The sequence below is a fragment of the Argiope bruennichi genome, chromosome 9 (genome assembly GCF_947563725.1).
Source record: "Argiope bruennichi chromosome 9, qqArgBrue1.1, whole genome shotgun sequence".
Taxonomy (NCBI): domain Eukaryota; kingdom Metazoa; phylum Arthropoda; class Arachnida; order Araneae; family Araneidae; genus Argiope; species Argiope bruennichi.
Genome location: NC_079159.1, coordinates 111,669,031 through 112,822,463, shown reverse-complemented (window position 1 = coordinate 112,822,463; position 1,153,433 = coordinate 111,669,031). Strand labels below are relative to the sequence as shown.

Below are 1,153,433 nucleotides of genomic sequence, written 5' to 3'. Positions count from 1 at the left end.
CAGGTGTTTCTTTTGTATTGCTAGAATGTTGGCAGCATTCTCAAAATTTATTTTAAACTTTGTTTCATGTTTCAAAGTTCGCGGGTTTTTTTTTTTTAAATCAAATTTTCACTTTTTGGTGCACTGCAGTTTTAAAATTTTATCATTTTTATGACAATACATCATTTTGATGTTTTTAGAACCTGAGTATTTGTAAAACGACTAATTTAATAAAATTTTACAAGTGATTCCATAGGACAGACACTACATGACAGCGGTTAAAAAATTTTTTTTAAAAATTTATGATTCCATAATATTCATAATAACGGACGTGTATAAATAAATTAATATTTGTAATAATGGAATTTTGTAAATTAATGAATTGAAGTTAAATTATGAATAAGAAATAATTTAAATGAAAAATCTACTTAAAGTTCATTAATAAAACTGTATTTTTAAAAATTTATTTTATTAAATTTTTTCATTAAATTATGAAAAATAACTTAATTTATTATTATATCGTTTTTTCTATTATTCTTTGGCTTATGTGCAGTCAAAATAATGAACATAGAAGTGATTGAATGACTGAGAATAAATAATGACTTGGTTCGAATTTTATGTAGTCATAAATACAACTAGCAATAATATTCTCCAATAATGATTCTTATTTTTAATTTTTTCAAGAATTTCTTTGATTTGAATTATACTACGATCTATTTTTCAAAGACTTTTTGGTACTTGTTTCGAGAGAACTTATTTAAAAGATCATATATTTGTGTAACTGAACTAGAAGCCATAACTGAAATGGAATGCAAATTCTCAAAATATTAAAAAAAAAAATGTTTAAAAACTGAATCATCAAAAAGTTAGGTTTTTTTTACTCTTTTGATTTTATTAATATAATAAATTTGTAAAATAAATAAATTTATGATTAAATAAATTTTTATTTATTATCAGTTAAGATCAAAAGATAATACTCATTAAATAAAAGAAAGCAAAACCACGTAATATGCACCTTACATACAATAAAAGAATCGTGATGACATTGCGATTGTATTTTCTATGCAATAACGACTCCAAACTAAATGAAAATACATATTTGAATTCTTCATGTGGCAATATATTAAAACAAACAATAGTGCAAAAAACAAATAGGGGAAGGTTGCTCAAGTCATATCACAGTTTCAATCATGCCACTACAAAAAATTTAAATAAAGATACAAAAATAATGACTCTAGCGACAGTGTAATGTGTTATTGAATATGTCGTTTCAACTGTTGTTAACAAAAAAGAATCGCCTGCTTTACCTACAGCTATAAAAGATTTTGGCTTCTAGCTCCATAATTTTTTCTATTTTTATCTTTCTTTCTATTATTGTTAGCTTCTATATTAAGTAGGAGATTTTTTTTGTGTGTAGTTCTTTTGCATTTTCATTCAGTAGTAATTAAGAAAAGCAAAATAGTGTCGGATTGAAATAGCGGCTACGCTCTTCTAGGATTGTTTACATTCATTTGAAAAAAAAAATCATATATAATATCTTAAATCATTCTAACATCAGATTTCTAAATCGTACCTGGTACAAATCAAGATTTGGTTCAGTTTAATTAGTAGTAGAAGTTTTGGCACAAATTAGTTAATGAACGGTATTTTGATGCATTTGGTTCAGGGAAAAATCATGTTTTAATATTTCTATGATAAGTTTCAAATTGTTAAATGAATTTAGAACAGGTGGAAATAAAACGATGTTAGTGAGTAATTCAAATAATATTTAATGAGACTCATAGATAGTATGAAATTCCTAAACCGATTCTTCAACGTCATCTTCAAAAATTAAATTCGCAAGTCAAAATTGACAGATCAAAAAATCGGACAAAAAAAATGGATCAAGAGCTCATTAGGCATATTCTTAGAGTAGAAACTTGTATCTTTGGAATTACATCAACTGATCTAAAGAAGTTATAGTTTGAATTAGCTGAAAAATAACTTCCCCATCGTATTGTTTCGAGAAAATTAATTGGTGTGAAAAAAGGCATTTCCAGTTTATGCCTTCTTGTCTTTATGCAGCCAGTGGCATCTCAGTTACAAAAGACAGAAGTTTTAATAAAGAAGGGGTTTAAGAATTAATTGACAAGTGTAAAACCATACTAGAGGGACATAAGTTTGTTGCTTATCAAATAAACAACGCTGGTGAAACTAGTCTTTTGACAGGCCACAAATCATAAAAAGAAATTCTGAGAAAGATAACATTTGAACAAAAATATTTTTATGCCACGTCTGAATTTAAATGATTAAAATAATAAGATAAAGTTCGGATAATTTTGAGTCAGTTTTTTCTTTAATATGCGATTAAGTGATTACATGCTTACTGTACAAGTCCTCATAGTCGTGCTGATTTTTTTTTTATTTACCACTTTTCATCCAAAATATGTGTATTTTTTAGACTTATTGTACAGAATTTATTAACATGAACTTTTTTACTAAAATTTTGCTAGTAAAAATCATTTCCTTTGTTTTCTTTGCATTGACTTTGATAAACTCGAGATTTTTCTAAAGAGGTACAACTTGTGCAACCTTCTCCTAATTACAAAGGGAGTGTCTTATTTGACATTTCCAAATCTATAAGACGGCATGGCCTTCGATTGTATCACAGAATTAAAAATAAATATCTTGTATTCATCAGAATAGAGAGTAAGTTGTACTTATTACCTTAGCAAAAGCATATGTTCTCCCGAACTATTCTCACTTTTTTATGTGCACTGGAATGCCTGCTCTTTATTATCTTGGTATGAGCTATATGCTGACATTCCATGAAATAACATGACTTAAAAAGAAATATCTACTATTTACTTTGAAAAAATCTACTATCTACTTAAAAGAAATATTACCACTACTATTATTTCTTAGTATCACATGTTAGCAGTGTGAAAGCCCAACTCTTTAGTTGTACATAAAATGTTGTAAATATACTTTATATGTTAATTTATACTTTTATCAATAATGAAGTTCATTTTTTAGTCTATTCTTCAATAATTAGAAAATTTGGTTATTAGTAGCGTAGAAAACTGTTAACACTTAAAACTTTTATCAGTAATGAAATTCATTTTCTAAACTATTCTTCAATAAATAGAAAGTTTGGTCATTAGAAGCGTAGAAAACTGTTAACACTTAAAACTTTTATCAGTAATAAAATTCATTTTCTAAACTATTCTTCAATAAATAGAAAATGTGGTCATTAGTAGCGTAGAAAACTGTTAACACTTAAAACTTTTATCAGTAATGAAATTCATTTTCTAAACTATTCTTCAATAAATAGAAAATTTGGTCATTAGTAGCGCAGAAAACAACACTTAAAATGAAATGGATCTTCACGGATGAAAAAAATGTATAAATGTCATTCCTAATTGATGATTCATCAACAGCTGAAACAATTCTTCAAAACACTGTCTTGATTCATTTTTTACTAATTCCTGCTTGTTATGTAATCAAATAATATATTACCTATGCGGGCATTCAACTGATAATTTAATTTATGCTTGCTGAATGCTTAGTCATGAATATTTGCTGTTAAGATGTCGGACTGCTCATCCATCAGACATGATGAGTTTTAACAATGAAAGAAATAAGAAAACGTTCGTTTCTTAACAAGTTTATTACATTCTTATTCATTGAAGGTGACTCTAAAGATATTGATGTCGGGAACATAATGGAGTGTCGTTGCAGACATTCTAATTACAAAGCAATCAGTTTATGAATATATTATGCACAACGATTTTATGTTTTTGAGCTGTGAGGTTTTCACAATATCGTAATTAGAATCCCATCACCATTTTATGTTAAAGTAAGAAATTTTATGAAAATATAATCTTTTTTAAATTCCTGTAAAACTTGCATAGGTGTATTCATAAGCTCAATTTATTTAGATATATTAGAAATTCAAAATCTTCTTAAATCAAAACTTACCATCTTATTTCAACCACATTTAATTCAGCTTGCCTTGTTTTATGTTCGCAATGATGAATCTCTTGTATATTAATTCATAATGTACTACAGCATTTTAAATTTTGTACACTTGAATAATTGACCGTAAATTATTTTAATATTTTTAAAATTCAGTTATTAGTAAATCAATTAATATAGTTAAGCTTTGAATCTGTAGTATTATTAACAGGTACCGAATTTATATAAAAAATCTAATTTGCTGATTCAATGATTTTTATAATAAAAAAAATTGAATCAAATAAAAAATTCCTATTTTTCATTACTCTAATAAAAGAGTGTCTTTAAGAATTGTATTGATTCTTTTTTTTTCTTGGGTCAAAGCCCTTTGAGTAAACTTCTTATATATGAAGAATAGTAATGCTATACAAATCAATGAAATAGATGAATATAAACTAACATATTAGAATACTAGATGTATTTTTCCAATGTTGTATTTATTATAACAGTTTTGTTGTATTTATTAACAGTTTTCTTAAAGATGTTTTTAACAGTTAACTTTTCTCTATTATTTTGTTGAAGTGCTAACTATATTTTATCATAAGTATTCTCTTCTTTAATAATTTATATAAAAATTATAATTTCAAATGAAACTTCATGATCTGTAGAATGACTTTTTGTATAAAATATGTGGAATTTTAGGTGTATTACATTAGAAATAATAATTCTTATTATTGAAATTAATTTTTTCATTGTTCATCAAATTTCAACTTAATTTGCCCGCAATACTATCGAATTGTTGAATTTAAAAATATTTATGTAGCCATCCAGTTCCTTAACTACGTTTTCGACGAAAATAAAATTTCACCTACTCTACATCTATTCAATTAATTCCACAATATTAATTCATCACTTTAATTAGACGAAAGGTTGCTAAATACGCTGACCAGTGAAACACCTTTCTTTAAAATAGAATTTTTGCGAAAACTCTTTTCTAAATTATCTGAAGAAGAATCTTTTTAAAATAAGAAAGGAAAATATTCAGAGGCATTCTTCAAATATAATTAATTTTATCTCATATAGCTATAAAGAAATTTAAACAGTATGTTGATTTTTCTCTGAAGTAAAAAATTATTAATTATGAAATATTATTTTAAAAGACGTTATTTGGTGATATTATCTGGAATAATCTGCTAAAAAAATAACAATATACGCGTTTATAAATATGTTTTTACATTTTATAATTTGCTAAAGTTCTTACGAAGATTTTCGCGCTTGTAAAGAAAATAAAATACAAATAAATATTAAATATGTGGCTACAAAAAGCAAACAGTTTCAAGATACGTAAACAAAAAGGGCATAATATGTTTGAAAAGAAAAAGGAAGTTGTTGATGCTAATGTTTGGTGTCAGTGAAATAATTTTGGTTTAACAACAGTGAAAAAGTTGTCACTGTTCTTGAAGATTATTTGTTCAAAGAACTGGAATTGTCAAAAAATCTGTCTAAACGGGACTCTAGCTTTGTATTTTGTCCCGTGCAATTTTTGAAAAGAAAGTCAGTGTATGAGGCAAAATATTTATTAGTTTTTCTTTGGACACCTAAATAAAAAGATATCAGATAAGAAGGAGCTCTTCAATTAGAAATAATTTTGAATATGTTGACTCATTAAGGAGAAAAAAAATAGAAATTGAATGGCATTTTTCAAGGTGTTTTCTTTATTTCATTTTTTGTCGATTGATTATTTATTCAAGATTCAATTTGACTTTGATCTTTATTTGGAAACAATCTGGATGGATTGTTTTATGAAACAACATGATTTATTAATTTATAAAGTTATTTCAGAATATTATTTAATAATTTTAGTTAATTCATTATTTAATTTAATATCTGTGACAATTTGAGGAATACAAATTGAAACATCAAAGGTCTGAAAGTTGTGGGAGTTTATATATAGAGAGAGATTCAAAAATATACAAAAAATTATGTTGTTTAAATTTGTCATTTCCTAGTTCATTTTATTTTAACACAAGAAATTCTTTTAATCTTTATAAAATACTAAAATACCACCAATGTGAAACCCAATTTTTAATTGATAAATTGATAATTTTCAAAGATTGAGAAATTTTTCCTTTTCTCAAGAACAGTACAGTAAAGTATTATCGTTTACATTGATGACTATTTTTGAATGGCCATATTTGGAGTTATCGTAATTATCTCCTGGGAAAGTAATTTTTTTCTTTTTTAGTAAACAACAAAATTATATTCTCCTTCAATCTAAGTTGAATCAGTTTCAACTGATTCCAAAAGTTTTGAAAAGGCAGGTCTTTTTTCTTCTGTCATTTTCTGAAACCTGTATTTAAAAAAGACATTTTGCCGTACAATGACGAATATCGCATATCGTAAGAATATATAGCAAATTAAAATTGTGAATCAATAATATTTATGGAAGCTTTCAAAATCTGCAATATTTTAAAAATATTTTTATAACTTTTTTACCAACACTCTAAAGAAATCTTTTAAACGAGCCACATTTCTTAGTAATAATACCGAACAAGAATGTATAGAGCTTTTCAAAACATATCAACATAAATTTGGTTTATAGCATTTTAAGACAAGCCTTAAAAAAATATCAGTGCATTTTAATAATGGTAAGATTTAAAATGTATTTTTTTATCAATTTCAAAATATAAATAACTTTCAATTTTTCAAAGCTTTTCAAGATTTATAGCACTCAAATGAAATCAGCGAAATTTTTTCAGAACAAAATGAAGCTTTCTCATATAGAATCTCCAACCTTAATAAATAAATAAAGCATGATTCAACTATTTTAAAAGATATATTTTCGAGACAACTTTGATGGAATTTCTTTGTTCCATTAGTAGTTTTGTCTTCCACTTTAGGCACACATTGATAAATTGTTTATTCCAAGAATTTATCATTTATATCCAGATATCATTTTGTTCGAGACAAGGATAAAATAATAAAACGCACATAGCTGAACCAAAAAAATGAGATTCTTTATAGGAGTCTATGTGATTATAAAAAAAAGTATTTAATATGACTTTTTAGATATTTTTTATTTGACCATAGCACATGCTAATAAAGTACATTGGAAGAGATAAAGCATGTTTTTTGAAGAAAGAACACTTGTGGAAACAATATAATACCACAAAATCAGAGGAACGACAGTTTTTGATGAATTCAAAAATGAGTGGACAGGTGTGGTCGATTACTTCTACATCTGAGGAGTTTCTCACCAACAAACAGATACAATCTTTTCGACTTTCAGAATGATATGATGAAAAAGATAACTGAGCATTTTGTAAATGAAACCTTATTTTTTTTTCTATATCGTTAAATGTGGAGTATAGTTTTCAGGGGAAATTAAGATTTCTTTGTTAACATCATGAACAATAAGCGTCGCTATTCGTATAGAAAGACAGAAAGCAGAATTTAAAAAAAAGTGTAGACGCCCTTTATTATTTTATATACCTTAGAAAATTTTCCGTAAATTTAATTAAGAAAGCATTTATTTAAGTCCCTGTGGATCGAAGAGCGCTCGAATTCACGCTCACTTCAGAAATCAAAATGATGTTTTACGATTAAAAAATATCTTAATAATTTTGATAAATCAAAATTTTCACCCACATATATGAGACATTAATTAGTAATATAGGTACAATAAGGAAGAGAAAGCAATAATTGCTTATCAGAGAAAGAAATCAATGTGGACTGCGAAAAAAAAAACTTTTCTAAATTTGTATTCTTCTCTTTTTGCTCCCTCACTGTTTATCTCTTGGGTCTTTCTTCTTAACTCCAGCTTACTTTTGTTTTTCTTATTTTTTTGTATTTAATACACTGGTGTGCAACACTTAAGCAACAGTTCCCTTTTTTGCTATAACTCCACGAGAAATCATCTGAGAGACATGAAATTCAGAAATGAGAGACATCATTTTGTACTTAAACGAAGACGAAAGTATAGTTGCGCAAAAATGAATACAATGCTAATAGCATGGAATCAACAAAAAAAGGGACTCGCTTCACATGATTGTCTGTCGAAGAGGAAGGACAACAAGCAGATATTCCTTTGTATGGGATATGCCCTCCCCTTATTGCAATAGTTGCTTTGCACCGTCTCTCCATACTTAGCACCAACAGTTCCTGAGGTAAGAGTGCCCATTTGTTAATCAGCATCTGTTTCAGTTGTTGGGTGTTCCCCGGAGGATGAAATCGTGCCACAAAGCGTCTTCCCAAAGCATCCCATACATATTCTATGGGATTTAAATCGGGAAAGAATCCTGGCCAATCCATTCGAGTGATATCTTTGCTTTTCAGTAGATTCTGAACATCAACAGCCCAGTGCGGCCGCGCATTGTCATCCATAAAAATGAAGTCTGGTCCAATAGTACCTCGGAACAGACGCACATGGGGAAAGATCACCTCCTTATAATAGCAAACTCTTGTTACAGAACCTCTTATCGAAAACGTGGAATTCAGCCCATCCATTCAGCATAATGCCTCCCCGACGACAACTCCAAGACCTTTGTAGCGGTCTCTTTTCGTGAGGTTACTTGGATGAAATCGTGTCTCGACCTCTCTCTAAATCAACTGACGTTGAGAATCACTTGTGGCACTGAAATGATTCTCATCCGTAAAGAGGACACGACTCCATTGATGAGCTGTCCAGTTTTTGTGCCCCTTACATCACTCTAAACAGTTCCACCGATGACCAACTTTCAAAGGGATTCAGGACGATGGGCGAATAGTCCACCTTTTTAAAGGCATCTGGCCACAGTAAACCACGACACTTGTCGCCCTGTTGCTGTACACAGTTGTTGAGCAGTGGCGCTTGCTAACTCATATCGGACACTTTTGCCTGAATGTCGATGTATCGGTCATCTACTGCTGTTGTTTTCTTAGGGCGGCTATCACCAACCTTCTTAACAACTGTATCAATAGTTTGGAAGGCTTTTAAAGCGCGTGAAACGACACTTTTGCTGATTCCGGACTCTTCATCGGGCAAACGACACTTTTGTTGATTCCGGACTCTTCAGCTTCATTTGTCAAACTCCGCCCTTCCTCCAGCTTTCCGATCATTCTGACATTTGCTTACACATCATTTTTCTACTGAATTGCGTGTTCATTGTACTGATCGCAATAACCCCTTTTCTGCAATTTCATGGCTACCTGCTTAAAATTTACATTGTTGCTTAAGTTTTGCACACCAGTGTATTTACCTAGAAACGCTGGCCTTTAATTACATAATTATTTTGTGTGTACGCACAAGATAATGGGTAAAATCCTTTTAAGTCCTCTGAATTCAAAACGGTATCCCGTATAGTTGATGAAATACCGGACACCTGCGGCAAAGTGACTATACTGCATTTATTTAGACAGGTTACAGCACTCCTAGCTATAAAACAAGGAAGTTACAAAATATTTTAATAAATTAAAAAAATCGATCAAAAAACCTAATCAGGAAAGTGTATTCTATACCACATTAAAAACACAGGATATTTGCGATTAAAATTATGAACTTTCTGTGACATGAAAAAAAATTCGACATAAAATCGAAAGAAATATTCTCCGGTATTTTCGTATAATTTTTCTGATTTAAGCAACAGGAATGTGAAATGTAAGCAACGAAGAGTGTAAAGAAAAATAATAATGATAATACAAAAATCAGAATATCGCACTCTGGGGGAGGAAGAGCCTAGAGTTATTGAGGGAATGCTTTAGTGTGAAGCCTTTTTTATTTCACAAAAAGTTCGTATTTTTATTTTTCTGTTAATTTTTCCGCTAATTTTACTGTTAATTCCATGAAATTGTCCTTGTGTTTTTAATATGAATAGTGTATACTTTTCTAACTGGGCATTTTGGCCGATGTCTTTTAAATTTGAGTTATTTTTGTAGCTTCCTTATTTCGTCCACCTGTTTCAATAAATTCACTTTACTGCAGGATCACATTACTTCCTGGTTATATTTCCTGGTTTTGAATTTAAAATTGAGGTGGGAAAAGTCTATTTCACAAATTTAAAGACAATTTTCAAAATTACTTAATCATTACTGATATCTTATTTCATTTCAGTAGAATTTTGTGAAGTAGGTTTCGAGTAATATTGGAATTAATAATGATTCTGTCGTATGATTTACACACAATCTTGTTTAACTTGACTTGTTTCATATCTCTTAAGATGGAATTTTTAAAACTGAATTTCGTGATTTATTATACATGTCTATTAAAGATAACGATACTCTACTTTTATACTATCAGAAATTAGTTATCAATTATCGTGTAGCACCATTTTGTAGTAGAATTTGTGTAAAAATTGATTAAAAAACTCAAATACTAAAAAATTTGTTTTTAAAAATATTGAGCTTATTAACACATTTGAAAAAGTGTGATTTAAAAAAAAAATGTTAATTTAAAAAAATTAATTAAGCTCATTTTTTAAAAAATGTTAACAAATTTTCATTACCGCACAACATTTACACATTTCTAAAAATAAAAAATATTGACCAGTTATCTTTAGAGGAAGCGTGAATTCCATTGCAGAGTGGAAGCGCATTGATCTCAGATAAGTTACTCGAAGGAAACGTAGGTGTAAGTTTACACTTCTGCGATTATGTAATTATATTAGAGAACGGTTCATGACTTCACGCAGCTACATTTTTCTTCACTGAACTTCCGCCAAGAGCGGCGCAAGTGTTGAGTGAAGGACAGAGGAAAAAGACGCGTATGCTCTTGTTCTCCAGAAAGAGGCTCAATTATGCCATGAATCTTAATAAAAAATTTCCCTATTCGTCACGGAAACTAAGTAGTGTGGAAATACTTCCCTACTTCCTTAAATGTATGTACCAGCTTTTGTCTTAATTATAAAGATGCAACCTTTGTATAGTAAGAAATTGTAATTAATACACTGTATGAAGCATCATAAATTGCACTTATCTGAAAGTTTCCAAACTCTATTTGTATTATGTAAACAACCCTAGCGCAATTTTTCCATTATTATAACTAAATATGCAAAGAAAAAATTATTAATGTCGAAAGTTACCTTCTCAAGATTTTAACGAGTTTTAATCCTTCCATAATCCGAAATATCACGGTTTCTATGTTTTTAAATACAATAACTCAAAATTGAATTTGACATGAAGTTTTATATGTGGTTTGTTTAGAAAATTTAAACAAATTTTGTTTCAAAAACTTTTATTATTATTTTTTTTTAGTTTCGCAAAAATTGCACATTGACAACATTTTGATCGAAATTTGCTACCAGCAAATCTGTTTACGCTATAATTGAAAATCAAGAGTTAAAGAAATACAATCATCAGTTTTATCTGCAGAATTGCAGATAAAACTGATTGTTTGTCTGTCTATTCCTGAGCATATGCATACGATATTTGAAAAAAGAAAGCAACTTAAAAAATGTTATTATTTGCATCAGAATTATATATTCCTACAAATTTTGGATCTATTTAGTCAGAAGAAAGGGGTTCAAAATGAACACTCGGTTTTCTTCACTATGTAGCAAAGCCTAATTTAAAATTTCTTGTATCTTTGAAGCATTAAAAAAAGCCGAGGGAAAAGTGCTGTTAGTAAATATCTGTTGAATATATTTAACTCTTTGTATATAAATTGAACTATTTAACTTCTGTAATGAAGATAATGATAAGCATATTTTAAAGAGTAAATACTGAGATTTATGTCAAGTTTATGTATTTGTAAAAAACAATCATGCCAGCGTCATTTCGCTGTGAAATTTGGCTAATGAACTCGAAGAAAAACAGTAAGAATCTACTTTCGAAAACGAGACATTTTCTCAAGGGCATGAGGAAATTAAATGTGCTCATTAAAATAAATTTTTTGAGTTGACTGCTTTGGTTGGTATTAACAACTGCATGTTTTTGAAAAAGTCTCAGAAACACAAATTTTTCCCACCTTTATTTGCTTTATCTTTGTAGTAAGTACATAATGAAATATCTTTGTAGAATGAAGGCGATACCTAAGCTGCCATCCTTGATCAATGTGAGGAAAGCATTTTGCAAGAAGAATGTGATTTTTTTTATCCAAAACACTTTTATTGAAAGATATGATTGCTAAAACGACAAGCTATGTTTTCGTTTTAAAATTATGCGCTTGAATATTATAACTTTTATTCGTATAGAGATTCATTTTTAACATTTTGTATTTATATTATTAAAAACAAATATAACATTTAAAATATTTATGTGGAATGCAAAATATGAAAAAAAAAAAAAAATGCGCAATAGAACATTTTTAAATTGTACGCAGGTCAGTTATTTTAAAATAAAACAGAACTGTGAGATTTTCTTGTATTTAAATTTCACTCAACCACATCGAATGTGTAAGTTCATACCCATTATCAATTGATGGATTATTACATCCTAACCTATTGACGATTTGATCGTCATTCAAGGCCGCGACTAATGTCAAAAACACCTTTTTCTTGACTTCAAAGTGTTTTTTTTTTTTCCCTTCCCCTTTTGTCTTTGTTTGCTCCTATGTGCCGAAGCAGTATTCCACTTTTTCTTCTTTATCGGAAAGAAGCATTAACCTGTTGGCTGATGCCTATTTTAAATTCAGATCAGCGCATCCGAGTGCATAACCTTGAGACAGACAGATCGACGTAATCCGAGCGGCCTTGTCCACAAGAGTTACGCGCGCCGATGAATTCCAGCTGCTCGAATAGGATGCGCGTGGTGAAGGTCCTCTACACTTGTTTATTTTCATTTCGAACAAACCAAAAAAAGAATATATATATAAGCCTTTTTTTCCAAACAATGATGTATTTATCTACCAACGTATTAATCAGTTTGTGTTTAAACAAATGATGTATTCGTCTTTATCTCATGAATCTATTTATGTTAACTGTTAATTTTTTTTAGGAAAATGGATTAGTGCTCCATTAATAAACTTCGGAGGCCATTTGGTTTAAAATTTATTGTCATAATTTTTAAATATTTAATATTCTGAAACTCGACAATAGTACTAAAATTTTCATTTGATTTTTTTTTATTGTTGCAACATCTTTTATGTTAAAAATAACATTTGATTGTGGAAATCGTTTTTGCCCCACCAGATGGCGTTCTCGTGAATTAGACGGTACTATTTTTGCACGTAATATTAGAATTAAAGTTTTTTTTCTTTTTCTTTTTTTTTCTGGGAATACGGATATAGAACTAAGTATTTATATTATATGTAATAATTTTCACGTAGATAAGCATTTGGGTTCTTCAAAAAAATGAAAAGAAATAAATTTCTATCAACTGTGCTGTTATAAAATCCCTGGGAAAAGTAAAATAAGATATAAAAAACAGATAGCACTGGTATTTTTTCAGTGCTAGAAAAGCCTTTTGTTAAATGAATTCTATTAAATTTTCTATATTGATCAGATCTAAATTATCAATATATAATAGTTCGCTAAGATATTATATTTAAAAATAATAATTTTTACATATATTATTAATTTTTAACTAAAGGTCAATATATGAAACTATGTTTCCAAAATGAAAAAAGTTAATGTGTTTTTACTGGACATTTTTATAGAAATCCACTTGCAGTCTAAAAATATGAATGTTGAGAATGATTAAATTGTAATTAATCACATTATACTTTAGAAAGAGTTTTAGGAAAAGAAAAAATTAGGGTTAACGCCAGGTATCATATCGTTAATCTTGTCAAAGCAATTGTAATTTTCGATGAGTATCTGCTATATGTGAAGACAATATTTATTTAAAAAGAATTATGAGATTATAAAATTCTAAAAATATTTTTTATTGTATCATTATCTTTTGTACAATCTCTTTATATATCCAAAATAAACATTTTTTTCACTTTATTTTATAGAATCTCTTTGTTTGATTCTTTGTCATTATTTCATTTAATTTTTACCAAGGATATTAATTTATTATAATATAAACGTATGAATTTAATTTCTTATTCAAAATTCATAATTTATGAATTTCTAAATAAATAATTTTCTCAGCTATTTAAAAGTAGAAAATTATTTAAAAGACAATATTCAATATTTGTCACTTTTCACTAATTTTAATAATATTTTTTATTTAGATGAAAATATTTCAATGAAACAGCATATAACGAAATTGCTAGTTAACAACAGTGTTCATGTTTTTCTAAAACGTTAATTGCCTTTGTAGGGGTTTCAAAAATTTATTCAAGAGAATTATCTCAGTGTCATCAAGAAATGTACATTTATGGGTTGGAATAATGTAATTAACTTGAGAAAACAATGTAATTTAATTACTGAAGTTGGAGCATAATTATCATTGCTAGATTAAACAACAATACGATGTTAATAATTGTTGCTATATTTTCATTACGTCTGAGCGGAAGAAAAATTGCTTTTCTCTTTCTAATGAAGGTTTTGAGTTGTACGAAACAAATGGCTATTATGAGTAATTTTCATCTCTTACGTCTCTGTTGATATTAAAAGAACTGAAATATGATAGCCGAAATTTAGATATCGGATAAAGGTACACGATATATCATACCGACAATGAAATAAATTTTAATTGCGATAGCAATATATCGATAATTAATTTAATCGAAAAGAATTTAATTTTTTGAAAATTTCAAAAACAATTTTTAAATGTATATTTTATTCATTACTCTAAAAAGTAGAATTCGGTTCTATTTCTTTATTATTTCCCTTCATTTTAGTAATTGATATATGATTGTTTATTAAAATTATTATAGAATCCTACGATCAATTTATTCAGTTCGAAAAACAGGGGTGTTTGTGCTCCGGGGAAACCCCGGAATTCCGGGGATTTTGAACTTCGATACCCGGAAATTCCGGGGATCGTCGTTCAAAAGGAAGTAGGAATAATAATGAATTATTTATTTTGATCTGGGTAATTTTGTTTGCTTTGAAAGCAGAAAACGCAATGTCAGTGTGTGTGGTGAAAACTTTTCCTTTCTTTCTCCAAAGGCAGTGATAATGCGTGAAAACGGGGAAAAAACTTCTTTTTTGTACTTTCCTTATTGCGAGTTATGACTCATTCCCCCGGTTCTCGGACATTCTCTTCTGGATTCTTTTCGGCAAGTAGGCGTGGCAGAAAAAAAAGGGAGAGACTTCGTTCGACCAGATGTGCGATCACGTGACCTGGGTTCAAAGGTCTTAATTTTGCAAAATTAATGGTTATTAATTTTGCAAAAAACGTAATTCATTGAACTTTTATAATTAGGTCATTCAATACTTCATAATTGTAATTTTTCATTTCTCCCCCCCCCCGCCCTTCTCGAAACTCCAAAATGTCGGTAGTAAGTCCGTAAAAGTTTCAGGGGATTTTTTGGGGTCCCACAAACACCCCTGGAAAAATAAAAAAATAAAAAAATGTAACATACAATATTATAAACAGGTCTTAAAATGTGCTGGCATGTTAAAATGTACTCAAATACAAAATTTAATTGACCGTCTTCTAAAAAGAAGGGCTCATAATGTGTTCAAGAAATAGTTAAACCCACCACTGGTTCAAATTAAGGAAGAGAACATTTAAAAATGAAATAATGATTTAAACACCGTTAATTTTAGTTTCACAGTCATAAACCCATTTTCCTTAACTTAATAACTATAAACTAATTTCATTAGATCATTGTCATATCGGCTTGTACCAACGTTAAGCCACTATGGCTGTCCCGTTATACGATATTCATGTTCTAGGGCTTGAAAAATGAAATTTGCAAATTTTTGATTTCTGTTTATTAGAAAGTAGACAAATATGTTAGTAAATTAATAAATCTATAAAATTATTTTAATTAATATTAACTTACATAATCACTCAATAAAAAAATTTTTTAATAAGATATCCATAGTGAATTTTGAAATTCTAGCAGAATGAAAAATGGAAATAAAGCTCCCTCATTTTCTAATTTCACGATCTCAAAATACTTCTTATATATGCGTCACATAAAATTTGTATAATTCGCATGATGATTAAATATAATTTGTAATTGGATATATTATTTAGGAATTACCTCAATTTTTAACAGAGTAATTGAATTTACTTATTTATTAATTTGATTAAACCTACCATCCGGTTTTAATAATGTTTCTCAATTTCCATCTCTATAAGTTAAAGTGATGTCACAAGTAAAATAGTTATGACACGAAATTTCCTGACATCAAATTTCAGCATCTACAAGTCACTCAGCTATCAACAAAAGAGTTGAATGAAAATTGCAAAGGATTCCTACATATCTTTTCTATTTATAAATTCTTTTTCGTGCATTTTATCCGTAGATTCTGCCATTGAAAAGGAAAAGCATTAGAAATGCGCCACCACTTTCTGCACTATAATCCACACCAATCATACCGCGTGTATGCAGGCATGTGGATGAATCATGCCAAGGTAAACCATGCAGTCAAGCATGAGGATATGCATTTCACGGTCTTTGAAATATTTTTCTCCAACAACCTGGGAAGGGCCCATAAAAAAGAAAGGAGTTGTACTGAATTTTGATCAGACTTTCCCCTTTCTCCATCCAAATCAGAGTATGCTACAGAGTTATTTTCAAAGCCGGATAGAAACGTATCGAAAAACGCATTTCTTTTCCATGCAGCCCTTTTATCCGAGATTTTTAGCCTTCGGGTACACGAGTTGCAAGGAAAGATGACAGCCTGCTTTCGCTTCCAGAAAAGATTCGCTAGACGAACGGTGACAGGAGATTTTTTGGACAGCCTAGTGCGGATTGATGTTTATCCAATCTTTCTGTCAGTCAAAATTGCGGGGTAGCAACATACCGGGCATTCATGATATGTTTCGTGTCGAATGAGAAACTGAAAAGCAAAATATGCAAGCAATAGATTTTTTTTCTTTGTAGATATGTTTTTATTCCAGGTAAAGAAAATTTTGAGGTGAATCAGTTAGCGAGCAAACGTTTAAGGAAAACGCATTCCCATTTTATGAAATGAATTATTTTCAATTTTAATATATCTGGAATATAATTTTATGCTTGTGGTTAAAAATAAAAAAAAACTTGTGAAAGTTTGTGCATTTGTAAATTTGATGCGTTATCCTTTTATTTACGTAATCAAAAATTATACTGATCATAGTTAAATTATTGTAGAAATTTCGCATTATAATGGATATTTGAATTAATAACATAAATGCACAGTATTAAGTAATCAGTTTCAATATTGGTGTTCATTTATGTGAGGAACGACATTTACTTATAATTATATTGAATTTAAATTTTCATTTGTTACTAGCCGCCTTTGGCAACCAGCCAGTTCGCCAGTATTAATGATCGCTAAAACTTTCAATTAAATATTTATGTAACTTGGTCTCTTAATAGCTTTTTCTGCAAAATATTTTTAAGCTTCAGATTTTGATAGTTATATAATCCAGTCATAGTGTTATTAAGGCCTTAAACATTCACAACGCATTCATTGTACTACGCATCTCCTCTTTAATTCTCTGTCAGTGCCCATAACATTTCAACTTTAAATTAAAACGGAAATGTTAAACTGCAACTACTATAAAAAACATTTTTTAATGAAACGAACCATGTTTTTTTTTTAAATATGAAAATGAAAGCAGTGTCGTTCGGCATTGAAATTGTATGTGCACTACAGAATAATTTTCGTAATTTATATATCTTAAAGAATTATTCAACAAAAATTCCTCTGATTCATCTTGAAATTTTGAAATTTGATGCCCTGACGACTACTTTGTTTTATTTTAATTGCCTTGCAAATTTGGGATATTCATCTATGTATTCTCTGTATTTTAAATATGATTTTAAATCAAAACAACTATGATAATATGTTACCATGTTTTTAAACATAATTCATGTATTTACTAATATGGATCTTTGGAGCTGGCATAAATTTAAGCAGAAAAGGAGACTTAATAATCAAATGTTGAAACGAAAAGTTAGCGTAAATTTTCAATATACAGTACACTCCCGATTATCCGCGGAATTGGGTGGCGCGGCCGCCGCGGATAACAAAAATCGCGGATAATCCGAAAAAAGCTAAAAACAGGTATAACAAAAAAGAAAACAGTCATTCCAACTTTGAAAAATCGTTTTATGTACAATAAAACGTAAAATAAACAGCAGGAAACGTTTAACTAACGCTTAATATTTTAGAATATCACTCAAAACTAACCTAAAATGCATTTTGTTAATGAAAACAGAAAAGTGCTTAGTATTTACGAGAGGCGTCAAGGATACACAGAAAAATTAATACATATGTACTGTTTTAATACTGTAATGTATTATGTAATTACAAAAGCATAACTGTAAAACTGCACCTTTTTGAAAAAATCAGCAAAAAAAAAAAAAACTTTGTGCGGCAGGCGCGGATAACCCGCCCGCGGATAATCGGGAGTCTACTGTATAGCCAAACACAAACTTCTTTTCCATAGCACACTGAAAAGATTTCGATATTTTTACAAAAAGTTATAATTTCCTTTCAAAACTGTAATTTTCAATCTATATCAAAAAGTAATTAGTATTTTGAAGGCTAATTTTTTTTTTAGTAAATGTTTTGAGGAATATATATTTATTGATGCAACACAGCTATGTAATCAATAGAAGGAAAATTTATATGCAATACATGTAATTTTATATTTCGGAAAACATGGTTCACTCTGTGAAAATGAAGATAGAAACTCAAATCTGCTAAATCATATTTAAAATATAAGAATATCATGATAAAACAAAAGGCCTTAAATAAAGTGGAAAAAGAATCTAAATTATCTTCTTATAATATCTTTGTTAGGATGTATCATAGTTATTCAGCAAGAAAGATTTAAAATTTGCTGATTTTATATTTCATTTTCTTAAAATTTAAGCTCTTTTACTTTAATCACTAATTATTACAGTTTCCTTGAAAATAGCATAAAGTAAGATATAATTTTTTAAGTTCTCACATATTCTCTTATTATTATAGCAAGTAACTTAATTTGCTTTTCACGCCACTTCTTTACATCAAATGTAAAATAGTTTTCATGTCATGTTCATTTATTTTTAATGAAACATAAATTTAACTCAATCCATCAAGTACAAATATAAAATTGCAAGAAATAGGATTCAAAAGCATTTAAATCGAATCTCTGTCGAATTTTTTTCATGTCCATGGGTTGATTAATAAACGAAGGAAAAGAAGATTCAAGAAGAAATGAGGCGTAGATCACAATTCCACTTTGTGAGCTCTTCCTCTTTCCGAAACATTCCGTTCGAACTTAAAAAAAATATCGATTTACGATGCTTTCAGCAACATCATCGTTCTATAACTAGAAGAGGTGCGATTCGGTTGTCGGTGCTCATTTCGTTTCCCGCTATTTTTTCCCCCTTGTCATTACCACTCTTTTGTTTGAAAATAAATGTATCATTTTCCCGCTTCTGTTGGTGACACATCGTAATAATTCTTAACAGCAAACAGTTCTTTTCTTTTCTTTTTTTTATTATAAGAGAAAACACGCCATCTTCCGGGGAATAGTAGAAAACAACAATAACAGTGTGTGACAGAATTGAAAAGGATCTGTCTTCGTTTTTGGAAGACAGTGACCCACTTTCAAGAGACAGCGAATACTGCAGATAGAGGAGGGGGTGGGGGTAGTGGAGGGTGCAAAGAAAGGAAGAGATAATAATTTTAAGGCAAGCTGACGAAGCGAATTGAAATATAACGGTTTTCTTCTCCTGTTTTTGTTCCGAAAACTGGCAACTTGATGAGAGTGCCCGGTCAGCGAATCGGAGACATTTCCCAGCGGACGCTGAATATAGAAGTCGTACAATCGAAAAACGGAATAGTTTTGTCGAGGACTTTGTAGTAAACATGTCACAGATTTAACAAATATATGTTCATCCAAAAAAAGGAAGAAATGAGAAGAAAAAAAAAATATGCCATAGGTTAGGTAAAATATTTCAGAATTTTATATAAAAGAAATTTACAAGGAAATTTCACTCGCTTGTTGATGCAAAGATGTTTTAGCACCCTGTGTTTCCCTTACTTGTGATTGACATGCGTCAGAAATCTCCATCAGAATTTTATTAATATATTAGCATTATGAAGAAATATTTGTGTCGCGCTATGGCGCCTTGTCCGCGTCTCTGCTTGTAAATAATTATGCTTTCCCGATGGATTAAAATGAATTTTAAAAATGTAAAATGTCTCATCTATGTCTTCAAACCTGCCTTCTGCTTCAAACAAAATGCTTATATATATATATATATATATATATATATATATATATATATATATATATATATATATATATATATATATATATATATATATATATATATATATAGCGAGTGTCTTTTCAACATCATGATGGCATATATAAGGAACAGGCTTTTCTACGTGTTGCGTCCATCATGTAGCCTTCTTGCTCCAGTCCGCAGCTTCATTTCAGAATGCCCTGCTCTACCGGTAGTGACTTGTGAGAGAAAACTGATTTAACAATTTTATAGTTATAAAAATTAACTAAAAATATAGGATTAAAAAGGCAAAAAAATACAAATAAAAAATTCTACTTCTTAGTACTTTCATGAAATTGCGTTTTCAAAAAACTGTTTATACTGTGTAATAAATCATAATTGATTGAATTCCTGATGCACTAATTAATATTTTGAAATGCGCAATAATGATATATAACACTATTTATATAGATTATTCTTTACCGCTCCTTAAATCATTTTTTATGCCGCGATGGTCCAGTAGTAAAGGCTTGATTTTGGAGCTAGAGGATTTCTGATTCCATGAAATTTCTATTGCATTTGCGGGCCTGATGGGCGTTAAATTTGACGTCGTGGACCAAACGTCATCCGACTGGAATGATATAGAATATTTGTGAGAATGCTAACTGTCATAGCTCATAGTTATCTCTTTGGCCTTGTCATGTGACCAGGACTTAAGGTTATGAGGTCCATCCTAAAATAGCGCCCCCTTTGCTTCCTAAAGGAATATTAATATAGCTAAATTATTTTCGTAAGGGAATGTTCTATGATACGAACTTTTTGAACTGAAGATATTTTTTCGCTGTGTTAGTGTCAAGAGTGTTTTGAATGGCACTGTATTAGAATATTTCGCACATTATGTAAAACAAGTTGAATTTGGAACAGCTAAGACCAATAAGTAAATGACAAATAAAACCAAATAAATAAATGACATATAAAATATGGATTAAAATAAAAAAACCGTGATAATGCATAGTTCGCATTTCGTTTTACACTTTATTGTGTCACCCAGAATGTAATAAACAGCACCATATCCTTTATTTATTCCAGAGTGCAGTTAATATTTTATATGTTTCAAAGGTTAGAGCATTTTGTATTAATAAAACTAAAATGATAATTTTCATTCCGAATAGAAATGTAAATTATTGGATAGGTTTTCTCCAAACCCCACTGACAAATGCTCTAAAATAGAAATAAGGATTTTATTTTAAAACTTATGGTAAACTTCCTATTAATTAAAAATTATGTTTTCAGTTGCGCATTTACCCAATTTCGTAAGCAAACAACTTAGCGAGGCTGAATATTTCGTAGGTTGAATTTAAAATAGCTAAATCATGAGGAAAACAGATTTTTTTTTAAAGTTATTTTACCTTATTGAAGTGGAAAAATGTTTCTTTCGTTTGAGAATTTTTTGAGGTTTCCTGTCATTTAAAAATTGATTCAAAGTTTGACTACTTTTTTTTGAAATTTACCATTGAAAATGGCCGCTTCCATATACTATTTATACTATTTTATAAAAGCATAATTAAATTGTCATTCGCAATATTTAAATAAATTTTTGGAGCTTGGAAAAAACTTGAAACAACAAAAAAATAGCCTTGAAAAAATTGTTTTTCAAAGCTTCTTGAAAATTTCCAGGCAGTCTGTATTTTTTCGAAAAAATATGAATTGTTTGATGTGAAAGATTTTTTTTGTTTCGATCAGAAATGAAGATGCAAATAATAGAAGGGTTTTGTGTATTGCAATATTTTTATAAAAGAATTTTTTGCATTAAATTATATATATACATTAAAAAGCTTTTGTTTACAATAGAATTTATGTTCCAATAAGAATTAAAGGCCGCGGTGGCCTGGTGGTGAGGTTTCGGCTTCGGAACCGGAGGGTTTCAGGTTCGAGACCCGATTCCACCGAAGAACCGTTGTTGCACGTTAAATCCGTCCTGACCCTCTCTGGTGTGGTGTGGTGTGGTGTGGTGTGGAGAGGGGGTTGTCAGCTTAGGTGTCATCTTCGTCATCTGACCGCGGTTCAAAAGTAAGAGGTCCGTCCCAAAAATAGCTCTAGTGTTACTTCAAACGGGACGTTAATATAACTAAACTAAACTAAACCAATAAGAATTAATATTAAATATATTTTTGCTTTTTAACTAATATTTCTTAAATAGTAAGTACTCAAAATTTTATTCAGAAATGCTTAAGTAAAATCAAGATTTCAACGAACGCTTTATAAAAATCACACAGTTAATATTTCATTAGTATAATAATAATGTTATTCTTAGCAATATAATACTAAAGTTATCTTTAGTATATCAGGTGAGAAGGAGTCAATTATGGTCCCTTATTTAGATACTTTACCTAATGAAAGATTTAAAAGATTCCACCTTCATTTTTGTAATTGCAGTTTTAGCAACGAAATTCTAAAGATGATTTAATTTAGCAAAGAAAATGTAAAGATTTTATTGTAACTTCAACTTAATACAACCCTTGCTTTATGTACCTGCATCACATATTTAATCACCCTCGATTTTCGAATATCGCAAGTTCAGAAGTTATTGTTAATATGTTTACAATTGTAAGTTCATGCGTCAAAGATGCGTCATCGCCAGCGTGAATAATTAAATGATTAGATGCGGGGAAATTTAAATTAAAATTCCCAATCGTGAACTCGTGATCGTTCGCTTTTGTGCTCTTTGGCACGGAGATATTAACCTCGTTATTTCATTATCCCTTTCCTAACCACATTGTCCAGAAGCATCAACGTAATTTCCTTCCACATAGCCTGGAGCATGTTAGGTCGCTATCGACGTGGGATAAGAATATCGCTGCAAACATGCATTAGCAACTCATTTCATGGGTTATTAATTTTAAACTGGAGATATGAGCTGCAAATCCTACGTTTTCGGATGTTAATTGGTGTGATGAGAGCTTCCATTCAAATTCTGATGGATCGGCTCCTCATTTGTGCATTCTAATTCCAAGATTCGAATTCGAAATGAATTATTTAAATTGAACACGAGCAAAAGAATGCCATTGACGTATTTAGAGACGAAAGATTATTTATATAATTGAGATGGGGTTGAATTGTTTCTAGTCGTGATTTGGAAACGAATTTAAATGCCGAAGAGTTTATTTTATTAAATTAATTCTTTTGTACCTTTCAGAAAATATGTATTCCATGGCTATCTTACGAGTAAGGCAACATTTTCATAAATTTAACAGATATTATATATACTGTTTTAGAGCTATTTAAAATTATAGTTGGGTAATCTACTAATGTTGAATTTCGCTTTTAAAATATCGTTACATTTCAACTTCAAAAATCTTGTTTATTTTATCTCATAATATTTTATTGTTAACATTGACATGAAACATTATTCTGTTTGTGAGATAAACATATATTATGCCGACATCCTGGCCTAGGGGTAGCGCCCGTGATCTAGGCGTTCCGGGTTCGAGTCCTGGTTCGGGCATGGTTGTTCTCTTCCTTGTGTTCTCTCTGTGAGGTGCGTGAATGAGCCCCGCTGTAAAAAGGGGTTGTGCAAGCGAGTGTGTGTGTGCTATTTTCAATTAAGTTAGAATTCAGACTTCTGCCCTCGGGTGCTCAGGGGTCTTTACCCTCAGAAGCTACTGCGCCAAAATTTGGCTCAAAATAGTCACACGACAAAAGAAAAGAAACCCAGATATTATTGATTAAAGAATCTGATTTGAACATTCAAACAACTCAACTCACTCAAACAAAAAGCGCATCTGAGTAGTACGCATATCCTTAATTATTCTCTTTATTACCATTTAAAGTTGACACCTGACTACAATTTAAAAAACGCCGTTTACGTATATAATTTTAGAATCTAGATTTTTAAAATTCTGAAATGGAGATGGTGATAACAAGTTGAAGAGAATACTGAAAATGTATTTTTTTTAAAGTTGGTTAGTTACCTATATTTTTTCAGAAATCTGAAATCTTGTGCACTCAAACTAAGTACTAGTCTCCGAAACTTGTACCAGGCATAAAGCCCATATCGTTGCTAACACATCTCTAAAATCACCCATAACATAACAAAAATGTTATGATATGGGTAATGTGACAAATTTACATAACTTGGAAGTGGTATTCTTTAAATTTAATCCTAGGTATTCTGTATTTCAAATTTTATTTCTTTTGAATCATGGGCATGAAATAAATGTTAATTATTTTATTGGTGTAAGTCAAAAAACTGACTCTCCGACCCGACACGAAGGCACACGGATTTAAACCATAAGGCTGAATGACCGGAACGCATCAACAGCAATACGGGCGGGAACTGTGGTTGAGTCCTAATTACCATCACCGGCCACGGTGCAACCCTCCCCGAAGGAGGTACGTCCCGTCATCGATAGGTGAAGTCAGATCCCCCACCTATTTGTGTACCCTTCAGGTTGGCGTGATCCATCCACCATGCCGGAAGCATCTCATCCTCATTTCGAGGTGCCCCCGCCGAGGGACATTTTATTGATGTAAAACTCGCCCTGCAGTTTTTTCTGTCTAAAAATAAAGTTTTAAATTAAAGAGAAAAAACGTTAAACTCTTGTGCACCCTGAAACACTCAATTGAATAAAACAACTGAAACTTTCGACTTGAATCTGAAGTTATTGATAAATATGAAAGATTTTATTTTTGTTTGATTTTGCATTGGATTATTGATGCTGGCTTTAGCCATCGATTGGGGCAATATTTAAAGGATTTTAATAAAACTTTATAAGATATTTATAATAACAATTCAAAGAAACATTTTGAAAGAACATCTTTGCATAATCTTCCATAATTTTTATTTATTTTCATTTACGTTAATTTTCCAAACTATTTTTTATTATTTAGATCTTTAGTTTAGTTTTTTTTTTATTATTTGGAACATTTATTATGGCATTTAAACCAAAGCAATCGGGAAAACAAGAAATTTCGCTGGCAGTATGTTATGATTTCTTTTTTGTATCCGGAGTTGATATAAATACTTCAGAAACTGTATTTTACATGTCTCGTCCAATAAAAATTTCAAGAAACTGCCTACAACCCCAAATTATTTCAAAATAGCTGCTGATAGATGCAATTTTACTATATAACCAAATAAAGAAGTGATACTGACATACTTATTTAAAGGCAAAATATAAATAGGAAAATTATATTATTCATTGATTATATTTTGTTGGGAAAATCATATTTTACATATTTTTAAAATGAAAAAAAAAACATGAAGATCTTTGTAATTTCTTTTTTGTTTTTGTTTAATGAGAATATTTATATTCGAAAATGAAGAAAGGAATTTTTCGCCTGTTATAAGAACTGTTACATTTTCCACTGTGCACTTTTTTTTTTTTTTTTTTTTGAATTACAGCTTTACAAATGTAAGTAGCTGAAGTAAAGAGAACTAGGACAAGTAAATGAAAAAAAAAATTCTTTTGAACTTACACACTTAATAATATTTATTGATTTAATTGTAATTTCAGAATGTTTTTATGAGTAAAATTGTTTCCAGAAGAAAATGTAGTAGATAGATTATATTATTAATTAACCACAAAAAAATTCGAATCAGTTCAAGGAAAGGCAACGATGTTGTAAGGTTAAAAGAAAAAGAAACTGGATAGTTTTTTTCACTTTTCGCTCTCGAGGTATATGGATTTCTTTGAATGCTCGAGATGTATACATGTGGGCTCTCGGTCCACTTGTTTCAATTCATTAAAATGTTTTCTTTAACAAGAACAGATTGTGTACATAACGACTTTGCATAAGCCCTGATTTTTCTCAATTTTTTTAAAAATGAAGTAAAGTTTTTCAAACGCAGATCCTTGAATCTAAAAATCAGAAGGATTCTCTGTCTGATAAGATGATGTAAGAAATAAAAAAAGAAATGAAACCATTGCAAACATTATTTCTTGATCATTTGCTTTGTTTATCTTCAGTAGCTTTTACTGCGATTGGAACTGCTATTTTAAGTTCCCATGGCGTTAAATCAAGCTGTTTGTCTTCCAGCCAGCTTTTCACAAGAATAATCGATTTTTTTTTCTATCGAAACATCCATTGCTATGCATTTTTTGTATAGTCAAGTTTATCATATCCTTTGAATTTTTGATATGCTATTGATTGATTGATTTTATTGTATGCATTAAAATTTCTCGTCTTGCTCTTGTTTTTTTCATTGAAATTTAATATACAATCTTTTAATATTTTATTTATGTTCCATGATTGCAATTTTTTATTACAACCTTTCTTTACTCAATAGATTACATATGTTATTTTTAAACCGGTCGTTTGAATTGAATCAAAACATCAGATTAATGCCACTTTCGTTTTATTTATAAGATAATTATTTCTGGCATAAGAATTAAGTTTTAGATAAAGAATATTGGTTTACATTATACTAAAATATATTTTATACTTTTATAGGAAATTCTTTAAGGGTAGTTATAGTTTATTAATAACACAAAACAATTAAAGAAAATATCAGTAATGAATAATTATGACTTATATATATATATAAAGTTCAACGTTTGCTTCTTTTAAAGGATGTTAAAGTTTATTAATAATGCAAAAAAATTAAAGAAAATGTCAGTAGCGTGTCGTAATAATTTATTTTTATATAAAAATCAAAAGTTTGCATCTTTGCATTACTTTCCAATAGAAGGAACACTTTTGATGGAACTTGGCACACCTATAAACACATTATGTTCGCACTAACATATGTTCATAATTGGCTCACTAAAAATTATGTATGGTGTAAATAATTGATAAGTCCATTTCTTTTCTATTTAAAATAGGTCTAAATTGTTTCGGATTATGTTTAATAAATGTACTTATTGTCAAGAAATCTTATATTGCTAGGTTGATTTTGAATAAACTTGATAAACATGTTTCTCATTAACTGATTAAAAATGCTGTCAAAATAAACAAATTGTAACTCAATTCTGAATGGAAGGATTAGGGCGACGAAGAATTATTCAAATGCGTGCGATAAATGGCCGATTGTTATGAGTTGTAATATTTGCATTATTTTGATTAAAGTTGATACTTCCACTTGGCTAACTAGAGACAAATCAGCCAATGTCAATCAGTATTTATCAGCTCAATTAAGTGTGGTATGAGAGGTTCTTAAAATATTCATAACACATGCATTGAATCGATAAATACGATTTTATTGTTTCATGTCGTTGAACTGAAATTACATTCCTCTCTTGCTTCACTGAAAGCAATTTTCGTATCGTATATTCTTTTATTGATATTAAATCCAAGATTTTGATTATGGCATTTATTATTATCCAAAATAAAGATGCCCAACAGCTTGAACAGTTGCTTGACACCTTTTTCATTTAATAACCAAAGATATATTTGAAATTCAGAAAATCTCATCACTTTAGTTTTAAACACTATTTTATTTCTATATTTATATAATATTTGGGCTATAATATCTTTTAGACATATATTCATTTTAGACTCCTTATCTAATATGTTATATACATTGTTATATGATCATAATTACGTATGAGTTATCTAGATTTATCTTCATTAGATATTTTGAATTAAAGGTGTTAAATCATAGAAATTATCTCAAACGAATTGCAGCATCATAAAATTTGTGTAGATTTTGTGCAGGTACTATTCCACTAAAAACAATTGATTAAAAGTTAAAAATTCAGTTCCTCTTTTTTTAATTTTTTTAGAATTAATTTCTTATTTAAAACACCTGGAAGTAACGTTTTAAATTGTAACAGAGTAAATTAAAAGTTGCAAATGTAGCATATAATACGCTAGCGAGAAAAGGGCTTTCTGGCAATTCGGATTTTCATGTTTTACTTTGTAGCCTAGAGATGGCTATAAAGTTCTTTTACGATGAGCGTGTCTATTTTATGTATTTTTCCACGGGTAACGTTCAGCCTAGTTCAGGAGTTTTATAGTGCTCATAAAGTTCTCAATATTCTTTCAAGAAACGGAATATATTTTCTTCTCTTAAGAGAACTATCTCTGCATATCTGCAGTCTTTACAAAATGAAATTCGTTATTCAGTTATGATTGTTGTATTTGAAAACCGGATGGAAACGATTCTTGCTCTTGTGATGATATTACCATTCTATTTCAATTCTAAATCCACAGCGGAGCTTATATTTATAATAAACATTTGTCAACCCATTCTTTATGTTCAGTCAATAATTCTTTCTTTCAAGGTCAGATCCATAGATTTAACGTGCCAGGAAAACTCTATTCGGAGATAGTTCAAATTAAAACATTTTACATAATTGAATGTTTTTCTTAAGAAATATTAAAAATATTAAATTTAATTATTGTGGGAATGATGGCCAAGCAATAATAAGTTCGAATTAGTAGATATTTGAGAATTTAATGCGACAATATAATGAGAAATATAATTACGTTAATGATGATGCACAAATTATGATGAACAAATTGATGATGACAGATTTACAGGATGTGACTGCCATAATCAGGTGCAGCGCTAACATACATGTTCGTCTTTCAAACGACAAGTTGTAATGATTCGTCTTCACGTTGGCCTGTCTCTTCACTCTCGTTTCCACCGCCGGAGGCGCTGCTCAATGACAGGAAGTGAGGTACTTGGCGCCACATTATTTTTGAAACTAATTAATAAGTAGGTACATGATGTAACAATTTTCTAAGATGCCAATGATTTTTACATCGGGCCGTCATTATCAGACCCTTTAAATGCTTCGTTGTAAGGTAAACAAAGTATTTAAAATACTTCTCATAAAGTGTTTCATTATCCTTCATTTTGGACCATCTCCCAAACAAAATCAAATTATTCTTGTTTCTGTTTTAATGATTTGTATAACTTTTGCTAGTTAAAGACTCTTTATCTTATCCTTTACTATGTTTGCTTTCGGTGTCAAATGGTACTACAAAATTTAATTCTTGTTTCGTAACTTTTAGAATTCTCCTTTTTCCACAAGAGGAAAGCTTTTACTGTCAGTTGTGTTTACAATTTGGCCTGACATTCATTCTGCTCTTTAGTGCATCGCGTATAAATGACAAAAATTAGTTGAGCAATCGAACGAAATAAATAAGGTGGGGCATGTGTAAAATAACATCTTGTCAATCATTGGTCGTAACTGTAATGCTCATGATAGTAAGGATGATATGTATATTATCTGATGCAACTTTCTGTCACTTTACAATTTCTTTCAGAACAAAATTCCGGTTCTTATATGAGTATTTCTAATTCTATTGATTACTTTAAATTATTCTAACTTAGTTAATAAGTTTTTTTTTTTAATTTTACCGTCATTTTTGTTCATTAACATTAAAAAATAATTTATATAAATTATACATAAACATCTATCCAGAGTGATATAGATTTCTGTTTTTGTAATATGTTTTGGATTCAATCATAAATATTTCTCTTGATTGAATTATTTGAATAAATAGAACTGCTATCTTGAACTAGAAAATGAATAAGTTATACTGGGAATGGAAAAAACCAAAACATAAAATATAATAAAATTACATTCAAAACTTCAAATATTGGTTCAAAAAGAATAAAAACTATGATGCGATTGTGTGCCAAACTATGATGCGATCATAAGCCAAGAAATGTAAGAAAAAGAAGAAATGACACATTACATAAAATGTCAAACTGGTCTTAAACAATGTGAATTCTCAGAATGAAACAATAATTTTACTCAATTGAGATTCAAGAAATTGATAGGCCAATTTGGGTATCCAGTTTCCTTAACTGTCATATAAATTTTATACCATTTTGTTTTTGTTTGAAAAATGAATACGAAATATTTTTGATTTTTTTTCTCAGTATACTTAAAAAAATCTTGTAATTCATATTTAGTAGCTACTTTTTTTTTGCAAAATATATTTTTGTATAATATTGTAGAATCTGTTTCGAAATCGGCTTCTTTTTTTCAATCGCAAAATATTTTGTTCATTTCAGATTCTTTCGAATTTAATTTAAGTCTTCTCTGTCTTGAAAAACGAAGCTCCGCATTTCGAGAAAATGACTAAGTCTTCCGAGTGTCTTATTGAAAGAAAAAGTATTTTCTGTATTTATGTAGCGACAGTGGGTAGTTATTTTTTTTTTCTCTAAAATGTCTCCTATTTCAAGTTTATCGCATTTGAGCTATAACATTGTAGATGCATTCATAAATTATTTATTTTGTCAAACAACATATGGAGTGAAATAAAATGTCTGAAACATAATTTTGGTTTATGAAGTTGAAGAATAAAATGGCGAAGTAAGGTAATTGATTAAGAAATTATGACTTATTTTTTTACATATGATGAAATTTATTTTTGTCTGAAAAATATCTTTAATATTTTTTTATTTATTTTTCCAGTATAAAAATCTAACTATGTGTTAGTGTTCGTATCTTTATTGGAACATTAAAATTGTTTCATTGCTGATCATTTAGATACCTTTATCAGCACAAGCGAACTGTCATTTCGTCAACCACTTACTCCTTATCTTATTGACTGTTTGTTTAAAAATAAAATAGGGTCAGAGCATATGAATCTTTGTTACATATGAATATATTTTATTTAAACACAAATTTTCCATTTCCGCTATTATATTCATAATAAAAATTATTATTTTTAAAATAAGCCGTTTTTTTCTTTATATATATATTGAAAGATTAGGAAATTTTAAGTTTTATATATAGTTTAAATTTGAAATTGTTTAATAAAAGAAAAGAATATACAATTTTGGAAATTCATAATTTTTGTATTTTACTTTTACACGCATTCTTCAAAGCATACTCATATCATTCCTCGTTCAGAATAAAATGGGCCTTTAAAATAAATTTCAAACCAATTTTTTCATATAATAATTTGCTGCTTTTCTCACGAACAGTAATAGATTTTAAATCATATTTCTAGAGTATTCAGAATTTGCATTTTGATCCAATTCTGTATCAAGATCACTTTCATCAATATCTGACGAATCCGACCTATCATCATTTTAACTATGAATAGGAAACTTGCAGGTAGATCTCGGAATTTCTACTGCTCAAGCTTGTTCGTTACCACAGTCACAACGTTAAAAGAATCTGAAACGGAGGTTCAATTTGACCTCAACCCTCCTCTAAAAAATTAGACATATTGTTTCATTTATTTCTGGTTTTCTATTCTTCTTCTTTAGGTCCCCCCTTGAAGGTATAAAAAGTAACAGGTGCAAAGTTCTATAAAATCCGAGAATTATTAAACAAAAAAGAAAAAAATGAAGACGAAAATACCTCGTGCATGTGCTGACGGGTTAAGTAATACCCAATAGTTACATACATCTAATCAATAATTTACATTTTATAATTTTTCATTATTACTATTATGAAAGTTAAAAAAAAAAGTTTTTTTTTTCCCAAACACATTACCAGTTAGGGCTATGCATATGAAATCAAAAGTTTATTTAACAAATTATTTTCTGTAACGTTTAGTTAATAGACCATTAAAACAATGATTTTTTTCTTCGCATTACACTGATATATGAATTTAATAAACATTAGTGTAAATGAAAGCATGTAAACAATTTATTACCAAAGTATGCTCTAGTCAAATTAAATAAATTTGGATGATAAAAAATAAATCATCATGTTTTAATTTTGAAATTTACTACTCGGCTTCCTAAAAGTTAAATTCATTACCAATCAGATAGTAGAAGATAAAACGATAAGAAAATAAGCAGAATGCGTCTTCTTAAATCTTTCTCAAATATTCTTCTATAAACATGTTATCCCAGCCTTGCCCTTCCGTATAAAATTATGACCTTGTGCAAGACTGTGAGCAGCACGAGTGCTCCGATTTTTATTTTCAGAGTTATATGCTTCGCAGCATAATAAAGAAATCCAGTACTTATGCATTAATTGCATTGCATTAACAAACAACAGGTAGGAAATATTAATATTTTTGATAACTAATTGCTGGCATGCTATTAATGCACAATTATCAGGGAATCGAATATGTGTATTGGAAGCCTTTTCCCCAACCCATTTAAACCAACATTTGGCACAGAATAACATTCACAAGATCACGTAACTGCACTTTCTCCAATAACTGATAATTTTTCAAAGACATTTCGTTTTTGAGTTATTTAAATGCACGTGAAAGTATAGACCGTCATACGATTAACCTTTGGATGGATTTCTTCCAGATTTGATGGATCTACATTTCAGGTTCTAAACTTGTGTGTAAAATTTTATATATCTAATTTTTTAAAGTTTTGTAGTTGCTGTATTCACTTAAAATTATAGCAGAACAGATACATTTTTTCTGAATCATGTTTGTTCAAAATTGATAGAAGTATACAAATTTGGAGTTAAATCCAAGACGTATCAAATTTCATCTAATTCAATGTGTATTTAAGTTATCGCATCTGTCACATACAAAAATACATAAATGTGTTTCCAGCATCAAACTAAGCTTTTTTAACGATTACAATACTTTGTCTTTGTATATTATATATAAGAAGTATTATTTTTATATTTTGAATTTTAAATACTCTTTATATGTTCTAAAAAGTTTAAACTTAAAAGAAAGGAATTCCTTTGCGAATACAAATTGAAAGTTTGTTTGACAGTAAATTCCTTTATTTTTTCTCTTTTATAAATCGCTCCCTGTTACTTAACTATAAATTTCGTGAAATGATAATTATTTAAATGGCTGTACAATAATGAAGGATTATTTTTATTTACCAGGACATTTTCTTTTCTATCTTTAGTAATTCCTTTACCTTTAAAATTTCTGGGAAGAAGTCTTCTAAAATTCCATTTCTATTTAGAGATGTTAAACAATTTTTAAAATTATGTAGCGGGTTTTAATTTAACTTTATTTTGGAGTTGAAAAGTAAATAAATTGATTGAATAAAAACTATTTTTTCAATATGGTATAAGACAAATATTTCATAATGGATTTTTTAAAAAAATTAACTATCAACTAAAAGATTTTTAAGCTAAAGTATTAACATCATTCATATTAAATATGTTGTAACTGTTTAGCAACATGCTCGTAAAAAACATACGATAAATAACTATTTAATATGCAAATTTTATCGGTATTTGATGAATTTACGAAACCCTGACTAGCTGCGTGATGGAAATTAATAATGCTCGTGACCCCTCTGTAACTTTGCGGTTGACCTCCCGTGATTAATCCTTAGCCACCTAGGTGGATACCATAATTCATTTGGAAAACGAAAACATTCCATCAGTCACTTTGTTTCTTGACAGCGGTTAAAGAAATGGTATTTTTCCAATCTAGATGTTGCTTCGCTTTCTGTTTCGGATGAATGAATTTATTACTTATTATTTTAAATGGTCATTAAATTTTGCAGATTGTTTCAGAAAGTTTATGATGGATGTGCAAGAAATAAAATAAATCATTTCTTGTGATGTATTGGAATGCATTTATGAAAGTTATTTAATTTCTCCGTTTCAAAATAATTCTCCTTCAAATTCTTGATACGGAATTAAGTGAATTATGTTTCTTCTTTGTGAAGAAACTGCTTGTTTGATAAATGTATGTTTAAAATATTTCATTTTTATGCGGTTGTTAATTTTTAACCTTTATTAAAAATGAACTCGTGAACAAACATGATAAAAAATTTAATTTTGATGATAAATGTGTTTGTAAATATTACTGAGAAAACTTCGGTGTTTTATTTCAGATTATTGAAGCATTTTCCTATCTTCGGTAATATATGAAATACTGGGATTTTGAATTTATTGTTATATATAATGGACGAAATGGTAAAAGTATGAAAATACTCTACAAGATGTTACATGAAATATTCTAATTTTCAGAAATTACTGAGGAAACTTCGTACTTCTAATTGCTGGGAAAACTTCGGCGTTTTATTTCCTGTGTATTATTTTATTGAAGCATTTTCCTATCTTCGGTAATACATGAAATGCTATTATTTTGAATTTATGGTTGTATATAATTGATATGATGGCAAAAGTATGAAAATATTCTACATACATGAAATATTCCAATGAACCATTTTTTTTACAGGGATGGATGCAATTTTGAGGTTTTTGTGTAGTCAGGAGTCTTTTCTTGTGAAAAAAATTAAATTATCTTAGAATATTTAAAAATTTTAAATACACAAAAAATATTCATAAAATGAGGAATTAAAATTACTCTATAAAAATTAAAATTTACTTAAATAAATATGTTAATATTTTAAGCAACAGAACACTTTTTCAGATAGTTTAATAAGTAACAAAAATTTTTCGATTAAAGACATAATTTGAGCATATATGATAAATTTGTTATATAAATGCCAAATGAAGTGAATTACTTCGTCATATTTTAAGAAAAAATAATTTTTTGGAAGGAAAATATCTTATTATTGTACTTAGTGTTTGAAATGATTCTTCAAATATTAAATAGAATATATTATTCAAGAATGTTTGCCAAAATTTTATATTGAATGGAAATTCTATAAAACCTAGATAATTTTCAAGAGTATTTTAAATATTATTACGAAAATAGGATATCAGTATAATGATTATTTATAAAATATTTACCAGTTTTAAACTCAAATTGCAAATTCAACTACAACAAAAAAATTGCTGCTGTGAAAATAAGCAATATTCGATGAAGAAACGGAAATGTTTCGACTTGCTTCTCGATTTATCATAAATGATATGTCCACTTTTCCTTATTTCATCTTCATCTTGCCATATTATAATTCTTGTCAGACTTGTTGAAAATTTCATGATCATGTAACATCATTTCTTACCACTTGTGTGGTTCACATGACGATCATGGTCAGTCTATTCAAAATATTTTCAGGCGAAATTGGAAATAAAAAGACTTTCTAAAAGTTGATTGCGACATTCAAATTCTGATTGCTACAATATGTTAATTTCTATGGACTAAAGAGGGAAAATAGTTCTTATTCCATCTACTGTACTGTAGAACACGTATTCTCCTTTTACGCTTAACAATCAATGTTCATAAGTTGGCAATTTTTCTGCTGCATATTTTTTTCGGAATATTCAGGATTCTAAAATAAATGGTAAAGATTTTGCGTACTCTAAAACACAAAAGGTTTTTTTGTCATGAGTCACCATTTTGAGGTACATGATTCCGTAATTAAGTCTCACCTTGACTTTATTGTTCAATTTGTACGTAATTTTGTGCTCCAAAAGAAGCTTAAGTACTTATGTGTGGAAATAAAAATGTAGCACCTATTTCTTCTTCTCCTCCCAATTAATGTTGAAGAGAGTAATTTATATTTTAAATTAATTTTCATTTTATAATCCCAAGATTATTTTGCAATTACTGCTTTTTTGCAACTCGTTTTGTTTCGATTTTTTTTTAACTTTTTCGTATAAGAAGTATAGAAAAAAATAATGTAATCGTTAAAAAATTCGAACTCTAGAGTTTGACAAATTTTTACGTTTTAGATCTCCCACAGTTCGAAAAACGCGATTTTGGAAAATATTTATTTGTCTGTCTGTCTATGACAATAACAACTTTAATAACTTAGCTTTGAATAAAATGTGGATATAGATTTTGAACTAAATTTGTAGAATTTTTATCAAAGTTTGAACAAAATCTATTATAAGGAAGCATGTCTGCACGGCTGCTCGAATATAACTTAGCACAATAACTGCAAAATGAGGAGAACTAACAGAATAAAATTTGGCACACAGTTTTTAACAGCTGTGTTATAGACCGTTATCAAATTTTAAGCCAACAAAGGGCCGAGAGTCTGTCTTTTAGAAGCATTTATATGCAAAACCTCAAACATTAAACGAATAAATATATTGGATATTTCAAATTTGGTACTTGAGTTTGTGCCAAATTTTGGTTTCTGTCGTTGGGAAAAATGAAGGCACACATTACTATTATCGGATACTATTAACCGCATACAAGGAATTAATCGCCAAAAAAAAACCGTCGCCAACCACCACACGATAGATTCTGTAAAAATGCTAACTTTTATTCCAGACGTTAATATTTTCTAAATATTGTACGCCAGCGACATGTAGGACATTCTCAAGCTTGCCACTTTTGTTATTTAGATGCATAATTTCTGGGCAGAAAATAAAAAAAATAAAAATCTACTCTCGACTCTTTCATATATTCGCACAGCAGAGTATGGCCATTTTGAATAATTCTGAAAGAAATCGAATATGTTGTTTACCTCATAACTTATTCTTAGTGAGTGGAGTATTTCTTATTAAAAAGGGACCTCCATTCATTTTTTAAGTAGCTTCAAAATGACAAAATGTGCTTAGCTATAACGTCAGTTATAATTAAATGTTTGAAATATTATAGTCTTTTCTCATTCTGTTGTATCGGCATAAACATTAATGTGTTAAAAACTCTCAGGATTTTAGCGTATTTATATTTTTAATGCTTAATACAGTTCATTTTTTGCTTATATAAATGTTTTATAATCGTAGCTACTTCAAAATGTATAATCTAATGAAAAGAATTAGTTAAGAATAATTTTTTATGAAAAAAAAAATTTTTAGTAAGATGCTCTCTCTCTCTCTCTCTACATATATATATGTGTGTGTGTGTATGTGTGTGTGTGTAATGATGTTTTAAACTCTTAATTTCAATTTAATTAATTTCCAAGGTTTTATCTTAATATAGTCCATAATAACTTCATTCTAAAAATATTCTCTTATTTCGTGATCCAATTCCACTTTCTGTACTTAATTAATTCAAGAGTAGCTTTGTAAAATTGCTGAATCGGCTAAAAACCTAACTTTCCCACACTCCGAGTGAAAGGACAAAATAGCACTGACGAAACAAATTCTTTTTTAAAACATCCCTGTGTTTCCTTTGCCTCTTCGACGCATGTAGTGAAAATCCCTATGGAAATTTCATTATATATTAGCACTATGAAGAAATATTTTCCCTATCAAAATCTCGGGTTATATAAGACCAGGGATAAAATGTCCAAGAGCTTTTTCCTCATTCCTGTCTGTGTCGTTCCGTGTTGTGTGTGTGGTCATCGCTTGTACATATGCCTGCTTCTCCAAAATGAAATAAAACGACGTCACGAAATGGAAAGCCTTTTCACTGTCTTCAAAACTACATCCTGTTTCACATAAAATAATGCTTATATATATATATATATATATATATATATATATATATATATATATATATAATATACTCTACATTCGACCTTACTGGTATCTATAACATTAATAATCCTAAAATAATCTATCTGCAATTGTCTTTGTTTTTGGGCATCCATCTTGCATTGATGAATCTCAAACCATCAACGAAAATCGGCCGTAGCATATCTAATATTTCTGCTACTTGCATTTACTTACTGTTGAAATAGAATTTTACAAAATTTCCTAATGTCATCTTGGAAAGACTTAGCTTTCTTTCGATGAAAAAGAACTTACTGTTATGTTTGCACTTTATTTCAAGTCTTTCTAAATGTATTAACATATTGATTACTTTTGTATGGAAACTATACCAAATGCATTAGTAATGAAGCATGGAGTTTAGTTGGAATTGTGTAGATATAGATATACATTTGTATAACTTGACTTGTTAGATGTTTATTTATAGAGCTCTATGATCGATTTTCCACTTGCTTTATAATGTGCAAAAGCTGTGAAAATTCGGGCAGTAAATTATTAAACAAATTTAAATGTGTTGAGAGCTTATTAATCGATTAATTTAAATAAATATTGCGTTCATGCAGGCAGCGCAGTCAGTTGAGGATTTTAAGCAAAAATTAATTGCAAAATTCCATAACATTTATAGCACAGAATTACATTTCAGTTTAATAAAAAGAAATTAATAAATGCAAAATTCTTCTTTTTAGTTCACTATTTATATGTCTCTTCAAAAAATTTGTGTTTATTACATCTAATTACTTTCAAATGTTGGCAAAGGTTCGAACCGAACTTGATGTTTGAATCTTTTAACGTTTTACAAAGTAGAAAAATGTATTTAATAAAATAATTTCAGAAATGAATATATTTAGGAATTACATAAGAAAACGGCAAAATCTCTGAAACCCTGCGCTCAGTTCTTAAATTTAAAAAGATAAAATAATTTACGAAAAATTTAGCTTTTCCAAAGTAACGACACATTTTATTCTTTCCAAAATTAAATATTTCATTTTAATAATTATATAAAACAAATCCGCAGTATATCTAGAAAAAATTAAATTACTAATAAAAACTTAATGTACTAGTACAAATAACAACAATCTGTCACATATTTGAATGTTGTATGTAGAGAAATTTTAAGGAAGTCAGAAAACTTTGTTTTCCTTCTAAATTTAATAAGAAGTTTGGAAGAGAAAAAAAAGATTTCTATCTTGAAAAAAAATTAAAAAAGATTTACGGATCGAATTCTAAGAGTAATTTCTTTCTGAAATAATACGCATATAGCAAAATAAAAATAAAGTTACGAAAAAAAATTTTCTCTTCAATTTCAAGCACTCTCAATGAAAAATAAATGCTTCTACAAATTGTAAGCAATTTCTATATCAAGAGAGAAAAAAATTAATTTATTATAACATTTTTTAGAAAAATTCTTTTAATATTCTCCATTGCAATAGGAATAAAAATGCGTTTCAGAAATTTTCATTAAATTCTATCAGTATATTTGCCTTTTGATGTAATTTATAAATGTATGTTTTGATTGGACGGAGTCGTTCGAATCTAAAATCAATTGATTCAATACTTGACTGACGTCAAATGCACTAAACCAGTTTAATTCCATTATGTTTATTCATTTCATGAAACATCATTTTGCTACATACTTTTTTGTTTTTTTAATATACTTTTTTTTGTCTAGTGCTCAAGTTGAGAAAATTTATTTTTTAAGATTGTTACCTTAATATTTGTAACAATAAATTATTATATATACTAAAGAGAAAAAAGTAGAAAAGGATAAAAATGAGATACATTTTTATAGAGATTCTTTCTTCAGTGTATTAAAGAAAGGAAATAATTAGTTATAAAGATGTGGATATCTACACAAATCATAGAAAACGTGAGAATCACTGAAAAAAATATAATTGTAAGAAAATAATATTCAATAAAATCCATAAAAAGAGAATTCCTAAAATTTAATTTAAAAAAATAATATATTCTAAATGTGATTAAAATTCTAATTTCTTGAAAATTTTGTTCTCATATCATCACATTTTTATGATTTTTGTCTTAACAATGATATTTCCAATAACTTTTTTTCCTTTTCTATACTAATAAAAATATGCTTTCAAAAGCTTTTTTTTTTCTATTTTATTATTTTATTTTCTTTATCTCAAATAATTTACATATTTATGTCTTTAGAGAAAAGAAATTCCAATTTAGGAATGAAATTTACAATCATTTCATCTAAACGTAATACATCGCAATTCTAGCAAAATTAAGTTTGAGATTGAATGCGCATTGTAAGATGTGACAAACTGAGTAAGGAAACACATAAGTAAATATGATACGAAGTTACATTGGTTGTGAGATTATCGCATTTCTCGCCTCTATTCTGCATGTCAATCATTGCGACGAGTGTATGATTTGAGAAGAAATGCCTGATGGAGTGCTTACCTTGTCATGTAAACCCCCGGAGGCCACCTCGAAATGAGGAGGAGATGCTTCCGGCATGGTGGTTGGATCTCGCCACCCTGGAGGGTACACAAATAGGTGGGGGATCTGACTCCTCCCATCGATGACAGGACGTACTTCCTTCGGGGAGGGTTGTACCATGGCCGGGGATGGCCCTTAGGACTAAATCACAGTTCCCGCCAGTGTTGCTGTTGCGGCGGTCCGGTCATTCTGTTTTATGATTTAAATCCTTGCGGCTTCTTAGCGGAACGGAGAATCAGATGGTTGACTTACCTTGTCACTTTCTTGCAATTAAAAACTTCCTGGTTATTTTTAAGCAATCATCACGCATGCACTTGAAGGTATCGGTCCTAAATTGTTTTTACCTCGAACCGGAGTCTCGTTATTATTACTGGGAGTTCGCGGATTCGAGATTACAATTTCGTTATAGATTCGCATAGAATATGACACAGCTTATGTTAACTTTATTGTAGATTCTAATTCCCTCTGGTTGTTATTATGAAGATGAAATTTGGAAAGAATATATTGAATTTGAACTGTGCTTGCTATCTGCCCATGGTTCGAAATTATGAGATCCATTTCAAACTACCTCTTTCCAGTTTCAAAACTGAAACCAAAACTATAAAACTAATATGTATCGTAACTATATGTGAATTAAAATTTCATAAATAGTTATCTGATTAACTATGATTACTTCCACTTTACTAAATCAACTCGTCATTTCATATTATATTTTATCGAATTTTATGTGTGTCAACTTGTTCATACAATTCCAACTATTAGTTCATACTCTCCCTGTATTTATTTATATATCTTGTTCAAATTTTCAATCGTTAATGAAATAATTTTTATTCATCCACTCAAGTTTCAAATATATATTTTTTTTAAACTTGTAGAGAATGACACTTGATGTTAATACAGTTTTTCAATTATTAATTCATTAATTAAATTTAATTAAATTTTAATACTTTAAAGAGAATTTTAGCAGTTTGAAAGGAAAATTGAAATCAACGGGCAGTAGCTCAATCGGTAAAATGCTAGGATTTCAGTATTTTTCCCGTGAAGGTGAAGAATGCGAGTTGAATTCTCTACGAAAATCAATAATTTTTTTATATTTAATAATATTTTTGATAATTATTTAATAAAAAGTAACTAAAACAAAATTCCTCTTTGTTGACCTAAGTAGAAATTGAATTTTAAATTTTTTTATATTACCTGTTTTTTATGAAGATAGCATTTTGAAATCACTTTTTCATTTATTCCCGATGCGCTAAATTAAAAAAAAAAAATCGCGCTTTTACGTTTTTGATAACAAAGCAATTTTTTTTAAATATTTTCAGAAACTTATTATCAGTTAATCAACTATTTCGGTTTATTAGAAAGTTTCTATTTTTAAGTATACTCATAATTATCAGTTTAACAGAACTTTTTCGATTAAATTTATTTATTCCTTTATAAATATTCCGAGTAAATGCATATTTTGAATATTTTGCAATTTTACTATTGACTATTATTATTATTATTATTATTACTACTGCTATTATTATTATTATTACTACTGCTATTATTATTATTATTCACATTATTTTCATTATCGTATCATTGCTGCTTCCTTCTATCGTGGAGGCAGGTTTATTATTGTAATACAGACGTTCCTAGTCTATACCTTGTGTCCGAATTCTGCGTTTCAGTGTAACCGTGTTAATGGCGCTAATCACATTTGTCACGGCTTGCCGGACTGATGGCTTCTCCGGCAGCTGACGATCCGACTTTGCCGGTTTACGCAGACGGAGCGTAATCGGGAAATTAAGCTAAAATCCAGGAGGCGGAAGATTCGCTGTATCTATCTGCGAACTGTGATTTGATGAATATTATGTTACATAATGTACAATGGGAATTTGTTAAAGAGTACCGTGTATTTTGCAGATAAATAAAAGATTGTGATAAAAAATGGACCAAAACAATTTTTATATATGTTCTTTAGTCAATGAATCAAAAATCAGAAATTTATTATGTTATTTATTTTCTAATGGTTAGTTTTTTTATTTATAATCCATCATTATAAAAATTATAGAACCTTGTAATGAACTTTCTCAAGTTCTTTACCTATTGCCGCCATCCATAATATTTAAAAAGCTAACCAATATTAATATTTTATATGATAAATAAATTTTGTAAATAGGAAAGAAATGTATGGTCATCGAGAACATATATATTTCAGAAATCTTGTCCATCAGAGAGTGATAGTGAAATGAATCACAAAAATCTTAAATCGATTACAAAAGATATGTTGGAAAAATCAATTAAATTAAAGTGATAAAAATATGTGAAGTGTTATATTAAGTATTATTCTTCCGTTCATTATACTTGTTGTTTTATCTTTGCTGAAATGTATGTGACAGATTTATCTAACAATGTGAATTAACTGAAAGCTACAAAGACTGCTATATGAATTTAGAATGCCAAAAAGGTTTTATGTGAGTATTATGATACATTTAAATGATGAACACCAATCATTCAACGTTTATGATCGGTGTTCATAATTAACAATAGTATTGTTTCTTTTCATTTTGTTTTGTTTCGGTAGCCAATGTAAAGTCTTTACATTATAAAGTTCCTTGTAACTTGTTACTACAAGTTTATAGTCTTTGTATTATAAAGTTCCATAAATATAATTTGATAAATTCTTTTACTATCGTGATTTTCTGTAATGGGGAATGATATCAGTATTATTCTTAATCCAAATAAAAAAGCTAAGATCTAAGATGACTGCCTATTAAAATTTTATAACTCATGCTTCCAAACACACACGCGCGCATGCACGCACGCACGCACGCACGTGGCTGCATATATATAAACTGCCATTTGATGTTATTTATATCAATCATTTGAAAATGAAATTTTGAATTTCTTTTTAATTAAAATGAAACATCTGAAACCGATATCGGGATTCATTTATACTGGTACGATAAATATTAAACGCATACTTGATAAATTATTAACAAGATAATAACGATAAAACATCCCGTTACTGTATAATCACCAGCTTATTGATTCTTATTAATATCGCATACTGCCGTAAAAATACAATAACATCCTTGTCGCCTAAGTGAATTTGTATCGGATGTAATTACACAAAATCATTGAGCCACATTAAAAATCATTACCTTTCACAATTAGGTCAACGATTTTAATCATTTACGATCATGAAATTAATAGAATCATTTTACTGAGCCAAGTATTAATATCGCATACTGCCGTAAAAATACAATAACATCCTTGTCGCCTAAGTGAATTTGTATCGGATGTAATTACACAAAATCATTGAGCCACATTAAAAATCATTACCTTTCACAATTAGGTCAACGATTTTAATCATTTACGATCATGAAATTAATAGAATCATTTTACTGAGCCAAGTAAATGTAAAAAGATAATTATTTTTCGTTATAATATGATGTTCGATTTCCTCCGCGGCTATTTTCGAACTGAAGAACTATTATCCGGCGACTAAGTATCGGAAATGGAACGCTTAAACTCTTTTACTTACTTTCGTTCTTTTTTGAAATGGTTCTTTTCGGTACCATTATAATCATCGTTATCCCCGATCAATGTTAAGAACGTTCCTTTGTTTCTAGGTTCCTGTAATAACTTCTTCAGATGGCTTCGAAGCAATATTATTCTAACCTGAAACACAATAACGTATCAAGTATATTATGTAATATATTTCTAATTCTCTGAGTTAAGCACTATCTTAATTATCATTTACTCCTGTGAAGTCATTAAGAAGTGAAATTCCAAATTATCATACACTTCGTAAATTATTCGGCGAATTTATCTGGATTTTATTTGCAATAGCATTGAATATTTTGAAAGATTTAATTATATTCTCTAAACATATATGTTTTAAACACATTATCGTTTAAACTGTTTAATGCTGATAATTAAAATGCAAGTTGGAGCAACAAATTCGTTTTAGTTTCATTAACGAATGAATTTTAAAGGTTTTTAATAATTCAGCTGACGAATCCTCAAAATAAATATCCAACTTAGAATTTATTTACATTTCATTACGAGAATTATATCCAGCAAATAACGTTTATATATGTTTTCTTAAACACGGCATTCTCACATAAGAAATCTTAAAAGCCTGACTATAAAAACTCGAATTCGGGGGCGAAAAGATCTAACTTCGAAACTTATAATCTACCATATATGTGTGAACTGGCGGGCATTGAAAATAAAATAAAAATTCAATTATCCTTCTGTATCTTGCAAGTTCTTACTGCTGATACGGTGTGGAATTTTTAAGAGATATGTGCTACTGAGTTGTCATTATCGTAGGCTGGATGCATTTGAAAATGACGAGCTTTTTCACAAAACATCCCTCAAATGACATCGAAATGGATCTTACTGTACGATACGGTACCCCAAAAAATCGTTAAAAACAATCGAATTTTTTTATTGAGTCATATGATAAATTGAACCTTTCTAAATTACGTGTAACACTTCAGAACTGTATCTGTTTCCTTTATTAAGTTATTGAAGAATTTTTGATGCATGAGAAGTGTGTAAACATTGTTTCCATGCTCACTTTCCAGATCATCAGTCAGAAAAGAATCTGATAAAAGAAATGTTTATTTTTTTTTTCTATCGATCGAAAATGTATTGTTAAACTGAAACGAAATGCATCACTTAGTTTAGTTTGCATACGATTTCTTTTATAAGAATATAAGTTTTATAAGTTTTCCATTAGAGTTTTTTTTAATTTCGTTTATAATTTTCGATACACTAAGCCTTTTAAAATTATGGAAATCAAAGTGTTTCTATTTTTATATATGTGTAAATTTATGTTTGTAGCAAAAATAAGCGTTTAATCAAATTTGAAAAATTCATTTGTTTCTTCTAAGCAGTTATGGTTAAAATTTAGAAAATATTGACATTGGTTTTCTTTATTACATAAATATCACAAAAAATTTCAAACTTTTCTGCACTATTTTATTTTAAACAATTTACAATTAGTTAATTATTTTGTAAAAATTACAAGTAAATTGGATGGATTTCGTTATCAGGATTCTGATGAATGAAACTTTTTTAATTTATCTTTATTTATGTGTGTTTTTGCTTACATACTATTTTTCGGAAGCCTAAGTCTTTTAAAAATTGAGTCGGGTGTATGAATTTTTCGGGAATGTTCTGAAATATATGTTTTATGAAACATGCGATGGAATTATCTTAAAGACACGCGGTAATTCATTTAAAAAGTATTGAATTCAAAATTAATACGTATTTCAATTTTTTTTGTTTGTTTTATAATTAAAAATAATAAATAAATATCTTTAGCAAGAGGAAATCCATAGCAAGTTTTATATTGTATATTGATAGTGCACTGGAAAAAATTGTAGAAAATTCTGCAATGTTAAAAAAAAGTTTGGAATTTTTTTTAAAAAAAGCTCATATTTATTTAAAGTTCAAACTTTACAAAAAATTAGAAATAATTCAAAAATTTTTGTGGTGGGGGGGGCAGTCATACAGTACTATTCTACATAAACAAAAATGATTGAAATAAAGGTAAATGCAAGAAATAAATCTTAATTTTAAATTTCAACAAAGATGAAACAAGTTAAAATATGAATACAATGATTATTTTTTCAATAGTTTTTCAATTGTATATAAATAACATGTAAAGTTACAGCAAATCAATCGATAACTTTTAATTCAAATTAGCTGGAACTGCCCGTCATTTTAGGATAGTGAGGCATATTTGTTTAGGGAAATCAGCGATAATATCTAATATAATTTATATGTGATCAAAATTTATATAATTTTCGATTGTTAATATTGACATTGACAGAAGGGGGGAAAAACAGTGTTCACCTATCTTGTTTTCATGTGCTTCAGTCAGTGCAGTAAAACAACCTGTAGGAGTGTTATCGGCTCGACTGTGCCGATTTCCAACTCTAACATAGAGCAATGACACTGCTTATATCATCGCTTTGTGCAAAGGAAATTGTACTGTAGTTTGAGTGCTGCATAAGCAAGAAGCATTAAAACACCGAATGAAATGGTAAAGCTTTATTCTCTGGACTGAAAGAAATGCCCCTGAGAGTGCTGGCTATAACTAATACCTCATTCAATACAACCCTTACGAGATTTGATGCGTAAAATTTTTGCATATATGATATTATATTGATATGATATTTGGTTGACATTTTGTTCCTGTTCAGGTTGTTACAGAAATCCATTTGGCGATAAGCAAATATCACACTGCAGTTTCAGTGCATGGAGTTTCTCGCTCGCTGTTGTTTTTATACGAGTGTCACCTTTTCTAGATATTGCAAGCGAATGATCATAAACAGTGGTTGTATTTTGCAAAATATTTCTTCATCGGAAACGTCACTGCTACCAACTGGTCTTAAAAACTTCTTAAAGTCAGATGAAAGGCATTTCTTTTATTTACTGGTAACGTTAAATTATAGAAACGAGCACACTAAGCGTATTCAAATCTTCATAATGTTATAGCATTTCTGTTAAACTAAGTAAAAAACCTTTATGAACACAACAGTTTAGTGATAAGAATTATCATCTGCTGTTTCATGTTACCATAGTCGATAAGTTCGCTAAACTTTAAAGAATGAGATAGTTAGTGAGCTAATTAACACCATAATTTAATATGTTAGCTAATTTCGTAATGGTCTTGAGTGAAATTTTGGCTGTAGAGATTCTTGAAACTCAAAACTGTAAGCACCAATTCCGCAAACTAGTACTCCCGAATTTAAAAGATATTGTTCTGTATCATAATCAATAGGCTCTTTTCCACATGTATACGTATGTTTAATGTCCAAAAAAAATTTGAAACATTAAAATGTTTTACTATTGTTGTTGCATTTGCCTTTGTTTAGTGGTATCATTTTTTGCCTTAAAATTCCAATTCCAACTTTTTTTCTAAATTTTTTGGCTTGAGAATCATTTGTTCATGAAAAAAACTAAATGTTTCTATTTGAAACGCTTTGCATTTTTATCATTGCAACTCGAACTCTGAGAACTTGGCTATTATTTTTCTATTATGTTTAAGCCCGCAAAATGCCAACATTCTACATTTTATTCTTTGCCGTCTAACCGTGTATTTTCTAAGGCATATTATGTCGATGAAATAAGCCCTTGTAATTAAAAAATTAAAATTTATTTTTGATATATTTATGAAAATGTGATTTTTAAAGCTGTTTTTATTATTCTAATTATATTAGTTTTCAAAGATATTTGAACTATTTGAGAATTGTTTGTTAATTTTTTCCTTTAATGTGTTTTTTATATAAATAATTCATGTTACATTTAAAATTCATAAAAAGTCAGCTCTGCCTCAGTGTAAATTTCTGGATGCTCTCGGTTACATATTCCGATTTCGACGGAAATCTGTCTTCCCGGCTCAGCTGGAGAAACCATTTCATACAGATAATAAGGGGTCGTTAGAATGAGATATTATGATGGTGATACCCTCATCTTCCAATAATTCGTGGAGTCAGTCCATAAGGACTTTCATTCTGGCCCCTCATAAATAAGCAACCAATTCCCTGATGTAAGCTATGGTGACTCGTTCGCATTGTGAGATTCGACGAGGGATAAATGATTCTGAGTGCGATCGATGATGCTTCGGCGAATTATCGGAAATGTGGAAGACAATATTTCATTTGGCGGAGATTTGTTTCAGCACAGACTATGTATTTACTGAAATTACGACAAAAGAGTTTCCGTTCGCATGCCATTCCTGCCTCATCAATCGGGCTTATATTGTACATCGCAAAGGATTTTCGATGATGGATCTAGTCTTGAATAAAAAAGAAAATTCACAAATAAATCTGTACTAGCCATTAAACAATAATTTGCAGTTGCTGTCGAAGCACTTTGTTTTCCCTTTCTTCGCGTACTGAAACAACTGTCATATCAGTTAATCATTATGATTTCCTTTTCTTGCATAACTGGAATCTTCATGTCGAATACATTTTCTTCTTTTCTTTATTACTCCATATGTGACGGCTGCATTGGTTGCTTTTGAGAGTGCAGTGGTAAGGTTCTTCACTCTACTTTAATCCTCTTATTCCTCAGGCCATTTTAATTCAGGTACCTCAGAATATTGGAACACCCTAATTTCTCTTTCAAAGATATAAAAATTTCTATACCCTTTTCAAAAACTGCAATGCCAGCCTGTATTCTTCGGATATTCGTTATACAAACGTAATATCCGCTTAAATGATACTATTAAGCAAATGTATGCTGGGAAATTTTTTAAGTGTTCTTAGAAAACTTTCTTTCCCCACAAACCTGTCTCGGCGAATGTCTTTAACGAATAAAAAAACGCGACATGGGTATTCAATCAAAGAAATGGGGAGAAATTCGGCAAAGATATCCAGGCGACTTAGGAGGGCTCCATTACTTCGTTGAACGGAATTTTGAGACATTTTCCGTGTGGATAGAGTTACCTTCTAGAGAACTTTTCTGCTCTCGGGAACTCTTTTTACTGTGAGACTACAGATGATGAATGGATGTATTGTCTTCATCTTCAATAATCATTCATATCAGCTTCCGTTGTGGAAAGAGCATGAATCTGTGATGGTTACAGCTGACCGTACTACCCATTCTATTATATGTGGTTACTCAATCATTCAATGATTTAGACGCATAAACAGAGTGGAAAATATCTTTTCTCAAAGAGTGGGAAATATTATTAGATAAAACACTACCAACTAAAAACGTTACGCCTTTGAGCGTTTCAGACTTCCCTGAATTCGAACCCCCCATTTTTGGAATTATCACTGTCTGTCTGAGAAAACGATAACTTAAAACGTCCTGGGTTATATTAAAGGAATCTGGTATATGTTCTTTACACCAGATTTATAATTAAATCGAGTTTTAAGCAAACTCCATCCAGAGAAAGCCTACCTATCTAAATGTAAGTGAACACAGTGTTTTCAAAACTTAAAAAGCTAAATTGATAATATTTTGTGCCTATGTTTAGCATATAAAAATATAGATTTTTAATAAATTAATAAATTTAAAGATTTTTAATAAATTTTCAACTAAATCCAGTATAGGAGTTATTGTATTTCCTTCTGTACTTTCGTTGGCACTCAAATACAACTTAGAAAGACACTTACTTAGATAAATAAAATTTAATATCCAGTTCTAGTACTTAAAGTGTGATTTTTTTTTAAATTATAGAATCTGTCAAATATTTGGCCGGGAGGGGGTCCTTTTTCACATTCTACTGCATGCAAATGCGATAACTGAAAATGAAAAGTGAAATTTGGTACATAATCTTATTGCTGAAATTGTAGTTCTGTGTGAAATTGTGGTTTTAATCGGTTAACAATAGAAACTACTAATTCGTTCTTTCGTTGATTTTCTTTGCTATTCTACAAAACGCTCATGTACTTGTCTCTGAAAATAAAAATTTGAGTATCAATGGCATACACATTTTCAGCCAAGACCACAGTTTACATATGGGTGAGAGAGATAACAACTTCGATGGAAGAAGTGGTTCCTGGGATTCCATTCCCATTGATTTTTTTAATTATAATTCATTTCTTGTTAAATGTTATCCTTCCACGTTTGTTTTCAAATTTGGAATAATTAAATTTGTTTCACCGTTGAAAAAAAGTGTTCTTGAAATCTTTAGAAGTGTATTTTTATCAGTTCTTTTTTTCATTCAAATTATATGAAAAAAAATATAATTATGTTTTCTTGCGCATGCAAAAGAAAATTAGGGTTGTATAAAAACAGAGTTCTTTAAGATTAGTTTCCTCTTTTTTGAGAAAGTCTTACATTATCTAGGATAGAAGACATAGTTTACCGTATGTTTCTTCTAAAAACTAAAAAAGGCAAAAAGAAGCTCGGGTTAAATTGTTGGTTTATATATATATATTGCGTGCAAATTTAAATAATTTAATGATTAATAATATCATTAATTATATCCTAAATTATAAATTATATTAATTTTATCATTAATTATAATTTTATCATTAATTATAATTTATATTAATTATATCATTAATTATAAGTTATATTAATTATATCATTAATTATATCCTCAAAAAATGGAGATGTTACAATTAAGCGCGATTAGTGAATTACTAAGATAATATTTAACTAATCCGCAACTCAGATAATATTTATATTTTTGTTTCGCAATCCACTGGTAAAATTTCAGGATCCATTTTTTTTTCGATCTTTTGCTTCATTTTTTGTTTTGTTTTATTCCCACGAGATTTAATTTTCCACTATCCTTTTCAATTAATTTAGAAAAATGTCTCTTTCTTTTCTTCTTTCTTTTGTTACTCTTAAACTATTCTTATTCTTCTTGTTTCATTTTAAATAGCTGGATTTCTTCTTTGTAGATGGCTGTATTATTTTAAGAAGCAGACTGTTTTGTTTCAAGTAAATTGGAAATAATTAATTAACATCAAAAATATTTTGGAAATGAAAGAAGTGTATGGATGTATATTTTTCCATTAAATAAATTGAAATAATTACATTTGGAAAAAGGAATTCAGTTTGCTTTACTTAATAATATGGGATTCTGAATTAAATTCGTTGGAAATATGGAATTCTCTTTTAAAATAACTTTCCTGCTTTCTGTTTCCGAAATTTCAGTGAAAATTAAATGTTACACATCATTTCTTTTACAGATTTTCCGAACCGAAAGTAATCTAATGAATAAATTCAAAATTTGGAGCGTATTTATAATGCTCGAAAAAGCTCTGTTCGCCATAAATGTTTGAACATTCTTGCTCAATTTCACTTACATTGTTTATAATCTAATGAAATGGCTAGAATGTAAAAAAGTTATTGCCTTTCCAAATTTTTCGAGCTGCTGAACTATTTTAGTGCTCGAATTTCTGCCGTAATAGTTTGAAGTGCTCTTTTGACTTAAGATGCATTTGAACTGATCGATGCAAGTGCTTTCTAATATTATTTAAACAATTTTTCAAACATTGTAAATAGATTTTGGTAATTGCATTTGCTTGAAGAAAGATAATAAAGTCTTAGAAATAAATGCTTAGTTCAAAATTTCGTGACATTTATTTTTTCAAAAAAAGGAAGAAATATTTCTTTAAGAATGTACATTTTTGTTTATTTTCCTGTTTTCTGAATACTTTTAATGATATTTCCTTGATAATGTGCAATGGTACATTTCAGAGAATACTTTAACCAATATATTTTTTCCCCTGTGCTTTAGAAATGCTGTTTTCTTTTACGTGTCTTTCTATTTTTTATAACTAACTTGTTCTCTTCTTTAAGGTAGAATAAGTTTTTTTGAATGAATATACTGCAGAAATCCATTTGTTTGTTCCATTGTTTAACCATCGAAAAACAAATGTCAAAATGTGTTGATATTTATTGAGTATGCATTTAAAATCATTTTAGGTCGCTATCTCAGAAAGTCACGTCTTTCAGAAATGTTCCATTCTAAAAGTTGATATATATATATATATATATATATATACATTTTTCCCCACACGCAAGCATGCTTTATTTTCATATCAGTCACATAATAATCACGTACACAAAGTTTTGATTATCGGCGTAAAATTTGATAAATATATATTTTTTTTACATTTTTTTTGTATGCCAGATTTAAAAAAAGATTTTTATTGATTTATTTAATTTATATTAAATTGAACTTTAATTCGAAAATAAAAATTCCAAAAATTATTTTTAAATCAAGAATAAGTTGTTGATAAATATAATAATCCTTTTTTTTTTAGCTTTATATCCATCAAATGTGTTTATTTAAACCTAGATAGACTATAAGATGAAAACATAATATTTAGAGAAAATCAAAAGATTGTTTAGTCATTTCATCTTTTTAGTTGGTTGCTCAAATCTTAATTGATAAATACGGTTACATTTACAATTTTGAGGCTCAATACCAGATTGCAGCTTTTAAAACATAATAGATTTTTAGAATTATGAATATCACATACATTATGAATTAAATGTCCAATCATAAATCATGTTGATAAGGGCTTTATTGATGACAATTTCTTCTCATTTAATCAATTGTTATTTTCATAAATTTTAAAACTCTCGGAAGATTTTAATACACATACCAAAAAAAAAATGCTCTGAATTTGGATTGTTTAATTTTTGTAATTTAACAGGGTCCAAATGAATAGCGATGATCAGATTTTACCAAAACCAAATAGGCCTTGTGAATTTGAAATCCATCGAAATCAAATGAATCGACTCATCGAATCATCGATACTGTATTAAAGTGTTTAAAGTGGTATACTAGTTCAAGTATCATCCTTATTATCAGAGAAATGTTCAAAAGTAACTAGCACATCACCAGTATGCTTGGTACCCTTTTCAATACAAAACGCTATTTTTTCAAACACTGTATTGTAAATGTATTCTGGTAAGATTGGCAAATTTTTAGGAGCCCCCATTTCTCAACGGCCCCTTTCCTAAAACGCCATATTTATATAAGCATATAGATCCTCCTTCTCTCACACGCCGCATTTAATTGTTATTCTGAAAATTAATTACCAATTAAGAAATAAATTTAAAAATATTTTTATGCTTCCTTTATAAACATTACCAGGAGGCCATTTAATATCCAGATTATTTCCCTGAATCATCATAATTATGAATATTCGTATTTCAGTTCTCTAGTTTCAAGCACGAGATACTTGTCGTTCTCTATTTTGATACGAAGCATCAAGAAACAAGTGTATTAAGGTGACTTCAAAAACAGAAACATAAAAATAGCGTTTTATTACCGTTATATTCCATGCATTCCTTTCCTTCTGATCACGTGGTGCATCCGTGTTGATTTCTTAGTTTTGAATCACAGCAATAAAAGAAGTTTCATTTATCCCCGGTTGCCGACCTTCATTGTGAGTGTCATCTGCAGCTGACAGTGCCTACCTAAAAGGACAGCTGCATAGCGTCACGTTTCTGGTCACTCACCCGCACCCTTGTCTGATTCTTATCTCCTCTCCCAGAATGGGAACACAATGGGAACGATTTCCTTTGGCCTGTCCATCACTTATCAAGAAAATCAGCGTCTTCACTTTTAGGATCATATGTCATAATAGATGATGACGAAGCGTCTTTGTGTGTTTATTGGATTTAAATTTTATATTTCAGCGTACGTTTGACAAAATTAAATGCCTCGCATTGATACATATGAAATAAATTTAATTTGAAATAATTATGAATAAATATTTGAATCGAATGCTTATCAATCTTTTAATAGTTGGCACAAGATTCTACAAATCAGTTTCAATCAAATCTACTTCAATTGATTTTGATTAAGAATTGATTGATTAAGAATTTTTGATGTTCTACATATAAATATTTTACATGTCATAAATATGTATTTATTTTTTTAAAGAATGATTACTAATTTTAAATTAATGAGATAAATATTTAATTTTTATTTTTACTTACATAATTCATTTCTTCCGTCGCATAGGAACTGTGGAAAGATAAAGCAATTTGATCGAAAAAAAATAGCTCTCTTGAAATTGCTTTAGTCTAAAATCTTATTCAGCTTTTGTGTCTGAAAAAAGCTATTTTTGGAATGTTTGCCTATTAACCCTTATAATTTATAAATTTAACATGATAGCTGAAATTTAGTAAATGGTGCATCCAAAGAAATCATTGATTTTGATGAAATATTGAACCATACCTATCGGCGGGTCATCAGTCTGTCTATTTGTATTGTGTATGTGAACAAAATTATTTTTAAAAATTCAACTTCTAAGATAAATAATTTTCGTAAATGGTTTTGTATTCCAAATTATAGATGTGTGTCCAGTTGGTCAGAAAAATGCATATTCGGTTTTCTGTATTTAATTATGAAATTTAAAATGCGCTGTATTATGTTTGTATATGAGAGAGTCAAAGTTTCGAAATTAATTCTTATTTAGATTTGTTGCGTTTTGTTTTACTTTTATTTTTATCAAGCATCTGTTTTTCTCCTAACGCATTAAAAATTCAAATCATTGTCTAACTGAAGTAAAGTTATGCATTGTTTTTTCCAAAAATGCTCAAAGAAGAAGATTTTGTTTTTGTACAACGAAATTCGTTTCCGGTTTGCAGTAAAATATGTTTTGGCGAAAAAATATAGCTGGGAAATATAAAAGAAGCCGTATTGCTACTACCTTACTAATGTAAAGAAAGAAAAATGTTAAAATGATTATTATTATGTTCAGATTTATTATGTTAACTCTCTTGCATGCCGTTCTGTGCCATATTTCTTCAGTTTTTATACACCAGGTAAAGTCAATAACATCCATTACATCAACTATTCAACTGTACAGCATTTGTGTTAAACACATACCAATGAACACAGGCACTCCCTATCTTATTTTAAATTATATTCCAACAATACTTTGATTTAGATTATTATGAATTATTCTTCAGAAAGTTAAAAAAGAAAATTGTTATACAATTATTGTTACGTTTTATCTTTTATATAAAATTTACTTTAAATACTAAAGAATTAACTACAGTACACTCTCGGGTATTCGGTTCGTGACTATCCGTATTGTCTGGCCCAATTTTCTTTTATGGTAATTAAATGAGGAAGGCAAGGCGTCTATTAAGACATGGGCTAAAAACTTTTTCAAAACCTAAAAACTTTAAGTTTTGACTCTTAATTTAAGGTTACCTTTTTATAGCTGTGCAATCTTCTATGAAAAAAAAAATCAATTTTAGCCAATTTTCTTAAGAATTATGCCTACGATTTACGTTATTGTTTTGTTTATGTTTCCTGCATTTAAGTTGGGCATTACAGAATTTATGTTAAGATGTGAACAGTTTTTATCCGTTTACTTACTTTTTCTCTAATGAATTTTTGAAACGTGCAGTGCAGTACATAAACACATATAAACAACCAGTACAGAGCCTTTTATTTTAACTCGACGCGTTACCGGCAACTGCTTCTATGATTCACTCGGCAGCGGCTGCGTTCACATTGAGATAAATGGAGGGCTTAATACTCAGTAAGAAATGAGAAAATACGTATTATAACAGTGAGTTTTGATATGAAAACTTTGTCTTATGTTATTGGTGGGCAAAGAAATGAATTCATAGAATTCCGCCCTATCCGACGTTTTTGTTATCCGGCTTACCCTTCCGCCTCATTGAGCCGGATATTCGAGAGTGTACTGCATCATGAAAATGAGGAAATCTATTGTGAAATTAATTTTCTTGCAAGGAAGTTTCTATAGATAAACAAAAAATCTAAAAATAGATTTTCTTCAGTGTCATCCTGATATTATGGATTTTATTACCATTTGCTCTTTATACATTGAAATATATAACAGGGAAATAATATGTAGGCTTTAATCAAATTTTTTCTTCGTCAAAGTTAGATTTTACTTATCAGTCTTTTTATTTTACCCTGTAGCTAATCTAGTATCCTAACTATATTTATTTTCTCCATGTAAATTTGATTTAAGTTACTTTGAAAATGAAGCAGTCTTCTTTCTGTCAATTCTGAAATATATCAACGTAAGCTAAATAGTCTAAAAAAATTTTTATCTCGTTTTTTTCACAAGCGTATTAACAAACTGGTGCATTTTTTCTAAAGGAGCATTATATAACATTGCTATGGCAGCGATTTGACGTTTCTATATTTACAAGAACTAAACCATTAAAGCGCTGCCAATATTTTAATTATCCTCCTTACGCGTATCCTTGAAAGTGATATTTTTGACTTGTACCGCTCGATAGCTGAACAACCTCGCTGCCATGTCTGACGCAGGCGGTCGCTTATTAAACGGCCTTTAGGAAATCGTGTTTCAACCGAGGTTCCGTTGACAAGTGCATTTTATGAGAGCCATTATCGTAAGTTGGTGTCGAAAGGCTCGGCTGTGACTGAAAGGTCCCTCATCGATCCGTGATAGGAAACCCCTTTCCTGCATTTTGTGAAATATTAAATTCCCCGCTCGCCCCATTACTCGACGTGCACCGAAGACACAGTAACTTCGTTTCGTTACATTGATAAACGAGGCTTGGGGAAATCCATTAAAAGCTTAAAAGAGAGCGCAAGTAATGGAAACAAAATTGAATTTCGACGCTTTTGGTGACGCGTGAGCAAGTTTATTGGAGAATTATTCCCTCTATTGCTTTGTTAAGTAAATGCTTTGACTTTTGTTCTTCCCGAGGGCTTTTCAAGAGCACTTAAAGTGGATTGGTTCGCTGTGGGGTTTCAAAGGCAATATAGGAATGGTCGAGGCACAGATGAGACTTGTATCGTATTAGTATTTTTGAAACATTTTGGTATCATTAATGAGAACCATACAGACAGACAAATCCAGTTATTATCTAATCATTTGCGTTTGATTGTTTCTTTTTTAATTTGACAGAGTCATTGATTAATTTATTAGATTAGGCAGTACTTTAGAATGGAGTTTAATATTAGAATAGAACACTATTAGCTTACTACAAACTGATTGTTTAGGAACACTCGTCTTAATTTGAAATCAAGGATAATGACAAGAACTACTACAAGATTTCCAGGTCGTAAGATTGAAAGGATGTCTTGCCCCAAATTATTCATCAAGTCAATTCATGGCAATTGATTTGAGTGGAGTCTCGAATCTGTATGCTTAAGGTCTAAAATTCAGACTCTGTCAGATCTGAACTGAAAAATTCTGACTCTCTCAAAGATTCGTTCTTTCCGCTTCACTGCAATTGTTGGTTAGGTTCTTTTTCGTGACTAAATCCCGTTGTCACGAAACCTTTACTACTGAGTATTTCTAGTTTGTAGTAAAGGTTTAGGACGAGATTGGTTGTCATTGTTTGTTGGGAGGCAGTCGGATATTGGAAGTCAATAAGATCTGCAATTTTTGATTGTTGAGATATTCACAAACGATGTTCATTTTTATGCTGATAAAAAGTGATTTGACACTAAAATCTGCAATTTTGATGCATTTGTTACTGTTTGTATAATTTAGTAAATCAAGTCTTTGGGATTAATGACTTATATGAGCTATTTTATTTCAACGGAACCAACGAAGCATGTATTACGTGTCTAATTTCTTATATGATAGATTCCATTATTTTACATTGCATCATGTTTAAACATCATGTAAGAAATCAGTCACATAATGCATGTGTTTTCGGTTTTTTTAAAAATAAAATATTGCATGCAAGTCACTAATCTCAAATACTTGTTTTACAAAACTATACAAACAATAACAAAATCACCAAAATTCTTTGATTTCGTCAAATCACTTGCTATCAGTCAGCTGGTTCCCCGGGAATATTGGTTACGTTCACTTTTGACAAAAATATTCTATGTATAGCTTGATGCACATGATATTCTGGAAAAAAAAGTTTTAAGTCATTAACTTTGACTGAAATTAAAATCTGTTATATTCATTGTGTACATGAACCATTGTAATGGAGTCAAGTTGCAAGATTTGAGAGCGCCATTAAAAATGTAATTGTCCGATTCATTTTTCTTCTAAATTTTGCAACGCTATAAGTTCAGTTTCTTATTCCGTATGAGAACTATACAGATATTAAACATAAATCATCTCCCTTAGTTTTCCGAGTTTAATTTCAAGATATCTTGGAAGGAAAATTAGAAGAATTGAAAGTGGCTGATCATGATATGTGCATGTTTAAACTTTTGAAAAACTTCTTTCTGCTTTAATGGCAAAAAATGAGATGATAATCTGCTATTTTGATAATAGGAAATTGCACATTTATGGTTGAAACGTGACGAAAACAATAATAGAAGTACAATAAATATTTATCTCAAATCTTTCGAAGAAACTCTATTACAATTTTTTGAAAATGATGATGTTGATGGTTTACATAAAACTGCTTATTTCCTCCTTATTATTTACATAATTTACACCATTATGGAACAGGATGGATGAATCAGGAAAAGGGCAGTATGTTAACTTAAAACGTTTGTAGTCTATTATATTTTCAAAAAAATGACAGGCAGTGCATTAAAAAAAACTGTTTTTAATCTATCATTTTTCAGTTAACTGAGTTTGTATTGCATGCAGCAATCTGCATAAAATAACGTTGATACCAAATTTGAAAAAAGTTACTTTTTGATGAGAGAGTGGGTGCTTATCAGGAAAAACTTCCTGTGAACGGATTTTGCTTAAAATTTGATTGAAATCTACGAAATTTGGTGTAAAGAGCGGATATCAAATTTCATCTGTGTAACCTGAAAGCTTTTTTTAATTATCTTTGTCACAGACAGACGGATATTTTTCAAAAATGTGTTTTTCGAATTCAAAAAGAACAGGGAGATTCGTCTAAATCTCGAGTTCGAATTTTTTTGACGATTTCTATATTTTCTCTATATTGTGGATAAGGGAAAGAAAAAATGAAAATCAAATAAAAAATATAAAAAAATTAAAAAGCGCATGCCATTGTTTAATTTTCCTTTTATTCCTTCTAAATGAAACTGCGTCCTTATTATTATCATTTTTCTTCATCCTTTCCGTCCCATGCTATTCAAATTCCGCTCGCTATGCTAAAAGCCTGATGCAAATTGCAGCCAGCTCTCCGAAGCTTTATCTTTCAATTGCAACTCTGTGTATAGTTATAATTAATGTAGTTAGGGAAAATTAATTACAGCTGGGGAGGCGGGGAAATAACACAATTAAAATGAAATGACTCATAAAGGCTTGCTTGTAAGGGAAAGCTGAAGACCCGAAATAATTGGGTGCTGCGATGGAGCATCTGCCAGAATTTTCATGAGAACTTAAAAGCATTTGCCATCATTCTGAGCAATGTTTAATTATCGGATAGTGTTACTAGTTGTAGAGTGGTTGTTATTATTATTATTATTTTTGCTGGGTTTGCAATTTAGGAGAGAGCATAATTTTATAAAATTCATTTTGTGCCATTTCATATTTTATTTTGATGATAAATTCAATGGAATATTATTGTACATTTTAGAAAGCTTAGGAAGTATTTTCTTTTGTGCAATTCTTCAGACGTTTTTCGAGTAAATTACGGAAAAAATATCATTTTCCGGGCAATTTCATTATTTTTTTTAATGGGAATAATTTTTTTTTCGAAATTGATAATATTTCACTGATTAAATATTTATTTATTGAAACTAAATAAAACGAAGAAATTAAATATTGATGCTTTCTTTACCTCTCATTTTTGGAAACGATAATTAAATTTAGAGCAATTTTAGATTTTACTGAAATCTTGCGATTTCTCCCATATTTCTATGTTATTTATTGATGATGATGGTGTCGTGTCCGCGTTACCACGGAAAGGGGATGCAGTAGCTTCTGAGGGTAAAGACTCCTCAGCACCAGAGGGCAGAAGTCTGACTTCTAGCTCATATGAAGATGACACACACACATTCGCTTTCACAACCTCTTTTTACAAGGGCAGGGAGGGGGGCACATTCACACACCTCACAGATAGAACACAGATGAAGAACAACCATATTTATTGGACCTATTTATTGAATCCATGTATCAAATGAAATTTTATCGTCTGCTCTTCTGTTATTTTGAGGTTTTGGTAACTTAATTTTTTAAAAAATATTTTTAGAATTTTCAATGAAATTCTTAAAATCTTATACCTTCTAGTCTTCTAAAATTATATTTCCAAATTAAAAAAATAAGAATAAGAATTTCTATAGAAAAGAAAATATACTTAAAAAAGCAATATGAGTGAGAATCTTACTTTTTCAAATTCTTCCATCTTCTTATCTGTTTTTTTTCTTGAATGCGAAAAATATGGTGTTTTATTTTTACCAAGATTGTCCCTTTGTACTAAAATGTTCGATCAAATCCTTCGACGGCAAGAAGTATCTTTCCTAAGGACAAACTCGTTTTTTTTTTCTCTATATCATGGGATTATATCGAAAAGAAGTATATTTATAAAAAACATTTTGGCATCAACTGCTCCTTTTCACGTCAGTTGAAGTTATTGTATGAATTTTGAATTATTGCATTACTTACATCGACTTACGTCAAAGAATATTTTTTATAATTTAGTACAGATAGCCGACAGAAACATAAATTACATAGAATTTCATTTTACCTAATGGGGACCTATTATTAAACGTAGCTTCAAAAAATTAAAAATCTGCAAAATACAAATTTTTAAATTGACATAATTTAATTTAAAAAGGTAAAGAAGAAATCTGATAAACTCTCAGGAGAATAAAATAATTCTGGATTACTTTTAATGTATATTTATTAATGCTGTTTTGTTCAATATTTTGGTGCTTAATAAATAATTACAAATGAGTATGCCTGAGTACGTCTGAATGACCGGAATGCTGCGATAGAATAGGCAGGAATTACGCTAATTCTTTTTCTTGGAAACTTCAGATATGAAGATGGAAAGTTTAAAGTAGAGTATTTGGTTGCCACTGCACCAGTGGATAAATGGTGCGGGAGTCGGCTACTTCTTCTTATTTACAGCCACAACTGAACGAAACAGTATTACAGGATTTGTTTTATCCGACTGCTGGGGTCGGCTTCTACTTACTAATGATAGGATGTACCTCCTACAGGAGGAGTTATACCGTGATCAGTGATGGTCCTTAAGACTCAATAATAAAAAAGAAATCTGATAAATTCTCAGGGTAATAAAATAATTCCGGATTCTTTTTGAATATATTTATTAATATTATTCTGCTTAATGTTTTTTTACTTAATGTTTATTACTTAATTATTAACTATTACTCCGACTCCCACAAAGGTACACGAAAAATCAAAATAATCAGAACGCGGCAACAACATACATTTATTTTTTATAATCGAATGTTTAAGGACATCACCGGTACAACTCCTCCTCTAAAAGGCGCGTCTTATCATGGGTAACGGGTAGTCTATCTCGCATCATTTCTGAACAGACCCAGACGGTGAGAATCAACCACCTTAATGGAAGCTTTTCATGTCCATACATGTTGTGGTCGTCCAGTGGGTTCAAATGAATTTAAAAAATTGGTTTGAATGTACAGAATGTAATGTGTGTTACAATAAGAAAATCTGTAATCTTGATTCAAGATTTTATACATTTTTTTTTCTTATTAACAGAAGAAAATAACTTTTTAAATCTTGTTTTTATTAGCATGTTTGTAAAAACGATGTTTTTAAAAATCTATTTTCTATTTCTTTATTATTCGATTTATTATTCCTTATTTAAATATTCTGAAGTATGGAAATACATTTTTTGAAATTCTACATTAGTTGACACATGGAATCAAAATTTAACTAGTTAAAAGTTAATTAATAATTAATTAATGAAAATAAAGAAGTTCTGAATTATCCTTATAATATTCTGTATGAAAAAAAATTTCAAATTTCAATCATATTAAAAAACGAGTAAAGCCTCTATTCTAAAATTTCATTTTTATAAATATGAAGAAAGTTATACTAAATTAAAATATGGAAAAAAATGCAGTGCATATGAGAGAAATTTGATTTTAGATATAAAAAAAACAACATTTCATACACTAATCGAAATGGATCATTGCACTTTTAAAGCAAATTATAAAGTTGTTCGGTAATTAATGTTCAATCATTTAAATAACTTTCTCACTTTATATAAATTATTGATTTCTTGCATACTAAATAAAATATTTAATAAATTTTTATTATTACGCAATAATTACATAATTTTTCATTAAAAGATAGCACCTCAGTGCTAACATATTTTTAATTTGTTTGAATCTTATAATAGTTTTATATTTCTAAATGCTCACTCTTTTACATATTTACGACTAATAACTTAAGCCCAATTCTAACAAAAATGTTCTTATTGCAGGAATTTATAGAAGAATTTGTTTATCTTAAACTCTTAAATAAGAAAATTTATTAATATTGCTAGAGTAAAAATTGCATTGCACTATTAAGACTTTTACCACATATTTAACTTTCAAGTAACTAAGCATAATTAAGTCTTTGCAAAAGTAATTTCTATGGTGAAATTTCTGAAGGAAACTTGGTCAATGCGCTGCAAGTGCGAAATCGGAAGTGGCATTTGGAGAAATGGCGAAGTGTCGTTAGAAGCATTGCGTATGTAAATTTACAGTTTCATTGCTGCTTGTATTTCATTGCTGCTTGTACTGCCCTTTCCAAACAATTGCCAAAAGCCTCCAACTATAACGACGGCAATTTAAATAGAAGACAGAAATTATAGCTCCTTTCGGCGACCGAAATAATTAAAGACTTAGCGTTTATCAGAGATATTAATTATTAATAATATCTTGTGAACATTTTGATTGGAATCTTAGGAATTGAGAATCCAAAATGGCAGGCATTTATTCAATTTCACCTTGAATACAGTGAGAAAGAGTATAATTTGAGGTTATTATAAAAGAAAAATAATATTTAAAAGAATAATTAATTGATTGTTAATGGATTAAGTGCTTCAATAGGATTGGATTAAACACTTCTGTAGAAGCCAGCGTCCTTAAAGTGGATAGAAATGCTATAGAAAATTGGGAATAATGTAATCTTAACTTTTTAAATGGCTTTGTTCAATCTTTATGCCACCCAAATATTTGAAATAAATTTTTTTCCCTGCATTATCAGGTATCAATCCATTAATCCCTGCTTTTTATTGAACAACTGGAAGGATAAAATATAAATATTTTTTTCATTTACATGCTCTTTTTCCATGTTTTCCATATAATAGCCCAGGAAGGATAATTTCAACGTTATTCTATCTAATTCCTATTCACCTTCGAATAATTTGTCCAATCCAAAGTTTTTCATTTATGGTAATAAAATCCCTGCAAAGACAAAAAAAATTCAGCCTTAAAAAATTGAAACACGATACGGATAGCAGCGAATCGAATTGATTGCAATTTAAGAATGAAATGAATTATTATATATTTGATTTTAACTCTGACTTTATGTCAAAGTTAAAATCATGCCGCTTTTGGCCTATAAATAGCAAAAATAGATGACAGGGAAAATATAAATGTTTTTCCAGGAATTTAAAAATCTTTTGGTTCCAAACGGTGCTCAAAATCAGAACATTGCTCACAGATTAGGGAAGAAAAGTGGAAACCACTTTTTTTCTTTTTTGGAAGGCTGACTTTTTGAAAATCTATTTTGATATCCATAAGATTAATTATGAGAGAAAACGGGCAACGATTTAATTCATTTTAATTATATTAAAGCCCCATTTTGAAACAACACATACCTTTTTTGGGTTGGTGACCCCTCATTTTGAATGTTGGTCAGAATATAAGACCAACATATTTTTTTCACTTTCTTTCCAGAATTCAGCAGCACGTCAGCGGTAAGAAATTCGACCCTACGGCGCCGGATTTAGCTTGTATGAAATCCACATATGTGGCAGTTCTGTGGAAGAACTCGGTGTTGAATTTAAAACTTTCTGATCTTGAACTGAGAATCTCATTATTAAGAGATTGTGTTCACAAAGAACGATATACTCTAATGTGTTAAATTTGTCAACGGCGACTCGCCATGTAAACTTAATCCAATCTTCTCAAAATGCAAGAGGAAAAAGTACCTATATAATTTTCGAATATCCAAATAAAAAGTTCTTTATTTTTTTATATTCTATTCTTACCTAATTTTTATATGGTTAAATCTTTGAATTACAATATTGCGTAGAATATCGGGTAAATTTATTTTTAATTTTTAGCTCAAATTTATCACCATTTATCATAAACATAAATTATACTAAAATGCGTATATGAGCTAGAAAAATTAATTTAACCAATTTTTAATATAATGAAATGAAGATATTTCCTCAAAGTTACTTAATAAACCTAAATAATGCGAATAAAAAATAGAAAGAGTTACTTAATAAACCCAAATAAACTTCTAATCAAACCGTAAAGTCTCCGACAAAAACATACAATGTGTACCTTAAGATAAGAAAAGTATCTTAGTTTTTTTTTTCCTGCATGCTCTCACATGCAAGATTGTTCCCATTAGGCAAATTGGATAAAGAGCAGATGGTGATTATCGCAGGCCACTGAGGCACTTTGCACAACAAAATTTCGATGCTAGAGTAGAGTAGTCCAATAGCAGTCCAACGTCCAACTTTATGGAGCTGTCTGCTTTCGAATCTGTCTTTAGATGGTTGAAAGCATTTTCTACGCAACATTTTCCTTAAGCATATATTTATTCTACGTGAAACCAAATTCCATGATGCAGTAAGCGGAATTCATTCCTAGCATTTGTGGTAGCATATATTATACTTCTAAGGAATTAATTTTGCACATAAGAAATTCTCTAAAACTTTGCATTAAATATTAACAAACTGTTTATTTCATATCTTTAATATCAGTGCAACCAGAACGCATCTTTAATACAGCATGAGAATTTACAATTTTACCGAGATACCATTTTCCTAATTAGAAAATGGTATTTTGAAACGACTGCTAGTAATAGTAAATAAAATGATGTTGTATAATCCCTTTATCTTCGTATATACGGTGTAGGTGATACCTAAATGCAAAGAGTTTATTAAGTTTTAACAAAAGGGCATCAGGCATCTCCTGGCAGAATCCATATGATGTTTTCCCGTTAGTTGTTTTAAAAAGTTTTAAAAGTCTTTCATATAAGTGTATGATTTTCTCTACTAATAATAAAAATGAAAATATTTTTGTTGGCTTTCTGCAGGCCAGAACTTTTGATTTGGAACTGCGAAATTTGATATATACTTTGCAGAATGAGAATATATACATCTGAGCAATTTTTTCAAAATTTCAATTAGATGTAGTGTAAGCTTAAGTGAAATATTAATGTTTTTTTTTACTTGAAAACTTTAAAAAATATTATTTCACAAAAATAAATTATACACTATTTTAAAATTTAAAAAAAGGGTCTTTTTAATGATGCCAATTTAATAGTTGTGTAAAATAGTTTTGAATTTCGTCAATTTTTTAAGAATATATTTGCCTTAAAATTTAAACATTTTTATTTTTTCATAAAAAATTAAATAATGTGATTTTTTCCATGGTTTAAAGTTCATGAAAAATGATACTGCTTAATATAAGTTTAGTTTATATCTGGGAAGTTTTAAAAGACAAATTTAAAAAGTGAAGTAGTAACATCGCAATATTTAGAAGAAAGATGAACAGCATATTTATATTTTTAGTAGCGCTGTGAGGTTTACAATTAGATATGTTCATCGAAACAATAAGTCATATCGCTGACTCAACGACACGCCCGAAGGCACACGGATAAAGAATACTGAATGACCGGACCGCCTCAACAGCAACATTGGCGGGAACTGTGGTTGAATCTTAAGGGCCATCACCGGCCACGGTACAACTCTTCCCGAAGGAAGTACGTCTCGTCATCGATGGGAGGAGCCAGATCCCCCACATATTTATGTACCCACCAGGGTAGCGAGATCCAGCCACCAAACCGAAAGCATCTCATCCTCATTTCGAGGTGCACCCCCCATGGGGTTCCATCTAAACTATAAAGAAACTTAAATAAGACAATAAAAAGAACATGATGTTAATGTCTGGCAGTATGGTGGAACCATTGACATGACATTATATTTAAATGCAATAAACCAATTTTAACAATCATTTGATAAAAATCAATCCATACGGATTGATTTGTCACAGAAATCGGCTTACATTGTTCACTGGCAAAGACGTAATCCTTCCAACCGCATATTTTACGAATAATTGCTTGTTTCACATCTTGGCAAAAATTTTTTTAAAAAAAAACCCTTTTTTTCATTTTAAAGAATATATACAAAATGTTTTCCGAAGACTCCAAAGGACGTCTTCTGTTCTTTAAAAAAGTTTTACTCTTAAAAGCTCTTTTTAATATTACTGGTATTGACCACTGCTTGCTTAATTTCTCAGGACTTTTTCTAATAATAAATATTTCAGTCCATCTCTATGGTATATAACTTTTTTTAAATAAAGATCTTTTTCGCCTGATTTAAACAAAAAGTAGAAATGGCTTCTCTTACTTTAAATTTGAGGAGATAGAAACTGAAGTTTATGAAGTCCACAGTGTAAAAGAAACTACCGAAATAAGAAAAGGAACTTAAAATAAAACGAGAAAAAGAGAAAAAGTCTTGAAAAGTTGACGACACCAAATGAGCAGAAAGTTTCCATTGGTCAAACCAACGACGGCCAAAACGACCCAATAAATTCCGACCGAATCATCTCGTTTTTAATCCAACTGAGAGAAAAATCACTTCACTTCCGTTCAATCTCTTTGGGAATTCGATTTATTTGTTTGTTTTCTTCGTCACTAAACCCTAAAAGACAGATCTATTGGGGCCATAAAATTGAACTTCTTTTCACGCCTTCTTTTTTGCGAGAGGGGTCTCTCTCTGTGATTGTAGAGGTGCCACTCCTAATCGGATTAAATTTACTGCTACTCAAGGGATTCCGCGCCAGTGCTAGAAAGTTATCTTTCAAGTGAAACGAATTATAAAAGTAATCTTGAATTTCATTTCAAACGTACTAAAACGCATTTCGAGAATCTATTTTAATTTCTTCTCACTCTCTCTCTTGCTCATTGGGCTCAAATCTTCATCCCCCAAATTCAATCGATTCGACCGATGTTTCTTGTAAAATATTTAATTCTTATCCCTTTTTCTTCCTTTTCATTTAAATGTAACTACACTCGAATTAATTCTCCGAGAATTAAATGAAGTGACAGGAACAGTTTCTGTAAGTATTTTTAATCGTGGTTTTTAATTTGTGCAAAGCGATGCAGGAGAGAGACTGTGACTTATCGCTCGAAAGAAATTAAGTTTTACATTGAAAACGTGTCGGAATTAAATTTTACTCTTTAAAGGAGTATATTTGCAATTTAACTAGTGACATTTCTGATTTCCAATTCATTTTGAAAACACAGTGACAAGAATGAATGATCATTTTAATGAATTTATTTGATTCTTCTGTCAAATGGTATTATGAAAATTATATGGTCGAAATGATTTAAAATAAATAGTCTGAGTTTAAGTTTTATATATATCATGTATGCATCGATGCAATTGTTTAAAAATGATTCTGAGAATTTGTGGTACACGCAAATTATTGTATTTCTGTACGAGTACTTAATGGCTGTCTTTTTTAGAAGTAATATGAACGGTACAGTTTTTCGTTTAAATAAAGAATTCAGCTTTTTTTTTTTTTTCATTTAGCTGATTTGTTTTATGTTTACCGCGAAGGAATTTTACAATCGATTTTTTAATGATTTTGTTTAAACCTCCAAGAGTTTCAGAATATGTTTTTTTCAGAGGAAATTTCAAAAATTTCATATTTTAGGAACTTTATTATTAACTCATTGATTGGCTTTGATTAAATTTTGATTTTTATTAGTGGCGTCATGTAGCAAAGACTTTGAAAAGTAGAATTTATTTTAAGATTGATAATTTATATGATATATAAGAATATAATATATATATATTATTTTGTATATTATTTTGAATATAATGATATTTTAATAATGGATTATGAAATATTCAGTATTGAGGAAAGGAATTAATAAAAAGTTTCTAAAGATATACTTTTATTAATGCATTAAAGCACTGAAATTTATTAAGAAATTAAATCACTATTAAGAAATTAAATCAAAATGAGCACCTTAAGAAGCAAAATTCTTAAGTATTAGTCAAAATTTAAAATTCGATTCCAATATTTGTATCAATGTTTAACATTTATTTGTTTATGTTTTAATGTCCATATTTTTGAGTAAACAAATTATTTATGATGGTTTAATGTAAATGTAAAAAAATGTAATTATTTAAATCTTTTAATTTTTTTAAGTAGCACATACCTTATTAATATTTTATCTGCTGTAAAATAATTAAGATTTTCATCTTTTTAAAATTTGAAACAAATTTGCTATGCTTATTAGCAATTTAATTTAAGAGAAAGAAGTATCTTTTGGAAATATAATATGTTTTAAATATGTAATTCATTGAATAGCACATTTGGAAAGTAAAATTATTTTTAATGTGATAATGTTTATTTTCTTTCCAGGTGAGTTTCTCTGCAAACCATTTTGTTCATTCAAATTGCATTTTCTCTATGTGTAAGTTATTGAAAATAATTTTATTTAAAAATTCATTTGAGTGTTTTTCGAATATAGCATTTTTATAAAATATTTCTATATAATAAATCTTATTCCGAAAATTAGATTGTGTTATACTTTCATCGTTATTTGTTGATAAAATACAGAATTCTTGTCTAATTATTCAAAATGATTCAATCTCACCAATTAAAACAATTGAAAAGTATCCGATAAATTTTTACTTTATAAAAAAATTATTTTATTCGCATGCTCAGATTTTCATAAAATATCATGAATACGGTTTGTTAAAATAACTTCTGCCAGATGTTAGAGATTGCAATTTTTAATGATTCTACAACTACAACAATTCTCTTTCTACAACAATCCTTTAATTATAGTCGAAAGAAATTGGTAATCTTGATTAGTTGGAATTTGATTAATCTTTGTTATTGATGAGACCATGTATAAGCTACTGCTGCATTTTTAAATTAATGAGCCTGCGTAGGAATATAAAGACTTTCGAAACTTAAATGGAAGATGATTAGAATTTGGGATAGTACTAAGCTTCATTCCGTGTTTTTTTTTTTTTTTTTTTTTTTTTTTTGTATCCTTAGTAAAATTATTCATTAATTCGAACTAATTCCAAAACAGCTGGAACGTAAATAATTCTACGTATCATTTTCCTATATTAGTATAAGAAATGATTGCCAAAAATTCATCATAGTTATTCCATTGCAATTAATTTTATGTCACGAATGTAATGCATATAATTAAAAATTCGTATAATAAGAAGTCATTCACAAAAATGTGAAGAACTGTTTAATCGAAACAAATTGTCAAATAAAATTTTAGAAGTCCAAATAGAATAATGCATTTTTACATTATGAAAGATGCAATTGTTTTCCTGCATTAAAATCAGCTGCAAACTTTGCGCATCGCAAACTTACTCAGATTCTTACGTCCAAACAGCATATAAGCTATTTAGACATGCGCAGTCCTGTAATGTCTATAATTCTATGTTTATTCTTATGTCCAAACAACATATAAGCTATTTAGACATGCGCAGTCCTGTAATGTCTATAATTCTATGTTTATTCTTATGTCCAAACAACATATAAGCTATTTAGACATGCGCAGTCCTGTAATGTCTATAATTCTATATTCTTATGTCCAAACAACATATAAGCTATTTAGACATGCGCAGTCCTGTAATGTCTATAATTCTATGTTTATTCTTATGTCTAAACAACATATAAGCTATTTAGACATGCGCAGTCCTGTAATGTCTATAATCCTTAGGTGACAAACCTGAAAAAAGGTAGATATATCAGATTGGCTTCACATCACAAAAAGTGCCAAGTAAGAAATTAATTCTAACAAACATTCTTACGGGTCAGTTGAGTGAATTCGAAAGATAAGATACTGAACCCCTTACTCCTGTTGAAAGGATTCAATATATGACACTAACATCAATGGCAAAATCAAGATGAACTGGTTCAGATGAGTGAACGGTGTTTTAGAAGCTTATTCAAATTGATAAAATTAATTTAATAAAAGGATTATTCAAAATAAAATGAAGTGGTGCATTGAGATATTATATAGAACTATATTACCGTTACAGGCTATTTTTGATTGCACCTTTAACGTTTCGGAAGTCAAAGTAGCCTTAAAAAAACCTTATTGTTAATTTTTTAAGACCTAAAAGAAATAAATGTTCAAAATAGGAAATTTTCCAATGCATTTGTCATAAATTACGTCTTTATATTTCCAGAATTTATCATGAATAATTGTTTTTCATATCTACTTTTGCTTTTCCTTATTCTCTGTTAAATAAACTCCAAAGATAAAATACATTTTTTATAGATGAAATAGATTCTTTTGAATTTTTCTTTAAATAACGTCTTAATCCACTCGATTTCCAAAATGTTTCTAAAGGAGATCAGTCGGATGCTCGTTGTTGAAAATCCCTAAATTTTTATGAAATAAAAAAAAAAAAAAAAAAAAAAAAAAAAAAAAAAAAACTTTATTTAAAGGCGTGAAGGGAGTATGACATCAGCGATTATAATTTTTTTTTTCATTTCAGTTTTTTTTTACTTTTGATTTTATACTTCTGAACTTAATTTGATTTTTACAAGAAAGCATTTATACATGGAGGCCTAATAATCGTTTATTTTTTCAATTAAAAATTTTAAAAAAAATTCTCTCTTTTCGATGCTAATATTTTTTTTCTATTAAAACCTATAATAACTTAATTAGTAAAAATTAATAAGATAATTAACTGACTAGAGATACATTTGCTTCTCTTTATTATTTTTAATAACTTATTAATACTGTTTAGTTTTGTTCTTGATTTCAAGATGTTTGAAAAACATTTAACATGTATTATAGAATATAAACAATTTTTGATTAATTATTCTCGAAATGTTTTGTTACAGATTCGTAAGAGTTATTAATATATTAATTGATGATTTATTAATTGCAATAAACATTAAACGAAATTTAATTTCATTTTATTCCAATGAAGCGGTGCCAAATTGCGCCTGGAATTTCCAACTGTCTATTTCATTGTTTGCTGGATCTTGACATTAATTACTTTGTTGGTAATTTTAAGTGTAAATGCCTTTCATTGTCACGGTATTTCAAGACAGATTCTTTGAAGATACATTTACCTGTCAACTTCACTTCTCCTGCTCGGAATCGTGACACTAATGGCTTATAACATCGAAGTTCTGCTTCTATTAATTTATAATAATACTTTCAGTTTCGGAGAAAAGATCTGAATTAATTAACATTTACTGAAATGGAAGAGTACTTAATTATCAAGAGAGATATTTCTTTGTTTAAGTAAATCTCAAATGGACCCACTTTTAGAAACTGATTTGAAGAGTTCACGTTACTATATATCCCTCAACAAACGCGTAGTGGCATTTTGAATACCAGCTTGTCACTACAGTCAACGAAAGCGTGGAAGCCGAAAGATCGGTATAAGATTTTAATTGTAAACTTGGAATTGCATAAGACATTTTAAATGTAATTGTCTCATAATTGATTCAATAAATAGTTTGCTAATTGCAAATGTAAATTCCCTACAGGAGATTGTTTGGGTAATTCTGCTTATGAACGATTTTCGAAATGACAACTGTTTCCCTTTAGATGAAACTTCTGAAGGTGGTTCCATTGTGGTTTGTCGCTGAACAGGAATTTCACGATTTCTTAATTAGCCAGAAAAATTTAATCAAAACCTTGATTATATCTTTCAGTGTATTGATACTTCCGACATTTTTATGGTGATTGTAAAACATTTATTGATATATTAGTAATCGGAATTAAAATAATATTTAACATCACTCCTTAGCATCTCAAGGAAATATTGACCTTAATATTTAATAAATAAAAAGATAGGATCTTACTTTAATTTTTCTGATTTTTTTTCCAATATTTTGATTGCTATCACCGTAAAAGACTATTCTTATAAGAAAATATAAGGTTCAAATATGTTTCATAAAATTAATAGGTATCAAATTTGCTTAGTCTTGGAACCTTGATTTAATTCATAGAAGAATTTAGTTAAAAATGACTCAAAGCAATGATTATTTATAATTATCATATTAAAAATGGATTTTGCTCTTTAAATAATTATTTAAGGGCAATTTTTAAATAATCATTCCTATATTTAACCCAATTATAAAAAGATAAGCAATTACATTAACAAACAAGATACGTGTTAATAGTGCAACTTCCCCTCCCCTCAGCTTGACTTGTCATATTGATGGCAAAAATTAAGGCACCAAAAAAATTAACCCGGTTACGAACTGTAGAAATCACCGAAAAAATTAGATGGAGATCTATTGGAGAGTCGGAATGTACGACGAGTTTCTGTTATTTTAATTATAAGATTAATACATAAAAAATGATCTGCTTAACATTAGAAAATATTCACAAAAATAAATGTTACCCTTTTTCAAAGTATAGTTTTTTTTTTATTAATATTGATATCAATTTAATACTCGTGCATATTTTTCCTGAATTTTGGCAATTTTTAAAAATAATTTTTTACCTAATTTTTAATAGATGCTATTGTTGCCTTGAAATTCAAATCGTTTCACTTGGTCCATCGAATATTTAATCTTGTAATTCTATTTCTGAGAACAAGAAAAAGTTTTGCTTTAGTGTATGTAGTTTGCAAGACGAATAAAAAATGAAGTTGCGCTACCGCAAAATTTAGAAGAGAGACAAACTGTCTATTTAAGTTTTTAATAGCTCTAATTATGGAAGTAGTTTCTTTTAGAAAATTTAATGCACACAATGAAAAGCGAATGTAAGGTAATTAAAGCAACATCCTTTTAATGCCTGTCAATTTGATGAAATCGTAGGCTTGAAGTCTTATCTAAACAATTGAACTGAAATTAAGTACAACTAGTATCTCTACGAACGAATTAATCACCATAGACGAATAGTATACTATAATAAAAGAGATTTAAGCTTAACTGTTGCTTCGTATATCTATCAATGGAAGGGTCAAATCATCTTAACTATCTTCTATCAATCAAATAGGTTCTCCCTATTTTACCTTTTTCAAGAAAACCTTGAAATTTAACCAATTAGAATTGCTTGTCATTGCACAACAGATAGCTTGCTATACTAAACCAAAACTATGCTTGCTATTCTTTCCACCTTTACAATGTGTTTTCAAATTAAGGTATAAATCCCATTACCATCATGAAGAAATGCCAAATAATGTTGTAAATAATGCAAACCAAATAATGTTCAAAATTTGAGAGAATCATAAATATCAATTCTAATTCGTTTGTCTGCATTATTAAAAACTGTGATTCCACTTCCAAATGTTTGCTATCAGTATGGTTAATTCGGGAAATATCAAAGTGATTCTGCAGACTAGTTGAAAGAGGAGCATTAACCATTTGCAGCACATTAGATAATTTCAATGGATCAGTGGCGTAGCAAAGATAAAAAGCTCATGAGCATAATAGTTTTATTTCATTTGCTGTTCCATTATTTTTATGGAATTCTGACTTCAAAATCTTTCAATCGAAAGATATTTCATCTACAGTCCCTCTAATGCATTACTATTATTAAGGGGTAATGGCATCTCTTTCAGCTATTATTGTGAGTACAATTGTCCATAATAGCATATATATATATATTATTCAATATTCTAAAATATAAAATAATATTCCCAAAATTGTTTAATATTGTTGAATATTGAATAATACAAAACAACAAGTTGTGCTACTTGGATTCAAATTTGAAATGTGTTTTTTATATTGATGTCCTCAATTCATAAATGTTAGATTGCTTTTTCATAAAATATTTTGTCATAACATATTATAATATAGATTTGTACATTTAGTTATGGTGCATTAACAAATTTTTTAAGACTTCAATTATATTTCCTATTTCAAGTAATGAAAAAAAGTAAATAAATTCCATAAAATCGGTTTTAAAACGTCAATTTTTAAGTATTGTAGTCACAAACTTTTAATTTATAAATTAGGATGTTTTTATTTTTAAATAATTTTCTGCTTTTTAGTCTTTAATTTATATTCTATGATTATAAATATTTTCAATCTAGAAATCAATTATTTTATTTAAATTGTCTATAGATGCATCCATTCGTATGGAAACAAATTTTTATTTTATAAAATAATTATTTTATTCCACACACTAATGATTAAGTAAAAATATTCCAAAATATAAGTTGTCATCAAAAATGAAGAAGAATAGGAAATTTGAAACTTTTAGAAAGTGGACTATCCATTATGAAATAAGTGTAAAGTCGATTAAATAATTCCACGTTAACAAACTCGAAATGTCGAACTAAACAAAATTGTGAGGAAACATTTTCGAACACATTTAACGAAGATTTATTCTTTATCGATAAATTCGTAGCTGCAACTTAGATCAATATTGGAAATAATGACCGCTTTAAAAGTATTTATGTAAAAATTTACTTCATGTTTATTCCTATAAAATTTAAGCACTTTTATTTCAAATATGTAATTCTGAAACTTCAGATTTTAATAGGGCTACGAGTGTTCTTTTACAGAGCAAATGAAGAAGTAAATAATACTGTTAGAGCAATTGAAAATGTCTGAAATTATTTTAATTTATTCTTCCACGTGTTCGAAATATAGTTTTTTTTCTCTAATGAAAAAAAGTCATTTAAATTCCTTTTTAATTCATTTTATTCTATTTTTTTGTCACAATGAAACACTAAATGTGGGCATTCAATTTTTTTTAAGCATACGGTTATTAAAGACTCGCTCGCTGTGTGTGTTCTAAACATTTAAAACGTCGAACCAATAATTTCTGCAGCAGGCAGTTAAGAATAAATGATATATTAAGAATAAATGATCAACATATTGATTGAATAATTTACAACTTTCTTGAATAATGCTGAATCCTTCACGCATTTGAGAAGTACGGCACTTACAAGTAAGATATCGATATGATATGGATATCGTTCGGCAACGTTATTATGCGAAAATTAAGTTTATGTCCATAAGCATTTGATTTTGCTGGATTTATGTGAAAAGAAAATGTTTTTATCTTATTACAGTCGTGAGTATTAAACAAATTTATTACTCATGACTATTTATTTAATATTAATTTGGAAAATCAAACAAGACATGCTACGAAAAGGAAAGAAAGAGAAATACATGAAAACGCATATTGTTTTTATAATTATACACGAGACGCCTTTGGCGACTAGTTTGTGAGCTAGGATTGAGGGATTTTGAAATACTCAATTAAACGCTTCGTGTAATTTTCCCTTAATGACATCCTCAGTGAAGTATTTTTAAACTTTCAAATTTCGACAGGTATCTAATCACATTTTTGCATATGTGTTGCTGTATGATGTTCTTGATTCTAAACATTTGTATTATTTTCTATCTATATCGTTTATACTTTCAAAATACCATTAAAAAGGCATCAGTTTACAATAATGGACTCACTTTAATAATATTCATAATTTCTTAGTTTTGAAGTTAATTATAATTGTAATTATAAAAATTTCAATTTATTTTTAAGTGATTGAAACCTACTAATCATGAAAAAAATAAGCTGAATCTTCATTTCTTGATTATCGAAAATAGACCAAAAATTCATGCTGAAATAACTGTGATAACGCTGAAAACGTTTTTTTACTTCAACAATGAAATGTTGATTTATAGCAATGTATTGTTGTATGGTTTACTTGAAAACGTTTTTAAAATTAATTAAAAATCATATGTGAAATATTGATTCCAGTGATAAGATAATTTTTAGAATTTTAAAATGGTGTAAAATTCATTTTTGTGCTATGTTATTTTCAGAAATCAAGATGAAAAACATCAAAACTTCGCTTAATTTTTCATTAATTAAAATTCTAATTAGAATTTCAAAATCGTCGCTCAGAGGTGCTTATTTCCACTTTCTAAAATATAGTATATGTAATGATATAATAATATATCTTAATCTACTTTAAATCCCAATTAATTTCCTAAATTTTATCTTAATTTAGCTCAAATTAATATTATTCTAAAATGTTCTCTTATTTCCTCATCCAATAAGAACTTTTTTTTTTAATTAATTCTACACGCTGTCTATAAAACTATTTACTTCAGCATTTTCTCACGTTCCTAATGCTTATAACATTTTTTAAAAGATACTTAAGATACCCTTTCCTAATTCAACACGTGTCAAAGAAATATCTATCAGAATGTCTTAGTTAAATAAATAAATCAAGGAAAGGAAGAAAATCCTTCACTTTTTCTTTTTTTTTTAAGATGTAGACAGATGCATTATTTAGGGTCATTGGTTTCTTAAAAAATTATGCCTCCTTGGATGAAATAAATCGAAGTTAAAATCTCAAAAGTTTCTTCTTTTCGGGCATCTAAAAATATGTTTACAAATTTATGTTAAATTTGGTGTCTATAGATGAAATAATGTGTTCGTTTGAGCGCCTGCTTTCTCCTTCATTATTAAGAAGAATTTACTTAGCTTAATCAGTAAACGATTTTAATACCTTCAAAAATTAGTTCACAAGTGTGGATTTTAATAACGATCAGAACTTTTCAACTGGTGAACAAATTTCTACGAACAGTCAAATTCACAGATTTGGCAATCAATAGACATCTTAAAAATATATTTCAGAACAATTTTTATTAAATAGAAAAATGAAAGTATTTCATTAAGGATAGTATGTATATATAAGAATAAAAAAATTATTATTTTCTGCATTCCATTAGATCAAAATAAATAAAATTGGCTTAACTTATATGACACGTATTTTGATTGTAAACATTACATCAGTTCTCTATTTCCCCACTTTCGTAAATAAGTACTTTTCTACTTTCTCGCATGCAAAGTGCAGGAAAAAACTGTACTGTGATTTTTAAAATATTGGATCTCGACTGAAATGAATCTATGTACTGCAGACTAGGAATTTAAAAAAAAAAAATGTGAAATTTTTTATTCTTTCTTCACATTAAAACTATAGATAGTATAACGGATTGAAATTCGTGTATGATATGTCTACTTTGCCTTGCGTATACAAACAATGCATAAAACACATATTAAGATATATAAATGAAAGTCTGTACTGATTTTTTCACAATAATAAATATCTTTTAAACTCTGATACAATCTAGGAAATGTCAATTGGTGTATTAATGAGAGTGCTTATCATCACAAAAACTCAAAAATGGAACATTTTCTTTTAACCAACGTATACAGACGTAAGTTAATTGTTAGGCAGATCAGAAAAAGGGGAGAGGTCCAAAACGAATAATCATTATTCTTTCACTTAGCTACAGGGTCGCGATGGCCTGGTGTTAAGGTCTCGGTTTCGGAGGGTTTCAGGTTCGAGATCCGATTCCACCGATGAACCGTCGTGTAAGTGGGTCTGGAGCACATTAAATCCATCGAGGCCAAACGTCCTCCCGTTGGTGTGGTGTGGAAGTTTGGAGAGGGAGATACAAGCACAGTCCTCGTCCTCTGACCACGGTTCAAAATGACGAGGTCCGTCCCAAAATAGCCCGATTGTTGCTTTAGAAATGAGACGTTAATATAACTGAACTAAAAAATCACTAAATTAGAAAACACGTTTTTTTATGTGTATAAGATTATCACTCATTTTTACAGGATAATAATTTAGGCTGACATATTTTGCACAAATTGCGTGATATAAATACCGTTACTTGAAAATAAAATCGAATGAGGTCGATAAAAAAATTGATGAAAGACAAACTGACTTAAGATCTTTCTGTAAATGGCATGATATATAAAAGGTACACACAGAAAACAAACAAAACTGATGAATTTATGACGGACGAATCAAAACTAAGAAATTATCCGGCTGCAATGTTTTGAGCTAGAAGCTCGATTTTTTTTATTATTAGTTTGTTTTTAAAAAATAGCAAGAATGATAAAGTTCTATAAGAATGTGATGGTTAAAATTTCAACCAATGTAAAGTTCTTCTAGTATTTTTGTGGATGAATTAAAGAATTCAAATTAAGAAAGGGCATATAAAACTAAAAGGAAAAAAAACTATTTGCTAGAACAAATATTTGAATATTATTAGGAGCAATGAGGGATAAAAAAATGTTGAAAAAAGTTGTGAACATCTGCGAACGAAACCAGCTTAACTTTTTCTAATGAAAGATGGATCAAAGTAGTACAGGAAATTCATAACAAAGAAGAAGCACACCGAAAAATGACGTTGCTTTTAAACTATTATTTCTGTCGATAATAATTGAAGATTTTATATCAGGCATTGAAAAAAAAATTACCTAAATGATAAAAGAAAATGTATCGCATTATAAATTACTGTATGCAGTGACCTTTTAGGTACTTTTCGATATCATTTATAATTTTATTTGAAATATATTTCTTAATATAGTATGTAAGAAAAAAAGAATTTCAACGTAGTTCCCAATTCCTAGATTATATTTCACCTCAAAATATGGCATGTAAATTAAATTTTATAGTAAAATGCACTGTGAAATCCGTTTTCGATTCGAAAACAACCCATAATGGATTTAATAAATTCGACATATTATTGTATTCGATGTATTTCGTGTACCTTGTTGAGCTAGTAAGTACAAGAACTTGCTTAACTACATATCCTTTAATTGAGGACTGTACATAGCATAATTTATAATTTTGATACACTTTTAAACGTGTTTCATATTTCCATAAACTAAATTTGAAACTGATTTTGAATTTATTTCTTGTTGCTCTTTTTGACATTTTGTGCAAGTACGCATTCTCAGTGACAACATACTATATTTCCTTTCTAGCTATTTTGCTTTTTTTCTTTCTTTAATTAGATATGGCATTCGTTTCAATGATAATTTACGGATTTGCTTAATAATTCATAAAATTCTTAAGAAATTTGTGAATTTATTTAAAATTTCTATAATTTCTGAATAATTTAAATTCAGCTTACATGTTTGAAAATCGATTATTCAATGTCCGTGTCACATACAAGCACGATGGATAAGCGGCTAATATAATTTATAAATCAATTATCGAATAATCGATTCATTTACTTATACATTGCTTTCATTCCGGCAAATGATAGCGATTTGAATAAAATATGGCAAGATTCGATATTATTTATAACAATGAATTACATCTTTTTTGTATACTCGTAAAGGTCTATTTTGTTAAAAACATATTTTTGTAAAAATTTATTTAAAAAGAAAGTTTTTATTTTCTTCATCTTTCCGTATTATATTATCTTATTGCAATGTTTAACTTCTCTCGTGGATAAATATTTAAATAGAATAAGCGATTTTGAAAATCATGAAATGTATGTGTGTGACGTAGTAATGAAATTATTGCCAGCATCAAATGATCAACAAAATTTATACTGGCCCATGCTAACCATGATTTTGGCGGTTTCGAGTTTTAACTTTCATTTTAATAAGTTATCTGCCTCTGTAAATTGAATAGTTTCACTACAAGTCATTACCTGTCCTTCGTTTAATGACCACCTCATGTTTATTATTTCCTTACGAACTTATTTAAATGTTTGCCTTCTGTGCAATTTTTGATCCTTTCTTTGCTAAACATTCTATCAAGAAAAAAAAAAAAAAAAAAAAAAAACGTTTTACAATATGTGTTCCATTATTATAAAGCTGTACAAAATAGTATAGTAGCACTATTCTAGATCATATTGTGCTATTTGGATTCTTTTCTACAGAAGGATTGTGCTTTATTATTTTCCTTTATGTGACAAAAAGAAATTTCGTTTTTAATTTTATTTTAAAAAATAATTGTATTACTTGGTTTTTCTCGTTTTTGTAATCAATATTTATATTTTCATAAAGTAGAGTAACTTCTACTTTGTCTACTATATCCCTAACAGAAGGATTATTGGTTTCAGTATCACAAAGTATTTCTTAGTTCAATTCATCCACTTCAGAAGAGAAAAGGAATTCAGAATAAATCTCTTAGTAAAATGGAGAATTTAAAATTTTCTATCAAATTTAAAATGTTTTTATTTGAAACCTTTTGGAATTACTAGAAACAGAAGAAATCAAAATGTCTTAACAGAACTGCTCGACATCCCATTTCTGGGACGAAAGATTTAAATTTGATTTATTAGGAAAAAATTATTCATTTTCACGATTTTTTCTAGATATATATTGAAGGGATTTGCAAAAGCATATTTAAAAGTAAATATTATTTCTTAAATGGAAAATACTCGGAAAATAAATCAAATGTGATAATATTTCAAAATGGCAATGCTTTCACTTCAAAATCTGACTAATGGAGGGTATATACCATCTGAAACATGTTTAAAGATACAGAAATACATGTTTACTTCTTATGTAACGGAATGCAATAAGACCGAACAAACAATTGAAAGCTTTTGTTTTTGCTTCGGATGTGGAATAATCGGATTTTGGATGCCAGGAGGTTAAAACATGCTGTAATTGATCACCATGAAAAACAAAGACAAATTTACACTTGAATAAAATATTTGACATTCTTACGCTTTCATGTCGTCACTTGACTAAACTTGTTAAAACAGAAATTTTTGTAAACAGAAACATGTCTGAACATTGATGGTAAGCAAATGGTAACTTGCATTCTTTCTAAAAAGAATTTGCTCAAATCCACTATTTATTTTTGCAATAGTGTATCCGAGCAAATTCTTTTGAAATTAGCACTCGTAAACTGCGATTTATCAATTTAACTTTTGCAATTGATTGCTCGGTTTCAGAAAGATAAAAGAACATAGTTAAATTAATAATGAATAATTAAATTCAGCAAGTAAATGTTAACAACAAAAAAGAACTCATTGGAAATGTATTTCTTGTAAATAAAAGAGTTTTTCTTTTCTCAAAACAAATTAAATAAATTTTTCGTCTTTTTTTTCTGAAATTAAAATATTTAACCTGTTTAATTAAACATAATGTGATTATTTCCCTTATTTGATAATTATGTATGTACATATTTTGAAAACTTCTGTTTTACTTACCATCATTTTCAATGTTTATTTAATTTAACAGAGCTTTAATTTTGCTTTAAAATAATCGCAAAATCAATAAACAGTTTCTACAAGAACCTTTTCAGTTTTTTTAGCCATTCATTACTTTATCAAATAATATAATGTGATTTCCACTTTAAATCATTTATTACTATCATTTTTTTAAAAAAATATTTCTTTTGCTGCTCATTAAAATAATCGTCTGCTTAAAGATTAAAAAAATGTAACTTTTAAAACAAAGTACATTTATCACAAGTTCTAAATTCGAAAAGCAGTGTATAAAAGAGAAACGGCATAATTTGATTTAATCAAAGAAAATAAAAGTTTCAAATCTACGAGATGAAGTGGCATTCAAATGAATATTTCTTACTCATTATTTTTCTACTCAATTATTGGGAATTCTTTAGATGCCATTATTTCTCTTTCTTGCTAACGAATAAAGTTTGAGTAGTTCTGTTATCTTAATTTCTTCTTATTATTTGTCTAAAAAAGTGGGGAAATTTGCAATGCTGCAAAAAATGATCTCTTTTTATATGAAATTAACATCTACGTGTGTGTTTAAATTCAATTTTGAACTTTTATGAAGCACTTTACTATTAATTATTATTTATTTCAAACAAGAACTAGGAAATTCATTGTTAAATCCGCATCCAATGGATAATTGATATGTAGATTCAAAAATAAAAATTAATCCGAATCTAATATATCTGTACAGAAATCCAGATTGTGATTGCAATTATCTCTACGGTAGTAATATTTTATAGTGTGATCCAAGTCACTCTTTTTAAGAAGTGGTAAATATGGCAGAAAACATAACTAAAAAAAACTACTATGAACAGATAACATTTTAAGTAGAATCAGTAAAATTAATCCAACGAAACTAGCAGCAGGCTTTCCAAAGAAATTTACTTTAAGTAGTTTAATAAAGAAAAAATAGTAATTAACTATGTATAAATAAATCACTTAATGATTGCTAAGATCTAGGTAATCATATAATGATTTTACTGCATCTTCCTGGTGACGACCTGGAGGCAAAAAGAACAAAAACAAAAAAAAATATTTCATTTATAAAATGAAGGCAGTTGACGACTTGTAAAAAAATTACAAATAAGTTTCTATATGAAACACATTTATTTGTATAGAAATATGAAAGAACTATTATTGGACAAAGCATATTAAACCCTTATGGATGGAACTTTTTAAATTCACATAAAAATAAATGTAGAAAGATTGGGATGAGGATTAATAATTAAAAATTGCTTAGTGAAATCATTTCATGCATTTTTTTTTTTATTTACGAGGGAATGTGCAAGCAGAAGTATAAAAGTTGGTGTCGCCGTAGAAAAGCCAGAGTATACAAAGTTTCAAATACAACAGCAAAAGAGCAAAAACCTACTGCCAAAATTCCGTCCATACAAACATGTCAAATTAAATAGATTTCATAATAAATTAAATTCAGGTAAAAGTAAATTGATCACTATTTTTTCAAACTTATATATTAACAAGTTTTCTTACATATTTTTTTTATTAATTAGCCTCCTTTGCTGATATACTGGTTCGCCTAGATTAACAGTTGTTAAAATTTTTACATAAATACTTTATGGAAATTGCTGTTGATGGCTTTCTCAACAAATGAATGATTTTAAATTTTAAATTTAATCAATATGTACAACATGCTATTTTAAATGCATTGCACCATTCCTTACATAATGCAATTCATCTCACTAGATTTCTGTTTTCTCAACTAAAATGTGAACTGTAATTCGAAAAATGGAGATGTTTAATCTTTATTTAATGCAAAGATTCTCTGGACGAAATTAAGCATTTTTATTTGAGATATAAGGAAAAGACAATAGAATCATTCAGCATTGACATTATGTTTGTAGGCCAGAATGGTATTGATAATTTCTGTAATAACTCAAAAGATTATTTAATAAAAATTTCTCCGATTCAAAAAAAATCACTGCATGAAAATAAGAAATTAGTTTTTAGTCGATAATTACATTAAAGCAATTTTTTAAATTATATTACATTAAAGCATAGCAGTATTTAAAATGCTTCATTCATTAATGTTTTGTTAAGAAGTTAAACCTTAATTGTAAGTATAATAAATTTCAAAAAGTATGTTAAAACCATATTGTAAATAGAAACCTAATGATGAAAAAACAAGCTGTAAATATATACTTTATCAGTAACAATGGAAAAAAATTAGACAAACACTACTTAGCAACATTATCGCTAAAACGTGAAGTAATTCATCCAGCATCCATTCATTATCCATTAAAACTATCTTCCTTACAAGGACACATTCTGAGCAAGAAAACAACTTTACAAACTCGTAATGGATACTATAATGCATTTCTAATCACTAATAATAATGAAGATGAATATATGTGTTTTCTGCGAGTTACGTTGGTACTTTAAGGCTAGAACGCTCAATCTAGAGTTGCAAAACAAAATCGGAGGGTGAGAACGAGCAAGTTGACGCGATTTTTTTAAAATAAATTAGAACTGTAATTAAAAATTAATTATGGCGTTTCTCCTCGATAACTTCCGAGTATATTACCAAAAAAAATTATATTATCTTAAAATTCCAAAAATTATCCTTGCAATGATATCAAATTAGTTTCTGTAATATTCTGTAGCAAGGATTTAATTAACTAGGTTATTAGATATTTTAAATATATTTTACAACTATAATGTAATTGTTTTGAATAAGATTCAAAATCTTTTCCTCGTTGCCAAGTAACATATCTTAAAATATTTTAGGATCTTGCTTAGTGTAGATTTAATTCATTATCGCTGTTTAAATGACGGAGAATCGTAGAGCTTAAGTTATTCCATGTTGTTCTTTTTATCGAAACGAACTTTTAACTTTTTAAATAAGCAAATGAGTTATTAAATTATAGTTATTTAATTATAAATACCGGTATGTTCAACTCTCTATCTTTTAAAATACCGTGGGTCAAAATTATTTTGGAAATTCTATTATATATTTTTGTTGTTTCTATCGTATATTTTTATGGAATCTTGCATTTAATTTGACATGATTTCAAGTTTGTGAAATTTCAAGTTTGTTTCAAGAAAATGAAGTTTTAAGACCTATATTTTCCTCACTTCCAAATGTACAAGATCCAGACGTTTAAAATGTCATACTCTTTTGCGCTTTCGTTGGCAAGGGAGTTTTTAATATTTCTCTTTGACATTTAATATTTCAGAGCCTTATTAGTTAATGTTTTATTTAATTTATTTTCGAATCTTTATTAAAAAAATGTCAACTAGTACTAATATTGAGAAGAAATAATTCCAAGATTCTATAATATTAATGATGATTAATTTTAAATTATACTCTAAAAAGTAAAAAACGGGTTGAAAAATTATTCCGTATTTTAGTATACCAAAAAAAGCGTCATTGTAAAAACTGTTTTTAGTAAATTAAATTTAAATTGCTGATGCATATTTTCCAACACCTCAATATCATTTCTCAATACTTTAAGAATGATTATTTTCCTCATGCTGTTTTATGGCTGCAAAATAAATTGATTAGTATTTGGCATCCCATTCATTTTGGAAAATGTAAGCGTATTCTTTGTTTATGTTTTAAATTCAGTTGAAAAATCTCTTATAATTGCCATATCCGTGCTAAAATAAAAACTGGCATAATTCGGCGACTAATTGTTCACCGATTAACTAAAAACATTGATTTGCTAAATTCAAATGTTATGAACCAACTTCACCTCATTACACCAAGTAATGCACTATTTTAAATTACACTTACATTACAGAATAAACATAGAGCATTCTGATTCGCTGCTATGCAAATAAAGTGCAGAATTTAAATGGCGAAATCTTTCCCTTTGTTGAAACTGGGGTCTGTATCAAGTATTATGTTGACATATCTCTCATAAATGGAGGTGGAAGAGGGTAGATGATCACTGATAGCATATCTACGGAAAGGGCATTCATTTTCAATTCGAATACAAATTATCGAAATTCTTAAGGGGGTAATCGTTTTATCCCCCAAAAAATTAATGAAGTAGCCTTTTTAAGATTTATTGCAAGTAGATGTAAGGATTATTAACTTCAAATCAATGACAACATATCTAAGGGTCAAAACTTTTCATATAAATAAAAACTGTGGAAATTAGATCAATTTTTGTGAATGGAGGAAATTGCTCTTTGATTTTCCATACATATATTTATAGATATATAAATATATACCTAGTGGGGGTCAGGTCATATATTTAAAGATCATAAGCTTTCAAATGAAACCAAATATGACGACATTTGATCAGTGATTCCAGCTGGGGAACTGTGCTTTGTTTATTTACCTTGTTAATTTAAACATATCGAGGATAGGATATTAAATGCTGGAACTATATGTTCAAACACATTTATTGTATTTTCATGTGTGGCTTGCGTTGATTTCATCTAATAATAGCTTCTAATATTTATAAATATCGGAATACCAAGACTCTAACTCAGATTTTTGTCCCAAGAATATTATGTCTTCTATATAAAATACATTTCTGTCGTAAACATTTCGATAAAATGTTGTCATTTCTTATCAGTGATTTCTCCTGAAAAACATTTTACTTCTTTTTATGCTCCACTTGTAGCCATTTTGTTAACAGTCCATGCATTTTCCTATTTTTTAGAAGAAAGGAATATAATCCGACTAAATATATTTTTTTTCTACGAAAGTTTCTACGTCTGAGGAAAAAAATACGTGACACCTTGAGCATCTTAATTATATGATAGTTATTTAAATTTATATTTTTAACAATTTTATATAATATTAAATGCCTTCGAAAATTCATTAAAATATGAAAGTTAATTTGTCAAATTTCAATTCGCATATTTTTATTTAAATAAATAATAAATAACTGTTTGTTTTGCCTGTTTCTGATACAGAAAATTTCAAATAAGTAAATTTTAAAAATGCATTTGAAAGCAAATTAATCTTTTTAAATAATATTATTTCTATTACTTTAAACTTTATTTGACTCGATTTGACTATTATTTGTTTTCTCTGTATTAAAATGATCATCACAATGGGTATATTTTATATTATTGCAATATAATATCATTGTAATAATATAAAATTGCTTATATCATTCTTTTCAAATCTTGCCAAATTGTCATATAATCCTGCTGTGATGTGAAGATTTTATGTCTAGAAGTTGTCTTTCTACACATTTAAAATTATAAGTTTTGCAAATTCTGCAATTTCTAGGTTTGTCGTTTATATATAATAGTACTATCTTAGTATAATGTTGTGAAATTAATTTTATCGAGTTTTAGTTAAATGATTCTGTCATCGTTTCCTTTCCAAACTGATCATTGTGTATTCAAAGCATTTTGACTTCAAACCGAGATGGTATTTGATTTAGTCAAAAGTCCTAAGTTGACTCTGGATATATACATTAATAACTCCTGAATCATGGATTTTAATTTATTTTTAATTAAACTTAATTCACTGAGATGGGGAAACTTTCAGACTGTTTGGTATGTCACGACAATTTTGGGGTTCTAGGCGTCAGTGGGGGGGGGAGGAGAATGTCATATAATAAATACAAAATTTCATAAGCATATCAAAATTTGGACATTAATGTGATTAAATTTAATGACGTATTTAAAAAAAATAAATACTTTAAAAAATAGGTGATTTGTTTAACACTAGAAAAAATAGTTATGTAATATAATATATTTAGTATTATAGTTTCTAGTAATTTCTCAAATAAGCATTAAAAACAATTTTATTCTTAAGACTGTTTTTAAATCATCGAAGATTTTAATCAATCTTTTAAAACAATTTTTGGCCATTCCAGTCCATGATTATTTTTTTTAAACGTGGAGTTGTAATTACCATTGGTCCGCGTAAAATCATAATTTATTGTGATTTTATTATGGAGAATTTGTATAGGGACTAAATTTAAAACTATTTAATTTTACATATTAATATTCCCATTCTTTATTCGGAACTAATAATATCTGGTTCAAATTTTTGAAGAGCAAGAATAAGACCGACAGAATTAGATAATTAATATTATTTTCAGCAGTTCTATTTCCAAAGGGTTTATTAATATTCAGTGTATAAAATAATTATTTGAAGAAACTATTACTAAATATTCATTCCCCTTTAGTTTGCTGTAATTGCGGTTTATTATTGCATTGTTTTTTAATCTTAAAATATTCCATTAGATTTACCATTTATTTCTAATTCCTGCATACTGATGAAATCAGCATTGACAAAGCCTTCAAAACTTCATAAACATCAGAAAAATAATATTCAAAGTTTTAAAATTACATATGAACTTTGTTATCGAGTGATTCAAGAAAGACAGACTCCGGCTAGATCAAATAAAATTATATTTAAGATCTAAGCCTTTGCGCACGTATGGGGCGTACGCGAATAGAATCACCCCACAGGACGGGGTTTTTGCGTCGCTAAGCCTAGCTTTGAAAAAAAAATCATAAAAAGTAAAATTTAAGTCATAACGTCGCCATGTTTCTCCACCTTTTTAGATTATTAGTTCATTCATAATACGAGCACATTCTTCCTCTGACAAATCGCGTTTTTTAACTATAATAAACCGAAACCAAGTCTTTCCATAATAAAAAGGGAAGTCCTCTAAATGTATCCGAAAACTGCGCAAAATACAATAGAACTAACAGTAAAATCCAAAAAAACTAGTTACGGTTACACAGTAATAACAAAAAAAGAAGAAAAAAAAGAATTCGGAGGTCGATCAGAAACGCGAATGATTCTATCATGTAGAAAGTTACACAATTAAGTTCTGTTTATTTACATTACTCTTACCCCCCCCCCCACTCATACTCACCCGCAACAGCTGATGAGTAAAATACCAAAGGCTGAATATGAGCAAACTGAAGGTCAGGATACTAAAACTATGTTTAAAATGCACATATGCATCACCGTCCCATGAGTTCGATTTCTAGAAATGCTTCGGCGACCAACCCAAATGTGAGCGACTTGTGACGACTGAGAGGGCCAATGATTTACAATCACAAACAATTATATATAACACAATTAACAGGTGAAATGGCCGACAAATTAGACGTCTATGATAACCCACGAAGAAATGAGAAGAAAGATCCTACTTCTTCCACTTCTCTGAAAGAGAAAACTTTCGAAATACCAACGGATTGATTCATCCAAGTACAGTCACAAAGAATTAGATACAACACAATTAACACATAAAACAATTTGGAAAAATTGTAACGACGCTCCGTTTCCGACAGTCAGAGATTGCCTGCTTATTTTTCTTTACAGCCACTAAAAAATTATCCTATTTGTTACTACTTAGATTTAACTTAATATGTAAGTTTATTACATTGAACTTACATATTACATACAGATTACAGTTAGAGATTAGATTTGTAATTTAAGTATTTACTTTTAGACAGATTATATATATCTGCTTTCTAACCAATTTATAGCCGGTAAAACCTTTAACAAGTTTATCAAAATGCAGACATATTAGTTCATATACTAATATTTACTTAATTATTAATTAATATTATTAATTTATTTTTAATATTAACTGCCACGATTACTAAATATAAAAACACTAGCAAAATATAAATTACAAAATATTTAATTAAAATTAAGTTAATTATTTTTAATATAATGTTAATGCATCATTAAACGTATGAGAATGAAATTCTAATTATTTAGTGGCATCCTATTTGCATTAGCCATTAAGTAAAATAATAAAAATTACCGGCATTTCATCTGTGTTACTCATAATGGAGAAGGTAATTGCAGTTCTGCATTCAATACGTATATTTTGTTAAAAACGGTTATTAATATCAAAAACGTGAAGTAAACGTATTTTTATTAATAATAATTCTTAATTTACATTGAAATAATTCGATTACCATACTTGTATTTGACGATGACGCATTGACTTGTATTTGACTTCCTCAGAGGGATTGAATTCAAAGCAGAATTATTATTTGTCAATTCTTTTAAGATTAAGTCTTTAATATCATTTGAAAATGACGTCTAAGCTTATATTTTAGTCTTTTTTATAGTATTGTCTTTAAAACCTTATGATGGTTGCTATATTTTGGGCAAAAAAAAATTATTATTTTTTTTGTGTATATTTAAATTATTTATATTTTGTATATTTTTGTATATTTGCATATTTTTTTGTATATTTTTGTATATTTTCGAATCGAATTTCATTATTAATGCATAAGACTAGCAATGCATCATAAATGAACTAATGTTAAACACATAAAACATATATGTTTGTAATAAAAAACATATGTATAGAATAAAAAACATATATGTAAAATAAAATACTTTGTTGTATTGTTGAAATTGTCAAAGAAAAAAATGTAGCTCCTTGTATTTCAATTATTATAAAATACTGAAAGTAGATACATACGAAGATATCAGAAACATTTATTTTAAGATTTGCTGGTAGTTTTGAATATTTTTTGTGCCATTTTATGACTCTAGAGACGTATTTTATGCTTCAATTCGAAAAATTGTTGTATTCCATGAAAGGTGGAATTATATTACCTGATTGAAGACGTAAAGCAAAAACAAACTATTGTAGGCAGTTATTTTAATAAAAGAACAAATAAAAAAGGAAATAATTCTATATTATTTTTAACATTCCTTTTTCAATCTTTGTATAAAGAATGACTTACAGAAAAAAGTCCGTTATAACAACATTTTTACCGCAATTATGCATTGTCGTCATGGCAAATTTTTACTGCATTAGTTATATTTAGATAGAACAGCATTATTTGTCGGAAATATTAAGGCAATAAAACAGAAACAAAAGCATAAATAAATATTACCCATTGAAAAAAATACAGTTAGCTTACTTTTTGAATTTTTCTGAGTAAGTTAACTATAGGTTTTTGAATTAATCTTTTTAGAAATTGGATTGGAGTCAGAAAAAGACATATAGTTGGAATAACAACAGCATCCACAAGAAAGTCTGTTTCATTCTTTTTTGGAAATCATCCAAATATTTTCAGTTCTATTATTTATTTGAAACTTTTCAAAAATTGTTTCGTTTGAAGTCATCATTTCATGAGCGAGTGATTTATAATTTAATCAAAAAAGAAACCACAGCAAAATTCAATAAAGGCCAGTAGAATCTTGTGTTACAAAATGGTGAGTTATTTTTAAAAATTAGCACATTAAAATACATTTAAAGATATTAACTAAATAGTATTTTGTTTTTATTTCAAAAGACACATAAGAAAACAAAAAAGGTATAACTCTTTTTTTTAGAAATTATGTATGAAACTTTTTTTTAATTACGTAAATCCCATTTGCCTGAATCTGAATCAAATAAATAGACAATATCCAGAAACGTCACAAAATATGAAATGTAATTATAACATTCAAACTAAAATAAATTTCACTGATTCTTTCTTTAATTTAATAAATCCCTGAACACCGGTGCAATCAAAACTTTTGTCATTTGTTTCCATTGCTTTTCTGGATGAGGCATTAAAACTTTCAGAAACCATCTGTTCATTTTCGGTAGATTCCATAAAATGGTAATGTTCGGAGGGGAAAAAATATTGTTCTCTGCATCTTTAAATGGTTCTCGAACTTTAATTAGTACCAGTTTCGTTCCTTAATTACTTGTGTTATCATTAATATTTATATTCTGAAATAATCATTAGATATTTGTGAATAATTTTCTTCTGCTGAAAACCACCAATAATTCGCTTAGTTCATGTCTTGATAGTTTCAGAAGTTTGTTTTGTTTCTACAGTTTATGACATAACCTAATTTCGGTGTCAAATTACGTTTCCTTTTCTGTCGCGAATCTGCAAAGATAAACGTTCTTAAATTTTAATTTTCTGGAGTAAACTTCAGTTCCATTCGGAGAACAGAACGGAAGACACATTCCAGGCTTAAGAATGTTAGAATAGAAGAAAAAGAATTCCGGTCCAAATTATATTGCAGGATATTACATGCTTCGCACTCTATATTCGACAATATCGTTTGCTTCAGGTATTATAAAATGCATCTGGAATCGGAATCGCTTAAATATGAGAATGTGTTTGCCGTCAGTTCAAAGCTGATAAATTCTATTACATCTTGCAAAATAAAATCCTAGAGTTATTCTTTTCGTTCCGTTCAAGTAATAAGATTTGTGATGTGATCAATCTTTTTCGGGAAATCGTAATCTTGAAACCGTTTTGTCTTTTCAGTGTGAATTTTCCTGTGTTTGAAACTAAGGCTACATATAACCGTGAAATCGAATACTAAAAATAAAGTATGATAAAATAAGTTTTTCGCTGTCTGGCTCGTAATAATATATAACAATAATTTTATGTAATAACTTTTATATTACATATGATCTAAATCTATAAGTTTAAATGTAGGTTGAAATTTTGGTGTATTTAATAAAAGAAAAATATGAAATAAAAAAGGCGGTCCTTGAAAAGTTAAATTTCTTATAATGTTTCGTTGTTTTATCATCTTAATCTTAAGCAACATTCAGCTTTAAAGGGACTTTCTTCCTTGAAAGCCATTTTAGAGAGTGAACGAATTGAATTCAAAACGACAAAATTATGTTTATTTGATGAAATTCTGCCAAATATTGGTTCAATTATCATTAAAATATGAAATGTAATTGAACATATCATTCTTGGACTGTGTGTGAGACAAAATTTAGTATCTACCTCTCAAATTAAAGGATTTTGATTATTTTATTTGTAAATTCCTAATCTTACACAGTTTGCAATAATTATTATCAAGAATTTCAGAAATCATGCAACTTTTTTATACTAAATATGATGATTTATTATATAATATAATGATGTTAATATAAAAGAAAAGGAAGAAAATAGGATGCTTTAAATGATTCACAGAAAAGTCATATCAATGAACAAAGGCTCATTATTAAAATAAGCTTAATGATATATATATAACTTGGGAATATAAAAGAATGAAATAATTAGAAAAATAATTAAAAAGGAATTAAAAAACTCGATTAAAAATAGAGCACTATATGTCCGAAATAAAATAAAATTAGTTTTTGAGTCATATATATATATATATATATATATATATATATATATATATATATATATATATATATATATATATATATATATGCTTTTAAACAAAGTATACTAGCTGATATATTAAAAAACTAATCTAGTATTTTTTTAAATATGTTCTTTTTCTGTATATTTATGTATATGAAGTATATGTTTCAAAATTAATAGTATAACTTTTATGGTTATTCAAATATTAAAGTAATAAAGTATGTACAAAAAATAATATTAGTAGTTTTGAATATAAACTGTTCTTTTTTATGATTATTTTAAATTATTTTTTCTAATTTATATTTCTACATGTTATATACATTTATGCATATAATATATATTTGATAGATGCTTATCTCAAAATTAAGGGTCGGTAAAAGCGTTAAGAGTTCTAAGTTTCATTTCAACACCACTCCCTAGAAATTGAAGATAGAAAGATTTTATTCTAGATAAGCGTTTAATTGTCAAATCATAAAGAAAGTCTTTAGTACTGAAAGGTTTGCATTATTTGTTTAGAATCAGGATCCGAAAAATGATATTCCAGGCCATTACTTTTTAACGTATTCATATGACACCGCGTTGAAAAGTTGCATTGTCTTCCGCTCGTTTTCATCTTTACTCTTCCATACGAAATTAGAAGAAAATATGCTGAAGACATGAAATTTGTTTTCTCTTCTATCTATGAATGAAATAATTCTACCTTCACATTTGATCTTGCCGATTTGATTATTATTATTATTTGAAAATAAATATAAAAAAATGAAATTTTCTGTTCTTCCAGAAATGAATTCATTAGAATAGAGACCTTTTTTTTCGGGTTCAAAAGCTTATCGTATTCAGCATTTTTTATAAAATGTATCGAAATACCGTCATGCCATGTCATTACTTTTAATTATTTTTGCTGTTTGTATAAGACTATATTACACTTTGATTATAGAAATTGTCTTTGCCATGTAGATAAAATATTTATTTCAACTTATGTATTTAGAAGACGCATTAATTTATTTTTTATGCATACATTAATTAAAAAGAGATGTGCTGTTTATTTTTTTGTAATCTACTAGTAGAAGGTAATCCGAACTTAATTATCATTTAATTCTTATTTCAATGCCCTTATTGAACTATTATTTAATATAATATTTTAAGACCGAAATGTAAAAAAAGTCATTTTTTTAACATCACCAAATATCCACTGCATGCGGTATAACATATGTTTTCTAATAAAAAGAAGCATGAAAAGAAATACTAATTCTAAGTTTGCTATTAAATATCAATTTCAGTTGTTTTTTCTGCAAAATTCAGAAATGAACATGAAATATTATTTTATCAACTTTTCTATTGATTTGAAGTTATTTGGAAGGTTAAATTTAGACTCGAATGAAAAGACTGCAATTTATAAAAGAACATTTATAAGGCAGATTTTGATAATTGAATGAAAACTATGCACATGATATGAACAAGTAAATATAGGCGTAATTATAGGTATACATAAATCTCCATTTTTCGTAATAAACAGAAATATCACTTGATACTGTATAATCTGAAGTTTATAATTTAAATTCTAATAGTCAACTATGAATGTAATTAATACAAGTAATAATATAATATTAAAAACTTAATCAGAAACAAGTTTTCTCTTTAAAAAATACTTTGTATGTGCTTATGAGTATCGCATAATATTCATCGAAAATATTAATACATTTACAAAAACATGTAAGAATTTTTAAATGTGCCCAGAAAAAAATATCGCGAAGCATATTTTATGAAATTTCATTCATTTATCCCTGTTTTGAAGCTTAGTATATTTAAAATTGTTTTATATATTAATGATTAAATGGTTATTTCTTGAAAGATTTGGTTTCGTATCCTGTTATTATTTTCGAATAAAAGATGGAATTTGTATTATACTTAGTGATTATGAAACTTTGCACTCAGCGAAATAAATTAGTTTTTCTAGAAAATAATTTTTTGGACAATTAAACACTTTATACTAATGGAATCCCGTAAAAATAATTGCATGAAATAATTTCAGGAATTTGCTTTATCCGTTATAAATACAGTTTAGGATGGCAAGAATTATTTTTTTAATTTTATTCTGACGGATTCCTATTTCAAAACTATTCTACATCAAACCCATATCCTGAGTTTCTGAATTTAAAAAAAGCATTTAACTATTCGCATAAGCTTAAGTTTTAAAAAGTAACTTTTTTTTCGATTTTTCGAAACAGATCTTTCGTTTGCGAATATGTAAAAATTTCTTTTCACTTTTAATTTTAAGCGCTACAAATCTTTACCATTCGCTGGAAACTCCAAACATTCATTATGCGCAAAAATTAAGCGAAATTTTACTTTCAGTTTAAATCGGAAAAAAAAATCTTGACTGCAAATTTGACAAGAAATCAAAAAGTCCGAAAAAAAACAAAAAACTCTAACTATACTTACTGAAACTCCGTAGCGAGTCAAGTTGAAAAATAAGCTGTCGCTGTGAAAAGTATTTTTATCTTTTATATTTAAGAATAATTTTTTTTCTCCTTGTTCCAAATTTTCCGGTTGGAATGATTTCTCAGTTTTGCAAGATGAAAGTTTGTTGCGATAGATACGCTATTTTAATCTTTTTTCTTACGTTCTTTCTTTCTCTTTACATTTTTTTTTAATGTTAGCATGAGCATTAATATAACATGTGAGACTAGTTTTAATCAGTCTTGTTGTTTAAGTGTTTTTGTTTTATTTCTTTTGACCAGCATTTAAGTTTCATTTTTTTAATGCAAATTCTTCTTAAACAGAAGCGGTCGCTTTTTTATAATGAAAAATTTGCGGCGAGATTTCCCTCCTAAAGTCTCAGCGGACTGGTTTACCAAAGACAATGGCAGTTATTAAGCAGTATATATATATTTTTTTTTGGTTGGGTACTTATTACAATATGTAAAATTCTACTCGAAGTTAATTAAATCCTTGCATACATAAAAAAACTCTTAAAACCTTTTTTTTAGATATTTTGCATACAATATTATTATACTTGTGAATTATGCTAGAAAAGTGTAATAAGTGATAAATATTTTAATCTTTGGTATATGTAGAAAAATTAAATATTTATATTTTACTGATTATAGTTAGATTTAAAATTTGTAATTGGTTAAACAAGATCAAACATATTATCGCCTATTTAACTGATTCTATGCCAACACGCTATCAGATCACATGCAAAAATAATTATTATGATAATCTGAATGAGTTATAGAAGGATTCATTATTTTCAATTTTGTATTATAATGAAATGATTAATGGTTTAAAAGAATTAAATTTATTTTTAATTAAAACTGATTTCCTATTTTATTAATAAGTTTATATTTAATGGGATATTTTTAAATCAGATAGTCCAAAATTTAGGTGTACAAGTCGAAGATGAAAGTTCCACCGCTTTATAGAAATAAATACAAAACAAGTGTTTCACAAAAGATGGCAATAGTAAATAATCTTTAACTATTATGATATTATTAGTATTATGTTTGTAACCTGACTTGAAGAACAAAAAAATTACAGGAGTTTCTTTTTGCAACAATACCAAACTTAAGTAGTTATATTCTTCACTATGCGTTCAGAACTATCTTTATTCTGCAGAAAGTTCAATGTATTATCAATTGTATCAAATCATTCGTAATTTACTGATATGTGGCTGAGTACCAATTACCTTCATGGCAATTGCTACTCTATGAGAAAGGCGATTCACTAGTTTTTGAAAAATCTGAAGGAATTTCAAATCTTTCCTGTAAAAGAAAAGTGGAAAATCTCGTCATTAATGTGAGGCATAGTAGTCTTGCTTTTTAATTTTTTTATTGGACATTTTATTTAATCCCATAAGAGGTATAAGGGATTCAGATCAGGACTCCAAGCAGACCAATAAAATTCTTCATTAACTATGAGGTGAATTAGAGTAGTTAAAATATTAATATTAGCAAAATTATTCTAATAGTCCAATAATAACAATTAAAAAAGACTTTTTCCTTTATTATATTCATTTGCAGTTTCTGCACTTCTAATTTACAAATAACATAGTGAATAAAATAAATCGAATGTTAAAATTCAATTTCATAATTCTGTTTAAAAACTGTTATTAGTACTAATGTCTAAAAGAAGCTAAATTGTACGGTTTCATTGGAAACATTTTCATGCTGCGTTAATTTGTTTGATAAAAATGTAAATATTTAAGAATTGTTATTTTGAGAATAAAAAATGAGAAATGCTCATAATAATAGATTAAAATATCATTCATATTAAAAATTAGTTAGGTTATAAAAAATAATAATACAGGTGAATATGAAATCAGATGCCATTTTTCTTTAAATCTTCAACTTAAAATTAATTAAAATATTCTGTAGACTATGCATTCAAAAATTTAATCAATATGCCAGATTTTTTTTAGAGATTATCAAAAAATAATTATTTATTGTTTCAGAAATATTTTAAATGAATTTTTCCTGGAATTTCAATTTAAAACTAATGAATAAATTTCAAATGATCTAAGAAAAGGGAAAATTCACATTCTCTATTTTTATTGTATTTAATTTATTTTAAGTAATTATTACTTGTACATTAATCAGAAAATTTGACCATCATACCCTAAAGCATCACGAGTCCGCTTCCATAATTTAGGGTTAAAATTAATTCCGTAATATGTAGAACAGGGCTGACCGCGGTTAATATTTCCGCATTCCGTGGACCAAGGCGTTATTACTCCGGAGTTCCGAAACAAGAAAACGGCTCACCATTTCCAACTCCTGCTCTATAGCATATCGCGTTCCTAGTAGAATAATACTTATCTTTTTTCAGCCATAAAGCGTTTATTCTACGAGAAAGAATGCAAATATTTATATTTCTGTACATTTTTCGGGGGGGCTCAACGATCGGATTGGGAGTGAAAGGGCCTTATCCTGTATTCTTTGAATTGTACGTTGTGGCCAAATAACTATTCTATCGAGAAATATAAAGTTGAAAGTGCTCTCTGGCTTCTTGGCTTTATTTTATCGGTTTCTTGGCCGAGTTGGGTGTTTTTGGAATGGATTTTCGGATTTCTTTCCATGTAACGAATGAAGTTGACGCGGTCGAATATCAGCATTGTAGACATTGTATGAATAGAAGACAATTGATAGGGAGGCAGTATTTCTTTTCCTTATCTGTAGTTTGTTGCATGTAGGAATGGTGAAAGCAAAAAGGTATTTTAATGTTTTCGGTGGTCCCGTTTTAGCGATGGGAATCTTCCAAAATAGATGAAAGACACATTTTTTTTGTAAGGAATTTTGTTTTGTTTTTGAGAATTCAAAATATGAGACTGTTTCTGAGCAAATAACTTTTAGAATTTCTTCTTTATTTGGAAATATAATAAAGCACATGTTCTAATTCTACCAATGGTGTATATAGTACGAAACTTTTTCATGTTCTAAATAAAGAGGATTCTAATTCTATCTATTATATATATAGTACAGACATTTTTTCCGCTTTCTGAGAAATCTAAACCTACCCATAATATATATAATACGAACCTTTTTCCATTTTCTAAATAATGCGAAACCCAACTCTGCCCATAATATATATAATACTAAACTTTTCCCACATTCTAAATAATGCGATAATCTAAGCCTACCCATACTATATATAGTACAGAACATTCTTCACATTCTAAATAAGGCGAAACCTGACACTTTCTATGGTATAACCTGAGCGAAACTTTTTCCACATTCTAAATAGCATGAAACCTAACTCTACCCATAATATATATAATACGAACCTTTTTCTATATTCTAAATAATGCGAAACCCAACTCTGCCCATAATATATATAATGCTAAACTTTTCCCACATTCTAAATAATGCGATAATCTAAGCCTACCCATACTATATATAGTACAGAACATTCTTCACATTCTAAATAAGGCGAAACCTGACACTTTCTATGGTATAATCTGAGCGAAACTTTTTCCACATTCTAAATAGCATGAAACCTAACTCTACCCATAATATATATAATACGAACCTTTTTTCATATTCTAAATAATGCGAAACCCAACTCTGCCCATAATATATATAATACGAACCTTTTTCCATTTTCTAAATAATGCGAAACCCAACTCTGCCCATAATATATATAATACTAAACTTTTCCCACATTCTAAATAATGCGATAATCTAAGCCTACCCATACTATATATAGTACAGAACATTCTTCACATTCTAAATAAGACGAAACCTGACACATTCTATGGTATAACCTGTGCGAAACTTTTTCCACATTCTAAATAGTATGAAACCTAACTCTACCCATAATATATATAATACGAAACTTTTTCCACATTCTAAATAAGCGAATCTAACCTTATTCATTGTATAAATGTTACAGAACTCTCACCACATTTTAAATAATGTAAATATAACCCTTTCCATAGTATATACAGTGCAGAACTTTCTTCACCTTTTAAGTAATTCGAAACCTAACCCTACCCATAATATATATAGTACGAAACCTTTTCCACGTTCTAAATAAGGCGAATCTAACCTTATTCATTGTATAAATAATACAGAACTTTCACCGCATTCTAAATAATGTGAATCTAATCCTTTCCATAGTATATACAGCGCAAAACTTTTTTTCACATTCTAAGTAATTCGAAACCTAACCCTACCCATAATATATATAGTACGAAACCTTTTCCACGTTCTAAATAAGGCGAATCTAACCTTATTCATTGTATAAATAATACAGAACTTTCACCGCATTCTAAATAATGTGAATCTAATCCTTTCCATAGTATATACAGCGCAAAACTTTTTTTCACATTCTAAGTAATTCGAAACCTAACCCTACCCATAATATATATAGTACGAAACCTTTTCCACGTTCTAAATAAGGCGAATCTAACCTTATTCATTGTATAAATAATACAGAACTTTCACCGCATTCTAAATAATGTGAATCTAATCCTTTCCATAGTATATACAGCGCAAAACTTTTTTTCACATTCTAAGTTATTCGAAACCTAACCCTACCCATAATATATGTAGTACGAAACCTTTTCCACGTTCTAAATAATACGAAACCTGCCTCTTTCCATGATATATATAGCACACTTTTTTTTACATTTTTAATGATTTGAAACCTTTGAAAATTGAAATAGAATTCGATGACCTAAATAATTCATTCTTGAATAGTAATGTAAATCTCTAGAAGTAATACAAAAATATTGCCATATATTTTTGTGATATTAGGAAATATATTCTATCCAAAAATGATAATCTTTTCTTAAAAAATTATTTAGTTTCTTGTTGGTTGATAATTCAGATTAACTTTATCCCTTACGGGCATTGCATATTTTAGTATGATCTGCTATAGCAGTTTTATCTTTTAACAGTTCTTGGAGTGTGATTCAAAAACTTAAATGGCTCCGTCCATAGGGGGGAATTTAGCCAAAATTAATAATTACTAATGATTTTCTTTTAGCACTAGGCATGATCAATTCAGGCATCTACAGGATTTAAAGTGCAAGTCACTATTCCTTTTTTAATGCAAAACAGTTTAGATTTAGTGTAACACATGATGAAGAAGCAGAAAAGAATTCTTTCTCTTCCTAATGTCTATTTTCTTAACCTTTCTTATTTTGAAAATTTTGTAAATACGAAAATCTATTATTTACCATAAATAATTTAATTAAATTTGAGATAGTTACTATTTGAAAGTGATAAAAATTTTTACAGAAACAAATTTATACTTACCATTTTTATTGCACTTTATGTATTGTGAGCAGCAATTACATTGTTTAATCAGAAAAGCAGACTTTTATTCTGTAAAGCAATGCAAATATCAGTTCCTGTAATTTGTGTCCCAAATCAATTTCAAGCGATATTTTAATGATAAGGCTATAGTTATTATCCACGTATCTTGCATTTTTTTTGATAACACAGTTAATTTACCGCAATTTCAAGGTAAAATAATTGTTAGTAATTCACGTTCTTTTCTATAGATTTTGTATAAATACAAAAATATATCGAAAGTCTTACCATAAATAAGTTAAATAAATTTGTGATACAGTTGTTGTTTAAAAAAGGTTAAAAAATTTTACAGCAGCAAATATATACTTATCGCTTTTATTATACTCCAGGTATTGTAGGTAGCTATTGCATATTGTTTAACCAGAAAACTGATTTTCATTATGCAAAGCAGTGCAGATATCAGTCATATAATTTGGGTTCCAAATCAATTTCAAGCGATATTTTAGTGGCAAGCTATAGTTATTATCCACTCATTTCGTATATCTCCACAGATATACGAAATTTCCGTATATTTATGAATATTTCGTATATCTTCATATAATACGAGATATTTTACCGCAATTCCAAGGCAAAAAAGTGCTCACAATTCACATCCTTTTCTATAGTATATAATCACGTCCTTTTTGTATAAATGCGAAAATGTATTGCAAGTTATGCCATAAATAATTTAAATAAATTTGAGATACAATTTCTGTTTAAAAAGGCTAAATTTTACATCAGCAAATATATACTAATGTAGCTCCTCTTTTTACCCTCGTGCAGAGTGCCCCTCGCCCTTGTGGTGTTTTACAGAAGACAAGCAGTTTAACCGGGGACCTGCATCCTGAGGTTGACTTTTTCCCTATGCGCAGCCCTTGCGCTAACGCCGAATGCTTTCGGTTAGAAACGGTGTAATCCCTCCACCATACTGTTTTTTTAACCTAGTTTTTTATGTGTGTTTGTAAATTTTGAAGTGTAGCTGCGTTTGTGGAAATTAAAAATAGTGTATTTAAAACCGGGCAGTGCCTTAGAAAATCACAACACACCCACTATACTAACCATTTTTATTGCACGTCATGGTACTTTAGACGGCAATTACATATTCTTTAACCAGAAAATTGATTTTCATTCTGCAAGAAATTACAGATTATCAGTTATATAATTTTGGTCCGAAATTATTTTTCCATTGATAATTTAGCGACTGGAATATGGTTATTATCCATACATCTAACATTTTTTGATAACCGAATTATTTTACCGCAATTTCAAGGCAAAAATAATTGTTCGCGATTCATATCGTTTTTTACAGATTGGTAGCAGAAGTGTGAAATCCTCATATAGTGAATCGCCCCTTGTGGCCGTATAACTGTTCTTCTGAGAAATACAAAGGTTCAAGTACCCAGTGGCTTCTTGGCTTTATTTTGTTGACATCTTGGTTGATTTGGATCTTTCTGGGAATGACCTTTTGGATTTCTCTGCCGTGTAACAAATAGAATTGATGCTGGTCAATAACGCCGTTGTGGGGGAGTTTGTGAATGGAAAGCAATAGATGGGAGAAAGTTATTATTTTTTTCATTCACAGTTTGTTTCCCATATAGAAATGGTGTAAATGTTTTCGGTAAGGTATTTGAATCTTTTCAATTCAATGGTGTTTGCATTCAATGGAGATCAGTTTTCAGATGGGAAATCAAAACAAGAAAAGAGAAGATTTGTCTTGTGTGCAATTTTGCTTCTTCACATGAGGATACGATAGAAAAGACTGCATTTGATCAAATGTTTTTCAGAATTCTTTTTTTCATTGTGGAAAAAAAATCAAGTTATTATCTGATCTCTGATCTGGCAAATGTGACACTGACGTCAGTTTTTTTAAATATTGAAAAAAATTAAATTGTTGTAAATATATATAATAATGCTACGCATGGTGGAATTGATAATTTATTATAGAATTCTTTTGAACTGAATTTAACATAAGTTAAAACAAATTAAATTTCTTACAGGTAATGTAACACCTGCAGTTTTTCTCCTTTTCTTTGTTTAGACTGATATAACTGTCATACTTTCTGATCCTTAGAGATTTTATCTCTCCGGATAACTTTTCTGTTCTACTAATCACATTGCAGATAGTCTTACAATGTGAATAGAATCCAATCTGCAATCCAATCATGTCTCAATTTCAGTTGCAATTAACGATAATTTTAAATTTTATGCCATAATTATGTTATTATTTATTAAAGATATATGAAATATTTTAAATTGCTGTCCATTTTTTTACAAGTTCCAAATCAAAAGAAATAAAAAAAAAAAAAACATTTAAAATTATTTTGTTGTTATGGAAAAAAAAAATGAGTAGCAACTTTTCAATCTTCCTTTTCGTTGCTTTCTCTCTAATGCATATTCATAAAAAAGATTCAACATTTTATCATAGACATATCAACTGAATCTAACATGGTGTTTTTATTTGACCTTGGTAGTTTGAGGGGACCAGCTGGTTTGTTGCGAATATTGGTTATATTTCATTTCAGATAAATCATTTTTCATAGTTTCCTTTTCATGATTTCGCCAAATTGCTTTGACACTAAAGTCGTTTTGTTTTAAATGTCTTAGTTGTGTTCTGTTTATTGTGTATAAGAACTTTTCTAATGGAAAGTGTTCTATTATATATTTGCGCTATTAAAAACGTAAATATTTGGTATAATCCAATTTCTAAATTTCTCAATTTTGTAACGATAATACCTTTTTTGTCCTGTAAACTATACAGATATGAAGCCAAATCCTCCTTTTAAATTATCAACAAAGGAACAAAATCACACGAAATAATGGAAATGAAAATTTATGAAATAATGAAAACAGTTTTAATTTCAGGGTAACAATTTAATCTATTGCTGGTCATTAGATAAAAAAAAATTAATGACAAAATTTAGAAAATATTTGAACGAATATTAGATTTGCATCACCAAAGCAATTTCTTTTAAATTTTCAATTGTAAGTCATCTAGGAAAAATGCTGAAATTCAGCTTAAAATTAGAGTTATATTTTTAAAAAATCGTTCCCAGTTGCAAACGCCTAGCCTCTCATGTGTCAAATTTAGTAGCTGTAAATCAAACGATCTGCCTCTAGAGTGTCAACACTCACATTCATCTTTATAATTAATACATATTATGCACTTTCCATTTTTGTTTTATTTCATGTTTTCCCAGCAACTGTGAAATATTGCTTAACCAGAAAAGCTGATCATCATCACTCCAGGCAATATAGCTTTGACTCATATAATTTAGAACCAAAATTAATTCCCTGCTATGCACAACGGTGAGCTTCTTGTTAATATCTGCGCATCTCGCATTCCGTGGATGGCAGCGTTATTGCCAAGAGATTTCAGCGCATGAATTCGCTTTTAATTCCTTGCCGTATTCTGCTGTTATAAGGCATCCTGTGCAAAACCATATTTATTTTTTCCTCGTCCATAAAAATGTTGGCTCTACAAGCAAGCAAAAATAAATATTAAAACTTCCTTTCATTTCTCCGATGGTTTAAAGACCGAATGGGGAGTAAAACGCCACTGAGCTGTTGGTTGTGGCCAAGAAACTATTCTTTTGAGTAATATAAGGCTTGAACTGTTTTTTGGCTTTTTGGCTTTGCTTCCGTCGATTGGTTTTCTTTTTCGGCTGATTTTGGGTACTTTTTGAATGATCTTTTGGATTTCTTTTCGTATAAAAGAGGAGTTGGCATAGACTAATATCGCCTGTGTGGGCAGTTTATGAATGGGAGGCAATTGAAAGAGAGATTGTATTTCTTTCCGTCATCCACAGCTTGTTGCATATCGGAAGGTTTCGGTGAAATATGTGGATCTTTTTTTCCCATTCAGTAGCATTTGAATTGAATGGAGCTTGACCTTTTTGTCGGTAGCCCGCCGTAGCAAAGAAGATATTTTCTCGTTTGCTATTGCATTTCTTCGGATAGGAATGTGAAATAAGAGATTATACGCAATCAAATATCTTTGAGAATTTCCTTTTCATTATTCTGGAAGAAAGCCTAATTAAAATTCGAAAAATACATGTCAAAATTTAAAAATTACTATTCAGTCGCCAGTGTCGAATTTTTTGTGACAATTTCTAACTTAGTATGGTTAAATTGAGAACGTTTCAATATTTCATGTTGACAGACTTTTGACAAGTTCTGGGACAGTTGGCTCGATTTTAGAGTAATTGGTGTTATTCCCAACGCTATTCTTACGTCTTTTCAAATTCAGATTTAGTTTTGGCGTTCAAAATTAATTGGCAGCTTATTATAAAAACATTGAAAGTCGAATCATTAATTACAAATCATTAAGAAAAAGTCAGAGAAATCATCATATATTTCCTATGTATTACTTAATGGAGAAACAAGCAAAATATTGAACCATGACTAATGTACTGAAAGAGGAAGAGTTTTTTCAAATTATGTAAAACGCTAATGTTGGAAATAGTCCAGTTGAAATTACCTAAAAATTTCGATCGTACATTTCCAAAATGAGACATCATAACTTGTGATTTTGGTTATATTTAAACCTCTGTTCTTATGATACGATTGATTTTTAGTATATCAATGTGAAATGACAAATTTCAATAGAAATTTTCTCATTGTAGGTAATTTAGTAGTTACTTTTCTACATTTCTCTGAATTGAGATATTTCCTTAATCATCACAAACCGAATTTTTTCGCGATCCGCTTCCAATAGTACTTCAGATGCAATAACTGTATTGCATGAATTAAAAATTCATCGGTAATTCATTTACGAAGGAAATTAAGAAAATCCTTTGAGACAAATCCTTTCAAAAATAAGAAAAATTTTATCTTATTTAAAAAAAAACATAAAAAATGTATTTAGTTAATATAGTTGTAAGCACTGTATAAAAAGTGTATTTTAAAATTTGATTGTCAAAAAGTTCAGAAAAGAGAGATGTACTGCAAAAGCTTGTCAATTTATTTATACATAAATTATTTTTCTATGAAAAATCGCCCGATTTTCTATGTCATATCACAAAAACATTTTCATTCAAAATCTACTGTTTTAGGAGTTACGCAGCTTTAACATAATTTTTTTTATCTAAGTTAAATAAAAGACCGAGAGAGAAAAAAAAGAAGATATGATTTAGGTATTCTTAGTTCCAGTTTTTCTCTTTTCGTATTTCTTTTTCGTCCAGTGACAGAAAATGATCAAAAATGTCACACCTATCTTCACGTTTTCTAACAATAATCATGTTAGTACGGTGCATTTGACATATATCACGTGATTATGAATTGAATTCATAACGACATCGCATGAGTAATTACATCATGAATGCTGACGAAAGAAGGTAGAAATGAATGTCAAAACAATCTGATGATGCTTTTAATACAAATGAATGTCAAAACAATCTGATGATGCTTTTAATACAAATTAATGTCAAAACAATCTGATGATGCTTTTAATACAAATGAATGTCAAAACAATCTGATGATGCTTTTAATACAAATTTGCCAAAATTGCGTTTTAAAAGGACATTTGCGATTTAATGTTTTTGCATATCAAGATGATACTGTGAGTAACCATGTTTGTTAAAAAATTGGATTTAAAAAAATCATGCTTTGCTTAAAGATTTTTCGAGGCCATTCAAATCATTGACACTGAAAATCAGAGGGAAAATTTTCACACTTATTAAAAGAGAATACTCATGAAGGCAAGAAATGTGACTAAAAAATGGACACATCAATTTTGTTTGCAGATTGCATAGCCTGTCTCTTGTAAGTTCAAAATTATGGCACAAGAATTGAGTGATATCAGAAGAGTCTGTTTTGATAAGTTGTAGACAGAAAGAAATCAAAGATTCAAACATTTGACTACTTGTCACTGTTTCATTACAAGCGAATATCCAGTACGATAAAGAAACCTGACTTCATTCGCGGATCTAAGCGGACACGGGACAGAAGACATATCAGTAATGAAGAATAGGAATTTAATTTCAAAATTATCCCAAACAAACTCTGTTATTTCCCTTCTCGACAAGTTAACCATTTCGTACTTAACCCTCTGGAAGCAAATCCATTCTTCAATCTGTCAGCATTCAACTTGTCAGAACCAGTCTATAAAAGGTCGGCCAATTCGAGTTAGTGTTATAGATTCTCTTAGTCGGATGTCATTGAAATGAGTGACGTTTGACCTGTTGAAGTTATGATTAATATTACATTCTAGACTTGAGCAACTTCTAAATATGCCTATGATTATTAATTTTGAAAAGTTATATAAAATTCTCAATATCTATTTTTTTTATTATCTTTTGTTATTTCTGGATATTACTGCTTGTCATGCTCATCGTTTGAAATAATTGTTTATGTTATTTATTCACTAAGAAATTCCCCTTATAGATGAGATTCCTTCATTAAACACATTTAGAAAATACAGTTAATGTTCTTTGGAACAAATGAAAAAAATTTAATGCATTTCGCTAAAATTATAGCAATGTGTCATAAACGGGATATATTACAGTTTCAGACGATTCAGACAACTTAAATAAAAATCTAAAAGAATGATGAAAGTTAAAATGTATTAATTTTTCTGATTACTAATCTATAAAAACATTGCAATAATATATATTTCAAAAAAAATTCAGACTACTAAATCATAAAAAAGCAGCTACAAAAATTTAAACTATTGCTTTCATGTAACTGTTTGACTTTATTCTGAGAAGTTTTATTCTGGTGTGAACAAAATGGCTTTATTTGCATTTCTTTGCCATTCAAAAATTGCTGAACTTTTCGTTTTACTAACCTCAATTGAATTGTAAACTCGGAAAAGGAAGTAAATGCAAATTCATAAGCCTCTCCTACACATAGTTCGCCTGCATTTTCAATAGCTGCACGCTAGTTTCTAAGTAAAATAAAAGGAGTGTGTTCGTTTTCAGGAATGCAGTTTTAACTTTTTGTTTAAAATGTATGTTCCGTTTCTAGGAATCAGTTTCTTTCTACCTAGAGGTGAGAATCGATTCAATTTGTTTACATGAGAATGCAATTCAGATTCTTCAGAGCAAGAAGAAAGGAAATTTGATCATTCTCTTCGACTTAAATTGAATTCATTTTTATGTAAAATTGCATTCAAGTTCTGGTCTTGTTAAGAAAATATGCATGAATATGTTTTTTGCATGTAACCCTCCATAATAAATTTTAGATACAAATTTCGCAACATTTCATTTCTTATAACCTTTATCTTGTTAAAATTAAAAAGTAAAACATACATGAATAAAATGTTCATAGAAATTTTATGCAAAGCTCAATTTTGATTCACATTTTCAAGGAAATCAATATATATATATATATATATATATATATATATATATATATATATATATATATATATATATATATATATATATATATATATATATATATATATATATATATATATATATATATATATATATATATATATATATGGAGAAAAAGATGTTTTAAAATTAAAGTACTGTTATTCAGACATCTGTAAACAAGGTTATAACGCAAACAATTTTAGTAAAATGAATTCTAGGAAAAACAGGAAGTATCAACATGATTTATATAGAAATCCGCATTCATTACTAAATCAGCGAAAATTATTTTTGAACTTTATAACACCTTTCATCAAATTTTGATAAATAGATTAAAATAAATTATTCATATTTCTTAGATCATAAGCGAACAGAATACCCTTATATCTCTAAAACATTAACTGTAGTATTTAAAATAGGAGAGATGGTGATGCGAAATTAATGAATTCAATATTCAACTCATAGTTCCAAGCTGAAATTTATAAATAAAAATTTACACTTTTACAAAAAAGAACCCTTATGCCATTCATTTTATATCAAACTGACACTGCACATTTAGATGACACCTGATTTAATAATCAGAAGTATCTCTAAAATATGAGGTAGTTTGCATCCTTGTGGAACTTATAAGAGATATTTGCTATACAAATTATTTTTATCTTGGAAGAAAAGGAGAAGGCATGTTAGAGTCTTTCCAACCGTTTTTTCTTCTCGTGTACAGTCGACCATTCCACTATCATTAAACGAAGCAGTATCAACAAAATTTGTTAGTGTTGACTCTGTCTTTAACATCATTCTCTTACATCATTGGCCTATTCTCCGCATTGGAATCCTCGTAAAAGATGTCCAAGCCTCCCTCACCCGACTCCAAGGATGTTGTGTGTGCAAAACAATCCAGTCCTTACAGTTATCTCTCTCTGCAAAGTCGCTTTGTTTTTAGAGGTGGTAGGCCCCAAGCCAAAAAGTGAGCAATCTGATCTTCACCCTCATTTTCTTCTTTCTACAATTGTCATCCTGTTTTATGAGGCATCGCTTGTTCAACCGCTATAAAGAAATAATTTCTGATTCGCATTGATGTACAAGTTTATGTAGAATGCTAGTTGAAGGTACAGCCAGGAGGCAGAATCCATAGCAATCATTTTCAAATCGTTTTCGTAAATTTTAAATAATTGTGCTATCGATGGGGTTGTCTGTATTAATTAGTACGTATAAGTAAAAGCTTTCAAGGTACAGCATCGGGACGTATGTAAGAAAGATAATTCATAACATTTATTATGTATGACCGATTTGATTGCCAGTATTATATTTCGATGATTCTATCATGAATTTACTATAGATTTTGGCTTGTCTCATTCTATTATTCTCTTTGTGGAAAATATTTATTCATCATTTAATTGTACAAGTTTTGAAATGCTCAGAACTGAAATTAGGTACACTCTTGTGATCATTTTTATTCTTCCTTTCTTTGGAAAACTTTGAACATTTCGCTTTCTTGAAATATCTGCGCCACACTTTCGTTTACTTATTTATTTCTTCATCCAAAAATAAAAAAACGAGCAGCTAACTAATCAGTGGAGAAATTTGTTGATAAGATCTTGTGAAACTTTTTAACCGTTATCGAAAGTTTCTATCTTCTGATCTTGAAAGTGGTTGATGATGGTTTAATGCCGTTCTTGTTTATTGGTAAAAAGAAATTAAAAGAGATAAGTTTTATTTTATCAGTAAGTAGTTGTCAAGAAATCTCACGTTTTTGGAGGCTTGAAAGAACCGACTCTTTTTTTATTGATAAAGGAATTGATTGTGTAAATGATATATTATAGATTCGAGATTTATGCAAGTGGAGGAACAATTTTATTTCTAGTTATAATGACTTCATTTTAATATAATTCTTCTACAATTGAAATATTACCTTTTTATAAAACTTAATTTTCCAAATATTCCTTTGATTTTGAATGATACACCAAATCAATAAATTGACTTTTACCCGGCAACTAAGGGATATTCATTATTTCGAATAATTGAATACATATTTTTTTAACTTACTTGCTTATGCTTAGTGGTATCATTTGTAGAAAACTCTTCGTGTTTGTCAAACTTTTCGATTCATCGGTCACAGTTAAATAAATAATGTTGAGAGCCGTACACATTTAAAATTGAAACATATGCAAGCAAGTTAAAAAATAGGAATTATCAAAAATTCAAAAAAAAAACAAAAACAAAATTAAAATATTTTAAATATATAATTTGTATAATAATACAGGATGATATTAATATCTCTGACTTTTGACACAATTGCATGGAATGTCCGCCACTTGAAAAGGCATTTAATTTATAATAAATTCAGTGTATTTATATTGAAATTACTTTATATTATATATTGACAATGTGTAGATAAATATTGTTTGGTAGAATTCCCCGTGCGTTTGTTCTTCTTTACATGATCATCTTTTCACGTGCTTTTTTTTAGTTCATCGCATCGTCTTCGTTTTATTTTTTCCCTTCTTTCTTCATCAACTTTCGTTTTTCTCAATAAATGTTGAAAGTATTTTTTCTCATCAAGAAAGAATAAGATGGAAACAGAATTGACTGCATTCACTCTGGCCAATTTTTCTTCTCTAATATCAACCATCCCCAAATTTGTAAATACTTTACTTTACATTTAATACTTTACTTTTACTTTACATTTAATACTTTACTTTTACTTTACATTTAATACTTTACTTTTACTTTACATTTAATACTTTACTTTTACTTAACTTTTACTTTCACTTTTACTTAATACTTTACTTTTACAATACATACTTTAAAACCGAGGAAATTTCGTAATTCTATTCGCTATTTTCGAATATTGTCAAATTATTGCATATCTTTTAATTCCATTTATCTTTATTTCAGATTAGAATAAATATCCTTATTCCGTTATTTTGATATTTGTGATTACAAGAAATTCTATTTCAAATACAAAAAGATAACTCGTTGAAGCTGTTTTATTTTATTTAAAATATTCTCTAGGGAAAAGAATAATTTGCTTTGCTTTATTTTGTTAGCATCCTATTTAGAAGCTTTACGAAAGTTACACAAAGCCTATTAGTTTACCTATGTTGACAGAAAATATTGATGATATTTAACTCTTTTAACTTCGAAAAGTAAGGAGATGTATCGTTATATGTCACGATAAGTGTAATAAACTGTTGACTGTGTATTTTTACCAGATATTATTCATAATCGCCAAGAAATCGCCAATATTGGCGATTTATGAATAATTGGCGATTATGAATATTGGCGATTATGAATATTGGCGATTTATGAATAATCGCCAATAGTGGTGATTATTCATAAATCTTTGTTGTAATTGGGCTTCAATTACTATATTATAAATGAGCTGGAAGTCTTTCATTAATATGTAACGACTTCACGCTTAATAACATGTTACAGTATATGTTAGGATGTCTTTGGAAAATTAGAACTTAATATTTTTGATTAACACGTAACTAAATTTTACATTTTTACTATCACATTTTTACTTGAATGAGTGTTTAGGGCTGTTGAAAAGGGTCCCATAAAAGCCCGTTCAAAAATATATTTAAAAATATCTTTTGAGACATTGAAAAAAATTGCTCTGCTGTCAATTCGGGATGACATAAAAAATGTTACCATTTAAATAGGTTTTAGTATATTGAACGTTACAAAATGCTTGTTCTATACAGTATCACTTTAACTTATTTTCAAATGCCCAGAACATAGATTTTTTACCAGATACTTAATTGGCGATGTCCTTATGATTTTGTTAAGTTTCTGTTTATAAATTGGTAAATTATGCTTTAATTTATAATAATATCGTTTCCTAGTATGGTCAAATTAGTCTCTTATCTAATCACATTGCAAATTGCTTAGCCCAACGCATCAGAACATTTAAGATGGTTATATTAATTGTTAATGCGTAAAGATAAAAATAAATAGCATCACATGTAGTTGAAAGCTTTTATTCCAATGGTTTGGAAACTTTTTTCCCATGAAAAAATATAAAATTTTATAAGATTAGATTTTTATCTCCCTTATCTAAAAGATAAATGTTGATTACAAAAATAATATTTTATTAAAAATTTATTTAAGCCATTGGAGAATGACTTACTGAAATAAACAATGTGTACAACATTTTAAAATTGGTTTCAAGCAAAACAAAATTTTGATATTGAAATTGAAAAATTCTGACATTGACAATGAAATAATGCAAATATTGAACATATTTCTAATTAGTATGTTTAATAATAATGTTATGATCAAAGACATTCTAAGCTGAGAAAACGTAGAAAGATGTTGAAACTCTGGCGTTGAATTATGTAATATGTTTCGCTTAAAATTCATTCATTTCAAAAATAAAACTAATTCTTGAAAAATATATCAATTTTATTTAAATTTAATATTTCGGAAATTAACAAATATTTAGTTAATGGATTTTATTTTGAGCGAAAATAAAAAATTAAAATTAAATTTTTTAACGAAAAACTTGAAAACATACATAAGTGTTTTGACAAAGCTGTGAAAAAGAAATTTGTTAATCCTAAAGAATATAAGATTTGGAAATTTCACCTTCTGTTAGTCGCGCATTTTTTTCAAACATAGTTAATCCCGTTGCACCTACGAGGTGTTTCTAGATTTTCTTAAAGCCAAGTAAAATAATTAATTTTTACCTAATTAAGATTCTTTGGCAATATGAAATATTAAACAACTTATTTAATTAGTGAAATGTATTCAAAAATAGTAGCAAAACTAATTCAACAAAAATAAGAAAAGAAGCAAATCAGAATAAATTTACGAAAAAACTTGGTGAATTTTATATAAGAACTTCTTATTAACAAGTGCACTGATCTCTGGGTAATCAGAAACTAGGATGATAACATGAAGTCCTTGCCCTAGAAGCGTTTATTGACGGAAGAGGGCGTGAAAATATTGCAGGGATGGACATGGGAGATGCGCGCGACTAACTGAAGGTTAAAAAGTTATTTTGTTTGCTGATGATATATATATATATATATATATATATATATATATATATATATAAGCATTTTCACTTATCGTTCATGTCCACAATTCTAATATCAAGCCTCTTAGAATCATAATGGAATTCTTTATTGAGTTAATACAGGAATTTTCTGTTTTCCATGAGAATATTTTTAATAAGTTTTATGGCATTCGCGAATATTAGTTATGAAATATATTTAATTTGCCTTGAATTTATCATTTTTACATAATTTATCGTAAGAATATACTTTTAGACGATTATTTTTTTCCATCATCAACAACAAAAATTTGACGAGGTACTACAGTTGTAGAAAGAGGATCAAATTTGATTACATTTGAAATATTAAACCTGAGCACCAAATTTTATCTATCTAATTCTTTACAGTTTTTAGTTATAGCATTCACTGGTACTCGAATAACTAGATAAATATACTTTCTTCAAATTCATTTCTTTTAAAATTTGATAAAAAATATACAAATACAAATTGGTTTTTAATTCAATCTAAAACACAGTCGATCTAAACACGGAGGATCTAAAATACGGAGATTCGTTAAAATGTCTCATTCGAATTTTTTGACGATTTCAATATGTCCTTCAAAATTTGTAAAGGACCCTCGAAAAAGAATTATATAAAGACAGATATTTCCATATGTGTTACCTCTCGTATCCAATTAAAAAAAATTTAAAAATTTTTATGGTAAATTTTTAAAAGTGAATTATCAACGTTCTCTATTTATTCAAAAGTCAACGCTCAGATACAGAGATGACTCAAATCTGCTTTACTCTTACCTTTTGGAATTGAAACAATTATTAAAATCTTACACATTTTAACTATTTTCTAGTAAACTAAAATTCAAAATATTATTCTGCAACATTTCCATTACTTCCAACATTCCATTTCTAATGTATCGTGACTTTGTTACTAAGAGTGCGCCATTTTCTTAACGAGTGTTGGAATTTACTAACAACATCACATAATCTACCTTATCTTCAGAATCCAGATGACCTTCGCATAATTTATTCAGCTGTTTTTATTTGCATTCTATATGTGTAAGTCTCAGATAAAACGAAGTAAGCTGCCGCACAATGTTATGATTAATAGTTTGAACAACAATGGGGCTGCTCGGATCGACGTCGAGGGCCATTACAATGACGGAAGTACGCCCTTGCGATTTGGTCCATGCAAATTACACTGCCACTGTGGACGGACTTGAACGTTTTCTTTTGTGAGCGACATTGTATCGCTGCCATGGGTAATTGGACAGCGCTTGAAATATGAACTGCGCACTATGGTTCGTGCTAGAATGGGCAAAGGCCATTCAACTTCGTCAGTATTATAGAGATAATGCTGTTGAAGTTAATATGATATGCAGATTTGTCCGTTGTAATATGTTTGCATACTAGCGGATCATTAGATTTTAAATGGACCTGATGCTGGAAATGAACGTTTGTGATTTATGATAAAGTTATTTATTACATTTTGATTCAGAACTTTTCTGAGCTCTGGAGAATTTTAACACATAATATAGTTTTCCAGCATTTTTATTAATATCTGATTGAGCAGTCTTATATATATAATTTCAGTAAAGCTTTTACTTTTATTGAAAAGAAAGATGTTTCTAAACTAGCTTCATAACAATATATTAAGCATTTTTATCTACTTCCATACTTATTTTATACATATTTAAATAAGATTTATTGAATTCATTTTAGTAGTTTGAGCTTTAACACTCTCATTTGTAAGATCATTTTGAGTTCAAGAGAAACGTCCGATTTTCTCTTTTAAAGATAAGAAAAATTCTCTACCTCCCTTCCTCAACAATCGTGTCATGGCAGCCCGTGTTACTAAAAAATTGATATTTATAAGAATACCCGCTTGATTCAGAGTTGCTTAGAAGTTCTCAGAAAAACTCCCTGCCCTTTAAATCCTTCTTTCCAAGTGAACGTTCTCTAACGAGCAAAGTACGTGATTCAGGTATTCAATTAATCATATTTAGTAGAAGGAGAAGGAAATTTCACAGTTTCAGCCAGAAGTCTCGGGCACCCACCTTAATTTCTTTAAATATATGTTTAAGGTCTTTTAATATTGATAAAAATACTATTTTTTAAAGAAAGCAACAAGAATTACTATACAAAATTATAAAGTTCACTGCATTATAATCCTGAATTATAATGAATCATGATCCTGTATAATTAAATGTATGCTTAATAATGTATAATTCAAGTAGAAAGATTAAATTTAAAAATATTTATTTTTGACATGGCGCCTTTGGCGACCAACTGGTTCACTGGAGGGTCGCATATATTTCAATTGAATATTTTATGTAACTTGGTATTAATGGCTTCTTTACCCAAAGTTTTTAAGCTTCACATTGTGATAGTCACATTACTCATTTCATCACATTAAACTATGTTTATCTTAAATAACGCTGAACTATTTATTGTATTATAATGCAGATAGTTTAAAAATCACGGGAAGTCTTATTCTTGCATCTGTTTTTCTAGAAAATATCGTTTCATATTTATTATATTTCTTAGAGACATGGTCTAAAAATTAAACTTTTCTAGGTTTAATTTGTAGTTAAAATTTACTTCTTAATCTTTTAATTTCAGCTTTGGTGGGCATTTTTTTTCATGCAAGCATAACATGCTCATGCAGGTTAAATTTTATTTTTGTCTGAATTGTTAGGAATTATATTCAAAGTACATATAAAAAGATGTCAAATTATAGCCCAAAATGATACATATCATTGAATATGTATTAATAAGATGTGAAACTTTTTATACTGTAATATTTTTGGAAGTTACGGTTGGGAGATGTCAAATTTGTTTTTTTTTTTTTTTGTAATTAATTTCAAAAAACTTCCTTCTTGGTGGACATTCCCACTCTCCAAAGTATACATTGTACCAAATTTGGTAACTTTAAGTCAAAAGGTCTATTTTGTTGAGTACCAATCCACACATACACACGCACTCAAAAACGCATTCATCTCATCACCATTCATCTATTACAAGCACAAATTCATCAAGCGCTCATTGATAAGTGTAGACAGCGATACAATATTAGATAGACGGAAGTTTTCTCTTGTGCATCTGGATAATCTAGGTAAAAGTGGCATTGTTGTTTTTTTTACAAAAAGAAAAAATAGCGGTGACGCTGCACGAAGAATTTTGTGTTGTATTCTACAATATACAAAGCATAAATTCATTGTTACAGTGCAGAGTGCACTTTGTTGCAAACTCAACAAAACGCTAGCTCGTTGTAAACAGATCTGCAGCTGGTGCAAAAAACGTCTGTAGAATATGATACCATATTCATTAATTGCAGGACTTCCTCTGTACACCAGGTGAAAATCTTGAAAATATTTAAACTGCTTTCAAATGTAGGATACATAAAAGACAGAGTCCTCTATGCCTGCTACTCTTCAAGATCTGCAAGACAGAATTGTTACAATGAGTTGTATATCCAGATACCAATTACTTCCTGTGTGGAAAGAAAAGGACGCACAATTTTAAATTTGTTTCTTTACAAATGGATCTCATGTTGAATGCATAAAATAAGCTTTGAACTTTCCTTTGTCCAACTATTTAACGTAAGTGTCACTTTATTTTCGTTCATTAGAAATTTTATTAAAATCTGCTCCTTCATTTTGAATAGTCCATAATAATTACAATTCAAGAATGGTAACGTTTTGGATGTAATTCATTTCCATGCTCTAATTGAGAAAGAAAAGAAAAAAAGTCAAGTCTTGTAAAATTTTTATTCGTTTCCTTTTCCATTTCGGTTTACTATTTTCATAAATAATAAATTACCTGAAATATAGTTTTAACCAAGCAACTGTGCCTTTCAAGAAATTTTATTGTAGGCATTTAACTGCTTTCTAAACACGTTGTTTGCAATTGTTTCTATTTAATGATATCAAATCATTATAGTAAAAAATTCATTACGCTCATGGTGACTTGTTTTCCTAAAATAAATAGAACAATTATTTTCAAAAGTAATTTAGTAATACATTAATGCTCTTCATTTTTTTAAGTGCATTTGAATGCTGTAAATATATTTAAAAATTTTAACTGAATTATTAAAATTAACAAGTATCTTGATTTTGAAGTTTCAGAGTAATGAAGTCATGTTTTATATCGTGAAAAGTTTGAAAATTTCATTGCAAATGAAGCATTATTTCGAAATATTTAAGATAAAAATATCTTGGGAGAAAAAAGCCCTTTTTTTTACTTATGTTTACGCCATTTATTCTGCCATTACTTGTTATATCGAGTTTAGTTGTTTTGGGAATTGTAGAGGGAAACAAATTTCAAAGTTGTTTTAATCTGATAACAAACTAATGAATAATACTTTTAAGCGTCTTTATTTTCAAATTTAAAAACATCACTATGATTGATGCCCTGCTCTTATTTAAAGTTAGTCATGCATTTGCCTATTTTTTGTTTTATTTTATGCAATCACATAAATCTCTTCAAATCTTTTTCGAAGTTAATTACCATTGTTTCATTGTACCTAAGAAGGTTTTTACAGCATTTTTGTTTCTGTAACGAAGGTTTTTACATCATTTATTTATAACAAAAAATAAAGGTTCTCGGCTGTAAAAGACGTCAAGAGACTTTTAAAATATTGATTGCTATTAAGGATGTTATAAATTATGTAAATCTATTCATTATCTTTCTGTCTTGATGTTTCCTGATTTGAAACTTTTAAATAAATCCTTGCTAGAATGATGACTTCAATGTTAAAATTACTTTTGAATGTCAAGACTGAAAAGTTCAATTGTGGTTTCAAAGAAGCAATTTTTTTTCCTAGACAGGTAATTTTTCTGGGCAATAAGTTTCGAAGTATTGCAGTTTGAAAGTTCATTTATCTTTCTAAGGATGCTGTAGCTAGGAAGGCGTGGCACTTTGGAAAATCCGTAATTTGAATGTCAGTCACTGATCAAAGTTAAAATTGCTTTAATTTGTAATGAGATTTTATGTTAAGACAATAGGTTAAATCAAATTCTGACTGCTTTTCATTTTAGCAAATTACTTTTGCAAATGGAAGAGACTGTGTACTATAAAATGTCTTAAGGTGATTTCAGTATTTAAGCATCACTTTGTCAGAAGTCATAATAATTAGACTATTCAATATTTAATCTATGCCATCAACGACATATCGATACAAAATTGATGTTTAAATTAGCGTCTGGATAAATTAATTTGTCGATTCATATTTGTGTAATACACGTGAAATGCTCTGTTTTATTTTTATTTTCGGATAAATTATACATTCTGCTTCTTGTGTACAGACGACCATCCCGCCACCACAGAACGAAGCAGTATCAACAGGCTATACATTCTACTGGAGGGAAAATGATAAAATAATATGATTTTTGTTTAGGCATGATCAGCTACGTTTATCATATGATTGATGCCATGTAACTGAATGAAGTGATTAGCTGAAGAAAAAAAACATAGCTACCACTCTCTTCAGCATTTAAAGAGAGAATTTGTTTTCGAAGATATATATTTCTACTATTCATTTCTAACTAATTTAAATCGACATAAACCGGTAATTTCATACAAAATATAAAATGAATACTCCTTAGAATTATACTGCAGAATTGAATTATCAATATTGATTAAAAAAAATTTCTGTTCAATTAAGATTCTAAAATACATTTGAGACTTGAATGAAAATCGTCACTCGAATATTCATTGATCCTGTGGGTGTGAGAGGAAAATCGATCATTGTGAACGATTTACTGATTGACAGGTGTTTCTGCAATGGAATGCAATTTTGGTTAATTATAAACCATTTTAAAATTAAATTATTGTAAAAATTTTTTAAATAAAAACATGCCAACTATATTTCTAATAAAAAAATGGAATGATATGTTTTAGATTCTTGAATATTTTGTTTTGGAATCTGTTTTAGTTTATCAGGTTTGCTAGTAATTTAATCTGGTATTTCGGCTAGATTCGAATTCACGAGTGTTCCTTTTCAATGAATAGATTGAGGTTTGACAAATAGATGATTATTCAAATTTACTACGACAAAAAAAGAATAGTGAAATTGTGGAAAGTAGTCGACCGATATTGTTAAAACAATCGGTGTTAGTTAAATGTAAAAAATTTAAACTCCATATGCTCCATAAAGAAATGATGAAACTGTACAAAGAATGAAATGGTCTAAAAATGACTGAAATTTGATTATAAAACCCAATGATTTTGAAACGTCAGTCTACCAATCATTATAATGAATGCATAAGACTGGTTGAAAAGACACAGCTGCTGGATTTAGATACTTGAATATTCAATAAAGGTGCATTTAACTGATATTTTATGATATAAGGAATTAAACGCCTATATTCAATATTTCAATATGTATGTTTTCACTCATGAAACATTTTAAAATGCTTTTTAATCGTTAAAGTAGGTCATAGTTTGTCCTGCGATTAACTACTAGATACTTTTACTGATCCTTTAGATATTATATATTAAATTATGGAAGATAGAATAGAAGCTCTTTTTTTTCCTTCCAAAACTTTCTTTTAAAAGGAAACTTTTTTTTCTCCTTTCTTCGTACTTTTGAAAGAAAGGGCTAACTCATTTAGATACTTTATGGGATTACCTCGTTTTGCTTCTTTCATTGAATAAAATTATCCATCTGCAGGTCATAATACAAAGATTAAAGAAATAATTTTATTTGCAGACTGATTAAATAATCACCGATTAGTGCGAGGAAAAATCATAATGTATTAGTGGCGCACAATTTGCATAGAACATAACAAAAGAAATAATTATAAAATCTCGACTATCAATGACAATTTAAAGATATCTTTAAAATTATATTATGCTTTAACGAATATTATTTTGTGATTTAGATATGTAAAAAGTAAAACGTCCTTCGGTTAGAAAATATTTAAATATAAATTATCAGTTTATTTCTTATTAATTTATAGTAAAATAGATGGCGGATATAGAAATCAACAAGCGGAAGTGGACCGGAAGATAAAATTCAAGTTTAAACAATTTGTATCCAACATTGTAGTTATAAATTAATAAAATAAGATTAAACGGTATTCTTAATTAACTTGATTCGAACAATTAATTCATTAAGTAATAACTATTTATTTTGATTATATTAATAATTGTTTTTAAACTTCAATTTAAATTACATTTTGGATAATAGGGAAAGACGCAATAGAATTCCGAATAAAAAAAAGGGATAACTTTGCCAATTTAGAATTTTGTCTCTTTTTTTTCTTCTTCTTATTCTTGTATACGTTTTTCGAATTATGTTTTCTTGTGTTTATAAGTTTTTCAGAAGCTAACCATATTAAGAGGAAATTGGGAAGTCTCCGATATCAGGATTGGGATTATTGTATATTGCAATTTATTATCTCTTGTTCATAAGGAAGTTATCGGTGGAAAAAAGCATTTAATAGTAAAGATATCCCTTAAAGAACCATTGAGAATAAAAGCCAAGTCTTTCTATTCAAAGAAACCAGGGGTCCGGAATCTATTGAGATGAGATCTTCAAACAAGTCTTCACTTGACTGAATCGGAAAATACCTCTAAAATCGTAAAAATAATAATAATAATAATAATAATTAGGAAATTAGATTCCACAGTTTCACAACTGATTGGTTAAAGACCAATCTCTTCCGAGCAGTTCTGCAGCAAATAAGATTGGAAGCTCATAAGTGGGAGAATACACCGAAGGATCACAATAACAACAGAAATGATCTGATCGGTTATTTTCTTTAACATGATAAATATTGAGAACCAGATGAAATGTTAAAGGTCATTGTGACACAAGAAATTGACGTAATGGCTCTTCAAAACTAAAGTTTGGTCTGGTATAGTAGCAAGGATAAAAGATTTTTAGGGATTTGTGTGTGTGTGTGTGTGAGAGAAAGAGAGAGAGAGAGAAAGAAAGAGAGAGAGAGAGAAAGAAAGAGAGAGAGAGAGAGAAAGAGTTATAGTATAGAGGCAGGTATTAAGAGGTATATCATTTTCGTGAAAACTATCTTCGTATAGCAGAAGGAAAACTTTTTACTCCCCAAAAATACATGCGGAATCTTTGCTGTGCACTTGAAGTGTGTTACAAACATGTTCAAAACATCATGTACGTAATAAAATCTCCTTACAATATAAGCCGTGAAAAGTATCCCTTTCTCATAAAATTGTGAAGAATTTTTAGACTTTGAAGTTTCTTAACTTTTAGCATTCCAATTTGCACATTTCTATTATGTTTACGTTTTTTTTTAACCATAAAAAGGTAATACTACTTTATAGATTGTTTTGATACATTAAAAGTTTTGTATTGCTAGGGGATCTCGACTGATTTTAAAATTGCCTCTTCTACCAGGTAACATTGTTAGCTCTGAATTTTATTTTTTATTATGTACATGTTTACTTAAATTATCATATTTTATAGAATATAGAACTTGCAATCAAGACGAATGGTTTATGAATGCATTGAATTACTATTATACAATACTTGATCCAAAAGCAGTTGGAAAAAAAAAGAAGTAGCAAACATATCCCAGTTTACGAAATTTGTTTAGTTTAAAAGAGTTTTTAGATCTTCGATGTAGTCGTATTTTAATGTATACGTGTACAAAGGTTCATACTTTTAATTCAATAATGAACAAAAAAATTAATAAAATGCACCCATTATTTGAAACTAGCTTATTTGAAAGCTTGATAAAATTGTGATAAAATATGATTAAAACGACAAAATTTGCTGTCATGAAATGAAAAATTGAAAATTGCATATGTTTTTCAATAAAAATATGACTTTTTTATAACCGTTAAAATAATCTTTATAATCATGCAATTGCAATATTTTATTAGTAAAGAATCTTTAATTATAACCATAGAGGAAAAACAAAATATAAAATCGTTATAAAATAAGATAAGGTTTAACAAACTGCATTTGATTTGTTTTAATTGAAATCTTCTTTTACCAGAAATCATTTCATGTTTTAGATTGCATTGAAAAATAACGCAAATGGCGAATATTCCGAATTAAGAAATATTCCGAAGCTTTAAGAATTTCTATTTCATAGTTGATGTGATTTTTTGTGGGGAGAGGGAATGCATAAATATTCTATTTTTCCTCTGTAATGGATTTATTGTAATATTTTGAACGTAAAGTAGTCATAACTTCTTGTTTCGATGATAAATTGAACTTTAAAATTGAATTTGTATTTGTAATCTAAGTTTAAAGAGGATACTGGATTTTATACTACTTGTTTTAGAAAATTTTATTTTTTAAGAAGAAAGATTGGCTTTTGATAAACAGAGTAAGGCTAATGCAGTTACTACTAAAAAGATAGGTTTTTGTAGCATGTTTGTATTCATATGTCCCTAAGTTTTCTATACATTATTTTTATATTAATATTTCGTAAAATATTTCTAAGATGCATACGGTTATAAAGCATATTTTGTATAGGAAATGTTTATAACCGTAATAGATTTTGTATTGCTGTTTATTTTGTAATGAATCTGGAATATATGGGACACGAAATTTGTTTTCTGGATTGAAGACTAGCAAAAAGGGCAGACTGAAGCTTTCCATGGAACAAAGTGATATAAATAGTAATTTTTAAAAAAATATATTTTTTTTTAATTTACTCAACATAAATCTTTCTATATTTATGTTTTAAGTACATTCTAATGTATTTGGTTAGGGGATTCAAGTATATTTTCGAATTAGGTAAATAGGGTTTCCGAAAAGGAATTACCTTATTTCGAACTTTATATTTTTAACGACACAAAAAGTTAAGTAATGCTTAAATGGCAAGAGAATCTGTCCATATATTAATTAATGATTAATAAATAACTTTCATATGATTATTATAAAATTTTTTTGATAATGATTTGGAAACAGTTATAGTGAGGTAAGCAATTTTTATGAACTCTTGTTTATGTCATGAAAATCAAAAATCACCGTTGAGTATACTTCTAAAGAGTAGCTGTGCATTGTTTTGACTATCTTAGATTTGCCGGTAAAAGTTTTTATATACATCTGATTTGTTTTAAACTTCAAAAGCTATCCGTCCTCAAATATAGCGCTTCCCCTCGAGTACTTTAAACTGCATAAACTCTCACTCCTTGTCTTTCGATATTCTTTTTAATTTGACTAACAGATGTGGAAGTAATTATGTCTAAGCGGCTCTTATTCTGTTCATAATAGAAACCTTAGTAGAAAACCTTAGAATTCCTAAGAAATGAAAAAAGTTAGGATGCTTAAGAAATAATATATATATATATATATATATATTATTTGCAATACACTTTAGATTCAAATATGCAATGGCATTAAAAATTTTGTTTCCTTGGATGGGGGTTTTCTCTATCCATAACACTTACGAACACACAAATCAAAACTAATGATTAAATCTTTTTTTTAAATTTATATAGAGGTAAGAGAAAGATATGATTTAAACACCAGCTCTCAATAAAAAAAAATCTGAGTTTCTTAAGATACAAAATGTTGTCAAACATAAGCACCGAGAAGTAAAAAAGAATGATTAAGTGAGCAATAAAATGATTAAATTTATAAAACAAATGTTTGAGATATTCAAAATACAATTGAATTATTCCATAAAAGAAAATCAATCGATCTCAAGAAAAATAAAGTTTGTTTCTGAAAAATTTGGAACTCGCGTTTATGTTTCTGTGGAAATGTAATGTCAAATACAAAATAAAATTAAGGTTAAAAGATACTGGCGGACTGCAGCTCATTAATCTTTACTACAATCCAGCATAAAAGAGTTATAAATAAAATCTGAAGATTGTGATCTCTTAAATTCATAAAGTCTATGAACTCTCATATAAAAACTAATCATTAGAATAAAATTCAAACAAATAATGCTTTACTAACATCAAAAATACATTGCCAAATATGGAATTAAAAAATAAATGGCAGAAAATAAAACTTATTGCTATCCTTATACGCGTTCATAAAAACTTCCAGGTTCTAAAGATAAGTTCTATAATGAAAACAAATTAATATTCAGGCACGTTTTCGTTATTCGCGCACATATGAAAAAAAAAAAATAGATGACAAAATAGAAGCGGCTAAATGTAAAATGAACATTACTAAATTCGTTAGAAGATTTACATTAAGAGACAAATCTCTTTCAGTTTTTTTTTACAAAGTCATGCAGTACCATACCGATTTGTAATTATTATTCTTTTAATTTGTATTCCTTAAAATATCCTTGAATTCCATTTTGGGAAAAGTTAGAAACATATTCACGATTATATGAAATATAATATCGCTCTTTGTTGTTTATTAGAAATTAGTAAATAATGTTTTCGAAGATATCTAATGCAAAGAATTAAGCTTTAAATATGAAATGATGAAAAACTTTCACACAATCGCTTTTAGGCGAAAAAATGGGGAATAATTCTGCAAGTAATTCGTTCTATTTTATCATAAATAACACAAATATGAGTATTTATATTAAAAACGCATAGAAAAGAAATGAACATTTTATCAAATAAAATTCGTCATAGCAAGATGGAATGCAAGAGTAGAGAGTGAAAGATTGCCATGCAACATAACTAAGCCTAAATTAATGAAATAAAAGTACGCATTCATAAACTGTCTCTGAAGTTTCTTTAACCAAATGAAGAATCATCCGAACTCAATCAGCAATGTCAAAGATGCGATGAAGAAAAATAGTCATTTATATTTACAAAATAGTCACTCCCCGCTAAACAATTTTAATTTGAATCTATCTTTGCTGTTTTTTTATTCAAAATCTTTTATTTCAACCTTAAAGTTAAATTTTTTGCTCTTACTGTCTTCTAAACATATCTTTTTAACGTCTCTTCAAGAACTAAGCTGAAATACCTTATACAGCTTAAAATAATCTTCAATTCAATTTCCCAGGTTTTTATATTCTTTTATAAAAACTAAAGTTGAGTAAAAAAGTAATACTAATAATCAATTGAATATCTCAGACTGAAAAAAAACAAATCAAATATGTCAAATTTGCTGTTTTTATCATAAGTTTGAATACTTTTTTTCCATTTTGAGAGAATAAATTTTTCATGTCATATTAGTAAATACTGACTTGCAACATTTGTTCCCAAGTCAACGTTCTCGAAAGTACAAATTTCGTTTCAAGTTTAAATATATATTAATAATCGATAGAATTTATCTTTAGCCAATCTGACTCAAATTTTTTTAAGTCGAAATACAGCTTTTAAAAATTGTGTCAATTTATCTTGTTTGGTATTTCTTGCAGGATAATTGCACTAATAAAAATAAACACTAATAATGAAATTTTGTTGAAAGAAGTAAACAGATGTAAATATTTTTTTTAATTTTTATTCTGCTTTATGTAAACTGGCAAATTCATTTACATAATTCATACATAAATTATGTAAATGTTATTCATTTACAAATTCATTTACATAAATTTATTCACTTATTTCATTCAGTATGATTTTTCAAATGTGTCAAATCATTAATTTTAACTATAAAATATAATTTTATTTCACTGTTCAGAATAAAAAGGATGGAAAATTTATGAAAGAAAAAATAAATTTTCAGTATTTTTCGCATTAAGAAATTTTCTGTTTTGAAAGAAGAACACCAAGAAAAATTAATTAAAATGTTAACAATATTTATATGAAAAAGAAAATAATTTAAATATTTGAATTAATCTTTTTTTCTAAACTTAATATATTTGTAAACATGGTATTTTCAAACGTATTTTTAGTTAATCTATTTTTTTTTTATCAGACTTCCTTTTGTGTTTTGAAATACAGGTAGTCAATTTCATATTTTTAAGAAATATTCTATATTTTACACGTATAACACTTAGAAAATGTTTCTTTTTTAAAAAAGAATAATCTTTAAATTTTGAAGAAAATAATTTCAAAATTATTTCGTGAAATAAGAAAAAAAGATTAAAGTTTATAATTTGATAGTTACTTCGTAAACCACAAATGATACAATATTGGAGTTTTTATTTCTTTAGTAATGGGAATGTTCTCGTACTTTATAAGAAAAATTCTTAAATTTATTTTTCGTCTTTCTTTAGACTACACGTTTAAGTAGTTTACAGAAAATTTAATTTCCCTTTTGAATGAAAACAAGTTTATCTAATTTTAAAACAACTCCTGCATTTGAAACTTTTTTCACACAATCCCTTAAGGCACGTGCTAAAATAGACACAATGTTTAAATACCATTTTTTAATTCGATATACAAAGTATATGAAATTTTATTTATTTGTAATCAAAAGGATGTCGATTTATATAAAAAAAATCATACAATTACTTCGAAAAGTATTTATTTTCTCCTGTCTCGTTTCATAAATTTATTTTAATTCAATTTCGAGCAGTTTTTTCCCCTAGATATCTCAAAATGAATTTTGTAAAAAGACAGAATGAAAACTTCAAAAAAATGAATAGTTAATTTCTTAAATTTAAAAATTTATGACTTTTAAATTAATTCAATCCTTATTTTTGAATCCCAAGTTCTATTTTAAATTAGCATTGCAGTGCTTTTATATTGCAATATAAATTTAAGTAATGTGTTTTAATGTAGACTGATTAAACATATTTACATTAAAATGCCATGAGTTGCATAGTTTTTACATCTATTTTTTAAAAATAAAATGTTTGATAAAATTTTTTGAAATTACGAATTTATTAAAATAGGCTTCTATTAAAAAGAGAATTAAAAGGCAATTTTGCAAATAACATAAAAGCTTCAAAAAGTCCAAATTCAATGCAAGTAATTTCTTTCTTTCTCATAAATATATTAAATGAAAGTGTCGTAAACAAATTAATTTCAAAAGTTTTTATTTAACAAGTTTTACATACATACTATTTTATCTTATTCAAGCTTGTAAACTTTTATTTCAATAATTTTAATTTGCCATAGCAGATATTTGAGAATAGATAAAGAAAAAAAATTGAGAACATCTTTTTAAATAAAATTGTTTTTTATTATAATCCCTAGCGAGTGATATAAAATAAAATTTAAGAAAGAAAGCAATCTGTTCGTAATTCCGTTAATAAATAAAAAAAAATGAAACTCGAAAAAATAATGTTAGAGCACATTTTTATTCTGTATCTCATTAAGTGATAAAAACTCCTTCTTTTGATATGTTTAGGGGAAAGGCTTTGAAATTTTTTGATGATGTGTTTTTGCAATGACCTATTTTTATCATTTTTAAACGCTTTCTCATCGATAAAAAATAAAATAAGTAATGCAGTAAAGTAAAGAAGAAATAAATAAAAGAAATGTATTTTTCGTTGCTTAATTTATTTCATTTCATTTGGAGATCTGTTTCGAAATATGACACTTTTTTTTACTTAATTTATCTACTATTTTAAGAAATTTTATAGAAATTATTTAAATAAATCTGCTAAATATTTTTATTTTATATAAGAATTAAAATATTTGTTAATTGAGTCAACCTAATAATAATTTCTATAGATTTGTTTTCTTACAGATGTTTTAACGCAAAGTATCCGCTGTTACATTTTCTTCAATTAAAATTTGGTATTCTTAACTTAATTATTGTACAGTTGTTGAAATCTATTTAATTCAGAATTTTCGATATATACTCCTCTTATTTCTGCTTGAATAAAAAGTTCCAGACCAATAAAAAATAAAATGGCAGTATACGCTTCCATTTGCATCCATTATATGTATTTATACCAAAACCAATAAAGCGTAACAAATAATTTCATTGCAACAAAGAATGGGTATATATATATATATATATATATATATATATATATATATATATACTTCGCCCAAAATATATGAATATATATATATATATATATATATATATACTTCGCCCAAAATATATGAAAGAAAGATAAAATACAGAATATATTGATTAATGTTCTTATCCTTTCCAACTTCCAATCTGATTTTAGTAAAAACGCGTCGTTATCTGTATTCCTTACATATATCTATAATTAATATTGAAAAAAATGGATAATTATTGATTTGAATGAAATGGATAATTTTAAATAAGAAATATTTCTAAACTGCTTTTCACATTTAATTATTTTTATTAACAAGCAATGGCTTTGTTTGAAGAGGATTAAATAAGATGCAATATTCTGACGTAAAATGATTTGTCAGCAGTTGAAGAGTAGATGAATAATCAGCAATGAAAAGTTTATTTGACATTGTATTTAATCGGTAGAGAATGAGAAAGAACCATTTTAGGATCCGTTTAGGGAATGAATAATTCAGAAATAGCCCTTAATTAACAAGAAATGAATTGGATTGAAAAGGATTAAATAAGATGCGATATTCTGCTGCAAAATTATCTGTCCGCAGTTTACAAGTAAATAAATAAACAGCAATGAAAAAACTGTGTGAAATTGTATTAATCGGTTGTGAAAAGGAAAAAGAACCACTTCACGATCTATTTACGGATTGAATTGTTTGTCATATGATTACGAATGAACGAGTAAGCGGTTCAATTACTCAGCTTTGAATGAGTTGGAAACGAGAAACCAAAAATACATAATTAGGTATTTATGTATGAATAAATGCATTCATATCGAATGTATATACATTTCCTATCGTGATATAAAAAAGTAATGAGTAACTTCCTTGTTTTTACTCATTTGACAAATTTTCGAATGTGTTTTGCAAAAATTATGTCATTTATTCATTTGTTCCGGAAGTGCTTGAATTTTATATGTTCTAAAAAAAATAAATTGGAAGAAACAAATCAATTGATCTTAAAAACTAATCGATTAGTATGTTTCCTGCAAATCAAATTGGAAGGTCTATTAATCAGAATTGCTTCATTATATGTAAAGGTAAGATCCATGCAATCAAAATGTTCTGTTGGAGGGAAAGAAACGTTATTGGTGCACTTTCACCAGATTCTACCGGTATGAAATCCCTTATAAAATATGTTATATTCCGGCTCTTCCTGTGCCCACTTTATGTTGCGGTCACCAAGTGATAAAGTATCGGCTTTTGGACTGAATTGTTTCAGGTTCGCACCCCGATTCCGTCGTAGAACCCCTGTGTAAACGGTACACATTAAAACCGTTGAGGGTCAAATGTCTTGCCAATGGCAGGGATCAGAAGTTTGGAGAGTGGGTGCCGGTTCAGGAGTCATCCTCGTCATCTTTTTTGTTCGATTGATGGATGTTGATTCTTAATTTCTGAAACAGTTCTGCGAAAAAGCCATTTTACATTCACAAATACAATTTTTACATTTACAATCGCCATTTACATTTTGTAAAAACATTGGCGATCATATATTAGTAAACAAGGAGCAATGCATTTTTCTTTCAAAGAGAGTACTGACTTAACGGGTTCTATCTGTCTCCATTCTTCCAAAATAAAAGAAGTTCCAGAAATTCTTAATTATATTTAACGCATTGACTGCCACGCTTCTTACAATGTAATTAATATGGACAATGTACATTAATATTACAATGTAATTAATAATCGGTTCCCAGTGAACCCCAAGACAGTTAAAGAATTAATATTAATGCCTATCCATTCAGGAGTCATCAAACCGCAATGGAAGGTGGCATGTTGTATAAATGATTATCTGCATAAAGATTAATGTTTCGACGTAACAGACAATCTCAGATAGTTGTATTAAATCTAGAAAGAGAACTGTCAATTTTCTTTCGTAAATATGTCATCTTCGAAAGATTCTTTTCTTGAATTTTATCTAGTCAAAAAATAATATGCAAGAAATAGCCTTTCAAACCCAAGGCATACCTTTCAATCTATACTTGCATTTAAATGCATGCAAGTTTGCATTTGTAAATGAAAAATGTTTCCTTTCGGAAATACATTTTACTCAAGTCTTACATAAGTAGGAGAACAAACTTTTTCGCAGTTTCCGTGTCTCCTGCAGCGTTTTCATTTAACCTAAAAGCTTACCAAAGTTCACTGCTCGTGAGATTTAAAAGGAATTTTACTTTACCTGAATGCAAAATAGAAATTCTGAATGCAAAGAAACCCCCTTTTTTTACTTTCTGTTTTGTTAAGACTAACGTTGAATTTTCATCAAAAAAATGTTAACAAAAAATTGGTCCGCATTTGATTATATTCTGATCCTTCCATAACACATACCGAACAATACTCACGTTTTCCGACAAATATTTGCATATTTCTTGCTTATTCAAATATAAAAGTTCACACTTTTTTAACGCTGTGTTGCTTCTACTTATTTTTAAGAAAAACTTTTAGACTTCTTGTAATGTACTTGTTTTTTTATGGCTTATGATGAATCTTCTATAATTTATTTAATATTTTAAGTAACTCTTTCCATTACATTTACTGATCCTGTAAATTAAAATTCACATAATTGTGCACTAACAATATATAAGTACGAAGAATCGAGCTGAAATAAATTAAAATGTATTTAGCAAAGTTTTGCATTCTATGAACACAATTACTGAAATACAAAGAGATAGACATGAAAAGTGCAATGTTTACATAAATATTCTTATATATTTAAGAAAATTTAACGAAGTTCAACAATGAGAAATCTATCTGTCAATAAATTCTCATGTATGTGAATTAAACTTAAGGACCAAATATAGATACGTCATATTATCATATTATTTATCACATATCATTTGAACTAGATATTTATCACATTATTTTATAACTAAAATTATAGAAATGGAGCAAATGCCATAGACTGCATAAGAAAATAGATTCATCCAGCAAATAAAATTTTTTCTGCTTTTTTTTTTTTTTTTTTTTTGAGGGCAGGATAAAAAGAAGAGGCTCTTGTAAAATTATATGTTATATTAAAGGCCTATATTATGGTCCAAGAATTTTTTCAAACTATCTTATAGAATACCCATAAAAACTGTTAGCGTTTTGTGTTCATATTTATTGGGTAAAAAAACAAAATTCAGGGTTTTAAGTTGGAATCAAATAACTGTAAAATGTTTAAAAAAACACGCGCACGTCTATCAAGGGCTGTATATTACTGTTCGATGCTGTTTTTATATTAATAAATATTCTTATGCGATCTAAATGAATATTTTTTCTATCTGAAGATTCTCTCTCTCTCTCTCTCTCTCCCTCTCTCTCTTTATTTTTTCTTTATTTATTTATTTGATTCTTAATATACCATAAAAGAGCTTCTTTTCTTTTAAAACTCTGATAGTTATTTCAAAGTTAACAAATGTAATCTTATTATTGCGGTAATTTTCAAATCGCATATCTTATACTTTTTAATATATAGAGCAGTTAGCAGTTTGACAATATTTCAAGCTGAAATGTGTGGAATGAATGTCATGAAAAACATCGATTTCGAATCGCGATTTTCATTGAAAATAAAGCTCGCGACAAAAAGAAACTAAATGGAAATTTATCGCTGCTTTCAAAAAGCCGGAGCAGGCAATTTATGCGTAACTATTCCAAGAAGGAAATCTTTAAACTGTTTCTAAGCTTTCTATCACTTTTTGAAAGGGCCAAAAATTGTTTTTCATTGCGGAAAACATTCAGACACATCGCAGCAATTCCGTGAATTCGGAGCGCGGGTATAATCCTCATTCACCCCTTCTTTATTTCCACAGGAGAGTGCTTTCCAATAAAAATTTTCCGGAATTTATCATCTGTATTATTTTCTCTTTATTTTATGCCGACATTGTTCCAGATACATCAATACTTGCCCTCTGACTTAAGCAGGAAAGGATTTACTTTCCGGTCACGTGCGATGTCTCATCATCCAAACCCCCCCCCCCCCCTCGTACTTTAGTAAAGATCAAGATTGGGAATTATTTTTTAAGCTAAAAAAGAAAAAGAAGAGTCTTTTTTTTTATTTCTTTTTTCTCAAACGATGGAAGCTTATATGCTTGAAATATTTATCCTTTTTTAAGCTGGATTCTTTAACTTTCAATAAAGATTGAAAAAGTTTTTTTTTTCTTTCATTAAGAAAGTCTGATTTCAACTAGAAAATATTTATAACAAAAATATGCATCCGATATTTCGTTTATAGATTATACAGATCATCAAGAACAAGCACACAAATTTTACACAATATTTTTAAATCTGAACTAAGGAAAGTAAAACTTGGCCTAACACGTAAACAGAACGTGAAAATGTCAAGGCATGACTTCAGATTCCGCTTAACTATGTAAGTTCTAACTAGCTGAACTCTGACATCTGGCTTAAAACTTTTCTTATTATCTTTAATCCAATTGACATAAAGTATTTTGCTACTTGTTCTCGATTTTTTTCATATATTTTGTATAGAGAAAGTATTGTAATAGCCAAAAATTCGAACTCGAGATTTTGTCGAATCTTCCTCTTTCGGCACAACCCTGAATGCAGAAAACGCGTTTCTGCTCGTTTGGGTACACGATACATCAAAAATGCTTACATCTAGACATACGACATTTGGTATATGGGATTCAGAACAAATTTGTTGATTTCTGTCAAATCTGAACGAAATTTAGTCAGAGGAAGTCTGGCTGGCTGTACATCTGTATGGCGGTTCAAGTGCTAGCGAACTAATGGAATTTTAAACCTAAAGAACTAGACATATAAAATTTGGTATATAGGTTAGGTATGCTCAATAACATAGATTATTATCAAATTATGTGCCAAACCTGTCAAGAGATTGACTGTCTATCAGTCTACATTTTCGCACGAATGTAAACTTAATAACTTCCAAACGCAATGCATTAAATCAATGAAATTCGGTATTCTTGTGATTACAACAGTATTTCGGTGTCGGAATCGGTTGGAATAAAGTCTTCCAAAATACATACTTGCATCTCAATTTTATGTGGAGGAGAGAGGATAAGATATGTATTAGAAAATATGCTGGAAAGTTTTGAGGTGAGTACTCCTTTGAATTTATCAAATAACCGGCAATAAAATAAATTCTGACCCAGAGTAATGTGCATATAATGAAATAAAAACTGAATGTAAATCTTACCATAGAGCTAATGATTAACAAAAGGATGAGTTTGAATTTCATTGTAGCATTTAAAAACATTGTTAGGGAGCGTGTATCAAATTGAATTAAAATATTAATAAAATTAGAGGGAATTGTAGGAAATGGAAATGATATAATAAGAAAGATAATTTTTGAGTTTAAGTTAATAAAAAAGCACATTTGTAAGATAATTGTTTTGAAAGATATGAACATCCATTTCAAATTTCATTAATTAGACAAATCATAGCTATTGCTACTCTGGTGGCAGTAAGGGCTATATTTGGACTCAATTAAATTTTCTGTTTGAAATCTTTTTATTTTCTTTTATAGCATCTCTTCTTTGATTGATAGACTTTTTGATGGCACAATGAACCTTCACTAAAAATTTCCTAATAATATTTTGCAACTCTATTTGAAGTGTTGAATTCAATGAAACTGTAAAGACGTCCAACGAAGCTATCTGAAATTCGTACAATGCATTGTTTACATTTGATTCTTGCCATTCGAGAATAAGCAATAAGAGCGATTTCTGTGCCAAGGAAGTTAACAATATTTATATATATGAAATGTTAAGCAGAAAAGGGTATTCATATTTCAATTCTAACTGCATTTCAATTCAAATTCACGTCGAAAAGTAAAAAATGGATTGAAATATCTTAGGGATATTTTTTTAAATTCTCGATACAGCATAGTCTAAACGAAAAACATTTCAGAAAGATATTGTTTGTATTAATTTTAATTTTCTAGACTTACAATTTTCTAAATTTCAAATTTTGTAGTTTTCTATTATATGTTTCCAATTAATATATTTTTATAGATTTAAATCCATTTATTTACACTTTCATCGTTTTAATATGTCTTAATTACTAACACGACTGAATATTAGTATTAATATAATATTTTATAAAATTTTTAGAAATTTTTCTTTAGATGCCATGTTCTGATGCAAAAAAAATAAATAAAAAATAACACAATTTTCATTTTTTAAAATTTATTTCTACATCCATAACAGTTATATGATTATTGCAAACTGTGTTGTATTAACCCTTAGCACTCTGGTGACTTCTCTCGGGCACCCTTCAAGACGGTGCATCACTTTGACGCTTTATTTATTTATTTTTCAGTTTTGATTGTTAAAAATATCTACAAAATGGTAAAAAGAAAAAAAAAACGTAGATTAACTTTTCGGGGAATTCAACTTATAACAGTTATATATATATTTATTTTTTGTGGCAATAGACAAGCCCTTGTATTAAGTGAATGATTATACATCGAATTACATTTCAGAGTGTAAAGTGAGTGTTCCGAGTTTGACTCCTCTGGAAAAGACGGAATTAGTATTAAGTTTAAATTCAAGTAGCTATTAAAAACCCAAAGATTTTCGAATGTATAATAAAAACTTTACACATTTTTTTTAAATTATTGAATTATTTTTACATAAAATAAATACAATTAAGCAAATATCAAAAATATAAATTCCATAAATATTTTTCAATCATTAATAACTGCAGCTCTTTTTATTTCTGTTTTATCTTTATTTGAAAATTGTCTTTAAAAAACCGTTTCGATTGTTTTATAAATTATTATTTAATAGAATTTGATTTTTCCTTCAAGTTAGATTAAGTAATGTGAAAGAACTTCTGTGGTTCAGTGACAATTTTTGGCTGTAAGTTTAGAGAAATACAATTTAAGATTATATTCCATTATTATTTCATACTAGACTTCTGGTAGATTTTAAGCCCATGAAAGTTTACATACAATAATAGAATTTCTTCCTTTAATACAGCGTGAATATTCAGAAAAAGTTTTCGAAAAAGTATAATATCTACGAAACTTAAACAGTGTCTATCCCAAATCATCCTCCGTTTGGTTTCAGAACAGAACTTTAACCCTTTGTACTCGGAAAAGTAATTCGATGCATACTTATTTACCTAATATAAGGACTTATTTATTGCTCCGAAAAATAAATATATATAATTGTTTTAAGTTGAATTTCACTGAAAAATTAATCCACATCTTTTTACCATTCTATAGAATATGATTTACCATTCTATAAATCAAAACTGAAAACTAAATAAATAAAACGTCAAAATGATGCACCTCCTTGAATGGTGAGTGAGAGGCACCATTCGAATGCAAAGGGTTAATTTAAATGAACTAAGTCAGAAATGACTTTTAAAAGCCCTTCTGGTCCCATTAGAAATGGAAATCGTCATTAACTAACGTAAAAATTGTAAAAATTCCCTAAATAATCTGAGTTTTCCGAAATGTCTGATATATTACATTCTGTTTAAAACAATTTTGGAAAATAATATTTTTTTTTCACTTTGGGACATTTTGTGACAGCTCTAATGTCTTATAATAATTCTTCCATGTTCTCACCGCCTTTGTTAAATTCTCCAAAATAAATCTTCCTGAAACATATTATTCAAATTAATTATTCTTCAAAGGATCCAGTACTTATTGAAACAATTCGATGCTCTCCTTCTTCGTTCCCCAGATCGATCGTCTTTTTTCACTTCACGTTACAGTGCATTGATGCCCTTTTTCAAAGCATCAATATCTGAAACAGCTGCTGCATTAACGACATCTTTATGCACAAACCGAAGCAAAATGCCTTGAAAAGAATCATGAAGATATTGATACGTTTTGATTATGGAAATCGTGGGTATCATTCTGAGCTAGGGAATTGCGAAAATGACTGTCTTCTGTTTTGTGCTGGAATATTATTTTAACTATTTTTTTCCACGTACAAAAGGGATTTAGATAAATATTTCTTTTTTTTATTTATGTATTTAATTTAATTCAAAGGATTGACCGAAAGTCGATTAATTCGGATACACATATTGTCTTCTTCAAGCATTAAAACCTTTTTTCTGTATCTCTCAGAGTGTCAGTAATTTTATTTTAATTGAAAAAACGCGTTTCATTATTATGCTGAAAATGGAATACTAGTTTTGGATTAAGGCTGTTTCTTATCCATGCATACATAGTTTCTAATTTTTTTTAACTCCGACGCAACTAGTTACCATTTAGTTCAAACTTTTGAATAATATTTAAAAATAATAATTTTATAGATTGCTTTCTAATTCATCCATGGCTATACATTTTACATTCGTTTAAAAATTGAATCATGCATTTTTATCGAAAATTCATTATTGCTTGGTGATTTGCATACGTCATAAGAATCTTAAATACCCCGAAAATTTTTTCGATTTAAAATTATACAGATTTCTTTTTTATTAATGTGAAAAAAATCAGTTTTGTTGATTTTTAAGTAACAAAACATTAAAAATGAACAACTATGGAATCAAATCTTAAGAAATATAAGAATAAAATGCCAGAAGAAAGATCCGTTGTTTAAAATTCATAATTTTTTAAGAAAAAATAAGTAGCTAAAACTGATATTTAACAGAAATCGATAAAAAAAAATCATGAAAATAGTTTTTAATATTTTTATTTGTGCACGAAAAAGGAGATAATGTATCTCATTTATTATCTACTCTTTTGTTTTGAAATGGTAATTCATAAATATTGCAAGGCAAATGTAATACAGACAGATTAATGCAATAGAATACAATACAGACGGAATTGAAGTCACAATTTAAATCAAACTAATGCCTTATATTAATAAATTATTTCCAGCCATACTTGAGAATTCGCGCATGGCTTTGTATTGTACAGTATTGCAAAACTTTTAACCATTATTGTAGCAAATTACATCATAACTATTATTGTAGCAAATAAACATATTTGTTTTTCTTATTTTGTCTCTTTCATTTTATCTTATGACTTGATTATACCTATGATTATTTGATTTTATACTATCAATAAGCAGTAGTCATTACTTCATTTCTCTTTCTCTTAATTTTTTATCTATAAATTGTTCTAAATTTTCTTTTTTTATATTTTTCAAGTAAATAAATAGCAACTACTTAAAGAAACATAGCATTTGAATAACTTTACAAAGAATCATTCTTGAAATAAAATACGTACATAAAATTCCAACTTAAACAGTTGAATAGGCAGAAATCTGAAATATAAACAAAATGTGCAAACGAGTTCATGATTTTAACTTATTGTGTTTTAGGGTTACTCTTGAATCATAAATCTGAATATGTAAGAAAACAACGAATCTTTCTTAATATTAAATATCTAACAGTCTGTATGAAACAAATGAATTGAAGGAGATCAGCAAAGTAAGGCTTTCGCAACAAGGAGATAGCCCCTCGGATGCTTCGGCCAGTGAAAATCTCTAGAATGCATTCGGTTGCCCACGAAACAGTCAACATCAGCAATGTGATTTCGGACTCCGATGGCATGAAATTTTATATCCTCCTTTTTTATGGTTCTCTTCCTTTCGTTTTGAGCGCAGAATTTCACGCCGCTCTGGGTTTTCATTTAAATGTCTGGAGAGTGGAATGTTTCTGAGCATGTAATAAGGGCTTTTGCTTTTTTAATCTTCACAAATCTATTTGCAGTCCACTGTTGTGTTTTGCCACATTTTGCTATTTATTTCAGCACTAGTCTACACGTATGATAAGAAAGCACAAAAGCAGATTAAGTCGATTAAATTTTTTTTTATGAATGAAAGGACTACACTTTAATAAAATGATAATCTTTGTTATTTATACTTGTGGATACTTGCCAAATTTGAATGGATGTCCAGATTGAACCGGTGGTGTTACCTAGACATTATTAAGTATTTTGATGGTAAAATAGGTAGCTTATATTTGGATTATATATGAATCAGGAAATCTGATTTAGAGAAAACTTTATGTGTTTGAAGTCAGAGAATATTAGATTTATATATCATCAAATAGAGAGACAGACAGATTAAAAGTCTTTGTGCTGTTTTTAAAAGTAGCAAATTAAGTTATTATAATTGAAGGAGAGAACTTGTTAGATTGGATTCCTATTATTAATTTTATCCAAACTGTTTAAAGATAAAAGTGGGCAATGTTTTTATTGCGAAAATGAAATTCGAACAGCTGCCTAAATTGATTGTTTAAATCAGTTTTGAACTAAAGAGAGAAAAAAGTAATGTACACTATCAGTCATCCAATAATTGAATTGAATCATATAAAAGTATAATAACGTGGATTCAAAATTCTATAAACAATTCAAAAGCAATAAAATCAAGATAAAACTCAATATTTTTTAAAAATTTCATTTTAATTATACATTAAAATTTTGAAGGTAATATGTATGGCAACCTTCCGCCTTTACTTCTATACTTCTAATCTTTCTTGTATCTGGTTTAAAAAATATGTTTTTTGAAACCTTGCTGTGTATATGTACATGCAGATTCAAAACTTATAAAATGAAATTATGTTAATTAATCTGCATATAAAGATAAAAATTTATTAATGGTTGTGTGTTGCAGAAATTGAAATATATTTTTCCAATTTTGCTTCCAAATAGTTTACATTTTTAGACATGTTTTAATAAAGAATTCCTAAAATGATATGCTTCTGACTAACCGTAATTTTTAAAAATCACAATTTAGATGCGATATTTTCTAAAAAAGGTACATTTTTTTCAAATAAAGTGAACTGATATTATATGTCATAAGATAATAATATAATAAAAATCTTTAATCGTAAAATTGCGTAAAACGAAGGATGCAACAGAAAATGCCAACATGGGGAAATCACGGGATAAGCAGCTGGAGGATTAATTTCCGAAATCAACTAATTGCTAATATATTAATACACAAATTAATCTCATTTCTTTTCCAAAGCAAAAGCGTATAAGTATTTTATTTTGAACGAGATGGATGGAATTTAGATCCTAAGATCCGAGATCATAATTGATGGAATTTATAGCAATAAACGTGCTGACTGCTGGCAAAAAAAAAATACATCAAAACTGATTTATTTAATTCCTAAGAATTCTCGAAATCTTAATACAAAAATGTCTTTACAGAGAATCTTATCTTTGATTGGAATCACTTAAATAACTCGCATCAAGTAATTTATTCCCTTTGCTCATAGATGGTGCTCTTGGTGTATTTGCTCATACACCAATTTAAAGACTAACCATTTTGAACCCAATTTTAAACTTACCCTATATCTAAGTGCACATGGGAACTTTATATCTTATTTGAAATGATTAAATTTGTCACATATTGATCCATGTTCCCATTCTCGAAACCCAAGATGCCTTGCATTTAATACTAACATGTTCTAAACTCGCTCCTGATAGATGTTCGCTAATGAACAGCATAGCATGTCTTCTCCATTCCTTAATAGAACTACCTTGTCCTGAACAAAACATGCTTTAAGTTGTGCCCATATGAAATATTTCTTGTAGTATTATTTTGACTATAAATATTTTAAGTGTTTGTTTGCTATATTTTAGCATTATTTTTCTTCATTATTTTCAATGAAAATTCATTTATTTTTCTTTGTTAATATTTTCTTTTATTTATTTCATACGTTTGGTTTTGACTCTTTTGTTTAATTTTTTTATCAAAATGTGTACACTTTTGTGCATCTGATTAACAAAATTTTAACTGTGATCATGTTCATTTGCTTTTTTTACCTTGTGTAATTGTTTCTATTTGAACCTTGTATATGTGAGAAACTATTATGTTTTATTTCTTATACGTTTTGTAGCCTGTATCTTTTCCCACTGAAACTGCCTCCCTCAATTGAGTATTTACTTACATCTATTAGCCTTGTGTCGTACTTGTTTATAAAGGAGAATCTTTTTTTTTAATTAAATAAAAAGGAAGATTATTGATATAGCGTCTGCAACTGCATTTCTGACAAATTGCAGGCTGCTTGTAATGATGGCGTTAAGCTACAGTGGCGGCTCCCGAAATTGAGTATACACTATACTCTTTCTTCTTTAACTTTATTCTTTGTGACCTTAACATTCCTATTTATGGCTAATATTAATAAGAACGACAAAATATACATTAACAAAAGTATTAGGCTAAAAAACAAAACGGAGGAATCAATAATATTTTTAATACAGTAATTTTTATGTCAAAGTTGCAAATTTCAAAGTCACAAAATTGAGTATACATCTAGCAAAATCTGTCAACAAAAAGAGAAAAAGATAAATTAATATTTTGTTGCATATCTATTTGCATTTAGAACAGCTTGTGAATAGTGTGGCATTGAGTTGACAAGAGTTTGAATTTTTTCGCCGGATATTTCCGACCATTCTTCTTGTAATACTCTTTTTAAGTGTTCCTTGCCCCTAATATCGTGATTTTGAACTGATTTTCCTAATTATGCCCAGAAACTTTCAATCACATTGAGATCTGGAGATTGAGGAGGGGTGTGCGATTGCATTTTACAATTATACAACAACCATAATTTAACTATTTTAGCTGTATGTTTTGGGTCATTATTTTGAAACTTGACCCTAAACCCAAATTCTGGACACTTTGTTTTAAATTGTTCTTCAACATATCCAAATATTTAATTTTGTTCATCATTCCATCAATGAAAACTAAATTTCCCACTCCTTTTGCAGACATACAGCCCCATACAAGAAGTGAACTACCTCCATGCTTGACAGAAGGATTGGTGTTTTTAGGAAAAAGTTCAGAATTGGGCTTTCTCCAAACATAACATCGACCATCACTACCAAAAATATTGAACTTACTTTCGTCACTGAATATTACTTGATTCCAAAAGTCAGGGGGCTTTTAAATATGACTTTTAGCAAATGAAATTCTTTTCTCTCGATTTACTTTGAAAATGAATGGTTTTGTTCTTTCTACGCTACCATTATAATTTGCTTTTTGGATTACTCTTCGAATTGTTTTTGCAGAAACACACTTTCCAATTGTTCTTGAAGCAGATGTAGCAATTTCTGTTGCACTCACCTTAGGATTGTTTGTTACCTTTCGAATAACTCTTCTCTTGGTCGTTTAACTGAGGATTTCTTTTCTTCCTTTTCCAAGTTTATTAGCAATTGGTCCATACATTTTATACTTCTGGATAATTTTTTGAACGCATCCGTGACTGCTTTGAATTTTCCTTGCAATTTCTCGTAGATATGTACCATCTTCAGACAATCGAATAACAAGTTTCCAAATTTCAACATTTGGTTCATTTCTGGAACTCATTATAAAAACAAAAACGTTTGTTTTCGCTTGGAAATCAATGACTGCCAATTAAAGTAACAAAACTATTTTACTTATTCACTTGAAAAAAATAATGGTAGTCAAGTCGTATATTTTATAAAGTGTATACTCAATTTTGTGACTTAGGAATTTGCAACTTTGACATAAAAATGACTGTAATAAAAATATTATTGATTCCTCCGTTTTGTTTTTTAGCCTAATACATTTGTTAATGTATATTTTGTCATTCTTAAAAATATTAGCCATAAATAGAAATGTTAAGATAAAAAAGAATAAAATTAAAGAAGAAAGAGCATGGTGTATACTCAATTTTGGGAGCCACTGTATATATTAATAAAATCTTCTGATGTAGGTATTCAAAGCTCAGCGGAAACAAATAACTTTTTTAACTGTAAAATCCAACTATCTAACATTTTTATTCAAAACTCTCTTTTTATTATACTTTGTGTTGAGATTTCGAAGCTGTTTATAAGGAGCAGTGGGGTGGGAAAAGAATTTCAGATTTAGGCCCAAGTCAGTGACTTTAGGTTCCGTCAAAGATTTATCGAAAATTATTGCATAGCATATCAAAGTCAATCATCCTCACATACGTGTGGCATAGAAACCTGAAGAGTAGAGTATTGATATGATACTGACAATATTCTGATAATGCACATACTGACGTATCCTATTTCAAAATTGGGTTATTCTATATTTTCTCTGAGGTTTTTCACTGCATTCATAAAGAAACAAGTAGTGTCATTCTCAATAATCCGCTGAAGAAAATTATGATGAAAGTTTCCGAAATTTTAAACCTTTAATAAATCACGCACATTTAAGAATAGCAAGACAAGATCAAATATTGTGATTAACCCTTTGAACTACGAATTTATATAAATTCCTAATTAAAGTCAAAATTTTGGACATTTATTGCTATTACCTTCTTTATAAAAACTAGAAAAAAACCTCCTCAGATATTTAACTTTGTCATTTTAACCAGTTAACTGAGGAATTTATATTTTAAAACCCTTCAAGTCCCCATTTTTAAGGTCAATCGAACGCAATACAAGTGGTTTCATAATAAATTTTGCAAAAAAAAAATCATAATAAAACGAATAAAATTTCATTTTTATTGAATAAAAAATTACACTTATATCACGTCAAAAGTGAGTAACCAAAAGTGAGAACTAACCAGTTAACTTAATTGTAGAATTAAATATCAAACATTTTACAATTTCAGTTGCGATTGATACTCATCATTTTCAGAACAAATCAAGCATATTATTTATATTCAATTTCAAGGACTTTTTTTATCCCCATCAAGTGATGTATGATGAAATTTCAATATTTAATTGAAATTCTAAGCAATGTATTAGCAGAAAGAATCGTTAGTCAGAAACAAATGGTCAGAAATTCTTTTCCATTTTTTCCCCTCAGCTTAACTCCAATCTCAGTGTAGCGTTAAATGACCAGCAAACAGTGAACACCCAAAACTCACAACCCAGTCTATAGAACTTCTGCATCAAATATCTTCAAGCGTGACTTCCTTCACACATTCTTCCCTTCCGCAAGACCGTTATGTAAACACTGGCCACATCACAGGAAGGCATTAGAAAAGAAAACGCGGCTCCATAAACAAAACAGATATAAAAATTTCATCCCATATCTGGACCGAATGGGCAGGACTCAAATTTTCCGCCCTGTAATCAAATAGCCAAAGCAGCGGACCATGCATGCATTTCAGATTCCAAGCTGCGGCTGTCCGGTCTAGGGAAGGAAAGTGTTCCATCCCTGGCAGTGCCCAGAGACTATTACTCACAGCAAATGCGCATTTATGCGGGGGAAGCAGCCGCAAATTGCGCTGTGAGTTTCGACCACGATTAACCTTTTCACGCTACGGCTGTTGTCTTGCAAATGTGTTGCCCTGTGTCAGTCGTGGACGGCTGAGCGGCTGCTGGATATCGGCATTCGGTCCTGGACGCGGAAATGGACTTGGTGGAACATTTCGCAGAGTAAGCACAGGAGAAAGATTTTTGGGTTGTTTAGAACGATTTTTGAAGATGGATGACTAATCGAATTTTTCATTTATTTATTTATTTTGTATTTAAAACAGAATTGAAAAACTTATAAAAGTAAATCCTTATTTGTTTGGTAGATTCTTTGTAAGAAAAGAAAACTTAATTCTTTATTAAAACTTAATCTGGTGTAAGTAAAATGAAGCCTTATGTGAAATGATATCGATATTAAATAAGCTGTTCCATTAATAATTTTTTTTCCGCTGATTAAATAGAAGAAATATTTTTTTTTTGATTAATAGCTGAATAATTACGAAGGGAATTTGTTTACAGTGACGTAAAATATAATTATTTGAGTGACTTTTAATTGATGTGCAAGACCAAAAAAAAGAAAAGAAATGAAAATGAAATATGTACAGAAACTATATACCTGAAGCGAAAAAAGAAGCATTTGCTTACATAATTCCTATAAACAATGTTGTTATAATTGGGAATGTATTAGGAAAATTTGAATAAGGCCTCGAAGTAATCAGCATTTTTTATTACACGAAAAAAAAAGGATAATATACATATTATTTTTGCCATTTTAAAAATATTCACATATAGTAAGCCATTTTATTTTATATGACAAATGTTTTTGTGCAATGTATTTCTAAAGATTCAAAATAATCATAAGTTGCTTGTAAAAATTATTTTTTCATTGTTTTTTCCAGTGTCATAATAGACAGATAATATAAAAGAATTTAAATTTGATTGTGACAAATTATATTAGCGGTTATTTATAATATGTAATTTATTTCAAGCGTGATTTTTAAAGATGTAGCTAGCTTTATTGAAACTACCAACTGTATTGTTTTTGTATCAGATTGCTGGAAACAAGTATTAAAAAAATCTGATAACTATATCAAAGGGCAATAAACCTTAAAAGAAAATTAATAATATGTCGTATCATCTGCAATTGTATTGTTTCCTTTAAATTTTCAACTCTTACTAGTACAAAAGTCAACAATTAAATTTTATTTTATGCATTTTCAGTCAAAGAATAACGAACTTCACTTGCGATAATGTCCGAAACAATTTCCGGCTTCGGCATACAAAACAAAATATTCTTGAAAATTACATGGATCTGTGTTCATCTTATTAATTTTGAAGATAATCTTTGAAATATTTCATCGAAGCTCTTCTTTACAAATAAGTCCTAACAAACCAGCTTCTGTACTTTACATAGCGAAGTTGAACAGAAAGAGTGCTGAAGAATTGCTTCTGCTATTAAATGTCATGAGGGAATTCAAATCTGTATCACGGGATATTTCTAAGTCAACATTCTTCGATAAACCGCCAACAGATCAATGTTTCACGTAATTCGCTCTTTATCCTCGGAGGACTCATCCGGAAATATCAGATAATGACATCGACTGGCTTCGGGGTATTCTGGTATAAATGGCGAACCACATTTCCACTCTGATAAAATATTTATTTTCCTGCATGTAACATTTTCCTCACAGCCACATGGGCACTAAACCAGCAATTTTAAAATTTTCGAATAAAAAGTGCACAGACAGAATATTTTATGGTCAAATAATTCAATTTCGAGATACATTAAAATCTACACGTTTCATTAAAATCTCGCCTTCTTGAATTCCGTGTGTAAGACAATTCAGAAGGGCAATTGGCTAGACAATTAAAATTTAGTATTTATTTTCATGGAAAAAAATCGATTTCCGTCAAATTTTAGATGAATTTTAGCAAAAGGATGTCCATCTGTCCAACGCAGCACGCATGAATACGATAATTAGAATGTGTACGTGGCTAGATTTCTTAAATTCGGCATCTACCAACTGAGTTGTATATCTGGATTAAATTTTATACCAGATGCATCAAAGTGTTAAATGCCTGCTGCATTACTATTCAAGTGCATATGAACGGGATTAATGGCCTTGTCGTCCCAAACATGATCTGTGCCATAAGTTGAAACAAATTGAACTGTATTGCCTGACGGGAAGAAGTACAATTCCATGATTGATTTTCTAAGAAGAGAGTTGACTGAAGTTAAAACTGCTACAATGTTTATGAAATAAATAAGAAAACTACGTTGCATACATCCTGAAATGCTTCGAATAATAGAAATTTGGGAATAAATGGAAAGTACTTTTTAACATAATTTATTATATCATAGCACAATTCTTATTATATCATTATATCATACACAATATTATATCATACTTTATTATATTATTATATCACACAAAATATTATATCATACCTTATTATAGTATTATATCATTCACAATATTATATCATACCTTATTATCTTAATATATATAAATTACGTGTCTTGTTTGTCCGCGATGGACTCCTAAACTATTTAACCGATTTTAATCAAACTTCCACACCGTGTGCAGTTTGATCTAACTTAAAAGATAGGATAGCCCTTTTTTTTGAATTTTTAAATAGAATTTTAATTATTAATTAAAAACTAACTTTCCCGCCAAAAAAATCTTTTCATTTTCCCCACCTCCAAATGAGTACGGCTTCAATTTTTTTTCCCAACAGTCATGAGGCTAGGCTTAAGATTTTTCGGCTGATTATTTGAAACGATTCTATTTATTTTCTTAATGTTTGATGCATTTAAAATTAAACATTGTTAATGAATCGATCTTTCAGATTCATTCTTAAGTACTTTTGAATTAAAATAAAGCAGAATAAAGGAAATTAAAAATTTTTAATCTGCATAGCGTTACCCCAACTGGCGTAGAAAAACTCACGCATTTCCGTTACCGTAACTGGCGTTGAAAATTCACGCATGCGCATTGTGTTCTGATTGTTGACATGACAACCATTATCAATGGATGATTTAAATTATTTTTAGGTTAGTTGCATGTTTTTGTAATTAAATTGTATTTATGTTAGTTATATATTTTTTGTATACGCTAATAGTTTTAAGTACATCGTTTTTTTAAGTAGTTTTTTTTAACCTGTTTTCAACCGATTATTTTAAACGATTCGTTTTATTTTCTTAGTGTTTGATGCATTTAAAATGAAACATTGTTAATTAATTGTTCTGGTCATGATGAATCTGAGAATATTTTGTTGACAAATTCTTGAAATATTACATAAATTAGGAAAGATATTCTTTAGTGCCCATAAAGTTTAAACGCTCAGTGACTGTTTTCAGTAATCATATTACAAAAAAAATACTTTGTTTCAGTAAAAAATATTATTATATTAATTGCAGATTAATCCTTTCCACTTTAATTTATAGTATAAATTCTACGGGAACTAACAGAAAATTAGAGAGATACATATTACGTTATGACTGAAGGCTTTTATAATATTATGAGTGAATTATATGACTATCAAAATTTGAAGTTTTGAAATATTTTGATGAAGAGGCTATTAAGTAAGAATTGCATAAAATATTTAATTATTAAAATTTTAACGAACATTAAGATTGGCGAACCGGCTGGTCGCCAAAGGCGGCTAGTAGTATTATATTATTCACAATAGATATCCTTTTATATCATAGCACAATTCTTGCATTATCTATATGTGTTTAAATCATTTTGCCAGGATGTACATAGAAAAGGAAAGTTTAACAATTTCTGTCACCTCTTTATGCATATAAATATAATATAAGAAAGTTGTAAGGAGAATACCTTCAATAATAATAATTCTAAGCACTAGTTAGTGCAACTGTTATACAGAAACAATACTAACTTAATGAAATATGGACTTTTGATAGTTTTTGATAGTTTTTTTTTCTTTGTTTCTCCAAATATAATTTTAAGGAAATGATTATTCTTGATTAAATAGACAAGAATAGGCATGCCGAAAAAAATCGAAAAAGATGCGCATCTTCTTTTCGAATAGCTTCAACACAAAAATGGAATTTGTCTCGAATTCAAAATATCAGGTTTTTGATAATATTTGATTTGGTTTGTTTAGAGTTTTGAATTAATGGTTGATTCAACCAACTTCAATGTAGACATGAATTTATCTACATTGCATCGAATAAAGTATTAGAATATGTTCAACGTATCAGTAACTTAGTGGTAGAAAGAGAAAATGCAAAATATTTATTAAAATCGAACTATGATTTAAATAAACACATAAAAAATAAAAAATCTTAAAATTTCAGAAAAGCAATGAAACGTGTGTGTTTTTTTTAATCAGATAAGTTGGATTATTCAATTGATATTAATTTTACACATTGTAAACTCTGGGCATTACACTATAGATTTTCCAACAGTACATGAGACCGAAGATATGACAGTTGCATCATATCTTAAATGTTTCTCTTAAGACGAATGGAGTTTAGTAACTCCAGTATGGACAAGATGACAATAGACAAGTTCATAAAACATAATAAATAATCATATAATATAATAATGAATAAATAAGTTAAATAAGTGTAATTTTTCTTGTAGTAGTTTAAAAATTAATAATCGTCTGATAAGTTATTTGTTTTTAATTAAACTAGATATATTATTAAGAACTATTTTATAACAAGTCAACTATTGTATATAGAAATAATCATAAGCTGAAAAATATCATTATTTTTTATGGGAACTTTTATTTTTATGGACTAGAATTTTCAATAACGATTCAAAGTAAACAGCGTAATAAAATTCAACCATTAATGAAAACTGCATCTGGTACCTTGAAGATTTTTCCAACATTAAATCGAGACATAAATCTCTTTCGTATCATTAGAGCTTTATGCCAGCTGTTTGATTTCGTGTTAACTTATGTCATCATTAAGAGAAGTGAATTTGCTTAAAGAAAATGGAATCCAGTGGAAACCGTTGGAAAAATGGCAAGTGAAATAAAATGTTTTTGGTCTCACTGCAAAAGTTGAATTTTGTTTTACGAAATGCCATCTACTCTTTTTATTTCTGGGTGAGAAAATTCAATCTACTTTTTATATAACTTATTCAACTACATTAGCTTCATGTGTATATACGAGGAATTTTGTAACTGGATTTTTCACTCATGTCTTCATATGTTGCAGTTGTGTATTCTTAATAAGAATAATATCTTAATTTTTTTCTGAATTTAATCATATGTTGATAAATTAAATAAATTAAATTTTATTTCGATATTCGGGGTGTTTCCAAACAAATGCATTCCCAATATTAAGCAGAGAAAATAATTCAAATTCTTCTATTTAGTTATTTGTAAAAAAAAATTAACCATCACAAGATGTAAATTTCAATAGCAATAACATCCATACAGATGAAACTGAATGAATTTTCGAAGATCACAACGCTATATTAATAGCATACTTGTCCGTTGACTTGTCAAATAAAACGTGAAAATGCATTTCCTTGAGAACTGCAGTAAATTCTCCAACTTAAATTTTTATTGTTTATACTTGTTTAAGTTTCTGAATGTTATCTTCAAAACATTAAATATTAGGCTGTGAAAATGGATTCTGAATACATTAAATTACATGTTAAACAATTCAGAGAATATGATTCTGAATTAAAGAACTTAAAGAATTACGATTAAGAATTTAAGGAACAAGAAGAAATATAATGAAAAAAAAATCATGCTTCAATATAAATATTATCTTAGTAGAAATTTTGTGTTAGATATGCGATTAAAAAATGAACTAGCAAGAATAGTCTCCCCATTACTTTCTCGCGTCCTCTTTAGTAAAGGTGTTATCCCAGAGAATGCCTTGAATAACATTAGCGACAATAATTACAAAATCTTTGGCGTAAAATCAGCATTTTTACTTAATCTATCGTATCACCCTTGGCGAGTTATTTGGCGATTAAACCCTCTCATGCCTTTATTAGTATCCAAAAGTGGAATTTGTGTTTTAGACGCTTGCTTCCCAATGGATTAAAACAAAAATTTCAACCAAAATTACATTTATAATTACAAAATGCCGCGCCAAAGTTGATACATTTCACTCAGTGAATTTTTGAATTATCGCGTTTGCATATTTTTGAAATTACAGACCGACAGACGGTCAACTCTTTTCTGGATTTGGCCCAAAATAAGATTTGAGTAATAGTAAATTCAATAGTAAAAATTCTACTAATACATCTCGCTTGATATCTAAATAATTAAGTTCAATTATATCAAATCTTATAAAAACTCTGTTATAAATTGAATAATTATACTCTGTTGTAAATTGAAAAATAGAATGATAATATATAACAAATCTAGTTCTCCGCTCTCTGTCAGAGATAGCAGATAATTATTTAGGCACATAAAGTGTCATCTTGTCCTTTCTCTTCCCTGTTCAATTTCCTTTGATGAATGAATCTACAACCACACGTAGTTAAATCAAAAATCCTTTATAATGTCGAATCTGGAAGAAAGTTATCTTATTTTCCCCGTCATCGAACATTCAATTAACCTCGATCTTTGGAGGCGCCTCATTCCTGCCTAATTGAGATTTGAAAAAGCGAAGATTTATTGGCTTTGCGACATCCATTTAGCTAATTCCCTGAGCCCCCCTTGACAGAAAGCAGCATTCTCATTAGCTTGATTCGCCGAATCCGCCAATTAGAGCAGCTTAACGTATAATGGCATCGGATAATATGTGATCCTACAGTTTGTAAGTGTAAACTTTTGCTTTTCTGTCGTTTCAAAGGCATAAACTGATAATCTGTCTTCTGAAACAAAAGAAAATGAACTGTTGGAGTCTGGGGTTAAAAATGTACTTTGAGGTTTGAGAAGTTAATTGAGAAGAAAATTTATTTGTTTGTTTTAATAATTATTGCCCAAGACTTGATACGTTTTATGTTCCATTAATGGAGGATTTTAAAACGTTGTGTTTAAAGAGTTAAGAGAAGTGCACTTTGAGTCCACACAGTTTCCGGATGCAAACCCTACGAATTATCTCATCACAATTCAGGTTATTTTTGAAGTTTTTTTTTATATAGGAATTTCTATAACAATGTCTCTTATTGTTAAATGACAATTGCTAGCTTTAACACTTTGTGCTAGGTGAGTTAAAAACTGTTCAATTTTTTGCTTAACTTTTTATGCATGATGGCATATATTTTAACCCTTTTTGAAAAAATGAAGTTACTCATCATCATACGGTTTAATATTTTGTTTAAATTCAGTTGTCAGTATTGTGTATTAACGGTAAATACGTAAATAAGTAAAAAAAAGATTATACAAATCAATTCGCATTATTAAGTTATGTGTATTGCTGCGATTAAGTTTGGCATGTTGCATAATGTTGTGAATGTTTGTCATTCATAATGATATAAATTGTTTTATTATGAGTGAATAAATTGTATTGTAAAAAGAAAATATTATTTCATATTTTATGCTAATTTTGAAGATGTGAAATGGAGGGATTATATATGCCTTGTAAAAAGAACTTATTGAAATTTTAGAATTATTAGTATTGTTTTATGCTAGATAATCGAAATTAAGGTTTTTATTATAAAATAATTCTGTGCAATTAAGGTTTTTATCCTCATTAAAATCATGCATCTGAAAATTAAATAATCGGCATATTGATGATTAGGAGAAATGGATGGTGAAATTGTTTCATCTTTGATACTATCTTTTACCATCTCTAAGCATTTTGCACCACTTAAATATTCTATTTATAAATAGTTGTCTTTAAAGACTTTTCTTCCTTTCCTTTTGTGGCAGAAATTACATTTCAGAAATACATTTTAATGCACATTGTTGCTGAATTATATTGCTCTTTTAGGAAAATCGATAAAAGTAGAACTATTATTTCATCCAAAACAAATTTGTTTTCAGACGATTATATGAAATCTAAGTGTTACCAAATAAATATTTAAATACTGAAAGAATTTCATAAAAGTTTTCAAACTATTACTTATATACATATGTACTTTTAAGGAATTATTTTTAATAAATTTTCTTTACAATTGATTCCATTCTCTGTATCCATAGTTACCTTTAATATTATTAGGATAAAATTAAATTCTGGTTCAAAATTTCCTTTGGAACATTTATTCTTTTACTTTTTGTTAAAGGCGTCGTATAGATGCGACATTCATATTTTCTTGTCGGGTCATAAAATGTGTGGCATACAATACAATTTATTCTTATTATTCATATATATAATATTTTTCTTAAAATATATCTAATTATTAAAGAAGATTCGGACAACTTATCTGGAACATCGTAACGTTTTTAACACTGGTGTTTGATTCATCTATTCCATTAATTTTTAAATTTACTTTTAAGTACAAATTTATTTAATATCGTTGAAACTCTCGTCATTATAAACATATGCAGTAAAACAATGATATTGTGGTGAAGCTTTATAAGCCATATAACAGAAACGAAACATGAGTAATAACTTTTGTCTTGTGGTCTTGTTACTCGGCTACGAACCCAAACATTGCGAATTCGGTCCTCGCTATCGCCAATCGCTACAGTATTCTGTAAAATTAAAATTTCTTTAATTTATTAAATTCAGCTAAAAAAATTTGGAAACAAAATTAATATCAATGAGAAGCCTATATTGTGAATGCTAAAGTGGAATAAAAGTGATTTTTGAGGACTGATAATAGTAAATGTTTTTTTTTATTTTAAATTATAAGCTTTTATATTACAGAAATTTTCGAATTAAAAATCTTACTCAAATTAATTCTTTTACTACATTAGAAATGGCAATATGTCAAATTTGGTTTGGAACAAAGTCAAACACTTTGTTCTGTGGAAAATCCACACTACCTACATTATTGATAATGAATGGCTGAATGGACAGAAAAATGTAACTTTTGTTACAGATCACAAAAAAAAATTGCTTATTACATTCTTAAGGAATAACAAATGAAAAAAAAATTACAAATGTATAAACACTAATAGCAGCCTTTTCGATGAAAAAAAAACAATAATTTTTTTAAAAAGTGAAAATTATTTTAAAATTTAAAGGGAAATAATAAAAAAGAAAAAATAACAGTAGAAATACTAAAACATAATTGGAAGAAAAGATTATTTGGATTAAGAGAGAAAGAAGAAAAATAAAAACTGTCACAAATATGTATAAATATATACTTAAAAAAGTACTCAAAATCAAGATGCTCAAATGCATTTTGAAAATTCGTCATTTTGAAAAATAGCAAATGAAAAGTTATCCAATCCTGATTCTAAAATCCGTATGAATAAAAAAAGCAGTGAGCTGTCGGAAATGATCAGTTTGCAATCGCATTTCAGGTACTTGGTCTGCTGAGATCGTTTGATTCTAAAAAGCCCTTTTTATATTTTGAAGAGAATTAAGGATTAAAACGATAGAAGTTGAGAGTAATGGATTATTCAAATGTTTGGTTTTAAAGAATGTAATTAAATATTTTGCTTTTTCTTCGCCTGGTTTAGTTACTGGAGGCAATTCTCCTTAGCCATTCTTGCATTAAATTGGGAACAGGATTTATTAGATGCCAAGAACAGAACGAACCAATTTAGTTTTTAAAAGATTTTTCAACATGTTTGTCTTATGACGACGCAATATTTAGATAGTAAACATATTATTATGTTAAAACTAGACGTTGTGTATGCTCCACAAAAAAGGCATATAGCTAATAGGTATTCATTTAAAGATGGGCATTAACTATAGAATTTTCGTGTAGGCAGTGTATGCAAATTATTTACAAGCATTTCACTTTGTAAAACGTTTATTTTTCTTATATAACTTAATGCATTTCTTGAACAGTATGTACGTAGTACTTAAAATACTTGAGCATAAGTGGAGGGTTTCTCTCTCAGGCTCTAATTGCGAACATGTCAATCAACAGGAATCTATCATTCCCATGAAAGAAACAAATCAAGCGAATATCATCTTCGTATTGCAAACTTTTATTCAGATCGATTGTGAAACTAAGAATGAAAATTTAATCCTTACTCTCCAAGGATAGGAATTATATATGAATGTTCAAAGGTCAGTCTAATATCGTAGAAAACTATCCATCATCAGTTGTCAAGAAAAATGAGCAAAACTCAATGTTTCCGATTTCCTATGCCATTGATGTATTGAAGTAAGAAATAAATTCTAATTATTTTCCTCCGCTGACTTTATTAAGAGAAGAAAAAAATATTGACTTCCTAACCCCCTTCCATACCAGAAGTTCGTGAATCCATGGACCTAGCTATGAGCAAATCAAAATAATAGAAACTGATTTATCTACCATATCACGACTTATAAAGGAAAGTATCATTTCTCTCATCCTATTTTGGGTTACAGTGAACAGAAAACAGATCATTTTAATTCTATCATTTACATGTTCATTGGTATTTTTAAGTTAATTGAAAATAATAAACTTCGCTTATGTATTATTATTACCCCTACAGCTACAGTGAGCCACAAAATTGAGTACACACCTCTAAAACTTTTAGACTTCTTCCAATTACAAATTAAATATTGATTTAAAATAGATAATTTTTTTTTATCCTAGATACTTCAACCTCTGCTTTACCATCCTATAATAACACAATTCTATAGTTAACTTATTTATTACGAAAAAAGTTAAGCGATTCGAAGAAAAGATAGAAAACTATGCCACAAAATTGAGTATACACTTCTTATATTTGTAAATTTTGCCACCACTTTTTTTAATTTCAAATTTTCTTTAAAGAGTTTCAGGAGTAGCTGCTGCTTATAACACGTGCTATTGCACTTCCAAGGTTTTAAATAGTATTTTTTCTCATTAAAAAATCGTAAAATGAGCTCTCGTAGAGAAACTACTGAATTTGAAAGTTTATTGGTTGTAAAAGGGTCGAAAGAGGGCGAATCTCTTCGAGAAATCGCTTCATTGATTGGTGTAACTCATGGTTGTATCCAAAAAATACTACAGAAGTATAAAAAAAGCTGGGTCTGTGGCCAATATTCCTGGAAGAGGACGTAAAGAAATACTGAGTACTACAGCGAAAAGGAAGATCATTCACTCAGTAAAGAAAGGTCCGAGGGTGAGTGCCTCTAAACTAGCTTTATCGATGTCCTCTACAATCAGGAAAAAGATCTCAGATGAAACAATTCGACGTACCCTTCACCAATATGGATTTCATGGCCGTACACCAATACGAAAGCCACTCATGAAGTATGTGAATAGACAAAAGAGAGTGATTTTCGCCAAAGAACATCGTTTAAAGCCTATTTATTTCTGGAACACTGTAATATTTTCTGATGAAAGTAAGTTTAATCTTTACGGAAGTGATGGACGATTTAAAATATGGAGAGAAGCTGGGAAAGCACTGGCACCTAAAAACACCATTAAGACAGTCAAGTTCGGAGGTGGATCTGTCCTCGTTTGGGGTTGTATGTCGGCTAGAGGGGTTAGAGAGCTTGCTTTTATTGATGGTGTTATGGACAAACATGTATATTTGGGGATTTTAAATGATGAAAAAAAAATGCCAGTAAGTTGGGGCTTGGGTCAAGCTTCATATTCCAACAGGACAAAGACCCCAAGCATACAGCGAAGATTGTGAAGTTATACTTGCTGTACCATTGCAGGAAGCAATTACACACTCCAGCCCAGTCTCCAGACCTAAACGTCATCGAAAATTTGTGGTCGCAATTAGAGAAATCTGTACATGAGCACGAAATCAAAAGAAAGGAAGTTCTCAATAAGGTTCTGTGAGAAGAATCGGCTAAAATTTCTGTTGAAATCACTAAAACACTAGTAGAATCACTGCCCAGAAGATTACAAGCTGTAATTCAAGCAAAAGGTTATGCAACAAAATATTAATTTGTACGTTAAAAGGAAATTAATAAAGGTGTATACTTATTTTTGTGGTGTTGTTCTTCCTCTCGTCTCAGATCTGTAATTTTTTTTCGTAAAAAATAAATAAACGTAACAATTTTATTAGTATAGTACGGTAAAGTATAGACTAAAGTATCTAAGGTAAAAATTTCAATCATCTTAAAGCAATATTTAATTTGTAATTACAAAAAGTCTCTAAGTTTCTAAGGTGTATACTCAATTTTGTGGCCCACTGTACGTATCCCGTGACTTCCGCGGGTTGGCAATCAGTACATTTTCTATTGCATCCCGCGTTTTTCGTAGTTTAGAGTTTTTATTTTTACAATTACAGATTTTTATTATATTGTATTATTATTGTGTAACATATAGCATCAGTTCACTTTCTTTGAAAAATATTTAAACTTATTTATAAACATCACATCTAAATAATGATTTTAAAGAATGACGCAGCCAGAGGGTTAATTTCAACAAAAATCTAATTAATAAAATTTTATATTACATTTTAGTAAAGTTTCAGGGGCTGTTGTGGTCTGGTGGTAAGTTTGCGACATCGAGAACGGATTATTTCAGTTTCTAAACCTGAATCCACGGAAGAAACATCGTGTAAGCGGGTCTGCTGTTAAATCCGTCAGGGCCAAATATTCTCCTATTGATGTGGTATAAAAGTTTAAAGGTGGATGTGCCAGCTGAGATTTCATTCTCGTCATCTGACCGTGGGTCAAAATTACAAAATCCGGTCCCAACTAGTCTTATTTTTGTTTTAAAATGGAATGTTAATGCAAATATAACTAAACTGGTAATGCATTAAATTTTCTTTTACAATGCTTTTTTTATATGTTTAATAGATCTCTGATGTCTGAGATTGCCCGTAAATTTACTATTTTCGTGTTCTCTTCTCAATAAACAACTCATTATCATATTAAAATAATTACGAATGTACAAGTGTCAGCAACCTTCTATAGAATGATTCAAAATTACTCTAATTAGCCATATTAGACAGAAAAGATTTCATAAGTAATGAGTTGTTATAACCTGTACAAAATGGAAAGAAAAAACATCAACTGCTTAACGAATGCGCGAGATCACACCAATGAGGAATGCAAACGTAGAAGTGGGAATTCTGCAGCTATGTGTGTAAATTTTTGTCTATTTGAATTGTGACAAGAGCCTGTAAATGTTCACCCATAGCATCTAGATTCGAAATTTGTTGATGACTTGCCATCATATAAATGTTTAAGGTTCAATGTGTGTATTATGTAAATGTGTATTGCTAACGCAATTATTATAATTACTTTGCAGTAGCCTGTTAAACATATGAAGCACTTGTTAATGAGAATATTTAAGTACAGAGGATAATGCTCTTTTTTTTCTGTATAATTTTCTGGATCTTAAATTTAAAAAAAAATGTTCTATTTAATTTCAAATGAATAGTAGAATGAATTTCATGCAGTTTAAAAATAAAAATGTTAAAAGATAGAAATGCCTCAAAAAAGTTGTTCTAAAATTTTCACCGCCATGTGTCAAAATGTACAATATTTTGGGATGGGAAGAACTAGAAAATGGCTTGATAATCTTCTAAATAGTTCAAAAGAAAGTACGAAAATTTCTTTGACCCTTTGTAATCGGAAAAGTAATTGGATGCAAAATTATTGACCTAATACAAGAGCTTGTTTATCATTCCGAAAAATAAATATATATAATTGTGTCAAGTTGAATTTCCCCGAAAAAGTAATCTACACCTTTTTACCATTCTATAGGTATTTTAACAATCAAAATTGAAAAACAAATAAAAAAAACATCAAAATGTTGCACCGTCTTGAATGATGACCATGAGTCGCCTGTTGAGGTCAAAGGGTTAATATGACATTCAGTAATTCGAGCAGTTTTTATGCAATTTTCAAGCAGTTTTAATTTTGTGACAAGCGTTTACTACTTTTCTGTAAAAAAAGTCTTTAAGCCGTCTTTCATTTCAAAATTAACAATTTAAAATCTTTTAGAAGCATTTTTATCTTTGAAAGAAATTCAGTATGTGCGTGAAAAATTCGATACGTTTCATTTCTGCAAATCCATCGCGTGCAGTTTAATAAACTAGAAGTTAATAAGTTTTCTTGCGTGATGTTTCTGATTTCCTTCACAACAAGAATTCATTACTCAATGTACAAGAAAACGTGCTTTGTTGTTTTTCTTCTGTAACAACATTTCATCTTTCCTAATTTTTAGTAAAAAGTAAAAATCCTCTTTCACATTAGAAACGTACCAATAATAGTTTGTTTCATTCAGATGCAAAGCATATTGTTAACAGAAAATTGATTCAGACAGCAATTTCTTTTGTTGCAACTAGTATTTAATAAATTTATTTATGGCAACATTTGTTTACATTCTTTTTCTGGAAAGATAATTCGGGCAATTTATGTCTTTAAATAGTGTCGCAGATCTGAATTATCCTTTTACACTCTTTTCATAAAATTTAATGTCCCGGAAAATGCAGGAAGAAAAGAAAATGAAATCGTTAACGTTGTAAATATCTCTTAAGATGAAGAAATATATTAAGGGCTGAAGAACGTAATTTCTCTGTTATATGCTCTGGTGTTTAATAAATTACATTTGCGTGTGCGAAACGCTCGTAATTTCTGCTGAATGCTTAATAGTTTTTTTTCCAGCATGCGTTATTAAATTATTTTACTACGGCTCATTAAGCTTCTAATGTTGAAGTACAGAGCGTTCATTTTCTTACATTCGGTATCATTCATATTGATTACATAATTTGAATCCAAACATTACAGTGAATTGGATTTCATAATATATAAATTTTGAATTAAGAGACAAATTCATGCTGATTGGACGTATTTTTGAACCTCATTTTACTCTCTCACTTTTTCTAAAAGAAAACAAAAAGGCATAAATTTATTTTTATAAATTATGCATGGAAAATGAAAAAAATAAAAACTTTTTATGTTGCTATGGATATATGTACAATTAGAAATGACATAATATTGTAATGGATCATTAATGGATAACAAGATTTTATTGAATATTTCTTTAGAAAAATGTCGCAATCCTTATTACCGGCAAATAATATATTCCATGAACCTATTTTAAGATTACCATCAAAACCCAGATTTCATACAAAATGTTTTGGTTTTGAAGAGATAGATTTGAGTACACTGACGGAAAAAAAATCCCAAAACCTAGAAAAATTATTGTAAAGTAATGAAATTTGGGCAATGCATTTATCTAGTTAACATGTTTAATTGATTAAATTTTCAAGATCACAAGTTAATTTAAGCTCAAGAAAACACATTAAAAATGTGAAATGTTGTTACATTAATAGCCGGAATATAATTACCGCCAGAATTTTGAATGCAAGCCTGCAAGCGTGTATACATTGTGTCATACAGATGTCGAATGTCACTTTGTGGTATGGAGTTCTTTGCTTGTTGTACTTGTTCTGTCTATACTGGGACTGTCAGTGCTGGCTATGGATGATGCTGGAGTTGTTGTCCAATGATATCCCATACGTGCTCAATTGGAGAAAGATCTGGTTATCTCGCAGGCCAAGATAACATGCCTACACTCTGTAAAGCACGTTGCGTTACAACATCGGTAAAAGGGCGAGCGTTATCCTGTTGGAAAACTCTCACTTGAATGTTGTTCATAAATAGCAGCACTGCAGGTTGAATTACCAGACTGACGTATTTGCAGTCAGAATATTTCAATAACCACGAGAGTGCTCCTGCTGTCATAGTAAATTGCTCCCCAGACCATGACTCCAGGTGTAGGTCCAGTGTGTCAAGACCACAGACAGTTTGATTGCAGGCTTTCCTCTGGCCTCCTTTGACCAACACACGTCAATCATTGGCACCAAGGCAGAACTTGCTTTCATCAGAAAACACAACAGATCTCCATTTTGTCCTGCAATAAGCTGTGGCTTGACACCACTGGCGTAGCAAACGGCAATGGCTTGGAGTCAGTGGAATGCACCCAGCAGGGTGCCTGGCTCGAAGCTGTCCTTGAAGTAACCGATGGATAACAGTTCGTTGTGTACCAACTGCAGCTCGAATTTCTGCCGCAGAAGCAGTACAATGCGCTACAACAGTACGCTGAATACGGCGGTCTTCCCTCTCAGTAGTATCACGTGGCCGCTCGCAACCCGGTCTTCTTGAGACAGTACCATCTCTTGATCATTGCTCCCAACAATCATGCACAGTGGACACATTCCGACCATGTCTTTTTGCAATATCGCGGGGAAAGAAAATCCACCTTTTTGTAGCCCTATTACACGATGTCTTTCAAACTCAATGAGCTGTTGATAATGGCTTATTCGTCTTTTTAAAGGCATTCTTGGCCTTTAACTCAATGCGTCGAATTTCAAAGATAAATAATGTTCTCAAATTTTACAGCCTGCATTTAAAGCAAACCTGGTTTGTAAGTTCTGAGTAGCGCTACTAGCGCCACACTTATGCACGAAGCGCGAAATTCGAATCGATGTCATCTTTCAGATGTATAAACACGCCTACCAAATTTTATTTATCAAACATAAGTCTTTCTTGGTGTTGGGAATTTTTTCCGTCAGTCTAGTCAGTCTAGTTAATCCAGCGCACTAGATTTACCAAATTTAGATAGCACTAGATTTACCAAATTTGTTTACCGAAGGCGTAGGTTAAATCGAGTGCTCTGGACACCGCGGCAGCAAGTTACGGTTAAATAGGGTTAGGGGCCAAGTTATGGGCCATCACCGATAATGATACAAGTGTCCCCGTCGACAGGTGGTAATCGACCCCATACGGTTACTAAATCCACCAGGATGGCGAGAAATACCGGATACTATATACTACATCATATCGGAAATCACTATTGGAATGCATACTGTACATCAGTTATGGAGAAGCTTCTCATCACCATCATGAAGTACTCCCTTTAGAATAGCCCTATTAGTATACCTTTTGAAAATACATCAGGTGAATTTTGTTATTATCTTGTATTTTTTATCGGTGCTCTCAGGATACCTAAAAAGCCAGCAATGCATTTGTATCACCATCAGTTAAAGGTCATTTGATGAAATATTGGCAAATTTAACTTCGGCAAACCTTTGGTGATATAATTTTCTGCGAATTTTCCTCTACCTCCAGACTTAGCAGGCGTTTGGTAATAGAGTATAGGCTCTAAACCTTGATGGGCATTGGATTAAAACTCTATTCTATCAGAATTATGTCCTGTGTACAAGCCCAGTTCATTTCAGATCCGATGGAATTTAACATCTTTTGCTGCTTTGGAAGATACATCAGCTGCTTTGGAAGAGAAGTCTTTATTGGTTATGAATAAACTAGGTACTTTTTATCAATTCCAACTTCATCATCTGATATCAGATAGTGACGTCTCACGCATCTTAACCGCGGAGTATGATGCAATATATTAAATTGCGCTGAGGTGTATCTCTACATAGTTTGTTTTCTCTTTTTTTAATTAATTTTAAAGGATTTACTAATTAGTTAATAAAATGAATTACTGATATTTTGTATTTGATGTTGGTAAGTTTTAAAAAATAAAAAGTAACCAAGCAATTACAAATTTTTAATTGAAAATTTAAATTTAGAATGATTTTTTTAAATTATTTTCTTTGTATTGCATATTTTTGTTTGTAAATATATTCGCAAAACATTTTTTGGTGATTGAATAGTAGAAAAAAATATTATTAAGTGAGGATACAATGAGGATAAAATAAAAATATTTTCTCATTCATTTAAAGAAAAATGATATAATGCATTTAGCTTATTATTTATCATATTTTAGGCTTCATCATCTAGATTTCAGCACGTTAAAGATCTTTCGTTGCGGAAAACATAAAACTCTACTTCTAATACATCTGTTTATCACCTTATTACTTATTTCTTTTAAAGCCGTTCGGTTGAAATAATAATAATAATTTTAAAAAAAACTTATCACTGCGCATGAGCAGCGAAAGAATATCGGGACTGCTTGAAATGTAGTGCTTCGAAAAGTTATCTCACGAAGTCCGTTTTTCTCTGCCTTTAGAAAATGAATGCCCTAAGAATGAAAGTTCATATATCATGATTTAATTATTGCAAATAAAGGAAAACAAATGAATGATTAAATTTTTACATTGAAAAAAAATTTGTTTTCTATGCAATAGCGTCCATGGTTGCACATGAATAGCCAATTCATTGTTTCAAAACGAGACTTTAATCTAACTACATAAACTTAGATTTTACAACCTGACCAACACGGCTCTACATACAATTACCATCAGTTATTTCAGAACAATATTTACTTTTCTTTCTATACTATTCCAATAATGAATTTGGATGAGTAATTTCATTCTCATTAAATTATCTTCGAATGAACTCCTGGAATTCAGATAAGACTGAATTAATTTTCATCAGCTTCGCAAACATCCGATCAGGATGATAACTTTCCTTATCAGTTTTCAATCGCCGCACCTGACTCGGTTGTGGGAAAACGATAAAAGCGAATTTTTAGTCGTTTTAGGGGATACAATCGGATTTTTAATTGCTCTTTAAAATCAATACCGAATACCTGAGTATTTAATCATTTCTCATGACAAGGAAATGTTCGAGTTTCCGGAATCGATTCGAGAATAGTTATTTATTCCTCGCAGTCGATGCATCGGTTTCAGTGAGGAGGGATTAGATGAATAATAAGAGAATGGAGAATTATTGATGTTACAGGCGTTGTTACAAAATTATAGTTCTTGTCTAAAGATTTGGGAAAGATGTATCGATATTCTGTAACTAAAGTAAAATTCTGTCATTGAAGTTAAGAAAAAAGTAGTTTTTAGTAACTGTTTTTATTATTGCATTAGAAATACAATTTTTTACTCTGAACGGTTTATCTAATTTTTAGCTTTAAATTTATCATTCGTTTTTATAAATATTATTATTTAAAATCGATTTTTTCATATTCATTATTACTAGCAGAATATTAAATTGTATGAAATAAAATTTAAATTGATATTTATTGATATTGATTATTAATTGATTGATATTTAATTAAATTCATTCTGAAAATAGAAACTCAATATATAATCATCGAAATTACTAGTATGAAAAATAATTCTGAACTCTAGTTAAGAATGTGTATGAAATATTGATTACAGAATGTGTGAACTTCATTAAATTTATGATAAGTTTAATGAAAATTAGTCCCCCCAAGAACAAATAACAGAGCGTCATATGAAAGAGTCATTGCTTTTCCAGAATTTATTTATTTTTACGATTAAGTTTATTTTCCTGATATTATATTATATTATATTTATTTATATATATTATATCATTATTATATTATATTTATTTATATTATTATTATATTTAAGAAGTAATATATCATAATGATAATAGATGATAGTAATAAATTTCATAATGGATGACATGTTTCTAAAAAAAATATTTTACTTAATTTGCTTTATATTTGTGAAGATGGAATTCTGTAATCAATATTTCATACACTTGCTTAACTAAAGTTCAGAATTATTTTTCATACAAGTAATTTCGATGACCATATATTAAGTAAATAATTTTCATTAAACTTTTCTATTCACTTTTAATGTTATTGTTGTTTAATCTGCCTGGACGGAAGTGGTCTGCTTTTTTGAGATAAGTAAATATTTGAGCAACATATATGCTGAGGATGTCTGGCTGATGGATTATAATTTTACACGATAATTACAAAACTACAAGATTACAGGACATAAATTGTGTAGACATCTATCAGCCAAATAAAGCAAGGGTTTGACCGTCTATCTGTATATACTTTCAGAAGTGTGTAAACCCAATAATTTAAAAAAAACAATGACTTAAGTATAACAAAATGGTGTGTGATTTTATGATTAAAAGTGTAGCTGTGTCAAATTTTGGTTTGAAGTGGTTAAGAAAAATATACCCCAAAACACCTTTCGAATTCACCTTTGTTAGAGAGTATGCGACAGTTTTAGGGAGACCATAGCCGCTGATTTCCCCTTCATCAATGTTTTATTGAATGAACTGCAAATTTAATCTAGCCTTCTTTATTTAATAATAATAAGCTTTAGTTTTGCTTCTGACAGTTATTGATCATTATTGAAAGAAAACACTCATGAGAATCGAGCGGATTAATAGATGCACTGATTAGACCCTAAAAGACATGCTGATACAGGAATTTTACAGCTACTATTGAAATACCTTGAGCTTAAAACAATGAGCTTGAGCTTAAAACTTGAGTTTAAAACGGAAACCAAAGTTAGTTATTTTGTCTTCGACTCTCATTTTCAGTTTACTGCCAAATAAATGTAGAGAACTTTTTTTTAAAAAAAATATAGTACATATTTAACATTCTATTACTATGGAAATGAGTAAAAGAATGGATAAAAAAAGAAAGATGCATTTTTAAATGTTTATTTTTATCTTTCACTCATTGTTTATATACAATTAAAAATTCAGCCAAAAGAAACAAAATGACGTTGAGGATTCTTAAGATGTTGGATTTTATTATTCACTTAGTTTCGTAATGAAGATGCGTCTTTTCTTTTCTTCTTTCGACTTATTTCCAATCTTTATGCAATTACCACTCAGTTTACTTAAATGAGAGAAAAGAAAATAAATGTTACAAGGTATTTCAACTAGGCTAAAATAGCCAAAAGAAATTCTCCGACTTGATAAATTAGAGAATAAAAACACATGAATGCAATTTTTTTTTACGACAATTCAATTTCAAGAGGGCCGTTCCGCTCCTTAAAATTAAATTCATCTTGACAAATAGAATTTTTTTCTTATCTTTTGAATACCGAAACCTTTTTTTTTTTTTTTTTTTTTTTTCGTAATACGTTTTTTTGTGTGGTTTCATTTATTACGGAATTCCTCTGCGATTAATTTGTTGATTGCAGTTTAAAAATCGTATTGCATTAGAAATCTAACTAGTGTCTGAATGGTTTTTATTGTTATTTTAATTTGAATTTCATTACATATCCTTCTATTTAAACGAAAGTAATTTCGAGTTTTCTGATAAATACTAATAAAAGAATAATTAACATTCGAAGTCAATTAGTTTGGTTTTTACATTTTAAAAATAATGTTTTAAAATTGTAATTATAAAATAAAAAGTTATTCGAAATCTGATGTGCATATTTATTTAATTCCTTTTGCACGGACACTTTTGGTTTTACTTTCTCGTATTTGAAGCTTATATAAAGCATGGTAATCATCAATTCGAGCTCGAGTTTTGATGAATTTGTACGTTTTAAATCTCCCCGAGTTAAAAACGTATTTTTAACATTATATTTTTCTATGATAAAGATAACTCAAAACACTTTGAATCAGACGGATGAAATTTGGTATATGATCTTTACATTTATATATTACTATCAAATTTTGAGCAAAATCTATTTAAAAGAAATCTGGCTGTTCGAATAGAAGTAAACATAGTAAATACAAAAGGAAATGAGTTAAATGATTAAAATTCGGTACAGTTTTACCATTAACATTATAGACAACTATCAAATTTTTTACCAGATTCAACAAGCGGTTGAAATCTTCCGGTCTGTATTTTCAAAAGCATATTATCCCCGAAAAATCGTTTTTCACTTTATTTGAAAATAACAATAATAATAAATTCTATTATACTAATTTCCTTATAGTAGTATCTTCATTTTTTTATTTTTATATTTTTTTCAAGAGTAATTTTAAATGCAATTTTGAAGCCTTTTTTATACATACAACAACATATGAAAATTGTGAATGATCAGTGCTAATATTTTGGTAGGTCTCGTATACCGAATCAAAAATAAATATTAAATCTTTCAGTTTATTACCTTAAACTAATGATTTAACATTTTTCAAATCATTAAATGTTTTTTTCATATTTTATATCATTTTTCAAACTGGCATTCTTTTTTGTAAATAGCGTGATGTAAAAAATCGTTACGCACAATGGCTGATGAAATCAAGTTATATAAAGAGAATTCAACAAAGATGAACCAAATCTAAAACATTAAGCTACGAAGTTTTGAATTAAAATTTTAAATCTCGTTTATTATTTTTTTTTTGAAATTTAATGAATTTCAAATTTAAATTGGCGCATGCGCATTAGATGTGTCTACGTGAACATGAATGGACTCTATTTATATTATGATTTTAAAATTTTATTTTCAAGTAATGCAATGAAGACATTCTACAAAAATAAATTATCAGAAGAGAAAATAATGATATTTTTACATGCTATCGGTAAGCATTTAAAGGCTAAACTGATCATGTTTAAAATATTACGAATGAATGCAATTATTCCCAGAAGTACCTGAGAATTTCTGTGTTTCAGCTTTCTTTTCACTTTATGTTGTTTGTAAAATACAATAGAAATATTAAAATTAAAGTTACAATTCAATTTTACAAAAATGAATTTAGGTTTATTTCTTGATCTGTATGCAACTGCCTATCGATATGAACAAACGGTTTTAGCTTAAATATTTTTTATTTCATTTTAACTGGATATAAATTCGAACGAAAAGAAGAATGAGCGAATGAATGGTCTTCTAAGTTTCATTGTGTTGATTTTACGTATTATTTTGTAAGTGTTATAAATATTATTCATAATAAATCTGCTAGGGTTAATTACTCGACAATTCTTAATGTCTTTGTCCTTAACTTTGCCAGATAATTCTCAAAGCTTAACATAAGATATTGTTTTAATTATTCATATCCTAAATTTCATATTAATTTAGAAAAGGAAATAATTTTTACTGTCCATGTTAGTCGAAACAAAACACAAATTACAAAATCGAAGATAATTATCATCAAATAAAAAATATTTAAGTATAAAAAAATTCGTATTGAAAATAGAGGTGAAAACAAAATGCGCCAATATACAACGAGAAATAGGCATAATTTCTAAGCATATGATGCGTGAATACATAATTTTATTTTAACCGTGAGTGAATGGTACAGTAGGTCATAGAAGTACCACGTGTAAGTCTAAATTTTTTCATTTCTAAACACGATTTCAATATCATACATAAACAACAATAAAAGCCGACAACCGATAAAAGATACAGCGCTGTAATGTTGCACTCTGTCTTTTATCGGTGTGAATATTTCAAGTAGCTTTCTACATGCTATCTATTTTGTTTATTTCGGATTATAATAACCATAAACAGCTAACCCGGCCCACCTGAAAGCACACGAATCATCTGAATGACCGGGCGCCACTAAAGCATAGGCGGACGCCAAAGTTGATGCCCCCGACAAGATACAATCTTCACGTTGGAGGCACGCCCCTTCATTGGCTTGGGGGTAGCTGACCCCTCACCATTTCTGCACTCAGCAGGTGGTGAGAACCAAACATTTTGCCAGAAGCTTCTCCTCACTATATCTAAGGTACTCCTGTAAGGAAATTCTGATTATAGCAAATAAGATTAAGAATATAGTATATGAGATTATAGTAAATATTAATATAGAAAAATTAATCATTAGATTATTGCAATATGGTAAATGAGAATAAAAATTTGCATTAGTGACACTGGATAGCAATAAAAGATAAAAAAGAAAATAAGCAATGAAAAAAAATCCTACCATTTCCTAGCAGTATTATATTATCAAATAAGTTAACAAAAAATAACATATATTAACTCATAATCTAATATATTTATTTTCAATTGAAATTAAGATGGAACATTTCCTCTGCTAAATAATCTAATACAATGAACTATTCTAAATTCTTTCGGTATTTCTAACCATTTTAAAATTTTCTAATCAATAAGTTTGATAGCGTTTTCTAGTGAACTTTCAATATTGTAACTTTCAGTTAATTCAGATGTTTCCTCCTGCTTTATCCGTAAACTTACATAAAATTGGTTAAAGACTGAAGTAAATAAACAGTGTAAATGAGCAATAAATTCACCGTTGTCTTATTAATACTGCTTTAATGAATAGCTTTGCTTAAGTGGAAATAATTTTTAACGAAATTGGTTCTATATTTTAAAATGAAAGCAACTCTCTTCGATTAAACTTGTGATAATGGAAACATGATGGAAAGTTTTTAAATGGTATTTTCTTCTCAGAATTTCTTTTTTTAAAATTCAGTGAAATTATCCCACTTGTCATCATAAACATATGACAGCACTAACAGCGCATATCTTTTAGAACTTAACTGATCATAATCTTATGCAAAACAGTATCTTGTCCATTTTCAGTCTACAAAATGGTGACATTTTCTGAATCGGGCGTCGCATTTAACATCCGTTGCGTGAACATGAATATATTCCAAAAAGTGCTAGCACATCATATTGTACCACACTGTGAATTTGAAATGTATATACTACACAGAATTTCATTCTTAATATTAAGAAATATTTTTTATTATTATGCATTATTGTCCAACGTTATACAATATTAAATTGTATTATATAGTGTTATAATATAATACATATAGCAATATGATATAATACTAAAAAAATTTAGAAAATTATACAATATTTCAGAATTAAATTTTAATTAATACTATTTTTTTATTTATACTTACGATCTTGATCTGACACTCTAAATAACTGCTGGCACATTTAACTTATACTTCAAATTTGGAGCCTCTTTAACCGCAACCTTGTATTATTGTGTTTTTTTACAAAATCCGTATGTGTTTTTTATACTTTTCATTATGAATAATATATATGTTTTATCAGGTCATTTATGTGTATTGTTATATTTATTTGTATTATTTAGCATATGCCATTCACCCAACATGGACGAAGCATTTTATTTTAAAATATTCTGCATCTTTTGTGTCTCAAATCTGGATGGTTGGGTATCATGCATCTTATTTATTTAGCACATTGGGTGCAGTTTGTATTTCTGAAATATTTCTTCCTGCAAACTAGTGTCAAGCGTAATACCCTTAAGGGAAATTGGATCGGCTTTGAAAATAAAAAATAGAAGCGAAAAACGTATATGAAATGATAATATATGAAGTCAGTCAAATAATGTCTGCAATGGATTGCGGCTGGACTTTAGACTCGAAATATTGCTGGTTTAAGACTACAAAAATCTGCTTTTTCTGTGATAACAGCGATCATATGCCTTCAAATTCGCTAGAACTTTCTTATCTTAGTGTTTCTACATATACCCTCAAAATAAGAATGATTTTGAATTCATAATTTTGAATTATTTGTGAGGCTTTTGTCCATAATATACTCTGATTCAGCGTAATAAAGTATATGTTAGGGATCTACAATTTATCTGCCCTGTCTAATTCAGGAGAGGAATCAACATTGTAACCTTCATTAAAACAGCAAATTTTCCAAGATCATTTCAAGCTTCACATTTAGTATTCAAATAATTCACTCATACTATTATGGAGGCCTTAAGCCTATGCATATTCCTCTAATTTTCTGTCAGTTCCCGTAAAATTTCAACATTAAATTAAAGTGAAAATGATTAAACTGTAATTAATAAAAAAATTTACTGAAACCAAGAACTTTTTAAAATACAAATACTGAAAACAGAGGCGTTCGGTTTTGCCGTCTTATGTGCACTACAGAATAATTTTCATAGTTTATATAATATTTCAAGGAACTATTCAACAAAAGTTTTTCAGATTTCTCATAAAATCCAGTTTTTAGTTTTATTTTCAAAAAGATTTTAAAAAAAAGCACTTAATCAACTGATTGGCATCTATTGTTGTTGTTTGTTTGTTTGTTTCTTATGGCACTTGCCACTGACAAGCCCGCTGTTACGAAGACAGCGATTTAAGCCTGAGGGGAACGTCTCTTATTTTTTATAGCAGCGCCAACTAGGGCCAAGAGTACGACTTTGCCACTCACGCATCACTCATTCGCTTGCACTACCCCTTTTTACAGAAGGGCACATTCACACATCTCACAGATAGAACAACAGAAGAACAACCATGCCCAAACCGGGACTCGAACCCGGGACGCCCAGATCACGGGGAAGACGCGCTACCCCTATGCCAGGACGCCGGCATTGGCATCTATAGATATCGTAGATATCGTTTAATTGAAATTAAAATAGCTTTTAATGCAGCACATAGTAGGTGTTCCTTCCACTATTCATAAAATTTGTATTTTACTGAGTGCTGTACATATATGGGAGTTAGAATATCTAACTTTTTTTAGGAATCAATTATCGTGATTCAGTATGAGTGCAGTCGCAGATTCAACATCAACGAAACGACTTTGTTGTCTAATATGATATTGTCGCGAATTAATTTTCATTCAAGAGGTTCTTAAATGCAAAAAAATAATACTCCAGAAAATGTGATAGAGTAGAGTTACTAAATCTGTTGTGCTTTGAAACATTTAATGAAACTTCGATGCATATACGAGATTGTATATCATTTCAAGATATGATTTTCCATATATGAATATTATTAAATGGTATATAAGTCACATGTTATTATGTCAATGAATTATTTCTTGCCAAAACTATCAATTCTATGATTGTTTCAAAATGATTGTATTATTCTGTCGCCTCTTTTGCTTATAATTATGAAACTTTTCAACTGCCACCAACTACAGTAATTAAAAATTGTTTTCAGCAATTTATCAAGAACTTTCACGCGTGTAGTATTTGTATTTTGTAAGATAAAGAGGTTATTAAATTTCATTTCAGCCGCTTAATTATTGGTTATTTTCACTTTTATAAATATTAGCAATGTTGGTGACGATTTATTGATGAAAATTGGATGTCTCTTCTTGAGTCATTTGCCTTATCAAAAAACAGACTGCGTATTAATCATCTTGTATTTTCTGATGATTGCATCGCTTTGCAACAAAGCCAAGATACGATATTTCTGATAATTAAATTACGTTTAATTATTCTTTTTTTATAATATACATCACTTGGTTGATTTTTTTTCCTTGTTTTACGTGAGAACATAATTCAGAATGTATAAAAAAATTCACATTTTGTACTTTTATTCGGAATATTAACATTTTATTAAATTTTAATTCATTCATTTTGCTGTGCTTGTACTTAGTACCTAAATGTTAATAATCTCATTAAATATAATTATATAATAGTTAATATTCCCATCCCTGTGTTTTAAATTGGTGATAAGCATTCAGTTACAAGCGTGATTAACTGCTAATGGCGAACTGAACTTAATTCCGAAAACATTAAGAGGGATCCATTTATATGAGTGGCTTACTTATTTCGTTGAAATTCTGTATGATATTTGATTCGTTTAATGGATATGACATGATAATTTTAAGGAAACTTCCTTCCGATCAGTTATACTAATATAGAAATGTTAAGATTATCGATGCAATAGTAATATCATGAGCCTGAATTTCCACGCTCATGGATGCCTTCACGATTTTTAAATGTTCGTTATAATTCTTTAAAAAGAATTATAACGAATGGAACTTACTGAAATTATTGTTCTTGCCAAACATCTATATAAATAGACATGAAGCAATACTATCCTTTTGCCTAAATTACTGGAATAGATTAACGGAACTAACAAAATAAGTGGTAGTATGTAAGTAAATATATTAAAAGCATATTATTACATATATTATTAGAAGAAATAATTTCTAATTGTGCATATGTAAAACAAAGCATATTATTTCTGTCATAATTTTGATATTCTGACTACGTTATATAAAAATTCTAAATGCATGCCGTCAAAATGCAGAAAGATATCGCCACTGCAGTGCACGACATTTCAATTGAACTGTGAGGGAATATAAATGACAAGAGATTTTAAATAAATTATTTTTTGTTCTTGAATCTTTAATTAATTTTATAAAATCGCATAGAGATTAGAAATACACTATAAATCTATTTACTAATAAATGAAGCATATGATTTAAACTGCAATAAATTAGACATCATGACTAAAAATATATTTTATTTCGTTATTCTCATTATTTGCGGACATTTTAAAATTGTAACATGATGTAATGATAAACGCTATAAAATAAAAATATCCGGATACTTTTACGTCTTGTTGATGTAACATATACATCAATTACTAATTTGAAATGGAGCCAACTTTTGTTTTAATGACGCTGTTATTCTTTGAGAAATGATATCCAAAAATTTTTCTTGAAATGATTCTTCAGAAATTATATAATATTCTTACAAAAAAAAAAAAAAAAAAAAAAAAAAACCTGGTATTTTCTATCAACAATATGGAGTGTTGTCATCTAACTCGAGTTCGACCTTTCCGTCCCTTCCACAGACATTCTACGGGATTAATATTTAAACTCTAAGATAAGTCAAATTATTCAACATTTATATCAGGAACCATTTCTACACGTCATCTTTTATGGACTAAATTACGATCATGAAGAATGGACCTCAAACTGCTTCAATAATATAAACCATAATGAAGTGTCTAAATGATAAACTGTCTTATTCAGAACTTAAACCCAGGAATGAGTACAATGAATTAAATATCATTAATGATGCCTAATATACTGTAATTTTACATTGTGTATTTAATTAAAAGCGTGCAGGTATATTTAGCATATCTTTATATTTTATACGATTCAATACAATTATTAAAAGATTCAAATACAAAAAAAAGTATCAATTTATTGTAAATCTCTTGAGATCAACTGAAATTTATGTTGGAGATCAACTAAAATTCTTCTCACGACCATCCACTACCGATATTTTTCTTCTTCTTAATGGTATTCAAATATAATTTTATTATTAGCTGTTCTGTATATCTGATTTCAAAATACCGAAAGAAATATTTTAAATGCACAAATACAAATCACTTACAACAGATATTTATAGTTTCTATTAACACAAAATGGCGAAAAAAAAATTATGATATATTTACTTTATTTGCCGGAATTCAGAATCATGGCAAACGTCGGGAAAATATCATACATTATCTTGTGCTAATAGGAGTTAGTTTAATATTCAAAATATTCATTTTGGATTTTGATATCTTCATTTACTGGCTATTTTTTTATATTTATTTAGTTTCTTATGCTACTTTTCATTCTATGAGAATTATTTAGTTTTTATTCTGTAAGTTATGGATGATTTAATTGAAAACTGCACCTTATAAGCAAAGATCGATCTGAAAATTTTGGAATTAAATAAAACTTTTTTATCTTTCCGAATATACCCACTCAACATTTACTCTACAGAAATATGTATAACGAACTGAACTTTGTTATTCAGGATTTTTAATTTAAAATGTAAAAAAAAAAAAAAAAAAATGTAAATATTTTGAATTGCTTGAACCATTATTGATGCAACTTATAAATCATTATCATCTGTGGAACATAGCTAGCCTGAATCAGTTTCTTCTTCATCAGTTTCTCGCCGGACATTTAAACTGCCCTCTTTATAAAATGTGAATACGATCTTATTTTTTACATGTTCGAAGTTCAAAAATAGTTTAAATATTTCGCAACATGCTCCAACATAAAGCATGTAGAGATTTTTAAGTAGAGCAGTCCTGCGGGAAAGTGATCAAAATTTATATTTGACGTATACAGAATCAAGGTCACGCGTCATTTCCTTTGGTGGTGCTCCTTTTTTTTAATCTCTTCTGAGAATTATGATCTATAGGTCATTGTTGTGACAGGCGCACACTCTCTGTGGACAGCAGGAAAAAGGCATTGTCAAGCACATCGAACTGGAAAACACCTGTTATAACTGTGGGGTTATGAACTCTCTGCTCGATTGTGATAACATTTGTAACGCGCACTCCTTTAAATTTTCGACTACTCACCAGCCATGCAACTTCTGTACTAATGAATCATTTTGGGACTGTTTCTTTTTCGAACTAGGATTTCAGGATGTAAAGCGAGGACATTCTTAGTGATAACTTGCTTTACATCCTGCGCACTTCATTTGAAACAGAAAAAGACCCTGTAGTATAGAAATTTTACGTGCTCCAGTACGGGTCGCTTCAGTAGTGAAAGAGTTTAAGGATTATATGCACGAAATCGAACTGCTTTCTGTTAGCATAAGATAATATGCGATATTTTGAATGCCGGACTGTGTCAAGAAGATATCATAATATGTTGTTGAACATTTCCTACTAATAGGGTTTAATTAAGTGCAACGGCCAAATTTGAAACAACTGTCACTAAACACGAGATTTTAGATCAAACGAGTAGACAATCGGACAAACCTCGGACTCTAACTTTCCAAGTTGAAGGTTACTTAGTCTCAGATTTTTTTTTTATTTAACATTATACCGTCCGACGGCATTATGTTGGTATCCAGTGAATTTTTATTGCGTGATTTTATTTTATTTATTTATTATATATTTTATAACATATATTATTTTTTAAATTAATTACTTATTTTATAACAATGAAAATTTATGATTTTCCGAATACCTAAAAACATACCTACTGCTGGAGGAAGTCCTACGAACGCAAATAAAAAAATCCCGATCAGACATGCGGACGGCATAGTGTTAATACTTTGAAACTTGTTGTTGCTTATCATTGTGAATTTTACTTGATCGGATGTAGTTGACCATGCTCAGTCATCGTATTTTAACCTGATATTTAGAGAAAGTAATATTGTTCGATTACAAAGGATTTTTTTTTTCTATATTCACAATAAAAATAAATTATTTATTGGTGATTTTCTAATTGCAAGTACGTATGTAAAGGAAATTTAGTTTCCAGGCACCTCAGTTGGTTTTTGTGATATTTAATCGAACATTTTTTTTTGTATGCTAACAGTCATCAAAATGATTTCGTCTCGAGCAACGTTTGGCATATGAACTAAAATAAATTATTATGTATATTATTATGCCTTATTAGAAATTATTTTTAATATGTTCTTAAAGTATTACCTGCACGTTCAATATGTTGAAAAAGACTCATTAACCACCAAAGAGACATTGCAGTCTAATTTTGTTCAAAAGTAGAATTTATTTTATTTAGAAACATATTATGGCTCCAAAGTTTTCTTATATTCGAATGATTTCGCATTCCATCTTCCAACTTAAATTTTAGTAACTAATGAATTGATACACCTTTTAATGTACGATAACAGAGCTGTATTATGTATTTTTTTTTCTTTCACAGTTACCCCTCATTTGTGTATTCAGCCTGAAATAATTTCAAGCAATATTCCATACCTTTATTTTATCCATTTAAAATTTAATAGTATATTCAGCAGTGTATCTGTATGTATCTTCATCATGGCACGACTAAAATAAAAAATAAAACTTTAATGAGTTATTTTGACACTTTCTATAACTATCACTTTATGCATAATCTTATGATGTAAAAAAAAACGATTTAATTTACTGCTTTTCTATAAGCATAAAAAATAATAATTTTGAATCGAGATGTGTCATTTTTATAGCCATTCTTATATTCGCAACAAACAGCATTAGCCTGTGGTTCCAACAGCAGTTTTCAAACCCCCAAGTATAACATTAGTTTATTTTATGAGTTACTGAACTAACGAATTCCTGAAGAAGACAAGTTGAAATACACTCTTGGGAAGCATTTTATGATCTGCTATGAAATATTGTTTTCTGAAAGCTCTAAAAAAAGTTTTTTTCACTGAACTAGACAAAATGTCTTGAAGAATGCTCTTATTAGAAAGCCAGTAGAAAAGAAATTGAATTTTACGCAAGCAATAAAATAGGATGCTTTGCAAGCTAAAAAATGCGTCTGTTTTTTCATGATGATAAGGAAACTGGATATCTGAAAAACATTTTCCATATTCCAAACATATTTGGAATTGTAGAAACAGTGTTTTATTTAAATGATACTTAACTGAGGTTTATTTTATATTTTTATAACGTCTTAAGATATTTCCAATACTATATTTGTGAAAATCTCTAAAATGTTTTCCAGGAAATGATTAAGAAAAATAAAATACTCATACTAGGAATGATGCATTGCATAAACATTTCAAATGTTCAAAAACTAGGTAATTATATTATTAGCCCATTTTCTTTGAAATCTCAAATTTCGTAGAAAATAGCAATTTCTCTTGCATAAGTCGATTTTCTATTTATTTATTTCGAAAATGTATTCTTATTTGAAAAGTTAAGTGAATACAAAGCCATTCATTTAATTTAAAAAATATTCTGCAAAAAAAAAAAAAAATGTAAAAGCCATGAATAGAAATGTGCATTGAATTTTATGTAATATTTGTCTATATTATTTAATATATATTTAAATTTAGTTATTTAAGAGTATTGTATTATTTATTATAAATCAAAGGCGAAATTTTAAATTTTAAATTATTATTATTATTATATTCTTGATATATCTATATATTCTGATTTATAGAAATATCTAGATGTAATATTTTATGTGATAATATTTTATGTAATATAAAAGAAAAACCAGAACATATACAATTTTAGAGCATACAGTTTTTGAATTTTTATATTGGATCCCTTAAAAGGTTAACAGCAACTATAAACTTTCGCTCTTTTTATCTCTTTACCACTTAAATTTCTTTAACGTTTGCACTAATATGAGGTTATTTGATAATAAAATAATATGAAACTATTAATAAATATCGTTAATTCTTGTAGATAAAAGCACTTTATTCTAGCTTTAAACACTTGCAGAACATGAATAGAAAGACAGTAATCGATCAGGGAAATTAGAGCCATATATTCCCTCTATTTTTTGTAAATAATGGATTTTTTATTCATTTGCTAATATAAAGGAATTTAGTAATTAATTTTTCATTCTTTTTTGGAATGCTAAAGCTGCGAAACCTTGCAGTCTCCTATATTTTGGATAAAAAAATTTTAACCTAATTTTTCAGTGCTTCATTACCAATTTATCAATGAATTTAATCATTTTTTTTTAATTTCACACACGTTATGCCATATAGTCAGGAATTAAATAAAACTGATCTCAAGATTTCATTATATTTAAAGTAATGAATAAAAATAGATAACAGTTATTATTATTATTTATTTTTTTTGTAAATCAATAAAAAGGAATTTAAAGGCCATTTTTATTAAATCTTATCTTGATCTAAAGTAGCAAACCAAGCAGCAAAGAATTTTTTTAAAAAATGTTTCCGTTGTATCTATATTTAAATCACGATCTTTGTTTATCTTTTTCTGCCTGCAGAATTGAATATCTTTTAAGGCGGCGTCTCCATCATAGCTTGATGCTTTCATTAAAGCTGTTTTTTCAGGTGTTAGTATGTTGACGGTGCCTCGCAGGTGGTCACGTGTGACATTTCTACAGTTTTTCCTGAAGGGCGTCATTGAAACATGGATTCCGTCTTTGAAAAAAGAATGATTGATAATCGCATCCAGACAATAACTATAAGGCTCGATATTATTTTTTTACCACTCTCTTATCATATTATAGTCATTAAGAGTACCAAAGAAATGCCAGCTAGCATGACAGAAGAGATAACATTATATTCACATTTCAAAAGAAATAAAAATATTTTTTTAAATGAAAAAGCGGAGATATTATTCACGTGATTAGAATAGAAATTCAGTCGAAGATGTTTGAAGATGGGTTGCTATAGTGAAGAAACTAATTAAATGGACAGGCGTCCTTTTCGGTCCACTTTAAGTTAAATAAGTTATTTCGAATATAAAGGAGGTCAAAAATTAAAATCAAAATTCATTACTTCAAACCAGAAAATATAATTTTAAAAGAGTTTGAATCACATAGATTAAACATCAAATATTAAATACATTACTTTGTGTAAGCCAAACAAATAAAATATAAGTTAATGCAAACCAAAAAGAAGAAAAAGAAATTGTGAGTTGTATCCAAGCGAAAGATTTAACGTTTCTCGGAAGATTATTTTTAAATTACGAATAAATAATCCTTTCAAACTCAGATTCTGAAAGAGAAAACAGAAAGAGGGTTTTCCCCATTTTTCAAATCATTAGAAGATAAAATTTATCTCTTTCGAATGCCTTTGAGAGTTGTATTACTTATTAGCAATAATTTAAACCCTTACATGAGGGACGATGCAGTAAAAAAGGAAGAAAAATTATAACAATGCGATTCTAAAAATGGAAAACAAGCTCTGCCAGGAAAGAAGCGAGAATTTAACTGTTGAATTATAATAATATTTGCATCATCCATGAAGAAAAGTTTAAAAATTAATTGGTTCAACAGCGAAATGATTTTTAGAAAATTCTTACATTTAACATGATATGTTTCATGACTGAAAAAAAAAATGAAATTTTTACTTTTGAAGATTTGAGGCTTCAGTATCCTTGCACCTGTGTATTTTCAACAACAATATATTCTTTTAATATTTTCAGATCTAATTTTTTAGTTATTAAGTTATTAAACTTAATTTCAATATTATAAGAATGGACATCACAAAAAGTGAATTAAAAAAATAGTTTTCACGATTAAAAAGTATTTATTTTTTGCTGTCTATTGCATTTAAAATGTGTGTTTTTTAAAACTGTATTTTTATTTGTATTTGAGAATTTATATTTACCATTTTTTATTTTGTTAGAATTTTATTCATATATGTTTTTTTCTAAGATTAATAAGTTTTATAATTCGGGTTCTTTCAGTTTTTTGCAACATTTATTTTAGGTACAAATTTTATAGATGTTAAAATAATCTCTTACTAAAATGTTCAGAATCTCAAAATCAGTAATTCAATATTTATGAATTTTAAACACGTCAACGTCATTGATAGGACTTTGTTCTCTATTTGGAATCGCATTGGGTAATTATTACTTAAATCTTCTGTCATTAATTGAAAGAGAACAAAGAAAATTGATGTTCTCACATATAAAATTTTCAAATTTCTTACAAATTGCATTTTAAGAGAAAATTTATTTTCCTATATTTTGACAGGAAATAGCATGGCTTAATTTATAAAATGTATAGATAATTTTTTTAAAAAAATGTTAAAATGAAATTCATATAAAGCACTTTGCGGAATTTTATTTTGACTGAATTACAATTTATGTATTGTTCATAACAATTTTCATTAGTCGCTTTCAAAATAAATCCAACTATTTATCAGTATTCAGGTTAAATGCTGCTATCGGAAATAGTTTTTGCATCTTAAATGCTGTATTCCATTGCTAAGTCTCTCATACTAAAGCAAATTACATGAAGTTTGCTTTAGCAATTCTTTAGATACACTTCACTACTTGTACATAACAACAATCTTTTGCTTAACTTTTTCTTTATAAATTTCCGTTTACACTCGCTTTTATCTATTCCCTACATTGATAGATAACATAACACTGGTCAGAAATGTTGAAAATGTCAACATGATTTTCAGAGCATGGAAATATTAAAGCTAAATGACTAAGACAAAAATGTAAAAATATAGAGAATTTTCTTTATCCTGTATATGAACGTGACAAAAAAATTAATGCATTAGCAATTAAGTTGCTGGAGTTATGTTAATGCATTTTAACTTGTCCATTATCTAACTTATATTACTAATACAAAAGTACGATGTGGTGCGTGCGCGCGCAATTGTGCATTTGTATGTGTTCTGACGCCCTATAGGTTGGACCTTTTGATCTATAACACCAAGTTTTGAACATAACTCAAAGGATAGAAATGACACATCGAATCGATTTGTTTTTAAAAATTTTATTAGAAATTTAATTAATTACAAATAAATCGGAATTTGTATCTTTCCCCGCGATCAATTTCATAAAATTTTTTTTACTTGTTCCCAAAACTATATTGTTCTCCTTAAATTTAAAAGCTTTTCATTATTTCGCTAAATATTTAATCGCGTGATTTTCTTCAATTGTTGAAAATTAAAGAAGAAAGATTCTGTTTAGTATCTGTGTTATTTTAAACGGCGAATAAAAAATAAAAGTTATAGTGGTGTGTTGTGGTTTTTCTAAGGAACTGCCTGGTTTTAAATACACTATTTTTAATCTTCACAAACACAGCTACATTAAAAAATTCACAAACACCTATTACTACAGACACACATAGAAAATTAGGTTAATGAACAATATGGCGGAGGGATTCAACGGTTTCCAGCCGAAAGCATTCGGCATTAGCGCAAGGGTTGCGCATGGGAAAAAGTCGACCTCAGGGTGCAGGTCTGCAGTTCAACTGCTTTTCTTCTGTAAAACGTCACAAGGGGGCGCTCTTTGCACAAGAGGAAAAAGAGGTGATACAAGGTGCATTTCCTTTCAATTAGAAAGATAATATGGAACGCTCTTTCATATATTTCAGAACGCTGTAATCAAACTGATCTCCATTGGAAAGATTGTTCACAATGAAAGAAAACATATGTAAAATATTCAAATAATTTGGTTTTAATGCCTGACAATTTGGTGTAATCATGGACATGGAAATATATCTACATGATTTAATTGAAATTAAATATAACCATTCTGCAACTAATAATTTGATCGGCAAAGAAAACTATTCAATATTAAAAAGAAAGTGCGATGTAAAATATTGAAAGAAGGACTTCACTTTCAGAAATATTTTGAACAAATCTAATTATCAATTATACCTCGAAATGACACGAACTTCTTCAATTCAATCCTTCTGAATAAAAATCTAAACTTTTTTTTTACATAGAGAACAATTCATTGTTAGAAAATTGGATAGTTTCCAATTTATTTATAAAGTTGAAATGTTTCAATGTAATTTGTATTGTTGTTGAGAAGAGGGTAAGAACAAATGTCCATCATTGTTAATCAAGGATAAAAAGCAGTCGGCCACAAGAAATCCTGTCGATACTGCTTCGTTCAGTGGTGGTGGGGTGATCAGTGGGCTGTACACAAGAAGAAGTATTAATCAAAACGTCTCATCTGAATCTTTTTTAAAAATATATAAGCATATTTTATTTTTATTTATATTCAACATAATTTCATACAAAATATTATTAAACTAAGCTGTTTTTAAATTTTTTCATTTTAATTTTATTGTGATAATTTCAAATGATACAATGATTGTTGAAGTATATTATAGCGAAAAAGTATTCTGATTAAAAGCTTTATTAATAACAAATTCATTCAAAAAATGAGCATATAATGATTTTCAAAAAAGTCCCGGCCTGTATAGAACATATAAAATGTTGAAATACCTTTTTCTTACCACATTGTTTAAAATAATCCATCGATTAAATATAATTTGATATCTTAGAAAACTTTAAAAAAAAGCGTTTCTGATTAAAGAAAGAGTTCATTTGGATATACTAATTAAAACTATACCAACTACAAGGAGCCGCGGTGGCATGGTGTAAGGTCTCGGCTTCGAAACCGAGGGCTACAGGTTCGAGACCGCCAAACCATGGGGTGCAAACATCCTCCCGCTGATGTGGTGTGGAAGTTTGGAGAGGGGGGGCCATCTCAGGTGTCGTCCTCTTCATCCGACCAATATTCAAAATGACGAGGTCCGTAATTTTGAATTTTTTAGCCCCAGTGCTGCCTTAAAACTGGATGTTAATATAACTAAATTATGCCAAATGCAGCGATTTTTCTTCCACTTCGCGGTTCAGATGAACAGCTAATGAACTGATATAGTAGGTAATAATAGAACTTAAAAAAATTATTTTTTTATTAAAAAATACCAATGGTTTTTTCTGTTCATTATTTGTTCGTTTTTCTTTCTCCTAAAAAATGCAAAAGACGAGTTACATGGTTGTTAACTGGATTAGAAAGTAAATAATTTAAAAGTCCGTGAAGCAAGTTAGATTAAACGCAGAATTAAATCGCATTGCGTGTAATAGATGAGAGCTTTACAAATTTCCACACCAAAACAGTGCGCGTCGTTTATTTTGACACATAAGCGGTTAGCTAAGTTTAAGGATTCTGTTAGTGCACGTTATAAATTCAGGAGACAAATCCTAATGAGCGTTTCATCCGAATGAATGTACTCGAAAATCAATGCTACAAAACGACGATTCAGATTTAACTTGTAGAACATTTGACTATCGAGGTATACGGTCCATAACTGCGAAAGAAACTGAAGTTTCTTTCGAGGAAAAAATACTGCTCATGTTATGAAGAAAAAAAGAACTGTTGATTCATTTATCTGAAAAATAATCCTTTTTTCTGAAAATTAAAAACAAAACTATATACCAATAAAACTAAGCATAGTAAATATGCTGAAAATATTGCAAAAAAAATTAATATTAAAAGCATTTCAATTTTGATATTATATAAACAAGTTATTATATTAAGTAATTATTACAAGTAATTATTCAAGTTAAAATATTACCTGTGTGTAATATTTTAACGTTGGATTCAATATCTTCCCACTGAAGGAAGGTTGCAGTTTAAGAACGAAGACCATTATATATGTGTTTCGCGCCAATTATTTCGCCATATAAATTTATTTCGGGCCAAATAAATGTATACACACTCAAATTAAATGCTTCCTTCAATATAAATTATATATTTTTAAGAAAACAAAGAGGAAGGTTCAAAGCATTAAAATGTATTGTTAAAAAAAACTGTCTATGCTCTAGGTGTTTGGTAAGAATTAAGAAAAGATCATCATTTAGTGGAATTTAATATGTTGTACTTTTAACAATATTGCTGATAAAATTAATATGTGTACATAATAATTTTATTTTATTTTATTTCATTTCATTTTATTTTATTTTTACATAGAGTATATAAACGTTTGAAACGAAAATCCTTGCTTTTTGATGACGTTTTTTATTTTAAAGAAAACTGTTTCATGTGACAGCTTATTTTAAAATATAACAACAGTTTTATTCTGAGGTTTACTCGCATTTTCTTTGAATCCCATTTTACACAACTTTTCAGAAATTTTCTGACTACTTTAGTTCACATCTGGCAGTTACACAGCCATTTACTTAGGCTGAATCCTTGTTTTATGAGGACGAATACAAAACGTACTATATATCTTTTTGAAATAACAACGCGGAGGGGGAAAAAAGCCTGCATTTTTACAATTTCTCAGCTTGGCGTTAAGAATTGGCGACTCATTCATGTTTAAAATTTTGGGAATTATTCCCGGTAAATATCTTGGCATCCGCCAAAGCAACATTCAGTCTTAGTTGCTCTTAGGTATCTCGTGTCTAGATTTTGTTGAAAAACAGGTTAAAACCCGAGACAAAACTTCCAGCATTTCGTAAGAAGAGCGTCTCATTCTTCAAGTGTTAGAAACAAACGACACTGGGACGATGATTCACGAGATGCATCACCCCATCTATCTTCTTCTCGTTGGCGATTCCTTTGAAATATTTATTATCCAGTTTAGAAAACTGCGTCATCAGTCTAAGCGGCGATGACAAATCGTTTGGACGCATTTTGAACTGGTTACAAATTAAATGCTGTCAGAAATATGCCGCAGATATATTGAATTATAAAATGAAAAAAAAAACATAACTATTTTGGATTTTTATTGTTTTACCTTCAATTATCCTGAATAAATTTGTAGATGAAAGTAAATTTAAATAAAGATGAAAAAATCTTAGATAATAGAAAAGGTGAATTATTTGTAATATATGCAAAACATTTATAATATAATAAATATTATATTTGTTTGTATAAAAAATAATTGTCTCCTCTTTTTTACAATGAAATTTCATTTTTTGATTCTTTGGATATTTAATTTGAAAGACAATTTATTTTCCAGAAATTTTAACTGCTGAAAGGTTAATTTTTTCATATACAAAGTGAAGAGAAAGCGTTGTAATCGTTAAAAAATTCCAACTCGAGATTTTAACAATTCTCCACGTTTTAGATCTGAGTTAGAAAAACATATTTTTGGCGTTATGTCTATCTGTTTGCCTTTGAACATAACGTAGACACTCTATGAACTAGAAGGATAAAATTTGGCAAATGAATTTGAGACCAAATTTGTAAGCTTCTGTCAAATTTAGAATGAAATTCATTCACAGGAAGCCTGTTTATCTGTCTAGTCGAGTGCAAGTGAATTCGATAGTTACAAAACGTAAAGTGCTAGATAAATAACATTTGGTACACAGGTTTTACATCGAAAATTTCATATAATCTTGTGACTACAATTGTAGATCCGCCTAAAATGTTGACTCCAATCAGACGGACAAAAGATGTCCAAAATACTTATTTGCCCGATAAATTCAGTTAAAAGGCCTACATTCATATCTAGTATCTATATTTTGTGATTATTGTTCGCCAATGCTATGTAAGGTATTCGTGGCCATATTTAAAGTCCCTAATTGTATACGATTGTGTGTATGGGAAGGGGGTGGATAAGACCTTTATTGGAGAGTGTATTGCAGAGAACACATCTGATGATTGTTACGTTATGCATATTTTATAGACTGTATATTTGATTTCAACATTTTAAATAAAAGATATTATATAATAAAATATAATAAAGATATAATAAAATCTTTATTAAAAGTTTTATATATAATAAAAATATTATATATAAAAGCATTTTATATAGTTACATTATAATCTTCATGAGGCCATATTTAATGGAATTTTGTTAGCTATTTTTTCGTCGCTATCAATATAACTGAGACAAATTCTTTCAGTCTTCTTCCTGCTTTTGCATTCTGAACTATCTCCTTTAAGGTGACGTTACTACTCCATCTGACGGTATAATTGTTTACTAATTATTGAAGTAAATTTGCAATGATTTAAAAGTAAATTAAAATTGAAAGTCTAAAGCGTTAATATCTAACCGTAAAAAACGCCTTATATAAATGCAATATCCAATACATTTACTTCATTGGTATTAACATAATTATACTTTGCTTCAATCTTAATTTGATTTTATTCACTGTTTAATAAGTTTATATTTAAATACAATAAATATTTATTTCAACATTTACCAGTGAAATTCTCATTTATGAATTACTGAAATGTTTCCAATTTAATCAAAACTATTTCTCAATCAAACTGAGGATTTAGACGTCTTTTGTCTTTATTGTCTTTTCATAAGAATGAAAAAAAAGTTGATGAAGCTTCTTTTCATAAATCATCCATTTGTTCATTATATATTTCATATCCTTTTATCAGTATAATCACGCAATACCCATAGCATTAAAAGTACTCATAGAATTTTGAAAAGAAGAAAACATGAATTTTAAATTATGCTGGATTTTCAAATTATTGTCCATTTCGTATGTTTCTTCGTATCTTTTGTTATTGCATTTCCAGCGTATTTGTGTCATACGTGATTGATACAAAGCACCTCAACTTTTGCTTTGTTGTTACGAAATAATATAATAAAATCATTTCGTGAAAGAGAAAGCATTATCTCATAACATATGGGATTGAAGTTAAAAACAAAATGAAGCGAATTAATTTTATTTAAAGTGCATTACAAATTCAAAATTACCCATAGTTCATGGATGGATTACACCATGTTTGTCTTTTTAAGATAAGAAAGATGAAAGTTTTGGGTTTCTCAATTCGTGAGTTTATTAATTTTACCAATGTGCGAACAATTTTTCGGCTTGTAACTCGAAGAAAAAATTCATATATCTTCTTTTATATGAATATTTTTATCTGAAATTATTTTATGCAAATGAATTTTCATTAAAAAAAATCTTTAAATTCCTTCATATTGCTTTTGGCCATCTAGACATAAGGGACATAAATAAAATATTAATTTAAATACAATTGGACAATTATGAAGTTGACAAAACTATTCTTTTTCTTAAATAAATAAAGAATTTTTTTTTTATTTCTTGTGAACAATTTTATTATTCTAAAGAAGGGTTTTAATAAGAGCAATTTCATATAATTTTAAAAAGCATTATCCATTGTTTCCAATTAATAAAATATTCTAAGTAATATTAATAGTATATTTTCCATCTCTTACTTCAGGTTCGCAACAGACCTTTTAAAAGTTAATGCTAATATTTCAATAGTTCTCAATATATACGTACATATATATATCAACTTTCACCAGATCTCACGCCGACACACACACAAAAATAGAATTAGCTCCAATTTATTTTTTCATGGTGGAGCCTGATTTATAAACGAAGCTTACCTTTGAAAAACGATCCCTTCACACGGGGACACTAGAGAGCAAGAAGAAATGACAGAAGTATTTCCCTGTGCCTTTTTTTTGAGAGAGAAAGAGAGAGATAGAGAAATTTTTATAGGGAATTCTTTCACATGTGTCGATTTAAGAAAGGGTATTTTTGGAAGGAATGCCTTCCTTTTATTCCTGTTCTTACACCGTGAGAATTATAGAGTCATCCGGTTTTTTTTTAAAGCGAGTGGTCGAATTTGATTTTAAAAAAGTCGGATCAGAAAACGGGAAAAAATTTTAATATAAAGTAATATTTACTAATTTTATATAAAGAAATATGATATCAATTAGGATATAAATTAGATTAAGATTATATATATATACATGGTTCATTCACAGCTGCGAGACGTACAGGATGAGAGCCAATTAGGTTCCTGAAGGTGTTCACTAGGACATTGAGCCATGCTAACTCAAGTGCCGTGGCTAGCTGTGCTAGGTTACGTGGGTGAGAATCCATGGTGCGAACAACCTGATCAAGGTGGTCCCACAGATACTCGATTGGGTTCAAATCCGGAGAAATTGCTGGTCAAGGGAATACGGCAAACTCATTCCGGTGATCTTCGAACCAAACATGTACATTACGAGCTTTATGACACGTCACATTGTCCTGCCTGTAGATGCCATCATCCTGAGGAAAAACAATTCGCATATAGGAGTGAGCATGGCCCGCAAGGATAGAGGCATCAATACAAGGCATACTTGTGGTGATCCATCGTGCCTTTCGCAATGATAAGTGCACCCAGACAATCCCACGAAAACACTCCTTAGACAATAATGCCCCCTCCTCCAGTTTGGACGCTTCCGGCAATTGTTGCAGGGTGTTTGCTTTCAGACCTTTCAAACCGTATACATCAATATCCATCTGTCCGATGGAGCGTGAAAAGTCATTCATCGGAAAAAAGCCACCTGTCTCCACTCAGTGGAAGTCCAGTTGCGGTACTGGAGTTCAAATTCCAACCTTCGTCGCCGATGAACAGCAGTCAGCATAGGTGCATTAACCAGACGTCTGCTGCGAAGGCCCATACGCAGTAACGTTCGCTGAACCGTTGTGGAGACAATGTTGGTAGCCCTTTGGTTCATATCGGCGGTCCGTTGTTCAACAGTTGCACTTCTATTCGCCCGAATGAATCTTCGCAGCCTTCGTTCATTTTTGTCATCTATGGCCCATTTGCTATGTCGCTGATTCTGGATAGTGCCATTTTGCCATGCATTATATAATTTTACCACGGCAGCCCGCGAACAGTTTACAAAATTAGCCGTTTCGAAAATACTTCCACCCTTGGAACGAACGCCAATGATAATGCCTATTTGAACATCGGATAAATCACTCCGTCCGAATGCCTACAACATATTTTTTATATCCACCAAATTTGCTGATGATAAGTGTCTTCTGCGATTGATTATTTAACGTTGACTTTAAAAGTAGACGGTGGTCATGTATATATATATATATATATATATATATATATATATATATATATATATGATCAAACTGTTAACTTATTTTCGCAAAATAAAAAATAAGATGGGTATGGTAAACAAATTTCAAAGTTGAATAAGTTTTTATTTGTATAGTTGCAAAAAATTTGTTCATAACAGAGTAAACAAATGGATCCGTCATAAGTAGACTTCGATTTTAAGATTAAAAAAATAATAATTTTACTGCACTCTATATTATATCAAGATTTTATTTTATACACACGCACACACAGTTTAAAGGAAATGAAGCCTAAAAAAACTGCCTTGCGAAAAATTTATGTTTCTTTTACTAATCAGAGACACTTAAATTTTGCATTACACTTCTTGCACTTATTTCTTATTATTCTTAAACTTATTTCTTCATCGTATTTACTATTTTTATATTGTTGGTTTTTATAAACTTTTATTTCGACTGCGGTGGACTGGTGGTAAGGTTTAATCTTTAGAGATGGAGGTTTTCAGGCTCGTGGCCCAAATTCACCGAAAAACCGTTGTGAAAGCGGGTCTGGTTCGCGTTAAATCCGTTGGAACCAAACGTGCTCCGGCTGGAGTAGTACGGAAATTTGGAAAGGTGGGACCAGCTCAGGTGTCGTCTTCATCCTTTCACTGCGGTTTAAAATTGCGAGGTATCTCTCAAAATTGTCCTAGTGTTACTTTTAAACAGGACATTAATATAAATAAACTAATTAACTCTTATTTCCATTTGTACTTGTATATTTTTTCATTTGTAACTTCCTTCTCCTATCAATTGAATATTGACTGACTTTTTATTTAAAGTTTAGAGAAAAAAAAATACTTGCATTCTAAACTCCGCATTTCTGTACTTGAAGACAAAAATCTTTTCTCGACATATATATTTTTAAAAAAATTAATTATCTATGTTTTTAACAAAAATGCTTTAATTTTAGGCCGATTTCTATAAATCAAAATATTTTTTTAATTAATTAAAACTTTTGTAGATAAATATGGGACAGCAGGGACACATTTTTTTCCGACTTCAAACTTTGAATTTCAAAGCAAAACCGCATTGTGCTTAATAAATATCACCTAATGCATATATTCAATGTTTTTAAAATATTATTTTTAATGTTTAGGTGTTATCTTTGTTATGATCAGCTTAGTTTCTGGATCTCCACATAAAAAGTGATAGGCAGCAGTTGAAACTCTGTGAACCACCGATGAATCATTCTTTCACATCCCTTAGTGCCATGAATGAAACATTCCTCACATGTAGGAAAGAATGGACCGTACAAAATGACTTTGACATAAGAATGTTTCTGAAATCCTTGCACGACTCTCTATCTTTTAGAAACAATGGCGAATAGATCGATACAAAAATAATAATAAATAAATGAAAGCGTGACACATCACGATTCATCCACTGGAACTTCGGAGGTGATCTCATTATTTTAAATAAATTACCTTAGTTATATTTGCATAAACATTCATAGGTTTCTAATTCTCTGATCAGTACTTATTCGGTTGTTTTTTGTAATATTTTTTGTGATTTTTCAGGGTATATACATATATGGAGTGAATATTTATTATTTAATTTTATTCTTATTCTATAAATATATTTTAATGAAAGAAAACAATTATTATTATTGACAAGCTATGTTTTTTAAAACTAAATCTGGTAAAGAAGAATAGAATTGTTTGTTTTAGAGCTTACAGTTCATCAATTTTATCAAACAGAAAGAAAGCATGTAACATCCCTCGAAGTAACTACTTATCTGATAATTAAATTATCAACGGAGACAAAGGCTATTACTTGTAGCATAGCATGTTACATAGTATTATACTAAATAATGTTTGATAAGCTTTAATGTAATACAGCATTGTACATAGTTATATAGTATTGCTGAAATTGTTAAATACAAACAAAGATGTGTGCAATAGCTTTGCGTAAATAAGGTCAAGAATTCCAACTTTTTAAAACATTGCATTCAAATTTTTGTCGTATTTAATTTTTAGATATTAATAATTAATAGAAAATCTTTCTTTCATTTTTATTTTTGCTTGGTAATATTTGTATTTGGATATTATTCACTTCAATGTAACGTTTTCTAGTTTTATGCACAAAAAAAGGACGCTTCAAAAAAAAAAAACTTCTCTTTGGTTTCAAAAATTTTGTGTGAATTTATTTTTTGGCTTTTGCTTTTGAGCTGCATCAAAATCTCGAAATTTATAGCCTCGGAAGCTGAACTATGTATCTAGATATATTTTACTTCGCAGATATCTCTTCGAATACATTTTTCGAAGTCACCAATGCAGAAGAGTCGCGCTGTATATTTTCCCTTTCAACCATTCGAGATCGTATGATTCCGTTGGTGATATGAGAGATAAGAAAGTCTGTCTTCTGTCATATTTCACTGCACATTAGATTTTATCCCGAATGTTAGACAGATTTCTTTTTCATCTCTCCATCATAAATTAGGGCTAGACATAAAATTTGAGCCGTACCATCGTTAAACTTCCACATTCATTTATTACTAAACACCAAATATGACATGTTAATCGCTGAAAAAAATCAGATTATACGACAGTATCTAACAATTAGGCAACAATTTTCATCCTAATTTAAAATTGCTGCTATTGTAGAGAGTGAATCAAGAGCTCCAATCTTTGAAACATTTTTGTCCATCAAATGGGTTGATCTGAAGGACCCATATTGGTATGAGAATATATAAAAAAATAACATTCTGAATGCCATTAAAGTAAAAGAGTTTGGGAAAATTATAAAGCATAAAGAGACAAAAACTGGACATTCACTGATTGAACAACAATCTTGAATTGAATTCACTGTAATCGTTTATGACAATATCTAACATCTTGGCTATAATTTTAGCCAAGGTATTATAATTAACAAACTAGACATTCACTGACTTAGCATCATTCTTAACTGAGTTCATTGGAATTGTTTCTTATGACAGTATATAACAATTTGGCTATAATTTAGCCATAAGAGCATATAAAATAATTATATTCCGAATTCCGCTTAAGCAAAATAGTTAAGGAAAATGATAAAGCATAAGGAAACAAAAACTAAACATTCACTGATTGAACAACAATCTTGAACTGAATTCACTGGAATCGTTTATGACAATATCTAACATCTTGGCTATAATTTTAGCCACAGTAGTATAATTAACAAACTAGACATTCACTGACTGAGTATCATTGGAATTGTTTCTTATGGCAGTATCTAACAATTTAGCTATAATTTAGCCATAGTAGTATAAGAGCATATAAAATATTTATATTCCGAATCCTGTTAAAGCCAAATGGTTTGGGAAAATAAAAAAGCATAAAGAGATAAAAACAGACATTCACTAATCGAGCACCAATCTCGTACTGAATGATTTCAGATGATTTCATGGCATTATATGCCACCTATATCTCATTTACCGCTTTCTAATATATCTTTGACAATTACGTTTCTGTGCTGCTCATCCAGAATATTAATTTTCTTTTTTCCTGCAATTTTTATGTCCGTTCGCTCGACGAAGAAATGTAAGGAAATATGAAATGTAATGAATGTTAAAATGCTTGTTAAAAACATGCCAAGGGTGGTTTAACAGTTTCTACTAGAAATATTTTATGCACCAACAGTTTCTACTAGAAATATTTTATGCACTAAGAGTTGTAAACTAAGCATCAAATTATGTGTTAATTCATAGTATCTAGCTTCTTTTCAATTTACAACTTATGCCATTTTCGATATATGTACTTAAGCACACGCTCGAGCGCGCGCACACACACACACAAAGAAGCAAACAAATACAACTTCATGAAAATGCAATATCAAGTAAAATCTGGTTTACATGGCATACTAAAGAGTGTATTTTATTAAAGAGTATTATTTTGGATTATGCAGAAAAAAATTAAACTCTTATAGATTGAACTTTTGTATTTTATTGACCTTTTGAATGAAAATATTGTTGTAAAATAAAATTCTCGTTTACCTCCTGTCAATCAGAACGAAATTCTGTTGCAAAGTATGCTTTAACTAATAATAACTACAAGACAATGTACGTCATTTTGATTTATGAATTATATCTTTTACGATATCTTACACACACTCGCACACACACACACACACACAAACTGTAGATACAACATCATGGAAACGTATTTTCAAAGCGCGTTTAAAATTAAACGTACTTTTGTTTCTGGGCATACTAAAGAATACATATTGTATGTCTTTTTTTTCACTGTTCACAAAAAAATTAAGCTCGAATAAACTGAAATTTTTGTTTTTATAGTCTGTTTGAATGAAAGTATTGTTGAAAAATATAATTCCCACTTACTACTTATCACTTCCACCGGGGTGGACTTCAGAAAGAGAGGACGAGAACTTTCCAGCAGATTGATTTGTGGGTACAGAATTAATTGTGTAGGGACAGCTATACCCTATCGACGATGGGATGTACCTACCCGCGGGAGAGATTGTGCCGTGGTCAGTGATGGCCACTACGTGTCAGCCTCAGTTCCCGCTAATGCTGTTGCGGTAGTCCTATCATTCAAATTAAACCGTGTACCTGATGAAGGTCGGAGTAGTTAACGTATGATTGCCACCTGTCAATCAGAATGGAATTATGTTTATGTTTAGAAAAAAAATTAGTTAGTAGGTTACTTAGATTCACTTAGTGAGTTACTTTTAATCAAGATTTTATTTCTTTATTATTGTTGGTTGCAAATGTTGAAGAATGTGATGCAAACGTTTCTGATGGTAAATGAGCTGCGACACTTAGTTTAAAAAATCCCAGACTCGGGACATCCCAGATTGAAGTTTAGAAGATCTGATAACATTTGTATTACTGACCTGGAAATAGCATTGCCTTCATGCTCTGATGACATTTTCTCTTTGAAAGAGAAATCACTCGTAAAGGAAGGAAATAAAAAAGATAATGTCTCTATCTTCAACAGCCTACTTGTTAAATTGCTTTCTAGTGGGCACGCAAGACTTCTCATCGGAATACTAAGAGTTTTTTTTCAGAGCACATATAATGCACATTTGCATTCAACTGTTACAATACAAACCTTTTAGAAGCAACACGAAAATCATGTGAAAGTCTTAATGTCTTTTTTAACTAAAAAAAAAAAAAAACACGACTTTTCTTTTAGACTTTATACGCGAAATGCATTGTGTTGTAACAAAAAGTAATTGCATCTAATATTGATTATGTTGTAAATTGTTTCGATTAAAATATCTCTCATTTTATTAATATGGAATCATGTGTGTTTAATATTTAATGTGGAAGATTATATTAAACTTTTAATTCTGTCAGATAAAACTGTTGTCAATGAAAAATAATGAAGAAGAAAAAAAAACTAAACGTGATTTAATCGAAGCATGTTTATATTTGAGATAAATTTGCCTTATACCAATTTTATTTTTAACTATCTAGGGAATTAACGATTTTCAAATGCATTTATTTCTTTTGAACAAGTCTTGAATTTTTAAAAATTATAGGCACTTTTGATTATGTTATTCTCCGAGCTTTAAAATAATCATTTTTATTGATATTTTATATCTTTTAACTTTTTACCTTTGCAATGCCTTGCACCCTCCCCCCTCCGAAAAAAATACTTTGCAATGGACGCGTTTAACAAAGCAGGTGGGTGAAATATAACTAACTAGCTTGCTTTATGTGCAGATTTGTACGAGTGTATGTTTCAGACAGTATCCAGTTAAATGTATAATTCATATTCAGTATTATTCGTATAAAAAAATTGCTATACGCTTTTGACATTACATTGGTAATCCTAATAATTAAAAGAATATTTTTGCAACCAAGTGTATGCATTTATAATGTTAATAAATTACATAAAAACATGTAACGTACTCTGATATATTTTGCGTTTGCAATCACATAAAAATAAACGCAGATATGTTAACGATTCTGAGTAATTATTATTTAGCACATTCTAAAAATAAATTCAAAATACATTTTAATGATTTTCCCGATTCTCACCAATTCATAGAAAGCAATTTTAAAAAATCTCCACTTTCATTTGGAACATTAGTATGATAAATTATGATTTGTTAGCCTTTAGTCTATCTAAGTGGCTCTTACGATATGATAATACATGCCTTCGTGTTGACAACATCGGTTGATCCATTAAAAATATAATAACCTGCACTTTCCATGCAGTCCGAATCTAGATCCATATGAATTTTTTTTCTGGTTTGAGATTGGAATTAATAAGCAAAAGATTCATTCATATTTATTTAGAAAATGGTAGAAACATCTAAATGATGCTGAAAAGGCTCTAGAATTGGGTAATTTTTAATTAGCCATTTTACTAGTTAACTACAGATGTTAAGCCACGAAAATCAAAGATGGCTAATTCTATGAAATAATATAGATTTTAGCTCGACCTAATACATTTTGTGAGTATTATAAAATGCATGTATATTATCTACATTTATTCTATAAAGAAAAAGAAAAATAAATGTATATTATTTTTATTCTTCTTTTGACTTGTCTTATATATATTTTCTATTCCTTTCAGTGACAGCAGTAATTAAATTATATTCGATCTCAGAATGAAAATAGTAAGATTGAATATCAGTATTTAATATCATTGAATCATTTAATATTTTATTCATTAACTTATCCATTAATGAATATATTAATTACCATATTTTGACCTTCTAGCAATTTAAGAACAATTTTGTCTTTATGGGTGCTCATTGTGTCAGAAACATGTTTTAAGACACAATTTTTAGTATCGAAATAGAATCTTCTAAATAAAGCACTCTGATCGTATGAATGTATGTTTTCTTTTTCAAATCGATAATTTTTCTTTTCGATTTATACGGTTGGCTTGTTACTTGAAACTGTTGTATGCATAGAAACATCATTCCATATTTTGCTCGCTCTATAATCAATTTATGTATTAACATTAGAGCGCCTGAAATAGCTAACAAAAGCATTCAATTTCCTTTTTGAAAGGAAAGAAATTCTTCAGATTATTCTCCGAATGCGTTTCATACGTCGAATCAGCAGTGGAAACTTTGTAAATAACTTCTATCATCTCTTCAGCTCTTTTGAAGCGCATTCACACCTGCCGGATATTTTCCATTAAAATCTAAAAATAAATTCTGAAAGAAAATGACAATAGAAGCGGAAAATTGAAAGAAAAAATTCCCCTATTTCCGCGACAAAAAAGAAAATTGCATAACCCGTGTCTGCTTTTTTTCTTCTTCTTTTCCTTTTTTTTTTTTTTTTTTTTTTTTTTTTGTCTTAGAGAATCATTTACCCGTTTTGTGTTACGAAAAGATTTTTTAAATTATTCTTTAGATAAGTTAGAGAATGTATTTTACTTTTTTGAAATGTGCTTCCTCAAAACACTCACTGAAATGTGTTGCAACAAAAGTGGTTTTCGAATGTAAGAAAAAGGAATCTGTAATAATCTACTGAATTTAGGTGAATTTTTTTCTTTTTCAGCCTAATGGTAAAGCATATTATCCTACAAACGAAATCTAAATTTAAGTAGAAAAAGTTTTCAAGCCCTTTAGATTATTCTGCGAATAAAGGCTGAATAAACTATATATGAAGACAAGTTTATTTCTTGAAATGCGCAGAATATAATGTTGTAATCAACTGCTTATACCGGAGAATAAGTTTAAGAGAGCTGAATGAAAAATGTGCTCGAAAATGGAAAGAATAGTTTAGTTTGAAGTGTAAACTGACTAACCATAGAGTCAAAATCTGTAGATATCACCTTCTTAAATACTGAAAAACCCTCAAACCCCGTTCAGCGGAACTATGGTGGGAACCTGAGACACCTCGATGTCACTGCGAAATTACCCCCTCTTTCATTGAGTACGATTCTCGGAGCGATGCGTATTCCATTTGTTAGATATGCTCCCCTAGAGGGTTTGAAGTGTAAAGAAGTTTTCTAAGAACTCTCAAAAGATGTTTGAATATACATTTGCTTAATACTTCTCAGTTAAGTGGGATTCTCTTTTGTATACTAATCGATTAGGAGCACGATTGTCATTGAGTTCTTAAGGGCATCAGGAGTTAGGGATTTATGTTATCATTGAAAGGGAAATTCAGCAACTCAACGATAAGAGATATTCCCTAACATTTCAGCATTTAAGGAAAGTCCCCTAAAAGTCCCTAATCATTGACCATGAGATACCTGAACTCGAATGAACTTAGGAATGAAAGTGTTAATTATTGTGAAGAATAAGAAATTATATTATTCATTAGGCCTCCTAGAGCTGATTGAAGAACAAATGTTTTTTTTTTTTCATTTGTTAAAATCTCATTGCCAATGGCAGGGCGTATCTCATTGATAGGAGGTTCATGAAACATTCATAATGGTCTCTATAATGCATGTGTCATAGTCCTCGCCCGGTATTTGCAGTTTTTCTGTTACTTACATTTATTTAACTTATGTTCATGTATCATGGAAGGGCTTTCCGATTGTTAATAGTTCAGATAAATTCTTGTTTCCAGATCGATTGAGTAACATAATAAAACATAAAAAAATGATATCAATGAAGAAATTGATCGTTCTCGCATGTCGTATTTGTGTTTATGTAGAGGGAACTATTGATTTCCTGCCGCAAAATATTTACCGACAAAATGATATCCTACAATTTTACATCTTTGCACGTCATTGAGGTGATACATGTATGTTACCGTATATATGATTCGTCTAGTGATTACGTATAATTATCGCTGATTCGTTTGGTTTATTGCAATTATCGTAACATATATATTATTCACGGTGAAAGGAATATTGATTGAAAGGATACAATTTTATTGAAAAATTTATTGAGTGAAATGATAACATGGCAAATTCACCTTTCATAAAAATGAAACTGCAGTATCGGAAATCGAAATAAGTAGAAATAAGACATAGGAATATTATTATTTCCTAAAATGTAAATATAACTACATTTATGACATTTATATTTCTTACACACGGGTGAAATAATAAATAGTGAAATGTATTTTTTATTTTGAACTTTTATTTATCTTCATACTTATATATTTATAAAGATGGGATGCCACGATACGATTATTTATTTATTACGATACGATTATTTATACGATTATTTATTTATTATTCATGTGCTAGAACTCTAAAATTTGGTTCAATATATATTCTTGATAGCAATTTACTATTTCAATGACTCAAAACTTTAATGTCAAATAGTTGATTAGTTAGAGTAAAGTTATATTTATTAAATATGAGTTATGCCATCTCCTAATGAATATGAGAAATGCTTGATTTCAAAATTTATAATAATTGCAAGAGTAAATTACTGATTAAATAATAAAAAAAATGTAAAAAATGCTTTTTAATGCAGTAGAGTTTAGTGTGTTCTTAACATTTGTCTTTATTAAATTTCTTCTTTTTATCCTTTAAATCTTCATATTTGTTTAAATTTATTCAGGAAAAAGTTATTCTTTGAGATAGCGAATTATTATTCTCCATTAGTCATGGGATATTTTAATATAATCGAGAATTAGGTTAAAAACTCAGTTAAAATTTGCATAACATTATTAATTCTAATGAAGAAAAAGCTACTTCTAATCCAAAAAAAAAAAAAATAAATAACATCGCTATTAAATAGGACGATATGAAAGATATATTTGTCACAAGAAAAATCCAACTGACATTTAGCTCATAAAAAGTAACTAAATGTAGTAGATATTAAAAAAAGAAACTCTTTGTTAGATGAAGAACTTGCATCATTTCTTTTTTCATTCTTTTATACTCTTGAAATCATTTGGCATTGTTGCTATTCAGAAATAGCACAAAAACCTTCGTGAATTCTATTATAATTGCTTTATTATTAAAAGATAAATCCCGTGAACTCTCTCATTTATAAACCTCAGAGAAGATCTTTAGATACGAACGGTTTCCAACCTTTAACGATCGCCGATTTCTCTTTTGAATGATCTTTGAAAAGAAGTGAAAGGAAGGAATAAAAAGTTCCGATTCCAACTTTTTGTTGCGTCCAAGGAATTAGCTAAGTAAGACAGAAATTCTTGAATTCTAGAATCTGCCATACGTGTTCATTAAGCATAAACATTTACGAAGAAAGTGATCCAAAACGTTTAGCTTCGGTGTTAAATTTTGAAAAAAAAAGAAAAACTCGCATATCATTTCACCATTACGGTTCAGTGAGTTGTATGTTAGAGTGATTTTTTTTCTCTGAAAGGGGCGGTTTACTTCATTTCTTTTCTAAGGAAAGTTAAATTACATCCATCTAAGACTTTTAGAATACGAGTGCAAGAGGTTTTTTAAATTTTGATTTTTTTTTTAATATTTTGATGAGTAATTTTCTTTAAATCGCACTTTTAACACTGTTTGTTTATTATTAAAATTAATGAACATTCTTTTTATCCTCAGTAAAAACACCTGTATTTATCGTCAAAAAATTTGATATCATTCTTCGCATAAATCTAAACTTTTTACTCATTCTTGATTTTTTTATTTATGTTTTACCCACAATAACTCAAAATTGAGCTTGACAGTGAGCTAGAGGGATAAAATGTGGTATTGAAATTTTATACAAATACTACATTTTATCGAATTTTGTAGAAAATCCGTGTGCAGGGAGAGTGTTTGCCTCTTCGTTCTTGAATATACTGACACGATTATTTAATTAGCAAGAGTGGCTTTTCCATACTCTTTCTCGCATGCTCTAATAAAGGTGAATTTGAGTTTTAGAACGTTTTTTCCTAACTGATTGAAACAAAAATTTGACACAGAACCATAACTGCAGTCACAAACTCACATACTAAATTTGATATACATGATAGTGATTTGTTATATTTTTAAAACACTGCGCTTTGAGTCATCCATTTGCATTCTTCAAAAGTACAGACCGACAGACAGTCAGCCCCTTGTTGAATTTGACTCAAACTTTCATAGGTGTCTACAATATATATATATGTTAAATCTGTGTGCAGAATTTAATCTATCAAGTTCCATTTTTTTTTCATTATTATCATTTTAACTTGTTATCGACAAGCCGTACAGGCAGGCTTCCTTTTAAGAGTTTTTTTTCCAAAATCTGATAGAAATTTGCAAATTTGGTAGAAAGATCATATACCGAATTTCATTCGTCTAGATTAAAGTGTTCTTGAGTTATCTTTGTCCCTTATATACAGAGAAATTGACAAATAGATAGGCATTATGCCAAAATTGTTTCCGAACTGCAGAAAGTTTAAAACGCAGAAATTCGTCAAAAAGCAAGCAAATGCAGACACATCGGCAAAACTATAGATAGTTGCCAAATCTGTTATACAAAAATCAGTAATAAACTCAGTTATCAATAATAATCGTCAAAGCCATAAATAAACTGTTTGACTGAATGTCAATTTGTTTATTTATAGATTTTTGACGGCGAATACTCAAAAATGCAGCTATTTAAATAATTGCAATATAATTTTATCACCTAACCGTAGATTTGAATCAAACTTGGGATTTAGTTGGCTAGCGAGAAGATATCCGAAAACATATTCCATTCTGTCAGCTGTATCAATGCATGACAAAAAATACCAAATTGTGAATTTAACAAAGAACGAGAGAAGAACGTTCGCTTTGGCGAGTAATTTTCTTGGCTTGGCGAGCAATTTTCATTAAGTATGCATTTTCCACACTCTTCATTTTATGTTCATGACAACTTATGAGACCTATCCATACTTCTGCTATTTTTACTGATATAATCAAATTTCTTCTTTGCATGCGGGTTTCGTGACTATGTTATAATGTCAGGTCATTAGAGTTTCATTTCTTCTCAAATCTATTATCTTTCATCTAAATTCCTTTTTGGCCGTTCAACATCCCTACCTTTACATATTACAGCGGTCACTTCAATGTGTGATTCCTAGATAAATACTTTATGAGGTAGAACAAGAGTATCATCTAGTCGATTTTTTCAGATTTACATTCCTGGTTTCTTTCATTCTACAGAGGCCACTGAATGTATGAATTCCTGAATTCATACCTTATAAGATAGGATGGTGATAGAGGGCGAAGTCCCCCGAAAAGTTTCTCTCTGATTCTCTAATAAAGATCTAAAGAACGAAAAAGAAGAAGAAATATCTGGAAAGTAATTCATTTTCAATAATTACGAAATATCAACCGTTTGCGTGAATTTAGCATTATTTCCTGAATTCATCATATGATCTATGACGAGTATTTTAGCGATTAATCCCCGTAATGCGGTTAATATTAAACGAAACTCGAATTTGTAATTTACAAGAGTTTTACTCGCCATGAGTGTACTCGTCATGGAAAAAGTACAACATTTGCATTTTGACAAGTTTATTCGTCCGGAGTAATAAGAAGTGAAAATTCAGGAGCGCATTTTTCCAAAAAGGTCGATTCAGTTAACTAGTTAAGAGCAGCAATAAAAACATTCAATAAATCCGTGTGAAACTTTGGTATAAGGATTTGTTTATATTTAGTTGTTGCCATTCCACTCATTGTAATAACAAGGACCACATCCATTAACGTTTTATATATGTAGAATGTGAATTTTACTCATTTATTTCTTAAGGTCAGAGGGAAGGCAGTAGAATGTGGTAGTATTCTTTTTAACTCTCGGGACACTAACATCTCCGACTATCTATTATTGGAAATCATTCCTTTCTTTCAAGAACCGTTGGCATCCATTAGGAATATCTAATGCTCCTCCATCCTAATGTTATGGTCAATCTAGTCAATGATGTTTGTCATTGGCTGGGCCGATAGAACCGATGGAGAATGATAGAAATAATGACTGTCATTAATAATCTCACCAGAATATAATTTAACTTTTACTTAATATCGTACTAAAAAATAAATTTACGAATAAATATGTATTGGGCATAATTACAGTATATATAAGCATTCGAATGAGTGCCTTCTATATGATGTTTTGCTGTAGTAATAATCATTAAGCAAAGTTAAAACATATTGCTATAAAATAATTTTATTATGAGTAATCTATTTAAATAAAAATGTTAATCACAATGAAAAGTGAATGTTGCAAGGATTATGACTATTTTGCATTCACAATGACTGCAGGTGAATTTTCCTTCATCAAATTTGTAATGTATTTCCACGCATGCATAAAATTATTCCCTTAGATATAAGCTTAATCTATTATATATTGAATAGAGTAACTAAAGCATATTTGAAGGAATCTGTAGAAGTTCGAATAAGTTAAACTCATTTGCAATTGATGCATAATAGATTTTGGGACACATGTATTATCCGTCATAGATATGAGAAATGAAAATGAAGTCATAGAAAGGGAATTTAATAAATACTTCACTTTATTTGTAAGCAATTAATGAAAAGTTAAACAAGAACCGAAATAATAGGAACTAACCAAGGGAAATTTTCTCCAGAAATTAAACTTAGAAATTAAGATTAATTAGAATGCTACATGAAAACATTTAATTGCTTTGTTATTAGAAAACACTTCTATGATATATAATGAATAAATATTAATTTAAAGAGATATCATTGAATAGCGTTATCGAAATGCTAAAAATGTTTTATATATATTGGATTCTAAATGCAAGCTACCAGCCTACACAATCACATACAAATAGTAGTCATAATATTTGATGATGACGTCGTGTCCGCGTTACCACGGAAAGGGGGTGCTGAGGGTAAAGACCCCTGAGGGGCCGAGGGCAGAAGTCTGACTTCTAACTCATATCAAGATGAAACTCACACCTTCGATTGCACAACCCCTTTTTACAGGGGGGCACATTCACACAGTTCACAGATAGAACACAGATCAAGAACTACCGTGCCCGAACCGCGATTTGAACCCGGGACGCCCAGATCATCACACACAAAAAAAAAGAGTTCACTAATATTTGATGCGCAGTATGATTGAACTCTTTTTTTTATATTTCCAATAGTACAGACAATACATTTTTCTTCGAGTATAAGCGAGTGCCCTTAAGTAATAAAAAAAAGAGGGGAATAAAGTGCATAATAATTCGTTAAAAAGAACAAAATAATTGAGTGTTTAACTACGAATAAAAGCTTAAAATGGATTTATTTTAAATGTTTTCTTTCACAGATTCCTTGTTTTGATTCAGTCTGGAAGAAATAAATGTTTGGACCTAGTTCCAATAAAAAGTAATTATTCCGAGAATAAATACTTCGTATTTCTTGTAATAAGAAATGTCTTTTTATTGCTGTAACAATCGGTTTCCTTTTTTTACATGTAAGCAATCTGTTTTAAAACGAAATAAAACAAGAATCAAACGCCAAAGATTCTGATAACAATGGGACTTTTATAATACCGTCCAATATCTTTCTTTAGAATTTATAGTTTCCTTTTGTAGATATGCAGAGATTGGCCAAGATAAAGTGAAAGCAGTCAATAAATGCAAGCAGCATAGAATATCAATGAAAATTCTTACATTTATTTGAAGCAAGAAAATAACAAATTAAAAAAGAATGAAAATATCAGTTTAGGGCTTTGATTATTTTTGGATTGTAACTGCTTTTTTCCAGCATTTATATTCATTGAAAATTCAAATTGATAGTAAGATAAAAAAACAAAATAGAGGAAAAAAATACCATTTAGGATATAAAGCACATTTCAAAGTTTCACTGTACTAAGGTAAAAACGTTTTAAAATCAAGTGGTTCAAATTCTACATATAAAAGCAACTACTGGAATTTGGAACTAATTTTTTTAATAAATTATCATAATATTCACTTTTTGACAAATATCGGCCTGTTCAAAATTAACTTGCTCATTTATTGTCAACTGATTTTCTGTTTACTGTAAAAAATCTCCAGTGCATGTCCATGAGGAACATAATCATGCGATAAGCACTAATAAGAAATAAAGTAGCATAAAAGGGCAGAAATTAAATTTATGATTGCGTCCTTGCAAAAGGAAATAATTTGAATTTTTTTATTTATTTTAAGGAAAAGTCAAAGATGACTTCGTTTTAAATGTATTATAAATATTTTTATATTAATGATTTTTTTTTTAAAAAATGAAAATAAACAAGTTAGATCATTTTTTCAAATAAATGGCTTTTGAGGAATTCTATTTCCCCACATTCTTCTATTGACGGACTCCTCAAATATGAGGTTGAGTAACTTCCGGCATAGTCGTTGGTTCTCGCTACCCGAGTGGTTACAGAAATGGTGCGGGTTCGAATACTCCTTATAGATGACAGACTTACTTCCCATGTGAAGGATTTTGCCATAGCCAGTGACTTTATTTGTTTTATTATTTGTTTCTTTATTAATGTTATTATTGCGTTTTTATTTGCTTGATTTACATTTTGAATGCATTTTATACACTGGATTATCTTTTAATAATTCTATATTTCCATTTTCATCTTTTAAGAAATAGAAAAAAATTGTCATTTCTAGAAAATTTTCAGGTTCAGTTTTCCAGAATAGAATTTCAAGAAATAGAATATATATATAACTTTTATAATTTATGAATATATTATTATTTTGCGACAAAAACAACGTTCTCTCACTGAATAATAAATAAAATGTTTTTCGCTAGACGATATATTAATTTTACCGTGCAACTGAAAATTCTTTGAATTTTAATCTCTAACCAAACAATTAGCAATAATAATAATAATAATAATTAAATAAATACAGTTCCAGTTTTTGAAAGGATTTAGGGATAAAAATTTTGAAATGAATTATAGTACGGTAGAGAGTTATATATTATCTAAGTGAAAACAGTAAGTCAAATGTATTTAGGTTCTCATAATATTATATTCAATTATGAATGTAAATATTTATCGATGCAAATTCTTGGTCCTGTGTTTTCAGTTTCATGTTTCAGTGTAGTTTCAATGACAAAATAAATTTAATAAAAGGTATTTAGATACATCAAAAACTGTGATTTCTTGCTTCGATTTCTTTCTATTCATTATAATACATTATTATAAATATTATAAAATCTTGAGATTTTTCAAATTTAATTGAATCGTTTTGTTTTCAAATTCATCAACATTTCATGTCTATTATAATCAGAATTTTATTATATTCATCGAATAATTGATAATTCAATTCTGAAAATATTAAGGCAGTGTATTATTATCGAAAACGTTTGAGTAAATAAAATTCTGAAAATTCAAGTACATCAGAAGGAGAATGAAAAACCAACAACACTACTTCTTTCAGTTTGGAGAACGTGAAGGATCGGAACTCAGCAATATCAGAGGCTGCAATTGTGATTAGAGCCATCGCCAGCTCCGATACAACCAATCCCGTAGGTGGTAAGTCCTATGAACAGTCGGGTTAACTGATACCACACCATTTCTGCACCTGCCAATGACTCTGCGGGAAGGATCCCGACCTCATTTCTCATATGATCCAAGAAAGAGGGGGGTCAAGTAGAGAAAAATAAAAGAGTTTAAAACTCCATATAAACTCCAGTCATTTATTAGAATATAGTATTTAGAATAGTATTTTCATTCATAAATTACTATGTCATCCGTTGGTAACTGTAAAGGCTGAATTTAAAAAGGAAAGAAAAAATATTTTTGAACTAAGACTACCAAATAGCACCCAAATGAATTGTTTTCATTTACAAAAGATCTCTCTCACAGGATATCTCAACTCTTTGCCTCTAGAGAAAGGTTTAAATTTCGGACTCTTGCCATGAGGATTCACAAATTACAATATGTATTGTTATGCCGATATATATCAATAAGCTGTATTAATTTATGATGCATATCGATTTGTGGTAAACAGTTGTAAAGATATTCTCACATTTCCTGGTACAATTGTAGGCTATAATAGATTGGAATCATTTATAAATTATCAAGTAAAGGTACAATATTGTATAATAGTACACGATTAAATTACTTTAAAGACGCCTATGGCTGAGTGTTGGAACTTTTAGCTTTCTATAGATATGGTTTTAATCGCAGTATCGATGTTATGAGAATCTGACATTCGAACAGGGTTTAAAATTCGTGATAATAATGGCCTCCTATAATGTTGCTAAGGTTGTAGATTGTTTTTATACCTAAAGAAAGCATTGTGTTTCGTGCCAATTTTGCTGATCCCTAAGACAGACTGCATTTAAAAATAATTGAACTAAATTGAAATGATAAGCATATAGGCACTATCAGCATGATAATTAATTAGAGGACTCCAAAAAAATTCCAAAGAAATAAATAAAAGTGACTACAATATTAGAATTTGTCTTCTTGGATTTCTTCATGTAGAATTTAAATATAAATTTAAAATTAATCGTAATAAAACAATTTTCAGAAAAAATGCACTATATTTTATTGTAATTTATTTGACTTCTTAGATTTCGTATAGAATTTAAATGCAAATTTAAAATTATCCATAAAAAATAAAATTCAGAAAAATGCACTATTTATCCTGGTAGTTTATTTGACCTTTTATAATAGCAACACTGTCTAAAGCTTCTGGGGACATAATTGCAGGAGTTAGTAAGAAAAAAATGCAAGTAGCAAAGCTTTCACTTAAATCAATATAATCTCAAAAAATCACATATTAAACACAAAACAAACGTTACTATTAAGTTTTCTTTATTGTTCCGTTATAAATCAGAATGGTAATATACTATATTAATGAAGTCAAGAACATTTCAATGGTCAATAAAGTATATATACATGTTTTGACATTATAATCATTTTCTAATATTATTTTACATTTAAATGAATTGTAAAAAAAAACCCCTTCATTTTAAAATTGTGAATTGTTTTTTATTATATGATTCTCTTGTTATAATCGATTTACTATCAAGTTTAAATTCATATAAACGGAAGTTCTATATATAAATATCAGTACTTGTCTGTGACTTTTATTTATGTGTTGATTACATTCATGCATTATTAACTCCATACGTCTAAATAACAGAATGTTTTTAGCATTTTTCAATGAACAAATCTTACAACAAATCGCTTTTTTGTAATTTGACAACGCCTTTAAATAAGTTTAAATATTTAAATACTTATTTTACATTAATTTATCATTACTTAAATAAAATGATACATATTTTTTTTCTTTTTTATTATTAATATTATTCCTTTCAAATGTAACTGGATTTGTTAAAAAATATCTTAGAAGCATAAGATCTATTTGTAAATATAAAACAACCATATTTAGAATGATATTACAAAATATATTAAATAGAAAGTATATTTATTTCGCATAATATGTTAAGTGCCATCAGATTCAGACGAGGTAAAATTTTATATCAAATATCGGTTTCACATAACCGATATTCAGTCCATTTTATGCCAAATACTCCACCGCGTTAACAGCATAAAAATAATAGTGGTCGCATAATGCATACCACAGAATTGAAAAGAGATACTGCTTTGCATCAAATGTATTTTCCACTAACCGATAGTTAGAACAACTCTATTTCCGATTTGGAATGCAGACACTTTCTCCTTCACCACAAGACGATGCGGCGAAGGAATCCAAATCCAACTAATCGTTAATATCCGTCTTGCTTATCTAACTAGTAAAAAGAGAATGATTCGACGGCTGAATTTAAATTGAGTTGCTTTCTTTTTCTTTGTGTCACTATCTTTCTTTCTGCCTTACGCTTGATTGACTCGAGGGACTTCACCCGGCATGAAACAAACTTGAGTGGAATTAACCAAATAAAAACAGATCCAATCTCGCCCCCTTTCGGCTTCAGAGGAGAATAACAGAACAGGTGGATCGACTAAAAGAAACAAATTTGGCTAACACCCTAATTATTATGCAAAAACTAGCAGACAGAGTTCAGTATCAGGTTTTCCGATCATCTTGGCGTTGTTCTTTTTTTTTAATTTTTTTTTCGTCGATCATCATCATCATCAGCTTTCGTGCTTCATCCAATAACCGGTTATTTACCTGGCCCTCTCAGACGATTCATAAATAAAACTCCCCGCTCTTAACTGCACCGTAAGATGTAGTTAAAGTAGTAACATTGTATCCGGCCAGCCGTGTCTCGTAACGCTGCACTGAGCGTTAATTCCATGTTGTGCCTTTCATTACATGTCATCCGTTTGGAAGATACTTTGGATTGTGTTTGTGGTTGGCTGAAAATGTTTTCGATTTCAAAGCTTCTTTTATCTCTTTTTTAGAACACCGGAAAAGAACCCGAGATTTATTTAATAATTTGTACGATGCAAATTTAGCTGTATAACCCATTTTAATTATCAAGGGTTGCTCTTTAGGATTTTTTTATATTTTTTACACCTTTCGATTCATGGTTTCTTTTCATTGTATATTATTGTTGCCCCAATTTATTAACGAAAAGGTGTGCTTCCATTTTATTTTATTTCTATTAGGGTATTTGTACAATTCATCGACAGCGAGTATTGTTTTTAAGTGGTTATAGTTCCTCAAATAATTTGTTCACCATTTCATTTTATTACACTACTTTCAGTTTTAAATTTTGGATTAGATTATTTTTATTTCTGTGATTTTATATGGTACTGTGCATATAGGAGTCAGAGCCTTGTTTTTCACATTTGCTTTTAAGTACTAACGTTAACCAATTGATTCAATTTTAAGCATTTGTTTGCTTTTGTGATTTTTTTCCATTTGTTTTGTAACTATATTTATCTTTTCATCTTGAAAGATAAAAAAAATATTTGTTTCATCAAAAATTTTTATCTTTAGTAGTGCTTTTTTCGCGCCAATTATTTTCGATTCTCTCTTAAATGACCAGATGTGAGATATTCACTATATTTGAAAAGTTTTGTATAAAATACTTATATTTAATTGAATACATTTGATGAAATTCATCTCGAGATATTATGTATAGTTAATCAATTGAATTTTTCTAATTGAAAATTAGTTAGTTGAATTTTTCCAATTAGTTTGAGATTTTATGGATTAACTTTTAAGAAAATTGTATTCTTGAATCCTTTGCTTGATCTTCATTTTGTGTTTAGAAGGCTTTATGTCAATAAAACCTCCAAAATATATAGACATCAGTATTTAAGTAACAATCTTTGGAAATCCATTTTTAAACATTGATTTTTTGAACAATGTTGAACGATTAATTGTTTACAAATCCCAGGAATATTTAAACAAACTCAATCGATAACTAAAACTGCACTGTTGTGATTCTTATGATTATTGGGATATCAACACCTGAAGGATAATAGACAAATGGATACCTTAAACAAATTCTCCAGCAGGCAGCAAAAGGTATGTTTAACTATGACCTTGTGAAATTTCGCTTTGAAAATTCATTTTTTCTAGTGTTCTGTTATAGTATTATAAAAAAGGTTGTTAAAAACATTGTATAATCTTTATTATGAATACATTTGTAGTCTCATCAGCAGTCTAATTTCAAATATGGCCAGACGCTATGGCACTTTTCTCCCTAGAAAAAAATTAGCAAAATATGGCCAGACGCTATGTTGCTTTTCTCCCTAGCAAAAAATTAGCAAAATAAATAAAGTGGTTAGGGCTGAAAAATTCTATCGTGGGTTTTTCCATAGACAAAGCAAAATATAGTTTTTGTGGTTCATGTTGGAAATGAAGACTGGCATTTATGAAATTGATGATGTATGAGAAAGGCCATAAACTAAAATTTATTCAAAAATTAGCGAAATCAGTACAAAGGCTGGGGCAGAGGAACTGCACCATTGTATTGTTTTCCTTACAGAAAATACAATAAAAAATATTTTTGTTATTTTTCTCTTAAATATTTAATAGAGTTGGTGTTGGAGACAGGTGAACAGTGATGACATATCTAGAAGTTTCCATAAAAAACAAAAAGTAGTGAAATCAAATTAGAGATAAAGACCAAATGTTTTCTAACTATCTATACAAATATTTAGCAAGAATGTGTGTTCGTGTTTTGGCATTCTATACAGCAGACCATTTGACCTACACCTTCCAAATTTGGCACATGTATACCTTGAATCGTGGAAATGTGCAAATTGATTTTTTAAACGTTAATTAATTCAAATTTAAATTGAATTTTGATGTTTATTTGTCAATAATTTACCAAAATATCGTTGCGCAAGCATAAATTTTATATCATTTCAAAATGTTTCATAAAATGTCTTTTAGGTGATATCAATTTAATATTAATATGAATCTTTGCTGAATTTTGGCAATTTTCTAAATATATATATTGGTTCTAATATCCAATAATGGATTGTATTGCTCCCTTTTTTAAAATTTTGCCAATGAAAGTGGCTTGTTCCACTTTCATTGTTTCAAATATTTGGCCCCTTGATTTCCTTTCATTTTTGAAAATTAAGAAGAAAAAGAATCTCTTTTAATATATATGTAGTTTCAAATGTAATTTTTAGAAAAAGTGAAATTATAATATCGCAAAATTTAGAAAATAAAGGAAACTGATATTTAGATTTTTGCAAGCGCTATGATGTAAAGAGAATGTCCTCGTTAGAAAGGTTAATAAAACTTAATAATAATAAAGGTTAATAAAGATAATAAATTTATCTAAGATAAAATAACATGGCGTTGATGTCGGACGTAGCAGAATCATGAGTAGAGAATTATAAAAAAACGATTTATTTGAAATCAAATATAACCAGTACTCCCATGGACCCATCTAGCCGCTTGAGGCAACCAGTTTTAAATATATAAGCATTTTTAATAAGGTATTTTTTAATAAAAAATTAGTTGATAATGAACATGAATTCTGATAACATTATAGAGCAATTAAACACGTAAATATCCGGTCAATTTCTTAATTTCAAGGTATTGTAGCATTTTTTGTATACATCTTGTAAACTACGCAGGAATCGAAAAGAATATTTTTCCTTTAAGTTCCAAAAATTGTAAATGAATCATTCGATTAAATATTTGATGAAACAATGAAAACGGTTTGAATTTCAAAGCAAGAATGTAATCCATCATTGGAAATCAGGGAAAAAATTGCTAATATTCCGGAAAAACTGTACAAGATTGTAGAAATTATATAATTGAAAAGACATTTTTTTTTTTTAATTTAAAACTGTAAAATTCATTTTTGTGAGACAATATTTTCTTAAGTTATCAAGTTAAAATTCTGTTATTGAGCTTAATTTTTAATTAATTAAAAATTTTAAAAATCACTCCATCGTACACATTCCTACTTTTCAAAGCCGAATAAAAGTATAAGCCGAATTTGGTTGTAATAGGTTAAAGGGTTCTGGCTTGTAGAGCTCCAACACACCCGCACATTCATCTTTAATATTAGTACTAGCTACCTTTGGCGACTAGCTAATTAATGATTGCAAAATTAAATATTTTGTGAAACTATCTTAATTATTTCCTCAACAAAATGCTTTTATGTAACTAAACATTTACGACATGAAATTTTCTTATATCATTCTGAGGTACATTTTTAAGTAACTGTGGTATTTCTGCTGTTTATTATTTTTAATTAATTAGTTCTTAAAATATTTAATTAAATACTTTCGAATAATTGGAATTTTTTGATGATTACAAAGTTTTCTCGACATGCAAGAAAATAATAAAAAGGAAATGAACAATTATTTGAGAAAATACTTTTAACATTTGCATTAAATTAATAGACTGTCGGATATGACTATGACACATGAATCCATGAAGATTCAACGCATCACTATTTTGAAATGAAATAATATCGATAAAAGGGTAATTGTTGGTTGTAACAGCGACCAAAAAGCGCCAACAAAAAATTCGTCAATTTGGCGATTTCAGTCGTCACATTATATAGCGTGATATTTGATGAGTATATTTTTATAATTTGTGAAATTTTTTCTTGGAGCTTTTTGGTCGCCATTGTACCGAAAAAATTATTGTTATATTGTTAAAACCCCCCAAAATGTGTTCTTTAAATGTAAACTTATCTCTTCTTGCGAAATCTCTCTATACGTCTTCATGTTTTTGTCTCGTTATTTACTCTTTCCTGCGACCACATCTTCCTAATCTTGTCGGAAGGAGTTGTCTTCACGATCATTAGGACTGAACCCCCGCCGAGATCTTCAATCAAAGATCGCCTTTCATTCGCTTCCGGAGGGCCTCTGGAGATTATTAGTTATTTATTTTGTCTTTTTGCTCCCCGTCTCTGGTTTTTGCGAAATAGAAATAACATTGCTGGAAGTGTGTCTATTCATTGTTCGTTAGTGGATTTTTTCACATAAGTTTCATTCATAAATATATGACGTTTTATAAAAATAAAGATAGATATCGCTTTTTGTCTCAATACCCATTTATTTCCTTTCTTTTCATATTTTAAATTTGCTAAAAATTTAATGTTTTTTCATTTATTGTTCAAAAATGTGCATTTTTTATTTTTTATGTATTCTAATGTCTTTATTTTAAGTGATTATATCATAAAAATTATAATAGAATATTAAAATTTTTTCTCAAATTTATCATCAGTTAAAGCCGCATAAAATGAATCGAAATTAAAGTAAATCAACAGAATATTAAGTTTTGAAAATATTAAATTCGTGTCTGATAATCGAAAGCACACTAGTGAATGAAATTTTTACTCTTTTTCATCAAAAAATGAAAAATCGAATATAAAATAAATTTTTATTAAATTCAGATAAATCGATTTGAATAAAGAAAGCTTTATTGCAGCTTCCAATCTTAGTAACCTTTGATTTAACATGTTTCTTTTAGAACAACGTGTTTTCGTTGGAACTTATGACAGTGTTACAACTCCAAAAACTTTACTGGATGCCGGTACAGATATCCACGTAATAACTGAAACCAATTCATTAAATAATTAATACTTAGAAATTAAAAATTAAGAATATCAAAGAAGGTATGACAACTTGTGATCGTTCTTTTTATCTCCACAGATTTATTTAATTTTTGAAATATTGAAAAATATGCTTAATTGTTCAATTTTTATTTTCAGGTAAATTTATTCTTGAAAACTTCTTTTTTGGTGATGCTTGTATTGTGATGCCCTAAATTACGAAAAATTGGAAATGGACTATTATTGTGGTATGATATATAGTTTATATAAATAATTACTAAAAGATTTAATTATTTTTGAATTAATTTTCTAATGTGATATCTTTTATCATTCATGGTTATTTAATGTGAAAGTGATAAAACGTGTGATATTCTGAAAATTATTTGTAAAATAATGATGTTTTCCTCTATTGATGTTTCGAAATAATGTAATCTATTTTGGAGTTGCTATCGGATAATTGATCTTTACTCGGCACAATGTATATGAGTTCTGGTTTATAAAGGATGAAAAATTTTATTAGTCAATTTCTCCTTTTTTATTTGTTGAATTTATCTGAGTTGGAGTGTCGATATATAGATTGTTAATATTATTTTTCAGGTTTTCACAGTGTTCTTTTATTTAGTATTTTGTTCATTATTTAGTTATATAGTTGTTTTTATATATTATATTATTTACAACTATGTTAGAGATCATAATGCTATTTGATGCTGAATTTTCTTGATGAATTGTATAGCTTTTAACGCCTGAATACTTATACTATTAAATAATGGGAGCATATCTTATACCGCAAAAATAAACTTCTAAATTCGTCATATTTGTTAAGGAAGAATATTAACTTCATTCGAACCTTTATAAGGTGAGATGGGTATTGGATATCGTAAAGAATTAAACATATAGTTTTAATACTTTCTTCTTTAAAAAAAAGTACCAAACATGCAACTAATCATTGCTTGATTTTAAAATTCATCGCTATTTTGAAGATTAGGAAAATTAATAAGTTATTAATAGAGTGCAAGCTGAAGGGGAATGCCACATTTTTTGATGTCCTTCAATCTGTAGCATTAAGACATCTTTTAATTCAAATTATACATCGCAGAACAGAGAAAAGATTCAGAGCATGGCTTGTCTTTATTTTTTTAGATTACGCACTCACAATAGACAACGTGCATGACATACTTTAGGTGATTAGGTCTTTTTTTGTGTAATTTTGCTAAAAAAGTTGAAAATTGATATCATTTACCGATTACCTCTTCCAATCATTGCGTTAGATTTAGCATTTAATGCTCTGAGCTTCTACCTATAATCTTCAAAACACAAACTCCAAGAAAATGTTTTTTTTATTACAATGCTTATTTTCTCTGAGTCCAATTTCCGTCTTGTAACTGCTTATCCCATTGAAAAGAATCACTGCGCCTTCAAATACCTTACGCAGACTGTCTTAAGTGCTTCTTAGGTTTCCTATTGAGATACCCATCGATTACCACAATGAAATATTAACATTTTACAGCACGATTCTTGTGTTGTTGTTTTTTCAGTTTTATTATTAATTTCTCTGGCAGAATTATCGAGAATGTGCCATCATTGCGGCGTTAAATTTTTAAGAAATCTTTTTTGCTGCCTCCTTGGGTACACTTCGGCTGACAGAATATAAAATTGCCGGTTTCGATTATGAATCTCAATTCTCATGCGGCATATTAAAAAGGATAACGGGTTAAGGATAATTTGTCTCATAATAGATCATATTTCTCTGATGTGAGCCAACTATGTGCGAGACACTGCGCAATAATGTCCTATTTTGTATGAATCAAATTTTCTGTCTGTGGCATTTATTTATTTTTACACATTTTTCGTCTAGCATCAAATTAAATCGGAATTTCCTCAATAGCCAGCAAATTGGTTGACTTTTGTGGAGCAATTAACATTGATAATTATAATTTCAAATTATCATATATTTTATCACCCCGCTTTTTCCACAATTCCAGCGAGAAGCCATCTTTTGCTGGTTTCAATCCTGAATGATATTTTTATCTGAACTACTATGCCGAAGAAGAAACTGAAATATGGCGAAGTCCCCCATCCATATCTTCGAATGCAACTCTCTTCTCTATTTTCAGCAATTTCTATATTTTAGTGGCAGCAGAACAATGAAAAAAAAGAATCCTGGATGAAATCTTTCAACTTCTGAATTCTCCTCCTCAATACTTGAATGAGGGGCAGTAACAGATTATATTTCTAAGCATTCTGCCAACCAAATCCTTTGGCATTATAGGCACTTGGTATAAGTTCCAGCTAGACAAATGCCCACTCGTTCAGAGGATGACAACTCCACCCCACCCAATGAAGCATGGATTTTGAAAGCAGATAAATCAAAGGAGTTGTTTAAAAGAGAGCCTTCTACTGGAGATTCTTCCCGGTAATCCCCGGAAATGGATGGTGGGGCCGCCGTATATGAGTGGGGCGCAATAAAAAACATTTCATTTTCTTTCTATTCTTATATATAACCTTAGGACGAAATTTCAGTGTTCTGAATTTGTAACAGGATGAAAGATAGTTTGGTGTGAACTATCTTTAAGCCGCTTTTGCGTTTTTCAATAAAGAACATATTTCCATGCTCGAGTTTTATCGGCCTCATTCGGATGAAGTTCCTGTGCCCACTGCAAGAGATGTGTTTGTTTTGATTTAAAATAAAACCTTGTTTAGGTCCCAGAACATGTCTAAAGCAAGCAATTTATCACGTGGAGAAGAAAGCATGTTATAGAAAAAGCATCGTTATACTAAAGCTCTGCATAACTTAAAATGAAGGAATTTTTTGTATAATAAATTTAGCCATGATATGGCAAGCAGAAAACGGGCAAGGGAGATGAAGCGAGGTACGGATAAGCTGGATACCATTTCTCGGTGTATGGAGACAATTAAATATATATCATTTTTTTTAAATCAAACAGACGAGATCTTCGAAAATCATATTACATTCTACCTTCCCTTTCCTCTCAGGAGGGTGGTGGTCATTATTGAAGATGACAAGCTCTCGTTATGGTGGCTGGTTATCTTCACCCTGTTAGGTACAGAAAAAGGTGGGTGTCTGCTATTTCAATATATGAAGGGACGCATTTCCTTAAGGAAAGGTTGTACCGTGGTCGGTGAAGGCCTTTAGGATTCAAGCACAGTTCCCGCACAAGCACAGCTTTAGGGTCTACCTTCCCCTGCGTGTTTTATAACATTGACATGTGACTGCAAATTATAATTTATAGATATAACTTATGAAAACCACTTTTCAAAATATGAACATATATTCTTAATATTTATATCTATATTTTGTAGTTTCATGAAAATAATGGTGAACAAAGTGAACAGTAAGGGTTTCAATTCGTCTCAACTATTGCGAAATGCGATGTAAATTATTTTATCCATTTAAGTTTTTTTCTGACACATCCCCGTTTATCTGAAGCTAAAATAATAATTAAATAAAATATTCAATGGCAATTATTATACGTAGTGATATAGAAAATAATATTTCGTGCAGTTGTTTTGTATATTTCTCATATCTTTTCATCTCTTATCAAATTTGAATTTTCTTGTCAATGTAACTGTTTACTTTACCAATAATATTAATTGTTTAAATAAATTGTTCCTGATTAAAATTTATCTATTAGAATAGAATGCGTGCAATATAAAAGGGTGGTCATGACTAGTATACATGAAACGGAGCATACAAGTCAATTTTGTTGCGGAAAACCAGTTTCAAACATAAAATATTTAATTCACAATAATCCAATCCCTTCCAATTTGTGCACTGCTGTGCGAGGTAAATTAATATGTGAGCATTATTTCAGTTAGTTTGTACCGCATCAAACTGTTTATCGGCTTAAATGCGCGAGGCCAACTGATGTATCCAGTTGTATTATGGGCCGGATGCAAGAGATTGCTCGTTGATGCATTCAGTTGTAACCGCTAGACAAGCGAACTGTGCACCATTAATATGATTATGCAAGGGATGCACTTCATAATTGAACGAAATATGGAAAATTGGTATCGGATTAAATTGTTGGGATGAAAATTAATTAAAAGCATTATTACAATTCTCGTTTTGAATTTCCCTCGATACGTTTGTCAATTAATTGAAACACATTTTAGGAGTTACATTAATATTGCTATATTGCTTATATTTAAATTAAGTTTTTATCAATCTGTGGCAATTGCATTTTTATACAAATTATTTTTAAATAATGGCTAGAATAAATAATTGAAAACCTAAAAATAATAATTATCAGATAATCCTTTAGAAAATTTTCTAGTGAATTATAGTTTGTGTCTTTCTAGAAATTATATATGTTTTCAATAATGACTTACTGATTATTTAGCTGTTTGCACATTAATACGCATAACGTCTAATATTTCTATATCCAATATTTTTACTTTTTTTTTTACGTAATACCTTAAGAAAAAGTATGTAATACCTTTAAAAGGTGAACTTCGAAGTTTCGACGCAGGTCCATCTCAATTCAAAAATCACATTTCTGAAATACAACACAAATAACACATTTCTGAAATACAACACAAATAACACAATTCTGATCTATACAAGTGAAATTTGAAATTAGGTTTCGGTGTTCTTAATATCAAACATTTCTATTACATTTTTAATTAAATCCAAGAGAAGATTTGTCAATTTGTCTAACCTTGATGCAGGGAAAATGTGTAGCTATTCGTGGTTGCTAAGCACAAAAAGCTAAAATACGATACTTGTATGTTATTTTACATAGATAAATGTAAGCATATAAAATTAGGACAAAAGTACGATATTTGTCATATTGTTTTAGGTGTGTAATAAGTAGGTCCGCAATCAAATTTTAAATAAAATCAGTCTACTGTTTTGTTATTTGTTTGTGTACATGTAAATTCAATAATTCAAAACGCAGCGTATTAGTAAAATGAAATTTGGTATGGGTTTATCATAAAAATTGAAGACACGTATAAAATTTTGGACTCAGTGGGTAAACGTGAAGAAGTGCAAAATTTGTAACTACAAGTAATTAAACTTGTATAAAGTAAACTTGTATGAAATAAGAAATTTCTGTCAAATTTCGAAAAAACTCCACGATAAATAAATATAGCTAAACTTTGGTTCATATTTAGATGACAACAATATCTAAAAACGCATTTTGCTTGAAAGATGATAATAGTCTGTGATTATTATATTGTTAATAATTTTGTAAATTGAAAATACTCTGGCTTCTTGGGAAGATTACTGAAAATTTTCACCATTTGATAATAAACATGGAGATATGTGTGGCGACATGGCATCACAAAATTTGTACATACATAAAAGCTTTGCTGCAATTGCTGACAAGGGAGCTGTTATGTATTTTTCAATACATGTGAGATGCTATCATTGAGGTTTTCACCAATTCTGAATGCCTGAACGTCCACGAATCTGAATATATTTGTCGTGCAGCGTCTTGAGTTTTCTCGTGTATTATGAATAAGTTAACGCTTTGCTATTGCAGCCTGAATTTCTTTTTGCTTAATTAACTGTAAATATTTGTAAATAAATTCTAGAAATATATTTTTGTGCTGTCACAATTAAAGTCTATTTACTCCACAAACTTGTGCAAAATTTTTGGATCAAATCTAAGAAATTATAAATGATCGCTTTGTTTAAATGTTTGTATGTCTAATATTTAAATATCCCTGTGTATATGAACTCAATAATTTGAAAATATGGCTGCAATAAAGGAATGAATTTTATGTATTGTCATGGCGCCAATATTATAAAATGTTATTAAAATTTGCACATCCTGGTCCTAAGGGAAGAAATCCCTGATGCATATTTAATTCTATCAACTGCGCGACGAATTTAACAAAAAAGTTATTTGTATTTTGTTAGATGTTTTCAAGCATATCACCTCATCTAGTTTTATATCTGTTTTTTTTTAATCTTCTATTTATTATTATAATAAAAATTCATTTTTTCAAAGTTATTCCTTATCATGAGAGTTCATATAAATTTTTATTAATTACAGATTCGATTTATTTCTAGCAATCATCGGAATGCTAAAAGCCCTTTGATAAATATTATGCTGGAAAGCTCTAAATGGTTTTAAAACTTTATTATGCGATAAATTTATATTATATTTATTTAAAATATGGTGCGCTTCAAGACACAATGCGGGCTGCGATGGTCTGGTGGTAAGGTCTGAGCTGCGGAACCGAATTGTTTCCGGTTCGAGACCCTATTCCATCGAAGAACCGCTATGTAAGCGGGTCTGGTGCACGTTAAATCCGTCGTTAAACTGGCAGGGTGTGGAAGTTTGGAAAGGAGGTGCCAGCGCAGGTGTCTTCCTCGTCATCTGACCGCGGTTCAATATTACGAGGTGCTTCCCTAAATAGACTTAGTGTTTCTTTAACACGAGACGTTAATATAACTAAACCAAACCAATCAAGAAACAATGCGTTCTATCTTTGAACGCAAGCATCACATATGCTTTTGTATTTTCAGTTGCCTATTTCATGCGTATTAAGCAATTCTTTCCAAATTTCCTTTGCTTGACTCTATTAATGCTGGAAATAAAGGCCTTGTTACTTAATCTCAATGATGAATTGTTTTTTAAGCCTATTGTGGTGAAAAAAGGGGCTCAATAAATCCCACTAAGTAAATCATATGGAGTGCGACTTGGATGAATCTTTTTCTCTATCAGTTGAGCGATAAGTCCAATTATTGATGCTGCAAACATTACTATAATCATACTAGTGTATGATGTTGCAATAATATTTCACTTATAATGATTAGTAATGATTTGAAAGCTCACATCATAGTAATAAAAAAGACTGCAGAAGGGTTGGTAAGAACCGCATTACGAATTTAATGTAAGTTATACAAAAATAGGTATTCACAATGTAAATATTTGAAGGATAGCATGAATATATTATCTCATCTATGTATCTTTCAATGAAATGTAGTAAATAGCAACGCAATGTAAAGCGTCGAAATCAGTATTTTCATGTTTGGTCACATTACTTAAAAATGGCATCCATATGTAGCAGTGTATAATAAACGCAAGGGAGAGAAATTTCCTTTCTTTACTCTGTAAGGCTCTATAAATTATTGTTTCAGTCATGAATGCTTTAAAAAATACATTAAATTGCTACAAAAGGTAAGTTTTACTTACATCTAGCAAAAGAGAAAAAAATGGCAGAAAACGAAATGACGGTTGTTTCCAATCCCACAAAACATACATTGTGAGGGAGAAGAAAAAGTGTCTGGCGCTCGTTCTCTTTGATTAAATCAATGACTCGAGTATTATCGCAAATGTCATTATTCAATTGTTAAGCTCTCAAAAAAGAACATTGTAAGGACTCTCCCGAAATCTCATTTCGCTTTGTACTCACCCAAGAGCATAAGTAATTTCTTACCGAGCTTATGTGTTATTTTGTGCATAATCTTGGCGATGCTTTGGCAATCTTCCCGCCAGGCAATTAGCCACTCGGGCATAAAGAATGAGAAGTTTGCGTTTGGAGCTGATTCAGTTCCATTGATGCCATTACTAATGATAGGTGTTGCTGAAAGTTGCATTTTGGGATCTTCTGTTGTTATCACTTTGTCCAGAAAAAATTGCCTTCAATTTTTTTTCTAGGTTTTTCTCGCATAAGAAGGATGTTGTGAATGGAAAATGATTTTCTGTTTATCAACGATGTTCATTCTTTTAATGTTTCCTAATAATTATTTTGCATAAACGAGTTTTTGACTTTGAAGTTGTAAAGTTTGAACAAGATCCATATCAGATAAGTTATACATTTTAATTTAACAACGCAATTTTTATATCGAGCATAGATATAATATAAGTTAATTTTTCCTAACTGAATCATTGATTTATGCTTTTGTCCTTTTTTAAAAAATATATTCACTCGGCCTTCCGATATATTTGTTGATAGCATACAAAGTGTACTTAACCACTCTACGGTAAACACGAGATTTTTAAAAATTATTGTCTCTTATTTGCTATGAAAATATCAGGAAAAGAAACAAATAAGGAAATAACAATAAAGTGTTCCATGAAAATAGGACGTAATCAAATAATACCCCCAAAGTCGATATCGGTAATAAAATAATACTTTATATAGAGTGTCCCCCAATAAATATGCTGATTAGAATATGAATAGCTGAAATATTTTTTTAAATTGTTAAAATTAATCTATCCAGTTAAAATATGCCTTTCGGATAAAATTATAAATTTTATGACGAGCACATTATTGGCGGTTTACTCTTTAGTAAGCCGCCAATGTGTGATCAATCATGAGTTTGTCAATTTTGCAATCACTTTGGATTAAAAATTGGTTTTCTGAAAGTTTTAATTTGTTGGTTGTATATAATGTTGTTTATATTGGCACTGATTAACCCATGTCGTCTATCACTTCTGTTGAAGATTAAATTTCCTATTCCGGTAATAGGAGCGAAAAGGTTTACATAATAACAGTTTCTTTTGCTATTATGATTTCTTTTTCATTTTCTTTTATGCCTAAAGGTCATATAATTTAAAAATCATTACAGCCATTCTTTTTTCGAAAGGGGAAAAATAGATTCAGACAATATAGTGCTAAGAGAGTCTTTGTCTGCGATAGGTGTCAAAGTGTTTCGACACACCTTTTAGAATTTATATATATGTATATTCCATTTTTTTTTACATTATAAATTTATTGTTGTACAGCTATAAGAATAGCACAAATTTCTTCTACAAATATAGAACACTAATCTCATGCATTTTCCGACATTTCTAAACGATTAAAAACAGCAGCATTATTAACATAGTTTTTTGTTTTAGATTTACTGTATGAACTAATTTACAGATATCATACTTCTGCCAAAGGCAAGGAAAAAAGTGAAAATATACGGAATCATATATTGAATGGCAATAATAATTGCTGAAATCATAAGTTACATATCTATTTCTTTTTATTCAAAGAAGAATTTTGTTTCCTTTTCCTTTTACTTTCCTTTCCTATAAAATTTACACAATTTTTTTATGTTTAAATATTACTGTAAGGATCGCATTATATGTCCGAATAACAGTAAATACAATGAGACGCTCCAAATAGAGAATTTAGAATTTCCCCAAATATTGGATGCTCACAATTCCTTTATATTTTGCTATTTTTTATGCTTTGATCTTGGTTATTGTGTTGGCACATAGTAATTTCCTTTTTTTACTACGGTATTGGTTTGGCTAGAGCTCTAAAAATCTAATAAATTAAGTTATTGACAACTACTAAATATTTTAATATTTTCAGAACTTAATTATTAATTTTTTATTTTAATTATTTTCATTTTATTTTCATTCTATGCGAGAAACACTAATTGATAGCAAATCGGAGAAAGAATTGACTTTAAGATTCAATAATATTGAAAACAATAAATTATGAAATATCTAAAAGCCTAAAGACATAGAAAATAATATTTTTTATCACAGATTTGGATAAGAGATGTGTTACGTACTAAATCAACACTATTATGGAATTATGCCAAAATAAATATCAAGAAAATTCCTAAGAATTGATTAAAAAGTAGAATGTGTTTTAGTATTAATTAAAGTTATGATTTCTTGAAATTAGTATCCGTGCCTCATAAATTTACATTTTCCCTTTAACACAAAAAATTTTGTAGAAAAAAATTATTGCACTTTCTAGTGTACTAGTAGGGAGTAAAATAGTTTCTAGTGTACGATAAAAGCTTATGAATATAAATATATTTATTATGTTCCTTATTATTATATTATTATGTTCCTTATAAAATATTTTAGAAATTTTATTATTAATTTTACAAAATTATAACTGTTATAAGCAATAATCTATTCTAATAAAGAAGCAGTATAAATCAGTCAATTATTACATCCTGTAATAAGAGTGCTTGCATTAGATATTAGCTATTTTATTTCTACTCAGAGAGTGTTTTAATACTTTTAAGAACAATACAGCTATGAAAATATATTTTTTCACACCTATACTGGTCCAATAAATTTCGATTATTTTTCTGATATCTTTAAACTTAATAACAATATGATCCTTAATAAATGAGAAACGCGAAAGCTTCTTCTTTTTTGAAACTCTTCTTCACATTTTTATTTTTAAAGCATTTAATTGATAATGTAATTTTACATGAAATTTATATTTTTAAATTTATTTCTGCAGAGTTCTCTAAATAAGAAGAAAAGTAAACGAATAAATGTATAAAAAGGGATTGGAACTCAAATTATACGTAGTTTCTAGTACTTTCTGTATGCAATTAAGAACACATCATAAAGATATAACCTAACTACTCAATGATCTTAGATATGATATTTTAAAATCTAATTAAAATCCTAATTAATTTCCTAAATTTCATCTTAATTTAGCCCATATTAACTTTATTTTAAAATATTCTCTTATTTCCTACTCCAATTCCCTCTTTTTATTTAATTAAAATTAATTCGATACGCGCTCTATAAAACCGTTGGTATCAGCATTTTAACCCGCTCAAAGAGAAAGGATAAAAATCCATATATTAAAGATATCTAAAATTTCCTTTCCTAAATCGGCACGTGGCAAAGAAATTCCTATAAAAATCTCATAGTAAAATGATCGAAGGGGAAAATTTCTGTCTCTTCTGCTTTTGTATCGCTATGTAGACTGACGCATTTCATACATTTTTACATTAGGCCACACGCGGTGAAATAACTCGAAATTTTAAAATTTCAAAAGTTTCTCCTATTCGACCTCTCAACTACGAAAATATGTTTACATATATACTAAAAAAATTATTCGAAGATAGCAGACTAATTTAAGTACTTTAAAATAAAACTCATACGCAATGGTTGAGAATGTGTCCGATTTGCAAGAAATGAGTCACTAGAATATTGTTATAAAAACAAATCATTTTGACTTTTCAGTCAGATAAAAATCCATTAGTCAGAAAATTTATAGAAAGAAAAAGACTATATAGAAAAAAGATTCATAAAAAGTAGGCCATGCATCGGTAACATACTACTGAATCAAACGCACCGCCACGATATTTGAAACCCAAGCATAATCGCATCAGTTCTCTCTCTAGCAATCGCAACAAACGTGAACTGTGCCGATTCCATCTGCATCTGAGTGGACAGCAATGGCAGATAAGAAAGGGCCATCATTTTTCATCCAATTTCATTTGTTCTGCTGTTTCAGGCGGTAACTTTAATGTTGATATTTTGTGTCTACCTTTCCGATGAGACTGTAATCTTCAATTCAGATGCAGTCAGCTGTAATACAGACGCAAATTAGATGAAGAAGAACAAGCATGATCGAAGACAATGTCGTGTTCCGGTTCCATCATAATCTTCACAAATGGGATATCAGGTCTTCGTGAAGTCATTATTGCAGTCCGTTGACTATTAAACACGATCCACCCTTGGGTTTAATATTTATCTTTTTATCCAGGCACTGTGGAAAATTTATGGAGATTTTGAAATAATTTATGCATTTCGATTTTTTTTTTATTTTTTTATTTTTATTGTACGTGATGGCTTACCTTAGAAAGTAGCAACGAAAACGATTTTTATAGGAATATAAATTTTTGTTTTTACGAAGAAAATTATTGCCAGCTTTTAAGTAGGATTGTACGAGAAAAATAATCAATCATTGATTCAAATATATTTTTGTGTATCGTAAGTTACCGTTAATCGAAAAATTGTGATTTCGAAAACAGAAACTGTTATATATACTTCAATAGTTTTGGATAATTAGAAATTTGATAAAAGAATAAGTAACGGCTGATTCTTTATGCTAGCATCAAAGATTTTAAATCAGAATCATTGATGCTAGCGTATCTACAGTAAAATGACTCTCAGATTTGAATATACAATACTTCTTTATTCATTAAAAATATAAGAATATGATATTAAATTTGAGTTTAAGATTTGAAAGTAAATAAAAGTCGCATTAAGAAAATATTTATATAAGAACAACGGATTGGTAACGTTTTCGTTAAAGTCTTGACCTACAAATTTGCTTAAATTCCGAATTAAATGACACGTCCCATTTGGGACATTTGTTATTATTTTAATTCCTATAATATTATAAGGACATTCGGGATATTGAAACATTTTTAAATTGATTTATTGATTTTTTGCATTTTAAATTGCATATTACTTTCAATTAATTGAAAATTCAGAATATATATATATATATACTATGTTTACAAGAGCTACACGTTTCTTTAGTCATAAAATTGAGACTATTGTAAGTCTAATTCGTAAAAAAGTAAAACAAGTTAATTTAATATTTGTTTGTCAATCAAATTTTAATATCCTTTTTATCAGTGCTGTGTTCTGAACAGATTTCTTTCCCGTTAAAACTACATATTTTCAATGCAATTCATTGATAGGAACTCAAGTGCAGTGTGCGATGATATTCTGTAATTGTATATTAACAATGACTTCACAATTTAGGATATTATTAGTTGTTGTTCTTTTGAAAGACCATCAGTAATGATGCCCCAAAAACTTCCCAGCATTCATTCTAACAAAGGTATTTTTCCAGAGAATGCATTCCACGGTATTGGCGTGCAATAGTTACGAAATATTAAACTTTGGCGCGAGTTTGGTTTTTTACTGAATAAATCATATAATCCCAAGTGAGTGTTTGGCGATTAATTTCCAACATGCGGTTAATAGAATCTGAAAATTGAATGTGGGTTTCGGTTCAACCAATAGATTGAAACAAAATTTGACTTAGAAACACACTTGTAATCATATACCAAATTTCATATATTTAATTTACTGCGTTTTTCAGTTATATCGTTTACTTGTTTCTGGAAGTATAGATCAATGGATGGTCAACATTTCGTTGGATTTGGCTCATATTTTAATAGATGTCCTCACTGCAGAAGTTAAATCCGTGTATTTTATCCATCTAGCCCTTTTCATTTTGTATTTATCGTTTAACTTATATTCAAAAAGCCGGACAGATTTCCTCTGAAGGGACTTTGTTCTAAATTTGAGAGACAACTACCAATTGTGTTTAAAGCTTTTATACCGAATTTCATCCGTACAAAGTGCAGCGGTTTTTGGAATTCTATTTGTCACCAAGAGACAGAAAATAATGCAAAAATGTGTTTTTCGGACTTTGGAATGTCTGACATGCGGAGTTTCTCCAAAATCTCGAATTTGGATATTTTGAACAATTGCAAAATTTTCTCAATACCTCGTATACGAGAACACAATAATATTTGATGCTAAACTTAATATCTGTGTTTTATAAAAAATTCAATATATCCACATACCTCATTTAATCCATTGAGCTAATCTGTAAAAGTTGAATTCTCACTCTATTTCCAGACTTACTATAACGCCCAAGGATTAAGCATCATCCATTCTTGTATGGAAAAGATGATTTGAGGATTGTTTCAGAATTAACTTGAAGTCTAATTAGAATTAGAATTAGACCGAGACTTCAGAATTGGAATTAGACCGAGACTTCAGAATTAGAATTAGACCGAGACTTCAGAATTGGAATTAGAGCGAGACTTCAGAATTAGAATTAGACCGAGACTTCAGAATTAGATGTAGACTGAGACTTCAGAATTAGATGTAGACTGAGACTTCAGAATTAGATTTTGACTGAGACTTCAGAATTAGAATTAGACTGAAACTTCAGAATTAGACTCAGACTTCAAAATTAGAATTAGACTGAAACTTCAGAATTAGAATTAGACTGAGACTTCAGAATTTGAATTAGTCTGACACTTCAGAATTAGAATTAGTCTGAGACTTCAGAATTAGAATTAGTCTGAGACTTCAGAATTAGAATTAGACTGAGACTTCAGAATTAGAATTAGACTGAGACTTCAAAATTAGAATTAGACCGATACTTCAGAATGAGAATTATAATTACAACTGTCATTTTCAAATGTATTAAATTTCGTAATTAACATTTATTTTTGAATATGACATTATAGGCGATTATTTTCTTGTTCTAAAGTATGTTTTAGAAAAAACCAATTCTTTTTTCTCTATTGACTTTTTAAAGAGAGGTTAAGTTTTTGGTTATCGTATTCTTATAATTAGCCTTCTTGAACAAACTTCTAATTCTTTCTGCTACAGACTCATTTTCGGATTTTTTTCGTTTTGATCTAATGATGTTTTTTTTAGTCTTCAAACTAGAATTCTTTCTCTCTCTGTCAAGTTTATTTGTTATTAGTACTGTCCTTCTTTTTTTAATTTTGAATGATTTTTTTTTTACATTTACGTCAAATTAAAGTGCACTTTACAATTTTTCATATGAATTTAATTTTTTAGATATTTCAAGTATTAGTTTCTGAGTGTTAGCATTTGTTTCAATTCTAGAGTTCATTTAAAAATATTCATTAATATTAAAAAAAATGTGTCATTATTAACAAATTTATTATATTAGTTCATTTAAAGAAATATAATGGTATAATGGTGATCAAACTGAGTTTTAATGAATACTCAATTTTGTAACTCTCAAATTTAAGATGTCATTGTCAAAATGTAGATAATTTGGTTATTGCCATCATTTAATATCCATTTCTTTGCATAATACATTCAGTAATGAACATTTAAACATTTTAATATAAAACCAAACTTAAATGAACATTTTAGGATGCTATTTAAAATGTAAAATGAAAAGCAGGAGGGGCTTAATTTTGCTTATGCTTAAATTTGGGAACCATTGTATGTCATGAAATATTGCGTTTCGTCATTTTTACGAATGTGAAAATTTTGCACTTGTAGCCTTTTCAGCTCAATAATTTAAATTATAATATATTTTTTTCATATGACTGAATATTTTTAAAAAATGTATAAATAATGAGGCCGCTTTCAAAAATTCATCTTTGGGATATAATATCTTTAAAGATTGCATGATTATGAACTTTTATCAAAGAAATTCAAGACTAGTACTTTTATATGCCAATAGATAGCAGCACAAAATCGCATTCACATGCATAAAGGAGCATCAATCATTAAACCAAGAAACAGCATATAGTGTATCAGTAAGCTGTGCAGCTTATATAATTATTATCAAATGCATGGCCACTTTTGCGCTCCCGACGTGGATTAAGATTTATTTTGAATATTTGTTTGGCTTAGCTGAGTTCTATTTATGCCTAGGTTCAAAGCAATAAGAAGACTATTTGGGAACGGACCTTGTAATTTTGGTCTCGAGATCCATATAAGGATTCTGATGTTCGTTAAATCTGTCGCAAAGACGTTGCACGTAATGTAGCTTTGTAGTGATGCTACAAACTTGCAAGGTGTTCGTGCAGGGTGATTTCAGTGGTACGTGCATTTCAAGAAACAGACATCATTGAAACATAACGAGAAATTCATTGCAGTTATAGTGGGTCAAAGATTTTGCTGGTATGCTTCGAGGAATGGAATCTCAATACGCATGCCAAAAGTAACGAGAATGTTGTTTGGAGGATCATATGAGTAAGGTGCGTGCGCAGATAAAAGGAAAAGTAGTTCCTTGAAAACAGAGCGAGTTTTGAAATCTTTTTAATATGATCTAATATGGAAACATAAACATTCTTCGCAAACAGAACTTTCTCTATGTATTACAGAACTAACTATGTGTATTTTACAGAACTAACTATGTGTGTACTTTTCAAAATATCAGGTGAAGTACATACTTGTCACGAATTCGAATATATCAGCTAGAAATATTTCGATATACAGGCAAAATCGATGGACTTTTGGCAAAAATAATGGTTATTTAACGTTAAAACTAGGTTATCGGTCCTGTTTTGAACAAAACTTGAAAAAAAAATCAATACATCTAAAATACAGCTAATGTTTATTGTGATACTTAAAGTTACTGTCTTCAAAATTTTGAAAAATATTTAAAAATGTTTACTAGAAAGTATTTTCCAATTACTACGAACTTCAAAGGGTTAATAATTTTTGTGCAAAGAAAAGTGAATATTAATGTGCGAAAGGACATTAATTTTTCCAAAGATACCGGTTATGATAAATACATTATTGACGCTGTATATGTTCGGCCTTGATAATATTTTTTGTTAATATTTTATATGTGATATAGCTTACTTTCCATTGAATTCAGAGTTATTAAATTTGTAACGCAGCAACAACTTAATGAAATTGGGTGAATTTTTCAAAATTTAGGTTTTTGATATTTTAAATTAAAAAAATTTTTTGATATTTTAAAAATCTAAATAAATGAAGTTGTTTGTTTTACCTCATTAACTATAGAATATATTAGTTGCATAAAAGTCATATAAATTGTAAAAGATCAGCTTTTTAGGGATGCCAGTTTTATTTTTAGACGAATTTAATTCTAAATTTTTTTTTTATTTTGTATTTAAGTCATGTCGTTACATTAGTGATAAATGTTTTTTTTTGGAAAATGTTTTAAATACTTGTAATCTGGTGAGAATTTAATAAATAGTAAGGGGGATTTTAGATCGTTTTTATTTTTTTTTATTTATGGCAACTGAAAGTATTCCTTTTGATAATAAATATAAAGAGAAATTCAATTCTAACAACAGGTTTTAAGCAACATTCTTTCCAGGAAATATAAGAGAAGTTAAAAGCAAAAGACTCGGAGTTTTTCTACTATGATGATGAATATTTATTTCAGAATATTTTTTTAAAAAGACATGCAATTTTATAAACCTACTAAAAGGTAAAAAGTTTTTTATTGAAAATAAAGAGATCAAAACCAAAAAATTCAAGCGCTGATAAAAATACGACTGTTTAATCCATTAAGTAAGGAATTTAAATCCTATGTTTGATTTATTTTAATATTTAATGAATGACTGAGAATTTTCGTTATTATGATATTCATGATAACTTCATTTTTTATCATGTTTTCAGCACAAAAATCTTTTATTATTTTTTACTTCTTCTGATTTTTAATAAGATGAATTATTTCTTACTTTGTAGCTTACCAATAAAAAAGTAAGCTTAATTATTTTTATTGGAGTTATTTTCTGAATTTTGGTGTTTAGTATGTTTCATGATTTGTTATTAAGAACATTATGCAATTTTGTTATCAATTAATTGTTCTGGAATTCAATTCCATGCAATGTTATTTATATGTAACCAAAATTTAAAATTAATTTTTTGATTAAATTCCCAATAAAGTTATAAAAGTATAATAGTAGTGCATTGTCATTGAGAACACACTTGGATGCAAAATTTCAGAACTCTTGATCATCACAAATAAGAGTATTAAATTTATCAGCAATTCCATCTATACAAACATGATTTAGTTTGAGAAGTGTGCGTACAAATGAAATCTTTATTTGTTATTTGAATAATTATTTTATGAGCCAAATTAATATTTTGTCTCTATACATAAGAAATAAATAAAATTGAATTTCAAAGCACAATTAAAATTGAAATCTTTTAAGGTATTTATTTTAATAATTTAATGCATGCGATTCTTCAATTTTGAATATTTTACAAATGAAATGTTCTTCTTTAAAAGAAAGATATATTGATCGTCCATTTGTTTTTCATTTATGCATTCAAAATATCTTAGTATAATATTTTATTGCCTCAAAGTCTTGTAAATTTTATGGTAAGTAGTTTAAAATAAATTCATCAGCATTTTTTAAAAAGCTATAGACTAACTAAACTTTGCATTTCATATCGTTCTATTGGAGTAATGAGAACTTTAAATTGTTGTTTCTATATATTGTGTATTTTTTCATGTATTAGAATGGTCTGGATGATACTTTTCTAGATTCTTCATGCTGGCAGAAAGAATTTCATAGAGTCTTTCAATTCCAAAATATCTCTTTATTATCTACTAGCCTCTTTTGACGGTTATAAATGTTTAATGGTCGAAAAAATGTGAATTAAATATTTTGTATAGCTTAGTCATAATGACTTCTATAGAAAAATATTTTTAGATTTAAAATTTTGAAGACGTAAAATTCATGCTATTTTGAAGGCCTTACTTTGCTTTCATCATTATGCTATACATTTCCTTAATTTGCGTCATCATCCTTAAATATTTGTTCGAAACAGAAATGATTAAACTTTAAAAAGTAAAAAAAAAAAAAAATTAATGTTTTGTTGAAAATTTCTTGAAGAAATATATATAGAGATAAACTAGAACCATTCAGTCTTAAAGTCATAGTACTGAATATTTTTTTTATAAATTATACAATATTTCAGAGGACTGTTCAATGAAATATTTTCAAATTCATCATAAAATTCACTTTTTATTTTACTTTCGAACGGATTTAAATGACATAATTAATAATTTTTTGTTTTAATCAATAAATGTATTTCTGAAAATAATTTGAAATCCGAATTTTACACAGTCCTTTGATCCTTCGAATCATATTCTATGAAGTATCCTTGCTAATTTCTTTTGTAAATATGTTTCTATCTTAAAATTTTAAATTCAATTTTCTGCAACCAAATTTGATCGAATTACGAAGCTTAGAACATCATTATTTCAGGCCAATCAGTCTAGAGGAAATTTCGAATCCAGATTGGTGTATTTTTCTCGAGGCGGTCAATGAAGTGATCTAAAATCGAGCGTATTTATAAAATAGTAATTTTCAAATTTTCATAACTTACTCACTTGTATTCGGAACTTGCATTTTATTTAAACTATTAATGTCTCAACAATGTTTTATTACATACGATACATAGAAACAAATATCTGTATAATAATATATAATTCTTAATTCATAATATTTATTGTCTCAAACTACGTAAAATATCTTCTTCACATCATTTAGACCATTTTTCTTGTTAGATGTATATGTTTATTACCAATAATTTAGAAATTAACTATTCGACTCGTATTACAATTTTATTGTATATAGAAACCATACTCACCTTAAACAATACAGAATTGTGGAGTTAATAATATAATTTTAAAAAGTCACCGAAACTTTTTTATACCTATTTTTCTAGAAACTGTCATGTTTCATATTTATTATTACTATTTTATCCTGAGATGCTGAAAGTCACTGCTTTTTAAGTATTGTTTGTATTGAGAATAAATCTATCTTTTAAGCTTGAGTTTTTCGTCAACACGTTTATCAGTTACCCGCATTAACGCACGTTTTCGGAGCACGTACATAATGTGCTCATGAGGATTAAATTTAAATTTTATTTTTTATGAAATATATTTTTGGAAAATATGCTATAAGTAAATTTTTAAAAACCGAATTGAAAAAATGATACAGTATAAAATAATACATATCAGTAAAAATATAATTTTTTTTGAAATTTTAAATGATGTAATATTTTAGAAAATTATCACAGAAAATGTCCTCAAACTTTTGCTTAATTTTTAATTAAGCAAAATTCTAATTAAATTTTTAAAAGAATTGCTCCAAGGGACACATTTTTACCCTCCAAAGTATATATATGAAGTTGTCAATCGAGTCAAACTTTTCAGTCAGTAGAGAGCTAACATGCACACATGCATTAGTTGGGATTGACTGAAATATGAAGAGATTTTACAGTCATTGAAAGTGAAAAATTTTCTCTTTAAAAATGCAACGTCAAAAAAAAAAAAAATACGATCTGTATAATATACTACTCACTTTATAAAATGAAAGGCCGAATAGCTTAATATTTTTTCTTTCAAAAATTACGATTCAACCTGTATAAATCTAAATATAATAGTCTCACTTTTGTTTTTCTGTCCTTCCCAATTTGAAAAAAAAAATTACAAATTTTAAATTTAATTGCGCTATTAGTAAAATTCAAGGAAATATATTTTCGGAGTATAAAAATGGTTTACTCAACTAACATGTCTGCCTAAAGTGATCTTTGTATTCAAAGTAATGCTCTTTCTGTCTAAAGTTTAAAAATAAGTGTACCTAAAATTGGCAAAAAAGTCAATGTCTATACCTAACATGTCTTAATAAATATTGTATATTATTAAATTTTTAACCTTACAAGAAAATTCGATTATAATTTCTAAAAATCTATTTTGAGTATAAACAAAGCTTCCTAAAATTATTTCTTTTAGAATTCCTCAATTTTCTTATAAAACATCTCATTTTTTCCGAAGCCTCTTATACGACTATATATTTTTTCCTTCCATCTTTGCATTGAATTTCCCGTCAATGTCTTTTCTTTATAACTCGCTTCTTATCTTTTAACAACTTATCTAAACAACTTTATCCTCTGTCATCTCAGATTTTCGGATCTGTTTTCTAACACAGATGGTTCTAATCACACCTCCGGATATCGATTTCAAATCCCAGTCGTGAAGCTCAGGCTTTCCCATGAGAGAAGTGAACACTTCAGATTACCGAAACTTAAATCCGACAAGTTACACACAAAGTGTCAACTGAATAATGAGATTTGACTTTTCGAAAAGTATCGGATTAAAATTTGATTTTGGCAATGTATGCTCAATCGATCTGTATAGGCTCGTTATAAAAATCAAAAACTGATATTTCATTATTTCTATATAATTCTGTGGTTTTAATTAATATTTAGACAGCAGTTAAATACATTTTTTATTGCAATTATTTTAGACAACAATTGAACACATTTTTATTGCAATCATTTGAGACAATAATTGAACACATTTTTTTATTGCAATTATTTGAGATAATAATTGAACACATTTTTCATTGCACTTATTTTTAAGGAAAATGAGCATTAAAACATAATGGAAGTATGATAAGGACGCGGCCTGTACAAGGTGAAATATTAGATGTTATTGAATTGATTATTAACGTATAATTATATATATTAATAATATATAATTATATATTAATATTAATAATGATTAATTAATATATAATTATATTAATTAGTTTATGTTAATTATTGTATTAATTATTTCATTATTACATTTTTAACAATCATAAAAGTTTATCGTTAACTTTTTTCCCTCGAATGCTGTAGAAATCTTTTATCAATTATACTATACAGTTTGTCATTCTTTTCAATTATGGGATAAGTTATAAATACCATAGCTGTAGATTAAATAACAGAAGAAAATGTTTAATAAGATGTTAATAATATTGTTGCTTATAATTCACAGTTCATTAATCAAAAAAGTGTTGCTGAGAAGAATTCAAGATTAATTAGTTTATTGGGAAAAGAGGGCCTCTTGGTTGGGAAAATGATGATAAATGGCATGTACTTCTTTGCATAAATACCTTAATTAGATACAATTGTTGCATTTAGGTAGCAATTAGATAAATGACAATAATGTGCCGAAAATGAAAAATATAAAGGAATTTGGAAGGTGCATATTTCTTCTAAAATGTATCAGTAAAGGTATCAGTATCATAAGTATTTCCATCTGACTTAAATTAATTATTTTTCTATGATATATATTAAGAACGAATTTGATTAATGAGAAAATGATTGGCAGATTTTTTTTCAAGAACTGCAATTTGACTGCTAAATATCAGGATTACTAAAAACTTTTCGAAAAAAGTATTTTGCATACATTAACTTTATGCATTTGTAAAATGCTCATACTTTCAAATAAAGATAAATACATTACAACCTAAAAAGCATCCATCTATATATAACTAAAATTTATTCTATAATTGTTGTTCTCGAATCAGAGTGCCTGTAAAATTTTAACATGCAACTTTCATAATTGCACTTCTTTTAAGTTGCTATTCACTTTTAAGTTGCTTGCACTTCTTATAAGTCTTAAAATTCACTTGCTTTTAGAGGTATATTTGTATTTCAATCAAAATGTCGATAGTATCAGATAAATAGTGGAAATATTGCTGAATAATTTTTAATTTCTGCCGACGTATCCCATGCAATCCTTTGTCTTAAGATGGAAGTTGTTCACGAAAATAGGTTCAAGGCTGTTCAAAAAAAATCTGTAGACAAAGGAAGCTCGCGTATGTGTTTTCCAATAACATCCTCCCGCGTAAAATCAAGGATTGATAAATCATTTCAACTTATGACATTTACTTCTACCGTTTCTTATGAAATCGTATCGGAGAATGGACCGTAAAGCGAAGTAATCAATGTATTTATGACTTATTGACTGAGGTTACTGATCTTTCCCACGATTCTGTTTTACGGCCACTGTTTGCTTTGCTCCTACATATGTGGAAACAACACGAATCGGTGTCTCAATTCATATCGGGTGTTTGAAATGAGAACTGATCAATTAATTTAGACAATATTCTATTTTGGTATTCGCTTGATTAGTGTGGTTTGATTCGCACTAGGCAACAAGTCAACAGCATCAGGATTATATTTCATAAAAGGATTGGGCAAACAAGTCTAAACGGGAATTAATTTGAAGACTCCTAGTTTTTTGAAATGCTTTCAGGTAGGATTTATTTTTAAATCCTTATTTGAGATAGAAGTTAATGTTTTGTCAATAATAGGGCTAAAAAATAAGAATAAGAATTTCTAAAGAGGTTTTAAAATATCTCTCTGAAGATGACATTATAATTAATTGTATTCCGTTAATTTTACATTTTATTAATTAAAATTTTATTATTCATCAATAACATTTATTCATTTCTTTGCCGTTAATAATTATAAATACTGAAATAGTTTATATAAACCATTTTAGTACCACTGTGCGCGTGACACATATTTTCCACCTCCCACCATCCCCATTAAAGTATTTAGACTTTTGATGGGTTGTTGAAATAAAAACTCAGCAGAATGTAGGCAAACAAACAAACAAAGATAATGTTTTGCTATTAACATATTTACAATTTGCATTCTTCTTTGGATACAATATTTCGTATAAATAAGTAATCATCTTGATAAATAGTGGAGTTTGTTTTAGTTTGTTATTTTCAGTAAATAGGTTCAAGGCTGTTCAAAATTATTGTTAGATTTAGAAAATAGGTTCTAATCTATTTCCTATTAGATTAGGTTCTAATCTAATAGGAAAATACAGCCTTGAACCTATTAACAATAATTTGGTGCAAAATTATTGTTAGATTTAGTAACTGTTTAGATGACTAAATTATCTCGTATATTGTTATTTTCTAAAACTGAAAAGAATTGTGAGAGCTATGACATCCGTAATGATTATAATATTTGTATAAGTTTCAACAGAAAACGCTTTCCGGTAAATAGCAGTATTTATTATTCATTCTTATTTTCAAAATACCGTAAAAGGTCTGCGTGACTACAGTGTTTCCTTAGTTTCGTTTATCTCTAGTTTGGCCAGTCGCCACAATGCCTCTGATGTATTGTTTTTTTTATTGTCATTTAAATTTTAAAGAAGCAGTAAGTTTTAGCTTCAACTTAGTCTACTATATCAGAATTCAGTAGAAAGTCTTATCATTGATATTTTATTCATCACTGCAATTTTTCTATTTAAGAAAAAAAAAGAGAGTTTAAGGCAGAAATAGTACATAAGTTTTTTTCTACATTAAGTATCATAGTGCAAATAATTCATTTTTTTTCGATTTATTAAAACAATAAAGTTTAAGGTAAAAATAATACATAACTTTTTTTCTCCATTAGTAACATAATGCAAATAATTCAAATAAATACCACATAACTTAAATATCAAATTGCGAAATATTTTGTTAAAATTATTCTAACAAGGGAAATATTTGTACATAATACATTCGCAAATGAAATTTAATGCAATGTTATACACTAAAATAACGAAAAATTGATCTTAGATGATTATTGGACACATCTTTTTGTTAAATTCAAGAAAAACTCTAATGCACGCCAGAATTATATATATAAAAGAGAAATTTAAGAAAAAAATTGTTTAGGTACATAATTTGATGTAATTACTAGAAATAGAAAAATTACTTATTAATATTTAATTTATAAACCTTTCTTGTAAATATTCGGACTTTTAAAATTATTGATTCGCATGCGGTGTTACAACTGATGTAAAATCAAAATGTAACTCATATTAAGCTATCAACTGAAAGTTAAGTTTTAAAAATTTGAAAGTATTTTTTGATGTTGAAAATAAAATGTAATATTTTAATCATCAGTTCATTTTTAATTCTATCGGATAAAGTAATAAAGAAAGTACAGTTATAAAAAAAGTTACAAAAAACCCCAGTTAAGTTTGTATCGTCGCATCATGGAAAACGGCCGCATTAGTCTTAAATTAACTACACATACGATTCGTATTGCAATAAATGCTGCACAATTACCGGCAGATATAATTTCGCGCTACTAGAAGAGGAAGAATGAAACCTTTTCCTCCCATCGCAGGGTATGGCATCGTGTTTCTATGGGTTATTCTCTTTGTCGGTGCTAATCACTGCCATTTAGAACTTTTATCCTTGTAGCTAAAAGGGAACAGTGCTCACTGAATTCGTTTTTTTTCTTTGTTACATTTATCTAAAGGGAGGAGATTACAATATACATAAAAGTGTTCGAGCATTTGTTTCTTGTTTGGGTACATGAAGAGCAAGAAAAACAAAATGAGGTACTTCTATTGGCATCGTTGTCTTTGCATGTTGTACATCTTCTTCTTGATGGACGAGAGGGGAAGAAACACATTTGAATAATTCAGATGTAATAAGCTTTTTTTGGATTGTCAATGTGTTCTTTTTTACCATGGAGGCTTACAAAAGTAAATACGGGTATTGACTATACAAGGTCTAGCCAATATGTCGCCAAATTTTATAGAGAGAAGAAACAAAAAATAATTTTTTTTTTATGTAATAGGGCTAGAATCACCTCAAGGAACTTTTTGATAATTTTAGTTTCTATAGTCTGTATTCAAAAGAACGACCACCTACACTGATAGAACCTTTCCTCCTAAGTATATTCATCTGTGTAAATTTATGCTCCAAGTATTCCCTAAAGTAATAGTTCCCAACATCTTAAGCAACAGGTAGTCTGGACTTGAAATTGTTTTCGGAGCCGTAAGATATTATGCATAGTTTTTTTTTCATTTGAACCACAAAAATAAATTCAAAAAAGGACAAGACTGTTAACTGTGATAGCCAGGAAAATGGTTTATCCCAACATACATTACTGTTCACACCATTTAAGTGATTCAAAACATCAACTTTTAAGTCTATGTAGTAACCTATTGAATGCAATTTCTTCTCCAAATTGAAGTCAAAATCATCATCTTCAAAAATTTCTAACGATTTTTTTTGAGATTTGATATTGTGCATATAGAAGCCAGAGTATTAAGTGAGCAACTCATTGATCTCTGAATGTATACAATGATACACGTAGCAATAATATATATATTGTATTTGCGATCTGACCAGGATCTGACTATTTGTATATTGTATTTACGATCTGACTATTACAGACTATTTTGAGTGTCTGTTTTGAAAATAGGACTTATAAAAACATTTGTTAGCTTTCATTAAGCCTTTCTTTAGCTTTTTCAAAACCAAGTTCCTAAAAAATTCATTGATTTCATCTTTTCTAGATTTTTGTCATTTTTATAAAACGCAAGTCATTTTTATAAAAAACAAGTTAATGTTAAAAATATTTCTTATCCATCTGATCAGGAATGAGACATCTTCAAATTCATACAATTTAATAAAAGAGGGGGAGATCGATGTCATTTCCTCTCTTATCTTTTATAGAAAATCTAGAAATTTTCAAGAACCGTAACATATCGTCTTTTCTTTCAATGCAATCTGAGGATCAGTAGAAATTCTTTTACAATGTCACAAATACAATGTGACAAAACAAGGCTTTTTTACAAATATTTTAAATTGTTCTCGGCCTTAATCCTCTTTGACGTAATCAGAATTTATTGCGAAAAATTTTAATTACCTTGAAATTTCCTAAAATCAAACAAATTAGTCACTTGCAAAAGAAAAATTAGGAATTACGAATACTCTAAGTTTCATTATGGAAAGCTAAAACCAATTGACATTGATTATATTCATATCCTCCATGCATGTTTCTGACGTTTTATATACTACTTATATATCATGATATTTTTTTCTGTTGAGCCAACGATGAATTGTTGATGGAGTGCACAATTTCTGCGGTCCTCAGTCTCTGAGTTCTAACAGTTCCTATTCTTCAGAATCCTGCAATGTTTATGACATAGTGTCACACAAGTGCTTGGCTGAAAATGAAGGATTGGGGATAATTTTTTATGCTGAGAGGGTAAAAGGCATGGGGGAGTAAAAAAGACTAATTAGGTGACTGTCGATAAGAGATTCATGGCACCGTAATTGGATTTCGGGAGCTACAAAATTGAGCAAACATTACAGAACGTTGGTTGGTTGATTCTGACAATGAGTTGAGGACAGTTAATTTTCTTCTTTAAACTTCCCTTTTTTATTTAGTTTTGCTGCTTATACTAGCATTGTGAATTCTCTCAAGAGTGTTTACAGTTCTTGGAATAAGTCTTGGTCTTAACTCAGGATATTTTAAACTGTTATGTTGAGACAGAGTTTTCTCCGAGATTCTTCGTCTTTGCTGTTATCTGTTCTATTACTTGAACGTAGGTTCTTCCTGCTGGTCTTGGCCTAACTGTCTGGTCAACTTGTAAGCTTTCCATCCTTTTTAAGCGACCAGATGCCGTTTCTTTTAGGTTATTTGATCCTTTCCTCTATTTTAGTCACTCTTGAGTTATGTTGACTTCTCCTAATTGATTCTCCTTGGAGTTGAGTGCCATTTATAAGAAAAACGGTGAAATCTTGAAAATGTTCTGGAACACTTGTGACTTCTACATAGCTTCGATAACTCTCAACTTTTGCTTTGATGTAACTGATTAACATTACTAAATTTAAAGATGTTTTTGAGGGTTTATGTCAATTATAAACCGGAGCCTAGTTTCCTATATAATTTTCAATTTGCAGGATTTTTTGAATAATGTAATTGTGGTAATTTATATATATTATTATACTCTCTCATTATATATTCATGTTCTTTTCCTTAAGAATTAGGAAAATTTAGCTGTATTATCTTCCCGTTCCACTTTGTTGATGAAAATCAATTATGTTTCCCATTTTATTCATATACTATCTTCTTATTACTTCCTGCAGCATTTTGGTGCATTTCACAGCGATTTTAAAGTAATGCTTTTCTTCTTTCTTGTTTAATTTGGTGCCAAGTTGGTATTTGTTTTCTGTATCTATTAATCCTATTTTTTTGTTCCAAGTTTTTTTTTTTTTCGTTTTTGCTGCCTTTCTAGGGGAAATGAGTTGAAGGCCATCCTTCTTCTGATCATCAATTTCTGGCATTGATGTCACAGTCATCATTCGCTAAGTTCTGTATAACAAAGCACATATTTGCATCGTTTTCTCCGATTCGAGGTTTTTCATTACAATTTGTATGTAATTTCTCTCTATCGTGATTTGAAAATAACAACACCATTATAGGCATGACATTCTGAAACACGAACTCTCCGTTATATTTCAAATATTCGAGAATAGTATTAATTATATCTATCATGAGAAAAAAAATATTTAGAGAAAATATGCAGTTAATTTTATGTTAATTATGAATGAAATATGTTAGTGTATTTAAGAGTCTATATATACTAGTATACTTCAAATAAAATGCGAATGTAATGGGCTTTAGTTTAAATTACGAAATAGAGGTGGTTTATTCCCTAAATGAAGTTACTTTCGCCGTTTAGAATCTCTGAAAATACGTGAAATCTTCAAAAATGTGCAAATTACAAAACAAAAATTTATGAGAATTTAAGCCAAAAGTTACAATAAAAATGGGATCAACATATTGAACTCCCATGAAGAGTTCTTCCCTGAAACAGTACGCTGTAAATTAATTTTTTCTCATTTTCGGCAGCATCGAAAAACTTTTGTATTTTACCACACATTGATCAATCATATTTAAATCTGTACAGCAATAATATTCTCTCATATTTTCAATATTTTCTTATATTAGGAACAGCCCTAACCAAGTGATTTAAAAGATCATGACGAAAAAACAGCTTGTAATTGAACACTACAATCAATAACTCAGAAAATAGGAATTTATTAATTTGTGTCAACAATGAAAACCATGCTTTATTATTCTGATCATATGGAAAACTAATGACAAGATTATATTCATAAAAGACAGTGAGTTTTGAATTAAATGACTAATTTGTTTAAGTATCGAGCACATGTGGACATATTGTATTAAATATTCAGCACTAATTATTTGCACTGTCCTTTTATAAACAATTATTGAAACAAACAATCCATTATAAGTATATATAGTTAAATAGGGAATACTCAGCTTTGACTAACACTGAAAAGATAATTATAGCCGAAATATTCTGTATAATAAGCTTTCAAGAGTTGTCCCCTTTTCCTTTAGAATACCTTTACTAATTGGTCGCAAATAGAAAACAAATCCATGCATAATACAGAATTACTAGAAAAAGGGTTCTTTGACGATAATTGCCTTTATTTTACTAATGAGCGCAAATCAAATTTGTAGTTGCTAAAATTTTGATTACCATAAACTAAAGATGAAATTATTTCGTTTATTATCCAAACATATTCGAAGAATCTCTAATTATTCTAAGAAGTATCATTTTGAAACATTTTAGAATGTAATGAAGCAAAAAATCGCTATGTATTTATTTTGATTCTTAACAAAAAAAAAAAAAAAGAACCTTTTGAACTCATATCCTTAACTTCAAATCAAAATCAAGTCGCCTTTGGGTCAAGGCAAAATATATTGTTAATTGATTTCCAAAACTTTATATTTTTATTTAAAAATATAAAATGAAAATATAATATATTTTCATTTTAATTTGACAATTATTGACAGTGTTCTCTACAATTTAATTGGAATCATAAAAAAAAATCTAAAGTGAAAATCCTCAGTGAAGTTGCATGTATTAATTGGTGATTATTGTTTAGCTACATTTAGTTTTGTATTTCAATTGCACATTGAGTTGCGAAATAATATTTTTTAAAAAAACTTAATTGTTGAAAACCATAAGAGATTTATGTTTCTTCGACAGGATTTGTTTTTTAAAGATTTTAACTTCTAATTCAAAATAAGAGACATCATTAATCGATTAAAGATATGAGAGAATTATGGACAAGAGGAGAGATTATTGTCCTTTATCCTTTAGTCAAGAGGAAACGATGCAGTGCGTTGCATTTCCACTCCAGATAAGCAGTTTCATACACAGCTAGATAACCCCCCAACTCTTTTATTTCAAGAAGCAAAATTAAATTATGTTTCACTTTTTGACGTACTCTAAAGAGCTAGAAAAATTGTGCACTTGCCTATAAACATGTATAGATCCCATGAGCATGCAAAGAAACTGCAAGAGGACATGGACTCAACTAACGTCTAAAAGTATCCTGAAGACCATATTATGAATTCTGCAGATTAGTCCAAATCCATAGGAATAAACATTACTTTAGGATAGGATCTCAGCATTACAATGTACTGTCCAGATCTCTGCTGAACAATACGTTGTAAGGCATTGCAGATATGTGCATGTCTCCGGATTTAGATGGCCAATGAAAGTTTCAAAAGTCCAAGAATGTTCCTTGAACCATTCTGTTTCACTTTTTGACGTACTCTAAAGAGCTAGAAAAATTGTGCACTTGCCTATAAACATGTATAGATCCCATGAGCATGCAAAGAAACTGCAAGAGGACATGGACTCAACTAACGTCTAAAAGTATCCTGAAGACCAGATTATGAATTCTGCAGGTCAGTCCAAATCCATAGGAATAAACATTACTTTAGGATAGGATCTCAGCATTTCAATGTACTGTCCAGATCTCTGCTGAACAATACGTTGTAAGGCATTGCAGATATGTGCATGTATCCGGATTTAGATGCCCAATGAAAGTTTCAAAAGTCCAAGAATGTTCCTTGAACCATTCTGTAGCTTTTTGATGTGTAGTATGTGTAGGCATTGTCATTCTGGAATCGTCCAAATCCGTCGACATGCTCAACGGACATGAATGGATGTAAGTGAATGAATAAGATGCTTGCATATCTGTCATCTGCCAGAGATGTCTGAACAAATCAGGGGTCCCATATTACATTAACTTGAAATTCAACGCAAGAGACTTCTTCCGAGTCCTTTGTTTTCATATATGTTCCATGGATTCATAAAGTTTTTCTCCTTACCCAAGCATATCCACCCACCAATTATAATTGGAAATGAGATTCGTGAGACCAAGTAAAATTTTCCAGGCTTCAACAGTTCAATAGAGGTGTTGGCGGTTATGAGCAAGTCGTAAAGCTTTGTGTCGTGCAGTTAGCAACGGTCCACGAATGTACATTCGGCTTTGAAAGCTCATATCATTGACTTTTGGTTGATCGGCTGACATCCTGACACTTGTTGAAGCTCTTGTAATGATAACTATTACAATTTAACGAAGGTCTTTTTTTTCGACCCCACCGATGTCAAAAATTTGATGTCTTAACGAATACTTGATATTCATGGTATACCTGATACTCACTTATAAAATTTTCGTACTTGAAAATCCAAAATTCATCACTACCTCGAAGATGCTATATCCCATTTCTTGTGTACCAACCTTAATGCCATTTTGAGAAACATTCAACTCTTGATAACTTACCATTGCAGCAACTGAGACCAATGCAACAGCTTTGCCAGACGCCTGTTTTCTTTTATATGCTCTATCACCTCATTCCTTTGATTGGCTGTATATCTTTATTATTTTCATATGTACACTTGTTTTTTTTTTTTTTTTTGGTAATTCGGTGTATATCATATGAATAAGAAAACAAATCTAACGATTGACTGAAATCTGCAACTAATAAGTTGAGATTATAATTGAGTGCCTTTATTAATTCAAACCGAATTATCAACAAATACCTTTTTATTTAAAAGAATCTACAGATTTAGAGTTCTTTTTGAAAATTTTTTATTACTATTACAAAGAGTAAGAAACTATAAAATTGTGCTTAAATTCAAGGGCATAAATCTTCTGACCAGAGAAAGTCAAGCTTAATATATTCTTATTAAAATATTGGAATTTGTATGCAATGTATTTATATTTAGCAAAAAAATTAAATTTTTAAAATGAGTTATCTTAAGTAATTTCTTCATTTAGAGTATTGAATGAAAGATGAAATATCGTGTCATGTTAGTAAAATATCAATAAATTACATCGAATAATTCTATATACACTATTTACATTTCCTTTTACAAAAAGAATTTTTTCGCATTCTGTAAAGATTCGGATGTCAGATGAAGCTATTTGTATCCATTAGTATAGATAGCTATCCCAATTAACTTTCTTAATATGTTTGTGCTTCAAATTTCTAAAAAGGACAGAAATAACCAAGTTTTCCTGAAATTATTGTCCAATCAAATTACACTTTTGCCTGGCTTAAGTTATTGAGGTGACTATTCAAAACAGACTTTTAAGTTTACGCCTGGGTATGTTGCCAAATAAAGTCTTAACAGATTGGAAATTTTAAAAAAGATTTTTCTGATTTTTCGCGTTTAAACAAAAAACTCTTCACTCTAGAGAAAACAGTTCAAGTTGAGGAATTATTAGTATAAAAAATACATATAAGGTGAATTGTGGAGCCTAATAATTAATCAAGAGTAAATTTTAAATCAATTAAATCAAAAGTAAATTTTAAAAAGTGTAAATTTGGGAAGACATTTTTTTTATTTTTTTATGTGAGAGAAGTTTTTGAAAACCCACGTAGATACATGTTCTATAGAAGAAAATATTTGAATATAATTCCAAATCAATATCCGCATTATGTTTTAAAAAATTCATTTTTTTAAATAATATGATCGTCGAAAAATGCCTATAAATACTTTTCTATCAGTCAGATTTTGGGAATCAAAATACAGTGTTAATTCTAAAAGTGCCATTTTACGATTTCAAACTGTTCATAATGGTTGGTTTTCTAAAAGAAAAAAGAGAGAGAAGAAATTGATGAAAATTCAAATTAGAAAAAAAGTAAATAATAATTTGTAGCGATTGATTCTCAAAAATATTAAAAACAATAGTGTTCGTGAGTATAGCTATCATTGAAAAAGGAATACAGGCTTACAATTTGAGTCAAAATGTTGCCCTAATGTTTATGTTTTTTGAAATTTGACATCTGTTGAAATCATTGAATAATACTTTCAGAAATATTTTTTTTTCGATTCGCGAATTGTGACTAATAAAAAAAATACTTATAGGCTTTTCTCGATGACTCTCTTATTTTCAACGAATATTTCCACAAAAATTCAGATATTGGTCGAAAACGCTTTCTACTAATTTATTTCTATATAACGAGTACCGAAATGTAATTCCAAAAATTTCAAACATTTTTTTAATAAATAACTTTTTTAAATTTTCTATTTTTAGAATGCATTCCTAATTGATTAAGCTATCATTACATTGTATAACTAATTGTAAATTAAACATGAATTCCAAAGTCTATTTGGAAACCTATATTTCAAACATATTTTTCTAAATAGATTTTGATATAAAAAAGAATCAAAGCGAAGAATGTTAAAAAATATGAAAATAATTGCAATACAGAGATTAGGATCTTTTACGTGTCTTTCTCAACCAAAGTTTTTTTTTTTTTTTTTTTTTTTAATTTTTCTCCACTTCCTTTCTATACAAGAAAATAAACACAAAATTCCGTTTGGAAATATCATACTAATGATGAGTGTTTCTATTATTAGACACTTTATAAAGCGTGGCATGTTTCATGTTTGTATAGATTAAATTTTATAACCAATTTCGCTTTCCGGATGACAAAATTTTGTATACTTGTATATTCTCGATGTTGCATGTTTAAGATTCTTAACATTTAGGAAAATCACTTAAAAAGTGTATCTAAGAGGGATAAATTAAATTTAAATAGCGATAATTTTCGTTATAAGAAGTTTAAATTAGAAACTAAAGTAGTAGAACAAAATTAGAACAAAAAAAATCTTTGAATTAAAACAGCTTGAAAAAAAAAACTTTATTATTTCTCACAAAAGAAGACTCTTTTTATGATGCATATTTTAGAAATATTTTAATTAAATTAGAAATTTATCTGTATCTATAATGTATTTTAATTTTTAATGATTGTGTAAAAACTTTCTTTCTTATTAAACATTTTTATGACTTAAATATAGCATTGCTTCCTGCGCTTCGCGCGTTTTCGATTTTGATTTAAAGTCAACATTTTTTATAAAAAAAATTCCTTCTTTTTATTTTTATAATTTTATATCTTTTCATTGTTAAAGTATTTTATAACTAATTATTTTAAAGATTAAAAATTGATTTTTCAATCTTATATTTACTTTTTCTTAAATTTCCTACTAAATGGTTCTTCTGATATAGAATTGAAATCTAATTAGAATTAATTTTTTCAATGAATTATATAATTTCGAAATTCTTAATCATTATAATGTCACTTTGGTCGCACAACTGAACACATTCTTAGAACTTTAACAGGTTGAGAGTGAAAAAACTAACCACAAATTCTCATCTTTACAAACCTGGAGCAAATTAAGTCATCACAATTCGAAAAAAAAGTATTAATAAATTCCCAATAGAATATATTTGATCTTTTATTAGTAGACATTTTTTTAAACCCATTTGTATTTTTTATTGGCAGTTTAATCTCTATCCTCCTAATAAGAATGAATTTTCCAAATAAAATTACTTTTTCCTAAATTAAGGTAATGGTAGTTCTGCAGGTAATTCAAACAAAGTTATATTAAGTACACGCTGCCCAGTGTTGCCGCCAACGAACGCGTGCTCAAAAACATAAAATGCGTGTATCTCGTGCAAACTCGTCGTTTCTCTTATTTCACAAATTGCCTTTCTAGGGCAAAGGAAAAAATTAAACAAAATACTAATTTTATGTCATAATACATCTGTCATTTTCGCACTTAGTGTAACAGTTTTATTATATTGTAGCATAAAAGAAACCGAAATTCTATATTCAAAAGAGGACAATGGAATGAAACATTAAACGCTTCACTCAAGATGCTGCATTCAAAATGTTTTGATTTTTTCTAGGACATACAAATGAAGAATAATACATTATAATTATGAATAATAGAAGGACGTACGAGATTGTCTCGAAAGATATATATTATTTCGTAACAGAAGAAGTCTATCAAATTACATTTACATATTTATGAATAAGAAAATGGCAGCGTGGTAAAGAAACAAACGATTTTAGCCTCAAATTATGAGAAATATTTTTTTTTTCTTTTTAAGTGTAGGCGTTAAACTGGTTATGAAATATCGCAATTCGTGTCGCCTAGAAACATTTCGGTTACTTTTTCAGAGTTATTTGCATTCTAGCTTTTTGAAATGAATTGCTTCCAGCCGTTTTGCAGATGCTTAATGAGAAGATAATTTATTTGCGGTTGAAGCTCTATCCAGTTCAAGTCTTATTGATTTTTTTGTTTTGTTTTTGATATCTTAAGTAATACGGTTATAGTTAAGTAATTACAGAATGAGAACAGTAGAAAAAAATTTAAATGGAACCCGTTTCATTTACAACAATGTATTTTGTATGATCATATCTTATTTTTGTTACATTTTTCAACAGTAGAAAGAAATATATATACAGGAAATATTTCATGTAATTTTAGAAGGAGTGTTTAACATCTAAACACTACCTGATTTAATGTTTTTCTTTATTTTATTTTCTCAAATCCAGATTTTTGAAAAACACACTCCTTATTTTTGAGAAATTTTGTTTCTAATTCATCTACCGCTTACTGAAAAATACAAAATGTAGTATTTATTCGAGCTGTTTTGACCTGCAGAACTGGAATTTGTATTGACAATTGGATTTCGCTATTTTTTTTAAATAAATAAATTTATGTAAATCTTAATATGAAAACAACCCCTGGCATGGTGAAACTTTACCTATACTTATAGAGAACATATTTGAACAGAGATAGGTACTAACAATTTTCCTGTACGATGATTAGATTCGGAATAACAAGCGATGTTAGATACTATTTCAACGAACTATATATTTTATACATAACTTTACTATATGTTACTTCTCTTACAAACCTAATTAATAATATCTGAATGCGTTAGGTCATACGATCCATCAGGTGACTCATAAATATTAATTGACACGTTATTGGAAATTAAAAAGTCGTTTTTTTAAAAAGCAGATGTATTAATTATTAAAAAATAAATATTTAATCTTATCTCAGAAATAATATCTTAAATAAATATTAAACTTAAAATAATCTTAAATATTGCGGAACTTTGAATAATTTTTTTCTACTCAAGTTCGTTTGGTTTCATCATTTCAGTTGTTCTCAGTTATATAAATTCAAAATTTATTTAGTTAATGAATTTAATAATTAAGATAAAAGATTACTATATAGTATTTTGACATCCAGAACGCACAAATACGTAAAATTTCAAATTTATAACCAATATGCGTAAAAAAAAAAAAAAAAAAAAAAAAAAAAAAAAAAAAAAAACGATCACAAAATACTACCTTTACAAAATTGAAATAAATCTAGATAAGTAAAATGAGGTAGAAATCGTCGAATTTAAATGTTTCTTCGTAATCATCCTATTCCTTACATGCGTTTATGTAAAAAGCGATAATATCTTTCTGAATGCATAAACATTAGAAAATAAATTTTGCCTTGGAATAAAAAATATTTTTCTTTCAATACACTATAATCATTCAAAAATAATCAAATTTGAATATAAAAAAATATTTTTTTTGTTAAAAATATAGCTTATTCGCATTTGAATAGACACATCCTTTTTTTTTTTTTAGAATCTCAAAGGATATTTCGTTAGTTCAGCATTCGTAAATAATGTGCCTTTTAAGAGAAATGACCTCATGATATAAATGAGAAAAAAGTAGTAGTTAGATAGTTTGTATTCTTTTATTTCGAAGATAAGCTTCTTTTAAACTGTATCAAAAACTTTTCAGAATTTTTTTTATTGGCTTTTTAACGAATAGATTGAATACATTTCAATTAATACAATAAATGAATATATTTCTATTAATTATTTTCCTTTAATTTACAAATCTTTTAGTCATTATTAGATAAATCTTTAAAAACATTCTTATTTTCATTTATTCTGAATTTAATTTAATTATTTAATTCTTGTAAAAATTGAACATATATAACATATGTAATTCTCACAAATACGAGAAAATTATGGAATTCTGAATTCGGAGATAATGACACTAGTCCCCAGCCACCCTTTTTTTGTATGTATGGAAACAAATGTAAAAAAAAAAAATCAGGTTTATACAATAATACAAATTAGGCAGTTTTAAGATGTTTCCTCTTTTTTTAAAATTATTTACAGCAAATGCTTGACTACTAAAACAAGAAAACAGTTAATTTAGCCATTGTCGCATGACCGCATTAGCCTTAAATTAACTACGCATACGATTCGTGTTGCAATAAATGCTGCACAATTACTGGCAGATGGAATTTTGTGCTACTAGAAGATGAAGAATGAAATCTTTTCCTCTCGTCGCTGGGTATGGCATCGTGTTTCTGTGGATTATTCTCTTTGTCGGTGCTAATCGCTGCCATTTAGAACTTTTATCCTTGTAGCTAAAAGAGAACAGTTCTCACTGAATTCCTTTTTTTTCTTTATTACAATTATCTAAAGGGAGGAGATTACTGAATACATAAAAGTGTCCGGGCATTTGTTTCTTGTTTGGGTACATGAAGAGCAAGAAAAACAAGATGAAACTAAATTTAAAGCAAATTTCATTAGCTCGAAGCCATTTCTATTAAATAGAAATCGAGAACTTTTCCTCATCTTGTGTTTTTCAGCATTTATATAAGTAATATATGCCCCATAATGATTAGCAGATACTTTTACTATATAGGAAATATAATTTTTTTAAAATTAAATTACTTGTTTACAGATTAAACTAAAGGTGGCTTGGATTTGCATCATTGACAAAGAGTTAGATACACTACAATTGAACTTTGAAGAATGAATGTCCGATTTATTAATGACATTCATTCTGATATGAATGATCTGATGAAATGATTCTGAAATATTATATATTTTACTGGTTTTAATCACAAATATTTTATTGGAGGTAATTTCCTGTTTAAAAAAAAAATCCTGATCATATGGATATTTTTCACCTATCGGCCTCCTGATTACAATTCAAACTATGGAATCAGGTATTTAAAATATGCTCTCGTAAATGATGTCATAACAGTTTAACGGAAGCAATTAACGATTTCTGTAAAAAAGGATTCGAAAATTTTAAATAGCAATATTTTTTTAAATGAATGTTATATTCAGGGGAAAAACATTTGTAATTTAAATTATAACGAACAGTAGAATAGTATTTGCAGCACCAAGCATTCGAAAACTTAAAAAATACTCATAAAAGAATTGATATAAAATATGGAGTTCGAAAAATTATGATAAACGAAATACGGTGTAAAAAGAAAAGAATTATTCCAATTATAAATTGTTCCATATAAATTTATTTCATTCATATATGAATTTGCTAAGTTCAGATTTTAAAATGGTCTTCTGGTGCGTTGTTATTTTTATAATTGAAATTAAAATTTGTAAATTTACCATCTAAATATTTTTGGAAAACAAATTTCTTAAAGAAAAAATAAACCGCTATAAAAAATGGAATCTCCTCAAAATTCAAATACAAAAGAGTCCTTTCTAACAAAGGTTTTTGTATTTGATGAATGAAATAATTAACTCTACATATTTATATATAATTTGATTGTTTTTAATGAAGTTATTTTTTTTAAATAGTCCGATAAACTCATGGAAAAAATACTTATTTATTCATGATTCAATCCAGATTTTGGAGCAAAAACTTGTTTCCACTCTAATTTCTCTACAATTTAGGTTAATTATCTAATTGCGAGAAGAAAAACAATCATTTAAAGTTCAATGACCGGACAATTCGAGGAAAGCGTTTTTAATTTTAATCCGAAGAGAATCGGTGGTGTGATTAATTGTGCTCCCCGTTTTCATTTTTCCTCGACAACTTTTGTAATTAATTGTCTGCCTACCATCAGATGCCTTCGAGCTACATCAGTAAATGTCTTTGCTGTGTCAGTATAATAACTAATTTGATATCATCAAAACGATATGTCTTATTTTTTTTAGGCAGAGAAATAAAAGGACAACTAAATATTGCTTTTATTTATTTTCAATACAAGTATATGCAATAAAATGAAAACGCGTATCAGTCCATAATCTAAAAATGTGTTGTAGCGATATACCATACTGGTGTGTTGCGCATTCTGAGGTATGAATGGAAATGAAAAAAAAGAGAGAAAAAATGAATCACGATGGATACCGGACCATTTCTCCGAAATGCAAAATTAATTTGATTCCAAAGGTGACGAGGACAACTTCTTGGCACTTATTACCAGATATTCTAAAATCGATAGACCGCTCCATTCAAACCATCAGTAAAAACTGATACCACTTTAAATATGCTGTGGTTTTCACTTTACTAACAACAGAATGTACATAACTTTAGAGACTACATCGAAGGGCTATAGAATTTTTAAAAATGTATCTATGCTGTATCAGCTATACTTATGTCGGTTTCTTTATTAAACTAACAGACCTTAAACAGGCGACCGTTTTAAAATAATATATTTATTATCAAAATTCATTTCATTAATTTCTTTTTACTAATTTATTTCTTACACATCTAGAAAACAAGACAAATATTTTCTCTCATGTTGTTGTTTCTTATGGCACTTGCCATGGACAAGCCCACTGCTGCGAAGACAGCGATTTAAGCCGGTGGGGGAGCGTCTCTTGTTTTTTTAGTTGTACCAACTAGGGCCAAGAGTACGACTTTGCTACTCACGCATCACTCATTCGCTTGCAAAACCCCTTTTTACAAGAGGGCACATTCACACATCTGAAAGATAGAATAACGGAAGAACAACCATGCCCAAACCGGGACTCGAACCCAGGACCCCCAGATCATGTTGAAGACGAGCTACCCTTGTGCCAGAACGTTGGGATTTTTTTCATTTATGGGGTTGCATTACATCTGTTATATAAATGCGGTTAAAAATTAAAGATATTTTAGAACCCGGATTTCAGATAGATTTACTCTCTATTTCATATTCGAAGGATTCACTTTTTGATAAAGAAAGAATACAGATACAGAAAACCACCAGCTATCAACAGAAAATACCGTTATCTTTCAATGACTGAAGACAATTCTTATTGAAACGGGGAGCCGTAATTTTTATTTTCTACGCCAGGGTTCCAATGTGATGGAATTTAATTTGATTTGTGGCATGCTTTTAATGATTGAATTTTATAATAGTCCTTACATTCAATTCTGATATACCAGGAATCTGAAATTGTATACAGTTATGTTTATTCGATGATAATACAAAGTCTTAATATATTTAGAACTTAACTATCGCTTAACTGAATGATTTTAATTAAATTTGGATTCTACATAAGTGAAATCATTTTTGTGATTTTAAGATAATATGTTTTTACAACTTCGATTATCGAAGATTAAAAAATAGATAATAATAAAAAACACAGAATTAGGAAATTTTTCTACTCTTTACTTAAAAATAAAAATTTATTCTTTATCAAAAGTATGGACTTCAGAACAAAATTGCAGAAATGTCATATGCAAAAAAAAAAAAAAAATGGAGAAATTAAATCATTATGAATTATATAGTAAAAAAAATGAAATCTTACATTAAAAAAAAGAAAATATAACAATGATTAAAATTCTTATTTAATAGAATATATTTGTCAGCACCCTATATTTTTACGAATTTAACTTAATGTTCTTACTATTCATAACTTTTTTTTTCTTTTCAGTAAACTTATGAATGTATATCTTTAAAGGATTTATATTTATTTTTTTCTAAAATATGTTCTGAATTTTCGTTTTGCTGTAAGCTAGAGTAAAAACTTATCTTTTTATAACGAAAGTATATTTATTTTCAACAAATCCTAAAATTAACATATTCTTAAATAATATTCATAGATATTCTTAAACTTGATATAAACATTTTTCGCGTTTTACTATTAAATAAATTATTACTTCATTAAAAAACTTCTATAGAATGTTATAAAAATAGCAAACAAATAATTTTTTTTTTCTAAATTTGCAATGATAGAGAATACAGAAGGAATTCGCTCAAAAATGACCATTGTCAATATGTCGAATAGAATGTTTATTTTATTTTTTTGTACCGAACAGACATTAAACCAAAATAAAGGGTTTCTTCACATAGAAAGCGCCTTGGCAAAAATAAAGGACACTGACTCATAAACAATAGAAACAAGTCTGGCACAAACAACAACATAAAACACACATCGTAAATCAATAGTGTATTTCTAACCAACTGTAATGACCACTGCATTTGTAAGTACCAAGCCATATCAGTAAAGGAGAAAAATAAACAAATAACGCACCAGCCGTAGCAAAAAAGAAAACAAAAAGAATCTGAACAGCATTCACAATGTTACCAGATCTTTGACAACTCCCTTTTCAGAGATTTCGTCGATTTCTTTTAAAAATCCTGTCAGGTCTCTCGACATGACAAAGATGGATGAGATTGTGAAATATCCTCACAGAGTCATGTTTATTTTTCCATAAAAAAAATTCGAATATATTTACATTTTTATCATATGTTCTGGCACGTTATTTGATATCACGGAAGACGAAGTAAACGAGTAACCAGTATGTTATTATTGTCAGTAATAGCTTAAGCTGACAATGTTCAGAATTATGCAAGCAGCTAGATAATCCTTATGTGATTTAATGTGTCTTTTTTGCATAATTTAAGGCTATCGATACAGTTCTAAAAAATTAAGCAATATTCATTATAAATACAAAATTATATACTAGTAAACAATTCGGCTTAATATGCTAAAAAGTACATCAATTAAGAGAAAGAGCTGGATATCCTGACATTCTATAAATGCTGTTTTCTTATTTAACCCAGATCATTACTAACTCCAATTTTGCACCAAAATCTATCATTTCAGTAGCGACCGTTACCTTATAAGCATAGCTCTGTAGTTTTTCAGCCCATGGTGGCCTGGTGGTATGTCCTCGGCTTTGTAACCGGAGGGTTTAAGGTTCGAGACTCGAATTCCACCGTGGAACCGTCGTATAAACTAGATTGGTGCAAAATTGGATTTAAAGATAATAATCGTTAAATCCATTGGGGCTAAAGGTTCTTCCTTTGGTGTGCCATGGACGTTCGGAGAAGGAGTCAGCTCAGGGTTGTCGACCTCATCATCTGACCGCTGTTCAAAATTACGAGGTCCGTCCCAAAATAGTCCTATTTTTGCTTTAAAACGGGACACTAATATAACTAAACTAAACTAAAACTGTGGATTTACAAATTTACATAAAAAGTGAAATCAATGATAAAAATATTGTAGTCATTATTTCTAAAACGAATTTCTTAAAACAATGTATTTAAAGTCTATTATTATCGTTATATTTTTAGAAATCAAAACTGAATCAATAACTAAAATAACTGCTCTTGATAGTCATTTATAACAAGAAAATCACATTATAAAGCAGATAGACATAATTTAACAAATCCTATTTAATTATTTACTTTTAACGCGTTAATTGAAAACATTCTACTCATGATAAACAAAATGTTTTAAACACTATTGCTTCCTTTAATATCAGCAAAACAAATATTTTTCACAGCCTTAATTGATCTACAGCCTAAAAGTAGTAACTCCCACTTTGCTCGTAACTTATCCTTTCAGTAGCGCCTAGTATTTTATAAACATCTCTTATATATGACTTCGCAGATTTAAAAATTTACATAGAAAAGTGGAGTCAATGAATAAAAATATTGCATTCATTCATGTAAATAATGCAGTCAGCATTTCGAAATCGAATTTCTTAAAATTATCTATCAAAATTTATTATTACCATATGCTTTAGAAATCAAAGTTGAAAGCGGCCTGATAGTCATTTATGACTATCAGGTCATTTATGACATTATCAGTCATTTATTACTTACATGAATGACTACATTATTTTTATCAGATAGTTATGATTTAACAAATTCTATTTAATTATTTAGTTTTAATGTTTGAAGTGAAAACAAACTACTCCTTATAGGCAAAGTGCTTTAACCGTTATTCTTTCCTTCAATATCAGCCTAAAAAATTTTCACAGGTTATATTAACTTAAAAAGAATGATTTCCTTTTGCTCGTTCAGCTCTTTTTCTGTAGTCATTCAACCTAGCATTTCCGTACCCCTTTTTTATCTTACTGCCTGTAAGGCATGCATGAAATAATGATATACATTATATTGTTTCACAAAGTATTTGACGCAGCGGCCTGAAAAACTACGATTGTTTCTTCGCGTTCAGGGCTATTAAATACAAAAAAAAGATAATAAGGCGTAAATAATGCCTAACTGTCATAATGTAGTCAGATGATGCATGGTATGCCGCATAAATCCATAGGCTTCAGTGCTCACTTATGCTAATACCAATGAACATCCTGTTTAGATAAGAATGATTTAATAGTAATGTTAGATTGGATTTTTATCACATAGTTGGCTTAGTCGATGTATTATCCAGACCAAAAGGAATTTAACGAAGGATTCTTAAAGATCGAAACAAAAGAAAAGTCAGTTTCTTAGAATTGAGATTAAGTTGTTGTCATCATTTTGGCATTATGTAACCTGTATTAGATAAGTTAAAGCACTTATATTATTTTGCCTTTTGCCAAGTGTGGAAAGTGAAAGTTATAATGATTATGGTATGTGACTACGTTTGGGATGAATTTTTTGAAAAACGTTAGAAAAATTGTTATATTTTTGAATACTTGCATAAAGTAGATTTTAAAAATATGAATGAAACCAAAATATACCAGTTAAGTGTCCAAAGACTTTTTTTATCTAAGAAGAGCATAATCTAAAAAAACAAAAATCTCCTAATTTAGAAGATTATGCAAAAATCTTAGATATAAAGCAGAATCTTCTAGTTTAGTGGTTTATCAAATGATTTGCTTAAAATTTTGCAGATAACTTACGGAATATATTATTTAGTTTGTGAACTAAAAAATAAGCTGTATTTCCGTCCATTCTTTAAATGCTGCTGTTTGACTGATAAGTAACACGTAAGTTCAATTTTTTCTCACATGGTAAAACACTAAAACAACCATACAATATTTCTAAATGAATAGATTACGTATTCTCTTGTTCAGAAACTGCATAACAATACTGAGAAATTATTATACAAAATTTGAACAAAACACACGCATTAGATTTTGATTATGAAGGTTTTCGTAAGAAAATTCTATCATATCACAGTCACTACAGTCATATTACAGTTACAGTCACTACAATCTAAATTTAATTTATTACCTAGTAAATTATTACTTCACAAGCATTCTAATATGCCTGATTCTAAAAAAAGATTTTTTTAATGATCTAAAAACACAAAAAATGAGGGGAATTTTTTTAAGAATTGAAATATTATATCTGTTTATTCCTAGAATAACAGAAATTATGAAATAATTATATAAAATATATAAATATTATATAATATATAAAATAATAATATATATAAAATAAAATAAATATATAAAAATTATTAAATAATAAAATATATAAAATAATATAAAATATATAAAAATATAAAAAATATATAAAAGAAAATATGAAAGAATTATGAAAATTTGCTTAATACTTTAAAAAAATCAAAATTATCGAAAAACATAATTTATTTTATATATGCATACCGAAATTATTACAGCGCGAAACGTATGATAAACTGTTCTAATAAAAACAAATAATCCTTTTATGTTCGAAATTATATGGAATTTGATAAAACCTTCAGTTCAATTTTAAAATGGAGCTTAACCCTTTTTGAAGTTGCTGGAAGACTTTTTTTAACTTTTGATTCGAAGAAAGATCATTGCAACTTTTAAAACGTTCTTTTATCACATGAAATTTGGCCAAACTTGAAATAAAATTGTTGTTTTCAAATTAATATCAACATTTTACTGAGCTTCAAACATTACTATCTAATAATCTCCATTTAATAGGGCATCAGCATATAAATATGAAAAATATCGATGCGCGCGAAAGATTCTAAATTAATTTAGGAAATCTTTATAAAAATTATGTATTATTTATGAATAAAATCTGTCAAATATTTATTAAATTCCAAAGCAGCGCTGCTTTTAAATAGCATTAACAATATGCTAATTTAATATTCACCTTGCTTATTATAATTTTTTCATAAAATATTATTAATAGTTTAATATCTGAGAAAAATTATAAAGATATGTGTAATTCATTAATTCATCCAAACAACCTACTTAATAAACCAAAGCTCGAAACTAATTAAAATAATTTAACTTAGTTGTATAAGAATTAATAGTTTACTCAATGAAAAGAAATAATTTTCTTAAACGAATAATAAAAATTTTTTATGTACAAATATACTTAAGAGAAAAATTTAATATGAATGAATTTTGTGTAAAAAGGACTTGAGATCTTTCATATCTCAGCAATTCGTTATAATAATATTTTCCCCTGGGAGAAAAAGTTCCTATATTCCTTTTATCCTTTAAATATCTATTTATATCTTCTGGAGTGCGTTACCTTGGCAATCGATGAGAGATTTGTAGCAGCCTGTGCCGGCACAAATTGAAGTTGAGTGAGTTAGAAAAAGATACGATATGATTTAGAGATTTATTTTAATCTTTTTGCAATAAAACTCTGTAACATATTGTATTTTGTTCCGAAAAACATGTAAGTTCACCGATTTTATTTCTCTAGATTTTGAAGAAAATATTTCTCAAACTTTTAACGACTGCTTCTGTTTTTAAGATATGTTTTTATCAAAAAAAAAAAAAAATGAAAAATCTGAAAATTAAGCTGTATATCTGCATTGTTTTTGCTTATGTTTACTTTCAATTTGAGAAGACTTTTTTTAATTGTAATTCTGGTATCAAAAAAAAAAAAATTAGAACCATTTGAAGGAGAGACCTGAATAAAGCCAAAAATTTTGAAGGGAAATAGGTTGCATATTATTCAGTAATGCAAATCAAGAATCATTCTCTACATTTAGAACGATTCATCTAATAAAAGGTTTAGAAATTTCACTCGGTATTCTCGATATCGAATTACATATAAAAGAGAGGAACTTGGAAACATATAATAATGGAGTGTGTGTGTGTGTTTTCGCGCTCTGCATCTGGATTGTTAATGTGCATATCGGTGCGAATGCTTTAAAATTTTAATTAATTAAAAATTAAGTGAAATTTTTTATTTCTTAGCGATAACGACCAAAATTGTATTTTAAAATTAAATATATATATATAAGCAAACAAATTTTCGATAATATCTATTATTTTGAGCATATTTTCAAATGTTTGGAGCAAAATGAAGCTAAATCTGCGCGAGGACACACTTACACTTGCATAAGAAATATCATCTTTGATTTAAATGTCGTCATCGCGTTGACAGAAACCTCAGATTAAAAGATTAAGAATTTTTAATAATATTTCATCATTTTTAAAGGAATATATATAAATGAAAAATTGTATTATATAAAGAAAAGAATTCAATTTTACATAATTTGAGTCCATTAATATTCTGAGGAATTATTTTAAATTTGTATCACACCTTCGAGTCATGTTTAATATACTTACTTGACACATTATAATTTTAATTAAAAAAATGTTACACTCATTAAAATACTGAGTAAATTATGAAAATTTGAAAATCATTATTTATGAAAGTGCATGATTTTAGACTATTCCTTCGACCGTTTCGGAGAGGTTGCAACATTTAGCGGTGATTAATTAATTAAAATAGTGATGATCAAAGCTTCATAACTCGATGAGATTTAGTCACAGATGAGATGATAGTGTTTCGTCTTAACATTTTAGTGCCTGCCTGAATGAAATTTGGAACCCATAATTTTTTTTCCGAAGTACATTTATTAACTGAAACAAAATAGTCCCAGTATGAAAGAAAGTTTATTCAATAATTTTTGATATTTTGTATAAACTATAAAAAAATATTCTGTTAACATTCATATTGTAGTTCTGTGTCTAATTTTGTTTCAAGCGGTTAGAAAAAATCGCATATAAAACTCAAATTCGTCTTTATTAAAGAACATGCGAACAAGTTTCGGAGGAGCACTCCCGCAATTTTATCCTATCCATATCCAAACTGATGGAGAAGCTGACAGATGTTTCAAAATCTCTTTTCCTATGAAATTTGATTGATTGTGATGCTGATTTATGATTTAGCAGATTTATGATCTTAAATTAATTTTGATTCGTATAGCTCTGCGCGATTTTTGAGTCATCATATTCACAACCAGAAAATGAGATAGAATGTTTGCAAAACGTTCGTCGAAACCATTTAAATAGTGGATATTCATCATGATAATGAGATCAAATTCTCTGACAATTGTGATATCGCCTCTTTGTAAAAATGAACGTAATGAATGAAATGACGTAAAAATGAATATATATAATAAATATAAAAATAAATATAGTAAAGATAAATACATTTCGAAACGTACTTTTGTACTAATAAACACTATTTTTCTACCTTTTAGTCATTAATAAATCATTAATTAAGAAAATTATGGAATATTGGACAAAAAATTTTGATCATAAAACTGAAATTTCATAAAAACATATTACATGGAATTAAATGTAATTATTTTTGTGAATAAATAATTGGCTAATAGATAATTTATTAAAGAACATATAATATTTTCTTGTTTATTGAAATTACTTTATTTGAGTTGAATGAATGGTGCTAAAGAACAATGCCTCAAATGTCAAATGACAGGAAAAAGAAAATAAATCCTTTAGAATAGAAGAAAATAAATCATTAGCAAGTTCAAAACTTTGGGTGTCAGACACCTGGGAAAGGTGTTGGGCGTTGATAAGATTTATCGCGAAGAACAGATTCTTTTCTTAAGAAATTTGACGATTAACCAGGAAATGAAGAGAACAACGACCCACTTAAAGCGTCCCAACTCGCATACTTTTACAAAGAATTTCGTGTATTTTATAGAATTTTGTTACTTTTATCTGGCAACTTTCCAGTTTGGAATGTTTGCTGGTATCTATCCGCCATCTTTTTGACGTTAAACTTTGAAGAGCCAAGAAATTAAATTCCGACCACTCATCGCCGAACGAGGGATAGATGATTGTTACACACGCACAAGCAGGAAGACTGGAAAAGGTTTAGCTTGATGGTTCTTTATGGCACATGAAAAAATAATGTGGTTTTAGACAGTTTAATTCAAGTATTTTTGACAAAAGAAATATTCTGCAGAGCATTTCTATAGCTTGATACAATGAAACATTCCCTTTACATATTCTGGTTACATCCCTTGAGATATTCTTGCCAGCAAAAATCATCGGAATTTCAACTGTAAATAAAGGAGGTTTTTTTTCCAAATAAATATAATCTCTGTTATAAATCTTAGAATCAGTTGCTTTTACAATAATAAATTGAAAACATATATTGAAGTGATAATCTTAAAGTTCATAATCAAAAATAAATATGCTCAGGAAAATGAATTTGGCACAAAACATTTCAAAATTAGCCTTATTGGTGAGCATTAATTCAAAAATTAAAAGCTATTTTTTTTTTCATTTTTATATGCTTAAAATAAAGATTTATTGATTTACATGTAAATTAAAATTAACATGTAATTCATATGAATGTGTTAAAAAGAATTATATACATGCTTACTAAAATGTGAAAAAAATGTTTTAAGAAAATTGCTAAAAATTTATCATTTTAGCTTAGAAACTCTATTAATTGTTTCTTTAAAAATTAATTACTGAATTTTTAGCTTACAACATATTTTCTTAGTCAATATCATTTATTTTATGACGCTGATGCTGAAAAACATTTTTTTTTAAAGTCTAGTTCCTAATTTCCTAACCATTCATGTATCAAGAAAGTAAAACTGGTTCGTAGTTTGTAATTTCTACAAAAGATTATAAATCACCTTTTCTATAAACTTATATAAGTTCATCATCATAATTTAAAATATAATTGTGCGAGTGTATTATGTTGTTATTTCAGTTTCGCTTGATACTTGTCAGATGTAATGTGTCATTTTAACCCCTTCCGCGGCAGAAGATAAAAATATAATAACATAACGTCTAAAAAGCAGTTGATTGTTAGATGGAAGGCGCAGTTTTATTCGTCATTCGCCTTTAGTTACATATTCGCTGTAAGGAAAGGATCTATTGTCCCTTTCAATTCTTTGGTGGATTTATGATTTTACGTTACTTACTTACGTAATCGCATATTACATCATTTACTTTCGTCATGACATCATATTCGACAGTGCTGATTGGTTCCCTTATCTGTACTTCCAATTGGTTATTTTTCAATCTTTTCTGAAGTTCATGTGCAGGAGTGCTCTTATTTTACCTCCAATGTGCTATTGCTTTTAATTTATATTAGACTCGATGTAAATAAAAGATATTTAATGCTATTCAACAAACTGAAGGATTAATGCGAGCATTTTTTTTTTTTCATTCTGCAACATAAAAATATTAAGAAATTTAGAGGTGTGGATTCTCTGCTTGTATTGTCGAAATATTACTTGTATTGTTATTGTGATAAAATGCGAGTATACTTTTCGGGCAACTTAGCTTTGCTTGATTGGATCCAAATTTCAAAATATATTTATAATTTTGGAGATAAAAACCATATGCAGGATTTCATCTATAGTCCTATCTTTTTTTTTATGTAGGAGGGGCTAAACTTAAGCCTTTAAAAATAAATAATGTGAAAAAATTTCAAAACTGACATAAAATTTAATATAATCTCGATACTATACTATATTTCATTCATCAAATTTAATATATTTGGCTTATAGCATTTTTAAGATATCAACAACTGTAACAGAAAATATATAAACATATTTATAGCGGCACACAGAGAGATAGATTTCCTCCAAGAAATGACAGATGTCCTTTAATGGCGACCATGAACCAAATTCTATTAGTTTGATCTCTTTCTAATTTTTAGTTTTCTTGTCCACAGTCAGACGGGCAGAATTCAAAAACTGTTTTTCACCGTCTAAAACAGGTATGACAGGTATAGATTCAGCACTAATTTGAGGTCGAATTTTTTAAAGATTTAGATATTTTCTTTGAAGACTTTATATGCAAGAAATTAATTTTAAAAATCCTTCTGATCATTTCGCCTTGAGAAGTTTGGCCGGCTACTTCATTATCTCAAAATTCATTTGTGCCAGAAAACAGAGAATATCCTGTTTCACCTAAAATTGAATTAGTAGGAAAGGTTCTACCTATCTCTCTATCCATAAGTCGTTGCATTAGATTTTCAGCTTGAATTTTTCGAAGCCGAAAAAATAATTGGAAGGCAAAATTTTCAAAATTAAAATAAATGAACCCGGATAACCAAAAATTGTTCATTCATAAAATTCCTATACCTGCATCATCTGTGGTTAAAATAAATGGATTGCTTTTCCACTCTATATGAAGAAGTGGAAGCATTTCTGATTCATTCATAATGGACCACATGTACTGATTATTAATGAATAGATGCAATTTTATGTTAAAGTGTTTATCTGCGTTTTCGAAATCTGTGTATTTACGAATAATTTTTGAGGTCTTATTTGCTACCTCAAACTTTCCCATTACAATACCATCAAAATGAAATGCATATTCATAAAAATAAGGACTAAAACGATCCTACCCAAAACCTGTATACCATTACCATACCATAATGTTCAGAATTTACTTCCCCATTTCCCACCAGTATCCTGTATACCACTACCTTTTCTCTAAAAATATACAACTGCTGAAAAAATTTGGAATAACAATGATCCAAGCATAAAATGCCGGCAGAAAACGTAGTAACTCTTTCCGCCGATAGAAATTATGTACCAAACTACAAAACAGTTGTCGATCCTTTTTTTTTTTTTTCCCTTCTGGTCAACAGGCTGCTGCTTGTGTAGAATTATTCCTCATTTTCCACCAATATCTTTTTTTTAGTCTTCCCTGTCTCCGATAAAACTTGTTAAAAAAAGTTTCGCAGAATCTTCGTTAAAAAGGCCATTTAACAGCAGAATAGCGGTCATAAACCGTCACGAGTGTCGTCAGTGTGGGCCATCAATAACACTGCTTATCTGAACTGAGATTCACCCCGCCTTGAAGTTGAAATTATGTAAATGCTGGCTAAAAAAATGACAACATGGAGTTTTCATTTGGCGGTTTGGGCGTGTTTTCCAATAAGGGCTGTTTTGAATTTCCGATGACCCATTTGCTTTTCGATAATTGGCAGAATTCTTTTGCAGTTGTTATATCTTTATGGAAATGGACGTATGACGGAAAATTATAACCTTTTCATTTTTTGTGCATGAATAAAGGCGTGTTTTAGTAGCAATATATTTCCGCTCAATGAATTACAATTTAATCTAATTATTGTGTAGTTTTTATTTAAATTTAACATAAATAAATTCTTATAAAATTCATTTGTCACAATATAAATGAAAAGAAATTTTTTAAAATGCATGTATATTACTATACTAAGAACTTTTTTTTCTTTTATATTTTCATATTTTTTAACTTATAATATAGAATTTATTATTAAAAGTTTATTCAATATTATAATAATTTCTTTCCCAATTTCACGGCAAATGGCATCATAATTATGTAATTATAAATTTTAATTAATAGATTAATTATTAATTAAACTCTGGAAACATTAAAATAATTCAGAGCATTCTAAAATATCCACGTGTACAAAATTGTGAAATTCTAGCGCATGAAAGATTAAATAAAAAAAATATTCAAAAATTCTTTCATTATAAGTAGGAAACTGGTCAAATGAATAAAAGCGTGTTGATAGTATATATTGTCGAGCATATTCCTTTCTGAAATTAACATTTTATTCAGAAATTATACCTTCAAGTTAGGCTTAGAGGTAAAACTTCAGTTTTAGTGATAAAATGATCTTAACATGTTGACTGCTTCGAGCCGCGGTGGCCTGGTGATAAGGTCTCGGATTCGGAACCGGAGAACTCCAGGTTCGTGACTCGATTCCTCCAAAGAACAGTCGTGTAAGCGGGTCTAGTGCATGTTAAATCAGTTGGGGCCAAGGGTCCTCTAGCTGGTATGGTATGGGAGTTTGGAGAGGAGGTGCCAGCTCAGGTGTTACCCACGTCATCAAATTACCAGGTTCGTGATCAAAATAGTCCTAGTGCTGCTTTAAAAGCGGGACGTTAATATAACTAAACTAAACTAAACGTCGACGGATGCTTGATTCATCTGTGGTTCATATCCACTTATTGTACCAAATTAGATTACCATTTCTGTACTAATTACGCGATAGCATTGCAGTTATTATCTAATCAGATAATTGATACGAATATGAGGCATTATAAGTGAAAGCGTTTACGATTCACCATACATTACTATGTTCTGTTATATGGTAAATCGATCGTATTCACTCATCTTATTGCTGGTGTGGTGTAAAAATCGGAAAAAATAATGCCGTATAGAATATTCTCTTCATCATCTGCTAAACGATCATCATCTGCTCTCGTTCCAGAGCCCACAAAATAAACTGCCAATTTTGTTAAATTGACCTTTAAAAGCATTTAAAAATTTCCTAAAAATTTCAGCAGAGTTCTTTCAGACTCGATTCAGATTTTAAAATATTAATATAATAATTGAAAATGATTGAACACTTCTAATGCATGATAAGGGACTTTCAGGAATGAAGTCACGATCGCATTTTTTCTAGTAGTGTTAAACAATTTTTACATTATCTTTTTTTGAATTTTTATAATATATGACATCATCCACCACTTCAGCATTCTATTTAAGCCTGGCTTTTATAAAATGTGCGCATTCTTGTTCTAGCTTGTCCAGTTAAAGACTATCAAAAGATGTCAATTGTCATAAACTGAAATCCCATCCCAATCCCCCCCCCCAAAAAAAACACTATTTCTTTTTGATTAAATTGTGTACGAAAAAATCTAAATTATACTATATCATTATAATGTTTATTTCAGATATGTATAATATCTTATCAAAAATATCTACAGAATTCAAAGCACTGGGATTTTTTTCTGATGATGAATTTTAATTTAAATTATTGGATATTTTTGTATTAAAATGCATGAAACATTAGAGTGACACATTAACTTAAAGAAAGAGAAATCTTTAATACATTTTATAAAATATTGGCAAATATGTTTCAAATAAAAAATGAAATGAAATATTTTCTTATTCTTTTACAAATAATGTTAGAAAGGATATTTTAATTTGAGAATGCGTATTATTCGTAACAATATCAAAATGTCTTTTTATGACAATTGCAAAAATATTATAATCACTTTTACATATTTTGCTGCATTTTTTTTTCAGTATAAAGATATTTTTCAAATTACAGTTAAACACCATTCTTTCTTGCATTTTTGTTTGATATTTTCATTGTCTAGATTTGTAGAACAAACATTTTAATTTGAAGATCAGCTCTAGAATATTTCCATTGAAATCATTTTTACTAAGAAATTTTATCAAAAGTTTTTGGAAAAAATTTTTTTTACAGTTTTTTTTTCTATTTATCTAAATGAGGATTTATTTTAACTCTATTTCTTTTTAAATAGATTCTTTGATTTAAGGAAATTGAACATTTTTATAGATAATTAACTGCTGACCGTTAACACGCATAAAAACTCTTCCGAATTCATTCGTGCTTGAGAAAGAATTAAGAAGAAAAGAACTTCTGTTCTGTAACTTTTATTGAATAAATGAATATATTTTAAGAATAGAATAATCGCCTGAAATTAATTTTTTTAAAAAACTTTACACTAGCCTTTTAAAAATAAATGAATATTTTAAAAGTTTTCTCTTTTATTTTTTAACGTCTGAAATAACGGATGCCACAGAAAACAATTTTCCTTTTTTCAAAAATGTTACTAAAAAAATCTTGCTTTTATTTCTTAGTTCTTATTTTTCAGTGTATTTTACAGACGCTGTTTTTGTTCCGCCTAATGATTGTAGCTAAATTTTATTTTAACCATAAAAATAAGAAGAATAATTTACAATAAAATTAAAAATTTGCCAGGGTTTCCTTACTAATTCCTCTCTTTCAAAATTAATTTTCTTTAACTCCTCTTTGCGGTTAACCGCAAGGTAAAGAAAACAAGAAATCTAACATCTTTCTTACTGCCTTAGAAACTAATAGTCAATAGATTTTCTTAAACCATAAAATCAAAAAACCTTCCCTTCTTATTTTAAATTCTGGATCTTAGTTAATCCCCTTCTTAACCTTTTCATTGGATGTTACCAGGGGGTAACTGATGCTAAACAAAACGTTTAATTGAATCCATTTGGTCATGGTTATCGGAAATAACAGGATTACTGGATTTTCCTCGAGCATATGAATAAAATGAATTCCATGTCATTGTACGACGAATTAAGCCTTTGTATTTGTTAGTTATTAAATTCATCCACTCGGGGGACATTGAAGATTTACTGTAATATTTATTTAAAACTTAATGAATTTTTCTTGAATTAATTGACGTTTTAAAATCGTTGTAATTTTAGCAATACAAAACATGTCGCATGTATGCACTTTGAATAACAATATAATTCTTTTTATTTATAGCTAACATGCTTCGTGCAATTAGAGTAAGTTTTTCAATAAAGTTAAATTCTTTTGGCAAATTAAATTCAACCAGATTTCAGTTTTTAAAAGTTTTTTTTTCATTTCTTTAAATCTTAGTTTAATTTATTTGAATTTATTATAACATTTTATTCAGAATCATTCTATTTCATTATTTCTTTAGTCAGATATATCTGAACTGAATTGCAGGTTTTTCAAATTTACTTGAGTGTTAAATTAATTTAAATGGATTAGAATTTCTGGTTTCAAATGATAATTTTTTTTCAAATAAATTTAATGAATTTCGGCAGAGGAAACAAATTGTTCATTAGTGTTCCTGTTTTGAAAGGTTTATATTACTTATTAAAATTCAGTTTTTGAATAAAAGACGGGATATTTTATATGATTCCATTACTTTTAGTAAAATGCCATGGTAATTTATGAAATAGTTGTTTACAGAATTTGAATTTGGTTGAACAGTCCAAAAATTAAGTAAAAAATTAATTTTCCATTTAATTTTGAGGGATGAAATTTTTATTATAATATCGATAAAACTTGCTAGGTTTTAATAAATTTCTTGTTTTTTTTGGTGAATATATTATTTTATCAACTAATAACAAAACTATTCTTTATTTTTCAAAGATTGTATTGCTGAATTTGATTGTGAGAATTATGATATGCTGTTTTTTATGAAATTTCCCTCTAATTAAATGGCTGTCACACAATTTTATTTCCTACTAGCCGCCTTTGGCGACCAGCCGGTTCGCCAATCTTAATGTTCGTTAAAATTTTAATAATTAAATATTTTATGCAATTCCAACTTTAATAGATTCTTCAGCAAAATATTTTAAAACTTCAAATTTTGATAGTCATATAATTCACTCATCTATACTTATAATAAAGCTCAATGTGTGTGTGTGTGTGTGTGTGTGTGTTGGCGCTCTACAGGCCAGGTCATTTGACCTACAGTTACCAAATTTTGCACGTGTATACCTTGGAGGCCGGGAATGTGCACCTGGGGGTTGTTTTTCGAATTTTTAATTAGAATTTTATTTATTTAAAAATTAAGCGAAATTTTGGCGTGTTTCTGTTATAACTTCCGAAAATATTACCGCACAAAAAAGATTTTTACATGAAGTTAAAGATGAAAAATTTATCTTTTAAATGATACCAATGTTTTAACATTAAAATTAAATTTCTATTTTTAATGAATTTTTAAATAAATATTTTAACTATATTTTTCCAACAATTTTTTTTGTACAAAATAAAAATAAAATTTAAGCCGCACGAGCACGTTTCGCATTCATGGGAAAAAATTAGCTTTTTTCAAAGTGTTGCCATCACATTGATTAAAGTTCCAACTAAAAATAAATTAAATCTTTTTGTAAATGAAATCTGCAAAAATATAATTTTCAGCATGTGTCTGTAGGAAATGAAACTAATATGAAATATTATTTTTTAAAAAAAATAAATTTAAGAAAAATTATTTTATGATCTTTTACACTCGCTATATTATTAATCCAATAAATCAGTTTTATTTTAAGGCAAGTTTTGTTTAATATGAACAGGATATCCATTCAAATCAGGGCCACACAGCTAATTTGTAAACCTTTAGTAAGACACATATCTGCTAAAATGGTCTAAATGGAAAATGATTATATTTTATGTAACTTGATTCAATAAATGCTCTAATAAATAACGAATTTTTGATTTTACATAAAGCTTCTGCTTTGGAAATCACGAATAACAAAATGTTCTTGAAACACTAATATTTTAAATAAAAAGAGTTAATTTCCAATCAACTAAATCAATCACTTAAACTGACTGATTTATGAAAATTTGAATATCACTATTCAATAAAAAAAGGATAATTTTATTAGATTTTACATCGATCGTTTCAAAGAATATATGCCAATCAGCGCACAGGTTTCTCAAGATTAATTGGCCTAAGATTATGAAAATGTTGAGTTTTTCTAAATTTTTAACATTCAAAACTTCATAAATAAGTCTTTGTTGATCGTGGAAAATAGAAACATTCATTCATTTATTTAAAATTTGGTGTGTCCAGAATATTTCTCAGAATCTGATACCTTACTGCATTAAATTTAGACCATAATTTTTGAAATATATTTATAGGCCGGAACAAAATATTTTTATTGATTTCATTTCAATCCTTTTGAAAGCAAAACTAAAAACTGAATTTTATGCTGAATTTGAGAAATTTTTGTGGAAATATTGTTTGAGATATTACATAAATTATGAAAAATATTTTGTAGTTCACATAAGACTTAAATACTGAGCGATTCTGTTTGCAATACTCATATTCAATAATAATAATAAATAAATAAATAACAATAAAAATGATAAATAAAATAAAAAGCTTGGTTTCATTAAAAAATATCTTTATACTAATTGCAATTTCAGCATTTCCACTTTAAATTAAAGTTCAAGTTTTATCGGAAATGACAACACATTAGGAAAATATATATAGTAAATTGAACGAAACGATCTAAACAAAAATATAAGTTTGGTATGCCTATCAAAATTTGAAGATTAAAAATGTTTTGTTTAAGAATCTATTAAGAGACCAGTTACTTAAAATATTTAATTGAAAATTGTAGCGAGCGGTAATACTGGCGAACCGGCTGGTCGCCAAAGGCGGCTAGTAATATTATAAAGGCCTTCAGTCATAACTTGATATGTATCTCTCTAATTTTCTGTTACCCCTCTGTAGAATTTATGCTTTAAATTAAAGTTTAAATGATTCATCTGCAATTAATATAATAATATTTTTTACTGAAACAAAGCATTTTTTTTAATAATATGATTACTGATAATAGAGGCACTGAGCGTTTAAACTTTATGGGCACTAAAGAATATCTTTCTTAATTTATGTAATATCTCAAGAATTTGTCAACAAAATTTTCGCAGATTCATCATGAACAGATCGATTCATGAACAATGTTTACTTTTAAATGCATCAAACACTAAGAAAATAAAATGAATCGTTTAAAATAATCGGTCTAAAACAGGTTTAAAAAAACTACTTAAAAAACCATGTACTTAAAACTATAAGCATATACAAAAAAATATATAACTAACATAAATACAATTTAATTACAAAAGCATGCAACTAACCTAAAAATAATTTAAATCATTGAAAACAGGTTTAAAAAAAAACTACTTAAAAAACGATGTACTTAAAACTATAAGCACATACAAAAAATATATAACTAACATAAATACAATTTACTTACAAAAGCATGTAACTCACCTAAAAATAATTTAAATCGTCTGTTGAAAGTGGTTGTCATGACAACAATCAGAACAATGCGCATGCGTGTATTTTCTTCGGAAACTTCTTTTCCCTTTCCAGCTGTGTTGCCATAGAAACCGGCGCACAGCTGTTTACACGTTTATGTTTATCTATTCAGATTTTATAATATCTAATCAGAGTAACGGTGAATATCAGTGTGTTCGTGTTCGTCAATAAATGTTAATTTTTTTAATAACATGATTAACGAAAACAGAGTCACTGAGCATTTAAACCTTATGGGAACTAAAAAATATCTTTCTTAATTTATGTAATATCTCAAGAATTTGTCGACCAACCGGTTCGCCAATCTTAATGCTCGTTAAAATTTTTATATTTAAATATTTTATGCAATTCCTACTTTAATAGCTTCTTCATCAAAATTTTTTAAAACTTCAAATTTTGATAGTCATATAATTCACTCATAATATTATAAAGGCCTTCAGTCATAACGTAATATGTATCTCTCTAATTTTCTGTTAACACCCGTAGAATTTATGTTTTAAATTAAAGTGGAAAGAATTAATCTGCAATTAATATAATATTTTTTACTGAAACAAAGAATTTTTTTATAATCTGATTAATGAAAATAGAGTCACTCAGCGTTTAAACTTTATGGGCACTAAAGAATATCCTTTTCAATTTACGTATTATCTCAAGAATTTGTCAACAAAATTTTCTTAGATTCATCATGAGCAGATCGATTCATTAACAATGTTTACTTTTAAATGCATCAAACACTAAGAAAATGAAACGAATCGTTTAAAATAGACGGTTTAAAACAGGTTTTAAAAAACTACTTAAAAAACGATGCACTTAAAACTATAAGCATATACAAAAAATATATAACTAACATAAATACATTTTAATTACAAAAACATGCAACGAACCTAAAAAAAATTTAAATCCAGTCCGCATTGGTTGATAATAATTCGTCAACACAATGCGGAATTCAGAATACAAAGCGCATGCGTGAATTTTCAACGCCAGTTACGTAACGCAAATACGTGATTTTTTTTTCTACGCCAGTTGGGGTAACGCTATGAGGATTAGAAATTTTTAATTTCCTTTATTCTGTTTTATTTTTATTCAAAAGTTCTTCAGAATGAATCTGAAGGATCGATTAATTAACAATGTTTAATTTTAAATGCATCAAACATTAAGAAAATAGACAGAATCGTTTGAAATAATCCGCCGAAAAATACTAACCCTAGCCTCATTACTGTTGGGAGAAAAAAACGCCGGAAGTCTTACTCATTTGGCGGTGGTGAAAATGGAAGATTTTTTTGGCGGAAAAGTTGGCGGTGGGGAAAATGGAAGATTTTTTTGGCGGGAAAGTTAGTTTTTAACTAATAATTAAAATTCTAATTAAAATTTCAAAAAAAGGGGAACCCAGGTGCACATTCCCGACCTCTAAGGTATACATGTACCAAATTTGATAGCTGTATGTCAAATGGTCTGGCCTGTAGAGCGCCAACACACACACACACACACACACACACACACACACATTGAGCTTTATTATAAGTATAGATATAGATATAGATATAGATTTAATTCCTTTCTAGTTTTGAGATTTTAATTCGATTGTTTATTTATTTTTGGAAGAAGTAAAATTGCCATAGTTTCCTTTAAATTCTATTTTCTAATATCTCCATATTTCAGATTTGATTTTGTTTTAGCTTCTAGTTATAAATGTTTCAAAATTATAAGTTATCCAATATTCAGAACCAAATTATACTTCCTAATAGTTACACTCATATTTTATTACGGTTACTAAATGAATCTTCCTTTGTATTGTACCTATATAGCTTAACTTTATAGTGCATATTTTGTTTTTTAAATGTAGTTTGTATCTCGAATTTTCAATTTAGTTTATTCCATATATTTTTGAAACTGTATTTAAAATCGCCACATACCACCGATTCTGTATTTAAATATATTTTATTCACTTTTCATGAAAATATATTGAAAATTTAGGGAATTAATATCTCGTTACAAAATTTTACAAAACTCTGCATTGTCTAAATCTACATTCACAAATCTCTATAAACATACATGAATTAAAAATCCTTGAATTGTTAGTTCATCTTGGAGGCTATGCGTTAAATTTTCGGACTTAATTCCTAATTAATTTGCATAAATTGTTGTATTGCTAAAAATTTTTTTAACATTCTTATTCTGCCTTGAAGTCTCATTCGACGCTTAGAATATCATGACGTAGCTTTAGCATTATGATAGCCAACTCTGATTGGCTACCGTGTTTCAAAATGAACCAATGGCAACTGCTATCATGGATGCTAATTAACTTATAGTTGCCATTTTTATAAGAATGTAATGTCTTGTGAATGATACTGAGCTAGAAAGAAAATCAGATTCAAGAAAGAAAAATAAAACTAATCTACAAATTTGATACAACATCGGGAAACAGACAGAAATGGCAGTCAAAGAAAGTTATTTTTTATTAAGATTTTTATTAAATAATAACAATTTTAATATTGCTACTAAATCATTTGGGCCATTTGGGGTTCTTCCAGGCATACAAGGCTGAATGCAATTCTTATAACAAATTATTTACTTTTTTCCTTTGATTTTTCAAAAATGTATTTTTTTTAATTAACACTTTTGTGTGCTTTTTTTTTAAAATTTTACTTGGCTGATGTCCACAAATTTCGTTGAAAGTATACTTTTTATTAATCCTAGATAATTCGTTTCCACAGTATTTTTTATTTATTTGAAGAATATTCATATAAAACTATTCTATTGCGTGAAAAGCCTTAAAGAACTACACTCGGCTACAGAGAGAAGTCATAAAATTACCATTATAGTGGGATCTTTCTTATAGTAACCACCAAAGAAAAATTTTAATGATTGTTTCAAATAATAAATTACTATCCAATGCATTATTTTCCACAAATTTCTTTTATTTTCTGTTCATTGTACTCATTTCATTTGTTCGTTTCTCTCTAATGATGTCTCATGAAACGAGATTTAATATCCTTCTTGAAATTCTTTCACAAAAAGCTGATACTTTCATTTTTTTTTTCAATTTCCCAATGTAATGAACGTTGCCTTTTCATTCGTATATTCAAAAGTTCGAAAAAGTTCTGTCCAAATGTATTTTTTTCCGTAAATATGAAAGCAGAATTTTGTATTATTGTACCGAGACAAAGTAATAACGTAGGATTTGAAGACTTCCGTTGTAAGACGTTTGTTTTCGAACTATTAATCTTGTATCTGGAATTATTTATTTTATGAAGTAAATTTAAAGATATGTCTTATTTATTATATGTATTAATACTATTTTATTCGTTGTCTGGTTTTTATAAATGTTTCATTAAATATTGTTTTGAAAGATGTCACATTAATTAATTTATAATTATTTGAATTAATTTTTTTAATGTGCATCTTTTAGAGCCTCAATTCATATGAGATATAATAGTAAAAGGGTAGGACATTTACTCAAAAGACTTAAGCCTTTTAATATTCGATTTTAAAAAATTTTTAAAGTAATATGACGTATTAATTAGTCATGATGTTTTTATAAATTATCTGCGAAAGTCAAATGTTTCTTGAGTGGCTTCATATTTTCCATACACAAACTCAGATGCAGAAAACTAATGATTGAACTATTTATCAATATTTCTTTTGTCAACCGATTCTTTGGATTCTTACTGATAGCCGCAGCTCAATGGAACACCTTAACAATTGGACCTATGTTGGAGATAAAGCAAGTTTGTCTATTCTTCAGAAGTTGAAGCTGATTTCACTCCAACATGATATTCATTTCCAGTGGATCCCATCTCATGTGGATCTACTTGGTAACGAAACAGCAGACAGGCTTGCAAAGAAAGGAAGCAGCCTAGCGACTCCATCTTCTGCTGAACTCACATACTTAGAACTGTTTTCACAGGCGAAATTCCTAAATAAGAAGAATTGGATGGTACCCCCTACTCATGATTGGTATAGAGCCAATAAGCCGGGCCAGTCCTTAATTTTTCCTCGTGATAGAAAAACCAACACTTGCCTGTCGTGCCTTGCCAGTGGCCACTTTAAATGTCTTTTCTTTTCTCAGGGTGAAAACTATTACCCTCTTTGCCCGAAATGACGCCAATATCGGACCTCCGCTGAACATATTATAAACTGTTCTTTGAGGAGAAATTTATTTTTCTCCCTTCCTCGTTTTTGACTTTCTTCTTGTCAACGGATTTGTGGATTTGGTCTGACTAAGTCAGGCCATGGAGATTAGCAACAACAACAATATTTTTTTCACGACCGTAATATTTTAACATATTTTCCCCCTTTTCTTTGTAGTTCAGTAGTGTAACTAACACTATTTCCATTCATATTTATTTAATTTACATTTAGTAGGAAAGACTGCCGCACCTTGAATCACATTTTATTTTCAACTTTACAAAGCACAGAGAAAGTATTGTAATTGTCGAACATTTCGAATGAGATTTTGATGAACCTGCTCATTTCAGACCTATCTGGTTCTAAAAATGCATTTTTGACATTATGTCTGTCTATGAACAAGATAATTCAAAAACGCTTTATGCCCCTCGAATGAAATTCGGCATATATGTATATTCAAACATTTTGGCATATAGCATATAAACTAAATTCATAAAATCCTGTCGAGACTGTTTCGTTCACTAGTGGCGGGGTGATCGGCTGTACACAACAACAACGGTCTTCTTGTGTTTAGAATCGAATAAATTTTGTACGGAATCCTTTCAAAGTAAATCTGTCTGTCCTGCTCACCGACTGAAAGTGAACTTCATACGTGTTAAACGTGTAGAGCTGGATAGATGAAAGTTTATATACAAATTTGGCATCTAAAATATATGTTGTTTCTTATCAAATTTGGAACCAAATCATGCAAAAGATGACCGTCTGTTGATCTGACCTTTGAAGAGATTAAGGAGCTCAAGAATTTTTTGCAGCAAATTCTAAAGCATATTGTCTATCCGGATTCTTTTGAAAATATACAGAAGGTAACGTTCTATCTATTCTAAGTTGATCTTTGTTTAAGACAAAATTACGAAATTTATATGGGTGTTTATTCACAGTTAAGTTGTTGGCTCGCTGAATTTTTTTAGACAATAATACTGGCCTATCGTTACTGCATTAAATGCATAAATAGTATCTAGATGAAATAAAGCTAGCGAATGAAAAAAACTGCAATGGAGGCTGATTATTCACCTCCATTTTACGGATAATACTATTTTTCCATTCTGTGTTTGTTGTTGTGTAATCACAATTAATTAATCCTACTTAATTATTGCGCATATCATTGACATCCATATATTACATTTGCACTTCGCTATTTCTTTACAGGTTAAATTCAGGTGCATAAAGTGACCCAAATACCCCAAGATCCTCCCTCCTGTGAACATTTTTGTCCCTATTCTATTTTTAAAGATAAAATTATCATTCCTTTTCATATCTTAGTTGAGTTGAATTTTTTCTTATCTTATCATTTAACCTGTCTTTAAAGAAATTACAGCTTATATTTGTATAATGGTGGAATTTCAACTTTTCTCGATTGTTCGAAAATTTAAATGTAATATATGAATTCAAAATTTTTCACATGGTTTGTAAATAATATATATATATATGGTTTTAAATAATATTTTACAGTTAAAATGGTGTATTTAGATATTATTTGAAACCAAAACTGTAGTTTATACAATTTCAGCGTAAAAATAAATTTCAGTTTGTTTTTTTTCTGTCATTTTTACCAACTTTCAAGTCTTTTGAGAGGATTGTATATTTAAATATATTCTTGCCAATATTTTTTCTGTTCCGCTTTTTTTATAAAAAAAATCATATCTTCTGCACTACTAGAATGCGATAAAGTGGACATTACTCATAAAGTTATATCACTAAATTCTATATCACCGTTAATTTTCCGTTAGTGATTAATTAATATAATTTTAATCTTAAAATCATCAGCTTTGATGATTTTATGATTATTTCAAAACACTCCTAATATTTTGTCTATATTTGTTCCATCATGTTAAAAAACTATTGTCAATGAACTTTTTCTTTCAAAGAGCTATAAATACACATGCATCAGTGTCATATTTTATTAGAGTGAGCCTAATATGAATACTGATATGAATTTACATTAGGCTAATATAAGTTCATCACATCGTCATAGGCAGTGCGAATTCTCAAATACATTCTTAAATGTGGATTGTTGTCTTCAGTACGAGATAAGATGTGATTTTATCTTTGGACAAAAGATGTTAATAGCCTATTATTAAAGTGAAATGTTCTTGCTGTTTCGTTTCTTGGAACAAACATTTAATACATCCATGCAATAAAAGTGTATGACCTTTTGACGTAATAAAATAAATTATGTCACAAACATTTAATAAAGTTGTCAAAATATTTTAACTTTATTTTGTGTTCGGACACATATTGTCCAGCTTTTATCTTTCCCTAACGTCTGAAAAATTATTTTTAACAAAGGAAGTCAATCAACTTAAAGAGATACCATTCACTAGTTCATTTATTCTTTTCATTGAATGACTTTCTATTACGACAAACATCAAAATTTTAAACAATAATGCCCTAGATTATTTGAAGGAAGTTAATTATTTATTCATTAACTGTCTGCGACTATATCATGTGACAAGAACATGTCAGCAAAACTACTTTTTAATTAAATACCATTACTATCGTTGTAAGTTGCTTAATGAATTCTTCGATTAATGTTATGCCAGAAAATTATTACAGTGTTATTAAGACTTAATTTATTCTGATGCATAATATAAACATATTCATTAAACTAAAAATTGACGAAACTACAATGCTGTGGAGGCATCTAAAAATTGCTTAGAATCATGATATTGCCCTGAATTCGCATAATAGTTCATTAAATTAACATGCTTTGTCATTAAACAATATATTTCATCCTTCATACAAATAGTAGTTGCTTATTTTTTAATGGATTCTAATATCTTCTTCTGATTTTATAAATATTAAAAGGGAAAAAAGTTTAATAAAAATTAATTGCCTTTAGTGATCAATTGGTTCTTCAGAAATATTGGTTGTATTTCATTTCCATTAATTTTTTTATTCTTAGCTTTAATATCTCTCATTCCTTTAAATGTAATATGTTAAAATATACGCTCTCGAAATAAATATTCATAAGTAGCTCAATTCTCTATAATTTCTAAGCATTATATTGTGAAATACATCGAAAATATATTATTTTAATAGTTTTGCACCGAGTATGTACATTATTTGTGTAAACCATTGCAACAGAGTTAGGACTCATCGATTCATAGTACTATTAAAAATGTAATGATGAATGTCTCGTTCATCATCTAATTTTTATGGTAATGTGACCTCATTTTAGATTATCTTGCAAATTACACAAATATTAAAAGGTTTTGTGTGTGTGTGTGTGTGTGTGTGTGTGATTTCAACAACGGAAAAAAATGACATGATTAAATACTTGATGAAATAACGAAAGCATTTTGAACAACAATGCATCAATAAAATTTATTGTTGAAAACTACGCAAAAATTTACAAAAAAAATTTCTACAACAATTAAATTGATGTCATTAAAATTATATATATATTTTTAAAATTTGAAATGACTTTAGCAATATATATATTGCCAACGTACATGACACAGAAAACTTACCATCGAATGGCAACAGTTAAATGTAAACAAACCGTCGTACGAATTTTAGACTGTTCTATTGAACATTTTTACAGCTGCATTGAATTCAACGCTTCGGTTAGGTAATTTATGGTGGTTTCGGCATGTATGGAAGGTTCGCCGAGTTACCAAAAAGCTCATTAGGAAAGAAGATATAAAAGAAATTGAGAAATAGTTACAGGCAAAAAGCTTGAATCGAGTACAAAAATAGGCTTAACCATCTTCAGATGCTTTGCCTATAGAAATTGTTCATATCTTCCAAAACAATTATTTTACAAACATAAGGTTAGAAACAATTACCTTTTTAATGATATCAGTTTCGTTTTCGTGGAATAATTTCCTTTATTTCATTATTTTTAATTCAGTTTGATGAACAATATGTAATACAATATTTTAAATGCTATGATGGATTTCAAACTCATCCATCAAAATATTCAGTCGCGAGTTTTTACCAAAGTAACTTCACATAGGAATTCCACTTCCACTTTTATTTCGTACTATGTACACTCTTTAACATTTAATAAGTTGATTAAATTAAATCCATGTTTTCATAACAAATTGATTTTTAAATACATTCGATAAATCATTTAAAAGTCTTTAGAATCAATAAACTAGGCGAACAAATTGGCCGTCAAAAGCGGCTAGTTTTAATTAATCTTTACTTTAAAAAACATTTAAGGTACCTATTTCAGGCTTCAAAGCATATATGAGACAAATCTGGCAGCTATAAGTCAAACAATCTATCTTGTAGAGCACTAAAAAGCATAAATCACAATATTCTTATTTTATTAATAAAGATTAAATAATGTTAAACAATACATATAAATTATTAATAATACTTCAATTTGTACGTTTTCCGAAGTATTCTATATTATTTAAACATTTTATGTCTTGTACTATGAAAAATTTCAATTTAATTTACATATGATAGATTTATTTCAATTAATTATTAACCAATAATTCTGAAAATAATGCACTGTCATAGATTTAATAGAAGTTTAAAAAGCAGCACTAACATATCAAGGGATGAATGAACAATCGGTTATAAAATAAATCAGCTTCTCAAAGTCTAGATAAAATTGTCTTAAAAACCTTGGAAAAAGTAAAGAATTTTTTTTTCATTTTAATGTTTCCTAAATAATTATGCTCATTTATTTCCTAAATAATTAACACATCTTTCCATTCTCAGTACATTAATAAAGCCAAGAACTGAAATATTTACCTAATACTTATTATTTCATAAAAATGAAATAATAAATTATAGAAATTGTACTGTAAAGATACTCGGTGTAAAAACTAGTTAGTAATTTTATTTTTCATTTCATTTATTTTTTAAATTAATCTTTATTGTAATGTCCAAATATTTTATTTCGCATTAAATATTTCATTCTTTTCAAAATTTACATCTTGAATTCAAATACTCAACTCATTCATTTATTATATATTAGATACGAATACAATATGAACAGAATAATCAATCAAAATAATCAATTTGTTTAATATATAGAGTGTTTAGTATCCAAAAATGTATTATAATTTTTAGAAATTGTACTGTAAAGATACTCGGTGTAAAAACTAGTTAGTAATTTTATTTTTCATTTCATTTATTTTTTAAATTAATCTTTATTGTAATGTCCAAATATTTTATTTCGCATTAAATATTTCATTCTTTTCAAAATTTACATCTAGAATTCAAATACTCAACTCATTCATTGATTATATATTAGATGCGAATACAATATGAACAGAATAATCAATCAAAATAATCAATTTGTTTAATATATAGAGTGTTTAGTATCCAAAAATGTACTATAATTTTTAGAATAAAATTTTACAAAATTTGCTAGTTTGTTTGATTTTCAAAATATTAAAATAATAGATTAACAGCTATATTGAATCAGCAAAGATTTAAAGCAAATGTTGCAATTTTATGATTCAAGTTTACTTGGGAAAAAAATGAAAATCTTTAAAGTTAAATAAAGTTTGATTCAAATGGGACATCGCAAGTTAAGTGTTATTTTTGCTTCCAGTTTACTTATTAAGTATAAAAATTTAAATCTTGTAATCCGTTTATATGTTTTTCTTTAAAATTATCAACATATCAAGGTATTTAATATTGTTAGATGAGATGAAACGGATATTAATAAGAGTGAAAAAACATTCTTCAAATTTTTTTAAATATATTTATATAAGTATATTTTTGTTTGAAATCTATTGTTTCAAAATTCAGTTTATGTGATTATAACTGCGAGACATTTTTCTAAACAATCTTGTAATTTTTGTTTTCTTTGTTTTAGGTGAGTGAAATGCTAATATTGTTTAAAGAAATGTGAAAGGAATTCCATTGCCCTAATATCGCAGATTTGTAAAAGCTGTTTTAGTATGTATCATATGCATATTATAAATATGTATATACAAATGTTTGATTGTTTTAAATTTAATTAAATAAAAGTTAATAAGATTAAAATACTAATATTTTTAAATTCAATTTATTATGACATGAAGCATAGTTTGCAGGTAACTGCATTTGATTATGAATGTAAAATTAGATATTAATTGTAATATATTTATTTAATGTATGTTATAATTTATTTTTACATACATTATAACACTATTTATATAACATTATTACTCTTATGCATATTTTCTATGATAAAATAAGAATAGTTTTATGCTGGAAAAGCGTTATTAATCATCTGAAGTTAAATTCAGCACATTAGTTCCGAAAGCAAATTTTTGATTCTCTGTAGAAAATTGGTATAATATTTTGTGAACTTTTAAATTAAAAAGATGTATTTCAACATTTTTTTTAGTGCATTAACATGGGATGATTTTTGTTATAATCATACATTCTTTATCGTTTACAATGGAATCAATTCTTACGATTGCACAAGCCACTTGATGCGGAATAACTACATATGTCATCAAACAACTGATTGCAGATAGTTTTACTACATTCTTTTATATCATCTTTTTTTCCTACTCTTTTTCCTCCTCGAGTAGACCAAAAGGAAAATATATATATATATATATATAGTGCGCGTCAAAGGATCGTGAATTGATTTCATTGTATTGTTTTCCTTTCATAGTTTTTACTTCTAGGAAGTATATTACTTCTCCGAAATATTTTGTAAGCTTGTATCTAAATGCAACAGGACTGTTACAACTATAAAAAGTGTTAAAATAGCAGTGCATCTTAAGTATTGTTCTGAATTTTAGAGATTATTATCATAATTTCTTTAAAATACGCTTATTGAAATATTTAGAATTTAAAACTTAAACGAATTATATAAACTTAATTTATCATGCATTTCATTGTTCTGAGTAATTTCAAAAAGTGCGTTGTTTTATTCTTATCAGTTATCCATACCTTTTTGTATCTTCTCCAGAGCTTTGAAATATCCTTTTAGAGATTTTATTTTATAAAGAATTTCACCATGTCACCATGTTACATTTCAGATTACCGACAGTTCAAAGAATATGAGGGATCATGGCTTTTATTACATATAGATTTCTAGGCGCATATTTTTAAATATGATGTTATTTGAAAAAATACTCCATATCCGCGTTAATTTTTATATATGATTTAATGGTTATTTTTGAAAAATGCACATCGTGTTAAAAAAAGTCATTTAAAAAGGATTTTATTAAAAATTGTTATATGTCAGTTTACATTGTACGCACATTTGCAATTCATCAGATAATTATTGTTATAATATTTTGAAATTTGTTCATGATATTGTATTTCATAATTACAGCACTCTCAATAACATTCCGATCCCTTTTTTATGGTAATCTTTCATTACGGCATGTAATATCAGGGCTATTAATCGAAACAGGCAGTAAGCGAGAACGGAGACTGCAACATGCAACGGCAAAGCCTTAGCAAACTGAGAAATGTGCGCTTTCTTTACCCTCTTAATCTATTTGGCCGTATGGCATGCGTGCTTTGATTTTTTACTTTCAAACAACATCCAGTCATTTGTAAACGTTATGATTCAATACACAATTTATGTGGAATATGCAAACATCTCAAGTATTCAGTGAATGTCATCTAATTAAATAGCTGAAAAAATAAACCTGTTAACGTGTCAAAACGCTATAGGAGAAAGAGAAAAATACAGAGTGCCCCTACAAGGTATACAGTGTCTACAGATTTTATACTATTTTTACAGATTCGGATAGAACACGTCACGACGAGTATTTTGATGTATAACATGTGGGGTCCCTGAATATAGCATCATAATCTAATTAAGGTGTGAAGCTTGTGTAATGAAATTTTCAAGAAATGAAAACCAAACCAAGTGAAAATAAATGTTTATTGAAAACTTTCAATAAAATAGATTTTTCGACATATCGGCTGTTCGAACAAATAAAATGGCGAAGTTTGTAATCGAAGTTCTCAATTGTTTTCAGCAAAACATCTGTTCCAATTTCCTTGACCTCGGTTTCAATGGCAGCTCTCAAGTCATCCAATTTTGAGGGCTGTATGACTATGTTTGAAAGACTGTGTCTTCCAAACGTCCTCATAAAAAAAAGTCGCATGGGTTCAGATCCGGGGAGGGATGTGGCCATTCTCTACTAATATTTGTTTCGTAATGGAATCCAACTCGATTACTCTATCGGGGAAATGTTCAGTTAAGAGATCGAAGTTTCGAGAACGCGGTGAGGTCTAGCACTATCTTGCATAAAACAATAATCGCTTATCTTGTCTATGCCATCCAAGAATGGGATGTCACTCTCATTCAAAAATTTTCACTTCCTGAAGATTAGGTTCTGATCTTGCAAGCATCACTTTTTTATTTTCACATTTTCGCTAGCGCATTGTCCAACACAGTGCCGGTTTCCTTAAATCTTTCGTACGTTCTTTTGATCGTCATGCCATTCATATTGTGGTGATTGCCGAATTTTTTCACCTCTCTGTGATATGATTGCAATTCATGATAAGTCAGCACCATGAAAACACGTTCAATCGAATATTTGCTCATTTTAGAAATTTTTGTCAGAATAACTCACACAGAAATTTTTTAGCGAATAACACGCGATTCATTTTCATCAAATCTATTTTCTAGTCTTATATGCCGCTTCAGGAATTTGCATATTCACTTGCAGACAAGCTTCTCCTCTTATTGGGTTGCCACGAATTTGCAAAATCACCTAGGGAAGCTTCCATGTAGGGCAACCTTCGTATGCATCATAATTTGGAATACTAACTGTTAGATTCATAATTTTTTCGTGTTTTGGACTATGATAAGTTTCGATAAGTTGTTAGAGTAATAAGACTATGATAAATTTCGATACTTGTTCGTGTAATTAAACTATGATGCTATATTCGGAGACCGCACAGGTTATATATCAAAATACTAGTCTTAACGTGTTCTATCCGAATCTATAAAACGTTGCATAAGTTATAGAACACCCTGTACTTCCCACTTTCTTTCAATGATATTTTTTAGTTTTTGATTATTTCTGTATATTAAATATATCGTATTATAAATAATGAATCCAAACATTATTTAAGCGTTATTACTCATTTGCTACTTCGGTTATGTTCAAAGAATGTTACCAAATTAAATATTTCTTGAATCTATTGCATTTAAAAATGATCTTACTCATTTTAAAATGCACTTCTAACTCTAAGATGTATAAATTAGTATGATGTATAAATTAGATATGATTTTTATTCAATATTTCATGAAATAGAATATATTTTCATTGTATTTATTGTAAAAAAATATATTCATCGAAAGCGTGAGAAAGAGCGATAAAAATGTATGTAGCAAAGAGCAGAATTTTATTATGATTTTCTTATACATTCTCTTCAAACCATTCCGTTATTAAAGCCAGAAAACAAAATACGTGTTCCTAATTACTCCATAATCTGTGGCATAATTGGGAACATACTGGGGAAATTATGAATATTGTTGTAGTAAAGATTGGTTCATTAATAAATTAATTTGGAAAAAGGACGTTGCTTAATGAATCTTTCAGAATATGATTAGCCACTCGCATAAATTACAGACGTATTTTTAATCTCAAATAATCATTTTAAATCGAAAAAAATGACAAAGTCTACAAAATTTGTTCCCACTTACAATAAATGAACCTATATATTTTATTAATTAAAATTTATTTTATATACGAGATTATGCCTATTTCGTACTGCAGAAACATTAAATTTTCATTTTCCTTGTTAGTACTAGAACGCGAAGCTGTCATTAGCTTATAGATAATTAAACTTGCCAATTTCCTTTTGAATCGAATCATGTGTCATTTCTCAGAAATGAAGAGAGAAATTCGAACAAAGAGCGGATGAAAAATACGATCCATAGATTTTTATGTTTTCAAAATTTTATCATGGGTTCACTTTAAAATAGGGTAAGCCACTTTCTTATTTCTTAGTTAAAATTTATAAAGAATTTACTTTACAATTTTTCTGTGTATATTTGGATATTAGCCATGAATTACAATTGCATGTAGCTTCAGAACATACTCTAAGTGAAAAAAATGCATGACTCTTCTAACTCGCTGGAAGATAATATTTGCAATTCCTTCTTATTCTTAAAACTATTTAGACTTTTCCCAATTAAAACTAAACTATAAAATTACAATGTAATCGAATATTTAAATCTGAGAAAGGTTTCAGAGGGCAACTCAGTTAGAGAAATTCCTATTTTCAAAGATACTTGCATTCATAAAAATATAAATGATTAATCTAATATTTGTAATTAGTTTTATTTCTCAGATGTGATGAAACTAAAATACTATTTTGCAGGTCCTCGTTATAATAATTCTAGTTGAGAAAATTCGTTATACCCATTATCATTCGTGTAAAATTTTTCGTAAGATGTGATGGCTTGCCCTCTCCAGAGAGTCTCTTTCATACGATATTGAATAATGTCGAGAATTCAGCTGAACGATTTGAACATGAACACCATAGGAACATGAACAGCATAATCTATGAATCTTGAGATTTCGCGCATATAAAAAAATCGAATTCGGATGGGGACCGAACTACGAAATTAGGTGCATAAGGTTGTCAATATAAACACTCTCTCATTACATCCCTATTATTACAAAATGCCAGCAACATTGTTGCGATATCTACACAATATTGGCTGGCATTCAGAATATCTTACAGCATAGTGGAGATATCCCACACTATCTTATGCTAATAGGGATTCGATTCATAAAAACTAAATTGGAAGACATGTTTACCATATCACATATTTGAATAGGAAAAGAAAAGATCTTTCTTGATATCACATGGAATTTTAAAGATTCCTTTTTTAGTATATCATTCAGATAGATTCAAAAGTTTTTCTTTTAATTATTTAAAAAATTAGTAATTAAATTCTTAATTAAATATCATTTACAAAAATTTTGCAGATACCTATAGCTTAATACAAATTTAGCAGCAATACATCTGTTATTCTGTTTGAATTCATGGGAATGTGAAGATTCAAAATAATCTTTAGTCAAAAAAATGAATATTTTCAAAACTTTAACAGGAAATATGGACTTTTTTGTATTTGGAAAGTTTGTCTGTAATATCGTAATAATTCGAAAGTAAATATTTAGCTTCATCTGTTTTTGTCCGTTTATGCTATTAGTCATTCCCGGCAATGAAGCAGTTTTTCTCCGAAATGTATATTTTAGTGTTGGCATTGTATTTTTTAAACATTTTTAATATATATTTACCATTATTCTCAAATTATATAGTAAAGAAAAGTGTTAATCAGAAAAAATCGAAGTTGTTTCATTTTTTCTTTGATAATCGCATAAAAATTACTGTCACAGATAAAAATTTACCAAGAAATGTGCCGATCAGTGTGGATTATTACATTCTCATGGGCAACTATACAAATATAATGATCATTTTAATTTATTTCAATAAAAATTGTGTTTGAAATTTAAAAAAAAGATTCCTTTTTGATTTATAATTTTAGTTCGCAGTTTACTTTGAAATTATTTTTTCACAAAGAGAATTTAAAACGTTAAATAAGAGAATGAATTATTATTAAAGCCTCAACTGTGTCATTTATGAGGATTGGGAATTATATACATATAAAAACAATAATTTGTGGTGGAATGAAGATCATTATGATGCGTGCATGAGGACCCATGTTTTCGGGAACATTTCTTTAATGATCACATTCCGCACAAAACACGAATTCAAGACAAGACATTAACGCGCGCACCTTATCAGAACAGCATATCCTCTCATTATAATTACAATCGCAGTGTACCATCTAATTAGGTATCGCCATCTATTATCCAGAAGAGGAGATAGAGTAATGCAACTGCTACAAATTTATTATGTGTATATTACAACAAATTCGAACAAATATAGACAACAAAAGCAAAGGCATGTGCAAAATTTGTAATTTCATATTCTGAGCATAAATTTTATTATTTATCTTTGAAATATATATATATATATATATATATATATATATATATATATATATATATATATATATATATATATATATATATATATATATATATATATATATATATATATATATATATATATATATATATATGTATATGTATCTATGTATATGTATATAATCAAACTTTTACAAGGAAAATGCCCATCTGTTCCTTTTAAAATACACAACCATAAACTATTTTTATTTCCCCAAGTTGCATCAGTGGTGTGGTCTCATCTAAAAGAAGTACTTTAAAACGAAACATACACGCATACCATTTCTCATCCAGGACTATCATTTAAAAGAATAGCATAAACATGACAAAGACATCCACAAACTTTGCATATAAAAGAGAATATGAATTTCCAACAATGTATACGCGTATCTTAAAAGACACGAACATCAAACTTATGGTAATGTAGCAAAAATGTCTCTCAACAAAACTGTGTCGAGACACCGAGATCGATCAATGCGTTTTTCCATATCCGGAATAATGTCTCGGTTCACTTAGTATTTGTTTCACTGGAATTCAGCAACAGAGGAAAGTTGTATCGTATTTCCCAATATTTCTGTATGCTTATGTAGAAGCAATAGTCGAGGCAATTGAAGCGAAAGGCTTTGCTTGTAAATATTTTATTTCCCAATCGGTTATAGTTTAGTTTCGATTTAAAAAAAAGGTTATATATTTACTACAAATTTATGAAATGTTTGAATAAAAAAGAATAAATATTTACACATTTCTTGTTCTCATTTTGGGCTGGTGTAATTAGTATATCTTCAATTTGTTTATTTTAAAATTGGCATAGCTATGTGAGATAATTATTATTAGGTGTGTGTGTGTGTAAAGATATTTTAAAATCTAATTTAAATTCCAGTTAATTTTCTAATTTTTATTTTTAATTTAACCCATGTTAACTTCGTTCTAAATTAAAACTTCGTTCTTCATGTTTTCTTATTTCCTGATACAATTTCCACTTTTTATTTAATTTTTTTAACACTCGCTCTAGAAAGCTGATGACTTATGTATTTTCTAACACTCCTTGCGAAGGGATAAAAACCCCTAACACTTGCACTTATCTTTCAAAAATACCTAAGATTCCCTTCTATAAATCTAGATTGTGGCAAAGAAGCTCCAATCAAAATCTCATAGTAAAATCACTGATGGGAAAATTTTCTGTCACTTCACTAATATATAGTGATGTAAAAAGACATCATTTGATCATTACTTTTCTCTTGTACAAGTTATGACTCCCGTGGTGAAATAAGCGGAAGTTAAAATTTCAAAAGTTTCCTCTTTTCGGCCACGCATCTGCAAAATTATAATTAATGCATGTATGTATAATGTTAGGTAATCTTTTTTATGTTGCTGAATCTTGAAAGAATTTATTCATTGAAAAATAACCAAAACTTTATCTTGAGTGACTAAGATAAAATTTAAATGTGGTTTCCGATAGTATTCTCAATGAATCCGAACCAGATCGAAATAGTGAATAGGGACATAACTTCTTCACTAAGAATATGAAGCAAAAAGAGATTGCAAAGCAAATTCACAGCGTTTTAACAGTTCTGGATGACGATTTTTAGACGTTGGAATTGAAACTAAAGAATTGCTTTAATAGTAGTTTAAGATAAATTACTGGTATTAATTTCTGAGAAGCGTGTGAGTTTCTTGCAATTGAGAAGTCTTTTTAAAATTAAATAGACACAAATAAAAATAAAATTCTTGAATATTTCTATATATCAAAGATTTGGAATATATATTGTACAAATAGATAACATTAATACAGAAAAGAAACAGAAAACACTCCATTCAGGTAATCGGATGGCTTTGTGTCAACGTATATTTTATATTTTGTTCATTAATATTCTAATGCGCATTTAAATTAGAATGACTTTATCAATAATCATTTGATTTGTAAATTTGATCAATAATAATTTTCATACTGTGAAGGACTTTTTCGTAATAATAAAGTTATATTTTCGAATGCAGTTGAAAAATCAGTGTTAATTTTATATTATTATGTAAAATATATTTCCAAACTTTGTGTTCTGCAGGAAATATCTCTCTCCGTTTTGAGTCATTAGTTCGCTGTTGCATTACAATGGTGTTGGCAGTAATAAAGGCAAAAAAGACGTAGTTCACATTAATTTAGCAGGCAGAGAACATTTAGAAAATATCCCATGTCAGATAAAATGTATATGGATAGACCAATTATTAATAAATGAACAGGTATGAAGTGTATTACTCCAATGCATATGATTCGTCTAATTTTAAAACGTTTCTTTTCAAAATAAATAGAATGAGTATTTTCTAGTTCAGACTGCCTTTTAAATGAAAAAAAAAAGTAAACTGACCTTCTATTCTTTCAATTAATACTAATATTTACTTTTTATTCTTGTAAAACCGTTAAACCTTTTTTAATAGGTTTCAGTCTGGAAATGTGAAAGGTCATCTGCGCATTTCTGCTATATTTTTGTCTGCTATTTGTTACTATAACATTTCAGATACATTGCTTAGTAGATATAACTATTTTATTTGGATACACAGAAAAAAGAGCACAACGCCTATATTATATATGAAATTCAGCTATTTTTAGAGACCTTCACTCTTTTAGCCATAAGGACAAAGAATAGCGGCATCGGTATCCTAATTTTTATGCCACAAATTATTTCGTTGCTTTTAGTATCTTAATAAAGTCAGATTTTCTTTGTACGACTGCTAATTTGTGCTGAGTTTCATCCCATAAGGGGGGAGGGCAAAACTCACATAAAGTTTTTTTTTTTAAAGAAATAACTGTCAGTTTGTTAATGATAAAAAAAAAGCATTTTCTCATAAAGATTGAACAAAAGAGAATGTAAATATAAAGCAGGTTTAAGCACATTCGTCAAAAATAAAAAATAAAAATATTTATTACTTCTTCAGGACAAACATATTTTTATATCTTATACTAATAAAAATTAAGTCGCTAAAGTTGTAATAAACTTTCACTAAAATATTTGTTATGCTTTTATAGTATTCTTTATCTATAATATATATATAGCATTCATTTTCCAATCGATTAAAATAGTGCTATGTCATCAAAGTACTCAGAAGAACAACATTTCAAAACTCTATCAAGTCAGGTGTTCGGTAAGAAATAAATTGTAAAATTTCAGCATGAAACAATTAGAGTTAAATAAAAATGTTAATAAACGATGCATTAATTCCATTATTAACTATTTAATTTCAATTATTAGACAATTTCTTCTTTAACCCTGAGATCTAATACAGCATAAAAGGCATAATGATTCATATGGAAAGCATACGTGCCTCCTGAGCATCTACTAATCCTCGAAGAAAACAACCCTCACTCCACTACTAATGCAAATATAAAATATCGCCTGGTCATAACAACAACTGAACAACGTATCACTCTGATTAATACTTTAACATAAGTTCTGAAAAACAGGCTAATTATTTTACTCAATAATTTATGCGCACTGGACAGCCTGGAGAACAGATAAGAAAGAGAATTTGAATGCAATCTTTGTCAAGTGAATTGTTGAATAGCGTCACGTCTACAGCTTCTCACAAGGGACAAACCTCCGAGCACAATTTCAAAAATAATTGCTCGAATGATTAATGCGAATTAATAAAACAAAAAGAAGAGTGTTTTTCCTTTTGTATCATGGCACGTTCTTTAAAGTTAATAACATGTTGTAAAAGAAATAGCGCTCAGTTACCACTCGCCTTAATTCTAGTTTGGATTAAAGTATTTTTTAATTTATTGTAATTGATCATTATATACCTGCAAATGTTTATATCACATCGATAATCAGATAGGTTTAATTAAAACGGCTCCTTCAAATTAGCACCTTTCGTAATAGGGCAGTGTATGTTTAGTTTTACCTTCGTTTCTTAAATCTCTAGACCAGTTTCCATTTTTCCTTTATCAAATATAATTCACTATTAATTACATATATTAGCCGTCTTTCGTTAACAGCTGTTTCGCCAAGAATACTGTTTTTGTTTAATTTTAATTAATCTATGATTTAATTTCATGTTTGATACTTTCAATATGGTTATTTAAGCATCCCATTGTGATACATATTAAGGTCGTATTATCTTAATAACGTTACATCTGTTCTGTTTATTTTGTACATGAACCTTTTGTATATGAACCTGTATTGAATCTCATGATAGCTATTTTTATAACTTTCAAAAATGGAAAGAATTACACAATTAAATTTTTTGAAACAATTAAAACGCTTTGAATTTCATCGCAACAATCAAATCTGTTGTTAAAAATTAAGCAATTTTTTTAATTGAAAATTTAGATAAAATTTTGTTAGGTAACTAAGTTGGTATTATTAAAAATTTAAAATTTTTAAACTTTAAGATGGTGTAAAAATGTTTTTGTGCAATATTATTTTCAGACATTGTTAATTTCTACCATAATACATCGGAAAAACGCTAAAATATCGCTTGTTATTAAGAATCTAAATAAAATAAATTATTAGAAATAAAATTTTAAAAAATCTAAATTAAATAATTTCTTCCAGATATACATTTTCACTCCCCCCCCCCCCCTCCTCAAATTCGATTGTGTAGAATTTCATAGTTCTATGCCAAAAAAAAAAATGTGTCCGTTTGAAAGTAGAGAATACGCATTATCTTTTATTATTAATAGAGATAATAAAAGGCAAAAATATATAGCTGCCTTAAGATAAAGCAGTAGGTTTTAAATATACAGAGAGTCCGACAAATATATTTACATCCTAAATAATTGCTAAAAATAAATAAATATTTGCAAGGAAAAAGAAAACAAAGACATGCGTTTATGAATATTTATATTCAATAAAATAAATTATCAGTTTTTCTCCTTGTACACGGTGAGTCGCGCACAATATGTCGAGCCGATAAGAGAGATACCGGAGGTCAGCCGACGTTCGGTGCATTAGATACTCTAAGGTACCATTGGGTTAGTCAATCTGTTAAGCTTTTCATAAACTGTTGGTTTTTATGGCTACTTCGGATGATGAATAGGTGACGTCAGAACTCAATTAGGAAAAAAAATTAATGATTTTTATCTTCAAGGCTGTTTAGTATAGTCGCTCATAACCATTCATGTAAATAGTAAGCATAATTGCGTGGAGAAATAGAAAGTTATATCTGACTTATATAAATAATAATCCAAATACCAATTAGCCAGTTGAATTATGCTGTTCAAACTTAAATTCAGTAAGTAAAGTCTTAATTTGTGTCACACATCATGACAGCTGTATTAAAAAGAGATTGTCTTTATCAATGACAATTACTATACAGTATAGCAGTTAAAATATAAATATAGCAGTTAAAAACAGCCTTATTTTTTGTTTGCTTAAAAATAAATCAGAAATGTTGGATTTTTTGAAAATTATTTTTTGGAAGTGTAAGAATACTTTTCTAACGTTGAAATGTATGATAGATGAAGTTTGTTCTACCTTTAATCCTGTTTATCATTATAACTAGAATAAATATACATCTAGAGAGGATGTTCTGCTACTGACAATATCCCGGATATAATTGTCACTAGTTAACGATAGAAAATTGCAATAGAAAATCTCATGAACACAGGCAGAATGCTTAAAAGATTAAAAATATAATATTTGCTGTGCACTTTGGATGTAAATATATAATAGAAAAGTTTTGTTTCTTTTCAATGAGATCTTGTATACCCATTATGTTCACGAATACCCAAATCAAAACTAATTACTAAAATCGATTTAAAATATACAGTGGTTCATTACATTGGAATACAAAAAGTTTTACATGAAAAATTAATTCTGTCAAATGTAAACACGGAGAAGTAAATTAAGTATGATTAAATGAGCAATAAAATAAATAAATATATACAAAAAAAAACTTAAGATTTTTAAAACCTTGTAGATTTAATTTAGTTTAGTTATATATTAACTTCCCGTTTTAAAGCAACACTAGGGCTATTTTGGGACGGGCCTCATAATTTTGAACCGCTATCAGATGACGAGGACGACACCTGAGCTGGTACCCCTCTCTCCACACCACACCGCACTAGCGGGAAGACGTTTGGCCCGGACGGATTTAACGGGCACCAGACCCGAATATAAAAACCTTGTGGAACTAAGGCAAAAAAAATGTTGAAATCTGCGTTTTCGAAATAATGCCAAATACAAAATAAAACAATATTGAAGTAAAATAAACAATTAACTTAAAACTGAAATGAGAATTTTATGAATTAACAGACACCTGCTTATTAGTTTGCAATACAATCTAGCATTAAAAAATTAAATTAAATGTGAAGTTCGCTATAACATCACCACATAATATTCATGGACACTCAAGTTGAAACTAATCATTAAAATCTATAGAACCAAATGGACAGAAGCAGAAAAAATATCTAACAAAAAAAATGTTTTCCCAAATACAAAATAAAATTGCAGAATAGAAGAAATAAAGAACTCAGCGTTATCCAAATAAACGTTCATAAACACTTCCGAGTATCAATAAACACACCCGATATTCTTTCATCCCGATATTAAATGGAAGCTTACATAATAAAAACTCTTTATTATTCATGACTTCTGGACGCCAGACATTGGTAGAAAACTATATAAAGAAATAAAGCAGTATTCTTGTACTCTATCTGTTCTATGTAATTGAAGATAGAATCGTCCCCCCCTCCCCGATTTGTGTCTTCTAATTCTGTCATTGGTCATGAAGAAGTAGTGCAGTACTATCTTAACAGACATTAAAAGGACCTGGCCAAAGACGAATCATAGATTTTTTCTTGATAACTAAATGCATGCTTCTTGTTTTGTGATACCATGAACTGTTCTTGTTGCATGCAAAGTCCCCTAATCATTGTTTTTTAATTCTTTCAAACACCGCTGAGATAATATCGGAGAACATTCAGATTATGGAAAAATAAAATATGTGCAGGTAATTATATATTTTGGAAACACGAAACTCCACTTTTTGAAATAGCCGTGCAAATTATCTAATGGAAACCCAGCATTTCTTAACATAATGATATTCGAATGCCTACCTGCTAACATGGTTATCGACGAGGTCTTAAGAATTCACTGCATATGCAACGAAGTGTTTTAATGTTTACTATAAATATAAATGAGTATAATGTCATAGTGGCATACTAATAAGATTATACAATGAAGTGTAATACGAAATGAAGTGTATTTATGAAAATCGGTAATAGTTTTTGTCCTGCGTTGTAAAAATTGTAATGTATTATAATTTGAACTAAAAATAGTAAAAGTACCATATAACCCTAGCCATAATATTTAAATATACCTCTTAATACCTTTTTCCATAATATTTAATATACCTCTAAAATACCTCTTTCTATACAAAATACCTCTAATAATACTTCTCTAATATACCTCTTACCATATTTACAAAATAAAAACTATATCTCTACTATAATATACCTCATACCATACTATCTTAAATATATAAATAAATTCTTAAATATACCATACTATCTTAACTATACCTATTTCCATAATATTTAAAAATAAATGTATTGCAGAACTGTTAAGATCCTGATAATGTTTTACAAATTTTTACATAAGTATTTATTCTCTTACAAACAACACACACTACACTCTCAACTGCTCGGCTTAAATAAATAATCATAATTTTCCAGAATAAAGTGAGAAATTGTATAATTTATATCATAGTAAATGGACATCTCTTACAATCTTTCTGCTTGACATGTGCATAGTATTAGTTGAAGTATCCCAATTAAGGATTTCTACAATCTTAATGTCTAATCTTCACTTTATTTGGAATATATCAACATTAAAAACTGCATAATGCGTTTTATAGTTTTGGTGATAAAGAAGCAAGACTAAATGAATGCACTTAAATTCGAATTTATTGAACACTTTATTAAATTATTTGGAAAACAAATGAGAAGCTGCTTTTAAATTAAATTCGAATGAGAACTGCAGAAACTGAATTCAGATTTTTAAAATTTGTTGGAAATATTAAAATGAAAATAAATTAATAAAATGGTCTTAATGTAATTAATGTTTTCGATATTTAATATTTTTCTACTAGATATCATTTCTCTTAATTTAAAATTTTATTTTACTACTTATATTTGTCATATGATTTATTGAAAAGAATGTATCTCTTTTTTAAATGTATCAGTAAGATCTATGAATATATTATAATGTATTCATCTTAAAATTTTTTACATAAATTTGTCACATTTATGTATATGTGTATCTTATCTCGAATTATCACAAACTCAAACGGAAAAAAGCAGTCACATTTTAAATATAAAACAGATCTAGCAAGTCGCATATAAAGAATTTTTCGCTTTGAAAAATTTTGCACGAATATCCGAAAACGTAGACAGGAAAACTTTTTTTTTTAATTTCATTTTAGATCTCTGCGACTAAATAATACATTTCATTGTTCACTTTAGACATTTATTTCGTTTGGTTATTATATATTCAGTTTTGAAACGTTTCTGCAATATTTCTCTTTGTCTCTCAATTATTCGATATTTCCTTGTAATAAAGTAAACATTCTCTCTGTTAAAATTGTTTACTCAGTTGTTTTACCGTTTTAGTCTCTAATTATCTCTATTTTGAACGAAGACAATGTAATTTAAAAACATTCCGCACGCATTCAAAGAACTTAGGCTGCAAATAATGAGCAGGAAATAATGACGGAAAAGCTACTGTTTTCTTTTTGAGTCAAGCAAATACGACCGCTCTGTCATCGCTAAACATTATCGATCCCCCCAGACGACCTTGACATACTTCCCTCGAACACTGTATAAAAATAGATAAATGTTTTTCAAAAGATAAACGAGACGTAGACAGAAACAGTTTCTGTGCATATCAAATGAGACTTTCTAAGAATGCGATCGGAATGGTTACATTACTTATCATTACTTGGCGAAGTTACGTTTATTGGCTGCGTTAACTATTCATATTTTTGTTTTCGCAACATGAATTGATTTCGGAATGGAGTATTTTTTTTAAAAGAAATGGGAGAAGTTTGAAAGGGAATTGTTGATTATTATTCGCATTTCTGTATGAAATCATTACTGAGTTTCGGTTATTTATTTATTAAAGTATAAATTAAATTTTTTAGTAATATTATTTGCTTATAATAATCAATATTATGTTAAAAGTTATAACTCAATTTTAAAAAGTTTTATAGTTTAAATGGAAAGAATAAAGTAAGGTTTTCAGATAGAGGTGCATTTTTCAAGTAAACAACATTTATTTTTCTCATTTTGAAGGCAATAATAGCTACTTCAGAATGTAATCATTTTTTTTCAATCAGTTAATTGAGAATTTTTTTTTTAAATCCCTCAAGTCTTCTTTTTTAAGATCAAGTGATGATGCACATACACATCGAATGCAATACGAATGGTTGTATTGTAAAATTTGCAAAAAAAAAAAAAAAAAAAAATCATAATAAAGCGAATAAAATTTCATTTTTATTAGATCAAAAATTATATATCGACCTCGCCAAAATAAAGGTTTGGATTAACGTGTATACACGTCGAACGCATTTAACCGGTTGATTTCTGAAAACTGTCAGTATGAATAAGCATAAAAAAATTTAAACCAGATTAAATATAACCACTTTAAAACTTTGCTTACCTCTAAAATAAAAAAAAAATCGATCGATGTATGAAATGTATGAACTGAACTGATGTATCATTTGCGAAATTCTGCTTGGTATTAGATCCAAATTAAGTGAAATATTCGCTTGTGTTTGGTAAGGAAAATTGTGCTAATTTGGGTTTACAGTGCAGTTGAATTCTGCGGGACAATTTGAGCTAAAAATTTTACAAACAAAAAAATAAATAAAAAGTATTAAGTTGAAAAATTTAACAACAATTATTATGAATTTTATTTAGTATATAAAATATGATTTTAATAGAAAAATAATTATGCTGATTATATTTGAACTTACACGCACTAAAATTATGTCGATTGCTATCACATTATTAAAAAATCACCACACAAGAATAATTTTGGACTCTTTTTCCTTTTATTCTGGCCATCATTGCTTAGCAGCACGCTGTCTTGCTACCGCACACATTACTCGCTCACGATACACTGAAGTGTTTTTCCCTTTGCCGCAAGAGGGCAGCACAAGTGACAGGTCGGAACAATATTTACTGTTAAGTATTTGCAGTTTTATTCATATGTTGCAAAAATATCCAAGAATATTTTGTATAGTATTATGTGATATTTTAATTGAAATACTATAACTTATAAAGTAATAATAAGAAAAATTCAATAAATTTAATTTCTGCCTTTCTAAAATCTAAAGTTGAAATTATTGATATAAATTAAATAGCGCCATTAGCATTTTTGCAATTATAAAAATTCTATCTAGGTGTTAATTGGTGATAATCTACATCTTTTTTAATTAAAAAACTTATAAAATAAATAAACATGTAAGATAAATACAAGAAAAATGTGTAAACATTAATGTAATATATAAATATGTTATGTTACAAGAAAACCTTTTCTTTCTAGCCACTTGTTATATTTAAGTACATTTAACATTTTCTAATGCATCTGTTGATTATCTTATAAAATTTATTTATTACAAAATAAAATATCTAAGATTGACTTTAAGAAAGAAATAAAAAAAGATCAATGATATCAGTAATAACCTAGATTAATAACAACCAGTTACCTTTCTTTTTACCAATAAAATTTCATTCGGTTGTCTGCAAACAGCATTGTTTTTATAAATAAATATCTTAATCAAATATTTTCTATTTTTTAATATATTGAAAATATACTGAGAGCCTGTGCAAACTCAAATCTCGAATCACTAACTTTTAATTTCAGAACAACGATAGCCATAGACTTAAAGATGTTAACTCCGTATGACTGCTTCTGTACCACTTTTGATATTATAAGTTTTTATACCGTTACATTGTTGCCACATTTCTTGGGATTCTATAAATGTGTGTTCCATAATGCCTGCGTAGTATATTTTCTCCAAATTCACGATATTATTCTAGATTATCAAGGAAATCCTGCAAAGCTTGACTTTTGCATTTATGACGCAGAGTTCTATATTTAAAATTCTTATGTAAATATGCCTCTTCTTTGTAAAGCTCGTAAGAGATTTTTTTGTTCTATAAACTTTATATTTTTTGAAAAGAAGAAATTAATATTTCTATGCAGTTAGAACTTATAATTACTATTTTAATAGGTCTCGTCGATTTTATGAGGCCTTAGATATTTTTATATCGATTATAGCTTTTTGATAGATTCAGAAACAGGACATCGAAAACATGCTCTAAAAGTACGTATTTTAAATTGATTCTGAGAAAAATATGTTAGTTATTTAAGTTAATAGAAGACTAGTAATTTTTCTTTGTAAATTTGAATACTTTTTTACTTATTATTTTTTTATAAAAGGATATTCTGAATTATCTCAAATATTTAAATAAAATTATATGTATTATATCAATATAATACATTAATTTACCATTTCAATAAAATATTTTTTCGAAAAATTTTGGCAAATTTATGCTTTTGTTTAAGATTTCCATTTTTTTTTTTCGTAAACCAGTTGAATTTTTTCGACTACATCATAATAGATATAGTAGGTATAGTATTTGAAATCATGAATCTAATTTAAGTTTTATGTTATACTAGCCGCCTTTGGCGACCAGCCGGTTCGCCAATCTTAATGTTCGTTAAAATTTTAATAATTAAATATTTTATGCAATTCCAACTTTAATAGATTCTTCAGTAAAATATTTTAAAACTTCAAATTTTGATAGTCATATAATTCACTCATAATATTATAAAGGCCTTCAGTCATAACGTGATATGTATCTCTCTAATTTTCTGTTACCCCTCATTGAATTTATGCTTTAAATTAAAGTGTAAAGGATTAATCTGCAATTAATATAATAATATTTTTTACTGAAACAAAGCATTTTTTTAATAATATGATTACTGATAATAGAGTCACTGAGCGTTTAAACTTTATGGGCACTAAAGAATATCTTTCTTAATTTATATAATATCTCAAGAATTTGTCAACAAAATTTTCTCAGATTCATCATGAACGCATATTCATTAACAATGTTTCATTTTAAATGCATCAAACACTAAGAAAATAAAATGAATCGTTTAAAATAATCGGTCGAAAACAGGTTTAAAAAAACTACTTAAAAAACAATGTACTTAAAACTATAAGCATATATCAAAAAATATATAACTAACATAAATACAATTTAATTACAAAAGCATGCAACTAACCTAAAAGTAATTTAAATCGTCCGTTTGATAATGGTTGCCATGCCAACAATCAGAACACAGTGCGCATGCGTGAATTTTCTTCGCCTTTTACGGTAACGCAAATGCGTGAATTTTTCTACGCCAGTTGGGGTAACGCTATGCAGATTATACATTTTTAATTTCCTTTATTCTGTGTTATTTTAATTCAAAAGTACTTCAGAATGAATCTGAAACATGGATTAATTAACAATGTTTAATTTTAAATGCATAAAACATTAAGAAAATAAACAGAATCGTTTGAAATAATCCGCCGAAAAATCTTAACCCTAATCTCATTACTGTTGGGAGAAAAAAAGAACTAAAGCCTAAATCATTTGGCGTTGGGGAAAATGGAAGATTATTTTGGCGGAAAAGTTGGCGGTGGGGAAAATGGAAGATTTTTTTGGCGGGAAAGTTAGTTTTTAATTAATAATTAAAATTCTAATTAAAATTTCAAAAAAAGGGACCCCAGGTGCACATTCCCGACCTCTAAGGTATACATGTACCAAATTTGGTAGCTGTATGTCAAATGACCTGGCCTGTAGAGCGCCAACACACACACACACACACACATTGAGCTTTATTATAAGTATATAGATGTGAGTTGTTCCCAATAATCGAATACCACGTTTGATGCTATCATTAATCACCAAGATTAATGAATGTTTTCCATAGTTCTATAGTTGATAACCAAGTGAGTGATAAATGATTTTCTATAGGTTTGGTTGCCTGTTCTTTGTAAGGCTATAAGAAATTAGATATTTACAATTATAAAGATATGGCAAACAAAATTGTATTTCTGTGTTCTTTAGTGATCATATTTAAGATAACTATGCTTTATCACTCTACAACATAGAATATGACTCACTTTAAATTTTCATTTTCATTAAAGCCTTTTCATTTTAATGTGGATTTAAAATTCGTTGATCTGCTATTTACATATTCATTAAATTTTTGTTATTGTATAAAAAAAATCTGAATAACTCAGGTCTCATTTTCTTCTTATTATTTTTTTCCTCGTAGGCGACAAAGAACGTGTTGTAATCGTCTAAAAATTCGACCTTCAGATCATAATGAATAATATCTATGTTACAAACTCTTATGTGTCAGAAAAAGTTTGTTCCAAAATTCTGTTTGTTGATTAGTTGGTCGGTCATTCTCTCTGTCCTTGAATAAGATAAATGAAAAATACAGATAGCTAAACATAATAAATTTCATATTTTAGGAAAATAATAAATTTCTGTAAAATAGTGTAATATATCGACCGACAGGTTGTTCATATGACCGGACTATAACTTAGTAGATGAGAAGTAGTGATGGATAGTTTTATCACCAATTGAATTACAGATCTGTTATCAATTGCCAGAAGAAAGTTTGTCGCTCTGTATATTAACATACTTGTGAGATGACATCCTAAAATGCAAGAATAACAACAAAACAAAAAAAATGACTATCGGGTCTTGTTTACCAAGCATGTGGATATGTAGCAAAAAGTAAAGCCAGTCCGGGTGGAGGTCATAACAGGAGGAGGCGTTCAAAATACTTAATTGACTTTCTTCACTATGCACCGAAATATGAAACAACATATACAATAGTATATAAACTCCTCTAAGACTGGATACTCTACTTTCTTTTTTCTGCAGAAAGAGATTAGAGGCGAGAATGTTATCGTTAAATATTTAGTAAAGTTTTTTCATGTTAAGAAAAAATGATATCAGTTGGTCATCGATGGTAAATTTGGGTTTCATGTTTGATTTTTGTGATTCAGTCTACTCTAACAGGAAGATTCGAGAATGTTGTGGAAAATTGCATACCAAATGGATGACAGCGAAACACACTCATGTTCGTGAACTTTGAAAGATCAGAAAAGGAAATGAATATTTAATGACCTTATAATTATCTTTCACAAACTTCTCTAAGTATTTTGTTTTCTTACTTTCACGTATACTAAGTATAGTGGATATATTATAATTGTGAACTCGAGAATTTGACGACTGTCCACGTTTCGCATCTCTCTGAGTTAGAAAAGCTCATTTCTGGCGTTGTGTTTGTCTGGAATACAATATCTCGAAATCGCTTTGAGCTAAAAGAAATTAGGTGGACTTGCGATTAAACTTATAGATTTCAATAAAATGTTACGCGAAACGCATTCAAAGTAAATGTGTCTGTCTATCTGTATAATACAAATGAATTCGATAATAACAAAAAGTAAAGAGCTAGATAGATAAAATTTGGTACACTGGTTTAATATCTAAAATATAGAATTCTTACCTAATATTTCCAAGCAGTTGATCATCTATCGGCCTCTACTTCCACATGCATTTAAACACAATAATTCAGACATACAAAAACCTATATGAATGAAATTTGGTAGTTGATCTGGTGACTACAATTATAGGTTCATGTCAAATTTTATTTTCAATATGTTGGAAGAAAGGTGCCAAAAATGTACATTCGCAAGCTAGAATCAGTAAACAAATGCTAGATTCATGCCAAAGATCTATACTGCGGGATCATTGTTCTCCAATACAATGCAATGCATTTGAAACCTTACCCAAAGCCTACCATTTTATGAGGAAGGGAAATAAGACTTTTATTGGAGAGAATGCGAGAAAATTTCAGGAAGACCGCCTACGATGTCCTTTCAAATATGGTATAAATATATAGAAAGAACTCCCATCACTTTTATCCCTAATAGTTACCTATCTCTTTTACAAGTTTCCATACATGCCTTAAAGAAACATCTTGTGCCCATGGAGGTCATTTAATTACAGACGAAACAGCTGTTCATGAGGATTAGAACTCTAAATAAAGAGCATAGATCTCCATACTCGAAATCTGATTCCACCAAAGGCGCCTTTTACGTGGGGTTATTCCAAGTTAACTGCGATTCCGAGACTTGTCATGTTCCCTTTGATGTGTCTAGATTTGCAGGAGATATTGAATCAGTTTCCATTTTGACTAACTCACGCGCAGCTGCAAAATTTCGTGTTGATCGAAATGCTACCTTTTAGATTATATTTGAATAGGACCTTAATATATCTTTACAAACCATCTTTTCTTGTGATAAAAAAACATAAATACTTAAATTGTAATATTAAAAGTAATATTTTCAATTATTTTTAGAAAGTTAATCAAATATTATACCTGAAAAATAGTAGATGAAATGTTAATCAAATAGGTATATTCTAACATTCAAGGTTCTGTGCGACTGAGTAATTAACCAAACACTAAAAAGTAGCTTCTCTGGTTCTCTCAAAAGCACAAAAAAAATTTTAATGACTGGAACGTCATGAAAGCATTGGCTGGAACTATGGAATCCTAGTAGCCAGTCTGGTCATCCCATTACATGTAGAGGCTAGCCGATCGTCCTCTATTTCTGTGCCCACTAGGGCTGTGAAATCAGAAGCTTTCCATCACTATATCTGAAGAGTCCTATGGAAGGATTGTGTGGCTTAGTATCATAAATGATATATAAGCCCAATAGCAATAAAATTAGCAATCACGCATGGAGTCACACAACAGGATAGAATACTAAAATTGTCTGCAAAGTAATCGGAGATAAACGGATAAGTTTCGCAAGGAAAGTAAAATATGAATGGCTTTGTGGTTTATTGTTTGTTCCGTTGGAGTACATGTATCATTTTAATTATATAGTATTTGATATAATTTACCCATTCATATATATTTTATATAATATATTAATTTATGATATTTTAATTTTATAATATTGTGCAACACAATATAATATTGAATAAACTGCGAAATACTTTGTATCATTTTAATTGTATTATACTTACAAAAAATGATATAAAGATTGTATTATACTTCCTTGAAAACATAAAAAAATATTCCTATACAACATAATTGATACTGTTATTAATGAAATGCATAATTAACGGGACTATTTTGTATATAAACAACATATGAAACACCACACATTACCAACTGCCATTCAAATGCTCTGAATGTAAGCAACCATTGCACTTATATTCAAATTTTTATTATCAAACATAATTTTGGGTTCTTTTAAGGAGTAGTTTTTCTTGCCGCCTCGAATCTAATCTTTTCAAAATAGTTTGTTTAATAATGCATGTTCATCTTTAAAATAGCCATATATCTAACGAATCCCAATTTTACAAATCTTTCTACCGCTCTCATGTTTCTATTTTCAGATGCAACACGTCTAGAGCAATCACTATCCTAATAGAGAAAACGATTCAAAATACCAGTAGAATTTAGCGGTAACCTCGCAACGAAGCTTCACATTCCAGCTCCTCCCCCTGTTATTTGTTAAATTGCCTGCCTCGCATTTCAACCCCTCCACATTTCCACTCACCCTGTACTTCACTTGAGAGCACGCTACTTTGTAGGGGCTCTGATATCTTAATTGCCATTTTACCTACGTGGTAACTGATTATGTTGTTATCCACAGTTAGGTTCATAGATTTCTCCAGTGGATTGGCAGGATTATGCATTTAGCCACTGCCACCAACGATACCATTGAACTCATGTTTACAAATTACCGATGTGCCCAGCGCATGGGCCTAAACCCCTTCTTGCATAATTACTCATATTTCATTGCATTTAATCAAGGGTGGCGTGGTGTGCCGGGTCGCACAATACTTTTCCTAATTATTTATGTATCTGGCGATGTGGTTCATCTCTGCTGTAGCAGTTGCTGAATCCCTAATGCATGTTCTGACGCCCAATTTGGCTTAACTCTGCTCTAACTTTCAGTGGAAGGGGCCGGATCGAGATCTGCTTTTGTGGACAACAATGAATGACCCTGCATAAGCCAGATAATGTCGCCAGGATTTCAGTCGTTCATTAATTTTAGATTCTGGAATTAGCTTTTGAAGTCTTTAGAATCTGTTTTCGTTCCTGGGAAGAGTGGGTGATAAGGAGTGATGAAAAGTTGGGACTTTTGTTGTATTGACTTGGGTCTTTGTATCTGCTTGCGGTATGCTTGGATTCATGATAAAGTTATTTATTTCTTTTAATTCCGAAGTGGAGTAAATTGTGCTTTATTCAGAATTTGGATTTAAAATTTTTCAAGAAAGATTTCTTTAAATGAAATTATTCTTTCTGTTAAGGAATTAAAATGTTTTTGATGTAGAATAGATTTTGATGTGGGGTTATTGGATAGAAAAATTGCTAATATTCTCTTTAAGAGGTAATTTTGATACCAGAGAGTATGGAAAGAAATCGTTTTCCAGTTTCCACAAATTTTTATATTGCTCGATTTATTTCATGGTCATAAAAAATTAATTTTGGAATCAAATTTTTACTCAGTTCCTGAAAAATTAATGCTCTAAATTTTGGAACATTCTTGTGTTTCTGATGCTAATAGAGTGTATTTGTATATATTTAAAACTCAATTATCCATTAACTGAATGCTTTTAATTATTGTTTTTTTCCAAATGAGCAGCGCCATCTGTATTTATGAGCAGAAAATACATTTCTTCATTTTGGGTTATTGGAATATTCAATTATAACCAATAATTTTTTAATGTCATTTCTGAGTTTTAATGCAGTAATAACAGTATGATTTAAAAATTCTGTCCTTCAAAATTCGTTAATAAATTCTAAATGAATGCATCATTAATTTTCTTAGCCACCAATAAATCGTTGATTTTTCACCATCATTAAGAATATTTACTAGGCATGAGTTGATAAAATTGAACGGAAAAGCAAATTAATTTGTCAGATATTTAGGTGATACTGGAAATTTATCCAAGAAGGTAGTAAAGTTTCAATTTCTTAATAGGACAATAGTTTTAACGGAAACAACATCTGTGATATCCAGATAAAGTAGTTTTATAGAATTTTCTGAATATTTATATTTGTTTTATGTTAATTATTGGATTTATGTTTGAAATGGAGTTTTTTTTGCAACACCCTGAGTTAAAATGAAATCATGAAGACACGCATAGTTTATTTTTGTCAGATACATCATTGAATTAATTTTGAAAGCAATATATATTTTAATGAAAATATTTTAATAAAATTTCTAAAAAATATTTCATTTTATATCATGAATGCTTGCTTCATCGGCCAATTCTATAGAGTTAGTTATGTATTTGTACGACGCTGAAGAAACACGTAAAATTCCTTACAAATTTTAAGGAAATAGTCCAATTTTTATTGTCAAGATTTTCTTCAAGCTATGGCGAGCACGTTACAGAAGATCGACTTAGAAGGACAAAACTCAAGAAAAAGAATGCTTAGTCAAATATTTTGAGCTCGTATAGTTTCTGCAAAAAATTTGCTGAAACAGCAATTTAGTTCCGTAGGTAAAACAATTGTCAGCGTAGTTTTGAACTTAAAGTTGCAGTGAAGTGGAATTCAAATGATTAGAAAATTATTTTTACAACATGGATTGATTAAAAATCATTAAATGCATATAAAAGAATGTAGAATGAAAAAATTCAACAACTTTTTCGTTTTAAAAATTTAATATGGAGTAAAAAATTGTGAAGAGACTATATTTTCAAGTGTATAAATATATCTCCTCCCTTTGCGGAGTAAAGAATAGACATTCCTCTTTTATTGTCAAAATGGAAGACAAATTTATTCAAATTACCTTTTTTATAAATCACAAAATGTTACCAATATTCAAGTTAAAAAATTGAATTTTATAATGAAAGATATGTTATTACTATTATTTTGATGTAAGTCAGTCATCAAGCCATATTGGTAAGGTGATTCACTCTCTGGAAAGAGCGGTTTACATTGTAGAAAACAAATACGAATAGTTCAACACATCTCGGTATAGTTCTCTTATTTTCTTGGTTGTTCTTGTAATATTTGACCAAACAAAACTGTTTTATAGAGAAACAAGCTTGGCTTTCCTTCGTCATACTTAGAACGAATCTCTTTCAAATTAATTGTCTGTCCCATTTCCAACCCAAGACCTTTTCCTCTTTCCAAGATCTTTTGTTAAGATCAGATATATATTCCTGATTACTTCCTGATGTTTTCATATCTTCAGTCACACAGGATTGTAAAAATCAATCAGTTTCACTTCTTCGGCAAGAATTCGATGTAAAATCTTTTTTATCTATATTAGCCAGTGATTAAATAATACATTTATGCATTTTTGATATCCATATCGTTTTCTTATAATTTATACAGAGCATAAATTAAAATGTTCAGCTTCCCACTTAAAGTAAAAATTATGAGATATATTGTTGGGTAGAATTTATATGATGAGGATTTCAATCCTTAATGCTTTCGATTCAAGAATTCACGAAGAATTTTCTGCTAATGTCGCACCCTCTTTGTTAAGTATACTGAAATCATTATATTAAATTATCGAAATCATTTTTTCATCTATATTAAATAGATGAAGTTTTCTATTAATTTCCAAAAGCAAATGAAATAAATTTGTTTTCTATAAAATAATGAAAATAAGCTTCCAGCAAAAGCCATTTTTGTAGGCTAAAATTATATCTCTTAATGAGATAAAAATAACAGTTGCTTTTGTTTTAAATAGATGTTTCATATTTTTGGAAGAAATATTAGCGACATCTATATAAAAAGAGCAGAATACATTAGAATTTTATTAAAACGAAAAAATATCGTTGCCTGTATTATTAAATAAACCTTCATTCTGTATACATTTAACAATTGATACAATTGCTCTTTCTGAGCTTAATAAATTTTGTGTTTTTACTGATTTTCCTATTACAATGTTTGTTATACATAATTGTAATGTTTTATAATGATTATTATAAAGCATTATAATGTTCTTTAATGGTATATGCTTTGGCTCTATTATTCAATTACCGAATGTAATAAATATTGGAAAGATAATGTTTAAAATATTTTAAACAATTATAATTTTATAACGGTGATTTTTAAAATGGCTAAGGATTCAGGATATTATTTTTTTATTTATATAGACTTTGTTTAAATTGTATATTTTAATTCTAAAGAATAGAATTAATGAAATCGTAAAGAATAGAAAGGTGTAATTGTATTCTAAACAATAGAATTAAATGGATGCGTAATATACCAGTGAGTATTAATAGTAATGCACATATTTTTAAAAGCAATTATAAACAATGCAATAAATGGCAACATAAAACAAAAATGAAAATGTTACTAATTTATTATAACTGGCATTCATGTTAAACATTTATCCTGACGCTGGATCAGTTTGAAAATCCAGGTCTCATAGAATGTCGTCGGTTGCGAATAGTCTCTGTCATACGGCTCGTCTATTGACTGTCGCCAAAATCAAACTACCAACTGCCGATGAATCTGTTCATGGATTCGAAAAGTTGAAAATCGGAAGACTCCATGTCTGGATTATTTGAAAACCTAAATGTTCCATGTTTCGATCGTTTCCCAGCAAGTCCCGATAATAGTTTAAATCATGTTCATGCAAAACAGCAAAGGTTCGGTTGGGAAATCGTCTACCGAACAGACCGGACTTGGAACCCTCAGATTTCATCTGTTCGAATCTATGAAGAGAATACTTGGCGGTCACCAACTTGACTTTGACAATGACCTCAAACGGGTTGTACGACAGCGACTATACTCACAAACAACGAGGTTCTATGAGACCTGGATTTCAAACTGGTCCAGCACTGGAACAAATGCTTCTGTATTAATTGCAGTTATGTCGAAAAGTAGGTAATTAGCAATGTCTCTATTTCCATTTCATATTGTAATTCATTGTATTTTGTTATTGAATGTTTTGAAATTTCAAGTAAACTTACAACTAAATATTAATGATTTAGCGGTGCTAAGTCCCACCATTAAATGATTGCTCTTTTAAACTGTTTTTGTTGAAATATTTTAATATTGAAAATTTTCATTGCATGTATTCGAGTTTGAACTAAATAATATTGCTATGAATTTAATATGGTTTGTAGCTTTTCAAATATTATGCCTTTTCTTTAAAATTTTAGTTGAATAAGAATATTTTAGAATAATTTGCATAAAAATATTAAGATTTTAAATAAAACGACTATTTTATAATTACTGTATTTATTTCAATTAATATTTCATGCTTAATGACATAGCAATACGAATAAGAAACAGCCAAGAATGATTTTATGACCAAAAGTGATTTTAAGGAAGAAATTAATATAGACATGCTCACCTTTTGATATGCGTGAGAACGACTATTTTCAAATGATTAGTTGAATAAATCGTTCTTTTTTTTTCGAAAATAATGCGATTTTTTTTCCATTTAAAAGTTTTGAAGTTTTGTCTTTCATGAAGCAGCTGTTTTTTATTTTTCAGTTCTTTCCTTTTTTCGTACAAAAATTCTTCATAAAAATCCGTATTTCTATAAATGATCGAGGAAAAAAATAATTTATCACCCTGAGGCAAGATATTAATTGCATGATTAAATGATTTCTGGAAATTTCTTGCAGACGATTATAATGAAATAGTCTTGAAGACAGCAATTTCATGATAAAACGTCAGGGTTTAGCTAATAATTTGCTCGCAGTCTCATAGGAAAAAAGTTTTATTTTTCCTTTTGTCGAAGAATTCTGCATTTCTTAACTAATTATTAGTCTCAAATATTTACAACTAATTAAACATGCCTATACACGCCCAGAAAAACAATTTATCAGAAATAGTTTAAAAGTATGTCGGAACAGAAAAATGTATATTTTCTTTATCTCACTAAAAACTATGTATATTTGTTTTTCCTTTATGCATTTTTTCCTTGATTTGCTTTGTTTTTTTCTGTGTAATACGAATATTAGGGATAATATTAATATCACGATTTTCAAAGATGAACTGAATAAAAAAAGTTTTTACATATTAATAAGAACTGATGAGGAATTATCATTTATTTTATTCATTTCTTTAATCTCCTGAGGCCTTTTCATGTCCAATTCTAAGAACTCCTGACTTTTTGTGTAGTTCCGATTTTTAATGATAAAAGCTTAGTTTTTATATTTTCTGTAATGGAATATATGTAGATATAAAACTCATTCATTTTTTCTTATTTTTAATGGATCATTTTCAAAATATAAAAGATTTCTTTCGTCAAAAGTATTTTATTCGATTTCGGATTAAGCATTTATTTTCATTAAATTTTATTATCATGAATTCAAACATACCGCAAAGCCAAGCAGTATTTATTTATTTACAATTGTATCTTCTGTTCTTATATTCTGTACTTATCTTCTGTTTTAGAAAATAAATAAATTTAAGTGAGTGATAAAAATTTAAAAAAACAATTATGTTGTATTTACAACTGTATCTAATATTTAGTACATTCAATTTAATACTCAGGATACTTAGGAATCATATGTTTCAAGAATTTTTCACTTGTCTGAATACTATGACAAATCTTAAAGAAGCTCACATTAATGATGTTACATGAAAGTTTACAATGTTACTAAGACAAAACTTATCATAAATTCCTGTATTGATATTCTTTTTATTTTCTTATTAGTACTAAAATAAGAATGTTCCATTCTTCCAAATAAGTTCTCAATTGTTCATATTTTAACATAATTGTCATTTTTATCCATTTACATTTTTCATGAACTATTAAAAATTAAACTTTAAATTTCTTCAATGGAAAAATAAAATCCTTTAATTCATTAGGATTTATTATTTTCTATTATTAACATTCTTATGTGTTAGCGATTTAGCATTAAGTTTTTGTATAATACATGAATATAATTGCAAGGGGGAAAAAATCTGATTATTAAGATGGTGCATTGTTAAATACATGATAGCTGATTAAGTATATGAATTAAAAGATTTTCTTAATTTTATTTCTAAACATTTTCAATTGATTCAATTGATTCTTCAACATTAATTGATAGAAGAGTAGGAAGTAATAAAATGAATTCTAAATAATTGAAAATTTAAAAATCAAAAATAAGGAGAAAAGGTAATTATTAAAAAATAGCTGACACGCAGGCATATGTAATAAATTTGATGTAATTTTAACAGTTTTTTTTTTCTTTATTACATTAGAATGATAATATTTTATACATATTTGATATTGGAATAAAAACATTTCAGAAGCACAGTGTTAAAAAAATTAAATGTTGGTTAATTTTTTATCTTGAGTTACATTTATTGATAAATTAAATAAAACAGCACAATCTTGGACAGTTTTCCAATCCGAAACATAAATTGGATGTTTGATCCAATTTATGTTTCCATATATATTGGATGTTTGATCACGTAATGAGGTGATGAGGTGTGCCACATTTCACACCTCATCGAAAATTCAAAATCAATGTTGTAATATATATGGAAACTACCTTTTGTTGCCTTTGAGAAGCAAACAATTTAAGATTAATATATGAAAACTTTATGTACAAAAACTAAAGCATATTGTGTTTTATCCATCTTTAGCTGCTGCATTCTGTTACCTTAATTACTGCCATATATCGATATCTACACATTATTTGCTGTCAGCAAACATAAACGATCTTAACTTTTTCCCCAAGCGTGTGCCTTAACTCTATTTGCATAACCCACTTGCTATTTTTAGAACTTCGGACGGTGGTAGCTCACAAACAAACATCGCAGTTCCTCTCCCAATCTGGTAAATATGTCACTTCAAGGTTTTGATAGAGTAATTTAACCTTGATCTTCTCCAATACCCCTCCTATGGCAAATAATTACCGACGTCTAATGTAATCCGACAGGGTCTGTTGACATGGCACTGTTTGTCATCAGGGAACGAATCTGGGCGATTTTGTGGGTAATGCGTAACACTTTGATGTTTTTCTTCGCCCACGGAAGTCGCCAAATAAAAGCATCCACCAATCATTCTTTTCTAACGTTATCCTTCAGGAATTAATCACGTCCGTTTTAAATTCTTTGCCAACTATTCAAGTCAAAATTTGAACGGAAAGGGATATATTATGTAGTTGCTGACTTCGGCACTTTATAATGTGATATAATTGCGTGGGATGTAATGGATGCTCGTGTCATTGTAATGAGATGAGTATTGTTAAGTTCAAAGTGTCGTGTTCAGATTACTCCTACACAATTTTGATCTCTCCCAACATTAGTTTAAATACTGAAGTGAAGAGTAATTTTGTTAAATTTTGAGGCCTATAATATAATTCATACAATTCATTGTTATATTCAAAAGTACGAATCCAACTGACATGAAGCTCAATGCATGTACAATACAATAAAAGAATTTTAGTTCGGTAAAAAAATAAAAGAAACAAAGTTATATCTTCATATCCATTGAAAACATAAAAAACTTGTGCAATAGAATAAAGGAATTTCGATTAAATAAATAATAAAAAATAATATTATATCCTTAAAACTAAGAAAAAAATAATTTTAAAACAATTTTCACTAAGAACTAGAAAAGCGATTACTCTTTTGATAATATTTCTTCGTCATCAAAATTATGCAACATTAATTAGCATTATCATGTTTTTAGATAAGACATCTGTTGCCACCGATTTCTTAGTCTATTTAGTTTTTTTCTAAGCATTTATTATCTTATATAATTTTCTTCTTAAATGGATCAGTTTTTTTATAAATTTTTTACTTGGAGCTAAATATTTTGCTTTTGATCATTAAACTTGATTCACAAAAAAGAAAAGTGTGAATAAATGTACTCTTTTTGTATCACTTCAACTTCCACTTCTTCCGCTGTTTAAACAAAATGAAAGGGGATACGTCTATTTCACCTGGAGATTTTTTTTTCATTTTTAATGAAATATTTTTGTTTTTGAAAGCATTTTTACAATAGTACTTCTGTGTTAGGCCATATTTGTAACAGACGAATAACGCTTTTAGAAGTGATGTAATAAATGTGTATATTCAAATTAAGCACGTTATAGCATGCATATGCAAATAGTTCGAGATTTCGTGTTTTTAAGCTTAGATGAAATATCATCACTGTTTTTGATTTTTCACTTGACTCATTTCATTTTACTGTCCCCATGTTTTAATTGAATTATACCATTTTTGGCATGACATTTTCTGAAACAGATTCCCATAAATTGTATTTTGATTGCTGTGTAGAACATATGTAACACAAAAAAAAAACCCATCAGAAGTTAAGAAAAATGTGAATTAAGGCATGTTATACCGAAAATTTTTAGCAAAGAAAGAAAAATTAAAAAGTGATTCAAGATTACTCAGAAGATGTACACTGAAGAAATTAATAGTTAAAACATGCATATATATATATATATATATAGCAATAATTATGCATAAGATAAGAATGCAGTCAAACTAACCCAATTCTATGTAAAATAATAGAGTAAAAAAATCCATGTAACAAAATTTCTAAATTTTCCATGTAATATAAAGCAGGTAAAAAGACAGATAAAGACTTAGTTAGTTTTTTCTTACGAAAAATAATCTGGTCGGACAGGTAGGCTTCAGTATTACGGAATGATTTGTTGGAAAAACAGACTTCTTTTCGAGCATTCTCTTTGAAATGAATCAGAATTGATTTAGGAAACCATCAACACACTTGTAGTGTAGGATTGATTTCTGTTGGTAATGACCCAGAAATAAAGTAAAGGAGGGTTGGTAATTAAATAAAAATCCAAACTGGAACTATTTGCTGGACGCATTCTATTACTGTACATTCTTTAACAGAACGATGATTTCCAGCACCAGCATCATTGAAGCTAGACAAGAGACATGGAAAGAGTTTTGATTAAAAGGTAATTGGTACGCATTGCTTATTCCAGCAGCAGTTGTACAATACATTTGTAAATGTGAAATATGCCGTCACTAATGCATGTTTATGCGGTTATCAAATTACATAAAACACCTATTTTAATCGATGAAACACACTAATTAATCAAGTTTATACAACATAAGGATACATTCATAAAAATATTACATGGTATTTAAACTTTAATCATCCGACTTTAATTTTAGGCATGTCTGACATTTTTAGAATGTTGCTTCTATGACCTGAAATTTAAGAATGCCATATTTATAGGCAGGATACCATCTGTACATTGCTTCATGTGACATTCATGATCCAAAATTCCTTCAAAATATTTTATAGAGTAGACCATTGGGCTCAGAGTTATCAATTTTGGTGAATTTAGATTAATTAATTTGATTAATTAAAATAGAGTTTTAATTCAAATTTGAATCCAAATTAAATTTCTTAAATAACTTCGGAGTACATTATTGTATAAAACTCATTATTATAGCATTGAAAAAAATTGTTTTGAATTATACTAATCCTCTATCTGCACAATTTCTTCTCTAATTTGGATAATTTCTTAAAAAATGTCTGTATCTATATTTTTATACAATGCTTTTCATTGTTTCGTTTCCGTGTTTAGACACGCGTATTATTTGATGATGTTAGACATGTTCTTTTATTAATACTATCATTAAAAGTTGCAACAATCAAAATTAAATTTTCAAAAGAATACAAAGCAATCTAAATCGTTGACTTGATAGGAGGATTCTGACTAGAAGTTTGAATCTCATTAATATCTTTCTTATCTTTTTAATTGTTTTATTCCTAAAATTAAACAAAGGGTTATTGACTCTGTTATTTTTTTACCGTATCTTATATTTGTCTTTATCATTTTCCCCCGAAATTTTACGTGTTTTTTTCTTGTCAAATATATTTATAGAATGGCATGAAGCATAAATATACTGCATCACAATGAAGACATTACTACAGTTAAATCCGGATTATTTAAGATGTGTCTGAAATCGCAAATCCATAAAATACGTACTAAATATTACAGGAATAATTAACGCACAGGGGCATGGGAGATGGATGAATGGGTTGTCTCGGAAATTTCGAATGAAATCGTTGACCAAAAAATCGTAGAAACGTTGTTGCAGTTAAATGCTGAGTTGATGAAAAAGTCCGAGGCAGATCCCGAAGAATTCAGAATGACACAGCTAACAATGGTTTTAAAGCTATACTTAATAACTCTTTATAGCATATCATTATTCATTCAAAGAGCTCTGAAAGCATTATGTTTAAGTAACGAATTAAGCTGAAGCCCTTATCAAAACTAAGAATTTATTGTATTTCAATGAGTTACAAAATTATTTAAATATTTTGCTTTTTTTTAATAAGATAATTAAAAACGTTCTTTATATCAGTTGCAACCTACTATATACTGTACATAATACTTTTTGCGTTAACCTCAGCACAGAAACTATTGAGCTTATGTTGTTGTTTTAATTTGCTCTAAATTTTGTTGAATAATGCTGTAAGACCGATTGACATCTTTTTAATTAAGAAAATGGCGAGACATTGCAGCTCAAAAACATTGAGAAAGACCTAAGAAACAAACAAAAATGAAGAAGTTCTTTTAAAAGAGTAATTAATATGTTATGAACAGTTATTGATATGTTAGTATGTTATGAACAGTTATTGATATGTTAGTATGTTATGAACAGTTATTGATATGTTAGTATGTTATGAACAGTTATTGATATGTTAGTATGTTATGAACAGTTATTGATATGTTAGTATGTTATGAACAGTTATAGTTATATATTGAAGTATATATAACTGTATAAAGTATATATAACTAAATCTATATTGAATTACTTATTGTAATCCTTAGAATGTCATTTTAACTTTAATAATCATAATTTATGAAGAGAGTTTTTAATTTGTTTTACATTTCTAACATTTCAAAACTGCATGCTGTAATTATATATGAAAAAATAATATATATTTGGCTTTACCGAAAAAATAGTTATCCGAAAAGACCCCTACCCCTTTCTCTTTAATTCTTTGTACTGCAATTTTACTTTGCTTCATTTGCATATGTTTTTGCTAAGTAAATTTTTATTATATTTCCTTGTTATTGATATTCATTTAGAGAAATGAGACAAAAACTAGTCATTATTAATTTAACATGATTGATTTGAAATGTTTAGGTAAACGTAAGTTGTTAATTGTTAATCTTGCTAATAATTCAGGTACGTAGTGAAATTAGTATTTGTTTTGTAATAAAAAATGTAACTGAGGTTTATGAAAATGCATGCACTAACATTCTTCGCTATAAAATTCAAGGAAGTTACTAATTCTAATTAAAATAATCGGAATAAAAATGATAAAAATAAGCATCATATTTAAAAACTGCGAGTCCAAATGATAATTATGAATTGCAATCAATTAAAATGTCTTAAATCTGTGATTAAGTTCATAGAAATAATGTCACATTTTTATTTGTTTCTTTTTCTCTATAATATAAGCAAGTATCTACGATATTTTAAACGATGGCTTTTGGTATGATTAATAATCTCAGGTCATTGCCTGTCATGTAATCAATAATTTTCCATCCACGTCCTGATTTACCAAGCATCCCGACAAGCCTCCGGAATAATTTAATGAGTTTTTAATTGACGGCATCAAATTCAAACACACTGCGAACCGCTTTAAAACCCGCTGCAACTGATGGTTACAGTTACTTGGAAGATGAATGAGTTTGTTCGCACGAATGAAATTTCCATTTAACGCCAGTTTGTTCAATTCTCATTCATTCACATCAGCATTTTTTTACTGAAAAAAGAATTATAATGAATCTGTACTTATTTTGGAATTGAATTCATGAGATATGTTTTGTGGAGATGTTTTTTTTTTATCAATACATCATTCTTTTCCTTTAGAAAGGTGAATGATTCATCTGAACCGATGGAAGATTTTTATCATCTCTTTTATTCTTAAATCACCAGTTGATATTGCATTTAATTTTATCTCGGCACTTTAAAGAGTAAAATTTAATTGACTTTAAAGAGTAAGCATGCACTTAATTATATACCTAGAAAGTAATGTTTCTGGCAAGGAAAAGGTGGTATCTCAAAAAAGAGATATGCTTTCTAAATTATGAGGCTTAAGTAGTGGAGCAAATATTCATCTCTTATTTATTTTCTTTATCGTTTCAAATTACTTTCAAAATTCTGTAAAACATACATACTGTAAAACTGATAGTAATTTTACGTATTTCATCTGTGGCATTGCAGTGACTAAAGTTCAATCAAGAAATAATTGTATTGACAAAAGTATTTGATTAGCCAAGTGCTTTTCGAAAGTAAAACTTTCAAAAATAAAATGTTGATGCTTATAGTCTGGAGACTTCTACTCGTTGTTGTTATATAATACACTAGCCGCCTCTGCGATCAGCTTGTTTGCCCAGGTTTTTAATATTTTAAGCAGTTAATATGTGAACATTTTTTTTTTTAACTTTTACCGCACTATCTGATAGGATTGAAAAATTTTGATTTTATCAGTTTGATGAAATTACTAAACATGTAAATTCAAATGCATGCAGAATATGAGATAAAAGCAGTAATGGAAGTCCAACTTCGGATTTAATTTTCAAATAAAGCGATATTTTATTATTTTAATTTTAACATTGTCAAAGTGTTGCAGTTGAATATTTTGGAGGATGAATTTGAATTTCTTCATAATATTAAAAACATGGTGTATCAAATTAATTAAAAAATTAAGACAAATAAAAATTGTAACTGAAAGGAAATGTATGTTATTAAAAAGGTAATTTTTCTTTAGTTTTAGGTTAATGCAAAAAGGCTTCTTTTGGGGATGATAGTTTTGGAAAGCATGGCCATCATTTTCCATAAATAAATCATTGCGATTTTCCATTTGCCGATGATTAAGTATATTTTCACACTCGATTAATCTTTCCAATGAAGAACTATTTCTCAATTTATTTACATTTCTTTCCTTGCTATATGTTTTGAAGATACGGCGAACCCTCTCCAAAGAATTTCTAAAAATATTTTGTAACTCCATTTATGAAGCATTGAATCAAGTGCAATCGTAAAAATTTTCATTGAAGCAGTTTGAAAGATTCGTATTGAGATATATGTATATATGACTAGTGCCATTTCGCAATAAGTAATAACAGCTATTTCTGTATCATGTAAGAATTTTAAACATAGAGAGATTTTTTACCTCAATGTGTTTCTAGCTTATTTATTTTAAAGCACGTCAAAAATGATAAAAAATTAAAAACTTCTAAAAGAAGTGTTTCGATTTCCTTTAATAATGCATATGTTTATGAATAAATAATCAAATCGGAAACAAGACAAAAATATTTTTTGTACAATAAATATGAATCCATAATGTTTCTGAATTAATATTTATTTCGAGGAGACTTTCATTTCAATAGCTCTGATGAATATTTTTGTAGGAAATTGAATTTCAGAAATAATCCATTTAAAGTGAAAAATGTTATAAACAGTCTTCTATGCGAAATACGCATCCATCTTAATTCATATCAGCACATTATTTGAAACACTGAATTTATTAGAACTGCTTATTAAATGAATGTTTAACCTCTAATAATCTTGACCTATTTTCTAACAGGTAATTCTTTATCACTTTTGATAGCATTTTGAAATACTCATTGAACATTAAAAATACTCATGGACAACTGGCATTAAACAAGAAATATCGAGATGGTTTTTCTCCTTGCTAATAATTGAAGTTACAAGGTAGCTTAAATAATTTTATAATTAACAAAATAATGGAAAAGTAAATTAATGTTTCACATTCTGACAGTGGATGAATCTATTCGTTCATTATTTGTTTCCACATCATTCAAGCAATATTTTATTAAATTAATGAAGGAAAATATCCCTTCATTATTTTCATTAAATATTTCCTGCGTTTCATAAAATGTTTAATGATCCTGAATTCTAATTGTAATAATGGAAGATTTTAATTTCACTGTCTTACTTTTCAAAGTCTGAAGGAAATAAACAAGCATCCTGCTTTATAACTCTTCAGAAAGAAGAAGAATTCTTCTTTATTTGCTTTTAAAATGGGAGAATATTAAAAAAGATATAATGAATTTTGAAACCATCTTCTTCATCTAATTGACTTTAGTAATTATTATTTAAGTATTATAATTATAATTTAAGTATTTAAAGAAAAACGTATTAACCCAATTATTTAAGATAATAATGCTATTTTAATATTTAAATTGTTATTGTCATTTTTAATTTCTGTCAATATTTAAAATTGTTATTGTCATAAATACTTTGCTAGATTACATTTAAGTGAAATCCAAAATTGCATAGATTGTTGCAGAATTATGAAATTTTGTTTTGATTATGAAAACATATAAATATTACTTTATTAATGCAATGAATATCAGCTGAAACATTTCCTTTTATCTTTTTTTAAGCATTCAGCCATAAGAAGGGTTCACGCGAGGTCTCGCGTTGTCTCAATGAGACAACCATATGCCATTGTCCCGTGGAGGTCACATGATGTTCCTGAGGTAGGCGTGGCTTTCCACTGTTTTGCAGTAGGTGGCCTCGTGTGGACGCTGCTATATTATAGACAGCAGAATAAGAGACGGCGTTTTCACTTAACATCAATGGAATCGATTATCCGGAAAATGCAGCAAAACATTTAATAATCTAGCTATAAGTTTTCTTATGCTGCAATAGGGTCTCCCTATAAGATGCTTAGTAGATTTCAAAACTAAATTGAATATTTATGTGATATACACGGGGAATACTATATTCATTCCACAGTGAGAGGTAACTGACACGCCTCAAGGAGTTTTGAAAGAAATGGGTCCATCTTTAAAAGTCAAAGAGATTTTGCCGATTCTACAAGGCAACTCGATAATTTTGTCCATTTTATGTTTTATTTATTTTATTAAGTTTTATTATGCTCTTTATGTTTTATTTATTTATTTTAATTTCTGATTGCAAATTAATATAATTTGTATTACAAATATTCACATTTTTTTAAACTCGATTGCTATTTTTAAGAATAACTTTATGATTAAAGAGTTTAAAATAAATATTTAAAGCCTTCTCTGCTTTCTTCTACATATTTTGATGGTTCTTATTATAATAGAGATTTATAAAACTTCTTTACTAGCAATTAGCAAAAGACGTGTTTTCAGTCCCCCGCCCCCGTAATATATTAATTTCAAAATTTTATGATTAATAATGAAGCTATTGCGTGCTACTTATCCCTCTAGTAAATAGTGGGACGTCTTAACAAGTTATAGAGAATCATTAGTCTAAGGGAAGAGAAATAACATCTATCGCATGGAACTCTTCAGGCATATCACTAGATACAAGCTTCAGAGACAATTTTCTGGAATATTCCTGTATTTGAAAAGTAATATTTCTATATCTAGTCTAAATGGAATAATAGAAGCAGAATTTAGTTGACAGATCAAAAGCCATGAAATATATCTTAACATCCATTCGGAATATGTTGTAATTGCTGGCTTGACTTTTTTTTAAAAAGGCACATTCAAGCAAAAGAAGGGACTTTTCTATTCAATACTTTTTCTAAAAGATATGATGAATCTTTAAAAATGTCTTCAAAGCCGAGATATAAAATGAAACATGGTTAAAAATGTAGGTCAATGACTATGCTGTAAGATGGCTGAAGATGGATGATTCACCGATAATAGAGTGAACAATATGTGAGTAATGGTTTTTATAATCATGAACAGTATTAACAGTATCGTGTTAATACAATGAATATGGAAAAAAATTGATGTTCTTTTTTCTGCTATAAATTTATCAAGTCACTTTGGCAGTTAATTATTGGAGCTGAAAACTCCGATGTATTAGTGTCTTATCTTTTGAATTTGATAATCAGTGAATAGGTTCTTGTTCTGATTAAATGCCTGATAATCTCAAGAGGTTTTTAGTTGAAAGAAAATTCACATTTTAATTATTATCTTCATTTACAAAATATAATTAGGCTTTTTGAGTTCTAAAAAAAATTTAAAATGGCAATCTTCTTTAAAATATTGCTTTCTGTTTAACATAAGTTAAAGTATTTTCAAATAAAGTTAAAGTATTTCCATCACGGATTTTGTGTCATTTCATAGTGTAATAGTCATTATTGAACACTATGCTTGAAGTGAGAAATGAAGCATTGGATTTAAAATCTTAAAATAAGTCAATAACAGCTCAAAATATTAATCTAAATCGTTAATCATGTCATAATAATCATAATATGTATATATTAACATGAACGCCTGTTTGTAAATTTGTTTCTTTGAAATTTTCTTGAAATTTCGATTCTATCAATTCCACTCGTTTGACAGAATCGAATGATATTTGACGCACATATTCCATAATAACTAGATGGATTCATTGAGCTATTAAAAATATCTCTGGACCCTTTTAGTGGGTGAAATATGGGTCGAAGGATTTTACGTTTTCTCTCAATAACTTTAGTACACATTATTATACAAAAATTATTTTCGCACATTTTTAAACTTTCAAAAAATTGACTTTTTAATAACATTTTGGTAAAAATAATTCTGTAATTTTAATCAATTTTTTTTAAATATTGTGCATTGTTACTGTTTATAGAGTCTAAAATAAAATAGGGTTGTAGGGTCTAAAATTTCTTAAGGAGTTCAAAAACTGTACGACATAAAATTATATGCATTTAATTTTTCTCGAATAAAAGAAGAAATACATAAGAATAGAAGAAAATCTGACAGGATTTGGAAATGTGTAGTCATACTATCAATGTTAAAATTTCTGAAAGAAAATTGCATTGATGGGGAAAGAATTAAAACTTCTCATATTTGTGCTGGTGCCACAGTAATACTAGAACCTGTAATACATAAATTTTATTGTTCGAAAATGCTTTAAAATATGCTTAAATAATGCTTTCCCCAATACTCCGATGTATCCAATACAAGCAGCGGTTTGCTTGCTTCATTAAAATGAATTGTCACTTAGGAAAGTTGTAGCTGTCCTTGACGAATCAGCTTCTGAATCTACTTTTTTTAGAGATACATGAAGAAAATGTTTAAGAAATTCTCAAGATTTGCCTATTATTGAGTACACTTTTCTATTTGTCAAACATATAAGATTGTAAAAATACAAATTCTCTTAATTATAAAATATTAATCTATTATTAATATTTTATCAATATAATTGATTAAGTTATTATATATTTCATTGTGTTCACTTTCTTATTAAAACACTTATAAAGACGGAACATTTATTTCATTAATATTATGCATAAGTGTGGATGCCCGGCATTATGGGATCATAATAGTTGAATTAAAATTGATAAAATAAAAAATTACCTAAAATAAATTATTAACAAGTTAAAAATGCGACGACGTTTGGAACTAAATGGACCATCTTATTAAAAGAGGGATTTCTCAGTCTCACTGCCTAGCACTGTGATGTACCTAATCCTCGCTGAAGAGAAGACAAATTGACTTTGATTAACAAAAATTTAAACAAATTGTAAAAATGGATAAAAATGTCTAACATTTTTTTTTTTTAATGAAGCTTGACATAAAAGAAGACAAATGGACATTTCATAAGAGGCATTTCCACTGATTAACACAAGACTATTTTTTTTTTAAAGTTACATCAGTCATTGTTCCAAGTAGCAGTGACCGGCTGTTTAAAAAAATTAACTGTATTGAGGATTTATTTATTTAGAAATAATACAAAGAGCTTTCAATAAATTTTTTTAAATTTAATTTCAACAATATTTAGGTTTGTTTCAATTGCACTTTCAGAATCCCAACTATATCCAATGCACTTTTTTATCATGAAATATTAACTTGGCGGAAATTAAATGAAGTTCAATTGCGAAACGTGTAAGATTCTAAAGATCCTTGTTCGTCTGGCATCTACTGCGCTTAGGATATCAAATCACCCCATCTCGTTGCAAACGTGCTTCAACTTCTCGAAGCACTTTGCTCTGTAGCAATGGAAGAATGCTTTTCATCCTGCTTTGTAACGATGTCCCAGCTGAAACATTATTGTTTTCCGTCTTTATAATTTATTCATGACGAAGAAAAAATATATATTCATTCTTGCAGCATTCCTCTGAGGAAACTTAAGCATTCCAGTATTGTGCTTACCGAAAAATAACATTTGCTGTCGGTTCCTGGATGTATCACTATTTAGATAATGTTACTTTTCTAGATTGCTTCGAATTTCTTTGGGGGAAATAACACCTTCTATTGTTTTATGAAAGAAGCATTCATGTATTTTGCTTATTAGCTGATTATGAAATGGGGAAAAAACTTTTTCATTATATATATATGAGCAACTCAATAAATGAGTGAATAATATATTTCTAATGAAAATTAATTTTTCGAATAAATTTCATGGCTGTTAGTTATAGAACATTTTAATTAATGTATTAAAATGGTATATTATTTAATTTTCTGTACATTTTAATATACAATATATAATTAGTTATAATAAGTATTTTAAAACCAAAATTTTCTAAAATTCATTGTCATTTGATGTATCAAAATTTATCAACAATTAATTTTGTATTCAAATTTATTTAAATGAATCGATTAATTGATAATTAAGTTCTGAAAATATTAAAGTAATATATTTTCATTGAGAATGCGTTTATGCATATATTTTCCATAGTCAAGTATATTAATAAGCGAGAAATCTCGATTACAGGATTCCATAAATAGAAATATAATACAAGTTTCGTCTTAAAAAAAAGGATGCAAACCAATAATAAAAGAATTTTTTTAAAGTTAATAGGCATAGTTACGTTAAATTCACTTCGCAGTTTGAAATGACTTGAGTTCAGAACTTCACTCAGATAACAACAACAAAAAAAAAAAAGCAAACACCTCTTTTTCCAAGTATTTTAATCTGTAAAAAAACGAATAGCTTCCACTGATTTAAATTTCTCTAAGCCTATGTAAAAGACGATATCAAAAAGTGTCGATGCCAGTTCTCCAGCATGCTAACAGTAACTCTCATACACGGTCGCAAGGAGCATTCTTGTTGACAAGGGTATCAATAAGTCAGTGTGCTTACAGACATCACACTATCTGTGTCGATAACACTGCATTTCGTGCTTTTGTGACCATGTGAGTTACCACTTTCTTATTCCAACATAAACAAATGATGAAATTGAAATTTTGAACGAAACTAAATAAATATGCCATAGCGATGATGCGCTCGATGTAGTAAAGTTGCAGCAATACTGCCATGAGTCTTGCAAGGTGTTTAAAGTGTCCAACATGATTCAAAAGCAGAAAACCATAACATCATTAGAAGCTGAGAAGGGACCCATTTCAGAAATACAATTCGAATTGCAAAGGGTGGTAACATGCGTTTCAAAGTAGCTTTCAGTAGACATTTCAGAAGTAATTAGAATATTAGGAATGCCGTATTGTGGTGCTTGAAGATTACTATGTAAGTGACAATGTGTTCATGTAAATAATTATTCTATGTCAACGGAGCCTTCTAGAATCTTTTTGCTGCATTCTCACATACAATGTATTTCCGATGGAATCTCCGAGCTGCGATCTTTCGATCTAGATGAGTTTAGTTTAGTTTTGTTTAGTTATATTAATGTCCCTTTTTAAAGTATAACTAGGGTTATTTTGAGACGAGAATCGTAATTCTGAACCGCGGTCAGATGACGAGGACGACATCTGAGCTGGTACTCCCCTCTTCAAGCTTTCACACCACACCAGCGAGAAGATATTTGGCAACGACGGATTTAGTGTGCGCTAGACCCACTTACACGATGGTTCCGAAGACGAGACCTTATCACCAGGCCACATCGGCTTCTCTGATCTTGAGGAAGAAACTCTGCTACCCACCACCTATAATTTACTAACTAGGACTTTTAGAAAAAGATATTCAGTGCTATCAGTATGTTTAGTATAGGCATTAAAAAATTAATCCTGATGATGAGCCAAAATAGTGTGATGTTAGAAACAATACTTACCTTTGTACTAAAATACTCGAAATGATTCCGAAGTAAATTATTCTAATTTACTTCCTTGAAGGTGAAATTAACTAAATAACACATACAACTTCCTCATTACATTGTATTTATTTCCACAAAATACTGCACTTTCTATGACATCATTGCTGTTATTATTAAATTTTATTAATTGAATTAATGTTTATTTCGCAGCTGCATCACTAACATGCTATTTATTTTTAAGAATAAATTAATTGCTTTTGAAAAAAATCCATTAGTTCTTTTTACATTTCTTTTAAAAAGGATAGTAAAAAGGCTTAGCATAAAATAATGTTTCCGTTTCTGGGATCTTGAAATTAAAGACTTCAGGAAATCTTCAATGTATTTCAGTTACAAGACAAAAGATTGTCTGCTTTGTATTGAAATTTATTTGACAAGGATTTGCAATGACGGTCTCAGTAAATAAACAGGAAAAAGTGCTGCTTCACTTGGCAATTGCAACAGAATATATGTTCCAATGTAGGAAAAGAATGAAAGCATTTAATTTTTAACTCCAACACAAAACTTGCATTATTTAAAAGTATATCGTAGTTTTCAATGCAATGTACAGGTTCAATAAATGAAAAAAAATATGTTTTGGTTTTTGCAGTTTTAAAACAAAATATATGAAAAGTTTTCGAAACTCAAGATCATAGATTTTATTCCGAGCTTTCAATATGCTATACGTATTTACTTTCAAATAAAATAAAAAGGAACATAATTATATTATTTTCTTTCATTTATTGTTGTATATAAATGAACCACAAAGATATTTTTCAAACGCATTTATGTAGGAAAATATAAAATGAAAAGAAAAGTTTCTTTAAATGTTAAAATTTTCACAATATATATCTGGGCTGTAACACGCTATGCATGCCTGTGCATATGCTTTAGAGAGTCGTGAATGTTGCTGTTGGCGATAAGCGAGGATCGAACTCGCAACCTTTGGGTTCGTAGCCGAGTAACAAGACCACTAGACAAAAGAAATTTCTCATGTCTCGTAGCTGTTATCTGGCTTATAAAGCGTCACCACATTACTCCCCCTTCAGTTCGTCGGAGGTGAGACGAACGATTTTTTTGTCCTGTTTTTGCTGTTATTAATGGTGATATATTGGCTTTTGCGCCTTATCCATTTTTTTTATTGGCTGATTATTTATCAGCTGCATTTTTTTTTTATTGGCTGACTACTACTAGTATTTATCAGCTTCATTTTTTTATTATTTATTTATTTCTGGTAGAGGGCGCCACAACAGTTGTATGAAGTTTGCGTATTTTCGTCATCGAGTCACCAATGTTGCTACTGGCAATAGGCGAGGATCGAACTCGCAACCTTTTGGGTTCGTAGCCGAGTAACAAGACCACTAGACAAAAGAAATTTCTCATGTCTCGTAGCTGTTATCTGGCTTATAAAGCGTCACCACAAATCTAATAAATTCGTATATACTATTATTATATATGTTTGAAAATAATACAATTTTGTTATTAAATATCTTAGTTGATTGCGTCACTCAGAACAGTTTCGATTTGTACAATTCCATTGACTTAAAATATTGCTAGATCAAGATTTATTAATTTTTAATAAAATTTATGCTCTTTTCGTTTGGCGTATTGAAAACTTGATCATTACTCTTGTATTTCCTTGTTTTTTGTGAATACTATAATTGGATTCAATTCGAAGCATCAGTTTTTTTTTCCTATTTTGGACCGCAAGTAAAATTTCTATTTTCAATAGCCGACATAAGAAATATTGAATTGGTATGAAAAATCAGATGCAAGAGAGAGAGAGAGAGAGAGCGAGAGAGAGATTTTATAACCTCATATCGTGACTATAGTGATTTTCAAGCTAGAAGGACAGAAACAGAAGCAAACTTATTAGATATTTACGAACTCGTAAAGAAATTATTGGATTAAAAAAAACGGAAGAAACATGAACTGAATCTGCTCTTACTGAAGGAAAAAAACGAATGATTCGAAAACTTTTAAACTATCTAACCTTCATAAAGTATGTCGTAGATTAAAGATATTATTCAAGATAAGTCACTCATCTTTTACTATTTAAATGCTGTGATTTGATATTAGTAGAGATAAGCAATGTTGTGAGTTTTAAAAATAAATATCTGAATATCTTCTAGATGAAAAAATAGAACAAAAAGGAAGAAGCTTTTATTATTATTTTTTGAAATACAATTTTTGCTTTTTTTCACCATTTTAACTGATTTAATTTAATATTTTAACATTTAATTTATAGCTGGTTCGAAATCTTAATTTATAGTTAATGATGATGATAATTTATAATAGTTATAATGATAATAATTCATTATAGTTAATGATGATTATTTATAAACATCTGTTACTCCTTTTTTCCTACTTTTTAATAGCTATCTCGCATGCACTGTTATAGCAAAGAAAACATTAAATTTGTATGCAGAGAAATAATTAGGGATTTTACAGATTATCTACGTTAAGAATGATAAATTCGAATGATTCTGAAAAACAAAAATATCTATCAACCCCATTTATGGTTGGAAAATATTTACTGATACAGTATTAGTATTGTCTACTGGAATATATTAATCCATAGCAATAATAATAGAAAGCCATATACAACAAATAAAACTCTGCTGATAGAGTATTTAAAATGTCTATAATGTAAGGTTAATGCATAGTTGTAATAGTTTTGTAGATGATTTTGCTTTTCTTTTAATGGATGCTTAATATTGAGAAATTAATATATCTATGTAATACTTCCAAAGGATGCATTTAGATAGGAAATAGTAATCGGAAGCATTTGTAATACATTATAGCCATACATAAAGTACAGTGATCAAATTCTTAAGGAAATGAAAGAATTAAAACTCTGAATGGTACAAGATACAATATGATTAGGTTTTTTTTTTAAATATTTAATTTATTTTTCAATTCTTTTCTTATGAAAGTAATTGAGCTTCAGTATTTTAGTTGATGATTTAAATGATTTGATTTTACTTTGAAATAAGCTATGCACTTTCCAATACAATCGCACTTGCAAGTATTTTAGTCGATTTCAAAAGTAATCATCGTAAAGCCGCCCTTAACACGAACTGATCGGGTATTTTCTGATAGCTTGTCAGAATAACATGTCACACTGAACTGATGTGTTTTAAAAATCGCTTCCAGAGGAATTTGGCATTGGAATTCAAAGTAAACGTTGTTAAACTTATCAGATTTAAATAAAGTTTAAACTCTGGAAGCGTGAGTGTTAGTAACGTGTCAAGGTTACTTAAATTAGAGAGTAAATATTCTAGAAGTTGGTTTTGATGTTTATAATTTACTTCAAAGTTGCAATTCATGGATCTTTATGTATGAATTGTTTTTGAATATTCGTAAAATAAAATTCTTTGTTGCATTCGATTAGCTTCGTAATAGCGGAATTTTCTTTATTTTTAAAAGATGTAATTATTTTAGTCTTTTAGCGTAAATAAAAAATGAAACCGTATGAAATGTGTGCTACAAATGATTATTCCTCGGAAAAAAATCTAGAAATTCAGCAACTCAGTGGGAGCATCAGATTTCGATGATATTGAATATAATATCTTTTAATCTACAATTTGTTCTTGTTCTTTCAAAAGCAATTTTCTGAATGAAGAATGTATTCTGAAAAACTCAATTTTTTTGCATTTTTTACTCTAATCCTGAAAAAAAAAACAGGATTAATGTGAAGAATACAAGAAAACTACTGTCTTAATACCCTATATTTGTTTAATAAAGTTCACAAATAATGAAAGCATCGAAAGCCTAGACAATGCAAATAATTATATTTCTATTTTATCTTAATGATTCCTTTTTTTTTCTTTACACCATGATTCTTCTTCAATTTTCTGACCGCTTCGATTCTATTTATTTGGAAAGAGAGAGATGGATTTCTTGTTACTTTCCTCAAAGCATATTTCGGGAAACGGCTAAGAATTGTGTTTCTATTCCAAATAATTGGAACACATTTATGATATCCAATTAAACGTCCACATTGAATCATATTGTTTCTGTTTATATTCAGTGCTGAATCGTTTTTTAAGACTGAGAAGCTAATAAAATTTGTTTATTTGTTTTTATTCCTGTTCATCTGTTTCTTTTTGAACTTTCATTAGTCATTGAAAATTATAAAAAAAATTAACGAAGAAAAAGAAAATGAATAAAAATAGACAAACACATAACGGGGTTACACACTGATTAGCATTAGAAAGCAGAGAAATTCGATTGTTGCACAAATTTGAGTGGAATGGGGCCAATGAGAAGCGAAATACAATAGTTCTTTTCTTTAAACTTCTCTTTGAGCTGTATTTTGGCAGCTCTGATTTGGAGCTTGATCCATTGATATTTATTTCTTTCTCTAATTCTAGTTCAAGGTAGTTTTCACTCTTTTGATTTATTTTCCCTTTCTCTTTGTTCGTTTTTTAGTTTCCGAAGCGGAATCGAAAAAGAAAAGAAAGAAACTGTCATTATGAAAGCAAAACCCGTTGTCATGATGCCAAGACGGGACTTGCCGGTTTTAATACATATTTTTGGTTTTCTTCTGTTAGAAGTCACTCTTCGAAAAAGTTACATTGGTTATTCTTTAAAGTAAATTTGGCATAGTTACAATGCACTATTTTGACCATTTAAAAAATGAAACTATTAAATGTAAGAAATTATTCTCATTTTAAAAATACAAAATATATCTATAAACGTATTGTATGGAAACATTACTTGAGTCTGTGGTTTTGCAAATAATTTTCTTTTCTTACAAATAAAATGTACTAAATAAAAACCTATGTAAGAAGTAACTAAAGTAAAAAAAAAAAAAATTAAAAATAAAATAGTCGTGCGTTGATAAATAACAAAATGTTGCCAAATTAACAGCTAAAAAATCAAAAAACAATAAAACGTAACATCATTTCAATAGTAATTGAAATGACGTCATTTATTTGCAACAATCTTCCACTTTTTGATTATAACATACATGCCACTTTGGCGAAAATCTGGTTCAATGGGAATATGTTTAATTTTTGTTAAAAGCCTAAAGTTATTTTTTAGAATAAAATTGAGAAAAGACAGTAGAACTGTGTTACTTTAATAGCCTTACACTTCTTCTATTTATTGTGTAAATGAAGCTTTATAATGGAGTCAGATTCCATGACATTAAAGCGTCATTAAAAACGTAATTGTTAGGTTAATCGATTTTTTAACTTATAAAATGTTTTATGCCACTGTAACTTCACTTTATCATCATATAAGTATTTTAGTTAATAAGTAGAATATTAATTTAGCTTTCAACAATAGTTGAAAATCACATTATTAAATATATGATACAACAGTTAAAACGGTTTAAATTTCTTGACAACATTGTTTGAAATTATTTTTAAAAATTTAATTTTCTCTCTATATATATATATAGAATTATATATATATATATATATATATATATATATATATATATATATATATATATATATATATATATATATATATATATATATATATATATATACCCAATAAATAAATTGATACTATTAAAAAACTTTCCTTTAATTAAAGACGGGAAACATTTATTTTTGTGCAATTACGTTTTCAGAAATTAACTCTTGAAAACGCAAAACTTACTTCATTTTTATGTAATTAACTTTCTCATTAAAATTTTAAAAATATCACAAAATATACATTTTTAACCTGAAAGAATATTCGTACCAAATTTAGTAGCAATTGTACAAACTATTTGGCGTACAAAGCACCCACGCTCATAATCTTCTCTATTAGTAAAATAAATAATCCAATTTTTTTATTTCAATAAAAAAAAAGATTTACTTCGAAACGGAATGCATTTATTACACCAGTATTTTAAATTATTATATTATTATTTAAAAATCTGAAGTGAATAGGACAGATCCTCATAGAGACTTCATTTATCATGCTACCGTAGTTTCTCATACTCTAATGTAAACTGTTTTAGAAATGACACAAAAATGCAAAGTTATCGGTCTATTAAAAGAATTAGTTGAACTTTGATCCCAATTAAGCAAATAATTCTAAATTTAAATTTCATTTAAGATATCGATGCATAATTTTTTAATTAAAATATACTATTAAAGTTTTATAGTTTAAAAATGAAAAACTCAGCTTCATCATCTAAAGTCATATTTTACTCTAAAATGATGCATTTAGATCTTAACTGAAATTGAAACTTTAATGTTGTTGATGAAGTAATGGCGGAAAGAGTAAAATTTGACTATATTCTTTCAAAAGTGACAAAGACACTTTTAGTTATTTGACACCGAGTGAGTGGTTTAATTTATTTAGGGCGGCTTGTTTCTTCGATTTGTCGAAACTTACGAAACTTCGTATTTATTATTCATAGATAACTCTGGTTTAAAAGGCAATTGTTTAAAGATGATACACAGCTTAACTTGCAACTCGATATTATTCAAACTGACAATGTGACAGAGACAAGGAGGATCCCCCGCTTTTATCTGTCCGATGCGACCGAACAGGATATCAAAAGTGATTTATTTCTCTCCTTCATTTTGGTGCTTTCCATAGATATTGAATAACTGAATATATTGCTCTCGACATATTTAGTATTGGTGGTTTTGGAAAAAAGATATTTCGTTTCAGGTCTAGCGGAGATAAAGCAGATTAATAACCTCTGGTTTTATCGTTCTTATCTCTTGCTTAAATTTCGTTCTTTGAAGTATTGTGATTTCTTTTGTAATAACAGAGTTACTAAAAATTGCAGGCTGGTTAAAAAAAATCAAGAATCGATATGTCTTTTACACGTGGCTGAAAAGGGCAATGGTTTTTTATAAATAGGAAAAAGAATTTTGAAGAAGAATGATTTACGAAAAATGATCTATTTTCCTCCAATATATAAATGAATTAAAGCAAATATGTGCTCTTTTGCAGAAGTAAACCAACATACTTATTAGCGAGGTTCTATTAGAGAAATTGTGTGACGAACAATGTGAAACTATAAAATTTTGCATTCATTTTACTTTCATGGATCTGTAGTGAAGGTTTATAAGCCAGATAACAGCCTCTGGATATGAGTGATCACTTTTGTCTAGTGGTCGTGTTACGCGCCTACGAACCATAAGGTTACGAGTTCGGTCCTCGCGATTACCAAATTGCTATAGATCAACTATCATGGATTAGTATCAGCATAGAGGGTATAGTATCAACGGAATATCATGTTTTGGCTTATCAACATGAAAACTATTATGTGAAGGAAATGAGAGACTTAACTACACTTATCCGACAAAAATGTACTGATGGTGCATCCATCTGATTGACCAGGAAAATACAAAATATAAATCTTCTTAAGTTAATAATTACTACACAATATTTGGTGAAATAACATAATGAGTGTGCCTCAACCTCCACACAGTTCGAATTTATATACCCACGTTTGAAACAGGAACTATTACTTTTGTCGGAAATAATGACCGCCTGATTAGTGAATTATTTTTATTTAAATGAGACGTTATATCATTTCCTCGAGCATCTGCGCAGGTATATTTTATATGTTCATTAGTAATGGGGTTACGGATAGCTTTCTCCTTGAGTTGCTAATGATCTTAGACTCAAGTCTTAAAAGTTATCTAGAATTTTTTTGTTGTAGCCATTAAATCTTTATTTCTTGCTTGGTTTGCATCAGTAAAATATAAATAAATCATTTGAGAGTAAATGCCAATGCTTGGTTTAATGTAAGCATAATTGAGCTCCCCGCTCCATCCGAGTGCATACAAAATTTAGTAGCTTATCTAGATGCCGTGACAACAATTGATGAGTATTATGGTTGAGACCTAAGGACCATCACCGGTCACTGTATAATACTTCTAGTAGGCGGAACGTCTGGTCATCGGCAGGGGGTAGCTCGACCTCACACGATGAGGGTGGGAAGAGTCCATCACCATCCGGAATCTTATTATTCCCATATTCTGAGATGCCCTCTATTGGAACCTGATTTAGAATAAAATCGTCATGCAATTTTATAATCTTAATGTAAAATGAACCTTCTAAAAATCAAGAAAATCCAGGTAGAAAATAACTCGTGTTCAGTAACAAAAATAATTAATAGTTTGGAATAAAATTTAAGAATATGTTTCGAACGGTTTGTCTAAATTTGAAGTTATAGTTTAAGAAGCCTCCTTCAAATGAAAGAGTCCAGCTATGATTTTCTCAAATTAGAATGGTTTAAATATAAGAAACTATTTGATAGTTGCATTTGGATACGCATATTGTTATTTTCGTGTCCATTTGGGTATATTAACCCTTATTGTGAAAGTGAATTGTTTGCATTCAAATGGCTTTCGAATTGATTGAAGAAGTCCTAGACGAATTCTTGATGCATTCTTCAATTTTTAGATTATTACATATTGTGAAACCTTATTGTGAAAGCGAATTGTTTCCATTAAGATGACTTTCGAATTGATTGAAAAAGCTCCTAGACAAATTCTGGATGTATTCTTCAATTTTTAAAATATTACATATTATGTTATGTTTTTTTTCTCATTTGCAAATGAGTATTTGTAATAAAATAGAAAATTTGATTTCCAATTTCCTTTATATGCGTTTTTACACCATTCCTTGCTTCTTAAAAAATCGGACTGCTAGTATGAAGTATATGATTGTGAGGCAAAATTTTGTATATTAATGACGATGGGAAATATCTGCCGATGAGAATATGATTAAATGAACTTTACTCCAGATTTTTCAGCACTCTAAAGTTATTATTTATTTTAAGAAAAATAAAAGTTCTAAATTGATAACCATCCTTTTTTTTAAATTTTTACCAGAAAATTATCAAATTTGAGAGATTTTTTACCCCATAGACGCCATGAATCAAAGAGTATTTTTTTTTTTAATTATTTATAGGGTGTCCTAAAAAAATTTGCTATGGAAGTTTTATATATCGAAGTATTGCTTCATAAAAATATTGTTAAAATCCTACAAATAACATCGTATTTTACAAACAGTTGAAATTACCTAAAATATAAAAAAATATGTATAGGTATATAAATAGAGGGTTGATTCTCAGAGCATCAGTAATATTTTTTACATGATAAAATATTACAATGTTTTGAATAAAGAATTTAACTCCAATATTTAATCTTCAAATTAATTAAATATCTAAGCTTAAGTATTCAGAATATATTTTGCAACATAAATGTAAAGAAAAGAATTTTAAAGGAATTTTATGGAAATTAATTTGATAAATTATCTATGAAATAAAATATGAACATGAATTATAAATTTATTTTTATGTTTCATTCAAGGAAAAATACATTAGAGGGAGACTCATTTCAATTATTTTATTCAATGTAAGTGGATTTTATTTCGGAGGAAAATTGACAATGAAGAAATATCTGGAAAGCAACTATAACTAAAAATATCACAATATGCAGCTTCTACTAAAATGTATAAGTAAATTCCTTTCATTCATTGTTTCATTTCAAAAGTATCGAGCTAAATAATAAAGCTTAAATAATATTTTATTATTATTTATTATATCCTTTTAGAAGATGCATCTTAATGTTTTTGCATTTTTAAATCTCATTTTTTTTTTTTTTTTTTTGTAAATTACATTATTTTTTTATTCGTCATAATTTAATATTTAATGTATTGGCATATCTTAAACGTTTCATTACGAAATATATTAAACATAAAAATATAAATGTTATTATAGTTTCTAAAACTAAGATTATCCATGACGCTCTAAGAATGATTCTACAAATTTTACATTGAATCCATTTTCCTACTTAGATTTTCAAAAAATCGAATTGAATTATTTCAGCCGATCAGAATTAGTAAATAAAGAACACTGAATATTTTTAAATTGTTCTTTATAGTATTTTAAAATTGCATCAGAAACCAAAGAAGAAACGACAACAGTCTGCTTTTGAAAGCCTACTGTATTCCTTAAATTTAAATCATTTAAGTATTCTAACATATGGTATTGAACATTTTAAGTATTCTAACATATAGTTTAACTCCTATATTCGAAGATCAAATCTTGGAGTTAAATTCTTTATTCAAAATATTGTAATATTTTATCGTGTAAAAAATAATACTTCCCTTCTATTAAAATATAACATACCCTGCTTAGTTGCTACTTTGTCATAAATTCAACCTCTAACATCTGAGCTCTACGTAATATTTGGAGAAGTTGGCTAGAACAAAGGATCAAAGATGTATCATTTCTATAGAAGGGATATTTCAAATGGTCATGAGATATTGCATGGTTGAACTCGAGCCTTCCTTAGGGTTTTAAGAAGTGCAAATAGACACAAATTAGCTAATCTGTAATTTTGAGAAGTGCCCATCCATAAATAACACTTTCTGTTAATGTGATTCTTGAAAATATTTTCAAATTTAATTCCGAATTTATCTTCAATTGTGCTTTATTGTTGCATTTATTCAAAGTGAATGCTTACTTCATGAAAGCGCTTACATTATTTATTTGATAAAGTTGTCGATGTCTTAAAAATGGCTTCAAGTGCAAAAAGTTTTAATATAAAAGTAATATTGCATGTTTTGTTAGGAATTCCGAACCCTTGTGATAAATATCGATAAATCAACAGCTCAAGCAGATTCTCAAAGCGACTGAAAGGAGATTTTCTATAAAAATGATGCACGAATTGTTATAGCAGTTACGTTACGTATGAAGGAATTCTATGTAAGAAAACATAATTTATGTTTTGCTACTGATTTTATTTTGCAGTGTTTCGGATTTGCTGCTATTCGCTGTGAACTCGTATATGTGTTATTATTTTCATTATTACCTGCAGTATGTGGAAGTCGTCATCAATCGCTTAGGACAATAACAGTATACCTGCTTTTCTTGAGAAGAATATAATCCGTTTTTCTTATAATCTACTGGGTCAGGCACCCTTATGTCAAATATTATATTCTCGTGGAATTATTTCTTTTAGGGGAGAGAAAGAATAGGTTGAAACGTTCCGCAAATTGAAATAATAAGTTCAGTCTTGATTAATCTCGTTAAATTTTATATGATGAGATTTAGCTATAGGATTTTTTTTCTTGTTCCGGAATGTATTAAGCAAGATTCGTGTATTCTGACAATGGCATTACAGCAATAATTTGTATTTATTTTTATATTTGTATCGACTATTTGCATTTAAATATGCAAATTACTTAGCAGATGCCATTAGTTAAAGAGCATGCGGTTAAATACGCGCTTGATTTAATAATTACAAGAATCAAATCTTTAGCATCCTTAGCATGATTTCTTTTAAAATTTTCTTTTTAAGTTTTCTTTTTAAAGTATTTTTAAAAATTCCAATTAACATCTGAAAGTTCATAAATTATATAAACCTATTAATATAACTTGTTCATTAAAATCTGCTTTTTTTACCGCTAAAACGATTAATTTTAATTAGAGAAAGAATAACTTACAACTACTAGGGTTTGTTAAAAAATTAATCTCAGAGCCTGATTTTCTTACGTAAAACTTTAAACACAAAAAATTCCAAACCTTATTCACCTAATTCATCTTTACGTCATTTCCAGCTTCATTATTAAGAAATAATTTCGAACGTAATCCATTTTATCGTTAACTCATTCGCTTATTAATTTCCACTTTTAAAATTTCCTCAGCGCTAGTTTCCATCATTCATCATTCCGGACAGCCTTGACGCTGACAGCAACAAAAGACAAAACTTTTTCAGTGTTCCTCTTTGTAGCCGATTTCATCCCGATATCACTGGTGTCAACCGCCAGCGAATACTTCCTCCACTCGATGGCTTTTATATCATCGTTCAGTGTGACTTTCCATTGACGTCTGCGACTCATTTATTACGATGGCAGAGAGCGCTTTCTTAATTGTGTCGGCCGGGCACCCCATCTTCCCCTGAAATATTAATTTGTGTATCATTTATTATGGAATTGTTTGGCCGCGAGCCAGGTCATTATAGCAGACGAGATGGGTATCACTTTCTTGGTGATTGCTTTTTGTAAATACTATGCTTATGGATGTAGTTTTCAATATTGTCGAGAAGAAATTGCTAGAAGTTTAAAGACAAAGCCAGTCCTTGTTGTTCTTTTAATATAAAATACGATACTTCGTGATGCTGACGCTTATAGCATAACTTAAATGGACCCCAAGGGGAGATTATAATTTCCTACACTTTTAAGTGCTTCAACTAAATTGATATAAGGATAAAAGAGATATTTCAAATTAAAAGTGGTGTAAATAGGAAAATATTAATGGTTACATTAAAGTTTAATACTACAAACAAAATATAAAGGTGACAAAATGAGACGAAATAAATTAATTTTAGTTGCGAATCTAATTTTTTTTATATGTATTGGTATTTTGTGCTTTTTAGGGAATACATTTAAATCATTTCTTTAATAGGATTTCTTATATTTTAATACAAACTTATTTCATTACTTTGTTTCATGTTTATAAAATATAATTTTGTATCTCTTTTCACTTATTAACAGACGGGTAAGAGTTTTAAGCCATTATAAATCTGTGTTTTCTCGATGAAAATACACTATTTTAACGGTGAAAATGCATATTAAGAGTTTTAAATGTACCGGAATCAGACATGGTTTTTATATAAAGATTCACTTCTTCTCGATAACAATACATTACATTAGATGATGAAGAAAAAAAGCGATGGAACAAAAAAATTGGGGAAATGGGACTCAAAAGAATTGGGGAAAAAATGTTAAAAAAGGATTGAAAGTATATTGTTTGCTTCTGAGTCTTTTAAAGATTAATGGTTCTATGGTTATGGAAGTTTAACTAATTATTTTTTTTTACTTGAAAATCTTTTTTTTTCTAAGACTATAATTTCAGAATTTAGCGCTAAATTTTTTAAAAAAGTTATTATGGAGTATTCCCTAGTATAATTTACCAATATATTAAAGCACATTTACATCAAATCAAAGTATTGTTATATAGTTAACTTTCAGTTTTAATTTCTATTTTGCTTATAATTTTCAGAAAAAAGTATTATTACATTTTAACGAAGCAATATAATCTAATCTAAATTTGTATCATATTGTATGATTTTTAAAATGCTTTGTTTGGAAATAAAATTATATAACATTTGTGTACATGAGTTATTTAATTACTTTAAAATCCTACATGCAAGCGAAATTCTTACATAGAATTAGTTTGTCTTATATATGTATTTACAATACTGAACATTATTCTACTAACATTAAATTCGTTTTTTAAAAATTCTTATGTTTTACGTAACTAGGTAAAATATTAAGAAAATTCTATATTCGCATTTGGACGTTTGAATCTATAGTCTCTTAACTATAAAAAAACATCATTAATGAAAATGAACTAAATTATCAATTTAAATAAACTCTCTTTTATAGGAATGAAAAAGTTAAGTTATTATAAAATGTTGGTTATTGCGCGTGTTTTGGCAAGCGAAACTATTACAATGTTAATATATTATGTGCAATTCAAAATGCTAGCTCTATTGCATATAATAAACGCTATTTAAAATTAAATTTTTAACTGTGTATTCCATCTATATCCTGTATTATGAAATTTGGATTTATTCTTAGACATTACTTGTAATAATGAACTAAATGCACACAATGATTAAGAAAAAAACATTTGTCGTCGTTAGTAGGTTAACGAAGCTAATATATTTCAGGATCCAATCGAAATCGCATTGAGTTGCGCCAATCACCAAAAATTAATAATTAAATATTATATTCCTCCAAATAAAATTTGATTTTTCAAATAATTAATAATGTCGAAATAACTCTTCAATTAAATATATTTTACAACTTAGACATGAAGCATTTAATTTCTATATTTAAATATTCCACGCTCTAATTTCTTTTAAATAAATTTACAGGCGAAACAAAAAAAATTAAATCTATTTAAAATCAATTTATTTTTCTTTATAACTTTTCTTAATGATATATTTGTTCCAAAATAAAATTTGATAATGAGCCTGAATTTCATAAAACCAGATATATCAGATTTGAAAATGAAAATTATTTGGAATTATCATTACAAACGCAACCAAATCACCTTTGTATTAATTACCATTTGAAATGAAATGATGGATTTTTTTAACTGTGATCTATATTTTATATTAAATATGGAGAATATTTAAACAAATATTTCTTTATCTTGTGAACTACCTTTCTGTTTAATTAAACCAAAATGGAAATAAATTGAGCTGGTCCTCGTTTTATGTTCATTAATAAAATATTTTGTCTAAAATTCTCTCTATAATTCGCTTAAAACTAGTAAAAGTTTTTAATTTATAACTAGAATTAGGTAAATGTACATTGTTTCAAAAAGTATGTGATAAAATTGCTATAATAAGTAGTTTTACTTAGTGTATAAATTGTAATATAACGATTGTCTTAAACATAATTGTGGAAAACTATTAATCCGCTTGAAACAAAAAGATTCTTAAAGCCAGAATGTGTTAATTATCCATGATAAAATTGATAATACTTTTATTAAATAAGGAGACTTTTCCTTTAATCTTATCTCAGCATTTAATTACTGTTTCAAAATTTTTACAGACTGGCATTTTACTATCGTCTTATGTTATTAATAATCTTTGAATATAAGTTACTATGTAAGAAAATATAATTTACTCTTCAGTTACTTTTAATAGAAATTAATGTTTAAAGCAATAATTTTTTATTTGCATTATTCATCAAAATAGACTTGAAATTATTTCAATGATTAATTAATAAATTAATCAATGATTAATTAATTAATATATTTCTGTATTCTACATCCATTATTCAAAATTTGAAATACGTAGCATTTGTTGTTAAAACGTTAACGCATTTTTTTTTCAATGTGATTTTCATCATGGAGAATTTAGTTTGTGAAGTAGAGTTAATTTTTAATTAAAATTATCGTGGTGAACAATAGCACGTCGTCGTATAATGGGGAATTTTTTTTTAATCTTTTGAATGCACAAACTGAATTAAAAAAATGGAGCTAAATATTAGCAAATAAAAAATAAAGAATGTCTATTTATTAACATTCCTGATTTTTCTTCACCGGCAGATCTCATTTTATATAGAATGGATCAATTAAATTAAATAAATTTTCGAAGATTAAATATAGTTATATAAATGTAAATGAAATCATAATTCCTTTTACAGAAATAACATTTTAATTTTATAAATGGATAGTGGATTTTAAAAATACCACTCTTTCGTGGTTCTTTATTCATGCTTTCATCATTCGTTTTTTTTATAATACCTCTTGTGAATAAATTTCCTCTATTGTTGAGTCGTTTACTGAATGCTTCTTGAATATGAATTAATTTTTAACCTATTAGTGCAGCAAATGTTATTCCTTTTTAATATATTAGTTTCACGTTTTCTTAATGGCTTTCAGGAAACGGAAGGCATTTTTAACACTTAAATTATCATTTTTTAGAATTCACCAAGGAACAATTTGAATTTTCATTGTTGTATCAGAATTTTTTTTTCTGTATTTACACCAAAAACAAGTTTAGGAAATCATATTGTTCTGGCATGCAAAGCGATAAAATTGACTTAATTTTTATTTAAATTAATATTAATATTCTTATTCGAAATTTTTTAAAAGAAATTTTTTTCTTTATTCTTAATTAAAATATACCTTAAAAATAAATTTCAAGATAACAGATGGAAGAATAATGTAAGTTATGAAATTATTTTGCCAAAGACAAATTATAAAAGGTCAAAAAGTTGTCGTTTTAGCAAAAAATTTGCATTAAAAAATTATATTTCTAATATTTTGAAAAAAAAATCATGAAAGAAATGAAACAAACACCTTTTGATTGCAACGTAGCGGACAACACCCTATCTCAGTTACAATTTATACTAATAATAAAGATGAACGTGTGTGTGTGTGTGTGTGTGTGTGTGTGTGTGTGTGTGTGTGTGTGTGTGTGTGTGTGTGTGTGTGCGCGCATGTGTTAGCATTATACAGGCCAAACCATTTGACATACACTTGCCAGATTTGGCACTTATATCACTTGGAAAGCAGGAATGACTCCTCGGAGCGAGTTTTTTGAAATTATAATGAGAATTTTAAGAATTTAAAATTAATTTTACATCTCTTCAGAATTTAAAATTGTCTTTTTAATGCTGCCAGTTTAATAAATGTGAGAATTTTTAGTAAATTTTGGCAATTTTTTTGAAAATATTTTTTTGCCAGATTTCCAATAATCAATTACAATGTTTTCCTGAAATTAAAACTTCTTTAAGTTGTTAATCTATGATTTTCTTAAACTTCTCTGTTTAATATATGAGTAGTTTATGAGTTTATAAAAATGAAGTCATAATGCCACGAAATTTAGAAAGTAGGTGAACCTGATTTTCATGTTTTAATAGTGCTATGATGTTATGAGACTATCTCCATTAAAAAAAATTCCCGTACCCAATAAACAGAATTTAGCTAAGACATTTAAAATAACAAGGCTTGAATGTCGAACAGTTTGTCGGAGTCATAAAAAAGGAGTTATAAAAAATGATTTATCTAAAATCAAATATAACAAACACTCTTTGCTCACCCAGCATAGTAAGACCGAAACAAATTGCCTACAAATATTGGAAGAATATTTGAAACAAATATTTCTGCTAAAAATAATAAAATATTATAAGAAAAATAATAGTAAAGGTTTTACTAAATGATAATAAAATATTATAAATTCTAGAGAATCATTTTAAATTATAGAGAAAAATATAACAATGTTGGAAACAGAAATCGTCTTTGCTACTTAGGAAACATCAAATATAAATATAAAAACAAATCTTCAAAAGACTTTAAACATTCAAAAAAAAGTAATTACTTTTTAATTATTTTTCTTTTCTATGCTTTGTGTACAATAAGGTTAAAAATAAAATTACTGTTGATAACATAAATGCAATTTCTTCTTCAGCAAAAAGTAGAAATTCAAATATATATATTTAATTCAATTATATGTATATTTTAATGCATTTGCTTCAACTTACATTCATTTCTCTAAGGGTATTCTTTTCATTCTCGGATCATTAGAAAAGTATCAATGCTTACCAAGTCAATAATATTTGCAAATTAAAGATATAAATTTGCTCTTGCTTCAGTGATACATACACTTCCGGGAGAAATAAAACTCCTAGTCAGTTTAATAACTCAACAAACACTCTGAAATAATTGATTCCACCAGGAAGAAGGTATTTCCATCAAAACTGATTATTTTGGCATTTGAAGATCATTCTTACAAAATACTGAATGTGAAAAGGACGTCATTTGAAACGACTGAGAAATAGAGAAGTATATTAACTGTCTAGCACATTTAAAGAAAGTAAACATTGACTGTCTGTTCTTTATTTTGTGGAGGTCATATTATATAAAGTATTTTATTTTTTTCGCAATGTATCTTACTATGGCTACACATGTTTTTGACGGTTGAGTTTGTAATAATTTGTGTTCCTAGATTCTCTTTTCGACTTTTTCAAACCTACTATTATGCTATGAAAAATGAAACATATATTTTTCATTGTTTGTTTAACAATAGAATGGAAAGCACCTGTCAAATTTTTTAGCTGGAAATATATATTTCTTCTTTATATTATATGAAAACAATTCAATATATTTGTTTTACGTAGGATATTTATTTTTAAGTTATTTATTTTATTTTATTTTATCATTTTTGCCTATAAGTCTTATAAAATTCTCGAATTTCTGAATCTGTGAATAAATTAGAGACCTTAAATGAAAATTTTAAATTAACTAACTTAATTTTATATTAATATTTTGCTGTAATTTACAAAAAAAAACATTATAAAATGTAAAATTATTTTATTTATCAAAAATTATCATTATTATTTATTATAAAATGCAAAATAATTTTATTATTTATTTCTTAGAAAAAGAGAATCAATGAATTCTGAAAGTTGATGCCGTTTGTTGTATTTTTTGCACAAAAATATATCGTGAACTTAGTTTAAGCATTATCATGAAAATATTTCTTGCTTTATTCAACACTGCCATTAGCATGCAGAAAAATCTATCTGACAGAGAAAGAAGTCATTATCGATGCTTAAGAAGAAAAAAAGTACTTTTTTGAAAATTACTTTAAAAAAATTCTTTTTCCATTTTCACTTCTCAGATTCAAAGTTATTCATTGTAATTATTTTTTTTCTCTGCGAGTGCTTTTCACTTTTCAAGGAAATACCTCTTCAATCAAAGCTACTTCAGATCGACGACTTCCACGCCAGAATATAATGAAGTCCTCGAAAAGATCATGATGAATTGATGCATCATAGATCTTGGAATGCTCTGACAGAATGAAGTTTTTTTATTGATAAAAATGTGCTGGTATGTATCGGATTTTTGAAAGAGAATAATAAGTGAATTTGACATATTTCATCCCTTTTTCTCTACTTTACTTCAATCTAATAATTTTTAATATTTTTTAAATACATTTATTCCTTTTTGCTTTGTTTTATGATTTTGACATCTTATTTACGACTCTTTTCTGTTCCCGTTGAATGACCTCGATGAAATGTGAAAGCAAGAGCGATTGCTTTAAAAATATATATAAGATTTTACTATATTTTTATTTAACTTACTTTTGTCTTCGGAATTTTTTCGGTACATCTATCAACATTTTATGAAGAGCACCTACTATTATATTTTTAATATAATGTGTGGCGATTTCTTAGATCGCATGCTGTTTTTATACTTGTAATTTTTATGTCTCTAAATATTTAATTAAATATTAAATTAAATATTAAATTAAATATTTAATTTAATATTTAATTTTGCATCCAAAATATTATAAAATATTTTTCATATTTCTTATAAATATCAGAAAGATTGTATGTTTCAAAAATCTATCATAAATAAAAGAAATAAAAAGTATTAAACTACTCATACCGAAATTAGATTTTAACCCTTCAGCACTCATACCCGTTTTTTTTAACAATAACGCATGCGCAGGGTCATTTTGACCCCAAATTGTCCGGCACTCATTTTATGGACTATTTGAATAAAAATAAAAGATGCCCAGAATATATAAGGGTTTTTTTTATGGAAATACGTTCTTATATAGGATACAAATGCGATTTTTAATAAGAAGAACCAAATTTAATCTTTGCCCCTTTTTTCATACGTTTTCTGTATTCATTTCCATTTTCCCAATTCTATTCATATAGAATTTATTTGTTATAATATAAGTAGTTTTTTATTGTATAAAAGTATTGGAAAAACTAGAAAACTTACATTTTACATATACATTACATACTTACGTTTGATATCTTTTAGAAAAAGAAGCTTAGACATGCCATTTTGAAAATCCATATATTTTGTCTTTCATTTTTACATACATACTCAAAAAATACTTTTATTATTTGTCATTCAGAATAAAAGGAATTGTTATTATAAATTTCAAGATAATTTATTCATATTATGAAAAAATGATTTCATAAAATGATTTGTTACATTTTTTGCGAGCATGAAAGGGATCAGATTGCTTGGAGTATTCAGAATCTGCGTTTTGTGTCGGTTCTATATCATGATCACTTTCCAAAATTTCTTGAGCATAGATGACCAGTCTGAGCTACCATCATTCTGTCTATAAGATGAAAGAGTTACAAGAAGATCTCTGAATCTGCGTTGCTAACTGACTTACTCATAACACTAAAAGAATCAGAAACACTAGCATACTAGAGTTGGGGTCGATTTGACCCCAACTCTCCTGTAAAAGTTAGATATATTGTTTCATTGATTTCTATTGTTCTAATATTCTTCTTCTAGCTCCTCAATGAAGCTATAAGAAGTAACAAGCATAAACTTTTTATAAATTCTTAGAATTTCTAAACAAAAGAGAAGGTGCGAGGTCAAACAGACCCCATACGTGTACTAACGGGTTAAATAACAAATTCGAAAGGAAACACTTTCACCATATTATAATTTGTATTTAACAATCATAGTAGTATACTGTTTGACATACGGTAATAAAATTAAAAAGCTTTCAGAAGAAAATGTACTACTTAGACTTAAAAATACGAAAACTTAAAACTTACGATGTAAAAATCTGAAAGATAGAAATAGTCAGTTTTCTGCTTTTGATAAGCTAAAATTCCATGAATCAAAATTTCGTTATTAATTGCCAAGCAACAAATTCTCAAACAATTATTGTGAGCACACTATTTTTTGAAAGCAAATATGAGTGAAAATGTTTAAAGATAAACGATTAAGCTGTTGAAAGTATACGTGATATTTGTGAGATTTTTTTTATTAAATTACATGTAAACACTGCCAATTAAGCTTTTATGCAGAGTCTTTAGGGACATTGAAACTCATTTCATTGCAAGAAATCTCATAATTATATGGTCCTTTTTTAATGTGAATGAGAATAAATATTTTGGGCCAATAATTTATTTTAGTAACTCTTAATATCAGTTTCTTTAATACAAAAGTTACATTTCTCATTATAACGAAACGAATCAGTCTAATGCTTTGCATTTCGTATAAATATGATTTAAATGTTAATAACAATTAAATTCATTGTAATCAATTCAACTTCATTGTAATCATTCAAGGGAATCAAAATTCACGAAAACAATAATCGATATTAAAAGAAAAAAAAGCGAACTTTTGAAAATGTATGACTTATTTGCTTGAAAAAATTGATAATTTTGAAAATATACTTCATTTGAAATCAGTATTTCTACTCATAAAAATACATCGTAAGTAAATAACTGAAAACGCAGCGGAGATGGAAAAGCTTAGTGTTCGTAATCCATCTGATATATTAAAGATATTCTATCCCTGCTGTTTTATGCATGATATACACATACGTATGCTGTATTTTTACTCGGCTAGGTATTGGGATTTCCGTTTTACTTTCTCATTAGCTATCTGGAAATCGTTCCATCATTATCATAATCGACATCAGTGACTCTTTTCCTGCAACGCTTGTGACATATTTTAGAGAGATTAACGGTTGCAGATAACTGAGAACTAAATCAGAAATGATGGAAAAATAAGTGACTCGAAAAGTGAGAATTTCGATAGTAAAAATCTAGATTTGGAAATGTTTCTTTTAGGTCTGTTTTGAGAAAAAATTCTTCTATGTAAATAAAAAGTGTTCATTACCCGGCATAACATATTTTCACAGAAAAGTAACAATTACTATATATATATCCAGTCAAAAATTTAAAAGGAAATGGCAGTTAAGGGTTAAAGAAGAATGACTGAGTAAAATATGAAACTTGAGGCTACATAAACTCAGAGAGGTTGAGTTTCTGAACGATTGCGGCAGTTTTTTTTTCTCTGTATTGATGAAAATAAAAATCTAGTCTGTGATTTAAAGAAGTAAAATGATTTATCAACTTCTATTAATTTTCGTTGATCATAGAGTGCACACAGGTAACATAGACAGTGATTCTAAACAGTTCAACTAAACGAATTAGATTAAAAAAAAAAAAAATAGAGTTCTATACTTTCTACCAGAGTACTTGTAAGAAGCTCTTTCACTTCTAAATGATCGGAAAAGGTTAGAAGAAGAGGTCTGCATTGTGTTGAACCGATTATTTTATCACCCCTTGGCAGCGGAATTAAAGAGTGCAAAATTCCCCGAGGACATCATGGTGTTCATTAGCGCTAATAGTTAAGTCCCGTGTGACGATGGTAGGATTTGACCTCATTACTGTCACCATGGAATAAAATTAGCGTAATAGGGGGAGAAGGTGTGAGAAATGAATCTCTTGAAATATTCTTTCGTTATAAATGATGCCTGAGATTGTATCATTTGCGAACTTTCATTTCATTGTTCATGTTTTTAGTTAGGACTTCCTTTTTATTTGACAAATGATAAGATTTTCTTTCTTACTTTATTCAAATTATGTAAAGAGGATGCACTGCAATTGTCAAATTTAAAATATTGAAATGTTGATGAAGCTCTACATTTTGGACACTCCATGACAAAACAAAACACCCTTTTATTTTCTTATATACGATGCATATGAGAAAATATATACTTTATATCAAAGTACTGAGTATCAATTACAGGAAAATCTTTCAATAAATTCAATAGGATAAAAAGCAGTTCTGTGATTTGATTTTTTTTAATCTTGTCTAATTCATGCCCATAATGATTTTCATTTCTTTCAAGCTAAATTTTAATCACTTGAATAAATAGTGTTATTTTCAACAAATGGATTTTGATATTGGTATTATGAAAAACTTTTACATTGCAACTGATTGCGTGAAACAAAAACAAAAAATACGATGTTCTTTAATTTTTTTAAAACCGTGCTTTCAATACGACAGAGCACAATTTATTATTTTTAGTATTTTTTATCTTAATTTTAGCTTTAAATAGACAGAGTTTTAGTAATTCTCTATTTTTATTTACTCAAAATACCTGAAAGAGAACAGGATATCATACCTTTCTATTAAATTAACATATGTCCTCTATCTTATGTATAAAGCACATAATATTTAAATATTTGTTTTTTTTAAAAATAAAAGTCCTTTTCAAAGTTTAACTTTTTTAAATCATAGCATTTCTCTTAAATGTTATCTAAGTTTGATAACAGAACATTTTATTGACATAAAATATAATTATTCAAACCTAATTGTTCAGCTTGAAATATAATGAATGAAAACTTATACAACTTGCTTGTTAACATTTAAACTTAAGTATCATACATTAATAATTTAATCTATAATCAGAGTAATATCAATAAAATTCCAACGTTGTTTTCTGCAGTTGGTTTGAAGTCTTTCATTTATTGTTAAATTTCCGGTAAAGGATTAATTTTTCATTTTTTTTTTCATGGGAGTATTCAAATGTATTAGTAGAATTGTTTTTTCAGTGATGGGTCATTGATTTCACTCATACAGATAAAATAATATATTATATATCTATTCTCCCATGCGTGTAAATGTATTTCCATAGATGCCTAATGAGATCTTAAAATTTACTCACAATAAACTTTGAGTAATGTAGATCAGCAGTTTCGTTTTGGTTTTGTGGTGAAAGCCAGTTAACAGCTACGCTACATGAGCAATTGCTTTTGTATTGTGGTCATGTTACTGGCTGCGAACCACAAGGTCCCCGGTTCTATCCTTGCTCAATTCAATCCATTACAGTCTACTATAACCTCTGTTTAAAAAGATTGCAAGCGATATCAAACTTCCATTTTCTGTGAGTTGGGTATTAGAATTTTTATACTTTAGTGCACCATATTCAATATTAAAGGTCATTTTAATGGTTGATACTATTGAATGGATCTATAGATATGTCGAAATTATCGAGAACATTAAGAAAAGTATTGGAATATAAATACTTTCTTCATCTATAGTTTCATTGAACACATTTTTCTTTCACGATTAACCTAGTAATTATCGACAATTCAGACTTGTTTCCAAAGCTTGATTTATTTACTTTTAAGATACTGAAAGACCTCGATCTAATATTTCGGTTTTGTGGATCTTCTCTGTCTCTTTTTCTTGTTAGAATATTTTAATTCCCCTTTTTTTACAAGGCCAGTTATATCTTGGATTTGAAGGGCCTTTTGTTGCACTTATAGTTATCTCATTGCTCTAATCTGGATAGGCCGGGACAATAAAGGTTAATGATTCTTTATTCTGATTCGAAAATATGTCTCAAATTTAACATGGTTTTCAAGAAAAATGTCACTAATTGTCCTTATTGTCCTTTTCCCACCAGTGTTTCTACTCCGACAGAGTAGTGGTTATGGTACAACAGTAAAATACACTTAAGGAATAATCCAGCTACTTTGTTGTACGTTTATGTTACTTGCTAAGGGTACCTTTAGTTACTTTTAGCTAAAGGGTATCTTTAGTTCTGTATTCTATATTTTGATATATGTATAGGAAGTGAAAAATTCAGATTATAATGCCGTCTAATGGATTGTTAAAGAGTGAATGCATATTTCGTTATGACTCTAAGAAGAAAAGTGGGGCAATAAGAAGATTCAATGATTTTTGTATATATAGAATCAGTATTTTTATTTGGAAATTTTGGAAGAAACATTTACATTGCATTTATTAATTATTACATTTTATTAATGACGAAAAAATTGCTAATTAAATGAGCTTATTTTCTATTTTTAATTAAAGAATTCTTTAGTTCAAATATAAAACTTCGTTTTACTCGATCAGTTGGGGCAAAGGAAACTTATCTTCTTCGATGAACTGATTGATCATCTTAATCTTCTTCATCACCGTGTTGCACTTGTGTTCTTAACAATTAGGAAGTTAAGTATGACTATTACTCGAAAGAAATGCGGAAATGGAAGGATTTACCTTCTGACAAATAAAAATTACTTCAAACCAATGTTGACTACTTCTGTAATATCTGATGAGCAAAATGAAATTTTCCAAAATCTTGCCACCTTTGTAAGTATCTAGTGTGTAATGTATATACTACGTAGACACAACAGTAATATTTCTTATTCCAAAATAATCTTATTGTTGTGAAATAAGAAATTTCTTCATAAATGAGAAAAAAATCTTATTTTAAATATTTAGTTTGATAACGCGGTTTTAATAACAATTTAATTCTTATGGGATCATATGCTTGCGCATAAAGTTAATAATTTTGTAATGAATAAAAGTTTCATTCATAAATTTTCATTCAACTTGAAAGGACATTTTGCAGATTTTAAATTATTCGAAAAAGGAATAACTTGACAATCGTTTTATAAATTTACTGCATTAATTAACTATATTAGTATGATGTCCAGCTAATCGTGGATATAACAAGCACATTTTTATAAGACTAATTTACAACATTTTTTTTTAATTTTTAGAAGAGACGTTCTACGATATAAAAATAACTTCATGACCTTTGTTGGTTTGCATTAGATTGTACGTTTTTTTTTTCTATAAGGAACTTTTATTTTAGCTCAACAGAGTAACAACTTATGTGCGCATTAATTTTCCAATAATTGTGCTAAAATAAAAATAAAAAATATTTGAGTTACTTGTCATTTTAGGTTTTAACAGAGTAACGACATATTTACGCGTTGATTTTCCAATAATTGTGCTAAAATAAAGCAACTTTATAGTTACTTGCCATTTTTAAATCTTAACTTATCTGAACGAAATTAACCATTAAATCTATAAGAGTTTAACGGCACTTTGTATTTTCAAACTCAAATTTTGAAAAGAAAGTAATTTTAGAATCTTATGTATAATAGCTTCAAAAATTCATCTGAAAAAATATATCCTAATAATGGGTTTTAAAATTCCATTCGTATTATGTGTTTATGCATTCAATAGCATTGTTGGCATTTATCTCATGCTAGTGACAAAACATAATGAGTCTCAAATTCTGGTTTTATTTTTATCTGCCATTATCTAATTCAAAAGCACCATGTGATTTTTGCCTGTTTCATTATACTCAAACCACAACAGAAATATTTTCCGGTCATTATCTGTTTTTGTTGTTCATGAGCATTCTTGTTCATTTGCAAACGCAATATATCGATTTGTTTATTGTTTTCGAAGTCAACATTTGCCAATAGCATGTTAAATGCTAAGGTGTATGGACATATCAACAGTAACTGACCAGTCTTAGGGCGTATGAAAATATATGAAATGGGATTTTTTTCATGTATATTATTTCATTCATTAGTTATCATTTCATGTAGTTTTATTAAGCAAATGATGATGATTAAATAAATAATTATGTTCAGATATATACTGTATTAATAAATATATTATGACTATATTCAGTAATTTTTAAATAAATGCAAAAACTTCAAAAATAAATTTAAAATCGCGGAACTTTTCATTGCATCAATAATTTTTGTATATTGACTTACATAGGATAACATTATATTGTTTAGGAGGTAATTTTAATGGTTTTAATTGTGATGAGTTTAATTATAAGATCTAGGGTTAAATTTAAAAAATGTTGTAAATCTGCAGCTAATAGTTTAGTTCTACAACAATGCAAATCAAGTATTTGCCCAGTTAGAATAAAAAATGTAAACTGAGTTTCAATCTTTATATCGATCCAAATATCAATTTTCATTTATCTAACCTGTTGAACTCTTGAGTTATAGAATTTATTTATCTGCTGATAGAGAGGTATATCTGCAGAACTATTCTTGTTCTAACTTGATACTCATATATGATGCTAGTAATAAATCTGCATGTCAAATTACGTTCATCTAACTAATCATTCGTGCTTTAAAATTATGAATGAGTAGACAGATAGACAATTCACGTGAATGGATTTCATTCAAACAGAATGACAACTATCCAATGTTTCAAAAATTGATAAAATTGCTTGTTTATGTTGTAGAAACTGCATATCCAGTTTCAACCATTCAGTTCCGTTCATTTTCTAGTTATCGTGTTTATAAATCGGCCTAACTCCAGAAAAGTGTTTTTTTAAACAGATTTATAAAACGAGTATGCTAAATTCCTGAAACGGTGGGCTCGAGAATGATTTTTTTTCAAACGTTTGCAGTACTTTCTCCTTACATAATTCAAACAAAACAAAGAGTGGAAAATAGAAATGCTGCAGCTTACTACCTTATTTCACGCAGTAAGGATTCCAAGTGGTGGTAAAATTATGTCAAAATTTTATTCCGCCAATTTTTTAAAGTACTCAAGCGCTCTCCACCTGTGACTAAATGACTTTGTAGGGGGTGTAGCGGATTGAGATGCGCTAGGATAGAATCTGGGACGTAGAGGTTCACAGCCCAGTAACATGACCATGATACAAAAGCAATTGCTCGTGTAGCGTAGTTGTTAATTGGCTTATAAGCTATTCACTACAGGGGCAGTGGGATAATAAATTTAATAGAGAGTATGCGAGAAAGTTTGAGGAAGACCATAAACACTAGTTGAGTGTTATTTTTCAATAGCTTCTAACAGCTCTCTGTTGTAAAAACCACCTGCTGAAATTAATATTCGAAAAGTAAGAATCCATTCAATGATACCACTTCGAATGTTATTCTACTTTTATAACTTTTTCATGACATGTGAATAACATTGTTTGAAATTATAGTGACATTGTCATTTTCACTAAACAGAAAATGTTCTGTGTATGTAAAAATATGCTATAATTAAAAATAAGTGTACTTTTTTTCTGAAGTTGAGCAGCATCATTCTTGTCAAAAATTATATTACAAAATATAATTTATTTTTATGCAGTTACGTAAAAAAGTGCAGAAAATTGCGTTTTCTCTTTTTTAAGATAATTTTTCTTGACTGATCTTATACAAAATTTAATTCGATACACATTTATGTTCTATTATGACTATAAATCAAATTGTATACAATACAACCATACCATTCCTAATTCACAAAAGTAATTAATAAATGAACAAGAAAAAAATCATAATTCAAAACCGTTTGTTTTTTAAATCAAGAGTGATTGAAGATTATAATACTCTTTTCGTTTGCATAATTCTTATAAGGGACAAAATTATATTAAAATTGTCATAATAACAATAATATTATATAGAAATATAAAATTTAATTTATTATGCAACAAATAGGGCATCTATAAAATGATAGTAATTTTATTTTGCCTGTCAACTAACAAAATAAAGAAAAGTGAAATGAATTTAAAAAAAAAACTTGCTCATATGATCAGTGAAGCGTGTCTTCTTTTTTCACTTTCTTTCTTGAATTTTGCAAAATAATTTCGAATGATTTTTTTTCCGAATTAATTTTAAGTAAACAGACATTATTTACTCTCTCCTTCTCCCATTAAAAGTGCATATTGATTGTTAGCATTTTATTTTTTAATTACAAATTCAGATTTTATTAAATGTCAAACAATTTTAACTCTGTCAAAAAGAGATGTTTCTCTGCGACACTAGATGGCAGGACTTCCTCGGACTTAGAATTATCTGCTAATTTCTCTTTAAAAATAAAGCGTGTATTTAAACTTTGTACGTTGGGTCTTTTAGAAAGACTTCTATTTTAAGTTTCCAAAAAGAAAATATGACCATAGAAATATTTTAAGGAAATTATTATCATTTGTGCAAACTATTTTATAGTATTATTGTTGAGAAATGTATCCTGCAATGTTACGAAAAGGAAAAATTTAGATAAATTCATTTTATTATATATGTGATTGTTTAAATGCTTTAATTTATCCTTATAATTTAATATCGAATCATGATTTTTATTCAATTCAAAATTAATTCTTTTTCTTAGTTCAATCAATTGTGAAATAAGTAAATAAATGTAGGCAATGGAAATTAAAAAAAAATTCTTTTCGTAATATTTTTAATAGTGAGTTTTATAAATTTGAAAGCCATATTTGCAACCCAAGAATAGTTTTGTTTGGTATAAAAAAACACTTAGACAATAGCTTCTTCCTACTCGAATATATTCATTTCCTTTTTATTATTTACACATCTATAAATTATTATTCGGTTATACACAACATTTTCGACAGTATGAATACAATATTGTACAACATTCAGAATAGCCGAGCAACAATGTAGAAAAAATATTTTGTACTACATAGGATATAATAAAAAGAGTAATAATGAAAATCAGATAATTGTCTTTCATATTTAGATCTTAAAGTGGCGATTTATCAGTATATGTACGTCATTTTTTCAATATGATGATTACAGTTCTTTATCATCACATTGAAAAAATTGACGTACATATACTGATAAATCGCCACTTTTAGATCTAAATATGTAAGAATTATCTGATTTTCATTATTATTTTCTCATAATTACTGCCATCATTACCTGGAATTCTGATATGCCTGGAATGTCTGTTTCGATAAATCAAATGCGAAACAAGCTAGGCAAATGAGATTTCATATGCGGATTTTTATTTAATATAATATAAATGTAATAATGCTTAGACAACATATGTCAATCGTATTTTCTATTTTTTTTTTTTTTTTTTTTAGTCTTAATATTAATTCCACCAGAAAGTAAGTTTCTTCTCATGGTTGTTTTATTATTTTCTTCTTTGACTTTCATGTCGTAGCTAACTATCGGTCAAGAACCTTGGCCATCAAAAGAAAATCATCAAAATGTGCTGGGGGCATATGCCAAAGGCCGGAATAATCTATTCTGACAGAAGAAGAAGAGATGGCCGGTAGTTAATGATTCATGTTACAGAACTTGATTACAGGTTACGTGAGGCTGGGAAAGATTTTAATACTCATTATAGCATTTCCTATAGTTACAATGAGATAACTTTAAGGCGAGTTTATTACAGTAAACGTGAAAGTTTCAAATGATAATAAATGTTTCAAACAAAAGTGTTCTGAGAGCTAATCCGAGCTTCAAAAATAAATTTTATCTTATCAGCTTCAAAAAGTGTGAATTTTAGATATCAACAAGTGTTTATATTAAAAAACGTAGTATAAAGCAAATTTTATTCGAAACTAGGCGATCAGTTGGTTCACCGAGCATATTATATATTTGATTTCAGATAAATCCGTTCGATGTAAGGTCATGCCCATAATCCGCAAATTGTCTAACATAAAAGTCATACTACTTTTAATTGCCTTATTTAAGCTCTTTTTATTGTGTGCATGAACTTTTCTAATGGAGACAATCCCATAATATAACAGCGCTATTAAAAACATAAATTTCCGGTTCATTTAACCTCCAAATTACGGGATATTATAATTTAACTTTTTCATTTGCCATGTCGACAACACAAATATTAAAAGAATAGTTATTCTTTAATTCAACAGTGGAAGAAAAATCACGTGATTAAATGTTTGATGAAACAAAAAATAATGTTTTGAACTTCAGGCTAACAATGTTCTTGGGCTATTGTTAAAAATTAGGTAACAAAAATATCTTTAAAAAATTCCAAAATTCAGCAAACGTTCGTACGATTGTTAAATTGTTATCATTAAAAGGCCTTTTTTAAAAATGAATAGCATTTGAAATGGTGGGTTATTCAGTTTTCTGCAATAATATTTTCGGAAGCTATGCGAAGAATTTCAAAATTCAGCTTAATTTTTCTTTTATTAAAATTTCAAAAAATTCACTACGCGATGCACATTCTCTCTTTCCAATTTATATATGTGCCACATTTTGTAGCTTGGGTCAAACAGTCTGGTGTGTAGAGTGTCAACACGCAAAAACAACACACATGCATACACATTCATCTTTATATGTTAGTGATCCAGAGCGTACATTCTGTTTTTCATTGTCATTTCGGAATAGCCAGTTGCATTCGTTTATTGTAACATGTTCGTTTTTTCTGCTGAGTTTATTGACAAACGAGGAAAAGCATTTTTAGATCGCTGATTTATGCGGCGCTTGTTTGGTGATTGTTTAAATTGTTCAAAACAATCTAGCATCCCATCGGATGCGTGATACGGTCGGTCATCCGATCTCTCAACGAGGAACACCAACGCTTGCGTAATTCACTGAAAACTTTGTGAAGTTTATGGACTTAACGCAATAAGCGATTCCATGATCACATGAAAAGAGCATCACTTCAATGAAAGATTTGAACTATTTTGGAATCAACCACATATTGTGCATGATACTCAAAAAGCCTTACAGAATTGCGATGAGAATTTTGGCCAGCCTCCACGTAATCCAGATCTCATACCAAATGACTTTCTTCTTTTTAAGCAACTGATGCCCTTTCTAGCTGGAAAGCAAAAGGACATCAATCGCCCCTTCAACAAATCCCAGAGCCCAAATCGTCTGAATATCGCTACCAAATTCATTTCCCTTTCGTTAAATGTGATTGATTGAATACCTGGGGCGCGTACTTTGTTCGTTTGAGACGCTCGCCTAGATGAGTTAGGGGTAACAAGGTGATTTAGTGAGAGCACTCAAAAGCCGTTCAAGCATGTATTCATATAATAGCTAGGGATTGCAATACCGGACCAAAATTTCAATACCGGTATTTCGTATTTTTTAGATCTTAATACCGGGATACCGGTTTTAATACCGGTATTAGAAATTTTAGAAAAAGAAAGAAAACACAGGTGTTTCTTTGTTTTATTTACCAGTTTTATAAGAGAGTGTAAATATCACAAAAAATAATATGTTACTTATAAATTATAACAGTATATAAAGAATCACAAAAAAGTAAAGGAACAACTTATTTATTTAAATCACAAAAAAAGTGTAAATATCATCATTCAGTCTGTGGTGCTATTGCAAATTTTTGAAAGGTGATCTTAAAAAACATAACGCATCCATTGTACTGTCATTAAGCCTGAAAAGTTATTTTGTGTTAAAATGACCAGCTGTCGAAAACGCTCTTTCGGCATCTACGCTAGTTGGTGGTACTGTTAGCAATGCGCGATATACTTTTTCCAAGTATTTACCTCTAAATCCCTCATTTTCAAATAAACCGATTTCTCGTCGGATGGTTTTGGATATAGCTAATTTCTGTATTGTATTTTGGTTCGTTGAATTTTTTTTTTATTTATAGCTAATTCTAATTTTTTTTTTCAAGGGACAATTCTTTTTCACTATCGACATTAGTGTCATCATAATCTTCGATAGCTGAACCGAATTCTTCTAAATGTGGATAGGGTAAAAAATTTTAAGAAAATTTACTATAAACTTAATCAGATTTGACTTGATTATTTCCTTTTCTTCTTTTTCATTTTCATTTTAAAAATCATTATAATTATGTAAATACCGTAAGACATTTTCTATTTCGGTATGCCTTTCTTCTGTGCGATTTTTCAATGTAATATATAATTCTTCAGATAGTGATGTGTGCTGTTCTTTCATGACTGCAACATGAAATTTATTGTTGCATTAGCTGTTAATAAATTAAAATCTCTCGGACATAATGCCTGTATTGTCAGTTTTATTGGAAGTAGAGCTGATATAGTTCTGGATATTAAGTCGAATTCACTATCTGAAAAATTAATTTACAGGTTTAAGTCTATTATTGCTTTTTGGATTAGATTTCTAAATTTCAAAAATCGTTCCATCATTAGGAGTAAACTGTTCCAAAGTGTCTTAGAATCTATAATTAACATATATTCCGTTTTATTTTCAGTTAGTATATATTTTTGTAATATGGCCTTTTTTTGTAGGGGAACGTTTAAATATCTTTACAATTTTTCGAACTTTATAAATTATAGGAAGCAATTTTTGATGGATTAATATTTCATCCTCATTAGCAATATCTTTTTCAACAATTATATTGTCATTATCTTCATTGTCAATATCACTCTCACTCTTACTGTCTTCAATGTCAGAATCCGAATTTTCTATATCCACAGTATTTGGATTCTTCTGCTCTTTATTTTTTTGGTATAATACATCTATTACTCCTACCTGAATTCCATGAACATAGCACAATTGCTGATTTGCACCAATCAACTTTCCAACTCTTTTCATAACTGTTGCTCCATTAGTCGTTATGGATACAATATCTTCTTTCAGGGATAATCCATGTTTCGCTAATTTAGATTTAAGCAATTAATTAAGCCATTAATTAGCTAATTAATTTCGCCCGTTTGGGATACATAATGACAAAAACGTATACTTTTTTGCTATGTTCGCGATCCCTGAACATATAGTGGAGACCATTTTAAAAATTTCTAGTAAATACCGAAAACCCGGTATTTACACTTGTGAATACCGGTATTACAAAATTGTACAAATGGCTCAAAATACCGGTATTCTGTATCCCGGTATACCGGTATTGCAATCCCTAATAATAGCTATCAACTAAGCACACACATCTCTCTCTCTCTCTTGTCTCTTTAGAACATGGGCTGTTATTGATTTTTTTAAGGGATCTGGGGCTTTTTTTAATCTTTGAAAGAGATACTCGGGCATTTCTTTCAGTTAAGGCACCCGAACTGAAATGATTTTAGGAATGAGGGGGTTAAACCAGAAAAGTTCGATCCCACTTTTCTGCTTCGAAACATAAGATAAATGAAAATAATCCCAAATGCATTAATAAAGGACAAGATATTTTCAGTTGATATAAGTCATAAGATATAAATATCTTAAGATGCCTAATATTTGTAAAGTTACCATCATAATGCACGAAGATGATGTTTTATTGTGATTTCTGTATCAAAAATATTTCTTTTTTAAAATCTGCTTAAATATTTTGAAATGTTTTTCGTACTCAGTAGAATCAAGATTGTATATTTAGCTTTATTTATAATGTGAGTTAATATTTTAGAAATTATTTATCTATTTTTGTGAATAGTTTGTTGTATGAAATTTATTTTTGCATAAAGTATCATGAGCGATTTCAAATGATCTATTCCTGTATTTTAATTAATGCAATCTATAATTTTATTGTGAATTATCTTAATATATATAAATTACATGTCACGTTGTTTGTCCGCGATGGACTCCTAAATTACTAAACCAATTTTAATCAAATTTGCACACCGTGTGCAGTTTGATCTAACTTAAAAGATAGGATAGCCCTGTTTTTGAATTTTTAATTAGAATTTTAATTATTAATTAAAAACTAATTTTCCCGCCAAAATTTTTTTTTTATTTTCCCCACCGCCAAATGAGTACGGCTTCAGTTTTTTTTTTCCCAACAGTCATGAGGCTAGGCTTAAGATTTTTCGGCTGATTATTTGAAACGATTCTATTTATTTTCTTAATGTTTGATGCATTTAAAATTAAACATTGTTAATGAATCGATCTTTCAGATTCATTCTTAAGTACTTTTGAATTAAGATAAAGCAGAATAAAGGAAATTAAAAATTTCTAATCTGCATAGCGTTATCCCAACTGGCGTAGAAAAACTCACGCATTTGCGTTCCGTAACTGGCGTTGAAAATTCACGCATGCGCATTGTGTTCTGATTGTTGACATGACAACCATTATTAACGGATGATTTAAATTATTTTTAGGTTAGTTGCATGTTTTTTGTAATTAAATTGTATTTATGTTAGTTATATATTTTTTGTATACGCTTATAGTTTTAAGTACATCGTTTTTTAAGTAGTTTTTTTAACCTGTTTTCAACCGATTGTTTTAAACGATTCGTTTTATTTTCTTAGTGTTTAATGCATTTAAAATGAAACATTGTTAATTAATCGTTCTGGTCATGATGAATCTGAGAATATTTTGTTGACAAATTCTTGAAATATTACATAAATTAGGAAAGATATTCTTTAGTGCCCATAAAGTTTAAACGCTCAGTGACTGTTTTCAGTAATCATATTACAAAAAAAATACTTTGTTTCAGTAAAAAATGTTATTATATTAATTGCAGATTAATTCTTTCCACTTTAATTTATAGTATAAATTCTACGGCAACTACAAGAAAATTAGAGAGATACATATTACGTTATGACTGAAGGCGTTTATAATATTATGAGTGAATTATATATCAAAATTTGAAGTTTTAAAATATTTTGATGAAGAAGCTATTAAAGTAGGAATTGCATAAAATATTTAATTATTAAAATTTTAACGATCATTAAGATTGGCGAACCGGCTGGTCGCCAAAGGCGGCTAGTACAATTATAAAAGATTTGTTATCTAAAACATTTAACAAAAATCAATTAATAATTCACTTTTTAATCTTGCACATAAAAAATATTTTGGATTTCAGTTCTATTATCCTTCAATAATGTATACTGTTCTTATTTTAAAATGCATTTAAAATTAGAATTTATGTTATAAAAACGGTTACAAAATATTAAAGTTTGCTATAAAAATTATTGTTCAGTTTGTTTGGTTAGGACAAGATGTAGTGAATTCAGTTTTCCAAATCTAGAGGTAACTGCATAACATTCTTCTCACCTCTAAACACTTTTCTTGTTTCTTTCTGGCGTATAATTTCTAAGGCTTGCATAGTTGAACATTGTAAAAGTTATGTTGTCGTATTATTAATACTCTGTATTCAAAACCTTACTTTAATGAGCAAATATTTAAGTAATGCCATGTGCTCATTATCTGGAAGGCAACTTTTAATGATGTCTTTATTCTTGGAAATAAATATTTCGAAACTCTATATGCTACAGTGCTGTCTAAGATAAATGAGAATTTTGAATAATTTGTAAATTGTAATGGATAATCTTTGCAAAAGTTTATGAAAATAAAGCATTTATCATGTATCAGTGACTTAACATAGAAGCATCCTAAAAGATAAAATAATGAAAAAGATATTTACACGTTTAATCTGTGATTTTTTTCATCACTTTATCGTTGCCATTAATTATAAATATTTTTTCGTATTTTCTTTAAAATAAATGTATTCGAATGTAAAGTCATATTGAATTTCATTCAGAACATTTTAAAAAGACATTTTTAATCGAAATAAATTAACATTTATTGCACAAAGTATATTATATTTATGTTCTGTCAAATATATTGTAAGAGAGTATTTTATTGCACTTAAACGAAATAAAATAAGAAATAACAAAAATTAGAAATAATATATTTTAATTCATTGCCTTAATTATTGAGAAATGCTTGTTAATGATATTTTACTTGGAGTTTTATTATATATTTTTAAATATTTTGTTTAATTAAGTATATATTTTTAATTTAGTCATTTTAGATGTTTGCTTCGACTGAATCTGAACAAAACGAAAAATAAAGTTTTTGAAAAGCACGTTTTTATTACTATATTAAAATATACGATATAGCTTATTTTTAAAAAACTCTTAAAGCCGAAGTAAGTATCATGAAAGCATCTGCTTCTAGGAAAAACAATCAAAGTTGAAATTTTAATTACACTCAGAACCAAATTTAATTTTAATGAGTACTTAAGAATTTTCTTCCTTTTCATGTTCATTGTATATTAATTGCTTTAGAATATTATTTTTATGTTCTCACACTTTTACAAATCTTTGTTTTGAACTGCAGACATTTAATCCGAAAAACTATTTTTAGCAATTTAGTACTGTAATAACGTCGTTTTTTTGTGGGTTTTTTATTAATTCTTAATAATTTTTTATAATTCATTTTTAATTACACTGAATTTGAATAAATCTGATTTCTTTATAATTCAATTTTAATTAAAACGAAAATGAAAATTTGAATTTTTTCAAATTCATTCCTAGAAAAAGCATCTCATATAAATTAAAAACTAAATAAAATTGATCAATTATTTGATATTAAGTTCTGAATTTATTAAAATATTGTATTTCCGGGAGGAATATATAACTAAAAAGTATTTCAAGAATTTATAATTTAGGGAATGAGTGGAAAATTGATTACAAAATTTTATTAAAATCCAGTTGAATGAAAGCCAATAAAAAATTGGCTTTTTGGAAATTAAAAAATAGATTTAAACAATGCTTATTTGCTTATTTTTGAAATGTTATTAAAAAAATAATAAAGCGTTTGCTATCTCAAATATTTTTAATCGAAATTTATTGTTTCCTTTTTTATTATAGCTATTATTAGTAGCAAATATATCATCTAAGATTTATGATACCAATTTGTCATGCGTATCATTAAATAAATAAATTTAACGAACTCCAAAAACCTGGACACTACATCATTTGATATTATCTTTAAAATGTATAGAATTTCTAACTTTTCTATTTCAATTATATTATTCTCACTAAATATGTGTTTAAATTCCTCTTTCTCATTCAAAAGGGGTGACAATTTGCATAAATTTCATATCAAAGGCACGCTTAATTGCTGACTAAAATCTGACGAAAGTTGCTTTATGTAACATTATTTCTCCCTCCCTCCCCCCTTTTTTTTGCCTTGGTGACTCCACTTTTTGTAACTCGAGGTTAAGGAAACGAATATAATATTGGGACCCATAATATGGAATAAATAAAAAAAATATTTAATTTTTAAAAAGAAATCAATTTATTCAAAATTTATTCTTTTCTAAATATAAATATTTAACTTCTAATACATTATTATGTGAAGAAAATAAGATTAAACCTTATTTTCTTTTTTTAAATCTCACAATTATAGATAAAGATTGCTTGAAGAATTATTAAATCGGTTTTCCTTTCTGTAATTGTTTGGTGAGTGGTTATTCCTCAATAAAAAATGAAAAATCAAAGCATTTTATCTATAAGAAAAAATTATACGTGCACCAGACGAGTATGAGTATTATGAAAAAGACATAAACAAATAAGTTTAAAATAAGCGTCATTGACGGTTAATAAGGAATTTAAATATATAATGTATTAAATTCCATTGAGAGATTTGTTACAAAATGTAACTTTAATACAGTCTATCACAATTTATTACAGTCTATTACATATTTATTACTATTTCTTCCTTCTTAAAACGTTGCTTTTTTCTTTATATCAACTTGAGAATGCACAAAAACTATTGCGATAAATTTCAAAATCTTATGAAAATATTTTAGGAATAATATACCTAAACACATGATTTCTCACTTAACCCCCCCCCCTTTCCCTTCCTAGAACACGCTTGATAGACTTTAAAAACTCCAATCAACTTTTTTAGATTGCTATTCTTGTTTGATTGCAAATTTCTTAAAAATAATATATGAATTATTTCCCTCAAATTATAACGATTGAATATTTAAATGGAATTACATATTGTATCCTGAAAACTTGCAGCATAACACTGAAATTGAGCTTTATGGTTTCAGAAAGAAATAATTTGTTATTTTCAAGCCATTGCCTTTATCCTTACACGCAAAGTTCAGTACAAGGCGCGGTTTTAAACATAAAAATAACCGAATAAGGATTGAGTGTAATGCATGTAAAATCAAGCCTGAATAGTATGATTCTTTGTTTTGTTCTAGAGATTGGAATTTATAAATTTTTTAATGAGAAATATTTAAACATAAATAAAAGTTTGCCATACCTGTATGCTGGATTTCATAAATATTTGCTACAACCTAATATATATATATTCCTTATCTTAAGATTACACATATGGAAATTATCTAATAACTAGACAAGCAAATATACATTTAAAATATACATTAAATATAGGTGTTTCTTTATATTTTTAGCAATTCTGAAACAAGTTTATAATTTCATTTATTACAAATTCTTTTTATCCCTTTCAACGAGAAACTTTCAATTAAAATGGAAATTTCAAGGATAAGAGAGAAAGTTTACTTCTGTTGCGAAATTTTAAGCAAATATGCTGCTTTGATAATAAGTAAATATGTTGCTTTGTTCGCTCACTTACAAGAAGTTGCTAGACTCCATCAAGGACTTTTTAAACATCTGCTGTAGTGAAATGCACATACAAGGACATGCGTAATTTGCATTTCAAGTTTTTATCTTATTAAGCAGAAAATGAAGTAGTATTTGTAACATTTATTTTTTAGTTACTTTTTAAAAATTTTCATTTGAATTTTATTTTTCATACACTGTAAAAGCGCTTATCATAGACAAAAATTGAAATAAAAACAAATACCATAAAATGGTACAGTTTTGCAATTTCAAAAACCCTTATCTTTTTTTCAAATGGTGCTTTGTCCCCTAAGAAGTTCTTGAACTAAGTATTGTGTATTTTTTTCTTGTATTCCATTGCTTAACAAAGACAGCTAACAGTCGCCTTTTTGCAATTTCAACCCTTATCAGTTGTTCACAAATTTTAATCCGCTCTTTTATTTTCAGCTTGTATGAACAAGTGCTTTTGTTAATCAATTTAAGTAATTCAAGCAACCCATTTATTCTAATGTAAGTAAAAAAAAATACTTGCTTTGTTTAAATAAGCATACACGTACATTTCAGAATAACCTTTAGATTTAAATTTTATGTTACATTTTATTTTAATAATATAATCTAGCAAAGCAGAATTGGAAATCTGCAACAACTTTGCCAACCTGGATTTTATGTTTCCGAAATTGCTGCAAACTTTTTTTTTAAATCGTGTGTTTTCTTTTATTGTAATTTAGATGCATTAGATGAAAATTGGAAAAACACAAATATAATTATGATGATGTAATATTGCTATCTTTACTGTGATTAACAAAGAAATTATCAATGAAAAAGTATTTCCAAGTTATATCATTCTTTGTACAATTATGCCGGGTTTACACTCGGCCGGGTTTATAAGACGGCAAGTAGGCAGCGCATGCGTAGAAAGAGACTAGTTTATGTTTGCCACAATTTTATAAGACAGATTTAAGCATTCCATGCTTGGCTATCAATTGCCGTTTTGGTGCCCTGGATTTTTCTTTTTTACTGCATACCGAATTAAAATGATGGATATTTGCACAAAGAAATATGGTAAAATAAAAAAAGTAAGCATACCTAAAGTTGAAAAAAACTACAGAAAAGAAATGGCAAATAAAATTTAAAAATATACACAACCTCGCATCAGAAAGAATAAGGAGCAAAAAAGTGTCGGAATTAATCTACAAAAAGTGATCAATTTTTTCAAGCCTAAAAAAAAAAAAATTCTTTAAACGCATGCGCAGTAAGAAAAAATACAATTCAGCGGCTTGTAGTTGTCCCGACTGGACAATTACTTGCCATCGACCGAACAGCATTTTTGAGCCTTTCTACGCATGCGCTGCCCACTTGCCGTCTTATAATTGGCCGAATATAAACCCGGCATTAAGGAGAGTATGTCAAGTGCCTGCATTCGAAGAAATCGAGATGTTAGACTTGATTGAGCAATGATTAGAAAAATATGATGCTTCAACAAATATTAACTTGTACAGAGAATGCGTTTTAATATTTTTCTTGGAATATTCTTTAGATTCCTTAGGAAGGTAGATTCCACAATTGCAACAATAAAATACCAATCTTTGCCAAGTACTTTTGCAGATACTCAAATTGGAGATTCGTAACAAAAAAATATAATCAGAGAAAGGAGAATAATAACCTAAATGATCTGGTTGTGCATTTTTTTTACTTGGTACGTCTGACGGTAACAAAAAATAAAACAAAATTGCTCACATACTAAGGAAAATACATGATTGACATTGACAACACATTGTAAAACAGATTATACAATGAAGAAGCAGGATCAAGTAAAAATAAAATATTCAAAATACAAATACATAATAATATGTATTCAAAAACACAGAGTTATAGTCTAATTGTTACGAGAAAAATATTATTAATATGTATAGAAAGGGAAATGAAAGTTTTGTATAAAGGCAGATAAACGAGGGGACCAAGCTATATTGTTATTAATATATAATTCTTAAATTTACGTCTTTCAGGAATAAATTTGATACATTCAAATACCAAATGCTTGGCATCCTGGATTGCACTACTGTAGCACGAGCACATGTCAGTCAGCGACAAACTGAAGAGTTTTAAATAGGCTTTGAAGTTTCCATGTCCTGTCAGAAACTGGATAAACCTAAAATTTGACTGAAAGCGGTTAGCCTTTAAGCATCTCTGAATGGAAAGAATAAATTCCTTATTGAACACGCGTTATTTGATGTTTGTTATAAGGTATTCCACTCAGATACAACTTTATTTTTAATCAAATTTATAAAGTACGATTTCGGAATTTTCATAGGAATTAACTCAATTAATTTTGCGCTTCTTTAGCAAGCCAGTCAGTACTTTCATTGCCAGAGGTTCCTATATGACCTCTAACAAAAGAAAAGAAATCTTGCACACTTCGACTTCGAAGAAAACTCAAATTAAATTGTATTTTAACAATTATTTGGTTTAGAGAATTGGTGTTATTTAAGACAAGTAAAGATGAAAGGGAGCACTGCAAATAATTTATGTATATGTTTGGAATAAATTTTGCATAACTTCTGTGCAATAAATACTGTTAGTTCCATAGTTTAAAGAACCTGTTTATTCTCATGTTTTTCGCGATTTCGTCGAATTTTAACACAAAAGTTGGCAAAGTTGCCCCTTTTCAAAGTTAACTTTTCCAATGTTATTTTTTTTATTTTTGAATGCATAAAAATTTAATTAAATGATCAAGTTTTCATAGAATATCAAATTAGCATTTTAGATATATTTTTATACATTGTTAGTTCACAAAGCAATTGAGAGAAAAGAAAAATGGATCAAAGTTGTTCCAATTTACGGTAACAAGTTTTGATTTTATTTTTATATTTCAGTGAAGGACAATTTTTTAATCAAAATATTATTATTCACTTAACTGAGAAATATTTTAATACTTTTATAATTTAAAAGCACCGGGTATTATTTAACCAAATTTAATAAATAAATATTATATCTAGGATATTTATATATGGAAATACTTAACTAAATTTAATAAATTAATACTATATCCAGGATATTTATATATGGAAATATTAACTGCGCTTGATGAAATGATTTGAAGATATCAATAATGGCAATTAAATAAGGCATTGAGTCTCTTTCTTTTTTTCACGACTTTAGCTGCAGGCTGTTATTGTAACTATCCTAATTCAACCATGAAGGGAAACAACAAATGGAGCAATTGTTACTTATCATTAGATTAAGTAACAAGAATTGATACAGTCTTTGTTTATCACAGGTGTTAGTGTAGTAATAGAAACTAGTATATTAAAGATAATCGTCTCAAATGATATTGCAATGAAAGGCAAGAATGAATCGATAAATTATGGCCAATCGGCCGAATTGTAAGCAAACTGGGTTTTTCCCCCGTTTTAAATCAAACTATTTGTATATGAACGTGTCTACTTTGTGATTTTAATACGATTAGTAAAAATGAAAAGGATACAGACAACTTGAGCTGACACCTTGATGTCTACAAATTGCGCATTAACTTATCTGATTGTATTTTGTTTATTATTTCTTTGATAGAATCAATAATTCTTTTACTTATTTCTGATTGAAACTTCGTCTAAATTTCCATTTAAGCTAATCTTATACATTTTTAATATACAGTCTTCTTATACATTTTTAATTAGTTCGAATTTTTTCCCTGGTTTTAGAGATTTAATTTTCAAATCAATTTTATATCTACTTTTTGATGGGAGAAATATTTTAAATTTTAGGCATAAAAATATTTTTTGACGAAAATGCGCTTCATTAATATTTTTAACAATTTAAATGTAAATTAATCAAATAAGTATTATAATTATGTACGCATTATGAAAGTTGGAGTAAATTTGAGAAGAATATGTTTTTAAGATTTCATAAGATATATAATAATCGGTAATTGCTTAAAAATCAAGGAAGTGAAAAAAATTTAATTAAAAATGTATTTTTTTTTATTTTAACAAACTTATAGAAACTTATACAAACTTATTTTTAACATTTTCGACCTAGTTTAATTATGGAATATTATAACAATAATCTTTGTTTTATAGATGTTAATAAATTAAAGTGCAAATTATTCGCTCGACAATAGTTTTGAACTTAAAGAAATTTAATAATAAATTATAAATCTTAATTATTTATTTTAATAAATCATTACATTAATGATCATATTTCATTTATTTAACTCTAAAATGCATGAATTTTTTTTTAATGTATGTGCTTTTAATAGCTGAATATATCTTTAGAAAATTATTAAAAAGATTTTTGAAGTGTTTTTTGTGATTTTTTTAAAATATTAAAATATATCAAATGGTTACCTTAGATTTACAAAGAATCCTTTATTAGTATGGTGTAGGACCGCCTTTGGCATGTAATACAGCTTGGATTCGGCTAGGAATTGATTCACACAAGTGTTGAATAGCGTTTAGAGGAATATTGTACTGTTCTTCCTGGAGATATTGTGTAAGTTCTGGGAGAAATGCCGATGGAGGATATCTATTCCATATTGAACGCGTTAAAATAGACCATAGCGTTTCCATTATATTGATGTCGGTTGACTGCGCGGGCCAAGGCAAATGTTTAATTTCATCCTCATGTTCATCAAACCGTGATTGGACAAGTATCGCTGCATGGATAGGTGCATTATCATCCTGGAAAATTCCATCTCTTGCAGGAAACAAAGTTTGCATCATAGGATTGACCTGGTCAGCTAAAATCTCTCTATACTTCTCTCCATTGAAACTTCCTTTCAGGGTTACGAATGATCCAGCAGAAAACCACGTTATGGCTGCTCATATTATGGCAGATCCATCTCCATGTTTGATAGTTGGAAGAAGATAATCTCGATCATACGCTTGTGCAGGTGTTCTCCAAACGTGCACCCGTCCAGTTGTAGGGAAACACGATTCGTCAGACCATATTACTTTCTTCCTCCAATCGACCAGGTTTTGTGAGTGTGAAACCACTGTAAACGATGTTTACCGTTAACATCTGTGACAAGTCTCTTGGGAATTGGTGCTCTGCCATAAATGTCCTGTTTCTTCTGTCTTCTAACTGTAATCACTGACACTGGAGTGATTACAGTCTGTTCTGCCTTCACAGATGTCTTCTAACTGTAATCACTGACATTGGAGAATCCACATGGGTATTCAACTCTGCTGTCACTTTTGCTGCAGTTGTTCGCTTTTTAGACATTACAATCCGCTTCAACGTCGACCACGTCAGTCTCTTTCACTGACCTTCTTTTTCTTTTCTGGTCTAAAATTTTAGAGTTAGAAGAATGTAGAGTTTAGATTAGATTATCATTCCAATCTAAACTCTAAAATTTTCAAAATTTTAATTTTTCTCACAATTTAATAGGATTAAAAGTGTTTGTGATAACAAAATGTCTTATATTGAATCAACAAATAATATCATTAAAAACTTAACTTCTAATGAATTTCCCAGAAACTATTGCAATATAGAAGTTTTAATAAGAGAAAGATTGACTTCTTACTAATCTTCTGGCACAACTAAAAATAGACTTTCGGTTACATGTCAACTAACTCAATAGATGGCGCTGAGATCCTCCAATTATTTATTTGTTCGAATGGTCAATGCGTTTTTATGTAGGGGCAGTAAATGACACGGGAAACGGGATACGAGCCTTTTTTTGTAGATATTTTACCTGCTACTGGTATTCTTTTTGTTTCAATAATTGGTTGTAAATGCTCTTTTATAGTTTATATTATGTTATTATAACTTTCACTTAAATTGGACATTGTAATTTATTGTTTTATTTCTCTAAAAAAAATGGTTTATCCCTAAGGCCTCAGTTTCAGGGGATTTTCGGGTCCCAAGGGGTCTATAATGGTGTACAAAAGTCAGACCTCTCACAGAAAAAATCCCTTGTTTGAATCCCTGCCTTAGGGTGACCCTTGAGAAAGTGTTCAGGACGGATTCTTATTTTCTTCCTTTTTGATTCTATTTTTATTCTTTTTGCTAATATTTACTTGGTATTTTTACTAATTTGGTTAAGCTCATCTGTGTTTTAGTAGTAGTAGCATTAGCGCTCTCTAAATACAATTTTATCTTTTTTAGTTTGATTCCGAAATTTTTAATTTTTATAGTTTGTTTTCAGAAATAGATTTTAATTTTAATTGAAATTTCATAATGCATATATTTTTGTTTTTCTTATATATATATATATATATATATATATATATATATATATATATATATATATATATATATATATATATATATATATATATATATATATATATATATATATATATATATATATATATACTATTCATACAATAGCCATCTTGGTATTTTTTGAAGCTTCTAGTTTAAATCTAATTCTAGTACCGCTTTTTCATTTATCGGTGTTTTCTATCAATTCTGATCAAAAAGCATTTAAAAAAGGATTTCCAAACACTCATTGTTACCTTATAGAATTATCACGTAAAACTTATAAATGGAAATAAAAACGTGTAGCCGAATGGCTACTGGATACACTCTATGGTTAATATGAGTTAAAACCATAATGAACGTGACACATGAAGATGAAATGTTAATACATATAAACTGAAGTTTTCATCAATGCGATTAAAACAATAGAGACTAATCACAAGGTGAATGACCTGAAATGAATGCCTTCTATCTCATATTTCCAATATCCGACCCTTAATAAGCTTGTCTCATTACACGAAATCGATGGAAATCGGGGTAATGAAGCGTAGTGGAAATCGAATGAGGAGGCCTTGAGAAAATTGTGCGGGCAACCATCCTGCTCGAAGTCATTAAACATTCATAGGAAAGTCATTAGCACCTGATCTGCACTAAAAGCTTGAAAATGGATTTTACTTTTAAGATCATCCAGTGCATAGTGGTAAAGTTAATTGCATATACAAGGTGTTTATTGATAGATTGATTGTAGGGAAAAAGCAAATGATATATGAATGGTAGAATGATACATTTGATTGTTGCAGTTATCGTTTTGATAGAAAATATTGCCATGAATAGTGCGAAATTTATTTTATTTCAATTAGCTGCTATATAAACGTGATTTATAGGTGTAAATCAATAATTTTATATAATAGTTTTACCAGTTAATAAGCAATATTTTACAGAATAGTATAATTTTTTATACTGGATTTCTGGAATGCCTCGAGAGTCTGGTTTAAAGATTAGTAATTCTATTCGTAATTAATTGGATAAAGTAATTTTGAAAATAGTGTTAGATTTTTTTATAAAGAAATTAATACGTTGCTGCTGTTTTTAAATTAGTTTTAGATTTTGTTACAAAAATTAATACATTGATGTAATTTTGAAAATAGATTTTGTTGCAAAAAATTAATACTTTGATGTCAAGAAGTTTAACCACTAGTCGGGATAAGACACCATATTTTTTTAGATATATTTTAAATTACTTTTTGGACAAATCGCCGTTATTTAGTGTATACGATTCAGGACCCAAAACTGTAAAAAGTAATTATCAGAACTGTACTTGAGCTTGGGAGCCATTTCGATCCCTTCAAGCCGAATCTAACTCCGGATTAGGTTTGAATGCATTAGCTTCTAAAGAACTTTCCCAACATTAAATATACGGGGTGTCCATTCTAATAATGACTCAAAGGCTGATTTTTTACCCATTAGAGATATGTATACGTTTCCAATCGGAAAATTTCTCTAAATGGCTTAAGGAATTAAATATTGTGTTGTTTAAGCCAATAAATGTACTACTGAAAAAAAATCATAAGGCATAAATTTTATATTAAGTGAAATGTTCTTGACACATTAACATTCTAAAAAAACAATCTCGCATCAAAACTGACCGATTCTATGAATTTTTGACTGTCTCTATTTTATATTATTTTAAATCATTTCAATGACCTGCTCAAGGAATACCCGTCATTCAAAACATGACACTTCCTTGAAGCAATCATTGATTAAAATGAATGAAAAAAAATTGAAAGTTCATGACTCGCTTAGTTCCAATCGCAAAAAGTTGAGTTTATTTTGTATGTTAATATGTCAGGGATATTTCCTAAATAATTTTTGCTGCATTAGTTATTGTGATGGCTTGATTGCTCTTCGAACGATTATGGAAAATATTGCTATACACGGTTAAAAAACAACGTAATTCTCCTCTTTCCTTATCCTGGTCAAACTACTTAAAAAAACGTATACATATTAAAAATTTATATACTCACTTATGACTTTATGAAATATGCCTTTCTTAAAATTTTGATCACATTTAGAAAATGATCTTTCTATTGCAAAATAAAAAAAGAGCAAATTCAGAAAAAACAACTCGTTATTACTTTGCCAAAAAGTAAAAGTAAATTTTTATTTTAGTTAATTTCTCTTTTTATCAAATATTATGTATTATAAATATTATAGAACATTAAAATCACTATTGTTTCTCAAAACAGGAATTAAAATTTAATTAAATTGTTCTTCAGCTAATTCTCAAGTTCTGAAAATATGAAACGGGTGAAGTATCATCGGAAGCACGTAAGAGTATAAAATTACAAAACATCAGAAAGTGATTGAAAAATTTATTGCAAATATTAAACAAATCATATTAAATAAATATATAAAAGTGGATTTATTTATTTAAAAATATATTCTAAAAAAAATGCATCTCTTTATCACTGTGCATTTATTTAATGTCTTATTTCTTTGTTACTTTTCTCAAAATCATTCTGCAAATTTAAATATAAGGATATTATTTTTCAGTCAATCAACAAAAACTGTTTTGCGAGTATTAATTTTTAATATGTTTAACTGTATTTAAAAATGTAATGGAAATTTTTCTCAAACGTTAAGTATGGAAGTTTAAACCTTTCAACAATGTTACTTAAGTAAGATTTAATTTAGTTTTTCTAAGCACGTAAAAAACATCTTAAATTCCTTTTACAAATTCCCAGTGGAAAAAAATAAGCAAATGTATCCGCTAAGTAAAGATTCCTTTGAAATATTTCTCTCAATAATTAAATCAACTATAAGTTATTAGATTTTCTTTTTCTCCCAGAAGTTCTCTTATTTCTTTTACACACTTTTTAAAGAAAAAAAAGTAAAATCTTTGTTAATTCAGCTATGATTTAAATTTAAATCGGCAAATATTATAAAAAACGACGTACCTTAAATAAAATAGATATTACTGATTTTTTTTTTATACATTCTGGGAATGTTTCACAGAATTTAAATTTAAGAAATGTAAAGAATACTGTGAAAGTATGGAAGCTAATATGCTTTTTTTAATTACACGATGAATAGTGAATCTATAATATTGCTTTTCAGGTTAGTGAGTCTCTTGGCTTGGAAGATAGTTTTACAGATTCCTCTAATAGAGGCTGAAGGGATGCCGAGTCAATGTCTTCCAGCCTTTGCTACCATTTGGTGACTTGCAGACAAATTTCGGGGCAAAAAGCGAAAGTTTCTGAAACTACTAAAATGTTGGTGATATATCCATTAAGAGTGAAGATACAATATCCTTCTAGAACATTAGAAGCCTTGTCACGGAAACCGTAAAATTCGTGAAATAGACAGATGCAGTCAGTAGTAGAGTAGATAAGCTCTAGTCAATTGTCAGTAGTAGAGGTGATGAACTCAAGCGAGTAGTCAATAGTCGAATCGAGAAAGAAAGTAGATGATTTCTCTGTAGGCGCTTCGGGCTTTTCAGATTATTTAACAGCAACCTGCTGCTTGCATGCTGCAGATCGCTAAATTCGCACAAAAAAACAAACGATTTGATTTCGTGTTTTATGTAGAATACAGCCATCGTTATTTTTTATTTGGTCTTTTGGACCTTTTTAGTCGGAATCTGGTAACTTTCAATTTGGTTCCAGTTTTTCCTTCCACTTCAGTAATTAGATGCGGATGAAGTGCAATCTCGTGTGTAGCAATAAAAGAAAAGAAAAAGAAAAGAGGTTTATGGCATTAAGAAATACTGGATGTGCAGTTGGCCGTTATAATGCTAATAATTTGTTGCTTTTTGTTTGTGCTCTGGGTCTCCAGATCGGCTTTCGATCTTCCTATATGTTTCCTTTCAAGGCATTGCCTACGGGCTGTCATTCTCAGACCGGTGGAATGAATTTTAGAATAGTATTACCTTTTTTATGAGCATTGAGGATACATGTTCTGAAGTCTGTAATAACAATTTTTGTTACAATTGTAACTGTTACATGACTGTAACATAATTTTTGGAACAATTCGGGGAAAAAATTGAACAACTTTTTTTCTTATGAATTTGTTTATTTTTATACTATTTTCTTTATTTTTATAACTTTTTGATTTATCGTAAGTTAAAGCTTGTTGATTATTCTATTATTCGTTATTATTCCGAACACTTATATTTTACTGCAGGAAGATCTCTGATATTTATTTTGCATTTCATGCGAATTATTCGTCTTATTTTTATTATTATATCTTTACATAGTAATTAATCTGGATTTAAGTGTAACTCTTTTCTTACAATATTTTCATATTTATATAATATTATCTGCTGTTTTCATCTCATAGAAAGATAACTGGTAATTGATTGTCCTAGAAATAACTAATTATAAATAAAGGAGAAGACATATTTTATGCCACTTGAAAGATGAATTATGATCATTTTGTAATAGTTATTCAGTTTTCATTCATGCAAATAGAGTTTTGGGCTAACTTATAGCACGCAGCCTTTGGGTGGTACAAATGCAGTTATGCATCATAGATTTAGCACTACCTTTAGCATTAGCATATTAGGCTTCAGTATATTTATTCTCAATTTGTATGTATCATAAATTCATGGCAATTCAAGCATGTATCATAAATTCTACATGTTGAGTTTTATTCTATATTAAATTGATCTAGTGTCTCTATGCGAATATAAAAATTTTGCCTTTCACGACAATTGGTTTCAAGTGGTGCAAGATGGTAATTTACTTGTTACCTGGTAGAAAATTTGGGGGGCTAAAATGAAAGGGATGTTATGCAGTCATTAATAATGCCTAAGTCGCAACGGCCCAGTTTATATGAGATATTTGTTTCACATATGTGAACTGGATTCCAAATTGTCACTTTATTTTCTTCGTGACACTCCGAACTAATAAGTGAGTAATTAACTGTAAAATTCGTTGGCACGTTAAATCCAAAGATTTTACTTTTATTTGTACCGATTAGATCATGTGTATTGCTTAGCAGAATATATCTTTTATTTAGATGCATGATCCTTTTTGGGTGGTACTTCTAGCAAGTGGACGAGAAGCCCTCGAGGAAGTAAATGTGTTCTCATTCCTCCTAAAAGTTTGGAAAGGATATGATGTTTAATTATATACAATTCGATGATCCTTTTAGTAGGTGACAACTATCAAGACTCAAACAACTTGCTCGCGTTCTGCCGTGCCGAACGATCTTTCAGTTTACACCGGATGCTTAGAAAGAGGAGGATAAATTATTTTTGTCTATGTTATAGTTAATTAAATATAATGTTGGCTTGATTTGAAAGTCTTTCAATGATGTTTTTCTCATAAAAATATTTTGAGTGATGATGAAGTTTCCATCCATAAATATAATATACCTAGAAGCTTTGATCTGAAAAAGAGCTTACTTAATACATTTGATGTATTTTGTTAAGAATGACGCGAAGGAATATTATGGGTGTGGTGGCACCGAAATTATCCATCGATGGCACAATTATGGGATCAAAGAATAATGGAGACATTTGTGAGGTATTCTAATATTAAATTCTTTTCATGTAGCTGTGAACAAAACTCTTTCTAAAATGGCATTTTGAAATGTTCAGATTTTCTGCTACTTTTCTTATAAATAAATCAACAAAGCATAATCACTTTCTTTTTCTCAAAATAGCTACATGGTGGTTAGATTAGAGACAAATTCGATTCAAGTATTGTTTAAAGACAAGACTGTTGATAAAAAAATATAAGGTGAGCTCATTCTTTCCCAGTTTTTAAATTCGTTTGAACATAAAATCTCCCTTTCTCTTAGATTCCCCATGACGCTTCTCATTTTTAATCTCAGTACCATTTTTGATTATCTGAGTATCAAGAAATTTATTAAAATCAGATTTTAAAAACATAATTTTAATAGTGTATTAAAAGCACTATTTTTTATATTAATTATTTAAAATATTTGTTTATTACTTGTTTTAATATAGATATACTGGAATCATGAAATCAATTTTTTCCTCAAATTTACAACCAGTTGATTTCCCTAGTACGGAAGAGGCATAGAGGCCTGGTGATAAGGTCTCGGCTTTGCGACAGGAGGGTCTAAGTTCGAGACTCTATTCCATCGAATAACCGTCGTGTAAGTGTACTTTAAATCATTGGGGTCAAACGTCTTCCAGTTGGTGTGGTTCGGAAGTTTGGAGTGGGTTTGGAGTGGGATCAGATGCCGTCCTCGTAATCCTACTGCTGTTCAAAATTGTGAAATCCTTCCCAAAACAGCCCTAGTTTTCCTTTAAAAACAAACCCGATGAATAAAAATGTATATAAATTAGTTCATTAAATGTTAATTAAGTTCTGAAAATATTAAAACAGTGTATTATCGATAATGCTCAAATGTATTGAATTTCAAAACTTTGTCACATCTAAATTGTGCAATAAATTATCTTATTTACAATCTGTAGGCAGGAAACAAATTGATAAAAATGTGTGGAAAATCAAAACAAAATACCTATTTTAATGTAATAAGTCGTTGCTGCTTATATCTTTAATAATCCTACCTGTCGTCTTTTCGCTACAAGAAACCATCGCTCATTGTGAGAAACGCACAGCAGCTATTTCCTGAAAAAAGGAAAAAACTCAGCTCGACGCCAAACAATCCGAAAACTTTCTATCATCGCAATGGGCTCGAAAAAGGAAGTTTTTAACAAATCAACTTCCGCCGATGTGCCGTTATCCAGCCATCTCATCAAAAACCACTTTCCGAAAACCCTGACACTTGTTTATTATTGTTCGCAACACTTCAACCCATAAGAGAGGTAACTTTTGTTTGTAGAAACTCGTTCTTTTTCCCTGTAGGAGACATTTACAAACGACGCAATCTCAGTCCCCCTATTGTCCCCGCGCAAGAGAAAATTCCTCCTCCTTTTCTATGAGCTGAAAAAGCTTCCTAGAGATCCGCCGACGTTTTCTTGGCCAAAGTTTATAATTAGCTGCGGTGCTCTAGTCTCCAGAAAATTATCCATGGCGCGTTTCTGTCAATTGATAGGTTGATTAAATGGATCTCTCACTGATTAGGTTTCCCTTGAAAAATAAATTTCGATAATAGATTTTAATTTGGGACGTCGGGATAGGGCTTCTCCGGCAGATAAGTATCGCCACTTTCTTTGTCAAAGTGGCTACAAAGACAAGAGAAACTGAAACCTTGTGTTATAAATAACTCGGTAATTACTTGTAGAGTTTCGAAAGTTCCCCGGCTGTTGAAATGAAGCTATGCGATATGAAGCTTTTCTATCGGACACGAAAGATATTAATCTAGAAAGTTTTAGTCCAGAATGCAGTTTATTGGGAATCCTGTATGTAGTTTGGAACTCGACTCCGAAGACAATGGCCTATTTGAAAAGCTCGAAATGCCTTGTTCGAATAGAACTTAAAACGCTGATAGTAGGAAAAGGCAGATAAATCGCTCATGAAAGATTTGGGTGCTGTTCCATTTAAGCGCAAAGAGATTATTCTAAAAGATACCTTTGAAGGCAATCTAAAACTCTTTATTTGTTTTTCAATATTTCCGAGTTAAACTTATTTTATTCTATCAATTAAATTAAGTTTACTTTTAAGTTATCTATTCATCAAATATATATAAATATATAATGATATCTCTTAATCTAATTTAAATCTTAATCAATTTTCATTTTTTTCTGAAATTCACCCAAATTACTTTATTCTAAAATTTTCTGTCTTTTTTTCTGATACAAATGCCAATTTTTTTATTTTATTTCTAACACGCTCTGTAAAAAATAGTTGTAATTCTCACACTACAAGTGAAGGAATAAAAATATCTAATTCCTAAGGCTTAACTTCTAAAGATTTTTAAGATTCTCTTTCATAAACTGGCGCATGTCCGAAAAATCCGCACAACAATATGTAAATAAACACTGTAGGGTAAAAGCTTCACACACTTTCCGTTATATATATATATATATATATATATATATATATATATATATATATATATATATATAAAGAATTTGTTAAAATATTCAGTTTACAAAATTCTAAAGCTTTTAAGTTTAGTTGTTATATAAACACCTTATTTGGAGTTATAAGAGAGTTATTTTGAATGGACCTTGTAATTCCAAACTATGATCGGATGACGAGGATTGCCTAAATCAGGTCAGTTAGTCACTTTAACAGCTGATGTTGAATGAAACTATTTTTTTTTCTTGTAGCTTTTATCGATGTTAAAATGAAAGAACGTCAAACCACTTGAAGCAAATTTCCCTTTGAATATTATCAAATCATTGATGAAATTGCAGTAAAATTTGGATGTTATTTTATGCGGAAAAGGACCCTATTTCCTATATATCAATAATCCGTTTTTCCTTCCATTTGAGACGACTGTATTTTAATTGTTCTCTAAGAAAATATTCCTCTAACAAAATCTAGCAAAATTTTTGAGAAATGAGAATTTTAAAGTAATTTTTATTTTACTTGATTTATTTCATGTTAGAAAAATTCAAAATATATAACTGATTTTTCATCCGCTTCCTACTAGACTATACGTTTGAAAATTTATATATCACAATCTTAAGATTTAATAATAAGATCATATATATATATATATTTTTATTAACTAGACTTAATAGATCTGTATTATTATGACGACAATTAAATTGGCTGATTAATAGATAATTAAGTTATGATGAACCAAAATTTTATTATCTGTTAATCCATTCATCTGATTAGGCTTTAATTGTATAGAAGTGGAGGTCACTGTTAGTGATACTCAAAACAAAAATTATTTAATGATTTTATATAATTTGTAATAAAGATTTATGAATAAAAGATTAATAAGTAGAAATTAATTGACGTTACAATAATTTCTATTTTTGAATGCAAAAAGTGGGAATTATTTTTTTTTTCTTCCTCTTATTTTTACGCTATTTTTTTAATTTTTTTTTTTTTTTTACTAAATTTATTTCTTCTGAAAAATTGCAAAGGAAAAAAAATCAATACACTAGATCATCCAGGAAGTGACGTGGCCATTTTCATTTTCGGTCGTAATCAATAAATATAAAATGTGACACGAGGAACGTCATTTTATCTTTGAATTTTCATTCTGAAATATGAAGTAGCTCAAGTGCTGAGATGGTTTTCCTCCCTAAAAAATGATAAAAGACCAGAAATAAAAATCAGGGATCTTTAAGAAGACCTTATATTGACTTCTACAAATGGGGAGTTATAGTTTAGGGAAATGTAAAAATCCCTGATTTCAGTCATGGATGCAGTTATTCTCCGTCTCGGGAATGATAAAAGTAAGAATGAAAGTGAAAGAAATGGAAATGAGGGGAGCGAAAAGAATATTTTGAATTTAACTTGTTTCCAGGGAGAATATGACACCCTGATTAAGTTACGGCACATATGGCGTCGAGGAAAATCTTTTCTCTCGTATGTGAACTGAAAATGATGTGACGCATGAATAATTGATACATTATAACATGTTTTTTAATATAAATATGTATTTTACAGAATGCATTTTTATTATTTTAAGAATGGCTAGTGGTTATTTTATTTGAAAAGTATTAAAAAATCGTTTGATGACAGGTATGTCTACATAGATCCGTATATTTTATATCCTTCGATATGTAAGAAATTGTAGATCAATTTACCCATAAATGCATTGAATAACAGAATCAGTTCTTTCAATCAATCACTTTTGAATCTTTTCTTTAGTCAATGGTTCTTTATCTTCCTTTTTTAATAAGCATCTAATCTCCTTAATTTGACTTTATTTTTGGGTCAATATCTTATTCCGTAGCAAAATATATGCAAAGACAAACTGAAAGGAAACAAAGCATAATTTTATTCTTTCTCCTTCGCAATTTTTTTTTTCTATTTTATTTTTGACACTTTTCATGAGCCACTTCATCAAGAAGTAACCTGTAAATAGATCCCCTTGAAGTCCCTTCAACAACGTACAATTTTTAATTTGAAGAGCCATGCAGAATTTTTAGATGCACGGCATCCACTATTTTGCATACAGCTCAGAAAAAAATGGCCTAGGATCGGGATTGTTCCTCTTCTTCATTAGCCTACCTGTTGCATGTTAGTTACCAACCGCATATACTGAAAGACATAATATTGAAAATTAACAGGGTTTTTTTGCCAAACATTTAAAATTTAAAAGTGTTTGCCTATCTTCTGTTGTGGGACGTACATTTGGAGAAATACAGAGAATTTTGAGAAGGTTTTCACAAAGTTCTGACCTGCTTCTCGTAAAACAATATGACAAATGTAGGGGAGGACGAGGAGAAAGGTCAGAGATTGACCACATGTAGTTTAGCCTCGAAGAGGATGCCAGTTCGAAGAATTTGTCAGTAATATGGATGAATTATATTAAAGACAGCAGTCGGCCACAAGAAATCCTGTCGATACCGCCTCGTTCATTGGTGGCGGAGTGGTCATCTATACACAAGAAGTTACCAAACGCATGTCACTTGGCATCTGAACACAGATTGTTGATTTGGCAATAAGTCTGGCACACGCCTGGCTGATAATAACACCTAAAGTTTGCTTTAATGGTATGGTTAATGTTTTGAAAATTCTGAAGAATTCTCCTCTTTGTTTTAGAAATATGCTATATCCTCTTGTCGATTATGCTGTGTTGAGATTGATAAAAATAACAAACAAGTAGTATAAAATGCTTCGTTGATTAATTCGTTATTGTTGGAATATTTTGAAAGCTGTTATATCTGTGGTAAAATTAAATGAATATAACGCAGCTTGATTTTCAAATTATATTCTAATATTTACAACATATTTACAGATTCCTTGTAATAATCCGCATTCTTATTAATTGTAAGAAACATTTACAATTATTAAGAATGTAGTTAAAGTATACAAAAAATCGTTAAAGAATAAACATAATTCACGTATTACAAGAGTCAATAATTAAAACACAGAAAAAGTTTGAAAACACCAAATGATATTCTCATGATACTTTGTAGCTCGAGATTAATTGATTAAAGGTAAAAAAACGATAAATTAATAACATCATCTGAAGGTGACATGACTTCATGGAACCAACGAACACCTCCCTTTCAATTGATGGCTTGATATGAAAGCCATAATTTGGCCTTGCTGTTCCAAGTTTTTATTTTGCACAGATATAGATCGATTTAACTGTAGTCGATATTTTTGCCATCAATTTAATACCATAATTTTATCCTATTCAATAATCAAATCTGAAATCCCAATGGAATCCAAGAAACTTTGATATACATTTGAAGCTTACAAATTACTTACACTTTTCAAGGAAAACTGCTCTTAAAGTAATTCTAAATCCACCTTCTCTTCTTCCGAATACGCGCATCCGCATTTTTTTTTTTTCCTAAAAACGTCGCCGAATCAACAGATGTTTCGAAAGGAATAAATTAATAGTCAATTGAGTGTATACATTAAATGCTGTTCTAGCGAACAAATATTTACTTCAGAATATCCCAAACACGATTTAGAAATAGTTAAATAAAACGTCACTCAACAATGGATTCTATATCCTCGAACCAACTTGCTTGGAGTCATTGTTCCATTACTTTTTCCTGTAAGGTGAGATAAAAAATATCCTTCTTTCGAAATTAAATCTACTCCAGGCTTCAGAGAAAAACTAAGTGATACTTGCTGCGAGGCCTTTTGTATGTTGAAGTTTCACTCGATGTAAGTGCTTTGTTAAAGTATTTTGGGAATTGATAGCCTTCTTCGAGATTATTGGCTTCTCTTAGAATGTTCAACTACAATAGTATCGGTCGCTATCTCAATTGCTCTACTTTTTTTAACTGCAACTGCTTACTATCCGACACGCTAACTCAAAGATTTTCGAATCGGTTTATTCGTTTCTAATTTTGAAGATTTTTTTCCTCCAGGGAAACGTTTTGTCGACGCTCGAGTTGACACTCGCATTTAAATGTTCTCTATTAAATTGCATTCTGGCATTTCATCGGAGGAATAATTTATTAACCTTTCAAATCTTTCAACTGAAGTTGAATAATTAAACAGAGAGTTGAATTCATTAGATTTTCAAATTGATTGCCTCTGTTGATTAACAATGTCATATGTCTACACTGCAATGAATAGAATTTTATTACCTGTTTAAGAAGCGCTATTGCTGTAGTTTGAAACGAGTCTATATTTTCAGAATAATATTAACTGTGCATTTTAAAATCAGATGAAATATTTGATTCCATAATATAAAAAAATAAGAAAATAATCTAATATATTGTTAAGTTAAATTCAGATTTTAAAAGTCAGTAAATTTCAATTTGATAAAACATTGAAAGTTACCTGAACTGCGTTTTATACATAATGTATACGTTATAATTAATTCCCTTGGGTATACAGTCAGTAAAATTTAAAATTTAAGAACAAATTATGAAGCATGTAAAATATTGAAATTGTCTATTTTCATGCCTCTTCCCAGTTGGTATCTCTATCTTTATTAATAAAGGCGTGCATATGTGTATGTGTATGTCTTGTTGCTCTATAAGACAGACTGTTTGACCTAGAACTACAAAATTTGGCCCAGATAATCTTTGGAGGGCAAGAATATGCAAAATCCTTAATTATTTTGATTTTCAAAAAAAAAAAAAAATGGAAAACTCATGCTTGGCCAAAATAACTGTCTACTTCATGATGACAACATCAAATATCTGTGGGTTCTTATAATTTCCAGTTGGAGATTCGCTGTTCGAATGACTAGAAATGAATAGACTTTTGTTTAATCGTCTGTACATACAATTCCTACAAAGATATTTGATTAAAAAATATGTGCAAAAGTCGTGCCAATATCTTGGATATTCATCGATTTATTGTTCGCAATATATCGCAATGGATTTATCACTATGATGGATCCTTTTCGCATTTCCAGACTTGTCTCCCTGCGATTTTTTTCCGTTTTTGTAATATTAAGTCATGATGCTGAAGCGGCAATAAACAATGTTTGCTAAGAAAATACGGAGACGTCAAGATATAGAATTATTATACAGTCTGAAGCATGAATTTTGAGAATTTCTAGGGAACTTTCGAATGTTGGAAGTAGGATTGGGATAAGCTTCAATAGGGATTTTTTTTAAGAAAAAATGATGGATGAATCAAATATTTTGGAAAATAAAATCATATCTGTATGCTATTTATTAAATAGACCTATTATATTTTGTTTCAACTCGAGTTTTGTTATTGTACCTGATTAATTATCCATTACAGTTAAATTTTCTAAGGAAAATTAATTAAATTATTGAAAGCTATCGACATTTTTACTACATATTTAAAGATATAAATTAATATTTTCTTTAAAAAATATCGATATCATTACTCAATATATATTCCGATTATTTTGGATGTAAAGTACTATCACCATATAGAAGCCAAAAAATGAATTGGGAAACTACAATAATAAAATATCGAACACATTATATGAATTATTATTGACTATTAAATATCATACAATTCCTTGTAGGCCGTTCTTATTAAACGCTAAGAATTTTTTTTTAGAAATCGGAGTTTGCACATTGTAATAAATATCGGAGAATGTTCCATAAATGAAAACAAACTATTGCTGTGTACCATATAAAATGACATAAACGTTTTTTTAAAAATGTAAAAATGCTTGCTTAAAAGCTATACACTGGATTTTCTTTGGATGAAATGTTAATACTATCAGTTATTGGAAATATTGGGAGTGTTAATAAATGGCTTCCAGTAGAGATCATTTTTAGTTAAAATTATATTAGTTTAGTTTAGTTAAGTTAAAATAATATCAGTTTAGTTAAAATTTATATTAGTGGCAGAATAGTTGCTGATGGAATATTCGAGATTTTCTGAATGACACTGAGGGAAACAGGTCTTGGAGTAATATACTAGTAATACAAAGAGAGAAACTCTCCACTGTGTCACACGGGAACTTCTAACAGAACATTTATCGGAAAACTGTAAAATTGATGTGACATTTTGAAATAAAATAACAAACAAAAATCTGAAAACGATTTATTTATTGTTCGAAAAATCGAGTTGTTCGAATAGTTTATGGGAAAATAGGTGGGTGGGAAACAATATAAGAAAAGTGTCGTTATTTGAAAAAAAATATTATTTTAAAATAAAGCAAATAATTTTGAATATCGTCTGACGGAAACGTTAAAAAAACAAAAAGATGTAACCAAAAAAGAATTTGTTATGCCTAATGCTCTCTGGAAGCACGCACTGCTATTGATTAAACGGGAAGTCACGCTTCAAGTCAATGGACTACAACACAACGCTTTGTGGTATAAAGGGAAATCGTATAAATCTATGGAACACTTGCGCCTGTTTCTTATAAATAGCAATAGGATTTCCCATATTAGGCTTAAGATAAAGCTAATATTTTTACATAATGTTGTAAATAAAAGCAAATATACACATTTACGTGTTTTTTATGTGCATATAATAAAGGTAACTTCATAATAAAAACGTCATTTCATTAGTAATACACTTAGTTACAGCTTAGACACTTGTTTGAATTTTATATATCATCCTGTAATTTTATCTCCTGTGTAACAAAATTTCATATTATTCGAGATACCGTTGTATATTATTTTTAAAAACTTTTGTTAGGAATTCTACGTTTAAATTATGGAATAACATACATTCATTTCTAGATTCATGATTTTCCTCGTATTTTTTTACTTCAAAAATCGAAGCATTTTATTCTCAACGTTTTGTTTCAAGGCTTTGACTTGCCCTTTCATTTCACATATTTTCACAACATTTTACTTGGAATCAAATGATCTTGCATGCGTGATAACCGCTGCTAATATATAGCTTTTTTTTTATACATACAACCGCTGCTGATACATAGATCTTTTTCTGTATATACAACCGCTGCTGATATATATATTTTTGTCTGAACTACACGCCGAAAACGCGGCTATGGACTTTTTTCTGTAAAATTCGAACTCTTTTTCAATCAAAGAATTTACTATGAAATTAAAATCGTTCTTTCCTCTCGTTTAAAAAAATTTCAGTATTTGTAATGCCATCTGCTGTAATAATATTTAGAGAAAGAATTCAATCATTTGATAACTGAATATAATAAAATTGAAGAATATTTCCAATATGTAAACCATCTCCAGAAAGAAAAGCAAACGGAAGAGCTGATTTCTGAGCCTGCTATGAATAAGTATGTACTGATAACAATTGAGTGATTTTCTGTACTGTGAAGCGCTGGAATCGAGGCTCGCTCTGAATATGTACTAATAAAGAGCGCGTGAATTTTTCTATGTCGGGAAGCGCTGGAATGGTAGGATCGGGCCTGTCACGGCAACATGTCAGATTTCTGTTTTCTAGATCGTTTTAAATCAATATCCTCAAGAATAGATAAATCGATAAACACTCAACCAATTGATGGATTTAATCATAAATATGATGTATTTGTCATATAAATGCTATTTTGATATATGACAGTGTGGCTAATTACCGATTTCTTCATTTTACTTTAGCTAAAATGCTAGAAATTACAACAACAGCAGGATAGCAATTATATCTAATTTCAAAAACTACAAGATAGCTAGTAGCTGTATGAGTAAAAAACATCCAAGAATTCTTTCGAGAACAGTATAGTTCTCAAAATTGGGTACTTGCCATCTAGCAAATATAAATGAGCATTTACTTGGAAATTGACAGGTTACAGAGAGCAACTTCTCTTATCAACGCATGTCGCTGAATGATTCCCTCAATGAAATGCTGACTTGTGTAAGCGACTTTAAGTACAAAACGTTCGACATTTTAAACTCGTAATCGATGTGATCCATCACTGCCAACTTTTGTTTTTATCTTACTTCATTTCCAGCGTTTAACTCTTATGTTCCGGTTTTCTTAATTTCTTCATGTTTCCCTGCAAAAAAGCACTTTTATCTCGTTCCACAATTCAGAAAGCAAGAAAAAGAAATTACATTCCCAGTTAAGCCTTATCTATTTTTTTGTTTTCTATTTTTACTAGAAATGGGCGAGGTTTGTTTCTATGAAGAATGTTGAACACTTATCATAATTTTTTAGAACTTTAATTCGATATCTTCTTTTATACATTTTTGTCTAACTTAACTTGTTTTACGTTTGTAAAGATAGAACTTTGGAATCGTTTTTTTTTCTTCGTTTCTTATGCTCTAGATTTTTAAATTTTGTAAATATGTATATTCTCGATGGCAATCACTTCCCTTAATGTTTTCTGAATTCGATCTTTCATTATTCTTTAATAAATTAAAATAAAGCTCATATCTTTACTAGCCACCAACTGGTGGGGTGTTTGTTTTAAGATGAAAAATTTAAAGATAGTCAAAACCAAAAATGTTCAGCATTCTAAAAACAACTGAAAAAACAATTTTGAAATTAAATTGATCATTTTTTAAAATGTAAGTGATAAGAGTCAATTGGTGAAAATTGTAATACTTATAATTATATTCCAATAATTATAAAAAGAATTACGATCGATTAAGATAACTTATATTTATATAACACTTTGGAACAATATTAGGTCTGCTTTGGGAAAACCGTGTAATTTTGAATTGTGATTTGATGATTATTAAGCTTGAATATCTTTCAATGTATTCAAAAAATGAATACACAATTACAGAACTGCATTTCAATTTTATTTTACCAACTAATCGCAACCCCCGGGGGGGAGGGCACCTCGAAATGAGGATGAGATGCTTCCGGTATTATAGTTGGATTTCGCCACCCTGGAGAGTATACAAAATGGTGGGGGCTCTGGCTCCTCCCATCGATGACGGGACGTACTTCCTTCGGGAAGGGTTCTACCGTGACCGGTGATGGCCTTAGGACTCACCCACAGTTCCCGCCAGTGTTGCTGTTGCGGCGGTCCGGTCATTCAGTTTTCTTTATCCGTGTGCCTTCGCGCGGGTCGGAGAGTCAGTGATATAACTTACCAACTAATCGTTTTTTTATACCTTAAAATAGATGAGAACATAAACAATCACAAGCAGCTAATCCTTTCACTGACAATTCGAAATCAAAATTTCATATAGATATAAAATTCTGGTCATAAAACTTCAGGGCAAATTTCATGCATTAACTCGTTCCATTTTTTATTAATATGTTTATATCTACTTGAGCGGCCAGATAGACTTTCTTTCAATATATTTCGTCTAAATTTTGATAGAAATCTACGATTGCGGTTTTACGACTACGTAGTTTATGCCATTAATCTAGATTATATAGTATTTAAATTATCGTATTCACACGCAAACCGAATCACAGAAAACCAAACATATTTTCAAGCGAATTTTAAAACTTATTTTTTTAAATACATTTTTACAAATGTACTAAAATTTAGATATATGTATTTTTTAATTTTAACAAATTTCTATTCATTAGTTTCTGTGTTCGTTTATTTAAATGTTGTAATATTTTAAATGTATTTATTCATGCCTTTATTGCTGTATTAGTATGTAATAAAATTTAACTAATTAATTGATTAAATTTACCGATAATAAAGTTTTGAATATATTAAAATGGCGTTTTTTTTATAAAAATACAATAATGATATGTTTTTATGAATCTTTACATCATTAAGAAGAAAGAGAACACAAATTCCCGTTTATAGAAATAGGAAACAAGTTAAATGAAATAAAAAATAAATTAAGACGTCTTTTTTCCGGCTTTAGATTAGAAAGCTCTTAAATGCTAAGATTTATCATAGTCTTAAAAACGATTTTTTTTTTTACTATTATGCTTTTTTTAGCATATTTGTATAAGATTGATTGCCAAACAGGAATAACCTGTCAAAATCGAAATAGAAGCTCTACGATCCAATTAAAGAACCAGATGATTAATAAGTTTATTATTGTTAATAAGTAAACGTTTTCAACATATGAAAGCAAAAAATAAGTTTTGTAGACACGCTAATTGAATGGGTAAGAACTCACTTAACCTTGGTGTCAAATTATTAAAAAAGAAAGCAAATTTGTAAAGTAAATTTGTATCGCAGTTAAAATTATGTCACATAAAAGCTTTCAATGTAGGCATATTTTCAAGTTTATGTAGTAATTTGTCATACGGGATGTAAACCAATTTCTGTCACAATTCGGATAAATTGAAAAATCAATTTTGGGTTTCATTCTTTTCTTTTATTACATCCTAATAATTTTTTGTAATTTTTTATTGCATAGTGGTAATTGTCTGTCCTTTTTTTCTTACTTTAACTTATACTTACATTTTTTTCTATTGTTTATAAGAATTAAATATTTCCATTTCTATAGAAAAAGTAATGTTTGATAAAGAAATATCATATTTTAAATATGAATGTACAAATTTTACCATTTTGAATGTTTTAAAATGACGAATGCCTTATGCTATATCGAGGTTATATATCATAGTTCCTTTTAATTTTTTTCAAAAATTTTTGTTCCAACAAATTTTGCATTTTAGCTTTAGTTATTTTTGGTTTAAAACATAAAACCTTAAATCCTTTTTATCCCGTTTTATAAATTATAACTTCCATTATCATCAACTGTTTGTTGTGACAATCTATGCGAGCTTCTTTAAATATACCGCATCAGCAATTCTTCATCTACTGCATTCCTAAATGCAGGTATTCCTTATATCGAATATTAAGTCCAATCGCCAAACAATTTGATATTCCCAAGGATTTTCTCAAATTCATGTGTTACATTTAAATGATAGTCTGAATGAAATAGTCTGAAAATGAAAAAGAATAAAAAAAAGAAAAAGCGCTCAAAATTATTAAAAAAAAATCTTCTTGCGAAATGAATGGCAATGTATACTAGCATTACGTACATTATTTACAAAATATTCAGTATCGTTTAACTAAAAACAAAAACTATTTTTTAAATTTTTTTTCAGCTATTATTATTTCCTGATAACAGTTTTTTAGAATGAGAAAAATTATAGCAAATAATCTAACAGTGTTAACGGTAGCGTTTGAAATGTTATCAGATAACCAAGTGTAATTACATATAATTTGTAAACATGTTCATTATATGTTTATATATCACGATAATATTTCAGAAATTGACTTAATTATGTACACTTTAAATTTACTTCGAACTAACATTTTTAAAGTTCATTCTGTAAACTTATAGCAATGATAGATATATATCAATGCTTTATATAACAATTTTAAAATGTTTATAAACTTAACTCTGTCAAAGTTCAAACCAGAATTCATTTCAAAATACAATTGAAAAAAAAATATTGAGAGAAAATTTATGAAACAATATTTCAAAAATGAAAAATGGATGCGTGTTTTTGTTTTTTTATAACAAAATCATATTAATTTCTTCTACAACGTTTTGAAGCATAATTTCCATAAGTAAATTTTCAAATAAAAAAAAATGAAACACATTTTCTTTAAAAGGTTTGCCCACTGTCATTAACACGGTAAAATGAATGTAATCTTTTTTCTTACCTGATCCGCATCGTTAGTAATTTAAATTACTTTTCTATCCATCAATGCAACATTGATTTTCAGGATTATAATTATGTCATTTATCACACTTAAATTTCACGAAGTTGATTACGTACACTGTTATTGAAGTTTTGTCACTTGCATGGAAAAAAGTTAGGTATGCAAATAAGTGATTTAAATTATAAATATAAGAATGAATGAATTTTAAAAGGAATCGCATTCTTTAAGCTCATAATTACTTAAATATTTATACTAATATCGTTTTTATTTTGTGTCATTTTAATTAAAGGTAATTTGAGAAGAGGCGTGAAAAGTTATTCATTTAGATTGTATGGCTAATAAATATTTTTTATTAATCTGTTTACTAAAATGCAATTATCATAAAAAGAAAAAAAATGAGGAAAATTCCTTATTAATATTGTTATTATTTCGTAACTTTAAGAAAATAAATTTCTGCCAATGCAATTAAAAATTTGTCAACAAGATCAATTGCAATTTCTTTTCTCGACCTGTTTAAAAAAAAATCATTGTTCATTAATTTTGTTGCGAGATCCTGAAATATTTCAAAAGACTATTTTAAAATGTATAAAAAAAATCATTTCACAATAAAAAAAAGCATTTCCCTTAATGTTTTTTCTAGAAAAGTTCTTAATTAATTAAATTACTTAATTAAATTATTTTTCTCTTATACATAAATCACAACGCAAAGATGTTTCATATCTCAACTCATTTATCATACCAAAAATATTAATAAAAATCATGTAATTTAATTTTTGAATTTACATTCTAAATAATATTTTTCGAATTATTTCAAATGCGAATTAATCATATTCTATATTAATCATATGAAAATTTAATTGCCTATCATAGCAAAATCAAAGATTATTCTATGAATTAATCAATAATAGAAATTATGTGTATTGTAATCTCATACTTTTTTTCATAGAACTAAAGATCCCATTCTTAATGATAATACATATTTTAAGATGAAATTTAATGCTATAAAAAAGAAGAGGAAATTGTTAATGTTTGCTGAATTGTTTAAATAAAATGCTTGTATTTAAATGAAGTGATTTTGAAAGAAATTTCTTTATTTAAAAAAATTTATACCAATTTAATCACAACTGATAACTCCACATATTAATTAATAAATGAAGTAAAGCCACAGCAGAAGTATAAGATAATTTGAGACTGTTTTTTTTAACTTAATCCGAATTTAATTTTATTTTTTCCCATCAAAGAATTTCCTCGTAATTTTTATATAGATATAGTTGATGAATTGATTCATAAATAAGAACTATCATAATTTTGTTTATTTGCTTTAAAAGAAAACTAAGTGCATATCCTGAGATATATACTATTATAATTTAAACAAAAAAATTTTCAATATTTGGCATAAGTCATTCATTTTCTTCGCGATTATCATCGACTTCTTGATCAAAATATCAAATTAAAAAAATTAGCATCATTCGATATAAATTTCAAAAAAAAAAAATTACTAACCTAAATTTTCATTTAAATTCTCAACTAAAACTTTGTCCGAAACTATTAAGTAAGATTTCGAGTAATCTTTCATAAACTTGGCAATAATCACTTGAAAAAAAATTTAATACCATGATTGTAAGAGCAGCGTTTCCCAGTGGCGAAGTTTTCGACATCTTCTCCTGATTTACGATTTAATCACCTTTCTGCCACGAAATGGGTCCACGATTAAATTTAAGTGTCCTTCTTCCGCCATTTTGTGGAATTATGTCCTACTAAAGGATCAAATCTGTTCTGAAGGACAGCGTCGCTTTCGCGGGATTATATGTTTCAGGATGGAAAATTATTCATAAATAAATTATTCATAGAGAGTAAATTGCCTATTAAACAGAGTTTGCCTATCAAGTAGAATTTAGACGGTTTCAGAAGATTATAACTATGTTTCATTTTCTATCTTAAAGTTAGATCTCCAAAATTGCGATGAAGGCCTTTTACTCTTGTGTTTGCTATGTTTTACTGTTTTTGTTTAATTTTTAAAACTTGCAGTGCATCGAATCTTAGAAAGCATACTATGATTTGGTCAGTGAAATAGGAAAGAATTTAAAACTTGCCCTCTTCCATTAAATTTTGAATTTAAAATCATTAATATCCAGCTAATACCAGTGACATATTCCAATTAATAATATTAAGATTTATGTCACATAATTTTATGGCAGATTATTTGAAGGAGGAGTTTTTAGTTTTTCATTCAACATTTTATTATCATTTTTTAAATTTAAATTTAAAATAATTTAATATAATATAATAGGAGTTTTAATATAATAATATAATATAATAAAAGTTTTAATATAATAATTGTTTTAATAATATTATAAAAAATTTAGTTCATATACGCTGATAACGATTGAATTCTTCAAAAACGAATAGAATTCAGGTAAAGGAAGATGAAGAATATTTTATCTGAGAATGCATTGATTGCTTATAGGCAAGTTATTGATGATTTCTGGTTCAGGAAGAAAAGAAAATTGTTTCAGTTTCGAAGTACAAAGGATTTCAACCCAGACAAAGAACGAATAAACCTTTAGATCTATATTTCAGTTTTAAAAATGGTATTCTATTAAATCTAATTTCTATTCTGTTAAATCCAATAAAAAATTATTTAACTTAATTTGTTCATAACTTCACTAAATGATACTTTAAAAATTGTATTCATTAGCATTTTGATTTAAAAGTTTTTAAATGTTTTAAGACTTGTTATTTAATAAATGATGTATTTTCCAAAACTTTCTTCAAACCTCATCGATTTTAATATGGGTGAAAATTATTTCCTCTGAATGCGACCAAAATCGAATCTGTTTCGAAACTGTTCAATCCTTCGCTGTTTATTTATTATAATTATTTAATAAAATAATATCTCGAAAAAAGCTCATTATTAATCTTTTAGCAATTGAGAAAATATTTATAGAAATCGATGGTCTCTCTCGGAGAGTAAAAATTCTTTTTTTTAAAAAATAATTTATTAACATCACAGCTTTATAATTGCACTCATCCATACGACCTTATATAACAAATCCGTTGCGGTGTTTCTAATGCCAAAGCTTTGAACAATCAAAATTGTCGTCGAAAATTGATTCATTACATTTTCTCATTCTATTTATGAACAGCAGGTTTCTTGCAACTTTGAAAATGATCCTTGATGAATCAATGATACTACGAACGTTTATCTGATTCTAAGGACCGTATGTTAAGAAACTTGAAAAAAAAAATATAAATGAACAAAACTTTTTGATTTTTAAATTTGAATATTACAGATACAGTCCATCAAACAAAATATCCGAATACTAGTCTTTACTTATGAGCTAATTATGGTATCAGTAGAAAAAAAATATTTTTAGAAATTGGTTCCTAAATTTTATATGTAATTCGTGCTTATGGTAGGTGTCGTTTCCATATTAAAATTCATGCTTAGGAGAATTCCAATTTGGTCTACAAATTCAAACTCTTCGAATTAAGCTAGTTCAAATACATTTAAAGCTTTGCTATTTCGAAAAAGTGAATGACAACTTATAGATAATTGACATTTGGAGTTTTTGATATTAAATGACTTATAGTTTTTCAACGTATGTCGTGATATAATAAGTCGATTATAAAAAATCCCGCTTTAAATTAAACCGAAATGCAATGTGAATAAAAAAAGAAGATTTGTGTTTTTTAAAAACAATATTAATATTTTGAAATGTTAACTAATTACTTCATATCAAAAAATTATTTAATAAAATCACATTAAAATTTGGATGCAAAGCATAAAAGCAAGAACTTAAATACCGCAATATTTGGCCTGTTGTTCCGAAGAACTATAGCGAGATTTCAAAACTCTAAGAATGTCGTCATTTAACACTTTTCGATGCTTCGTCGCTATTTAACTAATGTACTAGAGAAAAAAACAATATCTATAATGAAATAAAAGATAGAGCACAACTTTCAATATAAACGTTATGTAACTTAATTGCACCGATAAACTTTGTAAATGGTAGAAGATGGACAGCATAAATTACGGTCTCAGCAGAGTAACATACCAGCAACAAAAAAAGGCATTGATTCTCCCAGTTTTGATGGAGACCTTGATCCAGTGATACCTATCAACTGTGGCTTATACTCCAGGACAGTGACAGTTCTTAATAACCAGCGGAAATGGTCTCCCAAAAACGTTCTCGCATACTCTCTAATAAAGGGGTTATCTCAGAGAATGCCTTGCATGATATTGGCGTGCAACGCTTACGAAATATTAACTTTTGGCGAGCATTTAGCATTTTTTCTGAATCTATTGCGTCATCCTTGGCAAATGTTTTGAAGATAAATCCCTGGTATCCGGTAAATAGTATTCGAAAGTCGTGTTGGTTTGTCACAAAACTATACTTATAGTCATAAAATCACATATAATCACACATTGATATATTTAAGCCATAGCGCTTTTGAGGTACTGTGTTTACGTGTTCCTAAAAGTACAGATCAACAGATTGTCAATCCTATTGTTGGATTTGGCTCAAAATTTAATAGATATCTACGTTGTAAATATTTATGTTGTGAATTTTATGCATATAGATTTCTTCATTTTGTATTTATCGAATTAACTTATATTCGAACAGCGAAGCATACAGCTTATGTACGAATTTTGCTCGAAATTTGATAGGAATCAATAAATTGGGTATAAAGAACGGATACTAAATTTCTTCCATCAAAGCTTTTTTCAGTTATCTGTGTCAAAGTTAATTATCCTTATCAAAGACAGACAGACATTTTCCAAAAATGTTACTTTTTGAATTCAGGGTGGTCTAAAATGCGGAGATTCGCCAAAATCTGGACTTTGAATTTTTTTGACTTTTACAATACTTTTTATATATTTTGTAAAAGAGAAAGTAAAAATCTGGCACATTCTCTTGTAAATGAACCGTTTAAATCGTTAGCTAACAACCGGCTGATACCCCATTGACCAGTAATAAATGATACATTATCCTTGTACTGTGTCTCCACGCTTGGCCGAAACGTTGTTTTTTCAAATCTGCCTATAAGAAGGAAGAAAGAAACAGAGTAGCTGCAGCTACTTCGAAGAATCTTTTTTATCGTGGGAAAATGAGTGAAAAGTAAAACCAGAAAAATGAAGAAAAGATAAGGGAGAATGCAAGACAGATCAAGAAACCTCGAAGCATTAAAGCAAGTCTGATCTCATCTCTGTGCCACGAAATGAAACGCAGGCTGAAAATCACTAACGTCCATATCGAGGATTCTCAGATGATCATATATTCCGAATGTTTTCTTTAAAATAAATTGGTGCCGCAGCGGCCTCGTTGTGATGTCTCGGCTTCCAAGTTCGAGATCCATTTCCACGAAGAGCCGCCGCGTAAGCGACCCTCGAACACTGAATCAGTCAGGACCAAATATCCTCCGACTGGTGTTTTGAGAAAGCTTGTAAAAGGAGGAAGCAGCTCAGGATCCGTCCTCATCGTCCAAACGCGGTTCAAACTTACGAAGTCAGATCCAAAATGACCATTATTGTTGCTTAAATAATGGACCGTTAATATAACTAAAGCAAAACAAACTTGATATAGATTGATTAAAGGTAATAACAAAAACAGTTGTCATTTTAAATATGTTCATGTTAAATTATATCAACTAAGAGTGTAAAAATTGAAAAAAATGTGAAGCAAATGTTTTATATTTGATTCAATCCAGGATGGTATGTCTAATATTTTTTTTTAAATAAATGAATATATAGTTACGAGAACTTTAATTGTGAAAACTGTGAATCAAATTTCTTTGTATTAACCACTTGAAGTGAAAAGGCGTGCCCTGCATCGATGCTTTAGTCACAGAATTGCTAAATGACTTATTATAAACGTTAGCAAACAATTATAACAGAAGTAAAAATAATGTTTGCGACTCGTTCGACAGAATTTTCCCGGATCACCGTTTACAGGAGCACAGTCTTAGGTAGAAAATTAATTCATTTAGAAAATATAAATCTTTTTCTGATTTCTATGAGTGTGTACCTCGCTGCGTTACAATGGACTGTTTTGGCATATGCATCTGCGAATTTCTTTTCGTTGCAAGTTGTTAAGTAAGTTCGAAAGGAATAAGTAGAGTTTCAAAAAAAATGAACTTATAAATATTCCTAACTTCGTTTTCCGCAGACCTATTCATATGAAATTGAAAGAGCATCACCTCCGTTAAAGAAAATAGAACCTTAACCATTCAAATTACAAATGTTTGTAAAAATTGATATTTTTCAATTTTAACCCAAAATTTATGAAATTAATCTATTTCATTCATAAGAAATTTTATTGTTCTATCCATAGACAATTTTAAAAACGCAAATGTATATTTGTAAATACAAATTTGTTTCTGCTACCCCTTTAATTTAGCATTTTTAATTTTTTTGTACATTTAACATTATATTGTTATAAATAAAATTGAATGAACAATTTTATATTTACCTCTTAAAAATATATTTAATAAAAAACTTTATCTGAATGTAAACTTTTATGTCCAATTTTGCCTAATTCAATTTGTTGTATAAAAAAATTATCTCTTTCATAAAGTGAATATTTTTTAATATGATAAGAATAAGAACATTTGTGCTAACAAAATAAAAATGCCCGCGGAAAACATATTCCAAAAGTGGAGTTTATTAATAACCTGGGAAAATTATTTCCATTTAGATCTCTCATTAAAAATGAATTATTTAAATAAAGTTAAAATTGTTTTTTATAAAACTCTACTTTGATAAGTGAGTTCAATATAATCATTTCAATAAAACTTGTCAGATAACTAACTCGCAGCTGGAAAATTACTGTAAATGAATCCTATAATTTTGGCATCAATATTTATTTACAATATAAACCTAAAATTAATGAAATAAATCATCTTGATGTTTTTGTTATTATATGTGTTTTAATATCGATACTTTTAAGTATTACAAAAACAAGATTACTCATACGGAATAAAACTTATAAGTCTGAATATCATTATATTGTCTTGGTTCTCGGATATAAAAAATATTGTATCTAATTCATCAGGAAACAGAAAACTAAATTACACTAATTTAATCTCTTCTGATTAATTTAAGTACGATGTACCAATTAATTACATTAGATGTACCTTAAGTAACGCTCAATAAGTGAAACATCTTTTCTAAATTATAACGCTGAAGTAAAAAGCTTTTAAAAATCTTTTCCGGCAGCAAATTTAGTTAAAATATTCTGAGTTGTATAAGTTCATTAAATTCCGCCGCAGAATGGAAAAGGCGTCCCGAGTGTGCAGCGTATTTGTGTGGAAGGTAAAATCAACCTAAATTGTTTAAAAGCTGAAAACTTTTGTGGACCTGCGTCAAAAAAACAGTGCACTTTTTTAAGTTTTCATCAGTAGGTTCTTCTTTGCACCAATTCTGGGATTTTTCTTCTGAACTTTGGAAAGTTTCTTCATATTCTTGTGGTAAAAAAATCAAGTATTAAATAAGTTACGCTGATGGAACTGAATTTTTGTAGAAGTATGGATCAAATTTGGTGTTTGGTTTGATTATGTAAGAATAAATATATATTGTAATTATGCGTGTTTCATTATATTTTACAAGAAAAATATTTATAATTTTCATCTGCGTTATCCGCGCTTATAAGTAGGAGGATTAAATATTTATTCACTTTTATCAAAAGTTTGGCTTTTATTATTTTGAAGAATGACGTCAATGGTTTCCAATCACCTATAAAAAATCTTGTTATTAAAATATTTTTATATAAAAAAATGTTTGTTTTTTAACATTAAACGTTCATTTTTATTTCAAATATTTAATAATATTTTTCCATTTTCTATCAACTTTCATTTAACCTAACTTGTTTCATACTTGTAGAGGTGGAATTTTGTAAATTATTTTTATTTTTTTGACGTGCCAGAGCTTTGGAAGTTTCTTCTTAAAAGTTTCAGAACTCAATAATCAGTTAAATTTTAACTATATTTCTAACGCCACTAAGTGGGAATAACAATGGATATCATGATTTATGTAATATTTTGATAGTTAATTATAAATTAAAATGTTAAAAGTAAAAAATAATTGAAATAAAATTCATACTTTTAGAGCATTAATAAAAATATGTTTCTAAAAATTGGTGTTCTTTGTTTGTTTTTCAAAATATTTAAATAAAATAAGTTTAATGCATTAGCTAATTTATGAGTGAGAGAGATTATGGGACATCATTGTTCCATGATTCACGTATTTACTTATATGTAAAAATGCTTTGCAACAGGTGGCATTGGATGTTGAGATGTCATCTTACTTCATACTATAATCATAATTTTGCGCAAAAATTACAGCCGAAAAATTTAGTTTTTTAATTCTAACCATCATACAGCAAATAAAAAAAAATGTATTTATTTTAAATTTTTATTTAACAATTTGGATTTGTAAAATGCAAAGACAATGAAGACCAAGCAAAGATTGTAAACATGTATCACTCTTAATAATTATTTTAAACGCAATATATACAAGTGTACATTGCAACGCACAAGTGAGAAAATGCATAATCTAATAAGAAATTATAAAAAATATAGCTAAATATATAATACATTCAATAGACTAACCAATAGAATTTATATTAAATGAGCTCTAATGATGTCGATGGATGCTAGTTTGAATAGAAAATGGTAGTAAATACACAGGACAAAATAAGAGAATTAATATAAAAACGTTTAATGAATAACCGTCAATTCTTATATGGATTTTATTATAATAAAGTGTATGCTAAGAAAAAAAATGTCTGTCAGTTTATATTAAAAAAATATTCTTACTGTTCAAAGCAATAAATGCAGTATGCGCAATAAATTTGAAATTTTAATTCGTAGGGAAATTTTTATATAAGTAACGTGAGCAAGTCTCCATTCTAAAATTGTTATGAAAGTAATGTTTTAGGAAAAGTTTTTTTTTTATTTATAGCTTAAGTATTGTTTCTTGTAATCGCACTTTAAATCAAAGGTCAAATAAAAATGCAGCACAAAATCACAAAATTATTGCAATGCTAGTGATAAAGCCATGAGTTAAATGTCATCCTTCGAGTTCATTTTTTCCCAATTTGAGTCGTCTTTAGATACACAGGAATAGTTTAAATTTCACGTTGAAAGATTTCATCTAAATTTCAAGAGATATCTATAATTTCGGTATGTTACATTTTTTAGCTCATTCTGTTCTTTAAATATTATGTTTAAAGATAATTCTAAAAATACATTTTCGGAAAATCAAAATTATGAAATTTCAAAGCCGAATCTTCTGACATTACAACAATTTATTATTGGAAAAAAGTTTAAAAAATAGATATCTTTAGAAAATTTCGAACAATGCTAACAGATTGCCAATGAATTAGAATTTGAGTGATTATTATCAAATTTCATTTCAATATTCTTAAACGTATTAGTTAACTTTATTTTACTTACACCGATTTCAAGCCAGTAAATTTTAGTTTATTAGAGAATATGAGAGCTTTATTGTAAGCGAAACATATTTCGATTTTTTTTAGTATTATTTTGCTACTCGTTCACAATGTTTCTTAGATTTGCATTTTAGATTTCTTCAAAATCAATTTAAAAGGTATAAATAATCCCTGTCAGCAAGACAAAATCTAAACGTTTGTTCTTTATGTTAAATTCAATTTTATTACTCGGATACACGAAGAATCTCGAAATCTGAGTCTCGAGCCCAAACTTCTATCGTCTCGAAACCCAGATTCTACCTTCGAGGCCATCACACTTTCGAAGAACCAAAAACAGCAAAATTGATTGTATATTGTGATATTTTTATCTACGAATTGTTTTATCTTAAATTCGAAAAAATGGCTAACAAAAAGCTTTTGATATAAAACATCAGTGCCAATTTCTTAGCTTGGCTGTCTTTGAAATTGAGAGCCACCGTTTGGCGACACCACCATCTCTTTCTTCTTTCAGAGCACCAGTTCGTTGAATTTACTATCTTTGTGTGTGACCATCATCATGACCAACATTTATTCGCATTTGATATACAAAGCAATAATTTCCTGCCCTAACATGGAAATACAACGAATAATTCAATTATTTTATGTGTATTTCTAACTAAATTCTTTGTTATAGTTAATACAACCTTTATACTGACTAATAAAACGCAAACAAATGTTGTTTAATGTAACGAGGCAGAAATTCATTTAATTTGAGCAATCTCTCTATCTTCGATAGTTACGAAATTCTAAGGAAATGGAAATATGATTATCTCCCATTTTTTTCCAACGCTGCATTGATCTGTAAAAAAATCCGAGTTTTTCAGTCTCCCAGTAGAAAGCTGTTACATAAGAAAATATTTCAGCTTGTTAATTTATTATTATAATTCATTTTAATTTATTAATACGTGCACTTTAATCCTCGATAGTAAAAACAATTTTAAGGAGATAACTTTTTATTCTTAAGCGTAGTATTAATAAATTTGTTGTGTCTGAAAGGCTGGCACTTTAATCGTTATAACCCAAACAAGAATAATTTATGTCATATGTGTTAATAGGAGTTAGTAGGAGGAATAGTGGGTTAGTAGTTTCATAATAAATTTATGTTGAAAACAATATCGATTTTATTATTATTTTCAAAGGTAATTTATTTAAAAAAAATAATTCCTTAAATTGGCAACAAATATGCGGAATATTTTTTTCCGTTGAAATTAGTGTCATATACGGTAAACAGCAGGAACATAATTTAAAAGAGATTCAAAAAACCAGGACAATTATTTAAAAACCGTGCATAATATCTAAATTAGAGCTATGAAGGTATAAAAATAACATTTTTTGTGTGCATATTAAATTTCTGTACTATATTAAAAATAATAATATTTAAATTAATATTTAATTTAAAACAAGCATCTCATCTTTTTTATTACCTAAGCTTCATTATTTTCAATCCCTCAATTCATAAAGTCATAAGAATATGCATTTATGTTTTATAGTAAAATATAAGGTAAAAAACAGTATCGGAAATAGATGAAATGACGAACCAATTAGTCAGTTATTATAAAACATATAATCAATTGTTGTTGTACAATGTTTAAATTTTGCATTTTGGCGAGATTTTTACTACAAATACTCCATTGGTGTGGCCCAAAAAAGCAAAAAATACACTAAGATACACTCCAAGATAGGAGAAAATAAGCAGAAATTTACTGGAAACCGTGTCCTAAGAACCAATAAAATATACTTCCTAAATAAAATCCCCCGGCAAAAAAAATGTTGTTCTTTTCTATGACACAAACTTATAATATGAAATTCCTAAATATTTTGCTGATTAAATTGTATTTTTTTTTTATCTTCAAATTATTACAATATATTATTTTTTTTCTTTTCATGTATGTAAAACATTTCAAGACATTTTGAAATTAAAACCATCCTGATTGCATCTTCAATGAATCTGGATTTACAAATAGAATTTCCTAATGATGATGTATGAATCGGTAATAATGACCAATCATCATCTCTTATTGTAGAAGGTAAATTATACTATTAGTCACTGTAAAATATTAAATTTATGAATTTTGTAAAAATATACTAAATTACTCAAGCTTTTTTTCAATTCTGAATAGAATGATTTTTCCTTATTTTTAATGTGTTATAGTGTTGCTTTGTAAATTAATTTAAAAAAATCATTTGTAAATGACTTCGATAACATGTTAAAAATTGTTTGATTTTACAAAGCTGTAAAAGAAGGTTTAGCCCTTTAGTACCGAATTATTTTAACATCAATTTTTCAAGTTTATTTTTGCATCACTAGATTAGTTTTGGCGCTGAACAAACCCATGAAAGAAAGAAAAAAAAACTAATTAATTAAAATTTAATTAATAATTAAATATCTTTAATTTTTATTCTTATCTGATATCTACTACTTGCCATCGGACCTAAGTCATTCGTGTCTTTTGATACCGTTAGAAGACACAGTCCTATTATGAACACATTAACTTAATTTTAACGATATTTTTAAATACCGTTAGTAAATAAAATGTTAATTCATTAGTGCTTTAGATAAATTCAGTGAAATACTAATAATAAACCTATGAATCTGGCGAAATTTATAATTTGTTAATTATTATTGTTTCGTATTTTTTTATAAAATATTAACATTTCCCAGTTATAAATTGCAATAAATTGTTTCTAAAAATCAGAAAATATATATTTGTATCTGAATACGAATATAATATTTAGAATTGGTTCGTAAAGGGTAAAAAGGAATAAATCTGAGCAAACTGAAGAATTCATTTGTTCAATCAAAGCATAGTCATGAGTTTTGAGGGAACATTTGTGACACCAATTTAGTTTTTTAAAAAAACACTTAGACTCAAACAGAAAAATATCTATATTTTCCCTTGAAAACTTTATTCAACGGATATTTGAAAATTAGATTTGAGATTTTAAGTGACAGCTATGATAAAAGAATAAAAAATATCTAAAAAACGAGGCTTATTTAACGCCTATTATTGAACTAAAACTATGTACGCTTTGCCAGAAACCGTTATGAAACGTTATATTCTCTGATTTTTTATATGTTATTGTAGGCCTTGCATTTGTTAAGAAAAAAAAAGAGACGCAGAAAGAAGAATCAGGTTAATATTTTGCTGTTATTGAAATATGATGAGTAAATTCTTGATAACATAGTGTTTCTCTTAATTTAAGCTAAAGTGGCCGAAGTTCCGATGATATTTCAATTTATCTTGTAACTTAAATCTCATAAAAATTATGTATCAGAAGTCAATGAACGCCACAATAGCATAAGTGGGAATTATGATTGAGTCATTAGGGCTACCACCGACCACGGTACAATTCCTCCTGTCGAAGGCGCGACCCGTCGTTAATGCTGGGTACTATCCCCACACCATTTCTTTACCATCAGGGTGGTGAGAACCAACTATCATACTTGAAGCTACTTATCCTCATATCTGAGGGGGCCCCTTGGGGGTAATTCAGAAGTAAAAAAATGCTGACTCACTAAATTAATAATTATTGATTTACTGATTGCTGTTTGCTTTTAATAGGTAAAGAAACAAGAATGCTGTCAGCAGAAATAATATATACAATTGAAAGTTCAAATGTGAAATCATATAAAAGTATTTTTCAAATGTAAATGGAAAATACAAAAATAAAAAAATATATATCAGTACGCTTTCTATAAATAATAAATATGTCATATTATTAACTTTCTTTTATTGCTACAAAACATTCTGTATAATTTTTAAGATTATTTTATCAATGATTAATGAATGACCAATCCAGAAGCTCATTTTCGAAACATGTAATAAACATGTCAAAGGTTGCCATAATAGAGCGATGAATCTACCATAATATGAAATGTATCTCAAAAAATGGATGCCAGGCAACACAAAAGTTCACCCAACTTGAAGCCTGAGGAGACTCCATCCGAGACAGAAAAAGAAACTTGCAGTGTTCTTCAATCGACTACGAGATGGGCGAGTGCTATTGTGTTTCGAGAAAGTGACGTTTCGAATATTTTATTAATGACAAATATGATAAATGAAGCTCGATGAAAAATGAAAATGATGATAAAGTGTGCCATCTTCTTTGAATAACTGCGACTTTGTCACTCGACTAACTGATTTTTTAACAAAGAAGTGAAAGCGATAATGCTCTGGAAAATACAATTTTCTTTAAAAAATTTGTTTTTGGATATTCTGTCTTCTATGTTTAATTATTTTCTTTGTTTTTGCGTTTTCATTTACCAGTTATGGAATACGTTAGATCCAATCGGATGGAGACAATGATTAATAGTTCTTTTAAGCAGATGCTTCGTTTGGAATTTTACAAAGGAATTAACCGAAGGATATCCTTCATTTGTATGCTGAGCGTCGTTTGACAGTTTTATAGTCTGCTGAAACATAACATATGTTATCTCTAATTTTGATTTATTATATAATAAAAGCTCTCATGATCGATGTGTTTTTTAAACCTTTAATTTTAGGATATAGGGAGGGTCTTATAATTATTTTTTTCAAGAAGAATGCAATTTATTGCTTGGTGATTAAAAAATAAACTAATTTTACAAATATTATGAAATTTGAAAGTTAATTTCTCATCTATAATAAAATCCAGAAATTACCCGATATAAGGTACCGATAAAAAGCGCTTTAAAGCCAAAATCTATAAATTCATACAAATTTTAACTTGAAAAAAGAAACTTGGGAAAATATTTACTCAGAAAAAAAAATGTATATTAAAGAGCATAAAACAGTTAAAAATTTAATGATATAATAATTGATTTTTATATATTAATAATATATAAAAATGTTATAAGTAGACATTGATGGTAATCGTCATGTTTAGCTTACATCACAAATTATCTATTCTGGCTTACATCCTAATTAGCATACTAAACCTATGAGCAGTCGTATTAAATAGATAATATGTATGATATGAGTAGTAAAACATTCGGATGTCATTCAATAACCTATAATTTTGTTGTCACTATAAATCATGTCAATGTGTTGCATATTTTGAAGGAATACTTAGGTATAAGACATTTCGAATCGCAAATGGATGCCGCAACATAGAGAAATGAAAAAAAAAATTATTTCATTCCACATATTTAAAAAAAAAAATTAAAAACGGACCATTTGCTATCGAAATCTAAGAACTGTTCTTAAAGTAGACCGCATCATCCTAATATCGACATAACTGGTACTGTTTCAAGGATTTCCACATCATTGATACTAGGACATATATACTAGGGACTATATCGAAGAACTATAAATATTAAATCAACTACCTATGGTATATATGTATCAGTTTATGGTTGTAAATTTCTATTGCTCTTAGTTTACGTACATATCTTTACTAAATAGTATTTGCCGCTTTAAAATAAAAACCGTACACACGATGAAATAATTTCGAAACCAAAGACATTATAATATAAAAAAAATCGTCAATGTTTTTGTTTTTATTATTATTATTCCTTACCATATAAGAAGAATATGCTCTTCCATCAAAGCTTATTGTTTTTGAAGATTGTAATTCTTTTCATTTGAGAAAAAATCCTCTTCTAATCTTGCAAATTCCATTTAACCTTTCTAATGCGCCTGCAATTTTGGCTTCACCTGAAACAATTTGTTCTTCGATTATCAGCATTTTATTTTGCGATTTCAAAGGCTCATGGGCATTATTGTTACCAGCCTTCAAATGGAATTAATTATCTGACAAGATTGATGACTTCTTCTTTTATTTGAACGACTAAAATAGTTTCTGATGTTTGCTGCTAATTTGTTTTTACTTTTGAATTTTATATTTTTATCATGCTTACAAGAAAAAATATTCGAAGAAAGAAGGGTGAAGTAATAAAACACTATTCAACTGTGATATGAGTCTACACTTTAAGTTATAAAACTATGCACTAAATTTTATCTGTCAAGCTCTGTGCATATTGTAATTACTAAGTTCACTTGTACTCGAAAATACAGACTTCCTGTGAATGAATTTCAATATAATTTGATAAAAATCTACAAATTTGATCTTAAGTCTTTATATCAAATTTAATTTATCCAGCCACCCTTTTTTTTTGTTGTTGTTGTTGTTGTTAACAGACAGATTTAATGCCAAAAATGTGTTTTTTGAGGTCTGAAATGTGGAGAAATTTTTTGACAATTTCAGTATTCTCTCTACACTTCGTATATTAGAAAGTAAAAGTATACAAATAAAACATAGTAAAATTTGTAACTCTTAGTAATCAAGCAAGAACAGGAATTAGCACGCGTACGACGCACCCGCAAAGCACGTGAAATCGCTCAACTGCTTTATTTATTTAAACTTGAAAATTCCTAATGTAAGAGACAAACACACACCCAAAAGTGACATTTTCCCTTCTGAATTTTATTAGATTTTAATCACAGATCTTATGTAGTATTAGGCTAAATATTTTTATTAAGTTATAATGTAAGATATTATTAAAGTTAAAAAAAATCGTGATTGCTTTTTTTAATATTTTATTCATATATTTTTTATATAATGAATTTCTAGGATTTTACGGAATGGTATAGAAAACATTGACGCAGAAAGAATGGAAAGTTGCTTAGTTTTTTTTTAACATCTCATTCCTATATTTTGAGTTGTTTATTAAGAGACTAAAATAAAAAAAAATAGATTAGGGTAAAAGGAAAGATAGTTTCTCCTACTTTTTTCTCTGAAAACTTATACTAAAAGTTTCATAATTCTTAGAACTGTCAAGGGAATAATATAACAATAAATTCATTTTTGAATAATTCATAATATACCACGAATAATAGGAATAATTCATTGCAAAAAAGGTGCAATATGAATTTCCAACGTTGAGACAGTATACAAAATAAAGATTTTAAGGCTATTTCTCTTACTGTTCAGAAATAATGAATTAATATTCAGTCCACCTATTTGGAAATAATTAATCCTGACATGACATGTTTGGTTTTAAATCTTGTTGCATGATTTTTCTAACAATGAAATTGGAAATGAACCATTAAAATTTATTTGATTCGAAATTTAACCATTCGTCTTTTTCAAAAAGAAAAATATAAATAACTGAGTTAAGTTTACTGCATGAGTAATATCCAGCTCATATTTAGACTTTTACATTGACATACACAATAGAATAAAATATAATGGATCGCATAATGTCGAAACCATTTTTAATTCTTAACAACCACAGTAATAAAACATAGTCCATAATAATAAAAATGAAGTTTCAATATGAGACATTTATAAAATAAATAATTAATAAAAATCGTTTTTTGAAAGCACCATTATAGAATGAAGCCCGTTTTGTTAACATGCTAAAAGTAATATTTTTAAAAATTATTTTCTACATTTTATTCTCTACTTTTAATTCACTATGCTATAAACCATGAAATCTTGAGACGAATTTTTTTCACAAAATAAGCTTTTGAAAATATTGAAATAATGCGATTTTGTCGAGAATAAGTGCAAGAAATTTCAGTTGAACTGCTTAAGTGATAGAACTTCTGGGAACCATATAGAACTGTTCAGTTGCTCGTAGTTTTATCACTGGCTACTTTTTTGTAAAACCCTGGTGAGAGCTTTAAAGAAATAACTATGATATAAAAAGCGTTCAATTGGAAAGGAAACTTTTGCTGTAGAGGCTATTTATCTAATAGCGGCAGTTTATATGTTTGTCGGAAGAATAGGAGTGGTGGTATCCCGCATTTCCTCCTCTGTAAAAAGGCTTACTGTGCCATAAAAGCTAGAAAATAATGCTCATCTTCTCCGACGATTAAGGGCCTCTACTCATGTTCTGGCCCTCTATTGCACTCTAGTATTATTTTACCAAAATCATATCAGATCATCAAAAAGAAACCCAAATGAATTATTTCTCTTATTATCTAACGCTTAAATGTAGACGTCCTAACACTCGTACAGTTTTTATAAACACTTTTATTTAAAATGATTGTTTTATGTTTATAAAAATAGAATTTAGCAATCAATATTTTAACGATTTCCTGATGTGTTAGATTTTTGAAATTTTATAGGTTTGTATATTCCTCATGACTATAAAAATTATTATATTATGAAAACTTAATTAGCATTTAATAGATTAATAAATAAAATTAATTATTCGTTAATTGTAATGCCGCTTCTTAATCATGAATGTAAGGAACAATACATGTCAAGCTTAAAAGGTAGGCAGTAGTTAAAATGCAAAAAAAACCCGGCTTTTTAGTGAATAAATTTGTTTTAATTAAATTTATTTTTCATTAAAAGAGAGTGATGAATTGTTGAATGAGTATCGCATAAACAGAATCGATGTACAGATCTTTATAAGAATTAAAACAACACAGCAATTTTAATTAATCGATTCGAATTTCATCATACAATTTTGCATGTTTCATTATCACATTATATGATACTTCTAGCTTACTTCTTATTTCAGCTTATTCATCCCATTGGGAGATGCAGGCGATCTTTAAGATTGCTGATTTATTTCATGCTTCTTCTTGAAATCAGTTAGAACGTACCGTTTAACCCTTTAAAAGGCCATTTTTTTTAGTCTTGATATATTAAAATATATTTTATGATTGAAATTGGTTTAAGGAAATTATAAGGCATTCAGTTAGTTAATCAATTTTTAGATAAATTTGATTTGATTTTTAATTAATTTGATAAATTAAAATTAAATAAGAAATCAAGTCACATAAGAATCTGAAGCATCTAGGATTTTGTCTTTTGAAAAGAGAACTTACGCCATCCTATATAACTTCATTCAATGATGGATGAATCTGGTAGTAAGTATACTGCCCGTGATCCTGGAAAGGGTTGACTGTCTTCGTGGATTTTTAAAGATAAGAGCATTAAAGGAGCTTTTAAAGAAGACTTCATTCACTAATTACTCAGATTCCCGTGCTCAAAACTGCAAAGACTTTTTCTCATTATCATGCATAATTTCAACAAGAATGGTCTTCTCAAAATTTTCTCACATACTCTCTCATGAATGGTAAAATTCTCCCGATACCAATGGCGAACAAAAGTTGTGAAAAAGCCTAATAGTGCATGTCTGTGGCGTTCTATAATGGGGGGGGGGAGGCAACTGATCGCTGGTATGCGGTAATACACAAGTACCAAAAAACCGAATATGCATTTGAATGCGTTTTCCCCAATGGATTAAAATCAAAATTTGGCATTTAATTATAACTGTAATCATAAATCCATATGTCAAATTGTATATTTAAGTCATTGCGTTTTTGAGTTATCCCGTTTACATGTCTGAAAAATTACATATCGTTAGATGGTCAACTCCTTTAGAGATTTGGCTCCAAATTTAATAGGGATATATAATTTAGATAATGAATTTCCCTGCCAAATTTTATCTATCTAGGTCTTTTTTGTTGTTGTTGTTATGCGGTACATTTCAACTTGGATATTCGGACATATAGGCAGACTTCTTCCGAATAAATTTCGTTGAAAATTTGATAAAACTCTAAAATTGTTATATAAAAACTATGTATTAGACTTTAGGCATCTAGCTGAAAATTTTTTTGAGTTAATGGATTCACAAATAGATGGAGGCACGATTTCAAAAGTGTGCTTTTCGATCCCAAAAAAGTCTAAAATGTAGAAATTAGTCAAAAATTGGAATTTGAATTTTTTTGACGATTACAATATTTTTTCTTTGTATACAAGAAAATAAAAATTTATCACATATTTTAACCCTCAACTGGGGACGTGCGGTATGTGAGTCCGCTAACGATGGATTTAGCTCAGTTGAATGGATTGACCCTGTAGCTTCCTGTTTTGTGACCTTCAATACACGTGCGCTTTATCAACCGATTTCAGAGGATGCTTTTTAAAATAATTTAGTTATTTCTTTGAGCGCGGTCTCTAAGACCGCACCTAACTGTTAGTATCCCAGTCATAAACAAGGCTCAGCTGATGGCTCTAAAATTTGGGCCCCGAAATATCATCCAATTTACTGATCATATTATGAAGCAGGGCTCCATACTCTTTTAAATGAAGCAGAAAGTGGTTTTAGTGATAAGGATTATTGTACAGAAGAGTTTGTTTTTCGATGAAAGTTCGCATTCAACTGATTCTGATACGTATGTTCAAACATAATTAATTTTTCTAGTGATAATTATTTTGAAAAATTTATAAAATATATTAATATACCGAGAAATATATATGCAGAATTTATAGGTTGATTTTTATACTAGTTCTTAACCTGTATGTTTAAAATGCCCTAGTAAACCGTGCTGTGAAAATCACACAAACCGCTAAACAAAGGACCAATTTTACCCATTGTCATTTTTTTTCATATAATTATAGAATTTTATTTTATATTGTCTTCTATATACCTTCATATACCGTAAAAATAAATATGATTTTAAAAAAAAAGTAATATGTTTTTTTAAGAATATTATTTATTATAACATGTAATTTGAGAAGAAAATTCCAATGCATTTACTTTTTTTAATGATAATATATTTTGAAAAATTTCTAAAACATATCTATATATCAAGAAAAATATCTGCAAAATATATTGTCAGTTTTTCATACAAATACATTCATTAGAAAATTTTATTTGAGTGTAAATGAAATGCGGTCTCGTACCTCTGCGCCTCCCAGAAATGCACCTCCCCAGTTAAGTCCTAAAATTTCACCTCCCCAGTTAAGGGTTAATATACATACTTTGATAACTGTTTAATATGAAACAAATTTAAAATGCTGCATGATCGATACGCCTAATATGAGACATGAAACAACCTCATCTAAAGAATGGCTAAATCCGATATGAGCAATGCATTAGCAATATTGCTAAATAAGCATATAAAATTACTTTTTAAAAATTAATTGTCGTATCGACACGTGAGGTTTTAGATCAAAGAATAAATGTTTATAGTGTTTTTATTGTCCTGTACTTTTTTTGTCCAAGTGCCCGGGAAAACCAATAGATTTTTGTTTTAAGCCACAAAACGAATCGCTAATTCACTTCCTTCTTTAATTTACTGAAACCCTCCCGTGCAAAGAAATGTGTCCCTGCCACAATCTTGTCTGCTTTGAAACAGCTGAAATATATCTTTCCTGCAGAGTCCTGTATTGCTAAGTGCAAGACTCATCGTCTTAAACTTCCCGAAACCCAAACACAGCAATTTCCTGTAATTCCATAGGCATACATTATGGTGTCGAATTGCCTGCATTTGCTACAAAAAAGATTCCAAGTTTTACTGCTTGGAACAACGCCAACGACAGCACGCGGAAAGAAAAAAATTTATCAAGAATAAAAACGTATGCATGAGCATTTTCGGTTGGAAATTCACATATAGTATTTTCAGAATAAAATTCATTAGTGGCTGAAACTACCATTAGCGTATTTACTTCTTTAAATATCGTATAACTCCGGTTACAGTTTTCAGATACAGTTGGGAGAAAATAATGGAGTTTTTATGTAAATAGACGTCGCAGATTCGTGGTGGTGACGGGGGTGAAGCGTGGTTTATTTTTATTTGCTCCATATATGGAAGAAGTGCTAAAAACAAGATTTAAAATTTACTGTACATATTCACCTAACCATAATTTTCAAATTAATTATGATGGAATTGCAGGAGACTCATTTAATTTCGTATAAAATTGCTCCAAATGTAATTTAAGTACGGAAATTTCCTTCTGCGGTGTAATTTAAACAACTCGATTAAACTTCCATATTTGCTTTAATTTAAATTTGCACAATGAGCTTTTACTTTTGTTTGTTTCTCAATTCTAAAGAAATGTAAATGAATCGTCTTGCAGAAGAAAATTGCTCAGAATTTTAAGTCACTGTATTAAAATTATGATAAACGTAATCATGTGCGGTGATTGGAGAAATCTACAAACGTGCTTTTGATTATTTCTTTTATAAATAATAATTCTTCGTGCTCCGATTTCTGAAAGAGGAAGCAAAAATATTGACAAGTACTGCCATCTGACGGGATTTGATATAAATAATTTTCGCTTTTAATTATGATCCATTTTTCGTCTCTGCTTGGGAATTGGAGGTTTAACATGGTAAGGAAGTTTTGTTGATATAGGTCATCAAAATATTTAATTGGTAGGAGAGAGTAACTGATCAATTAATCCAGATAAAAACTAAAAACTTTGCAGACTTTTTTTTCCAGTAGAAAGGAACAATACGGAAGAATAATGATTCGGGAATTATTGAGTTATGTTTTCATAATGAAAAATGGAAACTAAAAACTTCTGTTATCTGGAAATAAAACTATACAGAGAAGTGTGAGCATATATTAGAACCGTGTTTGAAGAGAAACTCTTAACTTCTGAGAGTGTGATATTAGATTTGGAGAAAAGTTAATAATGTGAGCATATCTGAAAATCGACTGATTGATGATTGTAATTATGCAGATAAACATAAATAATCTTTACATAAAAATATTTTGGAATAAATTTTCGAATCAATACTTTACATTTAACTTGAAACTACACTGATTAAATATATATTGAATCCTGAAAACTCGCTATATGTTTTTAAAGTCAAGAAAATGTAAAATTCCTCATTGAAGTCGAAACTTTTGGCCAAAGAAAAAAAATCGAAAATCTCTTTTCTTCATAACTTTTTCAGTATTACATATGAGCTGGCATTACCCAAATATATAACAGAATTCTCTTTTTACTCCTTAAATTTTGATAGCTAGTAACATTCGCACTGAACTATGGAATGGAAATAATTAAGCTAATGTACTAATAATATTAATATATGTATTTATGAGTCTTTGAAAATTGCATCATTAACAAGAAATTTATATATAATACATATTCTAATTTATTAGATACATTTTTTTTTGTACAAGCTGTTAATCTTTTGTATGGTTATGTAACTTTTCCTTTATGCATTTTTTTAAATTAATTTGATTTCAATGCTAACCTATAGTAGGTATCATAACTATAATGGTTTTTTTCCTAATAACAGCAATTTCGAGATTCAGACAAAATTGCTTTTATGTAATATATATACGTATAGTATAGATATATTTCAACAATCAGTATGAAAAAGTAGAAATAGAGAGTGTAAACAGCACATTAATTGGCTTATCAGGGAATGAAATCAGCACGGATCTCAAAAAAAATGATAGAATTTTCCGCAGATAGTATCGCACGATTAAGTGAAATGATTCTGCCTTCATTCGAAATTCTATAACAGAAAAAGCTATAGTGATGAAAAAACGACATAGATATGAGATTCAAAAATGTGATAATAATAAATTGATAATGTAAAATCAAAAGTAAATACATATTATAAGTTAGTTTCACTATTGTATTCTACTATTATAATGGTTCTTAAATGGCAAATATCAACTATATTACTATTTCTAAAGCAAAGTAAACAAAAAAAGAACTTCTTTTAAATAACTCTGCAAAAATTTCATAAATATCTCATACTATTTAGGAATATCTTTTGTGAGTCAACACGCAAGTCCGAAAAAGAAAAAGTATTTCAGAAAGTTGATTAAAAAATAGGAAAACGTTTTCAGCATCAGGTATTCCATAAATATGACAAACCCTTTAAACGTTTTTTCAAAATGATTCTGAAGATGAATTTTACTTCAAAGATTAGGCATTTATCTCTTTAAAAGGCGCCTAGGATTCTGGGACTTCAGTTTCCTTCTTTATCGGAATTCTTTTGAATTCTGTATGTTGCTTCGATCATTTCCCATTTTCTGGTCTCATGGAATAAATTCCCCTGACCTACTTGTAAGATCAAAGTTTTCAGCATCAGGTCTTCCATAAATATGACAAACCCTTTAAACGTTTTTTCAAAATGATTCTGAAGATGAATTTTACTTCAAAGATTAGGCATTTATCTCTTTAAAAGGCGCCTAGGATTCTGGGACTTCAGTTTCCTTCTTTATCGGAATTCTTTTGAATTCTGTATGCTGCTTCGATCATTTCCCATTTTCTGGTCTCATGGAATAAATTCCCATGACCTACATGTAAGATCAAAGTTTTAAAATCAGAAATTTGTTATTTGAGAAGGGCTTCTTAACAGCCTCCTACATAAGCCATAAGCTCATCCAACCCTTATGGGTCCAAGACCTTCTTGTTAGCCTTCTTAACAGCCTCCTACATAAGCCATAAGCTCATCCAACCCTTATGGGTCCAAGACCTTCTTGTTGAATCAATATGGAAGTTTAAATATGGGTTTCTGAAGAAAGGTGTTCATGTGATCCGCCCACTGTTCAAAAATATGAAATCCATTTCATATACTCTTCTTTCATTTCAAAACTTGACGTTTACTTTACTGAACAGTTAAAACAATGTTTTATCAGACCTACCATTCATTTTTACACGGACACGCACCATAATATCGCATTAAATAACAAGATTTTTTCTATAGATAAATCTTTCTTTGCATCTTGTAATATGTGTACTGTATACAGAATAATTTTAGAAATAAAGAATGGGAAATGTTTTAAATTGCATTTATAAATTATTTCTCTGTATTTAAATATACATTAGTACATGGGCAATTCTAAGAGAGATCCAAAATTAATGTTTTTCTAAATAATTAAGAATTCGGATTAAACGAAATCTGGTGAATCTTTCGAGAAGAATTCAAGTTAAAAAAATCGAGACGAAGTCAACTGTTTATGATCTTAATTATATTTATAATGTTTATAAATGCATTTATTCGAAAAAAATAAGGAAAGGGAAGCTTTATTATATCATTCTTTTATAATTTATTTTATAAATAATATTATTTATTATTAAAATTATTTTATCATTCTATTCTGTGGAAATGTTATTTTATACTATTAAGTTCAAAATTGCTTTGAAGTTAAAGGTTGAAGTTGCATGCCATGCTACATTAGATTCGAACCACTCTGACATGTTTAGCTTCAGGCTGGATTCTTTGATTGGTTTTTGAAAAATTTTGTTTCAAATATATACTTGGAGATCCTATAAGCTTTCTTTTTGCATCCTATTTTTTTCAATCCAAAAAGATAGAAATAATTTTGAAAAACAAATGATTTTTTTATTTTTCAAGTGACCGGTTGTATTTTTCTTTACTTTTATTTATGATAATTTGTTCTTTCTTCGTAAAAATGAAAATTGGAATTGATTATTCTCTTACTTCCTGATATGTTAAAATTTCAAAATTGTGGCCGTTCATGTAATGATGCACTATTTTATTATTTTCAAAATTTAATTTACAGTCTGATTTTATTAGATTTTGATTTCATATCAGTGGAACCACACGATAACGAATTCTGGAAAAATTGATATCAAAATTCCCTAATATTTATTGTGATGAATCAGAAGCTAAAAAAAAAGAAAGCCTAGTGAGATATTTTACTTATCATACTCGTTTCATTATAAGTGAACTTTCAGCTGTTCACTTTACAAACACCATTAAAATTCCGTTAGAGTTTTCAAAAAAATCATTGACGTCTTTCTATAACTATCCAATGATTATTTTAAAAGAGAACTAAAATATTGTTAAGTCGTTACTAGTAAATTGAAGAAAAGAACTGTGTTTAGCAAAGAATTTAATCTTATACAGTATTTAATAAATCACGATTTTATATTAAAATGTCTATAATTATCAACAGGAAACAGATAATCCATGTAACTTAGTGTGGTCTTATTTTATAAAATTGCGGTGACTACAGATGTTATCAAAGTATTGCAGTGAAAATTTTATCAAATAAATGTAATTTTAATAATCGAACAAGTTTTAGACGCGAATTTTATACATAATAAGATATTCATTATCCGAATCGCCGATAATTAATAAATCGGCGGTATTATGAAACATTGATGTGCATAATATTATTAAGACTTATGCTTATATAATTATATTAATCGGCTTGTTAAATTATCCTTTACATTGAATAACTTTCTGTTAATGAAGCAACTAACTTTTTAAATATTACGAAACATTGTTATGCATAATATTACTAAAACTTATATAATAATATTAACTAAATTGTTAAATTATCCGTTATATTTAATAACTCTTTGTTAAACTTAGCTCTGAAAATCTGATGATTAATGTGAGGTAAAGAATTTTATGTGAACTGCAATTCAATACAAATTCCATTGTATTGAATTGCAATTCCAACAGAAGTAATTGCAGAGTGACAAGTTTGTGGAATGGAGCTGATTTCTCTCGCTTCTTTTAAAATACATACATTTATATCGCATTCTGTATCTACTAGAAAGATAGAAATATTGAAGGACAGCGCAAATTAAATACGAGATCCTTCCTTTAGCATTTCCATTGCACTAAAATGATTTCCGTGTAGCGACAAAGAAAACGGATTTTGCTTCACCTGAAAATTTTCGAGAGGAAAGAGACGAAACTTTACTATTAATTTGCATCTGAGAAAAATTTCTTACAGAAGCACCCCTTCAAATTTACATTTCAATTTTAAGGTTAAATCGAATCGAATTCTCTAGTATTGAATTCTAGTTGGGTCTTCGTATGCTAATCAGTGGGAAATAATCGAATAAATTAGGCTTAGAATCTTCAGTTCTCCAAAACTTAAAAAACAAAAATTAAAAAGAAATTTGTGGAAAATGTAAAAATCAACATTTGCACTAAAATTATACAGATTGTGGTGTTTGACTTTTAATGAAAACTAAGTACTCCATTCTAGTTACCTAATGACTGAAAAATACGAACATGTTACATTTTGAATTCATGCAAATTTAAAGGAAAATTTAAAAGGATAAATGCAGTACTTTGTTAAATGGCTAACTGTGGCACAAGGTAAAACCGCTCATAGTAACAAGGAAAATTTATTTTTCGGAAAAAAGTAATACTATCTTTCATGAAAAAATAAGAAGCTAGAATGCATCGAATTAAGAAAAGAGGAGCACATCAGCGTGATTCGTGAGCCTAGTAGATAAGATGTAGAACGTAACACCGATGAATAGAAACTGTAATGAAATAGCTAAGTGCAAATAAAATAGCTGTAAGAAGATGATATTGGTCTAAATGTATCGGAAATCACTGATTGTGGTAACACAGCATCAAGCACTTGGTGAAAAATAGAGTTATCGCTACATAGAGGCTAATATTCGGCAGCCGTTGCTGTCATGTATTTACTTGCTTTACTTTTATGAATTACTATTAAAGCATTCATGTAAATGGTTAGATGGAGAGACGATAGGGCTAGTATCTTTCTCCAAGAAGTTTCAAATAATTACCTAGTTGTGAGAAAGATTGAGATAAATGAAATCAGCATATATAAAACTCTGTTTAGTAAAAACTTTCAGTGCTTTCCTAGTACTGTCAGAGTAAACAGATAGAACATTGCGTTTGACTGTAAGAGATTTGGACCTCTCAGTCACTCAAGATGGTTAATATGCACGAACCGAGTTTTCTGGTTGTTTATTTCGAAAATAAGTATTACAAAAGATATCAAAATAACTATAAACTCATTCTAACGAAATATATTTGATTCATTTCGCATTAAGAGTTATAAGTCTGTGAAATAATATATTTTGAAAGTTGTTCAAGCTACAAGACATTATCCAGATGACAATAAATAAATAATTTATCCTAAGCTTGGGTGAAGCGCGTTCTTTTGTCACATATACAACATATTGCTGTCTATAATAATGAATGAAAGAATACACATCCGGTTGCGCGTTTACTGATGAGCGTTATACGTAAGAAACCATTAATTTGAAGTCTTTAATAACTTATAAGACTCATTCAGAAGGTCTTGATTCCACCGACAGCAGGGATTTTATATTTTTATGGATATGTATTAGCGCTCTTCAGGCTAAAACGTTTGACCATCAGTTACCAAATTTGGTATATATATATTTTTGAGGATCGGAATGTTTGCTTGAAATTTTAATTCGAATTTAACTTAATTGAAAATTAAACGTATATATATATATATATATATATATACAATTTTAAAACATTTTCCAACAAAAACGTAAGAATTCCCAATGATTATTAAACATATCACGTTTCTCGAACGGTAATACGAAAATATTAATATGAACATGAACATAAGATGAGTAAAAACGTTTTTGATATAAATTATTATTAAAGTTGTTTGCTCTTGTTTAACAATCAAATTGCTATCTTGCCCTTAGCTCAAGTCATACTTGGCAAAGTCAATTTCAGAAAAGCAAGCAATATATTTGCTTATTTCTGGTAAATAATTTTTAATCTGCAAAGAATTTAAATTTGTATTTAAAATACTATTAACATGGAGTAAATGCCAACTGTCACATTGTTTTAGGTTTAAAATTAGGTTACATTATTAAAAGGTCAGAAATAACAACGTGTATCTATTTTTTACAAATTTTATTAGAGCTGACAGAAAATAAATAAAAAAAAAAACAGTAACAAGAACAGGATGGTGTAAGCGTTCTAAAATAGTATGAATTACATATCTTTTGAAATTTAAAAAATATTTTGTTAAAGGAGCCTCCATATTGCCGAAGTACATAAAATCTTTATTTAAAAATTTTAGCATCTATTAAACCCGATGAATCCAGCTGATAGCCAAAGCAGGAAAGTATTTTATAAAATGTAATCTCTCACTTTCTACGAGATGGAAAAGTCTACAGAAGAGACAGATTTGCCAATTAAAGATAAAACTCCTTTGAATTTTATTAATACAATTTACCTTGTTATATCTTAAATGTTTACTAGTCACACAGTAAGCGGGCGACGTTATACCAAGCATTTCGCGACCTGTTTTATCAATCGGCGACCCAATACCAATCATTTCCCGATGTGTTTTAACAATCGGCGACCCAATACCAATCATTTCCCGATGTGTTTTAACAATCGGCGACCCAATACCAATCATTTCCCGATGTGTTTTAACAATCGGCGACCCAATACCAATCATTTCCCCATGTGTTTTAACAATCGGCGACCCAATACCAATCATTTCCCCATGTGTTTTAGCAATGGGCGACCCAATACCAATCATTTCCCCATGTATTTTAGCAATGGGCAACCAAATGCCAATCAATAGGCAATTTATTTCTGAACACTTGCTGGTGTCAAATTGAAATATTAGTTTAATGGTTATTCAATTTTCTCAAACTCTAGAAACTAGTGTCATAATATTTAAAACTATCATACTTTCAAAATTTTGTCAAAAGCCTGAAAATACGAGATATTTTGAATAGTTTACTTTTCTTTTTTACCTATTAATAATAGTGTTTGTTATTTATTTTGATAAATTTAAAATTCCATAAAATACTTGTTTTCGATAAAAATTCATGGAAAATGTCATTCTAACAATTTTTCCAACTTTTTTTTAACTATTATTATAGCATAGATTTTACCACAATTTTACCCTATAAAATGTTTAAATGACATTTTTTTACTGTTCTTTAAAAAAAATAAACAAATGTTAAAATTATCTGAAATAATTTTAAATTTGATAATCTGAACATCTATCTACATATAAGATTTATTTCCTTCATTGATATTTCCTATTTATTTTCATTGTTTAATGCATGGGAAGAAATGTTAACATAATCATAGTTTCAATTATATAATTAATCAGTATGATTTTAACTGATATTAGAAATTTAAAAGTAGATGTATTATATATATTGCCTATATCATTTGTTTTTAAAAGCTATTTTATAAAAATTCGAAACAGAAAAATATATAATTCCTATTAAAATATATATATATATATATATATATATATATATATATATATATATATATATATTTTACTATACACAATTTTATATTGCTTAATGTGAGCAATAAACAAATAATTCCTAAAGAATAATGAATAAAACACAAATTCCTATTTTAACACCCTAAAATTTAATGCATTGGTTAAAAATAGTTTCAAACACTAAATTATATAATTCCTATTATATGTTTCTTCAATAGAAAATATTTTACAAGCACAAATTAATAAGTTACTTCAAATTTCTAATATTTTCATAATTTATGTTTAGTGAGGTTTAGATTCGTATCAAAATAACAAAATTTGATCAATGTTAAACCTCGAATATTTCACAAATATGTTTCCTAAAAATTCCATATACAAAAATGTAACGCTTCTTTCAATTTTACTGATTCTATTTACTATTGATTTTACAAAATTACTTCATGAAGAAATTTTATACCTCATTATAAATTTTAGTGTTAGCTAATGTCCAATAGATAACATTTTACCAGCACAAAATAATAATTTACTTCAAATTTCTAATATTTTTTTTATTATCTATGATTAGTTTGGTTTTATGGCACAAGAATTAAATTTGATCTTTGATTAACACTGACTATTTCTCAAAAATTCCATACACAAAAATGCAGCACTTCTTTCAATTCTACAAAATTCCTTATATTTACTATTAACATGTGAAGTTTCTTCAAGTTGTAGAAATTTTACACATTATAAATGTTAGTGTCGGTTGATGTCCAACATACAACATTTTACAAGCACAAATTAATAATTTACTTCAAATTTCTAATATTTTCTTGATCTATATTTAGTTGTTTGGTTTTGTAGCACAAGAACCAAATTTAATTAATGATTAACACTGAATATTTCACAAAAATTCCATACCCAAACATGGAACACTTCTTCCCATTATAGGAAATTTTATTTACTATTAATTTACAGAGTTACTTCATATTGCATTAATTTTAAACCTCATTATAAATGTTAGTGTTAGCTAATATTCAATAAACAACAATTTACAAGCACAAACTTACTTCTTATTTAATAACTTACTTCAAATTTCTAATATTTTCATAATTTATGTTTAGTGAGGTTTAGATTTGTGGCAAAATAACCAAATTTGATCTATGATTAACTCTGAATATTTAAAAAATATGTTTCACAAAAATTCCATGCACAAAAATACAACACTTCTTTTACTTATACGAAATCTTATTATTAACTTACAAAGTTACTTTATGGTGTAGAAATTTTATACCTTATTACAGATGTTAGTGTTAGCTAATGTCCAATTGATACCATTTTACAAGCACAAATTAACAATTTACTTCAAATTTCTAATTTTTTTTAAAATCTATGATTAGTTTGGTTTTGTTTCATGGCACAAGAACCAAATTTGATCTATGATTAACTCTGAATATTTTACAAAAACTCCATACCTAAAAATGTAAACACTACTTTCAATTATACAAAATTTCTTTAGACAAATATTTTTTAATTATTATTTTCCCCTCTTTATTTTTAGGAGAAAAGAAAAACAACTATGCAAAACAATTTATTTACAAAGACCTTCATTAAATAATATTTTAGAAATACAAAGTAAAATAATAATTTACTTGAAATTTTTTACTGAATTTTCTGTAATGACTTATACACCCAAGCAAAATCCTGAAACTATGACTTATAATTTAGAAGAATAAATAATATTGACACAAAGTAATTTATAAAAAATTTATTTAAACTTTATTATGTAATACTTGAAGAGTTTGAAATTTCTAAAAATCCACACACATTTATATAAATATTCTATATATGTATAACTGAATCTTCAGCTACATATAAAAAATTATACATTTATTTATACATTTCATTTTTCCTTTTTGCTGAACCTAGAAAACAATTATAATAGTAATTGAGATTTCGCTTCATTTAAAAGTACAAATAAAACATTTGTTGACAAGTGGACATGAGTAATTAACAAGCAAAAGTCTTATAGAACTTCATAAGCATAATATTTTTGTTCTGATACTGGACTGTGTAAGCAAACTTTATAATAATGTTTAGGATAATAAAGAAAAAAAAAAAAACTCAAACTAATGGGAGTAAAATTTATGTTACTGTTATATGAAATGCAAAATACTTTGAAACTATTCATATAAGAGAATTCAAAAGTGCCTGCATAATCTCAAGTTTTAAGGGGTGTTTTTTTTTTTGAAGTTTAAAATAAATACATTCTGCTAAACTTTTTTTTAGCCTCATGTCAAAATAAAAATAATTACACAAATGTTATTTCAATACCAAAATATAAAAATGTTATTTAATACTTTATTAAACTTCTTTCATAGAAAAATTGTAAATGAAAAGGAAAATTAACTAAGCTAAATAGAATTAAAATCACTTGAATTGTCAGTCTGAAAAAATAATGAGGTTGCCATTAAAAAAATTTATTCAAATTATATAGAAAAATAAAATTTGTACAAAACAAAATTTATGCCTTTCTAATTAAGGCAAATAAGTTTTCAGATAAAAAAATCAGAAATTAAAATTTACCTACTTGTCATTCAAGCCTATCACATTGCAACATTTTGAAGTTTTACTACATTTTTCACGAAAAGACATTACATATTTTGGCACTTAAACACATACATCTGATAAATCCTTGATTGCTTCCACTGCTCTGAGTAATTGCAACTGACCAGAGAGAAATTTTCTGATTTGGAATATCTTCAATTCTAAACAAGTTCTTAGGATATAAAGTGAATTGGGACATATAATTGTTTTAAATTTCCTTCTGATGTTCCAAGTAGGTAGAAACCATACTCCGTCACATTAATTATAACTTCCAATATTTTGCTCTTTCTTGAAGTCAGGAATAGAAACTTGCACAGTAGTTTCCAAAAAAATAGTGAGAAATTTTTTTTTGTTTATATTTATAGATCAATTTTAAAATTTATTTTATCTTTAATTGCATTTTCAGTTTTGAAACAAAGGTTGCACAAAATTTTTATTTCATTGAATGAGAGATGTATTTCATACTTTGCCAGGTTGTCATTTGGCATTCTATAGAATGCTTAGAAAATGTATGAAATACAAATTGTTTCATACATTACTGGCTTGTTTTAGGCATTATATACAATGCTTGGGCATTCTATAGAATACTGGATTTCATATTTTGCTGGTAATACATATAAAGAATTATACATATACTTTTCTTCAAGTTCACTCTTCTTTTTGCAGATTTGATGAACCTAAAAAACATATTCCTTAATTAGAATAATGATTGAGCTTTCACTTCTTTTAAAAGTACAAATAAAATATTTGTTGACAATTGGAGATATGTAATTAAGGAGTAAAATAGATATATAGAACTTCATAAGCTTGATAATGTTTTCAATCTGATAAAACTATATAGGCAAATATTATAATAATGTTTAGGACAATAGAGAAAAATAATATAAACTAATGGGTGTAAAATTTATGTTACTATTTTATGAAAGGTGAAATAATTATAAACTATTCACATAAGATTATTCAAATATAACTACATAATTGCAAGTTTTAAAGATTTTTTTTTTTTTGAAATTTACAATAAATATATTCTGCTAATCTATTTTTTTAGCTTTATGTCGAAATAAAAATAATAACACAAATGTTATTGCAAAACCAAAACATAAGAACGTAATTTAATATTTTTTTTTAACTTTTTTCATTAGAAATTGTTGTTAACAAAAGGAAAGGCATTGTAAATGAAATGGAAAAATATCTGCAATAATTTAAGAACAGACACACACACACACAAAAAGATAGGAAATAAAATCACTTGAAAAGAATACAAACAAGAAAAGAAATGATAATCGTAGCTTACGCCTAACGCTAATAATATCACGTGCAACTCCATGTTAAGCAACGAGTTCGAACGGCTTCAACAAAAATAATCTTTTTTATTCACTATTTAGAATAAATAATATATTATTTACAAATATATAATAATAAAAACTTTACACTTACCAAGTTTCTTGAAATGACAGTATGCGTTGCTGGTTGAATTTCAAAATCCAATACACGCCAGGTGATTCATGGGAAATTTCTAAAATATGTTCGCATAGCGCCACCTAGGAAAAGCAACTTTCCCGACATCGAGGTGACTATGGGCCGATTGCTTTGAGCCGGTCTTTTTCACTAAGTCGCCGGAGGAGTTCGCCCCGATGAAAAAGCGATCTTCAGAGGCGACAGAAAAAAATATGGTCAAAATCCGATGTCGCGCCAATGCAAAGGTGACATTGGCAAAATACGGGCGGCGTATATCAGATGGCTGCGATGCTTGGCCAATCGTTTAGCGACTTCTCTTGCTGCTTGGGTATATGTATATCTATATCTATATATATATATATATATATATATATATATATATATATATATATATATATATATATATATATATATATATATATATATATATATATATATATATATATATATATATATATAATGATAAAACTTTGGCCTTTTGCATGAACTCAGAAAGCAGCGCATGGTTTTTAAAGATACTTTTTAAGCCATTAGGCAATTAAAATGCAATACTTAGACATTATCAGAAACCCAAATCGTAGTCTATGTAATTTAAAATAAAAATTAATTTTTGTTGGACTTAATTTAATTTTTAGTCCTTTTGCTGAGCTGAAGATTCAATGTGTAATTCAAAAAAGCACAATGTTTGCATTAATAAACATGCGAAGGCATTCTTCTACAACCCTGTAAGAATTCAATATTCGAAAAAAAAACAGTTTTTTTACTTCATGTTATTAAATGTGTATACTGATACGAAGCTATCGAAAATTCTGTTGATACTGTGATGAGTCTTAAAGGATATCGATAAAACTTTGTTTATTCGATAATGTCTCCATAGCATATTTTATTACATATCTTATTAAAAAGACATATTCATAATTTTGTTAAAATTTTCCTAGATGCTCAGTTAGAATGTTGAGGAACTGTAAATTAACCAAAAAAATTTTTTTAGAAACAAGAAACTAGATTTCTTCTTGATAACCTGATATGTCATTTATTCTCAGAAATGGGAGAAAACTATTTCTTTATAACTTTATTCTTGAGGTTATAATAGGCAAGGAAATACCAACCATCATCGCATTTCTTAACTGGGACGACAAGGTGGTGACCGTGGGTTCACTGAGGTTTTCTTTGACTTCTTTTAACTTGCATTCAAATGATGCAATACTCTTCAGTAAATTCCTGTGAGATCTTTGACATGATAGCAAATTACTTGCAGTGTATGCGTAATGTCAAATTTCATATTGATCTTTATAAAAGTCAAAATTTACCGAAGGAAGACAAAATGCAATTTGTCTTGCCATAGAGTGTTTCATGTCAAAGATTAAGAGGTTTTCATGAGAAATAGGATTTATATGGGTGAGAAATATGTTGATGTTATCTCATTAGAGTGAATGAATGGTATGAATTTATTGGAATTTCCATTTGTTTTGTTTGTTATTGCCATTCTTATATTTTTTGAATGGATGTAGAATTTGAATGTTAATAAATTAAGCAATATATTTAGAGATTTCCTATATTGATATAGGCAATAATAACTTTGAGCATTTTTTTTTACCACATCTATAATCAGATGCCTATAGTTTTAAGTAGTCATGAAGTTATACTAATAGCGAAAAACATTATGAAGTTCTGAGCAATTTTTAATAAAAAAAACTTTGTTACTCACCTATCTGTACATATATTTACTAACACGAATCCATTATTTACATCATCAATACAAATTCATCATATATTGGTTTATCTCCTTCAAAAACTGTCTGACCAGAAATATGTACTACATTCTGGTCTTTCCTATATGATTTTATGACTTCAGTTAAATACCACTAAATTTCTAATGCCAATTTTTGGAAACATGCTGCTGATTAAAAACTGTTTGCATATTAACCTCCATTCCAACAAATGGTATCAAATATGGAGATCTAGCTTGCCGAAGAATCTTTAAGAAAGTAATTTTCTTGAAACTTCACATCCAGTGGACCATAATGTGTTGAAGTGCACTTAATCTTGAATCTGAACATAATAAATGAGCTTTGCATGCTGGAACTTTACTCTTACCTACTGTATGATAAGTTAGTGAATCTGTAAGGTCATTACCTACATTGTATAAGTACAAGGTAGTCAAATAAAAGAACTTCGTCTATTTATATGTCTTTGCAGATCATTGCGTTTAAGGAAATAGAACGAAATTTTAGATGAAAGTATTAAATGTATGATGAAAACTAGTCAATTTAGTTTTTCACAGTTATGATAAAAATGATAAAAAAATGAGATACGACACAGTTACTATAAAAACGATTCCAGTGAATATTATCTTCATGGTGTCAAAAAAGCATGGCATGTATGGAATGGTACCTGGAATAGAAAAGAAAAACATTTTATTATACTTTACTTCCATTTGCAAAATTCTCACACAAATGATAATCGTTGTAAATATAAGATTTTTTTTTTTTTTTTTTTTTTTTTTTTGTCGATTTCGATCATCATTGTTGAAATTCTTTTTGTCCTATTCTTTGTTGATCTATAAAACTGAAAGAAACCGATTTCATTTAAACGTTCCTAAATTTCCTAATATAACGTTCCTAATATATATATATATCTATCTATATATATATATATATATATATATATATATATATATAACCAATCTAAAGTAAGAAATATTTTGAAAACGAAACGAAATAGTTACGGAATCGTAACTAAAAATTATTTCTTATTCAAACTAAAACCAAAACAAGGAATAGGAAAAACAGGATATATAGAAAGAGAAAGGAAAAAGCTGCTGGGTCTTGTTCCGCCGCAAATATGATCTACGTTTCATTTTAGATAATCCGTTTAGACATAACATCATGGTGATGATTTCGTAATTTGCCTAACATTAAAACCGTGCTATTTTAATTATCCTAGTTAAGTTATGTTTATTTTGTACTTTCTAGTGGAGAAAGTCCCATAACCTCAGAGTGTTATTAAAAACATAAATATGCAGTTCATCTAAATTTCGCGATAGTGCAACTTCAATTTTTTTTTTTATAAATTCTTGTAAACTACACAACTATTAAATTGATCCATCTTCTATAGTTTTCAACAATGGAAGGATATTACTCGATTAATATTTGATGAACCAACGGAAATGGTTGGAATTTTTAGCTCTTATTCGTTTCTGCTAGGATAAATTCTAGCAAACGTCATTTTATGTGCGATTGAAGATAATTTTTAATACCAGTTTGGAACTGACAATCACAAATAATCAAGAGTTTACTGAATATAACCATTTTTAAGTGCCTGTAAAAAAGACAGATAATTATTGAAGATTTATTTTTCTGAATATAGAAATATTTTGTGTCCAATTTGTGTCCAATACTTTTCCTTTTTAAGCGGTTTATTAGTCATTAATTAATTTTCTATTACTGATAGTTTTCGAAACCATGTTTCATAAATGTGTCTTTCAGAGTTTTTTATTTGTATATAAATATCCACGTATTTATTTTTTCTTTTATTAAATTTAATTATTTTATGTTTTATATCAATTTTTTTTCTCGGCTGATAACTTTCTTTTCCATTTTTCCATCCTCTACATTGACAAAGTATCAAGGAAAAAAAATAATGTGACGTGTTAGTCAAATAGCAAATTTGCTATTTTTTATTTTAACATTTAAACGTTTTAAAAATATTAGTCTTAAATTTTTTCAAAACATACCAATTTTTTTTAATTCATAAATATTTTTTATCAAGAACTTTTTCAGAATTTTTCCATTTTTTCACATATCTAGCCCGTATTATTCATGGGCGATCTACTCTCTGGATATACGGCTACTACATATTCATATTATATATATATATATATATATATATATATATATATATATATATATATATATATATATATATATATATATATATTCCTTTTATCAAATATGCATTTGTAATTAAGATTTACGAGATATTTCCAATACACGGGTTAATTAATGTTAAATTATTAATAAAAAAATGCAGATATTTATATTTTTAGAAGGAATGTATCATATTTAAACAAAACAAATTGTGCTACATATACACTTAAGCAGATAATAGCAGGCAGTTTTCGAATCGGATTTTTTTTTTATTTTTTTATTTGCCTAGTTGGTTCAGTTTAAAAAAAATTTTAAAAATCACAAAAAGTCGATTGACGTATATTTTAATAGAACTTCTATTTAACAAAATTTTATTTCATTATTTTTTTCTTCATTAAAAATATCTTAGAAATATGCAAATGGTTGTATTAATATTTCTGAGTGATAAGCCGAATTTCAGATTATTTTCCCAATATTCAATGTTTCAGAATCTTATAAAATTTTAAGAATTTCAGATTGTTTCTATATTTCCATAAATAATTATCTCCGGCAAAGAAGTGTTTTCTATTTAAAGCCTTCTACTTGAGTCTCTGCTGCCATCTGTTGAGAAACATCATATTTACACGAAAACGATTTATAAGAAAAACTTCTAAATGATATAAAATTCGTTAAAATTCATTATTTAATAAAACATTTCCTTACAAGTTTACATACTAATGCTGCAATAAACGAACGAAGATCTATGTTGGAATTAATCTTTGTAATGAAAATATAATTTAAAAATTTTTTGAAGTGGGATATATTTTTCGGATTTCGAATGCTACAATGAAGTTTTTTTTTAAATGTCGATATCTTGACAAATTGAGAATGTTGATGGACGAATAATCAGTTAAATTTATAATTATATAATAAAACTTCTGATCTCATATTTATTCCATCCATGGGCAATTCATATTTCAATTAATATAATAATTCAATTTATCAAATCCATTAAGAGAGAAAAGTAATGAAATTTTGAAATGTGCATTTATTTACCTTACACAATATCTGTTTAAATTGACATAAGTTAATAATTCAACTATATTCAGACATAACTTTTCTCTCTAAATCCCTGTTATGCTAGTCAAATCATTGCGTTCATATTTTCAAGAAATCAAGGCACTATACAGTTCTTCAGCCTTTATTTTCAAATGCTTTTCTATTTCATCTGAAATTTAAAAAGAAATACTTTGAAAATATATGAAGTTTTTGGAATCGGTTTATTTGAAATTGCAGTCTTGGAACAAGTGGCAAATGAATGGCACTTATTTCCTTATTTCGTACGTTCTATTTTGGGGGTAAAGTTCTTAGAAATTTATTATATATAGTTAAAAAAATTAGTGGATTTCATAATAGATATGTACACTTAATTTGTGTCGTTCGATAACCGGAAATGAAATGGGAATTGAATTTCGTTGAAATGGGATTTTTTGATATACAAATCAAGCATTTAACTAACAAAAACTGGTGGTTAGTCGATATCATTTTAAATATTAATAGTTATTAGTATCAACATAAAGTAATTTAATTCAAAATTCCTCTTACTTGAAACGTTTGGTAAATGAAAATAAAATATTTTGAATGCTTTCGAAATCAGTTAAATTCATTGAAATATTCGAATCAAGGTTTTGTGTCTCACAAAGAAGGATTCTTTATAGCTAGTATTGTCGATGACAAAATATCATATGAATTGTTACTATTTAATCATACATAAATTAATTACTATTTAATCAATTCATTTAATAAAAGTTTGGTTCCATGTGTGTAATGTTAGACGGTAGCGAATATGAAAAATAATTAATTTCTAGATTTCTTTCTATTTATTGATGATGAATTATGAATTAAAGAATAAAGCAGTAGAAAATAATTGAACTAAAAAAAACACTTTTAAATTCATTGATGAAACTTTGCTGTTAAAAATTGTTTTTATTAAAATGATCATGTTATGATTATCCCTACTCTAGGTACATCAGATTCCATTTAAAGAAAACATCCAAATATAATATATTCCCATTTTGTAATTCTTCGAATATCTTTTCACTCGTAGCTCGTGCCTTCCGGGTGTTACTATTCAATATGTAAAATCAAAACAAAAATATTTGCTCAAAAGCAAGAGATTGTTTTCCACAAATTGCTAAAACCAGAAGGATTGTGTTGTATTTGACTATCAATTCTTAAATCAGTGTCACGAGTGCGACACAGAATGCATTTTTGTTTTCTGCATTCTTCAATCAAAGCGTTCCCCGTCTTGAATACAAAAGTAGAGCTAGTTTTGAAAATTTAAAATTCAGTTTTAAGGTATTTTCTCTCTATTAAATTGCATCTTCATTGCACTCGCTGCAAGTATCGAACCGCTCGTTGAGCTCCCTGCTTGTGCGACACGCGGAGGAAATTTTGTTTGGTCAACTGTTTTATCTTAGAAATGTAAATTTCGGACACAAAAGAAAGAATGTCTTCTTTTTTTTACAATCCATTATTCTGTTTTAACAAGTGGGAAAAACATTGAACTCAGACGCTTTGGAAGGGGAATGATTTTATTGGTTTATAGAGCTAGCTCCTTCATGCTAAAATGCTCTAGAGTGACTGCGGTTGAATAGGGTTGATATTTATTTATAAACTTTCTAATAATAATTTTATTAAATGGAGTATGTTGTTATTGATACTGCTTTCAGATTAGAGTAGAAAGATACGCATTATAGATGCAAGAGACTTCTAGAGTAATAGCCTAAATACAAATACAAAAGAAACTTGGATGATTAAAATCTAATTCGAATTTAATTTAAATGTTTAAATCTAATTCCAATGTTTGTTTTTTCTTTTGTTCATTGACTTGCCTATTTACAGAATGTTAAAATAGTGTCATCAGTTCGAGTAAGTAAATTCAAAAGCAAAAATTGTCTTTATTTTTACTATATTTGTTAGCTAAATATCTGTATTTTGTATCTTCAGTGACTGATTATAAATGGCTGATTGTGTCATGACCTTTAATTCAGTTGGAGGCTTTATTGCTGTAGAATAAATTGGAAAAGCAATACAAAATTGTATTTTTCAAAAAATAGCTTTGATTACATAAGATGAGAGTTGCTTTGTTTTTTATTTTATTTTTGCTGTACAATACTTCTTTTCAAAATTTGCATGCTATTTATTTATTACCACTCTGGTGACTCCTCTCAGGCACCGTTCAAGACGGTGCATCATTTTGACGCTTTATTTATTAATTTTTCAATTTTAATTGTTAAAAATACCTACATAATGGTAAAAAGATATCGAATAATTTTTCGGGGAAATTCGACTTAAAACAATTATATATATTTTTTTATTTTTTGGAGCAATGAACGAGACCTCGTATTAAGTTAAGTATTATGCATCAATTACTTTTCAGAGTGGAAGGGGTTAAAATATAATTTACTAGAACTATCATTATTAACTTATTTATTGGAATTACAAGCAGTTTATTTATCAATTAAGTATTATTTATTATGCTGTCAAATAATAAAAGTGGACATCAATTCCTTTTTTATTTTAAAAATGGTATATTTTTTCTTGCGGCACTCACTTTGAGATTAGAATTTTTCCTAAGCATCGAAAATAGAATCAAAATAGCCAAGCTTCTCTCTGCGTATTCTTCTTATGAAAAAGTATAGTTTTTTTTTAATCTTAGAAACATTTGCCCCATGTGCTCTTCAAAACAACAAAAGACTACTATCTAAAAGACAATTAAAATACCAATTAATTATACGACTTTTTTTTCGTTTTATACTTCGAAAATTTTTTTTCAAAATTTTTTACATAATCTGAAAATTTTAGACGTTTTTCAGTGAACTTAGATTTATTTCCTCAGTTTTTCCTATCATTTTATTATATTTTTCAGAAAAAATATTATTTTATAAATTATAAATATATGATACAATTGTGAAATATCTTTTGCAAAAGAATCAAACCATTTTCTTTGATTCAACAAATTATTCAATGGCTATTCTGTAGATGTTAAGATATGATAAAAAGAAATGTTTTATTTGAAGATTAATTCCAAATGAGTATTTTCACTTTTTCTTTACCTTCGTAGTTATGACTTTTCATTTACATACTCGGTTAATTTATCTTTAAAACACTGCTTCTTGAAATTGTGATTTCCTTTGTTGTTTGCATTGATTTTTACTCAAATTATAATATTTGAGAAATTATTTTATTTTTAATGGAACCAATAAATATATCTTGCTTCTTTTTATACCAGTTTTTCAACCGGCTTCAATGTATACATTTTAAATTGAATGCATATACTGAAAAGTTGAGAAGTGGAATTTTTTTATTATAGCAATTCTGCGCAAATAAATTCAGATTAGAGATTTTTTTTACAAATACTTCATTACTTTTGAAAAAGAATTATTTTTCTGTAATACTTTCATTTCATTATACAATTTCATTTCATTGTACATATCAGAATTTTAAAATACTAGTTAATGGTAATATTGGTTGTAAACTATCCATTAAAAAGTTATATGTACAAACTATCTAAATTGGAAATAACGTGCAATGGAAATTAAAGACAAGTTTCCCTCTGCTGGCCAACGAACCTTCGAGGTGTAGTGGAACAAATTTGCCCTACTCTTTTCAATTACAATAATTAGCTAAGAAATACTTTATTGATGAATGAAATATTTTTGAATATATTCATTGATACTTAGATTCCTCTTGCAGTAAATATTTATTCAAAAACCACTCTCTTTCTTTACAAATAAAGAAAGAATTCCGTGATCTGAATTTAAAATTATTATCAATGTATTCCAATGAATTTTAAATGTGACTGATTTTTTTAAACTATAAAAAAACATTCAAGTACCTTTTAAAATAATTTTTAAGGTGGCGAAACAACAAAAAGTTTATTTTTAAAAACTTAAAGAAAGTGCTATGACTTTATCCCTCCACTTTTCAAAGAGTTAAATAACATGAACAACTGTGACTGTGACTTCATGTGAATGGATTTCATTGAACTGATTGTATGTTTTGGAACAGTATATGGTAACAATGCAACAATGCCCAATGCCATTTTTTTTATTCAGGAATTCCCAGCAATAATCCTTTTTGTTAGAATACAAATGTAATACATGAATCGTATGAAAAGAAAAGTATTTAAAGATATGAGCTACGGATAAATTCTAAAATGTTCCTATTAATAAACTATTCGGTGTAAGTTGTTCAATGATATTGTTTATTTTTCCCTATCAAAACGTCTTGCTGAAGATGTGATACATGAAAAGTTAAGTACTCGTATATTTACATATTAACGAATTAAAACGCATTGAAATCGTAACAAAACCATTATTTACTTGAAAACATTATATTTACAATGCACCCGACTAACAATGCAATATCATATGTCTGTGGGGCTCATTACATGGAACGATATTTTACTTGATAGAAAATTTCTGTGAAATGGATTCTAGTAAAAGGGTTAAGAAAACGCTGACCAATTTACAGACAAGAGTCTGTGATGCGTTCCTCAAGATCATTGGCTTGTGCATTAATCACTTTCACTATCTATTTATATGATAGAATGTATTCTTGGAGACTTGAATGTCGTTGCCTGCAGGGTTCTGGATTTTTCCCATAGCTTTACGCTTAATTTTTTTTTTTGTAGTTTGTGTGGTAGTTATTCTGTATATCAGTGCTGTAAAGTTCATTTGGAAGTTCTCCTAACTGTGCATTTTAATCATCTGCTGATGTTGTAGTTCATTTTAATTTAGAAATTTTAAAAAAATGCTTACGTTTTCACAAAATATTAGCAATGCCATGCCATATTTTGTTTAAAAACATTTTACTCGAAGCATTTTGTGAATTTTGAAATGAAAGATGGCTTACTTATATCTTTACTTTAATTTCTTTACATATCACATCTTTATCCAGAATATAATCATACATATCTTGAAGAATTGTGATTGCGAGAAAAATCATTATAGAATCTTTCAACCTAGAAATATTTTATTTAATATATAAATGATTACTGCTTTGAACTACGTTTTTTTCAGAATCCATAAAAGCATATAAATAAATATATCAGCTCTGAAATATTAAAGAAAATCATAAAATTCAAGCATTGTGTGAAACAATACCTACATTTGCCTTAAAATTATCAATATTAAAAATTAAATTTTTTTTGTTATAACAGTTTTGCTTATACAGTTTTCTTTGCCATTTCGTTACTTTGTTGCCACTCCATATGTACTTATAAAGGTAAAATACTGTACGGAAAACTGAATGCAATAAAAGGATCGATAAAAACAAATGTTTAAAGCAGTCACTTAGATTTCAGATATAAACTCTTGAAAATGATACTTTTATTTCAATTCCTAAAAGGAAAGCAGAATATTTTTTTATTTCGATGCTCTTTTCTGTTTAGAATAACAATCAAAGTATCATATAAAACCATATACTTTCAACAACGTACATATTTTTTTCTTCCATCTTCCAGATAGCAATATCAGCTCTGAAGGAAAGCGTTTCTTCGAAAATATCTTTGCCTTATTTTATTTGCATATTGTATTAAATGCCGAGTATATAAAATTGTCATATTTCAAACTATATTCATCGTTGAGTGAATTCAATTTCAAACTGAGTTGCGAAGCTGAAGTTATTTGGAATAAAGACAGACTGATATACTGAAGATTTGCTGCTTTTAGCTCTTCTTTGCTCTAATGGCATGTAAGTAACATTTTGTCATATTGCAACAAGCAGATGGTAAATAAATATACGAGAACTTCATAATTCCTCTGTACCAAGTGAATAAAGCACAAATAACTGTTTATATAAAAGCAATATTAAAATCGGAATGTCAGAATCAGACATAATATGGAATATCAGACAAGCAAAAGGGAACAAACAATATGATTTAAAGGTCAGTTGAAAGACAAGAACTCAGCGAAAAGCATAAGTCAGTGGAGAAAGAAAATAATTTAATATGTTGATAATACCAATGTTATTATTGCATTAATTCGCGCAAAAACCATATTTGACTATGTTGCATAAAGTTTTAAGTAAAAGGTAAAAAAGTATCTAAATTGCATGAAGTGAATTAACTCATGAATGATAAATAATCAAAGAATCAATTTAAATAACTCTAATATAAAAAAAGTTGTGTCCTCCAACCATGCTCTTGTGAGTATCTACGGATTCGAACCTCACAAGTGAAACCTTGGATTCGAATCTCAGTGAAGAATGAATGAAGTGAATTCACTCATGAAGGAAAAAGTGAGATAATCTTTTCAAATGAAAGATGATCATAAAAAAAGTTGTGTCCTCCAACCATGCTCTTGTGAGTATCTACGGATTCGAACCTCACAAGTGAAACCTTGGATTCGAATCTCAGTGAAGAATGAATGAAGTGAATTCACTCATGAAGGAAAAAGTGAGATAATCTTTTCAAATGAAAGATGATCAAAGAATGAATTTAAAGAACTCCGATATAAAAGAAGTTGTGTCCTCCAACAATGCTTTTTTGAGCATCTATGGATTCGTGCTTCACAAGAGAAACCCCGGATTCGAATCTATGCAATTATCCACCTGTTATCCACCAAGCATTCCAACTGTAACATTCTCCTACTCATATATTAGCTGTCATTGTATATCTTAACTGTAACCGCAATTTGTATCTATGCATTATATAAAAGCAAATATTGGCGATACCCTTCAATATAATTAATATATATATAAATACCCTTCAATATAAGTGTAAACAAGAAATAAAAGTCTTTGCTTTAATTTTAAAGTGGTTCGCCTTATCCATCATCTCATCCACCACTCTCTGAATCAAAGAATTGCATTTGGAGCAAATTGCCATTAAAAAGCCAAATGTAACCAAACTTGATCATGCTGCCGCAATCGAATGGTTTTGAAAAGTTATCACATCACTTGGAACTTTTTAATGCATTTAATCAAGTGCAAAGTCATGTCAAGAAATAAAAGAGTACAAAATCATAAATTTAAGAAATTTGATATGTAATAATGAAAATCAAAATCTCTAGTCTGAAATTCCTAACATAATAAAGATTTAGACTCGATTGTCTTTTAATGAATTTTTATACATTCTGCTTATATATATTTGAACATAGTTCAATTGATAAAAAGAAACGCCTGCTTAATAGCGGGAACACAAACGAAGATGAAATTCTGCTTTATTTCATCATAATATTAACTCTGACAAAAGCATACGAGTGAAATTGCAGATAATTTTTTTAAAAATTATTCAAATCTCGTAATAATATTAGAGAATAGTACTACAAATTGCACTTAAAATTAATTTTATGGTAACTTTTTTCAGTATCTTTCCACTCCGGGCTGTATGCCAATTAAATAGCTGATGTCTTGACGAAAACTGCTTCAGCTGAAACCAAGCGTGGAGACAAAGCGCCTACTTTCTCTGTGTTCTCCTCAATTAAAAAAATGAAAACAAATAAGTTTGGAATGCACCACCCAACCATGCATGGTGCTTTGATGGAAACACTAGAAAATCTCTTTAATTCCAGAATGAATTTAATAGAAAACAGTAGATGATTCTCTTATTAATTGGTGGACACGTCAATGTGCGTTTTTTCAGCAGGTACGTTGACACTTTGGTGTGTAGCTAACCAGGAATTTCCCAAACTTTCTTGATTCTTTGGATTATACTAAAAGGGGTGTTTTAAAGGACCCCGATATTATTCATCGAACCTTTGGAAGTTTTTGGATTCATGGTGATACAGTAGCTAAATAGCAACAGCTATAAAATAAATTATGTAGGAATGAAATTACTGACACTGAAAATCTACTTTTAAGTTGTATTCGTTCGCAATAATCTGTCTTTAAATGGATAATACCATCCTGAATTTTTGAGCATCTACTATTTAAAAAGTAACTAAGTGTCAAATTTGTTACTTCTGGTTGAAAAATCTGCCTTGCAGAGGATTGAATTTGAATTTTATGTGTTGCGATTTTTATGTCAAGCAATTTACGCAACATTTGTACATCTAATATGTGTCTTTAATGGTTAATGAAATAATTCTGCGAAAATCAATAAATTGTTTTTATCGCATATAAAACCAGTGGTCTGCAGAATGTTTTTTTTTTAATTATAAAGCGGTGTCTAGTGGTATTGCATACCTGATGATAAAAAGTTAATTATAGCAATTTTACTGTCGAGCGAATGTATAATGAAACACAGACAAGGGCATTTGTTTTAAAACTCATTTTGAAAATTAATTTATAATGTCTAACCAAATAATGATTTCTCATCAGTTTTCTTTGTGGTTGTGAACATTTTTCAGATATCATTAATGTTACTGAATAATTAACATTGAAGATTTGATATTCTTTTTCAATATTGTTGTACGTAGTTATGCCATAGGGAACCATTGCCGATTTAAAAAAAAATCACTGTTGAAAACTGTTATTGCAGTTTGCTACACGAAATTACTAAACTTTGTTCAATTAACTAATTTTTATTTTTATATCCTTCTACACGAAGCATACAAAAAGAGAATATTGTAATTTGTCAAGAACTCGAATTCGAGTTGTTGTCGAAATTCCACTTTTCAGACTTTCCTGAAAAATAGATTTTTGGAATTATATCTGTTTGCCTATCGTTCTGTCTATTTATGAACTTGGTTAAAAACGCTCTAAGTTTGGTGAAATTTGGTAAATCTGTTTATCCGAATATAAATTAATGTGATAAATACAAACGAAGAAGGCTATATGGATAAAATTTGGTAAGCAGATTCAATATCTAATGTGTAGATACGTACCAAATTTGAAGCCAAAATGTGATAACAGTCGACTGTTTATCGGTTTGTACTTTCAGAAGTATACCTGCTATAACTCAAAGGCATAATGACTTAAATGTGTGAAATTAAGTATAAAATTCTGTGACTACAAATATAATTCTGTGTCAAATTTTAGTTTTAATTGATCGGGAGCCGGCATCCTTGCATAGGTGTAGCGCATCTTCCCCATGATCTGGGCGTCCCGAATTCGAATCCCGGTTCGGGCATGGTTGTTCTTCATCTGTGTTCTATCTGTGAGGTATGTGAATGTACCCCCCCCCCTATAAAAAGGGGTTGGGTACTCACACATTTGCTTGCCCCCCCTATAAAAGGGGCAAGCAAATGTGTGAGCTTCATCTTCCTATAAGTTAGAAGTCAGACTTTGCCCTCGGGTGCTCAGGGGTCTTTACCCTCAGAAGCTACTGCACCCTCTTTCCGTGGTAACGCGAACACATCATCATCATCAATTGATCGGGAAAAAGGAGACAAAAATTATACATTCTTTGATACTTGTATATCAACAGTATCCCAACGATTAATCGCAAAAAAATCGCAAAGATCGCAAGCTAATAGGTTCTTTCGTGAACTATTATTCAATGGCAAACGGTTAATAATACACAAATATATTTATTAGCGAGTGAGTATGCAAGAAAACTTAGGGAAGACCCTGTGGTTTACAATTAACCATAGCCCCTCATCATCGGAATATTTGATGAGGCTCTAATGTAGTATACCAAATGTTTGCAAGAATTCTACTGAAGTTGTGTAACCTAAAGCGCGTAGACATTGATTTTGATTCCTTTTTACATAACTATGCCTAAATGGTTCTGTTCCAGTTTTTCATCAAAAAGCAATTAAAGGCGAAATTCAGAGAGCTTAATTGTTCGTTTTTTCAAAGGCTATCCAGTTACTAGGATTTATTTAAAAATCCATCAAGTCTAACTTATCTGTTTTCACTTTTTAACAATCCATCTATTCTAAAGATGATGAACTGACAAATCGATTAGATTCCGTTACGGTCCATTCACAGATAATTTTTCAACTTCTCTACCGTGCAAGCATCTGAAAGACATTTTGTTTTGTTAATGAGATTTCATTGTTTTGTTACCTGAAAATTAAATCTAGAGTGTTTTCATTTATCAGTTGAAAATGAGCTAATATTCAGTACGTTCAATAAGGTAAAATTTGTTATAATAAATCATTTGTGTTGTACCGAAGGAGGGAAGGAAAAATCTTGGTTCCACAAATGAGCTGAATTTGATTACAAATGAGAATATAATAAAATCTGCTATAGCAAATTATCGAATTGTTAATTTCTGCCTTTGTTTTAAACCACACGGCAATAAATCAAGAAAACCGAGAAATTATTTGTTTAAGTTTTTTTTTAATTTTAATGGCATACAATTTTGGTTTCTGCTTTTAAAATGTACACTGAAAATTACTCTGTAAAATAATGATAATAAAAGAATTTCTAAACTATTTTCGATTATTGAAATTTTAATTTTATAATATACATGTTTTATTTACTGGAAAACTTGACTAAACAATCCAAAAGAAAAAGAACAGACAAAAAGTAACTCATTATTTGAAAATTAGAATATAATGCACTTGGTATAAACTTTTATCTTCAAATTTTAAAAATTTCACTTTAGAAGTATTTTAGATTATTTTTAGGCGTTTTTATTTTGCTTTCTTTTTACATTTATTGAGGAAATTTTTCGAATGATTTTTCACTCATCTCCTGATATATTAGAGTTTGTGATTTTATTAAGTTGTGTTTTCTCGATGAAAAGGAAATACCATTTTAATATTTTGATTTTATTATCTGACTACAGATTCATTGTATTAAAATTTGATACCATATAAAGTAAACCACTGTAATAGTAATTTCGAGAAAAAATTATTTCAAGATTCCCTAGCATTTATGATTATTATTTATAAATTTAAGAGTAAAATGTTGAAAATTATTTAAATATAAATAATTTCATCATTTTTAGTACGCTAATTACAATCATTTTATTTTTCAATATTTTTATCGTTTTTCTGTGTTTCGATATTAATAAAAAATTCATAAATCAGAAACGAGCCGTACTTTAAAACAGAATATTGAAAAAAATGCATCACATTTTGGATAAATTTGAAACATTTTCACATTTAGTTTCCATTTCAAAGTTAAATTGCCCTTACAAGTATTTTAAATGTGCCATGAAGTATATTTAAAAGTCAGGATAACTCCATATACTGTGTAATTTATATTTAAAAAGTTAAAGTTAAAAGCAAATCATTTCAAGCGGGAGAAAATATTTTTTGCTTATTAAAAACTGCAATTGAATTGATTATAGTTACATTAGAATTAATATATTTATACCTTTCTCGATACCGTGCAAGATGTAAATAATAATAATAATTTTCTCCCAAAACGGCGAACGTAAACTGAACAGAAGAAATACAACAAAGCATTTTAGAAATAAGAAATTTCGACTTAATTTCAAGCATTTGTACCTATTATATCCATCCATTACAGCATATAATATATTTTTAATAAATCTGAACGAAAGCAAAAATAGTTCAAACTGTTGAACTATTGAGGTTGTTTTTTTAAATAACGGAGAACTCTTAATATAATTACAAAGTACGTATGCCCGCTCTGCCTTGGTATTCGGAGTGATCCAAACAACCGTCAACGTGACAGTAAAAGGCGAGTAATTGAGTTTGGAATCTTAAGGGCCGTCGCCAGTTTTGGCCAAATCCCTCCTGTAGGAGATACGTCCTGTCATTGATATAAAGATATTTCAACAATTTCAAAACATTTATTGTATCACAGCATTGCAATATTCACCTGAATAGTGAAGCGAATATTTTTGATAACCATGTTAAATTTACTTCCCTTGCCTTCACCGCCAAAGTATCCAATTGGTTGAATGACAATCTTCGCGACAGCATGGAAGTTAAACTGAAGTTGAGTCCAAAAAGCATCACCAGCCATGGTGGGGTTTGAACTCCACCAGACTGTGGGAGTTACGTGTTGTCATTACAGTGGAGGTAATTCGACCTGACAAAATCATTTTGCCCATCAGTAATTTATTCATATGTAACCTCTAATTGCGAAATAACTCTTCAAATAATGAACAGTTATCTTTGTTCTATTGTCAGCTTTTTTTTCTCCACCACATAATTAGAATATTCTTAGCAGTTTATTGGCAATAGCAATACAGAAAACGGAATAAAATATTGAAAACTGTTTCTCGCGAACTGAGCTGGAAACAAGAATTATTTTCATATTAATCATTTTTTAATTAAAGTATTCTGCTAAAAATTAAAAATAAATAAGTAAAAATACACAAATTATTTTTAATTTTTATAAATAATTTTAAAATGTAATTTAATATCAATAAGCCTCGTGTTTCCATAAAAATTCCTGCATAAAAATGCAATTTATTTGCGTGGTAATTTCTTGTAAACATCTGAATCCTAACAAAACAAAATCCATTTCAAATACTTGCAGAAAAATTAATTTCCGTAAATATTTATTCTATATCAAAAAATTCCCATTGTTACCACAACTATTAATACATTGTTTCGAATAACTAGGATATTTATAGCTTTCTCTGAAAGTTTAAACTAAAGCACTGAAATCATTAAAGGCTTGTTTAATATTAAGTTTTAAATAAATATTGTAATTACTGCTACATTGTATTTCCAATTTTAATCAGTTACATTGCTATAGTGCTGCAATTTTTCTTTATGTTGTAATTATAAGTAATTACAAATATGGCTTTATTCGTATTTTGTATAAAAGTATATTAACTTAATATTCAAATATGTGCAAATGATTATAATTTCTCTCAGAGAATGCAACTTGAAATTAATTTTTAATGACTTTATTATATATTTATTTCATAGAAAAAAGAAACGAAAGCATATCGCTAATTGTAATTAAAATTACATTTAGCCATGAAATTTATAAAATATCCTATTAAATTCTTTCTATAATTAGATAAATTTTCATACCTTTGACTCATATAAACATTTTATCGAGATTTTCAAATATATTCTCATTCTTCAGGATTTCAAATCTGAATTCATTCATTTATTTATTTAAAAAAGAAAAAGCAATGAAGTTAAAAAATGAATTTCAAAATATCATCCTTTTCCATATGGATGAACCACGTTATTAATATTCTTGAAAAATATCAAAGTTTTCCTTTTTCTTCTCTAAACTAAAAATTGAAAATCATCTACTGATACTTTTTTGGAGATGTGGTTAAAACTTAAAGCAAAGAGTTTCATTTTTTTTTCTTCTTTTTTGCATTTTTCGAATGCATCTGGAATTACGAAGCAAAATATTCAGTAAATCACTTTCAAAGATATTTATTTTTATTGAATTTTCCCTCGCATTAACTTCTTTGGATAAATAACATAAATGGAAGTTTTTATAAAGTGTATAATGTTTCTGGAATAATCAAAGAAGTTTTTGCAAGCATGTTTTTTATAATAAATTCAATTAATTTTCCTGTGCTAAGAATGAATGATGGTTCTTTTCAACCCTTCCGTCTTCGGTTTTTTTTATATGTTCAAAAGTTAGTTTAATTTATTTATATTTAAAAGTTGGTTAATTTATTTATATTGGTTTAATTAATTTCATTTATTTATGTTTTCATTTTTGTACGCAGATTATATAATTAAGTGATTAAAATATGTTTTCAAAATTAACTTTTTGAAATCTTAAAGAAGAGATAAAAACAGTTAACACAGAAAATGTGTTCACCTTACTAAGAGATGTTCGATGATCAAATTCAAAGAAATATAAAAATTATATATTTTTATTGCCTATAATATTTAAACAAGAAATATAATATGCTATTTCTGTTCAGAATTTCTGCTCTTTTACTTGCAAGATCACAACGATTCTTCAAAGATTGTCGAAATTTTAATCCTTCACAATATGGTCGATAAATATAGCAGCATTTCTCTTTTTCTTATTTACTTCCTATCTATTTTGAATAATTTAATAATTACTCTACAAAATTTTTCATCGGCCACTTTTTTAAAATTGAAGGAAAGCTCTATTTTTTAAATAAAAATTCTTGTTCTAAGTAATCTTGTTTTAATCAAAATTTTAGGTCCAATTTTTTTTTCGCGACATTTCTTTATTATATAGCTTTATTCAATATTTTCACAGAAATATTAAAATCCTCCATCTTAGAGTCAGTACACTTAACTATCTGGAAATATTGATATAATTTAACTATCGATAATTTATTGTTGAGAAAACCTTCTTATTCCCTTTCATTCAGAATATTTTCGCTCCATCCCCGTGTGATCAATGATTGTGTGATGTAAGAAATGTGAATTGAACACACACCAAATAAGATCTTCGTTGGAATTGATATTCAGATTTCTGACACTAGGTTATCACGGCCTGCATTTGAACTGTAACACAAATTAAAATCTAAAACACGCCAAATGTCATAATACGCCATTATTGATGATGTCGTGTCCGCGTTACCACGGAAAGGGGGTGCAGTAGCTTCTGAGGGTAAATACCCCTGAGAACCCGAGGGCAGAAGTCTGACTTCTAGCTCATATGAAGACTCATACATTCACTTGCACAACCCCTTTTTACAAGGGGGCACATTCACCCACTTACGCACAGAACAACCATTATTCTTAAACACATTTACAACGTTTTTTTTTTCATGTTTGCTGATTTTCTGGTTTGAAAAACGAAATTTAAGCAAGTTTATTTGTATAGATGGAATCTGCTAACGATTTTTCATTCAATTTCTATCGAACAAGAAGTGTGTGGTTTTATTTTTTTTCTCGATAGCACAATTTTTATAATTTCAGAGCTTATTCATGTCTCAGTAATTGTTTAAAATGAATTTTGATTCTAAAATAGTGACACTACCTGAAATTGTCCAAGATTTGAATACACAAAATAATTAAGATAAAAATATTAGACTTTTTAGTACAATAGTAGGAATAAAAATGAAGCAGTTCTCAAAACTCTAATGTTTTATCCTTTTTTTATTAGACTATAACTTAGAAACAAAAAATTGTATCGGAGAGCAGGAACTTTCACACAGAATTACACTTATAACTAAAATACTGTCTTTTTCTGTTTTAAAACATAGTGGTTTTACATGAATTATTATTGATAAATTTCGAAATAACTTAAGCTATAACAAAATAATTCTTAATATTTAAATTCCATTGTAATACCCACAAATTTAAATTTCTTATTATTTTTAATTCTCGAAACATTTGCTTCATTTTTTTACATTTGTGTAGTGTGTTTTTTAATTATTTAACTAATGTAATGTTTCAATGATAATCAATGTCTGCATTGATATAAAAGTTACTGTAGTGGAAAAATATATATCATGATTTGTATGCACAAAAAATTAATATTTTCTTTCATTTCTTTGCTTGTTGATTGAAAAAATTGGTAATAATTCATAAAAAAAATCAGACTTCAATCTCTATTGAGTAAATAATTAAATAATATTTACATGGGTTATCAAAGAATTAATCATTTTAACATTGGATTTAAAATTTTAACCATGCAAAAGTAGGGTCGAAAGGGTTAATATTAGAAAAATATATTTTATTCATATATGGATTGGTTTAGAGAATAATTTCCGAGATAACTTTGATTAATTATATAAACAATCATATTCTATACAAAAAAAGTAAATGGTTATTATAAAGTGTTTTCAACTATTCACACAGTAATCCCCTGGGCATCTGAACAAAAGTGAGCTCAAACAATGTGCCGCATAATAAAGAGTGTTTCTCTTCCATAATCATTATTTATCACTTAAATTAATAGTGGCATGTTATACGGTACAATATGTTTTATTGCATGTAAAAAAGGAAGCTTATATGTGGACAAACAAATTCCATCAAAGAATCCGAAATGTATATATATGTGTTATTTGTCAAGAAATGTTTGCAATAATGAAACAAATATTTCCATCTGCTTAAGTACTCTTTACTGTCTTTCTGAAGTATGCCAGATATTCGCGGAAGTATGTAAAAAAAATATGTACGTTTTAGGGATTCCTCACATTCTTCGATTTATACAAATTTACATTTAGAAAGACAATCAGGAACAAAGGGAAGAGACAAATGATGTAACTCTTTCGTTATTGTGTTAATGTCTCCTAATTTGATTTAGACAACGCTCTTTCAGGATAAATATGTAAATAAAATTAAAGTAAAGAATATATAATGTGTGTAAAATAAAAGTGCAATAATATGTTCTTTATAATTAATGAGATCTGGAACAAAGAAAAAGTGAAGAGACCCAGAAAATATTTCTGAAACATTTAACTTTTCGCAAAAATATTTTCTACTTTTATATTTATTTCGTTTATTAAATGGAAATCAGAAAGCGTACGTATAGTTTAATATTATAATTCATTAATATTTATTATCTTAAAATGATAATGTGATATATTGAGTTATATAAAAAATGTAATTAAAGCTTAAAAATGTAGAAAATATCTTTTTTGTAATCCACTTCTGCTCATTGGATAAAAATCGCCATCTACGATTTTCATCTACTTTCTAATTAGATGGCAAATCCTATTTGGGACATTTATTATTTTAATTTCTATAATATTATAAAGGCATATGAGGTATTGCAATGTTTTTAAATGAGTTTTGCATTTTATATCACTTAATACTTGCATTTCATTGCAGATTTAAAAATAAAGTTTTGTAATTCGAAGCTTGAATAAAATTTGTCATTGTATATTAAGGGTTTCAAATATCTCGTGATGCCTGGTCATCTCAGTCATAAAATAAACGCTCAATTTTACAGTATCTAAAATACCAATTTATATTTCTTACGCGGAAATTGTGACATAATATTCCTTTTCATCGAGTGAGAAGGAATTGTGACATAATATTCCTTTTCATCGAGTGAGAAGGAATTGTGACATAATATTCCTTTTCATCGATTTTATATAAAATAAGTTCATTATTTTGCAGACAGCTTTCAGTTACATATACCTTTATAAAAAAAATTTAGTTGTGCATTATTCAGATGGGCAACACCTTGCCATTTGAATTTCTTTGCAAAAAAACACGATATCTTTAGGCAAACACATCCCTGTAAATTAAATTATTTAAAATTCAATAATGCATAAAATGCTACTCTACAAAGCAGATAAGTGTCTACAAGGACTGTAGCAACTAATCTATAGGTATATGTAGCTTCGTCTGCTTTCTACAGAGCAGATGGGTCTCTACAAGTGTCAACTTTTCATTAAATGTATTTATTTATGGGATAGTGCATGCCCCCTAAGGAAATGTTTTTCAAATTTTAAAATACCATGGATTTTCTCTCTAAACCCCAAATATAACGTGGTCTTAACACAGTTATGGATTGGACATTCAAAGCTTAAGCAGCGCTTACACAAGGCCAACAATTGCACACAATCGAGGGACACGCCTACTTCAAGAAGATAACATGATCCCTACGGGACAATGGCAAATAGTTGTCTCATTGGGATAACTATTTGCCACTGTCCCATTGGGGTCACGTGAGGTTCCTGAGGTAGGCTTGATCTTTCATTGCGTGTAATAGTTGGTTTTGTGTGAGTGCTGCTTTACTCATAATTATTTACTTTTCTCAGAACTTCCACCAGCGTGCAGTCTCCGTAAGACCATATTAATTACAAGGTAGGTTTTTATATTTTATTCTGCCGTGATTTAACATTTTTATTTGAATAAAAGTTACGTACCAACATTTTTTGAATTTTTAAAGGAAGCGGATATTTTAAAAGTTATTTGATTTTAATTATTTATATATTTTTAGCTTCTAATTATTTTGAGTTATTTTCTTTGTACATGTTGTTTTAATTTCATATTCTGAACAAAATTTAAGTTGTGGTTTGAATCTTAGGCTTCGACGCAGTTTATTCTACAAAAGTATTTTGAGTCAGAATAATATCCGCATCATCATCAGAATTTTAAAAATTAGTCGATTACTCAATTAAAAATTAATTAATCGATTAATTTTAAAAAGTCAACGGGTAGTTTTTCAAGGCATTCGAAATCAGTTTTTAATTAAACTAAATTTAACATTAACTTCGGTGCATCTTATTAGAAAGCGAAACAAATTTTATACCATTCCAAAATTTTAAAAAACATTGGCTTTTCAATTATATTGATTTCGTCTTCGAGATATTTCTCTAACAATAACAAATTAATTTTAATTATTTGTTCTAAAGAAAATTTAACAGTATTTTTATAATTAAAGTGATATTGAAAGCATTTATACTTTTTCAACAAATCTAACACTCGCATGCTTTTTTTCGGTGTTAAAATTGATTAAAAAAATGCTTTCTTTACAAATTGGTCCCAGAGCAAAACTTTCGCCTTCGTTTTTCTAAACATTCTGCAAGTTTTAGTCAGATATTTTTTCTGTAAATTGCGTTATATTAAAAATCGGTATTTAAAGAATGAAACGACTGACGAAACCAAGTCAAGTGAAGTTAAGATAGACGAATCAAGCCAATATATTATTATACTACGATATTATGGACAAGAAATTAATTTATTTACTCGTGCTTTGACTACAGAACTGTATTATCTTTATGTAATTACAATAAAATGAGTCGTTTAGTTTTAAAATGGGGGTTTAAAAACAGATCTATCAACCCAAAATCAAATGTATATCAATGTATTTAAATATAACCTAAACATTATGTTCAAACATTTTGCTTAATGTAATTTCTAATGAAACATTGGTCATCCAAGGTAGACGATTTGCAGATTATCAGATAGTTTGTAATGTACTTGAATTTTTATACGATCTTAAATTTTTCCTGTGTAACATTTCAACAAATCGGATCTAATTTAAAAATATTTTGAATTATATGCATGGACCCGTTGAAGATAATCTTCATTTAGAGTGCCCAATCACAAATACTCTCATTCAAATTTGCAGCTGATTACTGGAATTCGATCAATGCATTAAAATTCATTATAACGGCCATTTCGAATAACGACTCCATTTTCATAAGCTACCTGTCGCATAGTTAGTCTTCAAAATTTTAACGCCCATTTACTTCGCTTTTAGACTTTAAGAACCAATATAAAATATTCCAGGCTTATCCTATGCGTAGGTTGAGTGTACTAACAGCACTGTTCGAAGAATCCGATTATCGGAAAGCTGTTTCGCTGTCGAAAGCACTTTCCAAACGCTGATTTTACTTCAGCGCAGCATATATGAAATTCGTTGAAGGCGAAACTATGTTTAAACATCCACATAGTATTCTAGACAAGTTAGGTGAGTATTTAGGGAAGAGAGTATTAAGGTAGAAGTGAGGGGGTTTAAGTTGTTCAGTTTTGCATTAAATTCAATATTAATAGTGATTCAAATACAAATATTCAATTTTATGCGGTTGCCGCCCCATTAGTACTTAATGCTATATCGATTTGTTTTGTTTTTGAAATTCCATATTCTGCCATTGTATTTTGTAAGATATTTTCATCGCTTTCTTTAAGGTAATGTACTAAAAAGATTTATTTATAAGTTAAATAAATATAAAGTTAATTTTAAAGTAAGCTTCAAATGAGTGGCATACTTTGTTTTTGATTAAACAAGCATTCTTGTTCTATTGCAAAGAGAATATTGTTTAAAGATTCACCATTAAAAATTCATTTTGGCTTTTACATTTTCAAACCAGTGGGAGTGATATGATTAGGCACACTCTCTAATGGTGTTTTCCCTGAGAACGCCTTGCATGGCACTGGCGTGCAATAATTACAAATTATTAACCTTTCGCGTGAATTTGGCATCTTTACTGAATCTATCATATGATCTCTGGCTAATTTTTTAAAGATTAATCACTGACATGAGGTTAAAATTATGGGTATATGGTTGAGTAGTTTTGGATTTGGCTTAAAATATGATAATTGGATGTTAAATCTGTGTGCCAAATCTTATCTATCTAGCTCTCTTCGTTTTGTAGTTATCGTGTGAACTTATACTTGAACAACCGGGCAGAATTCGTCTGAATAGATTTTACATTGAATTTGATAGAAATCTGAAAATTTGGTGTGAATGCCTAATCCAAATTTAATCCATCTAGCTCGAAGCATTTTTGAGTCATCTTTGTCACACATGTACAGATGGACGGACAGACATAATGCTAACATGTGTGTTTCGAACTTGGAGATTCGTTAAAATCTCGAGTTAGAATTTTTTGATGATCACGATACTTACTCTATACTTCATATATCAAAGAGCAAAAAATACGGAATATTCTGAGATAATAATTCTGTTATATATAAGCAATAGCTATCTGAAAACGAAAGTTATTTATTAGAATATGTGCTCAAATTGAGACCATTGGAATTTGACTTTGAAAAGCATCCAACAAACTTTTTCCGTTTCAGATCTGTGGCTCTTCCGGTTTATGGCTTTTGCATCTATTTAATTTATTGATGAGAATACTGACATATAAGTATAAGAAATTATTCCTAGTTATGACGTTATGTGAATACTTGTTTCAGTTGGATTGAAATTCTTTTTTGTGTTGTCTCACTCTTTAAATGTTGGCTTTCTCATCAGATTTTTGTCTTTTAAATTATTTGAAAATAATTACTAAATTTTAAGTAATATTTATTTATTGGAACTTTCTCCGACCATTGTTTTTCTCTTAAAATTGATTTATTTAAATTAGCTGATATTGTTTAAGTTGTCTAATTTTTAGTTACATTTTTTCATATCATGAATATAAATTCACATAACTATACAAGAAAATTATATATACTTGTATACGAGCATACATATACAAATTGTGTGAGTGTTCGTTCTGAATATCCTGGCTATTGTCTAATGTCTTGAAATGAAATATTATATTTGCAATAACAATTTCAATTTAACAAAAAGATTAGCAATCACTGTGAATGTTTCATTTTTAAATCTTAACTTATAGAATTGCTTATTATATTCATAGATCAAATCCATAATCGATTAAAGAAAAGTATTAAAATTTTATGAAGTGTTATTTTATATTAATTGCCTTCTAATACAATGTGCGTCACCTTTTCCTATTAGTATATTCAAATTGACAAGTTCCGTATTAAATAACCAAAATGAAATTAAATTTTTTCATAAGAAGGAAGGCTATAAAGCTGTTTATAAAGATGTTATGCCTTTAATATTATAATATACTATTTAAAAAATTTAATTTCATTTGAACTGTTACGTATTCGTAAAAATAAGATTTTTAAATCGAGTTTTCACTTTACTTTCTTGCATGCTAAAATTTTGGAATTTCTTTCAGTTATGTATTTTTCATAATACCATTTTAATAATTTTCATTGTTTTTTTAAATTTTTACTAATTTGAAAATTAATTTTCAAAGAGTAATTTAATTTAAATATGAATCTACATTAGTAGCGCTAGAGTTCCATAATATTTTTTTAGAAATATATCATAAAATAAAAACTAAACATTAGAAAAAAGTTTTAAACAAAAAGGCTTTAACTAGACCAATAAAAGTGGTTCTTAATAACAATTTTCATTCGATTAAATTTAAGAGCATAATACAACCCAAATCTTTCCGATAATTAATCCATAGTCTTCAGAAAAGAATAATTTCACTGAATACCGAATTTCAATTAAACTGAAAATTTTATACAAACTTGATTACAAATAAATCAAAAGGCATCAATTTTGTAATAAAAATATGACATGCCCGATCGAAACTTCACACCATCATCGAATGAAGGAAAAAACACTCCGGTAAGCATTACTTAAAAGAATGATAATGTCAACCATTAAAGCGATCTCATTTTTAAATCTCTTAAATAACACCTGTGAGGTTGTGCGTTTAGTTTGAATTATTATTCTCTTTAGACAGTTTAATTGACAAGAGGTGATCATGCAACATGCTCTGTAATTTAAGATTTACGCGTTCATTTCTGAATTCCTACTTGCCAAACATAATAACTACCTCTTAAATGGCAGATGATCCGCGCTGGCATGCCACCCCAACCACAAATCATTTCTAGTCGCCCCTTCAACCGTAAAATTAGCACTTTTATTATATAATAGGCTGATTTTTACGTTTGTAACAAACTTCCTGCGTGGTCATAAATTGACGCATCAAAAGAATGAAGAATGCTGCTTTATTTTCAAACATGTTCTGGCAGAGTGAATGTTTGAATTGTATTCATTTGATTGTCTGGTCCTATCAAAATTCAAATATTTCATTAACCACGTCATTTTCTTTTTTTAAGTGCGTTATTCATGCCCGGGAATTAGAAAGCGCTGCCATTGCGATATCTTTTTATTAATATATCTCAATGTTTCAAATAGAATGCTTCTTATTAATAGTTTGTTATTATCGTACGTTTAAAATATAAATATTAATGCAATCTTAAATCGGTTTTGCCATGTTTATCATTCATCCAAGCGCATTTTGCTCAAGTATGGCTTTCACAATCCACCTCTTTTTTTACAGATTCTTCACTGTCTGTAAGTAAAATTTGTTAATATTATCATTTAGACATTTGTTTTATATATTTGCGATTTTTGCTTTCATCATATTTTACGATACTTTTTGTCCCAAATAAGTTCATATCTATGGTGAGTGCAAAAGTATTTTGAAAACTCTGGATTACAGTATGCTCAAGTATTTAATTATTTTATACATATTTAAAGTAATCGACTAGATTTGAGGATAACTTTTAAAAATGGTAGATAAAAAAAATGTTACCAAATAACTGAAATATTCTTAAAAGGTCAAAATTAGAAGAAAATATATAAATATTATTATTTCGAAACCATTTCTTGATGTAATTTCACTAGAATTTTCAATGCTATTTTGTTACAATTAATTAAAAAAAGAGGACATATGTAATTTTAATTTCAAATACTTACATCTTAAATGATCTAGAATGTAATAACCTCAAGATAAAGGTTATTTTAATATATAAATATTTTAAGATCATTTGAAGTTGTCATTATTGATTTTTTTTCACCGAAATAACTCTGTATTGAAATGGAAAAACAAAATATGATTAAAGTAAATAATTGTTCCATTACACTTTCAAAGAAATTTATAGAAATCTCATTAAATTTTAATGTTTTGTTTTTGTAATATTTTCGTACACCAATCATTATTAAATATTTATTTTTCAAAAAATGCATTTAAACATATACTAGTATATTAATTAATATAAATGGATTTGAGACAAACACTGTTTCCTATCCTTATTAGCAGAAATACCTAAAATAAGCAAACTGTGAGTGGATAATTAGAGAGATAATAAATAAGCATTTTAAATATTATTTTCGGTGAATTTTGAAATTAAATAGAACAAATATTCACTTCTGTTTAAAGTAACTGTATTTCTTATTTTCTTTGTATCTGTTGATTATAGAAAAGATTTAAAATATATGGATTAAAAATACTTTATTTTTAGAACAAAACATAAAATTTGAATTTTTCCTCTGAAAAATATCTTTTAATCCAGTTATATATCGTAAATAAATATGCAAAAATGACCTGTAAAATAAATATGTAAAAATAAGAAGACACGATGCATAAATCATCGACCTTTTGATAATTTATTACTGAAGTTGTCTCTCCTCCATGAATAAGAAACACTTTTTTCGACGCAATCGAATCTCGACTTCAATACTCCAAACTTTTATATTTATATTATTTCATTATAATATATTACTTTGATTAGAGATTTTTATACCTAATTTTTAGAGTATTATTGATACCTTTTCAAAAAAAACTGAGAATATATATAATGCCAAAGATATAATAAAGATATGACGTTTCCTTCAATTAAACATATTTTAAAATTCATATACAAGACGAATTAAAATTTTAAGAGTGGTTAGTAGATAAAAGGAATTAAAAACTATATTTTCTTGTGCGTTATCATTTTGACAAGTATTAATGTCTCATTTGGCATTTATATAAGTGTTACTCTCTGACAGACTTTTCATTTTAAACTAGCAGGAGTGGTCTACGCAAAACGTTCTCACATAGTCTCTAATAAATTTATCCCCCACCCCCTCAAAGTATTGTCGACTTTGGGTAAAGCAAAGAACCTTGATAGTGAAGTAGAATAGTTACGAAATAATTAACTTGGACGTAAATTTAGCATTCTTACTGAATCTATGCCGACATCCTGGCATAGGGTTAGCGCGTCTTTCCCGTGATCTGGGCGTTCCGGGTTCGAGTCCCTGTTCGGGAATGGCTGTTCTTCTGTTTTCTATATGTAAGGTGTGTGTATGTGTCCCCTTGCAAAAACGGGTTGTGCAAGCGAATGTGACGCATGAAGTAGCTAAGTCGTTCTCTTGGCCCTAGTTGGCTCTATTGAAAAAATAAGAGATGCTCACTCGGCTTAATTGCTGAACGATAACTGTCATTGGGCTTGTAAAGTGCCATAAGTCACAACTGAATCTATCGTGTTACCTTTGGCGAGTTTTTTGGCGTTTAATAGTGTCCGAATTTGTGTTTTAGAAGAGTTTTTTCCCCAACCTATTGAAACCAATATTTGACACAGAATTACTATTGTAGTCCCAAAAATCATATACTAAATTGGATATATTTAAGTCATTGCATTTTTGAGTGATTTTTACATACTTCTGAAAGTACAGACATACAGATGGGCAATCCACATTGGATTTGGCTCAAAATTGGATTGATGCTACACTTAGATATTAAATATGTATACCGAGTCTTATTCAGTTGGCTCATTTCGTTTTGTAGTTTTAGTATGAACTTATATTAGAGAAGCAAGGCAGACGGACTTTCGCAGAATGGATTTTTATCAAAATTTGATAGTTCTATAAATTTAGTGTAAAGATCAGATACCAAATTTCATCCGTGTCACTCAAAGCGTTTTTGATGGGGGTTTTTTGTAGATAGACAGACAGACGGACGGACAGGCATATAGACATAATGCAAAAAAAAAAAAATGTGTTTTTCGAGCTCATGGTAGTCCGAAACGTAGTGTTTTCAAAATCTCGAGTTCAAAATTTTGAGCAATTATAATATTTTCTCTATATTTATTAAGCAGAAGATGTAAAAAAGATTGTTGCATGAATCTCATTCTTGAAAGCGACAAATAGCATGGATATATTTGCACCTCGATGATGTATTTAAAATATTTCGGACTAGCCTTGAGCAGAACACTTTTGGATCTCAATTCCACGATTTTACATCAATTATAAAAAAATTAAACAATTAGGGTCTGACTGAGTTAATTCTTCCACCTCTTGTATGAAATCAAAGTTAAAATTCTTATCTTAGAGTTTCTTCTAAATTCTTCTAAGACAATTGTACTGTCATCGAGAACTCAGAACTTTAAAAAAATTCAAAAGTTATAAGAGATCAGGAAGTAATAGAAAAATCGATTGCAAATTTTTTCCGTGAATAAACCTCTTTTAAATAAATGTTTTATTAGTAAATAGAAAATTTTCGTTATAAAATTGTAATAGTTTTGTAGAGAAAAAAATATCTTTAGTTTGGTGAATATAGTATATTCTAGAAACATGCAATCTGATTGTGTAAATGCATAGAAATGGCTGATTTTTATTAGCGTGCATTCTTAGATAGAAAAATGTTTGTATAAAATAATTTATGACAATTTTACAGTAACGTTCATTATGCTCTGTTTCAAGCTAAATTGTTGAAAATTTATGCAATAAGACAGTAAACTAGTTCTTATATCGTTATATAAGAGCTTTAGTATAAGAATGTAAGCCTCTTCGTAAAAATATTAAACCTTTAATTAGTTAGTACAATGTAAATCGCATATATCAATTTTTCAAAAGTCAGTTATTTAGGGAACATTATATGAACAAAGAGTGTACTTTTATAAAAATTATCAAATTTTTAAAAGAACAACGCCAAATTAATTTCACATTGTAAATTTAGCACCCATATGTAATGTTGGAATTTTCATAACTTTAGCAAATTTTCTTTAAATCTTAATATTGCAAATCGGATAGAATGGCGTGCATCTTGCGAATATTGGATTACTTTTCATAAGCTTTTTATTAAGAATGGGCAACAAATGACGTAAATTCATATTCATTCTGTTATATTTTGAATTTCTATTTCACTTAGTTTTCCAGAAAAACTTTGCTTATTAAATTAGTTAATTTGAAATAAAAGAAACTTTGGTATATTACAAAATTATGCTCAAAATAATTCATTGGTTTTAAATTATTTAGATGATTAGCAAAATATATTTTAGATTAAAGGAACAGAATGAAATTCATTTCATGCAATGTAAACTAGGATTTGAAGTACTTATAATTAAATTTGATTGAGAAAAATTTCAAACAGAAATTTATAGCGATATGTTTTAATTAACTTTTTGGAAAGCATATTGCTAAAATTATGTAAATGAACCTTATAGCAGTTATATTTTGCACTCAATGTTTTTCAACGCATTTTTATAAAATTTTCTGGCAACTGTATTTGTAACGCAACATATTTGCGTTACAAATATATGCAATTTGTACCTAGCAAATTTACTTATATGTAATTCTATTTTCGGAATTCTCCTCCATATGAAATTCTAAATGAATGTTTTCGTTTCAAGGATTTTTAACTCTAACAACACAAAAGATTAGCTAATAAATTATATTAACAGTTCTATTAATTGATTTTTATAATATTTTGTTTAGCTGGATTTTAACTTATTTCACAAGTGTAAGAGTTCTGAAATTTTGTGCACTAGTAATTTCTCTGCGGCACCGATTTATTTTAATATTTTCAGAGTTAAATTTTCAATTAAATTGTTAATTTAATGAAATTTCGATATTATACGAGTGTCATCACCAGGTAATAAATTGGAGAAAAAATATTTCTATAATATTAATGATTAATGAATATAAGCTTATTAAATACAAACTAAGTAAAATAAAAAAATATATATCTACTTTTCTGCACATTAATAAAAGTGTGCTTTTAAAGGCTATTTTTATTCCTTTATTTACAATTGTTTGCTTAAAAATTTCATTCAGATTTTTAAAATATGTAAAATTAAGTATACATTTTTAATAGCAAGGTTTCTCGGCCTTTCTCTTTCACACGAAAAGGAAGTTTAATTTTTTTTTTTTTTTTGTAAATTACAATCTAATTTTTTGAAGAATTTCTGACATCCAGTTCTACATTTTTCCCGCCATTATTTTTTAATTGTGTTTGTCCCTTTGTTTGTAAACACAATAATTGAATTAACTGAAAAACGTTAAGAGTTTGATAGATGAAATTCAGCATATAATATTAGCATTAGTATCATTGATCCAAATAAGATTTTATGCTAAATATATCAAAGGATTACACAAATTCAAATAAATCCAAAAATTAATAAGGTAGATGAATAAAATTTGGTATGCAATTATATGGCTAAAAGCTTTGATTTGTATCAAACTTTGAATCTAATCAAACAAAAGAAATAAATACGAAAAATGGAAACTTAATTTCCTTCAATATATTACAAAATACTGAATTCCAACAGAACGCCTACAAATTTTTAAATTTTAAAACAATTTACATTAAATGAAAGAAATTTATATTTAATTATTAAAATATTGATATATTCTGTATATGGCATAAATGATTAAAAAATGCAATCCAAAATTGACGGCGCATAAATTCGTTATTGTAAATTATAATGAGATAAAAAAATAAATTGAAGAACAAAACAATAAAAACTTAGAATTTTAAATTACTTGTGCTATTTCCCATAAAATAATACAATCAACGACCAAGGAAACTTTCAATGCTTTCACTTGACATTTTTTAATGGTATAAATATATCTTATTATATATCTAACTGGTTTTTGCTCTAGAGTAAAATATCGATAACTTTCCATTTTTAAAAGCAGAAGGGAAGTCAAATCAATTAAAAACATCTAACGTTTGTATTCAATACAAAATCAGCAAATTAATTTTCTTCATTTATATCCGACCCCTTTCACTCGAGTGATAGGAACCGTTTACCAAAACAGGGAGCGAGAAGAAGAGAGTGAGTTACAACACATCTTCTGGTCCTGGAAGCAATATCCACTCCATGATTAACTCTAATGTTTTTAAAGCTGCCTTGGAAACAGCGAGCGGCGCCTCTGATTGGTCGGACTTCTCAGTCATGTGGTTTTGACATCTCGAAATGTGGCCACTTCGCTTTCCCGTCTTAATTCCGTGTCCTGGGGAGGAGGGAGGGGGAGAGAGAAAAAGTTTTCAAATTCAGCGGTGGAAAGGTTCATTTTGGAGAAAATGTATCTCGAGAGCGGCGAACAATTCGTTTAATGAAGGAGGGAGGATTTTGCAAACCGGTTCTTGAAAGATGTCGTTAAAAATATTTGCATCGTAATGCAAGTGGCGGAGGATCGTTTTTCACACGATTATTGAGTAAACTATATTGATAATTCATATTAATAGAAGATATACTGCGAAGTGATACATTTTGTTACTGACCCTTTTTAATTATAATATAAATATAATTTCTTCTTGTCTATTTTTTATTGATTGATGCGCTAATTATATTCAATAAATAAAATCTCAAACGGTGCAATTTTTACTTAGAAGAATAAGAAACATTAATAGAACTTTTACTACATATGTTGTCCATTAGTGTTCCTTTTTCAGAACATTTCTGTTCTTACAGTATAATACTATAAGTTTTTCATTCAATAAATCGACGTTTTACTGGCTTATTTATACATTTTAGTAATATCGAGTTTACTTTTATTATGTTACTATATTAATACTTTATAAAACTAGACATGAAAATAGTTTCTGAGACTTGAGCAAAGTTTGCTTGAAGTCACATTTTCTAACAACTTTGAGAACTAAAACAAATTCATTTTAATAATTATGACAGTGATTCTATTTGTCTGTGAACACAACATTTCTAGAAGTGTATGCAAGGTAAAATAGTACGTGGGTTTTTTTTCCACCAAAATTTTATATAATTAACAAATTTATATGGATTTCTGAAGGAAAAGTTTTCCTAACTTATAGGATTCGATTCAGAATTTAGAAATTCAAAAACGCAAGGAGCTTTTTGCATGAAATTTGGCATATTGTTTATCTCTAGAATTGTGCACATGTATAAGTAGCATTCAACTCACAGCAGGCTTGTTCTCTGACGGTCCATTTATTCATGAGTTCGCCAATGCCTTAACTTAAAATTGAACTCAAAACTTACCAAAAAGTTTAGAAAATAAGATTCCTGCCTAATTTTATTTGCAGCATCACATGACCAAAAGAACCGTTTTCCTTGAAACAGAAATTAAACTCTTAAACTTGTTTCTGTAATCCTTATTCAAAAATAATAAAAATTGTCAACAGTACAGAACTCTATTTGTATATTTATTTTTAACCTAATATGAACTTTAAAAATTATTTTTTAATTTTTTAAAAAGCACAAGAGTAAAATAGTAAAGCATGATGGTGATGAATAACTTGATTCTAAATTCCCAAAACACATAAATTTGATTAATTAATAAATGATAGTATCACATAAGCTATAAATAGTAATCAGATATTCGTAGTTGGACTTTGAGTAAATAATCCTATTATTAACTTCGTAATACATAATATTTCATCTAGGTGGCTACTGCAACACATTGTACAAATCAATTTGTAATTGATTCGATTTTTATGTAGTATTATTTTATGATAATAATAAATATTTCTCTTTCTTCCTAGTCAAATTAAACATTTTCTTACTAAGAAGTGCATTTCATTTCATTTGTAAGCCATTCACGAACTACTTCACTCTTAGAAAATAAATTATGTATCCATTAGTATAATTATTTTGTCTTTCGAACCTTCCAAATCACTTTTCAGTTTCTATAAATTTCAACTAGAAGTAATGTCTTTATAATTAAGCAATTTTCTAATCACGTATCGTTTGAAATTAGCACGTATTCTTGATTCTGACAAACTGAGACACTTAAAAAGAAACGCGTTTGATTCTTGAAATGTATCGAGGTCTAGACACTCATTAGAATCCTTTTTTCGAATCTTTTAATAGTTTACGATTGACGCGCTTGGCGTTTCTTTTCCTTCTCAGATGGAAGGATCAAAAAGTGGACAGAAGGAGCTTAATTTGCTGGAAAAGTTGAATCATTCTCAAAATCATGAAGTAATTTTTTGAGTTATAAATTAATGTAACTGAATTTCCGAAATGCGGCTTGTGATGTGATGAAGAGAAATATTAAAAGATGATAATTTTTTTATAATGGTGTCGATAATAACACATGAAATTTAATTTTTTTAAAATATCTAAATTGATTTGAATTTTGTTTTCGTTTTCATGTTTTCCGGCTGTATCGCACACAAAAAATGATTTAAACTTTTTTGTTTTGTTTTTTGATACGTGAAAATTAGTGACATGCAGTATTTTAAGTCATTAATCGTTTACTCAGCACAAAATACGCCATTCTCATCGGCGGTTTTAATACCTCTGTAAAATTCAAAAGCTAATGATATCGAAAATATTCCATTTTATCTTGTTTACTATTCATTTTAATATTTGAAAATATGCAAGAATCAATAAAATTTTTAAAAATTCAAAATATTCTGAATTGACAGTCATTAAAGTACATTTTAGCTTGTATATGAAATACTAAATTCTCTTTAAATTATAATAGAAAACGAATCACTAATGCATTTTTTTCGTCCTTCTCATTAAATTCGAAATGAACTTTCGTCAATTTTTAGACAAACCATTAATTCATAAAATTTTGGATGAGATAAAAAATAAAAATCGAAAAAAAGGGATTTTTGACAATTTTATTCAAAATAAAATACTATGAATTAAGAATATTGATTTTATTTTATTTTTTTCTTATTACTTTGATTGAGGCTCAATTCGTACTTTAAAAAAATTCTTAAAGTATGCGACTACGTTTGAGATGATTTAAAAAAAAAACTCTGTAAAATTATAAAACCATTAGTGAAACCAAAATATACCTGTCAAATGTTAAAAGCTTTTATAAAAAAAAATTGTTGAAGATATGCGTTAATATGATTTCTAAACATATTAATAATTTTTTTTTAAAAATTGCTTCATTCATTTGAGTGTGATAAAACTCAGAAGTGATGCCATTCCGAATCAGGTGAAGAAACTGAAAACCTACCTCTAAGCATTTCCTTCTATGTACGGTTTCTTTTCAACTTTCTATTTGAAAAGCGCTTAGCGAAAGTTATCTTGCCAAATATTTGTTGATATTTTTTTTAATGGCGAACTTACACTCAGCAACAATTTTCTTGTTCATTTTATTCAGACATTTGGCAGCTTTATATTTTTCTTGCATTTTGGCCTCACGGAGATACTGCTTTTGATAAATATGTCATTCATTTCTGTCAGAAATGTTTTCATACTCAATAAACAAATCCTTGCTCTTCATTGTAACCTCGTAATCACATTAAAAGATCAAGTCATTCATATTAGAAAGCTCTTGACAAGCTTGAAACTACGAATTTTCCTTCTTGTTTGCATGTAGGGTGGATATTTTTATTTTATCTAATGCGATTTTTGTATTATTAAAATGCGATTTAAAATTCATTAAATAATTTTTCTTTTGATTCTTCCTTATTTTTTAATATTGTGTGTCAGAAAGATGGTAATTGTACGTCTGAACTTCAAAAAAAAAAAAAATAAACATCTTGATTAACTTTAATGATCCATTATTTTAGAAGCTAACATTTATCCTGAAGGTGCAAAAAATGCGTTCAATTTTTCTCGAAAACAAAGTAATTTGTTTTGGAAAATGAATAACGTAATCATATATTTCTACGTTTAATGGATTTTCGGTTGTTGTTTACTTTCACAATTATTAAAGCGCACTATATAAAATGTGGATTGTTAAATTCAGTTTTCAATATCTTATTGCTTAAAACATTTCAAAAATATGAATGTCTTTGAACATAAAATATTTTAATAAAAAGTTATTTTCTCTTTTAATAAAATCAAATAATTTTAAATTTCCTGTATCCTATGAAAATGCGTAAATAAGTACCATAATTGTTTTGTATATTTTTATACCTTTTACTTACTGCATTTTAAGTTAATTAAGTATAACTTATGGAAGATGTCATGATATGCTTTGAGATATTCTCTATTAGGAAAATTATTTTGAACTTTTCTTTTAAACACAATCAAAACTGAAATGATTAAAAGCCACTAATACATTTGAAAAATTCATAAATGCATCACACTGAAAAAAAATCATATATCAATTGTTTTTCAATTACTAAAATGGCGTGTAGGACCAGGAAATTCTTGAATTATACATATTAAATTTTATTTTGGGTACATATTAGTAATAACTTTGTCTCCATCTTCTTGAACCTCGAAAATTCTTTTTTAAAGAATAATGTAATAATATACCATGTATGTTAAAGTAATAATATATTTTATACTACAAGAAGAATAGTTTATAGAATAGTTTTAAGAATAGTTTGTGTGTGATTTTATTATTCGAAATATATTTCTTAAAACAGTAATTTTTATTTGTTTTTACAAAAATGATATTCAAGAAAAATTTAGAAGTCAAAATTTTAAAAATTATTTTAATCGATTAAAAGAATTTCATAAATAGTTTAAAATAACAGGCGATTTTTAAATAGTGCACTATGTAAAATTATTGATATTTTGAATGCATGAAAATAGGAGTTAACATATTTATTTATTAATTCTTATTTATAATTTAATATTTTATTTTTATTTCTTCGAAATAGATTTGTAATAAATAACAATTTTGCCAATTTAAAAATTATTTATTGCTTAATACCTACTTTTGAAATCCTTTGATACTAAATTTCTTAAACTGGTTCCTAAATATAGAATAGCAGAGTTGTTTTTAATTTGAACTTTTTACTATGCGCAGTTAAACAACAAGCATTTCATCGAGTGACATTTTTATTTTATTTCTATATTGAAAATTAAATTCCTTAATAGTGACTTAAGATTGAAGAAAAGTTATAAACATTGTTTATTTATAAACATTTCATAAAAAAGACACTCTTATCAAAAAATAGTTTATATATTATTTGTCGAAATATTACCCTTGTCTAATTTACATACAAATAGCGGATAACATTCAATAAACAGGCATCAAATTCTTGCAATCATTATAAAGAAATATTGAGAAATCTTCCAGAAAAAAGAGTGTATCATCATCTTCAGTTTGTAAATATGTATGGTTTAACAATAAGCTCCCAAAAGAAACGTCTTCAGGAAAAATCGATATCAAATTACGTAATGGAAGGATTTCTTACTCCAAAAACTAACATAGTAACGTGAGCGTCGATATTTACATCATATTAATGGCTGTCTTTACAATAAAAGTGAAAACGTTTATAATGTCATTGCTTTCTAAAGATTTATTTATAGCTTTATATCATGTATAACTGATTAATTCTCTGAGATTTTGTATAAATTAAAAAATATATATATTCTGTAGAACAAGCAGAATTTGGTTACAAAACGATTCTATTTTTCATATTCATGTTTTGAGTTTCAGTAAAAAAAAACAAAAAAACTTTCATTTTAGTTTAAGTTTAATCACTTTGTTTTCTAATTAAAATTCTAATGTTAGGAAAAATGACATATAATATGAAAATGTATGGTATAATGAAAAAAAGCGGTGCCTAGGTTTCTAACATAATATGAATTATATGTCTATGAAAATTTGAAAATTAAAAATATTTTGCTGTAGAAGTCAGTAAGCTAAGTGCATAAATTATTTAATTGCAAATTTTAGCGACCATCCATTTCGATGAACCAACGGCGACTAGTATGATATATACTTTATAATATTTTGAAACTGAATGATTATACGGATGATTAATATTTCATTCATTAAATTTGAATCATGTTATAATTTATACAGTAGCTGTTGATTAATTGAGAACTTATGGCCTTAAGAATTTTGATAACGTTAACGGATTATTAACAGTAACAGAATCTATCGCATCAAAAGGCGAGAATAAAAACATTAACCCAAGGTCTGTTTATGATTTATTTCAAATATAACAATTAAAGGATTCCTCAATTGCTGTTTTTCTTCCATTATTTCTAAGCAAATCACTTATAAATTAATCATACTTGTTTTGATTTTTAATATGCTGAACGTTGTTGCATGCTGCTTTTCAAAGTAGCAAGAGCTTGATTTATTTCGAGGTTTACATTTTTTTTTTTACTCATTCGCATCGCTTGGGTAGTGAGTTTGAACCCCGCCGGTCGAAGATTCTCCATGGCTGGAGTACGTGATAATCTGTCGTGGTCACAAAATCCTTCAAGTCGAGACAATGCCACTGGGGTACTGGTTCAGATGTGACCGTTCTCTGATTCAGATCTAAATTACGATCTGTAGATGAGTGAATGCAATGTATGAAGTCCGCCCCTTAAAAAGAGCTGTGATGCTTGAGTAACTAAGTCGTACTCTTGTGCCTAGATGGCACTACAGAAACAAGAGACGCTAAAATTCTCGGCTTAAAATCACTGGCTTTGTCAGCGGGCTTGTCTATGGCAAATGCCATAAGAAGCAACAGAATCGAACACATTTATTGCTTTTTTTATGCTCACAAAAATCTAACAATTTTACAAAGAAGAGATTATAACATTTTCAACTGCTCTCCAGCTTTGGATACTCCGCGAAATGGAATAAATAGAAATATATTTATCAATCTTCAGCAACACAATTATATGTTAGCTTGAGCAAAGTATACTTTTTTCGTCTACTGGATTCAACTTTAACGTTAAAATAAATAATCTATTGCGTAACGACATCTCTGCGTGTATCTCTGCGTAACGACACCAAAGTGTGAAAATAATGTTATCTATATAAGCATGGCCCATTAAGGAATACAATATAAACGATAATCTATCTTAAAAATTTCAAAAGTAGATATATATTTGAAATCTTTGTTAGTGAATATATAAATCCATAAAAACAAAAGGCATAAAAATAGAAATGCATCTCAGGTTGCAATCTGTTATCTTCATCACTATCATATTACAATTCATCTGATGACTATCGCCTGGATACAAGGGAAAAAAGCCAGGAAAAGAGAAAAAAAAAACTTGATAAAACCAGTGGAATTGGTTCACCCGAAATTTCCTCGCATACTCTTCAATTAAGTTCTTATCCCCCCCCCCTTCTCAGTATTGAAGATCTTGAATAAGGCTGTGAAAACACTCCATTAACGAACAATAATTGAGAAATATTGATCTTTGTAGACAATCCAGCAATTTTACTCAATCTATCGTGTAGATATGCATTTCGGATACCTTTTTTATCGATCAACAGTAACCAAAATTTGGCTTAAAACTACAATTGCCTCGAGATACCGAATTTCATGGATTGAAATCTTTGAATTACAGCTTTGCATGCTTGCTAAATGACTGACCAAAAATCCCTTTGGTAAATTTAATAAAAATTTGATAAGAATCTACAGTTTAGATGCTAAACCTATACATTAAATTTTATTTATCTAACCAGTGTGGCTTTGTAATTATCGAATGCCACTTCTACTCGAATAGCTAAATATGGAGATTTCCTCATAAAGAATACTGTGCGAAATTCGATAGAAATCTTCAAATTTGGTCTAATGACCATATATCACATTTCATCCGTCTGGCTCAAAGCGTTTTTGTGTTATCTTATCTGCTGACAGACACGATTCTAAAAATGAGTTTTAAAACTCAATTAGGTAGGAAAACATGGAGATTTGTAGAATCTACAGGTGGTTATCAAAATAATAGAAACACCTTAGATTTATAAAGAATCTTTTATTAGTATAGTGTAGGACAGCCTTTGGCATGTGATATAGCTTGGATTCGCCTAGGAATCGATTCATACAAGTGTTGAATATGCTTAGAGAAATATTGTACCATTCTTCCTTGGAGATACTGGGAAAGTTCTGGGGGATATGCCGTTGGAGGACATAGATTGAGCGCTCTAAAATAGCCATAACGATTCAATTATATTGATGTCGGGTGACTGTGCAGGCTAAGGCAGATGTTTAATTCATCCTCAGATTCATCAACCCATTACTGGACAAGTCTCGCTGTATGGATAGGTGCATTATCATCGTGGAAATTTCCATCTCTTGCATGAAACAAAGTTTGCATCATAGGATGGACTGGTCAGCTAAAATTTCTCTGTACTTCTCCCCAGTGATCCTTCCTTTCAGGGTTACGATTGGTCCAGCAGAAAACTACGACATGGCTGCCCATATCATGACAGATCCACCTTCATGCTTGACGACTGGAAGGAGACACACGATCATACGCTTGTGCAGGTGTCCTCCAAACGTGCACTCCTCTTCGTGTAGGGAAAAGTGTGAAACCCGATTCGTCAAACCATATTCCACTTATCAATCGACTAGAGTTAGTGAATGTGGCACCACTGTAGACGACGTTTACCATGAATATCTGTGACAAGTGGATTCAGAATTGCTGCTCTGCCATAAATATTTCGTTTATAATGGTGCCTTCTAACTGTAATCACTGACACTGGAGAATCCAGATGGATATTCTACTCTGCGGCCTCTTTTGCTGCAGTTGTTCGCTTTTTAGATATTACAATCCACTTCAATAGCCGTTGGTCTCTTTCACTGAGCTTCTCCTTCCGTCCACTATTTTGCATTGCTGAGCTTGTCTTGTCGCGCTGTGTGTATTCTATTGTGACTTTAGACATCGTACCTCTAGAAACGCCTAAAAGATGGGATGTTTCGGTCACACTTGCTCCAGCTAGGCGGACTCCTACAATTTGGTCCCTTTGAAAATCTGAAAGGTCTGACATTTTACGCTTTTGAAAAAAAAAATTCAAGAATTACAGAACTTTAAAAACGCTTACACGCACTACCAGAATATATACATTGCTATTCATAAAAAAACTGGTGGTCAGTATTATATTTTAATGCTTACGAAGCGCATTCAAAAATATCACTTTTATTCACAGGTGTTTCTATTATTTTGATAACCACCTCTATATATCCATTCTTCAGTTTCGAATGTTTTCATTGATTGGTTATATCAGGAACTACTTAATTACGCATACTCATCTCGTATTGTACTTTTCTTCTGTACAAGGATCATTCAGTATGCATAACAAAAATATACATTTTAAAAAAAAAGGATATAAATGTTATGCAAGTGGAATATGTCACTCTTCCTGATGTACAATGGCTACACCTTAAAATGTGTAAGGATTCGCTCCTTCCAAGTGACTAATTCTTTTCTCATCTAACCATACAGTAGATGGTTTCATTCTCCCCGCAATGTTATAAGTAAATTTATTGTTGAATAAGTTCACTTAAGGTTAATGAAAAAAGATTTATAGGTTAATGAAGAAGTTAATGAATGCTGAAGAAGTTTGAAGGTTAATGAAGGTTTCACAGGTTAATGAAAAAAAAGCTTTAACCTATGCTTTATTACATTTGAAATAAGAGATTGTCGCACAGGATGGTCTAGTAAAAAAATAGATGAGATCTTTCTTTTCTATTGCGAATTTTTCAATTACATTTCTTTTAATAACATGATATATGAAATTTGTATTTATTATGTTATATTCAAAAATGTAAGATGAGCGTTTTCTTTAACTAGTACTATAAATAATTTCTTGGCTGGTAAAAAAGCAACACTTATGTACATCATCGCCAAATAATTTGAAAATTTATTTCATGGTTGTTTTTTTTTAAAACCAAAATTACTATTTGAAAAAGATACTTTCATTGCTCTAGAATTTTCTTTCTCAAACCTTCAATATCTCAAATACATTTCTTTAAATTGTGCAGATTTCATATCTTTCATGAATTCTATATAATCGTTCTCCTTTGAAAAATCTTTTATGAAATCAAACTTTTTTACGGATATTTGGTACTATATATTCAAGTGCAATCTTTCCAATGCACGCTGCCTTTGACATTTTTGTAAAAATATTCGTTCCTTTTGGTGTCAAAAGATCCTCCCTTTGGTATTATTCTGATGTGCTCATTCATAAGTTTTCTTCCTGTCAAATTTCATTCTCTTATTTATTGACGACAATATGTTCAATGTTTTGAATACATCCATACGCACAAAAAAAAGCTATATAAATAAACAATTTACAAAGAATTCGATCGTCCGATGCATTAACTACCAGGCAAGATAAAACTGTCCCTTTTTTTCGCTCGTTATTTCGTTAACAAAGAAACGGGTTTCCTCGAAATTGGCGATGCTTCCAAAAAGACCTCATCTATCACCCACTGAAACATCTGTCCCGTTTGGTAATCTGATGTTCTTTTTTCCTACCGCTTTTAGCGGAGATCTGACGCTTCGCGTCTTTTCATTTTCCGCTGCTATTCCTCTGCGACTGACACTAAACAGCCAAAAGACACCATGCAGAGTTTGCATTCTCTTGTAGAACGTTGAGGCTTTCGTTAGGAAGTTGTTTTTTAAAATGCGGATGAACTTTCTGTTAGTGTTTACATATAAAGACAGACTAACGAAAACCATCAACTTGTGATTTATGGTATATTTTATAAAATTTTGTATCTTATTTTAATCGTGAAAGTGTTTGGTGTTTTCTTTTGACTTTGTGTGTGCGTAGTTTTTTCCCCCCTTTTTGTATTTTGAGCTGCTTTTATAGATCGCTTGAGTTGATCAATATATAGCACTTTAGTAAAAAGTTTCATTGTTTTGGTTTCATGCGATTTTGTATTACTAGCAGTCTTTGGCGATGTGATTATTCTCCCAGATAAATGACTTCAGACTGCTAAATATTAATGTGAAATGTATATTTTTTAAAGCATTTCAAATTTTTATTTGATAAGAGCTGATCATAAGCATCTTATTGAGTAAGCCAAAACAAATTATAACGCCTGTAACTTAAAATGTATATATAATACAAAACAAAAGCGGAAGTGAAGTTCTTTCTTCGGAATTAAAGTTCGTGAGGGAGCTTTTTTTTTTTTTTTTTTTGAAAAAATCTTAATTTTAACATTGCCAAAAGCAAAAGCATTTGAATTTTTAAATTTCATAACATTAAAAATTGTTACAAATTGTCCATTGCATTAAAAATTATTAAAAGTAAGGTTAACATAGTACAGAAATAAAATTGATAGCGTTGAAAACATAATTTTTTGACTTTTAAAATAATTTAAGACGCCTATTTTCGTGTTCGATTAAGCTTTGCTTGGCATCATTTTTGTTTCGATTGCATTTCATTTCTTCTCGGTAGGCTTTTTGGCAAGCCCTATCTACATTTTTTTAACAGCTTTGCAATTTGATTAATTAACAAGGAACTAAAATAAGCAGGTGTAAAAGCATCTCAAATGTTCATATAGTGATTTATTTCCATTTCGCCGTTCCTATTCGAGAATAAGTAAAAAGAGCAATTTTTGTGCCTGTACGTTAGCGTTTTATATGAATAGAGAGAGAGATGGTACGAAAGGTACTCTTAGTTAAATTGTGATAATATCATCGTTAACTTATGTATCAATCAAATATCAAACATGTTTTTTAAAACTGGAATTTGGGTAACTAACCGAAAAATGGTTTCAACTAATTTTATTCGTAGGAAAAGAAGATGCATTTCAACTGCCGCGGTATATGCATTTGTGCTTTTATATATTAACAATCAAACATTCAAATACAAAGAGAAAAGAAAGGTTGGAAAATCAATAGTGGCATAAAATTGTGAATATGTGGTATAATAATAAATTATTACACTCTATACTAATCTAATGCTAAATTGAAATATTAATAGTCCGTGTAATCCCTAGCATTGTATACAACTTATTTTCTGAAATGGGGAAATCGAAAACTAAATGAATGAATGCCATTTCTGTTGATGGTTCACAATGAACTATAGCTTTAAAAATTTCTAGAACACTTGAGTAGATACAAGTGAAAGGGTATGTTTTTCCCTCACTAGAATGGAGAAATATTCTACCCGAACATAAACCTTCGCCATTATGATTTGATTTCGGAAACAAAAGAACAATTTTGTGGCATTCATTCATTTTCCATTCATTTCATTCCAAGCTTCATAATTTCCATTTTGCTCAAAACAAGTTATATATAACGAAGAATAATGAGAGTTTTCAGTTAGTTGCAGTGTTGTTACGATTATAATGATATTGTTGCTATTATTAAATTTCCAATTCTTCTACATAAAAAAAATAACTCAGGAGAAACAATTGAAAGGGTAAGTAGAAATCGTAATAGATTTATTCCTTGGAAAACGAAAAACTCCTAATGAGTTATTGTTAAGACATCTGTTTAGTTCGATCTTTGTAACTTAGTACGCAAAAGACAAATTTGATCTATAGACCCCAATACACAACAGATCGTACACGCATCGAAATATATAAAATTAAACTTGAAAAAACAATTACTTTTAATTTTCCCGAATGTGAAGAATAAATATATATCTATGTTTCAGATATCCCTGAGTAAAAAAAAAACCATTTTTGGTATTGTATCTGTCAGTTTATGAACACGACGGTTGAAAACCGCTTTAAATTAGATATAGGAATTTTAACATATGAATCATAGACCAAATATTGTAAATTCCAGCCAAAGTTTGAACGAATCCATTCAGAAGAACTCTGGGTGGCTCGATTACAAATGTACTTAATGATTGCAAAACATTACAGCTTGATGGATAAAATTTGATACTCAGGTATAGCATCTAAGGCGCAGATTTTTATCAAATTTTGAACTAAATCTTTCAAAGTGGTGAGCGTTTGTCGGTATGAGCTTTGACTGAATAAATGTGAATGCAATAACTGATAAACGAAATGACTCAAATCAATTAAATTCTTTATATGATCTTCTAATTTACAACTATTGTCTAATTTTCTTTTCAAATGATCGGAAAAAATGCTTCTGAAATATATATTCCCACAATATAGTCAGTAAGTATGCCAGATTCATACCAAAGTTCTGTATTTTGCTGTTCGTGTGCACCAAATAAGACATTCGCGGTCTTGTCCAACATTCTCAATTTCACACGGGGAAAGTACTTTAAAGCCTTTATTGGAGAATTTGTGAGAAAGTTTTATGGGGACCATATCCGCTGGTTATTGAAATAAAAATAGTGTCAAACAGAGCAAACATTTCGAAATAAAGGAAATTATAGGAATGATAGGGTTTTATAATACATAGTTCGTGAACATGACAATTCTAGAAAGAGGATTTATATGAAAATGAATTACAAAAACAACTTAAAGGAGAAGACGTGTGTGTGTGTGTGTGTGTGTGTGTGTGTGTGTGTGTGTGTGTGTGTGTGTGTGTGTGTGTGTGTGTGTGTGTGTGTGTGTGTGTGTGTGTGTGTGTGTGTGTGTGTGTGTGTGTGTGTGTGTGTGTGTGTGTGTGTGTGTGTGTGTGTGTGTGTGTGTGTGTGTGTGTGTGTGTGTGTGTGTGTGTGTGTGTGTGTGTGTGTGTGTGTGTGTGTGTGTGTGTGTGTGTGTGTGTGTGTGTGAGTAAACTAAGTGCAATTAAAATAGTAATATTTACAGAAAGGTAGAAAAAAAACTATGCAAAATTTTGATCAAAGAAGAAATTTTTAAATAAAATGAATTAAGCACTTATAATTTTCCTTATTTTATTTTAAAATATAAAAATAGGAACTGACTACTATTTATCATATCTTATAGAAACTTTGTCATTTTTATTCCTTTATTATATTCAAATGAACTTTGAAATGAAATCATATAATTTATGACATTACATTAACTACGTTAACTATTTTAATAATGGCTCGAAACAATGATAATGTTCTGAATCTCCCTAAAGTTAATTAAATACAAATTTAAGAATTAATCATTTTGAAATGATTTAATTATAAGTTAATATCTAATGAATATTTAATTCAAACATTATATAAAGAAGATTTAGTTCGTTTCATTACTTCGAGTGTTAATTAAATTTTCGAAAAATTAAATGTTGAATATAGTATTTTTTTCTCTTAAATTATTTTTTTTACACAATACGAGAGTTTCATTTTTTTTTCTCTGTGTATTGTATTTGCAGAAGATTAATAAAAAAAGCAGTTATGTCTAAAAAAAGATTATCCGTTATTTATAAATTAAATATTTTCTATTGAGGATAAACCCTTTTGTTTTTCTTCGAAATAAATTAATATTCGTACATTTGATTCAAATTATAGCAGTTTTTGAAATACTCGAAAGAGAAAGATTTCTTGTTTCTTTAATTTTATATAAATAATTATATAAAATTAATTTTGTTAAATAAAATTAAAATAGTGTATAAATTTTGCATGAAATAAATGGTAGATATAAATTCTGAAGTAGTATTGAGGATACGAAATTCTTACAAAGAGAAACATGTCCATTTTTATATATGCTGATCAATATTAAATCCCTGAAACATTTGTGATTCTTGTTATATGAAATATGCATACACATTTGTGAAAAAATATAAAATGTTTCCACCTATTTCTGTGCAAAATTTTTGTACCGTAACGGATCCAAATGAACGTAAAAATGCCCTGAAATTAATTTATATTACCTCTAGATTTGAAATATATATATATATAAAGGAAGTCTAGATATAACAATGTCACTATTTTTGATATTAATTTAAACGTTAAGAAGAAAACGATTTGCTATATTGTATTCAATATCGTATCGTATATTGTACTATTTGAGGAAATTGAATTATTTCATATATGCATTTTTTTTAATAGAATTGGCAGTTTTTTAGTGAAATTTATGACTGTTTATTAAGTAATTTGAAATTTATGACTATTTATTAAGTAATTTGAAATTTATGATTATTTATTAAGTAATTTGAAATTTATGACTATTTATTAAGTAATTTGAAATTTATGACTATTTATTAAGTAATTTGAAATTTATGACTATTTATTAAGTAATTTGAAATTTATGACTATTTATTAAGTAATTTGAAAATTATTAATATTAAGTAATTTGAAAATTATTAATATTAAGCAATTTGAAAATTATTAATATTAAGCAATTTGAAAATTATTAATATTTATGAAGCAATTTGAAAATTATTAACATTTATGAAGCAATTTGAAAATTATTAACATTTATGAAGCAATTTGAAAATTATTAACATTTGATAACTAATTTGAAATTTATTAACATTTGATAACTAATTTGAAATTTATTAACATTTAAAAATTAAGTAATTTGAAATTTATTAATTAATTTGTATATCTTCGCGTGAAAGATGTGCAATTACGTTCATAAAATTGTATCAATAAATTTTAAAATGTCCATTTTTATATGGAATCTTTAAAAAAATTATTTATACGTAAGGAAGAAAACATTTCTGCAGCAATAATTTATGGTTTACAAGTTTTTATATTAATAAATGATGTCTTTATATGTTTTCTAATGCTAATGAATGATGTGTATGAGTAATACTAAGTTTGAAAACAAATATAACGTATAAATAGAAAATCTTTGTATCATCTAGTAAAATTTGAGATGCGATTTTAAATGGATCTCTATGTCTTAATAAAAGAAATTCGACTTAGTTTACGAACCTTATCCCACTTAAAATCTGTACTTAAATGGGGTTAGTGCAGATAAGATCTGTTATTGCCATTTAAACAAATACTGATACGGTGTAGGTGTTTTGAGCCGGTTCAAATGCAATCTTATTTTTTCTTCTTTTCGTTACAACAATTGTGTATTAGAATTCTATTTTCAGCAACTTTTGTGTTGCTTCAAAGAGTGGCATTTCTTGCGGAAGTCGGGTAGTCTTTTGTTCATTTTTGAGAAAGTAATACCGAAGTCTTTTTCATACTTAAAGATAAATTTAAGAACACTTAAGAAATTTTCAAGATTCATTACATTAACGGACATAGAATTTAGCATCTATTCTTTTAAAAATATTATCATGCATTCTCATGCATATTTATTCCAATTTTTATCTACAATTGCCGAGGTGATTTTATATAATGTAATCTTAACAACATTGATAATTAACACCCATTAACTTATCACATACATCATTTAATTGCTTAGTGCTTCATTGGCGTTTGATATATTTTGATAGGATTTTAAATTTAAAGAACTAATCAAAGATAGGTATATAATTAAATTCTGTATTTAGTGTGAAAGTTCTTGAATCTCCTATTTATATTTCTATTTTCCTTAGATGCATAAAATTCAGTACACCATCATAACGAATCATTCTTGAATTCCGACGTACTTTAACATTATCTTTGATATCGGAACGAGCGATAATGGGTTGTCCAAAATTTCGCGCATTCTCTGATAAACGAGTCATACCCCGCATAAACTTGCATCCCCTCAATCCAAAATTGCAGATTTTGGCGCCTAGCATAGCATTGGTGAACAATAGTTAGGAAATATTGATATTTGTCTTAAATTTAGCATTTTTACTAAATCTATTGCAGATCCTTAGCTATTTTTAAGAATCCTTAGCATGTTATTAGCAATCGAATTTGTGTTTAAACGTGTTAAGGCTAAAATTTGATATAGAATTAAAATTATAACCACAAAATTGCATACCTAATTTCAAATTTTTAAATCACTACGTTTATGAATTATCGCGTTTATATGCTAGACAAACCGACAGATAATTAAATCCTCGATGTATTTGGTTGTAAATTTTATGCATGTCGAGACTTTAGAATTAAAATTGCATAGTAAGTCTTATCCATTTAACACTCTTAGCTTACACGATAGCCATCTTGTTAAATTATATTCAAACTGATTCCTATAAATGGATTTCGCAAAAAATATAATAGTCCAAAAAATTCAGATTAAATACCATATTCCAAATTTCATCAGTCTAATTTAAAATGTTTTCGAATTTTCGTATAATGATAAAAATATTATTTCCGAACTCATGGAGGTCTGAAACATCGAGATTTTCGTAAAAATCTGAAGTTTGAATATTTTGACAATTACAATACTTTCTCTATACTTCGTGTACGAGAAAATGAAAATTATGTACCAAGTAGTTTTTTCAATATGTGTCAAGATATTTCCAAGGTTTAAAATTAAAAAAAATCGTAAGAATTTAAATAAATATTTATATAAAGATTTTAAGAAATGTAAACCAGCAAAAAGAAATTGCTGAAAATTCAAAAGCTAAAAGAAGTCACACTTACATTCCCCTTTGAATTTCATTGCATATCATTTTTTAAAAAAATGTACATGAAAAGCATCGACAACAAACATGCAAGTAATGTGTTTCCCTTTAAAACAGATCTTCATACTTTAACTATCACATAAATTTCTTTTTAGAATAATTTCTCATGAAATCAGAAGGAACAGTTCTTATATTCATTGTTTCTGTATAACAGCAGTAAAAATAGAACAATTCTTACTTCGATAAATCCTCGTCCAAAGCTTCCAAATTGACCTTTATCTCTACAGACTTCCATTTGAAACAATACTTCGGAATTAAACCATTTTCGCGAGTATTGCTTATGATTGAGAGCACCCACCTGATGATAAAGATTCATTGTTTCGATACCGGTTGGATCGTAAGAGCTACTAAATCTTCGACAAATTGCTCACTGATACAAACTAGCTGTACTCTTTCGTGCTCAACACCCATAAGAAAGATACTCACGAAATGTGAGAAAGAAAAAAAAGTGTTTTTATATGTTTGATGGCGATATTATATTTGTTGTAATGATTTTGGATCTCATTCAACGACCTTGCGTGAAATTATATCTGAATGATGTATGTATTTATTACGTTTTCGTTAAATGTATCTTTATATTATATAGAAATGATTTCTTTTAGCGTTCTCGCCATTTTTTTCTATTTGGTATTTATTTTGTGTCGTGTAATACTCCAATTAGAATTTCTTCTGGAGTGACAAGTAAATAATCTAAATTCGTTATTACAGTAGCATTCAGACTTTTGAGTCTTTAAAAAATGGTTGATTCGGGTCTTCAGAACTACTTAAATTAATAATTCGAAAAGAAATGGGAATAAAAATGGAACGGGGTGGGAAAGAAATGGAATCGTTTCTATAGAAAGGAAGAAATGTTTTATTTTTGTCATGAAATCAGAATCTCTAATACACATTTTAAAGCACCTGATTGTCGGTACGATTAGATGAAATAAAACAACGAATGTAGTAATGATTTTGAAATAATCAATATGTCGTTCTTTATTTATGTCCTCAATTTTCAGTTGGGTATATTTTTGCAGTTTGAAACGGTATTTCTGACGGCAAGAAAGAATGTTAAGCATAGGAAATGATGCTTATTGTTGTGGGAAAATATGTTCATCTCCTGTAACAGCAAATTGCTGTTCAATATATGGGCTGTTACAAACTATAAATCACAAATACATAAATCTTCCATATTCCATGTCAGATTCATTTGTAATCTAATTATTAATTACCTTTTCCATAAATTTAAATAAAAAATGTTCCGTTTTTCACTTTATTCAAAACTATGCCAATCACTTTTGTTCATTATAGAAAAATTTGCTTTCGATATGTGAAAATGTTTCTAACCGTTAAAAATTATAGTTTTATATTAAAATTTCATAATGTGAATGTGTGATAACGGATAACCAAATTCTCTAAATACATATTGTGCTTGAAATGTTGATTGACACACACTCTTACAAATTAGTAACCAATATAAAAGTTCACTATGCAATCAGAAGTATCTGAAAATCTTAAACATTGGTATTAAAGTTTTAGACTCTTTGTTCCCTCCCTAGATGCCTTGAGACTTTTCTACCTTTTGTTAACACAATTCGAACCACTTAAATAATCATACCCCTAACAACTAAGGGATAAATTGCGCACATCGGCATGCAAATAAAAATAATTTACAAAAACATAAAAGAGCATCCTGGTGTTTAAATGATCAGACATTCTGAAAACATTAATTAGCAGCTAAAATTAGCTCTTATGTAATTAACAAAAGTAGAAAAAGAACATGGATGAGAGATTATGTGATTACATAAAAGTAAAATACGTGCATAAAACGCAAGAAGAAAAAAATAAGAATTAAATATAAGTCTTTGGTATTTAAACTAATTAATCTCAACAAATAGCTAATTCACTGAATGCTGTTATTTCTATAGAAATTATTAACAGGTTTCGTCTGAAAATTTTCGAACTTTTTTCTTTATTTTCAAATAAACCTTAGAGTAAGATAGAAAAAAAGAACATCAAAGTAAATTCTATAAGTGAAGTAGAATCTATTATAAGGGGAGAGCGATTTATGAGAAAAGAGACTTTTCACTTTTCTCTATAGTTCAAACTAACCAAACTGCTCTCGTTATTAAAAATGTAACTAAATCCTGTTAAGCACGATGAATTTCGAACCAATTTTTATGGTAATATTTTCCGTAATACATCTCAACTAGTTGCATTACAATGAAAAAGAGCTTATTGAAGCCTCGATGACCAAATATAGTATTTTCTAGCCATCTAATATTAAAAACATTACAAATATCAGCACCTCAATATACCTCTCTTTTCTCAATTCATCACCTTTCATTTCTGATCTCACTCGGCTTGCTACCTGGGAAAGAGTTTTTGGTCTTTTCCAATCCAAGATGAAGAATCCCACTTCTTCCAAGGATTGACTGATCATCTCTCCACCACTGGCGCAGTTTTCATTAGAAGTTTGTTATCAGCAAAACACATTCGTTTTCCCAAGATCAAATTTTCAGAGAACTGGGAAAAACTGAGGATTAACGTTAGAAAATGTTAAAAAACCTTTTACCTTTTTTTACTTATTTAAAAAAATACCGACTTCTTTATTTATAAATGCAATAAAGAGGTCACAGCTTGCAAATCTGATTCTGTTAATATTCAGATATGTATGTGAAGTTGCTCCATAAGAATTTTTTTATGGTAGTGTAAATATTTAGACTTTGATATGAAAGTTTCGATACAAGATTACCAATTAAGTGTCATATCTTGTTATCTGACTTAAACTTAATCTATGGAATACGCGCAAAAATTATCCCACACGTCTTTTGAAACGGTGCAAAAATTAAAATAATTTGAACATTCACATTTGGAATCGGTGTTTCTATTCCGTTAATTCTTAAAACCCAATGAGATTTTACTCGCATACATGTCGAAATTGGAAATTTATATAACTCAACTGAAAAGATCAATGAACCTTTAAGTCCCATCATTATGATACAATATATAATATAATAATTTCTAAAATAAAATTATAACAAAAAAAACATAACATAAAATTATCAACAACAAAAAAAGGATTTTAAGGAGATAATATCGTATTTATATGAATTTTAGAATATTTTTTGCAACATTTGTGTGAGAGCTGTTGGCACAATATACTCGCAGGAATTTATATAAAGAAATCAGTACATTTCAGTTTTTTGAATTGACAGTCATCGTATATCAAGTGCTTTACAGAAACAGTTAACTCTAAAAACCCATGTCTACTCCACCCAGCTTTTACAGTAGTAGTGGGATAACCATTTCTGAAAACATGATTCGGTACTTAAGTGTTGTACATTTCTGCGAGCTTGTGCCTCTCGGTATGCGATATGCTGTTATCAGCCGGAACCAAATGGAACTTAATGGCCGTTAATGGTTGATCAGAAGATATCTGCAGTATACTTTAATTACTTAAAATGCTACAGGTGTCTCTCTGTGCCACTGTTAATGGGTGTGTTGGGTTGGCCGCACTCATTTGTCCATTTAAATCCGATTCCAGTTTGAATTTGGGCAGTTCTGCTTTTAAGTGGACACCCATCAAGTGGTTGTAACCAGAAGGGAGGAAAAGGGTGGGTCAGGAGAGCACATCGTTCTAAGATTCTGGTTAATGAATTACTGGCGATATTCTACTTTCTACGTGCTAAATCTGAATTTAAAAAGTATACGAGTCCCCTTTAAATCTGTTGATGACTAATGTTTGTAACTTTTACCAAAGAGATTAAGTAATAAGTTGTATAATGATTTTTTTATATTAGAATAAGTTCTGGATAAATTATCAGCAGATATAGTTCTGTCCATACTTTGGTAACGAGGAATTCTCTGAATAAACGTTACTGTGCATTATGTAGTTATTAAGCTTGAATAATTATCTGCACATTAAATCAAACTTCTATAAAACTGAAGAAAAAATTCAAATAGCCGTTAAATTTCCAAAGGTCCTGTTTTTTCTCATGAAGTTCTATTCCATTTTGTGTGTGTGTCCTTACTAAATGAGTTCGTTTAAATTATTTGCCAGGACGTATATAATGCTTCATAAATTCAGAAAGTTTTTAGAATTAAATGACTTGCAAACGAAAGCAAATATAGACGCCATTTGCATAGATAAATAAAAATGAAATCCCTCACAATAAGTTTATATGCAGCATCGTTTGCAGATTAAAACAACCTGATAATTTAGCAATTGTCAGAGGTGTGCATTTAAATTTGACCAGTGTGTCATTCTTCTCTCAAGAATATTGCTATTAGGAAGTACGTTTTTAAATAAGAATACCAATATTTTAGTTTTTCGTCATCTTTCGTACCATCAGAAACGGTACTTAATTTTATCATCAGAAATGAGGCTAGTGAATGGCTTATATCTTAATCTGCATTTCGGAGTATCTTTTTTCTAATATCTACATTCCAAAATGACGCCTTCAGCAAATGTAAGCCGTTACTCCTAGTTATGTCATATTTTATGCTGCGCATTGCCGCACGAACTGTAATATAATCTGGAGATTTAACTTCTGAAATATATATCCAATAAATTTTTATTTCGTTCTGACTTCTTAAAAGAAGTCAAGTTTTCTTTTTATTTCTTATACAGAAACTGAATCTTTCTTTGTTCATTGTAATGGAATTTTTGAAGTTTGTACTAAATTTATGAAATACACGACACAACTTTCTGAAGAATTATAAGAATAATAATATAATAATAATAATGAATTCCCATTATGGAAAAATGGACTCATTTCCGCCAAATATTTTTAGAACAAGACAACTTCATTTAGTCAAAACCGAATAATCTATTTAAAATCAGTATATATGTCAATTCCAAAATTTAAGAAAATTGTTATTTTTCCGACTAAAAATTGTTTAGAATTGGTTTGTTTAGCAGTTTTACAAACAGACAACAAAAAATTATGCATTCATTTAATTGTATAAATAAGAGAAAAGAGAAAAATTCCTTTCATTTAAGAAATTGTGTTCCTTTTTGGACCCATCACCATACTTTTTAAAAATGAATTTAAATTAAATAATTAATGCATTAAAATGGAAGATTATATTCCTAAATGAAGAAATATAGAGAAAGGTCATATTAACATTAGTTTTTTTAAGAAAAGGATAAAATTATTTGTTTTAACAAATGGACCTATTTAAATCGCTTTGTTTTCAGTTATCAAGCTTATGTAATATATTTTGTAGCTGTGCATTAATGAATAATATTGAAAATTAAATTTCTGTGAATTCCATTTATGTAAAATAAGAGTTCAAGTGGAGTTCAAGACATCGCATTCATCGAAATATTTACTTTCAAAAATGGATAAATAAAATCGTAAAGAATTATTAAAATATTGAAATAATATTGAAACTAAGTGCATACAAGGGAAAAACGTATACAATTTGATTGTAACATTTTGCTAATAAGTAGGTCAAAATGTATTCATGATTGATGAATATTTGTTAAATATTTTTTTGACAATAGATGAAAAGTGGAAACTAAGCTGTTTCTTTTGGAATAATGATATATTAAATTATTCTGCCCAATTTCATTTCATTTATAGAAAATCTAATTATTATAAAGAAAAAAAATTAAGATTCTCAAATTTTATACGTTTTTAAATATCTTAAACTTTCTAAAATTATATTATATAAAATAAGTTTTTCCGAAAATATTCAAATAGCAGCAAATTGAGCTTCCATCATAGATCCATAAAAAACTTAATTAGTGTAGCAGAGTGTCGGAATCTAATAAATTATGCATTTATTTTCTTTGGTGAGTTTTACACATATTCAAGCAAGAGATAAAACTTTTACGATCGGAACGTGCGAAACAGCTTTTAAACTTTCTCTGATCTTAAACAGTGTTACCACCAGGGGGAGAAGTTAACCACATTTTGTTGGAGGATTTTCCACTATCCTTTATTACATTTTAACGTTAAATGAAATTCTTATGAATCTATAAAAAGGAATTTCCACAAAATATTTTTTTTTATTTCTAGGAAAATATATATGAAAAATAAAAAGTTCATTTCCTGAAACTATATATTTTAAAAATTTAAATACATTGACGACAAACTTCATTTTTATCAAAATAAATTTAAAATATATCTCTCCATAAGTGTAATTTAACTATTTTCAATTTATATTTTAGTTTTGCCCCTTTCATCATTATTAAGAAAATATTCAATAATCTACTTAGATAAATAAATACTATAAGAGACAGAATTTTTAAAGGGAATATAGAGTGCCTTTGTAATATGAGATATATTAAAATGTTTTGAAATGAAAACAAAATTGTTATAAATTGCTGAAAGAGTTATTTTATAAAATAACTTATTTTTTGCTTTCGGAAAATTGAGTTAAAAACGAAATTAAATGTTCAGCAGTGAATCAAAGAATAATCCTTGTTTAATGGAAATTTAAATACCCTTTTAAAAAAATAAACTTTGGGTGAGGCATAGGATGGTTTGCTTAGATAATACCCATGCATTTTTTACATTGTGCATGCATTTCTGGGAAAATGCATCTTTCCTCTCATGCATTCGATTAAAAATTTGATGCCGATCTTCAATTTTAATATTAAAATCCCATGCAGAATTTTATTAATCAAGCTCTTTTAAGATATTATGTTCTCATTCAAATAGACATTCAACTGAAAACTTATTCATTGAAAGATTTGGTCATAATTTTAACGCCAATCTGAAATTTTGGTCTAAAGAACCACATGCCGAGTTTGAGCTATTTAGCTTCTTACAATTTTTACTATCTCTTGTACGACGTATAGGGACAACAAATATTCTTTCGTTCAATTAAATGTTTATTGCCTTGTAAACAGTTTATTTTAAGTTTCCCAACTACGTAGCATTTCATTTTGTCGCTCTTTTTTTGTAGTCCCTGTTTAGTCAATATAGACTTTTGAAAAGGATTCCAAATGAAGTCTGAATTCTTAAAAGCACTCCATCTTAGAATGATACGTTAGTATAACTAAATATTCTCTCTATACTTCTATACGTAATTGTCTATAGAGTGAGATTAATTAATAGGGCATTTGAAATTGTCACAATTTTTGTTTTGACAAGATAAAGTATCGAACATTTATTTATGCATGCCTTTTAATAAGGTTTATATATGGAAAATCGTATCTTCCTCAATGTTGTCCATTCCCGTTTTTGAATGAGATTCTGATGAATATCTCCGACCATATTAGTATATACAGTGGTGGCCGAAATTGTGGACACTTTTGAAAATAATGTTTTCTAACTTTGTTTTCTTATAGAAAATGTTACATTTCACAATATTTGCAATACAAAAAAAAATGTTGTTCTTACTTTAATCTGAATAACAAACAAAGTGATGAAGTGGATTGTAATTTCTAACTTTCCTGGCAAATCACTGTTCTTGTTCTGGGAACCAATCAAATGTTACTATTAGCAGAAGCTGACATCATATTTAAAGTTCGAACAAGTCATTGTGCTTGTTCTGTAGAAGTATGACTTTCTTATGTAATTAAATTGCAAGTTAGAAGTTTTGTTAAACTTTTTAATACACAGATGGAATTTTTATAAATATTTCTAATATTTAGTCAAGAATCAATGACATCAAATAAAAGACTATATTGGCCTCCTAAAAAGAGAACGAAAATTATTGTGATATATGAATGTGGTTTTTCCTATGCTGAAATTGCAAGACAGGTGGGTAGTTAAGTGACTGCATCTGGAATCCGAAAATTTTGTTTACGATATCAGGAGATAAATTCCATCAAAAACAAAGAGGAAATGGCTGAAAAGGGGGAACCACATCGGTTGATGATAGAAAAATAAAGACTCTCCAAGATAGAAGAATGTCATCAGCGGCCATCAGAAGTGAATTGAATGATGCTGGCATTTATGTCAGTTCAAGAGCAATCAGGAGAAGATTATTAGATGCTAAGCTAAGAGGTAGAATTCAACGAAACATTTTACAGCAGTGTATAAAAAGATTAAAGTGGGCAAAAGAACACATTAATTGGCCAGATGATCAATGGTTACAAGTTATACGCTGTGATGAAACAAACATATTATTACTTGGTAGCGATGGCGAAAATAGGTAAGACATAGAATAGGCGAATAGCTACATCCTGACTAGGAATTGCAATATTGGACCAAAAGTTCAATACCAGTATTCGGTATTTTTCAAATCTTGATACCGGTTTTAATACCGGTAATAGAAATTTTAGAAAAGGAAAGAAGACACAGGTGTTTCTTTGTGTTATTTGTCGGTTTTATTAGAAAGTGTAAATATCACAAAAAATAATTTAACTTATAAATTATAACAGTATATAAAAAATCGCAAAAAAGTATAGGAACATCTTATTTTATTAAATCACAAAAGAATGTAAATATCACTATTCAGTCTGTGGTACTATTACAAATTTTTGAAATGTGATCTTAAAAAACATAATGCATTAATTAATTGTACTGTCACTAAGCCTGGAACGTGATTTTGCGCAAACATTATCACCCGTCGAAAACGATCTTTCGGCATCTACTCTAATTGGTGGTACTGTTAGCAATGCGCGATATACTTTTTCCAAATATTTACCTCTAAATCCTTCATCTTCAAATAAATCGATTTCTCGTCGGATGGTTTTGGATATAGCTCATTTTTGTATTGCATTTTGATTTGTTGAAATTTTCTTATTTATCGCTAGTTCTAATTTTGGTTCAAGAGATAATTCCTTTTCTCTATCGATATTAGTGTCATCATAATCTTCGATAACTAGACTGAATTCTTCTGAATGTGAATAGGTTTGTGGGTAAAAAATTTAAAGAAAATTTACTATAAACTTGATCAGATTTGAATTGGTTAGTCCCTTTTCTTTATTTTCATTTTTAAAATCATTATAATTATGTAAATACCGTAAGACATTTTCTATTTCGGTATGCCTTTCTTCTGTGCGATTTTTCAATGTAATATTTATTTCTTCAGATAAAGATGTGTGCTGCTCTTTCAGTGACTGCAACATGAAATTTATTGTTGCATTAGCTGTTAATAAATTATAATCTCTCCGACATAATGCCTCAACAGCCTGTTTTATTGGAAGTAGAGTTGATACAGTTCTGAATATTAAGTCAAATTCGCTATCTGAAAAATTTATTTGCAAGTTTAAGTCGATTATTGCTTCTTGAATTCGATTTCTCAGTTTCAAAAATCGTTCCATTACTAGGAATATAGAACAGAAATTTTCATTTATTCTTCATAATTTAATGTTTATGTTCCTTATATTAAATAAAAATTGTTCTGAAATATTTTACTGTGCATTAGTGCCATTTTTCTTCTGTATTACTAATTATCTGTAATGATTTTACGTCTCATAAAACCGCGAGTTTTCGTTGTTAAATGTAAACATCTCATCCTTTCATCTTTCCTCTCACCCCTACTTTGTCGAATTAAACTCATAATAACGCATGCGCAAAAGCGCGGAGGGTTTTACAATCCATTGTTAAACAGTATTTTATCACTTCTCTTGATTGTACGATGCAACTTTGTATCCACAGTCTAATTAATTTCGCCCATTAGAGACATAAAAACAAAAACGTATACTATTTTGCTATGTTGGCGATCCCTGAACAATTTTAAAAATTACAAGATAATTTAAAAAATTTCTAGTAAATACCGAAAAAACGGAATTTAAACTTGTGAATACCGGTATTACAAAATGGTACAAATGGCTCAAAATACCGGTATTTGGTATACCAGTATTGCAATCCCTAAACCTGACTGCATTCAGACAACTATGAAGAACTCAGTGTAATGATTTGGTCATGCATGTCATCAGGCGGTATTGGTTTCTTTCATGTTATCGATGGGACATTATATGAAAGAAAATACATTGACACTATTCTAGAGATAAAACTTCCACCTTCCATCCGTGATCTCTCTCCCAACAATGCATCATTTATTTTTCAACAGGATTCAGTTCCTTGCCATACAGCAAAAATATCGAAAGTGTGATTTAGTACAAAGAGCATTCAATTGTTATCATGGCCAGGAAACAGTCTTGATTTCAAAATTGAGAACTTATGGCACCATTTGAAAACTGTTGTACATATGAAGCGTTCGTCAAATAAAAGAAAATTAATTGAGGCTATAATTGTTTCCTGGCGTCCTGTAATAACAAAGAGCTTAAAACTCTAATCAGCTCAATGAAATATCCAATTGAAGCTGTAATAAAAAAATAAAGGCTACCCTACTAAGTACTGATAACTCACTGAAATCATTAGCATCTAATGTATGTCGATAACTATTGCTACACAACTATTTTTGTATTGCAAATATTTGAATTTTGCTTTTTGTATTGAAATCAGCATTAATTTCTCTTTAAAATGATATGTAAGAGTCTAAATTTTGTGGAACATTACATTTTCTATAAGCATACAAAGTTAGAAAACAAAAAAAAAATTTCCGAAAATGTCCACAATTTTGGCCACCACTGTATTTCATAATACCATTACTCTGATCCTTTCCAAGTATTCTGGTTTACTTATCTTGCATAGATTACCATGTGATCACAGTTTTGTCTAAAAATCTCTTGAATAAGAATAACCTAATCCAAGACAGTATTAGGCGAAGATAGAACATGGATATTTCAGTGGATTTTGAATATATAAAACTATAATTTGATTATATGATAAATAATTCAATAGATTCATAAATGTTCTCAAAACAAGTCTGAACAAAATTTTGCTGTGTATACTACTGTGATTGCATGATGTCGACTAAGTTATAATATGAGCAACGGAACGCACATGTATCTCAAAGCCCTGAGCATGTGCTGTTTCAGGGTCGAGCGCTTCATCTGCCTCATCTTGAACAACTCAATTCTTTTTCTGTGTTATTTCTCATACCGCATATTCTACAATAATTAATAATGAAAATATTTCAATGTTTACATTTTTTTTCCGACTCAATTTTAATTTAGTATTTAAAATTATTAATAGTTTACTTGAGATTTCACGGTTGTTTAAATTCATTATAAAATGTTTATAGTGCTCTAAAAAAAGAGTATCATAGTACGCTTATGTACATATTTATACATTAAGAGTAATGAAATCGATAAACCAAACGGTTTTGTTAATACGGGCAATAGGTGTATAGAGATGGCTGTAGTAGACGGTCTTATTTACACACCACAAACACCCTTCGCGAAATATCCAACGAACAGATTTCATTTCCTCAAATGGACATTTATATAGTAATGAGATGCTGCCAACAAATATGGGCTCAAAACAATAACATTTAATAAAACATGAAATGACTATGAAATTTATATTTAATGAATAAGCACATGAGAAGTCATAAACAATAACAAAATTGAAAGAGTATCGTCTTAAAATATTACAGTGCTTTGTAGCCTTTTGTCAATAAATGAAGTAAGAAAAAGGGCAAATTAACAGCTATGCAAGAATAGCTGGAGATGGGGGCACAGCTTCCAGAAGAAAATTAAATGTTTCAATGTCAAATGTTGCATGACATCTGACGAGACAATGTATAAGCTCAATGAAGAATATGATTTAATATGCATTATAAAATTCTTTAATTTCTTCATAAAATATTTCTTAAAATTTATGAATTCCTCGAATTAAGATTCACTACAACAAGCGATATTCATTTAATGCTGAACGTTCATTATTTTTTTACAAATGCGACATATATTTGCATAAACATGCTAATTTTCAAACTATAGCTAATCTGGATACAAATTATAAACGAAGCCTTCAATAATTAAAGTTCAGTGGGCAGTATAGATTTTGCATATTCATCACGTGCCGCAATGCACGGTGACGGCGAGCCTTGCCTTTATCTGTCACGTCGTCGCTACTGCGTGCTATGCCTAGTTTCTAAAGTAGCCAAGCTTGCCTAGCATCATGCTGCCACGTGATCTGCATTTGAACCCGTAGTACAAAGCATGGCGCCAACATAGTAATAAAGACTTCCTTCCTTTCAAATTGTATTTGCTGTTGATTCATACATTGTTACATAGAATTTTTGATACACAGCTTCTTTCCAGTTGATAAAAGTATATTTTAACAGATCGATAAAACAAAGTTTTCACAGTCATTGCCTAAAAAAAATTTTTAAGTAGTTGCAAAGTTGATACTTATTTGCTATTTCAAGAATAACGGTTAATTGTCAAATTTTAAAATGTGTCATTTATTTTGCTTAATCGTGGATATCAATTATATATGAAACTCAAACAGCTTGGTAAAAAATAAAAGGGTGAGGATCGGAATTTTAAATCTTGTCTTAGTCATCTGATAGCGTTCTGCTGTTAGATTTCGTTGGGTAAAATCTCAAAATATATAACCAAAAATGAGATTTTTGAGAAGAAACACGCGAGGTTTTTTTTTTTTTTTTTTTTTTTTTTTTTTTTTCACATAAGTATTTGAAAGATTACGAGGTCCTATTCTATAACCCGCTATATTATCTTGTCATATCTTTCTTCATTTGCAATTAATCTAGTAATCTTACAAATTTTTAGAATAAGAGCCAAGGTTTTAGACGATATATGATGTGATTATCAGTTCCTATAGATTATTTCTGTGAGAAGAAAATGGTGATTAATGCTGGCAAAAGTTGTAACGTCGAGAGTAAAAAACTAAAATCAGCTGGCACATAATGCTCACTGCCATAAAATGAAAAATTAAGGGGCTACGGTACCTTGAAAAGGGTTTTTTTTTTTCATCTTAAGAATATTTAAAGCGCTTTGACCGAGTTAAAATTTAATATTAAAATAAAATGGCTTTGAAAAAAATCATTTTGATCAGACTATATACTTAAAAGTAATTTTCTTTACAAAATCAATTTTTCAAAAGTAACCCTTTTTATTTTAAAAAAAATAAATTTCTTCAAATTCTATTAATATACTTAAAAAAATATATTAAAAGAAGAAGAAATATATTAAAAGCATAGATTTTAATAGTATATAATGTGAAATTTAGTTTATAATTTTTATATTATGTATAATTTAATAAAAAAAATAAGAAAACTTAGCAATATCTCATTTTTTTTAATATTTTTTTTTGTAAAAAAATGTTTTAAAGCTGAATACTTATTGTATGTGCTATGGATATTTTTTTTATAAAGACAAACAAGTTCATTCACGGGATAAATCTCATAGTTGTATTCTGACACCATAAATCATGCAATCATGTAAAATACATCATTTAAAAAGAATTAACGTACTACTAAAGTTTCTACATTTAGAAAATTCTTAAGACCTCCTCTGTCTATTTAAATAAGATAAATATCCAAATTTCTAATGGCAATAGAAATTTTATTAGATAGTTTCAAACTACATCAAAAATTTCTCTGAAACTTAAATTTTATTAGTTTAGAATCTTCATTTTGAAATTATAAGCAAATAAAATTTCGATCATGTATTGTTAAAATAAAATTCTCAAATTTAATTAATATCTATATTTTAAATTTAATTTATTTTTTCAAATTTAATTAATATCTATTAAAATATATTTCTAATTTAATTAATATCTATTAAAATATATTTCAAATTTAATTAAAAGTAATATAATTATTGAACTGTACATTTTTGTATTAAAAACTGAGTATTCAGTGCATTTTAATTACAATTTTATTATGAGTGATTTTAAACATGCGACATGAATTTATCAAAATTAGATTTTAAAAATTTTGAAAGGAAGCACATTTTAAATTTCGGCATAAATTAATGCACATGGTCATTTTATGTGAGCTTGCTAAATTTCAGTTCATTCTTATTGCGTAGTTGGCGATTATATTAAAATTTCCTTATTATTTTTATAAAGCTATACATTTAGAGCCGCATCTGCAAATTTATAATATCGGTAAATTTTTAATTTGGTATAAAATGCTTCTGATCGTTATAATATAAGGATACCTAAGAAATAACAACGAATGTTTTTAAATTTAAAAACACGCAAACATTTTAATTTAAAATCTATTTAATTTTATTTTACACATATAACAAGAGTTGAGTATCTTGTGTATAATAGCGACTCCAGAAGAGATACAATTTAAGCAAAACTTTCATTGCTCCTGTAAAATTTTTCAGAAAAGAATTAAACTTCTATCTAAAATTTTTCCATTGACACTTTATCATGAATCAGATAACAATTGATGGTAACTTCAAAACCACCTTTAAAGTATTGTAAAAATATAAATAATATTGTCGACGTCCAGAGAAAAGCAGAACAGCTTATAATTCTAAATTTGGAAACCGCACCTGGACAGAAAAATGGCAAATATCTTCTGATGCATTCATGATAGATTAACCAATCTTCGTACTTCGCATAATTGTTCCGTGAGGAATCTATACATGTCATAAAAATGAGTGTTGCCATAGATGGTTTGTACAATTTTACGTATGCAAGCAATTCGAATGAACATTTAAGGTAGAAAATCTTTTAATATACATTATAATCTTTGTTTCTATATTCCATCGCTGATAGCAGAATAAAGTGAGTGGCTTCTTCTTCTTTCGAGATTATCCCAAATATTTTAGAAGGCTCATCTTAAACGGGAACTATGCTTTAGCGTTCTTAAAACTGAAAATGAAGATAAACTCAACACGTAAAAAATGACATTTGAAGCATAAATTTGGGAATACATTGCATTTGTCGTTTTCGTATATATGTACATCAACAACTTCTGAAATATTTAAAATAGCACATTAAAATTTTTGTACAATGAGTAGAAGGGTAACATTAAGGAAATGAACTATTAAAATATAATCCAATATTTCAAATTTTTTTTTTAGTATTGTGTCTCCAATATAGACCAGAAACCTGATATAGAATGCTGATTCGCCATTCTAATTTTCCTAGTAGAAAGCTAGAGCTCTACATTCAGTACATTGTCAAATAATGTTTAAATTTAGTTTAATTGGATCGACGTCCACTTTTGAAATTAGATGACGGTTATTTTGAGACAAAACGCATAATTTAAAACCCTCGTACGAGAAAGAGAATGATACCTATTACCGTAATCGATGAAAATAAAGAATAATTAGATATAATTTTTAGGAAATCAGCTTTGGAAGGATTCACCTTCTCAATTACGTGTAAAAAATATATTTAATTTCTGCAATTAGATGAATATGAGAAAGTAATAATCTGTTATTTTCGGTATTAAGACCGGTTTTGTGTAAGCCTATACAAACTTTACGGGCATTAGTAATAAGATCATTTGTTTCAGGGCAGTCTTAGATTCTTTTTCCTTACTGGATAATTTAAGCTTTCTCAAAGTCCAGCCAATTTCGAAATAGTCTTATCTTCAAATTCTTCATTATTGTAGAAAATTATTTAACTTCCCTGGTATACGAGGTATTGAAACAGGAAATATTGCGATCATAAAAGAACTCGATAATTTAATGCATCATGATATTTTTAGATTCCCTGTAATCTGATAAAGTTATTTTGTAATAATATCATTTTTATTCTATTCCTGAACATGATGATTCAAGAAGGAGAAAGAACGAAAACCATAAAGTTTGATAAATACAATTGCGTCCAATAATTTTTTTGCATTAAACTTTGAAGGAAATCTATTTTCTGCTGCCTATAAATGAGTAAAAGAATCTGATGGAACGCAGCGATCTAAGTGCATGAAATTTGACCTGCAGTTTCATCTAAGTGTTGAATTTCTATAATCGTGAACTGTATAATCGTGTGCACGCAGTCGCAATACTCAAACTCTCAACAAGCAAGATAAATTAATTTTATTATCAGATCTTTATACTAAAAATGTAAATATTTTTAGATCCGTTTTAGGGCGCAGTTGTTCTATGATGTTCGATTCTCTTTGCCGTGCGCTTTAGCACACCACGTAATGCACTTGATTTAAATAAACTTGAGCCTATCCGAACCTATCCCGATCTATCCGAAGGCATGTTAAATTGAATGACGAGAATGCAGTAATAGGCTGGAACCTATGGTAAAAGTCTAAAAGTCATCACCGGGCCACGATACAACCCCTCCTGTAGGAGGCACGTCCCATCATCAATTTGAAGAGACATGGAGAAAACCACCCTCTATGTCTGAAACTTTTCATTCCTATTTTTCAGTTTGCCCTCGGTGAACCATGTGCCTCATGTATGATAACTTTGAGAAAAGAATGCATTTTTTTCAGTGATATGGGAAAAAAAATGTTTAATGTAATTATGCGATATGCAATTGTTAGAGTAAAACAATTTTGAAGTACAGCTATTGAAAGAAAAGGCACATTTTATTTATCAACCTACAAAGATAAGTATCCAACAAATATACAATTTTTTTTATTCGCTTATTCCGCTGATGCTACTTTTTTTTATCTATTTATATAAAAATTTCAAAATTGCACCTCTAATATTTCAATAGTTATCTAGATTTTTATTTATGACGGCAAATGAAATATGTTCGAAAATCACGAATTGGAATTTTTCCCGTTTTTCATTTGCTTGCTTCTTTCTGATTGAAAATACCAAAAAAGAGATAATTAAATCTTTTTGTATACATTACATATTCACTTATCGATTTGTACATGAAATACAGCATGTACAATTCAGTTGTATAGCATTTTTTAAAGGTAAAAAAAATTATGTACATCATAATTTTTCATTTTTTACTATACATAATAGCTAAAACTGTATATTAAATTTTATATTAGATAGATCTTTAAATCCTTCCTTGGGTTTTGTAATGCTTGTGGCAAATTGTAATGAGCGAGGACAGAACCTAGTGGTTCGCAGTCGAGAAACATGACCACAATACAAAAGCAATTTTTCGTGTAGCGTAGCTGTTAAATGGCTTATAAGCTTTCACCACATGCTTTTCAGTAATTATGTAAATAAAGTTTGAAACAAAAATATTTATTTTTAAGAAAAATTAAATATTTAAAAAAAATGTTTTTGTGATTTAAATTTCAACGAAAGAGACCCTTTAAAAATGTACATTTATTAAGATGTAATATGTTCAGTTGTAATATTATCATTTTTTTTAATATTATTCAAAATAAAATAATATTGAGAAGACATTCGATCCACTTAGGGAAATGCAAAAATAAATTGGCGCGTTAACATTCCCTTCTTTTTCATACTCAAGAAGCTCTAAGAAGTGGTAGGGTTAGAAATATCTTTGAAAAAAATATTTTTTATAGTTTTTTATAGACAATTTAGCTCCTCTGACATTCGTAATCCTTAAAATCTTTCAGTTTGTCACCCAAGGTCAAAGTGAAAACATCTTGCGCCGTATCAAAACAATTTCAACATACTAATCTAGTTTGCAGACATTTTGAAAAGCTTAAATGTTCAAATCTAAAAGAAACACGAAAAAGAATGTCCCTTGAGCTAAAAATATTGGATGAAGGTCGTTTGATTGTCTGCATTTGCTACTGTTTTACAAAATGTATGTCTTAAGGATCCTTTCAAGTAACCTTGGATTTTAAAATCACGTTTAAATACCAGTCATGTCACAATCTGTACTTCTAGATGAGATATTATCGCTTACTTAACGGTATAATGCTAGACTGATTTGCAAGAGGCGATAAATTATTCAAAAATTAAAGTAAATATTTCTTATTCGAACGCGTCAGTTCCCTCACGGGTTGAACTGTAAACTCAGCAGTTTCGGCAAAAAGAGTCGATAAAAAACGGAACTTAATACATTCTTTCAACACTTTAAAGACGTGATGAAGAAGATTATCAACTCTGAAGAAATTTTTAATCTTGTTTTAAAGTAAATACTTCTGGGTGATAAATAAAATCAAGTGTTTCCACTGATAAAAATTAATTTTAAGAAGAACATCCACGAGTTGTTACATATTTTATTTATCTCGTATAAAAGACAAAGAATGAGAAAAGGCTGAAACGGTTAAAAAAACCTTTTTTAGATTATTCAAAAAATTCTACTTCTGAAATCTTTATGAATTTGAGAAAAAAAAAAAGAAATATTTTTGAAGGTATGCGCAGGAACAATCGTATATTTAGACTGCGGAGTTACGGCACCTTCAACTTTCTCAGGCGAAGAAATTTAATAATTTATTGATCTCTTCATGTATATAATTTATAAATCCATCAGCGATCTAATCTTTCAATGCTTATCATCTTCCACCGAAAAACATGGAAAAACACAGTTATTGCTGAAGAAACCTCTCCTCTCCACGGTCTTTTCTCTAATTGAGAAACTTGATTCTCTCTCCGAATACCGTTAATTTCTTTTATGTCAATTAGTTCTGCCAGTGAAGCGCCTTTTTTTTTAAGTCGCCTCACTTTCTCGTACTCGAAGTACAGAGAAAGAATTGTAATCACCAAAAAAATTCGAATTCGAGATTTTGACGAATCTCCACATTCATTTTTGACATTGTCTCAAAATCTTGAGTCTATCTGTCCTTGACAATATAACTCAAAACTGATTTGAGTTAGAGAGATGAAATATGATGTGTAATCTTTACATTTGTAGATTTCTGTCAAATTTGAAGCATTGCAAAGAAATTCAAAGAAAGTCTGTCTGTCTGGCTGTTCGAATATAAGTTAAATCGGTAAGTAGAAAACGGAAAGAGACAACTGGATGGATAAAATTCCGTACACAATTTTTTTTCTCAGTAAAGCATTCAATTCAGAAAGATACTGAAAGTAGGGATTGCAATACCGGGATACCGAATACCGGTATTTCGAGCCATTTGTACAATTTTGTAATACCGGTATTCACAAGTTTAAATACCGTTTTTTCAGTATTTACTAGAATTTTTTAAAATTGTCTCCACTATATGATCAGGGATCAAACATAGTGAAATAGATACGTTTTTGTTTTTATATCTCCTTAACGGATGAAATTAATTAGACTGTGAATACAAAGTTGCATAGTACAATTAAGAGAAGTGACAAAATAATGTTTGACAGTGGATTGTAAAACCCTCCGCGCTTCTGCGCATGCGTTCGAATGGGTTTAATTTTAATGGGACGACAAAATAGGGGTGAGAGGAAAGATGAAAGTAGGAGATGTTTGCATTTAAAAATAAAGACCCACGACTTTATGAGACGTAAACATTACAGACATGATTGTCTTATGGTATTTACATAATTATAATGGTTTTAAAAACGAAAATGAAAAAGAAGAAAAGAGACTAACCAATTCAAATCTGATCAAGTTTATAGTAAATTTTCTTAAAACTTTTACCCACAAACCTATCCACATTGAAAAGAATTCGGTACAGTTATCGAAGATTATGATGACAGTAATGTCGATAGTGAAAAGGAATCGTCTCTTGAACAAAAATTAGAATTAGCGATAAATAAAAAAAATGTCAACAACCAAGATACAATACAGAAATCAGCTATATCCAAAACCATCTGATGAGAAATCGATTTATTTGAAAATGAGGGATTTAGAAGTAAATACTTGGAAAAAGTATATCGCGCATTGCTAACAGTACTACCAACTAACATAGACGCCGAACGAGCGTTTTCGACAGCTAGTAATGTTTGCACAAAATTTACGTTCCGGGCTTAATGACATAACAATTGTTGCATTATGTTTTTTAAGATCATATTTCAAACATTTGTAATTGTACCACAGAATGAATAGTGATATTTACACTTTTTTATTATTTAAATAAATAAGATGTTCCTTTCCGTACTTTTGGGATTCTTTATATACTGTTATAATTTATGAGTTGCAAATTATTTTTTATGATATTTACACTCTCTAATAAAACTGGCAAATAAAGCAAAGAAATACCTGTGTTTTCTTTCTTTTTCCTAAAATTTCTACTACCGGGATTAAAACCGGTATCCCGGTATTAAGATATAAAAAATACCGGTATTGAACTTTTGGTCCGATATTGCAATGCCTAACTGGAAGTGTTGTGGCGCTTAGAAAATAGGAAATTATATTTTAATCGTTTTTTAATTGCAAATTTACGCAAGATAAATTTTAACAGTAAATTCATCTTAAAACAACGCATAAAAGTAAATGAAAGAATAATTAATGATAAACAAAAGCAAAGTATTTTTAAAAAATGGAAATTTGCAAGATGCATTTGCTAAATAATTTTTCGGTATTTTTGAATTATGAATATGGATATATAATATATATATTTGACCCCATTCTTTGAAATACATCTAATTTGGAAATGATTGTGCTTTAGATGGTATTTCTTTCGGAAGCTGTAAGCTAATACAGATAATTCTAGAAAGTTTCAAGAGAAAATAGGCTTCCCCTCATCCTGGCATATCATATCCGTGATTCTAGTGTCTTTGCATATTTAAACGTAATGTCAAATTTGACAATTGCCGCCAATATTATTTAATATTTCTTTCAAGTTCAAAACTGAACCACTGAAAAATTTTGAAAATTTTCCTCGTATTCTGAAATTTGCTTGACAACGAATTATTTTCACCCTCTCACTTAATTTAATAATTGCTTGCAATAATTTTTTTTATATCTTTAACATTGTTACTCCCACATGCGGTAGAATTTGGGAATTCTCAATAGTTTTTTCCTCTCCTTAAAAATAGAATATTTCCCAACCTCAATCCCGTAATTCTATTTAGTTTTAATTAAATCACTTTATTTAATTTTGATTCAAAGCTTTAATCATTTAATTTTGATTCAAAGCTTTAATTATTTAATTTTAACTTATTTTGTAAGAAAATCATTACAAAATTTCGCATTAAAGTTATCAATGAATTACAATCTCTCTCTGTGTGTGTGTGATAATTTTTTTTTAACTTTCATTTTCAACTTTTCTAGCTGGCAAATAAATTTTTGGAGCTCGACCCATTTTGAGATGGGAAAAATAAAAATAAAACTCGTCGTTTTTCAAAATATCGACGCATGCGTAATCTGGTAGTCTTGTGTTTGTTTCAAACCTGTTTAAACTGGTTAATGACTTAATTTAATTCATAACAATTCAGAGAATGAATAATTTGGAAATCAATTTCGATAAATCGTCAAATGGGACAACCTCCTGCATTGTTTTCTAATAACTCTAAAAGCGAAAAATGGATGCCTCAAAAGCGATAAATCGCCAATTTGTTGCATACGCATTTTGAGGCTTCAAAAACCTGAAACCGAAACAACATCATGCTGTCACACGATAATATTTGTTTTTTTACGTTATCTTCACATCAACGATATCCCCTATATAAAACAAGCAAATAATTAAAAATAAAGACGGTCTCAAATCAGCGGAAGTGGTTCATATACTCACTAAGATATGTACTTGTTCAAATTATATTATGTCATTGGTGAACAGTAGTAATGAATGATCCTGTTAACCTGCGATTTTTATCGATTAATCGCTGGGATACGATTTATAAATAAGCACCGGAACACTGAATGTGTATTTTGGATTAATATTTTCTGGCCGATTCAAACTAAAATTTGAGACACAACTAAAACTAGAGCCACATACCAGATTTCATATATTTATTTAAATCACTGCGTTTTTGAGTTATAGGTTTTACATGTTTTTGAATACACAGACCAACAGACAATCAAGCACTTGACGGATTTGGTTACAAATTTGGTAGAAAGCTACGCTTTATATGTTAATTCTGCGCAATAAATTTCATACATCTAGCTGTCTTCATTTTGTAGTTATCGCGTTCTCTTATATTCGAATCCCAGACATACAGGTTTCCTCTGAATGGATTTAGTTCAAAATTTACTAGAAATCTGCAAATTTGTGCTAAAGAACATATACCAAATTCCATTCATTTATGCTCACGCTATTTGCGACAAACACAGGGAGACAGACAGACAAATAAATATACCAAAAAATACTTAAAGTAGTGAAATGTGAATATTCGTCAAAATCTCGCCCTAGTTTTTTTACGATTACAATATTTTTAGGGAGGGGATACGAAAGAGGGGAAAAAAGATGGAGTGGCAATAAAAGTAGAAAATTTACTGCAAACGATGGTATTTGAAATTAAAATGTATGAAAATAATTTTCTTTATTTTTTGATTTTATTTTTTGCTCTTAACCATTCAGAGAAGAATTCATTAAATTCAATAGAAAAAATATTTAGGAACCATTCTTATTTTAAATCCTAGGGAAATGACCTTCAGAATTTCAAAAAATCAATAATAGAATTAAAAAGTCAGAATAGAAAAATCCCTGTTTTTTCAATAATTTCTCAAAATGCAATAAGTCATGTCAATGAAAATTGTTTGCTTTATTACTGGTGCACTGGTTTTTGCCTGTAACCTACAGAAATCATGGGCAAATAAATATATGCGAAAAATTAACTTGCACTATATTATAGCCCAGATTAAACAGAAGAAAATCATGTTGAAACATGTTCTACATTAAATTTTTAAAATCGACCTTCATATTGCTGTGGACCACCTTTACATAATTACATATGTATACCCACACACATAAATATTTTCTTTTATAAGTATATATTTAATTAAAATTTTAATTTATTATTTATATTGATGTTTCATGCTTTTACGATTTTTGTTTTTACATCCATACGTTTAATCAAAAAATGATTTCTATATTTCCTGCACAAATAAATGCATATTTTAATACATATTTATCTTTTTCTATTTAAAAAGTGCTGAAAAAGCTCTGTAGACTTCCGATTAATAAGTGCAAGATAAGATTTGTAAATGATAAAATTATTAATTAGACCTAAGGAGCAAAGGCAGCTTAATCGAAGCAGACTTTCAAAAGAATGGTATCTGAAGAAAGAATCTGAATAATATTTAAGTATCAAATTTAAATTAACTCAAAATTCTTTACCAGTGTTATCAGATATATCTTGTTTATGTTACATATGAAGTTTCATCTTAAAGTGCATACAGTAAATGTCTTATATGGCTTCCTCACATTTTTATAAATTTTTATCATTTGTCAATGTATGGAATTTTTTTTAATTATTATTTTGAAACTCTTAATTTAATCTTTGGCCTTTCTTGCTAAATTTTGCCTGTTAAGAGCTTGTTTGTTTTTGCTATACCATCATTTTTAATCTAAAGATTAGAAGATAATGGAAGTTGATACTGATTTGCAGCGTGAGAAATACTTTCATTTCAAAGAAAATATTGAAGTTGAGTTAATATTTAAAAAATAATTCTGTGAAATGACATAGACTTTTGTGCATCAGATTTATTAAAATTGGAAATATTTTGCAATTCAAATTGTACCAACGTCGAAGGTTTTGTATCTACAATGGTATTCTTCAAGAGAGTAAGTATATGATTGCAATCGAAATTTAAATCCTTCAGCATTTATACGGAAATCGTTTCTTCATAAAAAATTGGGCAGGTATATGATAGATTTTTTTTCATTAGTAAAGAAATTCTTAACTAAATGGCTATAAAAGAATTTGAACAAATATCTAAAACTTCAGTGTAGTATAACTTTAAAATTATTTTTCTTAATTAAAATATCTTGAAATTTAAAATTATATACCTTATGTGATATTAAATACTTTGACCGCTGAAAATGATGATCAGCTAAAATAAATTAGAACTGATAAAATTTTTCTTTGAAATAATATTTATGCATCTTAAAAAATAAAATTGGCTATAAATTACAGATAAAATTGACGAATCTATTTTGAATAACCTATAATTCTAGAATTGTTCAGCAACATTTTACGAAACTCTCTTTAACGATGCAGATTCTTGTTTCAGAGAAAATGCAAAAAGAATGGATTCATTTTTTGCACATTAATTTTATTAAATCTGGAGACGTAGAAGATAATGAAACGTTGATAAATGAAAGATATTTTAGTTCCAAAACTAAACTGGAGAGATACACTTCATACTTAAGTTTCTTGGCCATAAGTTCCAATAAAATACACTTTTTTTTCATTTCGAAAATAATAGCATTTCTTGAAGCCCTCTGCAGATGGAAAGTTTTGAAAAAACAGAAAATGCAAGTCTTATGGCGTAATAAACTCGTGACTTCAAAATTATTACTATTTTAATACAATGGGTACAATTTATCCAATGTGAGTCGAGCGTAAAATTGTTTCATTTACATGCAAATTTGCTACTATCTTATTTCTTAAAATATTTATTTGAGGTCCAGATATTTAAATATCGCTATTGAATGATAAAGAATAGTCCCCCACATATTTTATTTGAATTTGAAATCAATTGCTGTTATATTTATAGAAACTGAATTTTAAATTTTTTTCTTTACATACCTTAATTCTTTAGAGGCTTTTGAGGTTACTGCAGTCACTTGTTCATTGTGTTCTGGGCTATAGTTGTCGATTCAGAGCGCAAATCATTTTAGTTGCGTTCTTTTTTTCATTTTTTCTCATCTCATTATCAAATTTTGTCTCATTTGAATCAATAGAATGCATTTTAGAGCCCTCTGAAATGGGTAAGTTATTTCTTGCTAACCCTGTACATTAAATATATGTAATTTAGCATGCCATCTTGTGTCTTTAATTGTAGCTTTGTGTCAAATTTTGGTTTCAATCGAACAAACAGTATGCAAAATGTATATAGGGTTTTCTGTATAGCCCAGCAACTTTATCCCAACGATTCATCGCCGCAAAAAACTCCCCATTATTAGACCTATTTGTAATTAATATCCCCAAATGACCCTCGATTAATAATACACTAATTTATTAAAGAATATGCGAGAAGATTTCTGAGTGACCAATTCCCTCTGGTTTAAAAAGAAATCATCCATACCCCGCTGAATGCAACGATGTTTCGACAATCGAGAGATCAGCAGCGACTTTTTAACATACCAAAATGCATGCTCAAATGGCCAAAAATGCTATTTGGTGACAGAAACTATCAACAGAATTTGTATCTGTTCCGCATCATTACCGTAGAAATACAGGTGAACGCCAAACTTCGCGTGCTTGGCGCTATCTGCAGGAAATGAAAGTTTCATGCTTCATTTCAATCCACGCTACATTTAACTGAAGATGTTATTTCAGAGATGTTTTAACAAGTGGGTGACGTTTTCGCACGGATAATATTGGTTTTAGAAATTTGTATGGGTTTTCTAAATGTGATGCATGTGAAGATATGTAATGACTGTATTAAAGAGTGGGAACATTTTACATATTTTCTTTTTTTGGAACAAAGTTTCAAAACGTAGAATAGAAAATTGTATATAATATGTTTGATATAAGAAAGTAGCTGAAGTAGCTTATTACTTATAAAACGCTTTAGGCATTGTTCAGTTAAGGATATACTGTTTCGTGAAGTAGTACTTCATTCGACATGTATACACTATGTGAGCTTAACATTTCTGCATTTCTTAAACGTATGCCAAAATCTATCCTTTGATATGTTCTTTCGAATCGCCTCAGCAATCTTAGAAACAATCGCTAATGATTTGAATTTCTGGCACCGTCTCACTCCGAACTCAAATACTAGAACAAAAAAAAATAATCGCACGGAGCTATATTCGAATTTTAAAAAGAACACGGCGCACATCCTTTATTTTGTGGAATGAAGTAACACTATGCAACAAGCATGGAACAGTATGTAGTATCAGAGTAATATAAACTTCAACTAAACGTATACATGCCTTTTTTTAAGGATACGTTCACTTTAATTTTTCACGAAATATTCCACAGTTACTGTTATACATACCTACGTAAGCCTGTTCTTTAACTATTTTCAGTGTTGATTTTAAATCCTAGATATACTATTTGTGAACTATTTTTCATGTCAAGCTGTGTCTCCTAAATTCGATCAAACTTTATTATATATGTGGAGTTTATCTTTGAATAATATAATATTTAAGCAACAAAAAACGTCTATTGTATGCCAAATACAAGATCCAAACATATAGCGTTTTAATTTAAAGATAGCCAAGGAGGAAGTTGGAAATTCTTTGCAAATGATCCTGTAAAAGCACGATAAAGCATTATTGTATTTCAATTGAAGAGAACTATACATCCTCAACATTGATATTTGAAAACATTAACATGTGAATCAGGAGTAATGTGATAATTAATTTTTACAAATTTTTTTTATCATTTTTCCTTCTATTTTGTCTGTGTGTGTGATTTATCATTTATAATGATTATATTGCTGACAAAAAAAAAACTGAATAGATATTTCAAATAAGGCCAGAAGAAATGTAGGTGAAGTTACTGTTAATATAAAATACGATTCAAAGCGTAACAATATCTAAAATATTATTATAATTGTTAAAGGTTGGTTTTTTTTTCTTTTCAAACCTCTTTATCTGACCTTGTCTGTTAAAAAGTGATACAGAAACGTACCAGGGCTTTGAAGGAGAGAAAATATGTATTTCTATTAATAATAAAGGACAAAGCATGCCGTTGTGTGAGTGTTGATGCTCTGTGGGATTTGCTAATAGTCCTAAATCTAAAAAATTTACCCCAAAAATATTTTAGTAGGTCGGAAAATGCTCCTCAAAGTGAAATTTCTTGATATTTTTGATTAAGATTTTAATTAATCGAAATTTTGGATATTTTTTTAATTAGTAAAAATATAATCAAAAGTGATTGTCTACATCATCTTAAAGTGTTTAAAAAATTTAATAGATGTTAATAGATTTTAATAAAATTTCATATAGATGTTAAAATGCAGATGTTAATAATTATATATTCATTTTATTCGTTACTAATTTTATAAGAATATTTTACAACATTTTTTTTTCATTGCAGTAATAAAAATCAAATCATTTCCATTGTTCTAACAAGTACTTCATTTTGGATTTTTATTTCATTGCAAATGATCGTAGTATGAACATTCGGCTTGTTTTGTTTTTTTCATGTTAAATGCATTTTGATTTAAATCATGGTTTTAGCAATGTTTTTTATTTGTTTTTTTAAATTTTGGAACAATAACATTTAAGGTTTAACTCTAGAAGCGATCAGAAGTTTTATTTAATTATTAAAAAAATATTTATTGAATAATTCTCTGAGATATTACATAAATCACGAAATATGTTCTGTAATACACACCGAACTTCAGCGATGAATGATTCTACTTTATATTCTTGCATTTTTATGAATGCAATTCGACTCAGCAAGCATATAATTGTATTATTTGTTCAATTATTGAATTATAAGTTCATTTGAATTTTTTTCATTCAGAATTTAGTTCCCAAAAATTATTAATATCAAATAAAATGTCAAGAAATTTCATCCAGCAAACCCCAAATTATAGTTTCTTTTAACTTAACCAGAATACTCCTTGTTATTAAGAAACCGCGCGATTTTATTTTTTCAAGTTTTAGTGCAATTTTTCGGTTCTGTGTCTTCAGATCTAAGCGATGGAGCTAAATTGAACCAACACTCGCTGCTACTTCACATTTTCAATTGAAAATGAAAAAGGTAGGACCTCTTAACGATCTTTTTTACTTCGCCTTACAACTCTCCGATCCTCCCTTTCGATTGCTGTAATAATTTCTGCAGTCCATAGAAATAGCGTTTCTTCTATCTTCCTGACGGAACGACCGGACAATCAAATACCTATTAATGCAGACCGTTACAGTTATGAACAAAAGCCGAGATGTGATCGTCTGGGCACCAACAGCGGATTATCTTATTTTGTCCATTAATCATCTTAATCGGAATCTTTAGTTCCATCTACGGTCTGACGTTGATTATGCCTTCCGTGGAATAATCTGGAAGGGAAAGTTTATCAGAGGTAATATGATTACTCAGGGAAATTGGAACTAGACCAGGGACAAAGAGGGATCGGACAGTCATACCTTCCTGTCCGTAAGAAGAAATGAATTATATAAGGGACTGTATGATCCTTTTTCGGGTCATTGTAGCGAAGAGAATGAAAGATTTCTGCTATATTAATTGATCAATTTCATAGCAGACTATTTGTTTCTTACCGTTTGAGCAAACGCTTTCAGTCACATAACATGCATCAGTTATTTAAGAAAATCATTTGTCTAATATTTCACTCTCATTAGAATATAACGTATTGTAAAATTATATAGCAATAAGATTGTAGTTTTATGAAGCATTGCAAATTAAAGTAGACCAACTCGCAATTTGAGCTAAGTGGAGCACTTAAAAAAAATTTAAATCAACAGTCTTAAAACGCCAAATTTCATAGCTCGTGTTCAGGGGCCCCCAACTATTAAGACATTTCTCTGCTTGAGTATGCGTTAATTTATTTAAAGGGCAATGGAACTAATATTGCTAACCATCTCATTTTGAAGATACCTCATATGGAACTCTTACAGCAACTTAAATTTATATCATTAAAAAGATTTTTTTTAATTCTAAAGCTGTGTAAAAAATATTCTGTGCAGAAATATTTTCGGAAACTATCGTGAAAGAATGCAAAATTCTTGACTAGTTACTTTTGAATTAAAATAAAAAAAAACTGGCATCATCGTGCATATTTCCACTCTCCAAAATATGCCAAATTTCATTGCTCTAAGTCGAACGGCCTGACCTGTAGTGTGCCAATATACTGATATTCCAACATAAGAGACACCCACATTTTTTTCTTTATTAGTAGTAAAGTTTAATTACAAAATATCATAATAAGTTGATGCGGCTCCAAACATGGAAATATATCTATCTTCATTCGATTCTTGCTTTATAAATGTCAGCCACGCAAAATAATCTCAAAAATTGTTTCAATCGTCTTATATTTGAATAACTAATTATCGAGTGAATTTAAAATTATTTCACTGCCGTTCCATTTGTTAGAAGGTGAAATTTTTGTCATAAGAATTAAATAAATAGGATCAAATGAAAAGTAAATTCCGCAAAAGTTAGTAGAGTAATTCGATTAGATTGAGTACTAAGCTATCTAAGTCCATAACATTAATAATAATAACGCTTCTTTCTGTGAATAAATTGTTCTTGAAAGAAAACATCGTAGCTCTGATTTGTCTATTAATATTTGTTTTCATGATTTTTCGACAAATGGATATAATTTGAAAGATTATTTATGTTTTATTTATATATATAATTCGTCAGAATATATGAAAAAATCTCTGAACTGAATTCTTTTTCGATTGCAACCAAATTTATATATTCCCCATATGAAAAAACAAAAATGAAATCTCCTCTTAACACATTTCTAAAATTCCAATATTTTATTTTTGAACTGCATGTAATAATGGATAAGCTGATTCTCAGCCTTCTTGGATGTGTCCTCGGCAAACACTATCGAACGCCGACGACTTTCTTTGCATCAATTAATCATCTTTATAATATTATAACTAAATGATCGAAGGAATACAGATTTTTTCCACCTTCCTGTGTACACGTGTGACGGTGGTAAACTAAAATAACTTTTCCATCGGAGGTAACTGACTTCTTTCCAATCTTCTTATTTAAGTAACTGGTTGCGCACCGAGAAGAATTTTCTTAACTTTGTTGAGTAAACGATAATTAGTCGAAGAAAATTTGGGCGCCAATAAAAAAAAATACAGTACTTGATTATACTCAGTTTGGATAAAAGTTATAACGTTATTTCATGTTTGTTTTCGCCGCTAATGGGGATTTTAATGTTGAATTTTGTCATATTTCCAGATAAACTGGATTAAATTAGGGTAAATTTTGAAAGAAAAATTCTGAATGTGAAAAATGGCTCAGCTTCTGTTTCAGGTGGATTTCGGAAAGTCTTTTATCAATTTTGAAGAAAATCTTTTGTTGATCCAGAATTTTAAGAATTAATATCTCAACCGCCCTGAGATTCTAGAAAATACCTCTTATTTAAAATACTGCAGTGTTTCAATTATATTTCGCTTCGTAATCCATGAATAAAGATTGTTAGAAGAATTAAATGAAATTCGAATTCTTCTTTCTTATATTAGATAATTAAAATTATCTATTTTTATGAATTGCGGCTTTATACAACTTTATTTAGCTGACTTATTTCATTTTATAAAAATAGAATTTTGTAACTAATTATTTATTCACTTTTCATTCACGAGTTTTTAAATTCGTTGATTAAATTGATGGCAATTTACTGTAGGCGATTGACGCTTTTTTTTTGTTAGCCAATTGGCGAAAATAATTTAACCGTCGCCAACAGCTCTCGGAAACGGAAAAGTATTTGATTGATCAATTTAACTGAATTTTCCTTTCATGCGATTGTCGCAACTTAGCAATAATTTTGAAAAGAAATTTAATACAAAATTTCTTAACGTTTATAATGAGGAATTATAAATCAAATATAAAAAAAATAATATAAGTAAAGACTTACCGCCTCATAGAAAAGGTACAAAAATGCGTTCTTAAAACTTTTTGTTATTAAATTCACAAATTTGTTCATTAAAATATAAAAATCCAAGGGAATAAATTAAGATACAACTTAATTTTATTATTTTCTATTCCATTTCACATTTTGATATATATTTTAATATAAATTGGAAAACATAACGACAGATATTCCGAATTGTTTATCTATTTGCTATATCTAAATAAGTTTTATATGAAATTGTATTAAACTTATTTATATATTTCTATTGAAATCAAAGTATATAAATTTTAACAATGCATTGAAATACATAATAATTTCTTGCTTTTTATAAAGTTTGCTTTCTGCAATGAAAATATAGAATTAAATTTTTAAATGCGCAATTTATAAACTGTCTTCTTTTCGAATTCAAATAAAAATCAATCTCGCCAAGAAGAAAATGAAGCAAACTCTATCCTGCATTGTATTCTATTAAAAATTGTACAACTGTTGATAAATACGCGCAACAACTCCCTCCATCAATAAATATGCGAGTTTTTAATTCAGTATCTATGCGAAAATGTGGATGAAACAAAATTTAACTTACCTCTTCACAAACGATCAGAATAAAAGCACATTTTATCTTAAAAACCTAATATTTCACTCGACTTCGAGCAAATCTTCTGAATATATTTCCATACATTAGCCGTTTTCTCAGCAATAATTTATGGTACAAAATTACGAAGAACTTTTCTTTGATTGATCTTTTGAACTTCGATGTGGATGCAATATTAGCTTAAATGAGGTCCCATTTCCTGTCCAAGCCCCGTTTCTTTTGCTTTTTCGGTTAAGTATTGAGGAATTATCTGATCCCTTTGGAAATCGTGCTGGAGGCATTCTAAACGGGGATGATGGAGCGCCCTTCTTAAATGCCCTCCATGTTGTAATGGGATCGTTTAATGGATTTCCTCTGTGGTGATTTAACTGTCGATGTAAACTTGTTTGTTACCGAATGGGTGTAATGAAAATCCCCCTTCGGACTCTGGTGAAGCGATAGACAGAAATTAAAAAGTGCGAGATGGACGATTTTATCCATGTTGGATTAAGTATGAATGTGCTATTGCTTATGAGGGGGTATTGCTCTCGTTTCATTTTTGCTAGGGGAAAAAAGACAATTAATATACATTCCCAATCTTTTTAATCCTCTATAGCAATCAGACACAAAATGACTCAGCTTACAGCATTGTATATTATTTCCCGATGAGTGATTTCATTCTTTTGAAATGTTTTGCAGTTTTATGGCTTTTATAATGTTAGAAATCAAAAGAGAGCTGAAGCGTTTTATTATGAAAGTCTGCTTAAAAATTGGAAAGGATTAAATCCGGTTAGTCTAATAATACGTTAAAAATCATTGTTTGCAGAGAATTACTATTTAAATGTTATTATCTGCATTGAAATTTTGTAACAAAATTACTATCGAAATATATTCTTATTGAGGAAAGAAGAAACAAATAATATTTTTTATATTGCTGTAACTTTAATTTTTTTTTTTTTTCACTTGAGCCTTAAGATGGAACGGAAGCTCATTATAGTCTCAGTTCTTCAAATCTGAATTGACCGATGAGAAAATGTTGCTCAAGATGTTTTTGGTCTGTGATTTCTTTCTTGGACTATAAGGAGCTGACATCCAAGATCTTTATGATCCGCGATTTCTTTCTCGGTCATAGAAATGATGCTTATCTTTTGGTTGTCAATTTTGTCCTTTGATATTGCGTTAAAAACAAAGGGTACATGCTACTATTTCCAGATCCGTAAAAGAAGCTTTCGAATCGCATTATAAACGCATTTAATTGCATGCTATATCATCTTTGGGGAGAACTATGCAACTATAAGGAAGCGTGCTATGTTATGAAAGAAGAAAAAGTAGTATAAATATTTTAATGACAATTATAACAATTTTTAATAAATTTTAACATTTTCCGGGTGTTTTTGTGATGATTTTAATTTTTATAACTATTTATTTTCTTGTATACGAAGTAGCGAGAGAGTATTGTAATCTTCAAAAAACTCGAATTCGGGATTTTGACGAATCCCCGCAATTTAGAGCTAGTTCCAAAAACACATTTTTGGCATTATGTCTTTCTGTGACAAAAGTAAGTCAAAATTAATACCAAAAATTAGACCCACAGACACTGGAGATCATGCTCTCAAATTTTTTTAAGTACAAAATATCACCGATAGATGGTGTTGTTGAGGTGGCATAACAGATATAGTAATTTTGGTGTCCAATCTTAAAACCTTATGTTCTACAGTAAAATGCAATAAATCCATGTAATTACCACGATTATGCAGAATAATACAGTTCTTCATAAGCGTTAAGTTTATGGGTTGCTGTCAGTGAACTTAGTCCTTTAAATATCCTGATAACCAGAGATCGAAAGAAGTGAGATCAGGCGAGCATGGAAGTCAAAGTTATAAGGAAACAACAGCTGATTTCTCTTTCTTCAGTAAAAGTTTATCTTAATAACTGTTGTAAAATCGCGTTTAATATAAAGTGCAGCATCCTGTATAAAAAAAAATCCTGTAGGAAGATACGTTACTCCAGTTTAAAGATCAAAAAATCATATCATGAAACTGTTATTCTAATAGCATATCTTAATTCTTGTACGAATCACCTGTTTAAAAAAAAAGTATGAGGAAAGTTGATGTGACATCTCACCGTACTATAGCCTTAGCAGAGTGCAATGACACTTAATGAACAGTGCACCCTGATGCAAAGCTGTGCGTATTCACTTGGCCGTTTAAGCAAAAATGGGCCTCGTTCGTCTGTAGAGTGTTTCACGACCAAGCGGCTTCGTTTTTCATCCATGCAAAGAACGGCAGGCCAAATGATTCTTGTGCTCCAATATCCCCGTCGTAATAGCTCATGAAGACTCTAAATTTTATAAGGGCAATAACCCAGAATTCGTTTCATCACTTATCAAAAAGCTAAATAGAACATATCAATAACGTAAGGAATAATTGGTAGACTTTCAACACCATGCATAGACTTGCTACATGCTTTTACGACAACCAAAGTCATATTTTCTACGCATCCTTATTCTGCGGGGCAAATAGTCTATTTCACTATTATATTTGAAGAGTTATCAGTGCGTTCTGTCAGTTCGCTCAATCTTACCTGCAAAGGAGGCGTTAAATTTTAGAAGGCGATCTTTGAAGATGAGATAGTCGCATCTTGAACATGCATGCAGTTATCGAATGTGCATCAAATGTTGCGAAGCATGCTTCAATGTGTCTCGCATGAAATGAAATAATGCAAAGATGTTGGCCGTATGACCAAGGGAAATGCCATAAGAAAATCAATTCATTGTAACAAAAGTTTAATTCGCCGCCTTTATTGAATTCAAATTCTTTTCTGTAAATTAATTATCCTTTGTAATCGGTTTTATTTTAGATAAATTCCTTATGGGAAGACTATATATTGTAATAATTCTCATGATACGACTTTGGGAAAATTTCAGCAAATCTACACCGGAGTTCAAGAAATCTTGGGCCCCAAATCTCAATTTTATCCACCGTTCCATATCCGCTTACTTCTAATAATGTTGTAAAGAGAGTAAAAGCCTCGGTTGAGGTTCTAGGTAGATCTTCTAGCTCAGAGGAGGTTGGAAATGCTTAGGTGTTGAAATGTTCAACATTTACAATTGAATTTGGAAGAAATAAGACATTTGACGAATCGACATCTTTGTTAAAGTTTTTAGATTGCTGTTTGATAATTTTTAACATAATTTTAATAGGTTGCCACTAATTTCGATCATTTTGAACATCATTTATATTGACATATTTAAATAGATGGAAGAACTTCTAAATTTATTTTCTTTACTTAATTTCATATTGTTTAAATGCGCGTTGACTACAGTTTGAAAAAAATAACTAATAAATAAACAAACAAAAAGTAGATAGAAATCTTTATTGACAACTTTATGTGAAATTGGCTAGCTTTAGAAAATTTCAGAACTTGCGCGTGCTTTGAATATATTTGATTATAATTAATTATTTATTTAAATGGGGCAGGACAGATTATGTTAAATCTTTATTTCTGCAATAAGTGCTGAATTATGCGATGTCAATGGTGTCATTATTAATGATCAATTCAATATTTTTTTTTTTTTTTTTTGTCTAAGATTAAAAGGAATTTGAAAATATTCACTTGGATGATAATGAATCGACTTTTGCCTCTAACTTGCCTAAAGAAATATAATATATAATATTATCATTGCATCTGTTTTGAAATTGTGAAATTAATTTAATATAAACACACTTCTATTGCTATCTAGATACGTATATAAAATTAAAATGCGATTGAAATTAATCGAATATCTGATATTCGATTAATAGTAGTGTAGTGTCATCGAGATATACTATTGTGCAAAATTTTAAAAACTAATTACTTGATCTTTACAACCATAAACGAGCTCTAAAGCGAAGATGAAAAATAAGCTTTCAGAAGCTTTGAAATTTTTAATACTTCCAATAATTTCCAATATACTTTTTACTTTAGTTTTTTAACGAATATAAATTAAATTTCTCTGATTACATTTAAGAGGGCAGTGGACTTTTAATATTTTCGTCCATTTGTATTCATTTCAAAGTTTCTTTTTATTGTTTCATCATAAAATATAAGTTTATATTCAACTAAAATAACATATTTAAACTTATTGTTCCATGAAATAAATAATCGAAGGCTATACAGAAAAAAATGCATTTTAATGATTTTCTCATTGATGTTCTAATTACATTTAAATACCTTTGAGATATTACCATGTCTTAATTTTTGAAGAAATTAAATAAATTTTATTACGAAGATCTTGGTTCAGCATTCAAAGAAAACTGTTCAAGCATTTTACGTTTCGTGTTCTTTTTGAGTTTAAAATCAATTTTATTTCGGAAGCATATAAAATTGTATTAAGTTCAGTGCGTGTGCTTAAAAATATTTCTAAAAAATTAACTTTCAATTAGAAAATCCTACTCAGTTTTGTTTTAAATTTTATGAAAAATAATAAATATTTTAATTATGTCTATTAGTTTTTAAAAAATGATATCTTCATTTTAAATAGTTTCTTTTATATATGTTTGACGTATTTATGTTTTAATATATACGCATAAAAATTCCATCAAAATAAATAAATTAATGGTTCTAAAAATTGCCTATTAATCCTCAAGGAGTCCACCTTCCTTTGAAAACAACTGCAAAAAAAGTCGTAAATGCCAATTTTCTTTCCTTTAAATCAGACAAAATAAATATTACTATTTATTTTTGTTAAATCAATCACATCCGGGCATTTAGGGTCCCAAAGACCATTAAAAATGGATGTAGAGTGCCATTATTTATAGAAGCGACAATATTACCATTACTCGTTACAAAAGTTACTTTTGCTTTAATGCTTTCTCAGCCATTGTATTTCAAGACTTAACAATTATTATTATTACAATTGTTGATTGAACAGAAGCTGTTTTATTTCTACCTTCAACAAATGATTTCTTTATTACAATGTGCGAGTTAAAAGAATGAATGATGGTAGGATAACAAAACCTCTACGGTTAGTTTGATTGCATTCTTTTATGTACAATATATCAATACGAGCTTTGATTTATTCTCTGGCACATAAACGGCAGATCCATTCTATGTAAATGATGTGGATATAAATGTATATTAAATGAAATGCACGTAAAATCATAGTCATTGTGGATATCAATGATAGCTGTAAAAAAAAGAGGTAAATTGTTATATACATTCTCCCCCTTTTTTTTCTATATAAAGAACTCAAACTGGACGAAATTGGTCATTGAGTTTGAATGTTTATTAATGTGATATTTATTCTTTTTTGCTAAAATCAAAAGAATATCGAAAAGGAATTGGGGATGATTATCTATTTCATATAGTATAGAAGACGTATAATTCTAGCTGTTTACTATACCATTCTTACGTTCTTTTTAACGATCGGATCGCGTTCGATGATTTCGTTAAAACATTGTAACTCCTGTATCAATAACAAAGAATAAACGATTCCTTCACTTTGTCGGTAATCGCAAGCCTAATACCGTATCGATCAACCAGCTTATTTCTAGTAGTATTTTGACCAGGTTTTGCGTCTAAATCATCAATTACATCTTGCTCTCCAGAAAAAGTAAACAAGCGTCTTCCTTATTCTCCGCATAAGCTAAAAACTTGTTCATGACCTGAGTTATTTATTTGTGGGAAGAGCGATGCACTTCGTTTTCAGACATTTTCCAAAACATGCGATAAATTGTGAAAAAATCTATTGCATCAGTGATGCACAACTTGAAAATCTCCGCTCAATCATCCTCCTTTCTTTACTCTATAATCTTCACCACAATATATTTGAACTCAATTGCAGAAACAATTTTCATTTGCCTTTCCAAGAACTCTAGTCTTTTATGCTTTTTCGTCTCCTCTACAGTTTAGCATAGTTTCCTATGTCTGCTTATATTCACTGTGTGTTTTATCTTACTTTTCCATACATTTTTTTACTAGCTTTATATGTGCTTAAGAGAAAGAGAATGAGCGGAAGTTGAATGCAATCATGTGTCGAAACTTCATACATTGTATTCTTTTTATTTATATTTGCCTGAAAATGGTTTAGAATAGTTAGGTTAAAGTCAGATTTAAAAGCTAAATAGAATCTATTTTGGTTTGTAAAGAATAATTTTGAAACAATAACCAATTCAATATAGCTTACACCAGTTGGAACTCTCACTCCAAACTTCTACGACACACTATCGCTATAGTTTTGGTGCATCAACATTTAAATATGCATATAAAAGCGTATATATTTTAGTAGAATATTTAATTTGGCAACTTATTAGACTTTATGCGTCAAAATTCAAAGGAAATTCAAGATTTTATTTTAAATTGAAACAACATCGGAATTTTAACTTGAACATGCACCTCTCTGTAAAAAAATATATATAATTCTATGCTACTAGTATTTCAATGCTTCATAACTTTTTGGGTAGACATTTTCAAGACTGAATATGTTATTTTCACTTCACTTTTTGTCTAGAAGTTAAACTTCACCGATCAGTAGAAATGCATATTGGGAAAGGCATGCTAGATCCTTACAAAAGGAATTAAAGACATAAAAATTTAGACGGGGTGTTTTCTGTCTCTAGCCCGAGCACAGATTACTCCAAACTCTCCTTAGCCCTCCTCTCTTCTAAAAAATGGGTAAGTATAAAGCAGAATTTGGGAAAATTTCGATAAATCATTTAAAATGACACAAACAACATCTCGGTGAAAAACTTTTGTGTTAAAATTCTTCTGTGGAAAAGAGCTAAAGTTATTGAACTAATATGTCGTATTTTAATGCTGATTCTGGGAAATTAATCACCGTACCCTTAGAGATCATTTCCTAAATTGTTAATAACCGAAGTGACGAAAAAAATATTATACGTCTCTTGCACTTGCTACACAACTATTTCGGTTGATCGTTTTATATAAAGAAGGTTAAATTCAATAACTCAATATCAATGCACTATTTGTTTTTGGTTAAAATAATTTATAAATTTGTCAGGATTTAAATTGAAATAGCTTACGTCATATTTCTTAAATTAGCATCTGGCCTTAGCTTAGCATGATCCTAGTTGAATACTAGAATACTTAAATTTCAATGTCAATTATTTGAAGTCATAAAACAACTGAGGGTCGATTCATGTTGAAAATAATCACATTCTAAAAAAGTTTTGATAAATTGCATCACTTTACTTTTCCTCTAGCAAGAAATGCAATAGATTCTCTGTTATTGCGGTTTTCATAAGTCGAATGACATAATGACTGATGTCATAGTCCTGTAACTACACTTGTCTCCTTTTTGATTCTAAACCCTTGCTTTTCTTTTTACTCTAGTCAACTCTGAAGACCAGTTGTCTGACAGAGAATATTGGATCTATTTACTTTCAGATATGAAGTCATAACTTCATGTATGAAATTAAACATATCCATGACACCGCGAAATTGCCAGGCAAAATAAAAGACAAGTCTTGTTATTTTAATTGTCTTTATTAAATTATGTTTGTGGTGTACATGATAGCACTATTAAAAATGTAAATATCTAGTTCATCTATCTACCAAATTTTGCCGCATTGCAACTTCATTTTATCATGTGAGAACATGATGCTGTTTTGGTTAGAGGGCTTTGAAGCTCGAAATCGCGTAGGCAATGAATAAAGCATAAATGGCAATTTTCATCATCTTTAAATTGCATATATATTTTATCTGCTTTTACCAGTATTGCTTTATTACGCATGCTTCTTTGACAGCAGTTGCGTTTTTAAAAGGTTGACGTAAAACTATGACATCGTAGCTGTTATTTCATCTCAAAATCGGTCCAAACCAGCTCCAAAACTTTGTTTGCCAGCTAGAAAAATTGAAAATGAAAGTTTGAAAAAATAATCTTTATAATATAGGGATAGCGACCGATAGAGAAGTCACGTGATTGTTTCAAATCTGTTTAAAGTGGTTAATAACTTAAATTAATTAAGACAAATAATAACTTAAAAATAATAATGTTTCTCACATGAAACTTTAAATTTGCTATCGTAGATTTCATTTTAATTTTTTAATTATTTTCAATTTATTTTACTTAAATTGCACAAATATTAAAAAAGATCCTTCTTTTTCTAATTTCAACAATAGTAGAAAATCCCACGACAAAAGACTTGATCATAAAAATGAGATAATGAAAACGATTTGAATATTAGGGCAAAAATGTATTCCATTGTTTTAAATAATGCAATTTAAAAAAATTGGTAAATTTCGGGAAAGTGTTTGCATTATTTTTAAACTAGTATCAATCAAAAGACGTTTAAAAAAAAAATTAAATTTATATTTTTGCAACAATACTCTCAAGAATTATTTCGGAAAAAAGGCAAAATCCTGCTTAATTTTTAATAAATTAAAACTCTAAATAAAATTTTAAAAATTGCTGTAATGTCTACATTTGTGATCTAAGGTGTATATATATATATATATATATATATATATATACAAAGTGATCAAAATTAAAACGCCCCTACTCTGAGCTTTCTATACAGCGAACTACTCAGTGTAAAGGCTCCAAAATTGTTGAATATACTATCCAAGACATGGAGAGATGGATTATTAAAAAAAAAATCCATAAACACCGATAGATGGTGCTGTACAACCAAAAATATGCTGAAAAGACTCAAAATACACATTTGCAACACATTTTATTCGAACTATCAAACATTCAATCACAAGGACCTTATCGATGCAAGGGAAACAACTCAATATTGTTCCCTTCTTCCAGATGTAAAATCTGCATTCTCTGGATACCTTGTTCAACTGTAGATCGTAATTGGTTAATTGAAATTCTTTGCACACACGCAGAATGATATAGTTTTTCAAGTCTACCAAAGTTACCGGACGTCCTCAATACGTAAAATTTCTTAAGTATCCCCAAAACCAAAAATCACAGGGATGAAGATGTATAGAACGAGATAGTTAGGTTGACGGAAACGCACGACTAATTACCCTATCATTAGTAAAATGTTGATGAAGAAACTGTTGTACACATAGCCCAATGTGCGAAGGCGCTTCATCTTGCATAAAGGTAATTGAATCAACACATTGGCGGTGTTGCATTTGGGACACAAAGTTTTCAAACATGTTTGGGTAGTTTCTGGTTCTTTGCGTAAATTCTAAAGTCGACGAAACACTCAAAGTGCAGCTGTAGCATTTTTTTGTTTTTTTGTTTTTATAAAACAACTTCATGAGCAAAGTTCGAAACTGTCGCTGATAAGAATGGCATTTTCCCCAGCTTTATCCCTTTTATGCCTAGAACAGTAGCAGCATATCATGGGTTTATGCAAATGTTTGTGCTTCCAGTGTGAAATTGCAGTTATAATGACAGTTTCAATCTTTTTTTTTTTTTTATCTTTTTTTCATATCATCAATAGAAATTAGAAGGGGGGAAATTCCATACGGCTTGTTTTTTTTTTTGGGGGGGGGTGCTTTTTTAGCCTGTTTTCTGTTGCACAGCGCCATTTATTGGTGCTTCTAGAACTAATGTTTTTTCGCGTAATCTGCCTCCCATGCGTTCAATAATTTTCGAGCCTTTACAATGAGTAGTTCGCTGTATAGATAGCTTAGAGTAGGGGTGTTTTAATTATGATTACCTTGTATATATGCCAAATTTGGTAACTGTAAATAAAACTGACCTATCAAGCGCCAAAACACACAAACACACACACACACACGGGGAAATTCCATACGGCGTGTTTTTTTTTTGGGGGGGGGGTGCTTTTTTAGCCTGTTTTCTGTTGCACAGCGCCATTTATTGGTGCTTCTAGAACTAATGTTTTTTCGCGTAATCTGCCTCCCATGCGTTCAATAATTTTCGAGCCTTTACAATGAGTAGTTCGCTGTATAGAAAGCTTAGAGTAGGGGTGTTCTAATTATGATCACCTTGTATATATGCCAAATTTGGTAACTGTAAATAAAACTGACCTATCAAGCGCCAAAACATACATACACACACACACACACACACACACACACACACACACACACACACACACACACACACACACACACACACACACACACACACACACACACACACACACACACACACACACACACACACACACACACACACACACACACACACACACACACACACACACACACACACACACACACACAGAGACAGATAAACATACACAAATTCCTTTTCTTTATTAGTAAAGATTTAAATATGGAATTTATTAATCCTGAGTTTTTCAGTTGTATTTTGCACATTTTTACAAATATCGCTAATAGTTCATAAATATTATAAAATTTTCATAAAATCATAAAATATGGTATAAATTTACATAATGTTGCTCATCATCGTAGAATATTTTGCACTATCATATAATTTTAAGCAATATTGTACAAAATAAATCATGCATTACCATCAAGGGTTTTAAAAATTGTAAGAAACATTCTGTATAGACCTTAAAAACATATTCGTGTAAAAAAAAAAACCTTGTTTTTATTTTTCTACTCATAGAAAAATCATCCTTTTGTTGTTGATATATAGAAATAATTATTAAACTCGATATATTTTCCAAGAATTCAATTAGTTTCTAAAGCAATTAATTTAATTTATCAATTCTTTGTAAGAATGTATATTTTATAAAACAGTCTGTCGAAATTCCTTAAAATTAATTATTAAATTGAGGCTTTGAAATCCAATTTACTTATACAATGTATTCATAATTGAATGAAATGTTTTTTCAAAACAGAAATACACAGATTGAAGAATTTTTCTTCAATCTAACATAACTTTATGGTTTGTGAATTTGTTCAAAATGCTTCAGACAATTCTCTAACTACATAAAGAATTCTTTTACCTGCTTCATATTCTTAAATAATTTCACTTTCTTTAAATCATTTTTTAACTTCAGAGTTTTAGATTGTAATTTGACAATAACGCTGAAACTAATATTTTCAATAAAGCATTTTTTACTTCTACAAAAAAAAAAAAAAAAAAAACTCGTAAAATCGTTTTTATTATATTCACGGAAAAAGAAGGCATTTCATAAAATCTTCCGTAACATTACTTTGTAATGTTATGTTTTATTTCTGAATAGAAATAAAGGGTGAATAGAAACGCAATTTACAAATTGAATGGAGACGGTTGCGAAACATCCCTTGCGACAACCATAGATCGAATGACAATTTCAAATGGCGCTATTGAAGCCATTATTTTGAAGAACTAAAAGTAAAGTGGGCGGATAATGATAAGAAAACAAGAATTTGTAACAAGAAACACTTGCAGGGATAAATCAATTTCTCCGTAAAGCGTTATTTCTAAAACAAAGAAAGAAATATCTTGGAAGCTGTCTTTATTTTATTGTGTTCTTCGAATTTCTTTAAATCCGACAAGAATCAAAACCATTTATTTATTTATTTCAAATCTAAAAAACATGCATATGAACATGCATATAGGTTCAAATTCTTATGTAAGAATTTGAACCGCAAACCTTAAATTTGAAATGTGCCTTATTTGTGTATAAATTGTAAATTGCGCTGTAATATATATTTGATAAAATATTGAATACCAATAATTTACTTATTATTTCAGATTCACTTGTATATGGTTTATTTCTTTTGATTAAAGTGTCAAATCAAAAAGCAATTGAAATGTTTTTTAGAAATACGTTTAGGATGAAAGCAAAATTGCGCTGAAATTAAATGCGCATTGAAATAATCTAAGTAAACAAGATTAACCAAATCTGTAATTTTTAATTGCGGCTTTACGTAAGTTATCACCGTGTTGCGCATGTGGTGGGGGATACGACTTCTTTTTTATGAATGTATGCGAAAACACTACAGGCAGACCATTACCACTGGTTTCTGTTTGATTTAATAATGAATAATATTTTTATGAAGCATTCCATAATATTCCGCAAAGCATTATGAAACGATGTAAAACATTTTAAGTGAGGAAAAATTCTTATGTTCCAAGCTCTACCTTGTTTTAATCACTTTCATTTTTTATTATGTTCAGATAAATTATATAATATAATTAATATGAAAGAGAATAAATATTTCGAATTCTATTATTGTAAATTTTAATGATAGTAAATTTATTTTTTAATAACCTCATATTTTAATGAAATTACAAATTTAAAAAATTGTTCCTTCTTTTCGTTTTTTTTTTTTTTTTTCTAAATTAAAAGGACTAAAAACAGAAACAGAAGTATTTTGCATTAAAAAATCGATTTTACAAAATCACTTCTTCAGGGCTTTTGAGCGATTAGAAATAACCGGAAGAAACTTGTACGAACCTGTTTATCTTCGAACGAGTAATTACTGCCAATTCATCCCAATAGAAAACTCAACTGCCTTTAGCCCTAAAGATCAGTGAATACTTCATTTTGAGTTCCTTTAAATATTTCCAAATTCAACAGAATCAACTCATTTATTTCCTCTTTTAAAATCGGAGAAGCATCGCAACATTGAATCTTTACCGACTAAGTAGAATTTCTGCGAAACTCTTTCCAGAATCATTAATGAGAGATTCACAAATGAAGACGGGTGATTAATTTATTAGCATAGATTCTTTTGATGCGCGGCTTCCAGTGATAAGCCTCATAATGGCGGGCAATTAATGGAAGTTCCCATTAACGATAAGTTACTTATTTTGAACTGTAAACAGAATATTACTTGTTCGTGCTAATATTAGAGCATCTACATTGCTTCATAAAATGATTCTCAGAAATGGCAATGTATTTCCTTAAAGTAGTCTATATGTATCTAATCAAATAAATATTTAACTCATAATTAATAGGACGAAAAGATTATTCATTTCGGGAAATTTAACTTCACTGATTTCTTCACATAATTTTAGTTCGATTGTTTTATTTGTGAATATGCAATATTATGATGTATTTACCCTCTTTTCTTAATCCGCTATAGTTTTGAAATTATGTTTTTTTATATACTTTATTTCAATATTTTTTGAATATTGTTATGAATTAATTTAAGTTAGATTCTATATTAATGGTGCCAACAGCCAGCGAATGTGAGAAAAAAATGTGCTTTGGTTTTCATAATAATGATAATAATGAACTGTATAATAGAAACTCAAAAATAGAAAAATAATTTAAAAGAATATTTTTTTCTATATTAATTAAAGCGTGTTTTAGAAATTGCGTGTTCTGTATTTGTTAAATTTATTAATAATTAATTATTTGTATGAAAATTTTCGTCCTCTTATTCCTTCAGATCATAATTTAAAAAAAAAATATTAAATACGAGGGATGATTTAAAAAAAAGTTTACAAGGTAAATGAAAAATGCTTTATTAACAATAGACATAGGATACAAATTATGATAAGAGACATATGTGGCGGTCACTTCTCTATATAATCACCAAACCTGTTGAGACATTTATCACACAGCTTAACCAATTTGTATTACCCGTTTTATTAATAATCAGGTCCCTGGCTATTGAGTAGTTCTCGGCAGCTTTATGAACATCATCGTCTGATACGAACCTCGTTTCGGATAAGTGTTTCTTCAATACCGGGAAAAGGAAATAGTCACTTGGAACCAAATCGGGGCTGTATGGGGGTAGCTCCAGACCTACCGCCTAAACGTTTTCAGCAATCGCTGAATCTAGCGAGCTGTATGGGGCCGGGAAATTATCACGAAGAAGAATGACACCTTCCGTCAGCAATCCAGGACGTTTGCTTCAGATGGCTTGAAGCAATTTTGTTAAGTTGCCACAATAACTATTGACATTAATGATATGGCCATGCTCCAAATACTCGATTAGTATAGCACCACTCGTGTCCCAGAAATTGGTTGCCATAACTTTGCCAGCAGAGGGTGTCACCTTAAATGTATTCCTCGTCGGTGATTCAGCATGCTTCCACTCTATGTGGCTGTTTTAGATGTGGGGGTGAAATGATGCAGCCATGTTTCGTCCCCAGTAACGATGCGATTAATGAATTGTTGTCCATGTGCGTGATATCGCTGAAGAAATGTGAGGCTGCACATCATTCGAGTGGCTTTATGCTCCTCGGATAACGCACGTGGAACCCAACGAGCACAAACTTTGAAATACCGCAACACATCCGGAACGATACGCTGAATGGTACCATAGCTTATCCCAAGCTGTGCGGCGATCTCATGCATGGTTACTCGTCGATCCCCTTGGATTATTTCTTCAACACATCTGTGTTCAGTTCGGATGTTTCAGAAATTGGTTCCTTCCATATTGTGGTTTCCCACTTGCTCTCTGCCCGTTTCAAAAAAACGACACCATTTCGCCACCTGTTGTCTACTCATTGCTTCGCCTCTACACTTCAATGATTTGTCTGTGAATGTCCGATGAAGACACATTCTTGGTCCATAGTAATCGTATCACAACTTGCACCTCTGTGCGAGACCTCTTCTCTAGACGCCTTGCCATTACTGTCGCTGTTTGAAGTCTCAGTACTAACACTATCTGCTCGCATGACCGGTCTAAACCAACTAGCGCCATCTGTCTCCTCTGGGTAAAATTATTCCCATCCACAATTTCTACTTTACAAATACTGCTGCTTGTAAACTTTTTTTTTTGGATCACCTCTTAGTAACAACTTGTAATATTTCTTTTTAACCTAAATCACAAATTTTTGGATATATAATTTTTTGTGAGAGTGAAACGAATGTTTTATAACATTAAAATATTTTTGATGTGAAAGAATTGCATAAAATTCCATATTTATCATAGCAAGTAAAACAAAAAAAAATGTTTAAGATTTAGTCTATTTAATAAAATTTATCATTACCAACAGAATCGGCAACTAAACAAACTAATGGTCAAAAAAACTAATTAGTTAAGTTTGAAATAATTTATGAAATACATGACAAATCACAGTAAATAAACTATTCGGGAAATGTTCAAAAATAAATTTGTATAATTTAATTGGGTAACCGTCTATCTTTTCTAAACTATTGCGAGTTGATTTTGGAACGGATTTCAATATCCTGAACTCATCAAATAACGAAGAAATCACTTCTGTTAGAAACTTCCAATCCAAACTTTCATACCACAAAAAATGAGAAAGTGTTCAACACCAGTTTTGAAGTGAACCAACTTAATAAAAATGGAAATATTTAGTGGAATCGAGTCTTATTACCATGACCTTCTGTTGATGCAACAAACTCCCAACCAATAGAATTAATCGCCATTGTCATTTTATTTATTTAAATGGTGTGATGTTGACGACCCCATACCGATGACGGGATGTGCCTCCTACTAGACGGGATGTAGCATGACCAGTGTTCCTTAGGACTCAACCATAGTCCCTGCCTTTGCTGTCACTGAGTTCACAATATTTATTTTATCCGAATGCCTCATGGGGGAAAAGAATAGCCGTCTTTTGGTTACCCTCTTGATTATCATTTTAAGATCAAATACAATGCACGTCGAAAACCTTACTAAATTTTTTGGTGTATTGTATTTAATTGGCTTAAATTAGAATTCTAATAGTGTTTATTAATAGGATGTCCGCAGTAATAGTGATCCAATACCTAGTTTCTAAACTATTATAAAAATATTTCTCTTTTAGGAAAATTATCTGAAGAACATTAAGAATCATATTTTATATAATTTGTGGCTGTGAAAAATTGAATCAAGAATCTTAGAATTTCCTTAATTTGGTCAATTATCGGCCACTTCGGAATGAGTTACTTAATGAACCATTCTGAATGTGGTCATTCAAATGGTTTTAAATGGTGATATGAGAAGTTTCATAAGTTTTTTAGTGAAGAACAATGGAACATTTTTGTTTAAAATGGTAGCACGTAAAGAACACCTTACTGAACATGACTAATAGGATTGGGATATTATATAACAAATTAAGCATCGTATTTTTTAAAACAACATAATGATTGGAGCATTTATAACAACATATTTTCAGCAACCATTTATAGACTTATACGGTATAAAATACAAATTTTATTATCATTTAGAACATTTTTCCAAAAGTATATATACTATGTGTATAATTTGGCATAAAACGATTCAAAATCGCGACAAAAAAATCCACGGAAACAACAAGTGTCATTCCTAATAAAAAAAAAATTGGGTTAGGGTTCTTAACTTCTGCACTAGACCGAAAATTCTGAGCAACTCCCTTTGGAAGTTGCTTTCATAAATCAATCTTTTGAAGATAACGAGGTGCAAGACAACTTGAAGAAGCCAAAGGGTGCAATTTTTGGTTTCAGAGATATTGATCTCCGCGCAGTTTAGGTGCATTCCACTTGCGACCCGTTCCACCACCGGAACTGTTCCGCTTCCGAATTGATTGATTGATTTGATTTATGCCCAAGATTTATTGCCATTTTAACTGACTGTGATGAATGACGTCATGACGTGACGATGTAATTGGGAACAAACGGCGTTGTAACAGGTGTTCAAACAAAGGGACTCGATTGTCTTGTTTTAAAATGGAAAGGTTTATTTTTGGGCGAAAGAAAACTGAATTTTCTGGTAAAAAGTAGGTTTTGAAAAAGAAACTTAAATGACTTAGGAGAATGTGACCGGAATTGGTCTAATTAAAGATATTTCAATTTACAAGGATAGAGAATTAATTTAAAATAATCTATTAGAATATTTTTGTAGTTTAATTATCTTCATATCGATGCAATTAACTTTTTTTAAGAAATGACTTTAAAGTAAAAAAAGAAATGGAACAAAATGTTATCATAGGTTTAGTTAATAAAGTAGGTTTCTCAAATTGAATTTCCAACTAAAGCAAAAGTAAATATCATAATTGCTTTTATTTTCTTTGTTTCTTCAACCTGCAAATTCACGTAACCATTGTACTTATTTTAATCGGGAATTGATATCTTTAATGTTCTTACATTGTTTTTACTCGCCGCTTTTAGCGCCCAGCTGATTCGCTGGGAAAATTGTTAGTCCAACTTCTAATTAAATCTCTTATACATAATTTAATATTCATGTTTTCCCAATGAAATATTTTAAGCATCAAATTGTGATAAGTATCAAAACCATGTTATTTTAAAAGTCTTATATCTGTTCTGCTCATCGCGTATATAAACAATCTAATTGAGTCAAGTTTCATAACATCACAGTTCTATTAAAAGCGTTACTTTCAAGGTAATCCATTAACTAAGATTTACTTTTTTTAAGAAATGACTTTAAAGTAAAAAAAGAAATGGAACAAAATGTTATCATAGGTTTAGTTAATAAAGTAGATTTCTCAAATTGAATTTCCAACTAAAGCAGTATTGTGAATTATTCCTCATGAAAATTTCTTATCTCTCATGGTAACAACATTGTTATTTAATATCTTACTTTCTTCCTGAGCTTACAACAATGGAAGAAAATCACGTGATTAAGTATTTAATGAAACAAAGGAACTTCAGTTCTGCGATAAAATCTGTTGTTACAAATTATGCAAAAAATATATTTATTTTTAAAAATTGCCAAAATTCTGGAAAGCTATGTACGCCAATTAATTTCATATCGTTAAAAAGAAAAACAAATTTGGATTTTAAGTAATATATAAAGCTTTGTGTAATAATATTTTCGGAAGTTATGGTAGAAAAACATTAAAATTAGTAGTTATAATATAGTAATTACATTTTCAAAAAATTTGCTTTGAGATGTATAATTCTATCCTTTAAAATATTTAAGTATATTTGTGCCAAATTTGGTAGCTCGTGTTGCTCCGCTTAAATTTATAAGGATTGCATTTGATTATATTTGCTTTATATTTAATTCGAATGCAAAATAATAATTCGATTGATGTAATTGATTCAGATTGATACTTTGTGGTTCAATCTGAATAATCTCGGACAACAGGTTAAAAAATCTCCCTAACTTCAAGAGATTAAAATAAAATTTCCCTGATAAATTGTAGGCAAACAAATTTCCTCTCTGAAGATATAATATATTTTGTTACTTACTTTGAAACAACGCAAGAGCTATTAATTTTTTTTAAATTCAAATACTTAAATAAGGATTTCTAAATATAAAACTTTGCTCAATGGAATTTATTATTCAATAAATACTTATTCCATCAACCACATTTATATCGCCACAATTGACCCATTTAACAAGCCAAACATACGTAGTGCTATCAATAATAAGATGCTGATCCAAACTAGACAACTGTCCGAATTTTGGAACTCTCTCTCCCCTTTTTTAACACTTTAAACACATTTAGGATTAGATTATGTTAATTAGCATTTATTGATAGTTTTTTTTAAATTTATGGCAAATAAAGTAAACACAAAAATCTGCTTCTAAAACAATGAAAGAATTATTGTGTTAGTATAAAATGAAGTAAATAAATATATATGCAGGGTGACTGGCGTTCTCTACGTGTTATCACAACAAAAGAAAAAATTGATTTAAATTATACTTGTACAAAAAGCATGCAGTTCTCTAATTGATTTTGCTTACAAAGTGGCAAAATTGTTTTAATTGTAAAGACTGGAGAACGGAGTTCTCTCAAAACTTTATTTTCAGATATCTTAAAAAAAAATATATGTGTACATTTATATGAAATATATTTCCTGGTAGCATAGATGAAATTGGGCAAGCCCTGTCTGCGAAATCATTTGAATGATTTCTAAGTTATCTATACTTATATAAAGCTCAATATGTGTGTGTGTGTGTGTGTGTTGGCGCTCTACAGGCGCCAGACCGTTTGACCTACAGCTATTAAATTTGGTACCTTAGAGGTCGAAAATGTGCACCTGGGGTCCCTTTTTTTGAATTTTTAATTAGAATTTTAATTATTAATTAAAACAAAAAATCTTTTCATTTTCTCCAACGACAAATGACTAAACCTTCAGTTTTTTTTTCCCAACAGTAATGAGGCTAGGGTTAACATTTTTCGGGCGATTATTTCAAACGATTCTGTTTATTTTCTTAATGTTTTATGCATTTAAAATTAAACATTGTTAATGAATCGATCTTTCAGATTCATTCTGAAGTACTTTTGAATTAAAATAACACAGAATAAAGGAAATTAAAAATGTCTCATCTGCATAGCGTTACCCCAACTGGAGTAGAAAAATTCACGCATGCGCATTGTGTTCTGATTGTTGACAATATTATCAACGGATGATTCTTGATTTAAATTATTTTTTAGGTTAATTGCATGCTTTTGTAATTAAATTGTATTTATGTTAGTTATATATTTTTTGTATATGCTTATAGTTTTAAGTACATCGATTTTAAGTAGTTTTTTTAAACCTGTTTTTGACCGATTATTTTAAATGATTCATTTTATTTTCTTAGTGTTTGATGCATTTAAAATGAAACATTGTTAATGAATCGATCTGTTCATGATGAATATGAGAAAATTTTGTTGACAAATTCTTGAGATATTACATAAATTAAGAAAGATAGTCTTTAGTGCCCATAAAGTTTAAACGCTCAGTGACTCTGTTATCAGTAATCATATTATAAAAAAAATGCTTTATTTCCTAAAAAATATTATTATATTAATTTCAGATTAATTCTTTCCACTTTAATTTAAAGCATAAATTCTACGGGAGCTGACATAAAATTAGAGAGATACATATTACGTTATGAATGAAGGCCTTTGTAATATTATTAGTGAATTTGAAGTTTTAAAATATTTGGATGAAGAATCGATTAACGTAGGAATTGCGTAAAATATTTAATTATTAAAATTTAAACGAACATTAACATTGGCGAACCGGCTGGTCGCCAAAGGCGGCTGGTATATTATAATCAGTTTTTTTTTTATATTTTTAAAAGCATTAGGAACTATTGAATTACTGGACTCTTCTTGCAAATAACTAATTTTAATTATAATTTATTTCAGGTGAATTTTGGATTACCAAACATGGTTTATCATAAAATGGATATTCAGACAGATTTTACTACGAGTACACAGCGAATTTATAAAGGTAAGTGACTTCCATTAAAATTCATTTAGCTTACATTTCTGAAATTCTTTCCCTAAATATTTTCGACGCACCATAAAAAGAAAGCACTGCTTAAGAACGCGTCATTCGAAATCATAAAAGACGGTTTCTGCGACGGTTGCTACCTGGGCAAAACAATGAAAAATGCAATTGAAAGTTTGACGAATATTAAAGTGCCTCGTTTTCATCTCCGTAGACAAGCGCCGTTTGTATTACCAAATGAGTATTGGATGTAATCCAACTTATGTCACTGCCGTTGTTCCTGATCATCTTTCTTGGGGCCCGTGTTGTGGAAAGATATGCATGGAGACCACCTTCTGGAATGTTGGAATAAGCATCTTTTTGAATAAAACTTCCATTAAGAACTATTACGCTTGTGAATGATGAAAGTAATTGCCTTTTTACAAGATGGTGCCCTCTAATATATGGTTTGGATTTTTAAGCAAACAGTTATGATGTAGCGCCCAGTCTCCGGTGCTTATCCCCCCCCCCAAATCGTAGACCTGCATCATTCCTATTCCGTTTGAAATAAATGTTGCCAAAAAATATAAAATAAATCTTATGTATTTTGAATATCGAAGATAAAGATGAAATATTTCCGAAAACGAACTTGTCTATAAACTATTGAAATAGGCTTCTATGCACATAATTTAACGGATGATTATGTAAAAAAACGAGAGATAAATTGAACCACGTCGTTAACCTGCCTATTTTTAGTGAGTAAGGAATGTATTATCTGAAATCTATTTTTATTCTATATAAAATATTACCATCTTGTAAAACTTTCTTTTTAATAAATAAACAGATGAGATGTGTTTTATGATAAATTTTACCGTTCTCGTATCTTATTTTTGCTGACATAAGCGTCTATGGTTTTCAAAAAAAATTGCCTCGAATATTCAATAAACCTTATTCGTAATTTCTTTGTTAAAAAATAATTTATTCCTTTATAAAAATATCATGAAATTATCCCTCTATAGGAAATTCCTTATAAGAATATTATTTTGAGTTCTTGCATACTGAAGAAACAAGTGAAAGTTGCAATGGGAATAGACAAGTTCCGTTTTAACCTTCTCTAATGGCCAGAGCCTTTGAAAAGGCGACGTATGCTAATAACTTTTTATAGATTCAACCTCTATTCAGTAATTATTAATAAATTCAACGATGAATTAACAAATTTTGCTCTATACTCCTTTTATAAGCAGTTCTGTGAACAGCTATCAGGAATTTCGTTGAAACGTAAATTACTAAGAATTATTTTAAAATCAATCGGAGCATAAAAAGATTATAATTCGAACCCCCCCTAATAGTCTTTTCACTGAATTTAATTATTACAAACTGAATTAATACAAACTAAATTATTGCAAAGAATTATTTTAGATTATTCAATATTCAAAGGATTGATTCATCATCGCTTGTTTAAGCAAGCTTTGACTTAGCTTTGACTCGTAACATGTATATTGGGGAAGATCTATTTATGAGATGTCAAGTGTAATACCTTACGCTGCTATTTTACTTGTAGTAATTTTTGTTGTTATTTTCCATTAGCTATAAAGTTCACCTTTATGCAATACGGTATTCTGATAAACATAATTAAGTGTAACATTATACAAATAACAGTCCTTTTGTAACATGGTATCGGTCTGTAATTACGAAATTCAATAATTCTATAATCTTCTCAAAAATTCTATAATCGTAGATTCAATTTTGCCTTATTAAATACCATTTTTAAGTAAATATATTACATATTACTAATTAATAGTTTTAATCAATAAATATTAAAATTTAAAAGGAAAATGAGTTTACTTTGGAATATATTCTGGTGTTATGATGTATTTACAACGTCATATTATAGCAATATAAATTGAATATGTAAGTGCTTTCTTTAATAAAACCAATTTATAAAATCTTCATTTTATGTTTTTACTATCTACTTCAAACTCTGTATTTTTCCTAAATATGGAAAGGCATTCAAAAATATTTTGACGGAACAGACGTTGCTATCCTAAATTTAGCCCCAAAGTTATTCAACTGTAAAGACCTTTAATAAATAGACTTTTCATCATTCTTGAAATAGTTGTTTATTCACCGTTATGATTTGATCACTTTGTGACAAATCAAGTAGTTTTCATCAAACATGTTCCACATCTTTATTATCAGAATAAATGAACCTATCCGTAATAATTCGAATTTTGTAGATTTCACATCATATATTAAATATCTCATAGTTTCTTTGAATTAATTATGAAACATCATTTCAAGCATAAAATTTAGATTCCAAGTCACACATCAGATTGTTATTAAAGTATCTTTAGAAATAAAAACATTTAAGTTACTTAAAGGTATAAACCAATGCGGAACGTTGTTGCTCCTTAATTTCGCGCATTTTAATCATTCTGTAAAGAAGATATATATTTTTGACTCTTTTCCAGTACCTGTACTATATCGAAGTTTATCAATGATTTTTATTTAACTCCATAAGCCGTTTCTGTAAAAATCAGCGTTTGACCTCTGATTCTTACTCATTCTCATCATGAGGAATCTATTTAACCGCTTAAAGGGCCATTTTTTTTCTAGTCGTATTATATTAAAATATTTTTAGGCTTGAAATTAGAATAACAGAAGGGATTCATTTAGCTTATTAGATAAATTTAATTTAATTAATTAATTTGGTTAATTTATAATTAAGTAACTAATCAAAACACATAATTTTGTCTGAGATACAGAACTGAAGCATCTAAGTGTCTGACTTACTAAAAAAATTTATCAGAACTTATGCCAACCTACATATTAAACCTACATAAAGATTGATAAATTTGGTGGGAAGCATACTTCCCACGGCCCTAGAAAGGGTTAAATAAAATCTACTTTCCCCGGAAGGGCAGCATTATTGTGAATATTGTTTATTATCCCACCATATATACAATATATCTCTGCTTTAGGGGTGGGTATTAATCCTTAAAATGTCATAAAATTGGTATTGATTCTGATAATGATAGTAAGTTGGCATTAGTGTTCTTATAATATCAAAAAAGTGTCAGTTTTCTTAAAACGCCTTAGTAAATAAACCAGCGAGAGTAGATTCCCTAAAACTTTCACTTTAATAAACTTGTCGTGCCAGAAATCGCCTTACATTGTAGTGGTATACAATAATTACGAAATATTAACTTTTGGCGCGAATTTAGCATTTTTACTGAATTTCTCGTGTGATCCTTGGCGAGTTTTTTCTGGCTATTAATCCATGCCATTCTGTTAATTGTATCCGAAAATCGAATGTGTGTTTTAGACAAATTTTATATAGAGCTACATTATAGATCTTAAATGTAGGTACGAAATCTTCTGAATGTAATTTACTCAAAATTTGATATAAATCTACAAATTTGATCTGAATATCGTATGCGAAATTTCATTCGTGTAGCTCAAAGCATTTTTGAGTTATCATTGCCACAGACAAGCAGACGAACATTTTTCAAAAATGTATTTTTAGAACACAGGAAGATCTAAAACGTAAAGATTCGACAAAAACTCGAGTTCGAATTTTTCGACGATTATTATACTTTTTTTTGTGCTTCATATACGAGAAAGTAAAAAAAAAGTAATAATAATTAACCCTTTCTAAGGCCGTGGGAAGTATGCTCCCCACCAAATTTATCAATCGTTGTATGAAATTATGTAAGTTGGCATAAGTTCTGACAAATTTTTTTAGAAAGACAGAAGCTTAGGGTGCTTCAGTTCTTTATCTCACACAAAATGATGTCTTGGTTTGTCACTTAATTATTAATTAACCAAATTAATTAATGAATCAAATTAAATTTATCTAATAAGCTAAATGAATTCCTTTTCTTATTCTAATTTCAAGCCTATAAATATTTTAACATAATATGACTAGAAAAAAATGGCCCTTTAAAGGGTTAAAACAAATAGAAAAAAAAATTGCAGATTTCTAAACTTTTTCTACAATTGGTAATTTGCTTTTCGAATGTGTTCCTTCTATTAAATTGAATAAAAGAAATGATGTAGCAAATTTCCTAGAATATAATTAATTCAATTAATTTCAATTAATTGAAAGCATTTGAATTGAAGGAAGTTGTCCAAATACAGCATTAAAGCTATCCAAGCTTCATTTTCTTCGTTTCCTTTTTCTTAAAAACACTAAGCCATCCTTCTTTGTATTTAAATCAACTGTTGAAGTGTTGTGTGTTATTCACCTCGAAGTTGCCAAAGCACAATCAATCAAGATTGTGTAATGGTGATGGATCGATGGATACAAATTGACATCTCTACAGCAGACCTCCCACGATTGACACTGCCCACTAAACAGATGAGTAAATCTGGTTCCTTTTTATCCAGGCATTCCGAACAACTGATAGAAAGATTCACAGTGTCTTGGTTATAAGTAGACTAACTTAGCAAAACTTCCTTTTTCATTCAGTGGTAGGCAATGTCTATTGTTTCGCACAGTACAAATCTAATAGGCGGTTTTACAAGTATTTTGGTTTCGGTTGATATCTTGAGTTGATGATATATTCCAAAATGGTTGCATTGATCGAAGAGTTTAACACAGAAGAAAATACTAATTAACGTATGCTTCGTGATGGATAAGATCTTTGAAGATTTCGTCGATTTAAAGGCTCCAAATGGACGTGAAAAATATTGAATTGAATGGAAGAAGCTAGTGAATTCGAATGAGCTGGCTTTTTTGATGGATGAGATTGGTATTCGAGATTGAAAGGATATTAAGAAGAAGATTAAGGGGAAAAATTATAATTCGGTATTGCATGCTTTGTCTTATTGTATGGCGTATAGATGATGTATGCATCAATTATTTACGAATGTTTGCATTAAATATTTTTCTGGTCTTGCTTTCTTAGCTTTTCAAACAACCTGAGGTTAAGAGGATTTTTTTTTTGTTCAATATTGTAAAATTTCGAAATTAAATTTTCTAACTTATTTTAATTTTCATTCTTAACGTTTTCTCAAATATGACAAACTTCATTCTTAAATATTTTGAAGAAACAACTGGGATCTTTATAGAACAATAGCAGTAACAACGAATATTTTCGAATACAAAATATAGAGGTCATTTCATTTTAATTGACATTTTTTAAATGCGTTAACGAAGCTTTAAAATTACTGATCGAAAATAATGGCATGGCATTAGTTACTAAAAAATACAATCAGCTTAGTGCACTCATATATTTATTTAGTGTGAAGAAAGAAAATATTGCATAATACAAATTTTACTGACAGTAAAAATAAGATTTTCCTTGTAATTGTAATATCTTTATAGATACTTTCATAGCGATTAGATAATGATTGAATAATTGTAAAAGAAAGAGAAATGTGAGAAAAATTCATCTGTTTATCTTTTCATAGCATAATACTTATGGCATCTTGCCAAAAAATTGTGATTATACTGAGTGCCCAAACTAATAGAAATCCAATAATTAAAAAAAATGGTTAGACAAAAGTACATGATTTCAAATGCATAAATGCCATAAATAATATAAAAACATTTTGTTTGAATTAATAAACATACTGTTGTAAAAATTGAGAAATTTTATTAATTAGAGACATTTTAATAATCCTGTTAGTTATAACCTTTCAAATTCATTCTGCAAAATTTTTGACACAATAGCATTTTAAGACGGGGAAATCCGCTCCTTTTGCGGGCAAATTTGACCGAGTGGTGCAGTTTTAAATTTAATTTTAAGCCGATATTGATTGCTTGATGGCCAGCATCAATAATTAGTTCGTAATCCAATTATTGTATATAGATTTTTCATACTTCATCTTCATTGTGATGACAGCATTTGATATGGTCATATGTTTGATGAGCTAAAATTTCAATCATATGGATTTTTCATACTTCAGCTTCATTGTGATGACAACATTTGATATGGCCATATGTTTGATGAGCTAAAATTTCAATCATATGGATTTTTCATATTTCAGTTTCATTGCGGTGACAGCATTTGATAAGGTCACATGTTTGATGTGATAAAAATTTATAACTCACATTCTACGCAGCACTTTTATCCGGATAAGTCATTGATGAAGCATTCCTTTTATCTGAATAGAAAATTGTTTTAAAACATATATAAATGAAGTATCCATGTACTGATTTGTTAAATGCAATTTACTAAATCTCGCAGCCCGAGTAAATAATTTTAAAGTTGAAAATTGTCCAAAAGTGTAAGTCGTTGCAAATAGAAGAAATTTTGTGGTTACCATCATTTATAAGGACTATTTATAACCTTCTTCAAAACCGAAATCAACTTCGAACAGACAACTAAATCTTAGGCTCAGAAATTTTATACAGTGTATCCACTCTAATCGGGACATGATAGCAAACTTCTGATTCATATATATACTTCATGTATATATTTTAGATTGGCAGACTTAAACAATTATTTTTTATGTTGTTTAAATTAATAAATTCGCTTTTGAAAAAAAAATAGCAAAATCTAAATTTTTCTAATATTTTTCCTAGATTTAATTAAAATATTTAGTTAAATAATTTTAACGAATTAATATTCTAAATAACAATATATGTACTTCTCTACGACAAAACTTGCTATGAGATCCAACAATCAACAGCCACCTAAGAAGCGTCCGCTGATCCAGTTGGTGAATCTTCTTCTCGGCAGCCTTGGAAATGGCCTGATCCGTAGCTTGTGTTCTAAGTCTACCATCTAGAAAAAAAAATATGACAATCTGGTATTCATTGTTTTTAATAATTTCTAGAATGTCTCTAGTTATAGGTCCATATGTTAGTGTTATTTTGGAATTTTCAAAACTTTTTTTTTAAATCTACATATTTTATAGCTTGTCAAGAATATCAACATGTTCAACTTCATTACTTAAATTATTTAATTTATTTATTACAATTGCCCTCTACTTTGAAAGAATTCTTTGTTCCTTCTTCTTGTCTTATCCCTACTTGTAAATAGAAAATGATCACCAATATTGCGCGCAAGTATTATAAAATAATGACAACATTCGGTATTAATGAAAATGTGCCTTCTCGAAATATTTGGCAATGAACTCGAAAATAATGATTTTTGTTATTATTCTGTTTGATCATTATTTTATCATAAAATTTGAATACTGGACGACTTCCGAAAAAAAATGTTGTGATTCTTACAATTTAACGTTTCCCTAATAATATGAGGTCTTGTTACTCGAAACAATGAAAATACTTCTGATGGACGAGTGTCCTCCATAAATATCCCTTTAGATAAATAAAAAATAATGTCCTTAAGTGATTTGGATCAATAAAATTGGAATTTTAACCCGTTTCAAAAAGCAGAGTTTTCACTTAAATGAATTCAAATACATCCTGGCATGCTGCGTTTGACATTATATCTGTTCTAAAAATAGGGCGCCTTGTATTAACGGTATCTTTTCTCGACATTTCGAGAGGATACTTAAAACTACATTCTATCCTAAGATCATTTGCAATTCATGAGTTGTGAGCTGCGACTGAAAGATGGTATATTGAGTGGCACTTGAATTGTCTCACTTACTAATCGTCTTTAGTGACCAGCTGATTCGTCGGCAATATTGGATATATTTAATTTCAGTTAAATTACTTAGATGTAACTTCATTTCTATGATTCCACTAAATTATCATACATTAAAGTGATGTTGTTTTAATTGTCTTACACATATACCATTTATTGTGTGAATAAATCATTCACATAAAAACCAGTCCCATAATATCATAACGATATTAAAAACGTAAGTGCCAGGTTCATCTGTCTTTTAAGTTTGTTATATTGTAACTTCATTTTTTTCTCTTGTAAACTAATTAAACAGAATTTTTCTTCTTAAGCTCTCAACAATGGAAAAAATCACGCGATTAAATGGTTTGTAATAAAGTAATCTATTTATGGAAATAAAAGAAAAAAATTTAATAAATTGCCAAAACATTTGCACTACTATTAATTTGGTGTTATTAAAAAAAGATTATTTTTTAAAAAAAATTTGAAACGGTATAAAATTTATTTGTGTGCTTTAATATTCTTAGACAGTATTGAGGAGAATTGCCAAAATTTTGCTTAATTTTTAATTAAAATTAAATGAAATAATTTTAATTAAAATTCTTTAGTTATAATTTTAATTAAAATTTTCTGACGCTCTCTTAGAGGTGCACAGTCACACGATTTTAGACGCATATGTGCTAAATTTGGTAACTGTAGGTCAAACGGTTTGCCCTGTAGATCGCCAACACCAACACACATTTGCCTTTGTGATAAACCGTCTTTAGCGACCAAGTGACGGCTAAAAATTTCTATTAAATATTTTCTGCCTTTTGTCTTAATTGTTTCATCAGAAAAGTTGCTGATATTTCACAATTATATTTATTTCAAATTATTTCAAAAAATTTTATAATCATGTATTCTCTATCATTAATAATAATTAATTTGATTTTCCGTATAGCTCGTGCTATATTAAAAGTCTGACATTATATTCTTCATTTGTGTAAGCATTTCGATATGTTTTATCCATACTCTTGTGCTCACTATTAAGTAACAGGAAAAAACGGTAGAGTTTAAATAGACGTCATATAGCACTTACATGCCTGTTCTTTAAATAATTATTGTGGGAACTGTTAACAGATCTCATCTCCTGTATAGCGCTATGTTGGCCATGTTGCGTCATGCATCACATGATGGTTTCCAGCTATTATTGGCAGACGACAGTTAGGTAGTGAGCCTGTAAGACGTACAGCTCAAGCTCTTTATATGTTTTATGTTAGTATAGTAATGTTTTGTCCTTTAATTATAATAAATATATTTTCACATTAATGCTGGTCGTTACCTTTCCCCACATTTTTGGGGGCTCGTCGTTTCTCGTGAATACCCCTAGCAAATCCCGCCAAATTGATTGTGTACATGAATACATGTAAGGGAGGCTGGTATTATGACATTATAGCATTTTTAAAACCTTAAATGTGCAGTTCATTTACCTTCTAAATTTTGCAATATTGTAAATTCTTTTTTTTTTATTCATCTTGTAAACATTAAATAGAATTCTTCTTTTTCTTTCTCTTTCCACAACGGACAAAGGATCGCGCGATTGAAGATTTAATAAAACAGTGAAAACGGTTCGAATTTCTGGACAACAATGTGAAAACAAGACAAAAAAAAATTTTTTACTGTCGAAATTCAGCAAAAAAATCCCATGATCATTAAATATTATATCATGAAAAAGATAATTTTTTAAATTTTTAAACAATGTTAAATTTACATTTTTGCGATAATATTTTCGGAAGTTATCCCGGAAAAACGCTAAAATGCAGCTTCATTTTAATTAAAATTTTAAAAAAATCCCTGCAAAGAGCACATTTATCATATATATTGCAAATTTTATAGTTTTAAGTCAAACGGCCTGGCCTGTAGAGCGCTAACACACACGCACACATATTTTCATCTTTATTATTAGTAGAGATTATTATCAGATTATATTATTATTAGAATTGCATCTACAACAATTACTAGCATTTAAGGCATCCTAATACACTTTACGTTCTGTATTGATTCTGAGTTATGAACTTTAATGCATGCTAACATTTGATCAATTATAATTATTTAAGTACAAATACATTTCAAGGACATCCTATATTCTTTTTATTATTATCAGAGTCTTATTACAAACTATGAAGTTATCTTTTCTAAACTTGATTGGATGCTGTTCTGCTCTTTCTGATACCGTTTAACTCAAAGTGATTGATACATTTCATGGATTGGTGCATTTAGGTCCATTAATTTTATCACTGGTGTTAGGTATTTCTGTTTCAAATTCACATTTACAAAATAGCAAAACATCTACACTTTTGCTATCTCTTTTTCGTCATCGTAAGACTAAAACTAATTAAAAATAACTTAATGAAAGATTAGAAATTGCTGTAATATAACTGAGAACTTCAGATAAATTTTTACCTAATAAGCATCATTTCGCGTATCTCTAATGTAGAAATATTTCTCTTAAAAGATGAACAAATCCATTTGATAATAGATACATATATACAGTCTGAAGCTATATTTTGTTAATATGTACTTTCTAACTATTATCTTCCTCAAAATGTTATTTCGTAAACGTCATTAATTTTCCTATTTCTTTCATTACCTAACGCCAGTAATAAAATGGATGTATCTAAATGCATTAATCAATGAAATATATCAATCACTTTGTGTTAAACGGTATCATAAACAGTGAGAGAAAATTCTATGCCGATCTCTAAACTAAGCGTTCTTTACATATTTAAAAGTTATATTTATGTATCTAAAATATGTTAAAACGTCCTTTTTGCCAGATGATTATCTCATTATTAATGTCTATAAACCCATTAATTTTATGATTAATGAAGTGAAATGATTAGAAAATCGTTTTTAAAATTATATACTCAGAAAAAAAATTACTTCCCCGAATGGGTTTCTCTGTGAAAGAAAAAGATTTATAAATGTGTATAAAATCTTATTATTAATCTTTTTTTTTTATCTTTGCACGATGTACAAAGAATAACTAAACAGTCTGTGGTTTGTTCTGAATGTCCTTCTTTTTACTCTTTAAAATTTTGTTAATCATTGATATCGTTTCGTCGAAGACTTTATTATTTTAATCCTTTTAATTTCTTCTTTAATAAACCTTAATGGAAAATAATTCGATTGGCTGCAAGATTATAAATAAAATAATAATTCCGGAAGTTTTCTTTTTCTTTTCTTTTTGAACTTAAATTGGATTCCGTGATTGAAAATTTGCATAATGAGCATAGGTGAGAAAAAAAATGGGCTGAATATAATTTTCCTCATATAATAATGATTCCGAGGTCTCTTAAATGAAAATTCCAAATGCAGATCTGGAATTAAATGAGAACCGAATTTCCTTCCAGCTTTTCATCTTTATTTTAGGAATGCTGGTCTGTATACATCTAAATTACTTTCTTTAATATTTTTAGATTTTTTTAACTGGCTTATATTGACAATTGATGTTAGGACAGTCGTATTAGTTGTTAAATGCGGCAATAGACGAAAAAGTAAAAGAAATTCGAATTTCAGATCCGACACATTGTAGCATGATACCATTTGTAGATATAATTCTTCTCTCTGTATATTATCTTTAAAAATTTCCTCTTCATTTCAATAATAGTAATGCGCATTCAAAAATGCAATGAATGTCGCCGTAATACTTGTGTGCGTAATGTCAAAGTTAAAAGAAAGAAAATATTGTGAAACATAATATTTAAAAGCTTTTTTTTTAATTTTTAAGTTTTTAGGAAATTGTAATAAAAAATATACGAAAATAGCGTACAATAGTGCAATAATTGAAAACAGCCTACAATATATTGGCGTACAATATTTAAGAAATATTAATCTTTGGCGTCAATTTTGCCTTTTCACTAGTCTATCGTGTGATTTTTGGTGAGAGTTTTGCCATTTAATTCCTTTGCATGCCGTTAATTGCCGTTAATAGTGCATAATTTCTAAAATCGAATGAGTGTTTGATACGCTTTTTTTAACTGATTTAAACCAAAAATTGACATAAAACTTCAACTGCAGTCACATAATAACAACCAAATTTGATATATTATGTCATTGCATTTTTGAATATGTCTCTGAAAGTACAGGCAGGATGTGGTTCAAAACTTAATATGTGTCTACACAACATATGCTAAATCTGTGTTCTGAATTTTATTTATTTAGCTCTCTCCGTTTTGTAGTTATCGCATTAATCTGTATTCGAACAGTGTACAGATAAGCTTTCTTTGAATAGATTTTGCTCAAAATTAAATAGAAAACTACGAATTTAGTGCACAAAATTTCATCCTTCTTGCTCAAAGTGGTTTTGAGTTATCTTTGACCCAGACAAGTCGCCAAAAAATGTTTTTCAAATGTGGAAAGTTCAAAAACTTAAATGTTCGTCAAAATCCTGAATTCGATTTTTTTTTTTTTTTTTTTTGGTTTATACCTTTTTTCTATGCTTTGTCAATGCTGTTCGAGAAAGTAAAAGTATTTATTTTTAATATATCAAACTTCGTTCTTCAATTAATTTAGAAGACTATATCGAATACCTTTTGCAATTTTAATACTCGCCCATTTGCTTCATGATTTAAACTTATAATTCGTTAGAAATTCTTACAAATAAATTAAGTTTGGCATTTTAATAAAAATAAAGTCAATATATATCTCATATGAAAAAAATGCCAGTGAAGATACACGTCGATATCTATACATTGTGGTATGCCTATAAACTTCGTATATTGTTGAGTCCATTCGTTGAGTATTGTTGAGCACATAGAACCAATATCAATTCTGGCTTATTGTTTCAACCAATAGCAAGTAATTGAGAGGCTCGGCACTTTATCTGCCCGCCCCTTTTGGTAATTTCGTTAAGAACTCATCATCAGTATTCAAGTGAATTCACTCTGACTCCAGTATTCTTCTATCATGAAATTCGTTCAAATATCGTTCGGTTCCACCTCACGCCTCCTCTGAGTTCTTTCGGAGGAACATTTTGCTTGCTTCATTACAAAGAAAACGGTTCTTCTACAGCTGTAGTATAATATGCTTGGTTGTTTGGTTTTTAATTATTTATGTTTTTAGAAAATCATTTTTATAATATTCCGACGTGGATAACAAAAAAAAAAAGGAGAGAGATAAAGAATCAGGAGAAAAACTATTTTTATTGCTGAAACAGGAAGGTGAAAAATGCCTGTAAACCTGCAGAAGTATTCGAATTTATCACATTATGGTGTGATTTGCATTAACACTAGAACTACCGGAATAGTTAAAATAACTGGTCGATCTTTGTCAGAATCCATGCTTCTATAGTTCTCTGATAGTGCATACAAATAATAGAGTTTGCATTTAAACTTTTTACGTTAGATTTTTACTATCCAAAATTTGGCAAGAATGAATAATTGCGATACCAAGAACACATAACTTAATTTGCCAAACTTGCTGCGGTTTTTGAATACTAGTGCATCCATGTAATGAACAGACGAACAATTAGACTTTTGATAGATTTTATCAAAATTTAGTACACATTTACATTTCTGATGATAAAACGGTAACCAACACATTACCCAATGATAGAATTCTTTGACGATAAGGAAACTTTTTGTGCTTTGTATATGTAAAAGAATTTGCGAGAATGATCTACCGAAAACGTCCTCGCCTACTCTCTAAAAAAGGTGAATTTGCCTTTTAGATTATTTTTGTCACAACCGAATGGAACCAAAATTTGAAGCTATATTTGTCACAAAATTAAACTTCAAATTGATGTATTTGCGTCATTGCCTTTTGGGGTTATCGCATTTACAGACAGATAGACATCCAACTCGTATTGGAGTTGGTTCAAAATTGGATAGGTGTCTTCAATATAGATACTAAATTTGTATATCTAATTTTTATTTTTACCATCTAGTTCTTTTTGTCTTGTAGTTATCTGTTTAGGGTACATTCGAACAGCCAGACAGACAGACTAAGTCTAATTAGATTTTCCTCAAAATATATTTAAAAAAAATCTGCTACTGCTTGCTGTGAAAATTATATATCGGATTTCATCCTTCTAACTAAAAGCGTTGGCAGACAGATGGACAGACAAACTTTATGCCAAAAAGTGTTTTTCAAACTCGAGGAGGTCTAAAATGTGGAGATTCATCAAAATTTTGAATTTGAGTTCGTTGACAGTGCTTTCTCTGTTCTTCGAATACGAGAAAATAAAAAGTGACTAAAATACTTTTTAGTTAGGCAGAGAGCTTTTATAGTCGAAAAATTCCAATTAATAGTTTCTACCATTTGCAAGATTTCACTATCCTATCTCTTTTTGAAGCATACATATTAACTATCGAAGAATCAGATCGGAAAATGCCATAAACACGTGTATGCTTTTCTTGCCGAAAGTGCATGCTCATTTCGGTTGCTTCTGTGCGAAAAGAACCTCTCTGTTACATAATAACTATTCCTTTCTTATTTCACCTGCATACCATCCATTCATCCCAATGTCAAGAATCTGTCAGTGTTCTAAAAATAACGTTTCTGCGATGAAAGGCTCGTAAATAGAAGTGAAATACGCATCATCGCAAGTTGACAAATTTGTCTGGGTGTAACCCTTTTATCACCAGCCATGCATGACTATTTTCCGTCTGTATATAACTTACCCAGTTCATTCGCTCAGAGGAAAAATAACGTGAAATATTGACTCCTCGGCATCTAATATGTTGTTGGAATGTGACAACTTGTTGAAAACACCCTCTTTAGAGCTTCACTGTTTACGTTCCACATCACATGTTTTCCACAACGCTTTATTTTCAGTCACTTCCTTCTGGTCGAAGAAATGTGGCTGAACAACAGCTTTAAAGAATCGAAAGTTTTGAAACAAAATTTCTAATTTTGCAATGGGATGATTCCGTGAATACTTGACTATTTTATAGCATGTGAGAACACTGTCTGTCACCATTTGTTCAAGAAATTCAAAGATGCCGCTTTAAATAAATTTCAGCGGAATTTAAGAAAGTAACTCCTTAAATTTCTTTGCGGATTATTGAAGTTCAGTGCCAACAAAATGTGAGGCTTTGCAAATGTCCAAATTGGGATTATAATTAAAAATTAATTTAAATTTTGAAATCTCGGATGTTGTTTTATTATATTGCTTAATAAATAGCTTCCATAAAGCTACTTCCATATTACCTGACAAAAATACTTCCACAAGTTTTAAAAGTAGATTTTAAAAGTCACTGTCAAGCTTTAAAGTGGTGAAGTAAGAAAGAATTCCAAAATTTGAATGAAGTTCATAAGAAGTTGTTAGACACCAAAAAAAAAATGCTGAATGTTAGGTAACCTATATCCTATGTTTTCAGCTTTCTCTCCTCTCCATTACGAATTCTTCTCACTTCCAATTTCATGTTGAGACATGAATATTCATGTCCAGATATAATCACTTGCACTCATTGAACCTGTCACTTGCAGATTACTTTTTAATCAGTTACTGAGTAATAAGCTTTTTTGTAAGTCTTTTTCCTATGTTTGACTGAAATTAAAATAAGATTAATCAGAAATTATTTACCATTATACTGAAATAATTTGAAGTAGTGTTGTTAACATTTTAATGCATTTTTTCTTACATTTACATTTTAATACATTTTTTTTTATTTGTAGCACCAAATAGTAAATATCTATTTTCAGAATGAAATCTACAAAGATTTATCAGATACCTAGTTATTAATCAGTTACTCATATCACTTAATAATTACCCTTATTAATCAGATACCTGCCTTATTAAGTCAAACAAGGTTTTGATCTAAAAGTATTTTTCAGATGCTCTCAGTATTTTTCATTTCGTTATAAAAATGAATTACTCTTAAATATTCAAAATTTTACTAGTTGTATTGCTAGTGATGTGCTTTTTGTGGCAAACACTATAATTCCTACTGGATTAAAAAAGCACATTGTAGATAAAATTAAAGGACATAATAAAAAAATGGCAAAATTTTATGAAGAACAAAGAAAAGAAAATCACATGCGTAGTAGATATAAAAGGAAAAGAAGACGAATGAAGAATGGCTGTACAAGATCTTTTTTGTTATTGCTCACGCAAATACCCTTAATATGATTTAAATAAAAGAATGTTTTTTACTTTCTGAAGGACAATAAGGACGACTTGGTAAAATGTGAAGTGCTGATAAAAATATTTTAAAGAAGAAAGCAAAAATTATTGATAAAAGAGATCAATTCGAAAAAAAAATGAGAGAAGAAAAAGTGAAGAAGAAAATAAAATAATACTATTTGGGCAAATAACAATCCCTTCAGTTGGACACGAAAGGAAAGTAATTCGTTTCGAAGTGAAAATTGTTCTTCAAATGAAGAACAAATTTAATCTTGTAATCATTCCCACCAAAAAATAGATAATAAGTTTCGATTCAGTAAATTTAAGTAATAAAAAAGCATGCTTTGCTTTGACAACAAGACTTAAAAGAAAAGGATGTGATCTATTGAGTACAAAATGGAAAAGTCCTCTATTCTGCATTTTAGAATGAAAAACAGAGAAAACAGAACTCAGCATTAAAAGAAAGGGGGTTTCAACTGATTTTTTTTTCTTTGATCATTCTCTGGAGCGGAAAAATTCTGGATTATAAATAGTGAAATTTTTGATCGACTACCAACTACAATATTATTTCAGGGAAAAGAATTCACCAATTATTTCTAAAACACAAACTTCCATGAATATAGAATAATCAATAATAGAGCTGAATATTCATAAAACATTTGAATCCTGGAGAAGTATTAATCAATAAAATATATAAGCTTGGATAAAATTTTTATTAACTCTCGATTATAATTAGGAGCATGTGTTCCATATTGAGAAAAAGATATGCTTTGGATAGTTCTTCTTTATCCTGCCTTCGAAATCATGCTTGAAACAATTATGTTAAATCAAATGATTATCAGTATGTCAATCAACAGGCCCTGGTATACTGATCTAAGAATTTTCAAAAGTAAATGGATCAAAGTGAATTTAATACTATAATATTAGATATCACAATGAATGAAAAGTGGTCAAATATTCCTCAAATATTACCGGAATTTCCAAAAATCTGTTCCCATCTCTCGAGAGAACTATAAAAAGCTTTTGAAACTCATCATCACGTCTCTTAAAGGAATTCCCAGAAGAGGAATACGCGGTAGATCATTAGATGGATTGCATTGTGCCCGATGGAAGAGAAATTCTATTTATTCGTTAAAAATATAATTATTGAGAATTCAATTTAAGCATTCGAATAAAAAATAAGTAAAATTCACAATATTTGCCCATTTATTGAAAACTGTATTCAACCAACGATCTAGTTTCAAAACACATCTGTCTATTTTGCACCAATAAATGATTTGCTGTATTCAATAAAACATTTAATTTCAAGAAGCATCTGCCTTTTTTGCGCCAATAAATGATTTGCGGATTTTATAAAAACCTAAAAGATTCAAGAATGAACTGATTAACTTTCTTGGAATGTTTATGGTTATGGTCAAAGGAATGTGTTGCTCTTAAATTTGTAAACGACTATGCTCTGAAAAAAGAAAAATTGCGGATATTTTAAAAACTAAAGGGAATGATAATTTTTGAAACAAGCGACAACTTGTAAAGAGTCAGCAGAATTTTGTATCAACTTATACAGTAAAGTTTTTAAAAATCTTAGATGTATCATCAAAGCTTCTACAGAAAGATGTAATAAATGGGATTAAGACAAATCCTGCTTGAAAAACAAAAAAATAAGCAATAAAAAACTCATTAAGATGAAAGTTCAATGAAGCAGAAAAACATTTTGTTATACTGATTAAAGAATACAAAAAAAAACTTTTCATACAAAGCAAAGAACAAAAGCAATACTTGTTGTAAGTAAAACAATTTAGAACAGATATAAGAACTAAAAAAATCTTAAAATTTAGTATTAACAAATGGTTATTCCATTTTAGATTCATAAAATTTTTGCAGTCTTTAAAAATTGAAGGTCATTGAGACCAAAATATAAATAATTAAACCGTTTAATAAGTAAAAATAATTACAATGAAGTTAGTACAATTTTAACTTTCCATGAATTTCAAAAATATTAACCACTTTGCTATCCTTAAAACTTATCATAAAGATCACAAACAATTTAGAGACTTCAGTTAATGAATTTGTTTGTTAATTTGGAGAGCGGTTCCTCATTTGACACTGCAGCAGTTTTGTTACTAATAATAATTGAAAAAATTTTTCAAGGTTACCTGGTTCTCCTAGAGAAAAAAAAAAACATCACATGCCACTCATCAATAAGAGTATATATACTTATACACAAAATGAAACATAAATACGACATGAAAAATTCAAATTTAAATTACCAACAGATTGTCTGATCTACCTTGTATAATTATCTAATTATATAATGTATTGGTAATTTAAATTTGCATTTTTCATAATATAGATCATATTTTGATAATTTAACAATGAATTTTTCATGATAAAGTATAAAAAGGGAAATAATTTTTCATTAGCTGGTTTTTTAATCATCGATAAGAAATGAACATGCTTAATGGTACATTTGCAGTTATAGTAAATACAAATTGCATTTTAATATGTACTAATCGTCTTTGGAGACCATCTAGTTTGAAGGGAATATTAATTCATTTTATTTCAGCAAAATCACTTACACATTATTTGTTATCCAGGTTCTTTCCAAAAATCATTTTTAAACTTCAAATTGTGATAGCTATTAAAGCCATTTTATTTTAACAGTTTCCTAATTGTTTTGTGTATTGTGTGTATGAATCTCACTAATTTAAAACAATGATAAAACAACACATTTGCCTAATAAACATAACTCTCCGCATCATCTAATTGTAACTTGTCTTCTGCGGTGCTGTAAGGCACCTTCTTATGCAAATTATAAAATAAGTAGTTTATCCCAACTTTAAGTTAGCGGCACATTTTAACAGTGTTATAAAAACTCAGTAGCGTAAGAGAGTATGCTCAACAGCATATTAGCTTAATTTAAACATACTGATAAGGGAATTAAATGTCAAAAATAATCTTTCAACATATGAGATAATCACTTAATATCTTGAAATGGTTTAGTTAATATGCTCCCGAAATAATTTGATGAAATAAAATAAGAAAGTAAAATTTCATTGAGACATTACGAAAAAAAAAGATAAAATAAACAGAATCTCAATTCCTAGCTTTGAGCAGTGGATCTGCGATAAGATAAATGTAGAAACTGTGAACATAATTTAAATTTCATTGTAATAACAGAAAGAAAGGAAATATGGATTAAAAATATTATCAAAACAACCAAAGATTTCTAAATTAGGCAAATGTTTTCGCGACAAATTGGAATACATAGATAATATTGATATTTAAATGTTTTAAAAATGATTTTCGTAGCAGAATATTTCATGAAACTATTAACGAAAATGTCATTTTGATTAAATTTAATTAAATGAAATTCTAATTAAATTTTTATGCATTTCTTCCATAGTGCACATTCCTATTCACTAAAGAATATCTATCGTTAAATTGTTAGCTCTAAAACCAACGATCTGCCTACATATTCATTGTCATTTTCGCTTTTATAAGCGATAATTTTAATCCGAAGAACCTCAAGACCAAGAGACAGTTTTGTTTCAAAGACAAGTGTCGTTGTATTACGACTCTCCAGTCTATGGCTCGCCTAATGGCAAAGCCGAACCTATATAGTTCTGTCATAATAATCCATTATATTTGGATAACTTTAGCTTAAACTAATGAATCTTGATTAATACCTTATAGATGTGTCTACTAAATACCCAGGGCTATCTAAAATAAAAGAGCACCTAACCTGTAAAAAAAGTGAAACTGATCTGTAAAATTTATATGTTGACGGTTGAAAATCTAGCAAACCGTTGACATTATGGAACAGCTCGGTCATTTATAATAGAGTCATCAGATCAACTCTCTCGATTACTTTAAGTAACATCTTTTAAACTATGTTTTTAATATATTACATAAATTTTTAAAAAAATGAACATTGGATTGTTCAATTAATACGTTATGATATGTAATATGACAAGGTTTTTTTTTCAATGAACACATCACAGCAAATTATTCTAAATGCAAATTTAACTATCGTTTAAAGTAATAACTTTCAAATGATGATAAAGGCTTGTTTTCAATTCAAGTATAAAAGAAAGTTTTAATTCATTTTCATGTCATTTATTTAAAACTTGGGTGCTAGAGTATCAAGTAACGTATTTGCTTTTGAGCTAAAAATTTAAATATATTAAAGAATTTTTTTTAAAAAAAATCCTTAGTTTCAATATTTAATATCATAAGCCTTCACTCATTGAATAAATCGCCGTAAATTAGGTTAAATTCAAATTTAATTGTAGCTAAATGATAATCGACACTTATTTGAATTTCAAAAATATTTTTAAACCATTTTCACGTTATTTCTTTAGCAATTCTTTTTTTCTCTGATTCATTTATTTTAGAATTCAAGATATTCAAATATTTGTTGTTTGCATATACATCTTTCTTATTCTATCTAATTTGAGCTTTCATAATCAGTTTTTTTTACTACATTGGAATCGATTTTAAAACATAACATATATTTTTCCACTAATGGAAAATCAATTATTAAATGGATCGTCGGTTATGTCCACTTTAAACTCGGGATCTGATTTCAGAAACATTATCTGATTTTATGAAAAAACTAATTGAAGCTGTGATAAAATGTTTTGGATAATTCCAATGCTTAATCTGAGTTTTCTTCAACCTTATTCCAGTATTTTTTTAAATAAATAGCACGTAATTATTGTTTTTAAACTTTATCTAAGCTATATGTGCAATTCATTAAAAGCAGAGAATTGTTTGCATTTTCGTATCTGAAAGTACGAAATCTTTCTTCATCTTTCGTATATCTATCCCTTCTCCCGCTGGAACCAATAACCGATGGAATTTCAATAACTAAAAGTCTAGTTTTACATTTCTTGAGAATTCATATCCTTTGAAAGAATCTTTGCAAATGAAGTTAAGATAATATTTGAGTTTTCGGCGTTTAGATCTGGATAAGGGAAGAAAAATCGTCACTGAAATCGACATTTAATGGTCAAAGCTCGTTTCGCAGATTTAATCACTTTACAGTTTCTTTAATTGTCTCAACAAATCATTGCCTTAAAATCGATCTAATTCTTAGGTCTTAGTATTTTGGTATTCGTAAAATAATTCTAATTCGAAAAATTTCTTTTTCTTCTATTTGTGTGTTAAAATGATTGATTGATGATTAGATGATGATGAATGATTTAGAGTTCCATCGTCGTTCAACAATTTATAAGCAATCAATTGCGAAATAAATACCAAGACAATGGACAATGAATTGCAAGTCAGTATTAATTCCATAATTCCCCTTAAAATAGAGTCTGTGCCTTTCATTTGAAAAAATATAAATAAAGAATTATTTTTATTTCATTACTAACAAGAAAAGTACTTTTTAAGCCAAATTTTTGCCTTTACATCATAGCCTAGCCTTGCCTCATATAAAAGGACATATCTGATATCTTTCTCACAGAAGTTATATTTCTTTTAAAATTAATAAAAATTTGACCCATTTTGGCTATAGCTGTTAGCAGAAAAAAACTGCAAATAAAAGTTTAAATAAACGTAGTTTAGCATTTTTTTTTTGTTGCATATCAAGACTATATATAATATAATTTATATCGCTCATATTTGTGTAAAATCACTTTGAAAATATCAAAAATATCTAGACATCTCAGATTTTATAAACCCGATATTTGACATAAATGATTGATGTTCCCTACTGAAGTAATATTATAGCATCGGAAAGGTTCTAATATCCAATTGTAATCACCTGTATTGTATTGTATCACCTCCCAAAACTTCCACGCAACATAAGCATGAAAAACATATTATAGCATCACAACGAATATAAAATAGTTTTCAAATTTGAAATAGAAAGCAAGATTATGTCAGTAGGCTTCTTTGTTAATATTTATCTTCATCTTATGAAATTGAGAAAGGAAATTACTTTTATGCTGATTTTAAAAGATACAGATTAATTCGAAGAAATTGCGAAATCCGTGTTCTGTAAGGAGACCCGCAGAGGAAAATTTATATTGATAAGCATTCGTATCGCGATTGAAAAATGTTAAACGAGTGCAAAATTTCTTAACACTGTATTTATTAGTAAGTAATGGAGTAAAATATGAATAGTGTAAACGTTGTTACTCACAGCATAAGTTTTCGAAGTAATTTCGCAAATTTTGTCATATTTTTGTTGCTTTAATAAGAATCTGGCATTATTTGATTGAACGATGAAATAAGACTTAATAAAAATATTTTATTCTTTGTTATTAATAATCAGAACTTAGCCGATGGAGCTGCTCCTCGTTCCAATTTCTTGTTTTAATTACATACAATTATAAATTCTAATATTGTGAAAATAATCGTGTATGCTTTGTATATTACTATCAACCAGCAGATTATGTTCATAATTTAAGATAGATAACATTTAATTTCAAAGTCCGTTTTCATTTCTTTTGCTTATCCTGAAAAACACTGAATGGTCAAATTCAGTTATACCAGGTTAGACTAAATCCAGGTTTTAACAACAATTAGGCCCCGGCGTCCTCGCATAAGGGTAGCGCATCTTCCTCGTGATCTGGGCGTCCCGGGTTCGAATCCCGGTTCGGACATGGTTGTTCTTCATGTGTTCTGTCTGTGAGGTGTGGGAATGTGCCCCCCCCCCTGTAAAAAGGGGTTGTGCTAGCGAATGTGTGAATTTCATCTTCATATGAGCTAGAAGTCAGACTTCTGCCCTTGGGTGCTTACGGGTCTTTACCCTCCGAAGCTACTGCACCCCCTTTACGTGGTAACGCGGACACGACATCATCATCATCATCATCAATAACAACAACAACAATAAGGCATAATTTATAATCTGGTATAAAGATTTATACCACATTACCTAGCTATATTAAAATTCATATAGCTAGGTCGATGCTTCTTATTAATATCTCGTTGAATACCATACGAATAGACAGAAAAATAAATTACGAGTAATAATATATTGTTTTTAATTTAAATTTTACAATAAATTTTAAAAATAAAAAAAAAATTGAAAGTAAAAAATAAAATTAATTTGAAAATGATTTTACAAATTTTAAATAGATTTGATTGATAATAAAAAAATTATTACGATTTTAATTATAAAATCATATGCCAAACGTTATTCACCTGACATCTTTTGCTTTTGAGTTATAATGTTAATATCATACAAATGGGCAAGCGAAGTAATTTTTTTGAACAAATTTGTACAAAGATTGGTAAAAATGTATAGTTTTTGTTTAATGATCTTACCCCAATTTTCATCAGCATAGCTCATTCCGTTTCGAGCTACTTGATATAAAAACAGATAGAGTGAGAAATAAGTAGTCATGAAATAGATTTTTCAGATTCGAAGATATCTGAAGTGTAAAATTCCTTTTAAAAAATCTGTAGGTCGACTTTTTTAATGAATATAACACATTTTAAACTCCCCATTATCTTTCTAAGTATCGTAACGTCAATTATTTCTTTCATGATATGATACGCTTTATCAAATAACATTATTTTCCTAAAGCAAGGATTTTTTTTCTTTTGCAAACATAAAGGAAAAGAATAAAACATTTTGTGTAAGAAAATTTTATTGTCCGAACACGTGAGTATTCAAGAAAGAATTTATCTCTTAATTCTGCATTTAAATGTAATCCCATTTAGAAATCTAAAAGAATTTGAAACTTTATTTTATTCTTGGAACTTTTCTTAAGGCACCCAGTGGACAGATAAAAACCATGTAATGAGGATTATAGAAAAATCTGATGTATGAATAAAATGAACTGAAAATGAATTCTCGTTAATCTGCAGGAGTGTTGTATATAAATCCAGACAGTTAAATAAAGACTTTTTTCATGTAAATTCTTTAAAGGAAAAAAAAAATGTGAGATGTATCTTCCGCTGCCGTGGGAACATTAAACAAAAGAAAACGAGTAAAAAACGCTCCAAATGCATTAAAAAAGAATAAGCCGGCTAGTTTCAAAGAATTTCAGCTTTTACTTAAATTTTGAGAATTTTTTTTCCTAAAGTGTTTCTTTATTCATGCTGATTTGTATTTTTTTGAATTTTATATGTATTCATTGCATTTTACTTATATTAATAGTAATCACTAAAGAAAACACTCAACGAAAGTAATTTTCATTAATTCACGTTATAAACGGTTTTTAGTGTGTCTTTTTGTTTTCTTTTATTCAATTGAATGATCCCCAAACATTATAATTTTTAATCTGATTTGAAGTCAATTTGATTGAAAATTGTTAAATAATTTCCCCCTATGTTATTGGTTCTTATAAAAAAATTGCCCAATTTAAATGAACATATTTCCAACCTAATAAATTGTACTTTAAATTCAAATACAATTTTGTGGCCGGCGTCCTGGCATAGGGGTAGCGCGTCTTTTCCGTGATCTGGGCATCTTGGGTTCGAGTCCCTGTTCGGGCATGGTTCTATTCTATCTGTGAGATGTGTGAATGTGCCTCCCTGTAAAAAGGGGTAGTGCAAGCGAATGTGATGCGTGAGTAGCTAAGACGTACTCTTGGCGCTAGTTGGCGCTACTAAAAATAAGATACGCTCCTTTGGCTTAAAATCTCTGACTTCGTCAGCGAGCTTGTCCATGGCAAGTGCCATTAGAAACAAAAACATTTTTGTGAATCTGAGCTACGGATGTTTTCATTACAGATGTCTCAGTTTCCGATTCTGGAGTTCATATTGCATCATAGCCATATCAAAATTAATATGAAACAATAATATATGCCAGGAATAAAGCTAATTCCAACTCTGAAATAAAACCATCGAGAGTAATATCCCAGGAACTTTCTTTCATACTCTCTAGTTTTTATTACACTTTTTATCCCCACCCTTTTCGTATAAAATTAGAGACCTTGGGTAGGGCCGCAAATACTTTGTATGGCTTTAGCGAACAATATTTACGATATTAGGTCTTTTATTTGAATCTAAAATTTTTACTGAATCTTTTGTGAGAATATGCAAGTTAGCCAACCGAATAAAACAAAATTTAACACACAATTAACAAAACTTAATGAATCCATGAATTGATGATAAAATTCTGAAAGTATTAAACTAATGTAATTACTGTCGATAGATCAAAAGGAGTCCAAATTTAAAACATTAGTCTTATCAAAATGCGAATAAAAAATAGATTCCAAAACTACATCTTCACTAACTTTAAATATCTTTTTCAACATCTATATATCTTTAAATATCTATTATTATATATCTTTCTATTATTATATATATTATATTAAAATATATATATTATATATCTTTAAATATCTATCAGAAACTCACTTCAGTGGAAGGGTTTTAATATTCTAAATGTAAGAAAGTGTTAGTCATATTACTAAAGTGTTAAATTCAGGAGGATTTAACACTTTTGTAATCTGAGCAGCAAAACCTGTTTCTTACTCATACATCTCTTAACTTGATACTATAAAATTCGATTCATTGTTTACAGACACTTTTAAACGCATGCTACATAACATAATCAGATGTGTTTATGAGTACTATCATTAATCTTTCAGCATAATAAAAAGTCAGAGCTGCAAAAATGAAAGTTCATAGAGCGAGTAAAAAAATGTAGATGGCGCTGCTGATCAGGCACTATCTCAGGAAAGGATCCAAAGACAGGGCGCGTTGCAGTAAGCTACTACAACGGATGACGATTTATCATCAAGTTTTTATAATGAAACCAGAGCCAGCATGAAAGAGTGAAAAATTGCTATCTCCTTTTCTTTTCTGACTTTTCGTCTTGGCAAAATTTCCAGTTTTCGATGCTGTCTTTTTTATGAGGTATTGCGAAGAAAAATGAATCGTTACAATTATATGAGCTGCTTTTAAACTTTGTATACCTTTCTTTTTAATTTCGGTTTTCCGTTGAGCATGCTTAGATTTTGTTGCTGTTGTTTTTCGCCTTTTCGTGTGATGTTTGATATTTAAAGCACATGGATTTTTACCCCTCATTAAATTTTATGGCAATTTAGTAGTACAATAAAAAAAGGGGGATGTATTAATTATTAAGATTTTTGAAATAAATAGTTATGCTTTTAACATTCTTTTTTCTCATATACGAAATATATGAGATACCATAATAATCAAAAAAATTTTTATCACGAAGTAATGATGAATATTTTTTTAGATTTCTCAGAATGTTGAGGCATTTATCAAATTTAGTCTGCCGTAAATGAACATGATAATGCGAAAATGCCAGTAGCTAGATATTTGAAGTTTGATACGTGGATTTAAAACCAAAATTACAATCAAATTGTAAATAAAATCCATCAATAAGTAGTTGATTTGAAACTCAGTTTACGCGCATGTGAACAAAGTAAGTGAAAAAAGAAAACTAAATGTTTAAAAGCAGCACATGGCTTTATCACAGAATTGTTGGCTTTTTATCACATTTTAGACTATATTTAAAGGGTTATTAAATTTAATAATCCTTTAAACCTTTCATCTATCATTTATTTGTTCGAATGAAAATATGATTACCCAAAATATATCAACATAAACAAATGAGAATGTTTAAGCGAAGTTGTCATCAAAATTTTAAAAAAAGAAAAAAAACGTATCAAATTATAATCTAAGTAGCCAGTAAGAAGATATTAAAAATGAGTACCGGGTTTTTCTTTATAATATCAACGGCTAATATTCTTTGCGTAATTGGAGGTAAAAATATTTTCAATATCTTATTACCTAACACATTAAGCTTATTAAAACAGATTTTGTTGCAGTGCTTATTGTTGATTTTCGTTAACCTTTCCTCATATCGCGGATTCCTCACTGAAAAGAAAAGTGCTATCTTTTTTTTAACCCATTCTGCAAAAATTTATCGAAATTTCATTTTTCCGTCTCCATCATTGCTATGGCGGCAGTAAAATTTCCATCACATACTGATTTTTATTAACACGATTGGATACATTATTTATTCTTTTCTTTAAAATGCATTAGCCTGTCACTGGGAAAACGCCACATAGTCTTTTATTTTTCAGTATACAAAGTACAGAGAAAATATTATCATCACAAAAATTCGATTTTGAGATTTTGACGAATTTCTGAGCACGGAAAAACAATAACACATTCTTGGCATTATGTCTATCTGTGAATAAAGGGGCCGCGGTGGCCTGGTGGTAAGGTCTCGGCTTCGGAACTGGAGGGTTTCAGGTTCGAGACACGATTCCACCGAAGAACTATCGTGTTAGCGGGTCTGGTGCACTTTAAACCGTCCGGGCCAAACGTCCTTCCACTGGCGTGGTGTGGTATGGAGAGAGGGGCGCCAGCTCAGATGTCGAGGACGACATCTGACCAAGGTTTAAAATGACGAGGTCCGTCCCAAAATAGCTCTAGTTTTACTTTGAAACAGGACGTTAATGTAACTAAACTAAACTGTCAGTGATTAAAACATTTCAAAAAACTTTGAGTTAAGCAGATGAAATTCCGTATATGATTTTTATCCCAAAATTACAGATTTCTATCAAATGTTCAGCAAAATTTAAGTAAAGTCTGTCTGACCGGTTGTTCGAATATAAGTTAACCCGATAACTAGGAATGAAAAGAGTTTGATGGATAAAATTCAGTAAGCAGATTTAATATCTATAATATGTATATTGAATTTTATACATCTGTGTATCACCAGCCAAATGTTGAGCCAAATTCAACAAAGGATCGACCGTCTGTCGGTTTGTAATTTCAGAAGTATGTAATCGCGACAGCTCAAAAGCGCAATGATTTAAATGTATCAATTTTGGAATGTGATTACGCGCACACAATAGTACTTTTGTGTCAAATTTTGATTTCATTTGTTTGGCTCGTCTAAAACACAAATTCGATTTTCGAATGTTATTAGCCGGATGCCAGGTATTAATCTCCAAAAAAAAAAAATGATCAGACGATAAATTCAGTCATTCAAACGATAATTCTAAACATCACACGATAAATACAGTAAAATTCCTAAATTCACGCTAAAGGTTAATGTTTAGTAGCTATCGTATGTCCATGCAATTCGTTTTCTGCCTTACCCAAGGTCCGATTTTTTTTTTTTTTTTTTTTTGCGAAGGGGGAGCATTTATTGGAGAGTATGCGAAAAAGTTTCGAGAAGACCCCACCCATTATTCCTTATATTTTTAGTTCAGTAAAATATAAGGAATAATGGGGTATTACACTGGTTATTTCCTTATATTTTTAGCTCAGTAAAAGTGGATCGGTAACTTAAAATAATCTTCCAAACCGATAAGAAAATACTTGGAATGGAAATCTTTTATTTCAAATATTAGCTCGTCAGAAACATCATAACAAATATAACTAATGATACAAACTTGAGAATTGTATAAAAATATACATTTCGTAATTTTTCAGCATAACATTTATTAAATGAAACAACGTAAAACATTATTTTTCCCGTTATTTATAGAATACTCTTAATAATGTATTGATGCCAACCTCTATAGTTTGGAAATTAGATATTGAAAGGGTTATTAAAATGGATAGCGATGTAGCTATATGTGCCCTATAGTTGAGCATACTTCCTCCGCCGGCTTGCAAACAAAAAAAAAGAATAACATTTTAGATAGGTAATTGGGAGATTCTTCGTCGAAATCTACTATTTTCTTATAAATACTTGGTAATCATATAATTATAGATTCTTATTACAAATAGAAAAGATTATGTGGTAATTTTGGAAGTCTAGCAAACATTTAAATACAATTTGTATTATTTATAAAAACATTGAATTATTAAAAAAATTTCTAACAAAATTCAAGTCATAATAAAACTATGCAAATGAAACAAAGAATATTAATTTTATATGTTCATTTTTTGTAAGATTTTGACGAAATATAAATGATAAAAAACAATTAAAACAAATGGCTGGAAACAAAAGAGATTGTCTAATTTGGTGTGTAATCAAATCAGAGAAGAAAGAAAAGTAAATCCTTACATTTATCTGTAGATCGTAAGAAAAAAAAAGCTGAAATCACCTACAAAACATTAAATTGAAAATCAATGAAAGGTGATATTTTGATTATTATTTTTTTTAAACTGGAGAGAAATGTTGGAATAGTGATTTCAAAAACTTTGAAAAAATAAGCGACTTAAAATATTGTGGACAATAATTTTATTTTCAATCCTTGAATTTTTTGGAAAAAAAATGGCACATTTTCTAAAATTTCAGGAAATTATAACAGAGGTACGAAACAGATTTTGTTTTTTGTTTTTGTGTGTGTTCTTTTCGATTGTGAACAAGTTTTTCTCATTCATTAAGAACGATAATATGAGCAAACATAAAATCGAGAATGAAAATTTTCATAGTACCTAAAAAAGTTCTATAAATTTTAATCCACATTTTCCATTGTCTTTGGGATTCTCTGATATAGCATTATTCCCTATAAATATCAAACATTTCATGAAAATCGTGCAATTAATTTTCTTTCTCTATTACTGTGATGAAATTTGTCTGCTACTGAATTTTCAAACCAATAAATAAAACCAGTGTGTGAGGGGGGGGGGTCTCTTCTCGACTCTTCCGTATACAATAAAATGTGTTTTGCTTTTATCAGAATTATACTGCAATTAAGAGAATAGAGTGTGCATTTGGACTATTTCCCTCTCGTAGATTTACAAATTTTGTTCTCAAAGCACCATTCAAAATTTTCTTTCTTTATTTATTATGTTCATATACTTACGAATAGATATACCGAAAGTTAATATACCCCACCCTCCTGATGGATTGAGTCCAGATTTTGATACATGCTGCAATTCTGTTTATAAACACTTTACCAAATTCCATCCATCCAATTCATTGCAGTATTAATTCAAAATGTACGAGTATATAAACTCATGAATCGTTAGCTATACAATCTACCTATTGACGGATTTTATCTCGATTTTGGTAAATATATTTAATTTTATTTTCTGCATTTCTTTCATGACTAATTGTCATGTTTTTTTACTGCAAGTCTTTTCTTCTAGTTATCCTGCTACGAAACATATAGATATAATTCCAAATATGTTTTTCTTAAATCTGATAAGATTTAAACACGTGGATTAATCAAAAGATTCAAATGTGGTTCTTTGTACACAAGAAAGTTTTTTTTTTTAATTTCTTTTATTCTCACAATGTATTTTTCTTGATTTTTTTTTTAAATGATTTGTGTTGTCTGATGAAATAATTACTGTCAGCAGACATTTCTCTTTCCTGATCTGATTTTTATCTATCGTGATAACTGTTGAATGCAATAACAAATATTGACATCACATCTTCAATGCTAATGCATCATAAACAGATAAGCGTGAATCAAAGGGTTTAAAAAAGAAGAAAACAATCTTAATTTGAAATTAGCAACATTTTCGGTTTCTTTTCTCATGTTAAAAATGAATGAGCGTCTTTATCCATTTCAGGCGAAATTCTTTATCTCGGACTCAAGTGTGTCATGTTAGTGAATGCGGAGGCAGATTGGAACTTGTCAAGACCTTATCAGTTTTCAAGGATGCCATGATTTTCGGCTTCTTTCAACCCATCCATCGGAAATTTGTATTACAAACAGTCGGCATGTTTTCCTTAATTCTTCCCAAAAATTGGATTGAATTTCTAATTATAATGATCGGATTTAGTGCTTAATGCATGTTTTTCAAACACTATGATTCATTTCCTGATTTTTATATTGAATGACGCCTGTCAGATTTGTCAGTTCATTTTTATTGGTATATTCTATGTCCATATACGCTATAATGTTCCATTTTATTCCTGCTTTTGGTGATGAGTATCGGTATCTGAATAACACAACGACACAAACGCCTACACTGATGTGCAAAAGTTGCGCATGATTGGTAATTATGTGAATAATGTGGCATATCTATGTTGCAATGCAATTATATGCGTGTATAAAAATGTTATTAAATAAGAAAAAAATGAATTATAATATTTCTTATTAATCAAAGAGGCAGTATAAAAGAAAGCAGGGCATTACTCACACATCAGTGAAAAACAAATGAGATAAAGATGCTGCTACTGCAGTTGAATACAATGTGCTGCAATCTCTAATGTGCCATGGTCGCTGCGCAACGATTTCTCATACATTGAACTGAATTATCGGTTCAAAGTATTCCAAAATTCCTAAGAACTCTTTTCGACTCTGGAAGAAAAACTTGATAAATGGAAAAGAGTTGAAAGTTATCTCCAGAGCATAGATGGCACATGCTCGATCAGATTTAGTTCAGGTGAATAATAAAGCTGCAGCATGCGATGGACATTTTCCGTTTTATGGTAGTCATTGTTCTGGATAGTTAACAAGACACTCTATCATTCATATTATGAAATAAGGACTTTGCAACAAGCGAAGATAAGGCTCAAGAACTTCATCTCTGTGTTTTAGCAATCACAGACCCTGTCTCAAAGATATGGTGGCTTTTCATTCATCCAATATTATACCACGATTCTTCCATACCACGATTCTTCAGCCGACGTCCTGTCAGAGGGGTAGCGCGTCTTCCCCGTGATCTGGGCGTCCTGGGTTCGAGTCCCGGTTTAGGCATGGTTGTTCTTCAGTTGTTCTATCTGTGAGATATGTGAATGTGCCCTCCTGTAAAAAAGGGTTGTGCAAGCGAATGAGTGATGCTTGAGTAGCAAAGTCGTACTCTTGGCCCTAGTTGGCGCTACTAAAAATACAAGAGACGCTCCCCCATTGGCTTAAAATCGCTGTCTTTGTAACAGCGGGCTTGTCCATGGCAAGTGCCATAAGAAACAACAACAACGATTTTTCTTGACGGAAAATGTTTTTTCATGGCATTATCCACGAAATTATTATGGGGGGAAAATCTGGTCCATTTTTCTGCCATATCGTTACCCGATCGGAATCGGTTTTCAGATCAAATCTATATTCATGAACATTATAATGGCCAATTATCAAAACTTCCAGAGCTGATGTTACAAAATCCAGTTTAAACAAACTCATTTGTGTGTAGATGAGAGAGAAAAACAAGCTGTTAGTAGACTGGCTTAGAGATCAACATGAGCGAATCTCCTGTGAACAATTTGACTGGAAATTTGTACTTCTGTAACGGATGTGAGCGCTGCTCTATGGTATAGCCGTCCATGAAGCCGGATATCGGTTTTAGCAGACAATTGTGACTCTTCGCAGATCTGATACTGGTCGTTGGTAACATTTACCACATTACGAAATCTCTGCCACAGTTTCGAGATCACAAATTAATATATATTCAACATTTGTGACGCATCTGTTATCATCCGGATTTGTGAATTTTATTGATATTTCCTTTCGCAAACACGTCCAGTTGTCGATTGCCAGCCACTATCTGTACTTTTTATGCCGAGTAAGACAGTTTATCCGTATTCGGACGTCAGCAGATATTTTGTGCATGAAAACGTCTACTGAAATGTTTTCCATTAATCTCGAAGTTTCATTTTCAACAGGTGATTCTGCACCAATTATTTCAAACAACTTCACTAATATTTATTCACATTTTTTTTTCCTTTTCGCGATTTAAAATTAACTTTTGGACATTAATTTATATTGAAAAGAATCAAGTGCTGTTGAATTACTTCCAGTTGGAAAATTAAGATTTAAACAAAAAGTATGTGATACCGTAGAGAAAAATCACTTTATTGAAAAGAAATTCTGAATGAAAACGAAACAAAATCTGGTGAACATTTTCCCAGATAAACAAGAGTACTTAAATACCTAATGGGTATACAGTTTACCACGAAATTACTTTGAAAGAAGAGAATCCACTATCCTTCATGATTCAAGACCTTGCATTTAATACTATTTACCGATCCTCCGCAAATTCTATAATTCTTGTTTCCCTTCGTAGAAGATATTTTTGCTCCGTCACATCGGTTTCAGTGTTCCCGGAATTTCTTCTAACCAATCCTCCCGAAATGCCGTAGCTCCCGTTGGCCTTCTTAGATCTTTTTATTCTATGGCATCGATTTCATTGTTCTTGGAATTTCTTCTAACCTGCTATTACTACGAAGTAGCAAAAGCAATAGATGTAGCAGAAGAACATTTGTGAGTTGATACAGGAAAAAATGAGTAACAAATGTTTCGCTGGAGGAAGGGTCAGATTTTCCTCACCCGTGTATTAAATTTCATAATTTGTATTATGGCTGTGCTTGAAAAAGAATAAGGCGAACGGAAGTTCTGAGAGATTTTCTTGTAGTGATCTTATTGGCAATTGCTTCGATAAATCATTTCGGCCGTTTCTGGAATAAAATACTTCATCTCTTTCCTTTTTGAATACTTAATCCCTTTATTTCTTATAAGTTGAATAAAAGTGCCGATAAAAGGTTATTCGAAACAATTGCAGCGGTTTTTAACAACTATAATTTCCTTATAAACAACGACAGGAAGCAAGGCTTTGTACACATTACAGGAGGAAATTTATAGTTTACTTTCTTACTCATATTTATTCTATGTGACTTCTATTAGTAACATAGGCAACAACTGCTCTATAATCCGCTTCATTAATAATGTTCAATTACTTTTATCTTCAGATCATCCCAATGAAATGAAGTTAGAAGAAACAATTCCAGAAGATTTAGATAATCACATGCAGATCAAACACGTGACTCTCTTAAACTTTATCATTAACTGCGAATATGTTTCACTATGTTTAAAATAAGACAAATTGCCTATCCCAAATGACACGTATGACCAAAGAAAATCCCATAAGGTACACGTACAAAGTATTCTATCATATTGTGTTCAAAACTTTGCTTCCCATTGTTTCTTGCAAGAAAGTAATAGCTGTTTATAAATGTTTCAATTGTTTTGAATAACGTAGCATTTAAAAACATTTCTGGCTATTCATATATCATGCAGCGCGTAAGTTTTTCGATGTTTCTAAATAGAAAAGAATTAAAATATGTAAAAAATAAAGTATTATATTTTCACATAATTTAAAATTAAGATTGAGAGCAAAAGTTGTATAACATGTGAAAGAAACTGTTTAAAAGACAAAAGACAACATATCAAGAATTCTCTTTGAGTTCAGTCTTCATTCTTAAAAGGAAGAGATGGTTAAAAATAAAAAGAATATTTTTCATAAAAATAAACTGTTCAGGTCCTTCATGTGCCCTGTACTTTTATTCTGGAGAAGTTAAAAAGACTTTTTTTAAAAATTCGAACATAAAAGAATATTTTTTCCTCATTTTTCATAAGATCAGGAATCAGTCGTTTTTCTTTCTCTAATTTTTTTTTAACATTTTTACGGATATAGCAGAAGTTTGGAAGCAGATTTTTTTTAATATAACAAAAAAAGCCTTCAACAATTCTTTCCAAAAGAACATATGTAAGCATTGTGTTCTCTCTGTACAGAGAGTTATAAGCCAGCTGTAAATCAATAAGATTTAGAGTTATTTGAATATCCTCCAACGAATTACAAATTGTTGTCTCTGAGTGGCTTTTCAAAAATTTTAATCTTTGATGTTTAATTTTAAGTCTCCAACGAATAAAATTTTATAAAATTTGCTGAATAAAATACGAATATCTCAAAAATGAATTCTCTATAAAAGTAATTTGTTTCTATTTGGATTTGTTCGTTACAAAAATGTGTAAGAGACTGCTACAAGCCTCATTATTTTAAATATAATACCTTGATTTAAATTGAAAATATATAGGGTTTTCCAAAAAGAAATTAAACAAACATGTATTTCCTTAAATATTGCACTTAAATGTATATTTTCAAATTCATAGATTCTTAAAATAAGACGCACAATTGTGTAATTGTAATTTAGCTTAAACTAAAATAGTGATTAAAAATATTTTAAATTAAAATTTTTATACAGCTTTTATAGTGTAAAATATTCAGGGATGGCGGGAGCATCTTACATCCGTGGATGGAAGCCGAGATATTAAAAATGCCGATGCCAGAATTAATAAAATCATATTTATTATTAAACATTTCAATAATTTTCATATGTTTACTTAAAAAATATGAAAAAAATGAATTTATTTAAAACTCAATAAAAATTTTAATAAATATATTTAATGGCTGTCAATTCTGGAGTAAATTAACTTTAAAAATGCATTTATTCACAATCATTGAGGAAAAAAATGGGGACACATTGAAATAATGAATAAAACAGGAAATTCAAGTGACTTGGCAAAAATTCGAATCATCAATGAATTCGAATTAACATTTTCGAATTAGAAAAGATTTACTGTAATAATAAGGATATTAGCTACCTCTGTTGAAGAAGGTTTAGTGTTTATTAGTCACTATATAAGTTTCAGTATTCTTTTCCAACCTGACGCTGGCTCCTGAATAAAGAAAGTAAATGCTGACTTTTTAAATTCTTTTGTTGAGCCTTGCAAACTGTTCAGTATATTTGCCTATCCGAATTTAGGGGATTTATGATGTTAAAAACAGCTCATTTCCTCATGCATAAATTCTTAAGATCAGTCTATTTTTAACTCCTTTTCCAAATGATGTAAAAATTCTCCCGACTTTTTTTTCTAAAAAACTTTATTTAAGATTGAGGTTTAATCCTCGCAGTTTCAGATAAATTATGACATTTTGCCATGGGTGCATTTTTTCTAAGCTAGTTGAGCAGATTAATCTTTTATTATATATATATATATATATATATATATATATATATAATGTTACGGTAAATATGATTAATTCAATGATTATGTACAATTAACGGTAACTCATCATAATCACCATTAAACTTATTGGCGATAAGTACCGGTAATTAAGAATAATCATCAATTTATTATTTTTACCGTACCCGTGGCATGATCTATACGGCATATACATGTTATAAATAATTACTAGTAATTATGCATAATCAATAATCTATTTACTTTTACCGTAGCATATACATATTACAGTAAACGTGATTAATCTGATGATTATGTATAATTACCAGTGATTATTTATGATCACCACTAAGTTCACCAAATGATGATGATGCTAAAAATTAGGTTTCGGAAGCTTGAGTCAATGAATTTACAGCTCGAAAAATAATATGATATTTCATACAGTCTCCCAAAGCGTTAGTCAATTGTCTTATTAGTAGAAAAGGAAACTTCTGTTGATTTGCAAATATATCTAAAGATGGCTATTAAATCGATTTGAATTGGTTTAAAATAGTATTATTCGAAGATTCATAACTCGATCAGTTTTAATCACAGAGAGGAGGGACTTTTGTTCAAAATGTTAGAAGTTCAAGAATATTTTATTAAATACGATGGTTGAAATTTAGTTATTGCAAAAAAATATAGACAGTATAATTTTTTTAAATTACATTTATTGCTTCTAGCAGTATTAAACTAGAGCATTTAGAAAATCTCGAGCATTTTTTTTTTCCAATTGGAAGAAGAATTTTACCTTTAACTGTAATTAGAGTGGACACTCAATATATGCAGGTGACTCCGAAGTCAGCGTTGAAGCTGTTGTAATAAGTGAAAGTTACAGCCAAAGTCCCACAAGAGTCACTTAACTGGAAATGTCATCTGGATAAGTTAGAAGACGCCTGAAAATGCAGTAATCACTAGCACAATGCAGTAATGGACGAAAATTCTCTACTTGACAATATTTTACATTTGTCGAAATTCACATTTTCAGTTTTGTCTCATTTTAGAAGCAAAATTTATTTCAGTGAATACGCTTTAATCATCGCTCTTTCATTGCTAAAGTTTGGATTCCTTTCAAATAATGAAGAACTTTGCAGAGCTGTTTTTTTTCTGTTCTAATAGTTACTCGTCTTATATGTTGTCTTTATGGTATAAATAACCTTTAATTGCTACACAAATTTTGCAAATCCTTAAGTTAATGAAGCATTTGTTTTGATTTATATTTACTTTGAAACGCCGAAACAAATTCTAAGAAATATTTCCTTAAGGGGCATTTAATTTGAATTCATATCAATTTAAATAAAATGCTATTATAACAAGATTCTTCGTTGAAAGTTTTATTTGAAGCAGAGTGATTGCTTCCGTGAACTTCTTCATGACTAATTTTCACTCATTTATAGATAAAGACGTCAAGGAGAAACATGAAGAATTTATAGAGAAAGATAACAGCTTGAGCGAAAAATCTAAAAATTATTAAATTAAATTATGAAATTTATTAAATTAAATTCGATAAGCTCCGAAGTGGAATTAATTTCAAAATTTCAAAAAACCGTTTCTGAATTTTTCAGCGAAATATTCTTTTAGCATTCTTCAAGACACAAAATCGATTATATATTTATTTCAAATTCAGGATTTCAGATAATTTCTTTCACGTTTAAACTATTTTAAATATTGTCAAATTATAAATTTGTATAAAAATATTTTCAAATTATTTAAAACTTTTGAATGGGGACTGTCTAATTGAAATTAATTTTTCAAATGCAGAATTATTTCATGAAATTCTTAAACGTATGATGAGAATTTTTATCTGTAGCTTTGAAATTTTTTTAATCTACTTTTAAACGATTGGAGACTCAGTTTTTCAACAATTTCATTAGTAAAAATTTGATTTTACAATGCTCTGACCCAAATTCTCTGAGAAATTTTTTTTTTAATTTACAAATTCATTTTGTATTACTAATATTTGATTCCTTTTGTTCGTAATTCTTTAATATTATAATTGGATCTGGTTATTAAAAGTATATTTTCAATTTAGAAATTTCGATATGACAATTAAAAACTTCCTCAAAATCTGTTTTTTTAAATATGAATTTTTTAATTAAAAATGTAATATTAGAAATTCAAAAGCCATCTGATGATAAAATTTTTAAATACACATATATTAAAATTTCGAGAAAAGGTTTTCAATGCAAGATATGAATCTCCGAATATGGAATTACCAAAGGAAATAAATGTGCATTTCATTCTCCGGTTGAATTTTCCTATAAGAGAATATCAACAATTATTATGAATAAAAATTTAACTTTTCTAATTAAAACTAAATTTCTTAAAAATTTGGAAAACTCGATATATTGTAAAAAAATAACTATTTTATTGAAAACAAGCAACATTGCTTCGAAAGTTATTTTATAATAAGGATACAAAATATCTATTCATCCTTATATTTTGCCATTATATATATATATATATATATATATATATATATATATATATATATATATATATATATATATTCTTTTCCATATATTTTTACGTGCTAAGAATTTAATCACACTGTTTAGTAATATTAAAATATTGTCACCAAGATTAGCAACGAAAATAAATTATCTAATATTATTATTATTATTAGATATTAATTATTATCATAAAATATGATCGGTATTTGCCTCACAACCAAAAAAAAATCTTGTTTGTTTCTTTCCATATATCCACTATCAAAAATTATGCATAGATTCGCGAAAACTCATATTTACAAATTCACTAGGCGAACTGGCATCGAGGTAAATGTAATTAATTTGCTTCAAACCATGACACCGCGCCAACTTGTTTCATTTATAAGTTTACACTCACTGAATTTGATTTTCACAGACCTTTCTGTGAAATTTCAAAATTTTTACAACGGTAAGAAATGGATTATACAATCGCTAATTTCCATTGAAGCCAGAATGTTTCAATTATTGGTTTCATTTACAAAAAGGAAATTGAGAAGAATATGGTTTTCAAATGGAAATAACCGATGAATCTGTCAAACGCAAGAATGTATAGTTATTGATAGTAATAGTGATTATTTGTTATAAATATACATATAAAATAAATCTGGATTTTTAAATTTATAAGCTCTTTTTAAACTTAATTTTTTTCTGTGACAAACTGCCCACAAAAACTAGCTAATGAGTTGAATTTCTGAGATATATCTCTTTCATTCATTAGATAACTCTATTGAAAATCCCAGCGCTATTGACTTCTGTTTGCAGGTATGAAGAACTTTACGAGTTAAGCTTTCTAAAAACTGGAGATGTTTTTAGATATATTGTTACAAGCCTGTAAAGTTGCTTCCCAGCATGTTAAGTTCTATCACCAGAAAGATTGATTTAAAATCATCTGTATTGGATGCTGCTCGGGTGCCGAGCCAATGAACCCAGAGTTTGGCGACAAACTTGGAGACAACTTTGGCGACAAAATAGATAATGCTAGAAACTCCGAGAATTTTAACGATCCATCCATTAGGAACCGAGATACGCCCTGACTGGCCTAGAAGATTCTCGGCCCACCTTCCCAGAACTATAAAAGGACGGCAGTCTCAAGCTGCAATGAAATCAGATCGGAATCGTAGATAAGTAACGAGTCTTCGAGAGGATAGCGAAGCAACGGCGGAGTGCCAGCGTTGTGTGAAGCCCGAGTTATTGCTGAACTGGGTTGTATGCCAAGTCCTGTTGTCAACTGTGGAAGCAGCATCAAGTTGTGTGTGAAGTAACCAGTCGTGTAGTAGTTAGTCGGTAATTGGAAACAGCTAAAGCGAGGGGACAGTGAGAACTTCAGCCGTTTGGAGAGACCTGTAGAGCGAATCTCCGAGTATCCCCTCTCCTGCTGGATTCTGTCTGGCCGCTTTGTGTGCTGTGGTCGATTATTACTTGTGGGCTACTGTTTGCTGTCCTGTGTGTACGTCTCGGCTGTATATAGTTGTCGTCTTTGTATTCGTCGTCTGTGTCTGTGTTTAATAAACGTCGTTGTTGTTGTTTTCTACTGAGACCTGCTGATATTGTTTCACTCTATACACCCACTACAGGCGAACCCGGTGAAATCTGTAACTATTAATTTTAGAAAAAGATCGATTTAAACAATTATTAATCCTTTCAACATTCCTACCAACTTCTGCAACAACTTTTTGATAGAGGGGTGGGATATTAGCCGAAAAATTGCCGCGAAAAGAGGATGTATCACTGCGTTTTTGAACTTGTGTGCCTTAAGCAGCAGTTTGCGATTCATTTTCACTTTTTATATATTTACAGATTTTATAATTATTTCTTTAAATGTTTTCCAGAATTTCATCTTCTATAAAACTAATTTTATGTGCTTATTATACACAGTGCACGATAAATGTGTTCATCGATTGCATTTATTTATATTATTTGTTTTTAAACGTAATTATTTTTACATATTTTCTTACATAAAAAAGAAGGATGCGATAAAAGGTTTGAGAGTTTTCTGACTTCTCTGACACTCACTGTATTTAATGTATGCGTGAAATTTATAATAGAATAGAATGTTTAAAAGGCAAGTATACTTCAGGGCATTTTTAGAAACTTCTTCATTCCATCAGCGGTACTTCACGCCATTCTATTTTTAAAAAAATACCTCGAGAATGAAAGTAACTTCTCACTGTCCAGAGTAGCATGCGTTGAAAAGAGAGAAAAAAAAGGAATTTGCGAAAATTTGAAAGCGCCAGCGAATGTAACTATATACAATGTTTCGAATTCTTTAAGTTGTTGCCGATTTTTACTACTACGCACTCGCCGAGTTGTAAACTAAGCAGTGTTAGTGAAGAAACGTTCTTTTTCGTCCCAAGCTATGGATTTGATCGATCCACCATTTTTGACCACTCAACAAATATTACTGCATTTCATCGATGCTGAGATTATAAATTATTATCTCAAGAATTACCGAATCCATTGTTACGGTCAACGGATATTAGAAAATACAAGTAAAGTTTGATACAAATACGAATTCCTTTTGTTTTTAAATAAGTTTTTATTATTCACTTTTTTTCTTTTTTTGCATGAATTCTATAAATGCTTTTCCTCCAACACTAGTAAGCTAATGTGATCGTTAGCAAGATAACTAAGTCTTGATTGGTTGTGTTATATGTGGTTATATTTACGTCCCTTGCTTGATGCAATAATTTGGATTATTCTGGCACGTATCCTCCTCATTTGGAATCGGGGTCTATTAAAAGGCGATATTCCAGTTAATAATTCTGCCTCTAAAATTTCTACTTTATAGTAGAAGTGTTTGTCTTTCAACTGATTTATATCTAAAAAACGAACAAAGCCATATCCAGGTCAGATCTTCCATGCAATCGTGTAACGGATCAACGATTTTTCGATCTAATAATCGAGATTCTGATACGAGACTACCAAGCCTACACCATTTGTTGGCACGGAAGATAATATCTTTAGATTATTAAAAGACAGAATGGATCAAATGCATAGTGATATTCGATGATGTTCTTGGAGGAAAGAGGTTGACAGGTTGTGAAACCAGAGTAGCAGAATCCAGAAAGTGATTAATAGAAATTTTCGAGTTTCAGCCAATGGAACAAGATAATTTTTGAAGCAGAAAAAACATGTGTCCTCCTACGGTGATACTGAATGATGATTTTGCTTACAAAATGTGCATAAATATTACCAGGAATTGATCCAAAGAGCTAGTAGAAAAGACCAGATGATCGAATTCGGGTTTGATACCAGTTGACATTATACATAATACAATGTCTAAAAGAAAAAAAAATAGATTTCATCTTAAAGCTACATAAATATGTTTTTGGAATGAAATTCATAATTTGAATTATCGCCAAGTACCAAACACACATATGATCCATCTCTTTATTTACCGCACATTTGCAGGATTCTACTGGAGGGATTTTGTCTAACAGGGTGTTTATTGTGCTAATGTACGAAATATCGGATAAAAAAAATAGGTTAATAAAATCGGGTTTCAAAATATGCTTATCTAATCCTACAACTTAGAATTTTCCTGGTTCCGGTTTAAATTCCTATGCCCTGCAGCATTTGACAGAAGAATGGATAATTAATCTTAAAATTCTTTGTAGATGGCCGTAGCCTTCTACGAATTTCGTTTTCTGTGATTTTTAATCCCACAAATCAGTACTGAACTGCTGCATTCTGGCATAAGATATGCAATTTAAATTTCAAATTTTGTAACCCATGAAAGGATGATTTTTTCATTGGTCTGTATCCATCAACATGGCAAAAAAAAAAAAGTTTAGTGATTTTTCCCACCCCCACCCCTCAGAAAATGCATTCGTCTGTTTAAGAACGGAAATCAGCTGTTTATTCATCCGAGACGATTAGGATGCAAAAAATATTTCCTGAAATGTATATATTTTTGAGTGATTCCGTTGAGTGATACTCAAAAAGAAGAAAAACATCCAATCCGCAGCGGATATCCGGCATTGACATAAATTCCAATTTACTGAATTGCAAATTTTTCTACTGAAATCATTTAGATTATTTTTTAAATGGGGAAAAATTCATATAAATTTAAATATAATTTCAAAATTCGCCTTTCATCTTTCACAAATTTATTTAAGAAAGTATTCTATTCTAAAAATTTCCTTTATACTTAAACATATGTTTTATTCAAAGGATAATTTTTCAACTAATATTTAGAAAGATTGAGAAAGTAATAAAATTTAATAATAAAGGCATCTTTTCGTAAGATTTCCGAGAAGAAGAAGAAAGTAAATTACATTAAGCCTTACTATCGAATTTTATGGGAAAAACTACAATGTAACAATTTTCAAATATATTTACGAGGAATTAATATTACGTTGAATTTTATTTATATAGTCTGGGAATTTTATTTTTATTATAAAATACTTTACAAAAATATCCTATTCGTCTGGAAACATTACATATAGAATATTAACTGATTTTTTTAAATGAAGAAATATATTGGTCTGTTAAAAAATGGATTTCTAAATTTCGAATAAAACACAATTTTCTCTTCCTTAAGAAAAAGGGAAAGTCAAATAAAATAAGCATTTAAGAACATTAAAAGTATAATTTAATAAAAAATATAATATCCAGTTATTTTTTTGCTGCTCATAGATGCTTAGTTTGAAAAAAAACAACAGATTTTGTTACTTTGTTATTTTGGAAATATTTTCAAACTTATTGTTAATGTTAGCTTTATTGTAATTAGCGTTTTATTTTACCTTTTATAATTTTTTAAATTATTTTCCTCAGATTTTTTTAAAAAGTCAATTTATCGAGTTTATTTATCAAATAATAAATATATACAATAAGTTATTGAATTTTATGTTTTGTTATTATTTTTTTAAATCAATTTTGTTCCTTCAACATGAGTTCGAATTTTTTTTACATCAATTTAATGATTTGGAACTGTTTTTAATTGAAAAGATTAAAATATACTTTTTTTGTTTATGATAGTGTAAAGAATATCCTCATTTATAAAATTTCCCTACTTTTCTTTCCTTTGCTTTTATTAACGATACAAAGAGATTTTGAATGTTTTTTTTCTTTAATACTATTTGTATTAAAATCAAAATAATTCTACAAAAATGTAGTGTTATTATTTATTTAATGAAATAAATTTAAAATTAAGTATCTATAAAAAATATTAATCTTCTTTTTGAGCATAATATGTTTGTTACAGCCATATTTATTTATTTAATTATCTTAAGTAAACTTATTTTTTCTGTTAAATATTTCTGAGAAAATATGTTTCTCTTTTGGCCTATTAAGATTATTTTTGATAATTAATTTCATGATTAATTTCAAGATTTTTTTTCTTTCAATTGGACTTAATTGACTTTTAAACATGTTTTTAAGTGTATTTTGCAGCAATATTTTAATTTTTGTGAATGAATAATTTATAAAAAATATTCTATAAGATTTCATAAGATTTAAATTCATAAATAATCACAAGATTACAATACTGAATGATTCTTTTTTCTATAATCGTATTTTTAAAATATATGTTTGATTTCAGCAAAAAGATTTTTGTATTAATTGAAGTAAAATCATTTCTGTTTCAAATTTAGAGGATGAAAATTTAAATTAGAGATGATGGAAATTTAAAGGGATGCATTGCACAATGAATATAAAGGCTGTAAAGCTTTTAATAGTATAAAATATTCGGACTATCGAAATTTAAATATTATAAATTAATACCGAGTTACATAAAATATTTATTGAAAAATTACTATTTTATGTAAATAAAATATTTACTTTTCAATCAATATTAAATGTTTTATAATAAAATATTTACTTGAATCTTTAATGAACATTTATTCCGGCGAGCCAGCTGGTCCCAAAGGCGGCAACTTTTTAACTAACATAAAGGAGTTCGCTTTTATTAATGTACTAAAAATAATAATAAAAAAAACATTTTTATTTTCAAAAATTATAAGGTAGGAAAAGGTGAGATGCCTATCGGAATATTCTCAGTAGCTGAATTTTGAATGCATTTATATTCTTATTTTTAATTAATGTTTTTGAATCATCTATCGTTATTGCTTAATTCCTTTATATTATATTGTTATTGTTTTCGACCCTTCAAGATTTTTTTTACCATTAGTAAATTGCTAAAAAAGTTTTTCTTTTTATTAGTATTAGTATTTTATTAGTATATTAAAAATACAGTAGACTCCCGATTATCCGCGGGCGGGTTATCCGCGGAGCGGATTATCCGCGCCTGCCGTACTAAGTTTTATTTTTTTGCTTCCAAGCAAAGAGAAAATGCTTCCAAAGCAAGAAGCAAACACAAATGACTGATTTCTTCAAAAAGATGTAGTTACACAGTTATGCTTTTGTAATTACATAATACATTACAGTATTAAAACAGTACATATGTATTAATTTTTCTGTGTATCCTTGACGCCTCTCGTAAGTACGAAGCACTTTTCTGTTTTCATTAACAAAATGCATTTTAGGTTAGTTTTGAGTGATATACTAAAATATTAAGCGTTAGTTAAACATTTCCTGCTGTTTAATTTACGTTTTATTGTACATAAAACGATTTTTCAAAGTTGGAATGACTGTTTTCTCTTTTGCTATGCCCGTTTTTAGCTTTTTTCGGATTATCCGCGATTTTTGTTATCCGCGGCGGCCGCGCCACCCAATTCCGCGGATAATCGGGAGTGTACTGTATATTATTTAAAAAAATTATAAATAATTATTTTTTACTTTAAATTCTTACCGTATCTCATAATACATATGGAGTATTTTATTCACAAATACATTATTTTCTTCTAAAATTAAAAAAAAAATATTTAAAATTAATTAATTAACTGATGATAAACTTCTGAAAACAATAAATAATGTGCTTTTATCGCCAACACACAGATACACAAAATTATAAAATTTTCATCAGGAAAAGATGGTTTACATAACCCATTATTCCAAACATTAAACTAGTCAAATGAAACCAAAGAGCATAAAAATAAACCAATTCGCATGAAACCAGAATAAAGAAACGAAATCATTGAAAAGAATCAATACTGCGGGTCTGGGGAAATGATTTATCGCGAGTGCTCGTATAAATCAATTCAAAATTACTATATCTGTATGAAGAGTAAATCTCTTTTCATTTAAAACGTATCCATCTTCTCCTTTAATAATAATGTTAAGGAACAGAAAGGTTTCCATCTCAACCGCAATAAGTGGTGGAAGCCTCAAAACATACATTTTAATGAACGATGCGGAATATTAATAACGCTTATCAGTTAGGGCACCTCACCCATTCACCAGTGGCAACGGCCCGTCATATTCCATTGTTTCCCAATTAATTTTTATAGTCTTCGTACTAATTTAACGTTTTCATTCAGAGGAAAATTTAAATTTATAAATCCACTAACTAACTGTTAATTAACCTACGTAAAAATTAATTGCAAAAGCATTGGATATATATATTGTTTGTTTCATTGTCCCGGCTCCTATTAATATTTATATGGTTTCTCTTAGAATGCTTGTGGAAAGCGTATCTTATTTGGAATTATTTATAGTAGTTTAATTAAGTTTAGGAAGGCAATTAAGCTTGTATATGCATCACTTCTATTTTTGCATTTTTAATTAATTTTCCATAATTTTAAATTTAAGTAATAAAATTACTTGCTACATTTTTCAATTAGAATAGGATAGAAAAAAAATGTTAAACAAATAATTATGGTTCCTTGTTTATTAGTTTCGATAAATAAAAATGGATGCCATACATTTTTTTCTATTCATTAATGGAAATTCTCAAGATTGTGGTTAAAAAAAAATTATGCATTGCAGAGTTAATTCCTATGCTTAAAAAAATTGTAATAAACCTTTTTCAGACATACAGACATTCAGAGTAAATGTAGTACAACAAAACAAGCCAGGTTCTATTTATAATGATTTCTAATTTAGAATCAAAATAGTAAGTAAAATAAATTTTCTTAGAAAACAGTGTTTAAATCCTTTTGTTTAATGAGATATGTTAGCGTTAATTTGATTAGTTTACTATATGTTTAAATATGCTGTTTGCCTTTTCCCGATTTAGATAATCACTTTAAAAACAATTGTAAACATTTTTTGGCCAACTTTGGAATGCAGTTGTTCTTCACAAAATCAGCTGTAAACATTAACGTTTCTATTTAATTTATGATAGTATTTGTTTCAATCGGTTAAAAGGGCTGTAAACAATAAAATGTAAATTTTTATTTTCGTGCTTTTCTAATTGTTTATTCAAAAGAATAATTTTTATAATAATCACACAGAAAGTATCTTAAATATAATAGAAACAAAAACAAAAAGTAAACACGTACATTTTACTTTCTTTTATACTTAGTGAAGAGAAAGCAATAAAATCGTCAGAAAATTATTCTCGACATTATGATGACCTTCAACATTTCCTTCAATCCGAAAACATCATTTTTGTAATTGCCTGTCTGCCAGCGATTGGCTATTAAAACTGATGAACGCGAAGATCTAAACGGATGAAATTTGGTGTATTGTCATAGCATCTATTACTAAAACTAAACTATACATTTCCATCAAATTTTAAACGAAGACTATCAGAGGGTAACATATGCATTCTATCTATCCAAATACATGCAAATGCAATGACTTAAAAATGCATGGAGATAAATGGATGAAAATTTGAAATTATCTATTAAATTATAGACTAAATGTGCGAATTTCTTAGTCTACCTAATCAAGAATATTTGAAAATTGAAAAAGACTCAAGAAGTTAGATAAATTAAATTTGACATCAAAATTATGAATTCTTGAAAAATTGGGCAACCCTCTCGATGAAGAGTAGACACTCATTTTATACTCATTTGCATATTTGAGTAGACACTCATATATCCATTATTTTTCTTAATTGGAAACTGAAACTTAAATTTTGTGTAACTTAAAAAGAGAAAATCGCACAAAAAAACTCTTGTTGATATTTTATATAGAAAGAAACGCTGTTTATTGTGGCATATCGTCACTGTTATCCCAAGGTATCGTTTATAAAAATAGCCAAAACGTTTTAAAACTGCTTTTAGGTTTTTGCATTTGTCACAAAATTTTGTATGTGATTAGTAATTTCAATTACTCAATGTAATTTTAATATATAGTATAATATATAGGATTTGATATACAGAATGCCAGCTTGTAGCTGCTATACAAGAAAGGAATTCATAATTCATTACACTTACGCATGTTAATATGTATGAATGTGAATTCAATATGCAATAAACTGTTAGCGAAAAAATACAGATACAGATTTAAAAGAAATTCCACAGCAAATATGTTTGTAATATTTTTAGATAAATAATTCAATATGCTAAAATAAGGTAATCATAACAAATACCGCCAAATTGCAATCAGTGACAACATTCCATGAAACGTCTTCCGGCAGATTGAAAATGGCGAACAAGAGTTGCTTTGTATTTCGTTTGTTGAGTCAGAAAGCTTGTTAAAATGTTTCAAGGTCACTGTCTTAACGACTCTGTCTGGGCTCGCGTTTGGAGAGTCATTTGTGTACTTTTTTTCCTTCTCCATTTTGCTTTATTTTTATTTTTGTGGTGATAAAATTGTGATTTATGTATTGGAGAGTCTCAGCTCAAATGCCTTTTTTTTATTATTATCATTTCTCTTTGGTTTTCTTTTCTTTTCCCTTCCCCACTTAAATTCGGTTTTGGTTTCTCCTGTAGGAGTAAAATTATGCTTTTTCTTTTCACATCGCTTTTGTTGCGAGACGATTGCTTTCTCGAGCGTTCGGATGGATTTGAGGTTGTGGATTTTGCCCACGGTGAATACGAGGTATATTAGCGTTATTTCCGAAGCCAGTATTGCTTTGGGAGTCCAGAAAGTGCCTTGAGAAAAAGATAGTCGGAAATGCTGATAAATTATTCAAATGTGCTTAAAATTAAGACGATGGTGCATTTGGGAATAGCTTTAAATTTCGCAGGTTTATCCCAAGAAAAATACAGAAAACCATCGAATTCTACATGTGTTTAAATAAGTCGCATTTTCATGTTTGAAAAAAAAAATCCAACTTCGTAGACATAAGTAAAACCAGTATATAGGACTTTCGAAAACAGACACAATGAGAAACACTATTAAGAGATATTGCGCAGAAAGCATTAGCAATTAATATTAAGAACAACGTGTAGCAAAAGCATAGCGACCTTGATACTACGAGAGGGTATAGATGACCCATCACCGCTAAGGGGGTGTCATAAGGACAAGTCAGTATTGTGTTCATGTTATTTCTGAAAAGCAAATACCTTGAAGGATTGAAAAATTAAAAACTGCTCAGGCATTATTTACGATTGATGAGCCATAAATGATGAATAACGACCTAAAAAACAATATTTTGCTCTTACGCACCCTTACTCTTAATTAATTTGCCCACTTATCCTTGCTACGTCACAAGCTTCTGAACATTTGTTCTTGGAATGCGGGCATATATTTCATTTATCCGGTGATAAACAAAATAATATTTTCCTTCCCTGCTGAGCCATTTCCATTTCTAATTCTTTCTTTGTGAATTCGAATTTTGAAAATGGAAGCGAATACAATGACGATACAATTCCAAAGAACTACTACCTTCTAAATTTAAAAATCAATCGAAATTATTGGTTAAAAATTACTTTTAATTCTTTTAAATTCTGAGATATGGCAGCAATTGAAAAACCTTTAGTTTGTTCATCATGAAGAAACGATAATTAGCCTGATTTGTATGATTTTTCCCTCTTGAACCATAAGGAAACTATACAAAAACGAAAATTTCGATAATCAGCAACTGCTATTATTATGCTCATTCTTCCCTATGAAGGCTCTCCTTCCATATAATCTACCAAAACAACACAGGAAGAGTAGTAGCATATGGATTGGCAGTGACAGATCTGACATTTGGCAGATCTACCAGTACATTTTAAGACACCTTTTTTTTTAATAACTGGTCGATTTATTTTCACATTTCATCATATTTTTTTATTAAATCAACATGTCAATGATTATTTTAGTTTAATTATTTATTACAATATTGCGAAAAAATTTTTTTATTTATTTTTAATACATATCATAAAAAGAATGATTAACGTTGTAACATTCTTCAGAAATTAACAATTATTTGTAATAATTTCCTATCTTACAGAGAAAAGCATTTAATTATTATAAACGTTTACAGGGTAATAATTTACTCTAAACAGGTAGAAGCTTAAAAATTAATTTTTTACAGCGCCTGTTGTCATAACTAGTCAAAAGAATAATTCATATTTCAATATATTATAAATAACTAATTCATCATACCTTAATTTATTTAACATGAGAACTACTGGAGATCGACCCAGACATAGACTCCAGTCGACCAGTCATTTTGACTGGTTCGGTTCTTTCTTAGAATCATTCCGTAGACATTACCTTAGTCTGGAAGTCCGGTAATTCCTAATCTGGTAATCATTTTAATAAATCATTATTTGTATTCCTAAAATTTCATAATTAATCGAATCTGTATTTTTTTAAGAATTTTATTCGACATGTAGGCTGTTAATATCTTTTAACCGATATGCTAGCGTTCTCCCTCAGTCCAGCAGTACTCAGCAATTGCCCAATCTGTCTTGCCGGAAATAAGCCACTGTGGAATTAATTATAATATACATTCAGGAAGTTTGTGTGTCAGAAATTGTTGCACTATATTCAAGTAACGTGGAAATCATGTGAGCTGTCTTAGCTGTTAAATATGTGATAAATATTTGTTTATAACATATCCAGGGATTATAAGGACTGGTACCGAGAATAGGATCAACATCTTTATAAATCAAATCAGGACATTTTTGAACTATGTATTTACTAGATATTATTTTAATTCGTCATTCCCCAGAATCAAACTCAGTCAATAATTATGATTGTCATCTTAAGGAATAATTTCAGAGTTGCATCGTAGATTTCAAATAAGTCTGCATCTGAGGAACATCTGAAATGACAATTAACATACTTTTCGCGCGTGTCTGATGAATGATTCTTTTCTACTGACCAGTTTGCAAGACCTGTAATCGCTTTCTAACAGGATTTCGGATTTGAATTTTTAGAATCCAAGATTCATCTTCAAATTCCGGCCAAAAGGTGCCGCGATGGACGTTGCCCGAATGAATGTCCAATCCCCTGGAGTTGAAAGTATTACCTCAGCAATAGTACAGGAATTTGCAGCGCGGTTCCTTCTCAGGTGTCTTCATCTGAACATGATTTTAAATTGCAACGATTCCAATATCTAATAGTAAGAAAGAATCCTAATCCGATGCTCACACAAATAAACTTTGTCAGCTCACACAAACACTCTTTTCTGCCCAAAGCAGTTTCTGTTACAGTCAGTGGCGAATTTCCCTTTAAACAGACTAGGCCTAGATAGAAACCGATTTAAAAAAGTTTTATTTTCCGAATACAATTTTTAGTTAGAATTTATAGTTATCAAATAAATAAGTTTATAAAAAATGAAATAAAAATTATGAATAATTTTTTTAGAATAACATTGACTCTTTATCTAGTATAATTGATCAGGTTTACAAATGTTTTATTACATCCACGTAGTTATTAAAATATTAATAAAATTGAACATTTATTTCAATCATATTGTGTACCAACGTAGATGGCAGGCTTTCGGGAGTCATAATATATGAATAAAAGCAAATACATATAAAGTAATAAAATAAAAAAATAAAATAAGTCATCAAAAATATGCTGAATTGTGATAGAAGTTGTCCAATTTATTAAAAATGAGACCTCATTATATGCACTCATGACTCCACCTGAAACCTGTTGATATGTTCTTTGCCAAACACAATCCACACTGGATCTGTTCTGCTAGTTTCGTGTTCATAATCTGCACAAAAAATTAAGGCACTAAGTCTCTGTAAAGTCTCCGTCTGAGTCATGTGATATTTTTAAAGGAAACCACATACATGCAAAATCATCATATTTGGTCTTCAGTACCTCTATCACATGTATTATATCCCACACACTGTGACATTTTTAAAGGATACCACATACAAGCAAAATCATCATATTTGGTCTTCAGTACTTCTATCACATGTGTTATATCCCACACACTGTGACATTTTTAAAGGATACCACATACAAGCAAAATCATCATATTTGGTCCTCAGTACTTCTATCACATGTGTTATATCCCACACACTGTAACATTTTTAAAGGATACCACATACAAGCAAAATCATCATATTTGGTCTTCAGTACTTCTATCACATGTGTTATATCCCACACACTATAATATGGGAAATTTAATTTATATACACTAATAATATGTAATAAATTTTATAAACAAAATGAAAAACTGAAAAATGAAAAAATTTCATATAAACGGCTGTATAAAAATTATTCATTAATAACAGCTGCACCAAAATGTCATTTATTTAAAGCAAAGAATGGCAACGCTTATCTGGAATCAAAATTTAATCAATTTACTACGTGATAACTAGATTCTGAAAAAATAAAATCGTGATATAAAACACACTAATGTAAGAAATTCATCAGCTCCAGCACATACTCATTAGCTCTAGCACAAATGAATAAAAAATTAAATGAAATTAAATAATTGTGTAAAAATTAATGAAAACTACAGAAAGTTCTGGATTGATAGACATTGTTTCACAAAGTATCTGATTTAATGATATTATGCTTATTAAGCCCGCATTTTGTAGCAATCATCTGAAATTTGTGCTTTCTGTTTTTCTTTACTGAATTTTTCTTGGTGCAAAACAAAAGACTAGAATCAAACGTACGCTGCTTCCTCTATAATTTCCTTTCATAAAATTTTCATTTCTGCGAAAATCCTTGACACAGTCTGCTATTTATCTTTCCTGTCATTTTCGAAATATATTAAAGAATTGTTTTCTTGCTTGATGGGTATTGTATCAAACGTTTTTGAATGGCATTTGTTTTGACTTTTATTTCCTGATATTCCAAATTTTTTTAATTTAAATCGAAAATTATTTCTGATATTCTTCTATTGCATTCGAAATACCTATTCTAAAATTGTTACTATCCTTTAAAAAGTAAGGCAGAATTAAGACGTGTTTTTTAAGAAAAAATTTTCTTAGAGTAATTTTATGCTGGAGACTTTTTTTGCTTTTTGGTATACGAAGAATGGCGAAAGTATTAGAAATCGAGCTGAAGTTTTTGATGAAAGTCCACATTTAATGCTTCCATGTATTCGTCAAACCCATTTTCCCCCATCATGTCTGTCAGTCTGACTGTGAATATGATAAACGAATGAAAGCTAGACGGATGAAATTTGACCATATGAATTATAAACTTTCTATCACATTTGAAACGAAATCCATTAAGAAGAAGTCTGCCTGGTTGTCTGTTCGCGTACAAGTGAATTCTATAATTACACAATGTGGAGGGTTAAATCGATAAAATTTGGTACACAAGATTAGGATCTAAACTTTAGATTCTAATAAAATTTTGAAGTAAATCTGTCAAAGGATTGACTGTTTGTTAGTATGTACTTTCACATGTATGTAAACGCAATGACTTAAATCAACGGAGACCATTATATGATCTTTTTACTACAATTGCTGTTTCAATGCCAAAATGTGGTGTGAATCTATCAAATGTCCAAAATGCAAATTCATATGATAGATTCAAGAACAATATTAAATTCAAGCCAAAGATCCATACTTTGTAACTATTGTTCGCCAATGCCATGCAAGGGAGTCGCGGCCTTACCCAAGGATCTACAATTTTATGAAGAGGAGAAAGAGAAGTCCTTTATTGGAGATGATGCAAAAAAGTGGTGAGGAGACATTCTCGCTGATTTTTTTCGATTGATACACCTCAAATTTTCCAATAAAAGAAACCACAGTCAGTTGACGATTATCTGCGAAATTAGATTTTGCGAATTCTGTAGATGAACCGACTAAAAGATTGAAAATGGTCAAATCAATATAAAATGTATTCCAGTTTCTTATTTGCCATGATTTAATGTCATTTGTTTCTTAATGCCAGTTTCTTATTCGAACATTGGGCTTTAATGCATTCTCACCCATGAGCATTACGCGTGGGTCACACCTACTTCCTGATTGTTTCGAACCATCTATCTCATTAGATAACCCCTTCTCAACTACAATTAAGATATAGCAAAAAAGGGGGCATTTGATTAGATAGATGACTCGAATATCAGGTTTGTGTCGTGGAAGAGAGCGTATTGAATTCCATAGGATATGCACCATTGCTTATCATCTGCACTATTAATCATATTAATTCTCCTGATACTTGTGTCATTGAATACCATTATTTCTTGAATTTGATTTTAAACCTTGGGTAAAAAAACCTTAATTCTATTTCCCTGGGTATCATAATAGAAGCGATAAATGATAATATGCTGAATTAAAGAGGGTGCAAGTATAGAGAAATAGAAAAAGAAGAAAAAATAGGTTTTTCAACTAAAGGCAAGGAACCCATAAAAGCCATGGGTCGTGGAACTGATTTTGTAGCACTTTGCTTCCAAAAATAAGCAAAGTAAATTCTCCTTTCTAGTTACTTGGCTGGCAGGCTGGGGTTTATTTTAGAAAAAAGGATTCGATCCCTGAATTGTCTGCTTTATGTAGAATGTTGCCCGAAAATTTCAAGTGTGAAACTCAAATGGCTCTGAGAGCATGTGAGAAGTTCCTTCCGTTCTGGAAAAGGTCATAGAGTGAAAAATGTTGGTCATATTTTTTGTTTCTTCTATGCCAAATAGAAAAAAAGAGAGACAGCAGTGTTTCTGAAAGTTACTTGGGCAAATGCTTCAAGAGTCTGAGATGTGTGCGCGTTTCAGAACTCCGCGGGCTATTGAAATGATGCAATTGTATTTGTCTGTCTCTATACAATAGCATAAAAACACAAGGCATAAAATCTGGTGCTTACAAATTAAATGTATTGTATATTATTTTCTCCAAAATTGTCGTTTTCTGAAAAATTATGTGCGATATCATCAACAAGAAGTTTTGTTTGTTAGCTTTCCCACGCATATGAATACGATAACTCGTTGTGTTTTGTAATGAGATAGATAGGTAAAATGAGAAATGCGTGTGTCATTTAGAATTGCAAATCTCTAAGTGTGGAACTGTAAATCTGTATCACATTTTAATGGAAAACCATTGCTTGTAGTTATAAATTTTATTGCACATGTGTGCATGATACCTCAAATATGCAACAATCAAGAAAAAGGAAAATGGGTGCTGTTTCCGAAATTGTAGATGTTTAATTTTGAATCCAATTGGCTAAAATAGGTAGTCTAAAATGATACTCGATTTGTATGATGATTTTAGAAACATGTATCATATGCAAAAAATAATTGTAAACTATTATGTTACAAAGAAAAAAGTAGCCTGATAAAAAGACAGGAAAGAAACAATTATTAAATCTTTCATAATGAAACAATTATAATGAACGGAATTTATAAGTCCTTTTTTCAGTCCAGTGAATTAAACCAAAATATTTTGATTTAATTCACTGGACTGAATCAGATCAGATTAGTTAGTTGAGCTTGTTTGCACCTCAACTAATCTGATATCAGATTAGTTGAGGTACGAACAAGCTCAAAGATGTAAAATACTCTCCATGTTCTGTATATATCGTTGGCTAATATTGAATGTATCACATATAATTTCGTAGTATATTGCATTAAACTAATCATTACTCAGGAGAAAGTGGAGTAAAATAGGTACTTGCTTATAAAATCAACATATATGTGCGAAAACTTTGGAAAGAATTTAGTTTTATTACTCTTTAGAGAAAAATATAATTAATTATATACAAATGAACTAATTTTCGAGTTTTCAATATTCAATATACAAATGAACTAAATTTCGAGTTCGAATAATTAAAAGACATTTTTTCGGGAAATGTAAAGGTTCATCTTGTATGGGCAAAGATGAGGCAAAATGACTTTATCTTGCAACAAAAATAAACTGAATAGTCAGTCATCTACATCTTTTTTACCGGCTGTTTGAAAAGAGCCCACTGATTACACTTCCAACACTGAATATTTCTTTTAATGGAATATTAGAATAAATAAATAAAAAGAAATTCAGAGCAATTCACCACCGTTCCCAATTAAATTTCTTCAAACTCAGTTGGATGCATAAGAATTTTCATCGATTTCATGTCCCTCCTTCCTCGATGAGTTTTCCTTTTAGGCACCATTTCTGTTAAGTTGGGGAAAGTGTGTGACTGAGCAAGAGCGGGTAGAATGGGATGTTTATGCGTGAATGAGTGATAAACTCTTTCTGTTATTTAGATTTATAACATGTGCATTTTTATACCAAGTAAATTCATTGGTAAAGAGTAGAATTTTATTGTAGAGCAGAAGTTTTATTGAAGAGTAGAATGTATTTAAGTAGAAGAATTTGTGTGTAAATCAATAAATTATCTCAATCCAACATGAAATTACAAGGTTGCAAATAAACTATTCCATAGAAATCAGGACTTTTCTTAGAAAAGCCTTTGAACAAACCGAAAAAACCGATGAAAATGATTGCTACTTAAATACCACCCCACCTCTACCACAAGAATGAGCATTTTCACCTCTAGCTGCTTGAGCCAGCTGCTCAGCAACTTCATGTTACTCTATTCACCCCTATGACCTCATAGCGTTATACCTTAGGTTATTTGGGAATTCACTTCTTTTAATACGCCATACACTTTTGTGTTACATCTTTTTATTTAACAATCTTAAATCAAAAAATACTTTCAAGTTTCTAAAACGAATCATACAAATAGTTTTCGATCTAATATATCTCTAAATTCTTCAAAATCGGTTTTTAAATATTTTCCCGCAAATAATTTTGTTTGTGCAGCATTTGTGAAGTGACCACTTCCATCAGCCCTCTGGCAACCCTCAGGTTTAATATTATAGTCCGAAGATCCTTAGGCAAGGATCTCCGTGGCTTCGAAAATTCCCTTTTAAAATATGAATTTTTCCCCCCAGGCGAAGCGAAAGCTCAGAGCAGTAGTGATTTTAAAGTGCACTTTAAGAGAACCTCTCAAGGGCGAGATGCTAAAAATGTTTTACGGTACGTAAACACGGAGGAAGCAGTCACAATAAATAAGATCTCGAGGAGACGAACACTGTGGCTTGGTTAGAAAGGAGAGTTTGTCAATGTGTAAAACCAGCAGTTTAAATTTTCTGCGAAAGATTGTCTGCGGTGATATTGTTTTGAAGCGGAAGTTTAACGAAAGGAAACATGCAAAATGCGTGAATTTTCAAATTTTATTGTAATGTTTAACATTTCTTGATAAAGTTCAACAGAATTTTTTTAAATAATTATTTCCTTTTAAAAAAGTTTCTTAAGGAGTTCTTACAGCCATGGAGTGAATTGGAGCCATGTTTAAATCACTCAAACTCGTTTCAAACATTTGATTATCTGGCCTCTTGGTAATAAAAAATTTCAAAGAAAGTGGAAGATTATATTATAGTAAAAAAACATACTCTAGTGAGGTAATTAAAATAAAAACAATACCATTTTTTGCTAACCAGTTCAATAAAACGGTGTCTGCGAATTCTTATTGCAACAGAAGCTGATTCTAGGCAGATAAAAGGGAATAGTTTTTTTTAAATGCTATAAATACTACCTTTAAAATTCATTGAAACCAGAAAATAGAGGAATTTCAAGTCTTCTGTTTTGTTTCTTTATTACAATAAAAAATACAGATTGTTATTCCCTCAACTTGTTTTGAGAATTATCATTATGTCTCTCTTTTTGTGTTTGTATTTTGCCACTTAATGATGAATACCTCTTTCATTTCACTGATTAGATTCAAAATATGATATAAATTTCAAATTTTGATTAACGTACGTAAATTTAGTACTTTCATGTACTAAATTTAATTCGCGTAGTTTACTCCAATAATGAATTACCGTGTTCAAACTCAAAATTACAGATCTATAGTTTTGATGCTTATAACATACTCTCAATTTGTTAGTTAAGTAAATTTCGTCATTGACTATATATGCGAATATGCCTTCATAAATAACATATAAATAAATGAAGAGTTATTCTACAAATTGACGATCCAAATTATCTATAAATTTCATATAAAACATCAATATAAAATGTATCGTATGCTTCTAAATATTTTAATATTTTGTATTAATAAGAATAAACAGCCAAACGGTTTATTCGTGATTTTTTTTTTCCTTTTTCATTTAGAGAAAGATACAGATGAACAATTTTGGTAAAAGAATTATTGAAAAATGCATTTTAAATATTTTTAAAATTTATTAAATTAGAGGGGAAAATGTAAGGAAATAAAATTGATATTATTGAAAAGCTTATTTTTTGAATTTTAAGATAATCCAATATATCTACAAAATGACTTTTGTGAGACTCTGAATATACTCCGAATTTACAGTGAAACGATGTAAAATATTTCAATGATTTGAAATTAAAATTGTGAAAAATTCTTTCTTACTGAGCATCCATTGCCCATTAAGTCACGATTGGTTATTCTAATTAAAACTATGAAAAATTCGTCTATAATGCGCTTCCATTGCTCAAAATGTCACGATCTGCCAAATTTGTTAGCTCTGGTTTAAAGGTCTGCATAGTGAAACGTTTTGAATGATTTTTACATACCATAACACGCAGATTGTAGACAGTTATCATGTTAAAAATATCAATAAAAATTACCCTGTTGTGCAGGTGTTGCTGATATTTTTCATCTAAGAAAGGTGTAAAAAGTGTAGATTCTTTGATATTTCGATCTGAAGTGTTTGGAAACTGCAGTATTTTGAACAACTCTTGCACGGAAAGGTGAAAAGTTCCGAGTCTCTTGAAAGTTGGATAAGCTATTAATAGATACCAAGAAAATTCGATTCTAGAACTTCAGAATCCAAAGAAGGCTTTTAATAAATTCCCGTACAAACCAAATACTGTCCCATGCTTCGAAAAATTATGCGATAAAAGGCTTTGGATCCCTTCGTCGATACAAAAGAGTCATTTATCCTTTCGTCATTTAATATTTTGTTTCAGACTAAAACTGCCAAAGTCATTTCAACAACGAACTTGGCTCTCATGCTCTGTATCTGGCACTATAAATAAGCTGCAAAACTAGGTTCTCTGGCAAATGATCTCTTTGTTCTACCGTCCCTCAAATTTTGTTGCAACAGCTCAAAGACACTTTGCATATTTTTTGAAATTCAGATAAGTACAGTTGTAAAATTACATCTACCACGAATGAATAGAATTGAAATATATGATTTAATCCACAGCTTCCGCATAAAGCCAACGTCTACTTAGTCATACATAGACAGAAGGCATAGCAAATAAACTATGCTAAGGGCAGATAAGATCGCTTAAAGTGTAGATGATTTCTAATGCTAATTAGTGCACGCAGTCGTGGCATGAATAAGTGGCGTATCTTTATTTATTTTGCGCATGTTTATAATAAACAATAGAAATTGTTTTAATCAAACGTGATGGGACTTTCTGATAGATAACACAAATGGCAGTTTTAGATACGTTATAGTTTTTTTAGTTTTGGATTGTAAAAAACGATCTCAATCTTTTTAGAAAGCGAATGTATCGTGAAACGTAGCCAAAATTTAACCTTTTTCCCTGTCGATCTATATAAATTCTAATACGGCAAATTGTTTCCGTTGAATTAGGCTGATATAAATTTCAATCCTATTGCTTAGCCGATCTGTAGGATATTTAATCTATCTGGACTTGTTTTAGAATACGTTTACTGAGAAACTGTTTCTTACATGTTAACTGCTAAACTATTTGATGGTTAAGCTGATCATTTATTATCAAAGACAAAAGTATTCACCATACGGAGAGTCAGATGAGACAATATATTTTGCATTCCTTTCATGAAAAATAGGAAAGTGCTGCTTTCGTGTATTTTCACTTAAATTCTAGTCTGGAAAAACTGTAGTCAGCCGAAATCCAAATGTCCAAAACTATGACCACAGAAATTAATTAATGATGAGTTAAAAATATGTCTTTATCAGTAATTAAAATTTTAGCATTCATTTTTATTTGTAAAATGTATAGATATCGAAAAAAAACCTGTAAATGTATGAACAAAAACGTGTATAGTTCACATTTTTCTTAATTGTTAATGAATATACAGGGTGATTCAAAACTTATGGTTCAAATTTCGTGAGACGGGAGGGGAATCCACGTCAGGAAACCTATTTCACATAGGAAAGTATGCCCACAATGTCATCTGAATGGATAAAATGGACAAACAAAGTGAACACAAGGAAACAGCACAGTTAAGTGGTACCTAATGCGACTTTTATTCCAACAAGATAAAGTGCTAGCTGATAGTAGATGCTCAAACTTGCGACCATTTAAGGATTACGAAAGGATTCACAGCGCCGTTGCATTGACAGCCGAATATTTTCAAAAACGCCTGGCGATCGGTCCACCTCTGCCGATCCATTGAGCTTCAAATGTTCGATTCAGGTAATCATACGGAACAATTGTGCTATGGTCTGGAGCTTTTTTTTTGTTGTTGTTGTTTTTGTTGATACCACATATCTCGGTGGATATACCAGGCGTTTTTGAAAATGTCCTGTGGTCAGTGAAAAAGAGCTGTGAATCCCGTGTTAGTATATATGGTCGCATTTTGAGCACCTACTGGTAACGAATGTATTTTCCATTGTTGAAATAAAGGTCACATTCATTACCACTTAACTTTATTGTTTCCTTTGTTCACTTCACTTGTCCGTTTTGTCCATGCAGATGAAGTTTGCGGTCATACTTTCCTAAGTGAAATCGATTTCCTGACATATTCCTTATTTCTCCACAAAATTTGAACGATAGATTTTGAATCACCCTGTATATGAATTTATTTTCGCATTATATAAATTGAGGCTTCATTTCTTTATAGTAATGTTTTAGACACTCTACGATTTTATATTAATATTAATAAAAATATTTTTTTAATAAAGAATTAATTTATGATCTTCAGTACATCAGTAAAAACAGATTTTTTTAAATTCTTTTAAATATATTTCACAATACAGCATTATATGTATATAGTGAAATCTTAAAATCATTAAAAAAATTTATTAAATGATGGTACTACTCATACGGAATGAAACTTTAGTTAAAACTAATCGAATAATTGAAAATGAAGTTTGGAAAATCTTAAAGTGCGTTGTAATCGAGAACGTCCAATTGTACGAAATTTCACAACTCTGAGATATCAATGAGCGAATGACAATACCATTACAAAATCCCATCTTTGCAAACAGGAAACGACACAAATTTAAAAAAAAATACAATACAAATGTAATTAACAACAGTCTGAAACGTTTCAAGGATTTAACGTATTTTTAAGAGCATCAAAGTGCCTAAAAAATTCTTATTCCTAAAAAACATTTTCGTGTCATTCCCTCTGTCCGTTACATTCTTTATAGTAAAGGACCGACTCATTATCTTGAAAGATACTCATTATATAGAAACTGTACAATATAAATCATCCACTTCTTGCATCATTCATAATAAATAGTTAAGATCTTTATTTTGTATTATCTCTTGTCGTAAGTAACCTGATTCCTTCTGCCATCTATGAAAAACAGGCGAGAGATAAATTCATATTCTGTACACTTTTTTCTGTACACAGAGTTATAAATCATTTCTCTCCACAGATCGAGCAACAAAAATTTAGATTCGATATGATTTATTAAGATGTATTGAACTCGCTTTTGAGGCCAGGAGGTTTGAATGGAAAGCGGGTTATCTATTATTGCTTTCTCATTTTTAAACTAGCCAATGTGCTCTTCGCTTCCACCAGAGTAGAATCAATCACATTGTCTACATCCATTATAGTTGTTAGGATGTTTATTAATCTATCGCACTTCAAACTGTTGGAATCTGGGAAAGAAAAGACCAGGCGACCTTTCATAACGGGATTTCTAACCATTAGAACTACATAGATTAGAAACAACACAGTGCGAATACAGATATTTTTCAAGGATGGAACGAATTACTTTTGGATTTGATAATTAATTTGTCCGAATATTCCTATTTGATTTTTTTTTCTTTTAGATTAAATCTGGATTTAGCGAAGATGTTAAATTGAATCGACTCCTCATGGGGAATACCTTTTCACACATAAGTATCTTCTATTTAGTGAGGCGGAGCAATTGCTGCTTAGTGTTTACCATGTTTTATTTGATTTCTATTTTAAAAGTCGTTGTTCTGTTTCAAATTTTACGCTTTTTTTTAGCTCGTTGTCTGTAGATATTGGAGATAAAGAGGAGGAAAAGACCTCATTCCACATATTTTAAAATTTTTACCAGCCATTGACATTTTTATATAGAATTTTTTGATTTCTTTTTGTTTTCGTTTGCTGTTTTTACCTTTTTAAAATTATTTATTAAAGTCTTTCAACTTGATTCTGAATTATAACAAAAGCTTTGAAAATTCATACTTTTTCCAATTTAAACAAAGTTTTGTTTTACCATACTGATTGCGCAACTTGGGCAACATTGGTTTTTGCTACATAAAAAGACACAAAACAACCCTACTAACATCTTCACCCTTTTCTTATAATAGCACTCCACAATAAACAACTATATATCCATAGGTTGTTGTACTTGTTGGCTCATCCCCTTTGATCAGGCACAACCAAGAAAGTGAGTCAAAAACACATGATAATGGGGCAGCGTGGCAATTTTCCCATTATCATAAATTTGAGACTCGAGACCGAACATCAAGCATGTTTGAGTTAGAAATTTGATTTAACTTCACGCATGATTATTGGTTACCATCTCTGGAAATTTTCAAATTTAATGGAAGCTTCTCTGCATTTTTTTTGGTTCGAGGAAAACCGGAGAATGGCCCAATTACCAACTAAAAGGTAGCTAGCAATTCTTTGGGCATATCGACTCACCGCACGCGAATCACAGAGTGTAATCCATGCCCTCAATATCCTGCCGAGTAATATCAATAATAGATGTATATAGTAATTTAATATTTCTAAAAATATATATTTATCTGGAAAAGTGATTAATGGCAAGGCGTAGGTACAAAAGGAAATAATGATCCCTTTTATCTTTCCTTTCATTTCCCGTTGTTTTTTACTCTACTGGATATGTTTGTAGCTGTTGTTTTCTTTTTGCAAATGGACTAGTAAAGAGTTATCACGAAAGCATAGAATGTTACCTTTCTCTCGAAATTACTCTACTTTTCCTTTTAACCTTTGCCTTTTCACACCCTTATTCTATCGTGTATCCACCTACGTAGTAGCCAAACTTGCTTGCAGTGTGGAAAGATTAGAGTCGATCGATAGACCGTCGAAAAAAAAGCGTAATTCCTACTTTTTATTATCTTGCAAAGAAGACAGTTTTCCTGCTAAATTCCTTGTTTAAGCAAGAGTATTTTGACTTTTCGCCTAATGGTAATTTAAAGAATATAACATCATAATGAAATCTCATGACTACGTCGCATGCATTCATCAATATGCCCACTAAGTATTCAGCTACGTTGTATCGCTACTTATAATAAATTCGAGTGTGTATATGTCAATATTCGCTCTGCAAACTACAACGCTCGAGTTAGAGCTACTAATCGGTGCAAGTATATTTTGGAGAATGGGACTGTTTGCCTCGGGGATAGTTTTTTTTTAATTTTTAATTAAAAATTAAGTGATATTTTTGGTATTTTTTCTTTATAAATCCAAAAATATTATTAAACAAAACTAATTTTTATATAATTTGAAAATTGAAAAAGTTTAGTTTAATCTACGCCAGTTCTTCAGAATATTTTTTCTATGATTTTCAACCATAGATTTCATTGCTGAAATGAAATCCAAACCGGTTGATTAATAATTTAATATATCGGCTTTCTTCCAATGTTGAAAGCAGAAAAAAAATATTATTAATCATCTGCTCTATTATTATTACTTGTTAATCAATTATTTTAAAATCATTGTTTTGTTAAAAATTCAGTGACTTTTTTTGTTGATAGTACCAAAGTATTTTGCATTTTGTAAATGTGAAAGGAAAAACTGAGAGAGGTTTTAAAATAATATTAAGAAGCATTATAAGGTGTAACTTTTTTTGTACGAGGAAGCACTAATTCTAATTTAAGGTTTCAACATGGACTGCTGAATCTATTGATTTTTTGAAATAGTGTGCTTCTGGATAACAATGATACTCCAGAACTATTTAAATATATGTAATTAAAATATTTATATTAATATAAATGTAATGTGTGATATTTCAGCTTTTATTTAAGTAAACATAGTTAAAAGGACCATATCAATACCATGTTTCATCAGTCATAATTCTTGTAATTCATCATTACCCCTCTAAATCATCATTTCTACCACTTTTTTATATCAATCAAGGAATTCATGAATACCTGGAGTTGTTTCATAGAGTGTTTACACGCATTTGTCTTCATAATTTGAATACTAAGTACCCGTATCAAAAATCTCTTCTAAATACTTGACGACAGGTTCATTTTCAACGCTGGTATTTTTCAATTTAAAAAATTGGATTTCCTGTTTCACAGAGCTGCGGTATACCACAAATAATATATATAGCAAAGAGTCTTAGATGGAGATGTTAACAGAACGTTATTAATTATTTTCAGAAAGTTAGAGAGCAGATTTCAAGCAATTTCCAGGAAGAAGTGTTGATGTTAAACAAGAAATCATCTTTCAGCATTTAACAAACATATGCATACGGCTCCGGTAAATGAGTAAAAAAACCACGAGAAATGATTAATTATTTTCCTTCTTAACCAACCGTTCAATAAGTTGTATCCTCCCATTCCTTTCACCGGTCACAGTTATTGATGGGTGGCTTCTATGCCATTCCAGAACTTGCATAATAATTATCTATGCGATATTACAGGGTCAAAGCGGTTCCCTTTTAAACATATTAAATATAAAGCGGCTTTTCTTGGAATCGTTTGTACTTTAAATTCATTTGAGAGAACTTGACAGAGTGTTGCAGAATTATTCGTTTTAATCACTCCACAAAAGGATACAACTAAATCAAAAACAAGAATAGCAGACGATACTGATTTTCCAAAAGCAATGATTTAGCATATAAATTTTTTAACATGTATACTTAAAGGGTGGTAGTAACTAAACTTTACTGATATATGAGCCACTTGGAGCCACGCCGTTCAGTTTCTTGTCATTAATTCACTAAGTTAAAAGATCTTCTTGATATAGATCAACTGTTTTGATACCAAGACCGCTGATCGAATTTAATTTTACCACCTTTTTTTCTTCGATTTTTACATACAAATAGACAGAAGCATTAAATATTCTCTAAACCATTGGCCTTATTTAGATGTGGATTCGTTACAGATATGACTATGCTAAAGATATATGCCAAATGTCATCTTCGAAACTCATTGCAGTTTTGAACTGCCGTGAACACATACACATAGAAGAGAAAATAAACAGACTTTCCAATTTCGTTAAAATGTGACAGAAATCTAAAATTTTGATGTCCAGGCCTAGTACCAGCTATCACAACTCAGTCTGAAAAACAGATATAATTTTTATGAACTCGGAAAAGATTAAAATATAGAAATTCATCCTAATTTATCCACATTTATTTTACTTTATCTTACCATTCAACATATACCAGATATTATTTCATACGAATAAACTGCAAACGGTGTAGAATTAAATGCATAAGGGAAGTTATAATTACTTCGTTTCCTATATATAATCGAACGTCTACGGAATTGTGGGAAAATAAAAAGTCGCTAATTTAATATAACAAAAATAACAGTTATCCAATTTCCGTAGTAATAAATTATTATAAACAAATTGAAGCAAACTGAAAAGGAAACGCTTTTTTCAAGAAAAGTTAGAATATTAGTATTCACGCGAGTAATCTTGGGTGAGTGACTGATAAAGGTCAAGAAGGGTAATTGGGAATGTTGATCAGTATGCACGACTGAAAACATCAGCACGAAGCCTTTATAAACTGAGAAGCATGTGCATTTTTTAAGATACTGAAAGACAAACAAAACCTTTTTCTGCCTGTTATTTTTTAGCATTTGTTTACTTGTAGCCATATTAAAAATAATGAGAAACTAAAATTCTCTCAAGTATCATTATTCATTCCTGTCACAGGTTGTTTGCAAGGTAAATTCCTGAATAACATATTTCTTGGATCTATAGGGCATAACGATTAGAATTAAGATTTAATTTTCATTTTTGGATTTTCTCTTCAGAAACAACTTAGTTTTTCCAATTACCTTGATAATTTTTATCGGTAATTAGGAATAGGTTTTTAATGGAATACAAATCTAAATTTTTGATGCAGTTTGGATAATTTATCATATGATCAGAAGTAATATTAAATCTACGGACAGAACAATGTTTTATTCCTCCAATAATTTCATACGAAACTAATAATTGTCATGTTTACAGAAAGTACCATGCAATTCAAATACGCATTACTTTTGATACAAGTTGATTATTAATAATGATTTGATGCCTTTTGACATTAATGTAAAAAAATATGAGAACTAACGTTGGGGAAGAAATAAAGTGTTATATTCCGGAAGAAAAAAAGGCCGTAGTGGTTTGGTAGAAAGGTCTCGAGGTTCGAGACCCCATTCCACCGAAGAACCGTCATGTAAACGGGTCTGGGGCACAATAAATCCGTCGGGGTCCGCTGGTGTGGTGTGGAAGATTGAAGAGGAGGATGCCAATTCTGCTGTCGTCCTTGTTCTATGACCGCGGCTCAAAATTACAAGTTCCGTTCCAAAATAGCCCAGTATTGCTTTAAAAATGGAACGTTAATATAATTAAACTAATCAAAATCAGGAAGGAATACGAAGATAATTTGACTTTTTTCAATAAGAAACGGAGGCTGTGGGAATGACGGAAGCAACTTATCTCGAATCATCCATGGGTGATGCCAACATGCATTTTTTGTTGGATTATATTGAAGATGTCAGAAATAAATGCACATTATTTGTATGTCTGAAAGATGGGCGAAGTTAACAGCAATCAACTGAATGTGTCTGGTTTGGAAATCATAAATTATGACGAAATCTCTTTTTTTTATTTTGGCAGTTAATAATATTTTGGGATTTCGGAGAGACAAATAAAAGTTGTAGTGCCAAATCCTTTCTTTGAAGTAAATCATTTCAGCACATTACAATTTAGAGAAAATATGCTGAATATGAGATTGAACGTTCTGCTTTAAATTTATATTCTAATATTAAATTTAAAAAATAGTCATCGCTCACTTTAAAGAGCTTTCTAAATTTTAAGATATTTCCTTCTAATGTCTAATAATATTCAATCATTTATGTCTTTATAAAAGATATTTTCCCATCAAATATGGAGATAGAATGATTCTAAATACTTCGAATTGAAGTTGTTACTTAGTGATGAAAGTGTATGAGAATGGAATATATTTTATTTAACAGCAATAAAAATACTGGGTTTTAGTATAGTTGGGAACGGAGAGTGAAATAATGGTAAATAATAATTTCTTATCATTCCAAACATATTATTTTCAAATCATTAAGCTACTATAATAAGAATCCAAAACATTTATTCCCAATTACCTCATATTTTATGGAGTAATTCAGAACATATTGGCTTAATTATGAACCTTGTTGTAGCTGAAACTGATTAACTAATAAACTAATTTGGAAAAAAGGGGTGTTTTCTGGACAAAGAGCATGATTATGATTTTCTCTTACTTTAAATTTAAAAAAAATGGCACTGTTGGAAACTGAGTTCCCAATTACTCTAACCGTCCCTAATATATTGTTTAACCATTCATACAATCAGTTAATATTAAGAAATTTTCACTAATGATATATTCATGTAAAATAATTTTTTTACACTTGAAAGGATTGCGTAAATAGAGGTTATTATTTAAAAGCCATTATGACCAGATCAAACCAAATTATTTCAATTTATAAAAATAAAATGAAAATGCGAACAGATAATAGAATATACTGTTGAAACAATTTTTATTGAAAAAATTACTATAATCTATAATAAAATGTAATACTCCAATTACAAATTGATTTTGTTGCTTTCTATAATTTTTCATTACTCGACGGAAATAAATGCTGCTACTTAAATATCTTAATTGATAAAATCAAAGTAAAATGAATTAAGATAATTTTTAAAATAATTTTCGTCATTTTCACTTTTGACATTTTAAAATTTTATACTAACCAAAATAAATAAAATTACTTTAATAACTTATTAAAACTGCTTCCCGTAATCATAACACACATTTTCTCTAAACTTTTACACTTTCTTAATAATCGTAAAATTTTTATACATTTTTACATTTCCTATTTTCGAGGCAATTTCAAACACTTTATACCTGCATATAGAAATTAATTAAAATTCTGTTTAGTTACTAAGTAATCGATTTCAGCAAGTATTTAACTTATTATCATATTTAACGATTATTTGTTTTAAGAAATATTAAGTCAGGAGTAGGTTAAAAATTTACCGTCACCGTTTAATTAATTTTGATTCAAAATTTACATTTCGCTTAGGAGTTATCACTGTCGAAATATTAAGAATTTATGGGGGTCGAAATTAACGTATTCCGCCAAAAAAATTAACGACGGAGATATGAAGATTTTTTTTCTCTATAATCGCTTTTACATTCTTTAATTTATGGGCCTCGGATACATAAATAATTTTTGATGTTTCTATGCGTTTTTACTTAGAGGTTGATCCTGTATGAGCATTTATACACATTTACATTAATTTTACTTTAATATTAAAACTATCAAAAATACAATGCAGTGGCATTTTTGAGCTTTCAAACCCCACCTATCCCAAGGATAATGATAACCGTTTCTTCAGTTAAGAGAGATATATAACGGGAAAACTCTGAGATAATAATTTTTAGCAAAAAAAAAAAAAAAAGCTTTTATTATTTTACATTTTTTTAAGATTTTGACGAATCTTCACATTTTATACTTCCTTGGGTTCGACAAATATACTTTTGACATCGTGTTTGTCTGTCTGTGACAAATATAATTTGCTCTGAACTAGATGGGTAAAATTTCGCATGTGGTCTTTAGATCAAATGCGTAGATTTCTATAAAAGGTTGAGCAAATTCTTTTCTGAGAAAGTCTGCCTGTCCGGAATTTTAAATATAAGTTAACATTGTAACTACGAAGCGAACTAGATCGATAAAATTTGGTACACAGATTTAATATCTATTTAGTATAGGCACTTATCAAATCTAACAAGGAATTGAAAGTCTGTCGGTCTGTACTTTCAGAAGTGTGTAAATGCGATAGCTAAAAAAAAAAAAAAAAAAAAAAAAAGTACTTTTCCATTACAGGCGATAAAGTCGCCAATAATGATGCAACCAACGCCAAACCGAATATCGCCGCTGGTAACCTTTTGCCATGTGATTTGTTCCGGCGACTGTGTGCTTTTGCTAAAAAGTCTGCTTGGCGATATTTGCGCCGGTATAATAGAAAGGTACCAAAAAAAAAGCAATTACTTAAATGTATCAGTTTTGATATGTGATTTTAGGACTGTAATTGTAGTTATGCGTCAAATTTTGGTTTCAATCGGCTGGGGAAAATCATTTCTAAAACACAAATTCAACTTTATTAGACAGTATGAGAGAAAGTTTTTAGAAGAGTTCACTCCCACTGATTTCTCTATGGTACTTAAATTACTGATTTCTCTATGGAACTTAAATTATGGACAGTAACAGCGAACATTGTTACTGTTTATCTTTTCTGGAGCTTGCATCTAACTGATCCATGAATTCGAATAAAATAAAATCGGTCTTTATTTCATACAATTTTGGAAACTATCTTACTTGGCTGTTACATTTTTCAGATTTCGGGATTTAAAGTTTCTTTAGATTGCAAAATTTTTCCAATAATAAAGGAAATGTTTTAATTTTTTTAGTTAAACTAACCACATAAAAAATGATAGATTAGGCAGCCTAAGTTGTGTGCTTGGCAACCACAATGTGGCACACATTCTGAACGCGGTTCAAATCTTCTTTTGACCGTTGACTTGAAACCGCTGATGTATTTAAATTCATGAATGAACAGGAAATTGAAAAATTACTTAAACATGCAGTAAAAACAAGAAGATTGCTTAAACACACCGTACTTCCGTTAATGGTTTTTTTAATAAAAGGCATTTTTCTTCGAATTTTTTTAGTTTACTTTTGGTGGTTTAGAAACGAATGCTTTTACATCACACGGAATTTCCAAATATCAGTGCTCTTATAAATGTAAAAAAAACTTATATTTACACTAATATATAAATTATTAATTCATTGGCAATCTATGAGTTCTGTCTCATGATAAAGGAAAATATTTGTATATTGGTGTGCTCTACGCTTGGCTAATTGATCTAGAGTACAAAAGTTAAAACAAATATACCTTGGAGGGTAAGAATGTACAAGTTAATTCATTCAAATTTAAATTAAGAATTTGATTAATTAATTAAAACAAAAGTAATTTGAAATGTAATTAATTAATTAGTTCGAGTAATTTAAAAATTAAATATATTCATTCAAATTTAAAAAATTAAATTAAAAATTAAATTAATTCATTCAAATTAAATTAAACTAATTGATTCAAAATAAAGCGATCTTTCCGAAACTTCCCACTTCCGAAAATGATGCTGTTACATAGAATTATGACCTCTTTTTCAGATTTCTTGAAGTTTCGAACGGAATTCATTCTCAGGAAATTTATTCTGTCTGGCTGTTCGAGTAGAAGTGAACTCGACAATTACAAAGCACAAAGAGCTGCGTAGAAAAAAGTTTGGTGCCCAGGTGTATCATCTAAAATATAGATTATGGTAAATTTTAAAATCAAATCTGTCAAATGGCTGGTATATCTGTATTTTCGCATGCATGTAAAAGCAACGACTTAAACTGTTGAAATTCGTTATGCTATCTTGTGACTACACCTGCGTTTCATCTTAAATTTTGCTGTCAGTCGGTTAGCAAAATGGCATCTAAATACACATTCTTACGATAGATACAGTAAAAATTCTAGATTCTCGTTAAATATTTATATTTTATAAATCTTTAATGAGATTATTATTCACCAATGCTATGCAAGGCATAGATCCACAATTTTATACTGGAGAGAGGAGAGTAAAAAATTTATTGGAGAAAATGCGAGAAAGTTCCGAGCCAACCACTTTTTTAGGGTTTTTTTTTCATGTAAGAAAACTAGCAAGAGATAGTTTTACTTAGTCTTTAACATACCTTTTGTTTAATTTCTTAATGTGTTTAATTTAGCACTTGAACACTTTGAACTATTTCAACAGGAAAATTTCAATTAATTTTCTGTAAAATTTAAATCTAGGATCCAAATACTATCTACGGCATTAATGAGTAAAAAAGACTGAGTGACAAATATTAGTATCCTTAATCTGATATTTAACTCCAGGCTTAAGAATGTAAATTTATAGAAGTATACTTTTACATTTTTGTCAAAATTCTGAATATTCTTGCATTTTGTACAACTAATAAAAAAATAACAGTAAAATAAGTATAATAAAATTTTTAACATACTCTGTATGCAAGTCATAATTCTCACCTTTTAGGGTAAGCTAGTTTTGACCATAACTGTGTATAGTTTTGACTTTATGTAATCCCAATTCTTTCAGTCCGCGCATTTGTAGTCTATAGGTATATAAGATTTTAACAAAATGGATGCATTTCACAAATGCAAATGCAGTGAATATTTATGAGGTACTATTTCAAAACCGAAGAGTATAAATTTCGTTAGTCAAAAGAAAAATTGGTTTACATGACAAGTATTAACGAGAAGATGCTGCATGTTTTGATAGAATCTATGGCCCAAAGTGTCTCCTTTCAAGGTCATCTTAAAAGTGGACAGAAGAAAGTGCCAATTCATTGCCTTTTGATGGATTTCCTGTACTTCGAAAGGGTTGTAAGAAACTGACAAGTCTGTAGCATAAATTGAACCAGGAATTCTTTTGCCATACCCTGCTTCACTTTTTTCTTTTTAAAACGATGCAATTTCGATTTAAATAATTTAATTGTAAATATATATTTTATATTTAGCAAACACTCGCAATTATTTTTATGTAATAAATAAATTTATAAAAACATTTTTAGAAACAAATTAAGTACATCTAAAAACTAGAATTTTTTAATTGTAATTATATTTTAGTTTTTTTCCCCGTAAATGTTACGAAATTTTGAACTCAAATGTTTTCTCAAACGCTCTTGCTAAATGGCGCCAATCCTACGAAATCCTAAATTTGTTCTTTCCATCAATTTTCTGTTACTTAGGTACAGAAAATATTAAAATAATATGTTTCCGCTGAGAACAAAAAAAAATTGTTGAAATGGACTTCAATGCTAGTTATGCCCCTTAATGTTATTAAGATATAATTTAAACTATAAAATTCTTGTTAAAGCTAATGACATTATAACCGTAATATTATATTCAAATTATTTTGAAATATGATTAAAAAGTAGCAATAGATTTTACTGTCTGATTACAGTGAGTATTTTATCGCATTTTAAACCATGAATCCAAAGCATGTCGGGATCATTAAAATCTCGTTTACAATTATCTGTTAAATAAAGCGCTAAAAAAGTGTTTTAGTGTAAATTAGTAGCATAAAACTTTAATACTCATTGTCGAAATCTCTTTTTATTGGCATGATGTCTATGTCCCAAACGAACGGCCTCAAAGTAAGTAAAATTGTATTGCTTCCAATCCGAGGCAATTTCAAAAGTAATATTATCTTCCTCTCACGTAAGGCGATCCTAGCAGCCTTCATTATATTTGATTGGACTGCGATTCAAGCAGATATCGAATAAAACCATCTATCAACACATAAAATATGAGGTTGCCTTATTGAGAGAAGTAAATAGAAGCAACATTTGCATCTCTCTCCATACTGGCGATGGAAACCTTATCCTTGTAATTACCGCTGGGAGTCACAGTCCACTAAGAGCTTTTAAAACTCCGTCGAATGAGGTATCATACTTCCGGCTCGCATTTTAATGATGTTTCGAATGAAGAGTGTAAGCACCCTATTATTAAATCGCATGTCGAATTATAGTGAAGTGTAATTATGCTTTGATTATCCATGAATGACGAATTTTTTTATTTTTTTTTATTTTTGTGATAAGTATTTTAAATAAAGAATGCTATTGAACTCTGCTGAAGCAACAAGGAAATGAAAAATTAAAATTTTGTTTGCAATTTTTGAATAGGAAGAATGTAACACCACATCATGCAAAAACTGCTGAAAAGATGTAATGCTCAAAGACAGTAGTTAATGATATATATGCACGGAATAGTACGGTTCAGCATCAATATAGTACCAAAGATGCTGTTCTGAACATATCTTATTGGCATAACATGCAAGGAACATTTTCCTGGGGCGGCGCCATAATTATAATGGATTACTTCGATGTTTGACCCTACGAGAAAGTGATGATTTTCTTCCTGAATGTAAAGCGCGCATTAATATTTTCTTTCTTTTTACTTTATCGTATACGAAGTATATAAAAATTATAATTTTTGTCAAAGAATTCGAACTCGAGATTTTGACGAATTCCATGCTTTAAACCTCCCTGATGTCGGAAAACAGATTCCTGGAAAAAAAATTTCTGCCTGCAGCAATGATAACTCAAAACCGCTTTGAGCTAGATGGATGAAGTTTGATATATGGTCTTAACAAAGCTGTAGATTTCTGTCATATATTGAGCAAAATCTATTCGGAAGAAGTCTATCTGTTCAATTGTTCAAATATAACATGATGCTACAAAACGAAGAGAGATAGATGGATATAATCAAGTTCTCAGATTTAAATCTATATTGTAGACATCTATGAAATTTTGTGCCAAATCCAACAAGAGTTTGAACGTCTGTCAGTTTGTACTTTCTAAAGTATATAAACGCGACAACTTAGAAACTCAGTGACTTACATTTATCAAATTTGGCATACGATTTTGTGACTACAAATGTAGTTTTGTATGAAATTTTAGTTGGCGAAAAACGCGTTAGATTGGCGAAAAACGCGTCTAAAACACAAATCCATTTTTATTGGAGAGCATGCGAGGTTTTGGGGGAAACCTCTTCCGCTGCTTTTAACCCTTTAAAGGGCCATTTTTTTTCTAGTCATACTATGTTAAAATATTTTGAGGCTTGAAATTAGAATAAGAAAAGGGATTCATTTAGCTTATTAGATACATTTGATTAATTAATTAATTTGGTTAATTAATAATTAAGCAACAAATCAAGACACATCATTTTGTGTGAGATAAAGAACTGAAGCATCTAAGTTTCTGACTTACTAATGGCGTGCAACAAATGGCGTAAATAATATGCAGACTTTTGAAGGATATAATATATGCCAGATTTTTTTTTCAATTTTACATAGGTTCTTTATAGATTTGATAATTATATAAGATCTGTGTATCCAACTTTTCAAATCAATCCTCTTTTTTCAATCTTAATCCGGCATCTAATAAATTTTTCAACACGAAGCATCCAAGGATAAAGTTCTTGAACTCACCAAAATAGAAAGTACTTCAGTGTTTTCTCAGTGAAAAAAAATAATTGTTTTGAGATTATTCTCAATCAGCTTTAAAAATAAAAATTACTTTTACTGAAAATCGTAAATATGAATTAAGACCTTTCTACCAAAATATGAAAAAAAAAAAATATCTCCTAAACTTAACTTAGAAGAATCGATAAAAAGTGTCAATTATTTCCACTAATAACTTTTCGTAACTCTGAAAATAACTTATTATTATAAAAAGTCATAATTATAATCTTAGTCTCTCAGTTTTAAAAAAAGTATCACGATAAAAAAAAGTCTATAAGACAAAGAAGACAAAGAAATATCGGAACTAAGAAATTCTTCTGAAGACAGGAGAGCATCTTGTTGTGGGAAAAAAATGGCGCAAAAAGAGAAATAATTAGAGTGATTAAGAAATTACGACCGTTTGTCGGGACATTAATCATTTACGGGAGGTTATCTGTCAACTTTTGAGAAAGACAGGGGAAAAAATTCCACACAAGCATTATATAAGTGAATACTGACTCTTTATGGTAAAAAAAATATCTAGCGATCTTTCAATTTAGTTGTATTCTTCGAGAGCGATGCGCGATCAGATGTTAGTGGAGGAGTAATTATGTTTGCATGTGCCTGAACTAATGGTTCTTGTTTTACAATTCTTTATAGGGGTAGCCTTTCTTTCCGTTCCAAGGTCATTTAAAGTTCTTGAAGCACTCTATGAAACAAAGATTTTTTTGTACCGGTCACACGCCAGTCTCAACGAGCAAGACGATGGATGGCTTTTCTACAAGAGGCAAAATGTTTTAGTCTTGTAATTGAATTGCTTAAGTGGTATTCCTTCTCTGGTCTTTTATCTTTGTGTGCGCGCGCAAGTTCATTGCTTTCTGTTGAAATTGAATTTCGAATAGTAGAAAATATTTAATATTCATAAGATTTAGTATCAATCAGTTTACTGAATTTGAACTTACCGGCAGATGTCGTGCCGCTCTCAAGATTCATCCCTTTCATTATCCTTCCGATTATTCAATTGACAAAAGCTTAAATTTTCTTTGAAAATATTGATATTTGATCGTGGAAAATGGGAAGAATATCATCTCTTTTCAAGTACTTTGAAGATAAGATCTCAATTTTTCGTGTCTCTTCTGGCTGCATCTCATAAGCAATCACTCAACGCATATCACAGTGGGTGAAACATGAGGCAAAACAAAAAAAATATCCATTGGGTGATTAGAGAAGACGGATTAATTCCACCCAAGGCGAAGGACAACAAAATCTTAATCGTTGTGATACCAAACTTCGTACCATTTTTATTTTCTCGTATACGAAGCGTTTGGAAATTATTGTAATCGTCAAAAAAATTCGAATTCGAAATTTGGATGAATCCCCATAATTTAGATTTACCCGAGTTCAAAAAAGACATTTTTGGAAAATGTCTGTCTGTAACAAAGATAACTCTAAAACGTTTTGAGTTAGACAGGTGAAATTTGGTGTATGGTCTTTATATACAATTTTTAGATTTCTATCGGAGTTTCAACAAAATTTGTTCAGAGGAAGTCTATCTGTCCTGCTGTTCGAATATTAGTTAATTCGCTTGCTACAAAAGTAAAGAAACGAGACGGAGGAAGTTCGGTACACAGATTTAACCTCTATATATTAAACTATCAAATTTTAAGTGAAATCCAAAAAGGATTTAAACATCTGTTGAACTAACTGTACTTTCAAAAGTATATTCACGCCATAACTCAAAAACTCAGTGACTTAAATGTATCAAATTTGGTAAGTGAGTTAGTGATTGCATTTGTATTTCTCACTTAAATTTTGGTCTCAATCACTTGGGGGGGGGACGTCAATTCCGTCTAAAACGTAAATTCACTTTTATTATAGTATATGCGAGAAAGTTTTGAAGAATCCACTCTTCTCTCAGAAAAAAACATTTTATTTGTATAGCATCTATATCAGCTGCAAGATATAGATTATTAATTAAATAATGTTGGAAGAGATCACAAAATATTGAATGTAAATACAGTGCATTACGAAACATTGTGCGATATCTTTCTTTTACATATAATAATAAATTTGTAAAATTTTGTACCTATGAAAAACAATTTTTTTCCTTGTGGCACTTATAAAATTATTGGATTCTGTCAGAAATATAATGCAATATTTCTATCACAGAATATGCTATGTATAAAACAATGCATTCGAAAAAAATTGTCAATTTTTTTTTCTTCTGTATCTTTCATTAGCCAAAGTTCCGATATACAGCTTCGAGATGAATATGCCGACGGAACGTCATTACAAATACGATGGACTCTATTGGACACTTTTGCGATCTATTCCCTTAGGGTTATGAATTTTTTTACGCATATGTATTAAAATATAAATACGTCAAATATTTTTTTAAAAGAACGAAACGAAACGAAATATATTATTTAAATACATATAGATATATATAATTTTCAAAACTTTCCAATAATTTTTATAATTTTATTAATCTTTCTCAAATGACTGAAAATTGAAATGGGTGCGCTGTGATTCTCAATGTATGAATTACTCTGTAAATTTAGTTTTTTTTCCAGTTAAAATTTTAAGGTAGCTGTTGACATAAACTGAAAATATATTATATTTAGTCATAACAATATTTAAAATATTATTAGTGAAATTGTATGCTAAAAAATATTGTAATATTGAGCTTAAAATTAATTATACAAATGCACAAATAAACTTCCTAACATGTAATCCCAAGAGGAAATCATCCAGATCCCATATTCCATCCTGTCACAGAACTTATCTATAGTCCCTCTCATTTTAATTCTAAACGGTTCGTTAGTTTTCTCCTACTGAATCGGACAGAGAGATGAAAGGACCTCAAATCTTATCTTTGAATGATTCAAAGGAGAAATGCCTTCTTATTTTTCCAGAATCATACTTAAAAAATATATTTTTAGTATTCATTCCCCAATTATATAAATGTTGTTATTCTTCCAGACCATTGTTTTAATTTCTATTTCCTTTTTAACGAAAGCGATTTGCTATTCTAGACAAGAAGAATCAGCCCTTTTGACTTTACTGCGCAGATTGCGAACCCATATAATGCAAACTCTGCAAAAAGTTAGAACTTAGTTTAGGGGATACTTATACGAAGCTACAAACTATATCACGTAGTTGCTTTATCCGTCAAAAACAGTCAATCGGGGGGATAAAACAGCTTATGCCTCTATTTCAAAAGAAAAGTTAGAGTGACATTTATTTCAAACATTTTGCGAAAACTCGTTCAGAAATTTTCGAGGACGTCATAAAAGTAAATAGCGAGTTGTTTTTTTCCCTCCTATATTTCACCTTCTCAAGAATTAGTGTTAATGCTGTTAGGACATTTTCGACCTTAAATAAAATATGGTTATATTTAAGACAAATGACACTCTTCAAAGTTGATCGGTCTTAAAGTCAAAGCAGGAAATATTTTTATTTGGAAAGATGAAAAAGTTTCTATTCACTCGTAAATTGACCGGCATAAAAATAGAATGCATTCCTTAAAGAAAGAAATCAGGTTTAAAAAGTCCGTAATATCTTTTTTTAAGTATAAAAAAAATATGTTTACAATATAATTTGATTTTAGATTTTTTTAAATACGAATAGCTTTTCTTCAAATATAGAATTTCAATATTAAGAATATCGATTAATAGCATTTGTTAAAATACAAATCAAATATTTTAATTATTTTTAAATCATATTCAGGAATATTTTATAATTTATAACGGTTTGATTTTCTGATAATCTTAATAGTATCAACTTGATTTATGCAAACGATTATATTAATTCTACGCGTTTATGCTTTCCTTTATAGCTGCCGAATTTTTAAAATCATTTGCTGAAATCTCACCGAGTTTAAACAGCATTACAAAAAAAATTTGAAAAACTCGAGTGAAAAAAATTTGAAAAACTCGAGTGAGCTTATTACTTTCTTCCATGTTTTAACAAAACATAAATTATTGTTTAAATTTTCGGAACAAATTCGTGAGTATAAAATAACCCCTTAACATTAAGCCCTAAAGTAAATTGTTGGTGTGTTGATTATGGTTTCAAAATAGAATGAATATGATTTCCTATATCAAGGTAAAAACAGCTTGTGAATTATTCTTGCATGTTAAACCAATAGCCTCAGGAATGCCTCGATGCTTTGCTTCTTTTAACGTGCGTTTAAAAAACCTTGATAAATTAGCTTTTGTGTTGGGCAAATGTATATTTGATCTAAAGTTGTTCTGCGACTTTAAACACCCACCTCTTGGAGTAACACGAAACTTTCCACAAGTTAGCGGTGTAATCTAATGGATTACTCCCCCGAGCTTGTAATAGAAGATCGGGTAATTAGCCTTCTCAATTAGTTGCTCGACCTTTTCCAGAGGTCAAAGACTGCGATGAAAAAATTCTGTGATTTTTCTCCGTTCCTTAGGAAGGTTTGTGTTCCTCCCGATACCATCAATTTGCGAGGGAGTTCATGTCGACGACGTCCAAGCCTGTCATATGTGCATGACACGGTCGCCTCGCCACACATTCCTGGCCATAAGAAAAACGGAAAAATTCTTTTGCTTTTGCCAGAACATTGTATCCTGTTGGGCTTGACATTCTGATTAACTGTTGCAATCAATTCACCACGGGGATCGTTTTAAAATGCAAACGTGAGCGGTCTTGGGACTGGAAAATCCGACGCCAAGGTGGTGGTTGTCCTTTGAGTTGTAGGCTCAGAAGAGAAAAGAGAGAATTTTTGTGAACCTGCCCACGAGTTTTGTGCCGTGATTTAGGGCATTTTGCTTTATCTTTCATTTTCTTAGAAAGGATGGCAATTATTATTAATCATTCTTAACGACAGTAACTCATGTTCAAAATGTATTATGGTGTATTATACATTGCTGTAATGTATTATTTGCGTGCAGGAGTAATTTTAAAATGTAAAATATTATTAAATTTATTTGAGCTCTTTCAAGATGTTAGAATAAATTTTTGAAGTTAAATTTCCCAAATATTATTTTATAATTTTTTTCAAGAATATTATATTTTCAGCAAGATTTTTTTTCCCCCATTCTACTAAATTCGCTCCGCAGCAACTCGAGAACCATGTTTGGGACAAGCCATATAATTTTAACTCTTTCAGGGATTAAGGTTTATTTTTTATCAAGTTTTCTTCACCCCAAACTGTTTATTTTCGAGAAAAAAGATTTTATTTGATGACAAAAGAGTAAAAATTAGAATTATTGCTGTCATCTGTTTTCTTTGTTAGATATTAGAAGATATATTATTAGTCAAAAATTATCAAAAGATCATTACTAAAGAGAGAAACGTTTTAAACGATTTAATTTTTCTCATGGAATAATCATTGAGAGCCAGTTGTTCCCTTAAGACAGATAGCAAAGAATAAATTTTTCTTGCTTTGATTGAGATTAATTAGGCATGCAAAAAAAGTTCTGTAAAGAATTTATTCGTTTAATTTATTACATTTGTCTTATTATAAAGATCACTTTACATATATAGCATAATTCCTTTAGGTTTATGGATTTAGATATGATTTAAAAATGTGGAAACGTACAAAAATATTTAAAAAAAAGCAGATACCAATCTTACAATAATATTTTAGCCTGGGTTTCTCTTCAAAGCCAAGCTATCAATTTTATCTTGGTAATCAAGATATAAATTTTTGATTTTTTTAAGTATGGTTGCCGACTTTGGCGACCAGCATGTTCATTGAAAATATTGGTTGGATTTAATTTCATTCAAATCTATTATACATAACTTAAAATTGAGGATTCCCTCTACGTTATAAGATAGACCAGAGTAATTGTGTAATAAAACTTACGCCAGATCTGTTTATTGAGTTTATCTTTGAAGTCCAATATCTTTTAATTTTCTTTGAAGTCCAATACCAACATAGTGCCATAAAAACGTAAATTTTCGTGTAATTTATTTTCTGATTGCATGGTGTCGTTCGCTGTACTAATACTTCACCAGCTGACTCCGCATGTGAACTGCACAAATAATAACCAGAATCCTTCTTCTTCATCTTCCTACAACAGGTCGAAATCACGCAATTAAATACTTTATGAAACAATGATATTTAATTGCAACGATGATATGTATAGTAAAATTATACAAAAGAAATCTTTTTTTTCAATTGTTAACTTTTAAGATAAATATGCATGATAATTTAATTGGTGTGATTAAAAAGATGACTGATTTTCTGATTTTTGGAATAATGTAAAAGTTAATTTCGGGCATTAATATTTTCGAAATCTTTGGCGCGAAAACGCCAAAACTTTGATTTAATTTTTAATTAAAAAAAATTTAAATTTAATTTTTTGAAAAAACTCACACCAAGGGGCATGTTCCCATCCTCCCTAGATCTAGAAGCTAGGCCTACAGAGTACCAACATGCAGACAACACAAACGTACAAAGAAAAATACATATTTTATTTAATTGTTTGTATGAGTGGTTTCTAAACCAGAATCATAATAAGTTTTCTGAATTTTTTATTTTTTTATAATTACAAATAAATTACTTCAAAAATAAGCAATGTTGTGATATTTTTTTTATAGTTTGCACATTTCTAAGAATTGCTACTAATTTTTGTAATGTAATTGGCAGTATAAAATAAGTTATTACACTTTAAGTTTAGATATTCTGCCTTTTGTAATGCTTTGAATTTTTATTTAATCAATAAATAAACATTCTCCAAAAGGTCACACAAAAGTAACATATTCAGTATTACCCATAGAACTCCTATCCAGAATTATTTTACGTATTATTTTTATATATTTATTAGTATACTTCTAGTTAGTTGGAAATAACTGCAATGTAGAAATTAACTGATTCAGAATAAAACTCAAATTTTAGATAAGATGATAGATAGAAAAACGGACAGGTGCTTAGCACAATGAATAGAGCAAATGGAAAGCTAAACAGTACAAAATGTCTGTCAATACCTAAAATTTAAAAAATATTTCCCCTAGGTGAATATTAAAATTATATTAACCATAAAAAATTTATTCAAATTTTTCTGATTGGTGAATTAACTGCTTACAAAAAAAGAAGTTTAAAATATAATTAGAATTTTTATTCCTTATCATTTAATTTTCCAAAAAAGCAGATGATTTATATTTGATAAAACAGTGAAAAAGTTTTTTAATACCATAAATAAAATATTTACTGTACCAAATTATGTATAAAAAATTTTTCTTAAAATTTCTTAGTCAAAATTAGTGTAAAAAATGTGCGGTTATTAAACTAGCTTATTAAAAATGATAATTTTTTGAATTTAAAGGAAATTTAAGTGATATTTTTTTGGCATTTTGATGTGTAGAAATTATAAACGGAAAGCTTCAAAATTTAATTGATTTTCAATTAATTAAAATTTTACTTAATATTCTCTTCGAAAAAGTACGCTTGTAGGGACACATTCACGCCCTCTATATAATGATTGTGCCAAATTTGATAACACTTGGCACTGACGTACAACAGTACCTAACGATCGATACTGTAGCATATCAACATTCACGAAGTAACACATTTTATTAATTATTTGCAAAGAAAAAGATATGACAAAATTCCTGGATTTTAAATGACAAAAAATCTATTTTCATGTAATCAACTTGAACAATAGGAATTCGTACAAGAAAAATCAAACTCTGGGAACGCATTGTGAACTGTTAATTTTTATCCGAAAAACAGCGAACAAAAATGAGATCACTAAGAAAAAAAGTCTATGAGGAAATTGCGTTTATTTCGAAACCCAGGAAACCTTAAAAAATTTGTGGGGAAATGGGGACACACGAAGTTATAAAAGAAAGCAGAATTCGATCAATTTGGTGAACTGAATCAACAACGTTAACGTTGTTGAGAGATCGAAGCCTATCAAGATCGGAATCAATTGTATGAGGTAAGGCGGAGGTGGGTGGGGAGTAAAATTGGGACAAAAAAGTTCTGTAGGTTTATTTACAGGGTTGCTTACAATATTTTTTAAAAAGAGAAGAAATTCGTAGAAAATTTTAATTTAAAAAAATTATACTGGAAATAATATTTACAGTATAACATGGTTATTCTTTACATGGCATTTATATCAAAAACTACATACAAATAACTACATTAAGACATATAAAATATTTTTACGTAATGATACATAGTGAATATTGTAATTTCTATAATTTTCCGGTTTGTTGACAATTCCAACCTGCGCCGTATTCTAGTTAATGATAATTTTTTTTTCTTTTCTTTCTATTTTTTGCAAAATTAAAATCTCATGGCCGGAACATTTGTAGATCAAATTTGGCTACATTTGATTGAACAGATGTTAGAAAATCGCGCTTTACATATCTTACATTATTTTATAGTCATTCTATTTCAAAGTTATAATGTGTCAAATATGCATCCCCACATTCAGTTGCATTTTGCAGTTGAATGAATTTGTTGCATACACTATCAAGATATAGTTATATACACTGCCAATGTATTTAATTAGCGTTTATATCTATATAATGTTAACTTGACAACAATGAAACAAAATCATTGAAGTGAAAGGTGATAAAAATATCTCATCCTCCAAAATTCACGGAGCTAGCTCCTGATGTAGAAAAAAATAAGCTCAAATATGTTTTTCAGGGGAGGCACACGCGTTGGATCAGGTGAATAGTAATTTTTATGATTATTTCGAAAAAATATACATATGGAAAAAAAAACTTTTTCTTTTATTTAAAAAGTCATGAATTCCGTCTCTCTTTTTTTGTATTATTTCTATCCATGATTTTATTCTCAAGTAAGAACATCAATAGAGACAAAAGTTACCACGCATTTATTAAAATCAGAGATTACAGACTTGTCCTTTGCAAAGAGTAAATATTCTGGATTCATATTTATTATTTATGGAAAAAAATATATTTATTTTATTTTATTTTACATTTTCTTAAAAATTTTGTACATCTTTTTATTTTAACCCACATTATATTTTTCTATAGAAACAAACGTTTTGTCGTAAAGTAAAACAACAGAAGATTGTAGTTGATTTTTCAAATCTAAAGAATAAAAATAAAATATAACCAAACAAAAGTTTAAAAAATTATGCAAGAAGAAATTACTATTTTGCGTGGGTTAGAAAAGCAAAATCATTTGTCACATTCACGAACTGTCTTTTTTTTTTTTTTTTTTACCTTACAAAGCGTTTGAAGTTGAAAAATAACTGTTCATCAATTTAAGAGCTGTCGATTTACTCACCTCGAGATCGTTCGTTATTATTTCATAAGCAAAGTATTTTTATCATCTCAATGATATTTATATTCTCCTATTCCAATAACTAGTCAGAAAAATAAGTTCAAACTGGTACTCGATTAAAATGAACTTATTAAAATAGTTTACGAAATGTTTTCTTTTATTTGTATACTAAAATTTAAATAGTTTTTGCTTCAATAATTTTCTGTTTTTTAATCTTTAATTTATAATTCTTTATTATAAATATCATGTAAATCTGGAAATCAACCCACTCCCCTCAGAAATTCAGAATTAGACACCGCAAATCGTTTGGAATATGTATCAAATTTAATTAATTAATAAACTGAAAATAAAATTCTAAAAAATATTTTTTAATTAAAAAAATTATTTTATTGTTTATAAAAATAAATTAAAATAACATAATATATACAATTAATACCAGAAATAATTTAAAATATCTTGTATACCTAAGTTTTTGTGTCTTCAAGTAATCAATGGAAACACACTTTACAGAAATATTAGAAGGAATCAGAATATTTTAGTAACGCTGATATCTTCATTATTTTAATATATTTAAGAAAGGTTTTCTTCATGAAGTCAGATAGTAAAATCCTCCGTCAAAGGTTAAATAATTTTAAAACTTAAATTCGTGTTATGATGCGAAAATAAATCATTTATAATTTAATATTAATTTCACACGAATCAATCAGAAAAATATTTTGGATCTAAGTGTAATAAAAGGCATAAGCTTTTTATAAACAAACCTAATTTTATTTAAAGAAATTATAATATCGTGATCGTATTTTCCATTATGGGCAAAAATTTTTTATTATAATTGTTTTACAATTTGTTATATAAAGGAAAATATTGCATAAAATTTTTAATATAATTTCCTGCATTCTGTTTTCTTGTTGTTGTTTATAATGGCACTTGTCATGCACAAGCTCGCTGACGAAGTCAGCGATTTTAAGCCAAGGGAGCGTCTCTTGTTTTTAGTAGCGCCAACTAGGGCCAAGAGTACGTCTTAGCTACTCACACATCTCATTCGCTTGCACAACCCCTTTTTACAGGGGGGCACATTCACACATAGAACGGAGGAAGAACAACCATGCCCGTACCGGGACTCGAACCCAGGATGCCCAGGACATGGGGTAGACGCGCTACCCCTATGCCAGGACGCCGGCTCTGTTTTCTTAAATATCGTTATTTTTAATTCAGTTTTGGAGAAAAAATTATGTTTGTGTATATTATCCTTTTTCCAGTTTGTGATTTAGAGTGAAACTAATATGAAAGAGCTAACTTCTGATAAGTTTTGCATACATAGAAAGAGACTTCTGAGTGAAAGAGAGAGATATTGCTTTCAAAATACAGTTTCAAAGTCTGGCATTGTCAGAGTTGTTTTCAATATATAAATGCAAAATTACAATATCAATCGAATCAGATGTTTCTGCTTATATCTCCTTTATTAGAGTATAATAACGAATTGAAGCAAAACATGGTAATAATTTTCGATATTGTTCTTAGGTCACTTGCTTTGGTTAAAAATCACCACATCTCACTAAATGAGCTGCAGTTTAAAAACCCCCCTTTCAATGAAGAGTTATACTTTAACTAATGAATCTCATAGTAAATGTATTTTTTTCGTGAGAGCACCAAATACGCGTAAAAACGCAGTCAGCGATTCAAAGTAGTTTATTTTACGTTTAATTGGAATAAAAAATATTTAAGAAAACGATTCACTTACCTCTAAAAAACATCCTTCCAATTTAACTGTAAAATTGAATTTCCGGATAGTGTGTTCAAAAATGACTTTTGATGGTCGTTTTGACTTACATTTATCCATCTGATAATTTTAAATTCATCACGCATGATAGAGTCATGATTACCGAATCAAATTTTTTTGCGTTTTGTTATCATCTGTCTTCCATTATTATTATAAATAATAATCATATTATCTTAGTCCTATATTTGTTATTTGAGAAACATATTTTGAAATATGATGCAAGAAGATTTCCAAAAGTAACAACTTTTCTGAGTCATATTGTATGCATTAATTCATTTCACTCTCTTTCAAAAATAATAGTACTTCAAAATGCCGAATTAAATCTCCGCTAACAATAAAGATGAGTTTATGCATGTTAGCCCTGGGCCATACCGAAAAACATTTTCTGAACGAAAAGAACAAGGATCACAATTTTATTTCTTGTGTTGTCAGTAATTTTCCCGTTGAAGTCCAAAATAGTTATTGAAGGCATGACTTTAAGTAAAAATATTTACAACAACAGAAGACAGATACGTCATTCTCTTTTTATATCATTTATAAGATTTTATTTGATTTAATATGTTAAAATTCTATTTTATTCATTTTTTCGCGGCTTGATGTCTTTTGATGATGAAATCAACCTCCCCTACCATACACACACACCAGGTAAGCATTTTTTTAATACTTGAACAGATATAACCTTTACAGTACGATTAAATGACTCTCGAGATATCTTCTTTAAATGAAAATTGTAATAGTGAAACAGGTTCTTAGAAAGTTATTTAAAAGATGTTTTGTCAGCTCTTTATATCTCTTGTAGAAGAACTTATTTATTTGTCCTTCCATGAAGAATCAGAAATATTTCTATGGTGCGATGCATCTGAACAAGAGGCTACAACTATCAACAGGTGATAAGAGAACAGCAGAGTTGACAGAGGTGATGAGATTATTTATAAAATGAGTAAAAGTGAAATGAATTAAAGTGAATCTTCGGAAAAATAGGAACTCAAAGTGAATGTATATAATCCTAAGAATAATAACACATATTTATAATACAACAGCAATGAGACATGCAATCAAACATTCAATAATCAAGAATAAATTTTATTATTTATGTTTAAATTCTAATCAAAAATTTAAAAAAAACTCTACTTTTCCCATGTTTTGCATTATCAGAACTGCGTTTCCAAGAAGTTTAATAATAGTTCATCTTTATCCCACTTGACTTATTTTTGCTTCTCTACTTTCAAGAGATTCTTAGCAGAGCTTATAAATCCCTTATCTCCTGTTACAGAAAGGGTTGCTGTTTTTCATATAGCTCTTATACTATTGGAGCCTTGCACGTTAAAGCGTCTTCATCGCGAGGAGCTGACACGTGGTTGCCATAGAAACATTTCGTCACCATGTCTCAAGGGCACACAATCAGTTGGAAATGTTAAAACATTGTATTTCTTCAACTATCGATTCGGTTATTCTCAGTGGTCGATACTGCTCGGTCCGTTATTTATAGACAGAGATAAGCCTTCACCAAACTGATCACGTGGAAGTAATTTTTGTGGAGGAGTTTCGATTTGTTTTCAATTTTGAGAGTTTTGTGCAAATGTCGGAAAGGAATTTAAAATGGTTCGGAATTTAAGAAAAGGTCAATACATCCTATAGACATCTAAAAATGACGTTTCTCTTTATATATAAAAGTAGTTTTTAGATATCTATTGAATATACCGATCTTTAACTGAAGATTTTCTCAGACAATAGATATGTCTGTCTGCCTCTCTGTTTTGCCTTATAATAAATAGACCAAAGCAGACAGCGCATACTTTTTGGAAACATTATTTCCGCTGTAACATGACGCATATGTAACATTTTAGTAATGCCGGTCGGTTAAATTATTAAATTAGTCAATCGGCTGATTTGCCAGAGATATTGTTTATATTTAATGTTATTTAAACAATTTAGATGTAATTTCATGGCTTTGATTCCGTCAATTCGTTGAATATTGAAGCTAGTTTACCTTAATAGAGATATTTAAGTTTTGTTTCTTCTGTACATGAATCTCTATATTGGAGACCCATCCTATATCATCATATTGGTATTAAAAATGTTCTGAATCTTGTAATATTGTAACTCTACTCTTTTATTCCTTCTGAAAATTGCATATATATTAAGTAGTTTCTTCTTAGCTTTTTATAATGGAAGAAAATCACGTGATTAAATATTGCATGAAACAATGAAAGTGTATTGAAATTCAGATCAACAATGTAATCTGTTGTTAGAGATATTTTTAAAACAAATAGCCAAAATTAAGAAGAAAAAAAAACCACACGCCTATTAAATTGGTATGACGCAATAACTCAAAAAATATTGGAATGATACGTATTGTATGATTGTATTGATATGATATTAAAAAGATAAGTTTTATGATATATAAAATCATATAGAACTATGGTATGATATATTGATTGACTGAATGGTATGATATATTGATTGACTGAATGGTATGATATATTGATTGACTGAATGGTATGATATATAAAAGATATTTGAAACAATACAAAACTTATTTTTGTATTTTAATATTTGCGGAGCTTATCACGGAGAAACGACAAAATTCAAATCAATGGTTAATTAATTAAAATTATATTTATTTTTTTAAAAAAATGCGTATATGTAGATATTTACACTCTTTAAGGTATATACCAAATTTGGTAACTATAAGTCACACTTTGGCCTGTAATGCGCCATAGACACACTCAGGCACATAGACATTCATCTTTATTATTAACCGTCTTTGGATAATTTCTGTTGATTCGTTTCATGTTCCTGTAAATAGAAATTTCTCTGTTGCAAAACTTCTACCAATATAGCAGACATATTTTGATTCTACCCATATAACCTGCATTATTTCAAAGGCAATGAAACGATATACACATTTCCTTGATGCAAGTATTCATAGTTACTGCACATTGCAACATTTTTCTTACTTGCTGTGTATATGCTAAATCAACAAACAATTTTCGAACATTACAGGCTAGTTTAATTGCTGTAAGCTATCAAAATGGATTCATTCTGCTCCCTCTTTTAAATTAATCTATATATTTTTTTAATTGTATGTTTGATCATTTTACTCTCCTGTATATGTAGGCACTTCAAAGGATTGATTTGATTTTTTTTGTATTGTGGTCAATGAAAATAATAAATCAATGTGTGACGAAAAAAAGACATATCTTAATTTTTTGATTACCCCCAAAAATAGCTAAGTTTTTCTGTTTCTTCATCACTGCAAGAAAGATTTGAATTTTTACCACCTTAAAAACATCATATTTTATCAATTATGTTTTTACATTAAAAGTGCACAATTTCACAGGTAGGATGTGACACAGAATGCTTCTTATTTTCTTTTTTTAACTTCTTTTTTTCTTTCTTGTACAAGAGTATAACTTGGAAAATGTTGTGCAATATCGGTAAAAAAACTATTCCCGAATGACGCTTTCCGGCGAATGTCCAAGCTTTACACTTTTTGAATCCAAAAAACAGTTTCGAAATTAAATTTTTATGCTGATCTGTGGCCGTGATAATTCAAAAGAAAATATGGAGCTGGACGAATGAAATTTGTTACGTAGCTTCTATACCAATCAATGTAGATTTCTATTTAACATCGGGAAAAAAATTTGTTTGTATGTGGATAGGATAACGCAAACTGCGGGAAGAATAAAATTTCACATATAATCTTTTATAAAAATTAAAGATCTTTATCTAACTTTAGATGTGTTTATGAACATGAAAGTTTAAAACGCGACATTTTAATTATTTGGTATATGATCTTGTCATCGATATTGAACATCGGTGTTATATTGCGATTCCAATTTTACAAGCAGAAAATGCATATCATTTTTCCCATTAAACTACGAAGTACAAACCGCTTTATAATGTGTATGTATGCACGAAATGTATGGGCTTCGTCTGTAGTTGAAATTTCTGCTTGTAAGTGTTAGCAGGCACTCAATATTGTGAATTAAATATTAGCAGGTACTCAATATTCACAATATTGCGAATAAAAATGTGTGTTGCCATTCATATTCATTGAAAATATTGTAACAATTTTTAGTCACTACATTTATTTAGATGTTTATTTCCCATTCTATCTGATAAAAAATTAGTATATTTGTTTGTTTATAAGCTTCCTGGGACTTTAAATAAAAATTAATTTATTGGACTATTTGAAAAATTAGTTCAAAAATGAACTCACATGACTGGAAGTATCATTTTTAAAAATGAACGAATGCAGCAAATCGCTTTCTTTGATAATAAGTTTCAGATCTATTGTCTGAAAAACCAAAGATTCAAAATAAGAAAACAGCAATTCCAGTTTGAGATTATAGCTTTTCTAAGATTTTTTAATGAATTTCAAAGAAAATATTTTATTGTTTCCCAGCTAACCAGTATTCATTTGGACCGTAAATGATAGATTGTACCTTTATCATGAGATATGCCAAAAATCCAAAAGGGAAACTATGTTGATTTTTACACTTTTGCATTGCAGTTATAAATTTATTCGATAAGAGCTTCGGATTCAAATATTTTTTTTTCATCCAATAATTAATCATTTGAAAAGTTAGACAGTATGGAAGTTATTATTAAAATATATTCACTATTTGATTTCAAAACATTTTATATTATATTGTTAAATAGCAGCATCTAAAATCATACGAATGTAACTTTGAGTAGTTAAATATTCTATTTCGAACTGTGTATTTCGTTCGTGTTGTAACTGGTTTTCACAATGCTGCATTTTTTTGCATCTACTTTTATCTTGTCAGACCACCCATGAGAAATTGAAGTTCTCAAGATTTTTATAATTGTTTTTATTCGCACAGACGTGCACGGAATATGTGTGCGTGATTATTTTTTTCTGCGGGTTTAAAGCGAAACAAGTACATGGTTAAATGAATCTTTAAAATTGCTTTCAAACTGATACTCCTTTTATAGCCGAGTTCATTGATTCCTGAGGTTGTTTCATCCACCGAAAAAAGAAAGGGAGGACTTTATAGATTTATATAATTGAGAAATATTTTTATTTTGAGAAGTGTAACTAATTTCAAGTTTGTCTCTTTGCATTCTATTACGAATTTCATGCATTTCGTAGAAAATTATCTGGAAAACCAGTTCTACCCTTTCATTTCTTTTCTGCCGTTTGTAATTTCGCACTGATATCGGAACAGAATCGGAAAAGAGGTATAGTTTAAAGTTACTTTATTCCATTATTACATCGCACGAATCGAGGTAATTATGGGTTGCAGTTACTTTAACTATGTTATGCAATTACTTTCACTTTACCTTTCACTATGTGGTGATGCCTATTTACACCATTTTTATTTTTTGAAATCATTGCGATTGCATGCATGCCTCAAAATAATTTTTATAATGATTCACCTTTGCAATCGGATGAATTCTCTTCAACACCATTCAAGATGGTGCATCATTTTGACGTTTTATATATTTATTCTTTAATTTTGATTGTTAAAAAATGCCTTCAAAATGGTAAAAAGAATGTAGATTAACTTTTCGGCGAAATTCAACTTAAAACAATTATATATATTTATATTCGGAGCAATAAACAAGTCTTTTTACTTGGTGAATCGAATTACTTTTCCAAATGCAAAGTAATATTTAAGAATAATTGTTTATTTATGTATGTAATCTAATATTTTAAATTGAAATATAATTATTGATTTTTTTTAAAGAAATTCTATTTTTTAATGCTACCTGCATTTGATTCTAGGTTCAATCGTCTTAAATTTTGGATCACAACGTCAGTTAGGATAGTTCAACAAATATTGAACTCACTGAAATGTTTATTGCATTTTAATCGAATTTCTCAACGTTTATAAACAAAAAATTATTGAATTAATTTAATAAAATAATTCTTTCAAAACAAATTTCCTTAATTATATTAAAAAGTAGAAGTTTTTTTTAATGATCTTCTACTTTGTAATCTATAATTTTTAATTCCCAATCTAATTTTTTTAAATCATTTTAACAAATATTATAAAATATTTTGTTTATTTTTTAAATTCTTTACTATATGACACAATGTGTATGAAGTTAATTGATTTATTGGCAATTATGCTTTGAAAATAGTAAAATGATGCATAATCAAAGAAGATATGTAAAAATGCAAAATTTTAACTCTCGCACATTAGGGGGTGACTTAAAACTATTACAAACTTCCATCGTTACAAGAGATATAAATAACAAAGAATTCATTCGAATTTCATAGAATTTTTTATTTATTTATTGTTAATTTTCTTTTAATTTCCATCCATTTTCCGCATGGGAAAAGTTTAATGACCCCTTTCTTATACATTTCGGGCTACAAATTTTACTGTCCTAGATAGAGAAGTCGAAAGCAAGCAGACAATGTTTTATTACAGTGAATTCACCACAGAAGCAAATCAAACTTCTGAAACGAAACTCCTATTGTGCATAATGGGCTCTGTTTTTTATCATTATTTTTTTCAGAGTTTTACCTGAAAGTTAAAAACGCTAATAGATAAATAGCTTTAAATTATTAATTGATTTAAATTTATGTGAAAAAATTACATTAACCGTGTAACGTAAGTGTAGTAAGTCCTTGTAAAGTTATCCAAAGTGAGTTTCCGTGACTTAAACTTAACTTTATGTCACGGAAAAGTTGGAAATATTGCACGATATTTTCCTAGTTGCGAAGATTAATGATAAAGCATTTTTACAGCACTTATTACTTAAAGATTATTATTATGGATTATCGTATAAAGTAAGATGAAGCAATCTCATAGAAGGCTGAGACGTCTTTTACATTCAATTCCTTATTAAAATGATCCTGACCATTAAAACAGTGAGATATCAATATCTATAATAAGTCTATTTATTGCAGATATATAATTCCAACAGACCCTTGCCAAAGATTTTATGAAAAAAATATTTTCTTTGCAAAACAAAAGGCTGATGAAATTTAAAAAAAAAAACTATTCAAATATTTTCTCATAATTAAGTTAAAAAATCATTTAGAAAATAGAACTTTTCTACTTAAAAAATTAATAATATTTATTCATTTTTAATTTTTTTTATTAAAAACTGTCTTTACTTTGCTTTTTCTGGTTTATAAATAACACTGATTTTAAGAAGATTATTTTTATCGAATATGATTTCTAAAATTTTCAACTGGCAATTTATATTTCGTTTCAAAATTTATAAAAAAAACAAATCTGGCTAAGCAATTTTTTTACAAGATATTTTTATAAGATAATTTTTTTAACAAAATAATTGCTTATATTTTTTAAAAAATTGTTATTATTTTCTGAAGGAAGCATTATTAAAATTCTGTATGTGGATTAGCTTCGTTTTTTGATATAGATTGAAAATAGTTTTATAAAGTCACTATTTTATATCAAATAAATATTTGCATTCATTTGAGACATCTAAGAACCTCATGTATCTCAAATTCATTTAACTTTTCAGGAGAATCTTCTGACTGGAAGTGATTTTTGAACTGGGAAATATTTGAATGATAAAATATTATGTAACTTTTTTGGATTTCATTTTAGTAAAATTTTAAAACTTTCAATAAAATATTACATTCCAAAAAATACCGAGTTCAGCTTCATAATTATTTTATTTATGAAGTTAATTTACTTAATTTTTTAATTGCTTCATTTTTGTATTTCTAATAGAAAGAATAACTTCTCAAAACTTGAAGGAACTACAAAGTTTTTATAACTTTTTATCCTTTTAACTAATAAAATTCGCAATAAAATACTTCATAGCCAACAAAAAAAAGTGGATTTAGTTTATATAAAATACTTGGAGAAAAAGAACCAATAGGGCAATAAACTAACAGCCGTTTCCCCAATTGAAAGTAAGGAAAAAAGATAAGGGTTTAAGCCGCCGTCCTTATTGCCGATTGTATGACTGCCACCGGAAGTGTATCTGCTTTACTTCCTGTTTCCAGATGCATGGAAGGAGATAGCTAAAACTTGACTTTGTTTCAAGCTTTACGATGCGAACTTTTCATAAAATCTGATTCGTCCGAAGAAGCTCTACAAAGTATTGAATGAACGGAAGGCGGTAAAAAAAAAAAAGTTCCTGTCTCTTTTCGGCTGACGTAAAAAAATAAGGCGGGAAAGAAGTCTTGCAATTGTCCTCTTTTATGGGAATATTCTCAAAGGGCGATGATTTCAGTATACGATCAGAAGAGTTGTGTTCTTAAGATTCCGATTTTGGCGCAGCAGTTTTCTATGCATTCATTTCTCCCCAGAACTAAATAAAAAGACTCAGATTAACAGAAATGCAAGGTGTTGCAAGAGGTTATTTTTGCCAAAATATCGTTCGAACTCTTACCATTGAATCCTTAGGTATGTTGCAATATGTCAACGCTTTACCAGTTTTTTTAATATGCTAATGTTTATAGATAAGGTACTATTTTTTATGAATTGTAATAAGCAGGGTACAGAAATCATTCAAAACATGTTTATAGATTGAGTACTATTTTTTTATGAATTGTGATAAGCAGGTACAGACATCATTCAAAACATTCTACAAGACAAGCCGTGAAACTTAGAAATAGTAAATTTGGTAAACAATTTTTAAATATGTTTCAGAATATAAATTAAATTATTAATTAAAAATAAGTTGATATGTTAAATTATTTTCTCGGTACTTTCGGAGTATATATTTGCGCAGAAACCATTTTTCAACCCATTTTAAAATTTAAAAAAATAATACATTTTTAGCTATAGCATTTTTTAATGTGTGCAAGTTTTTCTGTAATTTTAATAAATTTTTAGAAATATTTGAAGCAATGAATAGTCTTGTTGTAAAATAAACAATTTTTAAACAAGTCAATGCATTGTTTAAGTTACTGCTCTTATATGCTTCCGTGTTGAGACAATGCCAATATGTTGCTAAAACTAATAGCTGATTATCTAATACACAGTACAACAGAAGGAAGCAGTAGGCAACTGCACGAAAGCATGAAAAATAGTATCTCAACAGCCGAACATCATAGCACCAAATGTAAACAACAAAATTATTTCCCACTGACCATTTCCTTTGCAGGATCGTGAAAGATCTCGTATGTGTGACCCTAGCGACAATGACATGAATTTTACAACATGAATATAAGTTTCCGACGGCAACTTCCAGGAAATATCAAGTTTTTTGTTCAGGATTTCGCTAGTGAATTTTATAATACAGTAGAATTGCCAGTCTTGTGTTGTAACATACAGACGCCATTTTCAGCATCTGAGTGATGATGAACACAAAAATGTAATATGACTTATCATTTAGTGATACTGTTTCTTCTCTTTTCTTTTGTGGGCATATTTTGCCTTTCTATGTAATTCCAAACAAACCATATTATCCTGCATGATTTTTTTTATCTTATTCCCTCAATCGCCTGCAAATTTTAACCGTTCATCCCGGATCCCCTTGTATATATATATATATATATATATATATATATATATATATATATAATTCTTCTGAAGACGCAGAGGAGTGTTACAAGTTCATGGGTATGAAGGTACCAGAGAAGAATGAAATGGTCGCTTATCTTGAGAATTATAGTGATGGTTTTGTAAACTCTCAGTTCCGACGGCAAAGTGTCATTCTTCGAAAAGGGTCTGTGTCGAGGACGGTGCTGGCCATTAAGAAACAGGTCGTAGCTCCTGCAATACTGTTGCTACGTCTGGTTTTTCAGTGTTACCTGATCCATAAGCAGGACGGAGTTAGCATTAATAGTATATTTATAATCAATGACAACACGAGACAGTTACAAATAACTGAATCGTAAATCAGTGGCTTTAAACAGGCTTCTAAGTGCCTGTCAACTATACGAAAGCTTTCATGAAGTTTAGCAAATTTAATTTTTTATATAGAGATTCATTGTTCAGATAATCTATACCTGGTTTTTAAAGTTTTAGAAAAAAGATATTTAAAGTGTAAAATACAAATCATATTTAAAGTATGAAATTAATATGTAAATTTTTTAACTAAGCACATTGATCCATCTGTAGCTTTCACCAAGTGATTAATGTGAAGCGATTAGTGTGAAAGGTGATTCAAAAGACGCCCATAAAGTAAGTCTTGAAATTTAGGTAATGAAGTGAAATATAGATTCCGGTGTGAATCTAGCATTTTTGCTTAATCTGTCGCAAGAATATGTATTTTGGCCCCTTTTTTGCCAGCTGTTTAAATCCAAAATTTTTTACAAAACTACAATTTTAATCATACAATAAAATATCGAATTTTATTGGTTTACATCATTGCGTTTATGAGTTAGGCATGCGAAAGTACAGATCGACAGACGGTCAACCATTTGAAGAATTTGTTTCTAAATTTGACATCTCTATTTTAGATGCCAAACTTCTGCATCACATTTATGCACTTATCTTTTTACGTTTTGCGGTAATAGAGTTGACTTATATTCGAATAGATTCTTCGAGAATGGATTTTTTGTAAATGGCTTTGAATGGATAGATGAATGAATTTCATTAAAATTTTGATAGAAATCTACACATTCGGTCAAAATTCCATAAACCAAATTTGAACCATGTGACTGAAATTATTTTTGATTTATTGCATTCATAAAGAGACAGATGTAATACCAAAAATATTGTTTGTCGATCCGAAATGTGAAGATTCATCAAACTCCCGAGTTCGAATTTTTTTTGATGATTATAATACTTTTTCGATATTTCTTAAATGAGAAAGTAAAAATGTTAAAGAAGAACTTGAAGAAGTAATTCTTCCTTCCACTAAAATACTTTAAACTTATTTCGCTTGTACAAAACACTAGCGAAAAAAAAATTGAATAGAAATTTAATTCACTTCATTGCGTTAAACACTCGGCAAATTAACACGTCAGACGATAATTAAAGTTTAGTTAAAAGCTTATCTGCATGAACATAAATCGCATAAAATAATAATAGTTAATACCTAGGGTAAGCAATAAAGGTATTATTTTACACATTTTTATGACACATGCTTTATTTTCAAATTTAATCATTCATTTCAATGCCATCTGGTAATATACTGGAAACTTCAATATGATAACTTTTAAATGAAATTGTATAAAAATATAAGATTTGTAATAATCAAAATTGTTAATTAATATTTCGATAGTATATTATTTTAATTCATTTTCTTGAATAATATATAAATAGTCTTTACAGCATTTTATACATTATAAATTTGTATGCGAAATTATAGGAAGAAAAAGCGTCGTTATCTTCTAAAAAATTCGACCTACGGTTTCTGAATATTGCTTATGCCTCATCCTCGAGACAAAAAGAAAAAAAAAAAGATTTTGTTTATCAGTGAAAATGTATTAATTCAAAAATGGTTCTTGTTTTTTCACGAATGAAATTTAGAAATTTGGTATATTTGTCAAACTTTGGACGATGTATAGATTCCAGATGCTGCACAAAGTATTAATAAATCATATAAATGGAACAATAAAATGACATACATTTCTTCGCAGAAATTGAAGAAAATTTTCATTTCATGAATATTTCTGTGAATAATTTTCTACTAGAGAATGAAACATTTATATATCTTCATGTATATATATATATTTTTCAATGCACGTATTTTGTACTTGACTAATGATATAAATACTCTAATAAATCGAATGCAACGATACAAAGTATTCTTTATAAAGTATTCGAGAGTTTTGATTTTGTATGGCGAAATCATATTATTCCCAAAAGGCATGAAATCATTTCTCAAAAATGAAATCTATCTTGTCTGATTTCAAATGGAATGCATGTTTGTTTCATTTAATTCCAGAAAAGTGATTGGAAACTTTTGAATCTGACGATTTTAAATTTCAATATTTATTCAAAACTGAAATTGGTATCTGTTATTCCCAAATAACAGCGAGATCCATAATAAGATTTACTTTTGCATTTAAATAATTGAAAATAAATTCTCATATCAATACACTCTTAATTTGTGTATAATATTCTTTTAAACTTTGAATAGTTTTCAGAAATGATATACGGAAGTAATTACTGAATTTACTTCCGAGAATTTCTTTTATGATGATATTCTTGATTAAATAAACTTTTATAGCATTCAAATAGTAAATCATAGGAAGCATATTAATATTCAAACTACTGTTACAATGCGCTTTTTTTTATTAATGAGGCAAAAATCCAATTTGAAGAAAATTTATATATAAATATGCAGCAAATATTTTTTTTAATATCATGATATAGCTTACCCATCAAAGAAAATTATTCTAATTCCTTGAAATTGAAATTCAAAAACAAAAACGTCAGAGAGAAAATATTTTTTTGTGCCTAGATTGTAGAAATTTTAATAAAATTTGTAATCAATGAAAGTGATTTAACAGGAATATTTTATAATTATCATGATATAGCTTACCCATCAAAGAAAATTATTCTAATTCCTTGAATTTGAAATTCAAAAACAAAAACATAAAGAGAGAAAATATTTTTTTTTGTGCTTACATTGTAGAAATTTTAATAAAATTTGTAATCAATAAAATTGATTTAACAGGAATTTTTTTAATATCATGATATAGCTTACCCATCAAAGAAAATTATTTTAATTCCTTGAATTTGAAATTCAAAAACAAAAACATCAGAGAGAAAATATTTTTTTTTGTGCTTAGATTGTAGAAATTTTAATAAAATTCGTAATCAATGAAATTGATTTAACATGAAGTATTTTTTTGGGGTGATGCGAAAAATAATTACAATCTTAGATTTTTCATTGTATTTAATTGTTCATTACGGTTATGCCATTTATTTTTAAATGTAATGTAATCTTAGTTACTAAATCTATTTTTCATTGATTGATTTCAGAATTCTTTCCTGGCAAAATAATAGCATTTTCTCATTTTATTCAATCAATACATAATTAAATGAAATTTACGAACTCAAGCATTCATGGCCAACCAATCCGGAAATAAATTCTCTCCATTTTATGGCACTTAGTTTGTAGAAAACTGACTAATCCTTATAAGTTTTCAGTGGCCTACTTTTGAATCAGAATAAAGGAGATCACATAAAAGTGTTGCGTAAATTGTTATCATATTTCAACGATATCATTAAAATGCTTATTTGGTTTGCCAGTTTCCTTTCTTGTATTAGTTAAGAAAAAGTGGTTTGATTTTCCATATACAAAATCGATCTACAGAAATAAACAATTTACAAACAAATGATATTCAGAGAGTTTATTTAGAGAACTAAATAAAAGAACAAAAAAAAACGCAAGACTGACATTAAAGATATTAAAACAAGTAATATATATATAAAAAAATTAAATCAATTCCTACTTAGGTCAATATTTTTTAGTTACTTTTTATTAAATAATTACATTTAATATAAATATGTATATACATATGACAGAATTAGAATATTAAATAGCAAATTATTTTAAATAGAATTCCTACATATTTTTTTTATATTATTTATATATATCATATATTATTCATGATCGGGTATCGCGTCAGTAATCTCAGAGCTTGGCACACAAACTTGGCGACATGGCGACTGATTTGGCAAATTTGGCTACCAAATGGAAATTACTGCACGAATTTAATTAATTAATTAATATTTTAAAAAACTGTATTAACATCAAGTGTCATCCACTACAAGTTTTAAAAAATGTGTTTGAACTTGAGTGGATGAATAAAAAGTATTTTATGAACGATTAATAATTTGAAGAATATGTAGGGAGAGTGTGAACTAATAGTAGGAATTGAAAAAGTGCATCTCTCTCCCTTCAGAAATTATTCCTTTAGCTGTTATCTTGTTAATTTACATCAAATAGCCTCCGAACAATAGACAATCTTCCTCTGAACGGATGGGCCGCGGTGGTAAGGTCTCGGCTTCGGAACCGGAGAGTTTCAAGCTCGAGATCGATTCCACCGTGGAACTGTCGTTTAAGCGGTCTAGTGCAATTGCTCGTTAAATCCTTCGAGGCCAAACGTCCTCCCGCTGCTGTGGTGTAGATGTTAGCGGAGGAGGGGTAGCTCAGTTGTCATTCTTGTCATCTGACCGCGATTCAACATGACGAGGTCCATCCCAAAATAGCCCTAGTGTTGCTTTGAAAAGGGACGTTACTATAACTAAACCAAACCAAACCTCTGAACCTTTAATGTAAAAACTTTATAGCAAATTTGAGTCTAACTCAATGTGTTTTTGAGTTCTCTTTGTCTCTCTAAATCTCAATACTTCCTATATGAGAAAGTAAAAAGCTATTACTACTTTGTTGTCATTGCACAATTTTTTTTTCTTTGAAGAAAGCTATGATTTCACTATCATGAATATTCATTTAAAATATAAAAGTGCCAATTTAAAATATAATCTATGTAAAAATAGCGTTTTATGATACCATATACGCTTTTATTATACATGTTTAATGCATGTAGGAATGGAACTTTGTAATTGATTTTCATTCTGTTTTTAATAAATTGGAGTTTAAATTCCCTTCTTGCATATTCCAGATGACAATATTCTAATATTTTCAGGACTGTATTTGTATATCAGTTAATCGATAAACTTAAATTGTAATTTGATTATATACAAGATATCCCATCTTATGGATTTTTGAAGAAATTGAAAGCAAGTTTTCATACTAATTACAAAGATGATTTCTGAAATATATTAAAATCTAAAAAGTAAATAATTATAAAATTAATATCAAAGACAAAATTTTAAAATGCACTTATCTATTAATATATTGCAAAATATTTTTTTCAAATATATATATGTAATAAATATTTTGTATCTTATAAGTATGAGCATTAAAACAAAATGGTAAAAGCAAGAGCCACAGAAAATATAATTATAAGGAAATTAAGTCCTACTAATTGTCGTACAAAGGAAAATTTTCAAATATTAATTAAGTTTCAAAATACATTATAAATGGGATTGAAACTCAGATTCATTTAAAGTTTTCTATCAATTCCTCAACCTTTTACGATTTGGTTTTAATCTCTATATATTTGATTTCAAAATTCATATCTAACCTATCAATATTTTTAATTCATATTATTATATAGTAATTCGAGACTTCTGAAATAAATAATCGAGTTCTTTCATTATTATTTCATCTTAAACTGGTTTTAATATTGTTTCTGACAGCATTAAACCGCATATCAACTCTCTCTTCATTTGAGTTCTTGACATGGACGCCTCATACCATTAAGCACAATATTTTGCAAAATGAATTCCAAATTGTAATACTTTTCGCGCTTAAAGTGATGAAAGTTAGAGTTTCATCGACTTCACACAGCGAGCACTTCATTTGATAAGAGGTTTCAGCCACTTAAATTTCATTTTCCGCGGAGTAGCCAACCAATGGCAGAGCGGCGAGTCGAATCGGTTGCTAGGACACTAGTTGCTAGGTTCACAGATCCCTTGATGAAGAATTCTAGATGGGAATATTTTCTGTCTGTTTAAATTCTGCGTTTCTTAACACGGTTTCGATCGGGTATCAAATAAGAGCATAGTTATATAAATATTGTTTAGGGACTTCTTTTTATGGGAAAAAAATCCCTATAATATTGAATTTTTAAATCACGGAGATAGCATACATTAAATTTAAACGTAGAAAATATGGATCATCGTAGCATGATAATGTTACAGCTATGATGTCTGGCTTGATTGAATCGTTATATTTCCATATAAGTATTTTTATATTACATGGAGAAAATAGCTAGATTAAATGATATAACAATACAATTGTTGTGTTCCATAAAAATGTCAGAACAATTTCATTTCTTCTAATAAACATCCAATGAACTCGATAAATTTAGGTTCAATAAATATCGTACTGTTCAAATTATTGTAAATTAAATTTTAGCTACAAAATGATTCATAACAACAAACTTATTGATTTTTTTTTAAGTAAGCGATAAAAATGTTTAAAAATTTTGGCTTTATGAAATTTTATGGCTTTATGAATTATTAATTTGGTTTTATGAAATTTTTTTACTGAATTGTTAATTTTGAACAAGTTTTAAAATAACTTAAAATGTGTAAATAGAACAGAATTAAAATTTACAGAACTATTTAAAATTTTTCTTTAATTAATATTAATTATTTTATTTTTATTTAAACTCTTATCAAAATTAACCCTTTATTAAGTGCTTTATTTGCTTTATATTTCGATTCAGGATCTATGAGATCACATTCTATTTTTTTATGCAATTCCTAATTTAAGTAATTATATTTCTCAACTGTAGTTATTTTTACATCTAATATTTTATTTCTCCAATGTTGAAAAGTATCCATTAGATTGGTTACAAATTGTGTTTGCAAAAATTGTATATTTTAGAAGTATCATGAAATTAGAATTAGAAACAGAAATTTTTAACTACACCGATTTTAGAAAATCATCTTAAATTTTCTGAAGATGATTCTCTCAATAAGTTCAATCTATTTTGTTTGAAACAATCACAGCAGTTAAATTTAAAATGTGGGAATAAAATGAAAATTTTAAAAATTACTTGTGGCCATCTAATAGGTTGAAATAGCATTTTCTGGTCTTCGACAATGGGTGATTGAAGCCTAAATTACCCTACTTTCTTTTCTTTAAAGTGCTAAAAATAGTTAAACTGACGCGAAATTATTAGCAACTGATTTTATAATTATGTGGAAAATATTTTCAAATAATCTGAGAGATCGCCTACGCCTGTTAAAAAGTTGAATAAAGGTCGCAAAATATTTTGGTGCTGCAAAATTCCCCCAATGTTTCTTCTTTTATATTCTTTAATGTAAGAAAATTCGTTTTCTTCAAAACATTCATTAAAATATGATGAATAACTTGATGAATAAAATATGATGAATATTTATTAATGAACCATTTTCATATTTATTTTTCACATTTTGGAGTAGTAGCGAAATATTTCCTGAACTATAATAGATTCGAAAATAATAAAAATTAAAAAAATGGCTGCTATCGAATGATCGAATCACCTACATGATAAACGTGACACCTTAAAGATTTTCAAGCACATTCAAGAAGACATCTAAATATAGCTGTGATAATGTTCCTAAAACACACACTTGCTCGATAGATACTTTTAAAGAGTTCTATTTAAAAACACAGAAAGTACAAGATCAATGACCTTTTTCAGTGACCTTCCGTACCTTTTGTTTTCCTTCTTCTTTCTTTTCTTCTTTTTTTTTTAAAGTCACTATTGATATCGTGATTTTAATTTCCAGACAACAAGTTTGGCAGCTTTCAAAATTTATTACATGCTTGATATAAAAGTGTTTCTCAAATTTCATTTCTATTTTTCACCGGCATTATAAGATTTAGGTTAAGTATTATTTCAAAAAAAATATTAGATCACTCTTATGCAAGAATTTTATTAAATTTATTTAAGAATATTTCATAAACTATAAATAAAAATTCACCATTTAGATTAAAAGCGATACTTGTTTAGCGTACCACTTTTATCAAATATTTATTTAATTAAAATAATATTACCAACTATATTGATGCAACATTTTTGTATCAAAATACGGTTATTTCCACAGACAATTCTTACTATTCTTAAATTACAATAAATATATATATTGCTTATTAAAATTTAATATTTCAATATTTCGAAATTCCATTTAGTTAATTTAATTTGTGGGTTTTGAAGCAAAATTGTTTTAATAAATGTATTAGATATTTTATTGTAAAGCATCTGAAATAAAAAAAAAATATGCCCTACATCATAAAAACTTAAATTTCGAAATAGAAAAAATACTCAACAAATGAAAAATTAAAATGCCCATATTTAATACATGCACACGCACACGCACACACACGAGCGCATACTTACACATAAACACGCGCGCTTGCGCGTGCCCCTTTTGGTAATCAACTAATTCGCTGAATATATAGACTAGATTTAATTTCAATCAAATTGCTGAGACTTAAATGTCATGTCCGTGATTCCATATAATTATCAAACATTAAAGTCTTGTTGTTTTAATAATCCTACATATATTCTGTCCATTGTATATATGAACCATTTTAATGGAGTCATGCTTTATGACAACATAGCACTATTAAAAGCGTCAATGTCAGATTCATCTATTTATTAAACTGAGCAGTATTGTAACTTCACATTTTTGTTAATCATGTAAACTATATAGATATTAAAAAGAATCTTTCTTTAGCTTTCAACAATCGAAGAAAATCACCCGGTCAAATATTTGATGGAACAGGGAAAAAACGATTTGAATTCTATTTACAACAATTAAAAATCGTTGTGAAATATACTTAAAATATGTTTAAAAATATGTCTAATTAAATCTAGACTAAAGAAGTTTACAGCAACTAAAATAGCCCCATTGTAAAGGTACTTATTTTCGACTTGAGAAAGTATGTAATCATTTTTTGAGGAAATTTTTTTGGAAGTTATAGCGAAAAAACTTCAAACTTTTGGTAAATTTTTAATTACTTAAAATTCAATTTAAAATTTCAAAAAAAAAGCGGTCTGAGGTGTACATTCTCACTCTGCAAGATATGTATGCATAAAAACTTGGAAGCTCACGGTTAAATGGTCTGGCACACACAAACCTTATTATTTGTAGATAAATATTGATTTAATATTTATTATATAAAGAGACAAAATTGTAGAAGTATTCATAAATTGTTATTTACTGAAATATTTCACATTCCAATTATTTCTTTAAATAAATCGTTTGATATGAATGTATAAACCTATTTGCAGAACAATGTTAATAATTGAAGTAATTTTTATTTTATAAGCTAGAAAATCATATAGAATATGTTCATTTATTCAAGATATTAGTTAAATTCAGTGTGAACTTTTTCGGACATTTTAAATTAATTTTTGGATTTCAGAATTATATTTATGATTAAATCCAATTTAGATGTTGAGTTTAAAATATTTTTATGCATGTTGCGTAACTTGATATTTTTCATGTTTGTAGACGTACTTTTGAAATCAATTAAATTTTCACTCACTTCTTGACCTGAAATGAAAATGTGTACTCGTGTATTCTTAAAGATAATTGATATATAAGATATACAATTTCTAGATAATTAATCAATAAAATATACTTTATATAAAAAATTATTGTAAATGAATACTTTCGTTCTTGATAGAATTTGATGTTGGTGAAGTAATTATTTCGTATGTATTCTATATTTTTACACATTTTTTATACGTTTCAGTTAAAACCAATTTTAACATCGAATTATTAATAAATTAAATTTCTTTCTGTTTTCCTGTAAATATTAACCACGAGAAAGCCCATTTTTAACATCCATACTGCTTTAGATCCATTACAGAAGGATAATTACTTCACCCAATCAAACGAAATCATTTAAAAATTAAAATAATTGGAAAAATTAAACACAAGGATCAAATGACTATAAAATTTTCAAATCTTTGCAAAAACAGAATTCATTTCTTTGTACTCCCTTCTTCTCCCAATCAGCTGCTCCATTGCATCCCGCATTTTGATTTGGATCACGATTTATTTGAATCATTTACAAACGATTTAACAACCGCATCCGTCGAATTCTAAATAACTAACAGCACTTGATTTGATAATGATGTATTTACAGATACAGACGGAACAAACGAATAAATGTGTAAGAATAATCTTCTTTGATGGATGGTTCTGGCAATTCATTTTCTACCATTTGATGAATTGTGTCTTTGGTACCACTTATTACCACCTTTTGTAATGACAGTGAGGCAGACTGAATCGATTCCACGTTCTGCATCAAAAATCGTCTTTTAAATGATCAATCATTATTTTTGTTTAGTTTTTAAAGGGTTTTATATCCTTATGAGTAGCAAACAACTGAATGGCTTTTGACAACTATTAATTGTACTTACTGACGTATTATTAAACACTTATCGGTCTCAAATTACTTTTAATTTGTTTATAATTCACTTCAAATACTTTGTGGAACTTTCGAAATAAAATAAAACAATTGAAAAAGAAATGATTTATTTAAATGCTTTAATCTGTTATTTAAAAGTATAATATCGATGATTAAAAAATTTTTTCCACTCAATTTTGTATGAATACCAAATTTTTGAAATAAAAGCGAAATCAGTTTTTAAAGGATTTGCTGCTTATCAATTTTATAATTGCCATCATGATAGTTTGAAAAGTGTTTTATATACAAATTATACATATTACTAATTACATAATACATCGATATATATATGGAATGATTATCCGAATTTTCGCGAAAGAATATCCCACAAAATACTCATAAAATAAATAGGAAACCACGATCTCCGTTTTTTTCGCTACAAAAAAAAAGTCAATTGCTGAAGCTGTGAAAAATATCTGGGAAACATTTTCACCTTTGAATGTAACATTTTTTTTTTTTTTTTACTATATTTTTAGGGAGCAAATACTATCAACCAATCCTTTCGTTTTTTGAGAACTGCATTGCCTTTTCATGTCATCATAGATAAATATCTGATAAATAAGAAAAGACGCGAAGAAGTTTAATTAAGTTACATTCAAATCTCATTTTGAAAAAAAATGTACTCTATACAAAATTAAAAAAAAATATTTTATTACTTTGATTTCCCCTGCCCATTTTCAAAGGTAAAAGACAATTTTCGGTAATTCCTCGGCTCTCTTATGATTAACATCTCAGCATTATCTCCTTAAAATTCCATATATACATAATTTTTTTTAAAAATACACCTCCTCTTTTCGCAAAATCTTGCTTATTTAAGGACTTTCGCTCGTTTTACTTTTTCGTATATAAAATGTAAAGAAAATATTATAATTATCGAAAAATTTGGAATCAAGATTTTAATGATCCTTCTCGTTCTGAATTCGAGAAACAGACTTCTGGCATTATGTTTATCTGTCTGTGAACACGATGACATAAAAGTGCTTTAAGCTAAATGGATGAAATTTGGTATATGGATTGCAGATCAAATTTGCAGATTTCTGCCAAATTTTAAACAAATTCCGTTCAGAGGAGGTTTGTCTGTTTGGTTTTTTTTTTAGTGCAAGTGAACTTGATAACATTAAAACGTAAAGAACTAGATAGATAAAATTTGGAACATAGGTTTAGCATGTAAAAAGTAGATCATCGTTAAATTTTGAACTAAATCTGTCAAGGAGTCGACCATCTGTCGGTCTGTATCATGCATGCAAACAAGATTACTCATAAACGTAAAGATTTAAATCAATGAAATTCAGCATGCGATAGTGTTAATGCAATTGTAATTTCCAATCTAGTTTTGATTTCATTCAACCGAGTGAAAAAGCGCCCAAAATACGCATTAGATTCAGTAAAAGTGCTAGATTTACGCAAAAGACCAATATTTCGTAACTATTGCTCCCCAATGTGATGTAAGGCATCTGTGGTCTTACCCAAGATTCCCAATTTTATGGAGGAGCAGAAGGAGATAAAACCTTTATTGCAGAGTACGAGAAAAGGTCTTAAGGAGACTATTCCCTCTAGTTGCTTCAAGGGTCAAATAATTTGACATGTGCTAAATGTAGAATTAGGGAGATTAGAGATTGGCCTGGATTATTATTCTGGACCTGTTCTTTACTAATTTATTACGTAGCTTGTATCTCATTAGTCAGTATATGGCTTGCATTGTTGTTAGTGCGATTTACTTCGATTTTTCACTTATATATCCAATTTAACAGATTTCGCAGAAAAATGAATTAAAACAAGTACGCATTTTAGAAGTTTCCTCTTTTAACTAGCAAGTAAAAAATTTGTTGTCTACCCTCTCTTTTAATGATATGACCATTTTTTATGCTTCATTCATTTGAATGACTGCGTTTTAATGTATATGAAGAGATAGAACTATAGGCGATCAATGTTCCGATGGGTTTGATTTAAAATTCGAGACAATTCTGATTGCAAAATCATATATTAAATTTTATTCTTTGTGTACTTTTGCGTTTGCTCTATTGTATTCGCTTATGCAGGGGAAAAGCCTTTTCTTTCACATATTCGTCTAAATTTTAGTACTAATCTATAATTTTTGTGAATAGAAATAGAGTAAAAAATGATCTTGCTAGCTGCATTTTGGAGTGGTTGCGCACAGACATAATTCCAAAAATATAATAATCCCCCCCCTCCCGGTTGATAAGTCTAATATGTAAAGACTCAGTAAAATCTTAATATAGAATTTTTAAGATTTCGGTTATTTTTCCTTCTTTCGTTTATACATTAGAGAGTTAAAAAATAAACTTTCATGTAATGAAGTACAAGGGCTGTTCAAATGAAAAGGTACGAAATGTCGTAACAACGTAACCGTTAACATATTTGCCTATGCCGTTATAGGAGAAAGTAACGAGACATCTAGAGATGCGATTGGAATCTTAAGGGCGCCCGCATGCGCAGGAGAGAGCAGAGGCTCTTATAAATAGCGCTATTCAATTGACGCTACTTGTTGAATTCCTCGAGTACAGTAGAACCATTCACTTCGATCTGTACTGTGAGACATTCCGAAGATTAAGCAGGTCCATCAAGAACAGAAGACTGGGGGCTACTCATGGCTCTGCTCCATGATAACGCGCGACTACAGGTGTCTCCAGGGTCACACACGTGCAACTATGAAGAACTGGGTCTCATCATGACCACAGGAATTCTGGGAACAAGAAATCCTTCGGCTATTTAATCAACGGGATCGTTGTGCTCAGAATAAGGTCTTCATTTATACTCACGGTGTCGTTTCGTACCTTTTTATTTGAAAACCCCTTGTGAGTTGTTAGTTGATTTTAATATATTCTTTATATATGAGCACTTTTAATAATTATATTCTTTATTCTTGCTTATAATTTTTAAAATTAATATTCGAGTCAAACGAGTTTTTATAAAAATCAGCTTTTTAAAAAGTAAGTTTTGGCTAAAGTTCTTTTCATCGTTCGTTATCTAATATAACCAGTATTCTTTAAGGGGAAAGTATGTTCGTAACAGGTTACGTACCGGTCTTAATGTTCATTTTTTAGCATTATTCACGACAGTTTTGCTCATGTTTAGAAAAGCTATAAATAATAAATGATAGTAAATTCTTTAAAATCATTAAACTTAAAGCATTATATATTTCAATGAAAAACTTTCTCCCATCTTAAAAATTCCAATGTGAGCAGATTTTTGAGAATAGTTGTTATTTCGGAAAAGTTTAGTCATATTTCGAAACTTGCCAAAAAGTACCATGCAGTGAGCAGCATTTTCGATGGTTAACGTTTGGTACAAATTTAAAACAGATCGTAATTTATGAATTCCTCCTTATAAATTCAAGGATAGACAGTTTTTTTTCTGTTGCAATAGAGAAAGTGCATCGAAGTTTCAAATTCGAAATTAATTATTTGGCGCCATTCATAGCTCGAGGCACGATCAATAAACATTCCGGAGTAAAGAAAAGAGCCAAAAAGAGCGATAAAACAAATTTCGTGGCTGCTTAAGTAAACATACTTAAACAAACACCTGTTAGGAGACGGAAGTGAAATCGAAATTGAAATTTCTCGAAGTAAATTAGATTCCTTGACTGTCTTTGATGCGAATGTTATTATGATTCCCAGAAAACTTTTAAACACTTGGAGCTGAGAAAATACATTCTATTTGTATTATGTATTTTTTTTCATAAAATAATGTCGACTTATGTAAAATTATGTCCCAAACAATCATGGAATAATAACGCAGATTATTTTCCTGTTAAATATGTTATGAATATCTCTTTTAAAGCATTCCTCGCTATAAATATTATGTTCTCAAATTGCCAATGTATTTGCATTTTTTACATTCTATGAAAATGATATTCTCTAGAAATAAATATTTTTAAAGTGTGTTGATTTTGTTAAAGAAAAGCTCCCAGCATTTTGATCAAATAACAACATTTGGCACTTGAATTTGTTTTAGTTACGCCATTTTTTTTTCATTTTTTTTTTAAATTGAGTCACGAATACACTAAGATTTTTTGTTCCAAGACCAATAATAATAATAATAATGCCACAAGTTTAAAAGCAAGCAAAATTCTTCATTATCTCATAATTTATTATTATTTGTTCATTTTTTTTTGTCAAGATATGAAATTCCTGTATAGATTTTTTTTTACTTTCCTGCACAAAGGCAAAAAAGAAAACATATCATTTCAAAAAAAATTATGATTATATATTTATTATCTGTCAAAAACGTATTATAATTTTGTGAAGACTTCAAGATTGCCCTCGTTTGAGATCTTCTTAAGTCCAGTTTTGGAATTATGTCTGTCAGTGAAAACATTAATTCAAAAATAAATGAACTATTAAAATTATTTTTTTCTCCTTTATCATAAAAACTGTAAATCTCTGGAAATTTCTGTTAACGAATATAATCTGTCAATCTAGCAATATGAATGTCTGTTAGCATATCTCTAAACTGTAGATAGACGTCATTTAACATATACTTATTGTGCAAGAACAGAAAGTCTTAGAATCTTCTTTAAATGAATAATGAAATTTTTTTTTCGCATTGGATTATTATTTATCATTGTTGGACAAGAAACAATATAAATCGAATGACTAAAGTCGGGCGGATGAAATTTTGTGAATATTGAATTGTGAGATATGCATTGGATTCCTAAAATAAATCCGTGCTGTACCACTGGCGGTTAGTGAGTACAGAAATTAGCAATATTGCTAAAAATATCTAAACAGAAATTTCAATTTTTTAAAAAATTACTTAATTCATAAATAACTTTCACTGTTTTTCATTTCAAAGCCAAATAGGACGTTTGTGGTGTTTTTTTTAAATTAAATAATTAGTACATATTATAAATTTTTGTAGTTTTTCTCAACAGAAATTATGTAAAGTTAAAATGTTTATTCAACACATAAAGTTCTCAGCATCTTCTCTCTTCACTTTCCATACGCACACACAAGATTTTCTTTGTCCAATCAGTTCGATTATACTCGAACAAAAGTGAATAGCAATTAAGACGTGCAATAAATGATTGATAACACTCATCGGTTTTTACATGCAATAATCTTCACTAATAATAAAGATTGTTGTATGTGTTTTGGCGCCTTAGAGGTCAAATCATGTAATCTATAGTTATCAAATTTGGCATATGAATGAATGCCTTGAATAGTGAAAATGCCTTGGAAAGATTTTTAAAAAAATTTAATTTATAAAATCTTTTTGTGTTTTTTAAATTAAAATTTAAAAAATATTAATTAAACAAAAAGCGATTTTTTTATCAATATAAATTCCGAAAATATTATTGCAGAAAAATAAATTTTACACCGTTTCAAAATTTGTCTTTTTGTTCATATTAATTCAATAATCGTGGGTATTCTCCTAATTTTTGGAAATTTTTTAAAAATATTTTTTTGCTTAACTTCAAACAATCTATTATAATGTTGTCCTGAAATTCTAACCTTTTTCATTTTTTCAGCAAATGTTTATTTAATCACGTGATTTCCTTCCATTGTTAAAAACTAAAGCATGATTCTGTTTAATATCGATGAATTATTATTATTACAAGATGAATAAAAAAGTAAAGTTACAATTTCTTGAAATTTAAAATACAAATAAGGCACATATTTACGTTTTTAATAGAGCCATGGTGTCACAGATCCGGTTTCCTTTAAAAATGTTCATGTACGCAATGAATCGAACATATCTAAGACGATTAAAATGACACGGTATTAATGTCTGACAGTGTAATGTAATCATGGACATAACATTTTATCTAAACGATTTAATTGAAATTAAATATAATCAATATTTCCAGCGAACCAGCTACGGCGCCAAATGCTACTAATTGATAATAATTGATACTTTTTTGAAAAAATTTTTCATCTCAATGACAATATAGAAAAATTTTCCGGCGTACTTTTTTCCGAATAGACACTTCCAATAAAAGAAATCGAATTCCCAATAAAGGAAATGTGCTTCTATCCAGATAGCAAGAATCGTAACCAAAACTCTTAAATGCCTAATGTGAGACAAAAAAAAATGATTTTAGAAGATGTAAGAAAGAGACGAGCTTCGATGGGATTGAAGAAAAAAGAAGGAATCAGTTTGTTGTGCACCAAGCCGGGTGTGGTCTGATTGCAGCTTTAACAGCACAATTCAAAGAGAGAAAATATTGCATTTAGTCTGGAAATCAATCAATCAGCTGTGTGCGCAGTTGGTTTTTCTTGAGTTATTCGCCAATTGCCCAGTTCTGCATTTTTTTTATTGCACTTTCAATTTACTTTTGCATGGGCCGCGGTGGCCTGGTATTAAGGCTTCGGAACTTAAAGATTCCACCGAAGAACCGTTGTGTAAACGGGTCTGGTGCCCGTTAAATCAGTCGTGGCCAAATGTCCTCCCGCTGGTGTGGTGTAGAAGTTTGGAGAGGGGGTGTCAGTTCAGGTGTCGTCCTCGTCACCTGCCCGCGGTTCAAAATTTCGAGTTCCGTTCCAAAATAGTCGTAGTGTTTCTTTGAAAACGGTGCGTTTATGTAACTAAACTAAACCAAACTCATTTTTCTTCTGCCTTTCACGCTTTTTCGATTTTCGTTAATCACCAAAATTTTGGAGTGAAAATAAAACAAATAGCATTGGCCTCTCAAAATAGAAAAGTAGACAAATTAAAAGAAATCCGAAAATGCAACTTAAAAAAGTAATTTCACAGCATCCTATATCTCTGTAGCCCTAAATGTCGATCGTCCCTACACGGAACATTTGACACGCATTGCGTGATTATAAATCCCCCTCTTCATTCCCAATATTTCTGATTGATTAATATTTGATGCTACTGTTCATTAAATCTAATTTAAATCTTGTTTTCATTATTTACCATTAAATCTAATTATCTTTGAGATAGTTTAAGCAAATTCAAGGTACACCAGTTAAAATGAGTCTAAAAGTATTTTTCCACAATTCCAATGCAAAATTTTCTCCGATCCTTCAAAACTATTTGAAATTCTAAAACGTAAAACAAAAGCAAACGGTTATCAATGGCGTGCCATCCTCCCCAAAATTGGCTTTAATACTTGTTTTAATTACTTTAAAACTTCCGCCCGCCATCAGAGTCGGTGATTCATCGACTTCGGTTAACAATGTGTGGTACAGCATAGTATTAATTGATTTCACGCTGCGCCAATTAACGGGCAATACTTCAAAAAGCCCGTCATCTTTTTACCCATCTTAAAAGAAGAAAGAGGGAAAAAAATAACAATCCTACTTAGTTTTGCTTTTGAATTTCTTGGAGATCTCGGGTGCTGTTGCTAGTTTATTGATTTAAAATGTCCACTTATTCGTCAGTGGCGTTTTTTAACTCCTTTTTAAAGAAATATTTATTGGGTTTTCTCAAGAGATTTTTTTAAAAGTCAGTTCTCTTTATTGGACGAGAGCTCGTATGTAAGTGTCTCTCTAAGATTTGGTATTCATTAATCATCTAAAAATCGAAAAGGTGGGAAGCGCTACTTGCCACCTGCACATTTGCTTTCATCAATCATTGTTCCGGGGATGTTTCTGTGGGGTTGAATGGACAGAATTCCTCATGTCGGTGGTTTATAACTAAAAGAAGTATAACTGGTGAAAAATACAAAGAAGACTGTTCAAATATTAAACAAAAATGTCTTTGACCTGAATTTTCTACTCATTACACTATATTTAGAAAAAATACGTAGATAGGTTTAGTAAATATTAATATTTAATTAGATGAATTTTTTGTTTTACCGCTATTATTTTCAAGAGGTCAATGTATAATAGAATACTAATCTATATACTAATCTATATGACTAAAAGTGAAACCTCTTAATAGTTTGTAAAATATATTAATCCAAATTAGGAATTGCATCATTTTTTCAAATGTTTCTCTTGCATACTATGAAGCATGAGGAAGATTCCAATGAAGTAACTCGTTGAATGTCACGCTAATTTTACTTGGCTTGCCCGTCTGCCCAGCATATTTTCATTTTGCGTTGAATATTTTAGTGAAATATTAATCACAACAAACAAACTCATTCGTAATACATGTATTTTACTAAGGTCATCGAGGACCATTATGCTGCTAAAATGTCATTCTATATATATATCAATGAAATCATTTTTGTATGTTCTACATTGCATTCATTTCTGTATACCACTTTAGTAACGACAATGTTATTGAAAAAATTTAAAAATATAGAAAATTTTATCGAATTGTGGGTTTTTAGTACTTTGGCTTCACCGCTCACCGGTAACTCCCGTGGCTCTACGAATTAATTCAGTACCGGTCACCGACGATCCCCGTGGTATACAAAGTGTTGAATAGTTCATTTCTATTAAATATAAGTGGTAAGTCTTGATTTCTAAAACAAAGTTTTATTAGTGAGTTTTCGGTACTCGAAAATAAGTCATTTGTGTGAATGGCTCGATCTCATGTTTGAGTTAGCTGTCTTTTCCGCGCCAGTATAAAGTTTAGCATCTCACGATCGCTTAGCTCAACTGATTTTAATTTTTAATTTCTAGTATACGAAGTATAGTGAAATTATTGAAATCGTCAAAAAACTGGAACTCAATATTTTGACGATTCCCAACCTTCAGCCAGTTTTCTTTGTCCGAAAAACACATTTTTGATATTATGTCTACCTGCCGTTGTATGAATACGGTAACTCAAAAACGTTTTGAGCTGGAGAGCTAAATTTTAGTAAACAGGAATGATGACAAAATTTGCAATTTTCTGTTAAATTTTGAATGATTCCATTCAGAGGAAATCTGTCAGTCTGACTATTCGATTATAAGTGAACTCCATAACCATATAACGGAAGGATATTTAATACCTCTAAATAATCCATAATTTATATTTTAGAACATTTTTAACCAACTTTTTATGATGCGTGATTTCTAAAAACTGGAAACATTTATGTTTTAAAGTAGAATTAAAGAAGAGTTTTTTTCTAAATAACCAGTAATCAATACCCATGTAACATTATATTTATGAGTACACCTCAAAACAATCCATATTTTAGATCATTCTCGGCCATCGTTTTGTGATGAGCTATTTCTAATAAAAGAAAAAAAAATTATGCATTAAAACAGATTAATTTTCTTCACCGTAATGAGAAAATAAAATCGGAACCAATTTATAGTTAATGAGAAAAAATAAATAAAGAGTGCATAGCGAGGAAGGAGGGAAAAAAGGAAAGAATCTCAAAGTTGATCATTTGTGAAACATGGGCAGTGGCCAGAGTAGCAGAGCACCTGCTTAAAACTCAGGAAAGGAATCTTAGTTTTCGCTTTCCATTGCCATATAAAGAGAGAATTTTTATGCTTTCTAAAGAACTCCATCTTGGGCATCGCTTATTTATTGATCCATTTCCTATTTTTTTTATTATTATTTATTAATATTTTCATATTTGTAGTTCATGGAAATCTTAATAATAAAAAGGCTTAAAAAAATGAAAATACAAGTTTTTAAAATAATTTCAGAAGCTGCAGCGGATCTAATGAACCAGACACAATTGTTAGCTATTTTTGGTATTTTTTATTTCGATATATTTATTACTAGCAACAAACGATATAGGACATGTTTATGATTACAGAGGCATTCATTTAGTCGATGCATCCAGTTGGCTTAAAAACTTTATTCACAAGTTCTTTAGTATTCATAACATCATAATAATACGTATTTCATAATTTTAATTAGTTAAAAAATTAATAGTAAAATATTATATTTTTATTGAGAATACGCGTGTAGAAAATCTGCAAATTCTAGTACACTAAGAAGTGAGTGAAACTTCGATAACTAAATTCCATCCTTATAAGCATTAAACAAATTAATATTCATTAAAATTCTATAATAATAAGATGTTTTTGTTCTACGTCACTTCATCCTTCCAGGAATCAAGTACATTATTTTTTAATAATATTTTTCTTTATATCTATCAAAACAATACAAATTGTAATGTTCTTAAGAAGATATCAAATTATTACTCTATCTAATCTAAAATTTTATCACTAGACTTTGTCAAAATGGAATCAATTCATGCTCAAGTTATACGCGTCGTATATACATTGTCAATATAAATTTGAAAAAAAGATGTGACTTCTCAAGAGAAAGTATATATATATATATATATATATATATATATATATATATATATATATATATATATATATATATATATATATATATATATATATATATATATATATATATATATATATATATATATATATATAATGTAAATTCTCTTTGCATCATGTAAAGAGAATTTATTCCATAAAAAAAAATGTTTAAATTGAAGAAAGCATGCAAAATGAAAGTATTTTTAAAGTCATAAAGCCATTTCATCAAATAAATACTGTTTTCATTTTGAAACACTCTGAATTTCCTATTTTAAAAGTAAAACCACGATGCAGTATAAACGCTCTCTCATCTTATTTTCAGAAGGGCTAATACTTACAGTTAACTATTAGTTAAATATGAATACAGAAATTGGCAAATTATTTAAAAAATATTATTTCACTACAAATGCACGCCTTGTTTGAATTTGAATAAAATTGGCAGAAAAAGCATATTCCGTATAGCCCTATGTTATATTATGTAGAATGTATCTCACTTGACGCACCCACATTGAGTGAGATATTGTAATCATAACTGTATTTCATATACTGTAATCGTAACAGTTTCCCCCACACGAGTATTTTCGCTAACACACAGCTGAATGATAAACAGCGAAATGATTTTGGTATTTTGCTGTTAGAAATATCGAATATTTCAATTTATATTTATAATCATTCAATTGAAAATTTTATTTTAGTCACACATTTAAAGTAAATTGATTTTAAAAACACTTGAATTACAAACCAAATGATATGATTAGATCCGTGATGTTGGCAAATAAGTCCCATGTGTCAGCATGTTTCAAAAACATTTAAGAAAAGAAAAACCTGAAAGTTAGTAAAAATAATTTTACATTTAAATTTATTGAAAGCCTTTTTGCATTTAATGTCCCCTTTGATTTCTTTAATAGTTTTCAAATTTCCTAGTAAACAAAAATCTAATCTGCTAAATTAGGAAACATTCATTCTGTTTATTCAGCTATTTATATTATCTATATTTCAATTTCTTGCAAGTACACTTGAGTATATAAATTATGAATCACTTTTATTCACAATTTTTAATTGCAGTACTTATATGTTAAAAGTTCATTAAAATAAAGCTGAAAACATTTTTTTTAATTTAATAAATTCAAATAAATGAAGAAATTGAATTAATATAAAAGGTGATAAACAGTGTCTTTGAATTTAATAAATTCATTTTAATGAAGAAATTGAATTAATATATATTTTAAAAGGTTGGATAAAGTTTCTTTAAAGAGAATTTCGCTCATTTTCTTCGTATTGAATGCAAAATCCAAAAAGGATGTCTGTTATAGAATGCAAAATTTCTTCGCAAGAAGATTTGTTTCAAACTCCTGAAAGAATTTTTCGAATCTTCCTCAACCAAAATCCTCTAATAGATAAGATACATTTGGTTGAACCTATTTAAAAATAAGTACATTAATTTAAACATTTTGACACTGATTGGAATTATGTTTATATGTAAAAGAAATTCGAACAGTTGTGAGAAAATTACTATATGAGGATTGTAGAGCTACAACCCCACCCTCCCAAATTATATTTTAAAGTTGTATTTTCGTTTTTTACATAATTTACTTAATTTTCCCCTTTAAGAATTCATTACGTATTGGTTAGTCTCTGGGTAGCGGTTAAAATGACCACTGACCACACAACTACTTGACTGATTTAGAAACAAAAAGCAACGTTTTCTGTTTTTGAACAGAAAAGCGCTAGAGCTGCAATCAGACCAGCTCTGATATAGTGCGGGACAAATTAATTACTTCTCCCTCTTTCTTTTTTTTAAATTCCCATCCAGTATTCGCTTTTGTTATCTCAAGTTCTTTTCTTTTTGTTTTTCTCACTGGCCTTTTATGAATTTTGGCTTATGAAAAGAACAACAAAAAAACATGATTAATTGTATATATTTTAATTTTTGTCAGAAGACACGCTTCGAAGAAAAAATTCTGAAATCTTATTAATAGAACTTCTTTTACGAAGTGGTGTCAATTATTATTTATTATAGGTGCAAAACGATGAACTTTGAAGATCATTTATTGCACATCTTTTTTGATATTATTATGACGAATATTTTGGACGAATATTATCGGGCATAATAGGCGAAGATTGAAGTGAGCGTTGTTGTAATCTGTTGAATCATCCATTCATCGTTCACATAATTTTCTAGTGGCAACACTGCAGACAATTTACATCATGTACTGGGGATTTGATATGTCTGAATTGCAACAAACTTCACGTATGAATTTGAAGTTAAAATCTGAGGATATTTATGGATAAAATAGTTTTTTTAAATTACAATCCTTTAAAGCTATTTTTGCATCTCTTCTAATTTCCTAGATTACGAACAGTCCCTGCAGCAGATATAAGTGGAACAAGTGTCACATAATTTTTTAATATCTTTCACAATTAACGGAGCTAAAAAAACCATGGTTGAAAATAGCAATTTCTTATAGGGCAAAATTGAAAGAATACTTTTAACTACCGCCAAAATTTTCACTTTATAAAATATACGTAGGCTTTCTGATTCGAAAGGGGGGGGGAGTACTTCTTCAAATGCTGTTTAATTGGCAAAGAATATTACATCTCTTTTACCTCGGTTCTTTCTATATTGAATGCAAGAGAAAGCAAAAATAGTGTAAGAAATCTAACAATTTTTTTAAAATAAGCTTAACTACATCAGCTATAATATCAGTCAGAAATCTTTCAGTTAAAAGATTCCAATTAAGTGACCATCACATATAAATTAAGTGATTTCAAAATCGTAGAAAAAATAGGTGACATTAATTATGAAAAGCTTCGAAATCGAGATTTTGATGAATTTCAGTTTCCAATTTATTTCAACACAAAGTTTATAAAATAAACCACTTTTAAAAATTTATCGCTCAGTCTGTCCTTATTTATGTGGAAAACAATCAATTGAAATTGCTATATGTTTAAAATATGGATACAATGCTTGCTTTTTAAATGTATAATTCAGAGACGTATTGAACCTTGAACCAAACTTGTCAGCGACAAGGGGTACTCTATCTCTTAACCTTTCTATGAAAAAAGACATATTCCAAAATAAGTATTTTATTATTTTGCAAGTCTCCTTTTTTATCCAATTTTAATAATTTATTAACCTGCATCACAAATTATTTATCTGCATTTTCGTAATACTGTTTCTTCGAGTATAAGACATTTTTGTCATTCGTTTATATGCAATTATACGACTTCTTTTAACATTAATAAATGTATTTTTTACATACATATACATTTTACATACATAGTAAAGCGGTATGTATTGTATTAGTATACCAGAAAATCAAAAGAAAAAAAAAATGCTTCTTTTCTTTTTTTTTATTTCAAATTTTTTCACTTAAAATGTTTTTATAGTTAACGATTTCTAACATTGATTACTGCATGCCTTTTTATAAGTGTACTACACAAATTCGATACAATAAAAAGCCAGAAACTGTTTTTTACCTTGAAGATTCAAATCACTCTCTTTCTGTCTCGTTTGTATGTAATCGATTAAAGATATTAACGATCTCTGAAATGAAACGAAAAATGAATCAAAATGATCTCCATAATGACAAACCCATCTCTGTTTAGTTCATGTTTATGCTAATGCCAAAGAAACTTTTTAACTGAAGAAAGCGGAAAACAAAAATTCAAAATTTTAATCGCCATTTTTCGATACAAGAAACTTAAAATACTTCTTGTGTTTACTTTATTTGCAGAATCATTAATCGACTGTCTTCTTCAAAAAAAATTGCAATCGATAAATATTTATGAGAATATTTGCTTTTGAAATTTTGAAAATATAGAGTATTAAACGCTAGAAAAAAGTTATTACATCGGATTTATTCCGATCTTAATTTTGCTTCTACCTCAAGGTTTAATGACTTTTATAAGCAATCATATCTTTAAACTTTAAACAAGTTACAAATGTAATTTTACCGGATACTGATGTTTCAAAATCAGGATTACTGCTACTTATTGTTGTTAAGATTCATAATACTGTTTCTTCGGGTATAAGACATTTTTGAATAATTTTGTGATTACTTTACTCTTTGAATGAGCATCATTACTTTTGTAGTTCATGTTCATTAAAGATATTTAAACATAATTAATCCCAAATTTATAAGTACCTTTGAGTGCTTAATTAGTGCTTGAATATATTCGATTTGTTTTGCTATTTGTCTAAAGACACAGACTTGAAATAATGATGTTCAATAACTTTATTTTATTTCATTCACCAAAAAATATTTTTTAAATTCAATGAACGAATAATTATAGTTGTTTTCTATGTAAAATTTTGGTTAATAACATACAATGATTTTCAATGTTATTTCTTAAAAAGTTATATTTCAATTTATGAAAAGGTAAGCTACAAATGTGTATTTTCTTCTTACCCTCTTGTGTAGTGAGAAAATACTGCAATTGTCAAAATGTTCGATCTCCAAATCTTGATAAATCTCCACATCTTAGAAATTCCCGTATAAAAAAATTTATTTGAAATTAAGTCTGTTTAGATTAGAAAAGTAAGATAATTTATTTTTCTATCTTATTATTTATCTTATCATTATTATTTGTCTGTGCTAAAATATGGAATTATTTATCTGTATGCTATAAATACTGAAACTCAGATAAATTGTTCTTTATAAATTTTTACTGAATTTTGGGTAAAATTAATTTTAGGAAGTCAATCTCCCACTGAGGATGTGAACTTAATAATGAAACTGGAGCTGATGGCTGATTCTTGACATTTTTGGTTTTATTACCATAGTTATACATCTTTGATAAATTTTGAACCAAATGTATCGTCAGTTTACTTTTATTCAATATCACGGTTATTCAACAAACAGCAACAATATATATATATATATATATATATATATATATATATATATATATATATATATATATATATATATATATATATAATTGAATTTTAAGACTTTTTTTTACCATAATTATAATCTTGTGCCAAAATTTGAGTCCAATCTGTCAATGGAATGTAAAGAGGCAAAACTGATGGTAAAATAATGGTCACCGGTGCCTTTGCCCTTGCTTATTAGTTTCTCAAGGATGATAATATATTACACTTGTTAAAAAACCCATACTTAATACCATCTCGAAGTCGTGGACTTCCTTGACTCCTTTTCTTTTCGGCACTGTCGCGAAGATGTTGAAAATACATACTCCATTCTCTTACATACGCGAGAAAATCAAGCACCAAATGTCCCTACTGCCACAATCTCTTCACGGAACTGGCGGAAAGAAGTCAAAATTGCATACTCGATTCTTATACATACATGACAAAGTGAAGAATCAAATGCCCCTCCTTCCTCCCTCTCTTAGAGAACTGGACGAAAGAAGTCGAAAATACATACTCGATTGTCTAATATACATGGCAAATTCAAACATCAAATGCTCCTCCTGCCTCCCTATCTTCAAAGAACTGGCGGGGAAAAGTCGAAAATGCATATTCCATTCTTACATGCACGGCAAATTCAAGCATCAAATACCCCTCCTGCCTCACTCTCTACACGGAACTGGCAGGAAGAAGTCGGAAATTCATACTCCATTCTCTTCATTACACGTCGAATTGAAGCATTAAAGAGCCATATAGTGAAATATTACATCGGGGATAAAACAACCAACTCTAATTTAGATAAATAGTAAACAATGTAAGCTGGCGTAATGTTAAAACTACATACCAAATCTAGTTATAACATAAGTTATTAATGTTAACAAATGCATATATCATTGAAAAACTGAAATGCATGTTTTTTAGCATTGTGGGATGGTGTGACATTCTCTTTCCTTTCGCAAATGGACAATGAATTTCAAAATTAAAGAGCACAATCCTGGTCATTGGCACTAATAATGTTGGTGGAATAAGTTGTTATAGTTAAAGATAGAATTGCACACAGTATAAATTGATATCACTCAAAAGCTAATGTTTTGAATTTTAACGCGGTGTAGAAATAGTTTTTGTGCCATAGAATGCTAACCATTTGGCATATTCGGTATAAAATTTAATATATATACTTATAGTCAAAGGGATAAAAACATTTGCCGAATTACAGTTACGCGTGTGTGTATGGGGGGGGGTTAAGTAAATGCATTCAAACATGATCGATTGGGCAGACAAATCAGTTGAATCAATTTCTTCCAAAATTTTATACAATTTTAATGTAAATACAATGTACCAAATTTCATTCATAAAGCTCTTTCCGTTTTTGAGAATCGTATTTATAGATTTAAAATGTACAGATTCATCGAAAATTTGTTCGAATCTTTTGATGATTACAAAATTTTCTCCTTCAATAATTCGTATACTATTTATTAAATGGCCAAGCAGCGTAATCAAAATGGAGGTGAAAAACCGAAGCAATTAATTACTATAATATGTTAATTGTAATTCAATGCATATCCCATTTTACATAAGCAGGCAGCATAAATCGCATTTATACATTTATGTAATAACTTAAACCCATCTTATAAATCAGTGTTACATCGAAATCCAAATGAAATGCGGGAAATCAAATTTAGTTAACAGGTAACATTCCCCAACTTCAACTATTCCGAAGCGCTTGAATCACAAGAATTCCCGGCGAGTCCATCGAGGAAGCATTCGCCAAAATGATTCACGAGTCACCAACTGGTTTTATGGAAAATTCAATCGGCGTTTCGGACTTAAAACTCCAATCACGTGGAAAATTCTCAAATTCTGAGCTATAATCTGTTAATAGAATCCTTCCACTCGAGCGAATTTCTTTATAAGCGCTCATCGTGTAAAACGAATGCCCGTAACCGTCGAATTTTCGAAGCGGAAATCGTGGGCTCCACACCCCCACGCGGCGCGTCCCACATTTGTTCTAATTCCCGAAACGTGGAACGAGTGAGTAACAAGCGTTCGCATGCAAATGTTAGCACGTTGTTTTAGGCGAGCATCTTTATAAATATGTTGCGTAAAGTGCTGTTCGCATATCAGGGATAGGAGGAAAGTGAACTATGGAGGATATAGGAACAAAATTGTTATTCAGAGCAAGAACTCGAACGTCGTTTAAATGCAATTTCTGTTAAACACGATCGTCTTTTTATATATATATATATATACTTTAATTTAACTTGACTTATTTCTTGTTGATAAAGATGAAATTTTATGACCGATATTTCATCAACTCCTAGAGATTTGTAATTTTGTGGACTTGAAGACAATGCTGTCATGTAATTTCTTCAGAGTTGAATAATCAATTAATCAGTTTATTTAGCGAGGTTCTGATAATATAAGGTGCTGTTGTATATGTATACTTTAAAGAAACATTTCATTGCATTTTCCAGATTAAAGCTTCTAGTGACTAACGATTGAAACAATATACAGTATATCCTGAAATGTCGCCTGCAAACTATAAAGATGGAGTAGATATATAAACAAGTCATTTGAGCAAAAATTGATAATACAAAATGCGGTAGCTTCAGGGAGCGCTTTATCAGTGAATTAAATAAAATAAAGTTGTACAAGATAAAATGTATGATATAATAAATGCAAATTTACAATATCAGTATGAGCCAACTGCATGAAGAGCAACATTACAAGATGTACATGATATGACAAACGTGATAATGGCAAGTAGAATGCAGAATCATAAAAAAAATGATAGAAGATAAATTATAAGATTTTGGAGTACTGAAAGTGTTGCAAAGTGTTCCTTGCCGTTCGAAACTATGCATCTCACTGCTTTGCCATTTATTTTTTACTTGCAACTGTGCTTTTATACTATTGTGAATTTGCATTTCATCAAATCTGTGTCGAATATTTTGTCTGGTGTATCTTATTACTTAACTCATTCACCTCAGACAACCTCTGTAGTACTCCTCATTTCCTATACAATGTTGTATTGTAAAAAAAAAATGCATGTTTCTGACTTATACTTAAAGTTTGCAAATGGTACTTCATTACATCCTGAGTAAATATCGGATAGGAAAATGTCATCCAATTAACTTAGGATAATGGCAGGTGTACTTAAAATCATTTTTCATCCTTAAATAGGCGTAATGCTTCTATTCAATCAATTGTATGATACGTTCATCCTGTTTTAATAATTTTCCCTTCATAAAAACTGTACAATAATCATGAAATATTAATCTTTGGCGTATGAATTGTTAATGGAAAGAATGCGAGAATGTATCGGAGAGACCACTCCCGCTGGTTTTATCTTACCTTGTCTAGGCAACATTCAGGAAGAATGCCGCTTGAAGTTTTTATGATGTTAAGAAAAAAAAAGCGTAACTTCTGCTTTGAAATTAAATTTATCATAATTAATTAATTTTTATCAGAATCTTAGCATTAGCAGAAGCACTTGAAAAAAATTTGATCAAATAATTATACTGGTTTAAACTCCATTTTGAGAATTAAATCAATCTCTCTAGGAGAATATTGCAATCCGTGCGATTTTTGCATCATTCGAATATGTGCGATTAAATTAGTATTATGTTACTATGATAAAAGCTAGTGAAAATGTTATATATTAGTCTAAATTTTCACCACAGGAAATATTTTAAGGCTCCTATTATTATTATTATTTTGATATTTTGAATATTTTTATGCATTGATAATTTTCAAAGTTAATAAAATGAATTCAATCAACTTTGGCGGATTGGGGATGAGCGAGGATAGAACCTGGGACTTTGTGGTTCGCAGTCCAGTAACATAACCAGGATACAAAAGCATATGCTCGTGTAGCGTAGTTGTTAACTGGCTTATATGCTATTCACCACACAATTATCAAAACGAGTATAACGAGTTCAATTCTTTCATCTTTTCCAGCATAATTAAGGATTAAATTTCAGATGATTTTGAATTTTTTTAACTGCTATCAAATCTCAAATCTAATCAAAACTCTAGTATTCTTTATTCATCAAGCATTTAAAAAATATTGTGGTGGAATGAAAATAATTAAGATCCGTGAAATGAAAGCAAAATGACATATATTTTCTAGAACATTTCTTTAATAATCACATTTCACGCAAAACAAATACAAAACACAACACAAAACAAAACAAGACATTAACGCGCGCACCTTAACAGAACAGCATCTCACCTCATTATTTACAATCGCAATGCACTATGGGATGCATACCTAAACGCCATCTATTATCCGAAAGAGAAGATGCAGTAATGCAATTGCTGCAATATTAATTTAATCTTGTTTAATAAGAAAAGTACTTATTTTTTTAATGAATTTTTAACATACTATGAAAGTTTCTAAAAAAACTTCTAGAAAGTTTCTAAAAAGAAATGGAAAGTGTTTTCGAGTTCAGAGCAATTTTAGAGTGTTTATGTTTTAAAATGTTTTAATTTAGGTAGTTGTTGAAGTGTTTGAGAGACGGAAAAGTGAAAGGATGTGATTGATTGGGCTTGGAAAAAAAACGCTTGACGTGAGCTTTCTTCAACATAGTTATTTGTGTCGGTCTTTTTTCTGTTTTGTAGTAAAAGTTCAAAATAAGAAGGTTGGGAATAGAAACACTTAGTTTCCTCATGAAATAACTCGATAATGTTTTGAAATTTTACTAATATTAATAAAGCTACAAATCAGAATTTATATTGACACGGCAAATGAATACTAATAAATATTGGAATAACAGATTTATTTATGAATTAATTAAAATTCAACTTCAAAATAAATTTGAATTCGTTTGAAAAAATTCTAAAATTATTTCAAGGAATTACTTTTAGACAGTATTGAAAATGCAAGCTAATTCTGAAACTTTCAAATATAGAGAAACAAATCATTTTCAAAATATAAAGTAAAGTCGCAAAAACGTTTCGATGTGCTATTTGCGACTCAAAATTAAACAAAAAACCTTTAACCAGAAAACTATGCTTAATGTGTATGCACGTTAAGTCAAAAATTGAAATTTAATAGATGAATTTTAAAATACATAAAAATATAATAAATATTATAATACAGTTTATAGCAAATAATAATGAATAACACTAAAATTCCTCAAAAATTAATGGATTTCAGAAGAAAGAATTTGACTGTATGAAAGAGAAAACAGCAACTATTAAAAAACAAAAAGTGTTAAGGAAACTAATAATGTGTTTAAAACACAAATTCAATAAAACATAATAAAATACAGGAAAGCAAAATATAAAAATACTCCAAAAATTATATATATATGCATATATAAATTTATAAACTAGCTAAAAGGTGAAAGAAAAATATTAATAGAATAATGATTATAAAACGCATATAAACCCTTAAAATATTTAAATACTAATAGAAATCAATACAAATAATATACATTTTTCATGCCGGCGTCCTGGCATAGGGGTAGCGCGTCTTCCCCGTGATCTGGGCGTCCCGGGTTCGAGTCCCGGTTTGGGCATGGTTGTTCTTCTGTTGTTCTATCTGTGAGATGTGTGAATGTGCCCTCCTGTAAAAAGGGGTTGTGCAAGCGAATGAGTGATGCGTGAGTAGCAAAGTCGTACTCTTGGCCCTAGTTGGCGCTGCTATAAAAAAAAAAAAATAAGAGACGTCCCCCTCAGGCTTAAATCGCTGTCTTCGTAACAGCGGGCTTGTCAGTGGCAAGTGCCATAAGAAACAAACAACAAACAAACATTTTTCATTAAGCCTTATACTTATAAATGCAAAAATAAATACTTATAAATACAAAAAAATCAACAAATATAAAAGAAAAATTTTCAATGATCAATAAATTTTCCATAAATACATTTTACAATTCAAAGTAACCAACTACTTACACGATGGAGGTTTTTTTTAACCACAATTGTTAATTCCCAAAATTCAGAGACATTTTACACATTTTAATCCTATATAGTGATCCTTTGCTTCGTAAAATATTATCGAACCATGTCTTCTTAATTTTCTTTGAAAAAGATTTTATTGAATAAAATTCAGAAGTAAAAATATGACCTAAAACTTCCAGAATCACCAATGTCATCTACAATCACCAATGTTTTTACAAGAGCAGTTGTGATCTGTGAAATATGAAATCAATTTAGGTAAGCAGTAAGAAGACCTTGCCATGTAATAATGTGCCCGAAATATTTATTAATATCAAAGGATTAAATTTAATTAAGCCTTTTTTAGTTTTGCGGTCAAGCTAAAAATGTTCACACTCATTTGAAAGGTTTTGTTTTAATATTTTTATTTGAAAATTATTAAGGAGCAGGAATATCATATTTATAATGAAATGTGACTTCGATTCGAGGTATTTTCATTAATCTAACAAGCAGACGGAGAGCTCCGGTAACGCTCGCCCTTTATATTTGTATCATTTTGCTTAAAAATAACTTGCTTCCGTATGCCTAATTTATTCTTAATATTCATAAAGGATCTTTTGGCACACTCATTGTTTCAAAAATACGAGAGTTTGTATCCAATGTCAATGTTTTGAGAAGGCAAATCGGAAACGATTCAATTGTAAACCAACTCAATGACGTCCTTTGAAGTATTTAGATAACTTGGTCATATTTCAGTCTAAATGACCTGAAAATTCTCTTTCAAATGATTCCCAATATAAATAATCGTTCTATGCATCCGAAACCTTCTATTCTTTCAATCTAATTTTGTACTCATTTATAAAAAAGAGATACAGTATAAAAAATGCTCCTATCCATAATGCATCCTGGCTTTTGAAAAATATACTATTTCAAAAATCTGTTCGTAATTTTTAAAAAAAATTTAGATTACTTTGAACAAAAATATTTGTTTTAACCGGAATTTTTTTAAGTCAGCCTTTCCTAGTATGAGAACTTAAAAAAAGTAAATAGAGCCTTAACCGTATAGATTTCCAGTTCTTCTTAAAGTCCAGATAAAAGAATTATTTTATCTCATCATTACCATTACTAGATACGGACGTGTTAATAAAAAATAATTCTAACTAACATTTTATTTTCAAAGATTCCTAAAAATCTATTTTTTCTATCGTTCTCTTGAGGGAAAAGAGGACTAACAAATAACAACTAAATTTATCGTCTTATCATTTGCCCATGGATCAAATAATAAATATAATGAGTTCATTTAATCATTTTTTAATACTCAAACCTCATTTAGTTTGAAAAAAAAATGTCTTTTCATGTATATGACCTTTTATGAGAAATGTCCCTAAAAACCTTCCTTTTAACTGTCATTTCTACATAATCTTTTTGAGCTACGATGTTTTTTGCGCCTCAATTGTTAATTACAAAAATCCCTTCGTATATCAGCATTAACGACAATTTTCTGCTTATCGCTTTCTTAGTTTTTCACAGAGTTGCATGTTTTGTTTCATTAAATCAAAATAAAACGTATTCTTGCGTTTTTTTTTCTTCAGAAAATTTCCGAGTTCTTTTGGCGATAATTATTTTTCATTTAATCCCCTCATTCTTGTAAAAATATTTTTTTTTTAGTAAAATCTTTTTCCCGTCTTTTGTTTTCATTGTTTTATGGAAACAAAACTTGCAGGAAGTAGTTATATATGATTTACTTTCCATCTTTTTTTATGTCTTTGTTAAATATTATTTACGCGAATTTCTACTTGAATAGGAGGATGCTACTCCGTCTTTTCTAATTTACAGACCAGTGATCTTTAAATCGGCATTTCGTGCTTCAAGCTCACTAAGCAATCGCTTGTGGCTTTATGGCCAATTTAAATAACTCATCTGTCCCTTAATAAAGAGATTCTCAAGTGTGTATAATTTTTCTTCCTCTGGCGTTTGACAACCCATAATGAAAATAAAGTCAACTTCCTTAGAACAAACACTTAAACAAGACGGAATATACGTTTTTGTTTAGTTGCGGTTGAACTGGTTGTTCTTCTCCGCTAAGGTTTATGTCAAATAAATGACATTTGTACCAGACATAATTAACATATGAATTAAAGGTTAAAAACTTATAGGATCAAATACAGATTTATGAGACAAAATCTGTAGCTTTGTATAATTCAAACTGCAATTATCAAATTTTAAAAGAGCTTTCAAATGCAGGGTTTAAATTATTGTTTCAGCTCAGAAGAATGAGTAGATATGATTTAATATTAATTTTGCTTCTCTATGCATATATAAAAAGGGGTTGAAGACCTTAATATGAATAAAGCGCTTACAGGAGTTCGAGGGACCTTTTTTATCTTTGTTCGAGGACAATTATTATAAAAGCGATTTATGAAGCGTGCCTATTAGATTGGCTGCGCTTTATGGAAACTTAAAAAGAAGTGACTGAACGATTCGTGAAAGAAAAATTGAGTGCATAAATAATATAATTAAATGGACTAATGTAAGATTAATTAATGAAAAGCAAAAAAAAGAAGAAGATATAAGTTTTGTTTCAGCTTTAAATGAAATGTTATCTTTTCAGTATCAGGTATCTTTTGAGTATCTTTGTTTCATTTTTGCATTTTCTTATTTTTATTTATTTATTTATGTTCAATAATACCGAAAAAAAGTATTTCTGAGGCCCCAACGGAATCGACCGACTTGTGTATACCTCACTTCACTCTTAGCACCAAGGTCATAAGTTTTTCTTTACTAGTGATACAAAACCAGAGGCAGAATTTTTTTTCTTTGCATTCGATTCGCTACGAATTCTGTACCGCTTGACCATTAGGATTCTTTTGATTTCCATGATATTAGCTTGTTCTGCCTATAACTATATTCTAAATATGATTTTCCTGTTGTATCAAATCAAATACAATAAATAGAAATTAATAGAAAATGACAATGATTGATAATCTATTTTATTATTTAACGACTTGAAAAAGTAGAAAAATATATCTTGTTTCTTAACAATGAAGTTGTTCAACTGAAAGGCCAGAGTGTGCTGGTAGATGCCTTGAATTTAACAATGAAGAAGTTTCGTCTCTAGACTCGAATCCTGGCTAATTTTCGATTTCAACATCAAAAGAATTCGGGGTATGAAACAATATCATTGAAGACCTGTTGTCAGGGTGAGCCTTGTGCGTATTAAATCTGTCATCGTGAATTCAGCCTGACATTGATGAAAATTTCGACACTGACTCAATCTCTAATGTGGCATGTGTCAGTGTTTATCAATCTCAAATTTGGTATGAGAGACGCATCGTATCTAAACTCAAATCGATTTTATGTGAAAAGTACTGGTGGCAAATTATCGGTTCCAGTATCAAATGACCGTGAAATATGTCTCATTGCCACTCATGTGAAATTTGTTCACGTTAAATGTATCGTCTTGAGTCATCACCTATCATATGGATAGACATTTCGATTGTGTTTGGGAGAGGCTTTCAGTTTTCATCTTCATCTAATGATGAAGCAAAATTTTGAGATCATTGTCATAAGTTTTAAAAATAGTTATGTAACAGATTGTCTATTCAATCACTTTTCCATGCCATATTTTGATATGGTTGCAGTTTACGATTCATTTGCAAGCCCGTGGTGTGTTTTATAATGATGATAAATATATTGATGGGATGAATCATTTGGCTTTGTTAGATTAATTATTTTGCAAATGTTAGAAAACTATTTAGCATGGAAATTTGCTATTGTTTAATTATAACTTGAAGATGGACACATCATATCAGTTTTCAACTTTTTCCGGGACAAAAAAAAAAAAAAAAAAAAAAACTTGATTTGAAAGCGCCTGCATTCACGGCTTATTTCCAGTTGTAATGGGTCTCTACTATTTGACCCTCCAGTTTTGAAGATGAAATTCTGACTTTAGAAGCTCTGCTCAGTACGCAAAAGCCTTTCTTAGAATTAAATGGTCCAAGTAAGTAGCCTTTCTTCTGTCTACTTCTTAAATTATTTGCTTTTTCTAAACTTGTTTCTAAGTGAAATTCTTGGAATAAATTATCAAAACGGAATGTTATTTCCTGATTCCCTGGCAATAACAAACCAATAAATAATTTACTCTAACTTAATACTACCCATCTAATATTAAATCATAGACTTAGCTCATTTTACCCCAATATAATCAATATTTTAATGACTATGACCACCTAGAAACTTTAATAAGTTAAATGTCATTTTATACAATGTAAATCTTTGATAAATAATAAAGAAGCGATGTTTCCTCGTTGAAGTAATAACGAGCATCTAATTTGTTTTTCGCTTTAACTATACAGTATATGATTTGAACAATATCGTGTAACCTTACATAATTGCTCTAATTAGTGCTCTTCTTCACATAATGAATAGATTGCTTATTTTCCTTCAAGGGGCTTGCGTAAATTTTCTTGGTTATTAATATAATGTCGATGCATAACAGGTTTATGGTTGTCTTGTTATAATTGCGGTAGAAGTTAAGGTGGCTCGTTTTGAAAACTTGTATTTTTGAATTATGTAACTCAGATAGCACCTATAACAATTAATCGAATACGAATGAATTAATTACAATTTAGTACTATGTTCTAGTTACTATTAATGGATAATGTTATAGTTAGAATATTAAAACACATATTGGTGTTTTGAGATTAAAAAACACTTTTTTCTGGCACATTAAGTATGCAATGAAAAAGTATTTATATTTTGTTTTAAAAAATTGTTGTCTGTTGAAAATTCAACAGATTTTGTTGAATTTTCATGTTAAAAAGAAACAAAGCCATATTAAAATAAATTATCTGTCTATAGGTTTGTAAACATAACCCAAAAAAATTCAACAAGCCAGGCAGATCAAATTTGGTATTAGTTCTTTATATCAAAATTACAAATATCTAACATATTTTGGAAAAAAGTCCATTAATTGAAAGACTGCTTTAAAGAAATTCCTTTTTATTCCATTATGCATTATATTTGACAGTTTGAAAACTTATAACTCCGGAAAATGCGAAAAGAAAATAGCACTTATAAAATATTTACTCTCTGCGGTCCAAAAAGTAATAAGATGTTTAATTATATATATTTGAGTGTTAGGATTATTTTAGTGATTTATAGGTTGGTTATAATTCCTAAAAATAAAAGTTTTTCGTTATCATACAGGATTTTATACAGATTTCATCATCTAAAAATGTAAAAACAGTGGATCTTTTCAAATGGCATGTTGGACTTAACAGAGAAGTGCAAAGGGTTAACATACAAATTTATTGTTTTGATTTTTTACGTATTAAATCTGTTACATTCTAAATTATATTTTTTTCTTTAAATGCAGAGTAACCTTTAAGAACTTTCACCAGGCCTAATCACTTCTGCCAAAAGCACCTTTAGATAATTATTATCGTAATAAATCATGCGTAGTATTATAGACTGAAATGCAGGATCTAATATTTTCACTCTTGAATTCTAATTTATGCTGAGCAGAGTAATATGATTATTTTGCAAGTAAAATCCATTGTTCATCCAGTGAATAATTGGAAAATAGATCTTGGATTTGACCTGATTCCCTCGAAGATCTGCGATTTACCTGGTCAGGAATACTTTTAATCCGTCAAGTACATCCAGTTAACAGTTGTAAAATCTGGTATTTAGAAAAATATCTTGGGTTCGAAGTCTGATTCACTAGAATATCAGCTATTTATGCGGTTCTTGGGTAACTTTAAGCCATTGAGTTTAAAGCTATGATAGAATGCAAGTTTGGATGGGATAAGATACGAGTCTTATCAGCTAACACACATAATAGAATGGACCTTACGTAGTCTTTGGGTTCGAAAATGCAAAAGAACAGCTGTTTTAATTACTAGTAAAAACAAAATAGGAAGAATTAATAGAGACCAGCATTTGCTGTAACAAAGAAAAAGGTAACTGACGGTAACTTTCACTACTTCACTAAGGTAAACTGACTAACTTCCACTCTAACTTCTTTCACTTTTAGTTGCATAACATAGCAGTGGAGCATCAGAACGGAAATGATCATGTTTGGTGTTATTTAGGAAAAATAATCATATAGTAGAAAAACTCAATGGTTTCCCTTTCCCACTTCCATTTTATTAAGCGATTGTCAAGCAGTCAATAATAAAATTCAGATCAACCCTGTAAAGCAGTGCGATATCGCCTAACTTCGTCGTCGAATAATATCGATTTCACGATCCGCTTCAAAATTACCTTCGAGCACATCAAAAGTGGAATTTCAGTCAAATTAAACTAAGGCTTAACTGAGAAGCATGTTCCATTAATATTATAGATGTGTTTGCTATACAATGTGACAGCAAGTGATGAAAAGAAAAACATCTCTGGATGCTAATTTCATATTCAGAGAGATCAGCCTCATTACAATTTAAAATCTTTGAACTCATTGCTGTGAGTCTTAGAGTTCTAATTTTAAAATGTTTTTGTCTGATGGTAAAGAGTATAAATCAAATAATAATGCTATGATACTTCCCGGGGCCCGCGAAGTCCATAAAACGTTCTATCATTGTAGAGCATCGAAATCCAGCGACTTTGAAAATATGCATGGGGAGTGACTTTCAAATAATCAAACAGTAATCAAATATCATACGAAATGAATACTCAGTCCATGTCTATTTCCGGACTATGATCTTTGGTCCTAGCGATGCATCGTCAGATATCCCGGAATCGCTTATCCTTCTTAACAGGATGTTTTCTTTTGCGGCGAAATTTCTTTGATGATAGTATCTAACAGTTTCCAAGATTTCGAATGTTTGCTTTTTTTTTAAATTCGAAGGAAACATTAATCATCCGCCTAATTTTATGGAGTATTAAGCATGTCAGACTCATTATCTAACAAATGAAATGTTGCAAATGCAAGGATACTTCTGAGTCTCTATCTTTTAGTACTGTTCAGACGATAATGATTCAGTATTAAGCGGTCTGTTGCTGATTATCAAGCATTTGACAGAATATCTTTTTAACATTGTCGACAATTTCAGATTAAAATAGAATTTTTATCAGGTAAGCATCCGCGACTTAAGCTGTTTTGTGAAACATAGTAATAATTCACAGACTTTTGTATAAACTGTAAAATGGGATTTAAATATTATTCATGATTTTATTTGTGCTCCAATACTTGAAATAAAGTATTTTTTTTACAAACTTGCTTTGTTTAGAATAGTAAAAAATAGAAATTAGTTTGCCGAAATTCTTTTAGTAAATTGTAAACAATAATTTAATGCCGTCAAGAATTGATGCAAATATTCTCAGTGAAAATGAAATTTTTGTCACAGTCGTAATATATTTAAATTTTTAGTAAGCATTTGTTTAGAACACGAAGCTCCAAAAGAACAGCCAAGTTATACCTAGCAGCGCTGTTTATCAGAAAGTCAACAATTAACGACCTTGACTAATATTGACTAAACCTATATTTTCATGAAAATATTTATTCTAAACTGAAGCATCATAAAATTGTTTTCATATTCGGATATACTCCAGATTTCTTTTGGTATAAAATTCTAATATTATTGGGCTTTCCATGGAACCATATATTTATATATTTTTGCATACCCTTTTGTTTTATTCATTTTTTATACAAAAGTGTAGAGATTCAATAAAAATGTTTGTAAGTTATGCATTGTAGAAGTTTTAAAATGTTGGTTGAGTAGTTTAATTATATAAAAGAAAAATTAAATATTTTTAAGGTTATTGCTGTCTTGAAATGTACGATGCAATAGGCATTAAGATTCTAAATTATGCTACCATTACTTACCGACTGTATATTAATACTTTGGTTATAATGAGGCCATCAGTTGTTTTGTATGTGACTCATCCAAAGTACCGTGAGATTTTCAGCTTCTCTGTTTTCACTGGGATATCTCTCAATGACGCCGACGTCCTGGCCTAGGGGTAGCGCATCTTCCTCGTTATCTAGGCGTTCCGGGTTCGAGTCCTGCTTCGGGCATGGTTGTTCTCTTCCTTGTGTTCTCTCTGTGAGGTGCATGAACGAGCCCCTCTGTAAAAAGGGGTTGTGCAAGCGAGTATGTGTGTGCTATCTTCATTTGAACTAGAAGCCAAACTTCTGCCCTCGGGTGCCCAGGTGTCTTTACCTCAAAAACTACTGTGCAAAATTAGTCACACGACAAAAAAAAATATCTCAATGACGTACTGCCATTGAATTAAACGACTCGGGGTGATTAATTTCTCCGCAACCTTTTGGTAATCAATGTTAGCATTATGAAATCAATTTAATCAATGTTAGTATGGTTAGCATTCATGAAAATACAATGCATGTAAGACTTTTTCATAGCAAAATCGGAAAAATTAATCTTTCCTGATTTTTTCCCTTTTTTACGAATTAAAATGTGTTTAAATTTGTTTAGTACCGAGTTAAGGAATAAACCAATTCTTAAAGTAACTTCTGTGACGCAATTTTGAGTGACGGAATAGCCTAGAAAACATTTGAAATGACTGTAGTAGCCAAATAGTAAATTTCCTGCATCGTCTCTGAAAATCGCAGATTCTATCTTCGGCACGCATACGTGATATAAATCAAATCTGCTATATCGACCAAGCAATTCTAAGTTCATTATTAACCCAGAGTGAATAGTGGCACAATCGAGCTTTTTGCGACACCAGTTTCAGAATTTTTATGTATCTTGCCACTAGTTTAACTTAGCATAACTTAGGAATAATTGCTTATTTAAAATCAAGAAGTAGTCATTCCAGAGAATAGCGTCCTATAAATAAACTTCATCTGACATTTAACATGCGCGCGCAACTATATCGGATGATCAGTGGTGCCGCTGCTCATTCTTTTGTAATAAGCTATATGAAGTACTATGCCTAGCTATGTTTCAGAGCAACTAAAAAATCGTCTGAGCAGACGGGCTGCAACTAATTATTCTGTTGCGCTACTAATCGCAGTCGGCTAATCGACTCTACTATTATATCCAATGCCCCGCAACTCGTCGATGCAATCAGTGGCGCAACCAATTACCTATGGTTCCTAGGACTCTTAAGATGCCACAAGATTGTGACCACAGTTTGGATATCCAAAGAAGGATTTACGTTCATTCAGCTATTATTCATCCAGTAAGACCACATACGCACAGTAATTATACAATAGCAAGTACTTGTACCGGCGAGACGAGAACTTGCTGTTGTCCATTCTTTACGCGCATGCACAATTTTCCTTGCGCACATGCGTAAATTTATTGGAATTTTATTATTGGCTGAGTGTAAACTCATCGTAACACCACTCAGCTATCCCAGCGTACGCAAATACAAACTCGCGAATGCAGTTACAAATAACCAGGATCGTCTCCTATATTCTCAGCTAATATATACTTTTCAAATTAATTTTTTTCATGAATTTAATATTGGCTTTATAACGACACTTTGTTTGAAAAATACATTACTATCCTTCATGTAGCCTCACAAGAAGACTTCTTTTCTCTTATAAACCAAACCTTTGCAATATAATAGTGGCTTTAAAAAATTTGAATTGTAGATTAAATAAGTATTTAGAGGGATTTATAAATTCTCAACCAATCCATTTCAATTTTTGATTGCATATTCGCCTATAGAAAATTATAGTAATAATCATATTTCTCATCTAAGTGCTGTTAAGAAAGTTTCTTACTTGAAAATATTATTCATACTGTAATACATCCAGAATGAAAGGATACACAATAAATTACGACCCCATCACGCTTTTACTATGATTTAAAGGCATTATGCTTCCTAATAATCATTAATTACCACCTAGTAATTCGGAATTAGAATTCTAGGTGCTATGTCTCATTAAAATTTTAAACCTGATGTCGGAAACCTTGCCACTTCATAAATATTTAATTTTGAAGGAAGTCTGAGTGTTAATTCAAAGATTGTTATTATGAGAACGGGAGATTTGATAGGAAATACTAGGATAACTTGTTGTCTCAATATTAAGGCAAATAAACCAGATTTTCATTCACTATTTCATAAATAAGGTTTACTAGAATCCGATCAACGATCCCCGAAATTAAATTTTATGGTGAGACATCAGAAGCTGTTGCTTTTAATTAAAATGAAAATGTCATTCGCTTTTAAGACAAAATGCACTGATGAGCAGTTTTAAAATATCAGGGTAAAGTTAAAAGTACAATACTACTGCATCAAATATCGAATCATTTTTAATCAAATCTGTTGATATTAATATGCAGTTAACAATCTACTTTCACACCAAACTGTTCATCATAAATTTTAAGGTGTATTCCAGAAATTCAAGATATAATAAATACTAATTTTGTATTTCACGTATTAAAATGGTAAAATAAATCCAGATTTTCGAAGAAAAAATCTTTCATTCTAAATTTTAAAAGAATGATATAAAATGATTACAACAGAACGAACCAGATTTATTTGGATAATTTAGAATTCTGCAATGCCGGATTAAAGTGAATGAAGGAATGTTTTGTTAAAGAAAAGCGAAATTTTGATTATCAGCTTGTTCTTATCTTCTAAAAATACTTGAATAGGTAAATTTATATCTAAAAATTATTACATATTGTTCGTGCAAATTTAAATATTTAACTTTTGAACCATAATATATATAAATACATATGGAATTAGAGCTTTGAAGAGCAGTAGAATTCACTGATTTTAAAACATTTTGTACAAAAACGCAAGTAGCCTGTTGATGGACAGTGGCGGGGGGGGGGGTAAAAGTGCTATATAAATTAACAGTATCATTGTTTTTAGAAAGATTTTCTGTCTTCTTGTAGCTTCGATGGAGGGATTATATATGTTTATGGGTAATTTCTGCTGATGAACTAATTAACTAAACATGCGTTAAAAATACAAGTTTGCGACATATCTTTGGAATTGCATTTTAAAATTCTTGTGCAATTCCAAAGATATGTCGAACAAAAATTTAAAAAAACGATACTGAATTATAATAATTAGTTGGTTAATATTATAGTTGTTAATATTAGTTAATTAGTAGTATATTAATTGTGCAAATAGTATTAAAATTGATTGGACTTGAAAATATTTTTTGTCTCGAACAACACTAATTTTATGAACTAGTAAGCATATAAAATGTAAATCTTATATTCTACATGTAATGAACAAAAAAATATTTGTCTGTTTTTCTATTTAAATGAATATATCATCTAATTCCTTGCATTTTGGGAATTAATTTCCTCCTGAACACACTGATAAAATGACTATATATATTTTGCGAAATTTATAATAAATGAAATAAAATAAAATTTATCAGCTTATAATTAAATTAGATATGTCAATTTCTGAGATATTTCTTCAAAGTATTGATAGCATATAAAACACATTTATTAAGCAAAGATTATTGTCCTTCTGTTGAAATGAAAGTTAGTAAATTCATGATAGTATTTCAAATTCTTTTGTAAGAAATGAGTAAAATGTATTAAATGATTGTAAAACTTCACACTGCTCTGTGAGCATTAAAATAGATCGCAAAATTATTTTTCTAGTTTATTTAAACAAATATAATTCTGCATCATATTTTATGGGTTTAACATCACTAGAACTGCAATTTTTGCTTCAAATCTAAAATTATATTTTTACAAATATGTGCAAACATCTTTCAATAAAAATACAACTAGCACTCAATACAAAAAATATTCATAAACGTTTTATGTATGCAAAACTCTATCATTGTTTTTCACAATATATGTGTGAAAATTTAAAGTTGTTGTTAAAATTAAATAGAACATAGTGTATATTGAAATATTAATAAAGTTACCACTTCTTACCAGAAAAATGTTAAAATATATTAATTGTGTTTATAGTAACACAAAATATTAATAAAAATTGTTTATATTCAACGAATAACAGTCATGGAATAAAATATTTTATCCACATGACTATGGTTAAACTGATTATTTGTAAAAAGCTGAAATAGAAATGTAATTTTGTCTATTGCACATTTTTTTATCCTTTATTTTACCTTTGAAGTTGGGATTATATTGTCCGTTCGCCGAAAAATTCCTTTGTTTTCGTTTGAGATAGTATAAATGGACGAGTCCTTTCTTCTTCTTTGGAGCAAAGTTATTATTTGACATTCCTCTTGTTGCGAAACTATCGAATGACTCGTCTCTTGCGGGTTATTATCTTTCCTTGATGCGTCCAGCCCAGGTACTGTCAAGATTCCGGCTAGTAATTAATTTCAAAAACTAACTGCGCAGTTCCCGGAAAGGAAGACATCTGGCTTGCTTTTACTTCGAAAAGTAACTTTATATGCTGTCCTGGTCGATCTCTAAATTTAGAATCTTCAGAAACGGAGGCTTTTTGAAACAGCGTATCGTGAACCACCGAAGGAATTTCCGAGACTTTCAGCAAATACTAAGAAAGTATCGATTGAAAAATTTATAGACAAAGAATTATAATGAATTTAATGATAAAAGTAAACATGAAATTAATTTTATACGAGGGCTGTTCTTCTGATATTTGATCATTATTTAAAATAAATTCATTCATAAATTCATTACCTTTTGTGATATAAATTTAAATAATGTTTTTGGAAGCATTTTTTATTTGTGCACAAAGCAGAATTCCTGCTTTTCTAATCTTGCTTTTCAGATATATTGTTCCTCAAACTCGTTACTAAGAGATGCCACAAATGTAGCATGGAAATTTAAGTTATTGAATAATTGATTAATAAATTCCGACAATATTAAGATACTGACTACCATCAAGAACACAAAAGTTTTTTTAAAAATTTCTATTCCATAATGCATCAGGAAATAGAGGGAAAATTACTTATCTCTATAAACAAAAATGCGCGAAAGAGAAACATAAAGCCCGAGACACAGGACATAAAGAGAGAGCACATGAGAGCGAAACTTTCTCTTTGTCATCATTTCGTTTAGTTATACTAACATTCCCTTAAAAGCAACATTAGAGCTATTATAAAACAGATCTCATAATTTGGAACCATGGTCAAATAACGAGGACCATACTTGAACTGGCCTCTTTTAAATAGTTAACACTTTACCGACCGGCCGTCGATTAATCGACGTTTTGTTCTCAGCGCTTACCAACCGGCCGTCGATTAATCGACGTTTTGTTCTCAGCGCTTACCAACCGGCTGTCGATTATTCGACGTTTGCTCCCCAGCGCTTACCGACCGGTCGTCGATTAATCGACTTTTGACCGATCTGTGGTGACTACGTTTTCCACCAATTCAGCATGCCCTGAAAAAAATTCAGCTGTCGTTTTCTCGAGTGCAGCTAGGTGCAGCTGAGCGGGCGGTGAAATGGCATAGTATGTTCGAACCGCTACCGGTCGGTAAAGTGTTAAGCACCAGACTAATGAGAAAACAGTTGGTCTGAAGCTTGCAACACTTCAGCCCCGAAGCCTTGCCACTACATTTTCTATATTCTCATATTTTATTAGTAGAAAATGTATATAATATTAGAAAATATTTACTTAAATGATCAATTTAGATTTATTAGAATTATTTAATTATAATTGATCTAATTAATAAATATTTACTAAATTGATATTCTGTATACGGTTTAACATTTACAGTGAGAAACTTGTCAAATTTTGAGCCAAATCCAACCAGGGATTGACCTTCTTTCTGAAAAATGATTATTCAACGAGATTACTCAAAACGCAATGGTTTAAATAAATAAAATTTGATATGTGATTTTATGATTACAAATGTAATCCCGAGTTACATTTTTTTTGTTACAATAAGTTGGAAAAAATTAATCTAAAATACAAATTCGATTTTCAAATACTGTTAACCTTATGTCAGGGATGAATCGCCAAAAAACTCGCCAAGTATCACACGATAGATTCAATAAAAATGCATAGCAAAATTTTATATTTCGAAAGCATTGTACGCTAATGCTATGCAAGGCTTTCTCGGCCTTACCCAAAATCCACAATTTTTTGCGGTAGAAGAATAACACCTTTATTAGAGAGAGTGCGAGAAACTTTTGAGGAGATCATTTCCCACTGTTGACATACAGCGTGTGGAAGACTGATGGTGATTATTTTTTAAAGTTCCTTTAATTATGTAATGTTCATGTGTACACTCAAATTTTCAGTGAGTTAGATAGATAAAATGTGGCGTAGAATTTTATCATCTAGAAATATAGATTATGTCAGTCTTTTTTATGGGTTTATCGCAGTGATGACTGTTTGTTATTCTATCTATTTAATGATGTATGAAAGAAGTAACTCAGTTATAACAAGGGAGGTAAATGCAGTTTGATATGTATCTTGATATCAAAATGATGCTTTATCGATCAAGAAAAGAGGTCGATAGTTATTTATTTCCACTGGGCTACAAGATTTAACATAGATCGCGATAGTAAGTAATCCAATTCCATCGAAGAACCGTCCTGTCAGCGGGTCTGGTGAACATTAAAATCATAGAGGCCACATGTTCTTCAGTTGATGTGATGTAGAAGCTTTGAGAGTAGTATGCCAACTCAGGTGTCGTCCACGTCATCTGACCGCTGTTTAAAAGAAGGACGTCCGTCCAAAATAGCCTTAATATTGCGTTAAAATCGTAAATTAATATAACTAAATTAAACAAACAAGGCTTAACACAAAATACCTTATACTGTGTATCCAAGATAGAAGAAAAAATAATAAACTTACTAGGTTTTTTTCTTTTTTTTTAACTTACAGATAATATTTTAATTAGTCTTTGTAAACTACTTTGGAACTTACTATTAATAAAAACAATTATTTAAATAACCTTTTAAATACATCAGTTTTTTTAAACGGACTAAAAGCCATAAAATAATTTAATTAATACAGTAATTTTAAAAATTCACAATCAGAAATTTTCCAAACCATCTGTAGTGGTTTAGAAATCTGTATAGGCTAGGAGAAATTACTTTATACTTTTTAGTTCGTTTAAAAAAAGCATGATATATTGAAAAAAAATCTTAATAATTATTTGCTGTTTTTTATTCTTTTGTATGTGTGAAAGTTTGTAATCACCTTTAAATTAACTTGCCAATGACCCATATCCAATGAAACACTTATACGGAATAGACGGGACAGCGAGTTAATACTGCATTGTCATCCAGTTCCGGGCAGTGCTTGGATTTTAAAGTCTCTAACTTATCAGGAAGGTGCATATTATTAGATTAATATCAATCGATTTCAAAATTTGAATAAATAAAAGAAATAAAAACAGGTTAAAATAGGATAATTAGAGACAAAGACTTTGAACTCAGCGTTAATCTACTTAATTTGGGTAATTAATCTGGCTACACTTTAAATAACATTTATTTTCATTTCCATAAGTTTACATCTTTATTAAATATTGAATTAATAATAATGATGATTAATAATAATACTGATGACATGTTTTGAAATGATGTGTTCCAAAATTCTCATTGAATTTTATTTTTTCTTTGTAGGTAAGTCAACTGCAAAAATTAACAGAAGTCTCTCAGAGTAAGTAAACCATTTCGTCACCAGATGGCACTATTCAGTCAATCTGTAAGTTTTTATTTTCTTAAAAGCGCAATTAACTGTTTAATGTTCACTATCAACAAGATTATTGAAAAAAACGTGATTTATTGCGAGAACAGAATGACACTGAAACCGCCAGCTGTAAAATGAGTCGTTGTGATTTGAAACAAGGTTCAATACGCTTTTAATAGAGTTTTCATTTCGTCAGATTTGAAGCCGAATTCCATTCTGTCTTTGTTTCTTCGTAACAAAACGAGTTGCCAATCTGAAGTCCATCTGAATAGTTGATGCTCTTTTCACAGAACCGCTTCTAGTTGAATTAAAATAGCTGCATTTGAATGAGATTGCAAACTGAATTTCTTTTTTTCATTTCAGTATTTGATTTAAAAATTTCACGCTTGAAATCAAGTATGAAAATAATAAATTTTGGTAACAATTTTTTTCCTGGAATATGATTAATAAATTTAGAATTTCCCACTCCCCTCCATTCAATATACAGGGTGTTTATAAATGATTATTCCAATTTTACAAATCTATTAAAAGAAAATAAGACAAAGTATAGCCTTGTTATTCTTCGGAAATAAAAAATAACAGTTGAATATTGAAATTCAACAATTTTATGAATATTCAGTGCGAGTACTCCAGTAATGCGAAGGGTATCAAAGCGGTGTGATAACTCATCCTGCAATTTTTTCTGCATGTTTGGAGTGAAGCTTAAAAATATGCATGTATTGAAATATTTGATTGTGTTTCTTTTTGTGGCTACATCAAAGAACAAGTGTTTGTTCTCCCCCTACCAACAGACCTTGACGAACTAAAGTTATACATATTGTTACGGAACTTTCTCCTCAAAGTCTGTAAAGTCAACGGGTTCGCTGTAGTGGGCGTATGGTGATTCGGTCAATAGCATCAATAACAAATGAGGACGTTTATTAATACGTAGAAACGAATACACAAAGGAAAGAACATAGCCGAGATGCACACAAGCAATACACAGCAGTACTTCTAGCAAACAGAAGAAGGCAAACAGTACAACAATGATAAGCAGCTCGAAGCGCTCAGAGAGAATTAAACTATTTTTTTTTTCTAATTTAATTGTAGAAAATTTATCTGTGTCATAAATTCAAATCTTTATACCATTTATTTTTGCTGGGCAGCAACACTAGATTTCCTTTGTTCCATTGCGCAACTTAGTTTTTGTTTGAATAATAAACTTGAATACAAACTAAGATTTGAAATAATAAACTATCCAAGTATTGGCAATAGTTGTTTGGAATTGCCAACAAGTTTGTATCTTGTCTTTCATTTGCAAACCTTTGACACATTTTCATCCAAGCAACTGCCTAGTGCTACTGAGTAGCGGAAAACCTAAGGCAAAAAAATAAAAATATCTTAAAAATGCATAATACATACGAAAATTTAAAAAAAAAAATCCGAACTATAATACCTTGTGTGTTTACACTGAATAATGGAAATCGTTATTAAACTTAATATGTTAGGAAACTATTCATTTAACACTTTGTTTCATTCCACGTAATGGGTCCTGAGAAACATTAATGTTAATGAGTGTTTTCCACTGCATTATTATAATAACTAAATGCAAATTTTTTTGCAAGAAATTTAGACAAGGAAATAATGAATCATTCATTATAATTATTTTTACAAGTATTTTATTTCTTTAGTTATGTTTTTATTTTATGCCATATTAAAAATAAATAAAAGGAAAAAAAATATTTTTAAATAAAATCACTAATGTAAAATAATTAAACTGAAAAAAATCCTAAGTTTGGCAATTCTTCAGTTGACAATAAGCAAATAATGTTGAAATGTGGAATTAAATATAATAATTTCTAAAAGAGTATCTCGTAATGTTCTTGGGCTACAAAATATCTAATTCCGTTACTATTTTACGACATATGACCATCCACATAAAATAATATCTAAATTTATAAAACTGCATAATTTCAACTTTTGCTTACAATGCATACAATAAAGAATATATTATTGAAGAATATATTCACAATATGTACAATAATTTTACGAACATAGATTAAACTTTCATATTTTATGCACTCATTTTATAATATATTTAGATGAAAATAATGTTGTAAATATCGAAACGGAACTCAGTTTTAAGTCGAAATACCCGTTTATATTTAAATGGAGTGATAAATTTACGATTTGATTAACTTTTTTTAAGTTCTGTAGAGAAAGCCTTCACAGAAAGTAATGTAAAACATTTATATCTCTTCATTGAGATAATTTTTATTAGTGTGCCCATTATTGTCATCACGTTTTAGCTGTAAATGCAAATCCATATAAAACAAAATTTTCTATGTAAAAATCTCTTGTACCAATAGCTTCTGTTTATTATTCATTTTAGCAATGAATTCTTCTTGGTGTAATTTTTTTTTTATCTTAGCAATATAGGAAATAAATTTGGCAAAGTTTTATTTTTTTAGTTTACGCAAAATCGCTCGATGTGGGATAACTATTTTTCGGATTCTAGAATATATAAAAGTTTGGGACGTTACTATGATTCCGAGCATTATAAATATGATCATTACTTTTTTCTAATTTATGTTCAAAAAAATAATTGCTCAAAATTCAACACATATAACTGTCATCTAATTACTTATTTTATTACATAAATTAAGCGCTTTCTCTTAAAGAAATTCTTTAAAACAGCTATAAATTATCAAATAGATTTTTGAAAAGCATTTATAATAAAATAATTATTAGAAAGGATAAGAAAATAATTTTTAATTATTAATGGAAAATACGAAGAAATATTAAATGTCTAACTTATATTTTACAACTTCCTTCCCCCTCGAAAATTGACTGTTGACAAATTGACAAAATTTTCAAAAAGAAAAAAAAAGCAAAATTGTGATGCATGTTTAAAATGTAGTCATGTTCATTGTTCGGCAATTATTCAGTTGATAATAAGAAAAAAATCTTTATTCAACTTTTCCAAAAAAGTAAAAATGCCATTTTTTCCCCTTCCCTTTTTTTTTCTTTTGAAATTCCAGCTAAAGTGTTCTCCCTAAAGTTTTTCCCACCCCTTTAATAAATGCATCTATCTGGATATTATCACCCTCATGTCTTAGTGAACAATAGTTATCAAAAAGCCTATAAACTTGCGATCTTGGGCGGGTTTATTTCAGCGATTAATCGCCAAGATATCGTTAATACAGGATAATCAGAAAACCAATTGTGTATTTTGATCGACTGAAAATCCAAATTTGATTAAAAACTATATTTGTAATCACAAGTCACAAAATCAGATACCAAATTACATATATTTAAGTTATTTCGGTTTTGAGTTAATGAGTTTACATGTTTATGAAAGTATAGGCGGACAAACGATCACTATTTGGTGGATTTAGCTCCAACTTTTATATATATTTAAAATTTGAATGCAAAATCTGTGTATCATATTTTATTCATCTACTTTTTCTCGATATATAATTACCGTGTTCACTTTTATTAAGACAGCTCGAGACACAAACTTCTTCTGAATGGATTTCGTTCAAAATTTGATAGAAATATACAAATTTTGTGAAAAAATGACATACCAAATTTCATCCGTTTAAGTCAAAACATTTTCAAGTTATCTTTATCTTAGATGGACAAACAGACATCCAAAAATGTGTTTTTCATTATGAAAGAGTCTGAATTGTGGAAATTCATCAAAATCTAGCCTGAATTTTTGAGTTATAATATTTTCACTTTGTATACTTCATATACGAGAAGATAAAAATGATACATATATAAAATGCATAAATTCAAGAACTTCCGATGAAATTGTTGTAATGGTTTATTTCAAAGAAATCATGTTTATAATATTCATATCATGCTTTGTTAGTGCAATATCATTAAGTGTGTCATATATTCTATTGTAATTTTTTTAATTCAAAAAATTTTTAAACCGTTTTTGTTGCTATGTTTAAACAAATGTTCAATTTTAATTAATAAATAGAAAAAGATCTGTAATAGTTCGCTCAAAATATATAGTAGCTGTAGCAGATAAAACTCGCTTCAGAATTTGACATTTCATGTAAATAGTCATAAAAAAAATACCAAAATAGCATTATATTAAGACAAACATCACATATGAGTATAAACTTTTACACAAATATTTAAAAAAATATTAAGTTTTATATCATTGTAGCAAGTTTTGATATGTGCATATTAAATAGCTGGACAGATGTAAGACTACAGTTAATAATATTCTTATTCGTCTTCTGACGCATTCTCCATTTTTCGGCTACAGCTGTGATTTTACTTTATAAATGGATGACATCGATAATTTCTTCATAAAATGTGTTATTAAGTGTTCCCAAAACAGAATTTCAAAAGGGTAAGACAGGGAGAAACGAGGCTTTGAATATATGCATGAGACCTTCCTAGAAATAGTTCTCCAATTCAAGGACTACAAGAAGTGATGTAACATATCTGCTCTTTTGAAGATACATTAAAAACATTATGTAAAGTGAAGAAGTTACTGATATAGATGGTTTCATAAAACGTATTCAACTTGTCTGACGATTGAACAATTTTTTTCACACTTCATTCCAAACTAAGAAATATATTTCGATTCATTGTTTTTTTTAAAGTGAACAAGTTTTCTTTTTGTTTCTATTATAGCTAATTATCATTTCATTCCCGGGTGTTAATTCCAAAATTTTATTTTAAACTGTTATTACTCCGGACCCATATGGATGAATCAACCTGAAAGACAAATCGCAACTGTAATAATTATAATTATTAAGTGCATCATGAAGAAAATTCAATTTTAGATATCAGTTTAATTTATTTCAAGAGATAAATAAAAATCAAATTAGAGGCAAACACCAAAACGATCACTCTCGCTTCAAAAATAAAGATTTCTATAAAATACATTCAAAATTTGCATATAAGTAATAGCTTCGGAACTTTTTAAAAACGTATAATTTTTATATAATGTCACCAATAAATATTTCTACTTCTTTATTTTTATTTAATGGACTTCATTTAATCTATTAAAATTTTAATCGGCGTACGTCCAATCAAAATAAGGTAAAGAAGTAATTTCTTAAAAAAATTTTTAAAAATGAGTTTATATGAACTTTGTTTCTATTTCATTTATCTGAATTTTTTTAATATTTAATCATTTCATAGTTTCCGATTCTCATTTCCTTCTTATTTCCTTTTTTTTATAGAAATGAGGCCAATATTATTTCTAACCTTTCAGCTAGCGATCTGGTTTGGTGTCAGAAAACTGTCAACTCTTGATTGTCCTCGATTTTCCGTGATCAAAATATTTTTGATAAAACTTCAGTCACAGTTATAAAAGAACTACTGTATAAAATTATTGAGAGTTACTGTTTAAAACTGTATTTTTAAAGTAACCAAAAAACATTTAATGCAAAAGTCAACTATTTATTAAATCATAACTGTATGTGTAATTCCATTCAATGAGTAAAAATTATTGAAAACCATTTTCGTCTTGATATGTCTCCTTTTTCGGTAATTTTAAGGATTATCCATGGAAATCACTTGCCACGATTACTCACGTTACCCAATTCCACGGATAAACAAGAATTTGATGTATATGATTCTATTTAACATTTAAATCAGGGTATTCTATACTTATAATAAAGCTCAATGTGTGTGTGTGTGTGTGTGTGTGTGTTGGCGCTCTACAGGCCAGGTCATTTGACATACAGCTATCAAATTTGGTACATGTATACCTTAGAGGTCGGGAATGTGCACCTGGGGTCACTTTTTTTGAAATTTTAATTAGAATTTTAATTATTAATTAAAAACTAACTTTCCCGCCAAAAGAATCTTCCATTTTCCCCACCGCCAACTTTTCCGCCAAAAAAATCTTCCATTATCCCCAGCGCCAAACGAGAAAGGCTTCCGTTGTTTTTTTCTCCCAACAGTAATGAGGCTAGGGTTAAAATTTTTCGGCGGATTATTTCAATCGGTTCTGCTTATTTTCTTAATGTTTGATGCATTTAAAATTAAACATTGTTAATGAATCAATCTTTCAGATTCATTCTGAAGTACTTTTGAATTAAAATAAAACAGAATAAAGGAAATTAAAAATTTCTAATCCGCATAGCGTTACCCCAACTGGCGTAGAAAAAAATCACGTATTTGCGTTACGTAACCGGCGATGAAAATTCACGCATGCGCATTCTGTTCTGATTGTTGCCATGACAACATGTATATGCTTATAGTTTTAAGTACAACGTTTTTTAAGTAGTTTTTTTAAAACCTGTTTTCAACCGTTTATTTTAAACGATTCGTTTTATTTTCTTAGTGTTTGATGCATTTAAATTTAAACATTGTTAATGAATCGATCTGCTGATAATGAATCTAAGAAAATTTTGTTGACCAACTCTTGAGATATTACATAAATTTAAAAAAATATTCTTTAGTGCCCATAAAGTTTAAACGCTGAGTGACTCTATTTTCAGTAATCAGATTATAAAAAAATGCTTTGTTTCAGTAAAAAATATTATTATATTAATTGAAGATAAATTCTTTCCACTTTAATTTAAAGCATAAATTCTACGGGTGCTAACAGAAAATGAGAGAGATACATATTACGTTATGACTGAAGGCCTTTATAATATTATGAATGAATTATATGATAATCAAAATTTGAAGTTTTAAAATATTTTGATGAAGAAGCTATTAAAGTAGAAATTGCATAAAATATTTAATTATTAAAATTTTAACGAACATTAAGATTGGCGAACCGGCTGGTCGCCAAAGGCGGCTAGTCTTAAATACAAGTTTTTACTTTCTCGTAAAGTATTGTAATCCTCAAATAATTCCAACTCGAGATTTCAATGAATCTCCGTGTTTTTGACTTCCATAGGCTCTAAAAGCACATTTTCCCATTATTTCTGTCTGACCGTCCGTCTGTTTTTCTATCTTTCTGTGATAAAGATAACTTAAAACGCTGCGAGCTTGATGGATGAAATTTAGTATATGGTCTTTACACCAAATTTGTATACTTCTATCACATTTTGAACAAATTCTTTTCAGAGGTAATATGTCTGTCCGGCTGTTCGGATATAAGTTAACGCGATAATTACAAAACGACGAGAGCTAGATGGATAAAATTTGGTATATAGTTTTAACATTTTTTTAAGTTTCAAATTTTGAGCTAAATCCAAGAATGGATTGAACGTCTATCGGTCAGTACTTTCAGTAACGCGTAAAGGCAATAACTCAAAAAAGAATGACTGAAACTTTCCGAATTTGATATGTGATTTTCCGATTGCAATTGTAATACCTCTAATTCCTTAATTAGAGATATTACAATTTTAGGTTTCACGCAGCTGGAGAAAAACGCTTGTAATAAACGAATTCGATTTTAAAATACTATTAACCGCATGGCACGGATTAATCGAAAAATAACTCGCCAAGTATGACACAATAGATTCAGTAAAAATGCTACATTCAAGCCAAAGCTTAATATTTCGTAATTATTATACACCGATGCCATGCAAAGTGTAATCTACCTTAGCCAAAACTCACAATTTTTTGCGGAGGATGGGGGATTATGCTTTAATTAAAAAGTATGCGCGAAAGCTTTGGGGAAACCATTCCCACTGATTTGCATTATATTGTAGCGGTTTGCTATGAGTGAGGATGGAACCTGGGACCTTGTGGTTCGCAGCCGAGTAACATGATCACGATACAAAAGCAATTGCTCGGGTAGCAAAACTGTTAACTGGCTTATAAGCTATTCACAACAATATAATGTTTGAATTAGAAGAGGAAATAAAGAAAGATTTCTAATTCACGTAGCTTAACCTCTTAACTGTTTTGTCCGTATGACATACGTGCATCGATTTATCGAATTTTGATAGTTATGAGCAAAAAATAAACCATTCATAACGATTATAATTCAATATTAAAATGACTTCGAATACATAGATGAGTCAAGTATTCAATGGATTTCCATTTGAATCAAAATAAGAAAATATTCCCAAAATAGAAGCTATCGTCTTATTAGATAGTAAAGAAAATAAAACAGTTAAGCGGTTAAGGACAGCATAAATCCAGTATTAGTTCTGTTTTTCCTATAAGCATTTATATTTTTAGAAGCTAGCTTTATTCACTAATTAGATAACTCGTTAATATTGTTCAGATTACTAGAAATGGATTGTCAGTTTTCTGATAAGTTTATATTATTTTCAATTTCTACAATGGAAAGTCATCTTTTAAATATTTTTTTTCGTATAACTATGGCTGAAATTTTGCTCTGCGGTTTCATAATTTTGAATCTTATTTGTACTTGTCAAATTAAGTTTTTTTTTCTCTGAAAGAACTCTGCGTACTTTTTTTGGATATCAAAAACATTCATAATATGTTGTATTTGTAATAAGCTAGTTATTCTTTAAAAAGAACGACATTTGTGGTGAATGAAATTATTATTAACGATGTAAAATTGTATCATGAAAATAAAAGATGATACGAATTCTTCGAATTATTTCAATATAATTATACCGCTGAATCTTTTTTCATAATGATGTTCTGATTTAGAGATTAATCCTCTACTAATTGGACGAGGATAATAATATTTTAATGAAATAAAACCGTTGTTATTCGCTTTAAAAATACAGTATGAATATTAATTTTATCTTTGTAGCAATCGATAATCAAGATTCACAAACTCAATGGAATAAGAATCACAGTATCGTCCAATATGAATTCTAAGTCATACTTTTAAATTTAGTACTTGCTGAAAATTTGGTTTAAATGTGTTTCTCAACATTTGTACCATTAGTTTTGAAAAAATACTGAAATAATAACGACTGCGGAAATACCGCTAAAAAGGGCTTAAGACTAAATATATTAATATCCAAAAAATGCCATATTGCTCTCTAGTATACGGCATATCCAAAGAGAATGGCCAAAAATTTCGACCTACTTCTACGCTCCTACTAAGCAATTCTCAATTTTTAATTCCTCAAATAATTTCTGATAAAATCTTATATTTGGCTACTTCCTATTATAGTTTCGTCATACCTCACTCCCCTGCCCAAGGGAATTTTATTCATAAAATTAAAAACATAGGTTAGCTTAAGAACCAGACGACTATTATTCGTCTAATACTATTGGTATGATTATTATATTTTTAAATAATAGTATTTAACTCCACTTGCTAACAAATAAAAGCAGCATTCAAATAATTTGGCACCAATTTATCATAAAAGCTAGCAAATACCGGTGTCTGAAATCAAAAATTCAAATGGAAATTAATTTCAATGTCATTTTTGCATTTGTTTCATGGACCTCTGTTTTATAAAAATAAGTTCGAACGAGGACATAATATCGTGTACTGATACACGATATTAAACGATGTTTGTTATTAATATATGTATGAGACGAATGCATTCTTTCCACAAATTATGCATATGCAAAAATTATTAAATATTTTATTACTTTAATACTAAGTAACTTTTACTTTTTTTTTACTGCTATCCAGAAAGCTTTTGAAATTTTCGTAACTTTCATTTTTTTTTGGGGGGGGGGATTTGGAGAATCAAGTTTGTATAGTTATTTTTTTCTCATTAAATCCCTTATTTTTTTTATTTTTTTTTTCTGCAGGTGTCGTCCTCGTCATCTGACCGCGGTTCAAAATTACGAGGTCCGTCTCAAAATAGCCCTAGTGTTGCTTCAAACGGGACGTTAATATAACTAAACCAAACCAACCCTTATGTTTTCTGTTTTTCGCAACTACTATCATTGCTTCTATATACTCCTGAGTAATCTGCCAAAGATACGAGTATTTTTACAACAGGTTGTGAAATACTGTTCTGACATTGTACGTGGAGGCATTGTATATTGTACATTTCCTTTCAAGTTTAGGCCAAATCTGTCTATTTGACCATACGTAATGAAATAAATACGATAGATAAGAAATTTTTTTTAAAAAACAAGGATCTACAGGAATGGAATTCGACAGGCAGTTTCTTCCTCGTCATCTGACAGCGGATCAAAATGACGAGGTCCGTCCTAAAATAGCCCTAGTGTTGCTTTAAAATAGGACAATGTAATTAAGATGAGTTGGCAGGCAGTTTTATAACCAGAGTTGTAGATGTATATCAAGTCTTGGATCTAAATCCTGATTGGACAGATTGTCTATGGGTCTATTTTATTACATTTATGTGATGGGAAAAAACGTAAAAAAATGTTAAATGCACCGTTCTTTTATCGACAATTGTTGCAGCATAAAATGTATGAAGGTCAAAGGAAAGAAATTCTATTGCAAACTGCATATTCGTGCTTTTTATTAAACGATGAAAGCAAGCATCAAAACATGAAACTGTGCGGACGAGGCCAGAACACTGGTGCTAGGTTTAATTTCGTTGTACATAGGAGTCAACGCAATGAGGTTCAGTTATCACACAAGCTAATAGTTAAACCCGATCATTCAAGGCATATTCGAAAGAATACAGATTTAAGTTGAAAACAGTCAATTTCTCAACTATTTTCAGGTTATTTTATTGACCTGCAGTCACAATAGATGAACCTTCTACGCTCAGATAAATTCAGTACTCTAAAAGGGGTGACTTAATTTGAAAGACAAAATGGCGGTTCTGAAATTTTCAGTAAGTAAATAAATGAGGGGCAGTATTATTTGATCAAAATCCCAGTGTGCTATGGTGAAATAAAGTACTGCGTTTCTGAAAAATTCAAGAAAATATAAAAAATTCCATAGATTGTACAAACATTCTTCATTTGTGGCATTCCTTTGTAAGTTAAAACCAACAGGAATGTTTTCCACACGATTTTTATACTTCTGTATTATGATGCAATTTATACTTAGATTTCTCTTACAATTGTTTACACCTCGTTGACCAAATGGGTCAAAAACATATATATAAAAACATATATTTCTTACATTAGAATAATACATAATTACATAATTAATTCAGAGTAAGTAAAAATCAAAACTAAAATACATACTAGGTTGAAAGAATGTAATTAGCATGTAAGACAATCGACGTTTATTTATTTATGTGAAGAGAACCCGTTCTTTGTTTCACTTGATATATTGGCTTCGTTTAATGGGCTATAAAAACTTTTATTGGCCATAATCTTTGAATAAGTGAGAAAAATTGCTTCGTGTCATTCTTCTAGGAAATAAACCAACTTATGAGTCATAAATTTTCTGGATAAATACGTGCATTTTGTATCGTTTTTTTTTTCAAGAATATTAATAAACTATTCAAATACTGGATTTGCTCAAAAATATTGTTCAAAAAATTAGTTTTCTGAATTGAATGCAACTCATTGTTTACAATGTTCCTATAAAATGTTTTCCAACATTATTATTTTTGACTATCATTCATTCCATTTTTCAATATTAAACACCTCTGCCATTTTTTATTCATTATTCTATTACAATCTGCAAAAAAATATTTTCCCAATATAAATTAATAATGTCATTTTCCACTTAGGTGAAGATATATATATTTGATCGACAAGTCAAAATCATTTTTTTCACTCAAATATTTACAGGTTTTGTGAGTAGCTCCTGATCACAAGCATTCAAAATTTCTCATCTCTGGGAACAGATATCGAATCGCAAATAGCATTCTGGAATCAAATTTGTTGCGTTCCCATGAAAGTGTTTTGCCGAAAATTTTTAAGAGATCAAGTCTACGTAGCGGGGAATAGAAATGAGTCAAACTCCAGCTTTTGATAGAAATCGACTTTTTCGAAAGGGATCGATAGGACATCAAGGATAATGAGAAGCCATGGCGGTCATTACCATAACTAAAGCATAGAAAATTATCCATTCCGAAGGAATTGCGGCCGCGGTGGCCTGGTGGTAAGGTCTCGGCTTCGGAACAGAAGGGTTTCAGGTTCGTGACCCGATTCCACCGAAGAACCGTCGTGTAAGGGGGTCTGTTGCACGTTAAATCCGTCTTGACCAAACGTCCACCCGCTGGTGTGGTATGGAGAGGGGGGTGCCAACTCAGGTGGCGTCTTCGTCATCTGACCGCGGTTCAAAATGACGAGGTCCGTCCCAAAATAGCCCTAGTGTTGCTTTACAACAGGACGTTAATATAACTAAACTAAATTAAACTAAACCGAAGGAATTGCGAAAACCTTGCCACCACAAAAAGTTGTTGTCAAGATTACAGAACTTGCTGCTGCTCATTTTTGATTCCATTTCATTTTAATAAAAATTATGTGCATAAGTCATGCATGGTAGAAATTGTTCCTAAAATCCTGACGCAAGAAAAATGAATGAGTGTATGCTAATTTCCGATATTAACATTATTATGTACAAGTTAAAATCCGAAAATTTGAACATATTGATGATTGACAATGACTCCCAATGTATGACTCCCAAACTAAAAGGCAAGTAAAAGGGCAAAATTCACATCCTCTCCACGATCATAAAAAGTTCAAGGTTAGAATATAATGCAGCATAAGGAAAATGTAGATATAATATTAAATTTACGATTCTCTAACAAATTTTTATTCATGCGTAGTTTTTTTCACACACACATAGATCAATCAATTGAAATATGAAATAAATCCTACATTAGTTGTTAGAAACAAATTAAAAAGTGATCAATGAGCTTATATGTGACCCAAAAAATGTTTAAATTTTAAATCTATGAAAAAAAAACTAACTTTTGAAATTTTACATAAAACACCCTGGGAAATTTCCGGATTCAGAAGAGAATAGAAAAAATAAAAATGGAAATCACTGCCTTAAAAAACAGAAATACGAGTAGCAGAAAATAGCAGAAACTAGAACTGTGCCTATTATCATGTATTCTTTTCTCTCTCGCGATCGCAATAAAAATTTAATGGACAAATTTATGACAAATTCATTGGCGCTAAAATTCGCTTGCGTAAAAGGAATACGCCCATTTCTTCTACTCAAAAAAAAAGACTGATGATTTATAGCTCTCTTTTTCTTTTCTTTCATAAAAAGACTTTGATTTGAAAGTTGTTTTTTTCTCTTAGAAACGGTTACTTCTGACAGTTAGGCGATTTTTTGAACGAAATACATTGTTTGATGTATTGTTTGACATTGCCGAATCCCCATGTTGCAGACCTCCTTGAGTTGGAAAACATATTTTTATCATAATGTATGACTGTGAACACAATAACTCAAATCACTTTTAGCTAGATGCATAACATTTGGTATGTGGTCTTTATATCGAATTTTTAGGCTTCTGACGAATTTTGAGCGAAAGCCACTCAAAGGAAGTAATCTATCTAGTTGTCTGAATAGAAAACACAGTAATTACAAAACTAAAAGAGCCAGATGCATAAAATTTGGTATTCCAATTTAAAAAATGTAGTCTTGTTTTAAATTTGGATCGAAACCGTCTAAGAGTTGAACGATCGCCAGTCAGTACTTTCACAAGCATGTGAACACGATAGCTAACAAAAACAGTGGCTTACATATATGAAATTTGGAATGTGATCTTGTGACTATAGTTATGGTTGAGAGAAATTTTGTTTTAATCTATCAGAAAAGAGGGGTTCAAAATGAGCATTTGGTACTGTTGTGTCAAACGCCTCCCAGTGATTTATTGTCAAAATCATTTATCGAAGATTGCACTATAATAGGTTCTTGCGTAACCCTTATTCGCAGTGAGTTACGAGTAATAATAATATGCAAGTGCATTTATTAAAGAGAATGCGAGTAAGTTTATGGAAAACTACTCCCGCTGGTTGCTAACATCTTCTATTTGTCGTTTGTTAAAAATGCTATAGAAAATCGAATTATACAATCTTTAGTATACTTGGTTATAACGGTCGTGATTTTTAGTTATGGAATCATTTAAAAGGGCTTGTATTTTCCAAAATTGCGGGTATTTTAATTTATTTAAGGAAAAATACAATAACTACATGCTAGATAAATCAATAAAGACGTATTGCATTCTATTGTCAATAGAAGGAACATTTCACACTAAGTGCAAGGGAAACACGTCGAACACATTTTGTAAACTACATTATGAAATAAAAGAAGTAATTTTTTTTTTAAAAAAAATCATTATTCATTTTTAAACTTTATTTTATTTCTTCTAAGTCATCAGGTGAAATTGTAGTTCAGTTAAATATTTGAAATAAAAAATAACTGCTAAAAATGCTTTCATGTTAAAATAAAAAGCAGACGGTTTAAAACTCTTCATTAAAATGTTGTAATTCACTTGAAATTCTCTTTTTGATTTCGATTTTCCCAATAAAATCGAATGATAATGTCACTTTTGAAAATGTTTTAAAATTTTTATTTTAACAAATTTGATTAGCTACGGATTTAAATAAAATTTGCATACGAAATGATGCTGGCCTTGCTTCAGTGTACTTTTTATGAATGAACACAGCATACCTATATTTTAACTAAGCCAATCTATATTTGTAATTTATGGCAACCATTTTTTAATATTCTCAAGAAGAATCACTTTTTTATGTGCATAGTACATATTTTCTGAAATTAAGCAATTTTAATAAAGCTAATCATATTTTCATTATTTTTAAGAACCACTATAAAAATTTACATTGTTAAGATATGTATTGCACCTATAAGCAAGTCTTGTACTTAGTACAAGAGAAGAAACCAATTTTTCTATTAAAATATGCCGTTACATTTTGAGTTGGTTTTATGCATATCAATTTAGTCCTTTCTGGATTACACCATTTATAAAGATACAATAAAACGAAAATTAACCTCTTTAAGCTTTTAACGGGAATCGTTAAAAAAAGAAATTAATTATAAAGGAGTTAACACTGTTTGATATTTCGCAACGTCAAAAATGTATTGAAACTTTGTTTACTTTCTTGGATGTTTATCGCTGAATTAATGCTTAAGGATTGATCAATAGTCAGAAACTAAAAACAAAATATCCCAGAGCAGAAATGGAAATTGATTCAAAAAAGAAATTTCACTTAAACTAAAAGGATTAAAACATAAATCAGACCCATTTATCGAAAACCCATCATCTTTTTTAACGAAGGCACTCACTTCGAACCATTTCGCATCTCATCTATTTTACTGCTGTCCCATACCTTCTTCATTTAAAGTGGATTAAAGGCGTGCGCCTTTCACAATCTTGGACACTGTCTTTCTAATTTTACGACTGCTCGTAAAATCCTTAACCACCGTTTGCATCCGACGCCGGACATGAAGCCTGACAAGTTGCCCTTGTAAAAACAATCAGTCTTTGTAATCATTAAGTGGTCTAATATGCATTATGCAGGGATCCCGGATCTGAATCAATATTTATGTAAAAGATATTAATTTGATAGCAGATGAGCTTGTTTTTACGTCTCCAGCTGTCCCCCAATCATCCTCAAATCGTTTTTACGAGCAAGATTTTGTAAGTTAGCTATTTTGTTGCTTTCGGTTTAACTATTTAAATAAAATAATGTACTTGGGTACAATGACTTATCTCTGGGCATTGTCATAACAGACCAAACTTTTATCTGGCTGAGACTCCGATCTTTCAAAGCTATCGAATGGTGAGTCGAAATTTTTACTCATCATTAAGAATTTTTAAAAATTATATTTGGTCAAATTATTTATTCATAAGCTGGATGGAAATGAACTGTACAATATATAGTAAAGTACAACTCTTGGAGAAAGAAAATCAAAGAGACATATTTCATACATTGGCAACTTTTTTAAAGTTACATAGGTCCGCGTTGGCCTAGTGGTAAAGTCTCAGCTTCAGAACCGAATAGTTTCAGGTTCGTGACCCGATTCCGCCTAAGAACCGTCGTGTGAGCGGATCTAGTGCACGTCAGGACCAAATGTCCTCCCGCTGGTGTGGTGTAGAGAAGGGGGTTCCAGCTCAGGTGTCGTCCTCGTCATCTGACCGCGGTTTAAAATGACGAGGTCCGTCCCAAAATAACTCGAGTGTTGCTTTTAAACGGGACGTCAATATAACTAAACTAAACTAAACTTTAAAGCTATATTTGAATAACCAAAAAATGTTCACCATTCTAACATTAACTCGAAATTTCTGGAATAATTTTATTTATTTATTTATTTTATTTAATATTTTTTTTCAATTGGTGCTTCCATGTATAGGAAAGCGTTGAAAAGATGATTAGTTCTGTATTTGTTCACGGGATTGTTAAAAGGTTATGGAATGTTTTATCTTCTTTGTTTTTGAATGACCCTGAATGTTTTTCTTACCTTTCTTTCCATTTATTTTACCTTTCCTTCCATTTCCCAAATTTATTATTTTCATGATATTAGTGATAATCCACCAAGGAAGGTATTTATATTAATAACAAGCAAGCTTTAATTGCATCGATCAGGGATTTCTGTTTGGATTTTCTCTATGGGTTTATTGAATCACGCACTGTTTTAACTAAGCATTACCTAATACCTTATATTATGTATGATTATTATCATATTCCATTAATTTACTTTTCAGAGCATTATCATTAGGTTTCTCACGCCTTTAAAAGTTCTATTTATTTTGATAGAATTTTGATAATAGAAATAATTTATTTTATAACAAATTAAAATTTATTTTAATAGAAATAATTTATTTTAATACAAATTAAAAAAGTACACTTATTAAAAAACTTTTAGAAATTTGCTCAAAAGTAGAATCATCTTTTAAACATTATATACTTTTAAGATTTAATTTATGATACTTTATTATAAACAATACCGGTCTAAATTTTTTTCACGTTAGTTAAAATATCATCAAACATCGAAGATTAAATCTTGAAAACATTTTGTCATCGAAAATATTTAACAAATTTATATTCTGTATTTGAGATTATTTTCCCCAAATAATACATATTTGCTTGAAAATTCGATCTCAAAATAATATTTTGACAAACATGAAGCAAGTCAAATATATGAGAAAGAATTAAAACAATTCAATTCTCATGAAAGAATTCACGTATCAAGTTATATAAGGAAAGAAATTTCCCTCATTATGATTATTTTGATTTGCTCTTGGAATTTCTAGTTTAACTGAAATTGGATATTGTACAGTCAATTCTAGCTTCCAGTTGTGCAGCCACTCTATTTTTCAATATTGGTTCTCTGAGCGTATTTCTGAAATCTCAGCAAATTAAAAAGTCAATATTCTTTTCCTTTTTTCTTTCCTTCTGAGGCAAGCGAAGAATGTTCACCAAATTTATTTCGTCCTTTTCCCATTTAAATAAACTTGAAGCACAAATCCTTGTACAGGACACGATTTTCTAAAGAAGACTTGAGTTAAGGCCAGAAAGAGTAGGTTTCGCATTTATTGCGTTTTTCTATAAATACTGTTATTTAACCTCAAAGTATTGAACGAGAAGTTTCTGCAATATCGTTTAGCAAGAATGCCCTTCTGCAAAAGCCCAGAAGTTTTTGCTCCTAGTTTTAATAACAAGATACAGATTATCAATTTCTTCAATATTGTATAAACTTCGTATTTAAAAATTAGACAGTTGATTCTTCCACGTATATGGATATTATTTTAACCTACTACCAAAAATGGTTCATGAATTCATGAATTAAAATTTTTCTGAACTGATAACTATAACAGTCCTCAAAAAATATTTTAAATCACTTCGTTTATTAATAGTTTGAAGCTGATGATTTTTGATTTCGCTTAAGTTTAGCGAGATCTTTTTTTTTTGTTACTTTATTGTTTGTTGGTGATAATTATTTCGAGAATTTTTGTTCGAAAAATAAACAGTGTTAACGTAATCTTGAAACTTAGAAAACTATTTAGTTTGTAACAATGTAATTATAATGCTTTTTTAATCTGATTTTCATATTTATTAAAAATAATTTTGATTTTTAGCCCTGATGACTGACATACCAGCAGTTAATATTTAGAATATTATACATTAATTCGTTTAATTTTATGAGCTTTCTTCCTTTAATTTTGTTCGTTTTATTTCTATTTATTTCATCCGTGAAATGAGGCTTGTAATGATTTCCATCTAGACGAAACAAAAAAAAAATGAAGAAAAATAAGAGAATTCCTCTTCAATAAACTCAAAATGAGTATTTAATCGTCACTATTTCAAAAGAATTTATCATGATTAATTTTAATTACATATTTGATTAAATTAGTGTTACAATGTGAAACGTTTTTAGTAGCGTAGCTTGAGCTTCAACCACCAGAGCATTGGCTCAATTCTCCCTTCCCTTATTTAACTATTTAAACCTAAGAGGTTTCAAAATTTATAGAAATTCTTAAAAACATTTCAAGAAGAAAAAATTTATTTTGTATTGCACAGGCTATAAATAAAAAAGTCATGTGTGTAGGTTTTTTGATACAGGCGATCTGTTTTATAATCAGGTGATGATCCAATCTGTCAAACGAATGAGGATAATAGAAGTGAAAATAAGAATAACAGAGGTGAAAATGAGGATATTAAATTGAGAAATGAGGATAATAGCGGCGAGAATGAAGATAACAGAGGCGAGAATGAGGACATTAAATTGAGAAATGAGGATAATCTAAGTTGATCATGAAACATTATGGTAATCCTTTTTAATCTCTGACTGTTTGGAAATTATGGCAGATAAAATTATTATGATACTAATCGGGCGAAATCCTAATTTCTAATAGACATAACTAATATCTGTTTCAGAAAAAACTAAGAAGATAAACATATATTTTGAAAAAACATATAAAATCTTATAAGATTTCATTCATTTATTTCATCAGGATACTTGAATTTCAAATTGAGCTATAAGCGCTAAAGCCTTGGAGAAATGCAAAATCAAATTGTTGCTAAAATCTTCCATATGAAAATATACAAATATCACCTTAGCTACAATATGCCGAATTCACCAAAAATTCCATCAGCTTTCGAATGCCCTAATTACAAATATTGTACAATATTGTATGACATTGATCAACATTCACTATATTGTATAATAATGTGGAATATTGATTAATATCATATAATATCGCACAATATTGTGCAACCTGGATGAGTCTGTAATAAATCATATTAATGTTCTAGTTCAGAAGCAATTTAGTCTTTCATTTACAATACATAACTTAAAGCGGTTTTCGTCAAAAAAGAACACTAGCGCGAGGCCATTTTTGCTCCTAATTTTATTATCCTGTTCATTAGAAGTCCGATGTTTTAGATAATAGGCCAATTGGAAATAAACCAATAGGCATCTTTATATCCGAAAAAATTCATATTAGTAGATTTACATACATTTCACATATTCATCATTTCTTCTTTACCATCTTTTCGATAAAAGTCTATTTAAAACAGACGATTTCAGTGATGTATTGCAGACGAAAGACTAAATTTCTGTGAATGCTTATGGCGATTGTGAGAAATATTCGAAGCATTATTATAATATTGTGAAGAATATTTTCCACCAGGGATTTCACAATAAATTGCAATAATCTGAATAAGCCCACATTCATTCTTCTATTTTGCCTACAGCAACTATGAAAGCCCGAAGTCAAATGAGTTCAAGCATGAAATCTTGTTCGTCAATTTTGGCAGATGTGTATTCCAGATTATATTCAGTGTTGTACGAATTTAGTAGTGTAGCCGACGATGCCAGATAGGCAAACCTTTCTGCTGAATTCAGTAGCTGCTGAAAACTACTCACGAATTTCTGCAGTTATTCTGGTGCAGATTGCAAGAATTAATTTTTAATTCAGATGACAAGGTGCTTTATTCGTTTTAAAATTTTGCTTCCCCTAAAAAAATCCCACCCGGAGCTGGCCACCCTCACCCATGCTATTCCACTGCATTTTTTTTTTTTTTTTGAAATTTTTCAGACGAATTAATTGAACAATAACCAGGTCACAAAAAAAATTCTTCTGAGGATCACGTGCCGTCCTCGTGTGTTGTTTCATTCATACATATTACAAGCTTTTTCGAACCCATATGACAAGTAGCTCGACGGTGAATTTAGCATCTATCAACGTGGCAATGACCGATAAAACCTAAATCACAGTAATAGTTCTTCAGCAGACAACCTACTCGATTACACCCTTGAAAACGCCTTCACTGAAGAATAGAGATTGTACAAGTCATCTTGTAATCTCCAGGGCTTTTTCTTTTCTGTTTGTAAAGGCGGAGTTTGGACGCATCCTGCTTCATTAATTTCAAAACTGAGCACGGGCTAATCGCAAACCATCTTCCTCTCTCAGCGTCACGTTTTTATACCAGATTCCGGTCATTGGAACCATTACTCGAGACCGGCTTTTCACAGACTGTTTCTATTATTCGTCTTGATACTATGTTGGCCGAGAATTTACTGTTGGATTTGGAATTGCCGTATTTTCTACTTTTGTTTTCGGACGATGGATAGCTTCCTTCTTGGTAACTTCAAAGCAATTTATTCGTAAATTTTAAGCCGTTTTTTAAATTTATTTGCCATATGTGTCGCAGCGTTCCTTTCAGGAATTGAAATAAATTAGATGATGTAGACAGTAATGAATATGAATTATAAAGGCTAAGTAAGGATCATTGTTGCGGTACATCTTTCATGATACTGAATGAAACATTTGGTTACTTTTTATAACTACATTTGCTGTTCTTATCTTTCGTGGAAACTTATTTAGAATCAATTTTTGTGCCGATGTCCTGGCATAGGGGTAACGCGTCTTCTCCGTGACCTGGACGTCCTGGATTCAAGTTCCAGTTTGGATATGGTTGTCTTTCATCTTTCCTATCTGTGAGATGAGTGAATGTGCCCCCCTGAAAAACGGTGTTGTGCAAGCGAGTGTGTGTGTGCTATCTTCATTTGAGCTAGAAGTCAGACTTCTGCCCTCGGGTGCTCAGGGTTATTTACCCTCAGAATCAACTGCGCAAAATTTGGCTTAAAATAGTCACACGACAAAAAAAAATCAGTTTTTGTTGATCTCGAGTTAAACTTTCAACCAACTTAGACTATTAAAGAGGGTGCTAACAATAAATTTTAAAGATCAAGTTATCATTAATTAAATGATGATTTTATTCGTTATAAGTGGGCTTATTACCACTACATTGCCATATATTTTGTGTGTGAGCATGCATTAGTTATGGCCTGTGCAATAATCCTGTACCACTGTGAACTGTTATCCAAAATTGCCTATTTAATTTGTTTGGGTGTCAATGATATTTTGGTGAACATGAATTTGAATTCATTATCGTATAATCGCACCTTTATCTTACATTCCTTAATTGTGCAGTCCATTTACATCAACATTTTTCAAAATATTCTGTAAGTTTTCCATTGGATTTTAGTTCGGTATATTTTCAAGACAATTAAATAAATTAGTTTAATTTTTCAACACTAAGGTATGTGCTAAACTTTAATCGCGACACGTGGCCCAAAACATGTTGAAATGTCTTACCAAAAGTTGCAGGAAATGAGAAATCTTATTTCTTTATCTCTACTTGAACAAGAGTTAAGCTTTTAACCATGTGCTTGACACTGTTTGACCCAGAATAATTTTTGTTGCATAAAACAGCAAATCAAGAAACTAAGTTTCCAGTGTCATCAGTAATGAAAATGTTTTACTGTAGGTGTTTAATTTTTGGTGGGTGGGTGGTGAGAAAATTCTCTTGTCTTTCATTCAAAGTTGCTTCTTTCAATGATATCAATGATATTGCAAATCAATTCTATGCAATCAATGAGTTCCTTTGCTTCATTTTTATTTTAATAATAAAATAGGTTTATTTTTCTGCTTCCTTCCAGATTATTTACCAATATGTATACCAGACAGTTGAATCATCAACACCAAAGTCATTAATGAATAAAATTCTTCATTTAATTTTGTTATTTCTTATCAGAATTTTATTAGTTAATGAAGTTGCTTTTCGTTTTCTTTCACATTTATCTCTCCTTTTTGAAATGGATGATCAAGATGCTTTATATGCCAAAAGAATTATTGATAAACTTGGTTTATCGACATCAACTTTCAAGTGATATATCTCACTATCCTTGAGACATGATCTTCTGCTCATTCTCTGATATATTTCTGTATTAAAATTCTGTAAATTTACATCTTCTAGATGACAATACTATAGTTTAATATAATCGGAACATTTGATGTTACATAAATTATTTCTCATGGTAGTTTGAGAAAAAAAGATTTCTAAATTCCATATTAGTTATAATAAATTAAAAAGACAGAAAATAATTCAAAAAATAACCGATATCTTTTAGTTTAGTAATAAAAGCAAAATTTTAAAAAAAAGTCTTTTTATAATAATTTATTTTACCGCGGATCATTTTACACTGCTTTAATTCTAGTTGCATTAATATTTAAACATTCCTTTTATAAGGACCTCAAAGCTTATCTTTTATCTAAAAAAATATTGACTGCTTTTGAATTCGATTAGTATTTTTACAAAACGTAGCGACTAATTGTCTCGATAATTAAACAAAAATAATCTGAAATAAATACACGCAAATACATGTATTATTAATTCCCTGATTAAAAAAAAAAAGTCCTACTCCGAACATCAGCTTAAAAAAGGGCGCCCTGGCATTAAGATTCATGTATCCGTCAAAAAGTAATGACTTAAAAACTACTTAAAGAAAAGATCTTTTGACATGAACCAAAGAAGTGTTTAAAAACAATGCTGTGATTATCATATGAATATCCCCTCCCTTTCAAATATAAAGTAAAAGAACAAAGTCCGTCTTAAAAACTGACATCTATCTACTGAAGTCGAAAAAAAAATGAAGAGGAAAAAATTTATTATCCTTTGTCGAAGACTTTTTTTTAATTAATGCATAAAAAATGTCATTTTTTGTTCATTACCGTCTGACACAGGGGCGAATTATTATTAACATTTCCTTTGTTCATTCGCTCTAATAAAGATAATTTCCTCTGGGTTCTCCTAGGCTTTGTGTCAGAGTAATTTTTTGTGTATTTTTTTATATTCTAATTTGTGATTGGACTTCACTTGTGATGGGTTGCTTTTTCTCCCCACTTTGGGTGGGCCTTTTTTTATATGCCTTTTTTTGCTTTTATTATTAAGAGAGAAAACATTCTTGCTGAAATAGGATTTGTTTCCTTTTTTTTCCCACTTAATTTCTTTGTATTTCGAGAGGTTTTGTTACCAGAAAGAACTGCTAATGTACCTTTGTTTTGGTAACAGGTTAATGTGATTTGCTTCAGTTCCGATTGTTCCAGACGCCTGTAGGTGTGTTACTATTTCATAAGTAATTATTTATTCGGAAAGAACTTTTCTGGCAGAATTTGGGCATTTGATTGTTTTATTACAAGAGAAAGTTATGGTTTTCATTCTTTGTGTTTCGTTTTTGTTCAAAATTGTTCTTTCTAAAATGAATGCCGAACGAAATTTAGAAAGATAATTAAACGTTTATATGCCATAAATTAATTGCACATTTTAATAAATCATTTGTAATAGAAGTAAGAGGTTACATATGTCGCATATTTACATAGCATTTTCAGATAAAAGGAAGCTGTTTTGTTATACCAAATATCTAAATTTGAATACCATTCGCTACTATATTTTCAAGAACTAATGGAGTTTCTACTAATGGAGTTCGTAGAAGGCATAAGCCAAGATTTTAGACAAACATTTTATCTCTTCCATAGTCTCTAGTGTATTTCATTTAAAAAATTGCCCTATTCCTCTTTCTCTCAACAGGCATCTATTTATTTAAATCATATACGAAGTATAGAGAAAATATTGTAACCATCAAAAAATTCTTTGACGAATGACCTTATTTTAGAACTACTTCAGTTCAAAAAACACATTTTTGACATTATATCTGTCTATCCGCCTGTTTCTTACAGAGATAACTAAAAAAAAGCTTTTGAACTATACGGATGAAATTTGGTACATAGTTTTTACACTAAATCTGTAGATTTCTGTCAATTGTTGAACAAAATCTATTCAGAGGAAGTTTGTCTATCCGGCTGCTCGAATACAAGGTAAAAAAAGTGTTTCCCCTCTTTAATGTTTTTTTAAGTTGAAAAAAGACATTTTTTTATGTGCTCGACCAGGTAAAATTTTGCCTTTATTTTATACCGCGTTTGGCTACCAGCCGGTTCACAAGGGTTAATCTTTAATTGCAATTCCCATGAAAATTTTTAAAAAAATCGCTCAAAGGTGCATATTTCCACCCTGTAAAGTATGTGTGTGTGTGTTCCCCACACAGGTTCGTATCCTGTCGACTAATTATAATGTAAACATAATAATTCTTAAAAGCAGAAGTGAAGTTTCGACGATAGAGAAAAGACTTTCGATTTTTTAACGTCCGTTTATTTCATTCCGGAGAAGCAAGTATTATGTACAAACAGGAGCGACGAACACACACACAACACAGAACGACACAAAGCGAAAGGAAAAAAGTGAAGGCCAACTGAACATTTTATCCCTGATTTTATATAACATGAGATTTCTGACACGTGTCGTTTCTAATTGGAATCTCTTGCACGTGTCGACCTTGACAAGAGAAACAGAAGAATCTGTTTGCATCAGCGATTCTCTATTTTTACAAAGCTTCAGTTGAATTAATAAAAAAGAAAAAGTGGAATAGAATCAGGAAATAAGAGAATATTTTAGAATGACTTTGACATGGGCTGAACTAGGCTAAAAATTAGGAAATTAATTAGGATTAAATTAAATTTATATATAGTAATGGATGTAATAGATGTATAGATGTAATTTCGAATCCTGCCGGCTAAATAATATTTAACATTATTTTGGTTGAAACAGAGTGCAGAAGGTTTAACAAGCAGTGAAGAGACTTTGTATCTTTAATTTCGTTTTATTCTATTAAGAGTGGAATGCATGAATTTTTACAAGAAGGCGCAGCGCGACACAAAAGCAGAAGTAAGAAAGAAAGGAAAAAGGACCGAACAAATGACCATTAGCCTTATATAACATAGGATTTCCGGCCACGCGCCATGTTCTGACCTCTGATAAGGGCAAAAGTATTACTTTCATTTGAGGCGTACTGATGGCGCGTTAGTTTTACAGAGGAATTAATTAAACCGAAAGTGAAATTGGTTCACGAAATAAGAGAATATTTTAGAATGAAGTTACGATGGGCTAAATTAAAATAAAGTTTTGGAAATCAATTTGGATTAAATTAAGAGATTAAAATATAATATATATATATATATATATATATATATATATATATATATATATATATATATATATATATATATATATATATAATTTAGTAGCTCTAGGTGAACTAGTCTGGCCTCTAAAGCCATAACATAGACACACATGCATTCATCGTAGTAATAAATAATGCATTATCACCGCAATACACAAGTGCAGAAAATTTCAAAGATCTAGTGCATCGTTCCAAATGTGAAAGAAATTAAATAAATGTGAAGAAACAAAAATTCTGCGCAAAACTGCATTCCAAAAATAGCTTTTGAACTTGAGAGGAAAAACTAAAGAGCTTTCTGATACAAAAACTACCAAAGTCTGATTAATTTACAGAAAATATAGAACAATAGTGGTTATTTCCTCGAATTTCGCTAATTTGTTCGAAAAATATTGAATTTCTTTTTCTCGGAAGGGCGTCCAGTTAGTATACAAAAAGGAAGGAGAATTACTGAGCAAAGGAAATTTCCTTAGGTCTGACAGATTTCAAAAAATGAAATTCTAGGTTTAATAAAGCGTATAATTGAAAATTACATAAATATTTTTTAAAAAAATTATGAAAAATAATATTGAATTGTGCATGATTTGTGATGCTTGGTTGAATAGTCAGAAAAATGGATGAATAATATACATTGTTTTTCAACCGGTAATTTAGGCATGTTTCGTCAGACAGAGGTTTGCTTATTGCAAACAATATTTTTGTTTGACTTAGATTCAAAGCCGAATTAAAAAATAAAAAAAATTCAAAGTCTTGAACTGGAGCAATCAGGCGACCCATAAGAACAAAAACTGAGATTTTCAACGTCAATAACCCAGAGACAATATCTACTTTATCAAAAAAAATTCTGAAGAACAATACAAAGTCACATTACATTTTGCAAAGTTTGATACAACATATGCAAGGCTATTAAGTTCGTTTTGAAATTTTAAAGTTAGATCAGGCATATCAAAACAAGAATTTTTTTTATAATAGCTCAGTGATTGAAAACGAAAGTGGATAGTTGCAAAAGAGGCTGTTTTCTCTCTGTCCGAGAATTAAGTAAAAGAAAAGAAGAAGAAAAAAAGACTAATTAAAAAATAAATATTGAGTAAAATACCGACTTACAATAGCATAAAAACAGATATATACATAGTAACAAATACATCGTATGCAACATGACAGACATGTTAATGTGAATAGGACGCAGTATTAATTATAATATGTATTGAAATATTTAGCATCTAAAGGGTTTGCAGTCTGAATATATATATATATATATATATATATATATATATATATATATATATATATATATATATATATATATATATATATATATATCTGTATTGCCGGCGTCCTGGCATAGGGATAGCGTGTCTTTCTTTTTATCTGGGCATCCTGGGTTTGAGTCCCGGTTCGGGCATGGTTGTTCTTCATCTGCTCTATCTCAGAGATGTGTGAATGTGCCCCCCTGTGAAAAGTGGCTGTGCAAGCGAATGTGATGCGTGAGTAGCAAAATCGTTCTTTTGGCCCTAGTTGTCGCTACTAAAACAAGAGACGCTCTCTCTCGGCTTGTCAATTTCAAGTTCCATCAGAAACAACAACAACAACTCAATCTGTATTATATATAATACATGTCAAACAATGTTGCATCCCCCATAAAAATAACAAAAATGCTTTCTTTTTGACCTGATATTGCACACAAGCTTTAATAATTGAATGTATCAGTAGCATTTAATGGCATAATAACGTGAACATGATAGCTGACGCGAGTTGGCCGTTTCTTCCTAAACTATATTTTTTCTCCTCGAACGGAGAATATTTTCTAAATTATTTTGAGTTTTACTTTTCTTGCTCTTAGTTTAGTTCATTAGAAACACTTCTATTAATCAAAAATTAATATTTTAAATATTTAAAAAAGTAAAATTTAAAATGTTATCGAAAAAAATATGACTATAGTTCAGCAACGGATTGTAAAACCCTCCGCGCATTTGCGCATGCGTTAGGGTGGGTTTAATTCGTCAAAATAGGGGTGAAAGGAAAGATGAAAGGAGGAGATGTTTACATTTACTTGTATCTAATAAGGGGAATCCAAGGTCAAAGAGAATACCGGAAATGCACTCATCTTTCAACGTCTCACCCCTTAAAGAGATGGAGTCGTCGAAATGTGGTCGTCTCAGAATCCGTTGACGAACTATACCTATTTCGCCACAAATGCAACAGACATCCCTATAATGTTTAAAATAAATATGTACGCCCACGTATCTAAATATAATTTTACTGAGTTTGACTTTGTCGTATACTTAAAAATAGAGGTACTAAAATTGAACAAAAGAAACCTATTAAATCATGCCAAAATGGTTGTTCTTTAAATATGTATTACAATTTCTTTTTTACCCGAAGTTTTTTAATGGTCTAAGTGTATTATATAAAATGATTCAAATTGTTTCGAGTGTAAACGAAATCGTTTTCAGTTCCTGGCACGTTGCCGCGAAAGAGAGGCAGAAAAGTGAAAAGAAAGAACAGGTGAAGTTCAAGGTCAGGAAAGGAATAAAGAAGTCTGTTGCCCTTCATGAATAAGCTCGGAGCGGAAATAAATGGGAGAGTGTTAAAATGCATAGTTCTGAACTAGAAATCCTGTATCCCTTGGGAGAAACTTGTAGAATGGATTGTATCGTCGAAATGAAGCGAATTCAAGTTATTATATGCATTGTAAATGCGAAAGAAATATTTTAAGTATTGAAGCATGAAGTATTTTTAGTTGTTAAAACTTCTTTTCACGAATTTCATTTAACTTGTTTCATATTTATAAAGATAGATTGTGATATTGATTTTCGCCTTATTTTCTAACGTGTTAGAGTTTTTAAATTTTATTGGTTGCGCGGTCTTGTATTGGTACATTATTTTTAATAGTTTCAGAATATAATTACCGGTTGATCAATAAATTTAATTAAAAATTAATTCCCCATGCGGGGCATTAACTGGAAGCGAAGTTATGAATTAGCTATAAAGAGAAAACTAGAAAGACTTGGGTACTGATGGTTTTCTAGAACTATAAATTTATTTGTTAATACAGTGCCTTAATAGGCCTTTGGATTTAGAATTTAATGGAAGAGATTTTCATCGAGATCTGAAGTAATGTAGAAAATAAATGAGAATGTAGGTGAATTCCTTTTGTAAGTTCCGAATTCATTCTTCCTTTTTTTCACTCTGCAAGTTTAAATTTCACTATTAAAATTATTATGAATTAAAATATTTGCGATCTTTTAGTATACTACAAACTTGAATTTGTTATTTGATGGCGTGCAATACCTTATTTATATGAGGCATCATCTTTTGGTTTTACAGAAAAATATCATATTTGGGAGATTTGGTACTTGTCTTTTGGAGAGACATAAACTTAAAAAAATGTTTCAGGAAACACTAGCTGATATAAGTAATTTTTGTCATTAACTGAAACTTCGATGTTCATAGCCGAGCGCAGTGTAATGAGTTTTTAGAATATACGGTGGAATCAATTGCCAGTATTTCTTATTAGTGGAGTTAATTGCCAAATTGTTTGCGCTGAATAGTTAGTGTTTATATTAATTGAATTTTTATGTGAAATATTATTTTTAAATTGTTTCTAAATGATTAATAAAAAATTTAAATTTCCTTTTAATATGATAATTTCGAATAATAAAAAAATTATTGTAATAATATTTTTGAAAGGAATTGAAATTTAATACATTTTATGGCCTGATAAAAATAAACGATTTGTATTGGTTTATTATTTTGAAAAAATGGGAATCGCCTCATTAAGACTGATCTCAAGCGAGAGGTGCCTTCCCACTGCTGGGAAGGTACTACACTTTTCAGAGGGTCTTGAACCCAGTGAAGTAAAACGTGCACCGGACTTTCTTCTTCTTTTGGAGCAGACAGCTTCATCTTCACGTGTGTGATGTCAGACTGGCATTACGCTTGTCGAACTGTGTGCCCACTTAAATATTAGCTTCATGCACTGCTTGCCATCGCTTGATGTTATTTAATGTTTAGTTAATGTCTTCTCTTTGTTAAGTTTTTCTTTCCTTCCTTCCATAGAATGTACTTCCTTTCTTCTGCTGCTATTCCGTTCAAAAGATTAGAAGAATAGAACAAACCATTTAAACGTTTGCAGTTTTTTGTTTTGTGTTACATTTTTTAAACTTTTTTTTTTATTTTCTTGCTTTTCTGATTTTCTGAAACCTATATTTCTCTAATGGGCAAAGGATGTTACAAAGCATTTGGTTTCGTTACTTTTATTTGTATTACTTTAAATAATTCGATATTATTTCAATTATTTATTTTCTACTATTTGATTTTGAAAGTTTATAAGATGGATCGAATAAACAAATCATCCAACGCAAATATTGATGAAACCAGATGAACCAGAAGACATTATCTTTTGGTCTCTCTTTACCAATTCAGTATATTTGGAAATCTTTGTCCGCGTGCGTGTATAATGAAGGCAATTGACTAGAATATTTCTTTGAGAAAATGAGGGAAATACTTCAAAACAGAATAATCCGATTAATCAAATAGTTTTCAGCTTTCATCAGAATATTTGGCAGTTAATGCTCGCATAAATTTCCTTCTAGCGCTTTCTGTGTGGAGATTTGCACTAAAGTATTCATTCTTCGTCTCATCAAATGTTATTTTAAACGCTTTATAATCTACAAGTCATTAACTGTTTTTCTAGATTAACAAATGAGCAAGATATGTAGTGGCAGTAACCCACTGGGCAGAGACGAGTACATAGTTTTCGATTCAAAATGATGCCAAATTCAAAATATTAAAATAGCTATCTTATTAAGAAAGCGAAGGTTTGTTTATATTTTTGGAGAATGCATATTTTTCCGTTGCATAATATGCATTTATCCAACGGCTATAGATATTTTACAACGGTTGATTTCGGATCTATCTGATTGATTGAAAATATAATTGGGTCCCGATTTTTAAAAATAAATTAGTCTCATTTTTTTGTCATGTCTAATGTATTCATGTCTATACTGTCACTCATGTCTAAATGCATTCATGAACATTCGAATAGGGTGTGGTGAATAGCATATAAGCCAGTTAACAGCTGTGCTACCCGAGCAATTGTTTTCGTATCATGGTTTAGTTACTGGACTGCAAACCACAAGGTCCCAGGTTCTATCCTCCACCTCCGACTCACTGGAGGGAAAGTCTGTGGTGAATAGCATATAAGCCAGTTAACAGCTCTGCTACCCGAGCAATTGTTTTCGTATCATGGTTTAGTTACTGGAATGCAAACCACAAGGTCCCAGGTTCTATCCTCCACCTCCGACTCACTGGAGGGAGAGTCTGTGGTGAATAGCATATAAGCCAGTTAACAGCTCTGCTACCCGAGCAATTGTTTTGGTTTCATGGTCATGTTACTGGACTATAGGCTATTCACCACAAGGGTTTCGTTATGTGTAGTAGCGTTTTTATTTCTTCTATATTTCTGATATTTCCCAAATTATGGTGTTCGAATATTCGAATCTACTTATTTTAAAAACATCTTATGTGCAAAATTATAACCCATTTCTGATATACTGCAGATGCAATTCATTTTATAAGTTTTATAATCACTGAAAAAAACAGTTGCAACCTCATATGGGTATCAAAATCTCTGTAGTATTTGAGTTATACCTGCAATGGTTATCAAATGTGCAATTCGGCGACTAGTCTTCGTGCTGTATGTCGAAGCAAAGAGAGAATTCGTTTTTATTAATGATCTGGAAGGGAATCGCCCATCAGTCATCAGGGGAGGATTTCCTTGAAAGTGAAACAATACAGCATAATCAGGCACGCTTGAGTATACATGGGACACCCCAGGAAGACTAATAGAGTTGTCCCCTCCCATTGACCTTCAGCTGCTGGAACGTGCTGATGGAACGACTGGAATATCTCACGATCTCATTGATAATTTTAGGTTGCCCTTTGGTTGGGCGTATGACGGCTCTTTAAATCAAACACTGTTTCAACGCCTTTTCCCGCAATTCTTGCCAGATAGAGAAGCTTGTGTATTTAATCTGTATAGAACTCGGAACTTAGCTGACAAATGTATTTTGTTTGGTTATCAATAGTTATGTATTGATTGAATAAAATAACATTTAATTATCCTTGCAAGTAAAGTTGATAGTAGAGGTAATTTTGTCGTTTAGTGTCTTTTCAATGGAATGATTTAACCAGTAGCGTTTTGCACATACATATTGCAAGTTTGAATACATTTTCAGATCAAATATCCTGACTTTGAATCCGTTAAAATGTTTAAAACATAGTTAATATTCGATTATATCATCAAAATTTAAAGAGAATGTTTTAATCTTCCAACAGCAATTTAAAAGCTTGTCTATCTTCGTCTCAGCTAGTTAGGTCAGCGTGTTTAACTTATTCTGTTTTAATGTATCATATAAATATTCTTATAATGAAGCGAATTATTATTTGGATACACTTGTAAAAGTGACTCGGCAAGAGTGATTTTCGATAACAAACTGTTAATACACAAAACACTGCCCAGGTTTTTTAATAGTTATGCTCTTCTCGTCTGAATTTCAGCTGCTGTCTTCTAAACCAACAAATGGGAAAACTTCAAAACAAGCCTGCCTGCCAAATAAATGATATCCTGTGGATCGTAGAATCAATAACATCAGAAAAAACATGTAACTAACGACTTTGGTTTTCAAAAAAAGAAAAATCTCTCAAAAAGAATTTTCTAAAAAGTCACAACATTGAGGTTGAGGTTATCAATAAAATCACACCTCAAGAAAACATAAGTTAAAAAAAAAAGCCAGAGCATCAATTATACTTTAGAACGCCGGAACAACACTTCTTGAAATTATGTTCGGCTAATTGTGGATAAATTGTCGTCCTGTAAACCGTCCATCAATCCATATTAGTGCATGCATCGCTCTTTGCTAACCCTCTGGGAAACAATAAGAGTTAATTAGAGAAATTCTCTAATTAACGAAATGAATAGACAAAAACTTATGAAATATATAGTGAGTGGAATTACAAATATGTGATTATGAATAAAATGGAAGCTTTTCAAAACTACTTTGTTACTAATCAGAGATTTAGGTTTCATTATATTATAATTTTATTTTACATACTACAAATTCTGTCCAGTTTGCAGATTTTATGGAATTAAAATGATCTTTATTCTTTTCAACTTTTTCTTTATTTTCTGAGAATGAATCCGAACAAATGAATGCTCTTTTATTTGTTTATTTTAGATGAATCTTATACAGTTCTACATTCCTTGACAGAATCGAACAAAATTTAGCACGCATGTTCCTTACCTCTTAGAAGGATTAGTCGAGTTATTAAAAAAATTACTACCTTTCTGGTTAAAATGGGGGTGGGGAGAAAAAATGGGCCTCTCACAGGTTTAAATTTTATTTTTGCCCAACAATTTCTTTAAATTAAAGGTTTCAAAACATCTTAGAATATATATATATATATATATATAGACAATTAGTAATTAAAACCAAGTTAAAAGGAAAAAAAGTATCAAAATTAAACCAAATAAATACTAATAAGTACTAATTGTCTTGATTCATCTGTGTTTTAGTAGTAGCAGCATTTGCGCTCTCTAAATACAATGGTGCTTTTTTTTCTGTGCTTCTTTGTTGATTCCGAAATAATTTTAAATTTAGATTTATATTTTTGGTTACTATATATATATATATACATATATATAATTATAGTAAATGTAAATTTACGTCGTCAGCTCGTCTGCGACGAGCTGACGACGTCACTGGTGTAGAGGCTAGTTTATTGATAAAATAATTGTAGATTACTGGTTTATTGATTTGATTTCGATCAGATCTTTTTCCTGCTTTTTGAAAAATTAAATTTTGCATAACCTGTTTACTTGGTTTTAATAAAATTAAGCACATGTTATCAGGATTCGTGAACTGTTCAATTGAACATAAAAAGAATCATTTTGAAAACAAAATTTCTTATTTAATATTGGTTAGATTGATTGTAGGATGTAGTTGCAACTTGACATTTTTTTACTAATTTAAAATACTTTCATGAAGTATAGTTATAGAAAATTTCAAATGAATGACTCTGAAATCATCGGCACAAATTATTCATAGCTTTTCATGTAAGACCTCTATGCGTTATATCTAAAAATATTGACGGTATGTTTAGAATATTCCATTGAAACTTTTATTCGGATATGATTCCATTTCTGTTATAATTAAAGAAACTGTTTTTTTTTTTCATTTTATATTCTTATGTTACCAGATTTATGCATATCGTTTAGAAAGAGGTTGAATTCACCTTCTCACATATGCCAGCTTATTCTGAACTAGCACAGGCCGATAGAACAGAATTTATTCATTGCTCAAAATACAAAGTATAATACAACTTCCACAGTGTATAGGAACAAACAAAATATATAATTTTAAAAAAAAGCGAACAAACGGTAACGAGAAGCAAATTCTCCAGTGTCAACCGAATAGAATTCCAAAAAAAAAAAAAAAGTTGTCATTTTTTTTCTTTCCCCTCCAGAGCGACCCCTGATTAGCGACTATTCTCCTCTAAATGGAGTGTCTTCTTAGTGATACCAGATTTGCAGATAATGAAATCTTGTTGAATTTTCTTTTTATCTCGCATATCAATAATATCTTTAAATATTTTTTCATAAAATTTTTTTGAAAAAAAAACATAATGTTTTTAGGCTAGCATTCATTCTAAAAACTGCATGATTAGAATCATACGACTTAGAATCAAGCCAAATGGGTAACTTCGAATGGTTTGAATTTCTTTCACACGAACATTTTGTTTTTCTACCCATGCTTGTAATTCAAGTAGCTATTATTTTTCATTCAAACTGTAAGACAAATCTTTCTATTAATGAATTTTATTTGTAACGACACTAATTTCCAGCAGTAGCTGTAATCGAAACTTGAAAATCAAGTACAAAAATTCTGTTTACCTATCTTACATCAGCAAACAGTGTTCAAACAGTCCGCTGTAACTCGCAGTAAGGCCTTGTAAAGTATCCGATGCCTTATAGAAATCCGCAAAAGATTTATAGTTTCTAAATGAATTAAATTTCGATCTAAAATTGTGCTCCTGTAAATTGTGTTCTGGTGAATGATCTCAATCAACGGTTCGGGAACATCTTTTTCACTTCTGTGACAATTGCCGGTTGACGTGTATTACATATCGTTGACGATTCTGTAACAAAATCATCTCTTCACAGCAAGTGGTTAAATAAAATAATTTAAAAATAAGCCGTCGCATTTGAGAATTAAGAAAACTGAGTTTTTCCTTTGCTTATGAATAAAATGCAATATGAAAATAAAGCAATCTTATAAAGAAAATGCCAACTGAATTTCGAAATAGATTGTGAATGAAGCAGGTCTATAAGGAATGATCGAATCGTATTCCATTCATTGAACTTGAGATAGTTGGAATTCAATAATATCGGACAAACAGGATTGAAAATTCATTTGAAATGTTATTTAAATGTAATCATATGTATTGGTTTTAGATTGCAAGAGAAATAAAGAGGGAAACAGGCATTTTCCGTAGTTTATCACATTTTAACAGCAAATTGGAGAACATTTTTTTTTTTTGTATTTTAATACTAAAAAATATAATATTTCGTTTAGTAACATAACTTGCCAGGCTGTTTACATTTTATTTATTCAATATATTGCCGAATCAGATATAAAATAATTTAAAACACTTTTCCTCAAAAAAATATCGATGACATTATCAATTCATTTTACTAACGATAATCTGTATCTCAAGTAAAAACATGTCCTTGAAATAAATTGCAAAACCGCCTTGAAAAATATTATATTCATATTATCATTCATTCAATTCTTGTTACATTCTCTTCATTAAATTGTGTTATTTTTACAGTGTTATTAATATAAAATAGTTAAATAAAAAATAATCTAATAATGACTTTTCACTCTTGAAAATCTGGCGTATAAATGCAAAATCGAAATGAAAAAACTTTGATATCGCTCTGATAGGAGCAATTTCATTTCGTAAGCTAACAATTATGTAAGCATAAATTATACCTGTTTTATACAAATTCATCAAATCTCTTCAACACAATAATAATTTACAAATATATAAGAAGTATTGTAATTCTCTTATCACATATTTAAATTTTCCCACTTAGAGAGCTAAAAACACTTTCTTTAATCATTCCTGGAAATAACAATCAGCATCCCTCATTTCATTCACCACTTAATTCTCTTGAATGAATAAAACAGCTTTGAATCGGTTTTTGTAACCAGTTATTAAAGTACAATGCATCTATCCCGGTTTAATTCGTTGCAGTCCATAAATAGTAATGCAGTACTTAGTATTTACTCACATAGGCTGCCATTCAGACAGTTGCATTTAATGCTTTGAGAATTTTCGAACGAAAAAAAAAGCCTGTTATTCTTATCTCAGACGTGCTATCTTACTTCTATTAATTGGGGAAATATATCAAGGCCATTTCTAGTTAATTGTTGTTAAGTAACAGCATCCTGTCTGTGTCACACTCTGTCTAAATCCGAAGTCTGTTATGCATTGGTAAGTGAAAAAATGTTAGTTTATTTAGTTTTTAACTATGTTTTTGAACGCGTTACGCTTGGGCTCTTGCCACAATGTAGCAAAAAAGCGTCGACCATTACTAGTTTACGCTTCACGTATTTGTCTCTTCCTTTTTCCCCCACTCACACACGCAGTTTGTGTCGGCGATGGGAGCAGGACGTGATCTGTAGTATGAATTTTAAAAAACATTTAAGTCATGACATTTTTTTTCTTTGTAAATTTGCATTGCTTGAAGCACATATATCTACTGTTTCGGCATGCAAAACATCCGCTTTGAAATTTTCGGAGGAATCCACAGACGGTAACTTTGCATTATTGATGTAAATGCGTGACGTCATCATTCAAATCACGGGAGCCGTCTTATTTAGGCTTATCTACAAGCCAATTTTTGTCTTACAGCTTCAGACATTTTCTTTTTTCTTTTCTTTCTTTCTTTCTTTTTTTCCCTATCTTTAAATCTAAAACGTGTTTCACGCAAAATGTCTACATTTCTCAAGGTAACTTATCTCTCGGATTGCTAACATTATATACAATTTAAAATTATTCAGCTTCGAAAGAGATTCATATCTTCCATACTAGTTACTGTTTGGATAGTTAATATCTGATGGGGTTTGGATTATCTGTAGGTGTCTTTTTCTACTAATTCAGGATTGCGTCAGTTGTAACCCTCGGCCACATATGGAAACATATAAGTGGAAATAACAATACTTCGGCCATACTTCAATATTATTGAGCAGAAGAAAAAAAAATTTCTTGCTATATTGCCATAAAGGTTTTAATGGTAAATTTATTATTACATTTAATCTTTTCGTCTCCCTTCGTCGTAAAGATTTTACCCTTTGACTCTGAAAAGTAATTCGATGCATAATTATTTACTTAATACGAGGGCTCGCTCATTGCTCCAATATATATATATATATATATATATATATATAATTGTTCTAAGTCGAATTTCCCCAAAAAATTAATCTACGTCTTTTTACCATTTTATGGGCATTTTTAACATTTAAAATTGAAAAATAAATAAATAAATAAAGCGTCAAAATGATGCACCGTCTTGCATGGTGCCTGAGAGGAGTCACCAGAGTGCTAAGGGTTAATGAGTCAAGATGGCTCAGCTCTATTTATGATAATGATTAATGTGTGCGTTGCCGTTGTACAGACCAGGCCCTACAGTTACATAATTTGACAAATATGTAAAAATATTTTAGCAGTTGTGTGGTCGAGTAGAAGAAACTTAAAAAAAATTTTGAACTTCCATTTATTCCATTCCGGGGAAACATATTATGTGCAAGCAAGAATAAATAATAAGAAATACATAAGTCTACATCGGGACACAAGAGCAAAAGAGTAAGAAAGACCGAAATTTTTTCCTCGGCGATTTTACAATGAGATTTTGATAGAGATTTCTTTTATACTTGTAGAATAAGAATAGGGAAATTTAGGTATCTTTAAAAGAATGTGATAAACATTAAAGATTTTTATACTTCACTCGAAGCCTATGAACTTGCTAAAACAGCAGTTTTGTCGAGCGCGCCAAAACTGTACCATTAATTAAATAAAAAAGGGGAATTGGATCAGGAAATAAGAGATCATTTTGGGATGGAGTTAACATGGGCTAAATTGATAAAAATTAGGAAATTAATTAGGATTTAATTTAGATTAACAGATATCATTACATAGATATATATTGGAGGTTGAGAATACTTTCATAGCATTTTTTGAAATGTTAGTTAGAATGTTAACTAAATATTAATTAATCTGCATCCGGCGTTTTTCATCTATAGCTTCCAAAAATATTAAACAACAAAAAAAAAGTTTTTTATATCATGTTAAAATTAAACAAATATATCTTTTCAATCATGCCAATTTAATAGTCATGCAAATTTTGCTAGAATTTTGAAAATTGTTTAAAAATATTTTTTTAACCTAATTTCTAGCATTATATTACATTGTTACCTTAGAATTTAAACCGTTTCATCGCTTTATCAATCCGTGATTTTCTTACATTTTCAAAAGCCAGAACAGAAAAATTTTAGTTAATATCTGTGTCGCTGTTACAAGACGAATATTAATTATGAAGCCACAATTCTGCAAAATTTAGAAGGCAGATTACAAGCACATTTGCGTTTTTAATACAGCGATGATCTTAGGGTACTGATCTTCACAAAAAATGGTTTATTATACAATGAACAGAGCATATGTAAGTCAATTAAAATAACAGGGCTTTAATATCTGGCAATTTGACGGAATCAGTGACATGAAGTTTTATCTGAATGTTTTAATTGATAAAACTGTTAAGTTTTTAATTAAAAAATGTTTAATTGTATAACCCAAATCCCTGATGAAGCCGTTGATTGCCAAAGGCGATTTATTATTGGCTAAAAAAATGTATTCTCCTCTTTCATTTCTCATATACTCACCTAAATATTTTAAATTGAAAAAAAAAGGAAATTAGTTTTAAATTGTAAGAAGTTTGACTAACATTTATTTAGTAAGCTCATTAACTTCACAGAGAATTCTCCAGTTTAAATTCAAACACTGTAAAAATATTATTAAAGCTCATTCATAAGCTGCTTAGTCTGCAGTCTACTTAATTTTATGCTTTCGTATCGCTTAAAATGTAATACTTCTTATTATAATTTTCGATTTCTGAAGTTTTAACAATTTTTCAACTGTAAAAGCATTAATATCACAGCTTTGCATTCTACAAATTAAGGATGGGTATTATACACTTTTTAATTTGATTTTGGGGTGCTAGAAAGATGCGGAAACATATATATATCTAATTTGTAATTTCAAAATTCTCGCATGCTGATTTTAAATTTTGACACGATTGTTGTATCTTTTTAAACTGTAATAATACAGTCTTTGAAAAAAGTATCCAAATGTGTTGCTTCTCAATAAGTAGTTATAGAATTTCAAATTTACTGTGAGTTTGTCTTTATTTTCGCAAATATCTTTTTTTTTGTAAATATATAATATGCATTATATATTTACATTTTAAGTCATTGTATATAAATGCAATGACTTAAAGGAATGTAATTCGGCATGTGATCTTATGACTACAATTAAAACTAAACAACTAAAAATATGTGTTTGCTAAAAATTTGTTTCTACAAGTCTAAGCAAGTTTTTTCAGTAATAATCAAAAGATCGTCTGCAAATCAAAATTCTTATACTAATCCAATTATTTCTTTTTATTCTAATCAACTTATAAATAGCGTTATAAAGAAAGGTCCAATCATCAGTTTTTGTTAAATCTTGCATTTTGTACTGAAAATAAAGACGAATTGTGTTTTTATGCATTTGAAAGAGGAATCCAATACATGGTCAATTATTTGACAGATTTGGTTCAAAAGGTGAATCTACATTTTTAATGCTAAATCTGTGTATGAAATTTTAATTCTTTATACCTTGTAGTTATCGAAATAACTTGTACTGGAGCAACCGGAACAGAGAAACTTCCTGTGAATGGACTTCTGTTAAATTTGGTAGAATTTTACAAAATGCGTACTAAATTTTATCCGTCCAACCCGAAGTGTTTTTATCGTTTCCACAGACAGACAGACATAATCCCAAAAATGTGTTTTTAGCATTCAGAAAGCTTTGCAACATGGATGTGCGATAAAATCTGGAGTTCGAACTTTTTTAATGTTTGAAATATTTTTCTTGTACTAGTTGTATCAGAAAACATTTTTAAAAGTTTGACCTTATTAGAATCTGAATTATTCTCACCGCTTTGTCTCATATTTTACATATTATTATTTACAATGCTGCTCACTGCATCTTATATTTTAAGTTGTTTAGACTTTTTAATGGTCTTTTGATGACATCTGCGTGTTCAACATTTGTTACGCCAAAAACGAATCTACATTAAGTGAAAATAGGGCCGATTTTGCAATGCATGGAGGGCATTCGTTTTAGTATGAATGCGAAATATCATTGACAATTGCGGTAAAATTTTAATTTTGCATCAAATATTAAAAAAAATGTCATATACCATTTTGGAATTATACTTTACATATTATTCTTAAAAACTTTGGTTTAATTTTTCTTTATTAAATTGAATGAGAATATACTATCTTTCTTTAGCTTATTAGAACAATAAATATTCGGAGGTCTCCTTTTCATGCTGTTACTTTCTCATATGCAAAGTATTGTAATTTCTAAAAAAATTAAAACGAGATTTTGATTCGCCTCGTTTATATCTGCCCGAGTCTAAAAGACCCATTTTTTGGCATTCTGATTGTCTATTTGTCAATTAACATAACTCAAATCAGCTGGAGAGATTTTCCCCAAAATTTTCTCACAAACTCTCTTGTAAATATATTATCCCAGGGAATGCCTTACATTGCATTGGTGTACAATAGTTACGAAATGTTCACCTTTGACGTGAATTTTTATGGAATTTATCGTGTCATCCTTGGTGACTACTCCCTGGTATGCAACTAATAATATCACAAGCTCGAATTTGTGATTTAAACGATATTTTTCCTCAACTGATTGAAACAGACATTTGACTCATAACTGTTCTTGTAGTAACAAAAATCGTATTCGTTTTTGAGTTCTCCCGTTTACATGATTCTGAAAGTACAGGCACACAATCGACCTTTTATTGGATTTGGCTCAAAGTTTGTTAAATACTTCCACTATAGATGTTAAATCTGTGAAGTGAATTCTAGCTGCCTTCATTTATAGTTATCTTGTTAACTTCTATTCGAACAACCGGGTAGACAGACATTCTATAAATGGATGTCACTCAAAATTTGATAGAAATGTATAAATTTGGTATAATGACCGTATGAAGGTCAAATTTCACTCGTCCAACTCAAAGTTTTTTGGAGTTATCTTTGTCCCAGACAGGAATAATGCCAAAAATGTGTTTTTTGAAATCAAGGGTATCTAAAACATGGTGACTCGTCAAAATCTAGAACTTTCTGTCGATTACAATATTTGCTCTATACTTCGTAATCGGGGAAGTACAAAGCAGTGAGTTCGAAAGTTGACATTTGGTTTATAGTATTTTTAGCAAATTTGCAAATTAATCCACCCAATTACGTTTAGAGTTATCCATAAAAGGGAACTACGTCTGACCATCTGGGATTATGAGAAAATGATAATTTAAAAACTCAATGAATTTTTGGATGGAATTTGGTTTTGAGAATTTTAGGGAAGCATCATATCTTAGGCCAAGTATAGTAATTTTTTGGTCTGTCTATGGTACATGTAAATCGATAATTAAAAAACGGTACAAGCTACAAAAATGAATTCGAAGAATATATCAAAATTTTTTATCCTATTGGTCGGAGAAAGTGTTGCAAAAGTAGTATTCTATTCTTTTCAGTACTCTACAAAACTAATAACGAAATACATAATACTGTAGTAGTATTCAAGGAAAATCAAATTTTTCGCAAATATCAAAGAAAGTTATTTGTCGAAGAAAGTGCGACAAAAGTAGTATTCTATTTTTTTTTTCATTGCTCTATAAAACTAACAACAAAACACAGAAGATTGTAGTAGTAAGCAAGAAAATCGAATTTTCCCAATCGGTTATTCAGTTTTACCGCTAAGCATGAATTAAAATTGAGTAGTCTGAACAATTCACTGGAAAGGACAAATTCTCCAAAAGAGCATCTATTATAATCTTAACAATACAATGTATATATTTGAAAAATTTTGTTATTTATTTCCGAGAAAACTTTAAAAAAGTAATTACTTAATGTGGACTATCGATTTGAATTCATTAAAACTAAGCATCTGAGTAAAATCGCAAATAGCAATTTTTAAAAATATTTTGATGTTGTGTGAAAGAGAAAAAAAAGTATATTATTGACAACATTTTTCTTTTTAAGTGAAAGTTTAAACGGGCCAAAACTCTTTAAGAAATTAAGAGAACATAACATGTCCGAAGCTCTAAATCCTTAAATTATGATCACTTAAAACTTCCATGTTTTTTCCTTTTTCCCTGTAAGTCAGCTTCTAAATTAATACTTTTGATGTTCCGTTTTGTGTGAAGTGGATTCTGTTTGGACAATGTAATCGCGGTGAATCCAGGGAACAAATACCTGATTTGACAACTTCGATAGCTACCGTATTGTAAAGAGAAGAAACTGGATAGTTTCGAATTAGACGTGTCACACATACTTCTGATCAATTGCAGGGTGGGCGAGATGACCCAAGTTGCAAGGAAACTGCCCTCGCCACTCAAAGTTCTTCAAGAAGTATTTCATTTCGACAGAAAAAAAGTCGATGTTCAAGTTGTCTAGTAAGATATATGAAATGTAAGCTGACAAAGAGAAAAGCACGAAAAAACTCGATTTCTGTTCGAAGATCAGTTATATGAATTCTCCAATTATTCAAACATGTAATATTTGCAATTTTGTATATAATTTATAATAATTCGCGTAAATTAATGTATAGTTCTTTTTTAATGGAAATCTTCTGTATCAAAATATATTTAGAGTTTTCCACACCTTATGTTGATAATTCCATGAATTAATATTGTTTTTTTTCCTCTAGCTGACATCTCTTTCACTTAAATTCTGAAATTTATACCATCTTTTGAATCAGCCTGATCGCAATTAATAGATTCCTATTATGGTCCTTCAGTAATTATAATAAATTTTTTATTAGATTAACAGCAAATTATAAGCTTTTAGAAAAATCAAACTTCAAGGCGAATTTGTAAACAATAACTCAAAATCGCAGCAACTTTGTTGAATGAAATTTGTTTTGTCATCTTGATAGTGAAAGTGGCAAAGAATTTCTTTTTTCCCCCACCGACCTATTTCTGCACAATTGACCGGTGGAAATAGCTCCAAAAGGCAAACTTTAAGATAAAACTAAGTTAAACATAAAATTGATAGTGATGTGTAAGTAGAAACAAAAATTGAAGGGAGAAAACTTCCTTCGTTTTGTTATAATTTTCATATACATGTATGTAACATTTTAAATTTGGTTCAACTGTCTTGCCGTCATCTGACTCGATTGCAGTAGCTGTTGCATTATATGCATAATAAATTTCGCAGAATCCTTGAACACAAGTATTATTGTAAATTTTGATAAATATTTTTTATATTTTTTGTTAACTTAGAAATACTTAATATCTCTTTCAATCCTTGTGCATTATGTAAGGAATCATCAACCTTATCGTGAGGAACAACAATGATTCTAAGAATTTTCATTCTTATTATTCTAATTATTCTCAGTGAATTAAATTCATTCAGATCATTAATTCTTAAAACGTTGTTGATCTGCTTCATCTACAACGTGCTTAATGAAACAGCCATAATTTACAAGAAAAGAAATTGAAAGTTCATGATACTGCACATTTGGAAGATTCACATACAGCTGTTTCTTTGTAAGAAAAAAATCTTAAAGAAGGGAAAATAACTATAGGACGCTTGGAGCTAAAGTGTCTATACAAATGAAATCTATTCCTAAAAGCAAGAATGATATATATGACCAAGGCGAAATGCAGACATAATGGTATTATAAACCGCAGTTGGCTTGCTCTTTAAAGGCTCTAAAGAACCTTTCATTTTATCGAGACGATTTCTCCCATCAGAAAAAAATCAAGGCCCGCGGTGGTCTAGTGGTAAGGTCTCGGCTTCGAAACTGGAGGGTCTCAGGTCCAAGACTCGATTCCATCGGTTGACCGTCGTGTAAGCGGTTCACGTTAAATTCGTCGGAGCCAAACGTCCTCCCTCTGTTGTGGCGTGGGAGTTTGGAAAGAGTGTGCCAGCTCAGGAGTCGTCCTCGTTATCTGACTGCGGTTCAAAATGACGAGGTCCGTCACAGACGTTAATATAACTAAACTAAACTAAATAGAAAAAATCGATGAATCTTACAAGCTGTTACATTAAAGAATAATTTAGTGCTAGAAAGATAATTATCCATTTGGAGTAATACGGAAAGCCAATAATCCCAGATGCTTTTTTTGAACTCCAAACTTTATTTATGTTTCGAGGAGGAAATGTTTTATATTCGTACCATGATTTCATTAAAATATTATTGCTTCTGTTCAGAAAACTGAAAATGGTTGATACTTTCACATTTTTGGCAGTCGCAAGTTTATCACCATACGGCCCAAGAAGTTTATTCTTAAATTGTTCTTTGATCAGGATTCGTATCAATATCATCATTTACAGCTTGTAGTTCCGAAAGAGTAAAATAGGTAGTCATCAATATTCTCATCATAGGAAAAAGTCTTGTCCAAGTCCTGAACTATTTACTCTTCGGAAAAGAAACATACTTTGTTTTCTCACAGTTTGGCTGAAAATTTAACTAAACATGCATCATGATACTTACTTTCAGCTGTGATAAAATCGGTTTCGCTAATGATGTGTAACCATATGACCCTCCTCAATCATTCTCCCCCCCCCTCCCAATTTTCTTCATCACAATGTTTTTGAACTCGACTGCAAAAACAATTGAATTGTTCTCCCGTAACTCTTTCTTTTTCTCTTTTCCTTCCCTATAGTTTCGTACAGATTCATATACTTGCTTATAATTAATTGCAGGTTTTAACTTATTTTTTCTCATGTTTTACTCTAACATTATACGTGCTTAATAGAAATAGAATGAATGTAGTGTATGGAAAATTCGTACATTGCCCTTTCATTTTTTTCAATTCAAGTTAAAAAAGTAACAATAAGCTTGATATATTTGTCAAATAATAGTTTAGGATACTGAAAATCCCACTTAGAAGTTATATAGAAGTTATTTCGATATGAACCATGTAATTAATTAAATATGACTCGAAATAAGTGGAATTTCCTTCCCGAATTTTCGAACCTCACTAGCGACATGATTTTGGTACACCAATATGTATACTTTTGTCTAGAATCTTCATTTAAACAATTTATTTAGTATATAATACGCCAAATTATATATCATTTATATAGTATTTTATATTGACATTTAATATATAATTTAGTAAACGTCATTTTTCAGAAGAAAGCCGTTTTTTTATTTGAAATATCACTGAAAATTTAATTAGAATTAGCTCTCTTACTTCTGGATAAAAAATGAAATGCCAGTATTCATTTCCCGACAGAATTTTATGTTCTGAAGCTTTATGACTAACTATTTTTAGGATTGAATATGTGGATTGTACATCTGGAATAATCTAGAGAAAAAAAGATGACAACCCATTTCAATTTTTCTCTATCTAGAAGTTCATCGCACAAAGGAGAAAAATTTCGGAGAGGCATACCGGATGGACTCTTACTGAAGAGATTAAATTAATGAAACTCTAGATGTATTTTTTTTTTTCGATTTAAAATCTCGGCAACCCGATTTAAAATTTTCAGCTACAATGCTGGCAATACTGTAAATCTTTATTAATGAGAGTAAGAAATGTGAAAAAAAGGTTATGAAAAACTTTTATTCAAATTAAACGAAAATAGTAATAATCGTTTACTTAATTTTGTTTCTGCTAAAATATACATAAGTATTAAAATTTATTAAAATTAATTTTAGAAAGACAAAATTTATTTTAAAATAGAATTTATCACTTAACAGTGTGTTAGTACAAATTACAGTATCTTCAAGGTTATAAAACTGAAACCGCCAATGGCTGTAAAATTTCCATAAAGAATTCTTTTCCAACAACTGAATTGAAATTTCAAACCAAAATTGCATCAACAATTGCACAAAATAATATTTAATAAAAAGTCACTGTTGCATGAAATCCCAAAGGGATCGTAAAAAGTTAACCGCTGTTTTAACCATCCCATTAAACCAGACTAATCCTTCAGTTAGTGCAGGATTTTATTATTATTTTTTCTGTACTGTTTCATCTTGAACCGACTAAATGAGAATTTACCGTCTCATTAGGATCATTATTTATCGTCTAGAGCAAAAAAAGAAATACCCGCTGAAGATATAAAGTTCTTGAAAAGTGTCGTTTTGCCCGTCCTTCAGCACGACTTCAAAACCGCTTAGAACCGGTTTTTGATACAGTGTTTCAACTTTGCAGTAGGCTTTCCTTTGTCTGGTGGTTTACGACTTAGCTACGAAAAAGGATAATAATATTCGTTAGCTTGTAAACATCGTTGAAGTTACAATACAATAGGCAGTTTATCCTGATGAAAAACACTGGACCATACTACAATGCAGTAACATTTGTTTTTGTTAATACAGCAGGTAATTTTCTGATGCTCTTGATGCTGCCGTGGATCTTTTTTGATGAACTCTAAACGTGCTCTTTCGGTTCATCTGTGAAGTTGGTTTAGGCCTTAGTTAATCTCTATCATTTTCATCTTTAAATGATTGCAATATTTCTCGCTGATATGATGCTTATCAAGTTGTCATAATTTTTCCTTCATAACTATAATAAACAGTCGTAATGAGAATGCAAATGATTATTTGTTAAGAAAGATTCAAATTGTAATAGGTTAAGGATAAGATATATACAATGACTTGCAAAAGTGTTTATACGGTTTGAAAATGTGAAGAAAAATCGATGTAGCTTTATATTAATTTCGAATAAAAAGTCCAAGATTTTTTCATATATTCTCTAATTTTTCAATTGTGATTCTGAAAAAAAAATTTATTTTAATTTGTTTTATTTTTATTAAAAATGAAAATATAGGATGGCAAAGATGAGATACGTCAGAAAAGTAAACATACATAAAAAAAAATATTCGTATAAATTCACAATTAAAATTATAATTTATTACTTTTGCATTTTGATGCTGTTTTAAATTTTTTTTGGCATTAATTTCTGTTTACTTACTTCTCTGTACTTTTTTATTACTTTAAATTTATTTATAATCGTAAATAAGTAAGTTCATAATAAAAGTTGAAAAAGCAGCATTCAAAAATTACTTTTCATCGTTACAACAGTAAATCAATTCGATATTTCTAATTCTATGAAACTGAATCGAAGACAATGTAAGAAATGGTTGTTTAGCAAAGTAACAGAATGAAAGATTTATTGTCAACAAATTTATCAAAAATCCAGAGAGTTATAAAAAATTCTACGGAGTTCATTAAAGAGTTTTCTACACCAGTTTACCTAAAGCTATTCTGCAAATGCTTAGGTCAGCCAAATTACAAAAGCGTTCTGCCTCGGAAAATTGGTTTTACTGAGATAAAAAAAAAATTAGAAAATTTGGACTCTCCTTGGGGAAATCAATCATAAATAAACCACACAAAAAACATATTTGAATTATGTCTTATTTGCTGATGAAAGCAATTGAACATTTCTGATTTTTAATGTTCGCATAACTGTACAGAGAAGAAACAAGTAATTTAATCCAAAAAACTTAATTGGAGCACTAAAGCATTGCATATTGGACTTATTCTTATGTGCGAGTGTATACAGCTGGGTAATTTGGTATAAATTGATGTCATAATAAATCATGCTCGTTATTTAAGTATTTTAAAAGGCTAATTAAAAATAACGTCTCAAAATTTTGGTATTGGAAACATTTTTTAAAAATCAGAGTAAGATCTTAAGAAGATTGCTTTCAACATTCGCTTCTAGAATCTGTATAATTACCCACAAAATCTGGAGAAAAAAAAAAACACTTCAATATGAGTTATGTAAGAAAATTTAATATTTACATCTCATTTTGAAATACATTTTTTTAGTTTTTTTATTCATTTGTTTTCTTGATAAAATCTCAAAAATTCAAAGTGGCTTTCTAGACAATTTGGAATTGAAAATCTAACAAGCTGTCTCCAGAACGAAATATTCGAAGCGTTTTACATGAAGTCGGAGATTTATGAGATTCTGTTAGTTCAGAGCCTTTTTGGAAGAGCTCAAATCGAGGTCCGAAAATGCCGGCAGTACATTTTTCGTACAGATTCTTCAGCATTCACACTTTTTGATGGGAGAACAAGTGTCCAGATTGAGATTGCCTCTATTTTTTTCCCCACATTCTAATAAAATATCGGCCTTCATGGAACACATCGTTTTCAAAAACGGGTAGAATTCTGACTAGGCACACGAGATAGTTGCCTATCGCTCTAGACTGAAAAGAAACCGCAAGCAGATCGTTTAAAAAATGTTATTTTCTTAATTTTCAAATAAGTATGTTTGTAAAAAATACAAATTCTATGAATTATAAAATATCGGGATAAGATAAACACTATATCAAGTATAATCTATGTTAAATTACGTTTGCTTTATTATAAGAATGTTTATAAGCAAGGAGCCTCTGCGCCAGTTTTAAGACATGATAAATAAATAAAAACATTTATTTTCACAAAATTAATGAAATTAAAAATATTAAATAATAATGATTGAAATAAACCCTTTATATGTTAAAAAATATTCTGAAATGGGAAACTGATCACTTGATTAAAAGTAGGATCTTATAATAAGCACTGTCAAGCACCGCAAAATATTTAAACCCACCACTATTTTACAACAACCTCACTTACACTCTTGACATTGATTCCCATTAATCAAATTTTTTGTATTTAATTATTTATTAAAATTTAAATTTATTAAATTTAATTAGGGTCATAAATGGCTCGTGTACCCACAATTCAGAAACAAACAAACAAACAAAAATCTGTCGATACTGCATCTTTCAGGTTTCGATTCTACATAGAATATTTATTTACATGTTTATCTATGTCACATAGATTTTTACAAGGTTAATTGTCAATTTTTATCACTTTTCAGTTTCTTTCTTCTTTTATCATTTTTCAGTCTTTTTTCTTCAATTGGTAATCTGGATTTAGTTTAGTTTATCCACAGCTAACGACCTCAGAAATGTAGAGGGGGTGCTTCTGTTAATATCAGTATTTCTCTTTTAAACATTCACCATTTGTTTTTAAGTATATTTGTCCCTTCATTTAATTATTACTTTGTTTAGACAATAAATATAGCTGTCCAGGATGTGACTTCGATGAAATGAATTGATATCCCTTGGATAATTTGTCGTATCTTTCTTTTTTTTTTTTTCCTTATTCTTCTATCTTTTGTTCATCCAACTGGTTAAATAACTCGGTGTTATAGACACCAGTGACGCAGCATAGCGTGATTTGTGTTATTAAAAAACCTAGGGTAATATATTTAAAAAAAATTCAATTATTTACTGTTTCCTTTTATTTACTTGTGCCGCAGCTTCACTAACTGTTCTTAAATGTACTTTTTCGTCATTTTCTATTAATCAAATTCATTCTCATGTATTTATTACATGGGAAACAGAATCCCTCTGCAGTTGAAACTCACGCGAAGAACGATGTACCATAACATTGTCCATTTTGGAATAAAGGCAAAGCTATTATTAATCAAACCCCTGATGCCGAATGAGACAAACATTACACTCAGAATTAATAGTTCCAAATCGATGAAAATTTTCCGAAGATTTGTACCCACAAGTAGAAATCTTCTGTACAGAATAGAAACCCTTGAATTGATAACATTTCTGAATGATCTATGTAGGATTGGATAATTTATTACCACAAATGTAGAAGCCTCCCAGCTGTGAATGCCGCGGTGTGTTTTGGCGTGTTTGATAAATTAAAAGGTTTTAAGTTTGCCCTCTCTCATTTTACTCGAATTGGGAACGAATCCAAAGTCCGTAACATTCTGTGGTATCATTTATATATTCCATTTCCCTGCTGATAAAAGTGGTCTTGAAGAGGAAATAAAAGAAATGTTGTTTAAGAGGCTCTATTAATTCCGTCTATGCTGTGATGATGAAATTAGTTTAAGCGTCGTAAAGCGTTTACTGCAGACGGAAACTAAAAGAATATCTGCTGGACCTATCGTATGTCATTCATATTTTATATTTTTGTATGTTTTCCTAAAGCTTTTAAGCCGAATGTCATTAATCTTGGATATAAACGCATCCATGGCGTCCGACTGTTACAAATATGAACATAAGATACGAATTGTGAGTAACGATGTTTGAAAAAGACACATTCAAAGCTTTAAAGATGCAACTGAGCACTTTATTGCAGTATCTTCTTTCGCGAAATATAATATTAATTCATTTTAATATTAATCTTTAGATTACGAGCGTATGAGGTTTTAATATGCTTTCAAAAACGAAACAAGGAGATCTAAAGAGAAAAATATTTTCATCTTTTTCAATGTAACTGTAGGAATTCATTTTTCTTTGTAACCAAGGAATTGTTTACAGATATCATTTTAAGTTCCAAGTATTCTTAGAGAAGCAATAAAAAAACATTTATCAGCAAGCTATAATCGAAAAGATGAAAGAAACATAGAGTGAAAGATGCCCCTGAATTTCTTGTGGAATTTTTTTAAAGGCAAAAATCAATTCCGAAAAAATGACACATAGCATTTCCATTTGTGGTGAACTACTCAGGGAGAAAAACTGTCTTTTTTTGTGTTGATAACTTTCATTTCTCAATTAACCATCTTCGCAATCTCTGGGGAATATTTCTGAAATATTTTTTTAATTATTTAAAATTAAAGAAAATATTATACAACAAATAAATTGTATTATGGAGAAAATAATTTTAATATTTTGATATATATATATATATATATATATATATATATATATATATATATATATGTAAACACATAATTTTTGAGCAGTTTCGTGGCCGAAGAGACAGAAAAAAACACTTTGAATTTTTAAACTTCGCTTTTATTCCATCCCGGGAAGCATAATTTATGTACAAGAAGCGCGGTCAGAACTGACGTCCGTTCACAAGCGATACAAAAGCAGAAGAAGTCAGAAATATTTATCTCCAATGATTATATACAATGAGATTCTGATAAGGTTTTCTGTAAACGTGTCGATTTAAAATAGGGAAACCTAGATGAATTTTTAAAAAATAATTCGCTTGCTTGACAATTTTTTATCTCTTCACTCGGAGCATAGGAACCGCTGATTTTTGCAGAGCGCATTTTTGCAGCATTAAGTAAAAAGATGGAATTGGATCAGGAAATAAGAGAACATTCTAGAATTAAGAGATTTTAGAATTAATATGGGCTAAATTAAGATTTGACAATATCATTACTTTCATATATATATATATATATATATATATATATATATATATATATATATATATATATATATATATATATATATATATATATATATATATATATTGTTACAAAATTTTTCCATACAGCAAAATACCGTCGATCAATCATAATACCGTCATCACAGCGCATTTAATCTCTAATAGTTCAGCAGCTTGCTTGCTTGCTGTCTAATCCTCTCCAAAATCTTTACTTGTCGGTGACTCCGACTCTCTCACACACAACTTCTGACGATCCATACAACTTCTTCCCAGCTTCAGAGTGCTCGTCTTTTATAGCTCCGGGAGGCGGGACTAGAATCTTCAGACCAATCAGGGCGTACCTGGGTGTATCTCGGTTATTACTGGATGGATCGTGAAACTTCTCAAACTTTCCGGTATTATCCATTTAGTCACCAAACTCGCCAAATTCGTCACCAAATGGCCGCCAAGCTCTCAGGTCATTGACGCACAGGACAGATCTTATAAAGGGTTTTAACTGTTTTTCCCAGGATGACACTATTCGTACCGGGTGGCAAAATTACAGATTTGTAACAATATATATATATATATATATATATATATATAATCAATTTTAGCTTGACTTAGCCCATATTAACTTCATTCTAAAATATTCTCTTATTTCCAGATCCCATTCCAATTTTCTATTTAATTAATTCAACTGAAGCTTCGTAAAAGGCTTAGGTCGGCTGTTCACACGTTCCGAGTGAAAGGATAAAAAATTGTCAACCAAGCGGATTCTTTTTAAAAAAATCCCTATGATTCCCTTGCCTAATTCGACATATGTAAAGAAATCCCTATCAGAATCTCATAGTATATAAGCACTGGGAAAAATATTCTCTCTCTCTTGCTTCTTTTAGGCTAATCTGCTCTTGTATCACGCTGTGAACGTACATTCTATGTCCGCTCCTCCGGTACATAAATCATGCCTCTTGGTTTGTAATAAAACGAAATATAAAATTCAAAGTATCTTCCCTGTCTTCGTACACGATTCTGCTTCAAAAATTATGGTTATATATATATAATACGTTTCATTACTTTTCTGAATTTTATCGTAGAAAACCTCAAAATGTTGCTTAAGTTTAGATATTTGAAATCTCGCTCTTAGATACTCATTCTCATTTTCCAAAAGCATATTTATGCCTAATTTGATAACTCTAGGTTCAAATATCTATTTTGCACATCACCAACAGACAGGCATATTCATTCAGTTGCCTTCTTATCTCTTAATGTAGCGAATACGCATAAATTGAAGAAAGGTCTGGAAAACCCAAGCGAGGCAAATGCCAATCCTTCACGCCAAACGAGAGACGAAACGTCGATCATGGCAGAGTGCTTCGGATTCCCAACAAACCTTGATAAATATCCACTCAAATTAATTTCCTCGGAAAGAAGCACTGTACTTTCTTTTTTCGCTGTTCCAAGTTCGATAAGAGCGAAACAGTGACCTGTAGCAAGGCGCATTGCATTACAGAAACTGGCTCTAAATGGATGAAATTAAGAAATGAAGGTTTTCCCACCAACCCTAATGCATCCCATGATTACCCTTAATCAAACGAATGCCACACGCGAGATAAAATGCTTGATTTTGATGGCCCCGACGACCGACGGAGCGTTTCGCGCGCTAAATGGCGCTGCTTAAAAATGGTCATCTGCGCATGTCTCGCGGTCAACAACATTTTCATGTAAATTTAATTCGAGAAAAGGTTGACATTTTCTAAATGTCCTCATTTCCATATTCGTATCTAGTTGCCGGATGTGAAAGTGGATTTATTTTTCTCTAGGAGTTACGAGCTCTAATGGTTATTCAGTGACCAGAATCAACTTAAAATTTGGTTTCCTTAAAATAGGATTACAAATGCTTTTTTCGATATGTGATTACAAAACATATTATTTGTATTTATATTACAATTATGTAATGTATGAAATACAGATATACTGCATAAATTTTTAACTTGGTATAAATGAGTTGAAAATTAAGAATACTATAAAAAACAAAAAATTCGATATTGAGATTTTGGTTCATTTATAAATTTTAAATTCCCCCAAGTTCCGAATAAAGCAATTTCTGGTCTTAAGCTCGTCTTTATATGAGCACGATATTTCCAAATCAAGATGATTTCGCCTACCGGATCTTTACACTAATATTTTAATTTTTGCTAAATTTTGCACGAATGAATTTCTTCCAAGGAAAGTTTATAAAATATACTTATTTAACTTAGGTTTTTATATACTCCCGATATCTTTTTCCACGCAGTCATTTACTTTTCCTAAAAAAATATTTGATTTTTTACATTTATTTAGCCTGATTTGTTTCTTGTGGAAAAAACGAAATTTTGTAAGCGATTTATCATTCAGTTTTTGATGTATTAGAGTTTTAAAGTCACCCATTTGTACTATCAAAAAATAAATTCATTAATTAAATTTTTGTTCCATTTGAATGATTTTCTCTGCTAGTGGATTTGCTAAAATTTGTATCAAAATTTCGTTGATACAAGTCAACGAAACCAAGAAACCAAGAAAATTTATAAAAATAACTTTTTTATGGCACTAAAAAAAGAATTTTTAAGTACTCTTTTCACTAAATTTATTTATAGGGTAGACATTTCGAGGCAGAAATGCGAGAAGTTTTAAGTGAATTGCGCATCGAATCGACATGGCCAAATCTATTTTTCAATTCACTACATAAGCGTATTTGTATTCATTTCATTTACTTTTGCTTTGTCTGTTTTATTTTACTCAAAGTTCTATTTTTCTTTATTTATATTTTAGTAATTAAATTTAAAGTCTGTTCCAATCATTAAACAGTGTGAAAATTCATACTCTAAAGCAATTTTTCTCTCGAAATGAGTTTTTTAAGAAAGATAGCTACTTTCATTTGCAGTAATGGATAGGCCACGTGCAGATCGTACTTAACCGAGCCATACTTCGCAAAGTTTTGAACTGCTGCCAAAGACATAAACTTAATTCATTTGAGTTGGGCTCTATTAATAACTATCAGTGTCCAGAATGATTTTGAATGATGATTCAGCGTTTATGAGTCTCACTTGATAATTGGTTCTAACAATGTGACACAACTTGGAATTCTTCTATGGAAGTGGAGGAGTAAAGTTAAATTATAAACACATGCATCAATAGAATTATATATATTTAACCGTTATGAAGATAGATTTTAAATTGCTTAGTTTAGACGCGGCAACGTTTCACAGAGTTTTTAAATACATGGACGTTCTTTATGTGCTAAACTATGAAATGTATTGACTTTTCAAAGACATGCCTTTTTACTTTCTCATATGCGAAATATAAAGAAAGTACTATAATCGCCAAAAGTTTCGAACACGAGATTTGACGAAATACGTCCCTGAGTTAAAACCACATATTTTTGGAAAATGACTGTCTGTCTGTGACAAAGATCACTCAGAAAAGCACTGAGCGAGACGATAGAATTTGATATACTGACTTTACACCAAATTTGTACATCTCTATCAAATTTGGAGCAAACTCCGTTTAGAAGTCTATCTATCCGGTTGTTCGAATAGAAGTTGACAAAATAACTACAAAACGAAAACAGCTAGATGAATAAAATTTGGTACGCAGATTTAAATCCATAGTGTAGATTTAAATCTGTGTAGTGTAGATTTAGATTTAATCACTCATCAAATTGTGAGCCAAATCCTAAAAAGAGTTGATCGTTTGTGGGTTTGTACTTTCAAAAATATATAAAAAGAGATTAATCAAAAAACGCAATGACTTAAATATATCAAATTTGATGTGGAATTTGTGACTTCAAGTATAATTTTGGTTTCAGTCGGTGAGGAAGTTTGCGTCTAAAATCCAGATTCGATTTTCGGATATTTCTAACCGTATTCCAGAGGTAAATTGAAAAAAAAATTGCCAAGGATCACACGATAGATTCAATAAAAATGCTAAATTCAAGACGAAGTTTAATATTTCGTAACTATTATACGCCTATACCATGCAAGAATAAGGATAACTCCTTTATTAGAGAAAGTGCGAGAAAGTTTTGGAGAGACCATCAAACTTGTTTGAATAAGGAAGACCCATTTATATAATGTGGAATAGTGGAACCAAAGTATTAAATTTCTCAAAAAAATTTGAATATTAAAATGTTGCAGAAAAATTTTTTAACGTTGAAACTTGCTTATGGCTAAATGCTGGCAGTCAGGCTATATAATTAGATATATATACCAATGATTCATCGCTGTATCACTTCTTTTTTTCATTTTCCGATTGTATTGTAGTTGATCGATTTTTAATGCAGCTGTTATGAATCTCATTTTTTGATAATTAAAGTTTGATAATTAAATTCTGATGCATCCAATACATACTTTAATGTAATGCTTTTATGAGAAAGTTTCAACTCACTGAGCACGCAGTTGGATTATATCATTTTTTCGTTCAAAGTTTCAAGTTCAAATATTCGAATAAGTTTGAAAATTTCTGTAAATTTATTGTTGACATTTATAATCCTTCATGACTGTTAAATTTTCTGCTTTTTCTTTATGAAATGTGTTGCATACTTACTTCTGTAAGCCCCGTGTGATACTTTGTGGTGCACGGAGATTTTTTTTTATGAATGTTTCAATATCAAAAATTTTTTCGGAGAATGCGTGCTGTAATGAGAGGTTGCATGAGCAACATAAAATGAATAGTCTAAACGCTCCTTGAATAGTATGTGTAAGAATGGGACAGAATATGAAATTTCAGCTACGTTCTTAAGGAGCCACTAAAAACATGCTACAAGTATAGAAATATTTTTAAAAATTAAATATTATAATTAATTTCTTCGATGGTCACTGGAATAAATAGCGTTTCTACAAGGTCATCCAAGTGTGAATTTGATCACGTGTTTCATAGACCGTATAGTATCCAACGAGCAATTCTGAGTGTTATTAACCCACCTGTTTTTCCATATAAAGAAAGTTAAATTTAACTCGCTGAAAAATGTATCACGAATCTTATTAACCATGAAGGAATCTGCTATTAACAGATATCTAGTTATTTCCGGTATATACCAGCCTTGGGTATATTTTGCCCTTTCTCTTCTAGTTAAACTTTTTGCATTCATTTCAGTCTTTCGCGGACGTTTAGTTTTCATTTAATATTAAAATGTTTTTAAATAAAATTAAATTAAATTAAGCAGGTTTAGGAAAGTTTGGTTCATTTCCTCTTAAATTTCAAATCCAGCAAAAAATATTAAAACTTAAATAAATGAATTTCAGATTAGAAGTTTAGCAGTCAAGAAAACTATTATTACAAGCGAATAAAATGGCCCAGAAAGGAGATTAGTATTTTATAAAGGCATTCGCGTTTCACGATTTAGTCAGTATACAGATGTAGTATAACCTTATATATTGGAATTACTGCTGATCTTCATGTAAATTTTTATTGCGTTATATAATCTAATAATTTAATTTGCTATTAGCATATCTTTGATTTCATAGGTGTAAATTTTAGAACAGTTCTTCTATATACATGCAGGCGTAGTCGAAGACTGTATTGAAGAAATAGTCGTGGAGATTTTCTAATGTTTTTTTATTATTATTATTCTTTATAATTTTATGGATATAGTCCAATTTTTACATATCAAGATTTTTTTGTCCGAGGAAGCCTGCCTGCTAATCTAGTAGGTATACAGGAAAGATGAAAGTGGTAATGTGATAAAGAATTGTGATCTTATATAGTTTTAGAAGGAATTTGCAGACCTTAGAGTTTTGATTCTGTGACAGAATTTGTAGTCCGTGCTTCCCTGAAGCTGAAGTTATAGCAAAAAAGAGTTCGAGTAATTAGAAATTATTTTAGGAACAGAGCTAATTTAAAATTGTGTGTGTGTGTGTGTGTGTGTGTGTGTGTGTGTGTGTGTGTGTGTGTAATAATATTTCTTAAATAAAATTTACTTCTTGAATAATTTTCTATTTCTTTAAATCTTAAATTAGTTCATATTACATTATTCTAAAATTTTCTCTAATTTTTATTTAATTATTGCCAACATGTGCTCTGTTTGCCGTTATTTCTCACCCTCTGAGCGAAGGAATAATATTCTTTAGCGCTTTTGAAGATGTTTTCAAAAATACCCAGGATCCTCTTTCCTAAATCAACAGGTGCTAACAAAATCTCCATCGCAATCTCGTAATAAAACCACTAAATGGAAACATTCTGTCACTTTGCTCTTGTATCGCGATGTGAACAAACATACATTTATCGTCGCTTCTTCTTTATACAAAAATTATGTCTCCTGGAATTATATAAATCGAAGTTAAAATTTCAAAACTTTCTTCTTTCCGACCACACATCTGCAAAATTATATTTCAATATATTTAGTTACGATTTTACTTAAAGCTATGCTAGATTCAATATTCTTTTTCTTTTATTTGGGTTCATTTTATGATATTTGTCATTAAACACAGGTAAGTCTTGTTACAGATAATTACAAATATAATTCCTCATTACAAAATAAACAAATAATGAAACCAACCAATTTAATTTTGAAATATCTTGCTTCTCTTTTATTTGCTGCTTGAAGTGTTTCTCCAGAATTCAGGGTAAGATAACATTAAGTTCTGAGAATTATTTCAGCTGCTTCATTGTTTTTATATGATGGCATTAAATAAAATATCTATTTGAAATCGTGCCTGGCATATCCACATATTTTTTAGTCTATTAATGGAGTTCTAGAAAGTTACTTGGCCATTAGTAATTTCAGTTCTTAAGAAATTCTTAAACTGTACTGAACTGAAATCATTGAAGTTTCTTCCGGAACATATCGAATATGAAGAGACGGGGGGAGTTCAGACAGAACATGAAAGAAGTGAAGATTTCTTATTTCGGTTCTTTTTCTTTTGCTGCCCTTCTTAAATATTATCTCGGTGCATTAAATTCTGGATACATTTTCCAAGTAAGCTTTCTATTTATAGAGCATGCGTCGCATCACTGTAACTAGTGGTGTCTTCTTACTTCTTCGGAAATTTCTTCTGTTTTTCTTAACTGTAACTGGTAAAAAGAAGAAATTCAGGGAAATTGCTCCCATCAGATATATCATCGTAACTATCGGAAATAGTTTATATAAACCAATGTCCTTGGATATTGTTAGATAGATTAATATTCCACTTTGAAGCTATACAAACTTTATTCCACGAAAGACCTTGAATTTTTATACAGAGGGCGGAAAATGCAGTCAATAACAGGAATGGGCTTCCACTCATCCCACTTCTACGGCATAGCAATAGTTAAATTTGACATTAACCCCTTAACCGCTTTATTTTCTTTACTATCTAATAAGATGACACCTTCTATTTTGGGAATATTTTCTTATTTTGATTTAAATGGAAATCCATTGAAGACTTGACTTCTCTATGTATTCGAAGTCATTTTAATATTGAATTATAATCGTTATGAATGGTTTCTTTTTTGCTTACAACTATCAAAACTCAATAAATCGATGCACGTATGGCACTTGGGCAAAGCAGTTAAGCGGTTAAAGATCAAATTCATGTAAACGTTGAATATATTCAGTCAAAACAAAAAAATGGAATGCCACCCTTAAATATATTTTAATAATATAATATCATCAATTGTTTCTCTTCTGGTGTTTCTAATAGTTTAATAAGATACATCTATTTGAGTCTTTAAATGAATAGTCTCACTATGCCAAATTTTCATTGATAAACTTTACGATGCATCTTTTTTTATTGTTTATTTTCGTTATATGTCTGCAATTCGGACATAAATATTTCCCGAAAGCGTCAAACTTTCGATTCGGTCGCATTTAAGTTTGTTTGCTAATTAAAATTTCTTGAGAGAATCGAAATCCATTTGTAATCATTATTATTTTAATCTTATAATTTCATTTGTAAAAATTTTTATTTTTAAAATTTAAAAAAAGAAAGGTAACATTATTAAAATGATGCAATCCACTGCACTAAGTCTTTCTGAGAAATTGCTATCCTCTTTCGTGAAATATGCCTGATTTTTTTCTTTTTCTTTGAAAGGAAGTTTCCTTAAATATTTAAAAATTTTGATCGAAAATTTTACTTGCAATAGAGTTGTAATAACGGACATATCCACGTGATATTAATGAAAACAATGTTTTTTAGAGTTCTTTATTCCTCCCCCAAAACAAGGAGCTTTTAGTGACCTGGTGGTAACGTCTCGGCTTCGGAACTGCAGGGTTTCAGATTCGAGACTCGATTCCACCAAACAACCGCCATGTAAGCGGATTTGGCGCGCATCAAATCCATCGGGGCCAAACGTCCTCCCGCTAGTTTTTGTGTGGTAGCTTAAAAGGGGTGTCATCTCGGGTGTCGTCCTCGTCATCTGACCGCGGTTCGAAATGACGAGGTCAGTCTCAAAACAGTTCTAGTGGTACTTTAAAATGGGGCGTTATTATAACTAAACCAAACCCTTAAAACTATAAATTTTTGTAGAAATAGAAAATCTTCGTACACACTTTTCTTGTTTTCCATAATACTGAATTAAATGAAATACACCAAATCGTTTTTCCGTGAATTTTTAGCATACATTCAAAAATATGACGTGTTTCGTGTTCAGATACGATGTCTAATAGGGAAAAAAATTAGTATACATTTTGGAACACTCCCAATTAGGTCCAAAATTTGATATATATTTACCTATTTCGACGTCAGGATGACATATTTCATAACTCTAGTCTGTAGCGACTTCGAGGTACCGCGCTCAAATGCAGGCACATAAACAAAACGACAGCAACCATCAATGTAGATGAATTCGATCTAAAATGGGCTATATTGATGCACGAAACTTGTGATAAAATTTCTTCCTTCTTATGTCCACAGACAGACTGACCTAATTCCAAAAATATCTGAGTGGTATATCTGATGAATCGTTCGGGAGTTTAGTTGTTTCCCTCTTATTCCTTCCCTTCACAAGGTGGAGTTGAGCAGTTTCCCTGATTGACTGGCATTGCATCATTGTGAAGTTGAGTAAATTTTGTGCAACTTTTGAGTGGTTTTCTGCTATTTTCAGCCAGTTGCGTCTAATGTAAAATATAGTGAGTGCAGACCAGCCAAGATATTTTATCGCTTAATTTATCAGTAATTTCTATTCATTGGATCAGTTTTTAATCATATGTTAATAAAATAAAGTATAATCTTAATAATTGATCGCATTATGTATGTTCATTGAATCTGGTTAATTATTGATCGCATTAATTAAATTAATAACAAATTTAAAAAGCTGACTTTGATTGAATTCTAACGAAAAATCGTTAGAAACGTCGTTAAAAATCGTTAAAAACGTCACTTTTGTCAGAACACTTCAATTCTCTTCAGCACTTAACAATTTCATTGAAAAAAGTCTGATTTAACTCGAAAAAACACATACATAAAACCTTCTAAAATGGCGTAATGCAAGAAGAAGAGAAGCATCTCAACCTTACGAAGCATCTTTGGAAAGACAGTCCACTCCACTTCCAGAAGAAAATAACTCAAGTTTGTAGCCAGTTTCTAAGTATATTAATTATGATTTAGGAACTCGAGACTATATAAAATCTCTAGATTCATCCAAATCTCGACATCTAATTTTATGACGATTTCAGTTCTTTCTGATATATTTCTTAAAAAAAGAAAGTAAAAAACGAAATTCATTTCATTGGATGTCTCGAAGACAAATGATCACCAAAATTACGTTGCAATGTGTCATTAGATTCTTTTTAAAGAAAACAGATTATTTACTCTAATCAAAAAAATTTTCTTCCAATTTTTGTGATTGATCACATTTGCAACTGATCCGACTCGGGATATTGCTCTTCTTAAATCCCGATGCCGTCTCGACCTCCCCTCTTAATCGATCACGACCCCTCTGAAGAATTTCGAATTTCTTCTAATTCATATTCAAATGCTACAGACCATTTAAACAATCTTCCAACGATAATAACTTCTGTTAAAGCAGCAGCAGAAGAAGAAGATTGAGTAATTGCGAAAGAACAGTTGCAGTGCATCAACCCTGGTAATGCCTTAAAGCCCATGCTGCTGTTGCTTGGAATTTTTGGAGATCAAAATCATCTGGTCGAGAGAGGCTGTCACCGAATTTTGATATCAAGCAGATAATATCAGGAATAAAACGAATTCGGGAAATGGCATTAAGGAATTAAAATCTTTGATTTTGCAATCACGCCTGGATTAGTCCATTTCGAATGGAGATCCCCCCTCTTCCTATCGCCACCCCCCTCCCCAATGCTCTGATATTGGAGCCAAAGTGACTTTTCTGGCAACTGCAGACGCAGGGCGGCGTAATCCTTCTACAGATCTGCGATTCAGAAAAGAAAAAGCGATTTGGATTTTGAAGATCGCCCCAGGTGTGACGTCATTCATGTTCGGATTTCTGATTAGATCACTAGAATAAGAGCACGTACATTGTTTTCTTTATTAGTTTTTTTCCCCTTTCAATTCCAGAATTACTTTTAAATTACTTCTTTTTGTATATTTTTAAAATCCATCACAGAAAGGATTTTCAGACAGACTTATAAATGATAACTGACATTCAGAAAAAAAAAAATCTTTTGTGACAAGTGCTATTGATTTTCCCGTCAATAATTTTGATTTATTCCATTTTAATCTTAATTGAAAATGAAACGTTTGCATAATTATTTAAATAAAAAAATTTTAAAAACGCATTTACATCTAAAGATAATCTGTTACCAAAAACCTATATATCCAAATAATTTTTCTAATCACAACTAATGCATCATTGCATTATGATGCAGTTTCGTAGAATAATAAGAAGTGGTATAATGAGTTCGAGAAATGATTAAGATATAATGATTGTTAATGATTGTTCCCATCAATGTATTTGCAATCGCATATGATAATTTGAATATGATGTTATTTTTCAGGCATTACTTAAGGCATATTTGTGAAACCAAATGATAGAAAATGAGGAAATAACGCTGAAATGACCTGAATATTTGATTCTGTTTCCTTATATTAATATAATATTATCACGGAATTTGCAATGATGTTAATGTTAGAAAATATGTTCCAAAATAACCATGTTAGCAACATTAAAAAAATTACCTTTGGCGAAAAAATACATTGCCACAGAGTTATCAGAAGCATCCACTCATCTTCTTATTGTCACTTTGCGATTTTGCAAAGATTCACCACTAGTTGCTGTTATGTAGTGCGTATTCTTATGGGGGTGAATATTCCAGTGAAATGCAAAAGCAGAATCTGCTGCAATCTAAATCACTTCATTCAATCACCGTTTCATTTAGCTAGTCACTTTTTTGTATATGAATTATTGACAAAGTATTGTAATCGTCAAAAAATTAGAAACGGAGATTGTGACACATCTCCACGTTTCAGACCTTCGAAAAACACATTTTTCAAAAATGTCTGTCCGCAACAAAGATAACCTAAAACTACTTTGAGCTAGATGGATTGCTATGAAAGGTATGTAGTCTTTACAGATAATTTGTAAATTTCTATCAAATTTTGTGCAAAATCTCTTCAATGAAAGTTTATCTGCCAGGTTCAAATATAAGTTAACACGATAATTACACAATGAAGGCAGCTAAATGTACCAAATTCGGTACACAGATTAAACATCTCTAGTGCATAGATATGTATCAAATTTTGAACCAAATTCAACGAGGAGTTGACCGTCTAGGGATCTGTATTTTTAGAAGCCTGTAAAAGTGATAACGCAAAAACGCAATGACTTAAATATATCGAATTTGGTGTGTGATTTTGTAACTACAAGTGTAGTTCTGCGTTAATACTTGGTTTTGGAGAAACACATCTAAACCACAAATTCGTTTTTCGGACACTATTAGAGAAATTAATCGCGAAAAACTCACTAAAGATCACATGATAGACTTAGTAAATTCACGATAAAGGTCAATATTTGGTGCAACAGGTAAATATTTCGTAATTGTTCTAATCCAATGTTACGCAAGACATTCTCTGCCCTACAAAAGATCCACTCATTTTTGCGGTGAGGGGTGGGGACATACATTTATTGTAGAGTATGCAAGAAATGGTGAAATCATTCTCGCTATTCTATATTCAGATTCAATAGACTTCCCATATTTATTAATACCATCCAAAAGGACTGTTCTAGATTGGATCTTCAAAAAATGTTCTTGTTCTCTTCATTTAATATATTTTATTTTTTATATGGAAAATTTATTTTTCTAATAACTGAAAAAACAGAAGCTTAACGATATTATATGCAGGTTTGTCTCAGATGACGCCTACAGAAATCGTCTGCTCGTAATGATCTTCCTACCTGAAAACGGATTTATGAGGTATGCGAGATATTCCTCCGTCATATCACCACACCTCTTTGACGAGCATCACCTAGGAATTTATTACAGGTTGAGAGCATTTATGATTTATCAGTGATATAGTATTTGCTTAAAATCAGGTAGGATCTTGAGTTCAATTGGCAAAAATTGTAAAGATATAGACTTTAAAAAAATTTCTTCTGGCTGATCGAATATTCTGAACGTGAAAAGACAAAATAATAATAATATTCTCAATGATTTTGAGAGATTTTTTTAAAAAAATTATAATACCCAACTTTGTGTCAATGCTAAAAAAATAGTTACAAAAAGTAAAATGAAAAAAAAAAAAAAAAATACGCATCATGGATACTGCTGTCATTACATTTGCAAATCTTCATTTACCGAAATAAATAAGAAACTGCAGTGGAAAATTAATTTTCAATATATACATGTAATGATATTTTAAATCTAATTTTAATTTAATTTATTTACAAAGTTTTATCTTAATTAGCCCATAGTAAATTCATTCTCTTATTTCTTGATCCAATTCCACTTTCTCTATTTAATTAATTCAAGCGAAGCTTTATAAAATTGCTGAATCGGCTAAACGCCGACACATTCACACGTTCCGCATGAAGGGATAGAAAAATGTCCAGTAAGCACATTCTTTTTAAAAGATCCCTGTGTTTCCCTTACTTGTGATTGACATGCGTCAGAAATCCCTATCAGAATCTTAATAATATATTAGCACTGTAAAGAAATATTTTCCCTATCAAAATCTCAGGTTATATAAGACGAGAGATAATTTATTTCTCTCTTCTTTCCCACTTCTGCTTTTGTGCCGCGCTGCGGCAGACGTGCCTTGTCCGCGTCTCTGCTAGTAAATAATTATGCTTTCCCGATGGATTAAAATGAATTTTAAAATGTAAAATGTCTCATTTACGTCTTCAAACCTGCCTTCTGCTTCAAACAAAATAATGCTTACATACTTATATATAAAATATAATTTCTAATTAATCTACAACTTAAAAATAATTTTCCAATCACTCCAGTTCCAGCTTTTCTATAGCCTTTTCTGATTTGCTCGGGCAATTGACATTCCCACAGAATCAAAACGCTGAGTCAACAAATTTCTTTCATAAACTATAAAGATACAAATTTGTTCTCACAATTTTCCTTTCTTGCTTTCTACCTTACTGAGACGCTCTGCTCGACTTGGTTTGAATAAAGATATTCGATAAAAACTATAAATTTGATTATTTTATAGAAAGTCTGTAAAATAAAAAGTGTTCAAGAGTATACTGATTGTTTCTCCAAATATGTTTTACACATAGAGACAGAGACAGATACAGATAGAGTATAATCATAAATTCTCATAATTTGTCTTCAGCCAACACATTTAGCAACTCATTTTATAACAATCAGTATTAGAAACAAAGAAATTTATTAGCAATGATTTTAAAATCACTCTTTTATTTGCATACTATAAAATATTCTTTTTAATTTGAACTTTTACGTCATTAATTTACAATTTGTTATTATAAATATTAGAGATATTTTCACAATTTGGTTACTATGGAATAATAAATAATAGAAAAAGTCTACGAACTGAAAACTAAGTTCTGAAAATGTTAAAAGCGTCGCGTTTTATTACAAATGTATAACTGACCAAAATCTCAATATTCAGCCAATCAGAGCAGGAGTGTAACGGAGCTAAGCGATCTAAATAAAAAATGTAGAAAAATGAAAACGGTTCGTTAACGAGGAGTTCAGCTTTTTCCAAAACAAAAAGAAGTAAAAATGGAAAAACGAAGTGTTTTTTCCGATTGTTTTTCGTTCATTTTATTAGAGATTAACGAGAAAAATCATTTCTGAAATTGCTTGAGAAACAAAATTTGAAAGCGGGCCGTAAATAATTGGGAAGTGTCGATTATAGTTTCAACTTGTAAAAAAAAGAAAAGAAGATACCTGAAAAATGTTTTTAAAGACAAATCAATTGATAGAAGGATAAGTGAACAGTAGGGTGGAGGGACTGTTAAAGAAACAACAACAACAAATATCCCTATCATTAAATGTTGAAAAACGACAAGTTTTAAATAATTCATATAACCTATTTTAAAATATTTTATTTCTTGCTATCAAGTATAATAAATGAGAGAAAAATGAATCAATTGGTAATTGGAAATTAGGACCTGATTGAAGTGCCAAATGTATAGCTGAAGTATCCAGAGAATTACTTTTCATAGTCTGTGGGCTCAACTGTTTCCTCATTCACAATATAACAGAGAAGAAAACACCTTCTGACATAGCATTACAATAAGTACAGTGCGAAGTTAAGACTTATTAAGATTAGAATTAAAAATAGAGTAATTCTATGTTAAAATGAAAACTTCAAGTAGGGGAAATAGAAGATAGTAATTTCAGCTTAATTTTTCTTCGGAATTTCCATATTTCATAATCTTGTCGTAATTTCATTTTAAAAAATTCATTATTTAGTTCTTATGAATTAAAAAAATGTTTGCAATTGAGTTTCTTTACAAAGTGGGACTACTACAGACTACTACATTAGAAGACTACTGTCATTGGATGGAGTCGAACTTCCAGAGTACAGGGATGAAAACAAATGTAGATAGTTTCAGCAAAAGCACAATCACATAAGAACACTCTATATTATCTAAAGATGTTACTAAATGTTACGTAAGTATACAAGACTGATAAAATTCTCGAAGAGTAAATAAATATAATTTGCATTAAATATATTTTTTATTCTAAACAAACGGATAAATCAAACAATCGAATTTGTATTGGTAAATTAATTGTAAGCACATAAAAATTAATTTAGAACATATCGACTTCTAAAAAGGTACTTAAATAGAAAATATTTATATATATTTTTTTAACTGGACACATAAATATTTTTAATAAACGTATAACGAAATACTCAAAAATAAACGTCTGCTATAAGTGTTTTTAAGTTTTATATAAGTTTTTATTTTTTAATAATCTTTTAAGGACAAAGCACCAAATTAAAATTAACAATCAAAGCTATAGGCAAAACACAATTTAGAGATGGATAAAAGTCTTTAAATCTAATATTCATTAGTAGAGAGTGCTTTAATCCCATTAATGGAAAAAAGGACTGGTTTCCTTGTGTATCAAATGTATCTTTATCATACATATCAGTATCATTTGCTCCTGATAATGCAAAGCCGGTTATCAACCGAACCTTAATCTCGGCACAAGTGCGTGAACTGATTCGATTCTCATCGAGTATTCGGTGTCATTTCAACAGGAAAAGAATCACTTATAGGCTGTAATGCGAACAAAAATAGCAGGTAAAAGTATCAGGTACAATCGAATGTATAAATATATCATTATCATAAATCCAGTTTCAGTATCAATCTGCTCCTGATATTGCAAAACCGGATATTAATTGCACCTTAATCTCAGTGCAAGTGCGTGAATCGATATCCACGGAGTATTCAGTTTCATTTCAGTAGGAAAAAAAATCGATTGCAAGTTGAATAAGACCATCAGGTAAGAGTATCGGATGCAATCGAGCAGCAGTATCAACCTGTATCTGATATAACGAAACCGAGTTACAACCGAACCCTACTGTTTAATCCATGACTATTAGTCAAAATTAAGATTCTTCTAATCTGGACATCTCATCTATCGTATTCTCACTGTTGCTTTCATTTTGCTCCATAGGAGATTTTCGCAAACTTTTTCAATAGAAAAATTCAGAATCTTTCGGCTTGAATCATACAATGGTAAGAGAAAATTTGATACTGCGTACACACACATAGAAAAAACTCTCTTTTCAACTTCCTTCGTAATGATTATGATTTTTTCTTAATTTCAAAAGCAAATTAGGCTTATGCAATACTAAATACTATGCTTTTTTTAGGCACAGGATTTTTCTCTCTTGCTAAAATACGCATTCATTAACTAACTTTTTTAAAAAGTAAGCAATAATTAATTTATCTAAACTGAATTAAATTAACATTCTTAGCATTATCAGATCAGACTTGGTCTGATAATTCAAAGAATCACGAATGATCTTAATACAGATAAAATACGATACCATATAACTTACACCATTTAATAGCTAATAATCAAATCGAATTAATAAGTTTCTATTTCTTCAAACAGTTAAAGAATAGTTCTTAATAACAAAGTCTATTCGATTGTGAAATGCTGAATGGATTTCAAATTTCAATTGGTCGAAATTTTATTTTAATCTATGTTTATCTTGTATGAATAAAATGAAATAACTCTGTTCTAAATATGTAAAAGAACTCAAATGTTAATGTGATTTATTATATTACATTGATTTTTACGGTTATACTTTATAGTTAAGCAAATTTTACTATAATTTTAATTATTTGCTATAATTGACTATTTGCTTTATTAATAATTATTTACTGTATATTGCTAATTATTTGCAAATGAAATTCTTTCGATGATAGATATTCTGATAACTGATGCTTCTTTGCTTGTCTACAGGCATATTAAATAGGAAACTTCATTTCACAATGATGATCATTTCATTTTGTCCCTTCGTAGAAAAAAGTTTCTAAATTAACAGAATATTTTAAAGATTTTTACATCTTGAACAGATATTGCAATTTCAAAACTCGTACAGAAACAATCCATGTTAAAATGTAGCTCATCATTTCATTCATATTATTCAGAAAAAGAATTTTAAAAAATTATGTTTAATGCGTTTTGAAAACATCTTTGATGGCATTTAATATCTATCTAATTTAAGCAAGAGTAATTGAAAAAAAATCATTATTCGCCGATTAAATCCCTCCCTTTCCAGCACAAAAGAAACAAGGCTGGCAGCGCTTTCCTTCCTTTATTTATTCATATTTTTTTTATAGCGACAAATATGCTGGGAGCGTATTTTGAATTATCGTATTTGTCTTACTTACAATTAACCTTTTTGACCGTTATCGTTTAACACTGAGAATGGAATTATCCATTTAAGAATTATTTTATTTTCTCCTCCGAGTATGATCATTTTTTTCTCTCATCTCTTCCTTAATTAATACGTTTTTTTTAAATTTGTTTTGAAAAAGAAAGCAAATAAAAAATCTGTTGGAGTTTTATTTTTTCGTCTGCAGTTTTTTCATTATTAAATCAGTTTTGGAAAAGAGGCGAAGGGCGTTTCTATTAGATGAAGTTATAAAGGAGAAAATATTTCAACTATCGTTGACCATAATAAATGTCGTTATTATCTTTTAAAGTGTTAAAAGTTTTTATTAACCTTTAAAAAGTAGACATCGTTTACAACATGATTTTTGTTTTACAGCGTTTGCTTTTTAGTTTCTAATATTGATATTGCTTTATTATCTTTAATGCTTATAGCCATGTAAACAAAACCTAACAAATGTTTTAGAATGTAATGCATTTATTACTTTCTGTGCTTCCCTAAAAGCAGTGAGAATATACAAATTCCAATAATTGTCTTTACTACAAAAGACTTGTCAAAAATTTTGCGAAATTATTATTTTTTTAATGTAATATTCTTAATGTTTGAATATACGGTTTGATAAAACAACTAGAATTTTGTTCCAAGTCTATTTTGGAGGTAGTTTTTACTAATTTTTTATATTCGCATTTACATCGTTTTAATCATATTTTACACTATTTGATTCTATTTTCTCTAATTTTAATCTTTGACAGAATTTTCTTACGAAAACCACATGAATTAAAATTTAATACACGTTTTTTGTTCAAATATAGTATAATAATTTCTCATTACGTTTTGCAGTTCCTGAACTAATAAATAATCTATTCATTTAAAAATATTTCATGGTTGTTTCAGTGCTTCATAATGTGAAAAAAATTGCAAATTTCATGTTGTTTATCAGTAGAACCTCAATTTTAATGAATGGATAAAAATATAATTTATTTTTTACTTCAGGAACTAGGTAATATATTTCTTAAACTATCTACAAAATTTTAAGAAAATCATTTGATTAACCTTTAAACTTGAGGATTTTTGTTTTATATCACTTTTTAGTTAAAATATATCTCTTTTTTCAATTTTTAAAAAACTGTCACTTAAACTGATATATTTTGGTTTCATAGACTTTTTTTTAAAAATCTTCTTTATGAAAATATTCAAAAATATAACTATCTTCAAACTTTTTAAATTTTTTTTTATAATAGTCGCATGTTTTAAACAATAAAAGTTGGAGCAAAAAAAAAAAAAAAAACCCATGAGCGCAATAGTGTTAAAATCTTACAGTTCTATTAGAATTTGTAATAATTGCCCTATGTGATTATCTTTGGTGGAATGTTTAACATGCAAGGACTAATGCATTTAAATAATACGTGACAGAAAATGTATGACTCAGTTAAATGAAAAGCCTGCTATATACACTATATCTCTGTAACGTAAATCCATGATTGACTCTTCCACTTCACATGCACTTATACTTCAGATCATCCTCCCTCTCAAGGACACAATTTTTTTGACCTTGCTACTGGAAAACTAAAATTCTTATCTATAGAACTAAGAATAAAATTTTTGAATCTATCCGAAAAACGAATTATTAAAAATCAATAAATAAAATTGTTTCCACCATTTTTATTTTAAATTAGATAATTAACACCAATTTCGAAATTCAGTACCTTACTTACCTTAAAAAAATCTTTAGAACGACTTTTTTTTCCTATTGATGGTGCTTTGATTTTTTTTCTACAATCGTAAGACAGACAAATACACATAAAAAAATCACACAAAATATTAAATGAAATTTATCTACATTAAATTTTCAAAGTGGGATCTTGAAAGGCATTTAATGATGATTATGACTATTTCTGTGCCAAATTTCATGACTGTTAGTGCGATAGATTTGTCTAAATACCTCAAATATGCGCACACACGCAAACTCTTCCAGTTATATGTACGGATATATTGGAGAATAATTGATTCAAATACCATGATGCTCGTTTCAGTCTTGGAGTTGGTGCATTAATGAAAATGAATGTCCCAACTCCAATCTTTCTTAAGCTTGCGATTTTTCATATCGCCATCAGTTCGTTATTTCGGATTTCAGAAAATATTATCTGAATGTTTCAATTATTTTTTTTAATAATCTTCCCAAGTAATACTTCACATTTCATGCGTTTATAATTTAAATCAGAACGATGCTGATCCAATATTTTTTTGATTGATGCAGTATTTTTTTGACTTATACAATATTTTTTCCGCAATGATTGCAGTCTTGATGCAATATTTTTTTTCCCACGACGCAATACTTTTTTCTGATTCAATATTTTTTTCCCCATGATGCAATACTTTTTTCTGATGCAATATTTTTTTGACTGATTCAATATTATTTTTCGCAATGATTGCAGTCTTGATGCAATATTTTTTTGAGACTGATGCAATATTTTTTTTCCGATTCAATGTTTGCGTCATTATACGTAAAATTACGGTTTCATGTAATGCTTAATAACATTGTGAGGGCACTTTAACGTGAGGTAACTGTGGGATGTATCAAGGCCATAAAGGCACCAATAATGAATTTAATTTTATTATAATATTACACAATTTATGAAATTTACGAGTAATCACTAGTAACAGTACTTACATAATGTACTCAATACTTAACTTTAAATATTAAAAGGTAAAATGGAAGTTTTATTTTTAAATAACACGATAAACATGCATTTGGAAGCTTTGGCAGTAAAGTGTAAGAGCTTTTTTTTATCTCTTCTAAAATACGCATTCTTGTTGTTCAACTTTTTATTCAATTCGTTTACAGCGTATAAAATGTAGCCTTCCAGCAGAAGAGCGTTTTTTTCACACCTCTTTTCAATGGAAGTGCTATCATCCAATTTGCATATTTCTTTTATCTCGTTTAGGAGAGTGTGTGCATTATTCTGCACTTTTGCAGTTTAATATAGCCGCCCACTAACACTATGTTGCTCGCGAAATTTGGCGAATATTAAACATCTTTAAAAAATGACTACTCTCAAAGAGTTTAACGCCCTTCTCCAGTCTTTTTTTTACACCAAATTTTCTGAAGCAACTTAGTACCGTTAAGTATGTAAAGAAATTCTTACAAAAGATCTTCACTGTCTATAAATTAAGATAATGAGTTTGTCATGAAATAATGCCATAGAGGAAAATATCTGCCTGAATTAGGAGAGGAACACTTTTGTTTCTCAAAATTACTGAATATTGTTGAATATATCTTTTAAATAAGATGAGATACAAAGGGATCAAAATCTATGGAAATTTAATATTAATAAGCATTTTTTTTCAAGCATATTTAGATTAAATGTTTATATTAAGATATAAATTCAAGATTCAATTTCACGTTTTTATGTCTTAATTACTTTCTTACGTCTGATATCTTTTAGAACATTTTAATAATACTACTTAAAATTTCAGTAATAACATAAAATGCTTCATTTTATGTAGCAAGTTATTATTGTGTTAACGTTAAACATTTTATTGCACTCACTAGATAGGTTCAATCCTTGTTCTCACCTTGAGAACAAGGATTGAAAATCGATGCAGTAGTTAATCTATTGGGATGCTTTTGCAATATTTGAATTATTCAGAGAAACAAATTTTCAGTTCCACTTAAGAGCTAATTTCTAAATTGTTAGATACTAATAGCTTTCTAAATTGTTAGATTTTTCAGTTAGAAAAGTGCACTAACTAATATAAAGAGTTGTATTTTTTTAGTATCAATAAATTATAATCCTGAAAAAAATCACAAAATCTAGATTATGATGCACATCCCTGTTCCCATTTAGTAAAATATTCTTGCTATTCTTATGATTTGAACAAAAAAATAATATGCGCTTCTACTACTAAAACTTTCCGAGTTAAGAAGTTTTGAAATTATTATCCTAAACTAATACATTTCCCTTTCACCAATCCCATATATATATCCTACGACCTACTCACTTCCTGGAGAGGGGGCGATAAATCGTTTAAATACTATTAACAAAGACATTGGTTGATATGAAATTTGATTTCCATATTTCACCCAGTCAGGCTAAAAATATGATAAAATCAGACAGTCGCTGATAAACACGTAAGAAATGAAGAGATATTTGCTCTAAACTGTTTGAACGATTTTAAAGAAACTTAACTAACGCATATTTCATATAGCTAGCTCACTTAACGTTGACTGTCATACCATCCACATTTGGGCGACAGCGAAAGCTCACTTTTTTTGTGTGTGTGTGTGGCTATTTTAAGCCAAATTTTTGAGCAGCAGCTTCTGAGGAGAAAGACCCCTGAGCACCCGAGGGCAGAAGTCTGACTTCTAGCTCAAATGAAGATAGCACACACACGCGCTCGCTTGCACAACCCCTTTTTACAAGGGGGGGGGGGGCTCATTCACGCACCTCACAGAGATACCACAAGGAAGAGAACAACCATACCCGAATTAAGACTCGAACCCGGGACGCCTAGATCATGGGGAAGACCCGCTACCCCTAGGCCAGTACGCCGGCTAAAGTTCACATTCAGTGTAGAATTTGATGGGAATAGAGTACTCCTATGCTTAGTTTATATCTTCTTGTTTTTTCCCATTATTCACAGTGAATCATCTGTGAGTCACACCTATTATCGAGTTAGTTATTCTTTCCTCCCCTACAATTAAGTGATAGTAAAAAAGTAAGCACCTTAGCATAAATAGTAGTCCGAATCACATGACTCACGGCAACGAACGTGTTAAAAATGCTGAAATGGTAAATAGGACGAAACACATTCCCACCAAGGTTAGAAAGTGGAGGCGGGGGGATATTTTTTCAAAAATATTTTAAAAAGAAAATACAGAGAGAGAGAAAGAGAGTAATATTTTTCAAAACTGGTTTAAGAAAGCAAAAAAGATAAATAAAATGCGATATACTCTTTAATAAATTTATAGAAGGTTATTCATTTTATTTGAGTTTAAACAATGTATTAATCAAAGTCATAATAAGCGATTTATATTATTTGTTTATGAAACTCTTTTCCGTTTCCTGTCTCCCACAGAGTTTTAGAAATTCTTTCAGTGGAAGCATCTTGTCTCGTTTCCGGTTGCTATTAGTTTTTTAATTAAATCAGAACGTACTATACTTTTAATTAGCCAATAATATATTTGTGCTGAGAAATGGCATTACCTACCGAATTCAATGATCTGATGTAAGTATATATAATTGATAATCACATTTTTAAATAGCTGTGCGAATATTGCAATATAAATAAAATAAACAAATAAAATAACACGGAAGGAAAAAAAGAAATACAGATTGATTGAAGCTAAACATAAAATAAAAATAATTCTCTTGTGTCTCTAACTCGGAAGGATGTCAATGTCGTTATTGCGTATGACAAAATGATTTTAATTCCAAAATTAGATGACGCTTTCTCTACACTTCTTGGGAAACAGGGAGCGAGCTAAGTTGCCCATTCAATGTCAACCTGGTCGGCTGATAAATTCTTAGTTGAATTTCTTTAACTTGACTTGTTTCATGTTTTCTAAGAGGTGAACAAATCATTTTTCATTCGCCTTCTGCTGTAGTAAAATATCTGTATGCTGTTAATGACATGCAATATTTTTATATTATCACAATTATCAGATAATCGATCCTTTTTTTTTGTAAAGTTTGCCTAGTTTGATATTGATTTTGTGGATTTTTACAATTTCATAATTTATAAATTATGGTAAGGATTTTTACGTATTTCAAAACCTTCCAAAATTTATAATTAATTAAGAAAAAAAGTAAAACATAATCAAAATAAAAAAAATAGTCTTAAAAATTTGCTTCTATAAGTGTACACTTGGAAAGGAAGAACGGAAATTTTTTGATATAAAATTTGTAGTCCAAAGTAAAGAATCTTAAAATCATGTCACACTAAAAACAATACAAAAAAGAAATAGTCAGCTTGGCTAGCAAAAATGAAAATTCCTATTCATTCATTAAAAATTAAATTATATTACAAATGTGATTTAATATTTCAATTAAATTATAATAATTTAGAATCTCTCCCTTTTATAATTTTTACATTGACCTCTAAATTTTGGATTAAAACAAATCATTTTTATTTTTTAAAGATTTTTACGTACTCATAATAGTATTTTTTTTAAAATTTAACTTTATTATTTCTAGGTGGTTTTTTTTTCCCCCCCTACCTTTGCCTTGTTCCAGATACAAAATTCTTTAAAATATGTGCTGCGTAGAGCCAAATTATTACAGGCACTTTTTGTTTCTAACTCTTCTTTGCTTATAAGCAAAATTTATGTAGAAAATTATTTTATTTCAAACATATAATAATTTGATCAATAGTTATTTTAAACTTCATATATCTTCAATTATGGTTTAATTTTTCGCGTTATCCAATTTTGGTATCGAAAGAGATATTTTGTACAAAAATGGATTGACAAAAATTATTAACGCTAAAAAAAACTTCTCGAGCGAAGAACAAGTTTTATGAAGCTCGCTTTCGAAGCATTTCTGCTATGGCGAAAAGGCGGGTTTGTTGTTTAATGAATTTAGTTCCGCTGTCTCTCTTTAGATGGCAGCACGAGTTGCAGCAACCATTTTCGCGTGGTAAGCAATCGAAAGAGTTGTATGGCTTTTACTGATCAACAGACACCAGCTGAAACTCAACCGATTTGCCACGAATTGAAACCTCTCGGCCCGAATGCGCCGTAGAGTCGGACGAAGTCCAACTTAGTAGCAAAGAATTGGGAAAATATAAACGTAAAAGAGCCTGCACGTGAGAAATTCAACATGCCAGCGTCAATCGCTGCGAAAACGAACTTTTGGGAAACCTGCACCGTAGTTGGATTATAATTTGAGAACTCAAGTAGCAGAATATTTTTCCCCAAACGATGCCCGCAGGTAAGCGTTCCGACGATTTGTAACTTTCTAATAACTTCAGATCACGTGTTCGCTAAACTTTGTAGCTTATCTTCTGGAACGTTAATGTTCGCTTCTGTAATGGTAGTGTGGTTTTAATAGAAAATAACATGAATCTGCTCCAATATTGAAACCGGGAAAGTAGGTGTTTGTGTTGGTATTTTTTTATGATTTGTGGTTGCTATTAGAAATTCATAATTGGTTATTTTTAAATTTAGTTTTGGTTTCATATTATCTTTATTCTAAGTCAGGAAATTAATGTATTATATTAAATTATTTATACATTTAGCAATACAGATTTAAAAAAAATATTTAGAACAGTATTAGTTTTACAAATGCTGAGATTTAATTTTTCACATTGCTAAAAGTTTTTCAGTATTCTAAAAAAAAAAAAAAAAAAAAAAAAAAAAAAAAAAATGTTGGCGAATTTGAATTTATTACTTACCACTTTCAAAGTAAAATATTTCAAAATTTATTAATTTTTTCATTAAATACAAACATTGCCAATATGCATTTAAGCTTTTATGACAATGTCAACATTCTAAAAAATTGTGTCTATACAGATGCGTAAACAAGATTACTTCGCTAACTTCAAGGTAGTATCTTTCTTTAGTCGCTTCTTGACTTATCTACTAAAATCATGTAGTTTGAGATGGTAAAAAAAATGCTATCTGTCTAACTTTCAACGATAAAAACTATGCCATTGAAATGAGATAACTAGGAATGCTTTCCTTTCTTCATGTGTGTGACAATTTTGAGCATATTTTATGGGATTTTTTTTTTTACCCTTTTGTTTTTATTTCTGTATATCAGCGTGTCAAGGTTAAACAACTTTTACTGTCATAGTTTTACGTGTTAGTAGTTGTAGAGGCCATGTGCAAAATGGACATTTGCATCTCAACCTTGTCTAGGTTGAGTCGGTTATATTTGCATCCACTTTAATGCATCTTTATTTTAATATTTTCCCATTCAGACTTTTTATTTGAAGTGGTTACCGTCTCTTCGTTTGTGTGTTGTGTTAGCAAGAATAATTCTTTTTCAAATAAATATTTGTATCCACAAGAAATTTTTAATATGATAGTTTTTAATGGAAACAATCATAAACCGCCATCTTGCATATATTTTTATTATCATTTTTCTATTTAAATAATACTTTTATGTCAATAAAAGTGCTTTTATAAAGACAAGTGAGACAATTTGAATATTTTGTATTTTAAACATAACTTTATTCTTTAAAAATGTTGTGAAGTATTCAAAAAAATTTTAATAGATTTTAAAACTTTGCAAGTTAATGTTTCGAATTAAAACTGGAATTTTCATGTTACCCCGCATTTCTGTATCCCTGAATTTTTTTCATTTTTAATTATTTATACAAATGTTGAGAATATCATCTTTCAAACTCATTGTCATTTTATCAAATTTGGGCTTTAAACAATATTTAATTACAATTTTGCCAAGATATATTAAATTATTAGAATTTTTCTCATTTCTATAAGTTTTTATCAGATTTCGATTTATTACTTTTAAAATTTTTAATATGATTAGTTTATGGTGTTTATTATTACTCAGACTCATTGAAAATTATTTGATACTTTAAAATTTTCTGAAATGTAAATGAAATTTAAAATGATATAACTTAAAACAGAAAATATTCGATTAAGTTATGGAAAATTCCAAATAATTATAATGATTGGTTGTTTATTTTTATTTAAAAATTTATGTGAGAAACTTTAGATAGATTCTAGTCATTGTGGCTGTGAATTTCAAAACTTTTTGATATTAAAATAAACCAGATGTTTATATATTGTAAAATAAAATATTTATTCCAAATTATTCATATACGTATATGAATATTTTGGATTCATTTATATATATATATATATATATATATGAGACTTTGTGCATTCATCCTTCAATAAAATGGTGTTATATTTTTTATAGGCTCATAACATTTTTAATCGTTTCTATCTCAACATGAATTGGCAAATAAATTGTGTTCATGCCTCATCATCACTTAAAGTGCACATTCTTAAGTTTAAACTGATTCGGGAAGGGCAGTTGGATTTCGAAACAAAACGAAGACATGTTTTGTATTTAATGTTTTGAAAGACATGATGATTTCGTTTATAACCATGTAAACACGAAGTGAAAGATATGCATCCTTTTCAAACATAGCATTTGACATCAGTGGCATAGTTGGGATTTTTTTCAATAAGTAAAACTTTAGAGTGAAATGTTTAAAATATAGCACCTTGTAATGTTTGGAATGTAGATTGTTTCTGTTTTGTTATTTTTGGAATATGGATTGTTTCTGTGTTTAAAACATGAATTTTCCAAATTTTTAGTATAAAATATTTTTTGCAACATGTTTTTGTTTAATTTTTTATTTTTCTACGAGAATATGCTGGTATTAAAAAGATTTCCCCATGTAGTACAGAATTTTGCACAATATTGTGCTATATTATATTATTAAATATTGAACAATATTATACAGTATTGCGAATATTGTTTAATATCGTACAATATTGTACCATATACGTGTGCTACTAAAGTCTACCGAGATTTATGGCTACCAAACAATGTAATTAATATTTTTATACCACTTCCTTCTTCCTTCCACTATTATTGAGTATTGTTACATTAAAGATTGCTTTGACCGAGTTTGTAATTTTAAAAAAATTCCTCAAAAACAAATCTAGGCTTTTACAAATTTTTAAGATTTTGTTCCTGATAAATTCAGTAGACGACAATCTTATCAATTTCTTCTTCTTTCCGTATGAGACATAAAAGAATTGGAGAAAAAACTTTACTTTTTAGTAATAAATAATAATGATAAAATGCATTATGTACATTTCTTTCATCCATCGCTTTTGAGAAATTGCAACAAATAATTGACTTATGAAATTTGAATTATCCTTTTTTATTGATATAGCATTTATTCTGTTCACTTAAACAGTTTCGGTTCTACTGTTGGTATTTCTAATAAAATATAATTATTTTTCTACAAAGTTATGCCATTTATTTTTTCATAACTAGCTAACTGCAAGTATTTGTTTTCAAAATGTTTTTTTTATATTGTCTTGCATCAGGAGCAGATTTAAACATTTTTGGCAATCAAAGATTATTGTAATTTGATTGTATATACAACGCTCAATTTTATTTGCTGATCTGACGATGTGATTTTCTTAACAATTTTATTTACAGAATGATACGATACGGCTATTGAGCCGTTCAGACCCATTAAACAAATTATTAACAAGTAACTGTTTCAGTCATTTTGTTTAAACAAAATTACTGAACCTCGAAGCTAATTTTGTTTTGCCAAAAATTAAATGTTTCACACACCCTCATAGCAGAAGCAACTTAGAAATTTTAACTGGCAACAAAAACAATTATAATATTTTCATTCATTTTTTTTTCTCTTTTTTACTTTCTAAAACACAGATAATATAAAAAATAAAATTATTCTCACTGTGATATATATTTTGCATTTTCGTCACTCTTTGACCCGAACTTCTCAGCAATCTCTTGTTTTGACGTGATTTATGCTTGTAAAGGCGCGGTGATTCATAAAGTGGATTCTAATCCTTGAATTCCTGTTTGCTTTTGATTAATAAATCATTGAAATCTGCTGAGCTTAATTTCCATTGAATGGGAATTGGATGGTCTTCACTTCTTGCCGTTTGTATTAATTCGCGTAATGGGTGAGAACAGTAAATTTTTCAATGGATGCAGTTATTTTTTATGCACTTTTTCCTCGTTAGAAAGGGAAAGAATCTTGAAAATAAGTAATTTTACTTGATTTTACTAGGTAGTCAGCAGTTATTAAAATCAGAAAATATGTTAGCTTTTTTTAAATGCGAATCATGTTTAATATTTTTAACTTGAATCCTAATTTAATTTTATATTTAAACTATTTTCATGGATGCTTTTCTCATTTGTTATGAAAACACAACAGAAATAATGGAAGACACAGTTTAAGAAGACAATAACTTGAATTGTTTTAAATTTTAACACATATTTACAATTTCAGTGAGCCTTATCTAGAGCTAAATAATCCTAACTCAACATAATACGATTCTGGAATCTTTCTTTATAAAAATATGAACAAGAAATTTAAGTGCATCATTAAAAACTTTAAAATGCTAAATTCTAAATTTTGAGATTTTTTAATTGAACCATTTGAACTGAACCATCGATATATTTAGAGACATTTACGCTTTATAACTTAGAGTATGGATATAAATTTTTGAACGTGTTTCATAGCAAACATTATTCTGGCAACATTGGGAAACATTATTTTGATTCTATTAGGGATTTTGTGGAATCAAAAATAAATTATAACATATAAAAAAATAAACTATAAAAATATATTACCAACTAAATAATCTTTTATTTATTTATTTTTTTATTTTTGGCTACTGTGAAATAATTCTTAATTTGAGAGTCAGTAATAGTATATAAGAATTGTGAATCTGAATCTAATTAGGATAATGCAAATATAGACAATTAATATGTGTAACGCTGTTAGTTTTATTATTATTATTATCACTATTTCAGATGTGGCTATTTGCAAACTTCATACCGTGATACTTTTATATTTTTCGAGTATTTTAAAATATTATGGTATGGTCTTATTAATAATGTGTAGTAATCTTTCTGTGGGATATATTAAAAAATAACTAGAATTCTCTAAATGTTGGTTTAAAATATTTCAGGTTTAGTAAAATTGTTTGATTGTTGCATTAACTTAAAATGTATTTATATATGAATTATTAGATATCATTACATCAAAATAGTTACAAGCTGAATTCTAATGAAAGTGGTAACATTTATAGTTATGAATTTTTAAATTATGCTATTTACATTTTGCAGTATAATTAATTATAAACGTGACTAGAATTAAAAACAGTCGCGAATAGAAGCTTTATTTTAGCATTAACTTTTTTATTATGGGAATTCCTAAATTAAAATTTAATTATTACAGTTTTAATCCAAATCCTTTTTACTGTTAACATATTTTCTTAAAGAATGCTTTATTTATGACATCTTTATTAAGTCAAATAGTTAATTGTTCTAAAGTAATTACATTAAAATCGTTTTATTCTCATATGTTTTTTCAGCAGAGGAATAGTATGAAAAACTCTTTATTATTTCTATTCGTTCGGCTTTGCAGCTGTTTGAATGAAAAGCGGAACTTCAGAGCATTTGTCAGGTTTAGTTATCAATTAATAACCTTCTGAAACATGCTACAAATCAAATGAGAAGGTGATAAGGAAAAGAAATTAATTTTGGCTAATTAATTTCAGCAAAACATGCGGCTTCCTGGCGCCCATTGCAGAATATGTGGAATGATCAATTTGATTTATTTGGTCTACGAGCAATAGTTATTAGTTTACCTTTCCCCACAGCTGTCTTATCTCAATTAATCTGTGCTTTTTAATTAATAGGCTGGTTAATTCTGAATGTATCTCTGTCATATCCTTATTTCAGAAATAATCATTTCTTCCCCACCTTAAATGTCTACTACCTTATCTACTTCAGTTACGTGATCAGTCCACATCTTTGATTAATTTTTATACAAACGTGAAAAATTCTGATGGCACTATAATCAGATACTGTCAGATTATTCTTAATGTATTGATGATATGCAGTTGATGTTTTGCTACAAATCAAAGAGTTACATCGTATTGTGGAAGGATCATTATTTTCGATTCTCCTTAGAATCGATGTTTAATTTATGTGTGTTTTGAAAACCGCCATTTTTTTATCGTATTATTAGACTAGAGCTTAAGGCCGAATGGTTCAATTACGAGTTTTTGTATTTAAAAATGCATTGAAATGTGAGACAGTTTATTCAATCTTATATTGTTACACATTTATTAAAATTTAAAGTATCCGTGAGTTAAAAAACATTCTTTGTGAAGACAGTTTGCTTTAAAGGCATTTGTCAGATATATTTTAATTTGCAACCAGTTCACCTAGATTCATTCTACGAGATGTAAATAATATACTTAGTTGTAATAGCCAAATTAGAGAATTCCTGCAGTCGACCAAAATTAATCATTTATTTTTTATACCATCCAGTTCTTCAGATTGATTATATTTTGAACATTTTGTTGGTGTACGAACTATAGGGCAAAAACTCGATGATAGCTGCATGGAAAAGCAGTTGTAAATTATTTGAAAAATCATTCTGCACCTTATTTGAATTCTATTTTGAATTTTAACGAAATAGTATCTGTTGTTGGGAAAAATCGTGCATATGATTTTTTTCAATGTGCTATTTGCTGTAGATAAGAGAGATCAATACACTCAAACTATCAGTTACTTCGTTTCTCATTGTTTTATTGGCGCTTTGAGTACAACTCTTCATAAAAATTTGATTACAATTTATTGAAGCTTATCTGAAGAGAAGTTCTTCTAATATTTTTTTTATGTTACTGATTTTCTATGGCATAAGCCTACCATAAAATTATTTTTTATTCACTCACAGTTATATTTTCTGTTATGAAGTTCTCAGTTTAACTTCTCATGTTCAGAAGTTATCCGCTATTTCAAATGAATGGAATATCAAATACTCTCATTCATTCTTATCATCATTTTAAGAGCGTTATCTTTGTCCAAGGTATAGGAGCTCATCTGAAGGTTTCTTACTTCATAGAACATATAGTACGTGTAAATAGAAAAAAAATGCAGCCTTGAATATTTGTTTTATTAGAAATTGCAAATTGCTAAGATACATTATGTTAAAAGAGTTCAAAATATGATACGAGTACTTTAATATTACTTCTCTGTAAATTTTTAAGAAGTGAAGATTAAGCATTCGGTTAGCAGCAAGTTCTGTGGGTTTTGGACGATTTTTTTATCGAAGATGCAGTATTAAAATTATTAATGATTGGTTGTCTTAATTTGTAACTGTATCATCTCTAAACATTATTATTTGAACTTTTATGACAATGATGGTTATAAACATCATATATTTGCCATCTAATTTTTAAATAAGAGCAGGCATACTTTTGTATTTTCGTACTATAAAAATTAAAATATATTTGGGATGGGTTCTTAGATTTTTAAAACAAAGATTTAAAAAAAAGACGGCTCTCGGTGGTGTTTCTGTGTTTGTTATAATTAATGTTCCATCTTCATGTCTACCTAATATTATACAGAAATCAGCTTCTTCATTGCAAACTTATTTACATCATTTTTAATTTTAAGCTTTAACTAAGGATTTTAATTATGTGTTTTTATTACAAAATTGTTTCTCAAAATTCATAAATTTTGTTTTAAAGCCCTTCTAAATCTCATTTTACTTGTCTTTCAGCTTGCTTTATTTTCTTTAAAATATTTCCCACCTTAAATTTTAATTTCTTAGTGTCTCTCCATTGTAATCTACATCTATTGTTTGTTTCTTTACTCGGGAAATGTGCTAAATTCTTTCACAAAACTGTCTTTATGAGCACTTAGAAACAGAAAATGTTACTTAACAGCATTTCAACATCAACAACAACAAATTTATCATAAATTTTTCTTTACAGTTATGCTCTTCCACACTAGGAGAAAAAAAGATATCAACTATAAATATTTTTATTATTGCTATGAAAGTATGAAATACGTTATAAAACTGGTAAGAAACCAGTTACACAGTGAACTCTGAAGAAAATGAACAAGTTTATTGAAAGTGAAATCAAAACTAAATTATTTTTTGATACATGTTCCTGAATTTATTTTGGTTATATTGACTAGTTACGGATATAAAGGAATGCAATTCGTTATTAAAGTGGCTTTTGGTTTTTGTCCTATTTAAACATTCTTGCTTAGTTTTTATATTTTTAGAAAATAATATTTTATTGCCAATAAGTTTTTGTACTTATTGGAAACAAAATATTTCAGATATATTAAATTACATTCAAAACAATGTTGAAGAAATAAATTTATATTCAAAGAAATATAATTAAAATTTTAAAATTTAGATAATTTTTTTTTTATTTTTCAGAAGCAGAGATTTTTGTAACAAAACATTATTTCATTTTATTGCTATTGGATTTCCCAGAAATTTAATATTTGAAATGCAGTTGATTCCGAAATAATTTTTTATAATAGTTTTATAGTTTTTGCTTTCGTTGAAATCTTTAGTTCAAGATCACCTGGAAAAAATCTGTATAATTTAAATTAGAATTATCTGAAAGGAAATAATATCATATATAGATGCCTTTTTAGTAGTAACCAATCACATAAAATACGTTTTTAAAATATTTCCGCTAATTAAAGTAGCTCGCAACAAACTTATTAATCATGGATAGGAGATGAATTCAGCAAATTTAAAAAATTCCTTATTCATTTTACATTGTGACCTTATAGTATTCTGAATTTTTTTTAAATCGTTTTTAACTTTGGTTTTAGAGATAACTTAAACAATTTGAAATTAATTTTTAATAAAAGTAATATATCTAAATGTCAGATTAATAATCAAGTGGTATATTAGATTGCTAATTTCTTTAAATCTGTATTATATATCCTTTTTCATCAGTGATATAATTTCGAAAATATATCGATTGGATCTGTGAAAGGAATATTTTACTTTCCTAGAATCGAAGATCTGAAGAACCATATAATGTGATAGAAAATTTTAAATATTTGAAAGATGTTTTTCTTTCTGTAATGTTAACGTCTTGAAATAGGGGATTAACATTATTTCTTATTAAATTAAAATACTAAAACATATAAATTTAATATTTCAATTTGGAATGATAATTTATTTTAAACAGAGTGTGTTTACTATTAAGTAATTGTAGCAAATGGATCAGGTATTTGCTATAATTAGCTAATTGATTAATTTTTGTATGAAATCTCATGGCTATTTTGTATATTGAAAGATTTTTACGAAATTTGTTTATAGTTATTTTGAGAATTTGATATTTTGCTATATTGAAAATCAAAGATGTCCATTAACTGTTGTTTGAGCATTTTAATTTATTTTCCAAAAATTTTTTACAGATTAAAAATTTTATAGTTGTTTGCTATGTCATTACTTTTATATTGAATAATCTATTTATTCCTTTCATTTATTTCCTGTAGCATTTAATTTATATTTTTGTCTTGGTGCAAAATAAGCATTTTTCAAGTTCATTAATGCATTCTTGAATAAATGTCTGAAATCGAAAGTTGTCAAAAAATAGGTATTCATTTACAAATAAAAAGAATATATTCAGCAAAAACAATTAACTATGTTTGTTTTCGAATCTTTATCATTTTAATTCTCCTTCCACTTTGATTTTTAGTTGATAGTTGGAATTATTTAACTCAATAATCTGCTTTTGGTTCATAATGAATTACCTGAACATGTTTCGTTTGATATTAATGAATATCTTCGTCATTTTCAATTAAATTAAATTGAATGAAAATGAAATCCAATATCTTTAAATAAGCAATTCAATAAAGTTTTATATATTATTTCGGATTTTCTTTTTAAAAATGTCACTGGATATCATCAAATGATATATTTTCATATCGTAATAAATATTTTAAATATTTATTAATTTTAAATTTTTATTTTTAAATATTTCATTTTCTGAAATTACAAAACAATTAAAAAACTTTTTTATTTATGTAAAGCTAATTATTTAATGGAATCTAAGCTCCCATTTATGAAATTATAGGATTTTTTATATTGACCATATTTTTAATTCGTTTTGCATCTAAAATTCGATTCTTTTATGATATATTTTTCCTCCAGTATACTAAAAAGATAGTCACAAATTTCCTTCTATTTACTTAAGGTTTTATATTAAAATATTGCTTTAAGCCATAATAATGTTTATAAGTAAGTGTTTCTGTACTATAGAGAGTTATCGTTCTGTTTATTGAAAAAATTAAGTTGGCTAATTTAATAAAAAAATTATATGATGCTATTTTTTTCAGAAATAATAGAGGTTTATCTCTCATTTTCTTATTGTTTATGCTTAAAGCAAACTAAAACGAGTATGTGATGCAAAAAGTAAAAAAAAAAAAAAAAAAAAAAAACACTATAGAAACTCGATTTAGTAGGATTATCTTAATATTATCACATTAAAGCTAGTGTTTTCTTTATGTTAGAATTTTCCCTTAGAGTTTGGCTTTAATGATATGGAAGTTAAGGTCATTAATAAATTCATAACTGTTCCATAAAATAGTGTTAAACTTGTGATATATCTCTTCCTTCCAAAGAATGGATATTTTGCTTCGATAGTGTTTTAATCAAGAAAAATACAATGATTTATCTTTTGTGAGTTTTATTTGTTTTTAATCTTAATAATAAATGCAGTTTGCGGAAAGAATGAAGAGAACTTTTAAAACACAGTTACCTTATTGTTTCCTTTTATTAAATTAAATTTTTGGATTTGAAAACTTAGATTGGCCATTAAATTTTACTCAAAACTAAGGTTGGTAGAATTAACAACAACGAGTTTAGATAAATTATTCTATAGTGAACTTTTAATGAATTCGCATAATAACATTTAAAAGTAAAATGCGTTACATTTGTTTAATTATATTATGAATTTTTCGGCAATTATGTATTTTATAAGTAATGACGTTGTATTATAAACGTAACTGCCGAATTAAGCTTAATTGGAACATCACGTCTGAAATAAAGCATAATGTGAATTGTTACTACTATATCAAATAACTGCGAACTGGAAAATGGCCCTTTTGTGTTCAGTAAAAATCAAATTCTAATGGAATGTGTGTTTGTAAAGTTTAAAAATAATTTTTTCATTCTTCTAAAATAAAATCTTTTGTCTTCGAAAAATCCTATTATTTTCATTAAATTAAATTAAAAAATAACTGTGTGAATGGGAAACTAATCTTTTAAAGACATTTTCATTTTCTGATTTTTTTTCTTCACTATTTCTTATGGTTTAATTTAATATGAAATATCTTTATTTTGAAGTTGTAACAGTGAATATTTCTATATGTAGTTCAGTTTGTCATCTTCAATATGTAAAAGTACACTCATTATTTTGGTATCTGAAAGTGCTCTGTGTAAATGCAATTTCGGTATAGTAATTTATATATAATGAGGAAAATTATTTTTAAATGAATAAAATAGTGAGTAAAATTTATTCATTAAATAAAAGTTTTCTATCTTTGAGTGTTTGATTTCCCTTTCATTTCTGTAATAAAACATATTTTTGTGTAATTTATAAGTATTATATGTTTATGGATTGTAATTGGAACTTTTCGTGTAAATTTCTAAGAATTTTCACAATTTTTTGTATTTACTTTGTTTATTATTTCACTGTATATTTAGACATGTGAAGTGTTAGAGGAAAAAAAAATCAAAATAGCATACAATTTAAATTTATCTACTAATGCTTATATTCTCATGCTTCTCATTAAAAAATATTAACTTTTATTGATTTTTGTTGATGAATTTAGCTGATTTGCTATGAATGATCATGGAAAAGTCATAAGAAACAAACATGCCATTTTATTTTATTTTATGCCATCTATGTAAAGCTATTAAAATGTTCAGTAAACACATTTTAGTTTCCATTTAAGAAAATGTATTATTTCTTATTTCATTACCTTTCGCATTTCCCATTCTTTCCTGAAGCATTACGATGAATTCAAATAAAATAAAATTTGTAAGAATTTACATAAATCTTTAAAAGAAAAAAATATATTTTTTCCTTTTAACTCTATAATCAAGATTTATAGTCGATAATTTTTTAACTTAATTTTTCTGAATTTGTGAATATTTGTTTTAAAAAAACTACTTCTATTTGTCAACTAAGTGGTTTTTATTCGAAGAATGTTCCTCAGTGTCAAAAAAGTTAGTGATTTTTATCATTCTAATTTTTTTTCACTCTATTGCTTCCATTGCTATTTTCAATTATAATTGTAAATTGTTTAATATTTGTAGAAATATTTGATTCTCCAACGATTTTCTCTCTTTTTACAACTTTTTTTACAAAGCTGTTGCAATTTTTGCATAGATGCAATGTAATTAGCAGTTTATGTTAACACATTGAGGAAGCCCTTAATAAACTTTTGAGTATAATGTAAGAATCAGTTTGACCTATTGATACGTTTTTATAATAAAATATTAATTTTGAAGCTTATTAAAGTTGAAGAAAACAGTGGTTAGTTATAATTCTGAAAGCTGTTACCTTCCGTATGCCTAGTAATAGGAATGTACAAATTTGTAAACACGATTGTTCCTTACAAGAACTAAATGTGTTTATCATATATACTTTACTACTATAAATTTTAATCAGCATCTAATAGTATATTACTAATTTATAAAATATCTCTGTTTGTACAGATCGGCTGTTAAAATTTAAATATTATACATTTCTTCTGTTATTCATTCGTACGTGTTTTGTTCTTCTTTTAACTATTTGAGTTTCGAATCAAAATTTATTTTATAGTATTTGTTATTAAAATTTATTATATTTTGGAATTAATTTATTTTAAGGTATTTTTTTAATCAAAATTTTTTTTCCGTATTTTTTATTAAAATTTGTTATAGTTTTAAATTAAAATTTATTTTACAGTATTTTTTAATTAAAATTTTTTTATTGTATTTTTTAAAATTTATTATATTTTCGAATTAAAATTTATTTTACTGTATTTTTTAATTAAATTTTTTGCAGTATTTTTAATTAAATTTTTTACAGTATTTTTTTATTAAAATTTATTTTACATTATTTTTTATTAAATGTTATTATATTTCCAAATTAAAATGTACTTTTTTATTTTATTAGCGCCTTAATACTAGAATATTAAGAAATTATTGTTTCATTAATTTCAAAACTTTCTTTCCTCTTCCTTTGATGTCCAGCGAATGTCTACACTAAAATAAATGTTGCTTCCCATTCTAACTGAGTTGTTAAAACTGCGCGCCATTCCGTTGTTTCTTTTGGCGAGAATGTTCCCCTCACGTCGGTCCATAGAAAAAGTCACGCCGTTAGCTTGTTGCTCTTTCTTCGAAACTTAGTTGATTGCCTTTTTTCCTTCCTTTTCTTTTCGGTGTCTCATTGTTGTCTTTTAAGTGTGTCCATGATCGCCAAACAATTGTTGCTAAAGGTTAATGGCGACCAGAAACTTGCAAAACTGTGTTAGTAACATGCTGCTGTGAAAAAACGCACACACCTGGTTTTAAAATAAGATTAAGCTAATCGAACGATGACGTTATCTGTATAATTATGACGGACAGTGGACAGTAACATTGCTTGCCAATCGATATAGATTTTCTGTGACTCATGAAGTGCACTTAACTCTTCAATGTGTTACCTCTTTTTAGTGTCCATTTCGAGGTTAGTAATTCGAATGTTTCACTATTGTAAAGTATTAGGAAGTTGTGTCTTATAAGTCCGTGCAATATTTCCTTCTATTGTCTAGATAAGACCGTTTAATAAAAGGAATTCACAATATTTACAAATGAAATTTTTTTGTAGATAATCAGTGTTTGATAAATGAATATACGGCATCACTATCAGCACGATACACTGTACAGTATGTTACACGATACACTGTACATTAGCAGACATTTCCTCCGGCAGATAATAATTTATAACGAGATGTTGCTGTCTCGCTTTATCAATAATGTCTAAAGTAATTTTAAATATTTAATATTTTGCAAATGTAATTAATGAATGAATTGGGTGGAGAATTCGGAAATATTTGCGAAATTTCAGCGAGTGAATTAAATTGAAAAGAATAAAAATTACATCCATTTTGTTTTTAGTATTAATAAATACCATTTCATTTTATCTGTATTGATTGTATTCTTCAGTTTTTAGTACTTACGTAAAGCAACCAGTTATTTCACATGTTCTTATTAACAAATATGATAGATACTATCTTAAAAAATATCCTGATTGGACACTGACTTTAGCATTCTACCATTATCTGGATTCCTTCTACAACACATTATCACTCATTTTGGATGCAAAAAGTAAATTGCCATTTTCTTTGCAATGCAGTAGTTGATATTCATTAATTAGCCAAACGTCAGTCCCACAAAATACAGCTTGTATATTTCTTTTATTTTCTGGATCTTAAGGGCAGGTTGTCATTCTCTTAAAAATGATTCTCAGTTTCTCTTGGTGAACTTTAGTAGATCCTTTCAAACAGGTGGACCATTGTGGTTGCTCCTTGCCTTCATTAGCGGACTGAGCTCGAGAGATGGGGTATTAGCTCTCCTTTAGTTGCTAGCTTCTTCCTCTTTGATATTTCACTTCATTACAAGCAGTTCTTTTTTTATGGCTTGAGACATATAGACCAACTTTTATCGTTTCCATTCGCATAATTTTAATTGAAGAGTTGGGCAAATGCACTTTTGTTTTAATGAATTCAGTTCTCGAAATTAAACTTGTACAAATGTGAAGGAAAAAGAAATTATTCACTTACCAATCTTTCTTTTTCTTTAGCTATCTATATTTCTATAGCTATTTTTCTTCATGCTATCATCTAAATTGGAAAAATTGCCTTTAATTGCTGTTTGTATTTTAAAGTAATGTTATACAAAAGATGAAAGGAAAAATGAATTTGAAATAAATAGTAGCTGATATTATTATGGAATTAAGGTTCATTTTTAGATGACTATCTTAATTTGAAAAACCATTCTTTTCATAAAAATGGTATATTAAGCAGTTTCCGTTATTCTTGGAAACTATGAGTTTATTAATTATCATTTCTGTTAAGGTTAGTAATTATTTTTGAATTAGTGAATATAATGTCTTGATATTCTTAACATCTCCAGTCTAAAAGTTGCTTGAAATACTGTTTGATAAGTGAGGTTTTGCTTTGAATTCTTTTTCAAACAAATATATCCGAGGCAGTATTCCTCTTACCAGATATTTACATCATACCAATTTGAAATGCACGTAACCTTATTGATTGTGAATCAAATTCAATTGTATGAGATTATTTTTGTGGTATCCAACTCTAAACGTTCAGCTTTTGATATCAATAAAGAGTGGATAGAAAATTAAACTGTTATTAATATCGAAATTGAATACATTTTTGTAGTGTTAAATTGATTTTCATGGAATTATTTGAAATGAGATATATATACTTTTAAATAATGCCAATGTTTACTTAAACGCATTCAATGAATTCAATTAGTATTTCAAATCTGTCTAATTTATTCATATTTATGCATTGTTGTTGATTCTAAAAATTAAAAGTCCACCGAAAACTTGATATTTAACTTAATATACACAATAATTTAATAACATGTGTTTGTTACAATTTCTGTAAAGATTTAAAAATCGTAGATAGCAACCAGAGATATGAAAGATATTTATTGAAACTGCACTAAAAAAATTATCTTCTTAGCGACGAAAATTACTTTGCTGACAGAGGTTTTTTTTTTAATATTTATATATCTCGTGAAATTATCAAATTAATACAAGAACGAAAGGACGTCTGGCTCTTTATGAGTGCAGTCAGCAATGTGATAAGTTTCGCCCTTTTTTTAAAAAAATATATTTAAGCCCTTTTTAAATGAATTTGATAATCTTTTCTAAAATGGAAATATATTGCCTAGTTTCAATTTATAAAATTTAAATGCCTTTTTACTGGATTAAATATTATGTCTTACATGTTACCTTCTAACTGCAGTTTAATGTCTTAGTTTTTTATTTCTAGAAAATTACCGATGAAGTATGAATTGATTTTTTTTCACTCAAACATCTTTGACTAGAAATATTTTATTGCCATTTTTATTTATGTATTTAATGAAACTGAACTTTTGAGGATAATGCCACCTATGGTTGTAATTTTTTTTTAAGCAGTTAATTGGTAAGTCAGTTAATTTGTTCACAGACTTGTCTTGAAAATCAGTTTGAAGAAGTTGAGATATTTCATTGGGATGTTGAATTTCTGATATATTGCATGATTTTATTATAGCTTCCTAAATTATTATTTTTTCTTTTTATAGTTTGCGCTTGAATTATACTTTAGCTCATGAGATTTAATGTGGATTCTTAATTTGAATAGTTAACTTAAAATTTAATTTAGATAAATTTATTTTTCTTTTTGTATTGTTACATTCCAGTTTCAATTTTTATCTATAACTAGAACATATGCTATAAATATTTAATACCATGCAATATTGCTATTAGAGTTTGAGTTTGTTCTTGATTCTATAGAACCAACTTAACTTCGAATATATGCCTAATTAGTATTATTTTGCTAGGATTACTCGATACTTAATTAAAAGCAAATAATTCGTATTAATTTTGTTTCAAAAATATTAAAAGTAACTGAAGAATTCTCTTTTTTTGTGCAAATATATAATCTGAATTGGTGAATTAGGGTAAGCAATTATGTGCGTTTTCAAAAATTCGACTTTTGGTTTGGAAAATCTCAATTTAGATTTTCTTTCCTGAATTCTTTGGAATGAATTAGCATCTCATTTATAATAAAACAAAGGAAAAGATTTAATACAATATTCTAGGTTAATCAGTCTTTTTTGTGCGTCTTGTTGAAAACACGCACATTTATTGAAATTGGTATTTAAGATCTTCAAATGTAGTACTGAATTTTCTTTTTTATTTACAAATTACGGTGAAAAAGAAATCAAATTTTTCAAAATTTAACACTTTTCTCTGAGGGAAGAATCCTTTATTCTTTGTTCCAAACTCATTTAAAATGCACATTCGATTTTATCCTCTGTATAAGATTTCAAAGTTTTGAATACATGTAAAGCAAACTAAAGCGTATTATGAAATACAGCTCTCCAGCTATGCTGTGCCTTTAACAAATACCATATTAGGAAAAATGCATTTAAAAAATAGTGGAATTTCCTTTTTTTATTTTTTTGTAATAATAACCTTAAGGAAATTTCAAAGTTAAAGCGATGTATCGATTTTCAGATAACATCTTTTACACATGGGGAAAAAATTCGAAATTTACTTATATAGACTTCAAAATTTTAACCGTAAGGCATGGAATTTTAATATGTTCTATAGCTGTATTTATTCATTTATTTTTATGAGATTACACGCTATTCAAGTTTTATCAATAATTCAAATTTCTACCTGTATTTTTTCTGTTTTGCAACCGTTTTTGATTTTAACACTGCATAATCCAAGTGTAATTTTGTCGGGCATCATTAAAAGTGTGTTTATTTAAATCAATAATATGATGCATTTTATGAAGTCGAAAACTCCAAAACACGCATTTTTGAGATGCAGCTCATTTTATTAAACATTACAGATTTTTTTTTTTTAATTCAGCATTTTCCATATTTATGCTGTAAAGTAGTCTGTTGTTGAGTGAAGTTCTGCTCTGTATTGAATAGCATATTTCGTTAAACTTAGCAGTTTTTTTGCTATAAAGATCATGATTCGAGATCATGGTTCGTTGTAGTTTGCAACCAATTATATTTCTCGGATATAGATCGGTGTTTTATATTATTCTTTGTGTGAATGTGTAAATCACTTTCGGAAGACTCATATTCGATATTTGAATAAAGGCTTTTAAATCATACTTAGATTAATTATTTCTTAATTTCTGTTTTAAAATTTGAAACTCAAAACTTTTGAAATAATTGGATCAATATTTCATACCATTCCATCTAATAATGTATTTTTGAGACATTAATTATATGAACAGAGGAAGTGTTCAGTCCATGATTTTTTCGTATGCTTACATAATGTCTTGTTTGATACTTTTTGCATAGTACTGAAATAAGATATTTAACCATTGAACTTGTCATAAAATCATGTGCTAAATTTCATATCTCTACTTTTTTGCGTTATCTTTTTCACATGGACTCTGATGGACTATTATCGGATTTTCTCTGAAACTTTATCATAAATCTACAATTTGTAATTGCTGCTAAAGTTACATACCAAATTACACCCTTCTAGTTCTTTGTGAGTTTTAGTTACAGTAGTAATGGTCCGACATAATGCCAAAGATGCTTTATCCAAATTTATAAAAGGTATTTTGATACTACTATACTTTCTTACCGATTGAGTAAAGATTGTAATGTATTACGAACAGATAAAAACCAGCAAGAGTGATTTCCTTAAAACTTTCTCTCATACTCTGAAATAAAGATATTTGTCCCCCACCCTTCGCAAAAAAATGTGAACCTTGGGTAAGGCAGAAAACGCCTTGCTTGGAATTGGCGTACTTACAAAATATTAACATTTGGCGTGAATGTAGCATTTTTACTGAATCTATCATCTAATTCTGGGCGATTTTTTTTATTTCTCATTAATCCTTGGTTCATAGTATAGGAAAATTGAAGTTATATTTTACGCGATTTTCCTCCAATCGATTGAAGCCAAAATTTGGCATAGAACTACAAAATGTAGTCAAAAAATCTCATGCCAAATTGGCTATATTTTTTATTTATTGCGTTTTTGAATTATCGCGTTTACAGGTTTCTGAAAATATAGACCGACAAACGGTCAGTTCCTTTTGAGATTTGGCTCAAAATTTGATAAACGTCTGCATTATATTGTTAAATCTATGTGCCGTAATTTATATGTATAACTCTTTGATTTGATAATAATCTTGCTAGCTGATTTTCGAACAACGAGGTTGGCATATTTCCTCTGAATGGATTTGTTCTAAATTTGATAGAAATCTTGAAAATTAGTTTAAAGACCGCATACCAAATTTCATAAATCGTTCTCTAACCTGGAGATCAAAATCTCGAATTTGAATTTTTTGACGATTGCAATACTTTCTACTTACTTCATATACTAGTAAGTAAAAGGTTTTAACAAATATTGTATTAGTCGAAGTTTACTTAAATTAAAGTTGTGTTTCATCGTTTTAAATTATATATATACTGAATCCATCAAAACGACTGAAATTTTTTTCCGCCAGCTGATAATTTTTTGGATCGTCGCATAGTTCAAATAAACGAATGAGTAACCTTGTTTATGCTGTATAAAAATTCCATCCTTCTGTTTCAGCAATGTATTCCACGCGAGATTCGCGCAGACTGGCCGTATCATGAATGTTTATCTCAGTCTGCCTATGCCGCTGCTATTCTATCCGAAGTTCAAGGCCTAGGCCGAATAATTCCGCTCATCCTGATGATTGGGTGATTTTTGAACAGCGGCGCTTCAATTACGCACTGATCGGGCAGTTATTACTCGTAATGTAGAACTGAGCTATTCTGCTCTTTCTCTCCCCCCCCCTCCCCTCCTCCCCAGCCTTGAATTTTTGATGGAATTGTATATCATACATTATATTAAGAATATTTTTCTGTTTTTCGGCCAATCGAGAAAATAACATCTGTTAGCTGTAGCTGGGAAAGGCATAGGTTGGATAACATCGTAACAAAGTGATTTATAGGAAGGTGGTAAAGAGAGCAATAATTTTCGGAGACAGTGAAACACTGCAAACTTTACAAAAAGGAAATAGGAAGCGATATAGAAACATTAATCAGATTTTTGTTTTAAAGCGAGAGTTATTGACCGGTTTTTCGCAAGGTCGAATGTTTACTTTTTCTTGTACCAAGTATAGAGAAAATATTGGAGCCATCAAAAGATTAGAACTCGAGGTTTTAACGAATCTCCAAGGTTTAGAACTTTCCGAGTTCGAAACACATTTTTGTCATTATCTCTGTTATGGCAAAGATAACTCAAAACTGCTTTTAGCGAGGCGGATGAAATTTGGTACATGGTCTTAACACAAAATGCACAGATATCCATCTAATTTTGAGCAAACTCCATTTCCAGGAAGTCGGTCTGTTCGGCTGTTCGAATATAAGTTAATACTATAACTATAAAACAATGAAGGCCAAATAGATAAAATTCTTTACACAGAAATAACATTTATAGTGTAGGTACCTATACATTTGACCCAAATCCAACAAGTGGTTGACTGATTTTTGGTCTGTACTTTCAAAAGCATATAAACGCGATAACTAAAAAATGCAATAACTTAAATATATCAAATTTGATATGTGATTATAAATGTGTCAAATTTTGATTTCAGTTGTTCTGAGAAAACGTATTTAAAACGCAAATTCGATTTTTGGACAGTATTAACGGATTCCTGGAACCGACACATGCCAGGAATTAATCCCCAAAAATTATCTATCTTTTGATGATAGATTCAGTCAAAATTCGAAATTAGTGCCAAATATGAATATTTCCTAAATATTGTTGGCCAATACCATGCAAGGCATTCTCTGTTTTACCCTAAGGCCACAATTTTTGGCCTGGCTTGAGGATAACACAATTTTTGGCCTGGGATGGGGGGATAACACTTTGCCAGAAAGTTTTGGGGACACCACTTCCTCTGGTTTGAAATATGTTCACCGAAGTAATATCAACGGGTCAGAAATGCAGTAACTTTAATTATAATATTCAGATTTTTCAGAACTGAGCCTTAAATATTTATGCTTGCGAGTGTTTTGTTAAAACGAGTTTATTTTTGCCTTGCTTAAATGTATTGTAATAAAATACAATACAGTGCGAGTATTTTTGATCGTTGTTGCAACAGTATTATAATTGTAATACAAAAATATAAAAAAATGAGGGATTTTAAACATTACCTAATTTAAATGATTATTAATGAAATTAAAATGTATGCTTTAGAAATCATAAGAATAATATATAATTTATGTTGAGACAACTAATGTTGACTATCTCGAGATGGTTTGCTGAAATTCATTAAATATGCTGTTACCTTCGTTTTCAAATTAAATAGCAGTTCGACACTGATCAGCTAATTCAGATGAATTTTAAATGGTCGGAATAATCCGATTTTTAATAAAATACATGCCCATTTATTTGATACTTTAATCTGTATGTAGCTATTATTAACTAAAAAAAATCGCAATGTTGTAATAAGGAGCCATAAGTTGGCAAATCTGTTTTAAGATCATATATGATTAGAGTGGACATTAAGATCCGGTTTGTCCGGCCTTTGCCACTAGAAGTGACTGAGAATTAAATTTGCACTGGGAATTTAATTTATCAAGAGTAATTAAAGTGCTGATTTCTCTAAAAATATGAAAAATTTTCAAGTAAAAATTTTTGCAAAGATGCGTTGGATAGAAGTGATATACTTTCAGTAAAAAAAAAATTATTTTGTGAAATAATAAATATATAATTATCTTAAATATATTATCAATAAATTATATTATTATAGTCATAATTTATTGTTTTTACCAGAATATTTTGAATATATGAATTCATTTGAATATATATATAATATATAATATACATAAGTGTGTGTTAAAAAATATCACAATTTCCGCTTTTTATATTACCCCTGACAAATATTAGTGACAGAGGTTTGCGATTAAATAAACATTTAACATTTTTAAAATGAATAAAACAAAATATTACTTTAAACAAAAATATTTTAATTCTTTAACTGAAGCATGCATCGAATACTTGTTTAAGTATAATATACTTTATCGATCGTAATGACCGATACCCAAGTATGAGGGTACTAAGTACATAAGAAGCGAAATATTTAATAAAGGTACGAAAACCTTAAAAACAGAATTATTTTCCAATTAATTATCTTTTGGTGTTATATTCTTGAAAACTCTAAATGCAAATGTTTTGAATAAATATTAAATTTTTCAAAATTAATATAGAATTCTAATGACAAAATTTGCTAAAAAATTTATTTACTAAATATAAATTTTAACAGCTGATATATTTTTTAAATTTGAAATGAAAATGAATGTTTTACTTTCTAACCTTAAAAGCGACCTAGTGTGGAACGAAGATCTTCTAGAGGCTATTAATAATTTTGTTCCCAGATATAATGATTTATGGAAGAATAAATTGTCTTTTTATAATAAAAAGCATCGACCATTATAATGTTAAATGCTAGTACTTTAAATGCCCAATTAAAAGAGCTATAAGGAAATAATTTGCTTCAAAGAAAAACAATCATTCCCCATTTTCATTAAAAATATTAATATTATCTTTATAAAACATTTTTAATACCGAAATAGACTGGATTATGTATTTATAATTATTCATTAATATTTTTTTTTCTCTTGTCACATTGGCCAGTAACAAATGAGATTTTAATGGAGTGATTATTTTTTTATGCTTTATTTATTTTTTCATGTTATGTAAAGTCCTTTTTCGGCCATTTATAAAATGAGAAAAGTATTTAAGATTTTCTTTTAAAATTCTTTGCTTTGATTTGATGTAAATGTGTTTTTATTAAAAACTTATTAATAAAAAATATGATATAATTTTTTTAAAAAAAATTGGAACTATTCGTTAAAAAGAAAATTTTGAATTTTCCTGGGTATGATACAAATTATGTTTCGCAAAATGATGGAATGATTTTATGTTACAAATTTTCTCTGCTAGATAAGTATTATCCAGATAATCCAGCTAAAAATTTTGATTTTTCTTTAACATTTATTATTAATAATATTTCGATTACAATAAGTTTTATCGAACTAAAAAAACATTCACTTAATTTTAGTTTGATGCTTTTGAAAACGATTTCATCGACTTCGAAACATATTAAGAAAGCTTCCTTGCCGAGCGTGAAGTTTGGTGTTACGTTTGCGGCACTGAGTCGCCAATAAGGCCGTGTCTTTGCTGTTGCTTCTACCGGTGATTTTCTTAATTGATTCAACTAGGCCTAACCACGGGAAACCATTATGCCGTAGTCAGGCGTTGTACTTGCCGCCGGCAAAATTCCTCATTGCCGCTAGGTATGCGTTTGCGATTTTCTGAATGTAAGTTGAATTTTGGTTGAAATTTTAACTATAAGTGGAAATTTTTTTTATGTTCGAATAGAAAATTACATCCTGTTTCTGCGAGAATTTCTAAATCTAATTCATTTTCAGAATAATTTAAATTATTTTATTTTTAATAATCATAATATTTCATTAGTAATATCAATTAAAAATGAGTTTGAGAATTTTATACAATCAGCTATAAAAATGCTTAAAATAAATTTTATATCATCTTTGTTAAGGATTTAATAATTTTTTTTTCTAACGAAAAATAGAATATTAATATCTAGGAATCTGCTAATTTGAAAACATTTTTGTATAACATAATAGAATGAATTTTAGGTGATTTTTTTCCTCATAAATATTACGAAGTATTATTTAAAATTTTCAAATAAAAATATTTGAAATCATACTTCTTAATTTGGATAATAATTTCAAATGACTATGAAATGAATCTTCTGCCTTTTTTTTTAGTAATTATAATATGCGATATTTTGAGAAAATTAGATTTATTGATTTTCTGTTTTTGCGTACGCCAAATTTGATTATTGTTAATTTTCACAAAAATTAACATTATACTTATTGATTTTTATCCTTTTATTTATCATTAAAAATTGCCATATTTTTATTTTGGTCACTAATAGTTGTCAGATTTTTACAGAATTAAAAATTGTGAAATTTATGGTGAATGTAATTTAATTTCGTTTTAAATCTTCCTTAAAACTTCTATTAGAATGATATTTCCTACAAACTAATTTGCTGTTTATGCTTTAGAAATGAAATAGTTGTTATGAATAATTATCACTTCATTATCTAGCTAATTAAAATGTTCATTTAATCTGAATTTTACTAGCCTAAATCAAAATAGCCTGTCAAGCACTCTTGAATAACTTATATGATGTTATATTTTTGATTATATTTATTTCATGTATTCTACTCTTTTATCATTACGTACTTACATATTTAATGAAATGTGCGATAAGTATGTCAGTATTAAAGGATTATGAATGTATGTGATTAACAATTTCATATATCGTCATTGTTATATCAAAATGTGTTATGTCAAATTTGCCATACGAAACATTAAGTTAATATTTGCTCTAATCTAGTAAGTGAAATGTGATAATTGTACATCGCCAGAAAATGCCAAGTGATATTATTGGTTAAAACTGTCACATTAAAGTGTTTCTTATTTTATGTTGTGTGTGGTTTTTGACTTATGACATTTTGATATAACAGTGACGAGATGCTTTTGTTAATCAGTAACTGGAGGTTTCTTTTTTCTGAAAATTTAATGAAAAATAAAAACAGACGCTGGAATTCTGGCACCACTGTTTTTTTTTCTCTCTGTCTCTATCCCAGATATTATAAAATCCACTTTTTCATTATTCGAAAGCCGTTTAAAAGGATATAAAAAGGATTATGAATTTTTTAAAATTTCATTTTAAGAAATGTTTTTAGTATCCAGTCTCTTTGACATATAGTCTTTTACTTGAATGTTAACTGTATCCCATATTAATTATTCTTTCGTATTTGAATTTTTTTATATATTTTTATATGAATTTTTTGTAATGCAATTTTTTATATATTTTTTTTTCCTGCTATGTTAGGGAATTTTCATGTATGTGTGGTAAATCTCAGCTGCAGTGCTCATTATTGCAGAAAAAGGTCAAAGTAACTTACATTTTCTAATCTGAGTAATTTTTTCGAAAGATTGTACGATAAAACTCCGATTTATATTTTGTTGTCTTCCCAATATTGTTTTTTATGATGATTTTTGAAAGTCATTTCAATTTAGAAACTTTCCATCTATGTGGATTACATATTTTTTTTTTGTTCAAATGAAATAATTTAGTTTTTAATGTAATAAGATAAAAACCAACACTTCTATTTCTGCATTTTCTAAAATTTATATATAACATGCTGTGTTGAAATTCATATGGCATAAATGTATAGGAAGAATATTGTGAGATTCGCCTTTTAGCTGAAAAATTCAATATCATTACAATAAATTTAATCTTTTTGCTTTTGCTTTTTCGTAATTTTTACGTTAGTATATGATATAGTTTAAATTGTTTCATCATTTCAAGTGGCTGTTTTTCAATGTATTTCAATCATTTTCGATTCTATCATGCTTCTAAGTTCATTATATACATTTAAATCAATAATCTTTTCGGTTTGATATATTCGAGTGAACCCTTCTAAATTAATTTCTCACCGTGACTCGGAAAGTGCTTTTAAGTTGTCATCTATAAATGTCTTCACTTGTAAAAATTAATATGAACCTATACAGTTCGAATTTCTATCATTTAATCTTTACAAAAACCATGTTATTGCTTTTGTTTTATCTCAAATGATTATCTTATGGCATTGGTAGATAATATTAGTGCGATTATAGACGAAAGTACTATTATATACAATTTGCAATGTTACATTATTATACTCTATATATGTCAATATTAAAAACATAAAATATTTTATTAATTCAGATATTAGGAAGTTTTACCTTCGGCGTTGCAGGAAAAATTCAATTTTTGTGTATTAGAAGATATTACGAGTTACATTTACTGCATGTTTCTTCCTCTGTCTTTATCTCCTTGTTATGTAGATTCCAGTCAAAGCTATAACTAACAAATATATTGCATTTAATAATTTTTTGTCTCTGACATTTTTGACTGCTAGACTGATGAAATGATTTATAAGTCAATCATTATATTACGAAACGAAAAATCCATTAATTAATTACTAGTGAATTAATAGACAGTTAGGATTTAACATAGAACAATTTTTCTGATAGTTGTTGCAAACAAATATGTCGCATTTAATAAATTTCCCTTCTTGATCATTTTTGACTGCGAGGCGAATGATATTTTTTATTTAAAGTTTTTCTACCATTAGATCTTTACTAACAATTTAACGTCGTCACGTGACTCTGGACCGAATTTTGAGGATAGTTTTCTTATGATAAATTTACTCACTTCTCTAATTTTCAATTTTTTCCACTTAATAAACTATCTTGAAAAATTACTAATCACGCGGAAATTTGTTTTACTCAACCACAGGCTGAGTAATAATATAGCCATTCCATTTCTCCATTCAACCGCAATTCCCGGAGGTTAAGAACCTTGTGTTCAAGTATTTCGCCCAGTCTCCTACAAATCGTCAAAAGTCAAACATCATATTGTAGAAAGGAAATCCATAAATTAATAATCAGTTAACGAACAGTTACGATCTAACAATAGAGCATTTTGTTTCAACTGCTCATAATTTGCTTGGTTCCCAGAATTTGCAAAATCTGTTGCATTTATCTGTTCCTTGACTTAAAAATTGTCGTGACGGAATATAAAACAACATAACAGTATTAGTGCATTTCCAGATTTCTGCTTTTGTCTGATTTTTTTTCTCAATTTAACCAAATACAAATATAATTTGTTTAATAAAACGACAAATACAAGATGAATTTAATATTTTTTCATTTGTCCCCATATTGATGTTTCTATTTCTTTTGTAGTGTTACGCTATGCTGTATTGTTTCATTATTACTATATGCTACATTAGTGTCATTTTCCCTTTCTTCCATGTTGCTTTTGTTGCATTTTGCCTTTTTGTGTCATAAATTTTCTTTTGAAGTGACCGTACAATTTTACCTCGAAGGGTTTTGTTGTTGTTAAAATTCAAAAGGTAGTGAAATTCTTTGTTTTCTTTTTAATTGTGTGAATCCAGTTTTCATTCCCAACCATTCTTAGTATGAAAAAAAAATCACGATTTCTTTTTTTGTCATACACTTATCACTATTACAAGGTCCAAAAATAAAGAGATTAAAAGATTATTTTTTTTGAAAGATGGCTTTTAGTGGCGTTCTAAAAAATGGAATTAAAAAAACTTTTCTTTTTTTTAATCATTAATTTATAGTTCATTATTTTTAAGAATTCTTAAAATTAATTGTTTTTCAGATCCATTTTATGCCTTCACTTGCATAAAGAATTTACTTAAATCAATCTAATATCGATAGTTAATTTCTGAAAATAGTAAAATAGTTTGATGTCATCGAGAACATGCAAATACACAAAATTTGAAAGTTCGAACATATTGAGAAGTAAATAAAAATTCGATTATTAAAATCCATTTTTACAAACCCCTTTTTTATCTATAACTTGACGTGAAACAAATCAAGCTTTATAAAAATGTTTAGTAAGCATTAATTAAAAGTAACCATAGTCAATGGAATTGAAAATAATTATTGAAAAATTTCAATGAAAAGTCAAGCTGATTTAAATTATTTTTGCTTTCAAATACTGCAAAATCTGAAAGAAATTTTTTCGAGAGTTTTTCAGATACTATTATTTTCTGAGTCTACATTATCGTGTTTGTGATGAATTAGCTTAAGAAACATTTAGCCACATAATTTCTCAGTTTAAGAAACTTAAGAGCTATATGATCTATGATTTTACGAAGCATAGAGCTTTATGATCTATGATTTAAGAATAAGAAGCATTAGCTATAACTATTCGGCAAAATTACATTCTGCAATCGTATATATCATCTCAATGATATGTGTCATGTGTCATTGTCACATATATCATTGTGATGAGATATGTGTCACTTTTTGAAATTTGCTTAAAAACTGTTATAAAATTCATTCTTATTTTATTAATCTATTCTGGGTGACTGATAGTCAAAAGAAAAGTACCGTAAATAATTCAAAACTCCATTATTTTCTATGAAAAAAATTGTTTTGGAATAAAATAAATGGTATAGATTTTGAAAGTAAATTTCCATTATTTCCATAAAACCAACAATTTTTGTTATTTTGGATGGTTAATATTTTGATATGTGACTGTCATATTGCAAAAGTTGTTGTAGGTTTATTTATTTATTTTACAGTTAAATTTCCATTACGATTAAAAAACATAAATTCTGTTGTTTTTGTTGTTTTGTGTAGATATTCCTTTGTTATGTTATTGTCATATTGTAAAAGTTGTTGTACATTTTATTTATTTCATACTCTTATATTTTTTCCTTAAGTGCTCCTATGAATTATGATAGATTTAGTGATGTACGAAAATTCAAAATAGCAGTTACAAAAGTCTTGCTTTGTTATGAAGTATGAATAAGTGGCGTTTTTTTTAACATTCATAATAATACATTTTTTAAACATTCCTTAAATACTTTTCGATTTTCTTCACTTATGCAAATAATAATAGTTTTTACATAAGCTGAGGATTGAGTTTGCATGCTTAAATACTGAGAGGATTTAATATGCAAAGAAAATATGGTTTGATGTTTGTTTTTAATATTTTGTGGAACTAATTTAATTACAACTTTTCTAAAAACTAAATTTAAAATAAACAAATTTACAAAACTGAAGAAAAATTAAAATGAAACCTACGATCTCAAATTTCAAATTATCATGTGATGAGAACATGATTATTTTTTAAGTCATTATTTGTTTTAATTAATTTAAATCATTAACTAGTTTAAACCGGTTTGAAACAATCACGAGACTTCTCTCTCTCTCACTCTCTCTCTCTCTCTCTCTCTCTATATATATATATATATATATATAATATTCAAGATTTCATTTTCAATTTTTCTAGCTGACAAAGTTTTGGGGCTCGACCGATTTTGACATGAAATAATAGCAATGATGTCATAGTTCTACGTCAACTTATCAAAGAAGCATACGTAGTAATAAAGCAATACTGTAAAAAGCAGGTCAACCTTTTAAAAACGCATCTGCTTTCAAAGAAGCATTCATAATAATAATGCAATACTGGTAAAGGCAGGTAAAAAAATATCTGCGATGAAAAGATGGTGATGAAAATTGCCATTTATGCTTTATACATTGCCTACGCGATTTCGAGCTTCAAAACCTCCTAACCAAAACATCATGTTCTCACATGATGTTTTGGTTAGGAGGTTTTTTTTATAGTTTTTTTATAATTATGCATATTGCAACATATAAAAGTAATAATAGCTTATTAATGCCTTATGCAAGAAATTTGATTTTACTGTACTTGACATATTTCTAGGAAAATGCATTGTCATAATTGTTGTAAAATACTATACTGTATGAGTTTATCGGTCAGGTATTTTATTCATAGGCTGACTTTGTGAGGTGACTTTGAATCAAAAATGGGAAAAAATCTTACAATAATCTTTAGATTAAAAAAAATAAATACATATTGTATTTGGAATAAAGCCAGAAAATAGCGCAGGTTAACCAGGGTAGAATAGCTTTCAGTCTGTTCAGTCTTGAAAAGATGTCTCGGAACGGTTTGTAGTATTATGGTGAGAAAAAAAAATAATAGTTATATTTAATTTTGAAAGATTGAGTCCCTTTTTAAAATTATTTTATATATAGAATATGATAATCTTATATTTAAGTAATGATTGTTCAGAATTCAATTCTAATATTATTTTTTTTTATTCTTTATAAGTTTGTGTTGGCTTTAGAAAGTAATTTAAAACAACCAGACAACCCGAATTTCGACTTGATCGGTTTCAACCACTGTTCCCACCCTTTTTCTCGTAAATATCGATTATATGACTAATTGAGCTTTAAAAAACACAATCACTTTAAATATTGTTTTTCTGTAAAAAGCACATTATAATCTGGATTAGAGTATTTCTAATTTATACGCCCGTAATTGAACATCTAGATAAGTGTAAACATTTTTCGATTCTATTTTAATTTCAACCCAGTTCTGCTGTGCATTCTTTTTTAGGTAGGTTTATCACGTTTCTCGCATCGCAGCGCACATGCAGGAATAACTTAGTTGTTTTAATGTTTTTATCTTTAGCATGATATTTTAATGTCCTACGGTCCTACTTACCAAAACACGTTTGTGAGCGTCGTGTTCCTCAGCGCTTGACAAAAACTATCTCTTTTCCAATTATGTCCTCTGAATTTCCAAATGAAAGTAACACCGGTTCTCCTTTCCTTTTTTTTCACTCAGGTTTGCTCTTGAGGCCCTTTTTTTTACAGGATCCCATTATAGGATATCTGCCTCACCGATAAAAGCGAGTGCTCTTTCAAGGTCACAAAAAAGAGAAGCGAGTACTTTGAACGGATACATCGAGTTTGATTTGTTTCCGTGTTCGAACGATACGGAGAAAATGTAAATTGTTATTGGATAAAACTGAGAATGGAGATGATAGCAAGTGCAATGCGGATAACGAATATGCATACTGGCAAATCTATCGACATAACATATTATTAATTGAGATTTCCGAAATGAATTATTGCACTCCGATGCATACTCTCCTTCGCTTAAAATATATCTTTTACTTATTTGTATTAGAATTATCTGTAAAAGTATTAATGTTTCGAAACTTACAAGATGTATTGATTTAAATATTAATGAATCCGAATCAGGATTATAATGTTACGTGAAGAAAGAAAGAATTGGGTAAAGAAACTTAGAAAACAACACATTCTTCTTATAAAATTTAATCGGCTGAAAAGTTATGCAGAACTCGATACATATTTCAGATACATTGATATAATTCGAATGTGTGATTAATAATTTGATTTTATTTGAAGCGAATTAATAATATGCGAATTTCATATCAAAGTCTTTAAATCTTAAAAATACATTTGAGGGGAATTATTTTTGAACTAGCGTGTTTTTAATTATCGCATATAATGTGTTTATGCGTGCTGTTAATTTCCCCTTTTTTTGTGAGCATAAATTAGCAATAGATCGGCAGTGAAAAATATACAAATGTAATATTATAAAATGTTTGTAAAAATTGCAGCATAACACAATGTTGTATACCTCTCGAACATGTGAACATAACTCGATGTCATGGCAACATCAGTTATAACAAGAGAACGAAGACGAAGACTTAATTTGATATTTCATAAAGAAAGGCCTTCAACAACACATTTGAAACTGAAGATTATTCCACTGAAAATCAAACTTTATTTTGTTTGATGCCATTTATGGAAATTTTTTAATGATTTGGTCGCAAAAAATAAAACAAGTTTAGATATAAAAATAAAATTATTGGAATAGAAAGCAAAATAACGCTGAAAAAATTGAAATACGTGAACGTTAAAACTCTTTTCGGTTGATTTATAATTAGTAAGTATTGATAAAAAATATTTCTTACAAATTAATGTATTACATGTTTGATGAAAATTATTTTACCGTATTTAAAAAAAAAAACCAATAATAATAAGAAGCTGAAATATGTGAAAGTTAAGTCCATTCGATTGATTAATAACTATAAAGTAGTATTAAACAGGTAATATAAAAAAAAATTGTAAGTCAATTCCTACTTTCGTAAGAATTGAACTCGCATTCTTCACCTTCACGTGAAAAATACTGAAATCCTTTCATTTTACCGATTGAGCTACTTCCTGTTGATTTCAATTTTCATTACAAACTGCTGAAAAACTCTATTTAAAGTATTAAAAATTAGTTGCATTTAATAATTAATGAATAATTATTTGAAAAAACTGTATTAACATCAAGTGTCATCCACTACAAATTTAAAAAAATGTATTTGAACTGGAGTGGATGAAAAAAAAATATTTTATTAACGATTCAAAATTTGAACAAGATATATAAATATATACAGGGAGAGTGTGAACTAATAATAGGAATTGAAAAACAATATTTCATACAAATGAATATATTATGTTTGATGTAAATTATTTTATTATGTTTTTTGCAAGAATAAGTAACATCGGAAAGCAAGCTCAAAGATGATTTTTCAAGTTAGGATTTGTTAAATTATCAGCTATATAAACTGCATTGTTATTTTCGAATAAACGACCAATCGGAGTGCTATTGCATTAACTCTTGGACATTTTATAAATAACATAGATAACTGCAACTTAACTAGTATGCTGAATGTTTAAAATGAATAATATTTTGTTCCTCTGATAAGGTGAGGGCAAATCCATTCGAATTCGAGAGACGAATTTGAAGTAAAGAATCGTAAAGCATTCTGAAAATTGCGAAAAGTGTTTTTTTTCGAATGGTCCGAAATTGACCATGGCCAAACTGATATTTAAACATTTTCCCTCACAATGACATTGTAGTTAGGCATATTGCTATCTAAAACCGAGCAGTAACAGGTGGATTACCTTCAGAGGTATGAACTGTGATTCTTAACGCGAGTAAATGTAAATTGTGTATGAAAAAGTAAAACATTTCTTGAAAACAATTCTTAATTAGGAACAAAAAATTAAAATCGGGTCTTTTATTCTAAGAAACACTGTTATACAGATAATTTCGTAGCTAAAAAAAGTATAAAGATGCTTTTTTTAAAAAAAATTTGGGACACAAAAATCCTTTTTACTTTATTAGTCACTTTTATTCAATTCGATTTGTTTCATATTTGTAAAAATGGAATTTTGAAATAGATTTTTATTGGAATCGTTTTCTGGCGTGCTGGGACTTTTTTTTGTGTGCTTTTTCGAATATTATATCCTTTTTCAATATTCCAATATTTGGCTGAATTATAGATAACCGATTCATTTAGATTTTTACAAACCTTACAACAAATCTTTTAGGAAACTTCAATACTACTGTAATCAGAAAAAAAACATACTTAATTCTTAGCTTTCGTTAAAGAAATAATTGCCAAAAACATGAAAAAAATTTGTGAGAATTCACTGGTACTTGTTAGACGGTAAGCAGACGCCATCCTTATACCGACCGCCACCTTGCGCAATCCATTACTAATAGATTATTGTATCAGCAACGCGTAGTATTTGTAATCTTTTTTCAAGGTTCATTGGCTTTTCTTTTTCCGTGATAAGTTAAATCATTTCTTCGTGTGAACCCTTTTGATTCCATTGCGTATCGATAGTTTCTGTCGTAAATTTAACATTTGAAGTATATCTTCGCATCATTCATTGTTTTTATTTGACATTGATGATACACTTATTTCTCTAAATGCCAGTCGAATGATTGTATTAATAAATTACGCAGTTCCTGCAATCTTTTATTATATTAAGTAGTCAAAACATTTTTTTTTTTATTTATAATGGAATTGAAATTTTTTGTCTCAGATCTTGGTTGGCTGGTTAATAGAAATATGTAAATTAGCGACTCATTTTGCGCTGCATAACTTTTTATGCGGATTTTATTTTTACCTAATAAATTTTGAATCAAGTTGATTTATGGAAACGTAGGTCAAAACCCTTAACTGAACAACTTTTCCGTAGTTGTTTTTAGAGGTGCTCTGCTTTGTATAAAAATGGTTTTTTTTTCATGCATTTATGGATTTCTAAAATCTTTAACATAAATATTCGTGAATTTATTGCGTATCCACGTTATGAAATAACTACGCTTTATAAATCCTTAAAATTTGCATCCGATTTTTACGTTGTTTAAACTTTATTAACTAACAAATCATTACTTTCCCTGCTTCAATGGTCAATGACCCATTATTACAGAATAATACCTTAAATGTATTAAATTTGCAGTAATTCATTGTATTTTTCTGAATTGATATAGCTTTTCAGTTAACATTTATGTTTAACACTTCACTTTTTTTTTTCTTTGCTTCACGTTACATGTAATAATAAAACTTGCGTTTTGATATGTAAAGAATTTATAAGTTCAAATTATTATTTATTTTTGAAGATAAACTTTTAGTGCGTATTTTAAGATTTTCTTTTAAGTTTGGTTTCCTTCTTTTATGAATTGAAAAATGCTTTTTCTTTCTGGTTGAAAAAATTGTGGTAATTCTTTTGCAAGAATGTTTTAAAATTCATAAACGTCTCCAACGATGTATTTATTCTGTTAACTCTAGTAATTTATTCATTGTGTTGAAATTTACTCATTTTCTATACTTTCTTTTATCAACTGTACGCTTTTTCCCAATTTTTGTCATTTTTTTATCTTTAAAAATAATTATTATGATCATTTTGTAAACATTTTAATCATGCTTGATAATTTATGTAGTCTCAGTTTTTATAGCAATTCTGAAATGTTTTCTTTAAAAAAAGTATTTTGATACTGTATAGGTCAACGGAAAAGCCCATATTCTTTTGTTACAGTAACATGATTATTTGTTAACGGTTTATTAATCGCACAATTGATTAAGTTGACGGAAAACTCTCTTTAAAAATGTTTTTATCAGTTGAATTTAGGATTAAACAACTTAACATATAAATATAAAAATCCTTAATTAGCGGATGTCAAGCTATTCTTATGAAATGTTTAAGTCAATTCAGAGAAAAAAAATTAACTTGGTTAGACTGAGAATATTGAAACGAAACATGTTTGACTGAAACATGAGAATAACTTTCTTTTGGATTTTGCTAACTTTGCTTAAAGGAGGAATAAATATTATATATATTATTTCTGTTGTTGTCATTCCTTTTTCTCATCCTATTTTTAAAGCCTGCTTCTGACATAGTTAATTTACACAGAAACGTTGTTTCATTAAAAAAAAAAAATCTTGGACATTATTCCTGTTTGCACTATGTCAAAATTTATCAATTCTTTCCGCTTACAATGGAGTGACAATTCTGCAAACTTTGATGGGGAAGAAACTCTAGACCTGTAGTTTTACCGTATTCTTTCGATTACACATATGTTGTAGCAGTACTATATATGTTTACGTGTGTGCGGACTTTTTACATGGTTTGAAGGCGGATACAATTTTTAAAATGCGTAGCCAAAAGAGATTAGAAACTGTGTAACTCAAAGTTTGAGAATATATTTTGAATAATGAATAGAAATTAATTTAAAAATTCTACTTAAAAGATTTTTTAAAATAAAAATGAAATTAATTACCTTATGTATGCTTTTAATCTTTTTTTATCGTTCAACCACACTTCCTTAAGATTTTATAAATGAGATTAGACACTGCTGAGAAATGTAATTTGGAAAACTAATTTTGCTAATTTTTAATTATGAATAATTAAAATTGGTAAATGCTTAGTAAAAATTTCTTTCTAAATCTTGCCTACTGAAGGTCGAAAGTCTGATTAGTAATCTCCATTAAATAATGACTCGAAATTTATTTTAAGTTTTTGCTATACATAAATGCATCACTGGCGTTATAAGTGAAGCAACTTCAAAATGATAATACATGACATGCTACTGTATTTTAATATAAGCCAAATAATGACAACCTCTGATTTGCTATAAGAAAATTGTTGCCCATCCTCATTTTGTGCCTTTCCATTAGTCCCAGATCATTTAACCATAGAGAGGCGGACATCGAGGTATAGATTTCACGTATCAATATCGCTTCCCACTTCATCTTGATCCATTTGTAATTACACCCTTCCCTCCCCTGTTCTAATTTTGGCTATATTTTCGTTACCCATAATTGATTCCCCTTCTGTTCCAGCAAGTGAAACGTTACACCCATCCCGTTGGTCAGTTTGAGCGGATATTTATCTTGATTGCAGTTTTGACAATTTTGGATGGAGAAACCCGCATTTACATTAGACAATTTGTGATTTACAATTAATGCATGACTGGCGATCCCGAAAACTTGAATGCCGTCGACTTCTGTTTTGGTAGCTCCTTTCGACGGAGTGAAAGCGATTTCTGTTTGTTTTATCATTATCCACGTTAATGAATGTGTGTTTTATTAATTCCCGCATCATGAATTAAAAGTTATTATATTAATTTATCACTACACATCTTTCTCTCATGGATTTTGGGATTGATATTTGATTTAGTTCATGATAGTATAATGATAATTATTATTGCATTATTCCATGATTTTCGTAAATTTGATAAAAAAAAAATATCTGCATAAACACTCATTTTATTTGTTATCCTATTTAAACGCAGTATTTAATTGTACTTAGTCCTGCATGACTCTGTGATGCATATTCCAATCATTTGAATTTAATTTTACAAAAATTATTTAATTTACTTTGAAGTTTTGATAAAGGAGTACCTAAATATTTCATTTTAATGAAAATTTAATTAAAACTTATTATATTTTCTCTGTAGTATTATAAATTTGCAGAGCAAATTATTTTGTCCAAAAAAGGTTTTTATGTATTTGTAAGGGGAATTGTGGTAACGACCTAAATAGATTTAATCAAAATGATATCGACACCAATTCAAAGAAGATACTCCTTTCTCTTCAAGAGACCAAGATTTGTATCGAATGATAACTTCTCCATTAAAATTTTAAAGTGCCACGAAATATATATGCATTAAATAGTACTTGAATTTTAGCGAAATTTTTTACTTTATATATAGCATTTCATTTGAGAAACCAGTGAAAGTGGTGTCCCTTCAATTTTCTTCGCAGTCGTCAATGAAAGTTTTATTCCCCGCCCCCCAGCATAAAATTCTGGATCTTGACATAAAATTGCAGACATCTTGCATGGAATTGACGAACGATAGTTACGAAATATAGATCTTTGACGCGAATTTAGCATTTTTACTGCAGCTATTGTGCCAATATGTAGTTTGATTGGTTTTTCTTCAACTAAAATTTGAGACGGAATTACAGGTGTAGTCACAAGATCGCACATCAAATTTGATTGATTTTAGTGTGTGCGTTTATTAGTTATTGCGCTTATGTGCAACGGTCTGCTACTTGACAGATTTGATTCAAAATTTTAAAAGAATCTATATATATCTCTCTCTATGCCAACCTGTGTACCAGATTTTATTTGTCTTGGTCTTTATAATATTTTGTCGTTGTCGAGTTCACTTGTATTCGAACAACCAGACGGCCAGACAGACTTCTGGATTTCGCTCAAAGTTGATAGAAATGTACGAATTTGGATTTAAATCGATGCACCATATTTCATCATTTTTTACAGACAGACAAATTTCAAAAATGTGTTATTTCTCATATACTTTGTGTACGAAAATTTCTGTCTCTCTTATACGAGGAAATAAAAGCTTTCATTTATTTAAATTAAAACAAAAAAAAAATAAAGAAAGGTATGGAAACTAACAAACAAATAATATCGCACTCCAAGCAAAAAGTAATATTATGATACCACACAGACAATGGATTAAAGAACATGGTACTTATTCTCTTAAAAAAAATTCAACAGATTACTGAATTTTGAATTTTATTGTTTTGGATGCTAATGTGTTTGATTGATGTGTTTCTTTTAACTTACGCAAAATCTCAACGTTTCTTTGTTATTGCAATTTTATGGAGAAATTTTTTTTCATGATTTTCCCCAGGTTTCTCTATTATGTGATCTATTGTTACACTAGAATATTATGTCAGGCATTTTTTTTTCTGCAAAAATGATTCTTATGTGAAATAATTCATTGAATTGAAAGAATATAATTTTGTAACGCATTGCTTTAGTTAGATATAGTTTGCATGTTTCTTTTTTTTTTTTTAATATTGTAGTTCATGGAAATTCTTTCTTTTTTCTACGAAGCTGATTATTTAATCTTAGCAGCATTTAACTGGTTTTTTTTTAGATTAATGAAAAGTTAATTAAAAAATATATTGGATTCATTGGAAGAAATTTGCTCCTTCCTATGTAAAAGTTATATTAAAACTTTTAATCCGAATGTAGTTGTTTGCGTATTTTATTATTTGTCGTTTCTCCTCTTTTTGACCTTTCACAATAATTAGTATGAATGTTATTGTTTATATAAGGTTGCAAATTGTAATTGTTACTCTCATTTTATTGGGTGCTGAAACACGTTTTTTCCTAAATGAAAATACTGATTCTAATTATTTGTTATTTGCTATTACAGCTGATTAAGACGACACCTTTAATTGCATTCCTTTAAAAGTATTTTTTTCATCAGTCAATACTCTCAAATTCTTTAAAATCTTAAATTATTTTTGGAAGAAGTATAAAATGTATTAAATGTGTTTAAAACATTTTAAAGGCCGGGATAACCTGGTTGGTAGGGCGTTGGATTCGCGTCTCTTGGGTTGCGAGTTCGAACCCCACCGGCCGAAGACTCTCCGTCTGGCTGGTGGCTGGCGCACGTATAAATCTGTCATGGTCACAAAGTCCTCCATGTCAAGAGTAATACCTCTCGGGGTACTGGATCAGCAGCGATCGATCTCTGATTACGGTCTAAATTACGATCTGTGGATGAATGAATGAAATGTATGAATGAAGTTCGCTCCGTAAAAAGGGTTGTGACGTATGTGTAGCTAAGTAGTACTCTTGGCTCTAGATGGCGCTATTGAAAAAACAAGAGACGCTTTCTTGGCTTAAAATCACTGATTTTTAAAGTCAGTGGGATTCTCTATGACAAGTGCCATTAGAAACAACAACAACAGCAAAACATTTTAAATGGATCGCTAAATTGTTACGTATATTTATTTTAATTATAATGTAAGGTAAAAATATGTATAAAAAAAGTGCGAGCATAATACATGTATGATGTAACTTTTTGAGTAAGAGTATATGGAATTAGAGTTTAATTTCATTCAGGATGTTACATCGGTATAATTATAAGAGAAAGTTAGGAATGAAATAACATGTTGTTGTTAAATAATGCTTTTAACCATGATTATTATCTTCACATATATCCTTATTTTTTATTTTATATGCAAACAATTTGCTATGTAGTTACATATCAAACTTAAATATGCCAATAATGTGCTAACTGCATGTTGTCTTACATGTGTTTTGATAGCATTACCCCTCGAGAAATACAAAAAATTAATTAGTTCGATACATTTGACATATTTAATGTCTGATAAACCAATTCCATAGTGGTAAATTCTTCAATATGATTAACATTAAAACTGCGATCTCTGAAAACTGCAAGAATTACATTTGTAAATAAAAATCAGTTGCGTGTTAATGGAGCAATCTTTAATTTCACAATTAAATTGATTAATTCTCAGAAGACTTTCATTCAGTAGTTATACATTTGGATTTTTTTTTTTGCATTTATGGTTAGTATTTGATCAGTAAAAATATTTAAGAAGAATGATAGAAAATATAAATAAAAATGTATAAAAACATTTTTGCTCTAAATTTTTATTATAAACAAATGACGCTTTGCAACAAAAAAAAAAGTGTATGTTGCTTCTTATTTTAACGTAATTCTATTTTTACTATTTCCCAGTATAGTGTCCATCTCAGTCTTTTCTCACAGATCAGATCTTAGCTGCTGATATGGGTGAAAAACACAGGTTTCCGGTTCGTTTGTTTTCGACGTACTTCACTGAATTCAATTCTGCATGTTGTGCGGTAAATTTAATGAAACTTAATTACCCTCTGAAGGTGTTTAAATGCTTCATTATCTAGGTATTTTGCAATCCGATCGTTGAACTTGAAAACTAACCCCCCTGTCAAAGAGAACAAATGAGAGGAATGTAATTGTAATAAAAATATAGTGGCCCGTCTTCATTTTTGATAACTTATCGAAAGAGAGACAGAACAAAGATTTTTATCAGTTAAGGAAATAAGAATATAAAATATTTTCGTAAAATGGTAAATTTATCTGTGGGATGAGCATGCTTATTGCAAAGTTTCTCGTAAACTTAATTATACTTTCTGTATTCATGGGTTTGTGAATATGATAATTGATAAACGAAGCATAGGTAAATGAAATAGTCAATATAACAACTGAAAATTTGTCAAAAATTTATGTCCCAATCGGAGAAAAGGAGGAATTCCAAATACACCTTCGATCCTCTTCAATGTGCTCACGAAGCTTGCATCAAATCACGCCATAATTTAAGTGGGTGCAAGAAATTCTTGAGCGCTGGTCCTGCGCGTGATAGATCAAGAGGAAACAACTTTTTCTTCTTAGGAAATCTTAGTAAATTAATTATGTTAGCTAGTTTGTCACATTTTATTTGGTTTTATTGAATGCTTACTGCATTGAATACAACGAACTCAGTTTCGCGATACAGATTATACTAATACTGCTATTCAATAAAATTGCATACGGTATTTTTTTGCTTCCAAAGGAGTCACCATTCGTTTCAGTATTCTGAGACGGCCACTTTTCGACGATTCTATCTCATTAAAGGGAGAGGCGCGGAAAGATCAGCGCATTTCCGAAACTCTTCGTCATTCCTTGACCTTGATTTTCGCCCTAATTAGATACTTTTTTGTTTCCACGTGTATATGAGTATTGTATCGTTCCTAACCGAATTATTTTAATTCAGTCCACGAGTAATTCGAGTTTATTTTATTTTTAAATGTAAACATCTCCTATTATCTTTCATCTCATCCCTATTTTGACGAATTAAACCCATCCTAACGCATGCGCAAAAAGGCAGGGGGTTTTAGAATCCGTTCTCAAGCAATATCTTTCTTGGATTGCTAAGTTTCATCATTTTTGTTAACGCAACCATGTTACTGATAGTAAAAAATGATTTTATTCCAAAATTAATAGAATAATAAATAATTCGATTTTTGTTTTGCCACGAAATTTCTCTTAAATATATCCTTTAACTGTTATAGCGTTTTCGCTGTTGGTAAAAACGCGAGGTAAAAAACAGTAATTCGAAATATAACGAACATTATTTTGTATGAATTAAAAGCTAAACAAGATTGTCTTATTGTCTCTAAAATTTCATTTTACCGTATGCTTTAAAGCTGAAACAATTTAAAATTCTAATGTTGACACGGTGACCTGCCGCTTTTCCCATACTTAACTCTTTATATATCAGTAATGCTTAAAAGTATTGCTTTAACCCTTTTTATATCTTCATAATATGATGGATTTTCCTGATAGTGTATACTGGAACCTAAAGACTGATATTAAAGCAAGAGGCAAGACACGGCAACGTAAGACAATTAAATTTAAAAAAAATATATTACATTATTTTATTTTTAAACTTTTAAATAATTTTAATAAAACATTAATTTAACCACTTTCATTAAAATTAATGCATAATTAATTTTAATGATAGTGATTGTTTCTTTAAAACTACAAATCTAAACTAAAAATCCAAAAATAAATTTAAATAGCCGCTAATGAATTAATTTGGAATATAAAGGGTTAATATCCTCACTTCACTCAATTATACTAGAAACATTTTCTGCTTGTATCTGTCTTATTATTCAAACAAACAAACAAACAAACAAAAAAAGGTATAAATAGAATATCTGATACATATTTAAACATACATTTTATTTACCAAATGCACAGTCAAAATTCATAGAAACTGGGTCTTGAATGCGTGCGGTTTCAAACCGATCCTTTTTATCTCTGATGTTCTTCTTCGCGAGCATGTGTTGTTTGTGTGGCGTATCGTCCGAAACAAAATATTAAAATTCGCTTCCTCTGGAAACAATCGAGAGGCATAAAGTCGCGCGCTCTAGCGGAAAAAAAAAAATATCTAAATAAAACAGTTAAAAATAATTTGACACGTGTTCTTTAACTCGCATCCGGTTTCCTTGAGTAAATAATAACAGCGAACCTAAGTCGCTCCTTAGTTGGTAATGACGATGCACCAACGCAGAGGCTAGCATGTGCGGCGCTCCGACTAAATTTACACTTCGGGGCAGTTCCCGAATATTTCTGAGGATTCATTGCTCCCCCTCCCTCAGAGGTACAATGCCATTTAAATATCTTCGAAACGAAATTTCTATGTAAAAAAATAAAAACTTGAACGAAGAAAGTTACAGTTATAATAGCGTATTTAAAAGTAGATTCTTTTTATTTTAATTATAATTTTTTATTTATTAATTATTATATAATTTCTATAAATAAACTAAGTGATCCTATTTGTATCGAATCGAACTTGAATGACCTAAATCGATTAACTCTTAATAAAGCTCTGAAAATATTAAAATAATGTATATCAGCGAGAGTACAAAAGCGCTAGGTTTTATTCAAAAGAAATAATTAGAAGCGATAATGTGGACTAAATAAATGTTGACATGTTTGAATGATTGAAGGTCAGAGAATGCCGAGTTAAATGGTTTAACGGATTTTTGAGATATCAAAGGAAAAACAACCAAAAGTGGTATTTGCTTAAAATTTAAAATTTACATGAATTTCCTTATAAATCCAATTTGAAAATCTAGGCAGTAGGACAGGGCATGATGTGGCAATCAGTGATATATATATATATATATCATTTAGACCATTTTTCGGAATATATGAGAAAATAACAATTTTAGTGGGAAAAATGGGATTGTAAAAGTTCGTTTTATCCTCTAAAATAACAAATGTTTCATTCAGTAGGGATTTATATATTTTTTTTATTAATATCATTATCGTAATGACTTATGACGAGTTGTCGTAATGACTTATTTAATTATTTGACCTTGGTTTCCCCACGACTACCCGCCTGCCCGAAAAGGGTGTATTTATTTATTAAATCCGTTAAGAGATTGTCAAACATATTGTGGAACATATCTTGGATTCGTAATTACATTTTTAATTTATTAGTATCTTTCGCCATTTCTTTTCCACATATCTTCCACAAAGATTTCAGTACTTATGCTATTGAAAAATAGCCATTTAAAATATAAAAGTTACAATACAGCCATGAATTAAAATTTTTTAAAGAAATAAAAATGCTTTCAAAATATAAGCAATAAAACATCGATTAGCTACATATCGATAAATTCAATGGTCACAAAAATCGCATAGTTAATAATCAACCGAAAGAGCTTAACCGACATCAGTAACTGAAATAAAAACTATCCACAAAATTGAAACAGTGCAAATTAAAATGAAATGTTCTTTAAGAGTCTAGTATTTGAATCTTTTATGATGCACGTTTTACTTCGGCCCCATTATTTTTCAGTTGTTATCTAAATTACCAAGGCGGCCTTGTTTCTTATATTAATTTATTTATCAAAAGTTGAAATGAGGAAAGTAAAGAAATTAAATGTAAAAAAGATTTATTATCTTTGATAAAACAAAGATTTTAACGATAAAAAAACATTTTTTTAATACTTAATTGAGTTCATTCTTTTTTTGCTCACCTTTATACAAATATATATAAAAATATTATTCTCGCTATTTAGAGTCTGAAACTAGCCTCATAATAAGGTATGATTGCTCCCTAATAGTCCCATCTTGTTGCATGGTAGTTGTGAAGTGAAAAATATCTCTTCATTTTCGCCCTCCAGTGAAGTTTGTTAAGTATTTTTACTTTCTTGTATATAAAGTACCGAGAAAAGAGCATAATCGTCAATATTGAGCTTCACTTATTAGTTTTAGATCTCCCTAAGTTCGAAAAACACATTTTTGGAATAGATCTGTCTGTCTGTGACAAAGATAACTCAAAAAAGCTTTGAGCTAGACGGATGAAATTTGTGCATACAGTTCTTACACCAAATATGTAGATTTCTATAAAATATTGAACAACATTTACTCAGAGGAAGTATCTATCTGTAAGGCTGTTCGAATATAAATTAACTGCAAAGCGAAGATAACTCGATAGATAAAATTCGGTACACAAATTTATCATATATAGTGTAAACACTTGTGAAGTTTTAATCCAAATCCAACAAGGAATAGAGTATTTGTACTTTCAGAATCATGTAAATGCGGTAGCTGAAAAACGCTGTGACTTATATATAACAAATTTGGTGTGTTCTTTTGGGTCTGTAATTGTTCTGTGTCGAATATTGGTTTCAGTCAGTTACGAAGAGTCTGTAACAGATTCAAGTTTATTTAAGAGCATGCGAGAATGGTTTGAAGAGACCACTCTTGATGTTTAATGGATCGCAACATTGATGCAGCAGAAATATTGTGCAACTTTTCTATTAACATCTAGCAGATTACATTATAAGGAGCAGACGAACATACATTATGCTGTGTGACATTGCAATTCTTGTTTTTCAGATTTATTCGGCGCGTATTTGACATTTTGTTTTTATTATACAATTGATTGGCGTTATCTAGACAAAAGTCGAAGTAAAGAAACAGGAAACTGTGCGATGAACATGGATGCCGGCGTTTAATTTTATGCACTTGTCACATAAATTGATTCCCTTGAGAGGAGAGGAGAAATTGTTTTCATTTTTATTTCGTAAAACATGAATATAACAATGTTAATTCTGCTCGTGGAAAGTCGTCTTTAAAGTGTTTACTCATTTGCTTGGAAAATATTCGTTTCGTGAGTCAATCATACTTGAATTTAGTGGGAATATGCATTTTTCGTGAGCCACTTCGTCAATGCGAAAAACGCATATTCCCGCTTTGTCACTTCGTCAAAAGCGAAACTGTAGTTTGCTGAATGCGGGAATAGTGATTCCATGTTGCTCCGGCATTTAATGAGTAATGAAATGAGTAAGTTAAATCGTTTAACTTTGATACTACGTATACAAATTTTATCTTTTACAGATAAATTTGAATGTTACCAACAAATTATTTATGCCATTTGAGTTGCCTGTTCTTATGTTCATTCATTACTGGCATACAAAATATGTTGTATCACTTAATTAATATTGCATGATAACGATCAACACGGTTATTTGACACGCTAGTAATATTTAATTATTCATAATTCTGTTATTCTAATCTATATTATCACAAGTTCGAGCTCTTATTTCTTTCAGTCTTTTGCATTTACATTTCGTTATGTATAAGTTAGCATAAATCATATCGCGATTTTTTTAAAAAATAGAGATTTTACCTGAATATTTTGGCGAAGATATTTTAGAATATTTTGCTACAATTACAGATTATTTGAAAGTATTAGTTGATTCGTATTGTAACGAACTTCGCAATTCCTGAGGAGATAAATTATTGAGTTATGAGCACGATCCTTCCTTCTCGACACGCAGCCATTCGCTGAGACATCCAGCCATTAAGTTTCAGCTGTGTTAAATCTATATCCAATTCGAAAAGGTATTACATGCGAAAATTCAAATTGGATAGATGTATTATGTTCTTAAATTTACTTATTGAATTGATTTTTGTAAAGGAAAATCTATATCGGATTAAAAGCATTCTTCGAAAAATATTTCCTTATAAAGGAAAAGTAACGTGTTGAATTCATTATTATCAACATTGTATATCAAAGATATGAGCTCATTGTTGGAGTGCGTCTCGAGAAAACATATTTTTTGGAATCAAAATTTGTTTAAGTCTCTAGACTGATTATTATCTTCCAGTTTACATTGAGCAAAGATTTCTTTGAAAGGGCATTTTAAATGCTGGATTTCTTTGCTTACGTCACCGGTTTTCTGGTCATGTAACGCATGATTGTTTACTTAATAAATTTTTGTTTATCTTCGCTCATTTTTATTCTTTCTGGTTATCTCTTGTTTGTTAGGTAGTTTTAAACATAAACTTAGTTATATTTTGTATTTACTTTTTTAATTTCTCATGTACGAAGTAAAAGTATTGTAATTGGCAAAAAAAATTCGAATATGAGATTCGGAAAATTTAAACATTTCAGTTCTCCCCAAGTCTGAAAAACCCATTTTTTGGCTTTCTTTGTGAATATAATAACTCAATAATAACTTTTGAACCACGTTGAGCTAAACCAGCGAAATTTGATATATGATCTCTACTCCAAATTTGCAGATTTCTATCACATTTTGAGCGAAATCCATTGAGAGGAAGTCTGTCTATCCAGCTGCCTGAATATAAATTAACATAAGAGAACTAGACGATTACAAATTTTTTTTACAAATTTAACATGAAAAGAGTAGATTTAGACAGATATCTAAATAGATATCTAGGCAGATATTTGGATATTTTAAACCAGATCTATCAAGAGATTAATCGTCAGTCGGTCTGTATTTTTATTATTATGTAACTGCGATAGCTAAAAAAAAAAAAAAATGTAACGATTTAAATATATGAAATCTGTATGATTTTGTGACCACAATATAGTTTCGTATCAAAGTTTGATTTTAATAGATTGTGAAAAACGCGTCCAAAGGGCACATTCTTTTCTAGTACGTATGTATTAACCACATCCCAGCGATTAACCAAAAAAGATTGCATTGATTTTAATCGGTCATGAAAAAAACGTCCAAAAGACATTGTTTTCTAGTACGTGTGTATCAACATCCCAGCGATTAACCAATAAAGATTGCATTGATTTTATTCGGTTGTGAAAAAAGCGTCCAAAAGGCACATTCTTTTCTAGTACGTATGTATTAACCACATCCTAGCGATTAATCATTAAAGATTGCATTGATTTTATTCGGTTGCGAAAAAAGCGTCCAAAAGGCACATTCTTTTCTAGTACGTATGTATTAGCCACATTCCAGCGATTAATCACTAAAGATCGCATACTTGCAGACTCTTTCGTAACTAATACTTGCCAGTTCTTGTAGTTAATAGTACACAAATGCATTTATGTGAGAAGAGACCACTCCAGCTGATTTTAATTTTGGATTTAACAAATTATCTATGTCGAATCTTTCGGTAATATATAAAGCTGAAGAAATTCTTAGAGTTAATTTTATTTCAGATTTTCTGGTATAATTTATATGCGTCAAATTTACGCTTCAAGATTATTTTAAACCACCCTTTTTCCCTTTGTTTATTTTGTCTGTTAATTTTGTTTCTTATGAACTGGAACCTTTCAATTGAATTATTTATTACCACTAATAGATTATTTTCGATAATAGCTTGTAGTTCTTGCATGATTGTGTGGCTTTTCCTCCCACATCTTCAGTTACCCTTTCCGTGTCTCCCTTCTTTTTCCTTGCTCAGAACAAACCTGTTTCTCTTTTGTCATTAATCTTGTCCGCTGTGTGTGGATTTGACATTTTTGAACCTCTTCGGGAGTTGGACTGCAATCAAATGTTGCTTCTGGACCTTTAATGATGTTTCAAACATATCGTAAAGTATAAAAAGGCGAAAAATAAATGCTTGGGAGTGGTGAAATGCAGAGGATGTTAAAAAATATTTCTCTTGGGTAATTTTTATTTGTTAATAAATATGATAAAATGTATAAGAGCGGAAAATAAATGGCTGTAGTAGTATTTAGTGGCTTTCGGCAGGTATTGAAGCTGTATCTTAAAATTCGTTGTTTCGAAGTCGTTAAATAATGTGATATCTGATTTATAATGATTATGATTATTTTAATTATTTTATGATTTGAATTTGATATTTTTATGATTTACGATTTTATTATGAAATGAATTTAAAGAAATTTTTCTGAGTGAAAAACGTAAGAAAGTATTCGCACGTTTGGGAATGGATTATCTGAAATTTCTGTTTTACTAAAATGGACATTTATCTGAAAAGACGTGAACAACTAAAAATAATGTGGGTCAGCATTAATTTTTTTTTTAAAGTCATGCCGTTTCAGGAGGTCGCGTTTTAAGAAAGTGAAGTTTAAAAAGAGTGAATCTGAAAAGCAAACTTTTGACGCTCCAACGAATAATGTATGTGAATTAATCAAGAGTAGCACAACATTCCGTGCAATATTGTTTTGTGTAATATGAATTTTTGAATGATGTACGATATCATTCCATATTGTGGAATATCTGTGTATTTCTGCCATAATATATCTCCTAGAATTCAGTGATTCTAGGGGGGAAAAACAATTTTGGCAAGTTTAAAAAAAATCTAAATTCATCAAAAATCCTTCAGTTCTTTTGCTACAATTTGCTTCTTCTTATGAAGTCTCAAATGCTTTCATATGTTTTAAAATTCGACATCTTTATGAATTGTGAATGTTTTTTTCTATTTATTAACGTCTTGCTAAATTAATAACTTGATTTGAAACACATCACTTTTATTGACAAATTTAAGTTGATAATAAGAACAAGACTCATAACTGTGTATCTGATTCCTAAATTTAACTTATTTGTTTCAGAATTGAATGGTTTTAGTTTTGGTTTCACACTTATTGGTTAGATATTGTTCTGAAAGAGAAAATTTGATATCTGTTCTTAGTATTTGTGCTCTAAACCATTTGGGATTGAGAAAAATGTTCTTCAAAAACTGCATATTTTTGCTTTAACGTTCTGTAATTTTTTTAATTATAATTTACTAACTTTTATATTTTAGTTTCTTTCTTTCTTTTACAAAACTTTAATGCATGCATTAATTTTTCTTCCACTGGATTGGAATAAGGAATCCATTCCTTTTAGGAATTTTCAATTAAAAGAAATTTAAACGCAGAAGCTATGGCTAGTAAGCAATTGATACGAAATTGGCGATGGTGTGCCATTTTCACATCGAATTTGGCGACAAAAAGATGTCGGAAGTTCTGGCGGATTTTGCATGCAAGTATTTATGATGGTTACTTTTTTTTTCTTTTAATCTTGCGCTACTGAAGCTCAAGACTTCTCAAGAATATCTTAACTCGGTTATAAATTGAGATAACTGTACATTGAAATAATTGGTTGTTTCTAATGGCACTGTCATAGACAACATTGAAATAAGTTCTGGCCACTATAGTCATGTAATTTTTTTTAAGTTGCGACTTTTATTTTAATGTTTGATTTATTTTTTAATTTCTGCTATATGAAGTATTTGTAGAGAAATTTATATAAAAAAAAACCACGTCACCAAAAATAGATGAATTTCTTCTATTTAAACTCTTCGAGTTCGATCGAAAGCATTTTGGACTAATCCCACTGTATATGACAGTAAATATAGTAACTAAAATGTCCTAGAGATGAGTTGGTGAAATTTAGCAGGTTCCTAATTTCCTTAACTTTTAATTCCCAAACAGTACATATACATGAAATTTTAGCCCAAAACTGTTAACGAGTAGCTATTTTAACAGAGATATTTTACTATGTTTGCTGAACACTATTTTGCTCGCTGCATTATAAAAATGAGCGAAAAAGAGCTTGGTTTGCATCGATTATTTAAACACCGCACAGTGTTATCCTTCAATTTATACCACTGCCCATTTTAATCGAATCGGATAATGATTTTCAGAACATCAACACAAACGAGGTATTCTTAAAAATTGTAGCCAAATTTAACATTCCCGGCTTAATGCGAATGTTATTGTTGATGAAAATTGCCAACACTTTTTTTTCATATCCCTGTTATTATGTTTTTTAGTGAAATGTTCTGCTCCAAATAACCACTTCATTTTCATTATGCTGATAAGCACATCTTTTATCACTTTATGCTGCTAAATTGTAATTATTAATAACTTGTTTACATGCGTGTGCAATACTTTCGAATTAAAATTAAAATTAAGATTATAGATAAGTAAGTGATATCACGAGTTTTTTAGTACTTCCGCGTTCTAATCAGAATAAAAAACTGGCAAGAAAAAAAAATGGAAATCCATTCGTTTCCTGTGATAATGTATGCCACACTCTCTCGACTTAAAATCTTCCGAGTTTGTTCAGTATCTTCTGCACCTGAGATTATTATCGTCGGGTTTTCGTTACTATGTATTTAAACTCCATTCTTCGACTTCCTTGCTTCTTTGCCTTTGTTTATTTTGAAGATACTTGCTGGGAAAAGTAACGGGAATCATCCTTTCACTTATTAGTCTAGAATTCGTGTTACAGGTGTTTCTAATCCTGTGAAACTAACAAATGGGTGTGGATGGCTTTCGGATCGAAATATTTCCAAGAGAGACAATACCTTAAAATCAAATCTGAAAGAATACTTACTACTTGTGGAAGTTTCATGTTCTATTATTTTTCCTGTTGGCACTTCTTGATAATAGAAGTTATTAAGTACTTTTCTACGTTGTAGTAATTTCCATTCTTTTGCTGTTTATTTTAGCATGAATAATGCTTTTATTTTTAGTACTGATTAATATTTTTTTAAAAATGAAATGCTTGTTTTGAAAGGAAATTAATTATATTCGGAAACGTTTTCCGTCAAATTTCGTTAACTCTCATACCTTTTTAATAAACTAACAAGACCTGATAAATTAAATATCGGCGTTTATAATGTTATATATTATTGTTATTATTTAATTTAGGAATTATTCAGTATTTGTTGGTGAATATTTGAAGATATTTGTTGTAGTAAAAATTCACCTGAAAGAATTGCAACTTTAATTTTCATTACCAAATGTCTGCAAGCGTTCAGTGCCATCTTCGCATGTATGAAAAAGCCAATTCTACTCTAGCAAGACTGTATGATAAAAAAAATAAATTATGTGGTGTCGACTACCCCCTACCGATTACCGGATGTCCTCTTACGGGAAGGGTTGTACTTGGACCGATAATAACCTGTCTGTTGATTTAGGACACAATCTTAATTCCCATTAGTACTGCGATGGCATCCGGATATTCAGATTTTTCCGTGTACCTCAAGGTAGGTCGGTGTAATCGTTTAGTCATATATGTTCACCAAAAAGTTTGTAAATATTGTACTGCACCACCTGATCTACAAATTTAATAGTAGATACAAAATTTGACTTGTAAATATTAGTGAATCGTTTGATGCAAAAACACTTCACGCCTCCTCCTAATATCTTTCGAGGCTACATATATTTTCAGCATCTGCTTTCTGTATCTTATTCTCTTTATTTTATTGTTATTATTTGCTGTGCACATTGAATATATTCATTTTTCTTTTTTCTCAGAAATAACTAATCTTGTGCATGAAAGAAAAACTGCTGTTAGATTTAGTCAACAATTATTGATAGTTTTTTTTTCCTTTTTATTTTTATTTTAAAAACTCCAGTCCACTTGAAGAAATGTCCAGGCAACTTTCTTGATCGTGCATTAAAGGCAAGCATGAACGTGAGCCTTATCTGTGGCTCAAACTGACAAAATACCTTTTATTACACCGGACATTATCATTGACTTGTGAAATCGTTTCTTCTACTATCCGAAAAGAAAAAGGAGAGGCCGAAATCACACTTTGCCTTGAACATTCGAACGCTTCCCGAAACATTACAAGCTATCTGTGGAATGGATGGCATGTTTCTCTCCGTTTGAAAGTGTCTGTTTCCCGCTGTACTAACAACTCCTTTATTTCGCTTTTGATACAGATGACAGTTTCTATGGGCCATTAACTGCCTGAAGCGTTACTTCATCTCTCTCGGAGGGGGGAGGGAAAAAATTGGCTCCGATAAAAATTGTCATTTTTGCCACAGAGACGGCACAATTGAAGTCGGTGCGGAGTGAGGATTTCGAGCGAGCGTGGTTGAGGCTTGTCAACGGTATAAAGTGGAAGAGTGCAAAAAGGTTAATAAGAGCTGACAGTTTCGCGGAAGGATGCGTCACTGCTTTAGTTTCTGCCCCCACCAACCAGTGCACTTTGTAAACACTCCGAGGGACGAGGCGGAAGTTAGAACGCTGCTCACGTTAAACGATCGCTTGCAGAAATTGTGTTCACAGTAAAAGAGAGAGAGCATGCTTTCGCTGTTATTTATGGGTAGGCAAATGCCATCCTTAGTCTCGGATTTATTTTTGATTCTGTTACACGATGTTTATCTTTTAGATAGAAGCCGCACTCCTCGTTCGAGTCCATAGGAACTAATGCTGGACAGGACACCCAGGTGTTGGGGTGCATGTTTTATTTCAATGCAACCTTGTCATGCCTCATAACTCTTGATAACTCCTATCGCACAGAACAGTGGTACGATGGCCAGTACTCGGAGTACGAGAGCTTTAGTTATGAATTTGTTGTTGCAAATACAAAAAATAAATAAATCAAAAACAAATACAATGGCTGTGAAAATGGCATTATATGCAGAAGTCATTGTCTCTGGCTTGCGATAATAAGATTGGCGTGAAATTATTTAGACTTTTCTGTTTCCGAATATTAAGAATTAAATTAACATTAAAAAACCGGATATAAAAGATTTATAAAAGCCAATATAATCCGATGTCTTGTTCGTTTGTGCCAATATAGCATTTTAATATTTTTAAAAAAATTCTTTATTATACGAATAGCTTAATTAAGTTTTAATAGCATTCAGATGGTGCCATCTTGCAAGCATATATTGCAACCTAGAATATACATTTGTATTCTGTCCTCTATTATCTCGGGCCAAATTACAAAATCCCCTCCTCCATATTTCTATAAAATTTGCGTATTATTTCTGAATATGGATATCAAGCATCGACAAAGAAAATATTTATAATGTAATAAAGGAATTATTTCTAGCATTATATTTCATGCTTCTTTTTTCTCAGTAAGAATTATTTTAATTCTCTTTCAGCTTATTTCCAATATCAGATTTCATATTAACTGTGACTGTTTAAGCTCTTAATACCATTTCTCTTTCATACGTTGAAACTATTGGAATTAAATAATAAAACATTCTTATTCCACTCGATTTTTTCTTACAAATAAAAGAAACGCACTCAAAAACCGGTCACTTCCCCCACTACTATCATTTCTTCTTTTGAAAAAAGTGTAAATTTTAATATTTAATAAATGCTACTTGGAAAAAAATTTTCTCCGAGGTATTTTTTTTTTTTTAAATCAAACGTTTTTCGGAGATTACTTTGTATCTCAGTTCCTGAAAATAAAAGACGTCTTCCTTTTTTTAATTCATCACGGTATTAGTTTTTTTTATGAAATGTTTTAATATTTAATTTTTAACGAATAAATTGTAACTCGCCTCTGTGCAAGCAAACTTTAATATTGGTGTAAGATTTTAAATATGAGTCGGCGCTAAATGTTTTTGTTTCTGCTTTATAATCATATTTATTTCAATTATTTTAATTCAAAGATTTACATTTTCTAATAATAAAGGCGTGTATTATGAATTCGTAACATTCGCATTTTGAAAGATGGGTGTGGGCTCTTCAAAAGTTTTTAAAATTTTATTTAATTTAAAATTGTGTGAAATTTCATCTTTTAGAAAATATTATTAATACTTTATTTTATTATCTTTTCCATGATACAAATTAATTGTCCTCGCAATTTTAATAAATTTTAAGATATGTTTTTAGTTATATTTTATAACAATTATTTTAATTATTATAAAGAAATCCAAATAGTTTTCATTGTTATTATAATTTTTTTTCTCATGTGCTTGTCTTCCAATGTAGATTATTCACAGAATGAAGGTGTAAGTATTTTTACTTTTTCTTACATTATATATGAAAGATAATGCAGTCGTCAAGAAAATCGTACCTACGAATTCTAACGAACATTTCAGATCTGCCTTAGTCCGAAAAACACATTTGTAATTATATATGTGTCGTTCTATCTATCTGTAAGCATTATAATTGAATATCGTTTGAGCTATAGATACGAAATTTAGCATGTGGTTTTTGCTTCATGTGTAGAGATTTTTATCTAATTTTGAATACAATCCGGTCATATTTTGACCATATCTTGTCTGTCTGTCCGAATGCGAGTGAGCATGATATTTACAAAATGTATAGTGCTAGATGAATAAAATTTGGTGCACTGTTTTAGCATCTATACTGAAAATCCGTTCTGAACTTTCCGTCAAATCCTTCATCCACGTATTGACAGTCCGTTGATAATGTGATAACTCAAAAATGTAAAGATTCAAATAAATGCGATTTTTTTATGACATTTGTAATTGTGTGTCTTTTGTTGTTCGTCGGTTGGAAGAAAAATTCCCAAATAGCATAGTCATTTTTTTTTTTCATTATGCTACGAAGCACAAAATGATCATGTGCGCTATTCTAAAAACATAAATTGGAGCACCCTTAGCGTTCACTGCCTTAACAAAAGATTCGCCATTTTTGTGAGGGAAAGGGACGATAAAGCCTTTATTAAATAGTACGAGATGGTTTTGGGATATCACTTCCTCTGGTTTGTACTTTCCCTTGCACAAAGTATTTAGAAAGTATTGTAATCGTCAAAAATGGGAATTATCAAAACCAACATTAGAATAAAAATTGTAGAAATTTCTCGCTTATAATATCAACAAACCAGCTGATCGCTAATAAGCTCGTAATTTAATGAAACAGAAAATGTATGCTTGATTTCTTTTGAAAATGGATTAATTTAAATATTTTTATAATAACGAACTTATAAATTGTTTTAAAATCGCAACTACAAACGAATTCTAAAAAACATTGCTTTTGGTGTTAATTACATCTAAAATAAATTTTATTTTGAATTTCACAAAATAAAATGGTAGACATTTTTTATTAATTTCAGATTTTGATTCCTTTGTATGGTAGTAGTGTCGAAGCCTTTATAAATAAATATGTATGTAGTTATATATACAAATATATTTTACTATAGTTTATTTCGACGTATTTTCCGCTTAAAATACAAATGCTCTTTCTTTTCCTAATTTATGCCCAAATACTCTTGCACATAATATGGTATTTCTACTAAGATAGTCTTAAGACTTTTTATTGCCTTATAAAATTTTTATCCCTTACTTTTTCCTGGTTGTTTTTTAATTCATTACTTATCAGAGAGTCACTGAACTTCTTGTACCACATGATATATTAAATCCAACGCATAGCCATCAACTTTTACTACTTAATCCACGTTTTTCTTTTCCCGATTTTGCTCCTGTACTTGCTTATTTTTTAATAACTTATATTTTTTGTCAGTCAACATTTTCAAGGAAGAATGCCGGTTAAAAACATTGAACCAAACGGCGTGGTAGCGACGCGTGAAGTGTTAGAATAATTAGTTCTCCCTCCTCCCACATAGAAGAAAGAGGAAATTTTAATTAATTGAAACTTGTTTTAAAATATTAGCCGAGATGAATAAATGATTGTCCTGCTGTAGTTGAATTAACGAAATTTAGTAATTAATGAAATTATAAAAATAAGATGGCTGTGTTTTTTCCCTTCTAAGTAATCGGATTAAATCTTGGGAGTATTCTAACTTGAAATGAGGACTTGAATCCTCTCAAGTGGCAGAGATTTTTATTGTGTTCATAATTGCTCTTTCTGTTTTTGCGCTTTTTCAAATGTTCGCTTTATTGAAACTAAAATGAATTATGAATTTAAATGTGCATCTACAGTGTATAGTGGCCCATTAAAGGAGATAAATTTTTTCTGCGTCCTCCTCCCCAACTCCCGACGATTCTCAAATATTTTTTAACATATGATTTATAGGGTTTTAATGCGCTTTTTACAGTTTTTCTACTTCTCTTCATCATTGTTTTACAGTTTTTCTACTTTTCTTCATCATTGTTTTACAGTTTCTCTACTTCTCTTCTCTTCATCATTTACAGTTTCTCTACTTCTCTTACAGTTTCTCTTCATCATTGAATGCTGGTATATCAAAAAAAGTCAGGTATAAAGTATAATGATTTTCTTTAGATAAAAATAACATTCTGGATTCAGGATCATTTCCTTTCAATTCCTTTTTGGAAATCAGTACCAAATTTTCTGTAGAAGTTATTTCGTTGTTTGTACTGAAATTTTCATTTCCGTAAAATTCAATTTAGAAATGTTTTTAAATTTTTTTAAACAAACCAGTGGAAGAAAATTTTTAATATTCAGTAATAAATCTCACGGGAATTTTAAATTAAATATAGCAATAAAAAGCAATTTATGAATAAAAATGTAAAAATCATTCATGTTTGTTCTTTGCTGTTAGATAATTGATTCGGTTTTGTTCATAAATTGGACTGTTTAATGTGAAAGGACAAACAATTAAAGAAGTTGAAACAGTTTTAATTTAATTAAAGTTTCTGAAACACATGTTTAAAGATATTTCTTCTACTCTAACTCACCAAACAAAAAGTATTAAGCAAAAGCAAGAATCTCCGTAGAAAATAAGTTATAAATTCGATAGTGGAAGAAACTTGTGAATATTATATGTAATTATTCAGTGAAATTGGTTTAATATTTCGACAAAAATAAAGGAAGTTATTAAAAGAAATGTTTAAATTAATTCTGAAAAATTTATTAATAATCAGAATAAAATTTATTAAGAATAGTTTGGTAATGAAATTAATATAATGATAATGTTAATTTTTTGAATTTTAAGGTTATAAGAATTATTTTTATGTAGCGATTTATTCGGAAGTTATGGTGGAGAAAAAAACAAACTTTAAATCATTTAACCTTCATTTTAGCTCTTTTTAAAAGGGTATAGAAACTGATTAATAATTATTTAAAATTTGTAACTTTTTAATAAATGTTTTTTGATAAATTAACTTTTATACAGTTAATCCTTTTGGGTGCCTAGGAAACGTGTGACATTTAGTTTGAATGCCTCAAGGGTTCTGGGTTGTATCATTCTCAAACGGACATGCAATTTCATCGGTTTATACAAATATATACCGGCGTCCTGGCATAGGGTTAGCGCGTCTTTCCCGTGATCTGGGTGTTCCGGGTTCGAGTCCCGGTTCGGGCATGGTTGTTCTACCGTTGTTCTATCTGCGAGATGTGTGAATGTGCCCTCCTGTAAAAAGGGGTTGTGCAAGCGAATGAGTGATGCGTGAGTAGCAAAGTCGTACTCTTGGTCCTAGTTGGCGCTACTATAGAAACAAGAAACGCTCCCCCACCGGCTTAAAATCGCTGTCTTCGAACAGCGGGCTTGTCCATTGCAAGTGCCATAAGAAACAACAACATACAAATCTATCTGTAAATTTGTCTACTAGATTTCATTTTTTTTAATTGAGTTCCAGAATCCGTGTGCGCTGTATGTAAAATTCCAGTAAGTATTTTTTTGCGTTGGATTAAAAATATATAAAGCATGTTTTGGATCACTTAAAAGTTAGTTGAACAAATTTCTATGAACATATATAATCGCTCACCATCATCTGTAATTATCTGGAATTATAAGTATAGTGGTCCTCTTGATTTGCTACATTATCGGATACGAAATCCCAGTTTCTGTTTTGACCACTTACAATCATTATTGATTTTTTTATGTTTAAATTGACTCATTTATTTATATACATTTAAAACTAAGCATGAATGTAAATAACTTACGGGATTACGTAAATTCTTATTTTATTTACATTCTTTTATGCTAGATTGTAGCAAAAGTTAATTATTTAGAGGCTGCAATTCTTATTATCTGATAATAAGAAACCAAAATATTCTCGCATCAGTTCTAATTGCTAATATTTTCTATTGGCGTTATTTTTACTTTCTATTTGGCATCGCATTTTTTTCTGTTAATGTTTCATTATGTGTCAAACCGATTTTACTCATTACTTTGGATCTCGCCACCATGGAGAGTACAATAATAGGTGGGGGAACTGGCTCCTCCCATCGCTGATGGGACGTACTTCCTTCGGGGAGGGTTGTACCGTGGCCGGTGACGGCCCTTAGAACTCAACCACAGTTCCCGCCAATATTGCTGTTGCGGCGGTCCGGTCATTCAATTTTATGGTTTAAATCCGTGTGCCTTCGGCGGGTCGGAGAGTTAGATGGTTGACTTTACTCATTACTTTTCATCCGAAAAAAAAAAAAAAAAAAAAAAAAAAACCTTTTCACATTACTTTATATCTAAAATGTACTACAAATAATAATTCTTTATTTATTTGTTGAGCCTCTACCGATATGCGTGATATTTTCTACTACAATTTCCGTTAGTTAATCGGAGACAGTGATGTCCGATATATTTTTAACATCATAGCAATCTTTCTAGACGGACAGACCTTCTGGGGTAGATAGATTTCAGCAGCTGAGAACTTCCTTATTTCTATTATTTCTATGTTGTGATTTCTAAATTCACTTCACTTGAATGTAAGAATTCAATAAGAATAGAAAAATCCAGATTTATTATTTATTATAGGCGATAGTAACATGCGAGAAAAGAATTCATGAAACACAATTGTTTGGCGACGGAGTTAGATTAATTGTTGAAAAAGCCATAAATCTTTCTACAAAACAGTATGCTTTGGCACTTAACCATTAAAATCCCTTTTTTTTTAATTATCATTCTGCTACAAGGTTGAACATTTTTATTGTGTGGTTATGCGAGAAAGTGTTCCGAAAGGCGGCACGCTATTGTCAAGAAAACTTAGCGGAATATTTTGATGCGCTGTTATTTACTTTTATTCATCGTAAAATTGTTTAAAAAATATCTAACAGAGGAACTGTTTAATAATTAATGATAGAAGATATGATTTTGTTTAGTTTCATATTCCTGACGGATTTTAATCTTTAAATATCTTATTTAATATATATTTATTATCTTAAGATATATATAAAATGTAAAACATATATTTTTTAGCTCTTTCGTGGCCAAAGACAGTGGGAAGACACTTTGAATTTTTAACTTCGATTTATTCCATCCCGGGAGGCATAATTTATGAACAAGAAGAGGACGAGCTGGCGTCCATTCATAAGCGATAGAATGGCGAAAAGAGAAAAGAGCGAATGAAATATTTATCCCCATGATTATAACTGTGAGATTCTGATAGGGATTTCTTTAAACGTGCCGATTTAGGTAAGGGGGAAATAGGTATATTTTTAAAAAATGTGTTTAGATTGATAGATTTTTATCCCTTCACTCGGTTTGTGGAGACTTGTCGATTTCAGCAATTTTAGAGCTCGTGTAGCATTAATTAAATAAAAAAAAGGTGGAATTGGATCAGGAAACAATAGAACATTTTAGAATGAAGTTAATATGGGCGAAATTAAGATAAAAACAAGGAATTTAATTAGGGTTTAAACTGGATTAAAATACATCATATATATATATTCAACTTACATAGTTGTGCGACTTAAATTTTCTTTAAAATCTTGGAATACGAAATTCATCATTATTAGTATTTTAGTACTATTCCATGAGCACTTTATTCAACGGGTACAAAAATATATTCAAACTCAATAATCGAATTATTATGCTGCAAATGCGAAATGTTATCAATTGATGCAGTTTTGAGCATATCAAATTCTAGAATCTGTTTGTTGTATAATTTTGAAAAAGAAAAGGGGGAAAGAGAGATAGAGAGTGAAATTACTTTACTGGTTCTGTAGAATATATAAGTTCAGTATTAATTAAGAGAATTTTGTTTTGTTCTTTAGAATTTTTTTTATATTAGTACATATCGATTATAACATGTTGGTGTTTTTAGGATTTTGGTGCGAAATAAATAAAAATTATTAAATGATTCTTTTTCAACCAAATAACTAAATCTGTCATTTCACAAATAAAAACGATTCTAATTTTATCCCTATATTCTACAATTTCTTCAGTTTAATGTATAGTTTTTTTTCTTCCCTGTGTTGAAATAAGGTATTGGTTGAATCCACCACTTTTGCTTTTTTAGATGCAAAAATATCAAGGTTCGTTCGTTTCCTTTTCATTGTTCTCTGAACTCTCCAATTTAAATTTATTCGAAAGTAATAATTAATAATGATTTCGAAACAAATCAATCAAAGCAAATATTTCGAAAATTCTTCTACTGAATTGAAATAAAAAAACAACATTCATAACTCTCTTGAGATGACCCAGTGGTCCACTCTCTTGAGTCGCAGCATAAAAGCAGTGCTTGTGTTCCTCATCGGGTGAGATGAAATTTTGTAGCTGTCCAACAGCTGCGTTAAAAGCGGATTTTAATTGGAAAGCAAAGGAAGGGTTAGACGCTGGTGACCTTTGGTCGTGAAATGTGACTTCAGGGGGCGCCCAGAACTAGCTTTCCTTCCGGTGCTTTTTGGCAAAGAGTTAAAACAAAGCATCTCATTCCAAGTGACGAGTTCTTTTTTCGAACGTCTAGCATGAAGAAAAGAAATGTGAAATCATTCTAGTAATTTTCTTTTCTTTTTTCTTTTTCTTGCTATTAAAGACGGTGCATCATTTTCAAGTTTTATTTATTTATTTTTAAAATTACCTAAAGAATGGTAAGAAGATGTAGATTAATTTTTCGGTAATTTTGTATCGAATTACTTTTCCGATTGAAAAGCTTTAATTATTTCGCTTAAAATTAATTTATTGCTTATTTAGATTTGTCCTTTTTCTATATAATTGATAGCAGTTTTATTGCTTTTTAGAACTATTAATTTTAGCTCCTATGTTAATATTTTTTATAGATTTAAGATCATATTGTGCATATGTTTGTGATATATTTTGTTCATCTATATATTGAACTGAGCCCAAAACTCTTTCAGTTTCGTTCATCTTTTAGTATTGATTCGTTTCGTAGTAAAGTATTAAAAGGCATGAAAATAAAATGTGAAAATAGTCTTATTAGCGTAGAAATAACATCAAACATCTATTGCATGCGCTGAGATATTTTAGTTCTGCAGTTTCTTCTGCAATCCCTTGGCTATTTATTTATCTGATAGCTATTAATTTATTTGAATCATTTAACTGGTCCTTTCTATATATTTTCATTGTTTCAAGTAACATGATTTGATATTAGAAAAACTTGGTAGTCTTAAACTTAACATCTTTGTTTTCTTAGAAGTCCCATTTCTAGGTTCTTCATTATTAGAGCAATCTTCTGTCATTTTGCATTCTCAGATGCTTTCTTCCAAAGACAGTATAATTGACTAGTATTGTTGTATACATGCCCACACCCAACATTCCGCAATATTTCCATTTAAAATTGGGAGTTGTATTAAAAAATTAAAACTGGAATGTTGTAAAGGTTTATTTTAAGTCTAAAGGTTATAGTAGAGGTGTTATCTAAATTACGCCCTGTTACATTTTAATTTTTAATGAAATCTTATTATATGTCTTTCCAAATCTGAGGAATTGAATTCGTTAAGGCTCGAGTATTGTCAAATTACTTTCAATTTTTTTCTTTCTTCATATGTGTAAGGTAAAGATTTTTTTTTTTTTTTTTTTTTTTGCTAAACTTTCGTTAATTGGCACGAACTGAATTTTACTTTTAGAGTGACATGTATTATTCAATTTATAAAAGATATCGTATCACATTTTATTTAGAAGCAAAGAGCCTTTAATCTTCTGGCATGTAAAATTTCCTTATATGACAGGTGGCTCTTTACTATCATACAGATATATAAATTAAATATTAATTATCGTTTTTTGACGGTTGAGTGGTTTTTATTTTCTAATGGACAGTTTATTAACTCAAACATATTTTTTAAAAATACGTTTGCATAATGGTGTAGAATTATATCTAGTTTAATGATTACACTACGATTATTTTTATATTCTGTAATTTTCATTACATTTAATAGTAACTGTGTGAGAAAAATGAAATAATTATTAAAAAAAACCCAACAAAATTAGTATTCTTGTGAAATTGTCAATCTCTTTAAATCGAATAAAATAGTATGAAGCATTTCCTGTGATACATTTCCCCTCTCTTTGAATTTAAATTTGGGAAATTCTCTTTATTTTTATTTTATCTCCTCTAACGAGTCGGTTACCTGTTCTTCAGTAGTAGAAGTTAAAGCTTTCAACTATTGGGTATCGTGCGGAACTTCATTTTGTTCAGAAACAATGATTTCTTGCAATATTTTACTCATGTGCTGTGTTGTGTTACTGACAAGTCTTGCATTGTACGTGCACATCAATAATATTAACGCCACGAGTAGCATTTTTTCTTTATAAGAAATTTTGCCGTACATTTTGTAACAAAAACATTTTTTAATACATTTCTGATGATTTGCTGATATTCCAGTGGTGTAGAATATTATTATTTTAGAACTATGATTTAAAATGAAGAATGATCGAAATGTTTTGCTTTAATCAGGAAAATAATGAAAACAAACAGATTGAATCCCCCATACCGAACGAAAAGATATGAAATACCTCTAAATTCTAAGTTAAGCGAATGAAGATAAAATTGAACTCGGAGGGCAGTAGAATTCAAATTAATAATTCATGAATCATAGAGAAATCCTGTTTATATTTTCAAAAAAAGATCTGTTAATTAATATTATTGTATATTATCTTTCTCTAAAGTACAACAACAATATGATTTTTTTTATTTATCTTTAAAATAAAAAGATATTCGATATAATCTGCATTATAAAAATTTGCAATTGAAGATCAAAATGTTCAAGAATTAAAATCAGTACATTATTATGTTTGGATTCGGTATATTGTCAGAGTTTAGAGAGAAGGGCATGACATCGTTCTTTTCCTTGTTATCAAACCACTGTTTAGAATTGCAACTTCCGTCTCCAAATCCACCCCAGTTTAAATTTAAAATGTTGGTACTTTCATAAATTAGTCCTATATCTGGTATATTTATAGTTTCAGAATATGTATTCATTTGAATTATAGTCACATTTAACACTGATTAAATTTCTATTAGCAATTTAAAATTGTTTATTAATTTATTATACTATGTAATGCTTCAGCTATAAGCCAATTTCATAAATATTTAGTATTTAACATTTTCAAAATGAAAATAACAAAAATGATATTTAGTATCACAAATAAGCATATTGTATCATACTTGTGTTTGATTTATTCTACGTTTATAGAAATAAAAACATTTTAACGGACCTTTTAGATACTTCCTATATGTTAGAGTTTTCAAATTTATCAAACTTATGTACTCTCATTAGCATTAAATCATTTTACTGTTTTCAAAACTTTATGGTCAGTTAATCGATTTATTTAATTGAATTTTGATTCCACGCTGTTGCGCCACTTGTTAGTGAATGTGAGGAGAAAAAAATTATTTCAAAAGATTTTATTTGTAATTTTATTTCAATATCATTATAAATAATATCTATAATTATGAATTTATAATTTATTTTTTATAAATAATATAAACAGTAGAAAATAATTTAAAAAGAATTTTACTTATCATATACTCACAACTTTTATAAAAATATGATTTTAAATATTTATTAATATTTTATCGCTTTTTTTTACAAAGAAGACGTAGACTTTAAAATCGACGTCTACGTTTGACACCTAAATATTTCGTATATGCATAATATTTTATGAAAACTATTTTTTTATATCTACTGATCAAAGGGATGTCGGTAAACTTTGTCAAAAAAAAGTTCGTCTTGTCCATAAGCGGCATTTTCAAAAGTCTCTTTTTTTTTTTTTTTTTTTTTTTTTTTTAAATCCGGAAATACAAGATGCGCTGCGAATGAAACTAATTTAAAAGCGAAATTCTGAAAGTTCATTCTTAACTAATAAGCTTGTATAATTTTTTTTTTTTGTTTCACATGACCTCTTTGTTCAAAAAGTGTACCAACTAGGATGGAGTGTTGCTCTACATTTGAATCCTTGTGCGGAGCAGCGCCATCTGTATTCGAAATAGGCAAGTTTTTCATTGTAGTTCAATGTAACGTTACATTTTCGTTGAATGGATTTGAGCAAAAATGACGAGTTTGACAGGTCCTCGAATACATTTTTCCTGTTATTCTTTCTTGTGAATTTTTCTCTATCTTTTTGATAGGTGTTCTTTTGATTAATAAACTACAGAGTTTCTTTAGTAGCATTTAGATTTAGTTTTTGTTATTTTTAAGTTGAAACAAAACGGGTTATGTTAAATTAAAAGTGTATAATTTTCTGAAAATTACTGTTGTTTTTTAGAGGTGGGCGTTTCGGTTACTTTTTGAAAAATGAAGTCGTAATCGTTGTTGAAAATAAATGATGATGAAAAAAAAATATGTAAACAAATAGGTTGTATGTGTAAATTAGTTGATTAATATGTGTAAATTAGTTGATTAATATGTGTAAAGTAGTTGGATATTTCCTAAACGTATTTATATTATTATTATTAATAATATTATTTTTTAAATGTTGAACATATTTATAATATTGTCCTTTCTTCTTCTTCTTTTTAAAGATACTTTCTATTAAATGTTTTTATCAATTTCTATGTTTGACAGGAATATATATAATTGAAATAATTTACGTACCCAATTTTTACGATTTCTAATCTGAAATACAGAAAAAATAAATAATGTAATGGCAAAAATATTTTTTTTTTTTGATGAATCGTTACGTTTGAGACGATTACAAACCCCAAAAAATCATTTTCAAAAATTTGATTCCTATGTTTGTAACCACTTATGAATGCACATTCTTGGAAAATAAAAACTTTTATTAATAGCTAGCAATTAATAAAAATCTTAATCTTTACCTGTATATGTTTACATTTTTGAATGAAATAAACTTTAAACTTTAACTTGAACCTTTAAATGACCAGCTAGTTGGTATATTTTTAGAATTTTTCCAATTTTTTATATTAAATCTTATTATTGGTACGTAACTAGGGATGCTTTAAATTTGTATCAGTTACTCTGGCACTGATCAAAATATTTTAATTTCAGTAAAAAATTTTTTAGTAAATTATAGTTAAGTTATTAACTGCATTTCAAAACGCTTTTTCCCCCCTATTACCGCTATTGAATCATGATTTGATTATGACTGAACTTGCTTCATCTTAAGAATTTCTGGACAATATTTTTACTTCTTTTTTTGTAAGTAGTTTTTAACTTTTTAGTGTAAATAGTATAGATGAAGTATAATAATTTTCAAAAAAATTCGAACTAGAGATTGCGAGGAATCTTTGCATTTTAGGCGTTTTTAAATTCGAAAAACACATTTTTGTAAAATGCCGGCTTTTAGTCTGTCTGTGAGAAAGATAGCTCAAAAACGCTTTGAGGTAGACACATGAAATTTGGTATATATTTACACCAAATTTGTAGGTTTCTATCAAATTTTGAGTAAAATCCGTTCAGAGGAAGTCTGTCTGTCCGGCTGTTCGAATATAAATTAACATAACTAAAACAAAGAGCTAGATGGCTAAAATTCGGTATACACATTTAACATTTATAGTGTAGATATCTGTCAAATTTCGAGCCAAGGCCAACAACTCCGTCCGTCAACTCCGTACTTTCAGAAACATGTAAACGTGGTAACTTAAAAATTCAATGACTTAAATTTGGTACATAATTTTGCAACAATTGTAGCTCTCCTTGAATTTTTGTTCCAATCGAATGAATAAAAACGCATCTAAAACACAAATTGGATTTTCGGATACTATTAATCGAATGCGAAGGATGAATCGCCAAATAATTCGCCAAGCATTACATGATAAATTCAGTAAAAATGCTAAATTCACGCCAAAGGTTATTTCGTAACTTTTGTACACGAATGCCACGTAAGGCGTTCTCTGTTATAACATCTTTATTAGAGAGTATGCGAGAAAGCTTAGAGAGACCACTCCCGCTGGTTTTAATTTACATTTACTTTGTCATAAAGCTGATATTTTCCCCTCTTTAAGAATTGATAACCGTTGACTCGAGAATCGCCGTGTTTGTTGCTTTGACCTGCGTTAAATTTCCTGTACATTTGAAATTGGAAAGTAAAAGTTTATACGGTAATTCGTATCTGAATTCGTGTAAAAATTTATACAGTAATTCGTATCTGAATTCGTGTAAAAATTTATACAGTAATTCGTATCTGAATTCGTGTAAAAAATTTTACAGTCTTTCTCCTATACGCTAATGCTACTATTGTTTTTTTCCCATGTGACTACACCTCAAAATGGCCCTCATATAGCTTTGTAATTAATTCGCTTATCTAGTAATCTATTATTGTATATGCTAATCTAATTATTCATTATTATTACAGTCGAAAAGTATTTTCTTACCTATGAGATAAAACTATAAAATATAGTCGACAATCTCTTACGCGTTTATTTTGATCGTTTATCCCGCAATCATCTGCAAGCGAATATGTCGTGACATTCTGTTACTGCAATTGGAATTCTATTTTTCAGATTCAAAACTGTTGTTTCTTCTACTAAATCACTTGTTCCTTGCATTATGGTGCTTATCAACATAAAATAATGTTTTTACAATTCAGTTAAAGCAGTATTATGTAAGGGCACTGTTTCATAAAATACAAAATTCCCATTCTACTGGTCCTGAATTATATAATGCTTTCATTTTACATATTCTTCTAGAGCTACATTAGGTTCAATTTTTAAAAAATATATATCCTTCCTTTTTTTAGAAATATGAATGCTTTCTTTTATAAAAACTCAATTCATTCAAATATGCCTTTTGTTTTAAAAAAATGACTGACGAAAATCTCTGGCAAATTTTCAAATTTCACATTCTAATTTACTTTGTAACCTTTTTTGAATACGACTTTTTTTATTGAAGTGGGTAGTGATTTATAATTTTTGTTTTTCTCATCTCTGAAACTCGGATATTCTTTATATTGCCAATGATTTATTGCATCGTTTTGTTGTGATTTCCCAAATTGATGCATCCGTCTCTGTTAGATTCGATATGAAGCGTATTTATTTTCACTGATGTTAAGAATCGCTATTTCTTCATTTTTCTTTCATTAGGATTGTTCCATAAATGCTGAGTTGTTCCCTTTCCTTTCTTTAGAGAATAGCTATCCATCATATTTTTTGACAATTGCAAAATGAGATGGTTTGTGTGAGGTGAACTGTTCTGCTGTGTAGTTAGTTTGTTTGTTGTTAAACTTAATTTTAACATTTAAACTTCAGTTGTCTGACACCTGTTAGCAACGCACCGTTTTCTTGAATAGAAGGGGAGGAGTGTTGTCCTTTGTTTAATTTACTCGTGTCGTGCTAATCTCTTTTCTTGCCCACTGTGCTTTCTGTTAGCTGAATTTTTTTGCCGGGTTTAATAAATCATTCTTAACCAGACTCTGAAAAATGAGTTATGTATTACCTCCCTAATTAATCTTTGTGTCATTCAGAATTTGAACTCCTCCATCCGCTAGAATATGTGATCTTGTACTTGATTTCACTTCATCGTGTACTTGATACTTGTACTTGATTAATACTTGATCTTGTACTTGATTTTCATTTGTTCCGATATTCGAGTGTAAGTTTCAAGAAATTATAACAAAAACGCTTGACGATTTAGAAGAGAAAATTAAATGCATGCCAACTAACTCGCGCATCAAATTACTGAATATTTAATCTGAAATCAATGGAAAATATTAGATAATTTAAAATCAAAAATCATATAAAATTTTTCCATTGGTTCATTATTAGTGTAACATAATAAAGGCTTATTATTAATATAAGAATTAAAATATCAGTAAATGTCCCAAATAGCATCTATTTAGGAAGTTGAGTTAATTCATAGATGAGAGGCTTAAATGTTCCAATTTTTATTAAATTTTGAATGAAATCTGATAGCAGGATGTCTCTTTATCTACATGAATGTGATTACGGCAGATTAAAATGGTTTGATGGATGAAATTCAGATTATAGATTTATCATTAAAATCGTCGATATAAATGTAATATTTGACTAACTCCGTCATAAGAATAACTGTCGGCCTCTCTATATATGAAAGCGATAACTGAAAAACGCTAAAGATGGATTCATGATTGATCAATCGCACCTAAAAAGTAGGTTCACAATTTCATATTTGGGACACTGTGGAAGAGATAAAGTTTTAAAGTTGCTTGTTTGCTAGTTAGATAGAGACATTTTATAACGCTCTCATTCGAACATCTGAGAGTTTAATTTTGACATATTGTTACATTTGTATCAAAATACATTATACTGAATTTGCCAAAATATTTTACTGTGGCAAAACATTAGTGCAGATAAACCACATCGTGATTCAATTTTTTTTGTGGTGTAGATTTGTGATAATTGTATGTTGTCACACAATACTTGATGTCGTTAATAGCTCAAACTGTTACATCAATTTCATATGTTTTGCTGCGAGTGGTTTTTAACATACGACGATATGAAGATCTACTCAAAATTATTAGTATAAAAAATACCATACCATACCAGTTTTTTATACCATGTCTGTCTAAAAATGGTGGCTAAACCATTTTTTAAAGATTCTTGTCATTGTTGTGCACTGTTAAATATTCAAGTTATTTTGTCACCCATTGGATGATTTGAAGCTACACCGTGAAGATTTTAAAATCTTTTCTGCGTCTTGAATTTAGAATAAAATAAAAGAGAGTATTTTGATGCGATGCATTCGCTTCATCCAATTGATGAAGTGTTTGCTGAGTGGTCATGACAGTAATGAGGTCACATGGCTGCTTCACCAATCAAGATAGAAAATGTTGGGTATTGTGAATCTCCACATATCTTTATTGTACCGAGCGAGAGTTAAGGGGAAATTGTTTAACAGATCTTAGTTTAAAGATTGGAAGTAAATGTCATGAGTTCTTCGGTAAGCAATTCATTATTTTTGCCTACATTATATGCTAATTACCATCGGCTCCGAATGATTATTAAAAGATTACATACTTTGAAAGTTAAATTACCGGAAGGAGAATAGAAGTATTCTAATTTTTCATGAAGCGTTTTGTTTGAACCATAGTTTGTAGTGCTTTAAGGTCAAAGGAAACACAAGCAAGTTTATTGTTTCGCTATCAAAAGTGTTGTGGACAACATACGACTAGTGTTAATTCTATCGATGACTTTGAAGACCACTTCACTGATGATTGATTGAATAAAAGTAAGGAGTTACGAGAATGGGTAAGTAAATTAAAAGGTTTAATTCGCGACATAATCACTTGCTTGTCTATCAGCCCTCTTTTAGATAAGCCTATACTAGTTTAAAGAACCAAATTTATGCCAGAATAAGATTTTTTTTCAAAGAAATTCTCCACCTTTGTAGAAACACAATTCAAATTTACACCCAATAGGATGCTAAATAAGTGACAAGTGCACCTATAAGTTAGAACTAAATAATTCTTAAAGTTCATTATCTTAATTTTTATTAGAGAGATATTTATAATCATTGGAGAAAATAAAATGAAACTGAATTTTATCGTTACAAAAATCAGTTCTAAATAGAATACGCAATCATTTTTATCGCACTTTTGTATTTTGTGAGTTTATTGATTTTAGTGAAAATAAGGTGGAAACATATTATCATTTTGAATAAAAATTGTATTTATTAATTTTTTGTCGGTATTTTATACACGATCTATTGGTATAAAGTAACATTTCACTTCATAATTTTTGCGAATAACCTAATGAATATTATTTGTCATTGAAATCGAAGCCATGGATTTCTTTAGATAAATTCTGTTACTTCTTCTTAATTTTTTTTTATGTAAAAGTAAACGTTTTGGTAAGAGTTCTTTGGTTTTTGAATTTTGCTATCCATTTTGTTATATATTTTAGCAGAAGCAATTTGTATAACTTAACAAAAATTATGGTTTTATTTAGTTAAAAAAAACAGCATAAAAATCTGCATGCAACTGGCAAATTATTAAAAAAATTACACATCTAAGATGGATTTTGAACCTGTAGTATTCTAATTTTTTTATCTATTATTTTATTAAATCAATATCAATTATTTTATTAAAAATTCGGTCTAATCTCTAATCATGCATTGTAAAAATCTTCGTCTTGGTGTTAACAAGATCAAAAACGAGAGAGTAAGACTGATGCTTGTAGTTCTATAGAAGATTTTGGTGAAATATATTATTACATCGATTTTTTTAAATCTATAAATGCTAGGAAAAAACACGCAAAAAGATTTTTTTGATTTAGTTCTCAGAAAACTAAAACCCATTTTTAGAAAAATCTAATTTAAATATTGAATTGTGCTCTACCAGCCAATTTCATTGAACGCATGTATTTATATTAAAAACTTCTATTTAAATTTTTGTCCCATATTTGTCAAAATTGAATTTTCTATCCATTTTTTTTATATAATTCTTGCTGAGTTATAGCAATGGTTCCCTGCTTGTTGCAAGTATGTCCTTTGGGTACAGTGTAAACCAGTTAATGTTAATAAAAGCGAAATTAATTTTATTGAATTTTAATGTAATGAAAATTCAAGCATAAAGAATTAAAATGTAAAAAAGTTGTAAAATTTAGTTTCTCCATGTGTTCCTGTGTCAAGGGAATATATGCAAATCCAAAGCCTACTGTGGGAAGAACATACATGTTTTGACGGAACTCCAGACACGGAATTATATTTATTAGCATACGAACTTGCTTCATGAGGTGAATTTTATGAAAGTAAATTCAAATTTTACACTGGAATCGTCTTCCATTTCAGTAATTGATTACCTCTGCTTTCATCACAAGTGAATGCGAAATCACTTCGGTGTCATTTTCATTTGTTCGGATGTACAAAAAGTGGAATAAAAAGTTAACTTTCGAATAAACTAAATGATTGCAGTAATTCGTCTCTTAAGTTAATTTGAGATTTTAATGATATTAAAAAAAAAACTATTTTCCGCTGAGAGATAATTGGCAAGAAGAATATGAAAATAAAAGTAAATAAAAATCGGAAGTAAATTGAAGTAATGAAAGTATATGATAGGAAAAAAGGTTTGAGAATCGTTGAGGATTAAAATTATGTCCGCTTATGCATTCTTGATGACAATACAATTAATCATTAATAAAATTAAACAACTCTCTTAGCAGTCTATTAGCTTCAACAACATATCTCAAGATTAAGGAATTAAAAATATGAATAAAACTTCTGCTATTCCATACATATGTTTATTTAATAATAATAAATTTTAAAAATATTGTTGCATTTCATTAAGTTCGATGCATTTCATTAACTTTGTTTCATTTACAGCGCTGATAATAAATAAGAGTAGAATTGCGTAAGATGTTTCGTTTTTATTGATGAGAAATTCTCAGTATGAATGCTTTGAATCTACTGAACGCTATTTTCCTTCTTTTGAAAGTTTGCATCGATTGTGGAAACTTTCAAAAGAAACCTAACTCTTGGCGAAGAGTTTCTGCTGCCATCTACCGTCGAATATGCCAATATCGAATCGCACTTTCAGGTAAAAAATATACCACAAAATGATTTTTTTAACAAAAATTTTACATTTAATTGATTTGGAAATTAATTTTCGTTTTAAAGCATATCTGAGCAACATGATGAAAGCTCTCATTCCTAAAATTGGAATAACTGGAAAGCGAATAAGATTATTGGGCTGTGAACTGCAGAATATTTTCAATGCCTATAAAACTCGTTTTTTTAAATTTTGGATCCGAGGTAGTTTGTACTAACTATTAGTTAATTATTCATTGCTATTAGGATTGACCTCAAGTTGTTTTAAATTTGTAGTCTGATATTAAACTTTCTTTATATGTAAATCTATTTAAATAATTAGGCAGTCAACCAACAAAAGAGGATCCATTGTTAGCTAACTTTCTATATTATAGTATGAGGTGAATAAAAGTAGATAATTAACCTTTCTTTAACTTTATTAGATGAATTTACATTTAATATGTTAGTTCATCTCCTCCTAAGTGAAATTTCATTTCACTGCTTAGTTTCTAATTATAATTAATCTATATATTTTTATACATTCTTGTTCAAAAAAGAATTTGAAGTGTCAACATTTGTGTGTCATCATGTTTATATTTCTTTCTTAATTATGCAGATGTTTATCGCTTTCCCTCTGAAATGCGGGGTCATTCACCATTTTGCTATACCCAGAGCCATAAACGTAGCATCAGATAACCCACTATCCTTTCTACGTATGGCTTAAGGACATGCTTGTCGATCAGTGTTACAAGGATGACGACACATTTAGAAAATTAATGAAAGTTAGCGTGGGCTTGGTGATAGATCTCCCTGCAAATATCCACTTATCGCTTCGGGTTACTTTTGTGGTTACACATGCCATGTGACAAAAATGATTAATGCATATTTAATCTGAAAAATGTTGGATTTGTGTTTAAAAAAAATGAATTAAGCGGGCCGTTTTATTGTAATTATTTGTTTTAATGTGCAGCAAAATCTCTAAGAATGCGAGATAAAATTACCTGATAATTTGTTTTTGTTAAATCGGGCAACTGACTTGAACGCAACATCAAATTTGTCAAAAAGAAAAATGCTAACATTTTTTTTTTCAATCGAAGAGAAACAAAGAATTTCTCGAGGATGGACATTGTAAACATGATTTTTACTTAGATTAAGAACAATATTACTACTGAACTATAAAGTCATTCGACATTCAGTGTTATTCTACTGTCGTAAATGATCCAAGCTCCTAACCTCAGTTTAGAAAATTGGAGATATTTTATTGTAGTATCTTTCCATTTGCTGTCGCTTCATCGTACCACATTTTTATTCAGTTCTAAAGTGAAATGGCGACAGTTATTCGAAAAATTGACTTTTTGGTAAAAAAAAATCTTTTTAAAAGATCGTATATGAACTACATATAAAAACAGAGCAGGTTTCTCTGTTAGAAAAACCCAAAATATCCCATTTGCTTTTGTCATTTCTAAATTTTCGAAGAAAGATTGTTAGCTCGTTAGATTTGTTTTAATCTGTTATTTTGCATAATTTTTAATTTTATTCGACATTATAATTCCAAAAATTGATATATAATAATTAATAACTCCATTTTTTTCTTCGTCTTCAGATTGTGAGTTGGCATATTGTTACTAAATACTTGTTGGCATATTGTTACTGTTGGCATATTGTTACTAAATACTTGTTGGCATATTGTTACTGTTGGCACATTGTTACTAAATACTTGTTGGCATATTGTTACTGTTGGCACATTGTTACTAAAGTATATGTCGAAAGCAAAAGCTCTTATTGATCTTTCATTTCACAAATTAGGAAAAGCATTTGCCCTCTTCCATTATTTGTTGTTGTTGCTTTTGTACACTTAAATATATATGTGAAAATTGTTTTTTTTATCATTATTGTGTTTGAAGTTTTCAAGTAATGGAAGAAATGAAATTTCAGCATTAATCAGCTATAATTATCGGCAAGTGAGGCTGATATACCATAGAATCTGAAAGACAATATATTTTTTGCGCTTCTTAGGACTGCTAAGTTTGTGAAAATAATTTATTAACATATTCCGTATGACGTTTGTTATGTTACTCAAAATGTCAATTTTTGGTAATTTAACCTAATTTGTTGAAATATTTCAAATAGTTTTTAATACAATAGAAAAATATATTAAGAACCATTTAAAAAGACAGTAAAATACACTACAGGACTTCCCCAGTATTCTTGAGTTTTCATTGATTATAAATTTCCGTATCGTACGCAGTTCCCGTGGTCGTTTCTGCTCGAAACTCAAAACATTGACTACCTTGGATAATTCAAGTTTAAAAATAATTAAACTTTTGTGAGGTGTTGAATGCGGAAAGTTTAGAAAATTGCCAAAAAAAAAAAAAAATCTACTGTTCAAACTGCCGCAGGAAATCAGTGGCATATACATTTGCGCTTTTGAACTACTTAAGAGCGCAATCAGATTCTTTACACTTTTCTACGCAATAAAGCATCGATCATTTGATACTTTCAATTGTAAAATAGTGCTAGAATTTTTTTACTTGCATACTAACCCCTGTGAATCTCCAAGACTTTTGATAAGCCTTATTCATTGTATTCTGGAAAAAAATATATGTTGAGTTATAAAATTTTTCTTTAATATGCTTGATTTTATTTCTATAAAAAATATTTATTCTCCCATCGAGATTCTTATAACCGCACACAATACGACTCATTCTGTATACGATGAAGAGAATCAATTTTTGTTTGACCGATTAGATACAAAATTTAATATAATTTTGATGTCAAGGTGACAAATGATGTTTCATTTAGTCAATTGGTCGGATTTGATTCAAACTTCGATGTATACTAAATCACATCCCTTCAGTTCGATTCGTTTTCGAGGTATTTTAGCTTTGCATGGTAGAAAGTAAAAATTCATCGAAGGACGATGGCATTTGTCATAAAATTGTGTACCAAATTACGTCAATCTTACCCCTCCCCCCCATAATTGCGAGATAATTTGTTCAGGGGCAATCAGACATGATTCCTAAAGTGCTTTATTATTATTATTATTATTGGAATCTAAAAGATTGGAGATTTTACAAAAGCCTAAGAATGTTTTGTTTGAGGATTTCAGTACTTTTTTGCTTTCTGGTATACAATGAAAAAAAACATTTCAATTTGATTTAATTAAAGAAGAATGTCTTTGTTCAATCTGTGAATTAGGCTGCTTTCGTGACATCCGCTGTGACCACAGTTTCAAAAATGTTAACTAACTATATATATATATAATATAAAGAAAACTTTTCTCGGAAAATAAGTCACCTGCTTCTCCCTTTTGTTGGGCTCGCCTTTGAGGTCAGTAGCATCGTCTGAGGGATTACACATTCGAAGTTTGATGAGAGAGCGAGTTTTTAAAGGAAAAAGTGCTGAGGAGAATGAAAGAAACATATTTACGTATGCTCCACACGCACTTGTTCCTGCTCTCGGAAAGTGGTTGGTCAAGTTAGTTATATACGCTTCACATGCTGAATTGTTGTGGAATGCTTTGTGGGCGTTCTATTTATTATTAGCATCCCGCGTGCTCGTAAATCCTCTATTTGTGTCCTTTGCGTTTGATACAGTTTTTTTTTTTTTTTTTAACAAATTTCGAAAATGTTCACATTGGTTATGCAAAAATAATCGTTTCATTCTCTATGGGATTTTGAATGATTCTTGTATCCATATTTAACCTAATTTTTCAAAAAATATTAATATTCTTTAACCGTAAATGGTTTCTGATGTTTCTTTAATTGGGGAAAATATTAAAAACTTCTAATCTAAGGCTGAATCTAAGGAGTTTTCGTTACGTTTCGGAAATTTAAAAGTATTTTGAACTTTTATTCATTATCGTTTTTTAACCCTCAATATATCGTCCTTTCGTAGCACTTGTGAAAAATGCCAATAACGATATATCCTTACTTAGGCGCGGGCATTTTATTTTTCAAAAAATATTGAAATACATTTCATTCTTCCATTATTTCATAATATGTTTTCCTTCTGAATTTTGCAAACATTTTAATTTTTTTTTTTTATATAAGCTTCTTCCTCTAGACAATTTGTCAAGTTGGTCCAGCATTCAAAGGGTTAAATTGATTCTTCTGAATGGCCATAGTCGGAATACATTTTCCTTTTCTTTTGTGAATTATTTCGGCATTGTTATTTCTAACTGTGAATCCTGTTTCTTGCTGTTGAAGTTTGAGTCGTAAATTTAACGATTATGAACGCGATTTTTTAAAACATGTTTTATTCGAATACCAAAAATTAATTTTTAATTTTAAATATATTTTTGCATTTTAGTTATTATTTTATTTACAGAAAAATCTGTTATTATTTTTAACTGTGAATCGTCTTTCTTTGTTGAGTTCTTTGTTAAATTTCGAGTGAAATAAATTTTATAAAAACGATAGTTTAATAAATCATTTCTTTAGAAAAGAAAAAAAAGTAGATTTTTTTGTCTTAATGTTATACAGTGTTTTAAACGTTAATTATTTAATTTATTTAAAGCACAGAAATTTCCATTTACAGAACGCTATACACGTCAAATACATAACGAACAAAACGTACAGCAAAATAAGTGACTAAGAGAAAATGACAGGATCATAAGAAATAACGCAAACGAATTTGTAATAAAAAAATATTAAAACAATAAAATATTTAGAACACGCAATAATCATTATATAAAAAGACTATTTCTGAAGTTTAAAAAATCAATACTCGCCACCGAATCTCTTAGAAAATTCTAGAAGTTAATTCACAATTATCTCTAACAAATATTATGGGATTTGATGTCAATTTTTATACAAGTACATTTTTACACAATACATGAAGTCAATTTTTACACAAATACAATAGTCATATTTTATACAAATGTATATGGCCTAAAGACTTAATTCAATTAATAAATTAGCTGGTAATTTCTAAAAATATCAAAATATTGTATTGTCTCCCAGAATATACATGTGCATAGAATTTTTTAAATTCTAGCGCATGCAAAAGTGAGTGAAAATTTGGTTGCAAAACTTCATAATATAAAACAAATCGAGTTAAAATGGTGTATAAAAGTTATTTTGTGGGTGGTAGGGTATATAGATATGTGGGATTTTTAAAATCTGCGTTAAATGAATAACTATCTATTTTAAAATATGCTTTAAAGCTATTTTTTCCTGTTAAAAAATTCATTAAAAAATAACATGCAATGATATTGGCTATTTTAGTGCATAACTCCGCCGAAATTGAATGCAGTTAGGCAGAAATTATTTTATGGATTTCGCATTGAAAGTTGAAAATTATCAAAGTATGTAGTTTGATTTGTAAATTTATTATTTAATGAATTTACAAAACAATTATAAATTTCGGAAAAATTTTGGTTTAATTACGTGTTAATACAACGTGTCCCCCCCCCAAAAAAAGTGGTTCTATTTAAAATGCATATTTTGTAATTTAGTCCTCCATTATGTATATGAAACCTGCTATTTTTTTCTCTTGCCTCTTTTTTTACCACTTGTTTTGTTACATCTCGCATGACGATTCAGTTTCTTTTTCAAGTTTTAAGATTGAAAAGAAATTAACTTGTTTAAATACAATAATTTTAAAAGAATTATAATTCTTTTCCCCTTGGCATTGCACTGCATGCATCTGTTCGCCATACAGACTCATTTGAGTATTTTTATCGCTTATAACCTTGAAAATCTAGCGGAAGAAAAGTTTTGCAAATGTAAATGTAGTTGCAGACTTTATCTTCAGTTTCATTATCTATTATTTAGATTAGGCTCATCATTATTTTCCTCTCCTTTAGTTTCTCCTTGTGATACAAAATTTCGAACTTCAGTGGAGTGTTTGTTTGCCACGGTAGAGCGCGCATACTCAGGCAGATTGTTTTCCTTTACTTGTGTTTGCTTGTGATGAAATAAGGAATAGTTGGCAGTTGTAGTATGTAATTATTCCTTTATTTATCGTTTTTAAGCGATTTGTGAACTTACTTAGTCAGTTTTTGTTTCCGATTATCATTAGAGGCTTTTTATTAAATTATTCGACTATGATATCTATAACCATTTTGTATTTATTTTGTTATATATGTAGCTTCTCGAATCCGGATTTTTTTTCCTTATCAGCATAAAACACTCAAAGACACTACCGTGTAGGAGGATAAATTTTTACATTCACTCCAAAATTGTAAATTTGAATTAAAGTTTGGCCAAAATTTATCTGCGGGAACTCTGTGTTGATATATGATAATACAATAAATCAAAAACATTACAAAATAGAAGAATCCAATTTAAGAGGTTTTATTGCAGATGAGTGTTAAATTTTCTACCTTATCCGTTTATTTAAATATTAACCATCTGTCTATTTGAGTCCATGTGAATGCAGTAATTCCAAAATAAAATTATTTAAATAAATGGAATTTGTTTCGTAATCTTGACAACAAAATTGTGAAATTGTGTCAGATTTTAAACTCCCTATACTATCTAGGACAAAACGTGCCCTATTGTCTAAGTAGAGAAAAATGATTTTTTGGTACATTTCTCTTAATTATTGATATATTTTAATTGAACGGCATTAAATAGGTTTTATAAATTGCTCTTTAAGCACTTTTTAGCTATTTTTCCCCTATAGATTTTCTTATATGCATTATTAATTTAAAAGTAATTATTACTGCGTTTTATATAAACAAAATACTATAAACATAGAAAAATATTTTGTACGAAAGAGTATGCTGCTTTACTTCAAAATATTTTCCATTTTATAGAAGATACTTAGAAAAACTATTAATTTAAAGTTGATATTGAATGGCTCCATTTTTTTCGCGTTCAGACTTAACATTTTAAACCGTGCAGCTTCGAATTTTCAATTAATGTTTTAATGATGATGCATGTGAAAGTAGTAGAGAGGTTGGTTCGGACATTCCTTTCTTCTTTAAATTTAACTTTGGAAATTTTAATATTTCTGAATTTCTGCATTTGTTTGAAATAAGATGAAGTTATTATCTGTATAATTAAATCGGAATGCAATTTTCTCGTGTTCGAGCTCAAGCCACTTTTCAGATATAAATATCTAATTAGTTTCGACCTTATCTGGACTTTATATTTCTTTTTTAAGATATTTTACTTTTCATAAATTAGTTGTTCAATTTAATTGGTAATAGAATATGTAATCTTATCTATGCAGTTACAAAGTAACAAAAACAAAACATTAAACTATAAAATTGAACTCATGGAGCAGATTTTGAATGGTGAAACTATTCTAATTTTATGTTTTGGAAAATGTAATTTTTTTCTCTTTTATTGCAACATTTTTCTGCGCGATTATTCATTTTTAAAATGATGCTATGAAAACTGATTTAGTGTAGTTTTAAATAAAGTCTAAAGGAATAATGGGAATGGAGATTGAATTGTGGAAAGGTAATTGTTTAATGTTAAAATTCTTGAACTTTAATGTACGTCTTTTTAAAAAATAATATCATAAATGAGTAAGTTTTAAAATATTTTAAGATTTTAATTTTTTGTCATGAAATATTAAACAAAGAGTTTATTATTATGTTGTAAAATAAAGAGTTGTGGTCCCGAAATTTTGTTGTGATTAAATATGCAAATTGCACAAGATTTTTGGGAAATTACCAATAAACACATTAATTAGTTTCCTTAGTGAATCTTTTAATACATTAAGTTAATACTACTTATATGTATATTTTGTGTCTAAGTATTCATGCGGAACTTTCCGCACTCTTTTCGGCATCGGACCGCGAAGTTACGTACATAGTCATTTAGATGACACACTCTGCTAGCTAGAATGTTTAGGAAAAAAAAGAAGTTCCTTCCTAGAAGCAGGTGTTGGAGACTGTGATAGACGATGGGTTACATCATTTATTAAATTTCCGGTTTTTGAAAGTTCTAGAATTAAGATGTAAATTAAAACTAATGCGAAGCGCTGTCCTGGGTAGTTAGGCTGAACATTTCTCGAAAATTATATATCGCTTTATTATAATATGTTGTCATTGTGAATTCGTATTCTTACATTTAAAAAGCGCTTCTGATTATTAGTTTCCATTGAAATTTGAAACCCGTTTTTATCATTATCAGAAGGCTTTATAATTGGCAACAAATTGAAAATGTCACTGTTTGCATCATTACTTAAAATGAAATATTCTTGGATATCGCTGTAATTCAACGAAATTTCATATAATTCAAGCTTTAGTTTGAAGTTCCGAGAAATGAAATTGTATAAGCAAATTCTTTATTTAAAAGATCTTGCATTTTATCCCATGAAAGATAAATTCTGTTTTGTTTTTTTATATATGTAGAATATATTATACGCTTAATATTTTAGTATATCACTCAAAACTAACCTAAAATGCATTTTGTTAATGAAAACAGAAAAGTGCTTTGTACTTGCGAGAGGCGTCAAGGATACACAGAAAAATTAATACATATGTACTGTTTTAATACTGTAATGTATTATGTAATTACAAAAGCATAACTGTAAAACTACACCTGTTTGAAGAAATCCGTCATTTGTGTTTGCTTCTTGCTTTGGAAGCATTTTCTCTTTGCTTGGAAGCAAAAAAAAAAAAAAAAAAAAAAAAAAACTTAGTGCAGCAGGCGCGGATAACCCGCCCGCGGATAATCGGGAGTCTACTGTATATTGAATCTCCAGTTATTTCAATGAAACGAAGAGCAGTTGAATCAAATATGCGAAAGACGCCAGTCATCGAAAGAGACTTATTTTTTATTTCTGAATTAAGGTAACAAACATAAAGCAGTAAAAGTGTGTCAGTTCTGTAAGGAAAGGTACGATTTAAATTATATATTAGCGTTCGTTACACAAATACATATGATATAAAAATTATTACATTTGAAAATATAGCATCCTATTTTAATTGCTAAAAATAATCTTCTTTGATGAGACTAAATATCAAAATTCCTCTCTCAAAATTGATTTTGGTAATTGGAGATTTATGCAATTGAATTAGAAGTAATTGAAATTATACAGTATTACTATTTTTATTTTAAAAAATGTTCTATTTTTGCATTAAAAATTAAAAGTATTATTTATTTTCCAATTTTTATTTAATACTCGAACACTCCACGTACCATATTTGTGTACGAGATCTCAAAATCCAAACCGCTTTTCAGGTATGGTCTGCGAAGGTGTGAGAAAGGTATTGAGCAAGAAGATAAGTTCCATCGACAGATGTTCCAAGGCTTGAAGTAGCAAGTGTGCATTCGAAAAATAAAATAAAGCAATAGGAATTTCTTGAATATGCAAACGATAAACTATCACGAGTTACAAAATGCTCAAATACACAGTTCTGGCAGGTGTCCCCGATCGAGATTGTCAGACGAGACTCCGAGGTTGCACATTTTTTAAACTAGTTTATCTTTTGTTTAAAAAGAAGACACATCTTCATACTTTTCTTATAATGGCTACTTAGGGATCTTCTTTTTCTCTTTACGTGAAAAAAAAATCACCAAAAATTAGTTTGTGAAAGAGCAGGTGCTATAATTTTGGAACGATTTATCTTTTAAAATTTGCATTTGTATTGCAATTACAGAATTTTTTTTCCAGACCTTTGCTGCATGCACCGGGTATTATTAGCATTGGTATAGGCTTTGAATGAAAAAAAAATATTTCAGACAGTTTTAATTTCTTTCGCAATCCAGTCAGTAATGAGGGACAAAAGCTATAAATGTTATATGCACATTCTTTTTTTGAAAACTGTCGTTTAAATGTTTGTCTTTTGTCCTTCATTGGATACATCTAGATTCATTTAACTCGCCACTCCTTCAAAGCATAATTACGATTATTTGTTTGATTCATATCACACTGAGGTTGCTCTCGATGATGCCAATTTTTTTCAGAATGTTTATAAAGCAAATTTCCTGTGTTTTTGTTTGTGATGAGTGAAATTTCCTTGCAACATATTAAATGTTTGCATATTACCTATAATTCTTTTTTGATCAATAAGGAAATTTATTTATAATTTTCGTAGGTCATAAATAAAACCTCGCGTATTTCAGACTGTTCTGATCCAATATTCCAGCAGCTATAGTAAGCAATAGTCTGGCGAACAGGTGTTGATTCGACTTTTTAAATACATTAATATTATAGATTTCTCAAATTTCTCCAATCTTGCAGCTGTTTTATATTTCTGATTATCGGGTTTTTGATTATAAATGCGTAATTCGCGATTTATCACAAGCAGCTGTATGTCAAGCAATTTTCAAATATTATAATTACGACGAACAGCTGCGAATAAAATTTAGTCTTCTAATTTGTTATTTCCGTCTCTTAAATGAGATTTTGAATATTTTTTTAAAAATTAATCAGAATATTTTGTTCCCAAAAGTTCAACGAAACTTGTAAAAATGAAATGTGTATTAGATTCTATCAGATGAAACTTTGCATTGCTTTAGACGAATAAGTTTTTCATAGCATATAAAGCCTAAATAATAAATTTGATCCTTCGTTTAATAAAAAAAATATCTTTTTTAATGACATTAAATGCAAAATCTTTAAATAGTTGAAAATATATCTTGATCTACACTGTCCATAATTTAATAATTTTCAGAACTGACACATAACTCCATTTTTATTCTAAAATTAAATTTTAATGGAACCCCAAACAGTGTTATTATAATTAATGTATTGTACTGTTTTCATTTGATTCATCAATAAAAATAGCAAACTATTGAACTTGTGATTTATTTGTATAAATACACTGGATAAACGCTAATTCTGTATCTATCAGTTTTAATATTTAAATTGCCCTCTTTTAATGGTGAGTTGTTTTTTAATCGATTTTAGCAATTATTCAACATGTGCAGATTTGTGAATATGTAATATTTTGTAAAATAATGCTTTCAGTATTCTTTTAGAAATTTTGGAAACAATGAAAATGGGTATTAATTATAATGCACAAATTTTTTTCAATAAAAATATTATTCATTAATTTAATGATATTCTTTTATAAAAATTATTTGTTTCCATTTTATAACAGCTTCTAAAATGAAATTGCACAACTGTTTTTCCCATAAAAAAAAAGAATCTCCTCTTTTAAATTAAAAAAAAATCTTAAGAATCGTGTTATACCTTTATTATAAAATATTAATATAAACATTTTAATTTTTAATATGCATTTGAAATAAAATTTAAATATTTAAAAAGCCAAATACGAATAATGTATTTAAAAAAAACGAATGATATTTCTTAATTGTTGAGTGCCCCTTTAAGCGCGATATGTACAACATACAGGGTGTTTATAAAGTCCCGGACCCATTTTGATGTTTAATAACTCATAAAATAATGAAGATATAAACAAACTTATGGTATTTATTGATGGGATAACTCATATATTTTCCTTTTCAGGTTTGAATATTTTTTACTTTTGTAAATATCGTCTGCACGTGTGGTTAATTTCAGATAATTTCATTTTCCAGTCTAAATATCTGCACTTTTCTAAATACCGTCTGCTTATTAATTGCAGTTTTCTCTCTTTTGTTTTTGGCAACTATTGCAATGTTATGTTTACTTTTGATGTGTTTGTTCTATGTAGTACTTTTGTATGTGATGTTTTATTCTAGCGGATATTAAGGAGAATGCATACACCACAAGAGAAAGCACAGATTTTATGGTGGTTCATAGAAATGAAATCGATAGTGCAAGCACAGAGAAATTTCAGAAGAATTTCCCAAAAAGATCCTCCATCCAAAAACAGCATCTTGCGGTGGAAAAAGAATTTTCTAGAAATTGGAAGTATCGCAGATAAGAAACGTTCCGGACGTCCTTGCACAAGTGATTTTGATGTTGAGCGTGTCAGAGAGACATTGCCGTTGAACTTTTTTTGAACTGAGAGAAACGCCGTTGGACTTTTTCCTGTGGGGGTTTGTAAAAGACAACGTTTTCAGGAGGAGAGTGTCTAACATTGATGACCTAAAAGCCAGAATTACAACCGCAATAGTCTCTGTGGATGCCGACATGCTTGTCGCTACCTGGCGTGAAATTGACTATCGACTTGGTATTCTCCGTGTGACGAAGGAAGTTCATTGACAAGGGTCATGAAACTTTTTGAGTCTATTTAACCATTTATGTTATTAATTTTAATCTATCTTTATTATTTTATGAGTTATTAAACATCAAAATGGGTCCGGGACTTTATAAACACCCTGTATATACTCCTTATACTAATAGTATATGCCATTATCAAATTTCAAATAAGATGAAATCGGGCTGAAAATTATACGATACAATTTCATTTGCTCAAATCGAAGTAGCAGATTTATCGTCATATAATCCACGAATGACCATAAATCTTCAGGATTGATATATCCTCCTCCGAAATTCCTGAATTATGATTCCATTTCTGTCAGCCGTCCGTCTAGTTTTAAGATTCCAATTTAAAAAAGGGGGGAGGAGGGAGGGGGAGGAGACCGTCTCCCAATTTCCATCTCTCATCCTTAATTAAGCTGTTCGGAAATAAGCGATTATATATCTTCCTATTTGGTTGAGCTGTTTGCGATTTCAGCTATGAGAAGCAATAAAGGTTCGGACATATCGGATTCCCATTATACCGAAATTCCGATCCGGAATTGACTGATATATTTCTATTCTGCGGCATTGGCAACATATTTTATCGTTTGAAGAGAGATAAGATAGGACGCAAAATGAAAATGTGTCATCTAGGTGGTGGATAATTTTAAATCGTGGGGTTTAGTTGTACCTTGGCTGCAATCGTGCGTGATTGTGTTTGTGTGCGTTTGCTTCCGTGCATTTAGAGGAATGGTTTGTTTGCTTGGATATTCTTTTCTAGAATGAATAGAACAGCAGCTATTTCTGCTAAAGGTAATTCTTTTCTGGTATCGAATTTTAGATTAATCACTTCGCTTTTCCTTACATACTGAAAAGTATGCTGAGACGAGTGTTTTCTGACACCCTTTTGAACCTCCCTACTCGTAAAACTTAATTTGATAAGAACCCTTTCTTTGATATTTTTTCTTTCAAAGAGCATTGTTTATATTTTAAATTGTTAAACAATTGTTAAGTAGCATCCATATCTGTGTTAAATTTTAACATTAAACGAATCTTCTTTTCTGCTTTTTAAAAATTTCCTTCCTTTTCTCTTTTTGAAAATAGTTGAAAAATATCAAAATATATCATCTTTACTTAATGTTTAAACATTAATTGTTAACATTGCAGGGATAACGATACCGTTCGTATTAGCTATGCTTAACAATCGAATACATTTGTTCTTGTAAGCTTTCAAAATGTCAACTTCGCATAAGCGGATAGTAGTAGAAAGTTTAGCATAAATAACTTTTTTCTGTTTGGATTCATTATTCCAAAGGAAAAGATTGATTGAATTAGAGATCTTTTTCCTCACTTCAGCAATATTTTTTGTTTGTGGTTAATTTAATTCAACAGAGTCCTTAAAGAAATTCTATTTTAATATTAGTACTAATGCGCCGCTAAATGTCAAATTAAAATTATTAGAAATAAAGCATTCAATTATAATGCATAATAATAAGAATTAATGCATAATAATTTAATTATTATACGTTCATTTTTCAATTTCAAAAAAAAATCCTTAATTAAACTTGTATTGAATCCTACTATATTTTAATTGTTTTTTTTTATAAAATTAAGATTATTAAAATTCATTTTTATATCTTTTAAAGTTATGGTGTAAAGTGACTTTAAAAAAATTTGAAAGTAAGCTGATGAATATTTAATCCGTTTCAAAAATGGATTTTGGAAAAATCCATTTTGTTATTCCAAATGTTCCAACATTCCAAAATGTTATACTAATATACTTGCATATTAAGCTAATTTTTTGGATAAAAATTTTGCTACGCGTATACAAACTTTGCGTGCTTTTTAAAAAATCTTTATCAAATTAAACCCATTTGAATATTTTTGAAAACTATATATTTTTTATTTTTTTTTTATTTTAATGAGAAAAAATATAGGCAGAATACAGTGGATGATAGTAGTTGAATTCACATTGAAGAACTCTTTTGAAGCTAAAATATAATTTTCTTATTTTTTGCAATTTTAAAATTACTTTTCAGTGATATAAATCACATTTGTGTTTATAATAATAAAATTCCAAGTTTTTGAAATTTTATGGACATCCAAGAGTAAAAGGTGAATTGTGAGGTGTTGACGAATTCTTTGAACGAGATGAGATTATTAAGATTTCTTTTTTTGTCTTAATAAAATGTCCTTCTCCGAATTCTGCAGTTTAAAGATTTTAATTTCAATTTTTACTTTATATTTGAATTTCAATAAAATCATACCAGTCTTTATATTTCCATATTTTAAGATAAAATAAATATTGATGCATTTATTTTTATTAGTTTTTATTTCCGCCGCAGCAATATTCATTTACAAATTTATAGGTTTTTATTTTTAAATTGCTAATCCTTTTTCGAATTCTTAATATTAACGTAATGAGGTTTTTCTCTCCTTGAAATCTTGTTCTAATTTTGATAGTGTTGTATTTTTCAAATTTTTTTTTATTGAATCACAAATTTATATGTGATTATTCCATTAATAATTATTCCAAGTTAATTGTACAGAATCAATTTCTGTTCATTGACTTCCAACTTACAAAACTTGAATTTGTATAAAATATTAATTTTTCATTCATATCAAAACTAAACAGTTTCAAGAAAATTAGAGAATATTTTTTTGTTGTTGTTGAAGTGGGTCGTTTCCTCTTTTCAATTTCATACCAACTTTTTTTAAAAATTTTTTCTTAAAGTACGATATTTTTATAAGTTTGAACAAATGTGTTACTAATGAAAATTCCATTGTGGTATCTGTAAAACTAATAAATGAATGTAAATGACTTTCAAGTACATGTTGTTTTATTGTCATCAATTTCACGCTCATTGAACGAACGTAAACTTCCTCCTAACATAGAAGGAACAATGGTTGATTTTGATCATTTTGCGTCCTTGGAAAATTTTAAATTGTATCTTTTTTTCTGTAAAATCTTTTATTGGGAAAAACAATATACGTTTGGCTTCGATAATGGTAGCAGAACTGATGAATCTTTTGCTTGTAATGTATAATAATTTGCTCTTGTTTATAGTTATTTAATGACGATTCAATTTCAATCGTCTGTGCATTTCCTTAATATTTTCGTTTTATTTGTTCTGCTGATAAATGAAATCCTTTGATTATGATGTTGCCAATTCTAACTGAAGCGAATATTGGCTATAATGAAGCATATTATTGACGTATTCTCTTTTTATATTTTCTGAATATTTATTAATATTAATACAAAAGATGTATTAATTCTTATCAGTGCGCAAAATTTCAAGATAAGAACTAAAATTTAATGAGTTATTTCTGCTTTCGTGCTGTATTTTTACTTTTTGGAAATGGAAAATTCGTCTTAATAATTTTTTTTAAAAATTCATACTATTGTTTCCGTGACAGAATTTTTATATCACTAACATGCATTTAGTTTTAAATTTGAAAGAACAATAGTTCTTATTTCTGTGACATAGTTCTGAGTTGATTTAGTTGTTAAATTTAGTGCCTAGTTGTATTCTGTTGTTAATGAAAATACACAGTTTTGTATTTTTTTTTCACTCTGATTATTGATGTACTTAGTTTGGGATAGTAATTTTTGAGACTATACTAAAGGAAAAATGTCGAATAATTTTCCAAATCAGTAAAGAACTCAGTACTCGGTCTGCTAAAGCACCGGAGGAATCTGAATGACAGCCATCGTGTCATCAATGCGTGAACTGAAAATGTTAAGGTCATCATTTACAATCGCTCAGTCCCGGAGGAGTTAAAATAACTCTACTCCACTCTATTATTCTACCCCCGGGAGAAGTGAGAACCGGATTGTTTATATATTTGCAAATGTCAAATCAACGTAATTTAATGCCTTATGAAAAAGACTTTGTAAATTTTGTTGTAAATTTATAATTTCATCTTTACAAGTCTTATAATAAATTTTAAACAATTCATTTGAAAATATTGTATTAACTCTTTAATGAACAAATGAATTCAGTGCCATTTATTAAACTTGACACATTTTATGTGCAGCATATCCAAACTTTCCTTTATTTCTATTGTTGTTTATGGCACTTGTCATAGACAAGCCCCATTCACTGGTCGTGATTTGGACCTGAATAAGAGAACAATCCGCTCTGATCCAGTATCCCCAATGACTTGAAGAAATTATCTCGACTTGAAGGACTTTGTGACCACGACAGATTTATACGTACACCAGCCGCCATATACAAGGAGGGTCTTCGGCCGACGGGGTTCGAACTCACAAGTCGAGGGATACGAATCCAACACCCTACCAACCAAGCTATCTCGGTCCCCTTTATTTCTTCTGTTGTTTAAATGTGTAGATAACTCAATGCGCGTGTTGATCAGATAAAATGAATCAAGCGTATCGGAATATTATCATGTTGGTGGCTTTCTTTTTTCAAAAACGAAATTGACAAAATCACATGATAGATTTCATATTTGTTCGCGAATATTCAAATTTACTGTCAAAGGAGGAGGGAAGAATATATTTGTTATATAATTTAATTTGAATTAAAATTGAATTGTTTAAAACAAAGTCATTTAAGCCGTATTCCCATTTGTGCTGTTTGAAATGCTCGTAATTATTAGTATCTCGGAGGAGGGGGGGGGGGTGCGTTTTTAGTCAAGCTTTTATTTTTTAATTACGAAAATATTTTAATAAGGTTTTCTTGTTTCTTAGAACTTCCGAATCGTTTTGTGACAAAATGCTATCATCAAATGCATCCCAAATCTTGGACTTGAAATTATGTGGTAGTTGTACAAAACATAAAAGATGAATAGTCAGAAAAGCGATTGTTGAAAACGATTAGGAAAAATTTCAACCAAGTATTCAACCGGTTGTTTAATCTTTTGCTCTCCACCCACAACCGATTCTTAATGAGCCGATTTTAGAATAATAACCAAAACGCATCACTCATTAAAAATCCCAATAAATGCCTTATCAGATATGAATTGCAATAATCGAAACCTGAAAGATATGATCGGTTTTTAAAGCATCCATTAAGTGCACATGAAGATAATGTGGTCGGTCGTTGAAAACTAAATGACGCCCTTGTATCATTCAGCTGATAAAGCATAGCGTTGAATAAATGCAACATTTTACTGTTTTGTATTTGCGTTTTGGTTTTGTACAAGAATTCAATTAGTTACTGGACCATTAATGCTGGAAGATATGTTTGGGGAGTTAATTATAACGTTGGAATATGAATTTCAGAATAAATAACGAGTTGAAAACTAAATTCTGTATTGACTGATATGCACTTAGAAACAATTAGTTCCGAGTCTTGAAAGATGCTATCAGTAAAGGCCCCGTTATACAGAAATAGTCCATAAATGCGTAATAAAAGAAGGAAACGATTACATTATCGCTGCATGGTGATGATTCTCTGTGTTAAAGAATTGATACTAAAAAAAATGTTAAAATAAAACTACAAATTATTAAAAAAAGTGTATGTTGCAGAATTTTAACTGAAAATATCAGACATTTATTAATTTATTTCCTATTTATATATAGACTTTTAAAATGTTCGTGAAAATTATGCATTTAAGACTCTTGTTCCTACAAAATCTTGTGCTCCAGATGCCAAGTAATTCTAACAGTTCTTCATATTTTAACAGAATGTCCTGATTTTAATCTTCATCTTTTATATTTTTAAACTGCTTAAAGTTTTTAAAGGCAATTGTTTTTTACCATTTCATCTAAAACTCTAAATTATTTTCAAACACTGTACCGCATTGTTCTACACTTTCATCATTGAACATTATGCATCTTTTGTTTTATTGTATGCTTTTTGAACTTTTTATACTCTTTTTAGTTTTCTTATGGACCATATGTATGGCACAGGGTAGCCTTTTCTGTCTGTTGTGCCTTTAAAACTAACAATCCAATCCATCTACAAAATCTTGACTAATATTTGCCCTTTTACGGGCCTCAGATAAATTATTTTTTAATTGATTTACCTTTAATGGAATGATCTGCTGCATTTCTCTTAAAATATATACTCTGTTAATCATGTTAAAGAACGACGATAAACGTCTTCGTTGTCATACCCCATAAATAATCTTAATTGAAATGCGGTTGCGAAAAATAAAACTACAGGTGCAGGTTTTGAGAAGAAGATTAATCTTGATGTCGCTCAGGAAAATTCAAAACATTTTAAGATCTTAATCGTAATTAATGAAAATGAAACAAAATCTGTCAAAACTTGAAAGATTTGTACCTCGCATTCATTTATGTCTGATACGCAGAGGACTGATATTTTAATAGACATTCGTGTGGCAGAGTATCTCCATTAGCGTGATAATCCTGTGTGATTTCCAGGCGCTCTTGTAAAGTTATGAATAAAATGGCCAACCATGGCAGACTTGCCTGGAATGAATGAACAGAAATGCCGGTTCAAGAACTTCAAACAGGTTTCTTCCTGATAGGGAGATGGCCTACCCTGCCAGATAATGAATTACAGAACATTTGCATACCAAAGTCATTAATACTATTTCCAGTTTCTTTTTTCGCCTGCAGAAAATGAGCGAGTTGTAATGCATGTGTTGATACAAATGTCGTCAGTGTTCTAAAATTCCATCAGTTACTTAACGTGCGAGAGATACGTAATACGTGTGCCGGTCAATAATACATGAAATAGTCGTGTCCTAAAAGTGCGGTGAATTTTCGCATTTTGTTATTTTTTTTGGAAAAAGAAATGAACTATTTTTCTCATTTATACAGTCACTTTTTGTAAAACAAAGATTTTTTTCGTTTGTGGTTGAGTTAAAATGTTCAGTTTTCACATCTGTGCGAGTTTTAAAAAGAATATAGTTTGTCCGTAGTGTCTATAAAGAGTTACAAATGTATTATAACCTGGATAAAACTAGTTTACAATATAGAAATTACGTAAGTATTTACTCTTTATTCTTCAGTGAATATTCATATTTCATTGAATTAAGGCAATGATATTTCATATCTCCAATACATCATACCCTAATATTTTAATTCTTTTCTTCCACTTGAAGGATATTTTATAAATTAATGGTTTCGATAATTCTATCAACATAAATTCATTCCATTTTCCGAATTGGAAATCCAGATATCTTTTTAATACTGAAGTTAGTATTTCTGAGTTAAAACATAAGTTGACGTTTCGATCCTCTCTATCATTCGCCTTTACTTATGTTTTTTTTAAACAGTTTTGAATGACATTTTTCAAGTTTTAGAGAACTCGTAAAACTGTCATGGATTCTCTTTAAAAATAATGTAAATTTTCATTTTTCTTCCTTCTTTCTTTTTTAATTTTTGCGAAGAGAAGCGTGTTATAACAAGATCCATTAGTCTTTTCATAATAGAAAAAAACTGTCCCATTTTCCCTTTATTTTATATATACATAATGATTAAAATATATAAGTTTTTATATTCTTTTGTTTTATTTAAATTTTACTGTTATTTTTCGCTTGTTATTCTTCGCTATTTATTAATATATACAAGATGGAAGGTCCAATTTTAAACTTTCTTTCCTCTTCTTTCCTTTTATTTTCAGCGTACTTTCATTTGCCCGGACTTATTTCATTTGATAGTTTATTATTATTATTTATCTATTTGTATATTTATGGTGACAATGCACTGTTTTAATATTTTAAACATTTAATGTTATGAATGTGAAAGCTTTGGGAAGTCAATTTAAAAGATTGTATTTCCGTGCTATTTATAATTAAAAATAAATAATTTTATAATTTATATAAATTTTTTATTATTTATAATAAATTTATTTAAATCGTTTTTAACTCAGATTCCATTTGATACAGATAATCATTGCGTTGCTTTTAACGATGTGATTTTGCAATACCTGTCTAATTAGCACCCTTTGCTTTCTTTCTAAAATGGCGTAGGGTGCTAATGAGGGCCTAATCCCTTTATAATCTATTTAATTGTACTAAAATAGAAAACTTATCCTTTTTAATTTTATAATTACACTGTCCTAACGATACAAATAGGTTGGTTACCAAGAAAGTTTTTATTTAAATGATTAATAGTTTAACTTCTGACTCTTTTACTTTTCTTTACTTTCTTTGCCATTTTATATTTCTCAATTTAGCACCAAAAGAAGCTGCATTTAGATTTTGCAGTTTCTGCTTATTTCTAACTTCCTTTACTTTTATTTGCTTCAAGAAGAAAAAAAAAAGTGTTGACTTTCGCTAAAGAATTAATAAGTTCCTTTAATAAACGCTTCTTATTTAATGATTTCTGTACTACGTGAGTTCATTTTGTTTCCAGTTCTTTTAAACTGTACAGCAGGGGTGTTTGTGCTCCGGGGAAACCCCGGAATTCCGGGGATTTTGAACTTCGATACCCGGAAATTCCGGGGATCGTCGTTCAAAAGGAAGTAGGAATAATAATGAATTATTTATTTTGATCTGGGTAATTTTGTTTGCTTTGAAAGCAGAAAACGCAAGGTCAGTGTGTGTGGTGAAAACTTTTCCTTTCTTTCTCCAAAGGCAGTGATAATGCGTGAAAAGGGGGAAAAAACTTCTTTTTTGTTCTTTCCTTATTGCGAGTTATGACTCATTCCCCCAGTTCTCGGACATTCTCTTCTGGATTCTTTTCGGCAAGTAGGCGCGGCAGAAAAAAAAGGGAGAGACTTCGTTCGACCAGATGTGCGATCACGTGACCTGGGTTCAAAGGTCTTAATTTTGCAAAATTAATGGTTATTAATTTTGCAAAAAAAGTAATTAATTGAACTTTTATAATTAGGTCATTCAATACTTCATAATCGTAATTTTTCATTTCTCCCCCCCCCCTTCTCGAAACTCCAAAATGTCGGTAGTAAGTCCGTAAAAGTTTCAGGGGATTTTTTGGGGTCCCACAAACACCCCTGGTACAGTTACTTCAATTGAATCAGTTCTGTCATGCCTCTTTTTTAGTACTTCAATTGAATCAGTTCTGTCATGCCTCTTTTTTAGTACTTAATTTGCAGTAAAAAACTAATATTCGTAATTTAAATATTAGTAAGTGACGTATTTATCTAAACTTGAGTTATAAAAATACATCTTTTTTTTTTTTTTTTTTTTTTTTTTTTTTTTTCAGTATGAGACAAATGATGAATTTAAAACAGATATTTCACCAACTACGCAATATTTTTTAGATTTATTGTGATTTAAATCAATTTAATAAAAAATTCGTTTTTTTTTTTTAAACAAATCAGTTATACTCCATTTTGAATGAATAAAAGCAAAATAATTTTTGGATTTCTGTTTTGATATTTATCGTTGTTAGTTTGAATTTTATATCATTCTTATTTCATTTTTTAAAAAAAATGATTAAAAATTCTTAAGCATCAACTTTTTGTGCAAACACTAAGAATAATGCGGAGGTTGGGTCTGGTTTTTGTTATACATTTTTGTTAGTTGAAATATTTTTGTCATCTTGAAAACTTGTTTTTGCTCTATTAAAACGGCAAAACGTTGCAGTTTTAAAAGTGTGCTTTCTGAATTGTTTTTAAATACATATGGTGTTTCAGTAAAATAACACTTAATTTCTGTGTTTATTTGCGGTACCCAGCTTAGTTAATTCATAGAATTTCAGTCGTGTGATCTTTTGCTGTGATATCATGTTCAGTTTCCTCCTGCAGGAATTGCATTGTATTTCAAAATTGGCCTGTCGCGATTGCTGCGTAACTGTGATAGCATAACATTTTTTTTGGAAGGGGAGGGGATAAAAAAATTTTTGTAATCATTAATTAAAATCGTTTTTTTTTAAATCTAATAGATGGAATAATAATTGAAAATTAATGGCATTGATTTCATAATTTTGTCACATTGCCATAAATTTCAAAATATTAATGCAGTTGAAATCTGAAATAAATTTCAGTATCAGCTACCAATAGATGAATTGAAATTTTTTCAATTGTTTACTAAGTAAAAATTAAATTCTTGCAGAGCCATGATTAAACGTAAAGACCTTTATGTGGCCTGTCATTGATTTCTTTCTCTGCAAGTTCTTATTTCCCAAATTGGAAGGTGTTGAGATTTCCGACACGGGTATTTATGAAACCATCAAGTAGTTACAAAACCCCCAGTTTGGCAGTGGTGCCACTGATTCACAAATTGGGTGACGAAACATCGTGCGTGAAGTGACAAATCCTTTTTATTCTTCCTTCTTTGCTTGATAGCCAAGGAAGCGCGACGATCTCCCAAATCAGCCACTTGTTTATAATTTAATGTTACTACTTCGGATACAAACGTCACTTTTTTTTTATCCAACACATTACGTTTGTAATTTATGGATGTAAATTTTAATGTGCGAATGCACGTCTTATTGTTATATTGCGAATATAACTATGAAAAAGGGAGATGGGTTACATGCTTATTTTCAGAGAATATTCGAAGCATAAAGAATCATTTAGATAAATGGCGCTGCGCCTTTAGTTGAGAGGAGACATATTCGCTGAATAATAAACAAGGTATGGGTTATTAAGTGTTTTAAAATTTTCTGTAAAAGAAAGAGGAGAATGATTTTCTTTGTACATGGAGCGATGTATCCACTAATGCTTAAATGAATTAATTTAGCTGTAATAATGTTCTCTGGTAAGAATATCGTCCAATAAAAAATGAAATCCAAAAATGAATTCCACTAATGCTTAAATGAATTAATTTAGCTGTAATAATGTTCTCTGGTAAGAATATCGTCCAATAAAAAATGAAATCCAAAAAGGAATTCCACTAATGCTTAAATGGATTAATTTAGCTGTAATAATGTTCTCTGGTAAGAATATCGTCCGATAAAAAAATGATTTCATTTCATTTCTATTAAGACAGACTTCCTGACGTCGTTTTCGGAGAGTTTCTCTACGATTATAAAAGAAAAGTACTCGTTGATGGCGGGAAATGATAGATGAATTAATTGTACTCATCTTCTTTGCAGTGCAGTATGAATATTTAGTACAAAAATGTCTTGTCCCTTGGAACTGCATTAGCCAAAAAGATATTCGTATGCATTAAAAAAAGTGTTCACTGTCCATGTCTTTCTGGAAATAGATGACCATATCTATTTCGTGTTATCATCCATCACCATGCTTTCTGTTATTGAAGCTAAGTCTCTTAGTTAACGTCGTACTCTTGTCAGGTTCTTTAACTGATGGCTCGGTGATGCGTCCATTATGTCACTACCGATCATTTCGGTGAACTCGGTCACTTATTTTTTTAAGTGGTTCATTTTTGTATGGCTCTTTTATCGTTATATAACTCAAGAGCAATTTGCATTTTCAATTATTACTCACTGAAGCTTTTAAGTGAAACATTGTGAAGAATATTAAGTACGTAATACAGATGAAAATAACTTTTGTTGAAGAGTTGATGAGACACCCACTTTTGTTATTGGATCGGATCGGATCGGATCGTAATGTTCTGCCCTCTACTTCAGAGAATAGTGGCGACAGTTTTATAAGATTCTACGTTAGATCTGCTATTTCTTTATGATTAGTTTGTATTGCACCGATCTTCGTTGGTTAGAGTTTTTTAGTTATGACATGATCAGCTTACAATATATATATCTATATGTATAGTCGCTCCCTATCATTTCAGAGATAAAAATTTATTCCAAAAAATTATCTTATTTTATTAGTGTCTTGAAATTCAGCGATTACAGCATTAATTATTTCTCTGATGATACAAATTGACATACCAACCTCTCACCTCTACGATTTGTCAAGCTCCATCGGCCTCAAAACCTCTAATTCAGGATAAATTTTTAATACAGTAATTCAGTCTATAAATTTAGGAACGCAACTTACACCACATTTCACTAGATGACACAGTAACTTGTCCCTCATGGTTAGTATCTCTGGATTGATATTTTGTGGATATATTGGATATAACTGCTCGAGAATCGAATTGAGTTTGCTACGATTTAATACTGATTCTGTTTTTTTTTTTTTTCAGAAAGTTTAAATTTTTCTTTACAATTATGAGCTATTGCAGTTTAACAGAAGCGATTAATTTAAAAATTGATTAAAATAACTAGTAATACGCTATATTGTGTCTGAAATAAAATTAAAAATGGAAAAACAACATGTGCCTCCTTATCAACTCGTGAAATATTTCAAATTCAAAAAATTAAGATGTTTTAATGATCTTAACCGCGAATTGAACAATGTACCTCCCTTTTCATTTCATGTACTAGAATTAAAATAAATTTTGAAGAGTTGGGATAGTATATTTTTTAAACTATATATTTTCTTTCTTATATTTGACTTGAAGTTGCAATATTTTGTTGCAACAAAAGGTAAAATTTTTGAAATTTTCTTTATCTTTACTTTTTTTTTACATTCCAAAATTAGATATTATTAACTGAAATATTCTAGAAGAAAACAAATACTTTCTTCTTTCAGTGTTGAATATTGTTTTAAAATTTTTCTGTAGCAGAAAAAGGGTAAACTGTTATTTTAATAAAACTACTAATTTACACTCTTTAAACACATTAGCTTTTTTCCCCCTAGAAATCCTTCGGATTGTGGCAATCGTTGTGTTTGTTGACACTGACTTCTCATTTTTCAACATGTCCATTATGTTTATTTTGTGATTCAGCATCACGTTTAAAAGTGTTCTATAAAACTAATGCCTGGTGTTTACAGCGAAATGCAGCTTGTGGAAAGAACATTTAAAGTCAGTATCTTCTAGAATTTAAAAGGCGTAGAAACAACTCTTATATACGTAAAAGAACTCAGTTTCCTTATACGATGTCACTTCCGATTGACGTTTCCATAATTTATTTCGGATTTTCTGAAAAGAATGCAAAAATTGAATCTGTTGCATCGTTTGTTTATCGCAAGACAGGCTTGCCAGAATGACTCTGTATTGTGACCATGTATTAAATCACATCTATTATTCATTCGCCTACTGGCTTGTCCAGGGTGTTACCTTCAGCCACTTTGATATCGTTTGCGAACCATTTTCTAGATGATCGTTGCCGTTCATTCGGTTAACTGTAATCGTCTCCGAAAGTACAATGTTCAGTTCAGTTACTTAGAAAGTTATTTCTTTTATGACTCATGTAATAGCTTTTTATGGCAAGGCTCTTTTTTCTTTCAGAAAGCGTGGAGATCACATTCTCTCTTTTTTTTAAAAAAAACCTTCCCTCGTTGTTACATCCTTTAATCAGTTCAGTCTGTGCTGTTGATAGAAATCGGAAGGGCTGTTTATTGCATTATATGGTGGTTCCCTATCTTATCTTCTCTTTCCCCCTTCTCGAACATCTCTTTAGTGAGATTTTGTAACAGTTTTTCATGCAGGTGATAGATAGTCTTTAGTATTTTTTTAAGTCTCTCAATAGCATTTTCTAGTAGCTTTTTCGTGGTTGTGTTGATTGTGTGGAAGCAGATTGCCCATTATTGTGGGGCCACTTTAAATATTTTTGATAGACTGAATATTAATTTTGCCTTTTATATTTGTTTTGGAAATTCTTTCGCATGTAAATAAAAATATTAAGTTCGAAAGCATTTTTAGTAATTTACTTTTTTATAAGTATGATGCATAATAGGGCTGTTGGCAGTTTTGTCAAAATAAACTGTCTTTATGTGATTACGCCATTTACTTGAAATATATTTATCTTGGACACATATTCTACGATGATGCGTTTCTTTTTATAGGAAACGATATTTTATATTACATTCTCAGTGTTCTTCATTCTAAAAAGTGCAGAGATCTAAAATAGTATAATAATTTAGACTTTTTTTGCTGCAAATATTGTTAAACTAGTTTAAATGAGTTCCTTAAATTCATTAGAAGATCTCGCAGATATTAAGTATTTGTTACAACATTCCTCAATAAAAGAATGCATGAAATATATTTCATTTTCACTGGCGTAAAATATCCATAGTTTCTTACTTATATAAATCCTAAGCTTTAAAAAAAATTCTAAATGACATGATGGCTTTCACATTCTTTATTTGTTGAATTGTATATCTTCATTTTATATCTTATATTTTCTGCTTCCGCTTTTCAGATTCTCATTGTCGTATTCATGTGGTTTTCAGGTCATATTCTGATTTCCCAAGGCTTTGAACTTTTCTGAACAGCTAGAAGTTTCACTATTTAACAACTAATTAATTTTACATTATTTTCAAATATTACTTAAAATAGTTAGTGTGTAGAAACTTTTTATCGCTCGTTTCGCTGCGAATAAAAACATGAAGTTATCTGATTACTCATTAACTGTAACCGTTTCTCCTACGTTTTTTAAAAATTCCATTACTATTATTCTTGAATCAGATCCATTCCATTTTTCGTGTGTAGTTTTTGAACTTTTTTTTCGTTATATTTTGCCTCGACCTGTCATTCAATGTCACAAAAGATGACACCAGTTATTCCCCGATGTAATCAAAGGAAACTTGTCATTGAATAAAAAAAAAATGTTTCAGAATGTTAAAGTAAGAAATAAGCATAAAATACACCTGTAAGGAAGGATTTTATTGTCTGTTTCAACAGAAGATTTCTTCATTTATCTTAATCTCCTAGTGATGTCCTACATTTTTATCAGTCATGTGTTACCTTCGTTCAGTGTGTCATAAGTATCATAAATTATAGTTTTTGAAATGTGGTAGCAATAACATGTCATCTCTACTCTAAATGGGTGAAATCTTCTTCAAATTTATGCGTACTTTTTGTCAACAGATTTAATGCTTATTCTTGTACTTAATGAGTATTTTGATCTTCTAAATTTCTTGCGAAGTGTTTATGAATTTCTTGATTATGATTTGTAATTATACTACATTGATTAGTTTTTCATCAAAGATAGAAAACAGCTAATCGTGATTTGCTTAGATTATAGCATCCTTAAATTTATGAGCACGTATTCTTTAAACTAATATTCTTGCTGTTTTTTTTAAATGGTCATTTATCTATTATTGAAAATCTTATTCAAATAATTTCTCTCTAAAATTAAGCTACATTATTTTAAGGATAATTATTTTTAATTCCTTTAAAATAATATGCAATTAGCTTTTTATTACAATATTTCCAGTTTGCCAAAAATATCTTCCATGTAATTTCAAAATGCTGCTATGTTTTTTTAATGTTTGGAAGTTTTCCCATGGCATGAATTAAACAACTGAAAGCATATGGAAAGGCTTACTAATCTCTTGAGCTTTTATGAAATAAAACATTGTTTAACAATGCATAATTTATCATCATTTTTTACATCATTAAGGTTGTTTGCGGTTGCGACACTCAAAGTATCATTTTTCATCTCCACATCTTAATGGAATAGATTTTTGCTTGCAGAAGAATGAAATTTTATTTTTTTTCAGAAAAATAATAGAAAATTTTCTAACTAGCTATCAAATAAGATGGCTTGTTTAAAATGAATTTTTTAAAGTTTACATTTATTTTTTTATAAAAATTTATACATTTTAATATCTTTATTAGAAATTTCTCAGTCATTCTTCAGAATATAGGACTGAAGTTAATGTGGTAAGATACATCCAATAATTATAAAACAAAAAAATTAACGAAAGGTCGAATTTAGTCCGAAATTAAGATGATAAAGTATTAGATTTGATTCACTATTCTATTTAATAGTTTTAATAATTAATTTGTAATCATTTTATATTTATAATCATTCATATCAATCATTTATATCATTTTATCAATCCATATGTTTTATTTTAGATGCCCTATTTTCTTGCATACATTTATGCATTATGATCTTAGGTTGATTGAAAGCCTTATATTTTAATGAATCTCTGGTTGCGACGAATTTAATTTTTCTATTACTTGACGATTGATTCTAAAGCTGTTAATATGCTATTTTTGTTCGATATAGATTAAAATTCACTGTTAAAAATTGTTTCATATTCCAGGTTGTAAACATACAATGAAATTGCCATTCTCAATGTTTAACTAAATTCTGCATCAATCTTTAGAAATTTTTATAAAGTTATGAAGAAATTTTCTCATTCAGTTAAAATGAGGTTGTACACAATAGAAGTTTTGCATATTGTAATATTTTATATAGATATATGCAAATTATATTAATATTTTTTCTTTTCTGATCTATATATTTTTATATTAATCTGTTGCATTAAAAATATTAAATAATAATCTAATTTGACTTTTTATATTTTAATTCGCTATAAATATTTCAAATTAAACAAAATAATAGATTACATTTATATTTTATATTTTTAATGAAGGTTTTTTATTAATAAAATTACTATAATCATAGGTTTAGGTAAACTGGCTGAGTAACGATTTATTGAGTTAATTTATAATATAAATATTTATATTTTAATAAAAAATCATTTATTTTAATACAATAATTATTAACATTTGTTACAATAAATTTTATTGAGTTGGTAAGCATATTCAGTATTCGAAAACATTATTAATGTGCAATAAATACTATTACATCATTTTAAACAATTGTCTCCTACATAGATAAAAATGTTAGAATAGTAAATATTGTTGTGGGACTTCTGAAGTAGAACAGAATTTCAGATTCATGATACATTGTTTGTTAAAAGCACCTAGGTGCGAGTACTTTATTTCCTTCGTGACTAACAGAACTACTCTAGACTTATGAATAATTTACTTGCTTTTTCTCAATTCCATTTGATTTACTACAAAAATCTGAATAATTTATAGCGTTCTTATTTTTTTTTCCTTCTTTCTTATAGGTAAGTTCCTTTCCTTGTGGCGAGTATGCCTGTGACTTATATTGGACTAAATACAACATTTCTTTTTAAAAATGGTAGTTCTATTCCCAACACAAGGTGAGAGAGAAAATTTTTTTGTAAAAGTTTTCTTTTGTTTTAATAGTTTGAAAATCTTTAATTCAATCACAAAATGGTTTTTGCTTTTTAGTTATGAATAGCCTGAGCTTATTTAAAAAAATAGCAAAAGCGTTAAATGTTGAATATGATATATTTAATCATAAAATTTGATTTAAAAAAATCAAATTTTCTTTTCATTCATTTTTACTTTTTTTGTAACGAATTATAGAGAAAGTATTGCAATCGTCAAAATATTCGAACTTGAGATTATGACGAATCTTCTTCCTAAGTTCGAAAACCATATTTTTGGAAAATATCGTTGACAAAGAGAACTCGGAAATACTTTCAGCTAGACGGGTGAAATTTGGTCTTTATATCAAATGTATAGATTTCGGCCAAGTTTTTTGCAAAATCCATTCAGAGAATCTGCCTCTCCGGCTGTTCGAATGCAATTTAATTTAGCACGATGATTACAACACGAAGGCAGCTAGATGAATAAAATTCGGTACATGGATTTAATATAAATTGAACAGATATTTATTAAATCCAACATGATTTACCGTCTGTCTGTCTATATTTTCAGAAGCATGTATGCATGATAACTCAAAATAACATATAACATCGCATTGACACATGTATCATAGATCTGCATTGTTATTATACAGATTTTGTTTCATCTGCAATTCATTTATCCCTCTACTATTCAGAGTTTTTAATTAAAGCTGTTGGAAATTTTTGTATTGTTTTTCAGTTTAAATGCATTTTATATGTGCACTAAATTTAATCATTTACAGTTCATCATTTAATTACTCACATGCGATCACTGAAAACCAGAAGCAAACTGATTTCAATAACGAAAAAAATCCAGAAATGTAAGCAGTTTTATACAGTTTTATTGTTTCGATATCACCTAGCTAAATCCGATTTTTAAAGGATATTTTAACGTTATTATTTTATTAGGAGCTTCGAGGTGCTGATGAATTATCAAGTTAACCTTTCAGTTAATACGATACGTTTACTCATTAAATGGCAAACCCATGATTGATCCTAATAAATACATAGATATAAAATTTATATTACTGGCTATAAAATTCTTTAGATAAATAATGGGCATTTTAAATAATTATCTCATAATAAATAGTACCGAATGAGGTGAATATATTTAGTACAAATCCCTACGTTTTGCAAAACGGAGGCGCCTATCAATTATCAATAAACGTTTCAGTTAATACGACAACATTTACTCATTTAATGATAATTATCACCAATCCTATAATTAATTTTAATAAATATGGAGATATAAAATGTATGTTACTGACTATAAAATTCTTTAACTAAATAATTGGCATTTTAAATAATTTTCTTATATACAAATAGTCCCCGAATGAGGGAAAGATATAAATCGCAGGGCATTTGTGCTAAGCAAAACCTATGACAACGACTGTAAAGATAATGGATTCTATGCTTGTCATACTTCTCCGATTCGCAGTCACTATTTCACCGACTTTTTAGTAAAAAGCAAAAATGAGTGACCTTCACTTCTCCCCCCCCCCCCACGAGGACCACATTTATAGTGCAACGTTGTCTATTGGAAGTGAAATGGCTGAATCCTACAGGTACGACTCCAATAAAAAAAATGTCACGTTCCATTCTGAAGCCTTTCGGCGGGAAACAAAACGTCACGTTTTTCTCTTCCAACTTGCATATCGCAAAAAAGAGTTATGTTTGAAGATTTTTCGTTTGCATTTCTCGATCTACTACAATGATTTTTAGCTACAAAACCAAGCTACGCAAATGGAAATGTCTCCCGCATGTAATAACTCAACAGGATTGCGTCATGTCTTGGCGTGCACTTTTCGGTATGCTTCCTCCTTTTTTACAATTCGTCTCAAAAACAACATAAAATTGGAGTAAAAATTTCAAGAAAACGATTCCTTGTTTTGAATCTTTCCATTTCTCATGATCTTCTAAACCAGCTTTTGCTAGTTCCATCTGTGCGCATATGTCCGCAAATAACAAAAACAAAGGGAAGAAAGAAAGATGCATTTTGTGCATTTTATGGATGGAAAGAAAGGGATAGTTTTTCCAAAGGTTTTCACTTTCGCAGAAAAGCGCAATTGATGTGAACCAAATAAGAACTCTGCCCTCCTTATATTGGTTGTCGTTTCATCCTGGGCTCTAAAGTAGGCCATCGTTCCTTCGAGTGAATGAAGTTCCATTTCCGATGCTTGATTTCAATTTGGGATTTCTGCGCTGTCCAATCTGTAACGGATGTTGCCATTTTGGCCCCAAATCAAATTATGTTTTAAATTGAAACGCTCTACCCTTATTTGAAAACGAATCATTTTGGCGAATTGTAATTTTTCTCGTTTTATATCAAGTTATGCATGCATTTCAAGAGATACTGATATATTATTTTATTATTTGAATGCGATGTGTGTTGACCTTATTTCTAAAATTTTTAAAAAGCTTTAACATTTCGAAAATAAAAAGAACCATTATTCATATTTTACTTCGAATATCATTATTATAAATATGTAACATGTTAAATTATTGAGTTGAGGAATAATTCATGAGTATTTTTTAAATTTATTTTAAATTAAAAAAATATATATATTAGGGATTTTGTGATATGGATTTTCAAGGCAAACTAGTTTAATCGTCCTTCCTCGAACTCAGATTGTCGACTTGTGAAATTAGTACAAATCGCAACCCGATTTCAGAAAGAAAAAAAGAAAAAGAAAATGTTGAAGGAAACTCCAAGAAAATTCTTATTTCCTTCCACCCTGCACATAAATTTCTGGACATTTGTAGTTTTACCCAATGTCTTGCATAGCATTAACGAACAATAGTCGCGAAATACACATATTTGTGTGAGTGTAGTATTTTTACTCAATCTATCTTGCCAATATATATATTTTTGGTTGAACCCTTGTCGTTTGAAACCAAAATTTGACACGGAGCTACAATTGTAGTCACAATCTCTGTCGATACTGCCTCGTTCAGTGGTGGCGGGGTGGTCGGCTGACATTAGAAGTCACAAGATCGCATACCTATTTAATAAGCATATGCATGCATGCATGCATGCGATATGCATACAACATATGGTCTTCTCTTTGACAGATTTGGTTCAAACTCTAATGAGAATCTAGATTTTAGATTGTAAACTTCTGTACCAAATTTTATCTATGTAGTTCTGCATTTTGAGTTTCACCTGTACTTCAACAATCATACAGACACACAAACTTCCTCTGAACGGATTTCTTTCAAAATTTAATTGAAGCCTAGAAGTATAATGTGAAGTTCCATACTAAATTTCATCCGTGTATTTCAAAACGTTTTTGAATTATCTTTATCACAAGAAGATAGACATAATCCCAAAAATGTTTTTTTCCCCTAACTAATGAGTTCTTGTAAAATTCTCAATTTCTATTGTTTTAGCCATTGCAATATTTTTCCTATTGTCTTATAAGTGATAGTAAAATGAATGAGAAATGAAAAGAATGAGGAAAAAAAAATAATAATGAATTTCCCTAATATGAAAATTTTTGAAGCTTGAAAATCTTAAAAATTTACTGCATTGGTGCATTGCTTCTTTTCCATAAATTGAACAAATTTGAAGTATAATTTTAGCAGCTTTAACAGCGAGATTCTAAGCAAGAAGCAAATCTGTAGAAAATTTTCAGTTTTATTCATTTAACTTTGCATTTTAATGATCTAAAAATACAGGGTGGTTATAATTTAACTTCCCCTATAAACAGCATCATACAATGCAAACGGGTGAACGAATTGCAACGAAATTTGATATATAGTCTAAGCACGAGATGCGCTCACGGAATTTCGGGGTGGAGGGATTAGCTCCAAAATGTCCACCAGAGGGCGCTTTTTCCGAAAAACATTAATTTTAACACAATAAACGACCAAAACGGAATGCAGAAACAATATTGACATTTATTGACTAGTTTCTGATCACCTTGTCATCAAACCACATTAAGTAAAGGTAAAAAAAAACAAAAAAACTAACAGTACACTGTTTCCTAAAAATTTCCTAATAGAAAAAAATACTTAACATTTTGTTAAAACCGTATAAATTGCTTTACAATTTGTCTATTTTTTTTTCATTTCTTTAACAAATTAAGAATTGGGTGAAAATTTATAGAAAAGAAACCTTGATTTTTATCTGAATATCTATTGTGAATACAAAAAATACTGAATAGTTAAAATATACTGCTGTTGTTTTAGCAAAATTTGTGAATTTCCAAATCCAAGACTTTGTTTCTAAATGAAATATTATAAACCAAGATATTGGTATAATTCTGTAATAGCCACAAATTGGAAATCTGAAATTTGTTTGTTCAAATTTATGTTATATTATCTAGAAAGTAACATAACAGTTATAATATTTATTACTTCTTTACTTTCTTTCCCACAAATTAATGGATATAAGTTAAGAATGTTCGATTGTTGAAGAAAAGAAAGAGCGCGATTAGGTCGTTACAGTAGATTTTCTTTGTCTTTGCTTGTTTTTCTAATATTTTGTTAATATTACAGAAGTATCAATTTCCGGAGGAAAATTTAATAACTGTTGAATATTCTTTTTTTTTAACATGCGATTGAAAATATATGTTTAACATTACGTGAGTTGATGAGTTGTTACCGCAATTTTTAAACAATCATTGATTTTTTGACACTTTTGAAAACATTTCACTGCAAAACATGTTTTAATAGAATTTATTTTTAATCTTGTCTTATGCAACTAATAACTTAAAGCAACATATTTTGATTTAATCATTTCCTGGATAAATTTGAAAGAAAAGATTCTTTGTGTTATTTCAGCCTGTTTGGATTTTATACTTTTGGAAAAAAAATTAGTTATTAATTGACGTCTGTAATTTATCAGAATTAAAGTACATTCACTTTTTGACTGAGAAATATACCGAAAAGCAGTTGCTTTCTGGAATTAGTTCGAATTTTTTTTTAATTAATTGCTTCTAAATCTAACTACGTCTTTTTTGTATTACAAATACATTTTTGTGTTTCATTTTTATCATTCGCAGAACTGTATTTTGTTTGTAGTCATAGAATGAATAAAATAAAAAGTTATAGTTTTATTGCTTACGGTTTAATGGATATCAGTGAGGATTTATACAAGTAAATAATAGAGAAGAGGATTTTTGAGTTATTTGCGGACCCCCGACAAAATCCAAGCTAGGCAAAATCCATTAACGGTGTTTTTTTCCTTTCCCCTTCCCTCCCCTTACTAGTGTGTGTAAAAACTGATGTCAGCATTGGAGATCTCGGTATGTTGCAAAGCCTTAACTTGTTGCACATCTCTATTATTTTCTGCTTTAAAGTGTTTATTCTATACTTATACTTCTAAGTAGTTGAAAAGTATTATACTTTCTTCAGGGATTTCGAATCTTCAAAAACGTTTGTTTAAAGTTTACAAAATATTATCTCCGAAAGAATCAGATCTCGGGGCTTAAGCGAGGGTCGATATTCTCAGAATAGACTTTTCTGGATAAGGAAAGCACCTTTTTACTTTGTCATATACTAAGTCTAGACAAAGTATTGTAATCGTCAAAAGATTTGAACTCGAGATTTTGACGAATTTCCACGTTTTAGACTTCGACGAGTTAGAAAAATTTGTTTTTGGAATTGTCTGCATGTTTCAAAGATAATTCAAAATTGTTTTGAGTTAGGCTAATGATATTTGGTGTGGGATCTTTACACCAAATTTGCAGATTTCGATTGAGTTTGGAGCAAAATTTATTTTGAGAAAGACTGTCTGTCCGGCTGTTGGAATATAAGTTAACGAAGGCAGCTAGATTGATAAAATTCGATGCACAGATTTAACATCTATATTGTAAATACCTATTAAATTCTGGACCAAATCCAACAAGGGGCTGAACATCTGTCTGTACTTTCAGGACGCTCGATGTGGTAACTAAAAAAAAAAAAACATTGACCCATTGACCTAAGTATATCCAATTTGGTATGTGATTTTTTGACTACAGTGCAGTTCTGCGCCAAATTTTTTTGGTTTCGATCTTTTGGGAAAAAACGTGCCTAAAACACAAATAAATTAGAAAGAATTCTGTCTGGACAAAATGAATTAGAACAAATTCCGTCTGTCCGACCGTGTGTAAATATTTTAACGGAATAATTTCAAAATATTAATTAATATTTTTAGAGCTATGCAATTTCATTGCCTGGTGGTCAACCTGCATTTTACGCCATGTATTCGAAAAGTCAATAATGCTTAGATATGCGTTTGTAAATTGGCTTTTCAGTTAACAGAGCAAGTCCAATAACAGTGACCTTCAGATGACAAAAGCTATTGGCTGCTAATCATATTATAGATATGTTGATATTTATTTTAATTTGTATGTTTTGCTATAATTTTTTAAAAAAGAAACCCAATTTTCCTTTTGAAACGATTTTTGTTTAGAATGAACTTTTACTAATCCGGCGTTTTTGTAAATTCATCTTTCCACTGATTTGATACCTCCCGGGTTATTATAAGACCAACTTCTATATGTGAAATAACCTTTCCTGGAAGCTTTTAAGTTATTACAGCTCCAAGAGAGAGTGAGAGAACTTGAATGTGAAATAACCTTACTAAATAATGTATCTGTAGAGAACTTAATAACCTTAATCGGCCAGTGGAAAATTCGGCTTTCCACTGGCTGATACCTGCCGGGTTACCAAGAGACCAACAACTGAATCTGAAATAACCTCTCGCATCGCTTTTAGGTCAGGAACTATTACAATTCCAGGAGGGAAAGAAAACTGATGAAGGAAGAAAAATTTTGCAGCGAATACAAAAAAAGTGGTGCAGAGAGAAGTTTCCCTTTTGATTTTGATCTTTTGAATCAAAGGTGTTCTAATTTCGAATGCGGAGAAGTCTGGTTGTGGTGTTCGACCTTGTTGTGCGATCATTCTTTCTTTTTTGTTTCTAACTTTTACCCCTTCGAAACTCGTGCCCCTGGGTTGGGGCGGATCGCGTCTGACAGAGATGGATGGACCACTCCGAAAGGGGTTCCCTGCGTAATTCGAGGCTAAATTTTGTTATGAAGTAAGATGAAACATGTTGCCATGGCCAATACAATTTGTTGAAAATTTGCCTAGATCCCTCTGCTGTCAGTTTTTGGAAGATAAAGTCTCTTTGTTGCGCAATCTGTATGTGAAAGGGTGCTTTGTTTGGTTGGAAGCAGATTTAAATAATTCACGGAGCAATTAAAATAATTGTTTGAGATATCCCTCAACTTCTTCATTGTTTTATTTTCATTATGGGATGGGATGGGATAGGTCTATCAATAAGGGCAATATTGTAGAATTCGAAAAAAAAAAAATTCTTGCCCAACGTGTAAGTTAGCTTTATAAGAGACTTCTTATTATGCTGTAGTATTGATAACATCCATCTTAATTTTCCTTATGTCGCATAGAAGAAGCTTCTTTTACGATATTCATACATTTATATGCACGTTTATTCCGTTGAGGCTTACTTGTTGAAATTCGGTCATTAAAAATGTGGAATAATTGCCAAAATGCTTCATTTCAAATTATTTTAAATAGTCATTTTTCCTCCGAAAACATTTTGATCCCGATTTTATTTTGTAACGATGGACAATTTGAGATATTCAAATAACTTTATGTGTCGCATATAGAACCTTTCTATTTGAAGATCTGGAATAGAATATTAAATGCATGATTGAAAAGCACATACATTAATGACGCTAAATTAACTTGCATCATCTGATTATTATCCAGAAGATTATGCAAGATTGTTTCCCATTTATAAAATATGAGAAAAAAAAGTATTTAATCGTTGTAAAGCTACATTTTCAAGGAATCGAAAGAGATGAATGACCTTTACCGTTTAGAGTCATCCTTATAAAGTCAGTGGAATTATATACATTAAAAAAAATATATGAAGTCGTATATCTACCAATTTCCTCTCCGAGCTGCTTAGTAGATTCCAAAATTAATTGCTTCAGCGTATCTGTCGTACTCAACGTGAAGATTCTATTAGCCATATGACTTAAAATTGTATATTCCTGCCAGTTTATCGGACTACGAAATTTCGCATTTCTTTTTGACTCGTCTGTGCTACAAGAAAGAAACCGTGCTTCCTTTCATTTGAGTGTTCATGTATTTCCTTGATTGCTGTTTCGTTGAAAGCATATTCCCTTTTCAAACTTTCTATTGTAAATTACCTTTCTTTTTAATGGAAACGTAGACTTACACTTGAATTGATTCTATTTGATTACGTTACTGTCTTTATTCGTAATCACGATTTATCCATTAGAACTACTGTTAATCCCAGTTTGCATTTTTGTACCATTTTAATTAGGCAACTTCATTTTTATACGTTCTTCGTTTAATTTTTACATCTCAGGAGAGCTTTGAATTTCTGATAAATTTCCAACACGCCTAAAATGGTACAATGAATGGAAGAGTCAATAAATGTTAACATTGACAGAGCTTTTAATTATACACATCTATCATCTATCTATCTGCGTTTCTTCCTATTTCTGGCGAAACCTTGAAAAGTTTCAAGGTTTTAAAGCGCGTTAAAACTGTCTGCGTGCAAATGCTGAGTACTTTAGTCAGTGAATACAAATAAATAGTACGCGATCCTCAAATATATATTTTTCACGAGCTAATATTAATGCTAATTCTGTAGCAAATACCAGACATTATTCTGCGAACGATTCGGACGTGTCGCCGCTTTACGTGTTTAGTTACCCATGAAGAGATAGGAGCCACGCTGCGTGAAGTTAAAGGATTAAGGCGGGAGAAATTTAAAAGTTAACTTTTACAAAAGCTTTTGTTGACATTCCGTTTCCTAATTGTTCGACGTCTTCGCATTTCGGAAACGTGACCGCGCGTATTTTATGCCAGTCGGAGTGAGGCTGCAATCCAAACAAGCGGCCCCCTTTAAATCCTTATTAAAAAATATGAACTTGGTAGCGATTTGTGGTTCACCTGTGCGATACAACTACGCAAACAAAGGGACGTCTATTTATGGGTACTTACATAAATTTTTCGTCGTCTGCCGTCAGCATTTAATCAAGCTTTCTAACATTGCGAACATGTTAAACAGGTGTTCCTCGGACTTGCTTCTCGGTAAGCGACGACGATAACTGTCCGGAGAGCACTAAATTTGTCGCCCTTTTCACGTTTGAAATAAGCCAGGTGGAAAATGTTTCGGTGAAACCGGTTTCCCCTCTGCGTTGCACATTAAAACGAAAAAGTGGCGTTCTTTTTTCCCCTAAATTTAATAAAATAAAGGGTTTGACTAGAAGAAATTATATATGTATGGAATTTCAGTATTTTCAAAGTGAAGTACATAAATTCGTGTGGCATTTTTCTTTGATTCAATGAGAATGCGGAATAGTAAAACAATATTGGGAGGTGTTTATGGCTATATGGAACGTTGTACCTATCTATTTTAAAAAGGTTTGCAAATATTTTTTAAATTCACCTATAATAATACACAATTATATATTATATTAATACTATAATAGTAATTAAACAAACAATATAAAATATAACGTTAAAATACAAACTATAACAATTAAAATGTTTACTTGTAATTATATTAAATGTGAGAGTAAGGAATGGTTGTGAGAAGAGTTTCCTTCATAAAGATTTCAGAAAAAAAAAGATATGATTGTAATTTTTTTATAAAAATATAAAATTGTTTATTAAAATCTATAACTTTCATTCCAATTAGTCTATTTATTTATTGACTAATTTTTGTTTTACGTAGCATGGTCAAATAATTTCGTTTCTTAAACCAAATTTGAATCATCATTATATGAAGTTTAGAGGGGCGCTGCTAAGCTTATAAATTCCGAGATTTTTTTCTGCTAGTATTTTCTCAAAAAATTGCTAAAAAAAAATTCAATAATATATACTTTTATCTTCATTATTTCCTTATTAGTAGCCTGCAGCATTTTATCTCACATTTTGTAAACTAAAATGAAGTGATGATTGATTGTTTATAATATGACTGCATCCAGTTATTGCCACTTGGTTTTTTTTTTTTTTTTTGTTACAATCTTTTGTATGCCAACAGGTTGGTGGAGAAATGCAAAGTTTATATTATAATCTCAGATTCAAAGTTTATATTATATTCAAAATTAGATGACACACACATAATTCTATTGCGAAATCCACTGTGTATTAAATTTATCGGATCTGAACTCGCATATTAGGAGGTCCCTCCCCAAATAACCACAGCATATAGATTAAAACATCATAAAGAAATCTCCTCGTTCCTGGTCTCACATAAGCCTAAGATATGGGGAAAACTTTTTTTAGAAACGGGCCAAAAAGAAAAGGAAAATGTTTGGTGGAGTGATACAATTTATTATAAAATTAAACAAGTAAGAATAAATATTATTAAAAAAATTGTTTAATATTAATGTAGTAAGTGAATGAATGAAATAATGACTAAAATGCAAATTTCCTTCATAATCCGACTCCAACTGGTATGTTTTGATTATGCTATTTTAAAATCTGTATCAAACTGGGCATCATCTCAAAGCATGTCATGGTTGGCTTAATGAAAGTATTTTGGCCATTACTTATTTATCGTAATATTATCTATACCATCTCTATAATTTTGTATTTATAAACAGTTTAATAAAATACGGAACAAATAATTTCAAATGTACTTCTTTATTAAATGTATGCTTTTATTAAATCAATGTATGAGTTATTTATTTATTTTCATAGAATATGTATCGAGGCGACACATTTTTAGTATACTTGTGTCGCGTTATTATACTTTAAATGAATAACTAAAGCAGTAGCAATGGGAGCAAATGAGTTTGCACTTATATATTAGTTTTTGATTTAGCCTTTTGTTTTAATTATTGGCTTAACACTGACTTGATTCATTTCTGCCATTTAATTTCTCTTGTGTATTTGCTTTATATATTTAATCTTAAATTTTTGTACATGCTAAAAGTACTATTTTTATCAATTACAAAAAAAAATGTAACTGATTTTACGGAAATAAAATTCAGGCACCCCGTTGGGGACAACCAGATCCATCCGCATTTGCGAAATCCCTCGCTTAATTGACATTTCCCAAATGTTTCACTATTTGCATATGTTTGTCGAAATTCTTCCATCGACTTGAAGTATTCCTTTTTTTTTCTTGTTATTTATGTAAAGGAATTGATGCATCGCCATTAATTTCTGTTTGTTATAGAAATTCGGAAGGCTATAAAGACTGCGGAAGAGAGGCAATCCCTCGTGTGACATTTGCGAATTAATGATATACGAACACTTGTCATCTTGTACCATTATATCAGAAGAAGCTCTGCATTATGATTACTTGAAAACATTGATATGATAATCGAATATGTTTCTTCAATCGTTCATCATTTCTTCTTTTCAATGATTCTTTGGGGGAATGGAGCCGTTTTCGGAGGAAATTTGGGAAAACAGACTATTTCGTTAACAAATTGCGCTCAAGATTCCTCCCTCCCCTTATCTGGTCGATATTTTTTTTTTAACATGATAATGTTTTTAGGCCAACATATTATCTGTAAATTGCGTGATACAAAAATAGTTTATTGAAGGAGAGAAAGAGGAAACTATGGTTATAAAAAGTTGTTGTAAGACAGATAGACAAATAACCCAGCATTCTTTCTTACAATTTTGCTATATAAATATCATTATACACAGAATGTAATCGATTCGGACGAATTAAGTTTTAAGCATTATTATACTGCCATATCTCGGAACTTGAGACTCAAATTGACTTTTATTGTTATTAATAATAATAATAATTGCACAAATTTGTTTTTTATATTTATAGGAATCAAAATAATAGTATTGAAAAAATATCTTGCGTACTATTATTAATTTGAATTGTGTTCCCTTTACTTTAAATATTTTTAAAAAATCTGCAAAATACAATATATTATTTTAAATGCATAAATGATGTGAATTGATTTATTCATTAGCATCTTGTGATGAGATTTGCAAGTTACCAAAGGGATAAATAACTGATACAGCATTTGATATCTGTTAATTCTATAATATACTTCAGTTTGTTGTGGTCAAATGCTAAGAAAATCCTTTAAATTTTAGCTTAGAAGATATTTGTGATCTTTACTAAACTATCAATCATTTCTTTTCTTCCCTTCTGAGTTTCGTCTGTAACCGTGTTCGTTAAATTGTTTTTAAAACTTTTTTCCCCGTTCAAACTGAAAAGCTTCCATTGTCCTAGGGTTTCATATTGAGATTTCATTATCTGACCTAAACAGGAAATGTACGAGTGAAAAAAAAAAGCAATTAAAAAAATCTGAGACGTGGTTAATTATAAAAATTGCTCATCTGAACACACTTAACATACGAAAGAAGGAGAGAAAAAAAAGGTGGTTTTAATTCCTTACAATTTTTGTTGCCAATTTTTTTACCTCCTTGTTCTTTTAGGCGATTTACTGATGCATGGGTATATTAATCACGTTAGAAAGTCGCCGAGTACTTCTTAATTTACATTAAAGAGAATCTTAATAATGCTTATCCTAGTGAGAGTCTTTCTTGTGAGAAAAGGAGGGTTGGGGAGGGGGAGGAAGAAGGGAACCAAAGAGAAAGGCTCGAAACTGTTTTTGCTGCTAGACAATCAATAGAGAGAAAACAGTTAGAGTGGTTACGCGGATTTTTTCCCCCTTAACTTTTTTCCCTTGTCCATTTTTAAACTCCCATTTTGAAATGGGTGGTATGTTAGTTTACAAGATGTTTTTCGAGGATTCTTAAATACACTTGAAGTGAGCTCTTAAAGTAATTGCTCCGTGCGCTTCTCTCCTATTGAAAGTGCCTTAAACCCGGGATTCAGTTGTCGGGAAACATAAAATTTTAAGTTTTTAGATTCAACTTTATTTCAAGAGACGTCTTTTAAAGGTGGATAGATTACAAACCGTGAAGTGGGTGGTTACAGTACAAGAATTAACAATAAGCATATTATATTTCCTTTCATTCTGAAAGTGGAGTGCTCTGGTTTTAGCTGTTTAAATAAATTTTTATAAATCTTATATTTTGAGACAAATGAGAACTGTCGTTTAGAGGAATTTGTTATTCATATAAAAAAATCCTCGATGTGTGAGCTTCCACCTCGAAATTACAGCATGCAAGTATAAGTTGATTATGGATTATTTCGTAGCCTACTATAACTCGTGAATCGTATTTGATACCGGAAATTTTCGATTTGCTCTGAGAGGCGGCATGTTAAACTATCGGTTTGAATATTCGAGTAAAAAAAACCTAAAAAAAATTATATTTAATTTTTTAACTCTTGAAAATTGTAATAAAATATTTTCTTTAAGATAAAAATTTGTATGATTTTTCCTTAGTTCATTTTGGTACGTTAATTACATTAGACAATTATATCTGATATATTTTTCTTCTTGTCTCTTAAAATCCATTAACTTATATGACGTGCTTGTCAGCTTCTTTGTGTCTAAGGAGCCCTGATATTATTTTTAAGTTGGATATTTTATTTAGTATTTTTTATTTCATTTTTATATAGAATCAGAAATATCATAGCATCTTCAAAGGAAGTTTTATTAAAAGTCTGGTTTCGAATTGTCTCGAAACCAAGTAAACCTTTGTACTTTATCTAAGCAACGAATAATTTTATGCTTTTAGTTTGAATATTTGTTGGCTTGGTCGAGATCAAGCCCTAATGTTGCCAAAACGAATTTTGAAACTAATGATAAACATAATATCAATTAAAGAAACAATTAGTCCCCTCTCCCTTCCATCCATGAATCTAAAATAATAATCTCCATACTAGTATATATTTTCATAATTATCATATGCGTGTTTTTTTTATTATTCTTAATATGGTCAAAACTAAAAGTCAGAAGTAGAAACCATTTGGATGTCGGCGTGCCTAGCCAGTTGTATGTGGTGCCAGATGAAAAAGCATTTCCCGGGGAAACATTTTTGTACAAGGTGTCAGGTTTGACCCCGCCGTCGCTTCGCGTGACTCAGACCCGCGTGGAAGCTAATGGCTGCGCTGGCCTCTTCGCTCACGATGCTAATGATGACGATAGTGATAGTAGTTAACTACCCTCTGATTAGCATTTTGCTTTGGAGTCACTGACCCCCATGACTAGTTACTGATTCCTGAGGGTACAACTGGAGAACTGGATTTTAATTCCTTAATTAGAATCTAATTTCTTCGGATTCACATTCGCTCTGGTCTATTTCTCAGTGGCGATGGATATACTTTTTATGCATCATAAAATTTTGACTTTATAAATTCGTCGATTTTTCAGCATATGCTTAATTTTATTTCAACGCAGTCTTCATACTTCTTTGCAATTCAAAAATACAATCCTCAGTTGAAAACTTTTTACAAATCTAGAAATACTTACAAGAAATAGAAACTATGTGCGATAGATTGTTAATCTTGGCATAATATTATGAGCTACGTCTCTCCTTTTCTTCATTACATTCTAATGAGTTGTGTTTTTTTACAGAAAGCATTTAGCTTGATTTTTTGCATTTAAAATTGTCTTAACATTTAAAATACTTAAATATCTCGCTATTTCTTTCCAGAGTAAACTTCCAATCCACAGAGAAATAAAGAGAAAAAATTTAATACAAACTCCCCAGATAAATTTACTTATTCATTATTATTACAGTGATTTTTAAGATTAAAATGGAAATCTCTTGCGATAGGCCGTATATGACCTAGAGTCAAATGGTGATGGCATGCACAAATTGTCATCTTCAGTATCTGAGAAAATTCATCTTTTAAGAAATATCTCTAGTTTCATCTAAGTAAAAAATATATCTTGCTGGTCATAAAAAGAACATTTCACGGTGTTCGAAGGTACAGCTGATGCAATTTCGCGTTTAAACCTCTAGCTTATTTGCGGTTAGGAATAGAAAAATCGGCGTTCTCATAAAATTAAGATTATTAATCTTTCTATTGCATGCATATACTAATAACATTTCTTAATTGTATCAAAAAATGCTATGAAGCAAAACATAATGTTTGCAATACTTTATTATTTTTTTGTAGTGAAAATCATGTAAATTATTTTATTCATTAAAGTAAGTATCCTTTAAAATAGCAATAAGTTAAACTGTTTGTTTGTGAATCTTTGTACTAAACACAAAAACGTTCAAGTTTTGTTGCCAGTACAGGCAGTAGTGGTCAAATAAACAACACTCTCCCTTATTAATAATTTTCTCAACATATAGATTTCTTCCAATAGATCTTTTATTTCAATTGCGAAAAAACAGAGAAACAAAATCTTCAAGATAATATTATTGATATTTCCACACAAAAGAGTGGAATGCCTGCATTGAAATCTGGTGAATGAATGAAAAGGTTCTGGTGTTGTATCTGATGACTTTGTTCCAAAATGTCAAAGAAAACCCGATCGGCAAAGACCGTCGCTGATGGCATATCGCGTAGTGGAAACTCACTGACCCGTGGTCGGTGTCTTTTTTGCTTCTCTCATGGAAACTCGTTTTTGTTTCTAAAAGAAAAAGAAAAATCACGAAAGAAAATATCTAGACTGTCTCTACAGTGTGCGCTTTACCTGTAGACTGTTGCATTTCTCCACGATGCGTTAACTATAGATTTAATACAATGTTTTTTCCCATGAAGTTTTGCTTTTGATTCGCTGGGGTGTTTTGATTCGCTGGGGTGATTTATGCTCAGATTGTTTTGCAACTTAGTTGGCTAGAGATATACTTAATCTGATATTTGTTTCTTTTTCTTTCATTCTCTTAGAACGCCTTTCAAATGAATAATTTATTTGAGACTTATCAGTGCTTCCTTGGATCCTATTGAAGTCTGTCATTATCATAAATGATTTCGAATCTGCATTACAAATTTTACTCTCTGCCGAGGTGACTGATAATTTGAACCCAAGATTGTCGTCACCCGATTGTGCAATAATACTTCTATTATCTTTCTCTTACAGCGAATATCCTGTTCTGCAGTACACGTGATTGATTGCAGATGAATTTCAGAGTGGCCAAAAATGACTCTCCTTGTTTAAACCTTGGGAAAATAACAAATCTCATGCATTCTTCTTTTTATGTACTTTTGACTATTATAATAATTTTTTAAAAAATGTAAATTTTATTAATGTTTTAAAATTTTAAAATGAATTTCATCTCGAAAATTTTATTCTTCTAATAAATTAATAATTGTCACTCTAACAATTTAATAAAATATAAATCAATTGTGAATCAAAATAAAGAATCTGTTTGCTTTAACTTCCTAATTAAATTTGAATGATAGAAAAGAATTCTTTTCTCTAGACAATTTGTGTAGAATAGTTGTGAAAAATTTCTTTTTATGTACTTTTAATTTTTTACCCGCTAACTTCATCTTCTAATAAAATGTGATGTTTGCGTTACTATATAATTTTATTTCATTTCTTGGTCATTTTCGTCATTGTAGTTTCCCTTTTGCTTTGGTTTTACAGATGAATTAAAATTCTGCTAAGGATATTTTTTCTTGGTTTTAAGAAATGATTTTATTAATTAGTTTGTTATATTTCTAAATTTAGGAGCAAATTTAAATAATCATTTGTTTTTGGAATCCGTTGAATATTTTTTGCATTTTTGAAAGTTTCTGTTATCAAATACGATTCGAAATATTTTAAAAATCTTCTTGGATGTTTTACTGATTATTTTATTTTTTACCTAAAAATCATTTCTTTGGATAGTCAAACACAAAATTATTTTCTTATTTTGTATAATTAGAAACTTCTTTTAACCAAGGAAAATTTGTATGTTAACTATAATTTCAATTCTTTGTGCATTTAAAATTACTCGCTAAAAGAAAATGACTTTGTAAATTTTTTATATCAAATTCCTTTTAATCTATTTAAAAGGGGTTTAATATTATTTGTAGATTGCTTATATTTATATAACAACGAACTTGAAAACAAACATTAAAATTATTATGCGAATAAAAATTTGGATTCAGTTTATTTTTATTTTAAAAAAAAAACAATGAATATTTAAGTAAGTGGTGTGAAAAATTTTGTTTCTTGATTGGTTGATAAAACATTGGTTAGGCAAGAATCAGAATTTTAATTTTTATCTTAATCGCTTTTCTTGAATATTTTTGCATTGTATGCAATGAAAATGTGCGATAAGGTATTTTTAAAAAGAAAGGTTTTGAATTTAACACCATCATTGGTTATTTCTTGAAATCTATATTGTATATACAATATAACTTTTATGTATTATTAATATATTTTTTGTGCATTTATTATTATTATTATTATTATTATTATTATTTGCTTTTTTTATTTTTAAAAATTTCCATATTTCAGTAATGTGTGCAAAGCAATACACAGTTCATTTATATTTCACAATCTCATGATATATATACTTTTTTTTAAATAACAAGGCATTACATGATTGTTTACAACGGCATTGCACTAATAAAAGTTCTGGCAGTAAATGAATGAAACTTCGTGTACAAGTAGCATTTCACTAAACCAATATCTATGTAATAACAACAGTATTTTTGGTTTTTCAAAAACCTCTAATTTAACTTAATTATAGCACCGCTTTAAATTAAAAGGTTAGTGGAGATATAATTTGTATGCACGCATGCATTCCATGTTTCCAGTGTTAACTGCTTCGATCACTCGTTATTACTGCGTGAAACATTTTGTTAAAATTTCCTCGCGATTCTCTGATTATTTCTAACGGGCATCTGCCTTGTATCTTGTTTCGAATTACACATGTATCGTTTAATAACTAAATTTGGCCATCTGCACAGTTAACTGTTTCAACTAAAATGGCGCCCTTGGCGGAAGTGATGAAATTTTCATATTGCGATAAGACATTGTAATTATTTCATTCTATCATTAAATAGCATGTAATTATTTCATTCTATAATTAAATAGCATAAGTGATCAGTTGTAAAAAGATATGTATATTTTGTTATGTGAGATTTTATAACGATATTAATAATATTATTTCGAGTGAATTGTTTGATTAGGTAGATTATTTTTTACGAAATTGATACGGTCTTATGATTTATTTAAAGTGTTACCCATCTACATATTAAATATAATATCTGTTTTTCTTATTTCGACTGCATTGCATTCCAGTTACTTTCATTGCTTAGAAAATGGCAATAAAACTGATCAGATGTCTGACTGTTGAAAGTTATTTCCTAAGGTAGTCGCACCCTATTGGTTTGCATAGAATGCTCTTTGTTTTACTAATAATATATCAAAGGATGAAATGTTAAATTTGTAATTTTCCATCTGGTGCCATTTTTGTAATTTCTGTGAAGTTGGTGAATTTTATTTTTTAATTTTTTTAGCTTTCACCATATTGTTATTGAGATAAATCATTAAAAACCAGTTAAGTTTGTAAATTATTTATTTGTTAATTTAGATACTAGCTGGTTAAACACATGCTGGTTACATGGAATCGTTAAATTTAATTGTTCGATATGTCATATTTTTAACCGAAGAGTACATAACTAAATCGATGGAAAGAAATACGATTGATATTTGATAGAAGAAATTCTCCTTTATAGGTATTTGACTTTGTAGGTGTAGAATTGTCGGTTGATAAATGTTTCAAAAACATCAAAGTTTTTAATATTATTTCTAATTTATCTATGATATAATTTATCTATGATATAAGTTCCTAATCGCTTGAACTCCATCGTCACTGTAACTTTAATTTCTGACTTGAGTGGATTATTATTTTCCCCGCGGAATCAAAATGTTTTATTGATAAATTCCTTTCAAAAACTATATAAGCTCAGAATACTTTCTGATGCTCTCTCTCTGTCTTCCTGTTTAGTACGCTGCAGTGTCCTTCATGGATTTTGTCATGAAAATCCTGACAAAAGATGAAAATTGGACACTGTCCTTGAAATTATCCAGAATAAAAAGCATTAAAGGATTTCACGGCTGTTTCTGCTAAGCATATTTTACATATATATCATCAGATACTTTTTTAATTGGGTATTAAACTCACATATTTGCGTTATTTATCAAAATCAGCGTAAAAATATTATTGAAAATTTACGAAACATCATGGATTTTTTTTTCTTTTTTTTTTTTTTAGTAGTTAAAATCTTAATTTATGATGTTTTATTCTGTTATCTAAATTTCCTCATGCAGTTATATGAAACGAAGCAATGGATTTTTTTTTAACTTTTTGCATTTTCCTCTATTTTATTTTTTCTGTGATATTTTGCGTCTCTTTAGTAGTTTCAAGGCCATTTAAAGAACGCTGTATCTTCAATTCCATAGAATCTCCATTTTTGAAAAAAAAATTTTCGTTTTACTTTAATTAGAAAATTATTAACATTTTGTTGTTGTTGTTTAAGAAATGTCTTTAATTACCTTCTCTAAAAGGATGGCAAATAGTTCTATTTTCTTCAACTTCTTAATTTTTTGTTAATTTTATTTAGTTTTCAAATATTTTATTTATTTGACGTAGCAGAAAAAAATCCATTCTGTATAGTATTTTATAGATTTTCTGATTGGAAGCGTAGATTGATTTATCAAATATTTGCATTTTTTAAAGACAAAACTGAGTTTAGCATTAATTATTTTTATCTAACTAAATTCAAGGTTTCATTAAAAAAATTGAATAACAATTTTATCTACCAAAATATAAATCTAATAATTATTGTTCTCAAGTTGCATACTTTAGACAATAAATCGTGTTTCTCTGTAGTCCGATTTTGATAATTACTGAAATTAAATTAATTTTTTAATCATTGAAATTAATATAATAATGTAGTTGTATTTTAATTTAGACTTAAATAAAGAAAAATTATTTTGAAAAAATTTCAGACAAGTTTGATATTGACTGATTAATGAAATAAAGTGAAATTAATTGCATAAAGTGAGCTTTCTGAAAATGAAGTTCGTGTAGACAGATTTTACCAACCTGCTTTTAAATGGAAGGAGAAGGTCGCGTGGCTTAGTTGTAAGTTTCGGCCTCGAGACCGGAGGGCCCCAAGTTCGGGACCTGATTATACTGAAGAACCACCGTGTATGCGGGTCTGATGCCCATTAAACCCGTCAAAAAGGAATGGTGCGAGCGCATATGTCATACTCATCATCTGACCGCGGTTAAAAATTACGAAGTCCACCCTACGTAACCCAAATGTTGCTTTAAAGTGGTTCGTTAATATCTTTAAATTAAATTTCAGATGAGAGGGGGAGAGAGAAATGAAATTGAATACCGGTAAATTTGAACTTTCATTTTTATTTACCCTTGATAAAATATTTCTCATCTGTATCCAAGTAAAGGCTAATTCAATCAAGAAATCAAGTTTTTAAAATTTCATTCTTTAAAAAATGAATGTTGATTTTTCAGTACATTTATTTTCTAACAGTGCATTTAAATTAAATTTCAACTATTTGTTATTGTCTAGTGCTGAATTTTAACAATTTCATAACATTTGCATAAAATTTTGCAACATCGTAACAAAATTGTTTATATTTTAAATTAAAAATGATTTAATAAAAACGTTTCATAAAAATTTATGAGCTGCAAGTGAACATTTTTTTAGCCTAAAGGTTATTTCTTGTACTTCTGAATAAACTTCTAAGTGTGATTTGATTAATACATCCTTCCAAGGATGTCTCGCATTCTGTGATATGCTATGAAATTACAAATAAAATTCAAATGTTTTCGCCTTTATAGGATGGTTTAAATATGTTTCTTTCACTTTTCGTTTCATTCTTTATATTGTTTTCCCCCCATCATTTTCGTCGTTTCTTTAAATGATAACTTTTATCTTCATTTCATCAAGGGATGAAAAATGTAACATCTTTATATTTAGAGCTTACAATCTTATACATAGTATAAAGGAAACAAGATTATTAAATAGATAATGTTTTTCATCCCTCATGTTGAAATCATTATCTTCCCTTCACTTTTACTCTTTTAGTACACCTGCTCGGAAAAACAATTGGAATTTTTATTGTCTGGGATTCGAATTAGTCTCTTTCCCTTCATTGTCACTTCCTTCCGTTGCGAAATGCGAATTTCTTTTCTTCATTCCATTTTGGATATTATGTTGCTGATTTATAATGATTGGATTTCGTGATAGATCGATTTTTGATTGTAATGACTTTTATTTGATTTCTAATGCGCTTCGAGCCAAATAAATGCGATAGTTACAGCGTTTGAGGAGAAAATTCAATATATTTTTATGTATATATAAATATAGAAAGATTAGAATTTCGGCTTTAATGATTTGAAATAAGTATCTGTAGTTGCAATTGAAAAAATATATGCGCAAGAGTTGTTTTTATGTAAGAAACTATTATTTTGGCATCCTAATTTATTGAAATTTCTTTGCAAAGCATTAACTAATAAGAATTCCTTTCCACGAATTTCTTGAAAAATAAATTTGTATTAGTTTGCATTTGTATTTGAGTATACAAACATTTCCATGTACTGTAACAAATGAAATTTTTGCAAACAATTTATGATAATCTTTTCTTTGATAAATGAAGTTCATTTTCTTGTAGTGTGTATATATATTTATATATACAATATAAAATATGCAATGCTATCTCTAAATCTAAATGAAATCCTAATTTCCAAATTGTTACCTTAATTCAGCCATATTATCTTAATTCTAAAATGATCTCCTATTTCCTGATCTAATTCCACCCTTTTTATTTAATTACTGCTCCACGAACTCTGTAAAAATGCTGCAATCTGCACTTTCACGCATTCCGAGTGAAGGGATAAAAAACTGTCAAGCCAAGTAAATTCTTTTAAAAGATACCTAAATTCCCCTTACCTAAATCAACATGTATAAAGAAGTCCCTATCAGAATCTAACAGTATTTAATGACCGAGAAAAATATTTGTTTCTAGTTTTACGCTCTTCTCTCTTTTTCGCTCTTTACGCTCTTGTGTCGTCCTGTGGATTGAAGTGCCTCGTCGCGTCTTACGTAAATTATGCCTCCAGGGATGGAATAAATCCGAATTTTAAAATTACAGAAGTCTGTTCCCTCTCTCCGGCTACGACTCTGCTACAAAAATATGTTTTACATTATATATATACTTGTCGCCGCAGACAACCTGCTCGTACACCGGGAATATTGGTTATGTTTCGCTTTCTTTAAATCGAATAAGAGCTTGCCTTTTCAGTGTCGGTATAACTGTATACTGAATTTCATTCATCCAGCTCTTTGCTCTTGTGTTATCGGTCTCACCGGCATGCGGATGGATAGTGAGACACAGTCCGAAGTTTGTTACAAAATCAGTCATTTTCTTGCAAACATCCCGTATCGGATATCATGCTCCTATTTTGTTCCGTTCTTGAGTTAGTGTGGACACAGAAAAAGGAACTTAAAAATAAAACTAGCTTTTCTGTCTCAAAAAAAAAAAAAAAATCTGAAAAGTAGAATCTGGCCCAATTTCTATATTGAATTTTCGAAGATCACAATACTGCCTTTCTTTTTATTTACTTCGTATAGAAGAAAATAAAATGGCACTCTCTTGCCTTCGCTTTTATACCTTGATCACACAGGGCTCTTCTATTTATATTCATACACCCGAATAGTTATGCGAATAATATATATATCCCGCCCGGCCTATTTATTTGCGCAGACATAATAAACATCCCGACTCCTTTCATTAGCTATGCTTTTTTTCACTTCCAATTTCCGAAATACCGTCTCGGGCACATAAAAAAAAACCGAGCTTATAGGCGACCGAGTGTCATATTTATTGAGAATTCCCTGCAGACCAATCATCGTAAATGAGCAACAATGTATCGAACTGTTACACGAACAGAAGAAGCTAACGGGTTGTGCTTTCGTCAAAAACTAAAAGAGGAAGAAAGGAGCGGCTATTGCATCGTTCCTCAGATTGGAGAAAGTGCTTCGCTTTTTTAGGAACTTTTCTCTATCAGACGATGAGTTGTTTGTGCAATACTTGACCTTTCTCTTGTTCTTTTGCTTAAAGGTTATTCGCCTACCCCAGTGATGCAAAACTTGTGGTTCACAGGAAGATTTAAGAATAAATAAAGTAACCAGATTTTCAGTTTTTAAAAGATGGACTTGAGACAAATCAAGCAAAAGTGTGATATTCCCAACCCTTTAATTAACTGATACCAACAACCATTTAAAAAAAATCTTGTTATCTTAACACAATTGTCCAGTATAAGCATATTGTAAATTACTGTATAGACATTTTAAATAGCATTATTTCGAAATACATTTTTATACTTTTCTACTTTTTGAAGAACTTCATGTCCATTCTTTCATTACAACTATGAAACATATGTTTCATTAGCTCACCTTTGAAACTTTTTTTTCCTTTTTTTTTTGTTATTTTATGAACATTATTTTTCGTATTGAAGACTTGTACCTAATTTGATTTAAAAAAAAATCAATGAATAACCAATCAATTATTTATTTTAGACTTAAGAATTGTTCATGTTAATAATAAGTTCAAACTTTCTTTGATTCCATATTTTCAAAGCCAGAAGCAATCACTTTTCCGATGTTCTATTGCTGAACGTCATTGGTTCTATTGAAAAATGTCGCCAGAATTTTTGACCGGAATTCGAGGCTCCGAAAATATGCGAAAGTGTTCTAAAAGCAGATGCCATGACTCCGTGCAAATAAATACAGATTTATTTGTGGAAAATAACTGCATGGATGGCATTCTTTGAAAATATTTCTTCGAAGCGTTAATATATGCATTGATAAGCATTAATAATGATCTCTCTATTACTTAAAATCAGAAATAATTTCTATTTAAAATACTTTTGAAGTCGTGTAAAATCTTTGATATATTAATTAAATCGGTACTTATTAATTTTGCCAAGACCGTCCAATTAATAACATTTTCTGAATTCTCTAGTTCGTATAAAATTCTGTTTAAATGAAGCTCTTTTAAATACTTTCCGAGTTCCATTTATTGTGAAATTTGAAATCCTCTCGTTTCATCATAAAACTTTCAGATGCATTCAGCTGTGTGTTTCAAGCATGGGATCACATGCGCGTCGAACTCATTTCAATGGAAAATATCCTTCTTAAATATGGCGAAATTTTCATCGAAACGCATCTTTCTACTTATTTATTTAAATCAAAATGTTACATTATCTGAAAGGCAAGTTTTTCTTCTCTAACATGTTCCAACTTATCATAGAATTTATTCAACTGATAACCGTGATATCCCGATACACCGTATTTGCTTACCTCTTCATATCTGTGTGTCTCACCGAAAACTTAGTAACTCTTCCTAAGTTTATTCATAGGACAGTTGAATAAGCATTCATAAGATCGCCTTTCGATAGATAAATGGAGTGATAATTGAAAGACTGCTTTTGGCTTTTGCACTCTTTCTGCAGTTCTCGTACATTCCTCATAAACCTTTATAGTGTGTTCATTATTAATGCAACACTAATTGCGACAGAAAACTGCAATATATTTGTAGCCTTATGTGAATATTGCAATGAATGAGTATACATTTTAATATTATTATAATATTACTTTAATCCATTGCGGGTTATTTGAAATTGTGAATTTTAGTGCAAAGCATGAGGAAAATTTCTGCTTTTCAAGTTGTCTCCACGCTCTGTGAATTACTACTGTTACAAAAAGCAGTGGAAGGTAATTATAATTATTTTGTATATTCCAGTACGTGGCTTTTTTTAAGTTTTAGTTATATCAACATCCCTTTTATAGCAACACTAGGCTATTTCGAGGCGCACCTCGTAATTTTGAACCGCGATCAGATGACGAGGACGACATTTTATCTGGAACGCCCTCTTCAAACTTCCACACCACACCAGTGGGAGGACGTTTGGCCCCGGCGGATTTAACGTGCACCAGACCCCTTACACGGCGAGTTTTCGGTGGAATCGGGTCTCGAACCAAAAACGCTCCGCTTCCAAAGCCTAGACCTTACCACCAAGCCACCGCGGTCTTCTAATACGTGGCATTTCAAGCTGATATTACAGAGGAAGTCACGCAATGAATTCTCATGCTTAGTGAAATAATCTTTTTCTTAAAACACTAAAGCATTTAACCTCATACCTTACGATTTTAGTTCACTTCCTGATTAGATGATACATCCTATTTCGAACATTTATTATTCTAATTTGTATAATATGAAAACATTTGAGATATTGAAGCGTTTTTAAGTGATTTTCGCAATTATTGACATTAAGTGACCTTTATTTAGTTGCAGATTTAAAATTAAATATTTAGTAATTCAGTGTATGAGTCAGACTAATTATTATATGTGAAGGTGTGTGTTAAAAATAAGTTATATATTCAAGCAGAATTTAAATTCCTAATAAACGGCGCTTTGTGCAAAAATTTATGTAACATATCAAAGAATTTTTGAGAGTGGTTTGATCTCAGCTTACAGTTTTGCACCACGAGTTTGAGGATGAGAAGGTGCGAGGTAATCCTTCGGCTTTTTCCCTATTACGAAGAATATATTAATGGTTTAGTCTTGAGTTATATCAGTTTCAATGATGATCAAACACATACATTTTGAAGGGTGGGGTGTGGCGTGCTCAGTGATGCTTTAGAACTTTACTCTCAGTTCCAGTATTGATGTCATGATTACTTTTATTCATATTAACCCAGAATGGCATGGAGAGTTTAGCTGTTTTAGGTTAAAATAGTATTTGTTATTAATCATTATGACAATTTTCTTATTTAAAATTAAAATTTGTTGAAGTTACAAATTCAAGTATGGAAATATGTTAAAATCCTATTGAATGACCTTGTCAGTGAATAATGCACTTAGTGGTTCTTAGGGCTATGAAAAGAACTCGGTGCAGAATGAATATCTTTTATTCTGAATGTAGATTTTTTATCCTTTTTATCAATGTTTGATATTTGAACTATTTGTGAAATAAATCAGTTATTTTCAAATATGTTGAATTGAAATGAAGAACATTTTAAGTGAGCTCCTTTTATTGAAAAATTGTACTTCGTGTACTTTCAAAATACTACTTTGTGTGTATTTTGTTGATTTTATTACTTCTTGTTTCCCTGCACGCTTAGAATTAAATAAAAAACGCAGTATGTCGCTTAATTTGGTTGCTAAATGTATAAATATTTTAATATATAATTCTAATATAAAATTGCATAATTCTTTTGGAGATAAGACACGGAAAATTTAGTTTTCCTTATGTTTCTTCATAAATTAAATTAGCTATAAGCCGTCCACTACTCAAAATTTGAAATGTTTATAAAATTTCATGTTTTGTTTTTAGGTAGTTTTTAATGATTATAGACCTTGTAAATTGTCTTCTTTGAGTAAAAATATAGCATAAAACTCATGCTATTTAATTTTTCTGTGTCTATTTAAATTGTAATTGCGATTGTATTGTAAGAAAAAAAACTTCCTTCTGCAAAAATTTCTAGTGGGGAGAGATTTGAAAAATAACTCTTTTAACCTAAAATTTCTAGTCAGAATTATGGTAGCATGATAATATTTTAAGTTTGTTCCTTTGATCTTGTCTTTGTCTGGCATCATTCATTTCATTTTCTGCTCAACGATATTTAAGCCCCGAAGTTTACAGAAAGATTACAACCTAATAACGTTAACATGTTAATTAAAACAAAAGTGAGAACGAAGTTAATATCCAAAGAAATAAACTGTATCATTCGTAATTAATCTCGCATTTTGGAGAGTTTAAAAAAAATAGAATGGATTTGAATTTTATTGTAATAATAAAAATCAAATATTTTCTTAAAAAATTACAGCAATGCAATTAGGATAATTTAAAAAAGAGGTGTTGATAATTGAAAAGATTATAAGCATAATTATAAAATAAGATGATGTAATTGAAAAATAAACTTTACAGAAAGCTGTAAAAATCCTTTTTGTTGCCATGATACAGTCCGTTGTTTTGGGAGATAAATTCTTAAAATTCGAATTAAAATTTTGAAGGGAAAAAAAAAACATTTTTTTTTATAATATTTATAACTCAGATTAATTACATGCCAGATTTTTTCGTTATAATTTCGTTCGCTTACTCTGTAGAGTATTGCATATTATGCGCAATGCTCCCAAATCGGCATTTAAAGAAAGTATGTCAATTTAAAAATATTATTTTGCTGAAAAAAAAACTAAACATTTAGAAACTAAAAATTATCTACTTTGTTTCTGGGAATATCTCTGTAAAATTCCTTATATGTAATTAATTCAAAGTAATTGTAATTAAGCTCATTCACTGCATCTAGTTTTCAAACTAGCGAAATTCAGATAGCCAGCTTTTAGTAAACGAAACCGTTCGATAGAGTAATAATTCACGAATGTGTTCTATTCCGAGACAGCAGAAATCAAATCCCAGTGGAACACGTTGTTCCATCGTGATTTCGCAACAGGTGCGAATTTTGCAGTCATCAGCATTTTGCTTCTGTGCAGATTTTTTTCCTCCCTCCATAATATGTACTAGTTTAACTGCTTATACTTCCAGTCCTTATCTAGTGCTTTTATGCTAGACCTTGAACGTGTTTGAAAGCATTAACTTGAACGTTATCTTTGATAAAAGTGTGTGGAGAGCTGAATTTCCATTTGATCCCCTCCCCTGACTTTGAATTTTGATATACGTTATTTTCCGCTTCAATCTTTTTGAGTTAAAAAGTACTTACTCGAGAATTCTTGATTTCTACAGAAGTGTTTTTAAGGAATGGCCCTTTTTTCTTGTTTTGAACATCTCGGTTTCCTTCATTCAATAAATCTGCTGTATCCGGTAGCTTACATAGAAATGAGAAGTAAGAGATTGATTAGTGACTTTACCTAAGTAATTATTCTGAAGAAAAACATGATCTAAATACCGTGTCTGATTTTAATGAATAATTCACTATATCTGAATGTTAATTTCTTATTTTTATTCCATAATTGACACTAATGGTGGACAATACGAACTAGATCATTATTTTCAGATATATACTGATTTGTGATATTAAAAAAAATCTGTTGTTATGGAATCTTGCACGCATTTAATGATTTTTTTACGAATTCCTAAGTTAAGTTTTAAAATCTACCGCTTGTGATGCCACTTGATTATCGTGGCCAAACTTTATCGAAAGTAAGCTGGCATTTTAAGTTTGTGAGACCAAAAATATGGTCTATAATAAAATAACTTCAGAGAACTTTTAAGCATAGTAGAAATAAAGTTTAAGCATGAGAAATTTCAGTAGTTTCTATTGTATATTTCAATAGTATTCCAATTTCTGTTTGTTCATTTTCAAGATACTGACATCTACTTTTTTGCAAGTTATAATTAAATTAATGGACTTGTGTCAGTGTTTTTGCAAATAATACGAATGAAATTTATAGTAATAGGCAGTAATGAATTTTAATGCAATATTCATTTATTTAATCAAGTATTTTTTGAAAGGTTGATTTTGCATTTTCATGTCTAGGGGAGGGTGCATATGGCCTGAAAAAATATGTAAAATTTGTTTTCTTCAAAAAAGTAAAAGAACTTTTAAACTTTTCCCGAAGTATTGGTTACCATTTGAAAAACTGTATTAAAAAATGAAAAGTTCCAAAAAATACTCTTAAGTAGTCCGCTTATTCTTTTTTTAACCTGCTTGGGTCTTCTCTTTATGCTAAACATCGCTGCTTTGAAATGGGGAACTCTGGATTCATTCGCAATCAAACGAAAAAGAGATCTCACTGTCCGTAAGCAGTAGTCAAATAGTAGACGAGCCCTGTGCATCAATCATTCAATGACAGAAATGACTTTTTATTTTATTTTTTTCCTGCTTCTCCCGATGATCAATAACAAAGCTGATTCTTAGGAACCCTACAGGCAACGGGGACATAAACAAATTTTATGATAGAGTCGCCCGGATTCGTCCGCTGGAAGAATTTAAAAGTCTTTGATAATCGGTAACAACCAGAAAATACTTTTTTTTTTACTGGAATATCCCTAGATTTATTTCTTTTCCTTTTCTTCTCTGACAATCGGGTCTTTGAATATACGATTAAATCCGTCCGTCCCGTTTCGAAAAGTTTGGGTAAAGTATTTTTTCGTGAATACTTTCCGATGCAAGAAAGTTATTTTAACGGAAATATGCTGCGAATTCCGAAAAATTGATATTTCTCTTATACATATCTCCAGTTTTACAAATAATTTTAAAAAGTTATCTGAGAGAATGGAACAAAATGGACTTCATTCATTTATTCCATTATTTATGACTGGTAACAATTATTTTCAATAAGCGGAACATTTGTGTCTTTCGAAAATTACTAACTCCCCGCGGCTACAATTCTGGCTTCAAGTTCAGTTTCTGTTCTTAAAAGTGAGACAAAATCATGCATACATTCAAAATTAAACGCATCTCATTATAAATATTGAAACTTTATTTAATTAATCCGACTATAATTAATAATTTCCACATCCGGAATCTCCTCCAATATCCGGAAAACAATTTTTGTGTAATAGGTATTAAGAAAAAGGCCATTTCCTTGTTTAATTCAAGTAAATGGTATTTCTGTTAATTGATCCATCTGTAAAACATCTTGATGATCATTTCAAACATATAAATTTTCTCTAACTCTTAACTTTTAAATGCAATCTGCTGTGAGACTGCGCATGTTGGATTTACTGTTTCATCTTTAGCGCCTTTCATATTGGTTAAATGGAATCAATTGAATTCATTTCCTATGGTTGAATGCAATACAAAATCTACGGTTAAGGTTTTAAATATGTGCCATTTGAATCGATTGAATGTTTCGAAATTATGTGGTCATGTGTCCGACTCCTGTTGCACATGCTTATACGATTTTCATTCCAGTTATTTCACGTAACCCAATTTATTCTCTGAATCAATGTGGTTGGTGTGACATTGAATTCTCTTTCTAATCGCACATAAATTAAGTTTTTTGCACATTAAAACAGTGCGCGGTTGAAAGTTAATTGTTTAAAGAAATCGGTTTTCTTATTATAGCGGGAATTTTAATTAATACTCAACTGAAATTATGTACAACATTAATTTTTTTTTCTATTGGAAAGCTCGTGGAAAAGAATTATTTTCTATCTTAGAACCTTCAAAAGTAACACAATGATTCTACCTAAACAAAAAGTTGTCTGATATTGATTCGAATGCTTCTTCTACTTTTTTTTTATCATGTGAGAACATGATATTGTTTTGGTTAGGGGGTTTTGAAGCTCGAAATCGCGTAGGTGATGAATAAAGCATAAATGGCAAATTCCATCATCTTTTTATCGTATACATTTTTTTACCTGTTTGTACCAGTATTGCATCATTTGTTATGTATTCTCCTTTGAAAGCAGATGCGTTTTTAAAAGGTTGATAATCATAGATGTCATTTCATCTCAAAATCGATCGAGCTCCAAAACTTTGTTTGCCAGCTAGAAAAATTGAAAATGAAAGTTAAAAAAAAATTATCATTATATAATATATATATAGATATATATATATAGAGAGAGAGAGACTCGTGATTGTTTCAAACCGGTTTAAACTGCTTAATGAGTTTAATTAACACAGATTATAAAAATAATAATGTTCTCATGTGATAACTTGAAATTTGCATTTGTAGATTTCGTTTTAATTTTTTTTTTCTTTCTGGTTTTTATACTTGAGAAAAAAGATTTTTGTGGCATTTTGAGATTTTTAAAGCTTTCGGGTTTTTTCTTTCTTGTAAGCTATATCTTTCATTCATTCCCAAAGACCTAGTGAATAAAACGGCCAATGCACTGTAACAGGATTGGGTTCGGGTATTGGTAGATGATAACATGCATTGCAAATTTATTGTTAGTGATTTAGGTTGGTTTTCGAATGTTGAAAATTGTGTTCCAATTTCACGATATAAATTCTAATTATTTTCATTTAAAATATATTCATCGGTTTAATGTGAAAATTTGAGACATTTTAAACAAGAATAGAAATGCCTCTTTTTTTCGCATGTATGTGCTTTGTTTCTTTTTACTCATTCATAGTATAAGTTATTTTTATGTTTTTCTCTTTTTGTATGAAAAACAATTTCACGTCCTTTGCATAAAGTATTCGAACTTAGAACCTTATTTAAAAATAGTTATATGTCTTTCGACTCTGTGTTAAAGCTATGCGTTTGAATTATTTTAAATATTAAGTTAATTCATAAAAGTTTTGAATTTTTTTAGGAGATGGAAATTTTTAAAGCAACGGAATCGATTCGCGTTTCAGTTTCATGACAGATATAAAATGCACTGTGGATGATTCCAAAATTAAATTGGCTTGGTACATTTGATGATCATCACGGAGTCATGAATTGCCCGGGTCTCTTATCAGCGATGAGCCGTCCCTTCTCTGGATTGCGTTTTAATATATTCTTATCAAATTTTGATCACTTCCTCATCTTTATTGAAGTGTTAATGCCACTTATCATGTGGAACTTTTCCAATTATCCATCAGCAAGCCGGTTACTCAAATCATTTAGTACTTTATCTATCCCTTACAACTGATAATAATTCCAGATCAAATTTGATACTGTTAATAATTCGAGATCAAATTTGATACTGGTAATAATTCGAGTGACGATGGTTGTGTTCTGTAGGATAAACTGGCTCAAAAGATGAGATTCGTCTGTTTTCATGTCAATAGTTCCCTAACTTTTTCGACTCGTTGCGGCTTTGATCTACTCAAATTTTTTCCACATCACTCTATGTAAAATTTCAAAAAGTACTGTTTTTTGCAAAACAATCGACAGTTTTTGTATAGTTTAGATAAAAGTAAATAAAACACTATGTGGATTACATAAAAATGCATTGTTTAGACATTGATAAATAAAGTAACCGATGGATTGCTGCTGATTGCACTTTTTTTTTTTTTTACCTCCTTCATCTTTCTCGTGTGCGAAGTTTAGAAAAGGTATCGTAATCATCAAAAATATTCGAACTCAAGACTTTGTCTACGAACTCAATCTTCCTGAGTCTGAAAACACATTTTTGTCTTTGTCTATCTGAATTTGCATATGATAACTCGGAAACTCTTGGGGTTAAATGGCTGAAATTTTGTATATGGAATTACGATCAAATTTATAGATTTCTGTCAAATTTTGAACGAAATCAACTCTCGGGAAGTCTGTCTGGCTATTCGAACTCAGTAAATTCCACAACTACAAGACTCAAAGATAAAATTTGATTCTCAAGTTTAACATTTAAAATATAGATATTGTGAACCAAATCCGTGAAACGATCTGTGTTTTCGCATGCATGTAAACGCAATGATTTAAATCAACAAAATTCGGTATGTTGTCTTGTGCCGAAAACCTAGTTTCATGTTAAATTTTGTGTGAATCGGCCGGCAAAAAAATGTCTAAAATACATATTCCACTGATAGATTCAGGAAAATGGCTAGATTCACGCCAAAGATCTATATTTCGTAACTGCCATTTACCAGTACCATGTATGGTATTTCGGCCTTACTTAAGTCCGCCATTTTATGCAGATGGAGTGGGGTACGATATTTTCTTTGGAAGGGGAAAATCATTCCTGTTGGTTCAAATCATAAAGTGGTCTAAGCGACCTTCTTTTTTTTTTTTTTTGTTCTTTTTCGAATTTTGTATTATTATTTGATCACATGCTTTGCCGAATTTTATACTATTAATCAATCACATTCTTTTTCGAATTTTATACTATTAATTAATCGCGTCCTGGCCTAGGGGTAGCACGGCTTCCCCGTGATCTAGGTGTTCAGGATTTGAGTCCTGGTTCGGGCATGGTTGTTCTCTTCCTTGTGTTCTTTCTGTGAGGTGCGTGAATGAGCCCCCCACCCCTGTAAAAAGAGGTTGTGCAAGCGAGTGTGTGTGTGCTATCTTCATATGAGCTAGAAGTAAGACTTCTGCCCTCGGGTGCTCAGGGGTCTTTACCCTCAAAGCTACTGCGTAAAATTTGGCTTAAAATAGTCACACGACAAAAAAAAAAAATCACGTTCTTTTTCAAATTTTATATTATCATTTAATCACGTTCTTTTTCAAATTTTATATTATCATTTAATCACGTTCTTTTTCAAATTTTATATTATCATTTAATCACGTTCTTTTTCGAATTTTATATTATCATTTAATCACGTTCTTTTTGGAAATACTATTAATAAATCGCGTTCTTTTTCGAATTATACTATGAATTACTTTCTTTTTCGAATTATACTGTTAATTATTCACGTTCTTTTTTGGATTATACTATTAGTTAATCACATTAATCGAATAATAATGTAATTGTCAATGGTCTAGTTCCCCGCAAATCAGAAATAGCAGTTGAAATTGAAATTCTCTGAGCTCTGCGTTTTGAAAACACGAAATTATATATATTTTTTAATTTTAAAAAACTTATCTTGGAATACAGCTAAATAATCAATAAATTAAATTGATGAAAGAAATTCCAGCGGAGAGATTTTATGGTTTTTCTACCAAATTTGAAAGTAGATTATATACAGGTAGATATGTAGCTGTAAAATTAATTTTATTAAATAAAAAATATCGACTTTAATATAAAATGAAATACTACAAAAGAAAAGAGGTAATGATTCTTAATATTTATAATGCTTGGAAGTAACAATTCTGTGAAGAAATCTGCTGCTATAAGAAAAATGTAATTATTTATTCGCTGAAATATGAGATTCGTCATGTTTTTTTAAAAATAATTGTTCATTTTAAAATCTGCATGAGAAAAAAGAAAATTAATCTATTTTTAATTTTTTTTTTTCCTTAATTTGGATTTCTATTCATATTGGCTGATAAGAGCTATAATCAATAACAAATCAAACTGCATAAAAATCTGTAGATTTTTTTCTTCATTCAATTAGGTAATACATTTTTAAATAAATGCTCTTAAATAAATTGAACAAAATCCATTTTATTATACAGTTTCTTTCCATTAATTATTGATAGCTAATATCTGATAAAATGTCTCAATTTTTTTAAAATTAGAAATGCATTCAAGATTCTTCTTATGAAAGCAGTGATATCACTCAAGTGCAAGTTCCTATATTTATGCTGTAATTGCACTGTTTTCCTGGCGATGAATAGACGAGTACGTCCTCTAGATTACTGCATATTTAAATATATGTTTGGGATGATGCAAAAAATTTTATTTCAATAGCACAAATAAGTTTTTCTTTTTTTTCCGGTTTCCGGTTATGTTCAATTAGATTTATTTTTACATAAAATTACAATACATAATCTCTGCGCCCAGACGGACTAAGAATTGTCACAAAGTGCTTTCAAAAAACCGTTTAAAACATGAAAAACATTTCGCGGAACAGATTTCCATACCCGTTAACTTGTAAACAAATTATAGATTCCACTTTCGTCTACAAAATGGAAGGAAGCCAAGGAAAACAAAGATACCGATTGTAAAAAGTGCGAAATACACATGTATATTGTCTGTCTATGGTGTTTGTTTTTTTTTATAGTTGATGGTGTTTCAAATCCCTCTATAAATTCAACTTTCTATTGTTATTTTTATGCCTTCTACCGTCCTGACGGATTGACTGTAATATATGAGGAGATATTTTAATCCCTGCTCAGACAAGTGCGTCAGTTTTTAAAATAACTATTACCTCGAAACCTTTTAGTTATTCTTCCAGTATTTACATTAAGCAGTTTGCTTTAAATGTGTTTCGATACGCATCCGACGCATCTTAACCAGTCTTGTCCCATCATGACTGTTCTCCACTCCACTCTGTTCGATTACGATTTCAATTGCGAACACTATCGATATTTACAGTTTAATTAAAGCCCACTCGCTTGTGATTGATCAATTAATGGCGAGATGCCCCTCTCAATCCGCTCGAGGCTGCGGTCAGAGCTCTCCGAATTGCCGGTAAATCATTTTCGGAAATTTATTCGCCACGACCCTCCTGTAAAGAAATCGCCGCTCTAACGAGCAGTTCTAGATAATCTTATCTTAATGATTACTCTCTCGATTATTGCACGATTAGTCATTTTTGTAATAAAATTGATACAGCCGTGAAAACTATGCTTCTTTTTCACAAAGTAATTAACTGAACGTGCTTTTAATTCTTGCACAGGGGGGACCAGAAAAAATAACACGTTTAAGAATTTATAAGTATTTGAGGCAGCTGACACGTCATTTGGATCTACTGGCACATAAGGTGGTCCAAATGTTTTTATCGTCATATGGCATCATAATTTTCTCACTTAATTTCGTAATCGATTGTTTACAAAAGAATAATCAACTTTATCTATATCTATACTTATAATAAAGCTCAATGTGTGTGTGTGTGTGTGTGTGTGTGTGTGTGTGTGTGTGTGTGTGTGTGTGTGTGTGTGTGTGTGTGTGTGTGTGTGTGTGTTGGCGCTCTACAGGCCAGACCGTTTGACATACAGCTACCAAATTTGGTACATGTATACCTTGGAGGTTGGGAATGTGCACCTGGGGTTTCTTTTTTCGAATTTTTAATTAGAATTTTAATTATTAATTAAAAACTAACTTTCCCGCCAAAAAAAATCTTCCATTATCCCCAGCGCCAAACGAGAAAGGCTTCAGTTTTTTTTTCTCCCAACAGTAATGAGGCTAGGGTTAAAATTTTTCGGCGGATTATTTCAATCGGTTCTGTTTATTTTCTTAATGTTTGATGCATTTAAAATTAAACATTGTTAATGAATCAATCTTTCAGATTCATTCTGAAGTACTTTTGAATTAAAATAAAACAGAATAAAGGAAATTAAAAATTTCTACTCCGCATAGCGTTACCCCAACTGGCGTAGAAAAAATCACGTATTTGCGTTACGTAACCGGCGAAGAAAATTCACGCATGCGCATTCTGTTCTGATTGTTGCTATGACAACGTTATCAATGGATGATTTAAATTATTTTTGGGTTAGTTGCATGCTTTTGTAAGTAAATTGTATTTATGTTAGTTATATATTTTTTGTATATGCTTATAGTTTTAAGTACACCGTTTTTTAAGTAGTTTTTTTAAAACCTGTTTTCAACCGTTTATTTTAAACGATTCGTTTTATTTTCTTAGTGTTTGATGCATTTAAATTTAAACATTGTTAGTTAATCGATCTGCTCATAATGAATCTAAGAAAATTTTGTTGACCAACTCTTGAGATATTACATAAATTTAAAAAGATATTCTTTAGTGCCCATAAAGTTTAAACGCTGAGTGACTCTATTTTCAGTAATCAGATTATAAAAAAATGCTTTGTTTCAGTAAAAATATTATTATATTAATTGAAGATAAATTCTTTCCACTTTAATTTAAAGCATAAATTCTACGGGTGCTAACAGAAAATGAGAGAGATACATATTACGTTATGACTGAAGGCCTTTATAATATTATGAATGAATTATATGATAATCAAAATTTGAAGTTTTAAAATATTTTAATGAAGAAGCTATTAAAGTAGAAATTGCATAAAATATTTAATTATTGAAATCTTAACGAACATTAAGATTGGCGAACCAGCTGGTCGCCAAAGGCGGCTAGTTGTTTAATAGATTTCTTAAGAAATACTTTTATCTTTATGCCCAGCATTTCTGTATTGCGTTGATATTAGGTTATGACTCTGCATGAGTTTTCTTTCCCATCATGTTGCGAACTACAGTACACTCCCGAGTATCCGATTCACGGCTATCCGGCCTAGGTACTATCCGGCCTAGTTTTCCTTTATCATAATTAAATGAAGAAGGCAAGGCTTTGCATTGAAAAATTTGCCAAAGCATTGGAAGCGGGCTTTTGTTACGATCCTCCTATGTGTCGTGTGCAAAATACAAGTTGTGACAGGAAAAGAGCAGCGTTCTGCTCGTTGTTGATTATTTCGTCAGTATGCAACAGATTTCAGTTGCTGCTGTCTATGATTATAACTGCATAGTAAGTAAAGTATTCGCGAATTGTCCTTGGGGTATGCTTAATATTTTTTAAAGACCACTGCAGTGAAGATTTCGAAATGGGTAATAAACGAAAAAAAGTTGTAGTGACTATGGAGGAGAAATTATGCTCTATACAGCGACTAAACTCTGGTGTAACAGCAAAAAATATAACTTCGGAGTTAGGAGTTGGGAAAAGTACAATGGAGAACTCGTAAAAAAATCGAATAGATTTGTCTAATACAGAAGCAATTATCTTCATTTTCTACACGATTGCGGAGAAAAAGATTTTAAAAAACTGGTGTGAAAATACTCACATTTCCAGTTATTTTGAGAAGAGTTGCTGGAGGTTTGATAATAAAAGAGCAATAAACAGAAACCCTGCAATATTATCAGCTTTTTTTTTTTTTTTTTTGGTATGATACAATATTGGGTAAATAGATTTCAAGCTTACTCTGACATAGTCTGTCCTGGATAGTAGATCAGGATCAGGACCTCTTCTTGCCAGGGACATTTATTTGATGACATATGATCCAGTTTTAAAGGTAGTTGATGGTTTCAGTAGAAATATTAAACTATTTGCAGTTGTAAAAAACCAGCTTCATTCCTTCTCATTTTTCTGTATGTGATTCCGTGCCATCATTATTATTTATTTATGAATTTATACAGTATTTTCCATTTTCAATTCACCATTCTACTGCTTTCTAAATATGAGGAAAAAAAACAATGAAATAAACTTGTATTTAGATGCTCAAAGTTCTCTTTATTAAAAACACACCTGTTACTTACATTCAGTTTAAAGCAATATTTGTGGAATAAACATTTTTTCCCTGACTGGAAATGAATAGAAACTCTGAATTTGTATATTTTTTGTGTGTGTTTTCCCCTCTCTTTTTATATCAGTTATTCTCAAGCAAACCATTCTTCCCAGGCTCCTGACTTTGATGTATTAAATAAAAGTCAAAATGTCTCGGTTCCTTTTGAATTATTTTGCATTAAATAGGTATCTTCGTGTATCGTTAGATGGATGAGGTTATGCTGTACTCCTGTTCAGACTTTTAAATGCAGAACTTCGATAAGAGAGTGTTGTGTTTCAGATGTTTGCAATAGGGTTAAGCCTCGAAATTTCATTTTTTTTTTTTTTGCTTTACTTTTTTGCGGTAACTCTCGCTGGTATGTTTGTTATCTTAAAAACCTGTTTAAGAAGCTGTGTTAGTATTTGCTTTTGCGCCCTAAATACATTTTATATTTCTTGAAACAAGGAAAATCCAACTTCCAGTCTGTGTATTTTAGCATTGTTGATGTTTAAATAAAGGAGAACTCTTATGGCACTGTAAATATTTAAAAAAAATATGATAGATATCTGACTATTCTTTCATGCTTTGAAATCGTGTCTTAGTGAATACATTTCGCAATAGATGGATTGTTTTTCGGCATTATAGAAATTCATTTAGGTTAGCATATTTTCTACAATTAAATTATTAGAAAACTGTAACTTTCAATCGGTTAATAGTTTAAAAATTGTTAAATGGATGTTATTTGAATACTATCAAATTTCGCTTTGAAAAAACCTAAAATTTGAGTAAAAATTCTTACTGTTAATTGATAGTTTTTGCAAATTTTAAGCAGTATGTTTTTAATTTGTGTCCGCTTTTTCGACGATAATCTAAATTGCTTTGGTTAAATAATTAATATTTAATTAATTAATGTCTCTTCTACAAGCATTCACAATCGATTGCTTTTGAATTTTAATAACAACAGAACGGGAACAACAGAAAGTAAAGACAAAAGTGAAAATATCTTGAAAATATATGAATAGTTTGGAGACATTGCTTAGAAGTGTAATCATTTCAATACGTTAGAATTGTGTAGAATCGAATTCATTACAATGTGGCTTATGAATGTTTCTGCAGTTTTTAAGTTCATTCTAAACGAATGCTGTGACATTCGCGTCTGCAAATGTTTTAAGGATAATTTTGTAAAAGAAGTCGTCATAATTCAGTACAAAGTATTAAAATATGAAAAATACTTTATTAACATTGAAAAAAATCTATCTTTATATTAAATAGTAATTTAGAATAGTATCTGTTTTACTATAAAATAAAATGTGGAGCTCAGTAATTTTAAATAACGTGGTATAAAAATTGCTTTAATTTTCAGTGTATTTTACATTTGCAAAATTTGGTTAAGAAACTTGGTTTATATCGTCAATCCCATTCATATTAATAAATACTTTAGGATCAAAAGGAAAAAAATATATATTTAATATATTATTGTTTTCACAAAAGTAAGCATTTTTCTGCACTTCATTTATTTCAGCCCTTTTCCATCTAGAATAAAGAAAAATATTCTCGGGATACAAAATCATTGATTACTGTTCAGTCATGCATTGAAAATTTAATATATCCAATTATGGAGATGAAGGAGTCCTTATGCATTCGGAAGTCTCGGCGAACTCATTGTTCCCAGTCTTCTACATAAAATCTTCAATTTCTTTATTACTCACTGCAACCTTAGGAGTCAACAGCCTCTTTTTTTTGTCGCTCGTTATTATTATATCTCTTTAACAATTATTCTAGCTGTGCTGCATAAATTTTATATATAAACTATTTATAATAATGATGTGAAATTATGAAAAAAAATTAACATAATTTCAAATCAATTTTATATCTTTCCTTAATGGAATTCCGAGGTACCCTTAACGATAATCACCAAGGTAAAATGTTAAAATTATTCCCTTTCGATGCTAACATTTTATTGATGAGCGATTGGGATTCGTTAGAATTTTATTACATTATCGCCAAATCTTTTTCAACATTAATGAATGTGTTGCTGAAATTTGGCGAGTTTTGTCTAGAATTCTTTAACGGAAAAAAGTCAAGAATTAATATTAAATGTCACTAAAATATTATAATAAGTTCTACGCGAATACCTTTTTGTGGGTTGCAAATAAAATACTACTTCAAACTTGGTCACTTGAGAAAAGCTTAATTGAGCCTTTTTTTTTTTTTTTTTTTTTTTTTTTTATCGCTGAAATATTAGGTCGGAAGTTTCCTAAACCGAATCTACAAGTAAATAAATTTCGCAGTCCATAATCATCGAGAAAAATAAATTGTTTTATCTAAATTTATTTTGCAAACTTATTAAAAACGATGAAGATAAACGGTAACTGCGAACAGTTTTTAGCTTTTAACTTGAAGCACGCTATAGAACACCCATAGACTGATATTTTTGCAACATATTTTTTGAACTTCAAAATGTGTATTAAAAAGACTTTATATAGAAAATTCATCTGATTGATACTTTCTGAATGTGAAAAGTTTGAGCTGAACTTTATACTCTCAAATCGAAAAACGTTTTCGAGATAAAAAAAAAAAAAAAAAAAAAAAAAAAAAAAAAAAAAGTTACACTATCAATTATTTGGTTCTATAACCTGATTTATAATTTTGCGATAGAGATGATTTTAAGGTATTACTTGAAGGCTCACTAAAACAAAAATTTAAATTTACTAGTTTCCCTCTATTATAATTATACAGTCGCGAGTGTCTGCGTTAAATCAGAAACATAATTCTGCGCTTAATTTTCTTTTATTCTGTCAGTTAATATCCCATTATTTCTCACGTTTTTATTTCAATATTCGAAAGTATATTTATCTGATGTAATTGTAAAAATGCTTGAAGGTTTCATGCTATTATTTTAGTGTCTTATTCGAATACTTTTTTTTAAAGAAGGTTTCTGATCGCATAAAATATTAAATAATGCAGGTCTGCATTGGAAAAAATTGTCTTAAAAAAACTACCGTTTTTATTGCTCTTTAATTGTAATTAAAAAATTCCATAATATACAATTTTTATCACAAACTGATGGGCTAAACTGTGTACTTTATATTTTAAGAGCAACATATTATTTGTATGAATATTTGTGTAGATTTAAAATAGTAATTTTCTTTATATAAATTCTACTCAAGCTTGAGTAACACTTTTTTTCTTAAATTTTTTTTTCCAATTGGTTTATCTAATCTCTTTTAAATAGAATAGTTACCCAGAGAAAGCAAGTTAATATTGAATCATTAACCTGTTGTACACGCCTGCTCTCCTCTAACCTGTTTATTATGTACTTCGTCCTGTCATTTTTTCCTATTCCCATATCAGTCTTTTTTAAGATCATTGAAATTAATATTGCGAAAAATTGTTTTGATTCTTATTAAATTTCTTATTCGGAAAAGAAAGGAGCAGTACTTAATGATTTAAAAGTAATCGCTGCGGTGCTTTCCACTCGAAATTCTTGCTTTTTTTTCTGTGGGTAAGGTAATCGTGAGAGAATAGAAAAAGAATATACGTGTATCTTATATATTTATATAAAGAAAACAAGGGCCAAAAATAAAGTCATTGAAACCTGGGTTTAAAAATTTGAAAGGGAAAGTTTAATTAATTCAAAAACAATTTTACTTTCACCGTGTTCTATCAAATTAAGCATTATGAAACAATTGCTTATGACCTTGAAATAATTTAAATACCTGTGTGAATAATTCCTGGATTTATCCAAATCAAAGATGAAGAAAATATTTTCTTCAGAAAACAGATGAAGAAGGAAAAAATTTAATTCGGAATGGAACAGATGAAGAAAAGAAATCCTAGAAAACTTTAAAACTTTAAGTATCTATTTTACTTGAAATACTAAAAGATCCAAATTAAAAATATATTTCAAAAGATATCAAGATATTAGGATACCATAATAGTTTAAAATTTCCTTCTCTTTATTTGCTATTGGACTATTTCTCTGAAATTTACAGCCACTAAGGAGCAAGGTTCATTATTTAATTAAATTCATTTGGAAGTGCATCGAGCTGCTTTTCTAGTTTTTGAATTTTGTCACTTGTGGAATTTTCAACTGGCCGATTACATATCGCTAAAGTAGTAAATTTAAGAGGGCAAATAATTATTTATCTTTTCTTCATCGAAAGAATACTATTAAGATTTTTGTGAGTTCTTTATCTAAAGAATACTATTAAGATTTTTGTGAGTTCTTTATCTAAAGAATACTATTAAGATTTTTGTGAGTTCATCTAAAGAATACTATTAAGATTTGAGTGAGTTCATCTAAAGAATACTATTAAGATTTGAGTGAGTTCTTCATCTAAAGAATACTCTTAAGATTTGTGTGAGTTCTTCATTTAAAGAATACTATTAAGATTTGTGTGAGTTTTAAATAGTATCATAGACAGTTTAATATCGGGATTTGAGTTTCCTCCGTTATGTTCCCGTTCCATGGAGCGCATCTTCAAAACTATCAACAATGGTAATTGAAGAAAAAAAATGGCCGGAGAGTTTTTATTATCCATTGCCTGCTTTGATGGATTGTTTTTAGCTTTGAAAAATTAGCACGAGGACGCGTGTCTATGTGATGGATGGTGCGTCATTATTCGCGATGATTTGAATTGTTTTCTATTAAAAAGCATTTATTTGTTTACTTATGGCAAACAATGAGGTGTGTATTCTCATATGAAACAGTGATATGGAAGAAGTACTGCACGCTTTACGTTTTACACGCTATGATTATATTGAAACACTAAATTGCTGCTGGAAACTTTTATACTTTACGAAGGATTGATTCTGGTACCCCCCCCCCCTCAAGAGTAAAAAGAATATAAAATAAAAAGCAAAATCTGACAATTTCTAAACCAAACACTGGATGATGTTTTATTTATTTATTTAGTAAATTGAAATTAAACGAATAACATTTATTTACTATCTTCTCCATCCTAGATTAATTTACTAGCTAAACTTAAATTGCATTTTTGCATCATTAAATGTTTTGTTTTTTCGGAATAATTCTTAGAAAAATTAAAATATTTTTAATTGATGAAGAAATTTCAATTTAATTAATGTAAATTTTTAAATTTTTGTCTTCAGTTATTATCGGTTGTTTTGGGATTTTGTGAGTATCGTCAGCAGAAATACTTTAAAGTACAATGTGAAAAGAAAAATATACTTTTGACTTCCCTGTTTCAATGTGATTAGTAAATTATTTCACGGATTAATTGTTAAACTTTTCTTAATTAATTTTGAAGAGCTCAGTTTTTTACAAACATTTTGTAAAATTTAATCTCTGTAAAACAAAAATTGAAGAGAATTGTGCACTGCTTTTTGATGGTCGATGTTGGTTCCAATCGCATAATAGTATAAATTATCATATGTGGTCTAAAAATAAAAACTGTTTCATATAGTTTACTGAGTATTGTATCATGGCAGTTCTTTTTTTTAATTTTAAATATGAAAGGAATCAAGAAAAAAATAAATGAAAAGTCTATTTATAAATAAAATTTCTTTCATTTCATTTGATAAGTGATTTTGTAAATGAAATATTAAAATATTTCGTAAAAGTTTTTATGTGTAAATATTTGCAAAAAATTCTTATGCTTCTATCAGTTTTTACAGCATTCATTCGAATTTGTAAATGAAATCAACCCGTAAAATAACAACCTTACTGCAATTCACTTTTTAAATTACTTCTGAAATGCTATATTCTTTCATTGTTATTGTTTTAAAATATTTTAAAAGATATTAACTTAACCGTGAAAAAAAAAAAAGAATTCCTCCATGTTGAACAGGTTATATAAAAAAGAAATTGTATATGGAAAATTTTCTATAGATATATATTCTGTTAGACTTTTTTTTATGTTATTCGCTTGCGACAACTGAAGCAACGTGCTTTACGATAATTAACAAAGTTTAATTCCAAATACCGAGGTACAAAGAAAACCGAATCATCCGATTCAACTCAGCAGTGCCATCTATTGACAATAGATTAAATGTAACAAATTTCTCAACTTCCCGCCGCCATTTTTGAATACATAGACGTATCTATAAATAGCTATTCAAAACAAAAAAAAACTGATATTTTATAAATTACTTGCTGCGTTAGCATTTGCCTCAACATACAAAGGTTTTTAACTCTTACGACTTCCTAAAACTGTTAGTGGAAGCTATTAGTGAAATAATGTGAAATATTGGGTTTCGAAATTTTTCATATTGCTTTCATTTTATAAATTTTGCAATATATACGAACAAAAAGAGTTAAAATTGCTACTTAAAGTATTTCAATAAATTTGTTGCTGATTATTTTACTGATATATGAACTCCGTGTTGATTTTTTTTTTTTTAATGATTTGTAAAGAACTTTCTGAGACAAATGTATATATAGATAATTATAACTTAAGATATCTTTTTATTATTTTAGTTAATGTTTCTTATATTTAAAATAAAAGTAAGAAAGGAATCACTTCAATTTTTTTTATTGGAATTGGAATGAGAGTGTTGTAGTCATGTCGAAGAATTAGAAATAATGTGAAGACAGTGAATGTTTCAACAACTTTAATCCATAAATTTTGTTTTTCTCCTATCTTTATTTTATCATTTGAGATAAAAGATACCAAAGTAACACAGCTGACTGAAAATATAGTCCTATCATCTAAATAGTTACAATTAAACCAAATTAAAATTATAGTTATAAATGCAAATAGCAAACTATCATCAGTGTTTGTTTTTCTGCCGATGTATATGTTTCACTTTTTAATTTATTTTTTTTTAAATTTCTCTACTATAGAGAACAAAATGCATCGCATGACAGAATCGTCGACAGTTATCTGATTCATTTTATAATATTAGATTCTTTGTAGAATCTTGCTTTTATTCCAGTAAGGCTTTTGGTTTTTGCATCAATCTGTAAATTATTCTGTGTTAAAATTTTATATCATCCTTTTATTTTACAAATTAAAGGCTTTAAGCTTGTGAATTGTTCGATTATTCTAATCAGAAGAACTTAAATGAAACTATATTTCATATTACGAAACATATCATCTTTCAGTAAAAGATTCTGAACCTAAATTTGCTTCTTAATGCCAAATATTCTTTTCGAAATTCCATATGGTAAACCTTCGTTGCCAAAAACATTACAATATACAATGCGTAGTAGAATTATGTGTTTTTTTAAATGATTATTCTAAAGTTGTCTGGGTTTTTTTTTTCTCTCTCTCTCCCTCTTTTAATCAAGTTTTTTGTATTTTTACAAAGTCTGTTACATAAAGATTATCAATTTCGAATCTACGTATTTTATTGAATATTCATATTTTTAATGCATGTCTATACGTCAAATGTTTTGAGATTGGCTCTAAATTATTTCATTGACGTGGAAATGAAACAAATTTTAAGGTGATCTTCTCGCTTCTGAGTTCTTGTCACTTCTAAAATGTATTCCAGAATTCCTTTTGTCGAAGCTTGTCAACCACCTACTTCAATTTCCTTTGATTTCACGTCATCTTCCAATGATGCGCTTCATGAGCGAGTGCACAATTTATGGCAGCATATCACGTTAGAATTGCATAGTGATCGTTGCACACTTGAGTTACAAATGTTTGTTTTTCCCTGTAACTGAATGTCTGGATTTGTATATTTTTTCCTAGTAACTGAATGTCTGGATTTGTATGTTTTCACCTGTAACTGAATGTCTGGCTTTGTAGTACCATGTTTTGGCTTGTTATGGAACTAGTCTTCATATCACTTCATATTTACATCAATTATAGAGGACAGATTGTGCTCTTCAAAAAATTCAAACTCTAGATTTGGACGAGTCTCCACAGACCTTTCTGAAAAAAACATTTTTGGAAAATGTCCCTTTGTCTATCTGTAAGAAATAACTCAAAAACACTTTGGATGAAATTTGGTATATGGCCATTTTGCCGAATTTATATATTTCTATCAAATTTTATGCAAAATCTATTCAAAGGAGGTCTGTCTGTTCAACCTTTGGCCGCGGTGGCCTGGTGGTATGGTCTCGGCTTCGGAACTGGAAGGTTTCAGGTCCGTTACCCGATTCCACCGAAGAACCGTCTGTAAGGGGGTCTGCACGTTAAATCCGTCCTGACCAAACGTCCTCCCGCTGGTGTGGTGTGGTGTGGAGAGGGGGGTGCCAGCTCAGATGTCGTCCTCGTCATCTGACCGCGGTTCAAAATGACGAGGTCCGTCCCAAAATAGCCCTAGTGTTGCTTCAAACGGGACGTTAATATAACCAAAACCAAACTGTCCAACTTTTCGAATATAAATGAACACGAAAGCTACGAAACGAAGATATCTAGATAGTTAAAATTCGGTGCGCAGAATTAGCATCTGTAGTTTGTGGTTAACATCTATATTCTGCAAGGTATTCTCGGAATGACACTTTCCCTGCGAGAAAGTTTTAGGGAGATCACTACTGCTGGTTTTAATGAGGTTTATCTAATAAATAGATAAAATCTGCATAATAGCAGTCGTAGTGAATGACCAACATCAATGGTCCATTTGCTGATAGATCCTTCTTTACCCGCGTTGATATTCAGCGCACTTTTCATTTCTCCAAGAATAATATGCTCCTACGTCTTAACATGTTACCAGATTCTTCATGTCATGACAAGGATTCCCGCCGCCCACCATTTATAAGTCATTTGGTGAAACATCGTTTGCAAAACAATCTATATTTTATGCACGTATGTGCAATGGCAGCGCCGCGTGCAGCTCTTTTGAATAGATCATTTTCTGTCCTACGAAGTCGCGGAAATCCTTCCCAAACTGGTTATGTGATTGAAGAACTGTCACCCTCCGGTGGCGGATTTAAGTTATGTTAGCTATTTGTCATTGCTTTTATTGAAAGTTAAAGAACTTAGTTGGTATGCAAAGAAAAAATTCTTCACATGAGCATTTCGATCCTGATTTTCTGGAATTTTTATGTCTTAATCAAATCCAATCACTTTTCAGTTTTATAATGTCTTTGCCATTTCTTTGTAAAGTTAGCAAGCTGCTTTTAATTCATTGTGAACCCCCTCCAGAAATACAAAGGATATCAAAGCAATGTGATAGCTCTTCCCACAATTTTTCCTGCATTTCTGATGTGAAGCTTTGATAGATACGCATGCATCGCGATACTTGATTTTTTTTTTTTGGAGGAGGGGGGGCTACATCAAACAGGAACTGTTTGTTCCCCCATTATCAACTTACGTTCATAAACTTAAGACATGCATTAAGCATTGTAATTAATTAAACATTTCTCATAATGGGACACATTTTGACAATTTACACTGTAAATTATTTCAAACCTAAAATGACACCTTTTGCTGTTCCTTTTATTGCGATTTCGTGCACCTTTTGTTTTAAATGAATTTAAAAATAAAATGAAGTGAATTAAAAAAGCAAAGGTAAGATATTCAAACTGCAAAAAGGAGCATTTTTAAACTTTTGTGTAGTATGAAATGATTTTTCAATAAATTATTCAATTTTGAAGAAAATGCAAATTTGCACTTGTCATTAAGGAAACGCAGTAATTCAAATTTTTACAGCTTTTGTATCATTATAATGCGATGGAGAATCTTTAGGAAAATTTAGAAGGTAAGAATGATATTAGATGTATTTAATCAAGTGTAATACCTCTTCCGATATAATTATATTCTGTATTAATAATGTATTGCGGTGCGTGACATTAAAGTATGGTAGAATTTATGACATTTATTCACGGAAGTTATACGCGACCCAATAGGTTGTTTCTCTAATTTTCGCCGACATTATTTATTCTATTATATGTATACAAATCTATGTGTGAATAAAATATTTACTTTTATACATATTGAATGAGAAATTCGTGAAAGCTTGTCCTTTAACTAAAGTTAATATTAGCAATTTAATTAGATTCATTTTATCAATTGATACATACATATATATCAATCCATCAGATATGGAATTGGGTAATAAATTATCTTACCAAAAGTTTAATGTTACTGTAAGATATATATGCACATTTTAATTAAAGTTATGACTCTGGGCAAATTTTGACTTGTAGGTTCTTCAGATTTTTAAAAAGCACCAAGAAGGGGAAATATTTAATAAATGAGTAAAGCGTTGCAAATCGAATATTAAAATTGCCATTATTATTCAAGGCTTTATAGTAACGTTCTCATCATTTATACGAACTAATAATGAAGAATTAATTATATTATCTGTTTTAAGTCTATTATCTCCAGTTTTGCTGCTATTAATGTGACATATTGTATGATTTCATTTGAATTGTGACATAAAAAATAATACGGAGACTCGCTTTTCTTGAAATGTAAATTGTGATAATGAGTTATTTCCCATTACATCATTATGGATATTGATGTTAGTGTTTACTCTGTTGACAAATTTTGTCATGATTTTGCAAAAACGTTTCCCATCTTAGCTTTTTTTCATATAATACCATATGGTGTGTAATTTTTTATGTTATGGTCGTACTTTACTTGTCTTAAATATTACCAAAACATTATCTTGTAACAGTAAACGCAACTGCTGCTCCATTTATAAGTAATTATGGAGATTAGCACAATCGTTGTAAGCAAGGACATGATCGGCGTTCAGGAAAACATAGACGAAACTTGTTTTTGGTTTTAAAATGTTATGTAAAATAGTGTTGTTACTAATGTCAATGAATGCTCAAATCCTTTTCCATTAATCTTTCTTAAATTTTAGGATAGATTTTCAAATGATTATATAGCAGGAAAACTGGTTCGTAATTCTTTGCTTATCATATGAAGATAACTATTTTCCTAGAAGAATTATGTTCAAAATAATTTGTATGTTGTAATTCATATTATTTTCCAAAATATATGAACAAATCCTTCCGCATTCAGGACTGTCTCAATACTTGAAATTTATGTAAGAAAAAGTTTCTAAAACTATATTACTACAATCGTTACTTTATAAATTTCCTTTTCGCATCGTTCCAAAACAAGGTCCTACTGAATTGAAATATTAATCATTATAGACTATTCTGATATATATTAGCAATTCATTAAACTCCTTTAGTAAAATCTTTCGAATAAAGGCTGTGGATGTTTTACATTTGCAAAAAAAAAATATATGTAGTAGCTGACGTTAGGACCATTAGGGTAACCAGGAACAAATTTTGTAGACATTGCCATTTTCAGCACAATATCATAATGCTTATAAAATGATCGCATGAAATGAAAAATGGAATAATTTATAAGTGCATAATGCTGTGCTGGAGAACTAATTAAATAGTATTTTTTTCAAATTAATTTAGTAATTAACCAGTCTCAGTTAAAAGAACGCTCGTGATTATTTCTGTGTGTTTCTAATGAACCTAGAGACTATGGTGCAGTTGAACATGTATTTTTTATTTTATTTTTTTATAGCAATGACTGATTTTAAGAGAATATATTTTAATTGATCAGAAACTGTTGCCTCAGAATTTGTTTTACTTCCTAACTTATAATGAAATATAGAAAATGAAAGTTACTTCTTCAAGTAAAACATTTAATTACCTGCAAATCATCTCCGTTTACGAGAGAATCAGTAGTATGGTTTACCTGACTCTGAAGTCGCAAATTAAGTAACTGCAAAAGAAATTTTGATATAATCAAATTAGTATTCTTCAAACCTTTCGCGTTCATTTTACCACCATTAACTTGACCAATCCCTCAAATGAATAAATTATGCGTATTCATTCCGGTATCTTCAACATAGTCATTATAATATTAATATTTGTTGAAAAAATGGGTAATTCGAGATAAGTTACTTCCTCCATCTCTACAACCTCCACTTCTTATTTAAACGAATCAAGATTATTATTTTCTAATTCCTTTCTCTTTACCACGTTTTTCCCTCTCTCTCAACGTCATTTTCTTTACTTACTTGATGTTGAACAGAATTGAATTATTATTAATAAACAATTTATATATGTGAAAAGTTACATATCTTGATCACATGATAGATTCTGTAAAAATATTAGTTGTTAATTTAACATAAAAAAGTATGAATTATTGAAGGGCCGAGACGCTACGATGTGTCTAGATATAATATCACTTCCTATCATGTTGTAAGTTATTCCAAACCTGTAAAGGAAAATTCAATTTTTATACATTAAAATTACTTCATGATGAAAATTGGCAGAGTTAACTGAGGGAGCTATCTTTCTTCTTCAAAGGTTAAAGGTTTCCTCAGATTTAAAATTGAATCTTACTCTTAACCGTTATATCTTACCTGTGGATCAAAGAAATATATAACTTGGGAGCATACTTTGCTAATAACCGATATAGAAACTTAATAGTGGCAAGAATTTTTATTTGAAAATTTTTGTTTCATTTTTTTAAAGACAATTGCAACTAATGTAAACAAACTTTGGAAAATAGCACTGAAGGAAGCGGAAAATATTTTTCTTCTTCCTCTTGAGTGCCTTAAAAGAAAGAACATGTTTCTCAACTCGCCAAGACTTCATAGCTGCGTACTGTTGTCACAGTTCCAATTACTCCATATCCTCAACGACCTTCCTGACTTTATATGAAATAATCATCACAGTTATGAGATGATTATCAGTGAATCATTGTTCCAATCATTATGTGTCCTTCAGTTTTACACGAACATTTCCTTCTCGTGAAAAGATTCTAAAACGAAATGGCCGGCAATTGCCGTTTTTTAAAAAATTTATTATAGAAAATACCTTCACCCCCCCCCTTGTTTTGAGCCACAGTCACTCTTCTATGCAACAAAAAGATGCCCTTCTCCCCCAATCCTTGATCCCCCTTTACTCTGAAATAAGAGCATCTTCCTGTAAATAATGTTACAACATCAAAGATCGAAAAGTTATTTATAATGGTGTCTATTTTTTGTGAGCCCAAAAAATTCATAGATAAATACCAAGAAATACTAAGATTTTATATTCGTGATGGGAGTCAGAAGACAATTCAGATGAAAAACGGGCAACTTCGTTATTATCCCAACATTCTCCCTTCTCTCTATCTTCTTTGCGTTGCTGTTGGTCATATTTCAGCGGAATAAAGCCATTACATTTTAAGGCTCTTCCTTGTCATCCTTTAAAATGTTTTTTTCCACGATTTTTTCTGACAATATGCAGAAGAATATGACCTGTGGTGCTATGCGTCTGTAAAATTACATTTTAAGCATTTTTGCTGTAATTTTGAGATTTATATACATATATGTAGATATCTTTTTTGAATTTAGCGTCTAAATGGGATAGTCTGATTAAAAATTCACCAATTACAGTAAATGGGACATGTCTTACGTTCGACTCATTCGAAATTTTTAAACAGACATAATTTTGATATTAAAGCCATGTACTACTAAATTTTATCCATGTAACTCTTTGGTTTTTTTTTTAAATTTTATTTTCTTACTAACTAAACCTTTTATTAGATCCATTGTGTTATTTCGCAGTTAAAACGATAAAATAACGGCTAACTTTACAAAGCATCGTGGTTTGTTGAAATTAAATATGTAATCTATAAGGTTTTTAATATAAAATAAATCGTATATGTCCTACATGATAGTTTCTTTCTATTGGAAAAATTGATCATCTGAGGGCTGCTCCAAGACCAGCCCTTTTTAAGTCATAGGGAAAATCATCCCCATGATTAAAGATTATATCTTTTTCTCCCTTTGTCCCTTCCCACTTTGTGTCGCACCCCTTCCCCGCTTTGGTTACGCGGACAAAGCAAGTGCTTCCGGCTGAGTATGTACAGTTCTTAAATATTTTTATTTTTTAAACGGTCTCTCGCATACAATTGTTTACCATAACGGGAAAATAAACATATTTTGGAGAGGTTTTCTTATTGTTTTGTTTTTGATAATCGAAGACGAAAATAGCGAATAAATGAACTTGTGAAATTGTCCACTCTAATTTTCTCATTTAAATATATTGAAAATATATAAATATATAAGCATTTTAATACAAATAAAATCATCGTCTTACGCAGAGCTAAATTATTTTTGTTTAATGTAAGTTATATTAATTTTTATTTCTTCTTTGCGGAGAAATTGTCATAATCGTGAAAAAAAAATCATTTACTAGGTTATCATCTACTAATCATTCATCCATGTTTCACAAACTTTTCTTTAAAAAAAATCCTTAAGAAAGCTTACCTAGAAATGCTACAAGGCAGAAAGATGAACTTTAGTAAATGGTCTTTAATAAATATTTATATGTAACCACAAAAGTTTTACTGACATCTTCTAAAGGAAAGTCTGTATGTCTAAGAGCAGCATATATATAAATACGATAGTTCAAATTGTAGTGAGCTCTATATGAAATTCAGTGTGTCGTTTTATATTTGTACACACGTAAATGCATAATTATTAACAGGTTAATCAGTGAATTTTTGTACATGATCGTTTCTCTCAAGTTATAGCTATTTTTCAAATTTGCAGCTGTATCCATCAGTTGGGAAGACTTTTTGTGTATATGTAAACACAATAGGCATGATAAATGTGTTTTCATATTTATTAAAATCTTAATTTATGTATCCAATAGGGCAATAGGAAGAGGTTCAAATTACAAAGTACATTTGAAGTTTTCAATGCAGAAAAAGAGATCCTATATATATTTGGTTCTAAACACACAATGCTTCAGATTATGTAAGCATCTGACAGAATCGATGAGAGAACGTTTCCGTTGGTTTTGATAGATAATGCATTTAAGTGCATGAGAAATATCTTAAGCAGCACTTTTCGATTTTGAGTGACCGAACCGCAACTGCGAGGGAGTAAAAATGACTCGAAATATCATGCCATTTGACGGTAGAGCAAAACGATCCGAACAAAAAAAAATAGCCACAACTCTCAATATATACTCACTAACAACATTTGTAAGCAGTCTTTGGGAGGTCTGGCTGGCTGAGAACTGATCTCGTCCTAACTTGATAGAAATTCCGCCCGGTCGCCCCGCGCCGCCTGCTGCAGAGTGACAGTCATCCCGGCCGAAAATGCGTGCTCTTCTTAAAACCCCGTCGTTTCTTCCATGCCGTATAACCTTCGCTGGGCTAATCATTTTGACATGCGTACTATTTTGGCGGCGTGCCACCTTCTTTAGGGGAAGGCATCGAACTTAGCTAGCTGCCGAGAGAAGGAGGACGGGCTGTCATTACGGCGAGTTATATTTAGAGGACTTGCTTTTTTTTTTGCCAAAGAGGACCGCTACAGAGAAGAAAGGATGGCGCTTGTTTGTGTGAACTTCTCTTTGTTTTTCTGTTCGCAAATCATTTCAAATATAAACACTGGATTGGTAGTTTTAACCTAATGAGCTTATTTTGAGTGTAAATGAAGTAAAAGTCCTAGAATTGAAGGATAGAATCCACTAAAAATTGGGAGTTTTGAAAAATATATCCAATTTACGGGATGTTATTCTCTAATACAAACATGTATTTGAGGGTTGTTTCATTTAAATTGTCCAAAATAATCGAGCTAGATTTTTTTTTTTTTTTTAAGCCACATTTGTGACTGCATTTCACAGTTAGCTTTCTATAAATGTTTTGAATGAGATTTTTTTTTTCAATATCAACTTTTTTTTTAGGCCACATTTACACAGTTAGCATTCTATAAATATTTTGAATCAACTATATTGTTTGCTATGATGCATCCTTAAATCAAAAATATTTTTCACCCAATCTTAAAAAGTAATTGATAAAAAAAATGTAACAGTTCTTTAATGCCCGTTTCACATAAAATGAATACGTGTTTTGGTTATGAAATGAAATTTCCTGTCAAACAATGTTATATTTTGTTTCTTTTGTTGTAATTTTGTAAAAATTTTATTTCTGATTACGCTGAAAATCTTTTTATGCTTGTTTGGTTTTAAATGTTTCTCAAACAGTGATACTATTTAAAAACGATTAATCGTCCAACCTAAAATTAATTTGTTTGTTACAAGATTTCTATAATCTTCAAAAAAAAAAAAATTGTTGACTTCCATTTCTCAACGCGGATTAAGATTATGAGCTGCTTCCCAAATTAATCTTCGTGTAATTTCAAAACAAAAGCTCAGTTAAACCAATCCTTTACATCGAATCAAAATTTTCATACCATCTCTATTAACTTCCTTTGAATAAATTTGAGCAATTTTACCTCAATAAAAAATTTACAAGAATTTTCTTTTTTTATGTGTTTGTTTGTGAAGTTTTTTCAAACAAGCATAATGATATTATGCTTATAATTAAAAGTGAAAGCAGATTCTTTGAGCAAGTAAAGGAAGGTATGAACTTGATGGATTATATGCAAAATCGTTTATCTCTTAAGATTTTTTTTTTTTTACAATTTTCTTGAAAATTTGAAGCCATAAATTTTTTTATGCTAATGGTAGGAAATTTTGTTCATATTTTTTTTAGAGTGATTGGAAAGGCAATTTTCTTTAAATTATACTTTCAACTAAGAGTTATATCAACATTTCTGCGAACTTGCACAAACAGTCGAACCTGTTGCGCATATATATTGCTCATTAAGCCTGCCTCGTTAGCAAATATATTCAATAAAACAAAAACTGTGTTTATTGGTACATATATTGGATTAAATAAGTGCTACGTCTTGCTCCTTATTAGAAACTATTTCATTGTAACACGTTTCTGATTGCTTCTAGCGTAACTTTCGTATTTCAGCGAATAATTATGTCAGTAGAGGCAGTTTCATTTCTAATACTTTTCTCTCTTTGGTTCTTTAAATGTATTTGATTTTTGTGAGGTTTTTTCTGCTTCAATCAGTAGCGGAAATTGATTAATGATAGTTATAACTATAAATGTGGTTTCTATGAATTGAATTACATTAGTTACAGTATATTGTATTACATGCATTACATTATTATATTAGTTATTACTTAATCGCCATCGTTTATCTGTTGCTTTAGAAAACGCTTATGGAACAATATTTTCATCATTCAAAATGAAATGACTTGCTTAAGACAAGTTATTTTATTAGATGTCAATTATAAAAGTAGCATCTGTGTAGAAAGGTATAGAAAGAAAAAAAATTAAAATATTAGTAATTTACAAGAAAATATCACTAGATATGTTAAAACGAAACTTCCAAACAGACGAATCCAAATGAATGAAGGTCAATTTCAAAATGGTTATTTAGAATTTTATGATAAGGTGCCAGATCTATCAGATTATCGAATGAGCTTCAAATGATGGCTTTTCTAAAAACTGGTCATAAACAATAAGATAAGCTTACATTGCTCCAAGCTTTTCATATTAGAATTTTAATTCACTTTTTTTATGCTAAAATCCATGAAATCTAATCTATTGTTGTTTTATGATTTGATATAGCCGTACTCTCATATTCAGGAAAAAGATTAGCGTATAAATTATCAATTTACTTTTGCATTGCTGGATTTCCTGTGGATTATGACCTAATTTTTCTTTCATCACACAATAGAAAATACTCTTGATAATTGTTTGGCTTTCTGTGGGAATAAAAATGTTTTCATGAAGTAATCAATCATAATGTAATAATGTTTTTTTATATTTTACCTGTTATCATTTGGCATATTTATAACCTTAGGCAACGTGTCATTTTCCGATTCTTGGGCTCATTATTTTCTTACGTAAACAGCTTTATCGTATATCTGAGATTTTATATTAAAATAGTTTTTTTTGAATAGTTAGAATTAGATGAATCTGAAGGATTTTTTTTTGCCAAGGTTCTTCAGTGTTTAGTTGTCACTGTGATAACATTTATTTTATTTTACAGACCTCATTTTTAACATTTAACTCCGACAGTATCATTCTAACATTATAAAGAAAGAATTGGAATTCATCACTTGTTAAATCCACAAAGCGACGGGGGAAGGGGGGGGATGAACATACCCCTTAAAGAGACAAACAATATATAGAGTTTTATTTGCTTGGGAGAAAAAGATATAATTTTTTGAATAGTATTTACATATTTTGATATAATAACACAAGAATATTTCTTTTTATTTTGTCTGTTAATCGTCGATTACATAAAAATGTGTCTAAAATGCAATTATTGCTTACTATTTAAGACTTACTGCCATTAATGAAGCAAATAACATAAATGGCTGTTGTAACGCAGGAAGTTGACAGACAAAACATCGGGTTTTTTTGTTATTAATATTATAATTGATTAAATTTTATTTGACAGTTTCTGTTTAAAGGCAGAATTTTCAGTGTTATCGCCGTCATAATGGTTTTGTATTTACTTCTTTTGATTTATTCCTTTTTGTTTAATATCGTTTTTCCTTTTGTTATTTCTTACTTATTATTTGGCAAAAATAACAATTCCCATATATTGAATGCATGGAATGTTTTTCATCACTCGTTCTTAACTGTCAGTGGACCCATGAATAAAAAACAGTTTCAAAATATTAAAATAATAATAAATAAACAGTTTTAAGCGAAACTATGTCAAGATTATTTTGAAACATTAATTCAACATTAAAAGTGTTACAATATGACAATATTAAATTCCGTTTTGAATGCTGTCAAGAAACAAATTTTACGCAACACAAATCATTCAGTAACACATTATTCGTTGATTTTCATCATAGCAGTCAGCGTTGTCATTTCAACATTATAACAAAGTGGTCGCTTAAACACATCTTTGAAAGTTTCCTCTATTTTGTGTTCAGCCAACTTATGGATTCCCGGTAAATACTGTATACAATTTGAAAATCGGTCATTTCGTTACAAGACATAAATCTTTTGAAGATTTTCTCCACAGGTTTGTTTCCTCATTTAGTATGCATAGGAATGCCAAAGTGCTCTAGATCACTATCCAGCTTGTGTCATTGCCCCTTCCTCCCATAGCACTAAGCCTTATGTTAAATACTTGCCATCCTGGTGCATAAAGTACTGTAAAATCTTAAGACCTCTGACACGAATTATGAGCATTAAGAATGAATATTATGTTTGAAAAAAGGCATGGCATCGTCATAGATTAAACAATCCTTTACTCGCACATATTGGTATGCGATCGGAGGTTTATGAGTATTTGTAATTATTTCCTGGATGTAATGTGTTTATTACATATATAAATTAATTCCTTTGATTCGCTTTTCTTAAATTCTGATTCACATTTCTTGAAATTGATTTCTTCTTCTACCAGCCAATTTTAAAAGAGAGAGAGAGAGAGTTAAAGTTGCTGATTTCAATTTCCAAATAAGATCTTTTCGTTCGAGAAGTATGCAGAACAGCGGCGCATTTTAATTTTTATTGATTTTTATGCTGATGAGTACTCGTTTATCTAAAATACCCTTTCAGGATCTTAATTTCGACTTTCAATTCAAAAATCTTAATTTGATGTACAAGTAAAAGCGGCGAGGCACGTCAACACAAAACGACACAAGAACGAAAAGAGAAAAGAGCGAGCTATATATTTATCCCCATGATTATATACTGTGAGATTCTGATAGGAATTTCTTTATACGTGTCGATTTAGGTAAGGGAATAATTATAGGGATCTTTTAAAAGAATTTGTTTGATCGACACATTTTTGTCCCTTCACTCGGGGTGTGGGAACTTGATGATGTCATCGATTTTACAGAGCTTCCGTTGCATTAATTAAATAAAAGAGGTGGAATTGAATCAGGAAATAAGAGAACATTTTAGATTGAAGTTAGTATTGACTAAATTAAGATAAAAATTTAGGAAATAAATTAAGTTCAAATTAGAGTAAAAAATATCATTATATATATTCCCTTCTATTGATTCGCATTTGCCCCAGAAAGGTTTTATTAACTATAAACTTTATCTGGTTAATTCCCCGCCGGTGTATTAGTAAATAATAAACTGTTAATTGATTCTTGACTTTGAAGTAAAACACCGCATCCAACTCATTTGTCCTGCAGGGTCACTATGAAAGTATCTTCCCCAGTGGTTGAGTAAGAAACGAAACAGCACAGAAATAAGTTTTTGTTGCTGCGTTGTAAATCCACAGAATCTTGTAAACTTGGCCTGTGATGAACAATGTACGCAGGTAAAATAATGACGAGAGAGAGAGCGTAAAAAAAAGCGAAGAGGATGGGGACTGTTTTTAAAAATAGACACCGCTCCTGTCCTCAGGCAAACGTGTCACTTTGAGAAGGGGGAATCTTCAACAGAGTTGGGCTTCCGTTAGCAAAGAATGAAGCTGTTGCTGTGATGCTTATCAGACGATGGATTGGAAGATCCTCGAATTTCTCAGGATTTCGACGAAACATTTGCATTGCTGGGATAACGTTAATAGTTGAGTGTTATTGATGTATGTGAAAAGTTTCGAAAACTTCTTTTGAGGATTGTGCGCGCCAAATCGAGGATTAAACATGGATATGGTGATCGACGAGATGAGAAAAGCTTTCCGCAAGCGCCCACCGAGTAAATACATTTTTGTTATCCAATTATTCGTATTTCTTTTTGAGTGTTTTCCACCCTTGTATTCTTATAAATTCGTTAAGAATGGTATAAAAAAGTAAGGCTACTTTTGCATAATAGAAATAAGATATCTTGTAATTCTAGACTAAAGACTATCCCCAGTAGTACATATATACTGTACAATATTGTATAACATTAGGTAATATTCGCAATATTGCAAAATATTGTTAAATATAGAATAATATATTTAATTGTACAATATTGTGCAACTTGATGTGTTACCTGTTGGTAATAACGTCCATATTAAATATTATGGAACTTGTGATTTGTAATTTTACAATATTAAATCCATAATAATACTTAAATTTTTCAAGTATGGTCTTAATATTATTCTTACGATATGTTTTTATCTCGGAATCTTATCTTGTTCTTGTTGTATAAATTATTCTTGCTGTACAATGCTTAGCTAATGATTTCTGGTCAACAAATTTTTGTCTCCGATTATCTTAAGATGAAACCCATTAATTCAGATAATCAAAAACATAACCGAAAATAGATATCTAATATATCTTTGTCTTTTGGCAGTTTTCAAACTGATTATATTCTGCGGTTTTAATCTGTGTCTACATGAAGCGTTCGTTATTCATAATATTTTTAAGGTATAGATACTGTTTAAAAAATCTTGCAAAATTGGTATTTATTTGAAGTTTTATGATTTGAATCTTTGTAATATAGATTTCTTCATTCATGATTCTCATTTTTACTAAATCATGTCCTTCGTCGTCTTGACTTAATGAGTAATCATGATTTTTTTAAAAATTTCTTTCAAATTAAATTCTTTTTTCTTTAGTTGTGAGATTTTTTATTTCGAAAAAAGAACAATATTTTATTTATTTTTCTAGCAAAATAAAAAGGAAAAAAAATTGCAATTTTTTGTTTTCTTTCTTTACTTTTATTAAATTTGTGTCAGTCATTGAAAGTTTAAAAACCTGACAATACATATATTTTTTTTTTATTTAAAGATATTTAAATTTATGTATAAAAGTATACATTATTTGTCAGTTCCGCGTAGGTGGAAAAACATGACATGTTTCCTTTTTTTTTTTTTTTTTACCATTTAATATTTCTTCGTGGAAAATAGTGACGAAACTTCGAAACTAATTTTCGCTGAACTTTAACTATAACCGAAACTTAGGGACAAAGTTACAGTGAAGTTCTATTGTGTTTTCGTTAAATTTATTTATCAACTTTTCTTGATCAACATTGTTTTCTAATAAATTTCGCAAAAGAAGTTTTTTCCCTCTATTATCTGAACTTTATCTACCTCATCAACTTCTGAAATTAAGGCATTTCATTTTTTTTTTTCCCCTGTCGAGGTGCGACAGTATGTTGACCTTCGCCGTGCATCATCCTGATATCAAGTTTTTATTGAGTAGGCGATCGGTGCGGGCTTGAAGTTTTCAACTTTCCGTCGGGGAGTCGGACATAAATGTCGGAATTTTCTCGAAGGTTTATACTTCAAGTGCAAAATTGATTTTATCTTGCGAGTCTAAGAGACCGTGCATTTGTGGCCGATTCCTTTATCTCTTTTGCTACTCCACAGGACATTTTTATTCAAATGAAAGGGTTATCTCGCCTTCATATCCGTGACATGGCCAAGTGAGTGAAAAGGAATGCAGTGATGAATACATATTAAGCTTTTGGTTGCGCTGTTAAAAATTTTATCTTGCTCTAACTGAAATTTAACCTTGTAGTTAGTAGCTATCTGTATTAACGAGTTAGGTCGCTTTGTTTTATTATTGTATTCTTTTGCTTTTGAAATGATATTTATCACAGAGAAAGCAGTCATTTATTTTTGTTGTCAGTGAGAACTTGAACAGGACAAGTTACACTTTGAAAAATTAAGTTAAATAATCCTAAATATGAGCTTTGTATATTTAAAAATAATGAATATTGTTGTTTAAATTTTAATGCTAGTATTTTGTGTGGTATTCTGTATTTAAACTGAAATTTTTTTAAATTGCGCGATGACTAAGAAAAACGTTAAGGCACGGTACAATGAACCTGTGTATGGTTTTCTACCCATTCGTCATCTTGAGTTGAGTTGATCGCAGCTACTTTCGAACATTGAATTCCTCATCTCTCCTTGGTATTTTTATCATATCAAATACCTCCTCTCAAAATTTTGTATTTGTTATCATTGGTATTGTCAGATGCATACCACACATGTTTAATTTAATAAATTTCAGATCATTCCCATAATTTATGCGTCATTTTCACTAATTATTTTACTCGTAATCTCAAGTTAAGATTTTATATTGTATTTTTACTTTACAGAGCCATTCCCTTTTTATGAATGAAACTAATTCTGAAAGAATTGTTATAAATAGTGATACTCAAATATTTTACTCTCTCATACAATCATTTTTTGTATGATTATCATTCACCGTTTCTACATTTTACATAATTAGATTACATTAATTCATGGTTGGAGGATTTTTCTGAAATGTCCGTATTATATATTTATATGGAAAAAATATCCTTTCCCTCTTTACTTTGCCCTAAAAAAAATATGCAGAAATTATTTGGAAGATGTCGAAAAAGAATTAAAATTAAAAATTTTAAATATGAGATGTAATATTCTAAAACTTGCAAGTGAAGTGCAATCGTATTTTTCTCCTTAAAAGTTTTTATTTGATTATTATTTATTTAAACTAAATATATTGTGAAGCTTTATAGTGTCGTTAAATTTAATATAAATTGAAATTTAATCGTTAAATATGAGGAGAAAAGAATTCTGATAAAAACACAAACCATATACCTCTCCCTTGTACTCAGTGGTCTGAATAAAGTAAAATATTTCAAATTTGGATTCTTTGTGTCCCCGAAATTCAAAGGGACACACGAAGGTAGACTATACTAGATAAGAGATTGAAACTATTTAAAGCGATTTTGCAAGTTAAAGACAAATGTACTTGCTACAACCATGAGCATGCGAGAGATTTTCATTCCGTGCAGACGACTTCAGTTTGTTTACTCACCTTCTATTTCGTCGAATGTAAGTGTATCAGCTGTGTTTGCAAGTATATAACTGTTTGTTATAAAATAAAGACTTTCATTTCTTAACGTCAATGGTCTGTAAGCGCCTTAGTCATTTTTTTTTTACAATCTTATAAGTTTTTAATGAAGGTATCCAATGGTTTTTAATATCACTAAGAATACATTGTGTATCCGTTTTGTTCGAAAACGTGTTTTACCCGTAAATATTGTTCAATTTGCGTAGATTGTCTAGCAATAATACGATAAAGTCAACGACAGAAAGTAAATGAAATTAAAACGTGCTGCTGTTGCATAGTTATCGAAATGCGTTGCCGCCAATTCTCATTATATATTCTGAAATTGGCCTGCGATCTATAAATATCTTTACATATATATAATCAATTTATACATAGCTTTAGATAAGTTTTTTGTGTTACATTATCAAAGTAACATTTCTTATTAATCAGTTTTCCCTTCCTCGTTTATTGCGGTACGACATTTCAGTATTTTTTTTCCGAAAAGAGAAATGTTATTTGGAATTCGTTAACTGGTTTGGCTATTAGACAACGTTTGCACATCAAATGAAACGCTACCTTCAGAGATGAGGTCGTAAGACGGTTTTTAATGCTCTTATTTGGTATTAAGATTGAAATACTGAAATGAGTGCAATGAAAATTAAAAAGAAAATAATTATAAATTTGTATGAAAGTACATTTCTTGAATGGAGTGCGAAAGTTCATTCTTATTAATTCTTGAAAAGTATTCTTCATTTTACATTTAGAAAATATAATCGTTGAAAAGGTAATTTTTAATGTATTTTTCTATTAATGCACAATTTATATTCCTTTTACGGAACTCTTTCTTTCATTTTTGCGATATAGGGTGCTGCAGTTGTATGTTTTTAGAGAAACATTTTGCTCCCGAAATGTTATAATTATCTTGACACTTTGCATTCTGGTTGGTAGAGCGTCGGATTCGCGTCCCTTAGGTTGCGAGTTCGAACCCCTCCGGCCGACGATTCCCCGCGTGCTTGGTGGCTGACGCGCGTTAAATCTATCGTGGTCACAAAGTCCTCCATGTCGAGAGTAATACCACTGGGGGTACTGGATCAGGGGCGATCGTTCTCTGATTCAGGTCTAAATTACGATCTGTGGTTGAGTGAATGAAATGGGTGAATGAAGTCCGCCCCGTAAAAAGGGTTGTGACGTGTGTGTAGCTAAGTCGTTCTCTTGGCCCTAGATGACACTACTATAGAAACAAGAGGCGCTCCCCCTCAGGCTTAAATCGGCTGTCTTCGAACAGCGGGCTTGTCCATGGCAAGTGCCATAAGAAACAACAACAACAACATGGTTCTTGTTATGCCTGCCTTATTGTTTGGAAACTGAAATCGGTAGGATTCCATTAACGGGGTCACAGACAAAAGCTTTACATGTCATAGCGAGAACCCATCGTCATCAAATCGTAGTGATGAAAGAAAAGAAATAGAAGAGCTATCTATCATTCAAACTTTGTGGTGATAGATAGCTCATCTCTGAATCTCTTTGCTGAATAGTATTGCAAAATCACTGTCCATTTTAATGCCAGACTTAAAACCAAACGGGGATTTCTTAACATATCTTGGATTTTTTTTAAATGGGTATATCAAGAATAAATAAGATATTTTTACCAACCTTCTTTTTTAAATAAAACTTGCTAGTCACTTACGTTCATTATTTCCATTCCATTTTATAACTTCTTTGCCGCGTCTTGAAACAACGTGATACCAATATAAACAGATATATTTACATTGAAATTTTAAATCGCGTAGCCGGGTGAAAGGTCATTCATGGAAACAATATTAAGCATTGTAGGATGTGTTTTGGCGCTTTTATCTAGTTTAATCAAGTCCAAACGTGACTGGAGCTTTAAAATTAGTTTTTGTAATCAAGACAGTAAATGGGAGTTGTCTTGATTCATAGGCATCTTCGGGTTCATAAAAAGATGGCGATTCGACTTTATGGAACTCGTTATTTCCGTTTTATGCTCTAGAATTATATGAGAGTTGTTTTCAGTTAATCAAATGCGTTCTATGGATGTGTAAATTTTTTTTCTGCTTTTAATGTTTCCTCTCTACTTAATCCGATTTCAATCGTTTCTATTGTGTTCGCTCATGTAGAATTGCGATATAAACCCAATAATGAATAATCTTGTCATGATTTATAAATGATTTACTTTTTTATTTTAAAATAATTTTGTGATACTACTTGCATGAGTTGCATTTTTTAGATCGTTAGATTTTTTTTTATCTTCCATTTTATAGCTTGAGAATGATAACTGTCTAAACTACAAACTTGAAAAGCGTCAACTGTCTTTCCATTTTTAGTTATTATTCAAATGCATTGACATAAATGTTGTTGGCCATTTCAAGTCCCATTTCTTAACTTTTTAAATGTTATCTATCTACTTAAGGATATTTTTTATTCATGTAGCATATGTGATATATTTGTGAATACAAGAAGGTACTGCCGATTTCGATTAAAATGTGAAACCCCGCGTGTTCTGGATAGTTTTACCACTAAGAGATTTTAGACTATCGTCTAGAGGCGTCGCCACAATAGAATGTTTTCCTCAAAAAAAAAAAAAAAAAAAAAAAACATTTGTTTTTCAGACTTCTACCACTTACAAAAAATATTGAATTGCAACATTATTTAATAGTAAAAGTATTATCAAACATGTTAAATATTTATTTAAGATTAAAATTCAGGTTATCAAATATTACTGAAAATTGCTTTATGGGTGTGTGTGTGTTTTTTTGCATTATTTAAATGTTTCGTTAATTATTAAAGCAATAAATCGTAATATCGAACATATTTAAATTTAACTTTATGTTCCGTTATGCATATAAATATGCCAGTATTAGCCAGTGGTGCTTGATTTCTTTTCTGTTTGCTTAGAAGCGTTTATATGTATGTCCTTGTCTTGTCTATGTTCTTAAAGAGATAAATGCATCCATATTTTTATTTTACTTGGAATATCAAATTTCGAAAAGAGCCTACATTAGAATATTTCCTGTAATGCTTTGCTGGAATTTCTACATCTTAAGATTTATGTAATGCAGTTGATTTGACGCTGCGCAATGGTGTTCATTTCAATAATCGTTTTAACTTTATAATAAATATGTCATATATGAACATGGCATAAAAAAATTAATTCCGAAGGGAAATTTTAATAGACTTCAAGATATACATATTGTATCATATGCTGAGGTGAATTTATTATTTTATATTTGGACTTCAAATGAATCATTATCCTCTTTGAAAGAAAAAGGTTATTGCTTAATTTTAACTATGCGGAGTTTTAAGACCACACCTGACTTGGGCTACCCTAGTACATGCAGGGACGTCGTTGCCATCACGAGAAGACCGGCTCTCTGGGAGTCGCGATGCCTTAGCTCTTCGTCCAGAATGAAATTGCTATGCAAGGCCATGAGCCACCATCTTTTATTTTTAACTGTTGACTCTCCAGGTTTTTATTCGTAGGTTTTTTTTTGTATTTTTTATTATTTTTTTTATTTGCCGTCCATACCAGTTTGTCTTCGTTTGCCTAGCAGTCAGAAATGAAAGGTGCTGCCGCAGTATCTTATAAATGTGGCTTTGTAGGATGGTTCTGGAACTTCCATGAAAAAGTGATTTAGATTCCCATCTTTAAAGGGAAAGAAAGGGGGGTGTATTGTATATTTTTTTCGCTCTATATGTTCTTTTACTGGTGCTACTCTTCTATTTTTCATCCTTCGCTCCCCCATTCGGGCTGGTCTGAACTCCCTCCCGAGGTATTTCGAGAAAAGTCCGGTCATGATTAATGACGGGAGCGCGTGTGTGGAATTCAGAAACGTGGTTCATCAGACTCGAATTTTTAAAAAAATAATATTTAACCGATCCTTGAACCAGCACACAGGCGCGCTGCGACTTCGTTTCAGATCCACCGAGCAGCGCGTAGTTAGTATCTTTTCCTTACCAAAAGAGAGACAAGCACTGTTCGGGGTTTTGGGTCAACTCTGGAGTTTTCTCTCTTCGGATTTTCTGGAGAAGAAAAAAAAGTGTGGGGGGGGGGGAGAAAAAGCGGACGTTGATTTCTTCTCTCAACGGTTGTCTTCTTTCGTCTTACCATCTATCATGCATTCGTCATGCTTCGTTACAGAATTTAGTGTGTGGGAAATAGTATCTTTTTTTTCTTTATTTTTCTGCGCCTCTTTGTTTTCTTCATTTGCGAATTTTATGTCTTGTTGAATTTTCTTAAACTGGAAATGTATCAGCATATGATAACCAAATAAACACATATGGATTAAAAGCCGAACATGCTATTGAAAAACATTTGCTATTAATTCTTTCAATAATTATACAACAAGCATTTAATGCCTTTCGTTCAGTTCTTTATCCGATCCTCGTATTATTAAAAAAATTAGTGATGCAAGTAGTCATTAGTAGTCCAAATAATACACATGCGAAATAATTTCCCGATAGTTGCATTGTAACAAAATTATTGTTGGATTTTTTCTTTTATGAATTCGATCACATTTTCTTGAATATAAATATTAAACAGGAGTCCAGATATTCCAAAAACCGTCACAAAAATTGGATTGCTTTATTACTTTTTAATTTTCTCATATACAGAGAAAAACATCGCTATATACTTAGAAAACATAGCAATTATTTTCTAAATATTATATATATGGCCTAAAAATATTGCTGTCATCGAAAAATTCAAATTCAAAATTATGATGAATCTCCTCATTTTATATCTTCCTTATAAATCATTTTTGAAATTTATTGCAATGAATACGTAATTTCAAAAACACAACTTTGACGGATTAAATTTTGTATTCTACCAAAATTGTAGCTTTCTGCCAAATTTTGAATGAGATCCATCTGTGTGAAATTTCGCATGCTACCAAAATTGTAGCTTTCTACCAAATTTTGAATGAGATCCATCTGTGAGAAATTTCGTATGCTACCAAAATTGTAGCTTTCTACCAAATTTTGAATGAGATCCATCTGTGTGAAATTTCGCATGCTACCAAAATTGTAGCGTTCTACCAAATTTTGAATGAGATCCATCTGTGTGAAATTTTGCATGCTACCAAAATTGTAACTTTCTACCAAATTTTGAATGAGATCCATCTGTGAGAAATTTCGTATGCTACCAAAATTGTAGCTTTCTACCAAATTTTGAATGAGATCCATCTGTGAAAAATTTCGTATACTCATCTATGTGAAATTTCGTATGCTACTAAAATTGTAGCTTTCTACCAAATTTTGAATAAGATCATCTGTGAGAAATGTGATTGTTCATTTAGAATTAGATTATTTCGAATTAGATATTTGCTTTTATATGTTGCAGTAAATGTAATAAACTGATGATTATGTATTATTACCGGTGATTATTCATAACCCCCATAATTTTAGGGGTATTGAATAATCTCCATTAATTATACATAAGCATCGGATTAATCGCATTTGCTGTAACATATATAGTGTGAACACTACGTATATCATACACATAAACTCTTCAATAAAGGGCTATGATATGTGCTTTCGTAACCAATGCTTCTGATGTGCATGAGATTGTTTGTTACCAATCAATGGAAAGGAAGATGTGCATAATACGTGCTCAGTATTCTTTATTATACACAAGACACACCACTTCAAAAAAGGCAGAGGAGAATTCCTCCACAAAATTATGATACGTTTCAATCAATTAGACCGCCAACAAAACATATTTTATTTTTTAAGGTGTTTCTGCATCATAAGCCGTATTCACTTAAGATCCGAGAAGTGCTTAGAAATTCTATTTCTGCCCTTTTAGAGAACGATTGCTGGCCAGCGTGGTTTTTATTTGTTGATTCGGTGCTGCCTACACACCATTCCCATGTACGGAGGTTAATTGCTTTTTAATGACGCCGACTGTAATCGTGTTCCTTGCAAGTGCACCTCACGCTGTGGCAGAACAGTCACTTAACAGTAACAGATTAAAATTAATTATCGGAGCATTCGGCATCGCCCCGAAGAATCCCAAAATAATTTTATAGGAAATTATCAGAAAATTTAAAAGGAAAGCCCCGAATCAGTAAATGCTTAACTCACCCGTTGAGAGATGAAGTTATTTTTCAGACATTAAAAATAAATTATTTGCTGTTTTGCTTAAAAGTACTCTATATATTGGTGAATTTTTCTCCATTGTGAAGAGACGTGATAAATTTTCAGATTGCTCATTTACAGTTGTATTACGAAAATCAAAAATTATTAGTTATTGTGTAAAGCGTAACATATTGAATGACATGGGAGGGAGTCACCGGTGACTGAGCCACTGAGTTTGTTTGTAGCGCCGTGGAGGTCACTAGTGAGTGACAAAACCAATAATACTAGACACACATAATTCGAGTAAATGCTCAATGATTTAATTTTTTTTAAAAATATTATCATTGGTTTTAAAACGGTGTGAATTAATGTAATATAGAAGTAACAAACATAACAAGTGACCTGATTTCAGCACCACGGGGCTCACTGGCGGCCTTGGAAAAATAAATGCATTTCGTCAAAATATTCAGCGCATAATAAGAAATTCATGTTTGCGTGTACCTTCAAGCCATATGAAATGAGCATGGTTTTCAAAGTAATGATGAATATTTTAGTAACTTTAAAATATGCCATAAAAATCAAACGTACGGGATAAACAGGAATCATTCGTTTCCTTGATTTCAAAAATTTATTTTCGCAGTTTGTTAGTTAATTGTAGATATCGTAATAAAAAGAGAAATAAATACATTTATCTTATTAAATTTCAATGTGTTTGCTTCTTAACTAGCTTAGAGAATGTCTCGATGGAAATCTTTGTCCTACATTCATTATATAACACTAGATATATCCTAACTCTCAGTGTTTTAATATCACAAATTTTTGTAACTTTCTTTATATATCCCCCAAGGATGAAATCAAGAGGAGTAATATCAGTGGAATGTGGTGTACTTGATCACTTCTTATCTGTCTACTTGGAAATTTCTCTTCCAGGAACCAACGAACTAAAGAAATTCCACTGAATTGTATTTAGCTACGTTTTCAAGAGCCACGTGAGGTTATTATGTGAAGAACCTTGTAATTTCGAATCATGATTAGATGATGGAAGATGGCTCCCCAACCAGCACTCCATCTCCAAATGTTGACATTCACTGAGACGACATTGAATTTATTGCTCCAATCTTACATGAACGAAAGATTTTTAATGCAATTGCATTTTCTTGAAGGCGGGAAACTTTTCCTGGACCAAGTTCCCTAACTCCAGTGAAAATGTGCTTTATAATCTTGACATGTAGAGCACTGCCCCCCTCGAATAAAATGTTCGATTCACCAACTAGATTCAGCTAGTGAAGAAAATTGTGCCATTTCTTTTGTCAGTACACATTACGTTAACTTTAGCTTCATATTGCTGTTTAAGTTTTATGGAGCAGTTTCGCTATTTGTTTAAAGATTTAAAAAAATAAAGCCCTACGATAATAAAAATGTTACATTATTATTTCTGAAAGTTATTTCGTAGTAGCATTTTGCAATGGACTGCCCCCCTCGAATAAAATGTTACACCTTATATTTAAGAAGCTCGAATGGTCAATATTTCAAGTTTTTGATAACGCAGTGTGCATATTATTGTTTTTCTTACTAAACACGGGATAGGTTCATAAATGTGACTATCTGACTGAAACTGTATTTGGAAAGCAAAATCAGTTTACTCGTTTGACCGCTTTCATTATTGTTTTTATGGCGCCATTTAAACAAATATTAGAAACAAAATTCTAAAAGGAAGCGTTTTATAATTGGTTTCTCTAAAAATTAATAATACAATCTAGTAATGTGGTAATGGAATTTTCGCTTTTAATATTGTATCTTATTTAATTACTTAAGTTTAAAACTTCAAAATTTTTAAATTTTCTTTATCTTTCCTGGTTTTTATTCAAGATTTCTTTTCTCCATATGAGTCCTGAGAGGTTTTAGAATAATTATTATTTTAAAAAGCATAACCAAACTAAGTAAATAAAATAACTAAGTAAAATAAATTTGTTCAGAATATTGAATTTGTGTACTTAAATTGCTATTTAGAAGATTTTGCAACCCTTGGAACTGCATTCATATTCTACTAAAAATAAAATATCGGTGGAAACTATTTCTAGTAGCTTATGTTATGTTTCCCTTATTGGTAATTCAGACATAAGGAAATCGAGTAATTTTGTTTTGTATAAAAGAAAAAGAATTAAAGACTACAATATCGATTCGCGGAAAAGCAGCTTTAAATCTTGAGTTATATTTTATCATAAATAGTGTTGAAATCTAATGTCTTTAAAATACAAAATGAAATTTTGATATAAATTGCAAACAAGGGCATATAATTAATTTTCTTACTTTTCAGAAACAAAGAATTGTATTTTAAAATCTGCAAGAAAAGAAAAAAAATCATGCTACGGTTTTTATTTTAAACTTTTATGAGTCCATGTATCCATAAAAACGTTCATGATGAGAGGAAACAAAAAAAGCTTAACTGAATAATTTCACTGAACTTTTGAGTAAGAAGCTAAAAATGCGCTCTCTCCCGTTTTCATCAAAAGAGAGAGAGAGATTACTTTCAAACGTTTAAAGATTTAAATATCTTTACAGTTATATGTAGTTTTTTTTTTTTTGTTTAAACAAAGAAAAAAAAACATTCTCTTCGCTTAAAGAAAGATAGATTAAAGAATATAAATTTAAGCGAATATTTATGTTTATTTGAAATGCCATCATCTTGTGTTTAAAGAGCGAAAGAGTTTTAAGTGGGGAAAAAACATATTTCTTAGCTGTTTTAAATCAGGCGTTAACAATTGTTTCGGTAGCCTGCTCACCGCAATTATTGATTTTCCGACTTTTTAACCTTTGCTAATCAACTATGAACGGAAAGCGTTTGAAGCATTACAACTTTTTATTTCTCTTCAATTCTCAGTGTTAATCTTAAATGTTTCCTTTAAGAAAGCAAACAGCTTGCCAGTTTTTTTTCTCGTTTGGTTATTTATTTTATTACCTTTAAGAGCTTTTACTGAAAGTGGCTTTAATTGAATATGCCGATTATGTCATTAACCATTGAAAGGCTATATGTATATTATCTTTTTCGGCCGCAGATTTCTTCAACTGTTAATAACTTTGTGATCGGGACATTAATTGAATACACAAAAGGTGTTGATTTCAATTTAAGTGATAATGGTTTGCAGTTCATCGTACCATATATTCGCGGTATATTTTATGTTAACCAATGTAATGCTAATTTAAAATGTAAGTCAGTGAAAAGTTAAATTTCATAGCTTTTTTCCCCTTCTTTTAGTATTTTCCATGATACTGATTTTTCTGTTTTATTTTATAAATTGAATAAAATGGCAACTAAGAATTTTCTTTTAGTAATATATAAATTGGCATTTACTTTTTATTATTTTCTTTAAGTAATAATTAAATAGGTATTTCCTTTTCATCATCAAAGTTCTTACATTTTTTAGGGATTAAATATTTTAACAGGCGTGCTTCTCAAATTTTGAAATTCTAACCTTGTACATGAATTAGTACTAAGTCCATCGAGAGCCATAAACATATAAGTATCGAAAATTATAAATACTATAACACCGATATTAACACCGAACAAAAAGATCTGTTATATATATATAATTGAAATTTTAAAATAAATAACTGATATTTTTAATTTTCTTTTTATACTTTTTAGAACTTGGATAAACTTTGCTACATTTTTTATTTTAACCTTTAAAATTTTCTTCCCTCACCAAACCGATTTAAAAAGATAAGTCTAAAAATCAGCTGATTGAAATGCAAATTTTTGTTATGCATTTATCTTCATACTCTAAGAATACCCCCACCCCCATCTTTCCACATCACATCATCTTTTAATTAACCGAACGGATTGGAATTCGATCCTATACCATGAGAAATAAACTCGTTTCTAAATATTACTATCGCCATCTATTGGTAGAAGTTATCGCTTTTACGTATCACGCGTATTAGCTCCTTTTCAATAGGTATTAAGGGTTTGATTTCCCCTCAATTTATTTATTTAGTAGAAAATTATTTTTAAGTAGCATTAAAAAAATCAATGAAGCTTTTCTTAAAAGTTTTTTTAAAAGAACACAAAGATGAAAATAACAGTTCTTGAAGTTATTCATATTATAGCAGTTTTTTAGTGTTAAAAAATACATATATTTTTATAATTCATTATTAACATCGTGGATATTAAATCTTATCCGCTAGTGTTTCCTACTCTTGTTATATTGATTAAAAAAAAAGTGAATTGAAACGAAACATTTTCTGTCGATTTTAAATTGACGCAATGCATTTATTATATACCACATAGCCGTGAATTGACTCCATTATAAAAGCAATGCATGCCATTTTTTTTTCTTAATAATGTTATATCTTCAATGAATTTTACAAAAAAAAAATAGCCTATTTTCAGAAATGAAGAATTTTATTGACTAGAAAGAGCACATTTTGTATAGTCTCTCTTCTTTAATGAAATATTCATATATTAAATAATCATTTCTTTATCATATATTTAAGATTTCATTCTTTCTTTTTTTATGTAATAAGAAAACATTTAGTCTGTTAGCATTTTCTTTTCTTTTGTTTCATTCTTCAAAAATTGAATTGAATAATAACTGCTACCAAATATCCTTCTAAAAATTGAAATTCAATTCTGAAAGATTACTTTTAACCGAGTTTTCAGACTTCGTACAACGAGTTAAAATAGTGAAATTCGGCGTGTGACTTTTTGGCTTGAGATAAGTATTAAATTTAAGATCAATTTCCTCTGTTGGTTTATTCTCTGTCGATTTATTTATTCATACAAATATGCAAGATAGGAAAATGAAATTCGTTATTTGTTGTTGGCAACAAGTAGAATTACAATTTTGGATCCAATCGATAAACTAAATGAACTCCAAAATGCATAGCTACATCCTCTATACAATGCAACGATGTTTAAAATACGACACATTGTATTTTGTAAATACGATACGAGTAAAAAACACCGACATTGCTTTATTTTTTTTTAATGTTTTAAGGAAACAGTAGACTTTGAAGTAAGCAAAAATGGGCGAATTTATGAAATGTTCTTCTTATTGTTTCATCTTCAAAATATATGTTTATATTCAACTAAAATAGCATTTTAAAATGCATTATCCAATAAAATGGGTATTTGAAGGACTTATGGGGGGAGTACATTTTTAATTACCTTTTTCAAAAGGATGTTCTAATTAGAATTAAATATTTTAAATGTTCCAGGTATATTATTTTTTGAGGAAATGTTCGAGTTTTGGTGTTTGACTTTTAACTATTGAAAAACTCTAATCTTCGTTCAGAAAAAAAAAAATTCTGTGAAAATTCAGTGTGTGTGTGTGTGTGTGTAAAAAATAACAAATAAAAATAACTAAATGTTTCTAAAAAATAACATTTAGTTGAACTTATAAAATTATAAACAATTTTGATCCAGATAAATTTATATAGGATAATAAGGAAAAAAAGAATAGAAAAAATTAAAAATTAAATCGTCTGGAATATTTTGACATTTAAAAAAAAATTATATATATATATTTTTTTTTTTCGTTTTCGTTTTAAAGAATTTTTAAAGGTATTTGACATAATTATATTTTATTAAATAATCATAAAAAATTTCGGAAACTTAAGTGAATAATTCGCAAAAGTGCCTGATAAAGCCCACTGGCTTTTTAACTCTTATCCTCTCTATTACTATTAATTCTGCTCTCGTGATAACATAAAATAGAATGATAAAAATTCTCGTATTATTTAGCATTAAAAAAAATCCACTGTGGTGTGGCCAATGTGCATTCTTGATTCTTCAGACATTTCTTTACTTATGATGTCTCTCGTCTTTCATGTGAAACGATATTTATTGACAGATTATCAGCAACTATTTGAAGACATGACGAGAAAGATTAATTATTATTTTCCTCGTTATGAAGAAAATTTGTTTTCATATAGTATTTGAAAGGAAACCTGAATAACTCTATTTAGCTTCAAATTTAATATAATTATCTTTTTTCTAATTATATTTGATCATCAAATACTTTCATTGTTTCTATAATAAGTTGTACTAATAGGTAGTGTTGTTTCTATAATGAGTCGTACTAATAAGTATTATTATTTTTTATTATAATAAAACATAATGATCTAATTATAATACTGTTTCGTGATTCTTTTCGTAGAAAATTCAATAAAATCTCCCAGTCCCTTTATATGATGTGCATGATTAACTCTTGTTGCTGCAAATAAAAAAAAAAAGCTTTTGTTGCACTTTATTTCTCCACTTTGATAATCAGATGAGTTTTTGCATTCGATTGTTCTTCCTCTAATTATTGGGGATAAATTGCAATAAAAGATTTGGTATTTGTTTTGGTTTTATTCGGTTGAAGTAGTGTATACATTAATTGAAAGCGTAACTAGAAATGATCTGAGTAATTTTTAATTAATTGAAAATATCTAAAATATCAACTGAATATTATGAATTTTGCTAACTAATCATTATTCAGTCGCGGAGTTGTTGTCGTTTGGTCTTGGCTTTGATTCTTATCTAAAAATCACTATGTAGATGTACTTAATAAAACTTAAATATAATATTTAGTTTAATATTTTCATGTTGGTTAAAGAGAATCGTTGAAGAGTAGTTCACGTTTTCATTTGTCGCCAAACTGCATGCCAAGATGGTAAATCTCGCCACACAAAACTCCTTGCTGTATATTTCTTTATTTATTGCTGTAAAATCCCAACCTTTTTTTCAATTCCTACCATTAGCTTTCATTTTATATATATAATATCTTTTTCAAATTTTCAATCGTTAATAAAATACTTTTTATTCATCCACTCAAGTTCAAATACATTTTTTTAAACTTATAGTAGATGACACTTGATGTTAATACATTTTTTTTTCAAATATTAATTAATTAATTAATTAAATGTGCCCAATAATTTCTAATTGATCGCCAAATCCGTCGCCAAATGGTCGCCAAGTTTGTAACCAATTTTTTAATTATTTAATAAAAAGTAACTAAAAAAAATGTTGACTTACGTAGAAACAGACTTAAAAATTTTTGTTTTATATATTACTTGTTTTCTTCCAGTAAGAATCTAATGAACTAAAAATTCTTACTAATAATATCAGAATATATTTTTTTCTGCAAATTAAAGTATTTTCCCAAATAAGAAAAATGCATTAGTCATTCTGAAAGGCAAATGATGGTATTGGAAAAGGTTTTTTTTTCCCCGTGTCTCTATGAAGTGGCGCGTTTAAATTGTTTGGAATTTTAAACAATCTTCATAGAATGTATATTCATACAGAATTCTACCTCTCATCAAGTTCCCCCTTCCCTTCCATTTGTGTTCGGCTGTTGAATTTTATATCATAACACATCTGTTTAGAAAATGGAGAAGAAAAGAATTGACTAGGTTAGTAGTGGAGAAAACTATTATTGTTTTGATTTCGTGTCGAAAGAAATTACGCTAACTGCCACAGTTTATTTATTAGGTTACAGCAAAAGAAGTACATGTATTGTAATTTTTATCGTCAACATTTTTTTTATTAGAATTTGTGTTTGATTCATAATGACTTTTATTGAAACACGCTCTGGGATGCGCAAGTTTTTTAGGTGCAGAAAACGATTGATGGGGGAGGGGCAATATAATTTATTGTAAAATTTAATAAAGGTTCAAAAAATACTATTTTAAAACTTCTTTGACTGATATTTAGTTTCGTCTCACGAACGAGGCCTAATTATAATCAATAATAAGCGAAATTTGCAGATTAACAACACAAAGAAATGCTTAAAGCTCAGTTATATTAAAAAAAAAAAAAAAAAAAAACATTACTTTTATTTTTATGTATTCATGAACACCTTGTCAGATAGAGTTTATTATTTTTGTGAGCAGATAATTAAAACGATTACGGTACAAATAGTATATCGATATGCAACAATTTACTGCAATACTATTATTTTAAATTATTCAACTCGTTTAAAATATGCGGTTAGACTGCGATTTGTTTATTTTTTGTCCTAAGATATAATCAATATTATCAATTTCAATAAATTTCCTAAAAAAGATGACTAATTCCATTTATAAGTTTGAAACCTTTAAAACTCAGACAGCAATCACTGAGACAATGTTATTTTGTTTTGACAAATATTGACAATGATTGTTCATATTTGATAATTATCTTTTATTAACAAAAATTATTTACTAGCATGTACACTTGATGACTCATGCAGAATACAATTCTGATGCATCTTTTCCTCCAAACTTCTAAAACTTTCTTCTTTTTTTTTTTTTTCTCCGCTCTCCCACAAAAAAGAGAACATTCATGTGATAATAAAACGAATTTTTGGAAGGAAAAAAAGTAATCAGATTCACAATTCTAGTTTTGGACCTTATCAGTCCTGGCTTAAGCAATAAATAAATTTCTAAACATATATTCTGAGATTACAAAATATCAGTGCTTTAAATAGAAATTAAGTACATTTAAAACATAAAATTTTTATTTATCTGTACGCTTTGAAAAAGTCAATATTTAAATCATAGCTACATTAACTTCTATATTATCAAAATCATGCGCTGATGATGTAATCTTTCTCCTTAAAAGCTGTGCAACAGTTAAGTGTAAGAATATTTTAATGCTTAATTTTGCATTGAAACATAGAATTGATATCCAATCTTGTTTGGCATTTTAATCTTACTAATGCATAAACACGGATGGTGTATTGGCAGTTCAACTGCTCTTATCAGCTATTCGACTTTAAATCAAATGTCAACATACTTCTGTTCACAATTTCGGTCACGTGACAGCTTTATATTGATTTCCGAAATTGTATAATCAAAGATGATTATTTTATGCATAATCCATCATCAAGCTGGTAAGTGATATTGTTTTTTCCGCTCTCAAAGATAACATATATAATTTGTTGATGTCGAAGATTCCTTTGGCTCAGAATTTCTATCTTATCCTAACCTTTTTATAACTTATTAGATAACTTTCCTCTGACACGGACTTGATAATTAGATATTTTATCAGTTCCAGACTGAAGGTGGTGTAATTGAAACACTCGGTATTAATTAAATTGCCCCCGGAACGATCCATCATCTGATGTGTTATCAAAGAACTGTAATTAAAAGGTTTTATCAGCTTCTCATCCATGTAATCTTATTACATTATAGAGTATCAGTGGTAAGTTGTATATTAAGTTCCATGGATGAAGGGTTATTTTTTCCATCGTTTGATCCTAAAATGGGGCGTTTCATGGATATTTTTATTTACTTCTATTAATTCTCGTTTTCCTTTTTGCATTTCAAACTGAGCAGAATGTTATTCCTTAAAGAGTTTAACAATCATATACTTTTTTGTATAAATGTCATTAGCATTTAACAAAAGATGCGTTGTGATACCAGATAACATCCTGCTACTAATAATAGCCAATTAGATGACGAGTTGACTAGAAGACAACTTCGGATTTCAACTCGTCATTTTAAAACGCTGCTATGGTTTTTTAATATCCCTTAAGTCCGTATTTCAAATTTAAATTTGATATTTACAAAAATTCATTTTGGTATTGCCGGTTAAAGCAGTCCAATTACGACAAATTTTAATATTTACTATATCTAAAAAGAATCCCTGTTGGTGTTGCAATCATTTTATTTCGGAAATATGGTGTGTTAATGAGAAATATCTTTACTTTATTGGGTGAAATTCACTTTGAATCAGACTATTCATAACCAAATAAATTATTCGTGAAAGTAAAATATCACTCGTGCACATCAATTTTAATTTTAACTCTTATAAATGAGTAATGGTAGAATAATTTTTCTTTCATTGACTTGTAAAGAAAATTTTGATGTCGTATTCCAGGAATTTTGAGCCACGATTGTCTTTCTGCTGCATATCGATTTCGAAATATGAACCAATTGCACCAATAGGATCTGTCATATATAAAGACTTTTTGCATATTACCTTTGTCTAACATTCTCATACTTTTGTGCTATGGAAGAGAGAAGTGCTGGTTTTTCTGTCTCATCTGACCATGATTCAAAACTACTTGTTATGAAAATAACCCTAATTCAAATAACAGAAATAGATATGGTGTAAATTTATTCATAGTAACATAGCATATACTTTTGATTATCATTGTTTAAACAGATTTTACTTAGTCCTTTTTCTATTCGAAAGGAAGAAGGCTTATTCTATACTTACTTTTATTAAAATGCCATAATGTTGTTAATAGGAATTTGAAATGTAATTCTATCTTAATTTGATGTGGTGTTAGTTTTTTGAAATTTTTTATGTAATCATCCTGCATAATTGGGTTACTTGAATTGTCCGCCTTCTTCTTATTAATAACTATGTAATATGCGTCGCCACTTCTTTATTTGCTTTGAAAACGTTTTTAATCTTAACTTTCCTTGCCGGCAATATGTGCGAAAACCGTCGTTAATTTGTGTTCTGAATCGAGATTTTCCTTTCATAAATAACTACAAAGAAAATAAAAACTTGATTGCGATGTATATACACTCTGCGTCCACATTCTGAAAGCTATTATTCCATTTTAACAAAACTCCTAATGACCTCCGGCTGCAGGCTTTTTACTTATCCCTCTCCAATTTATATCTTCGCCATTTTTTGCAGTTATATTATTATGATTATTTCTTTTACTTTTCGCCCTCTCTCTCTCTGCCCACTGAAGCATCACGCTATCTGAGCATGCGGTTCCAACAGCTGTGGCAGCATCTTCAACAGTGTACCAGAATGACTTCGAGAGGAGCAAAAGCGTTCCAGTAGGTTAAACCTGGAAGAAAAAGGGGCCCAGAATGAGTAAAAGAAGGAATAAAAAAACGCCAAAGAAAAGAATATATAACTCGAGAGCTCTCATAATACGGTCTCTTCTGCCTGTTCGGTGCGAAGACCTCGCAGTGTTGCCCACACCGCCCATTACAGTAGGCGTGAACAGGTGTCAGGGCAATGATTGATGACATAAAGACAAGTTGTGAGTCTTATATTTCTTGGACTTTTTTTTCCACCTTACCCTTTGCGAGACGGCATACCATGACTACCAAATATTTCTACCCGAATCCTGCTGAAGATGGTAATCACATACATATTTCCGACGGTTCGCCCTTGCGCCAGGGGAAGGAGGAATGGCATGAAACAAGAAAAGACATCAGGAGAATGACGGATGCTACACTGATTACAAATTTCTATTTCCCCCCCAAATCTGAGTCTGTTGGGTCTGTGCACAAATAAGTTGTTCTGTGATTCTCTCCACCTACCTGCCTCCTCATTCCCGCGCCAAATAATAATGATATTGAAAGTTTGGGTGTTAATGTTGAGCGTCTTGAGTGCTGTAGTCGACCCTCTTCTTTTCCTTGCAGTCCTCAGAAATAACAGGTAACCTGATATTGCAAGTACTAATTGAAAAATACCTGATGGCCGTGTGACGAATCGTGAAGTTGCGTGACATTAACTGATTCTGTGTGTCTGAAAAGCGGCAGAATCGTCTTCTCTTTCACCATTTGATGAATATTTCTTTTTTAGGTCTGGACAGATTACATTACCAGTAGTGACCGTTCGCCAGAATTAAGGTTGATGAACGAATATAAATTTCTTTTTTTCTGTCATTTGACAGTCTTATTCCTAAAAAATAAGAGAGACACTAAAATGATGGTCTATAAGTGGTGTGACATGATATTTGCAACATATTAGCGATAGTTAATCCTATATAACTTGTTGAGAGATTTCGATTTTTCTAACAAATAAATTTAGAAAGATGATGAACTCTCTGTATTTGAATTTTGAAAATTAACGAGGAATTTTTATTTGAATGTAGTGAAAAATAGACTAATGAAAAAAAATACTGTTTTTTAATTTACTATTTTTCTTCAATAAATTCTATAGAATCGGCCAAATAGTCTGAATTTTAGAAAAAAAGTCCAATATTTCAGTTATAAAATAAGATGAACAATTTATTTTATAGAACAATTACTCTTGAACACGAAGGATATTATTAGTGTATCATATAGTTTGAAAGTTTCCTTTCTGGACTCAAATAAGGAATAGTAGCAATTTACTAAACTTTTGTACTCAAAAAAAAAAAAAAAAAAAAAAAAAAAAAACGTTTTACGAACACTCCAATGAATATGTCGAAGCTTCCCAAAATACTACTGTCCATAGAAAACGTCTTCAGAAGGATTCTTTGAACACGTTTTTATTAATTCACTTTATTTATTTTTGTATTCGGTTCAAATTTTGCATTGAATTTTAAACAATATTTACTTTAAACAATATTAACAAGGCAATATTTACTCGCTTTCTTGTCTGTCTGTCTGTCTGTTTGTTTGTTCTGTACAAATTTTGCAATCCGTTAAAAACTTTCATTACCAACACATGGCACCCTGTCAAATTATTAGTTCATTGGGATTTCATAATCAATGACAAAATTTCGTATACAAGACTAAAAAGCAAAAAATTATTATTTAATTAAAAAAATTCTATATGTCATATTTTTAAAACGGAGTAAAGAGTATAAAATTTCTCTTTGCCCTATACAGATTTATAACCTTGTACAGATTCCTAGCCTTTTGGGCATTGCCTGAAAATTTTTATTAAATTAGGAATATGTGTGGGGGTTATAAATCTGTATGGGAGTAGGGGGAAAATTTTATACTTTGTAGTCCGTTTTTAATATTTAAATGATTATTTATGACGAAAACAACGTATTCTAAGCATCTAGAAAGGCAGAATATCAAAAACAATAGAATTTGGTTATAAAAGCAGATTTCTGGATTATCATAATTAGTTCTTATACCTATATCAGTCATTATTAATGCGCAGAGAAAATGTTTCTATACCAAATATGTTATTTTTATTTTTAAGAAAATGTCCCCTAACTCACCAAAGTTGCATGCTATAATAATTTTTATCTTAATTCGTTTTCTTACTACGCACATCAAATTAATTTTCTTTTTCATTTTCAGTTCTAAAATGTGAGTGCAACGTTTGCGAGGAGAGTCAAAACAATACATGCATCACAGACGGACTTTGCTACACTGAAATCCACGGAAAAAATGGGGAAATTTCCTACACATACGGGTAAGTTTTTATGCTATTTTGCAATTGTTTGTCATAATTGTGAAAATTCACTCGAAATTCGTATTTTGAAATAATGGATAGAATTTAATATCGATGATTAGGTTTTTTTCTTAACTTCCAGATTAAAAAGATGGATTAGCTAAAAATTTTCCAGCTATTTTACAAGATTTGTTATTGATTGATGGATTACCTTTAATTCATTTTCTTTTCCTTCTTGTAAAGTTTTTCATTAATTTTTAACCTAAATTAAATCAAAATAATTATTGGTATTTAATATTGCATTCACCAAAATAGAATTTATTACAAGAAAGAAAACTTTTGATATATTTTAGGTGTCCACAATCGTAACTTTGATTGTTTTTGTTTTAAACTGCAGTATATGTTGTCATTAAAAGTTCATAAATTGTATGAAATGCGATTTGCGCTTTTATTGTTACTGTTAAAATGAAATTTTATTTCTTACATAAATATTTTCTTGTATTATGTCACATTTCATCCATCATTTCTTTTTGTTACGCGTAGATAAATTCGGGGAAAAAACCATTGATTGGCTGAATATGAATTTAGTTTTAAACTGTTTTAATTTAATAATTACTTTTAAGTAATTCACTTTTAAGCTGAAAAAAAATTATTCAGGACAAATAATATCAATGGAAAAGATATGAAATCCCAGGCTTCATTTCTTAATAGGAAATATAACACTAGTTGAGCACTCCTATTCATTTTGAATAGTAATTCTTATATTGTCCGACATTTTGAATACTAATAAATGTAGTTTATAGTTATGCCAATAAATGCAGGTTTGTCGAGGGGGAGAAATCGATGTTCCGCTTCTGCTTTTACGTATGGCTTGTTTTCGACTTTATCCTGTTCATTTTTAAAGTTATTCTGAAATTAAGAAACATACTGTAATTTATTACTTTGTCAACAGTTTAAAATATAATAGCATCGGCTCTTGTTTTTCTTTTCAATGTAGGTATACGTATGGCAGAGAAATAGGAAAGAAAAAATATTTATTTAAAAATGACTCTTTCGGAATGACACATAACGGCCTAAAATGGCGACAAGACTTTGTGTAGTTTTAAAAGCTTAAAATGTTCTTCAATAAACTGCAGGAACGTTGCCACACGCGTGTTATCAAAGACACTGCCACTATTGCTGCCAAAATGTAGTAGATAATACACTTTACCTCTTCTAATTCCTATCATAAATCTTCGCTGCTCATCTCTTGTATAACGTTTATGGCGCGATTTATACCATATTTTTGAATGACTTTTCCCCCAACTGTTGGGAGATGACGAGTGACTTCAAAATTATACTTCTTGCATTTATTTTAAACTTTCTCTCGGTGTGTATCCACTTTATTATTCACCCTCTGCACTCTTCATGCATCGCTTACTTACTTATTTAGGCGCCCGAAGTAGGTTCGCCTTCTTGTTTTGCTCTTGCCACTCCGTTTGCGTGCTGATTCCTTCGAGTTCGAAATCGGCGGAGGGAACGACTCCCCAAAGCCTAATCCTGGTAAAACACCGCGTAGAGACACTGGTAACTGCTATCTCACCACGCTTAAGACATTTTTTTAAACGACTCCGCATGAAATTTTCCAAACGTTTAAATCTTGAACATCGTTATGCAGTACTAAGGAATTTTCTATTCAGTTCTAGAAACCTTTTAGAACTCTGGTGATTTTCGTCTTCTTGCCTAGAAGTAGAACTTGAAATATTCTCTGAGAAAACACTTTTTATATATGTAATGATATCTTTAAATCTAAATTAAAAATTAGGAAATTAATAAGTATTTATCTTAATTGAACTCATATTAATTTAATTCTAAAATGTTCTCTTATTTCCTGATCCAATTCCACCTTTTTTTTTATTTAATTAGTGCTACACGAGCTGGAATCGATTAGTTCCCACACTCCGAGTGAAGGGATAAAAATCTGTCAGTCTAGATAAATTCTTTTAAGATGCCTATAATTCCCTTACCTAAATTAACACGTGTAAAGAAATCCTAACAGAATCTCATTGTATAAAATCATAGGGATAAATATTTCTGTCGGTCTCTTCTCTTTTGCTCTTTTGTCGTGCTGTATATTGACGTATCTCTTCGCGTCTTGCTTGTACATAAATTATGCCTCCTGGGATGGATTAAAGCGAAGTTTAAAATTCAAAAGTATTGTCTCTGTCTTCGGCCACGACTCTATTTTAAAAATATATGTTTATGTTATATATATCTTTAGTTATACCCTTGCTGAAATTGGCCTTATTGTATTGTTCAATTTAAATATTTCAGTCATTTGGTGGCAATCGCAATTTTAACATGGGATGTTTATTGATATGTGGCCCATTTCACTGGAAATCTGCCATGCACATGACCTTTTTCGGTGACAATTCTGTTTTGTTCCAATTTATGAATTACTTTTACTTACATTGGACTTGTAACTGATAATGTTACTCCACACAACTTCCTCGCACTGTCACCTTTAGTTGTCATTTAACCATAATGCTCGTTAAATTTGCCATGGTCAAATTTTTGCTGTTTACATGATAATATGGTAGTCTAGTATTCCGCTCAATCATCTCACCACGTTATGAAAATTGTTACCCGTCCCTCAGTACATCACCAGTAACTTTCAAATCTAAATAGTTATTTAACAATGCCATCAGCTATTTACATTATATATCATTCGCATTAATTGTTTATTAAGAACTTCACGTGTTACTAAGCAAACTAGACAATATTTTGTTTATGTCAGTGAATCATTCGAAACCAACCAGTGATCTCAGTAGACCACTGGTTGGTTTCCACTGAATCGTAAATTCTTGACTGGAATGCTATATTTGATTATTTGTTATACGTCTCAGTTTATAATAAATTATTTATTAATTTTTTTACTGAATATTTTATGGAGAATCTTATGCTTAAAGTTTCATTTTTATTGAGGTTTAATGTTTATTAAAAGATCTTTTTGTTGTTGAAAGTTTTCATTTTAATTATAATATTTTTTCATTTAATTTATAGAAAAAAATTGATTGGCTTTTATGTGATATCTTAGAAATAAACTTTTTAATAGTTTGGATATTTTATTTTAACATAAAGTGTTTTTTAGTGTGGCAGAAGATGTAGATTTTCTACAAAATGAAATTGGGAACAGTGTGTCTCGATAATTGTGCGGTTTTTTTTTCTAGTGCGATAGTTTCTCTTATATTCATCAGAGATACACAAATCCCTTAAGAAAAATTATCCGAGTATATTAAAAAAAGCTTGTTTTCTTACTTCCACCACCCCTTCAAAAGCATCCTCCCTCAACAAACACATCACCACTTACGAAGGAAGTACAACATTTTAACAGCACGGGTACAGAAACAGAACATTCGCTCTCCCGATATCCCCGGCTCTTGTTCAATGTATTCCAGCAAGGAGTACGGCGGAAGCTAGCTTAGATCGAGGACCCAGCAGCTTAGTCGGGAAATGTGTGAGCTGTAGAAAGATTATAAGATTGTGCCCGATCTGCCATCCCTTGATTTCGCAGTTCATCACGTTCACGCGCGTCGCCCTAATCCCTGCATAAATGCTTTTCCCGCTCTTTATGTTAATTCTGTTCTGCCGCACGTGGTCACGCGCTTTCTCGGGATTTCGATTTCGTGTTGAATCCTCCAACGTTTCGTTGAGTGGCTGAGTTACAAGAAACCCTTGATCGGCTCGATTAAAAGGCTTTTATGAGCTGGAGGCACGGATCGATTTTTTAAAAAAATATAATTTTGCGTCATCCGCGGCAGGTTGTTACGTAGTCTTTTTAACTTTTTCGTATACGAAGTATATAGAGAGAAAATGCTGTAACCATCTAAAACTTTACGGCAAAATATTCAACCTGTAAATATAAATGGACTTGCTTACATTTAAAGTACTTGGGTTCGACAAAAATTAATTTTGGAATTATTACGATTGTCAACAAGATAACTAAAAAATTATCCAAGCTAGACAGGTGAAATCGAGTATGATATCTGAACGTTCGTTTAGTGATTTGTTTACATTTGACTGTTGCCATTCGACTATAACAATAAGTAATAAAAATATTTATGTGCCGCATACTTTAACGTTTTATATATGTGGATATTCTTTAATCTCTTAATTGGATAGGACAAAGAAAGAACTGAAATATATGTATTGTTATATAAAGGTTTTTCGCATTTCATTTACTGTTTAGTAAGTTTTTTCTCACAAAATATGTCATAATCGAAATTTAGCAATTTTAGGTTCTTTGCAGTAATACTTTCAACATCCTCAAATATACTCTTAAGTGCTGCAGTTTTTTAAAAAATTTTATGGTGTATTTGTCGCTATTTTGTTCTAAATATTTTCTTATAATCTTCCAATTTTTGAAAAAATGTTTATATTATCTTTAGTATTATCTGCAATGCTGAATTTATATATTTGTCTTATAATTGGAGCATTTAACTATAAAAACGTGCGAAAATTGAATTTTTAGGTATGTCATGCATATAAACATCAAAGTATTCGGAATCGAAACAATAAATACGAATTAAAAGTAAAATACTTCAGAATACCATATTTAGAAGTCGAGAGGATAAATTCTATCGGATATTTCTCTTGAGTCCATATCTACTATCTTTTTCCATCTTGCAACATTGTTTTTAATTGCCTCGCTGCTCGTTTGTTCAGGTGGTGGTCTGAAGGATCCATCTGAATAATTTGCATACGATCCTGCTGTGCCAATAAACTCAAAGGAATTAATATATGTTTCCTTCTCGACAGGCAGCCTATTAAAACGAAGGTTGTGAAGGTAAACACAAGTCGAAAACTTGGAGTCTCTTTTTTTGCTTAATAAAGATTGCTGCTTAATGTTATCTTCGTACTTTTATTGCTTTCTCGTATGCAAAGTGTACAAAAATAAAGTATTGCTTTCGACCTAGGGAAACCGATGAATCGTCTCGTTTTTGATAATACTTCCATGAGATCGGGTAAATAAAAGAAAGAAAAACATCTGAGCAAGTTATATCGGTTTGGTCTGTGGAAGATGGCTATAATTTTACATAAAACGGAAAAAGCATTTGTCAAATCAGTATAATTTATTATAAACTTCAATAAAGACTTAAATATTATTTTAAAACCTGTTTATTCAATACAATTCCGAATTGAATTCTGAAGAACTGTTATTGCAATTCACCTAGCATTTCAATCATTCCAGCCAAAGGAGTACAGCGTGGTATCATCCTGTGACTGCATTGTGATAAATATAATTTTTTAATGTAATAAGCATTTTTCTATAAATAAAATTTATATAATACGTATAAAAAGGATGGTTAGGAATTTTATATCTATAGCAAATTGATGCTGCCTACATTATTCGGCTCACCACTGATAGCGGCGGATAAAATTCAATTTGAGATTTTTATTCTGAAGTTTGGATATCTATCAAAGTAAGGGAACGATACCTGTTTTTGAATATATGCATCAGACTCGTCATATTGTGTTGATCAAGTGCCTGCTGATTTTTTTAATGAAAGTACTATTATAAATAAATGTAAAAATATTTAAGCTAGTTGTAAAGTTTAGTATTGAATTTTTAAATTCCTTAAAACTGTATGTAAGTTAAAAAAAGAAAGATATCCCTTACTAATTTTCAATATTTGATCATTAAATTGTACGTTACATATATTTAAATTTTTGACTTGAAATCCATATCTTTATTGTACGGTTTTAAAACTTTTTTCTTATAGAAAGGTCTTCCTAAATAGTTGATCAATTACTTGATAGTTCGTTGTCAGAATTGTGCGACAAATTACTGGTAAAATTTTCGATTGGATTGTGTATGAGAAACATTTGAAAATGTTGTGTCAAAAGAAGAAAAGTTAAACAATGTAATGCTTTCTTGAAATGTATTGCATATGACCGTTAAATTATTAATCTAAATGCTCCATATTTTGCAAAGAAAGAATTTTTACAAAAGAAATTTCAACTATATATGTTTATTTCATCAGAAGTTTCATATATAAAATATTATTTGTCTATTTCAAGAAAAATATCAATAACAGTTTTGGACATTCATATTTTTAAACAGTTTTCAACTTTCTTAAAACTAAAAGCAAAATTTGATGCAGTAAGCTCCATTATATTTTAACTTTGAATGTTATTCGTAATATACAAGTGCACCACATATTCAAAAGAGTGACGACGCACTTTAAATCCGTCCGATTTAAATCATTAAGATATACCATCCATAATTTATCCTCACGTAAACTTCATCTTCTGGGATTTTATATCTGAATGCAAAACGTATTTATTCTCTTCTCATTAAATGATACTTCAATGGGGATCTGTGTTTACAGTGTAAAGTTTCGGCCATTCAGTTTTATTAATGGTTCCTGCGTAGCTTGGGAGGCAACTTCTCTGAAATATTGCGCGTATAATTCAGAACAAGTGAATCTGATGAATAGCCGTCAAAACGTGCCTTCAGAGAGGGTTCGTCTTTTGGGATCTCTGTCTCCCGGCTATTCCGACAGATGGCACCCAACAAAGTATTGGATTCCTTTTAAATAAATCGCTCTGAGCTGTCCTTCCAACCGGATGACGAAGATGATGGATGGAGGATGATGGTTACAAATGACTCTGGCGACCGAGAAATCGCCCTTATCATTATCCACATCTCGGAATGGTTCTTTTGTGGAGAGTATTAATTTTTGTGTCATCAGTTGGAGGGATAATTATTCCCACCGAAGGATTCGCAAGGGACTGACTTCCATATCGTTATTTAATTGCGGGGGAGAAGGGTGTGTTTTGAAAACTTTTTGACGCTCGTTGATTAATAAGACAGGTGATCTATACATATATTCCGAACCTCCTGCGGAAAAGCCCCCTTAATGCATAAATGTACGATCGCAACTTAGTATTTTGCTCATGAATGATTTTTTTTTCTTTTTCTCCTTCCATTTGACTTTATACATGTTGGACTGGAAATCGAACGACAAATTTCTAAGGGTGATTAAAAATCTCAAAGCAAATATTTTTGAAATGGAACATTGAGTTGAAATGCATTATTCAATCAGATAACTAAACTAAGCTCACATTATCTACTCTAAGTGGTGTCATAGTAGCCCACATAAAGGAATGACACACCTTCTCGCGGGGATCGATGAATATCAAGTATCGATGAATTCTGGCAACAGGTGTTTCCTCAGAATATGTTTTTGTATCTTAGATTATTGATTTCATTCGGTTTTAGAAGAAAGTATTAAATTCAAGTTCGAACAACATTTAAACTAAGGCACAAGTCCACTTATGTTCATCTTCTGCTCTGGACATAGTGCGTGGAAAAGGTATTATTCTGCGTCTTGCTTAATATCCTCTCATTACTAGCGTTATTTCAATTAGTTATTTTCGAACTGAGATTCCATTGCAAAAGTTGTACGTTTTCAAGGGTACAGCGACTTTTAGAAGTCTGTCAGTGGTTTTCCGTTAAGCGCTATATATTGACCTGCTGCATCCGGATTCGATCCTTAATCTCCTGTGTTCTTTGATTAATTAATTGATTTTAATGCTTCGAATTAGACCGAGACTAAAGAAAGACTCACCCTGTAGAACTTGTGAGATATAAGTGGAGGTTGCATATCTGTTATCATCATAAATATTAATTTGTTGCAGAATTCTACTGTAATATTTTTTACAAGTGCATAACTGTCTTTTTGATATTTTTTTCTTCGATCAGACTAAAAATAACGAATTTTACTTAAATTACTTTGTTTGCTCTGATATGGAAACTAAAGTAAAGCTTTTATATTGTATGTTTTAAGTTTTTTTTATCAATTGAGTCGCGATTTGTAACAGTTACGTAATTAACTTCTTTTTTATGGCCATAATGTTTTTTATTTTGGAAATGTTTTTTTTTTTTTTTTTTTTTTTTTTTTTACAAACTAAGCGGCGTAGCCCACTTGTAAAATTACGTTGAAAATATTATCTCCCATTTGGAGACTTTAGAAATAGAAAACACGATGGTGATGAAAATGTGCAAGATCAAGAAGAAAATTACTTTCTGCTTCTGTTACATCAAAAATTTTAATTATGCAGAAAATCATTAATAGAGAAATTTTAAAGAAAATACGCGTAGTTAAAATCCGTATAGTTTTAAATCATTTGTTAATCATTTATAAAAAATTCCCATTGTCATTTCTTTTTTTCATTGGCTTGCTTTCTGTTATTAGAAAAGAAAAACACCCGATTATGTTATTAATTTGTTATCGAATCCTTCAATATATTGATAACATTATAAATATTGGATAAATGTTTCATTATTCAAAGTCGTGAAGTATGTTGAAGTTGCAATTTTGTAGATGTGAAAGCGATGCCATCAATGACTGATGAGAAAAATGTAATCGAGGATCATAGAATAATAAGAACTTAGCATAAAAATTGAATTTGTTTCCGCTTCTTTTATATGTTTATTTTTTGAATAAATTATTAGTAGATTCTCATTTATTTTCCTCTTGTTCATTAACTAAATTGTTTACAGTATTTCAAAATTATATTGCAACCGATTTTATGCTATTCAAAGTTTCCTTTAATTAGATAGCAAAAAAAATTATATTTGCTTTTGACAAATTAAATTAATTGAAACTGAAATATTAAAAAAAAGGTGTTGTACTTTTGTATTTTTTTTCCTTGAAACATAATAATCTCTTCTTATTTTATAAAGTTTTTAAAAAAGGGACAATAAACATGCATCATCACTAACGTATTAAACTATAAATGGCCATTTTTATTACATTTTTGTCTGTTATGATTTACTTGATAATCCAAACTTTTTTTTATTACCTCTTATTTTAATAATTAAAAAATGACTAAATTAAATAAATAAATAGGTAAATAACGTGCGCAAATGACTGTTATGCTTGAATCATCCGTTATTTTATCAGTTAAAGAATTATAAAAACTACGTTAATGTCTCATTTATAAAGTATGTTTAAAATTGTGTTTTGTAAAATTTTTATTTTGGATATCGAAATTCAGAAGAAATGAAAAAAAATAATGCTGCGTAAATTAAGAGATAAATTTTTCGAGCGCTTTTAAAAAGTACAATCAGTGTTATATGTTTGCTTTGTTTAATCAAAAAAGTGAATGATAATACTTTTTATTAAAAAGCCATAAAACCTTAATTATGCATGTTCTCATTTATTTTTATACCCTAATAAATTAGCCTCTCTCTTTATAGTTTTATTTTTACTAGAAAAAAATTATTTTAGGCAACGCTGTTGATCTCGTTTCGAAAAGATTTTTTTTTAAAAAAAAGCTAGTGACCTATTTTGAAATTATGGCTCTTCTCTATAAACTACATTATAGACTATCACCCAAAATTTAAATCCCCCGTCCAAGTATATCATATAATTAGAAGCATAAACTCATTTTTAAATATTTTAATTGTGTTATTGCTTCGAATAGAAACGCTCATCAAGTTGCTTAGTCGTGTGATTTATTCTTCAATTATATAAATAATATATCGAAAGTTTACCATACCCATGCACTTAACGATCCGCAGCTATCCCGTTCTCAACATTTTCTCAGAAACCTTACATATGGTGGCAGTGAAATCGATATTAGTTTATTTCCGTTTGGTCAAGTCATTGTTTCCGTGTGAAATTTTCCGATCCGATTGTTATATTTATCGACGAGTTGTCACTGTTGGCGACTTCTCGCCGCCAATTCTCTGTGCTAATCTTGTGTTGCCGGAAAATGGGTGAATCATTTTGTGAGAATGGAAGACATCTCTGGGAGAACTTGTTTCAGTATTCAAAGAGTGGTAATAGGAAGCAGTCTAGTTGGAAACTTGAAAATACTTTTTCCATATTGTATTGATAAGAATTTTGATGGCACGGATAGAAATATTTCAATTTTAATGCCTAAATCAAAATCGAAATACATTGGTAAGAAGAGAGAACAGTAAATCGCTAATCAGTGCCAGCAACAAAATATTGATATTTATTTAAAAGAATTGTTTTTATATGAACGATGTTAATTAATTTAATTACTATAAATCCGTCGGTTTCCATGAATTATTAGCTAAAATTATTTTTAACCGTTCCATTCCCACCTCCCTCCATATAACCAGCGTTCTACTTTTCTACTTTATTTTTGCATCAGCGTGAAAACTGTGTTTGTGCCTGTAATATTAATTTTATTTTTCCACTTTTTTCTTAAAACATTTTCGCAGATTAGGTGAGTCAATAATATTTTTTTTACCTTAAATATACAGATCAGAATGAAAAGTTTTTAATGAAGTATTAATCAATTGTATAGTATATAGATTTTATGATAAGCCCGGAACTGCTTTGGCTTATTAATGAAGATGATTGCAAGGAGTTCTAAATTCAAAATCCAAATCGAAGAGTCGCTGTTTAAAAGAACCATGTTCACTTTAAATCCGTCTGGAACAAATGTTCTCCTGAGGATATGGTCCAGGAGCTTGGGGAAGTATAAAGGACAGATGACGTTCCGTTCATCTGACTTCGGTACAGAATTATGAAGTCAGTTCAAAAATAGCTTCTGTTTTGCTTTACAATAGGACACATTTATAAGACAGCTGAATTTGATAATTCACAGCTTGCAGTGGTAAGAAATCACAGGTGCGTGTGCCAAAACAGTCGACTGTAATTCGCAAGGAGGCTACACAAAGTATCTGATATCTTATCGAAAATGGAAAAATATTTATCTTCTAAATGAATTAATTTTTAACCTAAGATTGTGCTCCTATAAACCGTCAATCTCAGCCAATGGATTGCGCATACCATTTTTACTTCTGTGACAATTGCCTGCTGACGTGTATAGAACATTGTAGGTGATTCTGTGGCAAAAGCATCTCGACATACCTGCATCGCATGTGGTTAACCACAACTAGCTAATCTTTTAATCTCGATTACCTAGTATAAGAATCTGAGGTTCGAAGGAGAATGATGCTTGAGTTTGAGACCCAGGATCACCAAAGGTTAGCTGTGTTCATAAGCCTAATTCATGCTAGCTCTATTGGGATAAAAAAAAATATTTCGCTGTTATAGTATGAAAGTTTGGAAAGTGAGATGCTAGCTTTATTTTCTGACTATTCAAAATTGCAGGGTCACGTGCGTTCTCTTATAGCTTCAAAACAAATGTTAATCCACCTAAATTGAATTAATTTCTGTACACGCTTGCATTACTTCACCGTGAATGTTTGTACAGCAGATTAATGCTTGCAAAATATTAAAATGTCTTTTTTCATGCATTTTCTCTGGCAATCTAAAAATTGTCTACCATATTTTACCTTTACTGTCCACACTGATACCAGTCAATTTTTCGCCATTCATTTCGCCAATTACTGCTGCACAATTTATAGAGAATCGATGAATAATTAATGCCTTTTACTTGGTCAGTTCGATCTGACTTGCTCATTAACTAGACGAAAAGGGGTGTGCTTACATATTTTTCAATGCTCATACTCATACCTTCATCGATTTCCCATAAAATCAACTCTTCTGTATTATTGCTTTATATGCAGTTGAATTCTGTACAATATTTCTGAGTTTGAACGCTGTTTATTATTATTATTATTATTTCCTACCATAAGAAATGGGCACTCCTATTTTATCTGTTTATTTAAAGAAGTATTCACGAATAAAAAAAAATAATAAAAGAAAAACTATGATAGATCCACTAAATACTAAAGCTGGGACATGAGAACTTCGTAGAATTGTCACAAAAAAAATATTGTGGGACAGTGAATTGGCGCACTTATGCAAAATCAAATTTTCTCCTGGTAAAAGATAAAATTGTAGCTAAAGCTTCAGTTTTGGATTTAGATAAACATGCATATATCACTGTTGAAAACGAATTGACTGCTGTAAATACAACGTAAAACATTCGTTTGGCTGTCTGTTCTTCTAAAACAGTCTTCTAAAGATATTTTTTAGTGAACTCTTTCGAAATCAGTTTCAGTAAATCGCCTGCTGCTTAGTATGGGTTGCCTGCTTAGTATCTCCTCTTCATCTAAGCATGAATAAGAATAATGATATCTATCGGAAATAACTCTCTTCAAATTCCGATAAATCAGTCTATAAATTTAGGATTGGCAAATGTTGTTACTTTGTAAACAGTTTTGGTTTCAAATCGTGAATCGTATCAGGTGACTAAACCAGGGCCTTTTCAGTACCTTCATCTTTGGATATAACATACGCTTTTACTTCTGCTTTTTCTTTTTACTTGACATCTGTTATCTCTTTCGTCAATACAGACGGCATTTTATACATCACTATCACAATAAAATATCACAATTTTCCTCTAGTTCCTTCATATTCTTTAACTATTAGATTCATGGATTTCCAAAACCTCGCATAACTTTTTACTGAGATGGAGGTTTTAATACTTAAACTCAATACACTCTTTCCATTTTTTTTTCCTACACGAAGTTTAGAGAAAGTATTCTAATTGTCAAAAAATTCGAACTCGAGATTTTGATGAATCACCATGCTTCTGATCTCCCCGATTTCTGGCTGTGACAAAAATAAATCAAAAACACTTTGAGCTAGAGCTATGAAATTTGATATATGGTCTTAGAATTATATTTGTATATTTCTGTCAAATTTGTGTGGTAACCACTCAGAGGAAATCTGTTTGCCTGACTGTTCGAATATAATTTAACACAACTCCAAAACAAAGAACTAAATATTTAAACTTTTATACGCAGATTTAATATTTAAGTGTTGATACCTATCTGATTTAGAACTAAATTGTCAAAGAGTTGACTTTTTGCCGGAAGTTGACTTTCGCATGCATATGGACGGGATATCTCAGAAACACAATGATTTAAGTATATGATATTTGGTAAGTGATTTTTATGATTACAAATGCAGTTTAGTGTCATATTTTGGCTTCATTAGGTTGGAAACAATACTTCTAAAGCACAAATTTAATTTTTGTATACCTTTTGATAACTTCCAGGGATTAATTACCAAAAAATCGGCAAGGATTGCGGAGTATATTCAAATGCTAAATTTGATCCAAAGATTAATATTTCGTAACTATTGTGCGCCAATGCCATGCAAGGTGTTATCTGCATTTCTCAAAAATCCTTTTTTTTTTTTTTTTTTTTTTTTTTTTTGCTGGAAGTGAAGAATAATATCTTTATTAGAGAGTATGTGTGAAAATGTTGAGAATACCACTCCTGCTGATAGGTTTTCTTCAAAAAAAATTTTTCAGTCATTATGTCAGATCTGTTATCCCTTTTCTACTGCCTTTGAGATTACTATTCGTGTTTTCTTTAATTAGAATTCGATCAAGCCGCCAGAGAATGGATGATTTTACGCTTGGAAATAAAAATTATCATCGGAGTGATTGAAAATAATGGAGATTAGCGTCAAGAATTATTTTTTGGTAAATTGCTGCAGTATTTTTTAAGCAAAGTGGAAAAGTCTTGTAGTTTGATACAAATCTATAGTTCCGTTGACAAATCCACATATCAAATTACATTTGTCTTTCCTAATTTTTTAATTTTTACACAATCTAGTATACAGGCCGATAAACGTTTATCCAATGACATGGGGGTCTCGTATTTAATGGGTAGATGAACAAATAAATTTCATCGCGATAGGTTTCATCCAAAATTTTAAGAAATCTTCAATTTGGGTTTCAAGACCATACACCAAATTTACTTACTCTTACTCATTCCGTTTTAAAAGTTAACGTGAGACATAATTCCAAAAAATGATTTTATTGATCCAGGAGGTCTTAATGAGGAGTTTCACTTCAAACCAGAAGTAGAACTTTTTTTAGATTACAACACTTTCGCTTTGTTTAAGGCAAAAAGTGCTCTTCTGTTCATTTTATTGAATCCGTTTATGTTTAAATCAAGTGTTTGAATATATTCAAGGTGTCCGATTAATTCAGAGCTCTTCAGCTGGCTTCGTCAGCCTGCCTTAATCTATCCGCTCTGAAAGCCTTGGTTCATTCTTACTGCTGTTTGAGCATGTCTGCATTAATGGGAAGGAATTCATTTGCGTTTATTAGCTGCTCACTGAAAGCAAATAAATCTGCGATCTAATCGGGGCCCTGTCGGCAGCCTGGACACAAAGAACTTCCTGAATAAAGAAATACAATCATTCGGCGTTTCTAAAGAGTTGCTTTTAAGTCAATCGATGTTATCTACTGTTTCACTGTATTGGGTAACCATTGAAAATCTAGTGATGAGTGGCCCCTAGCATTCGAATGACTTCAATGTCAGGTATATCTACCATTAGTGGCCGAAGTTACTAATTTATATGTTACCATACCATTTTATTCAACACTTTCGATAAATAATAACGATGAACTAATTAACTGTTTATATGTATGAAATATTTGCGTTAATCAATTTTCATGAATTTTCCATATTGATGTCTTATTAATATTGTACCAATGAATATCAGCGTGACTCCAATAACTATTTTATAAACTAATCGCCCGATGTAATTATGAGTAAAAATTAGAGATTTATCTGAGAGGAAAAAAAAGTTGTTCTCTATGCCGAAGAAAAAATATTCATTTTAACAGATGTACCTTAATAACATTTAATATGTAGTAAATATTTTATGTTATAATATATATTTACTTCAAATAAGAGAACAAAAAAAGTAACATGCCATAAGATGTCATTTCACTTCATATCTTATTTATATCGTCTGTTATTATTAGTGAAAAATCTATCTCCGGCTGTTTCCAGTAAATAATTTATAGCATCTAAAATAATTGGTGACAACTAAGGTATGCTGTTTTTCAGTTATTAATGATTCCATCCGTTAGAAAAAAACACAGTATTCTAATATATAATAAAACAAATAATCGTTTTAAAATACGTTTTATAAAATGGCTGAATGGATAAAGGGAGAGAGGAAGGAAAGTGTCAACTCTTAATTGCTTTCAACAATTTTTTTTTCAATTTTTTTTTTCTCTCGGAATGAGCGGAAACTCTGATCATTTAAAAAACAGTTTATTAGTAATTATTTTATAAGTCATCATTTATTTCCAACAAATAGTTCTTTTTCGTTTTTCAAATGCTCACTATTAACTTCATTATTTATATAATTTTTGTAATTACTGGGGAACAGAAATGGACCATTAGTTAATCATTTGCGCTCAAAAATCAGATGTCCAACTTTATAGAAACTTAACTGAACAGTCTCATTCTCTATTTGATATTTGCCGTTTTATTTAATACTTTTGACATTTTTTCCAATTTCGGAATTCAGTATTTAATGTAGAACTGAATTTCATTCCTAATTTGCGATTTCACTTTTTTTGGAATTTGGTACTTGATATGGAGCCAAATTTATTCTTAAATTGTTCACACTACTCCAGCCAGAAAAATTCCACATAAGATGGCGGTTTTAGTTGTCAATCAACTTGTGTAAAAATACATTCCGACTTGCACAACAGGATTATTACATTGTATTTATTGCTCACCGCTGTTGAGCATGTTTTGAAAAACTGTAAAATATTTTTTTTTTCTTAAGAATTCGTTCGAGAAATATTGAAAAAAAAATAAGGAAATAGTTTTATTTTGAAAGATATGATTGAAATTAAAATTTCTATGTTTACATTATATAAAAACTTCAACAATCGTTAAAATATAATAATACTTTTCGTATTAGAGACAGCAAACTAAAAAAAAAACTGATTTTAAAATATTGCCCAAATTTAAATCGAGATTTTATTCAATGGTTATGTAATAAAAAAAAATCATAATGTACTAGTATACTTTTGATGCTTCATATAACATTAAAAATGCCTTGCTTTCAAATGTAAAATCAAAATTTAATTTTTTTTTCAAAATATGTTTTTATTTTTGATTTTTCAAATTCATAGACAAGTGGCGACACTGATGCAGAATCATATTTAATTTAAATAATAATTAACTGATTATTATGCTTTGAAAATATATAAATGTGTTTTCATCGGAAACACCCAAGAATACAAATTTTCAGTTCTGTTACATACCGAGAAGTGAGTGTCAATTACATTACCAAATTTCGTCTTTGCCATCATGAAACGAATCAAGTTAACTAAAAAAATATTTAGTAAGTGGAAACAAATCATCGTATTATCTTCACTCGTTTGATTGAATTGTCACTCGGACTTTTTCCTGTTTGAGAGGCTACGCTATCGCCATATCCAATTAAGTTATTGTTTTTGTAAACAGAAGTATCTAGAGTAAAAAAGCCAGTTTACTTTAATTTGTATGTAAAGTAGCCGATATTCAATTAACTAGGCTATTGGAGGCCTAGTTTTATAACTTGTCTATGGGCCATTTAGCAGGTGTGTTCCAGTCTTCAGTAATGACAAGTCGCGTCCTTATCTTCAATCACAAACGGAGCGGTGCATGCTGCGCGCGATGACAGGAAATAAATGCTAGAAAAGAAGCTTTTTTAGTGCCTTGGCCGCTTTAGGGTGGTCTGTCAAACAGCGCCGCTTGGTTGCACATAAGTGCATTTCTCGGCTGCCGGCCGGTTACACAGTATCGTCTGCTCGAAACCAGGACGCTTGGATAAGCACTCTGCTGTCTTCGTTTTTGCATTGTTTCCGTTTCATGGCCAATCTCGTGTGATCCGTTAGCTCTCTCCACTGTTAAATTACTGTCTTGGGAGAACTAATTCGTCATTTTTGCTTTCTGCCATCAATCTTTATTAATATTTGTTTCATTTTCTGTTTTCTGGTAAACGAAGAAAAAAAGCCAATGAAATAGGACCCGAGGTTCCGATAAGCTTTTTTTTTTTTTGGGAACTTCATTTGTCTCCTTGTTAGTTTATGCATACATGGAGAAAATTATTTGAATTTTACATCGAAATTTCAAGCTTCAGCCGCAATTTGGAGAAAATCGGTCCGTCTGTTCATGTCCAAGTGAACGCCATAACTCGAAAATTCAATGAACTAGTAGTGTAAAATTTGGTATATACTTTAATACGGTGCAGTATCAATATTTTCTCAGTTTCAACACGTGGCAGCAACTTTCAAATATGACTTGATGTAATTTTGTGATGCAGAAGCCGTAATTGCGCCTAAGAAACCGTGAACTGCCCCAATTCCGAAAATATGTATATACTTATTGTATGCTAATATATTTTATTTATAGCACAAACTTACCTAGTTTTAAATACTGTTCATATGTATTACGATGTAAAACTTTTATATTTTTAAAATTAGAAAGGAAAGTCAAATTATTCTCTAAAAATTAAAAACAATATTTTTTTTTTTTTGAATGACAATATTTACTCTGAATTTATTTATGACAATATTTACTCTGAAGATGATAAAATGATTTATTCAGGACTTTTTATTAAAAATCTAAAACTACTAATTGCGAAGTAATTTGTATTCCTCTAAATTAGTACTATAAAATTAGTACCTAGTAAAAAAATTTGGTACGTACTATTAGTAAAAAATTAGTACTTAATATTTTTTGAATGAATACTCAGAATTTAAAAATGAAGTTCTGAAGATGAGAAAATGATTAATTCTGGACTTTTTGATAGAAATCTGAAACTACTAATCACGAGGCACTTTTTATTCCTCCAGTTCATCTGGATAATTTATTAATCAATCCAAAATTAAGATTTTTTTTTTTTTGAAAAAGGCGTTATTTGCACATTTGTTACCAATCTTGATAGTATTTCTTTCATAACTTTATTCGAAATGTTATTGCTGTTACTTAGGGTATTATATGTTCTGCTAAATTTTAACCCTTTGTCCTCGTGGCCGTTTCACGCGGACGAACCAGCAACTCCAGACGTTTTGTAACGAGCACTCTTAGTGAATTTTTAATTTCTAACTAAAAATGATTAAATGCGCAATTTAGCGTATAAAACTTTTATATTCACTCACTTTATTAATCTTTAAATCTACACGCGATGTTTCAAATGTATGCTGATTTTTTAAAAAAAAGAAACAATAGCTATCGTCGCGCATCAAATTTCCACACCAAACTAGTGAATAGACGGGACAGTTTTTAATTCTTTTAGTCGGTTGATAATGTATTACCATGACACATTCATGCATAACTTCATTACAACCAGAAATTCTCTCTCAAAGTACTCTAATGATAGGTTTTTATCTCCTATAAGAAGTGAAAAAGTCCTTTTCCAGACGATTGCAAAATGAGAATTGATCTTTTGCTTTATTAATCTATGATTCCCATTTTTATTTTTTTAAACATGCAGAACATTTAACTTTGAAAATTAGTTCATCGTAATTCTTTGCTTTCCTACATAAATGATATATACTCGATAATCAGGATATAACAGCAAGAAGAAAAAAAAAAAATCGCGCGCTTTACCAATTCCAATCCGATGTTTTCTTCACGCGATGCTGCAGCAGCAGCAGCGTCTTTTCTGCAACGCCGTCTGAGAACGGGGCGAGAGATCTTATTCCACATCTGTTGTGACGAATTGTGGAGAAAAACGGCGCCAGGAGGATTTTCTCATCCTTAAATCGCCTTTGTGGAGTAGCAACATCGTGTCGGCGACTCGGAGGAGCGACGACGCCCACCCGCCTGCCTCCCGGATTCCTAATTCTCTCTAATCTAGCCATCCAAGCTGCCGATAAGCCTTCCACCAACCAATGACATCGACTCAGATGGATATTCTGTGACGCTAACCTTCCTCAGAGATGGAAATAAAAGCCCATGAGAGAGAAAGTATAAATCGGTCTCTGAACAACAGCTTTGTGTGCTGATCTCTTGAAAATACTTAGATGTGGGCGCGAGATTTATAGGCGCCACGTATTGGGGAATCAGTCAATAGCGAATTATATCTTCTCAAATTCATCCAGGTTTATGTTTCCGGCTTACTTCAATGAAAGCATAAAAGAAATTATTTTGAAAGAATTTGCTATTTTTCTAGTACTAAATAACTAAAAATAAAGTTCTGTCATTATTAAATCTCCAAATTTGGATAAATCCCTGTCATCCTTGGAATTGTGTCTATCGGTTAGTCTGTGTATGTTATGATTCAAAAACACAATATTCTATCTACAAGCATGAAATTTGGTGTCTAGCTTTTTAGCAAAGTCTCGTATTTTAAACGAATTTCTGCTCGAAATCTATCTGCCTGCCATTGGTAGTAGGATTTCCTATGAATTGCGTCACTAGAAAACTCTTCTACCTAAATGGATGAAATTTGGCATAATATTTTAACTCTGGAATCGTAAAATTGCGTCAGAAGTTTGATAATCCGCTGATAGATTGTCTATAGATCAGTACATTCATTTGTATGTATAATTCTAAGACACGGCAGGTATTTCTCTAAATAAAATTTTATATATAAGATATTTAGTCAAAACATATAGATCAATTTGAAAAATTTCAGCCAATTCAAAGGCCAAAATACCTACTTATTAACTATACTGTGAAGCAAAATAGATACCGTGACATATCGTGGAAATATACAAGGAAATCGAAGTCAGGTCACTCTTTACTATAGTTTATAATCATTATCTAAAATTGCTGTCCCTGTTGCAATTATTTTGGAGGTATATAAAACTCATATGTATACGTATGTATTCATGCATATGTATGCATGTATGTATGTATGTATGTGTGTGTATGTATTATATATAATATAAAATATAAAGCTAACGTAAGAAATCGCTCTTATTACAAATTATCGAATACAATAGTGAAATGTAAACAATGTTTTATTCGAACGTTAGGCTGCTTCATTGATCTTTTTAATAGCCGCACTTAATTCAACGTTCTGCTTATTAATGGAGTTGTAAAATGCTGTTAAAAAGGCTCTGGATGAAACTCATCAAAAATTATTCATTTTAGAATACAAAATGGGAAAAAAACACCTTTTAAAAATTAAGCATCAAATCGTACTTGAAAATGGGCTTAACCATTATCAGATTTATATTGCTATGATTATGGAAAATAATAGCCATATTTTCCAAAGCTATTATCTCACAAAAATGGTTTTTTTCATCATTTTAAAATAAAGCAGAAAAATTAATTTTTTAATAATGTCAGTTTCTCCTATGCATAGTTTTTTTTTAATTTTTAAAAGTGTTTTCAATATTATACATAATTTATATGCTATAGTTTTTTTTTTAATTTTTAAAAGTGTTTTCAATATTATACACAATTTATATGCTATAATAAAATTCGAGCTCGTCAACAAAATATCCAATCGCTTGTTTTTTGTTTTATTGCCAATTTTAAAATTAAGATTTTTTTTAAATGCTTTCTTTCGATATTAATACCGAAGTAAGATATTCACTTCAGCTTTTATTTCGTACTATGTATACTTTGTGAATGTGCACGTTATAATTTGCTTTGATTTACTGAATTTCTCGTTCTCTTTCTTATCAAATAACAAGGTGAAATATTAAGTTCATGCACACCACATTAACAACTTAAAAAGTCAATAAGTGGGTTGAACACGCTGGTCGCCAAAGGGGCTTGTGAACAAATAATCTGCATAGAGTTTAATGTAATTAACATCCATTCTTGCACCATTATTCCTAATATTTTTAAGAATTTTGATATAGAGCGTTTCATTACTTGATCAATTGGCTTGAACTGTGACGTAAAAACACATTCAGGCTTTCTATAATTAAGCTCCTAACTGAAAATTAAAACTCGCATTTTTAATTCTCAAAATCTTCAACGAGTTACTCAAACTAAGTATAAAATATTAAATGTAAATGAATAATACTGCATTATGTCTATAAAAGATTTTGAAATATTTGAAATTTAGTTTGGAAACTCTACATCTGCGGTGTTGATGAACTCCATTATGTATTTAAAGCAGATATTATTCGGTTGGTCGCCTTGAGCCGAGAGATAATTTAGTTTCTTGAAATTAAAACGTCAGTTTGCTCGCCCTTCTCATTTCTTAACGGCGGACATTCATCATCATTCATTATCGTTGTCAAATCTTTTATCAAATCGTATAACTTTAATATGGCTGCAGTAAATATGATTATGAATGTTCTTAACGGTGGGGAACAAGCGCTTCGATATAATGAGCGGAACATATTTAGTGAAGTAAAAGTGATGTTTCTTGGTTTAGTTTATTGAATATTACTCTTAGTTTAATTTCCCAAAAGCAACTTCACGAAATGAGAGCTTAACATTAAGAAACGAATGTTTATAAAATATGCAATTTTCATTTCTCGATTTCTCTGCTGTTTTCTATGATTAAACGCTTTCGCCTACCAGTTTACGTTTCTCGGACTAAGGATATAAAACCAGGCATGATTTCATGTCATTCAAATTAAAACGTATTGTTTATTATTTGTTTTATTGTCGTCTTCCAAATCTGGTTATTGTTCGCCAATTAGAGCTAAACAAATGTGCTAAGAGATATGCACATAAATTTTCATGAAACTATTGTAGGATTTCAAACTTTTATTTCTGTGCATGCAATATTGCAAATGCTTAAATTGTCGCTCGTAAATTATCGTAATTCAGCGAAATATTTAATATCAATGAATCTTGAAATGATTGCTTCTCTGTCTAGCTCTAAAAGTGTTAACTAGACACATTGTGTTTTTGAAATTTATAGTGCATTTCTTGCAATTTTGCTTCTTAACAGATCCTCTTGTTTAGATTTAATTAATAACTTTTGTTCGCAACATTTTGTAGACCCTCCAAGATATGATTTAAATTACATTCAGTTCTGTCAAAAATATTTTCATTTTAGTATTGCGCACAAAATTGATACTTTTATTGATATCTCCACTTGAAAGTAAAGCTGACGATGGAGAAACTGTTCAAGTTGAATCCTTATCTCGAATACTTAGAATCGATAATGGAAAAGAATGCGTGGCTCCAAATGAACTGTTCAAATTTAATCTTCAGCTCGGTTACTTAGAATAGATAATGGATAAAGAATGCATGTCTCCAAATGATCAATACTATACGATATCTCTTGGATATATGGACAACTTTTTCTAGCATTGCAAAATTCTACACTTTTAAGTTCTGTCATCAAGACATATTGCTCGACTGTTAAAATGAGAAAGGTCATATTGGAAATATTGCCAATGCATTGTGCATTTGAAGAATCAACAGCATCGAAATTCCATGTATGAAACATGTCCGTCATCTAGTAATACATTGGCATGATTTTCGTCTCAATACAAATTGAAAAAGATTTGCTGTCCAGGCCAACATCGGCTTAGATTTTATCATAGATCTCATCATCTTATGGTGAATTGCAAAGTTTTTTGTTTAAATCTTTTCCTGGCAACGGATTATCGGTCGACTTTGTAAGATCTTACAGGTAAAATGAAACAAATTTTCTTGAACTGCAATTCTGTTGTTTATCAAAACAAGTTTACTGCCAATTTTCACACCAAACAAATTTGGGTAAATATGAGTATAAAATCGACCTTAGAATGATCGATCTAAGCTGTGGTAGTGAAAACGTTCAAAGTCTGACTTTTAAGCAGCCTTTTTGGGTTAATTAAGAAATTTCTTTAGACGGAATATTGTTTTAAGCTAGTTACGTTTGTTAAAATCAGATATTATCCTATTTCTCTGTTCATATTCTATTCGATATGTTATATTCTCTATTCGATATCTCTATTTCATTTTATACCGCTATTGGTTTATTTATTTTGTTATGGTATATATGAATGAGACAGCGGATTAGCATATAGTTGTGATGAAATATATGTTCAATCCAAAAGGAATATGTTGTTCAACTTCTGATATTATCACTAGACAAATAGTTTAGATTTCAACTTTCTTCTTGCAAGCACTGTTGATTAATTTTTTGAGAAGTATGTTGTTTACAGCTTTTTAAAAATTGAGCAATATAATATAAACTTTAAATATTTTCCTGTCATTTATTTATTTTTTCAGTCGTTTAATATTCGCTAATGAATCATCAGATCAATCTGGATACCAACATTGTTGTTGTTTCTAATGGCTCTTGTCAAGACAAGCCCACTGACTTTAAGAAATCATTTGGGGATTTAAGCCGAGGGTATGTCTCTTGTTTTCTCAGTAGCGCCATCTAAGGCCAAGAGTATAACTTAGCTACACACACGTCACAACTCTTTTTACGGCACGGACTTCATTAAATGCATTTCTTTCACTCATCCACAGATCGTAATTTAGATCTGAATCAGAAAACGATCACCCCTGATCCAGTACCCCCAGTGGTATTACTCTCGACAGGAGAACTTTGTGACCTCGACAGATACGCGCGTCAGCCACCATACACGCGGGGAGTCTTTGGCCGGCGGGGTTCGAACTCGCAACCCAAGGGACGCGAATTCCAACGCTCTACCAACCAGGCTTACTCGGCCTATCCCTACCAAGATTGTGCATCTACTGTAAATAAAGAAAATGGTAATGAGTGCATTTTTGAAGGTGATAATCAATTTAATTGGCAACCCTTGCTTCGTGTCTCTATTATATTAAGATAGAGATAAATTAAGATATGATATTTTATTATTTTTGTTAGTTGCTTACGGTCTATGTGATAATTTCTGTTTAGAAAGGTCACTCATTCTAAAATTACATCATCAATAACTATCGAAAATTATTACAATTGGAAAAATTAATTGTAATTACGTAGGCTTGCGCCATATTAAAAAAAAAGCGAATTAAAAGATGTGGTGCTGATTTTTCAGTTTTTTAAGGAGCAATAATTACTATGACGTTTCTTATCTATTATTTATTCGTCTAAGAGTAAACTCTGTAGTCGCTCCTATGCTACTAATAATGTTGAAGATTTGAAAGAAAAAATATTTAAAAAAAACTAAGCAATTTCGTAATCTGAATTCAGGTTGACAAAAGACACCTGTGAAGACTCTTCCTCTTTATCAATCATCGCTTAATTAATTCATCACTTAAATATGTTCAACAGAAAGACAGCTGTCGTCGCTTTTCTTGTGAGTTGAAAGGCCTCTTAATAGAAATGTCACATATGTTGACTTAGAGCTGTAAGAAGAGTAGCGGCTGACATAAAATCCTGCGATACTTAGCGTGCAAAATTCTTTAAATCAGCGAAGGTTGAAGTACGTTAAAAGCCACTGACAACTGAGTAAAGAAAAGAATCTTTTTACTTTCTCGTAGATGAAATATAGAGAAAATATTGTAATCATCAAAATATTCGAACTCAAGACTTTGACCATTCTCTTTAATTGTTTTAGGCCTCCCTGATGAGAAAAACAGATTTTTGGCTTCATGCCTGCTTGTTAATTTGAAACAAAGATAACATCAAAATGCTTTGAACTAGGCGGATGAAATCAGTTATTCGGTCTTAACACCAAATTTGTAGATTTCTTTCAAATTTTCAGTCGACTCCATTCAGAGAAAGTCTGTCTGTCCTGCTATTTGAATATAAGTTAACTACATGAATAAAATATGATACATAGTCTTAGCATCCATAATGTTGATATCTATCTGATTTTAAGCCGTATTTAACAAGGAGCTATATATATATATATATATATATATATATATATATATATATATATATATATATATATATATATGAAATATAGAAACGCGATAACAGATAAATTCGTTGACTGAGATAGATCAAATTTAGTGTATGATTCTGTGACCACAAGTATAGTCCTGTATCAATTTTTCAGTCGGTTGTGGAAAACTTGTCTAAAACACAAATTCGATTATTACCCACATGCGAAGGATTAGTCGCCAAAAATGGCCATGGATCACATGATATCTTCAGTAAAGATATTAAATTAGCGCCAAAGGTTAATATTTCGTAACTATTGTATACGCTTGTGGCGGATTGAATTGAGCGAGGATAGAACCTGGGACCTCGTGGTTCGCAGCCCAGTAACATGACCACAATATAAAAGCAATTGCTCGTGTAGTGTAACTGTTAACTGACTTATAAGCTTTCACCACACGCCATTGTTATGCAAAGTCGTCGAGTAAAAGTATGCCAGAAAGTTTTAGAAGGACCACTTCCGCTGATTTAAAGTGAATTCTTAAGCACGCACACCAAAAAAAAAGTAGCGAATCACCTTCTATCGATTTTCTTTTGTATTTGAAGAAATTGGCACTTTTTATTCACCCAATACTCGTAAAAAGAAATTTCACGTTTACGTTATATCACGTAAAAAAAAGAGTAAGTTAGCATTTTTTTAAACCTGCCGAATTTCGAAATTGTAACTTTAGTGTGTAGACTACCTATCAAGTGTCATATTTGTAGCTCAATGCATTTTTGAGATTAAACATTCTTAATTAAGTATATCGATAACTAGCCAATTAAATGACTGATCTGATCACCAATTTGATACAAGTCAACGGTTTTGATGGAAAGACCTTTACCAAATTTCATCTTTCTATCTCATTGGTTTTGTGAGTTATCGTGTTCATATTTTCATGGACGTCATGACTAAAATGTGCCGTCCGTATTCAAGAGGGTATAAAGCTTGAAGATCTATCAAAATCTCAAGGTCAAGTTCCTTAACAGCATCTTATATATTTTTTTCTATACTTTGTACTTGAGAAGGGAAGAAAAAAAAATTCCGCTTAGAAATATGTGTTTATTTATTTATTTATTTTTTTAATTCTATGAGCCAGTTGATGCGACATGCTTTACTATTTTTGCTCACCGAATTTGATGAGAGAAAAAACGTCTGCAATGCATCTTATTCTAAGTGTGAACCGGAAGTATGTTATTTAAGAGGCAATTAAAATATTCTTCCGCGGCTAAGTGTCAGCAATGATCGGTATTTTTTCTCTCTCCCTCCCTCCCTCCCTCCACCACCTCAAGAAAAGATCCGCCAGATTCTTTTGAAGAGACCCGAACAAGTCTCGAAAGTTTCCGTCACCTGTTTAAATAAAATATTGTCAGATGTGCTAAAACTCGTGTAACTGTTGAATTCCCAGCAGCATTTCTTATTATTCGTTAACTTCATGCTTTGCAAAAAGCAATTTGGAAACCTGGATTGCATCTATTTAGTGCATGCTTTTTTATTAATTTACTGAAATATTTAAGAAAAATTATTTTATCAAACGTTTGAAGGCCGGACACAAACACATAAAAACAAGAAATACTGAAAGCGATATGATACGGAAATTTAGTAAGTTGTAATGACTACTATAAATAACATTGAGTTTGAAAATCAAAGCCGAAACATCTTATGATGTCTGCACTGCACTTTCATTCTGTCTATAGTTATTTTTACAATGCGCTCTTTACAGCAAGAATACCAGCTTGAAAACATTCTCATACTGATAAAAGTGTAAATTTTTCTTTTGAAATTAACACTTCAAAAGGCACTCACACAACTTATGTGATAGCTGGGACAACTGTTAGTGTCAGTTCACACAACATGTGTGTGATGCCACCGCCACAGGTTGTGTGTATGTTCGCAGGTGTTGAATTATTTCGTGAATTTACCAAAAGATTATTTTGGTTCTTCAAAAATATTTCCGGTCTCGGATGTCATTTGACTGCGTAGGCGTGTAACCCTAAAAGTGTTAATATAAAAAAAAGATTTTTTTTTATGTCTATTATCAGCAAAAACATATGAATCAAAAGTTTGATGAATTACTGAAATTGGCTTGAATTCCGTTACAGCAATAAATGCGTTTTTAAAATTGTTTTAAAGTTAACTTTAAGAAAATAATTAAAACAAAATTACTTTATTAAATTAAGAGCAAAATCGTATGGGAATGAAATTGCTGAAAAAATATTTCTATTTTAAATTGATATTAAATTTTTTTTGATAATATGCTTCTAAATTATTGAAGACAAACGATAAAATTTTGATGAATATTAAACTAATAGCAAAATCTAAGGAAATATTTGAAAACCCTTTCTTTGTAGACTTCCGCAACGAAAAAAATAACTATGCACCCAGTATTGCATCTCTAAGTTCAACGGAATTTAGCCCTGTGTACTTCACGATCTTTGAATCACGCACTTTTACTCTGTTACCTGAAAAATATTTTCCTCTAAATATATTATGAATGTAATTAAGAGTTTGCTTTAGAGTATTTCTATTAGTACCTCACAATTTTGTGAAGGCGACTAACTTGTTTGTACAGAATACTGATTTTTCGGGCTGTTAAACTATTAATAGGAAGTAGTTAATAAGTTTATTACTAAATAAGGCAGTAAATGATTAATTAAATAGAATCATTCTATCATAAAGTATCGATCGGTTAAATTAAAAATCAGTATATGCTACCCTGAAAAAGAGGAAGTAGTGTAAAAGCCATCTTATAAAATTCTTTATTTCTTATCTTTAATTGCCTTATTTAGTTTATGTTAATCTAATTCTATTCTTTATTAAATATTTGGCGAGTTTCCTACTGTTTGGCACAATTTATCAGTGATTGACGAAAATTCTGTATAGTGTTATTTAGTTTTACTTGAATCCTGCCTTTAGCATTTCAAATAAAATTTTACAGCTGCATTAATTGGCTAGATGAAATGTTGAATAAAGTGCAGCTATAAAAGCGTCCAATAAAGTAATTTGAAAATGTTTTAACTTGAAACTTAAAAGTATGAGGTTGGATTGTGTAGCAGCAATGGCTGTTATCCTCTATTATTAGATATAATCGAGTAAATTAGCCAACATAACACATATCATAAAAAAAATCATAATAAAAAATGACGTTTTTATCCGCCAAGATCGTATATTTTTCAAACAAAGTGAACTGATACTATATGTTACATGATAGTAATAATATGATATAATAAAAATCTGTAATCATAAAAATAAACACTCTAAACTGCGAAAAACGCGGGATGCGATAGAATATGGCCTGATTGCCAATTCGCGAAAATCGCGGAATATTCAGTTGGAGGGTTAAAAATGCTATTTATTATTATAAAATAATCGTATTTAACGCTCTGTGATGCTTAATGTGTGAACAAAAATCAAGATGAATCTTATATTTACCTGCGTCATAAGCACATTTTCTTCCTTTTAAAGTTAATTCTTTATTAATTCATTAGCATACGAGAAAGTGACCTGCTGATAGCTTTGCTCATAAACTTTGTCACTTCGATACCAGCGAGGAACGTAACGATGCATTAAGCACTTTTCTTTTAACGCAGAGCGCTCATTTATCATTTCTGTTCGTTTTAAGGTCCCTGTCGGTTAAAGTTGTGTCAAATTATTGTGATGAGATCGTTAGACCTCTGCCTAGCAATGGCTGGCTTTGCCTTGTTTCGTCATTTTTCAGAAATGACTGATTCACTGTTCGCCGGAAGCATTAAACCGCATTTTTCCCATTTATCGAAATGAATTGATGCATTTAATATGTATCCTGTTGATGGTTACTTTATTAGTGGAGGCATCCACTATCAAAAACAAGAGAGTTCGCATTTGCTTTAATGAACGAGTCATTATTGACTGTCAAACTGTTAGTCTATGTCACGTTTATTTTAATATACTGATTTGTCTGCGAATTTTGGACGTTCGCTAACAAGAATGGGAGTACAGAAACTTACGTCATGTTTTTAACTTTTTTCAGTGTCAGTCGAAATGAATTTAATTTGCATATGAATTCTTAATTCATCCCATTACGAAATTTATTCATATTGAAATATTTTGAGTTTTTTTAGATTGTTGTATTCTCTCGGATATGAAAGTATACAAAATTAAGAAAAGGAATGACATGTAACAAATTGGAACTCGATATTTTGATGTATCTCTTCTTTTTAGTTCTAAAATCCAAATAATCATCATCATCATTTTTTGGAATTTCGACATTTTTTGTCTGTGAACGGCATTAGTCGAAAATGCTACGGGCTATATGAATGAAATGCGGCATGTGATTTGTAAATTTTCATCATTTTATGCTCGGAAATCCGGCAAGGTTAATCTATCTATCTATTCATGTGCATGTGAACATATTAACTACAACACAGTGAATTAGATGAAATGTAACTCTAGGTTTTCCTAGCAGACTCTTTAAATTTGTGTGAATTTGAACCAAATACACTAAAGAGTTTACTCTTAATCAGTTTGTCTGTGTTTCTGTACGTTGATATTCAATCGTTAAGGTTTCAAAACACAACTAGGTGCTTAGCTGTATTTAGTATGTTGTCATTCTGTGTTCAGTATACGGTCTTTAAGCATAAGGGGGCAATCGTTCAAAGTAGAAGTCTCTCAAATGTGTGCACGAAGTACAAAATGTATGCTTTCTTCATTATGGTACAAAATGCATCATATTGTGTAAGACGTGAGTTAACAGTGTTATAGGGTCTATCATCACTGAACGCTGTGTATACTGAAGTCTGCTCAGCGCATTAGACGCTGTGTTGTCACATGACTGTACGAATAGATTTCAATGAAATATAAGTTGTTTTTGCTGTTTTTTTTTTGTTTGTTTGTTTGTTTCCGATTCTTACCAAATGAGATTTATTTATATAAACAGGAAGATTTTAGCGGTGGAATTTATATTGTCGCACAAATAATAACTGAGCTCTGTGTTTCAACAAATTTTGATTATGATTTAATTTCCTTGCAAGATGTACCGATGAGGAAATTAAGGCATCTCATTAATCTTTTTTATCCTTCTGGGGGTTGAAGTCAAAGAATTGTTTTCTTTCAAAGGTTTTCCCCCTCATTTGACTTCAAGAAAGTGATCAATAATATTGATGTTGCTCCAATATTAAAATTGAGACAAGCATTTAGAATGCGAATACAAGGCTATTAGCTAAATTGCGCTGATACCAGTAGCAGTTAAACTAGTGATAAATTCTCTGTTTCTATTAGAATGTCAGCTGTCGGTAGGAAGTCAGATTATTCAGGTACGAACAATCATCGCAAAGCTTTAGATAGTCAGTAATTCCTAAACCGTTACAAAATGTACGGTAAAAAAAAAAAAAAAAAAAAAAACTACGTCAATGAAATATGTCCAATGGTACGGGATAGTTAACCACAAAGGATTAAAGAGCATTCAGATGGACAGAATATTTCGCGAACCTCTATAAAAATGCTGAATTACCAAATTGTCATCAGATTTTTCCTGAACCTATAGTAATTTATTATGTTTGCTTTATTTGATTTTCACCGTCTTTCAACGTTTCTTGCGCAGACGAAGAATGTTGTAACAGAACATTCAGCGATTGACCATAATAAAATAATTCTTTTTGCTAAAATCTCCTGGTTTATCTTCATTTCTTTATTTTGTGTATATATACAGGCGTATTTTTAAGTAAGTAATTTTTAATACTTAAAAATACACATACAATACTATTTTAATCGATTTTATTTTTACATGAAAGCCTATTTTTGTATCTTATCTACTTTTCAACATAATTCCCACGGATTTCAAGGAATTTGCCGTATTATACAACCAGCTTTGAAATTCCATCTTCTGAAAAATCTGCTGCCTGGCTTCATAAACACTGCAACACTTCCGTTTTAAAGTGATCATCATTGTTTTGGCTCTGACCATCAAATTGTTTTTAATGCAAGAAGTGCTAGTCACTAGATGCTAGATCCGGACCATATTAAATATTAGTATTTTAATGTTGATTTATACTTCTAGAGTTCTGGATGAAATTAATTCGGCGAGTATCAAAAAAGTACAAGTACATGCTGCGTTCTGATGTTATCAAATTTTTCTTTCTGCCAAAGATGCTAAATTAAATTGGACGTTCGATGGGTACATGTACAACTGACGTGTATTCTCGCATTTATTTCATCGTGCTTCTGACATTTCTTATAAATATAAATGATGTCTTGCCTTCAATAATATCCCAGTTCTCAATCATGGTTTTGTGCTAGCGTTTTATCAGATAACATCAGATGTCAAGAAATGTTTGCAATCTCTTAAATGCTGAACATGGAATATAAATTTAAACTATTAACAGTATTTTTATATTTATTTTCTGGAAAACACTGACTGAAATAATTATTTGACCGTGCTATTTTCGGGCGTACTTATGTGTTACTTCCTCCAAAATATTCTGGCGCCAGTTTTATCTTGCTTCTAAAACTGCTTGTAGAGTTTGTTTTGTGAATACTGATTAAACCTACAAGTATAATAATACAGACATCTAAAATAAGTTGTTTAAATTCAAAAAACAGCATGTGATCTTATTTCTAAAACTTTTTGTCTCTTTATGTGGGACTTTCGATATCAAAAATATGCAGAATGTTCGAAAATTATTCCGAAGTCCTTATTATTTCTTATAGAAAAATAATGTATGCCCGTAATATTAAATTTGAAGAATGTACCTCTCAATTATGAAAAAAAGATATTTTATTATTGTTTTATGCTATTATATTCTAGAAATTATTATTTGACCGAAAAGTCTTCATTTGATGAACTAAAACTTACTTATTATTCCTTAAAAAAGCCAGTCATTTTTTTTAACTAATCCTTATTTGAATTAGCTTGGTAGTTAAAAAAAATTCAGAATTGTTATTATAACACACGAACTCGAACATTTTTATTCCTTAATCTAGAAGTTTTCTAACGAGAAAGCTTTAAGAAACTTGAAACTCCAATCCTCATGAAAATTTGCTAATTAAACGCGACTTAAATCTTTTTACTTTTTTTTCATAATATTTCTCATATTTTACTCGATGTCGGTTTGTATTTTTATTTTTTTTAATACAGTGCTATTAATGCTTTGTTGGACTCGTAAACAAGGAAAAATATTTTTTTTATTGGTATATATATTTTTACTTGGAGAATTTTTAATTCGCATAAAAAAAAAAACTTCTCAAAAACCTTAAACCGAAATTAATTAAGAGAATCTCTGTCATGTAGCATGATGTAAATCATTAGTGTTTCTAATTACAATGACGGGAATAATTTTCGCTTTGGAACAGTTTGCCTCAATAATTAAAATCTATTTTGCGTGTTTAAACATGGTGGGTGTTTATAATTGTCACGGATTTGTTTCAGATGCCATTAATGTTTTTACTTGTTGACCTTTAAATTTCATGCGCGAAAAACTGAAAAACAAAGTAATTCAAAATGAAGGAATTTTTGTAAATTATATTTTGTTTTTTGCCGTTTTTGTTTAAATTGTATTTAAGAAAAGGGTCAATAAACATGAATATTATTATATATCTTTAAAAGAATTTCATTTATTTAAATTTTTACTTAAACTTGAAAAATTGCATCTAGATAACTTTAACGAAGTTCTTAACCTCGGCCCGAAACATTTTAGGATAATGTTTTAGGCGCGTTTTGCCTATCTTTGTGATATATATAAATACATGATGATAGTAACAAAAACCTACATACAAAACTGTATTGTGTGCGTATTTTTTAGGCAATGTAATTGAAGCAATAAAAATCATTACGGAAAAATATACTTGAAAATATATTTAACAAAGTTTTTAAACGTGAGAAAAAATTCGTAGGAAATAAAATGTGTATTTTTGAAAAGATTTTTTTTTAATATTAATTTTTTTAATATTTGTATACGATAATATATATATACTTCCGATAATGTACGTATACTACATAATAATACTTCGACTTTGTTGAAAAAAAATTAACATTTTAAATCATTTTTAAAGAGAAGTCTATTTTAAATTGGGGGGGGGGGGATATTTCAGTTATTTTCCAAAAATTACTTACTCATTTTAATAGATCTGTGACTAGTCAACTGGTATGGAACATTTTCAATTTGTTTTGAAAATATTCCACATCATTAATTCATCACGAGTTTTACATTCATATTGAAATGTCATACTACATAATTATTTTGCATCATGTATATCTTAATTTATTGAAAGTATCTGATTTATTATCATGCTAGAATAATCGGTCGCACATTATTTATTAACTTTAATTTTTGATGGAAAATAAAATCTATAACTAGGTTAACCAGTGGAATTTTCCATGATTCTTATTCAATCACATGACTGCTTTATACTGCTATTCATGATGGAAATACAACAGAAATGCTAAAAACTACGGTTTTTTATTATTTATTTATTTATTGTCATGTACATTGCTATATGGTATTCCTACGCTGCTGGTTTATTCCAAGCTAGACATTTGTTTATTTCTGGCATAAAAGCCACTATAATAAAATGACTTAGCTGGTTATGGACAGTCAAATCGTACTAGTATGACTTGGAAACAAAAGAAAATCAGCCATAGTAGTTTCCTTAAAATTTTCACGCATACTTTCTAAAAAAACGTGAATGTGTTTTGAGAAATTCTGAATGAATTTTTCCCCAACTGAATGAATTGAATCAAACCGGTTGAAACCAAAATTGGATGCAGAATTATATATGCAATCAGGAAATCATATACCAAATTTGATAAATTTAAGCCCTTGCGTTTTTCAATTCTCGTGTTCTCAAGCTTTTAAAAATACAGATGGACAGACGTTAAACCCCTTCTGGATATATCTCAAAATTTGATAGGTCTATACTATAGATGTTAAGCCTGTATACCAAATTTTATCCATCTAGCTCTTTTCATTTTGTAATTGCGTGTTAATTTATGTTCGAACTACCGGACTGACAGACTTCCTCTGAACGGATTTTGCAAAATTTTATGGAAATTTATAAGCGTCATGTAAAGACTGTATACCAGATTTCATCTGTCTAGCTCAAAGCAATTTTTTAGTTATCTTTGTCATTGACAGATATTTCCCAACAATGTATGTTTCGAACGCGGAGATGTCTAAAACATGCATATTCGTCAAAATCTCAATTCAAATTTTTTTGATGATTAAATTACTTTCTCTACGTGTTGTATATAAGAACATAAAAAAACGAACTTCTTCGTTTTAAAATAAAATGCTGGTAAAAGGAAATAAAGCATTAAATTATCTCTACGATCTATCTGTTTGATGATTTCATAACATTGACACAAATTTGTCTTTTTTACTATTAATTCTTTTTTCTTTGTAAATCCATACTTCTGTAAGTTACCACATATACGCCAGGAAATAACAGACAATTCCACTGTGCATTTTACAAGAGCAGCGCTAAATGATTTGAGTAGTTTTTTTTTTCTAGCAAATATGACATTTGCTGAATAGATCTCGTACCATTACCATGGCAACAGCATGACTTGATTATTAAATTTTATCCACTCTATATTTGCCGTCATGTTTTTAACATGTTTATTTATCTATAAAATGTGATTTAATTTTAAGAATCAAAAGTTATTGTCTTTCAATCATTCCAGCTACATTATTATAGTGGGTATTTATGAAATAAAATTATTTCTTTCAAATAATTACTGTTTGCTAAAATTATTTATAAGTATATTTATACTTTTCAGTACAAAATATTTAATTAGCTGCTTTGTCGCTGGCTTTTTAAAATCCTAGCACCCACTCGCCTTTTAAAACATATGCATAATCTAAATAACTATACATATTTTTTTACTTAATATCGAATGACAAAACGAAAAATATTGGAATTAAACAAAACTCATAATTGAAAGATATTTTGTTGTTTTTAAAAGCTTTTTTCCATATTTGTAAAAATGGAATTTTGTAATCAGTTTTTCACTTACGGTCTCGTGTACTATTTTACTGTACTATTTTTGACAATAAAATATTATTTTTATATTTTCGGAACTTAGTCATTAATTAATTTAATTTAATTTTCGTTCCTATATAATCCGCACTTTCTGACAGTAAATTCAAAAAAGTTATTTCACGATTCCACAATATTTACATTAATGAATTATAAATTAAACTCTAAAATGAGGAAGATAGTTATTATAAAATATTTTTACTTTAATGTAGTAATAGAAATGTGTTTTTGAAAACTAATGTTGTTAAGTTATTTCAATATTTATTTATTTGGATAATTTACATACAACGTGGGAAAAAATTTCACCTATGTTGAGAGTGTGTATTTTAGAATCCTCAACACTGAGGACGCTTGCAATCAGAATGTCATAGACTTAAAATTTCGTGTTTGTATATGCAAATTACTATGAAAATAGTGATGGAGAAAACACCTTTTAGAAATAGTTTCACGTTTTTGCCTCGTGACGCTCAATAATTTGTGGTGTGTCATTTGTTATTACACGTTACTCCATGATGGAGTGTGTGACAGAAAGGAGTATGCGAGGCCACCGTTATCGGCTACTGGTAGGCAGCTCGAACAGAAGGCCGAATTTTGGCTCGCCACCAAAAAATACTTGAGCTTTTTATTTAAAAATTGCGGCTGGAAAAAAATTCAAAAAGCATAATCTTTGTAGCAGCCGATCTACATCCTGTAGCGTTTTGATTTATGGGACTGAAGTTCCCACTTCCTTGTAATTAGAGCGCAGCGGGAGATTTATAGCGAGAGGGTGACGGCCAAGTAAAATATTTCCGCCATTTAGTGGATGATATTGTGAAAGAAGCCAAAATTTGTTGACATAAATTGAATGTATAATACGTCGTTTAGAATGTTTTAGATTGTGAAATGTAACTTTGATAGCAACTTTAAAACTGAACATGAAAAACTTGCTCACTGTTTTCAAATGTTTTTCAGTTTTTTTTTTTTTTTTAACATATGGTTGTTTTATCCTGTTGACTAAGTCTGTAACTCAGTGACACTACTGATCCAAGAGGCAGAAGATTTACTATATTATTTTTATTTTAAACCCAAAAAAAATTAAATATTTTTAATTGTAATTTTAACTGTATCAAACGTGAAAATTAAAATTAACTAGATGACGACGAAGATTTCGTCTTTAATAAAAAATAAAGTATTATTTAAGATCTTCGAATCTGAATTAATTGTTTTGTCAATATAATATTATGAATTATTGATCAATCCAACATCATGGATAAATTGCCATCAAATATTTAGATAAACATATTGTTATGGAAAATCACAATCTGTTCGGTGGGTATATAGCGTAAAATCCAATTGGCTGAGTAAAGGATAAAGAGTTTTATTCTTCACGAATACGCAGAAGCATACATAAGAACAGTACTAGCAGTAAAAGCAGCGTACAAGCAGAAAATCTGTTTTACTACTCGCTGTAGCTCAATTCAATTTACTATTACTCTTCTGACTCGATTGCTGGTTTTGTCTATGTCGAGTTTTTATAGTTCCTGTGACAAGGCGAATAAATTTCTAAACGGATATCGTATCTTCGCTCCTTTTGAAATATCGTAGCATTTTTCGTATATTCTGCATCCTTCATATTTGTCGATGAGGCCAGAATCGTTGTACGGTATCGGTTCAACAGCCATTCCTATATCTGTAAAATTACTTTCTTTACTAGGAGGCTGATTGCACAGGGAAGCAATGTTACAAATTCTTAACAGTATTTATATGAATAAAATAATTAATTGTAAAATTTATTTTTATATTGATCTATAATTTAAATATATAAAATTTGTTTATGCGTTACAAATTATACTTATACAGTGAATTAAAATACATATTTTTAGATTGATTAAATAAAATACAAAGTCTTAATGTTTGTTTTATTATATAAATTTAAATATTAGATATATTACTTTGTTCTTATGTTAAATATATTTATGTAATAGAAAAAGATAGGAAAGAATACTTTTGTATAACGTTATCATTAAAATTTATAATATGTATGCGATTAGGATTTATGGAAGTCAAATCTAATTTTAAAAAAGTGCTAATTTGCAAAATTTAAAAGCGCAAGGATCGGGTGATTTTTTTTTCTTTCTCATTTATTTTGTTATCGGATATTTTCGTTGATTATTAGGTATTCAATTTCTTAATTACAATTCTGAGTTAGAACCAAATTTTCTAGCCAAAAGCTCTCAAATTTATTTAGATTGTCCAATTAATGGGAATCGATCGAGTTTTGTTCTGACTGATCGTAAGCCGTATTTATATTTTTCAACATTATTTTCAGTTTTAAAAATTGTTAATAATAAATTCAAATTTCGTACATATAAATATTATATGTAATGATAAAAGTACATAACGCATATACTATTAGATAAACTGTAAACAAAAAGGTGACATGAAATTAAATTTTATTTTGAATTTTTTGTTATTGGTATTGGGAATGGTTGTAAACTAAAGAGAAGATAAATTAATGAAATATACGTAGACTATCACAAATAATCGTGGGATAAAATAAAGTATATCTCACTTAGAATGAAACATGGCTATAAGAATCAAAGATCGCAGTTTTAAAGTTCCCAGATAAAACTAAGCCAGGCTTTAAATTACCTTGTACTTATCTTCTGAAGCAGCTGTGCTCTCTGCGAAAACTGTTAAGTTCCTAAAAATCGTCCTGGCTTCGCTGTTGTTTTAAAAAACAGAATGATATTGTAATTTTCTTTTGTAGCCTGATTTAAAGGAATAATCGGTAATCGCTTTTTTTAAATCGGCCGCCACAAACCACCATTGTACATTTAATAAGTTTTGTAATTATCATAGTTCTTTTCTTTACGTTGGCGAAATTTTAACTTTGCATTAAATGTTAACTTATCTATACATATTTAGAGAATCATCCTAAGAAAAATAATTATTATGTTGCTCCACCATATGGTTTTTCTAACATACGCATGATTTTTAAATTATTTTTTAGAGTATTAAAGGTATTATACTTCAGGAAATACCTTTAAACAGCTCCGCTTTAGTTTTCCTTAAGCAATAATAATAAATAAAATAATAATTCTAACAACGAATTAAAAAAACAGGGTGAAATAGGAATGAGATTCTTTCGAACGTCTCTTTCCTATTCCAGATGAGGTTTTAATCGGTCCTGAATCTCGAGCGAGGGCCCGACACGCAGGGAGAGGATGCATTTCTGCCATAAGAAAACTCCTCGTCCCAGTGCAATCAATTGCTGTTGCACGCAGTGATGTGCCTTAATTTCCTATCATTGCTGCTGTCATTGTTTTTGATGGATTATTCGCCCGCAAATAAACTGATTATCGGGGCTGCAGCGTGATTTCTGACCCTAGCCATTTCCAGATCCAATGATCGATCTGGTTATTATATCGGTAATCGGAATTGCATAGCGTACGGGTCCCGCTTGCTGTAGCTGCGGGCTTGCTTTGATCCCAGATACAGGGGACGAGAACAACTTATTTCAGATGGATGCTTAACATATGTTCGTTCGATATCAGCATCAATTAAAGTACGATTTGACAACCTTTAATTGCAAATCGGGTCTCGTACACATGTGGAATCAAAGACCTTTAGTGTGGAAGACGACGTTTCTTTCTTTCTTTCTTTTTTTCCCCACAATGAACAAAATATTTCCTTTTGGGTTCAGCATAATACACTAAATTACTCATCTTTCGAAACACAAGGTGTAAATATATATAACACTTGAAAGTGCTTGCATTTTCCTGGAATCGGTATTTCTCATGTTACTTTTTTAATATTAATATTTATAATGAACTGATCAATAAAACTGGAATCTCATTGATGTAAAATGAAATGTTCGTCTGATTTTCTTAACAAAAAAATTTTTCTTCTACAAAGTTCTATCTTATATTTCCTGATAGTAGATGAATATCATACAATATTCAGTAATGTTTTGAGGCATCTTTAAAAAAAAAAAGATTGGAGTCGTTGAGGAATTGAAAAACCTATATTTTAAGTTTAAAACATATGTCTTAAAATAATGAAAAAAGAATTAAAACCCTTCAGATGGTTTTCATTTCAAGTCATAATTATTTGAGAGAAATACTTCGCTCATGCTCATTATAAAAAATTCAAATTATGTATCCAAAACTCATCATCTAAAAAGTAAAACTGCATAAAACTACTAATTTTATGATTGCTTGTGCTATTATTTGTGCTGCCTGATTTTTTTCATACAATTAAAGTTACTGTATAGGTTTTGAGAAGCACAAAAAAAAAAAAGGATAGGAATAGGAAAATATTTTTTTTAATCTTTGAGTTTAAGTATTGGGAAAAAGAATTAATTGTAAAAGCATAAATAAATCTAATGTATCTCGTGTTATATTACTTAATTTATCTCATGTTATTCTACTTAGTCTTTTCCTTGTAAACGGTACTCATTTTTTCTGCTGTTTCGGATGAATAGTTTTAATATCGTTTTATATAGCCCCTTGTTCTTAATTTGAAAAGAGAAAAATAAATATGAATTAGGGGAGAAATTCTATTCATTTTTCTCCCCGCAAATCTGTTTTAAAAATGCATTTTGAGATATTTTTCTCCCATTATTAAAAAGTCAAACTTTTACTATTCGTAACTCCAAGTATTCATATGCTTAAAAAATAAAATATGTCAATTCCTTAATTTTATTAAACATTTATTTTGAAGTTTTTAATGAATTATTTTCAATACATGCTAAATAATATTCAAAAACATAACTGAGGCAATACTATAAGATTTTTCGTTTCACTAAATGCACATATAATGTCTCGAAATCTGTGTTTAGTTAATATCATGCTTTAAGAAATATCTCTTTGTATTATTTCGCCTTATTTAGCAATATATATATATATTTATTTATACAGTTTCATAAATCTTGGCTTGTTTTCTATTTGTAAAGGTGTAATTTTCTAATCGATTTTCGACTCGCTTCAGAATTGTTGCCACTTCTATATTCCCAATTACAGTTTTACCATATGTTAATTTACTATTTTAAAATTTAGTTAAATTTTTAATCTATCCGTAGCACAGCTTGTTTTGCTCTTGTGTCATAAAAAAAGATCAAACATTAGTAATTTTCTCTGAGTGGTAGAACCTAGTAATGAATTTGAGGTGGGGGGGACCCTGATTGCTATGCTACTAATATTTATAATCATGAATTATAAATTAGAGATTTAAAAGAAAAAATAGTTAAAATAAAGAAAATAGCAAAAATAAGAAGAATATTACATAGAATATTAATAAAAATTTATTTTTAATTAATAATTCATTTTGTTTTTATTAAATTTAAAAATATCCATTCAGTACAATAGTTTAAAAACATGGTTCAAAAATACTCTGAAAATGCATCACCAGATATTATTTATAATCACTTTAATTAAGGCATAGTTTATGAAATAGCATGAAAATTATAACTTGAAACATCAGCTTTTTATATTTTTTTCTACATAAAATTGTGTTGTCTTGGACGTTGTTGTGTATCAGATATTCTGGAATAAAGTTAAAATTTACTTTTAAGTATGAAAATAAAAAGGCGCAGAATATTAAACTACAAAATTTGATGCGATTCCTAACATTCAAAATAAACTAATGGAGTTCAAACAGGTGTTTAAATCCTGACTTCAGAAATCACGGCTCAGAAAAGCATGCCCCCCGAGAATACAAAATTAATTGAAAAAGCGTTGTCCACACATGTTATGTTTTCTCCAAAAAGTCTCTGAACAAAAGTTGTTTGAATGCCTCGGAACCGAAATGGAATTAATTTTCTTTTTCGTGGATTATTATTTCTATTTCTTTTCATAAACGGCGACGACTGCTTGCTTTCCGATTAACAGAATCAAACGTAATCTTAATCGTGAACGAAATGACGTTAGTGGCTTTAAGTAATAAGAGGAGACCAAAATGTTTTTAATCAGCATGCCACGTTATTTGAAAACAGTTTTCTATTTAAAAAAAAATCAAAAAAAGGTTCCGCTACTTTTTCCTCAGAAAAATTATAATCACATTATTAAGCCTTTGCCGATTTTAATAACTCCGGGAATGTTTAAAAACTCATTTAATTTTTTCGGTCAAAAAGGGACATTTTAATTTTGTTCTTGTCTCATTATTTTATTTTCTTGGCTCAAAGCCCGCTCGTTCGTTCGCTTTTCTTAAAATTTATTCGTATTTTTGGAATGAACCGAAATCTTTTTGAGTAACTTTTTTTTAATATTATTTTATTTTATTTTTCAAAAGTAATCAACCTCTCAGAAGTGAAAACATGCAAAATAATTTTTTTTCTCGAGAAAAAAGAAATACAAAAAAAGTAAAGAAATCTTTCTGAAGAAATTAAAATGTCATTTAGTTCTTAAAACCCGTAGGCAAGCGTGGTTCGACGGTGAAATTCTCTTTTGACAGTAGTGTTTGCTTGTCATATAATGAAGAGCGTAAAATTGGGCAAAATAGTGGATAGAATTCTTGTTTAAAACTTCCACGGAACATTTTCCAACGAACTTAAAGAATTTCGAAACCTTTTTCATTTTACTGTTTTGTGTTAAATGAGATCAATCCCTCCCCACCCCTCTTTTCCCGACATATTTAGAACTTTTACAGGTAGATAATTCTTGCTGACAGCTCCCCATTTTGAAAAAATACAACTGAAAACAAGCAACGACACAATATCTTGGTATATAATTGCTTGAAACATTTCTCAAATGTCAAATTAAAGTAGTTTTAAAATTGAAACACTACCTTATTTCGCCCTTGCATTCCTCCCCTTTACATTTTTAGGATTCTGCTCTTTGTTTAGCACTTTTACAAAATCGTTTATAAAAGTATTTGTTGCGAAACATGATTTTTTTCCCCTCCTTGAAAGGTATTTTTCCTTCCCTGTCTCTATTAAGGGGTTTCAACTATCATTCCGTCTTATTGTTAAAAGTGTCACATAATTGCTTTCAGCGCTGTAATTGCATCTGCTCGCGTCTCCATCAAAAAGCCACTTTATGAGTTAATTATGGGTACATATAATTGAAACACGGATAATTAAAGTCTTTAGTAACTCGGATGCCATTTTGTCCTCTTTATTAAAGCAACCTCTTTTGTCTTGTTGGGCTTGAAATGAATTTGATTCGGTTACCTTACTTTTAGGGCTTTCCCAAATTGAATAGATCCAGACGTATGTGATTATGACTATCACGAATAAAAATAGCGTAAAATTGCATTTCTCAACGATAGTCATTTTTTACGTTTTAACTATAAAGTAGGAATTGAGAATTATTTGTAAAGTTATTATATTTGTTCCCTAGCAATATTTTTAATTTAAGACATTTCAGTTATGCATAATGAAAAGTGATGTTCTTAAATTATATTAGTGCTATTTCTCTTCATTTCTTCGTTTTATTTAATAACCTTTTTCATCTCTTTTGTGTCGGTATCATTCATTTAATGTGATTACTTGTAAATTTGTACGATTGAAAGTGGATTTGTCAGTTTATTTGAAATGCGTTAAGTAAATATTATCTGTTATAATTAAACTTATAAAAATTAATTGCATTTCCTATTCAAAGAATCGAGATTGTTTTATATTTGGACATAGTTATGCAAAATATACATTTTGAAATCTATATGATTTCGCAAAATGTATAGAGAATACTCTAATACTATTGTTTCGAAAATCAATTAATATGGGGTATGTTGTGCAGCAGAATAGATATAGTTTAATTTGTCATAAAAAAACTTATCACATCTAAGTACACTTAGCAGTAGTGATACCGGTATCATGAAATGATCGTCTTTTTGTTTTCTCTTACATTAAATATAGAGAAAGCACTGTAGTCGTCAAAAAACTCACTTCAAACGCGTTTTAGACCTCCATGCCTTCGATGATTACATTATTTGGAATATGTCTCTGGCCGTTTGTCTATCTGTAACAAACGTAACTCAAAGCCGCTTTGTGCTAGACGGATGAAATTCGGTATATCAGAAGTTAGTCTGTCCGGCTATTTGAATGCAATTTAAGACGATAGCTACCAAAAGAGGAAAGCTATATGGATAAAATACGATACACAATTTTAGCTTCTATTATGCTGATACCTATCTAATTTTGGATGTTTAATTGACTTACAATAAATATTTCATTCATTTTACCTTGATTTTCATGGTATCAGAAACAATGATCCATGATTACCATCGTTATTTTTAGACTTTTATCATTTATTTCAAAAATACAAATTAATGTCAATATAAAAAAAATTACTGAATTAGAAAAAGGAATCATCGTTGTTCTGTAAGTACTTTATATGATGTAGAATATCTTCATGTGCTATTTATCAAGCGCTCAGCTGTTATTTATCAGGCTGGCGCATAAAGAAAGTTTTAAGAATTAAGATAAGTAAGTTAATATACATTAATTGAATAACTTAAATTTACAATTCTATAAAATACTGCTACAATAGCTCTCTGAAAGGTAGCCTTACACCGAATCAACTTAATAACAATCTGCTTATCTAAGATTCAGTCCGTAAAAAAGAAGAAAGAGCCGCCTGGTGGCGTGATGGTTATAATTATGTCCATTATATTTCTTTATTCATAAAGCAGCACTTAAAATAGCTGATTTTTTTTAGTTAATTAAGGCTATTAAAGGCAATTTAGTTAATTGTCTAATTATTAAACCAAAATTGTAGAATATAAGGCATTCATTTTTTAAAGGATAAGATTCCTAAAGATAGTTTCATTATGAAGTTAGATATAATTGATTTAAGAATTTGAATCACTATATCACATTAATATCTATCATATACACTTGTTCATCAATGCACTAAACAAATAATATTTTGCGAGAAATTATCAAGAAAAACGAAGAAGCTTCAATCACTTTATATTATTTCTTGATTATAGTAACAAAAACATACGCTAACACAATGTAGTTAATGTTGTGGCACCGTTGTTGTAAATTTAGTAACCAAAATCATGATTTATCAAAAATGAAAATGAAAGTCATGTTTTAAAGAGAATTAAATTAGAGAAAAAGTTATACAGAAACTTCAAAACTAGAGAATTATACGTTAAAAAAATTGCTATCCCTAGAAAAAAAAATTTACTTTTTTAATTTTTAAAGTGGCATTAAAATGTATTTTGTGCAACGAATGCTCTGAAATTTTCGGAGGAAAGAAATAAAATTCGAATATTTAATATAATATTTAATTAAAAGTTCATTTAAATTTCTAGAAACTTGTGGATTATCTGCTATCCAAGAAGTAACTACGTGCTAAATTCTGTAGCTCTTGATCCATTGGATTGCTGTGCAGAATGTTTTGAAACACTTTTTGTATCATGGTATTTACCGAGAATATCCAGTCTGTGAACATTATCGTGTTAAAAATAAATTTCTTCTTAAACTTAATCTGCATGAAATTTCTCTCTCATGTATATTTGTATTAATAACTATGACCAATTAAATAGTGTTATTTGTTGAACTATTGATTTTAAAGATTAACCTGAGGAACATGGTAAATGGTTTCTGCGACTGTCTTCAAACTGGATAACTTAAGGGGATGCAATTTATCTTTGTGAATTGGTGTAACAATAAACGATAACATTTTCCATTTATAATAGTTGTGTAGTGCATTTTTTTTGACTAAATGGAATTCATAGACTTTCATAATCAGTTAATTCCATTTAGTTAAATTTGATAATACTATAAATTTCTGAAATCGATAGTTGTCATTGTGAAATTAAAACATTATTAATTAATTTACTGAAAACAAAGATAAACATTTGTTATCATGTCATAGCTTGATCTTATTCCTGACAGTACAGTTATTTATAAAAAGGCGATGTACATTTATTAGAGTAGGGCTGTTGAACAGCCTTTTTATAAATAACTGTACTGTCAGGAATAAGATCAAGCTATGATATGATAACAAATGTTTATCTTTGTTTTCAGTTTTTTATTATTTGTTATTTTATATAATTTTTCTTTAAATAAAGCTTTAATTTCAATTGATAATGAAATCTTCTTTCGTCTCACATAGTTATGATAGTATTTGAAAAAATAGTAGCCAAACATATTATTAACGATGTTACTGAGGTTTATAAATGAAAACATAAGTACATTCAGAAGCATAAAAAATTATAACTTTTATTATTACTATATAGTGATCTAACATGATGAAACATTTCATTAAAAATAATTGTCATAAAATCCTTTGTTCCTTTTCTATTAAAAAGAATGTTTTTCATCCTTTTTACAATTGAATTAAAAGCAGTGTGAATCATTAAAATCGTTTTTTGTTACATTCCTTTTCCCCCTTCTGGATTTCGCTATTTTTATCCACTTCATTTCTTTTTTCCGAATTGTGACTGTTTTAAAAATACATTTTCTGCTAGTTCTTTTTTTTTTAAAAAAAAATATTTTTCTTGTGATATATCTTTTTTTTTTTTTTTTTTTGCTTACATTTGTATTGGTTTACTTAAATTGGAGACATCTTTTTCTCATTATGACGTTTTTCTACGATGTTAACTGCGAAGTTTTTAACTTTTAATCTCAGTCATTTAGAATGATTAATTATGCTCACTTTTATCTGCAACAAATATCACCAACGCAACATTTATTCTTTCTATTGTTGCGTACTGAGAGTAATTTTAACTACGCAAGCTTGCTTTTCTAGTATATCTAGAGTAAATGGATTGATTCATTTACATTATTTAATATCTTTTTTTATGGTTCCTGATATCAGGTTCGAGATATCTAGAGATTAATTTAAATTAAAATAATCCACACATTTGAACACTGTATCCAGTTCAATTAAAAATCTCGAGGCTGGGCCGCGAAGACAGAGAAATAAGCTTTGCCTCCCCGCCCCCCGTCTCTGCCCCATCAAACATTGTTAGTGTTGATTTTGTTTCACTTTTCGTAAACCTTCCAAGTCAACCTTAAACAAGATACCTGCTTGTTTGTTTTTTGTTGTTGTTTCTTCCCCCCCCCCACTTTTCCGGGTAGACAAGACGCATTCCCTCAGAGTGTCGCATTTGCGACTGTGAGTCAACAAACAAAAACACCTGCAGTTGATCTGTCCTGCACGATTGGATTATTTATTAAGTCATTTTGGCACACTGCTGCAGAATAAAATTTGTTTTTTAACCTTTCAAGCCTAGAGATTTTTAATGATTCCTTTCTTCCATATTTCTTTTAAACTAAAATTATTTATTGTCGTGAATTAATTTTTAAAGGCCCAACATCAGTTTTGATTTGGCGCACGTTAAATCGAATCACGTAATTGATATCATCATCTTGATGTGATATAAAATGTTTTACTACGATCTGAAACATTCCATTCGTGAAGTCTGATGTTAACAATGTCTGATTTTTATGTTGATGAACCATTCCGTTAGCGGGGCTGAAGACAAAAACGATGAAATGGACGATCACAAAAATCTTATCTATTTCCATTGATAAGATTTTGTATGGGTTACTGCATAAAATCACGACCCAAATAGTTCTCATCTTGTTTGAAACCAATATTTTGAGCTAACCAATCCTCACCTTTCTCATTGTTGTTATTCCTGTATATGCATCTATCCTTATAAGGTTTATGAAAATAAATTTTGTAAAAATTTAACTAACACCATTTTTACTACGTCACCATTAAAGTATACAAAAAAAAATATTCTAAACGTAAAAACTTAGATATTAAAAGTTTGATAAATCTCCTTGCTTAAGAATTCCCTGAGTCTGAAAAAAAAAAGAAAAAGAAACATTTTTGGAATATGCATATTAGTATATCTGTTTATGTACAGAATATGTCTTAAATTTAAATTCAGTGAAGGAATGTTATAGTAATTCAGATATCTACTAGGATGCAGTAACTCAGATATACTTGTGTTAAGAGGCAGTAATCCTGATGTCATAGTCAGACACAGTGATTTAAGCGATTTTTTTTATTTACTGTTCTACTAAGGTGCTTGATTTGGTTAAGTATTCTAGAGTTTCTCTTTTAGAAGCAGTAACGATGTTAGATACCTGAGAGTATGAATTTGATGTTTTTTTTTTTTTTTTGATACCTGAAAGTATAGATCTGATGCATCTTTGTTAGATGCCTGAGAGTATGAATCTGATGCATCTTTGTTTGATACTTAAGAGTATGAATCTGACGCATCTTTGTTTGATACCTGAGAGTATGAATCTGACGCATCTTTGATACCTGAGAGTATGAATCTGACGCATCTTTGTTTGATACCTGAGAGTATGAATCTGACGCATCTTTGTTTGATACCTGAGAGTATGACTCTGACGCATCTTTGTTTGATACCTGAGAGTATGACTCTGACGCATCTTTGTTTGATACCTGAGAGTATGACTCTGACGCATCTTTGTTTGATACCTGAGAGTATGAATCTGACGCATCTTTGTTTGATACCTGAGAGTATGAATCTGACGCATCTTTGTTTGATACCTGAGAGTATGAATCTGACGCATCTTTGTTTGATACCTGAGAGTATGAATCTGACGCATCTTTGTTTGATACCTGAGAGTATGAATCTGACGCATCTTTGTTTGATACCTGAGAGTATGAATCTGATGCATCTTTGTTAGGTACCTTAGTGTGCGTAATTGATGCATCTTTGTTAGATGCCTGAGAATACTTAACTGATGCATCTTTGTTAGATGCCTGAGAATACTTAACTGATGCATCTTTGTTAGATACCTGAGAATACTTAACTGATGTATAATTATTAGATTGATCAGAATATTATCTTTGTTAGATATAGCTATCTCTAATATTATTCAGTGTATGGTTTATTCATCGGTAAGTTACTGCATTAAGATTACCATTCCAAAATGTGTAACTGAATTGCATTCATCCTACAGTATTTTTGAATCCAATTATAAATAGTATTTCAAAATTTCTTCAGCAATTATCTGCTGGATGATCTATTTTGTAGTTAATAATATCAATTTTTTTGTATTATTTCCATCCATAAAACGATTGAAATCGCTAGAAGTCGTATTCAAATAACTTCCTCCGTGCATCGCCATGAGTCTCATTCTAATAAAGACCCATTGTTCCTGTTTCACTAAAATTGAATCTTTTATGGACATGAAACGTGACATTCAGTGGACAAAGCTTTATAAATAAATCCTGTGCTTACAATCCTCAAATCAAAAATATCACTCATTGTCACTCTTTTTCTTTACTATTTTTATCAAGCAAGCTGTTTTAAAGCGAATAATGCCCACATCCGGTATGCGAAATCCTTCCATAAAATCACGATAACTTCAGTCATTTCGCACTTTTGATTGTAGTAAAGCTCATTCTTGTGGGAAGACTCTAAAAGTAGGGGAAAATAAAATAAGCTGTAAGCGAAAGAATGTGCGTTGGACTAATGAAATATTGCACTTTCTTGCACGCAACTCCCGTGCATGTAAATTTTGCCAGGTGTCAGTTGTTGCGTAAGAAAGGTGGGAATGAAAATGGCATGAGATATAATTCATTGCTTACTCTTTATATGTTTTTGGTGTCTTTTATTCAGCTTCCTGTAATTCTGCTTATTATGGACAATGCCTATTGATGATTGGCTCTCATATGTGGCGAACTCAAAAGAAATCTTTTTGTTGTACCATTTCCTCTTATAGTTCGAAACGTAGTCGCCACTTTTATTGAATGTTTTATTTGTTCTAGTGGAAATTTGCAAAAGATTTTGTTTCTGCAATAATGTAAAGTAAATTTACATGATACTTCAATTCAGAAATCCTTTTTCACGTTCATCTTGAGGTCATTTCTGCACAGTATAAACTTAAAAATTTGTTTGAGAAATGCCATAAATACTTCAGTATTTTGAAATAGCGTCCTATTCCTGCATGTGCTATTGAATTAATGTTATTTGTAAAATAATTTAATTGTTTAAAGTCTTCATAGTGCTATTTATTAAATCATTTTTCAATGCCATTGAAGTTGCGATTGTGTTCCGAATATTACAGTTTATTATGTATCAAATTTTCAGGAGTGTCATTTTATTATCATTCAAAAAAATGTTTTAAAACAGGTATACAAGTCACAGATTAATTATATACGTATTAAATCCTAATCGATGAATCACCGAACATTCACAGCTCTGTATACTGTACGCACTGTAAAGTACGATTTAGACTCGTCGAGCAAAAACTGGAGTTTTGGGAATAGAAAATTCTTCTCTGGACTCAGTTAGCTGTGATTTTATGACCATTAACCATTGTTCTTATCAATAATTTCCTGTAACATTCATTTTCATTGTGATGCAGAAAGGCATGAATGCTCTTCTATTAAGTTTATAATTATTATTTCAGTACTATTTAAGCAAAAATCTACTGACTGTTTATAACTCATTTATTATCCAAGAACATGTGAACATACGTGAAATTCTAATGCGATACTGGGAGGTTTAAATGGAACGATGTTAAACAAGTCGAATTACTGGCCATATTGATGAAGTGGTTGGAAGTTTTCCGGATATTTTAAGTAGGATTACAAATCACCTCTCATCATCGTAATGGCAGCAACATTAACCACTTGCGGCTAGTAAAAGATTCACAGATGCGTGTGCTAAAATAGCGTGCTGTAACTCACAACGAAGCTACACTATTACAAAATGCCTTATAAAAAATCGGAAAAAGATTTATATCTTCTGAGTGAATTAATTTTCGATCTAAAACTGTGCTCCTGTAAATTGCATTCTGGTAAACAATCGTCAGTACTAAACATCCTCCCGGCGGTATGGTGGGGAAGTTTGGAGAGGAGGTGATAACGCAGGTTTCGTTCTCGTCACCTGACCACTTTTTGAAATTACGAGGTCCGTCCCAAAATAGCCCTAGTGTTGCTTTAAAACGAGACGTTAATATATCTAAAGTAAATTAAGCCGGCAAACAATCTCAGTTGATGTGTTGAGAATACCATTTTTATTTCTGTGACAGTTGCCTGCTCTCGTGTGTAGCACTTCATTGGCGATTCTGTGACAAAAGCTACTCGATTTACATGGCAGGTCTTTCCAACCCAAGTGGTTATAAGCAATCCCATGATTAAATTTGTTTAAATTTTCCGTTTGCCTTTTGTACGAAGTTTCAAATCTGCCAATTGAAGGACCTATTCAACCTGTGATTTGTAAGACATACTCTATTATTAACGAAGATATATTCGCTATTATTTTTCAAGCTTGCCAATATAGATATACGAGTAATGGAAAAGAAACTGGGCAACTCCTGTCAATAACAACAAAATAAAAAAAAAATATTGGAAAATATCCAGAATTTTTTTTAGGAGAAGAGCAAATCTAATTATTGATTTTTTACTATTAAAAATTCTTTCTGGCTATTAGTTTTTCTCACTTGAAAGGATATATTCTCAGACATGGTATATATATAAAGAGTATTGGATAGAAAAATGTATTATCTTTTTTAAATAAATGTTTTCTTGAGCATCTGTATTGTAGATTCTTTAAATTTATGCATTAATATACTTAAAATTCCTCTTTATATTTCACTGTTTTATGTTTCATTTGTAGATCCCGATTTTAATGATAAAAAAATATAGTCGATATTCCTTATAGTTATATCATATGTTTCAAATCATTGCTGCGATATACCACACCTCTGTTAGTGTAATGTGCTTAAAACATCACGTTGCATCCTATTTGATGTCTCCTGTAGATTAAATTCAAGAAGTGTTAAAAACACATCTTATCTAATTAAATGATAAGTGACGGTATAACATGTATCCTCTACTAACCTTGTGAGAACGTTTATTTTTGCTGAAAAGGCGAATTCCGACGATTGCGTAGTTGCTTCAGAAAGCTCCGTCAGCTGATTTTCACTTGTATATTCAGAGGTAGGTATATTAATAAACGAAGAAATAAACAGTTTATTTTGAAGAAATAGATTTTGTGATATATTCGAGTAAAAAGTTCCAATCGAAAAATTCTGTATTTGGCCTTTTTCGTGCATTATTGCATGAATTGAACACTTTATATAATAGGTATCTGCATGAACAAAATAAAACGAGAGGGGGGAGGGTCGAATATTTCGTTGCAATAATTTTCTAAATTAAGCTTTCAAAGGTGTTTACAAAAAGTGAATGATTAATATGCTAAAGTTATTTTAACCACAGTTTTATAATTTTTTAATTAAAAATAAAAGCATTCTTACTTAGTCTGCAGATGTAAAGAATATCTTTTTATATCTTTTCTGCCAACTTTTTTTCCTTAACTTGATTGTTTGATTTCTTGCATTATGTATCCTTCCCTAAATAGCTCTTTGTTGGTTTTAGCCATGATCAAATGATACTCCTACGTCTAGATTGTCACAACAACACAAAAGGAAACGTCTGACCGTTATGAATTAAAGTTACATTTTGTTAAAAGTATAGCTTTCTGTTATGAATATAATCATTCTAAAAGCTGTTAAGATTTCTGCAACATTGTTTTGAAATCCGTGGTGGGTATATAAAACTTTTAAGCGTACCGCTGGCTATAGTATGCATATCATTGTTGTGAGCAATTACTATGAAAAAATCCTAGAACTTTAAAAATCTGTTTATTGGTAAAGAATATTCAGAGACGTGTCTTTAATACTAAAATTTACTTCCTAAGCATAACATAATTTTTATTTGTGTAATTCATGAAGAATGATAAAATGACGGAATGGTTCTTGTTTTCAATAATAATAATGCTAAGAAAAATCAGTTTCAGAAATATATTATTATTAACAGAATTTTATCAATTTTTAAGTAATGATTTGCCGTCTATCTTAGCTCGCATTTGTAATTGTTTCATCATTTTTCAAAGATTTTATTTGATAAATACATATTATTTTGTCAGTACGCCTGGTATAGTAAGAAGTGTGGATATTTCTTAAAATAAACTTCAAGTTTAATTTTATCCTCTGATTTCACTCCGAGAGCATTTTGTTTTGCTTAAGACCTCCTAACTCAACCGAAAGACTGCCTTCTGCTTGTAAACATCCTGGTCATTGAGTGGTGCGAAGCAACATCTTCTGACGTTGCGAAACATAACTTTGCAACAAATGCCTTCACTTGACACTGGAAGAAATAGCTTGCTGCGTTTCAAGTAGTCTGTTATTTCCCTAACCGTCTTTGTTGTTAAACTATCATTGGTTGTTCAAGAATGCATCATTCGATGAATATCCTTGACATGACTTTGTAATAGCAAAGATAAAGAACGAAATATTTTGTGGTGAAAATCTTAATGCTCTTTAGTCTTCGGAGAGCAGAGTTCGCGCCGTGTGAATTTGTAAATTATATGAAATATTAAATTCAGACGTGTTTGTAAACTTTGTGCTTAACCTTAAACAATAAACTCTCAGAACTTAAGAACAATATCATGACTGTCCTGTTATTACAGGGTGAGCGCTAAGTCTTTTCACGGTTTCAAAATTTTACTGCACGAAATCTGTTATGTTTAAACATGTATTTATTTTTGTAAATTGTAAACTGCTTTATATCGAATTTGTGATGAGACAATTATAATAGCCAATTTCAGCTCGTTCTCTTTGCAGCTTAAATAATGTTAGGACGGCATTCTAGTTTTCGTTATGTCCAAAGTTTTGTATAACATTTAACATGCAGCCACGTTTTTCTATAGCACTAGTCACAGCATCTCTTCAATGTCGCGAATTATCGCTACAGGGTTCTATGACAGCGTCTAAAACCTTCGGAAAGAAATAGCCTATTTTATTCCATGGAAGTATAAAATGCATTGCATTTTTTTCTCTAATCGACACGATCCCGATAAAATCTAAATTTTAACTCTTTGTTTAATTTGTTGACATTGTGCCATCGAAGTGACAATACTGAAATTATAAAAAATAAACCTGCAGTGATAAAAACTTTATATCGTTATTTCGTGTCATATATTTTTATAATCAAAGAAAGTCTAAAGATCTGCTCCACTATATTCTGTTTTCTTCATTTGCGAACTCCAGATTTATCAGTATTGCTGAATTTAACAGTGGCATTAAGTCATAATTAGACGCGGATATGTCACCACTATTTTATGAATTTTCAGGATAATTTATGTAAATTATAGCTGTGTGAAGTATAATTTGCAAAACTGTACTGGTTCTAATCCATAGTACAACAAACTACTGAAACTTTATAATTAATGTTGAGAAAATGTAGCATTAGGCATATATATTCATTTTGCGGTAGCTATATACGATTTTGTGTATGTTCTTCGAAATAAATAAGATATTACTCTTGTTTAATATATCTTGAAAACAAGGAATGTTTACCTAGAGTTAATTTTGGCTCCATTGATCATTTTGAAGTGATATAAAAATGTTAATTTTTTAAAACATCGTGAGATTCATTGTTTTTCAAAAAAAATTGTCCATAAATTGTGATGCTTGCTACTTTCAATAAATAAGTTATCTGAAAGCATGCGTTATAACTATGAAAAATTTAAATTCTGGGAAGATTCGTAGAACTTACCTACTAAATTAAACACATGTACTTAGAATGTTAAAGAGTCTATGTTATTTAAACTCCTATCTCATATAGCCTTGATATTCGATTTTTTCGATGTACTGACAGCATGAGTTTTATATAATCTTGCTATAAGATTGTATACGTTTAAATGCATTGCCATATGATCTTCAAATGAAAAATAAAAGAATATAATTTTTTAATGTACATCGCCAGTCAGCAATGTCTCAAGCAACCTTAACGAAAATTATATTGTCAATCACTAGCTATAAGATTGCATACATTTAGAAACATTATTTTATGATCTAATTGAATTTATTAAGAAAATATAATTATTTTTAATGTACATCATTCAGCAATGACTCACGCACGCTGAATGAAAATTATATTGCTATTCAACAGTGACTGATGCGGCTTAAACGAAAAATATGAAGTTAGTCACTGGTGACGTACGAAGTGAAATCATACTGTCCGCTGGTGATTGACGCGGTCCGAATGGAAAGATTAGTCATCGATGACTAACATATCACTTATTGTGTTATAAGTTGAAATTTTTTATTGCTTTTCTTTTTTCTATCTTTACTATAAAATTCACTTTTATAATTATCCCGAAAACTTAAAATACTGTTTTAAGCATAATCAGATGGCGCCACCCATACAATATCAAAATTTAATTACATTATTCGATTAACCGATGAATTTAAATTTTGAAAATGTATCGCTTTCAGAATCATAAAAGTATTGACATTTCAACGCATAAGTGAGAAAAAAAATCGATTATAAACGCTAAATAAGTCAAGTTAAATAGGCGGGTATCTTTAATAAATCATATGATAGAGTAAAATCAGTATTACCAAATCTTAAAAAAGGTTAATAAATACCATGTTATCGATGATAAGCATGGTACGTTACTTTAAACACATTAAGCTTAGAATTATAAACAAATACATTTGGACAGCTCGGAAAATAATATTCCTAAATTCTCCCTTAAAAAATCCTCCTAATAAGTCTTCGAATCCCTTCAGAAATTTTCTGAAAACATGAGCAACATTGCAGCTGATTTCTATCATAAGTGTTTGAAAGAAAATAAAACTTTGAGCGAAAGTTATTTTAAACATTTTTCCACGAAACAAACGCACGGCTCAAAAGTCAGCAATTGGAATATTTTTATACCTCTCTCCTTCCCCCCCCTCGGGCTCCATGCTAGTTTCAACTTCTTTTCTTTTGTTTCCGTGATTGATCTGTGGAGAAAATTATGCGCTGCACCTCAGTGTTAGGTAGTAATGTTTCTGACGTTGATAGATCACCATCAACTGGGTCCAGGTTGATACCTTATATTTTTGCTGACCCAGCAGAAATTACAGACCTTTAGCGAGGCACTGTTGGCCAAATTCCACTCGATCCTACATCTACCCTTCCCCCCTTCTAACCGCATATGCCTACAAAAGCACATGGACACATCTACATTTCTGCTCAGAGTCTGAAAAAAAATCATTCCCATCGTATATCTGTATACGGCAATTTTGTAATGATAATCATTATTTCAATCTGGGTTCTCCAGTGTCCTGAATGACCACAGTTGTGCTTTTTAATAACGATGTTATTATTACAATGCTGATGTTGTTGCTGTTATTATTCCTGCATTTCTTTTTCTTCATTTTTGCGATGAAATTTACTACGTGAATTTTTCGCTTTTTAACATTGCATTTTTTAGCCTTATGACTTCTTGCCTTATTTCTAAAGCTCTTTGATTACTAGGTTAGATGTCTAGCTCTAGTTAAGAAATGTAGGGCATTTCGTATATAAAAATTTTCGGAGAGGTAAGAAGAAATTTGGAAAATGGACTTACTGAAAACTTATATAATTACTAACTTTGTTTTGTGGCGTGGTATTACAATGTATACTTGATTTTTCAAATCAGTGCTACAAAAAGTGAAAAATATTGCAAGCCTTAACTTCAAATGAAGGAGTGATATCAATAAATGTAGTATGACAAATAATCATACGATAATAGTATGATAATTTTACAAAAAAATGCCACTAATAGTATAATTATTCAAATCATAAATTAATTACTATTTAAAAACTTATAATGGATTTTTTTTAAAAAAACCATTTCATAGAAAAAAAGTAATTAAACCTCATTCCCCTCATAAAAAAAAAAGTTTCAACTGTACAGTTACTATAAAATATATTAGAGAAAGAAAAACATCTTCTTAATAGATGTGTGTTAACGTCATTTAATCAATCGTGAATGGATTTTGATCGCATTTAAGTATTTTTTTTATTCTTTCTCAAATGCAAAGGGAAACATATTCAAATAAAAATTCGACTTCGAAATATAGCATATGCCCTCATTTTATAGCTCCGCGAAACTATTTCAAGAAATAATCAGTTTTCCAAATACGATGATACAAAAATGTATTGAGGTAGTGGGTTTAGTTATTTGTTTTTTGTTATATATTCTGTAATTATTGATTTCCATCAAATTTTGAGACAAATGTATATTTACAGGAATTCTGTCTGTCTGTGTGTGTATGTACTATGGCAAATTTAAGTATTTTGAGGCCTTAGGCAGCGCACATTAAGTGTCTCCTCTTTTAATAAGATAGTTCATTTAAGTTCACATTTTAAACATATTAACGAATGACTTTAAGTTAATATTTTTATTTTATTAACTTCATGCATATGAATTAGTTATTTATTCATTGTGGTTCCAGATTACCCGGCATTCTCGTTTCTACACAATATTTCTGAAGCAATAGTTTGTATGCAATATTATTTTATATTGAAGTTTGAATTGTATTAGAATGAAGAATTATATAATGAAGTTTGTACGCAATATTATTGTACGGTTTTTATAAATATTCTAATAACTAAGTGAACGTTAAGTTTATAAGAATTTATCAAATTCTAAAGTGTTTATTTGTTATTTATTTATTATTTACCTTATATTTTGTTTTTCATTGAATGTTCATTCTTTTACATAATTATTTATTTGGCAATTGGGAAAATAAAGGGGGGGGAGGTCTTGTTTCTTTTGTTGGAACTTCTTAACTTAGCGCCCCTAGGTAGTTGCCTATTCTGGAAATTCTCTTCTAATATTCACTTCTAAATGCTGTAGGCTCAAATGATAAAATTTGTCGGTTGATTTTAACATCAAAAATGCAGCTCTGTATCAGATTTTGAATTATATCCATCGAATAGTTGACTGTCTGTCGGTCTGTTTGTGAGTATGTAATGAAAAAAGCAATTACTTAAAAAAATAAGATTTATTTTGTGATTTTTTTTTTCTACAGTAGTAATAAATATGTATCAAATTTTAGCTCCAATCGAGCAAAAGGGAAACATTCAAAATGCCTTCTTGTTGTTTTTCAGTATATATCACGAAGCACGAAATACGACATATTGTATAAATTTTCTAGAAATTGTAGAGAAGAACACACTTGGTGGTAGAAAAGCTGTAGTGTGACATTGGCACTAATAGTTCAACTGAAAAGCGCCATTAGGTAAGATCTTGGAGGTGTTTCTGACAATAAGTTACACTTTGATTTGAAAAGAAACGGAGAATTCATGGCATCTTTTCTCAGTATTCCTTTTTTTAGTTACTGAAGAAATTTAACCGAGACTAAGTCCCAAAATTATGATCTTGAGGTCATGAGTTCAAAGCTGTAAGAAAGAAAAAAATGCTGGAAAGTTGAGTGAAAATTCATAGATGCACTGGCCGTTTCTTTGAACAGGTTATACTTAAAACTTATTTATTAACGTTTGTGGGCCGGATATGGGAAAATAGAAAGAGGATTTACAAATGTTTCTAAGAATTCGGAGTTCTTCATTTTTTACCCCATCTCACTTCTAAAGAAAGAACATACAGAATATTAAGATACTCAGAATTCTCAGTGTTCTGTTCTTGAAGTTGACTGAGATTGCCTTTTCTAAAGAACGCGCAAATCTTGTTATGGAGAATTTTTCATATAATTGCATTGTGTTTCATTGAATAACTCGTGATGACTTTAAGATGCTTACAGATAACCACATATTTATATTCTAAATCTTGTTTATTAGAGCTATTTCGCTTTGTTGGCTGTGCAGTTACAGAGCTTCACAAAAAATTTAAAATAAATGGTGGGTGTTTTTTGCTAAAAAATATGTATACTATTTGAATTTACAAATTTTTCCAGGGCATAAGATATTTTTCCTTTTCTTAATTTATTAGCCTTTTTTTTGAGATTTTGTTTCAGTTCTTTATTATATAAGTTGTACTCTATGAATGAATTTTATACTACTCCATTTTTATATGCAGTGATAATTATCTGATTACACGAATGCTTTTCTCGTTATTGTTTTATTTAGGTAATACCAGTACATTAATATTCCACAGTTATGTATAACTAATGAAGGAAAATGAAGCCTCCTTCCAAAAATTAAGTGCAGTTTTAACTTCCTTTCATTTGAACGTTGTCCCAATTTTACTCTCCATTAATTCACGTGTCATTAGTCATTTTATAAATCCCCCCCAAAAAAAGTCACTAATCACCTTTCTTTTATTACTACGTATCTTCTTTTAATTCTTTGTTGAAGAGCATGTGCTAAACAAGAAAATCACAATCTGCACATGTCCTTCAATATCTCATGTATACGCATAACGCCTGGATACTCCTATTTCAGACGTTATCTAAGTTCTAATGTACACATCTGTTTCGTGTTAGTTTTAGTTTAGCTATATTAACGTCGCGTTTTAAAGCAAAATTGAGTCTGTTTTGGGTTTCTTATTTTGAATCGTGTTCATACGACGAGGACAAGCCTGGGTTTAGCCTGCACCATATCTGCGAACTTAGCGATTCCTCAGCTGAATCGGGTTCCGAAATCCCGGCTTTGTGTTGGATGAGCTTTAAGGGAACAAAATCCCGAAGAAGCGATTTGAGGCTTCAAGTTCATTGGTCACAATTAAATAGTGCACACAGACCTCCGATTCGGTTCAGATCTTTCTCTGACCTCTTTGAAAAATAATAAGCAAAAGTATTATTAATGACTTGTCCGATACAAATCGGACATACGCATTGCGCGTAAAGGTTGTAGTACGGTACAAATACGATGCGAATATGATAAAACACAAATACGATAAAAATTCATTTATCGTGTTTCTCTGAGTAGACATCATAATCGATGACAACTCGATACGATAAAGTTACCTAATGTATCGTTACGACTATTTAAATTCTCCTGAGTATTATATGAATTTCTTTAAAAGAAATTCGCATGTTTGGACAGAATTTTGCTCCAATCTCCAATCATGTTCTTTGTGTGGTTAAAGTTTGTTGCAAATGAGGTATTAAATTTCATGAAGCTCTTTAATTCGTCACTTACTGATTGTCATGCCTCTAACCTCCTCGTAACTGTTCCGGCCCCACGACAAAAGGAGGTGAAATGAAGAGAGAGGAAGAGTTGCGTGGGACAGCGTAGCTGACATGTGTAAAAGTGTGTGGTGGTGGGTATTCCGAGAAATGAGTTTAAATTTAAATTGGAATTTAATAGTACATATGTAAATAGTCATCAATCATTTAATCCTTAAAACATAATAAACCTGTGCTGCCAAGTAAGTGTCATCATTTGTATCAGGGCACCCGACATTGGCAATATGGCCTCTCACCGCATTCTACATATTGCCAATTTCACTCGTTAATAAAGTTATTTTAAGGCAAATAATTTTTGGTAATAATTTTTAAAAATAAAGTAGCACGTTCTTATTGCTCTTTTAAAATGTAGAAAATAATGTTTTATTCTTTAAAAATCTACTAATGAAAGAATGCACTTCTGGCGCAGGAAACAATGCTTTAAGAAAAATAAGCCACTACGAACACAAAAAAAAATTCTTACACATTCTTTAAAACTTCAAATATATTATGAATATGATAAAAATTATAATTTAGTGAGGATATGTAAAGCAATTCCTGTTGCTTTTTGAAATTTTTACTTTCATTGCAAAATTTGTGATATAAACCAATTTTTTAAACATTTTACTGCGATTTTTTAAATTATTTTCATTCGTTAATATACTTTAGATTTACTGTTCTAAATATTAAGGAATCTTAATTTTTCATATTCACCGTTAGATGGCGTAACTTGAATTGAATCAAAATTTAATTGAAATGTTAACTTATAACTAAGATTAGCAGATAATTAAGTTCTGCAGAAATTAAAATCTACGAAAACACTGCTATACAAAATTTCAGAACTCAATACATCAAGAAATACTTTAGAAATTCGCTTGCAAAATTCCGTCTTTACTAATATAGGATAAATCTACTTAAATAAAAACGTGTGAAAATACATGTGATCGTACTTCAAATGTAATGGAAGTTGTGCTTCTTGATGCTTTCACTCTGTAAGTATTCAGATGACCTAAAGTATTTTAAAATACTATATCCGGGCCACATTTTAATGGCCAAAAATAAGTCATACAGGAAACATTAACACGCTGAAACATTTCGTCTTTTCTTCATTTGATTCCACAATTAAATTAACGACTGTCAATGGAATCTTAATTAATGACTGTGATTAATTATCGCGTCCACATTGTATCTTAAGTGGCCCTCGCATTCCGATCATCCGATGCTCCAATTTCAGAACCTTTTAATTTCGCAATCAATTCTTCATTCTTGCCCACTTAATTCGCTTGTAACTGAGCCAAAAATATCAATACTAACTAATGTGCGTTTCTCTTTCTCCGATGCGGAGTCCCCACCCCCCACCCCTTTGTATTCGCCTTCTTGTATTCATTTCCACCAAAAGCAATTGGCTGTTAGGTTTGCGGAAGCTTTAATAATACCAAAGACATGTGTCGGATTTGTTTGGTATCAATAGAGGAATCTCGTCATGTCTCTTAATGACTTGATGTGGAAACGTTGTTCTTATCTGAATGAGTTAGGGGATATATTGATTGGGGATTCGACTGATACGGAGTTTTCTCTTAAGATCGTTAATATGCGCTTATTATTCTTGAAATAACATAATCTCATCATGGATTTAGTTTGTTAAACTGTGTTTTTCTAAATTTTCATCCTTATTTTTATTCATTTTTTCTATGTTCTTGCCTTTAACACTTTGATGGATGGATGTTTAACGCAGTCAAATTTCGCCAGGGGGCGACAATAATTTTGAAGAATTAATTTTAGAAACTTTTCATGAAATTTAACATGTGCGAACATACACATAAAACACATTGATAGCATCATACACACATGTTGTATGAACGGATGCTAATAATTGGTTTGGCTGTCACACCATTATAGTGTTACTATACATGATGTACATACAAGAATATTCCAACTTTGCAGGTCTATTACAAGAAAACAAAACAAAGAACAGCCTTAGTGTAAATAAGAAATAACAGTTACAATTTTAAATTCACCACAATTATAAGTGCTCAGTCTGAGCCCATTTTAGAAACACGAAGGATATCGAGGCAGTTCAATGAATCATCATCATGGCGGAAAGCTGCAGGTATGCGTGTCGTAAGTTCATCAACGTCAGTTGTTCGTTCGATGTCGGAATAAACACCTGCTCGTATCGAACACTTACAACTATATTGAATTTAAACTTTCAAATGTTATTTTTTATTCCTGGTGAGAAACAAGGCTGTACTTTGTTTTGTTTTCTTTTAACAAAGCTGCAAAGTCGGGATATTCATTTATGCACACTTTGTATTTCACAAGATTCACGACTGCACATATCATGAAATCGGTAATTTAATTTTACTTGAAATTCACTAACAGATGTCGCCACTAGTAAATGTAATCGAAATTTAATTTACAACTTATTTTCTGAAGACCTAAGCTATTTTGAACTGTATTTCATTATTTCGTATTATGTTTAGATGACATCTCTGTGTCTTCACCTTTTTGAAACCCTCACTTCATATCTACGTTAGAAAATTTAGTCGCCTGCAATTTGCTTATACAGAAGATCTTTGTCGAAATTAGGTCTTAAAAAGGACCTAACGTGCTATTATATACTTGTATAGAATGTACCTGTATTCGTAAATCTGACTATAAAAAATGCGATTCCCCTTTCTTCCTAGAGTCCACTTTATTCAATTTTGATTTGTCCAGCATTTTAACATGAAGCTTATTAAGAAAGAGTTGCAGAACATCAAGAAAAGTAGCTTGTGAAAGGAATTATAACTTTTAAGAATCATTATTCTCGAAATTCTTCATTTAACAAGCCATTAGTACTTCTAATAATCATGAACTATTTGTGAAAAATATACTTCTTAAACAAGATAAACAAAGATAGAATAGAGGACTATTTTTTATGCTTAGTTGATAGTTTTTAATGTACACATATCATTCTTTAAAATTATCTGATGGATGTTCCCCATTCGATAATGATCGTATGCCAGATTAATTGCCCATTAATGTTGGCCCATGACTTGCTTCTGTCAATTTCAGTGTGTTTTTGATTAATTTTTCTCTGTTTTTCATTTCTCGTGTCACATAATATTCTGTATTGCCTGTAAAAAGAAATCTTTTACTAGCAGTAAAAATTTACTGAGTGAGATGACGATGTTATCTCTGAATCGTGAAAAAACCTGGGGTTTTAGAATATAGCAGGGTGACCACGTGGAATGCGCCTTGTCAATTATGAAGTTTGTATCACATCGTGCAGCAAAAAAATAGTTGTGATATTTCATCGGAAAATAATATACTGCTCATTTAGATGTTGCATTACATGAAATGCTATGTACCTAAGTTGACTACATCGAAAATCGGATGATATATCATAGATACTAATGCATCTTTACGGCCATTGAAGTTTATGTATTTTACCACTTTTTTATGTGTAATTAAATATATCAGTTTTACATTCAATCCAGAAAGAATGTTAAAATAATTTTAAACATAAAAAAATTATCCAAATCTTTTTAATGTTTTATTGCCAAATTTGTACGCTGTTCTGCCGCAAAACTTCGAAGATATTATTGACTCTGGAGGCATTTTCGTTATCCGAACGTAGTTTAAAATGAAAAGTATTATTTCAAACAACCCTTGGTGTCGTTCCAAAATGGGAGTGAACTAAACTTTTTTTTTTTCAATACTTTGAAGATAGGGGGGGAGGGACCAGTATTAATAATTCTACTTCATTTTACGTTTATCCTTCCATGTCTCTTTTAATGGGGAAGTTTTTTTCATCAGTTGAATCTTGTCTCTTTTCATTGTTTTTTTTTTTTTTTTTTGTACTTCTTGTCAGTTCCTAGTTAATCTCCAGTAAAATTCAAATAATTTATGCAATCTGTTGGTAAGAATGTCACAAACTATAATGTGAAACTTTTTTTTCTCTTTTATTTTTTCAACCACTTCGCAATATAAGGAACGTTTCATTTTTGCTATGACGTAGAGATCATGTTACTGAACCTTGCGCACATTTTTCTGTTTAAATAAAAGCAAAAAAGAGAAAGAGAGTCAATTGTGTAACCATTTGAAACCGCCTATTCCGAGTACTTTGATAACAGTTTGTTCCACCCCATTCGTGAGACCTGTGCATAGGAAATCTCAACTTCACGCGACTTTTGCAGTTTCAGGACTTGGTGTCACGTGATTTTCCTATCAAACTACTCAATGTGTGAATCCGCAAGATTGCTCACGAAAGAAAAATCCTCCCGACGGATATAAATAAAACAGACACAATAACGCATTTTCTTTCTTTGGTGTTCAGAATATTTTAAGAGTTTCGGGGTTCATCTCTCATCACTCGCTTTTATTGGACTTGTATCGCATTTGTAAAGGTATGATTTTGTCATTCATTTTTTTTTTCTCTCTCTCTCTCTTAACTTCATTGTCGATTGACTGAATAATCAAACTAAATTTGATTTCGTATGAGTGGCGTCATCTAGTAGTAAATTCGAGCAAAATTGATTTCAAGATTACATAGCTTTTATATAAATTAAATAATTAAAAATATATATATTCTTCTTATTAGTATACTAATTATAAGTATGTTTTTAAGAATTTTTTCTTTAATTAACCTTAGTTTTGACTTTTTATTTATATATTGCACTTCATTTTTATTTCAGAAGAGAATGAAATCAAAAGCGTTCATCGCACCATCAAAATTATTCATAAATCTAAATGTCGTACATACTACTTACAAAATAATTCTCAAATAATTTAGAGAAATGACAAAAACTAATTAATATATTTGAAACATTATTAACATCACGAATACTACTGCGAAAATCACATTCTGTACTTTTGAAGTATTTGTGTTTCGAACTTCATTTTTATCGAATTGTTTGGAATGGCAATATACATATTGTTTAAAATTTAATGTGCAATTTATCAGCATTATATCGACATACTTAAATAGAACTAAGTTACTCAATTTTAGCTTAGTACACAAGAGCACGGAAATTTGATACAATCCGATATTGGAACTCAAATAATCTTTTGTGAATGCAATTTAATGGAATTAATAGATATCAAGTCAAATATTAACTTGAAAGTATTTATTCAATACTTAAGTATTGCAAAATGAATTGCGTTTGGAAATCAGTAGAGAGACAAAGTATCTATCGGAAGTTGCTATTCAATGCATTCATTCTAATATTTAAACTCTATTTGATTCATTTTAAGTAACGTTCATTATCATTTATTTAAGTAAAATTATTAAACTATGGATTTAAATATTTTATTCAGATAATTTCATTCTAAATAATTTCGTTTGCAATTCTAGGAATATTGGTATTTTCAAAGATTATTCTAAATTATACCCTGTTTCTTAAAAAATCAAACAATTTTTCTTCGATCTTAGTCAGTTGCTGTATAAATAAAAGCATTGCGATTAAACTAAATTTTTTAGCTTTATGTAATTGTATCTCAATTTCAGAAATTTGACTTTATTCCCCTTTTGACTAATTGCTTTACTAAGTTGTTTAAGATAAATGATGTATGCGTATGCGTTTGCTTGCGAAACTTTCCTTGAAGAAGTAGACATGAAGTTCTATTAACAAGTTTTATTCTTCATAAGTTAACGAAATAATCCAATTTGTACCTGTCATCAAGGTTTCTTTTTAAAATCCATGAGGAATACATAGCAAAAAGCTAATGAGAAAGTATTTTGAACTTATATATTTTTAGAAAAGAATTTGCCAACACTGCGTTTTAGTTCTGTGAGAAAATATTAGCCCAGTTAGTTCATTAATTAAAAGTCAATTTCTTTATAGAATTCCATCAGAAAATAAATGTCATGCAATTATAGAAATTCAAAAAATTTCTGTTTTTATTTGAAATTTAACAAAATGAATATTATTATACTAAGAGAAGAACTGATTAATTCTAGTAAGAAACATTCATTTCGGAATAAAAGCGGGAATAAGATTTAATGTATTGAGCAATGATAAAAGATACCGATGGAAGTGGGAGAAGAGAAGAATTGATTCATTTGGCGAAAATATTATCTGCCTTATTGTCTTTGGTTACTTAGCAAGTTACCTACAATCGATTAACAATTTTAGAATTGCGCCGTAGATTCGGAATGATTCATTAACTGGTAAAGAATTTTGCTGCACTAAAATAAATTTACGAAATATATGCAATTAGATTCCGATTCAAAGATAAGGTAATGCTACTGCTCTAAATTTGAGTTGTTTTCGAGCCAAGTTTGAAAAGTAATAATTTTTTTTTAATTTTTGACAGTTTTTTTTATTTCTGTGGGCAGGTATTTTATACATATGAAAGAAAAGAAAGTTTTATATCGAATTATTGCAATGCTGCTCAAGACAGTTTTCAAATTATTTGTTTAATGAGCTTGGTTTGAGTTAAATTTCCTGTACTAAAATAGAATACTCAATTTTTCTTTAAAAAAATCTGTCTGTGGAGCTATTAATGAAAGTGCTTTATAACAGATGCATACTGATGTAAGCATCGATCTAAAATATACTTTTATAATTAACCAAAACAAATTGTAATGAATAGAAATCCTGATTAACACGAAAGAATACAATTCGAAAAATAGTAATAGCTGCAAAGGATTCGACAGTGACGAGTCGTACGAATACAGATTCGACTGCTAGGCGGACCAGCACAAAAGAGAAAATGATTTATTTATCTGCACATTCTAAATTAGTTGTTGGATAACTAACTCTGTGGATCCCAAGCTTAGAGACAAAAAAAAAAAAAAAAAAATGTTTCGCTCGATTTGGTTGAGTAATTCTAGAAGAGCATATTTTTGCAATTTTTGCTAACAAATACTTCAGAGAAGGGAACATTTAGTTGTTCTTTGAAACAGAAATGAGTGAGCGAAACATCTTTTTTTTTCACAAAATGGGAAAGATAGTCGCACATTGTGGGCCATTTTTGGCATTTAAAAATATTCCGGAAAATTGCTATATGCTTATCGTTGAAATATATCCGTCTTACTTAAATATAGAAATGTAGAATATATATAAATATAAAAAAGAAATCCGTCTTACTTAAAACTTTATTATTATTAATTATTACTGATGCATTATTGTACATATATGAATATAAGAATTACTTAGAAACCTCAGTTTGGCTCAGAAAGTTTTTTTTTTCTATTATACGGCTTTTATAATAATCATTATCCAGCTATAATACGAAGACGATGCATTTTGCACAATGGCCAGTCAGACTGGACATGGGAGTGCAAAGGGTTAAAATGGGTTGGATAATCAAATTGAATTGCTTAATTTACTGAATGATGTGCTCTTTTTATTATTAGAAAGATTTTCTGGAAATCATTTGTGCTTGAAAATTGTTTTTAGAAATTCCAACCGCCGCACGTGGTAAAATAAAATTAAATGAGATTTAGCTTAGATAAAATCAATTTTTCCGACTTAATTTAAAATTGGTTGTGAAAGATGTTGATGATTGTCTTCATTACTTTTTTAAAAATATTGACGAATATCACTGTTTGTTTTCAGACTATTTTCTAATTCAAAGTCTTATGAGGAATCTTAAAATTCTATCACAGTTTTTTATCCCTCTTTGTACTGAATCATTTAATGAAACTCAATACAAAAAAAAAAAGTAATGCAGTTCTAATCTGATATTTCGATTCCTTTCATTCCAGTTGCCTCAACCGACAGCAGTTCTTACCTCCTGAAGACATCCCTTTTGTGTGCCGAGACCAGAAGTATGGGGTGCAGTGTTGTTTCCACGATTACTGCAACAGGGATCTACTACCGGCATTGCCAACAGAGAGTAAGTGCTTGAGTCATTCATTAGCTTTCATTTCACTACTGTATGCTGCTGAAATGAGTTATCAACTTAGCTTCTTTCTTTTTCCCCGCACCGCAACAGTGTGAGGTTGATTCGTCTATGGTAATCATTAAACATAAACCATCTTTCATACACAGTGATTTCTACCTGAATTCTAAACATGAACTTATTATTGATCTTATTATTATAGTTTATTATTGATCATCATTTAAATTGAATCATTATTTTGAGACTGTTGGCAATGAGCTGTAACGAATTAATGACAGTGAATCATGTATGTTTTCTTCTTAACTCACTTATATTTTTGAAAACAAATTGTATATAGATTTTTGATCTTCTCTGCTGACCGTTTCTGTAATTCTTCATATCCGTAATTTTGATGTCTCAGCATCATACAAATTTCTGTTTTATAGCTTGTTACTTACCGAACTTGTTATGTTACACTTGTTATAGTACATTTTTAAATTATCGCTCTTTCCTAAGAATAGACAAACCGACAGATAGTCAACCAATTGATGGATTTGGAATTTCCGTTTTATAAATTGTTATATATTACATTTTTGAATTGTCGCTCTTGCATACCCAGAATAGACTAACCGACAGATGGTCAATCAGTTGATGGATTTGGTCTGAAATTTAACCCCTTGACCTACGAATTTACTTGACTTTCCTAATTAGATGACGCATTCTATATATTAATATTTTAATACCCCTAATTATATAAAGACATTTGAGATATTGAAGCATTTTATGTGATTTTTGCATTCTAAATTTCTTCACTTTATTGCAGATTTAAAATTCGAAATTCAGTCATCCGATCGACTAGTCAAACTCGTCATTGTATGCGAAGGGGTTATTATGAATCCTCTAATTCTGATTATAAAAAGGCAAGACAAATTTCATTGACGTATGTGAGTTATTGTGATCACATAAGCGCAGATAATTAACAGGCTTACCTTTGATTTATTTCGTCCAAAAGTTGATTGAAATAAGATAGATGGAATCTCGTCACAATCTCGATGTCGTATTTTTATGACGATTTCTATTAGAGTCCGGCATACGAAAAAATAATAAAATATTGGCTACTCCTCTGTCATTTATGCTAATTCAAATGAGGCAGCATGTGAAATATTGTGGCAAGTGGCATCCTATTTGTGTCTGTGTGCCTTTAAGTCTTTTGAAGAAAACACTCCTTGAATTAAACAATTTTCGGTTTCATTATGGAATTATGCTACATCGAATAAAGATAAATAATTCTACATTTTTGTTGAGCCATTTGCTCACGAGCCACACTCGTGATGCATTATGGAAGCCAAAAATATGTAGTGACGAATCATACTCGTGCATGTGTCGCGATTCTTTGCGTGCAAATTAGCAAGTATCATTCGAAGTTGTTTGTGTAGCTATTGTAATTTTATTCTAATTATATTTCTGTATTACAAAAAAAAATTACAAAATAATGTATCTTAATGTAATGTATCAAATACGAATAAGCATAGCAATAATTTAGAAGATTATGATGATAGTAGCAGTGAGGATATTTTTTTTCCCTTGCGAACGGCGTTTATGTGTGTTAAACGTTTATCTTACGAAGATTCACATGGTGATATAAGAAATGTAACTGATAAATCAACAGGTGGAAAGAATTCTAACGATTGCATTTGAATTAAGCAATGTATTCTTTTAAAATTCTCATTTTTTCTTATATATTATATCTTCCTATCTACATATCCATCCCCTTCTAATAAGGTTACAAGTGTTTTTGAATACTTCGTCACTATACCATAATAAAATGACTCCACATATCTTACCCAAAATGGACGTGTTGAACTTTCTGCACAAATATCGTCATCATCGCTAAAAACCGACTTAATGAAAATCAAAAGAAATGGATTCTTTCTTCGTTTTAAATTACTATCTCTGTAACTACGAAACAATTGGCCATATTTCTGTACGTGTAACATGTACTGATGATATATTCATTTGCATGGTTTTTTGCTGTTATAGAGATGGGTTTTTCAAAACATTAACTCATTTGTGCGTACTTTAAAAGATGATGTGACAGTTGATTTAAAATTCATTAGGATCATAATCAGACCCTATTATCTAGTTGTGAAAATACATAGAATGAATTTTTCCTCGGGCATTGATCTTAAAATGTCAGTGACACTAAAGAAGTAATTAAATCATCACAGCAAGAGACATACTCTGTGTCATCAACATATCTTCTCTTGGAAATTGCAAACCAACACTGAAAAAAACTTCCCGCCTAAATCATTGTGCGCAACCTTTGAATACAATGAAATTTCATCCGCAAACCCCGGTTCCTTGTAAGCATAGTTCTCAGTAAAAGGGCCGAGCTGTCAACAAACTGTCGAGCAGCTCCGTCCACTGAGAACAATGGTTGGGCCTCCTAGCTCCGCCTCGCACTCCGGCGATGACAGGTAGTGGCAGCCAATCGCGACTCGGCTCTCCTCCGCAGCCAATGAAAAGAGTGCGGGCACCTGAACGACGGACGCGGGTAGGTGACGCTAAGATAGTTGCAATTGATTTTATTGTATAATTGTAGATAGCGCTGGAAGTTTATTCGTCGAGAAAGTACTTCCAGGAAGGCCTTTCGCCTCCATTGGACTCGCAGCAAAGATTGTTTCGTGAGATAAGATATAACAGAAATGATATATCTTTCACGTTCCCTGGTAACATTTCTGTATGCAGCCGTTGGTTTTGTTTTGCTTAAGAAACGTCTCGTTAAAGCGAATGAGCATTGTAAAAGGTGGTGTTTTTAAAGTGTTCTTAACGCCCCGTGCGATTCGCGGTGTTCTTTCTTTTCTTTTTCATATTTACTTATTTTATTTTCCAATTTAATATTTGTATGCAGAAAATGTCTTGATTTTAAAGCATTGGAAATCTCAGAAAAGTATTTAATTGGATGCATGCATGCATGCGCTTATCTCTAACATGATAAAGTTTGTTGGCTGCATATTTATTACTTGTACATTGCTTGAGCATCGTGTAGAATGCAAAAATCATTCAGAACACTCTACAGCGCAGACCTGCAGTTACTTTTTTTGGCGTATAATTAATTGAAATGTAAGCCTTTTTTCTCACTTGCTTCAAGGCATATTATCACATAAAAAAAATCATTTTTGCGCCACAAACATAAAAAAATAGCCTTTCATTCATATCAACTTTATCTCCGTGAAACTGTCATTCTAATTTTAATAAATCAAAATATATATATATATTACATATCTTTTACAATAATTCTGCGTTTATTTCCATTCTCGTTAAGGTGGCTATGTTAAGTACATTTTTATGTATGGCTTATCGTTGCAATAATTAAAAGAAAGGGCCTAAAAGTAATTTTTAAATGGCCTAATCAAACGTAACATTTTCATGCTTGATACTAGGGATTTGAATCTTTTAAAATTTGTTCTCAATCGTCTATTCCTAATTTACGTAGCTATCTCTTAATATTTATTCCGTTTTACTTGATGAATCTATATTATTTTAAATATTATTTTCTATTTACCGACTATAATTATTCAGAATGTTCGTTCAATTATGCTAAATTGAACGAATTATGCCTTTAGCTTTCTCTCTTATTATGTATATTAAATACCTAATTTCTATGTACCCGAATGTACATAGAAATATAGAATTTAATAGTAATTGGACACTTGAATGCAATCGAGAATCAACTATCATTTTATGTGTTTCGAGTTTATGTTTACGTTCTCATATCGAAGTATATGAGGAAAAATTGTTCCAATTGCCCAAAAAACGCTGAACTTGAGGTTTCCATATTTCAGACCTCTCCGAGTCCGAAAAACACATTTTTGACATTATCTCTGTCGATCTGTGAGCACGATAACTCAAAAACACTTTGAGCTAGACAAGTGAAATTTGGTATGTCGACATGACGCCAAATTTGTAGATTTTTATCGAGTTTTGAACGAAATATATTCAGAGAAAGTCTCATATGCAGGACTCTTAATGTAAACATGTATACCCTTCACAACCCTATTAAAGCTCTACATTTTACTTTTTCCCTGGGGAAAAAGGAGACACCTTTATTAGAGATTAAGGAAAAAGTTTCTAGGAGATCCTTCCCCTTGTCTGATATTTTGGACGATTTTCTACTCATGGTCGTTCTTCGATAATGCATGTGTCTATAATATATGTTTAGTTAATTTTGATGAAGATGAAGATGAACAAAAAATGAAAATGTAAAGTATTCTTTTTAAGAAGCTGACAATACCAAATGAAGATGACAGTGCGCCGAAAGCTGTAACTTAATCACAAGGAAATTCTTAGGTGACTCAAACCTTGAAAGTTCCATAAAATTTCAATACGTTCCTTTTTAAATAGAATTTTAATATACAGAATACCAATTACTGATGCATCGAATTCAGTACATATATCACCATTTAACTAAAAACTTTCCTTTCTACCCCCTTCCCCATTTCATTGTGTTTATTCAATAATGTTGATGCTTTTAACATTTTTGGATCGGCGTTGCAGAGAAAAAAATAAATTTCTGAAAGGATAAAAATATTAGGTTTTATTTATGTTAAGTGTCTATGTTTAATTTTTCTTTTGCTGACTGATTTGAAATGGTGTAATTTTAATTTATTAAATGGGTTTCTTGTCGTATTGCGTTCTAGTCTTTGGCATGAGGATTTTCATTTTCCCTTCGCCTGCAATGTAATTTGCTAAAATGTGCCTAATGTACTTTTTTGTGTTAATGGATATGACTGTTTATTATAATATAAAGAGAAAAAAATCAATAAACGCTAAGCAAATGTTTTTATTTTGCAAATAATGAGGTTTATTTATTATTAAATTTCTGTTTGAAATTATTTTATGTAGAAACTTAATATTTCCTGCGAAATTGTACTTTCGGCACTTTTGTTCAATTATTTTATTTACATTATTATTTTATTTACAATTATTTTATTTTTTATTGTACATGTATTTGTTTAAACAAACCAAAATATAGACATATTATTTAAACAAATAAAACTTGTTTCCATTCAAAAATGTATAAATGCTAACTTAAAAACTGAATGTTTTTATACTCTGTATACATAGAACATGAGAGTATGATTCAATTTAATAGTGGTCGCACGTTTGTATAATTTTTTTTACAGAAATCAAGCAATCTCTACTAATTAAAAAGGTGTGTGTGTGTGTGTGTGTGTGTGTGTGTGTGTGTGTGTGTGTGTGTGTGTGTGTGCGCGCGCGTACACAGTATAAATTTGGTACCCATGTATCTTAGAGAGTAGAAATGTAAGCCTCGGAGCTATTTTTTTTTCAAAATTTTAAAAATTAAACTGATTTTTTATTTTTTTAAATTATTTCCAATCCTGCAAATTTTCCCAAAATTTTTTTAATATTTTTTTGCCTAATTTCCAATCGATAACATTGTTGCATTCATACCATTTTCATTGTTTCATCAAAATATCTAATCGCATCATTTCATTCCTTTGTTGTAAACTAAGGAAGGAGGATTCCTTTTAATACAGTTCATTACAGGTTACTATTTATTATTCTGTTAAATCTGTTAATTATTTAAAAATCATTATACTCAATTTTAGCTGAATGCTTACCAAATCCGTTTGTTTCCCTTCCCTTTTAATGTACTCATTTTTAGATGGCAGGTTTTTCTGTTCATTTCATTTTACTGTCTTCAGCTTCGCATTGCTGAAAATCCTCTGTTATGTGAATTGTTAGAATTGTATTCTTTTGTCAGAATAATATTTATTGATGCAAAAAGCAGTTATCAAAAGAAAAAGGACATACCTAAAACTGAGAACGGTGACAAGGTAGAATATGTATTTCCAACAAAACTGCTTCTAATGCAGTTGCCAATTTTTTACTTTCTCGTATACGAAATTAAGAAAAAGAGAGGAAAGAGAATCGTAAAAAAAAAAATCGAACTCAAAATTTTGAAGAATCTCCTCCCTAAGTTCAAAAACCAAATTTTTGGAAAATGTTCTGACAAAGAGAACTCAAAAACGCTTTGAACTAGACAAATAAAATTTGGTATAGGGTCTTTATATCAAATTTGTTAACTTTGAGCAAAATTTGAGCAAATTTTGAGCAAAATCCATTTAGAAGAAATCTGTCTGTCCGGCTGTTCGAATGTAAGTTAGCACGATAACTAGAAAACGAAGACATCTATAAATAAATAAAACTCTACATATAGATTTAACATCTGTAGTATAGAGGGCTATCAAATTTTGAGCCAAATCCAACAAGGGATTGAACGTCTGTCGATTATTATTTTCAATAGCATATAATCGCGATAATTCGAAAACGCAATGATTTAAATATGCCAAATCTGGTATGTGGTTTTGTAATTGCAATTGTCATTCTGTGGCAAATTTCGGTCTCAATTAGTTGGGAAAAAACTCGTCTGAAACACAAATTCCATTTTCGGATATTATTAATACATATCGGGGATAAGTCGCCAAAAAAGACACGCCAAGGTTACATAGGTTTGGGGAAATAGTAAATTCACTGTAAAGATTAATAATTATTGTCCGCCGTTGCCTTACAAGGCGTTCTTTGGCCAACATCCATACGTTTTTGCGAGAAATGGAGATAAGACCTTTATTTGAGAGTGTGTGAGTAAGTTTGGGGAAAGTATTTCTGCTATTTAATATTGTTACAAAAAATAATTTTAATGTTCCAACCGTATTACAATTGTATCAGACCAACAGGCACATACAGACAAATAGAAGCTTGAAAATTTTTTTTAATGAATTCTACAAAAATGAGATTCGTTTATAATAATGGAGTCTCGTGGAGAATATTAAAGGTTAGTCCCGTAAGATAAAATACTGGAGGACATACATCATAAAATGAAGCGGACAATAATAATATAAAAATAAAAATGTGTAAGTTTTTCTTTTATTGTTAAGATTAATAACATTTCTTACGTCGATGTACGGAACTAGGTCCGAGTACCAGATAGTAGGGTCCATATTGAGCTATTTAATCCACCAATAAAAAAATAATATAAAATTATGAAATCTCTCTTGACATTCTCAATCCCACTATAAGGGATACTTATTTTCAAATAAAATAAATTGACTGAATTTAAAGCAAGGGAAATATTATATGAATTTATTTTATTTTAGTATTAACATTAAAGTTTGATAAATATTTGTATTTAAACAGAAATGAATATTGTATATATATTTCTTTTTTTGTAATAAAAACTTTATTTACTGAAGACCCCGTTACATGTTTGTGTCCTTGACCTTAAAGTTCAAAGGCGGCTTTGGATAAAATAGTAGAACAAATGAGTTTTCACATCAGTAGCTTCATACTCAAAAAAGCTGAATGAAGAAAGCGATGCTTTGGTTGTAAGATCTGAAATAAGCTAAGAGACCGCGGTGGCCTGGTGGTAAGGTCTCGGCTTGTGAGCCGTAGGACTTCAGGTTCGAGACCCGATTCCACCGAAAAACCGTCGTGTAAGGGGGTCTGTTGCACGTTAACTCCGTCATCCAAACGTCTTCTCGCTGGTGTAGTGTGGAGAGAGGGGTGCCAGCTCAGGTGTCGTCCTCGTCATCTGACCGCGGTTCAAAATTGCGAGGTCCGTCCCAAAATAGCCCTAGTGTTGCTTAACAACGGGACGTTAATATAACTAAAACTGAAATAAGATAAGAGCTTTTCAAGGAATCGGGATCCATGCCCAGTTAATCCTCCCCCTTTGTACTCATTCCATACTATATATATATATATATATATATATATATATATATATATATATATATATATATATATAATATGATCCTGATACGTGTTAAATCTTCCATGGATCACACGTTCCTCACGTTGATATGTTATGACATTTTGAATAGAAGTTATTCTGATACAGGTGCCTTTCTCGCCATTCGATTTAGTCTGTCCAAAAGTAGACTTTTTGGATTTAGATTGGGGGAGGGGGAAAGGCATTGGTCTGGCAAAATTTGGAAAGCTCAAAATTTTGTCCTAGTTCGGGGCTAGTCTTTGAATTTTGTCAGATATACATATAAATGGCAATCGGTATCATCAAAGATAGAAGAATTCTCATTTGCATGTGGGCGATTTTCCTGAAACCGTTCACAATCGGCCCTTTCAGGCCCCGCAGATCTGTGCAATGTGCACACGCATTTCGTGCCAGCTGATAGAACGATGAAAACTCCCTTCGGTTGTTGGTCGACCTCGTTATGCCTTCCCTGCTCCTCTAATTCATCTGATTGCTGCTGGAATCGTGGGCTGATGTAACAGGTGGCAGGAGTGGAAAGGGGCGTAATCACTCTGACGTTTATAAATGGGTTTTAAATGAGCTCGCCTCATTTTCGTTCTTATCTCTCATCTCCCTCTCTGTCCCTTTGCGGGAATTGTTGTTTGTTTTCAATGCAGATGAACAGTTAGGAACCCTCATAATTGCGTGGATCGAAAGAGATGTAAAATGTGTGCGCAATCAACTTTTTTTGCGTGTTAAAAATAAAATAGGGCGATACCTTGTTGAATAAGTGGATTGTCAGGCTTTTTTGAGGGAGAGGTGAGAAAAAAAAATGCGGCAGAAATAATCAGAGAAATCACCTGTCTCACCTTTTACGTGCACTTGAAACAATTCATTTAACTGTTTTCATAAAAGAAACACTGTAGATTTCTTTTTTTTATATAATTTCTGTCTGTAACGTATGTTAACTGATGTTTGTCAAAATGTTAAATATTAAATCTTATTCGGTAAAATCACATTCTTTATACAATAATGAAGAAAGAAAATTGTGTGTTAGCGGTTGGCGCTTTTTGATATAGAGCTTCCTAATATAGCATAGATTTCTTTACATGTGAAATTGCACTTTACTAGAAAATTAATTTTTAATATTTAAATCGGTTTTTAAACATAAATGAATTTATTATCTGAATAATTTGTAGAGCTTGGATTTAGAGGTGGTATAAGTTTTCTGTTCATTGTTATTTTCTGGATTTTCTAAGATGCATTATCGCGTGCAGATGCTCAAAGCTGTTTTCTGGATAGTCTTTTTACGTTGGATTTGACTAATTATTTAAAATTAAGTAAATGTTAGAAACATATCTGCTCAAGTTCCATCTTTGTCTAATACTTTATTAATGTTGTTGTTGTTTCTTATGGCACTTGCCATGGACAAGCCCGCTGTTCGAAGACAGCCGATTTAAGCCTGAGGGGGAGCGCCTCTTGTTTCTATAGTAGCGCCATCTATGGCCAAGAGAACGACTTAGCTACACACACGTCACAACCCTTTTTACGGGGCGGACTTCATTCACGCATTTCATTCACTCAACCACAGATCGTAATTTAGACCTGAATCAGAGAACGATCACCCCTGATCCAGTACCCCCAGTGGTATTACTCTCGATATGGAGGACTTCGTGACCACGACAGATTTAATGCGCGTCAGCCACCAAGCACGTGGGGAATCTTCGGCCGGCGGGGTTAAAAATATAAAATAAAAACGTACTTATTTGCCATCATCAAAAACAAACGCCTGGAGAAACAGTTATGCAAAAATATACAAGATTATAAATTGGAGGAAATATCATTAAAAATATATATGTGCATAATTTTTTATTATGAAAATATGAATTACAAATAACTTTTATTTTCATTAAGAACATGAAAAAATTTTTTTTTGTCCTAATCAGTCTTTCGATTAAAGAAGGAGAATGCTGATCTTCGATAATCAATCAAATGTTCCAGGGCCGAATATGCAGACACTCTGTTATTCTTTCACCAAATCACAACAACTTGCTCGGTGTATAAAAAGCAATTCTATTATCTAATCAATAATTGATATAACGTATAATTTCTCATAGTAATCAACATCGATGTGTATAGTGGGTAATAGATGGTTAATTTTTCACCAAACTTCGTTTTATAGCCTTATGTCAGTCTTTGTGTTATATTAAAAGATCTTTTGTCGCCTTTACTTCTCATTAACCTTTTTCCTCTCAGTTAGAACGCTTGACTTGGATTAAAATGGGAGGTATTACCGTGATTTGTCGGTAAAGACTCGAATGTTTCAATAGTTCTTTAAAAGTGTTATAGGCAATGAATTGTTTTTAATAATTTGTAAATAAGGCTGTCTATCCATTATTTCATGAATTCCAGATGATTGTGAAACATTTTTTTCTCTTGTTCAAATAACGTATAAATTTAAAAACATCTTACAACAGCATACGGCAATTGTATCAACAGAATACTAAGAATTAGTATGGATTGCTTTAAACTGCAGTTGCTGAACTTCCTGGCAGTTACCATTTTTTGTGATACCGTCATGTCAGACTCGGGCCTAAGATTGTGGATTTTAAAAAACAAAAAAATTTAAATCTGTACCTTCATCGCAATTAATTTAAAAGACAAAAATTACTTACTTGAACACGCTTTAAGTTTCTCATGTGCTTTTTCCATTCTTATGTGGGTGGAAATATCAAAAAGTATCCAAAATAAAATCTTTCATCTAATTAGGAGTTTAAATAAAATCGCATCGCATAGGCTTAAGGTATTCAAAGGATTAAATATTGCCAAAACAAATCTTTTCAATTTTCCATCACTACATAACATCAGTTCATTTGTTTCTTTTTTCTGAAGATCCAAATAGGTCTTAATTTGTTAGCGATCGTCAGTTAGTCTTTACGAGCATTCCATTCCAACTCCGTTTGCAAAAGTTTTGTTACAGACTTCACCGCAATACACACACACACTCGCACGTCACCACGCACTCCAGCGTAACCCTCCCGACTTCAGCAAGCGCTTATTTCAATTGAACTTACGACACTTCAGATATCCAGTCCTCCACGCCATGACAACTCGGATCGGTTTTTCGCAATGACGATAGATTTTGTAGTACCTCTGCTGTATTGGTATGGTGCTGGGTGATTATGTTCGATCTTCGCAACTTTAGAATAAGCATACTAATGTCAGGGTTGTACAATTTTATTTAATTGTAAATCAGGGGAAGTGTAGGTATTTGAAAAGAAATAATCATCACGCTATTAAATAAGTTGCTGCTTTTGTTGTTTTTAGAAGTCATCTTGCCATGAAACAAACAAAATATAAACTTATCCAAGAAACAAACACCGGTGGGGTGGGGGGGGGGATCAACGTTTTGTTTGCAGTTACATTTTTTTCTTTTTTTGAATCATCTGATAAATCAAAAATTAATGTATTTTTCTTATCTTATTTGAAAAATGATTATTAAGTAATTATTAACAATTAAATAACGAAAACTTGAGTTTTCGCGTACCATGAATGAATGATGAAAGCTGCTGTATTTGAACTTCTAAAACAACTTAAGAACATTAAATAAACCATTTAGAATATGCTTTAATTTATGGGAAACCCTCTTAGGTTTGAGTTAGAAACAGTTCTGTTAATATCAACTCATTGATAACATATTCGCCAGTTCATGAGTGATGCACGATGCATTATTGAATGGAGAATGTCCTATTTTCATCTTCCAAAGTGATCAATGAATAAAAATCGTTATTAACTAAGCATATGTACATTTAAGTGGCAAGAGTGCTAGTATTAAATGTCTTGCAATTAATATAACTCCTCTCCGTCCAACTGAATGTCTGCAAGGAGTTTTAAAAATTAGAATTCTACTCCATCCGAGGGAAGGGTCTTCCCATGATTCCTTTCGGCTCGCTGGGTGGTGACCAATTATGCTCTATGCAGCTGTCAGTCGGATGATAGATGACCGCTCGGAAAAGTTAGCTGTAGACAATTATGATGCCCTGCCAAAATCGAATGGTGTCCTCTTCCACCCCACTCCCACCCATTGCAGCTTTTGTCTATTGCATTTCGGCGAACGTTCTCTGCGATGGCGACATTTTGCTTTTGTAGCCTTTTCATGTTGGTGCAGGAAGTTTTTTGAAACTTTTTTCCTGTTTTCCCAATACCAGCCGATTTTGATTGATAAAGGAAGAAAATAAAACAAAGATGAATAGAAGAACGACAAAGAAAAACTACTTACTTCTAACCGAAACAAACAAAGCAAATCGAAAGTAACTGGTTACAAGTTTTTGTTCAAAACATTTGGAATTTACTTGTGAACTGGCATTATATCTCTCATCTTGTCATAACTGACAAAGTAATTCTGCTCTTGAATTCAGAATGTAGAAAAATTACTTTAGTTTCACCAGTTCTAATTTGAAAGCCCTCCTACCGGCTTCTTTTAAAATTTAGTTTCCGAATGAAAATGTATTTATGTCGTCAGAGATGTATCATGTGGAATGCTACCCGATATATCCTTGCGCTTTGTTAAATAATTTTGAATATGAACCTTATGTTTTTGAGATCAGTTTTTTATTCTATTCAAATTTATTGACTGATATAGTTTCAACATCGGTTATTCATATTATATTTAATAAGACTAGATTCTGTTTTTCGATTTTAAGATGCAAAATATTTTCGTTTATGATGGTAGTTTCACATTCGTCATTTCATTGATTATTTTTTTTAATGGAACAAAAGTTTAAGAATTAGAAAATGAACTAATAAAAGCATATATTTATCCTCATTTACTTTTTAATCTTTATATTTAAAAAAAAACCTTAAAATGAATACAAAAATGGTAGAGGGGAAAAGAAAAAAAAAGAAATGTCGAAAGATTATCGCTTAATACTGCCCTTCAGAAGAGGAAACATTCCATTGCTGTCCAAAATGGAGTTTCCTTTGCCATTTGCTAATTGTCAATGAATTAATATTCATTGACATATTTATTCATATTCATTGTATATATTAATATTATGTTTTTATTATAATAGTATCCGTGGTGTGCTGATTCAAAGCTAGGTTCTAAAATAAAATTTAAAGAATGAGGATGAAGTAATAATGTATTTTTCCAAAATTTTGGAAAATGATTATATTAATTGGAATGTTTTTGAATGCCGGCAGTGAACTTGTGGTAAAATCTCGACTTCGTGTCAGGAAAGTTTTAGAAACTCGATTCCAGACAAGATCAGACGTTTATTTAGAGCTAATATAGGTTAAATGGATCGTATTTCTTTTGCTGCAGCGCGTCCGTTGAATAGACAGAGAGAACGCCAAGTCAGGTGTCATCCTCGTCGTCTAATCATTATTCAAAATTGCACGGATCATTCCAAAACAGATTTCATATTCCATCGAGATGGACGTTAAAGCTACTGAACTACCTGCTTCACTGGCTATTTCGGATATTTATGTATGTTTTTTTTTAAAATCTCTGTATCAGATTAAGAAATCTATGCATTGTAATGGAATCTACGAATGTAGGGATGTTTCTAAGGGTAATCACCGGTCACGTTACCTCTCCTGTACGTCCCGTCCTCGGCAGGGAATAGCTGACCCCACACCATTTCTATACTCACCAGGCGGCGAGTACCAACCACCATTCCGGAAACCTCATCTCCAAATTGGAGGTGCCCCCCTCCCTCGGCAGTAAATGATTCAATTAGTTAAAACTTATTTCAGCAGAAATGACGACACTGAAAGCGGATTTGAGGGAGAAACTCCATTAGTATATTCCATTATATTTGTAATAATCAATTATAAATATAAGTTCAAACCAGTAGATTATTATTATACGAAAAGCAAAATCCATTCTTTTAATTTATAAACGAAGGTGTGATTTTATTAAAAATGTGTTCTCATTCTTCCAGACGAGAAGTACGAAGTGACGCTGGGCGGCTACGAGACGAGCCTAATCGCCTTCTCGTGCGTCGTCGTGCTGATGCTGGTCTTCATCTTCTTCTTTTGCATCCGCTACCAGAAGGAGAAACTGCGGCGGAATTGCCGATCCGACATCGAGGCCAACCACGAAAACAGAATACCTCTCATGGACACCAGGATCTCGGAGCTGAGGAACTGCACCACCTCGGGATCAGGATCCGGTGCGTAATTGATACTCCCCCCGCCTCCTTTTCATCATTCCCTTTCAAGAAACGATCATTCAGACATTTATTTTATTTTAAAAAATGTAATATAGTACATGCCATAAATGTTAGATTCTAGATAGTAATAATTGTTGTTTATAATATCAAAAATCATAAAAATAATTATAAAGGGTAGCTTTCTTTATAAATTCGTTATTTTTTTTAAAAAAAATTAGCTTCAATTAGTATGGGAAAAATTGTGATGGCATTACTGTAGTTTTATTTTTTTATTATTATTTCGTACAAATATTTCAGAGGAAAGAGCAATAAAAGTACGTGGATGGGAAGTGAGCTCATTCAATATGCTGATTTTCATTTTCTTTGGTGATGCATAATGTTCGCAATAACCTATAATCACTTGGTATCATCTTATGAAATCCTCCCTAGGCAGTGGCGTAGCAACCTTGAGAGGGCAAGCATGGTAATGGCCGATAGTGCTAGGAGGGGCCATGAATACATAGGATAAAGGCGTTTATACCATTTTCTTATAGCCAGATAATGAAAAGCTAATGCATTTTCTCATTTATTACAACACTTAACGACTACACTATGGTCCTCTTCACTAATCAATCTCCTACAAGGGCTGTTCGACGAGGGTTTTCAGGGAGGGTTGAGGAGTTGAATTGAGCTGAAAACATTCGTCGACTCACCTTGCCCAAAAGTGTGAGAGGCTCTATTCAGTTGAATGAAGAGAAGGACCGCCGCGATTCCAGAACTTGTCGGACTTTGATTTATTTTATCAAATAAAAGTCTTAATTTAAATGCATAAAAATTTATTAAGCAATTTTTCTTCGCTTGCGATGCGGGAAAATGAAATAAGAACTGCCCAATGCTTCAGACGGGATAAGTAGGACAATGAAGATTTGGAACAATGCTGGGAATCCAGTTTTCTGTCTTTCAGTTACCTTTCTTATACTGTCGAGTCAACTATTTTTCTTATACTGTCTGTCAAGAATAATAGGACTCAAAGTGGTAAGTGGTGAGAGTGCTGAAAAAGATTCTACGGTGTTTTTCATGTTAGAGTATCAAATGAGCTGGAGCAAAACGTGGTAAATATGAAAAGTGCCTAATAGCCTCTAAATTATTTTTTTAAACATATAAAGAGGTGCCTAGTGTGAACGTTCCTGCAGTCTGAATTGGTGAACGATGGAACGCCCAACATACTTCAATTGTTTGTGAACATTATTTCCATCATTGTTATGTTTCCATCATCAAGTGAGAAAAAAAAAAGCATCGAATTGAGATGTTAAAGCATTCTAAGTACCTTATATGTACAAAAAAAAAAAAAAAAAAATCTACTTTTTAATATTTTCGCTTTTGGCAATTATTACGTCTTTTACTTTTTGTTCTATTATCTTTCTCTTTGCTGACAATGAATGCGTCTAAAATAGCAGTATGTAGGTCACCCAAAAGATCGAAGTTAAGACTCTAAACTCGAAACACCTTTCCTGCTGGGAATCATCATTGTCATTTCTTTAACTCAAATATTACTCTATAATCCAAATTATTGTGTTGAACTTTTATTATTATTATTGTTATTTTCTTTTCAGGTGTCCCGCTCCTCGTCCAGCGCAGTATAGCTCGCAAAGTCACCTTGGTTGAATGCGTCGGCAAAGGCAGGTATGGTGAGGTGTGGAAGGGTTCGTACTACTGCGACTTCTGCGCTGTCAAGATCTTCTCTACGAGGGACGACAAATCGTGGGAGAGGGAGGTGGAAGTATACGAAACGGTCATGCTGCGTCACGAGAACATACTTGGTTTCATCGCAGCCGACCGGAAAGGTGAGTACTGAACACCAAAAATCAAAAATGGAAGCTCAGAGGGGAAATGAACCTTAACTCTATAAGCGAAAAAACTTCCTGTCGCTGCATGTATTTCTTAAACAAATCTATCCATCTACTATTCTGAGGGTGGCTCATTTTTTTATGTATTTTTGCAATAAGAAAAATGCCATAAGCAAAGAGCCATTCTCTGCCACTTATGTGTTATTTCGATAACAAAATGTCATTCAGCAAACAATTTAGACCGCGGTGGCCTGGTGGTAAGATCTCATCTTTGGGTCTGGTGGGTTCCAAGTTAGAGACCCGATTCCCCGAAGAACTGTCGTGTAAGCGGGTCTGGTGCACATTAAATCCGTCAGGTCCAAATGTCCTCCCGCTGGTGGGGTGCGGATGTTTGGAGAGGAGGTGCCAGCCCTAGTGTCGTGTCATCTGACCGTGATTCAAAATTACGAGATCCATTCCAAAATAGCCCTAGTGTTTCTTTAAAAGGGGACGTTAATGTAACTAAACTAAACTAAATTAAAACTATTTCGATAATAAATCCATGTTGTGCAAACAATTTTCGTCTTTGATCTTGACTTTCCTTCGTATTAATCGTAGAGAACATTGCGTTCATCCGTTTCCAATTTCACGAGGAAAAAAAAAAAAAAAAAGGATTTGTTTGGGCCCAGACGAATTCGAAGAAATTCAGTAATACTGTACCTTATATAGGTCAAATTAGGGTCTTTGTACTATGATTTTTCATTAAAAAAATGAGGTAGTTCTTATACAATTAAAATAATGCTGATCCATTATACAAGTTTTTTTAAATGTGGATACTCACCTTTATGTGATTGAAATAAGAAAGATTCTTGAAAAATCTTATTTGATTTACATTTAGCAAACTAAACTGCCCAAAAATATATAGATGGGTGCGTAAAGATTAATAAAATGAGTATTACGATATGCTTTAGAGGGCAGTATGTTTTCAGTTGCCCTTATTTCCAGATTATTTACCATATAAATAAATCTTTGACTTTTATTTCTAGCTATATTTGACAAAATTTGCGTTTTCCTCTAATGGTGAAAAAGCGATAAGAGTTGAAATTTTCTTACAAAGATTTTGGAAAATGGAGCATTTTCCCTTTTCTAGAATCGAAATATCTTTCTGCTATTGGCAGCTTACTTTTACTTATAATCTATGATGAATTTTGTTCTTCATTCATTGATTCTGCTGTATTAGATGGCTTTAAGGTACCATAATAGGCATGTTCTCGTTTCTAAGATTTTAATTTATCGCTTTCTCGAATCTGAAGTTTAGAAGGAGAAAATGTTGTAATCATGAAAGCGTTCAACCTCAAGTCAGTTAATTAACTAGAGTTAATTTGTATAAACCACCTTGAAGCTGTGGGAGATGAAGGGATATAAAGGTGAACTGTATAAAAATTGCTACATGGTCTTCATACCAAAATTGTACTACATTTCTGTCAAATGTTCTGCAAAATTCTTCAGTATGTATATCTGCCTGTAGACTTGGAAACACGATAACTCAAAAACACAGTGAGGTTGAAGGATCAAATTTGAAATTTGGCATCCAATTTTGTCGCCAGATTTGTAGATATGCATCCAATTTTGGATTAATTCGATCGATGAAATTACATTCAATCTGCAATAATTTAAATAAATGAATTTTCGTTGTTCATCATTTGTATGTAGATCTGTATTAAGTTTTAGTTTTAAATTGAATTAAAGGAGAGCGTCCAACATGAAATTTTCTCTACTTTATTAAGAAGCACAAAAGGCTTCATTTTTTAATAATAAACGTGAAGATCGATATTAATTATGTCTCTTTTAATGCCTTAGCATAACTTTTTTTTAATCAAGTCTCGAGTTATTTTAAAAAGTTTTCAAAAGTCTTTTTTAAAGTTTATTTTAAAAAGTCTAAGTATTTAATTTCTCAATTCTAATTCTCTAAGTATTTCTCAATTCAAATTTTCGCTGTTGATGATTTTTATAAAGATATTCCATGCTTCCTACTTCACGACTATTGAAAAAAGAATTTATCAAATAAAATTCAGTATCATCATTAAATATCATCTGCTTCACAGAATATAAACGTTCCCTTATTTTAAGATATTTATGTTAAAGATTATTATTCTAAACGCGCGTTTTAAGATATCTCTTATATACGTTCACCTTCTTTCATCGCAAGTATTCATTCGGGTATTTTTTGCAGATAACGGCACATGGACGCAGCTGTGGTTGGTGACAGACTATCATCCCAATGGTTCCTTATTCGATTACCTCAGTAAAACAACAGTAGATGTTGCCACCATGTACACAATGGCTTTATCCATAGCGAATGGTCTTGCTCATTTACACTTGGAAATCCTTGGAACCCAAGGTAGGAATTTTTATCCTCATTAAGGATGTTGCGGTAACTGGTGACTATGTGCAATGACTAGGAATTATTCATAATCTCCATTAAACTTCGTAAATGTGATAAATTGAGTATTTATCGGTTAGTTTATAAAATCCCCAATGTTAGCTTATAAGTTCAACTCTTAAGGAAGAATGTAATAAGTTCAGAACTGAAATTTCATTTTCTTAAGTGAATATTTTTTTAAAACTTTTTGTTTGATTTTTATTTTAAAAATATTTATGACATTCCTCATTATGAGTTAAGGATTTTGTAAACTAACTGGTAAATTTGACAGATATTTTATGATTTAGCACATTTCCTTAGTAGTAAAAATAAATAATCACTAGTACTGTTGTTGCGCGCACACCACTGAAAATAATTTACACGGTTCAAGGCAGCATTGCCATATATTTTTTGCATTTTGTGCAATATCTCTTTGGCAGATTTATTTAATTTCACACAAAATTTCACGTTCTATCTTGATTCAAGTGTGCGTTTTCTAAGATCGCACAAGTTGTAATACATATGGTAACAAAGGCTTTGTTAGTTTGACTCACTAAATATGCACGTTTTTGCTTTCCGTGATTTGTTTGCGACTTTGTCGTAATTATATACTGGCACGTTTTAGAATTAGTGTTTAAAATTTTGATACTCCCTCGTATATTTTCTTATTATATTTCTTTACCATTTGATATTTCGTTGCAGGTAAGCCAGCCATCGCACACCGAGACCTTAAAAGCAAGAACATTCTGGTCAAGCGCGACGGCACGTGCGCCATTGCCGACCTGGGCATGGCGGTGCGCTATGATTCCTCCACCTGCACTGTGGACATCGCCCCCAACCCGAGGGTGGGCACGGTGAGGTATCTGGCGCCTGAAGTGCTGGACAACACCATTAACCTCAACCAGTTCGATTCCTTCAAAAGAGTAGATATATATGCCTATGGTCTAGTCCTGTGGGAAATAGCTAGGAGGTGCAATGTGGATGGTGAGTAAACTGTGCAGTGCATTAAAACTCTTTACCATCCGGCCGGCCGTCCACAAAATGTTATAATTTTTATGTTAATGCTGTATAAATTATTTGAAATTTGATGTTACGATTGATTTTCAGAACTTTGGATCTACAGCAAAACTAATCATTTTTGGAACATACTCGATCTTATTGTTGGTGTCCCTGTTTTTCTGGGGTTTTTTTTAAAAGACCTAAAATTGAACTTGAGAAATTTTAATTAGCTGACTCTTTGCAGTATTTCAATATCGTCATTCTACCATTTTTACTTTATTCCACTGTGAAATTAATGATAGCTATTGCTTATCGCCGTTATATGGCTTCTGTTGGAACCGCTCAACATTTCAGCAGTATCTTGTGCTAACTGTTGATTTTTCAGAATCTTTTAGCTCTAAAACTTTTTTTACAGATTTGATTGCTTTTATGATCCCAGAGCAATTTACGTCTCTCCCACAGCTGCTTTCTTTGACCAGAATTAATATTATGTGTGATATTTTTGCTCTTATCTGTGGAACGAAATGTAATGCATTATTTGAATTAACAATTAATATTTTTTCTTTAATTTGGCAGGAATTTACGAAGAATACCAACTTCCCTACTATGACATGGTTCCTTCAGATCCTAGCGTCGAAGAGATGCGAAAAGTCATTTGCGATGCAAAATTGAGACCACCATGCCCAAACAGGTGGCAGTCGCAAGAGGTAAAAAAAATTTTTTTCCATCGAAATTCATTTTTACAAACATTTACGAACAATAACTCTTTTTTTTTTAAATACAAATTAAATAAATGTGGATTCGATTAATTGTAAGGAAATCGGAAACATTTCTTACTTAATTAGATATAAAAATGAATAATTCTGTTTTGATTTCAACTGACCAATAAAAAAACTGATGTATCATATAAAAAATATAATTGATGTAGTGTTATGGAAATTTCCGCCATTGTGTCTGAAAACATGATTGAAAGGCGAAATATAGCCTATGGACCTTGCGCAGTTTCTTCACTTTGAGAAAAGCGATGAGTGTTTCAACAACAACAAAAAGATAACTAAATATTGATTTTGAAATAAGCAACGACATAAGTTAGCTCAGAATTTAATAAGAAAGATGACGTTTATAATTTCATTCAAGATTTTGATTACTTAATACTCTACAATTTACTTCTCAAGATATTTAAAACCGTCAAATTTCTTTGGCAAAATTAGTTGACTTGGAAAAACATCAAAAATATGGCTGTTGTTTGGTTTCAATGCCTGTTTGCATGAAGTCCGTCCATGAAGAGAAGCATTTTGAATACATTGTAGAATAATTTTTTTTAAAAAAAGTTGAACACGACAGTCGTCAGATGATATCAGAAATCACTGAAATAATTAGACATCTTGGATTAGCTCCTATGTTACCGGGTTTTTAAAATACACCCCCCCCCCATTTTTTTTACTAACTCTTTTGTAATTCATACTTCAAAATGAATAAATTTTTATTGGATGTAATTTTTAACAAATATGAAAGGAGTAAGATTTTTTTTTGCGAATAAATTCAAAAACAATTTCTACATACTGCATGCATATTTATATTAGCTTATTACTTTAAGCCTTTTTTTTTTATTGTCCAACCTCCGTTTTGTTAATTAATTCTGAATTAATAATTGCTGAGTTAAACAATTTAATAAAGTTAACATTTCGTTATTAAAAATTTTCCTACATCCAATAAAAAATGTGATTATGAATTTACTTTAAGTAATTGTTACTTTAAATTAAAAAAAATAATAAAAATTACACTGAGATGCATAACTGCTCAGTGTACTGAACATTTCATACTGTTGTGGGGTATGGAATGATTCTTGCACTTAAAATGTTCAGAGCTTGAAGAAACGCAGCAGCGCCATTTTTAACAAGAACAAGAGTATATTTTTTTTAATACAAAAAGAAAAAAAAAAAAAAAAAAGATTGACAGAAAAAGTAGAAGTAGCTCTTTCGAGCTGTGAAAGAAATATTAAGTTCTTGCCGGCCAGATTACATAGTGGGTGGTGAAACAGTAGTACTCACACAATTTTCAAATTCATGGAACTAATTAAGTTATTGACAGTTAATTCAAAAGACGTCACAGCATCCAAAGCTTGCCATTCGCTTCATGCATTTACAAAGACATTATATTAAATAACGTGTAATTATTGTTCAATTTTGTGGAGAATTGTTTATTTATTTATGTTTCTTTCCCCAGAGCCTACGAGTAATGTCTAAAATAATGAAAGAGTGCTGGTACCAGAACGCTGCCGCTCGTCTAACGGCGCTTCGCATCAAAAAGACATTAGCGGCACTCGGAGTACAAAAGGACATGAAGATCTGACCATGAGCTCTCCAGCTCTAGGAAAACTCATCATTGCAGTCAAGTTTTCGGCAGCACCCGAAGAGCATTTCACTGAATTTAAATGACTCCATTTATTTTTTTTTTTTTTTTGCTACCTTAGCGGGGCTTGCTCCGACGGACGAATCGGTAATACTTACTGATCCGATAAAAGCTGTTTTTTTTATTGCATTTCTTTATTACCGACAAGGATGGTCAGCGATGCCAGGGGGGTGAACTTTTCCCAAATGGAATTGCAGCTAATTAATGTATTGAAGTGGCGTTTTAGTGTTCACATTTTTTTTTCGGTTCCAATCGAAGAAACTGATCTTCAAAAATTTGCGTTGTGCTTCAACTAGTGGACACTGCGATAAAAGTGTGTTGCATCTTCCCCATCTGCGGACATTTTTTTCATGTATAAAGAATCCATCTCGCATTTTCACAATGAGTAAAACAAAAAATAATCATTGTGAAATAATGGTGCTATTCTGTGATTGAGTAGAAAAACTTAATTAAGTGAACAATTACGTATAGGAAAGTCTCTCGCGATTGCAGATTCTGTCTGGTGTTCTTATACTGTGTGTACCTATTCTTATAGTTGTTAAGCCACTCGCGAAATTGATTAGTACTCTTTCCAATATCGATAGGGAAAAAAAATTTATCAGTTAGATTTTTAACTATTAACGTCATCCAGCTTTTTCAACCGTAAGATTAAAATTCTTATTTTCTAAAAAAAAAAACAACAAACAAATGTGTTTTTATAAAACTTTTTAACATGTGGTGCTCTTTCTTCGAGTCTGATAAACTTTTTATCTTCTTAACATTTCTTCCCTTAGAAAATGTTTGAAATTCATGATTAGAATTTTCGAAGGTTAATTAGTTTAAAGAAAATAAAAAAGGAAAATTCTAAACATTATATCCTGAAGTTTAGTTTTTTTAATGAAAATTATGTTTTATAAGTGCGTACAAATGTACATGGTATCAGATAATGTTAAAAAAATCATCTCTTTTTATCATTTTGGATGATCATTACACAAATCATTGACTTTCCTCTGGAATTTGCCCTGTAAATAGAATCACCTCCAGCATCAGTTGTCGGCCGTTCCATTAATTTTTTTTTCTTGTGAAAAAAAAATACGAAGTCATCCATGTGTATCATTTTGTCAAATGTTTGTTTTGTTCTGTATTGATATTATGTATGTATGTATATAACTTAAATAATTTGCCTGCTCTTTGTTATTAAAAAAAAACTTGCCAAAGATATTAATTTCTGTGATGTATATTGAAATCTTTTCGTACAGTCAACAAATGAAATTTGAATGCTGATCTATCAAATTTTTTTATATTCTGTTAGTTAATTCCATGTTTTAATAATAAAATTTCTTTTAATTATACTAAAACGGATCTTTGAATTTGGCTGGAAAGTCATGAATGGGAAGATTGGAACAAAAAATGCTTCGAATTCATGCTGGTCGCCTATCGGATTGGGTACATGCATGGTTTAATGATAAGACTTTACTTCACGCTATTATAATCGTAAGATTTTTAGAGTCTCTGTTCGATAATAGGACCTAATGCAATCGGGACTTACACCCTCAGTAAGATGAATACCATGCATCAACATAACTTTTCATCTACAGTCTAGCTGTAGGAGAGTTGTTTTCTATAGGAAGACTTAAATGTGAATTATTTATCAAGGGATATTTTGAAATGGAATTGAATTTATATTTCCATGCCAAATGCATTTTTTTTTCTCTATCTTCAATGATTTTTATTTGCTTGGAAAATTTTATTTCCATGCGTTCCCTAAATTTTCTTAAAATAAGTCAAGTTTTCATTTTTTCTCTCCCAATTCCTTTTCCCTCCTATATTCGATATATTTTTTTTATTTGAAAACTAAAATGCATCTGTAAATAAATCTTTAAAATATCAATTTCTCTGAACTATTCAGCTTTTATAAAAAATGATTCAGAAATATTGTTGACTGTTGTAATAATTATGGAACCATTCTTATTATATCTATAATACTTAGTGTGGGTATATCAATATATGCTTGTTATTCGTGAATATGCAAAAGACCTTGTATGTACCTTAAAGTATAAATGAATAATATCTTGTTGCTTTTTATATGAATTTTAAATTAGAAACTATAAAACAGTGTTGATTATGTGCTTTTATTATAATAATAATAATAATTTTTACTTCCCTCATGGGTATAAAAATGCAGCATAGTTGTCTTTGCATCGCATATGTACAATATACGCTTTCCAGTCTATGTCCATTTCATTTGTTGCAAAAGATTATCTTCTTGACTAGTCATCATCATTCGGAATTTACAACAGGTGGCCATTTAATCTTTAATAGCTTTCCAAATCTGTTATGGAAATTTCACTATAATAATTCTCTTATGAGTTTTTTCTCGAAACTCTAAATAGTAATCATATGGATAACTTCAAAAATGAAATTAGATTTGGAAAGTTCAGATTTTGAATTCTCTTTTTGTATAGAATGTTGTAAGCATCCGACACAAGAAATGTTAGGCCTCTTTAGATTTAAAAATCAGAATTAGATTTCACAGTCAAAAATGTGGTATGTTTAATCTCAGTGATGTTGAAAATACTAATTTCTATAAAGTTCCTAATGACCCAGTAATGATTTTCAATGTTTTGCAATTGTTAACGTCTGATGTGACTACAATAGTTAAATAGCTTTAAAAGAATTGCAATGTAATGGAATGTTAATCAAATACATTGAATAAAGAATGTTAAGTATTTATTATTTTTTGGAATGGAATCCTTATATTTGATATTCAGAAAAAAAAAATTCTTAAGAATATCCCTTCATATCATTAAGAACAATTATTCGTAAACAAAGTTTACGAATGACTGCTTGTAAAAGATTTTTAGCTCAAATATGAGTTTAATTCAGAAATTTCGGAAATATAATAAAAGGATAGCGAAAATATTGATTGATTCATATGTATAAAGTAAATATATATATATATATATATAATAAAAAGTTATATCATAAATCGATGAAGTACATGTGTATAAAATGCAACAAATATATAAATTTAAAATGTAATTATTTAGAAGGAAAAAAGTTTCATTTGTAATAAATATTTTATTAATAACGAAATTATTCAAATGAAATGTTAAAAATTTGGTGGTGTTAAATACGAATAAAAGTAGATGATAATAAAGGAGAGCATTTGTTACTGATACAATCTGTTTTTGCTGAAAAATTTGTTTATGTTTTGCATATATAAGGTTTTTGATTGTTCTTGTTAACAAAATGAGAATTGTCACATTCTTCTATCAACCATCTAAATGTTCCAATCTTTGAATTACATTTTAAGTAGAAATTTTTCTTACTTAGTAATAGTGAAGAATTTGAACTTTTCAACGTAATATGATCCGGAATTTAAGAAGCTCTGATGCTAATCCTTAAATCAACGATGCTTTGGATTTGAATGCAATATCTCTCCGATTTTTCTCTAAACAGGCCTCGTTAGAAAGTACATGTAAAAAAAACATAGCATATTTCACAATTTTTAAATTGTTATTTGCAAATAAAATGAAATCAAAGAACTGGAATTTAGTTTAGTTTGAATCCTTTTCGTGGAAAATATCACTTTTTTTAAAGAAAAAGAGCGTCTTATATATGTTACAGTAAATGTAATAAAATGGTGACTATGTATAATTACCGGTGATTGTTTGTAATCATCTCTAAGTTTAATAGTGATTAATAAATAATCACCGATCATTATACCTAACCACTGGCTTAATCACATTTTCCGTTGCGTATACAAAGAACTGGTTAACGACTTTTTAAAAAATTCTCAACTTGAAACAAATTAACGATCTTTTAATCTCGAAACGATTCGGCCTCATCCCAGTATGTGAAAGGGCTGATTGAAATGTGATAACTACATTGAATTAAATTTCGAAATGCTTATTTTCTTAAATATTTACGGCTGATGTGATTATTGCGATATGGATTGTGATAATTGTATTAACACGAGGCTACCCGCGGTGTTTGTGATGATGTTAAGTAGTTTATTAGTATAATGTATCGAAAAATTATTTTTTCCACTCTCGATATGATGTTCTATTTTAAATAATATTACGCATTCTATGCTACTTTTAATTTCACCAGTTACATTGGAACCAACTCTTACCTTTCAATTGCGAGAATCCGATGTGTTGTTCGAAGGAAATATAAAGCGCACAAAATACATCCTACTTCTATGCTGTACTGTGTATTATAGCATGGGTTAAAACTTACAGAACCTTTCTTCTTTAAATTAAATAAAAGCAAGGTTTGTTTAGTAGCAAAATTTTTAGATTTAGACTCTAAAATTTCTTTTACCGTTTGCAAGATTTTTATTCTCAGAAATAAAACAATACATCCCATTTTCTTACAGTTTAGCTAAATCCTCGTTCTATTTTTGAACAAACAAAAATTACATTAATTTGTTTCTTAAGAAAATAACTGTTGTTACAGGGCTTCTTAAAGTTTTTTTTCCTTACACTCATAAGCGTTTTCCTAGAAGGAAAGCATTTCATACCTCTTTGAAATGCTTTCAAGTTTTTCAGCCCCAAAAACAGAAGATGAATGAAATGATATAGTAATTATTAATTGATAAAGAAGGATTGTTCGTTTTTTGAAATAATTGTTTGAAAATTTTAAGGAAATAATGGAAATAAGGTTCAGTTTTTCAAAAATAATTGCTTACAAATGCTAAAAGAAACTACATTTAATCTAAAAGAAACTACATTTTAAGAAGCCCTGTCTTTATAACTTTAAAAACAGTGGTTCTCAATTGTTCACACCTGTATCCTGTGGCTTAGCTAAAAAGAAAATAATCGCCACTATTTGAATTGGACTCGAAAATTCAATGTTAACTGTTACACAAGGGAAAAAAAAGAATAGCAATAGTTTTCTGAGTTGGCAGTGAAAACATCTTGTTTGTGTCTAGCTCCACTGTTAAGGCAGACTGATTAGGTGAAATTGATAAGACATGAAAACTACAAATGGTTTCGCGTAAATTAATTTTTTTAATGTATTATTATGCTATTGATATATTCCTGAAAGCTATAAGATGAAACACCTTTCAGACTTTTAATTTTTATCTTGCCACATTTCTTATTGTGTGGAATGATTTTTTTTCCTTATTTAATATTTTTTAATTGTTTTCTACCTGCCTAAAATAATTATAATTTTTTTCCTTTGGCAACCTGTAAATTAAGCCAATCATTAAGTGTTGAGAATCACTGGTTTACTTCTGGATCATTAATTTAATTCTTTATATTTTGATATAATGTGTATTTATGCTATTTTCTTCAAAGAAATTGTTTGAAAGTTAAAGTTACTTTATGCTATTTGTGTTACATCAAATAATATATTTCTTTTTGTGGAAAAATATGCCTTTTTTTAAAAATTATTATAAATCATTACTATTGTTCGCTATTTTGTATTGGAATATTATTACAAGGCGATGTGCAATGAGTTGTTATTGTACTGGGTCCATGTTTTTCTTTTTTTTTTAAATTCAAATTACTTTTTTTTGTTTCATTCTATTGCTATTAGCTCTTGTTAAATGGAATCATTGAAATATGTTACTTGTTACCTGATGAGATGATTTTTTTTTTAGGATATAGGTTGTGGATTATTTCTTGTTTGTATAAAAGAATTAGTATGAAAATTGTATATGATAATTTCTATGAATGTTTTTTTATCCGCTTTGCATGATTGCCCTAAAAAACCATGATAATATTTCATTAGAAATATCATTAAGATTTTAAATATTCGTGAGTTTTTTCAACTTCATGTTATTTAATTGCTTCATAATAAAAGCTAGCACTATGTTGTATACCGAAAGAAAAAGCAAAGATTGCAGGTATAGATATTTTTGTAATGTAATTTTCCTTAAAACCTACATCATAAATTTTGGCTCGAGAAATCCCTTTTCAGTTACTGCCCTCGCCACGAAATGTGCACAAGTGTCCGGTTAATGTAATTATACGCCACAAATTTGGCGGTGATTTCAAGCTTCACAACTTGAGATTACTGAGGTTGATGCTATAACAGTGCCTGTCGCAAATGAAGTGCTTTCAGTGCTTTCTCTCATGTTATACCTCCCCTTAAGTGGTTTCAAATTAAGAATTTTGACATTGTTACATTGACTCTTTCATGAATACCTCATATTAAAGACTTAGTTGTGAAGTACAAAACCATGAAAAAAGTACAAATAATTATTGTTTTCTTTCTTAAAGCATTCTTATTTGTTTTCTAAGATGACATTAATAAAATTTAGATTCATTTTCAATGGCAATCTCGAATCCCTCCATTGCCAGGGTGCACCAATTCATCCTAGTGCCAAGAAATAAGATGCTCTCTCTTATGAGAGGACTTGGCGGAATGGGTACACTGAATTCTATATTTTTCTCCATTTAATCTCCGAACTGTATTGGATTTCTCTTCTCTCCTTTTCCCATTATATTTGGTATATACAAGTGCCATAAAAAAATCTAAATAGTTTAACTTGATGGAAATATGTATCTGCAGCTGAACTTATAAATGTGGCTCTTAGTAGCTTAAACAATGGTGTAAATAATGGTAATGTGTGTGATGTATAATATTGCTTCGATTCATTAAAACTTTGAGTAAGGATTTTCTTATTTTTTTCCATAATCATAATTATTTTTTTTAATTCAGATAGTTTTCGAACTTTTCTTTTAATTTTATTCATAATATCATTTTATTTTGGCAAAAGTCAGATTAAGATTTCGGTACTTTTCCGTTAACTCGGTAGCTATTATTGCCCAGCAAAAAAGGTGAGACTAAAAATTTTCCCACAATTATTGGAGTTGTCAAAATTGGGCTTGAATCCGAAATGTATAGCAACCATGTATTACACAAAACTACACTTTACTTGCATAACTTTGAAGAAATTGACAAATGTAGAATTAACAGAAAAGTGCCGGGTTTAAGAATTTTTATATCAGTGCTGTTGGCATTTTCAGTTTCGTTATAAAATTTCAGTTGGTCTTTTTTCCCCAGTGTTGATTTTGATTGATGGTGCTGTATGTTGTATGAAGCCCAGTGTAAATCTGCCCTTGTATGTAATATAGACTTTATCTCCAAACATTAAATGAGCACTACACGTACAAATTTGTAATTATAAGACGATTAGTAGTTTGATAGTCGATTACAGGTATCAGAGTTTGTCGAAAAACACTCGATATTCCCTGTCAGAAAAAATACTTCTATTAATCGTTTATTAAATAATAGTAATAAATATTTCTTTCTTGGATAATAATCGCTTCTTTATTCTATTCTTTTATTTAGGAGAAAATTTATATCTCCTTTTAAGTTATTTAAATAATTGTGATAATTAAAATACTAAATACATATTGTATTCACATGATATATATGAAATGATTGAATTATGTCTCGTATTTTTCTTATACTTCCTGATTCAAAAATTTCTCAAGAACATTATTTCTTTGGGGTTTTAAAAATGCATCAAAGCATACTTAAACTTTTACCTGCATAAGTAAGCTCGAGTCATTAATATTTTTAATAAACAGATCATTTTTTTCATTTGATATATAAAATTCGTACTCCTCCAAAAATAATAGTTTTCGAGCTTATTTAAGCTTAATGTAAGATAACATCCCAGATCAGTTATTGATTAGAAATCACTTTCAGCGAGTTTTTAATACCTATGCAATATTTTTACGAATTTCTTACTTCCATAGAGTTATTTGGCTGCAGGCGTTTTGATTTTAATTCGTATTCAGTTGGAAATTAATTTAAAACTTACGCCAATGTGTCCTATTATAATTGTTGAAATATTTGTAAGTTAAAATATCATTATTTAGTTCGAAAATTTATAATGCACTCATAAGCTCGGAAAATTACTACCTTAATACAAGCTTATTGTTAATTTTTACTCCAGCTGAATGTTAAAAGAAATTTTATAAATTTTTTCTAGACATATATTGTAAACTAGTACTAAATAATTTACTATTTTGAAGTGAATATAATTATAGTTAAGATTATTTTTTGTATAAATATAATTGGGGTAAATCTGTTATATTTTTTTATTTTCACGCTAACTTAAAATTCGCGGAAGATGCAATATTATGGTTAAAAAAAATCTTTAATTTCTTTTATTTAACATTTAAACTTACTGTTTTAGCATTCTTGGACAAAGGATGTAGGGCTTACATAATTTCGCTCGATATCGGGAATCTTGTTGTCGACTCTTCTAATTTTAAGTTAAATTGAGATGACTGATTTGGGACGAAAGGGAGGGGGGGGGGATAATGTATTGCAGCGAAGGATATTTCTTGGTTCTTTAGAATTTAAGATGATGAAAAAACTGGAAGTAGCTATACAACTGTCAGGATGTAATTATTTGAATATAAACTTTATTGTCCACTAGTGGTTCTGATTTAAGTTAAATTGAAATGATTGATTTGGGACGAAAGGGAGGGGGGGGGATAATGGAAGGAGGAAAATCTTATTCCAATGTCAAAAAGATTTTTGAGCAAAGCCGGTTTTACCGTCAGGTGAATAGGGACGGTCGTCTAAAAGCACTACAACAAGGGGACACTAGTCCATCAAAAAAATGGGTCGTTAGTTCGTCATACTTCAAGCCCTCATGAAAATGTAAGGAAATGGAAATTTAGTTTTAATTTTTTATGCAATTAAAATAATATTTCGATAATTGAAAATTATATAATATTTTTTATATAATTTCTTGGGCACGTGAATGTGTAAGTATATGCTAGCAAAAAATACATCTTTTTTTTTCTTTCTTTCTTTTTTCCCTATGATGCATGTATCCTTATATTGGTCATGTTTTTTGAGATTGTGTTTAGGAGAAACGAAGTGTTAGGACGAGATACATTTAGTTATTATTTTATTTGAAAGGAGAGGGAAAAAAAAAGCTAAAATTTGTGTAGTCATATCAACTCTGATACCTGTAAATATCTGCTTTGTGTATTGCAGAAGGAAAGGAGATTTTATATTTCTATTCTTCGATATCTTTGTGTACAAATACGTGACCTCTGTGGCAGGTGAATATATCTTGGTTATTGTTGACAAGCACCTAGCGAGCTTGGAAATTAAGCCACCCACGATGGCAAGCGTGCACAGTTTTTCGAAGGCTTGTTTTTATTTTCCTTTAAAGGTATCTTACATGAATAACTGCCATTTTTCCAAGTACGTTATCAATCGTATCTTACTAGCCATTTTAATTGAAGCTATTTATTTCAGATTTTTTTAAAACAGAAGTATGCAGAACACTGCCATGCCATACATTCATCTCAAGTTTTTAACATTGATATCAGAAACTTTAGCAAAGTACATAGTGACGCATTTTTTTTCTTTAATTTCTTATTTTAACAATAGCGTAGAATAAATGTGACATTTTTTTAATTAAATACTTCTTCAAATACCTGCAATCTTTGGAAAAAAGGCTAAGTTGGTATAAAAGATGTATCTATCAAGAAAATATATCAAAATGCTATTCGATGATGTTTGACCATTATTTGGTAAACGTGGTTCAGATGTAACATACTCCTGTTTGGCGATTTGATTTTGCTTGGCGATAAGATAATGATACTAAGATCGTGTTAAATGTAACCCAAGATAAGAAACTAGTCAAGAAATATCGTCAATCTAAAAGGATTGCAATGCAGTCTTTCTAATATTTTTTTTCTTGGTGATATAAAGAAATTCTGTAGGAAAAGAAAATCATACTGCATCTGCATCTGTAATTTTTTGCTTGGCGACCAAAAAGGTGTTAAAACCTTATTGAAAACTATGAAACTGAAGTTTCGAAAGAAGCCAAAGGAAAAGGAATTGTATTACATCTGTACTTTAAAAGATATGGATGTCGATTAGCTAACCTCTTATAAAGTATAATTTGGTACAGTTCTAGGGACGGGTACCATTTGGCGATTTACCGCCAAATTTTTCTCGCCAAGCCCCGCGGACGCTGTCATCTCCAGAATTGTATTTCTCAATATTATGACTATTTATCTTTAAAATTTGGCGGTACCTGTCCCTAGGATGTAGCGTATAATTTTTAGATTCACAGCTTTTTCTTTCGGTATCGAAGCTTGTAGAAAAAAAAAAATTTCACTTTTTTGTTCCACGTTGAAGTTGAAAGTGCATAAAAACTTCGCAGCCGAATTATTGCCCGCTTCTGAAGTGTGAATATGTAAAGTTTCTTTTTTATACATATACATGTTTGTGAACATCGTTCTATGTACATTTGCTTGTCATCAGTGTTGCGTTGTGAAATATCATCGAACTAAAAGAAGGCATGAAAGCAGTGGTTTCCAAATATATTTGGGTATTCGCAAAGTAACGAGATCTTGCTCAATTCACTTGTTTTATTTTCATTTCTCTGACATTGTAAAAACTGCCAGTTGTTTGGATGGTGAACCCACATGTTAAATCGCACTTCTAATTTATAAGAAAGATAATGAGTTTACAAACCTCATAGATTTCTTTTTATTGATTTTATACTTCTCTATTTTATTTCCAAGCCCCGCCTACTTTGAGGGTATAAATGGCGAAAGTGACAAAGTTCAGTGTAATAATAAATAAAATATGCATGAATAATATAACATTCCACCCGACATAGCGGCAATGAAAATGACATTTGCACTATTTATTTTCATTATTATGCGCTCTAATCTGCTTTTTAATATTCAAATGTTGAAAGAGAATATTTCCTCAAAATGCCAGAAATGAAAAATAAATTTCGGTTTGCAAGATATTGGGCAAATGTAAATATAATACTGTTGTCCATTTTTGTGATAAAAAAATTGATGGTTTTCTGTTTATTTTTCGATCTTGTACAGGGATAAAATTGATTTTTTTTTCTTTCTTTTTTACCATCTTTCGAAAAATTTTTTACCGACATCGGTGAAAATCCATATTATAATTTTATTCTGCATTTCTTTGAGAAAACAACTTTTAATAATGAAATATACCTAATTTTCCTACAATTATATTAATCATATTTTCTCATTGAAGTTCTGTTTAATTTTCTTTCATTGTACAAACAAGTTTTGACTTCTCTTTGATTATATAAATGTGGGATTAACTTTTCAATTCATTTTTTTATCCTTTATAACAAAATATTTCGAATGGTCGAATGATTCTTTGCGATATCGTTAACAACATGGAACTAAGTCATTAAGAATTCTCGTTACTTCTTTTGCTCGAATTTGGAATCCACTGCTTTTGTAAGAAAACTTATCGGTCTAGAAAATGAAATTTGGCGTAGTTTCCAATAAATTTGGCTTGTATAATTTGAATTGCATCAGTTTTGCTGCCAAATCGATGGCCCATTTTTGCTTCATGAAACATTTTTAATAAAATGAATGTTGTCTTGCTGTGTTTTGAATTCTTTGCTGCCACATACGCGAATATCTACACAGAAATTATTAACTTAATAAAAACAATATTTTTCTATTACTGCATTAAAAACAGTGTTATTTATTTTAATAACACTGTTATTAACATAATTGAAATATTTTAATTATTTTTTTCCATTTCTTATTCTTTAATTTATAATTAATTGTAATATTATGGAATCTTGAAAAGAATTTTTTTCCTCACATTCACTAACTAATAATGCCACTCTTACAGAATCAAAATTTAATAGCTATCAGTTCATAATTAAATTCTGAAAATATTGAAATGGTGTGTTGCCATCAAGAATACAAAAGTGTGAAAAATTTCTTATCAGAAAGTGAATAAAAAATTCCATTAATAAAGCTTAATCTTTACAAACACGACAAGTCAAATAAAAATGTGTAACTACAGATAACCTTCTTCACACGTATTTCTATTCTTGTCATTTTCATTTAGCTATGAAATAGAAATAAAAGCGCAGGAAAAAAAGATTGTTGATCTGCGGCTGCCTTAATTTAAAATGGTCATTCTACACTAAGTATGTATTTCAATCTTTAAATATTATGTATATATTATATATGTAGGTATTTAAAAACATTTTGATTAATCACCCTTGGCCACCTGCTGGTTCGCCAGCATTAATAGTTGGTAAAAATTAAATTTTTTGTGAAAGTATGTCTTAATGATTTCCTTAACAAAATACTTTTACATTACGACTTAAAATTTGCACATACCATAATGGATCTATTATTATGTGACTGTGATATTTCAGCTATTTATTACTTTTAATTATTTCTTAAAACATTTAATTACATAATTAAAATATGTCAAACTTTAATGTTTTTGTTCGACTTTGACTTTAATTCATCTTGCAGCTTCTGAAATAATTATTGCAAGAAAAGTGTTTTATATGCCTGCTTAAAGTGTGAAAACTTATCTTCTCAAAGACTTAGGTTTAAATATCATAGGATGATTTTTAAATCGTCCTTGTTATTCTAGGGCTACGTAATGTTACTGAGTCTACTGATTTGGTTCACCGGCTACATTTGTTGTATTTAATTTCAATTAAGTCATTCGATATAATTTCATGTTCAAGATTCCCTCATTGTCAAATATTAAAAAATGTTATTTTTATTTTCATATGCTCTGTTAATTGTGAACATGCACCAGTCCTTCACAATTTCTGAAGTAATTAAAGCACAAAAATGTTTTATATTGCCACTTTGAAATATAAATACTTTTTTTTCAGACTCTAATTTAAACACTGTAGGCTGTATCGTTAAATTTGCATAGATTTTTAAATTTTCTTATTCGTGTAAGGTTGAGTGACATTACTCGGTCCTTTACATACCTATGAAGAAGATCTAGTTGCCTTTGGTGACCAATTGGTTTGTCAGGAATATTGGTCACACTTGATTTCATTTAAATCGTATAATTTCATGTTCATGATGCTTGTAAATTATCAGACATTAAAGCCGTGTCATTTTAATTGTCCTTACATATGCCTCCGCACAATGTGTACATGAAACTTCATAATGGAAATTAATCCCATGACATCATAGCATTATTAATAATGTAAATATATGGTTAATATGTCATCTAAATTTTGTGATATTGTAACTTTATTTTTTATTCATCTCGCAAACTGCACACATATGAAGCAAAATCCTTCTTCCTTCAACAATAGAAGAAAATCAAGAGATGCAAAATATATTTTTGTGCCTTAATATTTTCGGAAGTTATCGCGGAAAAACTCCAAAATTCAGCTTAATTTTTGAATAATTATAATTCTAATTAAATTTTTTTATAAAATCGTTTCCAGATATACATTCCCACTCTCTAAATTATATATGTGCCTAATTTGGTAGTTCTCGATCAAATAGTTTGGCCTGTAGAGCACCAAAACACACACATTCATCTTTACTATTAGTATAGATTGTAGTATATTCGATTCGAACATACGATGTTAAGAAAGATGATTACAAATATTAAATTTAAACAGCATTGTTCAAGAAAGCATCAATAATTTACTGTTTGCAGTTGCATGGAAAATGGTGGACGTTATCGTTTTCGTCAAGTGATGCTGGTAGAACACTGTTGTAATGAAACGAGCGTGTTATACTTATAAAAGACATAATTCAAACAAAACGCAGCACTCAGACTTTTCTTTGGAAAAAATCTATTTAAATTTAAATCAAAAGCACAACCATAATTCTCCTTCCGCCACCTAAGCTCTTCTAATCATATCGTATATAAAAAATAATAACCCTCAACGCCAATCGTTTCTGCAGACGTCGCCTCTGGCGACCAAACATCACAACTGTGTTGTAATATTCATCAGTTGCAAAATATTATTCCATTCTTTACAACTTGCTTTAAGTTGATGAACACAGTATGCCATAAACATTCTTTCTTGTTCACCAGTATATCATAAATTCGCCCGGGGGCAGCTAAGATACGGGGATGAGAAGCTTCTGGTATGGCAGTTTGATTGTTCGCCACCCTGGTTTAAACGGAACCGGACTGAATTAGAATTGAACCATAGTTCGTATGTTGTTTCGGCGTTCCGTTCACTCAATGTATCCGAATATCTATGGGCTGGATGGAGTAGCCATTTTTGGTTACCGGTATCATAAAGAAACAGAAGTGTGTAAATCAACAGATTGTTAACTGGTAATGGATAATATTTCCCCGCTAATATAATGTGGCATTTTGAAATCGTCTTTTCAATATGGAAAATTTGATTGCCGTTCTTGAATTTTGATTCAAGAACGGCTAACTATTGAAAGATTTGTTACTTCCACCGTTAACATCAATTAATTTAAAATTTACTTTTTTTTTACCGGTCGCCAAAAGCAACCATTTTTTTTTTTCGTAAGTAATGGTTACTAAAAATTTCGATAAAATACCTTATGTAATTTGGTAGCAAAACTTTAACTAAATAGAGGTAATTTCTCAGCAAAATATTTGCAAACTTTAAATTTTGATAAACATGCAACTCGTGCTATTTTAGAAGCCTGCTCTGCTCATGCTTTTTCCCAATATTTCATTTATGCCAGTTATATTAAAGGAAGCAGTAGCAGTGTTCAAAAAATTGGATCTAAACCTTATCAAAATAACTTTTGTTGTAAGAGCATTAAATTTTTTAAAATTCTATTGAAAACATGCCTTATACTTAAAAAAAAATCTCAGTATTGGGAAAAAATAAGCCGTTTCTTTATTAATGACAATAGAAGAAAAATCCAGGAGGAAATATTGGTAGCAAAAGTTGAAAACGATTTGAGTTTCATTTCAACAATAAAATGTTTCAAAATATTCCCAAAATATTTTTTAAATCTCGGGTATGGGTTTTAATAATATTGATCTATTCAAAATTAGAAGTAATTCTTGAAATGGAACAAATTTTACTCGATCAAAACTCCGCCTAAATAGAGACAATCCAAACAAAAGGGACCGTATATTAAGTAAATCTCTGATTGTTGATTGCACAGACGCACACACACACACAAAAAAAACTTTCATTTTTTTAATAGAATTTTCAAAAAATTACCGAAACTTAATTTAAATTGTTGGTTCTTTGGCATTTTTTATCAAATTCAAAATGTTTTATTACTTTTATTCAGAAATTGGAAAATATTCGTTACTTCTCAAAAAAATCTTTATAACTCAGCCTATTAATTGATCGAGCACCTAGAAATTTTTACTGCGAATAAAATACATTGATTACATGTCTATGAAAATAAAATTGATTGGCCAATTTAATTGATATTTTAGCAATTGAATACATGAAGCTCTATTAAAAGGAATTTTTCCATTTTCGAACTGAACCGTTTATACATCAGGTAGGAATTTATTCAGCTAAGTTTTTATTAATAAATTTATTACTAGTTTCTTAAATACTTATTACTGGTTCTTAAATAAAGTTCGATGTTATTTTAATTGGGCGAATAGAATAAATAATCTTAAATATTGATGAGAAATGTGCAGAAATAAAGGTGGATTTTAAGGACAATATATTGTTGAAGGAACTGCAATAAATATGGTAATAAAACCCTTGTTAAACTGAGAAGTTCTCGTTTCCTCACATAAAAAAATGAATAAAGAGAAAATATTACAATTGGGACAAAAAAAAATCATTCTCGGCTTTTTGTAATACATCCTAGTTTTAGATTTGCCACTTTTAGACTTGGATATTTGAAGGCAATAAACAGCCGAAAAGTGCAAAACGCAACAATCTAAATGGATCATTTTTTTTTTCATCCAAATTGTTGATTGATATCATATATGGCTGAATTCCAACTAAAAAAAAATTGAATAAATGTGAAACTTAACAAGCGAGATATATGAAATTTGATGCAAAGCTTTAATGGTTAGTCGCATGAGACTTTGCGAAATTTTGGATCCAAAATGTCGGACGACTGTGTTCAAAAATGTACTCGATTCCCATCTCAATACGACGAGATTTAACAGAAAATTCACAATATTGTGGAATAAAATTTCTTTCAAGAAAGAACATTCTCTGTTTAAAAATCAAATTTACAATTCTAGAAAAACAATGATATAATTTAGAAAATATTATCTGATTTCTGCAAAAAATTAAATTGGGATCATGAATTTACAGTATATTTCTTTTAATTGCCTTTCAATTAAAAATTAATCATTTGCATTTTTAAATAAATCAATCAACAAATAAACTATGAGATTATAGAATGAATCACAAACTCATCACCTGCTTATAACATGATCGTATTAAGGCTATAATATTTATATTTTCTTAAAATATTAGTTTTTTTTATATTTATGCAATGATGTTAAATGATTAGAACAAGTGATTTACTATCTAGTTACTAATAAGATTACAATGGGCAATCAGCTAATTGCATATTAAGGCATTCCATGTTATCCTTCGAAATATTATAATAAAATATAAATTTTTGGCTCACTCCCAAATTTTGCTTAGAAAAATTATTTCTTTTTTTTGGGGGGGGAGGGGGATAAATAGTCTTAAATATTGAGAAGCACTGAAAAAAAACTGTCATAATTGAGTATTGAAACGATGTTGAAATTAAAGAGGTTTTTAATAAAGAAAATGCTTATAAATAAAATAAGGCAATCCATTAAATATATAGAACCAAACAAATCAAGTGTAAAAATACTTGGTACATGCTTATAAAAGTCGATTTTCTTCAAAAAATAATAACAATAATAATTCTTTGTTGAATAAAGTCTATATTCTAAAGGTTATTGTCATACATTACAATTATTTTAAGAGAGCGCTTTTTAGTTATGCTGTCTTGTTCTATCGGTTAAAAATTCTTCTCACATTAAAATATCTCTAAATCTGTGATTTTTTTCAATAAACTATTCCATTTCTTGTTATTGAAAATCGCCATTAACCAACACACTCTAATTAGGCTTAATTGAAATATTCGTAGCAGTATAATTGAATAAAAGACCGTTTTCGGTTAGTCGCATGAAACATATATCATCACAACATCTCTCTTATACAAATTCAATCTTTCTGACATTTCTTTTTGTACCAAGTATAACGCATTCAATGACATTTAGCACATTCTATTAAAGTGCTCAAAGTATATAGTCACGGAGTTGCGCTTTGGAAAAAACTTAAAATTGAAGAACCGAACAACTCATTTGCCTTTCTTTTGTCCCAAGCTCTCGCAAGCAAGCATCATTTAAGCATCTTTATTCAAGCCCTTAAATATTTTGATATACGGGGTGTTCATTAATTATTGTCGGGGTTTCCGTACCTCATAACTTTCGAATAAAAAATATTACGCAAAAACCGATTACGTATTCGTAAATTACAACTCAAAGAATTTTATTAATGTTATTAAAGTGTAAAGATTGCACAATTTGCACTTTGTAGGCATTCAGCTGAAGGCGATTATGTATTTGTAAATTACAACTCAAAGAATTTTATTAATGATATTAAAAAGATTAATGAATTTGCACATGGCTGCCCTTCGTGGCTCGTAACACATCGAGACGAAATTCGATTTCCCTCCAAGTGTTCTCCAGCATTTGTGGGGTAACATTTTGGATCGTAGTAACAATTCTGCGCTTCAGTTCATCAAGGGAGGGCACAGGTTTCTTGTACACAATGTTCTTGACAAACCCCCATAGAAAGAAGTCCAGCAGTGTTATATCTGGTGATCTCGGAGACCATGGGATTGGTCCACCTCTTCAACACCACCTGTCGGGAAAGTTCTCGTCTAAAAAGTCACGTACAATCATGCCCCAATGTGAGGGTGCACCATCCTGTTGAAATATCACATCTGGCTGATGTTGCTGAATCTGAGGAACCGCATACATCTCCATCATGTCAAGTTATGTCACGGAGTTTATTGTTGTTTCAGCAAAGAAGAAAGGTCCAGTAACTTCAGTATGTGATAAAACGCACCAAACATTCACCTTTGGGCTATCTCTTTCCAATTCTCGATAATCGTGCGGGTTCTCCGAGCCCCATATTCTGCAGTTATGTTTATTCACTTTTTCTGACACATGAAAAGTGGATTCGTCACTGAAAGAACCATTTCCGAAGGTAATTTTTCATCATTAGAGTCAAAATTTGTTCAGCGAACTCAAAACGACGCGGTTTATCATTCGGGTGTAACGCTTGCACAATTTGCACTTTGTAGGCATTCAGATGAAGGGGGTTATGGAGAACGTTCCATATCGTCGTATGCGGCATATGTAACTGCACAGCTGCTTGTCTCGTTGATTTTCGTGGACTGCGAGTTTCTTGGATGCGATCAACATTTTCCTGCGAAGTGCTCGGTCTTCCCGCTCCCTTTCGGTTAGAACGCTACCAGTTTCCTGAAATTGGTTAACCAGCGTCTGATAGAATTATCCGATGGAGGATCTTTCTAGTACGTGGTCATGAAACGACGTTGAGTAGTTATGACTGATTTAGTTTCAAAAAACCACAATATACACATTGCTTTTCCTTGCACGGTCGCCATTTTTATTTATGACGTCATAATTACCCAAACTGCAAATGCGCTAAGATCGCATTGTTGTCACGTAAAATTCTTTGAGTTGTAATTTACGAATACGTAATCGGTTTTTGCGTAATACTTTTTATTCGAAAGTTATGAGGTACGGAAATCCCGACAATAATTAATGAACACCCTGTATATTAACTGTAATATCTCAGCTCCCAGGGAACAACAGCCTTTTTTCGCTTATCCCTCAGGATAAATGATTGAATATTTTTTTTCCTTATTGTATGTTATAAAAAGGAAAGGTTTTGCTTCTTATGATATGCTTTTTCATAGTTACTTAAGCTACTTAAGAATATGATTCAGATCGAACGATTCTCATTGCAGTGACGACAAAAAAAAAAAAAAAAAAAAAAAAAAAACCCTGAAGATAACTTTATTCACTTTAATCCGTGTGGTAATTTGTTGACTACCATTAAGCCACTGACCACCATCCAGTTATTCAATCATTTGAATTTCTATATTTTAGAAATTCAAATAATAGAAAGTACTCAATCATTTATAAAAAAGTACGAAATCCTATCTAAGATAGCACACAAATTCCTAATAATTTAAGCATCTTAAATTCATATAAATTAGCATTATTTTTAATTCTGTATTACATTGTAAGTGCGAGGTAAACGTCTGTAAAATACATTTTATTTTCATTTAAAAATAGAGCAACGTTCATAACCGTTATTACAACTTTCGAATGGAATCACAAATATTTAAACTATATTATTGATATGAAAATTTTATTTTGAAATATTGAGAAATATTGTTACGAATTTGCATTATCGCTTTCCTACGCTGTTATTTTCATGGTAAGGAAGATAGTTTTTCAGGTATTTTAATGGATGCCAAGTCAATGACCACCGAACTTGGCGACGGATTTGGCAGCAGAAATGTCTCTTGAAAATTCGGAATTAAGACTATATCTATATTAGAACTATTGGAAATGATTATTCCGGATTCCTACGTCATCTGCTTATGATATATTTCAAGTCATAGCTACTATTTTTATATAAACTCTACTCAGTTTGATTATATTAATCACTGTTCTTCCAGTAGTGCATAACTTGCTGTACTTTTTGGAGTTTTATTTTTGGAATGAGAAGGTCATCTTATTTAACTGCTTACTTCTTTAACTATAAATTTTCAATAAAGGAAATTTTAAATGGGTGGTCTGTCTTCCGTTTTGAACGTCTCACAGCATTAGGTCATGGGCCAAGATGCTTCAATTGTTGCAAAGTGATCGTCTGCAAAATGATATTGAGTTGTTCTTTGTGGGGTCGTCACAAAAATTTATTCTGTTCAAAAATGAATACTTTCGAAAATGTGAATTTTTGTTTTCCCAAATGAAACATTACAAAACATACCATACGGAAAGTGGACATAAAAATATTTCTTCTAGATAGAGGAAGTTGGGATTTATTTAAGGTGATCTGAAATCAGGCGAAGAGGATGCAAGTGAACAAGAAAAACGAGCATAGAAAAATAAGAGTATATACCTTAATTTACTAGAGCTTCAAATGTCAATTTCAATAGCAGAAACGACCGATGTCAATGGCTGAAGCAGTTGACAATTTGTAGCTGGGAAACAGCTTGGAAAATCCAAAAAGAAAATTTTGAACCTACTTCTAGGACAGACTGGTTGGACTAATTGATGAATTCTTTGAATCAAATTATAATGCTGAAAAAGAAACTTATCGGCATATTTTGTAAAAGGGTGCAGAAAAATGTCAGTTGATCAAGGAAACCGTGTTTGAAACACTAGAAGTCTTGTTTGTTTTCAACTAATTCGAAAGTTAATTCGAGATTATGACAACCTTGTGCAAGTCTCATACGAGCTTGATAAAGATGAGTTTACGGTCAAAAACAGAAAGCTTCAATTGGCTAATGAACTTGGGAGAATTCAACAAAAACGTAAAGACAAACTTGGAATGCGTATTAAACCAGGATTTCCAGAAGAGCCAAAGACGTTAAATCGCTCGGAACTACAAGAAATAGAGTCGTACTGGAGCCCTGTCAACCCTAGTAAGATAGCATATTAACTGGCATATTTCTGATGTTCCATACCTAATGACATTTGGCAAAAGTGTCATCAGAAGGTACCTCTATTCTAGAATTGTAAATGCATTAAAGAAAAAGACCAACAAGAGAAGTTTTCTTTTTTCAGCTATGTATTCTAAAGAAATCCAGAGTAAAAATCCAAAATTAAGAAAACGGTTTATTGATATTGCACCTGCATCATACTTCTGCTAAAACAGAATGGTTCTCAACGTCTCATCATGTGAGCGGAAAAGAAGTATTGGTGGAAGACAAGAACTTCACATCTCAGGTAAATACTATAGACTACATTCTGCCTAATCTAATAGATGGTAACTGATACATTCAAATGAATTCATGTATATTATGCTCCAAATATTTATCGTAACTTAATTTAGGAGCAAATTTAGATACTGCTAGTTTTAAAATGATTTGAAAAAATAATAAAAATAATTATTTTAGAAGAATTTAATGATTATCTTTGCATTGTAAGTTGAAAAGGTAAGCTGCGTATATTATATAGAGTTCCTGAGAATTGTATAAACAATATATGTAAAATGTCGACGCACGTGGCTGAGAAATCGCTCTTATCACTTAATGTCGAATGCTAAATGCACATAAACCGTTGTATAAACATTCCAAGCTGCTTCATTAAACGTTTTTACAGTTACGCTGAATCCAAAGCTTCGTGACTTAATGGACCTACAAAATTTTATTAGAAACGCTCGTGCGAAGAATCGCCACGTCATGGAAAATTGCATCCAGTCAGAAGAGAAAAGGTGTTAAAGAAATCAAGAAATGTCATCAAGCAGAAAGTTTAATCAAATGCAAAAATAGACTTAACTGTCACCTGATGAATAATCGCTATGACTCACATACGGAAATGAATGACCATATCTCCCAAAATTACTCACACAAAAATGAATTTAGCATTGTCTTAAATTCAAAAATACCTTTTTGATGATATCAATTCCATTTCTGTGCAATTCTTTATTTTTACATTTTAAAAATAATTTTTTATATTCAATCTGTAATTGTGTTTTTAAAGTTATAATGAAATTCAATCTCACCCATCCAAATTTTCAGTTATGTGCTTTTGCCAGTGTTAAAATTAGGATAAAATATCCCTGTAATAGGATTTTTATTTCCGTTATTTTTCTAATAAATACATTTTAATTTGCACCCTTAATAATTAGTAGTAAATTGATTCAATTAAATTCCGGTCTTTCAGTAGTGTGAACAAATAATATAAAAATTAAAAAAACTGTATCCCATATTAATTCTTAATCTGACCGAATAGTGAATACAAGAAAATATCTTGATATAGAAACTGTTTGAAGATTTGGTTATATTAATGCAAATGTATTGTCACATATTTAATCTTAATTTAGTTAGAAAAAATTTCAAAGAAATTTAAGAAAATGTAATATTTGTAAAATTAATAAATGAATTAGAGCTTCTATGAAAACTAATTATGCTATAAGTACTAAGGCGTTGCTTGAACGTGTTTATATGGATATTTGGGACTCTGCTCTTTCAAATCCTCAGATGAAAAATCTATAATTTTTAATATATTATTGATTAATTTTCACGTAAAATTCATGTTTATAGAATTAAAATAAAATCTGAAGTATTTGGAGTTTCATTTAAACCCTTCATTCGGATCAGATTTACGATTTTGAAGATGAAAATTTAAATGATAGTTATAGTGAATAAGTAAGTATCTAAGGACGTATCAAACATTTTTCGGACCGATATTTTTTAACTTAGAATTACCTTAATCATTCAAAGACACTGAAACTTATAAAATGATCGTAACATTTCGTCAATTAATTCACAAATCGTAATATGTAGATCGGCTTAAACCTTGAAAATAAATAAAAAATTGATTTGATTCAAAATAATCAAAGCAAGATTAGTTGCTAAGGCATTTAATCAAGTAGTTAGAATAGATTATTAGGAGGGTTTATTTTCACCTTTAGTTTATTTTTCTGTAATTGGATTCATGTTTATTCTATTTTTATGTTGGAATCGTGTACTTTTGAATATCTGAGCTACATATCTTTATGAACATTTAACAGAAACCATATATATATATACATTAATCACCTTGATTTGTAATTAAAGATGAAGAAAATAAAACGATTATTTGATGCACAAGTCTATATCTACTGTCTATCTGTACTAATAATAAAGATGTGAGTATGTGTGTTGGTAATGTATAGGTAGGACCATTGCGGCATATGTATGGTTACCAAATGCGGCATATGTATGGTTACCAAATGCGGCATATGTATGGTTACCAAATGCGGCATATGTATGGTTACCAAATGCGGCATATGTATGGTTACCAAATGCGGCATATGTATGGTTACCAAATGCGGCATATGTATGGTTACCAAATGCGGCATATGTATGGTTACCAAATGCGGCATATGTATGGCTTAGAAAATAGAAATATACATCTCGGAGCGATTTTTTTTTAATTATTTAAAATTAAGCAAAATTTTGGCGTTTTTCCGCGATAACTTCCAAAAATAATATTACACCGTTTCAAATTTTTAAAAACAATCTTTTAATAATAATAATTTTATAATCGTTCGAATTCTTTGCGGAATTTTGGCAATTTTTTTAAAAAAAACATTTTACTTGATTTCCAAGTACAGATTTGATTGTTATTTTAAAACACAAATTATTTTCATTGTTTTATCATCTATCTCATCGCCTGATTTATTTACATTTTGAAAGTTAACGAATAATTTTTTTAATGTATTCATACTTTAAAGATGGAAATTAAAATATCGCGAAATTTGTTTGATAGATGAACTACACATTTACGTTTTTAATAGCACCATGATATCATGGGATTTGTCTCCACTAGAAAGGTTCATATATACAATAAACACAACTTAAAATAAGATGACGCTTAACGTTAGACAATTTGGCGGAATCACGAGCATGATGTTATATCTAAATTATTAACCTTAAATCAAATATAACCACTATTCCCGGCGAACCAGCCAGTCGTCTGAAGTAACTGATATGGAATAAAGCAAGGTGGGCACAAGTTTGAACGAAGAGCTGAATTAAGCTTTAAAAATGAATGGATATACTAAATTTGTGTATCGAAGTCTATTCACTGAAAAATAAATACCTCTTATTAGTATATATGGATGATTTGATAATAATTTGTAAAATTATCGAAATGTTAAATTAAATAATTAATAAATAAATTTGACGTTAAAACACTGGGTAATGTAAAATCTGTATTAAGTTTGAATTTCGATAATATTAGATACCAATACTTGCATCAGAAGACTTATGTAGATAGGATCGAACAGAAATTGAAAAAATTTCCAGATATATGTAAATTTACCAATTAAATCGTGAATTTCTTTGTATTCTAACATAGATCCAAGTGATATTTCTGAAAATGATTTAATGAAGAAATTCCTTCGTCCATCTCTTTCTTTTATATAAGTTTAAGCTGCCGGATATAAGTTTTGCAGCTAATGTAATGGTTTAGTCTTCAAATAATTATAATTGACAACAATGTCTGTATGTTTTCAATTATGTTTTTAATGCTAAAAGATACAAAATTAATTTAAGGCTTTTTGAGGAACTAAATCTTATTCAGATGACATGTTGGGATTGTAAACTTACCAACAAGTATTTCATAAGTGGATTTATTATATATTTTCTAGTGTATCTTTCATGTGAAAATTTCTTTAAAAAGATCCATTGCTTTGATCTTTTGCACTCGGAAAATTCCTCTCAGTCACTATTCAAGACGGTGCATCAATTTAGCATTTTCTTGATTTAATTTTGATTGCTAAAAATACTTAGAGTAGTTAGAAGATGTAGATTAATTTTTCGGGAAATTCAACTTAAAACAATTACATATATATTTATTTTTCGGAACAATAAGCAAGTCCTTGTACTAGGTGAATAATTATGCATCGAATTACACTTCTGAGTACTGAAAGAGATGAAGAATATTGTGACAATGTATCGACTATTTAGATTTGTAAAAATAGTTAACTAAATACAAAAAATATCAACTATTTTTATTTGTAAAAAGTAAAATTAAGTAAATTAACATATTATATTAAGCTGAAATTTAACAAAAGTATTGTATATTAGGATAAGTTGGAATTGACATACTATGTAAATAGTAAACACAACGTAGCTGATTTTCTAAAGAAACCAAGATTAAAGTATAATTTTTTGGAAACAATAAGAAAGATTTGTATGCGTTATCACTACGTAGAAATCCGTGGGGCCGATCGTTGACAAAGATTATTCCGAATTATTATTCCTCGTTATGATGTATTTCAGTCATAGATAGAATGCATATATATACTAGACTTATATCAGCTATACTTTGTTTGATGGTACTAACCATTACTCGCCTTGTAGTTAGGATGATGTACTTTTTAACTGAAATATAGAGAAAATATTGCAATAGTCAACAAATTCGAATTCGAGATTTTGGCGAATCTAACGTTTCAGATCTTCAGAAAAACACATTTTTGGAATTATCTCTGTCCATCTGGGAAACATAACTCAAAGTTCTTTGATCTAGATGGATGAAATTTGGTATGTTTATTTTACACCAAATTTGCAGATTTCTATCAAATTTTGTAAGAAGTCAATTCTGAGAAAATCTGTTGGTCTATTCGAGTATAAAGGAACTCAATAATTACAAAATATAAAGAGCTTGATAAAACTTAAGTCCACAGGTTTAGTACCTAAAATGTAGTTTATCAAATTTTGAACTATATCTGTTAAAGAATTGGCAGTAAGTTTATCTGTACTTTCGCATGTATGTAAACGCAATGACTTAAGATAACTACGTTCGGAACAAAATTTTTGAAAAATTTGTTTTCAATAACTTTTTATTGTTTTTAGATGCATTATCAATTCTAAACACGAAAATAAATGAAAAAAAAATTATTAATATAATATTTTTTTGAGAAACAGGGGGCTTCGTAGTAAATTTTAATGAAATTTCCCCAAAACGGCTTACAATCTATGCCACATTGAAATACTTCAATCGTAATTTGCTTTGCACTCAAGTTATAGGTGGTAAGGATCTATGAAATGATCGAAAAATTAAAAAAAAATTATAAATGAAAGTAAATTAAGGGGGTAAATGTGAGTAAATATGAATTTTTCCATTAATTTACAACTAAATTTTGGTATATATGAATCGCCTATAAATGAAAATTATTTCACTAATTGCAAAAATTTTATCTAATTTCTTATACCACATAATTTGAAACTTTTACTATAACTTTCAAGTAGTTATCTTTATTAGATTTTGAGCTATCTTGTTAATGATGAGGGATTTCTTTGAAAAACAAAGTTTAGAGAAAATTGCACTTAAAAATTCCCTTTCATTCAAATTCATAATTTCTATGTTCATGGGAATATAAAATTTTAAAGAATGATAAATCTGACCTTCATTTTTCTTATTTTGCAAGCGTTTCTTATTTGATAAAAAAAAGTTTTTTTCGTCTTTGCTTTCAGCATTGAAAGTCTTTGGGAATCATTAATTAGCTCATTTTTAATGAAGGGCAATCCACTTAACATGTAATTTCCAATTCTCAATTTTAAACTGTTTAAAACTGCTAAATGCATTTTTACAATCTAATGAAACTAAAATGCTAGTATATATGACACTAGCTGCATCGACTTTAGTTATACAAAATGATTTTTTCTGCATTCCGTAATATACCATTAAAATATTCATTTGTATTTTTGGTTTTTCTATGCAGACACTTGCATAGTAATTGTTGATCGCACAACTTTTATAAAATAGGTTTTGTCATGTGTTATGTGTTTTGGCGGTTCTGCCAGCTCATCTTTGAATGACTTGTCGAAAGCCTATGCTCCTTGATACTTGCACCAACCATCAACATCTTTCGGCCATTGACAATATAACAATGAAAAAATATTGCAGTAATATCACTTTGCATGTCTTGTAAGTTGACTTTATTGCTATGAATTATAATTCGCTAGTAGTTTTGCAATTTATGGAAAGATTAGTTTTCCTTTTCCGTTTAACATTTTTGTACAATTTCTGATTTTTGAAGGAGAATTTTGGCCCTTTGTAATATCTGCAAAATAAATTTTAATTTTTTTCAAAAAAAAATCGCACCATAAATGTCCTGTAGATAAAAATAAAAGCAGATGAATAATAAAATATTATAATTCTAAGGCCAATTTCTGTTTCAGAATGCTACATACATTTGCTTGTAGTGTAAACGAATTTATTATATTCACCGCAACTTTTTCCTAATACACTAAGGGAAAAATGGTAAGCGGTTTTAGAAAGAGAAAAATGTAAACTAAAAAAAAAGTGTTTGAAAATTGGTATTTTTATCGTTTTCGGATATTTTAAATCAATGAAATTCGATATATCTTTTTATTATTATTATTATTATTATTAAAGCTACAGTGCCATTCAAATTTTAATTTCGGTCGATTAGAAAAAAAGGGTGGAATATACATAGTCGCTTGATAAATTCAATAAAAATGCTAGATCTACATTTGATAAATTCAATAAAATAAAGATCTACATTTCATAATTATTTTTAACTAACTCCATGTAAGGCATTCGCGTCATTATAAAATTTTATAGAGCCAAAATTTTATGCGGGATCTTTATTGAAGAGTATGCGAGAAAGTTTCGGGGAGACCATTTCCATTGTTTGGAATTTTAAATAAGAAAGTTGTCCTGCTCAACTGCTTGTGTATTAAATTATAAATTCTCAATAAAGAAAGATTTTAATGACTCGCCAATCTTTCATTTTAAACGTCTTCCAAAAAATATTCACCGTCGGGGCCAAACGTCCTCGCCGACGTTATGTGGAAGTTTCGAGAGGGTGGGGGAGAGGAGGAGATGCCAACTCAGGTATCGTCCTCGTCATCTGACCGCGGTTGAAAATTACGAGGTCCGTTCCAAAATAGCCCAAGTCTTGTTTTAAAACGGGACGTTAATGTTATTAAATTAAACTAAACTAAACTAATCCTAATCAGACACTAGTAATTCAGTATATTGAGATAACATCATTTTCAATATTTTCGGTTAAGCAAGCTCTCAGATTTTTTCAGCAATTTTAATATGGATATTTTTATAAAGTTTTGACGATTATTATAGTCTTGTTTATAACCTACTGTCAAATAACATGTACCTGCGATGGTTCTTTACTTTTCCTGTATAGTTCAAAGAAAAATGATGCTGGAAGTCATCGAGTACTTTAAAAGCTAACGGGGAACCATTGATGAAAACGAGTGAGCATTGCTTTCGACGTTTTAGAAGTGGTGATTTCGATACGATAACGGGGGCTCTGATCAACCGAAAAATTTCGGAGATGAGAACTGAAAGCATTAGTTGGCCATGATTTAAGTCAAAGGCAAGATGAACTTGCTGAATGGTTGAATGCAAGTCCCACAATAGGTTCCAGGCGTTGAAATGAATTAGGTATTATTATTCAAAAGCAAGGAAATTGGGTACCATGAGAATTTAAGCCGCCAAGAGATATATTGAAAGCGCTTCTACATTGTGAATAGTTACATCAACATCGGTTTTTTTTTTCTTCTTTTTTTTATGGTGATGAAAGTTATTCTACGATAATTTAAAGTCCAGAAAACCATGTTTTTTGCTTGGTTGTGCATCAAAAGCGACAGCAAGACCGAATATTCATGGTTCGAAGCTCATGCTCTGCATTTCGTGGGGTTAATTTGGTGTTGTGTACTATAAGCTGTTTCAATCGAATGAATCATCATCATTAGTGAACGCTACCAAACTTACATAATTCATTTGAGCAGAGCGTTGAACGAAAAATACCGCCACAGTGATTAAAGGCACGATAAAGTAATTTTTCAACATGACAATACTAAATCACATATTACTCATATATTCAAAAAATATTTAGATACGTAGAAATGGGATATTTCAACCCATCCGCCATATTCACTAGTTTTTACTCCACCAGATCAATACTTGTTCTGATCCATGGAACACGGCCTGGCTATGCAATCTAACCTAACCTTAGGAAAATCCTAAAAATTAAATTGGATTGATGAATAGCATTAAAAGAGTGTTGTTCTTTCGACGAGAATCCACACATGGTCAGAAAGATGGTGAATAGTAGTGCTAGCGATGGATAGTACTTTGAAAAAATTAATACACTCAATTTTTCACAATAAAGGCTTAAATTTCGAAAAAAATCCCTCAAAATTTATTCATAATTTTATAATAATTATGGCACAATGCTTATCCCTCTAGAAATAATTCTTTTTAAATATTTTTTTTTTCTTTTGCAAGAAGTCGTCTTCACATTTAGATTTACACAAACAGAATTTTTAAATAATATTATCCAATTTTGAATACATATATTTATTCAGATTAAAGTAGTTCGAATTGGTATAATATTTTGTCAGTTTGAGTGAACATTTGATGAGTTATATAAAAGTGGACATTTTGATTCCTAATATTAAATGCGAATTCTGGTTCTTCTATATATAGGGTCTTTATAATTAAATCTTCACTTTGAAATATCTTAAAATGAAAACTATTGGATAGGATATTACCAAAGTTGATAATAGTCTGCAGGAGATTGTGAGATTTTATTTAAAATAAAAACACTGACGACCAACAGGTTGTTGTTGTTTTTATTTGTTATTGTTGTTTACGGACAAGCCCGCTGTTCAAAGACAGCCGATGTAAGCCTAAGGGGGAGCGCCTCTTGTTTTTATCGTAGAGCCAACTTGGGCCAAGAGTACGACTTGACTACTCACGCATCACTCATTCGCTTGCACAACCCCTTTTTACAGGAGGGCACATTCACATACCTCACAGATAGAACAGGAAGAACAACTATGCCCAAACCGGGACTCGAACCCGGGACGCCCAGATCACGAGGAAGATGCGCTACCCCTATGCCAGGACGCCGGCCGACCAACAGGTAATGGTCTTGAACGCAGTATTGTTAAATGAAATAGCGCTAGAAAAAAATCCATTTGGAATACTGTAAAGCATTCTGAAACATGCTGCAATCCATGTTCAAATGTGCTGTCTGTCACCCTCCCTTTTCTGAGAGCAGTTTAAATCTCATCACTGTATTCTCAAAGTAACTCTTAGAACATCAAGAAGAATCTTAGTTGCATACCAGTATATCGCATTTTTCAATTCCACAATTGCTTATGTTATGATCACAAACAGTGATTTTGAAATTTCTACAATTACAATAATCTCCCATTTGTCGCAAATAAATCGTTCAAAAAATAAGCGAAGTAGAATCCGCTACATATATTGATTTGTTTCCATATTATACATAACCAGAACAACGTTGAAAGATTTCTTTTGTTTCATGTTCCATTTTTGTGATTTTTATTGTTATTATTATTCCTGCCCGAGAATTCTTTTGTAAATTTAAGATGCCCCTTCCCAAAAAAAGCAAAGACCTGAAAGCTTCCGGTTATTGCTACATATATACCTTAAAAACTATCTACAGAAATGAGTAAAGTTTGGAGAAGTGAGTTTTTAAATCTAACTCTTTCAATTATTAGTATCCAAGTTTTTAGGACTTTCTAATAACAGTTTATGAATTTCAAAATTAATTAAAATATAAAACACGCTTAGATGCTTAAAAAGTCATAATTCTTTTTATTGAGTATTTTTATATAAATAAAAATTATTTTCAAAGATTTGTTATATTTTGAAATACAGCTTCTTTATAACTAAAATTCTACTTTGAAATGCGCATAAAAGGAAAACTATTGTCAAGATTTATCAAACCTAGTAAAAACAGAACAATACGGGATTTTTTTTTTTTTTACACACACCACACACATACATACAAAGGTTTTAAGAACTCAATACTAGTGGGTATGGTGTTGTAAGCAATATTGTTAATGAACATCGGCCATGGAACATCTTGTGTATGGATGTGGCCCATTTTTACCCAAATAGGAATGTCAACAGCCATACCTGCAGGATTTGGCCAAACAAATCTCTGATGTTATCTACCCAATTCCGTTTCATTCTTCAAAAATCACCGTTAGGTGCGAGAAAACAATTATTGTCTTGAATTGAATTGTAATTGAATAATTTTTCTTTGAAGAACAGTCGACAGCTGGCCCCGTGTTTAACATTGACTGCTGTTCGCTTAGAGCCGATGTTAAGACATTTTGTGATACGTGAAGTTCAGCAATACGAAATTTTAGACTCTACAATTTTTATACAGGCCTGGTCTTCTCCTATTGGTACATGTGTCAAACAGTTATTTAAGAAATATTTCATTAAAGCCGCCATTTCCCCAGGCTTTTTTTTTTCTTTGGCCAGTTTTGTCACCAGATCTTAACTTTTGTGCCTTCTGTTTATAGAGTTATTTCATTTTGTAATTGTGAAATCATTAATTACAAAAAAGCACATAAATAAAATTCTTTTTTAGCTCCGACTTTATATAATGTTAAATATAAGAATGAATAAAACTTCTCGGAATAAAATACAAAAGTAATTCCTTGCATGTAGATAATACAGTGTTACTAGACTTTGACAAAATACTTTTAAAAAAACCTAAAAATGTTTTAGTAAATTATTGGGTCTTATTTAAAACTCTTTTTTTGTAAAAAATTAAATATTAAAACATAAAAATATGATGTAAAAGTATCATTTGGTGAAAATTTGTGCCTGCAAATCAAAAGCATTATGATATTTACGTTTCAATTTTTAAAAAAGCAATTGTATTTGATTTTCATTCGCTCCATTTTTTTTTTCGTTTATTGATTCGTTATTTCGTTTGTTTATTTCGTCTTGAGGCCACTGGATATCGTCCATTACTTGCGTTGCGTATCTGCTCTGGCGCATATCATTCTTCTCCGGTAGAAAGCCTTTGTTATTTGTCACCAGCTGCCCCGTTGTTTAAGGCGTAAGAAATTATCTGCCTTATTTTATTTGCGAATGAAGTCTGTTTTGAAGATTCCCTTAAGACTAAATGCCGTTGCCAGTAGATCTTCCTCGTCTCTATAAGGCCCGTCCCTCTCCTTCTCATATTCTACCATTCTATGACCGAACCAAAATACTCCTGAATAACCTTAACGATAGTCATATTAAAGCAGTTGGTCCTAAACCCTGCGGTATATATAAATTGCGGTATAACCCCCCCCCCCCCCAGGATTATACAACAATTTTCTTTTTTGAATCCTTTCACGGAATTTGGTAAATTCTCAACTTCTCGTATTGTTTTCAAATAGCTCTTTCTACGACATCGCTAACGGTATTCATCTTTTGAGCCAATGTTCATGGATAGCTCGAAATCGGATGGTCATGTTGGTTAGGGCATCATACTTCCATCTGGAATACTGAGCCAGCGTCTTCAAAATTGCTGCTTGGTTTTTCTGTTCAGTTGGCGGCTATTTTTGTGCTTTCCAGGAAATTTCACCGCCCACTTAGCGTAAATTTATTACCTATACCGATAACAAAAGTGTTTTGGAGAAGGCTTTCACACTACCACAATCAGATGCATTTCGATAGCAATTAAAATTTTGTTCATTTTGCGTCTCTTGCAAAATGATGGCTTTGAAATCATTTTCCGAGTCACTTAGGTATTAATGAAAATAAAAACCCGGATTCATTTACAAAGACTTTTTTGAGTATAGAACTTCTTTTATGACGTTAAGAAGTCTATCTCTCGTCACATTTTTTTCTAATTGGCAAAAGTCATTAGACCTGCAGATCCAAAATGAATTCCATTCCGAAAACATTGTTTTGTGGTCTGTTCTTCCTATACTTGAGATGGATGTTAAATAAGACTTTCTCCATATAGAACACAATCATTTCCTCCTCAGGCACTTTATTTTAGGCCAAAATGCGCCTAAGTGCATCAGCTGCCAAGTTCGTTTTACTGTTCGCCATATTTTAATTGAATGTCCTGTTTTTAATTCTTATCGTTTTTTAATCTTCGTTTTCCTTAACATTACAAGACCTGGTGGGTATAAAATACCACCCAAATGATTTTAACTTTTCAAAAACCATCGACTTTTTTAGTAGCCAGTTATTAATCACGGTGATTTTTTGAAAATTAGTGTTAATGTTGTAGCTAAAGCGTGCTAACAAGAAATAAACAAAATGCAGTCGAATCTACAACATTTATATCCATTACTAATCAACAGAAATGGATAAATTTTACTTTATGACAATAACCAACCACATTTCTTGAACCATTTCATCACATTATTTTTTTTTCAAATGACTTACCCTTTTCGAATACCCTTTCCATTCTTCTGGGAGGGGCTCGCTTCTTTTTTTGATGAGATTGGCTTTTTGAATTAAATAATGACTTCTGAAATTGGGTCTAATGCTTTAATTCGATTCATTAAAACTGCAATTATTTTTACTTCAACATAATTTTTTAATAAAGGACAATTAATTCACTGCTGCCTCTAAATTTCACAAATCTATTTTGTAGATTTGAAATTCTCACAAACCATTCGAATAATACTCCAGATTTAATTTGAAGTAAACTTGCATCTGTTCCAGATATGAAGCCAGTTCATTCTCAAATGGCATATCACAGCAATTTTAAAATGCATTGCAAAGAATGAGATATCACAATTGGATGACAAACACAGCAACATTCATCACTTGACAACTCTGTTGTGGCAAGTTACTCCATTAATGTGTATCTGATCATCATATAAAAATTTATATAAGTTGAGAGCTTTTAATCTTTGCCCCCAATCGCATAAAATACCTTTCCCATTCTACGAAAATGTGTCAATTGAAAAGTTTCATGTTAATAAATATTAAGGTAAATACTTATATATGGGGGTGGATTTTCATCTAGGCAGTTATCTAAGGTTGTTAAGTAGAGGGAAGGTGGGGGCATAGACAGGTGAATTAAACAATTTTTTTTTAGATCAGTTGTCAAATAAATTTAAAAAATACCAATTCTACGAATCGTAAAATATCAGAACTATAAAACTTTGTCTATATTAAATTATTAGATAAAATATAATTAAATACTTTATCTTAGGGATATTATATATTTCATTGCTACTTTGTATTCCTCAGGACAAGTCTAGTATAATAATTTTTAAAAGCTTATTGTTTCTTTATAATATATTACAATGACTAAGTGCTTTTATTTCAAAATAAGGTATTGTTAATAATTATGATTCATTTTTTATAATTTTAATTATTTTTTCCATGATATATATAGTATAAAACTATATATATATATCTTAAAAGTTACCGATATTAAAAAAAAGCACATTAAATTAAAAATGGATTCAGATAAGAAATTGGCCAACTACTGAAACACAAAATGGTCAAACCCACCACTGCTCATTTATATTTTGGCAAATTACCCTTTCATAACCTACAGCAATATTAATCATTATTCACATATGGTTATTTTCATAGTTTTTATCTGACAACTCAATATTTGAGCATTAATTAATTTTCAGTTGCAGTTCAAATTATAATAATCTAGGCTACGATTTTTTTAACAGTTTAATTTTGTGTAAAGATGTCAAAACATGCTTGGAAATACAAAACATATTAAGAAAATACTGTATGGAATGCAACATGATAATCAGCCCTTTATGTATATGCATATAATTGTCAAATTAGCAATAACTTGCTGAAACTGATTTTCAATTTTTTTTTTCTTCACATGTAGCAACTGGAAAGTAATAAAGTGAATGGTTAGAGATAATTTCCTTAATCTAATGTTAAATCATATTGTGAAAGGTAATTTTAGAAAATAGAAATTCCTATTTTGATATTAATTCAAGAACCTATCCACCAAAGAATGAAAATTCTTCTGGATTATTCTTGAAAATTGTAAATAATAATTAATTTCTGCAAGAAAGTAGTAATTATTTCATTTACCTGCATGAACTAATGAAATTCTAAACAATCTTTATATAATAAATATTAAGGCATCAATGACATTATCGATTATAATTTCATCAGAAAGATGTGTACTTGGTTACATAGAAAATAAATCAAATAAACCATATTGCAAATAAATTTATTTCTGTCATGTTAAATTAACAATTTTTAAAATGTAACATTTATAAAAATAATTTCTTTCTCAAGAAAATATATGTTTTCATATTGTGACAAAAAATTCAAATGTTACAATAATTCCGTTATTGTCGAAAACTTTCATTGTTTACAAATTGTACAAATGGAATGTTTCATACAAGAATCAAATTGCACATACATATTTTCACAACATATACAATGATTAACAGCAGAATAACATGTATCTTAATTGTATATGTATTTAATATTACAAATATGAAATCTTAGACACATACAAAAGCTGCCTTTAATTCTCTAAATTGGAAGGAATTTTTCACTACAATGGAATTTGACAAACAAGTCAAAGCAATACAACTTTTCTAAAATAATGATGATTGAAAGCGCCATAAAAATAATACTTCTATTTCATACTGTTCACAGTCATCATTATATCTTTATAAAAAACAATTTTTGATTTATAATTTATTTTTTTTTGAAGTCATACATTATTACTATACAAACAATATTACTATATCTCAAACTAAATAATGAAATAGCAATATAGAACAAAAATTATTTTAAAACATAAAAAACACAAAGAAAAAAGAATTTGTAGAAGGGGTATTATTTTTTATAGCAGTCCTGCTGCTATATGTTCAATGGCAATATTAATACAAAACAGGCAAGAAATTAATAAAAGAATCAGATCTTGAATCATATGATCAATGATGAAGATATTTGATACAACAAACGAAGGTCAGAACGGAATCCAAGAAATTTCACAAGATGAGCATTACTAATGGAAAATAGTTTAGAAAATTATAAGCACTAAGAATAAAATATTTCACGAGAGTTACCATTTTGCATATAACAAAATAGATGAGCAAAATCAATCGAATCATTAAATATTTACAAGAGGTAAATGTTATTTTATAAGATGAGCAATTTAAAAGAATTTTTTTTTAAAGTTCATATCACAATAAATATTTATTGACAGCCAAATATTTTTTATTTGTTTGTAGATATATTTTTACAGTAAACTGTGCCCCAAACATTATTGTGGCTGTGATAAATTTTGTCCAAAAGTATGTATGAAGTATTAACATTAGTAATAAGATTTCAAACATTTGAATATTAACAGAATTATAATAAGATGGAAAGTTCTATAATCTTCCTATGGCAAAGAAAACTAAATTTCTGAAAACTTACAAGTTTTAAACTCAAAATTAAAAAAAAAAAAAAAAATGTATAGCAAAATGTAGAATTTTATTACATAAATAGTTATTTTAAATCATTAAATATACAAAACTGTAGCAATATCATGTTTATCAAGAAAAAACTGTGTTTTAATATCCAATTCATTTATATATGCAAAATATTAAAGTTTTGAGCTCTTATAGTTCATCATGTTTGGGACCACTAAATTCAGCATGAGATATAAATCCATTTCTATCTCTGTCTTCATGCTGGAAAATATCTTCCACCAACTTGTCTTGTTCAGGCATATCTTTTAGACCAGCTGCCTGAGCTTGAGGCATCTGTTTCTTTAGGTACTCGCTAATCTATAAATCAAAAAGAAATTTAATTCATAAAAAGGTTTTTAAGAATATTTATGAATTAAAAAATATCTAATATTTAATAGCTTTTTACCTTTTCTAATTTATAAATGCATTATTCCAAATACAAGGGAATCCCGAAATAAATTTCTCAAACTCACTAACAACAGCACTTTGAATAAAATTTGATAAACATTCTTTAAAACATGATTTTTTTACAAACATGAAACACATCAAGTTTAACAATAACAGAGGTATTACTAGCTTATGTGGAGCAATCACCTACAATAATTGTGCAAAATTATTTAGAGGGGGGGGGGGAATTATGAGCACAATAAATATATGCTTAGATAATGAACCTTTCACATAGCGTAGAAAAGTCATCGACTTTAGGCAGATAGTTTAATTAGACGTTAGAAATAAAAGACGCTATGTATGTATATGAAAAGGTGCCAGAAATATGACTATTTAGGAAAATTATTATTACATGTAAGAAACTTTTGAAATTTCTATTTATTTTTACACAAAAAGAATATTGTATAGAAGGAGAAGCAAACAGACAATGAGTCAGTCTACACAACGAGACGAGCACAAAAAGAGAAATTTGTTCTTTTAGCGATTTTACTACAAGTTTCTGATGGGGATTTCTTTTCCACATGCCAACTAAGGCAAGGATATCTTGGGTATCTTTTAAAAAGATGAATGAGTATTAGGGATTCTTATCTCGTTGTTCCTGTCTTGGAATTGTGGAGTCACCAATTTTGTTAAGCACATGTTAGAAATAATTAAATAAAAAAGTAGGAATTGGAACAGGAAATAAGAAAATTTTAGAATACATTTAACATGGGCTGTTTTAAGATAAAAATTAGAAAAACAATTAGAATTTAAATTAAGATAAATGGGTGTGTTGTGTAAAACAAATGATGGAAATTGTAGAGAAATAAAGATTGACTTTTATTCATATTTTTTTTTATAAAAGATTTTCCACACCATAATCAAAATTTAAGAAAATACACCTATTTCATGCAATTTCTGATCAACAAAATCTAATGAAAAGGAAGCAAAACTGTAAACAGAAATTATAAAATGAAAAGATTTTTTTTTTTATTTACGAGAAAAGATGAGTAGAAAGAGAACTTCTTTCAACAGAAATTATTCAGAATACTATATATGAAATTATAATAAAGTCCATAATTTTTAATTTTGGTTTGAAATATTGAAAGCAGACATCTTAATATCCAATTTCTTCTATTTGTCATCTTTGTTTAAAAATATAAATAATCTAAAATATTCCCATATCAAAGCAAGTCTAATTATCAATAAAATCTCTTGGAGAAATTCCTGTATTCCTCCAGACTTGCTGCTGCTGTTTTCATTTCACAAGATGCAATTTTTTTGATTGTGTGCACTATGAATGAAACTTTCCATTACAAAATATTATATTGATAGTTGTTTTAAAAAACAAAAGACACGATATAATGCAGTGTGGGGAAATCTTAAATATATTATAGTTTTAAAAAAAATGTTCAAAACAATTAAAAGACTGATACTTAATTAGAATATTCTTAAAAATTGTATTAATAAACTGAAAATAAAAAATATATGTTTTGGTTAGAAAATTTATAAGCTTTAAATAATCAGCATTTTATCTAGAAATGTTCTTATAAATTTAGATGATTTTGACTTTACTTCATGTATTGTTAACTAAGAAAACAATGATTAGTCAAATATTTTATCAAATAAAATGTCACAAGCAATTAAAAAAATTAAAGTAAATTAACTCATTTAAAATTAATATATTTTGATAAGTTAAAAAGTTCTTTAAAAAAAAGCATTGTTAAATAATCCTTTCTTATTTTTCATTGCAACATTAATAGGGACTATTATGCTGAAAAAAGTTCTAGAACTCTAATAAAATTTTTCAGATACAAATGAAGAATTTCATTTCCAAAAGAAGTTAGTTTGAACATTTGTGATAGGCATTCAAAATTCTTTCTCCAATTCCGAGAAGGCTTAGCTGTAGATAAAAAGTAGCAATTCACAGATCTCTCTTGATTCCAAAACATAAAATTATAATATTAAAGTAACCAGCTTATTCCACTAAAATTGCTCAGTGTAATCTTTTCTCACTAAGAATTTACTTAATAGGCAATGTTTCTGAAGTTTCATAGAAGTGTAGATTTGAAAGTCTTGGATGATTAATAAAAGATTTAAATCTAAATTTACATCTTTGTAGAAATAATGGCAAAAATGTTATTTTTTGGTAATTATATCAAGGTAAACACCAAATAAATTGTATTTATATTCATTCTTTTGTAATAAGTTCATTTAAAGTATAATAACTATGCGAAATATAATGCATTTAAAAACAAATATGTTCATCTCGTAAACATATATGCATTCCTTACTTCTTCCCGAGAAAGCTGTTGATCTTGATTTGCATCTATTTCTTTGAAGACATTTACAGGAGCTGGACCATCTTCAATTTTTAGCAATTCTACTTCAAAAATCAAAGTAGCCTTTGGTGGAATCCTGTCACCTATAAAAAATACATAAATTTTTAAAAAAAAGAAATCTAGAGAAAATGAAATTTTTACATTGTTTAAGATTCATAAATTATTAGGATGCAGCCTACAACAAATTATTCACTATTTCAAACCTAATAAGAATTACTTTAGAAATTCTTTTTCCAAGATAGCTTTCAATAGATAGTTATCAAGTACCTTTTGGCACTTTACTGGTATTACTGTACGGTAATTTGTTCTTATTGTATTATAGTATCTCCTAACACATATGTCATGAATTTCAAAATATCCCATATTATATATATACGGGGGAAAAAAAAACTTTTTTAGCTGGATCATCTTCATGAAGTGGCAATGTATTCAACTACACGAAAAAAAGGAAAAGAATACAAAAATGTTAAAGATAAATGAACACTAAATTTTTTCAGAACTATTAAACTAGCAGCATTTCAAAGGCCTATTTATAAACAGATAACTGTATTCAAAACTTGAAATATATACATATATGTAAGCTAATTGCAATAAAAAGAAAATCGGTTTTGACTGCATCGCAATCTATGAAAAAAACAGGGCACTTCTAAATAGTGGAATTAAAAGTCTTATTAATAGGGAATTCTTATATTATTGCTTTGATTATTTAAAAGTTTCAGTCCAGAATAAAGTTTGAATTTCTATTGCATAAAAATGTTTCCACACATCGTTCAAAGCTCTCTGAAGGTGAACTACAGAGTCAAACTGCTCGTCTTCCCTGCAGACATGACAGGCCAAGGCTAAACCTGAAAACTAATTGTTGAAAGCTAATTTTTAACCCTACTAACGATGTGAAATGATGCTCCCTCGTGTTGAAAAATTCAGTCATTTCCACCTAGTTCACTGCCATTGAGAAGGAGATATGAATTCAAGACTTGTTCCAAGATGTGTCTTTCATTCCATTTAGAAGGATGAAGTACCAAGGCTTTTTATGCAGTGGTAGAGTTCTTCTTGAAGCATGCAAGATACCCATATTATTTTAAACTTTGGCAATATATATATGTAATGATATTTGAAACTTTTAATTTCAATTTAATTAATTTCCAAGATTTTATCTTAATTTAGCCTATAGTAACTTCATTCTAAAATATTCTCTTATTTCGTGATCCAATTCCACTGTCTCTACTTAATTCAAGAGAAGCTTTGTTAAATTGTAGAATCAGCTAAAATCTAACTTTCCCACACTACATGTGAAGAGATAACATACCGCTGATAAAGCAAATTCTTTTTTAAAATCTTCCTGTGTTTCCCCTACCTTGTCCACCCGTATAACGAAAATCCCTATCGAAATCTCATAATACATTAGCACTGTAAAGAGGTATTTTCCCTATCAAAATCATAGGTTATATAAGACCAGGGACAAAATGTCCAAGAGCTTTTTCCCTCATTCCGTTTCTGTGTCGCTCTGTGTGCTCATCGCTTGTACATATGCTTGCTTCTTCAAAATGAAATAAAACGACATCACAAAATTAAAAGTATCTTCATTGTCTTCAAACTGCATCATGCTTCACAACAAATAATATTACATATATATATATATATCTTCACAACAAATAATATTACATATATATATATATTTGTTTTCAAATTATTTTTTTTCACTTTGTGTTAGTTTTTTTTAGGTCTACTGGTCTTCTTTTTGGTCCTGACTACAAACTTATAAAGTTTTCAAACAATATTCCACTTCATATGAAACTGGTGTGCAATCTCTCTCGCACCCTTGTTAGGGGACAACTTGGCCTTTTTGAAAATCAATTCGATTTTCCTCTAAGCGCTTTAAAAAAAGATGAAAATGGTGACTTTCAATAAAACAGTATGCTTTTCTAAACAAAAACAATTTAAAAAGAATTTGAAAGAAATGCCTACTTTTAAGGTTCACAACAAATCTTAAAATAATTATTTTGATATGTGCCTATATTTTTATGCACCAAAAATTGTAAATTCAGTTTTTTTTGTTTTGTTTTAAATTAGCGATACATAAAATTTACTTATTTTAAATCAAAGAAATAATAGTCAAACAGCATATAAAAAGTTAGTTGGACAGTCATACTTTATTACAAATATGTTTACATAAATATCTCACCTGCACCAGCATCTCCATATCCTAGGTGAGGAGGAATAGTCAACCTTCTTTTTTCACCTACACACATGTCAGTCAAGCCTTGATCCCAACCTTTGATCACTTGACCAATTCCAAGTTGAAATTGGAATGGTTCATTTCTTGAGTAGCTAAATTTGAAAGAAAAAAATTGCAATTGTAGAGCAGAACTTCTTTTATTCCATATATTAACACAGAATTAAATGCAAGGTTAATGACCTATGTATCTTCTGATATTTCTTTCTTTTGATTATTTTCTATTAGACAGTAAAATCTGAAATGTACATTTCGTATGAAGTTATTTAATGAATATAAATATACATAATTAAAAATAAATATATATCAATATAAAGCGGTTTTTAAAAAAAAAAATTTAGTTTCGTTTTAAACCAAAATTAAGTATTAATCATACCTGGAATCGAATTCTGTACCATCATCTAATGTTCCCTTATAGTGCATTGAAAGCATATCACCTTTTTTAGATTTTAGTTCGCATTTTTCTGGTTTAAATTTAACTTCCACATCTAATTCATCACATTTAAAAGAATTAAAAACTGACAAGCAAATGCAAATAAATAAGAAAAGTTTCATTTTTTCAGTTATTTTCACAAATTTCAAAGCAAATAAATTAGTTAAAAATTAAGCAAATAAGTAGAACCAAAGTCAGAATGTAGTAGACCCGGCAATTCGCACCGATTTTGATAACGGGGGAACGAATACTTAAAATTAAGACACGTGTATTATGTATATACACAAGTCGCGTTTTTATTGGTTGCAATGTGATTAAGGTAAAAATTCGATTATGTTGCACATCGATTATGAAGATCAAATTCATTTTAGAGTATCGATATATTAATTATCGATTAAAAGCTTTGGGAATAATTTCAATTTTCAAAATTATTTAATTTTTAAGTAATAACTTTCGATACACTCTAAAATAAACTATACAAGGCGTTTTAATGAATTTACGTGCAAATCATTAATCATAACTTGTTTTTAATAAAAGTTAAATGAAGCAAAACGCTTTACCAAAAAACAACTTTAACTTGAACTTAATTTTTATTTACAATCGTCACCGAACACCCATCATCGTTGTGCTCGTGTAAATACCGACGGTTAAGTTCTGTTAGACGGTTTCGAGTTTCTATTTTCGATTTACTTATATCACTCGATAAGAACTTAAAATTAACAAACTGCTTTATATTTATTTTCGTACCAAGATGTTTTAGATATGAAGTATTTCTTTCCTTCTTATAGTTTTTGTAGATTAATTTTCTCATACAAGGTAGTCCAATCTTCTCGTGCGATGTCTCAGTGTGCTAAAGTATTTGTTAAACATATTGAAGATGAAAGCAAAATGAAAATATATTTCAGTTTAGCCCTTCCAGATCTACCAGAAAGAACGTTTACATTTTTGCGCTCTAAAGAGGAAAAACTTGAAGTAACCATAAGTCGGATGAAGCTTAAAATTCTTGAAGCTGTTAATAATAAATTAAATAAAAAAAAGAAAAAGAAAATTTCTGAAATTGTAGACGAGAATGATTGTCAGTTTTCTTTGAATTTATCTCTTTTGAAAGACGGAAAAGTAATTGACAATGAATTGAGAAATATGGATGCTTGGACCGAAAACGCACAATTGAAAATTAATGATCATGTTTATAAAATTGCAGAAAATCCACCTTCTGTGTTACATCTTAGCCTTCCCAAAAGTATTATGTCTGGCTTTCCGGTTTATCCAAAAGTTGAATTGGAGTATTGCTCTAAAGAACAATGTGATTTCACATGGTACAGATCCATTACAAAGGCAGAAAAACCGTCTTTAGATATGAATAAAATTCTGAATATAAAAAATGAAAATTGGTTAATATTATCAAAAAATTACTTTTATATCACAAGTGAGTCTGATGTAGGCTGTAAATTGAGAGTTTCTTGTGTACCAAAAAGCGGAGAGAAAATTGGTTTAGAAGAAATAGCTGTGTCAACTAATCCAATTCAAGCTGGCCCTGAAAAGTGTCCCTTTGAGCAACGACATGAATTTACTAAAAACTTAACAGAACCTGGAATGTAAAGTATTTATTTTTGATTTGTTAATTTTTTTTAAAATTATCTTAATAGCAGAATTAACATTCTCCCATTTGAATACTCTAGGAGAATTAGATAGTAAATCTTATTGCTCATATTTGTCTAATAAATTTCACTGTGCTGGTTTTGGTTAACATATTTTATTTGTTTACCTACTGTTCATGGTTGACTTGTTGTTTGTTTTATTGATAGGAGGTCATTGAAAATTGCTGGAAATAATTCTTATGTTTTTTATAATTTATTTTAAATTGGCACTATTTAGTAAGTGAAGCCAGTAAACCTTTTTTTTTTTTTTTTTTAAGTTGAAGGAACTTGAGATTCAAAATCCATTCTAAATCTCTAATGTAGAATGTAAAAAAAAATAAAAAGTTAAAACTTTCACCTGCCGTGTCATATTTTCTTGAGATTGTTTTCTTAATCAATTATTAAAACAATAATTTATATTTATAGTTGGCATATAAATATTAAAGCACTTTAGTTAATATATACCCTAACTAATTCTTATGTAATCTGTTTTAAATTAATTGCGAATTATTAATTTAAAAATTGTTGCTTATAATCTGTTTCATTATCTAAATAAGTTGATAAATTCAATAAAATGTCCATTTTTGCTTAGTTTAAAATTATACTTTTATCATTTGTGCCATCATTAAATTTATTATTTATTACTATATCATTTCAATTGCTTGATTTTAAAATTTCAATATATATAACACATATTATTTCATTTTAAAAAGCACTTAAATAAATTATTTCATTTATATAAAAATATGTTCTTAAATAATAATGGCTTAAAAATTGTAATACCAATAAACTGAACTGTCATGTTCTTTTATTAAAAATGATCTGCATTTGAAGAATTTTTATTGTCTTAAAAACATTGTAGATACTGAAATAAATTAAAGATATTGAATATTTTTACTGGTTATTAGGTTGTTTTTATGATTTTAGAAAAACTTGGTTTATTTTATTATAGAAAATGAAAAATTATGAAATGAAATAATTTGTAATTGCAGTTTTTAATTTTCAGTTTACGTTGTGTTTCATACAATATCCTTGCTGATCTCTATGCTGATTCTGAAACTGCACGTACTTCATTATTCCCATACTGTCCAGCCGAATATTTGATGCTTGATTATAGAAAACAATTGTATTTAAAAGAAATAATGGGTAAATTGAAACCAAATATTTTTGCTATATTATATGCTTTTTATTGTTACCTCTTTTAAGAGCAGGGATTTCTCATTAATTTTTTTAAAGGCCTCTTTTTTTTTTTTTTTTTTTAAATAGTTGTTAGTCTTTTGATGAATTATTAGTGAAAAAATGCATTTTTAAGATCTAACAAGAAATATAGATGACATTCCTAATTCAATTTTTTTTCTGTCCTTCATTTATAATACCGTTTTTATTTATTTATAATGCTGTTTTCACAGGGGCCAAAAGGTTTGTGTTCCTGAAAGAGTTAATCTTCTAATATTCTTGGAACCTCTTTTAGTTTTGGTTATACACAACATGCTTTTATTTTTATTTATATAGAGCTTTTGTAAATAAGTGGAAATATTTTCCCCAATAAATAATTAATTTATATATTGATGGTTATATTAGCTTAGTTAAATTCATTTAAGAAAAATTTGTAATAATGTGTAATTGAAATGTGATTTTTTTTATATATAATTTTATACAAAGTTTTATTGAATAATAGTAAAACTTAAATCAACAAAGTTGCTTCTTTTTTTATTGAAAATTTCCTTCAATTTGAAAAATGAGTGAAACTAAAACAATTACAATGGAATACATATAGATATTATTTATGACAAGTTTTTGGAATATTTATTATCAATATTTATGAAATTTGTTTTATTGCTTTTTATTTTTTTAGGGTATAATGCTGACATGATATGTTTGCAAGAAGTAGATCGTAAAGTGTTTTATGGCGATTTAGTTCCTGTGTTAACATCAACTGGTTTAGAAGGTATTTATAGTGAGAAAGGGGGACAAGTTGTTGAAGGTCTCTCATTATTCTACAGAACTTCAAAATTTAAGTAAGAAATTTTTTTTCTAAATAAACAATTGCATTTTTATCTTTGCCCTTTATATTATTATGTTGCAATTCCATGATAATCAAGAAAAATGACAGCATCTTTTTCAAAACAGGCCTTAAAAAGGATTTCATTGATTATGTAACACTATTTTTAAAACAAATTATCCGTATTATCAAATTATGATGCAGAGGTGACTTTGGGAAACAAAGTTTTACTGATCATTTACACATTTGCACCTGATTATTTTCTAATTATCTTTACAATTTAGTAAAAATAAAAAACACAGGAAACTTCAAAAAATTTAAAAAAATTAAATTTATTATATAAAAATAATTTTTAGTCAAAAAAATTTATTAAAAAAACTAAGAATTTTGTTTGTTACAAACAACAACACTTGTTTTTTTTGTTGTTGTTTTGTTTTCCCCCCCTTGATCTGAAGTTTTTGAAAATGTTGATCAATCATATTAAAATATTTTTCTATGAATTATCTTAATCTTATAAGTAATCTTATGTGGTTCCAAAAAAAAAAAGCAATGTTCAGCTGTTGTACTTTAAAAGCTGCTGTACTCATAAAAGTTGCTTTTTTTTATAGTAAATACATTTGGAGATCTCTTTGATCATTTGAATGAATTTCAGTTTTTAAAGACATCCATGAATTTATTTTTTCAGTTGTTTTTACATTTTGGTTTAAGAATTATTTCAAGTGTTTACCTTTATTATTTAAATATTAATCTAGCTGTGCTGCAAAATATTATCAAAACAAAAGAGAACATGAATTAAACAGGCAATTGTATCAGTTAAGTAAAGTTTTAAAAGGCATTCAAGAAAAAGGAGTATATTGTATCAACATGTCCAGCATACTTATATATAATATGGATGATCAGGACATTGATGTTGAGGAGTATTTTATTAGAACAATGACAGAAATTTGTAAGTTTTATGTTGCCTATTTTTGAGAAAAATGAAGTAAATACTTCCAATTAGTATAAAAAATGCTGTCATAGTGGCAAGGTATGTTCATGCTCCAATTCCCCTGAAAACCATAATTATCTGCTGTATATTTACAAATCCAAAGTTGCATTAACTTTTGCATCTATGGAGAAGAAGTATTTAAAGTGGAATCAGACCTTATTGCTTCAAAATTCATTGTCAATTGAATTTCATCTTTTTATGGCAAAACCAAGTCAGATGCTGGCCATGATTAACTTTATATATTTGATTCCAGAAAAGCCAATACTGTACTGATATCATTGTTATTGAGGCAGAAATGATAGTAACATGCCTTTTAAGTTAGAAAGGAAATAATTCTCTGTATTCTTGGCATTCTTGATGACCATAAATTAATATGATGGTCCAACTTTTGATAAATTGTGTTTATGCTAAGCAGATTTGTTTTCACATATGGGCATTTTTATGTTGGGTTATCTAGGACCAGATCATCTGTAAGTTTTACTAGGATTTCTTCAAGCCAAGAGTATATGCAGTTTGTTTAAAAGAAATACTGTGAAAATTCATATTTTATAAGATAGCTCAATATTTAGTTTATATTTTGGCCTGTGACAGTATTATTATTTTTTAATATCTGTTAGTTGTTTTAGAGAATTCTAGAAGATATCAATGCATTGATTATTTACATAATCACAAGCTTATTGTTAATCAGTGACATCAGCTCTGCATTTTAACAATGTTCTTGGGTAGATTCATTTACCTGTTAAACCTGTCTTTATAAAGTATTCATTATACAAAAACAACCCTTTTCAGGGCTAAATTTTTTTTTCTGTATTTATGAAGGTGAAAATCTCAAAATGAAATCAATTTAGGTTTTCTAGCCGAAATACTTGATTCCTTCTGATTTGAATTAAAGCATTGCAAGCAAATAGCTTAAGCTCAACCTTGATTATATTTCATATAATCAATTATGTAATAAAATAATTGATTGAAATAATTATTTTATATATTAAATATATTTGCATAAAAACTCAAGTGCAGTTATCTTTTTCATTATATTAGTCTCACTTGTAGTGCCATTCATCATCTTTTTGCATGCGGTAGCAAAAAGAAATTCTCTTTGTTCTAATAAGATACTCATACCAGTTGACCTTTAAAGAATGCTGCTCTTGAGGTGTTGTATATAGGTGATCTTATGTCGATTATGAAAATGGGCATCTATTAGCATATTTTTGTCCCAATCTTTTCCTAATATTTGTTCCTATTAAACTATAAATTTTTTTAAAAAAAATCAAGAATTGAATATAGTCTGCTATTTAATTAATGACATAGAAATGTAATTAGTTGAGCTGGAGCCAAAGTAATAGTAATTCACTTCACTCTTTTTACAATGATTTATAAGGTTTCAATTGTTTTATTAACGTACATTTTGAGTATTGCATTATAATTAATATTTACATTTTTATTTTTATTTACTTGCATTGATTTGAGTCTTAAATCACTTTAAGGCATACTATTTATTAAGACTGAAACATGTATAGTTTGTCTCACTATGAAATGCGTGCATATAAAATGAAAAAGTAAAACCTGTCTTAAAGAATTATTTTTATTTAAGCTTCTTGCAACCATGGCTATAAGCAATTCTCCTTCATGGAAACAAAAAAATACTTCTTATTTATTGAAGTAATCACTACTTATTTAGTAATTTCTAATTGGAATATCAAATTACTTTAAGTTCAATGAAAAAGATTTAAAAATCAATTTATAAATTTATGAATAATCATTCACCCATACCATTTGCTTAAAAATTTATTACCCACTCTGTTTATATATTCCTTACATTGAAATTCAACTATTATCATTATTGTGATTTATATACTTGCTAGTCTATATAACACAAACTAAAATGAGAGTGTCTTTTGAAAAAAGGGCAACTGTTTCAATGGGGAATCATTTGTACTTGTGCATTTTGTTAATTTTGTGTATGTGGCAGTGTTGGTTCTATTTTTCAATTTCAATGAGACAACTGATTTTTTAAAATCCTTTATTGATTTTCAAAATTTAATTTTTGAAAAAATAGGACTAAATTTAAAAAAAAAAAAAAAAACCTTTTTCAGAGTTGTTGAATTTCAAGCAAAAATTTTGAGTGATGCTGTTGTTAATGAACCCATTTTGAAGCCTATACATGATAAACTAATTGAAAATGAAAAGTTAAAGGAAAGATTTATGAATAGAACTACTGCAATTCAGGTATGTACTGCACATATAATTGTTTATTATTAACAAAAATATTAATAATAAAAAAAGGTTTCAGAGAAACTGGGCTGGAATCCAAAACTAAATTATATTTTATGTTTAGTGTAAATACAATCTATGTAGGTCCTGATATCTATCCATCAGAATTGACATAATGATAATGAGGATAGATATGGTGACTAATGTTAAGCCAAGTAAATAGCATGTTATAATATTATCCCCATTCTGTTTGCCATCCAAATTATTCTAAATCATCATCTTGAAGACAGAACCACCAAGAATCCAGTGATTGTTGAGATTTTAACAATCAGTGGATGTAATACAATCCATTCCTTTTCTAAACACTTCTGTACATAATCTCATGCCCCTAAAGTGTTTAAATGATCAAAAAAAAAAAAAAAAAAAGAAATGAAATGATTTATAATAAATTATGTTACATTAAGAAGAAGAGCAAGGAAAACTTACATCAAATATATTTATATAAAGATTTAAATCTTGCAGTTTTTGTTTTTATCGTTATTACTTTATCATATCTTGGTATCTAGAATTAATTATTTTTATCTTAATAACTCATTGAATATAACATTTATTTGTTTGACAATTATAATCCAAGAAATTTTGTTCGGGAAAAGTCTTACTTTTATACCATGGAAATATGAATATTGATATATGTGAATTACAGATATAAATTTCATTAATTTATCTACTGTTTAGAAATATTTATTAAGAATTAAAATATGTGAAATTATTTTAAAACTGCATCTGAGAAATTGGAATTTATAAGTTCATATAAGTGATTCTTTTAGAGGGCCTTTTTTAGAACTTTGGGGCCTCTAACATGCTTGATCTGCCCCTGAGAATGGGCTAACTCAACTCGTACCATTGCTGTGTCCATCAGGAAAATGGCAAACATGTCACTGAACTCATGATTTACTTATTTTATAGTACTCCTAAAGAGAATTATTCTAAATAAAATAATCCTCAATAAGATCCTAGAATCATTTATTTACAATTATTCCACTAAACAAATTCTCTCTCATTGACCTCTCCATGTCAAAATTGATCATAAATGGGAAAACCAGTCAGAATTGGTAGACTGAGAGTTAAAAATTGGATTTCCAACTCATCTTAGTTTTCATCACACCTATGGAATAGGTTCTTGGTTAAAGCAAATGAGAGGGAGATATTTAGGGCTGGGCATTCATCAAAGAGTATGAAATGAAACTGTGTGGAGTGTTTTTGAATAACTGCTCTAAATGGAGAGAGACAAAAATGAAATGTTACCATGCCATGGGATGATCAATTTAATATACTGGTAAGAAATTAATATTGGACAAACATTTCATTTCTAATGCTAGAATGAATCGATATTTTGTGTAATAAGTCTGTGCTTAAAACAAAAATAATTAAATTTATGTATCTATTTATATAGTTTTTAAGACATTCAGAAACTCATATTGAATTATTTTAGTTTAATACTACCAATTGTGTTTTTTTCCATAAATTGTGAACTTGCATTACTATTACCTATTGATTTTGGTACTTTCTATTTTATTTAAAAATTGGAAATGACCCATTATTTTAAATTGGATAATTCAAATATGATTCTAAATTTAATTAGCTGAATTCATAAATTTAGTGGAAAAAATCTGTTGGGGTAGTAAACGAATTTTTGTTTTGTTACTATAGATTATGTGAATACCATGTTACAAGAAAGGAAAATGCTGCTTTACAAAATAATAATAATAATAATAAAAGGTAGATCTAAAATTATTAATAATCAGATAGATTCTCAAAAAAGCCTTTCTCATTATTAAGATCTAGCATGCAGTTAATGATATTTGCTGCTTCAGATCAGGATGCTTTCTCTACTCACACCATTAAGTGCTGTGCAAAGCTATTATATGTCTTCTCATGCAAACCTGCAATATATAAGTTCCTACAATAAATATGTTGCCTTTTGACTATGAAAATAGACTGTGTGTGTGTGTGTTGAGGTAACAAGGGAGTCATTGAGAGTTCTTAGATCTTGAATCTAGAGTAAATATTTATTTATATAAAATATATATATACTTATTATTTTATAAAATATAAGGATCTCGGGTATGAATTTATCATATTCAGGGATTTGAATGCATTAAAAATGTCATAGCCGAGTACCTGGTAGATATGCATCTGGTCAGACTGTCACTATCAATCTGCAGTCTCTATGTGTAGTCACTGTAATAACTTTAGAGGAAATGTCAGATATAATCCCAGAATCCCCTTGCACCCTTTCATTGTGCCATCAATCACATTTGGTTATTTGGCCACCAAATCTCACATGCATATCTGAAATGCATGTGAAAGGAGTCTGGGGAAAGAACTAAGACACATTTTCCATTTACAGAAATCTGCTAAATGAATACATGCAGCTTCCATCCCCTTTGAGACAAACTTTGCTCAAAGTTTTAATCAAATGGGTAATTAAACATTTTAAATAAAATTTTTCACCATTAATATCATTTCACTCTCAATTTAAATGTTAAAAGTTTTACACCGTAAATTAAAAAATAAATTAATATATTTTCTATCTTACAAAACCAAATAACTAATTTATTTTGATAACTTCATTACATACAATTAATCAGAAACTTTCCTCTAGAGTATGCTTATCCTCATTTGTAATTGCTGATAAAGAAGGTGCAAATAAATATTACAAAAACACAAATTTCATTAAAATATTTGTGTCAATTTACAAATCAATTTAATTTTAATGCTTTGTGTTCAATAATTATTATAATCAATTTGGTAAAAATAAAGCCAAAATTGATTCAGTAGTAAATTATATATTAATAATATTAGGAAAATTAAAAATATTTTTATAAATTACCTGCTTTTAAATAATTAAACAGCATATAATGGTAATTAAAGTTCTCCTATGTGATAATGCTTCTTGAGTGCATATGTATATGTTTTTCCTTGAATTTTTATCACAGAAGAGTAAGATGCATTTCTAATACTTGGATACATTGTTATATTTTAGATTAACATTTTATAGTAGATAGAAATTAAAACTATTACCTTTATTATAATAATTCATCTTGTCCCCCTAACTTTTTAATACAGGAAACGTTTTCGAGAAAATTGTTCTAATTGAAACAAATTCCATTAATTCTGAATATCATGTTATCAAATTTTGGATTCTAAATAAATCATTGTTAATTGGATTTATATATTTCAAGATTTTCTTTAAACAGTTTTCATTGTATTTGGTACAAGATAAAGAGCTGAGAATGCATCAAGTAAAATGTAATCATTATTAATATATATATATGTATTATAGCAAAGCAGTTATATGATTAAAAGCATATATTTTAAAAAGGTGAATGAATGGGAAAACTTCAAGTTGAATACTTAAAATAATAGCAGATATCTGAAAGTAATGAATTTTTTTTATCATATTAGTTAGAATATTCTCCAAAACTGTTCATCTGCTAAACATTCTGTGTTTTAATTATGTGCGATTCAATTCATAGCTAAGAAACAAGAGTATCGAGTTTTTACAATGCATAAAAGTGCAAGTCTCAGTAATAGATCTGACTGATCAGAGCTCATTATCACACAAGATGCCTTACTGATTTTGTAATTTTGAATTAACCCTTATGTTCATTTTGTATAGTATACCATACATACAATTTTATAAAAATATACTACCACTATAAAAAAATATATATAAAATAAGCTACCTATATACATTTTTTTTTTTTTTTTTGCTTTTCTTCAAAAAAGAAATCTTGCCACAATAAGAGTTAAAGAAAAAAAAAAAGTTTTATAAATATGAGCCACATTTACAACACAAAAAGGTACTTATTGAAACAGATGATATGAAGGGAAGTAAACTAATACAATTCTATGTTTACAAATATTACCATCTTCTTGTTCACTATAGAACATTCAGGAAAATTATTAAATTCATAAATCTTGTTTTTAATTAATCTTTAATTTTGAAATTATCTAGATATTTGTCTTTTCAGGTAGTTCTGCTGGAAAGCATTGATGTTCCTCAAAAACGAATTTTAGTTGGCAACACTCATTTGTACTTTCATCCCGATTCTGATAATATTAGACTGCTGCAAGCAACATCTTGTATTATGTATCTGGAGGACCTATTGATAAAATATCAAAAAGAGGTTCGTATAACATTTTGTCATTCTACAAATAGCAAGTTGTTTTTAAAATACGGTATACTAGCCACCTTTAATGATCAGCTGGTTGACAAGAAGTTGCATAAATTTTCAATTAAATATTTTCTGTAATTTGGTTTTAATAGCTTTTTAAGCTTCAAATTTTAATAGATATGTAACTCATACTATTTATTTTATTATGCATTTTCTGTCAGCTTCCATTTAAATCATTAATTAAATTCTATTTTCTTTACTATTTCTAACCAAAAATATTGTAAAATTTGGCATTTTTCTTTATGTTAATAGCATATTTTAAATCTTTCAACATGCTTTTCAAAATTATGTAAATATATCGCTTGTTTTGTCGATAATGATTTCTGTTAGACAGCAATTTACTTCCAGTATTTTACTTCATTAATTTTTTTATTAATAATAATGGCAATTTGGATTTAAAAATAAAAACATCTGCAAATTTAATAACTTAGGTGTTCTTAAGTTTTTCTATTGTCATTTGTGATATGTTTTAATATTTTTTCACAATTCTTAAAAAAATTGGTATCATTGAGTAGATAATTTCTTGAATTTTAAAAGCATGTAAAATTTTTACAGTTTTATTACTTTTGGCAACTATCTGGACAAAATTCTTAGTGAATTTTTTTAAAAAAAAACAAGATTCACATTTCCACTTATCAATATATATATATGCTAAGTTTTGTAGCTCTAGGTCAAACAATCAAATGCTAGTACACAATTTCACATTTATCTTTAATGTAAGTAAAGATAAAATTATGTAACTAAAAAGTATCTGAAAATTTTTCATTCTTTAATAGAATCCTTCGTATACTACTAGTTTGATACTGTGTGGGGATTTTAACAGCTGCCCTGAATTTGGAGTCTATAAATTCATGACTGAAGGTTATTTGAAGGAAGACTGTATTGATTGGCAGAGCAGTAAGTGTTGCAATTTTATTTTTCGTATATTTGTGTAATAAATTGCAAGTCTACTAGATAAAAATGTCCCTTAAAAATTCCTATCTAATAATTTTTGTTTGTTTGAAAAGAATTTTTTGACAGATAAAATCAGTAATATTACACAACACAGAAATGCAATGTTAATTGTCTTTCTGTTTAGTTTGATCCCATTAACCCCTCCATTTTTTAAAAAAGTATTGTTTTATCTAAAAGCTGAAACAAAGTCAAAAATTAAATCCTTTACATTTTTTTTTTTTTCATTTTGTATGCACACATACTAACTTTTAGGTATGTTAGCACTTCCTTGTAGTTTAATTCTAAAATAAATTTTAAAAAATTGTTTTTACACTATAAAATTTATTTTCTCTTAGTGAACTCATTACGGCTAATTTAGTCTTTAAAAGATATATACCGACATCAATCAGACATTAAGAAATTAACAGTATCATATATAAAATTTCTATCAGTCTTTGTCTACAATACATAATCATTTGTGTCTAGTGAAATTAGTTTAATTATAGATTACTTATTTCGTTACATACATATGCAATACTTCAAGAAAAATTACGGTACAGCTCTTGAACAAAAGATTGCTGATTTATCTATTTATTGAATTACAATTAAGTCATCTTTCGTTATTATAATTCAATAGGAAATTTTCATGTAGTCTGTAAATATCTTATGTATTCTATGGGTTCTTGCCTTCAAATATGAATGTAATAGTGCATTACATGTATCAAAAAGAAAAAAAACCCAAAGAGTTCCTGATATCATATTTTCTACTGTAAAATATTACATTATTTTTTATTATTCTTTGTATTAAATAGTTACGTTATCTTATAGATCCAGAAGAAATAGTTCCAGGTATACAGCTCAAACATTCACTATCGATAGCCAGTGCTTGTGGTACTCCAACCTACACAAATTACACAGAAGGATTTGTCGGATGTTTAGATTATATATTTTATAATAAAGCACATTTAGAAGTTAAGGAAGTGGTACCACTTCCAGATCATGAACAGGTTATAAAATATAAAGCGTTACCAAATAAAGTATTCCCTTCTGATCATATAGCATTAGTATGTACTTTAGGATGGAAATAACACTTTTTAAATAAATAAATAAATTTTATTCTTCCATTTTTACATCTGTTGATTCATATTTGTTTGCTATCTTTATTTTCTTCTTTGGAGGAGTATTATTAACATGTCCATTTGTTGCACCACTAGATTTTGGTGTTTTACTGTTTGTTTCAGAATTGTCACCTGCAAAAACAAAAAATTATTAGCAGCTAATTTATACAAAAACTAAAATGTATTATATTTAATTGAGAAAGAACCAGGCATTTTACTATCAATAATATGTTAATAACCCTTTTACCTAAAAGAATGAATAGATCGTAACTTCATTAGAGTAAATGATTTTTATAATTCTTCATTGCTATTTTATTTTGTTGCCTATATTCTCATACCATTTGACAAATGAAATATTTTTGAATGACAGGAAAGAAAAATATAAATAATTTTATCCTGTTAACATTTACTTATATGCATATTTTCTTATAAAAAATTTGCAATTTTTAACCTAGGTGACATTGTTTTCGGTGTTGATTAAATTGATGCACAATAAGTTAAATCACTGGTTAATAGTATTCACTAAGAAATGCTACTTGAATGAAATGAAGAAAAGCAGGTTAATATTTGTTCTGCAGGCAACCATATCACTGCAAAATTCTACCCAAGAAAACTTTCTGTATAAATAATTTAATTATTGCATATCACTCACTTAATATAATATATAAGAAATTGTGCATCAATTAAAATAATTTTGTGGTTTATTACATCTAAATAAGTAAATTTCTTTTTTGGGCATTCTATATTATTTCAAATATAACACATCGAAATGCTCTGGAAAATATATTATTATCACTTAAGCTTTACTAAATTATACTACTTGCTGAAGTAAATATAAGAATGGAAAAATTAAAAATTCGACATTTTAGTAAAAACTAAAGCATTTCATTCTAATAAGTTATCCATAATAATAAAACATTATATATAATTTATGACATTTTTACTTATATTAAAGTATAAAAAGATGTAATTTTAACATACCATTTAGCATTTCTGCTACATCTAGAATTTTTAAACTGTGAGAAGCATTATTTCCACCAATAGCAACTGTTAAACCTGAATCTGGAGAAAACCTAGCTGTATACACTGAACCCTGAAATATAATATTTGACAATTAGAATATAGTATTTTAAATGAGAAGAAAAATATTGCTTCTGAATTTCAGTTTTTGTACCTACTGTAAATTATAAATGACAGATTATTATAAGGATAAAGCCGAGATGAAAATGTTTAAGAATAGATTCTAAAAATGATTTCACAATTTTAATTAAATCTATTTCATTAAATAAAATGTTTGGCTCAGAATGACCAAATCAAACTAAATAAATTCAAATATTCTTACCACTTTCAGTTTTTGCGATTTTAAAAGAGTAAATCCATTTTCAATATTCCAAATTTTTATAGTCTTGTCCATGCTTCCAGTCAATAAAATATTGTTACGTTCTTGACTCATATCTAAAACTTGAGGGGGAAAATAGATGTAATGTATAAAACTTTTTATTCAACATAAAATGAATCATTCATTGATTTTTACAAAGTATAGTAATTTAAAAAGCTTCAAGTACATCATTATAAATCAAACATCTTCACCCACAAGTACATGTTAAATGATATGCTAATAGAATAAATAATAACAAATTGAATTAAAAAAACAACTTGCTTTGCAACAAATTTGATTCTGAATATTTTATAATCATAATCTTCAATGGAATATTAATATACTTCAAGATTATTCTGAAAACAATTATTGTGCCCTAAAAGTGCTTTTGTTTATTTATCAAACTTTGCCTTTTGCTTAAAAGAATCGAAATTATAAAAGAAAATGGCCTTTACTTTTGGTCAATTATAAAGTTACAGCCAGCATTTTATCTTTCTATCTGATTTTTACCTTTTATTTGATTCAACATAAATCACTCTATTTAATTTTCACTATGATTGTAAAGTTTTAGAAAAGAATAAGGTGAAATGGTAAGTCAACAAAATATATTTGAAGTAGCTTTTTAAAAATCCTTGCGACAAATAATAATAATTCTAATCTAAAATGTTAAGGGTTTTTGAAAATGGAGATAAAAAAAGATAATTAACTCATTATTATTTACCTGTAACACCTTCATTGTGCACCTTAATGCTATGTTCAATGTCTGTATTTCTCATATCAATGCTGTGTACAAAGCCAGTATCAGTAGAACACTAGAAAAATAAATATTAATAAATAAGCTATATATAAAGAACTGAATCTCTAGCTATTTACATGAAATATTACATAATATAATATTGCAAATTTCGTAAACCATCAATATTACTTAGTGAAGTAACACTGATATTGTTTGAGAACAGATTTATTTATTCATGTTTTTGATTGTGAAAGAAAAATACTTACAAAAAATTTTAGAGAATCGAACAAATTCCATAAAACTCTCTCAATTTCACATTCAACTGACCACCTTTTGCATTCTGAATCAGGATTTCGACAGTCATATACATTTATTATTCTGTTTTGGAAATGGAAAGAACAAAAATAAAATTTGAGATCTAATATACATTGAATTATACGGGACATTATAAAGCTTATTTCCAACAAATGACTGTTACGACAGAATGGAGAAGCTCTCATTTAAATATGAAGAAAATTTCAATAGCATTAAGCAGTCTAATAAAAACAAAAGGCATTAATATGTGTCAAATAATTATAATTAAAACCATTTCAAATAAAATATACCTTAAAAAACAAATAAAGTTAGTTTTACTATTATTTTACTTTGTTAATGACAATGATTTTTACCTTTTAATATTTTAAGACATTTTCATTTATGTTCAGAAATAAAAATGTTCCATTAAACTGCATTAAGTATACAAAAATTAGTAAAGAAGAGGCAAGTCATATTGAACTGAATATATAATACAATTAAAAAGACTATAAAATAAAGTAACAAAAACAATAAAGGAATGAACCTCTTTGCAATTTTACAATAAATAAAAAAAATTTAATTGAATTATTCTTAAAATCGAATATTTTTTAAATCAACATAAATTTTATGCAATGACAGAAAAATGTTTTTATTAAATATTTACAATTGTTTCATTTGAAGCATATTATAATAATTTGCAACATCATACCCATCAGTACATCCAGAGAGTAAGAATGGACTTTCAAAGGGATGCCACTGCAATGATTGAACCTGAACAAAAAAAATATCCTTTATTAGATTGTCAAATTTAATCACAAATCTTATAAATGATCAATCTAGGATTATTTCTGATCAATATGAAAAAAAGTTATGATATAAAAAAAATTCTTTGTACATGAATTTTGGACCTCAGTTAACTTTACACATGGCAATATAGTACAGTCTGTTCATAGAATAAAAAACAATGAGGAAAGTAATACAATGGACATCTATAGTGCATTTAGAAGAAGCCAATTCAATGATGGTAGAATTGAATTTTTATTTAAAGCTATGTAAATTCTAAAAAATTTGTAAATATTAACTGTATATTATCTTCATGTATGGTTTATATAGCCTAGTAAATCCATTCATATTATTAATAACACATTGAGTTTTGAGACTGCAGTACTTTACAGATTCAGATAGTATGAATTGGCAATTACAACACGAGAGGATAGTAAATCCAGGAGATTTGCGAGCAATATTCTGGATGTGAAAGAGGTAAGGGTGTTGTTTTGATTGAGGAGTGTGCTGAATAAAATAGTTATTATACATTTCATCCTCGCTGAGGAGAATTGATCTGTTGTTTCTCTTAACTATATCTTGACTAAAATTAACAAGTCATTGTGAATATATTAAATAACAGTGTATTAAATAAAAAAAATTCAACAAAGTCTGAAATCCTTATTGAAAAGTAAACACTTTAAAATCGCAGAAATAATTAAATAAGCAGTCTAGAGAAAAAAAACAGTTTAGATAGAAAAACTGAAAACCTTTTTTTTTTTTTTTTTTGAGGAACAACTTTAAGTGATTATATTATAAAACATGTTTAGTAAAAAAAAAAAAAAAAAAAAAAAAAAAAAAAAGTAGCATTTGTTTCTCTTTTTCAAAGTTTTGGCTCAATTTTTTTGGAAAGGAAAGGCATTAAAAATTACAAATGAAGTAACATTAGTATTATAAAAAGCTAACAAATCTTGTAAGCAAAAATTACAGAAAAAACAACACACCTTTCCAGTATGGATATTTAGCTTATTTAATGCAACTCCTTCCTGAAGGTCCCATACTATTATAGAAGAATCTGCTGAACCACTAGCTAAAATATTTCTACAGAGATAAGAGGAAAAACTCATGTAATGAAATTATAATCTTATTTCTTCACAAAACTGATTATCAGCAAATGATAAAATACAGAATTTTCCAATATGTATATATACACACTTTTGGTAATATTACATAAAGCATTAATATCAAAATTATATAACAGAAATTGATATAAATGCAGAAATTTGTAAATTATCAGTAATGATCTAATTTGTTGGGTTTTTACATCTACTTAGATAACCATGACAGATGAAAATGTAATATTATTAAGTTCATCAGATAATTTTGTGCATATCTCTCCAAATAGCCGCTCTTGCTTCATCAATTCTAGCTGGCTTTGAAATATAAACATATTTCAAAAAAGAAATTTAATAAAAAATTTACAGCTTCTTCGTTCTAAGCATGTTTAACAGAATTTTCATGTATGAAACATTCAACTTAATTAATAATAGAAATTAATACATTAATTCTGATAGAAATCAATATGAATTATACAATTTTCTGGTATATGACTACCTTTATGTAACAGTTATTTGAAGAATGTGCTTTTTTTATAACTATGCAAGTACATATAACAGAGAATAAATTCTATGGATATTAATTATACGGGTATATTTATATAAAAAGCAAAATTTCATACCTAGTATGTTTATTCCAGCTAAGACTAATAACGGCATCCTCATGACAGTTCATTTTAATTTTCTGCAGAATTCAAAAGCATTGTTAAAGAATTTTAAAATAGTGATCAAAAATTTATAATTCCAAATTATAAAAATAATGAAAGTTAAGAATATTTTTGACAATTTTTAATCATATTATATTAATTAAGTTAAAAAAAACTAAGTCATGGTATGGTACCATGCCTTATTTTGATACTGAATCTGAAAGGTGTGATACCCTATTAATAAGATATAGTAATAAACATCCTAAGTAACACTTCTAGGACATATTAAACATGTTTTTCATGATATTGAACATAAAAAGAGTAAAATAAATATAGTCATATTTTTATATGTAATATAAGTATTAAAAGAGAAGGAAAAAAGATTTCATGATTCCTTTAAAAACAAAATTGGAAGATCAAGTTAACCTAGATAGATAAAACAAAATCTATAATCAATGACAATTCTAGTTGACAATAGACAAAAGCTAAAATGGCTAAATAATAGGTGACGCAAATAAATTTATGTTCATACGGTACCTTAAGAGCAATAAAAAGACTTTCATAAAAACAAAAAAATACATACATAAATTACAAAGAAAATCAATTATTTAAAATTAATTTATTATCCAAACATGTTGATCATATTTTAAATAAATGATCTTAACATTCAGGAGTGTTTAAATAAGTAATAACACTTACTCATTCAAGACTTAGTCTACTTTCATACTATTCAAACTTCACCATCTTAGGATTACTACTACCACCTTTTAAGACAGTTGGACACTAGAAATTCGCATAACGGAGCTGCTACCACTAATCCTTAATTGCTGATATTCATGTGTGTTATCTAACATGTTATAATTTTCAAGATTTTAAAGCAAATATTTCATTTTAAAGGGGGAAGATATTAAGTTATTCATTTATATAAACAACTATCTTAAATACTATGCTTCTCACATTCAATATTTATTGATATTTTATTCTTTTCAATCAAACAAAAAATACTCTTCATTTTTGATTATGGCTAGTTGAAAGCCTTATCTTCTCCCAATTCAATGTGAACATTTTCTGTTTTTAACATGTATTTTTTTAATTAATTTTGTAAGATTTACTTAAATTATGCGATTCATAGTTTATACCATATTGTAAAGCTCTTAAACCCATTTGCAGGAAAAACTAGAATACTAAAATATTATATATTATATATATATATATATGAATAAGACAAAATCTTAAGATGTTAAAAGTAGAGTTATTGCTAAGAAACTAAAACTTGATTCCTGTAAAAAAGAACTTGATTTTTATGATGTCAGTTCAACTTCTACAGAAAGTATATTGCACTGTCCCAAGTGTTGAAAGATCTATGTTGACCTTGTATTAGGAGATTAAAGTAAAAAGTTGCAAATGTTACACATAGTGGTAGAAAGGATGCTCAGATTCAGATGGGAAATTTGTGTCAAATATTTGAAAAATAAAAATTCTGATTTCTAATAAAAATTATATACTAAAAGTTAAAAAATTTTAATGCAACAACTGCTTGTTATACATTTTAAAAGAAAAAGCACTTGACATTGTAATTAATTAATATACAATTTATATATTTTTGTAAAAAAACCCGTTTAAATTTTATCAGAATTGTCATATTGCCATAATAAAATAATTTTGATGATATTAAAATGAATATTTATTCCACATAGGTACAACACAGTATAAAGAAATTCTAATAATACATGAAAAGAATATCAATTTATCTCAAAAATTGCATTACTTAAAATCCTTAATAATTAACATCAACTTGCCTAGGTCTTCCATGTTCTTTTCATTATATCAATTTAATTCATCGCAGAGTACATTAGAACCATCTCAGGATATTGTCTACAGTTACATTATTGATTTCTTATAACAGGTTGGAGTATATTTCAGTAAATAGTTCCTAATATTTCAGAATTGCATGAATACTAATTTATATTAGTAATATTACCATTATTTAAGTAAAGATTTTTATTTTCATATATCAAGTGCTTAACTAAATATCTAGATAATCTACAAATGACCTGTACACTATGGGAAATGAAAGATTTGTCTCACAAGTTAGGCAACTTAATTAGAGTATCTAGACAATCTACACACAACCTGACTTCTGCAAATACATACAAGATGAAAAATTTGCCTCACAGGTCAAGCAGCTTAATAATATTACCTAGATAATCTACACACAATTGGATTTCTGCTAATATATACTTGAATCAGAATACAAATCATTAATGAAACACTTACTGGTTGTTTCTTCTTTTTCTTTGGTTCTTCTCCAAGGCAATAGTCAGGTTCTAATATATCAACGACATCTAAATCATATATTTTGATAACAGGACTCATATCACCAACAGCAACATAGTTCCCTGATATGAGCATGAAAAATAAAATAGCTTTTTAAAAACGATTTAAGTAGGTGGATTATTAACATAATAAAGAATAGAAATAGAATTTCTGTAAAATAGAAATGTATAAAAATCTATAATTTTTTTCCTCTTTTTTAGTTCATTTTTATAAATTTATTTTGCTTTGCACTAAAATAAAAGAAACTTAGATAGGATTTATATAATTACAGTCCACCATAATCAAATCTGTTTATTTTAAAATTCTCAGAAACTAATCTACAATGGAATATATATATATATATATATATAAATTACGTGTCACGTTGTTTGTCCGCGATGGACTCCTAAACTACTTCACCGATTTTAATCAAATTTGCACACCGTGGGCAGTTTGATCTAACTTAAAAGATAGGATAGCCCTTTTTTTGAATTTTTAATTAGAATTTTAATTATTAATTAAAAACTAACTTTCCCGCCAAAAAAATCGTTTCATTTTCCCCACCGCCAATCTTATCTTAATATATATAAATTACGTGTCACGTTGTTTGTCCGCGATGGACTCCTAAACTACTTAACCGATTTTAATCAAATTTGCACACCGTGGGCAGTTTGATCTAACTTAAAAGATAGGATAGCCCTTTTTTTGAATTTTTAATTAGAATTTTAATTATTAATTAAAAACTAACTTTCCCGCCAAAAAATCGTTTCATTTTCCCCACCGCCAAATGTGTACGGCTTCAGTTTTTTTTCCCCAACAGTCATGAGGCTAGGCTTAAGATTTTTCGGCTGATTATTTAAAACGATTCTATTTATTTTTTTAATGTTTGATGCATTTAAAATTAAACATTGTTAATGAATCGATCTTTCAGATTCATTCTTAAGTACTTTTGAATTTAAATAAAAGAGAATAAAGGAAATTAAAAATTTCTAATCTGCATAGCGTTACCCCAACTGGCGTAGAAAAACTCACGCATTTGCATTACGTTTCGAATCCGAATGTTCGAATTATTTATGATCCTATCCGAAAACGTTTCTCAGGAATAAGATATCATTTTCCACAATTATTTTTTAATGCATATAATAAATTTGATACGTTGCAACGGATAAAGTATCACGATCTTATGTTTGAATTTTGTATTACTGTGCACGGTGGCAATTCTCAGAAATAAGATATTTTATTTGAAAATGATTAATTACAAACGTTTTAACGGATCACTGATTAATATAACATACTAAAATTCTGCTTTTTTTTTAATTATAAAGAAGTTTGGAAAAATACTTGGAGGTGCACACGGATAATTATTACTTTTCGTTTTGAATGAATTCCGATTCATTATTTGACTGTTTACTAAGAAAAATGTTGTACGGCAATAACATTTGTTACCTTCATTGAATTTTCAATTAAATGATTTTATTTCTTTTGTTAAGCATATCGTAAAAAAGGTAAGTGAACGAGCCAATAATAAGTTCCTCTAATCGGATAATAAAAAAAATATTAACTCATTTGTATGCTAAATGAAATTTAATCTTTTTTATATAAATTATTGAAGATATGATAATAAAAAATGGTTACAATAATCGTTTCAGTTTTTCATTTCTTTACTAATAAACTGCATGTACGTATCAAGTTATGTCAGCTATCATCAACTCAGCTATCATTCACTTCAGCTACAATGCTTATCATTATTTAATAAATGTTTCTAAAACTGATTTCATTTTGTAAATGAATTCTGAATTATTGCAACAGACAAATGTATCAATGACGGAATAAATCTCATGGCAACTTCATGTGTGGAATATAGAACTTTTTTTTTTTAAATCTTTCTTTTAAGCTGAGGAAGCCAGAATCGATATCACTGAAGTTAGAGGATTTATTATACATCATAAAGGGTTTATACTAAGAAGGAAGGTTTTAAGAAGGAACAAATTATTTGTTCATTATTTGACAGTCACAATTATCTCTTAGCTCCAAGCGATTCTAACAGATGGCGGTATCTGTTGACTGGATTGAGTAAGTATTCTAACAGATGGCGCTGTGTTAAAAGTATCAACGTTTCACATAAGCTACAATTTAATGGCATAACCACCACGTGTTGCTGAGGCTAAAGTATAAGTTAAATTTATTTCGTAGTAAACGCAATACAATGAAATTCAATTGTTCTTACTTTTTCAATTTTTGGTATTAGCATAGCCGACCACGTGTTATTTAGACTGAAGTATAAATTGAATTCATATTATAGTAAAAGTAATACAGTGCAATTCTTCTTGCTTTTTAATTATTAGTGCTTCATTGTTCAACAATCTTTAATTAAAATGCATGTTTAAAACAATCATTCTTATGGCGAAGTGTTGAAACACTTCGATTGGCCATAAACATGCGCGTACAATTGCAAAATGATCCATCAGCACAAATATTTTCTGAACAATTACTAGATATTGGGAACGGTAAAATAGAACTGCAACCAAATACGCAATGCATTAAACTGCCAGACAATTTCTGCACTGTTCTTGAGGGGGAAATGAATTGATTCAGAGTATTTTTCCGGATATACAGAGTAATTACTTGAATCATAACTGGCTCAGTTATCGGGCTATTTTGGCAGCCAAAAATGTTGATGTTGACGAAATTAACCACATAACCTTCGATTAAAGGTTGGTTCACCTATTATTCTCCTGCGTAATTTGAATCCATCTCGATTATGCAACGGTACGCGTTTAGTCATCAAAAAGATCACTGGAAATATACTTGAAGCTACCATTTTAACTGGAAAGTTTAAAGGAGAAGTGATCCTGTTGCCACATGTTCCGATGATACCATCAGAATCTACGATACCCTTCAAAAGGTTACAGTTTCCAATTCGTTTAGCTTTAGCCATGTCTATAAATAAGTCTCAAGGCCAAACAATGTCCATTTGTGGTTTGGATTTGGAAAATCCATGTTTTTTTCATGGGTAACTATATGTTGCATGTTCATGTGTAGGAAAACCGTCAAATCTATTTGAGTTAGCTAAAGACGGGTTAACCAAAAATATTGTGCACCGATTAGGGCTAAATTAAATTGAAATTAAAAGTATTTATAATTCAAAATAATAAACATTAAGATAGTTTTAAATCTTTTATTAATAAACATTAATAAAAGATTTTAAACTATCTGCCCTACCTACCTCATTTATAAGTTTAAGTGTTACGTGTTTTTTACTAACAACTTTGTAATGTACTCATTTGTTACAAACTTGAAAACAAAAAATAAAGAAATTTAAATTTATTTTTTTTGTATTGATTTTTGCTCAATATCAACGGTAGTAGAAAATCAATCATGGAGGTCCCCATGTTTTTTTTTTTTTACAAATGGCATCTGTGTAAAAAAAGCATGGTGGTCCCCATGACTGGTGTTCTCCTACCGTTTCCCTTGAATAGTTTACTACTATGTAATATAACAAAAACCTTAGCCACAGCAACGAGTGGCCGGGTCTGCTAGTATATATATATATATTAGCCAGAGGCTATACATAAAATATAATAAACAAATATAAATACTCAAATGAAATATTTGATTTATATAATGTTATTTCTTTTAACAAAAGTATATAAAGATTTGTTAAAATTTCAAATGCAAAATTCAATTTTGCTCATCTTTACTCATTTCAGAATTTTTAAAAAAAATGGATGCACACTTTTTTATTGATAAATACACTTATAACTTGCAAAAGGTTAACAATAAGATCTGTGATCTTTTTCAACATTTTTTTTTAAAATTAACAAACAACCAGTTTTTAGATAGATACATCATTTCTGAAAATGTTGATACTGATGTAGAAGTATATTATATAAGATAGCACCATAGTATGACCAAAAATTTTGTATGTGACTTTCTTATTCCATTTTGAAAAAATGACTTTCTAAAATATTACTAGCCATGAAGCATTTAAAAAATCCCCAAACTATTTATATCCCTTTTTGATTACAAATTGAAACCAACTGAGAGTACGAAAAATCTGAAATTAGGCTAATATCATCATTATCTGGATCTAAGAAGTTCCATTAACAAAATTGAATATTTTTTACCTGGTGTCTCATCTGATGGATGAAAGTCAAGCCATTCCAAAGCCAAAGGATATGCAGGAAGAACTATGTCATGATGAACATATAGTGCATCATCATCTTTATTGTAAACTAAAAAGGTAAACAGTTAGTTTCAGTTTCAAGAATAAGTTAGTAACATAATTAAACCTTTATTAATTTTTTCTTAAGATCTTATGTTGCCAAAATTCTGCAATTTTCTTTTCTGAATATTGGAATAAGCAAATTGAAGCTTGGGTGCAACATGTCACTCTAGGATATAAAATAATTATTGTTAAATGAAATTCTCTTCCATTAAATTTTAAAAAGATAATTTTTCACATAGTAATGATTATATTTGTTTTTAAAGTAATTACAAAACTCCCAACACAGTAGCACTTACTTTTGTCGAAACTCAGAAAATTTGTCTTCTTCTTAAATAATTATTACTTTGTACAAAATTTCCAAAAAAGGGCTACAAGGTGTATATTCCCAATTTCCCAAGTATATCTGTGCCAAATATGGATACTCTAGGTTCAATGTTCTATTCTGCAAACCACCAACAGATTTTCATTTTCATTTTTTTTTTTTTTAAGTATTTGAGGTGGAAATTCAAGACTGAAACATATAAATAATAGTCATTTGCCTTCTATACCATCTTGCAGTTTCAACAGGAAGCTCAGAAATGTTATTGCACAGTATATTAACAATGGAGAGTCCAATCACAAAATTATATTGAACTACACATACTATACTGAATTTTGCACGTTCATTTCTTATGACCTCCAAGATAAATCATTAGTGGTTGCTCAATATATCAATATTCTCCATTTTTGAAATAAATCAAAATATAAAATTATAACAGAATACCCAATACAGCAATTGAACTGATTTTGACAGTTTTATTTGCCAATTTATTCACCACTTTGCAAGCATAGTAACCAATTAGAATGCTCTTTGTTTATTTGCAAATATAATTTAAAATATTTTCTTTTCCTGTGATTGTATTTCATCAACTTGATTGCCATGATAATTTATTATTAGTCTGGAAGGAAAAACTTATTAAATTTCCTTTGCTCTGGAATTTCAAATATTCATAACTTCATTTTACATTATTCATTACATCACATTATTTTAATTTTCAGCATAACTATAATAGTTGCTTATAAAGTGTAAATATATTATGAATTGACTTTGTTAAATATCTAATTAATTAATATTTTACTAACACAATGATTTTTTTAACAATAATTACATTTTTTTAATTGAGAAATGAAATTTCATAACAAATCATTGACATAATTGTTAATTATATACCATAAAAGGGGGTTAAACTTGAACATCCTAAATCTTTATTTCAATGGTATAAAGATGGGCAAATTTAATATGGTTTAAACACACTTAGTTCTCAAAGATATGCAATGATTTTATATTTTTAGGATAACTTTTTATGCCATTAAAATTTTTCCTGAAAGGGAAATGCATTTATTTAATCTTTGGGGCGAAAGTTTGATAATATAAAGAATAAAATATGGAGCTAGTATACTTAGTAGAACTTCGGTTTTTATTCATTAACAAAACTGAATGAGGAATTGTCTCTGCTTTTAAACAGATACAGCATGATTTTGCAAGTGTTCATAAAATAAAAATATAAAAACAAAAGATATTTTTATGTTCCCACAATGATCAATCAATCTTAGTGATCCCCATTAGAATATGATGAAATTATGAAACTAAAAGCCAAAAATAAAATTATTAATAATTCAGCAAAATTCTATTATGAATCAGTTATTAAAATAGTCTCAACATGATTCTTAACATTTATGATTGAAAATTTCATATTACTATACCATAAACTTCCAAAACAGAGCTATCTTCTTCAACATGACCTACAACTAGCAAATTATCATTTGCTTTAATTAAAAAGTCTTCCTGTTCTTCTTTCTCATCTTCATCTTCTTCCTAGAAATATATCAAATATAACATATTAGAAAAAAATAAACTATGAGAATTAAAAAAAAATTTATCTTTATGCATAAAAATAATGTAAAATGCTTTAAAAGCGAAGAATTATTTCTTTTTTCATTTTGCAGCGGCCAAACAGGCGATAAATGACTGTTTGTTTCGTCAGTTGGCGATAAGCATCAATCATACCTAAGGAGATGAACTTTGCTCTCCAACGGATACGAGTGACTGACTTCCTGCCTTCGCCAGCTGGCTTAGAACTTCTGCCTCGTGCTGGTCGAAGGAATTACGGCCAATGTATCATATTCTATATTAGTTAATTTAATTTGTAATTAAAATTTATTTTTGTTATTTACATGGCTGGCAGTTTTCATTAAGTAAAATGTTTTAATACTTTAATTTAAAGTAAATTTGGCAATGCGTGTTAAACCACGCACCAAAATTTCTAAAGAACAATTAATGTTTTTTTTAATGTTTTCATTGGTACTGGAACCATGTAGATCAAGCTGTGCAAAATTTATGGTGGATAATTTTAGGTATAAATAACAGATATAAAACACATGGCAATATATTATAGAAGATATGGTTAAAATTCTAAAATCATTTGGCAATTACTTATAATTCCATAGAAAAAGAATGAAAACATTGATAAAATTGAATAGTTGCAATAAAGTTAGGAAAAAGTCACAAATATGTTTTAAAATTGTTAAAATAAAATATATAAAATATCAAACTGTAGGCAAATAAAACATACACCTGCAAGAGTGAAAACAATATAAATAAAAATCTTAAAAAAATAGCATAAGTAATTAGAATTTTTAAAAAAAATCATACAGCATTTCATTTAGATAATTTATCAACAGAATTTTTTTTTTAAAAAAAAGAAATCATACTAAAAAAGCAGAGAAGCAAAATGTTATGTTTCTGTATTTTCTAAAAATAATGTTTTTTTTCTTTTTTCTTTCCCCTCCTTCTTTTGAGGTTTGGTAAGGGTAGACTTATTCTATAAGGGTAAGTATTCTATAAATTCTTGAACATGTTGTATTCTAATATATCATATTTTGATGAAAAAAAAAAAGTTCATCTCAACATCAGTATCAGATTCCTAAAATTATAGTAATTTTATTTCTCTGGAAGAATGAAAAACTATAGAACAGCCATTAACAGAAGAAAGTAATGTAGTTTGTATTGAAATAACTGATTTAATATATAATGTAGGTTTCAGAATTAAGACAACATGCATTGCAAGAATGGTGGGAGTTTAATAAAGCAAGGTAGTATATAATATTTAAATGTTTTCTAAATTGATGACAATTTTTATTTTAACAGAAGAGAACATTAAAAAAATCCCTTTAGTCTTTTATAAATTGAAATCTAATTAAGCCAGGTGAAGCAGAGATATCATCTTCAAGTTGTTGCTGCTTATAACAAAGACAAGTCCACTGACGAAGTCAGCAATTTTAAGCTAAGTTTTAGAATGTCTTGTTTCAGTAGCACCATTTAGGGTCAAGAGTATGTCTTGGCTACACATACGTTGCAACCTTTTTCAAGGGGCGCCCTTTCAAGGACTTCATTCATGCATTTCATTCACTCATCCACAGATCGTAACATAGACTTGAATCAGAGAATGATCATCTTTGATCCAGTACCCCCAGTGGTATTGTCTCGCCTTGGAAAACTTTGTAGCTACGACAGATTTATACATGCACCAGTTACCATGTACATTGAGTCTTTGGCCAGCAATTCGAATTGCTGACCATTTATGAAGATTACTTTATAAATGGCATAGCAGAGATAGTAGGAATTTTATAGACTAATTGGAGTAGATGTTCAGTAGATTAGGAAAGCTTCAAACTAAAACCAATTGAAATATCAGTTAAATCCAGTTGTATTTTAAAGAAAACAAAATATTTTTTTTTAGTCACAAAAGTATAATTATTTCTAGATGCAGGTATTTTGAATGTTTGAAAGTATTTTGCCATATGAAAGTTATATGGCATAAAATGTATTTAAATTATTTGATCAGAATTAGCAAGAATCCAATTAATGCATAATCATAATTTAATTAAACTCAGTTGTAATAAACATCAATGCTGAAACTGATATAATAATTTGAACCTCTCTGATGAATAATTTTTCAATAAGTCACTATTTGTATGATTTTGAAAAAGAATTTCCCTCTCTCTCTTTTTTAATGCTGCTAGCATAGTCTGGGAAGTAACAGGTATATCCTGCATTGCAAAAAATTGCTTGGAGAACTATCTGTTCTTCTAAATACATAAATTAAAAAAAAAAAAAACACCTTTTTGCAAATGATAAACTTACTTCTTCAGGTTCTTCAAGGTAATTATCTTCTTTGTTGTCAACATAAACAGCAACATCATTTATATTCATGAATGGTCGATCATCCTCTGAAATTATAATCAAACTTCAAGCTTCTAGAATAACTGCCTTCTTCAAACTTATTTTTAAAATGATTTTAAGATGTATAGAACAATAACTTAAAATAATAATTTAGAATAATTTAAGATTTAAAATAATTTGATTTAAAACAATGAAAGGTTCACAGTATATTTTTAAAAACACAAATTTTTTTCAATGGAATTTGATATAGAAGATTTTAGAAGCAGTTTCATAATAAATATATTAAAAAGTTTGGTAGAAAGTAATACAGAGAAATTTTCATAAATATCAAGGTTTTAGAATTGAAAATAACCTTCTCAAAATTTTATTTGAAAATTATTTTTTACTATTTCTGAATTATAAAAAATTGTAATTCAGAAAATATACATTCTATAAATTCAAATGAAAGTACATTCTGTTTAAAACTTCACTTCAAATATGGCATCTTTAAAAAAAAATGAATTTAAAGATAAATTTATAACTTAGCATTTGAAAGGTAATGTGAAACATGAATATATCTTACCTTCTTCATCGTATGCATCTAAATTGTATCTGGATTCAAAGTCTTTTTCCTCATCATTCTCATTTTCTTTTGATGAAAGCTCATTTTCATTCTCAGAAGCCACTTCGTCCTTTTCAGTATCAGATAATGGTTCTTCCTCGTCTTCCGGATCTTCTTCAGTCTGACTATGCATATTCAGATTATTTTATAAACAAATTTAATAAAATAATATAAAAGAAAAGCAAATTTTCATTATTTTAAAAGAAGTAATGATCCCTTGGCTTTATTTCCTTGATAGAAAGGAATGTTGTTGTTTCTAATGGCACTTTTCATAGACAAGTCCGCTAACTTTAGAAGTCAGTAATTTTTTGAGTCAAGAGTGCATCTTTTGTTTTTTCAGCAGCGCTATCTAGCACCAAGAGTACGACTTAGCTACACAGATGTTACAACCCTTTTTATGAGGTGGACTTCATTCACGCATTTCATTCACTTATCCACAGATCGTAATTTAGACCTGAATCAGAGAGCAATCACCCCTGATCCAGTACCCCCCAGTGGTAATTACTCTCAACAGGAGGACTTTGCGACCATGACACAGTTTATATGTGCGCCACCACACACAGGGAGTCTTCGGCCATCAGGGTTCGAACTTGCAACCCAAAGGACGCGAATCCCATGCCTTACCAACCAGGCTATCTCGTTCCGGAAAGGAATGTTCAAACATAAATTCAGGGGAGACTAGAAAGTGGACATTGCATATTTACAGCAACCTCAACTTTTTCAGAGAATAAAAATCAAAAATTTCTTTAATTCTGCATGCAATGTCAAAATCCCCTAAAATCTAATAGTCTTTTTAGAGCTTTCAATATTTCAGGAATATTCAAGAGTATGGTTATAGAAACTGTGAAAAAACATTTTTCTGGCTAAACTTGCAGCATTTCCCTGACTTACAATTACTAAACGTGTTCTGGTTTTCTCCCTATTGAAAATCATTATATTTGTACAATATACATATTAAAAACATTTTTATAAATTTAGTATCTCTTATGAAATTTAATTTTTTAAAAAATGGAATGTGTATTTTAAAACAGTATATTTCTTACATGTAAAAAACACTAGAAGATTTAACATAATACTATGTTCCTAAAACTTCATAAGAATTCTAAAAAACATTAAAATTTCTTTGTAATACAAGTCATACTATATTAACAATAAAGGCTATTATGATTTTTGCTCAAAATGTTAATACAGTTCAATAGCTAATTAAATTATTTACATATATATTAAAATAATATGTTGCAGCATAGATATAAAAACAGTATAATTATATGTGCCTAATAAAATATATTTTAGCAAATATGTAAATAAGAGAAACTTCCAAAATACTGGATCTTTTCTTTAACAAATCATAAGAAATTAATTGTTCCAATCAAACATTGATACTTTTAAAAACTGATATAACTTTTAAAATTTATTATTACAAATAATGCCAAACATAGCTATTACTTTACGGATAATAACTCCAATAATAAATAAAAGTTGCTATCTTAAAATGAAAAATTTATGAATAATTATTAATCTCAGAAATGAAACAACAATTACTAAGATACTTAAACAGTCCTGCTTTAATTATGAATAATTATTAATTTCAGAAATGAAACAACAATTACTAAGATACTTAAACAGTCCTGCTTAAGTGAACTAAAACGTTTTTTTTGTAAAAAAAATTTAAGTCAGCAATTTCTTTCTCAAAATCCCTGTTTAAATTCAATCAAGAATTTAAAAAAAAAAAAAAAAAAATTGCTTTTCTTTAAATTGATACTCTGCTTCCCTTTTTCTCTTTTGTAAAAAAATCTTTTGCTTCTCTTTTTAAAAAGGTTTTAGGTCTAATTTCTTTCTAGAAATCCCTTTTTAAGTTGAATCAAGAATTTTTTTAAATTGTTTTTAATTCTTTAAATTAAATTTAATTCTTCCCTTTTTCTTTTCAAATGTTGGCTTTATTCCTTTCCTTCCTTTCACCCCTTCTCTTCATACTCTTAAAATTAGACTCTTGGATTTTTTATATACTTTATTTGTTTCAATAAGTAATCTTGACTGTTTTGATACTTTAAAATTACTTATTCAACAATTTGCTTGAACACTGTTGTAAATAATTCTTGTTAAAATGAATGCATGCTCTTTTATAATCTCCCACTGAAAATTTTTATTGATCAAAAATTCTCTGTCAACAATACTGTTGCCATGGAAAACTATAATTATCATTTCTAACATTTTTCATTATTACAAGAAAAAATTGAATCAAACTTATTAACCCTCTCTGAAATCTTAATCCCAAACTGAATCAACAACGCTTCTTCTTCGAGAAGTGAAAACCAGTCTTTCTGGAAGTTTAATTCAGGTCGTTGTTAATTACATTCACCAGTTTATTGCTCTGCTTATATTAAATAAATTCCAAGAAATCACCATACTTTAGATTTAGTGACATTAGGCTTTTGATGCAGAGAAATGATAACGTGGAATAACTGACAGTGCACATATTTGGAACAAAATGCTCTTATCGGCAATTTTCTCAGATTTGTAGATATTTTTACGAATCTCTCAGGCCTTTCTCCAATATTTTCCAGATGGTTAAAATTCTCAGATTTTCAGTTATGTCATTATCCTGTCAAATGAAAAATTCTTGTGCATCTCTTTGCAGAAACAGAAAAAATTCAAAACTGTCCTAATTTCCATTACTACACAAGTCCATAACGAAGTGTATTCATTCTGTTCACAGTTCGTGAAGAGAAATAGGTACTATCAGGAAGATATTTTCTCCTCCTGAAAACCCACTATTGTAGAACTGCATTTCACAAATCCAAAATTTGAAAATTGCATATAAGTTAAGATAAGAATTCATAAAATCTAATTATAGTATTAAAAAATACTATTAAATTTATTCATAAATACAAATGCATATTCCTGCATGCATATTTATTTTAACCTTACAGTTTCATTAATTTTTCTTTTGCCTTTCTTAACTTATTTTATCAGTTGCATAGAAAAATAGGAAGAAAAAAAAAACTTTTGACATTTTAAAACTTTATTTTATTCTATCCCAGGAGATATAAATTATATAGATAAAAAGCGGTAAGAAATATGTCAGCCTACATTGTGACACAAGAGTCGAAGTGCCCAGAATTTTTCCTTTCAGTGGTTTTACTATAAGATTTCAATAGTGATTTCTTTGACTCATGAAGTCTTAGGAACGGAAAATTTAGGCATCTAAGAATGTTATAAGCATTAAGGATTTTTATTACTTGGCTCAAAGTGCAAGAACTTACTGAATTCAGAAGTTTTACAGAGCATGTGGAAAATTAATTAAATAAAAAAAAAGTGGGAATTGGATCAGGAAATAAGAGAACATTTTAGAATGAAATTAATATAAGTTAAATTAAGATAAAAATGTGGAAACTAATTAAGTTTTAAATTAGATTTTAAAATATCATTACACACACATATATACTATAGTTTAACTGTAAATAAGTAAATCTTTATGAACAAAAATAAGGAATGTGAGAAAAAAAACTGAAAAAAATTATTTTGAATATTTAGTTAAAATTGAATCAAAAATCAATAATTTCAGTTACACTTTATTTATTAAAAGTTACCAATTTAAAAAAAAAAACCCTAAAATTTTTCTTATATTGACTAACTAGTCACCTTTGACAACCAGCTGGTTTGCCTAGTATTAGTTATATTTAATTTCCAATAAATAATTCTGATATACTTTCATATTTAAGATTCTGCCAAATTATCAGACATTAAAAGAGTATTATTTTAATCGCCTTGCTCAAATTCTGTTTTATGAGAACATAAACCTTTCTAATGTATATCAGACTCATAAATATCGCAGTATTGTAAAATCCTTTTTTATTCATCTTTTAAACTAGACAGATAATAAACAGATTTGTCTTACTTTAAATAAGTGGGAAAAACCAGTCAATCAAATATTTGATGAAACAATGAAAATGGTTTCAATCTCAGGATAACAATGCAATCTAATGTTAAAAATTAGACAAAAAAAAAAAAAAAAAAAAATGTTAATTTTAAAAATTTTAATTTTTTTTTTTTTTTTTTTTTAAAAAAAAGGTATAAAATTTACTGTTGTGCAATAACATTTTTGGAAGTTATCGTGAAAAAATGCTGAAATTAAAATTAATTTTGAATGAACTAAAATTTTAAAATCAATTTGAAGTGCATATTTTCATCCTCCAAGATATATATACAAAATTTGGTAGCTTAATGTCAAACAATCTGGCTGGTAGAGTGCTAACACTAATACACATTGTTTCATTAGAATATATCATTAAACAATTCCAAAATTAATTAAAAAAGGGACTAAAAGGCATCACTGAATAATGTAAAATAGTATGCAAAATGTTAACAGATATAATCGGTAAAATATTTTTAAAAATTTCAATTTATAATAAATATTTTGAATAATAATATACTATTTTCAATATGTTTTCATCTATGGGTAAAACAAAGATATATTTATTTTTTTCCAAAAAGATTTTTTTAAAAATTATTTTATGGCATGTTTCCAAGTATATTTTTTTTACTTTGCATATTCCTATTCACTTTATTGTTTTCAACAAACCATTCCCAATGAGAAATATTACATAGGAATAGATATCTGTAATTATATAGTCAATCTTAAAAAATGAATTACACATCAATATTGCATCTTCAAGAATTGGGATAAATTCTTGAATATCTATCAATTTTTGATATGAATCTTGGTGTTTTTTTATTGGGAAAAAATTATTTTAAAAACTGCACACTTAAATTATTAGTACCAGTCTTTTAACATTAAAGTTACTCACCTCATTATTTTATAAAAACATTCAAATGAAAAACAAAGAATTTATATGACATTCAAATATTTTAAAATTCTGATTATATAATCAATACTTCAAACTTCTGAAAGTTTTACTTAAAAGCAATTTCATTCATATTAGATTGGAAATTAAAAGGACATTTCATGCAATAAAATACACAAATTGTACAACATCAGCACATTAAGAAACATGACATATGCTTCTTAATGTGCTGATAAAATAAAAATGAAAAGCAGGGTTTTTTGTTTATACTTTTCTGATTGTAAAACATTAGCCAAAATGTGCAAATGCCTTGACCTACAGAGATTCAATGAAATTGATTTCATTTATTATTTCATGACTACTTAAAAAAACCAATAAATTTCTTTGCGATAAGTCTCTAGCTCCAAATTATTTTCTGAAAAAGCTGCTTCACTAAAGGAAAAGGTCTATTTCCCCCTGCATTTCATATTTAAACAGATGATTTCATAATGCACTATACTTGGTTTGATACAAATGTTTCGAAGCAATACATTTAATCATTCCATCTTTCACGTCGCTGAGATAAAGCAAAACAATAACACAACCTTCCGACTAAAGATTTCATGAGGTAAGTCATTATAATTTACAAAAAATATTTAAGCAAAACAAAGATTTAAATCCAGTTAAAATATCTTACCCGACCATTTCCTTCGTTTCCTCGACAAGTTTTTTCAGCTCTTCAGCAGAAAGTTGCAACTGCAAAATAACATTCCATAAATATTGGATTAATGTACAAATTAAGGGAAAACATTTCATAAGGCTAAAAAGTATCGACTTACTTTATCGGGGCACGCTTTTGGGATGCCTTTCGCGACCCATGTCAAGCAAGGTATAAAATTCATTTTATTTGGATATTGCTTACTTCTCCAAATATTAAAAACACGTGTGAGTGAAAGAAATAAGAATTATATTGAACTAGGACCAGTCAATACAGTAAGACCACGCATGCGCAAAAATTGAACGGCTTAGTTTGTCGCTAGACATGCGTCTCGAGTCTGCACGTCCGGTATCACAAACCAAATGAATGTTTCCGAATTCGAGTAGTCGGAGCCAGATCGACCATTCGGATTCTGTTCAATTTGTCAATGGAGCGCTGCGGTTCTGGAATAATAATGTAAAAGTCACACCTGCCGTAGAATAAAGATTTTTTTAAAAAATGTTTTTACATATTGAATAACTTTCTGTTTAAAGCACTCTTTAAAGAAAGTTTTGATGATCTTGACTAATTTAAAGACCACTTCAAAAAAGATCTCCAATCAATGGGCGACATGTTTGCGGAATGGCTATTATTTGGCATAAAATAATAAAATTCAAAACTTCATAAATCAGTTAGTTTTAAGCGCAGAAGTTATGGACTTTTTTCTTGTATTCATATAAAAAATAAAAGCATGTTATTAAACATGACTAATAAAATCAGAGACTAAAGAAACACATGGCATTTTCTCATCATTACATTTACTGATTTAAATTATCTAAATACATTTTTATGTCATTAAAAGCATTTTTCAATTAAAACATGAACCTATCTCAGTCGATTTTAGAAATTAGATATTGGTCCAAGGTATATATTTCCTCTTTTAAAACACCATTTACCTTATTATATTTAAGTTAAGAATTGAGCTTTATATTTAAAATACGAAAAGGCAATGAATGACCGTGGTTTATAATTATTAAATTTCTCTATCTCCCACTCACTTTCCACCTTTTCTCACTCCCTTTCTTCACTTTCCCTATCTTTCTCTCACTATGTGGCATACATCAAGTGTAAAGTTAACTGAAAAAATAAAATGCAATGTAATACACAGAAAGAAAAGGTATCTTTGATGAAACAAAGAAATGGTTCTAGTGTCATCAAGCAATGAGAATATTGCTACAAATCATTAAAAACTAAATGTGAAAATTGCAAAAAATTAGGAGGGAAATTAAATGCTTTGAATATATATAATTGAAATATCGATTATATATTTTTCTTAATTTGATTTAAAAATCCTAATTAATTTCCGAACTTTTATTTTAAATTATTTCATGTTACCTCATTCGAAAATTTTCTCTTATTTACTCCAAATACCAGTTTCTTTCTTTCTTTTTTTTTCCCCAAATTCGATTTTTCAAATAATTAAATTCTTGCTCTGTATGTCGTGCACGAGTTAGTGAAAAAAAATGGTCTGGATGTGTTTTCAAGTATGGATTGATATTTATTGAGTAGCCACTTCGCCGCTTCTGGCAGTAGTCAGAGCGTTGCCCAAGGAACACCACGAGGAGGTGGGCTACTATTGTTCCTCGCCCCCCTTCCCGTTTTCCAAAAACCCGCAGAAGAAATTTGGTAACCGATTATAATTTTGTTATTTAATATTATCTTTGCAATAAATGATTGTATATTTTTTTCAAAATTTCGGGAAGAATTTTTAATACCCAATTGAAATTCGTTACGAGATTTCATTAGAATTCAATACTAATACAGTCAAAATTTATACTTTGAAATGGAGAAATTAATAAGAGCATTTCGATTGATTTCAGTCATTGGACTGGGCATCTATACAAACAATCATATTTCCTATTGTATTACATATTCCAGAACACACATACACATTTTTTATACATTAAAGAGTTGTTCAACCAGTCAGGGTAACGCAATGCGGTCAATATCGCGTATATAAGACAAGTGTCTGAGGGGGCTATTACATTGATTGTTATTGTCAGAAGGGCAGGTAAACAAACTTTAAGTGATTTTTAACTAGGACTAATCGTCGGAGCACGAGGGGTGAAGAACATCATTTCCGAAGTAGCGATGAAATTTGAATTTTTAAGCACAATTCCAAGGGTGTACCACGAATATCAGGTTTCCGGTAAAATTTTAAATCTCCAACGGCGGTGCGGCCGGAAAAAGACCTATATAGAACGGGATCATCGACGGCTGAAAATAATCATTACACGAGATAGACATTCAACACTAAGTGTCAATAAGTGTCAGCGTACGCAGTGTGCAACATATCCTAATTGATATGGGCTTTCGCTCCCTCAGACCATTACCGTTTTCTCTTGATCCAGCGGCACAAAGCTTTGTGCCTTTCCTTTGCTCGGCAAAACCGTCATTGGACTTTTATTGATTGAAAAAACGTTGTCTAGTCTGACGAGTCAGGTTTCCAATTTTATCGGGCGGATGGCCGAGTACGGGTGTGGAGAAACCCCCATTAATCCTTCATGCCTACAAGAAACTTTTTAAGCTGGTGGAGGTTCAGTGATGGTATGGTGTGTGTACAATTAGCCTGAAATGGGACCGTTGATTCGAGTAGACTCGACTATGACAGGTCAGCGGTACGTTAACATCCTATCTGACCATCTGCATCCATTCATATCCTGTGTGCATTCCGACGGAAGTGGACAATTCTTACAGAATAATGCGCCACCCCACAGATCTACAGTAGCTACCTAGTGGCTTAAGAAGCATTCTTCTGAATTTTGTTCCCTCTCTTGGCAACCTAATTCCCCTGACAGGAATACTATCGAGCACATCTGAGATGCCTTACAACTGGGATGCCTTTAGAAAATTTCAACCACCTCGCACTCCAATGGACTGTCTTTAGGAATCATGGTGTGAACTGCCTACAGAATATCTTCACAAAATAATTAAACGATCAATAAAAATATTTCACAAATTTTCGACCAAAAAGCTACAAGGTGTGTGGAAATGTTGTAACATCTTTTTTGGTTTTTAAATAAAAGGCTATTAATAATAAAATTTTCAGTGAGATATTAGCAATATCAATGAATTTTACCCAAAATAACAGAGTCGTCGAAAGATGCTTACAAATTGTTCTCTACCTGTACGAATTTGGAATCCCTTTATATAAATATAATATATAATATAATATAAATGTTGTTCCAAATTTTAAGATGGGATTACTGTAATCGTTGGTTTTTCAAGAACACGTAGCTATGAAATAAGAATTTCTCCTTCATAAATTTAATTTTTATCATATTATTTTTGGAAATGACCATTACAATGATACATAAAATCATAGATCAGCACTTTTAGGATAAAATTTTTTCTCTCTCCACGAGTTAATACAGACAGCGAATTATCTATACCTCTTTCGACTACTCTTATATTTTGTAAAAAATTTAATTTTTAAATAAATAATGCAGATATTAACCTGAATTCAGAATTAATATTTTTTTTTCTGTGTCACGCTTACTTTTATAAGCAAACTGAAAAATAATTTAAAATATTTTTAATTATTTTACGTAAAAATATTAATAGCGTTTATTCTAAAAATTTACTCTTCCTTCCTATATGCTACCTTAATGTTTATCAACTGTATGTAAAAATTTTATTTGTAATTATAACTTTAGCATTTATTTTCCCCCCTCTCATATTAATTCTCTTTTATTTAAACCCAAAAACCGACAGTGCAACTTTCCTATTGACTCGGAAGCAAATATAGTGAGGGATTTTCGAAGATTACTTTAAAATATTAAAAGAACAAAATTTCGGCTCTATTTCAATTCAGCTATTTTTCAAAGTTTTGATATTTTTCATGCCAATTCGACTGCATTAATACAATAATTTTAAAGTGACAAATAAATAGTTAATTTTAAATAAATAATCAGATTACAAGACATTCATTTAAAATCAATTACCCTTTCTACAATCCAAAATAAATAATTAATTTATATGTGATATTTATTGAAATTTCGTAATGGATATCGTAACAATCTACAACAAACGAAGTCTACCAACTGATAGAAAAAATAAATAATGGAACAAAAATTAATTATATATTATAAAACTTTTGTAACAGGGTAATTACCCTGTACAGGTAAATTCTATACGGGGTAATTCTGAATAAAGGATTTGCTTAAAAATATCAAACTGAATTTGGAATGAATAGATGTGGATATAGATCAATAGGGTAATTACCCTGTACAGGTAAATTCTATATGGGGTAATTCTGAATAAAGGATTTGCTTAAAAATATCAAACTGAAATTCGAATGATAGATGTGGATATAGACATTATCATCGGTTAAAAGATGCCTTTAATTAAAAAATTAAAAAAAAGAAAAAATTTTTTTTTCTGGTTTTATAAGAATTTAAATTTTGCAAAATGTTGGTTCATTACATTTACTATTGATGATGACTTTTAGATTACTCTCTTGCAATGAATTTTTAGAGAATTTTAAAGAAAAATAAGTGCACAGATATAACTTATAGGGGATACCAAGTTTCTTCTGCAAATAGCTAACTGATCCTTCCAAATTTTTTTATAAAAATCTTCTGAAAAGCAATTTTATATTTTAAAAATATGAAAACACATTTCAAAAGAGACTTTTAGATTAAACTCTATGCTAAAAGTGTATTCAAAATTTATGCAAACACGCTCCCCGTTTTTTTTTTTTTTTTTTTTTTAGTGTGAGTTGGATTTTTTATTTAAAGGCTGGTTATTTCGGTTGAAAGGGTGCTTAAAATATTGAGATTGATGCTGTTATATATTTGCCAGAATTTTGCAGAGTGAACGGCAGAGAGTTCGTGGATGCAAAAGTGGCATTGATGCAAAGATGGTAAGTTGCAGACGACGTTAGCGGCAAAAATGTGGAGCAGAGAACTGGAGTGCAAAGATGGTAAGTTGCAGACGACGATTGCGGCAGAGATGTGGAGCAGTGAACTGGAGTGCAAAGATGGTAAATTGCACACATTAGTGGCAGAGATGTGGACCAGAGACAGGGGAGCAAAGATGGTAAGTTGCAGACGATGTTAGCTGCAGAGGTGTGGAGTAGACAACAGCAGTGCAAAAATGGTAAGTTGCAGACGACATTAGTGGTGGCAGAGATGCGAACCTGAGACTGCGGAGCAAAGAGTGGACTCACGGCAAGACAAAAACTGGAAGCAAGAGGTATACCACAAAAAGATGAAACTAATGGAAATTGAATCGGAACAAACACTAAATAAAATGGAATGATAAATCTGCTAATAGAATAGAAATCACGAAGAGCGAAAGAAGTGGAAATGGAATCAGAACAATACCCCATGAAAAATGGAATGAAAGAGCAATCTGATCATAACTAAACCATGGTGATGAATAAAGTGGAAGTGGAATCAAAGCTCAGAGAAGTGGATACGGAACCAAAACTAAAGGTATTCAAACAGTTGAAGTAAAATGAAAAAGACAAAAAATGAAATAAATAAATAAAGATGGAATTATAAACGAATTATGCTTTTGTGTGTTCGACGTGAGTTGATGTTATTTCTTGGAATTGTTTGATTGAGATGAAAGTATAATCGATGGAATAAAGTGAAATTTGCTATTTCAATATAATATTACTCATATAAATAGTAAGAAAATTAATAATTTTTGTGCTAATAACTTATATGCAATCTTAAATCTAAAATATATCAATGACTAAATATTCTTATAACCTAAATATACTTAAATCTAAAGACTGATTATAATGAATTTTTTTTTATTTTCCAAAACAGTTTGCTGCAGCGATTTGTATAAATATATTATTAGCCAAAAAGAATGCAGCAATAAAATTTCGCTTAAAATTTTAACTTAAATTCTAGATTAACTAATAAAATTAATTCATGATAATAAAAAAAGAATGTTGCCTGCTGTGGATATCGTCAGATGGGTAAACAGCTCCCCTATATAAAAAAAAGAAAAAAATAAGAAAATTAAGCAACAAATTATTATAAAAGACAAAAATTATCTTTCTGTATGATTTGGATTTAAGATCGAAAAAATGATTGGGATGATGAGTTTTTATTAATTTCTTGGGAATGTTACTGTTTATGAAGATCAGTTTTTCCTTGCCTACATTAATCAAAATTACTTGAAATGCATGGAATTTTCATAATCGATTTTTAGTCTCAGAAAATGAAAAATCGTATGCTACAACAGAAAAGTGAAAAGCATTCCGAAAAAAGAAAAGTGAATATTATATTGATGAAATGTTCACAGTTGCATAATTCATTCCTAAGAAATTTTAAATATTAAAGGGATAATATCTTTCTGAATGCAGATTTGAAAGGAAAATTTCAGAAAATGCTGAAGAAATCAAAAGAATTTTTTAAAATGTTAATTAAAAAATATCACTTGACAAATGTTTCGAACGTTTATTAATTTCTACAAAATATTTTCGTCTACAAAGTAAATTAAATTTTTTTTTAAAAACAACAAATTTTATTATAAAATGCAGACTAGAACGAATGATAAATCAAAACTGCACTTTTTTTCAATTGTTGACGATATTAATGTCAAAAATTAAAATATTTTTTACTTTAAAAACCTAAATCAAGTTAGGATATGATAATTCATCATGATTTTTTTCTTTAATTTTAATAAAAAAAAGTTTATAATATATTCAGTTGGTATAAAATAGAAAAGAGGATATATTTCCTTACGCTTATTAAAATTTCTTTGCATTTCTTATACAAACAGAGAAAAGCTTTTCTTTGCCTAAATTTTATTTTTTAAAATCTTAGAGGCTTTACCTTTATAATGATATATGAGAAAATGCAACAATTTCTAAATATTTTAATGATATGTTTTCGATTTTTTATTTCAAGAAAGATCTACTAGTTTTAATTTTCCTGTTTTTGAAAATCATTAATAATGCTGAACGTCTAAATGATTATATTATCAGAATTTTTCTCCAACGTAATTGGAGCTTACTAAAAATCTGATAATTTTAAATTATTTGCTATCACTTATGAATTCAAACATAAACGTCTGATTTTGAGAGAAAACTTTCCCTTACGTAAACTTCAGTTATGTTCGCCATTTATTACAAATTTGGAACTATTTCCTCTTCAAGGAGTTTCTTTCATTCAGTGAGAAAAATCAGTTGTCGTAGGAAAAAAATGATTATGATCTTAAACTTCAAAAATTTAAATCTATGTATTTTATTAAAGTTTGAGTAGATTTGAAACTTACTGACTCAAATTGGACCAAAATCAAAGAAATATCTCCTGTATTAATCTTTTCACTGAAGTAAAATGCCGACAAATAAATGATAGAAAAAAGAAAAGATCGGAATTTCATTTTTTACTAATAAATATTAGTATGTCTCTGTTAAAATTGTAAGAATGCTAGAATTTTTACTAAATAAAAACTTTATATTTTATTATGGAAAGCAAATTGATTTCTTATGCTTGCCGTCATCATATTGTAAAAACAGCTTATAAATGTCGATGAAATAAAAATTCCTAAATTTGAAAAAGTATTTTTAATGTTAAGATTAACATACAGAATACGGAGGAGCGGAGAATTATGGGAGCCTCGAACGCTTTTCAGAGATGACGCAATGATTTCAAATTGTTTTTTGTATTTTGCTATTAAATGAACAAACATAACGGTGACGCAAGCCGAAAAAGCACCATACCACGAGCGCTATTTAAATTTACATCAAATATCAGATAGACCAGTGTTATTCACTTTTCAAAATAATAAAAGCAATGTTTCATTATTTCAGAAACAATGTCTTCGATGGAAAGCAGTACAAATCCTACTGTTGTATAAAATAAATCGAAAAAAAAAGCCCTTACGTTTTCTACACGAGAGTCTGTCGTTCCCACCGACCCTCATGGACGTCGTACACGAAGTAGCTTCCCGGCCAGTAGGGGTCAGGGATCTGGAAAAAGAAAAATATAAATCTGCGTGTGAGATTATTGTATCTTAAACGGTACAAAAATTTTAATACTAATTACTTAAAAAGTTAAAAATTACCTATCCCTACACAGTTTCTATTAAACTTGAATTAAAAGAATTGAAGTGTCCTATTTCGTTTTTTATGAGCAAGATGAATATGTCAAAGTTTTTGTGAGTCAACAATAAACACAGAAAGTATGTTGGTTACTAATGGATTGATGATGTGATGGATATCCAGAGACCTGGTGTCTAATAAGACTGTAATATTTTATCATTATATAAGTAGAAGTTCAAGTGCATAGTCGAATATATTATTACTATAGAGAAATAAATGATAGTTTCGAGCCGCCGTTCTTTAAAGTAAATGGATAGGTAATCGTTCATTTTCCATAATAGACGCTGGGTGTAATTACTGTATTAAAACATTTTAGTTTCTTGGACACAATATATATTTTCTGTTTATCATCCGTTTCTCAATTTTGAGGGATAACACTAAATTTTGACTTTGTAAAACAGAATAGCCCTCACCATCGCCACATCTAATTTTCCTATCAGTGTATCTAAAAATATTTAAATATCGAGTAGTCGATAGTCTTCTTATTTTTTTTTGTCGATAGTACGATGGTTGATCGAATGCTATTAGACGTTGTACGGCACTCTCAGGCAATGCGAGGAAATGTCTGAAAATGTGAGGTGATAATTTTGAATTGCCACTATTATACTGATGTTCCACTGTTTCTGTTTTCATCAGCCCTTATTTTTCTTGCTTTAGAAGCAACATTAAATATTTTGTCTCGACATATTGTCGAAAGGTATACATCGATAAATTGAAAAATTAAGTGAAAAGATGTAGCTATACTTCAATTAAATGCTCGAAGCGATAATTTTCATTGTGCGCAATTTTGCTCTTAATTTCCCTACGAATTTTGTTTAATGTGAAATTTATACTGCGTATTGAATGACAAGAAATTCTACTTACTCCGGTGAACAATATAAAGAAAGGAAACACTTTTTGAGGGAATCACAATAAATACCTGAATGCCAGCTATGCTTACTATATATTAGTGGAAACTGGAAAAATAACACTGGAAGAAAAAGTCTAACAGAAAAATGCATTATCAAATGAATAGCACAAAATACATTATAATTACATTAAATCATTAACTATAATATTCAATTGTATAAATAAGTTTTTAAAATATGTAATTATTTATTCTGCTAATACTTTATTATTATTGTTTACTTCTGAAACAAAAATGATTGAGCATTTATTTTACAACATACAATTTGTTTCAAAATATAGCTTATGAGCAAATGAAATTAATTAATGAAAATATATTATTTTGCTCGATTTTGAAGTTTCTATAACTGGGAATATGTGATTTATGCAGAAAATAATGAAGATACTCTGTATCTCAGATGTTTCGAATGCCTTTCTCTGATGGAAACACTTCCTGTTGCACGTCAACTGAATGACAGTTAACTGACCGAATGACAGAAACTATACTTATCGAACTCTCATCTCTTAAAACTAATTATTAGGAAAAAAAGCCAGTTCAAATTTGCATTTTTTGCAAAATGAAAAGGAAATATAGATACTCAATATGCACTTGTTACGGCAATTTTCATTGTGTACCATCCATTATTGTCATGCATTGGCTTCGATTATTTTTCAAATGCAATCTTACTTTTCCTGGTAGTTGCTATATTAAAAATCGCCCATAAACTCATGAATAAACTTGTGCATTAGCTGAATGAAATAATGCCTACAAACAAATACCGGAATTGCAGAAATCGATTTAGTTTATGACTTTTGAATCTCAAAGGAAATCCAAGATGAAATTCATAAAAGTACTGAAATCTGCAATTTATACCACTATCGCATCATTGAAAACTTTATTTCGCATTTTAATTTAAATGAAAAAATATTTACATTTAAAAATTACCAATTTAAATTTACATTTAAATTAAATATATTGCTTTTTTTCTTTCTTCATAATAAAAACATTATTGCGCAGAAATTTAAATACAATGCGAAATATTGTGACATTTTTTAAAAATTAATATGAAGCGAATATTTTTATATTAATTGATGTACAATTCTTGTAAAAAAATTACGATCATAAATGTATATTAGTGTATTTTTACAGAGCTCTTACCTCATACATCAGGTGCTGATTTCCGTCGAAATCAGCGAAGTCCTCCTGGACCACCTCCTCCTTGTCCTGGCGTCGAAGGCGGCGACGCAGGCTCGACCTGCAAAACATTAAAAAGAAAAATGTCCAAAGACATGGTTAGCATATATAAATCGATGATGATAGAATGTAACTATAATTTTAAAGTGGAATATTAGTTTTTCACACACACCGCCGTATAGTCAGGTTCTTCGATAAGGATGAGCAAAGACAGATTCCTCAATCAAAACAGTAAAATTCGTTATAAGAATTAAAGCAAAATATTTATTCTACCACGATGGAAGCTACTGAATGAACTCACTCCTGACAGCATAAATACTCTCGACACCCGAAACCGTTAACTTTAATTTCTTATCTTGATTATTTTATATTTCTTTTTTTTCTGATTTAATTTTTTTTTCAAAAACTGCTAAGTAAAATGCACCACTTAAATTATTCTTTTTATTTCTTCCTAACTCTATTAAGCACAGTAATAATTATATTAGAACAATTGTGTTATGCAACTGCCAAGCACTAATTAAGGAAAGGTGATTACAGACTGTTTTGCTCATTTTCTTCTCAGATTTTTAAATGGCCAGCAAATATTTATTCTTTTAACATGAATTGTTACATCATAAAAAAAATATTTAGTTGTTACATTTCTGAAAATAATAAGATCTTCCGTTAATAAAGAAGATGAATAGCATTGGCAGAATTTCATTCATTTAACTGAAATGGTATAACAACTATTAATTATTGGTTGTTGCTTAAACATGAATTTATAAAGTTTTACAGATGAAGTTAATCATATTTGTTCATTCATTTAAAACCGTGCAGTATATACTTTTTTCGTGACAGAAACACGACGAATTCTCGATTGGTCTGATAGTGAACCATTATAAAATGTTTACAGTTCATAAATCAGATTAGTACAGAATAAAAAAAAAAAGGATTTTAGACGAAGTTCTAGTACAAAAATAAGACAATAATGTTTTTAACCTTAACCTTTTTAACCTTTTAAAACCTTAAATACTTCGCTCACTCGCTCTCCTACAACTTCGCATTGTTTCGAATTTATCAGTATCGATTCAGGTTACAGTTAGGTGATAAAGATTGGTCCTAATTTTTTTTCCCACTCCATTCCTTTGGTAATACTATAATTATTGTGGATGGAAGAATATGTTTTGTGCAGAATTTTATGAAATAATCTAATCATGTATTATTTTGGATATGCATTAAAGAATTGCATTTTTATTCCCAGTTACTAGATTTTTTAAAAAGTTAATTGAGATACGACATCAGTTACTGCTAAAATGTCCATAAATTGGAATTTCAACCAATCAATGAAACCTCAATCATTGATTATAATAACTTGTTCATTGATTTCGTCCATATTAGAAAAGCTTTAGTTCGTTGACTTTTTAAAATGGAACTAATATCCTAAATCATGGTTCATGTAAACAGGAACACCTTTTAACCGAAAGGAATTGATAACAAATTTTAAATTTCAATGGACCAAAACTAACTTCATTGTTTTTAAAAAAAATCCCCATAACCAGCAATCATAGTTACGAAATTTGAACATGCCTCGCCATCTCTGATAGTTAAATTATATTCTTTTCGACAAAAAATGAAAATGCATCGATACATTACTCGATAACATAAATCGATGGTTTATTTTCATGCTAAAACTAAAAAGGCGCATTGAAAGATTTCCAAAGATCAAATTTCTTGAAGTATTTCTCAAAGGTGTGATAAAAATTGTTACCGATTTGCAAGAATTTTTTTTGTTATTTTTTTAAAAGCATCTCAAGAATATTGAGAGTTGGAAAATAATATTACAGGGAAATGTTATATCAGTGTAAACAGTGTTGAATTCATCAAGATTGGAGTAGATTTCGGCTCTATTTCAGGCTTGGAAAAGACTAGCTAGCGTCGATTTTAGAAAGATATCATCTATGCACAACCAAATATATGATTTCTTAATACGTGTTTGATCGGAAAAATTTTGACATGGAGAGTTTATATAATTTCCATTATGGTTAGGAGTTGGAGGATTGAAGCCAAAATTAGAAGGGCAGTTTAAAATATGTCTCACATCTTCTTCTGGATAACAAGATATCTAAGAAATAGGACAAAAGTGCGATATATTTACAAATAATCAATTTTGACAAAAACTGGGAAACACTTCCTAAACTGAAATTAATAGATGATTCTTCAGATTACCATATACTCAGAGAGAATTTTGAAAAATGCAATTGCACAAATGAGAATTCCGGTTTTGATTGCCCTTTTTTTCAAAAGACTTTTTTTTTTCTAAATTATTATTTTCATTGAAACGTTGGAGTCAAATGTTTTGCACAAAGTTTTTAGTTCTTATTCAAAGCTAGATAAACCCAATATTTATATCAAGGTTAAACATTCTCAGAAACTATTTGGCAGTCAAACTGCTTTCAGAAGATTTTCTTTTGCACCATAGATTAATATCTTTAAATAGCCTTTTCGATTAAAGAAACGAAACAAAGAAAAAATATTTAGAATGAGTTTCGTTTGACCCATAAGCCAGAAAGGCGCAATGATAGAAATGACCTTCTTCTTGATTAATTTGTTTTATGGATATATTCACAATAATAAGAAGGTCCTAATTTATATATCCGGATCCTAGTGTTTTGGAACACAATTTCTTGATATCGAATTTCGAAATCATCAGAAAATTGAAATGATTCCATATAATTGTTACATGTCATCATTAATTTAAAATATTTTATTACAATATTCTTAGTTATCTATCTTTAAACACCATTTTGCAATTTATCATCAATTATAATATTTTCCCTAACTGAGACGAAAATGTTTACAAATACGAATACGATAGCGTTGATTTTTTTATCTGTAAAGAAAAGGCCAAAATGTTACGAATAACTTTCGCGATTAATAGCATCAGTACTTTCAGATTCTAACATGTTTAAAAATACCATATTTCCCTTTAACACATGACATATCTGAATGAGCATGCCTAATCAATATGTAATTATAAAATAATGATTATTAACATTATTTAGAAAACACTTTTTCTGAAATAAATAAAAAACTTTTTCGAACCTTTGATCTTGGTAGAAAAAAGAAATAATTTTGTCTACTTACTTTCGTACTTCGCAGTTGTATAAGGAAAGAAAATTGAAAGCAATACTACTATGAAAAAACAGTTCATTTAAAAAAGTATATTGAAGTGATTAGTTCAAAACATTATTTCAACATTCTAATTTACAATAATTTAATTTTATTATACGAAATTTGCTTCCATTATCAGTATGTTTTGAAATCTAGATACAATCTCGTCACCTTGATTTTATTGGAAATGGTTTATTTAAACGGCTTTGAGTAGGAAATAATTTTCAATTGAAATAAATTGCATATTATGAAATATAAACAAGAATCTCATCAAAGAGTAAGAAGGAGAATTTTATTGGTCCTTCATTTGGTTGAAATGTTATCGTACTGTCCTTCCCTGTGTCAGGTTTATGATCAAGATAACATTTGTTCTTAAATGTTAAATAAAGAGAATGTGTTCTTTCCTTATGTTTTCAACACACTTTCATATAAGGTGTTTTTCACATAGTTTAAAACTTAATAATGACAAGTTAATTTTCGATTGCATTGAACATATTAAAAAGCATTTTTTCAAAGACATTATCGTTGTACAGTTATTTTTATATTTTGTGATTAAAAAAATTACAACCCGCTTTCAAAATTGATAAGTAAGTGAACACAATGAGGGGAAATCAAAGCTTTATAAAGCACGGTTCAAGAGAAAATATCTCTTTGAATGTTTGAGGAAAAATTCATTAGAGTTGAAAGAAATTTTCAACCAAAATGCCATAATACAAAATACGAATTAAAATTTGAATTCGGTGGCACAGCAATAGTTATGTAAATAAACAGTATTAAAAATTATAAAGCATTTCTCTTTATTTTGATTTTCAGTATCCAAATGAATTAATAAGACAAGAAACTACAAATTATCTCCTTCTATTAACTTAATCTAGACTAAAATAAATTTATTTAGCTATTTCTCTTAAGTACAAGCTAATCTTCGAAAGAAAATTATTTTTGTAAAGAAAGTCAATGTTTAATTTAATACTTCATGTAGTATAGAAACTGTTTTTAAATACGATATGGAATTAAAAAAATTTTAATTGCCGCCAAATTTGAAAGTTTTGTAGCTTTCACTCGCCATATTTGGCGATTGTGAAAATTAATTTGAGTTCTAAAAGGCTTTGAAATTTACATGAATGTAATCCGTAACTAGCATAACAACTAAAAATCAAGCAGTTTCAACTGCCCATATTTCTTTGAGAGTACAAAATGTTATTTCCTTAGCAGATATCTTGATTCTGTTTACATTAATAACATAACATCATTAACGATATAAAATCCTCTCATCAATTTAAACTCCTTAAAGATTTTGATATCCTCCAAAATAGAAGCAGTCTTGATAAATGATGAAATGTCTGCGACTTTTACCGCAAGAAGCAACATTTTCTGAAATGTAACCACGATTTAAAGTCGCTGGATGTCCAATGTTAGTGGTATGTCTATTCGGCATATCTAAGGACATTGCTTATACATTTTTATGTAACAATTGTATTTAAGTACAATAACTCATATCTGGGAAGAGTTTACACAAGACATTTATTTATGTACAGTGTATGTGTTTCAAGAAATTGCAATACTTAAAGGTTTCTTTCTGTATGTTTTAAATATGATTCATGAGAATAAATTTGAATCCTAACTATTACAGAACAAATCTAGACCAGTCTGGCGAAATATAGATGCTTACAGAAATAATGTAAACAGCAATATTATCTTGCAGATACTTTTCTTTTAGCATAGCGTTAGAAAAAAACTGCCAAATGATAAATTGCCAAATCGTAGTCAGAATTTTCATTAAAACGGCATCTTGTAGGTGATTGGAAAGCTAACTATTTGAACTGCATTTGAAATATAAAATTATTTCTTGTTTCCTATTTGCAAAATTACAGTATCGTTGTAGATAACAACACTTCTTATGCATTTATTTGGTAAAATAAGAGCACCCGAGTTTTCATATGTACTCTCTTCCCTACAATCTCCAGTAATCTTAAATAAATCGTTTCATTCCGAAAAATTCAGGTTTAAATATTTAATAATGGTAATGAAACGATTACTGTGTAATTAATTCAAAATGTATTCGAGAAATAATAATAAATTTGTTATTAATTTAATAGATAAATACGTGATAACTATTTGAATTTTATAAAAAATAAAATTCGTTTTTTTTTTTTGGCTGGAAATTATGAAACTATTTGCCAAGAATTCGTTATTATCTGATGTTTTGATCATTACAAACGAGCGATGTTCGTTTTAATAAGAAATAGCAATTGGCTACAAACAAATAACATAATCAGCAAATGTATTTTGCTATACTATTGGCGTTAAGATCAGTAAATCAATTTTGCCATAATGGAAGAAATAGTTTGTCGATTACCGGTACAGCTAATGCGGTTAAAATAGTATAAAAAATATAAATAATCTTTTGTAATGCGAATAATATACAAGCCATTTATTTATCGTCAAAGATGGCACGCACGTAGATCTTTTGGTAGTTAAAATATGACCATAGCAATAAATAAAACCGAACCTTATTTGGAAACTGCGAGAGATATTTTAATTTCTAAACCACTTCGAAAATACAGATACATAATTAAAAGGTTTCCAACAACGCTCTTCTTCGGTGATCGTAAAACTAGGGAAGGCTTATGCCTCTTCATAAATGTAAATTTTCTTCTTTATGGTATTCAATAAGAGTTAATAATAAGCCAATTGTGCCAAAATCGCTACAATCATCCGAATAAGCGCCAGATATCCGCCAATTTGAATATCAACAAAAGATATAACAACACTTGTAAAACAGCAATATAAACTGGGATATTTTATGAAAAATCGCTGCACAAACGAAAGTTCTTTGTTTGCGAATGCACATCACACTAAATCTTTTATGTTTCAGCTTAAAAAACACATCAGAATAAAAAAAATTCGCAACTGATCACTCAATGTAATTCTAAGAGCTGGTTATTTATTCATTAATTGAACCATTTTTCTTTCGATCATTTAAATTTTCGGATTAGGTTTGATATACAGTCATTTTCGTCAAAAAATTAACTTATCGCCAAATTTTAGCGGAATGGCAGAATGTGGCGGGAACGACAGCAAAAGCACCACAGAAAAATCGCCAACCTCGCAAGGCGCCAGATGACTGTATATCAAAGCTTAGCCTACTTTTCTATAGAATTTAAAGTTTCCACCCATATAATCATAATAAAAAATGACTTTACAACTTGATTTCAACGGCATCCAAATAGCGCCAAGAAAAAATTTCGCTAAAATATAGAAATATGCTCAAGTACATTATTATTTATTATGAAAATTTTAGAACGTGCGAATCGCATGATTCATAGCTTGACGATTGAAATCGCCAAATTGGCGAAATTTTTTCTTGGCACATTTTAATTGCCGTTACAACCGACAACTACCAAAATGATAATCAAATTCAAATTTAATATTTAGATTAATTAAGTCGTTGCAGCGATGTATTATAATCTCTCTATCTTTGTTAATCTTAGGGAGATCATAACATTTTACAACAGATTTCGGGGAAAGTTTAAAATGTACAGCCAAAAAATTATTTTCGATAATTTTATCCGGAAATACATGCATTAAATTATACATCTAACAAGTCATAAATATCTTATATGAGGTATTAGGAAATGAAATCAATTGAAGAAAGAAGATATTGGTTATAAAAATAGGAAATGAAAGTTATTAATATATGAATGCGAATAAAAGAACAAAGATATCCGTTATGTTACTCATACAGTTTTATTATTCAATTGGTGTAAATTTTATTCCAAGCGTACTTTATAAGAAAAGGTTTAAAAGTTTTGAATTACTTACAGTTTCTTCCTGATCCAACGTAGACCCATTCCGAATTGAATCTGAAAATACACTTAAAACAACTAACAATAATAAATAATAAATAAAAGTAATAATATAGAGTAAGCAAAATAATAAAAAATTATCACTTTTTCACCACAAAATTTGTCGCTTTCTGAGAGCGCACAACACAAGTAGTGAAAATTTTCAAAATGGCGGATTTTATGATTGAAAAGAACATTCTAGAAGGAATAACGTCATGTATGACGTCATAATATCATGCGTCAACAATACAAAAATATAGTTTATTAGACAGATAAACAATAACATTAATAATTCTATTAACAGTTACAGTTATTTAACATTTTATTTCTGCTGTTCAAATTTTGAAATTAAGCGTTGAATGTAAACGGATTATTTAAATTAGTGTATTCTTAGTTTAGTTAATTAAAATATAAGAAAAAAACAGTAGCAATAAATTAGAAGAAATTAATATTATTAATATTGTATAAGCTTTATTGTAACTAAGGCAGAGACTATTTTGATATTTTTTCCTCACATTTTGATTAAATATTTAATATGCTCACATTTACCATCCATATACATGGAATATGTGACTTATTACATAAACATACAAAACTTTATCTACTTATGCAGAAGAAAAATAACTTCATACAAATATAGAAATTTTACATACACTGACTCGAAAACTCATCACAAAATAAAATGACAATAAAACAAAAGAAAAAGTGATGAAGGAACTGTGATATTAACCAACAAGGTTGTGTTTCTGCTTGTATATACTTTGTGAAGAAGTGCTTTTGTTTCTGCAGCATACTGCAGGTATCGTCGATAAAATTTTACTCTGACAAGGAATGTACGAAGTTCATGCACTATAAGTGTAGTCTGTTATGTCTTCAAGCAGTGGACTTGAGCATTTTGCAACTATAACATATCAAAAGTATTCTACTTGTTCAATTCCAATCACTATTTTTGTTGCATAGATTTATAAAACAGACTCATGCAATCTATCCAAGCGTAGATGCCTTTTTATGCTCTTCTTCAATAAGTTATGCTAAGAACACGTCATCCAAGTTTGGAGAAGCAAAATACATTCCTCATAATACATCCATATGAAAAACTGAAAGATGGAAGTAGCATATCTCAAGCCAAATCTCAAATCTTTAAATTCGTAAAGCCCAAAAGTTGTATTAAGTAATCTTGCTTTGCAATCTGTTAAAGACATTATGAAATAAATAAATATCGGTAAAGAACGGTTCATTAATTATTGGAGAGAAATTAGACCACAAATCTAATTAAAGATAGCGGGTTAAATTATTCAAAAATTTGCGCTATCATTTAATTCTGGGCAATAAATACTTAGAAAATACAGAACCTTAATTAAAGCCATAAATTAATGTAAAAGTTCTAGTCTAATGATTTTTTAAATACGAAGATAAGGTTTACAGTTAACGGCTATCATTTAAGTTATAAATGCGCTCACGAGAACTGAAAACTATAATTGTGTTTGCAATGAAAAAATCCTTTTTTAAATAAATAAAACTTTTGTAATTAGTATGAAATAGTTTTAGTTAATAATTATCAATTAAATTATATTTCTTATAAATATATTGAGTTGCTTTTTAGTTTTATCAAATATATACATATTATCCTAATTTTAAGATTCAGGAAAAAGCGTAGCTACGGATTGTAAGAAATGACCATTTTTATATTAATTTTTCACTTTAGTGTTTTAATTCATGTAAAAGACTTTTGGAAGAGCTCAATCGAATATTAGTAGATAAATAAGGAAACGAATACTTGTGGTTATAAGAATTAGCGGACGCCTCAGAGAAGAATTACCAATCGAAGACAAGTGAAAAAGAATAGTTTCTTTTAAATATTGAAATTGAAGCTGTAAAACAGAAATGGGATTTTATTTTTTAAATCTGAAAAAAAAAACTGATTATGATTTTTTCGAAACATAAGAATATTATAAGCATTAGCCTTTATTTGTACCCCAAACCTTCGACGTATAGAGTCAAGTCCCTGTGTCCAGCTATCATACCCGTGCGGACCGAGACTGTTTCAGCGAAGTAAATTTACTGCTGTAAAACTCGTCACATATTTAATCGAATCTTCAACCGAAAAGATTACAAAATTGTTTTGTCTGTTTCACACATGTCTTCATCGTTCTTATGGATATATGAAAAGCGTTTAAAATTATTTATGAATAAAAAGATAATCAAGAAGAACTGAAATTGTTTTTAAAGAATAATAGATATGATAATAAAAGTGAGGGAGAGTTTTTGCTTTTTGATCGGTAATTCTTATATGCAGATCTATTTTTTAAATGCTATTCCAAAGAGATTGTCATGCCTCTAACCTCCACGTAGCTGTTCCGGTCTCACGGCTGAAAGGAGATAAAGTGAAGAGAAAAAAAAAGTTGCGCGAGGGAGTTGGTGGCTGAAAACCGGTAAGCGCGTGCGTTTGTAGGAATTCCGGTGGGAATTCCGAGAAATGAGTTTCAGTTTTAATCGGAATTTAATTGTACATGTGTAAATTAGCAATCAATAATTTAATCCCTATGACATAATCATAATAATCAACCCGTAGTAAACTTGTGCTGCCAAGAAAAGTATTATCATTTGTATCAAGGTATGAGTCAGAGGTTATTACTCATTAAATTGTATAAATTTACGTTTCTGGAATTCCCGTGTTCTCATTTGAATCGCATTTGGAACTGAAAGCGTTGTGAAATTCTGTGAGTCAGTTCTACATATTTGAAACATATATTCTCATATTTAGTCAGTTCTACTTATTTTATTGTTGTGGAGAGTAAAATAATAGTATATTGATTGAAAAGTATTTTTGATCACTTAAAAAGAATGTTTAAAATGTGTGATTATATGAAAAAAGATTGTTCAATCCTCGAGCGAGTCTGGATGTATGTCTCTAATATAAGTATTGCAATCATTTCAATGTGTTAACTTCTGGCCACAGTAGGTCGCTGAATGGGAACATCCACAAACGTTATGCTTTGCATTTCTTCTTAATTCAATCAAATATTCTGCGAGAAGCACTATATAATGAATGCGAATTAGTTTTGTTCACGTATGAATTGTCCTCTTCTCAATGTTTTGTGTTATTTATACTAATTTTTGTTAATTTTTTTTTTTTTTGCAGAAATTCGTGTGATATTCCAACTAAAAAATAGGGATATCGCATGAATAAAAAGAATATTATTGAAAACTGAAAAATAATCTTTTAGAAAAACAACGAGGTAATATTGTTACGACGCTTCAATTTCACAAAGTCCGTAAAGTCGCCGGATTCACTGATAGTGGGCGTATATTGTGAAAACAATCAACAGTCCTAAATAACGAACGATGACTTTTATTAAACACAAAGACAAGAATAGGCAGACAACAAATATACGAACACAGGCAACACATAACAGCACACTACTAAACACAGTAGCCCACAAGTATGTAGTAACAACAACCACAACACAAAAGCAGCCAGACGGAATTCAGCAGGAGAGGGAAATCTTCGTAGCTTCACTCTACGGTCTCTCCAAACACCTGCAATCCTCCACTATCTCCTCGCTTAAGCTGTATCCAATGCCGACTCACTACTACACGATTGGCTACTCTTCATGCTGATACGATGCCGCTTCCATAGTAAACACTAGAACTCGGCACACAGCTCAATTTAGAAATTACTTGAGCTCTACACAACATTTGCTCTTAGCTGGACTGTTCCAACTATTCCCCGTTGACTCTTTCCACGATTCAATACGCAACTGTTTTCGGCCTGAGACTGCCGGCCTTTTATAATTTCCGGAGGAAGGCAGAGAAGGTTCTCAAACTATCAAGCATATCTCGATAAATATTGGACCTATATCCAAAATTCTAGAAGATTCAACTACTATTTAATTTGTAGCCAAAGTCTTCAAATGATCGCCAAGTTTGCCACTAAGCCCGGGGGTCACTGATCCGGAATCCGATCAACATCGAATAGAGCTGGTCATAAAACGGTCTTTTCAGTGATTGAACTAACCGTGTTGGGAAGCAAAATTATAGATTTGCAACAGTATTTATTTCACGATCTCTCTTATTCCATCACAGGATTCGAATCTATCACTTCTAGTATCTAGGTCACAGTTTTAACCTGTAACTTAAATGGCCCATGTTTTGTCTGTTTGAAAAATCAGTTGTAAGCAATATTGTATGATTGAATGAGAGTCAGTTTTTCTCATGAGTAAATTATTTAGATTAGAAATCTGAATATATTCTGATTTTGAATTTTAATACTAAATTTTAGCTACTAGTAGGAGGTAGAATAATAATAATTTTCCTCTAGTAATTACAATAAATTTAAAAACGAGGAGAATTTATGAAAATATTTGTTAAATAAAATGAAATTTCATGCTCGAACCGCCAAACCTTAATTCCATCACAAATTAATGATGAACCAGACGAGAGCATTATTTCCGATACACATATAACTAACATTTGTAAAAAAATCATTTTAAATCTGTTAGCGATGTAAATAGTAAAACAAATTTATACCGTGTTTTACTATTTTTATACTTTCTTTAAATTTTTAGCTAATGACACAGAATTGTTATTTTTATATTGTTTAATACCCATTATAGAAAGATAAAATATTGGGTCATCTTCATATTTCTGACCATCCTACCCACGAAAAGCACATTTTTTGGAATTATGTCTGTTCACTTGGGAAAACGCCTACAAAAATAATTTTATAATGTGCAATCTTTTCACCACGTGTACATATCTTTATTAACCCTTTGCCCTCGAATGGTGACTCTTACTCACCACATGATTTAATAGTCCCTGAAAGCATCCATAATAGAATCGGAGATAAGAAAAGTTATGTGCAAATGAAACAAATGTTCGATGACAGCAGCTGCTTCAGGCTATGAGATATTAAACAATATTTTCGATTTTTCCTCTCGGAAACTTTGGTAGAAATGATTCCGTAAACGTCGCACAACCTTAAGATTAAAAATTTCACTTTTTCAATGATTTATGTCCTTAAAATATGAAAAATTATCTTTTACTTGATAACGTGAACTACTCTACCACTATTATTTTGATTTTTTTTCTTTTCTTTTTATAGAAATGCTTCGCATTTGACATAAAAGTATCTGTATAAAATATTCATGAGAACATCTTTATTTCAAATCACAAAGGGTGTATAAATTAATTTCAATAAAATTAAAACTTTTCAATAAAAGTAGCATCTATTACCCAAAAAACCGAATTCTCAATTTGAGCGCTGTAAGTAAAACAATTTGCCATGCACAGCATTTAATTCTTTCAGTCATTACATAACAGGATAGAGTTAACATATAATATACCAGCCTATAAACATAGTTTATTAAAATAGTGGAAGATATTTAAGACATTATGAAAATTTAAAAGACTGGAGAACGTTAATCATCGACAAATTATAATTGAAAATGTTTAATAGCCAATACCCACAGAATTTTAAAAGAATAACTGTCTATCAATTTCACTAATATCCGGCATTATATTACAATTAACTGAAAACCAACAATTTTACACTAATTATTCCTTGCAAAATTAATTTTGACTTGTTTATAATGTTTATATCAGAAATGCACTTTTAGTGAAAAATTTTATTTGAAAAACGATTTCTTGACAATAAAACTTCTAAGAAAAAGTTAAAAATGGTTTGTAAATTTATTTTCTAAAGAACACTTCCAGTCGTTGGTGCATATGAAAGTTTCACATGCACCTACTGATGCGATTTTTATCTCCTTTAAACTGAATATAAAAAACTATAAAATACGTTTTTTCAAAGATATTTCGAGTTTAAAATGCTGCAACACTATAGCGATCAACAAGAATAACTGGACTAAAAGAATATTTGCAATTAAAATAGTATGGTCTCGACGCTTAAATTTTTTCAAATGACATATTACCTAATTTGGTATCGAATAAAACTTTGCTAAAGTATAATGGCTGGCAACTTATCGCGTAGTGGACATTTTTCAATCTTGTTTACGATGTTTTTGAATCTAACAAATTTTTTTATAGCATACCTTCATTAATGATGAATAACAGTAACACACAACACTAAATAATACTAATATGAATTTAGTAATAAAAATTAATTTTGAATTTATGGAAGTTTGTTAAAACAAAATTACGTACCCTTTTTATATCTTAAACAAGGAACGGCACATTCATGACAGTATTCTTTGGATTAATACTGTTTCCGAAACAGTATCTGCAAGCTCTTGCAACCAAGACGTATATACCTCGATTATGATGGTTTTGCCACTTTCTAGGCATCCGAAGTGGACAATAAAAGTCATATTCCAGAAAACATTGAGCAGTATCTTCCATTACCGAAGATTTCATTTCTGGACCAATTCTTCCAAGACAAAAAGAAGATCAATAACGCTTAAGGTCCATTTTGAGTCATATCAAAATTTAGTCAAGTCTGATTCGGGAACAAAGCCTTCTTGTGGCATGGTAAAAATTGAGTCGCTGCAGCATTTTTTTCCCGTTCAACACTCGATGTTCTCAATTACGGAGTTCCCGATTGTTTCTAAGTTTATGCAGATGCAACTGAATTGTTTTCCTCTGATATTTTAACCCTTATGCAACTATTATGCACTAGATACCCTCTTTAAGTAGAGCATCGTCAATTATAGAGGACGATTACACAACCTTTCTTAAGGTCCTCCATCTCTAGACGCACATCATTTGAGTCAGTTTTGTACTGTCATTCACTAATGACTCTCCACGCTGAAAGCATAACTGCCGTGCCATTACCGAAGTATTATTATCTGACTCCTATTGAAATCTCAAAGATAAAACATTTGTTTATACTGAAATGTTCAATTCAGAAATGTACATAAAAGCTTTCAACGTGTTTAGCAAACCACACAGATCTGCATTGACTGAAGGTTCAGGGGAATATCAAGCTCTGACGTCATCTCGACAGACATATCGATATCTATTATTTGAATTTCTTTTTCTCCCTAGCAGCACGAACATTTTTTTTGAATGCCTGAATTATGATCTTTATAAAATAGTGAGCATCCTATAGTAAAGGAAAAACACAAACAAGACATAAAAATTTAAAAAAATAGAATTAAAAACTATGAAGAAAATCATATTAAATTTTTAAAACTATTACTGATTATCCAGATATTGTAAATTTTATTGCTTCGTTTATGTAGAGTCTTCAAAACGACCTCGTTTTGATGATGTCCATTGTTTCTCTTTTGAAGTCATGGAGATTAAACCAGTAGGTATTGTCCCTTTAATAATTTCTCTCATACTTTCTAATAAAAGCGAATTTGCATGTTAGGTGGATTTTTTCCCAACCGATTAAAACCGAAATTTGATTTAAAACTACACTTAAAGTCACCATATTTGATATATTGAACTCTTTGCATTTTTGAGTCATCACATTAAAATTTTCCCGATGTTGTCTAACAGACAGTCAACCCCCCATTGGATTTGGCTCGAATTTTGATAAGTGTCTACAATACAGATGCAAATTCTGTGTACTGAATTTTATCCCCCTAACTCTTATTGTTTAGTAGTTATCGTGTTAACTTATATTCAAACAGCCGGACAGACAGGCTAGCTCTGAATAGATTTTGCTCTACATTTGATAGAAATCTACATATGAGGTGTAAAGCTTTATATCAAATGACATCCGTCTAGCTCAAAGCAGATTTTAAGTTACTTTTCTCATAGACGGACTGACAAACATTTTATAAAAATGTGCTTATGGAATTCAGGAAGGTTCATCAAAATCTCAAATTCCAAATTTTTGATGGTTATAATATTTTTTTTCTATACTTCGCTGAAAGAGAGAAAAAATGCAAGAAGATAATCGGATTCAGCGTCATACAACATTCAGGGATAAGCTAGAAACAATATGCCAATCAGATTTCGTATATTCGTGAGGAAAAGATGATTTATCATTCCTCCTACACGAGTTGAAATAAATAAAGGGAAAAAAATGACATTCTTTAAATTTTAGTGATGATGTCTGGGTTTCGAGATAGGAACACAGCAGGCTGAAGACTTAATCACTCACTTAAATACGTTATGTATGTTGGACTGGTACATATTAAATTTATTATTTAAGATTCAAAGTTTGGAAATGGATGTGGTATGGAAATTTGAACACTGGAATCAGCTGCTGTAGACATTATTTTAACACGTCTGAAAGTTATGGAGATCAGTCTAAAATAATGTTCATTTAGATCAGAAACACTGTTTTAATTTGATTTAACTTAGCAATAAATAAAATGAAACCAAACATTTGCCAAAAAATACCATACACAAAGAATGCAATCTTAAAAGAAAACTAAAATTAAGATGAAAATTGTCAGTTGAGAAAGAGTAAACATGCTGCAATTTATTAACATGACTTCGTTGAATAGTGCTAAAGTAACTAATCATAAATCCCAATTTCCATTAATTTAAATGTTTTTTTGTATCTTTAATTATTTTACTTATAATGAAGTGCCAAAAAAGTGCATCGAATAACAATTTTTGATATTTTTCTAATCAAAGTTGAAAATTCGAAAATTTTGAATCTATATTTTGAAGTTAAATCGAAAATGATAGTTGCTTCTTTCTGACCAAAATGAAAATAAAGATAATTTAGATGCACGAATTCGAATTTTCAGCGGATTCTATAAACGTAAACTTTTTGAGAAATTTTCTTTTTGGTTTCCCAAAAACATTCGAAAAGTGCTGGGATCGATTTGTAAAACAATACCAACTTTATTTTCGAAAACATATATAGAAAATTACAGAAATTTCAAATATAAAAAGAAGAAATCGAACAGAATGATATAAGAAAGTTGTAAAACATTCTGAATTTTATTCGAAACTTATTTAAGAGTGAATAGATCCTATTTGATGCCATATGCTTTAAGGGGTTCTGGGACATATAAATCCTCACATTTTGCAATTTCATTGTTTAAAATGACGTTTGAATCATTCATCCATCTTAATTATAACGAGAAATATAATTATTTTTGTGGTGTGTTGTTTTGAAAATCGAGCACTCAGACAACTTTGTCATGCTCTACGTACACAAATAAAAGATGGAAAGGGACGTAAGGACGTAAATTGAGATCTGCCATTTTAGGAATAAGTGAAAAATATTGTTGAATATAATAAAGTGATAGAATAGAATATTCCTTTGTTATCCGTAGAATATTATTGTTCAAAATTTAATTTATTTCATGTTTAACAATGAAATTTATATCATATGAGCATGTCGTTACATATAATAATACATAACAATTAGGTGTCTTTATTACTCCAAATTTCGTTTTGTAACAATTCATTTTACACTATTTCAGCAATTTCAAAAATAATTATTACCGAGACTCCTCTTCTGAAGGCGTCATTTCACCTCCATATTGAAGAGCTGTTAGCAGAACTTTTTGTTTGTTCTGATTAGCTCAGAAGAAAATCCCATCGAAATAAACTGAAATGTTGACCATCTTGTTTTAATGCAGGTAAGTTCCCTCTCTATAAATCATTTTGTGCATAATACTCCAAACATTATTTGAAACAACGCATTGTCTACAATTTAAGCAATGTTGAATATCTTTATTCTCCGATGATGCCAGGAAAAAGTGTTTTCACATATATCTTGCAAATTTGCACAAGCAAGCAATTTTCATTTCCCAGGAATTTTTAAGAAATTTTTTGAACATTTTTAAATATTTGTCATCTTCTCGTACAGTAACAGGTTTAAAAGGAATATACTAAAATCAGTATCCTTAGAATGTGTTTGTTAAAAAAAGAAATAATTTTTGAAGAATTTTAATTTCCTTGGAATTCGATGACTTCCGTTGGCTGTAATTTTTAGACTCCTAACGCTATGTTTCCCTTATTCGATAAATGTACTTAACTAAAAATTTAAGCTGATTTAAAAAATAAAAATGAGAATGAGGATTTTAATGCTACTTATGTTGTTTTGAAATGAATATTTTGCACGATACCAATTAGATAACTATATTTTTATCGTCTTTTTTTCGTAATTTCATTTCTTTTAAATTGCAGTTTTAAAAAATTAATTCATAGTATGTGAAAAAAATTTATATCATTATGAAGTATTATATTTAATCAGGAGGAAGAATTTTGCAAAATGGTAAAAGCACAGGTGATTACAAACTGTATTGCTGTAAAAACTATTACTCAAGCATTCATGTTTGAATTGGTAAAAGCTGGTTGGTTGGTTGGTTGGTTTGTAGGGTTTAATGGCGCAAGGGCCAGGCTTGGCCATGCTGCGCCACACATATGGTTAAAGATGAACATTGAAACTAAAATACACTCGATTTTTAAAAAGGTTATCAAAAAACTTCTTTAAAGCGCTTCATGTAAAAAAGCAAGCGTAAAATCTACAATGAAACGAAATATAAATTATAAAATCGAAAGGAAATTTCAATACAATAACATAGCAACTAATAGAGCAACAGAAAACACATTGAAATGTACATAAAAACACTCGTACATGAGAAATGGTAAAAATATATATAAAACAGATACTATAAACGCATTCAAGATTTTAAAAAGTTAAGAATTTTTAAGCTATGCAAAGAGAAATTGCAAAGCGAAGAATGTTATTTATTTTTATACTTTGTTGGAATAATATATTTAAGTTTAGGTCTTTTTTCCCTAATGGAAGGAGGTGGTGGAGTACAAACATCTTCAGATGTCTCTTCGAGTTCCCCACTCATGTCGTACTCCAGCATGTCCTCTGAAGTACTCGAAATAGTCATTTCTGTGTCAATTTCAGGGTGCAAGACATGGGTACCTTCTAACGTAGAGACACCCAAATGTTCAAAATTAGATTTATCCCCAATGCCAGGGCATGCGTCAATTTCTGTCATTTTTTTTATAACAGAAGATTTGGTACCTTGCATCATAGCAGAGTTTGATATTTGGCGGGGTGAAGTTTTCCAGAATTTGGAAAACGATTCTTTTTCTGTTTGGGACTTAGGAGAAACTTGTTGGGATGATTTGTTTTGGTTTGGTTTTAATTTTGGATCCTTCTTGATTTTTTTTCTTTTTTGAACTTGTTTGAAGCCATTGAGATGTGGGGAAGTAGACGCACATTCTGAAACATTCTTCTCCAGATGGGAAATTTTTTCAGCACTTATTTTGGCTGAAAATGCTGTTAGAAAGGATTCAGTAGATCTAGGACACATTTCAGTAGGAATGTAAGATTTTTTAAAGGAGGAAGAATCAGAAGGTAAGTTAACAGAGATCATTTGGGTGCTTTTAGTTTCAAGGATACTTTTAGTAGCAGTTGCGTAAGTTAATCCAGAAGTGGTTGCACGAGATTTAACACTTTGCTTAGCTTGAATATAAGATATTCCTTTGGTCACTTTTTCAGACACTACTTCCTTTTCAAACTGCCACGAAGGACATAAGCGCGAAAAGGAAGTATGTTGCCCTTTACAATTAACACACTTTTCCGGTGCGGTACATTCGGAACTTTCATGACCACCTTCAGCACAACGGGCGCATGCAAGAGTCCCGCGGCAGGAAGCTTTGGAATGACCAAATCTCTGGCATTTAAAGCATCGCAAAGGATTTGGGATGTACGGCCTAACGGGTAAATTCATGTATCCAGCTTTAATGAACCCTGGTAATTTTGGCGAATGAAAAGTAAGAATGAGATGCTTTGTATTAAGCAATTGCCCATCCTTTCGTATTGTGATACGTCGAACATTAGTGACTCCTTGGCTATTCAAATCTTTGGTAATTTGTTCAACAGGTGTATTGAACAGTTCTCCACATGAGATAACTCCTTTGGTAAAATTTAGAGTTCTATGTGGAGTAACTGATACTGGAATGCTGCCAATGGATTTTATTTTCATTATCTGCTGAACCTGCTTTTCGGAAGAAACTTCGATAAGCAAATCCCCGGAACGTAATTTTCGAATAGATGATACTGCACCTAATTGACCAGATATACCCTTTTCCACAAGAAAAGGGGAAACAGAATGAAATGTCTGATTTTCAGAAGATATTATCTTCATCACAAAAAATGTATCGAAACGCTTTTCAATCAAGTAATTTTGTTCAAGGTGATGCCCACTGAAGGGAGATTTCTTTTTCTTAACCATGCAAGAAAAACAAAGTAATTCGGGCCCCGACGGCACCACCCACCACGGAGCCCAACAAGGGAAAGCAGCCACCGGCTCTGGGCAACCCCAACCTCGGCACTTACTTTGGTACTAGCCGGGACCTATACGCTCAGAGTCATCTCCAGGAACGTTGACCACCCTTAACGCCAAGCCCCAGAGAATGACCCTTTTGCTTGATCCCTAGCAAACTAACCACTTTGGTAGCTAGTCACCAGCCGATTGATACACTGGGGACCACAGTGCACCGCCCGTCTAATGGGTCACCACGCACGGCCAACACGTGGGGTTTTGGCTGTCCATGAGAAGCAAGAAGCAAACAGAGCGGCGACAGCTTCTCATGGAGAGCTCCCTCGCTTGCCGTCGAGGGAATGAAGAAACAGCAGAAAGCAGAAGGCGTAGGGGAGATTGAACATGAAGGGAGTAAAGATCCCTGGGTACCTCGGGATTGGGACACCCGTACTCACCTATAGTAGGTGAGCCCCTGAGGGGGAATTGGTAAAAGCATTACCGTTTGAAAAATGTAAGTTTGTTGGCCAAAAAGTGGTTTTTAGTCGAACCTTTTTATAATCAAAACTTGGATTTTTTCTTGCATTCCTGAAATAGATTCCTTCTCCCTCCTCTCCAAAAAATTTCAGAATACATAAAGAGAAAAACAAACATAACAAATTTAATACCAACTTTCAAATGTGTGAATATCTCCCATAAACAGCAATTTAATAACAACTTTGGCGGAAAAGCGTATTTTCGCCATGTAAGAGAAGGTATTTAGCGCATTCCTTGTGTTTAATTGCTTCGAATTCAAGGAAAGAAATTTTTTTCCATGTTATATTATAAGTACATATACAACAAAATTTATTTCTTGTGTACAATTTCCTTTTTTTAAAAATTTAAATAAAATTCAAAAATAAATCTTTAAACAAATGCATCTTTAAAGATAAAAATGATCAGTTTTAAGATCTACATTCACTTCTTTCTATACTATTTAAAAAAAATTTGCGGAAATCGAAGTGATTTTTAATAAAGAAGACATATACCTTTAGTGATAATGGAAATAAATAAATGAATGAATGAATGAATAAAAGAATACATAATAAAGAGTCGCTTTCTATAAAACCTTATTGCATACTTTAATAAAGGTGGGTACTTTTCCGTTAGCCGGGCACAAATGTCGCCAATTGTGAAGCAAACGCGAATTTGGCGTAAGAAATTAGGCGGAGTTCTCCATTATTTGGTGATTTTTCCCTTGCGTCTTTGAAAGTCTTGCTCAGTATTGGCTTCAATAATTATAAAAGATTAACCTTTGGCATGAATTCAACATTTTGACAGTCTATCGTGTTATCCTTGATATGAGGTAAATAATATTCTAAAAATTAAATTTCTATCTTTCCAACAGATTGGAGCAAAAAATTTAACCCAGAAATATACTTGTAGCTACAAAATAAAATACTTAAATTATTGAGTTTTTAAGCTTCCGCGTTTATATTTTTCGGAAAGTACAGATCGATTGACGATCAATCCTTTTTTGGGTTTGGATCAACATTGGATCGAGGACTCTACTATATTTATTAAATCCGTGTACCGAATTTTATCCTTCTAGCCCTTTCTGTTTTGTAGTTATCGTGTTTACCTTGAAACAGCCGGACAAACAGACTTCCTCTGAAGGAATTGTGTTCAAAATTTGGCGTAAAGATCGTATACCAAATTTCAACCACCTAATATCTCAAAGCCTTTTTGAGTTATTTTTGTCGCAAACAGACCCTCGACCAGAGAGCCAGCCATGATAGCAAAAAATGAATTTTTCAAAGAAAGTTCTAAAATCTGGAGATTCGCCAAAATGTCGACTTCGAATTTCTTAAGATTACGATAATTTTTCTATACTTCGTATATTTGAAAATAAAAGGTTAATGGAGTATTCATTTGTTCTGAAACTTTTTTATAGTTATGAAATTGTGCAGCTCTTATCTGAAAATTAGAAATGTATAAGGTGAATTTGGCTGTGCATTGTAGCTAAATTTAATCTGACAAATTAAGAATCATAATTTCAAGCCAGCATATTAAATTCCAAAAAGCGGCGGTAACTTCCCCATTATTTTTTCACAACTCTTTTACATACTCTTAAGTATTATGAACTCTCCTTCTGCGTAGAATTTTGGACTTTGTGCATGGTTATGAACTTCACAGGTACTCAAATTTTTTTTTTAGAATGCCGTACATTAGGAATTTGTGCTTTGTAGTATAAGAGAGAAAACTGATTTTACGTCTTGTGGATTTTATATTTCAGTCAACTGAAACAGCTTCTTGACTGGGAACGATCATTTTAGTGGCAAGAGTGCATATCTTATTTCATTTTCAAGAACTGAAATATTTTTAAGTTGTTGCATATGCGTATATGGAAAAAGCAGACCTACAGGGGGTTAATTTTGAAACAGACGTAAAATTTTACAGAGATCTTCGCTTTGAATTTTAAAACTATGATCCATATTTCCTTTATGTAAGTTAATTTGTTCTTGAGCTTGAGTTAATGTAGCTTCACATGGATTCGAAAGTACAGACTGACAGATGTTCAGTCCCTTTATTACAAATTTGATCGTAATTTTATAAACTGTATTTCAACCGTTTGGCTCAAAGCCTTCTTGAGTTTTCGTATTCAAAGATAGACAGACAGACATAACTCCAAAAATGCATTTTTTCGAAATAGGGAATTCTGAAACTTAAAAGACTCGTTACGATTACAGTACATCCTCTTATTATTGCTATTATACAAAAATTCCATTATACCTTGAAAAAGTTATTAAGACATAATTTTGGCGTTTAAATATATTTTTTTAGTAATAATCATAAAAAAATATTCTTCCTGTATTCGACTTCAAATCAAAATTATAGACTAAAACATTGCTAATTCACAACGAAATAATTTGTGATGCATATTAGAAAAACCAGAAAAAAAAATCAAGTTTGAAACAAGATGAAGGGGTTTCCTCATACCTTTCTCGCGTACATTCTAATAAAGGTGTTATTTCAGCGAAAGACCTGCGAGGTATTAGCTTACAAGAGTTACGATGTATTAACTTTTGTGGAGAATTTATCATTGTTACTGAATCTATTGTGTCCTCCTTGACGAGTTATTTGGCGATAAATCTCTGGCATGCGATTAAAATTATCCAAAAATCTAATTTGTGATGTAGACACGTTTTTTCCAACCAATTGAAATAAAAATTTGATACAGAATTAAATTACAGAATTACAACCCAGAATATGATCTGGTGAAGTTGGATGGTCACAGAATCTTTTACAAGTGGAATGGATTTTTCTACCACTTTCAAAGGAAAGACACTTAAGGTGGCTACTTTTTAGTCTAGCCAAAGCAGTCTGGGAGCAACGGTAGCATTTTATTTCCGGCAGAGTGCCATTGGATATTTCCATGTACCATTGGTGCGTAAGTGGAATACGCCATATTAAACTGAATTTAGACTTTTCATTTGAGTATAGTTCATGATAAGTAAGCAAAGGGCTAGAGGCCGTTTCATTCTCACTACCCTCTTTGGCTAATCTATCAGCGACCTCATTATCACTAATGTTTACGTGATATGGGATCCGTTGGAGGTGGACGTCGTGTTTCTGAGATCTTCCTCAGTTTGAGCAGAATAGATACGCTGGCTTCATCATCTGCAGAGTACCAGTCACTAAGATGTTGTAGTGCACTGCGACTGTCCGATAAAATCCACTGTTCTCTAAAATCAGAATCATAAGATATTGTAGATTGCGATTAATGTAGCATCAAGCCCTACATTAGTCGCAATTCACTCACTCCTGAAGACAGAGAAAGTGTCAGGGTTGCGCTGCTTTGTGCGCTCAGTGTATGTGTGTGTGATGGGGGGGGGTCCTAATATAAATACCGCTGCCAATACAATCTTCTGTACGAATACCATCAGTATAGACCTTCACTGACCTTTAGAAATGCAAATGATAATTTCTAGAGCCATCTGTCTAAGATGGTCTTCATGGTGAGTTTGCTTGTTTGTAGTGGATTTCAGATCAAAGCGGAAGAAAACTTTAGGTAGTCCCTCTGAGGGATCAATGCAGGATCTTAAAGATAGACGTTCAACGTCCCGTGAGATTAGGTTTTGTGTTTCTGCCAAGCTAAAAGGGCAGTATTTCTTGAATCTTTGATTGTTGTGCCAAGTGTGCAGATACAAGGAAGTACGATGTTGTGGACGTAGCTGTATATTTTGTTGAAGTACTTAACTAAATTGACTTTTCTTTTAATATGCAGTGGCTGTAAGCTGGTCTCGAATAGGGCTATAACAGAAGTGCAGCTATTTCTGAGTTCGAGAATAATGCGAGCGGAAATCAGTTGTACCCGTTCTAATTTCTGAAGATTGATTTCAGAAGCGCAAGAATAAATTGGGTAACTATACTCCAGAATAGATCTTACTAGTGAAGTATATGTGGTTCTAAGAGTGTTTGCATCAGCTCCTCAATATCTGCCAGCTAGATATTTGAGGATTTTTACGCGCTTACGGGCCTTCGAAACCATGTCTGTTACTGTTGAATTCAGGATCAAAATTTGATGTAAAGACAATGTATTAAATTATATCTATCTTGTTCAACGTACTTTGGGGTATTCTTTGATACAGAAAAACATAGATATATAATAACAAAAATGTATTTTTCCAATTTAGGGAGGTCTAAAAACATGAAAATTCTTCAAAAGCTAGAGTTTGATGATTTTAGTACTATCTCTGACACTTCATATAAGCGTAAGTAAAACCAATATAGCTTGCAAAATTCAGATTTTTTTAGATATATTCAGTTATAGTCCAATGTTTTCATCATCAAAAATCAAACTTTTCCTGTACTTCTGATTAGAAACAAAGCATTTTACATCAACTCTTAGATTTAAGCGAAAAATGAATGCATTTCAAACTAGCTAATTTTGAAATAGGAAAATCTCTCTTGTGAACAGTAATTTAAAATTGGCGAGAATCGCATTTATCTTGCATATGATGTACTATTTGGTACATATGGAGTACATTTAATTGCTTCGATTTTGCGGAAAGTAAAATCTTTCCATATGATATTACATTCAATATTGAAATTTCTTTGTGTTTCGTGTAAAATCGACATCAGGTCGTTTTATTAATGCTTTCGAACTAAAAAATTGTGCGTCATTAGCTAAGGATACTGTGTGCTCTGGATGCGTCGACTTTTATTCTTAGTGTCTTTATTTGTTCTTTTTTATTTTAGGTACTTTTCTATGATCTGTCATATTAATCTATTGGTTATGCTAGATAGTGATCTGCCGTTAAGTTGCAAGAACGAAATTATTTAAGTATAAATTCGTAGTTTTAAAGAAGTAAAAGAAGTTTTAGACATGATCCTCTCAAACAAGTATTCACTCTTGTTTTTCGGATACAATTCGGTTTTATCGCCAAATTATAGAACTATACATAGAAATAATTATAGTTCAAAATTTCTCATTATTATTTATTATGAAAATTTTGAACATGCGTATCTCATGCTATATAGTTTCACATTTGAAATCGGCAAATTGGCGAAATATTTTCTTGACGGTTTTTGGTTACCGTTATAGTCGTCAAGTACCGTTTTTCGTCAACAACATACTTAGATATAAAACGGAAGAAGTAAACTCTGATAAATCCAAAACCTGAATTTGAGATGAATGATGGAAAAATCTGAAATAAAATCCCATATGAGAAATAGGTTGTTAGCTTAGCTGTCATTTTTAAAATGAATCTTTATCGCCAAAATTGAAAAAAGCAAACGCTAGGCCACCCAAATGAAATCTGAGTGTTACATTAATATTAACTGAACAACTGAAGGTAAAGATCTAAAGAATAATTTTTTTCTATGAGCAAAAAAAAAAGTTATTGTTGTTGTGGCTTATCCTCCAGCTGTCTGATGAAGTTAGACAAGGTCCATTAGACCGTTGACCCAGAAAAATTCCAGGACCAGTAGGGGGAGGAGGAGTTTATGTCCTCTCTGGAAAGTCTCAAACAGTCTTGGAGGTGCTCGGCAAAGCTTGCTGAGCATGGTATTTAGAGCAGACCGCAACGGTCTTTTCGCACTCTAAAAACGAAAGACTTTTAATGTGACCGCTTGTCAATCTGGATATTGTCGTTCGAGAGACTCTGTCACAATTGAGAGCAAGCTAAAAGCCCGGCTCTTTGCCCGTATACCAGTTATGGCTAAGAGGGATATTCCACTTCCTTGAAAATTCAACCATAGACAATATGTAACTATAACATAACTATCGATTTCCTCCCAATGGTGTTCCTGCTTTGCCGGGGTGGTGAGGCTTGCGTGCACCAATGAACCGGTGGTAGCTTCCTACTGATAGGATCTCCCTTGCTCGAGAGGCCGAAGTGTAGGTGTCAGACGAAAAAGAACACCACCAAGAGCTTAGACAGACCTCTACCTTTTTGGTGCTGAGATCCTCGAATCAACAGAGGCTGCATCTCGCCTCCTCCTTATGATTTCCTTAATCCAGAAAAAAAAAGTATAAAGAGGTATATTTCTTATGGAAATTGTGATAACTCAGCTATTTAATATACCCATCTCACTCCAAGAATTTATTTGATTTAATTTTTATGAGTTTGCTTTAAAAAATCCTTCTCGTTTATGTTGCGATAAATATATATTATCATTTCAGGAAAAACGAGAATTCGTTTACTTTCCATACGCTCAGAGATTCTCATCCATATATTCACTGAGTTTTAATTTATTTACTTTTTCAATACATATATAATTTACCAAATTGCTTCAGTTTTGCTAAATTGAGTTCTAAGATCAAATGCTATTTCAGGAATAAGCGAAAAATATTGTTCAATATAACAAGGTGCTAGAATGGCATACACCATTGTTACCAGTCGAAAATGATTGTTCCAAATTTAATTTGGTTTCCTTTTTTAACAGTCTTTTTTACATCATAAGAATATGCTGTTATCCTATAACAATACAAACCAACTGTTCAGTGATGATCCTTATTGTACCAAATTTCAGTTTCTAACAATGCATTTTACATTATATCAGCAGTGTGAAAAATGACTATTACTGAAATTCTTCTCAGGTAAGCGTCCTTTCACCATCATGAAGAGTTGTTAGAAGAACTTTTTATTTGCATCAATTAGTTCAGGAGAAAATCCCAACGAAATATGCCGAAATGCTGACAACCTTGTTTTCAGTACAGGTAAGTTCCTTCTCTATAAAACATTTTATATATACTGCTGCAAATATTTTTAAATAATGTTTAAACTAAAACGTTTTTCATAGTTTAAACAATATCGAAAACATTAATATCAAAATGATCTCAGAAAAAGTATTTTCAGATACATCTTTCAAATCTGCGTAAAAAAATTATTTTAATTAAAAGAAACTTTTCTCTTAGCGTCTTTAAAGATTTGCAATCTTCTGGTACTTAAACTGGTTTACAATAAACACCTCAATAAGTAATAGTCTTCTGATGTATATGTTAAAAAGTTAACACAGTTAATTTTCTTGGAATCCGAAAACGTCTTTTAACTACAAATAGATTCCCAAGGATATCTTTCTTTTATTCAATAAATTTACTACTTTTCTTATCTCAAACTTTAAACTGGATTTGAAACTTAAAAATGGTTTCCGGTACAACTGATGTTGTTTTGAAATGAATATTTTGCAAGATGCCAGTTAGATAAATATATTTTTGTGTTTCTTTCGTAATATCACCTTGTTTAAATTTCGTTAATAATCAGTTAAATTCGCAGTGCGAGAAAATGTATATAACGGATTTGATTCGAAGTTTAAAATGTATCCAGAAAGCAGAAGTTAAATCTGCGTATTAAATTCTGTCTATCTAGCTTATTTTTTTACGCAAGAAGAGTGTCCGCCTTTATTCGAACTTCCAGATTTCCTGATTATGAATTTTGCTCGAAATACCATAGAAATCTACAAATTCGCTGTTAAGACAGTTTGACCCATATGAACGGTTTTGCTGAAAGGTTTCTTGAGTTATCGTGTTCAACGTTAGATAGACAGACAAACATAATTCTAAAAATTTGTTTTTCAGAAACAGGCAGTCTGAAATTTAAGAATTTGTCAAACTTTCGACATAAATTTTCGAGACATAATATTCTCCTTTTATTTATTTATGAGAATGCAAAAAGCAATTACTTAGAAATTCCATTACACCTTAAAATTATTAAAACATAAGCTTCGTGTTTTTTAAAGTGTTTTTTTTTTTTTGGAGGAGAGGGGAATTATCGTCAAGAAATATTTTTCTAGTTTTTCACAAACTGCAAACTTAAAATCAAAATGATAGACGTGAGCACTGCCAAATCACAACGCATGAATTTAAATTCATATTGGAGAAGTCAGATATAAAATGACGCTCTGCCGTCGTCTTTTCACAAAATTTTCGTAAAGAAATCTCAATCACTGTCAAATAAGCTCTTTCTGCTTTGACGTAGTAACCAAAAGGAAATCTGAATAAAATGTCTTAACGACATCAACAGGGGATCTGAATGTGTAGTCCGAATAGCGATTATCCTGTGAGACACAACCTTGTTGGAAGTAGGTATACCTCGACATCAGAATTGAGTAAACTCAATCTAAAATATTATAGACATAAAAAAAGGTTTGATTGAATATGCTTTTTGGGTAATAAGGAACACAAGCCGTACTAATTTTTGCTCAAGGAATTGTATAATTTTATATCGGAAAAAAATATAGCACACTTACTTATACTTCATTTTCTCATCTTTATATTCTACAAACTTTTAGCTTATGAGTTTCTCATGACATTTATTAATGAGCAAATTATTTCTATTTAATTAAATTTCGCAAGACCACGACTCATTTTAGAAATAAGTAGGAAATAACTTAAACAACGGAGAAAATAGTTGAATATGAAAATTCTTTATAACGGAATGTAATATTGTTCCTTATCGAATATTATTGAACCAAATAGAATTTAGCCTCGTTTCTTAAAAATGCTTCTTACATTACTCGAACCAATGTTGATTTTTCTTTAGTAGATTTTTGCTAGAAGTCATAATTATTCCAAACTTCAGTATCAAAAAATAAACAATGCCAAAACTCACTGCAAATTAGATCCATTTTCAGAAAAATATTTTCACCGCTATTTTGAAGAGTTGTAAACAGAACTTTTTTTTAAATTCCTGTTCCTTAACAAGTAAATCTTGTCGTGGTAAGACTAATAGTGTTCAATATTTCAAATAAATGTTAGTAATAAATATTTAGTACAAATATTTAATAAAAATTTTTAAACAAAATTTGACAGAAAATTCTTCACGTAGAATTACTGATATTTGATAAATAATTTAAGAAACAATTTTTTTTTCTAGCTTGAAAATTTCTGTTATAAAATGACCTCGGAAATTTATTTACACTTAGTTTCTTTATCCCACTTGAATCTTGATACTTCGTTAAAGATTGGATACCAGAAAAATAGATGAATTGTTGCAGGATTTTTTTCTTATTTAACTACGCAGTTTTTTTTAACATTCAGTTTCAAAATAAAAAAATAAAAATATTTAACTTCGTATTTTTATTTCAAGTGCATTCTCTTTCGTCGTGATTAAAGGATTTATTTATTAAAACTACAACAGGTGTTAGCAATGGGGAAAAATATCTGAAATTGGTTTTATAATTTAATTTCATATTTTTAAAAAACCTGTCTACCCAAACAAAGAATATTTCTCAAATTGTGATAGATATTTGGTGTGTTAGAAGACATATAGAAGACATATTTATAAAGGTTCTGGTAATTACGCTTAGGCTTCATATTTCTAATCTTTATTTATGCCACGTTTCTTAAAATAAGTTTAAATCTTAAATGAGAAATATTAAACTTTTGTTAAATCACTAACTTGTTTTCTCAATAGAAACGTATTCGTAAATTATGTAAATTATTGAAATAATCCATCATCGCAGTGTTTTATGCAATAAGAACATTTTCAAGCAAATAAAAGTTCTGGCCAATGATATATTTTGGTATGTATAAATATATTAAAGGAATAAGAAGGATTATAAACCTTTTTATAATAAAAAAAATCGGTACTTTTCTATTATACCGGCGCAAACGATAAAGTCGCCAAATGGAATATCGCGTCTGCTGGGCGAGATTTGAGCCGGTATAATGTACCAAAAAAATCACGTTTGCTTACTGTTGACCTTGAATGATAATATGACAAAATTAATAGATTTAAGAAAGAGAAGGAGATGTTTCAACTTTTCTATTCCTAGTTTCTTCCTAGTTAGAGTACTTGTTGGTTGTGACGGCGACCAAAATGCGCCAAGAAAATTTTTTGCCAATTTGGCGATTTTAACTGTCAATTTATATAGCATGTGATACGCACAGTCAAAATTTTTCGTAATAAATAATAAATACAATTGAGAATATTTTTTAAATGTGGCGAAATTTTTTCTTGGTTCTTTTTGGTCGCCGTTACAACCGAATTGTACTCATCTTATTTACAGGGTGTTTATAAAGTCCCGGACCCATTTTGATGTTTAATAACTCATAAAATAATAAAGATAGAATAAAATTAATAACATAAATGGTTAAATAGACTCAAAAAGTTTCATGACCCTTGTCAATGAACTTCCACGTGTGCCCCCTTCGTCGTACGGAGAATATCAAGTCGATAGTCAATTTCACGACAGGTAGCGACAAGCATGTCGGCATCCACAGAGCCATTTGCGCACATTATGGCGATTAACAATGCCAGAAACATGAAAGGATGCTTCATCGGAGAACATTATGCTCTTCAGAAAATCAGCAGCATCTTCTATCCTCCTTAGCATATCTGTTGCAAAGGCCATCCTCCTAGGCCTATCGTTCGGTTCCAAAACTTGAACAATTTGAACTTTGTATGCATGCAGTCTTAATTTTTTCTTAATAACCTTGTACACCGTCGAAATTGGCATATTCAGAATTGGATCAGCGGCATCCAATTCTGTTGCCGCTGATCTCACAGATATTCTAGGATTGTGTAAAAATGTCTCTCTGACACGCTCAACATCAAAATCACTTGTGCAAGGACGTCTGGAACGTTTCTTATCTTCGATACTTCCAATTTCTAGAAAATTCTTTTTCCACCGCAAGATGCTGTTTTTGGATGGAGGATCTTTTTGGTAAATTCTTCTGAAATTTCTCTGTGCTTGCACTATCGATTTCATTTCTATGAACCACCATAAAATCTGTGCTTTCTCTTGTGGTGTACGCATTCTCCTTAATATCCACTCGAATAAAACATCACATACAAAAGTACTACATAGAACAAACACATCAAAAGTAAACATAACATTGCAATAGTTGCCAAAAACAAAAGAGAGAAAAATGCAATTAATAAGCAGACGATATTTAGAAAAGTACAGATATTTAGACTGGAAAATGAAATTATCTGAAAATAACCACACGTGCAGACGATATTTACAAAAGTAAAAATATTCAAACCTGAAAAGGAAAATATATGAGTTATTCCATCAATAAATGCCATAAGTTTGTTTATATCTTTATTATTTTACGAGTTATTAAACATCAAAATGGGTCCGGGACTTTATAAACACCCTGTATTATAGTGACTTTTTCTGTGATCCTTCATATTAATCTATTTATTATGCCCACCAGTGTTATGTAATTAATATGAAAAAATCATATTATTTTTATATATATAAAGGTGGAGTTTTAAAAGATTATTTTTAATAGCTATGGTACATTAAAATATTTTTAATATTCAGTTTGGCTTAAGAAAAGTGATTTATAAATTTATTTTCATTTATTAATTTATAGTTAAATAACGAATCAAGACATGCCATTTTGTATGAGATAAGGAAATGAAGTATCGTATTTTCTGTCTTATTGAAAAATTTGTCAGATCTTATGCCAATCTACATAATTTCATACAAAGATTGATGAATTTCGGATATAATTTGGTTTTAACGGCGACAAAAAATGCGCCAAGGAAAAAATTTCAGCAAATTTTTAAAATGTACTCAACTACGCTGTAAGAACGCTATATAGTTTGACGACTGAAATCACCAAATTGGCGAAATTTCTATTTAACGCTTTTCGGTTGCCGTTACAACCGACCGAATATCGAAGTACCGAATCTGGTGGGAAAGGTTATTTCCTATGGCCTTAGAAAGAGTTAAAGAAGAAAAATAATTTTTTGATATAATCCTCTAAAATAAATCTCCTGTCTTGTTTTTCGTCAACAACATACATAGATATAAAATGGAAGAAATAATCACTGCTAAATCCAAAACCTGAATTTGAGATGTATGAGAGAAAAATCAGTAAATAGAATGCCATTTGAGAAGTGGATTGTTGGCTTAGCTGTCGTCTTAGTCATCTTTGAAATGAATTCCAATCACCAAAATTGAACTAAGCAACGCCAAGACCACCCAAAGGAATCTGAGTGATAAGCTCATTTGCATTAAGTGATGAACTCAAAGTAGAATTCTAAGGTACATTTTTTTATAAGAGAGAAAAAAAATGTAAAATGAGTTACATTTCCCCATAGAAATTGAGATAACTCAACCCTTTAATATGCCTTTCCCACTCCAAGATTTGATTTGATTTATTTCTTTCAGTTTGCTTTAACAGAAATAATTATCGTTTATGCTGCGCCAAACGCATATTATGGTTGAGGGAGAAGCGAGAATCCATTTCTTTTCCTAGCGGCATCTTATTCACATATTCAGGGATTTTTTAAATTTTTTGTTTTTGATTACAGATATAATTTACTAAAATGCTTCAATATTACTAAATTAAGCTTTGCTATCCACTGCCATTTCAGGAATAAACGAAAAAAATAGCTTAAACAATGAAAAACATTGTTGAATGCGACAATGTTCTAGAATAGAATATAACATTGTTACCTGACGAAAATTATTGTTCCAAATTTTATTTAGTTTCATTTTTTAACAGTCTTTTTTATATCACAAGAATATGCTGATTGCCTATAATAATACTTTACTTCCGTTAGGTAAGGATCGTTATTATTCCAAATTTCAGTTTTTAAGAATGCATTTTACACCATTTCAACAATATCAAAAATCATTATTACCGAGACTCGTCTTCGGAAAGCGTCATTTCACCACCATATTGAAGAGTTGTTGGCAGAACTCTTTGTTAGCTCTGATTAGTTCAAAAGAAAATCCCATCGAAATAAGCCGAAATGTTAACTATCTTTTTTTTAAATTCAAGTAAGTTCTTTCTTTATAAATCCTTTTGCTCCGATGATGCCAGGAAAAAGTGTTTGTACATATATCTTGCAAATTTACTTGAACAAATAATTTTCATTTCTCAAGAATTTAAAAGAAACATTTCTTTGAATATTTTTAAACATGCGCCACCCTTTTGTATAATGAATATACTAAAATGAGTATCTTTCGAATGTGTATATTAAAAGAGAAATAATTTTTGAAGAATCTTAATTTCCTTGGAATCCAAAGATTTCTTTTAACTGCAATTATTAGACTTCTAACGCTATCTCTCCCTTATTAGATAAATTTTCTTATCTTAAAATTGAAGCTGAATTGAAAGATAAAATAAGAATGAGGATTTTACTGCAACTGATGTTGTTTTGAAATGAATATTTTGCACGATGCCAATAAGATGACTATATTTTTATCGTCTTTTTTTCATAATTTCATATCTTTAAATTCCGTAAATAATAAATTCAATTCACAATGTGTCAAAAAGTTAATATCATTATGAAGTATTGCATTTAATCATGAGGAAGTATTTCGCAAAATGGTAAAAGCACATATTATTATTAACTGTATTACTATATATCCTATTATTCAATCATTCATATTTAAAATAAATTTAAAATATTTAAATAAATAATTATTAAAGTACTCATCTTTAAACTGGTAAAATCATTATCGTTTGAAAAACCCGTTTGTTGGCCAGAAAGTGATTTTTAATCCAACTTTTTTATAATCAAAACGTAGATTTCTCTGGCATTTCTAAAGTAGATAAAAAAATAACAAAACATAAAGCGAAAAATAAACATAGTTTAAATGAGTCAAATTTCAAATGTGATAATATCGCCCATGAACAATATTTAATTACAATTTTGGAGGGAAAATGCTATTTTCGTTCCGAAAGATGAAGTATTTGGCATATTCTATGTGAATTTAATTGCTTCGACTTCATGGAAAGTGATGTAATGGATTGGCTACAACAAAATTGAAAAACTCTTTGAATTCTTAACTCTTTGCTTGACTGCATCATTTTTATTTTACTGGTTTTATATTGTTAACTGTATTATTATTATTTATACTTAAACATCAGATTAACTGTGACTATAATAGAGAATATTTTTACTTTTTTCAGATTCACTTGTATTTTTTTCTTTTCTGTTTTATTTTCAGATGCTTTATGCTTTTCAGTAATTGATTAAAATAAATATCTTTTTTGTTAAAACGAGGGAAATGAAATTTTCTTAAAAAAGTTAATTCTTAATTATGAACTAAATTTTACGAAAATAACATCTACATTTAATATGGAGATCATAAAAAACCAAACTCCATAGTAATTTTTTTCCATATTATTTAAAAAGTGCTAGCATAACAATTTTTATTTCTTTTATGCAATTTTCTTTTTCTAAAATTGAAATCGTATTCAAAAATAAATCTTTAAACAAATGGATCGTTAAGAATGGCAATTAGCAGTGTTGAGGTGTACATTTTTTTACAATAAATTAATGCAAGAATATACGAGCAGGAATGACTTCCCCAAACTTTTTCGTACCTTCTAATAAAGGGGATATCCCTGAGAAAGTCTTGCATAGTATTGGATTTGAATAATTACAGAAGATCAACCTTTGTCATAAATTTAGCATTTTTACTGACTTTATTTTGTTATCCTTGGAGAGTTTATGCAATTCCTACTATTAGCTCATACTCTCTCTATATATACCTTGTTCAAATTTTCAATCGTTATTAAAATACTTTTTATTCATCCACTCAAGTTCAAATACATTTTTATAAGCTTGCAGTGGATGGCACTTGTTGTTAATACAGTTTTTTTCACATATCAATTAATTAATTTAATTTGCCCAGTCATTTCTATTGGGTCGCCAAAATTGCCAAATCCGTCACCATGTCGCCAAATGGACGCCAAGTTTGTCACCAAGCTCTATTTTGCCATTTAATATTATAATTCTGTCATATGCATTATAATTATTCATTATAATTCTGTCATAATAAAACGTAACTAAAATTTAAAAAAATGTTGACCTAAGTAGGAATTGACCTAATTTATATATATATATATATTACTTGTTGATGATTCATCCGTGATATGTGCTAAATATATGTGCCGATTGAAATTAAAATTGGACAGAACTTCACTTGTATTCACATAATCACATACCAAATTTGATATATTTAGGTCACTGAGATTTTAGACTGACGCTGTTACATGCTTCTGAAAGTGCAGACGGATTGGCTCAACATTGGATGGGTGACTGCACTATAATTATAAAATCCGTGCATCGAATTTCATCCTTCTCACTCTGTTTTTTGTAGTTATCGTATTTATATTTCACCCATTAGAAGAGCACAGACATCCACTGAAGGAACTGTGCTCAAAATTTGGCGGAAATTTATAAATTTGGTGTAAAGATTGTGTACCAAATTTCAACCATCTATCTCAAAGCGTTTGAGTTATCTTTGTAGCAGTGAGATGGTCATAGTGAATGCGTTAAATACATACAAAAGTACAGACAATACATTCCTTAATGGATTTTTTGCAAAATTTTATAAGGATCTAAATTTTACATGTTAGAAATGTGTGTCAAATTTTATATATCTATCTGTTTGTGATTCGCAGGTGTCGTGTGTGTCTTTATTTTGGCAGCCTGATTTCTATTCGAGAGATTTCATTCAAAATCTAACAAAGATCTACACATTTGGAGTAGAGGCTATGTACAAAATGTCATCCGTCTAGCTCAAAGTATTCTTAAGTTATCGTGTTCACATACAGACATCATTTCAAAGATGAGATTTTAAATTCTTTTGAATCCGTAAACTTCTGTTCATTCCAAATATTCGTCTCCTAACGTCATCCTTTTCTTATTAAAAAGTTGCTAATTTTTTTAAAATCTGAAATAGCTTTTTTTATCCTCACCTGCTGATATTTTGAAATGAATGTATAGCAGAAACCAGTTAAAGTAATTAATAATGATATTTTTTTCCGTAATTACATTTTGTTCAATTTCCGGTAATAATTAATTTTGTTCACGGTGCGTCAAAACATTTGATAGTAATAATAAATATGTACCGCATTGATTTGCATGCAAGCAACTGTTTAATTAATAAAAGCATTATGGGCTGAGAAATTCAGATTTGTTGGTCATAAAGAGATTTTTGGTGCAATCATTTTATAAACCAAACGTAAACTTTTCTGGCATTTCTGCGTTAGATCTAAAACAATGCTCTGAAACAGCTATTTAACCGATCAATGAGCATATTTTAACTAGGGATTGCAATACCGGTATACCGGGATACCGAATACCGGTATTTTGAGCCATTTTTACAATTTTGTAATACCGGTATTCACAAGTTTAAATACCGGTTTTTCGGTATTTACTAGAAATTTTTTAAATTGTCTCCACTATATGTTCTGGGATCGCCAACATAGCAAAATAGTATACGTTTTTGTTTTTATGTCTCCCTAAAGGGCGAAATTAATTAGCTAATGAATTGCTTAATTAATTGCTTAAATCTAAATTAGCGAAACATGGATTATCCCTTATTGTATCCATAACGACTAATGGAGCAACAGTTATGAAAAAAGTTGGAAAGTTGATTGGTGCAAATCAGCAGTTGTGCTATGCTCATGGAATTCAATTAGGAGTAATAGATGTATTATACCAAAAAAACTAAAGAACAGAAGAATCCAAATACTGTGAATATAGAAACTTCGGATTCCGAGATTGAAGAGAGTAAGAGTGATATTGACAATGAAGATAATGACAATGCAATTGTTGAAGAAGATATTGCTAATGAGGATGAAATATTAACCCATCAAGAATTGATTCCTATAATTTATAAAGTTCGAAAATTTGTTAAGATATTTAAACGTTCCCCTATAAAAAAATGACATATTACAAAAATATATACTAACTGAAAATAAAACAGAATATGTGTTAATAATAGATTCTAAGACACGTTGGAACAGTTTACTCCTAATGATGGAACGATTTTTGAAATTTAGAAATCCAATCAAAAAAGCAATAATCGACTTAAACCTGTAAAATAATTTTTCAGATAGTGAATTCGATTTAATATCCAGAACTACATCAGCTCTACTTCCAATAAAACTGACTATAGAGGCATTATGTCGGAGAGATTTTAATTTATTAATAGCTAATGCAACAATAAATTTCATGTTGCAGTCATGAAAAGAACAGCATGCATCACTATCTGAAGAATTATATATTACATTGAAAAATCGCACAGAAGAAAGGCATACCGAAATAGAAAATGTCTTATGGTATTTACATAATTATAATGATTTTAAAAATGAAAATGAAAAAGAAAAGAAAATAATAAATTCAAATCTGATTAAGTTTATAGTAAACTTTAAAAAATTTTTTTACCTACAAATCTATTTACATTCAGAAGAATTCGGTTCAGTTACCGAAGATTATGATGACACTACTGTCGATAGTGAAAAGGAATTGTCTTTTGAACAAAAATTAGAATTAGCGATAAATAATAAAAAAAATAAAAAATTCAACGAACAAAAATACAATACAGAAATTAGCTATATCCAAAACCATCCGCCGAGAAATTGATTTATTTGAAGATGAGGGATTTAGACGTAAATACTTGGAAAAAGTATATCGCTCATCACTAATCACTAACAGTATCACTAATTAGCGTAGATGCCGAAAGAGCATTTTCGGCAATTTTTATACAAAATTACTTTTCAGGCTTAATGACAGTACAATTGATGCATTATGTTTTTTAAGATCACATTTCAAAAAGTTGTAATAGTACCACAGACTGAATAGTGATATTTACACTTTTTTTGTGAATTAAATAAATAAGTTGTTCCTTTACTTTTTTGTGAATTAAATAAATAAGTTGTTCCTTTACTTTTTTGTGATTCTTTATATACTGTTATAATTTACAAGTTACATATTTTTTGTGATATTTACACTCTTTTAAAACTGGCAAATAAAAAAAAGAAACCACTGTGTTTTCTTTCTTTTTCTAAAATTTCTAATACCGGTATTAAAACCGGTATCCCGGTATTAAGATCTAAAAAATACCGAATACCGGTATTGAAATTTTGGTCCGGTATTGCAATCCCTAATTTTAACTTATTCAGCTCTCTAGTGTAAGAATGCGTGCTGCATACTGCCGTTTTATGCACAAAATTCGAAAGAAATGGCACCTTCTTTACTAAAGAGGGGTTATTAGGTGCTTATTTTGATTGATTTGATTTAAGAATAGCAGTCTTTCCTAAATTATATTATACGAGAATATATGATATTTTTTCCTTTTTTTTTATGAATTTTTCGCTTCCTTTTAAATTTAAATTGAATTAAAAATTGAAATTTTAAGTAGATATATTTTTGTGAATGACGGTTATCAATGCTGAATGTTCATACTTCTCCTTTCAATACTCATTAAAAATTTTGAGTCGACATTCAAGTTAATTTGAATTAAATTAAAATTATTCCACCAATGATTAAAAACGTAAACAAAGAAATAAAAGGAAAAGAAACAAGGTGATTAAGTTGCTGTTTATGCTAAAATATTGAAATTTTATTGTATTTATAAGAAAGTTGCATAGCTTTTATATGAAAATCAAAAATGCAGAATTGAATCCGGCTAGATATTTTAGTTTTTAGGCAAGCATATCAAGGTCAAATCAGCGATGGTGGCTTCCCCTGAAGTGTACGCATAGTTTCTAATACAGGCATCATTTTTCCTCTTCTCGTGTAAAATTGTAGACTTTCGTTGTGGCCGTGGGCGCCACGTGTGCACAGATTTTTATTCTCAGAATACCACACATTCATAGTATAGTAAATAAGATTATGCGTTTGGGAGCCTATTTTTCAATCAAGTGAAACCAAACCTTGACAGAGAACTACACTATTTTTATTTTGATTTATCTAAGACGTAGCGTTTTTGAATAATATCATTTGCATACATATGAAAATATAGATTTATAGACTGTCAACCTTTAGACAAATTAAGTTTAAATTTTTGCAAGAATCAATGCTCCTAATTTTAGAATTGTGTTACGTATTTCATATATCTATGTAGTTTTGTTTTTGAGTTATTGCATTTACAAGCATTAGAAAGACCAGACGCCACAGGCAGACAGGTGGTTGGCCACTTTACGGATTCGGCCCAAACATAAATTAAATCGATATAATAATTAAACGTTTTTTCAAAGATCTTCAATTTCTTGCAATATGAAGGCTTTTTTTTCATTAAAAAAGTTTCTACATTTCCGAATCTCAAACTTTTTGTTGGATTGATGACTAAACCTTGGATTAGTACCTTGCCTCCGTGTTTTGTTTGGTTTGAAAAAGCTGTTTGAGATTAATGCTGACTTCAATTCTTTTATCTCAAATTATCTTCATGTACGTTTCCGAGACATTCAAAAAGTACATATCTTATTTTTTTAAGCCATCGTTGAAAAAAAATGAGTAAAGCATGAAAAAAAAAGATGTACAAATTAAATATTGGATGTGACGAAATAATTTTATGATTATTGTTTATTTCTTATTAGCATCAACAGAGAGTTCAAGAATCTAATTGACAAATAGTGGAATGCCTCCAAACTCCTTTGTTAGAATGATTCTGTGTTCTTCGTATTTTGAGAACTGAAAAATGATGTGTTCTAGATTTTAATCTTGCTTTCAGGTAGAGCGCAGTGGAGATGAAGTGAAGCCGTATTGAAAGAGTTTTGCTTTAGTTGGAAAGGTTTAAGTTCTTAAACATGACATCCATTTAGGGAAACAAGCGATGATTAGGTTTGATAGTAATCAGCTGCGTGAATTTCTCGTAAAATTTAAAATTCTTCTATGTTGTTTCTTTTTCCCGTTGCATGACTCTTCTAAGATAATGAATGTCACCAAACGACCTCATCTATTTAGCAATGTATAATATTGTCAGGTGCTGTCCAGGTAAAATCACCAGCAATCTCGTTTTTGGCAATTCCGTAGTGATCTGATGTCCAGACGAATTCGATAGAAATGCTCTTTCAAAAGACCCTAGAAATGTCTTGTTCCAAAAGATTGATAACATTTTTGGAATGGATGTTTGAAGACTGTAGGTTTCCAAGTCGGATGGACTGTCAGGTAAGAGAATGTGTTGTTCTGGTTGATTTGCAAACTTAATTGCATGCAAAATTGCAAGGCCTTCTTCGGTAAAACCTGCTATTATAAGTTGAAATATATCCATAGATAGTTCCATCTGTGGTGATATTTGCAATTCCAATTTTTTATTGGACATAGATGCATCAGTCACTAAAATTATTTTATTCGCCAAGTTCTGAAGCTGGTACTCTTGAAATAATTTTTGGATTAGAGTATATGAAAAACTTTTGAAATGAAAAGAAAGTGAGTCAAGGTGGAAGACAATTTTTGTATTTCTGCAGTTGTCCTAGTTTTGGGATGTGAAGACCGTTTGAAGATTTAATTGTTTTATGCGTTCTTCGAGGAATTTTTGGAGGCTAACCAGTTTTCTGAGATTCGATGGATGAGAAGTGGAAAAATGAGGTGTTTAAATAACGCCGTTGGTAGGCCGAATGCTAAGTTTTTAATTAGAAAATGTTGGTCAAGTAGTGTGCAACGTAGAAACAGATGCGATTGATATGCCTTTTTTAGGGAGAGGGAAGCTGGTATTCATTTAGGTAGTCCAATAGCAAAGTGGAGAATGGTGTGATATGTTTCCAAAATCGAAAATTTACTCCAGTTCACACTTATTAAGACATAATATCAGTTTTACAGTTTGCTTCTAATTGTTAAATTTATTATGCATACATTATGGCTACGGGAAACGCGATAATCCGCTTACTTTCCTAATGGATTAGCATCCATATATTCCACAATTTTTAATTTGTTTTTATAGCATATGTAATTTACCGTATTGCTTGATTTTTATTAAATTGAGCTCTAAGATTAATATTCGTTTCAGGAATAATCAAAAAATATTGTTAATAATGCGCTAGAACAGAATAAAGCATTATTACCTAATTGTTCCAGATTTTAGTTTCTTTTATTTAACAATGCATTTTACTTCAGAATATGCTCATATCCTGTTACAATCTGTTAGGTGAGGATCCTTATTATTCCAAATATTAATTTCTAACAATGCCTTTTCCATTATTTCAGCATTATTACCAAAAACCATTATTACCAGATTCATCTTCGGAAAGGGTCGTTTCACCTCCATCTTTAAAAGTTGTTAGCCGAAATTTTTGCTAGCTGAAATGTTGTAAGCTGAAATGTTGGCAATCTTGCTTTTCATACAGGTAAGTTCTTTCGCTGAAAAGCATTTTCGATACGCTGCTCCAAATATTTTTAAATGTTTTCATTTACGCTTTTCCCTCAAGTTCACCAATGTCGAAAATCTCATTGTCAGGATGATACTAGGAAAAAGTTTTCAGATATATTTTTCAAATTTGCGTAAAGTAATTTTAATTTCTCAACTATTTAATAGAATTTTCTTTGAACATCTTTTAACATTTGTAGTCTTCTGATACATAAATAGGTTTACAATGGATATCCTTAATAAGCAATCGTCTCTTGATATATAATATTAAAAAGAATAATTCGGTCATAATTTTTGAAAGATCTTAATTTCCTTGGAATCCAAAATTTCTGTCAACTGCAAGTATTAAACTTGCAAAGATTTCTTTATCTTATTCAAAAAAATTATTACATTTTCTTATCTCAAAATTTAAGTTGGATTGGAAAATAAAAACATGAATTGTTTATCATTGCAACTGATGTTGTTTTGAAATGAATGTTTTGAGAGATGCCAGTTATTTAATTACATTTTTATAGTGTTTTCCTAATTTTATTTTGTTAGTTTCGGTTAATAATTAGTTCAATTCATAATACGTCAAAAAATTTATTTTATTGTATTATAGTTACTCACGAGGAAGCAGTTCTCTAGTTTGTTAAATCATATTTCATAACTTTTATTGGTATATATCACATTATTCAAACGTTCATATCTAAATGAGTTAAAGAATTATCTATTGAAAAATTTGAATTTATTGGCCATAAAGCCAGTTTTAATCCAATATTTTTAATCAAGACTTGAACTCATATAGATAAAAAAATTTCACTTAATGCATAAATTTAAGCAAAAACTTAACATGGTTTATATTAGTCAATTATCAATGTGAGTATATCTCGTATTAACTGCAATTTTATTACAAAATTAACGGAAAAACGCATTTTCGCTGCTGAAGAAATGGAATTTTTCATATTTGGTGTGTATTTAATTGCTTCGAACTTCATACAAAGTAAATTTTTTTCCATTGTATTAGCATACATGAGAATTTTTATTTGCGCCAAGCAATTTTTTTACTTGAAATGGAATTAAAAATTCATCATTTAATTAAATGCAACTTTACTGAAGGCATTTATCAATTTTGAAAGTCTACATTTACTTTTTTCAATACTATTTCAATCTTTTCTTCGGAAATTGAAATAAATTTTATTAAGGAAAAAAAATTATATTTTCAGTGATAAAAAGAGAAATAAATAAATGATTAAAAATAAAATGAGGTTTTATACAACTGAGTAAAATTACGAGAAGTCAGTTTATTAAAAAGATCAAAGGGCTGTTTTTCCACGAAAAACAGAACTTACTTGAGGTGAAACCTAAACAGGAGGAATGAAGTGTAAAGGAATGTCTGTACCTGGAAAGACAGCAACGAAAGAGACATGAGTAGCTGATTTTGATCCATCGGTATGAATTGAAAGAAAGCTTGACATTGCTGTCTTTGTTGAAATAAAAAATGCCTTGGATTATTAAAAGTGTAAAGGATTTCAAAATTGCAGGTGAGGAGGTTTCCATTGTGGGAAGTTTACCGGCTGTGCATTTACATGTATATAAAAATATGTTAAGTTCTGAAAGAAAGCTTTGAATTCTTAGAAGAAACACAGGTATGGATGATTTCTTAGCTTATTGCAGACTAAATAAGAGTGAAATTTATGGTTATGTATTCGCGTTTGACTGAATTGTAAAATAACTCAATGATAGTATTTGTCTTCTTTCGTCAAGGCGAGGTTTATAAAAATACATATTAAGACTTTTCACGAAATATGTTGCAAAAGCTCCGAAACAAATTTGAAGTGCTAGTGACTCACCAGGTTCAGCAATTTTAAAACATTTTTTCTAGCAGATCCATTAATTGCACTATCCTAATCCAGTTAAGATAGCATTGTAGCTTTATATATTTTAATCTTATTATCTGTTTACTCCCCAAGTTGTAACCGATAAAACTTATAAAATATTCAAACTTATCACATTTTTTTTTCATAGTAGCTCATGAGGAAAAATGTTGCTTTTTGTCGACGATTACACCGAAAAAATTAATTTCGTTTAAAAAGGGAATGATTTCAAGGTTAAAGTACAGATTGGCATCTTAAATGGATACCCGCAATGTTAGATGCATCGGTTAGCACTGCATCATTATGCGATACTATTAACTGTTGTATAAAATTCATTTTTCTCCCTATGCAAGAAATGTATAGGTCGTCAACGTATAAATACCTTTTTAAATAGGTGGTAATTGTTTTTAAATATTATTGATTTTTAAAATAAAAAGTGTCACTCTTAAGACGATGTCTTTAGAAACGCATTCCTTTTGGATGGAAAGTTCGGATTCTGTTTTGACTTGAAATTTCCTAATACTTGATGATACGCCTAAATTTCAAAAGTACCTTATAAAAATAGGAAAGTCTCCCCCTTAATCCAAGATCTTGCAGATGTTTTGAAATCCCATATCTCCTGTCCGGTCGTGTGTCTTTTCGGTTCGAAAAATATTTTCAACAAAATACTTTGTTTTTAAAATACCAAAGCGGATGTCTTTTTCAAGGACCAAAAGATTACCTATGGTCTTACTATCTTTCCGAAATCCACTTTGAGATGGATGAAGAAAATTATTGTCCTCCAAGTAATAAATGAGTCTTCTATTAAACATACAGGTCAGAGCAAAGGGGCGGTAGTATGGCAGATTTTATGAATCTTTTATTATATTGCTTTGCTTTTTGCCAAATATTAAGAAAGAAATGTTCTCGTCAAATGAGATTGTAGAAAAGTAATAAAGCTTTCTGAGATTTAACTGTTAGATGTTTGTGAAATAACTAGTATGGTTTTGTCTGCGAGAAGAATTTTGAATATTAGATAAATATGATTTCAATTCTAAAATTGTTAGATCGCATTTGTAGGACAATATAGTCAGGTAATTATAATTTAACGTTGGTTTTTCTGCGGTTTTTCTGTAATTCAACATTTTAGAAGGAAAGGTTTGGCTTTTACAAGGAACGGAAGATATGGCGCTGCAGTTCGCAATATGTTTTAATGACGATACTGCGTTTCCTTTATCTATTTAATTAAAAAATGTATTAGTGAAAAACTTCTTAGCTCTTTTTACTTTATTCCACAGAAGTTAGCTGGATTTTCTATAAATATTAGATGCAAATATTCAACAAGGGGTTCTTCAACTGCGTCGTGTTTTTTTTTCATGAATTCTGTTGTGCTTGTTTAGAACTGATAAATTTTTTTATTTCTAGAATACTTGGGAAAAAGCAATCCAGGTCTTTTGTCTTTAAATGCCGTTTGTCAATCGGTATTCCACCAGGGCTTGTTTTTCTTCTGAATACCAAATGTCTTTGGAATAGATTTGTTCGCTGCTTGAATTATAATAACATGATTTAATGCTTCTTCGATAGTTCCAGATATAATTATAAGTGAATTAGTGTTTGATAGAAAGATTGATTTTTGTCAGTTTTCTGAGTTTAAATCATTTTTAGAAGGGCGGAAAGATTCTGTGGTACTGTGCATACTTTTAATTCAATGAAGATTATCCTTATTATATAGACAATTGTCAACCGTTAAATTTAGGAAAAGAAAAAAAGGTTAGCGACGCAAGTTGCAAAATCAGCTGAATGAAAAGTTCGCGCTAAAAATGTTTTTTTTTTTCATTCAAAATCATTAGTTACCATAAACCATAAGTTCGTTAAAAACCATAAGTTATGATCAACAAGAAGTTGTTTGATTTTCTGATCACGGGTGTTTGAATCGCAAATAGCATATAAATTACTATGGCTGTTGGTCATCCAAAGTAGTATTACAAACGGAAAAAGAAATTGGCAAATCAAAATATTAAAATCTTTTGGCTAATGCTTTAGTTGGAGGCAAGTAGAGATTGGAAAATGCATCTGAATGTGGATAGCTACTAATTGATGGTTAATATTCAGAACTAAAGACATTATTATTTATATTATATTAGTGAGATAGTAGCCACTGTGGGAATGGCAGCGTACCAGAAGCTCTTTTTTATATGGTGCGTTGCTTGCTGAAAAACTGGTTATTGCGTATATTCTTATCTGTTTTAAAATACGTCTGTTGGCATGCAATACAGGTTGGCTGAGATTGATTAATGAAGACTCTTAGACTTGACTTGAAGACTTGCTCGTAAATACTCTACAGTTACAGGAAATAAATATAACCATTACTTAAAAGGACCAAAGAGAAACCAACGGGAGTGATTTCCCCAAAATTTTATCTCATAAACTCTAATAAATTTTTCATAACAGAGAATGTCTTACATTTCACAGGCGTACAATAGTTTCGAAATATCAGCTTTTGGCGTGCATTTAGCATTTATACTGAAGCTATTGTGTGATACTTGCCGAATTATTTGGCGATTAATCCCGGGCATGCATTAATAATATCCACAAGTCTAAAACACAAATTAGAAATGTTTTTTTAAAACTACGTAAACAAAAATAATACATAAAACTGCAATTTTATTCCGAATACTCATACCAAATTTGATATATTGAAGTCATTGCATTTTTTGAATTAACGCGTTTAAATATTTCTAAAAGTACAGATAGATACACAATTCGTAATTGGATTTGATTGAAAATTTGATAGAGGTTATAGAGGTTATAATATATATATATATAATAAACTAAATTTTAGTTGTCTAGCTCTCTTCGTTTTGTAGTTATCGCGTTAATTGATGTTTGTATAAACAAACAGATGGACTTCCTCTAAACAGATTTTACTGAAAAATTGGTGTAAAAACCACATACCAAATTTCACCCTCTAGTTCAAATCATTTTTGAGTTCTTTGTCACAGGCAGACAGACATTATTTGTAAAGGCGTTTTTTGAACTCAGGTCGATCTAAAACATGAAGATTCGTCAAAATCTCACCTTTCGAATTTTTTGACGATTATTATACTTTATCTATATCACGTTTACCAGAAAGTAAAAATAAGGAAAAAGAAAAACCGCTTGAAGCAAAAGACAGAGAAGGCGGGATTTCATCAACGACCCTGGTTACATTTCATCTTCAGGTGGATGAAATTTAAGAATCATCAATATTTGTCTTTAAAGAATCTTTAAAAACATATTTTTCAGAAGGGGATTGGTTTGCACAAGCATTTGCGATAATTTGGTCTCTTTTAGTCTCAAATAGGGGAACACATTTTGTTGATTTCAGTTCTTTAACTTTCTATCATTCAATTTTTTCACCAGTTTTTATTATTATTATTATTATTCTCTCGATTACTTTTTAAATTAGATTTTACAGAGAAGTTAATGTCATTGATGATAAAGATATATTGTGATAAATTGGACACATATTTGATGCCATTGATCATTATGATGATTTATTTTGATACATTTTTGCTCGAGTTTAGACGAATGTTTGCTCACTATTGCTCAGGGTCGAATAAGATTTTGTTGAATCACTTGCTTAAAAATTGAAATGGATTAATGAGTGATGTTGAGAAGGGGGAAGAGACTTTCCCCGAGACTTTAAACGCAAGAACAGTGACATTGTGATTGTTGTAAGTTATAATTAAGAGGTTATTTTACAGTAGCTGATGCAGGAGTATTATATACAGCAGATGTCAGTTGTGAAAAGATAAATTACTTGCTGAAAAATTCGGTTACATCTTCCGAGAACTATGAGCAACATTAACGCTAAACGCAAGGAGAGACCTTCATTGCATCACTTCAGGCAAATAATTAGGATACCAGCCTAGGACAGGATATGCGGAAGAAAATCAGAAAGCAAAAGATACAAAAGAGCTAAGAAATTCGGGTAAATTGGAGAGGCACACACACACACACACACACACACACACACACACACACACACACACACACACACACACACACAAAAAAAAAAGCTGGGTCTCGATTTTATTCTTTTAACATTGTATTTTATGTATGTTTCTGGTGAGATGTCGATGCATAGATCGAACGAGGTGTCCGTGCTCGGTAACGGACACTGCGCGCTCGGCATGGGTCGACATCTCTTCCCTTGTTGTTTTCTTTATTGAAAATTGTATTTTATGTATGTTTCTGTGAGAGATGTGGATGCATAGATCGAACGAGGTGTCCGTGCTCGGTAACGGACACTGCGCGGTCGGCATGGGTCGACATCTCTTCACTTGTTGTTTTCTTTATTTAACATTGTATTTTCTGTATGTTTGTGTGAGAGACGTCGATGCATAGATCGAACGAGGTGTCCGTGCTCGGTAACGGACACTGCGCGCTCCGCATGGGTCGACATCTCTTCCCTTGTTGTTTTCTTTATTTAACATTGTATTTTATGTATGTTTCTGTGAGAGATGTTGATGCATAGATCGAACGAGGTGTCCGTGCTCGGTAACGGACACTGCGCGCTCAGCATGGGTCGACATCTCTTCCCTTGTTGTTTTCTTTATTTAACATTTTATTTTCTGCATGTTTGTGTGAGAGATGTGGATGCATAGATCGAACGAGGTGTCCGTGCTCGGTAACGGACACTGCGCGCTCGGCATGGGTCGACATCTCTTCCCTTGTTGTTTTCTTTATTGAAAATTGTATTTTATGTATGTTTCTGTGAGAGATGTCGATGCATAGATCGAACGAGGTGTCCGTGCTCGGTAATGGACACTGCGCGCTCGGCATGGGTCGACATCTCTTCCCTTGTCGTTTTCTTTATTTAACCATGTATTTTATGTATGTTTGTGTGAGAGATGTCGATGCATAGATCGAACGAGGTGTCCGTGCTCGGTAACGGACACTGCGTGCTCGGCATGGGTCGACATCTCTTCCCTTGTTGTTTTCTTTATTTAACATTGTATTTTATGTATTTTTGTTTAACATTGTATTTTTTAATGTTTCAGATAGCAGATATAGATTTGAAAAGGTTTTCGTGTTTGGTAATTGGCACTGCGGTCTGGGAATACATCTGACAGTTTTTCTTGTTTCTTGATTTAACATTGTATTTTATGTATGTTTCTGTGAGAGATGTCGATGCATAGATCGAAAGAGGTGTCCGTGCTCGGTAACGGACACTGCGTGCTCGGCGTGGGTCGACATCTCTTCCCTTGTTGTTTTCTTTATTTAACATTGTATTTTATGTATGTTTCTGTGAGAAATGTCGATGCATAGATCGAACGAGGTGTCCGTGCTCGGTAACGGACACTGCGCGCTCGGCATGGGTCGACATCTCTTCCCTTGTTGTTTTCTTTATTTAACATTGTATTTTATGTATGTTTCTGTGAGAAATGTCGATGCATAGATCAAACGAGGTGTCCGTGCTCGGTAACGGACACAGCGCGCTCGGCATGGGTCGACATCTCTTCCCTTGTTGTTTTCTTTATTTAACATTGTATTTTATGTATGTTTCTGTGAGAGATGTCGATGCATAGATCGAAGAAGGTGTCCGTGCTCGGTAACGGACACTGCGCGCTCGGCATGGGTCGACATCTCTTCCCTTGTTGTTTTCTTTATTTAACATTGTATTTAATGTATTTTTGTTTAACATTGTTTTTTTGAATGTTTCAGATAGCAGATATAGATTGGAAAAGGTTTTCGTGTTTGGTAATTGGCACTGCGGTCTGGGAATACATTTGACAGTTTCTCTTGTTTCTTGATTTATCATTGTATTTTATGTATGTTTCTGTGAGAGATGTCGATGCATAGATCGAACGAGGTGTCCGTGCTCGGTAGCGGACACTGCGCGCTCGGCATGGGTCGACATCTCTTCCCTTGCTGTTTTCTTTATTTAACATTGTATTTTATGTATGTTTCTGTGAGACATGTCGATGCATAGATCGAACGAGGTGTCCGTGCTCGGTAACGGACACTGCGAGCTCGGCATGAATCGACATCTCTTCCCTTGTTGTTTTCTTTATTTAACATTGTATTTAATGTATTTTTGTTTAACATTGTATTTTTGAATGTTTCAGATAGCAGATATAGATTGGAAAAGGTTTTCGTGTTTGGTAATTGGCACTGCGGTCTGGGAATACATCGGACAGTTTTTCTTGTTTCTTGACTTAACATTGTATTTTATGTATGTTTCTGTGAGAGATGTCGATGCATAGATCGAACGAGGTGTCAGTGCTCGGTAGCGGATTCTGCGCGCTCGGCATGGGTCGACATCTCTTCCCTTGTTGTTTTCTTTATTGAACATTGTATTTTATGTATGTTTGTGTGAGAGATGTCGATGCATAGATCGAACGAGGTGTCCGTGCTCGGTAACGGACACTGCGCGCTCGGCATGGGTCGACATCTCTTCCCTTGTTGTTTTCTTTATTTAACATTGTATTTTATGTATGTTTCTGTGAGAGATTTCGATGCATAGATCGAACGAGGTGTCCGTGCTCCTTAACGGACAGTGCGCGCTCGGCATGGGTCGACATCTCTTCCCTTGTCGTTTTCTTTATTTAAAATTGTATTTTATGTATGTTTGTGTGAGAGATGTCGATGCATAGATCGAACGAGGTGTCCGTGCTCGGTAACGGACACTGCGCGCTCGGCATGGGTCGACATCTCTTCCCTTGTTGTTTTCTTTATTTAACATTGTATTTTATGTATGTTTCTGTGAGAGATGTCGATGCATAGATCGAACCAGGTGTCCGTGCTCGGTAACGGACACTGCGCGCTCGGCATGGGTCGACATCTCTTCCCTTGTTGTTTTCTTTATTTAACATTGTATTTTATGTATGTTTCTGTGAGAGATGTGGATGCATAGATCGAACGAGGTGTCCGTGCTCGGTAACAGACACTGCGCGCTCGGCATGGGTCGACATCTCTTCCCTTGTTGTTTTCTTTATTTAACATTGTATTTAATGTATTTTTATTTAACATTGTATTTTATGTATGTTTCTGTGAGAGATGTCGATGCATAGATCGAACGAGGTGTCCGTGCTCGGTAACGGACACTGCGCGGTCGGCATGGGTCGACATCTCTTCACTTGTTGTTTTCTTTATTTAACATTGTATTTTATGTATGTTTCTGTGAGAGATGTCGATGCATAGATCGAACGAGGTGTCCGTGCTCGGTAACGGACACTGCGCGGTCGGCATGGGTCGACATCTCTTCACTTGTTTTTTTTATTTAACATTGTATTTTATGTATGTTTCTGTGAGAGATGTCGATGCATAGATCGAACGAGGTGTCCGTGCTCGGTAAGGGACACTGCACGCTCGGCATGGGTCGACATCTCTTCCCTTGTTGTTTTCTTTATTTAACATTGTATTTTCTGTATGTTTGTGTGAGAGACGTCGATGCATAGATCGAACGAGGTGTCCGTGCTCGGTAACGGACACTGCGCGCTCCGCATGGGTCGACATCTCTTCCCTTGTTGTTTTCTTTATTTAACATTGTATTTTATGTATGTTTCTGTGAGAGATGTTGATGCATAGATCGAACGAGGTGTCCGTGCTCGGTAACGGACACTTCGCGCTCGGCATGGGTCGACATCTCTTCCCTTGTTGTTTTCTTTATTTAACATTTTATTTTCTGCATGTTTGTGTGAGAGATGTGGATGCATAGATCGAACGAGGTGTCCGTGCTCGGTAACGGACACTGCGCGCTCGGCATGGGTCGACATCTCTTCCCTTGTTGTTTTCTTTATTGAAAATTGTATTTTATGTATGTTTCTGTGAGAGATGTCGATGCATAGATCGAACGAGGTGTCCGTGCTCGGTAATGGACACTGCGCGCTCGGCATGGGTCGACATCTCTTCCCTTGTCGTTTTCTTTATTTAACATTGTATTTTATGTATGTTTGTGTGAGAGATGTCGATGCATAGATCGAACGAGGTGTCCGTGCTCGGTAACGGACACTGCGTGCTCGGCATGGGTCAACATCTCTTCCCTTGTTGTTTTCTTTATTAACATTGTATTTTATGTATTTTTGTTTAACATTGTATTTTTTAATGTTTCAGATAGCAGATATAGATTTGAAAAGGTTTTCGTGTTTGGTAATTGGCACTGCGGTCTGGGAATACATCTGACAGTTTTTCTTGTTTCTTGATTTAACATTCTATTTTATGTATGTTTCTGTGAGAGATGTCGATGCATAGATCGAAAGAGGTGTCCGTGCTCGGTAACGGACACTGCGTGCTCGGCGTGGGTCGACATCTCTTCCCTTGTTGTTTTCTTTATTTAACATTGTATTTTATGTATGTTTCTGTGAGAAATGTCGATGCATAGATCGAACGAGGTGTCCGTGCTCGGTAACGGACACTGCGCGCTCGGCATGGGTCGACATCTCTTCCCTTGTTGTTTTCTTTATTTAACATTGTATTTTATGTATGTTTCTGTGAGAGATGTCGATGCATAGATCGAACGAGGTGTCCGTGCTCGGTAACGGACACTGCGCGCTCGGCATGGGTCGACATCTCTTCCCTTGTTGTTTTCTTTATTTAACATTGTATTTTCTGTATGTTTGTGTGAGAGATGTCGATGCATAGATCGAACGAGGTGTCCGTGCTCGGTAACGGACACTGCGCGCTCGGCATGGGTCGACATCTCTTCCCTTGTTGTTTTCTTTATTTAACATTTTATTTTCTGCATGTTTGTGTGAGAGATGTGGATGCATAGATCGAACGAGGTGTCCGTGCTCAGTAACGGACACTGCGCGCTCGGCATGGGTCGACATCTCTTCCCTTGTTGTTTTCTTTATTGAAAATTGTATTTTATGTATGTTTCTGTGAGAGAGGTCGATGCATAGATCGAACGAGGTGTCAGTGCTCGGTAACGGACACTGCGCGCTCGGCATGGGTCGACATCTCTTCACTTGTTGTTTTCTTTATTTAACATTGTATTTTATGTATGTTTCTGTGAGAGATGTCGATGCATAGATCGAACGAGGTGTCCGTGCTCGGTAACGGACACTGCGCGCTCGGCATGGGTCGACATCTCTTCCCTTGTTGTTTTCTTTATTTAACATTTTATTTTCTGCATGTTTGTGTGAGAGATGTGGATGCATAGATCGAACGAGGTGTCCGTGCTCAGTAACGGACACTGCGCGCTCGGCATGGGTCGACATCTCTTCCCTTGTTGTTTTCTTTATTGAAAATTGTATTTTATGTATGTTTCTGTGAGAGAGGTCGATGCATAGATCGAACGAGGTGTCAGTGCTCGGTAACGGACACTGCGCGCTCGGCATGGGTCGACATCTCTTCACTTGTTGTTTTCTTTATTTAACATTGTATTTTATGTATGTTTCTGTGAGAGATGTCGATGCATAGATCGAACGAGTTGTCCGTGCTCGGTAACGGACACTGCGCGCTCGGCATGGGTCGACATCTCTTCACTTGTTGTTTTCTTTATTTAACATTGTATTTTATGTATGTTTCTGTGAGAGATGTCGATGCATAGATCGAACGAGGTGTCCGTGCTCGGTAACGGACACTGCGCGCTCGGCATGGGTCGACATCTCTTCCCTTGTTGTTTTCTTTATTTAACATTGTATTTTCTGTATGTTTGTGTGAGAGACGTCGATGCATAGATCGAACGAGGTGTCCGTGCTCGGTAACGGACACTGCGCGCTCCGCATGGGTCGACATCTCTTCCCTTGTTGTTTTCTTTATTTAACATTGTATTTTATGTATGTTTCTGTGAGAGATGTTGATGCATAGATCGAACGAGGTGTCCGTGCTCGGTAACGGACACTGCGCGCTCGGCATGGGTCGACATCTCTTCCCTTGTTGTTTTCTTTATTTAACATTTTATTTTCTGCATGTTTGTGTGAGAGATGTGGATGCATAGATCGAACGAGGTGTCCGTGCTCGGTAACGGACACTGCGCGCTCGGCATGGGTCGACATCTCTTCCCTTGTTGTTTTCTTTATTGAAAATTGTATTTTATGTATGTTTCTGTGAGAGATGTCGATGCATAGATCGAACGAGGTGTCCGTGCTCGGTAATGGACACTGCGCGCTCGGCATGGGTCGACATCTCTTCCCTTGTCGTTTTCTTTATTTAACATTGTATTTTATGTATGTTTGTGTGAGAGATGTCGATGCATAGATCGAACGAGGTGTCCGTGCTCGGTAACGGACACTGCTTGCTCGGCATGGGTCGACATCTCTTCCCTTGTTGTTTTCTTTATTTAACATTGTATTTTATGTATTTTTGTTTAACATTGTATTTTTTAATGTTTCAGATAGCAGATATAGATTTGAAAAGGTTTTCGTGTTTGGTAATTGGCACTGCGGTCTGGGAATACATCTGACAGTTTTTCTTGTTTCTTGATTTAACATTGTATTTTATGTATGTTTCTGTGAGAGATGTCGATGCATAGATCGAAAGAGGTGTCCCTGCTCGGTAACGGACACTGCGTGCTCGGCGTGGGTCGACATCTCTTCCCTTGTTGTTTTCTTTATTTAACATTGTATTTTATGTATGTTTCTGTGAGAAATGTCGATGCATAGATCGAACGAGGTGTGTGTGCTCGGTAACGGACACTGCGCGCTCGGCATGGGTCGACATCTCTTCCCTTGTTGTTTTCTTTATTTAACATTGTATTTTATGTATGTTTCTGTGAGAAATGTCGATGCATAGATCAAACGAGGTGTCCGTGCTCGGTAACGGACACTGCGCGCTCGGCATGGGTCGACATCTCTTCCCTTGTTGTTTTCTTTATTTAACATTGTATTTTATGTATGTTTCTGTGAGAGATGTCGATGCATAGATCGAAGGAGGTGTCCGTGCTCGGTAACGGACACTGCGCGCTCGGCATGGGTCGACATCTCTTCCCTTGTTGTTTTCTTTATTTAACATTGTATTTAATGTATTTTTGTTTAACATTGTTTTTTTTAATGTTTCAGATAGCAGATATAGATTGGAAAAGGTTTTCGTGTTTGGTAATTGGCACTGCGGTCTGGGAATACATCTGACAGTTTCTCTTGTTTCTTGATTTAACATTGTATTTTATGTATGTTTCTGTGAGAGATGTCGATGCATAGATCGAACGAGGTGTCCGTGCTCGGTAGCGGACACTGCGCGCTCGGCATGGGTCGACATCTCTTCCCTTGCTGTTTTCTTTATTTAACATTGTATTTTATGTATGTTTCTGTGAGACATGTCGATGCATAGATCGAACGAGGTGTCCGTGCTCGGTAACGGACACTGCGCGCTCGGCATGAATCGACATCTCTTCCCTTGTTGTTTTCTTTATTTAACATTGTATTTAATGTATTTTTGTTTAACATTGTATTTTTGAATGTTTCAGATAGCAGATATAGATTGGAAAAGGTTTTCATGTTTGGTAATTGGCACTGCGGTCTGGGAATACATCGGACAGTTTTTCTTGTTTCTTGACTTAACATTGTATTTTATGTATGTTTCTGTGAGAGATGTCGATGCATAGATCGATGAGGTGTCCGTGCTCGGTAAGGGACACTGCACGCTCGGCATGGGTCGACATCTCTTCCCTTGTTGTTTTCTTTATTTAACATTGTATTTTATGTATGTTTCTGTGAGAGATGTCGATGCATAGATGGAACGAGGTGTCCGTGCTCCTTAACGGACACTGCGCGCTCGGCATGGGTCGACATCTCTTCCCTTGTTGTTTTCTTTATTGAACATTGTATTTTATGTATGTTTGTGTGAGAGATGTCGATGCATAGATCGAACGAGGTGTCCGTGCTCGGTAACGGACACTGCGCGCTCGGCATGGGTCGACATCTCTTCCCTTGTTGTTTTCTTTATTTAACATTGTATTTTATGTATGTTTCTGTGAGAGATGTCGATGCATAGATGGAACGAGGTGTCCGTGCTCCTTAACGGACACTGCGCGCTCGGCATGGGTCGACATCTCTTCCCTTGTTGTTTTCTTTATTTAACATTGTATTTTATGTATGTTTGTGTGAGAGATGTCGATGCATAGATCGAACGAGGTGTCCGTGCTCGGTAACGGACACTGCGCGCTCGGCATGGGTCGACATCTCTTCCCTTGTTGATTTCTTTATTTAACATTGTATTTTATGTATGTTTCTGTGAGAGATGTCGATGCATAGATCGAACGAGGTGTCCGTGCTCGGTAACGGACACTGCGCGCTCGGCATGGGTCGACATCTCTGCCCTTGTTGTTTTCTTTATTAAACATTGTATTTTATGTATGTTTCTGTGAGAGATGTCGATGCATAGATCGAACGAGGTGTCCGTGCTCGGTAACGGACACTGCGCGCTCGGCATGGGTCGACATCTCTTCCCTTGTTGTTTTCTTTATTGAAAATTGTATTATATGTATGTTTCTGTGAGAGATGTGGATGCATAGATCGAACGAGGTGTCCTTGCTCGGTAACGGACACTGCGCGCTCGGCATGGGTCGACATCTCTTCCCTTGTTGTTTTCTTTATTTAACATTGTATTTTATGTATGTTTCTGTGAGACATGTCGATGCATAGATCGAACGAGGTGTCCGTGCTCGGTAACGGACACTGCGCGCTCGGCATGGGTCGACATCTCTTCCCTTGTTGTTTTCTTTATTTAACATTATATTTTATGTATGTTTCTGTGAGAGATGTCGATGCATAGATCGAACGAGGTGTCCGTGCTCGGTAACGGACACTGCGCGCTCGGCATGGGTCGACATCTCTTCCCTTGTTGTTTTCTTTATTTAACATTGTATTTTATGTATGTTTCTGTGAGAGATGTGGATGCATAGATCGAACGAGGTGTCCGTGCTCGGTAACGGACACTGCGCGCTCGGCATGGGTCGACATCTCTTCCCTTGTTGTTTTCTTTATTGAAAATTGTATTTTATGTATGTTTCTGTGAGAGATGTGGATGCATAGATCGAACGAGGTGTCCTTGCTCGGTAACGGACACTGCGCGCTCGGCATGGGTCGACATCTCTTTCCTTGTTGTTTTCTTTATTTAACATTGTATTTTATGTATGTTTCTGTGAGAGATGTCGATGCATAGATCGAACGAGGTGTCTGTGCTCGGTAACGGACACTGCGCGCTCGGCATGCGTCGACATCTCTTCCCTTGTTGTTTTCTTTATTTAACATTGTATTTAATGTATTTTTGTTTAACATTGTATTTTTGTATGTTTCAGATAGCAGATATAGATTGGAAAATGTTTTCGAGTTTGCTAATTGGCACTGCGGTCTGGGAATACATCTGACAGTTTTTCTTGTTTCTTGATTTAACATTGTATTTTATGTATGTTTCTGTGAGAGATGTCGATGCATATATCCAACGAGGTGTCCGTGTTCGGCAACGGACACTGCGCGCTCGGCATGGGTCGACATCTCTTCCCTTGTTGTTTTCTTTATTTAACATTGTATTTTATGTATGTTTCTGTGGGAGATGTCGATGCATAGATCGAACGAGGTGTCCGTGCTCGGTAACGGACACTGCGCGCTCGGCATGGGTCGACATCTCTTCCCTTGTTGTTTTCTTTATTGAAAATTGTATTTTATGTATGTTTTTGTGAGAGATGTGGATGCATAGATCGAACGAGGTGTCCTTGCTCGGTAATGGACACTGCGCGCTCGGCATGGGTCGACATCTCTTCCTTTGTTGTTTTCTTTATTTAACATTGTATTTTATGTATGTTTCTGTGAAAGATGTCGATGCATAGATCGAACGAGGTGTCCGTGCACGGTAACGGACACTGCGCGCTCTGCATGGGTCGACATCTCTTCCCTTGTTGTTTTCTTTATTTAACATTGTATTTTATGTATGTTTCTGTGAGAGATGTCGATGCATAGATCGAACGAGGTGTCCGTGCTCGGTAACAGACACTGCGCGCTCGGCATGGGTCGACTTCTCTTCCCTTGTTGTTTTCTTTATTTAACATTGTATTTTATGTATGTTTCTGTGAGAGATGTGGATGCATAGATCGAACGAGGTGTCAGTGCTCGGTAACGGACACTGCGCGCTCGGCATGGGTCGACATCTCTTCCCTTGTTGTTTTCTTTATTGAAAATTGTATTTTATGTATGTTTCTGTGAGAGATGTGGATGCATAGATCGAACGAGGTGTCCTTGCTCGGTAACGGACACTGCGCGCTCGGCATGGGTCGACATCTCTTTCCTTGTTGTTTTCTTTATTTAACATTGTATTTTATGTATGTTTCTGTGAGAGATGTCGATGCATAGATCGAACGAGGTGTCTGTGCTCGGTAACGGACACTGCGCGCTCGGCATGCGTCGACATCTCTTCCCTTGTTGTTTTCTTTATTTAACATTGTATTTAATGTATTTTTGTTTAACATTGTATTTTTGTATGTTTCAGATAGCAGATATAGATTGGAAAATGTTTTCGAGTTTGCTAATTGGCACTGCGGTCTGGGAATACATCTGACAGTTTTTCTTGTTTCTTGATTTAACATTGTATTTTATGTATGTTTCTGTGAGAGATGTCGATGCATATATCCAACGAGGTGTCCGTGTTCGGCAACGGACACTGCGCGCTCGGCATGGGTCGACATCTCTTCCCTTGTTGTTTTCTTTATTTAACATTGTATTTTATGTATGTTTCTGTGGGAGATGTCGATGCATAGATCGAACGAGGTGTCCGTGCTCGGTAACGGACACTGCGCGCTCGGCATGGGTCGACATCTCTTCCCTTGTTGTTTTCTTTATTGAAAATTGTATTTTATGTATGTTTTTGTGAGAGATGTGGATGCATAGATCGAACGAGGTGTCCTTGCTCGGTAATGGACACTGCGCGCTCGGCATGGGTCGACATCTCTTCCTTTGTTGTTTTCTTTATTTAACATTGTATTTTATTTATGTTTCTGTGAGAGATGTCGATGCATAGATCGAACGAGGTGTCCGTGCACGGTAACGGACACTTCTTCTTCTTCTTGCGTACAGCCGACCACCCCGCCACCACTGAACGTAACGGTAACGGACACTGCGCGCTCGGCATGGGTCGACATCTCTTCCCTTGTTGTTTTCTTTATTTAACATTGTATTTTATGTATGTTTCTGTGAGAGATGTCGATGCATAGATCGAACGAGGTGTCCGTGCTCGGTAACAGACACTGCGCGCTCGGCATGGGTCGACTTCTCTTCCCTTGTTGTTTTCTTTATTTAACATTGTATTTTATGTATGTTTCTGTGAGAGATGTGGATGCATAGATCGAACGAGGTGTCCGTGCTCGGTAACGGACACTGCGCGCTCGGCATGGGTCGACATCTCTGCCCTTGTTGTTTTCTTTATTAAACATTGTATTTTATGTATGTTTCTGTGAGAGATGTCGATGCATAGATCGAACGAGGTGTCCGTGCTCGGTAACGGACACTGCGCGCTCGGCATGGGTCGACATCTCTTCCCTTGTTGTTTTCTTTATTGAAAATTGTATTATATGTATGTTTCTGTGAGAGATGTGGATGCATAGATCGAACGAGGTGTCCTTGCTCGGTAACGGACACTGCGCCCTCGGCATGGGTCGACATCTCTTCCCTTGTTGTTTTCTTTATTTAACATTGTATTTTATGTATGTTTCTGTGAGACATGTCGATGCATAGATCGAACGAGGTGTCCGTGCTCGGTAACGGACACTGCGCGCTCGGCATGGGTCGACATCTCTTCCCTTGTTGTTTTCTTTATTTAACATTGTATTTTATGTATGTTTCTGTGAGAGATGTCGATGCATAGATCGAACGAGGTGTCCGTGCTCGGTAACGGACACTGCGCGCTCGGCATGGGTCGACATCTCTTCCCTTGTTGTTTTCTTTATTTAACATTGTATTTTATGTATGTTTCTGTGAGAGATGTGGATGCATAGATCGAACGAGGTGTCAGTGCTCGGTAACGGACACTGCGCGCTCGGCATGGGTCGACATCTCTTCCCTTGTTGTTTTCTTTATTGAAAATTGTATTTTATGTATGTTTCTGTGAGAGATGTGGATGCATAGATCGAACGAGGTGTCCTTGCTCGGTAACGAACACTGCGCGCTCGGCATGGGTCGACATCTCTTTCCTTGTTGTTTTCTTTATTTAACATTGTATTTTATGTATGTTTCTGTGAGAGATGTCGATGCATAGATCGAACGAGGTGTCTGTGCTCGGTAACGGACACTGCGCGCTCGGCATGCGTCGACATCTCTTCCCTTGTTGTTTTCTTTATTTAACATTGTATTTAATGTATTTTTGTTTAACATTGTATTTTTGTATGTTTCAGATAGCAGATATAGATTGGAAAATGTTTTCGAGTTTGCTAATTGGCACTGCGGTCTGGGAATACATCTGACAGTTTTTCTTGTTTCTTGATTTAACATTGTATTTTATGTATGTTTCTGTGAGAGATGTCGATGCATATATCCAACGAGGTGTCCGTGTTCGGCAACGGACACTGCGCGCTCGGCATGGGTCGACATCTCTTCCCTTGTTGTTTTCTTTATTTAACATTGTATTTTATGTATGTTTCTGTGGCAGATGTCGATGCATAGATCGAACGAGGTGTCCGTGCTCGGTAACGGACACTGCGCGCTCGGCATGGGTCGACATCTCTTCCCTTGTTGTTTTCTTTATTGAAAATTGTATTTTATGTATGTTTTTGTGAGAGATGTGGATGCATAGATCGAACGAGGTGTCCTTGCTCGGTAATGGACACTGCGCGCTCGGCATGGGTCGACATCTCTTCCTTTGTTGTTTTCTTTATTTAACATTGTATTTTATTTATGTTTCTGTGAGAGATGTCGATGCATAGATCGAACGAGGTGTCCGTGCACGGTAACGGACACTTCTTCTTCTTCTTGCGTACAGCCGACCACCCCGCCACCACTGAACGTAACGGTAACGGACACTGCGCGCTCGGCATGGGTCGACATCTCTTCCCTTGTTGTTTTCTTTATTTAACATTGTATTTTATGTATGTTTCTGTGGGAGATGTCGATGCATAGATCGAACGAGGTGTCCGTGCTCGGTAACGGACACTGCGCGCTCGGCATGGGTCGACATCTCTTCCCTTGTTGTTTTCTTTATTGAAAATTGTATTTTATGTATGTTTTTGTGAGAGATGTGGATGCATAGATCGAACGAGGTGTCCTTGCTCGTTAATGGACACTGCGCGCTCGGCATGGGTCGACATCTCTTCCTTTGTTGTTTTCTTTATTTAACATTGTATTTTATTTATGTTTCTGTGAGAGATGTCGATGCATAGATCGAACGAGGTGTCCGTGCACGGTAACGGACACTTCTTCTTCTTCTTGCGTACAGCCGACCACCCCGCCACCACTGAACGTAACGGTAACGGACACTGCGCGCTCGGCATGGGTCGACATCTCTTCCCTTGTTGTTTTCTTTATTTAACATTGTATTTTATGTATGTTTCTGTGAGAGATGTCGATGCATAGATCGAACGAGGTGTCCGTGCTCGGTAACAGACACTGCGCGCTCGGCATGGGTCGACTTCTCTTCCCTTGTTGTTTTCTTTATTTAACATTGTATTTTATGTATGTTTCTGTGAGAGATGTGGATGCATAGATCGAACGAGGTGTCAGTGCTCGGTAACGGACACTGCGCGCTCGGCATGGATCGACATCTCTTCCCTTGTTGTTTTCTTTATTGAAAATTGTATTTTATGTATGTTTCTGTGAGAGATGTGGATGCATAGATCGAACGAGGTGTCCTTGCTCGGTAACGGACACTGCGCGCTCGGCATGGGTCGACATCTCTTTCCTTGTTGTTTTCTTTATTTAACATTGTATTTTATGTATGTTTCTGTGAGAGATGTCGATGCATAGATCGAACGAGGTGTCTGTGCTCGGTAACGGACACTGCGCGCTCGGCATGCGTCGACATCTCTTCCCTTGTTGTTTTCTTTATTTAACATTGTATTTAATGTATTTTTGTTTAACATTGTATTTTTGTATGTTTCAGATAGCAGATATAGATTGGAAAATGTTTTCGAGTTTGCTAATTGGCACTGCGGTCTGGGAATACATCTGACAGTTTTTCTTGTTTCTTGATTTAACATTGTATTTTATGTATGTTTCTGTGAGAGATGTCGATGCATATATCCAACGAGGTGTCCGTGTTCGGCAACGGACACTGCGCGCTCGGCATGGGTCGACATCTCTTCCCTTGTTGTTTTCTTTATTGAAAATTGTATTTTATGTATGTTTCTGTGAGAGATGTGGATGCATAGATCGAACGAGGTGTCCTTGCTCGGTAACGGACACTGCGCGCTCGGCATGGGTCGACATCTCTTTCCTTGTTGTTTTCTTTATTTAACATTGTATTTTATGTATGTTTCTGTGAGAGATGTCGATGCATAGATCGAACGAGGTGTCCGTGCTCGGTAACAGACACTGCGCGCTCGGCATGGGTCGACTTCTCTTCCCTTGTTGTTTTCTTTATTTAACATTGTATTTTATGTATGTTTTTGTGAGAGATGTGGATGCAAAGATCGAACGAGGTGTCCTTGCTCGGTAATGGACACTTCGCGCTCGGCATGGGTCGACATCTCTTCCTTTGTTGTTTTCTTTATTTAACATTGTATTTTATTTATGTTTCTGTGAGAGATGTCGATGCATAGATCGAACGAGGTGTCCGTGCACGGTAACGGACACTGCGCGCTCGGCATGGGTCGACATCTCTTCCCTTGTTGTTTTCTTTATTTAACATTGTATTTTATGTATGTTTCTGTGAGAGATGTCGATGCATAGATCGAACGAGGTGTCCGTGCTCGGTAACAGACACTGCGCGCTCGGCATGGATCGACTTCTCTTCCCTTGTTGTTTTCTTTATTTAACATTGTATTTTATGTATGTTTCTGTGAGAGATGTCGATGCATAGATCGAACGAGGTGTCAGTGCTCGGTAACGGACACTGCGCGCTCGGCATGGGTCGACATCTCTTCCCTTGTTGTTTTCTTTATTGAAAGTTGTATTTTATGTATGTTTCTGTGAGAGATGTGGATGCATAGATCGAACGAGGTGTCCTTGCTCGGTAACGGACACTGCGCGCTCGGCATGGGTCGACATCTCTTCCCTTGTTTTTTTCTTTATTTAACATTGTATTTTATGTATGTTTCTGTGAGAGATGTCGATGCATAGATCGAACGAGGTGTCCGTGCTCGGTAATGGACACTGCGCGCTCGGCATGCGTCGACATCTCTTCCCTTGTTGTTTTCTTTATTTAACATTGTATTTTATGTATTTTTGTTTAACATTGTATTTTTTAATGTTTCAGATAGCAGATATAGATTTGAAAAGGTTTTCGTGTTTGGTAATTGGCACTACGGTCTGGGAATACATCTGACAGTTTTTCTTGTTTCTTGATTTAACATTGTATTTTATGTATGTTTCTGTGAGAGATGTCGATGCATAGATCGAAAGAGGTGTCCGTGCTCGGTAACGGACACTGCGTGCTCGGCGTGGGTCGACATCTCTTCCCTTGTTGTTTTCTTTATTTAACATTGTATTTTATGTATGTTTCTGTGAGAAATGTCGATGCATAGATCGAACGAGGTGTCCGTGCTCGGTAACGGACACTGCGCGCTCGGCATGGGTCGACATCTCTTCCCTTGTTGTTTTCTTTATTTAACATTGTATTTTATGTATGTTTCTGTGAGAAATGTCGATGCATAGATCAAACGAGGTGTCCGTGCTCGGTAACGGACACAGCGCGCTCGGCATGGGTCGACATCTCTTCCCTTGTTGTTTTCTTTATTTAACATTGTATTTTATGTATGTTTCTGTGAGAGATGTCGATGCATAGATCGAAGAAGGTGTCCGTGCTCGGTAACGGACACTGCGCGCTCGGCATGGGTCGACATCTCTTCCCTTGTTGTTTTCTTTATTTAACATTGTATTTAATGTATTTTTGTTTAACATTGTTTTTTTGAATGTTTCAGATAGCAGATATAGATTGGAAAAGGTTTTCGTGTTTGGTAATTGGCACTGCGGTCTGGGAATACATTTGACAGTTTCTCTTGTTTCTTGATTTATCATTGTATTTTATGTATGTTTCTGTGAGAGATGTCGATGCATAGATCGAACGAGGTGTCCGTGCTCGGTAGCGGACACTGCGCGCTCGGCATGGGTCGACATCTCTTCCCTTGCTGTTTTCTTTATTTAACATTGTATTTTATGTATGTTTCTGTGAGACATGTCGATGCATAGATCGAACGAGGTGTCCGTGCTCGGTAACGGACACTGCGAGCTCGGCATGAATCGACATCTCTTCCCTTGTTGTTTTCTTTATTTAACATTGTATTTAATGTATTTTTGTTTAACATTGTATTTTTGAATGTTTCAGATAGCAGATATAGATTGGAAAAGGTTTTCGTGTTTGGTAATTGGCACTGCGGTCTGGGAATACATCGGACAGTTTTTCTTGTTTCTTGACTTAACATTGTATTTTATGTATGTTTCTGTGAGAGATGTCGATGCATAGATCGAACGAGGTGTCAGTGCTCGGTAGCGGATTCTGCGCGCTCGGCATGGGTCGACATCTCTTCCCTTGTTGTTTTCTTTATTGAACATTGTATTTTATGTATGTTTGTGTGAGAGATGTCGATGCATAGATCGAACGAGGTGTCCGTGCTCGGTAACGGACACTGCGCGCTCGGCATGGGTCGACATCTCTTCCCTTGTTGTTTTCTTTATTTAACATTGTATTTTATGTATGTTTCTGTGAGAGATTTCGATGCATAGATCGAACGAGGTGTCCGTGCTCCTTAACGGACAGTGCGCGCTCGGCATGGGTCGACATCTCTTCCCTTGTCGTTTTCTTTATTTAAAATTGTATTTTATGTATGTTTGTGTGAGAGATGTCGATGCATAGATCGAACGAGGTGTCCGTGCTCGGTAACGGACACTGCGCGCTCGGCATGGGTCGACATCTCTTCCCTTGTTGTTTTCTTTATTTAACATTGTATTTTATGTATGTTTCTGTGAGAGATGTCGATGCATAGATCGAACCAGGTGTCCGTGCTCGGTAACGGACACTGCGCGCTCGGCATGGGTCGACATCTCTTCCCTTGTTGTTTTCTTTATTTAACATTGTATTTTATGTATGTTTCTGTGAGAGATGTGGATGCATAGATCGAACGAGGTGTCCGTGCTCGGTAACAGACACTGCGCGCTCGGCATGGGTCGACATCTCTTCCCTTGTTGTTTTCTTTATTTAACATTGTATTTAATGTATTTTTATTTAACATTGTATTTTATGTATGTTTCTGTGAGAGATGTCGATGCATAGATCGAACGAGGTGTCCGTGCTCGGTAACGGACACTGCGCGGTCGGCATGGGTCGACATCTCTTCACTTGTTGTTTTCTTTATTTAACATTGTATTTTATGTATGTTTCTGTGAGAGATGTCGATGCATAGATCGAACGAGGTGTCCGTGCTCGGTAACGGACACTGCGCGGTCGGCATGGGTCGACATCTCTTCACTTGTTTTTTTTATTTAACATTGTATTTTATGTATGTTTCTGTGAGAGATGTCGATGCATAGATCGAACGAGGTGTCCGTGCTCGGTAAGGGACACTGCACGCTCGGCATGGGTCGACATCTCTTCCCTTGTTGTTTTCTTTATTTAACATTGTATTTTCTGTATGTTTGTGTGAGAGACGTCGATGCATAGATCGAACGAGGTGTCCGTGCTCGGTAACGGACACTGCGCGCTCCGCATGGGTCGACATCTCTTCCCTTGTTGTTTTCTTTATTTAACATTGTATTTTATGTATGTTTCTGTGAGAGATGTTGATGCATAGATCGAACGAGGTGTCCGTGCTCGGTAACGGACACTTCGCGCTCGGCATGGGTCGACATCTCTTCCCTTGTTGTTTTCTTTATTTAACATTTTATTTTCTGCATGTTTGTGTGAGAGATGTGGATGCATAGATCGAACGAGGTGTCCGTGCTCGGTAACGGACACTGCGCGCTCGGCATGGGTCGACATCTCTTCCCTTGTTGTTTTCTTTATTGAAAATTGTATTTTATGTATGTTTCTGTGAGAGATGTCGATGCATAGATCGAACGAGGTGTCCGTGCTCGGTAATGGACACTGCGCGCTCGGCATGGGTCGACATCTCTTCCCTTGTCGTTTTCTTTATTTAACATTGTATTTTATGTATGTTTGTGTGAGAGATGTCGATGCATAGATCGAACGAGGTGTCCGTGCTCGGTAACGGACACTGCGTGCTCGGCATGGGTCAACATCTCTTCCCTTGTTGTTTTCTTTATTAACATTGTATTTTATGTATTTTTGTTTAACATTGTATTTTTTAATGTTTCAGATAGCAGATATAGATTTGAAAAGGTTTTCGTGTTTGGTAATTGGCACTGCGGTCTGGGAATACATCTGACAGTTTTTCTTGTTTCTTGATTTAACATTCTATTTTATGTATGTTTCTGTGAGAGATGTCGATGCATAGATCGAAAGAGGTGTCCGTGCTCGGTAACGGACACTGCGTGCTCGGCGTGGGTCGACATCTCTTCCCTTGTTGTTTTCTTTATTTAACTTTGTATTTTATGTATGTTTCTGTGAGAAATGTCGATGCATAGATCGAACGAGGTGTCCGTGCTCGGTAACGGACACTGCGCGCTCGGCATGGGTCGACATCTCTTCCCTTGTTGTTTTCTTTATTTAACATTGTATTTTATGTATGTTTCTGTGAGAGATGTCGATGCATAGATCGAACGAGGTGTCCGTGCTCGGTAACGGACACTGCGCGCTCGGCATGGGTCGACATCTCTTCCCTTGTTGTTTTCTTTATTTAACATTGTATTTTCTGTATGTTTGTGTGAGAGATGTCGATGCATAGATCGAACGAGGTGTCCGTGCTCGGTAACGGACACTGCGCGCTCGGCATGGGTCGACATCTCTTCCCTTGTTGTTTTCTTTATTTAACATTTTATTTTCTGCATGTTTGTGTGAGAGATGTGGATGCATAGATCGAACGAGGTGTCCGTGCTCAGTAACGGACACTGCGCGCTCGGCATGGGTCGACATCTCTTCCCTTGTTGTTTTCTTTATTGAAAATTGTATTTTATGTATGTTTCTGTGAGAGAGGTCGATGCATAGATCGAACGAGGTGTCAGTGCTCGGTAACGGACACTGCGCGCTCGGCATGGGTCGACATCTCTTCACTTGTTGTTTTCTTTATTTAACATTGTATTTTATGTATGTTTCTGTGAGAGATGTCGATGCATAGATCGAACGAGGTGTCCGTGCTCGGTAACGGACACTGCGCGCTCGGCATGGGTCGACATCTCTTCCCTTGTTGTTTTCTTTATTTAACATTTTATTTTCTGCATGTTTGTGTGAGAGATGTGGATGCATAGATCGAACGAGGTGTCCGTGCTCAGTAACGGACACTGCGCGCTCGGCATGGGTCGACATCTCTTCCCTTGTTGTTTTCTTTATTGAAAATTGTATTTTATGTATGTTTCTGTGAGAGAGGTCGATGCATAGATCGAACGAGGTGTCAGTGCTCGGTAACGGACACTGCGCGCTCGGCATGGGTCGACATCTCTTCACTTGTTGTTTTCTTTATTTAACATTGTATTTTATGTATGTTTCTGTGAGAGATGTCGATGCATAGATCGAACGAGTTGTCCGTGCTCGGTAACGGACACTGCGCGCTCGGCATGGGTCGACATCTCTTCACTTGTTGTTTTCTTTATTTAACATTGTATTTTATGTATGTTTCTGTGAGAGATGTCGATGCATAGATCGAACGAGGTGTCCGTGCTCGGTAACGGACACTGCGCGCTCGGCATGGGTCGACATCTCTTCCCTTGTTGTTTTCTTTATTTAACATTGTATTTTCTGTATGTTTGTGTGAGAGACGTCGATGCATAGATCGAACGAGGTGTCCGTGCTCGGTAACGGACACTGCGCGCTCCGCATGGGTCGACATCTCTTCCCTTGTTGTTTTCTTTATTTAACATTGTATTTTATGTATGTTTCTGTGAGAGATGTTGATGCATAGATCGAACGAGGTGTCCGTGCTCGGTAACGGACACTGCGCGCTCGGCATGGGTCGACATCTCTTCCCTTGTTGTTTTCTTTATTTAACATTTTATTTTCTGCATGTTTGTGTGAGAGATGTGGATGCATAGATCGAACGAGGTGTCCGTGCTCGGTAACGGACACTGCGCGCTCGGCATGGGTCGACATCTCTTCCCTTGTTGTTTTCTTTATTGAAAATTGTATTTTATGTATGTTTCTGTGAGAGATGTCGATGCATAGATCGAACGAGGTGTCCGTGCTCGGTAATGGACACTGCGCGCTCGGCATGGGTCGACATCTCTTCCCTTGTCGTTTTCTTTATTTAACATTGTATTTTATGTATGTTTGTGTGAGAGATGTCGATGCATAGATCGAACGAGGTGTCCGTGCTCGGTAACGGACACTGCTTGCTCGGCATGGGTCGACATCTCTTCCCTTGTTGTTTTCTTTATTTAACATTGTATTTTATGTATTTTTGTTTAACATTGTATTTTTTAATGTTTCAGATAGCAGATATAGATTTGAAAAGGTTTTCGTGTTTGGTAATTGGCACTGCGGTCTGGGAATACATCTGACAGTTTTTCTTGTTTCTTGATTTAACATTGTATTTTATGTATGTTTCTGTGAGAGATGTCGATGCATAGATCGAAAGAGGTGTCCGTGCTCGGTAACGGACACTGCGTGCTCGGCGTGGGTCGACATCTCTTCCCTTGTTGTTTTCTTTATTTAACATTGTATTTTATGTATGTTTCTGTGAGAAATGTCGATGCATAGATCGAACGAGGTGTGTGTGCTCGGTAACGGACACTGCGCGCTCGGCATGGGTCGACATCTCTTCCCTTGTTGTTTTCTTTATTTAACATTGTATTTTATGTATGTTTCTGTGAGAAATGTCGATGCATAGATCAAACGAGGTGTCCGTGCTCGGTAACGGACACTGCGCGCTCGGCATGGGTCGACATCTCTTCCCTTGTTGTTTTCTTTATTTAACATTGTATTTTATGTATGTTTCTGTGAGAGATGTCGATGCATAGATCGAAGGAGGTGTCCGTGCTCGGTAACGGACACTGCGCGCTCGGCATGGGTCGACATCTCTTCCCTTGTTGTTTTCTTTATTTAACATTGTATTTAATGTATTTTTGTTTAACATTGTTTTTTTTAATGTTTCAGATAGCAGATATAGATTGGAAAAGGTTTTCGTGTTTGGTAATTGGCACTGCGGTCTGGGAATACATCTGACAGTTTCTCTTGTTTCTTGATTTAACATTGTATTTTATGTATGTTTCTGTGAGAGATGTCGATGCATAGATCGAACGAGGTGTCCGTGCTCGGTAGCGGACACTGCGCGCTCGGCATGGGTCGACATCTCTTCCCTTGCTGTTTTCTTTATTTAACATTGTATTTTATGTATGTTTCTGTGAGACATGTCGATGCATAGATCGAACGAGGTGTCCGTGCTCGGTAACGGACACTGCGCGCTCGGCATGAATCGACATCTCTTCCCTTGTTGTTTTCTTTATTTAACATTGTATTTAATGTATTTTTGTTTAACATTGTATTTTTGAATGTTTCAGATAGCAGATATAGATTGGAAAAGGTTTTCATGTTTGGTAATTGGCACTGCGGTCTGGGAATACATCGGACAGTTTTTCTTGTTTCTTGACTTAACATTGTATTTTATGTATGTTTCTGTGAGAGATGTCGATGCATAGATCGATGAGGTGTCCGTGCTCGGTAAGGGACACTGCACGCTCGGCATGGGTCGACATCTCTTCCCTTGTTGTTTTCTTTATTTAACATTGTATTTTATGTATGTTTCTGTGAGAGATGTCGATGCATAGATGGAACGAGGTGTCCGTGCTCCTTAACGGACACTGCGCGCTCGGCATGGGTCGACATCTCTTCCCTTGTTGTTTTCTTTATTGAACATTGTATTTTATGTATGTTTGTGTGAGAGATGTCGATGCATAGATCGAACGAGGTGTCCGTGCTCGGTAACGGACACTGCGCGCTCGGCATGGGTCGACATCTCTTCCCTTGTTGTTTTCTTTATTTAACATTGTATTTTATGTATGTTTCTGTGAGAGATGTCGATGCATAGATGGAACGAGGTGTCCGTGCTCCTTAACGGACACTGCGCGCTCGGCATGGGTCGACATCTCTTCCCTTGTTGTTTTCTTTATTTAACATTGTATTTTATGTATGTTTGTGTGAGAGATGTCGATGCATAGATCGAACGAGGTGTCCGTGCTCGGTAACGGACACTGCGCGCTCGGCATGGGTCGACATCTCTTCCCTTGTTGATTTCTTTATTTAACATTGTATTTTATGTATGTTTCTGTGAGAGATGTCGATGCATAGATCGAACGAGGTGTCCGTGCTCGGTAACGGACACTGCGCGCTCGGCATGGGTCGACATCTCTGCCCTTGTTGTTTTCTTTATTAAACATTGTATTTTATGTATGTTTCTGTGAGAGATGTCGATGCATAGATCGA

At 29.6% G+C, this 1,153,433-nt stretch overlaps 5 protein-coding genes and 2 long non-coding RNA genes across 16 annotated transcripts; 2 read left to right on the top strand and 5 right to left on the bottom strand.

Moving 5' to 3' along the window:
- The first annotated feature begins 204,693 nt into the window (after window positions 1-204,693).
- On the top strand, window positions 204,694-1,009,377 carry LOC129983793 (TGF-beta receptor type-1-like). 9 transcript variants are annotated; one of them, XM_056093422.1, is made up of 10 exons: window positions 204,694-204,747; window positions 515,575-515,659; window positions 910,137-910,251; window positions 976,317-976,447; window positions 990,152-990,382; window positions 991,975-992,205; window positions 994,421-994,588; window positions 995,312-995,593; window positions 996,185-996,315; window positions 997,835-1,009,377. In XM_056093422.1, the coding sequence occupies exons 1-10, from the start codon at window positions 204,709-204,711 to the stop codon at window positions 997,958-997,960; spliced, it is 1,539 nt and encodes a 512-aa protein (XP_055949397.1). In that variant the 5' UTR covers window positions 204,694-204,708; the 3' UTR covers window positions 997,961-1,009,377. The 9 variants fall into 9 exon arrangements, with proteins under 9 accessions (XP_055949397.1, XP_055949403.1, XP_055949401.1 ...); XM_056093426.1 differs by lacking the exons at window positions 204,694-204,747; window positions 515,575-515,659 and adding exons at window positions 731,204-731,320; window positions 829,905-830,000; XM_056093427.1 differs by lacking the exons at window positions 204,694-204,747; window positions 515,575-515,659 and adding exons at window positions 798,541-798,594; window positions 829,905-830,000.
- On the bottom strand, window positions 413,515-415,172 carry LOC129983796 (uncharacterized). Its single transcript, XR_008785454.1, has 2 exons — window positions 415,100-415,172; window positions 413,515-414,339 (listed from the first exon to the last, which is right to left on the bottom strand). It is a non-coding gene; the product is annotated as an uncharacterized LOC129983796 (long non-coding RNA).
- On the bottom strand, window positions 845,245-882,681 carry LOC129983795 (uncharacterized). Of its 2 annotated transcripts, XR_008785453.1 has the most exons (3): window positions 860,253-860,363; window positions 857,647-857,751; window positions 845,245-845,524 (listed from the first exon to the last, which is right to left on the bottom strand). It is a non-coding gene; the product is annotated as an uncharacterized LOC129983795 (long non-coding RNA). The 2 variants fall into 2 exon arrangements; XR_008785452.1 differs by lacking the exons at window positions 857,647-857,751; window positions 860,253-860,363 and adding an exon at window positions 882,518-882,681.
- A 24,360-nt stretch (window positions 1,009,378-1,033,737) lies between the features above and the next one.
- On the bottom strand, window positions 1,033,738-1,039,440 carry LOC129983666 (FK506-binding protein 2-like). The gene is made up of 4 exons (XM_056093235.1): window positions 1,039,121-1,039,440; window positions 1,038,694-1,038,839; window positions 1,036,464-1,036,594; window positions 1,033,738-1,034,061 (listed from the first exon to the last, which is right to left on the bottom strand). The coding sequence occupies exons 1-4, from the start codon at window positions 1,039,297-1,039,299 to the stop codon at window positions 1,033,894-1,033,896; spliced, it is 624 nt and encodes a 207-aa protein (XP_055949210.1). The 5' UTR covers window positions 1,039,300-1,039,440; the 3' UTR covers window positions 1,033,738-1,033,893.
- Window positions 1,039,441-1,039,785: 345 nt separating this feature from the next.
- On the top strand, window positions 1,039,786-1,052,319 carry LOC129983664 (2',5'-phosphodiesterase 12-like). The gene is made up of 7 exons (XM_056093233.1): window positions 1,039,786-1,040,772; window positions 1,041,821-1,041,960; window positions 1,042,670-1,042,832; window positions 1,045,898-1,046,030; window positions 1,050,053-1,050,208; window positions 1,051,033-1,051,153; window positions 1,052,018-1,052,319. The coding sequence occupies exons 1-7, from the start codon at window positions 1,039,940-1,039,942 to the stop codon at window positions 1,052,275-1,052,277; spliced, it is 1,806 nt and encodes a 601-aa protein (XP_055949208.1). The 5' UTR covers window positions 1,039,786-1,039,939; the 3' UTR covers window positions 1,052,278-1,052,319.
- LOC129983665 (periodic tryptophan protein 1 homolog) lies at window positions 1,052,276-1,074,384 on the bottom strand. The gene is made up of 15 exons (XM_056093234.1): window positions 1,074,230-1,074,384; window positions 1,074,088-1,074,146; window positions 1,068,568-1,068,731; window positions 1,067,967-1,068,052; window positions 1,065,527-1,065,638; window positions 1,063,683-1,063,790; window positions 1,059,517-1,059,638; window positions 1,057,216-1,057,277; window positions 1,056,482-1,056,578; window positions 1,055,425-1,055,486; window positions 1,054,688-1,054,799; window positions 1,054,407-1,054,497; window positions 1,053,650-1,053,768; window positions 1,053,289-1,053,400; window positions 1,052,276-1,052,439 (listed from the first exon to the last, which is right to left on the bottom strand). The coding sequence occupies exons 1-15, from the start codon at window positions 1,074,290-1,074,292 to the stop codon at window positions 1,052,303-1,052,305; spliced, it is 1,506 nt and encodes a 501-aa protein (XP_055949209.1). The 5' UTR covers window positions 1,074,293-1,074,384; the 3' UTR covers window positions 1,052,276-1,052,302.
- A 9,906-nt stretch (window positions 1,074,385-1,084,290) lies between these two features.
- On the bottom strand, window positions 1,084,291-1,103,427 carry LOC129985058 (uncharacterized). Its single transcript, XM_056094981.1, has 3 exons — window positions 1,102,593-1,103,427; window positions 1,102,000-1,102,112; window positions 1,084,291-1,084,356 (listed from the first exon to the last, which is right to left on the bottom strand). Exons 1-3 carry the CDS (start codon window positions 1,103,425-1,103,427, stop codon window positions 1,084,291-1,084,293), a joined length of 1,014 nt encoding a protein of 337 aa, XP_055950956.1.
- Window positions 1,103,428-1,153,433: the final 50,006 nt, after the last annotated feature.

What these genes read in the sequence shown, in the direction of transcription:
- LOC129983793 (XM_056093422.1), top strand. Translation starts at nt 204,709, where the DNA reads ATGGATACCTTAAACAAATTCTCCAGCAGGCAGCAAAAG. An exon ending in CATCGCAGCCGACCGGAAAG is followed by an intron (nt 992,206 to 994,420) that starts GTGAGTACTGAA and finishes TATTTTTTGCAG; the next exon opens with ATAACGGCACATGGACGCAG. An exon ending in TAGGAGGTGCAATGTGGATG is followed by an intron (nt 995,594 to 996,184) that starts GTGAGTAAACTG and finishes TTAATTTGGCAG; the next exon opens with GAATTTACGAAGAATACCAA.
- LOC129983666 (XM_056093235.1), bottom strand. Translation starts at nt 1,039,299, where the DNA reads ATGAAACTTTTCTTATTTATTTGCATTTGCTTGTCAGTTTTTAATTCT. An exon ending in GGTACAGAATTCGATTCCAG is followed by an intron (nt 1,038,840 to 1,039,120) that starts GTATGATTAATA and finishes TTTCAAATTTAG; the next exon opens with CTACTCAAGAAATGAACCAT. An exon ending in AACAGCTTTCTCGGGAAGAA is followed by an intron (nt 1,034,062 to 1,036,463) that starts GTAAGGAATGCA and finishes TTTGATTTATAG; the next exon opens with ATTAGCGAGTACCTAAAGAA.
- LOC129983664 (XM_056093233.1), top strand. Translation starts at nt 1,039,940, where the DNA reads ATGAAGTATTTCTTTCCTTCTTATAGTTTTTGTAGATTAATTTTCTCA. An exon ending in TACAGAACTTCAAAATTTAA is followed by an intron (nt 1,042,833 to 1,045,897) that starts GTAAGAAATTTT and finishes AACCTTTTTCAG; the next exon opens with AGTTGTTGAATTTCAAGCAA. An exon ending in ATAGAACTACTGCAATTCAG is followed by an intron (nt 1,046,031 to 1,050,052) that starts GTATGTACTGCA and finishes TTGTCTTTTCAG; the next exon opens with GTAGTTCTGCTGGAAAGCAT.
- LOC129983665 (XM_056093234.1), bottom strand. Translation starts at nt 1,074,292, where the DNA reads ATGAATTTTATACCTTGCTTGACATGGGTCGCGAAAGGCATCCCAAAA. An exon ending in ACCTTGAAGAACCTGAAGAA is followed by an intron (nt 1,065,639 to 1,067,966) that starts GTAAGTTTATCA and finishes ATATATTTCTAG; the next exon opens with GAAGAAGATGAAGATGAGAA. An exon ending in CTCTCTGGATGTACTGATGG is followed by an intron (nt 1,054,800 to 1,055,424) that starts GTATGATGTTGC and finishes TTTCCAAAACAG; the next exon opens with AATAATAAATGTATATGACT.
- LOC129985058 (XM_056094981.1), bottom strand. Translation starts at nt 1,103,427, where the DNA reads ATGGTTAAGAAAAAGAAATCTCCCTTCAGTGGGCATCACCTTGAACAA. An exon ending in TTACGCAACTGCTACTAAAA is followed by an intron (nt 1,102,113 to 1,102,592) that starts GTATCCTTGAAA and finishes TCTCTACGTTAG; the next exon opens with AAGGTACCCATGTCTTGCAC. An exon ending in TCGAAGAGACATCTGAAGAT is followed by an intron (nt 1,084,357 to 1,101,999) that starts GTTTGTACTCCA and finishes AATGTTTTGCAG; the next exon opens with GTCGAGCCTGCGTCGCCGCC.